Source organism: Triturus cristatus, chromosome 2_1 (genome assembly GCF_964204655.1).
Source record: "Triturus cristatus chromosome 2_1, aTriCri1.1, whole genome shotgun sequence".
Taxonomy (NCBI): domain Eukaryota; kingdom Metazoa; phylum Chordata; class Amphibia; order Caudata; family Salamandridae; genus Triturus; species Triturus cristatus.
The window spans coordinates 1,124,710,399-1,125,863,831 of NC_140581.1; the positions used below are offsets into that span (position 1 = coordinate 1,124,710,399).

The following is a 1,153,433-nucleotide window of genomic DNA, read 5'->3' on the forward strand; positions in this document are numbered from 1 at the left end:
CTGCCTCTTGTCACTGCTGCAATCCCGGAGTGTGACACACTCTGACAGGTTTGGAAGTGAAGTTTATGTAAAGACCTCAATAGACGAAAAATGAGTGAATAGTTTAAAGCGTGTAATGCCTCCATCGAAAACAAGCATTGGTATGTGTGCATTAATGAATCATGTTCTCGTGCAATTCTGCTATTTACATTTTGACATTAGTTAAAAATGGCGTAAACATATTTTGCAGTCTGCCAGGGTGTGCTTCTAGGAGCCCTCGCAGTGATTGAACATGGCCGCCCCGCGCCCGAAATAATGATTCGTAATGAGGCAAATATAATGTTATGTTCCAGTTTCCTGCCTCGCGTCCAGTCGGGGTAATTGGTTTGGATACTGAAGCCGAGAATCTAGATCCAAAAAAGTGGGCGCTATAGTGATACACGGACTCGAGCCCTCCTCGACACTAGCACGTGCTGTCCATTTTCTGCCCTCACATATTACACAATTGTTTTAAAAGCGCCAGCTTGTGACTGCGGTCACGCTGAACAGTTTCATATGATGAAGACGGACAGACAGACAGCTGCTCCTTACTATACCAAAGCACGTGGGTCTTTTTGTTCGATCAGTCCGAGGGCTGCGCAGCAGTGGTGGATAGTGTAACACCACAAGTAAAAGATCCATTCCTGATGGGCGGTTCCAAAAGGAGACAGGGCGATAACAAGGCGGGACTAGGAAGCCTCATTATCAGCCAGCATTTACCTTGGACGATGACGCCATCCAATGAAACATATGGGCGGGGCTTCCACGGCACTTCCACATCTGTCCCTATTACAATATACTTTGCAAAGCGAGCAGCGCATGCGCTGCAATGCTAGGATCGACCCCTCCCCAAAAAAAGAGAGAGTACCCGCAGGAACCTGCAGCCAGTGGAAGGACACTGGCTGCAGAACAGAATGGAAGCTGCACTTGGTCTATGCACCATAGCAGGGTCACACACAAAACCCCAGGAGGAACCCGGAGGCGCTGAACAATGAGAAGCAAGGAAATTAAAGTGATCTGGAAGCCAACCAATGTTAAAAATGGGTGGATTTTACAAAATTTTGGGGGGGGGGGGGGAGACTTATTTTTACAATAGATTTTGCAAGTGCTGTACAGGTGAAGCCTAAAAATTAATACACATGGTAAAACATGCACAATACAATAATGTAATACCTTGGTAGCCCTAGCCAGCTCTCGGCATCCTGCAAATGGTTGATTGATGGCAGCCTCTTGGTGTCCGGTGCCATTTGTCCCATTTATCATCATTAGCGGTGGTATCCATGCCCCTTCCTTTACATCTATCTATTAGCAGGAATAAAATACCTTGGGGTGGGGAAGGTACTGTGGATGGCGGAAGCTGACTGAGGCCATCAACATGCCATATTCTGTTTGGACCTTTGCTGTATCTAGACGTGCTCCCTTTGCCTTACCCGGGATGATGTTTCTCACTAGTCCTGGATTCCTCCACTCAATTGCAGCCTCTTTTAGACACTTCCCCTTCCAAAAATTAAGTTCAGTCTGAGTTGTGCTCATTAGGTGGGCTATTTCTCCAAATTCTTAGGAACTTCCCCTCCCATCCATTCCTCACAATATCAGAATCTTTCATAGGCTTAAGTGGTTTTCAGTTGCGTAGCAAGGGGGATGCATGGGTTGGCCGCCCCAGGCGACATAGGTTTTGGAAGTGGCGCCCTCCCTCACTTGCCTGCGCCTGTCACAGGGGAATTGCCAGCACCCTCCCACCCCCGCTCTTACATTGGGCTACCATGGGCAGCAAACACACGGGCTGCCACGGGCGACAAAAGGTCTGGCTATGCCACTGGCAGTTTTCTTTTCCTGCTTTTGTTGTAAAGAAGACATACAAGACTGATCTGTTACAGAGATATTTGAAGCAAGTGCCTTTATCATTCATGGTAATGCCCACTTGTTTACTCTCAGCCGTATTTAGTAAGTTGTTCCTTGCACATACAAATAGGAGGCAGTCCTCCGTGGATTTCATATACCATGTAAAAGCTGAGAAAGCTGTGATAGTCATTCCTCTAAATTTTCCTAAAGCCTCTTTTGTGTTTTGTATATAGCACTATGTTAAAGCACAATGTGTCAACAATAGTACAGTATAGTGTCCATCACGCTTTCTTCATTTTTAGACATTCTTGATGTTTCTTCAAATCTGTTTCTCACTAATTACTCAAAACATCCCTCTTAGATTTAACAAACTAAAATATTTAAAAAAAAGGTTTTGATGATTTTCAATCAGGTAAAACGTTGTCAAAGGACTATTAACTGGTGAAAATTGTAATAAGGGATTCAAAAGTAGTGCAAAAGATGGCATGAATCTGATTTTTGGATTATGTTGATAAATGACAAAAATGTGCTCCCACCTGTACAACTGAGGTGTGCGAACCAAATTCTGCATAGTTGAACATTCTTCATGATATGAACCCAGGGTGCAAAAATAGGTACATGTTTGTGACCCGTAAAATAAATGGTTCACCACTATTTGATCCTACAATAAGTCCAATTTAACCTGACAAACGTTTTGTTAGCAGATTAGACAATAAAAAAACAGAACCTATAAAGATTCAAAATCCAAAGATGGGCATCATAGTCTACCATTCCTTGCATTTTTTCAAAATTATACATGGGCCCAGTTGCTTCCATCATTTTCCATAAATTGCACCATCATCATACATGTTCATGTCCATGTCCATTTTCACTACAGGGCTATGGTCCCCTAAGTCCCTTCCATTAAGATGGTCAAGTGCAGTCCCTACATGGAATTTTGTAAGTGTGGTTATCCAATAAAGGACATACAAAACACATTTGGCCCAATCTGTGGACTTGACATGAGGACTTTAGGGCTTTTATATTTTTGTTAAAGGATGGCACTGCACAAAATTCTTATGCTCTTTAAACTTTTTTAGTTCTGTTGGAAAAAAACAGCATTCCTCTTTTGGATAGAACATTACTGCAGTAACTAGAATGAAACACTGCTCACAAATTTAAGTTCACACTAAATTGGATACAACCTTTGTCTACCAGGCTTGTGCATGGTTTTCCTAGCCAGTATCATTCCACATACCTCACCAGTTGGTAACTGTTCCTCAAACATATTCCATATAACATGTGCTCTACATGGATCCTTTAACAACAAACAAACTATATATCAAAGGTATTCTGGTAACTGTATCACAATAATCACACGTAGAATTTACAAGCCAACTATTTAGAATAAGCACTTGCAGCATATTCCGTTTACTAAAACACCTAAAAGCAAGGGCAAATTGATTACCATTAACTGAGCTAACACGAAAAATGCAAAGGGATTTTCTCGGGCCCTCTAAAATGTCTATACTCACTGCAGAAGTCAGAGCCAAGTGTGTAACCTCTTTGGATTCTTTCTACTCCAGCACTTAATATCTTTGACGAACTAATGACATTCAATTTGAAAATCCCAGGGAAATTGAATAATATACCAATGCTACACAATTCTTAAAAGTCACTCACAGTTTTTGGTTTCAGAAGCCAAAATTAACAAAACCTTTTCATAAAATACTTTTTCAATGACAACTTATATTGTATAAAAACTTCATTAGGTGCAAATCTGGATGGTCCACTGCCCCATTTTTTCTACATGTTATAAATACAGAGATTCACTTTGGGTGTATCATCCAAGCATTCACCAGTCAAATAACCAACACATTTGTATTCTAAACGTGTAATTTATTATGTTATTTTTACAGCTTGATCTCTGACATTTCTTGTTGAAAGGAAAGAATTTATAGAAGAACCAGTCAAATCTGCATTTTAATAGTAAATATTTCTCATTACCAAGAACACAAAGAACTGAAAGTGTGGCACACTTCTTTGGAAAGAGATCTTTCAAAATGCATTTTCTGAAGAAAAAAACTAAAAGCTTTAAAGCAGATCCTTTGTCTCTTTCTATAAGACATTATAAGGCAGGTATATATTATTCACAGAAGCTCCAGTATGCAATTTTATTCCCGAAAACAGTTAAAAATACAAACATTCCCCCATATGAATTTCCTTTGCACATCTTCCCATTGTACCTATCATGATCATTTTCAATATATTACAGTACAGAGTATCTACCTATACAAAGAAAGCTGGTGTCACCAGGTCTTAGTTGTCAAGAAGCTAAGTTTGTTAGTAAAGTTGTGAAAATTGAATTTGGTTTAGGATAAACCATGAAGCATTAGAAAGGGAGCGAGAGGGTGGTGAAAAACAGGCACACTATTTTCATTCATAGACCCGACTCCTCATCCAACACACCTTAAAATCAAAATCTCAAAACAAGAGCCACCTGAGAGTAAATAGAGAAAAATGAAACTGTCAGAATTCAATGGTTTGACAATGGTCCACAACAATCATACACTTTATTCTCATTTTCTTTTATGTTAATGGTCTCCAAGTCGCATAATGTTGCACAGTAAATCCTGTCAGCTTATCCTCAGGCTATTCATAATTTGCCTCTTGCCAAAATTATTGGCAAAGTTAATACTGCAAGGGGTCTCCATCATTCAATATAATCGACATAGAACAGAGTTGAGAGGGGGGGGGGGGGCGCAAATAAAAAAAGCAATCCTAGGGTCAGACCTATCCTGAAACTCTGGAACAGGAAAATTACTTTGCCTGTTCGAAGGAATTAGTAGAATATGTACACAAGCATTCAGAAAATCTTTAAATTGCTCTAAAGCATAGTTGTGCTCATCGTGGCAGAGGTCAAACCTCAGAGATAAGTGTGGGTGATAAAAAGACACCCCTTTTGTCCTTTGTCAATGCATCCATATGAAGCAATATGTATGGCTTTCATCAAATTTAATTAAGGTTACAAATGTGTCATGGTGGACTAAGTACAGCTCAATGTCTGTCTACTGGTGCGTCAGGATAGGCAGCAAAACTACACATGTAGAGCAAGGATCATCCTGAATGGACAGTCTAATTTGGATGGTCAAAATTACCTACTTTAGGAGCTTTTATACACCACAAAACAAGATGACTGTCCACGTCCAGAAACAAGAATACATTTTGCTTGGGAATCACCAGAATGGTTTGGGTCTCCTTGACTCAAGAAAGATCACTCCGGTGAAAGAATTGCAGAAGGTTTTTGTCAGAGTTGTGAAATAAACTAACTGAAGGAGGCCAGAATGATTTGTTTAGATGAAATAGCTTTGTATCCTTTAACTCAAAGAGGCATGCTGCAATTGTGCACAGAGATGGCCTGGCCTGGTGTGGATAGATCATATACTTTTAAAAAGTGTGATTGTAGAACTGAAAATAAAATGATGGCAAGTATTTGTAAACTAATATTTTCCACCATCATAGCAAATAAAATGGAGCTTACATCTAGATGAACAAAAACAGAGGTTTATACAAGATCAGGATTGCTGCAATCCGTTGTGTAGCCAGTAAATACCAACAAAACGAGAACAATGTATTATTAATCACGAAGGCCAAATTAAAGGTCAGATTACGAGAAGAGAATGAGGAGGTTTTAACATACACAAATCACGTCGTTTTGTAGAGGAATATATGAGACAATCTGAGAATATAAATAATGCTCTTTATATTTGTTTTCTGAAAGTGCAATCAGCAGGAGACTTTTTTGCCAAATCTTAAATAGAATGGCGGATAGCAAAGAGATGAGTTCAGGAGAAAACAGAAAGAGTGTAGAACTGGGATAGTAGTATGCAAAATAAATTAGGAGAATAGTACCAGCAGAGGCTAGGGAAGGGGGAGGCTGGGGCATGGAGAACAAGCATGCAACAAATAAATATATTCAGTACTCTTTCACAATTATGGTGGTCAAGAAAGAAACAATAAATACATCCATTACCATTTAAAATTCCTCTTAATACCTATCCAAAGATACCCTATCTCAGTAACAACCATATTCGAAAATGTCAATCCAAAGTGGATCTGGACCCACATTTTTCTAGAAGAAAATGTCCTTACTGTACACAAACACTGCCAAAACAACTGTAATCCAGGATTTAATTCTGCAGCCTAATTACATAAGGCATAGATATACAAATCAAAGTCATACTTGTTTTTGTGCGTCTGTTTGCCTACAAACACACTCTTCCACTTTTGGGGCACATTGACGGAAATAAATGTATTTATCTGATGGGGATGTAGTAGATATGTCTGATACCATTTTTCTCCTTACATAAGATATATGTACATATTTCTACCAGATTGTGTAAGGGGGGGGCGTATACACACATTCATGTACAGTGAACTATATTACAATGCATATAAATTTTAGATTGAACTCAACATATTACACAATTACAAATGACAAAATCCATTGTTCACCAAGAAAAAAACTTCAGCTTAGAACAATTTTGACTCGATAAGAATTAAAGTATTCCTTTTAAATGCCTGAGTGAGAATGAAACAAAAAGAGCATAAGAGATAGGTGGCTTTTAGAGAACAAAGGGTGGGGAGGGGGGCGCAGAGAGAGAAAAAAGTAGACACACTCTCTGATAATGTCATTTTTGATGCTGGAGTCCTCGACCAAGAAAACGGACAGCAGTAACAGTGCTAAAGTTGCCAGGCTCCGAAGAACTTTTTCTACCCTGGATGACCTGTCTCTGACTTTTAGACTTAACTTGGACCTTCAGCATAGGTGCACTAGTATTAAAAATTTACAGTTACCCTGTCTAGTATTTGGATTATGACTCACTCCCTTCTATGGTATATGTTAACCCAGACATATTTTACTTGTACAATTCTATCAGAAACCAGCCTATTCATCCCACAATGAACAAATCCAGTAAATTAAAAAAAAAACTGATAGTCATGACTTACTCATATGTGCAGTGTGTATTACTTTTCGCTGTTTCCAGTTTACCATATAAAAATTGTGTAATAATCCTAACATTTTGAACTGTAGGGTTCAAACGTTTGATAGCATACTATAAATTAAGAGTTATATAGAGGCTAAAGAAGCTTTATTTATGCCTTTATTGCATACGGAATGTAGGAAAAATCCACTGTGTGCTCTCATCAAAATAGATCATGCCAAGTGGTTATTTCCTCAAAATTCATCAAAGCAGTTGGAAAAATATGGTGCAAGGAGGGGAGGGTGGTTTAGAGTTAGCAACCACAGGTTCTCAGCCATCCACAAGTTGGTGCAGAATTCCTGTGAGTTGGTAACATATGTGATCTCTACCTAGCCAAATGACAAAAAAAACAAAAAAAAACAAATGTATCACTCAAATTAAATCCCCGCAGTTCGAGAAAGAACAAACTTGGGACGCCCAACTTTTTTCCACTCTGAGTGAACATGGTTAGTCTACGCCTTTGCTTGGGTGTCTGGAACCATAGCAGTAAGCAACGAGTTGGAAAGAATGAAGAAAAGGACAAGATTACAAATGGTTATCACTTGCACACTGTCTCAGGTAGGCTGAGGAGAGAACCATGAAAGAGAAATTAGCCAGAAAAAAACAGCCCAGACAACTGAAAATGAATTGTGCAATGGTCAGAGCAAATGAAAGAAAATGCATCGAAAAAAGCTTGTTTGCACTCGAATAAACAAATGTGGAAAAAATGTAATATCTGTAATTGAAATGCAACTAATTTGGAACCTATGGAATTTAGGGGAGCTTCGCCAAACCATAGCCTCGAAGCTGGAAGTTACTTGAAAGAGCTACTTGGCATGAGCATTCACTATGAATCTACCACCCAGTCTTACAAAAAGCACAAGCAGTAATAAACTCAGATGGTTCCCGATATGTGAGCATCTTGGAAAGCTAAAGACACTTCTCTTGTAAAACAAGACGTAATGTCTTTGCATGCAGGGTTAGACTTCAACCTGTTAGAACTGCAAAAAGCTCAATATTGATGTATGGACACATGAAGTAATGCTTTTTGCACATCCAAAATGTATACTCAGTGTCCCTTGACGTTAACTATTGTGACAAACAAACTCAACAAAGAGTGTCTAAGAGGGTGAAGATACATTAAGCAATCATAACTTTAATCCTGCACCAAAGTATAGTTGGTAGAGCATATCAGCCTGAACATCCACTACTTCCACGAGATGCATTACAAGAATTAGCTGTGCAATATGGCCAACACCCCATGACCAGTGTGAAGGAAGAAAAGAACCGTGGACTATTTGCTTGTTGGAAGCGGGTATAATAACTATGTTGTATGCATAATTAAGAAAACCAGAGACCCAGAATAGTTGCTTTCTGCCCACGAAAGTCCACAGCAAAGTGTTTCTCAGACCAAAGGTCAGTAGCTTGCTGGTATCAGTCACTCGACACCCCGTCATTGCCAAGAATCCAAATTAAAAGGCATTAAATTAGCCGAATGGTATAGGACAACCTCCCCACCCACCATTAAATGTGTAATCTATATTTAACTAGGCCACCTCTGATAAAAAAGGGAACGATTTAAGTGTCTTTTATGGGGAGTCCTAAAAGAATGATCAGTATCCTCACCTCTCCCATTTTAAGTCTTGAAGGATGAACCCTGTGAATGCAACAGACCATCAGTACTTTAATGCCTCTGGGACCTTGAAAAATAAAGGTGCCAAAAGATGAACCAGGAAGCACAGAACTGCTTTTTAACATTAGAAGGACAACGGCGGTATGGCATAGGTTTGTGCTGGGACTGCTTTTATGAGCTGTAACCTTTATCAGAGGAAAAGAAAATATTTTAACTTGCTTCCTATAGAAGCACAGACAAGAATGGTATCCAGTACCAGCTGTGAAGTAAAAAGGACATGATGGAGTTTCACAGATTGCAAGGTCTTATTTTGGCAGTACTGGTTTCAATTAGAATAAGCGCATGTTACCGTGGCTGTCCTAAGTAAGGGTATGGATGATCCACCATATAAATCAGTAGAACAATCTGAGTCCCCATCTAGTTAATTGCCACACCTTGTAAAAGTGTCACTGTATTGAACGTGCTCGAAGAGTCACTTGAAAGAGATCGTACTAGGATAGGATAATTTTTTACAACAGAAAAAGTATAAGGGGGAAAGAACACAAGACTAAAGAATGAACCATTACTTGATAATTCTGATGGCTGAAAGCTTTTGAGTCCCCTGAGATTGTTCTGAGGAGCCCCTATGGTTCCTCAGCAGAGAATAAATAAGGTTTTATAGAACTCATCCATTAAAATTAGAATAATGTACTTAAGGAAAAACAACTTAATGGGAATCCAAAGCATTTCATGAGCTTTTGGCAGCATCGAATTTGATGGAACTGTGAGTAAGATCAGTGTGAGTGCTAACAGGCCAAATCATATTTTGCAAGTAGGCATAATGAAATCAATACTAAGTAAGTTTCATTTTAAATTGGGTATAACGCGTATCCCAGCAGAGCTTCAATCGCTCGGTCGATATAACCTAAAATGGTCTAAAGGAGAATATTGGAATCAACTATATACATATACATTGAGATTTAAACTTTTCAGGGAGCAATTCACTTAGCCAAATACATTCAAATATACCAACATTGAAAGTAAAGATCAACATCTTTTTTCAACATGAGAAATATGATAAATTATTGCCAGTCCTAACTGGTAACCAAACAGATTTTTTTGGTTTCTTCAATAATAAACAAACCTAGCATACCGGGATATAATTGTTGATAAATTAATATGACATTCCAAATCTGCAACCCAATATATTTTGAATGTATTCATTTTGTGCCTTCAAACCTAAAGCATGGTCTATCAGGTTTATCAATCATTATACAGACTCTACAAGCATGTCTGTAACAATAACGCGACAATTATGTAAAACAGCGTTTTATGCTAATAAAAAAACAGTTTGAAACTATTTTTTGTACAATTACGGTCATGGTTAGGTTACCCTTCATGTCACTGATCAATAGCTTGATTGGGTCTACCAATATCAAACTTCTGAAACTGCATTTCTGGGCAGACAATATTAGGAAACCTACATCTTTTACTAAATGGAAGCTTGCAGTGTACCTTTAGAAAAGGTGGCAATAAAGTACCCAGTCAGTGAGGTAAAACTTGAGGTTGCAAAGGCTGATAAACTAATAAAAAACTGTAGAAAATGTGGGTGGTGTTTGTTTATCCAAAAGAGCATCAAACTCCTTATGGCATTGGACACATTTGTGTGGCACAGCTTGATTAAACTAGGCATCTACATAATAGGGCATATGGTAGGAATTGAAATGAACGGAGTGGACTGGAAAGCGTGACCAGTGACAAAAAACACAAGGAATGCCTTTGTTTCTCCATTTTTCAAAGGGGAGATTCTCCATCCAGGAGACAAATGTTCCTTTAAGCCAAGACCATCTAAAGGGGCATTTATTTCCTCATGAGTGCAAGGCCTCAAGACAGGTATGGGATGCTTATCTAAAACTTATTGAGGCTGTTATGTAAAAGTTGCAGCAGAGCCTTGCAGTCTACTGCCAAACTCAACTCAAAGCAATCCTGCAGGTTTAGACCTATCAACTTCTTCTAGCTCGTTAAGGAAGGACTTGCAATAGTGGTATCACAAAAAACCACACTGTTATATTGTGAACAATGCACAGGTTGTTCAAAAGGTTGTCTTTATCGGATTTCTAATTTGCTGTCTTCATTCACCCATACACAACCTTGTAGGTGATGCTTGTCTCTTCAATTAACCTGATGAGCAAAACCTATAGAAATGGGGACCGCAGAAGATTTCAAGGTAGGGACACAACACAAGGGCAGATATCAATGGAATGCACCGACCCAGACTCTGTTAAAGTTAAAAAAAGGTTTATGAATGCCGTGGTCACAAGTCAAGGTCAGCAAAGTTCATTGCTACAAGCATGATAGAAAAAAGAGTGAAGGGAGTAGAATAAAAGAGAATACAGCAACAAAGTAAATAAGGGAAAGGTGCTCAATAAATAAAAATTGTGCAATGAAGCAGAACATATGTTCTTTGCTACAAGCAGCACAAATCATTGATGTTCATGGGCTTGTAGAGACAACTAAATTGGGGAACACACAGCAAGGACTATGGGGATGGGAGTCAATGAGGGAGCGAAAGCAGGATTTTTAAGACACACTGAAAAGCTTTTGAATTGATTTGATATTAAACAATATGCTTTCAAATTCATACCACAGTGTGTGTTAATATGTGTCATTAAAATTAAGCAAGCACAAGAAGGGGGAGAGAGAAATTTGAAGTGGGAATGCTCGGCATTAGTGTCATCCATATAAATAGCGGCATTTCCTCTGAAATTCCAAAAAGTGCCTTGAAAAGGAATACTTAAAATAAATATTGCCAGTACAAAATATAGATAGATGAAATACTGCTGCTTTGAAATATTTTATCTTCAACCTGTAAATGGGTCAATAAATTCCCTTTTGTGTGAAAAAAATTGCTTATGATGAAAACTATTTTGTCCTGAAACTAGTATCTAGTGAGTATTTTGAAGCCTGGGAATGACTGCCCTATATCTAGCTTATGTTGATTTTCAAACCAAGAGTACAGCTAACTTTATTTGGCTGGGCCCTTCTAACACACAATACGCAACAGGGGCCCATGCTAAAGGTTAACCAAAACATCTATACAGCCTATCTGTGTCCAGGACCTTGCTTTATCCATAGGCAAAACAAAAATGTCCTGACATAAGCTACGACCTACGCTGTACACAAAACAATAGCACAAACTTATGCTTGTGCCAAATAAGATTAATAGAAGAAGAAGCTAGAGCCCAAAAGTAATAAATCAGTTGGTCTGAAATACCACCCCTCCAAAATAATATTTGAAGCTACTGAAAGGTAGACACACATCAACCAGACAGCAATGATAAATGACATGCTACAAACAGCACCCTGGCAGTTTACGGAGGGTGGCGATCTAAAAGTCATGGTGTGCTAAAATGCGCCTGCCACTTACAACTGAACCAGAAGGAAAAAAAAGATTCTTCATATCGACTGTGAACCGACCTAAACTGCACACTGCCATCCTAAAATGGGATTTGGATTCGGAGAAGAAAAGTAACATACACCCCACAAAATGTGGATAAAGCTCAATTTATTCTTGCGTATTAAAATAAAAAATACAAGTCCTCCAAGATCCTAGAAAGTACCGGTCCCTAATTGCTCCTCAATACAGGCTGGGCAAGTAATTAAATGTATTTAAATTTAAACAGGCGAACATCCAATTTATCAGCTTCACAGTAGAATTAATCTGCCAAAGTGCGTCTGAGAAATGTTCGTTTTTGCTTACCCTCTCCCCACATGTCTCTTTCTAAACAACAATACTCGCAAGACAGCCTGGACCAGCAGTGGAGTGCGCAGAGTATAGTAGAAAAAAGATGTTTTCTGCTCGGCCTGAAGACACCAACTTTCGTGCCCTCGTGAACAGTGTGTACAAGTTCAGTTTTCCAAAACCAGGAGTAACGTCTGACTTAAGCTTAGAAAAGGTGCATAAGTGAAGGCTATATCAGAGAAACCCACCATTTAAATTTCCCGACAACAAGATCTTGCATGAAAATAATGTTTCTTTTACCCTGAAATCGATAAGAGCCAGAAGGCATCAACTGCTAGAAAATTAAGTTTCTCGGATTTGAAGTGCACAGTTATTGTACTGAACAGCATCAATAGTCTGATTTTTCACCCAAAAATATATCTGTTTATGTACAATACATTAACAACACTAAGTCATTGTGGTACATTGATTTATTTAACATGGGTAGAGCTTTTCCCTTCCATAAAGCCACAGCTAATTTTTGCAGATTCAAATGATGCATATGGTAAATAACTGGTGTGTGCATTGTGGACACATTTTTTTCCAGAACGATATTACCCACCCACACAACAGTCATCTGTAATTTAGAATAAATAAATTTTCGAAATCGTATTTGTTCACTCTTGTTGCTCAATATAACCCATGGTAAATAAATAAAATACACTGCTACAAGGCATTTCATACATTATTAATTAACTGCATTTACACTCAATTTATTCTAACTATATCTTTCCGCATTGTCGAACAGGCTTGACATACACGCAAAACTAGGTGCTGGCACTGACGGGTCTTCTTGGAAGAAAGCGAAGTGCCAAGTACGGACCAAATGTAGCACTAAGGCACACACAGTTGTATCTAATGGAAAAATGACGAAGTTTCTTGGTGAAGAATAACTGGTCATTTGAAAGATCTTTGCACAGATTTCTTTCCTGGCACTTCTGCTAAGACCAGAGTAAAATTACCATACATTTGAATTCACCATTAGTGTTACAGGACTTGAAAACATTTTGAAGATACGTCCATACCATAAGGGAGGCCTTTTCTCTAAAAACTCGTGGAAAGATGTGTGAGAGGTACACCGATACTCAGCACGAAGGAAGGTCACTAACAAAAAGAATTGGGCTTGTTTTAATCGCTTCTTGATCCTACCACCTGGCATCATTTTTACAAACTTCTGCCAAAATTGGCTGTCAGAAAACGGTGGGAGGGAACTTAAACAGAGAATGTGACATAATATGGGACATGCATTAAAAAACGATACATGGCCCAAACAGCCGGGAGACAGTTTAAAGGCCTTCTTTCCTGTTTAAAACTTTTAGGGAAAAGGGACATTTATGGCAGGATCTAAGCTGTACCAATTTGTAATGGTTGGTCACTTAGACTGGAAACTGGTAACCTGATGCTTCAGGGTTAACACATCAACATTAAGGACAATGACACAACTGGTTTCCAGCCATGCCTCCGTTTTAAACACATCCTGCACTCCTCCTGAGGCAGTACACTGTGGCGGTGCTCGGGACGTTAAGCATACAGTACACATACAATTGCAGGATGAAGAGAGCAGAGGAAAGTTGAGTGACAACCAACATAGCATCATTTTTCTTTGAAAGCTGAAGTAGTGATGACAAATTTCTAATCCTCCAGGCAGCATTATACCTTCGTTCACATGATTGGCAATACTTGGTTTCAGCAGCCAAGTGGCATCGCTTGCATGGTGTTGTGAAGAGGAAATCGTGCTGCCACCAGATATGCGATGCTCCCTTACAATGATCTAAGCACCACAGGACAACAGCCGCCTTTCTTTTTTTTTTTTAAATAGCTCCATTGACAGAAATGAAACACGAAACATTACATTGCTCTTCATCCTCTGACCATGACATGCAGCTGTTAAGGCTTTAAGGACAACATAAAATTGCTTTATCTATTGGACTAGGTTAATTTCCTCCGTATCCTTCCTGTTTGTTCCAGTCTTGTTTGTTTAGTTCATGAAAGAAATGTTGAAGACCTGCGCCAAAGCGAACCACACACAAACATTGCACTTTTGTCGTAAACAACGGCATCAACTTCTTGGCCTCCTTCATAGCTTCAGGTTATCCAGTGCCGACCATCAGATCAAAGGAGAGGAGGGGGCAAAAAAACAGTCAAAGCTATCGGAAGAGCTCAATCCCTTTCCCATATCAACGTATTCCCTTCCAAGAATTTGTGTACAAGAATCCAGCCCTCTAGGGCATCCAAAGTGCAAAGAGTTTAGGAGGGGATTGGCCCTACGATTTCCAGCGTCCCCTCCTCTCCACCACCTGATAACACCAGTTAAGGCAAGTTTGATTCCAGTCTCAGCCATTGTAAACCCTGTCTAGTGTAGTGTACCAGTTCAGTCATGCTACTGTTCAGACCCAGAGGGCGCACAACAGTGTTAAGCTCCGCAAAGAATTCTGTGAGGAATAAGAAAACAAAATGGTAAAATGAGTAAACCACAAAGTACATGCCACAATAAAAACAAAAACCGAGGTGTCCTCAGATGTATTACATAATTTGAATAGATTAAATTGTCTAATAAATCCAAACACACACAAATTAGAAACCAAATCCGTAAGTCAGCCACGGCCTTATGCTATTACAGTAACCGGTCAACTACTAGCTGGAAACTTTATTTAAAGTAGTTATATATTTATAAAAGTAAACACCTATCCTAAATGTTAGTACTGGAATAATAGATATTGGAATAATACATATGAGGGCAGTGATTGACACATCTTCCGTTCTAACGTTATTTTAGTTTATACAAACCTTAAAACATTTCCTTATTAAATCCATGAAATTTTAAATACCCCATCACACAAAAATTGTTCATTATTTTGTACAAAGTTCACTATATTTATTTATTAAATTATGTTTTGCCTTTTAAAGCACAAACTCTACCCAAAACAGGTTCCGGAGTGCTGTCCAGCCAAGGCAGAGATTTACAAAGACAACCAGTGTAAACACATTTGATAGAGCAGACAGAGCTAAAGAGGGAAAGGCAGGGCTGCAGCATGCGGGGCTAGACAGTTTACAGGACAGAAGTACAAAGGACTACAATAGTCACAGGTTGAAAATAGCTGCTTGATAAAATAATTTTTATTCGCGGTGTTCTGCGAGTGTGTTGCAAGTCATAGAAACAACCAGGGCAGACAGTGAACACATTTGCTGCCGTGGACCATGAAAGACACTAAACTACAAAAAAGGAATAAGTTTCCAATGGTGTAATAAAAACCTAACAGCTGAGTTAATACTGGATGAGCAGACTCTAGCAGGGTGGAAAGCTGGAGTGGACAGAGAAGGAAACGTAGTACGGGTTTTATAAATTAGGATGGGCAGTCAGTGGGAAAGCACAGCAGTGGAAACAGTGTACAAACTTGCACTCAATTCATAGGATAAAGAACATTGCAACTTTACTGACAGAGCGACAAACAATAGAGAGTTAGGTAATGGTTTGTATGCAGAGGTGAGAATATCTGAAGACTGGGTTCACGCAGTAGTTGTAGAACAGACAGCAACGAGCTGCCCTGACAAGGTGTGCAGAGATTGTATAATGAAGCTTGGGATGCATCCCATCGAGCAGATTCTTTAAGAGTGCATTAAAAATCTAAATAGGAGCATTCTTGACATGAAAAAGAGGAAGTAATGCTGAAGAGGGAGCTGCAAAGAGAGATGTTCTTCAAGTGAGGAGCCTCTGCTTCTGCAACGTAGAGCCCGGGAGCCGATGACATCTGGGAGAGATATTTGTGAGTTTAGGGGTTCACAGCTTTGTACCAGAGATAGGCTGTGATTCTGGGCAAATCACTTAATCTCCCTGTGCCTAACAAAAATAAATGTGTCCTCATGTAACGCAACTGGTGCTATGTAAAGCGCTCCGATACCCGATACGGGTCAAGTTCGCGCTATATAAAATTCCTTAAAATAAAAATAAAAATGCAGTTCTCAGGCAGCAGTGAACCCCATTCAGAGGCCATTTGAGGTAGACAAAAGCATGGGTGTTATGAATCTATTAGAGACGAGGCAGCATTATAAAGACGAGCTCTTAGACGTTGAATCTTTTCTGGGAAGCCAGTGAAGAAGGTGGAGCCTCAGGGAAATTGATAGTTTGCCATGGTCTCAACTGCTATTCTTAGATCCAGTGATGAAAATGTGAGTTCAATTCTTGAGTCTTAAAGACTGAACCAAGCTGAGTTTGCCAGAGACTGTTTGTGCACCTTGAAGATTAGACTTTCACAAAGAAGGAAGCCCAGGGAGTTTGCAGTGCTTGTCACTTTGGGAACTATATTAGCACTTTCTAGGTTTTCAAGCCACAAAGAATCTGTTGTTGGGTCAGAATTCAGGGTTTGGAGAAGAGCATCAGTCTTTGAAGTACTAATCTTAGATGGTATTTTTCCTTCTATTTGTGTATGTAATGCTCTTAAGAGCTGATCTTGGATATACATTAAGGGAGTTTAAAAAGAGACAGACCTTCGTATCATTTAACATCAATGAAAAAATGCCAAGATATTTGAAAAGTTCCTGCAAATGTTAAAAATATAGATTGAAAAATGTGTGGTACCATTGAACATTGGGGGACACCAAAATAAAGTTGGAGGGATCAGAAATAGAGTCGCTATTTTTTTTCTTGGTTTGGAGCACTCTGAATCATAGGAACAAAACCATTTCAGAATGGTTTCCACAAAGCCCAAAATAGTTTTGAGTGTTTTAATGAGAATTCAATAGTCAATGGTGTTAAACATTGTTGCTAAATACAATAGGATGAGGATTCAGGGGAAGTCTTTATTCATCATAAGTGGGCAGGATATCATTGACCATCATTAGTCCAGCAGAATCGGTACTGTGGCCACCCCAGAAACTATATTACAAAAAGGGGGACACTGTTCCTGATTGGGATATTAAGGAGGATTCTAGCTACTAGACAAACTGTAAGGGACATTCAACAAGACTGTCATGCTTCATCATTGTGTGGGTGATCCTTGTCGGGCCGGCACTGCAATGCAATACGGGTTCCCCGAGGGGTCACTTTAGCGGAGATATTTTAGTTGTCTCGCCGTTTGATGAGTGTGAGAGCGTCCTAGTGGGGTGGTGAGTGATCGGTGTGGAGAAGGGAAGTTAAAACTGGCTCAGGGATATCAAACTAAATTTAATGTGTGGATTCCCCTGTCAGATTAAAAACCTGGTAGGTTGGTGCTACTATGGGGGTGGTAATGTCCCCTTGTAGCTAAATGTAATTTAAAAACGGGTCAACTTGTTTTGCGCCCCATTGGTCAAAACGATTCTTGGCGCCTCTTCAGGACCAAAGACAGAGGAAAGGTGATAAGCCAACACTAAGTGTAATCTTAGGGTGAGTGGTACCCCTCTAATAGGGTGGTACCTACTCGTGACTAATATCAATGTCTGATCTAGTTGTAATTGTAATCCATCTTCATGGGTTAATGCAGAGGTATACGTACAGTTGGAAATGTTTCGATGAGTGCGCTGCTCGAGACACCTACACTCGCCTCTGCATACCCTCCGCGACTGTGCGTATACCTCTGCATTAACCCGGATTGCAGTGTGCTTAGTTGATGGCTGCCACTCCGCAGTACTGTTCCTAATACATGGTCAAACATTTGTGCATTGTTGTGCATCATTTATCACCGCCTCACATTTAAAACATTTTAAACAATTGTATCTAAATGTCACAAAGGATACAAGACCTACAAAGTTCACGTTTACATCATGTCTCATCTTGATCCACAATAAACTGTGGTTCAGGAACCATTGAGTAACTAGTGCATAGCAAATTTAATCATTGAAGCCTTAGGCTCCGATTTACGAATGGTATGGATGGGGGTGAGGTATTCACCACACCTGTAAAGGGTAACACTCTAGGATGCTTTATTTACCAGGTGTGGTAAATACCTCTTATTCAAAGTTTTCATTTTGAAAATCTAGAATAACGTGCATAGGTATATAATGCATATTTTCATCCAGTACCTTTTTGGTAGTTAAGACCTGCCAAAATGTACCAGGAGGAAAACTAAGGGAGGCGTGGTAATTACAGTGGTATTGGGGATTCCAATGTGTGTGGTAACAGAAGCTGGAGAAGCATGAATGCATTGGATTAAAAGGCGTGTCCATCAACATTGTTAAGACAATGTTGAGATTGCAGCTAGGCACCCGGGTAATGTGTCTATGTGTGTTGTTTAGCACTGGCATTAGTCAAGACCTTTTAATTTTTATTACAACTATATGTATAATATACTTCTATAAAGGGGCTTTCAGGCTTGCAGACCTCCTCTCCATGCACAAGTGCGTGTTTTTAATCAATGCTATCAATTGTTTTTTTAAATATTCTAACACGTAGCCTTTTTCAGCATGATTGGGTAATTTTTAAACTTTCTCACTGCTTTCCTTCCTCATTGAAAGCAAGCTAATTAGATGCATAAAAGGCTGACTGTAATTAAATAATGTAATTCATATTACCTTTATTCTTTGCAGACAATTTGTCTGCCTTCTCCCAGATATCGTACGCATGCACAAAGTAGGATGTTATGTTGACATAGGAAGAAGCGATCTGGTGGATCATGTGGGGAATGCTCACTGAAGTGTTGTTTACACCACTGCTGGTGCTGCTAGCATTAGATCCTGGTTGTGAACCTCCGGAACTGGCAGGAGAGGGCAGGGGGGATATGGGAGAAGGTGTTCCCGTGCTCCTAAAGAAAGAGGAAGAGAATTAAAGAAATGCATTAACATTTTTGGACATTATTCCAATTCAAGATGACAGGTGTCTGGCAAAATATCCTGTGGACATAGTAACATTTCGTTAGCACCATAGTTCTTACCACTTAACCCCTCACACTGCCTTTAAAAGGACGAGAATACATTTGAAACTCTTCAAAAAGTAAGGAATTTGCTGTTGCCTGTTGCTTCTCCTAGACTTTCCTCCTACCTTGCCTGGCTTCAAAGACTGCCCTTAGGCTGGGTGTCCAACATTGGTCCACAGGGCCGGATACAAGTCCGATTTTCAGGATAAGCAGACACTATCTAAATAATTTCCATTTAGAGTCATTGCTTGTAGTTTGATCTTCTGTTAACATCCTAAAAATCTGGCAAGGATTCAGCCCAATGGAAAACCTGCCCTAGCTTTGGTGCACTCGAGTACACGGCCTTCAACGCAGTAGAGAACATGAGTCTGTAGTCATTGTTCTAATACATTATGTCATTGTTAACCTCAGTGCATTGGTCTGCGCGTAAGAAGAGGGAGATATTTACAAACTAAAGACCTACATTTGGTATACATTTAAATCATAGTTGAATATACTCAAATAAATATGGTCCCAGATTTAACCCACATAACGACAAAAAGCATAATTCTGCGAAGCACTGTTCATAGTTTTAAAGTGGGCAAACATGATGAAAATAATAATGCATACTCTTGTAATGCTGTGATTACTATCGATTAAATTACATAGAGTTCCTATAGGAGGTATTTTAAGAAATAAGTGAAAAGCATTTTTGACGCACCAGGTGTCAGGAAAACAACGCTGATTTTAAACGTTGAAAATGAATTCTTAAACACCACAAACGAGTGCAATATCAACTTTACTTTACAGATGCAAAGAAAGAACACAACTGCTCGTTTCGGGACGTTACCTTGGAACACAAGGAGAAGGTGCTTGTGCGGCTCGGGAAGAACTCTGTAACAAATAGAGACCTGGGAGTTAAACTGAGTTATGCTTTCAAGCAACAAGACAGTGCATGCACTGGTATTTGCCATTCATGCTGGGGCTCTCTGGAGGACATTACATGGATGTTGGCTCGAGGGACTGTCATTATTAGTTATGTTCCAGATACATTCACCAGTGGAATCTGTATTGGTTGTGGGTCAAAATCTACCTGGAATCTTTGGGTGTGTTAAGCATAAAACTGATGGACTCAAAGAAATCTGAAAAGCACGTTAGAGTTTAATTTCGTAACTGTGCATTGTGACCACTGGAGCAATCCAGATTTGTTACTCTGGAACCAAGTTATCTAAAGAATGTTTACGCTGCTCCGATGTATATCTATGTAACTCGCTGCGCACTGAAATGGAAGGCCAATAAAAATCATAGACAATGTAATACTTGGGTGAAACCTCGAACCATTAACTGTCAGTTTAATGGTTCAGGATTTCACACCACTATTTAAAAATGCATTGCCTATACATTGGCTAGAATGCACTATCAACAGGAAGGCATGCACTGTCCACTATAAGGGCAGTGATCAACATGGCCAATCCGAAGTTTTGCAGGAGGAATCTCTAGCAAAAGGTTGGTCTACAGAGGACAATCGTGAAAGGAAATACTGTACCTTGAAGTGTTCGCTGAGTGTCCGTGAATACTTTATTGCAGCATCTTTCTTATGACGAAACATTACCAGGTACAAAAGGGACTGGCAGCGCATGCTGCAAAAAGAGAAGGACACCCACACTCATCAGAACCGGAAATGAAACGACTCAAATAATCATCCATCATCACCGTCACTTTGGGCTCCACAGTAGGACATGCACGCTGCTCCCCAAACATCACAAAACATGGTGCTTCAGGCAACATGGAGATGGCATAATAGATGAACTATCTCCTTGGTTGATTTTAGGTCGAGCCTGGGCAGTGCATGCGCTGCTCTACGAGGCATGCTGTGTTCAAGTACAGTCTTGAAGCCCGCCCACTTTCTGGCCATATTTGACATTGGCTTGTGTCATTGTCCTTCGTAAATGCTGGCTTCTGATTCGTTAATAGGCTTGTTAGACCCTCCTTAGTACCGCCTTGTTTTCATTTGTAACCTCCCATGAGGACTGGCCCTTTTACTTCTGTTGTTACACGGTATGTTTTATTTAGTCTGTAACACTATTTTCTTCAATGGAGTTTCTCCTACTGCAGGCACAACATACTTTCCTGCAGCATTCAGCGATTCATGCGTGCTTTCACTTTTCAAGCAGTCCGGGACAATGGCGGCCACTTTTTTTTTTAAATGAAATAGGTCTCGCATTAACAAGAGTTTGAGCTATTGGCATTGTAAATGATAATGTCTTTTATTTATGTGTTAATTATCAAAACACATAAATAAAAGGCATCATCATTTACAAGGCTAATAGCTTAAACTCTCACAGATGCCAGAACTATTGCATTGCAAATGCTTGTTATTCCTGCTTCCCTTAACACCTAAGCATTATAATCCAGCACACCTCTGCACATTAATGCTATTGATGGGAACAGGAACATGGTGTTCTGGTGTGACAGATCTGCATAACTTGAAGCAATAACAATCTGTGCACTTGGCAGTGCCGTTTACCCACACCTACCTTCATGCACACGTCAACACACCCACGTCATTTACTACTGCCCAATAAAAGATGCCAGTTATTTATATACAGGACAGAGAAGGCTTGACACAGTCTTAAACAATGCAACCAAACATGTTTCATGCTGTGTTCTATTACGTAAACTGCTACATGTATTCAAATACCAGCAACGGGCCGCATGTAGAAACAACAGTCCTTTAAAGATGCGTTTGGGACTGTGTTAAGGCTATAATTTGGGTTGTGATTGTTGAAAGTGAATGTAATGAGTACCTACATTTATTTTGTATTGGTCATATACATCAAAGAAATTATGGACAGTGCCAATTATTCTATGTAAAAGGCTCAATAGCCTTATTGAGGGGATATTCAAGATACATTCCAAATATAAAAGTAATAAACCCTGCTGGCTGGGTCTTTGACCGGGAACCAGATTATACATCAGTTTTACCAGTCTATGAGATGGAAAGCTAGTATTCCTTTTCATTATGATTCCAATGTATGCATTAAATCAAAAAAATAAAATGCAAGCAGGCAGCTTGTCATTGAATAACAAGATCTGGCAAATCCAACCAGTTTCGCCTTTGAAATATATTCGTCCTGCCATTGCCTTTTGTTCATTGTGTCCAGCATTGGCAAAAATGTTGAGGTTGTACAGCATGAGTATAAGGAAAAAAAGACGTGGCCGCTGGACGCCTGGTCCTATTGTAGGCTCACGCTTGTGTCATGATGCATGCGCATGACTAAGGCCCACATTTTTTTTGTATTTAGCAAGATTGATTGGTAAATAAAAAAAACTTAAGTAGCACAAAAGCACTTTTATTTCTAAAGCAGATAAGCTGGCAGCAATTTGCTGCCTGATTCTCCCCAAAAAACAAAAGACCAATATTAAAAATAAAAAAAAAGACCGCTTAGTGGGGGACAATAGATATGCAGTCGAGGCAGCATGTGGGGGAATAAGGCAAGGGAAGCACACAAAACTGGAGCAAGAAGAAGGGTCGGGAAGACGACATGAGGGGAAAAATGAAAGACTCAAGCTCGAAGGTAGAAGCACTTAGACAAGAGGAACATGGAGTGTGTGGGGGTAAAGAACCACATGAGGGAGACAGCTGATTATCCATGGATTGCTTAAGTAAAAAAAAGATAGTTCCATAAAAGTAAGCAGTGCAAGGACACGGGTAAAGAGGGTTTGCTCCAGTAAAAGGACAAACACATAATGGACGAGACAAGCCATTGAATAAGAGGTAATCAAATTAGTGACATTAAAACAGACCGATGGTCAGCAATGGGTGGGTTTTTTAAGGCCACTATGAAGTTCTTGGTAACCTGACCAGAAGCATTTTACAATGAGACTGCTTGTGCTATATGGCTGGATTACCATACAAATGTAGCCGTCGTAGTCTAACAAATGTTCACAATTCACAAATTAAGATTATTTTGGATACACTCCTGCTAGAAAGATGTTTTCAACCAGAATTTTCAATGTTGGTGAAATTAAGTCATCCTTTTCTTGACAATGACCAAGTTTTGAGTATCTTTACAAGCATCGCCAGACCCAAATTAGATCAATGTGCAATACAGTGGGAGAGGGAAGCAAATGTAACCTTTGAAGATGGAGTTAACTATGCAGTGAAATGCATAGAGCTACGCACCACATAACAGAAAATATTTCTTCAACGCTGGTTGACTTGTTCTCCGAGAAGTTTTTTGTCTTCATTATAAATCTGCAATGGAAGAAAAGGAAGATGTAAACTTGCATTAGTTGACTATTAAATTATTGTGGCTTCTGAGTTATGCAACTATATAAAACTACTATTTAAGTAGGTAAATAACTTTTTGGGCTGAAATGCGTTAAGCCCATTCAGTTTGGTTTGCAATGTAACAATAGCCTAGGTCAGCTCAGTGATTCTTAACCATTGGACTTCTTTGGACCCCCACTGAATCAGACTTGACGACTGGGACCTGACCTAAGAAATTTGTACGATTTAAACCACAACACAATGTCTAAAATGACAAACAAATATACATCAAGTTAATACACAAATGAATACATATTTTTTTGATTCACAAAAACAAACAAAAATGTAAATGTTAATTATAATGGGAAGGCCGGAAATTTTCAACATTTTGTTTTATTTTCTGAAAGACAAAGCAATATGCAACACTGTAGCATATTAATTTGTTTTATTTTCGCCTAATGCATTCTCTATTTTTGTCAACACATACCACTGTTTCAACTGATGCCATGTATCTTCCATGTGGGATTCCGTTTGCTGTACTAGTGCTGCCGCCACAAATCGCGCTATAGATACCAACATAATTTTTACCCTCCAAATTTCTTCACATTTTCAGAACATTTTTAAATTTTCACTGCTGCTTTTTTATGTATCTATACTTTATTAATGAACTAATATTTAATTTTCAACAGTCGTAGACTCTACCAATAGGCATCACGTTTCCAGATTCTGCACAAATAACTGACATTAAGGTGCCTACAACTGTTGCTGACCCAGAGTGTCAAGAGGTAGTTGCTTGTCCAGAACAATATCTTTGAGAGTAATAAGTGTGAAAGTACAGTGGATGAATGAGTGGGTAAGTAAACGTGGTAGGGGAGGACTGCCTGTCAAAGCAGTTGGAAAGTGAGCATGGGAGGGAAGTGAAAAAAAAAAGGTGGAAGAGAGAGGAGGTGATTAGGTATTTGCCCATTATGAATGAATTGCTGATAATCTGTAGGTGAGTGAAAGGGTTGGTGAGCTGGTACATAAGTGTTCGGATTTGTGCCAGAAAAGCTCTGATCAAAGGGATAATCTGAGAGTCAGGTTTGCCTTTGGCACGTTGATATTGAACCGCAGTGAATGCTAGAGGTTTGCCGTAGTATGGAGGTGGGTGACGACAGCCTGGTGCAGACCCACCTTCAACAACCAGTCATCGTGATAGAGGCAGACTGACACCCCTAATCTGCGCATATGAGCTGCGACCACCGCTATTACCTTGGTGAATACCCGAGGGGCGCTGGTAATGCCAAAGGGGAGCACGGTGTAGTGAAGCTGCTCGTGGCCAACAGTAAACCAGAGGCAGGACGAGAATGCGAAAATGGGTGTCCTGACAGTCCAATTCTACAATCCAGTTTCCTAGGTCCAGGGCAGACAAGACATGAGCCAGAGTGAGCATCTTGAACTTTTCCTGTTTGAGGATGTCGTTGAGGGCTCACAGATCTAGGACAGTACGAAGACCCTTGCATTTTATTGGGACCAGAAAATAGTGGGAAAGACAACTGCAGACTACTTCTGGCACCGGAATCCTCTCTGTGGCTCCCTTGGCCAAGAGAGTCATGACTTCCTCGTGAAGCATAGTGATCTTCCATTGACCAGCCATGCGACGTGTGGTCATCTGCCTCGGAGCCAGTTCGGACCTTCCAGTCCTGATGTCTTCTTCACCACAGTCGTACTATTGATCCTGGCTGTAGCGTCATCCGGGGCTGCGCGTATCGGTCGGCAAAGGACTCAGCATTTTCTTGAGCACCCTCGTACCGCCCAGTCGTGGCCAATTTCCGGGTTTTGATGTTTCCGTCCGCTGAACAGTGGTTGAAACTGATAGGAGGGCTTCGATGATGTAACCCTTAGGGTTAGGGCCGGGTTCCCGGAACACGTTTTCCTTAAAGGGCCCCCTGCTATCCTCGTTATACATGGTGAAAGCTGTGTATTGGTGAAACGTCTTTAAAAAAAGAGAGGGCAGAGCATGAGGAAGTAAAGGGCCATCGTCCAGGTCATCAGGCCTAGTGTTCAGGGGGGAACCCTCGACTCCGTGACAGAGGGTTTGGAGGCTGAGGCAGCAGGGGGTCTGACCTGACCTCTGGCCGCCCAACCCATGGGGTCGAAACGAGGCCGCGCCCACAGACGAGCAGAGGTTGCTAAACTTGCATGGTCTTGTGGCTGGTGTATGGCTGTTGTGACTGAAAGGCCCTTCCGAAGCCACCAAAGGCAGAAAGGAAATGTATGGCCACTGAGAGGGCCTAGGACTTGGCCGTAGCAGCGAGCCCTGAAAGTGCTCCAGCGTGATGTGCCATCAAATGGCATGTCCAAGACAGAGGCATGGACATCCCCTGAAAATCCAGAAGACCTAAACCAGGTGTGATGTCGAATAGCTACCGTTGATAAAATAGCTCTGACCAGTGAGTCGGTTGTGTCGAGACCACAACGAATGGTGATCTTCGCAGCATCTCTCCCATCTGATACCGCTTGGGAGAGGATGGCCTGGGCCTCCTCCTGGACCTCTGGCAGCACTTGCGCAACTGTTTCCCCACAAGGAGTGGGAGAAACGGCCCAATACGCATGAAGAGTTCACCGACTACAATCCAAGGCTGGTGGAAGAAAACTATTTCCTACCCCAGCTGTCCAGCCTCTTACATTCCTCGTCCGGGGACGTGGAAGGGAACGCCCCGTGGTGATAGAGGCTTGGATCACCAAGCTCTCAGGGGCAGGGTGGTTGGTGAGGAAAGTTGGGTCACCCGATGCAGGGAGATGGCGGCAGGTAATTGTCCTATTCACAGGAGCCCCTGTGTTGGGCTTGAACGAGGTTACCATTACCACATCAGTTAAAGCCTCGTTGAAGGGCAGCAAGGGTTCTAAGGAGGAGACACTTGGCTGCAGGACGTCTGTCAAGATATTTGTCTTGACTACCACAGAAGGGAGCTGAAGGTCCAGGACCTCAGCTGCCCTTCGCACCACCATACCATATGATGCTCCCTCCTCGGTAGCCAGTGTAGGGTGAGACAGCAGGCCAGACTCACCCAGTACCTCATACCAGTCCATTTCTTGGTAAGGCTGGTCTTGTATAGGGTCCAGTGACATCTCCCAATCTTCATCCATTCCTAGCCCTTCAGAATAAGGCTGAGGAAACGACTTAGGGCCTAAGGGTTCTGTTGGTTCCGGTATTGGCGTTGGTTGGCGCTGCTTTGGGTCGGGGTCGTCTGGGATTAGAATGGGGCTGGCACCGGCAGTGCCGGGAGTCTCGGTGTCAGGTCCGGCACAGGTCACAATGGCAGAACCAGCGTTGATCCAGATCCATTGCCAGATCCAAGGGGAGGGGGGTTACATCGGTGCCGAAGCCGCCGGCGCAGAACCCGATGGAGCCCCCTCTGAGTTTCCGGGGCCCAAAGGCGCTCCGGTAGTGTCAGGCCGCCCAAATATGAGGCACATGGCATCATAAAATTCTTTAAGCTGAGCCGGGGTCACTCTGGATCCCGGAAATGTTCAGGTTCAGCAGAATGAGGCGTAGAATGCCATGACTCCTCTGTCATGTTGGCTGACGGAAAGGGAAAAGTCAAAGCATGCTTTGACTTATGTTTTTTGTGCTACTTACCTGACCTACTTGATGACTTTCAGTGGGAGGACGAAGACTTAGGACTCCTGTAGCGGTGGCCGGACCTTCCTCTCTACCTGGACCGTGAACAAGACCTCCGAGGACAGCGATGTGGTGCTGAATGCCAGACCGCAAGCAACCTTAGGGACTGCTCCTTCAAAGCTTTTGGAGCCATGGCCCTGCAGTCAGAGCATGACTGAGTCGTGGTCCCACTCCAGGCACCAAAGGCAAACCAGGTGTGGGTCTGTCACTGACATGGCGCAGTGACAGGCGCCGCACGGATTGAAATCAAAAGTCTTCTTGGACATGATGGAAAAACCTACACACCAAAAAAGGGGCCGACAACACGTCGGATAAAGCCTGTCAAAAAGTGACAGAGGGTAGATCTCTTCACAGATCTGGGCTGGCAGGTGTAAAAAGAACGGATGTCAGGGCACCGAGAGAGTGCATATATTGGTGACGTGGACGTCACAATAGGACAGTGGCGTAAGACAGGGCCCCGCAGCCCCTGCGGTGCGGGGTGCCCGAACTGCAGGGGGCCCCCCTCAGCACTGTACTCAGGCCTGAGAGCTCCGGATTAAATCCGGAGAGGGAGCCCCTCAATGTACCTTGCACAGGGGCCCCCTCAACATTGGTTGAGCCACTGCAACAGGACGGACGACACAGAGGACGTCACGTAGAGCTAACCAAAGCCACCTACTGACGCGCAGGGGTATTACTCGAAGAAAAATCTTCCAGATCCAGTCTGACGCCTGGGGAATTCAAAGGTAAGGAATCTCTGCTAGTTATCTCTATCAGATGTCTGTATTTAAATTTTGCCTTTTTCTTTTATGTGAAGGACACCTACTAGGAAGAGTTACATATTGCACATTATGCTATATTCCAACTTGACAATGTATTCTACCTACATTTAATGCACATGTGCATAAGATGCAAATATGCCTTCTTTCATGATCCCTTCATTTCGTAAAGGTGTACACACATTCATTCACCTGAATTTTCAATTGGTGGGGCCAATTGATATTTGCATAGATTGATGTAAAGTCAATAGCCCACATGTAACTTTGTTGCCCTCAAATGTAAATCACAAAGGATAGTGCATTTGTTTATCTGAATGCACCCGTGCTTAGGCTCTGCTCAATGTGTTTGCAAGATAGATAACTAAGTTTGTTTTTGTTCTCTCTTTCTTAACTACATTATCTTATAACAGTTTGTCTAAAGCAGTGGCACTGTTTTTCTCTACTTTGGAAGCAACTTTTCGATGCATTCTTATTTGAGTACGATGCTATGCTTACAGACTAATTAGCTGGTGAGAGTAAAATCCTCCTATTGGATTTTTTTAATCAGAACGTGCACTGCACCTTCTACCATTAGTATTACTCTGATCATCTTAACATACAAATTATGAATCATATTTTCCAGGAATCCATCCCATCCTCGCAGCATAAAATGTGCCAAATCACTGCTTTTTGCATTATAAGCTTGTACAAAGCCCAACATTATCATATAACATTTTTTAATATGATATACAACAAAAAAACATTTTTTTGCATATTGTAGTGGGATATTCTGACATGCTATTCCTTTCATGTCTGTACTGGAAAGCGATAAGCATTGGCAAAGCCAATATGCCTGGCCTTAGCAAGCTAATGCAGTGATTCTTTTTTTATTTTGACAGCAACTGAATGCCACAAAAATACAAATAAGAAACTAAAATACATAAAACATGCTATTGCCTACACCGGCATCCATGTGAATGCAAAAAGTTTCCATTTCAAAAAAATTAAAAACGTAGCCAACACACTTCATTTGAATAGAACAGTAGGGGCGCTTACTTTCAGGCGAGTGTACTTACAGGAGGTATAGTAATCTTTCTATACAGTTGTCTTATTTATATTAAGCAGAAATATACATGCACAGAGGTGACGAAAATAACAAAAAAGGATAAGAATGGAAAGCTGAACCACATTGGTAAACCATGTGCCAACCAGCCAAATCGCACTTCTTTTAAGGCAGATGTGCACATGTGATGAGGAAAAATATGGTCACTCAGTCCAAGAAAGCCAATGGCAGAAGAAGGCTGACCCATTGCTTAGAATTGTACATTGCAGTGGATGAAGAGGGTTGGCCTAAAGTCCACAATCATATACATTACAGAGGGCGATAGTGCCTCTTTAGTTTTAGTTATGTGAAACGGTCTACTGAAAACGCATTTTTTGTTTTCTTAATTCTTTCTTTCAAATCTTTATTTCGATTCAGTGAATCATAAAAGAAATCATACAAATGCATTTAAATCACACAGATTATCTTAAAGAAAGAAATCATTCATAAATAAAAGATACACTATAAACTGGGGAGAATGCAATTACGAATAGGGGAATTGCAACATAGTCCTAGCCAGAGATAAACAATTTACATTTCATTTCGGCAGGTGAATTCTTCTAATATACCATATTGCTGATAAGTACTTGCTAATTGCAAAAACAGTAGAAGGAGATAAATCACTTTTCAGCAGCCTATAGGCATCTAAATGTCGTCTAAATCCCCAACTCCTACAAATAGGAGCAATCCATTTCTTCCTAGATTTAGTGTACATAGGGCAAAAAAACATTAAATGAATATCGTCCTCCAGCTCACTAGAGCATGTAGGACAATTTTTTACGGTAGGCGGGTGCCACCTACTGGTGAGTGCTCTAACTGGAAGTGCGTTATATCGCCATTGTAAAAATAGTTTTCTCAGGGCGACAGGATTTATGTCATTCAGGACGGTTTCCAATCTATAGTGATCCTTAGTGATTAAAAAAGTAGTGGTCATTGATCCCAAGTTCTCATTTGCAAGAGTTGCCGAGAGATTAAAATTGTGGTATAGTGCAACAAGTTCTTTACGGGGTATAGTCGCACAGGCCTCTAGGGGTTTTGTCCAATGGGTCTGTAGGCCCAGCTTAATAAATTCATTTTTGACATAATTCAGCCATGGGATTTTGCCCAGGGCTGGGTGAAGGTAGAGTTCCATAAGTTCAGAGCGATAGCTCAAAAGTTCAGGGGTTGTCCAGAGACGCCTCCAAAAAATTAAAGGCTTCACGCCAAGTTCCTCCCTTATCGGTCTTAGTCCCATATCGAGCCTAAGGGGAAGTAACGGCGTGCTAGGTGGAAGGGCAGACAGGTTCCGTAAGAACTTGTTTTCCGTAGCGGCAATCTCAGGGGCACAATCAATGCCCCAGAGTTCGCCGCCATAAATTAAAGCCCCACGAGCCTGCATTTTATAGATTTCCAGAGGCGGACCAATCGGATGGGTCATAGATTGGTTCCATAATTTCAGGATTCCCCCTACCCTTTGATTTAACTTTAAATTTGATTTGATCTGATGATGAGACCAGGTCATTTTCTCGTTGAGTGTTAGACCCAAATACTCGAAAGTGTGGACTCTTTCTAAGCTGGTTCCATTTATGGCAGGATTAGGTCGAAGGGACCTAGGGGGGTTGAAGATCATAAATTTGGTCTTAGCCGTATTGATCTCCAACCCCCGATCAATACAGAAGGATACAAAACCATCCAAGACACGTTGTAACCCCATAGGGGTCTTGGCTAGAAGCAACGTATCATCGGCAAACATAATGGCCGAAATGCCAGTACCCGCAAGACGTGGAGCATCTCTGTTGGGTACATCATTTAAATGAGAAATGAGACCATTTACATAAAGGCAAAACAGCGTGGGCGCCAAGACACACCCCTGCCTTACCCCTCTTTCAACAGGGAAACTAGCTGAGAGGCTGCCACCTCTACCACATCTTACCCTCGCATAGTTATTAGTATGGAGACGCACCAGTATGTGCAAGAGAGGCCCTGGAAGGCCTAAATCTTGTAGCACGGTCCATAATTTTGTGCGGGGAACTAAGTCGAAAGCCGCGCGGAGATCGACAAAAACTGTATAGAGGGACCCCCCCTCTATCTTTACTGTTTTCCAGAAGAGCATACACAACCTAAAAATCTGATCAGTTGTGGAAACGCTCTTTCGGAAGCCAGCTTGATAGTTGCTCAAGATCTCAGATGACTCAACCCATTCCATAATACGATTCAGGATCAGCCTCGAGAAGAGTTTTTGTGCAACGTCTATCAAGCTAATAGGCCTGTAATTCCCTGGCAACAGTGGGGATCCTTTTTTAAAGATAGGCACAACTTCGGCGCCTAACCAAGTAGGGGGAATAGGCAAGCCGTCGAGGATGGCGTTAAACAGTAATGTAAGATATGGTGCCCATACACTAGGTTCGTGTTTATACAAATCACCTGGTATCCCATCCAATCCTGGTGCTTTCCCAGCAGGAAGTTGGGAAATTGCAAGCTGGGTTTCAGTTAACGTAAAGATTAGGTGGTCCCAGCTTGGTACTGCGTGTAATGGGCTCGCAGGGGCAGACGTCGGGCCCCTATAGAGAGTACTAAAGTGGGTTTCCCAGGCTTCTGGGGCAATGTTATTAATTACAATTGCGGGAGGTTCGGTGTCCCAGTAGATACAATCAACCAAAATCTCCTTGAATCTCTTGATTTTAGGGCAGATGTTAAATTCTCCCAATTTTCAGAAGCCCATTCCAATTTGGCAAAATGTATCAGGGATCTATAAATCTGTCTCTTGTGTTGGATGTCAGCCTTAGAGGCTTTCTTCTTTATAGCCCCGAGCAGGTCGCTCTTTGCCGATCTGCAGGTCTTATTGTACCAGTTAGGCTGGTTGACAAATCCCTTTTTACAAGGAATAATAGGGTTAAATAACCCAGACAGCATAAGAAACAATTCCTGATGGGCAGTTGCCAGTTTCTCGTGATAGTTTGGAGGGGAATACTGCTCTAGGATCTCCGCTATATTGTTTAGAACCGAGGCGACTGCAGCATAAACTTGGGATATTTCTTTATCATTGCGAACCATTTTGGTCCATTTAATTCTCCGCTTATTATTAGAGAGAATAGCTGAGTCCGATGGCTCCGAATTAGGTGGTGACGCTAAATCTAGAGGGGACAAACCAGATAAGGAGACATCCAGTATAAGAGGATTATGGTCGCTCTCCCCCCTTGGGATGACTTGAAAATCAAGGACTCTATTCCAGTCCTTGGCTTGAACAAAAATATAATCAAGCCTGGCCTCTCTACCTGGTTTATTAAATGTGGGCTTAGGAGGGTTATCTAGAATAGTTCGACCATTGCAAGCCCTAATAGAGTGGACCATTGTCAAGGAGGTAATCTGGATAGCCAAAGGTGTCCAGGCCCTGGCCATTGGACCAGAAACCTGAGGAATATTCCAGATTTCGTCCTCTTCCAGGTTTATTTGATCCACCAAGCCCTCGAGTGGTTCAAAATGAGAGTTAAAATCACCAGCTATAAGAAGCGTTATGTGGTCGGGTATTCCAATTAAAACATTCGAAAGGGCCTCAATCACCCGGGATTCCGCACAAAAATTCACGGGTCTGGCGTATACATTAATCACCGCCAGTTTGTTATCTAAGCCCCAATCCAATATTAAACATAGAATATCATCAGACCCAGTTTCAAATTTAGTAACAATACATCCTAGGTGAGTGGCAACCCAAGTAGTCAAACCGCCAGAAGGGCGGCCACGTCCGGCCCACACCGCCGGAATTGAATAAGTAGCATAACCCAGTCGATGGTAATCTTGTCTTGCCCAGGTTTCTTGAAAGCAACAAATTTGGTGGAGGTCTATAAAGGAGCCCCAAATTGGGCAGTCAAGTTTACTGGGTAGACCGGCTATGTTCCATGAGAGCACTTTGTGTTTTGTTGTGCAATTGGAAGGAGCTACAAGAATTTTACAAGCGGGAGACTCACACAAATTCGGAGAAGTAGGAGTGGTAATAGGAACAGGAATAGAAACAGGAGAGATGGGATGGCAATTAGAAAGTGGAAGCACTGGAGGAGGTAAAACAGAAGTAGAGCCTTCCTGGGGAAGTCAATCGACATCCTCGAGACAGGCATACCTGTTAAAAGTTGAATAGCCAGAAGACAAAGGCTCATCGAAATGGACGCGCCTAAGCCTGCCTCTAGCCCCATTGCCCCCAACTTTAAACCAATTATCATCCGTATCATCCTGGAAAAAATTTCTCTGGCACTATTCAGTGAATTTGTATGAAACTTTTTTTTCAGGTACATATACTGTTGGTTCTTCATGACTAGTATCATGAAGATACGTTAAGTGGGGGCCTAAAAATAGGAGGATCCCAAAATGAAATCTCTCATTTTAACTCCCTAGAATTCTTTGCTCCTCGAGACAGAAAAATTGGTTGCACAGAATTACTCTAAACTTGGCACATTCTCAAGGAAGTGACTTTTTCACTTGGTTGGGTGTAAGTCCACTCAGTTGTTTTTGAACAATTAGCGTTAATAAATTGTTCCTGTCAGGGCATGAAGAGATTACATTTTCCAGCTACTGGAACTGTTGAATTGTGGATCCTCCATAGATTTGTGAACCCACGGAGGATTTGCAAATCCAATTGAAATATTAAAGACATACCACTGGACTAGTAAGCTTTTTACCACCTCGTGTTGTAGTTGTGAATTTGCGAATCCACTGATATCCGATTGGGTGACTGTCACCCAAAAAAAGATCTGTTACAGATGGCATTAGCCAACATGTTGCACTGAGCACCATGTTAGGTAAAATAAAAAGGAAAACAGCATAATGGCACAGGGTAAACCTAATCTTGTGACCCACATAGACAGGCTTGACAGAGACCCACCCTGCAAACAAAATAGCAAAACAATCATTTTAATGCAGGATTCACAATTTCTATAAAGTGTTTGTGAATCATGGACCCTCCCTGGGTACCGCAGACCCACGGAGGGTCCAGGATTTGTGAGCCCAGCGTAGGATTCATAAATCCTGAACAAATATGAAAAAAGTATTCACTGCACCACTGCTGCACTTGGCGGTATGGTAGCAGAGCTTGGTCTTAGTCCATCCGTGTGGTGAAAACCCCCTGTGCACTGACAAAAAGTCAGTGGAGGCAATGGAGGGTTGGGTGCAGGGCTTGAAGGCCCTCAGGCCCTATGCCCAAAACTGTTGTGCACAGCCTAAGGGTTGGTAACTCACAGAGGGTTTTGGCCTCTGGCCATGTCCTGGACCACCCATGTTGCACAAGGCTAAAGGCTGTACCCAGCTTAGGGTGGCTGTCTGCAGTGAGTAGGGTGCAGGGAAACCATCTTGGTTGTGAAATAGGATAAAAACTTCGCAGAAGGAAATAAGGTTAAAAGAAGTTATGGTTTGATTTGGTTATAAAACCTCTATGTATATATTTTTTTTAAACTTAACTAAACACCACAGTTATAGTGCAGTTAAGGTTACAAAACAGAAAAAAACACCAACATGCGCATGTTGTGGTCAGGATCTGAATCCGTAACTCACACAATAGCCATGTCAACTATAACTTGAGCACCAAACGCAAAGCCTATGACCTCACAATATTTAGATCAAAAAATAACACCACCTAAAAGCCAAATGTAACGAAACAATACTACATAACCGAACCAATAAACAATACTATTGTAAGTCATCTCTGTCAAAGTGGTAAGGGTAATGATATATTTAATGACATCTGAAAGATGATTTACAAAATTTGTAAATGCATCTTTTTCGTTAAGGTTACAAACAATGCCTTTGGTGTGCATGTTATTGCTTGCATGTAGCAGTTGTGTGAATTATGGATTATACTCCGCCCATAACTTGTGAATATCAGCGTTTTGTAGGTTTCAATTTATAACCATAATTGCACGTTAACTGTGTTTTTAGGTCGTTTCTGAGATTTAAAAAAACAAATGCTGAGGTGTTGTATGTAACCAAAGCAAACCATAACTTTGCTTTACCCGTTTAAAAAAAAAAACTAAATACACACACACACACACTATATATATATATATATATATATATATATATATATATTATTTCTGCGTGGTCAGCCAAGATTATCGTCTTTTGCTTGACCCTACTTTAGCACTGGTTTTTAGAACTCTTCACAGCTTAGGCTTCAGGCCTATCCTGTGTAGCCTTGCCCCTGCAGTGGTAACAGTAGTGTGGCCAGTTAAAATAACCCTTTGACAGGTAAAGCTTCCCTTTTAAATATTAGTAAATCATACCTATGTAAAGCTTTTAGGCCACAAGGCAGGGCACATAATATTTAAAAGTGAAACTGTAGAAAATTCACATTACCATGTCCCTATAGTGACGAGGCCCATACAGCTACTTTTAATAGGATATGTCTAGCTGTCCTATCTAGAAAACGAGAGTGCAGATTAAAATACTAACACTATAACTCTGAAAAGGGACCAGCTAGAAAGAGAAATAAGCAACTATTTTTTTTATTAGTTATTCAATGTCCAATTCAGTGGTGAAATTGGACTTTTTATACATATTACAGAAAAGTAATTTTTAGAGTTACCTTTTCCCTCCCTGAAGATCTCTGAGACTTATTTGCATTAGCTCTCCAGCAGTAGCCAAGCCAGCGATTAGCCTTGATTATGTGTGAATGGTGTGAAATGCCCCCTACGAGCAAACAGGCAGACTGGAATTGGTAGGCGAGGGCTGTAGGCCTCCTTTTGACATTTACAATGTCACATCCTGCTTGGCAGCTCTGTTGAGTAATTCTTGGTGCGAGATAGAAGGGAGAGGAAGCCATGCCAATTCTTTTTTAAAAATTTTTTTTTAATTCTTTTTTATGAACTTGCTCATCACTCATCAATACACTGAACACATGGTAGTGGTTACAGAGGAATTTATATTGTACTGTCAACATCTCCTCAATGCACAATTTTATTTTACATAAGGGTTGATGCAGTATACTTCTTCCTTGCAATACACTTTGGAGCTGGACTTTGGCGTTTGCATTGCGGAGGGTCATTGGAGTAACTTGCCCCCTCTGCGCAAGCGTCTTTACTCTAGGTCTAGTGCACGGTATGCTTGCCATGGGCCCAAGATCTTCTCCCATTTTTTGTACACCCTCTGCTGCGATATATTGTTTCTTCTGCCCTTTGGCACCAGTCGAGATCTTTCTCCCAGTGAGCCACCACTGGCAACTGCCTCGATACCCAGTTCCGGGCTATATTTCTCTCGACTCCCCCTGCGGCCAGTGCCACCCATACTCTGGCATGTTTAGACCAGTCTTACTCCCCCTGTATCAGAAGCAGCAATCCCTTTGGCTTGAGTGAAACCTATACAGAGAGAACCCGTGAAATAATCATAGCCGCTGCCCCCCAGTATTCATGGATCAGCGGGCAACCCCATAGGGTATGGAAAGAGGAACCCTCTGGTCCGCAACCCATTAGACCGAGGATCTCATGCCCTTCCCATCGTATGAATTAGGCTGTGGGAGTAGTATGTTCTGTGGCGAACCCTCAGCTGCACTAGTCTAAATCGTGCACATATCGCTATCTCTCTAGGCCCATGCAGGGCCTCCGCCCATTCTTCGTCTGTGATGTCTCCTAGGTCTGCTGTCCACTTTGCTCTTAACAGTCCCAGTGGGTCAGGTGCATTATTTATCATGTTCTTACATATTACTGAGACCCCTTGCTTCGGTATAGGATTTAGAAGTACACTATCCTCCAAGGGGAAAGAGTCGGGAAGATCACACCCCTCCTGAATGTGGATCCTAAGTACATGGCCCAATCTATAGTAGTTAAATGTCTGGGATGCCGCTAAATCAAACTTGTGGCTTAGGGAGTTCATGGAAATGAAGGCTTTACTCCTCCACACGTCTCCCAAGTCAATTTTGAGACTTCTGATAGTCTGTCGCTCAATTAAGGCGGGGTCCTATCTGTTAATAAATTGCGACAACTGACGTATGTCTCGGCATCCGTCCAGGCCTGAACCGCCACTGACGTATGAATGGGAAGAGTTCCCTTCTTCTTCCAGCTGTGCAGGATGGCCTCATAATTTTGGCCTGGCATTGCCCCAATGTCAACCCTATATGCAGGCTCACCCCAGTCCGCAAATACCCATTTGTTAATCACAAGCAACTGTGAAGCCCAGTATTAGAGTTTGATGTTTGGGACCGCTAATCCTCCATCGTATATGCCTCTCTGTAACTTCTTCAGGGCGATTTGTGGAGTACTTCACACCATAATAACCTACGAAGCTCCTGATCTACTTGAGTAAAGAAAATTGGGGGGCTAGGGTAAGGCGTATTTAGTAGTACATACAGAGTCTTGGGAAGGACATCATCTTATGCAGGGCAGCTCTGCCCATCAATGTCAACAGGAGGGTCTGCCAGTGCATTATGTCCGACCTAAGTCAATCTAACTGGGGCGTCAGATTGCATTTTACAAACAATTGCTGATCTCGGCCACGCACGCAACCTGGGTATCATCCTCGACTCCTCCCTCTCCATGTCGAAGCAGGTAAACACCGTCTCCTCCTCCTGTTACAACACCCTCCGCATGCTCCGCATGATCTACAAGTGGACCCCACCGAAACAAGAACGGTGACCCAGGCCCTCGTCAGCAGCATGTTGGACTACGGCAACGCACTCTACGCAGGTATCCCGACCAAACACCTGCGACGACTGCAACGTATCCAAAACGCCTCCGCCCGACTGATCCTCAAGGTCCCTCGCCGCAGCCACATCGCCCCCCACCTGAGAGACCTACATTGGCTCCCCGTCGAAAAGAGGATCACCTTCAAGCTACTCACCCACGCCCACAAGGCCCTCCACAACACCGGACCAGCATACCTCAACGACCGACTCAGCTTCTACACCCCCACCCGCCAGCTCCGCTCAGCCAGACTCGCCCTCACCGCTGTCCCCCGCATCCAACGAATGACCGCCGGCGGAAGATCCTTCCCATTCCTCGCCGCCAAGACTTGGAACACCCTCCCCTGCTCACCTTCAGAAGACTTCTCAAGACCTGGCTCTTCGAGCAGTAGCAGCACCCCCCTCCCCTCAGCGCCTTGAGACCCTCACGGGTATGTAGTGCGCTTTACAAATACTATGATTGATTGATTGATCTCTGGTCACATAAAAGGCCAAACGTTTAAAAGCCTACCAATTCGATTGGGGCCGCACACTGTAATAGCAGTCGAGGCGGAGGACCAGACAAGGAGAAGATCAAAGATTTGGTCCAGTTGATTCTGTAGCCGGAGTAGCACCCGAACAGCTTAAAAATATGTAAAATAAGGGCAATTGAATAGTACGGCCTAGACACATATAGCATGATGTCATCGGCGTACAGAGAAATACGCTAGTCCCAACCACACTTGAGGGGATCCCCCATATCATTGGGTTGCCATGCTAATACTTGAGGATTTCAAGTCTGGTTGCTGAAGGACCCTGCTTTTGGTATACCGGACTTCTATCTCTGGGTTTGTTGTGGGTACAGTTCCTACTTCAAAACTGGATTTTAGTGTTATATGTGGGAGCACACTATGATTACTACAGTACCATACTTGCCAATATTTCGAAACAGGAAAGAGGAAGCTAGTGAAAAAGGAAAAGAAAATTGGCGGATTTTATTTTCAACATTGACTAATATTGCTGCAGAGGAAATTTTGGGTGGAAAAAAACAATTAAAGCAATTTTTTGCTTTAAAAATCATGAGACTTCTGTCAGTATCGGGTTTCTTGTCATTTATAATTGTACACTACTCACTCAGATACCCAGACTCAGAGTTGAAGTTTAGTCGGTTTACTCAGAGACACTGCATTGGGGGCCTGTTTGCAGTAAGGTAAACTGGTACTACTGCAAATGAATATAGGCTATGGACTGGAAATTTTTATCCCATTGGTTAGGGGCGGCAGGAGTCACCCCCACCCATTAGTTAGTGTCAGGCACAAATGTGGCATCACAAGGCACCTCCTTTTTGGACCAGCGGAAGATAAAAAAAGAAGACTGGACCTATTATCTGTGGCCTTAAAGAAGCCCTAAAGGACTGAACCTGCTCCCTCTTGTACCCATGACAAAAAGTGGAATTCTAAGGCAAACTGGCAAACCTTCAGTATGGCTACAGGCAGACAACAAGCCAAACTGCAATAGACCTTTTCCTGAAAGTACCCAGCTGACTGGTAACAACTGCTGCTGGTGGCCTCTGCCTGATACCCTGTAAGCCTTTGAGTGCCTCCCTGGAGGATCAGGGTTTTTTAGAAGTGTACTCCTTTGATTGATTCAGGTTTAAAAGACTAAGTTAGAAGGTACAAGTTTTGACTGGAATGAACCTGGTAGCTTTATTCATCCCACGCTCCATCACAATCAGCCTGAAATTGAGCCTAAGTCTCCGTCTACCACTATCATATACTACCATTGGCGTGTTGTGCTTTTTGGCGTTATCTTCCCTTAAATCATTAAAAACTGGTTTCTCCAGTTGCCATTATTGGATTTTTGTCATTTTGGTGCCATTTTGTTTATTAAATTTAATTAAGTTTGGGATTTGTGTTGTTTTACATTTTGACTTTATTACTGTTTTGGCACTGCATAACTACTGTATACATTGCCATAAATTAAGCCGGTCTGCTTTCTGCCACAGCTACCAGGGTCTTAAGCTCTGGTTAGTTTTGTGACTTTGGGGGTTCACTCTGACAGGGTTGTGATATTTTCTTCAGGCGGGTAGTCACCCACCCAAATAATAATCACATTTCTTACATACATAATTTCAGGAGGATGGCAAAAAAGCAAGATTTGTATCTACAACAGACTTAAGAATACATATATTATTGTCATTCAGTAAGTGGAATTCTTACTGTCCTCGATAACAGTTTTTAAGTTGCGGTTTCCAAATCAATTTACACTTTCAGTAGCTGTGAAGAAAGTGTTCACATCGGACGTCTGGAATGCACAATTACACAAGCATTGGCAAAGTCATTAGGTCTCGCATTTGGGAACTATTGGCTTTGCCAATGTTTTTCAGCAATGCTGCACAGCATAGAAATTATATGTAGCATGGCTAAATAATCATTCAAAAAGACTGTGACACAGCTGCCTGCGTCCCTTTGTAAGTATGTACATGCCTGCCAAATTATGCAGCTGCATTTTTTCCTGATTAGTAACCGATCCAACTTGGATCGGAGTCCAACATGAAAAAAAATGTGTTAAAGTAATTTTAATAAAGCGAATGGTGGAGACACAATGGGGGGTGGCAACAGGCAAAAGGCCAGCAAGTAGCACCTCCGAAAAGCTCTGACGTTTTTTCCAAGTTCAGGCTTATGCACCACTTTCCTGGGCTCGGTCTGGATGCCTCGTGCTAGACCTTGAGAAGGCCTTCGATTCACTGTATTAGCAATTTTTATTCGCAACATTGAATCAATACGGTATTGGAGCACGTTTCATAGAGTTAGAACTTGTTCGCTAATATCTGAATCGATACCGAATGGCCGTGGCACCCGGCAGGGTTGCACTCTCTCACCTCTGCTATTCTCTATGTCGACTGAATCACTAGTCGTGGATCTTCGCAGGAGGGGCAAGGACTGGGGCATATAACTGGGCGATGGCCTGCATGAAGTATCCCTATATGCAGATGATTTGCATCTCCAGGATGTCCACAATGTACCAGGTGCGATAGCCGAAATACTGCACCAAGGACTGTCGGGCCTTCGGGTAAACTGGAGGAAGTCTTGCCTGTTCCCTTTGGGTCAGACCTTCCGTATCCAGGCCTAGCCTTTAACAAAGCGGTGGTGACCTGGCAGCCCATCACGTTTTGCTAGCTGGGCGCTCATATATAGCTCCTCAGACAATCTATTTGATGGCAACCTCACGCGGGTGTTGTACTCCACTCAAACTCAAATGGTGTTATGGAAGCCACTACCGTTATCTGGGATGGATCGGATCGCATTGTTGAAAATGGTGATCCTTCCTAGACTATTGTACTATTTTTCAAATCTGCCCATTTACGTGTCAGCTAAAGTTTTCTGAGACTTCGTACAAAAAATGCATGGATTTATCTGGAACGCTGGGCGCTGCAGGGTAGCATTGAAGACATTGTATGCACCTCTGGATCAGGGAGGGTTAGCAGCACCAAATCTGGAATTATATACTTGGCGACTCAGCTGCATTGGGTGGCCAAATGGCTCTCAGGCCTACAGTTGCCTGACACAGCACCAACGTTGCAACCCTGGTTGATGCCTAATATCCACCACCTATTTCACCCGATCACTAGAACCCCTGCACTAGGACCCCCGTATCTAGCTGTTGCGCGCCGCTGCTACCGATGGAGCCTTCACTTGCCACTGTTGGTGATGCCGTATGCACCTGCCCCACTCCCTCTAGGCACACCCAAGCATAGTGTTGTCACTTCTGGGGCTTTACTCACCACCTGGCATGCGGCTGGGCTACATACACCGGAAGAAATATACGCCGATGGTGTCTAGCTGTCCTATTAGGACCTGGCAGCAGGCACAGACTTGCCCCTGGGGCAATCTGGCCACCGAGCCACAGTCACACTTAGTAGTACAATGCTTACAGGTTATGGGTAGCCACATTGTGCATTGGTTAACTGCCTCATACTGACACAAATGACACCTCCACTCACACGCTTGCGAACCCGATGGGAGGAAGACCACTATCGTCCCTGGACAGATAGGGAGTGGGCAACGATTTTGGTAGGACCCACACTCATCCCATGAAAGTGAAATTCTGACTCATACAATTTTATATCATACACAGAGCATATCTAACACCCACCAAAATTAACCAATATTTTCATCAGACAGACGCTGCTTGCCCCGATGCGCATTAGTTGAGGCTGATCTGCTCCACAATGTATGGCACTGCCCTGCCTTATACACCTACTGGCAGAATATCACGTCCCGTTTATCCTCCTGCATGGAACGTCCAGCATTGCACACTTAGGAGGCATGTGTGCGGAGTCTGTTCCCCATACCCAAAAGACACTAGGTTAACTCCTGATTCCTTGACCTGGGCTTTATAACCGCATATTACCTACCGGTGGAAGTCCCCAGACCCTCCCCCAATTAAGACTTGGATACATTCATTCCTTGCGTGGGTACAGGCAGAAAGTACAGCACTCTATAGGGAGGACACTTTAGGACTGCGCAAATACCTAGATGCTCAAAATTGGGATGGAATCCTGGCAGATTTCCAATTATTGCCACACACCAGAGGAGGACACACATGACTGAGGCAACGGCATAAGATTGGGAGGTGCGAAGTCTGTCTAATGTTCACAATGGCGTTAGGAGCTAGAGTCACTGCTTCACTGATGGCAGATAAGCAGGTGGGTGATACCCCTCAGATGTCTGATTAAATACGAGCACTGGCGTTGCTGGTTGTGGGTGCAGGGAATGACAAAGTTGAGTATCACTGTATTTTTAGCCTCAAGTTGGTCACATTAGCTGAAGTTTTTCTTTTTCACAAAATTAAAAATCGTGCAATGTACGCTGGATTAAGCTGTTGTTTTGATGCCTGCACATTGAGTGGATCTATACTGAAATTGTCATTTGTCAAATTCCACGTAGGAGATATATACCTATTGTAATCTAAAGCAGATGATTATTTGTCTACTGTATTGTCATGTGAGCGGTTACTGTAAGAGACAACCACAAAAATGCAATAAAGACATTCAAACAAAAAAATGGAGCGGGTGTGGGAGAAGCACACAGGCAAACAGGCAAAGGTGTGAGGAGAAGGAGCACAGCCAAGACAGAAGGAGGGCATGGGTAGTGGGAAGAAACACAGAGGGTGGGGCGGAAAAGCGATGGGAGAGAGAGCAACATGGAGCGGGCAGGGGAGAAGCAAATTGATAAGAAAGCAACAGAGGGCATTACACAGTTCGCACAACATGGAGGTGACATTGAGTGACATGGAGTGCAGGGAGAGTGAATTACATGAGGGAGACTCCTGGAAAAAGCATCAATTTCCATTGAGTGCGTAACTCAAAAGAAGAAAGTAGTGCATAAAAAAGCAAGTAGTGGAAGATTAGAAGCCGGCTAATCAAAAGATAAGGCTATGCCTCATGTGAGGGGACAACTCAAGACAGACAATCTGGGGCACCAATAAAAAGCAGGCAAATGAGTGACAGGAAAACCAACTAATGGTAAGCAATGGAGGGCTCCAACCCCCCGTATGTTTTTGGTAAGCTCACAATGTGCATGAGCTGCCTGGTAGGCTTGATCGATAAAAAAACTCACAGAACAGAAATTGGGGTGTTTTGTTCTCTGAGGCGATTTTCGTGTGGAGAAGCACAGTAATTCACTTGAAATGAGTGACTCGTAGAGAAGTCACGTTGATAAACTGATGTTCAATTTTTTTGTACTGCTGATCGTCGTCCCAAAATTTGTCTCTTGCTAAAAGGAAACAAAGATCCTAATATACAGCTACATGTTATTTAAAAACAAGCATTTACAATGCAATGGTCTCGGCATTGTTAAAGTTAGAGCTGTTGGCATTGCTCATGACATTATTCTTGTTTATGTTTTTGTTTTTAAAACATTTAAAGAAACGGCATTGTTATTTACAATGTCAATAGCCTAATCACTCTCCAATGCGAGACCTATTGAATTTGCACCCACACAGAGCCACACACACAAAGCCACCCACACATACAGAGCCACTCAGTCCTACATTCCTGCTCACTCACTTGTAATCATTCTTACTCTCATTCACTCATTGTAACTTATTCTCACTCACTTGGACGCATTTATTCTCACTCAGTTACATTCATCACTGCCACTCACTCTTAATCATTTTTACATTCATTCTCATTCACACTAATTCTCTCTAACACGCATCACACTCATTCTCACTCACTGTCACACACAAACATGCTTGCACATAAAAATACACTCACTCTCACACTTACGCTGTCACACACACACTTGCACACATGGACACAACATAGATTTAAAAGCATTTTCTTTAACTTACCTCAGCGGTTAGCACATGTCCTGTTACAGCTCCTAGGACTCCATTTTATTACACTAATATTGAATAATAGACTATTATTCATTATTGGCATAAAAAAAAACGGCCACATAACAGGAAGGCAGGAGACCTAACACTCACAAATGCAGCTGCCTCGGTGTTCTTGCCACATCAGATGCCATGAGAGAGCAAAAGCACTGCAAGGGATTTGAAAGAACAATCCAGGAGTCACAACTGCGACCCATTGCAACCCCTAATCGATATCCATTGCCCTATCTCTCAGCAAATCTTTCTATCATGTTTGTCTCATTGGTCCTCTCTCTTACACATGAATCCCTATTTTTCTGTACCTCTCGGAGTTCTCTCACAACATTGCTTCTTGCACTCCTACACTTTCGCTCTGTAGGTCTGAACCTTCATTCTCCGTTGTCTCTCTCCCTTCACTCAGATGTCTCTTTTTTTACTAGGGCCAATTGAATTATTATTAATGAAATTCCACAAACCTCGCTCATTTTTTTTCGCAGCAGTGACCTGGAAATGTAAAACGTTGTCTTTAAAGTTACACCTGGCTGCATTAACAACACAGTGTGCATAAATGTAAACTCATTCTGAAAAATGCCTAAATAGATAAATTGACGGTCAAACTCTCACTCTGCGTGCAATGGCACGGTCCACATGGCTAAGCCAGGAAATTAGAAGTTTTTGTCTTCCTCCGAAGTATGTAGACTTGAGGACACAGCATTGATTTGGTTAACGTGTTGGTGAAACTCAAGCAGAACCTATTTCATAGTCTGAAAAAATAAAGAAAACCTACTGTCAACTACATCTTTAACAGGCAAATATAACTTTCAGGCATGCCTGACTTTCTGATACCAGCACTAAACAGGCTGGGAGCTGTGGGGCTATGACAAGAAGCGCGGAACTACCACTACCAGCATGCTAGCCATAAGCCGTTCCTATTAAAAACACCAACGCCAATCATAAAGTCACTCTTGTGACATGAGACCATCGTACAGCTATGATTAAATGAGAGTCGCTTTAGAGGGCTAATGTATATCGTTTCCCAACAAGGCTATTTCCGGGAACACCAGCATTCCTTGTGTTGTATCCCGTGCCTTTCGATCTGACTCTCCCACAAGTACGTAAACGTTAGTGCCCCTAGATAGGGCGCGGAGGGAGGTGGGGCTAGTGCAGCCCCTGAAACCCGGGTAAAGCAAGGGGAGCACAGGAACATTGCCAGCGGGGGGCAGTGGGCCTTAAACGCACCGATCCCTGCAACGCAATACCAGCTGTCAGCAGCCCGCGCTGAGAAACACGAGCAGGCATGCTGTAAACAAGGAGCCCGGAAGACACACCGAATAGTGCCGCTTTCCTACGCTCCAGCTCCTGGCCCGGGCACCGTCACGCAAGACCTCCCCCATCCACGTACCCCCAATTTAACAAGGTCACGCACCTTTCCTTGGCGTAGCGCTGCTCACGGCTCCGCTGCAGGAAGGCCATCGGGATGCGAGTTCAGGCAGCCCCGCCGTGTCCGCCAGGAGTCACGCGGAGCGCCGCCTCCTTCGCAGCAGCCCAGCTCAGGCTGCAGATACCTCGGCTGGTGTAAGTGGCCCTGCGCGAGTGTATTGTTGCTGGCTGCTCACATTACAGACCACAGGAGAAGAGTTGTTTGCTGTTGTAGTTATGGTGGGCTCAGCACAGGTAAAGAAATTGTGACTCGCGTGTTTCCTTGTCATAAAGTTTGCAGCTGCCTACGGCTCCCTTGACCTCTTCTGTCCTCCCCGGAAGGGGGAGGATGCTTAATTTCTTTGCATGTTGTGTTGGGCAAAACGGCCGATCTAAAAATCCGTCATTGCTTTCTATTGCTGGATTAATCATAACCAATAATACTTCTTGCATATATAATTGGTATGCGTGGGCAAAGAACAATTCGTATTCCACCCGCCGATTGGCCATTTTAACAAACTGACACCGAGTGGTAAATATTAAGACCCATGATTGTTGCAAAAATCTATCAGTCACGCAGAAGGCCAGAGACGCTGGAAGCTACGATAAAAAGATAACGAATACTGCCTTACCAGAGCAGCAGCCAAACACGGGAGCCAACAGCAGGGGGAGAGGACGCCAGGAACACCACCACCTTTCTCCGAGGCGAAGCAGAAATGCCTCGGAGAAACGCAGCGGCGTTTTCGGATTCAGGGGCGTGTTTTTCTGTTCTCTCCTCCAGCCATTGGCTGGAGGAGATGATTAGACTTCTTGCAAAAAACACGCCCCCCGATCCGAAAAGGACGGGGCCTAATCGGAATAACGGACCTCTTCTCCAATGGCTGGCCAGCAGTCAAGAGGCCAGCCAATGGAGAACAGGGGAGAAGAGGGGCGGGTTCAAGCCCCTCTATTCACACTATAATATATATATATATATATATATATATATATATATATATATACACACATGTACACACACACACACATTTGAGGGGTCCAGAGGATATAAAGACCAAGTTAATTTCCTTTGGTAACTATGTATCTAGTAGAGACATATATTTGTTGTAGATTTCTTACCTTAGAATTTCCCCCTGGCGTCAGTCTGGATCTGGAGATTTTCTCTTCAATAGTACCCCTGCATTTCGTTAGGTGGTGCCGGTCGGCTACGCATCTGTCATCGGCGCCGGGATGACATCGTGGGACCTACATAAACGCTGCCGATGCATGCTGACGTCAGTTCTTAACACGACTTTCCATGCCAAAAGCGCAGAGGCATGAAAGACACTGACCACTGGTGCGTCAAAACTAAGGCCCCGTAAGCGAGTCCCTATCCCTAGAAATCAGTTTGCAGAGTGGGGAGGATAGGTGAGGGAACTAAGGGATCTACAACTAATATACTTCTCTACCAGATACATCGTTAGCGGAGGTAAATAACTTGTTCATCTGATGGAGACTATTAGTTGGAGATTCCTTACCTTAGAATAGATAACCCAGCAATATCATCCCCAGAGTCTGCAAACCAAGATCATACCAGGAAGTCCTGGAGGACCGAACAGGCAAAGTACCCGACCCTCAGGACTTGGCTTCCCAGGCAGTAGTGTCTGGTAAACGTGTGCAAGGATGCCCACGGTGCTGCCTGACAGATGTCAAGGACTGGGACTACATGTCCTAACGCCATGGTTGCTCCAGTTGCTATGGTGGAACGAGCATGCAACCTCACAGGAGGGTTCTTCTTCACCAAAGCATAACATATTTTGATGCAAAGGACAACCCATCTGGAGAGGGTATGCTTTTGAACAGCCCGACCTTTCTTGGCACCCACATAGCCAATGAAGAGTTGATCATCCACCCCGAAGTATTTTGTGCACTCCAGATAAAAAGATAAAGCACCTTTTGAGGCCAGAGGGTGGAGTCTCTCCTCTACCTTGGAGGGATGTTGGGGTGGGTAAAAGGTGGGCAGAGTGATGGATTGTCTCACATGAAAAGGAGTGACGACTTTAGGAAGGAATTAAGTTTTTGTCCGAAGCACCACTTTATCCGGATACACAGATAGAAAGAGGGGCTTAGAAGATAAAACCTGCAGCTTGCTCACCCTACGAGCAGAGTGGAAGGCAACAAGGAAGGCAGTTTTGAAAGTCAGTGACCTGAGGGGACAGTTATGAAGAGCCTCAAAGGGAGCACACATAGGAAAAGTGAGAACCAGACTTAAGTCCCATTCAGGCATTAGGAAAGGAGATGGAGGGAATAGATGAGTAAGGCTCTCAAATAATCTGTTAACAGTAGGAGATTTGAATAAAGAAGGCTGATCTGGTAGCCAAAGAAAGCAGAGATAGCCGCAAGATATCCTTTAAAAGTGCCCAAGGCAGTTCCCTGCCAGGCCAAAGAAAGAATGTACAAAAGGGCCTTGGAAAAAGGAACAGAAAGGGGATCCACAGCCCTTGCTGTGCACCATGCCACAAATTTGTTCGATCTCTAGGCGTATACCATTTTAGTGGAGGGACGCCTGGCTGCCAGGATAACAACCTAGAATTCGGGCTAAAAGGTCGAAAGCTGTCAACTGCTGCTGGGTAGTCTCGAAGTGGAGACAGTAGCCCCTTCAGACTATTTATAGAACCCACCTGTCTGACATGATGGATTGCCAGTGGAGGAGCTGATGGTGGACCATGCCTCAGACTGGCTGGTGATGGGCCTGGAACGTTGGACTAGGAAGGTTTGAAGGCGGTGGCAGGTGGGGAAGGTGGACTACCCCGCCCGCTGGGTCCCTGACCCACGAGGATGCTGGGTCCCACGTTTGCGGCCACACAGAGGCTGGACAGCTTGCGAGACTTTGTGGCTAGGCTGGATAAGACGTGGTTGGGAGCTCCTCTGTAGCCACGAAAGTGACTAAAGGCAGACTGAGGTGGATGAGAGGTTGCCGCGAGGCCCAAGGATCTGGCCGTAGCTCAAGAATCCTTGAAGCGCTCAAGCACTAAGTCTACCTTGTCGCCAAAAAGTTGAGTGCCATCAAAGGGCATGTCCATCAAATAAGACTGGGCATCGCCCAAAAAGCTAAAAAATCTCAATCAGGCAAAGTATCTAACAGCTACCGACGTGGCAATCATTCTACCCAGTGAGTCCGTGGTATCCTGTCCACATCACATGGCGAATTTGGCTGAGTCTCTCCCGTCTGTTACTGTTTGAGAGAGAACGGCCCGGGCCTCCTCCAGGCACTGAGGCAGGACCTGCGCGACCATATCCAAGACGCATGCGGTATTCACCAACAGCAATGCCAAGCTGGAGGAAGAGAGCATCTTCTTCCTAAGGGTGCCTAGCTACTTGGATTCCCGATCTAGGGGAGCAGAAGAGTACAAGCCTTTTAATGATGAGGCTTGGACTACCAAGCTCTCAGAGGAGGGGTGTTGGGGCAGGAACGCTGGGTCGCCCGGAGTGGGGCGGTAGCGGCAGGCAATCATCCTATCCACAGGAGTCCCTGTCCTGGGCTTGGACCAAGCACCCAGAATTACATCTGTGAGGGCTTCATTGAGTGGCAAAAGGGGCCCAGAAGAGGAGAACGCAAGAGGTTAGTCCTGACTGCCATCGCAGGGAGCTTTAGGTCGAGGACCCGGCTGCCCTCCTCACCACCACAGCATAGGAAGCTCCCTCCTCCATAGCCACAGTAGGGGGAGAAAGCAACCCAGTGTCAGGGGAAGTGTACAGACCACTGGCATCGCCCAGGTCCATTTGTCAGTTTGTTTCCTCAAGCTGGTCAGTTACAGGGGCCAGTGGTTCCTCCCAATCCTCTTACTCACATTTTGGCACAAGAGGAACGCCAGGAACAAATGCAGGGATGAAAGTCTCTTCCCAAGTCGGAACCCACGTTGGTCCAGCTCGGTGTCCACTTCAGGGATGAGGATGTGGCCTTGATCCACGGGGACCCTCTGGAGCCGGAGCAGCTGGCATTGAAGTCCAACAGGCCCGAATGTGTGCCGGGCTGCCCAACGATGAGGTACAGGGACCTCATAAAATCTTTGAATTTGGGCAGGAGACGCTCTGGCTCCTAGAAAGGCATGGAGACGGGGTGCCGTCTCAAAAGTAGGTGCCAGAAACGGAGCCTTAAAGCGCGAAGTCAAGGAAGGCCTGTGCTTCTTCGACAACTTCTTGTGTTTTCCTGATTTACCGAAGACCTCCCTGACAAGTTCGAGTAGTGTGGGCTCCGTGACCGATCGAGACCTTCCCCCTCTAACAAGGGCGGGAGCGATGCGGAGCAGAGCGCTGGGACTCCAGCAGCTTTCGGGACCTCTCCTGCAAAGCCTTCAGGTTCATGGCCTGGCACTCAGAGCACAACTTCGGATCATGGTCGTGGTCACGCTCCAGACATCAAAGGCACAGGAGGTGTGGATCTGTCATAGACATTGCACGATGACGGGAGTGGCAAGGCTTGAAGCTGGTCCAACGCTGGGACATCCTTCGACACACCAGGAGTTTGAAAACTCGAAAAAGAAGTCGACAAAAGTAAAAAAAAAAAGACTAGCCAAAACACAGCTAAGGGGTAGCTCCTCTGGATCTGCGATTAGGCTGGCGTGGAAAAAGAAGGAACTGAGGTCAGCGCGCATAGATGAAATCTATGTAGGTCCCGCAATGTCATCCCGGCGCTCAGATGCAGAGCTGACTGATGTCACCTAATGACATGCATGGGTACTGCTGAAGAAAAAAAATCTCCTGATCCAGACTGGCACCTTTAGGAAATTCTAAGGTAAGGAATTTACAACTAACAGTCTCTATCAAATTAACATTCTTCCATCAAGGAACTTATTTCCTTTTTACTTCTTCTGCTATAGCTCCTCAGCACCAAATTTATAGTGCATGTTTACTGCCAAACTACTGTTTTTGCTCCAATGTACAAGTTACTTGCCTTCAGTAACGATGTATCTGGTAGAGACGAGTCTGCAGATTCCTTAACGTAGAATTATCCCCAGGCGTGAGACAGGACCCAGAAAACGTTCTTTGCCCCAGCATCTCTGCGTGCTGGGGGGTGGTACCACGCGACTCCGCCCTGACGTCGTCCGTGGGCGTGACGTCAGCAAGGTTACATAAGCCCCACCCCAGCGCGCTAACTTCACTTTTCTTCGGAGAACCTTTCCGCGCCACAACGCAGAGCCATCACAAACAAAACTGTGGAGAGTGTGTGAAAAATCAGTGAAAAAGAAAAGAGAGAAACGAAAGGTGAGGAACAGCACCTACTTGAAAAAGTGCCAAGCACAAAGGTACAAAAAGCCATAGCGGTGAAATCCACAGCAGTAAAGGAGCAGATCACCGCTCAGAGGAACACCTTTGCAAGCTAAGGCACCATCCTACCTGGAGGCAGAAACATGTGAAAAACGCCATAGTAGAAGAGAGAGAGAGACTGTAATCACAATCCACAACAGTAAAGGGCAACAAGCCCAGAACAAAGGAGGAACAGCAATTCACCAATAGACGACACCATCAAGGAGGGCCGAATCCCCTGAAAGGAGAGAAAAGGCCGAGGAACAGGCACAAAAAAACAAAAACTTAGAGGACTGCAAGGGACTAAGAAACCCCAAGCAAGTAAAATGGAGAAGAGTAACAGCAGGCCCCTACACTGGAGAAAAAAGCAGGGTGGAGGATTGCATAAGCACACATGAACCAACCGACCATGTATCATAAGGGAAAGGGTGGAACAATCAAGCAAAACGAAGTATCCTGTCCGGGCAGAAGTGAAGCGGACACCTACAGAAGACAAGCCACCCGGAGGGAGGAGAGTGCAGAAAACCAAACTGAAGGTCCTAGGGGAGGAAGAGCGGGCTGTGAAGGAATCTGTGGCTAGAATAGTCTCTCCCAGATACATCGTTACCAAACGTAAGTAAGTTGTACATCTGATAGCGACAACTAGCCGCAGATTCCTTAACGTAGAATAGATACCCAAGCCATACCCAAAGAGGAGGAGGGCCTGCGAGCGAACCTCCCAAGAGTAAGAAACACAGGACCCAAGCACGGGGATAAGAAGGGCAGCCCAGCCCCCACCAAGCAGAAGGAAGCAAGAACAAGGCGAAGGGAAGACCAGGAGACAACAAGGCCATTCAAGGTAAAACGGCCACAAACCCTCGTAGGCACAGACAGCCGCAGAGGAGCACCCAGGAGAAAAGAACGACCCCAACTGCAGGGAGAAGAGGTAGAACCAGAGGCAGAGACTGCCGTAGGAAAACACACAGCGACAAAGGACAGCTGAACAGGCATCAGCCGCAAGGAAGCGGGCAAGGCAGGAACGGCTCCACAGCCAAGGAACGCAGGCATAAGAAGAAAGGCACAGGTGCGTAAAGCCCCAGTAGCACAAGAGGCAGATGCACAAGGTAGCACAACAAGGGCCACGGCGGTGGACCAGAACAAGCAGGCGTGCACAGCCGGCAGCTTACAGCACCATGGAGCAGTGCACCCAGAAAAAGCCAGGCGCAGGCCGAGGGCAGAGGCCAGGAAAATTCAGACCAAGCCCCAAAGGAGGATCGTTCCTGTTAGAATCCGGGGACTCTGGTTGGCGCAGGTATGCACTTACGACAAGCAGGGACCCTTTCCTCTAAGTCAGGGCGTAGGATTACCTCTTTAAAAATAACCCCTGCTCACCCTCTAGGTAACGTGGCGCGAGCAGTCAGGCTAGATTTCCAGAGGGCATTAGGTTAAGCGTTCAAGTTGTCCCACACAATAATCACCTCCCCACCACACAAAGACACAAGGCTGTATTTATCAAAAATAGAGTTCTTTATATAAAAGTTTTCTCTAGGCAGGTTGTCAAAATACAGTTCTCTTGCTTCAATAATGTTCCAGTTACTTGTAAATGCTTTCAGGCAGTCCACAGATCTTAAAATGGCAAAATTGTACTTAAAATAGGGTTCTGTGCGCTTCGTAGCGCCTTTGTTACGCTTTGTACAAGGTTTTAGAGGTGTCTTGCCGTTTCTCACGCTTCTCGCGTGAGTACGCGTATGCCGGACTCGAACCGTACGGACCGTACCCTCGTAGGTACGCGTCGTACACGTTCGGGACGCTCCTTGCTAAACCTCACGCTTCCCGCGTGAGTGCCGGCAATAGATTTAATACGGTACAGACCGTACAGTAGCAGGGACGCACCGCACACGGACGGCAGGGCAGGCACGGCTCGTACAAGGCAAGTACGTGTCGTACCAAGGCGCACAGGGCACAAAAACCTTATTTCTTTGGGGGCAAATGCTCGTGGAGGCTTGCAGACGTCTTCGAGTGTCCCACGTCGCGTCCTAGTCCCGGCTCCTCCGTGGACTGCGATGCATCGTGGGGACGCTTTCCCAACTTCTCAGCACACCAGCAAGGTTAAAAGCAGGAGAGGCAGCCCAGGGGTGAGGTCTCAGCGCGGCGCGCTGTTAGCTTCGTCCGGATGGCGAACCAGTGCGTTTCAGGTCTTTACAGAAGTCTCTACGGCCCGGGGAGGGTCCCAAGGGCTCAGACACAGTTACCTCCTCCTTACGTTGCGAGCTACGGCTCGAGGGGGCAGTTGCTTGCTTTGCTCAGGCTTGCAGGCCTTTACGGTGCTCACAGCAGCTCCGGCGGCAGAAGTCGCGTTGCTCAGCGAGATAAGGGCACACAGGTTCTCCGGGGTCAGTGGTGCAGAATCACCCACGGCAGTCTCTTCTTCTTCAAGGGGGGAGTAGCGCCCACTGTTCCTGGGGTGCAGTTCAGGGGCAAGTTCACCAGCAAGCCCTTGGAGATAAGTTTAGCACAAGTTGAATCAAAGTCTTTTCCTTTAGTCTTTTCCTCTCCTTCCAGCAGACAGGCACCCACTGCAGGCCAGTCTCTCAGGCAGAGAGACAGTATTCCTCCTTCAGCTTCTCCAGGTCCTTCTCCTTCAGGCAGAGGTTCATCTTGGCACAAACAGGATCTGATTTCTTAGGAGCAGGGCTCCTTCTTTTATAGCACAATTCTTTTGTTCTTTGTCGCCAGGGGGCCTGGGCCTGGCTCAGTCCAGTTTTGGAGCACCTTGTTGTGGTGACTCTGCTCTTTCCTTTCAGCAGCAGGGCAGAGACATCAGCCGCTCCACAGGGGGCGGAGCCGGCATTGTGGTGGCAGAGCACAGGTCTATTCAGAGTCAAAGGTGTACTCCTCCCACCCATCCTGGTGTAATCTCTCTACCCACCACCTGGCAGCCAGCCTGTCTCCGGGATTCCCCAGCCCTGCTCTTCCCTGTTACTAGGCAGAACACACACACACACAGCAGAGGCGGACTGAAATGGCCAGGTCAGTAAATACTAACTTTCTAAAAGTAGTATTTACAAACACAGGATATTAAAATAAACTTTACTAAAAGAAGTATTTTATTATTCTGAGTTCAGGCACACTAAATATAACTTTCTACCATGCTCTATGAGTCCACTGGGATTACAGTGTGTAGTAATTCCAGCAGCCCATTCTGGCCGATGGAGAGCAGGTAGCCTTCAATAGTGAAACACGAAAATGGCTGTAATTCACTATTAGGACATGCCACACACATCAGGGCATGTCCTACCTTATACCTACAATGCACTCTGCCCTTTTGCCTACCAGAGGGGTGACTAATATGTAGTTAAGTGAAGGTTTGGCGACTGGCAAGTAGGTGCACTTGCGCAATCAGCGCGACAGTACCAGACCGCGCGCAGGTTCTGCAGTGGCAGACCCTAGACACATTTCACTAGGCCGCTTCTGTGGGTGGCACAACCAGTGCTGCTAGCCCACCAGCAGCATTTGTATTTACAAGCCCTGGCACTCCTGGTGCACTTTACTAGGGGCTGATAGTAAACCAAATAAGCCAAACATGGACACCAATCAATGTATACACTTTTCAAAAGGGAGCACTTGCACTGTAGCACTGATTAGCAGTGGCACAGTGCCCTGAGCAGCTAACACCAACAAAACACAATGAGGCACATCAGCAAAGAGTGGAAGGGAAACTAACGCCAAGGTGCCAGGTCTAACAGTTCCATAGACACACACCGACCCACAGAGAGAAGTGGGACCAGCCATAAGAGAAAAAGGGAGACACACGGAGGGTGGACCAAGCAGTCAACCAGAACACAGGAAATCCATGAGAAACCCAGCCCCCCTGGAACACCAGACAGAGGACCAGGCCGAAGCGACGGACAGGAAGGCGGAAACGCCACAACACGACACTGTAAACAGCATGCCAAACTGGTCACGCGATGTAGTGAACACCGAGAATGACAGATCCCAGAGCAGCGCAAGCTGAGCCCGGACATGATACAAGAGACCGCCCCAGTGATATACAGTGATGCCAGGAAAGGCAGGGAACCCGAAAAAGGGGCGAACATACCTTCCCTGCGCAAGACAGAGCTATGCAGTAGCTACAAGTACCCCACATAGGGTATGATACGTCCCAATAAAACATGGGAACACCTCTTAGGGAAAAGCCCGCAGCAGAGGACCAGAACATAAAGGTAGGGTATGATAGGTCCCAAGAAAACATGGGAATACCTCTTAGGGAAAAATTCCACACCAGAGGACGAGAACATAAAGGACCTGCAGATAGAACCACAGACGGCTTGCCAATCAGCCAAACAAAAAACACACAGAAGGCCCAACCTGTGGACACATACGGGTGGACAAACAACCAAAGAACCACCAAAGTCAAAGGGGCTGTATCAGCAGCCAACAGCACAAAGGGGTCAAACTACGGAACCCGAAGGCACGCCAACCCACACAGAATACACAGACGGTCCAACCGAACCACTAGACCCTCGAAAAAGGGGTAGGATAACGCCGCCCATAAAGCAGCAGAGGACCGGCAAGCCAAGTTTACGGAGGGGGAGGAGGACGGAGCCCCGCAAGGAGCCGCTGAATGGCGGCATCTGCATGGGTGTTAAACAAAGCAGCCCATCAAAGGGTAGGTCAACGAGACGCTCTCTCACATGTTCAGGAAAAACGCTATCCCTCAGCCAAGCATGGCGACGGAGAGCTACTGAACTTGCCATTGTGCGGCCGAGAGCATCAGAAACATCCAGGGCCAAACGAAGAATAAACGCGGCCAACTCCCGGCCATCCATCACATGGCACTGCAGATCAGCGCAGACATCTTCTTAGGAAACACAAGACAGAAGGGACTCTACGGAATCCCACAAGCTGGAATTAGCCCTGGCCAACACACAAAGCGTGTTGAGCGCTCGCAAAGCAGCACTAGAGGAAGCAAAGAGGTTCCACCCCCAGGAATCTAACCACCGGGCCTCCCGTGACGGAGGAAACAACACCAAAGGTAAGGAAGGAAAAGCAGTCTGCAGAAGAGGGCCCTGGGAAGAAGGGTGGAAAGAAAGGCAGACTGGGTCGTGCGGAGCAGGACGGTGGCGGAGCGACTGGGGCACCGGATCCCCCGTGGCAGGATGCCCCCAGGCCCCCAGAAGAGAATTATGGAGCAAAGCTTCGAAGGGAAGAAGCAGCTCCCGTCCACCAGAGCCCTGATGGAGAACCTCCTGAAAATGGTCCGTAGGGAATGGGGTGGTGGGGTCGCCCATGTGCAAAATGCCAGCGGCCGTGGAAATGGCCTGGGCAAAGACCGCACTCGCCTCTGTAGGTTGTTGTGGGGGGAAAAGCAATTCCTCCGTGGGTGACGGCTGTAAACTAAGCCGGCCATCCCCGAATCCAGCTGGAGGAAGAAATGGGCAGCCCCGGAATGGTGGAAGATTCATGGACGAGTGGGGAACCTGAGGTGCCTCTGGGGAAGGCTGTGGCCGCGGGGACGGCGAAGAGCCCTCCCTGGAAGACGCCGGGGAAAAGGCCACGATGCGGCGGCCCGTCTCCGGGGAAGAAGAGACAAAAAGTTGACGAACCTCCGGAGAGGAGGGGGCCTCTGGAGACGAGTCAACGACCCGACGCCAGTCCGGCGCCATGGAGTCCGCCACAGGCGCCGGCGTGATGTCGACTGGCGCCGGAGGGGACGCCGAGACGACCTCTTCCACCACTTGCGCCCTAGGAGAATAGGGCGTGCCGGCTTCAAGTCGGCAAAAGACCGGCGCCAAAAAGGCGCCGACTCGACCAACGAAGCAGCTGCATGTTTGGAGAGACAAGAGGGACCCGGAGATGCGCCCCAGCCCTAGCCAGCACCCGCGGCGCTGCCAGGATCGACAGCCGTAGGTGCCTGAGCGGCGGCAGCTCGGCATCTGGCAAGGCCGCCACCTGCCCAGAAGACCGAGGAGGACTCGGGGCGAGCTGCGAGTCCCGGCAACCTTCTGCGACACCACAGGGACCCCCCTCGGGGGCTTGCAGCGAGGCAGAGGCGCCGTGGGCCGAAGAGGGGAACCCCCGTAGGGCCGCACCCCCACGACACCACACCTCCAGAACCTGAAGCCGAACCTGTCGGCGACGCCCCGGAAGGCCCCGCATGTGGGAAGGGAACCGCAGACGTCCCAGGAAGAGGAGGAGCCAAGGAAGCCTGCAGAACCGCAGCATAGGCCTCCATTTGGGCCCTGGTCGCTCCGGCGCCGGGAAACGGTGGGTAGGGTGGCGACAAATGAGGCCGCATGTCCCGCGGAGAACCCGCGCCCTCCGCAGAGCGGGGACCAGGCCTCGGGGACAAGCTTTAAGACTTACCGACGGGCGATGCTCTAGGGGCCTCGGTGACGGGCGATATTGGAAGCGGCGATTCTTGGACCCTTCCGCGGGGGGCGGACACGGAGATGACACCGATCTGGACAACCACGCTGAAAGGAGCTTCATCCGGCACTCCACCGGGACTTAGGCTTCAGCTGCTGGCAAGCGTCGCAGTCCGTGGAATCATGGTGCTAGCCCAAACACCACATGCAAATAGGATGAGGGTCCGTCACAGACATCTGACGTGCGCAAGACAAGCACGCCTTAAAGCCCGAAGGCATTCGCACACTGTCCCACAACGCAAAGTGTGAAAAGAAGGCCTGAAAACAGGTCAGGGACACGATCCGGTTCCGCATTGCACGCGGAAAAGTAGGAAACTGATGTCAGCGCGCCGGGGTGGGGCTTATGTAACCCTGCTGACGTCATGCCCGCGTGGTACCGGCCCCCCAGCGCACACAGATGCTGGGGCAAAGAAAGTTTTCCGGGTCCAGTCTCACGCCTGGGGATAATTCTACGTTAAGGAATCTGCGGCTAGTAGTCTCTATCAGATATAAAACATAACCATAAACAGAGTTTCGATGTGGTGGTTGATATATTTCATTACATTTTTGTGTGAAATAATCACATATCATCCTAACTTTTATGTGGGCATTCTAAAGTACCCATTCATATTGGAATACCTCCCAAATACAACTAACCAAATTTACAGTGCCCATGTATTCTTGTTAAATGTGAAACATGGCTTGTTACCAAATGAGCAGCACAGAGAGACTGTATGACATGGCTCATTGAGGAGACAGCACATGTATATGTTCTAAACAAATTATAACATTGTCCATGCAAGCTTCCCACTCACTTAATGAGATCCACAGTTTCGGCAAACATGGTGTAGGCCGACTTTGGTGCTGTTGTGTCTGGCTCCATTGTAGACGCACACTCCATGAAGAAGAGGGCAGCATCTAAGTAGTTAAATGCTTTTCCAACCTTGTGAGACTGTTAAAAAAATAAAAGTTCAGCATTAAGCAACTCAAACCGCTCAACAGTTTCATGTGCAAAGCCTTCAAAGAGGTTACTTCTGCGCAAGCGCGGTTGAGGAAACCAAATATGTAAAAGTAACATACTGCATTTGTCCAGTTAATAAAAACAATATACCACAAAATGAAAACTGCAAATACAAAATGCTCACATGGGCAAATAATAAAAAAAAACGGAATGCTTTATCCAGTAGAGGAGGCTGGAGATCAGCATGGCAGTGGAAAGCAAGGAGTCTGGGAGAGTTTATCCCAAACCCATCAATATGTCGAAAGTCACAGAATACGGAATCAGTAGGCCCCTTTTCATAGTGAAGCTGCTCATTCCCATCGGACAGTGTAACTCGTCCTCATGTTGTGCCGTTAGGGCTAGTGTTTGGTGCCAAACTGTACAGAGAAAGGCTAGTATACCTAAATCTGACGACTGCAGCATTTCTTTTGGATTGGTGATGTGTGTAGAGGAGGGAGATTTGATCATGCGCACCACAATCTCAACAAACTGTTATCTTACCAGTAGGAGTAGGTTTGCAGATTTCAGACTTTCTGGATTCATATGCCGTGCATTATTCTGCTATCTAATGGGTGGATCCAAAACATGTTTTTTTCTCCACTCTGCAGATGTTGTTTGAGACATTAGACATGAAGGCAAGTTTTGCTCCTTTCTTCCTGATGGAGTACACCCGTGATCTTTCCCCAAGCATCATGCCTGCGGCAGTGTGGCATCATTGTAGTGTCTGAACTATCCACTTTAGGTTTTCATTAGTCACTGGTGATCACTTAGTGGCCTGGGTAAATGAGACAAAGAACTGGTTGGTCTCCCTTACCGATTTTGCTTATTTTATGTAGTATATCATAGCCCTCCGGAAGGGACAGTCAGCGTGTGCAGTGTGCGCTCTGCTTGCCACTTAGGCGGTTGAATGAACCCCAGGAGGTCTACTGCCTGGTTTACATAGAAGTGTGATATCAACGTTAGTAGGATTTGGGGATTAGTTCTCATTACTTCTCTATCCTTGTGTACTTGGATGTACGGTTCCTGCACTCTTAGTGCCTGCAGTTTGCTAACCCTGTGCAGCGATGTTAAAGATCATAGAAAGGCCATTTTTAAGGTGAGAAATTGGAGCCCTGCACTACGCATGGGCTTAAAGGGTTACTTTATCAGTCATGCTAGGGCCAGGTTAAGGTTTCATTTGTGTTTTGGTGCTGCTCTTGTTGATGTTAGGCTTTTAGCCCATTCCAGGAACATTTTGGCTACTGGCATTCGGAAGAAACTCCTACTTATGACAGATTGTGTGTATGTTACAAAGACTGCTAGGAGTACCTTCAGCATTGAGTAGCAGAGCCCCCTATCCAGTAAGTGTGTGACATATTTCAGGACTATGGCGTCCTCTGTCTTAGTCTGTGTCTCGTGGTCTCTGCACCACTTTCTCAGTCTATGCCATTTTTAGGAGTAATATTTCCGTGCCATTAGCCTTCTTGCTTCTTTGAGAACTTCCATGGTTCTTTTGGGCAGCATGATGTATCCAAACTCTATGTCTTCAGGGGCCATGCTGCCAACCTGAGTGTTTTGTGTTACTGGTGGAACACTTTGCCTTGTTGCATGGTTAGAATGTCCTGTCATGTTGATAGCAGCATCATTTTCCCTGCATTAGGTCGGAGAACAATGCTTGTCAGGCCCATATTGGCACAAACAGGATGGGTATTATGGTAGCCTGTTTATACCTCTCTGCCACCAGGTGGCTCAGAAGACTTAATGAAAAGGTGCTTGCAAATCTCTCAGACCATTCTATTGTGAGGCATTCTCCAGCGAATTTGGTACCTGGGAGTGAAGTCTTGACATTTAGCATTTTGTCCCGTTGCAAACAGGTACATGTACAGCATTCCAAGTGTCTCTGCAGCCATTGCTGGCCAAGTCTCATGTGGAGCCTGGCATTTGGTACGAGGGGTATGCATGACGCCCTCATGCCCATTACCTTCCCCACTGTACTCACAGTCAGAGCTTGCCCCTTCTGGGACAGGCAAAAATCTTGCCCTGTTGCTTGGACCCTTTTCTCTATGGGGAAGACTTTCTCCTATCTCAGGTCTAGACTAGCTCCTAGAAAGATCTTTTCCCTTTCTGGTACTGTGGAAAACCATTATTCCCAGTCGATGAAGAAGCCTCCTCCTTCCTTCTGATTAAGGCCTCCATTCTAGTCTCAAAGTTATTCTTCTTCATTTCGACATCAAGCAATTTTTTCTCGGTGTTGTTGACCATCGTTGTCTCTTTTTCAGTGCCTAAGCACCCCCCTCACAGGAAAACGTCTTCCCCCCTTGCTCCAAGTCCTCCTTCAGGGCTAAGGCTGAGGGTTGGCATCCTGCAATATTCTTTTGTTTGGATCAGAGGGGTTCTTTGGGCCTTTGTTTTGGTTCAGCTGCCTTCGAGCTCGAAGTGATTTTGGAGTCTGACCCCTTCAGCTTCATGCCCGATTTCCCCTGTACCTTCGGTCTCCAGATTTTGGGCGTCTTTCAACGACTGCTCCTGCTGTGCCTTTCCCCTCTTGACCCTAACTGTCTTAGCGTCAGAATCTTGCAGCTGAGCCATTACTGCATCATCCTCATTATATGTATCCTCTGCCCAAAGAGTCTGTTTCTAGGCCTGTGCCATGGAGCACTCTCCCAGATCCGATTTTCTCTTGTTTCAAGGGTTTTAGGTTTGAACTCTGCACAGGCATTGCGTTAGCCTTTTGCAGACACAAATTGCATGCTTGGTGGCTGTCATTTGTTTTTGTGAAAAAGTTTTTTTGATTAACAAATAGATTTGCTGACATCAGACATTAGTAACAATCTCACATTGTACAATTGACAAGGCAATTTTACACTGAATATTGAATAGAAGGTTGCAATGTGCACCCATCTTTGTGGCATCAAAGTAGCACATATCAAGTCCATGCCTCCATGCGCACCCATAGCATGTCGGAGAGGTTAGTCACTTAGGTCAGGGTCGGAGGATGGCTGTCATTTTGTGCAAACTTGTGGTGACACTTACAGCTGAACCTCAATGCCATGTCCCATGCCCTACTAGCATTCTTCGGCTATGCAGTCGTGAGATCTCATGGTCCATTAGGGTTGAAAACCCAAATATCTATGGTATAAAACAGGTGACCTTGTTCTTCTGTGTCAGAGGCGGTTTCTTTGGTTTCTTCAGTAGTTCTTTGATTTTTCTAAAAAGAACACTTTCTCTTCTCCAATCTGTCCAGGAGCTACCCAATTGAATCCAGACCCAATGGCAGAAAAAATAATTTGAACATGGGAACCACACAATGGTGCTTCCTGGGAGTACATATGACATCATCAGGGAAGGACATCACCAAATGGGTGATGATGACCCCCCCCCCCCCCCCCCCCCCCCCAAAAAAAAGGGACAATTTCAGTCCTAACCACTAGGTAGTGGAAAAATGCACAGCATGTAAATCCAGCAAAATTGTATTTTCTTTAGCACATCCACCTCTTCCTCCGTTCCAGGAACACAATCCTACACAAACATTCAGTAATCAAGACTCTGGGCTTGCACTTGCAGCCATATTCCTCTTCATTTAAACCAGTCTCCAATAAAGAGGAATCCCCAATCAGTCATTTAATTTAATTGCCTAACGGTAAATTCAAATCATTCACAATTGCCTCATGGCTATTTAGAGAGCCAGGTCAGGAAGTATTCAATAATTACCTACAAAGTGTGCATCACTCAATCCAGATGTAGCTATCCATTATGGTTTTATGGCATCTGTGCAACATGGATCCATTCCACAAGATGAATCTAAAGTTTAGGGCAATGCGGCACTCAGTCTGAATCCTAGGAGGTTCTCTTATCTTCTATAGTGTTTAAAGCAAACAATAAAGTGAATGAAGCAAGCTTGGTCTTGTAAGTAAGTGCTTTAACTGTTCCTCCTGAATTTGCTAGAGGCCTGACATACCAATTATTTTAAATAACAAATCAAGGATGAGTTCTAGCTTAGCTTCAAATCTGAAATGGTGTCAACCGAGAACAATAAAATGGAGTCCCAGTGGACTGTGTCGAAGGCCACAAACAAGTCCTAAAGGACTTGGACTTCAATACCACCTGTATCCAACAATGTGTGGAGTTCATCCGAGGCAATTACTAATACACATCCTGTGAAGTAAGATGTCCAAAAGTCACAAGCTGCTTAAGAAACAAACCTATTCTGCTTCAGTGGATACATTTGTAGCATGAACCACTTTGCTATTAATGTATACTATTCAAAGGTGTGGTATATGCTCTTGTGAAGCACAAGACTATGTTTTTGCATGATTTACAACCCATTACAATTGTTTTGAGAGCAGAACAAATTAAAGACCAATCTGAGCCAATTCTTACATGTTACAGAGCATACAATCTTTGTACGCGTGTCTTGTGGGTTAGAATACCATATGCACTGAAGTAGCATCATAAGTATGTATCAAATTATACGTCCATATGAACATAACAAAAATAAAAGCCTATCAAAAACAGTTCTTAGCCTACATTCCGATATCTTGTAATGTACAGTCTCACGATCAAATGTGATAACAGCATAAACACAAATTGCAAAGAAGCACTGCAGAAAGGGGTGAGGTATCTACTTGACAAACCATGACATATGTTAATCAGTCAACTAGACTAACCTTCGCGTTTTTTGCTGCAAATGGACAGGTAAAGCAACTAAAACACACTATCAAACTTTGCTGTATCAGTTGATCAGCTTACCATAACATCTGCTTTGTGCTTCAACTTTTTGGCCTCCATATGATAATGCTCTGTTGGATATGATCTAAAGAAGGAGAAAAATTATAGGAGGAGAAAGAGATGCATCAGACGCTACGGCTTCAACTACACCTCTAGTTGTCCAGTTATACAAAAGAACGGTTGCAACTACACATGCATTAACAATATTCTTTAAAAAGAAAAAGAAAAAAGAACCCTTACTTTTCATCAAACTTAAGCTGAGGTCTCATTGGCTTGGAGTTACCATTTGGCAAAGAAGGCACTGGGAAAGGATTTGTGTTATGCTCTACAGATCCCTGAAAATCAGTATCAAAAGGAGTTCAGTCAAAAAAACTTCTGTAACAAAATTAAACTGACCCAGGTATTACAATTCGGTGCATTTACAATAAAAAATATATTTTGTAATAAATAAACTAATAAATGATACCAAATAGTGATAGCATGTTATTCTTTTCAACAACAGTTCATGTTAAGCAGAAAATATGGCAGACATTTTGTAGCAGTGTTCATGGGATGTTAACAAAATAAGAAAATAATTCTCAGAAGCAAAATGTAGAGCAAATGTATGAACAACTATTAAGCTTATTTTATGAAATGCTTATTTGGTCTTACATTTGATATTATCTGGCTATATTTCTATATTTGTACTTTCAGAGAGGTATTGATTCATTTACATTTCGCTTGTTCTCCTCGGTTTAAAGATCTGCTTTTTTAGTCTGAGTACAGATTAAGAACCTCTAATTCATATGGAATTGAGTTTACGCTTCTATAAATTAAGAATTCACCACAGACATTAAATGCATTGTGAACAATCTTTTGACTAGAAAGAAGTTGTGTAAAAACACAAATATTAACGTTTACACAGCCATCGTGGAATTAGCATATAGCAAAGGTACTGGTCTTCATTGTCTTCAACAACAGCTAGGCACCTCACTATTGAATGTTAGAAATTGTTTTACCCAACACACGGGTTACAAATATAGAATGTGTTGTGGTTTGCCTCCATCTAGTTTGTCAACACACCACAAACAAGTAGCTTCCTCTCAAGGGAATCCTCTACAACCAACCAGCTGTGAAAAGCAGATATGAAGGTGTGGAAGTTCATCCATACCTCTTCCACAAGTAATGCGAGCAGCGATACCCAGAATCAGATGGACTTCAATTTAGTAAAGCGACTGCAAAACAATGTTTCTTACAATCGACCAACTCATACATTAAAATATCATGAGCTGAAAAAAATAACAAAAACCAAATATAGGGGATGATTTGTTAAGGGACGACTAAGGTACTAAATTTGCAAAATCTGTATCTCTTCAGTGGGCCTGACAACAAGCCTAAATGCCCATCAGTTATAATTTTATCTTTCCTCTTTTCAGCTTCCTGCTCTTTAAAACCAGCATAAGATTGATCAGATCATAGAATTGCATCTTGATTAATCTACTAGTTTTCACTTGCACATCACAAACTGTCCACTTGCTTAACCCCGACACACAATTCTGAAAGGCTGACAACCAGTCATATTTCAAGTTCAGCTACATAAGCCCCATTTCCCAATATCTTTCTAACCATTGCTTAAAAGTATGCCACCATGTACAGCATGTTTTTAAAAACATGTTACAAAGTGGGAAATTATTTGCAACATAGTAACTTTGATAGCACCAGAAAACAAGTAGAATATATAGATGGATGCCCGGGAGTAACAGCAGCATTTTTACTGAGGTGAAAAACATCCTCGTTAGAACAATTTACCCAATTGTAATTTTAAACTCTGCATAGCTCCCAAAATCATCTGCAGAGGAGTAATGAGAAACTATTTGCAACATGGCGTGTCTTCCCTGTACCAAATGTAAAATCAAAAAAAAGAATTGGCCCCCAGCCACCCAAACCACCACTTTATGTTATATCTTCCCCATTCCCCTTCCCTACATCACAGAAGAGTTAGAACTGAGCTGATAAGCTCTGAGACAGACATGTCTGAGTGGCCTGGAATTCTTTTCTGATGTATCAACAATGGGAAACAACGTTTGCCACCTACAGTTGCTACACCATATATGTGAATAACAAGTTTTAAAATCTGAAGTTCATAGTTGTGGCTTTCAGAGAGAATTATAGATGGGTAACAATGAATAACAATGAGGAGTTCTGAGTGACATCAAATAGACAATGAGAGCAAAGATGTGGAAGGAGAATCAACTCTGCATCAATCTTTCAAAATTGTGGTAGTTTTTAAGTGATGTGCCAATATACATGAGAAGCTAGTTTACATTTAATTATGAAATCAAACTGGCCAGGCCCTATAGATCTTAGTGGGTGGATCTTTGTGAGGTAGGATAACGTAAAACACATCTAAAAAACATTAATAACAAGCACCATCTCCCTCTGTTATGCCAATGTAAAGCTGTAGAAACATTCCTGGTCCCTCTCTTAAACCACTCTTGGAGGATATCCGAGCTAAGTACATTCCAACACTGATTTACGATCTAGAGGCTTTTACAGATAAATTTGACACCTGGCTAGACATAGAGCAATGCATACTGTTCATAAAGTTATTTGCTCTTCCACTTAGCTCATTCTATGCTCAGATCGGAGGCTTGACTTAAAAAAAAGTTGGTAAAACTGTATAGTAATCTCCTCTGCTTTTGGAACTGACTAAGTACCGATGACAAGGAATGGCTGAGGCAAAATTTGGATTAAGATAAATTTAACATCTTGCACACTAGACAACCCTTGGCAGAGTGGAATACACAAGGCAACTGACCAGCCAGAATTGAGCTACCTTCAGGCTTTAAAACAAATTTAAAAAGAGGGTTACGGAAATGACATTTAACAAAGATCTTTACATAAAGGGACAAGGAATCCCTAGAGGTTAGTATCATATACCTACCAATTCGGCTTTTACAGCCATACTTCTTACATTCTATATTGTGGAATGTTAAATTGAAAATCACATGTTTAAGATCTGGGCTGATGTGGGGGAGACGAGGCAAAATTGGAAAGTCAATACTTTAGCATGAGATGTCACTTTTATGATTATGTAAGATAATGAATTGCCCTTGTTCGCTGGCGTTGTCCAGTGTTTTTGTCCAACTGGCACCAATATCTAGCTCCATCGCTTGGACGGTTAATACTTCAGACATGTTAAAGTACGATCCAGGCTGCTTTTAGAGGCAGAGATGCTTTATTAATGGAGTGTGTGGTCAAATACTTGAGAACTGTAAAGAGCACTGTACTGAAACTAAGTAGCCATCATACAAACTCCAGACCTCCTTTCAAGACCTGCGACAAATATTCATGCCATTTTTTACATGGAGGTACAAGACTGGGGATGAAGTACTCTACTCAATTGATCTGTTTTAACCACTTAATAACCACATAATTGCAAGAATGTTTTCCAGTCCTGTGATTAGCCTACATTTTATCTTCTCTGCTGAGGACCAGGAACTATACTTTGTTTTTAATCAATTTGTTTCCATAACTACTTTTATCATTAATCCTGTGAGTCTGTGTACCTTTTGATAGCAGCATGGTTTTAAAAAGCCTCAATAAAACTGAATTACCGGGGGCATGGCTAACCGCCATGGTCAAGCGGATGTAATCAGTCTTGGCTCCGTTCTTCACTGAACAAAATCACTGCTTTCAGGCATGCCAAAGACTCCGGAGTAGCTGCAATCTGAGGGGCTTACCAATGGACACACCGAGGACGATCTGGGAGCTGGCCCCACTTGTGCGCTCGACTGGCAAAGCTGGAGAACAACGGACAGAAGGCGCAGAACCGGAGGTGTCATGGCACTGGCGGAGAAGTGTCACTAGTACCAACACCGGCGTTAAGTGCCAGAGTGCGCCTGGGTCCGGTCAGGGACTATCACGGTCGAGGTAGCCTAGAAGTGAAAGTCAGTTCTGCTGGATCTGCTTAGCAGAGCTTGAAAGATACCACAACCATATCTGTCTGACTTCAAGATGGCGCCATCCATGAGGTGCTCCTGAAGCTCCCACTGGGAAAGACATCTGCCGCTCTGAGATCAGGACGAGAGGGGATAAGCCAAGCGGCTAACAAGTGAAGAGGCCCACGCCACGAATACTGCCTGGGGAGCTCTAGAATCAACGTCTGCGTAACTTTGACTCATGATAGCTGAATAAATGACATGGTTATACCCGGCCCACTTGAGGAAGTGAAGTAATGACCCCAATAAATGAAGTGCTGTTTAAGGTACTAACCCCCTGGCTGTGTAGACACATGAATGAGGTTGTTTTGATCCCAGAGTCCCCTGGTAGACATGTGGGATTAAATTCTGGTTCGCTAGGGAGCAAATTAATTTCCAAACTATTGACTCGCTACCTACCGCCCCCTCACCGATGTGCCAAGTAGTGCCAAGATGCTGGTCTTCGAGTGGGGCAGTCACTCTGTCTGGTCGATACCTATAAGCATGGTACTGCCGCGATTAGGGAGTCTCTGGGGGGCAAAAGGTGGGATACCTGGAAAATACATCCATGGAATGACCAATAGCTGGCCCCTGCTTTTATCAGCTACATAGCCTGTGATCATATGCTTCTTTAAAGATGTTATGCAGTGTGAAAGCGGAACTGGACCACACTACCCAGTTTAATCAGCAGATATGCGGTTTAAGAAGCAGCGCCTCCTAAGTTGGTTAGTTACTGGGTTTTTTCTATTGTTTTTTTTGGAATGCATGCCCAGAGCTGAGATAAGTGGAGGGGAGTCTATGGGAGGACTGACAGGGAGATGGGGGGAATATGTGGAGTTCGGGGAATACAAGGGTGATGTATATGAGGACATTAATCCAAAAGCCTGGGCTTGCTTGACTCATCTCTTCTGATGGCGGTAACTATAGATACATGGAATCTCTAGGGCTTCAACTCCCTGCACAAACGCGGCAACTTTTGGAAGTACATGATGGATCACTGGATAGGTATGATAGCCTTATAAGAGACCCACTTAAAACGCACTGAGGAGCATAGACTAAGACATAAAGCTTATCCCTTGATCTATAAATCTTCGGCACCCTCTAAACACAGTGGAGTGGCTTCACTATTTCACTCTTCTCTTAAATTTCAAACCAGGGAGGAAAAGTCAGATAAAGAGAGGAGATTGCTTATGGTCAAAGGATCTCTTCAGAGACACAAGTTTACTATCGCTACAATTTATGACCCAAATTCGATTTCATTCCTTTATTCACTGGGGGGCTTTGCAGAAGGCAATATTGTCCTCATGGGTGCCTTTTACCTTATGGAACCCAATGCTTGATAGTACCCATTCTCAAAGGGCGAATACAGGAGTCTTCTTCAAACAGGTGAAATATGACCTTGCACAACTGAGCCTGGCAGATGCTTGGCGCACAATCAACCCCACTATTAAAGATTACACTTTGTTTTCCCACACCCAAAGAACTTACTCCGGAATAGATCATATTTTTGTGAGCCAATCGCTACAACCTACCATTGGGAGCCACGAAAATCCATCCGATCTTCATTTCAGATCATGCTATTTTAGAAATTACACTGGATTTTCCAGGACCTAAGACCACCTTTTATAGATGTTTTTTTTAACCCCTTGACCTGAAATCATACACTCCGGGAAGAACTTAGGTCAACGATTAGAGAATATTTTCACTACAATTACCCCTAAGAAACAATATCTGTCACACACTGGGATGCCTTTAAGGCAGTAATATGAGGGAAGTGCATAGCTTTGATGAACACCCTTGTGGTAAATAAAATTCCTTTACCGGGACTTAATTTGATACGGAAACATAATAAAACAGCTCAGTAAAAATGAGAGGCAGAATCCGTGATATTAGAGGTTCGGAATGGGCTTTATTCCAATGAACGATTATAATCGGTTGCTCCAAGTTCCATCACCACGGAGGTTCAGGAAGTGAAGTACATACTTTATTGACAAGAAATGACTTTTATAGTACATACATTACAATGAAGCGAATGCAGTAGGCGTAACAATTGATAAGGAAAATGACGATTCATATGCGTAACCGAAAATGGGTGTAATAAGGAGTAAAAAGGAACATAATTGGTTATGATGTTATATATAGGTGGATCTATAAGATAATACTTGGCATAGATGCGCGCGCAGCAGCATGACGTGTGATTGACGTGCAACTAGGGGTTGAAGGGGACTTGACATTTAGCTCTACATGTGGAGACGAAAAGTCTGGGGGGTCAAGTCAACCTAATCCCAAATCATATCTAACATCCTATGTTTAAAGAACTATGTTATCCACAAAAGAAGGACTCTCGGACAGAATCTATTCTATACTGACTGTGTGTGCGTGTACAAGCGTCTAAGTGTCTACACTAAATGCGAGGGGGTAGGAATATTCCATGGTAACAGGGCTATGAATTACTTGCATAAAGACAGAGAAGCCGGGCCTTTTGCTCGGTAGCTGGAAGAATGTTTACTTAAACTACTAGACAGGAATGCATCGGCTGAGGGGTGAAGCAGATAACTCGAAGGTGAAATACAGTTCTTGGCAGAGAATAGGCTGATGTCAGGCTTCGTGAGCCGCGCAGAGAATGGGACAAAGTTCATGGTCACGGTTGCAGGCTCAGACTGGAGTTTTCAGAGCCAGAAGGCAAGAAGAGTTTGATGACAGAATCAGGGCCTACTTGCCTGGACTGTAAAATGGCATAGGTAAACCATATAAAGCCGGTGGCTTTTCATACTTAGGAATGGAATATCCGGCCTATTCATGGCGGATCTGACAGAGGACATGTTGACGGTGGACACACATGTGTTTGCGTCTTCATAACTGGAACTGGAGGGAACATACATGTACTTGTAACATGCACATAGAACCGTTGGGGTCCAAGATAGGGGACATAACTGACCAGAAAAATCCATATTTCCACATTCCCTCCTTGTCCCCTACTTGCCCGTCAAGAGATATCAATCTTCATTAATCCATTGATCTGTTCATATAGGATCTTGAATGAAAATCTTGATGTGGAATGCACGATGTGGCACACAGACCACAAATCGCTGGTCCACATTGCAGGCATAGACAGCAACTGAATAGTATGAGAAGGCCAATACCTAGAAAGGATAGAACTCTCCATCCCCAAGCTGATATCACACTCCAAAACCAACCGGACCAAGTCCAAGTGCCTGGGTTCTGGTGTATCTGGCTTACAATCTTATGAAGGCGAGTTATAGCTTTATATACAGATGGCGAATTTTCTGGTATGAATACGCAGCAGCTTGATCCGATGACCCTACAAGCTCCGCCCCTATCAGCCAGGATGACGTCAAGGACAAGACGATTTTGAAGCACAACAATCCGCATAGCAGACTGCTCTTCTGTTAAATTGCCTAAGGCGGAAATAGTTTCATTCACTACCGCTTCAAGGGTTCTAGTTAATCTACGTATCAGCTTACTATTAGTAACAGTACCTATATAGGGAAAGATGCCTTTATTGAAATCTGTGTATTTTTCCCATGCTGTTTCAGTGTAATCGACAATTGGGAGATCTCTCCGCTCTCTGTTGTGTACTAAATGAATATTTCTATAATAATCAGGAGGAGCTAGGAAAACAGGTGGCAAAAGGAATGCAATGTAGCAGGTACCATCCCAATCTAGAGGTAGACGCATATATGCAGTCTGACCACATATAAAGTAGGAGTGGCGATAAGCTCTAAATGAAGATTTGCCTTGATCACTGAATTCTACTGTAGTGGTGCATTTACTATGGCCCATATGTATGGAACCAACTTTTCTTACATACAATTCACCTTTCGCTGGGAATACTGACATGGTTGGTAAAACTAGTTCAACTTCGGATTCGACATTTAGAACCATGAGATTAGGAGTGAAGTTACCTAATCCATATACTTCATGTTCTAGATCAGTTCCTGTTCCTTTGGGGCGACCCTCCTTGTCAGGGTAACAGACTTTGAATAAAACTAGGTTCAGATTTCCCCACACCCACTGGTCTTGGTAAACGGCTGTATCTGAGTCTATGGAATTGATTAAACTAAACCATGCTCCACAGGAGCCATTATGTGTAAACGGATGTGGAAAGAAAGGCAGGACTCCTTCATAATTCTGATAGGGAGGGAGCCGGCCACACACCCAACAATTAGTTGCATTACTAGTCTGATGGGAATGATGTAACATACTAATGAAAGTGTTATTACGCAGCGCAAGTCTATAAGACAATTCATGCGGCGGTAGGTCACTAAAAGAATGTTCAGCAGTAACATTGTAAACATTTCTGGCAATAGGGTAATATATGTGCAACAATATACTTGCAGTAATTATTAAAAGACTTAAGAAAAACAAGATTAATAATGTCACTATGCAATGGCTACGCAGTGATTTACAATACGCCTGTCGTTTCATCATTTTTCGCGACTGTCCATGATTCAGGTCTAGGCGATACATGTCGGAGACAGATTCAACCGCTTCACCTAGGAGAGGACTTAAACAATCAAATCGTCCGACGGTCTAGGCCTTAATTTTAGTTTATAAAGTTCGGAGTCACTTTTTTCCACAAAAGGAAGTTTTGAGTCAATGGGTGAAGACACACAAGGTGTGGTATTCACATCTGATTTCAGTCCATGAAATTTCTTGATATGACTTGAATGAATCCATCCTTTCCTGCCTTCAATCTTCACGGCTGTCCTTGTGGTCAGCAGGACCAACTTGGGTGTCTTCCACCTGGGCTCCAGCTGAGTCTTTCGGTCGAAATTCCTCACAAGGACGAGGTCCCCCGGAATTACGTCATGGGGTTTCACCTCAGTGTTGTCGGGAAAGGCTGCAGCTACCTGTGAACGACAAGATTGTAGTGCAGACATCAAGGAAGCCAAGTAATCTGTCAGCATATTACAGTCAATATCAGTTATTTTGCGTGGTATAGGCGTCCCCCACATATTTGGTGGTCTGCCGAAGATCTCCTCATACGGGGATAGCCCTGTTCGAGAGTGTGCTACCATTCTTGTGAAAAAGAGTGCAACTGGTAGTGCTACTACCCAGTCGACACCTTTCTCCCTGCATATTTTGGACAATCTAATTTTCAGGGTCTGATTATGTCTTTCTACGAGACCTGCTGCCTCAGGGTGTCGGACACAGTGGAATTTCCACTGATAACCTAACAAAAGTGAAACATGTTTCATTAATTCGGATGAGAACGGCTGGCCGTTATCTGAGTGAACAACACGTGGTAAACCGTATCCTGGGAAGAATTCTCGAACTAACTGTTTGGCAGTAGTCGGGGCAGTGTAATCTGAAACTGGGTATGCCTCCGTCCAGCGGGACAGAGCGCAGACAACTACGAGAACATATTTGAATCCTCGACATCGTTCCATCTGGATATAATCCATCTGGAGGACTTCAAAAGGGTGATTAGGAGGATGAAATCCACCTTGTTCTACGGGAACACCTTTTCCTGGGTTGAACTGGCAACAGATCATACAGGTACGGACCTTTTGTTTGGCTGCTGCTCGTAAATGTTTATTGAACCAAATGTGTTGAATGCTATCTAGCATAGCTTTTTCTCCTAGATGTGCTGGACTATGTATAGTGTTAATTATAACTTGGACCATTGAATCAGGAAGGAACCATACAGACTTTTCCTTCATCATCCATCCTTGGTCCGTTTGGATCCCTCCTAATTCAGTCCATTTCTTTATTTCGTCTGGTGTAGCATGTGTCTGGATGTCAATTACGTCAAGGGTAGGATCTTTAACTGTCATACAATGTGTCGGCATCGGGACTATTGTCTTTGTCATGTCGGATGTTTGGGTTTGAGCAGTCTGTTTAGCTGTTCTGTCGGCTAGATCATTGCCTTGAGAAATGATATCAGTAACCTTCGTATGAGCCTTACATTTCATAATTGATATTGCAGTAGGTAGATGTATTGCATCTAATAAGGCATGAATGAGGGGTCCGTGCTGAATGTGGGCACCGTGGGAAGTTAAATAACCTCTCTCTCGCCACAGCACGCCGAAGTCATGTACAACTCCGAATGCATAACGTGAATCAGTGTATATGTTGACTTTTTTATTTGTGGCTTGAATACAGGCTTGTGTCAGAGCAATAAGCTCTGCGGCTTGAGCTGACAAAGTATTTATACGATTAGTTTCAATGACTTCAGTATCTGTTGTGACTGCGTAAGCAGCCACCAACTCTCCTGTATTTGTTCTCATACATGAACCATCTACATACAATGTCAGGTCTGGGTCTGACAATGGGACATCGGTTAAGTCTTGTCTGGGTTTCGTCGTTATTGTAATAACTTCAATACAGTCATGGGCTAGTGGGTCTGTTCCGGTTACTGGCAAAAGTGTGGCAGGATTCAATGTGTTACAGCGTCTGATTTCTATGTGTGGCTGAAACAATGTAAGTTCGTACCCTGTAAGTCGCGCTATAGTCAGGTGTTGTGTTTGCGTTCTATTTACAAGAACCTCTACTGCGTGTGGTACTTGAACTGTCAATGGATGTCCTAACACTATGGCATCGCTTTGTCTGATTGCTAAAGCTGTCGCTGCCACTGATTTTAGACACGCAGGCAAAGCCTGGGCTACGGGATCTAATGTACTAGAAAAATAAGCACATGGTTTGTGTGCTCCTGCTTGTTCCTGTGTGAGTACTGACAAGGCAGTACCTTCGCGTTCTGTAACAAAGAGTGTAAACTGTTTTCTGTAACATGGCGTTGCTAAAACAGGTGCTTGACATAAAGCTTTCTTTAGGCTTTCAAAAGCTTGTGTATGTTCCTGGGTCCAAGGGAGAACAGTCGATGTGGCTGCCTCCTGTGTTGTCAACTGAATGAGTGATTTTGCTAGAAATGCATATTGAGGGATCCACTGTCTACAGTATGAAGTGAGGCCTATGAAAGCCCGCACCTCCTTTTGTGTCTTGGGTATTGGCATGTTAGCTATTAACTGAATGCGGTCGGGTGTAAGCTGCCTTCCCTCCTTGGACAGCGAGTGTCCAAGATAAATAACTCGCTGGACACAGAATTGCAGCTTAGAAGGGGACACCTTGTGCCCCTTTTCGGCTAGAAATTGTAAAACTGTCAGTGATGCTTTTTCACATTCCGGTTCACTTCTCGCGGTGATCAACAGATCATCGACATATTGAAGCAAGGCAGTGTTAACTGGCATGTGGATACTGTCAAGTTCTCGTTTCAGTGCTTGGCTATAGATGCTGGGGCTTTCTGTAAATCCTTGAGGTGCGCGTGAGAATTTAAAGCTACGTCCATTTAAACTAAATCCGAACAAATATTGGCTTTCCGGATCTATTGGGACGCTGAAAAAGGCATTCTTGAGATCGATTACAGTAAAGAATGTCGCTTCGGAATCAATAGCTGTCAGTAATGACGAGATATCTGGGACCACAGGAAATTGTGGCACAATGCATTTGTTTAATTCGCGCAGATCAATAACCAATCGATATACTGGCGGGGCCTTTGGATCTGTTCGTTTAAGAATCGGAATTATCGGTGAATTACATACATTGGAGTCTGTTTCTACAACTACTCCTTGGGCAATGAGCTCGTCAATGATTTGTAGTAAAGCCACTACAGCATCTGGTGGTAACTTGTATTGTCGCATTCGTGGTAGCACCACTCCTGCCTTTAATGTGACTCGATATGGTGTAATATTCATGCATCCAACATCAGTAGGGCCTTGTGCCCATAGATGTGTAGGTAAAGTCTGCAGTCGGGGATCCATGTCTCTAGACACATAATGACCTTTAAAATCACGTAAAAACAACCTTACTCCTTCCGGAGAACAACATATTATAGCTCCTAGAGCTTTCAGTGTTTTTATTCCTAACAGATTTTCTGGACATGATTTAGTAAGCAATAAATCGGTAGTTCGGGTCAAAGGTCCTATCGTAAGTGGGAGAGGTTGTGACACTTCATTAACAATAGGTTTTCCTGAAAAACCAAGGGAAATATTCTGTGAGCCTGAGAGGGGTGCCCCTGGAACTTCACTACGTTTTATGGTCGTTCGACTTGCCCCTGTATCGAGTAAAAATTTTCTGTCTTGGCCTAATAATTCACTATGTACATAAGGTCCTTCTTGATCTACAGGGATCTCGATAAGGGGTAAGTCAACTTCCCTCTCTAGGCTGGTTCATGCGTATCGTTGATAATCAGGATAGTCGTACTGTGCGGTCTGGTACAGTTGTCGTGTCGTGGTTTGTGTGGCAGCAACAGGCAGCGCGGGTGCAGCTGGCACAAACTGTATAGACTGTTGTGAAGCTGGCATGGACTGTGCATGCTGCGGAGCTCCTTGTTCATTCTGGTCCTGTCTAGGTGGCCGTGGTCTTTCTTGTGTTTTACCTATGGTGATATTATGTTTCAAAACTGGACAATCGTGTACGTAATGACCTGGCTTTTTACAATAATTGCATGTCCCTTTTACAGGTCCGGCTGAGTCACCGGAATGTGTCATACCCTTTTTATGTCCTTCAGCTGGAACTGTCTGAGAAACTAACATTTTCATTTTTGTGTCTTTCATGCGTCTGTGTTCATGTTCTTGTTCCGCTCTAATTCTATTGTGATGGTACTGTAACATTTGTAACATTTGTGATGGAGTGTTACCTTGCCAGGTACTCTCGAATTTTAATACTTTATTCTTTACTTGGGGCAGAGCATTTTCTACTAATTTTGTTACAAACAGATGTGGGTATGATTCGCTACTTGCTTTTAGGCCACTATTTATACCAAAACATTTTTCAAATCGGGCATAGTAATCACTAGTGTCTTCATCTTGCTTCTGTTTACAGGCTGAAATTGTACCCCAATCTTCCTTTTTCGTAGTTAATAAACGTGGCAGTACCTGTACTAATAAACCTGGTAGTGCTTTAGTTTTATCCCCAAGTCCTGCTCCTGCAGTTCGGGCCTTTTCTTCTGCTTCTAATACTGACCATTCTATCTTTTGATCTCCTACCTCCCACTCTTTTTCCCTGAGTTTCTCATAAATGCCAGCAGGCATCAATACCTTTAATATTGTCATAATGTCGGGATAGGTATACTCTCCCATGAGTAACATGTCTTTAATTTCTCGGTGAAAACCCGCTGGATCTTTGTCATGACTGGGTACCACTTTCTTCATTTCTAACAATTCTATTTTTGATATGGGCGTATATACAAATACGCGCTTAAACTCATTGTCCTCGCCTTTTATTGGGTGCACTTCTCGTAAAGGATTCTGTCTATCCATGTAATACGTGGTTCTTTCCTTGATGGGCAATGAGACACGGTCTGAACATACAAAAAGAATATACTGCTTTCTTGATTCTAGAATTTCTTTAATTAATTTAGTACCTGAACCTTTCCATCTATTCATAAGCAATTCAGTCAATATATCGGGTAAGGGACCAGGGTCCGAATGCTGACTCTGATATAGTATAATGAGTTGTTGAATCATATAAATCCCAGCTAACCGCTGTTCATCTGGGGTGAGATTCAAGAATGCGCGTGCTACTGTATCATCACTATATTTTCCGGGACTGTCAACCCAATGGACAGCTGCCCTAGCTAAATCTTGTTCATCCATAGAATCGAGGAAAAGATAACCCCTTCGTTCTCGGAGTAGTTTGTCGGCGGCTTGGAACGAATGCTCGTTAGACCTGATGTTAATTATAGGTATTTGGAAATTCCTGTTATTATCTGGACATATCGGACGTATCGGGTCAATAGGACATCTATTACTATTACAAGATCTTCCTTTACCTACATAGGCTATGGTGTCTGACTGTCCTGCGGGCAGTCCTGACCTTTCCTCCTCGTTTTGTTCGAACTCGTCTACCGCTAATCTTTCTTCGTGTAGGCGTTCTATTTCTTTACGGATCTTTCGGCACATGGCTATTATACAATTTTGTTTATCATGTCTACCTTCTGATATATTCTGGCTCCATCGGGTAAGAATTTGCATTGCTTCCGGGTCTACCCCCGATCGGTCTTCATTTCTGATCACACAATTTATGAGGAAACGTAACAGTTCCCCCTGTATCTCCACTTTCTGGTATTCCATAGCTCTGTTAATACATTCTGGATCTCGCCCTGTTTGGACAAAATGGTATATTTTATCTAGATGCGCAGTCATTCCTGGTAATTTCCCTAAATACACTGCGGCTCGTCTGATACGTAATGATGCTAGGGTCATTTCGTCCTCTTTGCCGGGCACAGGGTCATATCTACAATCTACAAGAAGTTCCTTAAGCGTACGGGCATTTATGAGTTTGGGGGTACGTGAATGTGCTGACTCTTGAAAAGTAAGTTTATTTATTCTGGGTGACGTAGAAAAAATGTTGCTAGCACCTCCCGCAGCCCCATCTGGGGTGTCGGGTGTGAAAGGATTCGTTGAACGTGACACAGCAACTATAGGTGTGGACACAGCTATAGAAGCAGCTGTAGGAACAGATGTAGAAACAGATGTGTTTGCCGGAACTTGTGACACGATCGGTTGCTGTAGGGATACGGGTACTGGGTCTTGGCGTTGAACCTCCCTGATAGGCGGTCTATGTGGGGCGGAATTAGCATACTCGGGAGCTGCGTCATCTAAATATGAGGAAAGAAAAACATCTTCTGCGGTTCTAGGATGCCCCTTAGGATGTACCTTTATTGGAAATAATGGGGGCGGCAAGTCTTTCGGTGTTTCTGGAGTAGCTTTAGGTAATCCTTCGGCCAGAAGGGGATACATACCATTCATAAGGGCATTCCTTTGTCTGTCTACTTGTTCTGATTTCACTCGGATACCTTCCTCAATTAATAGATTTTCTCGAACTTTATTGGAATTCTCTTTACTCTTCTCCTCCTGTCTACGTGCTTTTTCTGTACGTCTATGAGATTCTTTACGCCATAACTCAACGGCATCTTTCTGTGACTGTCTGACTTTCCTTTTCCATAACTCTTCCTCGACTTTCATGATGCACTCTGCATCCCAGGTCCCCGCTGCGGGCCACCTCTGACTTTCTGGTAATTCCTTGGTGTAGTCTACCCATAAATCAAGAAATAATATAGCGTCTAAGCCATGTTTATGATACATGAAGTACCCTGGAGTGTCCCTAGGAGGAATAGGAACGGCTTCTTCGAGTACCCCTTTTCTTGTAGTGATCTGTCTTAATTTCGAAAAGAGCGGCATATTGAGAACTGATCTGATACTTAATCTTGAACACACTTAGTACAAAAGCACAATAATGAACAACCATTCATACCACAATATGCAGGACGTTTAACACATTAAACATTAAACATTTTTTTAACCTTTAAAATAACCAACAATGATGATCGTCTGCATAACTAATCACCAAGCATAATTCTTTGACAATAACTAGATACTTCGGAATACTTGATATACTGCTAAACAGTACATATACACTGCTAAAACAGTGCAGACCGGATTTGTGTACCCAAACCCGTCTTGACCGGCACAACCTATGTGCACGTCAGAAATGCCTCCCCAGTAATGGTACTCACCGGGTAGCTTCGGAAACGGAAGGCCTCGGAGACTGAACTTGGACCGGACTGGACTCGACTCGACTCGTCGGAAACTGGACTCGACTTCGAACTGGTGGGCCTCTGTATACCTCGGATCTTGCTCTCTCAGCTAGGCTCTGGTCGGGATACTTCGCACTTCTCACCGCCTCTTCTGGGTGTTGATCGCAGCCTCAGTCGCCCCCGCTTGACCGGAGGGAGATACAGGAAATCCTGCTGGTACGCGTTATTGTCCGTCCAGCTGTGGCAGGAGACCGGGCCTGCAACTCACCGCCGGCGCGTGAGATGAGAAAGTGTCCCTATTCGGGCGCCATTCATGTGGTAAATAAAATTCCTTTACCGGGACTTAATTTGATACGGAAACATAATAAAACAGCTCAGTAAAAATGAGAGGCAGAATCCGTGATATTAGAGGTTCGGAATGGGCTTTATTCCAATGAACGATTATAATCGGTTGCTCCAAGTTCCATCACCACGGAGGTTCAGGAAGTGAAGTACATACTTTATTGACAAGAAATGACTTTTATAGTACATACATTACAATGAAGCGAATGCAGTAGGCGTAACAATTGATAAGGAAAATGACGATTCATATGCGTAACCGAAAATGGGTGTAATAAGGAGTAAAAAGGAACATAATTGGTTATGATGTTATATATAGGTGGATCTATAAGATAATACTTGGCATAGATGCGCGCGCAGCAGCATGACGTGTGATTGACGTGCAACTAGGGGTTGAAGGGGACTTGACATTTAGCTCTACATGTGGAGACGAAAAGTCTGGGGGGTCAAGTCAACCTAATCCCAAATCATATCTAACATCCTATGTTTAAAGAACTATGTTATCCACAAAAGAAGGACTCTCGGACAGAATCTATTCTATACTGACTGTGTGTGCGTGTACAAGCGTCTAAGTGTCTACACTAAATGCGAGGGGGTAGGAATATTCCATGGTAACAGGGCTATGAATTACTTGCATAAAGACAGAGAAGCCGGGCCTTTTGCTCGGTAGCTGGAAGAATGTTTACTTAAACTACTAGACAGGAATGCATCGGCTGAGGGGTGAAGCAGATAACTCGAAGGTGAAATACAGTTCTTGGCAGAGAATAGGCTGATGTCAGGCTTCGTGAGCCGCGCAGAGAATGGGACAAAGTTCATGGTCACGGTTGCAGGCTCAGACTGGAGTTTTCAGAGCCAGAAGGCAAGAAGAGTTTGATGACAGAATCAGGGCCTACTTGCCTGGACTGTAAAATGGCATAGGTAAACCATATAAAGCCGGTGGCTTTTCATACTTAGGAATGGAATATCCGGCCTATTCATGGCGGATCTGACAGAGGACATGTTGACGGTGGACACACATGTGTTTGCGTCTTCATAACTGGAACTGGAGGGAACATACATGTACTTGTAACATGCACATAGAACCGTTGGGGTCCAAGATAGGGGACATAACTGACCAGAAAAATCCATATTTCCACACCCTTACGAGGCAGAGAACTAAAGAACGATTAACTCTTGAAGTCAAGTTGCTCCAGGCAGAAAGAGACCATAAATATTTGCTCTGCCTCCTTCTGCAACGTAAAATGACTAAACTCAGGGGCAAACTCAAAGCTATATATTCCAATAGAGGGGAATTTACACTCTTACGTCTTAAACAACCTGTTTATGAAAAGGGGAATAAGGTAGGCTCTCGCATAGCAAGGCAGCTAAGGGAAAAACAGGAAAGAGAATAATTAAGCTCGATGCAGGACGCCAAGGGGATGCGGATTCATATGGAGGGCTGCAAGGCAGAGATATTTAAGAGGCTTTATAAATCCTTATGCTCTAAAGGTACAGTCCTTACCACTAGACTACTGGAAGAAGCCCACGCTCCCTCGAATGTTAGAGGCTCTACGAGAACTGCTAGAATAGCAGATACGAATGGAAGAGGAGCAACTAGCAATTGATCATTAAAGCAACACAAATTCCCAGATGCAGGTGGGCACACGGCCCAATTTGACTGCTCTCTAACTCCTTTGGTGAGATGCACACAATCACTCCATCCATGGGAGAAGCACTCATTACAGTTTTTTCTAGGTCTGGGAAAGACCTAGGTTGTGCACCTCGTACTGGCCGATTGCTTTGCTAAACTCAGATGTAAAGCTGTACACCAAAATTCTGGCTACTAGGTAAGAAGACGTAATGTTAGACTTGATACATCCTGATCATTCAGGATTTATTGAGGGGAGACAAGCGGAGAAGAAGAAAAATACCTGAAGTGCTACTCGTGTTAGATGTCGATATGACATTTGACAGAGTGAATTGGACGTTTATTTTCTCTGCCCTTCGCCACTTCGAACATGGTAGATTATTTTTTTGCGATGATTCAGGCTAACTATGCTAACCTCCACTCGAGGGTCACGGTTAATGGAACAGCCTATGATTCGTTCTCTTGAGAGATGGGTACACAGCAGGGTTGTCCCCTCTGTCCCCTGCTTTTTGCCTTAAGCATCAAACCCATAGCAGCAATAATAAGGGTTCCCCCTCATATACAGGATATCCCCTTTGGGTCGATCAATCATAAAATATCCTTGACATACTTCGGACACATACCTCTCCACAGAAATCTCTTTTAGCTCTGCCGGGGGAACTTCAGAAGTTTGAACCGTCGGCCGGCTTCAAGGTGAATCTCACTAAGTCTTTTCTTCTTAATTTGACGGTCCCAGAGGGTGATATGAGAATTTGGGACTCCAAAACGCCTTTTCAGTTCACTCATAAGAAAATCACATATTTAGGCATAAAGTTTACACCTCGGGTTAAGGAGCTTTACAAAGCTAATTAACAACCCCTCCTTCTCCAATTGCAACAAGTTTTGAAGAGATGGACCCGACTGCACTTAACATGGTTGGGTAGAATTAACGCAATTAAGATGATGATCCTGCCAGAGGTACAGTATCTTTCAGGGCCTTCCAGTGAAAGTGGACAAACAATTCTTTACCTCTCTGCGATCCAATTATCAAATTTATCTAGCAAAAATGCAGGGCCTGTCTTTCTCACAAATTACTAATGCTTCCTAAACATGAGGTGGATGGCAGGCACTCCCATACTTTTTGTTATATTCTATAGCTGAAAACCTCCGGGTGATTTCGTAATGGTCTATGAGAGAGTCGGAGAAACAGTGGCTCCACATGGACAGGCCGGTAAGTGGTATAACAATATGGGATATTATTTGGAAACTTAGAGACTCTAGACCCCTGGTTGTATATTTAAGTACTCCTACCACACCTACTTTAAGAGCATGGGATGTGACAACCCAGCAGAACAGTCTCACAACCTTCCCCTCCCCATATACCCCTATTCACTTTAATAATGCGTTCCCATCAGCTCTCACACAGGGTCCCTTCGACTTGTAGGGAGAGAGGGTGTCTTACTATCTTATTCATGGTTGGGATATACTTTCATTTGACAATTGCTGCAGGGACTTTAATCTCGCCAGCACAGAGAGATTTCACAACACCCATCTGGTCCACTGGATGACACAGCCAGTGTATAGGCAAGCAGCCACCAGGGATTTGCTTCCTGTTGAGCAATTTGAGCGACACAGGGGAGCATCTAAAGGGAATATTTCGCTCCTCTATTTGCTTCTTAACACAATGTCCGTCACTTATACCCCAAGATATAGGGCCTACTTCTGGGACCTGGTTTTGGGAAATTCACTTGTTGCAAAACAGTGGAACACACTATTTAAAGACGTAACTAAACATTACTGGCCACTGGGACTATGAGTGGCCTATTATAAACTTCTCTAAGATAGGTATTTCTACCCTGCAGAGCTTCACAAGATCTTCCCAAATACATCAGATCGTTGCTGGAGAGGATGCGGGCTCTTGGGGACTTCCATCATATATGGTGGAATTGCCCTTCAATGAGACCTTATTAGAATGAGATACTGGCCCACATGAAGGCTATCTTGGGTTACCCCTTGCCCCCAGACACCTGAATTTGTCCTGCTGGGACTTGGGACCCCTCGTTAAAACATCAAACAATAGGAGACAGATCCATAATGTGGCTGTGAATGGGTGCAGCCAAAATGGAATTAGTAGCAGCATGGAAGATACCACTGGCCCCTTCTATGTCACAGTGGCATGTTCGCTTGTGGCAGGGCTTAACCAAGGAATGTCTGACGGATAAACTCACAGACTCTAAAAAAGGCTGTGAGTACATACGGGGTCCACTGGTGAGATACCTATCAGTGGGTCTGCCACAGCTCTCCTGCCACCCTCGTACCCGTGCCTTCCACTTGTTCCAGACCTAATACTTCATGGTGACTCGCTCCCAACCCTGTATCAAGCTGAATAAGATTCTGCTACTGCAGCATGACCCCAACCTAAAATTGTGTACCTTCAGTAGATTCTGTTGACGATCTGTGTATGCGTATTCCACCTAACTGTTTTATTACATTCTGCTTGTAGTTCTTTTTGTAATACAAATGTTTCCAGTGAGCAAAGCTGGATGTAGCTTGCTGGATATTCACTGTATGATTCTGTAGCAACCATTCTGTGGGATACTGTTAAATACAATGGCATGATTTTGACAGATGGTTCATAAGACGCTACGCTCTATGCTGTATGTATGCCGATAAAATAAATAAATACAATTTGAGAGAAAAATGAATTACCTACTTATTCAAAACATGGATAATGTCAGACTAGGGGTGATGTCTTAGATTGTCAGTTGACAGCCAAGGTACCAGATTGCATGCCCAATATGAGTTTATTTCCAGTAACATTTGTAAAATGCTTTATTGTAAATTTGTGAGGGTAATTCAGAAGATACAGCCTCAGAAACTAATGCAAGAAAGAGCAATGGTACAATTAAAGCAATGAATGAACTCTTCTATAACCATAAAGCTAGCACAGTAATAGACATTTTGTGATTAGAAACTAACCTACACATAGCCTATTCACAAACCAAGACTCTGCATACACAGCCTGTGAATAATCAAATGCAGGACATAAATAGAGCCTTAATTTGCTCAGAGTCCAGCATAATCACAGGCCAGATAGAATCCAAACTCTGACCTCATAAGAGCACTGGCATAGTCAGAGATGCTACTATCTGAGCTCTGATTTAATTAGAAAACAGGCACCATTTTGTACCTCATTGCAAGGCTCCAAACTGATCGAGTGATTTTGTTTTACGGGACAAGAAGATTTCTGAAGGTATTTTATAAAATTCCACACCTCTGTCACCTATGTGGCATGGTCAGCACTTGCCATATCTCTTCAATCATTATCAATGAAAAGGTTAGGGTGCTGGCCTATCAGAGAGATAACACATTACTCATGACTAGAAAGGGAGATGTATGGCTTGAAGGTCTACTAATTTTCTCTACATCTGAAGATTAGAAATGTGAACAACCCCAGAAGGGGTTCATTTAGTGACTAGCCTTAAGATAATCCAATCAGGAGCTTATTTGAAGATATTTTCTGAGGTTTAGAGAAGTGTGAAATGGCTGATCAGAATTCATTTAAACATCTTGCGACAATAACAATATAGATTCAGGGTCATCACTGGGGTAAGCTTCACAAGCTGTGAAGAACACAGACAAATTATGCATTTGTATCTTCCACTTTAAACACTCAAGTGTGCTGTCGAACCATAATCAAGTACTGAAGATATTTTTTACCTCCAGACATAGCCACATATACATTCTACTGTACAGACATGCACAGAGAATACAGACAAAACAGTTGATGACAAAGAGTATACATTCCATGGCAAAGTCAAAAGAAGATTGCTATGTGTAACATGTTTACAGGTAACAGATATTTATAGACTTGTGGTGTGAAGTAGGATTTGAAAAGAAAATATGCTATTGATTACGAAATATGATGGGATGCGTCTGTCTCACTCCGTTTTGTTCTAGAGGGACGAGTGTTGTAAAGTCTAGGTACATGCCCATGCAATGCTGTAGGTTGCCATGAACAGTCTGTACTGGAGGAACCTAAGCACGTATATAAAAGGGGCTAGATTCCAGTGCCAATGCCTTTTCGTGACAACCCATCAGGGGACTATCAGGATGAAGGAATGGTCCTTGAGCAGTTGGGCACCTTTGCTTTGCACTGAAATTTTCAACACTTTTTTGTTGTTGCAAGTATTGAATGAATGTGTGAGTTATCAGTACAGAATCTGGGTTTGCAACCAAAATCAGACATTTTAAGAAACCAACCAAACCGCTTCTTAATTAGGTTCTTGATTCTGAGGATAGTCCTACAGAAAGGTACGGGAACCAATATACTCATGGCAAAAACAGCAAAAAGGGGTCAATTCAGAACCCCAACATAAGTAAGGGACGATCTCAGAAATCAGTAATCAATGACTACTAGTTGATCTATCCAACTGTAGCCTGACCATTCAATGTACATGGAGCCCATGGCCAGAATATGAATTGTCCTGTGGCTACTTTGGCCCATTTCTCTTTTGCTGTTAGAGTAGCTCTTCATTTGGCAAACAAACTATTAATTATGTTGTGAAATGGACATTTTGTACTTATCTTTCGTATGCAAATATGCACTCAGGCATTCCACAACAAATTAGAGTATCTCCAGCGATTTGCTATGTGCTAAAGGCATTCATTATGCAAATTTGATTTATAAGTGACTGAAAACTAAGCTCATCCACTACAGAAATTGAATGTCAAACTTTGTCCCAAATACGAAGCTCGAGTTTCAGTGAAGTAACATGTACTTCCTAGTTTAGGAAATCCAAGTTATCCTTTTGTTCACAAAGAATGGAATTTCAACCAACAGCACGCTGCCCTGAGGTAAAACTAAAAATCATGACATCAGGTCATTCATAATAATTTATTATGCTGGATAAAGTACAAAGCTAAACAATAGAAAAAGAAAATAGATATGTGAAGGAGCAAATAGATGAAATCTACAATGAACCCATTAAAAGAGCCACAGAGGAAACCCACCTACCTAAATAGACCCATCAAAGGGACATTTCGTCAATCAGTTAGTTCGTTAGGTGTCAAGAATTCCTGTCATACAAGGGAAACACGCCCTTATGTAAACAGGAGAGCTGTTAAATAACTCAAGGGAAACACGCCCTTATGTAAACAGGAGAGCTGTTACATAACTCAAGGAAAACACGCCCTATAAAGGGAGGAACCGGGAGGTACAAGGCTGTCGGATATTGTGTTTACACCGACGTACCTGCTTCGTGAAGAGCAGTGTTCCGGAGTGGTGCTCCAGTAAGGCAAGAACGGAGGTAGGTCGAGTCGTTACTCCCTGGGCCGTGTCTTGCCCCATCGTCACCTGTGAAGGACCCGGAAGCTCTACCGGTCAACCATTGAGCTTCGCTTTTTGACTCGGCTGAGTCCAAGCGCAGTGGAGCTTTTGCTGGTTGGAGTCGTAACTCCCAGCCCGACCAGAGACACAGGGACTGCCAGCTGTAACGCACACCAGGAGGTGTTTGCCGCGTTACAGACTCGGAAGTCCACAGGATCGATCGAGCGGCTGCTCTCGGTTCAGTCTTCTTGCTTATGATTGGGGTATCGGTGACGCATCACCAGGAGGTGACTCCGCGTCCCGGTGCAGTCTGAGGAAGAGGTTGAGCGGCTGCTCCCTTCAGGTAGAGACCCCGGCTGGGTGTTTCCCTGACTCCTCGATTCTCCCCAACACTCTTCGTGCCCCTCACAGCCTACCGATTGGCATTGTCGGCCATTTCATTTCTGCCCTCTGTTGGCATACGCCGGGATCGGCGTATATGCAGAGGACGGTTAGGACCATCCGTGCTGTGGGCTGGTAACGTACTTAGCCTGGAGGATTCCAGTGACTATAACTTTTGTTTGTTCTTTGTATTTTATTTGCCTTCATTAAAAGAACTAACCCTTCACAAGTGGTTGCGTCCTCATTGTCGTGTCTGTTAAACGATCCTGAGACGTTCAGGGCGTTACAAAATATCCGACCTTAATAACACTAACTGTCTCCCGGTCGATAACAGACATGGCAACACTTGATGATGTGCTGGCTGCTTTAGCGGCCATGCAAGTTGAAGTGGCTGCCTCTAGGCAAGAAACAGCCGATGTAAAAGCCAGACTGGATGCTATCCAATTGGACCCGCTCACGCCCAGCACCTCCCTCACGAACCAGACCCCTGCGGTAGTAGTGGAAATGCCGGTAGCCATCCCCTTGGCAACACCAGAGAGGTACAGTGGGGATCCTAACACAGTGCAGGTATTCCTCACACAAGTGGCGCTACATTTATCGTGCAAACCAAAGGCGTTCCCCACGAGTCAGGCTCGTGTGGCTTTCCTTATATCCTATTTGGCTGGAAACGCGGCACAATGGGCCGTACCTCTGGTGAGCAGGGACGACCCCCTCTTATGTGATTGAGGTGCTTTTCGCGAGGAATTCCTGAAGGTATTCGACAGAAGGGCTGACTCGTACACGGCGGACCGTGAAATGCTTGAGTTGAGACAGGGATCCAACGACCTGGTGCAGTATCTCAACGCGTTCCGAAGGCTGGTTGCGGAAACCAAGTGGCCTGTTGCTAAACAGACGGCGCTCTTCCATCAAGGGCTGTGCGATGAGCTCAAGGACGCCGTGGCTCATATTGACCCTCAACCCAAGACATGTGAGGGCCTTATCAACCTGGTATTACGGCTGGAACATAGGCTAAGTGAAAGAAAGGGGGATCATGGGAGAAAAGGAAAATCCCTTCCATCCTATGTGACGGTGGGAAGTCCTGAAACTTCCACCGCATCCAAGGGAGAACCCATGGACATCAGCGCAATACGAGCGAGCCTCACAGCCACGGAGAAAGAGTCACGCCGTAAACAAGGATTGTGCCTATATTGTGGCAAAAAAGGCCACTACGTACGTGAATGCCCTGCCAAACCGAAGACGTCACGTTATCGGGCCAACCGGTCGGTAACAGCCGTGGTGGACATACCGGCGGAAAACTAGAGGACTCCAAGACCAGAGAAGGGGCATCTCGGAGTCACTCATCCATCCCTTCACTTTCCAACTCGGTCACTAAGGGACAACGACACCTGTTTATCACGGTGCACGTGGGAGTGCATGACCAGTGGATACCCGTTGTGGCCATGGTGGATTCAGGGGCCACTGGCATGTTTATGGACCACAACGAGGCATGCAGGCTAGGGCTAGTGCTTCTTCCCAAAGCAGTACCCGAAGACGTCTATGCGGTAGACGGAAGGCGATTGGTGACGGGGCCCATCGGACAGCACACGGGGGTCCTTCCGATGAGATATGGGAGGAACCATTTGGAACAAATCGATTTTAACATCATCCGAGCGCCCCAATATGGCGTCATATTGGGATTGCCGTGGCTACAGAAACACAACCCCTTTGTGGATTGGCCAACACATCGCATCGAAATGACGTCACCGTATTGCATCCTGCATTGTGGAATAAGAACGGAATCCCTTGACGCAGATGAGAGCGGGAGTCAGACGGTGGCTACAGCGGCAGAAAAAGATGTGGCTCTCCCCCAGGCTTATCACAGTTTTGAGGATGTATTTGATGAGGTGAAGGCGGAAGTGCTACCACCACATAGACAGTTTGACTGCCAGATCGACCTGGTGCCAGGGGCCAGCGTTCCCAGCGGCAGGCTGTATGCCCTGACGGAGCCTGAAAACGTGCATCTCCGGGGGTACCTGGATAAACTCCTCAAGCTAGGATTCATCCGCCCGTCCAAGTCTCCGGCCGCCTCGCCACTCTTCTTCATCCCGAAGGCTAATGGGGAGCTGAGAGCCTGTGTGGACTTTAGGGCATTGAATGCGATAACCATAAAAAATCGGTACCCCTTGCCTCTCATCAGTGTACTTCTGGAACAGGTCAAGAAAGCTCGTATCTACACCAAGTTGGATTTGAAAGGGGCATACCATCTGGTGCGCATGAGGGACGGAGACGAGTGGAAGACCGCCTTTAAGACCAGGTTCGGCCTTTTTGAGTACCTCGTCATGCCGTTCGGTCTGTGCAACGCCCCGGCAGCCTTTCAGTACTTTTTGAATGAGGTATTCAGAGAGGAGTTGGATATCTACGTGGTCGTATATATCGACGACATCCTCATCTATTCGTCCAGTGTGGAGGAGCACGTACACCACGTCAAAGCTGTGCTCCAAAAGCTGAGGGAAAACATGCTGTTTTGTAAACTCAGCAAGTGTGACTTCCACGTCACATCCGTGGAATTCCTCGGAGTGATGCTGAGTCCAGAGGGACAGGAGATGGCAGAACGAAAGATCAAGGCGGTGAAAGAATGGCCGGTGCCCCAAAGCGTGAAGGACGTCCAAAGTTTCATTGGCTTCGCCAACTTTTACAGGCGGTTTATAGATGGATTTTCAGGAGTGGTGGCCCCAATCACACAGCTACTGAGGAAGTCCAAGGAGTTTGTCTGGTCCCCTGAAGCGAACAAAGCCTTTGAGGCCCTGAAAAGCGCCTTTGGTAAGGCGCCGGTGTTGGCTCACCCCGATCCGGATCTCCCCTACGTGGTGGAAGCGGACGCGTCGGATGTGGCGCTGGGGGCTATCTTGTCCCAACGCAACCACGACACAGGGGTGCTTCATCCCGTTGCGTACATGTCCCGCAAACTCAACGACGCCGAACGCAACTACCATATTGCGGAGAAGGAGCTTCTCGCAATCAAGGACGCCTTCACCGAATGGAGGCATTGGTTGATGGGGGCAAGACATGTGGTATCGGTGTACACGGACCATCGGAACCTACAGTTCATGACGGCCACTAGACACCTTTCTCCCAGGCAGCTGCGGTGGATGATCTTCTTTGCGGGGTTCAACTTCCGCATCACATATCGGCCGGGGACGGAAAACCGGAAGGCGGACGCCCTGTCCCGTCAATCTGCAGTTAAGGAACCATTGCCTGCAACCGAGCGTTCCATCATTTCCCCGAGGATGGTATTGGGGGTTATCCAACCGGATACTTTCCTGAGGGGAATAAAGAGAGGGATCAGGTCATTCGCATGGCGGAGGTGGCTCCTCAGTCACAGAGAATGGCAGCTGAAGGACGGGATACCCCTGAAGGGCAGGTGCCTATTGATACCCACGCCTAGGCTAAGGAAACAAGCATTCATCTGGTGCCATGACTCTCCATGCGCAGGTCATTTGGGCTTTGAAAAAACGGTGGCTAGCATGGGACGGCATTTCTGGTGGCCAACCATGAGAGTGGATGTCAGGAGGTGGGGACAGGAGTGTCCTACGTGTGCTACCATGAAGGCCGACCATGGCCGAACCCAAGGGCTCTTACATCCACTTCCGACCCCGGATAGACCATGGGATAGCATATCACTGGACTTCGTGGTGGGCCTACCGGTAGACCAGGGGATGACGGCAATACTGGTGGTGGTGGATTACTTGACGAAAATGGGGCACTTCATCCCCTGCAAGAGAGTCCCTACGGCCGGGGAATTGGCGTCACTACTCCTAAAGAATGTGGTACGACTGCCTGGATTACCTGGGGTGATCGTGTCGGACCGGGGGTCGCAGTTTACTGCGCAATTCTGGAAGACTTGGTGCACTGCGCTGCATGTTAAGACCGCCCTGTCCACCAGCTACCACCCTCAAACGGACGGCCAAACCGAGCGCCTGAACCAAACGCTCAAACAGTATCTGCGATGTTTTGTGGACCAGGGCAGGGAAGAATGGGTCGACTTGCTATGGGTTGCAGAGATAGCCTATAACAACGCCACTCACAGCTCCACACAGTCATCTCCGTTCTATAGCAACTATGGCCAACATCCCAGGTTCTTGCCATTTCTACATCCGTTCAGAGAGGACAGGATTCCCGCCACAGCGGACAGGGTGGCACACATAAAAGACACGTTGATGCGCTCAAGGGCTGTCCTAATAGAGGCCAAGAGAAGATACAAGGCTGCGGCAGATAGGAAGAGAAGGCCCGGGCCACTGTACCGCACTGGAGACTACGTCTGGATATCCACAAGAAACATGAGGTTTCGAAAGAACAGTGTGTTCCATCCCAAGTACATGGGCCCCTATCGAATTACCAAGTGTATGGGTCCCGTGAACGTGAAGGTGTGCTTGCCCCAGTCATTGCGGATACACCCTGTCTTTCATGTATCATTGCTCAAACCAGCACCCTCCAAGCCGTCTGGGACACCTAGGCCGGTATGCGTGGAGTCGGAGGTGGAGTATGAAGTGTCGGGCATACGGGCGTCCAAATGGCGCAGGGGGAAGCTGTGGTACCTGGTTGCGTGGAAAGGCTATGGCCCGGAGGAGCATTCATGGGAACCGGCTGAAGGGGTTCATGCTCCGCGCTTGGTCTCCTTGTTCCATCGGCGTTTTCCTGCCAGCGCTGGACCCGTGGGGAGCCGCTGAGAGGGAGGATGTACTGTCAAGAATTCCTGTCATACAAGGGAAACACGCCCTTATGTAAACAGGAGAGCTGTTACATAACTCAAGGGAAACACGCCCTTATGTAAACAGGAGAGCTGTTACATAACTCAAGGGAAACACTCCCTTATGTAAACAGGAGAGCTGTTACATAACTCAAGGGAAACACGCCCTTATGTAAACAGGAGAGCTGTTACATAACTCAAGGAAAACACGCCCTATAAAGGGAGGAACCGGGAGGTACAAGGCTGTCGGATATTGTGTTTACACCGACGTACCTGCTTCGTGAAGAGCAGTGTTCCGGAGTGGTGCTCCAGTAAGGCAAGAACGGAGGTAGGTCGAGTCGTTACTCCCTGGGCCGTGTCTTGCCCCATCGTCACCTGTGAAGGACCCGGAAGCTCTACCGGTCAACCATTGAGCTTCGCTTTTTGACTCGGCTGAGTCCAAGCGCAGTGGAGCTTTTGCTGGTTGGAGTCGTAACTCCCAGCCCGACCAGAGACACAGGGACTGCCAGCTGTAACGCACACCAGGAGGTGTTTGCCGCGTTACAGACTCGGAAGTCCACAGGATCGATCGAGCGGCTGCTCTCGGTTCAGTCTTCTTGCTTATGATTGGGGTATCGGTGACGCATCACCAGGAGGTGACTCCGCGTCCCGGTGCAGTCTGAGGAAGAGGTTGAGCGGCTGCTCCCTTCAGGTAGAGACCCCGGCTGGGTGTTTCCCTGACTCCTCGATTCTCCCCAACACTCTTCGTGCCCCTCACAGCCTACCGATTGGCATTGTCGGCCATTTCATTTCTGCCCTCTGTTGGCATACGCCGGGATCGGCGTATATGCAGAGGACGGTTAGGACCATCCGTGCTGTGGGCTGGTAACGTACTTAGCCTGGAGGATTCCAGTGACTATAACTTTTGTTTGTTCTTTGTATATTATTTGCCTTCATTAAAAGAACTAACCCTTCACAAGTGGTTGCGTCCTCATTGTCGTGTCTGTTAAACGATCCTGAGACGTTCAGGGCGTTACATTAGGTCAGAGTTTTCACTGAAAGAAAGTTTGTTGTTTCGCTGATAATTTTGGTGTTGATTAATGAATCTGCCCTAAAGTTTTTTTGTTTTTTTTCAAACAACCACAGCAGATCTTTCATGGAACATTTTCCGTTGATCTGTCAAATGGGGTCTAAGCAAAAAGGAGGGGTCCCAAAAGTGTGATTTCCGATGTTACATCCCATGGGAAACTGACTCTGATACAGAAAAATTGGCTGAGGGGAATTGCACAAAATTTCATTTAATATATTTTTTTTAAATGACCATTATTCAGAAAGTGTGCTTTTTTTTTTTTTTTAAATATTTTTATTGGTTTTAACATATTTTTAATCCCCCCCCCACCCCCGACAGGAAGACAATTTGTATTTTTACATCATACATTTTTATGTTTATCACATTTACATAACTATTATAGGAAATCTTACAGGAAATATTCCAAAGACAAAATAAAAATAAAGAAAAAAGAAATCAATAAGAAATAGATAAATGAAAAGAAATAAAGGAGAAAGAAAAAAAAAAAAAAAAGAAAAAAAAGGGAAGAAAGGGAGAGAATACAGCTAGCAAAGATAACATAAACATGTTGCAGCATTGGTAATAAATCAAATTTGTAAATCTCGCCAAAGTGTAAGAGGAGTCCAGATATTCATGCCCCTTTCCCGTCGCCTTCTGTTTTTCCGTTTATAAATAGCTATCTCGATGTTATGCAGCGCTAAGAGCCTAGCTAGCCATTGTTGAAAGGTAGGCGGTATCGGGTCTAGCCAGGCCGATGCTAAGCATAGCCTCCAGACGGCCATGGCCACAAATACTAGATCATAGCCATCCTCAAATTTTTCTGTATCAACAACCCCAAGTACCATTGCCTCTGGAGGCAAAACAACCTTTCTATGAAGGACAGAAGTTACAAACCTCTCTATGTTTTGTATCAGAGGCATTAGCACTGGGCAGGTGGCAAATATATGGATAGAATCTGCTTTAAATAGATTACACCTCGGGCAGCAAGTCCCATTGCCAGTTCCCCATTTTGCAATCTTATTCGGTGTATAGTAGAGACAGAAGAAGGTTTTATAAAATTGTGTCTGAAGTTTGGTGGAGATAAGAAGCGTTTGAGCTAATTTATAGGAGTCTAGAGATCCTTCTTTAGAAATACTGAGTTTGTTTTGCCAGTTTATTGCCATTTTATCTAAATCATCCGGAAGTTTATCCAGCAACGCCTCATACACTCCGCCAATCGACTGTTTCTTGGAATGTATAATTATCTCTATAATCATAGATTTTTCCCAGATGTTTCTTAATCCAAATTTATGAGTTAGAAAGGTTCTAATTTGAAGAAATTTAAAAAAGTCCCGCCAATCTAGGCCAAATTCTCCTTTCAAGACTTCAAAAGATTTAATCCCCTGATTAGTATAAAAATCCCCTAGTTGTGTTATTCCCAGGTTGTACCATTTTTTAACACAGTTATCTTTGAAGATGGTTAATGGGAGAGTTGGGTTATTTAATACGGGGGTGTAGTATGAAAATCGTCCTATCCCTAACTCTTTTCTTACGGCCTTCCATACCTTAAAGCAGCTATAGAGAGTCTTAAATTTAACCTTTTTGTTGTAGCTATCATGTGTGTGTATCCAGAAATAGCCATAGCAGGATTCCCCGACCAATAACTGAAAGATTGAGGCGGTGTTTTCCTCTGTATTATTACATCCTTGTAATAATTCCTTGCTGTATAGTAGTACACAGGACCAGTAGTATCTTCTTAAATTGGGGAGCGCTAGCCCACCTCTATCCTTGGGAAGAGTAAGAAATGTATATGCTCGCCGGGGTTGTGCGTATGACCATATAAATCTAGAAAAGATACGTTCCATTACTTTAAACCACTGATTTGGAATTTCTAGGCAGACTGCCCTGAATACATACAAAATCTTTGGAAAGTACACCATTTTAATTGCATTAGTTCTTCCAATAATGGAGAGGTGGAGATTATTTACCCGTTGTAAATCTTTTTGTATTGTGTTGAGTAATGGCTTAAGATTTAAATCCACCACTTCCTCTAGTTTAGAAGAGATTGTCACCCCCAGGTATGTCGCTCCCAGCACGACCCTGGGATCATCCATCCAAATTTTTTGGTTTAAGACAATTTGTGTCTTTCCTTGGTTTAGCGCATAGCCAGAGACCAGTCCAAATTTTCTGGCCTCGGTCTCAATAGCCGGCATTGCTACCTTAGGGTCTGCAGTAACTATAGCAATGTCATCCGCATATGCTAGTATTTTTGTTACATATCCCTGTGATATAATGGGGATTATATGATTGTTTTTCTCTAAGTAGCGGATGAAAAAATCTATATATATTGCGAAAAGCAATGGCGAGCAAGGGCATCCCTGGCGAGTTCCTCTCGAAACAACGATTTCCTTAGTTAGACTTCCATTAACAGATACGACGGCTCTAGGATTATAATACATTTTTTGTATCGCTTGAATAAACTTGGTTCGAAATCCCAACGTCGCCATTGCTTTCCAAAGAAACGGCCAGGAAACCCTATCAAAAGCCTTCTCCGCATCCAAAAGTATCAGGGCCATAGGGTCTCCGGTAGTTTCTGTTCCATCAAAAAGTGTAATAACCCTCTGAATGTGATTTATAGTTGACCTTCCAGGGACGAAACCATGTTGGCTTTTGACGATAACTTTATGTATTATAGGCGCCATTCTATTTGCCAAAATTTTAGAGTATATTTTGGAGTCAGCGTTTATAAGGGTTATTGGGCGATAGGATCCTAGTTGTTCTGGGGGTTTCCCTTTTTTAGCAAAAATAACAATTCTTGCCTTAGCCCAGGAGCCGGGAGGTTCCCCCCCAGAAAAGATATGTGTAATTAGATCACTAAATGTATGTTTTATTTCGTCCAAAAATATTCTATAAAATTCTGATGGGATGCAGTCCAGCCCTGTTGCCTTTCCTTTAGGGAGGCTCTTAACAGCTGTCAGGACCTCTTCCATATTTGGTGTTTCCTCCAGAGCCATCTGTATATTTACCTCGAGTTTTGTGGTTTCACAATTCTCTAGGTATCTTTTTATTTCTATGGTGTCTCCATGGCTGCTGTCAGTGTATAATTCTTTATAAAACCTCCAAAATGCTTGCTTGATCAGCTCTGGGTCCTTTAACAGTCCTTCCACTGGATCTACAATTTCCCTTATTAAATTAGCATTGGCCTGTTGTCGTAGTTGCATTGCCAGTTGATGTCCCACTAGCTCGTTAACTTCGTAGACTAGTTCTTTTCGTGCAGTGGCTTTCCGGATTGCTTTATCTGTAAAAATATTAGTAATAGCTGCCTTGGCAACTGCTACTTGGGCTAAGGCGCTAGAGATATCTCTGGTCATATCTACATTACTAGTAGCACTAATGAGTTCAATTTCTGCTGATATAAGTTCATCCTGTAACCTCCTTAATTCCTCTTTCTCTCTTTTATTTATTCGAAGCGAATATGACAGTCTCGCCCCGGACCCCTGCTTTCAGCGTATCCCACACAACCTCTATTGATGAGCTATTGATATTTTCTGTGAGGAATTTTGGTATCCAGTCTTTCATGTGGGTAAGATACTGAGGATCATATAATAATGCTTTTTCAAATGACCACATGTTAGGCTCTGATTTAGCTAAGCTAGTAGTCAAGGTGCAAAAAAAGGGGGTTGTGGTCAGATAATATCCGGGGCAGTTTGACATTTTGGGAGGTCCTAATTAATGAGCTTGAAAGTAAAATGTAGTCAATTCTGGTATGTTTACGATGTGGATTTGAATAAAAGGTATATCCAGGGTCACCAGTATTAAAATTAGCAATCTGCCAGCTATCCACAAGTCCATGTACAAGACATAAATCTTTAAGCGAGCGGAATACTTTCGGTTTTCGCCCTTTATAGACCCAGTCATCATTTACGGACCAATTAATGGGAAGGTTTATATTGAAGTCCCCACATACCAGGGCCGGAAGAGGCCAGTGTGTTAATTCATTGGAGACCTCATCGAAGACCGCGGGGTCATCTATATTGTTCCCATAAATAGCACAAATTGTTATTTTTTGCCCTGTTTGATGATTACATTCGGTGATAGCCCAACGGCCAAACTTGTCGGTTTTAGAATTATTAAACACCAATCCACTCCCTTTAGCCAGGATAGCCACACCACGATTTTTAACCCCTTGTGAAGTAGCGCAAACCAATTTATAGCCTAGTGTGTTTAACAACTGTCTCTGGGATCCTTCAATATGCGTTTCCTGCATGCACACGACATTAGCTCCCCAGTTTTGTAACCCGATAGTAACCATTTGCCTTTTTTTTAAGTCGTTTAAACCACCTATGTTCAAAGATAATACCTTTATTGCAGCCATGCTGATAGAGCAAGCATGCCGTATTTTATTTCACATGTGTTCTGATTTCCTGTGATCCCTAAAACCGTTTCCTTGTTCCTTTTTAACATAAATTTACTATCCTTTATGTCTAACCTGTCCAAATTTCCCCCCTCCCCTTTGCCCTCCCCCCACCCGCCACCACCTTTGAAGGTTACCTGGGCCAGTCTGGTCCAGGGGTGTGACATCTGCGCAAGCAGGCCCTGTGAGCTGGGCTATTTTGAGGTAAATAAGATGCTTACTTTTATGGATGATCCACATCCTAAGACATTTAGATTCCCCGAGCCAATCAAGCTAAGTTCCACAAGTTCCCCAACGTGTATCTATTACAAAATAAGAATTATAGTGATTGATTAATCTTAAATATCCTCTTATTTACTACAAGATAATGCTTGATTTAGATTATTTCCCTGAGTGTCGGGAGACTGTCTCTGAGATTTCCCGAAGATAATTCTCTGCCAGTATTTCACTATTAAAATTTCTTGTAACACCTTTAAATATAATTTTCAATCGTGCTGGATTTTGAAGGAATATTTTTGCTCCAGCTTTTTCAAATGGTTCAAATAGTTGGCGCATTCTCCACCTTCGCTCCACAGTGGCATGAGCGAAGTCTGGTCTGACAAAAAAATTAAACCCTTTATGTTCTCTTTGGGTAGTAGGTCTTGCAAGATCGTACATTTTTTCACGAAGGAGAAAATTCCCAAAGTAGACCAACATTGCCCTTGGAAATTTATTTTGTTTGTTAGAGCTTCTTGGTAGCATTAAGGGGAAGCGATGGGCTCGCTGGACTTCCCTCTCCATATCCCATGTATCCAGTTCTGGAAATGAAGTTTTTAATAAGGTGACCATGGCCGCTCTGGCATCATTTCCTTCAAAGTTTTTTTTTATTTGATGTAAATCTATTGAGCATTTTTGAGAACCTAGTGTTTGCAGAAGGGTTACGGTTAGACATGAAGGGGTTAAAAGGTTAGGTATATCCGATCCATCACATTTGCTTAGACTGGTCAATTTAAAGTGGACTAGTCAACCCCGATTGTTTGACCACTACATGAAAAATATGGGGTCAGGGTAATACACTCTAATCCCCAGGGGGCATATGGAGGGTCGCTTGATTGGCTGGCCCCAACATGGGCAACATGTCATGACAGCCATTACAGGAATCAAGCATACTTAAATTAATTGTAGTAACCAGGTTTGAGGGCCACAAAAACGAGTACACAGAAAGGGTGATAACAGATTTCAGTCACAATATATATAAATCATGTGTTTGGTAGAGTTATATTCATTTTATGAATTCTAGCGAGTTCACCGGTGATTTTACAGAGTGAAAAATGCTGATTTTCTCATAGAGGTTATGGAAAGTTCTCCAGAAGCAAAAACAAGTACATATTTTCTAGAGGTTCATACTATGTTCCTCAGCCATGTGCGAATAGTCTGCTATACTGAGTAAACAATGTACTTCCAACAGAGAAACCGGTTAGTTGATTCCCCAGTGTTGTACTATAGCTTCAACAGTGTTCTAATGAACAACTAGAAAATCTGTATTTATAAGAAATATGTAGTACACCTTGCTTCTTGATGGAATCAAAGCCATAAATACCGATGCATTTCATATGGAAGAGACTGCAACAAAGGAACACAATTAGTGGGGTCTTTTTGTCATACAATTTTTGGTTGGTCCTCTAGAAAGCTAAAAAGAAAGGACACTTTCTATGAGTTCTCAATCATCTTCCACATCCAAGTCAATATGTATGAAATGCAGAGAGAAATATAATCCTCCAAAACCAGTAAAAATCAGTCAGTTAACTCCCTAGTGCTCCACTGAAGCTTTACCACCTAATTCTAATAAACAACTAGAGAGGTAACATTCTGTATTTACAATGAAAGCGTGTCGCACCTGGACATCATCTCGATTGAATCAAAGCTGTAAAACCTAAAGGAATTTCCTACAGAGGATACTGCAGTAAATGAACAAAGTGAGGAGTTTCTTTTTCTTATAGAAATTTTGATCTAGAAAGCTAATATTTTCAGAGTTTTCAAATTTCATCATCCAAGTCAGTAAAAGATTCTGACATGCAGAGTGAAACATGCACTTGCAATACCAGCAGCAGTCTTTCAGTTAACTTCCAAGTAATCAACTGCAGCGTCCCCATAGAGTTCAAATGAATAACTAGAGCGCTAACATTTTATATTAAAGAAAAACGTGAGGCACTCCTGAAAGCCATTTTGCTGGAATAGGAGCTCTTTAATTTAAAGCCTTTCCCGAGGAGCAGGCTGGAGTAAATGATCATTGAGTTGTTAATGCGGGTATGAAACCAGTGGGTTTAAAATGTGAGAAGGGATATGGGCTTTTAGCATTTTGAGGCAAAATATATTTTAAAAGGGCCTAGTAAGTAGTTAAAGAGAGAGAGAGATGTCTGCGTAGGTACAGCATCCCCTTTCCACATCTATTTACTCAGCCAACCCATTTTCTCAGTCGCTCAGCAGCTCCAATAAAGACATTTTAAAAAACACACTATTTTTAAAAATTCAAGATGATAAATTTAGGCACTGCTGTCAAATCAAACATATCTATATATAATCTGAAAAAACATAACTGTTACAGTGATATTATTGTTCGGTGTTGAAATAAGACAGGAACTAATAGGCAATGAGCCTATATACATGTATGCATATACACTAATGTATATATATATAAACACCTAGACATGGCGTGGCCACAAATGTCATGCCCAATATACAATATCTTTGTCTGGCACAGAGGTGATGAAGGGGTTTAAATCACTATAAAAGTAACTTACAACTAACAGATTGAAAGTTATAACTTCTAAAGAAGACATACATTTATCAGTTTTCCCAACAATACAGTACACTAAAATATGCACAGGTTACATACATATTAATGGCTGTGAAGTTATATAATGTCACAAATTGTAAGTGACAGTTTTTTTCACTAATAGTGCACAGCCTGCAAAACGTGCCCTACTTCTAGGAAAATAAACAAATCTCTTGAGTGTATACTGGACATACCTTCAACTTATCATGGACAAATGAGATACCTACATTGCTGCTTTTCTGAAGTCCTGAAGGTTTCCCCTCTACTTTAATGTGCTTAGAGGGTAAGGGATCCTTATGGCTGCTCTTGCTTTTGATTGAGGTGGTACTGCTCCTCTCTGTAGAATCCTGGCTGCAATTCGTGCTCTCACTGCTCCGTCGCTTGTGTGAAGCATTTGCTGATTTTTGGGCATCCTGTGTTGGAGACATAGGTGCTGATATTGGGGGCTCTTTCTTCAGGCATTCAGAAAATGTTTTGGATACCCTGGTGATGAGGAAGACATGCCATTTGCATTAGTTTTTATGCAACAACTTTACAATAGCACTGAATTTCTGATATAAATAAAGGTGATCATCTGTGTCTATAAGACGTTGATTTTAATCCTAGGTACATTGTGGGGCTTTGGACACTCTCCACACTTGCCCATATTACTAATAACCCATGCTTCTTTTGGACCATCATACTCTTGATCTTCACTGCTTCTCACTATCTGCCCATGCAATGAGACAGTGCCCTACTTCTACTCAAGCAACTGTGTTTTTTTGCTCTTCCACATGACCAAACAGCACTGCACGAGCCACCCACCTCACGATCCGCTAAGCCCTATATGCTATTTAATACTATTGTCAAGGGAGGGAAGGGGCATCCTTACCCACCTCATTCATTGCCTCATGAGTCATGGCTTTCCGTCACACTCAGCCATGGCAATAACTAGCATATTACATGCTGGTCATCCGTATAGAACATATTAAAAAACTCTGCTTAATGTAAGTTCTAATTAATAATGCCCAGATGGAAAACAAATACATAAATTCAACAACAAATACACAGTTCATTAGGATTTCAGTGAAACATTAAAAGGTGTCAGTTATGATTTAACATAACTCACTTCTAAATGTACTTCTCGATGACCTCACTGGTGACACCATGTATCACATCACTCAACAATCATCAATATGCTGATTATACACTAGTGCAGCTCAAAATCACTTCTCCCAATAGTATCTCCCAGCTCTCTAATACCTTGGATACTGTTCAAAGATTGCTGACTGCCCAACTCGTAAACATAAACAATTTAAAAACTGATTTTCTTGTTAATCTTTACAAATAAAATAAACTTTCCTGTACAGTCATGGATTGATTCCTATATAATCATGACTGTAAACGTGCTATTGTAGATAATGCTAAACCATGTGGATTTATCCTTGCCAGTAGTCTTAACTTACAATCAGAAATGTATTAAGCTCATACATCACCAACTTATGATACCATGGGGTATCAGGCAGTTTGTTCCTGAGAAACACCTTAATATGTGCTCTTGTTCTTGCTAGACTGCATGATGGCATCAAGACTGACCCTCTCTCCTTTAAGTCATCGCCTCTTCTTGTCGGCTCTTCTCCCTCCAGTGCTCTTGATTGTCTTTTGGCGTTGAGGCCAGTTCAGAGGGTTTAGCACCAGCTGTATCTTTCATCTTCGATCTGTGGGTTTGTATAGGATTGTGTTTCCTCTCGTTCGGCTACGGCTTATGTGCCAGGGAACTCTGGGAGGGTCTTGAGTCATAACAATTGGGCTCGGTGTCAGTGCAGACCTGATGTGTTACCTTGTACTTATTCAGGTTTTTTTGGTTCTGTGTCCTCTGCTGATCTTCTCTGCTCACTCTCCTGCTCAACATCGACCTCCTCGAAGTCAGAGCCTTCCCTTTGTACCAACTTGGTTTCTTCATCACTAGACAACCCAAGGTCCTTCAAAAACATGTCATTGCACCATTCCGTAGTATGCCAACTTTTTCTTTTTTTTTTTTAGACTTTTCAAGGCCTTAGGATAAAATTTGGTGCATGTGTTGCAGCCAAAGTTGGACTCGGATAAAAAATAGGCTAGAGCACCAAAATTAATGTGGCTCCCATTAGCAAAACAGATAGATAAAACAGTGGCGCACATTTGCAAATGAGGCCAGTTTTGCACTTGTTGATACCCTGTATGGTTATTTTACAAGTTATGGGCGACTGCATGCATTTGTGTTGGCTGCATGCAAGGTTTATGGTAATCTGAGGGAATTAAACAGTAACACAACGGCCCACTAGGTCATAAGACAGGTACACAAACCTTTAATAAACAGCCCACACACTGATCTGTGGGCCAGTCTAACCCTGGTTGCAGACCGATGCACTGTGATCACTCAGCAAACAAAGAATGCACACCTCACAACTGGTGCACACCTCATAGCTATCCTTTTAAGAGAAATAATGGTGGCATTTGGAGCAACAACTCAAGGAAGTGTGCTCCATACCCCTCTCTCATATTTCAACCATCCGGTCAATTAAATCTCCTATTAAAACACCTTAATCTTCAGTTTTCTCTGATGCTTTCAAAATCTCTTAACGATTCTGCTGGTTTAATTGAGTCTTCCTATTTTTCAATCAACAGTCTGCTGAAAACCCTTGATGTACTTGTTTCCTCCTCTGAGGTTTTGATCGTGCATCCGGACCTAATGACCAAAAAAAGAATCGTAAGAGTGCGATCACTCACAGGGGCTTCCAAGGCGCACATCGGACGTCATTGAAGGATTGACATTGCATTAAATGGTGGTGAACATCAATGACGTCCACAAGCGAAAACAAAAAAAGAAAAAGAAAGGAGGACTATTCCGTACCCAACCACTGGATGGTGGAATAACGTACCAGCAACGGAATCCAGATAATTCGTCATGCTGCAAAACTATACCTACAAGTAAGTAACCATTCAATTACTATTGATCACAATCAAAATGCCTTTGAATGTTCCAAATGAGGGAGTGGTGCGTAGAATTGCTGGAAGTGAATGTCACTCATCGCCCTGTCAGAAAATGAGTGAGTCATAGACTGCTCCCTTTTCAAGGATAATGACTCAAGAAGAAAAGAGTCTTCAACTGCAGAAGCGCTGTTTACCTAGAAGTTTCACATTTTCAGCCGAATAAATCGGTGCAGATGTGTGCAACGGTCTGTGTGTAATCGAAGCCATCATAAACTGAGCTTTAAATTTAGTGGAAAGCCATTGCGGCATTATTAGTACAAAAGGTAATGTGGTCACATCACTTCAGTTCAGACACAGAGGAACCACTGAGGAGTGAGTTACAAGCATTCTGTCTAGAGAGAACCAGAGCATGTAGTAAGGTCTTAAGGTTTATTTTGCAATAAACTACCAGATGCCTCAGAGCGCCCTAAATTGGAAATGTTTGATCTTAATTCATTTCAGACTGTAGGTCAGATTGTAAGTGAAGACAATCATTGAGGCTGAATCGCAGCGATTTAGCAGTATACACTAAAGCAGGTTTGCATTCCTGATACTACAGTAGTCAATCCACGATTGGACAAGTGGATTGATTTTTTTTGTAGAGATTAACAGAAAATAACTTTGCAAAGTGTTTATTTTCAAGTGAATAGCTACTTTATAATTGCCTCTTGCCTTTGCACAAGCCCCTCTGAATTTGTCACCTACTATACTTCCCTCTCTATCGTTGCTCCTATTCACTGCTGTCCTAGTTGTCCTTGCCTGATCTCTGCTTTTTACTGTACCATAAGATAGTTCCACTCTGATTTTGCCTGGCTCCTGTCTTTTACTGGCGAAACAATGAGTGCTTTTGATCAATGGATCACTTGTCTGCCATGCATTATTGACAGAGTCCTAGTGTCTATTTTTGTAAGTCATACTTGTTTAATCTAAATAGTTTCATTATAAAGTGCTCTTAGGCCACATTTGTTTGGGAAACAAACTTCCCAAATAATGTGTAAGCGGTCAAGTAAACCTTACTGGTTTATGTATCAGTTGGACATTGCTATATAAACAAAAAGGGGGTTGTGTTTGCACTGATGGAACCCTTAATGGGTCGTATGGAACCCAAAGCAGCTAAAACATTTAAAGCTTTGAGGAGTTGTGCCAGACCACTGCGTCTAAGAAGATGAAACAGAAGCAATATAGGCTAGCTGCACTGGCCTTGAATGTAATGTAGGATGTATAGCAGATTAAATGTTTATCGTGTGTCAATATTCCTCCAATCACAAACTATTAAAAGGTGAAATGAGCACAATATCTTAAATGACCAGGACACCAAGCACCAGATCAAAAGTCAAACAGTTCACAGATATGTACTCACTTGATCTTGCTGGATTCTTTCTGTTTAGAGGTGGAAGAAGATTTGTGTTCTCGCTCTGGCTTCTCCACCTTTATTCTCTTGGTTTCAGAATTTTTCAATTCTTCGTCTCCCTGTTATTAAAGCAGTAAACAGGGGCAACATCCAATCAATACACGAAAAGTATATTACTGTCCTAGAGAAAAGTGTTTGAAATAAGACTATTCTCAAGATATTCATACCCTATTCAAGAGTAGACACATAATGTCTTTGTTACTAGACAGTAAAATAAAACTTAACACACTAAACATAGCCATGAAACCAATACATTAGTGATAAAAATGCTCCCACACTTTCAAGTAACCTGAAACCCAAATTTACGTATTTGAAAAATTAACAACAAGACAATTTGCAACTTACGTTTTTAACCATCAGTGTCATGAACCGCTACAAATAGACTCATACTGCAACACTGTGTCCTGTCAGCGGACGACTATTATACAAGCTGACCCAGAATGTTGACTAGCGCCATGAAGCTATTAAACGGATTCTCACAAAGCATATTTATCAGTTGTATGAGAAGATAGTTTAAGCAGGTTGTATAAAACATGCAAACCCAAGAATGGGTTCTCCAGAAGCCGATATGCGTTTTCTTCAGTGAATGTAAGATGCGCGTTTTGTCATGCCAGAGTACTCAAATATTATCGTCTCTGAGTTCCCTGCACCAGGTGTAAGCCAAATATAGCGCATGTCTCAGTGGGTCAGATTTAATTACATTCCAACGGCAGGTGAGGCGCAAAATTAAATGCGTGTCCGTGAGCCTCCAGCTCCCAGAACGAAGGCCCTAGAATGCTGAACTGCATGCAATCCTTAATTCATGGCGCTCACATTTGGGAACACACTTCTTCATATCTGGGCTAAGCCCATCGATAAATGAAAAGGAGCCGTGCCTAGATTATCATCATCCATTAACTGTAAGGAGCCATCAGATGAACAGCATTTGTACACTTATAGTCCACACAGGACTCGTAATAGAATATCCATCCAGCACCTACCAAGACTATGGCCCTAGAGTCGTCACCAAACTCTATGAATTCTGCTATTAAACATTCTAATATATTCAACTTCATTATGGTTTGAATACAGATGGAGTAATTGAAAAACGTAAACATTAGAACTTAAAAACATTTAACTCACTATTTAAAGATACTAACTCACCTGAGCTCCCCTACAATAGTTGACCTCTATAGTGTAATTTGTGTACACGCCTCTGCACTTTGCCACTTGTGTCATTCCAAAAGGGAGATCGAGTCTATTGCCTGCCCTGAAGGATCTGCACTTTTGTGTGGCATCGTTTGTCAACTATATAGCATAAGAGAAGAGTTGTTTACACATGAGTTTTCAATAAGCTGTAACCATGGAGTTCTTTTGTTTCTATCATGCATGATTTTGGGAGAGGTGGAGTGTGCTGTAGAGTAGCAAATGTGTGTCAACTATATGGCTTTGGCGCAGTTGTGCACATGAAGGTGTATTGTCGTCTGACTAAGATTCTGCTGACTATGCAAGGAATGGCTATGTAGGAAAAGTAATGCATGGTTGGACGAGAATGCTGTCCAGCTATATGAATGACTTTGATGCCATGTTGCCTACACATGGCTACTAGGAAGTCCATCTAACGAAGTGGAGAGATTTACATACAATATTTATTCTGTTTAGTCTGACTGAGAAGGCCTTTTGGCTTGTAGGTGCTAAATGTTATTGATAGCTGTTGCTACTGACACGGAATGCAAATATTCCTAAGTTTCTTGATGTTTGTGCCAAGTGACAATGGCCTATTTACTACTTGTTTATTCAAATACCTTTCTGAGATGTATAAACACATCATTACAAGAGATCTCAGAAATGTAATCATGTGATATAAATAGTGAGTGCTGGAAAATAATCGTGTAACCTCATATAAAATAATTTTCTAGCTCCTAGGTGCATGTTTTGGAGGTCTGCCAGGAAAGTCGTTTTCTGGAAAAAATAGATTCCAGATCAAAACCGGGCCGTGCTATTTGGAAACCAAAATAATAGATGGAAATTGGCTGCATGGAATTGCATACATTAGAAAAAGGAATGAGTGTGTCCCTTCCAACTGTTCTATTACTTGATTTTCACAAGTTTTGCTAATATCTCGATGTGAGAAAAATGTGATCCATACACAGGAATGGTTCTATCACGGTGTTTTTAATATTTATCACACTTATTTTTGTGGAGAACGTATAGCCCACAAGTGTTTCGCCCTGTGGAGGCATGCAAGCCTACGGCTTTTTCAAGACAAAAGGTTTTCAGAACTCACCTGTGTTCGTGTGACTGGATCACATTTTTCTCACATCGAGATATTAGCACAACTTGTAAAAATCAAACAATAATAGAACACTTTTGCGGAGACCCTCATAACTTTCTCTCAGTTAAACTTAAAAGAGATGTAGTGTGCCCTACCCTTACAAGAGTGTACCTAGATCGTCCATTCGAAAATACAGAATCTTAAACAACCGACATTGATTGGAAGGCCAGGAGTGTGTCGGGCCTCGCTTTAGCACTTCTGAAATTGCATACATGTAGACAGTTCAAAAGGGTTGAGCACAGAAGATTAGGGTGGGGGAGTGGCTGTGATCCATGCGTATGAATTAGTAGACACGAACGTATGAGAGTGGATGAGTGCTATCTGACCCTAAGGGTGAATGTTATTTTATTGTATGTGAATTTTTATCTTCCAAGGGGAAGTACAATTTTTCTACTGAACAAGCCAAGTTTTACACAGCGTGTAGCACATAGTTTACACATATTATTCAAGCCCAGGTCATCTTTCTTGCTATGTATATTGTCAGTTTGTTCTTTAAGACTTAACCTTCTAATAATAGATATGAATCAAAACATCGAAATCAGAATTCACCCATCTCTCCCAACCGCCCGCCCGCAATCGTTCAAGTCATACATGTAAATTGCAATTTTTTGGCACTCTATAGACGTAGCTACACAAAACTGCATCCCGCAGTCCCATAAGCATATCTACACAAGATCATCCCTGCTTTAGGTATCAAACATTTCATGTTGCATCTGCTTTATTGATAACAATATGTAGCTATATCCATGTGTGTCATGGCGATGTCAGAGTGGTTGAGTGTCATCTTTGGTGATGGCTTTGAATTTCTCCAGGATCAAATCCAAGGTCTGGGTAGTAAAATACTTCCTGAGTCCTGCTCATTCTTCCCTGGGAGGCAATGTTCTTTTGGCCCGACCCCAAGAGGTCACAGACCTAGTCCAGGACAGCAAAGAGGGTGCTATAGATTGTTTTCAATGCATAGTGAAGGACCGTTTTGCTAAGAGCAGGGCGAGGTCAAGAAATGTAATTGCAGACATCTCCAGTTTGGGATGTATGTAGAGTCCTAATGGCACCCCATAAGGCGAATGAGGCACAAGGATGTTGGTGCCCAGTTGTTGTAGCAATTGAGACAAGTAGGTCTGTAACTTGGGACAAGACCGCAACATACGGAGAAGGTCCATGTCTGGAAAAGAGCACCAGGGACAGGATGCCCAGGAGCCAGGAAGGACCCTATTAATCCGGGCCAGGATGATGTAGGCTCTATTCAAAACACTGAAATGAATATACTTGAATCTAGCCCCTCTAAATACAATATGGGGGTACTTCAGAATCTTGGCCTATTCAGTATCATGAAAAGATCTGGCAAGATCGGTTTCCCAGGTGGTCCCAAGTAGTAACTGATATCTGTTAACCTCTTGTTGAAATGTTCCTGTTGTATATAATGTTTGGTAAACCCAGTGTGCCGGGGTATTTGAAGTTGAGAGTTGAAGAGAGTATGAAAGGAGTATAGAATACATTCATAAGTAAGAAACTGACTAGGTGGGAGATAGCAATCTGTCACCAACGAAGGCAAGTCAATTATCTCATCATTATGGAAGAGTTCACCAGTGGGAGAGAGACCAGCCGAATGCCATAGTCGTAGATGTCCCATGAGCAAGCACCCCATGGATAAGGGCAAACCCAGTAAAGGAATGGCAGGAGCAAACACTTTGTGCGGGCCCATCAACTTATTGGTCCTGGCAAATAGTCCCTAGCCAGATGGAAGAGGGTGGTGGCCCGAAGAGGGAGACGAGTGGAAGAGAATAAAATATAATCCAGAACATCATCCCAGTGAAAGCCCTGTTTCCATACATGGAACGCCCAAGAGCAGGGAGCTGCCCACTGCAATTGAGCAGCCAAGTAGTGCAGCTCAAAATCAGGGAGGGACAGCCCGCCACATCCACTGGGAGTTTCGATTTGGCAAGTGATACCCTACGTTGTCCAGACTCCCAAAATCTATTTAACCAAGAAAGAGCACAGTTGTCGGAAAAAAAGACTGTGGGGAGTAGGGGAAGTTAGCAAAATAATAAAGGCGGTGGGGGAGCACGGCCATTTTTACCAGCAGCACTCGACTAATCACCAACAGAGGAAAGGATGACCAATGTGTAATTTGCGTTTTGAGTGTTCGCATAGCAGCACACAGGTTGCCATCATGTAGGTCCCTAGGCGTGTGATATATGTTTACGCCCAAGTATCAGAATGTAGTTGTACCTAACTTCAGTCTAGGGTCCAACAGGGAGAGGTGTCCGGGTTTGACCCTGTGGTGTAAAGAAAGTATACAGGATTTAGTCCAGTTCACTTTGAGGTCTGATAGGGAAGCAAACGCCAAGAAAACCTGTGTGATGGTTGATAAATCCATGTCCGTGACTCAGATGTATAGAAGGAGATGACCAGCATAGAGGGACACCATGCAAGTGGTAGCCTGTGCTGGTATCCCCCACATGGTCACAAGGAGGTGCAGCCAGGCTGCCAAAGGATCCATAGACATAGCAAATAATAACGGCAATAGGGGACACCCTGATGAGTGCCTCTATCTACAGGCCACAGTGCCGAGATACGCTTCCCAGTTTTAGGGGCAGAGTATAGAATTTGTATCCGTTTCAGCCAGTACAAATCTATCCCAAATAGGATCAGCACTCTGTGTTTATAATCCCAATGCAGGCTATCAAAAGCTTACTCCGAGTGTAATGAAATACAGACAGCGTTGGGAAAGGAAAATTCCGATTCACTCTTAATATGCCACAGCCTGCGAAGGTTTAAAGAGGTGTTTCGACCTAACATAAAGCCCGCCAGGTTATCATGAATTAAGTTCGATAGTTCCGGCAATATCAACATGCAAACAATTTGTTTAAAATGTTATAGTCGATATTTAAAATTGAGAGCGAACGATATGACGCCTAGTCCGCCGGATCCTGGTTGGGTTTTAATAATGTAGAGATGAGTGCTGCATTAAATGTAGGGGGAAGGGAGCCTTTAGAAAAGATGACCTCAAATCAGCAACTGAGGAGTAAATTGCTGGGCAAACTGTGTATAAAATTCAGCTGGTAGGCCATCTGTACCTGGGAATTTCCCTCGCGGCAGAGCCTTCAGAGTCGGGGAGATTCTCTAGTGCCATAATGGGCGTGTCAAAAGGATATTCAGGCGTTGGGGGTTAAACGCGGAAATTGGGCAACAAGATGATCAAACTGACCCTTAGGCAGTAGTGGTGGAGCAGTATATAAATCACTGTAGTAATTGTAAAAGGCGGCATCGATCGGTCTCAAGGTGTGAGCCGTACCCCCGGAGGGGAGAGAGATAGTTGGTGGAGTACAATCAGGGATGCAGGGCACCAAACATGCCAGCAAGTGACTAGATTTGTCTCCCTCATTGTGGGTCCTAGTTAGTTAGGTAGGCAGCACAGTCATGGCACCTAAGTAGTTCAGCGGTATCAAAGCGCCTAACTCATGCCTCGCGCAGCTCACCCACTCTTTTAGAGGAGAGCGCCACTGCTCATTTCAACTCTGAGTGAGTCCGGAACGCCAAATTTAAATTCATTCAACACATGGTCATACACAGAGCATACCTCACGCCACACCATCTGCAGAGTATATTTCCACTCACACAACACCACTGCCCTAGATGCAAGGCAGACGAGGCAGACTTGCGCTACATGCTGTGGCAGTACCCAGAGCTTGTGGAGTATTGGACAGAGGTGGTGAGGTTTACTGCTGCGGAAACAGGCACCCCTGTGCCGTGCATGGCAAGCAATTGCTTGCTGTGCCTCACCCGGCGCGATAAGGCATTGAAGGTACAGCTTCGTTTCACGGACCTAGCCCTGCTCCTGGCAAAACGCGCCAGCACCATGCGCTGGAAGTCAGCCAAACCCCCGCCGTTACATGGCTGGCATGGGGAGGTAGTGAGATGGGGCAGCGCGGAAAGTGCGTCCATTCGGCGAGAGGAAGCACGTGGGTTGCGCAAAACCTTAATCTCTATGGAATGGGATGCCATCCTGGAAGCCTTCAAGTCAAGTGCGCCGGTGCTAGTTCCAGTAGCGCGAGAACAAATGGTGTACTCCCCCCACACTGAGATTTGCCACACTTCACCTCCCCTTCATTGCCCCCTCCCTGCCCCCCTCACAGCGACCATAATGTAACTACGCCTGTGTACCTGCGAGATCAAACCATAGTTACAGCATATGCACACGCAGAAACCGAGAGAGGGACGGTCACATTCTATAGATATAGCAATTAAACGTAGGGAAGCGTTAGGGCCAGTAGAGTTAAGGGAGGGGAGGGTGGGGAAGTTTTGTTGAAAGCTCTACTGTACTTTCTTACCCTCTCAGGTCTCTCAGCTCAAGCATAATGGTGTTCGTTAGCCCACTCGAGACTTTAAAAGTACAACTTCGACTGCTTGCAATGGCTTGCACGACTAATTGATGTAAAAATGCTTGATACATTGTCTGTGAAACCGAAATGGCACACGTGTTCTTGGTGGTCTGTAGGGGCCTGATGAATGCTAATTATATGCTTGAATTCAGATTATGTATGATGCTAAAGTTGGGAAAATTAATAAAATCCGTTTAAAAAAAAAAATGGCAGTCAACTCGGCTTGTTTGATTTCCCATGACCACCCATTCTGGTTTTAATGCTAAGCCCCCTTGTGACAATCTTAAACATTTCTCACTCCATCAGATGAGCAGAGGAGGGTCCTGCATTCTCCTGTAAGGAGCCAATATGTATGAACACTGTCTGGAGGAACAATGGATCGTCGAACATTGTAACCGACAGTCTTCATGTGGGAATTGGTGGTGGAGGAGCGCCCCATGCCACCATCATACCGAGAGGGTTATGATCCGATATCACTCGGGGTGATAGTGGATAGGGGTAACTGTGTTATGGAGGGATGTAGAACAAACAAAACAGTTGAGTCTGGAAAGTATTTTATGGACCAGAGAGTAAAAGGGAAACTCCCTGAATGTTGGATTTCTAAAGCACCATGTATCATCTAGGGTCCAGTGAGTCAACCATTGGCGGGGCATATCAGAATTAGGAGACACCGGAGGTTTCGTTAGGGGAGGCGTTGTGCAGTCGAGTTGAATGTCTAGGACTGAGTCCCCACCAATGACCAATGGGGCAGTTGGCCAGTCTAAAAGTAAGGTCGTTAGCAGAGTCCAAAAGGCCAATTGATCGGAGCAGGGAGCATACACAACATCTTTGTTCAGAGGGTGGCCATTAATGAAGGAATACAAAGCTGCCGTCCTTTTGGATGTGTACCTTGTCCAGCTTGGAAGGGACCCCCGCTTAAATCCATATTGCGACTCCTCTAGCAGACAAGCTCCTGCCTATGACCTAGCCCCACCATCTAGTCTCCAGCCGGGACACTTTCCCAGTGGTCAAGTGCGTTTCTTGTAACAGAGCAATGTGTGTATGCCAATGGAGAAGTGTAGCCGCTCTAGAACTCAAAGCGTTTGTTCTGCTCTATGTTGGGGGGGGAAGGTCATAATTAAGCTGTGCCATGGTTGTTCGCGTGTAGGCTCTCTGAGAGTTTTAACTGGTTTCTCTGAGGATTGCCATGTTAGGGAAAAAAGTCAAATTTGGCCTCAAAGGCCTCCCTAGAGTCAGCAATGGGTACCAGTATTTTGTGCAACTTATCAGCGGGGGAAACCCCTGTGGGGCAGCGGGCTGTTTCCCCCAAGGGAGCCTGTAGTAGCTATCATGGTTGCACTCCGCTGTGAATTAAGGGACAAGAAAGGGTGACATACCAGAGGGTGGGGGGTCTGGCAGCAAGGTTCTCTGTCCATTATGCCCCCTACCTCGTTTACCCATGCGAAGTTTGAAAAGTAGGTGCTGAGGTGCATCTTGGGTACGCAGGGGATTCAATGTGGGTATTCACGTAGTCCAGGGCTCAAGGACCCAACTCGCCCACATAAATACTAAGCCTATTTGCGGGAGGGCACAAGCATTTCCAACAGCAATGTTGGGCTTGCTATCTCACAACCGGGGCCCACACGCCTGGCTACAGCATAAGGTCCCATCAATCAGCATCATTCGTACCATTCAGGATGGGAGGGATATCCCGAAAGGCTAGGTAATCAAGCCATCTAGCCCAAACCGAGTGCCCCATTAGGCCTCCGGTCCCACCTGCAGGAAAAGGCTCCCGCAGCCTATCCAGTCTCAAAACAGGCCCGAGGTATAGGCTGGGCCGTGGAGTAACAACTCTAGGGCCCCGCCAGCCATCGTTCCGTTCAACCGTCACACAGTGTGCTGAGCATCATCCTCTGAGCGTCCGGCTTGATCCTAGGTAGGCTGCCACCATCATCGTTTCAAAGGGTGCGGAAACGCTGAGCCAGCAGCCTATTGCACCGCCGTAGCTCCCAAGTACAGAGTGGTACCTCCACGGATGGCACCTCAATAAAATCGGCTCACTTGGCCCCTAGAATTCAGGTGGATGGTGGCGAGGTTGAGGATTCTCACTAACTTGTGCCTGCCATGTTCAGCGGCCCAGCCAAGTCACACACCCCCCCCCCACTCAAAAACAAGATATGTTTTCCAGAAACCAACTAAAGAACTGTCATTCCTGCATTGGCCCTCTCACACCTGGATGACAGTAAAATCCAGCTCGCTAGCCTCTTACATCTTTCTCTAATAAAGAACATCCTGCACACAACTACCGGACTGGATCTATTCCATTCTTCAAGAATGCCAGTGGCTTCCGCTGCCAAATACCTTTCAAGGTGTGTGGCACCATTTTCAGGGCAATTACATCTGGCCGACCATACTGTAACCAGCAGACAAATTTGAGATCTCAGGTGACCAAACACAACACATGTGGCCTTGCCATCACTTTCAGGAGATCAGGCAGTGCATGAAAGAGAGAAACAGGAGACACGTTTTCTCCTGCTCAGCACCATGAATTTGGGACAGCATTACGATGAAGAGTCGACCATATCTCTTCTTAATGAGGAAATAATGACCCCACTTTTTAGGGAACACCTGGGACTGTATTACAGTTTGTGATCTGGGGTGAGAAAGGCACCCAACTATGTTTCTTGTACCCCTTGGCCCACTTTGGTATTACAGAAAACACTGCAGATGCTTGTGTGGCCTCTTCTACAATATGGATCATGTGGCGCACGTCTTACGCAGGCACAAATATAAGGGGATAGTCTCTCATTTGCATAGGAGGCAGGTCCCAACGAAATGAGGAAACACCTTGCTTCTGCACCCGTGCCATATTACAGATGGTGATGCAGAGGCGAAGGAGCTGTCAGGAAGCGCACCAACTGTGTGCTACATAGAGGTTATGCACAGTACTTAAGCCCACCCCCCAATGTGATGGGAGACCTCTCTCCCCTTTGAAGTTCGGGCCAGTTAAAGGTAGACCACTGTCTTTAAACAGCCGGTCCACCTTTCACCAACGTGCAGTATAAGGCACCACATCAATTTATTCTGAATAGCCCCTCATTAGGAGGCTATGACTCTCAATTTACCATTATGTTCTAGGTTCAATCACAGTAAACTCTCCAAAGAATTCTTCAAAACCAATCTCAATCAAAGAAAATATAAAGCGGAACCAAAAATGTAATCTCTATTGACATTCACCACAACTATCAAGTGAAGAGATGATAATGCACAGGTTAGGTTGCAATAATGTTTGCTACATCGTTGCAGCCCCTACTAAAACATTGGTGAGTCACTATCCAAGCAAGGGCAAGCCTAGTTCTCCGACCCCTCTACCTTCACCAAAACAATGTGCTCTTGACCTGGTATGCATAGGTGATCACATCCTCTCATCGGGGACATGCTGTTTAGTACAGTCATACAATATTATTAATGGTCAAAGGCACACATAACACCAGTAGGTGGGACAGAAAGGCTAGATTTGTAAAGGAGAAGAATAGGTTAGTGCAAACATTGTAGTGGCAGGTTTTCCGGAGAGTCCAAACTCAAGTGCAAGAGTGCATAGACACTTCCATACCATCCGTGCTGCATTGCTCAAAGGCTTGCTGTAAATTTTGCAGAGGATGCTTTGTGGTCATTTGCCAATAATGGATATCAATACTTGTTCAGGAGACAAGCTAAACTGATTGCACACAGGGCCAGACTTCCAGAATCAAAGATTTTTCTGCCTACTGTGCCTAGCTTTTTAGATTCGCTATATGTGGGCTCTGAGGGGAACTTGTTTGGTGTGCTTTCAGCCAAGAAGGTGTGAAATATCGGGTTGCCGAATAAATAGTATGCAGAAGTAAGGACATTTTTGGGGCCGCCTGCCTGTTTACTGTCTCAGCACGAGGGCCTCTACCACACAACCATAAGTGGATGAATATGTGCTTTAATTAAAAGGGATCAAGGTGCTCCAGTTTCTTACTAGCGTAAGTTGGTATCTCCATCTAAGATCAGGCGTGGAGGCATTAAGGATTTTGAAGACAAACACACAGGAATCCTTAGTGATTGCAGTTGTCAAGTTTTTGAGTTGGAGGTGGGTCATCCGCGCTAAAAAGATGAGGGCATACAAATCTTGTCAGATTTAATTAATGTTTTAGTCCCAATGCTTGGTACTATAGTCCTACCTCTCTCTGAACATATGTATTGGTACTTCTAATGTGTGTTTATCTTATTTTTTATGCTTAATGAGGGATCTACAGTATCGAATAACAGTGTGAAAAGTATTTGCTAGTCATGCTCCCTTGTTGTTTATGTATATTATGATACATTTATTAATTTTTCAATTATGCTTTATAAAGACTATGTGTTTTAACCTATTGTGGGCTGTTCTTAGTTATATGTTGGTCATGGAATTTTATTATCTATTTCAAACTGTAGAAATGTTATATCTTTTATGATTGTTATAATCGAAATAAAGACGAACTGAACTGGTATCTCCATCAGGACTGCAGTTGTCATTTCTGCAATGGTGATAAGTACATCCAGTGTCTCCTCCATTCAAACCTCCATCGTGGCAAAGGAGGGACAATCTTCTTATGTTGAACTAAAGGGCCAAAAACTGCCGCAAAGGAGGTAGCAGTTTGCAGGTTTGCCAGTAAGGACATATTGGAATGCAAGAGAGAACAAAGCCCGGTCACCTTCTGAATCACTATCATCTCTGATGGGGTGGTAATAATCATACTCTAAGGCTTTGTACGCACTGCCATCCAGATGGAAGGTGCCAAAGAACTGTGCATCTGCCAACTTTAGATACCTTTAGATTCTATACTATTCACAGGGGGCCAAAGAAAGTGTCACGCACAAAATCAGCGATTTGTCATTTTCATGGATAATTTCAGAGTTATTGTTCCAAAAGCGCTGGAATAGTTAAAGGAAACAAAAAATAGAAGTCTAAAGAATTAATTCCAAGTCTGGGAATATATGCTTGCTGTGTGTTAATGTATGCATGCTTTGGTGACATGAGCTAGCGCTATAAACATTTTGAAAATACCTGATGACTTTGGATCACATTGTTAGTTTTTTACCTGCTTTGCTATTAATGAAACGCTACATCCCCACTGCCATGTCACCCCGAAAGCATTTATTTTTACCACTATCCAACAAAAACTGGAGAACAATATTTCTGACACCGGATTGAAGCAATGTGCACTGTCGATAGTTGGACAATGTCCAACGCATTTGCTTAAAAACACATTCATGAAAACAACTGAATAGACGAAGCACGCAAACAAGTACATTTGTAGAAGTAGTTTTAGAATGGCATAGCTGTTCACACAACTGTGTCTAGACATCGGCTGCGTCAAACTTGTTTTACTCCGAGCCCCAGCTTACATTCTCTACTTATTGTCTTTGGGATAGTCTACACAAACAATATAGCTGCCTTGTAACATTTCTGCAGATAGTTAAGAGGATGCAAACCTATTAATTATTCTAAAAAAAGATGGTGACTTTGAACATACCAACATGAGACACATACAATTGACGCTCTCCTTATAATTTATCACTCAAAAAATGCCAATCACGGAGCAACAGAAGGGGGACAAATGCACCCTTCATTTGAAAATGTTAATACACACACCAACGGCTTGAAGCACAATATATTAACAAGAGAACAGGGGACAAAGAAAAAAAGTTTGAATTGAAAAATGTTAACGTTTTTAAAAACAAATTGTAATTTACAAAGATGTGGTTAACTGTTTTTATTTGTTGTCCTTCTTTTATCGTTTTAAAGAATTCCTACGCATGTATTAGCTGCCGTGTTAAGCCTTTATGAAATTCATAAGGAATTATATAATATATCTAAGACAAATGGTATCTTTCGTGCCTTTTGTTGTGCAAACATCGTTAAAGCTATGCTGGTGAACTACTTTTACTTCCATTACAATAATTAACAGTCGGTGAATTAACTCTAAGCATACACATTTCCATAGGAAGGTGTCCTATTGTGATCCTTGAGATTTTTCTTATACGTTTGGAGACCATAAATGGTAACCACAAACAAAAAGAAACACACCTTTATTAAATGTATCAGTTAGCTGATATAAAGTCAGGTAGTGCGATGTATGCATAATACTAATAATCCATGCAATGATTACAAGAAGGGAAATTAAAAATGGTTGCACTGTTTGGAAATAAATTTGTTGTGATTTCACTTAACAAGAAGGTGATTATCATTATTAGATTATTAGCTGGGTATGAAAAGTTGCACAACATTTTACATACACTGATGTTTGCCTCACCTTCCGTTTCTGCGGCACCTTCAAAAAGGCCTCTGCACGTTTCTTTTCTGAATCCTGCTTAGGTCTGCTTGTTGCCTCTTTGCCCTCTACCTTGTTTTTCTTCTGATGATTGATTTTCTGTGGAATCCTTGAAAGGAGGGAAAGTTCAAATTTCACGATAAGCGATTCAGGAGTTTGTTGCTCCTTCTGTGATGACGATTTGTGTTCTCTGGTGGGTACCGGCACTTTGTCTTTGTGGTTCTCCTCACGGATCACAACTGTGGGTTTACTATCACTAGTCCTGTTGTGGGCAGTGTTTTGTTTATGGCTGTGATGGCCACCAGAGAGTTCAACGCGAACACGAGCCACATGGGGCTTTTCCTTCCCAGAGTCTGGAAGTGCCTTGTTTGTGATCTGGTGTGAGCTCCTGTGCTTTTTCTTTTCAGATGATAACAAATCTGTTGGTTTTGGTTCCTTCTTATCACCTGGCTCCACTTTCGTTTTTACTTTTGGCTTTTCTTTGGAAGGCTGCTCATTTGTCCCATAAGGAGCAGGCTCACTTTCCACTTGAAGTCCCCCCTTAGGCTGCTCTGGTACTAATACTTTCCCTGGCTTCCTGGGCTGCTTGGTACCAACAGTCTGCCTAGGCGTGGGCCCCTCATTGTGCACTACAGGAGATTTCTGGCAACTCTTTTTGCCTTGGTGGTTTGCCTCCTGGGAAGTCCTTGGTGCGTTTTGGAGAACAGGCTCTTTTGCCTCAAGGGGATCACAAGAAAAACTGGTGGATGTGTCCTCTTCTTTGCTTTCTTGGTCGTTCGGTGGCTCATGGTCCTCCTCATTTGGATTATCTGCTAGAGGGGGTGGTTGACTCCCCTTGTTCATAAAATATTTTAGCTGCCATGTATTTGATGTTGGAGGATTAGACTACAAAAAAGGGGGGGGAAAAAGAGAAAGTTTTGAAAATGAGCTCCAACGCACTGTTATTAAAGAAGGAAGCAATAAAACATGTGACGGGGGAATATTTCAAAATCGAACCTACAACATTTCTCGACTCTTCTAAATAATATACATTCAGAAACTGGCTAGATTGTGTATCCCTTGTGCTGCAAAAATATGTCAGAAGAAACAAGACACAAGCAAACGTTCACACCAGACTCACATTTTATATAGTCTTTAATAATATTGCTTGCCCCAACATCCGCGTACAAATATACAAAAGAAATTGCATTTATTAATGATAGAACAAAATTAACATGACGCCTTTAAGAGGATGATAATTTATTCCAGTTTAGATCATTTTTTTCTTGTAACAGTAACAAAAACTATTTAACTCGACCAGCAAGGGGGTCACAGTTAATATTTGTATTTTTAAAGTGAAACTTCAATCTAGAATTTTGGTGTAATGAAAAAAATATACATGTATCTGTGGCACAAGTAGATAACGAATTAATTACACAATAACCAGCTGAATCAAGGCAGCTGTAATTTCACCACCACCAAGGCTGCATTTACACAGATGGATCTGCTTGGGTCATGAGACCCCTGGTGAAATACCATTTAATGCCAGTGTTGGATGGTGGGATTTTTGTCACCAAACGTGGACACCAGAAATGTATCAATGTTGAGATACACCGTCAATGCCCACATACCAAGGCCCCACCACCACCATTTCCGGTGGAGTTCCCAGATGGTTGAGCTGGAGGAGATTCCCTCGGTGGGCATGTTTGCCTCAAACTTTGGTAGTTATGCAGCTGCAAATCTTCCATTTTTTGCAGCTTCGTCATTATAACACGCCTGTAAATGAATTGTTAGTCTTTTGTTGTGCAAACATACTTTATTCAACTGCCTTGCAGACAAAACATCCCCTAAAGTATGGACATAGAAGAACTTTCTGAACTTGATGCAGTAATGCATCTCATAAGTTGTAACCTTAATGCTGAAGGGGTTATGGAAATGGGCCAGTAGAACAAAACAGCCATTTGTACATGCCAAAGTATTTAACTCGGTAGAGCTTGTGAAAGGATGCAAATCCACATTTCACATGCAGCCCGAGTGCAGTACAGACTGACGAGAGCTTAAACTCTACTCGGAAGGATATGGGTATAGGCAGGCCTCATTTAGGCCCATTCAACTCTCTGTTCAGGAAAGCAAAAGTGCCCCTAAAGGTCTTTTGCTACGGAGATTATATGAATATAGTAGTATAGTTTAGCATATTGTGCAGGTACGTCGTAAGGCAAATATTTGAATGTGGGTGGAAGTGTGAAATGGTGCCTGCATATTGTTAAAAATAAAGAGAATGTTTAAATAAACCTATATGTAAATATAGCAGTACCAAACTTACGGATTAGGTTGTGGCCAGGTGGTTATGGACAAAGGGTTCAAGCACACCATTCTCAACATGCTATTATATTAGGTTTAGCACACCACAGTTTAGAAGATAGGGGATAAATTTAACTGTTACGGTCTAGGTGACAAGAAACAATCTATGATGCTGAGAAAAACCATGGACATCATTTAGGGGTCACAGGTGCGACCCCTGGCCTCAGAGGTGGCAAAAGCAGTGGCAAGAATGCAAGGGTGTCTCACATTATAAGAAACACCCCTGTTTTCAGAGACAGGCTCCAAGCTCGTTTTCTACTCATTTTCCATTACATTAATAGCAAATAATAGTCTAGTATTCACTATTAGTGTAATAAAAAGTGGAGCACAAAGATCTGGACCTTCACTGTCATCTCGTAAAAAAAAAAACGAAAATGACTTAAAATGTATTTTGTGTGCGGGCATGTGGGTGAGAGTGAGTTTGTGTCATAGAGCATATGTACATGTATGTGGATTCATGGGTGTGTCTGTTAAAATTAGTATGTTTAAGTGAGTCCGAATGAGCGACTCGGGTTGAGAGTGAATGCAAGAGACAGAATGAAAATAAAAGTATGCAAGTGAGTGCTAATGAGAGGATGAGAGTGAGCAAGTGAATGTGAGTATACGATGCTTACAAATCTACTGTTGGACCCGACCGACATGCTTCTTGGATTATAGAGGTACCCTTGGCAAAATGTTGGCACTGACATACTGGAGGAAATTTTTGGCATAGGTAGCACCTGTGGAAAATTGCTAGTGTGCACACACTGGCGGACATTCTTGGCTTATGGGATTACAACTGTGGCAATGTCATGGGGCCATCCATGACTAAAAATTGCCCTTGACATATTTGACATAACTTTTGTCATAAGGATGACCAATAGTACATGGAAAGCAGTATTAGAAAAATTCTGGAACTAGCATATTGTATGCAATGCTTGAGCAAAATGGGCCCCCGTGGCAAAATGATGACTTTAGCAATGGACGTAATTTTTGACATAAGGGGCACCCATTGAAAATGTTAAAAACATAATTGAGTCAACTCAAGGTCAGTTTCATTAGCTTGGCACACCAAGAAACAACTTGAATATTTAATGAGTGTCTTTTCAGAGCATATGGCTTTTTAGCAAATTCATGTGAAAATCTTATGTTAAAATGCACTAATGGAGTCAATTTAAAAAAAAAATGTTCTCAGAGGAGAGAAACCATCTCCCTTCGTTCTGCCTGGAAGAATATAGACTATTAATTACGAAATAATTATGCAACTTCCGTAATGTTAATAATTGAGATGTCATCAGTATTAAGATGATGCAACAACACTTATTGGGATGATTCAGGATCAAAGGTCATATGATGTCACTTCCTGTGTCTTCATTACAGTGAAAGGTTATATGACGTCAATTCTGTTACCCCAAGAACTTTGGTGAATCGACGTCCATGTTAAAAAGCCTAATCCCTGGAAAGCAGATAGACTCTTAGAAAGGCTGGTTGGCTGGGATAGTGACATGGAAGCTGGGACTGAGTCTGGGAAGGATAAACTGGTATTATGCCTTGGTAGTGCTTTTCGAAAGGTTGGCCATTCTAACCTGATGGAATGAATGTTCATTCTCATTTGTCTTTTCAAAAGGAAGGCTGAGATATATACTGTGAAAGTTTGAATAAGTTATTTATTGACAGATTGACGTGGGTCAGTCTCTTTCAGCTTGCACACAACGCCTGGTTCAGAGACCAAAGAAAGTAAAAAGATGAGCAAGGACTGATGCACTGCCTGGACGTCACGTGACTCCATCATGGCCAGATCCACTGAACGCAATTAATTCTTCACACATAAAAACTGTAACCAAGGAGATCTCATTAACTGAGCGCAACAGATCATACTTTTCAACAATTATTACTTTCACACGGTCATAAGTGTCTGGGTGCGATGGCTCTGTCGGCTAGTGCATACACTGCAAAAATCTGTGCTCCACCTCATGATCACAGCTGCAAATCTCAGTGAGTCCACTCAACCTTTCATCCTTCAGTGGTCTCTAAAATGAGCACTAGTGAGATAGATAACAATAAACATATGTTATTCAGTGCAACAATGCCCTAGTGGTAACTGTGCACTTTATAAAAGAAGCATTTGCAATGCAATAGGTCTCCCATTTACCGATACTTTGAGCTTTTGGCACTGTAAATGTCAATGGCTTAAATTCTCGCAAATGCGAGACCAATTGAATTGCAAATATTGTTTGTTTCCAAGTGCCCCATGCCGCACTTGTACTTAATAGAGGCAAGCCCCTTTCTTTAGACAAGCTGCGTCTAAAAAAAGAGGTGAGGCCTCTATTAAGTGCAAGCGTGGCATGGGGTGCCTGGAAACAAGCCACGCAAAAAAAATGTAACGGAATAGGTGTTTCATTTGTGAGAGTTTACGCTACTGTCATTGAAAATGCCAATAGCTCAAACTCTCCTAAATGCGAGACCTATTGCATACCAAAGAAGCGGCCGCCATTTTCCCGGCTGTTTGGAAAGTGAAAGTGTGCATGGCGCGCTGAATGTTGCTCAAAGCACGTCGTGCCTGCAGAAAAACAAAAGTCACTAAAGAAATAGTGCATAACAGACTAAATAACACAGATGGTGTAACAGAAGTAAAAGGGCCAGTCCTCATGGGAGGTTGCAAAGGAAGACAAGGGACGAACAGGCCGATTATTGAATCAGAAGCCAGCATTTACAAAGGACAAAGATACAAATCAATAAAAAAATATGGGCGGAGCTCAAAGCGCATGGTCTAATACAGCATGCCAAGCAGAGCAGCGCATGCGCTGCCGAGGCTCGACCTCAAAAAGTTCTTTTAAATCTGTCTTTTCCTGACTTTGGTTTCTAGCATACAAACATGTCCCAAACTTATTTTTGGAGCTATTTGGCAAGCCCCTTATTGTAATATATTTGAAGACACTGAGCTTCCAATGCAAAACGAAGAGGGAAAGTGCTGACCACTGTCCCAGGCTGGAAAACAGAACCCGGAGGGAAAGAACAGTGTAGCATCTTGCATGAGAACTCGAACGGATCCCGGGATCCTGCAATCCGTACACAACAGCATTAAGACCCCCTTCCCCACAAAGCGGAGCCGCTGGCTGCTGCAGTACCTTGGGCGCTGGTGCTGTCGGGGGCTGTCTCCCCTCGCTGTCACCCGAGCTGCTCTCGCTTTCGGAGTCCGACGAGCTGTCCGAGTCACTGGTGCTCTCGGACTCTGCACTGCTGGAATGTGCTGAGGCCACGCTGCCGGGCTGGGACTGCAGAGCGCTGCAAGGCAACGGCGGGATAAAATTAGAAACGCTTTTTGAAGCACAACAGCAGGCGGAAAGAAATTCGTTTAAAGTGTCGGGCGCGCGCCGCCACCCGCAGAAAATGCCTTATCATTATGTGCAATGGGAAACCCTGAATTTGAGTGTGTCGGCCGGCTGTAGTTCGGCGGCAATGACCAACCTCTCAAAGCACAGGCTGTGAAAGAAGCCTCGTGTTTCTTAGTCTGTTGCTGTGTACATGCGTGCATCAAAATGGGCACCTCTTATTTTCGTCAATGATCGTAGGACTTACCGACTGAGCAAGCCTCTAACCGTGCACTTTTCCCTCAAAGGAAAGTAAAGCCCATTTTCGATAGACCTCCTTTAACTTGCCAGCATAACACAAGGAATATCACAAGTACAATTTTCTTTCACAATCAATTTTTTTTCAAAAATATTTTGTATTTATTTAGAAGTCACGATGAACTGCACACAAGTCCTATTTGCCAGTATTTATGTGGTGCTGAACCAATAGCCGCATTTTGCTGCAAGCCTAATTACTAATTTGACAAAGGGTTTTGAGTACATTGACGCTGTGAATTGAGGCCTGTAAGAGGGCATTCTGCACGTGCCACAAGCCACGTGCCAGAGCGCTCGGACAGACAGGCAGGCATTCACTTCCGCCTGGACAAGTGAAACAGTTACATGAAGACTTCATTTGAAGTGGCTCCTTGCTGGCAAGGAAAACTCACCCGACTCACCTTCATCTAACTGGGGCTCCTTCGCCTACTCTGCAGAGTGCCAGAAAGCAGACGAGAGAATCAGCCATATAGGAACTTGATCTGTTGTCAAATACAGTGCATACATTGCAATCCCCATGGTGCAGCTCGTGCCAGAGAACAACTGATGACCTGTTAGAAGTTGCATAATTTGTTTTCTGAGTTGACTGACCTATGTCCAGATAGGGCCCTATGGTGAATTTCAGCTATGCCGAAGTTCTCTCTATGCCCCCCCTGAGTCACAATATCAGGCCAGGAACGGGGAGAGCTGCAGTATACTAACGCGCTAAGCAGTGGTTTGCACCAACTAAAATCAGTGGCGTAAACCACGATGATGTGGCCCGCGTGCAGAATGTGGTAAGGGGCCCCAATACTCCCACCTCTCTTGAATATTCATAGGCCTTGGATTGAAAGGGGGCCACTTGAAGGATTCCTCCCACCACCTTTCCGTAGGGATTGTGTAGTGTCTTGAGAAGCAGAGTTGATGGTCTCTGCCAGGACACATGCTTTATTTTACTAAGACTATTCCCCAAAGATGTACACAATGAAAAATGCCATAGTAAACATGGTTTCTCTTACTTTCTTGGTTAAAAATCACTTTTTAGGATAGCTCAGGGGGTTAAGGACCTGATGTAGATGTCTGTGCCTCAAGTACAGCTAAACTCATGCAACAAGCATAGGCAAATCAATGTGTCTGCCTTATACAGTGTGAAGAGCTTGGCGGACAAATACCTGGAGAGAGTGGCCTTCAGGGCGAGGTGGCTGGGTGAATGCAATTAGCAGTACTGCGGGCCTCAAGTGTGAAGGCGCTTCTGCTGCTGACAGATCTGCACTGGCTGTCTGTCCAGTAAGGAACTATTAGAACCTTCACACAAGTAAATGGCACAGTGCAACGAACCACAAACTGCTGAGACCCTCTATTGATCACGACTGTTTGCACCAGAAAGGATGCAGTCTTCTTACGAAATTATCAAATTAAAAGAATTGTGGGTAACAGAAAAGCATGTTCTCTATAATAAGAGAGGTCAATTAAAAAAAACACGGCCAATTTTTCATTTATTGCACAAAGTAAGAAACTCAATTCTGTGGTTGTACCGGAGTTGACAATTGTTGACGGCTGTACCATTCTACCTATTAACAAAACAAAAAAAGTATGAAATCTTGCAATTAGGTAATAAGAAAAATATGAACTATCATCTAATTAATCACTGCAGTTAAAATGCTGCTGTTCTGCTCGGCCACGAGTCCACTTTCACAAATCAATATTTCCTGGAGAACTGCAGCATCAGAGGAAACGAACTATACCTATTCGATCGGACCCGGAGCAGTCAGCATCTTTCAATAGAAGAGAATGGATACTGCAGGACCTGGCGATGCATCAGATACTGGCTGAGACCCAAAAGTTACTGCTGCGTCTTGGAGTGGAAGCCCCTCCTGTCTGCCTGTCTGTCTGCCCCTTTGATACGCAATAGAGAACGACATGGAAGCAAGAGACGAAAGGAGGAAGAGGGCAGAGGAATAGAACAGCTAACATTTATATCCCCAACAAATCCAGTCTTGGATGCAGACAGTATTCTGGAGGAGATCTGTGATGGAGGTGTGGGTACATGAACCCTTCCGTCACGACCCAAGGCACTTGAGCCCAGGGTACTAAAGAAGCATGCATGAGCTGAAAAGCAATGAGCAAATACGAAAGTAATATCAGGGTACACATTTAGCATGTAGCATGTTCAAAGAGGTTGTGCTAGTGGCTGGTCATGGGGGTTCTGCTTCTCTAAGTTCTCCCAATGGGAAGCAAATCAACGAAGCTTCAGGAGGGCTTCTAGCGGTGTTACAAATGGCTAAAAAAACAAAGGGTCCCTCGACCAGAATGCGCAACTTCAGGCCGCCTACAAAAAAAGCAAGTTTTCACTGTAGATCGCTTTGAAATGTATCTTAACTGCAGGATATAGTGCCCTCAGATCTATCTTGTCTGTGTGTTGCACAACATTACCCATCACTTTTTATATATATATTTAGACTTTCAAGGAAAGAACAAAAGTTCGAAAGAGAACAAAACAAAAGTGCTACCAAACAGGAGTGTCTAATGTGGGATGGTTCAGCAAGCACCTTTTCCTTCTAGGACAGGGGGACCTTGGAAAGGTCTGTTGTATGGTTTTTAGGGCTGGTAAGACCTTACTTCTGGGTCTGTATTGATGTCAATGGACTCATCACACAGATATATCACAGGCAACGCAAATGACTGTTCATATTGGGTGTTTGTCATTTAAGAACTTAAGCGTTCATGGCATTGTTACATCTCAGGACTATTATGCTATAGAGGAGCAACTCTGACTAACCAAATACTGCATCTACCCATGGAAAGATTCAGCTCCAGTAAATCTACTCATCACAGGCAGTTACCATGAATGCAGCACCTTATAGCTCTAGCTCTTCAACTGCAGGTGAATAAAACCTTAAAAGAATGGTTCCAACAAGGACTCCGGCTGTAGAAGAGCTCTCGTTGCAGATATATATATCTTGCATACATTTGTGGCTTTAAATTTGAATCAATTAGTCCAAGCGCCTACACATTCAGTAGGACACATTAGTTCAGATTGCCATTAATCAATATACACTAAGAATAGGATAATTTGTTGAATTGTCCAGGACAGATCATTGATTAATACATTTTAGCTGGTAGGATGTCAAAGGTAATTTAGAAAGAAAAAATTGACGCTTGCCCCAGCATACGGAAGTGGAATTAAATGGATGACTTGGACTTAATTCATAATCTGCAAAGTTCTCTTAACAGGTTACATGGAAGTTGACTGTCAAAGCATTTTCTCATGGTTGGATAATTCCATGAGTAAATTAGCACCTCCTTTATATTGAACCGCTCATAGAAAAATAAATACGGCTCCTGGTTTTCTATGCAGTAAGGTTTTGAAACAAAAAGGTGCAAAAATCTAGAACAGAAATGGAGAAGAAATTTTAGGGCAGAAAATAAAATTATAAATAAAGCCGTTCTTAAATCATACAGGAAGGCCATTAAGGCCACCCGATCAAACATGTTCACCATGGAAATCCATAAATCTAGGAACAAGTCACAAGAGATCTTTCAAGTAGCTAAACTCTTTTTACAGCCAAAGGCGTGTAACATAAACCTTCATTAGATCTTTGTAACAATTTGTCAAACTTTTTTGAGACTATAGTAAGAAATCTGCAAACTGGTTTTGACTTAAATAATCAAGAATATAATAACTGGCAACTTCCATAAAAAAAAAAAACAATACTTTGTCCATTTTTTAAGAACTCATCGCAAACTGAAAAAGTGAATAGAGACTTTAAAGGCTGGATCCCCAGCAGATCCATGTCCTCCTAAGGTCTTGGCTAGAGGTATGAGGTTCTTAATCCTGTGGTCAATGTGTTGTTTAATAACTCCTTGACTACAGCGATGGCGCCATCACTCTGGAAACAGGCGAAGATGACACCATTATAGAAAAAACCTTCTGCCAACCCGGGGGTATTATTTTTTACCCATATCTTTATTACTAGCTTTGTCTAAGATGCTGGAATAGCTAGTAAATGCTGCCTGAATACTTGGAAATGGCAGGATTCCTACAACCCTGTAGTCAGGGTTTAGACTTAAATTCAGTACGGAATCTGCCCTGTTAGAAGTTACAGAGTATCTAAAGATCACCTTAGACAGAGGTTTGAATGCTGACCTCATTCTATTAGATTTGTTGGCAGTGTTAGACAGAATATTCCATCTTCTACTTCTACAAAGATTTGTGGGGGGAAGGGGGGGTCAAACGGTCGCTATGCTCCATTATTCCTCAAATAATAAGGATCTTTCTTGCGCCCCAAGCTTTTCAAGGCTTACATGGCCCCCTTAGCTGCGTTGATTGAACCTTTTGGGATCAAGTTAGTGTCTTATGCAGACAATACGCAAATCATCTTATCAATGGATAGATCCTCATCTGGTACTTCAGAAGCAACTCTTAAAAGCTGCCTATCACAGGTTATCAGGAGGATGTAACAGAGTTACCTGAAGGGTAATTCAGACAAGACAGAAATGTTGGTCCTTGGGAAAGCTAATCATTTTACCTTTGATGAAATGTGGACAGAAGGGCTGCCGATCCCTCACCCCCTGCAACTGTAGTAAAACACTTTGGGGTGAGATTTGACAATAATTTGTCATTCAGCCAGCAAGTTCTTAATACTACAGGTATGTGCTGTGGACTTTGCAAAAATGTCTAGATCTCTTGCCTTTGGAAGCACAGAAAACAGTTGCACATGCTCTTACCACTTCGTGCATGGACTACACTAACAGCCTCTATCTCGGTCTCCCCAAGACCTTGATTAACAGACTTCAGGTGGTGCAGAATGTGGCAGCGCAATTGATCTTGAAGCTTCCAAAGCAATCGCTGCTATCAGGTCATCTTGGACAGTTACAATGGCTGCTTGTGCATAAGCGCATCCAGTATAAATCTTTGACTCTGGAACATCATATATACCATGAGGTTGGCCCTAAATATCAGAGAATGATTTCAGCACTACAATCCTGAGAGTAGTAAAGCACGATTGTTTCAGCTCCCCGCTTTTAGATGAAAGAGAATGGGAGACAAAGCCTTTTTCTTATTTGGCAGTCAAATTATGGAATAACCTTCCCCTATCATTGTGGGAGCAGTATGGATAAATTCAATTTAGAAAACCTAAAAACATGGTTGTTTTCCCTCTCAGGAGTTTGGTGAAGGATTAAGTATCTGACCTCGTTTTCTTTTGCTCGGTGCCAGGACACCTACTTAGGTAGTTCTCCACACTCTACAAAAAACACTCATTAATTCCTTCAGAGGTTACAGTGATAAAACCCATAATCAAAGCTCACAGGGTCTCAGAATGCAGTATTGTGGCTTATGATAAAAATGTTTTGCAAGGGGTGGATGCCTCCCCCCAGGTGGAACAGTCGGTGGAACCAATAGCGTTCCTCGTTCCGTTCAGTTGTTTTTGTGGACGTCTAAGAAGAAAATGACCATCATAAGACTCATGCTGAAAACCATTTTAAAGACCAGCTGTCCTTCCTTTCCTGTAAGCTAATATATTTCTGATCAGGGTACAGAACACTTTAGCGTTATTTGATATGCAGAAACATGTAGGTACTCGTCTACTTTACAGGAATGTGAAATATGTCTCTGACTCAAGCTGCTTTCCCTTCTCATTTGCACTGGTTTTCTTAATGTTATTATTTTGATACTTCTTTCAGCGCAGATCTCATCAGTACTTTTGTTTGGAAGGTCACACGCATGTCACGTAATACTTTTGTTTAATATAGCTTTTTCAAGAACTTCTAAATCACTAAAAAGTGGTCAATATATACAGGGAGTGAAGTGTTGACATACAGCATTAATCATTAAACAAGTATTACAGTTGAAACTTGGTAATCTATAAAGGTGCAACTATATAAACACCTAAAAAACTGTGCCCAAAAAGTTCCTTTAACATCAGATCTGAAATCGTGAGACCATATACAAAGCACTTTAATGAAAAAGGAATACCACTGAGAGCTAGCAAGTATATATTTGTGTGAATGTGTCCTATCTGAATCTCAAAAACAGGTTATAGGGTCACAGCCTGTGCTGGCTTCCCTGCAGATACTAGGACTTGGCTGGTCTTTAAAGCAGAAGGTTAACATATTTGTCAGGACAGGTTTCAACAAACTGTACACACCTACTCAAAATACTCTTTCACTTGGCAAGGGTGACCGAATTAAACACCAAGGCTAGAGAAAGTGCTGATATTTATGCTTTTACTTGAATGTCCCCCTCCAGTGAAGGAGTAGAGGTGCAATGACTAAAATCGGAATGCCAAGGTGTAAGAGGTGTACTTTGCATTTGTGTCCTTAAGGCAGCTTTGTGTTATTTAAGTTCCATCTTGATAATTTTATTCTCTGTCACTATTTACATAAATCTAAAATAAAATAAAAATGTGGGCAATTCATACAGTGCACATGGGTATTTTCCTAAGAGCCCCACAAAATATTTAGATTTGCATGCCTGCATATATATAAAAAAAAAGACATACCTTGGTGGAGCAGAAGACAGGGGTTCCTTTTCAGAGACCTGAGAATGTAAACAGAGAAATTCTTCTTAAACAATTACCACAGTCATAAACATTTTCAACATCATAGTAAGCAGCTGTACTGTCGTCAGGTTGGGCAGTTACACTCAGCCATGAACTATGAAACCGAGCCAAGGACTAAGACCTAACCACGTGATGAAATCTGGCATTCTCAGTACGAACACATGGAGACCTTCCTTGAGCCCACTTAGATAACAACTGAAAACATTGCACGGATCCTCCACAACCAGAACAGCATCAAGACGTGTCTAGTAATTCAGCCTCTTATTACAGCGCCCATTATTACACATCCCCTATTTGTGCAAACGATTATGCATGCGTTTTGTTGCATTCACGCTTACATGGCTGGGAATAGTACAGACATTGGGTACAGACCTGATCCGGCTCACTTTCTTCACTGTCGCTGATCTGAAGATCATCCTCAAGCATTCTAATTGGAAAGATGGAGAAAAGAAAACATTCTTTTGCTTCATGGCTGTTTAAAGTCAGAACTCTAATGCAGAACGATTTTTGGACCATAAAGGGCTTAGAGCATCCCACTCTGATGAATAAAAATTTCACGTCAAAATAGAGAATACACATATTTAGTACCTGAGCATTCAAGAAAACTCAATTCAGATGTCGCTCTGATATCTGATATGGAGCTCAATAATTGGATTAAAATCCCACAGAGAAGACACGTGATTCTTTAATGAGACACACACAGCTGGTTTTCTGAGCTATGCCATGTACACTGACCATTGCAGATCTATATGTTCCCCATGATTTATATGAACAGATTTTGAAAATTGAATAGCCAGGACAGTCCACAAACTCAGAAGTAGGTCTATAATTTTGCATTCACTGAGGAGCACAGAATGATTTCATAGACAGAGCTCAAAAACATAGAAAACAGACGAGGGAACTGTGTGGAATTATGTCAATTTTTTCACACAGTTTAGTCACATAAGTGCTTCCTTGTGTGTAGTCCAGTCACTCTGAAAACCAGAAATGGTTCTGAATCTGCTGATATATGCCAGGAAAGATGGCGAAAAACTTGGACTGGCCAATCTTATACTCCTGGTAACGTTCCCCATGATACGTCAATTCACCTTGAAACCTAAAGTTTCGGAAGTGCAGGATCTTATGGGCCAAAAATGTATCTACTGTTTGAAGAGGAAAATTTAAGGTTATGCGAGTTATGCAAACAAATCTCAAAAGTTGTATTTTTTTCAAATACATGACACTCTACTCAGCTTTCAGAAGTGCATTTTTTGGGGGCTTGGTGGTTGACTAGTAACTCGTTAAAATTCAATTTGGACATGACACAAGTCCTTTCCCTCTCTTGTCAGAATTCAGCATAGGAAATACCTGGAGGTTTCTGGCCTCCATAACTGGGCCCTGTTCCGGCACCGCTTTCTTCAGTCCAAAATATTAGTTTCCAATTGAATTCAATTCAATCAGATACATTCTTAACCAGTCAGGTCAATAAGCTGTCTTCCATGTGTTTTTTTTATTTTGGAGTTCTATGCAAAACTATTTTGTTTCTTCCTCCACAGATGCGTCTGTTGGTGGCTAGGAGTCTATGCTTAGCCGGCTGGACTGTTGCAATTCTCTGTTTTTGACTCTTCAAGTTGCTTGAAGCAATGGCTGCAGGGAATTCTTAATGCAGCTAGCTGCCAGGCTTCCTCTTCAGCTTCCTCCGCACTCCCCATTTGCCTTGAATTTCCTGCCTTGGCTACCAGCTGCCAACCAGGTTACTTTTAAGGCACTTTGTATAGTATTTTTTTAACTTGCCCTAAGTTTGAGCTCTTGATATCTTCAGAAAATGTTTTGTCATTACAATTCGGCTTGTGCACTGAGGTTCTCTGAATCCCATGTTGTTTAAGCCCAAGGTTTCGACGTATTCCCAGAAGTGGCAGTGCCTTGTTGGTCATTGTAGCAAAAACAAGGATTTCATTGCCAATTAATCTGCATACTTTTAATCAGCTGTTGCCTTTTAGAAAAACATTAAAAAATTGCTTTTTTCTCACCAACTTTGTTTGTAGCTTCTGGTGCTGTAACAAGTCACTTTTGCATTTCTACTGTTTTCATATGCTTCGTACCAGAGCCAGGACGCCTCATTAGACAATAGTGTGCTCATTAAATCCGTTTTTCATTACATCACAATTGAATTTATTTCATGCATGCAATCAGAAAGTATTTTAGACCAGGTGTAAAACCCTACCCATGATACATTTGGTGACGTTTTGGGGAACATGTCAAAAAGGTGTCATGAATATTCAGTCTCCCATCAGGATGACCCTCGAGGTTATATGTTCCATAACGACCTAATCAAGAACTCTGGAAATAGGCATAGATGCACAATCCAGACTTTAACACTTTAAAGAGGTTTTTAAACCTCATCGGAGTTCAAAACAATTGTTAAATGTTCGATAAGGAGTCCAGAGAGGTGCAACTGATGAGAATATGTAAAATATATACACATTTAAGATTGAAGCTTAAAGTTACTTATATTCAAATGTCCCTAAATCTAAAACTAATAAAGTGCTTCAACATGCAACATTACCTGTCCCGGTACATTACCGTTCTAGAAGTTACAACCTAGCGTATTTAGATTAGGGGGGCTTAACATGTGCAATTCCGTGTAGCATAATCCTGTAGAATTACCTAAGAATTCGGCAAGAATAAGCTTGAATTATGCGAGAAGAGCAATTCTGCATTTAGCATTATTTTTCAGCGAAAAAATGCCCCCGGAACACGGGATGCATGTTGTACTAGAAATAAAGGTAAATGGGAAAAAACATGTACAGCGAGCATGAGCAGCCACTCACTATAAATGAACACTTTGGGTAGGATTTTCCCCCAATTACTACCGACATTTAGCGTTATTTTCTTAGAGCAAAATGCACCCTCCGATCCAAAATGAATGTGAGGATGCATTTTGTGCTAAGAAACAGCACTGAATGCAGCCTAACACGAATAGCAAGCACTTTCCCCCCACATTACTGCCTAATTTAGATACTAACTGAAGGTAAGAAAAACAATCAATTACTGCAGAACACTTGCAACCCTAAAACGCACAAAAGAAGCACACAAAATACACAGGCTTTTACTTGGTCTCAGACGTCCTTTGTTTTCAAAATTCCTATCTTGTTGCCACTCCCCACATCTGTTTAAATATTTTCTAATTACAGCAAACAGTAACGAGCAATTATTATGTTCAATAAATCTGATTGTTCACAGGGATCTGCCGGGGGAGTATGTCCCTGGTGGTGCACAACACTTAGGTCCACAATATAGATGCGTCAGGTGTCTTATGCGAGGACTCTACACTGTGCCCCCTTGCTTTGCCTGACAGACGGATATGTTTTACGGTCTAGGAAGGAGACCAAAGTTGCGAGGGTAGCACCGACAGAGATTTCTGAAAGCAAGAAAGTAAAAGTAAGGCCTGCACTGTCTTTTATTGTCTGCATCAGAACGTTGGAAGTAAATGAAAAAAAAAAACATTACTATTTACACCAGGGCCGGACTGGGAACCAAAACCGGCCCTGGCAAAGTGCTCGGCCGCCCCCCCTCCTGCCGCCGAGTTCGTTGCCAGGGCCGGCTTTTGGCCGATTTTGTTACAGGGCCGATTTTGCAGCTATGCTGCAAAACCGGCCCTATCACAAAAACGGCCTCCAGGGGCCCAAAACCCGCCCCCACCCGTGCGGCGCACCGGGGGATTGCCCGGTGCCCGCTACGGCCAGTCCGGCCCTGATTTACACCTCAACATCTTTGCGCTCGGAAATAAAACGGAAAAGAAGAGACGGGGAGCACAAGAAGAGAAAAACAGACTAAAGTGGCTCTAAAAACAGCCATTACGTGCACGTTTAAAATGGTTTGCTTTTACAATATGTCGAAGACTGAGCGGGAGTGGGTTCATTGTTTGGGGCCGGGCCCCTGAAAGGCTCCGACTCAAGTTTTGAGATGTCTGAACTGTGGGATTTCCACTAACAGCAAAGAACAGAAACACAAGGGCCTGCCAGTCTACAGAGGGTCAGTTTGCGAGAAAGGAAAGATAGCCTAGTCATGTAGAAGGCTGTATTCTTCAGGCAGCGTGCCTTCAGCTTCACCTGCAAACATTGTATCTTCAGTCGGGATAAAAACTAGGCCTGGGCAGAGTTCGCGGAGTTCTGCTTAAGTGACAAAAAAGACTCCTCCAAGCTGCGGGTGTTCTGCAAGCGGCAGAGTGCGTTTTCTCGCGCCGTTCGCACTGATTTTTAGTGCCCGGTTTTTGTCTTGCACTGTAAAATCAGTGTGAATGGCATCATGCGCAGCACAAGAGGGCCCTGCTTCTTTCTGCCGCTCGAGTAGAAGTTCTACTCGAGCAGCAGTTTCCTCAACGCGAACGGAAGGTTTCTCAACACGAGCGGTAGCGACCATCCGCTGGGAAGCAGTCTAACGTTGGATTTTGTTCGATCGCGCTCGCCAACTTACCATTGGTTCGCACGAGAGAGGAAAAAACTCCGTTTTGCTATGCAAAGCAGAGTTTTTCGTAACTCCAGGAGCTTTGCAGAGCGCAAAAAACTCCGCAAACAGAGGTCACCTCTTAGGCCTAATAAAAACATGCAGTTGGATTTCCGCTGACCAAAGTAAACAAAATCATACATGAGCCTGATTTAGTCAACACTTGGTTGCATTTACATCCTCAAACAGAATTACTTCTTCCAAGTGCAAGAGTAAGTTCCTTTTCAAGGTAGGGGACAAAACCCAAATGTGGGGAGTCTCTAGAGGAATGGTTTTCTCCATGAGAAAAATAACCCTGTGGTTGCAGATTTACCACATTTAAAAAAATATAAAAATCGGGCCCTCAATATCAAAGGTCTGAATGTGCAAACCGTAGTGCTAATGGTGCATTTAGACATCCCTTATCCAAGTTCCTTGGCAACAGATTTATGTACTTTATATCTGAGAAAAGTATCAGACACAAACATTAACTTAACAATGGTTCCTCTGTTAATAAAGCTTCTCCCGCAAAATCGTTCACTTCGTTTAAATTATGAATGAAATTGAACAACACTAAAAATGTATTCCACGGCTTAGTATGAGAGGCTCATATACAAAGTGCAGGTTAAGTCAGAAACGTATTTAAAGATCTGGTTGCCTTTTTTGGGCACCAGGCCCTTAGAGATTCTGCCAACGCAACTGCTGTTTTATTCCACAGTTTTCTACTATGATGTACAGGTGGCACCATTGCTCCCATTGGGTCACCATGGCACGCTCTACTGCAGTATGCACCTGAACCTTAAACTGCCCTTGTGCATGGTTCCCTGTATGTACCCTTTCTCATAGGTTGGACAGTCTCTGATAATCTTGTTTTTTTGAAAAGTCGTTTTCCAATCTGAATGCTATGTTATGACACAAGATGAGAAGGGAAGTTATTGTACTGAAGTCGCCTTTAAACATAATTTTTTAAGAGTTAAAGCACAGCAATGGTTTGAAATCAGGGACATGCCTGGTCATGGTGTCTGAATAATGCATTATCTTGAATATTTTATGGCTTGGTTACTTGCGCCAGATGAAACAAAAACAAATTCATTTTACGTCTCGGTTCCCATCTACAAGGCAGCAGAAATCAATTGTTTCAAAATATGCAGTGGCTAACAATCAATTCTGTTGGTGCCGAAGTAATGAATTGAATTTTAATGGTATTTTACATTACTCAAACACCTGTCCCACAGCACCCACTCACTTTTGTCCCTCCTTAAAAGGATCGTGAGTGAATAAGAAATTTCACTCGTCTAGGCTGTGTCACCTGGAGTCACTTGACACCTTGGGACTTCTCCGCCTGGTTGCCCTAGAGCCCAATATATTAAATTATTTCGATATCAGTGACATAAATTGACTGATATTTCGGCTACTATAAAGCCGAGTGTTTCTACATACAAGAACAGCCAGGGTTCTCCATCAGTGTGGCTTACACCCTAGAAGAGTTTTTATCATTTCATGGCCAGGACGAAGGAGAGATGCAAAAACAGAAAAGGGGGAAAAAAGTAATATAAAATAAAATCACAAGCAACAAGAAGTAAAAATACAAATAAACCTAATGACAAAATGGCATGTAACTAACAGGTAGATAAACATTTTACTCACATTTTATTCTCTGCCTGGAGAAAACATGAATTTCAACAGTAAGGTTTTGTCTAAAGCGACTGTGGGCCAGTGATGTAATACTAGCAGTTTACCTGATTAGGAACACACACAGACGTGTGGGCGGCTGTTTACCCCAAACTCTTGGGAACTTTGTAGCTTAGCTGCTTAAAAATATGTAAACCAATTGGAGGGGAGGGACAGCCGCGAGCATGGAACAACTGATAATACAAACTAAAGCGAGCACAAAGGATGAAGTGCTAGACCGGTTTGTCAGAGCTTCCAGATATTTGAGCAGGCAGTGAACCTCAGAGAGGGACCTCAAGATGCCAGGATGTCTGGGCTTGGTATGCGATAGCTTAAAGAAACACATACATTTCCCCCTCACTTGTGTGCCTCTGTAAACTGTAGAATCGTCTATGATTTCCGGGTAGTGTCTGGTCTTTGCTTATTAGTATTTTCGTTGACTACTGCAATATACATATTACAACTTCAAAGTGCCTATATTTCAGATAAGAGAGGTACATGGAGTTAAACATATAGGCACACAGAGTCAAGCGATAACCTTGCGTGCTACAGCCTAGGCAATACACGTTTGGTGTGATACCTTGATGAGCTGAATCTTAGCAAAGAGCGCACCAGCCAAGCTAATTAACCAATGATGAGGGTTCTCCTTCTGCCTTGAAATGGATGGCCATGCATATGGACAGGGAAGATTCCAAGTTGTTGGGGCTGTAGAACGACTGCAAAGGATGAGTCATCAAGATGCTACAGAACGTGTCCCAAGATTTTCCATACTGAAAAGCCCTTTGAGTGCAGGGATCTGATAAACAAAATGTTTATATATGGATGTTTGGCTGGAAAGTACAATGTAAGTGACTGGCATCCAGTGCACGGACGGCTAGTAGGGAGGAACACTTCGGGGAGTTAAACAGGGTATGCCCGAGAGGTAGCATTCGGGTCTTGAACTCCAATTTGTCTCTAGTGGGAAGTTATTGAAATGTCTTGGTGATTCCAATTAAATCAGGCCAGCTCATTGTTCTGGACTCAGGAGCCCGGCGTACATATCACCACAATAGCTCAGTTTGAAATTACCAATGCAAATTTCTAAATGATTTTGTGAGGAAGGTGTGACAAGGGAAGATCTCTCCAAAGCTAGAAACGGTGAAACACAATACCGATCCTTTACATAGTCGCATTTACACTGTCAACATATACTTTGTTGTTCAACATTTATGGGTATGGTTAGGTGAATTCAAGATGGTATTGCATTGAAAATGTAAAGACAACAATGCGATAGTAATGTAGGTACTACTGCTGTAGTGATGTAAAAGTGATAAAGTAAATGTTGAAGATTTAGGGGTTGTATATGTAGTCACTTTATAACACACAAAATGGATAAGGGGGTCCAAGGGAACAGATTTAAAGACCTGCGAGAAGTTTCATTCCCCTAATACGTAATATGCAACACACAAACATAAACTCTCGGGTCTGAGCAACTTTAGAACTAGAGCATGAAAGGAGAGATACTATAGTCAAGCTGTGTCTAAAATGACAGTGAACAAATCAGAAAGGAAAGGAATCCCTTTGAGGATGAATGCCCTCACTCACCCGAAGGTGACATGCTTCATCATTTAGGCTTTCTCCTCTCAGTGGGAAAACCTAGTCCCACTGAGGGCTACAACCACCGCACTGAGAAGTGGGAGCTCAGGGATGTTTTTGTTTAAGATTTTAGGATACTCAGATCCCAAAGATGAGCACTAATGTGAGAAGAGGGCGCAGCGCAAAGAAATTCAAATGTGTGTGAAGTGTGAGCTAAAACTGGCTAGCGCTATTGAAAGAATGATTTTTATTGACTCATTAGCCCTGCCAGAGATAAAAAACAGTGCAAAGCAGTTACTATTAAAAACTGCTAGATGACAAGGGTCAACATGTTTCAGCCAATGACCATCTCAAAAGTATGTGTGGCTTTCATCAGGACCAAAAAACAAAGCTGCTGCTAGAAAGTGTTACACACGTGCAAATAAAGTTTGAAAAAAAGACCAAACCAGTTAATGCTTTAGCGGATACAATCTCGCTGGAACTTGTCCAATCTGTGGGACAAGTGAGCCCACCTCAACCTGGTTACAACTCAGGGAAGGGAGCCCCGCTCTCTCCGTCGATGTACAGAGATTGCAACCGGAGGAGGACCCTTGTCATCTAGCAGTTTTCAATAGTAACTGCTTTGCACTGTTTTTTATCTCTGGCAGGGCTAATGAGTCAATAAAAATCATTTTCTCACATTAGTGCTCATCTTTGGGATCTGAGTATCCTAAAATCTTAAACAAAAACATCCCTGAGCTCCCACTTCTCAGTGCGGTGGTTGTAGCCCTCAGTGGGACTAGGTTTTCCCACTGAGAGGAGAAAGCCTAAATGATGAAGCATGTCACCTTCGGGTGAGTGAGGGCATTCATCCTCAAAGGGATTCCTTTCCTTTCTGATTTGTTCACTGTCATTTTAGACACAGCTTGACTATAGTATCTCTCCTTTCATGCTCTAGTTCTAAAGTTGCTCAGACCCGAGAGTTTATGTTTGTGTGTTGCATATGTAGTCACTTTTTCAGATAAACATGCTCTTAATAGCTGCATTAGCTTAGGAAGTGAAGGAGAAACCTCTGTTAAACAACATGCCCCCCCCATTACAGCAATGGGGGAAAGCCATAATAAGTCATGTAGCATAAATGAAAAAATAGTGAGAGGTCACTTGGACGCTAGTTGCATACATTCTTTCATTTGGCCACAGATGCCGCTTCCAAAGCTGGACTTTGCTCAGTCGGACGGTCATTTGATGGCATTTCCTGACCCACCTTCCAATATACGGTAAATCTGACTCTGCACTAGTAAACTGATGGCTCATGTAGATGCCTTCCAAAATCCAGGTAAACTGTGCCATAAAAGAGTTGAACATTATTAATTTAAGGGTAGGCTGTTGATTTTGAAAGATGAAGTTCACAGATTTCTGGAGTTCTTATCACAGACAACTCTCCAGAATTAGGTCCGTCATCTATGAGTAGACCAGTCAAGAGTTGGCTGGAAGCCACCATCTCTACTGCCAGATGCAGGTATTGCCTAATTATGTAAGAGAGAGGATTCCTCCACAAGTCCTGCAATCCTCAAAGGGAAGCTTCAGTGGCAACCACTGGCCTGTAAAGTGCTAAACAGTAAAGAGACTTTAAGAAAATAAGTGCTATATAAATCAGAAGACCCATTCCGTCTTCTGAGCCTCACCCTTAGTTCTTTTAGTTTTACCTGCAAGAGTCAAATGAACCTTGCACAACAGTTCTCCCATTAACTGCGACTGAGAGACAGTGGACCCGGACTCTGCATACCTCTTTGTAACAAAGAGGAACAGAATTGGGCAGCTCCATCATGTACCAAAATTAATTAATCTCATTAATGTAATAGTACACTACGCCATGAGGCATACACATAGGCTCGTGTGTGTGGCTGAACTGGTACTTTTTAAATTAGAAAGTTCTGCCTTTCAAAAACGTTTAAGGGAACTTGAGTCTGGGGTAGTGGTGCAATGTATTCACTTCATAGACCACTGATTCAAAATAAGGTGGAAAGGAAAAATAGCACTTAAACTAACCAGCAATGGATATTTTTCATGAAACAGAGTATTATTTGAACATATGCTTGAATTGATGACCTTAACTTCCCTTTCTGAAGATAGCCATAAAGCTAACAAGCAGGAGGTCCAGCATATTCCTCGCATCACTACACTACAGAACTAGAAAAGTGTCAATTTGATAAAGGAAATGTGGTTAGAAAATAAACTTAATAGAAGTGCTAAAAAGAACCTCAGATAATATTGATATACAATATACCTAAGGCTCCAGAGGTGGGAAGATATCGTTGGTGTATATCGTTCGAGTGTAGCTTGTATTGCCATGGTGCTTGCAAAGCATCATAAAAATATATACCTTGAGTGACACAGTCAAATCCATAAACAAAATCTTTTCTGGGCACCAATAACTTACGAAACCGACTAATCAGTAGAGGAGTGTGTATAGTTAATAGTTTCAAATATGTATTCAACAGTACACAAGAACTGGAAGTTGCCCTGGTCATCTCTATTGTCCTCCTGATTCTCTACCTGGTATGACAGGTCCCCCCCCCATCGGAGCTCAACACCGTTTAGAATGTTTCTCGCCTTGAGTCTTGTTTAATTGTTTTTCTGTTTGTTACTTTTCTTAAACTTTAAAATATTGGTATCCTGCCTATCTTCTGAGTTGCAGAGAATATATCCTGTAATTCTGCTGGACCTCTGGGGATCAGTCGCTGCTTTGTGACGTCAAGCAATTGATTTGCATATACTAGCGGCCGGCCCTTGTGGTTGTAGGCCCATATTTGTAATGATGTTGTTTTGCACAATAAAGTTTAAAAAAAAAAAAAAAGAACTGGAAGTTGCATGTCATATAGCAACACACAAACCCATGTCACAGTCATTATCTTCTTATAGGGTAGTCAATCCACCGAGAGCACAACCAGTGATGTGCAGGTCGCAGATCTGAATGCAGGCAAGATCAGAAGGATTATTAATCACTTAGAGGCCAATCAATTCAGTACTGTAATAATGATATATATTGTTCAAGCACCTAGAGACATTTCAAAGTAAACAATCATCATCATCAGAACTGCACAAGCCTCATGGAATTATAGTTTGTGAATTCATTGTAGTCTAGACATAAGCCAGTTTCCAGGTGGGACCACAGTCTAAGTAGGCAGTGTCTGTTAGGGTAGCGAAGGATGCATGGTGATGCTTGAAAATATGGTTATACACTTAGGAAGCTACCCACATCACCACAGAAAATATTTTAAAAGTAGGATTTCTTCCCACACATCCATGCTGTTTCGTGCCAGGACCCAAGTTTCAAGCTCAAGGGAAATATGGTGATATTTAATTTTAAATTTTGATTATGTCTTGATGGGAGGTACCTGGTTCAATTTTATTGTGTAACCTATTGCAAGTGCCACGTTACTGTGGCACCACTACCCCATAAGGAAGCCCTTCTGCCATCTAGGACGCCGTAGATGCAGCATGTAGGCAGGATGGTTACAGCAATGCTCTTGATTTTGCACAGAGTGTGGTACTGCCCGATGAGTCACAATTGCGGACAAACGATTCCAGAAGAGGTTCTCTGGCTGCAGAAACTGGGAGCTTGAGCGAAGCAGCCCTTTGAAACGGACTCTGCAGGTGCACATTATAATCCCCCACGCCCCTTCAGGTCCACTGGCCCCCCACCCGTTCAGGCCCATTGGCCCTTACTCGCAAACGAGACCAGCTTCCTGCGCATACCTAGCTTAGCAGCACTAGCAGACTGATCTGGGACTTCTTGGCTAGAGATTACACTACTCCGACTAGAGCTGGTACATCTGGGCTTCTACTAACTTCTCCCGAAGGGAAAGAGCTCGGCATGACTTGAGGGTACTGTGCTCAGCTGACCAGCTAATCACGACACATGTTGGGAGTCTTAGTTGCATACACATCTGCAGCACTTATGTCCAGTGTTCTCGAAATATTTGACATCGCAATCAGGGAGTTAAAGGCAACATATGAATATCCCACTGACGAGGTATATATGTAAATTAAAAATGTATGGTAACTTACGAGTTTCCCTGCTGAGGACTGGCAGAGGCAACTGAAGTTGAGTCATATTGTTCTACAAATAAAGAAAAAACAAATGTAAGAATACATAAAAATAAAAAACAAATACATTTTATATGTATGTGAGATTTAATCACTGAGTTATACGGATTCACTTGTTTTGAATGGAAAGGGAGTGGAAGGTATGAAAGTTTTCCATTGCAAAAATACACAACCCTTTTATTTTGCACATAAAAATCTCAGTCTCTCAGTTAAAGATATAGATAATACGCAGGCCGAATCTTTTCTACTGCTCCAACATAGCCTACTAATATTTTTCCGTCATGCTTTATACTAAGCAGATTGATAAATTCACTAATTTTGGTAATTTCGCGTGGATTTATTCAGAGCCTGATACTACGTGCTCACACAGCTCTTGCGAAAGAAGGAAACAAGGAGCAATCACTTACTGTGGATCTTCTTCACAGAGGGAATATGCTGGGGCTCCTAGAAGAGATACAGGAAACAGGCATGATATAAAGCACAAAATGGAAGCTGCGCAAACCACCATTGACAGTAAATTCCAGAAATAGTCGGTCAATAACTTTGACGAATGGTTTTAGGAGTGATAGCAGATACCTTTGTTGGAAAGGGAAATTTGGACGGCTCGGCTGTGCTAGGCGTGTGGATGGCAGTCAAAGGAGGAGGCCATGAGTGGGTCATTTCCTAAAAAAAGATTTTAAAAAATGCCAAAAATCACACACTGTGAGAGCTACAAACTGGTAATAAATGACAAAAATAAAAAGGTAGAAATCATTTTAAAAAGGCAGAGTTCCTATTTTCCGAATGCTGCTCATGCTAAGTATTATTCTCCTCAATCATCGACGGCATTGCATCACCTCAACCACACCCAGAGTCAAACTGCAACGCCAAACTTTAGCTGGAAGAGCAGTGATTTTTTGCAGAAGCCCATCTTGTTTTCGCCATATAGAAGGACCCAGAATATGAAATTGATCATCCGTTAGGGTATTAGTGACGTTGCGCAGGTTTAATTTAATACAATGCCCTCGACTAAGAACCAATTACTCAGATTCTCGCTAAGCTATAGAAGTGATCTGCAGAGGTCATTAGAATTTGCCATTTCACCTGATAACCACCTTAATTTCAGGTGATTGGCTATTTTCCTCTAACTTCTTTTCCACTGTTTGCTAAAATCATCTATGTATGTTTATACTTGGTTGTTGGGACTGAAAAGTCTCCTATATGGTAACATACGTACACCCCGCCCCGTGTGCCCAACTGTACTGATGTCTGGAACCCTGATGCAGATTTCTGTTGCCACAGGCAAACAAGGATCATGCGTGTGTGCCATGAAATAGGCTTGTCTCGCAGAGTTAGGTTTTGTTGGACCGGGAAGTGCACTCAAAGCGCTACCCTCATAGTGGTGGAAGGCTACCACCTTAGCCAGAAGCTAAGCAGAATGAGCACAATGGTGGCAGCAAAGAACTTAGTCATAAGTAGGGTTGAATAGGTCCTTTTTAGGTCTCGCCTGACCCAGCGCATGCGCTGTTCTGGCGAGACATTTAGTAGGTGGGTTTAGAAAGCGCTCCCCACATTTTTGTGCTGGAGACAAGCTACAGTGCACAATGGCATGCACGCGCACAGCTGCTCCCCGAATTCCCCCCTCCCTTCTCACCCAGCCATCTGCCTTTCCTGCGCGAGAATCCCTAGCGTGCGTCATCACGATTGCGATCACTTTCGCTTTTGTGATCGCGATGAGGACACTGCCACCCAATCAATGGAGGAAAACAAATCCTGTTACACTGCCCACGCGATTCACACTCTCTCTCGGATAAGTCTTGGCAAAACTTTAATTTTGCAGGTGGACTGCGTGAAACACGCACATTTCACATTATTCTAAATCAGCAGACTTTCACATTGCGCTATTTCACAAAATAGTTTACGCATGGAAAATATGTTTGAGCAGGAAATACCTCCCCGGGACATTACATTCTTGAACCAGTGTTCCGCTGGTATCCTGTGTGACTTTCTTCAATAAGAGATATGTCCTCTGAGCAAAAAACATTTAAATGTTAAACAAGCATTGGCATAGCCAATAGGTCTCGCTTTTGGGACCTTATAAGTATTTAGTTATGCAACTGTTGCATGGCTAAACACTTATAAGGTTCCAAAAGTGAGACCTACTGGCTATGCCAATGCTTGTTTAACCTGTGACATTGGAGGGAGGCTTACAGGGTCACTCGCTTTTTAAATTTCCCCTGCTGTGTGCTAAACTTACCCATGGCCTAAATCATGTTGGTGTGAAGTGCTGCACAGTGCAGAAGTAGGTGTATGTGTGCCTGGGAAGGGCACAATACAAGTCTTCTTGTGGCTTTTATCTACACAGGTTTGTAAATACAGAATACTTTGACCATATACTGGACAAATAAATGCAAAAAGTGGTATTGCTTGCTAATGTCCGTTGTGGATACTCAGGCACATAAGGGTATGTTGAGAACTGGCCCAGAGGCTAATGACGAAGCAATAACAAAATTACAAATGGTATTCAGTCCTGGAAATACCAAAAAGATCAAAAAATAGGATGCTGCATTAGCTAGCGATACTACGTTTTGCATCTGTCCGTCCAGTACATGGTCAAAGTACTTTGCATTTGCAGGTACCTATGATTCCTGATTGAAGGTGGCTTTGCTGATGAAAGTGGTTTTGTGCCAAAACACACGTAGATAAAAAAAATCACAAGAAGACTGAATACAAGGCTTCTATAAAGAGTACCAGTTGACTCATAAGCACATTTTATATGTATTGTATAATATTGATGTACTCTTAAAAACATTATTATGATGACTGTTTCCGTGAAAATTATTCGAAATCAAGGATTACTGTGTTAGATACTTCAGTATTGCATCGACTTTGTGTACTCCACTATATGTGTCTGGGTGTTATGAATGACTGAGGATACAAATGTTGAGATTTATATTGTATACAAATGTTGAGATTCATGCAGGATGAATAAGTATTGTATTAATGGTCTATATATATACTAATACAACAATGATATCTGATAAAATCACTTGTTTTAAAAATATTTTAACTTTGTTGATCATTAATAAAAACTTGTTTTGTACTCATCCTAGATGTGTGCTGTTTTGAGACCTCTAGCTAGGCAGGATACTAATCTTAAAGTTCTGAGTTGCCGGGGGTTTTGTACATTTACACAGTACATGGAGGATACGGTGCTGTGCAGTGTGTGTATGCTGTATACATAAACTGGGTGTAAGTGTGCCTGTGAATTGTACAAAACATGGAGGGCCTGGGTTCCATTTTTGGAGAAGCACCCCTGCATGGTGAAACATGGTGGGGAGGTAGAGAGATTCCCCCCAGACAGATTTGTGGATTGCTGCATTCCTGTATGTGGGGTGGAACACACATTGGGGATGGTGGATGTATAAATGTTTACCTAATGTATAAGTGATTACTTCCCCTCGCTGATGATGAATTAGGTTCTCCCTATGGTCTGGTCAAGTTATTTTTTTCGATTTTAGCAGGATTTTATTGTGTTTTATACTGTTTTATGGCTACAGGGTTTGTACAAATCAGATTTTAATTGTATGTATTGCAGCACTTTCTTTTTATGGCTATATATGCCAAATAAAAATATAATAAACAAAATGAACATTGGGGAACCAGGCCTTCCGTGTAGACCTCAATGGGTGTTCTTTGATTCAGTGCGAGGTGACAAGGAAGGGACCTGGGCACATCCAAGGAAAAAGAAGGGGGCGGATAAGAGAATTAAATAGTAGGGCTGTGTAGGAGAGTAGGACCTGCTTCTTATGGTTACCCCCACTTCTTTGCTGATGTTTCACTGTTTTTCGACTTTAGTCTGGCTGGGACCCTGCTATTCAGGGCCCCAGCCTAGCTGCTTCCTCTCTAAATTGATTGCATGTACTTTAGGTACACTCCAGATTGGATTCTGGGGTACCCTTATAAGCCACTAGTATATGGTATACTATGTACCCAGGGCATAGGTACCCCAGAGGCCTACCACGGGCTGCAGCATGTATTGTGCCACCCCTGGGAAGCCATTTAACATTACACAACAGGTCTGCTACAGCAGCCTGTGTAAGGTGGTGTATGCACCCCTTACTGAGGTATAGGTTACCTCTATCTCTCCATATCACTGCACATGTAAACCTATCAGTCACCCTTATGGCAGGCCTTGACAATCCTGAAGGCAGGGTGCTGGGTTTCATGTGAGAGGGTGCCCATGCATGAGCAGAGCCCCTCTGCAGCTTTTGGACCTTTATTCTGGGGTGGTGTGTGATGCAGACAAACCATATACTCTTAAGTGCATTATAACCTCGCGGTAAATGCTAACTTTGGAATGGCTGCATGGAAACATGTTGTGTTTAGTGTCAAACACCTTGGAATCATACTCCCACACCAGTAACTGGTGTGGGAGTATGATCCCACCCTACTAGAGGGAGATACATGACAGCACCGGTATACCCGGTACCAGCTTAACAGACCCTGGCATCACAAAATGGATGCTGCCAGCCACAGACACAAGTATGCCCTCCTGCTGCTGGACAAAACTCCGGCAGGGGAGGCCTGACAATAGGTTTCCTGTCACAGAGAGGTGTAACCATCTCCCAGACAGGCTTTACTGTCTTGGGGCTGGGTGGGTGCACTCCAAGAGTGCTTTGATGTCTGCACTGGGGGCACATTTGGTGTCCCTGTGCATAGTCCAGCTCAAACCGGTTGCAGGGGATACCAGCCCCTGCTCTGGCACGAAACTGGACAAAGGAAATGGGTGTAGCCACCCTTCTTTCCTGACCCTCCCATAGGTGGGTGCCCAGAGTTTGTCCCACCCCTTCCTTGGGTATAAAGTAGGAACGCCTGACAACAGGCCTTTAGATTTGCCTGGACGAAACTCTGCTACAGAATCCCAGAACTTCTACTATCTACACGACGTTGGATGACAGAAGAATCTCCCTTGGAGTAAAGGAGTTTCTCCCCTGCAAGGCAGGCACCAAAGACGCATCTGTCCGGTTTGCATCGACGCTGCTCCCAAAGGACACAGACTATTTTGCAACACAGGAGGTGGGTTTCCAAGCTTCTCCGAGGCCGATCCGTGCTCTCAGCAACTCTGAGATCCAAAGCCCTCATGGGGACCGTGAAACCCGAACCCCTGTACACGTGACCATTTGCAGCAGCATATGCTTCTTGGCGATCCCCGAGGCTGTGCTTTGGGCTACTTGTAGTCCAGACCCCGAGCAGTGATTCCACCGAAGATTGCTGGCCTACAATCCTCGAGTGACCCGTGGCCTGGTATCTAGTGATTCTTCTCGAGGTCCCTTCGCGATCCCTTGTCTGTCGACTTGTGAGTCCCTGAGAAAAGTCCCTGAGAAAGGGACTTTTACTTTCAATGGGCTTTCCTGGTTGCTCCAGACGTGCCTGGACTCTTCATCACTTGGGGAGTCCACAGGACCTTGCTGATCCACACCAAAGCCATTTTCTTCCCACTGCGTGGGGTGCAGTTGCCAAGGCTTGTTGATCTCCAATCCGGAAACTGCCCCCCCAGCACTCGACATCTTTCGTGAGACAGCTCGCCTGCAGACTGCGGTCCTCGTCGACGCCTCCTGATTCCCGTGGCAGTGGAGTCAAGCTTCACCTCTTCGCACCTGAAACACCCGACATCGGTGGGCATTCGTCTATCGTGCCCCTGGTCACTGGCAAGTGACCCAGACTCTGTCCCCTCCGCTTTAAGGTTCTTCATATCTTCGATCCAGGCTTGGATCACACCGGACACTTCTCCTTTCTACAGCAGCAGAACTTTGCAGCACATCGCCATTGAAATCAACGACGATTCCCAACACCATTTGACATCTATGCACCCGGATTCCCTGGGTGAGGTAACACGGGTACTCCGGTGCTGCTGTGGGTGCTGGCCCTAGAACCCCCTAAGTCTAAAGGGGTTTGCTCAAAGTCCTCTTCTAAGTGTCCTTATTCTTCAAAATTTCAACTGCGACTTTCCTATTGATTTGTACGGGGCTCGTGGCTATGTTCTCACACTGCACACGTCCCCCGTGGGTCTCCTGTGTCACTGCCTTTGGTGGTTCCTTGGGGTCCCAGCGATTCTACGGGCTCTAGGCACTGTGTCTAGTCAAGTCGTGGTTCTTATACCACTTTCTTAATATATGGTTTGGTCTCCCCCTGGGGCCCATTGTATATTGTGCTATTTACTGTCGTTTAATAACTGTATTATTGTGTGCCTTGCTCTGTAACTTCATAAAGGATTTAGAAGAGAGTGTTTAGATATAAATACATATATTTTATATATATACCTTGTGTGGCTCTCCTTTCATTTAGTTATTCAAGAGATTATAATCTGGTAAACGAAGTTGCTTTACACTCCTTCAAGACTTAGCCTGAAGGCTCCTGTCCATAGCTACCACTAGGATAGCTTTCAATGAAAGGTTGTCTTAAACCTATTCATCAATAAGGGTTGTTTGGACTGGTGCAAGGTTCCCACTGTAACTAGTGGACAGCATATACCAGGCCAACTTCTTAGAGGCTGGGGCCCTTGGGCTAACCTTTACATATCACCGTGCCTGACATCCAGGTGGAATCTTGAGTCACTGCCATAGCCTGTTTTGTGAGACTATCAGCTTTGGAGACACTATTGCTGTGACAGACTGTTTTTCAAGAGGATGAATGAGCAGGGGAGTATGTACCTCAAAAAATCAGAACCCCAACATAAAACTTAAAAGCCTCAGACCCTAAATCACATTTGGTGCCTGGAAATGGACTCTAAGAAGGCAATGTTGAGACCCCCAAAACTGTCATCTGCCAAGCAGCCAGGTGGGCTGCATGAGAAGGGGAAGCTTTGCAAGACTTCTGCCTGTGACCAGTACTGGAGACCAGGGCCTGCTAGTCTCCCTTCTGGATCAGGGGAAATCACCCAGGGAATCCAAGACCACCTGCTCTGGAGCCAGAAGCACCAGCTCCTGCCTGCTTCCCAAGACCAGTGTGCCCTATGAAAAAGAGGAGAGCATTTGAGGGAGTGAGGTCCAGTGGGGAGCCCTGTCAAGTGGACTTCCCATGTGGTGTGAGGAAACGGCTGCTGCACCCATTGGATCAATGCCCATGTGCGAGACTGAGCCTGCAGCTCCTGTATCCCAGGAGAGCTCCACCGTGAAGACAGCCACGTAAAAGACTACCTTGCGGTAGGTTAGGAAAACCTGGTGCAGTTATCCTGTATGTCAGGAGGGGCGGCTGAGAAAAAGACTGCTGTGCAGTAAGGGCTGAAGCCTTGTACAGTAGTGGTGCGGCTACCCTGGATGCCATGAGGGGCCACCATGAATAACTTCATCGTGTTGATTGGGGTGGAGCTTGTGGACAGTGAGTTGTAGGAACCCTGTATGTGGGAGGGGGTCACCGGCAGCACCAAAGACTGCGATTTGTTCTTCCCCCGGCTGTAGAAGTGAGGATGCCATTAAAAGACCAGTGCACCTTCGCATACATGAGGAACCCATGACAGGATCTTCGTAGCCATCCCCCATCGGGACAAAAGGAACACTTACCCCGCAGGAGAAGCTTCAGAATGCCGCCACAAGTGAGGGAATCTGCAGCCGTCTGGGCCACATGCGGCCAGCTTACCCGAACTTGGCTGCAACTGCTGTGAGCAAGGGAACGAGCTGCAGGAGCACCATTACCTTTAAATCAGTGTCCTAGTGGGCTCTTAAGACTAGGACTACTAGCGGGCACACCCTGGAAGTTGCCAATAGTGAAAGGGAATAACTACGATTTCTAAGGTGGGGAGTGAGTGAGACAGGGAACTGACAAACGCTACAGCCCCAACCTCAGGGGAGGGCTGTGTAATTGTTTGTTGATGTCTTATTTTACCTTTGTGTGGATAGCAGAAGAAATAAAATACATTTTTTCCATAAATGTGAGTATTCCTGTTGCGCCATTGTGTGGAAAATGTACTTTCTCGGAGTTTACAGTATGCCAGAGGAGCCTACATATTTTTTTCCATTATTCAACAAATTTGCATCAACACTTTCCATGCAGAGTTGGCCCAACCATGTTCCAATTTCATAAGATTCAGCCTCCCCGAGCCGACACTTGAGATGCATCTTCGGAGTCACAACCAGAGAGAGAGCGAGAGAGAGAGAATGGAATATCATATGTTTGTTTTTCCGTGTCCGAGAGTCCGGGAAAGAAGCAGGGCGCATGAATTCCATATAGATATCGCTGTCGGCATAGTTTTAGGTTTCGCAGCCGTCTCCAGGACCATGTCACACACATGATTTGTGTTTCGGAGATAGAGTAAAATTTGAGCCCTTCACACACAGGGAGTTCACAGCTTAGGAGTCCAAAGAACATTTCTATTATTTAACCGTTTCTTACGTCATAACCTCGGCGTATGTAATATTTCCAGCTCAAATAAACCACCGATTCCCCTGGAAAATCGATAGACGATAGACCAGGCTGACACCAACATGGCGCCCTTTGTTGTGGAAGTAACTAGTGACCAATTTAATGCCACTGGAGGAGGGGGGGAATTAACAGAGCTAAGCAAATGAATCTTCTGGAGAGGCACACACATCTCCCACTTGTGTTAGACACCTTAGATACAGGTGGATTAGAGAGAAAGAGGGAGACTCGAGGCTTCCAGCACAATTGATGCAGAGTGGTGATACAGATTCTAAATGTAACGCAAGAAACGAAAAACAATTCAATTTTTCCCACATACAGCAATACGTGGATTTGTGTTTTGTGTGTCCATTGCTGGTGTATCCATGCTTTGTCCTGCGTCAAGGTTGACATTTATGAAACATTAATATTGTTTGGGTCTGGGGCTCCGGCTTCAGAAACCACTGCTTTCAGTGTCCATTGTGAGCAATACCAGGCCAAAAAATATGAAGGTGTGATTGAAACCCACAACAGCCTTATCATAGCAACGGCTAGGGTTACCCCATAAAAGATAAACAAGTCTTTGTGAGCGGATACCTGCTGAACTGAATTAAGGCCTTCGCATTTACAAGCCAAACAGGATTTTTCTTTTTCCCTTGAACAGCGCATAATCACAGGTTTTAGAGTCTCAACGCTAGACTAAAGAAAGTGGATATGGGCTGGTGAATGCCACTTTGGATTTGGTACTACTACAATGTAACAGCGGTAGCACAGACTTTTAAACAAAATAGCTTCTGCTTCTTGCATAAATTTAAAAATGTACAAGTAGGAAGGAGAATGAATACACAGAAACAATCTACTAAATGAGGCACTGAGACATAAAACTCATTTGCATATCTGTGATGGACTTTTCTCTCGTTAAGGACCAAATTGTAGGATGTTGGAGGACTGAAAAGTTACTTGTTGACCTAACTTCAATAACTAGGCAAAGTACCCATAAAAAATATAGGTCATGAAGCTCTGATACTCGATGGAAAATTATAACACTATGGAAAAAAGGAAAAAGTGGGCGAGAATGCTTGAAGTTCTTGTTTATTAATGTGGGACATAGTTACTTTGCCTATTTTGAAACTTTTTCCATTTGGTGGGCAACCAGTATCTGACTATAGTTAGTTGCTAATTGCTTGTTCACATTTAGTTATCCCTGGAGGTTAAATACCTACAAATTAACTCTTATTCTGTCACACACTCTAATGCACAATTCAATTTTTACATCTAGTCAATGTGCAGTCAACCAGCATGCTTGGTACAAAAATCAACGTGGTTAATCAAATTATTAATCAAACAACGGCTTGGGTTCTTGAAAAGGGTGGCATTACAATGATGATTCCATCTTGGGTCTTAATGCAAAACACTATAGCTAAAACATGAGCAACATTAAGTTAATATGCTAGAATGACAAAGGTCCCTCTGCCATTCAAGAAATTATTTCAAAGCAGATAATTCAAGACACAGTGAAATCTGTCAGAAAACAAACAAGGAGGCACAATGCATTAGGCTGACTTACCCTCAAAATTTCTTCCACGCAATGGACTTCATTGGAGAACGTTTGCTAAATAGAAAAGAAAATAATATTTTAGTAATCCAGTCTGGAAAACTACTAACCACAATAATAATGCATCTTTGAAAAACAGAATTATCAACAATCTACACATGTATATATAACAAAAAAGAACAGGACGTTTTGCACATTAATAATACTATCAATAGTAATCATTTCAATACTACTATTAATGACAATCGCAAAATTGTATTAGAGAATCCTATAAAACAGCTATTAGCCTTTCACTAGAAACAGTATGAGCAAAATAAGCAGAAATTGGGATAGCATCCCAACATAGAGGTTGAACATCTGTATGCACTGAAGTAAAAAGGTAACTAGTACAATTTTGACATTAAATGCTTTTTTGTGCTCTTCGAGAAACAACTTGTCCCTGACTGATAACACTATACTGAATTTAATAACTATAGAGTTGATCTCTTGAAAAATCCTAGTTCCCCTCTCCCCTATGTACTGGTGTCTCTCCTGAAACAGTAACCACACTGATCTGTTGCACCCTCGCCCTCAAATAATAAAGCAAGTTTCAGAGAAGTGAGAGCTTCTATCTGGTTGATACTATTCCTAGCCATCCAACGATGCACTGACCATAGTGAAAATGCAACGCCCGGAACCAGCAGGTCTTGGCTGGCCACAACCCTCCCCAACATACCTTTTCAGGAGCTTTACAGAGCTGATTTATCACTTGCAAAGAATATCAAGGATCGTTATGAATTTGATCGTGACTGAGGCGAGTCAAAGTGTAATAATAGAGAAACGTCACAGCTCCCTCTGAAGTTATCAACACAAACTCATAACCATCAAGGATCATCAGGGATAAACTTTCACCCACCTTGTAAAGTAATCACTACGTGGTACCTCTTACAGTGAGGAATCTTTCAGTTCATATTCACTGCACTTAATATAGGGGTTGCACTGTGCACGTATAACACAGTGCAGTGTATTAATCCATACCCACAGGTGTGAGAAGTAGTCCAATGAGAATCCCCAGACCTTGAGACTACTCCGGATTTCCTCCATCATCATGGGCTTGGGTTGGCATCTGCAAACCTCTTAATATCCTCATGTCTATAGTCCTGAAATTAAGTATCAATTGCTACAGCCGGCCTCTGTCTTTTTTCTGAATCACAACTGAACCTCATTTATTGAAAGTAGACTTTGGCCTAATGCAGGGCGTCAAACATTGAGGGAAATGAAGAAAAATATGTCCAAGTGATGAGGCATGGGCCCTATACCAGGGGATGGCCAGGGGGCAACAACATTATTACACGTTTCAAGGTCAACTGATTAAGGAATGATTTGCCCTTAATGTACCTATAAAAACATGGCACCTACCCTAAAAGTAGAATTGTCCTCCATGCACATAAAGGCCAGAGTAAAGATGGAGACCAAGGGAGAGCTGCTATTCTGGCAACAATATTAAAATTGCCCGCTTTTTAAATATATAGCACTTCTCAGCTCATAAATTCTGATAGTTTAAGCATGAGGTTAGATGCAATTGTTTTGCAAGAGGCTCCCTACACATGCTGACCTCATTTGATAACCAGCTATGCAGAGATGATCTTTAAAAATAAAATCCTGAATGTAAACCTTAATCAGAGTAATGGGTTTTTGCAATAAACACTGTGAACTCAGACACTTATGGCATTGCAGAGGGTTTTATTGTTTGGTTTAACAAAATGTTGTTCCACTGCACTTCTCCTCACCTGGCGGAGAACAGACACGTTCTGATGTGAAGGTGAATGCAACAATACTTCAAAATTCTCCACATCAATCTGTTTTGATCAACACATCCATTAGATCTTGTCACTTTTGTGTATGGCCTCGACAGTTCACATTTCGTGCACCATCATTGGTTATTATAGCTGTGACCATTTTACCTTCCTCTCCAATCATCCCTTCTGGTTGCTATGGTAATAATCGGAAACCCGCAGCATCGCATCTGGTTGCTATCGCAGCACAGCAACGTCATGTCCCGCACGTCTTTTGAAATGGCCCTGATTAATACCCTCTTTATGGTTGGCAAGTGTAATGGACTGCGTTGACTCATCAGCAGACTCCCAGAAGACTGTATCCAGGCGGATGCGTGCATTTGCCCTGGCAGGTTACAATTTAACCTGTCTTGTCATCGGTCTGTGCACATCCAACATGCCTTGAGCCTCAATATAGGCACATTCAACCTAAGACGGTCACAGAGACCTTAAACCGTACTAAAACATATTTACAGGTCACAGTCCCCTGAAAAGCCTGTATAATTACTGACATTTGCGAACTCACTATGTTTAAACCTGAAAATCTTTATTGTGAGATACCCAGGCGCATAGTTGACTGAAATCGAACCTGGGGTTTGAAATTTGCCCATAGCACATTTTCAAGATTACCAATAAGCGTACCAATGTAAGAAACCAATGAGAGCGTTACTGTTATAAAATCAGTATTTTCAAAGTTGAAAAAAACACAGGTGAAATGGCCTTGATATCTAGCGCAAAAGGGGGCAGTTTCTATTCTTAACGTGCATTCATTTACTTTGTGGTGAAAGGCGTGGGAAAGAATGATATAAACCAGTAAAGCAACAGCTAATAATATCTGAAAGCTGAATATCTTTCCGAACTGAAAGGGGTCATTTACTACTATATTTAGCATTAACAGGTCATGTGCGAAATTAGTATCATTTGCTTTTGCGCAAATACAGGAAAGTCCGGCTAAATTATGAAAAGTGCAAATCTGTCATTGTTAGAAATGGGGGTCTCTAGTTGGTAAGGGCTTGCCCCTTAGTCCTAATAGGGACCCTTCTTCCTAGTCAGGGTAAGGGAGTTACACTCCAAAAATAACCCTTGCTCACCCCCTTGGTAGCTTGGCACGAGCAGTCAGGCTTATCTTAGAGGCAGTGTGTAAAGCATTTGCACATAACCAACAGTAATACAGTGTAAGCACTACAAACGGATACCACACCAGTTTAGAAAAATATCCAATATTTTTATATACTTGAGACAAGACCAAAACGACAAAAATCCACAATACAGTACTTAAAAATCTTCAGTTGTCAAAATATCCTTGAAAAACAGTTCTTTGATGTCGATAGCTCCGTCCGGGGCTATCACGATGTCACGAGCAAACAAATCCAAACAGTTCTGGCTGACCGCGGCGTCGCGGGCCAGCTACGGCATCGGGAAGACCCGCAAACAGTACCTTTCAGAAATGCAGGGCGTCGATGACCTCTCGTTGAGCTTCCAGACACACCGCGTCCGCAGGCGTCGGCTCCGAAGGTCGGTGCAGGAGTCGTCGGGGCCCCTGAAGTCACACGCGTTGCAGGTCGATCTCCTCTCTGATGAAGTCAGGAGCGCTGGTGTCGGCATGCGCAGGTGCTGCGGGGCGCAGTGCAGCGGTGCGGTGCCCTCAGGTCGCGGTGCAAGCAGCAGCTCGGTGGCAGCGTCAGATGGCGTAGTCGGTGAGACCAGGGTCGCGGTGTGAGATTAAGGCGGTATTCGTCACTGTGCTGACAAGTCACGGTGCAAGCAGTGGCGTCGTCGTTGCTAAAGCGCTTTCGTCGGCTGACGAACTGGAGTCGATGGCACCGGCGTCGGTAGGCCAAGGCTGCGGTGAGGGATGAGGGTGGTGCGCCATGTAACTTTACGAGCGGTGCCCTCGAACTACGGTGCAAGCAGCTTCATCGATTCCGGCATGGAGTGTCGTTGTCGGGGATACCAAGGCGTCGTCGCGAAGCGAGGCAGTGCGGAGCCCACAGGTCGCGGTGCAAGCAGCGGCTCTGTGGAGGCGTCAGCAGGAGTCTTCGGTGAGACCAGGGCCGTGGTGCGGCGCTGCGGTGGTGCCCTCTGCGGTGCCTTCAGGACACGGAGTCGGCAGCAGCATCATAGACGGCGTCGAGCTTGAAGTCTTTGCTGTTCCTGAGACTTCTTGAACAGGGGGCAAGCTCTTCCTCAAGCCCTAGGGAAACTCACAAAAGTAGATTGCATAAAGTTCAGTCCAGTCCTTTCACTGCCCAAGACAGAAGCAGCCACTGCAGGCCAACACAGCAAAGCACACAGCAAAGTGGTAGTTCCTCCTCACAGCATCTCCAGCTCTTCTTCTTGGCAGTCTTCTTGATCCAAAAGAGTTCTTTGAAGTATTTTCTATCCCTGAAACTTCCAACAGGAGGCAAGCCCGTGGAGAAAACTCGTACAAGAGGATGATGAAAGCACAGTCCAGTCCTTTCCCTTCCCAAGACAGAAGCAACCACTGCAGGCCAAGCCCTCAACACGCAGCCTAGGGGCAGTACTCCTCCTCCAGCTTTCCCGGTCCTTCTTCCTGGCAGGTTTCTTAGTTCAGAAGTAATCTAAAGTTCTGGGGTTGGGCCCCAATATTTATACCACCAAATCCTTTGTCCTCTGAAGGCAGAGGGTCCTGTACCTAGTTCAAACCAGTTCTGGGTGCATTCTGCCAGTGTGCACCTTCTTCCTTTGTCAGTGTGGGCCAGGGTCATCAGACGCACCACAGGAGGTGGAGCCAGCATTGCAGAAGGCATGCACAGCCCTATTCAGACTCAGGTGCGACTCCTCCTACCCATCTACATGCAGATATGTCTATTCAGCCCTGTGCGGACTCACCCGGTCTCCTGGAGTCTCCCCCAGCCCCGGTCACTCACAAACCAGACAGACAATACACAAGATAGCTGAGGCAGGCTGGATGGTTAGGTCAGAAAATGACCACTTTCTAAAAGTGATATTTTCAAACACAGAATGTTAAAACCAACTTCACTAAAAGATTTATTTTATCATTCTGAGTTCAGGCATACTAAACTCGAATTTCTACCATGTTCCCCGGGTCAGGTAGCCTTGCAATAGTGAAAAACGAAGTAGGTTGTAATTCACTATTAGTACATGCCACACACACCAGGGCATGTCCTAACTTTCACATACAATGCACCCTGCCCATGGGGGTACCTTGGGCCTACCTTAGGGGCGACTCACATGTAGAAAAGGGAAGGTTTAGGGACTGGCAAGTGTGTGCACTTGCCAAGTCGACATGGCAGCCCCAGGCTGCGCACAGGCTCTGAAATGGCAGGCCAGAGTGTTAAACTTTACGGGCTGTTTGCGTGGATGGCACAATCCAGTTCTGCAGCCCACCAACAGCATTTAATTTATAGGCCCTGGCACTCGCAGTGCACTTTACTAGGGACTGACACATAAATCAAATAGGCCAATCATGGAAACACCAATCCATAACACATTTTACCACAGGAGCACTTGCACTTTACCACTGATCAGCAGTGAGAAAGTGCCCAGAGTCCTAAAACCAACACAAACAGGTCTGGAAAAATAGGAGGAAAAAGCAAAAAGTTTAGGGATAACCCTGCAAAAATGGCCATTTCCAACAGTCATTTTGCACTATAGTTTAGCACAAAATGCCTACTATGTAAATGTTTGGTCTGAAGATGCATTCAAATTTCTGTTTCTCCTGTGTATTTGATGTACATTTTTATTGCAAATGGCGCAATTCGAGGTGCATTTTTACTGTGAATGGCACACAATTATGCAAAGTTTCGGAATTTGAGAAGTTTCAAGTAACAAGCATAACACAAAATTCCTGAAATTACGTGAATTATACTGGCATAATTTCAGTGTCACCCAGAACTGCCCATAATTAAAGATGAGAGAAATACTGAAACCAAACTGAGAAAATGACTGTAACTATTCCCATCAGTGTTGAGCTATGATATCCACATACCAATTGCCAATTGAAACATTCCAAGGATCTCTAATGGTTACAGAACATCTGATTTTCGCTGATCACATACGTCCTACCCTGAGTCTACTATCGCGCATGGTGACACCTGTTTTTTTTCTATCACCTTAGCTACCCACTTCATTTGGCGTTAAAAGCAAATACTTTTATAACAAAGGAAGGTAATTTAGTACAGGAAATACACATTATTTTGTCATCTTACATGGGGTTAGAGGCCATCCAATACTTACTATTGGTTGTCTTCATTGTCACTCATTTGCTTGCTTCTTATTCATCAGCTTCCTTCCTCTTCTGTGTTTGTACCTGCCCTGGAGCATGGATACATTACTTGTATCCTTTCACTGCACATTTTTCAGGTGCTACTTTTTACTTTTCGTTCGAACACTCTACAAGAGTGCGTGTGTTTTTTAGCTTTCTCCCACGTGTAATTCTCCCCCAGTCTACTCATCGGCTACAAATAAAAGAATAGAAAACTATGAAGCGGCTAGCCCTGGCCACATCATTGATCTTTTTTTAAAATTAGTTTTAGCCTGGCTCCACAGCAACCGTGTTGCGCTACAACATGGCTAAAAAAATTGCTAAAGCCACTAGCTCTCGTAGATGAGACCCATTGGCTTTGCCAAAGCTTGTTTTTAATTCTGAGAATCGTCAATGCAACCAGAATTCCACATAATGGTGAAAGAGTTGAGGATAATTTTGGGAAAATAGGTTTACAGTCACATCTGCATTGAAATCTATTATCATGTGGGACGATTCACAAATTATTTTTTGAATCTGCGTACAACTAAATAAATGTGCAGACAAGTATGAAGATCCTAGTTCACAGGAAAAGAATTGACCACAATTTACGCTCACCCATGGAACTTAATTAATGGAATCCACCTCAGGGCAAAGATGTCCTACTCAAGGCAACTCTCTGTGATACAGCAGACAAGTAATGGGATTCTACCCAATACTTTTTTCTAAGCAGTCATTGTTAGTGGCCCTCGCTACACCATAACATTTTGCCACACTCAGCTAGGAACAATCATCTTTAGGTCTTGCCTAGGCAGCGCATGTGTTGTCTTAGAGACATGTGATATTCAGTACTATGGGCTTTGAACACACCCAGCGCTCACCATTAGTTCTATGTCTGCCTTTACAAATGTCTTCGTTTTCATTAGTGAATAGTATATGTTTGTCCCACTGTTTGGCTGTTTTTTTCTGCCCTGCACGTGCCCCTGCTCCTTTCACTATTGGCCATATGTTTTAGTGCACTACTGTTTCTTTCTGTCTCTCCTTTCTGGCACATGGCGCTGCTTCCAGTTCACTTAATCTCCCCGAGCCGTTACCCCAACACCAACTCCCGCTCCTCCCAGCTTGTTTTTTTGTCAGTTTTCTTTGCTCGTTATTAATTGGTTACTGCTCATTTCTTTGCAGCGTCGCTATTTGCCACGCTAAACGCCCCCACCCCGTTGACGCTTTCATGACAAGGAAGTTGAAACCTTTTTTACAACGCCATCATCCCATTGCACAATTTCTTTTTTTTGCACATGCCCTCTTGATACTTTTTGCTTAAGATAAGCGCGGCAACCGCTTCACAGCTGGCACGCTTCAGCTTTAATCATGGAGGCCGCTTACGGAGTCTGCGCACTTTTTTTGTTCTGCCCGGTGCAACACTACCTTCTTCCTGCTTAGCGTATTCTAGGTTCCTTTCCTTCCACTTTCGGTGCCTTGCCTATGGAACGCTTCCTGCCAGCAGGTCCCGACCCAACACGGTGTACACAAGTGCTCCTGGTTCAGGACCTCCTTCAGGCAGTGCACGGCTAAGGAAGGGAGGGAGCGAGCGAGCTGTCCACTGACAAAGGAGATGAATCCTCAAGGCTGCTTGGCTATAAAACCCATGGACTTTCACTCGAATCCTCACTTCTATGTTTCACCAAACTGTGTGAACGGCAGAAATAAATGGATGCTTACAGAGTATTGTGACACCCAACCCACAGATACTTTTCTTTGATGCTTAAATCAAAGGTGTTTTATAATGAAGGCCTTGCTTCAATTTTCCTCCTTACACACGCACTGAGGTCCCGAAGGACTATACAGTAGCTGTGTAATGGTTTACCATAAGATCTTGAAAAAGGATCTTTATGATAGAAATAAATGTTGCAGTCTCTGTGATTTTAAATGGGTGAAGGTAATCAGAAGCCTCGGTCAGTTTCCGTGCTGTTCGGAACAAATATTGGCTGCAAAATTTTAAATCAATAATCGCGGGCTGGGTGTATCGGTCTGGTAAGGAAATGTGGATGAGATATTATTGCTTGACACTTTCTGGCCTTTGTGGTTTCTGTCAACTGCTTGTTCACATGTTGCAGATAGCATTGCTGTTTCGTCGTCCATAACAGGACATTAACACTGCATCATCCCTGCTCTTCTTCAAATAAGGCATTAAGAAATTATACACAGGGATCTTAGCGAAAGATATTATCTCAAGAGTGAATCCTTTTATCAGCACCATAGACAAAAAATTTACGAAGAAAGTAATTATACTGGTAGGTTCCTTGCTTGGCAGGCAAGGGAGCAGGCTGATACTAACCAGATAACTGCATTAAAATGTCCTTTGACTGCTTCCCGTACTGACGACCCGGTAAAAATAGGTGCTATAATGCTACAACATTATAGGTCCATATATGGCCAGCAACAGATTATCGATATCACATCCCTGAGAGGTTTCCTCCAGGGAAATGAATTGCCGGTACTCTCGGACATGGAGAAAATGAGCATGGCGAGGCCTTTTACAAAAGATGAGCTGGAGGGTGTCATAAAAAATCTTCCGAGCGGCAAAGCCTGCGGCCCGGATGGCCTCCCGGCAGAATTTTTTTAAATCTTCCTTAGCGCCATCTCTGATTATTTTTTATTGTTAGTTAACTCAATCTTAGAAGGTGGGGCGATACCATTGTCATTCAGAAATGGGAATATAGTCAGTATTTTTTTTAAAAGAGTAAGGATAGCGAAGATCCTAATTCTTACCGCCCCATCACGTTATTAAATTCTGACTATAAAATAATCACTAAACTTTTAACTAATCGTTTTAATCAAAATGCTTCGCATTTGATTCACCCTGACCAAAATGGTTTTATTGCTGGTAGGCAGCTTGCACAAATACACACTATTTAACGGAAGCATTGGACTATTTTGAGACTCGGAGGATACCTGATCGAGTCCTTCTTTTAGACGCCGAAAAGGCATTTGACCTAGTTGTCTGGGAGACCCTATTTTTTATTCTGCAAAATTTTGGCATACCTCCCAAAATTACGGGGTTGGTTCAGAAATTATACCTGAATGCAGAAGCCAACATAATCAACACCTCGGAGGTTGGCCAGGTTAAGGTTAAACGGGGGACCAGACAAGGGTGCCCGGTCTCCGGTACTACTCGCCTTTTTCATTGAGCCATTAGCGACTGCAATTAGGAACAGTATCGATATCTGCCCTCCACTACCAACTATGGCGAAATTGAAACTATACGCCGACGATATCATGCTTATTATAAAGCCTGAGAAGGAGGTCCAAGCAAAAACTTTTGAGATCTTCGAGGAATTTGAGGCACTAGGTGAATATAAAATTAAATAAAAAAAGACAGAAATTTTACAGTGTGGCGATGCAAGTATGGATTTACACCCCAATATTCTCTCTTGTCTAAATACAAAACCAAAGAGGTATGTATCTTGGTGTTTATTTCTCGGCACAAATCATTGATTTATACGATTTGAATTTTGCTCCACTTCTATGAAAAGTTCAGGATTTATTCCTTCGATGGAGCTCTCTTCCATTAACCATCTTGGGTAGGGTTGCTCTGATTAAAATGTGTGTCCTTCCGCTATTCAATTTCCTCTTCTCAGCGATTCCCTGTATGTTAATGAGCTCCTTTTTTACCAAAATAGAGTCTATCTTTACAGCCTTTCTCTGGGCAAAGAAGGTCCCCCGAATTGCACTTAGCACTTTATATGAGGAACTGGAGAATGGAGGATTAGCTATCCCGAATTTGAGGGATTATTATTTTGCATATTTTGCACAATATATGTCCAGATTTAAGCCGGAACTACAATCGAGTCTTTTTATTAACTATTTTATGAATTTAATTTGTAAAGAAAATCAAATCCACTTCCCATTAACAATTGTTAAATCGCCTAAATTAGTACGGTATAAGTGTGCACAGTGGTTTTTCCATAAACAGCAGGATTTTTATAGAAGATATTCTATCCCCGCAATCAACTCCTCAACTCCGTTATCTGGCCCTATCTTACTATCTGGGATTAAAGATTCATCAGTAATTACATAAAAATGGGCCAGGGCTGGATTCCGGAAAATTTCAGATTTTTTAAGGAATGATAGATGGCTGAACATAGCTGAAATATCCTATTTTATTGTAAATGATTTCCTTCTTCTTGGGTCATACAATATTTTTAGCAAGTTCCTGAGTAAACTTGATTTGGCCCAGATCAGTAAACGGAAATGCTTATTATATGAATTATTCGAAGATTTGGCATTTAAGAAACCTGGGGAAAGGAAAAAGCGTTAAGCCTCTATCAAGGGTATCGATCTGGAGGGGAAGGCCATTACGAAATGGGCTAAACATGAGGAGCTGGAAATGACAGCGAGTGGTCAGCAGTTAACATTCTCAATTTCAGCACGTTAAGGGGAGCTAATTGGCGAAGGATGTTATTTTTTAGTAAATGGCTACTTTATAGAATTCCACTTTTTCTATCTAAGATTCATACCAACCAATCAGTGCAGTGTTTCCGTTGCCTTAACCATCCTTCAGCCAATTGGGCACACATTATACCACAATGCCCCTTGATTCAGAGGTTCTGGAATTATATTTTTTCTAAACTTGATTTCGAATGCGGTATTTCAATAGGATTGAATACTTGTCTAATAATACTTGGCTATGACCCAGACCACCTTCTTTCTGACAAGCTTGTCAAATTATTATATATTGTAATGGCTGTAGCTAGATCACTTCTGCTTCAGAGATGGCGATTAGATCTCATACCATCTATATATGAATGGGTCCGAAAAATGAAGCAAGTTTAAAAGAGTGAACAAGCCTATGCATTGCGAATCGGGGGACTTAAGATGTTTAAGAGGGTCTGGGCAGCTTATTTTGACTAAGATCTCAACATTTTAGTTTATCGTTTAGGAGGTAGTCCCACTATGTCTGACATCTATGTCCGGCAATACCAGGATTTCAATTTATTATGCAACATTTGATATTCTCTTGTAATTGAGTCACATAATTGAATATAGGATGGTTTCGTATTTTCCACATACTCGCTGATTTTTAGGTATATGCTTAGGTACCCAAGGTTTAATCAATTGCTTAGTTTGTATTTATGACTGGCAGTGGATACTGTTTTCTTTGTCTTTTGTGCACTGGTTTAAATGCTTATATTGTTTATCTTTATGGATTTTAGGATTTACTCCTGCTCAGTAAATCAGTGCTATTTAACAATTCTGTATTATTATTGACATATCTAATGAATTTTATGGATGTATCTATGGATAAAAAATGTTTGTTATATGGATTTCAATAAAAAAAAAATAATAATAATTATACACAGGTGATAAAAGAACATGTCAATAACATGGGCTTTTGAGGCCAGTTTAAAGCAGAACCATTTTTTGTCACCAATAGACTTTTTTTTTTATCTGTTTTTATTTTTTGAAATTTCGAAGGTTACAGATACTTAAAAGACATCAGGAATTGTGCACACTCATACATGGTGGCATTTAAACGCGAGAGATACAAGTTCTCATCGCACACATGCTGGGCCTTATACCCATCCAAGGCACAGCCGCCGCACCATATTAAATATAAGTATAGCATTCAGTTCTTGTCGTGTCTTGGATACATCCCTATTCAGAGACTGCTTAGTTTCGAGAGTCCAGTGTCACCAATAGACTCTATTACACACCAGCAAAAATTGCCAAGTTTGCCCCCCCCCTCCTCCCCCAAATGTCCAAGATGTAACCTCCTTAACGCCAACAACATATACATTTTCTATGAATGCCCTGTCCTTGGAGCGTTTTGGAAGGAAGTGGCGGGTATATTGCGTGGTATTTTTAAAGTCAATATAGGGGTGAACATCTCTCTGGTAATATTTGGAGATGATGGCGTGTCTGGGAGAAACCTACCGCAGCTACATAGAGGATTGTTGTTGTATCTGGTGCTGTTGGCCCGGAGAGAGATTTGCTTGAAATGGAAAGAGCCGCGACCCCCGAGATGTGAGGACTGGCTTAAAGCCGCGTTCAGTATGGCCCGTCTGGACCAGGGAGAAACTGGGGAGAGCGCAGTAAATATTTGGCAGGCGCTAGTGATCTGGGGCCTGGACTTAAGATTGATATAAAACCCCCCTGATATATCCTGGTCCAATGATTACACCAAGCCTACTTCAAAGGGGCTGGTCTGGTAAGACCTAAGCGAGTGCAGTCGTCGTAGGGTGCACAGTTTGGTATGACGGCGTTATGTAAGATCTGCAGATGCTTATTGGTGAGATGAGGACAAAAAATTTTTTTTTTTTTTAAACATGGGCTTTTGACTTAGCGAACATGTTACATGGACACAAAAAACGCTCCACAGCACACAATTCCACGACACAAGTAACAATTCCAATCCAACCTACATAATTCCACTCAAACCACACACATCCATTCGATAACACAAGGGTGAAAGACATTGGCATTTACAACGCCAATAGCTCTAACTCAAACAAATGCGAGACCTATAGTATTTCTAATGATTGTTTAGTTAGTGTTGTACCCTTCCGCTGGCCTCACTGAACAATCATTTTAGATTTTCTCTCATGCAATAACAGGATTATACACTGAAAAATATTGAGAAATACCACACACGTCACAGGCTATAATCAATTTCCAAGTGCTTTTCCATTTGGACAGCAAAATTAATTTAAAGGAGCAACAATGTGATGTATGCCAATGCATTCCTGCACACAGAGTAGTCAAAAGGATGTGTGCGCATGCAAGCCATAGCTGTAGAAGACCCAATCCAGAGTAATATACCCACATTAATGGAGCATAGAAGAAACTAGAAAAACTCTAAAAAGCAAGATGAACAATCTATTTATTATAGACTTACATTATGAATCAGGTTATCGAAGAAAAGGTCTATGCATAACATGCAAAGCGCTATCTAAAGCTCTAAAATACATAATTTCTGGCACGCTGTACATAGTATGCCAAAACTCCTTATCAGATGCTGTCATGTGTTATAAGAATGCATGTTTTCTTCAGTTGCTACCCACCATGTAAATTATGATGCAGTACTTAGGCAGGCAAGACCACCTTGATCAAAGCCCAGTGGTCTCCACACCCCCTCAGTTGCAGTACAACCCCAACACAGAATAAAACATCTTCGGGCCCAGGCTAGCACTCCCCATACTGCTGCATTGCTCTTGCGTCTGTCTTCTCCTTGCTTTTTCACCCGTTTTTAGAATGCCTTCTCCTTGCTTTTCCCTCATTTTCACTGCTTTCTCCTTGCTTTACCCCCAGCTTTTGCGTTCCTTCTACTTGCTTTTCCATCGTTTCCACTACTTTCTTCTTGCCTTTTGTCTCTTTTTTGAGTGCCTACTTTTGGTCTCTCTCTCGTTATTAATGCTTTCTTATTGCCTTTTCTCTCTTCTCTAAGTGCCTTCTCCTTGCTTTCCCCTCATTTTCACTGCTTTCTCCTTGTTTTCTCCTCTGTTTTTTGAGCGCCCGGGAGACCATGACCTGAATTCCGGGACTCCGAAGGGCTCTCAATATCGGCTGTTCGAGTGAGCCTTCGGGACCTCCAAGCACCTGGATTCTCTGTTGAGTCGTAAGCAGCGCTGTACAAATCCTGATTGATTGATTAAATGGCAATTCTAGGGGGGCTTTCATCAAGACCCATCACATCGCTAATATTCAGGGCAGATCTCCATATGGGTGTCTATATTTTATCAAGGGTTCAAAGCCCTAACCAGCTGTAAAGAACACACCGCTCTATAACACATATCAAACCTCAAGCATCAAATGGACTGGCCCATATCAAAGAGTAAGCAATTCAAAACCTCAAATTACAAGTCCCAAAACAATGCGCTCCAGTTTAGGTCCCAGGGGGAACCAAGTCGTTCAAATCCTGGGCTTCCATGCAGCATTGCACTTGTCTTAAATTAATGCATATGGCGTTTTCCAGACCACGTTTCTGCAAAATGTCTGGAACCATTTCCAGTTCTACCTTTGGGCAGCTTCCTAACACAGCGCCATCAGTAGTGTGTGATTGGCCCACCCATGTGATGTTTTTCACCCCAACTTTGACAGATTTTCGTTTGTGCTAGCAAACTCCACAGGCAAATTACTTATGTCCCGATTGCCTACGAAGGGTATCAGAACAGATAACTGTTTTACTCGGAGTTTGGATTGGGTAATTTGAATTTCAGTGAAAATCTCTGAGTGGAGGCCAGGGCAATCCCTTTGGTGCCAGAGAGAAAGCTGGATGAACTTTCTGACTGACCATCACAAAATGGGGACCAGTTTCGAGAGGCAGAAAGAAACTGGGAAAGCACCACTGATGAAATCTCTAAATTCACAGCCTAGTTGCTATACAATAATCTCCAATACACAGTGATCTGATTACAAAACAAGCATTGGCAAAGCCAACATGTCTTGCCTTTCAAACCTATTAGCACCGCCAATCCAATTGTTTTAGCCATGCCATACAGGATCCCAAAGCCACGCAGTTTATTTAAAAGAGAGAAAAAAAACCTATGATGCAACCGATTATGTCATTTTGTAGACACGCGCTTTTATCTCTTTTTGTTTACTGATCCGTTTATGAATTTGTAAAAAAAGGAAAAAAAAAGTTGTGACTGGGTGGCAGTAAGAAATGTGGAAAGGAGGAAGAAAATCAGAAGGTGGGGGGCAGTCAACAAAGGGAGCAGGTGAAAGCAACACAGGAAGTAGGAGGAAACAACACAGGAGCAGGAAAAGCAAAAGGGGGTGGGAGGAACCAACACGTAAGGCTCAAGTGGGGTAAGCAACACAGAGAGCATTGGTGGGGGAAACAAGCAGAGCGAGCGCAATGTGGAGCAGGGAAAGCAAACAGACAAGAGAGCAATATGGAGCAGTGAGAAATAAAAATGGAGCGAGGGGAGAAGCACATGAGCGAGAATGCATCAAAGAGGAGATGGGTAGAAGCACATGGGAAGAGAAATAGCAAAACGAGAGCTGTGGAGGGGAGAAGTACACAAGGGAGAGAGCTGGAAATCACAGGCACTCTTGTGAAGTGCCTAAAATAAAATAAAAAAGTAGAACCTGAATAAAGAGCAGTGGAAGGACGCAAGTAATGCACCCATACTTCAGGGGAGGGACAAACAACAGAGGAAGTAAAGCCTACACAAGCTAATGAATAAGAAGCAAGCGAGTAACAATAAACCCAACCAATGGTAAGTAATCAATCAATCAATCAATCAAGATATTTGTATACCGCGCTACTCACCCGGAGGGTCTCAAGGCGCTTGGGGGAGGGGGGTCCGCTACTGCTCGAACAGCCAGGTCTTGAGTTGCTTCCTGAAGGAGAGGTGGTCTTGGGTCAGACGGAGGTGGTGGGGAGGGAGTTCCACGTCTTGGCTGCCAGGTAGGAGAAGGATCTTCCTCCCATGGTGGCTCTTCGAATGCGTGGAACGGCGGCGAGGGCGTGGCTGGTCGATCGTAGCTGGCGGGTGGGAGTATAGACGGTCAGGCGGTTGTTGAGGTACCTGGGGTCCAGGTCGTGGAGGGCCTTGTGTGCGTGGGTAAGGAGTCGGAACGTGATTCTCTTGCTGACGGGGAGCCAGTGCAGGTCTCTCAGGTGTCCGGAGATGTGGCTGTGTCGGGGGATGTCCAGGATGAGTCGTGCGGAGGCGTTCTGGATGCGTTGGAGTCTTTTCTGTAGTATGGCTGTGGTTCCGGTGATGAGGGTGTTTCCGTACTCCAGTCGGCTGGTGACGAGTGCCTGGGTGACCGTCTTCCTGGTTTCGGTGGGGATCCATCGGAAGATCTTACGGAGCATTCGTAGGATGTTGAAAACATGATGATGAAACGGCGTTGACTTGTCTGGTCATCGAGAGGGAGGAGTCCAGGATGAAGCCCAGGTTGCGTGCGTGGTCCGTTGGTTTGGGTGCGCTACCCAGGGCATGGGGCCACCAGGAGTCGTCCCAGACGGAGGGTGATGATCCAAAGATGAGGACTTCCGTCTTGTCTGAGTTCAGTTTCAGGCAGCTGTTCGTCATCCACTCGGCTACGTCTTTCATCCCTTCGTGTAGGTTGGTTCTGGCGGTGGCTGGGTCGTTGGTGAGGGAGAGGATCAGCTGGGTGTCGTCGGCGTATGAGATGATGTTGAGGTTGTGTTGGCGTGCGATGGCTGCGAGGGGGCTCATGTAGACGTTGAAGAGGGTGGGGCTGAGTGATGATCCTTGTGGTATGCCGCAGATGACTTCGGTGGCCTCGGATCTGAGCGGGGGGAGGCGGACTCTCTGGGTTCTTCCGGCGAGGAACGAGCTGATCCACTCTAGTGCCTTCTCTTGGATTCCGATGTTGCTGAGGCACTGCACTAGGGTGCGGTGGCAGACAGTGTCGAACGCTGCGGAGAGGTCCAGGAGGATGAGGGCCGCTGTTTCCCCGTTGTCGAGCAAGGCTCGGATGTCGTCAGTGGCCGCGATGAGGGCGGTCTCGGTGCTGTGGTTGGCTCGGAAGCCGGACTGCGAGTGGTCGAGGGATCCGTTCGTCTCAAGGAAGGCGGCAAGCTGTCTGTTGACGGTCTTCTCGATGACTTTGGCAGGAAAAGGGAGGAGCGAGATGGGGCGGTAGTTCTTGGGGTCGGTGGGGTCTGCTGATGGTTTCTTCAGGAGGGCGCTGAGTTCGGCATGCTTCCAGCTCTCCGGGAAGGTGGCGGTGTTGAAGGAGCAGTTGATGATGTCCCAGAGTTGGGGTGCGATGACGGAGTCGGCCTTGTTGAAGACGTGGTGGGGGCATGGGTCGGTTGGTGATCCGGAGTGGATGGTGTTCATCGTGTGGATGGTGTCTTCGGTGCTGACCGGGGTCCAGGCACGGAGGGTGGTGGTGGGGGACGTCGGCTCGGTGGTTGGGTGCGTGGTCTGTGCGCCGAGGCTGTTGTGTATGTCGGCGATCTTGCTGTGGAAGAACGAGGCGAGTGAGTCGCAGAGGTCTTGTGAGGGAGTGATGTCGTTGTTTCCGGCGCTGGGGTTGGAGAGCTCTTTGACGATGCTGAAGAGTTCCTTGCTGTTGTGTGCGTTGTTGTCTAGTCGTTCCTTGAATGCTGTCTTCTTGGTGGTGTGGATCAGCTGGTGGTGTCTGCGGGTGGCGTGCTTGAGGGCGGTCATGTCTGTAGTCGGGTTTTTTCGCCAGGCTTTCTCGAGGGTACGGCAGTTCTTCTTGGAGTTCTTGAGGTCGTCGTTGAACCAGGAGGCTTTCTTGCTGCCGGGCCTGCTGGCATGGTTTTTCAGAGGTGCGAGGTCGTCAGCGCAGTTGGTGATCCACTGTGTGAGGTTATTTGCTGCTTAGTTGGGGTCAGTTGAGCTGGCGGGAGGGTTCTGGCTCAATGATGTGGTGAGCTGGTCGGTGGTGATCTTGTTCCAGCTCCTGCGGGGAACCTGTTGCGGGTGGTGGTGGGCTGTGGTCTTTCTGAAGCTGAAGTGGACACAGCTGTGGTCTGTCCAGTGGAGTGGCTGAAAGAGATGTACTTGCTGGAGGAGAAGACTGGGTCAAGCATGTGTCCGGCGTAGTGGGTGGGGGTGTTCACCAGTTGCTTGAGTCCGAGGTTGGCGAGGTTGTCCAGTAGGGTGGTGGTGTTGGTGTCGTTGTTGTTCTCCAGAAGGAAGTAATGGGCAGGCTCAAAGTCCAAGGTAAGGCGACAATAGGTCTCGCAACTGACAGTTGCATGAGCTGCTAGTGGGTGAGACCTGAAAAGGTTTAATGCACTGTAATCAAATTAAAAGAAGGTAAAGATAATCCGGGCAGGCTTAGTAAACGGAGCCACCCAGACACTGGGACCTGCCTCCTGCAGAGATAAGATGCTTAAAAACTGACTTCTTGTGGGACCCAAACTCCTTCAAACTATGCCTATATGGAATTAACTGTGAACCGTGCAAAGCAGTCAAAGGAAGGAACATGTATGTGGTCAGGCCCTCCAAATGGAAACACACATGCATTCAAGTAGTCCCCAAAACCCACAACTGCACACATGCATTCAGGAACGTTCACTGCAGAAAGTTTACTGAGGACTACGAAAGCTGGTCCGCCCAGGAGGCAGAGCGGATGCACCTTGGTAAACACTGATGCACTTGTAGCCAGGTGGCAACGTAGTGGTTTGAGATCTGGACACGAGTACTGCTGTTCTAAGAGCACGGGCACTCTCTCGTCACTTTACGCAGCTTCAAAACTAAGCTATATTGAGAGGTGAGTCAGTGTCCAGCTGGCGTACTGAAGCGTGAAATCATCCCCATAGCGGAATCCAAAAGACAGAGCGATGACTCGCTGCATTAGAGTTTTATAAAAAGAGTGGCGCGCGCAGGCCAGCGAGCCAGCCGTCAGACGTGAGTCATAGGCTTGAGATTTTTCAGACAACACACGAGGAAAAGACATCCCGCTTATTCCTGATCGACCGAGCTCATACCAGGCCTGGAAGCAACATCTGTGCAGCAGCGGCCCTCACGGCGCCCCCTGTAAACGGGGATTCTTATGTGCTTCATATTATAGAACCGCATCCCTCTCGAATGAAATGTAAACGCTCGCTGCAAAGGAGGGAATGCATCTTTCTGCAGGGCAGTAAGTAGCACTCCAACATTTTCTTACCGAATAACTCGAGTCTGCACTAGAATATGCATAAATGCAAATAGAAATAAAACCAATGCAAGCGCACTACAAGGACACGAACCCCTCGCATAACCGGTGTAAACGATGCACAACCATGCACACTTTCACAAATACTGTCTTTTGCATGGCGAGGAAGAGACTCCGGAGGGCCGAGCACTATATAAAAGTTGAACTATATAAAACCAGAGGGATGCAAATCAAAAAGTTTAAAGCCACATCTCTATCCAACACTGTCAATTTGGTGTTACTTTTACTACAAGAGTGAAACTCTTGCGTACCCAGGTGGAGATATTAATCAGCACGTTTTAGAGCTGTATAAACAGACTCCGCAGACCCAAAGCAGTTCTTTCAGTGAGTAGTGTTTTGTCAACATGCCATCTTGTTTCTGACACAGCAAGCCTCAGGTACCCGTTTATATAAGGATGCTGTGTCAACACTGGCCTTAAACGGTGCTTTTGCATGTTGATGTAGCATGCCACATGGCGTAAAGTGCAGTGGCATAGATTTGATTGTTTCAAAGTACAGTGAAGTGGTGTAGAGTGCAGTGGTATAGTGTGGAATGTTGTGTAGTGTTGCAGAGTATACTGTTGTAGAGTGCAGTAGTGTATAGTGGAATGGAGTGGCGAGGAGTGCAGGAAATACAGAGGACTGGGTCTGAAGAGGCACAGAATATAGCACAAGAGGGGGACTGAAGTAGAGAAGTGAATAAGATGAGAGATTCAATAAAGATCGATAGAAGTAACAACACATCAACAAAATCAAGAGGTTGTTTAGCTCGATGTGTGTGCTGTGAAATTTATACTAGTTAGTGGGAGTGCCAGAACTGGACTTAGCAGGGAATGGATTGTGCCTCCACTGCAGCAAGCAACCCAGACTCACTACCCAACAACTAGCCCTAAAGCTTGGAGCCACCTTCTATTCCTCACGAAGCAGAAAAGATTGGGAATCAAATGGAGAAACAAAAATGACGTGACTTCACATTGAAATCCCCAAATCAGTGTATGTATAGAGACTCGACGACATGGAGCTATGCCGGATAAGCTGATTTGTTTAAAGACGAAAGCAGAGTCAGCTATAGAGGAGCAAATTGAACACCTCAACGGCAGCCACCATTTATAGTTGTTGCAGGAAAAGAAAAGCAATTTTAACAATAGCAGTATTGCTAGAGACGGAGCGGCAATACTAACCATATGGTAACCAGCACGCAGTGTTAAGAACATTATTGAAGTGAAGCTCATTTTGAAAAGGGATCCCTGTAAGATTATGGAGCAAACGCAAAGTAATAGAGTTGGAAAACTGCATCAGAAAAATGACTGAGGTAACACAATAATATGTGTTGTAGAAATACTCATTGATATTTAGAAATTGCAAGAAAATCTGCTCTCCCCCTTCATCCTGCCCGTTACAAATCTCTAAAGTAACAGGTCCTGAAGAAGATGGCAAGAAAATTAGAATAAACTATGGAAACGTGCGTTGACCAGTTTGAGTGAAACGCCCCAGCTCTCAGCACAGCATTTGAGGGTTGAGTTTCTCACCCCAATGGTTTCATCTGTGTATGTAGTCTGGTTTTGGGGTGAATAGTATGTATGGATAGAGCGCAAGTGATGTGGATGTGGAGTGAGAAGAGGTGTGAATGAGTATGGGGGATTATGAGTTTGAATTCTCCAACTAGTTGTCAATATCCAAACGTTGTTTTCAACTGATATATATACTCTGTACTATTTTTGCACAAGTTTTGTCCAATAAAATAAAGATTGTTATATTTTTGTAAAGTTGGTCAATTTTTAACATTATATGGCTTTGTATGTAATAATATAACAGATGATCAAAAAATGATAAAAATGAAATAAAATGTTTAAAAAGAAATATCAGTTCTGTGTGCAGAAGAGTGTTTCTTATGCCCTAGGTATGAGCTCATAAAAGCCTTATGCAAGGAAATATAGGTCGAGACTGGAGGGATAATCCCTATTTGCAGTCTTTGTTGTTTTTCCCCCTTTTCCCTGACCTTCAAGTTATTTGTTTTTTAAGGGGTTGTCTTACTTAGCCTGGTGTATACATTGTGTTCCTTGGTTGATAAGTCTGCTCACTTAGGTATGTTTCTCAGACTTGAAAACATTTAGGACTTCAAAGTTGGTGTCGGGAAGAAGGGTTCAGGAACAGAGGTAAGACAAAAGCTCTCACGAGAAAGAGAATAGGGTGCTAAAGAAATGATTAGGTAAGACTAGATCCGCTCCTTGCTTTACATCCTGTTCAAAATGTCATACATATTGTACTTCGCTCCCAGGTATAAAAGAAGGGGCCAGGACTACACCTCCCAGAATGCCTGTCACTTGTTTTACCTGCTCCCATAGCGAAGGGTATATCTAAAAGTGGTATACTTTACACTGCCCAGAATAGCTCAATTTGTTGAAGAAGTTTTACCCTGCCAGGAGCTTTATTTAATATAGACTGGCTCATAATTGGCTAACTCAAGTCATAATTTATTAATTTAAACAAAACTCTATCCTGCTCTACGGTTTTCGAATTCCTCTGGGGAGTGAGCTAGATGGCATCCAAAGCGGTGTACAAATTTCGGTTTCAGCGAGAAGTACAAAACGAAAAGCTTTATTTAAAGCTCTACTGCTCATACTCTCAATGAAGGTGCACGGAAAGCTACAATGCCAAGTCCTGAGAAACAATTCATGGTAGACCTGTGGGAGGAAGGTTCAGTGTGCAGGTGTATTCTGCACAGTGGCTCTAAACCATCTGGTACAGCGGTCCACCCCGGGCACCAAACCCTCCGAGGGACAGACACAGTCACGCACTAGAGATTCCCTTAGACCAGGCACTCTCGCCAACAAGGTCAAGCGTACCGCCACACACCGCTCGGGCACACACCACTCGGGCCATGAGCGCTTTAATGAGATAAACGGGTTCAGAATATTTACACAGCCCTTGAAACTACCAAGCTGTTACTGTTTGCTAAATAGCCATTCAAGCCAGTTTTGAAATGTCCCGATAGCAAAGCCGCGATTAGAGCCACGAGGAATTTCGCGGAACAGATACAGGCACTTTCTGTAACGTATAAAAATTCCTAAAATGAGCAGTGGAAAAGCCAATAGGTGTCGCCTTACAAATGCGAGTGCCATGCTTTTTGGCTTTGCCTATGTTTGTGAAGTATGGTTTGAAAAAAAAGTAAAAGAAACATTCCAAAATACTGGAAGAAAATCAAATACAAATCTCCTAGTATCTTAAAACTGTACTTTTATTTCAGTGTTTTCAATTTCTATAAATGGCATGGTTTATTTTTCAAATGCTTTTTACCCAAGAAACTGAACATATTTTATAAAACATAAGGAAGTGTCAAAATGTAAAGGAAAATGCTTGCCATGGCCTGATTTTTTCCCACAGGGAATAGTTCTTGAGTCCTCTGTTGGAGCAGATTTATGGACCTCCAGAAGTGTCATGCTAAGTACACCTACTGCCTCAGAAGCCAGGTGAGTTAGTACAGTAGACAGCCTTCCCATAGTACCATGAAGGCCTTTTTGCGCCAAAGCTTATGATTTCACTCGCTAAGTGGATCGAAGGAGGTAAAATTAAAACAACCCATAAAGTCTGATCTTTAGCTATATGCAAGCCCACTAGAATTATGCAATTATGCGGCCACTAAATTTCTCGCACAGTTATGGATTTGCCTTGTTTGTCACATTATCCATCATTTGCTGTCTAATCTGCAGATTTTAACAAGAAAAATAGGTTCTAGCTCATACTGATCAAAAGTTGCAAAAAGCATGGCAACACGTGTCCTGCGTAGGGGAAAGCCCTTTGCAAAGGTGGATTGGTCATCTTTCAACTGCTTACTGCTGTACTTCTGTGTTAAAGTGTTTGTAACAGGGTGAAATCTTTTCGCAGGCAGTTTTATCATATGCAGAAATGACAAAATAATGAAGAAATACTATCACAAAAGGTGTCGCATTATGCCGCATAATTTCCCTTTTCTTAGCGCATAATTTAGTCACCCTGCCGCATACTTCAAGTGGCCCTGGCTATACAGTTCCCTTATTTATTTATTTATTTATTTATTTATTTATTTATAGGTTTTATATATTGCCTGAATCACCCCTGAAGGGGTATCTCTGCGCTTCGAACAGTCTTGCAGGAAGGCTGACAGGCAATATTAGAATAAGGGAGCTGGTTCCAATAAAGGGGAGCGAGGTAGGAAAATGCTTTCCCACCCAACCTTGATTTCCTGACCCGGGGGACCAAGAGAAGAGATTTGGTTCCGGAGCGAAGCGTCCTGGAGGAAACATAATGATTGAATTTCTCAGCGAGATAAGGGTCATTGTTATACAAGGCCTCAATGGTCATCTTTCAATTGCTTACTGCTGTACTTCTGTATTAAAGGGTTGCAACGGGGTGAAATCTTTTCACAGGCAGTTTTACCATGTGCAAAAATGACAAAATAATGAAGAAATACTATCACAAAAGGTGTTGCATTATGCCGCATAATTTCCCTTTTCTTAGCACATAATTTAGTCACCCTGCCGCATACTTCAAGTGGCCCTGGCTATACAGTTCCCTTATTTATTTATAGGTTTTATATAGCGCCTGAATCACCCCCGAAGGGGTATCATCTCTGCGCTTCGAACAGTGCTGCAGGAAGGCTGACAAGCAATATTAGAATAAGGGAGCTGGTTCCAATAAAGGGGAGCGAGGTAGGAAAATGCTTTTCCACCCAACCTTGATTTCCTGACCCGGGGGACCAAGAGAAGAGATTTGGTTCCTGAGCGAAGCGTCCTGGAGGGAACATAATGACTGAAGTTCTCAGTGAGATAAGGGCCATTGTTATACAAGGCCTCATGAACGGTGCAGCAGATTTTGAACTTAACCCGCTTGCGCGCTGGAAGCCTATGAAGCCGATGGAGGAGAGAGAGGGAGGCAGTTTTCGGGGGGCGTTCAAGACCAGGCACGCTGCAGTGTTCTGAACCACCTACAATCTGCATAACAAGGACTCCTTGGCTGAGACCAGGAGAGCATTGCAGTAGCCTAAGCGGCTTAATACCATTGTCTGAATAAGGGTTTTATGTGAGGAACCTGGGAGAAAAGGTAAAACTCGCCGTAATAAAACCAGCAGGTGGAAGCAGGAGCCAGCAGTATAAGCAGCATGCTCCTTCAAGGTCAAAGCCTAATCTAGGTGGATGCCCAAGTTCTTAACAAGGGTCTTGGGGGCAGGGGGGGTACCAAGGTTCGCCAGCCACCACTCTGGTGTCCACAGCAAAGGTGCCTCTCCGAAAAGCATAATCTCAGTCTTCCCTACGTTGAATTGGAGAAAATTGTTTCTCATCCAATTTGATATGGCTATCATTCCGGAAGAGAAAGTAGACTGAACAGAGGGGGTGGATTTATTAAATGAGAAGAGAAGCTGAGTGTCGTCAGCGTATGAAATGGGAGTAAAGCCACAGGTCCTAAGGAGGTTAGCCAGGGGGCAACATAGATGTTAAACAAGCTAGGGCTCAAACATGAGCCCTGGGGTACTCCCTTGGTCAATTTCATCATCTTTGACCGAAAAGAACCTAAGTTAATGGTCTGAGAGCGGGAGGAGAGGAAGCTTGTCATCCATTGAAGGGCTGGTCCTCTGAGTCCAATCTCCTCCAGTCTCCAGAGCAGGATCTGGTGGGAGACTGTGTCGAACACGGCAGAAAGGTCCAACAGCACAAGAATCGTTGATTGGCCGCTATCCAAGGTCATCCTGATATTATCCGTGACCGCCACCAGAGCAGACTCTGTGCTATATTTGGGCCTGAAACCAGATTGAGAGGAATCCAAGCTACCAGTAGATTCAACATGGTCGGACAGATGTTTCCTAATATATTTTTCCAGTAACTTGTTCAGGAGCGGTAGTAAAGAAATGGGACTGAGATTAGAAAGATCTTCCACAGGGACCTTGGTGTTCTTAAGAATAGGGATGACCTGTGCCGCCTTCCATTCCAGAGGAAGATCACCCTCTCTCATAGAGCGGTTGAGAAGCGTCCCTATGGGCGAGGACAATTGATTAGATAGAGAAGCAGCAATTTTGGCCGGGATAATGTCAAGGGGGAGCCAGATTTTACTGTGTGTAGTAATGCTTCTACATCCTCGGAGGTCGGAGGGGGGGAAGCTCTCCAGCAGCTGTATTTTTGCGGATGCAGGCGAGTTATAAAACGTAGCAACCGGTTTCTGGCTCCCTGAGGAAGTGATCTTGTCGTAAATGAGCTAAATGTGTGAAATACTGAGCAATATCATCGCAGAGGGCTTGGGAGGGGGGCCTCTAAATTATCACAGGCCTTGGGATTGGTAAAGGACTTGAGGATCTGGAATAGCGTTTTAGGGGCATTCCCTTCCCGGGTTGTGATACGATAAAGGCTTTCTGCGCAGCATTTATATTTTTATGGTTGTGGGAGAGGGCTGTCTTAAATCTATCTTTGTTCCCCTCACCATGGGTTCTGCGCCAGTGTCGCTTCAGATTTTTACACTGTCGTTTTTCGGCACGGAGCTCAGGAGAAAACCAGGCTGTCTGAGGGCGCCTAGCTGAATTGGGAAATGATTTCAGAGGCGCAAGCTGATCTTTGGGACATTTAACAGCAGAGTTGTACCGGGCTAAACCATCCTCTGTGTTGTTAGGTACTACATTCCAAGGTGCCGAAAAAGCAGCTTGGAAGAGATCCGGGGAGATTTTATGCCATTGTCTGCGGACACAGTGAGAGGCAGGACGGGGTGCATCAGCCGCCCTAGGACCCTGAATATGGAATTCAATTGATGCATGATCTGACCAAGTCAGCGGCCGTGGGGGGGAGGGGTCACACAAAATACTGGATGAGTTGGTAAAAATAATGTCTAGTGTGTGACCAGCTATGTGTTTCGGGCCGTCATTGAGCTTAGCTAAGCCTAAGAGAGCAAGGTCTGCTAGAAGCATTGACGCGTCGGAGTTAGCAGTACATTCACTGTGTACATTGAAATCTCCCAACAATAAAAAGTTTTTGGTCGAGATTACGTGGGGAGCTATTATTTCTGTGAGCTGGAGTAAGAAATCTGCCAGGGGTCGATAAACTAAGGCACCCTTCCAGCTGGGTTGTGAAAGAAAGTCTATGCGTAAGACTAAAATGTCGATGTTAGCATTGCACCGTTGCTCAGGTGTGGAGACTTTAATAGTCTTTGTGGATAATAGCTAGAGGCTGTCTATCTATTCTTACGATCCTGTATCCTTCAGGCAGAGCTAATGTAATGGTGGGGGTGGAGTTAGGCTTGAGCCAAGTTTCTGTCAGGAAACCTAAGTCTGGGTTCTCGGAAGTGAGGAGATCCCATACCTCAGTCGCATGTTTTGGTAGGGATCTAACATTACTTAGAACACCTTTCCAACCATGGTTGGAGTTGTTTGGCGCCTTCTCTAATTTTAAAATGGATGAAGTATTGTCCTTGGGGATGTAGGGGCATTTGCTTTGGGGAAAACGCCGAGGTTTTCCATTTGTTCAGTCACTTTCAGTTATGTTGCATTGGTACCAGCAGGATAAACAGGAGAATGGACCTTCTAGAGTTGTCAAGGTCCGGGCTGCGTCCCGAGCGTGATACAAGCAGGGGGGACGGCGAGTCTTGCCTCAGATCAAGTAAATCATTGCTAGAGTAATACACTATAGGAATCGGGTCGTGTCCAGGAGCGAAACGGGCAGGGTTCCTGGCTGATGGCGACGTCAGGGCACGGATGGGCGCAGATGGCTTGCCTTTGGCGCGCCACCGGCGCGCCCACTGCTCGCGTCCGCTGCGCGTCTTGCCAAGCATACGCTTTTGTAGAGGGGGTTGAGGCAACTAGACCGCCAATCACACACAAAGAAGACTAAAAGGTAGACATCTCACTAATGTCACTTTTGTACAGTGCTATATGTATGCCCCACATGTTGTTTACTACTTTAGGTCTTACAGTTTTAGCTGTCTTGTCAAAAACCAATTGTCACAAATACATTAAAATATTTAGATATAGTGGGATTTGGGTCATCTTTTTGCTCTTGAGTGGAAGCCCTTCTTCTCCATCTCATTTCTCTGCTTCTCATCGGATGGCTTTCCTTCCTATTAATTGTTTGTCCCACCTCTGGAGCATTGTTTCCTTACCCTGTTATTACATTCAGGGGGAACAACTTTTTATTTTTATTTTAGCACTCCATGGGAAAAAATGTTTTACGTTCCCCTCTCTCCTGTGTGCCGCTTGCACTATAACTCACGTCTCTTTTGCGTTCTCCATGTTACTTTCCTGCCGCCGCTTATCAATGGTGTTTAATTGCTCCCCACACACTCCTGTGCCTCAATTTTTTTTCTTCACATTTTAGTTAGGCCTGGCAGTTACAATTTGATAATGGGGCGCACCTTTTAGTAAATAAACTTTTGCGCATTTTTTTGTTTTGTTTTTAATCTAATGATAAATTTAAAAAAACAAAATGGCCACTGCATCATGACGTGTATGAGTACATGCATGGTGTTGCATGTCTGTAGTGTAGACCATCACATTTTTTTTTGCCGACGCTTTACAACACTTGCAATAACCATTTTTAGCTGTTGCACTGGCAAAGCCAATACATCTACATTGACAATACTAAAATGCACAACCAATTGACCCTGCCAATGCTTGTTGTCCATTATTGACCATAAAGCGCCTGCTTCACATTTAAATGCAACCACATAAACTGACACAGATCTCATATACTTCCTTTGCAATTATACACAACATCTCTGGAACGAATTCTTCTGCTCAAAACCTCTTTTTCTTTGCACAACCACCCTCTCTCAAAAGCTAGCAAGACTGTAAAGTAGTTACTGATGAAACAGCCTATTTTAATGCGGCCTTAAGTTCATCTGACAGAGAAGCATGAGCCTTTATTTCATTGTGCAAAGGTATTTTTTCTGCCGAAAGTGCGTATCTTTTCAAAGGGAGTGTGTTCTTAAAGTCAAACATCTCCCATGAGCCCTTTTTACCATCAGCAGCTAATTATTTCCCCTAGCAAATAATACATGTCTTCACCCCTCCCTTTAGCAGCTGGCAGCAAGTCACTGGGGTCTGAAACCATGACAGCGAAGGGCCAATGGATGCTTTGGCTTTCTACTACCCATCTATGCCACCTTAACAGTATCAATGCATTTTAAGACAGCAAGCAATAATACCTCCCATATGACATAAATAATACCTAGATAGAACACATTTCTAAATCGAGTGGCGTGGAGTGGTGCAGAGTGGAGTATTATAGAGTGGAGTACAGCAATGTGGAGTGGCACAGAGTGTTGTACAGTGGGGTAGATCGGCGTAGACTGTTAAGAGAGGAGTGGCATAGATTGGAGTAGAGTGGAGTGGAATGGCACAGAGTGGACTAGAGTGGAGTGGTGTTGAGCAGAGTAGCGTAGAGAGGACTGGCATAGAGTGGAGTAGTGTGTCGTAGAATAGAATGGAGTAAAGTGGCATGGAGTGTCAGAGGGAGTTGTGTAGAGCATCGCAGAGTAGAGTGTCGGAGAGTGGCGTAGAGTAGAGTGCCATTCAGTTGAGTATCGTGGACTTAAGCGGCCTACAGTGAAGTGGCGTAGAATACAGTGGTGCAGAATAGATTGGTGTAGAGTGCATTGATTTTGAGTAAAGTGGTGTAGAGTGCAGTGGTTTAGAGTAAAGTGCAATGGCATGGAGTGGCATAGCATAGGTTGGAGTGGTGCAGGGTAGAGTGGAGTGGCGTAGAGTACAGTGGTGTAGAGCAAAGTGTGCAGAGTAGATTAGAATGATAAGTGGACTGGCGTAGAGTACAGTTGCGTAGTGGACTGCTGCAGAGTATATTGACGTGTTGTGGCATAGAGTGCATTTGAGTAGAGTAGAGTGAAGTGGTACACAGTAGAGCAAAGTGGTGTAGAGTTCAGTAGCAGAAAGTGAAATGCTGCAGAGCAGAATGTCGTACAGTGCAGCAGCGTACAGTAGAGTGGAGTAGAGAGCAGTGAAGCAGAGTAGAATAAAGTGGAGTAGGGTGCAGTGGCGTAGAGCTCAGTGGAGCAGAGTAGACCGGCAACGGCAAAGAGCATAGAGGCCTACAGTTCATTGGTTTACAATAAAGGGAGGTAGAGTGCAGTGGTATAGAGTAGAGTAGCATAGAGTGCAGTGGTATGTGGAGTAGAGTGGTGCAGTGCAGAGAGGCATGGGGCGGGCCACAGTAGAGCAGCACAGAGTGCAGTGGCGCAGGGTGCAGAATGCAGTGGCATACAGTAGAGTGACTTTTCAGAGTACAGTGACAGTTGAATTGTGCAGAGTAAAGTGCAGTGGGATAGAATATAGATGCATAGAGTGCAATGGTGAGGAGGGTGGCATAGAGTTTAGTGGCAGAGAGTGCAGTGCTGCAGAGTATACTGCCAGAGTGCAGCTGAGTGGAGTAGAGTGCAATGGTGTAAAGTACAGTTGCACAGAGTGAAGCAGTGTAGAGTGTAGAGTGGAGCAGAGAGCAGTGGCATGGACTACAGTGGTGCAAAGCAGGATATAGTGGCGTAAAGTGGAGCGGTGAAGAGTACAGTGATTAGAGTAGAGTGGCATAGAGTTGTAGTGTAGGGTGGTGTAGAGTGGAGAGGTGCAGCACAGACTGCAGCGGAATAGAGTGGAGTGGCGTAGAGCAGTGTTTCCCAAACTGTGGTTCGCAGACCCCCAGGGGTCCGTGACACATTCCCAGGAGGCAGTTTTAAAAGCACTGCAAAGTTCCTTGTAGGATTAGCAGTTTTCGAGCAACAATAAAAGTGTCAAAATAAAGCCAGTGATTAATGCACCTGTTGGAGAGATGAGTTGTGTCCAGTGGCAGCTTTGAGTTATCTAATGTAGCACAGAGGGTTAGCATGCCTACTGCAAGTGTACCATGCATTTAAAAAAACAGTATTTTATGTGCATAGGTGATGTGTTACTGCTTTTGTCACAGAGATTCTTTTGTTACTGTTCAGTTCATAAGTGACATCCGAAATCTATCACAGTGACCTATAAACTGTCATCAAAGAGCTGCTTACACACTGCATGGTACAAGTTAGTCACTTATGTTTTATCCTGATGCTGCTATAAAGATGTATCCAGGCGGAAATACATTTTTATTGTTAGTCAATGCTAACCACTGGGAGATGTTCTGAATCCCAAGTGTGTGCTTCTCCAGACCAGGCACTCTTTACAAATGCCTACCAGTATAAAAGTCATGTGAACCCTACACCTTGTAGTCCCCTTTGCCTTATGTAACATTTTCTCTACACTGATTTACAAGTATGATTCATTGCCTCTATATGTGTGTAATGTAAAGTGCTCTGACATCCTACACTGGTATGAGAGGCGCTATAAAACAAATGAAATACATGTGACAGATGTGCTATGGAGAGATGAGAGGCACTGCTAGAGGGTGATAATAAGGGAATCGTTGAAGAACCCCAACAAAGACTGTTGTATTCTGGTGCATAGTAAGGTCATCATTTACTATTTTTTAAAAGCTGATACAATTCAATATATAATGAAAAATGTGTTTTAGAATGCACCACTGTTTCCTGAATTTCGTCTGTCTCTGCTCTCTTTACTGGACTAAAGTGACTGAAAATGGGGATAAACTACACACCATCCAAGCGGGTAGTCGGCGAGGATTACCCAGACTTCAGGACTGTTTCCATCAGGTCGCCCTCCCTATCTCTACCATCCTGAAGTGGAGCTTTCAGTTTGGCTGCATGAAGTGTGAATAACACAACCTGCGCGCACTGGGAAAAATGCTTGAAAGACAGCATTTATATTTTAAAGCATATAAACTAATGCTGATAATAGCCATATTAACTGATAACTCAATTTTCAGAAAGCGGCGTTAAATGCATTTGTAAAGAAAATATATTACGTGTTTTTAATAACGACAATTACAGGAACTCAACCTCAGTCTGTGTTCAAAAGCATCAACATGCCTTGTTTGCAGACTGATTGGTACAACGGTACAGTGGACAGGTGCTTTTTTTTCCAACGGCTGTGGAACATGTAATGCATCCTCTCTCCCTGAGACCTTGGTTGCATTATTGTATTACAACTGCAATGTTTTCCATTTAGTGGTGCTAAAATGTCAAAGCACAAAACCACAAGCATTGGCAAGGCCACTCGACCTGGCGTTGAACTTCAGCCTTTTGGCTTTATCATTGCTTATTTTTCCTTGCCATAACAGCTCGTGCCACTTAAGGGAACTACTGTGTGTGTGGACGAGCTCCTTGTGAAAGGCTGGAATGCTGCCACTCACACTGAATGTAGCCAATGGCTGAAGTGAGCTCACCCATGTTGATGGCCGAAGAAACACGCGACACAAGTACGGACCAATGAATGAATAGGGTTGGCTGAAAGCTGCTAAAAGTAAGTCAAATAACTTTAGTAAAATCAAAAAGGCTGGGCTCATGCCAGACCATGTGATTTTACTAAGGTTACATGCATATTAAACTCGAGCGCAAAATGTATGCACTGCCCGTGGGCCATATTTGTGCACAGTGATGCAATTTCTTTACAGGCTAGTACGGTGGTTAGGAGAATAAAATCAAATAAACACAACAAATATTGCATCCACTCGGATTCCCTTGGAAGGGTCCACATTCTCACATACAGTTAGCTGTGTAAAAAGCCGTCCCTGTGTCTCGGCATGGATAAACCCTTAGTACCAGTTGGCTCCGAAAGGTTAAGCCCATGCATAGCATGCTGTCCAGTACCATTAATCCAAATGGATTAGTGCTATCAAAATTAAAATACACAGACGGTGTGCCCAGAAAGCACTGGCTTCGTACACTTTGTCAGTGCTACGATGGCTGCGGAATTAATGTTACAACGTAGCTGCCATTAAAAGCACAGATAGCAGAACGGCCACGTACTCCACAATCTTACAACAAAAGAAGACGATAGATAGGCCAAAGTTTTCCTTGTCTGAGTGTAACAAAATGTAATTGGATAGAAGCTGAGTTACACTCCTCCCAATCAGCATGCAACATCCACGGTCACACTGTCAGCGGGCTCAGATGAAGGCGACGGGAAGGAGTCAAAGTCACGTCAACGTGTGACATTACGGCATATATGATCTAAAGTATGGATTCAGTGAATTGCTTTTATGCATGACAATAAATAGAACTAAAATAAATTGCTAGCCAGCTCAAATTGATGAAACATAAAATGCACCGCAAAAAATAGCAGTCGCATTACTCATATGAGGAGCCTTTGGATAAAATGTTAAGTGATTTTGCTCTCAGAAGTAATCAGGACAAATATCTGGATTCTCCTTGAATGGGGAAAAACCTTCAAAATCACCATGGGCAAACTGCAGTTTATTACAGGGCAGGGAAGAAAGGAATACTGACCTATCTGCAGGGAAAGTCACTTAGAATACAAACATTGGCAACATCAACAGCTCTCGACTTTGTGAGAGCTATCGGCTGTGCCAAAGACTTTTACTCATGTTGTACAGCAGCGTGGCTGCTGTGCAGCATAGCTAAATGTTAGAAAAAGAGCGCTATGATGTGCCCTGCGCTGGCCACATTATAGCGGGTTTTTTTCCCCAGAGGGGGGGGGGGTTGAGCGATAACACAGACAATAGGAGGGAGGGTGGTAGGTAAGGGGCGCACGGAGAATGGGAAGGAAGGTGTGAGGAAAGGGCCGATGAGGGGAAAAAGCACTATGACACAGCCAGTGCTGGCCGCATTATAGCGCCTGTTGTTCTTATAGCGGGTTGGTTACGACACAGACAACGGGAGGGTGGAGGTGGTAGGTTTAGAAGCAACACGGACAATGGGAGGGTGGGGGTTTAGAAGCAACACGGACAGTGGGAGGGAAAGAAGCAACACGGACAGTGGGAGGGAAAGAAGCAACACGGACAATGGGAGGGTGGGAGGGAAAGAAGCAACACGGACAATGGGGGAAGAAGCAACATCGGTCAGTGGGAGGGGGGAGATTGAAGAAGCAACACGGACAATGGGAGGGCGGAAGGGGAAGAAGCAACACTGACAAGGGAGGGAAGAAGCAACACGGACAAGGGAGGGTGGGAGGGAAGAAGCAACACGGACAAGGGAGGGTGGGAGGGAAGAAGCAACACGGACAAGGGAGGGTGGGAAGGAAAGAAGCAACACGGACAATGGGGGGGAAGAAGCAACATCGGTCAATGGGAGGGGGGAGATTGAAGAAGAAACACGGACAATGGGAGGGCGGAAGGGGAAGAAGCAACACTGACAAGGGAGGGAAGAAGCAACACGGACAAGGGAGGGTGGGAGGGAAGAAGCAACACGGACAAGGGAGGGTGGGAGGGAAGAAGCAACACGGACAAGGGAGGGTGGGAGGGAAGAAGCAACACGGACAAGGGAGGGTGGGAGGGAAGAAGCAACACGGACAAGGGAGGGTGGGATGGAAGAAGCAACACAGACAAGGGAGGGCGGGAGGAAAGAAGCAACATGGATAAGGGGGGCAGGAGGGATGAAGCAACACGGACAAGGGGGGCAGGAGGGATGAAGCAACACGGACAAGGGGGGCAGGAGGGATGAAGCAACACGGACAAGGGGGGCAGGAGGGATGAAGCAACACGGACAAGGGTGGGCAGCAGGGATGAAGCAACAAGGACAAGGGGGGGCAGCAGGGATGAAGCAAAACGGACAGGAAGGGTGGGAGGGGAATAAACAACACAGACAAGGTGGGAGGGAAGAAGCAACATGGACAAGGGGAGTGGGAGGGGAATAAACACGGACATGGGGGGTCGGAGGGGAGAAGCAACACGGACAAGGGGGTGGGAGGGAAGAAGAAACATGGACAAGGGGGGGTGGGAGGGAAGAAGCAACATGGACATGGGGGTGGGAGGGAAGAAGCTACAAGTACAAGGGGGTAGGAGGGAAGAAGCAACACAGACAAGGGGGGTAGGAGGGGAATAAACAACACAGACAAGGGGGTAGGAGGGGAATAAACAACACAGACAAGGTGGTGGGAGGGGAATAAATTGTTTTCAACTCCATCTCCACACCCCCCTCACATACTTTTTTCCCAATTGGATTGTCTGATTGGGTGAGCCTGGTTTATTTAATACTGTTGAGGAGGATAATCCATATGATGAGTTACAAGTGAGGGTGAGTACAGGCAGCATGTAGATCTGTGGCAATGTAAAAACAATTAATTATATTTAATACTGCCATTCTTTTGTGATATTTAATTTTAAAAAAACGCTAAAGTTAGATACTGCCTGAGTATAAGATGAACTGCACAGGAATATCAATGTTTTGTTATAGCACAGTTTGTAAAAGGCCAAAATATGTACACAACCTTGGAATATATACAGCATATCAAATTGCACAAGATAATCTCACAACTGGCCACATCGGAAAACTTTGCTTACATATTAACATGGTTGCAAAAACTTGAAAGTTAAAAATAGTTTTCTAATAAGAAGAAAGCATCACTACTTAAAGAAATAGGAGGTCCAGAGTATGTAAAATTTGCATAATTGGCTTAAACGTCATTATGTGAAAACTCTGGAAATGTTGGCAACTTTCGAGAAGATTATGCGCAAATATGTGAAATTAAAATATTTATTTAGTGCTAGATTTTTAGAGCAAAATGTGTCTGAGGTTAAAATGTAGCCTGCCAAAAGCACAATTACCTGCGAACAAGAGACACTTGAATTATGGCTTTTTGTCTTGTGTCCACCCTCCTGTGCTATAATTACACGCCGAGGCATACTGGTGTTATTTGCGCAATTTCGCCTAAGCATAAAGCGAATTACCAAAATTCCGCAAATTATGCACAATTAACTGAAATTTCGCCTAGCTTTTTCCATAGCAGGCACACTAAAAAGTAAAATTAGATTCCAGGCTCACGTTCAGTTGATGAGTGAGAAGAGCAAGGACTTTTCATAGAAAGTAATCGCTGGGAGCAGTGGAGAGACTGCACATATGCTCAGTGTAATTGCAGGTTTTTAGGTTTAAAAAGCTCTAGTCTTTGTCATGGCTTTTGAGTATTTTAGGAAGTTGGAAAAAGCACGAGTCAAGCCAGTGAGAAGGGAGTCCAATTATTGTCACTTTTCAGTCTTTACTGGTCAACAAACATCTTACTAGTTAATTTACAGAACTCGTGGTGAACTTCATTTCACATGCTTGTAATTAAGTTACTGCGTTTGAGGGTGCACTGCTAAAAATACGGCTGTGAATATACATAAAACAACGTCATTTACAGTATTTGTTGTGTTTTCCACATTAACGTGCACACCAATCCAGAGGGGATTCTGAAGACTGTATGAAACAGTTTTGCACAGTTTGTGAGCAAAGGCGAGAAATTAATTGTGTGTCTAGCATTAAACAAAGGACTGCAAAAAAAAACAGTAAAATTTCACAAAAGATTAAAACCCTGCAATTGGTCTGCAGAAAAATCAGTGATTCTGATTTAGTTTTTTAAAAAAAGAAGCGTGCTTCCTTTTCTTGGCACAGAATAAACTTTAAACAAGAGACAAATTTTGCATGGAACTGTGACAAAGACACTTTGCTAAACTCTCAGAAAATTTCCAAGCCATAACGTTTGCCAGAGGATTCCCGTCAGCCTGTGCGTTCAGAATATGTCGACAGTAAAACTGAGCTCAGATCTTGGCAATCCGAGAGGGATCATTTTCACGCAAGCATGGAACGCCCTTCCACTGTGATTCAATTGGCTTAAATGTTACTAAAAGAAAGATTTGCCTCAGGGATTCTGATCTGTAGTTCTAGGTAGTAGGGAAAACAAATTCCTCAGAAAAAACAACTGCCAAAGAGCAGATTGCAAGAGATGCCAGAGACAAAATTATTTTCTTAATGTGCTCGTAGATTAAACATACTTTCGTAGGGAAAAGACAGGTTTACTGCCTCATCAATTATAGTTTATCGAGTACGCAAAGTAACGTCACAAGACTGGGGTTTTACATAAAAGCATAAAATGTATTTCGTCTATCTAAAATCATGCTGTCCCGCTACCTTGAAGGATGAACATGCCCAAAAACAAGGATCTTACGGGAAATTGCTACTTCACCTCTCCCAGAGGCCTCCGCCTCTTCCAGCCGCAACACTCTGCTCCCTAAATTCACTGTTTTAAGGTTCCGAGACTGGGGAGATGCTCTCGGCGATTCCATATCAAAAGTAAGAGATGAGCCCCTGATACCACTATGTCCTTTCGGTTCCACTTCCTACTCGCTGAAAGTGAGGTGCACATGTCATTGTATCACCTCACGGATGCCAGAATGCAGGAGAGCAGCTGTCACCTGCCCATCACTGTCAACTGATAGAGTAAGGGAGTACAGTGCACGGTTCCAATAATAAAAGAATATAATGAAAGTGGATGTCTGTGCGGGTGAGGGACCTGGTCGGGTGAGGCCGTTGCTTATGATGATGCAAGAGCATCCAAGCTCAACTGCAAAAGCTGTTAAAATATTTATGCATTATTTCTACCTAACTGATTCAACGATGTGACTTTCCTTGGAGTTCCTCAACTTAACATCTACAATTGCACATCATAAAACCACGACTCCAGAGTCAACGAGTCTGAAAGATAGAGCATTAACACTGGTGGACATGAGCCGGTGGTGATTTTCTAAGATGTAATAACAGCAACTGATTGCAAACGTCACACTCTTGACCGCGCCCATTCGGTATTGGACTGTGACCAAAATATGGATCTGCCCATTAAAGTGGCAGATGGTGAAATGGACAGGAGTATGAAGATGGAAACCTTTTCAGAGTGGGCTGCTGGTCTATGGCATCCGTTGACTAAAATCACAAGGCTTCTGAAACATCTTGATGTTGATAACAGGGATTTTAGCAAATTAGAGAAACCCCTTTTGCAGCAGAGCAGGAGGTAATGCCGCATATCCTTTCCTGTGTTAAAACAAGGCCCAGTGGTAGATATATATGCACTTTAAAAAAACGAAGGTTGAAGTGATGTTCTAGTTAGGTAAAAATGTCAGTGAACATTTTTACATTCCCACACCATACAAGTAAACAGGTATTTGTAGTACCAATTGTGGTATGATAGGAATATGTAAGGCTTCAGGTTCTAAGACGTCTGAACCTTCATCCTGAATATTTTGTACCTTTATCCTCTGGGATGCTTGTCCTTTGGTGTTTTTGGCCCTTTTGGGATGACCTATCGGCTGTTTCTCTGTCCAGCAGCATGCTTCTTTTGTCTTAAGGCTTTTTTGAAGAACCTCAACGCTAGCCCATTTTGTGGATGCTCATGTGTTGATCTTGATCCCATCCAGTCTGGGTGGACTGTTTAAGTGTGAAATGCTTAAGTAACAATGGCGGCTGCCAGAAATAAAGGGTGGAGGGGTCACGGGTGAGGGGGGCGGGGGGTTAGAAATAGATTTTAAAAATCTTAACTTCATCAGCCGGCCGCCTCCAGTGTTGCACCGCCTCTCCTTTTCCTTGGTCCCAGCAGCCCCTGGGACAGACTCCCATCCAATCCCTGTGCTGCAGAGCACTCAGGCCAGGGAGTCTGTGGGGTTACTCCAACCCAGCGGCTCAATGCAGCTGGGCTGGAGAAAACCGAAGTGTGCATGTGTGTTTTGGTCGGCCTGAGACGGCCGGCCTAACACATGGGCACTTAGGGAGTGGAGTGCAGGTAGCACTCCTCCTCCCCGTCCCATTCCTCTGGCCCCGCCTCTCTCAAAAGAGCAGGCTAAGATCCAAATGCAAGAACATCGTTTTTATTTTACATTTGCTGGCTCTAAGCCAGGCGGTAGGGCGACGCTCCTCCGCCATTACGGAGCAGCCATCGCTGTTAAGTAAACTCAATCTGCCTTGCACTGTTCTGCAGGCCAACGTGCCACGGCTGCTGCGATGCAATATTTGCATCGGTTTATTGACTCAGTACACACCGGACTGAGAGAAAAGCTTTTAAAATGTGTAATCTGCATAAGCACATCACACTACATTAATGCTGCTCAGTGATCTAAATATCTGGCTGCCAAACTGCTCTTATAATTCTAAATGCACTTTATGTCAGATTTTGAACAATAATTTAGGCTAATTACTGAAAATGTAATTCGAGGCCTGGAAACGTTTTGCATTCAAACAACTTCTAAAGATGTGCGGGCTCATCGTGAATGCAATTAAACAATTTTAAGTTCTGCCATTCTAATTAGAAGCTTAGGACCTTTCCACTGTGGTCGCCCAACGAGAGATGGAATGGTCTTTTGGTTAGGCTTCGCCCAATAAATCTTCATAATCTGAGGTCCGTCATGGAACCAACGATGGAGCTGCAAGCGGCATTCAATCGATGCACGGGGCAACAACCCCCAGTGCATCCCAAGAGCATGCCTAAATAAGGAACAACACACTCTATGGAACAAGCGGTACATCAACTATTTTATTAACAATGCTAATCCCAATACAATTTTGCCAACTTTCTTTACACTTAATATTTTTAACCAGATACATTCAAAGAAATTGTAAAATCTCTTGTTTACGGATTTACAGTGGCATGCAGTCACTATATCAAATAAATCTTGTCTAACAATTTTTAAAAATGCTTAAAGAATTAATACATGGATTTTGAAAAGCGAGAGCATTCCTCACAGAGACAATTTATTGCCCTTATTGAACATTGAACTCCACCTTACACCATCAACATAAATTTAGCTAACAAGGACTAACCCTTAAATTAGTCCCACTGTGCTGAAAGAGACGCCAGCCTACTTTGAGCCACAAAGCGTTTAAATACACCAGGTCCAAATAAAATATATAAATTGATCTTAATGGGATGGACATAAAGGGTGAACACATAACACTCTACAGGCATTGCTCTATTTGTCTTTCCTGGCTACTATCCACTCAGTTTGAGCTTGTTCTTCGTAAAGAACACTTTCTTTAGCCCAGACAAGTACAAATATAGGTGCCATCAGTCAGTATTTTAACCCTAACTCGGTCAGCATGAAGAGTACAATTGAAAATAACTTTTAAATAAATGAAGACCAACAATAAGTGATCAGAACTTTGCTCAAAGTAGCAAACCTCCAAAATGATACAAGAATGCTCCATAAAGCAAAAGCTCCATTATCTAGCCTGGGCGCCACTGTAAGACTTGGGGGCATAGGTAGGTACAAGCCCCTATCGTCACCACAACGTCACTTTTTACGACGTTGTGGTGGCGATAGGGGCTTTGCCTAATGTACAAGGCAGCGTTAAGACACTTAACGAGCCTTAATGCTGCCTTGTAAATAAGTGAAAGGGGTGGGCAGTGGGTGTTGTGTGGTCGTTCCACCGCAACACCCATTGATTTTGACGCTGCCCCCTATTTACAAGGGCAGTGTAAATAGGAGGCAGTGTCAAAATTAAGACCAGGTAAAACCTGGTCTTAACTTGGTGAAATGAGGAGTATTTGCATTATTTCTCCTTGTTTTTGCTTTTTCCATGTGTGCTGCCTTGTGCAAAATGCCTTGGATTGTATTGTTTATGTACAGGAAGATACCCCTTCCTGTACACGAACAATCTTTTTTTTTTTTAAATGCCATTTTGTGACTTCCATGTGTGCTGCTTAATGCAGCACACATGGAAGTCACAAAATGGCATTTAAATATTGTTTATGTACAGGAAGGGGGACCTTCCTGTTCATAAACAATCTTTCCCCTGCACGCAGACCCTTGCACTATAGTGCAAGGGTGCCTGCATTGGTGTTCCACTGCTAAGTGTAACGCCAGCCCAGGAGGAAATGCAAGACTGCACAATATTCTTGTAGATATGGTGCAGCCTTGCTTTTCTGAAGTGGCGGAGTGAGGCGTTAAGCCATGACGGTTAACGCCTCACTCCGCCACTTCCTTGAACATATCCCCCTTGGTCTTTTATGTCAAAAGATCAACCTATTTTACAATACTGTCCATCTAGGATGCACACGGTGCCAAAATAGTTTAATTTTGATGCAGTGGTACGTTTAGAGATGCTAATATTGCTGTATCTATAGCATGAACTTCAGAGGTGATGCAGTATAACTAGCTTGCACAGAAATATGAGAAAACTTTTAGAAGTCTATGTAAAACACTGATACTAATGAAACTTAATATAAATGTCTCAAACAAAGAACGTGAAAACAGCAGGGAGAGTAATAAGCATGTGCAACGAACCTATTATTCATGACTAAGAGGGTAAAACCAAGAAAAAGGATTGCTATGCAAGTCTCAGATTCACAGCACATTGGTGCCACATCGATAATGATACAATTAACTGGCACCTCAAACAGACTTAAGAATAACTAGGGTTACTCAGTAAGGGGAGTCCTAGAAGCTGGCTGGTGGGTGAACCAAAGTGGTATACTTTCAACACTTTTCTTACTCAAACGACTAGTAGTATTTCGCCATCTTTGTTATTCTTGGTGTGCATTGCATCAGATTTGGAATCCGACACTTGGTAGTTCTGACTTCTACCCCAGACTTACCCTCTCCTGTAACAATACCAGCGAGACCCACAGCACACTGTCACCCAAGGCTTCCACTAGGACAATTAGCCTCACAGCACCATTCACATCAACACAACTCAGCATCCTTGGTCTCCTCTCCTCACACTTGTTTCATCAGCAAGTCTGGGCAGGATCCGGAATTCCATGGAAGAATCAAGGATAAAGCTAAGCCTCAGGTGAAACAACTTAAACTGCTCTTGCTACATCCTAGACTGCCGGAAAACAATGAACATGCCGCATATTTAACGCATTACTTTATTTGACACCCACTTCTAAACTGCTCCACTCCTCCTTGCACCCATAACACCTGGTGTTCTAATATAAGCAAAAGTACTGGCTCTCCATTGCACAGTTTAATTTTAAAATCTAAAATCTCTCTGTGCATGTGCAATGTCCTCGTCCCTGGAGGATACGACTTGTTAAACTGCCCAAACAGCACACACTGACTGAAAACTATGCATCTCTAAGACAAAGACAAATTTGACTTCAGCAAGACATAAGAAGCTAGTAGAAAACCTACAAAGAAATCTTTCAAAAACTCTAATGACAGAATTGTCAACATGATGTGACATAGGAAAGAAAGGTTTAGAGGTCAAGTGGCTTATGAAGATTTTTGTGAACTTGGCTGCATTCGTGTGTGGGGTGGTAATTGGGGCAAAACAAAGATCACCCTATAATGTCACTGAAAGCAGTCACACGCGTTTGCTTTCCATCAATTTTAACACAATGCCAAGTGAACACCTTCACGATGGGATCTACAACAAGTCGTCACACCGGAGTCAGTGTGAGCTGTGGAGTTACCTCTGTGAATATGCCACGCTGCCTTCCTGCGGGGCTAGGGAGATTTCCTGTTTACACCCATCTCCCCTGTCCGAGCCTATCACTGTCAGTGGGTTTATGTGCTTTGTGCTGGCGTCTACAGAGGTAGAAAGAACTTCTAATCTCTTCCTGCACACAGGCACAGCCATGACAAAAAGGAGCCATTGCAGAGCGTGCCAAGGCACAACTCCCTTGGCACCGTTCCTAAAAATGGTTTCTCAAGTACAGGGTTGCTTAGCAATGTTTGCGTTTCCTGTGAATATTTAGAACTGGCAGCATCTGTTCCTTTGGCAGCTCCTACACATGTGCGGTCACCGCAGGAGGAAAATGCAGAAACATGCACCTTCATCCAGTGTTCAGGTCTTCTTTCACTCTATCTATATTTACAAAATAGGAACAAAGCAAGTCTCTAGTGAATGTATGGGACAAATCTGAGTCACCGTGGCTTGCCTGTCCCACCACGCGGGAATGTGTATTTTGGAAAGGGCTGGTGTTCAGTTACTCATGGGTACTGCTACTTCACTAAATCCATAATAAGTATAAGCAGCTGTGTATCTGCATGGCTCAGTGATACCACATTGACTTGGAAGAGAGCAACTTATGCCTTTTGACCCATCCATGCATGGGGCTACAGTGAAGCAATCCCTACCGCACCAAAAATAATAAGCATGGATACAGCCAGCTGCAGACAGCGGGGCTCCAAGTACGGTGACAACAGTAATATGGCATATCTGAATTACGGACAAAATTTAGGATGCAATATCTTCTATGGGAAAGGACCAGAACCTGATTCAAAATTAGAACATAAGGCACATCACCCAAATTGGACGCTTTAGCAACGACTGTCTTTGAAAGGAATAAAAAGTATGATGGAATGACTTAGACAGAACTTTTACAATATACCTAAAGTGTTTTACAGAACAAAACGGTTATCAAGATCCCACACCAGAAGCGCAGCACTCCGTAGCTTGAGAATTGCCCAAAGTTCTCGAAATTAGACCTTTTCTACACTTATTCTCACTTACAAAACGATTTCAACCTCTACCCTCACCCCCACACCAGGAACAGACCACTAAAATCTACTGAAACATGTTTAAAACAGAAATACGTAGTCTGCACATCCATGAAGTACTGAACAACAGCCCTTTCCAAAATACACATTCCCGCGTGGTGGGACAGGCAGCCACGGTGACTCAGATTTGACTCGCTCTAGACTCCTTCTTTCCTCAGTCGCCCACTGCTCTCTCACCCCTGCCCTTTTCACTTCCTGCTCACTCTCACCTCGCTTTCCTCTGCTACTTGGTTCCTCATATATATGTGGGCACAATATTTCTCACACACTTTATTATTAATGTACTGTTTGAAAATGTCTGTCAACCATCTTGGAACAGTAAATTAATGAAGTTACACAGTGCTTAATTTGTAAAATAACGAGTGCCAGGGCCCTCTCGGGAGATCATTGCTACTTGCAACACCCACTGCTCCTACCAGTGGTGCCAATAACAGTACCAACACAACTACTAACCACCACACACATAGCAGTGTGACAATTGTGACAATTCAGACTCTTCAAGGACCCCATAGCTTTAAGAATGGCTTGTGCCCCAGGTTTATGACATTTTTTATGTATATTGAATTAATAAACCAATGTGGTTATGCTGATCTCTAAATTAGGGCAGTCTGCCTCATGGTGGCACTGTTTGTGTAAATGCCGGTGTTGACAATTAAGTGCTGGTGCTAAGCAGCAGAAACCACCAGCTCAAATTAAGCACTGAAGAAGTATTTAAAAAAAATCCAAGATGATCGTATGTGTGTGCACATACATAAGTTGCAGCCATCTTTCAATATTTCTTTTTTATCATTTATTACAAAAAACACTAAAGGTGGACACTATGTGCATATATATGGTTAGGTGGCAAACTTTCAATGGTTTTTACCACAAGCCATTGCAAAAACAAATACCGGCCTTGTTATTCTAAAGTTTTTTTTTTTTAAAGAAAAGAATTACATAACTGGAGGTGAAAAAGGTCAATTTACAATTGTAATCTGAAGAAAAAACAGGAGTCCAAAATGATATTTTGCTCAGAACTGGTGAAGCACTTTATTATCTGTGTTTTTAAAACTATACATTCAGTTATATACAATAAAGAGCAGATCACAAGTTCTTACTACAAAATGTTCTAATTTTTTGTTCAATTTCAATAATTTGTGTTCATTTACAATCAAACAGCGAGATGCCAACATATGTTTCGTGATAGCTTCATCAGGGCAATCTTAATAACAATCACCAAATATTTGAAAATTCACAATTATGTTCAAGCAACACATGATGAACATTTTGTACGTTCAAAAGAGAGAAAGTAAGAACCAGTGAAAGAAAGAAAAAGTGAGATTCATCTCACACATCATGACCTTTTTACTTCTTGATTTCTACTATAGTCAATTCTTCCTTTTACATATCATGTATGGTACATGTGAATCAATGTTCATATCTATGTCCTAATGGCACAATCATTTTCTTGTTAAAGTAACCACATAATACACTCTAATGTGTAGTCATCTTAAGGGAGCTGTATTGACAGAATATCCTCAGCCCTTTTCTGTATCATTGGACACGTACATCGTAATAACCTAAATGCAAAGAGAACCAGATGCGTGAATGCCTTACTACTTCCTATACAGTTTGTTGGAGAAGCAGATGGAAGCATAATTTACACAGTTCTTGTTTTCATTAACATTTATTGAACCCTAATACTACTTTACTCTAGCAATAAGTAAATATTGTGCTTATGTTGTGCATGCCATGCTGACTATATATTTATGGTTTAAAATGTATAGGGATGCTACCACGTCATTGCACCCCAATGGCAAGCCTCTATGCTAAGTGAACATATACTGAGCAATGCAAGAGACATGAGCTCAATTTTAAAAATGATGACATGCTTAGACACCCCGTGCCTCGAAGTCTTTAGTTTTTTTAAAATTGCGAGCGAGAGTTCAATATTTGTGTGGACATGGATGCGGGGGGGGGGGGGGGGGGGGGGGGCAGGGAGATTTTTGAAGCTATTGATGGTATTGCCTTGGGCATTCTTAAATTAATGTCTACATCTGCCCCTTGTAGACGAGGCTCTCAAAATCCCAAATCGTTTGATAGGGATTGCTCGAGAATGCTGGGACAGCACAAGGCTGCTTTGAAGCAGACACCCGTGGATAAGAGTTTGGTTGCAGGATGTAGGCGGGCCTATAAACAAGCCCAAGCAGCCTGCAAGTTTAATCTGCTGGAGTTAGCTTGGGGAGCGATGTCAGGCATGCGAGACAGGGGAAAGCTCCCTTTTTTGAAAGGTGGTAAATAGGCCCTGTTTCGCGGATGGCTCTGGCCCGGTTATATGTCACCATATCTCAGAACAGCAGTGGACTGACCACTTTGAAGTGGTCTATAATCAGGGAGGGTGTGGGGGGTGTGACACCAACCCGGTTGTAGAGGTTTTAGCTTCCACCCCAATGGATTTTACTCTTGAAGAGGTTACTTAGTGCAATATGGCCTTGTTGCTCAACAAGGCTCCGGGGCCTGATGGAATTCCACCAGATTTGTTTAAGGCTGATGTGGAGGTTTGGGGTCCACTCTTAACCCAGGTGTTGAATGCAGCTGCCCGGGAGAGGGTGTTGCCCATTTGGTTGACAGCTGTGATTGTCGTTATTTTGAAGCAGGGCGACAAGGGCAGTCCCCAATGCTATCGCCATATATCTTAAATAGATGCAGCGGTAAAGGTCTTGGGAGGTTAATTCTAAACAGGCCGTGGGAGTGGGCAAAGGAGAATAAAATTATGAGTGATGTTCAATTTGGTTTTTAGGTCGGGAGGGTCCACCTCTGATCAATGTTTGAACCTCCACCTCATTATCAAAAAGTACACGGTTTCTCGGTCTGAATCTTTGCATTTAGCATTTGTGGACTTAACGTCCGCATTCGACAGGGTCAACTTGGCTAAACTTTGGGCCCTGATTTGTGAGAGAAGGGTTGATCAGAGTATTGTGGCCCTCTTAGCCAATCTTCATTCAAACACATCTGCCTCAGTGCCCTTTTCTTAGGGCGCTGCTTGCGCTCGCTTATTTCCCACTAGCAGAGGTGTCTTTACTATCAGCTTCGGCGGCTTGCCCTAGGGTTGGAGCTCGATTCCCACCAGTTTTACTATGAGTGGATGACGCAGTGCTCATGGCCCGCACAGCCCGGGGGTTGGATCTACTCTTGACCAGGTTTGGCTCATTTATGGGGAATCTGGACTTGTCGGTTAACTTTTCAAAGTCCTATCTATTTTATGGTAGTGGGCCCAAAATCCATAAGCAGTAGGACTTTTAAGGTGGCTAATTTTACACTGAGCAAACTCACGACGTTCCCTTACTTTTGAGTCTTCCACCCCAGCATGTTCTGTGCAGTCAGAGCTTGACCTTGGGCAAGTGACGGATATGGTGTCCTTAAGCCCTCTACTGTGCTGGATCAAGGTTTGGATCAGGGAAGAATTTAAGTTAAATCGGTTGATCCTTGCGGATTGCTTGACCCTTGATCAGATGTATAAAATACAGTGGATAGCCTATCTGAAGGCACCTTTTGCCTCCCTAGGGATGTCTGATATCTTTGATGACCCTACTTCCTTGTCCATGCGAGAGCTGGAGTGCATTAAAAGGATGTTTATAGATTGAGCCCTCATGGAGCGAGAGCAGCATGAACTGCAGAAACCACCAGGGCAGGGTCACAAGCTACTGAAAACTGTGCAGTTTATGGATCCGTATCTAGCTCAGGTCCGCCTTCAGCAAGATAGGTTTCTCCCGGCCAGGTTCAGGTTTAATTCACTTCATCATCTTTTGGCGTCCCCATGTGGCTGGGCTTTGCCTGATGCTAGGTTGCCCTGTGGCGGCAACAGCAACTCTCCGCGGGACACCTTGCATTTTGTAATGTAATGCTACTACTTCAGATGGTCCATTAAGTGGTTTTTAATTTCCCCTATTGAAGTATTTGAATTTCTCCCAGGTAAGCCGAGCCTTGAATTATCTCCAAATGCTCTCCAAGGAATGATTTATTTTTAACATTTTATCCTTTTTGCGAACTGCTTTGTTGTCTAGGAGGTCGAGATCTGATTAACAGATGTACTGTTCTGGCTGTGTGGGTCATCTCTGTTTTATAGATTTTTATATTATGTACATTTTTAGTGATGGTTTTATAATGATGTTGTTTGCATACTTCTATGGCTGTTTTTTCAACCGAATAAAGATTTTATGATAACTGACTGACATGCTTTCCATTGATACTGCTTAGTGTGTTGCCAATGCTTTCTGTTTAACATGTATATAAAATTAAATTTTCTGGTGCGTAAAGTTGACCAGGTGAAATAATACTAGCTGCAAACAGAAGAAGAGTTTTAACACAAATCCCCTCTCTAATTAGTGTTTTTAACAGTATTTCTGGATGTGTTAAGTAAAACACTCATTATAATTGTACCTGATTTCAGGGTTCCAAGACACTTGGTATGGTAACTGTACAATGAGAAAGATATCTGGGAGTGTGTGGCCCAAGTGTGGTTTATAACGAGAATGTAAATGGCTGCTGTGCTACATTGTGGCATGCTAATGGCATTCTGCACTTACTCTATGGTGTAGTCTCTATGGTTAGACTTCAATGGGTATATCTGCTCTTTGAGCATCGCAGCTGCTGCTCTATGGTATATTTTATCATATGTTACTCCAACTTGAATGATACTCATAAGGCGATGTGAGTCCAAATATAACCGCAAGGCATTATATGTGGGTTCAGTTTTTCCAATACATTTATTGCTTACCATCAGAAATATGACACCGAAACAATATTTTATTATTATTATTCTATTTGACTATTACACTCTGTTTTCCCCCCAGTTTTATATTGTGGGAACTCGACCCATGGGCGGGCATTCGGGGACTTAACATGAGCACCAAACTACATCGCACATGGTCAGATTCTTTTTTTTAGTTTTTAAGGCATGGTCAGATGAAGTGATTTTGGCATGTATCACAGGATTTTGAGTCGACGTTGAGGATCATACCTGGTTCCCCAGTTCCAAAGTTGGCAGCTCTGGCCAGCCACACCCTCTCCAATAGGGGTTCCACTCGCAATAGGCCGTCAACAGTCACACAGAACTATATCGTCAAGTGTGCATATACTTTTATTACTTCTTGCTACTCTTTTTCTTCTACTTCTCATGTGCAGATATATTCTTAATAGCACAACTAGAACTATGGAGTCAGGATAAAACTGTTCTGCTCTTTTTATGTCCTATAATTTCTCAAGTAAAATTTGGAGGAGTAAACAATCTATAGAATATTAATTCAATAGGAAAACTAATCACAAACACAAGCATTGGCATAGCCAATAGGTCTCGCTTTTGGGACCTTATAAGTATTTAGTTATGCAGGACAATATCCTTGGTGCAACAACAGCAACTGTGGCATGGCTAAAACCTTATAAGGTCCCAAAGGCGAGACCTATTGGCTATGCATATTTCTTGTAAATGCATTTTGTTTTAGCTTCAGATATACTTACAATAGAAATCAATTTGAGCTGCTGGAAAGATAAAAGATGAACGAAAACAACATTTTAGTAAACAGTGTTGTATAAGACAGTCAGAATCAATGAAATCGCATCTCATTTTAAATATTCCTACAATAAACTAGATATAAATGTGTGTTCGTGCTTTACATCGAAGCAGTTCTAGGATAAATTATTATAAATCATTGATTATAATAACGTTGAACTAAAACGGATGCCCCCCAAAAAAGTACACAAATATGAATGTAGTAAAAAAGGCACACGATCTTGTATTTTTTTCAGACCCCTGGTGTCGGCTGCCTCCGTGACATACAATAGACTGTGCATATAGTGACACGTCGCCGCTCTTGCTAACCTGTGGCAAGAGACAATGCCACAGAAGCCACTAGGACTGCACAGAGCAGGGCGCTTCACCCGCGCTGGCTCTCCTAGCTGCCATTCCCGGCAGGATAATTGTTTTCTGAACGGCAGAGCGCATTCAGCTAAACATGTTCCTTTTGCTTACCAGATGGCTCTTCGGCTGAAAGAAATCTCCTCCGTTAATTGACAGAGCGGGTTCTATTTGCTTATTTCTCAGTGATAAGTCCGCATCAGAGACCCCGAGAGGCTATATAACACCTGCTCCGAGGACAAACAAAACCAAGTGCAGCGTAGAAAGGAAGATACTGCTATGATCATGTCAGCAGGCTTGTTGAACACGTTTTTATCCTGAAAGTCTGAAAAGCTGCACAGATGAATCAGCTGTGCCGTTGCAAGCTTCTGACCTCATCAGCCTAAAGACTGGTCCGTGCACAACCATGTGACAAAAGGGAAGCTAAGTGAAAAGCATAATAGACCCGTTTCCATGTCTAAGGTTTGTTGTGTTTGTTTACTTGTGAGTAGAACGGGCTGCTTTACATTGCTGTGTTAAATAAGAACTGTTGTAAATGCAGTGCACCTTAAACAAGCATTGCTGCGATTCCGCGAGACACTAGGCCACAATTTCGCAAGACACGTGGCCGTGAGACGCGCTCTGTGGAGGGGGAGGGGTGAGCAAGAGAGAGGGCAGAGCGAGGCATGCGCACGCGGGAGAGCGAGAGGAAAGCCATATGGCGCCACTGCTCGTAAGCACGTGTCCGCCCACATGCACGCAAGCTGTAGGCCGCCCACCGGTAGCATTTTTTGAAGCCCTTACTAAAAGTCTCGCCAGAACAGTGCATGCGCTGGGTCAGGCGAGACCTAAAAACGACAGATCACATCTTACCAACCCTAAGATCTTTGAACAGACTCCCAGTGGACATGCATAAATAACCCTTGAAGCTGTACAGTATAATTCCCTGACCTACGTAGCACAGAGAGTGGATAGATATCACTGGGAAGAACTGGAACTCCGGATGCAAAGGAGTAGTGTTTAGTAGATGTAGGCGAGCCACTGAAAGCTCGAGCCAGATGCCTAACTCTGACTCAGCTCGAGGTCATCTTCAAGTCTCCATGTGGCTTCTGCCCACCACCAAGACCTACCACTATGCACCAAGAATAAAAAAGTTAAGATAAACCTTTTGATGTTAAAAACGTGAGAAGGAACTACCCATCGAGTGGCTAAATTGTATAATGTGAAACCAGAAAATCTGGGATCAATCCCTAGCTTCCTTACTTGACCAAATGTTGTAATCCTAGGCAAGTATTTTATTTCACTAAGCCTACTTTTCCTTCGTTCACGCATAAAATAGCACCTTCAAATCCCTGAGCTCAGGATATGTGTTGCCCAAAACCTCGTGTATGATTTAATATAGGCTATAGATGACAATAGGATTGCCTCTTAATTTACATTGTCATTCGAGTGAGAAGCAGGAAAGGTTTTTAATTTCATGTTTAAAAACAAATTCTTTTAATCCTTACCCATCAGCAGTGATACAATCTGATGAAGAAAGGTAAACACTTCCACATGGTAAAGAATTATACTTTTTATAATTTGTAATGTTTACATCATGGTTTTTGCATGACATGCCAACTATTTTCAGAGCTAAGCGTGTTCACGGACTCTTAAGAGCCAAGACAGCTCCTTGGTTTGGCTTTCTTCCTTAATCTGTTGGCTCGCCCGCCTCTGGTGTTTAGAATTTTGAAATTTAACAAACAGAACACCATCTATCACTCCTCCTCGGGGGCAGCACCCTGAACATGGAAGAACGTCCCTCTGGACTTAAGGTAAATAAGAATTTGTTGTCCATAAAATACACCCGCAAACTGAAACTACAGCTCGGAACACAGGAAATACACACCGTTCACGTTTTAATCCAACTATCTCATGATGAACAGCAAAGACACAAAAATATAGTTTTTTTTTTAATCAATTACTGCATTTTCAAGTCTACTAAATAACTACGTATTTCATTTTCTCCGCCAATTGCAAAATCCTCTGTCGACTTGAGGCGGCCTGTGCTCTACTTAGCAGTATCAAGTTCCAGCCGTAATCAACGTTATATTGCTGCGTGTCTCAAATAGCTCATTTTCTCTGCGAACTGTAAAGAACTACTATGCTAGAGACCCGATGTGGGCTATCCTATATAAAACCACGAATAAAAAAAAGTTCTGTAAATAAGTAATTGCTGTGCATAATGGATACAAAAAAAATAATCTGCGATGCACTCGTGTATTGTAAAGTGTGACGGGACTATCTGTCCTTGCCAAATTCACTACTATTCAAAATGTGCCTCCACAGGAAGCGCAGCGGACGAGCGCAGCGGGCGCGCCGATTGCGCGCCGAAGGCGCGCCTAAGGAAAGCCCGTCTGCGCCCGTCCGCGACCGACCGAGGCCAGAGGCAGGTCACTGTACCCCTCTTATCCATTATTCCAGCTCGCAGCTGACCAAGCTACAAGGCAAGTGGCCATTGGCGAATGCCGCCGTCAACCAAATTACCAAACTTGGCCTCTTATCCTCCCAAACTTCATCCCAATCGAATTCCCGGTCTCTGCCCCGCGCCAGTTGTCCTCCAGTCCCGTCTGCCACTGGCCACCGTCCCACAGCCGTCTCCGCAATGTATCTTAATACCAGATCGGCAGTTAAACATCAGCTCGATCTTTTCTCGCTGTTGGAGTCCCACAAACCCGACCTACTATTCCTTACTGAGACTTGGTTCTCGGACAGTTCTCTCCCCTCCTTACTGGCTATACTCCCACCATCCTATTATGCTATCCGAGTCGATCGTTCTTCCGGAAAGCCTGGTGGAGGGGTGGCCCTGATTGCCCGCAAAGAACTTACGTTCCAATCTTTAGCATTCTCCTCCCTGGGCTCATCAGACTGTCTAGTTGCCCGTTCACTTTCCCTGACCCCCCCTCTCACGTGTGTTCTTATCTACCGACCTCCATCTTCCCCGCAATCGTTCCTTCCTAACTTCCAAGACCTGATGGCTACCCTAGTTGTCAACCACTCTTCCATCGCAGTCCTTGGAGATTTCAACTTCTGGCCCTCCGACCCCGCGGAATGTGCAACTTCCAAGGAGTTCTCAGACTCACTCCGTTCGCTCAATTTTATTTCTGCGGTCCAAGCCCCCACCCATAGGCTGGGACATATCCTTGACCAAATTTGGTACCGAGACTGTCCGGTCACCTCACTCTCCATTTCTCCCTGCGTTTGGTCGGATCATTTTCTGATCACCTTTTCTTTATGCCCCCACTCACTCCCCAAACCCCTCCCTGCCAAATACGTCTGGGCCCGATCATGGAACCGCGTTGATGCAGCGGCTTTGTCGGCCACACTCTCTTCCTCTAGCCCCGACCTCTCAGGGCTGCCATCCTCAGCACAGGCTGAATCTATCAACAGCTGGCTGCGGGCTGGCTGCGATTCCATCGCCCCTCTGAAATGCATCTCGTCCAAACGCCTAAAGATGCCAACCGATGGTTTTCCAACGACCTAAAGACTCAAAAACTCAACCTCCGCCAAGCGGAACGCCTTTGGAGACGAGATTACTGCCCCACCTCTAGACTCCAATACACCACCCTCTTAGCCCAATATAAGAAGTCTATTCTGGAAGCCAAAAAGGCTTACTTCTCATCCAAAATTCAACTTGCGGAGAACCGGCCCAGAGAAATATTCTCCATCGTCCAAGACCTGGCTTATTCTGATAGAGCTTCTCTCAAACCCCTTCCTTCTCAATCACTTTGTGACTCCCTTAATTCCTTCTTCCTCGATAAAATCAGCACGATCAAGGCCAAGATTCCTCCCCCATCCTCCTCTTTCACCGACCCCTGCTGCCCTCCTGCTGTAGCTCGTCTGGACTCCATTCCCCCCCCTCACAACCGATTCTTTCACCTCCATTCTTCCTATGGTTAAATCCGGCTCCCCCTTGGATCCCTGCCCTGCCTATATCCTGAGGCAGATCTTTACCCATTGCCCCACTCCACCTCTCTTGTTTCTCAACAGCTCCTTATCCCAGGGTATTGTTACCCCTTCACTCAAATCGGCGGTGATTGTACCTATTTTAAAAAAACCTGGCGCGGATTCCTCAAACCCAGTCAATTACCGCCCCATATCCCTTCTGCCCTTCCTGGCAAAAGTGCTGGAACGCCATGTGGTCAGAACCTTGAGCCAATTCGTGGAAAGATACAGCGTCTTGGCCCCAAGGCAGGCTGGTTTTCGCCCCGCACACTCAACCGAGTCAGTAATTATATCGGTCCTGGTCAATCTTCGAGAAGGTATGGATTCCAGTCAGCCCCAGGCCCTGGTCCTTCTTGATCTCTCCGCCGCATTCGACACGGTGGACTATACCATCTTACTTTCACGTGTCGAGGCGGCGGGAATCGGAGGGACTGCCCTGCTATGGCTCTCCTCCTTCTTGAGTGGGCGCACCCAAGCGGTCCGCCTGGGCGAGTACTCAGCTGACTATCGCCCAGTCCAGTGCGGGGTCCCCCAAGGATCCTCCTTGTCCCCTCTGCTATTCAACCTTTACATTGCCCCCCTTATTTTTGCGTTACAGCAACTGGAGGTCTCTGTCTACAACTACGCAGACGACCTCCAGCTTATTTTTTCTCTCTCTTCCTCCCCCCAGTCAATTTCTAATTTTCAGTTTATCATGACTTTTATCCAGGACTGGATGAACTTCAACCACCTGAAACTCAATCCCGACAAAACGGAATTGGTGTTGACGGGTGGTTGCTCCAGTCCCTGGTCCTCCTCCTTCTGGCCCCCTTCTCTAGGCCCCCCACCCACGCCGGTCCCCTCTGTCAAAACTCTTGGATTCAAAATCAACAATCAACTCTCTCTCCACTCTCAAGTCAGTGCCGTCGTCTCCTCAGCCTTCCTCTCCCTCAGAACTATCCGGAAAGTCTCACGTTTTTTCTCTCCATCTGCCCTCAAACTAATACTCCTGGCCATGGTGACGTCTCGCTTGGACTACGGCAACGCCCTCTACCATGGCATGCCTGCGTACCTCGTGAGGCGCCTACAACAAGTTCAAAACCAGGCGGCCCGACTGGTTTTTAACTCACCCAAGTCACAACATGTCACCCCCCTTCTCAGATCCCTCCACTGGCTCCCTGTTCGGCAACGCGCTCTTTTCAAGATTGGCTCTACCATCTTTAAAGCCCGATCTGGCACTGCCCCGGCCTTTATCAACACAGCCATTCAAGACTATATCCCCCCCTAGAGAACTGCGCTCCACAACCCAGCAACTGCTGGTGGTACCTCGCTTCAAACGGAAAAAGTGGGGAGGTTCCAAATTCTCTACCACGGCCCCCGCCTTTTGGAACTCTCTCCCACTCCAACTGAGGTCTTGCTCCCAATATCCCTTATTCCGCAAAGGCCTCAAAACATTCCTCTTTACTGAAGCCTTCCAATCCTAACCACCCTGATCCCTCAGCTGTCATGCCCCTTGAGCAGTAGTAATCACATAGCGCCAAGAAACCGCCTGGTGTACGAGCGCTCTACAAATTCTTTAAAACTCAACTCAAACTACGAGCCTTGACAGAGTGTCTGCCCGCTCGGGCGTAGATAACCTGGTGAGATGGCGTTTTGTCTTAGCATCATTACAATATGGGGCCTTCCGCCGGCGGCTTGCCGGTGTGTCTCCTTTGAAGTAGGTCGAACTACTTAAGTACGTGCTATCATTCGCTCCCGGCATGCCAAGAGCCCAGGGAGGTGCTTGGGTGAAGGGAAGGGTTCTTCGCCCGTCCCCTTTTTGTTGCATTATTTTGTGCAAAAGCGTGGCGTCTAGTGAGGACGGCCACAAGGCACCACTTGCCAGGCCTCGCGAAGATTAAAGACGGGCAAATTCATTTTCACGCTACTTGGCCCGACTTGAAATCAATTTGTACATTTAATCTGGAAGTGGGCATACGCATCCACTCTGTTGCTCCAAAACCTGTTACCTCCCTGCTACAAAGTGTGCCAGCTTCGTCAATTCTGCATCCTGTTCTAATGGCATGTTTACCTAACTGCTGCTGCTACAGTACAGTGTGTACTTTATTTCTGTAGCTCCGGGAAAAAAGTCAGATTGTCAAACAGGGAGGAGGGGGAAGGGCGTTCAATGAAACCAGAGAACCAGCACCGAGCTCTAGAGGATCTCCCCTAACCCAGCCTATGAAGTGATGCATTTCTGATACAGGTAAACACGAATTCCCCTGGAAGAGACCTCTGTATGAAATCGGTGCTAGAGAAGACGTGCAGCTTTGTCGATTGCCAAACGCTACAATACTTGCTGGGTGGAGGCTACCCCCAAATCCACTCACACGAATAAAGGAAATACTTCCTTTATGTACAAATGGGTAACCTGCAGCAAAAATAGAATTATGGTGGCTCTGTCGTATTTGTCCTGCAAGGTACCTATAAACAGCCAAATCTAAACGCTGACGAATGGTAACTAGCCCTGAGCGAGTTCTGTTCACGCTGCTTCCCAAGGAGATCCCGTCTTTTTTTCGGTCTAGCCTACAAGACAGCCTAAGCTCCTAAGGACCGACTGTTAACAGCTACGAGACATATTGTGTGCTTATAAGTGCGCTTATAACCTGCCCATCAGTTACCACTGGTTGGCTTTATTGTCACTCATTTGCTTGCTTCTTATTCGTTAGCTACTTATAAAGCGCAACGAATGCCGTAGCGTCTTCTTCTGTGTTTGTCCCTTCCCTGGATCACAGCCTCTTTACTTGTCATTTCACTGTTTACTTTTTCGGAACTACATTTTTCCTCTTTGGTTAAACACTTGTAAACTTCGTTCCCCCTCCACCCCGCTGTCTCTCACTAAAGTGAATCTCACCGCCCCCTCCTTGTTGCGCTTTGCCTTTTGTGTTTCTCCCCTGCGTTGCCTTCTCGCTCATGTGCTTCTCCCTTGATTTTTTTCTGGGTCATTCTTAAGAACTAAATGAACTTATTTAAAAAAATTGTTTTTGTTAAAATCAAGTGTGCATGATTTGGCCGCATGCCTCCTTTCAATCTCCTAGCAGGAGTACTTTTTTTTTACTGTACTGCTGGCCCGCAGCTTGCGATCAGACTGACATTGGGCTAAGGTACAATTAAATCTCTTGTGGGAGAGAGGGGAAAGCTTGAGTTATATGTGTGCAACCCTTGCGCTTGCTGCCATCATTGAGGTCTTCCCTTCTTTTGACAAAAAAAGTATCACTTCCAAATGCTTTGGTTGGCGTTACTGTCATTCTCATTTGCTTGTTTTTTCATTCATTAGCTTGTTTGGTCTTTTCTAGCTGTTCTTTTGTCTGTCCCTCCCCTGGAGCATTGCCTCACTATTTATGCCCTTCTATTGCTTACTTTTCCGTTATTATTTTTCATTTTAGTTAACCACTCCATGAAAGTATGTGTTTTCCAGCTGTGTCCCTTGTGTTTCCCCCTCCACATGCTCCGTGTAGCTCTCTCTCACCCATGTGATTTTCCCAAGCGTTGCCTTATCACCTGTGTGGTTCCCCCCCCCCCCCCAAGCGTCAGGTTGCTCTGTCTCCTATTTGGTTTTACCCCCATGCTGCTCTATGAGTCGTTCCTCACCCACCCGCACCCTGTTTTGCTTTCCCCAAAAGTGCCCTCCATGTTGTTTCCACACCCCACCACACATGGCTCCTGGCACCTGCCCATGTTGCTTTCCCCCACCTTCTTTAAAAAACACACAGCATGGGGAACGCTAGAAAGCAGCACTAAAATCACTGGCAAAACCAAGAGGCCTCTCAATAAGTCCCAAAAGTGAGACCTATTGGCTTTCACAGGGATCAAATGTTTTACTGTTCCCCATCTGTCTGATCTCAGTTTATAATGTGACAGAAGCACAATGCATGCTTATACCTGTGTTTGCCAGTCAGTGTGTGTGCCCCTTTATCCTCAATTCCACAAAACTGGCCACTTGCACCCATGTTTTTTCTCTATACACAGCTGCTTGTATCCCCATAGCTTTCCGCCCTCAAGCCTCAACACTGCACTGTACATCTGTGCTATGTGTGAGGTAAACTAGAACGGTTGGTAGCCCTCATGCACATTTTTTGTGCGTTAATGCAAAATGTAATTTCAGTATACCAAACCCAAACTATCGAGTTTGTCAATGCATATTCCATTTGTCTACAGTTGTGATCACTGCCACCCCTTGTTCCTATATTGTACCATTTATCCACCACTCATTAACAGGTTTTACATGCTCATCTATGCCAGTTAGTGGCCCATCTGGGGTGATCATAAATTCCCACTTATATTACAATTCTTCACATAGATCATTTGGTTCTGCATAAATGTATTTATTGAGCTGAGGTGGGAACTTTAATCAGAGTGATCTTTCCACCAGCAGTTAATCTCAAATTGACAATGTGAAAAAATAACACCACCTGTTTCTTTAAAATGCACATGCTATCATGGCTAATTAAAAATAGGCCCTGTTAAAGAATCATACCCACCTGAATTTTCTGAGTGTAATTGTATTGATTTTGCAGAGTACAAAACAGGTCTGCTCAAATGGAAATTGACAAATGATCCATAAACCTTTCAGCAGCCTACAGCAAATGTGTGATACAAATTGTGCAGTCAAAGCGAATAGAATGACAACTTACATATTGAAGAAAATGTATTTTACCAGCACAGACTTTTTTCGAGGCTAAAATACTTAAATGTCCTCAAAGTAAAACAAACGGGCTACTGTATAAAGCACTATTAGTACATACTTTCTAGCTCTGGGACAGTGAGCAAGAATGTGTTTCCAGGACTTGTGATAAGAAAAGCTAAATTCAACGCCAACACAAATAATATTGCAAAAACACAAACATGCTGGCAAAACTTTGATGTTTCCTGGCAACAACCTACTTGTGCAGATACTCCTATGGACTGCCAAATCCTTATGTTAGGTCTCCCAGAAAAAGCAATACAAGAGGGAGAAAAGAAGCAGATACATCACAATAGCAAAATATGGAAATGCATCTTTTAAAAAAAGTTGCCAGATCCACCAAGTGTGGCACATGCAAGTTCAACAAAACATCTTAGAAAACCTGCTGGAAAGGTTAAATGAGTGGCATGATGGGGAACGGTCTTGCACTATTTGTTTTACTGTTCCATAGTGTGTTTATCACAATGTATTTTTGAAGTGCCAATGTGGAGGATACTTGAACGCACATATCATAGTTTGTATGACATTTCTGTCCCAAACAATGGTCCATTTGTGTAGTAGGTCGATATAAGATATTGGATTATTAAGTGGGGTGGGGACTACCCACCCTAAGGAACAATCACAACCCTTGCCAGAGTGCGCCCTCTGAGGTCAACCCACTGTTAGCTATTGGATAGAGCAGCCAGGCTTAACTAAAGGCAATGTGTAAAATATTTATGCTGTGAAAAAAGTAATAAAGTCAAAATGCAAACCAACAAAAACCCAACATGGAATTAGAAAAATAGAGTAAAAGTGAAAAAACAAAATTACACCGAAATGATAAAAACCCATTTGGACATCTGAACTGTTTACAGTAGAATTAGCGCTAAAAAGCACTAAGTGTCAATGATAATCAATAATCATAGTAAACTGGGAACAAGGTACAATTTGAGACTGACTGAGATGGAGCGCGGGGCAGATCTACAAACCAGGTTCATCCTGGAAAGATTTTATGTTCTGATTTAGTACTTTAAGTCCTAATCCACTTCAGGGGTACACTTCTAAAGCCTCAGCAGAGGCGTTTAGAGACTCACAGAGTGTTAGGCAGAGGCCAGCAGCAGGGTCTCGTCTAGGTTCAGTTGCCATTGGTCACTTCCAGGATACAGCCTCTTGTAGCTTGCTGTATTACGGTAGCTTGAACAGGCGGTCAGCCTTAAGACCCTTGGGGTCCACTTCTTTGTTCTGGGTCCAAGGAGGAGCTGGTCCATTCCTTCAAGGCTCCTCCCAGGTCACAGACAGCAGGCCCAGTCCTCATCTGATCGTCCACAGGTGCAAAAAGTGATCTAAAATGTGTGCCGGGGCGTTCCACATGTATGCCTGGCACTAGTTAGTGGGTGGGAATGACTGCTGGCATGCCCTACCTAATAGGATAAAGGAACCAGGGGGTCAACCCTACTCACTTTGGCCATCTTCAAAATGGTGAAAGTCTTTGGCCACTATCAACTTTGTGTCTGGGTGCTTGAGGTGTGTTTAGGGAGTGTACTATAGTAATCCTAGTGTCCACCTAAACCAAACACTAAAATCCAGGTTGAGGCAGACATAGTACCCACAATAAACCTAGAGACAAAAGTCTGGGAGGACAAAAACAGAGTCTTTCGGCAAGCAGCTAGTGAAGCCACAATAATTGTCTCGCCATCATGTTCTTTCCCCGTTCAAGTGTTATATGTGTACCCACCAGAACTGTAAAGTAGGATTTGAAACTGTGGTTTAAAAAAGGTTGCCCAGAGCCCCCACCCTGCATATTCTGTGGTGTTCAGATGAATCATCTATGCCCATTCTATTGAGCCTACCATTTGCTCCTGGGTGGCATTTCACATCTATTCAAGACTAATTACTGGCAGAGAGAAGCTGGAGAGCCAATGCTTTCAGGAACTTCAGGCAGGAAAAAAGCAAACTTCTATAAATGTACTTTGCCTTAGTATTTATTAAAAATATGACTCCACCATTGAATTGAAGCCTTAATACCTATTAACAGTGGTTGTTTAATTATTTTTCTAGCTCTCCCTTTCCTGAGATACAATATTTGTATTCTAATCTGTACTTTGGTTTTCTACACAGGACAGCTAGGACTTCCACACTGAAAGCAGCTTTTGGGTGTTAGAAATAGAAGGTTATCATGACCTTACAGTGATTATGTGTCCTACTTTTAAATACCATGTACCCTGCCTTGTGGGTTACAATGTCTACATAGGCTTGGCTTAGTATTTAAAAGGGAGGTTTTTATCCGTCAAAAGGGTTTGACAGATCACATTGTACTTTTTACACTGCTACAGGCAGGGTATAATGGTAGGCACTGCCATTGTAGTGAATGGCACAATGGGTGCTGCAGTAAACGTGTGGCTTTTGACTTCCACGCCTTGGGTGCACTTGGTACCACATACTAGGGACATATAGGCACGTAGAGTATGCCAAATAAACTATGTTTAAAGGGAGCAATGGCACCCCCCTACTGGTTAGCAGGGGTTAAGTGGTAATGCCAGCAAAAAAATAGGCTCAGGCGAAAGGTGAAAAACCCAGGTAGACCAATCCGAAAAGGCAGACTTCATACAGTCATATTCAACTGCAGATACTCAGGTGTGGCCTTTCTTGATGAATGATTTGAGTTCTTTAACAACCTGACCTGTCAGAAGGCTGGCAGCCCATGAGCTTTGAGGAAGAAAGGGGAATGCCCCTTTAATATTTTTCTTTTTTTTCTTTTTAACAAAACCAGTTTAGGACAGATGCAGTTTGTGAATGATTGCTTTACAACCTATTACCATCATGCTTTGTGTGATCAGGATTGTCTTACTTGATCATTTCAGATCACAACTGGGTGAATACCGTGAGGTGTTTTGAATGCTCTACAGAGCAATTTGACTTTTACCACTTGTAACACTGGGAACCAGTGAAGGTGTTTAAGCACCAGGGAAATTGATCACATTTATTTAACTTGAGCAGAGTCTAGAATCTGTAGGGTATCTACATGTGCAATGTCTTTCTTTGGATCTTAGGACAGGTTACAGTAATCAAATCTCGATGACCTCAAGTCTCAGGACAGATCAATGTGTTAAAGTAACTGCAGCAGCGCCGTTGTACCTCTAGTGTTACCCTGCCACACAAGTACAGTGCTTTGTCGTTTGACGTTAAAACATACCTTTGTTTATTTGATAACATTTAAAGCTAATTATTGCACATGTGCCCGAATTTGCTGGGAGAAATTTATACCATGGTGGCGATTTTGTTTCATACTTAAATGTTTTGCACATATAACAATAATTATAATTAGTTTGAAATGTTGAGAAGTAAATTTATTAATCCTTTAATAAATATTTATGGTTTTGAAACCTAACCGCTCTTTGTCTTCCTTGTGGGCCCAAATATGCTACGTATTATCAAAATGTGTTAAATGTTGATGTCAGCCTCAGGTGGAGCTAAAGATTCGTATCAGGGAGCCTTCTGAACCAGACTTGGCACCGGAATTTCCATGGAGCTTAGTGCTCTAATAATTGTGACCTCTGACTAAGCCCCTCTAATTCCCAACATCCTGCCCCTCGCAGATCCCTACAATGCAAGGCACATCTGTCCTATTTTTTAGTTAAGCTTCAACCTACTATGACGTCAGAGATCCAGCTTTTGAGCCTGTCATCGCTTGGTGGAGGCTGGGCCCCTCCTCGTTCAGCTGAGTGAGCCTGAAGATTAAGTCTGGTGGGCGAGTCCCATAAGATTGTAAAATAATTTTTAAAAGGTATACCCTTTATACCGTATATTTTTTCCTCTGGGCAAGTTGGCCTCAGTGACCAAGTTTGGTTTTCTGGCTACATGGCTGTAAGGTGGCTTCTGGCATAAAATGGGTAAGAACAACGTACCGGGCCCACAAGACCCCACTATTAAATTTAAAAAAAGCACCACCTTGAATTCTTTTTTGCCTGAGCTGTGGTGGCCATCACCACTGAAATTGACTTGGCGGAACGCAGATTATTGTTGGAGATGGGGGTGCCTAGCTCTATATTAGGGAACGCGTTTCACAGGACCAACAGTCAGACCCCAAAGTCGTCCTGTGGCCCAGACCAGACAGTCTAAACAAAACCTTTCCTGTGTCTCCCCTGTGGTTCAACCCCTTGATAATACTGGTTTGGAAACCTCAAACAATAGTATTTGCTCACCATTGCCCAAAAGGAAGCGGCAAACCAAAACAAACAGCAAAAGCGAAGGGCTTGAAAGGTTCTCCTAATACATCAAGGTCCCGTGTTCGGCATTCTTAAGGACGTGATGCAGCAAAGTGTTGCCCCTTTGATTGATAGACTATCCACCTTGGAGTTAGCTATAATAAAACTGACTGAAGGAATCAAACCAATAAAAGAAACTAAAATCGATCCGAATTATATGCATGGGTGTGAAACTCTGTCCTGAGATCAAGCTGCAGAAGGATCTGTTATTTGTGTTTCTAACCCACTCCCGCTGCGCTCCCGCATCATGGCACCTTCTGCATTGCCTGCAGCAAGGATCCTATCAGAAGAAAAGGAACTTAAATAACCAGACTGAACAATCTGAGTCAGGGCCAGGGGTGGGTAGGAGGGTTAGGCGGGACGCGGGGTTCCCAGGTCTAAATTTACCCCCAGACAGTTGTCCCTATGCAGCAATCATGTCAGGGGTACCAAGTATCAACGCAAATATCACAGAAACCACCGGCCAACTCAAAAACAAAGTCTGCCATTGGTTAGCAAACAATGTTCACTTTAATTGTAAGGACTAGGATGATGTTTTATTTGTTAGAAGGGTTTGGAGGGTCGGTCCTATGCCAAAATCCCTTCAGGGGGATTGTGTTGTGATCAATTGTAGGTCTCCTGCTCTGGCCAAGCGATTACTTTAAAGCTGTGCTCCAATGTCCATTAAGGAAGCATGTATTAACATCCTCATGCTTGTTTTTTAATTTTTTTATTGTTGCCTAAAGCCCTATCCTCCAACAAAGGGACATACGAATCACCATACCTATAGGCGTCCAGGTATTCCCATTGAACAAATAACTATCCCTGTCAGAAGATTTAATGCATTGTCTGCTTTAGATCAAAACGATTGACTTCAGGATGTTTTTTCCCCGCCCACCCAGCCATAGCTCCCCTAGCTCAGCCAATGGTTTCCCAAGTATGCCACCTATAGAGTCTACATTCTTCAGTACCCCAGGTTGTTCGCTCAGAATTTTAAGCTGGAATATAGCGGGTATCAGGGATAGGTTGGGGGACCCTGAATGGCTTAATTTGATTTCTGATTATGATGTTATTTTGCTTCAGGAGTTGATATGAAAGTTTCAATGTGGCAGCAACTCCTTACCCTCAGGGGTTAACCACCCTGGTCTGATTCTCAAAAAACCCAAGGGTATTCCCAATTCCCCTGAGGCATAGTGGAATCCGATTATTTCTACAGATTTCCATTTTTTCCTAATGAATTTTTATAACTATCAGTGACCCTAGGTACCAGATTGAGGTGCTTATTTTAAATCTTTTAATCTAATAATAGGTTGGGATTTTAATGCCAAGCTAGGACATAACTCTAATGATGGCAACCCTTGTGTGTTTGAACATTCTTTGTCTAGTGACTCCGGGACTGACCACAGGTGCCGCAAGCTACTTGAGGTACTTGGGCAGGATGGCTTAACATTATGACTAAGGGCTCTAGTTTGTCAAGGGAATTACCTACCTTTGTGGGATGGGGGAAATGGACCATCATTGACTACATTTTTATTTCTAGGTCACTTGATGGTTTTGTTAGCCATGGGGTGGTACATGAACCCAACTTTAGCGACCATAACCCAATAGAAATTGGGTAAAGGGTAAAAGCTAATCCGGGTGTGAATCCGGATCCAGGCCTGATCGGCTTAACCACGAAAGATGGGGGCCTTACGGTAAAGTGGCGTACCCTCGCAATTCCTAAACTGACTAAACTTGTAGTGAGACTAAATGTTGGTATCATCAAGGAGCCCTTAATTAGCATTTGAAACTTCACCGGTATCAATCGTGGAAGCATTTGACCAGCTAAATAACTCTACTATTGCCATTATGAGGAACATGGCCAGTAAAACAAGCAGGTTGGCGGGCAATCACCTGCGGGAGGCCCTTAATATTAAACCCCGCAACCAGGTTATTTTTAAGAAGGGGGTACAGATTAGCTTTAGGGAAGCAGAAAGCAGAGCTCAAAGAAGTCTCTTGGGATCGGTTGGTGTCCACCTTTTCCTCTAGAGATTCTAGGGGATTTTGAGCTGTAGTTAACAGGAGGCAGCCCAACGTGGCCACCCAAGATAACATAGGTTCTTCCATCTCTCCAGCCCTTTGGGTCACCCACTATCATAAGGTGTATGCATTGGACAAAGTCTAACCCATAAATCAGGGTAACAGTGACGACCAGTACCCACTCAAGATAAGGTTTGATTACAAGGAGGTTTATGAAGCAATTACGGGGAGTCCGTCGAATACAGCTCCTGGCCCAGATGGGATTTATACAAGGCAGAACCACACCTCTGGGCCTCAGTCCTGACCAATGTTCATAATGTTGTGACCGAGGTAGGTCTACCCCCGTCTTGGAAATCTGCTACCATAGTCCTAGTGTTTAAGAAGGGGCATCAGAAGGACCCCTCCTGTTATAGACCCATTTCCCTGTTAAATTCAGTTGTAAAGGTGGTAGGTCGTATTGTTTTACAGCGAGTGGAAGCTTGGGCCCAGGCCAAAGATATTATTTGCCCCGTCCAATACGGATTCAGGAAGAGGATGAGCATGCTGAAACAGTGCTTGAACCTTAACCTTATAATAGGGAAATATGTAGTGGCAAAACAGGGATCTCTTTTTCTCACTTCCATGGACCTCAGTTGCGCCTTTGATCGCGTAAACAGGTCTAAGCTCTGAGTTATCCCTGGGGTATTGGGACTGCCACCTCAGCTGACTGATTTTCTTAGAGCCCTTCATATGGACGTAAACGCATGTGTCAGATACGGTATGGAGGGGGAGACAACTGAATAATTCAGCCACCCATGGGGGTTAGTGTTTTTGTTATATATAAATAGCCTGAACACCTGCCTCATTGAAAATGGGCCTGAGCTGCCTATGATAAAGTCAGTCAGTGTGCCTGCCCAGTTCAATACCCACGACCGACGCCGTATTGATGGCCAGAACGGCAAATGGGTTAAAGCTTCTGGTTGATAGGTTTGTCAATTTTATGGATGATCTGGATCTAGATCAAATATCTTAGACCCATTATTATTTTTTTTTTGTAAATCGTTTTCATTGGCATTTCATTGTATAGTGCAGTACATACAAAACAGTGATCTCACAGAGAAACATCATGCTAGTTGTACACCATGATGTGCATTAAAGTCCGGTCATATCATATAACCCATCTATCCCTTTCAATAGGAAGCAGCACTGGCATGTAAAAGTACATGGGTATAGAGCATGTGTCCATGAGAGATAGTCTGTGATCTTGGACCCATTAAATGGTTTGCGGGAGGAGGGCTGCAAAAACAAGACCCATTGATATTAAGGGGTAAAACATTACTAGGGCTCCCACCTTTGGGCGTATTATTTGATCAACAGAACAACTGCCTCTCCTGTATTTCGAATCATTGTTAGAAATTCACCGAAGCTTGTTGTGCCCTGTTTAGATTCTCTCTGTCGGTGGGTAGCAAGACTATTTTGCCCCTGTTTATAAAATGAAATGACTCCCAGTCTTGACATACGGTGCAGCCATTTGGGGGTACCGTAAGAGCAGGGTGATCGAGCAAGAAGAGGACAGATTCTGCAGAAAACTATTGGGGCTGGGACCAAATAGTGCCTCTTTTATTCATCCATGAGATTATATGGAGGATGAGGTTAAACTGGCTCCACTGTTACTCTGGATTTCAATTTGGGAAGATGAAAGACTGTGGTTCAACAGGAGCAAGATTGAGGACTGCTTGGAGTGTGCCTATGGTCAAAATATACTGTGGATACATTATATTAAAACCACTGCCCGGTCCCTAGATTGTATAGATATCTTCAACAGGCCACATATTCTTAATAAGGGAGACGGGGTCTTTTTAAGAAGCGTATTTTAAACATATTTAAAGATGAGAGGGAAACTAGGGCGCTGGAGAAACATTCCTACAGATCCTACCTGCTCCTGAAATCCATCATTGGCACTGAACCTTATCTTACAGTAGTAGTTAAACATTCTAGGGACAGATCATTGCTCACAAAATTTTGTTTGGGTTCCATCCAGACAATGATCTGTTTCCCCCGGGTCAGTTTGATCCCCATGCCCTTTTAACCTGCCTTTGTGATGATTGTTCTCCCCAAACCTTAATACATCTGGTTTTATTCTGTAAATGTTATAAATTCTATGTCAGGACCGGAGGCTTCAGATTATGCTATTCTCTCTCTTGGCTTTATTATGACACAAAACACAGCAGCCAGAGAGATATCACAGTATTAATAAAACAACGACAGAAAAAACTACAACTCCCTACAACCAGGGAGACGTTCTCACATATAGTCCATCAACTGTTTCCATCAATCACAATACACAGTCCTCTGTCTGTCTCCTCCCTTCCTCTTTCTTCGCTGCTTCGCAGCCAGTTAAGTACTCTCTTATCTTCTCTCACAATGTTTACATAATGACTGCTTTAACTTACGCTGTTTGAGATCTTGAACTGGAGTATTCCGCTTGTGTTTACTGCTTGGTGATTCCTTCTCAGAGCCCTACTGGCCGCGGGAACGCTTGTCGCTCCTAACGCGGCCGGCTTCCCTGTGGGTGCGGCGTCCCTTGCTGCCGCTAGGAGGACTCGCCCGTCTCGTTGCTCTCGCGTCGCAGCTCTTCAGATGTGGAGCGCGCCGCGAGAGTAACGAGCGCTGAGCCTAGCCCCCGTAGTCTGCCTCACTGAGACGTCCGCGTTAAAAAGCGGATTGTACTGCCTGCATCACTTTGGTAAACGCCCCGGCAGGGGTCCGTAATGCGGGATTGATCCCGCTTGTCAGCGCAGTAAGCACCTGATATTTTCCACGCATTTAGCGGACTCTTGGGGCACCAATACTATTGTTTTAAACGCGCTGGGGGGCAGACACCCGGTCATGCTAAGTTCCTGAGGGTTTTAGCGCGTTGTGGGTTGTGGTACGGCCCTATCTGTGGTCCTTAGGACTACCCTAATATTGCAGCCTCCGGCCTGCCCTAATTTCTTTTACCTGCGTGTTGGGGTGTTTTCAGTTGTTCACAGGCACCTTGTAGTTTCCATTTACATACTTACCTTGTCGCTATGGCTGGTCAAGGGGAATACTATGAAGAGGAGGTCCAGGAGTACCTACCTTATGAGGACGACTTTTTTGAAGCTGTTGATGCATCTATTTACAGAGTGGTTAACGAGGTGGTGGGGTCTATGGAGCAGTGCCTCTCGGACAGAATAGTTCAGGAGTGTAGCAGGTTGGCGGCAGTGCGTGGGAGCACTGCGCCGGCGATAGTCAGGAAGATAATCTTCCCCCTCCCAAGAAGCAGCGTCCGGACGGTGTGGATGTGGACGCCTTTGCGCGCCTTAAGACGGTGTTTTTGGCGAATGCAGCAACGTCCGTTCCCCTCCCTCCTTCTGAGGGAATTTCCCAAGATATTCCAGACCCCCCGTCCCCTGCCACTGATTATGACACTCAGGGGGATACAGACGAGGAAGCGGGGTCCTCTCGTCCTTGGCGCCCGACTCCAACTGCCGCTTCGACGGCACCAGAAGAGGATGCAGACATGCTTAACCCCGACGATATTATGCATCCCCGATCGTCGGCTTGGGTCCCAGGGGATAAAGTAGTTTGTTTCCTTGCAAACCGTCTCCGCAAACCTTTTGAGAAGGAGGCGCGGAGTTGTTTAAGAGCAGAGTGTCCGAGGCCCTCCTTGCCTGATAAGATAGCGTTTACCCCAGAGTTGAATTCAAAAATGGCTACTTTTTTGGCGAAGTATGTGAAAGACCCTCGAAAGGGCCTAGATAGGTCTTGGCGGTCCTGTCAGGACTAACTCCTTGACGCCATCGGTCCAATGGCAAAAATCTTGAACATGGCGGAGGAGGCCAAAGTGACAGGCTCAACAATATCACCGGAAGTCCTATTCAATTGGGCGCAGCGCGCAATTATTTTTATGGGGAACGCGAATTGCGCTCGTTCAACCGAGCGTCGCCGCTCGTTGTTGATTAAGTTAGACCCCAAACTCTGGGATCTGGCTTCTTCGGAAGCTGGGGCAGTGGCCCAAGGGGGCCTCTTTGGTGAGCCATTCGTTAAAGAACTTGGTAAATTTGTCTCTACTTTTACCCCAGTCCAGTATCAAAAGAGTGTTTACCCAGCGGGTATTCCGCGGGGCCGGTCGAGGCAGGGGCCGCTCATCCGGCCGTGGATTCCAACCAACTCCTTCCAGGGGACAAGGCTCTGGCCGCGGCCAATATAATTTAACCGCGAACTACAACAACTTTTACCCAACGCGAGGACAGCGTTTCAGGGGCCGTGGAGGTTTCAAGTCCAATTCCGGCGGCGGAAATTCAAACGGTAAGTGTACTTCCTGCAGATCAGATTTGTATAGGGGGCGACTTGCCTGCTTTCAAGACGCTTGGGCAGCGATAACCTCCGATGCTTGGGTCCTCCAGACCGTTCAAGGCTTTCATTTAGAGTTTCTAGACAACCCTCAACAGGAGACGCGGCCTCGTCCGCTTCATTTCAGCCCTTTAGACGCACAGTTGATCGACGAAGAAGTCTCCGAGTTGCTCCGCAAGGGAGCCATTTGTCGCTCAACATTGCATCCCAACGGGTTTCTCAGCAATCTATTCCTGGTAGACAAACCCGATGGGGGTCGTCGACCCGTAATCAATCTCAAGGAATTCAATGCTTGGTTGGTGTATTGCCATTTCAAGATGGAGGGAATCCATCTGTTGCGGGACCTTCTGCGACCATCCGATTGGATGGCACGCCTGGATTTAAAAGATGCCTACCTGGTAATTCCCATTCATCCGCCCCACCGACGGTAGCTGCAGTTCTGTTGGGGGGGGGTCTGGTGTACGAGTTCACTGCCCTTCCATTCGGTCTTGCCTCGGCGCCGTGGTGCTTCACCCCGCAGTGGAGTTTCTCCGAGCACGGGGTATTCACATGATCGTCTATTTAGACGACCTTCTTCTGATGGCGCAATCCCCTCAAACCTTGTTGCTACAGCTTCAACAGACCGTGGCTCTTTTGCAGGATCTGGGGTTTGTTATCAACGCAACGAAGTCGATTCTTCAACCGTCGCAGTCCGTTACCTTTCTTGGGTTTGTAGTGAACTCTGTTCAAGCGACGCTGAGCCTTCCGTCGTGGAAGATGGCAAAGATTCACAACGAGCTCCACCGGACGGCTTCCAGGCCGACTATCTCTTTACGTCACTTGGCCAGACTCGTGGGCCTTCTCTCGTCCTCGATCCAAGCGATTTTTCCGGGGCCCTTACACTACCGGGCCCTGCAATGTCTCAAGGCGTATCATCTCAGGAGGGGGTCGGTCGTACGATCATGTGGTGCCGCTTTCAGCGGAGGCCAACGACGAAATTTCATGGTGGCTCACCCATATGGAGGCATGGAACGACGGTGCAATTTTCGGCTCCGTCCCGGATTTGGTCATCGAGTCAGATGCCAGCAGATTAGGTTGGGGCGCTCGATGCGGGGATTTTTCCACTGGGGGAGTTTGGTCTCTAGACGAGCAAGATTGTCATTGATTAGAACTGCTTGCGGGTTCTTTCGCGGTACGCTGTTGGACCAAAGACAGAGTGCAGTCTTGCGTCCTTTTGAAGATGGACAATATCTCCGCAGTCCGATATGTCAATCGATTGGGAGGTCCCCGTTCTCGGGCTTTGGCCAATCTGGCGAAAGACTTTTGGAAGTTCTGCCTGGATCACCACATATCGGTGATGGCGGAGTATCACCCGGGCCAGCACAATCGGGTCGCCGACTTGCATTCCAGACATCTTTAGGATTCCAGCTTATGGAAGCTGGACCCTCCGGTTTTCCGGTGGTTGAACAGTCTTTGGGGGACGTTTTCAGCGGACCTCTTTGCCTCCCGTCTGGACGCTAAGGTTCCAAGATTCTTCAGTTGGAGGCCGGATCCGATGGCTCATGCCACGGACGCCTTCCTTCAGGATTGGAGTGCGGAAGGCGGCTATGCGTTTCCCCCGTTTTCAATGATAACGAGAACCACGGCCCAGATACGTCGGCAGTGTGCGGAGGTAACCCTGGTAGCTCCCCTTTGGAGGTCTCAAGTGTGGTTTCCAGTTCTTCTGGAACTTTCCTGGGATTCTCCAATCCTACTCCCCCTGTATCCTCATCTTCTTCGGAAACCGGACGGGGAGCTTCATCATCTAGTCACTCAGGGAACGCTCCGACTCATGGCGTGGCGGCTTTCAGGCGACAGTGGTCGTTGCTGGGACTTTCGGGACAGGCTGAGGCCCTCCTGTCAAAGGCTTGGGCAGATAGCACCACGAAACGTTACCGATCCGCGTGGACACGGTGGGTCCGTTGGTGTCTTCGACGGAGTCTGGAGGCCGTGGTCGCAGGAATCGTTCCCCTCTTAAACTTCTTCGCCAATCTGGCATCAGAGGGTTTAGCGTATCACTCCATTAACACGATCAGATCGGTGGTTTCGGCCGGTCACGTTCCTTTGGACGGCGCACCAGTCGGTGAACACCCGTTGGTTTGCAGACTTCTCCAGGGTATAAGGTTGTCTTTATCCCCGGAACCTCGCTATTCTGTCCTTTGGGACGTTAACATGGTATTGAACTTGTTTCTTTCTTGGCAATCCAATAGATACCTATCTTTGAAAAAACTATCTTCTAAGCTCGCAATGCTGTTCTGTTTGATCTCCTGCAGGAGAGTTTCAGATGTTCGCGCTTTGGACATCTCGGCACTGACTTTTTCCCCGGATGGGGTTGTGTTTATGATAGGTCGTAGAACTAAGTCTCATACCAGAACAATTTCGTACCAGGCTTTTCGGGATTCTCCAAAGTTATGTGTGGTTGATTGCCTGAAGGCGTATGAAGATTTGACGCAGGAACTTCGCCCTCCGGGCGAGCGACAACTCTTGATAGCTCTCAAGAAGCCACACAAGGCGGTCTCTTCTCCCACCATAGCTAGGTGGGTACGGTGGGTTATGCAAGAGGCTGGTATTGACACAAAGCAGTTTGGTGCCCACTCTACAAGAGGTGCTATGGTCTCAAAAGCTTTTGCGCTGGGTGCACGTCTAGAAGATTTAATGCGTGCAGCAGACTGGTCTTCGGACTCTACTTTTAAGAGAATTTATTTTAAACCGGTACTAAATGTGGCACGGTTAGTGGTAATTAAGCTTTGAACTAGCATAATCCGAAGCCTCCGGTCCGGACATAGAATCGGAATTTGCCTAGTATCATGACGGTAAGTTCCAATTCTATCAAGGACACGGAGGCGAGGATTATCCCTCCTGGGGCACTTTGGTGCGAACCCACACGTATGGCAGTAAGTAACCAGTTTACTTATGAATGGTTCTGTTTTAAGGCTTTTTTGCTTCTCGGTATTAGTATGCTTGCACTATGTGGCTGTTGCATCACATTCTTGCCAATGTTCTTGATTATTTATTTCGTTTTTGGTTCTTTCAGGGAATGATGGATCTAAACCGGACCAATAATTGGATGGCGTGACTTGCAAGAAGAAAGATGAATGGAGGAGACAGACAGAGGACTTTGTATTGTGATTGATGGAAACAGTTGATGGACTATATGTCAGAACGTCTCCCTGGTTGTAGGGAGTTGTAGTTTTTTCTGTCGTTTTATTAATACTGTGATATCTCTCTGGCTGCTGTGTGTTTTGTCATAATAAAGCGAAGAGAGAGAAAAGCATAATCTGAAGCCTCCGGTCCTGACATAGAATTTATAACATTTACAGAATAGCATAATCCTTGCCTCCGTGTCCTTAATAGAATTGGAACTTACCGTCATGATACTAGGCAAATTCCGATTCTTGTGCAAAAGGTACCTATTTCCACTTATAAAAGAAAGGGACTTTATGCAATTTTGACCTGCCTTTCTACATTTACAGCTTTTACCCGATCAGGTGGGGATGTTGGCGGTTACGGGGTATTAACAAGGAGCCTCACATTGGAATTAAATAATGTGTGCCTAAGATATAATGTTGTGGAAGATAGGCTGGTTTGTTATTTTTTAAATTGTGTTTAAAAGTACATAGATTGTGTAACTTGATTGAAATGTACTTGATGCGTATAGCAAGGATTTTAAAGATATTGTGTGGCTTATATGTTTTTATCTTTTATGATTATGAAGCATAATCGAATATAGATTGAATTTGACTGAAGATTATCCTGTACGATAACAGGTCAAGAAAAAAGTTAATGGTATAAAGCTAAAATCAGTATCATAAAAAATATACATTACTTCACTTATGTCCCACTTGCTTTCTGTGAAGTGTTATCAGAACACAAAACCCACACTCGCTGTCTCCATAATTTTAAGTGAACAAACAGACAATTACAGCAGTAGAAGAACGTTTATGATCGACGTGTGCATGCATTCAACTGTAAAGAACCAGTCTAAGCAGAACACATAGCACTACAAGAACATTAAAGACCATGAAGCAGACCCTAAACATCTGGTGTGAATGTGACACGAAGGGCAGCAGGGATGCTGGTTACAACAAAGACCAATTAACATATCCATTATAGGTGCAAAGCTTGTAATTGGAAATTCTGGATTGTAAAAGAAATCAATAACAGCTTTGGCAAAAAATAGGTATTGTATGTGCAAGAGCCATTGGCTCTATCAACGTCTTTTAGCCATGTTGTGCAGCAGCGCGGATGCTGTGTTGCATGGCTGAAAGTTAGAAAAAAAGTGCTACGACATTGCCAGCACTGGCTGTGTCATAGTGCTTCTTTCTGGTGGGAGGGGCGGAGCAAGCAACACATAGCAGGGGTACAGGGCAAGCGAACACAATGGGGTGGGGGGCGGGATAAGCGACAACACGAGAAGAGCAGTACACGCAACATCCTGGGAGGGATTGGAGGAATGAGGCAAATACGACAACGAAGGATAGGGGTGAGGGACAGGGCTAGCAACACAACGTGGGAGGGGGCGGGCCAAAATAGATAGTGGGAGGGGACAACCATCACAAGGAACAGTGGGAGGAGGACAGACGGGCGTACAGAACACAGACAGCGGGAGGAGGTTGGGAGGGAGAAAGCAACACAACAGCAGCAAGAGGAGTACGAGAGGGGACAACCAACTTGACGGGCAGTAGAAGGAGGGAGGGTGGAGGCAAGTAACACCAAGGATGTAGAGGGGAGAGGATGTAGCCTTACAGCTAGAGCGGTTGACCTCGAAGCTGGGGAACCAGGTTCAAGTCTCGGCAACGACGCTAAACATCTTGTGATTCTGGGCAAATCAATCAATCTCCCCGTGCCTAACAAAAATGAATGTGTCTTTCTGTAACAAAACTGGTGGTCATGTAAAGCGCTCTGATATCCGATGTCTCGGGTCTAATTCGTGCTATATAAAACTCTAAAATAAATAAAGAAAAAAGGACAGCAGAGGAGAGCAGGAGGGGTCAAGTAAGATGCACTCCTATGGCAGGATTCTCTAATAAGAAAAAGTATCTGCAAAATGCGAGCAAAGGAACGATACTGAGCAAGGAAGCAGTACTTGAGCCATGCTCTAGGAAATGGCCAAACAGAAGAAGAGGAAGTCAAGATGGTAAACGCCGACCAAAGAGGAGCAAGTAAATGAGTGACAAAGCCAACCAATGGTAAGCAATTGACAGGCTCTAAGCCCACCCTGTAAGTAAACAAAGCATCTTGAAGCGATAGTGCATGCACTGTCTCAGGCAAGACCTAAAATGATTGCAGAGAGCAGTCCAGTGACAGCATACTTCACAACTTAGTAAACACCTTATAAATAATGTATGCGTGTACCTTCATTCAACAAGGTCAACCAGCTCCCAAACCATACTGATGAGTATGGTTTGGAAGTTGGTACAACTTTTGAAGCACTTGTATTAGAAGGATGTTGATAAAGTGTACTGTCCGTCCTCTTAATTCTCAAAAGGCAATCATTTGTGCTACTTGAATGTAAATACAGCCATAATCCTGAAATGTTGGCACAGCAGCATCATCCCAGCACTCCAAAGACCATTGGTCAAATGACAATCTGCTTTTTACAAAATACCTCAATAAAACAGCATTGGCAAAGGCAATAGGTCTCGTCTTTGAGACCAATTGGATTTGCCAATTGCTTCTAGTCATGCTACACAACATCATTAGTGCTATGCAGCATGGATAAAAAATATTTTAGAAAAAAGAAAAGCCTTTGACGTGGGTGGTGCGTCATTTTGTATACGAGCACAGCATGTGTGCGCGCACCTATAAAATGACTGGGGCACTTTTCTTTTTAATTATCGTTTAGAGTAGAATCAATAGCTAAAAAAGAAATGAAATGTGTAGATGTGTTTTTCTTAACACGTGTGGGGGTACTGGAAGCCACAGGGGAGAGCTGTGGGGACGTGGAAGCAAAACAGGGAAGGGCAGTGGCACAGAAGCAACAAAGTGTGGGCAGGCGGGGGGAACAGAAGTAACATAGAGAGGGCTAAGGGGGGGGGGGGGGGGGGGAGTTGAAGCAACATGGGGAGGGAGACACAGAAACAAGACAGGGGTTGAGGGAAGCAGGCTCGGAGGGTGTGGGGGGGGGAATCTGCAACAGGTGAGAAATTAGATGGGCGCATTGGGAGGCAACATAAATGGCGCAGGTGGCGAAGCAATGTGGAGAAGCATATAGGGAAGAGCAAAATGGAGGGGGGAGAAGCAGACGTGCGACCGAGCATCACAGAGTGCAGGGACAGAGAAATACACAAAGGGGACAGAGCAAATACATGCACACTCCCTTGGAGTGATTAACACAAAAGAAAAAAATACGTTCCTGAAAAGCAAGCGGCTGAAGCCGAGAAGGCAGCCAATGAAAAGAGTGCAAGTAGGCAATGTTGCATGGCAGGGACAAACAGAAGACTGACAAGCTGGGACATGGACAATAAGCAGGCAAATGAGAGTGACAAGAACAGGCAACCAATGGTAGGCAACGGGCGGGCTCCAAGGCTCTGCATGTCCTTGATGATCCACCATATGTCTTGCAACAGGCGCAGTCTAGTAGGCTTCGACCTAATACATCAGATTCTGGTCTGGAAGCACATCAGCTCATCTTACATAACATCAAAAAAGGGTCGAATGTTTAGAGGGTTTTTTCCAATCTCAGAACACAGTAAATCATGTCTGTATTGTAATGGCATATGTATAGTGCGTTCCTGCTCGTTGCGGGGCCCAAAGCGCCGCCTTTTCTACCTACTGACTGACTTATTATAGAAATAAAACAAAATAAGACAAATAACTGCAAGAAAGTATCACAACAAGGGGAAGGTAAACTGAAAGCATCGGCGACACCCTTGTACTACTTGTATTATAGATTAGTTTTAAAAAAAGAAATCAGAAAAAAATTCATTGCAGAGACGACGAACAGATATTCCCTTGTGACAAGGAGCCTGGTTATATTTTACAACGCACAATGCGACATATTTAAAAAGGCGTAAAAGGAGAATGTGCAAGTTAACCACTGCTTTTATTAAGGCATGGGTGCAGCACATTCGCACCCAGAACAGAAAAAAAACACATTATACGATAAACAGTCACGTACGTTTTTTTCTCCTCCTAGCCTGCTTCTATGACACTTGGTGCAAACTCATGCAGGCCAAGTGACAGGGAAACATCGGGCAGCCATATATGTGAAAATGCAAAATGCGTCCAAATACAGAAGAGCTGTCACTCCATGTGCAAAACGATGGAAAATGCTGTATGCCAAAAAACATGTTCACTGCACGAGGCATGAGTGAAGAAGGTTTGTACCTGTGTGTCTAGATTACAAACTCAGCAGAAGGAGAGAAACAGCATGCTAGCAAAGAAAACAATACACCTCATGCTAGAAAATAAATCCTATTCGGGATATATGGAAACAACTCAAAATAATTCCTTACATTCAGAACATCTGAAAGGCAATGACTGGCGCTCCATGAATAGAATGCATTTGTTATTTTTTGATTAACTGCTTCAAAAACTACTGCCTTTGTTTATTGTTTACTAATCAGCGCATCGTCCACAATAAGGGGCACTCTATGCTAAGAGAATAGTTTAGGAAGGTTTCTTACGTTTTAGCAAATGGTCTCCTGACTTTTTCAGTAGGTTGGTGGGTAGGAACCAGAGTTGCTGCCATGGCTCTCCAAATCGTCCTGTGCAGGCGCGGTTCAGGGCAGGAAACCGTCTGCTGCTACTGACTCCTCGACTTTCAGATCTCCCCGAATTCATAACTGGGACCATCCACTCCCTGCCACAAGCAATGACTGGTTCCTGTGCCAATAGCAGCTCAAGATCTTCATTTATCAACCGTGCTTTGGAAACCTACCCAGGCCTTGCAATCCGCAAGCCCTACCACCGACCCTCTACTCTTAACAAATCTCATTGAAAGAAAAAGACAAGCAAAAATGACAGCAGTTCTCGTCGACGGGAAAATTCTGTTCAGTACTGTCACAAGGAGTCTCACAATGAAGGCACAAAGTGCAGGAAGCCTGCGAGCGAGGGAATGTGATATTCAGTGTGTTCTTGCGTTCAGGACAACCTGTTCCCAGAGGAAGAACTAAATACATGAATTAAAATGAACGCCTCTCATGACCACAGCAACATGACCCTCGCTGCACGAACAAGTGCTTTCGGAGGCAGACGGTGATGTCACTGAAGGCCAAAGTACGACCAGGCTGCATCAAGCACGGCTCGCCGCACGACAGCGCTTCAATCCTGGCGGCTGGCCCTCTGGACAGACTCAGGGTCTCTGAAATGTAAAGTTTAGTGAATCGCAGAGATCGAGCAAGAGGAATCTCCCCTTACCAGATAGAGCCAGCAAGACCACAAAAACACAGGGAGAGCCGAGCCAAGTGTCTGGCTGCGCTCTCTGAGCCCTAGCACATGCCCACTCCTGGAAATGTGTGCCATGTAAATCATGCAAAAAACATCACAATAAAAACAACAAAAACACTGTAGGTTCACTGATAAGTAATGTGCAAAAGGATAGCTGAAACAAAATAGTTGCCTAAAATCACACAGTTTGTAAGTGCGGGTGCTTGTGTTAAACCCAGGTTTTCGTGTTTTACTGCATAAATCAACCAATAAATGGCAGCTATTTGTCTCTCTTTTTTACCACAAGCATGAGTGCTTGGTTGTAACCTTTGTGCACCAGGGTAGTTCGAGGGTGGCAGGCAGAAGCCACGCGAAAGCTTGGTTCGTTTTGGGTTCGAGGGTCCAAGAGGACCACGAGCTGAGCCAGAGCCCAGGATCCGCTCGAGCCTAAGTGGCAGGAGCCCAGTCATTGCTTGTGGCAGGGAGTGGATGGTCCCAGTAATGAATTCGGGGACATCTGAAAGTTGAGGAGTCAGTAGCTGCATACGGTTTCCTGCCCTGAACCGCGCCTGCACAGGACAATTTGGAGAGCCATAGCAGCAACTCTGGTTCCTACCCACCACCCTACTGAAAAAGTCAGGAGACCATTTGCTAAAACGTAAGAAACCTTCCTAAACTATTCTCTTATCATAGAGTGCCTCTTATTGTGGACGATGCGCTGATTAGTAAACAATAAACAAAGGCAGTAGTCTTTGGACGCAGGGGAGGCTTGGCACTCAGGCCCCAGGTAACCTCGGCTATGGTGGCTGTGATATGTTTCTCTGTGCAGGTAAATACATTAAACAACTAAAGACCATCAACTAAAATCTGCTCTTCGACTTGGACAAGGAGAGTCTCTGTGATGCATAACAGTGGTCTGTCCCGCTATTATGAGAACACATTTTACCTCCCGTAAAAGTAGGGCAGAAGAAAAATAACTGGTAGGCTCATCCGGTGGTTAGACAATAGACAGAGTCTTTTCCAGTGAAGAACGGTGCTGAACGCATCAGAATGTGAGTGTGTGGAGAGATGCAGATAGCAAATGGGAGATCTATTTGGGAATGTCTTGCTCTGCCTTGCGGCCCCTCTCCTCGCTGGCAGTTATCCTCATTCACGGCTTTCCCGAACTCTTGGTGTACAAATCAGGGATTCTACCATCTACAGAGTTTTGGGGAACTCAATTACATGGTTTCTGTCGATTGTTAAATTCAGTCTTAAGGAAATCGAGAAAACAAATTCAAGGGAAAAAGAAACCCTTGCAGACTCTACACTATAGAGCTGTGATATTTGCAATGGATGGCTGGAAGCCTTCCTGTCACTGTACATACGAGAGAAGTGAGCATGCACACGAGTAAAGACAGAAAAAGAAGACTGTACCTTGGCGATCGCGCTAGGCCTTGACTAGGAGGGCTTGGGAGCACCGAAGAACACTACAGCCGGTCAAATTCTAACCATCTCCCTTTAAGAGTCTGTTGGTACCGTCTCGAGCTGCCCCACTCAGATAAAAATATGTTTCCCTGCTGTACCTGATGGCACTCTGCAAGCATTTCAGAAATTTGAAGTTATTGTATAGCTGGCCAACATAAATCGAGCAATCCCAAATGTTCTGAAAAACTATATGAAAGAGAAGAAACGAAAACCAGAAAAAAACAAAAAAGGTACGGGGGACAAGGGATTGAGAACAGAAATCATTGTCTGTACTAGTGAGTCACAGCATAGTTATCTCTGCGGATTTGTTCGCTTTACAGCAAAGCCACTGGCCTATTAAAACTGCAGGGCTTAACTTGTCAGTGTTGCCATTTGCACAGGCCGTCAACCATGAACTCCCAGTTACACATGAAACACAGGCATTGCAAATTCAATAAGAAAAGACATTCGGGGCAAAAAAAACTCTACACTGGTCTATAGGAAAGCAGAGCATGGAGGAGGCCACTGCCAGTAGAGAGGGGTCACATTCACTAATACTAATATAAAGGGGGCCTGAAGTGGGGGTGTAGGAGGGCTACAATATATATGAACAAAACGAACTTATCGAAAAAAATTACGAAAACTAAAAAAGCATGTGTGCACAAAATGGAGCTTCAAAGGCCGTTCAGTCAAAGACAAGCATGTTTAAAGTCTATTTTGAAATGAGTGATTGTGAAAGCCAACTTACTTACTGACACAGGAAGTAAGGAAATTAGAAGATGAACTAAAGATGATCCAATATGGTTAGGTGTGGGGAGCTGGGCAAAGTACTCAGATCTCCTGAATTTTGATGCAAAAACTCAACCGTTTGAATGCATTTTCATCAAGAAAGACAAGGCAAAACTTTGGCTGTAAGAAAACTCTTTTGATGGACGTCTAACTGCATAGGACTGTGATTGCTGAGGGAACAAAGACTTGCACGTCTAACACCATTCATACATTTCTACTATAGTATTAATCTAGCCATAAATCAATCTTCCCGGACACAATGATTTGTGAATCACTAATGATTTCAGAATAGGAAACTCTTCTCCATTGGAATATCCGATGCAAACGGTGGTGCTATGGTGTCAAGGTACAGCTGACAGAAACTCCAATAACGCTTGATTGCGTAAGTTAAATACTGAATAGAGTGTAATCCGGCAGTAAACTAACGTAATGATCCACTAACAAGAACCAGCTAGCTCTGCTCTCGAGTCCTCGCCTTCTCCTTGATCCACAGTTATGATGTTTGAGACATCGGTTGATCATTTAGCACCCTATGCACATACTGCTTATCCCAGAGTCGAACTCTGTGCCACAATACATTTACTACACACAGGCAGATTTTCTGCAAACCTTTTTGATATCTTGCCAAATTCGACCCATTGCAATTACCTGGTTGTAGTTAAACTGCTCTTAAATGGCTACATTTGCTTTTCTACCTTAACTTAATGCAATGCACTCCGAAAATAATGAACAGGTGAGTTGCTGAAACAAAGATCGTTTTGGCAAAGAATGTAATAAAATAAAAGAATACAAAAACATTTAGCTGGAAAGCAACTCTACAGAATTTCAGTATGCCGCCATACCTTTTGTCCAGTTTGCAGACACTAGTCCTTGGGCCTCAACTATTACAGGCGTCTGTGTACCCGTCATATAAGAGATGCACCTACTCCTGTTTGCACGTCCGGGCCCATGATTTGTGCAAACACCTTAGGACGTTGCAATAACATTTTTAGTTTGCTTTAAAAGGTGTGGGTATATTTAAGCCACATGTTCTGACAGCAGTTAATAAGCAAGTGTAAATACAATAGCTCATTAAAATAGAAATAAAGACTGCTACTGAAACTCAAGCTTTAAGTACAAACGCTCGTCTCCATTACCTGCAGCTAAACAGTGAAAATACGATATTCTCATTTAACCTTTTGAGTGCCCATGACGAGATGGTCTCGTCATGGGCCGCGGTTGCGCTGTGCCCATGACGAGACTATCTCGTCATGAACCCCGCCCGCTAATGAAAGGGCCGGCACAGGGCGGGGAAAGAGCGGGGCACTCAAGGGGTTAAGGCTCTCATCCCTCCTATAATGGTAAAAGGGGCCATTTAAGCATGTTTACCATATGCATGGAGTCTATGAGATGTATCTAGCACGCTGTCTGTGTTGCCTAAATGGACAAGTAAGCAGGGCCGAACTGACCACTGTACCGCTGCAGCATTTTCAGGTGGGATGCAGGTCAGAGGGCGGCTTTCCCAGGAGGTGGATCGCCGTGACCAAACTATGCTCCCAGAACCCTATCTACGTGCAGCCTGCTGTAGCATTGGGCTGAATTGAACATCTTTGCCAGGGCTTATTTTGTTTCCCAGCCAGGCCCTGCATTGGAGGAGCACCAATTGATGTTTCCTATGTATCTGAATATAAATACCCAAAATATTTGTTGTGGAAAACTTCTTTGTTGGCTTGCAAGGTTGTGCGCTGCATTACGAATATGAAGTTTAAGGTTTTGCATGCCAAAAGGTGATCAGTGAAAATAGGCGTTGCCCAACTAAAACTGCTCAGACTTTTACATAAGGAGAACCTGCAGACTTTGCTTCTGGTGACATGCAGAGACTAGTACGCATGCAGTTTTCTAGATGTAGCAAAGTAGTTCCCCAAGTTTCCATAAGATTAATACATTCCACCCATGTGTCTAAGGTTCTATTTTGGATGCCATCTAAGATTAGATCAGCGACATATCATCTAATATGGCTTCATGGCACGAATAGCAAAGTAAACTCCGCAATGGTCAACTAGCTCACTTTAAATTTGCTAGTCGGCAGCAGAGTCTGCAGAAGTTCAAATATACATGAAAGGACCCACTGTTGCAAGGGAGTTGACTGCAAGAAGCAGCATTTTGAGTATATACTGCAATACATGCAGCATAAGCTCTTTTCAAGAAATTAAGGAGCATGGGGCCAGCGTCAGAGGACTGCATTGGGCATCATATGTGCTTTGTTGGCCTGGCTGTTTGGACAGCCTTTGGAAGGAGTGATGTGTGATAGCTCTATACCATCTGCCTGCAGCCACTGCAGTGAAAAAAAGCGGGGGGTGATGCTAGCTCTATAAGAGAAGCGTATGAAGATCTGAGCTGCAGCAATTAGTAGGCAAGGTGGATTCATAACGCACAAGAGTGGCAAACTAGGAGACTAGTGCTGAGACAGCAGACAGGAAAAAGAAAGGAGGAATACGTCTAGACTACCACCAGGCCCGTTGGTGAAGCTGAAATTTGGGAAAAAAATTTATTCAGCACTGAATATAACCCCTAGGGTTTATCTTGGTCAACTGAGCCTGAATGACTTCTAAAACAGAAGGCGAGAAATGGTCAACACAGGCATGGTGAATAAAATATACAAGTATCACTTCTGTATTGGGGTTTACCTTCCAAAACGTAAAGATTACGCTAGCAATGTCCCCATAAGAGGGCGCTGACAGTTCACGTGATACAAAGTGCCTGATGCCATGTCTCAGCAAGGTGTGGATGTTGTGCTAGGTGTCTGCTGAGTGCTGTCAGTAATAATCCATAGGAGACACCACAAGTTATAGTAAGAAGAGCAAGGCTGAAAGGAGTAGGAAGGCGGGGCCGGCATCGGACACGCCGCAGATATGGCGGTCGTGCCGGCCCCCCCGAGGACCACACAGGGGTGGGCCTGTCGCGCGCAATGGGGAGGCGAAAGGCACGCCCCGCCAAGGATTGGTCTCCGGGTTCTTGGTGCGTGCCTCGGAAGTGATTGTAATCACTTCCGGGGCACGCGTCGCATCAACGTTAGGCCGGTTAGAACCAGCCTGGCCTGACTAGGTAGAATAAAAGGCTGGGGAGTGGCGAAGTCTTCCTCTTTGCTCGCCGCTCCCACAGCCTGCCCTTAAGGACAACAGCCTCGCTAGGAGGCTGTATTTTAATTTCCCCACCCACCGTCCCCTAAAAACAGGGTTCACAGGGTGTATTGTTAAGGATTTAATGTTCAGGTTGACATGGGTCCTGACAGCTACATCCTATCAACATGAGGCAGCAGCTCGAGGCATGAGCCTCTATTTCAAAGTCAAAAGACAGGAGCACACGATGGAGCGATAGCTAGCGTCGAGGTCTTAAAACAGGTTTGAAAACGTCAGGTCCCTTACTCACCATCAGTTAGCAAGAACCGGACAGAGATCCAAAAAAGAACCGGTGCGAGCCCGGGCCTGGATGTATAATATCAAAGGACTACGGAAGACTGGAGCTGTACCTTAGAAGCCTTGTTCGTCAATTAGGCTGGATAATGGGTATGGAACACGGGAGGCTGTTATACTCAGTCCTAAAGTACATAGATGACTATATCAGAAATAGCACAGCAAAGCCACAGTAGCAAAGTTGTACATTTACAGCGACAGCAGCTGCACCATTCCCATGCAGAGCGCAGATGCTCTAGATCAGATTTTATTTATGCACAATAATGTACAACAATGGTTTTAAGTCACTTAAATTGCTCGATTCAACTTGGCATTTGGGAATGGTTTGTAAGTCACCACATTGAGTACTCAGCAGGGGTAGCAAGCGCTATATACATTCAAACCTTTATCCATGTTCTATCCCTCCACTATCCTCCTCAATACAAACAGCCAACATATCCACCACTCAAACTACTTTCATATTTCACGATACAAATTCACCAGTAATCCTTTATTGGTTCCGAAGTAGCGTGCTACTCGCTGAAAAAGCACTTCGATGCCTCGCCAGGGGTGGCAAGCGCTATATAAATGCAATTAAAATACAATACAATACAGGTCAACGACCGTGCTGAAAAGTCCATATTCACCGCAAGGTTTAACACCGCAAACGAAAACCGCTGAAGTAAGAGTGCTCAAAATTGAATCTTTGATTACAAAATACAATTATCTGCCAGCACAATGCATATGCAGTAATATAATCATTATTGAATTTTACCACACGTTGCAGCCATGTTGGGCAATGGGTCAATGTACAACGCAGAAAGATTTCAAAGAAAATAGTCTTTACCAAAAGGCCAGTCGCGGACTAGAGTTTGCAAAGTCGCACCCGCGCGCTCCCGCTGAACGTCCATACTAAAGAGCTACGGGTGGCTTTCGGCTCACACTCGAGTCAGCATGCCTGCTCTATCGCAGCCGTCGCGGAAGAACAGGTTTGTCAACCAGTTATTCCCGGCGCGTCACTGCTGTTTCCTTCTTCCGAGTAACACTCGTCTCCCACCCAGTTTTCAACAGCGCTCCCGAAGTGTGGATACACCACACGCTGCAGTGAGCGCAGCTCGGAGTAGCCATGCGCATACGATGGTGTCCTTCGCAAAACAGGAAGGGCTTAATACAGACGTCACAGGCTGGCTTGGGACCAAAACAAATGCAGCTCGACAAGTTCTCACAAGTGGAACATAAAGGGTGTGCTGGTGACGCAGTCGTGAAGACTCAAGACACGTACTAAGGACACCGGCCTCAAGCAGCAAAATAAAAAGGCGACTAGATAAGCAGGTGCATCACGGCAAGTCATGACACACAAGTTAGAAAACCTTAAAGCAACACCACCACTGTCCTTTAACAGTCTACACTGCTCAAGTGGAAAAGTGAACAGTCACTTGACGGCACACGATTCGCAAGATTATATTTGGCCTGAAGTAGGGACTGGGCAGATTTAAATCAAACATGATCTGGTTTTAAAATGAAAACGAGGAGATTAAACGCAGAAAAAAGGGGGGGGGGGGGGGGGACATGGCGGTAAAAGGAACATGAGCAGAAAGGAGAGCTAGTTTTGGGGCAAAGAAAATAAGAACTGAATGGAGAGCTTATAAGAAAAGGAGAACTCTGTATCGGTGTAAAAATACGTGGGGGTAAAATACTTGTTACTCTAAAAAACAACTTGCAGTTGTACAGCTCACAGAATAGAGTTTGTGTAGCCGAGCAGTGCTAACAGCAGCCCGAGTGACTTTCCACGATAATTCCTAATTATCGAATCTAATTAAGTTCGTCGTGAGTTTGTGACTGGTTCTCAGTTAGGATCGAGAGTATGGCTTCGGTTTCCCAGCTGAGGCCAGACAGACTGCTTTTTAAAATGCTTATGCATCTTCTAGAATCTAGAAAGGAGGGTTCATGCATACCTGGAGGATGGGATACATATGTCGTAGGACTTCTGTCGAACGTGTTGTGTTGGATGTTAGTCTGGACAAAGCGACACTCGACTGTATGGAATGTTGTGCTGGATGTGTGCAAGAATTTCCGTCTAGAAGTGCAATTAGAAGGGACAGGATAGCCAGCTGTATGTCATACCGGGTCTCTGTTGTGTGAGCGAGCGTTTTCCTGACTAATGTGTGACATATGGGAAAAGGATGGATAATTTGGGCACAGGAAATAAAGTAATGATCAACAAGAATGAGTGCTTGCTTTGTTTAGGTATTTTAAATATTACTTACCTGCTGTTAATCACCCGCTTCAGAGCGCAGTGGGACACTGTAAGCATCCACGAATTCCAAAACAAAGCAAGATTCAGGAATTTACAGTGAAGAGAGTGAGCAATGTGCATGAGTGGGGAAGTGCTGAGCGGGGGAAAGTGCTGAGCGGGGGTAAGTGCTGAGCGGATGCACGCGCCAGCGGCTCCACAATTACTCAGTGGTGACCCCTGAAGTCTCGAAAAAACAGCTTTTCTAAGTAGGTATACTCTCAGATGAGGACTACTTCAGTTGTGCAAGTCTACAGTGTGCAAACACTGCGACCCAAACTCCTGATGGGCCGCAAAGTAAGCCAGTAGCCTCTAGTGGCAATGGACTCATAGGGCAGTTGGCTGCATAAGACGATTCTTCCCCTAACACTTGCAAGAAGTACTTCACCAGTGGTCTGACTGTAGTTGTCGTCACAAATGATAACACCTGGGGCAAATTCTGAGTGGAAGTGAATATGAAGACAATAAAAAGGATTACATGTGTAACCTGGAAGTATATGTGCACTAGTGGTTACATGGGGCATGCAAAACACTCTCTTGTGGAATGAGCAGCTGCAAAATTGCATATTCGTCACAGACAATACTACATACGGATTCACTGTGCCCAATTTCCAGACGCCACCCAACTAGGTAAGCTGGTGAGCAGACTCGCAGTACCTTGGCTGTCGTCAGCTGTAGGATGAACGTACCATAGGCAATCGGCATCAATCCTGCTCTGCACACAGTCCTACTGTCAACACCACAATATAGCTGCAGTGTCAGTCAATAACCTCCAGCACTAGCCGGCTGGGCAGTGCAGTCCAGGAGAGCTAGTGAGTACTGCAGACTTCACTTAAAACATGCACGCTGCAAACTGGCAGGTAGTGGGCTACTTTACGTCATTCACTCAGTTCAAAAGGTAACCTGCACATGCAGGGGACAGGACGCCCTCTCTCCCATTTTCGCCTAACTTGCCAAACAGGCCTAGGCCTACGTGAAAATGTAAGGACTGATACAGCGCTTTCTGGGCCCACTCTCTTACCATATGTCCTCCAATGAACCTTTCTTATCCGCACTTAGGGGTGAGGAGAGTAAATCTTTCACAAACCAAATTCAATTACCAGTGTAATCTATTTGGCTACACAGTAGGGACCATGAATTGGTATCTATAGGTAAGAAGTTTATTACAAGTTAACAATAAATTCAGGTAAATTACCCTTAGCTCCATGCTATAAAGGTACAGAGTAACAAGGGAAGCCCAACCTCTAGAAGAAATTGAAGTGGGTTAAAATTAGGCAAACAAGCAATTCAGTCACAGCAATACAAAAGAGTAACAAAAGGACGATGTTCAGAGAAAAGTCTCAAGTTCTCTTGTCTATATATTAATAAATGTAAGTTTCCTAATTCAGAGTTCAAGCTAAGAGAATGGTTATGTGCATCTAAAGAATCTCAAAAATCAGGGAAATTCTGTAAAATAAATATAGAACAAGGCAGGACAAATCAAGTAGGAAGGTGTCAGCCTTTCAGAAGCTCAGTCAATAGCTTCTTGGGTCAGGAAATAAAGTGTTAGCCTAAGCCACACTCAGCAAATTATCAAGGAAAGCATAGAGGTCTAAAGCTCTCAAAGTCAAAAGAGAAGTGCTCTAAGCATTCAGGTGAAAGCCTCTGAAGGGATGGCAAAAGGGAATCTGATCTCCAACGGTGTGAATACTAAGTTATAACACTCTGGAGCCATGTTGGGCAAACCCCATTTGAACACATCATCAGGGGTATATGGTCTTTCTTCCCTTCTCATGCTGTAAACTGCAAAAAATTCCAAATATCCCACATCGAAACAGCATTGTCTTCTTACACACAAGCCAGGTTGAAACATTGCTGAATAGGCCTTTCAGTTCACGCTTTGGCCCTCCCTGTGTTTTCGTCAAGGCCATCTTCTCAGGCCCTTTCTCTATGTCTAGAACAGTAATGTATCTATTCTACAACTAAGAATGAGTGCGAATACCTGCAAGAAATGTCATGTTAACAGAAATTAAAAAAACAGCATAAACATGAAGAATTGTAGGCCTACATTGTCAACTTAAAGTATTAGCAAGAGTGCACAATAAATACACATGTGCACATTTACACACCAACAAATGTGAATTATCAGTGCATTAGGTTCACGTTACATAAAGCATTAAAAAACCCTTTGAATATTTATGTGTAAGTATGGCTAAGAACTACACTCACATGAAATATATGAAATATGAATGCACCCGTTACATAAACTCTATAATTTCAAGTGTAATTACATTCTACATGTATGAGGATGGTTTCTATTTAATTATCTAAACAGTAAATGTGATTCAAGGTATCAAGGCAAACATTATGAAAGTCGAATTTCATCTTTATTGTGAGTACACATCTACTAAATTCAGATGGTTTATTAATTTCCCATGAAATATGGTTAGCATTTTGGTTGCATATATACAGGAGATGGCGAATATACAATTGTCTGCCCTACTACAGAAAATGTTGTCCACTTTGAACTGGAAGAGGTGAGGGAAACCATAATGGAACTGTCAGCAGGGAAGGCACCGGGCCCAGATGGGGTTCCTGGTGACTTTTTAAAATCATGTATAGATCGTTGGGCAACCCTGGTTACGCAACATCTGAATGCAGCAGCCCGCGATCACATTCCAGTTTCATGGAAGGAATCCTCATAAGATCTGTTTTTAAAAAGGGGAACCGCGCTGACCCAGCGTGCTACCGTCCGATCGCTTCGATAGATGCAGAAGTAAAGGTGTTGGCTAGGGTTTTGTTGAAGCATCTAACAGATTGGGCTAATGATAATAATATTCTATCAGACATACAGTATGGATTCAGGCCAGGACGTGGCACGATTGAACAGAACTTGAATCTATATCTCATAGTGAACAAGTATACGGTGGCTAAAAAAGAAAGTATACACGTAGCCTTTATGAACCTCAGCACAGCATTTGACTCAGTGGTAAGATCAAAGCTATGGGCTGTGCTGAGGGATATGGGGATGAATGAAGCCAGAGTTGTGCTTTTGCACAACCTACATACAGGGCTGGAGGCAATGGTAAGATTTGAACCATCAGAAGAATGCACTAAGCACTTTAAACTGGGGATTGGGGTCCGTCAGGGTTGTATTTTAGCTCCTTTTCTTTTCCTTTTATATATAAATCATTTAGATCGTTTTTTAAGGGACAACTGTAAAGACGTCCCAAGGATAGGACGTATAACAATACCCGCCTTGTTGTACGTGGATGATACTGTTCTTATTTCCTGGACAGCTAAAGGCTTGCAATCTTTATTGAACCAATTTTATGAATTTATGGAAAACTTGGGACTAAAAATTAATTTGACCAAATCGTACAGTATGACTTTAAGAGCCATAGGCACCAAGACTAGAAAATATGTGATAAAGGCTAACAATGTAGGTAAGGTGGATAGGTTCAGTTAACTAGGCATACTGTTGGATGATAGACTGTCATGGGTGCCATTACTGAAATCACACACTCAATCTTTTAACAGGGTGGCCTTTAGTATTGATGCTTTCTCCAGGCGTTTAGGTCACAGTCACATAAAGTCCATATTACACCTCTATAACGCTAAGTGTGTCCCGACTGTAATGTATGGGGCAGAAATCTGGGGTTACAAATCTTCTACTTTAAAGCAAACAGCAGAAAACAAATATCTAAGGAAATTGTTACGCATCGCACAGAATGTACCAGCAGAAATAGTTCATGAGGGGATAGGGGCAGGTTATTCAATTGACTATATACGCCTGCGCCCAATACAAAAACTACCCTGTCTAATCTGGGCCTAGTGCAGGTTTTTAACTCCCCTTAGAAAATAACCAAATTAGTTATTGCAGAAGTCAAAAAAGTATATTTTGAGTATACACAAAAACTCAGACTGCAAGACTCACAGTGTTAACGTTGTTTCGTACATAATGCTATGTTAAAACGTAGTGCTAGAACAGAATTTTATCTAACACTGGATATGCCGGTGAACCACACAAGATTTGTAACATTTTCGACTGAATATGTTCCTGCAGCTTGTAGCAGTACGGCATAGGCCACAAGATCCTCCTGTATGTTCCTGTGATGAGTCTTCTGCACTAGACACTTTACACATTGTATTAATTTGCCCTAAATGGGTCAATTTGCGTCATAGGTATATACGCCCATTATTTGCTTATCTGAATTATAAACAAGTAAGACCTGCCCTTTTATATCTACCATTTTTAGAAAATGTTACTGTTTGTTGGTATGTGTCGAGATTTTTAACAGCAGTGTATTACCCTTATGCTTGATTTTGAATTGCATAGTACCTATTTAATGATACTAATTGATGTTCTTAATATATTTGTATGATTGTTTTTACTGTACTTTTATGATTGCTAAAGCCAATCGAATAAAGTAATGATTGGTTGATTGGTTAAACACAGTTTCAGTAAATTCACTAGTCCTACAGTAAATGCACTTTGGAGAGAAGGATAAAATGCAACACTTATTTTTAATATCATTAGACCATACAATAATTATGTACTGAATGTACATTCATGTCATGTATCTTCTTATGAAGTTGAGACGGATTTGTGACTTATAAAGCATGGGCAAAATTTGCACGGCACCATCATCTATAACAAGTTCGGGTTACGTTTGCTCTATAGCCACTGATGGGGGGGTTCTTGTCTAAGACCCGCAACCATCACGGTGCATGCGAACATTGAAAGGACATTAACCTTGAGTTGCAAAAACATAAGCCATAGTATTTTGTTTCAGTTAAGTCCAGAGGCGGTTTATTGGTCCCAGAGGTGGGGCGAAGTGGGGGTCCGTCACAGTTCCATCTAGTGGCTCATTTTTCTCTGACAATGAACACTTAAGTATTACAGCCAAACAAAAAACTTTATTAAAAACGGAGTACTTGAGGAGGAGGAGCCTAGCGCGCAACCAAGATGGCCGCGTAGGTGCGAGGCTCCCAAGGACCTCCGCGACCTCCTGCATAAATCCTGACTATATCCTGTCCTAGACGAGGGGACTGTGTTCGTGAGACCGAGCTGAGGTGCCACCCGTTTTCCGTTTCCAAATCGGACCTCGGACACCGGCGGGAGCATCGATTGAGGTTTGCGGCCTTCTCCACGCCGGCCCCCCGGATTGGAGTTGTGGGGCGATCCGGAGACAAAGTGAACAACAGCGGCGGGCGAGGCTGGGCGATTCGCGTACCCCGCACTTTCACTTTCGCGCCCTCCTTGCTGCCAAGCGAGGCAGGGTCGCGAGGCGGCGTGCGGTGGTGTGACTTCATCGGGGTGCCCTGCCGGCCCGCCAGCTGTGATCCGCCCTTCGGAGCTGTGGTCGCCCTCCCCCGGAGCCCGTGAACCGGTCTGTCAGCCCCTTTCAAGGAGATTGGCACGATTTGGGGACTGGAGCCATGTCCACGAAACAAGATGGCGACCGGGCAAAGGTGAAATCGACCCGCCGTGGCGCAGCCCCTCAGTCTAACAGCATGGACCGCTACACCCTCTAGAAGGGATCTCCAGAGGCGCCGCGTAGGTCCCCTGTTGGCCCGACTGATGCCCCTGCTTTGCCCGCGGATCTGACCCTCCGGGACGTCATGGGCGCCATCGCCGAGATGAAGGCCTCAGTGGACCAGCGCTTTGACACTCTGGCGCAAAAGATTGACTCGGTCCTCGTGGATGTGGGCCTGGTGAGGGCCGATCTGTCCAAGACGAATGACCGGGCCGACTCTTTGGCCCACACCACCTCGGGCCTCACAACGGACGTGGCGGCCCTCCAAAAGGAGGTGCGCCGACTGGGCCAGGCGAGCGCCCTGATGGATCGTCGACTGGAAGATTCCGAGGGTCGGGCCCGGAGGAACAATGTTCGCATTGTCGGGGTGCCGGAGGGACGTGAGGAGGAGGCGGCGGATCTGTTTGTGGAGGACCTGATCCTCACCCGTCTCCAGCCCCGGGGGCTGAGTAAACTCTTCACAGTGGAACGTGCCCACAGGGTCCCCGGAGGGAGACCTAAGATCGGAGCCCCTCCGAGGCCTCTCATTGCCCGGATCTTCAACTTTCGGGACAGAGACGCTATCCTGCAGACTTCTAGGCAACAAGGACCGGTCAGACTCGACAATATGGACGTAAACTTCTATCCTGATTTTACTCCGGCGGTCCAGAAGCAGAGACTGAGTTTTCTCGGAGTCAAACGTCGCCTACGGGACCTGAACCTCAAGTATGCGATGCTTTTTCCAGCGAAGTTGAGGGTAGAGGTGGATGGCCGCACGCACTTTTTTGATCGTCCCGAGGCGGCCGGGGACTGGTTGGACACTTTGCCCGGGGATCGGGGCCGCGGGGGGTGGGGGGGGGCACGGTTGGTGGGGAGGGCTTGCCGGATCAGGACTGAGGGACTAATAGTAGGCCTTGCTCTGGACAACATTATTGTCATCATTGACTGATTGTGTAAGTTCCCCTCCCGTGGAGGTCGTACGGGGTCTCTTGGGGGCTTTCCCTCCTCCTCTGGGGGACTAGTTAGTGTTTTCATCTATGGGGCGACAGGCACACTGCACTTTGGGGGGGCTGTTCGGGCTCATGCAGGGGTGCAGGGAGGGGGGAGTTCTGTTGGGACGGGTGGGTTGGGGTGGGGTGTTGTTCGTTTTTACCGCAAGGCAAACCCTTTACTGTATTGGTGTTTTTGAGGTGCTCTCGGGGGGACGAGTGATGGCTTCTGTATGTGATGGGGGGTAGGGACTTGACTTTGTTGTCTTGGAACGTTAATGGACTGGGGGATAGGATTAAGCGAGGTGTGGTCCTGCAGTATCTGAAACGAATTTCGCCAGATGTGGTCTTTCTGCAGGAGACACACCTTATTGGTAATTCCTTCTTTGCCATGAATCGGCGTGGCTATCATTTGGTGGCCCACTCGGGCTTCACGTCTGGCTCGCGGGGGGTGGGCATCATGGTTAAGAACTCGCTCCCGCTGGAAATAGATGAGGTGCGCCATGATGAGAGGGGACGCTACACTGCCTTGGTGGGGAGAATGGAGGGCAAAGTGGTTGTCTTTGTTTCAGTGTATGTCCCACCGGGGCTACAGTCTACCACTTTTGCGGACCTGGGGCGCCTCCTCCTTGACCTTCCGGGGGGGCTTTTGGTGGTTGGGGGGTTTTCAATGCGGTGGTTTCTGGGACTATGGATCGTCACCCCCCTAGGGACCTCCCCCGGGCGCAGGCGTGGCTGTCCGGCCTTTTAGATACATTGGGATTGGTGGACTGCTGGCGCTTAAAACATCCCACGCAGCTGCAATACACCTTCCATTCGGGTGCCCATGGTAGCCTCTCGCGGCTTGATCATATCCTTGTCCCTGCGGCCTATGCTGGGAGGGTGGGAGAGGTGCGCCATCTGGCGCGGGGTATTTCAGATCACTCCCCGCTCCTGTTGCACTTTGGTGTCCTCCCGAGGGGGGAGGGCAGGGTAGCTCCAATCAATGCCTGGTATCTGCGCGACCCCACTATTCGCGCTGACCTGATTAAATCCTTGCAGCGGTATTTCGAGGAGAATGTGGGGTCTGTCCCTTCGGCTATCTCCCTTTGGGAGGCCTTCAAGACAGTTATTAGGGGGGAGGCCCTCTCCTTCATATCCCATGCCCGGAGGCACGAGCAGGAGGAGGTGACCCGAGTGGAGGCCGAAATTACTGAACTAGAGGGTGATTTGGGGAGTGGGGTGACGGATGCTGCACTGCATGTTCTACACCTTAAGCAAGCGGCCTATAGGGCCCTCGTCACGGAGGCAGCCAGGGGCCTCAGTAGAGAGCAACAGGGGCGACTGTATGATGTGGGTGATAAGGCTGGTAAATTGATTGCGTGGTTGGATAAAAAGGAGAGAGCGAGTCGTGTGGTTCCGCTGATTGAGAGGATGGATGGTGTACGTGTCACCGAGCCAGAAGACATTGTCTCTTGCTTCGCGGATTATTTCCGCGAGGTGTATTCCCCGGTCTCTCCCTGCTCGGAGGCGGATTCTCATGCCCTGCTTCGAGATATCGCGCTGCCCTCCCTTTCGGTGGAGGACAGGGAGTCGTTGGATGCTGCTCCTACCTCGGACGAAATTGCCCTCGCTATACGCTCGGTTGCATCTGGCAAGGCCATGGGCCCGAACGGCATCCCTATCGAGTTGTATAAGCTGCGACCGGACGTACTGGCACCCCACCTCCGCGCGATGTTCCTTGCGGCCCACTCGCGGGGCTCCCTCCCGCCGGACCAACGTCTGGCTACAATTGTGGTGATCCACAAGGAGGGGAAACCCCGAGACCGGGTTACCTCCTATCGGCCTATCTCGCTCTTGAATGCGGAGCCCAAAATCCTTGCCAAGGTGCTTGCCAACCGGCTGGTCGGCGTGGTGGGCGATTTGGTCCACCAAGACCAGTCTGGCTTTATCCCCCATCGCAACACGGCCCTCAATCTGCGGCGCTTGCACGGGGTGCTCGCGCGTGTTCCGTTTGTGCGGGAGCCGGCCATCTTGGCGTCCTTAGACGCCACCATGGCGTTTGACACGCTCGAATGGCCATACATTTGGGCGATACTGGCGAAATTTGGATTTGGACCGGGATTCATCAGCTGGGTCAAACTGTTGTACTCGGGCCCGTTAGCGCAGGTGGTAGTGAATGGGCGAGTCTCGGCCCCGTTCGCGCTGGGACGGGGCACGCGACAGGGTTGCCCCTTGTCGCCGCTCCTGTTTGCATTGGCCTTGGAACCCCTGGCGGAGTGGCTGCGGTGGCACCCTTCCATCCGTGGTCTCCGTTGGACCCCCGAGTATGAGGACCGCGTGTCCCTCTACGCTGACGATATCCTTTTGTACCTAGCCTCCCCGCGCAAATCACTGATTGTCCTGGTTGATGTCTTGCGCTCCTTTGGCCGTAACTCAGGCCTTGTCATCAACTGGGCTAAATCATGTGTCTATGTGCTTTCCGGGGAGGCTCCCGTCCTCCCGCGGGGATGTCCGATCCAGATTGCCTCGCAGGGGTTTCGGTACCTGGGTGTCTATATCACGCTGGACCCAGCGGCCCGCTACGAGCGAAACTTGCTTCCCCCCCTCCAGCGCTTGAAGGAGGACGTCGCGCGCTGGCGGCACCTGCCGCTTTCGCCGCTCGGCCGGGCGGCATTGTTTAAGATGATGTCGTTGCCGCGCTTCCTGTACGCTCTCCAGAACACTATGGACCTAGTCCCGGCGCGCTACTTCCGTGAGGTGGAGAGTCTACAGCGCCGCCTGTTCTGGGACGGGAGGCCGCGTATAGCCCTGGCGAAGTTGACGCTCCCGTGGTATGACGGGGGGATTGCCCTCCCGGACATTAAGCGGTATTACTGGGCCTCCCAGCTAGCTGCAATTAATCACGGCCTCTATGGGCCCGCCTTGAACCCGGCATTTGAAATGGACAAGATGCTCCTGCCCGGTGGCGACTACAATCGAGCACTCTACTCTGGCGCGCCGGATCCCCGCTTGACGGGGCCCACGCGTGTCATGGTGCGGGTGTGGCACGCGGCCAATGCAGCTATGGGGTGGAAGGACCGTTTGACCCGGGCGTCGCCGTTGTATGCGCCTCAGCGGTTGGGCTCCCTGTGGACCTCGAAGGGCTTCGAGAAGTGGGACACGATTGGCATCAGTAAAGTGGGGGACCTCTGGACGAGAGGGGGATTTAAAACATTCGAGACGCTGCAGACGGAGTTTCAGCTGCAGGGCAGTGAATACTTTCGGAACTTGCAGGTCCGTCATGCGCTGGGCTCCGTCTTCCCAGACGCCGCCTCCATCCCGGAGTCTTCCCCCCTGGAGGATAGAGTGCTGGATGGCCACGTTCCGGATAGCACGATCTCCCTCATTTACAAAAAATTGATTAATGACCGCTCGGGCCTGCTGACCGGCCTCCGTGAGGCTTGGGTTGCCGACGGGCTGGAGTTGGACGACGAGGACTGGATTTCCGCGGTGGCCTCTCCGAAGGAGGTGGCCATACCGGCTCGCCTTCGCTTCGTCCAACTTAAGATACTCCACCGGGTTTACATGACGGGGCCAAGGCTTCTGCGTATGGGTTATGCTGAGGATGGGTTGTGTAAGCGTGGGTGTGGTGCTTTGGCGACTTTTTTGCATATTTTGTGGGAATGCCCGAAGGTGGAGCGATTCTGGCGTGGTGTGCATGAGGTCCTGCGTCTGGTTACGCATGTCGCACTGTTGCCTGAAGCGAGGAGATGCTTGCTGAATGTGTGGGAACCAACTGATTACTCGGTTCCGCAGACGCGATGGGTGACTCTGGGATATATGATAGCTAAGCGTGACATCGCTCAACTGTGGGGATCCCAGCGGCCCCCGGCGGTGTCGGCCTGGAAAGAACATATGGATTGGTGCATGTTCCGAGAAAAGGTGGTGTATGTGGCGAGGGGCAAGCCTGGGGCGTGGGTGAAAATATGGGGCCCCTGGAACGCCTACCGCGGGGGTATTTGCGAGCCACCACTGTTGCCTGCTGCCTCACCGGCTCCGTCCCCCTAGTTGACCCCCTCCCCCAGCCCCGGGCACAGAGTTCCCCCAGTCCTGGACTTGTTTCCCTTCCCCCTCTTCAGATTCCTGTGGATGGTCGGAGTCCCTCATTCGAGGAGCACGTGTGGTTACCTTCGATTGCGGGTTGCCTTGCGGGTGTGTTTTTCTATGTTGTTGCGTGTGTATAAAATGAAACCGTATTGTGGGCTTAGAGTCATGTGGCCCACGTCGTTGATATCTCCTGATTTGCTTCTCTGTAACGCCAAGTGCCCTTTTGTAAGTTTGTCAGGTGCTCCTGTCACTCTAGCGGCCGGCCGGAAGGTTGTAGGCCCATACTTGTATATACTTGAGATTGCAATAAACGGTTTCAAAAAAAAAACAAAAAAAAAAACGGAGTACTTTGTTGTGCACGTCTGCAATAGTTTTGTATAGGACAAAATTTACCTAAAAGCAGAGGTGAAACATGGAGGACCTTTTCTAAAGTAGAAGGTGTCAGATATTGTTCTGTGCACAGTCTATAGTACAGAATGGTTTTGGTGACGAAGGATGATGGTAGATATGCTGCTTCTCCATCACAAGTGGACATTACCCAGCTCTCACTAATCTCAAAATCAAATATGTGATGCTAGGCAGCACGTGCACAGTCTGGAGCTGGAAACGAATTAACTCAACCTGCTCGAAAACACAGAATGTATGAAGGGCTCAGCGTTTTTCAAATCCCTGCAGTCTGATTGTGCGGATGCCATCCTAAGCCCCTCTTTTCTAAGCTGGTTCTATATAAAAACAAAGAAGCGATGGGTTATGGGAGCGATGCACATAAAATGTGAAATACACAGAGTAGCTGAAGGACTAAATCATTCGAGCCATAACCAATCATTTAGACTGCCACAACCATAATATATTGAAATAGTTTTTAGTTTTAACTATTCCCTGCACGTTTCCCTTCTACTAAGAGTATGTCTCCTTCACTAGAAATATTACACTGCGCTGCTTTACAGGAGAAAGGGGAGGAACGTTTAATTGAAGGGACTGAGAAAGTATATCAGCTCAACTGAGGCAGTGTTGAGATTGAGAACCCTCACAGGGAAAGTATTACAGCACACTGAGTCTGAGTGGCACCATACCGGAACAGCACAGGCTGATGTGTGGGCGGGTGCTTTGGTCATCTGACATGAGAACTCTAATAGATGGGCGGCTGCACTCCAGCTCCTTGACTGGAAATAACACCCAACTTCGATAGGATGGTGCCTGCGCCTTAGGTAAACAAGCATTTGCAATGCAATAGGTCTCGCATTGAAGAGAGTTTAAGCTATTGGAAATGGATTAAACTCTTGCAAATGCGAGACCTATTGCATCACTAGCACCCATGCGGCGCTTTCACATTCATGAAGGGCACGCCTCTTCCTTTGGACAAGCTGCGTCTAAAGAAAGGGGGGGTGGACGACATTAAAGTGAAGCCGCAGCATAGGGGATTCGACCAAAAAAAGCATCTGTTTGTCAAGTTGACAAACAGATGTTTTTTGTTGTTGTTAAAAGCGCCATGCCGCGCTTTCCCTTTAATGTTGGCAGTGCCCCTTTCTTCAGACGCGGCTTGTCCAAAGAAAGCCGTGCGGCCTTCATGAAAGTGAAAGCGCCGCATGTGCACTAGTAAACCAAAAAAAAAGTAAATAAATTAATAAAGAAGAGCGGCTGCTATACTTAAGGTGGACAGCCCTGCTAAAATAAATAAATAAATTGTGCGCACACCTGCCAATGCTAAATAAAATAAAAGCGGGTGGCATGCTGCGAGTTAGTAGGTGGAATAGGGCCAAATCATTTAATAAAATAGTGCTCACAGTCAAGATAAAGCAAACTGTGTAACAAGGGGAGTAAAAGGTCTAGTCATTATGTGAAGCAACAAATTCAGACAAGGCGGTACCAAGGAGGGACTAACCAGCCTAATAATGAATCGCAAGACAGCGTTTAGGAAAGACAATGACACAAGCCAATTAAAAATATGGGCGGAGAGTGGGCGGGGAGTCAATTACATTCTCCACTACTGCATACCTCACGGCAGCACATACACTACCCAGACTCGACCTAAAAACACGGAGGGGAGTTGCCGACTTGCCAGTGGAACAGGAATAGCCTGAGTTTTAGGTCAGAGCGACTAGACCCGAGAAAAACATCTAAATTCCTCTCACTTGAGGTCACAGTCACTTTGGAAATTAAGTGATTCTTCATTCCTCGAACACTACGGTCTCTCGATATTTCTGCTGATGGCCTTATAGCTCCCACTCTAAGTACTTTCTTTTCGATTTTACCCTCACAACCAGGTCACTTTCAGCTGCACACAGGGACACCATATTACTCTGTCATTCTCCATGATTTTAGCAGAGCTGACCAGGTTTGTCTGGCTGTTTTCGTTTTACTGGTCTCCATGTGGTACACTGCGTGATTAAATAAATGAATGCTTTCCATGGGATATCCACAAAAGTTGTTTGAGGTCGCAGCTGTGGAACAGGCCTCTTGCACAGGCAGGGAGGCGCTCAATCACAGATATCAGTTGTACTCCGTGCAGGTTCGGAAGCACCTCAGCTGTTTCCCAGTACCACCAGGAGCGGGCTGCAGCAGGGCAATAGCCAACATCTTCAAGTTTCATCAGTTGACTCATCAACCTTCTCTGCAGCTCTAAATCTATTCAGACAGGGCACACCGTCCTGACGCAATAGGTGCCATAGTTCATTTCTTTATGGATTGCCACAGTCAGGCACACTTTGGTAAAACACTGCACCGTGTCACTCTTCAAACACAAAACGTTACCGGCAGGACAGCAATCAGAGTGAATTACTAAGCAACCGCGACCGGAGAAACTTTCGGACAAGGAGTCGTCTTCGTATTGATTTTTGATTCCAATGATGCACAACCGGGATGTGCCCCTGCACCCCTGCAATAAATGCATCATGTACATAAGCACTGCACAGAGCAGGTAAAAGACTTTACGAGCATGCTGCTCATGATCATGGCTATGTCCAGTATTCTGCCCACAGACATGCCAAAGGTATGACAGCCATCGATAGCTGTATCCTTTGAGTCTCCATGTGTACCGGGGCTCATGGGCTCAATAAGTGCTTGAGGAACTAATGGAATGAGTGGATTGATTCAACCCCACCGGCCTTACCACAATGTTTAAAGTCTGAGTACTCTAAAGAGAGCACAACAATGTGTAAGCATAATGGTAGCCACATCAGTCACCGAGTTTGATGGTGGTTGGCAACAATTGGAAGCTGGGCTATGTGTCCTTGCCCACAAAGGCAGTAGCAGTTATGTTTTCATTTCTGGATCCATTTTTTGCCACTATGAAGGTTTCCAGTGCCGGGATCTAAGGAGTGCAGAGGGTGCAGAGTGAATGCAGTGCTGGGCCACATGGACATTCCTGACTGAGTGAGTGTCAGCATTTCTATTATATAGACAATCCACATGCCACAAACAAGCGGGTTTGGTAACCTCATGAGCACTTGTTAGGCTGAAGACAAGTATGTGTTCCTACTGGGTGTTAGTGCTGGAAATAAATCAATCAGATTTATGAAGCACACAGCTGCCATCCAGCCGCTTGCCGCAAAAGATGGACCAACCGGGACAAAAAGAAGGAACCATTGGACGGATAAACATAGTAGACGCTCTCATCTGCCTAAGGCACAGGTAAACAAACGTAATTTGCCTCACTCGCGCTGTTACGCTCGGACTCCTACAGAATCTGTCAGAGGCGCCTCACCTGCAAGGATACACAGCGCACTAACTCGTTGAACAACAAGTGACATTGTCCAGTGGCCGGCATCGCTTCGCACTCCTACAGTGATTCCCACAGAGGCTAGAATCAGCTTAAAGGTTCGACTGAATGTGAAAAACTCTCAAGGATCATAGGGAACCAAAAATACTTCCCCAGCGACTGAAGACTGCAGCATTGTTAATGTTCTCCCATAGGGTTCCTTAATATGCAATGTCATTTCTTAACGCGCGCACACACACACACACGTGTATTGGGCTCGCAAGGTCTAAGAGATTTTTTTAAAGCAATTACATGATTGTTGGATGATCTCATAACGCGCATCTCTTTGCCCTCGTTCATTAATACAATATATACTGATCAGCCCCCGATGCCAACTGATTTGAAAGCAGACAGAAACTGAAGGGACAGCCGAGTATCTGACAGAGCCATCAGGTCCGTAAAATACACATGCATTGTAGGAGCTGCAAGTACACGTCTGCATGACTAAGCTGGCTGCTTCTACCAGAGGTGGTAGAAATACGAGAATATTTACATAGAAATGCGTCTAAACACGTTCATGACTCAGACGATGTAGGATACGGTCTGCTTCTGGTATTTTTTAAATCACTAGAAACAAGAAGGGGCAGAGATGTAAACACTGGAATAAGTTCTCCTAAAGTCAATCTTCACAAGAAAAATTCCAGGTATAAAAATAGGTGCCTTGTGTCTACAAAGCAAGGGACATCCTATTTGTGGTACCAAAGTTCTCCCCCACTCAAAGGGTGGCAGGCTTCATAACAGGGTGCCTCCGAACACTAATGTCCCCGAGAGTGGGTGGTACAGTAATCCCCAAAAGAGATGAGATGGTGAAGGTGTGTGTCTCCGGAGTGCGCCCTATAGATTGCCGGTCTGGATGTATGATTTCTTTTGGAAGAACAAAGAGGATACTGGTGTGCGGTAGAGTTAAAACTATCTCCTGATACTCTGAGTTTTATTCTTGTCTCCGGGGCGAAGGTAAATTAAAGAAAGCAGTTTCAAACCCGCTTTGTTTTATTCACCCTACCCCCCTTTGAAAAGGATTGTCTCGTACCTACAAAGAACAGAATCCTTTCTTTGTAGACGCAATAAGACATCCAAATTCATACAAGAAGTACCTTTAGTGAAGTTTCCGTTTCTAGAGTAAACATACTTTGAGTTTTCAGAGAAGTTATATTTTATAAAGGATGAGCTTTGCTTAGGGCGTTGTAAAGTTAGAAGGATCGGGACGCCAGTTGCGTAGCTACACCTTTTGCCTCCTGTGGCAGTCCCTGTGTTTGTCGCGCTGCAACGGCCGCCGTTAAGAACGCGCGGGTAAGGGGATTGGGGTGCTGACAATCGCTGTCTTTGCCAGCCGCGATGGCCATAGGTATGAGTGGGGCAGGGGCGCTGCCCCCAAAACTCGTGCCACCTAGAGCGGACTGACCCCCCCCCCCCCCACCCCCTTGCTATGCCACTGTCGGACACAGTCCAGGACAGGGTCCTACTAAGAATAACAAAGCATCAACATGAATAAAAGATTTGCTAGGAAGCGTGCAAACACTGTGATGCACTAGGTGAAGATTTAAAGAAGTACTCAATATATACAGTTCAAGACAAAAAGCAAAATGTTGAAACCAAGCATGCCAGCAGTACTAAACTTTAGCCTCCTAGTACTTGTGCAGCACAAGCCTGCGATTAGTGTGGCATTGTACAACTTACACTGCCAATGCTGTTGGCAGAGGGACCTGTGTTTTTGACTGGCGTGTGTGGTTGAGTTATATCCCATGCTAGCAGAGATGGGTGTGATGAGAGCGGCATTACACTTGGTGGGCTGTGTTGGGGCGAATGTATTGCTCCTGTTATGCATGTCAAGAATTTCAGAAGTAACTGCCCTTGCTCCGGATCGAAGTATCATCACATGGTGGGTGTACTACTTTATGGTGTCATTCAGTGGTCTTCGCATAGAAAAATCATGATAGCTTTGTTTCATTTGGAGAACCCGCCAGGTTGGGGCTTGGGTTCTAATTTTTAATCAGCTGCAAACTAACTACCGCAAGACCAATCTGCCCACCACCAATCTTAACCTCAAATTAAGTTACTCTACTATAAGGCGTATGTATGGCAACAGTGTAAAACATGGGAAAAAGCAGAAAACACAACTAGTTAGCAATCAACAAAGTTGGTGATACTTAAATTACTGAAATGAGCATCATCAGGTGGTTGCTTGTACGTGACTCTAATGCCTGATACATAACCCTTTCTAGAGCCAACTCACTCCACGCTTTCTTCCTTCTAACAATTTCTAAACAAGCTACCCTTCAATCGTGCTTCTTTCAACAGCTGACATGTTGTGTCCAAAATGGAGGGGCATTGCCCCAAAAGAGGGTATATTTGGGGATTCAACCGAGGACCCATTTTTGAACATAAAACAGGTTTTGGATTCAGAGAGGACAGACAATGGAGCGGGGCTTGTATAGCCGACAGAGAAGCCCATTTCATTTGGAAGCAGGGGTCAGTTTATATTGAAATAAGACTAAAGAATTAGGGTAAAGATACACTAAATTGCAATAAAAGGACGTAATCATGGCAAAAGTTTATAATGTGTAAACCTGACGAAGAAGGAACAAAGCGTGCTGCTATTCGTTTTTATAGATTTTGTAATCATTGTATATTATTATAGTATTTAACTTGTTGGCCTATGGCATTTTTATGCTAATACAGCGATTTACTTTAATGTTAAAACCACTTACTTTTCGGTACCTCTGGCTCTGTTCAGCCCACATACAACATTCTTACCAGTAGCCAATGTAATATTTTAAAAATTCTCAAACTGACGGAAGTAAAGAGATTTCAAGGCACATTCCAAACCACAGCCAAGAGAACCATGGCCTCTTCCAACCGAGCTGCAAAATGTAACCGCGATTATAAGTTCTCCTGGGGCATGTTTCCTACATCTAAATATGTTTGCAAGTTCAAACATTACTATTTCCTAGTATGTTTTTCACTGCTGGGCCTCTTAAGAATACAAAAAAGACAAACAATTGCATGTACTCCTGACTGGACCCACAGGTGCCACACGCCATTAATACCACTGGACATCAATACTACAATATGAAGTCATTAATTAATTCCAAAGTTCAAAATAAAAAGTATTCTTTGAACTTCAGGATCGCAAAACCCAGCAAGAGTCCCTCATTGATGCCTATAACAGCAGAGGCTTCGAATATCTCAATATAATAAAAACGCTTTTTCTCTAGGTATACTAATAACTAGATGGATACTGGCTGGGTGCTGGAAGGGTTCTAGGCCACTTAGATCAGCGAAGCGGGTACATGGACATTCAGAGACATAGCACTCTGAAAAGGATCTTGCACGTTCTCCGTTTGAGATATTATGGGACGTTATGGACACTGTCAGAAGGTTAAGTAAATACACATGTATTCCCCCTTGAAATTATATTGAAATTATATTGTTAAATGGAATTTCTTCCTATCCTGTGCATACTTTTAATATGATGGAAATTTTTGATGTACAGTTTGGTGCCGAGGGATAAAAATGAAAATAATGCAGAACTCAAGAATCGCAACCAAAAACCTTGAGTTACCTTCACTGAAGTTAATAAACAGTAGCTTCAATAAACTGTGTTTGTAAGTGGGGCTCTGCTTGCGCTTAGGCTTGCTAACTAAAAGCCAGGGGGAGGATTTACGAGGAGGCTAGAGTAAAACACTTACAACTGGACAAACTGAACTAATTCTCAAGTTAACTGTGGCTCGGTGAGATAAAAACAAATTACAATACTTCATAGTAAAATAGAGCCAAACCAGGACTGGCAAAGCCAACAGGCCAGCCAACTGCCAGCTGATGACGTAAGTGCCATCCATTCAGATCTCTCTAGTTCCCCCATGTAAGGTGTGAGGGCCCCCCCATTCTTAGTCCATTCGCGGCTTTCTAATAGATCCATGTTGGGGGTGATTGCCTTACGGTCTCTGCACAGCTCCCTAGGGGTCCCTAGTCAAATGTGAGTGTCTCACGCAGTTGATGAAGAGATATTAAGTTTTCTTATGTCGGTGTAAATGTCACCTGGTCTGTTCATTGCTTTCTAGTCCCATGCCATGTCTGAGTGTCTCAGGCTATCCCCGCTTCTTTACGTACGTCAGGTGTGAGTGTCTCACCTGATCTGTGCAGTGTTTCAGCCTAGTCAGCCTCATGTTGGGGGCAGGTGCCTCCCCCGGTCTGTACATTGCTCTATAGACGTCCCATGCCATGTTTGACTGTCTCAGTCTATGCCGGCCTACCCGATTACGTCAGATGTGAGTGTCTCATCTCGTCTGTTCACTGCTGTCTAAATGTCCCATACCACTTCCAAGTGTAGTCCGTCTCTTTGGTTACGTCAGGCGTTTGTGTCTCATCTCATCTGTTTATTTATCTCTAGATGTTCCATGTGGTGTCTGCATTTCAGGTCTGTTCAGGCCTTTCTAGTTATAGCGTCGGTCTTTTCGCTGCTTTCTAGATGTCCCATGCCATGTCTGGGTGTCCCAGTCACGTCCGGCCTCTCTACGTCAAGAGAGAACCTTCAGTGTCTATGTATCACTTTACAGTTGTTTTCACTACACCCTGTGATTTTTTTCACATGTTCATACTGGGGCTCCAAATGTTTAGGTTATGCTTTACAAGGGTTTCACTACGCTCTGTGATATTTTTTTATGATTAACAGATTTATTTACTAGCTCATGTGTTTTATTTTACATGTTCACATTGGGGAAATTGGGAGTTCGAATGGTTCGGTAATCCACTTTAAAAAGGTCTTACTACACCTTAAGGTCTTAATACTCCTTATGATGTGTTTAACCTACTTGCTTTTGCGCAACTGTGCATTCCAGTACTTTTATTTTACACTTTAGAGGTTTTGTTTTACTAAGCTCTGTAATTTGTTTATACACTTGTGGTGGCGATACTTGGTGATCTGATTTCTTTTACTCTTTTGCAATGCAATAGGTGTCGTATATTTGAAACATTGACCTATTGGTATTGTAACTGACAATGCCTTTTATTAAAGCAGGTTTTTAAACATATAAATAAAAAGCATTGTCATTTACAATGCCAATAGCTGAAAATCTCGCAATTGCGAGACCTATTGCATTGCAAATGCTTGTTTTTTATCCAAACATGGCTTAAGTTCCCCTATTTTTTTCAATATCTTCCTCTTCCTAGTTTTAATGTGTTAGCATGTATGGTATCCAATTAATAATACAGAAGAGGGTCCCTGTAATATCAGAATCAAGGGGAGAGAAGCAGGGAAACATGCATTTGTGTTGTATATACTGTTTGTAATGTATAATATTGTTATGTATTGTCTTTGTTAATATTGTGTTTGTTTACTTGAGCAACTGAATTTTTTTCTTCTTTGACCAATTGATACCTTTTCTTTTTCTGTGTTTGTGTTATTTATTTATTTTATATTGTTGAATCATGTACTTTTACCAAAGTGTATAGCTTCGTCGTTTTTGAGATTCTTCCTTTTTGGATAAATTGATATATGTATGGTTTATAAATCATGGATATTAACCTATTGAAAAAGAAAAATAATTTTGAAAATAAAATAAAAAAATGCTATAAAGTGTTCTCTTCTGTGGGACAGTTCTAGAGTCAATACAATTGAAAGGGGTTGGTTGTTGTTGTTTATTGAGCATGTATGGTATCGACCTACATTTAGGTGCATTTTTCATTAGTGATCGTACCTTAGAAACATTGGCAGCTAAAAACAAATGTTCTCTACCCAATCCATGCACGACCAAAATGTCGCAAATGTAAAAGGATCCAACAGTTACCTGAATTTAGGGCGACTACCTCCCTCCAGGTACCTACAATACGGTTTCCAGTACTGGACGTTTGCATGGGTGCTTATGCATTCTGGGTATTATAACTTTTTTTGTTTCCATTCAACTAAGTAGACTAACCCACAAAAAAAAACAGCTAAGGACTCTAGACAGTGTCTGTAATGTGTTAGGAGGGAGGCGGTCTCCGAACCTTAATTCTAGCCAGAGTGAGAAGCTAAAGTGATCAGTGACCCAGGCGTTTAGGCCATAAGCCATCAAAATGCACATTATGGTAAACAGCGATAGATTTATTACACGACAGAATAGTGTTGTGTCGACGGCCACTGAACTCAAAACAGCACAGGAATCAGTCGCCACTCCAGCTGATACAGCATGAGAACTTGTACTTCCAATTTAATTTGTTCTCAAACCAGCAGAATAGCCACCACTGCGGACGCAGTTTGAGTGGTGTGAAAGTGGACAAAACATGCAAAATATAACATTGTCACACGTTTACAAAATGAAAGAGGCCAGCATTTGTGACCTTCGACTCGGTATGCCATCCGTCCGAGATTACTACTAACTAGAGTGCTGTAAAAAAGGGTTAATAGTGGAACGCCTCATTAACAGTCGAAAAACGTCTGCACCGAGCACTATATAATACGTTATTATAAATCGCCGTGTTGAGAGAAAGAGAGAGGTGTTAAAGAAAATGATTTAATAACAAATGTTCATTTGCGGTGGGCTTTTTTTGTGCAAAAATAAAAAAGCAATAATTTGCACATAAGTTCAGGGGATTTCTGCTCATAAGAAAGATACAGCTTTTGGTTTTCACCTTATCGGCATGCGAGCTTTAAAGTGCCTTGCTGTACCTATTCCAATAGTCTGCTAAGTCACTTAGCTGGAGGCACAAGATAAGCTAGTTGGAAAGGTTGATGTAGCTGCATCTTTGCAGACAACCTAAACCTAGCAACTATCAGAATACCCACATGGAATAGGCTAAGAAAGCAGCCATACATCAATTGAGTGAATACCAAGATGCTTAAAAGGGAAAGAAGTTAAGGTATTGTGCAACATGCTTAACTTTCATATATTCTTTTAAGCACTTGGCTAACCGTAGGCATCCCAGCGCTTCTAATGCGAGGCAGCTGTTCCGACAGATCAGAAGGGGCTATTCTGAAACAGCCAGGTTTTAAGAGGCTTTCAGAATGGTTCCTTCGTGATGGATCGCAGAGAGATGGAGAAGGTGTTCCATAGCTTGGCCATGTTGAAACGTAAGGACCGCCCTTCCCATTTTGATCTTCTAATAGGGGGATTTTTAGCATGGAGAGCACTACAGGAGCACAGGGTTTGCCCCGGAAGATAAGAGAAAATCCGAGGTCGAGAGATCAGAGGCCCTATTTTCAAGAAAGTCCAGTGGGTAATGCAGAATTATTTAAATTTAATGCATTCCGCTACAGGGAGCCAATGAAGGGATTTAAGGCTTTGTCAGGCGGAATGATGTTTAGGAACATTGTAGAAAGTACGGGCAGCTGCATTATGCACCATTTGCAGTTTTCTTAGCGTCATTTCGGGGGCCCATAAGTAGAAAGAATTTCCATAGTCCAGGCGGGTAAGTCTAAGAGCCTGGATCACTAGCCTCTTGAAGAGGAAGGGGAGAAAATAGAAAAATGTTCTGATTATCCTGAGAATGCCATAGCATGTTGCTGTAAGTTTTGTTGCCTGGGAGTCCATATTTAAGGTTGTATCCAGCCATACACCCAAGCTTTTTATGGCTGTTTTGAGAGCAGGAGAAGGGCAAAAGGCAATTTGGCCAGCCCAAACCCACTAAAGGGTTGGGATTGTTGCCCAGAATCAGGAGCTCTTTTTGTTTCCATTCAATTTCAGACCAGAGTTATTTATCCAAGAGGCAACCTTCTCTAGGCAGGGGATTAGGTAGGCGGAGTGTGGGTTGTGGTTCTGGATGAAGGAGAAGATCAGTTGTGTATCGTCTGTAAGACATGATTGAGATCCCGAAAGACTGGAGAATATCCACCAGTGGCCTTGTGTACAAGTTAAACAGTGTACGGCTCAACGAGGAGCACTGTAGAACACCGCAGCCGTACTGCCAATCCAGTTTAAGAAAGGTTTTATTATTTGGGTACATTTCCTATGTAATTCCAGGCTTACCCTCACCTTCACAGCTCTAATTCATTAGCTCAGTCATTGCGTTCTTGGTCAATCAATTTTACGCCTCCTGTCACTGCCACGTCCAGGTACAGTCTCCATTACTTTATTGACAATTTTCCATCTACTCCTCTTCATTAATTACTTCTTCCTTGTTCACGCCTAGGGGTTAATATTAGCCTCCCCCAGGTGCTGCCAGTTCTCAGGTGACTGGTTCCTCCAGACCCCCCAGCATCTTCAAGCAACTGTCTTCAATTCTCCCCTCCTGCATCTGCTTCTGACATCTTCACCGGGGATGGGGACTTGGCAGCAGCCACTCGACAGCCACTCCTGCGTTGCTGCTCAGCAACACGAGCCTGTGCTACAGGCTGCTCATTAGCCTCGAGAGTGCGGGCATCACTACCGTCATCTAATGAGGAACAGATGGGCAAAACCAGAGCACCTAACACGAGAAAGCTCTAATGGGAAAAAGTGATTGGAGGTCAAAGATGGAGCTGTTTACTGGCTTGTAAACGTCCAAAAAGGCCTAGAAAAAACATCTGAATATCATGGCCTGGGGATACGACATTGAGAGCATACTACCTAGCAGAAAGAAAGTGCCAAAAAAATCAGAGGTGTGACCAAAGGGACACATGTACTGATCTGATTATAATCCAACACCATGCACGCAACACATCGAATTGTTTTGGCGGGAGTTGGCTCCTTCTGCAGTACTGTTTATCCTTTGATTCTTTATCCCCCAGACAGCCTTCATACTCGATTTTATTTCATTCACAATGTCAGCATCTTGGATACTGATCCTGGGTTCCGTCACCTTAATTCTAAAGGGGTGTGGCATGTCTTCGGAGGCTTGCAGCTGAAAATTAATATCTGCAAGAAATCCCAGTGCGCCCTGTTCAGCCAAAGCACAAGGAACCCTGGACAATTCGTCGTTGGCATAGAGGTAAAAAAAACACACCTCTTCCAAAACAAATCCATTTTCAAAAACACCGTAAACGAAATGTGTAAAAAACAATAATCCAATAACTAAGCACAAATGCCCTTCAGTTGTGATTGGACAGATGCATTTTTCAACACAAGATGGCCCTGTTCGAACACCAAATGGGGATGTCACACTGCAGGGAGAGGCTACGCGGGATGTTCCAGTAAAACAAACAGCTTAATGTAAATGGGAGCTTCAAGTGAATTAAAGTCGCGAACAAACAACATCTTTACACTGCAGACACCAACATAATTGTAACCCAAGAGGTATTTCAGAAAATGTCTTCAATCTCTTTCTTCCTCACTATTTTGCATCGTACGTTAACGATTTGGTTCACAGCATGCACAAAAGCGCGACCTTGCGTGCGTTGACACCGTTTAGGTGACAGTAAAGGTCAATGATCGTGACCTCTATATTGGGGCCCAATGACATTCCACCCTGAACGCACCAGACCTCGTCTCAGATGACTCCCAGGGCAGATCCACTGTATTTAAGTGAAAGGTAGAATTCTAAGCTTGTTTTCAATTCTTACAATATTTATCTTAAACAAATTACAAAGGTTTGGCACTATGCATTAGTGAGACCTTTTCTCGCATTAAGTTTATGCAGCTCAAATTAATTTGTAGAAAGTGCTGCTATGGAACTGAAAGTCTCTCTCGCATGGCCTGGGATATACCATGGGGAGGGGGGGGGGGGGGGGAGGAGAAGGAGGAGGATGATGCTGGCTGCAGAAGGCACTTAAATCAGCTGACGTCTGCACTTGCAAGCGCACTCCAATTGTTCGCGTGAACCGCTCACCGGCGAACTTAACTGGGACATTGGTGAGGTTTCTGAAGCCGGTTATAAAATGATAACAAAAGGTCTCTGGTATTGGTGTATCTGCTCTTAAAATAGACAGACGTTCATATACTCCGAATAATAGGTTAATTTGAATGTTTTGATGCTGCTGTAACTTTCTCAGGCAATTGTGTAGCAGAGCGCACATGTACAGTACTGTACAAATTATAATAATGCCACCTTTGAGAGAATACGTGTGAACATGAAGCATTCTTGCACTAGTAAATGCTTAAGTAGTGTGCCTTACAATCAGTGAAGAAACCCCTAGTGCTTTATTTGTAAATGGAGGAGCCGGTGCCCAAAGCTCTGCTCAGAAGCCAGCGGTTGGCGGATATGCAGTCTTGAACCGAGCTCAGGCCCTTTAGTGCAGTGCCAGACACTGCATGCCCCTTTACTTTATCTCACTCTTGTAGGTTTGTGCTGTGCCCCTTTGTGGTGGGTTTTCAATTTTTTCTACCTCATTTCTGCTTTGTATGTGTTTCCCTCTCTTCCTCTCGAGAAATGTCTGAAGAGAAAAATAAGTGCCTGTCCCCAAAACTGAACGCGGGTGGCTTCGACCGGAAACCATGTGCTCAAATGAAGCACTGAAAACATTCCATACAAGTTTCTCCCATTATAGAGGGCTGCCTTTTCTACACACCTGGCCAAAATAATATCTGATGAAAGGTCTTACTTGGGTTAAAATCATAAAAAACATTTTTTAAGGAGAACAAAACACAAAGGAAAATATCAGTAAATGCAAACCGGTAACATAAGACCATCTTCTAAAGTGGAAGCTAGTATGGGGTGGTAAAGCTAGAACAGCAGGTAAAAAACACCCAACGACTCAACAACTAAACCAATTACTGACTCCAGGCGTTTCTTTTTCCCTTGCAAAGAAGTTCCATATTTAATCCTTGCCTCCTGCCAACTAGAACCGCACTCTCTAAAGCCAGTTAGCCACCATCAGCCATAATACAGTCATCCAATAACGAATCCCACGCCTTTCTCCACACATAAAAGTTCACTGCCAAAGAACCTCCTATCTTGAGTGGTTAGTGTCTCACTCTTTAAAACTTGTCAGACATTCATCACTAAGACCACAAAGGGGTACCAGTCAGTTTACATGCATAACATGGATAAAATGGAATAGGACCTCCAAAATGAACATTCTGACAACAGGCGAACTAGAGGCTCAATTCTACAGAACTCTAAATATAGTGCACCTCCTCCATCCATTGAGGTGGTCTTTGGAAGCCTTTTACAATGCTTGGTTAACCTCCCAGCTGATCACTCTAAGATCCTTTAAGGTTACATATCGGAAAAGAAAGTCTGGATCCCAGCTTTTATATTTCAAGAGTCAGTCCAAACAGATTCTTAGTCATACACCCACCAACCACAATACTGAAAAATGCTAACAAAAAGAATAACAAATGTCATAAGAAATTGTCCAAAGACTACTGTGGTTGACACACACAGAATCACAAACATCTTAAAAAACAAATCTCACAAGGTCGTTCACTTTTGATAAGACAGATGCATTTCTCAAAACAATATGGAACTGTTCCAACACCTTGAGGAATTCCACACTGCAATCTGAAGCAATGCAGGGTGTTCCATTAAAACCAACAGCTCAACCAAGCACGATCTCCTATTCTTCACAAAAAAAACAGATTCAGGGGAAACACTTTACAGGAAGCATTCCACATGATAAATATCCCTAATGGCCAATGGGCCAAATGCTTGACGCTCTGTTTACTTCCAAATCTTTCATTAAAATCGCAATCAGCATATGCACCAAGAGAACGCTCGTGTTACAGGACAATTAAAAAAACAGTCTGGTTTTGAAGGTGTGCACAGTAAACGCAAGACAGCCAATGAAATTAAGCAGACGCTCCTGAACACATTAAACCACCACCAAAACCAAATCACAGTTCACCAGCCAAACACCAAAAGAAACCTAGACTATGTGACCCGTACTCAACATTTGTCTATCTCGCTCCATTCTGAACCAAATCTGGCTTTACCAGCTGAAATGCTCCTACAGTATATAAACCCTACAGCCAGTGTGATTGTTCAACATCCAATCGGTACCTACACACCCACCATGAACCACCCAGCTACATGGCACAGCTCCTCCAAACACACATGACAATCAAGTAGGCAACCCGATTAGGCCGTCAACAGAACCTCGATCATCAATTAATACTGCCCACGGTCTATCAGCAGTATAAAGCTACCAGATGCATACTAGTGAGGCTAATCTTACACTTGAGCAGGGGTTCATCAGTCACTGGTAACCATCACCTCATCACTAATAATGGTGTTCACAGAAATATAAATTGATTGTGGCTTTGCCACTATATTCATCAACTTAATTCTCTCAGGTTTCAAATTGATCTTTAAAAATAGAGAGAATAAAAAGAAGGAGCCTCACAAAATTGTTAGGGGTTTAACACATACAGCGGGACAAATGCTGAATCTTTTTTTTACGTATAACTTATCACATGACAGCATGCTAATTCAATTAGAGATAAGGTCAGGCTAGCCACTGATTAACCATAACACCGTGAACCTAAAGTTATTAGCATGATCCGGTGAATCAACACACACAAATATCAATTCCCACTCAATCTCTGAAAGATCTAAATAAGGCAGAATTATTCTATGAACTCTTAACAGCAATAGAAATAAAAAATTGCAACAACATGGATTCAAATGTACAGAATGCAGAGATCACCTTCTTTTAGTCCCTCAAAAATGAGCAAGCTCAAAGATATCAAAGCTTCCAACAACTGGTTGACCTAGAAATTCTTTTTTTGGTTAATTTTTTTAATTAACTTTTAACACTTTAGATACAATGAAGCATAGAAAAGTGTTCTAATTTCGAGTTACACGCATAGGTAGACTGAGACAGTTTAGGCACTTGAATGTACATTCGTAATTGCAATCTTTCTTAGTTGCCATTATATGTTATCACAATCCCGGTATTGCACACGTGTTGAGGCTATCTGTGGCAGACTTATGTGTCTATAGTTTGGTTATGGGGCTGCGCCTAACCCATGGTTCTTGTGGGAATTTTAGCATTCCGCTCAAGTGAGTGGACGACTGTTCCTGTCCCCTGTTGACGTTATCTGGACTGCTGGTTTGTATCCTGAACTGAAAAAACTGGGTGTTTAACTGGGGTACTCGTTTGGGATCAGCGGTGAGGGAGGGTGTGTGTGCAGACGGGAGGGGAGTAAGTAGATCCTCTGTGTAGGTGTGTGGGGCTACTCTGGTGGCTTGCGACTGTCGGTACGGGGGACTTGGCTAATTCCTCTGTCGGGTTCTTGGGTTATGCCCTATGGTGTGGACTCTGAGAGGGTATCTGCGTTGACCTAGAACTTCTTAAGCTAAAAAGACAACATGGGGCGGTCAGACATCAATGGTAAAAATCCCAGTCTTTTGCTCATTAATCCAGTTACAAGAGGAGGCTATCAAAAAGCCGTACGGATAAAGAAAAATACCCTTTCTCCCGATCTCAAGCCATTTTTAGTAGCTACCAGAAATGGACCAACCTGAAGCCATACCAAACAATCCTTGCTCAACATCGCAAAGACTGGTTACATTTGTTTGTAAGCAAAAATAACAAATAAAGGACCGTATCTTAAACCACCCTCAATCTTCCCATTACCCAACCCCATAAACCCACTTCATTCCTTCAACCATGTGTCTGAGGAGGAGTGAATGGGAGTACCTGACAAGGCAAATGCACAGAATAGCTCTGTTGATACTTGTCCCACAAGTTGCAAGAATCAAGCCTTACTTATGATAATCGCCTATTTTATCACTCAGATGAAATCCTCCTTTTCATGAACTTCAATCCTGAGCAAACTAAAACAGGCAATACTTCTCCACCACTTAAAAAACTCACTACAAACCCCCAAGTAGTGGTCAACTATCACCCAATTTCTAGTTTGCCTTAACCAAGCAAAATACTGAAAAGAGTAGTAACAAATCAACTAAAAGGCTGCATTAAGAAAAGCCTATTCTATAACCAGGCTTACATATATCAAAAGAAACTCATTCGTCCTTAGAGGACATTGAGGACATCCGACAGCAGGCTGCCTTAATTCTCTTGGACGCCTCTGCTGCTTATGACATTGAAGACCATGACATTCTGCTGCACAGACTGTGAACATGTTCACCATTGAAGACACTCTTAAAGAAGAGATCAGTCAATTCCTTCATGATCATATTTAAGACTGCATGAGTGCTTTTAAATCCTGATCCAGTGTTTCTCTATGTGGGGTCCCTCAAGGCTCTGCTCTATTCCACCTTTTTTAACTAATACATGCAACATCTGCCTCAGCTTCTAGACTAGTTCCAGGCATAAGCTGACACCCAAGTATACATCAGCAAGAATAATGATTCAGAGGGACACAATATCCTCACTAACCCCCTGTACCACATAAATAATACATGAGTTTCGTGGATCAAAAATGGAAAACATGATTTTAAGAGATCATTAATGCCACATGTCTGCTGTGCCAATCAGGGTCTAGTTTATGATATGCTCCTCTCCCTCACTACGCAAAAAAAAGGAACTATGGGATAATCTCCAATGCAAACCTTAATGCAGTGGTTAAGGAGGTCAATATACAACTATCTTTACTCTGTAAAATCCCCTCTCCTGCAATCCTGCCACATAAACAAACTTACAAGAAGACTTGTGTTGAGTCAGTTACACTACTGTAATATAGCCTAATCAAGCCTGTTAAATGAACTAACGTACAGAATATAGAGACCACAAATCAAGGCATCAACCTGCACAAACCTGACTATACCAAACCATCTCTGAAAACCCCATTTAGGTTACTGCTTGCTGCTAGGAATATTCTCAAACCATTCTGGATTTGCTACAAGAGGCCTTCTGGAGAACGCAGAATGTTTTAAATTTATTCCTAGCAGCAACTAGTGATGCTAAGCAAACATTGCTTGGGAGGTTTCCTTTGTAAGGTTGGAACCACGCAACACTCACCCAAGGAACATTTGCTCAGCATCATGTATACTGATCCAACATTCTGCCTTCAACCATAAGGATCAAGATTGACATTCCCTTGGAGAATTTGGTCAAAAACTAGCCTCCTCATGAGAAAACTATTAACAGCCAAGCTTCTTAGGAAACATTTCCCTCCAAGGCCATTTTAAGTGGTAGCTCCTTCAATGCTGTATGTGCTAGTGCCTAAACGTTTTTGTAAAATGACAAGCTAGCACTTTATGAAACACCTAACTAAATACATTAAACATTGATGACTAACTCCAGGGTGCAATAACATCCACCCAGGCCTGCAAGTTTATCAAACTTGTCCTTTCTGAAAAGTAAATTACATAAAGCATTGCACCAGAAGCACTGGCCAAAACGTCGATGAACCAGTTGACAAAAGGGGTAAGACTTACCTCTATAGGCTCAGACGGTATCTTCAATTTGGGCAGCTTTGGCTTGGCACTTGCTTTCAAATTAGTAATGTTTCCGTAAGATTGTCCATGATAGTCATCAGGGAGTGGTTTCAGTTCTGGAGATTTGTTGGGAGCCTGGTCTTGGCCATCCATTGGTCTAACGTATGCCGTGGGTTTTTGTTGAACAGCATTGGTTTTAGAAGGCAGGGGTGCCGGAAAGTTTTGGGAGGAAGGCTGAGTGGACATTGCTATATTAGCAGTAGACCCAGCATTGTCCCTTCCTTCAATGTCGTTTGACTCCATAGCAGGTGGAGTTTTTGTTGAATGAGAGTAGACATTCCCACGGCTTTTACTGTTCTGTATCCGGGAACGTACATGCTGGCTGGAATGTATGGGGGATAGCGGCCCGATAGGGGAAGATAGAGAGGAAAGCAAGGGAGACAGTTTGGAAGGGGAATACGATTCCTCTTCGCTACAACTATTGCCATCTACATGACGGTCGTTTTTTCTGTAGTTGTGGCTGCTTCGGTCATCTTGTTCACAGTGACTTTGTACTTGGCTCCGATTCTGGCTTCGGGACTGGTTGTAATTTTTGTTATGCAAACCAGGGGCATGCTCCTTCCCAGGATGGGCCTTTCGGTGTTGTCCAGATCCATTTCCTGAAGTGGGAACGCAGGTGGGAGGTCCCATGGGCTGGTGGAATGGGAGTAGTGACATGCTGTCTCGCTTTTCAGAAAGGACCGTTCGGTCAGACTTTGGCAAAAGGGTCAGAGGAGCAGTGCTTTTGGGTATCCCAAAGAGATTCTGATGGGCTTTGGTGCTGATGAGCTCTTTCACCTCCTCGTAGTTCCCCAACATGCTCTGAATTCGACTAGACAATTCGTCACCTTTTTTTGTCTAAAAGGAAACAAAAAAAATTAAAGTTAAAAAAATGATCAATTGCAGCCTTTTTATATATGTGTTAATAAAAATGTGCAACTCGGGCACTACAAGATGCCTCTCTCTACACCTTATCTATGGCACAATGGATCTAGCCATATAATATGAGATGACTGCCCTGCACCACACACTCAGAATTTGTTAGCGAGTTAAAAGGTGCAGACAGCTAGCGGCAGGTATGCATATCTGGTCTTTGGCGGGCAGGGCTGTTATAATATAAACTGGTCTAAGTGGGAAAATAATTCCAAGATTACATAATGTCACTATTTCTTACAATTATTTGGTCCGCCATATGAGTGTGCCTTGGTTTAGCAGTTGCGACATCTATAGATGAGAGTTTAAACAAGATGAAAGAACATCGACAAAAAATGTCTTGCAGATGTTTTACAGCATATATATTTGAACATAATATAGATTAAAACACCAATAATTATTACCACCAGTTTTTCCTGTTAGAGTGCATCTGCCTCTGGGAGGTACGTGGCAGCCTGGCAACGTAACATTTAAAGATACATTTTGAGCATTTCCCCTTGGGTCTTGCCCAGTTCCTGGGAGAATAAAACTACACATCCTTCAGGCAGCATGAAAGGAATAGCTTGGAATCAGCAGTGGGAGCAACATGGTGTGTTTTTATAGACTAGGGCTGTAATGGAAACGATTACAAGACAATACCCATCACCAAGGAAGTACCAAACCAGAGCTGCTAACCATCATAGCAATACCGTAACACCACACCAAGCACAAGGCTGCACGCACATTTATTTAGAAAAAGAAGAGAAATAAGAACAAGCCAGCGTGCAAAGTGAGAATCCGCAGTACAGAGTGAACTGACTTCTGACCAACCCCACGGGGTAACCATTGTGGTGGCATACGACGGGTATTTCGTCTATGGTGACCAAAATTAAATGAGAAAGGTTTACAGTAAAAGGAACAGGCAGAAGCAACAATAAACTTGCACTTTGAAGGTCAAGCAAACGCATTCAATGACCTCTCTTGACGAAAAGCCATAAACGAAATACCCAGCAACCGACCATGGCCAAAGCTGTCTTTTTACCACATACACAATGCACTATAAAGGGTATGACACATTGAAAACAGTCGGCCACCGAATACGAAAACGCCACATTGGACAGGCAGCTATTCTCCAACCAAGGGCAATGACACTGGACCACGTACACTTCGCTAAGGACCCTCTCCGGACTGTAAGGGGCACTCATCTACGAAAGTGCGACTAGACAATACAAACGGGAGATATGCTCCATACTAATGCTGCTACCTAGACAGAAATCATAAAATACCAAGCGAACAGAATTTTTTTTTAACAGGAAATTCGAAAGCCAGAAACAGTCAGGGAGGCAAAGGCAGCAGATGCAGAGAATGTAACATTCATCAGAGACCCCGCCAAAGCTAAAGAGAGAAAAGCAGGTGTCTCATGCGATAGGAAATAAGAAATTAAATGGAACCTTGCCTGAAATAAACAGCTCAGAACAAAGATGCTGTGCTAGAAAGATATAGCGCTTATACTTCAATAGTGTTCAACATTTTCCATGTGCTAGATGTATAGGTTGTCAAATCTAAGAACAGCATCCTCGCTGACGTTTTCAAACATATACAAGCATGTCTTCCAAAGGCAACGGACAGAATTATGCACAGACGCGGCAAAATATCCACAGAGAATGGCACAATTTAAGACAATACATGAACCTCGGAAAAAGCTTGAAGACAGGTATTTAGAGGTAGAGCGCAAAGCTGGGATGGGAAATCCAAGAGGAAATCCATCTAGAATCAAACACACAAGCAGTGGGTCATTGAAATGCATTCACGATAAACCTGCTAATCTTAGATAGTGGGTACCACGAGCTCAGGCCCTTTGCCTCACTCCTCTTAATCCCACATACCATCAGCCTGCCTGCATCTCACAGCTCCCATTTTTGTAAAGCAGAGCAAGGGGAAAGACCCAGATGATCCACTCCTCCCATCTGCCTAATAGGCTGAGCAGCCAATTCCTTGCTTCATATCATTCCCGCACGCTCAGGCCATGATATTAACTTGATGACTGTAGACTATTTAAAATCGTCATAACTGCATTGCCACCAAGTAGTGTGATTCTGGTAAAAGCTCCAAATTTTGGACCTTGCCCCACTCTTCACACCCACCTAGTCCTAGGCACTCCTTTCATCTCATGCCACGCCATTCCCATGCTGCTCAGCCTTCTCCCCAATTCACCTCACTCGCCTAGTTAATTGGTCCTCGCATGGCATCCAGCCCAGGCACTCAGGAGAAGGCTAGAAAGTTTCAGGGTGTTTGTGGTGCATTCCCTGTTAGAGCATAAAAAGGTCTTCGGTCAGACTCACTGCTTCCCTTTCCCTCTCTTTGCTAACTCCATGTACCCCTTAGATTTCTGACACGTTACCATACTTCACACAGGGCCCGGTCCCTTTTTGGCAGGAAGGTAGCCCACGTGGGTTACACCTCCACATGAGCGAACCTATAGACTTAACAATGGTTTTTGACTCTCTTTGGGTGGACCTCATTAACATTAATTGACTAGGTGCGCTTGGGGAGGTCAGCACCTTCAGCAGGTTACACTGATGATGTTCCTGGGCAAACCTCACCCAACTGTTCCAGACTTGGTGGCTTGTAAAGCTGGGTCTAGCAGTCAGCTGTTCTCCTTTTCTGTTGAACAGACCCAATGTATATACTAATTGGTGGCTGGGAAGGAGTTACTAAGCGGAATCTACTGTCACTGGGTGCCATGAGACAGAAAGACACACGTGGTTATTGGAAAGCTGCACTTCATAGTAGGTTGCATCCGTGTGTCTCCTGGGTAAACTTTATGGCATAATTTGTAACTTGTTGGTTTGGGTTAAAGTAACACTCCCGTTGCACCTAGGTGCGCCTTGTAGACCATCATTATGGGAAATGAGGAGCACTTTCTTTGTTGGGTTACACATCTGCTGTAGGTGGGTGGGCACCACAGACTATTTCCTCACTTGGTCATTGCTGCAGCAGACTGCAGCTCCACTTGTGGGTGATACCCTAGATACATTCCCTTCCTGGGTACACTTCTCATTAAAACAAACTACAAACTCACCCACTATCAAGAAAGCACCAACACTGGGACCATTTTCTACACAGTTGCCAGAAGGTGGCAAGTATGATAAGCACAAGTTTGTCTCCCCACAATAAGAGTGAACCTCACACAACACCAAAATACACAGAGTACTGTGTGAACAACACTCACTCTAACAATCACGCACAGCTACCAGAGTTTGAGCTTATCCACCACAAAGCACTTTGGAACCACACTTAGGAGTAGGAACTGCTATCCTAACAGTGAAATGCAGTACAATTTATGGAAAACCTAATGTCAGTTAAGACTGGAAACTCTGCCTCTACAAATGCTCTTGTGCAGCCAGAATATCTCCATACCATATGCGCATTATGTACTATTACATTCCAGCTGGATGAAAGAAATTGGCACGGTTTAGAATCAGTAATGGTGACAACCTCTTTCTAGTATTGTAATGAATGTGCCATTTATGTGGATAAATAGCCTGATAATGACCGTCGCCCATCACCATCTCAGTCTTATTTAGCATATTATAACATAATATAGTGATGTGTAGGTCTGCCTAGTACGAATAAGCTACGAAGTAGGGCTTGATTATGTCTCTTTCAGATTCTGACTTTATCTTGCTTAACAGCAGTGCTTGCTATTGGCTTTGGCCTGATCTTATGTCATCTTGCATACTAATTTTGCTCTTTTGCGTGAATAGAGGCTTATGCTTGAGTGACTCAATTTTCTGAGCTGTCGCCATTTTCTGAGCTTCACTAGGTGAGAAGGGCATGTTTTCCTTTTCACTTGTTTTTCGCACTTTACTGACCAGAAAGAACTGGATCTTGTCAGATGAATGTGCTCGCTCTGCTCTGAAGCCATAACAGACGCCTGGCCAGCTGAAGCTGTGGCCTTGGTGCGGAGTGGTAAGGACTCTGATGGGAAAAGGGGGCGAGGCTCACCAGGAGCTTCGTCTTACGTCTCCACTTGAACTAAAGGAGGTGTCTGGGTTCTGTTCGGTGGAAGTTCATCACAGGGCAGACGTGCAGCTGTGGCGATGGGGCGCATAGTGTCACTACTGTCTCCTGTTTCAGCCGAAAAACCGGACTCCCCTTTGGCGAAGTGGAAACGGGATGGACAGACAGTTGGTGAGGTGTTCCAATAATTTCTAGTTTTCCTACTGTTCTTGCTTACTATAACTTTATTTTCAGGTTCCATACATTTATATACATATATATATTTCTACATATATGTTTGCCTTGATTGTGTTTCAATCATACAATTGATATGTTAGAATCTGCTATGATAGGTACATTTGGCTTACCGTGTGGTGCTATTTACTAATAAATATATCCCAGATATACCAATTCGTCTTTTCCTTGTAGCAGGAGGTGTGGACTCTTCTTGGCCAAGTATTCTGTTGTAGAAGGATGGGTGAATTCCCTTCTAGCAGGTAATTATGTTATAGGAAGTTGTTCTACTCCTGGCAAGCGATGTGCAAAGTATATCTCGCTCTAGAGAAGTGTTGTGTGTGTTACCTTGGTCTAGAGGAGACTCGTGATATTGTTTTCTTGCCTTGCCTTTGGGGGAGTGTTGAAAGTTTGCCCACCTTAGGAAGTGCTGTGTATATGTTATATTCCATAAGTTTGGAACTGATATTCTCTCCCTGGGAAAGTGACGGTACATACCTTGGTCCAGGGGAGATCTGAGACCTTTCATTACAAGTATGTAGAAGAGGGTGGGAAGTGTATTTCTAATGTGAAGTAATCTGTGCATCAAACACACAAAAGATGCTTCAGCAGTCAAACATTTGGAACATTGCTCTGCTCAAGTACATTAACAGGAATAAACAATGGTTCAGGGTTAAACCTGGGTGTCGTGAAAGGGTAAAGCAAAGGAGTTTTGGGTGGAGAACAGCTTTAAGTTCAGTAAAACCAGATTTCTCAGCAAGGCCTGTTTATCCTTTGAAAGCTCTTCTTAAGGTATTCTCCTCAATGGATACTAATGCCACTGAACCCAACATATTTTTCCAAAGTGTTCCAAACAGCATTATGAAGCTAAAACCTCAACATACCTTGTAGGGTTCTGCGAATAGTGGGGCATTTTCAAGAAAACGCTCTCTCTCTTGATGAGCTTCCTGGTTCCTTCTTTCTTTTTCTCGAATGCGAAGCAAATTTCTATCTTCATTGTACAAGCTTGCAAAGGGAATAAAAAAATTAAATAAGTTAGCGTTTTCTAACAAAGGCCTTTAAAAAAACATTTTATAAAAAGTACAAAACATCAACAACGTGAATAGTCACAATAATGTCTATATGCAGTCAACGGTATAAGTCGGTGACATTTTCCGGCTAGCGTTCTAAAAGTATAGCTTGCCTTATGAAGCAAGTCCAGATCTGAATTCAGGTAACTCAACAAAGAAGTTTTTTTAAAAAAGCATGATGAAAACATTATGAAGGGGCAAGGCATGTCCAAAATACCGGCACACCTTGAGTAGGACTGTCCCAGATAGTCTGATCTAAAGCCGTGTGAATATGCACTGCCCATCACAACTGACAATTGCCACCACCCTCCACGGGGCGTGCTCTTCAGATACAATGGGGGTACTAAGTACTGTAAGGAAGTTTTTACAATCATTAAATGGACAGTGCTTATCATAATATGCAGCCCAAGCACTTTAAATTGCGGAGATTAAAACATTGCTGCTGATCTCAAAACATGGCCTTGCCTACTGGATCAACACGCCTTTACTACATTTTACTGCAAGAAGTGCTTAAAGTGATTTCTACGACGTTTGCCTGATGCTTAAACAGCCTCTTGCTTCCAACACAAGTGATCCAGTCAATAAGTCCACCAAAGGATAAAAGGCTGAGGCATTGCAGTTTCTTGCCCTGCCCTCTAGAAGAAAATGTGTTTTTGTAACCCATAATACTTATCCCCACATACATTTGTTTTCACTGCTCCACCAGCCGTACACATTACTTCCGGAGTGCTCTGCCGCTGTGCAGATCATCCACCTAACCTCCAACCTTTCACAATCATGCCTTCCATGTCTCAGTTTACATCACTTACACACTGCTGTTTGTAGGTGTAACAAACAGATCACACTAAACCCTTACGAAAAAGTGGATATGCCCACTATTCTGCAGTGTCCTGGGAAAATATAGGGCTGTTGTGTATCAAAGCTAGTTGTTCCCCTATATTATACTCTCCTTAATTAGCCATTAGCAGTTAGTTTCGGTGGGTGTCTGTCACCTGTACGTGCTTTTTAATCATATGAGATGGCTAGTGTGTAAATCTAGTTCTGTGTCAAAGGAATGTAAGAAAAAACACAATCATTACCATTCTTATTTTCACCAGTCACTAACATTTCGAGGTCCTCCAAGCTTTATTTCTTAACACAGTGACAAATGGACACATCATGTGTTCACAACAGTGGTCTGGTTAAGTGGGAAAAATGTTCAATGGTCAATGTCTTCAGGTGCAAAATCAATGACAACCACTACTACACTGCAACTCCTCCCAAAACTGAGCCTTCAAAATGGCTTCTCAAGGCTGCAAAACCGCTTCTCCTATGCCAACACTAATCATATGTGGACTCTCTCATGGCAGCAGCACAGCCCTCCTTTAACAACTGTTCTACCAAGGCCCCGCTTTCTCGTGAACGCTGCATCATGTTGTCCACAGTGGGCACACTGCTGAGGACAGATTAATCGGTTCACACAGAAACTTTGAGCAAGGAAGTGGCTGAGGGGCAGAGAAAACGACCTGAATGATGCTCGGATATTACACCGTAGTCCTAATGAGGATGAAGAGGAGGAGTGAAGGAAACTTTTTAAAACACCAAATGGGCCTCCAGCTTTCTTCAAGGCATACACATTCCATGCCAAAATGAAATTCTGTGGCATGTACTTTATAGTAGAGGCATAACATTCTTGTGCCCGGCTGCTGTTTTGAAATCTTTTATGACTTGTGCTGTCAAATAAAAGTTACACCACGACTGATTGGAATTAAATTGATACTAGTTTAAGTTTAAAAACATTGAGGCACACCCATTAGTGATCATAGCAACAATGCACACTATGGTGGTTCCCTGTTATGTAATGCCTACAGCAGACCGTTTTCAATTTACAAAAAAAAAAATATATATATACACACACACACACACACACACATGCATACACTTAACTTTTAGATGCATACACACATATATAGGGACGGACAACTAGTGTGAATCCCATGTTGGTGACCTAACTTACCCTAAATGCAACCATCCAATTAGGAACAAAACCCGGTATGCAAGAGTGAATGCGACGCCCGGCTTGAAATCATGGAGCGAAATCAACAAGCACATTGACAATACAAGCTGATAACTAACAACAGGGAATAAAAGGATGAATGCAAATGAAGGTTACAATAAACATATTAAAAAAGTGTGCGGTTTTCGAGCTGAATTCAGAAGCTAAAATCCTGCTATTTTTTGCAATGCCCTGTATATTTTGTATGTTGGTTAGCCCACACTACATTCAACGGCTCTGCCCCGAAGATCTGGAACTCTCTTCTACCAGAAGTATGCAGAATCTCCTCCACAGTTGCTTTCAAATTGGAAGCTAAAAGATTCCCTATGAACAAGTTCTTACCTTAAATGGATTTGGATCATCTGCTCTAAGTCAGGGGACTTACAACCTGCACTGTGTGCAACTCTTATTTAGTCTATCATTTGCTCCCCGCTTGCTCACTATGTACCATTATTTGTATTACTTTCTATTGAACACCTTGTTTTATAATTATGTTGGGTACTCTTATTAAAGCCAGCACTGTATTGTATTACCATCCTTCCCACTTACAGTAAAGCGCTCTGATATCCTTCGGGATCTTGTTCGCGCTATAAAAAGCTTTATAAATAAATGAATAAATAAAATACACTATATTTCTGATGTACTCTCAAGAAATGAATGCTATTTAGATCATACATGCCTTACAATGTTACCCTTTTAAGTGTCTGGCCACAGGGCAGTGCCTCCTCCCTCTGCCAATGAACTAGGAACCCAAAACCAATTTGGGTAAGTTAGGTCTCCTTCTTGGAATTCACACTATTTTTCTGTCTCTTTATACCTGTGTGCATGCATCTATAAGTAACGCGTAAAAGGAAAGGCCCAGTATTCTGGAAGCCCAGCATATTGGTCAGTCAAGTATAGGGGGAAATTGTGCGAGATATCAAAATCCCCTGTTTTCAAATAAACTTGCAAACTAGATGAAGACAAAAAACAGGACCAGAACTGAACTTACTATGCATTACTTCTCCCTTACTACTCATCACAGGCTTGTGCATATAAACTGGACTATCAAAGGGTTACTAACGTAAATGCTTTAATTTCTGATTATCCCCCACTTATCTGCACCATCTCAGATAACATCTGGCTTAGCTCATTACCAGTTTGAAAATTCCAGAGAACTTCATTGTGTTTACTAATAATTCCCTTTACTAAATTAATAGCCAGAGACGGTCTCGGAAGGAATTTGTAGTCAATTACATGTGTTCTACTTTTTGGTTTAATAATTCCTGCTGTAGAAACCCACAATGATCTATTTTTGCTTCTTCTGGCTTTGCTGAACAGCATGTAATGCAAGTACAAGCCAAGTCGGATCTAAGAGTTGCAGGATGCAATAAGTTTACAGATCATCCTGAGGTTTACATATTCCCTGATGTATTAATAAATAATAAAAATGTTCCATCAATTGGTTTATTCAGCCCATGAGAACAGCATATGTTTAATGTCAACACTGCAATGGACGGTACCTTAAACCGTAGGACATACACAAGGTAATATGGCAAAAAGATAAGCCTGCCACCCCCACCCAACCAGTCGCCCCTAATGTTAATACACTTCACCCACTCCTATATAGCACCAGCTCCTGAACTATGCTTCCCCATACTTTCCTAGATTTGATGATAAACAGGTTTCCTAAGTTCACTAGCCTATCATTAAGGAAGCTGTTTTAAGGGTAGCTGGATCAGCATAGTCACAATGTGTAAGTGGATCATCCTATAGTTCGGCATCATTTGACCTGGGTGCAAACAGTGGATAACAGTCTTCCACTCTGTAGAACTGGTAGAAGGAAATGTTTGCCACTTAAGCAGCTTCTTAACTCTAGTCACAGTGAATCATAGGTGGCGGTGTATCAGAAATAGCATATAATTGATTCAACCATTACACCTGCAATGTGGTAATATTCAGGTAATCCCACTCCAGGAGGAAGCACTGAGGCACGCAGTTGCATCAATGTTATGATGTAGAAGCCTTACCTCATCAACCCGTTAAACTACATCAAAGTCAAAGGACACTGGCCAACAATACACCATGGACACAGATACCACTTGCCTTCCAGGCACTGCCTGATGCAGCATCGTATCATATTGAGTTGCTACTACGCACACCTGTGACAAAGGGTGCCATTCTTAGTTCAACAGAATTTAATTTTTTGGTCAATGGATTCAGTGGTTTTAAGTGTAAATAATTTCAAACTGCCAAGAATAGGTCACTTTTAAAACAGAAAAAACTAAAAAAACTAACCATAAATCGGGGAGGGGGGGTTCCGACAAGAAAAAAACTATTAGTGAAACTGTGAGACTTCTTGATTAAAGAAGTTTCTGGATTGAAACAATGTTGATACATTTACTTTACTGAAAGCTTATACTAAAGACAACAGATCTATTTGCAACTTGAAGAAGATGGCTCATGAAAACTAAACCCAAATTGATACTCAAGACATTCAGCAAAACTAAACCCTGACCGTAGTCCCTAAAAAAATCTTACTTCAAGATTACAAAATGGTTCCATCTTTCTCACGTAAGAGGGGGGACAACCTGATCAACTTAACCAGAGTTTAAAAAATAGTACTTACCTTCTTCCAAAAAAACATTTGGAAGGCCTGTGCAATATCTACAACACATAAATAAGTCGTTTTTGCTTCAGACACCTTGGTGGTGTGAATAGAGCACGTTAGATTTTCTTTTTAAACTTTTTCTTTTTAATTTTTACTAGAGTAGAAAGTCTATTTAATAAACGCATGACCTACAAAGCGTAAACAATAATCAGATGAACTGGTAAAATCAACCACACCGAATAAGCAATAGGAAAATAATAGTATATATTAGTTATCTATGTGAAGATGCACATATTTATATTCTCACAAAATATAGTATAACCCAAGTTAAAACAAAGACTCTGTGTACTCTTGCAGAGAAAGATTGACTGGCACGAATAATTGGTAATTCATACATATCCAAAACATATGACCCACATGTCTAAACTTTAAACTACAGACCTCTTATTAAGTGTCAGATGATCTCAGTTAAAGCTAGGTCAGCAGTTGCTGTTAACAGAACTTCAACTTTGGTCTTTTACTGTCTTTTTATGTAAGCAGAACAAGCCACTCTTCGGTCAAACTGGTCTAAGCCACAATCATGCACAAACAGGATTAACTCCTTCAAAAAATATTAATTATACAGAGCTCTTAATTTCATGATCGAAAATCACAGTCAGTCGTACAAAAAGTACTTTTATTAATGTGTTACCCCTTTGCAAGACCAAGTGAGAGCTATTTCACCCATATACTCTGAATACAGAACAACCATTATCTTCCTGGAGTCCCTTCCATCCTACAAATCTAACGTGGACAGCAATAATATCTGAAGGTCTACCTCGGATGGATGTAGAAGTTATGTCTGCATCCACTTTGTCATCTCAAAAGGAATCCTGAAGTGGCTTATACACTTCTGATGATTAAGCGATTTGCATTTAAGAGTATGGGCGATTGATTAAAAAAAATAAGTTGCACAGATCTTTCAAAGAATGTTTGTTAGCTGAAATCCAAGCAGTAAATGGCAATTGCTCGAGTTTCCTTGTGCTTCTTTTCCAATTTGTATTTGAATATTATGAACTCAAAAGCCAATAAATATATGGGCTCTCGCAAACTAACAAAAAGCTTCTGATTCAAGGGTCACAATCTCAAACAAATACCTTTAAATAATGCGGACTCCATATACAAGGAGGAATTCACACGTAGCCAATCAGGAACACCACTGCATGCAGCCTGGTGAACAACAAGCGCAAATGTGAATCCTTAAGGCTCTACTGTTCTTGCGGTATTGTTGGCACCCAGCAGCTTACCATTCTATGCTTTAGAAAGAGTTCACAGGCTAGCAGGGGTATCCCACTAAAGCTTACACATAACACATCGCATTAGAAGCGCCAAGACATAGGTAATCAGCTTACTTTCTAAAAGATTTTAAAAACATAATTGAAAATGAAAAGGCCTTCTCCAATACATACTAATAACGTTATGCCAACTGTAATATGTGTACGTCAACTTTACATCAACAAGGTCTTCGAAATAGGCTCTCCTAGACATGAAGTGCCATGCACAAACGCAGAAAAGTAACAGTATTTTGGGGTTTGCCGTTATGGACATGACCGTTGGAGGAATGGAATTTCGCAGGGCTTTGCACAGTTATGATTGGATTTAACCCAAGTGCGGCATCAGTCCCCTCAACAGCGGCGATAAACTACAGTGTACAATAGAGTAACAACATACTTTAAGTGATTCCGTCTGTCACTTAAAGGATTACGATTTTCTTTTTACAATTCTTGTATGTGTTAGACTTCTTCGCAACGAAATTGATTTATAGAGTACTGCCTTGCACGATGGATTTAAATTGTGTGGTGTACGGCACAAAAAACCAAGAGAGGGATGTGTAATTTGAGCATCATAATAATGATCTCGGCGCAGAAGAGGAGAAGCCCTTTCATCATTACAATGGCTATTTTTAGTAGGTCTGAAGTTTGGAAACTGTAAGAAACCACAGCACTGAGACCATTTCTTAATTGTGATTAAATTTCAAACATGTTTGCATATTTGTGGTCAAATTATTCACATTACCTTTCAAGTACAGTATGGTTATTTATAACAAAAAAACTGTATTTAATTAGAGTTATATTTTATAATTCAATTCAAACAAGTATTGTTATGACTGACCCTGAAGCCCTGATCTGCTAATGTACATAATGAAATCCAGCCTTTAATGTCCACGTTTCTTTGCAAAGTTCGACCGATTATTGAGATTTCCATTGCAGGGTAATGCCCAATACCCCACCTCCTCCAACTCTCACATAGCAGGTCACTGTGCACGCCAACATCACCATTACGCTATTCTGAATAGGAAAACACTGGCTAGGAGTGATGAAAAACAATATACGAGGAACAACGAACTGAGAGAGAGAAGTGACTAACCATGCGGCTGCTCTTCCCCTTATCAACCCTGTAGTAAACTCGCACCCCAATTAATCCATTGTAGGCAGATCTCCACCTATCAATAGCAATGGAAAGTTTACCACTCAATTAGAGACTGAGTGAACTCGAGGTACCAACAGCATCCAATCCTGTCAACTGAGGAAGTTAGCGCACGATCGAATTATGGATTAAGCACTGCAGTTTTGCTGTCACCTTTCACACACTGGAAAATGCTGCACCATTGGGATTTGGGCAGGGAGGCATCGCGCCCTCTGGGAGTTTGGGGCATGGTGCAGCCCGGGCTACATCAGGCTTCTTTTGGGCTCCTTTTGGGCTAGGTTGGGCTTTAAATCTATCATATAACCGGCCATTTTAAAGGGTTAATCACCATTTTGTAGGTGACACGGTGGCCATCAGTGCTTAGTTAACAGCAATTTTAACTGCCGATCCTTCCCAAGGAAAGACCGGTTTCTGGATTAGTTCAATAAAAGGGGATGGGTTGGTATTTGTAGGTTTTAGGCGGTTTCGGTTGAACAGGTGCAAGCAGTGGGCAGGTCAGTTGCCATGGTTATATATTAAGATGATGGTTGTGAACATAGGGGAAGCAGGACAATGGGGGGGCAAGGGGTAATAAAGTTGAGCCTGGAGGAAGGAAAGGAAAAGTTGTGTTTATCGATGTAAAAGTTGGCAGTTCAATGGCAGGGTAGGAGTTGCAAGATAAGGACGTTAAGGCAGGTGGATAATTTAGGAGTGGGGGTAGGGTGAATTTGGTGAAGTACTATATATACACTGAGGTTTAGTTTTGTGAGGCGAAGGCCTAGTGTGAATTTCATACAAGGAGCGAGTATGTGCTCTGTGCTGCCGTTTATGGCCCAAACTCGTGCTATTCTATAACCTTAACATCACCTTCCCCTTTTACTTAGCTCCACTTTTACGATTCGCTGCAAAAAAAGTTTCCATCCACAGGACGCATTTGCTAATATGTTTTGTATATTTCAATGATGAAAAAAAGCGCTCAGTTTCAAAGACAGAAAATTGAGCATAATTACCAAAGTGGTGTTGTATGAGGAGTCATGAAAAAAGCAATTACGCCTCCTGACAGCCTGAAACTCTCAACTAAAAGCACACCAGCATTTAGTGGTTATTTCACGTTGCGTTTGTCTTTTTTCTTTTAACTAAGTACATTGTACAAAAAAAGTAATTATAAGCATATCTAACACACTTACCCAGATTTACAACGTGCTTGCTAAAGAATCGTCACTTCTTAGCTCTAATTTTCCCTACAATGATTATTCACTGGATCGTTTTTCTGACTGCACAGGTTTTCCAAGTAGTTATATTTGCTGTGGGGGAAGGGGTGTTGGCCTTTTAAAATTAGATAGACTGTAGTTCCAGTCAATCATTTAAAACAAACAGAAATGTAAAAACAAACGTTAAAACCAAACAAAGCACGATAAAAAGGCATTGTTAAAATAAAAAAAATATTATTTTGGTATAAGGCATCCATTTCAATAGTCCTATTCCCTTCCATGTTCAGTTTCTTTGATTATTTATGGTCCAGAGTGGAATTTATCTTCGAGGAGTAGGGCAGTGCAGGTAGAGGTGGGCAAAACTTTAAAAGCTCGAGTCAGGCTCCAGCCGGAAGCCTGGCTCTAGCTCAGCCTCATCCTGTTGGGACCTCGACCCCATAACAAGCCGAGCTTTCAAGTGTCTTCTACTCGCCTGAATCTCCCTGTCCTCAGCATATGGCATTACTGTCAGAGCCGATGACTGTGGAACTGGTGGAACCAGGTTCGAGTCTCGGCGTCGGCTCAACCATCCTGTGAGTCAGAGCACGTCTCTTAAATTCTCTGTGCCTATAAACAATTGTCCTTGTGTAATGTAACTAGTGCTCATGTCAAGTGCTCAGCCTTCGGGTCGAGTTTGCACTATATTTAAAAACTAGAGAAAATGAATTAAGAGGCTAAACAAAAGTTTTAATATAAGGAAAGACAAATAGAGACATTTCCGGGCTGATTTATACAAAGTGAAACCAGAAAATCTGGATGAATCACTGCTTCCCTGCCTAAAGTGTGTGATTTAAGCAAATACTTTATTTCACAAAAACTCTTTTTTTCTTCATTATCGAGTATGAAAGTAATTCCAAATATATGAGTTCAGACTACCAGTTGTACAAAACTATCATTTTTAATACATACTTCTCAGTGCAGTGCTACATTATGCCTTATTAATGTTAAAGCTTCCACGTGTTAAAGAAATACACTTATTAAAATGTTGATGAGACTGTCCCATATTTTACCTGGTTTGGTATATGATCTACATAGCAAATATTTTCAGGGCTCGACTTGAGCACGGGCTAAAACATCTGAGCCAGACCCTTGGCTTGGCTCTCTTATTTTATTGACTGTGACAAAAGCTGTGAAACGTGGAGTACAGTCATATTGATACCGTTTTGTGTTAAAGTCTAATGGTCAGCGCTAATCATGTTCACGCGGGACACCAAGGACTTCCAGTTCCATTCATGGGTGCTGGAAGTAGGGTTGGGGGGTGCTGCAGCACCCCCAGAAATAACCATGCTGGAGTTCAGAAGGCGTATGAGCAATAAAGATGCCTTTAAATTATGTCTTTATATTGTTAGGTTTGCTGTGCGTTCAAAGTCAGAGGTCAAATGTTGGGGTATGGCTTATGAGAAATTGCTGCCTATTCCTTTAATTTGGAGATTGGGGTTTACTTTTTGTTTTTTTTTCAAACTGCAAAGTGAGAGGATATTCTAAAGTAAACTATGTGCCACTCATGCAAGGAGTACAAGGCGTAGATGTACAACCTTACTGCTTTTTTACACAAACTTATAATTATTGGAAAGGCTGTAGGATGGCAATTTTGTGTCAAAAACTATTCAAATATATGTATATGTATTGTACAAATATTTCAAAATACACCAACAGTTAAGAAATAACAAATGTAGCACTGTTTTTGCAATTGTGAAGTGTGATGGAAGAAAAGATTTTTAATAGGATCAAAACGATTCAAGATCATTTACTTTAGGTAGTGCAACTTTATAGTTAGCTGCTGAAACTCTCTCACATTGCCGTTTATGTATACTTTTATTAGTAAAACTGGATGTCAGTAAAAATTTAGTAGCCATTTCAGTGGAAAATGTTATGTCTGTGAATGGCAGCGCGCTAACACACCATGCTATATTGATGTATTTTCCGACAGTGTCCTCCAAAATTTACCGCCGACTACATACCTCCCCCTTACTACTTTCCTGTTGAATCGGTGCGACTCATTTGCTACACTTCTACTTTGTGTAATGCTTGGATTTTTCAAAATCCCTTTGACTTCGGTGATGTAACACTGAAGGCGCTCCCACTCAGAAAATTGTTCGTTGTTCTAGCACCACTGGCTGCGTTGGAACAAGGCTTGCAGACAAAGTCAAAGTCAGTCACTCAAACAGTGAGCAGCTCTATGGCGAAATTACTGGAGCCCATCCACTGTGGAAGGTGATTATCTGCAGCAGTGCACTACAGTGCCAGGGGCCCATGCACTCTCCGTGGCCCCACAGCAAACCACATAAACTAGGATGTGTTTCCCCGGCAAATCCCAAGCAGCTGTTTGGTTCCTGTACTGCACTGTCAATCAACAACTGAAAAGACTTCCACCAGCCAATCCCATGGAAAAAGGCTTCCAACCCTTCTCTCACTAACAGAATAGGATTCCACCCACATGAAGGTTGTGCACACCCGATTGCCACATGCTGTGACCCAGTTCAACGTAACTCCAACACAAAAAGCTTCCATTGAAGGAGGTATTTTATCGCAATATGTTTGATAAAAATAGAAGGAATCTGTTCACTGGAAGGGATAGAAGAGTAAATAAGTGTAAGGGTTACAGTAGTGTCTACAGCTGGGTACCCCCTTCCAACATGCATATGTGCATTTGCAGAACATTAATCACTACTCCGCGCTGCAAACCAATGCACAAAATTACAATGATAGGACTAGCTTTACAGCGGGGAACAGGGTTCGAAGGAGGGCATGAAGGAATGGAGAAAAGATATGGTGTACCCTGTTATTTCCATAAGGACGTCCCGTCTTCATATCATGGCAATACACTGCATTATCTACATAGTGAATGTAGTCAAATAAAAAAGTACATATTCATTAATTGGTAGCTTTAAAAATGTTAAATAATTCAGGGGTAGACTTTTTCATTTTTTTAACTTCAAATCCCCTTTGAGGTGCTGGCTAATAAAGCAGGAAGACTGAAACAACGTTCTTCAAAACATACGTTTGGTGGGTTCCCAGAACAAGCATTGGCAAAGCCAATAGGGTTCGACCATGCCTGAGCTATTGGCCATGTCAAAGTAAAAGTCTTCTTTCAGCCATGTTGTCTACCAGCACATCTGCTGCCCAGCATGGCTGAAAGTTACTGAAAGCCCAGAATCACAGGATGTTGAGCTGACGCAGAGTCTCCTTGGTCCCCATGTTCAGTTTATTGTGTTGCCTCTCCTAGCACAAAAATAATCGCGCTGGCCATATTATAGCACAATTTTCAGTGACTCTCAGCCATGCTGAACACTAGACAACATGGCTAAAAGACATTCACATTGACGATGCCAATAGCTTGGGCACTGTAAAAAACTAATGACTTTGCTTATGCTTGTTCGGTGTTGACGGGGTCTTGCTGAACAAATGTGAAAGTGAGAAACAGTTAAGGAGCTGTGAAGTGAAGCGAGGATGTGGCTTAACAGCCTCAGCTGACAACAGGGGAACTGGAGAACCAGGTTCGAAACTCGGGGACAGCTGAACAATTTGTGATTCTGGGCAAATCACTTACGCTTCCCCCTGCCTATGACACTGAATGTGTCCTTGTGCAATAAAGCACTCAAAGCTTTCCAAAACCATTGGCTGGCATTAGTTCTATAGCAAGATGGAGGACGGAACAAGTGCTCCAATACCATCGGACTGTGAAAAGAAAAAAAAAAGCAGCGACAAGGGAGGTAGTGGGGGTGGGTCGAGCAGGGCGAATGGGGAGATGGGCAAGCAAAGGATGGGAATAAAAACCTTAATTGAAGTAGGATCAGCGACAAAAATGAATGTGTCATTGTGTAATGTAACTGGTGATCACTTAAAGTGGTCCAATACCATTGGCTTATGTCCGCGCTATGGCAAGATGGACAACGGCGTGAGCATTCCAATAGTATTCAATCGTGCAAAAAAAATTAACAAGTGCTGTTCGTGTTTTGACAACTTTTTAAGGAATGTATTTGTTTATGTACACGATCATGCATTTTAGTGGTATGTGTGTAAGGGAGAAGGCCTGAAAACACAAGCACTCCTAAGAGGGTTTGAAAACAGAAAATAATAGCTCCGTAAACCGGGAGCAGTGTAAGGAGACATGTACTAGATCCATGCGATTTGAGACGGCCAAACTCAAACAAGCATTGGCATAGCCAATAGGTCTCGCCTTTGGGAACTTATAAGTGTTTAGCCATGCAACAGTTGATGTTGTTGCACCAAGGCTATTGTGCTGCATAACTAAATACTTATAAGGTCCCAAAAGCGAGACCTATTGCCTATGCTAATGCTTGTTTCCATTTGTTACTGTTTTCACATCCTTCTCTTCTTCCGTCTTTTCCCCTTTTCTGTCGTTCTCTAGATTTCTCCAGGTCCTGGTCTAAAGTCACAATCCCCAAAAAGAGTTTAGATGGCCGTTTCGGACTAGAATCCAAAACCAGCCCTAAGAAATGTTCAAACCAGTCCCATACTGCAGGAAGCAGTGTCTAAAATTAGACAATGGTGCGTCTTTGGGTTATGTCATCCTGATTAGCCTGTCCAGCCCTGTCTGGTCCAAGCACCTGCAAGCACCGGGGCAGATTAAGCACTGGAAGGACAGAAGGAATGTCCCACTATGACCTTTTCCGCGTGGGCGAGATCCAGGAACATTTCCGCATGAACAGCCAGCAAATTGTATCCATTTGCGGACCAACGACAAGCAGTCACCCGAAACGCAGGCAGTGCAAAGTAGAAGAGAGCAGGCTGCAGACTTAATTTTTAGCATCCTACATCAGCAAAGCATTACAACGGCGACAGTAAATCAATCACGCCAAACGCAGTGCCGGAAATTGTCTATCTGTTCATCTGCAAGTCCAATTTACAGAGTTTGTCAAACTTAATAGCAGCCAAGATGTATTGCATGGTGTAGAAAATGAATTTCAGCATAAACTTTCAGAAAGCAAGCAAAATACTATTTCATTTGTGGTGCCCGATTCCATCTGTAAAACATGGCGACAATCCTCCGGGAGCTTGCAAGTAATGCTGCCAGTTTGTTTTCCAATGAATATTTACTTCCCGTTGAAAAAATAGAATCTTGTGGGTTTAACCGTGCTGGCTTGTGTCTTTTTTTAAAATCACCTACATTTCAGGGACTTCAGTGAAGTAAAACTCAGATGCCTGATCAAATTGTCATTCCCGTCAGTGAGCAGGGCGTGCAAGGTAGAAACCACCAGCGTAAAAAATAGGAAAGGCAGATTTCAGTTCAAGGACACGACAACCGCAGCGATGTGAATACAAAAGTCATTTTTTCTTCCACAGTCAACGTTATTCAAAAATGTGGACTTCATGTGGAAGCGGCATGTTAAATTGAAAAATGATAATATTAGCATTTTGCAATGAGTAGAGGTGAGCCCACGAGTGGGGCGCTCTCGCGCTGGGGAGAGCAGTCTGCTGTTTTTTGAAGCACATACTCATGCTTGTGGCGCGCCTCTGCGCGCTCCCACAAGGTGTATGCCGCCACAAGCACTAGTATGTGCTCCGAAAAAGCTGAACGACGGCTAAAGGTCTCCTATGCAGCGCATGCGCGCTACATAGACGAGACCTAAAAAGGACATGACTCCCACATGCCATGACAAATGTTAAAGAAAATGACAGCGACAAACTGCAGAGCATTTTAATTTAGGAAGGCACTTTCTAAGATGTTTAACAAGGTACTTCCTTCGTAAATCCCTGTTTAGCTTATAAAACTATAGAAGATGCTAGGCTTTCTTGATTGTCTGCGGCTAGCCTATGATAATATTTGGTTAAATACTATAATAATCTTTGCTACGGACAAATCTATACAAAATACATGAAAAATAATACTTAATCAGATAACTAGAGATCGAGTAATACAGGAGGATGGGTGTAGGCACAGTCAAAGGCATTTGCTAACCCTAAGAAAGGAAACTACAAGGACCATACAACACATGCATGTCCCCACATATGACTAGCCTGCCCTCTACCATTCTGATCCTCTGTACTCACGTGCTGAAATCAGTCAGTACCACATTTTCTATGGCGAGCCTTTACTAATGCAACATGGCCTATGGACTAAAAGCATAGCTCTCCCTTTTAAAATGTATGGAAAAGGAATACCATGCAAAGATCACTTGGGAGGAGGACATAGAATAGGAACAAAGCAGACTGCACACATGCAAGTTGTGTAGGCCCCAAGTTAAATTTAGCATCATATCTTAACGAAATATCCATAGATATAGATTTACAGAGAGTGCATGGCATTTTCCTGGATTCGAAGAGCTTCTTTTTAAAGGCCCTGAAGCTATCTTAACTGTAATGGAATACTTTTGTGATTTATGAGAGATAACCTACAAAGAATAAATTCATTTGGCTGTAGAGAGATCATAAGCTAGCATACTAAAAAGTCCCATCGTATCAGAATAGGTAGAAACGTATCTTTCTTAAATTGGTCATGAAGCTTGTATATACAGATTTTGAAGGATGCCCTCTACTTTGTGGAAAAATACTTAGAAAATCAGGAAAGAATTCGGAATCAGTAAAGGGCTAGCCACAGGAAGCTTAGTGGGTATATTGTCTGTGAATAAGACTCCAGTTTTTCTTGCCAGACAAGCTGCACAAAACCAGCATTTGCAAAGGCAAATATGTATTTGTATATTTAGTCACATGTAGATCTACAACTAGGTCTAATTCTCCTCTTTTTTGCTATTCACATTTCCGAGAGAATATTTAAAACTATGTGCAGGCTTACATGTCTCCATATCCCTCAAATAACGAGGAGGAGCCCTCTACTATAGCAGAATGTACAAGTATAACGTTACTGCTCATAACCTTTCACTTGTTGGTGGTGATCTCTACCACCAAGGTGAAGTTCTCTTTAAGGGAAGGAAAGCATAAGAAAAAATGTAATAAAGTTAAATATTTGTTTAACAAATACTTAAATAGAATCTACATGTAAAATAATTTAAACATTAACTCAATCAAAAACGAATAAGACAAAATGTTACTGCACAGTAACTAATCACATAAATTGTGAATTATATACAAAAGTTTATTTAATTTCTAAATATGATTTTTTTTTTAAATACCCACCCAATCTAACATTTTATGTTACTTTTCAACAAACATGGTTAACTATTACATATTTTAATTAATTGAATACTTTCTTTTTTAAATAAAAGTTTAATTTTTTTTTTTATTTAAGTTTATTAAATCCTTTACCATTAGTCCCTATGGGGTGCTATTTTTATTCTCTGCCTCGGTTGTGTTCTATGGCAATGTGTTGCCGTACCAGTGGTTGGCCATGTGTGTTGCTTGACTTACTCCAAGTCTGGGGTGAAGTATAGTTAAGCCTTTTTTTTTTAAAAAAACTTTAGCAGTAGTAACTTTTTGGTGGGTCTCTATTTTGCATTAGTATGTCCCATCCAAACTCCTTTTTAAATTTCCCTTAACCCTACCTATTTTTCAGTAAACATTCTCCATTTTCCCCATCACTTCCCCAGGTAGCCTAGTCGTACTACAGTAAAGCTTACTTTAGATACTACAAAATGAAGTTTGTGATTCGGTACCTTAGAGTGCAAATCCATGACCATCCATAAGGAAGAATGATGGCTCATGATGATGCTTACGCAAATCCTGCAAACCACACAGCACCTTCCCAGTGCTCAACTCTCCATCAAAGTGAGTCCTGGGGCATGCTTTACGTGTGTGGTCAAATTAGCAGAAGAGAAGGGCGAATTTTTGTTAAGGCATTAAACAACCATTGGCTAGAATCCCATTCTAGACTTCCTTAAACATCATATTTCATCATAGTAATGGCCATGTGCCTCATACGCTTTCCCCTTGTTATGTTATGTTATGTTATTTTAATTTATTCAGCGCACAGCTACTTCCCTTGCACCATTCCAAACATCAGTCACTGAAAAATGCTTAACACACAACCTTTACATATATTTGGCAATGCCCACCTGTTCCATAACACACAGCGCTCATTTTGCTGTCCTAGATGGAGCAGACATTGCAGTAACAATCAGAGGTTGTACCCTGCCTCCTCACACATCTTTAAACCCCTTGTTCCACCAGGATATGGCATCCAGCACGTCAATGCCCATACAATGCAGGGTCAGTCTGGCAGTCATTCATAAACAATCATATCCTTGTATCTCCCTGGAACATCCTAGAACCATGTCATCTGAATTCCTCCCTTTTCACTTCCCATTATCCCCATCCTTTACAGATTACCAAGAGGCAACTCATTATTCAGCATTAAGATCAACGACCAGCCTACTTCCTCAATAACATCTTATTTTAATAGAACTGAAATCCTCCAAGCAACACAGACATTAGGACTATAAAAGAAACACTCAATCTTCGGAATACTGAGTTCAGAGAACTCATTCCCCTCCGAAAGTAGAACAAATGCAACACCCTGAACCTCATCTTCTCCTTTAAGTTCAGCCACACTTGCCAACCACAACTACCTCAGTGCTGTTGAGACCATCTTACAAGGTCCATTGACCTTCACATCATAGAAAATCGAAGCGATCCAAGCGCAATTCTAGTGCTTTTCACTAAGACGAAAAACAAAATCGCAAAAATCACAGATCCACTAAACCCTCAAATGTTTAAAAACATACTGCACATCACACAGAAGGCAATCTTTGAAGCCAAAGCAATCTACAGCACCAGCGTCATCAACACAGCCACCAATAGAAGCAGAGATATTGTATTTATAGTCCTCACGCCCTGCATCAACCTGACAAAAGAAGCTCCAATAGAACACACAAAGAAATTCAACATTATTAACAAGTCCTCCATACAGAAGATAGACAATATCAAGAAGCATGTTGAGGATACCAAATCAACAACTCTCAATCCTTCTAATTTCAAACTGCAATACACCCAAATAGACCAACTTATCTCTCCAAGCCTCCTTGAAACAAAGGAATCGACATCATAGATTAAATAATTATGTGTATATGGACTATGATTCGAATCTTGTCCTTTTCATCAAGACGACGACTCAAATTCCACTCACCCCAAAGGACCCTATGATAAGCCCAACTCTCCTATGCCGTGGTTCCCCGCACCAGAAAGACCAGATCGGGAGGCCGCTCCTTCTCCTTCTGCGCGGCAAGAGCCTGGCACGACCTTCCGCTCCACCTCAGACAGATAACATCGCTCCCCATCTTCGCAAAAAAACTCAAAACCTGGCTCTTCGACAGACCCCCTTCCTTGATGGACTGGAACCTGCGAACCCCCCCCCCACACACCCCCCGCGCCTTGAGACCCTTACGGGTGAGTAGTTGCGCTTAACAAACACCTGATTTGATTTGACATGCTGATCCTCCAGCTACTGAAGAAGACCACACTCACCACAATGACCATTGCCAACTCATCTTGAAGACAGTGGTTTTCCAGTCCAGTGAATCAAGCACAAAACCCTTAAACAGGACTCTCTGCCATAACTCAGGCTACAGTATAGCGTGAACACTGCAACCATCAAGGTGGTTGGGAATGCCATTCACATCACGTCTCCTCACCCACCTTGAAGTACCTGCTCCCCTCAAGAGATGATCATAACATTTAACTTAAAATTTTTACAATAACTTAAAATATGCTTTAATAAAGTGTGGTCCTACAGTGGTCACCTTTGACCCAACAATTAAAAGCTCAATTATGATAATATCTCAAGATCAAGATCGAGAACAGCACTGTAACCTCCACAATATACTACGGAATAATTCATATGATCACCAATCATCTTCAACCTTCACACAAAATCTCTTTGTGCATTTGAAATTTGCAAGACCAGCAAGATACATTAGTATACAAATACATCGCTACAATATAACAAAGACGTTTACAGCAAAAAACTATAGATAGAAAAGTAGCAGATGGTATAAACAATTTGAAAGGATTATAAACCTTGGACCACTGACGTAGAGAATTAAGAGACGGCTGAGCTGTTCGCTAGGGCCAGTTTCGGCTGGTTTTGTTACAGGGGGATGATATTGCCAGCCCTTGGTAATAAAAACTACCCCCCCCCCCCACCAGGGGCCAAAAACCGGCCCCCACCCTGGCGGCCCACCGGGTAAATGCCCGGTGCCCGCTACAGACAGTCCGGCCCTGCCTTTGGTGCCAATACCTTCTGGCAATGCAGTACTGCATCAACATTTTTGAGTGGGGCAGGGGGAAACCACAGGAGGTAGTGAACTGGAAAAAACATACACTCACGTGGAGTGCTTAACCAAAAGTTAATGAACATTGGCAAATTCAGTAGCTCTGGGATTGGCTGCTCGCCTTTTGCCTTTGCCACTGTTTATTTTGGTTTTGAATAAAAACAACAATGATTTATCGGAGTTCTCTACATGGCTTAAAAACTTCCAACGTGATTTTATCCTCCACACACCACAGCAGTAATATAAGCACTGGCTACCGCTATCTCACAGTCTCTATAAATGATGAACTCAATGAACTCTATATGTCTTTATTCGGAAAGCCAACAAAAAACACTATTCGAATACCATAACTACTACCCCAGAGCACTGCTAGATGGGCTTGCTTTTGGGCAGCTCCTCAGAGTACAGGGAACTGCAAACTGAAGGAAGATTATTATTATTTTTTTTTAAGAGAGGCCAATACTCTGTCACTAAAATGACTAGTAGGAGGCTACCCTAAAAATCTAGTGAGGCGCTCCATGAAACGGGCTTGGTGATTCCCTAGTGAGACTCTTCTAATACCCAAAACTAAAGGACCACTGGAAATGATCATGTGTTCCCTACTACCCGCCTCTTTCCAACAAAATTATGATACGTATAAAAAAAACACACTGGTTTATTGCACCTCGGTGGACCAGCCTTAGAACTCCCTTGCTTCAAATTTAAAAGAGGACGAACCAGCAGGGACGTTATAGTACAAGCATCTAACCTGTCTTCTCACAAGAGACTTACAAAATATGTGTAAGGCTCCTGCATGAGAAAGTGCCGTACCCCCTTGCTGTTTGAAGCAATTGGTGTTACTCAGGATAGAGGAAAAAACTCTACCCAGTTATGAATAGGACTGTTCTGCTTCCAGTCTGTCCTGACCCTCTACCCAGTTATATGTGATGCCTTTTATCTTGCCCCGAAAGGCTAGGATCTTACTCCTAGAGACATGTGTCTTCAAGAAATGATTTGCTACAAAACGGCTAAATACTCTTACATTTTGTTGTAGGACTTGTAGGCTCCAATCAGTGAGAATAACACAATATGCATACATCAGAATGTGTTAAGAAAGGAACCCTAATTTTGGTGGAAACATTTTCAGAAATCCACATTTTTCAGGCAGAACATATAGGTATAATAAGACCAAGAGCGGGGCTAAACGACACACTCACATTAACCCATTCTAAGTTTTTATCATGCAGATAGTCCTATGTCTGCTTCCATTAACACCCTGCACCATGTTGAGGCATGAGCTGCAGTTATCAGCCAGAAGACGTCAGGGGAAATGGTCAGTGCTTATAGTTTAAAGAGTTTGCCTGTCTATATGGTCAAATACAGTGGGGAAGTCTATAAAAGAAGCATTGACCACCAGTCCCTTGGTCACAACATCTCTCTCTAGAATTGAATGAGCAGCTGCCACATTATTAATTACTGAATTGGGTCTACAGCTGGATTGTGTTTATGGTATAAACGTGTTCTCGAGGGCCCCCATCTTGAGATGTTCTAGGATGCTCTTTATGCTGTTCAAAACCATCAACTTAAAGGTTGAGAGCCCCTGTTTTTGTTGCACTTTGGGTTTCTTATATGCTACAGGTTGAATTCAATTGATAAGTGTGTTGAGGCCAAGCCCTTCGCATTGGAAGAGTTAAAACATTTTGGGGCTCTGTTCATTTATGGCACTTCCTCGGTAGGCTGGGCTTCCAAAGAGGATTGAGAAACTAGAACAAAGGCCAGACTTCTAATACAAATAGAGATAGAAATCTGAATTTCTGTCTGCAATACAAGGCAAATGATTCAAGCCCCAAAGCCTTCCAGAGATGCGTTGCCCATAGAATGACATCTCCTGTGAACTGATAGTATTCTGTGATATAGTGCCATTTGGTGTATGCGGTATTTAACAGCTTGTGGTTTATATAGGCAACATCGGGTGGTAGGACTTTCTCAATTGTCATACTTTTTATTTTTAACTGCCTTAATTTTCCTTTGTGTAAATGAAGATGGGCAGGGAGATGGAGTGTGATTACAGTGTTAAACTTTATTAGTGTTGCAAACTTACTACCATCTCATAAAGAAAGTCTTAAGTGCTTCAAGTATACGAAACTAGTAACTCTACTATCGAATTGGATTGCAAACAGGTGTGCAACCCGAGCACACCATTAGTAAGGTCATCACCATAGTAGACACTGTATAGCAAACATCAGCTGGCACAGGGCAGAGAGAAAAGGCCTTCCAATGAGAAGGTAAGGATTTGCTTTTTAGGTCGAGTCTAGGCAGCGCGCATGCGCTGTCTCCCAACATGCCGTATCTACTTCTGTGGGCTTTAACCACATCCATCACTTTCATTCGTTCCTTGGCCTGCGTTTCAAAATTCCTTTGGTTTCATTGGTAAATGCTTTACATTCCTCCCACCTTTTAGCTGTTTTGTTCCCACCCTGGAGACTGAACCGGTTACATGGATCAGTTAATTTCTGGCCATTTAGTTAGTTTCAGCGGACTACTTTTTCTTTTGACTCTGCTCACGGTGCTGCCAACCTACCGCCTCCCACCCACTACATTTCCTCTGTGTCAGCCTGCCCCCACACCTCCCAGGTCCCTGCTTGCCCGTCCCAACTTCCCCCCGCATCGTGTCTCATCCTTGCATGAATGCATGTGTAAACACACTTTTTTAAATTAAATGCTTTTGTAGCTCACGGGGCTTCTGCTAGAGCAGGACTCCCGGGGCTTCTGTTTGAGCAGCGCAACGTCTCCTGGGGACGGAATTTACCCTTTTGTTACTCAAGCATGATTTTATCAAATATTCAGAGCAACGTCTTGCACATCAAAGTATCACTTAAAGCCCTGGCTCATTCTGCTGGGCTACGCGTTGCTTGTTTTGTTAATGAGGCAGGACCTCGAGGGGGTTCTGCTTGACATAAGTGTGCTCTGAGGTGAGAGACAGGACATTCCTCCCTGGACCTCGGCCAAGAGTATGCATTTCACCCCCCCCCCCCCCCCCCCCCATCAGTAAGTCAACTCAGTGCAAACCAAGGGGGTGGGGAGGGGGACGGGAGCAGCACACACACTGAGCAGGAAATAAACTGATGTAACCCCGAGCTGTTGCACCCCCACTTTGACAGTTCTCCTTTCTTAAAGGCACACACTGTTCCAAGGACAGACATAACACATTCTTTACCCAAGCAGTCACACCAGTGTCGAAACGAGCTCATAACAGTTAACAACCAGCTGATTTTGGGTGTCTGATGTGGAGAGTGGTTTGGTTTGGAGCGGTGAGTTTATGTTTGTGTGTGAATGATTTCGTTTCAGATCTGCGTTTTATGGGATAAAACCTTACACCTGAATCATGAAAGTCTGAGCAAAAAAAATATGCTACCCGGATGTGGGTAGGTCGGGAAAATTTCCACCTCTGACTGGTGTGTTATTAGGTAGAGCTTAAAAACTACTCATGCATTCAATCATGGGGTTTGTATTAAGGAGGATTGTAGGGGACTAAGGAGTGGGATTGGAAGTTGACTTCTACCTCCCCACATAATGTTTATTCTCAAAATAAATTCACGATTATTTAGCTGCATTTCGTTTCTCGGTGCGCTACTGCATCCACACCACAGTGCTTTTTGCCTGCCTGACCATAGGTTTAAATCCCAGCGGGTCCACTTAACCTTTCATTATTATAGCTCAATGAAATTAGTCCAGTTGCGTTGGGATACAATACATAGCTCCTTTTCTGCGCTTAGATACCACAAGGGCTGAAACTGCACTTTACAGATAGACGTTATGTTATTTTCATACCCATTTTTAAACTTTTTCCTTCAACTGTTTTAAATTATGAGAATGTATCCATTCAGTGCAACCTCATGGTTTCCCTTGTAATTCACAATATCTTCTCATAATACAATGGAAAAGTGTGTTTTTTTAAACATTCTGCAACAATAATTGTGTAATGAATAGAGAAAATAAAAATAAATTTGTAAGTGAATTAGAAATAAAAAGTCGATTAGAGCCAATTAATTTTTGAGGGTCATAAAGTTTGATACTTGTTGAACACAGGCCTGCTTTTCATATTTGCAATTAACTAGTCTGTGTTTTTCATATCATAGTAATGTTTATGCTGCGCTTTACAGAGGCAAGTACGAGAACACGCATGTGTGTGTGAGAAAGAGATGGATGAGGGTGTGTGCGGATGGATAGGTAAGTGGTGAGTAAGCCTAGGTGGAATTGTGGTGTAGTGTGTGAGTGTGTTTATGCATGTATGTTTCGTGTACGAGTGTTTGCTTCGGACACTGGCCATGTGCATTTCCATGTGTGCTTTTGTGTGTGCTTCAATGTAATGTACTTTGTACGCATCTGTGTTTGTGTGCTCCTTTGTTTATGTAAGTGGAATTGTGTTATTGATTGTATTTCCCTGTATCCATGTGTGTGTGCATAACTGTATCGGTGCGTGCTTTAGTGCTTCCATTTATCAGTGTGTCTATATTTGCATGTGTGCACTTTTCTGTAAATTGTGCATGTGTATGCTTACTTGCATCACTGTGTATGTGCACGTGGGCATCTCTTGCCTGTGTATGTGTTTCCTGGACCCATGTGTGTGTATGTACTCCCCTTTTATGAGAGAGAGAGAGAGAGAGAGAGAGTCTGTGTGTGTGTTTCTCTGCATCAGTGTCTCTCTCTGTGTGGGTGTGTGTGCTTCCCTGTAGAATTGGGCCCGTGTCTCTGCTTACCTGTGTGAGTGTATGACCCTTGTGCGCAAATACATATTTCCTAGTTCCCACCGCTGCTTGTTTTTTTAGGTATCGCCTAGGCAGCGCTTGCGCTGTCTCTTCGAGACATGCTATATTCAGATATGGACTTGAAGTTCCGCCCACTCTCCAACCATCTTTTTAATCGGCTGCTGTCAGTGTCCTTTGTAAATGTTGGGTTTTGATTTGTAAATAGGTTTATTAGTCCCTCCTTAGTAACTCCCTTTCTTCTGTTGTTACCTCCCAGAAGGACTGGCCCTTTTACACATGTATTGTTACTCTGTATGCTTTATTAAGAGTCTGTCTGCACTATTTTCGTACATGCCTTTTGCCTGCCTGCCTGCAGCTGCAGGCAGGATACCTCTCCTGCAACGCAATATTTTTTCTTGCTTGTTTTTGGCAGCAAAATCTTGCCCTTCGTCTTCATGAGCATCGCCCCACTCCAAGGAAAGTAGAGGCTCGTCAAACTCGATTTTTTCAATATTTTATGCTTTTAATAAGCAGTGTGGCACAGGCAACATGTGGCGCTGCTTACTAAAAGCATAAAATATTGAAGAAAAAAAAAAGTTTGCCGAGCCGCGCCTTTATTTTATTCAGCGCGCTAGACAAACTCTGTTGAGTATTATGCAAGCCCGGCCCCGCCCAACTCCAACGAAAGGCGCGGCTACCAAACTAAATGTGTTCAATATTTTATGCGTTTTTTAAGCAGCGTGGCACAGGCGGCATGCTGTGCTGCTACTAAAAGCATACAATATTGAAAAAAAAAGGGTTTGGAGAGCTATGCCTTTATTATATTTGGCGCCACTTGACAAACTCATTCGGGCTTTCTGCAAGCCCCCCCTCACAACTGTCTGCAACCTGAAGTTTTCTACTTATATCAGCATCGCAAAGGAAACAGCACTCGCAAAACGGCCGAGATAATGTATTATTTATTTATTTCGCTTATTTTTCATCGCCTGACTTCAACTGCCTGCTCCTGATCTCTGTTTCCCTCCACCCCCTTCTCCCTCCTACAGCTCCTCTCCTCCCACTCGATGCACAGCCTCACTCTCTGTGCTTTGCCTCCTATAAAAAACACGCATTTGCAATGCAATAGGTCTCGCAAGTTTGAGCTATTGGCTTTGGTTTTTTTAAACATAAATAAATGACATTGTCAGTTACAATGCTAATAGCTTAAACTCTTGCAAATGCTAGACCTATTGTATTGCAAGTGCTTGTTATTACATATGTTAAGGCGACAACAAGTTTTCCTTGTAATATTCTGGTGTGAGATGTTTTCTTGAAGAACGATCAGAGCCCCAATCTCTGAATGCTTTGAATGCAGGGGCCACCCCTACACTTGTGTATTGGGGCCTGTTCCTTTCAGATCTGCATTGTCCTTAGGTCTGCCCTGCCCTATTAAATGGGACAGGACAACTTGCTCCAAAGAATGCAAGCATCCTTTCCTGTTTATGGCTGCCATCATGGCTTTATCAAACGCATTCAACAGCATGCTTCAAGTGCTGCTGGCTACCCAGGAAGAGAATGAGCTAAGGAATCGGGAACTGAAAGGAAAATATACTATAAAGCCAGTGCTGCTTTATTTCAGCATTTCTTTATACACAGACAGACGTTGCAGAACTATCTGTGCCGCCAAAATATTCTAGCAGGTTCAGACATAACCATCTCAATGGAGGGCACTGTAGGGTTTCCAGACACTTGTTCCAGTTGTGTCACCTCAGATGTGGGGGTGGGGGGTGAGCCACAGCAGTACCACCTGTTACAACGCCAAGAATCCCCTGGTGAACGTGCACTTTTTAATAGGCGATTTCCTATGTATAGAGACTATGGACTAAGATAAGAACTGCTGGGCCAACCCAGGGAGTCTATTTCCTGCCGGCGAGTTACTTACTGCCCCTGCGCGGTCTACCTATTTTGCCCCGGGCTTACTATGTACTGTTACTCCCAAGGGTCTGACTTTTGGATTAATTTGCTGTGAAAGTCTGATTTGTTATATTTAGGCTGTTTTTCAATAAACCCTTCCGTGAAAATAGTGATTCTCGTGTTACATCTGCCTCGCCACTACTGTGCCCTGTCATTGCTTCTGCCCCATCACTGCTTCTGCCCTGACCCTAGTTCTCCCTTCATCCGGTCGCCTCAGCCTGACTGTTCAAAAATGCCCTGGTCTATAGTGCCTTTATTCTCTTTAGCAATTTCGATGCGCTGTTTTTCCTAAGGTGTCTATTGTTGACTCAGTTTGAACTGTCTACAGTAGGACTTTAATGCCAAAGTAGTAATTGGGCCAGTATATCAGATGATTTACCACGAACCTTGATGTCAATAGAATTTGTAATTGTATTCATATAGTGCTTACTACTCTTGTTTTTAATAGTTGCCACTTTGGGCGCATGCTCTGTTTGCTGTATGTCGCGTCAGTCTCTTGCTCACTCCTTGTAATTAGGTCTCGGCTGCGAAGGCTGCGCTTGCACAGTCCAGCTCCGAGATTTAATGACTTGGAGAAGAGGGGCTTGAACCCGCCCCTCTTCTCCCCTGTTCTCCATTGGCTGGCCTCTTGAATGCTGGCCAGCCATTGGAGAAGAGGTCAGTCATTCCGATTAGGCCCCGTCCTTTTCGGATCGGAGGGCGTGTTTTTTGCAAGAACTCTCATTCTCTCCTCCAGCCTTTTGCTCTGCCTTGTTCCTCTATTTGCTTGGCCGTAATCTTCCGACGATTTGTATTATTTGCATGTATTTGTGCCTTTTCGTGTTATATTTCAAAAGCAGCATCTAGATTTGTAAAGGGAGCGGTTGTTATGGTCCGATTGTGTTTTGAACAACACCATAAACGCGTGGGCATTTTTCTGACAATGCAGCTCCATTCGGCGATGGCAAAAAAATAGGAGAGTGCCACGTTCAGATTTATGCTTTGTTATCTCAGCTGTGCCTCTCCACAGGGTCAGCAGATTCCCTGCCGCTGAGCACGTGCCTCGCTCCAGTTTTTATTGTTCTAAATAGGTCACCTAGCGAGATTAACCCTTACTGTTATCCCAAAATGTGGCCGTAAATAGCACGATACCTGCGCTCATATTTCTATCGTCTTAAACGCATAACTGTCTGTGCCTGCAGCTAAATGCAACTGCAATTGCTCATGGACAGCTATGCAGCTGTTAAGGGGTAGGGTGGGTCCAGGCTATGAGAGCGGGAAAGCCCAGTTGTCGGGATTTTTTTGTGTCTGGAAGAGCATATTTTTGAGATTACGTACAATTTGCCTTGAGCGAGTGAGACATGCCACAGAACAACATTACATGCTGCATGGCCTAAACACCTTAAGCATAGCCTTCCCCGACTTCCGCGTCACCTCCTCGAACGTGCCGCAACCAATAGACGCCATGTGCCGAGACAGGGGACGTTTGATATTGGCTAGTAGTTATTCAGTGGGTGGGGCGATGTGTTCCGCGCTGCTCTGTGTGTAGCTGGATGCTGCTGCTGGCTGTGGGTGTTTTGTGTCTGTTTAGAGCCTCTGTCCCCCGGCAAGGTCTACATGCCTTCCCTGTGAGCCGAAGGCAATGTGGAGCGGAAGCCCCGGGCTCCTAGTGCAGTGTTCCGGCCTGCGGGCTGGCGTCCGACGGGAGGCTCCGTGGCCAGGGCAGCGGTTGTGAGTGGGGATCCCCACCGATGGAGGCTGGGGCGGCTCGAGCGCTGGACAGCCCGGCGAGCAGCACTGGAAAAGAGCAAAGAGACGAGGCAGGCTGGTGCCCACCTACCTCTCTGCAGGAGCCGCCACCGCTTACAGAGGAGCCACAGCAGTACCCTCTGGAAGACTTGGACACGCTGGCCACAGTGGGAAAGTCAGGATCGTAGACCCACAGCTGCAGATTTGCCACATCCTTAAACAATGCACTTCTTGTCTATAGTCCACCCCCCGAAATCCCCGGATTCGAACTCTGTACTCACAGCCTGATTTCACAGCTTCACCACGGATTGGGCGCTGCCTGCAGCTGTATTCTGACATGGCTTATACCTCCCCTTGAGTAGCCCCTTTGCCTGAAATGAATACGAGTTTTGTTCCACTAGTAATGGCTACATGCCTTTTTGCAATTTCCTTGTGCATTGCGAGTGTGGCTTTAAGAGTGTTGAAAACTGGTCTTGGGCACTGGGGTAGCACCTGCTGTCGCACGCATTAAGTGCATGCATTGCAACGGGCGAGGCCATGGCTATTTATTCTAAAGCTAAGAAACCAACGTCCCCCGCCTCCTGGTTAGGTGGGACCCCTCAGCCCAAAAGAACAAGTAGCCGATGAAGCCGTACGAAATGCCCATTGGGCCCGCAATACCCGAGTGGGTGTGATGCAGGCTGGCTGGCTGGCTGTCACACCCAAGAGCGAGATCCCCGTGGACCAAGTGTGATATTTGCCAAGTGGCGATAGAAGCTTGATAGGTGTGGCCAGCATTGGAGGCAGGTGGAAGCTTGGATGTATATGTTTGTTAGCCTGCTTGTGCCAGCTCTAGGTTATCTACCCGTACCACCGTGAAGATCAAGAGACGGAACTAAAGGGTGGTGAAGAAATTGGCATGATGTGGAATCAGAACTATACTGCCTCGTGTTTTGCAGAGTTGGCGTTGTGCACCTAGGAAAAACTTTTGGGGCCTTGAACTTTTTTTTTTTTTTTTCTAATACTAACTGACGGCAGCTATAAACGAGATATCCTAATTGTTAGACGCGAGGAGAGTCTCTCAGAGGTCTTGATAACCTTCGTGGTGGAGCCCCAAAACTTGGCTACGGGTGCAGGCTAAACGAGGCATCTATTGTGACAGACAGGTGAGGTTCCGAAACGACCTCTCACATGTGGGGCCCTAAAGGGAGTCAAGATGCAAGAGGCCGCTAGGTATACGCTGCACAGGGAGTGGGCTTGTTTTGGAAAGCTTACTTATAGAGGGTTCAAGCAGACTAAGGTGACTTTGTGGCATTCCTGCTGCCCATCAGTGATTTATACGGTAATGCCAGGGCTTTGATTGGGGCGGGTCCTGTCAGTACTCATTACCGGCAGTTCTAAAAAGCAGGTGATGAGATGGGTCTTCATTGGGCTCTCCATTTTTGCCCTCATCCTCAGAGTGAAAAAAAATCTTAACTCTGCAGCAGTCCCACCAGTCACTGCCTTTGAAGAGCCTTGTTAGTTATTTCACAGTCTCATCATTTTAGAACAGAAGCATTTTCAGTATCATATAGATCAAAGCCATAGTTGTTGCTTATTGTCTTATGCAATTAACACCCATTGACAAAGCCAATAGTTCCGGCATGTTGTAGGTGCCAAGTCAGTAAAGCCTCACGCTCCCCAGGGGTTCACCCAATTTATTTTAAAATATGCAGTAGGCCCCATTTGTCAATCACTTCGATGGTGTCCGGACCAGCATTTTATCATGGATGATCTCCCTCATACCATCGGTGCCCTCTTATGCCAATAGTTACATACAATATGACAGTACCAGAATTTACTACCTCTATATTCCATGTGCTAATATGCCAGCACCTCTCTTCCCAAGAGTGCCCCTTTATTCCACAAATTGGGTTCCTCCTGCCAATGCCAGCATTTTGCCACAGTTATCCCATATGCCAATAATTACTTCCAGTGTACCAGTGTTTTGCCATAGGATCCCCTAGTATACCAGCATTTTGCCACTAGTTTCCCTTAAGTCCAGAATTACTTCTGATGCCAGTGCACATTGTCATGAGTATACTTTAAACTTTCCTGAGACACAAGTAAATACATGTCCATGGGTTATGTCAGTGGGCGTGGTTTTGGGAGTGAAAGTTCTATATTTTTTGTTCAGTGCTTGCTTCTGTAGTTTTGGTGCTTCGTGGCGCTGTAATGATGGGTATTGCTCTGCCTTCATAGGAGTCCAGGTATCCAACTTGATCCCTGTTCACATTACAACCTAGGCATTGCACGTCACTCAAAGATATCCCAGATGCACTCTAACTTCACTGGGCCTGTGGCCAGCCTCTGGCTCAGAGTGGGCTAATGTTCAACTCGGCCTCAAACAATGTAGAGCGGACGTCACACCGGGCGCTGAGAATGGACGGCCCGAATCTAGATTTGAACCTATGTACCTAGATATGGAAGGCTGAACTCCTTACTGACGACCAACTACCTGTAACCCACACAGCTTACAACTCAGACCTCGGCATGAGGGGAGCAAGCTGACCCTTTACATTGCAACGGTCTCGGCATTGTTAAAGTTAGAGCTATTGGAATTGCTCATGACATTATTTTTGTTTATGTTTTTAAAACATGTAAAGAAACGGCATTGTTATTTACAATGTCAATAGCTTAATCTGTGTGTGGGTGCAAATGCAATAGGTATCGCATTTGAGAGTGATTAAGCTATTGACATTGTAAATAACAATGCCGTTTCTTTAAATGTTTTAAAAACAAAAAAATAAACAAAAATAATGTCATGAGCAATGCCAATAGCTCTAACTTTACCAATGCCGAGACCATTGCATTGTAAATGCTTGTTCCATTAGTCACAGATGAAACCCGCCCTTCCCCCAGAAAATGCACCTTTCTGCTGCTGCTTGGGAGTGACCAGCATGATGGGCTCCTCCTATTTGTGCTCACGCTTGAAGTGAACGCAGGAGCTTGTTCGAGATGCTGTGTTACAGCTGTGAATATAATGGCTTTGGTCACACTAAGTAATAATACTGACCAAAACCCGTCACTGACCACTCATGGCATGCCTCACGAGCCTTCCCGTGTGAGGCCTCGTTTAATTTTTTTTCTTTGACTTCTACTCACACATGCCATCTTTGTTTCTCCTCCACGCCTTTCCGTATCCTTTCCTGATCTTAATTTTCTATCCCTTACCATATTTTGCCAGTCCGTCTTATCTTTCACGGTCCGGTGCCCATTCTCAGTGCCCCACCGTCAGCTGGTGAGTGGTCATTGCCTCTCTAAACAGCTGACTTACTTTAAGGTTAATAAGGGTTCTTTGGGAAGAGCAACGCGCCTCTCTCTCACCCTTCTCTCTCTCGCTCTCTGAAGCACTCTTCCCGCATCTCTCATGTGGTTGACTTCAGGTATTTGAGCGCAGTTTCTTTCCTGTGCCTTTTCAAGGTTTATGTCCCTCAATCCCACACTCGCCTTCTCTTCATGCGTCAGTCGCATGCTATCCCCCTCTTTCTCTTACACTCTTTCTGCTCCTCTGTCTGGAGTTCATTCACCAGTTTGTACACAAACTACTTATCTGTCTCTGTCTTACTGTCCATTCTGTACAGCTCGTACCCCTATCAAGCCACCATACCACATAATTCCACTACACAAATTCACTACACAACTCACTATTCCACCCATTCCACAACACTTTAAATCCAACCCACATAATTCCACTCCACGCCACATAAATCCACTCCAAACCAAAACACATAGGGAAAAGGCATTGTTATTTACAACCCCAATAGCTTTAACTTGAGCAAATGAAAGACCTATTGGCATGGCCAATGCTTGCTAAAACACATTGTCAATCTTTATGCAGGATTTCAAATGCGCTCATGTGTTTTGGGTAAATCGTCACGCAAACTATCGGACTAGTTACAGCTAACACCCGAGCACGTTAAAAATGGAAGGCAACGTGCAAGTAAATATAACGTGCCCTGATAATGCGCAGCTGCTGTCTGAAGTCCCTCAACTCCACCCACGAGAAGGTATGCAATTAAGAGTCCCAGTGTTACTCACTGCAGCGTATGTCGTCATTGTCCTCGGGGATGTTACTGTTTCCTTGACCTCCTGTAAACCTCCGTTGAGTACGCGGCGGCCTGCAGGTCAGCCTGGGATGGTATGCGAACCCCGGGCGCGCTCTCGCGCCGCACACTGAATGGCGCTGTCTGGCAAAACCGGCTGCCAACAGGCCACATGAAACCAGTTCAACACCCCTCCCCCAAACACCCCACCCCCAAAGAGTGGAACTCCAAAGCAGAAGGAAGCTACACAAAGCTTTGTTTACTACAAAGCGAAGGGGGGGGGGGGGGCAGGACGAGGGAGGGGAAGCGTGGCCTGCAAAGATTGAGATTCTAGACTCTCTCAGACAGAGCCACGAGTGGATGCCCTGGAGGAGCTTCTACCAATGGAAAGCACCTGAATCATACCGTTTTTCCATTCTGCAAACCACAGAAAACACAAAAAAGCTAATCTATGAAGGTCTTCTAATGACCGTGTATTTTATTTAATGCTGTAGTTCTGCCATCGCGGTCTCGCCCGTCACAGCAAACAAAAGTGGGAAAAGTCACCACTGAAGATACGCCGTGTCATCGATAAAAGATAAATGCACTCGGAAACTGTCCGTGTGCAGAGGCAGCAAAGAGAAATATGTGTTTTAAAGAAAACACAGAAGGAAATCGGCACTAGGATGTTTTTCCATTCACTTCAAAACACGATCATTTACAGTTGTAAACACTGTGACAGAAATAACCCTGCCATCGATAGATATAAATTATTACCACCTGTACTAAAGAAGTTAAATGAGTTGCATTTTCTAGCCGAGAGTCAGAGAGGACAGTTCTTAAGAAAAAAAAACAGGCACGGGGAGACAGAGCTGAAAATAAACCTTAAGCTACCAGCAGCAAAACCTAGCTGCCCATATCCTAGAATCAAACGCACCCAAAATGTATAATGCCCAATGATTTTGATAGTCAAAAAACAGACGAACAGTTGTGCATTGTGCTATACTTTCAAAAATGTGACCCAAGACAAAATGTCAGAAGGTATCTTGCTTTATCCTTTGCAGTTGGGCAAAAAAATAATCACCAGCTTGATAGAGGAACATCGTGATTGGTTACTGAACCCATGAAAGCCAACCCACAGCTCTCTTGCTTGCTCCTGGTACACCAATTACTTTCGACCATCAAACCTGCCTCATGGAACAGACACTAAACAACTATAATGTCACCTTTTAGCTACTACTATTCACTTTGCAGGACTAAAATAAGCAATGTAACTACTCTGTGGCAGCTGTAGCTGCACGTCTCAGCGTGTCAGAACTGACTGGCAAAGCTAGTTTTAAATACCTTTCGCCAAGTTCATGTTAGGAAGAAAATAGCACCACCAAACTACACTGCGCAGCACATTCTACCCCCATGATCTCTGCAACTACACAGCGGGTCAACTGAGACGCTCCTCTCGAGCTGGCAGTCATTGCAGCCTTTCCTTTCCCGTTCCCCAGCATTCCCCTTCACACTGCTCGTCATTAAATAACCCCGAGCACAAACGCAGATTTGGGGAACACAAAATAGTGTGTGGAATATGATAATTTATCTTGAGAATAAAAAATAAATTAATTTGTCCAAACTATCATTTACTCTGGTTTAAATAAAACACAACATTATGAACTGCGAGAGAGTAGAGTTTGATTGGAATCTAATGATCAATAACAAAAGGATGGAAATGAACTACTACTAAAGTAAGATAATTTCTCACTATCAGGTTTAACTTCTAAAAACAGGGTCTCGGAGTTGCAGCAACAACCTATTTGTTCAAATGCAGCAGCGAGTGCGTTCCACGGACACATAAAAGATATCTGATGATCAATAATTCTATAAGCCGTAGAGATATTGAATTTTAATGTTTAATGATGCTAAAAGATGCAGAGCTATAAGAAGAACTCTTCAAGTTATGACACTTTCGTGCCTAGCAGACAAAGAGCAAAATGATGACTGTAACCTAGGGACGGACCCAGGACACATTCTGAACAAGCTATCACCTTTTTGACCAATACAGAACAGCTTCTTACCTCTTGTGTTCTGTACCTTGCCAGTTCACCATCTGACCAGCCGCCTATGCCCTCTTCAATGCTAACAATCACCAGTCCTTCTTTGGCAATGTATGGCTACATCAGTTGCTTATTTAATCCATGGAAACCTTCAACTACCAAGTCAATGTGTCTTCATGAGTGCAACAAAAAATTCATGATGCACATCAATTACATGCCCTCCTAGACCACTAACCTAGTATGTCACACAAATTACCAAATATATACAAGTTCCAAACCCACCGTCAGCTGCACAACAGACTTAGGGACAGCTATTTTGTGGCTGACAGTGATGCATCCCTTAAAACAGTCGGAATTATTCTGGAGGCACCAGAACAAAAGGTTTTATTAGCCCAAATCGATGGGTCCTCCCAAAGAACCAGTACAAAAACCATGTAGACTGAGGGTTGCCAGGAAACTAGCCTTCATTCCCCAACTCCAAGTCAACATGTTAAGGAACATGCTACTTCATCATGTATGCTGCTGAGAGTGGTCTTCCCATTAATGTTGTTATCTCACAAGTTTGCATCACTACTTGCAGTAATAATGTATTGACACGTGGATCGAGAACACTTTCAAACAAGAACATAAGCAGAATTATTAACCAATGTTCAAAGAGTCTAAAACCAAGCAGCCTCTCTTATCATGAGCGCAGAATCACACAGGTCTACAAATACCTGCACGGACTTCTCACCAGCGAAAGCAAACAATTCCACCTCACTCTGTAATGCACACCATGTTGTGTGAACGGGCCCCCAGATTAGAGCACATTTTCTAAACCCTCTCAACTAATAAAACATCAAAGGCTGGAATCCAAAACCCCATTGGTGAATCACATAGCCAGAGATAAACGTTTTTAGGTCTCGCTGAGCTAGCGCATGCGCTGCTCGGAGAGATATTTAGTAGGTGAGTTTTGAAAGTGCTACTGGCTGGCCTAGCGCTTGCGTTCACGCGAGCGTGCACGCGTGCAGCCACCAACTGTCTACTCCGTCACGGGCCATTAAGCTCGATCGGCCGCGAATACAATATTGTTTATTCTCTTCAATCCTGTTTATTTATTCATAGATTGTTTATTTAAGTTTAGATTCCTTACGATGGCTGTTTATCTCTCATGCTAACTTTGCTTTAAATTTGTGCACTGTTAATTGGATTTTTCGTAAATACATGCAATCGGTAGCCTTTGCGCACATGAATAAATTTTATTTTAAGATCGCGTCTATTATGGCCACCCGGTCGGCTTTCTTTTAACTGTGTTAGTCTGTTTTCACTATTCACTGAGCACCACGGTAGTCCTACTTCTACCTTTATTGTAAACACAACAGCGTCTTTAAATCGACACACGTTACATGCCACGGCTTTCATAAACTGTTACAAGTGACATAGAAAGTTTAACATGTAAAAAAGACAAAATAATACTGTAATACTATCACAAAATATTTCGCCTAATTTACCTTTTCTTGCAGCAAAATCGAGTCAGTCCTGCTGCTTAACTTGATTTCCCTCTGTTGTGTAATTCCAGAGGCCCTGCCTCTATGTCCCTTTATGCCAGTCATGTCTGACTGCTATCACCCACAAATGTATAAACGGTTCTGCTGTTTCCCACCACTTGGCCCGTGTTTGCTGCTTTCTTAGGGCGAGGGTGGTCTGTGTTCCACAGTCCACACTTGTTGACGATCAGGCTGAAAATGATCGTGTCAAGTCAGGACAGCAAGATTCCCCAGACCTGAGCAGGGTCACTCCCGGATCACGTGATCAGATGTCCTTCTCAGCAGAGCCAGCTCTGTAATTACACCCGCTCGTTCCAAGAATACGCTTATCAGTTTATGTCCGTTTGAAATGCTTTGTAAGAATTTCTTCCTTTTTATCATAGAACATACAAATTAAGCATATTCCTATGTAACATGGATGATATTTAACCCCTTCAGCGCGGCGTGGATTTCCGCGCCACGCTGAAGGTTCTGAGCGCGGGCGGGGCCATGACGGAACGGTTCCGTCATAAGCACAGCCCAACCGACGTGCATGACGGAACCGTTCCGTCATGCGCGTCGAAGGGGTTAAGCAAAACACATTTTGCGTGTAGGCGTCCTCGATCGTCGAACGTTTGCACTTGCGCAACTTCCCCGAGGATCAATTAACAGATCATGCAACATCTAAGAGTTTTCTTTCATTGGTTCAGTAAACATAACCCAACCAACTAGAGATAAACGCACAGTAATGCAGCACCGAGTCAAAGAGAGAGGGAGATGGGTATAATGTCCATCCTGTTCAAATCCATGTGCTTTATACATATTCTATTTTGTATTGCACAATTTGTATAACACTTACCACCTCTGTGTGGCACTGAAGCACTTGCCTACATGATTGAGAGGGTGTTTTTGATCCTATTTGTTGTATTTGCTTTTTTTTCCTCCTGTGTGGGTTTCCATGTCTTGTGTGTGATGACCACTGATGGGCAGTTTTCGTGTCATGGGACGCAGTGCTTAACAGTGTGGTTAGTGAAAAGGTGTGAGAGATGCGCAGTTGATGGTCTTCAGTACGCGGGCAGCTTTGAGCAGCTCTCTTTGTGGTATTTCTTATGATCATATTCTTCTAGGGTGGTTACTCCCACTGTCTAACCTAATACATTCTTTGTAACTTTGGTGCTGAGCAAGCATGGTTGAAGAAGTGGTGGGGAGGTCTGCTGAGATGGGCTTTGTTACTATCATCCCATATCTGAATGTTATTTCGAGATGTAAAGAAGCGGTCATGGTGTGTAGCTAGTTGGGACCAGTAGTGGTAGATCGGAGCGGCTTTATCGCAGGTGGAGCCCAGTGCAATAATCTTTTTTGGCGCACACCCCCCCATATCACTACCTCCTCGCATTCCCTCCCTACCACCCGGGCAAATGTGCCCCTCATTTCTCCATAGATACTATCTCAAATACATTTCATTTGATTTAAAGTCCTGGTAAAGGGGACTATTCCACTCAGCTACCCACATAAAATACAGATCTGTTCTAAGCCAGATTAACTTCTGTGCTACTTTATTGCTAGTCAAAACTGCCACTACAAAAAAACCATCATCTCTGTTTCTAGCAGGCATATTAATTACAAGATTTATCATGACATTTTTATTGCTTCCCGAAGCTGAACGCACAAGGAACTCTGCAGCAGGTGCTTTTTTAGGTCTCGCCTGAGCCAGCGCATGCACTGCACTTGCGAGACATTTAGTAGCTGCTTTAAAAGTGCTACCTTGCCGGCCACCAGCATGCTATTACACGCACAACAGCGCGACATGCACAGCTGCCGTGCTTGCCGTCGCGCGCGCACCCCTGCATTCTGCTTTCACTTTTGCCTTCGTGCTCTGCACCCTTACGGTGTGCCTCGCTCCGCCCCTCCCCCACCACAGACCGCATCCCCGCGATCATTCACTAGCTCTGGTTTCACCCATTTAGACAGGGCATTTATGCTATTTCCTTCAATCGCTATGAACATTATTTGTTTTCCCATATCAAAGTTGTGCACATTCTGTAATGGAATCTGCACACACGTGGTCACAATTTTGTTACGGTTTCTATAATCTTTTTGATCTCTTTTTCAACGTTACTGTTCTCTATAATCTCTCTCCAGTCTATCCCAATGGCTCGGGTCCAATCCAAAATGGCGGATGCCTTGCTGTCACAAAGGCCGCCTTCAGACCTATGACCTCCTCCATTTCTACTGAGCTGACGCTCTTTACGCAATGTGGTCTCTCCAAAGCCGGTGACTATGGACGGATTTATCCCGGGACTCAACTTATATATCTCGAGTAAGTCGCCCGTGCTGTATTGCTTTCTGCCTTTTAAATTTGTGCAACCCCAACCAGGGCTGTGCGGCGTTACTTCTCCGCGCGGCCAATGCTTATTTTATTAATTGGCATTGACCTAAGAAACCAGTTGTTTTTTCAGTCTGTCTCAGATTTCACCTGCAGAATGTATCCCCTTTTCTGGCATTTTTTAGAAAAACTTTTCTACAGATATTCATTTTTTTCCACCCACAGGTTCCGACTGCCTCTAGCTTTTACTCTGATTGGATCAGTGGTTTGTTGAATGCCTTAAAAGTGCACCCTTTCTGTCAAAATAATGAGCAGCAGCATTATCTACCTGTGCAAATATAATCTGTTAGTCCTTGGGGATGGTAGGCAAGCTCATGTGACTGACGCGAGTTAAGCTTTACGTCTTTTGACGTGCTGCGATTCTCCGGATAATAAAATAAAATCCCACATACAAGCCTGCAATCTGAATGTACCCCCCTACTCTCCTAATTACAACCCTGAAAAGTGCCTGTAGTGGGAACCAGCCGTGTGTAGTTTCTGCTGCATACTCGTTGCTTCTGCCAAGCATCATAAAGTATGTATTTGTTAAGTTGGTAGAGTTTGGTATTCTGTTGTATTGCCACTTCGCTGTGTTAGTTTCCTTCAAGCCCAGGTCTCTAGGGCTCGTCCAGTCTGTTTTCTGTTTCAGTAGGGCTATTAGTAGTGTGGATGCCTTAATCTTTTATGCATTTTATTTGATCTCGTAGAGCTGCCTGTTAACACACGTATTAATCCTTCAATTAACACATTCATCCTTCAGTCATTCTGTCGCTACTCTTTCATTGTGGCTCGCTAAAGTCTTGCAGTAGGGGTTTGAAGCGAGGTTTGTCCCCTCCATCACCGCATGCAGAGCTGTGCATAACACAACGTATTTCTTACAGGGAATGGATGGAACGCAGTAGTCAGTCGTCAAAAATGTGTTTCATTTAAGCATTCAGTTCCACCTGCCAATTTGCATATTTTCAGAGCCAGACATTCTTACCACTTGGAAAGAAAGTTGCATCAAATGTTTGTTCTGTGCCACGTGGCTGTATGGTGATCTGTTGTCGGCATATTTTGTTCATAATTGTAAATTCTCCAAATCCACATTCAAGCGTTTGAGGAAACAAAGACTCCCTCAGTCTGATATCTGCTGTCAGTAAAAGCAGTTGGTTTCGAGAGAATAATGCAAACCTTTTAAAGTACAAACATCTTGTTGGGAAACCAGAGTAAGGAACAGCAATTCAAAACATAAAACGGAATTTTTCTCACCAAGTTTCCTTTTGCAAAAGGCCAAGTTTCAAAGTTCCGTGCCCTAGGTGGAAATGTCTCCTTCTAACTCAAATGTTCTACCTATGTTTCAAGTATGTTTATGTTCGGTGTCAGTCACTGTCTATTTTTACGCCACTTTACAGGCGAACTAATAAAAATTATTTTGCCCTAAGCAAAAACGGCATTGGTGAACCACAAGGGCCAGTTGACTGATCAGCAAGGTAAACGTGCAACGTTGTGGTGGTGAGAAAACGCGTCTGCAGCATTAAGTTAATTGTTACACTCCTTTGTTAGTACTCAAAATTGCACATTTCATTGGCTTGAGCAGACCAGCTGTATTCAAGTTGGTCCACGGCATTTCCTGTGCTTGTCTGGTCTTTAAGCATTGGCATAGCCAATAGGTCTCGCCTTTGGGACCTTACAAGTGTTTAGCCATGCAACAGTTGATCTTCTGGCACCAAGAATATTGTGCTGCATAACTAAATACTTATAAGGTCCCAAAAGCGAGACCTATTGGCTATGCCAATGCTTGTTAATTGTAGAATAAAGGGACTGCAGAAGTTCTTACCACTTTAACTAAGACCTTTATTTGGCTTTGCGTTTCAGAGAGAGCTGAAGACAAGTGCAGTCTGCTGAAACTACAGCCTGGAATTGTTATTAGAAAACTCGGTCTTCTTCACTGCAACATACAGTCTGATGCAGTCCAGGGCCTCTGTGAAAAAGCTCTTCGGTGCCTGGAAAACAGCACGAGGGCTTTAGAGATGCTTAAAAAAAACACAGAAAGTAGTCTAACTGAATTAATGGACAAGCTACAGCGCAGCATTGTTAACCTTCAAAATGAAAAACATTTTGGGCACAGATCTCGATGTACACGAGTGAACACGTTGATTCTTGTTCAAGGGTTTAGAGATGTGTAAATTCTAGGCATTTAGATCTCAGTCGAGAGCCTCGTATTTGTTCACAAGGTAGTGAGTGAACAGCTGTGAGCCAAAATCCACCGCAATCATTCCTCCTAACAGAGCAAGAGGGAGAAAGAGAGAAGATATAGGCGTAAAGGAATAAAAACAAATAGGCATTGTGAAAGACTGGTTTGATTATATAAAGTTTAGGCCCTAACAAAGCTGTTAGTTCACTACACACATGCTGGCTGTTTACTTTTCGTATGCAAGATTGAAGAGGATGATATTTGGATTCTTTCCACTGATTTATGATTTTCAAAGATTTTAATACTCTTGGATTTTGGAAACCAGTTTACTTTTCTCAACATAATAGAAGGACAGGTTTATTCACAGGGACTGTGAAAAGGATCACACTCTAACCTTCTCAAAGGAAATTATGTTTGTTTTTCAATACATTAAAGATAGATACATTAAATTATTCATATTGCCCAGGCCCCTGACAGCACTCTAGAAAGTAACTTCTTCCAGCATGGAAGTACCTGTGCAGCGCGTACTGGCACAATCATCCTGGTACTCTATGAGACAGGCACCAAGCGAAGGATTCCCTGCTGAGGGAACTTGCGTTGATGCAATTTCAGAGGCTGGGCAGTGCACATAACCGAATGCAATTACCATTAAGGGAATTACATTTTCTGGCCCCTGACTGTGCTGGACGGTACCAGAATATCTCATTACTTGCATTACTAACCGCCTTGAATGAGCACTTATTGTGCTGGAGGGCATTCTGCCTCCACTCCAACTTAAAAAAAAAAAACAGGACAGGTATACATGAAAGAAGCAAAAATTGGCGGAAGTGTCCCAAGTTTTGAAAAAAGGAGTTCCACACATAACTAGTGGCAAACTATTACCATTTAGTATTCACAGGGCTTGCTCTATAATCTGATGATTATGTGTTCCACTATCCAGAGAGTACTACTGAAGTCAACACACTAACCAAAGAATTTCAACATTGCTCAAATATGCTTCAGTTCAATTCAGGTCTAGTGTGCATTCTAAATTATGCACACGGCATCATTTATTTAAATTCCTGCTTGGGAAAGAACTACAGAGTTGCTAACATGAAAAACACATAAGCGTTACTGCCCTCTGAGGCAGTCAATATAACTGCTGTTAATAGCCCACCAAGGAATTATGGATTCAACCTAAAGGAGGGGACGTACCATGAGGAGGGCATGGCTCTTAATAGCTGTTGCCACCTAGCAATATTTAAGGATTGAAGACAATAGCAACCCATTCTGGTAATCTCACTCAAAAAGACAGGCTAACAAGACAAGTGCCTCAGCCTGCTTCACGTCTCAGCTTCAGAGTTTCACCGACCTTCAAAACCAAGCAACAAGAACTTAACAGTTGCCTCTACGCCCTCGATTTGCTGAGCCAAACTAACCATTTCACCCAGGCTGCTAACACGTCCTTCACATCACTTGTCACATCTGTTTGTGGGTTGTTAAGCCACATTAAGCAGCTGGTGGAGCACAAAGTCCAGCACTGTTAAAGTCCGCCCGTTTCACAGGCACAAACCATTAGGAATATGTTGGCACACATGGCAAACATCCAGTAATGCCAGGCGAAGGGAAAGACTGAGCTACAATTCTTTGCTGGCCATGATTCCAGCACGTTATCACACAGTCTCATAAATAGATACTATGATTTATATTTTGTGAAACAGAGAACGTTTTAAAATAATACATAATTTAAAATCTTAAATGCAATGGAAAAATCTTCCAAATATCCAGGTTCAGATAAAAGCATCAAGTCAACTGAAATCATTAGCATAATATGCAGCAACTAGTCTGTCTGCGTGTTATTTTCTAAAAGCGGTTTAGATTGGACTTGTATTTAGTGCAGCAACACATTAAATCTTGGGACTATCAGAGAAATAGTTCAATAGTTGTAGAGGAATTATCTAGCAAATTATCAGTGTTAACTTAAAAACTGGCCAGTGTTCGGTCTATGAATGGCATTGCCAGCGCTGAAGGGGTATACAAATAGAACTCCCCAGTATATTCGCGAACACACACACACATACATATGATACAATATGAATAACTGTAACAAAGTCCAAAATTCATTTTGCGCGATTTTGGTGGCATCATAAGCCACAAAGAACAAAACAACAAGATAGTAATAATGGGAACATATTAGACATGTTACATGTTATCTATTTATGTTACATGTTTTTTTGGGGGGCAGTCAGCTGGAAAAGGGTGTTTTTTCAATGAGAAAAATGATGAATTCAAAAAGTACGTGGAACACTGGACTTTACTGTAATGTGGACTAGAGTAACGGACAATGGCAAAGTCAGTATGTCTCGTCTATAGTCGGTGTTTAGCCATGAAGTTCAGCAGTCCCCCCAAAAAAGTGCTATGACTCTGGTCGCAGCATACCACTTTATACATTTTTTAAACTTCCAGCCATGCACAACATGACTAAAAACACTAACAAATTTGGAAAAAAAGCCCCAAGATTTCTTAATTACGGAGGTAGGGTACGGGCTGCAACACCGAGGGGCATATGTGGTCACAACAGGGATGAAAGCTTTGGAAGGAAAAAAGTTCTGGCTGTATAATAGCACTATTTTTGTTTATTGGATGGCTGGGAGGGAGAAAACACACATATTGGGGTTAGAGGAAGGAAGTAAACAACATGGATTGCCGGTGGGTGGGAGGAGGGAGAACAACAAAAGGGACAGCAGGTGGGGGCAGACAAAGGGTGGGGTAAGCAACAAGACAGCAGGAGAGGGCAAGCAACAACACGGACAGCAGTGGGGGAAAGTAATACTAACATAGAGGACGGGTAGGTGGGGGCCCAAAGGAAAATGAAGGATGAGTGCAAAAGGGAAACTGCTGGAAAAAGACGCCAACTATAGATGCATGCTTAGACAAAATGAAAAAAGTAGCCCCCATTTGACAGAGCTGTCTAAGGATACAAGTACTTGGGCAATGCTGCATCGGCGGGAAAACAGAAGCATCAGTGAATGCTGCATGCGCCAACTTATGAAAAGAAAGCAAAGGAGAGTCACGCGAAGCCAACCTATAGTAAGCAATTATTATTATTAAAAAATGTTATAGAGCGCGTAGTCACCCTGAGGTATCCCAGCGCTAAAGATCCCTACCTCTGTGGGTTGGGCGGCTGAGAGGGGGGGACGGCAAGTTTCAGAGGGAGGAAGGTTAAAATTAAGGGAACAGGTGAGCTTTGAGCCGTTTCCTGAAACGTAAGTAGTTGGGTTCTTTTCTCAGGTCTCGGGGGAGAGCGTTCCAGAGGCGAGCAGTGTGGACCGAGAAGCGTCTTCCACCCGAGCGGGCTTTCTTGAATCTGGGCATGATGATAAGGGACTCCTTGTCCGATCGAAGGGATCTTGGGGCTTTGTAAGATTTTATGAATTTTCTAAGAATCGGAGGGCCTTGATTCTGCAGTAACTTATGCGCCATGCATAAGACTTTGAAAATCACTCGTTCCCTCACTGGGAGCCAGTGAAGGAGGTTCAGAGCAGGTTTGGCTGAAGCTCTGGCCGGGGTGTTAGTGAGGATCCGGGCCGCCGCATTTTGGATATTCTGAAGTTTATTTAGGGTTGCTTCAGGTGCGCCCAGGTAGATTGCGTTACTATAGTCGAGCCTGGAAAGTATGAGGCCTTGGATAAGAAGTCTTTGCGATGTGGGTGAAAGTAGGGGCAGGATCTTTCTCATAGATTTCAGTAGTACGAAGCAGGTACCGGCTACTTTTTTGGCCTACGTGGTGAATGAGAGATCGGCTTCGATCCATACTCCCAGGCTTTTTACTTCCTGTTTTGGGTCTGGGGGGGGACCCAGACAGGGTGGCCAGATGTTCAAGGGAAAAGTGAGACCTTTCGGACCCAGAAGAAGGATGTCCGTCTTTGATCCATTCAGCTTTAAAGCTGAGTTGTTCATCCACCCTTGTATCTGCGTCAAGCAGTTGAATAAGTCCGCAGGTTGTTGACTGGGGTGGGATAGGGAGACGATTAATTGTGTGTCGTCCGCATAGCTGACGATGCTCACTCCGAACGGGGTGACAACCTCCTCCAATGGGGCCATGTATATGTTAAACAATGTGGGGCTCAGGGAGGAGCCCTGCGGCACCCCACATTGGAGGGGTGTTTCGGAGGAGCAGGTGTTATTCTCCCAGATCTGAAAGGAACGTTGGGCCAGAAAGGAGGAAAGCCAGGATAGAGCAGTACCTTCTACTCCTACCTTCTTGGGGGTAAGTAAATAAAATGTCTTGCAAGCAACAGAGCCTTAGCGTCTCAGACGAGATCTAAAAAAAAAAAGAGGCGAAAGAAAAAATGTGTAACGATGTGGCAGCATTGTTAAGAAGAGTCATTCCAGTGACACGCACATGTGCGCACCTACAGAATGACTACCAAGAAGAGTGTTACCTGTTGTTCCTCATTAGAAGGAGAACATTGAAGGTGAATCAACAAGAGAGCTGGATTAGACCTACAGAATGACAGTGGCACTATTTTATTATTTTAATTATTTATCCAAGATGATGGATACCACTTGGATTGGTAAATCAAAACTTTCACGTTTTATTTGGTTGAAATCTTTTTTAGGAATGTTGATTAGCCAAGCAGCAAATTGCAGATATCAGGGCTCCGAAACAAATAAAACATGAATAATTCAATTTAAAGGATCGAAAGTGGTGGGGGAATAACAGATGTTGGAGGGGATTGAACAGGGGGAGCAATGTGGGGTGAGTGGGACCAGTGAGAAATGGAGGAATGTGAAGGTACTGTTTTTGTAATGCTGAACGAGCCGTCAGCAAACTACAGCTGCCAGGCCCTAAAAAAATGAAAATGAAAGTACTTCATTTAAATGATCGTGATGGATAGTCAGCAGTGGAGGAGTGGGTTGTGGGCAGCTAAAGGGGAAGCAAAAGGATGAGGGTATTTGAAGAGGGAAGAAGCATATGAGAGAGAGCAAGAACGCACATGCATTCACAAAAAATGTGCTTATTGAAAAAGAAAAAAGTAGCTCTCTAAATGTTAGCAGTGGAAAGATTCAAGTCAGCCAAAGATTCTTATGCTCCAGGGAAGAGAAAAACACAGGAACGCAATCCATCAAATTAATCAGAAACTGCAGTCAACCCGCTTTGTGCACGACCACTTATCACTAAAAATCAAGGTTAAACTAAAGTTCTGTTTAGCTTTAGTCAAAGCACTGTAACCTATGTTTAAATAAACCTAGGAACCATTACTTGCGTACCAAATGCAATGCTTATGACCTCACAATGTTTACATCATTAAGTCACAAGTAAAAGTACAATGCAATTAAACAACACATTAGAACCACTAAATAAAAATAATTGCACTTACAGTCGTCTCTTTAACAGTGTGATGGGTAATGCAAAAAGTAATCTAATCTTTAAGATTATTTATGACATTTGTAACTGCGTCTGTCAAGGGGGAGTTCATGAGAAGTGCATTTGGTGAGCAGGTTGTGTCTTGCATGTGCTGTTGTGGGAGTTACGGCTTGAGGAGCGAAGTATACCTCATACATTTCAGTAGTTCTAATGTGTGACAATAACTGTACTTCAAGTGAATTTCACAGCTTTTAAAAAAAAAGATTTGCTAGCTGTTCCAACCACAGCTACCCATACTTTCACTTTAACTTTGTTTTGCAGTGAGTATTTATAATATATATATATATTCATATTTAAACATGTATGTATGCATCTCCAGGATTTCTCAGAAAACACATGCTGCTCACAAGGCACTACCCCTCTATGTTTTTAATCAGCGAAGGAGCTTTAAATTGCATACAAAGCCTATCGAGAAGGGCACGCACCTGTAATTTAATAGACCACAAAGTGTTTAATGCCGGGTTCTGAATACATATTCAAGCTGTGCATCTGCCCTCAGATTAGTTGAGGAGCCAGTAATTTTCCATTAGGGCAAGGGAGAGAGGTTAAAGGCACGCACCCTAGTCTCAATGCTGGCAATGGCTGTGACAAACTCCAAAAAACAAGGCTTTTCCTCACAATCTCCTAGACGTGCAGGGCAAATAGGCCTATCCACATAACCCCATCTACCTAACAGAGTATATACATGTGTCGATAGTTGTACACAGCAAACATGTCTAGCGAGCAGCTGCACAATGTACATCAAAGGCGTTGGGAGAAGATGTGAGATCATATATATATTATGTGTGCTTTTATGGATTTTTCTTACAAACTGTTTACTTAACAATATTTCATAACATATCAGCAGGATAGATGACCAGGTTCTCCCCTGCAATCCAGGGCATATCTTGACACTAGAGGCAGTTTATACTCGGTAGTAGGAGCATGTAGCTACTGGCAGACGCCTGCCTAGAGCCTCGAGAACTGATCTCAATACAAAGGCAACAGGCAACACCAAAACCACAAAGGAACCCAGAGGTAAACAATCACTGAGGAGGACTGATTACGACATTCCATTGAAACACAGAGGCCTCGACGAATGGGAGGATGTTAGAAAAGAATAACAAGCACTGGCAAAGCCAAAAGGTTTCATCTACATGAGAGCTACTGGCTTTGCCAAGGTCTTTTAGCCATGTTGTAGAGTAGAGTGCAGTGGCGTGGTGTGGAGTGGTCCAGTGTAGAGAGGTGTAGAGTGCAGTGATGTAGAGTGGTGCAGACTAGAGTGGCATACAATGCAGTGATGAAGAGTATAGTGGTGTTGGGCAAAGTGGTGTGGTTTAGAGTTTAGTAGAGTGCAGCTGTGCAAAGTAGAGTGGCATAGAGTGCAATGGCATACAGCACAGTGGTGTAGAGTGCAGTGCTGCAGAGTAGAGTGGCGTACAATGCAATGGTGAGCAGTACAGTGGTGCCGGGTGGCGTAGAGGAGAGTAGCGTAGAGTGCCGTGGCATAAAGTAGTGGTGCAGAGAGCAGTGGAGTAGAACAGAGTGGAGTTGAGTGGTGTAAATTGCAGTGGAGTAGAGTGTAGTTGTGCAGTGTAGAGCAGTGCAGATTGTAGTGGTATGGAGAGATACACAGTGCAGTGGCGGAGAGTAGAATAATGCAGAGTGGAGTGGCGTAGATTACAGCAATGTACAGTGGAGTGGTGCAGAGTAAAGATGAGTGGAGTGGCAAAGTGTAGATTAGTATACAATGCATTGGCCTAGTGTGCAGTAGCGTTGAGTGCAGTACTGCAGAGTACAGTGGCATACAGGAGAGTTGGAAAGAGGTGGAGAGGTGTTAAGTTTAGTGGTGTGGAGTGCAATGGTGCAGAATAGAGTAGAAGGGTGTAGAGTGCAGTGGCTTAGAGTGCAGTGGCTTAGAGTGCAGTGGCTTAGAGTGCAGTGGAGTGGCATAGAAAAGACTAATGCAGCATGGCGGGGAGTGGCACAGAGTGCAGTGTACAGTAGAATGGCATGCCGTGGAATAGCATAAAGTGCAGTTGTGCAGAATAGAGTGGCAGAGTGGTGCAAAAAAGAGAAGCGTGGACTGGCGTACAGAGGAGTGGCGCAGAGTACAGTAGAGTGCCATAGAGTGCAGTGGTGTGGAGCGGTGCAGAGTAGAGTGAAGTGGTGCAGCGTAGAGTGGAGCACCATAAAATGGCATAGAGTGCAGTGGTGCAGAGTAACACAGAGTGGAGTAGTGCAAGGTGAAGTGGCATAGAGTAGTGCACAGTGGAGTGGTATAGAGTTCAGTGGTGCAGAGTAACACAGAGTGCAGCGGAGTGGAGTTGTGCAGAGTGGAGTGGTATAGGGTGGAGTGGTGCAGAACTGAATGGCAAAGATTGCAGTGGTGTAGAGGAGCATAGATTGGCAAAGAGTGAAATGGCGTAGAATGGAGTGGTGCAGAGTGGTATAAAGCGCAGTGACTTAGAGCAATGCAATCAAAGGGCTACATCAGAACCTCAGTTCAAGTTCTAAGGGGTCCTTAGTCTCTGAAAAGGAGCCACTCATGGGTTTTGTCAGTGTTTCACAGATGCACTGCACTGGTGAGCACTGTATTTACTCAGTAAAATATATTTGGGGGACAAGAAATAATGTTGCAGCTTTGTTTATTTGGAAGGCATGCAAAGTTACGGTCACAGTGCAAATTACAAGAATATGCGTATTCTGTGCCACAATGACAGACCTATTTGCTGTCATAGACGAGTTGATTGGTTTTCATTGTTGGTTGGAAGGAAATGAAGCAACATGGAAGGGGGACAGTTAGGAGGAAATAGAAGCTAAATGGACTTGGATATTGAAGAAAGACTGACAACATAAACACGCATATGAAGTGCTTGAACTAAAAAAACAAAAATGTACCTCTAAAAAAGGGAGCAGTAGCAGGACACAAGTACCTACCTGGTACCTACCTGGTCCATGCTCCAAGGAGAGGGCGAAACCCAAGAAGAGGGCATGACTCAGACAAACCAAGACAAACGGGAACAAAGTAAATGAGTGATGATGAAGCTAACAAATGATAAGCTATGGGTGGGCTGTAATCCCACTGTAAGTAAACAAAATGTTTTACAGAGACAGCGCATGCGCTGCCTAGGGAAAACTTAAAACAAACCATGTACAAGGACAGCTTGTGATATCCGTGGAAATTGTTCATATCAGCCATCAAGAGCATTAACAGCCATCAAAGTCAGCTGGAATACAAGTTATGACGTTCATCAAGAAGATCACTACTGTCCAAAAGGAATTCATAAAAGGTTAACTAGGACTAATTAACACCTACAGTTGTAAATATGGCACAGCAGCCACTGTTTCAGTTTTACTGGCTGGAAAGGGACAACAGTTAGAAAAACGGAGGCTTCCAAAACTCCAGTACCGCAATAAATTACCGTTAGCTTGCAACTCATGATCTAGTACAGGAAGAAGCTTAAATGTATGAGGGGCAGCTCTGCAAATCACTAAGAGCACTCCAGGACGTATTTTGTTTATTTCAATTCCATTAGCTTAAATACGCACAACATAGAAAGTACACTGTTTCCCCATAAACTTTACAAAACCTTAAGAGAGACGTGTGGCTTGAGGAAAAACGATTGGGTCTAATACACACACTGTTGAAATGCACTTGTACAAGAGGATTTTCACAAAGGACAAAGAACTAAATATTTTTGGTATGTCGAGGTCTAGGCCTTAAAGTGAAGATTGAACCTTCCTACATGAGACTTGCTACGAATCATCGCTACTTTCAAAACAGACTGGTTTGCAACATTGTATGACTATCTAGAAAAACACAAGAGGCTTCCTCTTCACTGACAGAGAGGACTCTGGAAGACTCTTACAGATGTAAATGCGTCCAGAAGAGGAGGTTTAAAATATACACTTGACAAAAACTGGAACTTTTGCTAAGCTAAAAAGATACAATGATGCAAATACTACTAACCTCAAAGATTTAATCAGTACAATCACAAAGGAAAGAAATGTCATTCACCTTGAAAAGTTCTTCTGGACTATTCACCGCCAAACAATTTAGAGGACGCCTAGCACCGACATTATCATCTCACTGTGTTAATGTCAATCACCTCAAGGAAGGCGAGCTTCCCTCGCCTCACTATGCAAAGGAAAATCTAAAGCCACTGAAACCTTCTCAGAGTTTGAGCACCGTTTTACTAATCACAATAATAAATTGGGGTACTATTGCTTAGTCTAGCAACACCTCTACCTTAGCTACAGGTTGGAAAGAGCTTTTTTCATCCAGCTCCACAACTGGGCACTGATAATACTTGAATGAATAAACATTTCTCAAACAATTTAGTAATTATTATTGATTAAAATCTACATTGACCAGATTTCTTTACTGTGCAGCATATACACAATCTACTCACAAAAACCGTTGCAGATCTTAAACTTAATGTGAAAAAAGTTTTCTTTTTTTCTTCACAACACTTTAGGCTTGGCCTAGAGACTCGTGTTTTCCAAATATGAATGTAAATATACCACACGGGGCACATGATATGCCCACTTCACCACTGATTCTTTGTGCTGTACTTAACAGCATTTGGCAAAAGCGCATTTCACGCCTGCCTAGAAATATTTCTCTTCAGTGCGATCTAAAAGATAAACAGAACACTAATATTATTACAATTAGATAATCCCTTATATAGCTGTGCATCACATATTTTTGACAGCTCGATCATTAACTTCGCCCCCCCCCCCCAAAAAAAATCTTTAAAAGATACATAATCTTTATATATGTACATAGAGGTGTTTTCTGTCAGCCCATTTCACCTATTAGTCTGTCAAAGTTTAGTTTACAGTTTGCTTCCTCTGACCACAGAAGATATCATGGGGCAATGGGTCAGCTCACTTCAGTCACTTGGATCTCTGCATTGTGAGTGAAGACATTTTGCTCTAGAACATGCACACACATGGCTAAAAAGTAGTCCGCTTCAGTGCCAAAGCAGGTAGGTCAATCTGTGTTTTTGTGTTATTTTTATAAAACTGTATTTAATTTTGCGATGGCTCATTTTTAAATTTTTGTATAACACATTTTATTAAGCTTTATAGTTCTACAGGGATAAAAGGCAATTGACAGCAGATAGCTATATCCCACTCTAGAAGTTCACTGAAATATTCACATCTTGCTGTACTCACTGAACACAAATAGAGAGAAAAAGAAACATATCAATCCCAAAACACTACCTGCTTTCCTCAAACTCGTAGCAGTCTAGGAGTCCCTCAATAGCAGTATCCAATACTTCTATCCTGGTCTTTATCATTCAAAGTTATAATTTGGTCCCGAGCCCATTTGTTGAGCATATCGCAGGTAGACCGCCTCATTAGTAAGGAGTTGGAAGTAGGCCAACAGGGGGGACCAGATTTTAGATTATTCTTGCAGTCCAATAAAATGTATGATTTTCCACAATCAACATTTGCCACAGGTTCTGGATCCAAAGTTCTATAGGCTGAGTGACTGTCCATTTCCAATATAATATAATCAGTATCTTTGCTGCTCCGAGTTGACAGCCCAGCACATTTCTGCCCCGAGCTCCCCCACAAATGGTCACCTTTAATGTTTAGCAGTATCACAGACAGGTCTCGAAGGTTATGCTCACCCAAAACGGCGTCTATATGGTTCACTATCACTTTCCACTACAACTCAAGTGTGGGGAAGTACCATCAGATATGGAGAATAGTGCCTCTCCTCGACCCACAACACCAACAGCTGTCAGATATATCAGGATGCATCGTTTTAAGTTTACTAGGGGTGAGGTATCATTTCATGAGTAATTTGTACTCCGCCTACCTGTGTTGACGACCACTTGGGTCTGCTGAGCGTTTACATCAGAATTCGATATAGTGACGCAATCATCAGTCTCTTCCCGGAAGTGTAGGTGCCCAACAGTTTCTCAAAAGGAGTTAGGAGTCTGGTTGCGGCCACCTTTATTTCTGGGTGCATGACTCAGTCTTATTTGAGCATACTGTATTCTGGTCGTCTCATGCTGTTTGAATTTTCTTTTACAGTTGTTACAAGGATTAGTTTGTCCCTTTGCAAAACATGACATGACTCATGAGGCAACCCTCTTGTTTCCAAAGCCCAAACCTCCCCGCATCCAATGCCAGTGAACATTCACGGTTCAAATGAATAAGTGTGTAGGGGGACAGAGGTGTGGATAGGCCCTGTGTGATGGATATGCGATCCCAAGTCATCAAGGCTGCATTGGTCACTTCCAAGATATTGAGCGTCTTTGGCTGTCAAGTTCAAAGTATCCACGGTAAATCCTAGACATCCCCAAGGGCAACTGCTCTGTCCAGGAAAAGCCATCATTTTTCAGACACTTGTGCTGACTGTTCTACCAATATTTTAGGATTGGCTGCCTGATAATATTTAGTTATATTCTGGAATGCTAAGCCTCCCTGTGCTAAGGGTACCATGAGTAGTTTTCTACCAAGTCTTGCCCTTTCACCACCCCATATATACTTGATAATTTGTTGTTATAATGATTGAAGTTCTGTATACAGTATGGTCATGGGAATTGTGTGAAACAGCATGGTAATATATTAATCTTCACCACATTGATTCTTCCCATCCAAGAAATAAATTGCTCTTTCCAGTTTGCCATGTCGAACAGAACCTGTGCCTTCACAGGGGGAGCCCATTAGCTCTAGTCCATGTGCCAACCATGTTTGTAATATGACTTCCCCAATCAATTGAGGGAATGTTTGGACCCCATGTTTTGCTTTTTAATAAAAGCATATGCATGGAATCTTTAGACAAAAGAATTTTACTTTTTATGACTTTTATATGCAATGTCTCTTGCACGTGCTTGCAAAAAGGATAAATAAAATAATGCACACTTGCCAAAGCTAACCCTATTGACTTTGCCTATGCTAATTTACGAATGTATAGAGAAGTAAAGCATTTATTGCTACTCACTTTGCTATCCCACAGCTATGTGTTTAACCAGTTTGCCAGCATTATAAGTGGCCTTTGTCGACCCTCCAAGATTTTGCGATTTGCAAAAACATTTGCAAAATGTACATGTTCATAAAAATAACACAATTTTTACAAACGCCCATTGAAAATCTTAACAAAACTTGGAAGCCATTTTGACGCGTCTTTTATTGACCCTGTGCTTCCACACTGGGTCTGGCTTCCATTAGAAAGCCAACCTCAAAACACGTTTCACAAAGATTTTTGTGACTAAAACTTCAATATCAATGTACCGCCAAAACTGGGATGAACATTCCAAAAGTTGGAGATGTAAATGTAGTTTTTATGAGCTCAAGAAGACTTTGAAGAAGTCATGTGCTCTTGGGCAGTTCCATCAAGTTCCCCGGCTGAATAGTTCTTCAATTGCAATAATTCTAATGGAACCACATGGTGCTTTACTTGATAGTTAAAAGCACTGATATATATTGCTCTCTGACCGACCTGGGCTGGTGACTTAACAGAGATCAGATGGGGCTCATGTTTAAGAGACAGGATGTCCTGAATTCTGCTTAAACAGTGCGACCGAAAAACAACGAGCATTGAGCACATAATCTGGAGGAAGACATTATATAGCCAAGCATTTATTTTAAGGGCTTTCAGATAGTGTTGTATTCTGTGGCCAAGCCACATTGGGGTGCAAAGTTGATCTGAGTCTTTAGTACTCTGCGAAATATGACTAAGCCTGTTTCAGTTATGAAATGTAGTCTGAGGAAATTCCAGGGTACAAAACAGTGGATGTCGATGAACCTTGTGCACAATCATACCTCACTAGAAGAGTGGCAATGGGGTTCAGGGATTACTATCTTAGAAACCACTGGAACCAAGCTATACCTGGCTGAAGAGCCCTAACTAGGGTGAAAAGAGCCCTAGGTTGCTTGGTTTCCATATCAGGGAGGACCTGGCCTGGCAGTTCAGGCTGTATCGTTCCCTTGACGAGCAGGGTCAAAACTGATTCGTATATGGCTGGGTCCAAATTAAGGTGGCATGTCGGAAGAAAAACAATGGTTTTGGATGCGGTCATGAGCAATTGCCTATGGCTGAAATTAATTCAAGCATTCCATCTATCACCTTTTTGTTTTTGAATTTGGAGCCCAAAGTGACCCGGCATTGCCCACACATGGGTCCTGGGCTCACTGTGCCACTGGAATCAAGCTATACGAGGCTGAAGAGCCCTAACTAGGACGAAAATGATCCCAAGTTGCTCGTCTTCCAGTTCAGGGAGGACCTGGCCTGGCAGCTCAGACTAGACTGTTCTCATGAGGAGCAGGGTCAAGGATGATTTGCATATGACTGGGTCCAAACTGAGGTGGTAAGATGGGCAATAAACGATGGATTGGAATGCGGCACAGAGCAAACACCAGTGGCTGAGATTAATTTAAGCATTCCCTCCATCAGCTTGTTGTTTTTCTATCTCAGAAAACTGACAAGTAGGAAGAACAGGATGGCCACAAATATGTAGAGACGGGAATGGCCTTCCAGTGTCTCAGACTTTGTAAATGCAGTCTAATTCGCTAGATAAAAATACCACTTTGTGCACATAGGTTTTACTCCCCAACTAGGGTACAGCTTTATGAATTTTCATAATCTTTAATGTTTCCAAGAGTGCTCCTGGAAACTAATACGATCGCGAGTTCTAGAGAGTACATCTCAAAATGTTTTATGAATTTCCAATTAAGTTAATGTAGAAGCAGTTGTAAAATTCCTCACTTCGCATTAGCATTATTGCATCTTTTTTTTTTTACCAACTGTCCCTAGACCTCCATTAACTTTGGGGTTTTCTCTTCCCATTTCCATGCTGGAAACGGATTTATTACTCCCTCTGATGGAAGTAAATCTCCGACATTTTCCATAGCGAGAATGGGTTGTGGAAAGGTGTGTAATTACCCACTAACTCTAGAGGTCAAGGCCTCTTCAAAAACTTTCCACAGAAACACTGCTCGCGAATGCCCCCACCACTGGCAACAGATTTTTCCTGTATTCTATTAACTACATATTAGTGCACTATTATACATGGGGAAACCCTGTTACAGGAGCATATTTACATTTGGTGAATTTGCATTCATATATCAAACCATATGCACATGTAAACTGGACTTACAATCACAAACAGGTTTGAAAATTGGACCCTTAAATTCAGATATCTTTCATCGTGGGCCAGTGTAGATTTTTCTAGGCAGGTATGAAGTGGTCTTGCTATTTGAGGCAGTCCTGTGTATAAACGTTTGTCGCCAAGATTAAATACGACTACAGAACACACAATGGTCATTTTGTGGTGGAGTTGTCAACAAGTAAGTCAATATTGCAAGCTGTTTGCACTGACTTTGGGAAGATTCATATTGGTTCATGCTACAAGAATTGGAGAAATTGAGGCTAAGTGGGGGAAAAACGATGCTCGAGCAAGACTAGAGGTTGCTATCCGCTATGAAAGTATTGAATATCGGTAAATCAAAGGCTCGCAAGGTTTCTTTCAGACTTTGGCTGCTCATCCACAGGGGCACTGGAACAGTACCACACCACCTGTTGTGAGATGCCAATCAAGACCTCAGTTCGGTTAGCCAGAGCTTAACAGTAGCCTGCCAGTGCTACAAGAACAAATGCTCTTCTTAGACCATATTTTCAGCAAACTGGCTGTGCATGCATGAGGATGAGGGAGATTGATCACTCGATTGCGCATGTGTGAGGGCGTAATTGGGAAACATCGTTTCTCATAGGCAAAATTCAAATATCTGCACCAGACATTACTGAACATTCCTCAGTCAGCACATCATGTCTGGAAAACAGGGATGCAAAGATGCGCAAGTCAAAAAACAGTCTGCTACCAACTGAAATCACAGTGTACAGTAGGAGCGGGATGCCAATCTATGTGCCAGCTTCTGATAGGTGGGAAAGGTAATTCCTTTCCCAGAAGCTGAGAAGAACTCCAAAGTAGGCTTCTATTCTGCTCTATTCGATTTCCCATTTCACACATTCAAAGAGGGAGAAGCGAATAAGGAAAAAAAAATGCATCACCAAGTCAGTGGAACTTAACAGAAGTAAAACATTTCCAATCTCGCAGAATGTAAGTCTCCCAAAAAAACACACAGAGTTACTTTGCAGAAAAGCCAGACACAGACCAAGAAAGTAAATGCCACATTATGGGTAAAATGTGAGTATAGTATTTTAGGGACATGCTCTATAAAGCGATTCTATATATTTTGCACTTCGGAACTTTACGTACAATGCAACATAGATACTGTATTGTTTGGTGCTGTTCATTCTATAGAATACTTTGCATTCATCCATGGATGCTTGGGTGTGGGGGAGAGCAAGAAAGGAAAAGATGGGATGTGACAAATAGGATGATGAGCGGGTAAAAGGGAGCGAAAGAGACAGGATGACGGAGGGTGCGAGATAAAGACAGCAAACGTTGAGTGGTGTTGGTGAGGAACAGAACAGAACCTACCTGCTGCACACATATACACACACACTGACCTGATCATCTCCAATGTCACACAACTTTCAAGAAATTATACGTTTTTGCGCTTATGGCTTATTCTAGGCTGTGTCTGAGCTGTTCTATCTGGCTGGACTGCTGCTTATGTTCACTGGTATCTCAAGAAAAGACGTAGCTACACAGCACATATTGAAGTGGGCAATTTGTTGTTTCAGGAGTGCTAGCTGGTAATCCTTGTGAAAACTGCCATGTTCTTTCGGGTTTTAAGCTTAAAAAGCTAAACTATAAGAGACATTTATGGTGCATTTTGCACCACTGCATGGATGGCGTTATTCATTGACTACGATTAAGAAAGATCACCGTGATAATGTGATGTGACGCGATTTTTCAGATGAAAATGTTGCAATTTATGGAATCGTTAAGGGACAAGCAGTGTTTCTTTTTTAGGTTGAGCCTAGAGTAAGCACATGGGTTGATGCTGTAATCCCTCTGGGGGCTTTGAGCACACTGTGCAATTTTATCATTGGTTGCTTGGTCTGCCTTCACAAATTCCATTGCTTTCCTTGGTGAATAGTGTACATTTGTGCAATCCTTGTGGCTGTTTTCTTACTGCCCTGGCGACAGCCCCTGCTACATGGACCCTTTCACTGTTGGCTATATGTTTTGTTTCAATGCACTACGTTCTCGTTCCACCCTCTCCTCGCAGCTCATTTGTTTTTTCTTAGGGCACGGAGAGAGCCTGTACCTGAGACTCAAACCCTGTTTCCAAGTTCTAAAGTTGGCAGCTCTAGATGTTATGCCGCATCCTGTCTCCAAGAGGATCTGCATTTTTGGGGCTTTTATCTACGTTGCCCTCACTGAGTCACCCTTCCAGCGCACCGACCCATAGCCCTTTCCTCCCTTTTGTTCACTGTTTATACAATGCATACTGCCAAGGTTCTGTGCTATTCATCAACACATTGTAAAACTTCCACACCTTCAGGGGAATGAGGCTGCAGATTGGCAGCTCCGAGCCCATCACAGCTCAATTATAGTTTGGGTTCACAAGGCAGAAGGAGGCAGCACAGCATGTCTAAAATCACACAGTGAGTAATTGTCCGAGAAGGGAATAACCCGTGAAAGCTTCTGACAAGGTTAATAAACTATTACAACAAAAAAGAAATTTGGGTTTGGTCTGCCTAAAAAAAAAAAAACAAAAAAAACACAAATGGTTTCATTATATTTTTTCGTTTGATATAGTTTTCAGCACTTCTCGAGGGCCATTTCTGAGCGCTTTGAGGAGGAGAAGGGTTTCACAGAGTTAAGGAACTTCTAATTGTCCCAGGCCCATCCACAAGTAGCTTATCCAATCCAGGTTTTTTACTTTGCATTCTGTGGCTTGTAGTCCTCTGTACCCTTTATAAATACAGATCTGCACGTCCCAGAATTCAAAGGAAAACATCAAGACTTGATTAGATACTTCTACTCAGAACGGACAACTTGAGAAGTTTGAATGAGCCTGCTTATCCCCGCAGTTAGGTAAGTACCTGCTAGAATCAAGCGACAACAAGTGTTGAGTTGAATATGAGGGCCCAGTCACAGATGTATCAAGCTAGTCTCCCTCAAGTACCAACTCCTGCGTGACTCTCTTGCCAATGTGCATCACTTTCTCTGCGCTCTTTTTTGCTCTTGCCTGTGTGGTTCTCAATTTGCCCCGTATTTCTTGCTTAACCCACCCAGTTTGCTGTTGATCCCTCCCTTGTGTGCATCTATTTCCTTTCTGTCCCCAACCCCGCTGCCCTGAACCACTCCTCCATGGCCTCACCACATCCTTGCAGTCTTATTCTCCAAAATGTTACCTTTCTTCAGGAGAGTTAGGAAGCAAATTGCTGTCACCCCTTCCGCTTTCTAAAATAAAAGTGCTTTTGTGCTATTTCAATCCGCTTCCTAAATAAAAGTGCATTGTGCTACTTTAATTTGTTTTTTGGTATCTGCAGATCCATCTCGGATCAGTAAATGAAAAATGGCTCCTGCGTCATGCAGATATGTCATGGCACATGCTTGCATGACTACAAAACGATGTGACCACTGCAAGGTCATTGTGCCCTTTCCCCCTATTGTTCATGCTGTGCAGCATTGTCATCTAGGCCAGTGCTGTACAGGTATTGGCACTGGCAAGAGCTCTCAAAGGCGAGACCTATTGGATTTGCCAATGCTTGTTTATGCTTATGTTCCCAAAAGTCTGTGGCACTGGCAGCAGACTCACTATGTCTGGAAGACCGTGACAGGAGCTGTACAGAGGCAATTCATGGAAATGCTTAAAAGCCAAAATCATTACATTCAAAGTGGGCTTGGCCTCTGTGCCAGTTGAAAGGCTTAACCAGTCAACTGTTACAGAGACTGGTACATAAGGATGTCTCCTAGCACATAACTGAGCATACACAGTGTAGGCACAGTGACAATACAAATACAAAGGTTTGCCTGGAGCAGCCCATCAGTCTGGCCTAGAACTGTTTCTCTTAGCACAGTGATAGGACAGGAATGTATTGCAGGTTAACAGTTCACCAATACTTGTAATACGTACTGTCAAAACCCCTTTTATCTTTGGTTTCTTCTGCCTGCCCCCCCCCCCCCCTCTGTCTCCTTGGGTTTGTTTACTCCTTCGATGCGGGGAGCGCATGTTATTGCCATTAACCCCCTCTGCCTTGTGTGTGTGATGTTTCTTGTTTTTTCATAATATGAAACCTTTCTTTGCTTATTTATGGACTACGGCTGCGGCCGGCGGAGTTGATTAGCACCCCAGTAGCTCTTTTGTTGCTTCATCGATGTGAATGTAAAGCTGTGCCTAGGTTTACACTGTGCGTTAGCGGCCGGCCTATTGGTTGTAGGCCCATATTTGTCTGAAACTGTAATAAAGGTTTTCCAAAAAAAAACAAAAAAAAAAAAACCCTTTTATCCAAAGAAAGACACTTTCTGTGACCAATGGTGTGACACCAAGGGGTATCTACCATTGGTGCAGCAGGTGCGGTGGAACTGGGGCACAGAGATATATCTAAGTGCGCCCATTGAACCCACACAATGCTGCATTTTACTATTCCAAAAGCAGTAGAAGGGCAAATTTCCGTGCTTGCACCAGGGCCTGTGGCATCCAACTACACTGCTGTGTGACGCCTAACTAGCGCCTCTATGATCATACTGAATGCCTGGCATCTATTAAACTGGGGAGCCTTTCCAATCTGGAAAATACACAATAGGGACTCCCACTGAAGACCATATGCCTCTTTCTAGATCAACATGAATACATGTGTGCCCCCAATCAATGAGCCCCTCTGCCAGAATAATACAGGTGTTTGCTGAAATGCCAGCTTGCATGTCATGTGCTGTTGCAGAGCCTATTGTCTTTTAGCTTTTTCTGTGAAAACTACACTGGGAAATACATGAACTCACCTCTTTTTTTTATATATATATAAAATTTCAGCTGATAAAAACCATGGATGTCAATTCACTGAATTGCCAGGGGTAGCGGGAGTAACATCACACATCATTTGACCTTTACTTTCAATCTAACACGCATGGTTACACATACACACGCATTCAAACACTTTCTCGCACATAAATGCAATCTCACCCCCAAGCACACATACAACATACATTTAAAAGCATTTTTACATACATCTGCTGCCAGATAGGGATATATTGCAGCTAATTGTACTCCATTTTTTATTACATTAAAGTGGATACATGTATTCACTATTTGTGTAATAAACAAATGACAGAAAACCAGGAAAGTGGAGGCCCCACCGACGTCCATAAGGACTAGCTGCCCCTGTGTTCCAGGCACTGATTTTGCTTCCTCTGAGGCCAGGGGTCGCAAAGGCAAGGCCAGGGGTCGCAAAGGCAGGGCCAGCGGTCTTAAGGGGCAAGCCAGGTAAATGACGCCCATAAAAAACATCCCTGGTATTACACCTTTCAAGTATCACCAGCCGACACAGCTGTCAGGTGAAATCTGACTGACGGAGAAGTGGTGTGGCAAAACATTAACTAAACTAACTTAATCAAAAGGTTAAGCAAATTGTGTGTTAAAAGGCCAGCAGCCTGCCGGTGTCTCAGATGCAGTCTGCCGAAGGCGCTACTGGAAACATGTTTGGCCTTGTAAATTGTGCAGCAAAAGCCCTGTCAACGAGGTAAAGCGAGTATAACTTACCAAAACGGATTTTGTTCAAAGATAATGTTTAAAGTATCCCGTTTTGGACGAATTTATCAAAAGAGATGCCCAGGGCGCTACCATCAAAAAAACATGAAATCAATTGAGATTTGAAGTACTTTTTACAAGTGAGTAAACGCTGCATCCAGAACGTAATAGTTGTGAACAGGCTGTTCGTAAAGAAAAATAAATATTCTACAGTATCAATGTTACAAGACAAGCAGGAAGGTTAGATCAACATTAAACCTATAGGAATCTAAACATTAAAAATGTATCCGAGTAATCGGCCCCAATACAATCCCTCTCAAAATGGATACTAATTTGCAAAAATGATTCACAAAATAACATGCCAGAATAATCTAAACTGTAGAACTAAATGAGTGACGTGTTCCACAGCTTTGACATCCCGATGTAACTTGAATTGCTCGAAAAACTATGGTAGAAAAATGGGCATTCTCCCATTGAAGGATGGCGCCCGCAGGTGTTAGTGTGGAAGCCATATTACAGCCTCTGCTTCCGCCTCTAGCACCATCAGCCATCTCCTCACCGATGCTCAACTCTGCAAAATCATAAAATAGAGAGATTATTGAAGAGATGGACTAACATCAACTCATGTTTTTATATTGTTTTCCTGTAATATCTTAAAGCCATAAGTCATGGAGTACACTACCACATCCAAATAGCGATAACTTCCTCAAATGAGATCTAATGTGCTCACCACCCAATTCCTGCATCTCAAGTCCAGAGCTTATGTGTTCACTGGAACTACACAAAGTGACCAAGAGCACATTCTTCCAACCAATAATGCACTGAAGTTGCTTCCTTCTTGCATTACCACTCTTTCCATGCAGTTGTCATTTGCACATTTGTCAAATTAAATACGCACAGGCAAAGCCCAGCGGTCAACATGCAAATGAGTGCAGTTTGAGCATATTAAAGCGGGGCAGACCGTCAAGTAGTCGCACATGCAGTTCAATGCAAGTACTCAAGCGTAGGCAGAAGCATACATCCAAGCAGCTGAAATACTTCACAGGGCTGAGCTAAAATGTGACTAACACAGTGGCAGGCCAATGGCTGAAAGTGGCTTATCAAAGTACACCAATGGTTGGAAGGGGGGAGAACAAATGTTCACTATATCTATAACGTTAGCAATAGGTCTGTACGATGGCTGCATTTTCAAAACCAGGATCTAAAAACTGTACGCTGCCAAGACTTCTAATCAAGCCTACCAGAATACAAAATGAAGAGGCAGCAAAAAAATCAAGAGGACAGCTGCCGACTAACCAACAGAAAAGAAGAAATATCTGGTCATTCTTGGCCATGCTTAACTGGCTCCCCACCCTAGCAATGGTCATCGTCATATCTCTTATACGGATTATAAATGCCAGAAATCACAATACTTAGTGACTGCCCTATTACCTCAGATTGGCCAGTAACTACTTGCAAAAAATGACCAGCACTAGATGTGAGGAAAGGGGGAAATTAATTGCCAAGTACGACTCACAATTTGTTTAACAACCTCCAACATGCAATCATGGCTGCCCTGGTCCTGTTCTCCTTAAGGAAAGTGACAAAAACCTATTCCCTACTACCGAAACCAAAACCCATTGGTCATCCTGAAACCACTGCCAATTAATTGCCTTGTGAGTAGTCGACCAGGTCTCCATTTTTGCGTGCATGTGTTCTTGCACCCCTTCAGGTGACTGACTTCCTGTCCTGGTGCACATAATGGGGGGTGCAAAACAAAACGGGTAAGAATGGAGAAGAATAAGATAAATACATTATGTTTTAGGTTTAACTATATTTAGTAGATAGATGACAGCAAAACATCTACAACCCTGCAAGTCCAATCTTAAAAGAATTTAGAGGTCAATTAAAAAAAAAAAGTACAAGTACTCATTACAATTAAGTAGATTTCTTCAAGAAAAAAACACACCATGGTAAGCACTGCAAATCTGAGAACCAACTAGGGCAGATGGAAAGTAAAGAGACAACAAAAATGGTAAACCCAAATGTCCACAACACAGTTTATCTATCCTTCTACAACAGAAAAGTGCCTCACAGATAGTTAGCTAGACCATGCCTCATACTTGAAGCGAGTCCCAGGCTACAAACAGTGCCATCAGAAATGAAATCACAATTATAGCTCAGAAACTAGGCACACCCCTTTGGAATCCACATGTGAACACATTTTTAGGCTCGGAGCTAGCCAGGACCTTTTTTATTTTAGTTAAAAAAAATATATATCACACACACACACACAGACAAATATTGGGGCTTTTAGCCAGCTCTCTACATCCATTTGTCTGTTGTGTCATTCACATGTTCCTGTCAACAGCAGCATGGGGCAGTGGGTCAGCCCACTTCAGCCACTGGCTAACTTCACTCTGAATGACAGCTTTCTGCTGTTTCACAAAGAGCACATCCGCACACAAAGTCAGACCTGCCAGCTTAATGGAACATTTCACCATGTGAGCACCCCTTTAGCGTGGGCACTAAAAGGGTGGGGCCTCATGCCGAAAACTGCTTCTGCAAGAAGCACTTCTGCCTCATTCACCCCAAAAAGAAGCAGCTACCGCCGATGTCCTGGGGTGTTTGCACACTCCTTAATTGGCATCGGCTACTCGGAGCCTTTTAAAAACTGCTAAAAAAATACTATTGTGCAGTGGTTTCAAACTGTTTTCCCTTCCACCGTGTGATAGTGGCTCCTCACTGGATGATCACGTGAGGGGAGCCAATATATTGCGATAGACGGTGGCACAGTTTAAGATGTCAGGTCTCCAAAGTTGTTCCCTTGAGTGCCAAGAACTGCTATTAAAATATGCGCATTTTGAGATTAAAAAAGGTTTTGATTTTGCCAATATTTTTATTTTATGCTGGCAGGGACCCGCGGATCCCCTAACAGAGTTTTACAAAAGCCATGACAAAAATAAAAGAAGCTCTGGCAAAGCCAAGTGACTTGCAACCAGACCTATTTTATTTGCCTATACTACTTTTACCATGTGGTCCACTCTCAGTTTTATGTGGAACCCCACTAAAGCTGGAGCCTTCGCATCTGCAGTTCTTGCTTGATGCCCACCAACTCCTTTTTTTCCTTGTCAAGGTGATAGGGTGCAGGTCAGGACAACTTAATGGTCTCTGGTTTTCCAGCTTCATATCCCTGTGCCAGATGGCCAATCTGAGGATACAATCTCCCCTACTCATGTATTCAGAACCAGTATGATTGTCACCTGGACACCTATTTGGTTTTCTTGCTCCTGACGAAATTTGATAAGCCTTTTTCACTTACCCATTCACTAATCCCAGTTGAAGAGTCATCAACTCAGTTATCACTGCACTTGTCCTGATCTTCGACATTTCTGAAGGTATCTCTGCCGAACGCCCAGCACTCACAGCAAAGTGCTCCTCAGACTATCGGCAATCTCCAATCTCTCATCCAGTTTCAGCATAGCATCCAGTGCATTTGCCCCTCTTTCCCTTGGATGGCATTCTCAACAATGCGTCCATACAGCACTCTCACACTTCTCTGTTGTTTCAAGGGTGCACTCAGCTGTCAGCACTTTGCCTAAAAAGGTTTACAATTTTTGATGTTTATCACGGCTACCCCAACTGTGGAAATCATATCACCTAATTCCATGCACTAGGGTAGCAGTGGTAGAGTTAATTGTGCACAAAGGACCTGTTCCCTTCCAGATAGATGAGATCCACCCAATTGTTTCTCATCTCATCTGAATTTCTCTTTCCAACACTGGAGGTTTACCCTGGTTGAGCAATAAAGCCACACCTGCTCCGTTTTTTTGACCGCCGCGCCTTACCTAATGTGCCACAAAAAAAAAAAAAAGACTAATAACAGTGGATTAATGGTGAGCAGGTCACAGAGTACAAGGGTAGCACTTCTTGAAAAATAGGAAGTGATGTTTAGTAAGCCTTAAAGGGCTGCTGTATGGTGTGTGCAAGAATCCAGTACTTCCGGAGCCCGTCAGTCCAAAGCAAACACAGTGCTACTACGGCTTGTCCTCTTCTATCAACACCCCATTTAAGTGCTGCTCTACCGGTCTGAAGCTCCAGTTATGTTCGGCCTGGACTACACCTCCCCAGACTCCGTGTCTGACACTTCTCCAACCACCCAAAGTCACCTTTTGCCAAAGCAATATACATCCTCAACCAACAACATGTAATCAACCCAAATTATCCAGATGGAACATTTTGGGAATTTTACAGAATGATTGCAAGAATGGATAAAGTTGCTTTTTTTTACATCCATAAAACATGGTGCTTCAGGAGAGCACATTTTCGATATTCCTGTAACAATATCGCCATGTCAGCAATAAATGTTAATCTTAACATACGTTTTCTTTATTATGTACCTGGCAGGTGAGTGTTTCTTGATGGTCGGAAACACAGCCAAGAGTGTGGTTAAGGTTTTAAAACTAGGTATTACTTAAGTGTACTCTACTTCATAGAAATGCTAAGGACACTACTGTGCACATCTTTAGAAGACTGACGGCTGCTCCAGCTCTCCCCCAATGTTTTACCCTTTGCTGGCCTAGACCTATTATCTTTGCTGCAAGTAACCCCCAAATTGGATCATAACCATGAAGGTCCTGCTGAGGAGGGAACTGTTACCTCAATTTCACTCCAAAGTCAGCACATGACTTAAAGAGACTCTCTGGCTGCAGAACATGTACACGAAAGGGGAAGGGAGGAATGGAAAAGTTGTCGTTTAACAAATGACACATCCAAATATGTGGGGAGTGTGGTAGGAGAGTCATGGCCTAACTCTTCAAGCCAGCGGTTGCAACTATGAATATCGCGAGACAGAAACCAGGATAAATAAAAATGGGGAGAAATCGGCAAATAATCCATCCTTTGCTTTCTAAATGTTAATTATTTGTATGGTGGAAGAAACTTACATAGTTGTATACTACTTGAAACATGCCGACAAAGAACTCCAAGAATATATTCGAGCCTTTTTGCTGTGCACAGTAGTGTGCGAGGCCAGTGTGTGTGCCTCTAGTCCTGCCATCTGTCACAACATCCAACACCTCTGACATGTTGAAGTTCATTCAGCAAAAAAACACTGCTTGTAGTGTGCTGCTGCTTTGGTATCTTTTACTCTAGTTGGCCCACTCCACTTCTAAGATCAAATACACAATTAGTATTTTAGTCCCTGCTACGGATGCTTTATGTTGGTTGGAGGCTGTTAGAGTAGAGTAAGAAAAAAAACTGTGTTTCAGAGAGATTGGTTGCTTTTGGAAGGTAGTAAGAGAAAAATAAATATCTAGGGCTGGACTGGAAACCAAAATCAGCCCTGGCAAAAATGTTCAAACCAGCCCCACATTCAGAGAACCACAGCTAGACCGGGCACAGCTGAGTGACCACAATCAATGTTGCTGTGCAAGCAGCCCCACAGCCCACTAGGAGTCTGCCAAAGTGGCCTGCAGCCCAAGGGGCTTCTCACCTTCTTTAGAGCAACACTGCATTCCTCTTTGATTGTATTATTATTTACGTTTTCATAACATGTATAGTGGTGGCTAATGGTGCATTTCAGTGATATAGTGTAAAAGACCTGCTCTGTTTTGCATCTAGTGGGCAAAGTGACTTCCCGTATGAAGGTTTGCCGCAAAAATATATTGAAACCCCCGCCAAATGGAGCACTGTATCGGACAACTATCACCTGAACTGAATAAAAAGCTGAGGGCCCGCTTTTATTGCGTGACTAGCAAATCTAAGCATTCCTATAAATTGGCGGCAAAACAATGAATTTATCTGAAAAGTTTCCGTAGATGTTGGATAAAAGCCATATAAAGTGATAATTTAGGTATGCGATTTCATAAAGATTATAATTTTTCCAACTGTACAATACATCTTTCTGCTATTTTTGCATTTGCTTTACTGTGATAATTCTGAACATTCCAAGAATATATGGAGGACTAACAATATTCTTGGAAGCAGCAGCATGGAACCCGTGTCACACAAAATTTAGTAAAAATGATCAATAAAGATGATAACATGTTACCACATTAGCCATGAAATACAAGCCACATCAGGAACAAAAACCACCATGGATATCCTTCACGAAATCAGTCTAAAATGTAGCTCAAATATCAGATTAAAACATATTTTGGAAATGCAGTCAGTTTATTTTCAAACTGTCTCTCATTTTCTTGAAATACACACATCTTGTCTAGCAATATGATGTTTTCATCATGAATATATTTAATTCCACCAACTGAAAGCGTGCTATTGTCTTGGGCAATAACAGTTTTTGTTAAGCAATTCTGACTTTTCCTTTTTTGGTAAATACACTTTAGCAAGGTAAATGGCGATATCTTGCAGTTTTGACTTGAAATAAACTTCGATCTGGGCTTCCTGAAAAAAAGAAGCCAGTTCTCTAGTTTCAAACCCAGAATATTTTTGGGTGGAGATGAGACCTAGGGCTAGATGTACGAAGTATTTTGTAGTCACAAACAGCCGACTCACAGAATAGGGTCTTTTGCGACATTAAAAATGCTTTTTAGGCTGTAAAAATGTTTTCTGGGTAGTACAAAGCTGTAACTTGTTACCCAATCTCAATTTGGCCTTTGAGATTCGGTATTTGGAAGGGGAGTGTTGAGTGCATCCCTTCCTAATACCGAATTGAAATGGAATGTACGAATGTTTCGCGATTGAAACGCATTTGCAAAACATTTGCAATTTACCATCATTTGAAAAATAATGGTAACTTATTTGCTAATGGGAAAGGATCCACAAGGGACCACTTCCTCTTTGAGAATGGTTGGCAAAATATTTTTAAGAGTAGGCAGTGGTCCCGTGAACGACTGCCTACTCTAAACAATGAAATTCCAAAGTAAAATGTTTTCTTTATAAACGCATCCCATTTTCCTTTAACGAAAACAGGCTGCATAAAAAATAATTGCTTTATTTAAAAGCAATCACAGACATGGTGGTCTGCTGAACCCAGCAGGCCATTATCCCTGTGATGGCAGCGAATCGTAGTGGATCGCAAATTGCGACCTACCTAATTGATATGCATGAGGTAGGTCTTATTTGCGACGCACTCCAAATTGCTAAATGAACCTCAATTAGCTTCATACATAAGGAATAGCGATTTCCTAATTGTGATTTACAGGATATCGCAATTAGGAAATCGCTATTCCCAACTTTCGTACATCTAGCCCTTAGTGATTTATTCAGGATGTCACATTAGGTCTACAGGCATTAGCTTGTTGGTTATGTCAAGTAGTTAAATGTTTCTACTTCTACAAATTGACTGATTATGCCCTCAATGCCCCCTGTGCCACATCTCATGCCAGAGATGCCTATATATATATGTATGGGCTTTCTAATATTATAGTGGTCATTATAGTATTATAATGCTGTCAACAAAACCATAAATATGCCAAGAATGTTCACCTGTAAGCCAAGGCATACATTTGGCAGAGATGGGCCACATAATGGCAAAGATGTTCACACAATATACCAAGGTGACCAGCACTCTGTCAAGTATAGATATTCTCTTAAAGCTATCCACAACATGGCACGAAGCACCACTTATAGACAGGCAAGCACTATAACTGGAAGCGCCTCAGCAGACAAAGGATGCACTCAATATGACCAGAACTAGCATAATTTTGCCAGAGTCAGCATTATTCCACAGGTGAGGGTCATGATGTCAGCGATGGCCGGCATAAGCAGGGCGGAAATAGCTCCAGATGCGGAAAATGCAAGGGCCAAGTGCATAGATGCTAAGGAGGTACCTTGTCAGACTAGGGACACTACAGATATCAGGTATGCATGCTTTAGCTCTCTCATTAAACCCCACCTCTCAAAGGCACGCTTGAGCATTCTAACCTAGACAAATGAAAATCCGTCCACCCATACACACACACATACAGACAGAACATGCAAAGTCCATATTTAAGTCTCCCTGAGAAATAGGTTTTCAATAGTTGCTGGTCTCCTCTGCTACCCCTCTGGCTCCATGCACTGCGATATAACCGGCTCTTGCATCAATCAATGGCTTTTGCAAGGCAAGTCCTGCACAAAGACAAGCACTGGGGGACCTACCACAAGGTCAATTGCCATGCTGTTACAACTACAAATGAATTAACTATGGAAGCAACAGAGGTGTGATTGGCTGGCAGGCAGGCCTTTGGGGCATGGAGGTACTGTGCAGAGCTCTTGTCTGTCTACTTAGCAAAAAATAGCGACCGTGCACTTGGGATGGGCCACTCACCTTAACTTAACACACTTGCTGTTTCTGCATGGCTGTAATTATCGGTCACACTGAGATTATGGAGCTTCATAGAACCTTTACTCAATCACTTTGGGAAAAATATGTAAGCAACTTGCAGCTTAGTTGATCTGCAGGGCACTTTTTCTCCTCAGTTTGGTGACAACTTTCTGCCAGGGCCAAAGTGTGCCTCTCTTGTACTAGATACTTTCCATTCCAGGAAAGGCAGCAAATCAATAAACATGCCTCACTTGTTAAATGTTAAACAAATTAAATAAGTACTTGCATTCAAAGTTCACTTGGCTCTGGCCCATGATCGTATACACTGGCATTATCAATGGTGTCCAAGGCCTGGAGGCCCACGTGGATTAGGAGAGGAGGTGGACGAGTGTGTGCGTGCTCCCAAGGGCAAGTGGCAGGCACCCTGGGGGTGGGGCACACAAACTTTTGGGCATACTTCCAATTAAAAAAAAAGTAAAAACAGTCATTGTTCCTAACAAGGAAAACATATTTGAGTCAGTGGCCACCTATCTCCTAAACAGGAATAAATTAATGTTACGGGGGTCTTTAACCTTCACATAGAGGATACGTCCGACAGTGAGGCCCAGAACTTGAGTAACTCCAGTGTTGGTATGAATTTAGATAGGGTTTCTACAGGCCCCACTCATACGGCAGGATATACGTTGGACGGAATTATTAGTTCCAATTTGTTTTACTGCTTTTGAAAATCTTTTCCCAATTCTCTGGACAGAACACTCCTTTATTCTTAGTTCTGGGCAGACCATGGGGCAGGCTGAATTCTGAAGTGTGCTCCTTCGCTTTGGACCTCGTGTCCTAACCTATGTAACAATGACCGTATACTAAATTAAAATCTAATAACTAGTTGTTTTACATCATCTTTTAATAACTCTTCTCAGGCAGTTTAAACCTAAGAGAAATGCACCATCCATTGCCAGACCCTGGGCAGAAAACTGCTCGATTGAAACAGGGATGAGAACACTGCCTTCGGTTACACAAGTCATTGTTGGGGAAAGCAGCCCTCTATAAAATGATCTTTTTTCCCAAATTCTTTTATATATTACAAAGTTCACCATTTGAAGTCCCTGGATATATTTTTTTTGACTGTTGGATGAGGAGGCTCTTTTTTGCTGTCGGATGGGTGGCCAGAGGATAGCCCTTTACTCATTGACAAAAAAGTCCTGTGATCGGCCGTTGCCCTCCCAAATTTACAATTATACTATCGGACATCCCAATTATTGTTCGTCACTGAATGAACATTTGCCTTGAAGAGGAAGGAACCTCTGCTTTTAGTGGAAAGGAGAGAATAAGACCTGAAAGGGTTCATTAGTCAACTCTGTGGCAAAGTTGGGCTTACTGGGCTCCCAACTCTGACAGCGAAAGTTGTTCAGCTATGAAGAAGGGAAACACCGAAATATATGTGGAACAGGAAGTGACACTGGGGACACCTCTATCAGAGGCTGATATAGTGAAAGAATAACAAATAGTGGAAAACCATTGAAAATTGGATCTCCAGGGTAAATGTAAGGTGGTGGGATGTATGGAACGAAGCAGGGATGATGCTTTTTTTCGAACTACAGGAACAATATGAGTTAGCAGAGAGCCAATACCTGCGCTACCTGAAAGTGAGACATATCCTTCACCGCAACAAAGACTTGCTGAAGGATGTGGCTGCTGGCTCACCGATAGAAAATAGACTTCGAGGGGCCCCCTTTAATAAACATGACGTTTCTGAGATCTAGATCACTTTAGTTAACAATAAGTCTACACCATAGACAAAGCTGAGAGATAAATGGGAACAAAACTTGGGGAAACTAGAGGACGATGACTGGGGTGAATCCTGTAATCATGGGCTGCTATTAGGGCTGGGTTTTGACTGGTCCAATTAAAAATACTACATTGGGCCTACTATACAAGGACTAAATTGTTTAGGATAGGAGAATAGGCAACAACTTATGTCTCAGGGGTTGCAATTAGACAGGAACATTATTGCACATAATTTGGGGTCATCTATTGGTACAAGGATATTGGGAGCAAGTGAGACGAAGAATAAATAGAGCTATCAGAGAATCAATAGAAATTACACTCCCCACCCGAACTGGTGGCACTTATTATCTGGGGGGACAGACCATCAGCAGATAGGTAGTCTTTTTTTGTAAAGTGGCTTTGATGGTAGCCACACAGGATATAATTAGATACTGGTGAGGTACGTCTGCTCCCACAGTGTAATTGTGGGAGTCCAACATGGATTGGTGTACGCAGATGGAAGAACTGGTATGTAAGACGCAAGGCTGCCCGAAAAATTCTCAAAATATGGGGCCCTTGGAAAAACATAGTTGAGGAGCTGGAAGAGGGTTGAGAGAACGATGCTGCTAGAATGGGTATTAGTGGATTTGTTACAGGGAACTGCCTGCCCAGCTAAATCTGAGGTACTGTTTCTAACTTAAGGAATAGTGAAATAGTCCCCGCTAAGATATTCTCACACCAGCTGCCCTTGTAATGCTGAATATATTGACACAGATTGTGTTCTGTTACGTAAGCCGCATAATAAAAAGATCTAAAAAAAAGAGAAAAAAAAAAAGAAACGCACGATCCGTTCCATGGCTTGATGTGCAACCTAAAACCATTAAAGAAGAAAACAAGATTGCAAAGAACTGGACAGAAAATGGAAAAAAATACAATGCACTAGATGAACTAAGATATAAAACCCAACAAAACATTTATTATCAAGTGGTTAAGAATACTAAAACAGTTTAAACTAAAGCTCCAGAAATGCTACCATAGAAGTCTTCTTGCTGTATTAAAACATGGCCGGTCCCCAAACCGATGATAAGTTCCTCAAATCATCTCAAGAGTTATGCAACAATTTGTCAGAAGTTTTTCACAACAAAATTGGTCAACTTGCCTAAAAACTTTTCTCAGGAACACAAACACTCTTCCCTTACCTAATCCACCAAACTAAATAACCCTGGTACACGTTTAAACTGGTAACAGAGGCGAAAATTACTAATACCATGCTCTCAATAACTTTTTTCTCACCACTGGATGTTTCTTCGGTATAGCAATTTAGTAAACTTGCTATGTCCATTGTCCATTCTCCGACCATCTTATGCAGCTCTTCATTAGCAACGGGAATCGTACCAATGACATGGAATTCCCCCTTAGTTTCTCCTCTTTTGAAGAAATCCTTGTTTGGCGAACAATTTTAAATTACTATCCCATTTCACGTCTACTCTTTTTGCCAAACTAATAGAAACACTGGTTAACATGATGCACTTTTTGGAAACTCAACAACTTTTCCACATTGCTCAGTCAGGTTTCCGCAAGGGGTCTGTGCACCGAAACTGTCCTGCCCAAAGACACTGATGATATTAGGTTCATTTTGGACAATGGTGGAGTGGTGGCCTTGATTTTAATAGATTTGTCTGTTGCTTTCAACACCACATCACACTCTATCCTGTTACAAAATGTAGCCACTGCTGGGATTAGGAGTATACTCCATGAATGGCTTCCCTCTTTCATGCAAGATCTCACCCAAACTGAGTGTTTGGAACAATTATAGGTCTTAAGCCATGACAATTTCTACCAGTGTGCTTTTGGGCTCTATTTGGAGTCCCACACTCTTAACTGCTACATGGCCCCTCTTATCCACCTCATTGATTTTTTGGTATTTCCTTTCATACTTACCCTGACAACACAAAGCTGATAGTTGGGCTTGATGGGAATTCGAGAGGGGCTGCACAGAACCTTAGATCTGTCTCAACTAGGTTTCAAAGAGGATGAATTTGAACTCCCTGGCCCATAATAGCACCAAACCCGTATTCACTGTGTTTGCCATAGACCAATAAATGGTGGTTGCAAACCTTGGGAGCTTTGCCTTCCCCTTTTCATCACGCCACAAATCTGGGAGTCACAACTGACTCCAAACTATCCTTCAAGGAACATATCAGGCACATTTCTATCATTTGTTTTTGCTGCTAAAATCCTGGCTCTCTCATCATGGAATGAGTTGGTGTATCCCTCATCTTGTCCAGAACAGACTAGTGCAGCTCACTACTGGTGGACCTGTCAAAATATCTCTTGCAAAGACTTCAAAAAGCAGCTGAGCATATAATAGCGTTTCCTCTATCACAAATCACTTGCATATGCTTCACTTGCTGCCGATTGTTAACAGGTGCTATTTTAAAGCCCTATGCCCGTGTCATATGGCAATCTACAAGGCAGGTCCTGGAAAATACATTCCACCCCTTATTTACCTGGTACTTGTCACCTTGCACTTTAAGATCCAAACACTTGTTCCTGGTAACAACACCAAATATAAGAAAGCTACAATGGAAGGCAGGTCATTAGCAGTCAATGCCGCTAAGGCCTGGAACGTCTTAGCTCTCTCCATTCTAGTCCAATCCAACTTTTTCAACACCTTCAGGAAACAACTCAAGACCCATCTGTTTGTTCAATACTTTTCGTCCCTGATGTCATGTGTCAAAGCAGCTTTTTCTCTTTGAATATGCTAGACCTATTTACCCCACAGGCGCCGTCACACATCTTCCTGAAATAGCTATATACGCCCTACAAATATAGCATTCATTCACTCATTTATTAATTACTTCTCTTTCAGGTGTTTTCCCCACCATTGAATTTCTGGAGATAAGAGGTGTTGGGTAATATTTTAGGGGGATTTGGGCAAATGTGATACTCACTTTTTGTTTTGTCAGGTCTGCATGTTCACTGGTTGTACTAGAGGATTACAGACTAGGCACTCATGGTTAAATTAACATTCAAGCGTGGCAGAATTGCATAGCATTAAAGCTGTGTCGTACAGTATACGTTCTATTTTCCACAGGTGTAAAATAAGGGGTAATCAGGACTCGGAAAGCAGGGGCACTTTCGCATAATCCTAAACATGCTAGGATTTAATCCCATTGGGTTGTGAATGAGAGAACATGGGCAGGTGGAAAGGGTTCCCATGATGCTCCAGTGACTTAGGACTGTCCCTCCATGAGGTGTCTGTAGGCAGAACCATTAAAAAGGAGTGGAGAAAAGCAAACGGAATGGCACTCGGGCAGTCTAATTTTGCTTTCATACAAAAGGTGGGTCCTCGTTCTTTCCACTGACTGTGAATTTCTAATTTTAAGACAATACTTAGTTCACATCAACATGATGCAGTGCTTCAGATGCCGACTGTCTTTAGTAATTTGGAGTATTCAAAATAATATTTTAATGTGAAAGTCTCTTATTATAGGAATGCAGTATTTTGAACAAAACGTATGCTAGTGTAGTGCCAACGTTTTTATTGTTATTCACAATTTAAAATTACATAAACAAGAAGATGAGGCCCAAAGTATTTTCCACAAATTGAAATAAGTCATGCCTTTTCTTGCAACAGTGGCAGGGTCACATGCCTTGTCCAGGGACAGGTATGATCTGTCACTTAAACATTGGGTTTCAGTACCCGAAGCCAAGCTTGGTATAACTATTTAATGATTGCGATGCATGGCCCATCTTATCACATGCGGCACTGTGATCTACAAGAGTTATATGAAGATACCTGATGAGACAGAACCAATAGATTATGGGAATTTCAGGGGTCTGACCGGGGGTGGGCGGGGAGGCACACTGCACCAGTACTAACCTGCTGTTGAGTTGAATGATATGTCTAGTCCTTAGATTTTTTTTTTTTATGGTAGTGTATGCTGTGTATTCTGTCAAAACATGTAGCTGTTATCTTTGCTATGATTCCCACACTGTGGATTGAACTGATTTCTGAATCTTAACTCGGGCTGCCCATTTTAAGGACAATTTTTCTGTGTGACAAATCTATGTTACTAACACATATGGCGTCCAATACAAGACTTAATGGTATCCTGCGGCCTTATCATTGCTTTGTTGTGTGGTTGCTGTATGCAAGTTGACACCACACACATATCCCACAATCTCACAAACAATAAACAATGCTCACAAGGATAGTCATCCCAAAATGTGACTCAAAAACCTACTGTAGTGGTTGGGTCTAGAAGGGATATAGTTCATTCTGCTCACAAAAACTCAACATTAGAAAGATCTATCGATCATCCACTTACAGTCAGTAATTACCACTGTCGTGGAGTAGACTGGAGTACCGTAGGAGCTTACTAGCTGGACTCACACAATTTTATCTCAATCTTATTTCACTTTCTATGAAAAAATAAATTTTGCTACAAAGAGAAGTTTAACCGCTTCATTAAGTAATCAGCTCGCCTCACCTACACCAAGCAGGCTGCCAGTGAAGCACAGGGATGAGTATTGACGATGGGCAACCGTGTTGAAAACTGTAGCACTCTAGCCTCCTACACCCCTCAGCAGACTGCATGCCTTACCCTGGCTCGCTCACAGCAATGACTCGGCCACAACCTATTATATACAGACACACCAATGTGTGTCCCCTCACGTTGTAGCTTTCGGGACATTCATTCTTTTGGAATGCTCTTCATCAAGTCTGGATAGCCTTCTCCAACTGGAGTTAAAAGTCTGCAAATTATGTTCAGATTATATCCACACTTCTTCATCCTCAAGACTCGGGTTTTCTTCACACTCTCATGGGATCACCCAAGAGGAGCATAAAATAGACAGTTTCTATATATTGTCTATTCGTACTACAAAAGTCTCTATATTCGTTTGTTGTGCACAACTGATTTATATAAAAGTAACAACGCCATGTCCACGTTCTGTCCAGTGCCCCTTTAGAGATATTTGCACCTCGAAATAAATGAATTACTATAAAAATATTTTTACTTTTCATTTCTTGCTTGCTTTTTCACAAACATGTTACCATGGATAAAGTCAAAGTCTAGTAAAACAAAACACAAAACTAGAAACGTATGTCCTCTCCTGACCCCGATCCCCAAAAAGCAATCTCCAAAACAAAGCTCACAGTCTAGCATTGGGCATTTGTTTGTAAAAACAGGGCAGAAATGCTGGTCTGCAGTCAAAACAATCTAGATAACTACTAGCAAGGATTTCAGCTGATGCTAAAAAGATACATGGGTGCATAACAAATGAAGTTGTCAGTATTTTGCATAGCACAATGCAACAGCAGAGGATCGAATTTCCAAGCAAACACCAGAGAGAGGTTAAGATGGCAGTATGCCATTAACTATTCTATTGAACACAAATTAAACCATCGTTCATTATATTGACTGAATAGCACTTAAAATAACTTTAATGTTCTATTTTATAAAAAGCCTCACCGAATCGGAAACTTAACAGTTAACCTAGGGTCCTATTCAGGACATCCGCTATTTATAACCCCGAGGAACACTATCCTGGGAGGCCTGGCCTGGCACTTTTAGCTCACCCGAATAGGAAGAAAGTCTGCCACCCTGGCAGCAGAATCTCTCATGAGGTTCGGGTAATTGTTGGGTACATTTCTGCATCTGAATCTAGGTATTAAAATACGTACTCCAGGAAAGTTTTAACTACAAAACTGATCAAGGAAACCTGCATTGTTAAAATAAAAAAAACAGAAAGATCGAGTGTTTTAAAAATCACGAGCACTAGTGTAAACAGTATACTTTGTGCTCCAATGCAGAACCGAAAAGACAAACTTCAGTAGAGCAGTTGGGTTGTCTGAATGCTTGAACTATTGATCTGTGTTGAACACGGCAGTCCCAGCTCTGGTTCTGAAGCTCTACGCAGGCCAACATGCCGGAAAACTGAAATGTAGCCAACCTCAAAGCCCTGGACTACTTTCTGCTGCAAACAGCATGTGAAGACCTAACCAAGCAGTGCACTGAAATAACAGACGATAAAGCACTTCAGGCATCATGTAACTCGTGTTCAAACTCAAGAATAAACTAGCTTCTTTGTTAAAAACAAGAATTGGGGTTTGGGAAACTCAAATGTTCCCAGTAAATAAGCATCTGTTTCCCACAGAAATTATGAACAGCGCATGATAAGGAGTCCCCATCCTCAAAAATGGCGCACCTTTACAAATGTGGAGCTCTCTTTCATGTTGAGGACAGAAGGGTGCAGCAACAAATGAATGTCCCATGATAATCAGGGCGTCTTGATCTCTGAAAACCAGCAAAGAGTGATTTTAGCCTTTCACCTGCACCCAACAGTTAGGAGAGCAGTGTGGTATTTTGAGACATTGCAGTTGCCGTCGCTTTTAGACACACAGGGTTGTGCTCCATGGTATGGTCTGCAAAGCTGGATCTACAAAGGTATCTCTGCCCATCCTTTCTAGTGAGCATGTCTAATGATCTACGCACACAATACTGCAATGCATGACAAGAAAAGCCCAACCTTCCTTTACGCATATTTTCAACATTTCACCAAAGTATACTTTTAGGTTGCTAGTGAACATGGAGATTACTATAGGAACACTAGATCAGCAACAGAGTACCTCGGCAAAACAGCAGTGATGTGCCACTGTTGCTCAAATACCATTGTGGTAGACTACTTCTAGAAATAACTGGTGACCCTTTTTAGGTTGAAGTTTAGATCTGCTAAAAGCTTTTTGTAGACATTCTAAAAGCTTCCCTGGGAATGTATTCCTCCCATAGCTTGCCACTGCTTTTGTGTTTTATAACTTACAATTGCCCGATTTCTATTTGCTGGCTGTTTGTTTCAGGCTGTTCAAATTGAGTTATCCATCCCATGGAGCATAGCCTATTTACTGTATTATTCCATGAGTGCTCACTTTCTGTAAACAGTCCTTTAAATCTTGTTCTTATCTTGTCACATTTGCTGTGCATTCAAAGACCGAGGTCAAATGACAGGCTCTGTCTTCAAAGGGAGCTTGATGTTTAAGTTTCTTTTTCTGACTTCAAAGTTAGAGGATTTATGTGACAAACTTGCTGTGAAAGGAGAGGTTTTTTTTCTAGCAAACAACAAAATGGAAATGTCTGCAAATTAATTGTGCAGATATTTCAGAATATATCAGATTTCAGAAACAACAAATGAAGCACAATTTTTTGTAAATCTGAAGTGTGGGGGAAACAAATATTTTAATATGATCTAAATAACCCAGTACACTAGGTAATGACATTTCCACACAATATTTTTTGTGAGCTGTATACTTTTATCAGTAAAATTAAATGTCTGTGCAAATGCAATTGTCATTTCAATTGAAAATATGTTGTCTGTAATAGATGTGCGCTACCACATCATGCATGCTCCATACTATGCCACTCCACTGACACGCCACTCCACTCCACTTTATGACATGCAGCTCAATGCCTTTAAACTCCGCTCTATGACACTTTAATCCACTCTACGCCACTCTGCAACATTCTACTCAACAGTCCATTCTACTCCACTCCATTCTAAGACCCTGTACTCCCTCCACAACACTTTACTCTACTCTACATCCCTCCACCATACACTACTCCCCCCACAACACTCCAAGACATTCAACGGCACTCAATAACCCTCAGCTCAACAACACTTTACACCCTCCACAACTTTCCAAGACACTCCACAACACTTTAAGACACTCAATTCTACTCCACGCTATGCCACTCTACTTTACGACAATCTGCTTTATTCTATGCCACTCTACAACAATGTGCTCCATTTTATGCCACAACACTCTACTCCACTGTACGCAACTCTATGCCGCTCCACTCTACAACATTCCACTCTACAATACTAAACACCACTCTACGGCACCCCACTCTGCCCTTCCACTCCACTCCACGACAATCTACATGACTCCAAGACAGTACACTTTATGCCACTCCACAACACACTATGCCACCAACTTTTAGCCAATAGATCTTGCATAGGTGAGACCAATTGCTTTTGCCTATGCTTTTTGGTTTCAGGTGCCCAATTCTATGCCACTTCCCCTTGAACATAACTTGCATATAAACCAAGATGCTTTGCTCAATGACACTGAAAAATGAAGATTCAAACTTCCTCAACTAAGGCACAGAGTCTTTAAGGGTGTGTGCAGAAGGACCTACAAATCACCAGCGGCAGGCCCAGACTGCTCATTTTTTTTCCAATGGGCATTTCCCGGTTGACTGGGGCGTTTGGAGGTTGGTTTTTAATGCAGGTGGCTGTCGCTGCCACCTCTGCTACTTTCTCAAGATTCCCTAAGTAATTACAACACGTATGGGGAGAGGTGTTTGGACGATGGGGGGGGGGAATTCAATGTCTGTTTTAAAATCAACAGTAAAAAAAACCGGCCATATAACATGCCCACAAACTGCTAAGAAAACGGCCCAAGCACTGACTTGTCAGACTAGCCCGTCGGGCACTGCCTGATTGCCCTTTAGGCCAGTCGGATGCTCGAAAAGCCACCACGATGAAAGGGCAATGGGACGAGACTGGACAAACATCTATTATAATCAGTGGCGTAGGAAGGGGGGTGCAGTGGGTGTGGGCCGCCCCGGGTGTCATCACTGAGGAGGATGACAAAATGGCAAAAATATGTGTTTTTTAAACACATTTTTTGCCATTTTGTCAAGCTGGGGGTGACAAGAAATGTTCCGCACCGGGTACCACCTGCCCTTGCTACGCCACTGATTATAACCACCCACCACTCATAAAAAATGTAATTCCCACAGATTATCACCTTCAGAATGAGTGTAGATCGCCGTCAACAATACACACTCCATTCAGCGAATGCAAAACGAGCTCAGGGCGGTGAGCAGTGCCAAGGGAGTGCTCCTTAAGCCACCACGGGGCCGCCCTGTGTAACTAGAGCAACAGATGGTCCGCCTGCACACACCCTGATAACAAACACCCCCAAGGGGCTGGATGCAGACGCACAGAAAGATGCCTTTATTGAAACTGCGAGGAGAAATGAACGCAATCTGGAATAGAACAAAAAAACAATTCACTGGACTCACCTAGGCATCTATATCTTGAACATTCCAAAAAGATGAATCACAATAATAATCGGATACAAACAGAACCTAGCCGCGCGCCTCATAGGATATTATTGCTCTGCGTTAACGCAGAGAGCGCGCCTGAATCCATGCTCGCCCGAGGAGAGCTCAGAATGGCGATAGTGGGAGAAATACAGCCAGTGGAAACAAGAGAATTACACTCAAACATCTTTTTGCCTAAACAAGACAACCGGAGATTTCACCTCTGAGGTCTGGTATATAATCAATTACATTTGTCTAAGAGAATCGAACGCGATTGTTTTTCTTCAGAATATTATCCTGTGTTGGGCCTCCTGCACTGCCAGCAAAACAGATATTATAACAATGCAGTCTACATACATTCACATGCCCCTTATATTTACAGACCTCTCTGGGGAAAAGTAACGCTCTCCATTTTATTGTGGGCATCAACGCCGACAAAGTTGGAGTGACCCCCAAAAAAAAGCGATTTTCAAACCCTGTGGCATTCCTCGTTAATATTGGCATCACCCCAACCTACGAAAATGGTGGGGCTACCAATCTCAAACACCACCACAAGACACTTCTTTTCAAAATATTGTGCTCCTGTAACTCGCGAGGCATTGTCAGAGCTTATTTTCGCCTTATACACTTATCAAGTTCAATCTAGCTCTCAAGCCAAACCATTATCTTTTAATTTGGGGCACTTTTTCAGAAAACAAAAGGCTTCTTTACACCAAATGAAAAGAACCACTTAAATATATTAGCTTCTCACTTCATGCTCAAGTACATACTGATTCATCCTACTTTTTTGGGTTTACGCTAGGTAAAAAGCTCGAGTAAAAATATTTACATAACTTTAACATTTCGGACCCCTTCATATAACTTTAATTCCATTTACCACTATGCAGTCCTGCACAAAAGTTTCCACATCAAACTGCTTGCCTGTATAGATTTGGGAAGTTCCGAAAGGAGTAGTTCATCCAGAATTGCCCATTTTCATAGTTTCGGGCACATCCATTCTGTAGTTATTGAGAACTTGGTAGTCCAATAAGGTTTTGGGGGGCTTCAAAGACTTACTCTATAGTTAGGGAACTGCTTTCGAGAAATAGATGAAAACGGGGTTTGAATTTAAAAACTCAGAGGGCTGGCTGAAAATACTAGTTTTCGTGTCGTGTGTACACTTCTCAAACGGTTGGAGATCAGTTTGGCTTCCAGCAATTAAACTTTTTGCACCAGCTGCTATTATGTAACAAGCGGTTGTCGAACTGTACTGAATTCTGCACCCAAAAAAATCTTGGGAGACTAGGAAGGGGCATACTTCAACCCCATAGTGGCATTCCTGAAGAATGGAAATTGACATTTATTGGTAAAAGAAAACATTTAAATCAGAATGTTGGATTCGAGAAGCTTAAACATTCCTCAAACAAAAATAAAGATAACATATCCGAAAGCATTAAATTACAAAAAGTGTTCACACTCACAACCTACAGTGGGCTTTTGCAGCACAGTGGTCGGGATCAATGGTGCACAGAGGGTTCTGCAACATGGGATAAGGGTGCAAAGCATCATCAATGGTGAAGCCCAGCGCACAGATTCCATGGCTCATGGCTAAAGGCCATGATCCCAGATGTTTCATGTTTCGGGATGATGTAAGCGGTGCTTGAATTCTGTAATGAAGAGACTACAGAGGTTAGGGGAGCCAGCATGTGACGTTAGAAGCGCGAAGAGATGATCCACCACCACCATGTGCTAGAATGCTCTGTAACATGGAGAATGCTTGGTCGCTGAAACATACCCAGGCTTTATGAAACTGGGGCCCAGGATGAAATATAGAAACATAATTAAGGATAGCGCAGTTTCGTACAAAAGAGAACTGCAATGCCAATAGTGAGATTCTCAATCCTATGTGGTACCTAATTTATAAAACCAAAACATTATATCGTTCTTCGGAGGAATGCTGAATGTACATGTGATCTGTTGCTTGCCGTGGGTGTGATCAACACTATATCCATGTGCACCTTGCATTTGTTTTGCCATCTCTGTTTATTGTAAAACAATAGTTTTTTAAAGAAGAAAATCTACTTAAAGGCAGTTAGGAGTCGTTACTCAGAAAAAAAAACGGTATGTTATAAAGGCAAAGAAATATCCCTCAAAACATTCAGTTGAAGAACATTATGGCAAGGGTGCAAAACGCAAAAGCAATTGAAATTCCAGTTATGGGAATTATTCAACCATAACTTCTCCTACAGAACAGGACCTCCTTTCACATGCCACAGATGAACCAGTGCCATGTGTTATGGCAAACAATTCTCCAGTCGAAAGCACAATGATAATTTTTTGCAGTTCATCTTCTTATAAACTTACGGCACAACTGAAAAATATTTCCTTTTGATTGAATTCAGAGGAGTTGGTGAGCATCTCAGAGTTTAACAATCAATCTTATATTCATTCTCAACGATTCACAGTTAAACATTGCCTAGAGTAAATCATTAACATGTTCCACACATCGCCCCAAATTTGCTCTAGCTAAAGTCCCTGTGAAGAGAGAATAAATCAGTGGATGTAAATCTGAGGTGCTCCTTAATTTGGCCCAAAAGTTTATGAATTGGGTCTACAGTACGTAGTCATTCCCTGGCAACTGAACACTGTGCCACAGAAAGCAATATAAAAACATGGTTGAATTGCCATCTCCATGTTAAATCCAGTTTCATTGGCCAAAGTCTCCCCCCAAAAAAACTTATTGTATGGAAAATCAAGACTAGGCTACTTTGAGCCAACCTTTTTGCCATAAATGGCACAAATATGGTTATCATTAAAAATATTCATGGGATAGGTATCAATAGTAGCGTTTCAGATTCAAATTAGGCTAACTTTTAGGATAAAGAATATCATTACCCAAGACTCCCCTCAAAGATAACAAACTTACTTAGCGTACAAGGGTCTTTCACCGAGAAGGCTAAGATATTTTTAAATCAAGTAAGAAAAATAGTAAAAAGATAATTTTGCCTTTAGAGATCACACAGAACCAATCTCGCATCACCATAAAAAGAAACATACTGCACCATGTCTGCACCACTTTTGTCCGTCTAATATTTCTTAGTTTAGCACATCAGAAAACGCACTTGCTAGGAAACGTTTCAGCGGTTATTGATTATTGTATCTTTAAAGAGGTTATTTTCATGTATTCAGAGTGAATTCTGCTCGGTTAACAAGAGTAGCACATGTAGAAATGAATGACTCAGTGACAGGCAGAGCCAAGTAGTGCACTCCCCCATGTATTGGTTTAGATACCACAATGTTCTCTAACAAAAAATAAACCTTGTAAGTGGGCCAATGGAGAACTAAGTATTGTAAGTGTACAGTAGAATGAACATGGACTAAGAGGGGAAGAGGAGGTGAGGAATAAAGTGTAGACAGAGGGACGGGAAAATAAACCAAGAACCTGGGCTAGAATTACAAATAGTTCTGCCAAACATAAAAGTGAATTAAATACCTCCTACAGAGTTTATTAGTTTTACTAAAAAGTCCTCATTGACATAAGTGAATGCCCTCATATGACAAAACACTTGCTATACTGAGCAATTTCTGCAATACTATAACATCTGCATTAAAATGTGCGAAATAGGTCACTTGTCTGCACATCACATTGTTAACGGTGATGCAAACATTCTGTTGTAGAAAAAAATAACACACTAGTTTGTTTTCGGTATGGGATTTCATCCTACCATGCAAATGTTGTCTGGCTGAAGAGTTAGGGAGTGTGCTTTGGAAATGCATAATCGAAGTCCAAATCCTACTTCATCCCACCATTATCAGTATATAGAAACATGGAAGTGCATTCATGTGAAACAAACATTGCCAAATCAATAAGTCTGACGTTGGCTGGCAGCATTTAGTCTTCGTCAACTTTTGTTTTGTCATGGTTTTTGCAAACTGTTATTGGGAGAGCTACTGGGCACCACCAATAAAAAAAAAAGGAGAAAAAAAAAAAAATCAGCAACAAGAAAAATATTATTTTGGTCTCAGAAATGCAGGCATTGCCTTAGTACTCCCTTGCACTGAAGGGAAGTACTTTTCATGCGGATGTGGTCTATCACTCACAGTGAAAATAGTCAACCACTGAAGTGGGATGCATGATTAGGAAAAATGCAGCAAAGTACAAAAGAAACAATGGCTGACGCACTGCCACATGCTGTGGTGGGCAGGAGCAACATGTGATGGCAGCTGATCCAAGAGAGGGTGAGAGAAGGCGAGAGAGAGCACAAGAGAGCAAGGGAGAGAGAGAGAGAGAGAGAGAGCAAGGGAGAGAGAGAGAGAGAGAGAGAGAGAGAGAGAGCAAGGGAGAGAGAGCAAGGGAGAGAGAGCGAGAGAGAGAGAGCAAGGGAGAGAGAGAGAGAGCAAGGGAGAGAGCAAGGGAGAGAGAGAGAGAGCAAGGGAGAGAGCAAGGGAGAGAGAGAGAGAGAGAGAGAGAGAGAGAGAGAGAGAATGTATTCACTGAAAAAAATGGTTACAGGGACGTTATAGTTAGGTTCAGATTTTACACACACAATACCATAGAAATTCAGCAGTTATATTTAGAGTTATCTCAAGTTACTATAACTCATGGGCTAATGTAATTGTAACTCACGCCCCCGCCATGCATAGTTTTCTCATCGATAGTTTTACAGCAAATGCTGCAGAGATATTATCATTAATATCAGAGAAGATTTTAGGAGTGATGATTTGTGTGGTATTAGCAGTGCATGGCGAGCATGCGAGTTATAGTTACCTTAGTGCACGAGTTATTGTTACTCGAGATAAGTCTAAATATAACTGATGAATATCTATGGCTTTGTGTGTGTTAAATCTTAACCTAACTATAACGTCCCTGTAATCTTTGGCTTACCCCAACCCGCGCATGGCCTTTGGCCATTTGCAGCAGGGATTGGCCGCATGCAGCTAACCCCAGACCGTGCACAGTAGCAGCCAATCAATGGGCTGCTTTTAGGCACAGGGGTCCCCATCTCCCAAGGCCCGGCAAAATATTTCAGGGGAGTGGGGCACGCATTCTCCTCCCCATTTCAATGCTGGGGATCCCAGGGCCTTGCACATATTTAATTGCAGGGTGGGCACACAGCCCCCTCCCTGGCCAAAGAGGTACCAGTCAATCTGATCTCAGCAGGAGATCCGTCAGATCTGCGGTCCCTCCACGCCCCTAAATATACATAAATATTTCTTCTAATTACTTAAAAACTGCTTAATGGATTTACACCAAATTACAAAAAGATCTTTCTGCACCAAAATATAGCTTTCTGCCATATATGGTGTAATTACGTTAAGCGGTTCGGGCTGTACTCGTGTCTAAAACCCTATGGAAAATTGAATGGGGAAAACACATTTTAGGACCCTTTTTTTTTTGGCCGCTTTTGGATTAATCACTCTGAAAGTTTGCCGACAGCAGCTAAAATGAGTGACAAACTAGTTTTTAAAATTTCTTAAAGATTCTTCAAACAGTGTCAGAATTATAAGAAAACAAAAAAAGCTTTTCTTATGGTAACTAGATCCTAACTATAACTACCTACTGACAGTAGGTTATTATATATATATATATATATATATATATATATATATATATATATTCACTGAAAAAACCATAGGTTTCACACATGTTATAGTTAGCGGAAATTTTACTGATAAAAAACCAATGAAATTCCCCCGTTATAGTTAGTGCAGGCAACTATAACTCACGCGACCGCAATCCTCTGCTGATGCTAATACTGTATTTAGACACTTATTTGCCCATGTCTTCTTCCATACATTTTTAGCTATACATATATTACAAATATTTTTTTTTCATAAAGACACATATGTCATCAGCAGAAGATTGCGGTCGCGTGAGTTATAGTTGCCTGCACTAACTATAACGGGGGAATTTCATTGGTTTTTTATCAGTACAATTTCCGCTAACTATAACATGTGTGAAACCTATGGTTTTTTCAGTGAATTTGCAAGGTTTTTTAAATGCTAATTCCTAACTATAACGTGTGTGAAACCTATGGTTTTTTCAGTGAATTTGTACGTTTTTTTAAATGCTAAGTTACTTTACGCCATTCGTGGCGTGCGCGCCCACTTAACGCAGTTCGTTCCGTGCGCGCACGGTGCACTTCGCGCACCGTGCGCGCACAGTAAGCACGCGGTGCGCTTCGCGCACCGCGCGACCACTTTACGCAGTTAGTGCCGTGCACGCACGGTGGGCACGCGGTGCGCTACGCGCACCGCGTGCCCACGTTACGCTAGATGGGCCATGTACGCACGATGCGCTTCGCGCACCGTGCGCACATGGAGGACATATGATGCACTTCGTTTTGAAAGGTAATATTTTAATTTTTCGTAATTTTTATAAGCCATGCACAAATGGTGCCCTTCGGGCACCATTTGCACACGGGGGTGGACAGAGTGTGGATAATTTTTATTTTTATTTTTTTAATTATTATAGTTTATCTCATCTGTTATAAGCCATGCACAATTGGTGGCCTTCAGCCACCAATTGCACACGGGGTGGGGAGAGTGTGGATGATTATTTTTTTTAAATCATTTTTTACCGTATGCGTACGGTAAGCGTAATCGCCAAAATTAGCGGAAAAAAAAAATTCAGTTTTTGGCCTTGGGGGATCTTTGGGGACTCCCTCAACATGGGTATGTGTGTGGGAGCTGTCTAAACAGCCCCTTTACATGTTTTTGTGCTTTGTATTTTCATCATCACTCTCAGTGCGAGAGAGAAAATGGCGGCCGCCGCTTCCTGGTTTCGGCCGATTCGAATGTTTACTAAGATCTAAGAGCCAATCAGAATCGTGCCCGCGCACGCCACCGTACGCGTACGGTAAGCGTACCGTAAGCGCACCGTAAGCTGGCTCAGATATATATATTGATTTAAAGGCTATTTCCTCAGAATCTACTGAACAGATTTACACCAAACCTACAAAAGGCACTTCCTTGACCCGAGGACTACCTCTCTGCCAAATTTCAAGTAATTCTGTTCAGCCGTTCGGGCTGTAGCCCTGTCTAAAGGTCCTATGGAAAAATGCATGGGAAAAACGCGTTTTGGGACCCCCCTTTTATCTCAGCCCCCGCTTGACGAATCCCCCCGAGACTTTCAGGGTAGGAGCAGAGCGTAGCGCCCCACCTATTTTGAAAAATTCGCGAGGATTCGTCGACCGGCGCCAAAGTTATTCAAAATAGAATGTTGCGGATTTCCTATGGAAACGTGGTCCTAACTATAACTACCTACTGGCGACCGCCAGTAGGTAATATATATATATATATATATAAAGCTTTCCCAAAGCCAGCATAAAAAATATATATAAGAATGCTTAAATCCATCTGGACCACTGATAATCACTCTAGTTACAATTTCAGTTTATTCACGCCGTTTTAAACAGTGATAAATTACATGTAAACAGTAGCCATTACTCCAAAAGTGGCAATCTAACCTGAACTGCTGGGCATTGCTTCCTCTGTGCGGGAGAACACACGCAACCTCACACGTTTTGGTCTTGGTGGGCTATATTAGATGAGTGTAGCTGGACTCCCTGAGGCACAGTGAAGAACGTACACAAGTCTGGACATACTCGTCTACTTAGGGAGAATTAATTAGACGAGGAATGGCAGTGAATGTAAATCATATAATGACATACATGGTGATCAATTTGGTTACTTTCAACTTCATAGTTTTTCAGCCTGACTCTGGTGCAGACAGTTGCCTACCATACATGCAAATCGGTTTTACGCCACCTCATAATGGTCAGTCCAGAATCTCCTGAACTGTCCACAGCTGCAGTGCAAGTGATGACAGCTTGCAGCCATTAAGTTTCCATGTTGTGCCTTTAAGGTGAACAGAAGCCATTACAAGAAGATGTTCACCCCATATGTTGACTCTCAGCTCCTTCTTTGATCTTTTCTTCGCAAATCGGATGTTCTAAGTATACATTATTGCTGTCTTGAATTCCTACTGCATTATTACGTCCAATAGTTACTGAAAAATCTCCCTGTACTGTCTATTTTTATCACAGCTGACAACAGAAATGGATCGTTAACCTCCAAATTATTTCCCACCAAATGTTTTATTATTTAATGTATATTTTGAGTCCCACCTAGTGCATCCTAAAGCGTATGGTGCAGGAGGTGATAAAGAAGACTTTCAAACAAATTAAATCTGCCCTGTTTCTGCTATGGCAATTTTTTTCTCTGCCTCATTCTTGCTTCTTGTTGGTGCATGCTTACTATATTATTTGTTGCTCCATTATAGAGAGCGTGCCAAAATGGTAAGCATAACTCTGCCATCTTGTATATACATTCATTAGTGGGCTTAGACATTCCTGTTAAGAATGGGATGCATATACATAACATGTGTAATCCTTTTGTATAGGCTACTGGAAATAAGCACATTTGCAGACACTGCCTTTTTCTGTCTGATAATAGATTTATCACATATTCTACAGTTTTCAACAAAAAATTAATGTTCGCTCAAATCGATCAAACGATATTAAAAATGCTGCTTATTGACTACGACGTAGATTGCAGCATTTTGAAAATGTTGGTTGGTTATCGCATGCCGATTTCTATATTTCAGGATTAAAGAGGTGAGAAAGTTGTATTACATTTTCACTACACCTGTGAAAACTGACAACTGCGGGAGACAGGTTCGAGCACAAAGTCATGTGGGAGACGTTGCTCCTTGAACGAGCACTCAGTACCAGTATCTCATCACTTTTGGATGCAAAGTATACCCTGGCATTTAATTTTCATGCAAGATACCCCAAGTGAATTTCATTTTGGCAAAATAACTTTTTTGCAATTTCACATAGGCCTATAATAAATTCCTCAATTTCTGAACTAGGAGGAGGAAGAAGGCTTGCCTGCAGCAGGAAATAAAATCCCAATTGTTAAATCAAACGTAGTGAGAAAGAAATATCGGTTCTTTGCCATAAAAATAGTTTGTTTCCCTACTCATGCAAACTGTGTCCCTCACAATTCTCTCATAGCGGACATTATTTCAGGAGATCTTTGGAGTTCAGAAATATGCCAAATATTTTGAGTTCAGCACAGAGTCAATTCAAAATAAGCTTTATTCGATATCATGGTGTTAATCATAAAAGCATACACAATAAAACCAATACATGGTGTGCAAGATAAAATACAATACGCTGTTTTAAAACCAGATAAATACAGGTACAGCTTAAAGAGGAACAACAGTATTCTGTTCCCACGTTAATAATTTTCCGAGTAATAACTGCCCATAAAAATGTTGCTAAAACAGCACATATATACAAATTTGGAAGTAACTGTACATATAAAAAAAAGCCGGACGACATTGCATAAAACTTAAGGGCTTTACCCGTTGTTTAGAGTCAACTTTAGTATCTCTGGTTGACAGATGCTTACTTAAGTGCGTAAAGTACAGGTCTATTCAATGTGGACGTTCTGTTTTAGTGAATAAGATTCCAGAAGCGGATACTGTACGCATACATAAAACCCAAAGTGGAAAAACGAGCCTTACAACAGGTGCGAAATAAAGCGTGGACAAGTGCCCTAATCATTCCAAAACCTGTGTAGGTCTGGTCTCGATTTTAGCTCAGTGTAACAATGTATATATTTTACACAAAACATTTTAATGTAATGGAAAATTCTGTGTTACTGAAAGGGTGTTCCAGTGCTTTGATGCAAGACAAAATAAATAACTTGGCGATTAAAAAATATTTTGAACAGGCACGGCTGATTGTTTATAGTTTAATAAGAAGCCCATCTTTTTTGTAGTGATGAGACACGATTTGTATCAATGCTTGGTAAAATGGCAAGATAGAACGATAATGCCAAGGAACCTGTTGCATATTTTGCCTTTCCTTGTTGAACAATATAAATAACGGTGTCACACAGCTTGTCACAGAAATCAAGTGGCCATGGCCCCGGATCACAGATGTTCAGCCTGAAACGGACAGTGCACCCAGAATGAGCTGGGTGGTCAGATATGACCTCAGAGAGAAATCTGCAGCCCTTGGTGCAGACGGGTTATTCCTTCCATGACAGGGTGAGTTCATTCCACAGTCTGGCCTTAGCCCTCTCTGCCTGCCAACCCCTCCCACTAGGGCCATGTTTATTTGCTATTTCATGGAACATGTTGGTATGTTAGTCACCCAAGCAAGAATCGCTCTTTTGCGGCAGCGCTCTAGTCTGCAACATTATTTAGGTCCGAAGTCCCAGACGCCTCGATGACTGATAAACATCCAGTGATTACGCTGACAACTAGCATGACTGCCACCCTCAAGGACCACCATAGTTTTACACATCATTAACAGGCAGCCTTTCAATTGCAGATGTCCTCCTGTTGCCAGTGAATCTCTAATAGATAACCACTGCCAAAAAACAGCTGCTTCAGCACATGCCAGTTAAATTACAACCCTGGACCAAGCTTCCGATGTGTAGAATAAGACCTGTACTCTGCTACCACTTCCTTGGAGTAACAAATAAGGGGTGAGGAATGAAGTTGGTTACCCCTTCCAGAGATCTGGCAAGGCATCCTCGGATACAAAATACTTATGTATTTTTGTTTTTAAACCAGGTACATGCCCTTCTTTTCCTTTATTCTCATCCAAAATAAGAGAAAGTTCTAGGTTATCGCTGTGTATTTTAAAGTCGCATCAAACAAACTGATGCAACTTTATAGGGTGAATGGGACCACTCGTTGTCCACGTGTGTGTCCCAGCAACAACATGCACCTCAATGTTCTAACATGGGACACTGTTGTCATCCAAGCACACTAAATCACTGCCCAATAAGTCCAATTAAACCTATTTTATTGCTTGTACATTGCCTCACTTTGGTCTTAATGACTCTCAGCAATAATGGTAAAAGCGGAGTTAAACTACAACAAATGTGATCTGGCATTCAGAGTGCTTATGAAAAAATCATGTTGTAGAAGCAGTACTAGAGTTCTACAACAAACAGTCTTCTTTATGTTTACAAAGAGAGGACAACTTAAGCCAAACATAGGTCTCTGTTAAAATAGAAGAGCACAAATGCATGAATTAATCTCTGTTCAGCACTTAAATGTATCTTCTGACAATGTTGACCTTTCGATGACTGCCTACACCACTTTGAATTGCAGTGCACTGCACTGACCACTCTCCGTCTGGAGAACGATACTGCTGATGCCTACAATAAATATGAGAAACCTACCTGGAGAGTAAGAAAGCAGTGACTACCAGCTAACCCATGATTCATGGATCCGTAACTGGAAATTCTTCCCACCTTACACAAAGGTTTGTTACTACCCAACTAATGTTAGAACCTTTGTTTTTTTCCATATTTTATTCCTTTGATTCTGGCAGACAATCCACAGATGGACATCAAGACGCACACTCGAACAGAATATTAAATAAGTTGCAGTGATAGCCAAACAGCAAACAACTAAACAAAATCAATATCCAACTGCACACAGTACCTGCTAGACCATCAGCTAGATATGACATGTGGGCACAAAGGCGCAACCATCGGTGGAGTTTCCCATGCCTTGAATCAACACCTCCGAAAAAAGTTTTAACTACAATTCAGGTATTTAACAGGGATGATTATGACTGAAGACCAGACATTTTATGTTGAGAACACAAACACCCTGTGAATCTCAGTAAGTGGACTGATCTAAAGTCTAGAGACAGGGTGGATGCCAGCATTCATAAATCAGACAATGCATATGCACTCCACTTACAGATGGTAAGGCAAAGTTTGAGATAACTTCAACTAGGATTAAAAAAAATACTTCCTCCACTAGTTCCAAAAATGACAATTAATTGATGAGGTACACGGTGCTATAGGCAAGAGCCCAAAAGAACAGCCAACGTAACCCTCTAAGTTGTCAAGTCCAGGAAAGAGCCGGAGAAACTTTGAGGGTAATTGGACTCTAAATTATAACTTCTTGATTAAACTCTAATGATTTGAATTGAGAGGACAGGTTTTGTCTTCTAGAAGGAATAGTTGATAGGGATTATGAAGAGGGAACTGGGTAATGAAGAGGGTGGAGGTAAAGGATGGATAGAGATATGGGATAAAATCTTTTTGGGCGTACTGGAGAGTGGAATTAGCAGACTGGAATGTAAAAGTAACAGTATTAATGAAATTATATACATCTTATTATGTATAGTGAGATGTGTATTCAAGTTACTGTCTCCTTTCTACAGGCAGCCATCCCTATATGTTCTTTGATAGAAAATAACAAAAACCCCTTCAACAACAATCTGTTAGTTTAAAAGGGCTTTGCATTTTGACCAATTTGCAAGTGTGATCGAGATACCCTTACTTCCTGTTGTGTGCCCAAGTATATACTCTATCCAACAAGGCAGATATCCATCAGTAGGATGATGGTTTTCCACTCCCTTCAAATAATCTACTCCCATCTCAGCTCTACTCACAATCTAATGAATGAGAAGAATCAGAGAAAAGAAGCGGGCCTACCCTTTTGTAAAAAAAAAAAAATGCCTGTTTGGTCTGAATCGGCATATTGAACTAATGTAATAACTGACTGCTAGGAGAAACAGATTGGTGTTCCAAAGTACACTAGTGGTGGTTCCAAACAGTGCTTTAAGTGGAATGAAAAGGTGGGGCAGGGTCTGTAATAAAGGTGTGGCCAAAGAAGTGTAACTAGGAATCCCTTCCAAGGGGTGCAGCCATAGTAATGAAGAATAAGGCTTAAATCATAAACTAAAATCCTGTGTCACACAGCATGCCACCTGACCAGTATTCGGATGACTCTTGAGCTCTCCGTTATTGCTCTCAGGCATAGAACACAACAATGGACAAATACTTAAAGCAAGCTAAGCATATTGTCTTTGTCAGAGTTTGTTAGCAGTATCAAATACATAAGCTAAAGCAATGACTTTATTGTGAATAAGTAAAATCGAAAATGTTTCTATTCTGAAAATATGAGACTGTGAATTAAAAATTAGTCTGTGCATTGGGTAATGACCTTCAGTATCGCAATCACTCCAGTTCTCCCCTTCAAACCATTTCCCCCTGCAGTCTCTCACTCTATGCGGCCTTTTCTACTCATCTTCCTGACATCCTCCATCTCCCATGAGTCACCTCTTTCCACTACAGCGCTGGTCTTTTGGCTATCTTTGTGCATATACTCTTCATCTCCTCCAAATCACCATCCCACCCACACAAAACCCAACCATTCCCCTGTAAGCATTGCAACTTGCTTTGATACCGACAATACTGCGATACCTGTGCACTTCCTTTATAAGCTTTCCCACAAAATCACAACTGGTGCATAAGTGACTGTCACTCTTTGTGCTCTGCAATTAGGCCAAGGATCAGATGTGCATGTTTTCTGAACACTTTTTTTATGAGTCACTGATGGGCACCGTGAGCAGCTCGCATTGCACTCAACTTCTACTACAGAGCTCTCAATAGTGGCCTGCCATAAAGACCCAACTACAACATGAATTCACACGCAGACATATGGAGGCAACTCAGTTCACTATGCTCTATACAAGAGCTGCATGACAAAAATTACAGAAACACAGCATCAGCAAAAACAAACACTTACGAAAAGAGAGATGAACTAATATATGTGAAATTTAATCAGAGACTGCAATATTGATATGGATTACCTTTGGGTTTTTACAGTTATTGTTGAATAAGCAAGGCGTGTGGTTGCCTGTAAATGCAAGGACACGAATATGGGGTCCGGTAGGAACAGCTTCAAGTCCGTTTTTTATTACTAATGGGTATGTAAGCCGAGAGGACCCGTCCAACTTAAAGCCCTGAGTCCAAGTACTTGCACTCGTTATGGAGGAATGGAAGGTAATGTCCGTTTGAGGGTGCATAGACAGTGATAGAGATGGTGCAATGTATTGATCGGAGTTAGGTGCTCCCGGGCGTTTTTTCTTAGACAACTGTGCAGACTGCAGGCTTGGAGTGACTGGTCTGTCAGTCTGATGCATGAGTGGGCCGCACAGAGTCTGGCTCCTACGTGCATCATTTGGAAGGTAAGGTCGTGTTTGCAGAGGGATATGCCTTTTCTTGTCTACCGCAAGCCCCAGAAATACAGAATGCTAGTATTCGGTGCTGCCACTCTAAGGGCAGAGGCGCCCAGTGTCGTCGGATCGTCTGGAAACAAACAATGCGTGATGCAACTAGGGCGATTACGGGTTGCATATTAACTTCGGTCTCTGGCGGCACACGATGTAAGGTCTTATGCGCTTATAGACACAAAGGCTCTTGAGAGGACAATAAATCCGGATATTTGGTCACAGGCCACAGATGTGCAAACAGCAAACACGCTTCGGTGATCTTAGTAAACTGCACAACTGAAGGGATACGGGCAGCAAGTACTGAACAGGGAGAAGTTTGGTAGAGACATATGTGGTCTTGTCTTCTAAAAGAGCGATTCCCGTCTGATCTACCTACCAGGTAACACTGCTCAGTAATTTAGTAAAGCTTAGTGACAGTCAGTCACAACAGTGCCATGGTGAACGCAGTACGGCCTCTGAGTCCTGTTTTTGCCTCCAGCTACCCCATCTCGCACGATACACTCACGAGGGCACTCGGATGAATGCAGCCAGAAGATGATGATGTGCAATCAATGTACCAGGTGGAGCACAAATTTAATTATGGAATCGTTATTACTGTACATCTACAACAAACCGCAGTAATGCTGTATTGGGAGCCAGCAAAACGAACTTGTTTATTTATTGTTGTGTTAGAATGTCATCCTGCTTTAGAAATCTAAGCACTGTGGAAAATAAAAGTATGAAAAGCCCAAACTTGTCTCGAAGCTTTCTGCTAAAATGGAATGCTTAGTTGAAATGCAGAGCTCATTAATGTGCCCTCAACCCACTGAACAAAACAACTTCGGCCCCAACATATGTTTGCACTAAGTGCCTAGGTTTTCATCCGTTAAACGAAACCGTGCAAAAACCACGTCTACCACCCCAGGAGGCCAGAAGTGCCTGTGTGTGTGTGTAAACACTCCGATCTGCCGACGCGGACATGCAGAGATGTTTAGTCACAGATGCGCTCCTGCACGTACACACGAAGGAGCGCACAATTACGCAGTGGCGTGTGCACATGAACATTATACAGTTATGTGCACACGTGAAGGGAAATACTACGGCATATGGGCATGGAGTTAGAAAGGTCCACGTACGCGAACAAATATGCATCTGCTAAAGCACAAATATTTAAATGGCGCCGACTGCGACCGACCTACGGCCAAAAAAGGGGTGCTCTGATGAGAGCATTACACGGTCAGAGGGCCAAGAAAGAGCCGAAGACTAAGCAGAAGGAAAACCACGACACAGTGACTCGTTTGAGAGTTTTTAAAGGAGGGCTCCCTGGTGCCAGCCTGCCAGGTCTGCACGGGGAGGTAGAAAGTGATGACTCGGCGATGTGCGTCCGATGGCATCCGGAGTGTTTAAATCCCAAGCCTGCCCCAGGCGAGGGCTGCCACCTGTCCCAATTTCAGAGGCGCCGTCCCTACTTTCTGGGTGGGATACTGGCATCTGTCTTACGCTAGCTGATACTGTCACTCCTTACAGCACACTGCGACTAAAAGAACCTGTCTCTCACGCCTCACATCTTCCAATCCCCTTCGAAGTTTCTGCGCCCCACTTACCTTGACTGGGCAGCCATAGTGCCACTCATAGCACCAGCATCCTTAAATCCATGAGCCCTGCTCTGCAGCCCGGACACCCAGAGCGGGGCAGCTCCACCATTTGCCAGTCCTTAATCCATCCCCTCTTCTTTGGGCCGGGAGGGGAGATCCGCCACGGGGCCCTAAGGTGTCACCGAGCTTCCCACAGGCACCGATCCCGAGAACAGCCAGCTCAGTGCACAGGATTACACTGTGTGATGGACGTCCGGCAGCCCGCTCCGCCCATGCTAGAAAGCCAGCAGAGAGGGGACTTGTGCAAGTGGTACAACCCGATTCTCACACCAGTTTCACTTTTTAATCCATATTTCAACTACGTAGCTAACGAAGCAGCTTTCTTTTTTAAAGCTGCTGTAGTACGTTGACCACAGACGCACTTGTCATGTCATGAGTATTTTTAATATTAATATTCCCACTGTATCCCTCACCCCTCGATTGGATGGAGCATTCCAAGCCTCCTTACATGGACATGGTGCTCTGTCAAAGGCAGGCAGAGAGGAGGATTGGGCTAGATGTGCACTGCCCTGGTTGGCCACTCCTACCACAGGCAGCGTACACATGTCCCACCGGGGTTGTGTTTTCTCCCTGCCTGCAGCAGAAGCTTTGGAAACATACAGAGGCGGCAGCAGGGCTGGGACTGGGCCCCCGGCTGCTCGCGGCGCCGTACAACCCTATAATCAGGGAGTGCTCTGTGGGATGGGGGAGGAGGGGCGTCCAAGAAGCGAGAAGCAACACTGCCTATTTAAACAAGGGAGGTGGGTGATGGGGGAGGGGCACTCTGCGGAACTGGCATAACTCAGGGTCTGCCTGTAGTTGTATGTCAACTATTTACTTGGGGGTAACCCCTCCAATTAACTACAATTACGTATTCCTCATGCATTTTAACGCACGTCCTCTTGAAAAATTAATCACCTCAATGCAAGAAGGTCATCTAAATTAAAAGTTTCTTTTTTATTTTAGTGTTACAGTATTATATACCGCTCTCAACAGCCTGAGCTATAGTAGCATTTTACAAATAGTTGCTCGGAAAGTTACAACTAATTTATGTCGCAGAACAGTTAAAAAGGTCACAACAGAATGCATAAGTAAAGTAAGAAAGCCCACGATATCCCTAGCGGAGGGGGTGATGCCACAGTACAGGTCAGAGCAAAAGCGTAAGCAAAGTTAAACATCCACAGTGCCTCTACGGTCAGTGTCTACGTCAGAAACAAGCACTGGCAAAGCTCATATGTTTGGTATTGACCACCAGCTTTTCAGCGCTGCAAATGCTTGATTTGGCCTGGTTTTTGCAAAAAATTTGTTTGGAAAGCTGCCGGGCCCTCATCAATTTTTTTTTTTTTTTAAAAGGAATTAACAGCTTAACTGCTGAGGCGTCTCCAACCTCAGTGCTTTTTAGATGTTCGAAGCACTTCCTGTTAAGCTTTCACAATATGTTTTGTCCACAAAAGGTATCCACGCTAGATTAGAGTTCTTTTTTCCCCATATGTTGGGGATTCTAAAGGTCCCCAAGGTTTAAGGATTCCCCTAAAGGGAACCTAGAAAATACAGCAACTTAAAAAACAAAAAAAGTGAAAAAATGATGTGCACGAAATGTTCCGAATGGCATCCTAAAATGTTTGCTGTGCTAAGATCGCCATCTTCCCACCTTTCGGGAACAACCAGAGTTGTAAATATGTATTTTAAATTTTTTTATCACAGCGTTTACATTTTTCTAAGTGGAAGTAGTCCATTTTTCCAAGTTTTTTTGTGGAAGAACCTACTATGAGGTTGTGTTGGCTACAAGTATGAAATATAATTTTCTGAAAAGTAGTCAAAATTTCCAATTCAGCAAGGGGTCATTAGTACAGAAGGCCCACGGTTTCCCCAAAGAAAGTAATCACTGAAATCAAAAACATTGTAAGAAAAAGAAACAAACAACTGACACAGTTTACATCCGTAATTTTTGACCCAGTGGCCAATTTACAAAAATAATATGCTCTTATGTCCATCAGACCCTTCAGGTCCCAGGGATATATATTTTTTGTTGGCTGTCCAAAAGCATGCAGTAACTGAATTACAGCTTAAAGAGATTTTTCATTGTATATCGAACATTCAATTTATACATTAAAACCAAATGAATGAAAAGTAGGTCTGAAGAAAACCTATGCCTTTTTTAAATGCCCTTCAGATATTGCTGTTAGGAATGATGGTGATATGTACAACTCTAAATTTGGGGTTACGCATACTAGCAGGCAATGCAGAGGGCACTTGGCAAAGTTAGTTTTTATTACACACTAACACTTGAAAATCCAGATGGGGGCGTGGCCAAGATGGCAGCCGGAGCAGACACACACTAAGCAGCTCCACAATGACCCGCTCAATATCCTGCCATAATTGCCACCTTATGTGGGTCGTGAGGTACTGTGGCCACCCTGCATCATCAGAGGGGCCCCCAACCAGCACAGAGAAGTACCGCGTGTTAGTGCTCCTGTAGCGCCTGAGCCGAAAGACTCCAGCTCGCTTCGGACTGGGCTTCCGACCAAGTGGCACGTCACATCCGATGGGGCGGCCCCTGAGAGCTAGGACGGTGTAGACGGGCGCCGCTTGATTCGAGCACGGCAGCAGCATTGCAGGATAGCTTCCCAAGGATGACTGCAGCTCAAAGCAGCATCAAAGGATGGATGTCCCCTGCGGCCTTGCAGTGGGCCAACAACACTGTGGCGGCAAGATTGTGCGTGGGCTCATTAACGCCCATCATCTTGGACACAAGGTCTTTTGTGCCACCCGCTGGCGCTTTGATGCCCTCACTCCTTCCCCCCCTCCCTCTGATCGGGACTGCAGGGCCTCCTGGAAGGGTGACGCAGAGAGTGACTGGCACCTTCTCATTTTAAGCGGCCTGGGCCTTCGCACCGGGGACCCCATGGGGCACCCACCACACTGACTGGATCCTGCACATAAAACATTATGGTACATCACATCAGGGTAAATTGCTGGGAGGAGAAGCTCTGACTGAACGTGCAAGAAATGCTGCAGGGAAGGAATGCAGAACACCACTAACCCACCACCATAGTTAAGTAGTGCAGACGAAGCGAGGTGCAACTCGTTGACCTAAGACAATGTAGGAGAGCAGGTACTCACATTAACAGTGGGGCCACCACGAGGGACACTAAATCTGTAGGCATCAGCGCCTTGGGACAGTTAATGGGGTGCATGAGCCGTGGACACTGGGGGGCTACACCGCGCATCAAGTAAGGCCTGAGTCACTGGCTCCAAACATAAGTAAGAGGTGCACAGCGGATCAGCGGGGGTGCATGGACACCATGTACCACAGGCAAGTAATCATATACATCCTACGTTGCGTGGGATGGGTCAGGAAAAACCCAGCCCCCCCTTCCCAGGGGCAGACGCATCAGGCCACGAGCCTAGCTGGGTGATGCGGGGGCACTTTCCATGGGTGCTCCCTGTGAGTGACGATGTTCTCGCCTTGCTACTCTACACAACCGCTGTTCGACACCAGGCTCACAGCTCACGCTGATCTTCTCAAGATGGGAAAGAATAGAATGGACTGGCCCCAGGCTCAAAAAGGGGGCGCATCTAAATCTGCAGATCGACCGTTAGACATTGTCCAGGCTGAGAAGCTAACACCAGACACCCCATCAGATAACTCATTTCTTTGATGAACTCCTGGCAGTGGTTCAGGACATTACATTCACCCTAGGTCCCAAAATATACTCACTGTGCATTGAAATGGGGGCTCATACGTGATGTTTACGAAAGGTTAAAGGACAGGGTTGAGAATTCTGAATCAACGCTAGCGGCCCATAGACCTACGGTGAAGGCGGGGGATGAACAGCTCAAGACCATACAAAAGGAGATGGACTACCTATGGGATCAGGTGGAGGATCAGGAGAGGAGATCACTCAGGAACAACGTTCGCATAGTGGGCCTCCCTGAGCATTCCCAGGGCCAAAGTATGGAACTTTACCTCAAAACCTGGTTCGTAGACACTGTCCTCCAGTGCAAACAGTCCAAATTATTTTCTGTAGAGAGGGCCCACAGAGTGCCAGGTGGCCCCCCCCCCACCTGGGAACTCCGCCAAGGCCAGTTGGTGGTACGACTCTTCAATTACTGTGACAGAGATCATACCCCCCCCACCCGGGAACTCCGCCAAGGCCAGTTGGTGGTACGACTCTTCAATTACTGTGACAGAGATCATATACTGCAAGTAACGAGAGCACGCAGCCCGTGGTCCGTTGAAAATGCTTTGGCGCACATATACCCAGACTACACACTGGTGGTACAGCACCACAGGTCCTCCTTCCTCGACGTGAAGAAAATCTTGAGGGTGCACATTGTGAAGTATGCTCTTCAATTTCCAGCCACCCTAAAGATACAACACAATGGCAACACTAATTTCTGCGCCACCCTGGAGGAGGCATTGGCCTGGTGGAACAGAATGGTCTAGCACCGACTCTGGGAGCGACGTATGGACCCTGACTGTGGTGGCAGACACACAGACATTGTGGATTGCAAAGCAGAAGTCGACAGCAGGGGTTCACCAAAGACTAAGTGGCCAGAGAAAGAGCACAAGCAGTGAAGAATGCTGAAAGATATGCATCAACATCGGGGTTGGAAGCTGAGAACCTGGCAAAGGATGCCCCATCGTTGACGGACTCGTAGCATGCAGCAGTGATGGGCGGAGGTCCCACTGTCACCACACAAACAGCTGATGATATAATGTGACAGACTTCACACAGGTTTACTGAGTAATGACTGTAAAAGTGTCTGTGGCGCCTTTCATGGCGCAACCGCCTGAACAATATACGATAATACACTCACCTCAATGCATAAGCGCTGCAGGGGCACACTAGTGGGGACCACATACTCTGGATAACCAAGAGAGGCCTTAATATGGGTGACACCCGGGACTCCACTGGAAGTACTTCATACCCGCATAGATCCCGACGGGCACTATGTGACACTGGAAGGGGTATTCGATGGCCTATCAATATCACTGATCTCACTTTATGGTTCCAACTCTGGTCAATCCTCATTCCTGCAATCGTTGACCCCAACGCTGCTCCATTATCCTAAAGCACCAGCTTATTGGGGTGGGTACTTCAATTGCACACCAGACCTAGAGAAGGACAGCTTGCACCCCCTGCTCCCAGGAGCTCAATCTATTACTCTGGCACAAGACTCACAGTCATGGGCCACCAATCTTCACTTACAGGAAGCATGGCACTGTATGCACCCTACCTATAGGGGGTGCTCGTATTATTCATTACTGCACGAGCTGCACACAAGAATAGTCATAATATACTGTTCACACGGGGCCCTCCCCAGGGTGTCTCATGCGGAATATCTCAGCCGCACACTATCAGACCACAACCCTTTACAAATACAGCTGGTATGGGGAAAACAATTCCAGAATCCCTACTTGGCACGCACCCTTAGAGGCACTACATGATGCCCCATTACGCACCTCCCTGACACAATCTATCACATTGTATTTCCAAGACAATGAGGGCACTGCATCCAGTAATGGGATGGAATGGGAAGCATTCAAAGTAGTCCTCTGCGGACACATGATAAAAACAGTATATAGCGCCAGAATGACCCTCAACAGAGAATTGGGTGCCCTTGAGACAGAGATTCAACATTGTGAGCACCTATTACCCACAGATCACATCTACACTGGCCCAAGCTAGGCTTTCCCATAAAACAATGCTAAACCAGCTGTGTGCCCTAGATTACAAAAAATACCTAGCCAGAAAACATGTGGAGAGAGACAAGGCGGCAGGACGCTGGCATGGCTGTTGAAGTCTTACTCATCTCAAACACCCATCCCTGCCATATACAACTAGGAGGGCAGTCTAGTTAATAAGCAAGACAAGATTAACTTGGCCTTTGCTAATGCTACACTTCCATTTTGCAGCGCCCCCCAATCCCATGACCCAACAGAGCTACAGCTCTCCTTAGACAGTTGGTGAGAGGAAAAACCCCGTTGTCTGACGGGTGGCCCCTAGAATTTTGTACCTCGTTCCACACACATTTGGTCCCTCATCTACACCAGATGTACTCAGAAGCCGACGATAAGGGCATACGGCCGCCTTCACTTTGCAAGGCCGTTCTGGCGGTGCTCCTTAAACCGGGCAGGAATCCGTTACAGATGGGCTCATATCGCCCCCTGTCACTCCTGAAAACAGATTATAAAATGCTAGGCAGGGTGCTGGCCCATAGATTGCTGGAAGTGACACAACTACTAATGCACCCGACCAAAACGAATTTATGGCCAGCAGGAACACCAGCCGTAATCTGAGCTGGCTCTTTTTGTTATTAGAATGGGCATGCGCAACAGGGGAGCCGGCATGGATCACCTCTTTAGACATAGAAAAGGCTTTCGATACCCTGGGGTGGGAATATCTGAAAGCCGTGCTAGTGGGCTACAGCATAGGCCCTCAATTTCTACACTGGATCAAGCTTTTATATAACTTGCTGACGGCACAATTTCAGACTCCTTCGTTATTGAACGGGGCACTAGGCAGGGGTGTATTTTATCATCAATTATTTTTGCCTAGAGATGGAACCTTTGGCCTGTGCACTACGCAGCCAGGCAATCAACTGGGGTATCAAAGCTCACAATCAATGGCACATAGTCTCGCTCTATGCAGAAGATGCGCTGATATATCTCCGCGGCCACCACTCAGTGTTACATAGCGAAATGGAACTGTTGGATCGTTACGGACACATCTCTGGCCTCAAGCTGAACTGAGGAAAGTGTCTCTTGTTCCCAGTGACACCCCTGAACACAACCTGGACTAACCTGCCACACGCTCCACTTCCCTGTTCCTAAGACTCCTTCAAGTACCTAGGAGTTCAAGTGTTTCACTCACAAGTGGACTTAATAGATGGCAATCTGGGCAGGGCGATCGCCAATGCTCGTTCTTCCTTGACGTTCTGGACCAAATTACCACTTTCCCCCATGGGAAGTATAGCCATATCTAAACTGTTGCTGCTCCCCAGGTTGTTGTATTATTTCGCAGCCCTTCCCTTCCCATTACCAGACAAATTATTTCGCGACCTAAAATCACATCTAATGTCTTTAATCAGTGGTAAGACCAGAATCAGAGTTGCCCTCACAAAACTAATGGAAGGTGGTCTGGGAGCACCTAATTATGAGCACTATTATGCAGCCGCACAGCTGCAGTGGCCAATGCAGTGGCTGGCAGGTCACAACTTTGCAGAGTTGGGACGCTGGGCGCTCGGCCTACGCCAATCCACGATATTAGAGTAGCTGCTTGGTCGCGAGACAGTGATCTAGAAGAAGATTGGAAACATAATAATGTCCATGGCTCACAGCTGCTTGACACGAGCGAGCAATCGCCGCCCCCCTATATCCCTGACTTACCACTAGGAGTACTCCCTGGCCCTACTACCAGGGTTCTATATCCGGAAATGGCAGACTGGTCTGCGGCTGGTCTAACCACATGGGACGACTTGTTCGTTGATTCGACTCTATGCGAGTTCAAGACTCTTGTGGACGATTATGGCATACCCCCAGGCTCATTCTTAATGTATGTATCACTTACTCATCAACTAAATAGGACATGGGGCAACACACACGACAAACCTAAGACATCCAGATTACTTCAAACACTGCTAACACATGGCATGGGTAAACAGGCAATTACTATGTTACATAACTCTCTGAGATTGGACACTGTATCTCCCTTAACACTCAGAGAATACTGGGATGCAGCACTTTCAACCACACTAACCGACAAGCAGTGGGTGCAATGCATAGGGTTCTCAAAGATAATATACACAAATGCTAGAATTAAATACACTCACTTCAACTACCTCTACACCACATACCTCACTCCTAATAGGGTGGCACGAATGTACGCGAACTCCCCCGATATATGTCCTCGATGTCACAACCCCAAAGCCACATTTATACATATGGTGTGGACATGTCCCAAGCTGACATCATACTGGAATGCAGTGGCTGCCACATTCTCCGAGGCCATGTACACGAAGGTCACAGCGCAAGGTCCACACACTCTGCTGGACATTACCAAGCGCAATACACAAAGTAAAACTATCAATAAATTCCTAGACCTGGCGCGGGGCCTAGCCAAACGCAGGCTGCCTATGTCCTGGGAGTCGAACTTAGCACCTCACATACATGCATGGCTTGTTGACCTTCGTGGGGCACTAGTGGCCAAACACGAGCGGATACACGGCAACATTCCAGGCCGCCCCACTTCCACCAACCCCCCAGACTGGAAAGGGTATCTAACAGCTATAGAATCAAAACTGAGCTATGCTTCCTCTGACCCGGGGTCATCCTAGGGTCAACATAATCCTCAGTGGAAGGAGTTCCACTTCATAGAGGCTATGTTCATGCTAGCGCCTGCCCCTTCCCAACCCCTTGTCTCTTTTGTCACTCCCTCATCTTTACAGGACAAACACACAGCCCTGTTGTACCCATACATCCACATTGACATGCCAACATCAAATTTTTCCCTGCTGACAGGCAAAATGAGTCCAGGTCTCATCAACCACAAACTGTTAATTACACTATTGTGCACAAAATACCACTACTAACCTTATCAGTTTATTAAGGAGCTTTCACTGGTGCACGACAGACGCTAACAAGTTTAAACGCTATGTTAGTAGAGTTATATGAAATTATAAGTGATCGTAGCGGCATTGATACTAAATTTCTGATTTTGATAGTTGTAGTAGTTATTACATCACAGTATGATGTCGTAATGTAATATGTATAACTCCCACTGCCCTTGGGGTTGTGTAAGCTAAATTGACAATCAATAAACACTATTCAATTAAAAAAAACACTTGAAAATCTAAATTTGAGAGAAATTCAATTGATAAAAATAAATGGTTTTACTGTTCTATTCCCACACTTCTCCAAATAAAAAATGTGCCCCACTTGTGTGGGCGGGTCATTTGTCTGCAACACGAAAGGACCCAAAAACAACATGGAGACATAACATTTTTGTCATGAAAAATTCCCCACTTTTGCGATGTGGGTAGCTGAGGAATTTGGGCCTGGGCATATCTGCCACCCAACGAAACCTTCCAAACTCTAACATTTCCGAAAATTAGACACCAAGGGATGTGCAAAGTGGTGTGCTTTCATGGATCCTACTATGTTTGCTTATCTAGAATGCCCTGCAAACCTTAAATTATGGCAGACATTGTGTATTTCTTCACATTTCTACAATCTGCAGAAATCCACAAAATTCCTATCGCCCAGTGTTCCACACTTTTCCCAATCTAAACCCTACGCCACTTGTGTGGGTGGGCACATCACACAAGACCGAAACAGATGAAAACTGCGACCATATGAGGTCACGTGGTTTGGTCTGATCCTGTTGTGGGCAGAAAGACTGCTTGGACCAATCTGGGGTGTGAGCACAGCAAAATTCCTGGTTGGACGCCACAGGCCTTCTTTATTACCTTTTCTCTAGTGCCAAGTGGACTTTCTTTGACCTTTTTCCAGCACCCCCTTTCCCTTTTTGATCAGTGCAGAGTTCAGCCACCGAGCACCCATCAAAGATAAACCTGTCAGCCGGCTGGTTCACTTTTGTCACTCTTACGCTAAGCGTATTGTGTGCGCTGAGTGTAAGAGTGAAAAAAAATAATTTCAGGATGAGAAGAAAGCTCTTCCCCCACATTCTAAAATCATAGAAGTACCAGAAGGATTTTCTCTGTGAGTGCAGATGCCACTTTTATGTCAGGACAAGAGCATCACGGCTTCCGCATAAAAAAGGTTAAGGGAACTACTTTGAATGTGGATAGCCAATGGTTGAAGTGGGATGGCCCCCTGCCGCACTGGTGGAAGAAAAATGTATATGACACAATAAGACACCAATGGATGAAGAGGGCTTGAAAATATGGTTGGTGACAGTTGGTCTGTGTCTGCTCCAGACTACTCCGCTCCCTTTCGCTAAAAAAATGCTTCTCATACTTACCTCTTGATGACTCATCATTTCATATTGGCAACAAGGACCGGATGCTCACGTGCTGCATTAAGATTGACGAAAAGGGACGAGTTTTGGGCCCGTGCTCTATTGCTGTTCTTTTGTGCTTTTGAGATAAAACGGAAGGTGCCTGGAAGTCACCTGCAGTGAGTTACCTGCAGCGAGTCCTTCAGTGAGTGTGGTGCAATGCTGGTGTCTGTCTTCGTGTGTCGGTTTCCGAGTGACCACTAGGCGAGGCCCAGCCATGTTCGATCATGTGCATTAATGTTCATACGCCCTTTAAGCACTGTGATAGAAGGCTAGGTCACATCTCCTCTGAGCATATTTGGTGACCGAGATTTCGTAGTCCCTGCGTTCCATCCTCACTTTGATGCGAGTGGGTATTTTATGTCTGCACAGACTCACTGACACATATTGGGCGTGTCAAGCCCCATTTTGTTTTTACTATACTAACATTTGTGAAAAATCTAATTGTGGATTTTGACATTGTGTTGCAGTTCCCGATTTCCATGCATCTTCAGGACAAAGCGTCCTTACATTACTGAACCTGCGATAGGGATGTACATTAACAAGAAATGGAACGCATCCTTAATGACTAAGTGTGTTGCTTACGTTCTTCAACCTGTGATGCACACGCACATTAACAGTTATTCACATGCCGTTCCAAAATATTCATAACTCTACGATGCACACGGAATCAGTCAAATATTTGGATTAGCTTGTGGTGTGCACACACTGAAGGTGTGTTTAAGAAGCCTTCACAAATTGTGAATAACCTGAGATGCATAGGTCTCTAGACTGTTCTGGGCACACAGTCTTACGAAAGATGTGGAAAGGGAGATATACGCACAAACATCAGTTATAAAACGAGTTTGATGGGATAGTCAAGGTAACGGTGCCAGTTGTCTCAGTCTATTCCATTCTGATGTTTCGTAAAATGTCTTCTATATATTAATATAAGCTTGTCCACAAAAGAAATTATTATGCTGCACTCCTAGGAAACTTTTTGCAAAATGATTCCTTTATTCAATACAGCAACAATAACATGTTACGACAATCACGTCTTGTTCATGGCTAGGTGAGCCCTTTTTTACTTTCTCCATATCTACAGGGTTCCCACTTGTGCCTATATAAAGCATTGTGGGAATTGTAGTTGCCCATTAAAAACCATTATTTCTGAAAGACATTTTCACAAAAAAGATAATATAAATATATACATATTCTATCTGAACAATTCATACCCTTGGTTTTAATTCTTTCTTAGTGGTATTAGGACAATCTAATCCATGATTTTAATTAAAGAATGCTAGAGCAATCAATTTGTCTGCTAATGATTATGCAGATGTGGATTGCTGGTATGTGGCATAGAGTGCATTTATGGTGTATTTATGTTGTATTGAGTAGAGTGTAATTATGTGTAGGGTAATTGTGTGGAGCCGACTGGTATAATGTGGAGTGTAATTTTGTTGTGTGGTGCAGAACTGTGTGGCATAAATTGTGTTGTTTTGAATTATGTTGCATGGTTTGTAGTGGTACTATGAGGCATGGTGTGGAGTAGTATTTTATGGTGTGGAATTGTGTGGTATGTTGCAAAGTTAATTTATGTTGTAGAGGGTAATTGTGTGTTTTGGAATTGAGTTGGTATATGTGCAGTGTAAATATGTTGCGTGAAATGTAGGTTGGAGTGTAATTATGTGGAGTGAAATTATGTGGAGTTGAATTGTGTTCTGTGGAGTGTAAATGTATGGTTTGGAGTGGAGTGCAATTATTTTAAGTTTATGTGATTGGTTTGTAATTGGTTTGTAATTGTGTGGCAAGGAGTGGAATGATGTGGTGCGGAAGTGTGTGTTGTTGAATTGTGTGGCATGTTATTATAAGATGTTAAAATGTGTAGTGGATTTATGCGGAATGGATTTGAAGGTAAGGTTGTCTGTGTACGTGTGATGTTTACCAATGTTTGCAGGGATAGGCGTGGCCCGTATATGCACTATCCATAAGTCAATCCACTAAATTGGTGAAATCGTATTCTGTGAAGGTAGTTGAGCATTCGAGTAGTGGAAGTTTTTGTTAGCCACAATTTGGACCGCCCCGTGGGTAGAAAAAAGAGGTGCTTAAAGATTGTATGCGCCAAAATTAAAAAGGCAGTGCGGGGTAACATCCAAGTTGCGGGCAAAGTAAGTAAGGTACAAAAACAATTTAACAGTTCACTCAACCAATATGTACATTAGGATAGCAGGACACTAAACTAGACATTGACGGTAAAATAATTTCTGTTCTTACTCCATAATCCTCTTTTCCAGCTTGGTGCACACAGCTGTCGAGTTTGCCGAGAAGACCAGATTGCCTCCTCTTGCTCCGTTCAGGTGTGCGCCAGGGCGGTGCGAACAGTGCAGCAGCACTTGGCGCTGACTTTGTGGGGTTGCAGGTGCTGGTGAGAAACAGGGATTTAAAAAGCACCCATTGCAGAGTTCCTTGTGTGTCCAGAGGTTTTCAGGCAACATTAATAATGTAAAGGTAACTTTGGCAGTTAATGTTCCTGCCGGAGAGAGATCGGCGTTTTATTAAGTGTCCGTTTCCACTCATGCTAAAGTAGCGCAGAGGATTAAGATGCCTGCTGCAAAGAACATGTCCTGGTGTGTTCAGAGGTTGTCAGGCAACAATAAAAATGTAAAGATAATTTTGGCGATTAATGTTCCTGCTGGAGAGAGTGCAGAGTTTTAGCCAGTGGCTGTTTCCACTCATGCTAAAGTTGCGCAGAGAATTAACGCCTTGCATGCTTGGCATGGCCGGGAGCCATCCCACGTCACAGTGCTCATGTGCGTGGGATGGCTCCCAGCCGTCCTTGCACGTGGCACAGGAAATCTCTCTGGTGCAGGCACCAGAGGGATTTCCTTTCAGTCAAAACACCCTTAGGAGCTGGGGGAAGAGCTTCCTCAGCTCCCGAGGGTGTCCTGATAATTACCCCGAAATAACAATTGGCACGCACGTTGCGCTGATGTCAATTTGGAGAAACTGAAACTCTGTTTCAGTTTCACTACCTCAGTGCTCGGGGGGGCTATCTCAGCACCCTGAGCACTGAGGTAGATGGGAGGGGTATCATTAGAAAGGGGGGAATCTCCCCTTTCCAATGGTACCCCCCCCTGGGGGGGACAGAAAGCCGACTAGGCACAAGGGATTAGGTTGTTTTTATTATTTATACATAGGGGTGGGGGCTGCCGAGAATGGGCATGCTAATGCCCACCCCCCAAAAAAAGTTGTTCTACTCCCCTGGAAGGCAGATCGGGGCAATAGCCCCTTATCTGCCCCCCGAGGGGGCCAGAAAGCCCACCAGGCACCAGGGATATGTTTATGGGCATGTAAGGGAGAAGCCCCATAGGCATGGGTCAGTTTTGCAGCAGTACTAGCACTAGCACCCTCCTCCCCCCTTACGCGGCCAGTCGAGCAGCAATCTGCCACGGCTGGTTTGTGTTCCCAGTCCTGCTCTGCTTAGCTGGTGGTGTGTGGCGATGGCGCTTTGCTTGTGGAGTGCGTGGATGGTACTTGGCCAGCGTTGTCCATGGATAGTGCTTGGCTGGGGGTGTGCATGGATGGTGGTATGCGTGTACTGACTCTCCGCTAGCGGTGTGGCTTGCATGTATCCCCCAGTGCTTTCTTAACCAGAATATCCTGCAAACCTCAAATTTACTTACAAAGTCACATTTCCCTCACATTTCTGTGTGGGTAAGTTGTAAGATCACTGCGCAGGCACACATTTCCTACCACCCAGCATTCCACTTTGTCTCCCAAGAAAAATGATACCTCACTTATGAAGTTGCCCAAAGTAGCGTCAGCCTAAAAACGGATAAACAAACTGCTTTTTTGAGCCCGTTTGAGGCCCCCCTCAATCTCTACACGTTTTTGGCCCTTCCATGTCATAGGCATTTGGCCCATCCGCACAAGTAAGGTATCACTTTTATTGGGAGACTGAATGGAACGCTGAGTGGTAGGAAATGTGTGCCATGTGGTGATCCCACACAGATATTAGAAGAAAATTGACTTTTTAACTAAATTTGAGGTTTGCAGTGGATTCCGGGATGAAAAATGTCGGGGTATCAACGCAAGCCACACTTCCCTGGACTCCCACGGGTGTCTAGTTTTCAGAAATGTCTGTTTATTTTATCTTCCCCAAGATGTCTGCAAGCCCGGGGCCACAAACACAGGTGCTCACCTATCTATCACAAAACGACCTGGTTTTGCAAGGGGGGCACTTGCGTTTTTGGCCCTGGGCTCGGTGGGCATATAGGGAAACCTACCAAACCGAAACATTTCTGAAAATTAGACATCTGGGGAAATCCAGGGAGATCTAGCTTGCGTGGATCCCACAATGTTTTGCTACCCAGAATCCCCTACAAACATCAAATTTAGCTAAAAAAAGTCACATTTCCCTTTCCTTTCTGTGTGATATCACCATGCAGGCACTTTCTTCTGCAGCATTTTTTCAAAAAATATCTGCAGAAAAAATAATATGTTGCTGTATTTTGGCTAATTTCTGGGTCCCCTCCAGGGAAATCAATAAACCCTGGATACTTTTTAAATCCTCAGGTTATTGGAAGAAAGGACGCAAATTTGGCGTGGCTACCTTATGTGGACAAACAGTTACAGGAGACTAAGTGCGAATGACCCCCAAATAACCTAAAAAAGGCTCAGCACAGGGGATGGCCGAGCAGCAAAGGGGGTTGAGATGCCTGCTGCAGTGACGGCTGCCTCTGAGCGGGAGTGGTGAGGCAGGGGTGGGCGGGTCGGGATGAAAAAAATAAAAAAGAAACTTACCTGCTTTACCGCCACATCCGCCGAACTTCTCTCCTCGTCTTCTTTTCTTCTTCCTGGCTGCAGCCTGCACCAGAAGCATCCAGGCTTCTGACTCCGCCAACCAATCACGACGCTGCATGAGCAGCATCGTGAATGGTCTGAGCTGCCTGTTTGGCCGCTCAGGCAGTGCCTGAGAATGCTGGGCATGTTCTCCATGGGGCTGTGCAACACAGCCCAATAGAGAATATGCCAACTACGCATGGCTGTTTGGCCAGCCCTAGAAGGCCGATCAAAGCATCATGCACATATAGGGAGGAAGTGCAAACCACTCCTGCTCCTTCTGCATCAGCCAGCCCATCCCGAGTCGCAAAGGAAAATATAATAATGACTTCTTGTTATGATCATTTTATTTGTATTTTCCACTGCTCGAAGAGCATTGGGGCAACGCTCCTCCGCCTTTGCGGAGGAACCGCCACATGCCTACATGCCAAGGGCAGAGAGATTGATGCCCTGCCTAGAATGAAAGTAAGACTGAGAAAGGCCTGGCACCAAAAGCGGCAGGGAACTTGGGAGTAAGAAGTCACGTTGCAGAATTGGGAGCGAGTGAGGGGTTGATCATGGAGGTCGGGGTTGGGAGATTCCGACTCCGCAGGCTGCCAGCCCCGGAACTCAGTTACCTTCAACAGGGTGCCTTCCACTCCATTTCCTGGAGCCCCCAGCACTAATTCTCCCAGTTTGGAGAACTTTGAAGAAAGAAAAAAAGAGTTGGGTGAGCCAGGCAAAAGGAAACAAAGGCGTGCAGCCACCATTGTTGTGGCACACCTCACTGCTTAAAAAAAGCATTGAATATTGAAAAACGTAGTTCAGCAGCCACACAGAGGAAAAAGAAAGGTGCGTGGCCGCCATTATTAAAAATAAATTGTGCGGCACGCCGCTCTGTTTACAGAGATACCATGTACACAGCTGTGGAACAGGGAGGGAGCCTGTTTAAAGATAATGATCCGGCACTTGGCTAAGGTGAAAGTAGTGCTCACCCACTGTGAATAAAACATACCAAGTAACAACACATGTAACAGGGTATGTCCTTATGGAAGGTTACAACAGGAGAAAAGATGTACTAAGGGGGGACTACTAAGCCTATTGATCAATAAAAAGCCACCATTTACAAAGGACAGTAACAGGAACCAATTAAAAAGATGGGGGAAAAGTGGGGGGAGCTTAATACCCATATCCCGAAGACAGCATGTATCGAAGAGACAGCCTAAGCACTGCCAAGGTGAGACCTAAAAGTTGAAGAGCTGATTATGAGTCTTGAGTAATTACCTATGGCTAGTGAAGTACATACCTCAAGGAAACTTTGCTATTTTTTTCATTGTATAGCCAGTGAAGGGTAAAATAAATATATATATATATATATATATATATATATATATATATATATATATATATATATATATATATATATTCTTTTTTTTTTTTATTTTTTGAAACCGTTTATTACAAAACTCAAAAAATATACAAAGATGGGCCTACAACCTTCCGGCCGGCCGCTAGCAGACAAAAGGAGAATATGATACACATTGTAGAGCGTGTGTTGCGGCTGAGGAAGATGCACAGGAGTTAGCAGCGTTGATAGCCACACCATCCGGACCCCACTGTACGGTTTCATTTTAAACTGAAAGAACAACCAGAAAAACAAACCCACAAGGCAATCCACAATCAGAAATAGCAGCATGTGCTCCCCTGAAAGGGGGACCCTACCAGTCCATAGGAGTATCAAGAAGGGGAAGAGATCAGGACTAGGGCTGGGTAAACTCAATGCCCGGAACAAGGGGATGGGGCAGGCGACGGATCGGGCAATAACGGCGGAGCACAGATTCCCCCGCGGTAGGCGTTCCAGGGGCCCCATACTTTCACCCATGTCCCAGGCTTACCTCTCGCCACATACACCACCTTTTCCCGAAACATGCACCAATCCATATGTTCCTTCCAGGCCGAGACAGTCGGGGACCTCTGGGATCCCCACAGTTGAGCAATATCACGCTTGGCCACCATATATCCCAGAGTCACCCACCACGTCTGTGGCGCCGAGTAGTCGGTAGGTTCCCACACATTCAACAGGCATCTCCTCGCTTCGGGTAGCAGCACCACATGCGTAACCACACGCAGGACCTCATGCACACCACGCCAGAATCGCTCCACCTCCGGGCATTCCCACAATATATGCAGAAAGGTCCCCAAAGCGCCACACCCACGCTTACACAACCCGTCCACAGCATAGCCCATACGCAGGAGCCTTGGCCCCGTCATGTAGACTCTGTGGAGTATCTTGAGCTGGACGAAGCGAAGGCGGGCCGGTATGGCCACCTCTTTCGGGGAGGCCACCGCAGAGGTCCAGTCCTCGTCGTCCAGCTCCAGTCCATCGGCAACCCAAGCCTCACGAAGGGCAGTCAGCAATCCCGAGCGGTCATTGATCAGTTTTTTGTAGATCAGTGAGATCGTGCTGTCCGGAACGTGTCCATCCAGCACTCTATCCTCCAGGGGGGAATACTCCGGGATGGATGCAACGTCCGGGAAGACGGAGCCCAGTGCATGACGGATCTGCAAATACCGAAAGTACTCCCTGTCATGCAACTGGAATTCCGTCTGCAGCATCTCGAACGTTTTAAATCCTCCCCTCGTCCAGAGATCCCCCACTTTGCTGATGCCTATCATGTCCCACTTCTCGAAGCCCTTCGAGGTCCACAGGGAGCCCAACTGCTCGGACGCGTATAGTGGTGATGCCCGGGTCAGACGGTCCTTCCACCCCATCGCCACATTAGCCGCGTGCCACACTCGCACCATGACACGCGTGGGGCCGGTCAGCCGAGCGTCGGGCGCGCTGGTGTAGAGCGCTCGATTATAGTCCCCACCCGGGAGTAGCATCTTATCCATTTCGAATGCCGGGTTTAAGGCGGGCCCGTACAGGCCGTGATTAATCGCAGCCAGCTGGGAGGCCCAATAGTACCGTTTGATATCCGGGAGGGCGATCCCTCCGTCATACCATGGGAGCGTCAGCTTCGCCAGGGCGATACGCGGTCTCCCGTCCCAGAACAGGCGGCGCTGCAAACTCTCCACCTCACGGAAGTAGCGCGCTGGGACGAGGTCCATAGTATTCTGCAAAGCGTACAGGAAACGCGGCAGAGACATCATCTTAAACAATGCCGCCCGGCCGAGCGGCGAAAGCGGCAAGCGCCTCCAGCGCGTGACATCTTCCTTCAGGCGCTGGAGGGGGGGAAGCAAGTTCCGATCATACCGGGCCTCCGGGTCCAGAGTAATGAAGACACCCAGGTACCGAAATCCCTGCGGGGCGATCTGGATCGGACAGCCCCGCGGGAGAATAGGAGCCTCCCCAGAGAGAACATACACGCACGATTTAGCCCAGTTGATGACAAGGCCGGAGTTACGACCAAATGAATGCAAAACATCAACCAGTACTATCAGTGATTTACGTGGGGAAGCTAGGTACAAGAGGATGTCATCAGCGTATAGGGATACGCGGTCCTCATACTCGGGGGTCCAACGGAGACCACGGATGGAAGGCTCCCACCGCAGCCACTCCGCCAGGGGCTCCAAGGCAAGCGCAAAAAGGAGCGGCGATAAGGGGCAGCCCTGCCGCGTGCCCCGGCCCAGCTCGAACGGAGCCGATACTCTACCGTTCACCACCACCTGCGCCAATGGGCCCGAATACAGCAATTTGACCCAACTGATGAACCCTGCGCCAAAGCCAAACTTCGCAAGCATCGCCCAGATGTATGGCCATTCAAGCGTGTCAAACGCCATGGTGGCGTCCAAGGACGCCAAAATGGCCGGCTCCCGTATGTACTGAACACGTGCGAGCACCCCATGCAAACGCCGCAAGTTAAGGGCCGTGTTACGATGGGGAATAAAGCCGGACTGATCCTGGTGAACCAGGTCGCCCACCACGCCGACCAGCCGATTGGCCAGGACCTTGGCGAGAATTTTGGGCTCCGCGTTCAGTAGCGAAATGGGCCGATAGGATGTAACCCGGTCCCGAGGTCTCCCCTCCTTGTGGATAACCACGATTGTAGCCAGACGCTGGTCCAGCAGGAGGGAGCCCACCGAGTGAGCCTCCAGGAACATCGATCGGAGATGTGGTGCCAGCGTATCCGGTCGCAACTTGTACAACTCGATGGGGAGACCATTAGGACCCATGGCCTTGCCGGAAGCGACCGAACGTATGGCGAGGGCGATTTCGTCAGAGGTTGGAGCGGCGTCCAACGACACTCTGTCCTCCTCCGAAAGGGAAGGCAGCGCGATATCCCTGAGCAGGGCACGGGAATCCTCTTCAGAGCGGGAAGACACCGGGGAATACACCCCACGGAAATAATCCGCGAAGCAGGAGACAATTTCTTCTGGCTCAGTAACACACACACCGTCCGTTTTCTCAATCAGCGGGACTACACGACTCGCTCTCTCCTTTTTGTCCAGCCACGCAATCAATTTACCAGCCTTATCACCCACATCATACAGTCTCCCCTGTTGCTCTCTACTGAGGCCCCTGGCCGCCTCCGTGACGAGGGCCCTATAGGCCGCTTGCTTGAGTTGGAGAACATGTAATACGGCATCCGTCACCCCACATTCTAGATTACCCTCCAACTCGGCTATCTCAGCTTCCACCCGGGTCACCTCCTCCCGCTCGCGCCTCCGGGTGTGGGAAATAAGGGACAGGGCCTCTCCTCGTAGTACTGTCTTGAATGCCTCCCACAGTGAGACAGCCGAAGGCACGGACCCCACATTCTCGTTAAAATAGCGCCGGAGGGTTTTAATCAATTCAGCGCGAATGGTGGGGTCGCGCAGGTACCAGGGATTGATCGGGACCACCCTACCCTCACCCCTCGGAAAAAGATCCAAGTGTAACAGGAGCGGGGAATGGTCCGAGATATCCCGTGTCAAATGGCGCACCTCTCCCACCCTCCCAACATAGGCCGCCGGGACCAGGACATAATCTAGTCGTGAGAGACTACCATGGGCCCCCGAATGGAAGGTATACTGTAGCTGCGTGGAATGTTTTAAACGCCAGCAATCCACCAATCCCAAAGTGTCCAATAGGCCAGATAGCCACGCTTGGGCCCGGGGGAGGTCCCTAGGGGGGTGACGATCCACAGTCCCGGAAACCACCGCATTGAAATCCCCCCCCACCACCAGAATCCCCCCCGGAAGGCCAAGGAGGAGGCGCCCCAGGTTCGCAAAGGTAGTCGACTGCAGCCCCGGCGGGACGTATACTGACACAAAAACGACCACTTTGCCCTCCATCCTTCCCACCAAGACCGTGTAACGTCCCCTGTCGTTATGGAGCACCTCATCAATCTCCAACGGGAGCGAGTTCTTAACCATGATGCCCACACCCCTTGAGCCAGACGTGAAGCCCGAATGGGCCACTAGGCGATAGCCACGCCGATTCATGGCGCAGAAGGAGTTGCCAATGAGGTGTGTCTCCTGCAGAAAAACTACATCGGGCGAGATTCGCTTCAAGAACTGCAGGACCACACCACGTTTAATCCTGTCCCCCAGTCCATTCACGTTCCAGGACAACAGAGTTAGTTCCCTACCCCCCATCATAGACAGAAGCCACCATTTGTCCCCCCGAGAGCACTATAGAGCTAACACAATGATACTTTTGCCTTGTGGTAAAAACGAACAACACCCCCCCATCCCTGCCCACCCGCCCCAACAAAACTCCCCCCTCCCTGCACCCCTGCATGAGCCCGAACAGCCCCCCCAACGTGCAGTGTGCCTGTCGCCCCATATATATAGTAAAAACTAGCTAAACCCCCTAGAGGAGGAAGGAGAACCCCCAGTAGACCCCACACAACCTCCATAGGAGGGGAAATTATACAGACAGACGCTTAATCGAGAGTGGCATCATTTTTGTCCAGAGTGAAGCCCAATATTACCCCCTCAGTCCCGATCCAGTGTGCCGTCTCCCCCCGCCGCCCCCCCCAGCCCCCTCGATCACGATCCCCAGACAGAGTGTCCAGCCAGTCTCCGGCCGCTTCGGGACGATCAAAAAAGTGCGTGCGGCCCTCTACCTCCACTCGCAGCTTGGCTGGGAAGAGCATAGCGTATTTAAGGTTCAGGTCCCGAAGACGGCGCTTGACGCCTAGGAAGCTCAGTCTCTGCTTCTGGACCGCTGGGGTGAAATCAGGGTAAAAGTTCACCTCCATATTGTCAAGCTTAACCGGCCCATGCAGTCTGGAGGCTTGCAGGATAGCGTCTCTGTCCCGAAAGTTGAAAATCCGGGCAATGAGAGGTCGCGGAGGGGCTCCGACCTTCGGCCTTCCCCCGGGAACCCTGTGGGCCCGCTCCACCGCGAAGAATTTACTCAGCCCCCGTGGCTGGAGATGGGTAGCGATCAGGTCCTCCACAAATAGGTCCGCCGCCGCTTCCTCCCGTCCCTCGGGCACCCCGATGATGTGGATGTTGTTCCTCCGGGCCCGACTCTCGGAGTCCTCCAGGCGCCGATCCATAAGCGCACTCGCCTGACTAAGCCGGCGCACCTCTGTTTGTAGTGCCGCCACCTCAGTAGTAAGGCCCGATGCGGTGTGGGCCAAAGAATCAACTCGGTCGTTGGTCTTGGAAAGATCGGCCCTCACCAGGCCAACATCCACGAGGACCGAGTCGATCTTCTGTGCCAGTGTGTCGAACCGCTGGCCCACCGAGGCCTTCATCTCGGCAATGTCGCCCATGACATCCCGCAGAGTCAGATCCGTGGGCAGGTCCGGGGCATCAGGAGGGCCCTCAGGGGATTTGTGCGGTCCGCCGGGAGATCCCTTCTGGAGGGTATAGCGGTCCATACTGTTGGCCTGATGGGTGGTGCCACGCCGGGTCGATTTGGTCTTTGCCCGGTCTCCATCTTGTTTCGTGGCCATGGCCACCAGTCCCCCGGTCGCACCAGCCACGTCGTGAAGGGCAGGCAATCAGGGCCACAAGCTCCAGGGGGGGGCCACCCCAGATCGGCAGGGTGGGTCACAGCCGGCGGGCAGGCCGAGTCTCCCAGCGAGACCACACCAACACAAAGAGCCCCGCAACCCAACCCTGCAGAGACGGCAAGGGGATGCGAAAGCGAAAGCGAAAGTGTGGGGTACGCGACTCGCCAGGCCCGGCCCGCCGCTGTTGTTCACTTTGTCACTGGGTCACCCCTCAGCGCAAATCCGGGGTCTGGCGAGAAGAAGGCCGTAGACTTCAATCGGTGCTCACTCCGGTGTCCGAGGTCCGATTTGAAAACGGGAAACGGGTGCCACCTCAGCTCAGGCTCACCAACACATTCCCCTCATCCGAGACAGGATAAATTCAGGATAGTCGTAGGAGGTTGCGGAGGTCCTCGGGAGCCTCGCACCTACGCGGCCATCTTGGTTGCGCGCTAGGCTCCTCCTCAGGGTAAAATATATTTGATCATCTACCAGAATAAGATGATGATGAATAAGTATTACTTGATAATAACGATGAAGCAATTTTGCACTTGGAACATCATTCTGTACCTCAGCCAAGGATAGTTGTGGAAAGGCAGAAGTTTTTAATTCAATACCAACGGGTCAATAAGACCATCTATCAATATGTTGCTGCTCTTCTCACCCTGGCAGCATCTTGCGAATATGAGAATTCCTAAAACCAGAATGTACGTGAAGAGTTGTGTGCCACTGCTACACAAAGAGAGCACAAGAATGGCTACAAGCCTGCACCAATCCATTGTTGGAAAACACAATATCTTTAGCCGGGGATAAGAAAATTCTATGCTTCAAGCAGAGTTTTAAAATGTTAATATAAAGATGTCAGTAAATGCGATTGAGAGAGAATATAACAGTTGCTCTATAAATTCCGGTAGTATGAACAAAGAATAAAGAAAGTCTAAACTTGGTAACCAAGGAATGTTTCAAATGTGATTATATTAATTATTTTCTCCATCAAGTTTCCATTGTTTGCCTGTATATAACAAAGAATTTAACAGAGGCATGGCTGAAATCCTTTATAAGTGAATATATATATATATATATATCACGATCCAATCCTGACGGCGGCGAACAGACAGGCACTGACTCCGTAATATCATGGCAAAGAAGTTTTAATCCAAACAACAACCTAGATGTGTTTTGACGGCGTACCGCCTTGGTCACTACTATATATATATATATATATATATATATATATATATATATATATATATATATATATATATATATTCACTGAAAAAAAACATCGGTTTCAGGGATGTTATAGTTAGTTGGACATTTCTCTCATACAAAACCATAGAAATTCCCCTGTTATAGTTAGTTCAGCTAAATATAACTCGCGCACCCGCAATGCACTGCTAATGACGTCACATATTACATCATTCATGACATGGTCAGTGACATAACTGATGACTCACTGATGACATCTCAAATGACATCTCTGATATCATCCACGTGAAAATCTGATGCATCTCCTCACACTCTAATATAACCTTTGATACACCCACTGTAAAATACAGACTACCATTTTGGAAACCATCAACACACCAATACCAGTTACTACATACGCACTCACTGATTCCTAGGTCTACACACACATCCACTCATTCACTTAAGTCCACTTAATATTCAAGTGTGTTTTTAAAACTCAAATAGATTTGTTTTTAGATTGGTCAACTCTAGATGATAATTATGTCTATAAATATTTTTTCATTCAGCTAACCACAATGAGCGGATTCCTGACGAAGGCCTAGCCGAAACGCGTTGTTTGTCACCAAGCCGCCAATAGTTTGTCAACAAGCCGCTAAGATTTCAATGTTTAGCATTTATTTCCGCAGATCCAAATAACAGAATGCATTATAATAATAAGTGATGTATTCAAGCTATATCATGTTCAATACGAATTCTATGTAATGAAAACATCAGATCTATGTATTTTGCTTTGGTCTATGGAAGTGACCAATTGTGGTTATAAATTCTGTTTTATGTATTTATGTACATTTTTCATCTATCACAAAATTTATTTGTGTATATTTAAAAAAAGAGAAATAAGAATAATTTAAAAAAAAAGTAATTCACAAATAACTTTATTGTTTCATTAATGATTGTATTTTTAGTTTAGAATGTTTGCTTGTGTCTAGAGTGGACATGTGTTTTATAGATCATAAACACTGTGCCCGGTGTCTTATCACTTTTTCCAATGGAGTTATTTCCCTGCCTGGGTAGTATCAGTTTTTGCAGGGGGCCCCGGTTCTTTACCAAATTGATTATCTCGCAGCCTGTCTGTGAGGGGTGTTTTCTTTTCTTTATCCATTCCCTTGGTCCTTCAGAAGGACACTTGTATTCTCAGTTTGAGACTTTTTTGTGCTTGAGTCAGGCAATTATATATATTTTGTTTAGTAACTTTTGTTTTTACATCTAGTGTCTATTTTCATTTTCCCTTCTTCATTTCACAATCTATATCTCCTTCCCATTGGTCATGGCTAACCTCCCTACTTTTGGTTTTACAGATGAACAATTTGCAGATATGGTAGGCAGTTCAGGCAATTTTGGCCAACAAACGACTAACATTATCAATAAAAATGACGATGCACTAGCTCTTTTGGCTCTTAGAAAAAAGATCAAACGTATAGAGCTACATGGCCAGTATATGTTAGAGTACTTAAAAGCAGGGGAAATCCCCCAAGGCCTAAGAGTAAGAAATATACTGGGACTATTTGTCCAAATTAAACAGTTCTTGGAACGTTGGGCCATGATTTCCAATCGTTGTTCCCGCGATTACATGATGTTGATAGTGGAAACTGCCAAAGCGGTCATAGAACAATTAACTACAGAAATTTTAGATTTAGAAAACAAGATCAAAGCCTCATGTGTTGTTGAAGCATCTAAAAAGAAGTTGGAAGACATAGAAAAAGATCTGCACTCTTACACAGAGTACATAACCAAACGTAAAGTAGAAAAATTGAAAAAAGACGTGCGTCTCTTTAGTAAAGAAACAACTTATCCATGTTTGTCAGATAGCTTTTATAACCAATCAGAATACTCACAATATGACCCAAATATTAACAGACAAACTGGATTTGGCAGAAAAGTCACCACCTTTTCTGACACGTCTGATTCAGACAGTGAAGGACAATCAGGGAGTTATGAGTATAGAGGTAATGGACATTATACCAGGAGACAATGCGGTACACAGCCTTTTTTAGGGAGGCGATATACCAGACGCAGCAATTGGAGACCCCAATACCAACCGCGGTTCCAGGGCAATCCAGTGATGGATTTCAATCAATACCTAGTTACTCGCAATGCACAGTACTGGAGGGAGTAGAAACGATACCAATCTTTAATCTAAGTAGTTCCCCCTTGACTGACTCTACTATCTCAGTGCTATCTAAAGGGCTTACATTTGCCCCACATTCGGGCCTCAACAAATTCGAGCTATTTAGAGATCTAATGTCCTTTTTCAGAAAGATTAGGTTAAAGATAATTTTTGCTAATAAAGACAAGCAACCAGAAAGTGTCAACCTGTCTGGCCTCACTCCCCCATCCTTGTTCACCCCCACAGTGGACCAGCTTCCACCGGAAGTGGCAGTGTTTGAACAAGTAGTATATAACAAGATCATGAACATCACAAAACATGTGCAACAAACTCCTTTCAATCTTAATACAGATGAATACAATGCTTTACAAGAATTGAAAAAAACTCAGCATAAAACTATTAAGGCATGCGATAAAGGAGGAGGCATTTTTGTTTTTGATACACCAACTTACATGTCCAAAATGGAAACCATGTTGGGAGATACACACTTTTACTGTCCCATTACTAGAGATCCTACGTCCAATATAATAAACAAAATACGTAGATTAACTAATAACGCTTTGAAAGATGGTGACATTTGTGATAAGGAATGGACATTCCTTAACAACGAAAAACCGAGAACGGCTAGCATCTATGGCATACCCAAAGTACATAAAAATACCATGGATCCACCTCTGAGACCAATAGTGACTACAATTGGATCAGCCACTGAACCATTGGCAAAGTACGTAGATGCTATACTTTGTACACATGTATCAAGAACAGCTGCATTTGTTCAGGACACCCAACACATTATCAATCTAGTTGAAAATACACCTTTTTGTGTCAATACACAATATATGGTGACCATGGTCATAGAAGCTCTTTATAGTAATATCCCTATAGTAGGAGCAATAGCAGCAGTCCATTGGTTCATCAATGCTTATAAAATCAAATGTCCCTCTATCTTTGTCCTTGAATGCTTAAAAATAGTTTTAGAGGACATTGTATTTGAATTTAATAAACAGCTATACAAACAAAATCAAGGTGTTAGCATGGGGGCATCTTGTGCCCCAACAGTGGCTAACATCTACATGTTCCTTTTTGAGAAGAAATTTGTATTCTATGAGATAGCACCATTCTATGAATCTGTGACCATGTGGTCACGGTTCATAGATGTTTTCTTCATTTGGACCGATACACATGACAAGCTTCTGGAATTTATTGACTAGATAAACCTATGTGATGATAACATACGTCTTACTCACAAAATGAGCACCAAACAAGTTGAGTATCTTGACATTCTTATTAAACATGATACTGGCACCCTGGTAGTGGATTTCTATTCTAAACCCACTGCCAGGAACACCTTGCTACATTACGATAGTTATCATTCGACGATTCAAAAAAACAACATTCCCTTTGGCAAATTTTTACGCCTTAGGCGTAACTGCACGAGTATTAAAGATTTTGACGAGAAATCAGACACTATGAAGAAAAAATTTCTGGTTAGAGGCTACCCTAAAAAAATTGTACGGGATTCATACAAAAGAGCCCGTTTTTATGACAGGCAGCATTTGTTAACTAACATCAAAGATAAAAAGGATCCTTCACTAGTTTTTGTTACACAGCATTCTATGCTTAACGATCGAATTCGACAGGCAGTTTTTTAAAAAATATAGACATGTCTACAGAAAGAAATCCCATCCCTAAACCTTTATTTGTATATAGACGCAATAAAAGTTTAAAGGATTATGTAGTTCACTCTAGGATTAAAACTACCAACACTTTTCTACAGACAAGTATTGAGAACAGAGCAGTGGTAGGAAATTTTAAATGTACTACTTGCAAATCTTGTGATACTGCTAATGAAGCATCTACAGTTACTTTCAATGGTCAACTTATATCTCCCAAGTACTTAAATAACTGCAAATCGACTGATGTAATTTATCTAATTATATGCCCATGTCAATTGGGATATGTGGGCCAAACGGGTAGAAGTCTCAATACAAGACTAATAGAACATAGATCAGCTATCCGCATTAAGAAATTAACAGCGCCTATGGTACAACATTATGTAGATAAAGGGCATCCACCTGAAGCCATGCAATGGTACATTTGGAGAAAATTTACCATAAACAGGGCACAACCACAGATAAAATCAGGAAGTTAAGAGAGGTCTATTGGATCTTCATCTTGGGCACATCATTGAAAGGGCTTAACCAAGAAATACCTTGGGACCAGGCCATCAGAAATAACATTTAATTCAAGAAGAAATAAACAATGTCCTATATAATAAACCTTTATCCATCAATTAACAGGAACCAGGGCACCACCTTGTGGGCCAGATGGATAGACTAAACAGATCCCCTTATATCTAAAGAATAGACTAGCAACTTTCAGCTAATCGATTCAGGGATCTCTACATAGAGTAATGAAGAGCAGTTGTTTAAATTACAAGGTTTATTGCGAAATACAAATATTAGATCCTAATAACTATAAAGATCCAGTAACTCAATATGATCCGGTACTTTTAAAATCTAGTAGTCATATTTTAGTTTATGTTTAGGGACTCACTTGTATAGATATCTGATAAGTATCACATCCACGACTCAGCTTGTTTTAGATATCATGTAGGTAGTTCAAGATGGCGCCCGTTTCACAGGTTATTTAGCTGACTCAATCAGTCCCATTTCTATGATGCTTCTCAGGACCGTAGGAGCGTGATAGGAACATAAATAGAACTGCTGTATCCCATCCAGCTTTGACTGCTGACTCCAAATAGAGCACAGGAACTTTGCTCTGTCGGAAGGTAAGATTTAGTAACCGTGCTTGCAGTATCTTTCATCCCATAAAACTGATGTTTTATTGAACATCAGGAAGTAGCCATGACGTCGTTAGCCTGTGTAGTTCATGGTAGGTAGGCGCCATTAGTCGAGACGCAAGCCTCTATCTACTTAGCAACTCCCCAGAGACCGGTATTTCGGCATGCCATCAGTTTAGAAGTTGATTGTTTGAATGCAAAGGACAGCTGGTGCGTACATTTATCTATCTCACCAATGCTTTGTATAACACGTCATTTTTGGTGTGTATAACACTGCAGGACTAAATGGATGGTTGCGCCTTTAGTTCCTCATTAAATAAATCATGACGTTTTGTTTAGTTTCATTGGCTATTTCACTATAGAGAGGCTGCACCATAATCATTGTTAACAATTTGTCATTGCCATTATTATGTGATATATGAGGAATGTGTAGGTATAGCATTACATTTTCTACATTTTACTGTTAAGTCCATGACCTTCAGTGAACTTAGTCAGCCCACATTGATTTGTATTATGTTACTGCCTTTTATATTCATATCGGCCCCTCTTGCTTGCTTCCCAGTTTTATTTATCCTATTGACATATGCAGAGATACCATGAAGTAGTCTCAATCAGCATTATCTTTACAACCTAACTAGAGGTGGAAAATGTTCTCTCATCACCATAAGGTCAGTATACATCTTAGACGGTATAGCTATATAACGAGCATCTGCCGCCTGGGACACATATTATATACTTCCTTTTTTTAATCATTTTAGGCAAGCTATTCTTGAAACCATTGAGAGTTTCTCTCGAAAACGAACTAAAACATTCAAAATTGAAATCATGACTGGCCATTAAAAGGTAACAGTCTTATTGTTCATACCAGCGCAATGTGCAGATTTATATCCAATTGGTAGGTTAAGGATATTATAGGTTAAGATACCATCTTTACCTTGAAAAAGTAGACATTTACCTGTCGGTATTTAGTCATGTCCCTTTTTCTTTTATCTTATTTTTACTATTAATATTAGGTTTGAAGCCTATTGGACAGCCCTAATACAGAGGCATATCTACATATGTAATACCAATTTAGTACAGAGAAAGAGATAAAGAAAATTCTTAAATAAAGAAAGCACCAACAAATAGATAACATTGAGTTATAATACCTTAACTTTGCATCATATTAAGACTGAGTGATTAACATCAGGTTCCCCCCCCCTTGAAAAAACAAAGGTTACAGGGACGTTATAGTTAGGCTGACATTTCACTCATACAAAACCAGAGAAATTCAGCAGTTATAGTTAGCTGGGCTAACTATAACTCACTCCCCCGCAATACCCTGCTTATGACCTCACATATTACATCAGTCATGACATGGTCAGTGACCTCACTGAAGGCATCACTGATGACATCTCAAATGACATAATTCATGACATCTAAAATTACATCACTGATGACATCATCCAGTGATTGCGAGTGTTTTCTTAAAGTTAATGAGTGTTAAACATATATACTAAGGTAACTCGCTGTGGAAGTGCCTGTATTGTTAAGTGGGTGGGTATTTAAGTGGTGTATAGAAGAGTGACTGGTATATAAGAGACAGAATACATGAGCTAGTGGGTGTGTGAGGTTTTGTATAGGTGAGCAAGTGGGTGTGTCAGTGGATGTATGAGTAAGTGAGTGCTTGTGTGAGTATCTGTATAGTTGACTGAGTTGGCATATTAGTGGTTGTAAATGTTGAATGAGAGGTGCATGAGTGGCTGAATGGGTTTTTGAGGAGATACACAAGTGTCTGTATGGACGAATGACAGGGTACATGAGTGGCCGTTTTGGTGCATCAGTGAATGTATGGGTGAGTGAGTGGGTGTCTGAGTGGCTGTATGTGTGAGAGCAGATAGGTGTCTGAGTGGTTGTATGGGTGGGTGAGTGTCAGGAAGGCTGTATGGGAAAGTATATGGTTCTTTCAGTCACCGTATAAGTAGTGAGTATATGTATTAGTATATGTATAAGTAAGTGAGTTGCTGTGTAAGTAATTGTATGGATAAGTTAGTGGCTGTGTGACTGACTGCATAGGTGACTGAGTAGGTGTGCGAGTAGTTGTATGATTAACTCATTTACTGTGTCATTAGCTGTAAGGGTGTACGAGTGGGTATGTACGTATGGCTGTATTACTGAACCTGTGTCTGTATATATGAGTTACTCGTTCTGTTAGGGGCTTTACGGGCCTGTTGATGTGTTACTGGCTGTATTGATGGGCAATGATATCTGCGAGTGTTTGCATGGGTTCTGAGAATGAGTTTTCTAGTAATTGTGTGGGTGTATGACATGTTTTATGGGGGTGTAAATGGGTAAGTCAGTGTTTCTCTGGATGATGTCATCAGTGATGTCCTTTTAGATGTCATGAGAGATGTCATGAGTGATGCCATCAGTGATCTCACTGACCATGTCATGAGTGATGTAATATGTAAGGTCATAAGCAGGACATTGCTGGGTGTGAGTTATAGTTAGCTCTGGTTTTGTACGATTGAAATGTCAGCCTAACCATAATGTCCCTGTAACCTTTGGTTTTTGTTAGTACATTTCTAAGGTTTTTTTAAATGCTAATTCCCAACTATAATGTCCCTGTAATGTTTTTTTTCCAGAGAATTTTTAACGTTTTTTTAAAATTCTATTTCATAACTAGAACGTCCCTGTATTTCTTTTTTATAATTAGATATGTAACATTACATTTGCATGGTACACCACTTATTGATGTATTTGTCATCTATTTATTTAAAAAAGTACATTAATCATCTCATTTCAAGATATTTTTGATTTTCACAATGACTTCATGATTGCCCAGGACACATTGAATACTGCATATTTTTCACAAAGTGTAATACACATGTATAGACATATTTTACTTAAAGTTTGAGTCTAGTAGTTTAGTAAGATAGTAATGTAACTTTCCCCTTTGTATTCATTTGTTGATAAAAACGACATCAAAAACACATTTTCCTTCTTCACAGCAACACTAGAGGTTGCGATGACTTCAGGAGTCATGAATAAAAACACCAAAGTGTAAATGATGGAGTGCACTTTACAGACAAAGGCAACAGAGTGTTTCTAAGTAAACTGAAACTCTGCATCCTATCTTGTGTGTAGCTGTCATATACACACCTTCAACACAAAGGCTATTGTTAGAGCTACCCAACAGCTGAAAATGTTGATCTTTTTCTTATAAAAACATTGTTTTGTGAATATTTGAAATCCGGAACATCGCAGTGATCATGATCACGTCGCGAAATGGCACAACAAATGCAGACATTCAACAACCACCACCACATAAAAAAATTAGAACTTAAAAAATTAAGTATAAATTAAGTACAAAATCACATACACAAACATGGCATGTGTAGTCAGCAGTGGGGTGAATGTAACATTGGCATTGTGCACAATCATGTGGCCACTGGGCACTGTTGAGAACTGCCAATTGGCCATTCACACAGCATGATGTGTCCGTAGGTGCTGTCAAAGTGCTCCGCCACCCAAATCACGGTCATTCACATTAATGCATGGCCCACATATTGCCGTAGCTATCGCTTGGCCACTGAGATGTCACTGCAAATGCCCAAAACACAATCACGGTAGTGATAGGTACATATGTATTGTCAAATGGCAGTTGGCATGCTCCGCCACCCAAATCATGGTCATAGGCACCAATGTATGGCACCCAAATGGCAGTAGCTACCGCCTGGCACCAGCGATGTGTCACCGCCAATGCCCAAGACACACTCGGGGTAGTGATAGTGATATGAGTATTGCCAAATGGCGGTTGGCATGCTCCGCCACCCAAATCACGGTCAGTCTAAGCAATGTATGGCACACATATCGCAGTAGCTACCGCCTGGCCCCTGCGATGCCTAACCGCCAATGCCCAAAACACAATTGCAGTAGTGATGGGCACATATGTATTGCCAAATGGCGGTTGGCATGCTCTGCCACCCAAATCACGGTCATAGGCACCAATGTATGGCACCCAAATTGTGGTAGCTACCGCCTGGCACCAGCATTATGTCACCGCCAATGTCCAAGACACAATCGAGGTAGTGCTAGGCATACACACATGGCCGAATGGCGGTGGGCATGCTCCGCCACCCAAATCATGGTCATAGGCACCAATGTATGGCACCCAAATCACGGTAGCGACCGCCTGGCACCAGTGGTGTGTCACCGCCAATGCCCAAGACACAACCACGGTAGTGATAGGCATATACACATGGCCAAATCACGGTCACTCAAATCAATGTATGGCACACAAATCGCAGTAGCTACCGCCTGGCACCAGCGGTGTGTCAACGCCATGGACCATGCCCTGACAGCCAATGGGAACAGCAATCGCGGTAGCCTAATGCAATTTTGAAAATCGTGGTAGGCGTGCTCCGCCACTGCGGGGCAGGTCATTGGATGCAATTGAAAGATGCACCACCGCGGTAGCGCCCCCCTGGCCCCTGCGGTGTGTCACCGCCATGGACCATGCCCTTACAGCCAATGGGAACCGCAATCGCGGTAGCCTAATGTAATTTTGAAAATCGAGGTAGGCGTGCTCCGCCACCACGGAGCCGGTCATTGGATGCATTTGAAAAAGGCTGACCTGGAACACCAATTGCAGCAGCTTACAACCACTGCAACTAGCCCAGGGGGCTATATATGTGTGGGGAAGAGCCTTACATTTTCACAGATCACAGAGCATGCTGCCTGCCACCCCTCACCACCAACTTCTGCTGCTGCTGCCTGCCACCCCTCAACACCAACTGCTGCTGCTGCCTCCAGGCATTGCTGCCTGCCACCCCTCAACACCAACTGCTGCTGCCTCCAGGGACTGCTGCCTGCCACCCCTCAACACCAACTGCTGCTGCTGTCACCTGGCCAAAGTGGTGGCGAGGACTGAGAAGATCCGGGCCAGTCCCTTCACCAGCGAGGAGCTGGAGGTCCTGGTGGACGAGGTGCTCACATAGTATCCAAGGCTATATGGTGCTCCAAATGTCGAGGTAAGTCTTCAACAGTGTGAGTGAGAGTGCAGGGGGGAGGTACACATGAAGTTTAGCTGCAGCAGTATGTGCCTGAGAGTGTGGGGTTTTGTCATGCACTGCCTAGCATGCTTTCTCCAGGGGAACGGGTGTGTAGCATATTTCACACGTTTCCCTTCCTCCACATCAAGATTTGAGGGACATGTATTGTCTTGTCAGCCATACAGTGACGCAGGAAGTTGGTAATGCAGGAGTCAGGACAGTGATTTCTTGTGTGAATTGCTGTATGGGTCCCTGTTGTCCTTCTTAGTGTGAGGCCACCTGGCCTGCACAGTCACCGCCCAATCTGACAAGGACACATCACTGAATGTACAGAGTGTTACATGTGTCTTTTTTCCTTACTCTCCATCAATGAGCCATCTCAGCCCTGTAGATTGCACATGACAGGCCTTGTGAGAAGGGTGTGGGTTTGTGAGATCATGTCCCTCAATGTGACATCCATAACACAGTGAGCCATTCACAGGGCAAGGTCATTGAGGGCTGCTCAGTGTTTGACACAGTGAGGCTAACCCCAAACATATGTTGATATGTAATGTATGTCTTGCTCTACCTAAAAATGGACAGTAGATGTGGGCAGACTACACATGGCTTTATGTGCTGGCATCCTGCAGTGTATGAGATGGGCAGGTACTGTGTCCACCCTCACACTTACATGCATTTACGTGTGGTTCTCCCATGCTGATGTACCATGTGAGATGCATTCTTGTCTCCGTTAGACATATCTGTGGAGTTGGGATGAGCCAGTATCATGCTACTGTACAGAGAGATATTGGTACATAACACTGTCACTGATGTTTTCTCCCTCTTATCTCCCATGCCTGTAGCTCAAAGTACACTAGCGTAAGGCCGTGTGGAGGGCCATTGCATGCAAGGTGCGGGCTCTCGCTGTCTCATACCGATGGCGCACCCACTGTCTCAAGAGGTGGGATGACATCTGCCGGCTGAGCAAGAACGTGGCTGAGATGACACTGGGGCTGATCCCTCGGACTGACAGGTTGGCGCGGCGCAGTATGACCCCATTAATGGCCCGTATCTTGGCCGTGACACAGCCTGAGCTGGATGCATGTTTGAAGGAGCTTCAGCAGCAAGCTAGGGGCGAGTTTTCTGGGAAGGGTGACTTTGGCTGTGAGTGGCTGCATGTGTACACAACCTGGGCCAGCACTGGGCTATGTGATTTTGATAGTGTAATGCAGTGGCTTGTAAGTGGCCTTTGTGCTGGGTGCAGCTGTCATGCATTTACCCTACCTATACTTTCTAATGTAATTTAAGTACTGGGCATTTACATTGCATTCTGAGTCGTGGGCTTCAGGTATCGTCTGCATTGGGGTAGTCTGGTAAATCACATGGAAGGGAACGGCAGTGTGCCTAATCTGAGTGTACTTTCATCAATGCATGCATTGCCTGACCTCAGATTTGTGAGGCTTAGACATCTGACGCCAATGTGCAACAGTAGTTGTGCCCCAAAGTACAACATGGTGGATGGCATGAGCTCATGGCCATTGTGGACTGTTATGTTGGAGTCTGTATCTGTGTTGTCCCCTTCTGCTCCATCAAGATATGACAGTGGCAACATGTTGTGGGGTTCATCCTTGCCCCCATCAGGGCCCTAGGTGTGCTCAGAGCTATTTGTGTGTCTGGTGAATGGAGCCACCGGCAGGATGTTGTGCTGTGTGGTCATCACATGGCTCACTTATGCCTGGCTTGCTTGTTGACACGCACTGTTTGAGGTAAAAAATTGAGTTTGCACAATGTTATTGCACAGGGTGGTGTGCAACATGTAGATTTCATCATCTTCAGTGATGCTTTGCTTGCATATGTTTGTTCTGTTAATACCAATGAACTGACCCTACATCTCTCTCTCATGCAGCATCTCCCGTAGGCATGGAAGAACAGGGGACGGACACCAGTGGTGAGGCTTCAAGCACAACAGCTGCACACAAGCACAGTGACACAGATGTGACCAGCGCCTCGGAGAGGGACAGGAGTCTGCTGGAGGAATCACAGCCAGAGACGCAAAGTTCAACATCATCTGACGTCAGCGGTGATGCATCCATATTGGTGGGCAGAGGGAACGGGGACTCTGCCTCCTTTTCTACCACACAGCATACAGTGCCCACCCTCCCAGCTAATTCCACTAGTGCTGCCCATGTTCGCAACAGTAATAAGGGAAGAGTGTCCTTCACTTCAGGCACCGCTGCCCCTGCCCCTGTCCCCCCTGCTGACATCAGTGCTGAGTCTGTGGACCTTTTGTGCCAGCTGTGTGTGGGCCAGACAGCTCTCCTCAATGCCTTCATAGACCACCACAAAAAGTTGGCACAGGTGGTTGCTTTCATGGAGGGCATACATTCAGACGTGAGTGGGCTACACTGGACTGTCCAGTCTTTATCCTCTGCAGTGACGGCAGCCCTTGAACTGGCACAATCTCGGAGTCCAGCTCCAGTCCCTTTGTCCACCCCCCTGCCAGTGGCCACATCCGACGATAGTGATCACGCACAACAGACCTCAAGGTCAAGATACAGCACACAGCAGCAGCAGCAGCAGCAGCAGCCCAAGCGGTCCAGGATGCAGACACCATCCCCACAGAAAACTAAATCCACTCCAGAGCGCAAAGACAAAAGCCCGTCAGGCAACAACAAGTGCCACAAAGCCAAGAAGCAGACCTCAGGCTCACAAGCCTTAGAGGCATTACCAGCCAAGGACTCTCCTGTCCCAAAAGCATCTCGCAAAGACAAGCAAACAGTTTCCGTGCCCACTGAGAAGGGGGTGCCTGCTAACAGTACACATAAGAAGAGCTCCAAGGCAGATTCACCCACAACCTCGACTCCCATCCAAAGCCCAGTGAAGCAGGGAAAGGAGGGCACTGTAAGGGGAACACCTGGTAAACAGGAGATGGAGGGGCAAAGGCAAGGTCAGGCCAAGCGAAGAGCCAGATTCAGCATGTCCTCAGAGGGTGGGCCACTGTCTGCACCTGATGCAGCTTTGGTGGTGAGTGTGCCTGTTGTGTCCGCACCACTTGACATTAATTCCAAGACACGGAAGCCATTTTGACTCCCCAAGAAGTGGAAAGGCACCCCTCCACAATCTCCACCCACACTGTGTCTCACGGCAGCATGACTCTACCTCCACGTGCCACTACACCATCTGGTCGAAGCAGCCCTCTGGCTTCACAAGCCACTGATGCCTCTACCTCAGCTGGGCCTCTCTCTCCCCGGTCAAGTCCTCCAACTGTCCCCGACACACAGCCGGCTCCCAGTCCGACTGACAGCCAAGTCTGAGTGGTAGTCACCCTTACACACCTGTCTCTCCCACAGCGGTGCCTGTACTGCCCATTGTTACCCCCCTGACTTTGTTGCTGACCATGGCAGGATACAGTTGCACACATTTCCTGTGCAACGTCTCATAGACTTACTCTGCACTTTGTGCTGGCCACTGGCCTTGTTGTTCACTGTGTTTGCCCCTTGCCTGTGCAGCTTCTCATGGACTTACTCTGCACATTGGACTGGCCACTGGCCTTGTTGTTCACTGCTGTTTGCCCCTTGCCTGTGCGGCTTCTCATGGACTTACTCTGCACATTGGACTGGCCACTGGCCTTGTTGTTCACTGCTGTTTGCCACTTGCTTGTGCAGCTTCTCATGTAACTACTCTGCACTTTGTGCTGGCCACTGGCCTTGTTGTTCACTGCTGTTTGCCACTTACCTGTGCAGCTTCTCATGTAACTACTCTGCACTTTGTGCTGGCCACTGGCCTTGTTGTTCACTGCTGTTTGCCCCTTGCCTGTGCAGCTTCTCATGGACTTACTCTGCACTTCATGCTGACCACTGGCCTTGTTGTTCACTGCTGTTTGCCACTTGCCTGTGCAACTTCTCATGGACTTACTCTGCACTTTGTGCTGGCCACTGGCCTTGTTGTACACTGCTGTTTGCCACTTGCCTATGCAGCTTCACTTGTAACTACTCTGCACTTTGTGCTGGCCACTGGCCACTGGCCTTGTTGTTCACTGCTGTTTGCACCTTGCCTGTGCAGCTTCTCATCTAACTACTCTGCACTTGGTGCTGGCCACTGGCCTTGCTCTTGTCTAATATTGGTGCCTATCTGTGCAATATGCGAATAAAGACAGTTGCTCCGGTTGTCTGTTTTGTCAGTGTCCCTACTGATTATAGTTTTCTCTGTGTGTGTATGGTTTACTGTGACACATGCTCTGTATGCCACTTCAACATTGCCAATGGATTGTCTCACTTTTTCTAGTTTTTACAGGGGTGACAGGGACTTCAGTTCTTCCTGACTCTGATACTTGTGGGTGCAATGATAGAGGTTTTAGATGAAATACTGTTGTCATTATCATTCTTTGTTCATGTTAGCTATATTGTACACATGTCAGGTTTGGAGGCACTGCCAGCACAGAGTGGGATTCTATCCACAGGATTGCAGGAAGGCTGGCCAGGGTCATCATGTATGTGTGATCTTACTTTATGTGTGCTCAGCAGTGTAGGTGTATAGTCATCTTGTGATGGTCAGTCATCCTAGTCACATGGGTTACTTGTAATGTGTGCACTTGGGCAGTCAAGAAGTGTGCAGTGTGAAGGGGGAGAATTTGTCAGGAGTGTTGATGTGTGTGTGCCCCTGCAATGTCCACTACACACGTGTCACCCAGGAGTAGAGTGCCTGTTTGTGTGATTGTTCAGCCCTGTGATTGTGTGCACCTGTGTGTGTTGTATGTTGTGCACTGTGAAGTGTGTTGGTGTGTCCTTGCAGTTCTGGCTGACTCATACTTGTTGTTTGTGGCAATTGTGAGTATGCAGAGTATGTGACTGACAAGTCAGTGTTGTGTTTTGTTGATCATCCATGTGTCTTGATGCGGTGTGTGGTCACTGTGCATACCTGCTCAGCTACACTGACATTGTGGGTGTGTTTTCTCATGCATTGCTGTCACATGGGGCTTTATTGCCTCCAGTATGGCATGTGGTGTGTTGTGTCATACCATCCCCTATCTGTGCTTCAGATGACTACCCATTGTGAGTCTGCACTCCATCTCTTTGTGCATGGTACACTCATGCCATGTCCACTACTGACATACACACCACTTCACTTTCATGTCAGCTGTCCCTTTGGGTTGCCTGTGTGTGTGCCTCCCCATCACTTCTTTTGTGACACTGTACTTTGTGGAGCAGATCTTTGCACAGGAGCAATGTGCCACTCAGGACATTTTCCCAATTGGTTATATGTGATTTTCTTGTACTGTTTAGCAGTCATGGTTGCTCATATGCAGTTCAACTGTTTGTGCTGCACAGTCCTCTGGTCAGGTTGTTTCCACTTTGGTGTCCCAGACTTGTTCATCTGTGGGTATTGGGTTAGGTGTATGTGTGTTTGCTGAGGTAATGCTTCACTTCCTGAGTGTGGTATTGTCAGTGTGCTGTTTTGATTGTTGTTGTGGGTGTTCATGGTGTGTCACTCATTTCTGTGTGGGACTGGTATGTTTGGTGTGCACACATTGCTTGGTGTGCATGCAGTGCTGTGGGTGTATGTTGCCTTGTCCTTGCCCGATGTGCATCCCCTGATGTCCTGCTATGTTTGCAATGTTATTTATTGGCTTGTGCATCTGTTGTGTGCAGTGCTTGGGCTGTGTTGTCTCTTGCAGCTGACAGATGCTCTGTGTGTGGTGTTCTATTTGGATGTCAGTGTGTGTGTTTTGTTGGTGTGGTTCATTCAGAGGTGTGTTGCCAGTGTGGTGTGCCTTACTTGTGTGTCTGTCACATGAACTTAGGTCTATTTTAGTTCCTGTGCTTGTGTTAGGTACGTCCTTAGTGTTTTCTCCTCTCATATTTGAGCTGTCTCTTGTCATTCTTGTGCATGTGCAGGCATGTGGTACATTGTGACATCATGTTGACTTGATGGGTGGTGTGGTATGTCTGTCTGTGTGTCATTGTAGGTCCATTTCTCCCAGTTTGTATCCATGATTGTTTTGTGATGGTGCACTTCTTGTCTGTGTTGTGGTATGTTGTGCATAGTTCCTGACTGATGAGGTGTAGTGGAGACGGGGTTCTATGTGCACACATTGCTATGCTAGCATAAGCGGTTTAAATGTAAGACGCCATCTTGCCACTTTGCTGCTTTTGCACACGACACTGCACGTAGCTGTTATTACAAGTAAAACTGCTTACTTGCTTTTTCTTCACATGAGAACGGTGTGTTGTTCACATCCCTAGACGTCCACCGTGACCTTAGTTCGAACACTGTGTGCAGAAGCCGTCAAGGTCAAATAACAATGTATGCTTTTGAATTCAGGTTGATCGGCCCACGCTCTAGACATAACACGCACACAGCTGCAAATATCTGAAACTCGGGTGCCTTTAATATTGCATTTGCATGCATGATTCAGACACTTGGAGAAAACCTTTCCAGACACAGAGAGCAGAGCTGATCCTGGGATGTGATTCACCTAAGTTGATATTTACGGTATGGGGTTCCCCATTCAAGCCTAGAGACCTTCTATTAGTTTTATAAAACTAGTTTACTAGCGAAGGGAGGGTGTTTATTTCCCACTATCATTTGTAATATGATTTCTCCCTTCATTTTCTATGGTATTGTAACAATGCTGATGGTTTTGTTTTTAATCATTTGTCTGCTTATGTTAGCCAAAGTACTGCGCCTTAGAGCACGTAGTTAGAAATAAACATTTTAAACTTTACCGTGTCTCTGATTACTCTTGTTGTGGACGGATATGAGAATAATAACGAAAAGGTGTTTCTGATTCCCACCATTCCTGAGAGTACTCTAAGTCGCTTGTTCTGGGTTGTCTAATCATTGGTAGCTTCGAGATGATACGGAGAACGAATGAGAGACTGATGCTAGTCGGATAGGGGTTCTGGGTACTGAGGGGAGTTTTTTGGTACACCACAATTCACTGAGGTCCTGGTTTCCTGCGCATATTTCTGTGCATGAGCAGAATACCTGCAACATGGTGCACCTAACGTTTTGGTCTTATGATTGAGACGCCTTAGTAGTGCTTATATTAGTCCACAATACCCTCACTCTTGTTTCCGGTTGACGTGAGTGACAGTTTAAACCTACCTACATAGTTAGTGTATAGGTACTCTCAAGCTTGACAGTTAAAAAGTTTTCATTTTCTCTTATACCCTTTTTGTGCTACTGTTAATATAGATTGTTTTTCTTTTCTGTGTCCTTATTGCTGAAGTTGCTATTGCAGCGCATAGTCGCGCACCTCTCCGGAGTCATTTGAGGCAGTTCGGGGTGCCTGACGATGGGATGTCTATTATCTTTGTAGTGAGTGCCGATGCATCGCATCCCTATGAGCTATTTTACTCTTGGGTTACTTTGCCGGAGGTGAATGCGGATGATAATACGTTTCACTCATACACTCCTACGGCAGTCCCGGCTAATTACACGCCGTATAGGACGTAGGAAATTCCCATTTCTGCTTGGAAGCGTCGTATTTGGTTCAATGGCGCCCTCCCCACACGGTTACACCGGTTCGTTTGGGTCCCTTGTCCATTCCAGGGGCCACTTGGCCGGGTTTACACCACATCCATGTTATTTGGAAGCCCCGGTGGATGACTTACGTCAACTCCATACCGCCTTGATTATGGTACATAGGGCTTTAGTGCAATACGTCTCACGCAATGTCCAGGTGGGGGCACCTGGGGTTGCGGCGCAACCAGCTGGCCCGGCTGGGATTACTATTAGTCCCGTCATGGTTAATTCGGTAATGGGCGAGCGCCCCCAGAATAAGGACGATATGCCTTATTGGCTTGCTGAGAAATTTGACCAGGTGGAAGCAGTTTTTCTGAATTCTACTCCTGTGGAAAAACACAGGATCCTCACCATTAGTTTGCAGAAAGACTTAGTCCCAGAGGTAGCTGATTGTGATAACTGGGGTAAAGTGTTTGCGGCAGTCTACTCAAAGTGCTTCGGCACCCCGTCTATGGCTGTACTGCCCTCCGTGATCTAGCGTGTTCAGGATCAACACGGCCTGGAGGCGGCGGTAGAGCTAGGGATGAGGCTTGTCGGCATGTTAGACGTAGTGGCCACGCTCATCCTTGCTAACGTCAAGGGAGATGCGGTTAACTTTCAAGTGTCGAATGCGCTGTGCCTTGTCGACGACATCGATAAACCCCGGTAGTTACCAAAGATTATTACGGAGGATTAAAAGACCATTGGCCGTAATAGTTTAGGGGTTAAGCCTCTTGTTCAAACAACAACTACCGCAAACTAAGACAGGGATGTCTTCTATAGATGACCGTCCAGCTTTTCCTAAACAAAATTGGAAAGCTAAAAAACAGGGGAAGCAGCAACAGAAACAGGAGTCTCGTCGGTCTCGTCCCACGTCGCCGGTTCAAGCGACTCCAGAACGCACATATGATTTGCGCGATCGCACTAGGATTAGGTCTCCTGATAGATTTCAGGTTCCTGCACAACGTTCTCCTCGTTCTTCACAGGAAACATCGGTCTCACCCTCTGGAGGAGTAGAACGTGGCAAAGGTCGTGGTGTCCAACAAGGACGTGAGGAGCCCCGCCAGGCTGACGGTAAAGGCCAGCAGGACGAATTTGCACGACAACAACCCCCGTTTCAAAAGAAGAAAGTTGCTGCACTAACAGCGAGGTATGCCACAGATAGTGAGAACGTAGCTTCGGAACCTGACATGGGCACCAACGCTGCTAGACAGCGCAGCGGAGGTTATAGTAGTGCGGCAAGCACTACGTCCATATCTGAAGGCGACAGCAACTGACACATTCATTACTGTAGAAGCTGCTGAAACTAGAGTGGCTCCCCCTGACAGACTATATGACATAGTCCTTTAATAGAAGGTGACATACAGCGTACCATAAAAGGAATTTTTGGGGAAAATCTTACCTCTACATATGACATTCTGTTAGCAGAGGCAGACTGGCCACCAGCTTTTGTTTTGGCCGCTCCTAGAGGGGAGGAGGTAATCCTCCCATCTTTCGCACACACTGTGCCGAAGGATCAGGCTCTGAACTTTGCAGAAGAGTGGGCTCAGGTACTTGCTCCGGCGTTGTACCGTACTCTGGTTGGGTGGGATAAGTTGTCGCCAAGCCATGAGATTCCATTACGGTCTATGCCCCAGCCACAACCCCAATATCCCATGCGCCGCGAAGCTAGATCTCACGTCGCAGAAATCCTTGAACAATTGGAATATCAAGGTGTTATTGAAACATGTGTGTCACCCATGAATAATCCTTTATTCACTGTAACCAAACCTGATGGGTCGTACCTCCTAGTTCTGGATTACCGGCATTTGAACTCTCATTGTCGGACCTGTGCGGTACAGAATACCCACAGTTCAGCCCTCGTGTATAGTCTGGTGAGAAAAAGGTTTAAAACCACACTTGACATCTCCAATGGCTTTTATAGCCATAATCTGTCCTCTATTAGTAGTCAATGGACAGCCTTTACATCTAGAGGCAAACAAAAACAGTTTAAAAGATTAGCCATGGGCTATAAAAACAGTCCAGGTGTCTTTGCCGCTCGCGTAGTCTCTCTGTTAGAGAGCATTGACCCTGATGCGTTCTCGTATGTTGATGATATCTATCTCACAGACGACGAATAACGGCCGCATCTGTGTCACGTTGACCGCATCATTGTCATGTTTGCGGACTTCGGTTACAAATCCAACTTTGCAAAGTCACATATTGCAGAGTATACAGTGTTGTTTTTGGGCTATGAACTCAACGAAGGACGAGGTTTAGCACCTCACTTCCTGGAGAAGTACGCATGTTTGCGTGCTCCAACAACTCTGAAAAAACTACAATCTTTGCTGGGTTTTTTGAATTTCGGACATACTTACATTCCCGATTATGCCCAGCGTATCAAGCCACTATATGCCTTGGTACAACCTACTTTTTCCAAATCGGGCTGGATGCCAGAACATTCAGCTATCCTGCAATCTTTGCAGGCTGATCTTCTTGCTTCGAAATACTTACTGACGCATGATAACCACACTAACCTGGTAATAAGAATTGTGCCTGGCGCAGTGGGTTTCACGTACTTAATGTTCAATGAGGGCGACACAGTCCCCATTGCTTACAAGTCACACTTGTACCCTTCGGCTAAAATGCGCTTTTCCACTGTCGAAAAAGTTTTGACTGCGGTGCAGATGGCGATTCTGAAAGAGAGAGCACTGTCGCAGGGGAAATGCATGTTGGTTGTCACACTGTATCCTGCCCTAGAGGCAGTAACGAAAGCCAGTGTACCAAATTCTAAAGCTTTGCATCCGCGTTGGATACAATGGGCCACTTCTTTGACATTGCCCGATGTCACTTACATCTTTGAAGCCTCATTGCAGACTCAGGAGTATTTGCAGTATGAATTTGTTCATCCAGCTCCTCTGTCCTTGCGCCCGCTTGAGGATTACCATTGTGTCATTTACACTGACGGTTCGGGGCAACCGGCGACTGATTCTAAGCATGCTTATTCGGCGGCCTGCGCAGAAGTGGCTGGTACTTTTGTGAATGGTGAATTCAAATCTGATGTCGTGCACACGCAGACATTGGGTGATTGAACCGCCCAGTTGGCAGAGCTACGTGCTCTGGTGCTTGCACTGGAGTTTGCTGACCCTAGACTTACTACTTTTATAGTGAGTGACTCTTTTTACTGTTTTCAGTCTTTCAACGACAATTTATTCTTTTGGTCTCAAAATGAGTATCGCGATTCCAAAGGTAGCACAATCAAACATAAAATGCTTTGGGTTCGAGTCATAGACCTTAAACAACGTCTGCCACTCGTGAATGTAATTCATACTCTAGGGCACCAGCGAGTAGGTGTCCACGCTGTCGGAAACAGCTTAGCTGACGAAGCAGCGAAAACAGCAGTGGCAACATATCTAGTAGCAGCAGTTACAAGATCCAAAAGTAAGATTGATGATGACATCTTGGCAGCTATTGCTGAGACAGAGAAGGGTAATAATTACCCTTGGGGTTTCCCTTCTAAATACTCTTATCATTTAAGTCCTGATAAAGTTCCCTATGTGAGAATTAATGACGTTGGTGACAGATTGATTCCCAACGCGGACTGCAGATTTTCCTTGATAACAACAGCTCACGAAGGTATGGCTTCTGCACATGCTGGCGTTTCGGCGACTGTTACTCTCTTACAACAACGTTACTGGTGGCGCGGATTGTATACACAGACTCGTGCTTATGTTCTTAATTGTGACATCTGCCAGCAGATAAAGCCTTCGACTGCTGCGTGCCCACCTCAAACACAGTTGTACATATTTAATAAACCACTTGGGTGTGTTTATTTAGATCACTGCGGTCCTTTTCCTCTGATACTGCGTATAAGTACATCTTAGTTGCAGTGGATTCGTGCACATGTTTTCTTTGGGTCTAGGTACAACGAAGTGCTGATGCTCGAACTGTCATCAAGGATTTGCGTGTCTTTGTGGGAATTTTTGCATGTGGTACCCTTCATTCTGACCAAGGTCTTGCGTTCGCCTCTAAGGCATACAAAGATGCCATGAGATCTTTGGGGGTCCAAGTCAAATTTTCATCTCCATACCGGCCTGAGGGCAATAGTGTTGTGGAGTGAATGAACCGTGACTTAAAGCAATCTCTGACGGCTAGGGTTTTAGGTACTGGCAGGAACTGGTTGGCCCATCTGTATAGCATTTAACGTGCACTTAATAATCTCCCTAGAAGGTCTCTGGGTGGGCGGACCCCATATGAAATGCTCTTTGGCATAAATATGTTTGTCCCGGACCTTGATGGTCAAGACATGGCGGCGTCGCCCGCACCCTTTGACGTAGATGGGCACTCTGCTGAATTACAGAATCTACAAGAGACCAGAGACAGTCTTGCAAAGGAACACTTGCCCTCCACAACTGATGCTGCGCTTCAGATTCCGGTAGTTGGCTGGCTACCCCGAGTTGGTGACCTGGTCCGTGAGAAGGTGGAGAACAAGAAGGAGTTCGGTCCCTCTTATGGTGCTCCAGTTCCAGTGCCTGGCGTGCAGGGTACAAGAACAGTCCTTTTACCTCCACTTCCTGGTCGCAAGGATAACAGGTACATCTCCATTGACAATGTCAAACTACAACGAGTGGCCGATTCTTCTTAGTATGACTCTAGCGGTCTCTTGTCCAGCAATGCTGAGAAATTCTGTTTTGGCCCTGGAAACTAACAACGGGCCTGATATTGCCATCGAGATGCATAGTTACTAATCCTTTATAGCCTCTACCGGCTGGTGGTCCAGTTGAAGATACTGAGAATACTAATCCCACAGATGTGTCGTTGCCTGGTTTACAATCAAGTGCAGTTGACTAGTCACGTTTTTCATTTGACACTAACTCTGTGACTTCCAATGCCCCATCGAAAATTTCTATTTTTGCTGCTTGGTTTAAAAGACATTTTTTAATTCCCCCTTGGACTTACATTTGGTGCTCATAACTATTATTTTGTTTATGTCAATTGGATTTGTGGTTGTATTTTTTCGTCTAGTAAATGGACACTATCTCACCGAAAGATCTACAATTAGATTAATTGATGGAACTTTGGCCCCCCACTCCTCATCGCACATCATGTAAAGGGACCAGACTTTTGTGAATATTACTGCCTGGCCTGTGTTAGATGGGATTGTATGGGATGCTGTTAAATTTCAAATTCATGGTCCCACAGAGGTTATTAATGTCCCAAATGTACTTCGTGTTTCTATGGGGGATGTTGAGAAACTAAACATCCACTCTGATGATTGGGATGTCCACGCCGTAGAGGCTCTTTTTTCTGATTTGAAATATTATGCTGCTTTTGATGCTGAAGATTTATATTTAGACACAGCAAACTACAGAGAGTTGTTTTGCTACCAACACTATGGCAATCATTTCCTGCATAAAGCAAATACATTTAGAAATGTCAATTATACACAATGGGAACATTGTCCAGCACCAGTTGAAGGCAGCTCCAAAACGCTACTGGACAAATTTACATATTTTACTGACTTCAGCGTATCTAAACCTGAAGCCTTTTATTTTAAATTGGCTGCTGGGTCAGCTTCCAAAGTTAGACTGACCCACACTAAATTATTGTATTCCAAGTCCTTTATGGACGAATTAGCTATAGGGGGCTATGAGCTGTGGAAAGATACCGTTGATCTTAAATCTGTTTGGGGTTCTAAAGCATGGCAGGTACAAGGTACAGAAGCTCTGCATCGTGCTTGCCTTAACCCAAGCCATTTTTTTTTAAATTCTACCATTTTTCAAACCACCTGCCTTGGATTGGCTACTTCAAAAAAGATTAATTCCCTTACTATTCGTGATCTGAACGCTTATCCAAGATGGGATAATCACACAGATCTGTCCCTTGATGCTTTGCAGTCATTTATTACTAATACATCACTCAACATTTCCAACGTAGATCCTGAAGGGTGGTTCATATGGCAGAAAAACTCAGATTCCTGTCAACATCGTTTTCTGGGTCTGTACCCTGGCTATACACAGGACCTCCGATTTGAATCTTCCCATTCCGTAACTACCTATTCTGTAGGTAAGTTATGTCAGACCTGGCTGCAACATTCCATCATGACATCTGTTAAACTTCATTTATCAAAATTGAATGACAAAGTGGATTTGAATGATTTTGTTAAGGGTCCGGTGGGTGGCAGGTCCAAAAGATGGGTATATACTGTTTACAACGAAGTTTGGAAATGATCTCAAATTGAAGCTGCTTCCAGATTAAGGGCTATTGATCAAGTCAATTTAGAAAAGGTGCTAGCTGTAATCGATAATAGCATTAACACCCTTTCTTCCAGAATTTACACATTAGATAATATGGTTTCATCTGTTGTGGATATTGTACAGGATGATATGTCTGTTTTATACCATGGTCAAAATCAATTGTGTTCTATAATGCAGTTTGCATGGACTTTACAAACATTGAAGGCTGGGAAAGTTCCCTGGGACTACATGAACACATCATCTTTATTCCTGCCATTTAATCTGACTGATAAACAACAGTTCATGTCCATGAAGGATGCAACATACTCATTACTGCATATTGAAAAGTTGGAACCATTACCTTTCTCTGTGGCTGAATCGAACTCAGCTGTGTGGCTCATCCACGGTTTAATCACCTTAACGTTTCCATTGTTTAAATTCAGTTCGTGTATGAAACATTATGCCCTAGGCAGATACGAACCATTGGGTACTGCTTTCCTGCATGAAGTTTGGTCACTCCCATTTACGTACAGGTGCCTGAGAGAGGGTAAAGAAGTTTATTTAAAAGGAGAGGAATGCACTTCTACACCTGATCACTCAGTAGTCTGTAGGAACATCCAATTACATGGCACCTGAAACGTTCAGGCACCAAATTTAGCTTGCATTCTGAAGGGAAATCCTGTGCCTGCAATTACACCCACTTTTACATTATTAGCTAACGGTAATTATTTGCTTTTAAATAATGAGGCATGCTGCGGGATGCTAGTGGGGATTCCGTACATTGTAACTGTCTCAACGCGTAGTCTATTGTAAAAATGTCCTTTTTGCCGCCCCTGCATGGGAGACAGGATGTATCCATCTGGCCTTCCATCCCAACCTGGAAATCAGAGTTCAACAAGATGAGCAGAATAAGGGCTCTATTGTCTCAAAAAGAAGTCGCTCTGACTTCCTCCCGTGAAACATTCGTCCTTCACGTGGCAAACACCCGCACCGAGGTGCGTGCGCTTTTAAATACTGATCTTCCCTTTCATTTCAGTGCTCTGATTCATACTATATTCAATGCCTCGTCAACAACTGGCTTGGTGCATTTTTTCAAAGTTGTGGGCTCCGGCCTCGTGACCTCCTTCCAAACAATATTTGGTGTGATACTGGCATTTTTTCATTCTATTTTTTCCAGCGTCTTCGGCGGGCTACCATTGATTCTCGCCCTGACTGCTGGTGTGCTCCTGTTGGTTTGCTTGATTTGCTTGATTCGCAATGGCTGCACGATCTGCATCACAAGACAGCCTGCCCCGGCTGCTTCAACTGCACAACCGGATGCTTGAATACTATGGAACATTACCACTGGCCACTTTAAGCGTAGCCTATGGATTATCCTTCCGGTTCTCTTACTTAACTTGCGTGTAACCTGTTTTCCATTGCCTAGATTGTCCATTCGAATGGGCTCTGGATTTGTGCCTGTCGAACACGGCGTCTCCTGCCCCGGATTATGATCGACTAATGAGTCCAACTTCCAGACTTTTTGCGCAGAACGGGGCCTAATAATCAATGTTGATAAAACAAAATACCTTGTGATGAACCCACCCAAGAAACCTGTGCGTCCCCCGAGGTTGAATGGCGTGCCCTTGGAGAGGGTAGACGAGTTTGATTATCTTGGAATTCGTTTGTCGCACAATATGCTTTGGGCCCCCCATCTGTGCAAAATGCTGTTAGCACATAAAAGGGTTACAGGGGCACTCCTGAGAGAACAGCGCCAATGCGCATTTAGACCTATAGCCCCTCTTATGGAAATTTATGCAGCTAGGGGAGTCAGCTCTGCACTTTATGGGGCTGAATTGTGGGGCTCATGTAACTCTAGTGAGCTGTTAAGATCTGAAAGAAAGTTTTGCAGGGCTATCATGTCACTTCCTCAGGGTACCCCCATGACCCCGTTGATGCTTGATCTAGGCTGCCGGCCCATCGTTGAGTTGGCGAAATTTCGACCCTTATTGTTATGGGCGCGGATATGGAGAGTTCCAGAATTAGCAAACTACGCCAAAGGTCTTGCAGAAGTAATGTCACTACCTGGGTGGCACAAGATTAAATGGTTGAGAGATATGAAAACTCTCCTTTGCAATCTGGGATTGAGTTCAGCATGGGAAAGCAGGTCCTCCCCATCGAAAGCGTCTCTTAAAATATTATATTGGAACTGGATTGCAGTACATGAGAATACTACTTCTTCATTGGGCAGACTCACGGAGGACTTTCTGAGTTTTAAGGACCTGCCCCTCCGTGAACTATATCTGGACATTATAGAGAAGCCTTTTGATAGGACCCTTTATTTTAAATTTAGGGTTGGGACTCTCCCACTCCACGCTTTCACATCTGGATGGAAATCCCCTGCACAGACGACAGATCTTTGCCCTTTTTGTACATCTAGGCGCGAGACTGTAGTACACTTTTTATTTGAATGCCAAGTGTATACTCTCCCGAGGAGAAGATGGCTCAAACACTTGTGCCGCTCATTAGGCACTAGACAGCACGCTGTCGCGCTACGTATTTTAAAGTCTGATTCTCGTTCATTGTATGTTTGCGCCCTCTATAAATTTTTAGCCTGGGCGTGGCGTATTAGAATTAATAGGCTTAAATTAATTGTCTAATCTGTTTCTTAAACTTTATCGATGTGACTTTTTATTGTAATATATGGTTTCTATGACTAAAATGAACTGAAACTTTTTATTGTAATGCTTTTATGATGACTTTTTATCGAAATAAAGCCTTTGATTGATTGATTGAGTCCCTTAGTGACTCATGAGTTGGACTGTTCTGGCATCGGGATTATGACATGTGGAGCGGCACATGGAGTCCTAGGGAATTGGGATATATATATGCGGCAGCATATGACTTCTTGGCGTGAAGTTAGCTTGAAGAACACGTAAGTTGTCCTCTGATTGTGCTAGAGGTTCCAGTTATTGAAGAACATGTATGCTCATTTACTTTACTTGACTGGATGGCAGACTCTTTTACTGAACATTATAATGACTTTCTCTTGGAGGCAGTTGCTACTTATTGTGCCTAACCGTTGATGGATTAAATTGGCAGTTGTCCGTCTCCCGCACGTCCTAAGCCAGATTTCTTAATTTTTTTTACTCCACATTGGGCTGTGTCATGCCCCTGAGAGATGTTTTAATTTTTTCTTTTTTCCAACAAGTTTTTCGAACTGTCACTACCAATTATATGGATTAGAAATACATAAACTTGGTTCTGTCTCGCTCGAACCTGAACTCTGCGTTCCTATATTGCTTCCCTATTCTGTTCGTGGTCCGATCAAGGGAGGGTGTAGTGGAGACGGGGTTCTATGTTCACACATTGCTATGTTAGCATAAGCGCTTTAAATGTAAGACGCCATCTTGCCACTTTGCTGCTTTTGCACACGACACTGCAGGTAGCTGTTATTACAAGTAAAACTGCTTGCTTGCTTTTTCTTCACATGAGAACGGTGTGTTGTTCACATCCCTAGACGTGCACCGCAACCTTAGTCTGAACACTGTGTGCAGAAGCTGTCAAGGTCAAATAACAATGTATGCTTTTGAATTCAGGTTGATCGGCCCAGGCTCTAGACATAACACGCACACAGCTGCAAATATCTGAAACTCGGGTGTCTTTAATATTGCATTTGCATGCATGATTCAGACACTTGGAGAAAACCTTTCCAGACACAGAGAGCAGAGCGGATTCTGTGATGTGATTCACCTAAGCTGATATTTATGGTATGGGGTTCCCCATTCAAGCCTAGAGACCTTCTATTAGTTTTATAAAACTAGTTTACTAGCGAAGGGAGGGTGGTTGTTTTCCACTATCATTTGTAATATGATTTCTCCCTTCATTTTCAATGGTATTGCAACAATGCTGATGGTTTTGATTTTAATCATTTGTCTGCTTATGTTAGCCAAAGTACTGAACCTTAGAGCACGTAGTTAGAAATAAACATTTTAAACTTTACCGTGTCTCTGATTACTCTTGTTGTGGACTGATATGAGAATAATAACGAAAAGGTGTTTCTGATTACCACCATTCCTGAGAGTACTCTAAGTCGCTTGTTCTGGGTTGTCTAATCATTGGTAGCTTCGAGATGATACGGAGAACGAATGAGACACTGATGCTGGTCAGATGGGGTTCTGGGCACTGAGGTGAGTTTTTTGGTACACCACAATTCACAGAGGTCCTGGTTTCCTGCGCATAGTTCTGTGCATGAGCAGAATCCCTGCAACAGAGGTTGTGCACTCCTGTTCTGTCGGTGCTCCCATTGCCTTTCCACAGTTTGGCTGCACAGGTCATGTCTGGTCTTGTTGTGGTTTGTGTGTGTTTTTGTTAAGTTATGTGTTTGTCTATTTGTGTGCAGACATTGGTTCTGGCATCCCTGTGTGTGTGTGATGTTTGTCTGTGTAATGACTGGACATTATTGACACCCTTCTGTGTGTCTGACACTGGTGTTGTGTGCTGCAGGTGTGATGGGGGTATGTGTGAAGATTCCTACTTGTGTTTGACAGTCATGGAGTGTGTCAATGGGCCCTGTGTGTTGTGCTGCTGATATACTCCTGTCAAGTAGTTGTATACAAATGTGTGGCTGTTCACTGTTTGACTTCAGGGCCTTCCGTTCATACCTGTGCCTATACATGGGTTGCCTTGCTGTCTCCCTGAGTTGTTGCACTGAGGTGACTGTGGTTTGACTTCACTCACTGTGCCAGCCATGTGTGATTTGATGGGCTGAGGGTGTTTTTATATGTTCCTTGTCTTGCATGTGATGTACACATGCTTGGTAGTTAGCTCCTTGGCCTTCCATTTGTGGGCACCTCACTTTAGCTTTCCTATATGTTGTACTCCATTGCTGCTGGCATGTGGTCTGTGTATGTGGCTGTGTGTCAGTGTGGGGTATGTCTGTGTGACTTGGCAGGCTGTGTGTCCAGTGGAGTGATTATTCATTATCTGTGTGTGTGTTCATTTCGTGCTTGGACTCAGTTTTCTTGCCGTGTGTGTGGTGGTGTTGTTGTGTGTGGGTTACCCTGGCCCTGTGCTTCTGTGCTGTGTGTTCCTCTGCAGCCACTCCTGCTGTGGCAGTCTCCCTAGTTGTTTGGTGTGTGGTGCAGGGTGTGGGTTCACTTGGCTTGTTGTGCATGGGGAAGCACAGGAGGGGCACATGGCATGTTCCTTCATGGGGGGGCCTAGTGTGTGGAGGGTGGAGGTGTGGCCCTGTGGTCTTTGTGCACTGCCCATGCCTGGCGCTGGCCCTGCCTTCTGCATTGTGCGCATGTTTTCCCACGTCTTCACTGCTGCAATGACGTGACCGGGACATTACTTCATGATCGCGGTAGATGGGTGACCTGGATGCGGAGGGGTGATTTAGTGACAGGTAGGACATGTGTGGGTACACTTGTGGATGTGTTTCTGTCCCCACCAGGGTGTCTGGTGTGGACAGGAACCCTATATCAGGCCATGAGTTGTGTGTTGTGGTTGTGTGCGGAGTTGTGTTATTGCGTACCGGCGACGTGGTCCGCGATGGTCCATGAGTTGCTGGTAAAGTATCAGGTATAGCACTGCGAAAACGTGTAGAGCTGGATCCATTGCGGTCGGGACCGGGTGGAAGGAACCGGGACTCTGGTTTCACGCTCCGCTGTTGAGCTTCCGCCGTATCTGGTTGGGCGGTTTCACCGCTGCTGTGCGACTGGCTGTTTGGGGCATCCTGATTTGTACAGCGGAGGGGACGTCATTCCGCACGGTGGTGAGTCTCCATTGGCTCCCACCTCCACGGTGGCGGGCGCACTTTGATGGCGGTTCGCGTACCACCGCGGCAGACGGGAAATGGGCTATGTTTGACCATACTAATATGGTGGGCTTGACGACCGCTGCTGGCGTGCGGAAAAAAGCATTTTCTGCCACCGCCAGCACCGCGGTGATGCCTCCGCCTGCCATAATAATAGACACCTTAGTGTAGAAAGTATCTTGCTTCTAAGGCAGAGTACGGACTTCGTACTCTGCCTCAGCAGCAAGTTACTTTCTTCGTACTCTGTCTCAGAAGCAAGCTACTTGCTACACAAAGTATTTGTTTTCAGCTCCTTCCTTGAAAAGAAATGAGCTCATGCACTGCGAAGTGCAAACTATGGAGTACTCCGGTTCAACAATACAGAGCAACACGCTGCCTGTGATTTTTACTGTAGTGCTTTGCATGCCTCTAACAGTGAATCCAGCGTGTGCCAGTGCTTGGGCCAATACTTGAGTGTTGCTGGGCCGGCTGAAAAGCTATTTTTTAACTTACCTTGCACTTAGTGCTGTGGTCCACTTGCAGGGTTGGAGGCACGGGAACCGTTGGGTCTGTTACTGGTGAGGTAAGGTTCAGGGTGATGCCGACACGCACGTACAGTGGAGAAAGGGTTGTGAGCATATATTCCTCCTTTCCATGCGGTTATAGATGTCTGTCAGTAGGCTAATTCCTTATTTAGATGCAACACAAAACACATAAGTTGGAGTAAAAGTGGTTCTTTTTATTTGTCATTTGATTGAATCCATTTCACTCAGCGTAGCGGATTTACCCGGTGACGAGATAAGAGATTACACTCAACCGTCTTTGAAATTTGGATGTTATAAAATGTTAAGTCATTACTTTTGGAAATGTGCAAATTAAATGTTGACATATTGTCTTTCCGGGATAATAATAATAGCCTTAAGAAATCCCCGACTTTACTCGCCACACAGGGCGAAACACGTGTCGGCTGTTCTCTTTCTTCTACAACGCTTTCTTTTAGAACATTCCTTATGAAAAATCTCTAATGAGTGAAATGGTTTCAATCAAATGACAAATAAAAAGAACCACTTTTACTCCAACTTATGTGTTTTGTTTTACATCCAAATAAGGAATTAGCCTGCTGACAGACATCTATAACCGCTTGGAAAGGAGGAATATATACTCACAACCCTTTCTCTACTTTTGAGGCTGAAAAGGTCCAGAGCCTCGAGCAAAATTCCTCCAGAACCCTGGGGATTCATATCCAGATTCAGGATTTCTGGACCGTTCTTCCTTTTTACCCTTACGTACGTACAGTGCGCACCACTTTGTCTGCTCCTCAGCTCCTGCCTGCCAGGGCAGGACTAGTGATACACAGACATCGGAGCTCAAATCATGGCATGCAGGGCCATCCGCACAGTCCTGCAATTAATGGCAGCGCAGGACCTCGACTTTGCGCAGTGTCTTCACAAGTCCTGATGACTAACTGCTCAGACTCGATTTCCCAGCTTCTCACCCAACCCCAGCCTTTCCCACTCATCACAGCGTGGGACCCACTCCCTGTGACAAGTAGGAAAAGGGTGGGGTGACCATCTTCTCCACCCTCTGACTGACGTGAAGCCCCAGTGCTATAGGGCTTCAGTTTAAAACGACCTGGGCTAATTTTACCCCCACGTCGTCAGGGGGTGGAGACTGGTCATTTATGCAGTGTCTTGCCGAGCTGATGACCTCACACACCTCAGGGCTGTGAGATTGTCAACCGGCAAATACTGTAGACTCTTGCTGCCCATTGGCAGCAGGGTGGAGTGTGTCATGAGGCTGATCATCACAATAACGGCAGCTGGCCACAAGCAAAAGGCGTGTGTAAATATTTTTTTCCAAACAGATTTAAACAGTTTGCTTTCACTTTGATAATGTCCGACCTGGAGAGTGAAAGTAAAGGGGGCGGAGACCGGACGCCCTAGCTCAGAAACCACCCCTGCAAATTTGGTGTAATTTTGTGCAGCGGTTCGGCCTGTAGGTTTGACAATGCGTTGCCACGGGACTGTACAGTGACTGAAGGTGGCTGACTTCAGGAAGGCAAAGCTCTTATGTTTCCAAGTTCCATGCGTGAGCAGCTCCCCCAGTCCAAGGTTTCCCTTTTGATTTCTGAGAACCACTGTCCTGCTGATACATTTATAAAATTGGGCCTACTGCTCAAAGAACGCAAAAGGGGAACACTGACTCGAGTTTGTCGTGTTCCCTATCCCACAGACTACGCGAGACACACCAGATCATTTCAGGTATTCTTTATTATCATTACTTGTCTCGTGCGTGGACCCTGACCTCTCGTCCTGAGGTCCTGCCCTGGAATGCCCCTGTCCCCCGCTCCCCTCACCGGAACTGGTATCCAGTGTCCTCTGCCCTAGGGTCCTAGTGCCCCTCGTCTGGGCATGACATCTCCCCCCTTGTTGCAAACAAGAGTCTTTTTTTTTTTTTTTGCTTCTCGGAGAGAGAGAGAGAGAGAGAGAGAGAGAGAGAGAGAGAGAGAGAGAGAGAGAGAGAGAGACAGACAGAGCGAGAGAGAGAGACAGAGAGAGACAGAGAGCGAGAGAGCAAGAGACAGAGAGAGACAGAGAGCGAGAGAGCGAGAGAGCGAGAGAGCGAGAGCGAGAGAGCGAGAGAGCGAGAGAGCGAGAGAGCGAGAGAGCGAGAGAGCGAGAGAGAGAGAGAGAGAGAGAGAGAGAGAGACAGAGAGAGAGTGTGTCTCCACGGACCTCTGTCTTCTCATATTTCTTCAATTAGTCTTTTTGTTTTCTTGCATTCTCTTCTTGGTCGTTGCGTTCTGATGTCCACTGGAGCTGTCTCCTCATGTGTCTCTTCCTTCAGCCCATGTGTTGGCAGCTCCTCTTCTTTTAATTTCAATTCTCTGAAGTGCGAGCTGTTGCGAGTGATGTGGTATGGCCCTGCTGAAGCAGTTATCATTGGCCCTTTCACTCCTGTCACTGTCAGTGGGTCCCTTGAGAAAACACTGTCTGACTTTCGCACTTGTCTCTGCCGTACTACCATGGTGTCTCCTTCTTCTATCTTTGTGCTTGCCACGTGTCTTCTCCGATCAGCATATGCCTTCATCTTTCCTTTCGCTTCGGTGTCTCTCATTGCTATGTCTTGTCGCTCCATGCTTTCCTTTTCTTTCACTTGTGGCAACCTCGTCCTGCTTGATCGCCCCAACACCAGTTCTGCGGGGCACCTTCCTGTGGAGCTGTGAGGGGTGTTTCGATAGTCCCTTAGGACCTGGCACAGAGCTTGTCCTATTGAGATCTGCGTCAACTTGGCTCTTTGTATTGCCTTTTTGATTGTCCCCATGAACCGTTCTGCCATCCCATTTGCTTGTGGCCATAGGGGAGTTATTCGTCGATGATTGATCCCGAGGTATTCCATGAACCTTTTGAATTCCTCGCCTGAAAATGGGGGCCCATTGTCCGTCTTCAGTGTCTGTGGTGAGCCCCATGCTGCGAAAAAGTCATCCAGGACAGGCAGTGTTGCGTTTGCTGACGTTGATGCTACCTGCCTCACTATTGGGAATCTGGAGAATTCGTCTATTATTACCAGCAAGTAATTTCCTGTCTCCAGAGGTCCATAGAAGTCAGCCGCCAGTTCTGTCCACACTGCCTGTGGTAGTTTGGACATTTGCAGTGGGGGCCCTGTTACTTGGCAGATGTGGCAGTGCATCACGGTGTCTTACACCATGTTGTCCAGTCCCGGGAACCACACTTTTTCTCGTAGCATTTTTTTTGTTGCCACAATCCCTCGATGTGACTCCTGTGCTAGTTCTACTGTCCTTGTCCTCAGGGTTTGCGGTATTACAATTCGGGTGCCTCTCATCATTATTCCATTTTCGCTTTCTGAGAGTTCTTCGCTGATCTTTTTGAATGCAAGCAGTTCTTCTTTTCTCACACCTGCTTCCCAGTTGTTGTTGTTGACGTGCCTCCACCGTTGCTGTTTCGTCACTTTCATTATTGCTTGCATGGTGAGGTCTTTCCCTGTCTCCTGTTCCAGTTCTTCCATTGATATAGTTGCCGGTGTGTTGAGTTTGAGTGCAAAGTTTAGGTATTCCTCTGCCATTGTTGTTACTTGAGACGCTTGTGGCAGGGGGTGCCTTGACACATAATCAGCCGGATTGTGTTCCTTCCCTGGTTTGTGTATTATTATGAAGTTGTAGTCCATTAGTCGTATTCCCCACCTCTCTATCCTGGGTGGTATTTTTGCATTTGGATTTCCGTATATTGTTATCAGTGCTTGGTGATCTGTTATTATTGTGAAAGTTTTTCCGTAGATGAACATGTGGTAGTGTTCACATGCCCATACTACCGCCAGGCTCTCTTTTTTTCGGCTGGGAGTATCCTTTTTCGACATCCGATAGGCTTTTGCTTCCATATGCTACTACATGCCTTGGGGAGTCTTTTCCTGGATGGTGTTGCGCCAGTATTGCCCCTAGCCCCACTGGGCTAGCATCTACGGTCAGTTCAGTGCACAGTTTCGGATCAAAGTATGCTAGGTGATCTACTGCCGTTACGGCGCTTCTGATCTCCTGAAACGCTTTGCTGCATTTTTCAGTCCATGCAAAACTTTGTCCTTGTTTTGTTAATTCCCTCAGCGGTGCACTTACAGTAGCGAAGTCTTGAATGTACCTTGCACAGTAGCTAGCCAGGCCAAGAAATGACCTCACTTCTGCCACATCACTTGGTTGTTGTGCTCTTTCCAGCGTTTTTACCTTGTTGCGATCCGGCCGCATTCCTTTCTTGGAGAAGATGTGGCCAAAGAATACTAGTTCGTCTCGCTCCAGCTCATATTTCTCTTTATTTAATGTCAGACCCGCCTGCTCTAAGTGAGAGCAAACCTCTCTTAGGGCTTTGTCGTGCTCCTCATTTGACTTTCCAAACACCAGGATGTCATTGCAGTAATTCAGGCTGTTTTTTACCGGTCTTATTACTTGTCGTATTGTCTCTTGAAATATCTCCGCAGCCGACAATACACAAAAGCTCAAACGTTTGTATCTGAACAGGCCTAGGTGTGTGGAAAATGTCGTGATGTATCGAGACTGAGGATCTAGTTCTAGCTGGTGGTATCCCTTGCACAGGTCTAGTTTAGAGAACCGCCTCATGCCTGTTAGACAGCTGATCATATCATCAAGGTGCGGTCCGGGATGTCTCTCGCGTTCAATTGCTTTGTTTTGTATCCTCATGTCGACACAGATTCTTATTTTTGACGTGTCTTTCTTTGGTACGGCCACGATCGGTGAAACCCATAGCGTAGGTCCTTCTGCTGGTTCTATGATGTCTTGCTTTAGTAATGCATCCAATTCCTCTTCTACCTGTGGCTGCAGGTGTATTGGTACCCTCCGATGATGTTGCGCTATCGGCCTTACTGTTTCATCAATGTGTAGTGTTATTTGCCGCCCTTTTAGCTTCCCTAAGCCTTGCAGTAGTTTGGGGTATTCATTCAGGATGCTTCTTTTATCTGATATGTTGTAAGTCATTTAAAAAAGACCCATCATCTGAGCTGTGATGTTGCTCAATAGGCATGGCACTGGGATGTCACCCTTTAACACATGAATTTCTTCCTTCGTCTTTTGGTCTTTGTATGTCAGTTCTTCTGTACATTTCCCCATGTTTGTTACTGGTATCCGGGACCCCCAGGTGAATACTTCAACTCGGGACGGCCTCAAGCTTGGCTTTATTTTCATTTTTTCGTATTCCGATACACAAATGATGTTACATATTGCGCCACTGTCTAGGACAAAATTTGCTTTGTGTGACCCTACACCTATTGTCACCGATTCTGTCCTTTTTATCTTGCTTTTGTCTACCAGACATATGCTTTCTCCGCTTTCACCCTCCTCAGCTTGTTCGGTAGCGACATCCGACATGAGATATAGTCGTCCCGTCGGTACCTCTTCTTTTTCTTCTTCTTCTTCGGACTCTATTGAGGAGCTCCTTATTCCTGTTTCAACGTGTTGGACATGCCTGCCTGCTGATGCTCGTGGTCTTTCTGTTCTTCCTCTATCGTTCCTGAATTGCATTCCTTGACACACACTGGCATAGTGATTTCTCCCATTGCACTTCCGACATGTCTGACCAAACGCCGGACACGGACCTCGATGTGGACATCAAGTCCGCATCTGTAGCACGTTCCTTCTGGTCGTTTCTTCACTGTCTGGTCATTTCTGTCTTTCTTCCATCCACTTGTGCGGTTGTTGTTTGTCATTCGGTGCACTTGGTCCACTGATCGTTCCTTTCCTCGTTCCATTTCCTTTGCTTGTGCTGTCGCTCTTGCTTCTGCTCTTGCTAGTGATAGGATGTTTTCTAAGGACGTTGGCTCCTTTAGAATTCTTGCACGAAATTCCGTGTCACGGCAGCCCTCTATGATGCGCAGTCTGATGGCTTGTTCGTTATCGAATTTGTTGAATTCACAGTGTGTTACAAGCTTTCGCAGTCTCGTTGCGAAATCATCCAGCGTTTCATCTTGTTGTTGGAAAGCGATCGTGAAGGTATATCGCTCGAAATCGACATTTCTTTGCGGGTCAAATTTATTTGTCAGACACGCTTTTAGTTTGTCGTAGGTGGTAGTCTCCTCTTTTGGCAGTGTCACTAATAGGTCTTCAACTTCATCCCCTACTAGGTTTAAGAATAGGCCTAGTTGCTTTGCTGCTGTCACATCCGTCGCTTCCATGTACCGTTCAAAACGCCTGATCCCTTTCTCCCATCGTATTCCTGCTTGTGGCTCTGATGGGTTAAATGGTAATGGTCTACGATATTGCGCACTTTGTTTTTCTGCCATCTTTTTCTTTTATTGCTGCCTCTTTGTTTACCTTTGCCAAAGCTTGTTTTCTGCTTCTTGTTTCTTTATTTGTCCTTGCCAGTGCTTCTTTTCTCCTTTTGTTTGCCTTTGCCAAAGCTTGTTTTCTGCTTCTTGTTTCTTTATTTGTCCTTGCCAGTGCTTGTTTTCTCCTTTCAGTGTTGTATTTGGCACTTTTCTTTCCTTGCCTGACTTTAAAATGGCCGTCGCGCTGTTCTGTCTTCTTATTGGTCTGTTTGCCTGACCTCAAAATGGTTCCCGATCCCACAGACTACGCGAGACACACCAGATCGTTTCAGGTATTCTTTATTATCATTACTTGTCTCGTGCGTGGACCCTGACCTCTCGTCCTGAGGTCCTGCCCTGGACTGCCCCTGTCCCCTGTTCCCCGCTCCCCTCACCGGAACTGGTGTCCAGTGTCCTCTGGCCTCTGCCCTTTGCCCCAGGGTCCTAGTGCCCCTGGTCTGGGCATGACATCGTTGGGAAACTTGAAAGCTCTAGAAAGATCTTGCCTCCAGGCCAGGGGTTTATGTGGGATGGACAAGGTGGAAGAACTATTAGAGGGGCCTGGCAAAACAGGAGGAAAGAAACATTTTACAGAGTAGAAAAAAGCTTTGAATCCCACAGAGTCCTGGGAGGGAATATGAAGCATATACCTTAACTGCATCTGGAGGGAGAAAGGCAAGGGGTGCATTGTCAACTTCTTCAACCCATTCAAGCAGATCAGCAAATTGCAGACTGCAAGGGCATATGATCGACAGTACATCTGCTCACAGCAACATGTCCGCTCACCATAACGTCAGATTATTTAAGAAATGTCACACAGACATGAACAGTGATCAAATTAATCAAACGTCTACCCGATTTCTGTTGAAGCCATAGTCCATTTGTTAAATGAGAGCACTGAAAATGTACTTGCCCGTGCCCGCCCTCTGATGTTTTATGTCAGGAACATGCAGATGCAGGTGAAAAGGGGAGTGAGCCCTCACTTTTGTAACAATAAGCAAAGTTGAAACAGATACCACACAACGTACCCAAGATGCACCTACTGAACATACTTCAGCTTAAAATAAACATGGGCCCAGTCATGGTGGTTGAATTAACATAAAAATGCAAGGAACGCTAGGGAGGGAAGTTCATCAAACAAAACATGCAACATTTCTGATGATGCGACAAAACACGTGTCGGCTGGTTTTCTTCTGTTCGTTGGCTCTAAACTAAAGAAAAATTAAAGGACAGAACAATATTCTACACATCTGAAGATATTTTTCTCATTTATGGCTACTACACTGCAGTTCTTGTACTTACCAACATACTGTTTACCTACTAATATGTGTGCCTAGGTTGCTGTCTCATTTCTGATTATCTGCTTCCAGAAGAAACCGCATCCACCTTAGTTATTCAACAGCATGCACGAAAAAGGAACTTCGTTTTTCAAAGTTTTAACTACATTTTGAAAAACTACACTCAAAAGTGCCCCTTCCAGAAAGAGAAGTCCAAAAATAAATAAAAAGGTGGTGCATCAGAAGCCCTTCTTTGCCTACGGACGACAGAAAAAACATCACAGGAACTTGAAAGGGCAAGTTGATGAAATAGGTGCTGGAAGTAAGAATTTGGGGGGTGCTGGAGCACCCCCAAACTAACCATGGAATTTAAATGTTGGTGGCAAAGTTCATAAGTGCTAAAGCATGCAGCAATGCACCAAAAAATGAAAGAATGATGAGCACGAGGTGATTATTTTATTTTTTTAACTTGAGTTTTCCCTTCTCCTCTTTATGTGCGTATTGAGGACAGTACTGGCAAAAGTGACTCCGGTATTCCTCCTCATGTACTGCTTTATAACTGAGTGACATACTTTGTTTTTTTTGGATTTGTGAGTGAAGGATAAGAAATAAAGGCCTGGTAAGGGCACATTTCAAGGTCCGTTTTTTAGGTCTCGCCTAGCGACGCAGCACATGGCCTGCTCGCCTTGGTGAGATCTATTGTTGTCGGTTTGGCGGGCGAAGGGGGACAGGACATGTGCATGCGTACGGCTCTGCTCGGTTGCTCCATCTCTCCTTCAGTGTCTGTGCGCACGCAGAACAAAACATATGCACGCCCTCTGCTTCTGTTGTTAAGGACAAAACATATGCATGCGCTCTTTCGGTAGCATGTTTATACTTTCATGTCACTTTTAATGACGGAGTGCTTGTTTGCAGGTCCACCGCGGCACTAAATAAAAGCCTTGCAAATAACAGCCCGTGAGCCGCCGCGCGCCCTGTCCACGGTCCCCAGCGCGCGATGGCAGCCTTCAGATTAGCAACGCTCTCCTTGACGCAGGCGAGGCATAACATCCTCCAGTTTGAGACACATTAGTCCTTTTCAGGGAGCGGACAAAATGCAAGCGTCCCCCGCCTCCGAAGCCCATCGCTCAGCTGACCAAATAGCCCGGACAACGCGCTTAAAATCCTCGCTTGTGGAGGAGCCTAGCCTGCAGCCGAGATGGCCGCCTAGCTCTTCGGCTCCGCCGACCCTTGCGCCCTTCGTCGATATCCTGGCAAGAATCCTGCGCCTCCGAGCCCTACGCTTACCCGCGCCACGTTCCTGACCACGTTACTGTGACTCCGGTCGAGAACGGAGCTGCCCCGGCGGAGTTGAGCCCCGGTTTCCATTCCGGCCTTCCAAGCGGTCGCAGCCGGGCCATTGTTTAGTGGGGACGGCCGGCGGCGACAACGATAGCAGCGGCCGCTGTGGAGAGGGAGGAGCCGGTGCACCGGACCTGGAGCGCGGCGCTGGGATTCTCACAGCAGCCTTTTCCAGGCTCGGCTGCCCAGCGCGCCCCGCTCGCAACATTGTATCCGGCTCTCGTATACTGTATCCCGGCCCAGCTGGGAGAGGGCCGGGATCGCTTCTTTGTTGCAGCCTACAGCAGCGGACGCCATCTTCCGCATCGGAAACCCTGGTCTTGCCGGTGGGTTTCCCCTGCACCACAGATTCCCCTGTCCTTGAAGCCTCTCCACGACCGGCTGCCTCCACGTTTCCGGCACCACCAGGGCCCCGCAGAGAGCTCATCACTTTCCAGATACCGATGGCGGGTGAAGGGGGCTTGCTTCCCGGGGCGCTCGATGGTTGCTTGCCTAAGATGGCGGACGCAACAGCACCCTCCATCCTTGATCCACCGCTGGGGCTTCGCGACATCCTGTCAGCACTGGAGGACCTGCGGTTGGCCTTCCACGACTCTGCCACTGGTTTGGAGGACCGGTTTGATTGGACTTTTTCAGCTGGCCATGAGGATTCTCCAGTGCGGCATGCTACGCCACATCTTCAGTCGACTGTCGGTGGATCACCCGAGTTGAGGTATGTGGCAGTGACGGGGGGACGTGTCCCAGTGCCCGCTGCGGTACTCTTCGGCTCTGCCCTGGAGGAGTCTGACAATACTGTTCCCTTGGTATGGCCGGAGCTTGTGTCTCAGACGCCGTTTTGCCCATCTCTTTTGTCCTTTGGTGCCACGTCTCTGAGCGTCCTCCTGGACTTGCTTCCTGTACATCGGCCGGCCGCTACTCTGGAACTTATGCATCGTCCTGCTCCCTGTTGTACTAGCCACGGCATGGCAGTGGCGCATTCTGTGGTCCTTTACTATCGAGCTTCACTCCAGTTTGACTTGTCTGTTACACCTCGACTTCTGCGACGGACTCCATGGTGGCCCATCCCGTCCAGGTTGGCTGTACTGCAATTGGATTCTGTTGGACTGCAGATTCGAAGGGGCCAAGGCTGAGGAGGGGGGTTTTTCTTGTTGCACATTGATACGTATATGGCTGGGACTGGGACTTGTGACTGTTGGAGGTACATGTAGCATGGGTGTCAGGTCGGGGCCTGGGGTTGGGTGACCGCGGATAATCGATTTTGCTTGCATTGAATAGATCCTTGGCCCTCCTCCGATCAACCGTGACATTCTTTTTCTTTTTCTTCTCTTTCTCTTCTCCTACATTTCGGGTACTCTTTCGGGGCGACAGACACACTGCTAGGGGGGGGAAGGCCGTAGCCTCTGCATGCGTGTAGGGTGGGGGGTATAGTTCCTTGTTGGGTTTTTTTTTTCTATGGGCCTCCTTTCTCTTTCTTTCGTTTCTCTTTTTCTCTTCTCCCTTTCTACTCTTTACCTTTCTCGCTTGCTCTTTCCTTTCTTCTTTCTTGGGTCGATGGGAGGATTGGGAACGCGTGGGTAGTGCTTGGGGATCGTCATGTGATATGCTTCTTTTCTATCCTGGTTTCATTGAGTGCGATTGATTACCTTACGGATAATGCTTGCTGACTCTTCTGATGATCGTTGCCCACTATAGTCCTAACTGCATTGCTTTGATTCGGATCCTTCCAGACCAGTTGCTATGGACTTATTTCAAAACTTTATAAAATTAAACCTCATCATCCTGGCGCTCGGCGGCACAACTGTGTGTAACGTGACCGGGTCTATTCGTGCTTGTACTGATATGCTGCTGAGTTGTATAATTGCTTGCTAATGTGCCCTTTATTGTCGAGGCCGGCCTGAGGGTTGTAGACCCGTATTTGTCTGCACATACTGTTAAATAAAGGTTTTCCAAACAAAAAAAAAAAAAAAAAAAAAAATCCTCGCTTGTTCCTCGTCTTCAGCTTGACTCCTCGGGACGGCCATATTGATGAGGTGTTTCCCTGCGCGGGCAGGTCATTAAACCCCACGGTGGTGTAAGAACGGCTCACTGTCACGCGTCCCTCTCGTCACCCTTGTTTTTAGTTAGAAGAGAATTTGAAGAGAACCTTTTGAAATAGTGGTTCACATGCAGATATACCGGGGTGTCCTTGTTTTTATAGTGTTGACAATATTTTGGCTTTAACTCTAGTTGGGATTATATCCAGAATTATTGACAATTATCTATGATTTGTTATGTGTACCCACTCAGCCAAATCATTGCCCTTGCTTGCAAATGCTACGCGGGGGTCAGAGGAGTAATGGGGGAGCCATACATAACATGGCCTCTCCTTCCTGACCCAAATGTGAAAAATAAATACCTTACCTACCATCCTTTACCAACCTCCATCACTTTCCCCACTTTACTTACCCCGCAGCTGCACTTTCTATTTTCACACAAACAGCGCTGCACTGTCGAGCTCAGAGAAAGTCCTGTCAGCCTTTTATTTATATGGATTGTCAGGTAGTGTAGTCTTTGGGTTTTTTATAACTACATTTGATTGTAGATTGGATTCTTCAGTTTGACGGGTCAGTTGTTACTTAATAACTTCAGGAATTCGGCACATATTACTGTCTCTGTTGTGATTGGTTCCTGGAAATATTTACACCGAATGATCGGGGAGCACGGTTGCTTTGCATGCCTATGGAAGATGGTCACGTTGTTCATGGTCAGGATAATACAGGATGGAAAGATTCAGGGTAAAATTATTAACAAACAACTAATTCATCTTGGTTTACAGTAGGTTGTGCAGAAATGGTACCTTATCATGGGTTACCTATGAACATTTTAAGGGACAGCTACAGTAGGCGATGACTTGACACCCGAATTTGTGGCGGTATGTGGATTTTCGCTTATCACATTTTGAATTAGTGAGTGATAGTACTGGTAAATATAAGGGATGTCTATAATATGGCAGTTTGTTGACTTGCACTGTGAGGTTTTCATTTGGATCTGTAACTGAGGCCTGGTATTATATAAGGTTACATGGATAGTGCAGCATCACTGTGTTATTATTGATATTTACGAATTGGGACAATCCTATACTTTCTATTTTCAAATGGGAGATTGTGTTCTGAACTAACGTCACAATGTTGTCGCTAACCTAGGAATTCTATCTCATGAATGCTATTACAACTTTTCAAGTGGGATTTCCTTTCAATTATTATTGATACATAGATTGAATGAAAACAAATGTTTGGAAGTAATCTGGGTGATTCGTCAAATGAACAGCTGTAAGATTCGGATTGTGCACTTGAGTTTAAGGTAGTTTTTTTTTCTTCTGATGTTAGCACCTTTAGCCTCAATATTTTGTAATTCATGTTTAGGGTAGAACCTGCTAGAGAAGCGCTAGTGCATGCGTCTCACTTGCGAGACACTGGTGTCTACAAAATGGCTTGGAGCCCGCCCATTGCTTACCATTTGTCTGCTTTTGTGGCACTCTTCTCTGCAGCCAATTTAATTTGGCAGTGCAGCCGAAACATCACTTCCACCGCTTGCTGGAGAAAAAACCAAGCACATTTGATTCAATTTAATCAGTGCCCAACCGTTGCTCCCGACATGATTCAGGTACTCTTTTTTTTTATTAAAGCCAGATGAAGTCACTCCAATGCTTGTTTTTTCTTTCAGTTGTAGCACTCCATTACAGTGCATGTGTTTGCAGGACATTTATGCCTCTCACACAGCATTGTTGCTTCCCTTTCCAACCCGTTTTGCTCGCCCTCGAATCTGCCCCCATCTCCACCATTTCACATTTATGTTGCTGTTTTCATCTCCACACCCTCTTGTGGCTTCACCCATCCTTAACCCATCGTCCATCCCTCCTTCTCTCTCCCTCACTTCTTCATTCCCATGCCTCCATCATTGTCCCCTCAAGGATGTGATTTTAAATTTATTTTTCGAGACTCAGCAGCTACTAGGCACTTCCAGGCCCACTTGCTCTCTTATGTTTGCACTTCTGAGCACATTTGTTTTGGAGCACTGACAGACAAACATGACTGCCGTACATAGCAGCAGCATTTGTATTTACTTATTTGCTACTCCTGCAGTGCAATATTAATTGGCGTGCCCGGCAGCTCCCCTAGTTTGAAAAAGCTGTGCCCCTTCTTACAGACTTCTTTAAGAAGCCAATGGCCAGCAGTTTGATCTTGCTCGTCAGGCTACACAGGTCAGTTGTGTGTCCTGATCTGGTGTTGGGAGGGAGTGTTCTAAGGGTGCTGTCACCTGACTGGTCATAGTTTAAGTTTGGTCCTTTATTAAAAAGGACAAAAATAGGCTATTTAGCTGACTTCCGCATTGCCATTATAGCTATGATACTGGTACATACTGCTTTAGTATGGTACTGTGGGATTCCCATTTTGACAACGGAGAATGATTCAATCATGCAAATCTATGAAAGATACCACAATACTGGAGAATATAACTTTTGCTGAACAATGCATGGAACAAATACCAAACAATTAATTATTTCTGATTAACATTTTCTAAAGTGATTTCAATATTCATTTGGGAAGTTACAATGATACTGTTTCTTTCTCTCTAATAATGCTCTTACCCTACACTGCACTAAACTCACCCATATCAAGGACTCTACACTGGTCCTTAACATCTGGAAGTCTGATTTGCTTACAACTAAAGGACCCAATCATCTTTGACTAGCCCAATTGCTCCCAGATCACGGTCTCATTTATTTTTAATCATAGAAATACCGGCCTTATTAATCATAGAAAACACCATACTAACCACAAATAAAGATGACCCGTGCCTCATAGTATTGATGGACCATTCAATTGTCTTTGACAAAGTTGACCCTCTCGCTGTTATTCACACTTTGAAGTTTTGAATGAGTAAAGTCCTTCATTAATTGTCCTACTACTTATCCAGCCAACATCAGTTCATTCAGATGAACTTCACTAGTTCCCAGAAAATCCGTATCAGCTGCCTCTTGGAGCTCTACTCACCAATAAAAACACTGAAAATCCCAACATGCCCATGATACACAACTCAGCTTAAAACTCTCCTCTGTTCCAGATATTCTAAGCCTCAAAGTTAGACCGGTCAGCCTTAGAGTGGCCTTCACCCAAACGCTTTGCTTACTTACCTCCATTTTTCTGCTGAAATTTGTTTTTGTTGGTCTGGGGTCTCTGTGCACTTTACGACTCCTGACTAGTGCTAAAGTGCTTCTGATCACTCCCCTAAACATGGTTAAATTGGTCTAAACCCGATTGTCATATTCCGTTTACTTATAACTCCCTTATAGAGTGGTATAACATGTACCCAGAGCCTGTAAAATAAATGCTACTAGTGGACCTGCAGCACACATTGTGCCGCCCACTTAAGTAGGACCTTAAGACATGTCCCAGGTATTCCATTGCAGCCTGCGTGCAGTTTTAAATTGTCAATAAGACTTGGCAATAAACCCCTTGCCAAGCCATATATTCCCTTTTATTGCATGAAGGCCACCCATAAAGTAGGCCTGAGGAAGCCCATAGGGCATGGTGTATTGTAACAAAAAGGTTGGACACAAACTGTTACGTTTTACATGTCCTGGTAATAAAAAACTCCTAAATCCGTTTTTCACTACTGTGAAGCCGACTTGTGCCTTAGGATAACATTGGGTTGCCTTATTACATTTAATAAGTGTGAGCTTTTGATTAGGGCCCGATAAGCATTTCAGGTCTGGTATCTATAAAAGTGTAATTCAAAATTCTCTTTCATGGTAAAGTTGGATTTTCAATAACAATTTAAAATACACCTCCACATTGTCTCTGCAGGCAGCTTGAATCCAGGGCAGGGGAGTCATGAAATTCCAAGCACTTCAAAGATAAACCTCTACAGAGTTCTCCCAACTTGAATGAAGGAAGCAGTTACAAAAATAGGGCCCTCAGATCCTCTCTTCAGTTCACTTTCTGGACCTGCAGAAGAACTCTCAGAGGTCTTCCTGATGCTGTAGTCTGCTGTGCACTCCACAAGACTGCTTTACTGCACCAGGTGAGACTGCTTTGCTTCCTGGAGCCTGCACTGAACCCTCAAAGCCCAGCACTGCTGTTGTGCCCTACATCTTCACCTGAACAGAGGACCACTACAGTGACTCCAAGGGCCACTTTCCTGGCCTCCTGTCTAGAGCCACAGGGACAAATAAAGGGCTATGACCATCTTGAACCTGCACCTGGGCCCAGCCTGAGTGAGTCCTGAACCCCCACATGGTTTTTGCAGCTGCTCCCGCTACATTCTTCTCCGCAGCAGTAAATCCTGTTCAGCAGTCCTTAGCAAAAGTGGTATCTGACATCCTGAAATTGTCTTCAGCTACAGCCTCCTGCCTCGTCCCACTGAAGGATTTTCAACTTTAAAAAGGTGAATAATTCGGAACGTAGAAATTTTCACTGTGATTTTGTCCAGTGGCTCACCGACGACGACGCTCCCTCTTTGGACACTGCCTGCATCCTTCCCACGCTAAACTTTGACTTCTAAGAACATTTTTCATGAACATTTTTTCTAAGTCCGAAGGTAAGCACAGACCGGGCCCAATCCACTTCTTGTTAATGACCCACACTCCATCGCGGCCTGCCATATTTTTTCACTTTGACCTGGTTTCGCATGACTGGATGTCTGCGATTGGCGCTTTGATATTTTAGGCACTTGTTTTTACAACCATTTAAAAAATTATAACTCCAGTTCTACTTATTGGATTTTTTGTCACTTTGGTGTCAAATTATTTATTACAATGTACTTTATTTGTCTAAATTGGAGAGGGATTTTTCTTGTGTTCTGTTTTACTTCACTGTTGTTTGTGTGCTGCATAAATACTTTACCTATTGCCTTTAAGTTAAGCCTGAACGCTTTTTGTGCCAAGCTACCCAGGGTTAGGCACATATTGATTTAGTAAATTTTTGTGGTTCCCCCCCACTAGGGATTGTGGCTGTTGCTTGACCTGGGCTCAAACACCAGTAAACTCACTACCCAATTCCTGGCACACAAACACTTCATGTGCCATACCGAAATCTGGCTCTCCAGCACCTACATGCAGCTCCACCAACCAAGACTGAATTCCTGTGATGTGCGAAGAACAAAAAGTAACAACTAATCTAAACCTGGCTAAATGACATGGACCAGGATGTCACTGGAACCAAGCTTTACCCGGATGACGAGCCCATAACTAGGGTTCAACCGTTCCTGTGTTGCTTGTGCTCTGTTTCAGGGAGGACCTAGCTTGTCAGTTTGGGCTGGACTACTCCTAATGGAGCAGGGTCCAGACTGATTTGCCTACAGCTAGGTCCAAACTGAGGTGGCATGGTGTGCAAAATAACGATGGATTAGGATGCAGCCGTGAGTAATTGCCAGAGGCTGTATTAAATCAAGCATTCCATTCATCACTTTTTGTATACTTTTTTTTTAATTAACAAAGCAAAAATATTGATCTTACCTACGACAAATTTTTAATTTCTAAATATGTGTTTTCAACTAAATCTTAAATGTACAATTGATAATTCAGTTTATTATGTCATTTTATATTGTTTGTTTCACATTACATTTGTGTACATTAATGGTTTTGCCTATGTCTCCTATCATTCTATGTATGTTTTCCCTGAAGGTAAGACTGTTTTGGTTTTTAATCATGGTTTATGGCTTTCAATTGATAACTGTTTCGGGTGGTGGTAAAAATGGGATTTTTGGTCGGCTAGGGCATGTGCCAAAGTCGGGCAGAAACCGCCACTCTAGTCAGGGTAAGGGAGTTACACTCCTAAAATAACCCCTGCTCACCCCTTGGTAGCTTGGCACGAGCAATCAGGCTTATCTTAGAGGTAGTGTGTAAAGCATTTGCACATAACCAACAGTAATACAGTGTAAGCACTACAAAAGGACACCACACCAGTTTAGAAAAATATCCAATATTTTTATATACTTAAGACAAGACCAAAAGCGATATAAAGCCACAATTCAGTACTTACAAATCTTCTGTTATCAAAACATGCTTGAAAAACAGTTCCTTGATGTCGATAGCTCCGTCCAGGGCTATCATGGCATCGTGAGCAAACACATCCAGATAGTTCTGGCTGACCGCGGTGTCGCAGGCCAGCTACGGTGTCGGGAAGACCCACAAACAGTACCTTTTAGAAATGCAAGGCGTCGGCGACCTCTCGTTGAGCTTCTGAAAGCACAGCTACCGCAGACGTCCATTCCGGAGGTTGGTGCAGGAGTCGTCGGGGCCCTCGAAGTCACATGCGTTGCTTATCGAATTCCTCTCTGTTGAAGTGTGGAGCGCTGGCGTCAGCAGGCATCGGGTGCTGCGGTGCCCTCAGGTCGCGGTGCGAGCAGCGGCTCGGTGGCGACGTCAGATGGCGTCGTCGGTGAGACCAGGGTCGCGGTGCGAAGTGAATGCGTGCCTATCGCGGTGTTGGCAGGTCGCGGTGCAAGCAGCGGCATCGTTGTTGCTGAAGCGCTGTCGTCGGCTGACGAACTGGAGTCAATGGCGCCAGAGTCGGTAGGCCAAGGCTGCGGTGTGGGATGAGAGTGGTGCGTCGTGTAACTTTAAGAGCGGTGCCCTCGAACCACGGTGCAAGCAGCGGCGTAGATTTCGGCGTGGAGCGGCAGCGTCGAAGATACCAAGGCGTCGTCGTGAAGTGAGGCAGTGTGGAGTGCGATGCCCAAAGGTCGTGGTGTGAGCTGCGGCTCATTGGCGGCATCATCAGGCGTCGTCAGTGAGACCAGGGTCCCGGTGTGGCATTGCTGCGGTGCCCTCTGCGGTGCCCTCCGCGGTGCCTTCAGGACACGGAGTTGGCAGCGGCGTCGTACACGTCATCGGGTTGCTTTTCTTCTGTTGCAGCACAAAACACACACACAGTTCCCAGTGCTGAGGGCAGTAGAGCTTGAAGTCTTTGTTGTCCCTGAGACTTCTTGAACAGTGAGCAAGCTCTACCTCAAGCCCTTGGAGAAACCCACAAAAGTAGATTGCCGAAAGTTCAGTCCAGTCCTTTCACTGCCCAAGACAGAAGCAGCCACTGCAGGCCATCCCAGCAAAGCACACAGAAAAGTGGTAGTTCCTCCTCACAGCTTCTCCAGCTCTTCTTTTTGGCAGTCTTCTTGGTCCAAAAGAGTTCTAAAGTTCAGGGGTCTGGGCCCCAGTATTTATATCCCCAAATCCTTGATCGCTTAGGCAGAGTGTGTCTGTGCCCAGCCAGAACCAGTTCTGCCTTCCCTGGTGTGACTTCCTGGCAGGAGGGGGAGACGGCATGGTCAGAGGCAGACCAGGCCCTTTGAGGTGCAAGGAAATCTCCTCCCCCTTCCCCAATTGCAGCCCAGGTCTATTCAGCCCTTTCCTGACCCACCTAGACTATCTGGAGCTACTCCTGCTCCCCAGCCTTCTGTCATCCAAAACCCAGACAGGCAATCCACATTCCAGCAGAGGCACACGGGATGACTGAGCAAGAAAATACCTACTTTCTAAAAGTGGTCTTTTCAAACACAGAATGTAAAAATAACCTTCACTAAAAGATGCATCTTTAGATTCTGAGTTCAGGCATACTAAACTTTATTTTCCTACCTAATTCCCCGGGCCAGTTCTGTTTATAAACAAACTCCCCATTCTGTCTTATGGGGAACAGGTAGCCTTGCAATAGGGACCCCCTTCCTGCTGCCAATGGGTCTGCTCAGAGATGTCCGTCAGTTCAGCTACCTGCTCCCCTGTAGCCTTGCAATAGCAAAAAAGGAAATTGTCCGTAATTCACTATCAGGATATGCCACACACACCAGGGCATGTCCTACCTTTCACATACACTGCACCCAGCCCACAGGGGTACCTTGGGCCTACCTTAGGGGTGGCTGACATGTAAGAAAAGGGAAGGTGAGGGACTGGCAAGTGTGTGCACTGGCCAAGTCGACATGGCAGTTACAAACTGTGCGCAGACTGCGCAATGGCGGGTCTGAGTTACCTTTTCAGGGATACTCACGTGTGGGGCACAATCAGTGCTGCAGGCCCTCCAGTAGTATTTGATTCACAGGCCCTGGCACAATCAGTGCACTTTACTAGAGACTAACAAGTAAATCAAATATCCAATCATGGAAACACCAATCCATAACACAATTTACCACAGGAGCACTTGCACTTTGCGACTGATCAGCAGTGAGAAAAGTGCGCAGAAACACTATGCCAGCAAAAACAGAGTCAAAACCGGGAGGTCAGAAAGCAAAAACTCAGGGGAAACATGCCAAAAGATGCCAAGTCTAACACATGTCCCCTCCAGCTGAAAGTAGGGAGAACTACCCACCCTCCTGGGAGTTCTATTCACTAAGGTGGAAGAACCTGGACAGACCATCTGCATTGGCGTGTTCTGTGCCAGGACGGTGTTCCACTGTAAAGTTCATTCCCTGTAGGGAGATGGACCACCTCAGCAGTTTGGATTCTTACCCCTCATTCGCATCAACCATCTGAGGGGCCTGTGATCTGTCTGAACCCGGAAGTGAGTCCCAAACAGGTATGGTCTCAGCTTCTTCAGTGCCCAGACCACAGCAAAAGCTTCCCTTTCTATTGCACTCCACCTCTTTTCCCTGGGGAGTAGTCTCCGTCTAAGGAAGACTACAGGCTGGTCTAGGCCCTCTTCGTTCAGTTGTGAGAGCCCCACTTCCACTCCATGCTCTGAAGCGTCAGTCTGCACGACAAATTCCTTGGAGAATTCATGGGCCTTGAGCACGGGTGCTGTGCACATGGCGGCTTTCTGGGCATCAAAAGCCTTCTGGCAGGACTCAGTCCAGATCACCTTCTTGGGCTGCTTCCTGGAAGTCAGCTCTGTTAAGTGGGCAACAATGGTGCCATACCCCTTAACAAACCTCCTGTAGTACCCGGTGAGTCCTAAGAAGGCCCTAACCTCTGTCTGGGTCTTGGAGGCTCCCAAGCCAGAATGGTGTCAATCTTGGGTTGTGGGGGCGCCACCTGGCCGCTTCCTACCTGGAGTCCCAAGTACACCACCGAACCCTGCCCGATCTGGCACTTACTAGCCTTGATCGTAAGGCCTGCCCTCTGCAGCGCCTTCAACACTTCACCGAGGTGCTGCAAGTGTTCTTCCCAGCTGGAACTGAACACTGCGATGTCATACAGGTAGACGGCACTGAAATCCTCCAGCCCAGCCAACACCTGGTTGACTAACCTCTGAAAGGTGGCAGGGGCATTCTTCAACCCAAAGGGCATCACCTGGAACTGGTAATGTTCTTCTGGGGTTGAAAATGCTGCCCTCTCCTTGGCCCCATCGGTTAAGGCAATCTGCCAGTACCCAGACCTTAAATCAAACATGCTGAGGAACTTGGCAGCTCCCAACTGATCAATGAGCTCATCAGCTCTGGGGATGGGGTGTGCATCATTCCTGGTGACGGCATTAAGCCCACGATAGTCCACACAAAACCGTAATTCAGCGCCTTGAGACCCTACGGGTATGTAGCGCGCTTTACAAGTGTCACTGATTGATTGATTGAATTCTGGAGTGGCACCGGGTGCAGCAGCCTTTGGGAATAAGACCACTGGGCTGGCTCAAGGACTGTTGGAAGGCTTGATCACCCCTAACGCCAACGTCTTAGAGACCTCCTCTTTAATGCTGACCTTGACCCGGTCAGTCAACCTGTGAATCTTGTGCTTCACAGGAGGGCTGTCACCGGTGTCCATGTCTTGGGTACACCAGTGAGTAACACATGGAGTCAGGGAGAACAGTGGGGCAACCCGTCCCAACAACTGGTGACGATCGCTCTGCTGTTCTGGGCTCAGTGTAGGGGAGAGGATCACACCTTCCACTGACCCATTGTGCTCCTTGGTAGACAGGAAGTCAGGGAGAGGTTCACTCCCCTCTTCTGTCCCATCATCTGTCACCAAGAGCATACTCGCTTCGAACCTTTCAAAGTGGGGTTTGAGGCGGTTCACATGGAGGGCCTTCAAAGGGTTCCTGGTAGCCCGCAAATCCACCAGGTAGGTGACATCACTTTTGCGCTCCACCACCTCAGATGGCTCAGTCCACCTGTCCTGCAAGGCAAAAGGTTCCACTGGGGCCATGACCCACACTTTTTGCCCAGGTTGAAATTCGACCAGAGTGACATTCTGGTCGTACCACTTCATTTCTTCCTGGCTTGCTTCCAGCTTCCTCGAAACCGGTCCTAGGATGCTTGATTCCGGTCCAGAGAAGACATGGCTTGGCAGTTCGGGCTGGACTGTTCCCATGAGGCACAGGGTCAAGACTGATTTGCATATGGCCATGTCTAAACTGGGGTGGCGTGGTGAGCAAAATAACGATGGATTAAACCCAGATCTGTGACTGGGGGTGAATGTTTTGCCAATGTGCAACATTCCGTCCATCATCTTGTGTGTTTTGCTTCCAGGTTCGCCTGAGCGAGTTTCCTGAAGCGGCTGGTTTGGTTTCTGAAGGCAAGCATGTAACTAAACACATCCTGGGGAGTTTTCCTGGGAGCTGCCTCCCAGCCTTCCTTCACCAAACTCAGAGGTCCTCTCACAGGGTGACCATACAGAAGTTTACGTAAATGGGTCGCGACACTGCTCGTCATGCTGCAAATAACCCCAAAGGATTCTGGATAATGTAGTGGCTACGGTGAGTACGCCTACGCCACGAGTATATAGAAATATAATGCCATCCCTGGACACGTGTTTCGAGGTAATTGCCTCTCGTCAGCAGGGAGCAGGTAGGTATGCGGGGTGCCGATGACTGCCATATATATAGGTAAAATACCTTCCAAGGCGCGCAGGTGCAGACACCGGGCTCGTCAGCCAAAGTCGCTCGAATGAGCTATTAGTAATTTACGTAAATGGGTCGCGACACTGCTCGTCATGCTGCAAATAACCCCAAAGGATTCTGGATAATGTAGTGGCTACGGTGAGTACGCCTACGCCACGAGTATATAGAAATATAATGCCATCCCTGGACACGTGTTTCGAGGTAATTGCCTCTCGTCAGCAGGGAGCAGGTAGGTATGCGGGGTGCCGATGACTGCCATATATATAGGTAAAATACCTTCCAAGGCGCGCAGGTGCAGACACCGGGCTCGTCAGCCAAAGTCGCTCGAATGAGCTATTAGTAATTTACGTAAATGGGTCGCGACACTGCTCGTCATGCTGCAAATAACCCCAAAGGATTCTGGATAATGTAGTGGCTACGGTGAGTACGCCTACGCCACGAGTATATAGAAATATAATGCCATCCCTGGACACGTGTTTCGAGGTAATTGCCTCTCGTCAGCAGGGAGCAGGTAGGTATGCGGGGTGCCGATGACTGCCATATATATAGGTAAAATACCTTCCAAGGCGCGCAGGTGCAGACACCGGGCTCGTCAGCCAAAGTCGCTCGAATGAGCTATTAGTAATTTACGTAAATGGGTCGCGACACTGCTCGTCATGCTGCAAATAACCCCAAAGGATTCTGGATAATGTAGTGGCTACGGTGAGTACGCCTACGCCACGAGTATATAGAAATATAATGCCATCCCTGGACACGTGTTTCGAGGTAATTGCCTCTCGTCAGCAGGGAGCAGGTAGGTATGCGGGGTGCCGATGACTGCCATATATATAGGTAAAATACCTTCCAAGGCGCGCAGGTGCAGACACCGGGCTCGTCAGCCAAAGTCGCTCGAATGAGCTATTAGTAATTTACGTAAATGGGTCGCGACACTGCTCGTCATGCTGCAAATAACCCCAAAGGATTCTGGATAATGTAGTGGCTACGGTGAGTACGCCTACGCCACGAGTATATAGAAATATAATGCCATCCCTGGACACGTGTTTCGAGGTAATTGCCTCTCGTCAGCAGGGAGCAGGTAGGTATGCGGGGTGCCGATGACTGCCATATATATAGGTAAAATACCTTCCAAGGCGCGCAGGTGCAGACACCGGGCTCGTCAGCCAAAGTCGCTCGAATGAGCTATTAGTAATTTACGTAAATGGGTCGCGACACTGCTCGTCATGCTGCAAATAACCCCAAAGGATTCTGGATAATGTAGTGGCTACGGTGAGTACGCCTACGCCACGAGTATATAGAAATATAATGCCATCCCTGGACACGTGTTTCGAGGTAATTGCCTCTCGTCAGCAGGGAGCAGGTAGGTATGCGGGGTGCCGATGACTGCCATATATATAGGTAAAATACCTTCCAAGGCGCGCAGGTGCAGACACCGGGCTCGTCAGCCAAAGTCGCTCGAATGAGCTATTAGTAATTTACGTAAATGGGTCGCGACACTGCTCGTCATGCTGCAAATAACCCCAAAGGATTCTGGATAATGTAGTGGCTACGGTGAGTACGCCTACGCCACGAGTATATAGAAATATAATGCCATCCCTGGACACGTGTTTCGAGGTAATTGCCTCTCGTCAGCAGGGAGCAGGTAGGTATGCGGGGTGCCGATGACTGCCATAGGTGTACTCGCCGCTGCTACTCTATCATCCAGAATCCTATGGGGCTACTTGCTAAAGACCAGCGGAGTGCGACCCACGTGAAAATAATGTTTGAAGCTCCCTGAGCGATTGGCTGACGAGCCTGGAGTCTGCACCCGCGCGCCGCCACGAAAGGTACTTAAACCTCATATTTTTTGGCAGTCTACGGCACCCCCCACACAGTCCTGCTCCCTGCTGACGAGAGGCAACTACCTCGAAACACGTGTCCAGGGATGGCATTTATTATTACACTTTGTAGCATAGGTGTACTCGCCGCTGCTACTCTATCATCCAGAATCCTATGGGGCTACTTGCTAAAGACCAGCGGAGTGCGACCCACGTGAAAATAATGACCATACAGAAGCTCAAAGGTATTGAACCCAAGAGACGTCTGTGGTACCTCCCTGTATGCAAAGAGGAGGCATGGCAAGAGGACGTCCCACTTACGCCTCATGGGTTCTGTTAGACCCTTAATCATGCTCTTCAAGGTCTGGTTGAATCTCTCCACCAGACCGTTACCTGGTAGGTGGTAAGGGGTGGTGAACTTATAGGTTACACCACACTCCTTCCACAGGGATGTCATATTTGGATATAAAATTGGTCTCCCTGTCAGAAACCACTTCTCTGGGGAACCCCACTAGGGAAAAGATCCCCATTAACGACCGGCCCACCACTGGCGCTGTCGATGTCCTGAGAGGGATGGCCTCCGGGTACCGGGTGGCATGGTCCACCAAGACCAGGATGAACCTGTTGCCCATGGTTGTCTTGGGATTCAGTGGCCCCAAAATGTCCATCCTTACCCTTTCAAAAGGCGTTCCTACCATTGGAAAAGGTTGGAGAGGAGCTTTGACCTTCCTCCCACTCTTACCACTTGCCTGGCAAGTTGGGCAAGACCTGCAATGTCCATCTGACTGCCTTCACATTTGGGGCCAGAAGAAGTGGGTGACAAGCCTGTCAAAGGTCTTGTCCTGCCCCAAATGTCCTGCCAAAGGCAAGTCATGTGCCAGACCCAGTAGGAAGGTCCTGAAGCGTTGGGGTACCACCAGCACACAGGCTGACCCAGGCTCAGCGACCTTAGGCTCACTGTACAGGAGATCATTCTCCCAGTAGATCCAATGTGATCTGGACTGATCACCAGCTGCCTGGTCTGCAGCCTGTCACCGTAGACCCTCCAGAGAAGGGCACTCCTTCTGCTACTTGCAGAATTCCTCCCTGGTTGGACCCCCTTCTTGCTGCCAATGGGTCAGCTCAGAGATGTCCGTCAGTTCAGCTACCTGCTCCCCTGTAGCCTTGCAATAGCAAAAAAGGAAATTGGCCGTAATTCACTATCAGGATATGCCACACACACCAGGGCATGTCCTACCTTTCACATACACTGCACCCGGCCCACAGGGGTACCTTGGGCCTACCTTAGGGGTGGCTGACATGTAAGAAAAGGGAATGTGTGGGACTGGCAAGTGTGTGCACTGGCCAAGTCGACATGGCAGTTGCAAACTGCGCGCAGACCCCGCAATGGCGGGTCTGAGTTACCTTTTCAGGGCTACTCACGTGGGTGGCACAATCAGTGCTGCAGGCCCGCTAGTAGCATTTGATTCACAGACCCTGGCACACTCAGTGCACTTTACTAGGGACTAACAAGTAAATCAAATATCCAATCATGGAAACACCAATCCATAACACAATTTACCACAGGGACACTTGCCCTTTACCACTGATCAGCAGTGAGAAAAGTGTGCAGAAACACTAGGCCAGCAAAAACCGGGAGGTCAGAAAGCAAAAACTCAGGGGAAACACGCCAAAAGATGCCAAGTCTAACAGGTGGATACTGACCACATTTCATGTTCAGCCTTGGATTCATTCCGGCCGGTGTGCGACTAGGTTTGAAATACCGATCTTTTGTTGGTTTCACCAAATCAAAGGGCTAAATCGATACCCCAGGGCCCACCAAGCTTTCTCGAAGATTGTCTGGTTTACGTATGATTCAATCGTCCTGAAGTGACATTGTTGGGAGCTCACTAACATTTATGAATCCTGCCTACACTTTCCTCTTTGATTGACTAAACAACTTACCCAGTGTTTGTAGTCTCCTTCAGCAAGCTTGGGGCTATATTCAAGATTGTATATACTCCTTAGGATTGTAGTAATGATGCCTCTAGCCTTCAGTTTTTAGTATTATGCTTGCCATCTACTCAGAGCAAGGCGCGCAATGCATCAACAGGTCTAGACACATCCCAGAATTTAGGACTGTTGCCGTTATCATTCTGGTGCCTCCTACTAACATTCTGTCCTGAGGATGACCCATTTATAGTTAATTTTGCATATTGGGTCGACACGCCAACTGTGGTTCCATGACACTTGTATCACGAGTGTCGTTAATAACATCCCAACATCTCTATCAGTCACATGTATATTTTGCCATTGTAAATAATACTGGTGCACTGTAGGCTCACTTTAATTACTTGCACTGCACCATCACTTTATAGGATTTATAGGAGAACCTATTATAGCAAATTTGCTTTAAAATGCAAGAAAAGTATAACAAACCTTACCTGTGAGGAAGGCTATTTATTACTACTGCAGTGGAAGTTGAGGGCTATACTTCCCCCTGAGGGACCATTTTTTCTTCTATTTGATTACTTTACCCAGGATCCCAGGTGACTGGGTTGCCCCTTTGTTTTTTGTTTTTTAGAAGACACATATATCCAGCTCCTAAAGACTTCCACTGGCTGACAGCTGAACAATGAATTAACCTGAAAGTGCTGTGCACTAAAGTCTTGTGGGTACGTGCCGGAAAGAGAAGAAACCAAAACCTTCTGAAAACTAACCCTCTTCTATAAATTAGGCTGGAAACTCCATTCAAGCCATGGTAAACGAATTTAGGAATTTTTGTGGAGCCTTATAGGAAAAGTAGAAAAACTTCAGATTCAACATCTGAAGTCATCTAGTGGATTTGTTTTAGCTGCCTCATTGTTAATAAAGAAGGCAATTTTACATTAACGTTTATAAATGAATGTTTTCTGACCAACCGCGGGGGCCTCAAATAGTGAAGGACCTGCGAAATAATTACCCCATGCTTCTTCCTTTCTGAAGGACATTGTGGCACATACCCATAAACACCTTGATCCTTCATCTAAGCTCATTGCCAGTCATATAGCCTTAACAAGACAACTGAAAAGTATCCAGTTTATTTGTATTCAGTGCCTGTCTTTAAAACTTGGCTATGTTCTGCCAACACCACCCACCATTCAACAATGGAGAGGGCCTAAACCCCAGGTAACAGAAACTAGCATAAATTCCACTAGTCAAGCACTAACAACGGTTAGAGAATGAATAGTCACTTTCTCTCCTGGGTTGGGGACTGCTGGCAAGGTTATCTTTTAGCAAACTTTTCACAAAACACAAGTGTACACATGAAAGATGTTGGCACTTTACAAAAAAAACAAAAAAAAAAGAACAGGGGGTTTAATGGAGCTCAAGGTATTTTATTTGGGTTAGCTAATGATCATGTGGAGCCCAGATTACAAAAGGTTCACGTGGGCATAAATCCATACCCCCCAAAAACTTGCCAAGCACGCACATTCAGCAATAGCGCCCATTTTTTAATGATTTTTCTTAATATATAAGAAACAACATTCCAAGATGACTGACATGCAGGTATATGCAGGGGCAGCCACCTTGCAAAAGTTTATAAAACCTTTTTTAGATGGATGCCCTCTGATACAGAGGTGCTCAAAGAGCAAGGGACCGATGGAATAAGCGTGTGGGGGGTAATTATTTTTTTTATAAAAAGAGAGGGGGACTGGAAAGGTGTGGGAACAGATGAGAGACAGAGGGAGACACAATTGTCCCTCATGCACTGCAATGCAACGTCTTACATCAGCAGTGAAAAGATAAAAGTTATTAAATCAAAATGGGGAGACCGAAATGCTCTTTGTTACTCCCAAACAGAAGACTAACCATCAAATCAGGGGAAGGTAACTGTGATAGACAAGAAAACCATTAAAGCATGAGAAAGCAGCAAACATAATTCACTCCAAGTCTATATTGGATGCTAATACGCACTCTGTAGGCAAGAACTAAAAATGATACTTTCAGCAACTGGTCTGTTTAACAGAAAGTCTAAGGGTTCAAGGCAACATGACAGGGTGTGCCTCCTGCCCCCACACAAACAAATTACAGGAAAGGACCACCTTTAGCATTATGTCCCCCGAGATGTTTGCCCTCACTGTTCTGCAGGCTTTAGAACTCTGGTCACTTTACCGATGCTAACCAGTAGTAACGTGCTGTGCTCCCCTTTTAAACATGGTTGAATTACCATACTCCTAATTGCTATATCTAACGTGTCTGTAAGTTCCTAGTATATGGTACAAAATGTACACAGAACCTGGAAATTAATTGCCACCAGTTGGCTGTAGCATCTATTCTGCCACACATTATGCTGACAGTGCAAACATGCCTATCATTGTAGCCTGATTGTAACAGTGCAACACATGTACTGTGACATGTCAAAATAATCCTTTTGACAGGTAAAAAAACGTAACATTTGAAAATTAATAAGTCACCCCTATATAAATCTTGTAGCCCACAAGGCAGGGTGCATGGTATTTAAAAATCGGACATGCAGAAATTTTAAGTTAGCATTTACTTACCGTGAGTAGCCCTCAAAAGACTATTCACTGTGAGAAGGCAGCCTGACCCATGCAGAAACACTGGAAAGCACTACTTAATATTAATTCTGAGTAAGGGCCAGCTACAAACATTATTCAACAACACTTTTTAATATTTATTAAAAGTCCAACTCAAAGGTGAAGTTGGATTTTTAGTATTTATGAAGGAAGAGTACTTTTAAAAAGTTAGCCTTTCCCTGCCTGACATTTCTGAATACTAATTTAACAACCCTTTAAATTGTCACCCAGCTGGTGAATGGCCATGAATGAGGTGTGAAATCGGTACCAGGGCAGAAACAATGGCCTGAGTGCGGAAAGGTGGTTTTGTTCCTCTGGCAGGATGGCCATTGGGCTGTGCCTAGGAACTTAATTTACTTTAAATTGGCCTTCTCTATACAAGCAGGTGTCAGATGGGCCTCCCCTGTCACAAGCAGATGTCAGATGACACCTGGATAGGCCCCATCTTCTGGTCTCCCACTCAGACAGGCAGCAAATCAGGTGGGGGAGAGCTGCTCGCAGAACTGGAAGTGAGTAGTGAGGGGCACTGTGGGACTGTTTGCAGTAGAGAAGGCAGGAAGTGCGGCAAAGGTGGGTAGGGTTACCGCTAGACGTTTTTACCCATTTGGTTTGGGAGGAGCCAGGAGATACCCATACCCAAAATCTCAGTGCCAGGCATAAATGTGGCATATCCTGGCACCCTCTTCAGAACACTGTTGGACTTGAGGAAGATCAGAAGAGGAATGGACCTACTGTTTGAGACCTAAGATGAACTCTGAATGACAGGACCCGCTCCTTCTTGAACCAAGGACAAACAAGTGGACTTCAGGGGTCAGTTGGCTGGCCTTCTGCACGGCTATAGGGCTACAAAAAGCTACAGGAGACCTTTCCCTGTAACTCCCTAACCAGTATCAACTGAACTTGACCTTGACCCTGCTGGTGGACTCTGCAGAAGTGAGTCCTGACCCCCAAGTGGCGTTCCTAAGGTCCTAGAATTCTTGGCTGTGTCTAGCTGGACTTCTCCTACCACCCTCTGAAATCTGGGACTTAAAAGGATTTTTGACCTGTAGACCTCTAGAGGTTCAGGACCAACCTGCCAAGCCACTTTTCCCAAGGTATGGTGCCAATGGGCGAAAGAAACATGCTTCTCCTGCTCTGAGTTTCTCCACATTACCAAATCCGATTCAACAGGACCTCAGTGAGAATGTATCTGACTTCGTGGAGCCCTCATATGATACAGCCCACAGCAATCCTTGCTGGAGGATTCTGAACTCCAGAAAAGAGACTAAGGGACTGATTTAGATCTTGGCGGATGGGTTATTCCATCACAACGGTGACGGGTAGCCAGTCTGCCAAAATGTGAATCCCATAGGATATAATGGGATTTTTTATTTCGGCGGACGGGATATTCGTCACCTTTCTGATGGAGTAACCTGTAAGCCAAGATCTAAATCAGGCCATAAGTCCGAATGTAGAATACTGATCGGATAATGACGCCAAAAGTATCCAACTGGCAAGAGGACTTACTTGGGCACGAAATTAGGAATATTCCACTTGGAGCTTTTCCCGCCTAAACCAACGGCTTAACTGTGACCTCATCCAAATGTTATCCGACTTTGTGCAGGCCTCCTTGTATACAACCTGCTGCCTTGCACCACAGAAGGATTTTGACTCCCATTTTTGAGACTAAGGGATTGATTTAGATTTTAGTGGATGGGCTACTCTGTCACAACGGTGATGGATATCCAGTCGATCGAAAGATATATCAAATGGGATTTATATTTTGATGCATGGGATATTCGCCAGTTTTGTAACGGAATAACCCGTCTTCCGAAATCTAAATCTGGCCTAAAGTCCTAAATTGAAACATCCAACCGGTTCAAACCTGATATACGACCCAAGTTCCATTCCCGTCGGCCTGAAATCACGCCTAGGACACAATCTACTGCAACCAGTTCAGCCACATTGGAGCTTAGTGCTTTTTGGCTTTATTTTCACTTTACATTTTAAAAATTCGTATCTCTGGTTCCCCTTATTACATTTCTTGTGCTTATGTGTCATCTTATTTATTATAATTTACTGCATTTTTCTAATTTGGTGTGGGATTTTATTGCTTTTTCTTTTGACTTTCTTAGTGTTTTGGTACTGCGTAAATACTTTGCCTGCCCTTTCTGTACCATAGCTACCCGGTGTTCAAGTTAGGTTAATGCAGTAGCACAAATGATTCAGGAAGTTCTGCAAGGATTGGTCAGAAACACACAGAGAAACAGGCTCTGTCCATAGTCTGAACCCTCCAATGTTATCAGTACTATCAGTTGAGAAATTCAAAGAGCCTTCTGGGATACTTACAGAATCACAGCAGTAACTCAATCCTGTATATAAAGAGCCACAAGCTCAAAGTGAATCACTAATCCCAAGTAATGGGTCTGTTTAACGTAACAGCTGGCTTTTAAGGTTTATAAGGATTAACCTAGCAATTTTTTAACCAGGGCCGGACTGGCCGTAGCGGGCACTGGGTGTTTCCCGGTGGGCCGGAAGGGTGGGGTCCGGTTTTTGATCAGCGGGGCCACTTTAGTTACAGGGGGCCAGATTTGTAACAAATACGGCAGTGGTGCTTGACACCAGCTCCTGTCACAAACACCCCCGCCCCCCTCCACCCTCCAGGGCCGGAGCATGTCGGTAGCGCCCAGCCACCTGTATCGAGTAGGATTGCCAGGGCTGGTTTCTGGTCCCAGTCCGGCCGTGGTTGTAACACACATTCCAATGCATTTATAGCCTTTTAAATTAACACCTATTTTTGTTTCCTGGATTTCCCCTGTAAAAGATGCACAAAACATAAGTGAAACATGTGTATAGCCCACTGCTGAGGGCTGTACGGTTGTTAAATGTCCTGAACCAGAGTTATAGTCCTGAATTGCAGGAGAGGGCCTATAATGAGGGAGAGGGCCTTTAACAACCAGTACAGCCCAAGGCAGAAGGGCTATAGGTTATTAGAACATTCCATCCATTTAGGGTAGCGTGTTTTAAATTAAAAAGGGAGAAACAAAGACAAACATTGGCTTGTTGGAGCCATTGTTCGTAAAAGTGTGTTTATATGCATTGCAAACTCATGGTAACACCTCATGTACACAATTTACAGGATTAGTGCCAACCCAGTGGTCCTATTCAATGGCAGAAAATTCCACTTCCATCTGTTTAGACTGAATGTGCAACTGAATTAAACCAAGGAGCCTGAGCTCAGGAAGCATGGGCCCGATTCCCAGAGAGGGGCTGCACAGTCAAATCTGCCTTTTAAGACTGCTACTGTACGAAGTGAAAATTTCCAACTTGTGGCTTTCACAAAAAGTCCCTGGTGTAACGTGGTAAATGAACTCGCGCCGAATTCGTACCAGAGTATAATATACTGAATCTGCAAATGTGTGTCTGCCACATAGTTTGCTAAATACACAGGCGGAGTTGGGGGGAGTGAGGGGGCTACGGATGGGGGATATATGGATATATGTGCATCCTAAACGTCTTCCCCTAAATCCAGATAAATATGAGGAGTTATCTTTCCATATCCATTACGTAAAGCAGGTACTCAGTACGGCTTTTATTGTGCAAGTGCATATTTGCGTGCTTTTCCAACATGAAAAAGTAACTGAAATAGATACTGAATGCTTTACAAACAAGCCAGTCTGTAAGTGTTCATTTATGTATGAGGGAGTAGTTATCCAAAACAGCTAAAGTCATCCAGAACTCTGAACTTGAGGATTCACTAATTCTGGTTACTTATCTCAAATCACTTCTCCACTGTCAGGGTCAACTTTGAGATTTTCTTTAATATGCAGGGCCTCCAACGTTTCGTGTGCTTTAAAAAAAAATGGCAACGAATATTGTAAACCACAGATCAATTATGAAGGGTCAGGAAAAATTATGGACCGTTTGCTTGAGGCTTAATTCAATGTGCCCTAATTAGAAGAAGCAATTGCAAGCAATTAACATCATTGGAAAAACAAACCGCACTGGAAAAAGAAGCAACACATCTCTACACATCACTTTCGAGATATTCTTCTTCAAGAAAATGTGACCTGATAGATCAGGGGGCAGAGGAAGGAAGCTCTGGTGGTGTGTCTCACTGGTGGAACTTTGTCGTTTTGACAAGAGGTTGCTGCCACATCAGGTGACAAACAGAGGGGTAGTAAACAACAACCATTACCTAAGTGAGCATAAGAATTGAGTAAATTTACCTTCCAAAGCTTTCCAAAAAAATGTAGCAATGAAGGACTGGTCAGATATGACTAGGTCATGACAGCACAATAACTCGTCAGGCTTCATACTCTAAAATACCTATAAACGTATTTGGAAAAACGTCAATAGGAATCATTCTTGTTGACTGTCAAAAATAGTCAAACTGTTCATGTTTTATTTACTGTTCTCCATGTAAGGGAGTTATTCTCATCTCCAACTCCATGACGTACCCAGCTAGAGCTTTCTTGTGAGGATGCAGCAGTCACCGTGCAACTGACTGCCGTCGAATACCGTGGCAGATAGAATAGCGTGGTATACTCTGCGGTCTGTTGTGCAATGGAGAACATCGTATGTCACAGTGATGCCCTGCGAGGGCCATATGTGCATTTGCAGAATATCAGCGCTAACAAGCCATGCAGGATCAGCGCCTGTACAAGGTCACACGGCGGTCGCTTTGTTAGCTCTAACCCTGCCGTTGAAATAGGGCTGATTGGACACTTCCTCAAACAGAGCTGATCTATGCGAACAAAAGCTTACTAAACAGTGGTGCCTCAGCTTGTGACATGATGGCATTTGAGAACCGACTCATGGATTTTTTTTAGAGTTTCGTCACATGATTCTTCAAGCATTACGGACAGTAGTTGAAATGGATAAATCAAGTGGACTTCATAAACTGTTGACAGGAAAGGAGAAGCTGACATACAAAAAACAAGCATTTGCAATGCAATAAGTCTCGCATTTGTTAAAGTTAGAGCTGTTGGCGTTGAAAATAATGTTTTTTACTTTTGTGTTTTTATTTGAAGTGAAGTTATTATATGTGCATAACACTATTGCCAATTGTATATAAAAGCAAAAGTAAAAAACATTGTCATTTTCAACACCAACAGCTCTTACCTCAACAAATGCAAGACCTATTGCATTGGAAATGCAACCGGTCTCGCATTTGTTGGAGTTGGGGTTATTGGCATTATAAATGCCAATGTTTTTTACCTATCCATGTTGCAGGGGGCATTATCATATGTGGCCAAAAGAGGTCCCATGGGGCCTCTTTTGGACACATATGGTAATGCACCCTGCAGAACATATGGTAAATCCACCCTACGCATAATGCATCGTATGCAAGACAGTATCACAAGTACATTCAAATAGCTATGTCCACATATACAATTTGTAGCTTTGAAATGTGAACAAAGAATTATTATATAAATTCTGGATTAGGTTGTACTCTGTGTGAAGCTGATGAAGGGAAATTTATAGAAGGTATTATCTAAATGTGAGATATGCTAGTGAGTAAAGTAACCACTGCCAGCCTTGCTTTAGACCAAGATTGTGTCCTGCCTGGAGACCTTTAAGAAATTAGCGCTCTGAGGCTGTAATTAAAACCTAGGGAATAACAACACATGTAACGGGGTGTCCTCGTGGGAGGTTACAAAAAAAGACAAGGCGGTACTAAGGAGGGACTACTAAGCCTATTGACCAATGAAAATTCACCATTTACAACGGACAGAGACAGAAGCCAATTAAAAAGATGGGCAGAAAGTGGGCAGAGCTTTATACCCAAATCCTGAATACAAAAGACACACAGATGGTGGACAGAATGCAGAACAAATCAAAACATTCACCCCAGTCAAGAGATCTGGATTAAATCCATCATTCTTTTGCTCATCATGCCACCCCAGATCAGACCTGGCTATATGTAAATCAGTCTTGACCCTGTGCCTCATGGGAACAGTCCAGCCTGAACCGCCAAGCCAGGTCCTCCCTGGACCAGAAACAAGCATCCTAAGACCGGTTTCAGGGTTTCACCCCTCATCAGCCATGATAGCTTGAATCCAGTGGCACAGTGAGCCCGGGACCCACGTCTGGGCATACCCAGGACACTTAGGGCGAAAAAGCAAAAGACACACAGTTGATGGACGGAATGCAGAACAAATCAAAACGTTCATCTCAAGTCAAGAGATCTGGGTTAAATCCATCACTCTTTTCCTCACTATGCCACCCCAGTTTAGATCTGACCATATGCAAATCCGTCTTGAACCTGTGCCACATGAGAACAGTCCAGCCCGAACTGCCAAGCCAGGTCCTCCCTGGACCGGAAACAAGCATCCTAAGACCGGTTTCAGGGTTTCACCCGTCATCAGCCATGATAGCTTGAATCCAGTGGCACAGTGAGCCCGGGACCCACGTCTGGGCATACCCGGCGCACAGGGTATGCACCCCCCCAGCACCTTGAGACCCTTCCTGGTGAGTAGTCGCGCTTAACAAACGCCTGATTGATTGATTGAGGGTCAAGACTGATTTGCGTATGGCTTGGTCTAAACTGGGGTGGCATGGTGAGCAAAAGAACAATGGATTTAACCCAGATCTATTGACTGGAGAAGAATGTTTGATTTGCTCTGCATTCCGTCCATCATCTGTGTGCCTTCTGCTTTCTCGCCCTTCCTGCGACGGGTATGTCCAGACATGGGTCCTGGGCTCACTGTGCTACTGGATTCAAGCTAGCCTGCCTGATGAGGGGTGATGCCTAGAAACCTGTCCCAGGATGCTTGTTTCCGGTCCAGGTAGGACCTTGCTTGGCAGTTCGGTCTGGACTGTTCCCATGAGGCACAGGGTCAAGAATGATTTGCACGTGGCTAGGTCTAAACTGGGGTGGCATGGTGAGCCAAAGAACAACGGATTCAACCCATATCTATTGACTGGGGGAGAATGGTTGATTTGCTCTGTATTTCTCATCTGGGTCTCTTCTGCATATTTTGAATACAGCATGTGTCGATGAGACAATGCAAGCGCTGCCTAGGTGAGACCTAAAAACACAAACAGTGGTGGCATGTTGACTTTTAGGAACATGGTTAGCAGTAGCTGGTGCAGTGGCACCGGGATCAGGAGTGCAAGTGGCCCACTCAACCCTTTCACTAAACAACCGAGGGGCAGTGGGGCCCAAGTTATCGGCTTGTATAAGGGCCTCCGGCACCCTTTTTTTTGCACTGTTGAATGCAGTGAATAAATAGTGTACATTGAAAGAAAGCAGGGATGTTTAAAGTAAAGGTGAATGAGAATGAAGTCTCATCTCCTACTGTTCATGAATGTATCAGTTACCGACATCACTTCCTTTTTAGTGACGCATAATGAGACTCCGTTATTACTTTTTACTTTATTAACTGTGATGCTAGGATTTCACTATAGAATAATAAATGGAATAAAAATGCACGGATATTCGTTTACCCTTATATGAGCTTATGGTTCATATTAATGCTTGCCTCCTCCAGATGACAGCTGGCGCTGAATAAAATGTGCCTGCTCCATAACTTAAGGAATGTAAAAAGTGGCCGACTTTCTGGAGCAAATAAACCATTGAGACTGTTTGCATCTAAGCATATTTTACTGCCAAACGCATTTCTCTTTCTCCGACACACTTCAATCCTAAAAAAAAAAAAATCAGCATTAGTGTGTGTTTGCCATGCAAGGTACTGAACTGCAGTTATATCCCTCCTGCCTGGAATAGAACTTCTGTAGATTCGAGATTGTAGGCTCATCTGGAGTTGAGGTTGAAGGTATGGATGAAAGCAGATGTCAACAAGTGGAAATGTGCTCATCTACTAAAAGCTTTGACCAACTAGTAACAGCAACGTCCTGAATGCTCTCAAACCCATTACCAGGCTACAATATCCTGGCAACACAAAAGGACCAGTGGCCATTTAGTATCAGTGATCTTAAGCTGGCCGAAAAAAGATTAATTTCTGTTCCCAAGTCAAGTAAATTCAAAATTGCTAGTGTCTGGCCTATGTTCAGCTAGATGCTGCTGCAAGAATAACCCGAGGGGGCAGGGCGGCATTCCATGGCATACGTTCTGAAACTAGTGAGTTGACAGAGCTGCACTCGTTGAGAGATGGCGGCAAAGTTATTGCTGTAGTCTGCCAGGGTCTTTGCAGGGCCAGTTTTCACATGTATTTCAGATCTGTGACAAATGGGAGACCAACTTTGGAAAACCACTATCAAACGTGGATCAAGAAAGAATACTGAACTATACTAAGATAGTCAGAAATCCTACTAGGTTCTTGTACATGCACAATAGTTGTCTTCATAAAGCTTATCTCCCCCAGATGATGCTGAACACATTTAATAAAGGCTGTCCAAGTAGCAACCTTTGGTGTGCGGCTGGAAATTAGGATTTCTGGCATATTATTTGGAGGTGTCCTCTGGTGCAGATGTATTATGATAAGGAGTTCACTGTGAAGTTGAGGCAACATTGAACTATTGTATGCTGGGACTGCACACTTGGCCCAAATGGTGATAAAAGGTTACAAAATAGTGGTGTTAATGTGTGTCTTGGAGAAGCAATGGATTGCTTTCAAGATAGAGTGACCGCAGTAGAAGAGTCCTGGTGTGACTTCGAAGGGTGGAGACTTGTGGAGGAGTTGCAAATGAGGATAGTGAGAAAGGATGACAGATAGCTAAAGATTTGACAGACTGTAGGGATATTGATGGGGTGTTTTTTGGAGGAAAGTCTGATGGAAAGTGGGTGAGAGGTGTGCCCCCTTGACCCACGACTGTAATGCTTGATTTCCTGCTGTATTTTGTAGATAATCCATATACTGTATTTTTATTGTATTGTATTTCAATTTGTTGTTGAAAAAACAAATATATATATTTTTCAAAGTAAGTTCTTTGGAAGTAAGAGTTGATATTTTAACAACATAACTCATATACTCACTGCACACTAGAAGGCGCCAGGAAACACTTCCAGCATACTTTTATTCTACATGACTTACTGAATATGAGGATTCACCTAATTCATCTTCAAAATCCAGTCACACTTAATTCCGTATTCTTAAAACTAATAAGCGAGTTAGAGGTTCACACTATAGATCAACTGGTGTAGTTTCTAGTGCCAAGGTAACTGTGAATACAGATCAAGTGCTTACCCCTGTGGGTTACGAAAATCAGGTATTAAATTGTTTATCTCACAATCTCCCCTCCAAGGCTCTAGTGAGAATCATCATACTTTAACAAGAACTAAGGCTGACATCTCAACCCAGCTAACTTAAAAAACAAACCACTCATTTACTTTGTCACAAAAACAAGGAACACTCAAAAATGGAGAATAAAAGTGAAATCAGCCTTTAAATGAAGTAACACACAAAGCCTAAACTAAAGAATAAGGGGCACAGATTTATTTTGTTCATTCCAGATGAACAAACAAAAAAAGACAGATGGAGCGGAGTGTAAGCTTGCTGAGGAACTAAATCTAGAATACGAAATGTGGTATGGAGGTAATGGTGTCCAAGTCTGAGAATATTCATTGAGAACAGCAACAGTTACTTACTGACTTCATCAGTGCTAAAAGGCAACATTTTACTAGTTTTATACAAATTGTTTCAAAACGAATCATGACATCCTATATGTTTTAGCCATCTATGTTTCCAGAAAGCTACAGGTTTATATACCAGTAGGTCAGAATTCGTCCATAATATTTCTAAGGTCAATAAATGTAATAACGGTTCGATGGCAGCTGTCACATCTGTTACTAAGTTCTTTAAACTCATGGAATCATTGTTCCATCTATGCTCCCCTGTTTTGTGTAACCATGGGCACTATATAGTTTGTAGGTTTGTGACCAACAGAATAATACATTTTGATAAAATCAAAGTAGATGTACACGAAATATAAAATAGAAACATTTCTAAAATGCCTTTCTCCCTACACAGTGTATTTAATAACTTGTGACCCTGCTAAAACGTACCCTGGAAGCACAATGCGTGCCTTGTAGGTCAGACTTTCGAAACCCATTTGAAACATTAAGAAGCAAGATATAAGATATGGAATGGTGTTGCTTTTTAATGAGACTTATAATAGCAGTTATGATAAATTGTTTTTTTGTATAGACCAGTGGTCTTCAATCTTTCTTATGCCAAGCCACTTTGAATTAAAACAAATTATATTCCACCCCAAAGTGATGTAACCTAATAAAATGTTTAATGGTGAACCTTTAATGCTTCTGACTTAACACATAAAAATGTAAGGGGCATTTAGGAATAGGTGCAAACATTGGTGAACATGTGTGATATTCAGTGGTACATACCCACAACCCCGATGTCCAAACTTTAATTGTTACTGCACATGCAGCTGCAGCATTGCTCACTTCACTCACATACAGATAAAAGTTGCAGACCAAGTTAGTATATGCTTCCCTAACACACAAAGTACAGACAGAGCACAAGCAGCAGAAATGCATCCTTTCCCTCAAACAAGCACTAGCAAGGCCAATAGTTCTGGCGTTATAGAATATTGTATGGCAGTGCTTTCCTAAGCTTTTTAGAACCACAACCCAACTTTTAGAAGTACAAACTTTCACAACCCACCTAGCATCAATGGATATGAGTCAAGAGATTTTTTAATGTAACTAAAGCCAAACCTCAATAATTTACCCCCAATATTTAATCACCCTGATATTTTATCAAAATATTTCAGCTCCAATGTCTCCAGTTGATCTAGCGGTTAGAGACTACACTCCTCATCAGGTTCGCACAATTTAGCAGAGTAAAACAGAATAAAATATTGGCAGCATAAAGAACTGAGTTCAAGATCAAAAATAAGGAAAACTTTGATTACAGAATACTCAAAATGCGGTAGAGATAAAAAAAAACATGCATACATTGCCATGGAGTCCCAATTACATAGGTACACATAAATGCTAAATCATAAAACTTAATAAGCAGAATCCAAGCAAAAATTCGAATTGTCACACTCATAAAGAACACTGACAGAACTCCAATAACAGACTTAAAGGCAAAAGAAGAACATGGCAAACCGCCTGCAAGGAAAATAGTGAGCAAAATCCCCATGAAGGACAGAAACCCAAAGGTTTTATAGACAAATCACACACGCTATTAATAGATTCTGCAAATTCAGCATGGTATGATCACAGTTAGGGTCGCATTGTGTTGCTCTCTACTGCAGGACAATTATCCTGAAACACGTGTCAAGAGATACACAGCACTGGCTGCACTAACAAGAGGGAAAAACTAAAGCCTGACACCAAAGAAAGTGAAAACTTGCACTGCATTTATCATGATACATCGGGGCAAACTGAGTGCTGGCGTGTAAAGCAGTGTGCGCCCACTCCCCTCCTATTTGAAAATGGTCGCATTGGTAATTTAGAAATAACAATTTTCTAAATCATTAACCCATTTCTTAAGGTAAGACTTCGGAGAAATATTACCCAAATTAAATGTTTCTTAAACAATGGCTCATAGAATTAGCATGACTCCACTAACACTTCAAGCGAAAGTCCTAGACAATGACACTTGAAGCACACGATAGAAGCTCCATTCACAAAATACGCTTTCTAAAAATGTTATATATCACTATTACATTGATGTCATTCATTTAATGCTCCTCGGAAACAAGGGGAGAGGTGACTTTGCAGCGGAACACTAATTGGGAGGGGGAGTGAGCTGGAAGAAGTTTATCAGGACACTAGAAACTGCATGCTTTTTAAAATAATTGTATATTACATAGAAATGTGGCATAACTATTCAAACATTGTTCATACTTCTAACGACATAGGAAACTTGTTCCAAGGGCAACATCATTAGTACATCGCTTACGACTATGTATCATTGAAAACACTAATTATCAAAAATAATTATTACACATTTGAAAATATTGCATTTTTCGAAAAAAAGCTGCAGCAGTAGCACACTGTCATTTACAAACAGCACATTTTTCATTGATATGGCCACTAAGTTTGCAGAGACATACAGTTTTACTGATAAAGCTATACTGCACATAAATGATAATATTAGGAAATTGGGTTTCAGTGAAAATCTCTCATTTGTGCATCACCAAAGTGTGTTAAATTTGTTTTAATCATATTAATATATTTGTTCCCATCACACTTCAGAATTACAAACAAACTTAATTTTCACTTTCCTAACTGTTGAATGTGTACAGTTCATTTACAGGTATTTACATTTTATTGAGTTACAAAACATGACATCCTACAGCCTTTCCTTTCACACTCCTTGTAAACCAGCAAGAATGACACACAATTCACTTTACTTTTCTTTCTCAGTCTGTAAAGCAAGAGGAGTTTGTAAACCCCAATTCTCATGTTGAAAAACATAAGCAGCAGTTTGTCAGAAGACATAGCCTGACATCTGTTACCTCTGTCTTTGAAGCTCATCAAATGAGACAAGATAAAGAACTTAATGACATCTATATTTATTGCTTAGACTTTCCCGACTCACCAAAAACATGCTCATGACCTACCAGTAGGCCGTGACCCACAGTTTGGGAAACACTGATGTACAGTAACGTGAAGCATTACAAGTAGATAGCATGGGTATGCATTTGTGTGAAAGAACATAACTCTAGAATAATAGTGGTGTAGGTTAAAAGGTCAGGTGACAGCTGCACTGTCAAGCTGAACCTAAAACTCCATGTAGGCTTCAGACTGCCCTTCTCCTATCTGTGCTAGCTGCTAGAGAAAAACATCATGAATTATCTAGTTATCTAAGACACTTGAATAGCATTACAATGTCATACCTGCGCCCCTGAAAGTTAACCTCAGGCAGCTGGATAAGTAAACAAAATGATCAAAGATGTATGAAGTACAAGCACGTTTTTGTGTGAAAGCACACAACTTCTACCCCTCCAAAAAACAACACAGGTATTTCTGGCACCCAACATATGGGCAGAGCAAAAGCCCCTCTCCTGGTGATGCTCGCAGAATAATCTGGTGGCAGCTGTGCTGTCATGTCAGGCATAAACATGTACAGCAGTGCATGTTTATTTAAAATGGCTTCTGAGCTAAACTTTGGGTCCTGGGAACATTTTTCTAAAAAAAAGAACACAAATTAAGCACAGAGGCTAGGCCTACTTTAGGTGGATTTCTGGCCTCAATTCAGTATGAAGGCATCCATGGTTGGACATGGGTCTGCTCTCTCCCTGCCTATCTCTTAATGAGTGTGAGAAAGAAGACGTGAGGAGGGATATACTGCAAAGTGCTTCTTCCCAAAGAGGGTATGCTCGAGGCAGGGTGGGGGCAGATGTCTATTCAGAGGTCAGGACAAGTGTGTGCTGTTGGGTCAATTGTCATTGCTTAGAGCCCCCCTGCAGGCCGTCTGCTCGATTGGACATTTGTTATTAGCCCCTAGGCCAATCAGCCTGCACTCAATTTCCTTATGCCAGCTGTTAAGAAGACCCTCAGACTGCCATCACTTATCACATATCAAATGCTGCCTCTCAGGGGCCTTTCAATGGCTTGCATTTTGTTAGATATCACAAACTCTCATGCGGCACCATAAACTCTAAATCAACCCAGAAAGTCCTTCAGCCAACAGTAACAGTTCCCAAGCTAAAACACAGCCAGCCAAAGACTAGTATTCAGCCATCATCATCCCGATATTATTAGCCGATCCTCAATCAGCGTTCAGCGACCATCAATCGAATTATCGGAAATTACCAGCTGGTATTCAGCTTTCAGAGGAGCAAAGTGGCCAACAAATGATCGCCAGGCTTACTTTGTCTGTGCTCAGACCCACTCTGTGAGGCCTCAGAGTCTATGATCCCATCTACTTGCTGTCTGCCTTTCCATAAACATTCTGCCCTCAGCCCATCACAGCTCAGTTGCCAACTATCCTTTAGTGGACTGGCTTCTTTCACAGCCCAGCTCCGTCTGGTAGCTGCTGCCAACCCGGAGATCGAGGCCTTTCTCCACCCGCAGGCTCCTGCCTGAACCTCATCCCTGGTGGTCCAGTGGTAGAGCGTCACTACTCTGCTGCTTGACTGCACTTCTGTCTCTCTCTCTGCTTTTTCTGTCTCTCTCTCGTTCTCCTTTTCTCTTTTATTCTGCCTCTGCCTTTTGGCATTGCCTTTCTACCTTTTTCCTCCGGTTTCCTCCCTTGTTGCCCCTGCCGCTGCAACCCTCTGCCCCTGCCCCCTTCAGTGTTCCTTCCTATGTTTTCCCACATCTCTGCTGTCCAGCCCCCCCGTAGCACTACTTAATGGCATCCGCTGCACGGTGAAAGTGCAGTCCTCTATCCTTTAGTGGACTTGCTACTTTCACAGCGCAGCTCCGTCTGGTAGCTGCTACTGTCCCTGTTTGCTGCTGCTGACCTGGAAGTCAGGCGCTCGCGGTCCTCCACCCCCACTGCTCCTGCCTGCGCCTCATCCCTGGTGGTCCAGTGGTAGAGCGTCACCGCTCTGCTGCTTGACTGCCCTTCTGTCTCTCTTTCTGCTTTCTCTCTCTCTCTCTCTCTTTCTCTCTCTCTGCTTTTCTATTTCTCTTTTATGCTGCTCTGCCTTTTGTCTTTGCTTTTCTTCCTTTTACCTCTTGTTTTCTCCCTTGTCACCCCTGCCGCTGTGATCACCTGTGGCCTGCCCCCCTCCAGGGTCCCTTTCTGCTCCCACATTTTCCCACCTCACAGTTGTCCAGCCCCCCGGCAGCACTACTTAATGGTGGCCGCTGTGCTGTGAAAATGCAGTCCACTATCCTTTAGTGGACTTGCTCCTTTCACAGAGCAGCTCCATCTGGTAGCTGCTGCTGCCCTGTTTGTTGCTGCTGACCTGCAGGTCAGAAGTTTGAGACCCTTCTCCACCCACAGGTTCCTGCTTCCACTTCATCTCAGTGGAGGAGCATCTCTGCTCTGCTGCTTTACTGCCCTTGTGGCTCTCTTTCTGCTGTTTCTGTCTCTCTCTCTACTTTTTTCTTTCTCTCCTATTCTGCCTCTGCATTTTGGCTTTGCTTTTCTTTCTTTTTCCTCCTGTTTTCTCCCTCGTTGCTTCTGCCGCAGTGATCCCCCGCAACCCGCCCCCTCTCCAGTGTCCCTTCCCGTTCCCACATTTTTCCGTCTCCCAGCTGTCCAGCCCCCCCCGCAGCACTAAATGGTGGCCGCTGTGCTGTTGGACCGCAGGCACGACAAAGGAGTGCCAAAGGCAAGCCCATCTGTGCCCGTCCACGCCTGGCCGCGCCCAGCACCAGGGACCCTGGTTCTCGGACACTCCACCACTACGACACCAGCACCCTCCTCGCCATCAACCCTGGACACCTCACTGCCTGCCATTTAGCATCAGCAAAGACCCATGGACCCTTCACCTGCCAGAACTGAAACAGCACCTTCACCCATGCAAACACACCAGCTCCTCACACCACCAGCCAACCGACTAACAACGCACCCGACCAGCTTAACTTCATCCTCCTCAATGTGCGCTTACCTCCACAAACATGCCACAGAAATCTGGGACCTTCTCGACGCCGCCTCTCCTGACATTGCTTTCTTCATGGAAACCTGGACAAACCCCCTACTCCGAACATCGCCATCGCCTTCCACGACGGCTACAAGAACACCTGCAAGAACCGCCCTGACCACCCAGGAGGAGGCATCACAATTGTCCAAAAGAACACCCTCCAACTGACCACGCACTCGAACGATCCAACAACGGCCATAGAACACCTTCACTACCAGATCCAGACCAACCCCCTCACCACCCTCCATGGCACCCTCATCTACAGGCCCCCTGACTGCCCTTCACTGACGCCATCACAGACCTCATCGCACCACGGCCTCTCGCATCTTCGGACTACATCCTACTCGGAGACCTCAACTTCCACATGGAAAACCCCAACGTCTAGAACATCGCCTCCCTACTGGAGAACCGCGCCAAAATTGGACCTAAGCAGCTAGCCACCGCACCTACTAACACAGTCGGCCACATGCTCAACATCTTCTTCTCTGCCAGCAGGACATCAGCTACAGCCACATCCCAGTACTCTCCTGGACCGACCACCACTGTGTGTATCTCGCATTCAACACGCTCACCATATACTACCACCCCTCTTAGCATCTGGATCAAGGCCACTGAACAACTTCTCATCGACTCCCTGAACACAACCACTCCGCCAACACCGCAGCGCGCAACCTCCACCGATGGATCTCCAACTGCGCTGACACTTTGGCAGCCCTCAAGGAAAGACCAGTCAAGCCACACTACAAGAAAGCCAGCTGGTTCACTACCGCCCCCCACAAGTCCAGACACACCGGCAGACAACTTGAGAAGAGATGGAGGAACAACAGAACCCTGGAAACCCACACTACCTTCAAATCCGCCGTCAAGACACACCACCTCCTCCTCAAAACTACAAAGGAAACAGCACTCCAAGACCGAATCAGCGCCAACGCACACAACAGCAAAGCACTCTTTGCCATCGTCAAGGAGTTCACCAGGCCCAACAGTGAGACCACAGACATCCCGCATTCCCAAGACCTCTGCAACAAACTCGGCATTATCTTCCACCACAAGATCAGGCAGATCTATGACAGCTTCAACACCCTAGACCCTACCACTATGCCTGACACCACCGAAAGAAACCACGCTGCACCCCAATAGACTGTGCTCTGCTGGACCCCACTCACAACAGAGGACACACTCAAGACCATGAAGACCATCCACTCAGGAGCCTGGTTGGATCCCTGCCCTTGCCACATTTTCCACAGAGCAGCCGCCGGCATAACCCCCCAGCTTCACTACACCATCATCTGCTCCATCAGAACCGCCACATTCTCAATAATCGGAAGGACGCCAGGATCAACCCCCTGCTGAAGAAGCCCTCAGACCCGACAGACCTCAAGAACTTCAGACCCATCTCCCTCCTCCCCTTCCCAGCCAAGTTCATCGAGAAGGCCATCAACGCCCAACTCTCCGCGATCATAGAAGTGAACCACGTCCTGGCTACCTCCCAGTTGGGCTTTCAAAGCAACCACAGTGCTCCTCACTGCCAATGACATCCACTCCCTCCTTGAACAGGGCAAGACCACAGCCCTCATCCTGCTGAACCTCTCAGCCACCTCCGACACCATCTCCCACCGCACCCTAATCACGAGACTCCACGATGCCGGCATTCACGACAAGACACTGGACTGGATCCACTCCTTCCTCACCGGCCGGACTTACTGAGTTAGACTACCCCCGTTCCTCTCAGAACCCGCAGAGATCAGCTGTGGAGTGCTCGAAGGTTCCTTCCTGAGCCCCACCCTCTTCAACATCCACATTGCCCCCCTCGCAGCCACCGTCAGAAGCCATGGACCCAACATAATCTCCTACACCGACCGCACCCAGCTGATCCTCTACCTTACCAACGAACCCACAGCCACCAGAACCAACTTACACAGCGGAATGAAGGCCGTTGCTAATTGAACGAAAAACAGCTGTCTCAAGCTCAACTCGGAGAAGACCGAAGTACTTATCCTGGGATTCACCCCCTCAGCTCTGGGACCGCCCCCTACCCCGACGGACCATGCACGCAACCTCAGCATCATACTGGACTGATCGCTCACAATGAACTGCCAAATCAACTCAGTTTTCTTCGCCTGCTTCCATACACTCTGCTTGCTTCAAAAGACATTCAGGCAGATTGCCACAGAATCCAGAAAGAATGTCACCAAGGCACTCATCACTAGCAGACTCAACAACGGCAATGCACTCTATGCCGGTGTCACCCAGAAACAGCTCAAATAGCAACAGAACATTTAGAACGCCAGTGCCAGACTGATCCTTGACATCCCCCGCCCCAGCCACATCAGGCAACACCTCCAACAACTTCACTGGTTTCCAGTCAACAAGATAAATACCTTCAAGCTCCTCACACATGCTCAAAATGCTCTCTATGATGAAGGACCAGCATACCTGAACCACCACCTCAAATTCTACATACCGGCCAGACAACTTTGTTCCGCCCAACTCACCCTATCCTTCGTCCTCAGGATCCACCAGACCAGAACTGGAGGAAGTTCATTCTCCTACCTCGCTGCCAAGACCTGGACCACTCTGACCCTCCACCTCAGGAAATCCACCTTGCTGAACCAATTTAAGAAGGACCTCAAGACCTGGCTCTTCGAATGATCCTCCACCCAGAGGGACCAGCAGCTCCCCCCCCCCCCCCCCACCGGGCTTTGAGACCCTCACAGGTGACTAGCCGCTCTTTACAAGCAACACTTAATCTGCCAAAAAACATCTTTTCCTAACCCAGAGCAACTGTTAACTGGCCTAACAATTCCCTAATGCAGCCCTCACAGATCATTAGCTAACCCTCTCAGACCATAAGCTGACCCTTACAAATCCTCAGCTGGCATTCATAAATTTGAAGCCAACTCTTGTAGTGTTTGTGTATTAGAGCGTGAGACCCCTATGATTACTCCATAGCCTCGTGATGTAAGTAATTAGGTGTGGTTAATAATATCCATGATGCAGTACATGTTAGTTAATGGTTACACTCAAGAGAATAAAGATGTGTAAAGCTGAGCTTCATGTGCAGCGTGATTCATTTACAGACTACCAGGCTGGGGAGGACGCTAAAACTGGTGACGAGATAGGGGACACATAGACCCCACAACCGGAAGAGTAGAGTGGGCTCCCCCAGAGAGTTGCCAAGGTTCAGCAAACTGCTTGTGTGTGACATGTGCGCCTCAGTCGAAGTGAACGATTGATGGTTGGCGTATTTGGAGTCAAAGCTCAACTCCAGTCTATATGAGACCTTCGAAGAAAGTGAAGGCCCGCGAAAAGTTTCATTTATTGTCGGCCTGGATATTTCTATTATGACCGAGATAAGAAGCTTGACACCACAACTTAACATCGAGCCGTCATTCACACAGTATGATAATGCTAAAGGCAGCAACCACCAGGTACAGAAAGCACAACAAACGGTGACAGCCTGATGCACGAGAAAGCTGTGAGGGGAAGCAGACAAACGCAAAGTAAGTCTAAAGTGAAGAAAACCAGGTACAATGCAGAAGGTTGAAATTGGGGAAGAACAAGTGCAAGAGACAAAACCGTTGCTTACTGTCAAAGAAGAAGAGGTGCCTCACCACCTCGGTTTGGCACAACAGTCCAAGCACTAGTCAGTGGGCTGATGCTTGCAGCGGTGACACCAGTGCAGAAGACGCTGTAGGTCAAGTGTGGCCTGAACAGCATATATTCCTGGCAGCAGCTTCAGAAAACAGAACAAAGTATGATTCCACTGTTTTCTTAAAATCTTCATTTGATACTACCAAAAAGCCTTGGCGCCCAATAGACGGCTTGGATCGATACATTGATTTGTTTGATGCGCTAGAAATAACCGATGACAAAAAGATCATCAAATATCTTTAAATAGTTAACAGGAGAAGGAGTAAAGAAAGTGTTATAAAAGATACCACAGGTGAACAGACTATCTTACAGGATGTCTATGTAGCTTTGAATGTCAATTCTAATTCAATGCCAAATGTTGACGAGGAAAGGTACATCTTCAGTCAGCAGAGACAGAGAGATGGTGAAAAGATGGATGAATCTGTTGAAAGACTTGAAGTGCTTCTCAAACACTGCACGTTCAACAAATTCAATGACGAAGAACCCATTCATCTCATAGTCATAGATGGTTGCTCGTCCAATTCCTTCAGACGCCGAATGGTGAGAGAAACGCGGATTCTTGAGTGTGTGCTCATGGTGGCCAGGGCTGTAGAACGTGCCGACAAACAAGCCGCTGACATGGAGGGTTAATTGGCGTTGAGCATGAAAAGCAAGAAAAAACACCAGGTAGAAGGCCACAAATTGATGTCTCTAAAGCAGTAGTAGTTGTGTTTTAGATGTGGCTTTTCCTTTTCAAATGAAGGTAAATGTCCCATGATTGGGCAGATATGTAAAGTTTGTGGTAAAGAGAACCATTTTGTAACAGTTTGCAAAGAGAGAGAGAAGGTGTGTGCGTCATGTCGTGAAGACAAAATAACTGCCAGAGAGTCACGTCATGAAGACAAAATGGCTGTCAGAAAGTTCCAGAAGCATTCCAGTCACACCCACCGGACCAAATGGCAACATCAGTTAAGGCAAGTAGAAACTGAACGAGGCTGATTGTCATCTAATTCCTTGTCGAAAGGTTCCTCAATGTCATTGTCGAGAGGCAGTGAAGAAGATGGGTGTGCGATGTTGATGCTCATGAATGAAAGATGTGCTCATGTAGGTCTGATTTAAAAGTCAGAAAAGTGACATTCATTTGGACATTGTCCCAAAATAAAATTAAACATTAATGGCTGCAATATACTGTTTATCATGGACAGCGGTGCATTGATACATATCATGCCAGCTAAAAAGTACCATAAACTGTCTCTGGTGCCCCGTCTCACACCATTGAAAACCAGAGTATACATGTGGGGAGCCTCAACACCCTTGCAAAGTGAAGGTTCCTTTTTTGCCAACCATGAAACATAAAAAGATGAAGGTACAAGCCCCAGTCCATGTCCTTCAGGGCACTTCATCATGTGCCTGCTTGCTTCGTTTCAGCACTACTGCTGACTGGCAGCTCCACATTAATGAGGACATTTGTCCTGTTGCTCAGAGACATCATTGAACTGGCTGTTGAATAAGAAATTGAGACTTTGCTACACTATGATATCATTGAGCTCTCTGCTCTCTGCTGGTCCAAAGTCATGGGTGTCGCCGAAAGTGATGGTACCTTAAAAGGACAGTGGAGGGTCTGTGCGAGTCTGTTTTGACATGTGTAAGCAAACAAGTCAATTGAAAGAGAACGACACCCAGGTCTGCACATTGCTGATACGATTACCCAGTTGAATGGTACCAGTCTTTTCGTGCCTTGATCTGAAAAAGGATGCCATCAGCTCGAATTGGAGGAAAATTTCAGGTACATTACTAACTTTTCAACTGATGTTGGTTTGTTCAGATACAAATGATTGAGTTTCGGAGTGTCTTCAGCTGCCAAACTTTTCCAAGATGTCATTTGTAACATTATACAGCCTGTCACGCGTGCTTTAAATTACAGTGAAGATATACTCGGATTTGGGGCCACACTAAAGGAACATGATTGAGCTCTTACACAAGTGTGCAGTCTACTTGCTGATGCAGGTCTTCGTTGAATGCTGAAAGTGCACATTTCTTAAATAAAATTTAAATTATTTGGGCACATTTTCTTGGAAGAAGGAATGACTCCAGATCCAGCCAGTGTTCAGACTTTGTCATTTACCTCCCTTCCACAAGATGTAAATATGCAGTTTTCTTTTCGGGGTATGGCCAGCTACTGTTCCTGGTACATCTGTGACCTGGCCAGTGTGAGTGCCCCATTGAGAGAGTTAACAAAATGGAATGTTTTATTTCAGTGGTCATGGGAGTGTGATCAAAATTTCAAGACAATTAAGCCAGCAATGTAAGAGGCCACTGAGGTGGCTTATTTTGATCTAAAATTGCATACAGGGATTGTTGTAGAGATTGTTGTGGATGCTAGTCCAGTAGGCTTGGGTGTTATTCTTGCCCAACATGGTAAACACATAAGTGTATTGTGTCTTATGCTAGCCGAAGTGTGTCACAGACTGAACAAGCCTACTCATAACCTGAAAAAGAAAGCCTAGTTCTTGTGTGGGCTTCCAAATACTTTCATGTGTTTTTGTATGGGAAACATTTTATGCTTGTTACTGATCATCAAGCATTGTTTACTTTCTTTGACAATCCAAAGGCCAAGGTGCCCCCTTGCATTGAGAGGTGGGGACAGAGACTGCAAGAGTATGACTACACCATTGTGCACTGGCTGGGAAAAGATCAAAACCCTACTGACTACTTTTCTGGCATGCCTGTGCAGTGCCTGGGTAACCCCGTCCAAAATGGCAGAGGACTATGTTAACTTTATTGTGAGATCCAGCATTCCTGAAGCTGTGCCCGTGGAGCCAATAAGTGTTGCTACCATTGCAGACAGGAATATGCTCTTCCTCAAAAACATAATTATGCATCACTCCCAGAGAAAACATGCTCGATCTCTTGATGATTTGAGAAAAAGGGGGGTGGTGATGGACAGAGTTTCTGAATGATGCAGAATACTCTTACCAAGTCAAGAGATCATGGTTTTAATCCATCACCGTTTTTTAGCTCACTGCACCATCCCAGCTCAGAACCTGGCTACATGCAAATTAGTCCGTACCTGTCCCAGTGCATGATGGGAACAGGGCAAACCAAACTACCAAGCCAATTCTTATACTGGGAAGGAAACAAGCTTCCGGGGACCGGTTTCTGGCATCACAGCCTTCGTCGGCCCGGCTTGCCTGAATCCTGATGGTGCAATGAGCAAGGGACTCACGTCTGAGCATACCCTCCCACACTGAGTGTGGATGAAATCGATTTGAGAAAAAGGGGGGTGGTGATGGACAGAGTTTCTGAATGATGCAGAATACTCTTACCAAGTCAAGAGATCATGGTTTTAATCCATCACCGTTTTTTAGCTCACTGCACCATCCCAGCTCAGAACCTGGCTACATGCAAATTAGTCCGTACCTGTCCCAGTGCATGATGGGAACAGGGCAAACCAAACTACCAAGCCAATTCTTATACTGGGAAGGAAACAAGCTTCCGGGGACCGGTTTCTGGCATCACAGCCTTCGTCGGCCCGGCTTGCCTGAATCCTGATGGTGCAATGAGCAAGGGACTCACGTCTGAGCATACCCTCCCACACTGAGTGTGGATGAAATCGATTTGAGAAAAAGGGGGGTGGTGATGGACAGAGTTTCTGAATGATGCAGAATACTCTTACCAAGTCAAGAGATCATGGTTTTAATCCATCACCGTTTTTTAGCTCACTGCACCATCCCAGCTCAGAACCTGGCTACATGCAAATTAGTCCGTACCTGTCCCAGTGCATGATGGGAACAGGGCAAACCAAACTACCAAGCCAATTCTTATACTGGGAAGGAAACAAGCTTCCGGGGACCGGTTTCTGGCATCACAGCCTTCGTCGGCCCGGCTTGCCTGAATCCTGATGGTGCAATGAGCAAGGGACTCACGTCTGAGCATACCCTCCCACACTGAGTGTGGATGAAATCGATTTGAGAAAAAGGGGGGTGGTGATGGACAGAGTTTCTGAATGATGCAGAATACTCTTACCAAGTCAAGAGATCATGGTTTTAATCCATCACCGTTTTTTAGCTCACTGCACCATCCCAGCTCAGAACCTGGCTACATGCAAATTAGTCCGTACCTGTCCCAGTGCATGATGGGAACAGGGCAAACCAAACTACCAAGCCAATTCTTATACTGGGAAGGAAACAAGCTTCCGGGGACCGGTTTCTGGCATCACAGCCTTCGTCGGCCCGGCTTGCCTGAATCCTGATGGTGCAATGAGCAAGGGACTCACGTCTGAGCATACCCTCCCACACTGAGTGTGGATGAAATCGATTTGAGAAAAAGGGGGGTGGTGATGGACAGAGTTTCTGAATGATGCAGAATACTCTTACCAAGTCAAGAGATCATGGTTTTAATCCATCACCGTTTTTTAGCTCACTGCACCATCCCAGCTCAGAACCTGGCTACATGCAAATTAGTCCGTACCTGTCCCAGTGCATGATGGGAACAGGGCAAACCAAACTACCAAGCCAATTCTTATACTGGGAAGGAAACAAGCTTCCGGGGACCGGTTTCTGGCATATCAGCCTTCGTCGGCCCGGCTTGCCTGAATCCTGATGGTGCAATGAGCAAGGGACTCACGTCTGAGCATACCCTCCCACACTGAGTGTGGATGAAATCGATTTGAGAAAAAGGGGGGTGGTGATGGACAGAGTTTCTGAATGATGCAGAATACTCTTACCAAGTCAAGAGATCATGGTTTTAATCCATCACCGTTTTTTAGCTCACTGCACCATCCCAGCTCAGAACCTGGCTACATGCAAATTAGTCCGTACCTGTCCCAGTGCATGATGGGAACAGGGCAAACCAAACTACCAAGCCAATTCTTATACTGGGAAGGAAACAAGCTTCCGGGGACCGGTTTCTGGCATCACAGCCTTCGTCGGCCCGGCTTGCCTGAATCCTGATGGTGCAATGAGCAAGGGACTCACGTCTGAGCATACCCTCCCACACTGAGTGTGGATGAAATCGATTTGAGAAAAAGGGGGGTGGTGATGGACAGAGTTTCTGAATGATGCAGAATACTCTTACCAAGTCAAGAGATCATGGTTTTAATCCATCACCGTTTTTTAGCTCACTGCACCATCCCAGCTCAGAACCTGGCTACATGCAAATTAGTCCGTACCTGTCCCAGTGCATGATGGGAACAGGGCAAACCAAACTACCAAGCCAATTCTTATACTGGGAAGGAAACAAGCTTCCGGGGACCGGTTTCTGGCATCACAGCCTTCGTCGGCCCGGCTTGCCTGAATCCTGATGGTGCAATGAGCAAGGGACTCACGTCTGAGCATACCCTCCCACACTGAGTGTGGATGAAATCGATTTGAGAAAAAGGGGGGTGGTGATGGACAGAGTTTCTGAATGATGCAGAATACTCTTACCAAGTCAAGAGATCATGGTTTTAATCCATCACCGTTTTTTAGCTCACTGCACCATCCCAGCTCCGAACCTGCATCATTCAGAAACTCTGTCCATCACCACCCCCTTTTTCCCAAATCGATTTTATCCACACTTAGTGTGGGAGGGTATGCTCAGACGTGAGTCCCTTGCTCATTGCACCATCAGGATTCAGGCAAGCCGGGCCGACGAAGGCTGTGATGCCAGAAACCGGTCCCCGGAAGCTTGTTTCCTTCCCAGTATAAGAATTGGCTTGGTAGTTTGGTTTGCCCTGTTCCCATCATGCACTGGGACAGGTACAGACTAATTTGCATGTAGCCAGGTTCTGAGCTGGGATGGTGCAGTGAGCTAAAAAACGGTGATGGATTAAAACCATGATCTCTTGACTTGGTAAGAGTATTCTGCATCATTCAGAAACTCTGTCCATCACCACCCCCTTTTTCCCAAATCGATTTTATCCACACTTAGTGTGGGAGGGTATGCTCAGACGTGAGTCCCTTGCTCATTGCACCATCAGGATTCAGGCAAGCCGGGCCGACGAAGGCTGTGATGCCAGAAACCGGTCCCCGGAAGCTTGTTTCCTTCCCAGTATAAGAATTGGCTTGGTAGTTTGGTTTGCCCTGTTCCCATCATGCACTGGGACAGGTACAGACTAATTTGCATGTAGCCAGGTTCTGAGCTGGGATGGTGCAGTGAGCTAAAAAACGGTGATGGATTAAAACCATGATCTCTTGACTTGGTAAGAGTATTCTGCATCATTCAGAAACTCTGTCCATCACCACCCCCTTTTTCCCAAATCGATTTTATCCACACTTAGTGTGGGAGGGTATGCTCAGACGTGAGTCCCTTGCTCATTGCACCATCAGGATTCAGGCAAGCCGGGCCGACGAAGGCTGTGATGCCAGAAACCGGTCCCCGGAAGCTTGTTTCCTTCCCAGTATAAGAATTGGCTTGGTAGTTTGGTTTGCCCTGTTCCCATCATGCACTGGGACAGGTACAGACTAATTTGCATGTAGCCAGGTTCTGAGCTGGGATGGTGCAGTGAGCTAAAAAACGGTGATGGATTAAAACCATGATCTCTTGACTTGGTAAGAGTATTCTGCATCATTCAGAAACTCTGTCCATCACCACCCCCTTTTTCCCAAATCGATTTTATCCACACTTAGTGTGGGAGGGTATGCTCAGACGTGAGTCCCTTGCTCATTGCACCATCAGGATTCAGGCAAGCCGGGCCGACGAAGGCTGTGATGCCAGAAACCGGTCCCCGGAAGCTTGTTTCCTTCCCAGTATAAGAATTGGCTTGGTAGTTTGGTTTGCCCTGTTCCCATCATGCACTGGGACAGGTACAGACTAATTTGCATGTAGCCAGGTTCTGAGCTGGGATGGTGCAGTGAGCTAAAAAACGGTGATGGATTAAAACCATGATCTCTTGACTTGGTAAGAGTATTCTGCATCATTCAGAAACTCTGTCCATCACCACCCCCTTTTTCCCAAATTGATTTTATCCACACTTAGTGTGGGAGGGTATGCTCAGACGTGAGTCCCTTGCTCATTGCACCATCAGGATTCAGGCAAGCCGGGCCGACGAAGGCTGTGATGCCAGAAACCGGTCCCCGGAAGCTTGTTTCCTTCCCAGTATAAGAATTGGCTTGGTAGTTTGGTTTGCCCTGTTCCCATCATGCACTGGGACAGGTACAGACTAATTTGCATGTAGCCAGGTTCTGAGCTGGGATGGTGCAGTGAGCTAAAAAACGGTGATGGATTAAAACCATGATCTCTTGACTTGGTAAGAGTATTCTGCATCATTCAGAAACTCTGTCCATCACCACCCCCTTTTTCCCAAATCGATTTTATCCACACTTAGTGTGGGAGGGTATGCTCAGACGTGAGTCCCTTGCTCATTGCACCATCAGGATTCAGGCAAGCCGGGCCGACGAAGGCTGTGATGCCAGAAACCGGTCCCCGGAAGCTTGTTTCCTTCCCAGTATAAGAATTGGCTTGGTAGTTTGGTTTGCCCTGTTCCCATCATGCACTGGGACAGGTACAGACTAATTTGCATGTAGCCAGGTTCTGAGCTGGGATGGTGCAGTGAGCTAAAAAACGGTGATGGATTAAAACCATGATCTCTTGACTTGGTAAGAGTATTCTGCATCATTCAGAAACTCTGTCCATCACCACCCCCTTTTTCCCAAATCGATTTTATCCACACTTAGTGTGGGAGGGTATGCTCAGACGTGAGTCCCTTGCTCATTGCACCATCAGGATTCAGGCAAGCCGGGCCGACGAAGGCTGTGATGCCAGAAACCGGTCCCCGGAAGCTTGTTTCCTTCCCAGTATAAGAATTGGCTTGGTAGTTTGGTTTGCCCTGTTCCCATCATGCACTGGGACAGGTACAGACTAATTTGCATGTAGCCAGGTTCTGAGCTGGGATGGTGCAGTGAGCTAAAAAACGGTGATGGATTAAAACCATGATCTCTTGACTTGGTAAGAGTATTCTGCATCATTCAGAAACTCTGTCCATCACCACCCCCTTTTTCCCAAATCGATTTTATCCACACTTAGTGTGGGAGGGTATGCTCAGACGTGAGTCCCTTGCTCATTGCACCATCAGGATTCAGGCAAGCCGGGCCGACGAAGGCTGTGATGCCAGAAACCGGTCCCCGGAAGCTTGTTTCCTTCCCAGTATAAGAATTGGCTTGGTAGTTTGGTTTGCCCTGTTCCCATCATGCACTGGGACAGGTACAGACTAATTTGCATGTAGCCAGGTTCTGAGCTGGGATGGTGCAGTGAGCTAAAAAACGGTGATGGATTAAAACCATGATCTCTTGACTTGGTAAGAGTATTCTGCATCATTCAGAAACTCTGTCCATCACCACCCCCTTTTTCCCAAATCGATTTTATCCACACTTAGTGTGGGAGGGTATGCTCAGACGTGAGTCCCTTGCTCATTGCACCATCAGGATTCAGGCAAGCCGGGCCGACGAAGGCTGTGATGCCAGAAACCGGTCCCCGGAAGCTTGTTTCCTTCCCAGTATAAGAATTGGCTTGGTAGTTTGGTTTGCCCTGTTCCCATCATGCACTGGGACAGGTACAGACTAATTTGCATGTAGCCAGGTTCTGAGCTGGGATGGTGCAGTGAGCTAAAAAACGGTGATGGATTAAAACCATGATCTCTTGACTTGGTAAGAGTATTCTGCATCATTCAGAAACTCTGTCCATCACCACCCCCTTTTTCCCAAATCGATTTTATCCACACTTAGTGTGGGAGGGTATGCTCAGACGTGAGTCCCTTGCTCATTGCACCATCAGGATTCAGGCAAGCCGGGCCGACGAAGGCTGTGATGCCAGAAACCGGTCCCCGGAAGCTTGTTTCCTTCCCAGTATAAGAATTGGCTTGGTAGTTTGGTTTGCCCTGTTCCCATCATGCACTGGGACAGGTACAGACTAATTTGCATGTAGCCAGGTTCTGAGCTGGGATGGTGCAGTGAGCTAAAAAACGGTGATGGATTAAAACCATGATCTCTTGACTTGGTAAGAGTATTCTGCATCATTCAGAAACTCTGTCCATCACCACCCCCTTTTTCCCAAATCGATTTTATCCACACTTAGTGTGGGAGGGTATGCTCAGACGTGAGTCCCTTGCTCATTGCACCATCAGGATTCAGGCAAGCCGGGCCGACGAAGGCTGTGATGCCAGAAACCGGTCCCCGGAAGCTTGTTTCCTTCCCAGTATAAGAATTGGCTTGGTAGTTTGGTTTGCCCTGTTCCCATCATGCACTGGGACAGGTACAGACTAATTTGCATGTAGCCAGGTTCTGAGCTGGGATGGTGCAGTGAGCTAAAAAACGGTGATGGATTAAAACCATGATCTCTTGACTTGGTAAGAGTATTCTGCATCATTCAGAAACTCTGTCCATCACCACCCCCTTTTTCCCAAATCGATTTTATCCACACTTAGTGTGGGAGGGTATGCTCAGACGTGAGTCCCTTGCTCATTGCACCATCAGGATTCAGGCAAGCCGGGCCGACGAAGGCTGTGATGCCAGAAACCGGTCCCCGGAAGCTTGTTTCCTTCCCAGTATAAGAATTGGCTTGGTAGTTTGGTTTGCCCTGTTCCCATCATGCACTGGGACAGGTACAGACTAATTTGCATGTAGCCAGGTTCTGAGCTGGGATGGTGCAGTGAGCTAAAAAACGGTGATGGATTAAAACCATGATCTCTTGACTTGGTAAGAGTATTCTGCATCATTCAGAAACTCTGTCCATCACCACCCCCTTTTTCCCAAATCGATTTTATCCACACTTAGTGTGGGAGGGTATGCTCAGACGTGAGTCCCTTGCTCATTGCACCATCAGGATTCAGGCAAGCCGGGCCGACGAAGGCTGTGATGCCAGAAACCGGTCCCCGGAAGCTTGTTTCCTTCCCAGTATAAGAATTGGCTTGGTAGTTTGGTTTGCCCTGTTCCCATCATGCACTGGGACAGGTACAGACTAATTTGCATGTAGCCAGGTTCTGAGCTGGGATGGTGCAGTGAGCTAAAAAACGGTGATGGATTAAAACCATGATCTCTTGACTTGGTAAGAGTATTCTGCATCATTCAGAAACTCTGTCCATCACCACCCCCTTTTTCCCAAATCGATCTCTTGATGATGACAGTGAATATCAGAAATTCAAGAATGTGCCTGATGAACTGTCCGTTACACAAGAAGGGATTATCTTGCGAGGGTCGAGAATTGTAATTCCTGAAAGTTTTTGACAGCAGGTCATTGAAGTGGCATGAGGGATATTGTGAAATTGTCACCACAAAGCAAACCCTCCGAGACCATGTTTGGTTTCCTCATCTTGATGAATGAGTTGAGAGAGAGCTCCAGGCTTGTCATTTGTGCAACTGTTTACCTCCCAGAACAACACAGCATCCTTTGAACATGTCAGATCTTCCGAGACATATTTCGAAGAAAATTGCAATTGACTTCTTTGGACCCCTTCAAATGGCCATTACCTCATTTGGATATCAAGCCTCAGAAAAGCACACCTTTGTAGCCACAGGCTAATGGTGGTGTTGAATATTTTATAATCACTCTTAACAAGGCTGTCCAGTGCACTGTGCTGGAGGGACTTGAACTCAAGTCCGTTCTTCATACTACTCTTCGTGCCTACAGACCTACCGCCCATCCTACAACAGGCGATAGCCTGGCCACCCTAATGTTCTGAAGTACCATGTGTACCAAGCTCCCCCAGTGGACTGAAACTACAATTGATCGCCAAAAAATTTGATTCACTGATTCATTTCACAAGTCCAGAATGAAGACATGTGCAGAGAAGTTTTGATGTGCTCGGGACATTACGTTTCAGAAAGGAGACCATGTTCTTGTCAAGCAGAGGCAGAAATGCAAATCTGATGCTCCCTTCGATGCTGATCCTTTGCAAGTTGTGACTAGTAAGGGACACATGTTGACCGCTACCATCCTGGAAAGGCCATTACGAGGGAATCCTCACATTTCACGCTCTTGAATCGGAGTCTGTCTGCTACAGACATTCGGAGTGAGACTTTGTCATCAGAGGGCCAGGATAGCCCCAGAACTGCATCAGAATCTAGATCACCGGTGCCTGCTGCGGATATATATATCTTCCAAAGGAAGTGTCCGCCAAAAGTCGCACGCCTGCGTGAGAAACAAGACGTAGCCTCAACTGACTCGGAATTGAGTTCAGATGCAGAACGCCGAATAGCAGCAGTCCCTTTAGGTGCACGCCCGCTGACCTTTCTTCACGAGTTTCAAACTTTGAAACAACATAAAGAACAAGCAACACTACCAGCAGTAGAAGTAAGAGGAGGAGGAAACGGAAGACCAAGAGGACAGACAAAGACCAAAAAGACAAATTAAGAATAACCAGGAGAGGTGGAAGAAAGAAATTCTGGCATAGAAATCTCTCCTGCAATGACACCAACGATATGACCATTGTCAATCTATCATCTCGTGTATTATCTATGGAGGAGGAAACCCTTCTAAAATTAGGATTGTCTTTCTGTCCCATCAATGACTGGAACTATGTTGTAGATACCAGTATCGACCTATTCCTCTATGTAAGGAAACTGAAACTTATGAAATTACATCTCATGACCAAACATACAGGTGAACCCAGACCAAACAAGAACATTAAGCAGGTCGCTGTAGGTTCATTCACCAATTTTGCAATGGAAGACATTGAAACCATCTAACAAATTCATGAACTAGAGACAGATGGCAGAGACAACAATGAGGAACGCATTGTGAATCAATTAAAGACCTTAGGTTTCACGGTTGACACTGTCCCTAAAAGTGGTTTCAAAATAAAATCCAACTTTAAACCAAATGTGGCTCATGATAATATTGAAGTATTTCACTCAGTACTTATACATGAATTACCCAAACTAAGGAACGATCACAATTATCGTATCAAGGACAATCTTACTAAAAAGCAAAGAGAGGCACTCAAGAACTTGCTGGAGTACTCAAACATAACAATCAAACCATCAGACAAAGGTGGTAACGTTGTATTAATGAACACTGAGGATTATAACAAAGAAGCTACAAGACAACTCAACGATACTAACTGTTATGAAACTATCAGTTAGAAGGAAGACACCGTAATTCAATTTCACAATCTTCTCAATGAATGGTGGAAAGAGGGTCTTTTGGATGACGACAAATTGAAGTTTCTGAAAAACAATAATCCCAGAATACCTTGTTTATATTTGTGACCGAAGGTGCATAAACAACCTACTAATCCGCCAAAAAGGCTGATTGTGTCATCCAACAATGGTCTTCTGGAAAACACCTATCTTTTTGGACTACTTTTTATCCCCATATGTCGCAGATTTGCGATCATACTGTAAAGACACTACTACATTTCTTAAGAGAATTCATGATATTAAGTGGGAACCCGGTTTTGATCTCTCTTGATGGGTGTTCATTATATACTGGCATTGACCAGCAACAAGGGGTTGAAGCCTGCATGTATTATCTGTAACGACAATCTGTGGACAGACTAAATCACACACTGATGCTCAAACAAATGATGCTCTTGTCTACAGGAAAATATTTTCTTGTTCAACAAGACCCTGTATCGGCAACGGTGCAGTACGGCTATGGGCACCTGCTTCGCCCCCAGACTGGCAAACTTGTTCCTCGGCTGGTGGGAGGAGCAGGTGGTGTGGACTGATGCACTGGAAAAATACTGAACACGTGCCCCTGGGGTTGAGATACATCGATGATCTCTTCATCATTTGGGATGGAGGACTGGATTTGGCTGAGGAGTTCATCAATTTGAATCTTAGCTTCACACACTGTATAAGTGAAACTTCCCGTGACTTTCTAGATATCAGAGTCACAGTAGACCAGCACAAACTTACTACAGCTTTATTTTGAAAGGATACTGCAGGGAATGCCTTACTACATGCAAGCAGTCATCATCCCCGATTGTTGATCAACATTATTCCCTATGGGGAGTTATTGTGTGCACATAGGAACTGCAGCACAGATAGAAGCTACAATTTGGAAAGTGCCAACATGATCAATGAGTTCAAACAGTGGGGAGACACTGAGAAGATACTGAAACAAGCAACCGACAAATTGGGTGACACTAAACAAACGGATATTCTCTTCAAGAAAGCCAACATTCCCTTGGTTAGTGATGCTTGCATTAATAATCCACGTATGATCATGACATATATAATGCCAAATCTAACAACTTTAGATTTCTGCTGAAAAAACACTGGGGCCTTATAAAATAAGACCCCATAATTGGCACCAAAGTAGGAGAATCACCTATAGTAACTTACAAACGACCCATGTCCCTTAAGGACAAGTTAGTTCGGAGTTACCAACAAACCCCACCTACCACCACATGGCTACAATTGAAGGAGGGTTTCCATAAATGCAGCACTTGCAAATATACAACCAGCTGCAAGACTTTTAAAACCCATGAAGGCAGAGATAGAACTATAAAAAAGTTTATCACATGCAGTACTGACTACGTCATATATCAATTGGAGTGTCCTTGTGGTACGAGATATATTGGTAGCACAAAACATCAGTTACAAAAACGAATTTTAGAACATTAAAGGGCCATATCTAATATGGATTATAGCTACCCGGTAGCATGGCATTTCTACAACTCACACAATAGCAATAATTGATTGCTCACCTTTTGTGGGATTGACCGAATACTCAAACATATTCGTGGTGGGGACAGAGAGAAGCAACTGCAGGTCTTAAAATCAAGATATATCATAGACCTCAATACCAGGATGCCTTTTGGCATGAATAGGGAAGAGGAACTTAACACTCATATTGGTCTCTGATATATTGCCATTTCGAATGATTATCTGGATTTCATCTTTATTCTAAATTGGACTGTGTCTTTTTAGTATTTTGCATATATTGCCCTTCTGAATGATTGTCTGCATTTCATTTTGCTTCTAAAATTGGACCTTGTCCTTTTTGTACTTTTGCAATTATATTATTTGTTGTTGCCTTTTTCTTTGTGTTTTCTTCATTTTATGAATTATTCTATGTAGTGGCAATATTCTGTTTTAATCAATCACATATTCACTTTGATACTGACTGGATTTCAGGTTAAGCCCCCTAAAGACATTTGTCTGGTCTAATATGCACCTTATTAGAAGTTGTTACTCCTGTCCCATATGTTGGTCTTATACAGACAAAGAGGTGGATAGTAGGACATTTGTCCTGCATACTCTGTACCTCATTCGAACTTATTAAGTGTGAATGATTTGGGACTCCCTTTGCCAATTCTTGTTGCTTGTGTTTTACATGGAATTACATTCCCATGTTTAGAATTGCACAATGGGAGACATGAAGTTAAACCCAACCTTTCCTTTTGATATCTTAATTTTGTCATCAATCTATCCACTCACTATTTTTGGCTCTCGCTTTTACTTTTCCAGAGTACAGAATAATGGTCACATATAGACATTTATATTGTAGTCCTTAAGATTCTAGATACTAAATCACACAGAATTTGCAATCCTTCGATCAAGCCAGATATTCTAACTCAAAGATGAATACTCCATTTGGGGTCTCGGAGCAACACTGCCTAGGTTTCATGCATATTCATTAAATATGAATTTAATTGGTGGCACATATTTGTTATCTATAGTATTCCCCATGCAGATTTATTTATCAAATGATGCTGTGATTTTGCTATGTATTTGAATGAATTACAACAATTGGTTGGGAAATATTTTAGGATGCATTTGCATTAAAAAAACTCATGTTTACGTAAATTGTATGCCGCAGCCATAAGATGGTATTAGGCCGTATTCACAATTTTTTCTGCCGATTACATACATTTGGATGTTTTAGAAGGTTGCGTAACACATATGCCATTGAAGTCACTTATAATTCATTCAGGCTTTCTCAAATATGTGTTTTGTATTATTGTGTAACAGCACTGTTTTACTTTTATTCTAATCGCAATTGATATTGAATTTGAAATCTCATATTGTTTAATTTTAGGTATTGTCTGTGTTGGAACCGGCATTACAAAGTATTTTTTCTATGTCTATTGTGACGTCAGGATATTTAACCAACTTCCGTGTTACACTATGGTAACTTGACAAAGGCCTTTCACGGCTAAAACGCATTGTTTTACAAGTGATTAAACACTCGCATCACTCGGATTGTGTGCCGCTTCTTTCCTTTTGATTGAACTGTTTGTGTGTATATATATATTTATTACCTACTGGCGGTCGCCAGTAGGTAGTTATAGTTAGTACCTTGATTCTATTCAAAAAGCGTTTTTTTGTTGCCAATATCTTTGGCGCCGTACTTCTTTCTTTTTCACAAAATTTTCAAAACTAATGTTTCACTCAGGTCAGCTCCGGTCCTGAAAGTTTCGGGGTGATTCGTTAAGCAGGGGCCAAGAAAAAGGGGGGGGGGGTCCCAAAACGCATTTTCCCCATGTTAATTTCCGTAGGAAATTTTGGAACAGACTACAGCCCGAACTGCTGAACGGACTTACACCAAATTTGGCAAAAGGTAGCTCTTGGTTCAGAAAGCGCCCTTTTAAAAAAAAAAAAATGGTGTAAATCCGTTCAGTAGTTGCTGAGAAATTCAAAAAATTAAAATGTATATATCTGAGCATCGAGTAGGAGTTGTGACTCCTCTCGAGCACGAGCTTCATTCTAATTGGCTGCCAACATTCCTAAACAGGAACTGTTGGCAGCCATCTTGTGACTCTGTACCCGAGTCATAAGAAAACAGTTTAAAAAAAATGGTAAAGAAAAAAGAAAAGGGGGCAGGGTAGAAACACCCCCAGGACCAAAAAAAGCATTTTTTGAAAATAATTTTGGCCGAATTCTTGCTGGGTGCACGGTCTTCCGCGCTTCTTTTTTTTCAAGCCCCCAGGTGGGCCAGGTCCCGGGGGCAATTCTTATTTAAGGTGTGGGGACCCGTGGGGGCCCCCACAGCCCCGGGGACCGCCACCTCCCTTGGGCTTTGTTTATCATATGCAGGGGACAAGTGGTCCCCCGCAGCCCAGGGAACCACCGCCTCCCCAGGGCTATGACTTAAAAAAAATACGTGGGGGCTCCTGCCCCCCTCACACTGCCCGGGGACCACCTCCTTCCCGGGGCTTTGAAAATGTAGGTAGGGGGCCACGCGGCCCCCCTACTAGAGCCCTTGATGGCACTGGGGACCGCCACCCCCCAGGGCCGGCTCCTGCAATGTCCCGGGGTGCCCACCCCCGGGACATTGCTGTTTGCTATGGCAGGGTGGGAGCACGGCTCCCGCTCTGTCATAGCAAAATCTGCTCTCGCTTCAACGGAGCAAAGCAGAATTGCTTTTGGGCAAGGGGAGCTGCATGTTAGCAGCTCCTCTTGCCCAAAAGCAGTGCCAGCTCCTGCAGGAGGTGGGGAGCCAGCAGGGACCGTGGGGGCATTGGGGCTCCCCCCATGGTCCCCAACGCTAAGGGCCAACCCCAGGGATGGGGTCCCTGGGGCCAGAAGTGGGCCGGGAGGGGGGCCACGTGGCCCCTCCCTTTATTTAAAAAAAAAAAAAGAATGGCGGGCCCCGGGGATGGGGTACCCGGGCAGAAATTGGCCTGGGGAGGGGGGCCACGTGGTCCCACTCCTCATATAAAAATAATTTTAAAAATGGGTCAGGCCCTGAGGGTTGGGGTCCCCAGGGCCCCAAAAATACTAAAAGAGGGGGGGGGGCGGGCACACAGCCTTCCTTCTAAAAATATACTTTTTTTTAAAGTCGGCATCTAGCCGAAGGCCCTGCCCTCTCGATGCACCACTCTGCAAACGTGCCCCCTGGCCCGTTCTAAGTAGGGGAATTAAGTCCCCTTGAATACTCAGGAGCTCTGGGGGCCAACTAGCCCACCATGTACCTCCAGTAAGCGCCAAAGAGCTGGATTGCAGAGAGGTGGTCTGAGACCACGATCCTTTTTACACCACTCTGCGAACACGCCTCTTGGCGCACTGCTGGTGGGGTGATGAGGTCCTCTTGTGTCCTGAGGACCTCAGGACACAAGTAGACTTCATCCCCCGAGCAGCAGTGCTCCAGGAGCCATGTTTGCAGAGTGGAGTAAAAAGGGGGCGTCATCTCTGAGAACTCTCAGCAATCCAGGTGTGTGGCACTTACTGGAGGTACCTGGTGGACTAGTTGGCCCCTAGGGACCCTCAGGAATGAAGGGGACTTAGTACCCCAACTTAGAACGTGCCAGGAGGCGTGTTTGCAGAGTGGTGGGAAAAGGGTGCGTGGCCTTTGTTCACCAATCAGCAATCCCACCGTGTGGGGCTTACTGGAGGTCAGAGGCAGGCTAGTTGGCCCCTAAAGAACCCCCAGCAGCCAAGGGGACTTCAATCCCCATCCAGGAGTGACCCAGGGAGAGCGTTTGCAGAGTGGTGGGCAAAGGGGGCATGTCCTGCTATGATAACTTACCAATCCTGCTGTGTGGGACTTACTGGAGGAAATAGGAGGGATAGTTGGCCCCCAAGGATGTCCTTGGGGTCAACTACCCCTTTAGTTACCTCCAGTAAGTCCCACACAGTGGGATTGCGAAGACGTCTTTGGAGGCCTTGCCCCCTTTCTCCACCACTCTGCAAACGCATCTCCTGGCAGACTACGCGATGGAGGGTGAAGTCCAATTTACACCGGAGGGACGGTAGGGGCCAAGAAGCTGTCCTGGTACCTCCTGTAAATCCTACTCAGTGGAATTCCTTAGCACTGGTCGGAGCCCCAGCACTCTTTTTCCACCACTCTGCAAACGCGACTACTAGTTAAAGAAGTGTTTGCAATGTAATAGGTTTCGCATTTGCCAGAATTAGAGCTATTGGTGTTGTAAATGTAAAAGTTTTTTACTAATGTTTTTGGGAGTTGAGTGGATGTACGTTGTGTGTAGTGGAGTTATGTGGTATGTTGTGCAGTGAAATGATGTGGCTTGAAAGTATCTGTAATTAGTGTATAGGAATTATGTAAAGTGGGATTATGTGTTATGGAGAGTAATTTTGTGGTATGGTAGTCTGTGTTGTGGAGTGGTAACGTCAGGTTTAGTCTTCCTTGTTTCCATAGAAGCTCAACCATGAACTCAGTGAGACAAAAAATGAAGTAATCACTGAGGAGGACTTGTGGACCTAGTCAGAGGTATGAGCAGGGCCACTAGAATTATGTGACTGTTTGGCTGCACAGACTTTCGCACAATTATACATTTTTTGCATTAGTCACATAATTCATCATCTGCTCCCTAATCTGCAGATTTGAACTAAAAAAGCCTTGTTTCTAGCTCAAACGTTACCAAAAATGGAGCAACAAGTGTTACAGCGTGGGGAAAGGCCCTTTGCAAACCTAGAATGGTGCACTGCTGGTGGGGCGATGAGGTCCTCTTGTGTCCTCTTGTGACCGGCTAAAGTGGTACTAATGGTGTGCAAGCCACTCTTGCTTCCTTCTGTGCTTCTCTTGCCTCTTTCTGCAAATCTCTTCTACTTTCTGCACCTCTCTTCCCTCTTTCTGCACATCTGTTGCCTCTTTCTGTACCTCATTTGCTTCTTTCTATACCCCTCTTGCCTCTTTCAGCACCCTTCTTCCCTTTCTGCACCTCTCTTGCCTTTTTCTGTACCCCTCATGTCTTTCTGCACCCTTTTGGCCTCTTTCTGCACCTCTGTTCCTTCTTTCTGCACTTCTTTTGTTTCTTTCTGCACCTGTCTTGCTTCTTTCTGCCCTCTCTTGCCTCTCTCTCACCCCTCTTTCCTCTTTCTGCACTTCTGTTGCTTCTTTCTGCACCTCACTTGCCTCTTTCAGCACCTCTACTGCCTCTCTCTGCACTTACCTTGCCTCCTTCTGTAACTCTCTTGCTTCTTTCTACAACTCTCTTGCCTCTTTCTGCACCTCACTTGCTTCTTTCTACACCCATTTTGCATGTTTATGCGCCCCTCTTCTGTTGCTTCTCTTCCGCTTTCTGCACCTCTCCTGCTTCTTTCTGTAGCCCTTTTGCCTCTTTCTGCACCTCTCCTACCCCTTTCTGCACCCCTCTTGCCTCCTTTTCCACCTCTGTTGGTTCTTTCTGCACCTCTTTTGCTTCTTTCTGTACTTCACTTGCCTCTTTCTGTACCTCTCTTGCCTCTTTCTGCACCTCTGTTGGTTCTTTCTGCACTGGCTTCTTCCTGCCCACCTGTTCCCTCTTTCTGCACCCCTTTTGCCTGTTTCTGCAACTCTCTCGCCTCTTTCTGCAGTTCTTTTGCCTCCTTCTGCACCTCACCTGCCTCTTTTTGCACTGCTCTTGCTTCTTTCTGCACCTCTATTGCAAATTTCTGCACCAAGTTTGTAGAAGGTAGTAGCGTTTCTGCCTGCGGATACAGGGGGAGGCATGCAGGTGGATCGGCCCTGCTACTATGGGAGAACCTTCCTGAGTGTCCTTACTGATCTCACGAGGTCTTGACTCTAATATCAAGGGAAACGCTACTCCCTTCTACAAACTTGGTGGCACTGGTTAGTTCAGGCCGCCACGGATACTAGAATTGACCTTCCTTTGGTCCTGAAGAAGCACTTTGGATCTCCTTCTAAGGCCACATACAGCGTGAACTATGTTGACCATTATATATGTGTATTAGGTACATATATCCAGCTACAGAGGGACATAATATCCCCTAGAGCAGCACTACACACTTTGTTTTAACAATGACAGAGGGATCACCCTGATAAATAGTACCCACTCTCCCTCCAGTCATTTTTTTAACACACCACTTTAGACTTCACTGCCACTTACACCCACGTACCCATGCACCCAAATGACTTCGCATCAAAAGATCCCCGATAAAGAGACACTTCGGGGGACCCGTAGGCTATTGCAGCGCCAGCCCGACAAAGAGCAAAGCCCAAATGATGAAGCATGACATCCTTCAGGGTGTGTGAGGGCATTATGCTGAGAACACACTGTCACCCACAGATAGAGTAGCACACGAAAACAAGTTTCTTCCTCTTCCATCTTCTACAAGGAACAGTGACTCCCTTTGTGTACTAGTTACTTTTCGGGAGCAAGGGTCACTGGACCTAATAATCAGCTTCTAGTGTCCCCCTCTCTATAAATAGGGTTCTTTCTGGACCTCACTTGCCTGTTTTTTGCACTTCTCTGGGTTCTTTCTAAACCTCTGTTGCTTCTTTCAGCAATTCTCTTCCCTTTTTCTGTACTTCTCTTGCTTGTTTATGCACCTCTCTACCGTCTCTCTGCACCTCTGTTGACTCTTTCTGCACTTTCCTTGCTTGTTTCTGTACCCCTTTTGCCTCTGTTGCTTCTTTCTGCACTTCTATTGCCTCTTTCTGCACCTCTTGCTTCTTTCTGCACCTCCCTTGTCTCTTTCAGCACCTCTCTTGCTTTTGTCTGCAGATCTCTTGCCTCCTTCTGCAGCCCTCTTTTCTCTTTCTGCACCTCTCTTGCCTTTATCTGCACCTCTCTTGCCTCTTTCTGCACCTCTCTTGCCTCTTTCTGCACCTCTCTTGCCTCTTTCTGTACTTCTCTTGCTCTTTCTCCACCCTTCGTGCCTCTTTTAGCACCTGTTACTTTTTTCTGCACTTCTCTTCCCTCTTTCTGCACCCCTCCTGCCTTTCTGTAGCTCTCTTGCCTCCTTGTGTACCTCTGCTACCTCTTTCTGCACCCCTATTGTCTCTTTTTGCACCTCAGTTCGTTTGTTCTGCACTGCTCTTGCTTCTTTCTGCACCTCACTTGCCTCTTTTTGCACTTCTCTTGGTTCTTTCTAAACCTTTGTTGCTTCTTTCAGCAATTCTCTTGCCGCTTTCTGCACTTCTCTTGCTTGTTTCTGCACCTCTCTTGCATCTTTCTGCAGCTCTGTTGCCTTTTTCTGCACTTCACTTGCTTCTTTCTGCACCTCTCATAACTCTTTTGGCACCTCTGTTGCTTCTTTCTGCACCCCTCCTGCCTCTTTCTGCACTTCTCTCCCCTCTTTGTGCAACTCTCTTGCCTCTTTCTACACCTCTCTTTCCTCTTTGTGCACCACTCTTGCCTCTTTCTGTATCTCTGTTGCTTCTTTCTGAACTTCTCTTGCCTCTTTCTGCACCTCTGAGTTAGAGGTAGTTTTAAACCCCCTGCCCTATTATGTACTAGGGACTTACCGGGGAGGTCATGCCAATCACATGGGTACCCCAACCCATGGGTACACTATGGTGTACCCTTGTGTATGTAGAGGTTTTCACTGTATTCTAAGTGTCTTTCAGCATAGCACTGTCTCCGGGCCTGGTTAGTCAGAGTCAGTTACCACCAGTACCAGTCAGCAAAAAGTTGGGGGCACAGGATGCCTTTGCAACAAGGCCTCTTTATGCAACTCTCTTGGTTCTTTCTGCATATCTCTTGCTTCTTTCTGCACTTTTCTTCATCCTTCTGGACTTCTATTGCCTCTTTCTGCATTTCTCTTGCTTCCTTCTGTGCCTTTCTTCCTCTTTCTGCACATGTCCTACCTTTGTAGGCAGAGTTAGAAATTAGCATTTAAAAAACCTTTGAAATTCACAAAAAAAAAAATAGGTTTCAGGGACCTTATAGTTAGAAATTAGCATTTAAAAAACCTTTGAAATTCACCGAAAAAACCATAGGGATATTTTAGTGAGAAATTAGCATTTCAAAAACCTTGGAAATAGACTGAAAAAAACATAAGGTTTCAGGGACATTATAGTTAGTTGGACATTTCACTCATACACAACCAGAGAAATTCAGCTGTCATAGTTAGTTGAGCTAAGTATAACATGCACCCCGCAATGCAGTGCTGATGACTTCACATATTACATCACTCATGACATGTCAAGTGACATCTCTGATGACATCATCACCGTGATCCTCTCCTGAACCTCGTCACAGCCTAAAATAAAGTTTGATACACCCACTCTAAAATACAGACTGCCATTCTTGAAACCATAGACCCACCAATGCCAGTTACTACCTACCCACTCACTGATTCCTAGGTCTACATACACATCCACTTACTCATCCATACAGTCACTCATACATGCAGTCCCTCTTCAATACAGCTACTATATTATGCACTCATACACCTATATTGACACTCACACACCACCACTCACCCACAGAGTTACTTACACAGCTAGTTAGTCATGCAAAGAATCAATCACACTCCCATTTACTTACCTATAGAGTTATACACATACCACCTCACTTATTCACACAGATACTAACACATACTTACTCTCTTATACAATCACTGACACAAGCACAAACTCATCCACACAGCCACTCTCACAATCACTCACTCTCACATATAGTCATTTATATACTCCATCACACACATATACTGCCTTTCATATATGTAGTTACTCACACATGTACCACTGAGACATCCATTCACTCACCAACACAGCCATACACACACTCACCCACCCATACAGCCCCTCACAGATACACTCTTGAACTCATCCACCCAGTGAATCACCTACTCACACATCCATGCAGTGAGACACACACATCCCACCCACCCTCCCAGACACTCAGGCACCCATACAGATACTCAGACAAGCAATCAATAGCCCATATAGACACTCATGTAGCTACTCACCGACCCATGCAACCGCTTACACACCAACGGACAGACTGATACAGACATTCACACAGTTTAGTCACTAACCCATGCATTCAGTAAGAAAAGTTTAATCACTCACTTATACAGTCAGTCACGCACCTACTAAATTGTCGATTCAGACAGTCTTAGAGCCACTCATTTTTCAATACACCGTGGTATATATATATATATATATATATATATATATATATATATATATATATATAAATAAAACATATTAAAACTTTACAGAAAAACACAGTCGCTGGATGATGTCATCAGTGATGTCATTAGTGATGTTACTGACCATGTCATGAGTGAGGGAATATGTGATGTCATCAGCAGTGCATTGCAGGGGTGGGAGTTATACTTACCTCAACTAACTATAATGGCTGAATTTCTCTGGTTTTGTACGAGTGAAATGTCCAACTAACCATAACGTCCCTGAAACTGGTGTTTTTTTCAGTGAATTTCTAAGGTTTTTTTAAATGATCATTTCCAACTATAACACCCCTGAAACCTATGCTTTTTTCAGTGAATTTCTAAGGTTTTTAAAAATGCTAATTTTTAACTATAACGTCCCTGAAACCTATGTTTTTTTCCAGTTAATTTCAAAGGTTTTTTAAACGCTAATTTCTAACTATGACATCCCTGAAACCTATGGTTTTTTAGTGAAAATATATATATATATTTACTGAAAAAACATAGGTTTCAGGGACGTTCTTGTTAGCTGGACATTTCACTCTTACAAATCCATATCAATTCCACCGTTGTAGTTAGTTCAGCTAACTATAACTTGCGCACCTGCAATGCACTGCTCATGACGTCACGTATTAGATCATTCATGACATGGTCAGTGACATCACTGATGACATCTCAAATTACATTACTGATGACATCATCCAGTGACTGTGTTTCTGTAAAGTTTAAATATGTTTTATATATATTCCAAGGTCTATTGAAGAATGAGTGGGTGTACAAGTGTCTGGATGGAGGATTTATTAGGTGCGTGACTGACTGTATAAGTGAGTGATTAAATGCATCTTACTGAATGCATGGGTTAGTGACTAAACTGTGTGAATGTCTATCAGTCTGTATGCTGTTGTGCAAGCTGCTGCATGGGTTGGTCAGTAGCTACATGAGTGTCTATATAGGTTATTGATTGGTTGCCTGAGTATTTTTTTGGGAGATTGAGTGTGTGTGTATGTGGGTGGTTGGGAGGTGTGTGACTGTGCGTAGATGTGTGAGTGGTTGATTCACTGAGTGTATGGGCTCAAAAGCGCATGTGGAAACAGCTGTATGGCTGCGTGAGTGTGTGTATGGGCGTGTTGGTGAGTGAATGGATGTCTCAGTGGTACATGTCCAAGTAACTACATATGTAAAAGGCAGTGTATGTGAGAGTTGAAGTATATAAATGACTATGCATAATAGTTAGTCATTGTGAGACTGGCTGTATGGATGAGTGTGTACTTGTATCACTGATTATATAAGAGAGTAAGTATGCGTTAATATCTGTATGAATAAGTGAGATGGTGTGTGTATCATTGTATAGGTGAGTAAAGGGGAGTGTGATTGATTCTTTGAATGACTGACTAGGTGTGTGAGTAACTGCATGGATGTCTGGTGGTGTGTGTGTCTCTGTATAGGTCTATGAGTGCATATGATAGTGTTGTATTGATGAGCGACATCATGTATGAGTGATTGTATGGATGAATGAGTGGATATGTGTGTAGACCTAGGAATCAGTGAGTGCGTATGTAGTAACTGGTATTGGTGTGTCAATGATTTAGAAAATGGTAGTCTGTAATTTACAGTGGGTGTATCAAAGGTTATATTAGAGTGTGAGGAGGTGCATCAGATTTTCACGTGGATGATGTCATCAGTGATGTCATCAATGATGTCATTTGAGATGTTATCAGTGATGTCATCAGTATTGTCCCTGACCATGTCATGAATAATGCAATATGTGACGTCAGGAGCAGTGCATTGCGGGTGTGCGAGTTATAGTTAGCTGAACTAACTAGAACGGTGGAATTTCTATGGTTTTGTAAGAGTGAAATGTCCAGCTAACTATAACGTCCCTGAAACCTATGTTTTTTTCAGTGAATTTCTAAGGTTTTTTTAAATGCTAATTTCTAACTATAACGTACCTGAAACCTATGGTTTTTTCAGTGAATTTCAATGGTTTTATAAATGCTAATTTCTAACTATGACATCCCTATTAAGTCCCCTTGAATCCTGAAGGTCCCTGGTGGCCAAGTAGCCCACCATGTACATCCAGTAAGTGCCAGAGAGCTGCGATTCAGCGAGGTGTTCTGAGGCCATGCCCCTTTTTACACCACGCTGCAAACGCGGCTTCTGACGCACTGCTGCCCAGAGGATGAAGTCCACTTGTGTCTTGAGGTCCTCAGAACAAAAGAGGACCTCATCGCCCCACCAGCAGTGCACCAGAAGCAGCGTTTGCAGAGTGGTGTAAAAAGGGCCGTGGCCTCGGAGCACCTCTCTGCAATGCAGCCCTTTGGTGTTTACAAGACATACCTGGTGGACTAGTTGTCCCCCAGGGACCCTCAGGATTGAAGGGGAATTAATCCCCCAACTTAAAACGCACCACAGGGTGCGTTTGCACTGTGGTGCAGGGAGGGGGCGGGGCCTGGTGTGACAAGTGTGCAAATGCGCCCTGAGGCGCATTTTAAGTTGGGTGATTAAGTCTCCTTGAATCCTGAGGGTCCCTGAGGGCCAACTAGCCCACCAGCTACCTCCAGTAAGCACCACAGTGCTGCATTGCAAAGTGGTGTAAAAAGGGGGCGTGGTCTTGGACCACCACGCTGCAACACAGCTCCTCGCGCTTACTGGAGGTACCTGGTGGGCTAGTTGGCTCCCAAGGACCCTTAGGATTGAAGGGGACTTAATTTGCCAACTTAAAACATGCCACAGGGCGCATTTGCCCACTTGCCAAATCAGGCCACGCCTCCTCCCTGCACCACTGTGCAAACGTGCCCCCTGGTGCGTTGTAAATTGGGGGATTAAATCCCCCGTGAGTCCTGAGGGTTCCTGGGGTCCACGTAGCCCACCAGATACCTCCAGTAAGCGCCACAGAGCTGTGTTGCAGAGAGGTGTAAAAAGGGGCATGGCCTCGGACCACCTCTCTGCAAGGCAGCCCTGTGGCGCATATTGGAGATACCTGGTGGGCTAGTTGGCCCCCAGGGACCCTCAGTGTTGAAGGGGAATTAATTCCCCAACTTAAAACACGCCACAGGGCGCGTTTGCAGAGTGTTGCTGGGAGGGGTCGGGGCCACTGGCACGATGCCGGTCTCTTAAAAATATATATATATTTTTTTTAGTAGGAGGGCTGTGTGGCCCCCTTTTTTCCCCCCTTTTTTGGGCCCTGGGGACCCCATACCACAGGGCCTGACCCCTTTAAAAAAAACAAAAAAACATCTAAACGAGAATGTGGCCATGTGGGCCCCCTTCCCATGGCCAGTTTCGGTCCCGGCAACCCCATCCCCCGGGGGCATGGCCACATATATTTATTTTTTAAGGAGGGGGGCTGTGTGGCCCCCCTCCTGAGGCCTCTATTGGCCCGTGGACCCCATCCCCGGGGGCCAGCCTTACGTTTTAAATGTATTTTTTGGGGACGGGGGCTGCGTGGCCACTTCTAGCCCCAGGGACCCCATCCCCTGGGACCTGACCACTCTGTTGGGGACCGTGGGGGGAACCCAAATGCCCCCGCATTCCCGCTGGCTCCCCACCTCCGGCGGGAGCCGGCATTGCTTTTCCACACGGGAAGCTGCTGACATGCAGCTTCCCGTGTGGAAAAGTAATCTGCTTTGGATTTTGGAAGCAAGAGCAGGAAACCCTCTCGCTTCCAAAATCCAAAGCAGAGTTTGCAATGACAGGGCGGGAGCCGCACGGCTCTCACCCGGTCATTGCAAACAGCAGTGTCCCGGGGGTGGGCACCCCGAAACACTGCAGGAGCTGGCCTTTGGGGGGGGGGGGGTTGGCGGTCCCCAGGGCCATCGAGGGCTCCAGGAGGGGGGCTGTGTGGCCCCCCTCCCAACTAGTGCAGAGCCCCGGGGAGGAGGTGATCCCCGGGGCTCGGTGGTCCATAACAGACTCCTGAATTTACATGATTAGTGCCCCGGGGAGGTGGCGGTCACCGGGGCATGTGGGAGGGGCTCGAGCTCCCCCCACACAGTTTAATTTTCACTAAAAAAGGAAACCCCAGGGGTGTCTATCCCTGGGGCTGTGGGAGGGCTGTGTGCACCCGCGAATATTTGAGAAAAGCCCCAGGGGTGGAGGTCCCCAGGGCTTGGGGGGGACCTTCGAGGCCGCCCCACAAATTAAACAAGCCCCGGGGAGGTGGCGGTCCCCAGGGCTGTGGGAGCCCCCATGGGCCCCCAAATCAAAAATGTATAATACGATAATGCCCCCGGGACCTGGCCCCCCGGGAACTTATAGAAAACTAAGCGCAAAATTATTAAAAAAAAAAATCTTTTTCTGGCCCAGGGTGCTTTTGGGACCCCTGAGCCGGCCTGGGGGTCAGGGTGTGTCTACCCTGCCCCCTTTTCTTGTGTTTCAACCTTGTTTTACTGTTTTCTTGTTACTCGGTTCTACTGAGTCACAAGATGGCTGCCAACACTTCCTGGTTTGGAGTGTTGGTAGCCAATCACAGTGAAGCTCGTGGTCATGGCAGCCAATCAAAGCGAAGCGCGTGGTCGGGAGGGTGTGTGAACCCACCGCTGCCCCAGATATCAAAACTTTTATTTTTTGAATTTCTAAGCAACTACTGAACGGATTTACACCATTTAAAAAAAAAAAAAAGACGCTTTCTGAATCAAGCACTACCTTTTTGCCAGATTTGGTGTAATTCAGTTCAGCAGTTCGGGCTGTAGCCTTGCCTAAAGTTTCCTATGGGAAAAGATTTTTTGACTTTTATTTTTTGAATTTCTCAGCAACTACTGAACGGATTTACACCATTTAAAAAAAAGGCGGCTTTCTGAACCAAGCTCTACCATTTTGCCAAATTTGGTGTAATTCCGTTTAGTTCGGGCTGTAGCCTGTAATAAAATTTCTTATGGAAATTAACATGGAGAAAACACTTTTTGGGACCCCCCCTTTTTTCTCAGGATAGGAGCTGACCTGGATAGACCTTGTTTTTTTGAGAATTTCGCGAACATTCGTCAGACGATCCAAAAGTTCTTAGCAAATCAAAAAATGTTTTTCCTATAACTACCTACTGGCGACCGCAAGTAGGTAATATATATATATATATATATATATATTGACACTCCAAACTTGCCCTTGTGCCCTTGCAAAAGCAGCACTCCACACCAGCGTTCCTCATCAAGGCATTTATTTGAGTACAAACATGCACTGCCTCACGAACGGGTCTCAGTCCCCCCATCCATCAATGCCGACGCGTTTCGAACGAATCTCCTTCTTCAAAGGCTGGATGGAAAGTTATGCACACGCATCCCATTTCTCTTAAATTGCGTGTTTTTGCATACAGCGGAACCGCTTTGCGGAACATCAGCGAGGGATTAAAACGAACAGTGCCACACGAGGTCCATCTACGGGCCTGCAACATTTTAAAGGGACAGTACCATCCTGGTTTGATAGACTACGTCTCCCATATTGCTCCACAGGCCATGTGACCTCCTATTCAGGGGGTGTGGAAACACGCAATTTAAGAGAAATGGGAGGGGTGTGCATAACTTTCCATCCAGCCTTTGAAGAAGGAGATTCCTTCGAAACGCGTCGGCATTGATGGATGGGGGGACTGAGACTCGTTCGTGAGGCAGTGCACGTTTGTACTCAAATAGATGCCTTGATGAGGAACGCGGGTGTGGAGTACTGCTTTTGCAAGGGCAAGTTTGGAGCGTCAATATATATATATATATATATATATATATATATATATATATATATATACACACACACACACGTTTTATTTTGTTTGTACTTTTTATTTAACAAAAGGGAAAGATGAAGTGTCTTGTATATTATAGAGCGCGGGACCCTTATGGTCCCTAACGGACTCCATAGCCTTGTGAAGTAAGCGATTGAGAGTGGTTAATTGAAATCATGACGCAGTACGAGTCAGTTAGCAGTTACACTCTGGAGAATAAAGACATGCACTACCAAGCTTCATGTGTGGCATGATTCATTTACAAGCTACCAGGTTTGGGAAGACGCCACAACTCTCATAGGACCTCAGTCTTTGAAAACTCCTCTATGAAAGCTAATCACCCCACCATGAAGACCCACAGTCTCCCTCTGCTCACCATCATCTTTTCACCTGTGCAATGAGTGCCCTTTAGATACCCTCCATTAGCGCCAGGACCTCCATTCCAGCCAGGTCTCAGGCCCATCAAACTCCCGGCCAGCATGCCCTCAGATCCTCAGCCAAGAACTACCAGGCATCTCTATCCACTGCACAGGCAGACATTAAACTAGTCTGTAACTCCAAGGGTAACTAACAGATGGAACATATATTTCAAATATTTAATTAAGTAGAAGCTTGACCTGCCTGTAGCCATTCATTTTTACCTTGTGAAATTTGCTATCAGATAAGAAGATTTTATGTGAACATGTCTTAAAGAACTAATGGATTCTAGAGAAACCTCTGGATATACCCTATAAAATCACTGCATCAAGATGGACTGAATATCCCTGAGACTAAAACCACCTGATTACTGTACATTTCAAGAGATCTCATGCCTGTATTGATTCCAAATTCCAAATCGAAGGTTCAATGGCGTTGCTTTTTGAAAATCAAGTAACGTCATCTGTGAAGTCGCTGAGCAAACACTCTTGTACTACCTGAGGACAGAGAAAGCTGAACATTGCAGTTTGTTCTTCAGTGAGTCTATCGGTTTCAGCTCCTTTTTTTGTATCGTTTTTGTAACTGTATGAATAAGGATGAAAGGTGCCGGTGCTCCACCAATTTTCCAAAGATCTACTTTATTTAGTGGAACGCCATGCAAACACTTCACCCATCAGTGCTATACAGGAGTACGTCCTCCATTACCAAAGGGCTAGTGCATGGGTAACTAGACCACTAGTCATGTTTATTAATATTGTTTGGTGTTGCCATATTGGCAAGTGCAATTTCCATTCTCTGCATGCCTGCATAATCATAATGTGAGTATATACCGAGAATTACTAATTTCTTCCACTGTGTGCTGAAGAGCCAATCTCATTGCTCACTGGTTGCCAGAGGTTTATGGCAGTGTAGTATTGGATAGTAAATCAATTACCTAATGGCTTTACGTTTTTAATATTAAGCATTTATACATTAATTGCTTATAAATCACCAAAACTGCCCAGTGTCTTTGTATTATTTGTATAGCAAGTCAAACAATGGCTTGGTGGCTTCAATTATAATCCATCCGAAGGCAGCTTCACCTCTTCACGGTGATAGTTTACTAATGTGCTGGTGAATGGGTAAAAGCAACTAGATTGCTAGTCATATTGATTGTTTGGTACCACCATGGTGGTGAGTGCAGTTCCCATTCTGTGACCGCCAATGTGTGATACAGTGCATATATCCTGGGGGATGGCAACACTGGGACACTGCTGCCATTGGGCCCCGAGAGATGGAATACCCAGGGCCAAAGGATGCCTGGGGAAGATGGGCCCCATGCCTCCTATATCCCCAAACACATAGGCCACAGGGGATGGTGTCCACGGGGCATTTACTGAGGCTCTGTGAGAAGGGAGGTCACATACCGGCCCCAAAAAACAAAAAAAACAGCCCAAAGTTTGGGTCCCCAGAGCCCCTAAATGGTTGAGGGAAGTGGATTTCCACATCCCCTCCCCCAAAACTAAATGCCAGCCCAAGGAGATAGGATCCAGGCCAGATTTTGAAATAAAGGCTTCCAAATATTTAAATTCTGGCTGTATTATAGACTTTGTGGAAGCTAAGAGGATTATATTCATGCTTTACATTAGAAGAAAAATATTCCGTCTATAGTGTTAGCAACTTAAATTTTATCTAACATAATCATGACCTCTACGAACCTTTTTCGCTGTCCATTTGGGTCGAGGACTGACTCGAGGAGCTTGCCATTGCCTGTGTCTCCCTCCCGCCGCCGCGCTTGATCCCATCGCGCCTGCGGCCCGGAGGGGGACTACACATCCCAGAAGCACTTGCAACCAAGGGCGGAAGTTGACGCCCACTATCCGCGCCCGGAGGCGCTAGATAAGCAACCCCACCCTCGGTGGAGCGGGGGACCTCTACGAACCTTTTTCGCTGTCCATTTGGGTCGAGGACTGACTCGAGGAGCTTGCCATTGCCTGTGTCTCCCTACCGCCGCCGCGCTTGATCCCATCGCGCCTGCGGCCCGGAGGGGGACTACATATCCCAGAAGCACTTCCAACCAAGGGCGGAAGTTGACGCCCACTATCCGCGCCCGGAGGCGCTAGATAAGCAACCCCACCCTCGGTGGAGCGGGGGACCTCTACGACCCTTTTTCGCTGTCCATTTGGGTCGAGGACTGACTCGAGGAGCTTGCCATTGCCTGAGTCTCCCTCCCACCGCCGCGCTTGATCCCATCGCGCCTGCGGCCCGGAGGGGGACTACACATCCCAGAAGCACTTGCAACCAAGGGCGGAAGTTGACGCCCACTATCCGCGCCCGGAGGCGCTAGATAAGCAACCCCACCCTCGGTGGAGCGGGGGACCTCTACGACCCTTTTTCGCTGTCCATTTGGGTCGAGGACTGACTCGAGGAGCTTGCCATTGCCTGTGTCTCCCTCCCACCGCCGCGCTTGATCCCATCGCGCCTGCGGCCCGGAGGGGGACTACACATCCCAGAAGCACTTGCAACCAAGGGCGGAAGTTGACGCCCACTATCCGCGCCCGGAGGCGCTAGATAAGCAACCCCACCCTCGGTGGAGCGGGGGACCTCTACGAACCTTTTTCGCTGTCCATTTGGGTCTAGGACTGACTCGAGGAGCTTGCCATTGCCTGTGTCTCCCTACCGCCGCCGCGCTTGATCCCATCGCGCCTGCGGCCCGGAGGGGGACTACATATCCCAGAAGCACTTCCAACCAAGGGCGGAAGTTGACGCCCACTATCCGCGCCCGGAGGCGCTAGATAAGCAACCCCACCCTCGGTGGAGCGGGGGACCTCTACGACCCTTTTTCGCTGTCCATTTGGGTCGAGGACTGACTCGAGGAGCTTGCCATTGCCTGTGTCTCCCTCCCACCGCCGCGCTTGATCCCATCGCGCCTGCGGCCCGGAGGGGGACTACACATCCCAGAAGCACTTGCAACCAAGGGCGGAAGTTGACGCCCACTATCCGCGCCCGGAGGCGCTAGATAAGCAACCCCACCCTCGGTGGAGCGGGGGACCTCTACGAACCTTTTTCGCTGTCCATTTGGGTCGAGGACTGACTCAAGGAGCTTGCAATTGCCTGTGTCTCCCTCCTGCCGCCGCGCTTGATCCCATCGCGCCTGCGGCCCGGAGGGGGACTAAACATCCCAGAAGCACTTGCAACCAAGGGCGGAAGTTTACGCCCACTATCCGCGCCCGGAGGCGCTAGATAAGCAACCCCACCCTCGGTGGAGCGGGGGACCTCTACGAACCTTTTTCGCTGTCCATTTGGGTCGAGGACTGACTCGAGGAGCTTGCCATTGCCTGTGTCTCCCTCCCGCCGCCGCGCTTGATCCCATCGCGCCTGCGGCCCGGAGGGGGACTACACATCCCAGAAGCACTTGCAACCAAGGGCGGAAGTTGACGCCCACTATCCGCGCCTGGAGGCGCTAGATAAGCAACCCCACCCTCGGTGGAGCGGGGGACCTCTACAAACCTTTTTCGCTGTCCATTTGGGTCGAGAACTGACTCGAGGAGCTTGCCATTGCCTGTGTCTCCCTCCCACCGCCGCGCTTGATCCCATCGCGCCTGCGGCCCGGAGGGGGACTACACATCCCAGAAGCACTTGCAACCAAGGGCGGAAGTTGACGCCCACTATCCGCGCCCGGAGGCGCTAGATAAGCAACCCCACCCTCGGTGGAGCGGGGGACCTCTACGAACCTTTTTCGCTGTCCATTTGGGTCTAGGACTGACTCGAGGAGCTTGCCATTGCCTGTGTCTCCCTCCCGCCGCCGCGCTTGATCCCATCGCGCCTGCGGCCCGGAGGGGGACTACACATCCCAGAAGCACTTGCAACCAAGGGCGGAAGTTGATGCCCACTATCCGCGCCCAGAGGCGCTAGATAAGCAACCCCACCCTCGGTGGAGCGGGGGACCTCTACGAACCTTTTTCGCTGTCCATTTGGGTCTAGGACTGACTCGAGGAGCTTGCCATTGCCTGTGTCTCCCTCCCACCGCTGCGCTTGATCCCATCGCGCCTGCGGCCCGGAGGGGGACTACACATCCCAGAAGCACTTGCAACCAAGGGTGGAAGTTGACGCCCACTATCCGCGCCCAGAGGCGCTAGATAAGCAACCCCACCCTCCGTGGAGCGGGGGACCTCTACGAACCTTTTTCGCTGTCCATTTGGGTTGAGGACTGACTCGAGGAGCTTGCCATTGCCTGTGTCTCCCTCCCGCCGCCGCGCTTGATCCCATCGCGCCTGCGGCCCGGAGGGGGACTACACATCCCAGAAGCACTTGCAACCAAGGGCAGAAGTTGACGCCCACTATCCGCGCCCGGAGGCGCTAGATAAGCAACCCCACCCTCCGCGTCGCGGGTCTGAGCACGGGTGGCGCCAGGCTAAGCCTGGGCAAAGGGCGGGCCCTCTGTGGCCCTCAGAGGCCAGAGGAGGCCGGGCGGGGGCCACACTCTGTCCCGTGTGAGGGACATACATTGTACATTATCCCACTGACCCACCATGGCCTTGAGCCATGATTCCGTGACATCGAGTAAGGTCGGGGGTTCTACGAAAGGTACATTAGACCGCTACTTTAGCAAGGTCCCCATGGATTTAGGGAGGGAGGACACTTTAGCTGAGCGCCGGGCTGAGCGCCGCCAGTCAGTAGAATACATGAAGAATAGGCCCCTTATAGATTTATCACAACAAGCCACTCTGCCTGATACCAGCCCTTTTAATGAAAGTGATGACTTGCTCTCTATGGATAGCGTTCCCGTACTCTTGCGGGTGTTATCCCCCCGAAGTTTTTCACCCAATTCGCACGATAATTTGCATGCAAATTCCATCCCTCCTCATGCCAACTCCTTAGTGGAAATAGAAGAGATAGTTAACTCTTCCTTGCCAAATGCGGTGATCGCGAAAAAGAAGACTAGAAAATTACTGTCGTCTAAAGCTCCTGGTCCACCACTAACTAAAAGGAGGAAAAAGGGGGGAGACCCATGTAGACCTAGGACTAGTCATTTTGATTTTGGGAAAAAAACTAATACTACTAATCCAGATGCACCTACTTTAAAGGCCCCCATAGTAAATGTACCTACCCCAAAGGTTGCCTCTAACATAGTACCGACATCAGTGGAATTGGCCACTACCTTACATTGTCCTCCAAAGGAAATACAGTATATTGATCCACTGGTAAATATTGAACATCTTATAAGGTCATTTATTTTACCAATTATCGAGAGGCTAAAGAGGGTTGAGGAAAGGTTACGGAACCTAGAGCTGGCTACTTGTAGTAAAGCTGAACAGGTCAAGGACCAAGTGGCCCTGGCCCATCCTCCTGTAGCCACCATGCCTCCCTCTATTTCTGCTGTGTGTGAATGTCCAACCACAGTTAGCACGATCCCAGACCTCAGGCAACAGAGACTTATATCCCCCAAACCTGTAAGGCAATCGGTTCCGCCTGTTGCTAGCAAAACATACAGGGTTGAAGAAAATCAGGGTGCAGGAAATATGGGTGTTGATAGGAGCTCTAGCACTGCTAAGGACGTAAAATGTAAGGAGCCCCAAGTTGAATTACCACCAGAATCTGTCCCTTATGTAGTTGTACTAGTGGGAGTCCCAAACCTACCAGATGGCAAGAGGGAAGGGTTCTCTCAGCTCAAAAATAAAACCGTACATTGGCTGAGTCAGAATCGTCCCCTTCCCTATAATATTAATGGCGAGATTCTCCATGTTCGCCGACTCCCCTGGCTGGGAAGTAGGGTGAAGGATATTAAGGGGGATTTAATTGTTATTAATTTCAGAGACCCCAAGGCGGTTAGACATATCTTAAATTGGCCAGTAGGGAATCTTGGTAATTCTATTGTCCCTCTTGAACTTACTTATTTTTACCCCAGAATCCAAGGGACTAGAGTTGGGTACTCTGGGGCTTTTGCCTTCCCTCAGAATAACCCACGTGTACCTCTTAACGATGGGCATACATTCCTGGAACCAAATTTTATTCCAATGACTCTTGACAATGCCCCAAGGTGGGACATTGTACCGCCCAGGAGTCTTGGGAGTAGAAACAGGAGGATGGACCACCTGATACCATTCACACAGTTTGAGGCTGCAAATAGATATGAAGCTCTTTCTGGCCTCGACGGATGTGATTGACATACGTGGTCACTGACCAATTCATCCCTTGCTATTGCCCAATCTAACCCGAATGATATCCATAGTTCATTGGATATTGGCAAACCTGACCTAATTGAACGATTTGGACTGCGTTTGGGGACCTTGACTTTAGAACCCTTTGTCGAATCTCCACCTATCCCTTTTCTTACTTCTCCCATAAATTCCATACCTGTCCAAGGGGTTGGTGTTGGGTCCCCCACGTTGAGCAATTCCAATGGCTCCCTATCACCTAAGAATGCTATGGATGCTGAGCATGTCAAAATCCTCTCGTGGAATGTGGCGGGTCTTAAGAACAAGCTTCCTATTGCTGAGTGGGGTGTGTTTATTGCCACATTTCACATCTGTTTGTTTCAGGAAACTTGGATGCTCAATGAGAGTATGGTCCCGGGCTTTGCAACATATGATACCTTGGCAAGTACGAGCAATAGGGGCAGACCTTCGGGTGGCCTGTCCATATGGGTTGGTACATGTCTAGGAGTGAAGGCAAAGGAAATTCAAACCAATTCTCGGGATGTACAACTCGTTCTGCTGGACCCAGTAAATGGCCCAAATATTGCCTTGATAAATGTCTACGCAAGGCCAAACAAGCGGGGCCTTGAATCTGAGACTATTGCTGAATTGTCCAAACTTATACAGTTACTTGACCCTTCCACCGTGATAATACTGGGCGGGGATTTCAATTGCCACTTTGAGCCCCTTTGGGACCCAAATGTAGGAGATGCAGATGAAGTGGATCTATTATGGAATATCCCAGACCCGCTGATGCCATTGGTTAAGGTCTGGACCCCCCCCGTTTTGCAATTACAGTCGCTTTCCTTAGCAGTATCGCTACGAGCATGCAATGGCAGGGTGAAACCAGACAGACCTGGGAAAGCAACATTTAATAGACCAAATCATACTTCGATAATTGATTACATCTTTATTGAAGCTAGGCATTGGGATAGGCTCTATGAATTTGCGGTCATCGAGAGGTTCGACAGTGACCATAATGCTTTAGCTCTGACCCTTAAACCGGGGAGTTTTGGCTTAAAAAATCCTTCCCTGGATGCAAACAAAGTAACCAGCCCACTGATTATTACAAACTGCAGAAGGAGGGTCAAATGGCCTGAATTCCTAATGTCCGATAGTAAACTTGCGGAACTTTATGAGATCATCTTACCATTCCTTGAAGAAATGGGGAGAATTGGCCCTTCGGGCAGCTCAACGGACATACATGGCCAACTGGTTGTGGCCCTAAAAGATATTTTGTATCCGGTAAAGAAGATAACCCAGCTCCGGACCGCAACTGTACGGTGGTTTAATATGACTTGTCGTATGGCCAAAAAGGCTCTGTTGCTGGCCATAAAAACCAACGACAGAGAAGCCATCAGGGTAAATCGCTCCCTGTATAAAAAAGCAATTAGTGATGCGAAGAAGGAAAGGGAGGCTGCAGTGTGGGAAGAGCTGGGACTTGCACTTAGTCGCAATGATGCTAAATCATTTTGGTCCATCGTAGCAACTGGAGTTGGTGGGCAACACCACGCCCCTGCACCTAATATTGCCTCCTCAATCTGGGAAAATTATTTTGGCGATTTATATGGTATGCCCGATCAGGACGGCTTATCTGTTGGCACTCCTGAACCTTTGCCACCTTTTGGATGCTGTGCTTCATCTGATCTTTTTACCCTGACTGAGGTAGAAACAGCGATAGGAAAAATGCTCCCTAACAAGGCTCCCGGCCTTGATAAATTGCCTGGAGACCTGTATAGGGCACAACCAAAGATATGGGCCCCCTATTTGGTTACCCTATTTAACTGTATTCTACAGGGGGACAACGTGCCCCCAACTTGGCTCGGAGCCGAAATTGTGCCTATCCTAAACAAGCATTGGCATAGCCAATAGGTCTCGCCTTTGGGACCTTATAAGTGTTTAGCCATGCAACAGTTGCATAACTAAATACTTATAAGGTCCCAAAAGCGAGACCTATTGACTATGCAAAGCGGCCGTGCGGCCGCGAAAGTGAAAGTAATCGCGGTAAAACACGGCGCGCGCGCCCGCGCACATGCACTGTAGCTCTAGGCTGGCCTGGTAGCACTTTTTGGAGCCCTCTCAATAAGTCTCGCCAGACCAGCGCATGCGCTGGGTCAGGCGAGACCTAAAAAGGGTTGCCCATTGACTCCCTCTAATTATAGGCCCATTAGTTTAATTGATACTTCCCAAAAAATAATGGGGAGGATTTTGTTGGACAGGGTCCTGGGGTGGATTGAAGAGAAAGGGATCCTGTCTACTTTCCAGGCAGGCTTTAGGGCTGGTATTTCTACTGTCGACCAGATCTTTCGCCTGCAGGTCCTGCACTGGAAAACAGCTATGGTGGAGGGTGGCAGCCTCTACCTTGTGTTTGTGGACCTGCGGGCAGCTTTCGACCTAGTTCCACGAGCTAAATTGTGGCAGGTTTTAGCAGACTTGGGCCTTCCGCCCTATTTACTAGCCGTCTTATTTAGGCTCCATGAAAATAACTTTGCTCAGGTGAGATGCGGCAAGCATGGTGATCTTACTGATCGATTTCCTGTCCACAAAGGTGTTCGCCAAGGGTGTGTGTTGGCTCCCACACTATTTAGCCTTTACATTAATGGTCTTGTGGACCATCTGAATTGTGTGGTAAACAATGATGCCCCCAAATTGGCTACAGGTCGAGTGCCCGCTCTGATGTTGCAGACAACACTTTGCTGCTGTCTAGAACATCAACATTGTTGGTCAGCCAGACCAGCCTGCCAAGACAGCAGAGGAGATGACCTCACTTCCTGTGGTGGAGGATGGCCCATCCCATTTAGAGATTCCTGCCTCCTCGGCAGGGATCGTAAAGACTTCAGAGCAACCACCAGTGCAATGGTTCTTCCGGAGGCAGAAGAGTTTGCCTTGCAAAACAATCAAATCATCTAAAAAAAAAAAAATTGCCTTGATGCTTAGGGAGTTTTCTATTCTATAAGAACTGTTCCATGAGCTGCAGAAGGCTCTTCATATTGTAAGACCTTACTCAAAGATTTGAATCAGGGAGCAATGATAGCCATTTGGAAGGAGACAACAGACATCCTCACAGTAATGTGGACTTCAAAATTTAGAGCTCTCAATTCATCCAATCAAATAGCAGTCGCATTTGTATTTTTTGCATAGTGGTACATGTAGTTGTGCATTTCTAAAGAGAAAAAGAAAACTACACGTATCCGAATGGCAAAAATTAGACTGAATGAACCCACAGAGATCAACTTTGGAGTGCCTCAGGGCTCCTCCCTGAGCCTCACTCTCTTCAACATCTACATGGCCCTGCTCGCAGACATCGTCAGGAACCATAGACTCAACATCGTCTCCCTATGCTGACGACACCCAGCTGATCCTCTCCCTCACCAACAAACCCACAGTCACCAAGAACAACTTTCATGATGGGATAAGGCCTGTCGCCACCTGGATGATGGACAGCTGCCTCGAGCTAAACTCAGAGAAGACCGAAGTCCTTATCCTGGGCTCCACCTCTTTCCCCTGGGACAACTCCTGGTGGCCTGCAGATCTTGAATCCCCCCTCACACCCACAGACCACACACGAAATCTCGCCATGATCTTGGAATCCTCGCTCAACATGAACTGCCAGATCAATGGCGTCTCATCATCCTGCTTCCACATGCGACGCCTGCTTTGAAAGATCTACAAGTGGATCCCCACTGAGTCCAGAAAGACATTCACCCACGCACTCAGCAGCAGACTCTACTGTGGCAATACACTCTACACCGGCATCACCCAGAAACTCCTCAAGAAACTGCAAAGCATCCAGAACGCCTCTGCCAGACTCATCCTTAATATCCCCCGCCGCAGCCACACCACTAGCGACCTGAGAGACTTCCACTAGCTCCTAGTCAACAAAAGAATCACCTTCAAGCTCCTCACACATGCCTACAAAGCCCTAAACAACATGGGACCTGCTTACTTCAACCACTGCCTCACATTCCACGCACCCACCAGAGTCCGCTCCGCCCAACTGGCCCTGGCGCCCATTCCACGTATCCGCAAGCCCACAGCAAGGGGGAAATCCTTCTCCTACCTCACAGCAGAGACCTGGAACACCCTGCCTCACCTAAGGCAATCACTGTCACTGCCCCAATTCAGGAAGAACCTCAAGACCTGACTCTTTGACTGAACCACAGTAACTGTGATAGATCAGCAGCCCCCCTCCCCCCCACTTGAGACCCTTATGGGTGAGTAGTCTCGCTTTACAAGTCACTTAATTGATGTACACTGATGTCGTCATGCCAGGCAATAATTTGCCATGGTAGGTAAAACTCAATTTAAATGCAAACATTATTACAATAGCGCTATTCACAAAAACTCCAATTCCACCTCGACACTTCTCTTTTCCTCACACGTTCAAATCCCAAGTGTCTGGACTGCAGTGGTTACAAAGTGCTGTTAGGTAGAGCCTATATCACTGCTGCAACTCTCCACTCATCACCGGGCAAAGTACTAACTGTACACTGCTGTAGGGACAGACTCCCACACTTATTTTTCCCTCCACAGCACTTCCGTTTTCATCCCTGTAGAAGTGCATAGCAGACTCCCAACTCCAGCCTTTTGTTCGAGTCACGTGCAAATGACTACTTCTACAGGGACGTACATGCACACAATTCTACACATTCAATATTTATATTTTTTTACATAATTGTTTTGTATTTGTGAAATAGGTAATGGATTGTTTTTTAAGTAAGTGCAAATTTTAGCAAAATTATGAAACTTTTCTTTTTTTTTTTCCATTTTAAAACTTCTACACTTTTTTCGGTGGTATTTGTAGTATAACAAATAGTCAGTCAGTCAGTGCTTTTATTTCGGTAAAATACCATAAAAAGACAAATAATTATTTACAATAAAACATGATTAAATAGACATTGCATAGAGTATAATCCATCAAAACATTAATAGTTTTTGTAATAAAAAATTACAGGGACAGGTAAAAAGAATTTTTTTCATATAAAAACATATTGTTAAAACAATATCCGTGCCCCAAAGTAGTCTCACAACACCACATGCTTCTATAGTAACAATAATGACAATACTAGAAGCAGGAAAGTTATGTGGCAGATAGGATTCTAAACACCTCCTGATAGTCCCTAAAACCCCTGGACTTGCAGAGTTGAATGATCCACTTCTTCCTTGCCTTGTTGTATAAAGGGCAAAAAAGAACAGCATGCAACTCTGTTTCACAGATATCAATACATTCGGGACACGAGCTTAAGGGGTCAGATGCATTAGACCATCTATGTGTGAAAGCCCTCAGTGGTAACGAGCCGTGTCTAAATTGAATGTAAAGTTTCTTTGCCAGAGGGGGTTGAATAACATCCAAAAAAACTTCAAACTGGGGACTAATCTTAATATCCAGAAAGGTGTTAGTAAGCCTTCCCAGAGACGAATGCAATAAAATGTCCTTCCGGTACAGCTGTAAAGCCTCACGCAGTGATTTCTTAGTTAACGAGTGGCTTGTCTCTTCCGGTGCGGACCATAGGTCCCCCATCCCTATGAGATAACAAAGGTTCTTTACATATGTTAACCAAGGTATTTTTCCCAATTTCCCCCTTGACAGTATATCGCCGAGATCATGCCTATAACTTGCAAGCTCGGGAGTTGACCAGAGTCGTCTCCAATACAGGAGAGGGCGATTCAGGGCGATCTCTTCAATGGGAACTAAACCTAAATCCCATCTCAAGGGAATTAAGGGGTGCTCATGGGTAATTTCAGCAGTCGCCTAATAAAAGAATTCTCAATTGATGATAAAGAAGCAGAAGTACAATATCCCCAGAGTTCAGCGCCATAAAGCGCACCCCCTCTTGCTTGGGATTTGTAAATTTCCATGGGGGGGCCCAGAGGTTTAGAGGAAGTGTTATTAAAAACCTTCAGGATACCCCCCACTGATTGCGTTAGCTTCAAATTTGCCTTCGCCATGTGGGACCCCCATTTCATTTTGTCATTAAGGGTTACCCCCAAATAATCGAAAATAGAAACCCTATCCAGCTCTTCATCTCCCATCTTGGGGTGAGGACAATTGGTTGAATTGGAGCTGAAAACCATAAATTTTGTTTTAGATAGGTTCAATTCCAGATCCCTTTTTTTACCGAAGGAGCAGAAAGCCTCTAATGAACGCTGGATGCCCATGTAAGATTTAGACAACAGGAGCGTATCATCCGCGAACATTAGGGCCGGTATCTTGCGCCCCGCTAGAATTGGGGAATCCAGATTAGTGGCACACAAAAGGTGCTCAATCAACCCATTAATAAAAAGGGAGAAAAGTGTGGGGGCCAGGACACAACCCTGCCTCACACCCTTTTCAACGGGGAATGGGCCTGAAATTTCCCCACATCTCCCAAATCTCACCCTTGCATAAGTGCCTTCATGCAAACGTTTAAATAGATGGCAAAGGTAAGGGGGAGCACCCATCTCCAATAATAAAGCCCATAGTTTTTCCCTTTGGACTATATCAAATGCGGACCGAAGGTCCACGAAAATCAAGTAAAGATTACCGGCACCCATACAAACTGTCTTCCAATGGATTAACTGTAACCTAAACAATTGATCAATGGTGGAAACCTTTGCTCGAAACCCCGCTTGGAGGGAGGTTAAGATTTGATGGTCCTCCATCCAGGTCTGGAGTCTTGTTAAAAGGACTCGGGCAAACAGCTTCTGTAAAACATCGATCAAACTTATGGGGCGATAATTAGCTGGATCCAAAGGGGAAGATTTTTTAAGAATGGGTATGATTTCTGCTCCCAACCAAGTATCCGGGATCTCAAGGCCCTGCAGAATAGCATTAAAATAAACCCGAATATAGGGGGCCCAAATTTTTATTTCGCTTCTATACAAATCACCAGGGATCCTATCGAGCCCCGGGGCTTTCCCTACTGATAGGGTACTAAGGGCCAGCTCTATTTCTGGAAGGGAAAAGGATCGACTCACCGAATCTTCATGATCCGTTTGATCCGTTACAGTGGCATTAGGCTGGATTACCGGGTCAAATCTACCACTAAAGTTACTGAGTGAATAAAGAGGTTTAAAATACGCAAGCCAAACCTCCTCGCTAAGATTGGGAATAATAGCAGGGCAGCTTGCTGCCATACCTGTTCGTACAATATTCCAGAAGGCCCTCGAATCACGATCAACTAATGCTTGCTTCATATTTTGCCACCTTAAATCCTCCCACTCAGATTTTGCCTCCTTAATCAGATTTTTGTAGAAGGCCCTCGCAGCTTTGATACTTGACTGGGTACCCTCTTTAACTTCTTTAATCAGGGCAGTCTTGGCCAGCCTACAAGTTCAATTATACCAATGTTCAGGCATTGAAATCCTTGGCCTTGGGACACTAGAACTGTAGAAAAAGCCAACCAGGCCACCGAGGAGTTCCTTATGAATATCCTGGAAATCTGGGAAATGATTCTGCAAAATATCACCATTGGGGCTCAAAAGGTGGGAAACCACCCCCATAGAGCGAGCGACACTACTATATAAAGCTGCAAGCTTTGTCTCGTCGGTCACGACCCTTGCTCACCTAATGCGTCTGCCTCCTGCAGCTAGCACCAAGTTCTCACTACTTGGTAGTGCTGGGCCCTGAGGGACTAAGCTACCGCCAATATTATTTGCCAGTTCCAATGACAATAAATTGTGGTCGCTATCGACCCTGGGTATAACAGAGAAAGCTGCTAAAAAAAAAACCAAAATTCCACATTCACCAGGATGTAGTCGATTGTCGAACAATTCCCGGGTCTATTAAAAGTATATGAACCCGGGACATCGGGAAAAAGTCTGCCATTACAAGCCCTCAAGGAATGCGCAATGGCAAGCTTGTTAATCTCGAGGGCCAATGGGAGAAGACGTTTTGCTGGGTAGATGGTAGGGTCTGGGGTTTTATCATTTTCATCCTCATCACAAGTGGGAGAGGGAATCCCAAGAAGGGGTTCAAAGTGGCAATTAAAATCAGCACCTATTAGTTTATGGGACGCAGGGGGAAGAGAATGTAAGATATCATCTAAAGCACCCAGAATCGACAGACCCAGCTGTACCGGATAGGGACGCAGGTAGACATTAAGTACTACCAGCGAGTATCCGGCAGGAAAAGTGAGTAACAAACACAAAATATCAGGGGACTGTGAATCTATGGGCTTTACAGAGCAACCTAAGTGGGTTGCAACCCAAACAACTAGCCCCCCCGAAGGTCTGCCCCTGCCACCTTGGACCACAGGAACAAAAAAAGATGCATAGCCCACACTCACTGGAATGTGCCGTAGCCATGTTTCTTGAAATAGGCAAATATCATAATTGTCCATTAACTCTCCCCACTCTGGGTCAGAGAGTTTGGACTCCAATCCAGCCACATTCCAGGACCCTACTAAAGGTCTACGTGTAGGTGTATGGAGGGGACTGGCCACTAAGGGGACAAAGATGGTAGAGCAGTGAGAAACAGTTTGGTCAAAAGGACCCAACTCAGAGCGCCCTTCAGTGGAGCTGATGTTCAGAGACGGAAAAGAGGTGGAAGTGAGTCCTGTCCGGATACCAAGTACAACCTTGGAAGAATCCATCTCCACACCATGACCATCCCTGCCCAGACTCCCCCTCGTAAGCATATGCCTTCCCTTAGTATGCCTCAAAGATGATGGTCAATCCACGGAACTAAGCACATCAAAACGGTTGGCAACCGGGATATTGAAGTGGGAATTATGAATGGCTTGGTGGAAGTAGGGTAGTTCCACAGGGTTCAGTGCACTAAAGTGAGTGTAAAAATACCCCAAATGGCAGGTATCAATGGAACCTAGTTTGGACTTCCCGCCCAAATCCAATATATGACTACTCTTGGGTCCCTAAAATTAATTACGACACAATCCCCACCGATGTCCTTTGGTCGAGTCCCCAGCCAGCAAACCCTACGAACAAAAAGGATCTCCCCCTGACCTACTCCATTCAATGGTCTATTTTTAGACAACCAGTGAATGACTTTATTTTTTAGTTCGTAATAGGTTTCCCCCTTATCATTTGTTAATGGAGGAACTCCTGTAAGCACGATCACATAGGGTGCAGCCTCGGGGGGGAGCTGTAAAAGGGGAGAGGAATTAGCCAGGATCAATGTATCTGAATTCCCACCCAAATTAGAAAGAAGCCTACCCCCACCAAGGGTCCGTGAAATACGATCCTTATTACTATGATACTGATCCCATGCTGCTGGAGCAATAGGAGCTCGGGGGATGATCGAGGGCATAGGAGGACCGCCAGAAGGAGGAGGGGGAACTGGCAGCGCCGAGGATGACTGAACTAAAACAGAAGGAGTAGGGTGGGAGGGGGAAATAAAGTGACCCTGTGGAGTGGGATTGCTAATCGTGGCTTGAGTACCAACACCCTCCACGCTACCAGAGTCATGCAGTAGATGATGATTTGGCTGCTTCTTCCCCATACCTTTGGTATTGATTAAAGATACCAACCTGTCGATCTTGGACGACAGGGTTTTTAAAAGAAGGTTTAGGGACTGGTCTATATGCGACTGTAAATCTATTAATAGATCAGTAACCCAAACCGGTGGGCTTGAAATAGGAGGGTGTTGGGCCAAATCTGGAAGGACAGGCCTGGCTGCAGAGGGGGCAGGATGTATGCTCCTTTTTTTTGTTTTCTGTTTTTTTTTTCCTTAACTTTTCCTGCTTCTTGGGCGCCACTATGGATACCAAGGAGGATGATAGTGGACCAACTTCCACTTGCTCAGACGCATCTGGTATCACCTGAGCACAAGGTAGGTGGGTAAAGGAGGGCAACATAGAGGACATAGCTTCCATATCCACCTGGTTTAGAGAAGAATCGGCCAAACCGTCATAAGGGGGTGCCATAGTAAATGCGGGGGTAATAGACAGCCGTCTTTCCGTGTTTTCAATGGCTGTAGCAACCACCCCAATTGTTTTCTGAAGCATTTTATCTATAGCTGTGAGGCTTGGGAGCGGCGGATTTGAGTTAGCAAGTTGTCTAGTCATATGGCGGCTCGTTGAAGGTTTAGAGTGTTTCCCCATAGTTCAGGCAACAGTACTAACAGACAGGTATAATACAAGAGGGTTACCCCTCTGCAGGAAGGTAGCTAATATCTAAACAAAATTTGTTAAAAATAGAACACTCTATGCACAGCTTATGGCTGAATGCTACATATAATAACAATAGTTTGTAAACAGATAACCAACAAAAGAGAGAGAGTCCAAACTAACCCAGTGTCGGCGTCCAAGAGTTGTGGCCCAGCCCGGCCTCCTTCGGCCTTTGACGGGCAAGGACGGGCCTGCCCTTGGCCCGCGCGCGGCGCGCGCGCGTCCCGCGACGCGGAGGGAGCCGCGTCCTTTTGTGCGCCTCCGGGCGCGAGGATGACGAGAAGGGGCGCTGTGAATCCTGGGAGGTGTAGTCTCCCCTGCTCACGGCCGCGAGGTGGAACAGCGGCAGCAGGGGAGACACGCAGCACGACAGACCCAGGAGCGTCAGCGGCAGCGCAACAACACAGGGCAGCAGTCGGGACCCCCAACAGGTAAGGCAAAGCAGGTTTCACCGGTGTTTCCCGCTCCACCGAGGGAGCCGCGTCCTTTTGTGCGCCTCCGGGCGCAAGGATGACGAGGAGGGGCGCTGTGAATCCTGGGAGGTGTAGTCTCCCCTGCTCACGGCCGCGAGGTGGAACAGCGGCAGCAGGGGAGACACGCAGCACGACAGACCCAGGAGCGTCAGCGGCAGCAGTCGGGACCCCCAACAGGTAAGGCAAAGCAGGTTTCAACGGTGTTTCCCAATTGTAATAATAAAGAAATTGACCTGAAAGCTAACAACCAGAGGAGGTGGAGAATCCAGTAGAACAAGCTTGCAGAGAAACTTGTGAAGCTACTTTAAACAGCCCGAAAGGAAAGTGTATGGGAACTTGTCCTCCTCTTCTGTCCGAGCAACTCAAGGATTCCGACCAGGCGCTCATCCGTCAGAGCAGAAACTTCTCTGTCGGCTGTGAAAGGACTCCGGTAGCCTTTTTCTCTTAAAGCTGCTCCGGAGGGTAGCGAGAGACCAAAACAGGCTCACCACAGAAGTATGCAGACCTCCGTCTGCGGGGCAATGAACGACGTCCGTGGCTCCGACCCTCCACGATCACCGAGACTTCCGGAGAGGCTGCCCCCTTAGGAAACACACCGAAAAGATCCATATAACAAATAGTATGTTACCAATTTGGCAATATAATTTAATCAAAATACACTGTAGAAATGTGTTCCCAATACAATATATAATTTATGCAGAATTTCCGCTAGTTTAGAAAATGAAAAGCAAAGGTGCATTTCTAACATATCCGTTTTTACCTACCTGTAGGAAAATAATTTTTCCTGAGGTGGAAAACATTCTTTTATCTATCTGTTAAATTAGAGTGTATTCTCCTACTTTTTCCAGTTAGACACTTCCTTCGTTTGATGGGAGTTCGTTCATTGGTTTGTTTTTCTAGGGTGAGAAACTAACCGCGAAATAATTGTAAAATATTCACAAACTATGTCATTTGTTCACTTCATATGTTAGGACCACATTCCCAGAGATTAACACAAATCTTCCCATAAATCTTTGCGTATGCAGCAATATTGCAATACTGGTGGATCTTATGCAATCGTAAACCCACTGTACTAAAGTAAAAATCCCACCAATCCAAGTTGCTTGACCAAGCCCATCACATTTTACAATAGTAGAGTGCAACATTTTGAAAACTTGCCCGGGGTGGGTACACCGAAATGTCAGTACTACCAGAGTTGGCCTTTGCTAAGCTAGTGCCCAGGGCGGAAAGGAAGTTGGCTCCCTCCCTGCTGCTGCTGAACAAATGAAGCCTCACAGAGCCCAGTTTGTGTTGAGAGGCCCATCCCTGGCTGATTACACCAGGACAGGCCTCTGAACACACAGCTTTGCACCTCTCTCAACTCACATGAATCACGCACAGCGTAACCTCTCACGCTGGTGCTAAGTAGTTTGTTGGAGTGGAGTGTGGGGTTAATGATGTTGGGCAGCTGGGGATGAGAGGGAGATGGGAGAGCGATGGGATGGCAAGAAAGGAGGCTGATGGGATCTTAAAACCCGCCCAGGCAGCATGTTAAAAAATTGAGTGAAAGAATTTTAATCTAAATCACTGGCGCAAGGTGACAGGGACTCTCCTCTCTGAATGCAGACAGCTCCTTACTCCCCTCTGAACAATGGCGCCCTGGGCGTGGATTCAGCTCGCCCATACGAAAAGCCAACCTGAGTAGTACAATCTCAATAACACTGTACCTCAGTGTTTGCCGGCAGGGCTCTTGGGTGGCGGGAGTGTGGGACCTTATAAGTGTTTAGCCATGCAACAGTTGCATAACTAAATAGAAGGTCCCAAAAGCGAGACCTATTGGCTATGCCAATGCTTGTTTTAACTGCTGCAATCTATTGAAGCATTGGCTCACGGAGAACATCAAAGCGGCCATGCGGCCGCGAAAGTGAAAGTAATCGCGATCAAGCGTGGCGCGCGTGCCCCCGCACATACAATGTAGCTCGAGGCTGGCCATGGTAGCACTTTTTGGAGCCCTCACAAAATGTCTCGCCAGACCAGCGCATGCGCTGGGTCAGGCGAGACCTAAAAATGGAATAAACACTTACCTTGCAGCCGGGTCCCGCGTCTCTGCTCCTGCTCTCCTCCGTCGGATTACAGGAACAGGAATAACAGCCAGGCTCCCCTGACCAATCACAACGCTCGAATGCAGCTCTGTGGTTGGACTGAGCGTCGTGGTTCGACACTCAGCCAGGGAATGGGGGTCTGGGCATGTTCTCCATGCAGGCTGTAATGCAGCTTATGCGGAGAACAGACAAAGTGCAACTGACTATTTTGCTGGTCTCAGAGGGCAGACCAAACAGTCATGTGCACTTAGGAGTGGGCAATCCACTCCTCCCCTGCCCTGCTCTAATAGCAGAGCAGCCCCGCCCGCAAAACAGAGCAGAAACATAAAATGATAATAAATCAAAGTTATTATTTTATGTTTCCTTTATTTGCACTGCTCAAAAGCAGTGGGCGGCACTCCTCCACCATAGCAGAGGCGCTGCCACTGCTGTACCTTCCAATAGTATATAAATGAAAATAAACTTGTTCAAAGGCTTTACCACGTTTCTAAACAGAGACATCTACATCTAGGATTTTTATCATAACAAACAGTCTAGGTGGGAAACCTGTGTCAACTTTAAAGGTGGCACTAAGCTAGTGAGCTCAGTGTAATAACAGGTGTTGTTGAACACTTTATTGTGTATCTGAATACGACGGAAAATCTTTCCCCACAATCTCCATACCAGCAACAACTAGTTCTGGAACGACTTTTAGAAGTTCAGTGACATAAACTGAAATCTTTGTATACACATGTATATTGCAATATTAGATGGTCAATTTGGCTGAGGTAGTTGCCTCGGTACTAAAACAATTTAGTGAAATTGTCTGTAGTTTCCATAGTCGTGTGTTCATGAGGAGCTAAAGCAGAGGTCTTCAAACTTTCTGATGCCGAGACCCCCCTGTCAAAAACCTTTAGGCGTAAGGACCCCCTCCTGACGAAAATCTCTAGAACTTGAGCCTCCTCATTATTGCTAACTATCGACAACCATAAACGCCTCTAATTACCACAGCAAATCATTTATACATTGGGGTAATAAATTAAACCGTATTTAGGAAACCAAACGTCAGTGGTTGGGGGCGTGGTCAAAGGTGTTGCTAAAAACAAAGGGCCTCATTTAAGAGGCACTGACGTAGGGCAGAGCTGCAAGTCTTCTTGCAGCGCTGCCCTAAGCCAATGTGAAAGGGCAGGAATGCACCTTATTTATGAAATTTCCCCCTATGTTGGCACACAAATTGCTGCCTAGCGCCAACATGGGCTGGATGGTTTTTGTGCAGGAAGGGGCACCTTCCTGCTCAAAAACAATCCTGAGAGGGGTTTTCCTCCTTCCATGTGTGCTGCAGAATGCAGCACACATGGAAAGAGGAAAAAACGAGGAGAAATGAAAACATTTCCCCTTGATACGCCTACTGGGGGGAGGCGCAAGGTTTGGTACTGCCCCAGATTTACATGGTTTTGTAAATCTGGAGCAGCGTCAAAATCGATGGGCGTTGTGTGGGAATACCCACCGCAACTCCTATGGAATGCCTACTTGACAGAGTAAGGCAACGCAGCGACTTGAGATGTTTTGTCTTACTCCACATCTATGATGCCATGCAAAGTCACGCAGGGTGACTTTGCCTCACCTCATAACAATGGCAAGACCATGGGCAGCAAGACCAAAACTGGTCCTCCAAACCTGCAGAGCATGCGTGCAGAAGCAGATTCTGACCACCGCGAACTAGGGAAAAAGGTGGACATGCTGAGAGTCACACCTATGATGGTGGATTAATTGTTTTAGTCTGTTTGACTAAAAGTTCTAGGGGTAGAACATGGGAGCGGTTAAATATGGGTGATACATTTCGATGTTGTTCTTTCATATTCATTGATCCCGGGTAGGTTATACTGCTGAGCTGGCTGTGGAGTTGGTTGTGGGAGCACACAATGCAGTGTATGACTGGCCTCTGCGTTAGTGGGGTTTTGGTTAAATGAAAGAAAAATCAGTTGGATGAGAGAAACAACTTTAATATTTAGTGTTGGGCAGACCTGCCCAAGGAGGGTTGCTGAGATGCTGAGGAGAGTATGGTCTGGTTATTTGGATGCAAATGAATCTTCATATTGTCCTGAATGGTTGTTTAATTTGTTTGCTAAAGTTGGAGAAAGCTGTAGAAAAGAAGGTGCGTGTGATCCACAATTGGGTGATTGATCAGGATGGCATATTACCAAGCCAAATTGGGCCAAAAAAGCTATACTTATGAACAATCAATTTCAGGGTAGCTGAAAGCATGAGTATGTACACTGTCTGGGATTGCAGATTTTAGCAACAGATATCGAATTATATTATAGACTGTAAGAGGAATCGATATATAATGTAAAGCTATTTACACAGAGAAGGCATAGATATTGCATGTTTGCAGGATATGCATCTCACAGAGGAAGAAGGGGCTAAACCCAAGACGAAATTGAGGGTATAATTCTGGGGGTTGCTCATTTGGGTGAGATCCTCTGTCCCATGCATGATGCAAAAGGTAGTGAAAGATCCTGACTAGAGATGTGTGATACTGGAAGGGCTGCAAGATAGTAAAGAATTGGTGATTGTGGATGGGTATACGCTCCCACAGCCAATCAGTGGGACTTCATAGATGGTTTGCACAATCTCATGCAGGCATGGGTGGACCAGCTCTGCTCTTGTATGCGGAGACTTCCATTGTGTGCAAGTCTAGAAGTATATAGGTATATAGGTATTACGAGCACTACGCTGCACATACTGCTGGAAATTGCTACAATGGTTAGATTTGCACAAAAACTAGTTTTTAACCATTTTTATGCCAAAACTGTTGTTGCACTTGAGTTAGGAAGCAAAAGTGAACTGGTGTACTTCTGCATGTAAGAGCAGGTCACCGATTGAACGCCATCTTTGTTAGTGGTCTAATCGACCAGAAAGAGGAGGTAACCCCTTACTACTTAAGGCCGATGCCAGCGCAGATGCGCAGGTATTATGAGCACTATGCTGCACATACTGCTGGGAATTGCTACAATTGCTAGATTTGCACAAAAAAACAGTTTTTAAACATTTTAGTGCCAAAACTGTTGTTGCAGTTGAGTTAGGAAGCAAAGGTGAGCTGGTGTAATTCCGCATCTAAGAGCGGGTCACAGATTTAACATCATCTTTGTTAGCAGTCTAGTCGATCAGAAAGAGGAGGTAACACCTCACTACTTATGGCCGATACAAGCGCGGATGCACCACCGGTGCACCAAAGGTGCACCAAAGGCAAGCCCGTCTGCACACCATAGGTGCACAGCGCCAGCCATGCTGCCAGTTTGGAGGACACTTCCGCCTGGCCAATCCCCCTCCGATATACGAGGGAACAACTCCTGGCACTAGGTAAGCCCGGGCTGTGAAATCAACCACACGGTACCTGCTACTCTAAGAACAATATCTAAAAAAATAGGGGGTAATAACCTCAAATGTGGTTTACTAAATGTTAGAGCCCTTGTGAAACATCACCTGGAGATTCACTTCTTACTGGAATTACACGAAATGGATGCTGTGTGTCTGACTGAACATGGACACTCCCAGATTCAGAAGTGGAACTGGGCTAGCCTGTCCACCAGGCTACACAGTCTTTCATAAGCCTAGGGCCGGCGGAAGAGGAGGTGGAGTACCAATGATTTTTAGAAAATTTAATTTCGCCCCGATTGATATCAATGAAGTTGCGGATATAGAACTCTTGGGGTTCTCACTAAAAGACCATAAGGGCTAAATGCTCACTGGTATTGCGTGTTACAGGCCCCAACAACAGTCATTGATCGATATTTTTAGTAATATGTCACTCACTCATGCCAGATTTATTATTATTGGGGGTTTTAATCTGTAGTCAAAACAGCTCTAAAGGACCTCCTTCAATCCTGTGAGAACATAGCCCTGCAACAAATGGTGTTGGAACCGACATCAGGGAGGACATATACTAGATCTAATATTTTCAGCCAAAAATGTCACAGCAATGAAAAGTATTCTACCCCTATGCTGGACCGACCACTACCATATGAAATTCTCGGTACTAAACCCCAGAATGACCAAACATACACCTAATGTGGAAAATAACAGGCTTGGCAGAGAATAGAACAAACTTTTGAGAATATCAAAAGAAAACCCTATTTTCAATAAGGAATATCCTATTGACACAAATAAATCTGTGGACGAAAACTATCTAGAATTTTGGAAACAGATTAGAACCACCCTAGATCACATTGTCCCAATAAAGGAATAAAAAAACACACAGACCGTCAACACCATGAAATAATGTGGAGCAAAAAAATCTTAAAATGGGCTGTAAACAGGCAGAAAGGCAGTGGAGGAAATTTTACGTGGAAGAGGATATAATAGCCCTGAAAGCAGCCTTGAGCAATTATAAAATTGAGATCTCTAAAGCAAAAGCAGAATACTATGTTAGCGCTATTCTGAATGCACCTAATAGCGCCAGAAGCAATATTCAAAATAATGAATGACCTCTCTAAACCAGATTGCCTTAGAAATAAGATCACCACCACACAAGATTTGTGTGACAGTCTGGCTGTATTCTTTGAGGAGAAAATTTGTAAAATCATTGATGGGCTGGAAACTAGTAATACAGATCAATCAGGAGGACATGAACAGATTAGATCGGCTAAGATGCCGTCACTGGCTCAGAGGGAGGAGAAGGTGGATAAGGATAAGACAGAGACTCTGGAACATTTAGAGACTCTAACAGAGGTCGGCTTCAATACGTTAGCCTTGAGTGTCCTCAGGATCCCTGCTGGATCCATTACTGCACAGCGTGTGGAAAGAATTAAAGGAAGAACTTTTCCCACAACTCCGAAAGATATGCTGCCAATCCTTGAACAGCGGAGTAGTACCATCACTCTGGAAACAGGCTATAGTTACGCCACTTTTGAAGAAAGCTACACTAGACGCTGTGTGCCCCAATAACTACAGGCCTATATCCCTTCTACCTTATCCAGTGAAAATAATAGAACATTTTGTCAGCAAAACACTTTCTCTCTTTCTCGAAACCAATCACAGGTTGGAAGATGAGCAATTTGGCTTCCGACCAGGACATGGAACCGAAACCACCCTATTAACAGCCATGGATGAACTTAGAATGCGAGCAGACAAAGGACAATCAGTTATACTGATCCTACTGGACAAGTCTGCTGCATTTGATGAGGTCAACCACAGAACCCTAATGAATAGGTTTACCGCAATTGGGGTGGGTGGTACGGTAGCGAAGTGGCTCCAGTCCTACTTCTCTGACAGACTACAGGCGGTGGCCTTAACCCCCTTCCAATCCAAATTTGGAAACATTAAATACGGTGTCCCTCAGTGTAGTTTTGCTGATTCTATGAGCCATTGTTTATGAAATGCTTCATTTTTGTTGTACACTGTTAGAGTACAGTTCGTGAGAGAGCAAGCAGAAGATTTCTCTTACTTTAAGAAATGGGCTGTATTTAATATTTAGACAATTACATAGTTGTTTCTGATTTGCCAGTGCGGCCCTAACCATGATTGCACCACGCAGAATTTGCAGAATGTATTTTTAAAAAATATTTGTATTTTTTTTTTTTTTTATATAATAACACCCACAACAAGCAGACAATTCCCATAATTTAAATCAGATGGGTCAACTGACAGTACTTAACCCTTTAAAGTGCATCAAGTTCAACAAAACAAGGCATATAGATAGGCATATAGAAGCCATAAATATACAAATTCATACCCAGAATCCTCCCCATGTTGATCGTAGTTGCTATAAAAGTGTTTTCCCCAGGTAATCTCTGGGAGTGCCTAACAATTTCAAGTCACTTAGGGGGGCCCAAATTTTCTACATTGTTTTCCGGGCATTCTTGCCTTTCCGAACATAAATAACTTTTTCCAAATGGTAGATCAACAGTAAACGTGCTACCATTGGTGAAATAAAGGAGGGGTATGATCGAGCCAGGTGGTTGTCAAATTTACCATAAGTACAGCCATAGACACAAACATAAAAGGTTTGGCATAAACTAGTACTCTGTCATTTTATTTTTCTTCACAGATCCATCTCGTGTCACCCAAATCACCGGAGCCGCAGAGAGTGGTAAATGCGGCATTCTAGGTAGACGCCATCTTGCCTGCCAGAATTTGCTGAATGTATTAATAGCTTTTGAGATTTTGTCTATAAAACATTCGGGCTTCTGTCTTTTGAGGGGGATTTTTCTCATTATGTTCAATGGGGAATATACTTTCACTGTTTTCTCATGTATGACTTTCCATTTTCCTCCAAGACTCTGTTCATTTGCTCAAACCTGCATTTGGGATGCTGCCTGTAATCTTTAGGAGTGTGACACTTAGAATTTTGGTTTAGATTCTGTCTAGCTAGGGATTATTAAGTTTTATGACTTTGCATTTATCTGTACTTCTGCAATTGGGCCTTCATGGCAATTCATGCTCTTTTCTAAGTACCACATTTTGACTACTCTGTAATAAATTCCGTTTTTCCTATTGGTGATCTGGAACTCAGTCCTTTATGCTTCCAATAATGTTTAACCCTGCTTAGTGACGTTTTCCTAATGAGGAGAGAGGGCCCGCTAGATCAACTGGTGAGTGGTGACACTGGAGCCAAATTATTTTTGTAAAAATCAGGGCGATCAAAATTTGGGATTCAGATGAATATTGGGTTTGGCTTCCACAGGAATACAAAATACGATTTCTTCAAATTACAATAGTCAATAAATCTTGGCATTTAAAAAAAATGCAGGAATATGGTGGGAGAAGCTACAGAATATTGGTATTTAAATGTTGGAAATGAAGTGCTGAATATCATGTTGACGCTTTCAAACCTTACCAAAAGAGTAACATTATTGGATATGCATTATCATAATGGCTATTGGTATCCTAAAGGAACAAACTTTTAAACTCCCAATTAGTAAATCACATCTTATACTCTGCACTTGTGCCTTAAATCAGGGTTCTCCAAAGTCGGTCCTGGAGGACCGGATCCATGCCAGATTTCTAAGATAACTACATTCATCTTAACGGGGATATGCTAAAAATCTGGCATGAATCCGGACTTCAAGGACCGACTTTGGCGAACCCTGTCTTAAATTAAGCTGCACAGGGTCATAACAGGAGCAGAAACGTCTAGGAAAAGCACTTGGATGTGTGTAAAAAATACATTAATAATGTTCCCAGTTAAAAATGAAGCTTGAGACACAGCACACTAATCTGATGATTAAATAATGGAAATTGATCAAGAGTTTTATACAGAACTGTATAAATGATATGTTTCTCAAAATTCTGCAGGCATGAAGAGATAACCAGATCTAATTTTAAAAAGCGCAGAAATGTCGGTAGCAGTCCCCAGTAAATCCAAAATAATACCCAAAATTGTTGTTCAACAGTATGGTATGCGTTTCTATCTGAACTCTGTAAACATTTCCCAAATACGAAAGGGTGAGGAAATAACATACATTCTAAGATGGTGACAAAACAAATTAAGTAATTTATTGTTATCTTGACATTGTTGGATGTCTCTGTCGCAGCTCCCACCTGGAAGAGGTGGATTTAACCAGTGGAGGGGACTCCCAAAGAATTATTGATTTGTGTATGAGGGAGTCAGTGTTCTGATCTTCCATGAATGACGTGAAAGGGGTTATGGATAGTACTTGCTTGTTCTACTATCTAACCCTTGTGGCCTGTGAGATAATTATAAATATATACACCAACGTTGAAAGTTTGCCTTTGATGAGAGGTGACTTTGTGAAATGTGTGGTTTATGTAAGATGTCTGAAGTACTACTGCAAGTCCTAACTTAAATGTGGACGGTTTGTGCCAAGTTTTACCTTTATAGTTTCTCTCTTATAAACAAGGTCAATCATCTCTGATTTTGTGAATCGCTTTGCTTAACCACTGTATAACCAGCATGTGTTATGAAGTGCAGAATGTAGATCATTATAGCGCAGTTCTAAGAATGTTGCCAATGTGCCAAGGCTCAATTTGGTAAAAGCTCCTAATTATAGCCAGCAGTCCAGTGTGTACGGTAATGTGGAAGGAGAAAGGGACATTCAAAGCTGCAGATCCACTAGGTGAATTGATAGTTAAATTTCGTACACAGCCCCCGAAACACGCTTTAAAAATGTTGTTGGGGGCACCACAAAGAGAAGATATGCAGATTTCTTAACTTCCCTGGAGGGAAATATTGGGCGAACCAAGCTCCGGAGCTTTAATAATGAATGAGAGGGTCACCTGCCTTTTGTTCTCCTTTGAGGCAGCATCCTGTCACACTTTTTTTTTTTTTTACACACCAGGTGCACATATGCAGTGGGTACCTAGGTGCTGATAGTGCCATTGAGGGCAGTGAGGAGAGCCCCAATGCTCCTGCAGCCCTTGCTGGGTCCCCGTGCTACACAGGAGCTGGTATCCTTTGTGCTCCTGTCTGTGCTGTTTCTAGCAGGCAGGGGCAGAAACCAGCATTTCTCCTATTGCCCTGACCATGGGTGGAAGGTTTAGAGAAGGATGCACCCACCCCTCAGACATGGGCATGTGGTGGTGGGTTATGCCCTGCAGACCCGTCTTGATCTTCTTTTCCCTGTCGGCATGGGGTTCCTGGGACACTATTTATTGCTCCGGGCCCCAGGGGATGGGGTGCCTTCGACCAAAGTTTGGCTAAGGAAGCGGGTCCCTTGCACACCACCCACCCTATCAAAAATACATTCCTATTACTACACTGACCTGGACCTCCCATAGGTAATATCTTGAAACGTCCACGAAGCGCCATACTCTGCCTGGTATCAATGGGGGCCAGGCTGCAGCTTGGACTCCGTAGGGCCAATCTACAGGATTCTAGGCTCATTTCACTGCTGGTGGCCAGCCCTAGCCATCAGGAGATTTTTCTTCAGGCCTCTTAGCCTTCAAAATGTGTCTTTGATTGAGAGCTGGATTTTTACTGCAATCTTCCCAAGGCCTATCCTATACTTGGGCTCCAGGTACAGACTCCTGCTCGGGGGAAATATTCCACAGCCCCTCCAGAGCCAGCCACTCTCACTGCTGAACTCCCTGGGTCACAGAGCCTCCTGGCTACTTTCACAGCATCTGTGTGTCAGCTGAGTCAGGGTTCAGTGAACAGACGTTCCAGAGGAACCATTCAGTGTCCTGCTATAGGTACAATCCTCCCTTTGTTCTTCTGGGTCATAAGGAGGTAATCATCACTGGCCCTTGAGAGACCCATCCTAGTCCTGGGCATCAGCTGGAGTCAAATTCCCAAAGTCCATCCTTGCAAGGCATCAGGTGACTTCTCATTCCGGCTGGGAATTTGTTCACCATCGTTGCTCCCAGGTCCTCTGTGTGCTCATCTGTCTCTTCATTCTGCAGAAGCTTTCAAGTGGAGGTGGAAAGCTCTAGAAACCAGACAACCCTGGCCAAATCTAGGGGGTAAAATCACTTTACCCCTTTCCCAACCAGAGTGCTCAGTATTGTGGTACAATCCAATATGGGGACTTCAAACTGCCTGTGAACAGATTTTCTCTGAGAGTCTCAGCTCTACCTCTCGTTGACACAGCTGCCTGATCCCTTCCTACAAAAAAAAAACAAAGACAAACCCCCCTGTGTTAGCTCCAAAGGTTTGGCCTTTCTCCTTTGTTTTTATTGGCCTGGATTGTTTCAGCTCAGGTGCAGGGTGACAAGCTAATTAACAGATGCCGACTTCCTTCCCACTACTTATTTTCAAAGCAACTGGGTTAAGCACTTTTAATGGCTCTGTTGTTTGAGGAGGCCTTTGATCCTCCTGCTGGAAAGTCGAGTAATTAACTTGGCCCAGCAAGAGGGATAAAGGCTTTGAATCTGATAATGAACTGATCCAGGGAAAGTGACAATTCTTCAAGTGACAATTCTTCAAGTGCGATAGAGAGTTTATGCATGATGTTAGAGATTGTAAATCAACAGTCAGGTGCATGTTTAACCCTAGATAAGTGCCTCGCTGGATGTTGCGGGCCTGTAGGCGTAAGTGGTGCAAAATTGTCCTTTAGCGCAGATTTCACCTATAATATGTAAAACAGTGTAAGCACCAAACACCTTCAGTAAGCACTACAGACCTACAGTATGAATGCCCACTCTCATTATAAATTATAAATAATTCACAAGTCTCTTCTGGGACAGGCTAACTGTGCACAGATATCGAGCTGCAAAAGACAGTAGTCTCACATGCTCAGCCCAAGAAAACATGTGCTCAAATGTTCATTAGTAACCAGCCAAGAACCTCCTACTCTAGCTGCACAGCAGCGACCTCATCTTAAAAGGTAGACATTGGAGGTTAACACTCTCCTTCCATTTACCATGAACTTACTGTGAGTGAGACTCGCTCACCGAAAAAGGCAAAATAAATGGGTATTCAAAAACAAAAACAAAAAAAGAGGAGGATTACTTGGAATAAACCCCGATTATTACATTCTGCTTTTAGCAAGTGTGATTAAAGAAGTGCTAAATAAAATCATCATTTGTAAGGAAGATAGACAGGACTTTGAAAAAAAGAGATCTCTTACAGTAAAATTGAGTACTAAACATTCCTCGAACATTCAATAATGTTGATAATGATCCATCACAAAGAGGGATTGGGGCAAGTCCCTGAATTACCTCGTGAAAAATTAATATGAACTTGTATTACATGTTGTAAAAATCATCTTCAGTGGTATAATTATTATATCTTTATACTTTGGATGTTATTTAAATTTTATAACATCGAAATGTATTAGTCTGGTGGTTGGTTTTGTGGAGACATACCAGGATCTCTCTCACGTTTCTATTATTGCATTAATAATCACATTTTGACTTTCTGTTTGGCCACCCTTTAGGTAGGTATTAAAACGTACCCATACCCTTCTGGTCTGAAATAGTGGTGAGGGAATGTTTTTTTTCAGAAGAGGATCTATGTGAACCCTAAGAAATTAACATTGTATCACAATTGGTCTTTACCATAAAATCATCAACTGAACTCCAAGAGAACAATAGGAAAACACTTTAAAGGCAAAATACATGCTCGATTAGAGAAGGTATTTTTTCATCTTGCACTTTCAGGCATGTTTTAGTGCATGTTTTAAACTCAACCTCTGGTGTTGGTACCTATACAAGAGCTACTCGATACCTATACTGCTCAATTGCACAACAAAAGGGGTAGAATACCACTCCAGGTTGGACAAAGTTTCTAACCAAAATAATAAACTAAAGACTGGTGGTACTGGTGCTTAATTTTTGTTCAAACATTAAGATGTAAAAAAATAAAAAATAAAAGAACCAACAAAAGAGATCAGCATTGCATGTGTTACAATTCCGAGAAAGGCAACATTTCATTTTATACACAATCACACTAGTAATTTTGTAAATAAGGTAGGTGCTAGACCTGTCTGCATTAGGGGGGGGGGGGGGAGGGGGGTCTTCCCACAAACCTTTTGTCTTCCTCCTCCATTTTTGCTGATCTTGTTTTTGTTGGACTCGGGACACTCTGCACTTTACCACTGCTAATCAGGGCTAAAGTGCATGTGCTCTCTCCTCCAAACATGGTGGAATTGTCTTGCACCCAATTGGCAGATTTCATTTACCTATAAGTTCCTATAAAGTGGTACTACATGTTCCCAGGGCCTGTACATTAAGTGCTACAAGTGGGCTTGCAGCATTTATTGTGTCACCTACTTAAGTAGCCCTCAAACATATTTCAATCCTGCCGTTGTAGCTTGCGCGTTCAGTTTTAAACTGACCTTTCGACCAGGCAAAATAAACCTTTTGCCAGACCTAAACCTTCCTTTGCCAGACCTAAACCTTCCTTTAGAATACTTATAAGTCATGCCTAGGGTAGGTCCTGCACAGCCCAGAGGGCAGGGTGCAGTGTATTTAAAATGTTGGACATGTACCTTCAGGTTTTACATGCCCTGGTATTGAAAATTCATTTTTCCCTATTGCAGGCCTACCTCTCCCATAGAATAAAATTGGGTTGCCTTACTACATTTAATAAGTGCTAAAGTTTGATTGGGAACAGGTGAGCATTTCATTTTTGGTGTCTGAGAAATTTAAATTAAAAATCCCCTTTAATATTAAAGTCAGATTTTAAGTTATAAATGTAAAAATGGGTAATGAATGTCAGAGTTAAGATCAGGTATGGACCTCTACATGGTGGTGGAAAAGGACACACATGAATGTAGAGGTTGCCCACACAAGTTTGTTAAAGTTTGGGGAGGCTGGTTGACATTTTATGGAATACAGTTTCCTGCTACAGTTACTGAAGAGGTTACCTGATCTCTTACACATGTACAGTTCTGTTGTGAAGTTCATGTTGTTTCTCCTACTGAATCTTGCTGTTACAGCCATTTGCCGGGCCCTAGGTGAGAAACAGTCTGTTTGGATATGCCTCTTTTTGATGTAGGGTGTGCATTTGTGCCCTTTTGGCCGTTTGTTCTCTGCAACTTGAAAACAAAAATAAAAATATATTTTTTAAAACATTAAAAATGGCACTTTTAGACAATTGGCATTTTCCTGCCCTAACAATTTGGTGCCTGCAGTCTGTTCCGGAGACACATGACTGGGTGAAGTTGGCAGTTGAACATTGTTTATCCCTCCCAGACAGCCACACAATGTAGTGATTAAGTGTGCATAGATGGGCCCTCAACTAGCAAGGTGGGAGGGCAGACCAGGGAACAGACCCACTTGCAACTGAATAGGCTATGCCCTGCCTTCACACAAAGAACTTGTTTCCACTGAATTGTTCATGTAGCCAGCTTGGAGCCAGGACAGGGGAGGCAGGAAACTTCAAGGTCTTCAAAGGAAATTCTCTAGAAACATCTCCTGCTTCAAGCTGGTACCAGATATAAATATTGGACACTCGGACCCAACTTTTCAGTACAACTCTGAACCTGTGAATACTACAGAAGAAGACTTCTGTGCTAGTTTGCTGCCAGAAGGACTGCTACCTTGCTGCCCTGTTACTCTGCTGCCCTGCTTGTTTAGAAGAAAGACTGGACCTGGAGGGTCAGCTGACTGACCTCCTGTTCTGAGCTACAGGGACATAACAGTCACCAGAGGGTGTGGCGTGGAGCCTCGTGAGTATGAGGTCAGCCACGGAACTTTTGGGAAGGAATGTTGGGGAGGTTTGAAGATCTGAGAGCGACGGCAGTAGGATGCGACTCTCCGTTGGATGAGGTGACTTGGAATAAACCTAATCTCACCTTCATACAGGAGTTGTTCCTGTTCTTATTTGTACATCACAGAGGCCTCTCTGCACCTTCCCAGTTGACCTGCAGCCAGAATCTGCAACTTGACCTGCAGCTGGACCAGGTCTGGGCCCTGCTAGAGTGAATTCCTGACCCCCAAGAGGTGCCCATCAAATCCTGGATCCTTTGTGTGGCATTAGTTGAGCTCCCTACTCAAAGAAAGGACACATTCTGAGGTCTGGGGCTCTTCGTAATCACAAACAGGCCTGTTTGGGCAAGGATCTCTCTGTACCCCAGCGCAAAGCTATAGTGAACCTGCATTTGCGCAGCAGCGACCACCCGCAACACCCTTCGTGCTACAGCAGCAACAGCTCACGGAGGCCACCAATGCGATTCTCCAGCAACAACTGTCCATGTGAATCTTTGTGCTACCTCAACAACCATGCGGAACGCTCTTCCTGCTCCACACAGCCCTTTCCACTGCAAACAGAACTCTTTATGCTGAACATCTGAAGGTAACTCTTTCAACAGTACTAACCTGCGATATATCACGGTCGGCCTGAACTAGTGACTTTTACCCGGTCTTGCACTACCTGATAGCCATGAGTTGCACTTTGTGCTTTTAGGTGCATTACTTACCTACAATCTTTAAAATTGCATATGCCCGTTCCTACTGGCTCGATTTTTGGTGTCAAATAATTTATTACATTGTACTTTATTTTTCTGAATTAGTGAGGGATTTTCTTGTGTTGTGTTTTCACTTTAATGCTGTTTGAAGTGCTGTACAAATACTTTACAAATTACCTCCAAGTTAAGCTTGACCACTTTGTATCAAGCTACCAAAGGGTAAAGCACAGGTTAGTTTGGAGTTTGCTTTTGACTTCATCCTGACAGATATTTTGGCTGCTGCTTAAGTAGGGTATCACCGCCCTCAAACAGTAACCCAATTTCCAACAGTAAGCAAGTGGTGCAGCTGGTCTAAACTCTAAATATCTGCACGTAAATGCATACAGCAGGCTTTTTATAAAGTCAAGGATGGTGTATATATTTTTTGTACCAGTGCAAAAGCCCCAGTATTGTAAGGCTGTGTGCACATTCTATATGCAGTTTCACATTATGTGTGGACTAATACTGTCGCAAAATTCCCAAATGTCTACAAAAGTTCAAAGAATCCCCCCAGGATGATTACATTCTTACTCTTGCGAAGCTTGATGACCTTTGGTCAACACTTCATGGTTTAAAATGTTTTTTCTGAAATCTCAGTTCGAACGCTTTTTAACTTACATTTCTTCATATTAAACATCAGTAGCTCAGAACTCTCCCTGTTGGTTTCGCTAAATTTGACATACGACTAGAAAGCCAACAGAATAGCATTTGTACTTAAAAAATGATGGAAATTCCCCCACAAATAAACACAAACCTATAAGTAAAAAGATAATTGCAGCGTTAGATTTGTTCAGAAAACATGAATATATTCTACATTTATCTTGTTTTGAGAAAAATATATTATAATTTGAGTGCGAACAGGACGAAAATAATCATGGCGTTGTGTTCTTGTTGACTCTAATAATATCTGCATTTGATGTAAGAGTGGTTTAGGTGAGGCTGTGGTTGAAAATGTGTTTTGACCTTGACAGCCAGGGGATTTTTCTTGGAGAATTATTATATGGAGTTGTTTAATTACTGGGCTCAGTGCCTGGATTACCTAACAGAAATTACTTTGAATGTTTATAATTTACATATCACTACTAACTGTAGGTCTGAAAGGTACTATTTATATGATACAGTAGGAGCTATGGAAATGATTGTGAATTATTATGCTCCATTATAACCCCACAGAATTGGTTAGGTTTAAGCAAACATATTAACATCGTGGAAAGCCATTGTAAACTGTTTGCCCTAAGGAAACATAATTGTATATATTTTTTAAATAAAAAAATAACAAACATGTTATGGAAATGCTGGAGTTAAAATGAAGCCTCTTCAATCATAGGGTAGTTTTCTTTTCATCAATTGCAGCGTGCACCACTCTCTAGTTTGCTGCACTATGATATGCTTAGGCAGAAGTCAATTAAAGAAAATTTCTAAGTTGAAAAAACTTCAAGAAAAAAGCTCCAGATGACAGCAGATAAAGTAGATGTACACAAAAAGCCTATAAACAAGGCAAAGTTGTCCAAAATCTTGCCACAACTGGTTTCCCCGTGAATCAGTCGGGCTCGAGAAATCTTTGCTGCATAAATTGTACCCGGTTTCCTACAGACACTAATACCAAGTCTATTTTTACAGTCAATAGCAAGCAATCATGCTAATTTTATTAGATTGGTTCAATCCCAGCCATAGATGTAATAATCAGCTGAAAAAGTATAGTATGGAATTAAACTATAATGTGCATATCCAATGTATCTACAATATTTGTGTAACCAACATGTTTTATGCAGGATTTCACTAACAGGCATTAGATATGACTGATTAAGAAATTGTAATGCAGAGGAATTAAAGTGTTGAAATCAAGGATAACACTATATTTTATGTCACCCCCTCCAACTCTAACGGATTTCCCTTTCTATAAACTTTCCCCCTTGGGTCTCATCTTCTCCCACCACCATTACCCTCTCTCCTTCAGCTCATGGGTCCGAGTTACAAATTGCATTCTGTAAAGGATATGGTATCCTCCAGTGTTTTAAGTGGGATGGAAAAGGTGTGGGGTGGGGCGGTGCTTAAACAGGGTGTGTCCTATGTAACAAAGGGTGTGGCTTAATAGAGGGGAATACAACCCTGCACTGCACAATTTAATAAACAAACAGTTGTTTCACAAAACCATAAGCTGAAAACTAAGTTTACATTTAAGTTTATGCACAAACATTTTTCTCTGCCATTAGATATAGTAAGTCTGATAAGCACATTTTGGGGAAAAATACTGGTATTCTTAACCAACTGACTCATTTTCTGGATTAGTTACTACAGGCTTTCCATTTTCATACTGCATTAAAATACCTAATGACGATTGTTTGGGTTACTTTTATTTATCAGCAAACGAAGTAGAAATGTTCAGTTTCCATTTGAAAATATTATGCAGAAATTTGATTCCCAATAGATAGCCTGCAAGTTTTGTTTTATCCATTGAAAAGTGAGAAAATAGGTGTTGTGTTCCTATAAATCTATATAGGATCTGTGCGTTTAGACAACATATACTGTAGGATTGGAGTCAAACTGATTCTTGACACCCCTACCGAATATGTCAGCTTGTATACCAGCTAGCTCACAGTGCCACTAGAAACCGTGCTTACCAAGGAGAGAATAGTTCTTGGCAACTTTCGAGCATGACAACCCTGTCCCATCAGGGATCATGGAAACAGTGCACCACTTTTCGCTCAGTCACTTGTGCTCACTTCGTCTCAGAGAGATACACAATAAACGGCGGGGACGTTTTTCAATAAGCATTTATTGAACCGGCGTCATTCTAGTGTAAAATAGGTGTGCTGAAACAATCATTAGACAGTGACAGATATAAATTATTATAAGCACTAACAGAGTAAAAGGATGGTAGATTTCTACCATCGTGGTAAAACAATTAATACAGGCAAGTATATGAAATACATGACAGTAAAGTACATACTCCTACGATGCGACCCTAACTAGATGTACCTAAGTGTACCTAGCATGTATGTAGGTGTAGAAGCCAAGAATCCCTGTAGGATAAAGTCAATCCCATTACCTTAAGTGAGAGACTGTGGGACCCCGTCTTGGTCTCGAGATGGACACCCCGTAAGGGATTTCAGACCACTGCGAGCTGGAGTGTTTGCGTGCAGGAGCCTCAGCGTCTTGCGTCAGTGTGTCGTCATAGAAGTCCTTTTCTCCTCTGACTCTCTCTGCAAGATATGGTCTATATATACACCCAAAGTGGTACCCCCTGGGGATATACCTTGCTGTGTCATGTCGTACTAGGATGACGGAACGAATGACCCTTATACATAGTTACTATGCAGGAGATGGCAGGCCTGCTGTGATTCCAATAATCCTCATGCATAATGAATAAGGTATAAGCTTTTCGGAGAAAACCCCATGTCATCTTTGGCCATTACCATAACTAGGTAAAAGGTCAGTACTAAGAACCGTTATGCAGTGTAATGGCAGGGGGAGGATATAGGTGAAAGGTTAGGTGACTCCCTGAGCCTACATTGGGGTACCTATATGGAACATAACACAGTAATATTGGATGAAGTGGTAAAAAAACTCCACAGGGGACAAGCAACAATGACAATAGGTGACCAGCCATCAGGGTTCAGTCAAGGAAAGAGCAGAGTGTGACGGGCTAGGGACATCTATGCATGTGTGCTGACAGTCACTTAAGAAGGACCTTGGAGCAAAGAGTTTATCACGGTGAGCGTGCCATGAACAAGAAATAAAACAAAAATCCACTTTGCATCGGTTGCAGTAAACACTGTATCCAAGTACCCAAGGCAGGGTTTCCAAAGAATGCTTTATTCTCCATTTTAAGACCTCTCCTTTAGTCTCATCAGCTAGACATGTGCCAACTTGGCGCGTCCTCTCCCTTCCGCTTGCTGGACAGGGCTAGTATGCATGATGATAATGCTCCATTAGGGACTTTAAATGAAGCCCTTGGGAAATATGTACTTTTAATTTATATAGGGTTGAAAAATATCCAGAAGCTGTTAATACTGAGCAGCAGAAACCCACACAGAAGCTTTATCACCAACGGTCTTCCCACCATGCCTACCCTTCTTGCCCCCTGCTGATTCTGCGGCTTGCGCTTTCAGATCACTACCAGGTGATCATATCTTCCAATACGTTGCTGATTGGGGCAGCAGGCATGTCATAAAGCAGTCTCTTTGAATTTACATTAAACCCTAGAAATGGGGGATACAGCTACCAATGCCAGACTTTTTTCACGCCGAGGATGAGTGCAAAAATAGAGGGACCGATACAGACCGGTCTCAGAACCTGGTTTTTAAAACTTGCAGTGCTTAGCACCAACAGGACCTGGCCAACTTAAAGCCCTGGTGTTCTATCCACAGATCAATGAAAAGGTGTGCACCAGATAATTTTATAACAGATTAAGGCTAAAATTAACATTAAAATGTGTAAACAGGATAAAAAGAAGTACTTAAAACAGAGCAGTTGCATTAATATCATTAACCATACAAGCATATAAAAACGCATTTTAATTAAGAAAATTGAATTCTTCTTATTCGTCTCGTTAATTAAGCTCTCTTTGTTTTGAAATCACCACACTACGGCTTTTAATTTAAAGACACTGTGTCATGGCCAGTCACGTTTGCTTTAATTTGTGTTGAATGCTTGTATGAACAAATGATTTCTGCTTGAAACCAATAAAGATCTTTTCATTTTAATAACATTTCAGCAGCTGCAGCTAACAGATAGAGTGAAAACCCTGCGATAATCCGAACATTAATGGCTTTGAGACATTGCTAGTAATAGGAAAGTAACCCTTCTTAGCTAATAATACTGCGATGTCAGCGCAAGTTATACCCATATGAGGTGCTTACCTTTTTCCACTGTTAGCAGAGTCTAAACATGCCATTTTGGCGTGTCAGTAGAAAGGGAAGTCGTCAATTCATCTAGAAAACAAAAAAAAAATAAAGTTTACTCAAAATTCTCTCTATAAACTAGTAAGGAAAGAACAAACTTTGTGTTTGGTAACTGGTAATATTTTGGTAAACATTCAGATAACATCTTTTGTAGTTGAGCAACACAATTCGAGTCAATGCTACCAAAAACCACACTGCTTAAAGTAGAATTCATGGAGGTCATGCTTGCATGAATCCAATTATGTTTTTTAACCTCTCCTCTACCACTGATACCCATACATTATATCAAAGGAAATAATGACACATATTGCTTGGTTAATTAAAACCATTGCAATTAAAAAATGTTATCATAAAATTATCTCGGATGTAAAACATTAGAAATATAAACATTAATAACTATATCTAGTTTATAATGTATCGTTTAATAGTGTCATTAATAGTTCATCAGTGTTTCAACCACAGCCAGACTAAAGCACAGTTAGCCAATATTAACAAACACAAACACTCATCGGCCATACCAAGAAGCATGGCTTATTAATAATGAAAGTGCCCATTGTGCCCTTTGATAGGTTAAGGCACTCAATAAGTCACTATGCATGTACTCTGTCACTCATCTTTGCTCTCATATAGTCATTTATCAATCCGATGACTAGTTTCTGCATCTAACTTCTGAAAAAACTGAAATAAAACACATGCAGACTCGACAGCATATGCAAGATAGACTAAAACATACAACTATACAAAATAAATCATGCTGCACTCTAAACATGGCGATATATGCTTGCAATAATGAAACTAAACAAAGCAGAGGACGCCTGTCTTGGAGTGGTATTGTGAATAATCTATCATTGTTTTGGAGTTCCAGCATGGCTGCCACATTTAGATCCAACGTTTTGGCCATCTTGGGATGTTAAAACAATGATACACTATGGCCAAAAGCCTTCCATAATGGCTTTCTGGTTTAGAGGAACTGGTCATGTGGGATGCGATGCACTGCATTGCAGATAAATGAGTGCCAGTAAGTGTCCCGTTATCACTGTCTGGAGAGCTATAGTCAGGGCCACTGGAATTATGCGATTGTGTGGCAGTAGCGATGTTTGCATCACTTTATATTTGCTGCATTTGCCACATCATCCATCATCTGCTGCATAATCTGCAAATTGTAATAAAAAAAAATTGTTTATAGCTCAAACTGTTCAAAAGTTAGTAAAAACACAGTGACATTTGCTGCTGCATAGTGAAAGTTCCTTTGCAAAAGTTGACTGGCCACCTTTCTGTAGCTTATTGCTATATTTGTGTGTTAAACTGGTACTAATGAGGTGCAACCAATGCCCAGCAAATGTTAACTGTAAAAATGTCAAAATATTGAAGTAATACTATCATAAAATGTGCTGCATAACGCGGGATAAGTTTCCGTTTCTTGCTGCATAATTTGCACAAACTGACGCAGAATTTGACCCTCCCCAGCCGCATAATTCTAGTGGCTCAGGTTATATTATTCTCTTAAGACACATTAAAATTAAAAAAGAGGAGAAGCAAAAAAAAACATCAAACGGGAACAACAGAAGGAGAACATTGAAAACTGAAGGTCTGGCCAGCCAACCCCTACACTGAAGCACGTTTTTAGGTGGATGTATACGTGATCAGAAAATGCCATTATTCACAGGGCAAGAGAGCCAATGACTGATGCAGACTGAGCAATCACGCTATGCAGCACAAAGTCATAAATCGAAGCAGAGCATAAATGATACTAGACCGACCGATAAGAGAAAATAGTTGACCCAAAGGCCCTGTATGTATCTATATGGATGTATATTAATATATAGATGTGTGTTATTTTATGATCCCAGGAGACAGTTAAGAAGAGATTCCAGCACAAATTCTTACAGTGCAAATCTACCCCTAGGGTGTGTCATAGGTGGTAACCAACACCAAAATCCTTCCCTACAAACGTAGTCTGTGATATTTCATGTAACAAAACACCCATCTGTTGGCTTTAATATAGAGAAATAACTATCCACCCTTAAATACGTATTGATTTTAACATATGAGTTTCACAATCAATATTTGAGGCCTACTGTTTTTATCATAATTTCCATAACTAAGATATCAGACCAATAGCATCAGAAATGGGTTTTCCTATTGAAACAATCAGGTCTCTAGCTTTTATGACTGACTTGTAATAATAACCAATTGAGACCTCCATACTGAGATTAACTTTCCCAAAAGGCAACCATCAGGCATACACTCAAAGTTACACAGTGTACAAAATTACAGTTGGCAAAGCAAAATAGAATCTCTCCTAAGAGGGCCTAACAAGGATTCCGACAGCACAAATCTTCTATATCCATCATTTGTTAGAGGGGGTAACCAGCACCAAAACCTTAGACTACAGTAGTCTGTGAGATTGCGTGCAACACAATACTTATCTGTAAACTTTAATTTATGGGAACAATCTACCCATAAATGCCTACTGACTTCAACATATGCTTTTCACAATCAATATGTCAGGGCCACTGCCTTTATCATAATGTTTCCTCATCAACAATCAGGCATGTAACATTTATCATTAGCTTAGCATCATAACCAAATCAGACCTACTACGTTGGTCATAAGTCTTCCTACAAGGCAATTAATCAACAGGTATACTGTAATTACAAATATGTACAAAATACAATTATTAAAACAATATAGAATCCCTAAAAATACAGCTTAATAAGGATTAGTGCACTTCAAATCACCTGTCCCCCTTAGTTTCTTCAGGTGTTTCTCCAACACCAATACCCCTGCCTACTACAATAAACTGTGAGATTCAATTGAACAAAATGAGTGACTACTGACTTTAGCACTGTGTATTAAAAACCCACACTTAAAAGCATATTACCTTTAACATGTGCCTTTCACAATAAGTATGGGAGGCATACTTGTTTTGTCATAACTTGCCATTATAAACAGATTACACCTAAGGAATCTGACTTACCTTTCCCAGTGAACCAATAAGGCATCTAGTCTTAAGCAATGACTCAAAACTAAATACAACACAGGTCTACTGAGGTGTGCATAAATGGCAACCATCTGGTCTACATGTATACCATTACAAACGTAAATAATGCAGTTGGCAAAAAACGATATTTAATACTCTCAATAGGGCCTGACAAGAATAATCACAGTTAATTTGTACTCCCAGGGTTGGACAGAGTTAGTGACTGATATCCTTTCCTACTATGGTCATTTCTGAGATTACATGTAACCAAATACATTCCTACAGTAACATATTGTGATATCAATAAACTGTTAGAGGCGGATTGGTTTTGCCATCTGCTTTTCACAATGAATAGGCAAGGTCTACTGTCTTTGCAATAAAGTTTTATAATGGACCAGAGCCATGGCAGCTGGCACAACATTTCCCTGCACACCGACCAAGCACTCTGTTGTTCTCATTGGATTGTCACAATAACCAGTTCAGGTCTACCATACTGAGCATACGATTTTCCGCCAAGCAACAGTAAAGGCGCATTCATAAAATTGCAATTGTATATAAATTTACAGTTGGCCGCACAAAAAACTATTTCCTCCTAACAGAGTTTAATAAGGATTCTTGCAGCACAAATCTTTTATCACCATGGTTTATCAGTTGCCTACTATGCTAACGTGAGATTCCAAGTAACAAATATCTATCTTCAGGCTTTAATTATGAGTAATAGCAATACAGCCTTAAATGCCCTTTTGACTTTAGCATACTCTAATCACAATAAATATGCTAGGCCTACTGTATTTATCATACATTTTCATAATAAAGAATCAGGCCTATAGCCTTCATATTGGCTTGTCCCCATAACCAACTCAAGAGTGCTCTACGGAGCATAAGCTTTCCACAAGGCAATCATCAGGCATACAGTCATAAAAGTACAAATTTATACAAAATAGTTGGCAAAGCAAAATACTATCGCTCATATGAAAGCCTAACAAGCATTACTATGGTGCAGGGGTTGCCAACATTGTCTGTAAAACCATCCTGGGCTACTAACATTATTGATGTTTTAACAGTTACCACATCAAACAAAGTAACATTGGGGGCTGCAAGATTACCAGCAGTGGTCACCTCAGTGCATCAGGCATGGCTGCCACCAGTAATTAAAAAAACTATTTGTCAATATGGAATGCATCTACCTGGGTTATACATACCCATAGCTGTAATGCCCCTGATACCAAGGTAATATTAGTAGTAAGTCTCTTCAACATTACATGATTTATGACTCAGATATCATATTTAAATATCTTGTGAGAATTGAACACTTTTTCTCCTAACACTGGCTTATGAGTTCTGAGAGTACACACCTTTTTATCTTGAATATGCACTTTTCAACTTTGGTATACATGTAGTAATTTCATCAAGCACAAACCTTTTTATTTAGTAGGCTGAACTGCAGACAGGAGATCTACTTACAGGTAACTGAAGAGCTACCATTCGCTGATGAGCTACTCGTTGAAGAATCCTGCTGTAGTGCAAATCTTCTATCCCCATGGTTTAGTCTGGTGGCTCACCAACACCAAAACCCCTGCCCTACCTACTATCATAATCTGTGAAATTCCACTTAACAAAATACTTGCCTACAGGCTATATAGCTAAATGTAATAAAAATCCATCCCAAAAAAGCCTACTGTCTTTAACGCATGCTTTTTGCAATAAATAGGTCTGGCCTATTGGCTTTGTCATCAACGGCGGCTGTAAGATTTGGAGGCGGGGCGAAAGTGACACATGCACATGATGACATACACATTCACAGCCATGCATTCACACACACGCACACACATCCATTCATAACACTCATTACCAAACATTTATATATGCACGCACCAAACATTCATTTTATAAACACACACACACCTACCTGCAGCTCTGCCTCGGAGGTCCCAGGAGGCTTGGGACTGCTGCCTTCCCTCATTGGAAGACCTAACAACAGCCAATGAGAGAAGGCAGCAGTCCCTACGTCATCATAGAGTGGGATGGGGTCAGTAAGACTGCTGACCCCACCCCACTCTGTGATGAAGTGTCACTAGTTGACTCTCGACCCTGGGAGCTTCAGGGCTTAAAACTGAAGTCCCCAGGTGCGAGGCAATCAGTGACGCTACCCCTGGTCACTGAGGGGAGGACCTCAGGGACCTTTGTTGAGCTGAGGAAGTCACGTTAACAGGAGTTGTGACTTCCTCAGGACAGCAAAGTTCAGCTCAGGCAGCCAGGAGCCAGCTCATTTCTGGCTCCTGGCTGACTGACCTGAAAATGAACAGTGTCTGTCAGGCAGACCTTTGTTCAGCCTGCCAGACACTGTTCATGAGAGGCAAAACGTGTGGGGGGGGGGGGCATGGCCCCTCAGCCCCAATGGACCGGCGGCAGCTGTTTGTCATAATGTTTCACAATAAACAGATAAAACCTATGGAATCTGGCATGACGTTTCCCAATGAACCGATGAAGCCTGTACCCTTTACCATTAGCTTTACACCTTACCCAACACCAGCCTAGTAAAGTGCACAGAAACTGCCAGCCATCATGAATACATTTATAGTATTACAAATATGTAGACAAATACAATTTGAAAAACACTATACAAATCCTATCAACAGGGCCTAACAAGAATCATCAAAGGCCCCAGTGTTTGTCAGAGCAGGTGCCCAACCCCGAAACCCTCGCATACGTTGGTAATCTGTTAGACTGCATGTAGTAAAATACCTGGATGTAGCCTGTAACACAATGTGATAACAGCAAACTGTTAAAGGCTCACTGGCTTTAACAAATACTTTCCACAATAAATAAACTAGCTCAGCTGCGTTCATTATAAAGTTACAAAATAAGCAGACCTATGGCATCGGACATATCATTTCTCAGTGCACCAATCAGGCTTATAGCTTTTGAGCAGAACCAACTCAGGCCTACATCATTGAGCCTACACTTTTGCACAAGGCAACCTCAGACAAGGAGTCATAAAATTAGAATGGTGCACAAAATTACAGTTGGCTAAGCAAAATACTATCTCTCTTCCAAAAGGGCCTAACAAGGATTCTTACAGAGCAAACCTTCCATATCCATGGTTTGTCAAACGGGTTTACGATCAAAGTCCACACTCAAATGCCTATTAACTTTACCATATACTTTTCACAATCAGTACATCAGGCCTATTGATTTTATCATAGAATTTCACAATAAACAGATCAACCCATAGTCTAGATCATTGGGTTGCCACTGTAACAAATGCAGTCCTGCTATATTGACTTTAACTTTTGCCACAAGCCAAATACAATAAAAGTATTTTTAGTGAAAGCACACAAATTCATTCCAATCAAGTTCTGTACTAAGGGAACCAACACATGGGTAGACTCAATGTCCCCGTCCTAGAAGTACACTGAAAGCGCTTTTTTGTTAATCACATGTCAGGCGACAACTGTACTGTCAAGCCAGACTTAAAATCCCCAGTAGATTAGTGTAGCTCTGGGCATCCTATATTGCTCTCAAAAACAAAACTGCATTCTGAAGTCTAAAGCTAATTATGGAATAGGAGCGTTCTGGGAAAGCAAAGTATCCATCTATAGGGCTACCAAAGAGAAACTTGCACTGTAAATCATCTCGTTATCAAAGACACTTTACCAGGATTACAATGGCATGTGCGCCTCTGAAATTCAAGACCGATAAAGAAACAAAGTAATCAGAGTTGTGTGAAGGAGAAGCACTTTTTTTTGTGGAAGCAAACACCTTTTGCCCCATCAAAACACGTACTCCTGGCTACCAATACGTTCCTTACATGGCTCAACTGCCAAGACGAGTTCTTGAAATTTACAAGCACTATATCGAACAAAGAATTAGTCTTTCTGGATTTGGACATCTATGCAAAAGAAGGTAAATTAGTCACCACAACCCATTTCAAGGAAACCTAAAAAAACTGCCTGTTACTGTACAAAAGCTTTCACCCACGACATCTTCGCGATAACCTTCTATATGGACAATTCCTCCGCTTGTGTGTCTGGCAATTTGATGCATTGGGGCTAGAGCTGATTCCAGGGAATATCAACGGAACACCCAGCGTTGTTCTTTTTCAAAGAGATATCTCTCATTCTGGATTTGTTCAATAACTGACCAGGAAATTTCTTCCCATTTATGTTCTTTTTCCAGGAAGTGAGCTGCTATCTTTGTAGTGTTCTTTTTCCATTGATATTGCTCTTGTGTTCTCCTATTCTTACTTTGACGGGGCTTGTGGTCATACCCACGTACTCCATGAGACACGGGCAAGTGATCAGATAGACTACATTTCTAGTGTTGCAAGTAGTAAAACTTCTTTGGTCCCACTTTGTTCCATCACGGAAGAGTATTTCTTTGCCTTTTTTAGTCAATCTACAAACATTACACATTGATGATGACCTGCGACTGGTGGTAATAATGTTGTTTGTTTTATGACTTCTTTTTCTTTTGTACAAAAAACAATGTTCACAAGGAACTCATTTCTCTAAGTAATTCTAGAATCTGCAACTCAAGTAGTTGCTCAGATTAAATCATAGAAAAGTTATTATATACAGTCATGACTCTCTATCGAGTCAAAGTAATATTCACATTAATTTTGTCTTCATACAAGCTAATTGAAAAGCCCATACACTTTTTTTGTCATCAAGACTATCTGACTTCAGCCTAAGTAGGTAATTTAATTATGCAATATCAAATAATAATTACATATAGTTACACATTTAAAATATTTTAGTGTGCCCCAGTGAAGTGACCATAACCTATTTAGTGACATAGTGAACAAAACAAGGGAGAACAGGTTATTGGAAAAGTACAAAAGGATGAGCTTGATACAATAATAACTAATTAAATTTAAGCTCTCTCTTTTGGTCTGTTATGTACCACCATGCCTCTAATACTTTTCCCTCTTCTATGTGAAAAGATTTGCTTTGGTAAATTCATCCCTCCGCTGTTGAGGATTCGCCAACGTTTATTCACAAACTTTGTGATTTGATTGGAATTCGTATTAAAGGTTGTGATACAGATTGGACGGTTTTCCTCTTCTTTGTGTGGTTGTGGTTCCAGAACAAGGTACTTATAAATAGTAATCCACAACCAGAGAATTGCCATTGTTTGAGATGTTAATCACTATTTGTTCTGCTGGCAGTAGGCTGCTAAACTGTCAGACATTTCGAAAAATCAAAAATTTAAGATTTTTTTCTAAGGAATTTTTTCAAAGAATTTACAGTCCCTGAGGCTCTGTTTTTTTACTTCTACAATTCCAATAATTTTTAATTTTCAATTTTTAATACGGAGTTCTTTTTTGATGTAAATAACTGGAATATCATTCATTCTTCACAATATTTTGATTATTAAAAAGAGAATAACAAGAACCACCCATGGACTCTTTTTGCAAAAACCGCTTCGCAACTAATGGAAAACCAGCGCTACACCAACCAGGAAGTGTAGAGGTAAAAGCTCTAGCCATGACCCGGTAACGGTGGCCATTTTGTAGAGGTCCTCGTTCTAGTGTTTGTTCGGTCTTACTTCCTGGAACTGAGCTCAAAGAATTTATGGTTCCTAATGCTTGTTTTTTTGACTTTCCAATAATTTTCTATTTTTGACTTTCCAATAATTTTCCAATTTTAATACGGAGTTCTGTTTTTTGATGTAAACTAAATCAGCGCTACACCAACCAGGAAGTGTAGTAGTAAAAGCTCTTGCAATGACCCGGTAATGGCGGCCATTTTGTAGAGGTCCTCATTCTAGTGTTTGTTGGGTCTTACTTTTTGGAATTGAGCGCTCTTTCTAAACAAACAGACAAGTTAAAAGCGGGGTTCCGAACGTCCAGAGTACGTTCCGGCGAACCACGCAAAGGTATTTCCTGGGTGAAAGAGCAGCCTCCAGCATGTGAGTAAGACGATGGCAAGTCTATAAAAACAGCCACCCTGCTGATAATGACAAATCCGCGCTAAACAAGAACGGGACAATACCAAGACCCGTATTCTTTATCCTACAGTGTCTGACTATAGGCGCCTCTCACTTTCCGTGCCAGCTCATGGGGCAACAACGTTACTAAACAAATGTATGTATATTGTTTTTATCAGGACAACACGTTATTTGAACGTATGAATACACTTGAGTGTACACTCGTGTGTTTGCGAATTTCACTACATAGATTACAACGCTAAGGGGGAGATACCAAGCACTCTGGAGCCCAATACTATGTATGTGTGAGAAGATCGCACACATAACAACAATAACTGCGATGAGGAGTGGTTCTTAATAATTTTGTGAGCGAGTGAACTTCACTTTTGGGTCACACAGCACCCACTGGAGGCATGAATAGAAATGTGTCTGATGATAAAGAGAAATATATCACAGTGGTTTTTACCACGATACTTTCCACATGATGGTGATGTGAACACAACGTGTGATAAATAATGAAAACGGTTGTTTATCCCATGTGTTTCTTTCCCTTTTCGTTTGCAGAGACTTGATCAGAATACAAGTTGTATTCACTTGAATGCCATATTAAGGCATATTGGATTAGCACGAAATACCAGCAGGCATATGTACTACCTTAATATGATTTCACTGACAAGAGTGATGTAGGGATCGTCCTTGGTCCTGAAGAAGTAAGCCAGGGGGATGGCTTCTGAAACATGTCGACCTTGTAGAAAGTGACCCATTACAGTACACCATCTACACTTCCCCATCTCTTTTACTATTTCCACCTAAGGAAGGAAATAAAGTGATTTGTTTTCACTAGCCAAGTAATTTTTAAATTTTTACCATTTTTTCACGACCCTACTTCCCTATGCACTACACATAATTCCCAACACGAATATAAGTGCTCCCGCATCTACGTAGGTCGTAGCATGCCCCACCCCGTAGAGGGACGGGAAGGCCCAAATGATGAAGCATGACACTGAATCAGGTTTCAGTGTGTGAGGGGTATTTTACAATTTCGTAAAGATTGCCCTTCTAACAAAAACAAGAAGGAGCTTTGATTTTTACCACACCATGTAACAATCAGAACTAGTAAAGTAATATAACGGTAGAATCTTTATGTTGTATACCAATAAGCGGAGCCAAAGACCTGTTCCATAGTACCCCTGAAAGCTCCTATTTAGGTTGCTTACACTGCATTGAGAAACAGCTGTGCTGTCAAGCTAGACCTCCAAAGTATTAGTCATGAATGTGAGAAAGGGTCTCCAAATAGAAAGGCAATAATGTGCGCCATCATTTAAACCCAATATTCAAGTTAAAAGCTGGTTCAGTGAGTGATGGGACCAATTCAGTTCGTGCTTTTTTTATTTTTCCCTCGCCTGCAGCAAATCCTGGTAACCAAAAGCAGCCCTGAAAAAAATGTTCAAGCCAACCCATGCACCCTTCCTAATTCTTTCTATCCTGTGTTTATCTCTCTCTCTCGGTCTCTCTTTAGGTCTCGCCTGAGCCAGCGCTTTAGCGCTGCTCTGGCGAGAGCTATAGAAAACGGGGATTTGGAAGTGCAAACGGGTGCTTTTCAGGCCCCCAACTACAGTGCATGTGCGCTGAGCGCGTGCACCATTTGGCAGCCTGCGTGTACATTTCGCGGGCGCTTTGATGTTCTCAGTGAGCCGCGCGGCCACTGCGATCATCAAAGCGCCCGCGAAATGATTACTTTCACTTTAACGTTCGCACCTACTTGGCAGACTGGTTCTCTGTTGCTCTTTCCTCCTCTGCTCTCTCTCCTCAGAGTCCGTCCCTCCTCCTGTTGCAGCAGCTGGCATTACACGGGGGAGGGTGGCTCTTCGTACGTACCAAAAAACAAGCATTGGCATAGCCAATAGGTCTCGCTTTTGGGACCTTATAAGTATTTAGTTATGCAACTGTTGCATAGTTAAACACTTATAAGGTCCCAAAAGCGAGACCTATTGGCTATGCCAATGCTTGTTTTATGCCTGCTGGCATACACCACGGTAAACTGGAGTCCGGGGCAGTGGCCCATAACCTTTAAAAGCTGCTCTCTAGTCGCCCGCTACCACCATCCCCAGAGAGATGCTTGGGAGAAAATGACGCTTTCTGCCCTGGTGCCTGTATGGTTATTTTTATCGTGATCGAGATAGTGAAATTATCCCCTAACTTAATCTGTATCCAGGTGTTATGGTAAAGGAGAACGACTGCTATTAGTAATTTGCATGGAATGCCCACAATTTCAAGTTTGCGGTTTAGATGCAATATTTAAGAGGATTTTCTCATTTCTAGCCTCTGAAGGTAGGAGAAGTAAGACTCGAGCCATGATTCTCTCAACCCCACCAATAGAGGAGTTGTGAGATGGATTTATTTTCAATATGCTCTTCAAAATGCTTTTGTTTCCCAGCTGAACAGCCACTAATCTGTCAGAATAATGCAAACAAGGTAAAAGAAAAATAACAATAGCACAGTGCAAATTTTCTTTTTAAGGTCAAATGCTTGTATTGCATTGCAAGTGATTACAGGACTGAGAACAAAAGATAGAACAGTAAGTGCAACTAAACCCATTATACAGATCACATAACGGAGTTCATGTCTAAGATAACGAGTGGAAGCTGCTCCTCTACAAATCTCATTGACTCTAGAATACATTTCTGCCAAGAACATCTGCTAAAATTGATAGTGGGAACTCGCACCTTAGTGTCGGAGGAGCAGCAGCGGAACTACAGCCCCCATAGTGCACATTGCCCCTTAAGTAGGAGGGGCTTGGACTATCAGCACTCAAAAGTACGCCCCATTACCGCTGCCCACGGGATGCGCACGGAACATGCCAGGCATGGACCGGGCATAGAGCGGGACCATCTGCGTCCGTCCACGGCCGATCGGGCTGGGTTGGGCCACCTCCCTTGGCCAGACTGGAGTTTTCATCCTTTCAGTTATTTGATACCAGCTGCACTTGTGTAACTTAACTTTTCTAGACTTTGCTGGTGCACTCTTGGCCTTGAAGCTCATTCATATTTCCATCTTTAAGTGTTTTCTAATTAACCTGAGTTCCATGATGCCAGACCTTCTTGTGCTTCTTTGTATTACAAAGATACTCTTTGCAGCCAATTCTCTTTAACTATAAAGGTCCTGCAAGTTAATAGACCCTAGTTATTGCAATTTTGCTTCTTATTGTCGTAGCACTGTTACATTGTTGCTATCTATTAAGGGTAGACTGAGGGCCATTCTACTGTGCTACATATTAGCACAAATAACTTGCAGGTTGACAAATTCCAACTACTGCAAACTTGCGGTCTATTCTTCCTGTATTGACCCACAATTGCTATTTATTAAGGGCTATCTCATTGTTTTATTTATTATTTTACCCTAACCATACCTATGCATTATTGCCCTTTCCTCTGTACCATAACATGATTAACAAAAAGGTTTTCAATCAGAACAAGAAATAAAAATGGGAAAAAAGAAGTGCAATGTAAAACCTTAGGAGAGCCTATAAACAAGAAAGCTCATGGGCCAGCTTCAAAGAAATTGCACCCTGTGATATATTGATGATCTTATTGAGGAATTAGAGCACATTTAATGTCCTGGCATCCCTAACTCATCAAGTTAACTGCAACAAAAATCTAAACTAGCCCCACTATTTAATAAAAATGGAACTTAAAACCAAACTCCATAGATCTAATGAACCCTCTGATTGTCACACACAGATATCTACTTCCGAGAGCAATACTACATTAGTCTCCCAAACCTAACTGCAAAATTGAATGTAATGTCACACTAGAACCTACGATCCTTTGGCAAAACCGCTCTTTATCCCTTGCACCATGTGATGTACCAAACAAGGAGCATAGTTTTATACGAGCCAGCAGTATCCAGACAACAGCGCCAGATGAGATCAGGGACCAAATAAAGGATTTTTGGGAACGTATCAACATTAGTTGAGAGATTCTGGATTTAAAAGCTAAGGCGTGTATGTTAATAGAGCACTACCCCAAGACATTTTGATTGCTATGCCTACAAGTTATTATTTAACTGGCACCATGAAGACAGGATGTGGGGCAGACCAAGGTTCCCCTGCAACCTTGGGGGCATTACTTTTCAACCTGATCTCCCACTGAAAATGTTGCCCCCAGTAGCCAAAAGGAAGCGACTTTGGGCCCCCTTTATTGTGCTAGAAGCAATAGTTGTGAGATTCCACACCGTTCTAACAACTATAGCAGATCCGAATACGGTGGGCCTATTGATTGCCTACCCGTAATCCTACCAGAAGAAGTGGTCAAGAGCCACAAATCTACTATCTCACTTCGAACTTTTTTCTCTTCACCCAAGACCCCTTGCTGCTAATAACTTCAACACTCCTATGCTTAACCTGCCTCCATCCCCGTTGCTATAAACTTTGCACCCTACACCTGTGATAATGTATCCTCAAAGTCACCCAGGAGTGGAACCAGATAGCGACAGTTCCCTTCGTAGCAGGACAGTCTATATGACAGGCTTCCCGAAACTCCAGACACACCTTAGAGAAAACAAGGATTCCTTAATTAATAAAGCAAAACATCTGGGTTAAATCCATCATTTTTTTGCTCACCATGCCACCCCAGTTTAAACCTGACCATATGCAAATCAGTCTTGACCCTGTGCCTCATGGGAACAGTCCAGCCTGAACTGCCAAGCCAGGTCCTCCCTGGACCGGAAACAAGCATCCTAGGACCGGTTTCGGGGTTTCACCCCTCTTCAGCCAGGATAGCTTGATTCCAGTGGCACAGTGAGCCCAGGACCCACGTCTGGGCATACCTGGCGCACTTAGGGCGAGAAAGCAAAAGACACACAATTGATGGACGGAATGAAGAACAAATCAAAACATTCACCCCCAGTCAAGAGATCTGGGTTAAATCCATCATTCTTTTGCTCACCATGCCACCCCAGTTTAGACCTGGCCATATGAAAATCAGTCTTGACCCTGTGCCTCATGGGAACAGTCCAGCCTGAACTGCCAAGCCAGGTCCTCCCAGGACCGGAAACAAGCATCCTAGGACCGGTTTCGGGGTTTCACCCCTCTTCGGCCAGGATAGCTTGATTCCAGTGGCACAGTGATCCCAGGACCCATGTCTGGACATACCTGGCGCACTTAGGGCGAGAAAGAAAGACACACAATTGATGCATGGAATGAAGAACAAATCAAAACATTCCCCCCCGTCAAGAGATCTGGTTGAAATCCATCATTCTTTTGCTCACCATGCCACCCCAGTTTAGACCTGGCCATATGCAAATCAGTCTTGACCCTGTGCCTCATGGGAACAGTCCAGCCCGAACTGCCAAGCCAGGTCCTCCCTGGACCGGAAACAAGCATCCTAGGACCGGTTTGCTGATTTGCATATGGCCAGGTCTAACCTGGGGTGGCATGGTGGGCAAAAGAATGATGGATTTAACCCAGATCTCTTGACTGGGGGTGTCCCTGGTTTTATTATTACTGAGAGACTGTACAGAAAGGGCAGGCAACATGGTTGCTGTTATCGTGGAAGGGGATTTTAATGTAAGCTTTGAGCTCTCAGCCCAATTAAGGGATATTGCCTGCAATGATGCTCAAATGTGGGGTATTGCACAACTACCAGGTCCTTGTAAATCATCTATGGCCAAGGTAGTTTTGTAGATGATGAATCTTTCTTTATGCTGCCACCTGAGAGCCTGCAACAGCTGAACAGTCTCAGATTTAACAAGGTGGCCTACCTTTCTAAGTAACACCTACCTACCTAAGCAATATTGATTATATATTCTTGGACCTACACACTTGGTCCAATCTTATTGACATGGATGTCATACAGCCATATGAAGTGACCATTTTCCCCTGCTCCTCACCCTCGGGGGCAAGCATGTCTCCCCTGGTTGGCAGTCAGAATTGCCCCATGTGGATCTAACTACCACCAATAATCGGAGGAATGTCAGATGGGACATTGTAGTCAATAATGAGGTTACTTACGCCCAATTATATTATCACTTGAGCTTAACTCTGTCCGCATTTGGTGATCCTGGCCTCTCTCCACACACCATTATGGATCTCCACAATAAGCGATTCGAGGAACAGAAGAATACTTTTTTCTTCACCAAATACCCTTCCAGCCGGTGTACTACCCCGATTACCAACACCACATGCTATAACAAGGACGTAGGACAGCTAAGCTCCATCTAATTAAAGCCATCAAAAGTGGCCCTTCACTTGATATCCAGGCTGCTAGAGCAAAGTATAGAGGCCCACAAACAGGCCAAAGTAACATGGGATACAACTGTTTGGAGTGATATCATGGACACTGTCTGGTCCTGGAACCAGGCAGCTTTCTAGCATATGACTAGCCACAGTAGCCAATTAAACACAATGAGGCCAGAGAATAACATCCTACCTCAGGATTGGGTTAGCAACTTCCAAGCTCTTTATAGTGACATTGGTCTACCTGCCATAAGTACCAGGGCCGGCTCTAGGGCGGTGCGACCAGTGCCACCGCACCGGGTGCTGACTTCACATGGGGGCACCTGTTTGCTTAAAAGCACTTGCTGCCGCGTTCCTGGCCACCAGCAATTTTCAGTCAACAATTAAAGTGTCAAGAAAACTGATTAATGTACTTCCTGACGAGATCGAAGTTTTGTCTAGTATAAGTTCTGTCTCGTGGAAGTTTTGATTCATGGTAAGGTAGTGCAGAGGGTTAATATGCCTGCTGCAAAGAACATGTACCATGCAGATCACAAAGTGAATATAATGTCAACAGGGCAGTCGGTTACTGTTTTTGTCAGAGACTTGCTTTTTTTAGTTGCAGTTTACAGTGAGCTGTTAACTGTCATCAAGAACGATGTGCAGACTTCAAGGTATAGATTAGAGCGTATGGATTTTTTCCCCAGACTTTCATTATTCTAATGTTACAAAAAGGGTTCATTTGGGTACAAATCAGTTCTTGTTATTAAAGAGAGCCCCAATCCATTGTGTTACATTTTATATTCAGAGTTTGTGCTTCTCCAGACCAAGTACTCTTCAACTATGCTGCCTACGATGATATGTGAATCCACCCCTTGTTGTCCTCTGTCTTATGTAACATTTACTATACACTGATTTACAAACCTATGATTGATTGTCTCTGTGTAATGTGTGTGTTATGTAAAGCGCTCCGACACCCTTTACTTTCATGTGTGACACTATAAAATTAATTAAATGCATCTGAGAGAGAGGTTATGGAGACACTTAAAGGGTGGTAGGGGGGGAATCCGTAGTGGATGTGGTCATTGGGGGGGCTCCAAAAAACATTGTTGCACTTGTCGCCACCAGTGATAAGTACTATGATCACGAGGGGGCAGATGATGATATAGAATTATTTTCCCTGGCCGAAACAAGCCATGCTATTTGAGCGCAGAAAGTGGGCAAGGCCCCTGGGCCAGACAAGATTCCTGCAGATCTATTCAAATCAGAGCCCGATATTTGGGCACTTTATTTAAACTGCATTTTCAACACCATCATGGCTGGTGCCAAACTACATAATACCTGGAGATGAGCAGAGATAGTTCCGGTCTTTAAGAAGGTCCCAAAATCCGACTCAGCAAACTATCGACCACTAAGCCTGATTGATATAGATCTGTGGTACTCATAGTACGGTCCGTGGGGCACCAGCGGCCCGACAGGCCTTTCTTGGCAGCCCGCGGACCTTGCAGGTAATGTACCCATGGCCCCCCAGAGAGATAGAGAGTGGAGAGGGAGAGTGGAGAGAGAGAGTGGAGAGAGAGAGAGAGAGTGGAGAGAGAGAGAGAGAGTGGAGAGAGAGAGAGAGAGTGGAGAGAGAGAGAGAGAGTGGAGAGAGAGAGAGAGAGAGAGAGAGAGAGAGAGAGAGAGAGAGAGAGAGAGAGAGAGAGAGAGAGAGAGAGAGAAAAAGTGGAGAGAGAGAAAAAGTGGAGAGAGAGAAAAAGTGGAGAGAGAGAACAAGTGGAGAGAGAGAACAAGTGGAGAGAGAGAACAAGTGGAGAGAGAGAACAAGTGGAGAGAGAGTGGAGAGAGAGTAGTAGAGAGAGCTAGACTGACTGACCGAGATACTGACTAAGAGACTGACTGACTGAGAGAGAGACCAATTGAGAGAGAGACTGACTGAGAGATTGACTGCCTGACGGAGAGAGAGCAAGACTGACAGAGAGAGGGAGAGGTCGAGAGACTGACAGAGAGAGAGAGATGGACAGAGAGAGAGCTGGACAGAGAGAGAGACTGACAGAGAGAGATGGAATGAGAGAGAGAGACAGAGAGAGAGAGACTGACAGAGAAAAAGAGAGACTGACAGAGAAAAAGAGAGACTGACAGAGGGAGAGAGACTGACTGACAGAGAGACTGACTGACAGAGAGAGAGACTGACAGAGAGAGAGACTGACAGAGAGAGAGACTGACAGAGAGAGAGAGACTGACAGAGAGAGAGAGACTGACAGAGAGAGAGAGACTGACAGAGAGAGAGAGACTGACAGAGAGAGAGAGACCTGTCAGAGAGACTGACAGAGAGAGAGAGACTGACAGAGAGAGAGAGACTGACAGAGAGAGAGAGACTGACAGAGAGAGAGAGACTGACAGAGAGAGAGAGACTGACAGAGAGAGAGACTGACAGAGAGAGAGACTGACTTAGAGGAGTGACTGACTTAGAGGAGTGACTGACTTAGAGGAGTGACTGACTTAGAGGAGTGACTGACTTAGAGGAGTGACTGACTTAGAGGAGTGACTGACTTAGAGGAGTGACTGACTTAGAGGAGTGACTGACTTAGAGGAGTGACTGACTTAGAGAGTGACTGACTTAGAGGAGTGACTGACTTAGAGGAGTGACTGACTTAGAGAGTGACTGACTTAGAGAGTGACTGACTTAGAGAGTGACTGACTTAGAGAGTGACTGACTTAGAGAGTGACTGACTTAGAGAGTGACTGACTTAGAGAGTGACTGACTTAGAGAGTGACTGACTTAGAGAGTGACTGACTTTAAGAGAGAGAGACAGACTGACTGAGGGAGAGAAAGACTGACTGAGGGAGAGAAAGACTGACTGATTGAGAGAGACAGACAGAGAGAGAGAGAGAGACTGACAGAGAGAGACTGACTGAGAGACTGACTGACTGAGAGAGACTGACAGAGAGAGAGATTGACAGAGAGACTGGCAGAGAGAGAGAGAGACTGACAGAGAGAGACTGACTGACTTGGGGAGAGAGAGACTGACTGACAGAGACTGACAGAAAGAGAGACTGACAGAAAGAGAGACTGACTGAAAGAGAGACTGACTGAAAGAGTGATTGGGACTTACAGAGAGAGACTGACTGAGAAAGAGACTGACTGAATGAGAGAGACTTACTGACCGAGAGACTGACAGAGAGACTGACTGAGACACAGAGAGAGAGAGACACAGAGAGAGAGAGAGACTGACAGAGAGAGACATGGACTGAGAGAGAGAGAGAGAGAGAGAGAGAGAGAGAGAGAGAGAGAGAGAGAGACTGACAGAGAGATGGACTTAGCGAGAGAGAGAGATGGACTGAGAGAGAGACTGACAGAGAGAGACTGACAGAGACTGACCTAGAGAGAGACTGCCTGACTGACTGAGGGAGAGAGAGACTGACTAAGAGAAAGACTGACAGAGAGAGACTGACTTACTGACTGACAGAGAGAGCCTGACTGACTGACAGAGAGACTGACCGAGACTGACTGACAGAGAGAGAGAGAGACTGACTGACAGAGAGAGAGAGAGACTGTAGAGTCAGAGAGAGAGACTGACTGACAGAGAGAGAGAGACTGTGATGGAATTGGGGTCAAAGTGTGCATGCAGCTATGCAATGCCTCTTAAGATTGCTATTGTCTGGTAATAAAAATGTATTAGCAAAATGTGCTCTATGTAGTAACATCTGCTTTTGAAATACAGCATTGTCGCATTGTCTAATGCTTTGAAACGGGTTTCATTTTTTTACTCTAGCCCTGCCCCCCACTGACCCTGCCCCCACTGACCCCATCCCTACCGGTGTGGCCCTCAGCCACAAACCACATTATAGTTTTGGCCCCGACAGAAAGTTTGTGAATACCCATGATACAGACCAAACAATATTCTACAAACAAATTTTAGCTCACTTATTGGCATGGATTGAAGATAAGATCCTCTCCCAGTTTCAAGCAGGGTTCAGCTCTAAAACGAGCATGGGAGATCAAGTCTTAAGACTTCAGCTTTTAAGATGGAAAGTGGTATAGATATTAACAGGGGCAGTCTTTATGTAGCATTTGTCAACCTGAATGATGCATTTATATGGTTCCGAGAGATAGACTCCAATGCATCCAAAGAGAAGTAGGGCTACCATCTTCCCTACTGGATATCACAGTGCACCGTCACACTGACAATTACATTCAAATGAGATGGGGAGCAAATAAATAACAGATCGGATAAAGTCCTCAAAGGGTTTCAACAAGGATGTGTTCTTGCCCCAACATTATTTTTATCATTCATACATTTCTGCGTAGATTATCTTCTGTCGTGAGGTTACATAGGCCCCGGGCACAAACAGCTCCATTTTACTTGTTCATGTTTAAGGTTGACATCTTTTTTATCAATTACTTTTTACTCACATTTTCTTGTGCGCCAGTATGAGATAATGTTCTCAGAAAATGGTTTGCTTACACTGAAACTTCTTCGTAGGCACATTTCCAAGCCTTCTGTACAAGGACTAGATACACTGTGTAATATATCGTTTTTTTTTGTCTGTTCGGCGACAGTTCTGGGTGAGTAGAATCAACAATGTCAGCTGGACCAGAGCTCTGGCAGAACAAATGGGTCCAGCTTATTATACAAACTGTACCAAGCCTTTGTTTAGATAGAGGAGCATTTAGATGGGTTGTCGAGGTCGCCCAATGTCTGGAATTCTAGCCCAGCTGAATCCCATCACTATCCTGAGTGGCCTGTTCGACCCCAAGACTGGCTGGCAGATGACACACCCTCGCAGGTAAATGGAGGGTTAGACCACTCTATTAAACCTGCACACCCTATGCCTTATAGGATAGGCAGCTGTGGTATCCTAGGTTATAGAACCACCTGGACATCTGTTTCTGTAAGCTAAGAGTGATGCGTAGGGTGGTAACCAAGCTTGAGGTGTGGAGAGAAACGGAACGCTTGGCTGGGAGCAGTTACTTGTACTTGTGCTCTGTCTGTGAAAGGGGTCTCTGAATTATATAGATCTTATTAAAGATATTCAACATCTCTCAGATGGATGAATCTTCATTTCCACAGCAGCACTAGGTAGGAGTACAATTATATGTATTGATATTATCAACGCAAATGCACAATGGATAAATTCTTCATTTTGTTCACCATTCTTGTCACACTCATAACATTGTTTCGCTTCATTCTATTAATCATTGCAGTGCACATATTTTACACAAGAGTCCAATAGCTTCAATAGATATTTGAAATGCCAATTTGTGTACTTCTTGTGCCTCCCTTTGGATATGCCTGAGTTAATAACAAAAAGATACATCTGTTTCCACGATTTCCTTGAGGAATCAGGGTTGTCATGTTTCCAGGATGCAGACACCACCCGGTACCTTGTAGGGTTTAGAGATCTATATCATGCACTGTGAGCTAGCCAGGAATTAGTTCAACATATTCTGAAGGTATGGCCTGACTTATTCGCAGATAGTTTTGATGCTTATGTTACCCAAACACAGAGTCTTACTGAAATAGTAGGAACCATACGACATGGCACCACCAACGTTCTAGGTCAGGTACTTATTTAATGGGGCTCTGAGTAGTTTTCTACGGTGTGCCCAAAAGCCCCGCTCACCATTTAACTGGCGACATTCGTGGTGTTAGGGAAAAATCCTCCTCAGCAAAATAGGGAACCCCTATTTATGCAGTAGCTTGTTAAAGCATTAATCTTTTAAAGGATCCCCCCACTATAGTTACCCTTCCTGAATTTCACATATTCAAAGGCTAATCCAGTACCAGTGGTCATGCCACTAAACGGCAGACATGGAGTAACACAGATGTTGATACAACATGGGGTTCCTCAAGCATGAGGGGATGTTACCTTCATGGTAGAGGCCCACGAAGCGTATAAAACAGAGGTATTATATACACGGGTAACATTTCTGGCAGCAGATGCCACCACAGGAAATTTTCACACATAGAGTAGCAGCAGTGTCAAACAATTAAAGAGCATGTGAAGATTTAGAAATTGCACTAACATTTCACGAACAAACAAATTGGTTCCAAGGCACTCTACCTCATCCATTAGCTACTGTTGGACTGGGTCCCCTCAGCAATGATGGGGGAACATGAGCAGTTTTAGCCCGCTACACACCTTAACCACAATTAGCAACACTTACAGCGGCAGAGCTACGTAAACTTTACGTCAGTCTAGTGAGGTTATACAGATCTTTGACTCCGTTTGTTTTGTGAACAATAACAACAAACCCAGCGCGGACTGCTCAAGCTGCACAAATGCTTTTAGTAATGCCAGCAATTAATTGAGTCACTATTAATTCAATTATGGGAAAGGTCCTCACTAGATGGAAGGAAATTCCATTCTGAATTGCACAAAAAACATATCAGCTTGAAGCAGTATTTCCCCATATGGGACCCCAAGATAAGCATAGAATTCTCACAATATGCCTACATTTATGGATGGTTCCCTGCTAGAAGAGTGTGCCACATGGGGCACAATGCTTGCCACAATCTATACCATCACGAATGGTACCCCATCCATAGCAGTTTTGCCAGATGTGCTTAAACAGTTCAAAATGAATACAGGGCAGCCCCTGCCCTGGACTTGAGGAAGAAACTTATTTGCAATTATGCCACAGTATCAATCATTTTAAGTAATATTGAAGGGCAAGCAGCAGCTTTGGCTGTAGGTCAACATCTCACACAAATGCTGTTAGCGGATCAGGATCGAGAACTACCAACAATGATTGCTAACTCCTACATATCCATAGGCCGAGATAATTTGGCAGCGAGACCTAATAAACCCCAATTTAGGGGTAAATCTGAAAAGGATAACTTGAAACAGGAACCAGAGTCTTCAAAAAAACAATGGACCAATAAGAAAAATGAAGAAAAGACTAAACCACCCTAATAGTTATCATTATACTGATATATTTTCTTCTCGTTCCTTTCAGGAGTCATCCAAAAAAATCTCTTGGAGCGTAGATCGGAAGAGTATGTAATACTAAAGAGGACTCCACGCTCTTCTGGCTTCATAGTAAAAAGGAAGAAAAGCTTGCACAACAAAAGCCCCAATTTAATAAGAAGAAAGTGGTTGGGATCTCACTGAAATATGCTCCACATATTGAGGACTCTGCTTCTGAACAAGGAGAGGGATATGACTCTGCTAGACAGAGCGGCAAAAGTCTCATTAGTTTTCCAGAATCTTCAAGGAGATCAGAGTTAGTGCTTCAGGCAGAATAAATGATTTGCAACTCCAAATGGAAGGTCATAAAACACGCTCCATTAAAATTATCTTTTGGGAGAACCCAACAATTTGCTATGACATTCTCTCGGCTGAAAAGGACTGCCCACCAGAGTTTGGACAAAATGTCCCACAAGGTGAAAGCGCAATATTACCAGCCTTCTCCATCCTTTTTCCAGAATTGGTGAAACATTCATATGCCAAGGAGTGGGCCCTTGCACAAGCCCCAGCATTATAACACAATCACGTGAGCTGGGATGAAGAGTCACATTTCCAAATAATAGCCTTAAGCTCCAATCCACAAGTGTAACCACAATACCACATTAAACCTGTAGCAAAACTACAAGTTAGAGAAATGCTAACACAACTTGAATATCAGGATGTAATGGAGACTCGCACCTCACCAATGAATAATCCTTTGTTCCCGGTAGCGAAACTAGACCATTCATACCTCCTAGTCTTAGACTAAAGACAAATAAATGCACATTTGCAGTACAATATGCACACAGTGCAGCAGTAATGAACAACACAGTCTGCAAAAAATACAAAACAACATTATATATTTCAAATGGCTTTTTCTGCCAAAACAGAGCCTGCAAGCTAGTTTTTAACAGCATTTACTGCCCTCGGGTCACAAAAATAATTTTGTCAATTTCCACAAGGGTATAGGAACAGCCCAGGTTTGTTCTCTGCCCGTGTAACAGGCCTGTTACACAATTCTTACCATGAAACATGGTCCTATGTTGATGGCATGTATCGAACGGATAATGACTAAGAAACGCATCTAAAAACAACAGTTGATGGACAGAATGCAGAACAATGTCATACATTCACCCCAGTACAGAGATCTGGGCCTAAATCCATCGTTTTTTTGCTCACCATGCTGTTCCAGTTTGAACCCAGCCATATGCAAATTAGTCTTGACCCTGTGCCTCATGGGAACAGTCCAGCCCGAACTGCCAAGCCAGGTCCTCCCTGGACTGGAAACAATCATCCTAGGACCGGTTCGGGGTTTCACCCCTCTTCAGCCAGGATAGCTTGATTCCAGTGGCATGGAGAGCACGGGACCCATGTCTGGGCATACCCTTCCCACTCGGGTGACACATGCAAAAACAACAGTTGATGGACAGAATGCAGAACAATGTCATACATTCACCCCAGTACAGAGATCTGGGACTAAATCCATCATTTGTGTGCTCACCATGCCGTTCCAGTTTGAACCCAGCCATATGCAAATCAGTCTTAAGAAACGCATCTAGCCAGACTAGATGGAATTGTTATAGGATTTGCTCAAATAGCCTACAAATTCAACTTCAAGAAATCCAACATTGCCTCTCTGTGTCCTGCTCCTAGGATACAACCTATCAAACCAAGGTAAGGGACTAGCATCACATTTTCTAGAGAAATGCACACTCTTACAGCCACCAAACATATAAAAAAAGCTATAATCACTGTTGGGCTTTCCAGATTTTGGTATATTATATATACCAGTGAGGAACTTCGATTTCTGATCGCGATCGAATCGACCCGCCATTTTGTGCTCCACCGCCATTTTGTGTTGCCATCACTCAGGCAGCACGGCGAGCAAAGTGTATTTTGCTTTTTCTGCAGCCTGGTGTCGAAATATGCTTTCTGCCTCTGTTTGCAAAGCCGGTGTTAGGACTGGCCGAGTACACTAATCCCGGTCTGGCTTTTCTAATCCCCGTCTCAACTATCTGTTGGTTCACACTATTCTTTCCTGACTTTATCTTATCGTCTGGCCTTCACTGCCTTCTGCTAGCATTCTCTCGTTTCACAACTGTCCTCCAACACACACAAACGTATCTCGCCACCTGCAAGTTAGTTATGAATCTGTTAATGAATTAGCTTGAGGGAGGGGTGACAAACATAGTTGGAGGAGAGGTCTCTTCGAGTCATCTGACACTTTGTTTTCCAATCTCTCCTATTGGTTCTGTCCTGTTTTCCAACTTTCCTTATTGGCTCTTTCTTGTATACTCTGGGTGTGTATTTGGTTAATGTATATGTTTCTATATAGTATATAAACCTGTGCGCCACAGAGTGAAGTGGCAGTCTCCTGAGAACCTACTTTGTGTACTTCTGGGATAACTGTACTAGCTGCAGCTAAATAAATCTGATCTTCTAACGCCGACAGAGTGTCCCGTGTCTCTGTGTAGCTGAGCAGGTAAACTCCGGAGACTAGGGCGTACCCTGCGCCGCCAGGCCCAAACGGTTCTGGTTCTTCAACTGGCGCCCAACGTTGGGCGGCTTCAGTGGTACGGGTTCTGCCCGAAGGTCGTGAGGAACCCCGCAAGAAAATTCCGGAGGGTTCGCGAGCCACATTAAGCGTATATGTATGTATATGTATGTTGAAAGTGGTCCGAAGGTCTTTTGCAGCGCGGTAACTTCTTCCTGACGGCTACAGACAACCGCTGCCCTGACTGCCGCCCTGCTTTGGCCCTTCCTTTGATGATGTATGGTAAAGCGAGACGATAGACGGGCCTCTGTTGGCGTGAGAAGACGTCCTTAGTTAAGTATCTTCGTGGGTCGCGCCCACAATTTGTTCTTTGTTTTTGTTCCTTGGTATTTTTGTAGTCCTTAGATTTGACTATTGCAATAGCCAAAGCCGAGGGTAAGTGCATTTGTGCTGCGTAAACTGAGTTTTACCCCCTTGAAGTTTTTGAACAGTCCGGTGATATCACGAGATGCCTGGTCTGACTAAGTTTGGAAGAATTTGTTGCTTTGGTTGTAATAGGGATTCCCGACTTGAGGACTCTTGTCCGATTCCTTCGGTTGGAACTCCCACATATGAGCTCTATTCGAAACATGGTATTGGCCCCATTGCCTTTCGCGAGACATGGACCCGATACACGAAGAAAGATGGTGTTCTAAAATGGCCAGAAAAAGGTAGTTTTGATCCTGATGTGCTAGACAATTTAGAAGCTGTCTTATTCAAAAGAAAAGCCCGGCCGGCAATGTTTGACTCTTTCCGCCTTTGGTGTAAGGAAGCCAAACAGAAAGAAATTAAACAAGCAAAACGAGATAGAAAAGCACAGGGTATGACAATTATACAGGCTGCCCAACAGTTTAAAGACGATGAAATTGATAATGCGACTGAAATTTCAGAAAGACAGCTTCGCATGGCGATAGATAAATGCTACCCGATGTTGCCTGTTTCCCCTCCTGACAATAAGAAAGATACAGAAGAAGATCCCCTAATGTCCCATTTATTAAGGTTACCTCCGCCCTATGCACAAAGTGCCAATGTACCTCAGCCGTTACAGCCTGCCCAGCCGCACCTCCGCCTGTTCCGGCTCTTCCGCATTTGCCTCCTCCAGTATTACCGCCCTTACCGGTTTTACCATTAACTTCGACTTCTTTGCCCTCATCTCCTGATCTTAGATCTCCTTTGCCTTCTGCTCCTCCTGTAATTATCGGTTCTCCTCCTGTGAGTTCTCCTAATACTTTGTCTCCAATTCTTATGTCTAATTCTCCGTCTGTGCGTAAGCGTCTCACAGACACAGTCACTGGTATTCTATCTCCTTTCTTTGGAGCTTTAAATGTGTCTCCGGCTTTTGCTCGAAGACAGTCTCGTAGTCAGTTCCCAGATTTTGAAGAACGAGAAAAGTTGGACTCTCTTGCACGAAAATGGATCAAAAAGGGTCCTCAATACAGTGTGCCCAATATTATGCCTACCTTTTTACAATGGAATGCGCCTACGCAAAGATATGTTTTTAATACAATGTGCGATACACTTATTAAAGAATGGGAAGATGTGAGTTCGAGTCCGATCCCACAAGATCTATTAGAGGTTCAGACCGATTTTGATAAAGGACTTATTGTGGGTTCTAAGGTTGAGAAAGCTGTAAGGACACTTATTTCTTATAGATCCTTATTGTTCTCTCAAGCCCTTCTTGATTCTGATCCGTCGGTTAAATTGACACTGAAAAATTATCCTATGAGAGAGGTTCCTCCAGTATGGAAGGAGGAGGTAGCGGGAGTAGGTGGTATTGCACCTATTCCTGCTCATTTTCAGCGTATATGGGTACATGTTCCATGGAAAAGATCTGAAGTTTTGGCCCTTAGGCAGACTCTACCGGATCCTCGTAAAAACCCTGCAGGTTATTATAAAGAATTATCACAGACAGTTGACGCCTGCATTATGAACATAGCTGATATTGATATGCTAATGGGAAATGTAGTCCCACAGACAATATGGGCTAAGATTCGTAGAGAGGATCACGCGCAGGAATTAGGTGCTACTTGGGATGTTATAACTACCACTGATAGAGACCAAGTGGGCGGTGCAAAGCCTGACGCTTTGATTTCGGAACTTCCTGGTAGAATCATTACATTAATGACAACTATGATGCCTGCATTGAGAGTTAATTGGGATAAACTAGCAGCATGCAAACAAAAGAAAGATGAAAGTGTCTCTGATTTCTTTACTCGTTTCGAGGAGACATTTATCGACCACAGTGGTCAAGATATGGCTACAGAGGGTGGACAGCGATTATTTGTGGACAAATTTGTATTTAATTTGCTTCCTGAGCTGTCACACAAATTGAAAGATTCAGAAAGTTCATGGGCTGTTTCTTCTTCTGCCCAGATATTGGCTACTGCGCAATATTATGAAAACAGAGATAAGGAGGAAAAGAAAAGCAAGAGAAAAAGACAAAGGAATTAAAAACGAAGGTTCTCTTTCAACAAGCCTATCCTCCTCGTTATGCTCAGCCTCAATTTCAACAGCCTCCGCAGTTTCAGAGGTTGTATCAAAAACCTGAGCCATACATTCCGCGACCTTTGTTAGGACCTAATCAATGTGCCTATTGTAGAGAGGAAGGTCATTTTAAGAATAGCTGCCCGGTTTTATTGCAACGCAACGGAGCATTATCTGCTCCACGAGGTCGTGCTGGCCTCCAGTCAGCAAACAGAGGTAGAGGTCGGGTGTGTTGACTCAAGAACAGCGTGTCCTTCCTTCTCCCAATTCCGTGAACTACTTTGATCAGCAAAATGTTAGGTCTGCACAGTATTACAATGAAGACCATTATATTGAAGGCGAGAATGAAAGTCTTCATGCTAACTAGGACAGCCATGGACAGAGTAAGGGAGTTGTGTCGATCCCAGTAGATCAGAATGGACCTTATGTTAACGTCACTACAATGGGTGTTTCAGAGCCATTTCTTTTAGATACTGGGGCAATGAGAAGTTCTATCATTCATTCTAAACTCCCTGGGGCACCTTTGTCTGGCTTAACAAATGTTTCTGTAGGATTTTCTGGCGCCCCTGTTCGCAACCCAGTTTCTTGCCCTTTGCCTATTTCAGTTGGTCCTTATGATTTGGAAGCTCCACTTTTGTTGACGAATGGTTGCGGTGAGAATCTGTTGGGTCTAGACCTATTGAAAAGAATGCATGCTACAATATATTGTTCTCCTTCTGGTGTACATCTTACTTTAGGACAGAAATTGATCTTCCCAATGTATTTGTCCAAAGATCAGTTTCCACCTGAATTGCTTTCTCTTCCAGCAGCGCTTTGGGCCACGGGTCCGAACGATGTGGGTTGTCTTGAGATTCCACCTTATGTTGTCACTCTCAAGCCCAATGTTGAAATGCCGCGCATCCCGCAGTATAGAATTTCTACTGAAGGTGAAAAAGCGCTTTTGGAAATCATTCAGGACTTGATTCAGAAGGGTGAGGTTGAAGAAACAAGAGGTAACACATGCAATAGTCCCATTCTTCCTGTTCTTAAACGTACTGATCCTTCCCAGCCACCTGTATATCGTTTTGTAATTGATTTGCGGGAGGTAAACAAGATTGTCGTACCGCAATTCCCTGTTGTTCCAGATATCACTGCTCTATTGACAATGATACCTTCCACAGCGACTTGGTTCTCTGTTATCGATCTAAAGAATGCCTTCTTTAGTATTCCCATTGCAGAAGAGAGTAGGGACATTTTTGGCTTCTCTCTTGGAGGCCGAAGCTTCCGGTTTAAGCGCGCACCTCAGGGCATTGTGAAAGTCCCTCCATTTACAGCCAAGCTTTAAAAAGTCATCTTGATACTTTTCATCTGCCGTCTGGTGCTGCTCTTATCCAATATATGGACGACTTGTTAGTCGCCGCTGATTCAGAAGATATCTGCAAAGATGTCACTGTTGCATTATTACGCCACTTGTTTAATCTGAATCATAAGGTTTCACCTTCCAAATTACAATAGGTTTGTCGCGAGGTTACCTACCTGGGTCATCTCCTATCAAAGGAGGGACGACGATTGACACCAGAACGAATTCAGGCGATTACGCAAATGTCTGTGCCAGCCACACAAAGAGAGGTACGTGCCTTTCTGGGTATTACCTCTTATTGTAGGCAGTGGATCCCTAACTTCTCTCTAATAGCCAAACCTTTGTTGGCACTCTCTTTAAAAGATACGCCTCAGCCCCTTCCTTGGACTGATGAGTGCCAAAAGAGTTTCACTGACTTACGTGCCGCTCTGTGCTCTGCTCCTGTACTAGGCACCCCTGATTACACTAAGCCTTTTACGCTCTATGTTCACGAGAGAGAAGGTTGTGCATTGTCAGTTTTAACAGCAATTTGGAGACAAACAGCGGCCATGTGCCTATTTTTCGGCTACGTTAGATCCTGTAGCTAAAGCATTGCCCAGTTGTCTCAAAGCGATAGCAGCAGCAGCAATTTCTATTCGACAGTCTGCTGGAGTGGTGTTGAATAACACTCATTGTCATGGTACCACATGCAGTGGATACCTTGTTAAAGAGAACAAAAACGCAGCATCTTACGAGTGCTCGTCTAACTGGATATGAGCTAACGCTTTTGTCTAGTCACATACACATTAAACGATGTAACACCCTGAATCCAGCTACTCTGTTGCCCCTTCCAGATGAGAAAAGTGTTCAGGAGCAACATGATTGTTTCTTCCGTACTGAGGAAGAGACAAAAGGAAGAATTGACTTGAAAGACACACCACTAGAGAATCCGGATGGAACTCTATGGGTAGACGGTTCTTGTTTAAAATGCCTAATGGAGATACAGTTTCAGCCTATGCTGTAACTACTTTACATACAGTTGTAGAAACTGCACGCATTAGACACAATTCAGCGCAAGCAGCAGAATTGATAGCATTAACTAGAGCTTGTGTATTGTCAAAGGGGAAGTGAGTGAACGTGTACACCGACAGCCAATATGCTTTTGGTGTAGCGTTCAACTTTGGGCGTCTCTGGAAGGAAAGGGGTTTTCTCACTTCACATGGCACCAAAATACAACATGGTCAGTTAGTGACTGATCTTCTCGAATCACTTGCCTTACCCACCCAAATAGCAATCGTGAAGTGTAGCGCACACAAAAAGATTACAGATGATGTTGGTCGAGGAAATGCATTTGCAAATGGAATAGCGAAAAAGACAGCGAGAGATGTTACAAGTCCAATGTATGTGGCGGGTCCTGCGAATTGGGTCAAAGAGAGAGGAATGTATGAGGATACAGTGGAAAGTGTAAAAGCGATTCAGAAAGAGGCTTCAGAGAGGGAGTTAAACAAGTGGAAAGAAAGTACAGGAATGTTAGATGAGATGGGTTGTTGGGTAGAATTATCTGAACATCAACGTTGGCTCTTACCAGATGCCTATGTACTCCCAGTGGTTACTATGGCACATGGTCCAGCCCACTTAAGTGCAAAAGTTATATACAAACTTCTGGCTCCAGTGTGGAAAAACAAACAAATCCCAAAATGCGCAGACAATGTAGTGAAACATTGTATTATTTGTTTAATGTACAATCCGGGAAAGGGAACCCCAACAGGTCACTTTGCTCCCCCAACATATCCATTTGAGGTGTTGCAAATCGATTATATTCATATGGAGCGATCCAACAACCTCAAATATGTTCTGGTGGTAGTATGCGCCTTTTCAAGATGGATAGAAGCATACCCTCTAAAGGATAACACAGCCTTATCCACAGCTAAAGTTCTACTAAAAGAATTCTTCCCCAGGTTTGGTTTGCCGCGCATTGTCTGGAGTGACAATGGGAGCGAATTTGTTGGCCAAGTCATGCAAAAAGTTTGTGCAGGTCTTGGTATCAAGCAAAAGTTCCATGCGGCAAATCATCCACAGTCAGCGGGTTTAGTAGAATGTTACAACGGAACCTTGAAGTTAAAACTAGCAAAGGTTCAAGCGAGTACAGGACTCAATTGGCCCGATGCTTTGCCATTAGCCTTGCTATCCACCAGAACTGCAGTACACTCTCGTTTGGGACTTAGCCCTTATGAAGTGGTTTTTGGACGCCCAGCTAATGTATGGGGAGTCCCTCGCCCTAAGAAATACTCAGATTTGCCATATCCAATGCTGATTGACTACTTGCATGATCTTACAACTAAATTGCGTGTTCTCCATCAACAGGTTCAGAGTGCTCTGCCGGAGGCCTCCACAGACCCAGGTCATTCCATCCGACCAGGTGACTGGGTCTGTACCAAAAACTTCCAAAGGACGAGAAATTTGGAACCCCGGTGGAGAGAACCCCGGATGGTTTTGCTCACAACGAGAACAGCAGTTAAAGTCGAAGCAAATAAAAATTGGATTCACGGTGTGCATTGTAAGAAGGTGCCTTTGCCTTTACCCTACGATCAATGGGTGCGCAGAGGTATTGGTGACTTTGAAAGAGAGAAGGTTCCACGATTCGTACCCTTTAGTGATGCACACCTAAATGGGACACTGTCTAAGAAAGAGGACGACGACATTCTGCCGGAAGCAATACCATCACATCGTCGCCTAGATACGACTAATCCACGAACATTGTTTCAAGATCAGAACACTCCTGGGAAGGAACGATACAATTTGAGACCTAGTCCAAAGAACACTTAAAATTTCTCTCTTGTGTAGTATTCTGTCCCAGTTGCAGGGTCACGGTAGGATTCTAAATTGCGACCTGAGTAGTGACAATAGGCCTGCAGGACTTGCAGTGTCATAGGACGGCAGACAATTATGATTGAGTGATCAAGGAAGATTGCCGTGAGCATCCATTAGCAAGATGGAAACTACACTAGGCAAAAGAGAGAAAAGATGAAATGAAGAAAGGATCCTGTAAAATAATGTACAGTCGTTTCAGTATAACTTTATATATTATTATATCATTGTGTATTGCTTTGGCGTTTATAGGTTGGATTATTTATGCTCTGCAGCAAAAAGTTGTCTCTCCTTCTTCCTCTTCGTCCTCTTCTATGTCTCTCCACATCTCTTTCATACTCTTCCTCCACATGAACTCATTAGAAGAACTGAATATTATAACAATTCCTTTGTCCAGCTGTTACATCAGCACCAGTTAGTGGTCAATACAACTGACTGTTGGGTGTGTGGACTTATGCCACATACCACGGAGAAAGAAATGCCATATTTAGTTCTCCCGTTTTCTTATGAGGGTTCTGCTTGGGCTTATTTCGTCATCTTCTCCAATGCCTATCAGAGCAAATTCAGATGATCCGTTAGTTCACATGTTAGTGATCCGGAATTTAGTCATAGTTCTTTGATAAAGGGAATAATAGCTATGGCTAAAATCATGGAAAATAGTAAAATCTCCATTGACGAAAGAAAGGTGTACACTAACTGGAACGTCACCCAATATATGTCTAGCCTTAGTGATAAAGTTAAGAAAAGAAAGTCTTCACCGATTTGGACTATACCACATCAGGGCAATTTCTGCTTACAGATAAACGATCGCTCTTCTGACACCATACAAATAAATAATTGTTCCCACACGTACGTTTATTCCTCTCAGAACTCGCCTCCTCTAGTGCCGTCTCAAAGCACCTATTTCATTTGTTATAATAGAGATTACACATGGTTACCAACGGGTTTCTACGGTACTTGTTATATAGCTTTCCTTCTTCCCCCTACTTACACTGCTTCCGCAAATCATCATCGAAACAGATACGGCAGAGGGATTATTGATTCGAAGGACACAGCAGGACAAGAGGGAGGAGATTTTCTCAAAGGATTTCTTCCCTTCTGGGGTCCAATGGCCAACAGCAGAAATATAAGGCAACTGGTCCGTGTCATAGAGACCACAATAGAAATCACTGTAGGAGCCTTAAGTAACATCACGGCAGAACTACAGGCGGACCGTCTTATGACCTTACAAAATCGGGTTGCCTTAGATTTTGTTCTTGCAGATCGTGGTGGAGTGTGCAAACGGATCGGGTCAAGTTGCTGTATTTTCATACCTAATGACGCTCCGACAGTATACCAAGCTATCTCTAAGTTGCACATAATCTCTGAGTCTATTCACCAGGACGAAGGAGATTGGTCTTTTACGGAGTGGTTTTGGGGACTACTGTCCAAATGGGGTTGGAAAGCATTGACATTTCTTGGAATAATTCTGACCATTATTTTCTCCTGTTGCCTTTGTATGCACTGTGGTCCCGCTATCTGTGACCTCTGTGCTACTATGTGCATCCCAAAACCCAAACCACAAGTAACAGAAAACATAAGGATGATGTTACAGCAACAACTCTATGATCTCATGGCTATCGACATTGACTCAGATTAGCATGAGTCTATCTTGCCTGAGTTCTGGCAAAAGCAGGGTCTGAGGAACTTCGATTTCTGATCGCGATCGAATCGACCCGCCATTTTGTGCTCCACCGCCATTTTGTGTTGCCATCACTCAGGCAGCACGGCGAACAAAGTCTGTTTTGCTTTTTCTGCAGCCTGGTGTCGAAATACGCTTTCTGCCTCTGTTTGCAAAGCCGGTGTTAGGACTGGCCGAGTACACTAATCCCTGTCTGGCTTTTCTAATCCCCGTCTCAACTATCTGTTGGTTCACACTATTCTTTCCTGACTTTATCTTATCGTCTGGCCTTCACTGCCTTCTGCTAGCATTCTCTCGTTTCACAACTGTCCTCCAACACACACAAACAAATCTCGCCACCTGCAAGTTAGTTATGAATCTGTCAATGAATTAGCTTGAGGGAGGGGTGACAAACATAGTTGGAGGAGAGGTCTCTTCGAGTCATCTGACACTTTGTTTTCCAATCTCTCCTATTGGTTCTGTCCTGTTTTCCAACTTTCCTTATTGGCTCTTTCTTGTATACTCTGGGTGTGTATTTGGTTAATGTATATGTTTCTATATAGTATATAAACCTGTGCGCCACAGAGTGAAGTGGCAGTCTCCTGAGAACCTACTTTGTGTACTTCTGGGATAACTGTACTAGCTGCAGCTAAATAAATCTGATCTTCTAATGCCGACAGAGTGTCCCGTGTCTCTGTGTAGCTGAGCAGGTGAACTCCAGAGACTAGGGCGTACCCTGCGCCGCCAGGCCCAAACGGTTCTGGTTCTTCAACAGATTATGCACAAAGGGTAAAACTGTTTTATGAATTAGTCTGTACAGACTTTTCAAGCACACATTTGACACCAGAGCATACCCAGTTCTCGAATCCAGTACAAGCTGAAATGCTAGCTTCATAACACTTTCAGGTATGTGTTAACACCAAAAACCTGGTGATCCACGTAATCGCGGGGACCACAGGCTACACATACATCACATTTAACAAGGATGAAATGGAACCGATTGCATATAAATCACATTTATATTCCAATGCTGAAATAAGTTTTGCACCTACAGGAAAAATACTGACGACAGTACAGACAGCTGTAGTGAAAGAAAGCTCATTGGCTAAGGGGAAACTCATGATTGTCATGACTCTCATTCCAGCCTTTGATGCGGTCACAAAGGCCAGCTTCCCTAATGCAAATGCCTTATATCCCAAATGGATACAGTGGGTCAAATCATTAACATCAACAGACGTAGACAAGGTCTTAGACTCTACATTAGAAACACAAGGGTCCTACAATATGAACAAGAATACATTGTGCCCAGTGAAGTAATGCCTCTAGATCAGTGCTACTTTATAGTTTATACTGATGGTTCGACCCAGCCAGCAGTTGGAACAAAACATCAATACCCTGCTGCTTGTGCAGTGGTTAGGGGTAAAATGAGGGATGGAGTATTCCAACTTCTAAAAACATTTTCCCAGTCACTAGGTTATTGCACTGCACAACAGGCTGAACTGAAAGATCTAACTTTGGCACTTGAAAATAAGGATGCAAAATTCCTCACACTTATAGTGTCCGATTCATATTATTGTGTCCAGTCTGACAATGAGTTCTTACACTATTGGAACCAGAATGGATTCAGAGACTGAAAAGGCTATACTATCAAGCACAAGTTGCTTTGGGGAAAGGTGGCTAATCTTAAAGCAAGTTTGCCACGGGCTCATGTTATCTGCGCACTGAGCCATCGAAGGGTAGGAGTACATGTTGATGGAATTTATTGACTGATGAAGCTGGAAAGACATCAGAATAAACTGCTATTGTAGCTGCAGTGACTCGTTACAACCCAAGGATAGATGGCGACATAATGAAGGCCGTCACAGCTTCGCACTGTGGCACCCCCTTACCAAGATCTGTTAGAGGGAACTACTCCTACCAGCTAAGTGCGCAAAACATTACATTTGTTTGTATGCCCAGAGTGGGGGAAAGAGTAATTCGTACTGGGGTGAATGTATGACACTGTTCTGCATTCGGTCCATCAACTGTTGTTTTTGCATTTATCACCCTGAGTGGGACGTGTATGCCCAGACGTGGGGCCCGTGCTCTCCATGCCACTGGAATCAAGCTATCCTGGCTGAAGAGTGGGGGAAACCCCGAAACGGGTCCTAGGATGCTTGTTTCCAGTCCAGGGAGGACCAGGCTTAGCAGTTCGGGCTGGACTGTTCGCATGAGGCACAGGGTCAAGACTGAGTTGCATATGGCTGGGTTCAAACTGGAATGGCATGGTGAGCAAACAAATGATGGATTTAGGCCCAGATATCTGTACTGGGGTGAATGTATGACATTGTTCTGCATTCTGTCCATCAACTGTTGTTTTTGCAGAATTAATCATGGCAGCACATCAGGGTTTTGCATCTACTCACGCAGGGGTAGCGGCTACAGTTTCACTATTGCAAAGCTACTGATGGCCAGGTCTATATAAACAGACTAAAGGCTATGTCCTTAAATGTGACATTTGTCAACAAGTAAAAGTCTCCATAACAGCACGCCTATCACAGACCCCTTTCTTCATTTCAAACACGGCTATGACCTGCGTTTATCAGAACCATTGCGGGCCACTACACACAGATGGCTCTTTTAAAAACATTCTGTTACCAGTGGATTCCTGTTCTCATTTCTATGGGTATGGCCACAGCGGTCAGCTAACACTCTGTTATAAAAGATTTGCAAGTCTTCTTTTGCACATGTGCAGTAACCGCATTTCATTTGGGCCAGGACCTAGAGTTTGTGTCTAAGGCTTACCGGTATACCATGGGAACATTGGGTGTGAGTGTGCACTACTCCTGACCCATTATCATGAGGGAAATTTGATAGTGGAATGGAAAAAATAGGACTTAAAGCAGTCTTTAACAGCTGGAGTATTAGGATGCAGTTGTGTCCACCACCTGTGTGGAGTACAGAGAGCCTTAAACAATCTGCCAAGAAGATCTTTGGGTGGTTGGACTTACTGTAAGGTCCTATTTGGGGCCAAGATGTGGATTCCAGACCCTGAAGATTTTAGTACAGTGGTGGCAGAAACACCTTTTAATATTCTTGAACATTTGGCTGTCTTACAGCAAGTGAAAGACTTCCTGGACGAGCAAAGCAACAATCTCCAGAAACATTCTGCCACCAGTGAAAGGACAACCACCAACTCCTGGCTGCATTCCAAAGATCAAGGTTCTGGTTTGAGAGAATATTGTGGACAAGAAGGAGTTTGGTTCATCTTACAGAGCGCCTGTGCCGGTCCTGGATGTTGAAGGTACCAGAACTGCACTTTTACTGCCCCTTGCTGGATCAAACACAAGAGATTTGTGTTGATTGACCTTATAAAACCACACCATGTGGCAGGTCCTGCACAGTAGGCCACGAGGGCTCCTGGGTAGTTACCTGCCTCCTCTCACTACCATACAGGAAATCCTGTTACAAGCTTTAACCAACACTGAGGTTTTTTCACCCTGGCTGGGGATATCTGACCCTGAAGTTGTGCTACTTCCAATTACATCTATGAACACCATACACACACAATATGAAAATTCACAGGCTCCAATGCCACATGCCAACAACAAAGTTGTTTATTTCGATTTCACCATTGGGGTTAACTACCAGTTCTACACAACCCAGCGAGGTGTCTGGCTTTTCACATACTGCCTCTGGCTATTTAATCGACACTGATGATTTTCCCTCGGATTCCTCAGCTCCACCACCACATGGAACTCATTTATTTATAATCTGGCTTAAAAATAAATATTTTATTCCACCTTGGATTCATATTTGGATTTCCTTTTTGTTACTTTTTCTTTTGGATTGGTTTTGTGACATATCCCTTTCACAACATGGGCACAGTCAGCTTAGATCCATGTTGCCATTGAGCTGGACTTTACGGACTCTGCACAATGGTCGCATGCCTCTTGGAAGCATTTGAACACAACTTATTTATTTCTGCCATACAATTTCACAAGAGAGCAGAAAATGATGACAAAGATGGATGCAACATAGAACATCTAGAAAACGTACAGTTCACTGTGGTAGAAATGCTGTTCGCCAATTGGATAATTAATTGGTTTATATCTCTGCCAATTTCAACACTCCACTTTCCGAACTGCTTACAACACTATCAAGTTGGCAGGTATGAAGCGTTATGAGAGAGACTTGCACAGGAGACATGGGTTCTACCTTTCAATTACAGGTAAAGAAATGGGGAAACTAGTTTTTCTTAGTGGTGCAAATTGCAAGAACACTTTTGGCTATTCTCTAATTTGCAGGGACTTTACACTTCATGGAGCATTTAATGCATCCAATGCAAACATAGATTTTTATCTGATTAATTCCCCAGCTACTGGAATTCATCCGGAATTCAGATTACTTTCGAATGGGAGTTATTTGATGGTGGATGACCAAGGTTGCTGTCGTCTGAAACCCGGAGTGCCCTATGTGGTGAAAGTTTCTAAGGTTTTGACCGGTTGTACAAATGTGCCCTTTCCTACAGCCCAATTGTTGTGAATGTGCCCATGTTTGTTCTTCGGAACTTGCGTCTAGGGTGCTAATGGAAACATCATCTACGGAAGCTGGAAACAATATTGTTTCGTCTGACTCGAAGAACATTTAAACAATCATGAAGTTTCGAGAATATTCTTTTTTTGTTTGGGCAAACTTTGTAATACAAAGTGACATACAGATATTTACTCTGCATTTTAAAAAGGACTTTTAAATGGAATTTAGCTTCCTTTTCCTCTATTATAAAGGTGCAAAATGTTGTTAAGATGTTTCATGAGCAATTTATATTTTTTCAGATGAAGCTTTCCAGTCACCTTACAGACAAGGAGTGGGTGTCGTGAGGTTACAGAGGCCAAGGGTACAAACACCTATATTTTACATGCGCATGTTTAAGGTTGACATCTTTTCAAACTATGACTTTTAACACACATTTGCTTGTGCGCCCATATGGGATAATGTTCTCAGAAAACAGTTTGCTTACACTTCTTCCTAGGCACATTATCAGGCCTTGAAACATTCTGTACAATGACTAAGTATACTGCGCAAAATGTTATTGTTACTTGTTTTCTGTTGTATGACATTTCTGGGGTGAGTAGAATAAAAAATGACAGCTGGACCAGGGCTCAGGAACAGAATGAATGGGTCAGACACTATCCACCTTTGGTCTGATTGATCTTTGGAGTCACCCAACATCTAACACCGCCTCTTCTATTAAATTGGTGAAGACGATCTTCTGGGAGAATAAAGAGAGGGCATTGACAAGTTTCAGGTCAGAAAGCTCCAATCCTTGCACAATGCCGCGGTTCGGGTAATTCTCAACTTACCCAGGGGCTGTTCCACCTCAGCGGGAAGGAATTCCATCCACTGGCTCCCGGTTCAACAAAGAATCGAGTTCAAAGCACTCTGTCTGGTGCATCGGGCCCGTTTTGGCGGGGGCGCGAATGATGGGACCGACAGGTTTCTACCTTACATTCCGCCCCGTGCTTTGCGGTCGGCCAATCTTGGCCTTATCTGTATTTCCAGATACAAACTTGCTAGATGGGGCAGTCGCTCCTTCGCCATTTGTGCAGCCAGATTGTGGAACCAACTCCCTGTGGAGTTGAGACTCCAACCTGGCTATGCCCTCTTCAGAAAAATGCTCAAACATCGCCTATTCCAGGCCCATCTATAATTCACTTTCCTGCAAATCACACACACCATAGCGCCAAGACACCATTTGGTATTCGAGCGCTCTACAAGCCTTTTTTATACTTTATACTTATACACTCACCCATTCACCAAACCTTGGCACACTGACCAGCAGGTTCCTAGAGATAAAACCAACCCCCAAATTTGAGCCCTTTCTTGATGAGATTGATCCGCCATTTACAAAATCTCTTAATATAAGATTCAGGCTGGGAACCCAACCACTTGCAACTGTGATAGGCAAATGGAAGGGCCCAATCAAAGGTAGACTAGCATGTAGGGAAACGAAAGAAACCAATGAACACCTGTTTTTCTGCCTCAGCATATGTCAGGCAATGTAAGCGCTGGATAGCACCTTTTTGCCACATCCTGTGAATTTGTCACTTTAGGGTTGCACCGACACTCTGTAGTTAAGATACCACTCAGTAAATTGTATTCTCAATTGCAAAGTATCTTGAATCCAGCTGGCCTATCCCGGTCTATGATTTTGTCCCACTCAGTCCCTCCTTTGTAAATATGCTTGAAGAACTTGTGGGGCTTTGGCCCTTGGATATTTAGGCAATAATTTGATTAATCATGCACCTAAATTGGTCACAGTGAGCATCTATGGAACTGGAAACATTCAATATTACTTGTTCCTTCGTTTAGGACATTGCACTTTATTGCTTTGGGTATGAGGGGACCGAATCATCTACTCTTACAGAAACAGTTAAATTAGTCTTTTATCTTAGACCCAAACAATTGCTCTGTTGGGTAACATTTTTTAACTTTACCAAAGCATTTTATCACATTCACACAACATGCAAGTTTTTTTTATGTAATTTTATAAATATACTGGTATGTTGTTAGACCTTAATTTTATTTATTGATGTGTTATTTTTATATGAAAGATTCAATCAATCAACAGACTTTATTTTGGTCTTCAGACCATAGAAGTACAATGTGCTTATAAATACATTCTATTCAATACATAAAACAGTGTAGAAACAATATAAAAAAGAGCAAATTGATTCACATAGCCCATTTGCAGAGATTGCTATGGTTGATATCCTACTAAAATCCATATATATATAGAAGGAAACCCTACCAGCTATACACTCGGAATAATGGCACCAAAATCCACTAGTAGCCAATGGCTAAGCAATAGGGTCCACTATGCTGTCTAAATATCCTAAATTCTGTGAGTGCTACAATAGGGGCCCCTGGTTTAATAAATGGATAGGTTGACATACAACTGTGCATGTTAAAACCGTTTGTACAAGTTAAATCTGAGGTTTAAGGGCTGTCCTCCCAATTCCCCACATATGGCCCAAGAATTCAGCAAGCGAGCAGGCAAACAGTGGTCTAGAATTAGATTTAGGAATCCGCAGGATCATTCTGTGTTGTCTAGTTGCGAGCTGTTTACATATGGAAGTAAGCTATCTGCCTATTGGGAGGGAGTACGCCTGACATGCAAAAAGGACATGTGCAAGTGATTCCTTAGGAGCAGAGCAACTGGGGCAGGGCTTAGTAGTTGTTTGGTTACCAGACCATGCACATGTGACGAAATTCAGGGGGAGTGTGCCGAATCTGAATTGGATGTATAATTCCTATCAGGTGACTGGATGAGGTCGAGGTAGCTTTCTAGGGATCTAATAATTTTAAAACAGCTAAATTAGGCTGCTAGCCTATCGCTCATGGCGTTCCTAAATTCAATCTGAGCTACCCAGTCCCAATAGAGAACTGTCAATTGTTTTTTGCTAGGTGGCACTTGGGGATTACCAGTTGCCCATTGGCCTGTTACCCTAATGTTTTCCAGCAAGCGTTTAATGTTTTTTTATCCAACCTATCTTGTTGGCAGTGTCCAGGGAACTAAATTCATTGAGTGCAGTGGCATAGGAACACAATTTAGTGGTCGTTCTCAGTCTCTGCCAAAAGAGCAATGGGCAGTTTTGCTAGGTCAGCATTGGATTTCCGACCCACATCCAACTTTAGTGGATGGATGGATGGATGGAGGGGAGTACGGGGGGGGGGAAAGTAACACTAAACCCCTTAGGAATTTATTCTATGACTTAGTGAGATATTCCAATCTTTCAAACCCCCACAGTTCTGCCCCATATAAGGCACAATTCACCGCTTTAGAGTTGTATATCTCGAAGGTGGCTGCAATGGGTTCAGTGTGCGGGCTGCGGTGTTCTTTCTTAAGGGCCCGCTATTTGTTTGTGCTTCAAGTTTGCCTTGGTTAAGTGGGGTTCCCATGATATCTTCTGTGAAATTAATACCCAAATAATCAAAGCTGCCCACCCTCTCTAGCGGGACTCCCCCAAGAGTCGGTTGTCCTCTGTAGGATTTATGCGGGTTAAGTGTCATGTACTTCGCTTTTGCTGTATTGAGTTTTAAGCCACACATGTGGCAGAAGGCTCTAAAGCAGTTTAAAAGAATCTGGAGGCCCTCAGGAGTTTTCAAACCCAAAAGTGTGTCATCCGCAAGTAACAGCGTTACAATTTTTCCCGCCCTAATGCTGGTACATCTTCTGGAACCACTGATAAATATTCAACTGCTTGGTTGATATAGAGCGAGAATAGGGGAGGTGCCAGGATGCATCCTTGTTGCACTCCCCTATTGATATGAATGGCATCAGTAATTTGGCCTTTGTCGCCCCAACACACTTTAGCATAATTATCCTCGTGGAGGCAGATGATTAGAGACAAAATTTAAATGGGCATCCCCATGTCTCTTAGTACTTGCCAAAGGGTGTTTCGGACAGAAAGATTGTATATTCTTTTTATTTCATTTTTTATATTTGTAGAGAGTAAAAACATTCATAAGATCAATTATTAAAATTTGGCAATTAATATTGTGAACATTTCATACATCTGATATAAATCTTGTAAAAAACGCAAGGGTAAAAAAAATGAATAAAATACAATACGATGAAATGTGAAGTACAAAAAAGACCAGTAGGAGTAGATCGTGAATGGTCAGCTTGTCCTACAGTACGATTCCTGTGAGACCTTACATTCCTACAACCCCAGCCCTCCTTCTCTCATCCATCCAAAGCCAGCCAATCCCTCCCACCCCTATGCCTTGTGAGTCACTTATTCATTGGCACACAAAATTTGCGGCCCCTCCTACTTACCACTGGGCCTTACAGTTGTACAGGGTTCTTTCAAGATTGTATATGGCCAGTAAGCGGCCCAGCCAGGCCTGAGAAGTGGGGGGATCGAATTCCTTCCACCGCGTAGCAATAAGTAACCAGGCTATGGCCACCACAATAAAGATGAAGTTAGTCTGTGGTACATCGAATTGTTCCTTATTATGGTAGCCCAGCAGCATCAATAATGGAGTTAAACGAACCCTTCCACCCAATGCGTCATACAAAAACTCCTTGATCCCTTCTTTTAAAAGTCAGAGTTTCCCACAGGTAAAAAACGTGTGTCAAATCGGCCGGCCTTTCAGCACACCTAGTGCATTTATCATTCTCTTGTTTACCCCAGCAAAAAAGCTTGGCCGGAGTAAAACAGAGGTTGAAAATGGTTTGATAATGCTGAGCTTTTAAATTGGCTGAGAGAAAGATTTCCCTACCTAATGCGATCAACTGAGATAAATCCCCGTCAGGATCCCCCAGTTTCCTAGCCCAGTTGGCTTCTACCTTTTCTAGGTCATCAGGAACTATAACCATTAAGATTTTGTATATATGTTTAACCCTAGACTTTGGAATAGACTATGGCTTCCAATAGTGGGATTTTATTTGAGGAGAGCTTTTCGGTCCCTAATTGATTAGAAAAGCTAGTAATCTACATGTACTTAAAATGAGACCCTGAAGTTACTTAGTACCTCTGCTGCAGATCTGTAAGTGAGCAGATTTGGTTGGCTGAGTATAGGTCCCCTACCCTTGTTATGTCCTTTTGATCCCATTGCCTGCCCATGATATCATTAAGGGGGAATCGCCACAAAGGTGTATATCAATTATACTTGTATATCTGCATGAGTTTAGCCACTTTACTTCAAATTTTCCAGGTTGCTATCACCACCTTGAACCATATCTTCTTGTAGTAGCTGGCCTCTACTTGTCGGAGAAGCATTCCATGTGCCGATCTACCTATAGCCAACTCATATATAATGGGAATATCCATACCAAACTCCTGATCCCGGATACTCAAGCTAGCATTATCTGATGTAAACAACACCGCCATCTGTTGTAGAAAAGCTGCATAGTAATAAAATCCTAGATTAGGGGCTGCCCACCCTCCACGTTTTTGCGGCAAAGGTAATAATTTAAGAGATCGCCGGATTTTCTTGCATTTCCAGATGAAATTAATAAAGATTGAATCTAATTTAATTAAAAAATGGCTTTCAATCTCAAGGGGAATAGATCTAAACAGGTATAGTATCTTAGGAAAGACTACAATTTTGAGTACATTACATCTTCAAATTATTGAAAGATGGAGCCTGTCTATGTACCTTAAGTCCGTACAAATCTTATTTGGTATGGGGCTTAAATTTAGTGACCAAATGGAGCTACTAACCCTACTACTGATACTGATCCCAAGGTAAACGGCTACGTCCTACCTTCAAGGATCCTCACATCGGGTATTAGAATTACAAACGATCTGTGTTTTCCCCGCATTCAATAAATTGCCTGATTTCTGGCCATACTCCCCAGCCAAGCTTTGACTTTGTACTATCGCGACTTCTGGGTCTGGGGTCACTATGGCGATATCGTTGGCGTATGCCATTACCTTGGTTTCAAAGTCATTACTATATATTGGTTTTATTACCTGATCCTGGTGGATTTTCTGGATAAATGGATTGATATAGGAGGCAAATAAGTTTGAAGAGCAGGGATAGCCCTGTCTTGTCCCCCTGTCTACCTGAATACAGCCCGATTTCTGGCCCATAATTTGTAGCCTGGTATAAGGCCTAAAATACATTGCACGCATGGCCGTTATAGAACCCGGACCGAACCCCTTTTGAGCCAAGACACCCCACAGATACTGCCAGGACACTGGGTCGAAGGCCTTTTCTGTGTCCAGGAGGATCATACCAAACCTCTCTCCTTCTATATCTGCTATATTGAATAAGGCTATGGCACGCCTGATGTGATCGGTGGTAACTCTTCCAGGTATAAAACCATGTTACCATAGTGAGACAAGATGGGCTATGATCCTACCTAACCGAGTTGCTAACATTTTGGAATATAACTTGGCTTCTGCATTTAAAAGGGATATAGGCCGATAGGATGCAGGGTTGTCTGAAGGCTTTTCCTTTTTTTTTTTTTAAAGATAGCTATGTCTGCTCCCTGTCAGGATTCTGGAGGGACCCCAGTATATTGTACCCCTAAGAACAAGTCCAGAAGTAGGGGGGGACAATCTCTGCCTGTAGTACCTTGTAGAGCTCCAAATGAATTCTATCTGTGCCTGCCGCCTTCCCTGAGGCCATGGAGTGTAGGGCATGTAAAACTTCCTCAATTGTTATATCCCCTTCCAACTCCTGTCTTGTCTCCTCGTCGACCATTCGTCGGTCCCCCATGATTCTTTCAATCTCGTCGACAGGTAAAGGGTTAAGATTGTCATACCGGTATAGATCCTGATAAAAGCTTTCAAAAACTTTAATGTCTTTTAAATTTGTGACATAGCGTCCGTCCTGCCCTTTAACCCCAGGGATATTATTCCGAGCGAGCTACTGCCTTGTGCGGAGAGCTAGTAACTTGCCCACCGACTCTCCGTACTCATAACTCTCATCCTTATGCACCTGAAATCCTGTAGCACTCCTCCCACTATAATAACCTGCTGATTTTAGCTTTAGAAATCACTACTTTTTTTCGTACTCCCCTATTGATATGAATGGCGTCAATAATTTGGCCTTTGTCGCCAAACACACTTTAGCATAATTTTCCTCGTGAAGGCGGATGATTAGGGACAAAATTTTAATGGTCATTCCCATGTCTCTTAGTACTTGCCAAAAGGTGTTTTGGGGCAGAAAGATTGTATATTGTAACTTGTTTATGCGGTTTTCAATGTGTTTGACCAAAATAAAGTGTTTTGAAACTTAATGAGACTATCCAACAAAACTGAAAAATAGAATAGCTTCATGCCAATACCCAGGCATGGCCCTCAGCTCTAACCAAACAATAAAGCTGTGCAAGCCAGGTGCATTCTTTCCCAAATACTTGCAGGAAAAAGGTACAGTATGCAAGGTTGTAAAGTCCACGGTGCTCTTTTGGTGCTTTTTAGGGCAAAGCCTACCTGACAGCGCAGCTGTCTGGTTTGCTAAAGACATATTGGGGCCTTTCAGAAAGTTGACATAGGAATGCATTCTGCTTGTTGCTTACCATTAGCTTTGTGCTTTGTAACTCACATTATCTGGTTTTCTATTTGCTGGCTTTATTTGCTTTAGGCTGTCCAGCCTGAGTTCGTCCTTGCCGTTGCCCTCTGTATTCTTCCACATACTCACTTTCTGTAAACAGGCCTTTAAATCTTGTTCTTATCTTGTCTCATTTGCTGTTCATTCAAAGACAGAGGTCAAATATCAGTCTCTCTTCCAGGGAGCTATATCAGTCTCTCTTCCAGGGAGCTTGGTGATTATTTTTCTTTCTCTGATTTCAAAGTTAGAGAATTTATGTGACAACCCTGCTGAATACCCATATAAGAGGAGAGGGCGTAGCATGTTTTTTTCTAGCACACAACAAAAAAATAACTTTGCTGATGTTTCAGAATATATCAGACTTAGTTCAAATGAAGCACTTTTTTCCTAATTCTAAAGAGTGGTGGAAACAAATACATTCAAAACACATCAACACACTAGGCGATGACATTTGCACACATTAGCAAAAAAAAAATATATACATTAGCGGTGTAAATGAACTGGTAATTTTATTTGAAAATGTGTTGTCTGTGATAGCAGTGTGTTACCACACCATGCATATGCCACACTACACCACTCCACTCTGTGCCCTTCCACTACATTCTACGACATGCCACTCCACTCTAAGCACCTCCACTCTACCCCACTCCAATCCATCCCTGCTCCACTCTCTCCTCATTTCAATTTACTGCACTCCATTCTAACCCACCCTATTAGAGTCCACTCCTTCTATCCCACTCTACCCTAATCTTTCCACTCCACTCTTTCCCACCCACTCTTCCCCAATCAATCCCACTCCACTCCAATCTTGATTCCACTTCAATCTATCGAACCTCACTCCACACCACTCCAATCTACCACACTCTAAACAAATATACCCACTCCAATCCACCCTGCTCTACCACAGTCCACTCTACTCAATCTACCCTACTCCACACTACCAAATGCCATTCAAATCTTCTCCACTCCAATCTAACCCACGTCAACCCAATCCACCCCACTCCAAACTACCCTACCTGAATCTACCCCATCTGATCTGCCCACTCCATTCTACTCTACTCAACGCCAATTGAACCTACTCCATTCTACCACACTCCAGTGTACCCCCTATCCCAGTCTACCCCCGCCACTCTATCCAGCTCCAATCTACCCCACTCCACTTTTCCCCAATCTACCACACTCCACTGCAATTTACTCCAATATATCCCACTCACACATACCTCACTCCAATCTACCCAACTCCAATCTAGCCCCCTCCACCCCAATATACTACACTCCAATCTACCACACTTCACTCCATCCCACTCCAATCTACCACACTTCACTCCATCCCATTCCAATCCACCCCACTCCACCCCAATATACCCCAATCCAATCTACTCCACTTTATCCCAATATACCCCATTTCACCCCTCTACCACACTTTATCCCAATCTACCCCACCCCATCTCAATCTACCCCACATCACTCCAATCTAGCCCACTCCTATCCACACTATTCTATCCCAATCTAGCCAATTCCAAAGTACCCCAAGATACACCCACACCATTCCATTCTACCCTAATATAATCTACCCAATCTACCCCACTCTACTCCAATCCAACACAATGTATCCCACTCCACTTTATACCAATCTACCCTACTCCTATCTACCCCACTCAATCTACCTCACTCTAATTTACCCCAATGTACTCCACTACAATCTACCTCACTCCTCCCCAATCTACCCCACTCCACCACAGACTACCCCACTCCACCCAAATCTACTCTAATCCATCCCAATCTACTCTAACCCACCCCAATCTACCCTAGTTCAATCTACCCACTCCAATTTACCATGCTAATCTACCCAACTCCCATATTCCAATCTACCCCAATCCCCCTACTACATTCTATTCCACACTAACCCCACTCTACTTTAACCCAATCTACCTCATTCACTCTACCCCAATCTACTCCATTTCACTCTACCCCACTCCAATCTTCCCCACCCCACTCCACTAACTTTTAGCCGTGCTGAACAGCAGGCACACTGGTGTACAACATGGCTAAAACAAACACATTGCCAAAATCTCTAGCATAGGCGAGACCTATTGGCCTTGCCAATGCTTGTTAAATTATTGATGCGAGTGGTTGTACTACAAAATATCGACCCCCAGAACATCGTGCACCTTTTCCTTCCTGTCTCTGCTGCTCTCTCTTGCTGTTTCTATTCACTTTCCTCTCTTTCTCTCCTTATCCTCTCTTTTTCTTGAACCATTTCTGAGTATCTTCGCTGTACTTCTCTCTATCTTCACTTTACTTCTCAATACTTTGTATTCTCTTCTTAGCTCTCCTCTCCATAAACCAGGTATGGCAACTAAAACTTTCTCTTTTTTAAGAAAAAAAACACAAAAGTAATTTTTATTACATATAGTTAATTAAAACCATTAAAATTTGTGTTAAAAATCATTGATTTGTCAGAAACAATGAATGGACTAATAAAAGTGGGAAATGTCCTTTTTTTAGAAATTCTACATTCATCAACGTAAGTCAACAATAATCTGTGTATAAAATTATTTCTCTATTTTGTCCATCTTTTGACATATGTCTAAAATCATGTGCTAAAATCATAGGCAGTGTTGCAATTTCACAATACAATGCTGTTGCTCATTGTTGGCAGTCATCAACTTTCTTTGTAATGATAGTGTGCGAAAAGTGCGAATGCGCACGGTTCCTCGATGACATTGCTAAAATCATGTGTTTAGCAATGGTTGTGTGTTTGAGGTGCTAAGTGTGCATAAGTCATCAAATACTTGACTGAAGTCATGTGCAAAGTGCAAATGTAAACTTAATATTTATTACAAGACCTCAGGTTATCAGTCATCTATTACAGGGTTCAAAGTTTTGTGCAAATAGCAGGTGTGGTTAAAAACCGTATGCAAATGGCATATGTACTTGTCATTATGCCACTACGATATACCTGTGAACACTATGTGTTTGATTTTGATAATAGTTGGTTAACTTTCTGCAGAAATCTGGCTGCCCTACATGAGATCTGTAATGAATGACTATTTAGTAGTAGCATTATGGCTGGTCGACCAGATTTAACTTGGAAGGAACAGAATGCGTAGAGTAAATAATGCCTTCTCAAATGGTTCACAGCTGGACAAATACACACTAGGTGTATAAGGGATTCTTCTGCCTGTCCAAAAAGCATGGTTGGCCATGATTGTTTCCATGTTGGAACCTGATCTTTTGATGTAAATGCTCCCAATCTGACCAAGAGTACCTGATGCTGGATTGATGGAATTATATACTGGACAAGATATGGCTGGGGCGATCGAGTCTCATATGTAGATAGGACCATCCAGCCATGTTTTTACTTTGATAGAGCAGCTTTGCCATTATCCAAGCCTTTTGTTTTGCAGCGTTATTGACAATTTTTTTAATGCGGTGAAACTATGATCAGTGTCCCAGGCGTCGTGCATGTCTAGCATTGTTAATGCATGTTCGAGGACGGTGTGCCAGACTTTTGTTCCTTTGGGTTGGTTCTTCATTTCTGTCCAACATTACCCTAACAAGGAATCCTCTTGCACTGCTTTTCATTTCCAGCACATTTTTATTATTGCAGCTTGTCTGATGGGATGTTGATTTGATAACCCAAATTCTAAGCGAACTTGAAGCTTGTGACGTGAATTGCGGAATCCGGAAAATTTGTTTGAATAAACCTGATTGTTGGAGATTCAGGAAGTTGGCGTCTTGACCTTTGAATAATTCGGAGCCGTAAGTAAGGGTCGGGAGAAACTTGGCAATAATGACTTTTAGTAAGTGTGAGTTTGAAGGACACTGTAGTTTAAGTTTTAACGTGTTTAATGCAAAACAGAGTTTGTTTGCTTGAGTTTTCTGAAGTTTAGATGTTCTTTAAGAGACAGTCTTTTGTCGACCACTACTCTCAGATATTTGTAGGAGTCACACTGCTTTATTCTGTTTCCTGCTGCGTACCACTGGTATTTTTTCCTATTTGGTGCTATCTTTGCTGAGAAACACATAACCTTAGTTTTGTTCAGGTTCAAGGACAAACCGTGATCTTCGGTATATTTGACCAATTTTGTGATTGTGATCACCTATCTGATGCTGACATTAACTCCCTTCTGCTAGCTTATAGCACTACTAATAGGGATTCATCACCCGTGCCAGTCGCGATCCAGACTATCCCCTTCAACCCTCTCAGAGAACCTAGTCTCAACTACAGAACCTTGAACAAGAAAAACCTACTACATATTCCCATAACTCATCATGAAGCCTTAGTTACCAAATCTCATCTCCGGCCTATGCTTTTCAACTGCGGGTTGGTTGATAAACTTGCAGCTGACATCTCCGATCTCATTCTCACACAAGACCTTGACCTCCTCATATTAACTGAAATGTGGCTCAACGAGACCTCTTCAACTATCCTGGACATTCTAGTCCAACCCAACTATGACATCAGACTGGATAGACCTGGAAGAGCTAGGGGGGCTTAGCATGCATTTACTGTTCCAGGTTCACCCTGAACACTCACAAACTGGGCTAATGCCTTCTTGTGCATACCTTGGTATCGAAATATGGAGCAAAAACAAGATAGTATGCAACTACCCACGATTTACCACCCACTGGGAAACAACCTACCTTTCACTGAACAATTAATGGAGACCATCTCCTCTAAGCCAGATCAGCATACCAACCATATCTTCTTATGGGACTTTAACATACAATGGAATATCTCTAATGACCCCCTACTTAACTTCAATGCCTTCCTCATGGACCTCAACCTTACCCAGTCATGTAATAGCCCAACACACAATAGAGGCTCCACCCTTAATCTAATCATCTCTAAAGACAACACCATTCAACTTGAATCCATAACCCCATGTGATTGGTCAGACCACTGCCTAATCCCCTTCCTCTTCCTGGAGAAGGTGCTAACTAAAACGCGGCAGAAGAGCGAGGACGAGGTAGTGATAAACGTTCACTATTAGGCGGAGCGAGATGCTGTGATACGCTCGGGGTTCCCAAAAAAGGATACAATGTGTCTTCACCGGTCCGCGGCTTTAGGGAAAGCAAATAAAGGTCCAAAGGAAAGGTAGTCGATCAGGAAGCCTCCTTCTTGTGACGGCAGGAAACCTTAACGTGCAACAGAGTTCGGGAAACCTTTCCGTGAAGCAGAGTTCAGCAAAATCAAGGTAAGAGCTAGGCGAGTTCCACAGGTGTAACAAGAGCTTCGGAAGCCAAGCAATGACTTCAAGGAGGGGCTTAGTTTAAACGTCCTCAGGGACCAATGAGCATTGTTAGGGGAGGGTTTGGGAAGGTACATCACTCTCTATCTATAGAGAGGCATTATGGGAGTTGTAGTGTATGTTAGGGATCGTGTTCAATGCACAAGTGGACGAGCGTGTAACAGTTCTCCCCCCTAATGGCCTATTTACAGGTTGAGGTTTATCAGGATGCAACGCATGGAATCGTCGTACCAGACGGGGGGCATGTACGTTTTCTGCGGGTTCCCATGACCTGTCTTCTGGAGCGTATCCCACCCAATCCACCAGGTACTGCAGTCGACCTTGTTCTCTTCGGGAGTCGACAATTCTCCTGACTTCATACTCCAACTGACCTTCCACATTAATGGGAGGAGCGGGCTTTTCAGGATGAGAAGGTTGTTCGTATTTCTTCAGTAAAGAAATATGAAACACAGGATGTATTTGGTACTCGGGGGGTAACTCGAGTTGCAGGGCTACAGGGTTGATAATGCGGGAGACAGGAAATGGTCCTATATATCGAGGTTGGAGCTTCCTAGGACCTGTTAACCTAAGGTTCTTTGTAGCCAGCCATACTAGTTCTCCTACCAGATAAGTGGGTGCAGGACGTCTATGTTTATCAGCTTGTTCTTTCATATGGGTCTTGGCTTCTTGTAGTTTTTGTTTAGCCAAGGCCCAAATGGAAGACAGATGTGCATGGTGTTCGGCTACTGCAGGTATGTCAGCCAAGGAGGGAGGAAATTGTACAGGTAGAAATAGGGGATGATATCCATGCAAAAAATAAAAAGGGGAAACCTGAGTGGCTGAGTGACAGGAGTTGTTGTAAGCGAACTCCGCTAAAGGGAGAGCTTGTACCCAATCACTGGTGACTGTCCCTAACAAACATTGTAAAAATTGCTCCAATGTTTGATTGGTCCTTTCTGTCTGCCCATCTGTTTGGGGGTGATAGGCGGAAGACAGCCGGTGATCGATATGTAGGGCTGTACATAGCCCTTGCCAGAATTTGGAAATGAACTGAGGGCCCCTGTCTGAGATAATGATAGAGGGTAAACCATGTGCACGGACAATATGTTGTATGAAGATGTTGGTCAACTCTTTGGCCGATGGTAGTTTGGATAGAGGTATGAAGTGAGCCATCTTGGACAACATATCCACTACTACTAAGATGACACAATATCCTCTGCTAATAGGTAAGTCCGTAATGAAATCCATGCTAATGGAAGCCCAGGGAGTGTGAGGAATGGGCATGGGTTGTAACAACCCTGCTGGAGCACAATGAAGAGCTTTTTGTCTCGCACAAGTGGGGCAAGACTTTACATATTCATATATGTCCTGCGTCATTACTTTCCACCAAAACCATCGTTGGCAGACATTGATAGTTTTCTCACTTCCAGGATGACCTGCCAAAGGGGAAGAATGACACCAGTCCATAATCAGAACTCTTAACTCTGGAGAGGGGACAAACAAACGTCCCTTATGATAGAATAAGCCATTGAGAATAGAATTCTTGGGATCAACTAACCAGTCTTCAGTCTTCAGTCTTAAGAGAGGAATATTCAGAGACAAGTCTTTTCACAAAGGTGCACTCGCCCTGTGTCTCGCCTATGGCCACGATTTTGTGTTCAGGTATGATGAGTGGGGGACTTTCATCTGTGTGTTTGTGCTCTTTACCGAGTCTTGATAAAGCATCAGCCTTGCCATGTTTAGCGCCTGGTTGGAAGTGTATGACAAAGTCATATTCGCTAAAGAAAGACACCCACCGCATCTGTCTGGGAGTAAGGGCCTTTGCTGTTTTAAAAAACTGTAAATTACGATGGTCAGAGAGTATGGTAATGGTATGAGGAGACCCCAGGAGATAATGTCTCCACTCTTGAAATGCAAGTTTGATGGCCAACAACTCCCTCTCGCCTATGGTGTAATTTTGTTCAGCCACAGAGAGAGTTTTGGAAAAATAAGCCACAGGGTGCATGGTCCCGTTATGAGGGTGTCTTTGGTCTTTGGGACAGTACTCCCCCCACCGCATATTGGGATGCATCGGCTTCCAGGTAAAAAGGTTGCGAAGTATCTGGATGACTAAGGACAGGTGCTGTTATGAATCTTTGTTTGAGTGTTTGGAAGGCTTGTTCCGCTTTGTCATCCCATTGAAATACCACTCCTTTTTTCAGAAGTCGGGTGATGGGTGTGATGAGTTCTGAAAAATGTTAGATGAACCTTCTGTAAAAATTGGCGAATCCTAGAAAGGACTGTATCTCTTTTACAGAAGTCGGACTCGACCACTTGGTTATGGCTTCAACCTTTGAAGAATCCAGATGTATTCCTTCAGGTGATATGACAAAGCAAAGAAAATCCACCTTGTTAGTATGAAACAGACATTTATCTAGTTTGGCAAAGAGATGATTCTCTTGTAGCTTTTGCAGAATCAAACGGACATGTTGCACGTGTTCAGCTTCTGTTTGGGAGAACAATATGATGTTGTCTATATAGACAATCACAAACACATCTAGATACTCTCTGAGTATGTCATTAATAAAAAACTGGAACGCAGCTGGGGCATTGCATAACCCAAATGGCATTACGCAATACTCGAACAGTCCAAATTTTGTACGAAAGCCATCTTCTACTCATCTCCTTGCCTGACACGAATTAAATGATAAGCACCCCTCAGGTCTAACTTAGTGAAGATTTTTGCATTCCGAACCTGATCAAGAAGATTGGAGATGAGGGGAAGAGGGTATTTGTTCTTAATTGTAACTTTATTGAGGGCTCTATAATCCAGACAGGCTCTCAATCCCCCTTCCTTCTTGGGGATGAAAAAAATGGGAGAAGAGACAGGTGAGGTAGAATGCCTTATAAAACCCCTTTTTAGCATACCCTGTAAATAATCATACAGATATTTATTTTCGGGCTCAGTGAGAGCATATACTCTGCTTACTGGCAGTACTGCTCCAGGGATTAAATCAATCCGGCAATCATATGCCCTATGTGGCGGCAAGGCTACTGCCTTTACATCGTCAAACACGTCCTTGTATGACGCATATTCAGCTGGAAGTTCCATAGTACTAGAAGACTCCATAGCACAGCATAAAGATTTATGCCATGTAGGTGACTCTTGATAACAATGTAGTAGACAATAATGAGATCTTAGCGTAACTGTTCTGGCGACCCAATCTATCTGAGGGTTATGTACCTGTAACCATGGTACCCCTAAAATGGCGCCGAAATTGGGTGTATCTATTAAATCAAACTGGATATTTTCCAAGTGCCCGTTGTCACATACCATAGTCAGACTGGGCGTTTGAAAAGCAAGGGGACCTGAGGACAACTCAGTCCCATCTACGGCTCTAATGGTCTCCCGTCGAGTTTTAGGCACGAATTCTATACCTAAAGATTTGGCTAAGGATATGTCCAGAAAGTTCCCCGTGGCTCCAGAATCCAGAAGTATGGGCATCGTCTTACGATATTGAGATGGTAAAATTAATACTACCATTAAGATGAAATGCTTGGGTATCAGGGGAACTGAGTTGGCCAATAAGTGTGAGGTCTGTCTTATCGAACGACTTGAAGGAGCGACCCCTCGGTCCCCCAAGTCACTTAGTTTTCCGGAGCAGTAACATGACTGGTCAAAACAGAAGATGGTCTGGCAATCGTCTTAGGTTTATTGGGACACTCTCTCGCATAATGACCTCCCTTCCCACAATATAAACATAAATTGAGTTTTCTTCTTTTCTCTCTCTCAGTACTGGATAACGGACCTCTGATACCCCCAATTTGCATGGGTTCCCCCAGATCTTTGTTTTCTTTCTTTTCCGTTCGACCCAATAAGAAGCGAGGATAGTCCATCTTAGTCTTTTCGCCTCGTCTTTCATTGAGTCGGTGATCCAATTTTACTACCAGATCTATGAACGAGGGACAGTCCTCAGGGGGATCTACTATCTGAGAGAGGATGTCTTTCAATTTGTCTTTAAGACCTCTATAAAATAATGATGTCCTTTTCTCTTCAGGCCACTGGGTTTCCGCTACCAGTCTATTGAATGTGGTGATGTATGTTAAGAGGTCTTTGGAACCCTGTTTCAAACCCAGCAATTCATTGTCACTGGCTTGCATATACGAATGACGCGCAAAAAGGTTTCGCATCTTGTCGTTAAAGAGGGTTAAATTATATAAGACGGGGTCGTCATTTTCAACCAATGGCACTGCCCATAAGGCTGCGTTACCTGTCAAATATGAGATGATGAATGCCACTTTCGAAGCGTCATCAGGAAATGACGCGGCTCGACAAAGAAATTGGAGATGTCACTGGTTTATGAACACCCCATATTTGCTACTATCGCCGTTAAACCGTTCTGGCATGGCTAAGGGTGTTGGGGAAGGGGTAACTACCGTGACATTAACAGGTGGAGTCTCACTATCCCTGATAGGTGTAGCTGTAAAGGGAGGTGTATGAGCAGGACCATGGAAGAGAGCGGGACGGATATAAGTTTTCTTGGGTCTTGTAACTACCTCCTCTACACTAGCCCCTTCCCTTCCGTGTTTCTTAAAGTGATCTAGTTCTGTAACCAGTCTTTGGTTCTCTGCGCGTACTAAACTGAGTTCTGACTGTAAATTAACTACAGCGGCGGCTAATTCCTGCATGGTGGTTTCTTGTGTATCACCGGACTGGGTAGTGTCCGGAAGTACACGATCCATCTTCGCTCGGGGGATGTAATTGTTCGTGGGCTTGGCTTTCTGTCACTCTTGTAACCGAACTTACTTGGTAAAGCCTGGGGTGACCACCAACATCCACGGGAGCGAAGACCAGGATCACCACTCTCCCCTAGGGTATATTCTTTGTCAGGAGCACAAATGCACTAAACAATGATGTATACCACAGAGAAGAGCCGGGACCAATAAAGGAATTCCAGATAGCCCACCAGGGGGGTGACCAAGTCTCGGGGGGGGGGGGGGGATGACAATAGCACGGTAGGGGACTGAGGACTGCAGAAAAAGAAAATAATAAACAGGGAAACAAGATAAGAGAAGGATTAATTCTACCTCTGTACTGTGGTGAGTAACAATAGCCTTCCCCCTAGGTATGTGTATTATGTGGAATAAATAAAGAGTGAGTACCTTCGCAAAATCCTTCTTTATACGAAGTGGAGGTTCGTTGTATGGAGCGTGAGAGTCTGAAGCAAGGGATTCCCCAATCTCGCTATTCTCCAATTAAAGGTTGATTGTTGGTGGCGAGACGTTCAAGCAGCAATAAAGTTTTCGTTGAAAAAAAAATCAATCAGTACGAGTCCAGAACACTCCCACAAGAATCCACCAGGCTTATCTGGAAATGCTGGAGTGTTCGTATGCTGGTTAACAGTCTGGTCGTTATGCCTCTTGAAACGCTCCAAAAAGAAATAAACTCAAACCCAAAAAAAAACCGACTCACGAACCACGTGAGCTAAACACTAGAAAAGCCTATAACGGCAATGTTCAGAAGTGCGGCGGGAATTTCCTCCGCCGATGATTCCTCCAGACGAAGGCGTTTTACAGGCAGCACAGCTTCAATGAAACCCGCAACGCGGGCAGAAGAGCGAGGACGAGGTAGTGATAAACATTCACTATTAGGCGGAGCGAGATGCTGTGATACGCTCGGGGTTCCAAAAAAAGGATACAATGTGTCTTCACCGGTCCGCGGCTTTAGGGAAAGCAAATAAAGTTCCAAAGGAAAGGTAGTCGATCAGGAAGCCTCCTTCTTGTGACGGCGGGAAACCTTAACGTGCAACAGAGTTCGGGAAACCTTTCCGTGAAGCAGAGTTCAGCAAAATCAAGGTAAGAGCTAGGCGAGTTCCACAGGTGTAACAAGAGCTTCGGAAGCCAAGCAATGACTTCAAGGAGGGGCTTGGTTTAAACGTCCTCAGGGACCAATGAGCATTGTTAGGGGAGGGTTTGGGAAGGTACATCACTCTATCTATAGAGAGGCATTATGGGAGTTGTAGTGTATGTTAGGGATCGTGTTCAATGCACAAGTGGACGAGCGTGTAACACCGAGTCTCATTTCTGTACAGCACCATGCTATATCCTCTCCTTTTGGCTGTACTATTAAAAACAATTCTACTTGGAGTGCCTTCAAAATCCTGGGTCAAGCAGCCTTATTCACAATATTAACAACAAAAGCCCTCCAACCATGTCATTGATCCTCTGCCCGCCAAGCTCATCAAACAGCTCAGCTCTTCCATACTCTCTTTTTGGACTAAGATTGTTATTGCATCTCTCTCTCAGGGCTTGTTTCCCGACTGCCAAAAGATAGGACAGAACACCCCTATTCTAAAAAAACAAATGTGGACCTTCATGACCTCAACAATTGCCACCCAATCACTAACATCCCGACACTAGCAAAGCTATTAGAGAAATACGTACACCTGCAACTCTAAAACCACATTGAGCAATTTTAACTCCTAGATTATCATCAATCTGGTTTCAAAACCGGACACAGCATTGAAACTGCTCTTACTCATTGTCGATGATGCCCTGAAAATGCTTGTCCAGAATTGCTTATTCTCCTTGATCTCTCCTTTACTTTCGATATGGTCAAACATGCTAATATGATTGACCTCCGTGAGAAGAGGATGGGGCTATCTGGTCCCATCCTAAACTGGTTTGCCTTGTCCTTCATAAAAGAGCACGAAGAATCAAAGTCGATCAAACCCTATCTGACTCCATATCAGTCACGACTGGAGTACAGCAAGGATCCACGCTCTCACCTACCTTATTAAACTTGCTCATAGAATCTCCTACTGAACTTCCGAAGCTCTCAAACTTTTATTACCATATGTATGCCAACAATACACAATTGTATTTGAAACTCTCCTCACCCGAAGACATCAATCTGCTGTACTGCACCCTACTAAAAACCCAACAATAGCTGACCAGCAACCACCTCATGCTTAACACCCTTAAAACCGAATTTCTCCTGATTGCTCCTAAAAATAACTCTGCCCCCATAGAAGGATGGCTCAAACAACTCATGGCTCTCAATTGCGCCCCGCATGTGATTGATTCCACTAGATCACTAGGTATAACGCTGGACAAATACCTGAATATGCAAGAACATATCAGTGCCACCACCAGGGGAGCCAACTACCAACCAAACTTACTGAGAACAATCAAATCAAACCTTTCTTGCCCCGGGCAGACCTTCAGCTAGCAGTACAATCCCTGGTCCTCTACCGCTTAGATTATGGGAGTGTTACTCTTGCTGGCTTGCCTAAAGCAAAGCTGGCTCCACTACAGGCCACATTGAACTCAGCTTCTAGGCTCATCACAGGATCCAAAAGATTTGACCACAAGATTCCTGACCTCAACCATCTAAAAAGGGTCCCGCAGCAGGCACATTAACCTTATAAACTACCTGGCTCCTGAAAACAAAATAAACATCTCTAGAGTAGATACATTATCTCACTTGAGATTACTTTACCCTAGCCAATAGGCTAAAAAACAGCGCTATGACATATTGTAATCTTGAGATTTTGGGACTGGGCATTGCTTCTGAATGGCTAGTAGGATTAGGTAGTGAATAGTGTCAGGAATAAGAAATGCCATGAACGTTGCTGGTGTAAGAAAAAAATTACTAAACAACATGCACTTGTGTGCTGTCTTTTCACCCAGCATATTCTTGTTTGACATACCATATGTGAAACTTGAGAAGGCAGTTCAGATAATGCCCATTGAATTATTGGCCTTTCAGGTGTGACTTCAAACTAGTGTTGGTACCATCTTTCACATTAGCTCCTGTCACACAAAACTGTGTTATCCCTCAGGGGTCCATCGTACCCCGCTATTATTCAACATCTACCGAACCCCCATACCAACTGTGACTAAATCATTCAACCTCACCTGTTATAACTTTGCAGCGGACACCCAAACCATTTTAAAAATGGATGGCCTGGAAGACCTCTCCAATTTAAAAGTTCATGACTGCCTTCAGGTCATAGATACATGATTGATGAATAACCATCTAAAGTTCAATAACGCAAAGACCAAGATTATGATTTGCGGACAATGGCACTCACATTCGCAGTACTGAATGTCATTTAGATATTTCTTGTATAAGAGGCAAGATAACCCGTTATATTAGTGTATGTTTAATTAATGTCTTTAAACATTAAAGAACTTTTTTTTTAAACTCCTAGAGTTCTTTCAGCAGTGCGTCGTGTAGGTCTGGATCACTTCACTCCTCTTCTGTAGATTTTGAAAAATACCACGCTATCCCGAATGGCCTACAGAACATGAGACCCCTTCAAGAAAACCAAGATTAGCCAGAAACCTAGGAGTAATCATGGATTCAGACTTATACGTGACACCATGTGTTAACAGGTTAAAATGAGCGCCTTCTACACAATGAAAATACTAGATTGCATCTCCTCATACCTTGGATTCCAACAAAAGCTGTAAACCACTCACAATATCCAACCTCAACTATGTCAACTGTCTAGAACATGGTGCACCCACATTCATCAAACCCAAAAAACAACTTATTCAAAAGGTTCTTCTCTACCTTCATGCAAGAGAACACAGGACTCCAGTCTTGCAATTACTCCACTAGAAGAGCAATTTTCAAGACACGTTATTGTCCAAAGAGCCTCACAGGGAAAAGCATTGCTACACCTACAAGTTAAATTCCAGCAATACAGACAAAACAGGACATAGCTCTCTAGGTTTTCACTATGAATGCCACTTTACCATAAGTAATCTATGGGAAGCACTGCTTTCTCAGTACAAGCCACCAAACTCTGAAACTCACTACCAAACGGCATTCAAACCATCCAGGATCATATAGATTTCAGAAGACAGTTGAAAACATGGGAATTGCCAAGATAACTATATTTTGTGGCCATCCAGACAGTGACTCAATCCTATTTAATCAATGGATCTCCTCAGCATTGGATCCCATTGCACCCCTGAAATTGCACATGTCAAAAATAGCTAAGCCATCAGCTCCTTGGTTCTCTCCTAGCCTAAGAGTTGAGAAAAGTTGCTGAAAAAAAAAAAATGGGCGCAGTTGGAGAACGTATTACGACCTGGAGGCAAAACAAGGCTGCTCTCAAAAACTTCTGCAAACTCACTCGGAAGTCAATGAGAGAGGACTTCTTTGTGTGAATTGCGACTGCTGCCAATTCCGCTAGAGAGGTCTTTGACATTGTGAAGTCTTTTACTTCCCCTGATGTTATTAAAAGCACCATTATCCCCTTGCAGAATCTCTGTACGGGGTTATTAGACTTCCTTGATGAAAAGATCCAAAGGCTATATTCCACCTACCCGGACACTGCTGACACAATTGACCCCTTGACAGGCCCATTGGTGCCAACTGTCTGTCATCAACCTGTCATTTCTGAGTTCTGCATCATATCAGAAGAAAACTCTTGAGGAGCTGCTAAAATGTAAATCTGGCTCCCTGAAGGACCCGTGCCATCCTCCGTTTATGATCTGGAACACCTCCTTGAAATCCAGTATTGTACCTGCCATTTGAAAACAGGCATTTCTGCTGCCACTCTTAAAAAATAAAAAATAAACTATGCAAACCAGAGTGTGCTCAGCACCTTTAGGCCTGTTTCTCTATCGCTGGCTCCTGTTAAGATCCTGGGGAAGTTGGTAAATCACCAACTTTCTTCCTTTGATTAGGCAAATGGTCCGCTGCATGACACTCAATCTGGTTTCGGTGCTGGTTACAGCATGGAGACCGCCTTATTGGAATTGTCAGAGATATGTGGAAAGTGACGCCATGACAAGGTGGTTTTGTTAGACCTATCGGCAGTGTTCGGCACGGTGATCCATTCCACCTTGCTGAATGGGCTAAGCTTACTTGGCTTCCAAGGCGCTGTTTTGTCCTGGATTCGATCCTTTCTTGAAGAACGCTCCCAGCGGATGTTCCCCCACCTTTTCTTCTCCTCTCCCAAATCTTTGATCTGGGGAGTGCCTCAAAGCTCCGCACTCAGTCAACTGCTCTTCAACCTGTCTCTAGCCCTACTGGCCACCCTTGTTGAATCTTGGAGACTGAAGGTAGTCTCATATGCAGATGACACACAATTGTTGTTCACATTATGAGAACACACAGATGCAGCCTTCCTCAAATTTAAAGACTGCCTAAAAGGCATTGTCAAATGGGTAGATTCTAATTTTTTTTAAAATGGATACACACAAAACAGAGGTTATTTTCTTGATGCACCAACTCCAGGTTGAGACCCGTAAAAAGTAATCCACGCTCTGGTGACATGTTTGGATTACGTGAACAGTCTTTATAAGGGCATAGGCTCTAGATGATACAGAACATGGCTGCTAGTTTGATCCGGCAGGTTCTTTTCCGCTATCATATTTTGCCACAATTGAAGCAGTTACATTGACTTCCTGTGGAAAAAAGGATCAAGTTCAAGAATCTGACTCTGGCAGTACAGAGAAACAGATTAGGAAGTTAAGATCAAACCACCTCCAATTTATGCATATCACAAGTTAGCCATGGTCTGACAGGGTGGCATATCTTTCTCAGTTCTGATTGCAAATCTCTGGAACACCCTTCCAATCAAACTCTGCATGGCCAAATCCGAACATGGTTTAAGGAAACAATTCAAAACCTTTAGGTTTGAGGACAGTGAAGCAATATACAATCGTCTGTGTCTTTCACACCTCACCTTCAACCACACTGCTACACGGTGCATTTCATAACACAATAACTACACTTCACTGGACATCATGCATGACATGGAAAAACTTCACATAAAAACACACACCCTATATGGAATAGCTTGTTGCCTATGTAGGTAAGCTCTTCAGTGTCCCAATTAGTGGTGGAAAGAGTCATACAAATGTAGAAATACTATATGGTAATTATCATTTATACATCAACAAGATTTATTTTGATCAGATTAAACTCTTTATTTCCATCAAACATGAGAATCACAAACCAAAATATTCTTCATTTGTCTTTCAAAACTGCTGATTATATTTGTAAAGTTTGTTTACAGGTATTTACATTTTATTGTGGATGAGAAAAATAAATTGACATCCTACATCTTTCTTTTCACACTCCCTGTACCCCAGCGAGATGGTCACATAGTTCCCTTTATAAAATTCTCTTCATTTGCAGTCAAAGAAAGAAAAGTAAACATTTCCATGTTAAAACAATAAGTCATGTCAGAAGACATAGCTTGACATTTGATATCTGTCTTTGAACAGCGCAGTAAATGTGACCAGATTAAAAAAAATTAAATGATTTATTGCTCATTCACCTTTTGAAATTCAGCATGGTTATTTTGATTATATCTGATTTTATTGTATGCATTCAAATGTAAATGCTGTTTATTTAGATAAATGTAGTTTTAATAAATGCTGTGCCAGCTGGCTCGATCATTTGGGGATTAATATGCCCCTCATGGCTACTGCCCGTCCACACGTAGCACTTTATAAATGATGGATACCAATTTCCTACAGTTTGACGACGCATACCAGTCCACCATCGTTTGGTTTTCCAGCGGCGTCTCTGAAAAGGTTGGCCGATGTATACATGCAAGTTTCGCATACTGTAAAAACTGACTTGCCCCTAGCCCAAAGGTGTCTTCTGTGGCATGAAAAGATATACATCATCTAGTAGCATAAAGACAAGCCATTGTACTGCATCCCCCTTTCCCTTCTGCTCACTGTCATATTAAGTGCTATTTTTATCACTAGGCTCATTGCCGTGCAGTCTGTTGAATTACAAACGGCATGCACCCCGGGACTTCTGCTCCCCTCAGCAGTAGACTGCCCAGTGGAACACCACTATGCGCCACCCAGAGTAGCATCTTTTACCACTTATTGCTCTGCTCAAACCAGGACAGTGGTTGTTACAGCTGGGTCGGTCGCAAAGTAGTACATTTCAATATCCGGTAACTCTAGATTTCCCTTTCCCCATTTCCGTTTAAGAGTGTTAGTTTAACTCTGCTGTGCCCGCCCTTCCAAAGCAGTTCCACGAGTAGTTTGTCCTACTCGCCAAATATGATACAGGGCATTTCGTACATGGTGGCTTTGTAGTATGTAAAAACAATGAGGTAGAAAAATCATCTTTGCCAGCTCTGTCTCATTGGCATATGATACTATGTTGGTGCTGTGGGGTCTAACTATGTCCACGAGGGATGTCATGTAGACATTGAAGAGTGTTGGGCTGAGCGACGATCCTTGAGGGACTCCACAGATGAGTTTCTTATGTTCTGAGGTGCTGGGAAGGAGTCTAACTCATTGAGTTCCGTTCATGAGGAAGGAGGATATCCACTTGTGGGCCAGTCTGCAGATACCCATGTGCTGATGCTTTCTGATGAGTGACTTGTGTATGGAAAGCTGCGGAGAGGACGAGAAGGAGTGCAGCTGATTCTCCACTGTCACGTATGCTTCTGATGACATCGGTGGCCGCAAAAAGGGCTGCCTCTGTGATGTGGTAGGTACAAAAGCCTGAGTGAGAGCTGTCTAAGAGTTGATGGAGTTTTAGGTGGTCTGCGAGTTGTGTATTGATTGCTTTCTCAATGACTTTAGCTGAAAAAGGAAGGAGCAAGAGGGGTCTGTAGCTGCTGAGGGTGTTGGGGTCCGCTGTTGGTTTCTTCAATAGGGCATTGACTTCTGCATTTTTCCGGCAAGACAGAACGGTGATGGTGGTGGTTATGGAGGTGTTGATAGCAGTGAGCGTGGGGGTGATAACTTTTCTTCCAAGATTGTACATCCCATTGGAACAGGGTCACAACAGATTTGTAGATGGCTGGTGTTAGACCCGGCCCTCGTAACATAGCCAGACCTGACCCCTGCACCTCACACCAGCCCCCGAGCCCACGGCCTAGCCGATCCTTCCCACCAGAACACACACACCCGACCCGGACTTCCCCGTCCGTGGCCTTCCTCCTTTCAGCCACACCGGGCCCGCGTGCCCACTTCATGCACCAAGATGGCCGCCCGGCCCCAGCGCGACCCTGGCCTAGAGGCGCCACTCCAGCTGGAGGACATCGCGCTCCCCTTGGGATGAGAAAGGGAGGAGCAGTTTCCATCACACCTCTGCGCTTCCCTGGGAAGTTGGTTTTCGATCGACCCGCCGGCCCCCCCGAGGGCTGGCTCCACGCCTGCTGGGTGTCTGGGACTCCTCCCGACCCGGCCCTGAAAGGATCAAAGGACAATGGCAGGAAACCCCAACAAGCGACCCCCAGGTGACAAGACCCCTGCCTGCACAGACTCCGGACATCAAAGAGGAGTCGCCCTATAACAAGGGGTGCTCTGGGACTGTCCGGCAGATTCGCCTTGGAAACACCTGAGCCCTGCTGAGTGACTCGCGGCTCCCTGAAGATCGTAAGACCTCCGAACTTGTGCTTGAGCCCTGCTGAGTGACTCGCGGCTCCCTGAAGATCGTAAGACCTCCGAACTCGTGCTTGAGCCTTGCTGAGTGACTCGCAGCTCCCTGAAGATCGTAAGACCTCCGAACTTGTACCTGAGCCCTGCTGAGTGACTCACGGCTCCCCCAGACTCTCTTGGTCCCGCCGGACCCCACGACGACAAGCGTATCCCCCAGCTCGAGGATTGTGAGCTGTGCGCCGGGTACGCTCCTGCATCTGATCCATATCCCCAAAGACTGTCCCGCTACCTCCTACCCCCCCTCCAAGACTTTGTGAGCCCGCGCTCCACTTGTATATATTTGACGTGCTGATCATAAAGATCCTACAACTCCGATCTGAGAAAGATTTAGTCTTAAGAACTCTCGGTGTGGTGTCTCTTTGTCGTGTGGTGCCGAGTGTACGATCCTAGATACGAGATTTCTCCCCTGAGGAGTCTCCCGCCAGTGCCCGGCTACGATACCTCGAGGGTGGGTCTCAGGACAGTCAGGGCCCCCTCCGGGCCCCTCTGAGGCCGCCTTCTAACATTGGTGGCAAGCGACAGGATTCGGGCCCATAATCTAGAGATCGTACCGTGAACGGCTGACGCACTACCGACAAAGATGGCAGAAGGAAACGCCGTGGTTCTCACAGAAAACGACACCAGTACCGTGTTCCAGGTGGAACAGCTGGAAGAGTACACACACAAAGAACTGAAGCAATTCTGTAAGGAACTCAAAATCGCTACCACTGGTCTCAACACCAAAGAAGATATGCAAAAGGCACTGAAAGCTTGGGTGGATTCTGGAGCCTCCCGCCCAGAAGGAGCGGTGGAGCCCCACGACGAAGCTGGACCCTCCCAAGGAGAACGCAGCAGCAACCAGGTGCGAGGCTTCGTACCAGACGGGGGCCTATCCCCGGAGGAACTCGCAGACAGAGAAAGAAGCCGCCATCACGAACTCGAATTAGCCAAACTCAAAATTGAGGGCGAGTTGAAATTAGCCGAGAAAAAGCTAGCGGTGGAACAGCTGTGAGTGCAGGGAGAACTAGGAGAGAAGAAACTCCAACGGGAACACGAAGGAAGGAGACTTCAACTGGATATGAACGCAGCTTGAAGGAAATGGAGCTGAAAGCAAAAAGCGAAGAAGCGCGGCCCCCGGGGTACCGAGAAGCGGCCTCCCCGGCGGAACAGAAGGTCCACATCCCCAAGGATGTGGTCAAAGAATATTACAAAAACGATGAAATTCAACAGTGGTTCCGGGCCTACGAGGTCGCCATGACCTCCCATCGGGTCCCGCAGAAGGATTGGGGGGCCGGGTTGTGGGGACGATTCCTGAGCGAAGGGAGAGACACCCTGCTCGACCTACCAACCTCCATGCAGACCTCCTATGACCACATGAAAGCGGCCCTCCTCACAAGGTACGGCCTCACCCCGGAGATGTACCGCCAGCGGTTCCGGGACTGCAGGAAGGTTCCGGGTACCACCTGGGTGGAGTATGTGAATTTCTTCAGCCGCGCCTTCGATGGGTGGATCAAGGGCAGCAAGGTAACCACCCTGGAAGAACTAACAGACCTTATGTTGTGGGAACACCTGGCTGCGAACTGCTTTGTGGAACTGCGCCAGCATCTGCTCGACAGCAAGCTCACGGATCCGAGAAAGCTGGCCGTCTAGGCGGATCGCTGGACCAACACCCGGGTCTCCCGGGGCCCTGTAGGAGAGTACCCCCGAGCCAGTCAGGGACCACCCCGCCAGAGAGGGGGGGGGAAACCAGGGAGGGCAGAGAGAGTCCCAGTCTAGTCCCCCGAAGTCCCAACCTCCGCCTTTCCCGGCACCCCCACCAGCTGTATCTGGCCCCCCCCTGAGACGGGGCACCGGGTGACCATCACTTGTTTCCGTTGTCAGAAGCCCGGGCATTACGCCAACGACCCTGAATGCCCCATGGCCCCACACACCACCCAGGCGGCACCCCCCGCTAGACAGATAGCCAATGTAGCACTGGGGGAGGAGGTTGAGGAGACCGAAGAGTGGGAACCCGCAGCCATGGCCCTAGTATCCTTAGGAGATAGAGAAATGGTCCCTGGAAGCCTCCTGCCCTCCAACACGAAGAAATATGGGCAGCTCGTAACGATCAATGGCCACCAAGTAGAAGACCTCCGTGACACCGGGGCCAGCATCACCGGTGTCCTCAGTCATTTAGTCCACGAAGACCAGGTCCTCCCCAACGTCTTTTGCCCGGTCATTTCCGCCGACAACACGGAAAGCCTATGTAAGGTAGCCCTGGTGCCTTTTGAATGGGGAGGGGTGGTCGGTAAACTGAAAGTGGCAGTGAGAACCTCCCAGCCAGTCCACTGTCTCCTGGGGAACGACCTGGAAAGTTCCCCCTGGAAACAAGTCGAGCGCAAGACCCACCTAGGGATGATGGGCCTCCCTGAGTGGGTGTGCGCCACCACTCGATCCATGGCGGCCCGACTGACCCCCCTGAGGGAAGTCGCTGACGCCCCGACCACTGAAGATAGGATGGTCCCCGCCGAGGGTCCCCACATCCCCCCACCAGAAGGGTCGGTCGCCAGTAACGAACCCCCGCCTTCCGACTCCGCCCAGGTCACCGAGTTAGGCGATCTGCCCGAATTGGCCCAGTGGCGCCACGAGGGGGGCCCCTCCCGAGATGAGTTCTACCGAGAGCAGGCTACCTGTCCTTCCCTGGTCGGGCCCCGGCAACAGGCAGAGGCCCAGGCCGCAGGCGACCAGACTGGGACGCACCGGGTGTATTGGGAGAATGACCTTTTGTACAGCGAGCAGAAGTCGGTGGAGCTAGGGTCCGGCCGGGTGCTGGTGGTACCCCTATGCTTCCGAAACCTCCTCCTGGGCTTGGCCCACGACGTTCCCCTCGCAGGCCACTTGGGCCAGGACAAAACCTACAGTCGCCTCGTGACTCACTTCTACTGGCCCAGAATGAAAGCAGATGTAGAAGCCCACTGCAAGTCCTGTCCCACGTGCCAGGCCAGTGGGAAGAGCGGAGGAAAGCACAAGGCTCCCCTCCAACCCTTCCCTGTCGTCAGTACCCCTTTTGAGCGGGTCAGGATCGACATCGTGGGGCCTCTGGACCCCCCAACTTCCCAAGGGCACCGTTTTATCCTCATCCTGGTGGATCATGCCACCCGATACCCTGAAGCCATCCCCCTGCGCACCGTCACAGCCCCCGTGGTGGGCTGGGCGTTGATGGGAATCTTCTCCCGCATGGGTTTTCCCCGCGAGGTCGTGAGCGATCGCGGGACCAACTTTATCTCCCGATACATGAAGTCCTTATGGCAACAATGCGGGGTGTCCTATAAATTCTCCACCCCGTACCACCCCCAAGGAAACGGCCTGGTAGAGCGGTTTAACCGGACTCTGAAGGGGATGATCGCGGGCTTGGAAGAGCCCCTCCGGCGTAAGTGGGACGTCCTGCTCCCCTGCCTCCTATTCGCCTACCGAGAAGTTCCCCAGAAATCCTTGGGGTTCAGCCCCTTTGAGTTACTCTACGGACAGCCCGTCAGGGGGCCCCTCAGCCTGGTCAAGGAAGGGTGGGAGGCGGCACCCCGAGGCCCCCCCCCCCGAGATGTGTTCCGTTACGTCCTGACCCTCCGAAACCAGACTAGGAGGTTCCGAGAGATGGCCGAGGCCAACCTGGAGGCGAGCCAGGAGGAGATGAAGCGCTGGTACGACCAGAACGCCACTCTGGTCGAGTTTCAGCCGGGCCAGCAGGTATGGGTCATGGCCCCCGTGAAACCCTGCGCCCTCCAGGATAAATGGACCGGGCCCTTCAAAGTGGTTGAGCGGAAGAGCCAGGTCACGTACTTGGTGGACGTCCAGTCCCCCCGGGACCCCCTCCGGGTCCTCCACGTGAACCGCCTCAAGCCCCACTTTGTGCGGACGGAGCTGAGCCTCCTACTGGCCACTAATGACGGGTCCGAGGAGGAGTCGGATCCTCTCCCTGATCTCCTGTGCACCAAAGAGAAGGACGGCTCCGTAGAGGGAGTGAACCTCTCCCCATCCCTCACTCCCCAGCAACGTGAGGATTGCCGCCAGCTCCTAGGGCAGTTTTCTGACCTCTTCTCCCTGGTCCCCAAAGTCACCGACTGGTGTGTCCATGACGTGGATACCGGGGACAGCCCACCGGTGAGGCACCGAGCCTACCGAGTCCCTGATCGGGTCCGGTCCTGTATTCAAGCCGAGGTCTCGAAAATGTTGACCCTAGGAGTGATCGAACCCTCAGACAGCCCCTGGGCCAGCCCCGTGGTCCTGGTCCCAAAAGCAGCTGCCCCCGGTGTCGCCCCAGAACTCCACTTCTGCGTGGACTACCGGGGACTCAATGAAGTCACCCGAGCCGATGCCCACCCCATTCCCCGAGCCGACGAGCTCATTGACCGGCTCGGGGCTGCTCGGTTCCTCAGCACCTTCGATCTCACCTGCGGCTACTGGCAAATTGCGCTCACAGAAGGAGCCAAGGAGCGGTCCGCCTTCTCCACCCCGGATGGGCACTATCGCTTTCGCGTGATGCCCTTCGGGATGAAAAATGCCCCGGCCACCTTCCAGCGACTGGTAAATAGAGTCCTGGCCGGGCTGGAACAATTCAGTGCTGCATATCTCGACGATATCGCAGTTTTTAGCTCTGAGTGGAGTGAGCACCTCCAGCACCTCCGGAGGGTGCTGACCGCCCTGCACCAGGCAGGCCTCACCGTGAAAGCCAGCAAGTGCCAGATTGGGCAAGGTTCGGTGACCTACCTGGGGCACCAGGTCGGAAGCGGGCAGGTCGCCCCTCTACAGCCCAAAATAGACGCCATCCTAGCCTGGGAACCCCCCACTACCCAAACGGAGGTCCGAGCCTTCCTGGGCCTCACGGGCTACTACCGGAGATTCATCCGGAATTACGGCAGCCTGGTCGGTCCCCTCACGGGACTCACGTCCAAGAAACAGCCCAAGAAAGTGCAGTGGTCCCCTGCCTGCCAAGAGGCGTTCGATGCCCTGAAAGCGGCCATGTGCACTGCCCTCGTCCTCCAGGCCCCCGACTACTCCAAGGAGTTTGTGGTACAAACTGATGCCTCCGAGCATGGCATCGGGGCAGTCCTCTCCCAGGTGAATGACCAAGGCCTAGACCAGCCCGTAGCCTTCCTCAGCCGAAGGCTGTTGCCCAGGGAACAGAGATGGAGCACCATCGAGCGCGAGGCGTTCGCCGTAGTCTGGGCCCTCAAGAAGTTACGCCCTTACCTGTTCGGCACCCATTTCAAGGTCCAAACCGACCATTGCCCCTTGCGATGGCTCATGCAGATGCGAGGAGAAAACCCCAAGCTACTGCGGTGGTCAATCTCCCTCCAGGGGATGGATTTCACCGTGGAACATCGCCCTGGTACGGACCACGCCAACGCCGATGGCCTCTCCCGGTTCTTCCGCCTCAGCGAAGAGAACCCCCAAGAGGATGGGTTGTTCTCTCCGGCTTTCAGCTGGGGGGGGACGCGTGTTAGACCCGGCCCTCGTAACATAGCCAGACCTGACCCCTGCACCTCACACCAGCCCCCGAGCCCACGGCCTAGCCGATCCTTCCCACCAGAACACACACACCCGACCTGGACTTCCCCGTCCGTGGCCTTCCTCTTTTCGGCCACACCGGGCCCGTGTGCCCACTTCAAGCACCAAGATGGCCGCCCGGCCCCAGCGTGACCCTGGCCTAGAGGCGCCACTCCGGCTGGAGGACATCGCGCTCCCCTTGGGATGAGAAAGGGAGGAGCAGTTTCCATCACACCTCTGCGCTTCCCTGGGAAGGTGGGTTTCGATCGACCCGCCGGCCCCCCCGAGGGCTGGCTCCACGCCTGCTGGGTGTCTGGGACTCCTCCTGACCCGGCCCTGAAAGGATCAAAGGACAATGGCAGGAAACCCCAACAAGCGACCCCCAGGTGACAAGACCCCTGCCTGCACAGACTCCGGACATCAAAGAGGAGTCGCCCTATAACAAGGGGTGCTCTGGGACTGTCCGGCAGATTCGCCTTGGAAACACCTGAGCCCTGCTGAGTGACTCGCGGCTCCCTGAAGATCGTAAGACCTCCGAACTTGTGCTTGAGCCCTGCTGAGTGACTCGCGGCTCCCTGAAGATCGTAAGACCTCCGAACTCGTGCTTGAGCCTTGCTGAGTGACTCGCGGCTCCCTGAAGATCGTAAGACCTCCGAACTTGTACCTGAGCCCTGCTGAGTGACTCGCGGCTCCCCCAGACTCTCTTGGTCCCGCCGGACCCCACGACGACAAGCGTATCCCCCAGCTCGAGGATTGTGAGCTGTGCGCCGGGTACGCTCCTGCATCTGATCCATATCCCCAAAGACTGTCCCGCTACCTCCTACCCCCCCTCCAAGACTTTGTGAGCCCGCGCTCCACTTGTATATATTTGCCTTGCTGATCATAAAGATCCTACAACTCCGATCTGATAAAGATTTAGTCTTAAGAACTCTCGGTGTGGTGTCTCTTTGTCGTGTGGTGCCGAGTGTACGATCCTAGATACGAGATTTCTCCCCTGAGGAGTCTCCCGCCAGTGCCCGGCTACGATATCTCGAGGGTGGGTCTCAGGACAGTCAGGGCCCCCTCCGGGCCCCTCTGAGGCCGCCTTCTAACAGCTGGGTACAAACTGAGGGGGCATGGTGTTTAAAATAACCATGGATAGGGATGTGGCCTGCCTGAGAAATCCATTTTAGGAAACAACTAAAAACCTGGATCTTCAGCCTTTCTGACGAGTACGTACTGGACGCCATCTAATCCCGCCTTCCCTCAACCTCAAGCATACTTTCCAGTTAGCGCCAGGATGCTCCTTCCGGAGCGACAGTCGCGCTCTATAAATACCAATACCAATACCAATACCAATTGATAGGTACTGAGATCCATTCAAGCATTCCATCCATTTCTTTTTTGTATACTTTAGTGTGTCGCCCTAAGTGGAATTGATATGCCTAAATGTGGGTCCTGTGCACACTATGTCTTTGAGGCTATAACCGTTTCCATCTACATATCCAACAACCTGTGTAGTATCCTCCTGTTAAGGGTGGCAGAACCTGCTTGGTACACCGCTCTCCATGGCTTACCAGCTTGGTAAGTCAAGGAGAGCAGTGAGCCAAACATATTTGCTGAGGGCAGAGACCCTTGATGATAGTATGACTACAGGGCCTACCCCTACTGCCACTTGAAAAGTAATTTTTACCTATCTCCAGGGTTCTTCCAAAATGGCAAGTGCACTACTTTTAACTGCATGCAAAAGCTTATCTTTGCATGCCACATGATCTGTAAATCATCACAGTAGTGTGCCACTTGTGCAACCATTTCAGTCTTTCACCCTGAGGAATGCCCAGGACCTATGTTAGGCCAGTAGTGTAGGGCAAAAACATGTCGGCATTTTATGATAGTCATAGGAGCACAATATCCTGCTTGCCCCGCGTAAACTTTGTTTTAAACTCTCCTTCCCCGCCGGCCAATAAAGGAATACCTTCAGGTGGATGAGAATGTTATCTAATAGTATATAACACCCAAAACAAAATTCTTCAAAGAGCTCCCTGGAATACGCTTGAGCTCACCCTGACCTTTAGGAGTCGGGGGGACCCGATGTTGAAGAATGCCACTACTAGAGTGGGTGAGGGTTGCATTATAAAAAAGGTTTTTCCTTTTTCCTGCCACAGAGTGTGGTGGAGCCGAGGTGTAACTTATTTCCTTTCTTACCATTAGTGCCACCCTTAAGAGGAGAATACTACACAGGTTGTTGTATATTTAGCAGAGAGCACGTATTCCCTTACCTTCCAGACATGAAAGGACCTCTCCACCTTCCCGGGTCCAGGAGTTCTTCTGATCTCGTGCAACTAATTGTTTAAGTAATCCATCTACATATCACCTTGCCACCAAATCTATCGGACGTTTTCTTCAAATATCTGTCTATTTGCCTATTGTACCAGATTATTTGCTAAATTAAGGTTTACTCCATTGCTTTTCTGGTTGTGTGGCCTAGGGACGCATAATGAGTTCAGGGCCGAAACGTGCAATTAATTAGTTCAGCATTGTGCCCTGTATATTAACAAACAAACAAAAAAAAAAAAAAAGAAGTGTTTAGTATTAGTAGCGTCATTTGATCTATTTGTTTAATAATTGTGCTGTTGGTGAAAGAGCACTCAACTCTAACCAGCAGGACCTACAAATTGCAGTGAAATATACGTGATATTTTAGACTTACTCTAACAGGGAGAAAGGTACCGAAGGAGCAAAGTAAAAGCTGGAGTCCAAGAAAAAGGCTCTGCTGGGTCAATTTACGCAGGATAATAGGTAGAGTGAAACGTGGCAAGTTAAACATTTACCGGCTGCCAAACTCTGCGCCGTGTAAATCTAACAGCCATTATTACATGGAGCGCTTCATTTCAACACTAGCTGCATGGGCTTTGAATGAAAACTCGCAAAAGCCAATGCCTTGAGATGAAGCTAGTAACTAGGTTTCCAAATAAGAGGCAAAACAACAAATGTGCTCTCGGTTGAAGATTACATTCTTGCCAATTGGATCCTGCTGAAAGAAACATGCACCCGCCATTTCAGACAAGCGTGGTTGCCTGAACGGCGGATGTATATTAAACTCGAGACGTGTGCCTTGACAACACCAAGAAAATAAAACCTACAGTTTCTAAAACATACTGTAGATCCAAATGAGAACGACAACAGTTATTTGGCATGATGTCTACATTTATTTTCATATCCTTCCTACTCATTAGAAATTATGGTTAAATTCTCAACACATCATCTGCAATCTAATTTAAATATCCTGCTTGCCATATCAACTGCACATTTCACTTGCTGAGGTTGGCATTTTAGGTTATACATTTATGCCAGAGATGATGCAGCTCGAATTTACACAAAATTTTAGAAAGAGGAAATACGTTTGATTGTTTTTATTCATTTAAAAACGAAGTTGCAGACGAACAGACATGAAAATATTAAACAAATGTTAAATTAACCCAATGGCGAAACTTCTGGAGCCCATTATGCTTTTTGTGGCATTTCAGGCAGATACATAAACATATTCTGGGAAAAGTATCTGGCTTGCTACTAACTTTGATTGCCTATAGAGTTTTCTTAAAATATTTTTTCTACTTTAGCAGTTTTATTTTTTCTTGCAGTTGAGCCTTTGACGGAAGAACTAGTCTCTGCAGCAAAAAAGAGAGTTAACAAAACAGATCCGTAATCTATAATACATGAGAATAGCAGTGCTTCACAACGAGGGACAACAACTGAATTGCACCTTACAATAGTTTTTCACTGTGTACCGAGTTTTAAAAAAGTCCTATGGTGATATAAAAAAAAGTGAAAAATGGATCTGAAGGAGACTTATGCATTTTGGAGATGTACTCCTGAGTTTAGGAGCAGTGGTTATTTGACATTTCTGGATTAGTGAGTACCCATATTATCATGTGATTCAAAGCGCAGTTTGCAAAATGTCTTCTTTCTTATACACTGGGTTACATTTTGAAGGCACCAATGTAGAAAAATACAATTGTTAATCACAAATGTTCTACTATTTTGTGTTCCCACATATCTCTGGTTAGAAATGGTACCCAACATGTGCAGCTAGGCATATCACCTGCCTCATAATACACCCCAAAATGCAACCTGGAAACATATTTTACCCATGCTTTTAGTTTTTACAACATAGGTAGTTTTGGACTTTGGGTACTTGCTCAGCTGACACCCTGGAACACCCACACATTTCTCGAAACTAAATATCTGTGGTTGTCCAGGATGGCGTGATATCTTTGGTTATAACAAGGTTTTTTCCCCGAATGCCCTTGCAACCTCAGACTTTGGCTAAAACCATATTTTCCTCACATTCCTGTGTTGGAATGTTCAGGAATGTGTGGAGAGCAACAAATTTCCTACCATCAAGTCACAAAATAAAAATTGTACCTCACTTCTATGGGTGGGCCTAGCCACAGGAAAGGACTCAAAATGCAAGATGGACATACCAACTTTGCCCACCAAAAACGAACCATTTTTTAGCAATTTGGTTAGCTGTGTATTTTGGGCCCTACCCTAAGCCGTCACCTAGAGAAACCTATCAAACCTGCACATTTCTGAAAACTAGACTACCAGGAGACTCCATGGTAGCATGACATGCATGGCTCCCACCAGGTTTCTTTCCGCAGAACCCCTTGCAATCCTCAAACATTTGGTAAAAACACAGATTCTCCTCTCATTTCAGTGATGGAAAGTTCTGGAATCTGTGGGGAGCTGCAGATTTTATGGCAAAACAGGAGGCTAGCATTATGCATTAACATTTATTCACTCTTTCCCGTCATTAGGGCTAGGCCCGCCCACATTTATTGCGGGACTTGGGGAACCCTGGGTGGTAGAAAATGTGGGTTCTTAAATTAAGACCAGGTTAGCATTATGCATTAACTTTTATTCACTCTTCTGAGCAGCAAAACGTCAGTGTTTCCAGAATCAGAACTTTAGACCTACATCACAATAAATAGAACTCTCACGTCCTCTTAAATCCCTCTGCACATCATTTTCTTCCTCTTTTGTTTGCTGCTTCTGAGCAGATGAGTATATAGCATTTAATATATATTGCAGTTTAAGGATTAGGATGTATTTTTATGGATTACATGATCAATGTGTATAAACTGTCAACCTATTTCATGTCGGATGGTTAAGTTGTATAGATTTTATATTTTGTTTAGAGCCAAAAGTATTCTTGGAGACAAATTTCTCAAATATTTTAGGAAGGTAGCATCCTTCTGCATGGTTACCCCCACTGTTTGCCTGGTATCGCTATGTTTTTCTGACTAGTCTGACTGATATCCTTCTAATCAGGACCCCAGTCTCTGTGCTTCTTCTCTAAATTGGGCACAGGGTCAAGACTGATTTGCACATGGCTGGGTTCAAACTGGAATGGCATGGGGAAGCAAAAAACAATGGATTTAGGCACAGGTCTCTGTACTGGGGTGAATGTATGACATTGTTCTGCATTCTGTCCATCAATTTTTCTTTTTGCATTCTTCCCTAAATTGAACATGGTGAGTAGTTAGGAACACCCCAGATTGGCTACTTGGAAGTCCATAGTATATGGTACAAAGGTACCCAGGGTATAGGTTCCCCATGGGTCTCCCATGGGCCGAAGCATGCATTATGCCACCCATTAGAGACCACTCAAATTGTGACTACAGACCTGCCATCGCAGCCTGTGAAACTGGTGCTAGCACAACTTACGACAGACATATGTTTCCTTCTATCTGAGGTCACTGCACTTAAAACATATAAGCCCCCCCCTAAGGCAGGCATTTCAATCCTGAAGGCAAGGGTGCTCGGTTAGAAGTGTGAGGGTGGCCCTGCACGAGCAGGACACCCCTACAATCCACAGAGTCCAATCTCTTGGGTTGTAAGTGCATCAGACATTACGATTAGGAGTGGGCGGAATTTGCGTAGTCACGCTATGCAAAGCTAAGCAAAACGGTAAAAAAACTCTGCGAGCACTCAGAGTTCCGCGAACATGTGCAATTGCTTTTACCGCCCGTTCGCGAAGTTTTTTTCCTGTTCACGAATGCTATTTGCGTGCTCGGGGGAAATATTTCGCGAACACGCATTTTGAAAGTGCAAACAAGCAAAAAATTCAGCGAAGTCGCGGATCTTCTGGCAATTCCGCGTTCTACGCAGAACGCTAAATTACCCAAATTCCGCGAGCGGAACAGAATTTACCGCCCAGTCCTAATTATGATACATAGAGTGGCCATGCGTCATTAGGTGATGGCTAACTCTAAGCTGGCTGTAAAGAACCCTGTTGTGTTTGGTATCAAACATGTTGGAATCATAACCCAACACAGTGAATGGTTTTGGAGGGATGATTTCATGTACTGGAAAGCTCACTCAGGAGGCCCTTAGTGATCCCAGTCTTCCAGACCCGGACAGCAAGACTTAGTGTACTGGGACAGGGTGGGGACACTAGCCAGTGCCACTAGACTGATTTTGTGCCTCCTTGCATATTCCAGGTGGAACCAGTTCAGGGAGCTGTTGGCTCCTGCTCGGGCAGAAAGTGGACAAAGGATATGGGATCATCCTGCCCACTGTCCTGCCCCTCCTGTGGGAGGGTCCCCTGAATCATCCCAAACCTTTCCTCGCGGACCTTAAGGGCTTACCTGTGGGAAGTTCCTTAAATTCGTCGTGGGACAAGATTCAGATACGAAACCACTTCATCTTTAACTGTCTGGGCACTTTGGACTTCGCTTTGGGAACCGAGACTGCAACTGGGAAGACTTCTGCTGCTCCTGGCCTCGTCGTCCGGCCAGTCTTCTGCATGGTCTGTGCCTGTGCTCCATACAGGTTCTTCTACAGGCCTGTGGATATCCAAGACAACCGAAGGAATCTCCCTTGAAGTGAAGGAGCCACTTCCCTACATCTGCATGCACCGCTACAAAGCTGACCGGTCTGCTGTTCCTGGGTTCCCACAGACTCTGAAAGATTCAGCAACCCAGGTGGTGGCTCAGCAATTCCCTCAAGGCCAGCATTGTCTTCACAGCAAGTTTGAAGCCAGTATCCCTCGTGGGAACCACTGGAGCAGTACCCCTGTGCACTGCGTCTACTTGTCTTTGCCAAGGCTTGTTGACTCTCTTCACCAGAGACCTTCGGGCTCCAAGAATTTCCAGCCTCAAGCATCTTCTGCAGCCAAGATCTTTGCCTGCACCACATCCTTTGCAATGTGGGCCATCATCCTTTGGTGAGCTGCTAAAGGTCCTCTGTTGACTACTGTGCCTTTAGCTCATGGGTCCTCTTGAGGGTATTCTTTTGCTCCAGTGGGCTCCCCTGCTTGCTCGGGCCTGCTCTGACTTACCTGCTCATAGCGAGTCATTTGGACCTTGGTGGTTCCGTCACTGCACCTTTTTCGACTAATAAGTTGGTTGCAGTTGCCAAGGCTTGTTGGTGTCCCTGCCAGACACAGAGCCCCTAGCTCTTAACATCCGATGTGGGACAGCTCATGAACAGCTCCTGGTCTTCCACAGCATCGCCTGGTCCACTCAGCTGCAACTTCAAGGGTACTGTCAACTCACCTGCAGCTCCATCATCGGTGGGCATTCGTCTTCCGTGCCTTCTGGTCACTCCTGAGTGGCATAGACTCTGCCCCCTCTGCTTGCAGGTACCTCTCTTCTTGTATCCACCTTTGGGTTTCACCGTACTCTTTCACCTTCTTTGCCAGCGTCATCTTCACTGAAGTCCTACATTGTGTGGCAGTTTCCGACGTCAATTTGCACCTATGCACCTGGCTTCCCTGGTGTAGGTATCCTGGTTCCTGAGGTATCCACGGGTGGGATGACTCTCCAATCTTCCATCTTCCACGGGGTTTTTTCAGGGTTCGCTGGGAAGAGTCCTTTTCAAAAACTGCAACACCGACCTACCTATTGACTTGTATTGAGTCTGTGGTCGTGTTCCCACTCTGCACACGGCCTCTGTGGGGTTCCTGGGTACTTACCTTAGGTGATTCCTTTGGCCCCTGACTGTTCTACATCCTCTTGGTGGAGTTTTGACTTAGTTCGTGGTTCACATTCCACTATTTTAGTATATGGTTTGGTCTCCCCCTGGAGACCACTGTGTATTTGTGCTACTTATATGTTCAATTATTAAAGTATTGTGTGTATTTTGGCTATGTGTCTGGGTAGGAGATATTGCAATGTGTAGGTAAGTGTTGATAAGTACTTATTTTTATAACTACACTGTGTGGTTCTTTTTCACTTTCTAAGACTGACTAAGACCACTAAAATCACCATAAGGGTTGTCTGGATTGGTGCAGAGTGCTACACTTACATAAGTGAGCACCATATACCAAGCCATCCTCCTACAAATATTTAAATAATAGATTATTTTGAAGTGCATCAAGGTGTTTTTGTTTGTGACGACTGAAATTGGAACTAAAAACATTTGGTTATCTTTTCAATTCAAAGAAATGATTGGTATCGGCATGCATGATTCGACTGCCATTTTGGGTTGTGCTATGCATAGGGCAACGTGTGGAAGGAGTTCCATCTTAAAGGGAAATTGGCACTCAGCAGCAGCGTCTGCAGCAGACAAAACGTGAAGCGTTAATTTGGAAGGAAAGAGAGCGCAATACACACACGTGTGGCACGAGGTGTCTGGTTGCCTAACAAAGGAGATCGTTGTGGGAGGAGAGTTGAAGGAGAGCTTTTGACAGTTATTAGTTATACCGTGATATTATAAAAAAAAAAGGGTTATAATTAAAATAAAACCATAAAAATTGATTTAGGGAATTAATTTGGATAACAATAGTCTAAGCAATGAGTGAACAGGCTTCGTGGAATTTAAATCAAGAGGAGTTAAATAGGAAAAAAAATGTCACAGGAAATAAATATGACAGCAAAATAAGTTTTAGGTAATATGCGCCTATATCAATCAATCAGTCTTGTATAGAGCGGCTTGTCACCCCATCGGATCTCCAGGTTCTGGAGGGCTGTGCAATCCTTGGTCGAAGAGCTAGGTCTTGAGCTGCTTCCTGAAGTCTTCAGTGAAGGGGCAGTTTGAAGGTAGAGGGGGAAGTCGTTCCAGGACCTGGCGGCAAGGTAGGAGGAGGAGGAGCAGCCTCCACAGCGGCTGCGGCAGATGTGGGCCAAGGTGAGGGTGGAGGATCAGAGATTCCTAGTCGGTCGGGGGAATGTTAAGCGATCACTGATGTAGGTGGGTCCTGACTTGTGGAGGACTTTGTAGGTGTGAAAGAGGAGCTTGAAGATGCATCTTTCCTGGATGGGCAGCCAGTGGAGAGCTCTGATGCGGTGGGGGGGTGTTGCTGGTTCTTCAAGGGAGGTCGAGGATGAGTCATGCCGTGGAGTTCTGGATGGTCTGGAGGCAGTTCAGGAGTCTTTGGGTGGTTTTGGTTTAAAAACGCATTACACTAGTCGAGTCGGCTGGTGATGAGGGCCTGGGTGCGTGTCTTCCTGGAAGAGACTCTGATCCATCGGAAGATCTTGTGGAGCATGTGGAGGGAGAGGAAGCAGGCAGAGGAGACGGCTTTGATCTTTTGCTTGATGGTCAGGTGGGTGTTCAGAAAGATTCCAAGGTTGCGTGCGTGGCCGGGGGGGGGGGGGGGTGGGGGCCGACTGCGGCGGACCACATATGTGACGTCCTATGAGGAGGTTTTCTTTCCGAAGTTGATCACATCTGTCTTATCCAAGTTGGTCTTCATCCAGGTGGTGATGTTGGTCATGGTGTGTTGGAAGTTGGCCCTTGCGGAGTCGGGCCAACTTATAAAAATAAGAAAGATGAAGAATATTTTTCTATCTCAAAAGGAGAAGAAGATTTCAATAGGGGTCCTGGTGAAAAATGTTTAAAAATGAGAAAGCATATAAAAAATACTAATGTAAAAAAATAAGTCCACAGTGGCTCACAGAAAGGAGTCCCAAGTGGCTCACAGAGAAGGGATGTCCAGAGTGACATACAGGATGGGCAATCTAGCAGATGAAGATTTAAATAAAAGTGGAGATCACCACAATTTAGATTAATATATTTTAGACGTAAATTATAAAGATAATTTAGAAGATGAAATGGTTGACATTTTTAAAAATAAGGAAAGAGATCTGTGGTTGATCCTCTAGGTGAAAAGTTATTTGAGCTCAAAGAGGGGTTAAGAATGGTGGCCACTAGATCATGTGGCAGAATATATGAAACACTAGATTAGAAAACCATTAGATAAAGATGAAAGGAATATTATGCAAACAGAATGCTAATGTCCATGATGTATGATAAGATGACTGCGACACTTCATATCAATCCAGAATGAATGAATGATTTTTTTTAAATGGGCAGACACCAGACAAAAGGACTGAATAAGTCATTCAAACAGTGCCAGGATTTAGCTCTGGAATTCTTGGACTTCTGCTAGAATGTTTGATTTGGTGGAGGAGGCCTATTTTAAAGGCATGGATTTAAATATATTTCTTTTAAGAGGGTGGTGCCAAAGAACTATATGCTTACTAGGAAATGCTAATGCTGGTCTTTTGGTAGAGGGTAGAAAACCAATCCTAGATTAGGAGAGTTAGGTTTGAAAGAAAGCAGTGAGAATGCTAAAGGCTTTCTATTTGGAGAAGGTATGGTTAAAAGTAATGGAAAATATGTCCAAAATGTTACTAGTCTTGAAAAGGCACAATTCTCCATGAGAAAGTAGTTTACAGGAAACAGTTTTTATAAAAGGAGGGCTGGGAGGAGAGGGCAAACTCTAAGCCGAGGATATTGTAAGTCCTATTATTCAGGAAACCATGGAAATCAAGGAAGTGCTTACTATAAACAGAATACAGAATTCTATCGCCTTAGAGAGGAGGAGGAAATGTACCTTCTCTGGGATGAGGTCAAAACACAATCACAGTACAAGGTGAGCATGAGTAACAATTTTGATTTACCCAGCAAAAGGTGGGACGAAGATTAAGGTCTTTTTGGAAACGATAGGAAGACATAAAGGCAGATCCTTGGGTGTTACAATACAAATTGTTACGGGTTATCTGATAGATTTCGATTCAGAACCCGTCCAAAGACAAGAACCGAGAGAGTTGATGTTTGAAAGAGAACAACAAAGTATAATATCAGAAGTAGTAAAACAAATGTTAGTAAAAAGGCAATAGTGGAGTTAGGAGGGGGCCAAAGTAGGTTTTTTTTGTCAGTACTCTATTTCTAGTGGGGGGAAAAAGGGCAAAGGATGGAGACCTGTAATAAATTTAAGGAATTTGAACAGTTATGTAACATACAGACATTTCAAAATGGAGGTTATCCATCTTTTACGATATATGTTAGAGGGAAAGGATTGGTTAGTAAAGAAGGATCTCAAGGATGCATATTTTACGATACTTATAGACTTAGAAAGTCAGAGATTTTTACAATTCAGATGGAAAGGAATTCTATATCACTTCCAATGTCTCTCTTTCGGTTTGTCATCAGCTCACTTGGTGTTTTTTGAAGCTTTTGAGACGAGTGGTAGGTTATTTGAGAGAAAGGGGAGTGAAATTCATAATTTATTTGGACAACATTTTCATTATGAACCAGAGCCTGGAAAAGTTGAAAACTCATTTACTTTTCGTAAGAAGACTAGTTGAATCATTAGTATTTATTGTGAATGTGGAGAAATCTGTTCTAATTCCAAGTCTGGAATTTCTTGGGTGTGTGGTAGACACAGTGAAAAGTCAGTTACACCTTCCCAGATAGAAAATTTAGAGTATAAGAGGAAGTGAATTATGTGATCAGGAAGGAGGAAATAAAGTGGAGGGATTTAGCCCAGTTGATTTGTCTTTTATTGTCTTCAATACAAGTGATTTTGTACAGACCCCTTACATTACAGCGCCTTACAAAGACTATGGAAAATAGGATTTGCAAAAGGGTTATGGTACAGAGACAAATAAAAATGAGAATGGAAGCAAGGGAAGAGTTGCAATCGTGGATGGAACATTTGGAAGCATGGAATGACCGGATAATTTTTGGAACACTATCAGAGTTCATTTTAGAAACAGATGCCAGCATGTCAGGATTGATAGCAGAGTGTTCAGGTCAGGAGACGGAGGAAGTTTGAAACTAGGCAGAGAAAAAGGAACATCTTAATTTTTTGGACATAAAGGCAGGTCTATTTGCACTTCACAGTTTCAAACAGGAATTGCAAGGCATGTTATTGATGATGTACAACATTACTTCAGTGACTTATATAAACAAATTGGGGGGCAGCAGAGGATTTAGTGAAGGAGATGTGGGAATTGTGTTTAGAAAAGAAAATTTGTTTGAAGGCAGACTATTTGCCAGGAATAGACAATGTAGTAGCAGATTGGAATTTAAAGAATATAACAGATTACAGTGATTGGAAATTGTAGAAGTATTTCAGGGAGATAAAAAAAATGTTTGGGCCAATTAGAAGTAGATCTATTTGATTCATTGTTGACATTCCAACTAATTCATTACAAAAGTTGGAGACCAGATCCAAGTGCAATTGCAGTGGATTCATTCATGCAGGATTGGACAGGGATGAGGGATATGCATTTCCATCTTTTTCGACGATTCAGAGAGTGTTGCTGCAGTGCAGGAAAGTGAGAGGTCAGATAATGTTAGTGAGTCTGTTTTGGAAACTCAGCCCTGGTTCCCAACAGTTTTGGAGATGGCTATGGAGATACCATTTTTGATCAGGTATTGCAAGGGACTCTTGAGGGGAACAGAAGAGAGTAGAGCATCCTCTACTAGAGGCAGGTTTGCTCAACCTTCTAGTTTGGAAGATTACAGGGATTCAGGGAGATTCACAGATCGTTCAGCAACAGCTTCAGATGTGCTTCATGAATCCTGGACTCCAGGAATCAAGAAAAGGAAAGGTATAGGAGCACATGGAGACTTTGATTATGTTGGTGCCTGGAAAGGGATTTGGATCCCATGGAGTCTCATGAAATAGAAATGGTGAATTGTATAGCAGAGTTATTTGATAAAGGTTTATTTTACAGAATGGTCAAATGTTATAGTTTGGTTGTGGCAGCAGGACATTCTTTAATTCAGGTAATATCAATAGTAATGAAAGGAATAAGGTTAAAAAGACCTCCAAAGTCAAGGTACTAAACACTTTGGGTTGTGTATTTAGTTTCCGGAATGTTTAAACAATTGCCTAGTAATAAATATTTAGGAATAAGAGAATTAAAATGGAAATTAGCAACTTTACTGTGTTTGATTTCTTTTAAAAGAGTGCCAGACGTGCGGGCATTAGAGATTTCGAATAGATTTTTTCAACCAACAGGTGTAATATTCAAAATATGGAAAAGAACAAAAACTATGACAACTTCTGTGTTCCATCAAAGTTTGAATAAATCACTACAGTTGTGTGTGGTAAGATGTATAAAGGAATACGAATCAAAGATGCTATAAAAGTGATGCGCAGGACTAGATCAGTTATTGATTTCTTATGTAAGCCATTCAAAGGAGTCACAAGTACAACCATTGCTAGGGGGGTAAAGTCTGCAATGAAGGAGGCAGTAATTAAATTGGAGGAGTATAAGGCACGTCAGGAGTGCTATGGCGAGTAAAGCATTTATGGCTGGAAGGCAAGGCCGGACTGGCTGTAGCGGGCACCAGGCGTTTCCCCGGAGGGCCTGCCAGAGTGGGGGCTGGTTTTGAGCCCCTGGGGGCCGTTTTTGTTACCGGGGCCAGCAATATCGCCCCCCTGTAACAAAATCGTCTGAAAACGGCCCTAGCAAACAGCTCGGCCACACCCCCCTGCCCCACGGGGGGGGGGGGGCGGCCGAGCAGTTTTTTCTGTTTATATTTTCAGAGCAGTGAGATTAACAGGATGGGGTCAAGAAGGAGGACGATTATGATGAAGAGAAACTAAAGAGTAAGAAAATGATGGAAGCAGGGATATAAGAGGACTTGGTCAGACAACGGGGGTGAGCAGAGTGGTAATTGGGTAACTAGTGTGAGACGCGCTGACATTGGTCAAGACTGAAAATACGTAGTTTATTGTGATTGGTTAGTTTGTGTGAGAAGCACTGGGATAGGATAAAAGATGATGACAGGGAAAAGAGGAATACGGAAAAGTTTTGGTATTTTGATCGGGTACAAATTTACTAATAGAACAGTCTGAAGATGGGTTTGTGGAAGAAACTAAAGAACCTCTTTAATAAGGACAGACCAATTGTGACAAGGGAGGGAATTCCTATTCCGCCCCCGAAAACGCCCGCATCTTATATGATGATGGAGCGAGGGTATCATACGTGTGTTTAGTTAGAAAACTGGAAAAAATATACAAAGGATGATGGGGTGTGTCACGAGGGCAGCCAGTCCGGAACCCCGGAGATAGACGAGATAAATACCGGAACTATACCACTCTCTCCTCTTTCCCCGCAGCATCCCGAAAACTGGAACCCGGCAGAAACTACACTCCCCCGACCACAGGAGGAAGCAGGACCATGTTTCTTTAACTGGGCCGAGTTCACGGAAGGCCCCACCCCCTGGGACGTCACCGGGTCAGAGGCCCCAAAACCCGGAAGGAAAAGGAGAGCCCGAGACCTGGAAAACGACGCAAGAGTGAGGGAGTAGGGGATCGAGACGAGGAAGGACCACTGACGGAGGACACCCGCAGAGACGAGCCCCTTCCAAGCACGGCAGAGCCAGGAGGCCAAGGATACCAAGCATCGCCCAGCCACTCGTCAGGAGACGCGTGGCTCACCCAGGTACGGGCACGAGTCTCGGGGTGGGCAGGGAGGAAAGGTTTTAAGCTCCCGTGATTACACCAGCGAATCCCATACACCCTCTCTCCCTGAGCACTATCGACATGGGGCATCCCTTTACCTTGTGTTTGGTTTATTTTTTTGGGAATTGCGCACCGTGTGACTTCTCACAACCCTAGCTATATCAACGAGAGATGTGTAGTTCCTACAGGATGGGAAGTCGAAGGGGAATAAAGTATTCCGAACCCAGACTTTAACCTAGTGAATGTAGGTGCACAAGGGAAGGGAATCCCTTAAGGGTGGAACTGAAACCCTCACACACCCAGCAAGCTAGGTGTCATGCTTCATCATCTGGGTTTTGCTCCTCGTCGGGTCGGCGGTGCAATACCCGACGGGCACCCAAACAGGGGCTTTTTGTCGGAGATCTTTTGTTCCCTGCCGTATGGTGCATGCGTGTGAGGGCCCGGGAGTGTAGATGTAAGTGACTTAAAAAGGTTGGTTAATCTGAAATATAATTTTATTGGCTCAGTCAACCACCTAATTAAAAGGGGGGGTGAGTGGCGTAAAAGCTATATATGCTCACAAAGGAGGAGTGGCTAGCTACGCTCTACTCTTCTGGTCAACATGTTTCGCGCCCAGTCAGTCAGAGGGATCTCATGGCGCTTCGTCAGGACCTATAATACTAAAGTGAAATGTGCTCAAAAACTATCTACAGTGTGGTGTGAAAAACAGGGGTGAGAACTAATATGTTAGTCAACCCTTAATAGGTGCCCCTACCTTATGTATTGTTTTAAAAAGGGGGTCACCATTTCATTTTATAAAAAGCTCATCATCAGGTGCATGGCGCGTCAACAGGGGGAGAAACACATTCGTTCCTTTGCAAAATTCCCCTGGAGGTGAGTAAACCTGCCCGCGTCGCCGAACCCGGAAGTTCTCACCCCTGTTTTTCACACCACACTGTAGATAGTTTTTGAGCACATTTCACTTTAGTATTATAGGTCCTGACGAAGCGCCATGAGATCCCTCTGACTGACTGGGCGCGAAACATGTTGACCAGAAGAGTAGAGCGTAGCTAGCCACTCCTCCTTTGTGAGCATATATAGCTTTTACGCCACTCACCCCCCCTTTTAATTAGGTGGTTGACTGAGCCAATAAAATTATATTTCAGATTAACCAACCTTTTTAAGTCACTTACATCTACACTCCCGGGCCCTCACACGCATGCACCATACGGCAGGGAACAAAAGATCTCCGACAAAGAGCCCCTGTTTGGGTGCCCGTCGGGTATTGCACCGCCGACCCGACGAGGAGCAAAACCCAGATGATGAAGCATGACACCTAGCTTGCTGGGTGTGTGAGGGTTTCAGTTCCACCCTTAAGGGATTCCCTTCCCTTGTGCACCTACATTCACTAGGTTAAAGTCTGGGTTCGGAATACTTTATTCCCCTTCGACTTCCCATCCTGTAGGAACTACACATCTCTCGTTGATATAGCTACTTAGGGCCTATGTGTAGGACCTCTATAAAAATAGCCCACCTTTTACTCTCCTTCCCTTTGTCAAACTTCTCACAACCCTACCCATTCACTGATTAAGGCAGGACCTTTGACTGAAACCAAGTCTTTTGTTTTTCTTTTTTCTTTCCGGACCGGTGACTGCCACGGGAGCACCCTGGAGTGGAGGAAGGAAGGAAGGAAACCCCTTTCACAGAGGACGTCTATCTCCAGACAAAGATCCTGAAACCACCTTACTATAGATTCACTCCCAGACGACAAAAACTTTTAAAGACAATAAAGGCCAGCTTAAAAGTATTACCTGTGTCCGTGAGTTCCTCTAACCCGCTTACAGGGTATTAGCTTTTCCTGAGTTTAGTATGTTTAATGTAAGGATCTTACAAAATTTGAGAGACAAGATTAACTCTTTGAAGCCAAATCCTAGACTCACACAGTATGAAGCATTGGAAGAGTGGGAAGTAGAAGCATTTGAGAGAGAGAAGGATAGAGCTGGTAGAAAAAATAGAATATTTTTTGCAGGGTACCCATTTGAGAGGTAAGAGGATCAAATGAAAAGATAGAGAAAAGTTGTAGTAACCGGATGCTTATACCCAGTTTTGAAGGTAGAGAGTCAAACAGGAGCTAAATGCAAGGAAACATTTAAAAATCTGGAAACATCCAGAGAGGGTTTGGATGAAATTGATGATGAATTATTAGAAGAAATGGTGATAAAAAGCCCTCCGCCATATGAAGAAAATTCGGGGGGGGGGGGGTGACCCCAAGTGCCCCGCAAATAGTAAATGTAACCCCATTAACTCCTCAAGTTACTGAATTAGCTAAGCTAATAAGAGAGAATGAAGTAAGTCTGTTAAACAAGGCTAGAATGGAACAAGTACAGAAACTGAATCAATGGAACTTGAATGCAGAAGCCCTGATAGTACCCGTGACTATTGGTACTGTGGTCCCGCTATTTTGGGAAAATTCAAATCTACAGAAAATGCCAACCTTGACACTCCCAAGAAATAGTGTAAGGGATAACATGATTAATATAAGACATAATGAGAATCAAGATGGACAAAATAACATCACTGTTGGATCTACCAGTTGGAGATTTAATGACTGAGACCCTAAAAAGAAGTACCCAATTAGAGCCAAGGAAAATAGGTCAAATTATCACTCCAATAGCTGGGAGTTCGACGTGTACCTCCCCAGAAGAGCTCAGTAGTTGGGTAAGAGAATTAACTAAGACAGATGCACAGCCTAAAAGTGTGAATGTGAGTCAATTAAAGGTAGATTTAGAAGAAATGATTATTGGAACGATAAATCCAGATAGATTAGGGACTTATTCTGACAGAGAGTTGTTGTTTTTGTGTAAAAGTATTACTTGGAGAGCAAAGAACTTCCCATGAGAAATTGCCAGAAGTGGCAAGTGAATTTGGTGTAGAAAAATCAAAGGTGTTACAGAAGACGTACTGAATGGCTTTCACTGACAAAAGATTTATAGAGTTTGAATAAGTCAGGGAGGAGATTGCAGATAAAAGAATTGACGAATAACTTGAAGAAATGGGAAACAATAGAAAAATGGAGGAGTAAATGGGTGAAAAAGAAGGAAGAAACAAGTGGAAAGGGAACATCCATGTTTCCATTAAAAGAAACCGAGCAGGTAGAAAGAGTTTGTCCCATGAGAGAAGTTCCAGGTGGAGGATATGTTCATGTACCTTGAACTAGACAGGATATTATGTCATTTACCAATGACTTTCCCAGATTACGAGAGAAACCTGTTGAGTGGTATAAGCAAGTGGACAGATTTGTAAAAGTTTCAAAGGTATCGCTGAAAGATTTTGATGGCCTTTTTGAGATAGTGGTTCCAGCTGATTTGTAGACAGAATGTAACAACAGCATATGCTGTGCTGGCAGAGTAAGTCAATTGACGAGATTATAAGATATGTCAAGTACTGTAGCGACGATATTGAATCTCGTCTCAAAAAGTTAAAAGAGAAAATGATGTGGGCACAAGTGAAATTGGAAGAACAGCAACAGGAAGTTAATAATGTTCCACAAAAACAGGGTCAGGAAGGACAGGCAACAGTGAAAATCGAGGGAAGTTTAAAATGAGTAAGGAAGATGCTAAAAAGAAATATCCTTGTCATGCTTGCGGGAAGTTGGGACATTGGAAGAACGAGTGTAGATCTGCACAAAAGGGTAACGGAGTAAATCAAAATTTGAATCCACAGATGCAGAATGAAGTGATCAGGCAGCAGCAACAGGTAGTTAGGCCCCAGCTACAGGTGCCACAACCACCCATACCTCCCAACGTGAATGCTCACATGTAGATGTACAGTGCAAGTTCGGGATTTCGAGGAGAAGAGCAGTTTGGTAAGAATCCATTAGTGTCGCAGTATTTGGTGCGTTGTAGTGAGAGTGAGTTGGATTCGACACAGTGACGGTGCCTGAGGGGGGAGGAAGAGTGCATACTTGGCGCATCTTTAGCTGTAGATCAGTCAGGTCCATTTATTGATGGAAACGTAGAAGGAAAAGACATCATCTTTTTGTTGGACACTGGTGCTACCCTTTCCACTGTGAAAATGGCAAAAATACCAAACCTACCCGTCTCGGGAGAAACTATCTAAGTTGTAGGCGTGGCAAACCAACAAACTAGAACTCCTGTCACAGCCCCAATAGAAGTTCACATTGGAAACTTTAAAGATATGCATTGGTTTGTAGTATGTGATACCAGTCCGGTCAATCTCTTGGGCAGAGATTTGTTGTGCAAAATGAATTGCACTATTTATTGCACACTGGATGGTGTTGCAATAATGACACTGGATGAGGATGTTGAATATAAAATAATGATGGCCCAACGAGAGTCAGAAGTAAGTGGGTTATATTCACTACTGACAGAAGAAGATTTGCCAGAAGAATCAAAGGATACAGCGAGATCAGATGTGTGGGATTTCACAGGAAGAGAGATTGGATCAATGAGAAGAGTTGACCCCATTCAGGTGATGAGAGAAGGATGGAGCTGTGTATCCCAATACCCCTCAATACAAAATGAGTCCAGAAATAATTGCTGAAAATAATTTTCGATGAAGAGAGTATGGAATCTTTCAATCAATTGCGAAACAGTCTTTGTCAAGCGCCTGCTTTGGGAATGCCAGATTAGTCTAAAGAATTTGCATTGTACTGTTGTGAAAGAGATGGATGTGTGCTTGCAGTCTTAACTCAGAAACATGGGATAGCAAGACGTTCAGTAGCATACTTTTCCACTACTCTGGATTCAGTGGCCGACGCATTGCCAGGCTGCTTAAAAGCAGTAGCTGCCACTTGTGTAAGTTTGGAACAGAGTGAATCAATTGTGATGGGCTACACAGTGAAGGTCTATGTACCTCACTCTGTTGAGATACTTTTAACTGGTACTCGGACTCAACATATGACAAATAGTCGGCTGACAAAATATGAGCGAGTGATCCTAGGTGCTGAAAATGTGACAGTGGTAAGATGCACAACTGTGAACCCTGCCACATTGTTACCAAATTCAAGATGTGAAGAGGTGAGATAAGAAGCAAAATATGATTGGAAGTGACGGAGCTTTGCACTAAGCACCGCCAAGACATTGCAGATGAACCATTGGAAGAATTGATTGTGAATTGTTTGTAGATGGATCATGTATGAGGAATATAAATGGTGAATTGTGTGCTGGTTATGCTGTCTGTACTTTGACAGGAACCCTGGAAGCATCTTGTCTGAAAGGCATAAATTCTGCCAAGTTGCGGAGCTGGTTGCACTTACCAGAGATTGAAAACTGGCAAAAGGTCAAAAAGTAACAATTTTCACTGACAGTACGGATTTGGTATTGTAACTGACTTTGGTCAGTTATGGATGCAAAGAGGATTTATGACTTCCTCTGGTTCTCCAATTCGAAATGGTAAAACTGTAAAGGAATTATTGGAAGCTTTGAAGTTGCCAAAAAGATTTGCAGTTGTAAAATGTGCTGCACATCAATCAGGAGATGATAATGTAACAAAGGGTAACAGATACGCGGACCAATTAGCTCGTTACTGTACTCAAAATACCCTGGCAATAAACAGATCAATAGAAAGAGGAAATACCGAATGCCACCTTATGGTCACCAACACATTTGAAACTTGGGATGAGGTGAGACAAATGCATGAAGAAGTCAGTGACAAAGAAAATGAAGAATGGAAGAGAACAGGTTGTAGAAAAAACGATGGAGATATGGGTTTATTTTGATGAAAGACCAGTATTACCAGATTCTTTGCTTTCTCACATGGCCAGGATGTACCATGGGCATGCACACATTGGACGAGATGCCATAGTAAGAATGTTCAAGCAGTCCTGGTAAAATCCCAAGTTTAGGCTGATCGCTGAGAGTCTATGCCAAAGGTGTGTTATCTGCCAGAAACAAAACCCAGGAAGAACGACAGTCGTCAGTTGGGGTGTAATTGGGAGGGCAGGAGGACTTTTCACTAGATGGCAAATTGATTTTATCAAACTGCCTCCCTGTAATGGACTAAAGTATGTCCTGGTCATTGTTTGTTTTCTCGCTGGGTGGAAGCCTACCCAACGAGAAGGAACAACAGTCTTACTGGGCAAAATTGTTGTTGAGAGAATTGATCCCGCGATTTGGTTTTCCAGTCACTTTGAAATCAGATAGAGGATTGCATTTTAATAATGAAATAATTTGAATGATCTGTGCTGCTTTGCAAATTGAACAGAAATGGCATTGCGCCCAATGATCAGAGGCATCTGGTATTGTTAAACCAATAACAAAAACTAATGAAGAACAATTAGATGGAAGCATTTTCTATCATGATGTATCAGCTAATGATTTTTCCTTAAATGTGTGTACTAAATTGTTGTATGAATATACGAACACCATGAATGTGAGTGATTGCTATGTCTGCATGAAATTACCATTGTCTGTCTCTGAAGATATAACATATCACCATCTTTCTTTTACATATGCTGTTTCATGTAGTGTTATTAGTAGTCTATTTTACATGGAAGGTAAATTGGAGTATCATTATACAGATGTAGACTTAGTATTTTCTAAAGTACCAATTACAAGAGAACTAAACAAGGTAGAAAGTGGTAAACATGCACGTTATATGGGTGAATTTTTCCATATTACTAAAGCATTAGATTTATAACATACTATAAAAATAATTTAATTTGCGGATTGCATTATGAGGAAAGACTGTTTTTAGACAAGGTAGAACAACGAAGAGAGAGTTTCCAGAAAAAAGCTGTTAAACAAAAAATACAAGAACCACCTTGGGCATTTAGAGAGGGAAATTATGAAAAGGGTGAAACTTATGTTGCAATGTCCCTGGACTGGTCACAGAAAGGGAAGTTATGTTTATTGAGATCAAAAACTAACTACAACAATTATTTTATTGGCACTAGTGAATGTGAGCATACTTTCCAAATTACTGGAGGTTGGGGATTAAAGGGTGGAACTGATCCTGTCTTTCCGGGGATATATTATGTATTTGGTAGGAAAGCCTATTACAGGTTACCTGCCAACTGGTATGGGAGTTGTTACTTTGGAATTGTCTTTACAAAGGTCTACCATATAGATCTAAAGGATCATAGTGTCAATGAAATAAAGCAAGGATTAACACATAGTAAGAGAGCAAGTTCTTCTGAAATAATAGTGACTTATTCTCTGCACGGATGCCCTCAGTTGGGATAGTTTCAAATTCACATAAAATTTGAAAACGGTCTACAGTGGTTGATCATTTATCAACAGATACTGCTGGTGGATTTTTGATGATTGATACAGAAATGGGGGCAATAAGATCAATGGTTTTGCAAAATGGACTTGCCCTTGACATTATCTTGGCAAAAGACGGTGGAGTCTGTGGAACGTGAAAAATTAAACACTGTTGAACCTATTTACCTGATAAAAGTAAAGGGATAGAAGGATATATTAGAAATATTACAAAGTTACATAAGGATTCAACCCAAGTGGAGGTCGACGGTGTCTGGGAGAGAGTTGGTAAGAGTAATGTAGCTGTGAGAAATTGGTTTTCAACGTTTGGAGAAAGTCGTTTGGGAAAGATACTAATGCCAGTACTTTCAATAGCAATAACAATTTTAGTAATAATAACAGAGTATAAATGTGCTTGAAAGGAAGAAAAGGAAGAAAAGTGATATCAGATAAAAAGAATATAAAGAGAGGAGTAAAGAGAGGAGTAAAGAGAAAAAGAGATGAGATGGAACTTGAAGAAATAAATGAAGGATATTATGACATGATGAAAAGATTAAATGAGTGTGCCATGAAAGAAGAGAGAGATACTAAACTTTAGATAAAATGAAAGGTGGCACTCGGTATGGTGAGTATTTATGATGGCTTCAAAAGCCATCAGAGGGGGGAATTGATGGAGCGGGGTTTCGCAAAAAGAAACCCACTTGGATTAAGTACCCCTGTAATGCGTACCAATTTTAAGTAGTAAGTATATTAACATGGAATCACACATCACACGTGGGAGATTTGCTTTGCAATATGCATGAAATTAATCGTAACAATACGTAAATAACCGAAATTGGAATAATATTGTGTGTAAAACGTGTTAAGAATGTTTTGCATGGCAAATTGCACGTATATGTAGTAAAAAGCATGACGTGTGCAGCTTTCTCATAATAATTAATGCCGCTTTCCTGCTTATCCTATGCTAGGTTAACTGTTAACATGAACTAGAGATAAGGTGGGTGGTTAACAGTGAGAAATTTAATCATCACATTATTAATAAAGGTCTGCTTTCTATTCTTTTAGTAAATTGTCGAGTCTCCATTTTGTGTTAAGTTAGCCGAACTGCAATGAGCGAAACTTGCAGCGCCCACAAACCACGTGACTGAGTGGCTGGAATGCTGAACAAGCTGAAAGAGCGTGGCACAGTGAAGGACATGACTCTTGATGTGCAGCCAACTCCAGTGTCCCCGTGTGAAAATTCACAAGATGTTAATTGTATAAACATTTGTCCTTCATTTGTTACATTTACCTCAGGAGAGAACAGGGGTGTATACTGAATATGTGGGAACAGAAATTTAACAATGGGGTAGTCAAAGAAGTATGATCTAATGATAGGGTGACCATCCGCCCCTCGTTTTTAACCAATCCCGTAGCTAGAATGGGTGACTTTAGCAACTTTAGTTGGATGGACATATATGGTAAGGGTATAAAGAATAGGTGATTTAGGGGTGGGGCCAGATGTGAGGGCAGCAGATACGGCTGCTGCTTAGGCATGAAGAGAGAGAGGGTGCACTGCTGATTATCGGGTCGCAGAGAGGCCTAGCTGTTCCAGTCCTATCCTTGTCCTGATCTTAGAGTCTTTGATCCCGGACTCTCTGTATGGGGGTCCCCTGCTGCTACCTAGGCCTGGGTGGTGGTTTTCCTCGTTCATATTCTTTGGGTTGGTATCTTTGATAACTCAAGTTTTTATCTTCGTACTTTTGTCTCTTCATCTATCCCCTCCATGCAACATATGTTTCTTGAGATCAATTGTTTAATAACTGTTTTTTTATAGTGTATTCTCTCTCATGAGGTATTTTTAAGATTAATGCATATGAGTTAGATAAAATTTAACAATTTGCAAACAAAGAGTCTGTGGTTATTGTAGTCTGTCCATGATTTGAATAACTGTTGCCTTCAATTTTTCAACAAATTGGTCCATCGACCAAGAAGATGGAAATTTGAATGAAAAGGTATATTGTGTAAATTGTGAACTGTCTAAATATTGAACAGCTGAGTATGAATTGGTAAGTAATTTGCAAACTTGACACCAGCGCAACAGGGACTTTGGGTGTACGTGTATGGGCCAAAGTAAATGAAGTAATTGAATGTTCGTCCCTGTCCAAAATATTGGGTCCGCGCTGGATCAGTACCAAGCTTGCACATTTTTATAAAACTAGACATCAGGGAAGTCCAAGGTGGTGTAGCTTGAATGGATCTCACAAGGGTTCGTTACCCAGAAGCCCTTGCACAAATCTACCTATAACAACCATACCCAAGGCTGTGGGTCAGCCAAGAGATTGCAACATATAAGACTCTAAAGCGCACAGATCAGCAACAGGGGTCATTGCGGCATTTGGGGGTGTGCTCGGCTGCCACTCTAATAAACCTACCAACCACAGATATCTTTGAAAGTAGACACCCAGGAGATTCAGTGGCGTAACGAAACTTGAGGGGGGCTCCCCTGCAATGTACATGGAGGGGCCCCCTCCGATCTCAATCAGGAGCTCACTGGCCGAAGTACTGTGCTGAGAGGGCCCCCTGGAGCTTGGGGGCCCCCCGCACCGCAGGGGCTGCGGGTGCCTGTGTTACGCCCTTTAGGGGATTCCAATGTGGGGTGCCTCTTCCTGCATACAAAATACAATTTTAGGCCTGCAGTACACATGCAAACGAGAACCAACAAGGGCAAGAGAGCATCCATGCATCACCCATGCAGCTCCTCCCTGATGCAAAGTAACACAAGGCAGCACAATATGCTGTATTGTTATTATTTTTCTTTTATATCAAAGCAGCTCAAATAGCCATTTGCATTGCTTTGTAAAATCCCAACAGGGATTTTGCCTCAGGTATGTGTGAAAAATGTCATGCAAAGACAACACAAAAGCTTTGTCAGTCTGGCCCTAATATATTATAGTAAAATCAAAAGGATTCCACATTTCAACGTAGTGGTAGTTCTCAATTTCAATAGACAAGCTAAACAACAACACTGTTAAAACACCAAAAACATTCCCATTATATGGGCCATCACGCTCTCTGGTGGAAGGGTGGACTAAGGATATTTTGTTTCCCCTAGGGGACACAATCATGCCCTCTCTGGTGGCGCAATCACACCCTCGAGAGGAAAACCTACTGCCAAATAACGAATTATCCCCACCCCCGGGGAGTCAGCCCCCAAACAGAAAAATCATTGCTGCTTTTTCCCCATGGAGGGGGCTATTGTGCTTCCCAGAGAGGAACACACTCATATATACAGATTTATGCCATGTTGGGGATTGGCAAATTTCTCACCAGAGCCAAATCCCCGAAAAACAAGAAAAATAAGGTTGCTATTTTGTTTTACCCTGCATGAAACATACTTTAAAATAAATATGCCCCTGTTTGTTAGCCCATTTCCCATAGGGCCGCACCATGCATACACCCCCCCAAAAAAGACTAATTTCTAGTGTCTAGTGGAAGGCTGCTTGTTGGATCATGGAGCTTCTGCGAACCGCAAGCTGAAAACAGTTTGAGGGAGGTATTGCTGGAAAGGGAAATGATGCCTCCCTCAAACATAGGGAGGCATCAGGGCTTGAAAAAGGGCTTGAAAAACCTCCAGGGAACACGGGAGCAGGGCACCCATCTTCTTGATCTCTCTACTCCAGTGGTAGTCTGGGATGCAAGCGTGCCTTGTGGCATGATGACATCTCAGATGGTAGGGGGTGCAGAAGTGATTCCGCTTCACCCCTCCCTGAGGTTTTCAATATGGCTAACAGACACAAAGGGGAGACAGTGCGGTCATTGAAGGCCGACGCCGGTACTGAAAGGGTACTGAAAGGGTTAACAGGTCAGGTATGACCAGTGGGCCAGCCAACTGCAGGTACCAATGCCTTTGCCTTTTCCACACCAAGGGGCATATGCACAAAAGCAGTTTGGGGGTCGGAAATTGCCCGATCCACAGAATCTGCCTGTTACCAACTACAAAAATACTTTTCCATATGTTTAGAACACAAATTGCGATTCAGAAACATGTTACCAAATCACAATTTGTCTATAGCAATTTGGTATTTGGAAGGGGAATGTTTAGGGTATTCCTTTCTAATACTAATTGGCAGTAGTATGTATAAATGTTTTGAGACCACATTACGGTCGCGAAACATACATTTTTTTATCAACACCTCAAGGGAGGTGTTAACCATTCGCAAATGGGACCGGGTCCCCATGTGTCCCTTTCCATTTGTGAATGTTGATCCAAATATTCGTTAAGAGCAGGCAGTGGTCCAATAGAACACTGCCAACTCTTAAAAAATGAAACTTAAATGTAATTTTATTTTTTTGAACACATTCATTTTCCTTTAAGGGAAATGGGTACCATTAAAAAAAATTGCTTTATTAAAAAGAAGTCACAAACATGGTGGGCTGCTGACTTCAGCAGGCCACAATTCCTGTGATAGCAGCATTAACTCATTAATATTCATGAGGTAGGTCTATTGTGACACCATTAGGAATCGATAATAGTAACTTGATCATTTTTTAACATTAGGAATTACGATTTCCTAATTGCGATTCACAAAGAATCGCAATTAGGAACTCGCAACTGTACATTTTGGCTCTACATGGCTCTACATGAACTCAAGACAACAGATCTACCAGATAATTGCTTAGACTTCAAGTTGGCTATGAATAGGGTAGGTTATCACTCATTGTGCATGTGAACACTATCTTTTTATAGAATTGCCAGTACACCTTTCCCAAACATATAGATAAGGTAAAAGAAGTGTATTCTTATCAAAAGATTTAAGGTAACCATAATTTCCAATTTGACAGGTTCTTAATCATAATTAACATATTCTGAGAGGTATTTTGGAGAGACTAACTTAAGACAACATGATTCGGTTAAAGTTTATATTAGGCTCATTGCACCTTCCAATTGGAGGATGTTGCTTCCCGACAGTGGCCTCATTTTTATAAGCCCAACACATTTCGGAACATGGTCCTTCTTCAGTAGTTTACCTAAAGAAAATGATCCATGTATTTCAAATTTTCAAGTATATAGATTAGTAGAATTCTTTATTCGGTTAAAATAGATATAACCATAAAAGATACATAAAATCAAAACAATCAATGCGTGACATCAATATTTTGAAAAGTGTTCATCAAAGAAAAAGGGACAAAGTGCATAACCAAACTGCAATAAACATTCGCGGACTGCAATTCTACCTAGGAAGCAAATAGAGCTTTCCAATCTGAGTAACAAACCCTTTTCAACAACGAAAAAATACCTCGGCAAGAAGAAGAAAAGGGGACAAAATGCATAACTGCAATGTAATAAATGTTAAAGCACAGCCAATCAACCAAGGTAACACATAAGTTTTCCAGTCAAAATTACAAAGACATATCAACCACAGATAAAAATCTCAGATATCCCACCCAGGCAAAAGCCAAATTAAGAGCTGGCCTCCCATAATTTAATGATGCTGCTTAAAAAAGACCCTACTGTCACACAAGTTTGAACATCCCGAAGCATAAAAAGAAATAGCATCGTAGGTCTTACTTGATTACATTTTAAAACCTTTCAGATGGGTATTAAAACTTTTCTCCTAGGAAAAGTGTAAAAAGTCATTCACAGGGACCAAGGATACCAGGGGTGGCCCCAGTCCTTAGGGAAGCAAATTAATGACAAAGATTAATTCTGAACTTGGTTAAAAGCTGGCGGTGACGCACATTGTTTACCCACGTCAAATACAGCTTGATTGAGGATACCGTTTTAGTCAGACAGTGGGCAAGAACAGCAGGTTTCTGTAATTCAATCCCTTCCCTGTCAGCGATAATACAAGTTAAGATATTCTGCTTGGTCCATGTGTAATCACCTTCAACAATTCTTTCAGGTTTAGGAGAACAAATTTGGACTGCCCAAAGCTATGGAGTTTGGTCTTAACATACCTCAGCCAGGGGATCCCTCTCACGTTATCCAGGCAAAGGCAGTCCCTGATGATCAGTCTGTTCAGGGTTGGCTCCCTCTTATGCCAAATAAAGATCCACTGTAACAATAGCCTATGTTTGATAGTGTCCAAGATATATTTGAGGTCCAATTCCTCATGAACAGCATGGGTTAAGGTGCTTTGCGGGAGGGCCAATAAGAGACTGGCAAACTTGTTCTCTTCAATCTGGATGGCACTGTAATGCCAGGACCCCTCTAGTATCACTACCATAACATGTAGTGGATACAAATTTGTCTTTATAGATGTGAAGCAGGGCCTTTATTGGTTTCCTGCCCACCCAGGCACTGAAATCCATAACCGACATGCCAGAACGAGGTAGCATGAGTCTTTTAAAAAAATGTAAAAAGAGCCCAAAGTGTTCTTGTCAAGGAGAATGCCTAGGTAGTTAAATGTGTGTACTTGAGTGATCTTTTTTTATTTCAAAAATGGGCTTTCAATTTAGCAGGTTTATCACCAGTGCCAAAGACAAAAGATTTTGAATTATTTTATTGAGCGGTCTAAGCTGGCCATAAAATCACAAAAAGAGTTAAGTAGCAGTTGAAGCCTTAATGCTGTCATAGACAAGAGGACGGCATCATCTGTGCATAAAAGGACTGTTAATGGTTGGGTGCCTGCACAAGGGGCATCACATTGTTTTCTCAACAACACCTCCTCTAGGTCATTAATATAAATGGTACATTAAAAGGGGGCCAGTTTGCACCCCTGCCAAAGTAATGGGGAAGTGTTTTTTGCATGAACTATCCTCCTTGAATCCTACCGATGCAGAACATATCCATGTGAATGTCCTCCAAAAAGGATACCAGAGCTGGATCATCGCCTAAAGACAGCAACATAGACCACAGCTTAGAATGGTTCACCTGGTGAAACACTGATGTAAGGTCCATAAAACCCATGAAGAGAGGACCCTTTTTGGCCACTGTATACCTCTGGATTAGTAAATACAGATTCAACCTCTGATCAATAGTTCTCTGGCCAGGCCTGAATCCATACTGTGAGTCAGAGATTATGCTTTTCTCCTCAGCCCGCCGGGATACCCTTTCCAAGACCACTTGGCCCAGGAACCTTGATGGTTGTATCAATCAGATATGAGCCTATAACATCTTGGGACAGCCCGGTCACCCTTTTAAAAAATTGGTACAATGATGGAATGGGACCCTGAACTAGGGGGACCCGTTAACATAGCAGTATTTAATATATTGGAGATCAGAGGGAATGACCCACATAAGTATAAAAGACACAAGCAAAAGCCCTTAATGGTGCGTCATAGAGAAATAAAATATGTGGGATCGGATAAAAATAAGCCATATTTGTATGGAGTTAGTAAAAATTACCCCCACAGTCGATATGAATTTGGACGTTTCTGAATTATACACTAGTGCATGATTGGGAGTAAAGAAGAATCTGCATGTTGCTATCTTGAGAGGCTATGAGAAACTGATGCCAAGGAGACTTATAAAGAGGCAAATATGTATAACATTCAAAAGTATACATATTGAATATTTGCAGGTCTGGAGCAACAAATGTGTAAACTTTGGTAGTACACAGGATACACTTTTCAGTCATTCTATATGGTGACAAGAGGAGGAGAAAGAATAAACACTACAAATGGAATATTATTGGAAAGAGCAAAAACACAAGCATCTGCCACCAACAGGTTGAAACAAAAAGCAGACCTCTAAGGATGTACAACAACAGAGGAGAAAATACAGTAACAGTGTTATCAAAATACTGGTAAGTAAAACAGATAAGGATAATTTTATGTCAAGGCAAGGAGGCCAATATCATGCATAGTCCCTTTATTACCGCTCATGCAATGCAGCAACAAATGAATTAAAATCAGAACATTGAACATTCTGAAACTTCTTAAAACATGCATATAACCCTGGAACCCGTAGCGATCTTCGCTCTTTACTGATGCTAACACACAGATAAGTACAATTATACAGTCTGTCTTACTAATGTGTATGAGAGTGGCTTAATTTAGATATTTTTGAGCTGGATTTTTGTTGGAGAGTTTGAGACATTCAAAATCTTTGCAAGTGCTTGAAAGATTTAGCTACGGGTAATTAAGAATTTACAGTTGAAGTTGAGTCTTCAATGTTTAAAACTTGAGAAAAACTGATTGATTTAAGCTTTGTGGAGTTGGTGTCTGCTTACTCTACAAGACACGCGGCTAATCATTTTTAATTAGTTAGACATGAGCACAGATTGGGGCCAGAGCATGTCAAGCGAGAGGAGTCCGGCTGAGCTAAGCACTGTTTATTGAGTCAAAGGAAGAGCTTTGAGGAGGGTTATGCAGGTGCGGCAGCATGCAGGATTTGTAATTGGATTTAGCCTCAGGAAAGAATTTATGGTGAGTTCAGCTGCGTTTACCGAAGCACGGAGGCACGCAGTATACTAGTATTTCAATTTGAAGAAAAACTCATGTGCACCATTACATTGATCGGTCACGGCATGGGGTGCGAGGTGTATCGCACGTAGTTTGTTTAGTTTGTTGTGAGCAGCCAGGAAAGAGAACGAGTCTTGGCACGGTGGCCGGCTCATTCAGGATTTGAGTGATAAAGAAATTTTGGCTTGTTAGGCTGCTGTATGCGTGTGCATGCGGCTGCCATTTTGAACAGTTGGGTTGATGTAATAGGGAAATGTAGTATTTCAAATGGGCCATATTTTGGTAATAGTACGATTGTGTAGGGGATGGCAGTTGGTTAACAACTGTTGATCAGCAGTTTGGAAGCATCATAGGAGAGAGAAGGTGTTAATTGGTTTACAGAGAATAGTAATTTACTCAAAAATAGAGAAATCGTTATTGAGTCTGTGGAAGCCCTTGATGTTAAGGTCAAAGGTTATGTAAACATATTTTGGGAAGATTTGGCTGAAAGAGTGGACAAAAAAATTGATGACTATATGGAAAGTCACATAGTAAAAGGGGAGCCACTAGGAATGTGGTGGAGAATGAAAAGTATTGGTCAGTAGAGAAAGTTGGTCTGGTGTGTGTGGCCCAAAAAAAAAGAAACGCAAAAGAGATAGCATATTGAGGTGCATGGCAATAAGAATGGGAAAGGTTCTGAACATACGGCTCTAGAGCTGGGAAAAGCTATAAAGGCTAAAGAGAAAGGTCACAATGCGGTGGGTTGTGATGGGACTCCTAGTAGTGGTGACGTAGAGTTGTCCTGTTCATTAGACCTGGATGAAACTTCGGAGGAACATGAAAGACCAAAGAAATGTTAAGTGGAACAAAAAAAGATTAAGTTAGGAATGAGTGATTTTGTGGATCCACTGGGGGAGGAGATGGTGGACCCCCTTTTGATATAGAACCCACTCTCACCTCAGTGGACACCAGCTTAGCATGTGGCTCAGTATATTTCCTACTGGATATGGTGAAGAATGCCAAAGGAGGTACGGACACGGTTGAGCTCTGAGTGTCCAAGGCCTACTGTGGATACTAAGGTGGCTTATACTTGGTGGTTTAAAAAATGATGAGTTTCTTAAATAAATCAGGCCATGACACTAGGAAGTTTTGGATAAGGGTCTGAAGGGATACCAAGATAGACTCTTGGACATACTAGACCGGCTGACAAAGGTGTATCGACATGTGTGAGTAGGGTCACATAGGCAAAATATGTGTAGATGCAGTGGAAATGCACCAGTGGGTCCAGAGGGCTATATGCCTGTTTGGCAATGCGAATGCCACACTCTGTATGGAGTGGAGAAAAAGCATACTAATGAAGATTGACCCAAAGTTGGCAGAGTTAGCCAGCAATGAGTTTGGAGTAGAAAGCAATGGTATGCTATTTGGTGAGGAATTTGTGAGGGATATGTCCAGGTATGTGGGCACATTAAATTCCTTACAAAAGGTCCAGAAGCACATCAGAAAGGTTGTGGGAGGGGCCGGGAAAATGTGGGGTTGATTCCTCGGCCATGTACAAGGCATCACTCGCTCGTGGGTCATTTACACAAAGATGTAGTCTCTATGGTTATGGGTACAAGGCAGAGCAAGGTTGTTTTTATCCTCAAAGAAAGAGGTCAAGGCCACGAAGAAGTCGAAGTGAGAGGAGATCAAGAGGAGGAGCAGGTATGTTTAAAATTAGACCCTATATGTGTCCATGTAGAACTGGGACGGCAGACTCGATCAGTTTGTGTTGGGGTGGATAGAAATGACAAAAGATCTGTGGGTGTTGAGGACAGTGGAGGGTTATCAGATAGATTATGTAGGGACACCAGTGCAGGGCAGTTGTCTGAGAATAGTAAAGTTTTCAAGAGATCAGGAAGAGTTAGTAACTCATGAAGTGGAGGAACTGCGAAAGGGGCCATAGAAAGAGCAAAAGATTGTCTAGGGTATTTTGTAAGCAACATCTTTCTAGTAGAGAAATAGGACAAAGTAATTAGGCCAGCCATAAATATGAGAGAACTGAATGATTTGGTACGGTACAATCACTTAAAAATGGAGGGCAGTTGCGGCTCCTCCACTATGGCAGAGGAGCGTCGCCTCACTGCTTTCAAGCAGTGCGAGAAGCAGAAACATAAAATGATAATAACTTTCAGTTATAATCATTTTATGTTTGTGCTGCTTGGCGGGTGGGAGGGGCTGCCCTGCTGTCAGAGCAGGGCAGGGAAGGAGTGGTTTATCCACTCCTAATTGCGCAATGATTGTTTGGTCGGCCCTCTCAGGCCCCCCAAACCAGTCATGAGCACTTTCCCTGTTCTCCATGCTGGCTGCATTACAACCTGCCTGGAGAACGTGCCCAGGCTCCCATTCTCTGACTGAGCATCCAACCAGGACGCCCAGACCAATCACAACGCTGTATTGCAACTTTGTGATTGGTCAGGGAGCCTGGGTGCTTACCGATCACATTGCTGCATTGCAGCATTGTGATTGGTCAGTGGGACCTGCTTACTGTTCCTCGAGTTCCAGGAGAGTAGGAGCACCGACGCAAGACATGGCGGCAAGGTAACTTATTTGTTTATTATGCGCACTCCCTCCAGCATTTGTGCAAACCTCTCACCCGCACGACCCCCTACAAAGCCCCTCGCGCCCGCCACCCCACCCGCGAGCTATGCCAGCCACTGCTGATGGAGGGTATAGATATGTTGAGAGACCTTTAGAGGAAAGTGGACTGGTTGACACGGTTGGATTTGAAGGATGCTTGATGATTCTGGAATGTCCGGAACACAGGGACTAACTTCAATTTCGTTGGAGGAAGATACATTGGAGGTTCAAGAGCTTACCGTTCGGCTTGACCTCGGGTTTCTGGTGTTTTCCAAAGGTCATGAGGCAGTGATGGTATGGTTCAGATCGAGGGGAGTATGTCTGATAGTTTATCTGGATGATGTACTGATTATGACAGAGACGAGGGAGTTGGCATTGGAGCAGACAGAGTTAGCTGTGAGGATTCTGGAGGATTTAGGTTTTGTGGTAAACAGAGAGTAACAGCTAAGTTCTGTGAAAACGTTTATTAATATTGTCATTACGATTTAACATCATGTCTACAAGGGGTAGCAGAAGCAAATTAGCTGTGGGTGGAGTACAGGGGATAGGCCCGCTAGATAATTTTATTATAAGGGCAAATGAAGCCATAGATCAAGGCATTATTTTTCTGGAGCGCAGAGTCTCCCAAGATTTAGCTTTGGCCAAACGATCATCTTTGGGACCTCTTGCGTTAGCCAAAACTCCAGTGCAGGCTATGGATATTGGCCCTACAGTAGACGTTCGCGTAGAAGTGCATAGTATGCCGAATGAGGTTGATTTGTCAGCATCACAACTTCTAACAGATTCACAATCGAGCTTGGCCTAGAAAGGTCTCCGGAACTACTCATCAGCCCCACACCAGATGAGGCAAGTCCGAGGCGGTTAAGGGGAAGGAGGGAGGGTGCTATACGGAAACAAATAAAACAGACAATTGTGCCAAAGGTCAAAAAGCCTTGTATGCCGAAGAGAAAGCAAGGAAAATAATTAAATTATCACGGAAATAACGGCAATGGGAATACATATTCAGATGTGACAAATGCATTTTCAGATATAGAAAGTGCAAAGGTCTTGGATACTTTGGGCAGAATATGTAATAAATGTAATAATTATGAAATAAATAATCAATTGCTGGCAAGAATTGGGGACCTTTTTAACATCCATTTGTCCCCGATAGAGACTAGACTCATATATATAGAAAAACAACTGGCTGAATTGAGTGCTCTTTCCAAAAATTCTCCCAACCACGGGGCATGGGAGTGAAAGAGGGCAGACTTAAAGTTAATCTGCCCCCAGAAGCCAGCCCCTTTGTGGTGGTTATGACAGGGGTTCCAGAGGTGGCGGATCATATAGATGAACCCAGTTGGTCATTAAAGAACAAAGTCCAACATTGGCTTAACACTAATCGTCCGCTACCTCCCCATCGGTCAAGTAGGATTTTAATGGTGCGCAGAGTGCCTTGGGTGGGACAAGAGAAGAAAAAAATCCATGGCGACTGTGTTATAATTAATTTTGAGGACCCAAACACAGTAGATTATATATGCTCATGGAGAAATCAAGGGCGTAATGAATGTATTGAAACGAAAAGACTCGCCTTTTTTTATCCCTCTATGAGTTGTTCTGGGTCGGGCTATGACGAAAACTGGAGTAGAATAGGCCACTGGGATTGGGGAGGACACCGGGGAGAGTGGGGAGGGTGCCACCGTAGTGATGGAGATTTTTTGAAAATCTGTAGAGGAATCTCGATTTCCAATAGGTATAGTTGTCTGGAGTCTGTAGATTGACCCATAGTTCCTATTGGGTCCCCAATCAGAGAGTGGGAGGGGTCGAGAAAGAATAATGGTAGAGCCAACCAGATGGTTAATAGCCACCCAAAACCAACTCTGGAGAACAGGGATGCAGGTGTAGATGTAGCTGTAGCATTCACCACACAGTGTCCATTAGCAACAGGGACAAATAGTGTGGAGACTGCTGTAATGGAAATCCCTGGGGGTGGCGAAGAGATTGTAACGCCCAAACATAGGTTTTTAAATAAGGCGATTAAAAATGGGAAAAGTGAAAAACCTTGTTTAAATAAGTCGACTAAAACTAATCTTAGTATCCTTAGCTGGAATGTCGCAGGGCTGGAGCCTAGATTATCGGACCCCGTTTGGTTAAAGACACTACTTGATAAAGATATAATAATGTTTCAGGAGACTTGGGCTATTACGGATCTCCACATAGAGGGCTTTCATTGTAATAGTGCAACGGCAACTAAGCCCGACTTTGGCCGCCCTGTGGGCAGTTTATTGATTGGTATTAGGACAACAGCAGGTGGAAGTATAAAGATAATGCAAACTAAAAGCCCTAATATTCAGGTTATTGAATACAAAAGAAAGGTTCCCATTTATTTGATTAATTTTTATAATAACGATTTCTATTCAATCCCAAATAAAAATTTTATAGAACTTTTACATTTTTTATCTGATGTGATTGAACCATTAGATAATAGCAGGGGTAATAGGATCATCCTAGCCGGGGATTTTAATGCAAAGATTCCTAAATCTGAACTAAATAAAGGAAATATGCAAACTGATCGTGCGGCAAAACGGGGCATAGAATTGAATTGCCTTATTCGTGAGCATGTTTTAACTAACGTGATGGATGTAAACCACATTTCTACAACTAATTATGTTCCGACATTTAGAGGTAGAGACCCCTCCTCAACTATCGATTATGTTTTTATGTCACCTGAGTTAATTGATTGCCTCTTAATGGCTAGGGTTTTAGAAACCGCTTTTGGGGATCATAATGCACTAGTGGTGACAATGAAATTGGGTCCCTCCCCAGTATTTGCACGCATTTTAGGTGCTATATCACCCCCGTCACAAATAATCTGAGGTTGAAATGGAGGGGGGTTGACAGTGGAAGGATAGTTGAGCATGTTATAAACAAGCATCAACATCTGATTGATTCATGCTTACTCTCAGATGGGAATAATCTAAGGGCAATTAAAGATTTTACCAGTCTATGAACAGTTATAAAGTCATTTCTATCTGTCCCTAATCAAAGGATAGATAAGGATCCCAGGTGGTTTGACAGAAATTGCTCAGTCGCTAACAGGGCCTTACGTAAGGCACTGAGTGCAAAACCGAGATGCCAATCGGAGGTTAGGGTGGCAAGAAAGAAGTATAAATCCACAATAGAGGAACGTAAGGCAGCGATTCTGATAGAGCACTGGGAGGAGTTATCTGATGCCGCAACAGGAAAGAATGGAACTACTTTTTGGCCTGTAGTGAAAAAGATGCGTAACATGGGAAACCAACTATCTACAATTAGCTGTATTATCCTGAGTGATCGTTGGGAAGATCATTTTTCCAAAGTATATGCCATACCCCCAAATGTTAATGATGAGTATACATCTGGCCAATTGTGTTCTATACAGATTAGTTTAGGTGAGGTGACTGTGGCTATTAAACAGAGCCTTGGCAATAAGGCCCCTGGGCCAGATGGTTTTCCAATAGATATAATTAAATGGAAACCTGAATTCTGGGCACCTATCTTAATGAATGTTTTAAACAGCCTACCTCTAGTACCTATGCCCGACACATGGTCTACAAGTATAATAGTGCCAATATATAAGAAAGGGGAGAGAACAGATCCAGTAAATTATAGACCTATTTCACTTCTAGATAATACCTTGAAAATTCTGGGACGAGTCTTATACAATAGAGTAAACACTTGGGCAGAGGAATCAGGTCTTTTGGACCCGTGTCAAATGGGTTTTCGAAGTAGGGTTGGGACGACAGAGCAGTGCCTGAACTTAAACTTAGTGATTGGCAAATATAACATCGCCAGGCCGTCACCAATTTATCTAGCTTTTATGGACTTATCGTCCGCATTTGATTTTGTAAATAGGTCTAAACTGTGGTCTATTCTTTTAAATTACGGTCTAGATGCGCCCCTTGTACATTTTTTGGCCTACCTGCACACTGATACAAAAGCCCAAGTAAGGATCGGGACGGCGGGGGAAATCTCTGGGGCCATAAGAGTGGAAAGAGGAGTTAGGCAGGGGTGCGTTTTAGCACCCTTGTTGTTTATTATTTATATTAATGGGCTAAGTAACTCCCTAAAATTGGCAACTATGGATGTTCCAAAAATAAGGGGGAGGCCGTTACCGACATTGCTTTATGCAGATGATGCGGTCCTTATGGGTCTCACACCGAATGCCCTACGTACTCTGGTTAAAGGTTTTGCACAGTATATGGATAACTTCGACCTCAAAGTAAATTTAAAAAAATCTTTTATTATGTCGTGTGGGCCAGGGAAAAGACAGCTTACTGCTATTTCGGTGGGAACTGACAAGTTATATTCCACAAATACTTTTCCCTATTTAGGAATGGTTTTTGCTGCGAACGGCTCGTGGAGTGGACATTTGGCCCACGCCAGGAGCAAGTTCTCAAAAGCCATTAATTCTATTCTTGCCTAAGAAAATAGGTGCTACTAAAGCAATTTTAATTTTTTTTAAATTGCAGTGTGTACCGATAGCAACATACGGGGCTGAGATATGGGGTTTGGGTAAGACATCTTGTATTCAAACCGAGGAAAATCGTTTTTGTAGGAAATTCCTTGGAGCCCCTATTGCTACATCGGAGTATATTTGTCATTGTGAATTAAATTTGCATTACATATCAGATTTTATAGCAACAAGACCAGCCTTGTTCTGGCTGGCCATTTGGAGGAATACAGCGGCCTCTCTAACCCATGAAATTATAAGAGATTGTTTAAATTGCGAGAAAGGGATGAGAATCCTGTGGCTTGCTGGAGTTTTCAAGAAATTATGCAGCGTGGGTAAAGGCCACTTATTTACCGATCCTACTAAGATTGAGCCAACAGACAAATATGAAACAAAGTTTGCACTGTATGCACTTTATAGTAAAGAGAGACTGGAAGTGGAACTAACTAAATCAACTGTCCAGGCTTATGTGAATAAAGACCTTTATAGACAACCAATTCCTTTGTATCTCACGTTACCAAGACAAATCGGGAAAGATCACTGTTGTTCCATCTAAGGACAGGTACTGTTAGATTTCTATTATGTTTTCCATTAGGTTACTTTTCATCGAAATCCGAATGTATGTTATGTCCATGTGCTGGAGTGACTCTACAAAATGATTTACATTTTTTCTTTACTTGTAAATTTTATCTTAAATATATCAAATGGTTTTTACTTCCATATTTTAAGAAACAAAGACCACTTTCCCTGGAGCAGTCTTATGTGATGTTGCTCACCCTGCATACTGATGAATAGATTTTTCGCGTTAACACTTTTTTGAGAGTTGTTACCCATGTACACAAAACAATGGAAAACCCTTGAAATAATCTTGTTGGCAAATAATATGTAACCCTGTAATGTGTGTTGTTTTAATATATATTTAGAATTATAATTATTTTCTGGGATTATATATATGTGATTGCTTTTATGGATTTGAAAAATTCGAATAAAGATTATGAAATCAAATCGAAATCGAGAGAAGCTGTGTATATTGCCCGGAGAGGAGATTAATTTTTCAGGTTTTCAGTTATAGGTCTCGGACGCTGTGTTGAAATTGCCTATGGAGAAGATGAAAAAGATTTGCAGGGAATCGAAGAGAATGGAGAGGTAGGAATGGATCGTCTTACAGCAGTTAGCGAGGTTGTTGGGTTTGCTGTCGGTGTTGATTCAGGTGATTTTTCCTGCACACCTGCATTGCAGAGTGCTTCAGAGGTTGAAATAACATCATTTGCATATGGGAGCGAAAACTTCAAAGAATGTGATGTTAAGTCAGGAAGCAGTGCAAGAGGTGAACTGGTGGATGATTAATATGGAAGCTTGGCATGGCAGGGCAATTTTTGGAGAGATTCAGGAAGTGGTGATCGAGTCAGATGCAAGTCTTCAAGGCTGGGTAACCAGGTGTGATTCTGGGACAATAGGGGGACACTGGTCAGTCAACAAGATGTATATCAATTGCGTTGCTGGCAGGATCGTTCACTATGAAGAGTTTTGTGAGGGGTCAGGTGAAGTGTGTGTTGTTGAAGATTGACAATGTTTCAGTTGTGAGGTATGTTAACAAGTTGGGGGGACCTCAGTCGAGGCACAGCATATTCTAGGGAAGAGGAATGTGGAAGCTGATTGGAACCCAAGGAATTTGAGAGATTCAAACAATTGGAGTTTGGACAGAGATTTATTTTTGAGTTTGAGCGGGAGATGGGGTCCACTGGAAGTGGATCTGTTTGTGGACAAGTTGAATGTACAGATTCAGATGTTTTACAGTTGGAGACCAGATCTGGAGCAGTGGATGCATTTCTTCGGAATTTTGGAGAAGGAAGGCTTTATGTGTTTCCTCCTTTAGCAAAGTTGCAGAGTTGTTGATAACACAATTTTAGCAGTTGCAGGCATTGTTTCCGGATGTGACGAGTCTGTTAGTTGATTTGGTGGTGTTACCTTGTTTTTTGCAATTGCTGGTAGATTTTCAGGGCGGATACCACAAATTGGTAGAGTCAGGACAGCTTGTGCTGATGGGATGGATGATTTCAGGAGAGTTTAGCAGGTGTCTGGATTATTGGAGGAGGCTTCAGAGCTTATCAAAGAGTCTTGGGCACCAGGTATGATGAAGACATACCAGGCAGCATACCAGGCAGCATGGAGAAGATGAAATGGTTGGTGTACTGCAAGGGGTTTGGATTCCGTCTCAGCACCTGTAGTGGAAGTAGAAAACTACTTGACCGCGGTTTTTAAGGAAGGTATTTCCTATAGGTCAGTAAATATAAGTAGGTCAGCGATTTCAGCAGGTCATATTTTGGTAGATGGGGGTACCAGTAGGACAAGATGTGTTGGTGAGAAGGATAATTAAGAGTGTTTGTATGCAGGTCCCAAGGAAAAAAGTATTCTTTGCTGTGGGATGTGTCAGATTTCCCAACAATCACACTGGCATAGCTTGTTAAAATACATTATATCAGAAGCAGGACACAAGAGGAGCTAAAGAGGCACAGGAAAGTGAGAGAAATGTGTATTGTTGGGAGTACTTAAAACACAATAGTTTTCAAATTAACCAAGTTACGAAGGGAGAGAGATAGAGGAGAGAGAGAGTTGTCAGCATGGACATGTAAAATCCAGGGTGAAATACGACAGATACCTCACCATACCCAACTGAAAACACCTCTACCCACTTATTTATTAAAGAATACATTTTTAGGGGTGTGTAACAACCCAAAACCCCCTGTTAAGCTATGCCCCTGCCTATGGGGAACTGCTAATAGCGGAAAGGAACTGCAGCACAGACAGATTATATGAAGGAAAAAGAGTTCATTATCTGGAAGTTTATGGACAGAGGATAAGAGTGTGACATTCTAGAATAGCTAACAGGGTCAGACTAGCCTATAAGGCAATCATGAAGTGCCCGGCAGGTGGGTCTGACAAGTCAGTGTGTGGGCCATTTTTGTTTTACTGTTTTGGGCATGTTTTAAATCTGCTGGGCCAGTTTTACTGTTATGGCGGAGGAGCGTTGCCCCACTGCTGCAAGCAGCTGATCAAAATGTAAAATAATATGATAGCAAAGCAATTATTAAAGCTGCTTTATCATCATCTTTTTTTAGTCATAGGAGCTAGAGCCATCAGCCGAGTGTTGGGGCGGGGCCATCAGCAGCAAGAGTGGTGGGCACTGCTGGCAGTGCGCATGTCGGCTGTCTCAGGACAGCCAAACCAACATGTGCACTGAAATCTTCCCAACCTGAGCTGCATTGCTGGGTGGAGATAATAGCAGGCCCAGGTTTCGAGTTCCCTTTGGAGCGGAAAACAAGCCCGCTCAGGTCAGTCCCAGCTCTTCTCGAGAAGCGCTGGGATTGGCCGCAGGGGAGTCTGGGAGCCTGTGCTCATGAGGACTGCAGTTCCTGGAGCAGAGGAGCACAGAGGCACAAGAACAGTGAGGCGGCAGCCATCAGCAGGAAGGTAGGTGTACTTTTTCAATTGTTTTGCCCCCATGCTGCCCCCCCACTTTGAATCAGCAGCAGCCACTACTGATATAGTTTTTGATACCATGAAAAACACTTCTACAGCATGTCTTTACAAGTTTAAAACTGCCCCAATTTGCAAACATGGGTCTCATTCACTGATGGGGTCATTTTTATTTTGGTCCCCACGCATATTTTTTGTCCCAGTCAGACCCTGATAGCTAAAAATTGACTGAAGAAGATACCAAGAAACAAGGTACAGAAACATAACAGTGTGGGTCGGAAATTGCAAGGAAATATAAACTAAGATTAATACATCAGTGCTAATAAATTTGTCTATAAAGGATTAAATAGACATTGGGATGTGCTACATTTAGATACTGTGCTTATAAAGTAGATTTCTGAGCAATCGCTAATAACATACAAACTTCCCTAACTCTTAAAAATATTCTGAGCCCCAGGGATCCTATTCGATAAGACCAGATTCAAAGTGGTTACCAGAACCATTGAAGGGATGCTTCAGATGTGTCTGCTGAAAATAGGAAACAAGTTGAAAATGTGAATCAAACTAAGTAGTATTATATTCGGTCATTTATTAACTACAATACTATCAACTATGTATACGTTTGCTTCGACACCTCGTCAGAGGTAATAAGCTCAATATAAGTACAATTACAATTATTTGTGCATGTGGTTTGCAATATATTGCAACACAACAACACATGAGGAAATATGGATGGGAAATAAGACAGCACTGAGAAAGCGTAAAGCTAAAGAGCCACTGTTTAACCATATTAATGAAAAACACAGAAAAGTAGAGGGGGGCTTTCCCCTTCAAATATCAAGTTATAGAAATAGTTGTCTATAAACCACATGCCCTCAATCTGCACAAGCACTTTAGGTATCCATTGCATCTCTGTATTCTTAGTGTTGAATATAGAGGTATATGGAAAGAGGCATCATATACCTGTGTTGGTGATATTACCAAGTCCGGTTTTGGCTGTTTTAATAAATATGGATTCGGTTCTTCGCTCTATCCTGGCTTAGAGTACTATATGCACTGTATATACTGGGCATACATGTGTAATATTACCTATGCACTCTCTTCATTTTGCATTCTATCTTGCCCAGACACTTTAATTGAGAGTAAAAATGCTACCAAGCCCGCTTTCAACTATATGTATATGTATGTGCAATATAAGTATGGGCAATACTATCTATGCACTCTACACTTTGGGATTCACACTTTATCTTGCAGAGGCACTTTAATAGGGAGTTAAAAAAATGGTTACAAATGTACTTTATGGGGGCACTAGAGAGCCGGCGAACAAGATGGCCGCACTCCCGGGAGGCTCTGTTAGCCCGGGAACATAATCGGCCAAAACACTCCTTCCTAAAGTGGCGAACACTGCCCATAATCAAGCAGTGCCTAGTGCGACCTACCGAGGAGCTCATGGGGTGAACGCGGACTAGCTAACAACTTTTCAAGTTATCTCTCGCTGCATGTCCCTGGGTTGTGGCCTTCGACTGATCAAGATGGTGGCGGCGGGAGCGAGCTAGCCGGGTCTACATCACCTGGTTTGCCGTCTGACGTCACCATGGGAGGATCCTTGCCGCAGCCGGGGACCGGGAACAGCCTAGCGCGGAGCTGTATTGCGGAGGAAGGCTTGGACGCTGAGGCTGGAAGCCGCCCAGGGAGACTGGACTGGACTGGGACTGGAGCCGTTCTAAACCTGTGCTGCTTCCCCCGAGTGAACGCGGGCTCCGGCTGGGGCATCGGACCTTCCCGGTGCGGGGCATAAGACTGCTGGGGTGGCTGGCCCCCCTGCTCCCGCTAGCACACTCACCCAGGGTCTGAAGAGGAGGAGAAGAGAACTTTGCTGGGGAGCACTGCGGGACGGGTGCTGGGAGACCCGCGCGGCCCATACAACACTGGGAGGTGGCGTACGGAGTGAAGATGCATTGATTCTGGGGCACAGAGTGACTGCTGCCTTGTAATGTCCAGGGAAACATGCTGATGCTGGGCAGAGGAAGGGCCACTGCCCACTTATATAATCACACAAGGCCACATACTAACACTTGCTGACTGAGTAAGATCTGCACACCCAGAATGACAGGCGGAGCTGACCACCACATCCTGGATTTTCTGATAGACACACCGCATCCCCCCTCACCACGTAAAGGGGAGCAACATGGGGTGCACGGATGGAAAACAGGCCAAACTCCAATTCCCAGCACGGAAAAATACTACTAACATGACTGAGGACACTGACTCATGCCGGGAGGAGGAAAGCACTGCATCAACTGCCCCACAAGATACAGATATAAAAGAACTTCTTCTCACTATACGCCAGAGCCTCAATTCCATCGAGTCCAAAATGGACGTCATGAATATGCGCATGGACTTTTTCACAGAAAGATTGGAAAAACACGATGGCCGCATTGCCGAAACTGAACAGCGCATATCCAATCTCGAAGACTCTTCTGAAAGCCATGTGCGACTCCAAGAGATGGATAAACTGTTAAAAAATCTATTGCTGCAAACAACAAAGACTTGGAGGTGCGCTCGCACAGGAATAACGTACGCATAGTTGGGATCCCAGAGTCCACCGCAACAGGCTGCATGGAAGACTACTTGGAACAACTACTGCTTGGGCTTTTTGGCGAGGAAGCACTCTCCAAGGTCATGGGGGTTGAAAGGGCCCATAGGTCACTCGCAGCCAGACCACCACCGGGGGCGCCCCCTCGCCCCATATTGGCGCAGCTACTCAACTACAAGGATCATAATACAGTCCTGAGGCTAGCATGGGAAAAACAAGAACTGGTTTACGAAGGAAACAAAATTTCGATCTACACAGACTTCACCATGGCTGTACAAAAAGCGAGCAGGAAGTGTCTACCGGAAGCTCCAGCAAACCAACATACCATATTAGATGCTCTACCCCACCAGACTGCGAATCCCCTACCGTGGGAAGACACACATTTTCAACATGCCGCAACAAGCTCAGGACTCCTAAAATTCATTGAGAGACGGTTGCCCACAACTCAAGATGACAACCCTGGCTTTCGACGGACATCACCTGCTCCTGAAGAGGACTAAGACCGGGCCATTGTACGATATTGGTAACCTGCAACACTGGTAAGCTTATGCATTCCCTATTCCAGTGCTGATCAGTTGGGAACTCTGCGTGGGCCATGACGGAAATGGCCAAACACGGACCCCCACATGTGAGGTACTGCCAGTACTAATGACATCGCCAAGCAATAATGACTTCCCAGGCACCCTCGCTCCTGCGAGGTGTGCTCACGATCTCTCTGGTGCATTCCCCCAGTGGGAATTCCCCGAATGATGTATTATGTTGAAGTTATGTTTTTAATTAATTCATATGTTAGTATATTGTTTGCACCAGTCTTAGTTTGCTGTGAGAAACACCCTTTGTGTATTATGTCATTGCTGTTAAGGATTTTATCCTTCTGGGGTTGTCAGCATGCATCTCTGAGTAACATGAGAGGATGGACAAACAGAGGGATTTTTGGCGGGACATCATTCACCTACAGGTTTGGGCCACAGGTGTGGGTGGGTTGGACTCACTTTTGTTACACACTGCGGCGTTGCACGGAATAATATTGAGCACATACAGCCACGAACGCACAGAGCATGTTCCACACAAACTCACTATGACAGATCACACAGACCACTCCGGTTCAAGAGATGACAGGACAGACAGGGGAGAGCCAAGGACAGACAAGGCCCCTGGCTACATCTTCCTAACATGGAACGTGTGTGGGCTCCGAGACCCTCGCAAGCGCAGGCAGATCCTAGGATACTTAGACAGACATCAAGTACATGTGGCCATGTTGCAAGAAATGCATCTGGACCCTAAAACAGCACCCACCTTTGGTCAGAAATGGGCGGCTCCCAGCTGTTTCTCCTCACATTCGACATATGCCAAAGGCACAGCGATACTCATCAAAGCTAGCATAAGATACTGCCCGCTGGGGGCACTGCAGGACACACAGGGCAGATTCAGTGTGATGTGGGGCAGACTGGCGGGACACACAGTAACCCTGTTGAGTTGCTATGCCCCCAACATTGGTGACGCCAGCTACTGTGAAAAACTATGGGGCCATATCTTAGCAATGGGATCCACCTTTATTATATGGGGAGGGGATTTCAACTTAGCGCTAGATGCACATGTTGATCGCTTGCACAATACCTCATTCTCACATCCGCAGGCAATCAAACATCTCACAGGAATCATGTCAGATCACCAGCTCTTTGATGCCTGGAGGTCCCCCCATCCATCCCAAAGGGAGGGAACCTTTTATTCCAGTGTGCATTCCAGCTGGTTCCAAATAGACTTGTGGCTGCTATTGAGGGGACTAAACACGTGGCTTCGAGCAGTGACTCACTTGGCGCCAAACTTCACAGATCACTACCCCGTGCTCATGAGGCTTTCCACCTTGGGTAATGAATCCCCATACCGTTCCTGGTGACTCCAGCCCACAAACTTGCTAGATAGAGCCTTCTGTGAAGAACTATCTCAGGAAATGATTGCCTTCTTCCCCCTCAAAAAAGACAGTGACTCAACACTTGAATGTGTATGGGAAAGCTTCAAAGTCACTATCCGTGGGCTAGGTATAGCCAAAAGCGGAGTAATCCTACGTTCCATTAGGGGATCCCTAACTAGACTAGAAAAAGACATTAAAAAACAGAGAAGCTCCTGACTGCTAGGGGGGGGCAGAATTTGCAAAATTCACTTTCGCAAATTATCACGAAAATGGTAAAAATCTCTGCAAACACGCGGAAATATCGCCAAGATGCGGAAGTTATTTTCCCACCCGTTCGCGGTATTTTCTGCGTGGTCGCGGCTCGCCAACTTACCCATGCGGTTGCTCGTGGGCGCAGCCATCTTGTTTTCACTTGTCTCGCAGTGCATGATTGCGAGAAGAAAGACGTGATCGCGCGACGAATGACGTTACTGCGGGCGCGAACTGTCTCGAGACAGCGAAAATGGCTACCAACAATCCAACATCTTGTGGAGAACGCGTCCGGATCGGGAAAACTTGTCGGCGAACGCGGGGATTCAGGTAAGGCGATCGCGCGCACACGAGAATGCATTATTTTACAGCGCGAGCAAGCAAAAAATTTCCGGTAACATCCGGATTGCGGAAATTTAGACATTTTCGCGCTCTCCGCGGAACGCAAAAATGTCAAATTATCGCAATTTCCGCTATCGGAACGGATTTTTAGCCCAGGCCTACTGACTACCACCCCCACCCCACAGCAGAGGGCTCAGCTCAAAGAACTACTAATTGAATATACAAATGAGGCGGAACGTAAAGCTAAATTCCGCTCTAAATATCATGTAGCCAGATCATATGGCGAAGGTAGGTATCCCGGTAAAGTCCTGAACGTGGCAACCAGACCCCCCAGATTTGCCAATCAGATTTTGGAATTAATAGATGAGGAAGGCATTAGGCATGTTGAATCACAGGAGATCCTTAATATTTTCACCACCTACTATGCAAAACTGTACTGCACGCATAGAAGAGCCCCTCCGGACATAGCGTCCTACTTAGAAGACACTGCCCTTGGGTGGATTAATGACTCCCGTAGAGAGTTTTTGTCCGCCAATATCGAGGACGACGAAATCCGGGCCGCAATAATGGGCATGCGCTCTGGCAAGGCCCCAGGCCCTGATGGACTACCAATGGACTTTTATAAATTTTATATAGCCCCCTTCCTAAAGCAAGTCTTTGAGGAGGCCAGAGAGATCGCAACTCTACTCATGACCATGCGGCAAGGCATGATAATATCCCTGCTCAAACCGGGCAAAGATGCCAGCAGCCGCAAGGCCTAAAGACCCCTGTCGCTCATCAACTGCGACACCTAGATCCTAGCCATAGACGTCGCAAATAGGTTGACATCGCTCATGGATGGCCTAGTCCTCCCAGACCAGGCAAGTTACATACCCGGCAGAGCCACCTCCCATAATCTGCGCACAACATTTGCGTTACTGCATGACATTGACCCGGAGATTAGCGCAGCAGGTGTCTTTTTAGATGCCACAAAAACCTTTGATTCCCTGGAATGGGACTACATGTTTATGATACTGGGCAGAATGGGTCTTCCCCAGCCATTCCTGGCATGGATAAGGCTGCTGTATGGCCATCCTGAGGCTATTATACAGATTAACCGTTTGTATTGCACCCCGACCAGCATTATGCGAGGCACATGCCAGGGCTGCCCCTTGTCCTCGTTGCTTTTTGCTCTCGCCATCGAACCCCTAGCGGCCAAAATACGGCAACATCATAGAGAATATGCTATACCATATCCCACACGTCAGATACTAATAACACTGTATGCCGATGATGTCACCCTTTATTTATGGGAGCCACAGATTAGCCTTCACCCGATCCTCCGAGAGTTCAACCGATTTGGAGCCGGGGGGGGGGGGGGCGGGGTTGTATTCAGGGAGAGGCAGGAGCTTCTGACCGGGGACAATGTCACTCCACTGGAGATATTTCTATACATAAGACTGAAACACGAACTTAGGGCCAATGTCCCGGGATTCCCTCAGGAACCCCCCACTCTTGAAACACTGCACACCCTTTTTAGAATGGCTGGACAGGCGCACGTGGTGTCCAGCATATATCAGGCCGCACTGCTCAAGAGGACAGAGCCAAAACACAATAGGGCAGCGTGGGATCCTGACCTGGAGCTAACTCTGACGGACGGGCAGTGGACATACTGCTCCACACAGACAGAAGCCATTACTCCAAGCAGATGCTTACCAGGGCTTGGTCGCCCCACTCACTGCTGCCGCTCCTGCCTGCCTTTGCCGCCTCCTGCCTGCAGATTCCTTCGCTCGCTGCCCGCTGCTCCTGGGAATTTCCCGCTGCTCCTGGGAATTTCCCGCTGCCCGCTGCTTCTTGGAATTTCCCGCCGCTGCCTCCCTGCGGCCCCGCCCCCCTGTGATTCCATTCGCCGCCCCGCTCCCGCCACCCAGCTGCTCCTCCCTCCCGGCTCCTTACTTATGACGCCCCAAGAGCGACCGCGCAGCGGCCGCGCGCAGCGGGAGCGCCGATTGAGCGCCGAAGGTGCGCCAAAGGTAAGCCCGTCCGCGCCTAGACCGCGCCCAGCGCCAGACCCCCTGGTCCTCACCCTCGCCAGCACACCCTGCACATCTACGACGCCAAAACCCTCCACGCACTCAACGCCGGCCGAAACACCGCCTGCTACCGAGCCACCCCGAGACGCACCCACGGACCCTTCACCTGCCTGACCTGCCGCTTCCCCGGCCTCCGACCCAACACCGCACCTGCTAAACCGAGCCCCAGCAACAAACACCTGATGTGCATCCTGCTCAACACCCGCTCCGTTCACAGGCATGCCGTCGAACTCTGGAACCTCCTCGACTCGACAGCACCAGACATCGCCTTCCTGACGGAAACCTGGATGAACGCCTCTTCAGCGCCCGACGTCGCCATCGCCGTCCCGGAAGGCTACAAAATCACCAGGAAGGACCGCGTCAACCAGAAAGGAGGAGGCATCACCATCATCCACAAGAACACCATCCGCATCACGACCAACTCCGATGACACCTTCACCTCCGCCGAACACCTCCACTTCCAGATACACACCGACCCCAAGACCACGCTCAGAGGCACCCTCGTCTACAGACCACCGGGACCACGCACACAGTTCAGCGAAGACATCACAGACTTCGTCAGCCCGCACGCCATCAATTCCACCGACTACATCCTCCTGGGGGACCTCAACTTCCACCTGGAGGACAACAAGGACCGCAACACCACTGCTCTGCTGGACAGCCTGGCCAACCTCGGACTCAAGCAACTGGTAACCACCCCCACCCACTACGCCGGCCACACGCTTGACCCAGTCTTCTCATGCAGCAAATACGTCACCTTCAGCCACTCCACCAATCTCCAGTGGACTGACCACAGCTGCGTCCACTTCAGCTTCAGTAAAACGACGACCCACCACCACCCTCAACAAGCCCCCGCAGGAGCTGGAACAAGATCACCGGCGACCAGCTCACCACCTTCCTCAGCCAGAACCCCCCCACCAGCTCAACAGACCCCAACGAAGCCACCAACAACCTCACACAGTGGATCACCAACTGCGCAGACTCCCTCGCACCACTGAAGAAGAACCCCCCCAGCAGACGCGGCAGCAAGAAAGCCTCCTGGTTCACCGACGAGCTCATCACCTCCAAGAAGAAGTGCCGCTCCCTGGAGAACACCTGGCGCACCAACCAGACCACAGACAACATGACGGCCCTCAAACACGCCACCCGCAAACACCACCAACTGATCCGCGCCACAAAGAAGACAGCCTTCAAGGAACGACTGGACAACAACACCCACAACAGCAAGGAACTCTTCAGCATCGTCAAAGAGCTCTCTAACCCCGACGCCGGAAACAATGACATCACTCCCTCGCAAGACCTCTGCGACTCCCTCGCAGCCTTCTTCCACGACAAGATCGCCAATATTCACAACAGCTTCGGCCCACCAACCACGAACCCCACCACCGAACCGATGCCCCCCACCGCCACCCTCCGCACCTGGACCCCAGTCAGCACCGAAGACACAACACGCACAATGAACACCATCCACTCCGGATCCCCTACGGACCCCTGCCCACACCACATCTTCAACACGGCCGACCACATCATCGCACCCCACCTCCGCGACATCATCAACGCCTCCTTCAACACCGCCACCTTCCCGGAGTGCTGGAAACACGCCGAGATCAGTGCCCTGCTGAAGAAACCAACTGCAGACCCCTCCGACCTCAAGAACTACCGCCCCATCTCGCTCCTTCCGTTTCCTGCCAAAGTCATCGAGAAGACAGTCAACAGACAGCTAGCCGCCTTCCTCGAGACCAACGGATCCCTCGACCACTCGCAATCCGGCTTCCGAGCCAACCACAGCACGGAGACCGCCCTCATCGCAGCCACAGACGACATCAGATCCCTAATGGACAACGGGGAAACTGCGGCCCTCATCCTCCTGGACCTCTCCGCAGCGTTCGACACTGTCTGCCACCGCACCCTGGTACAGCGCCTGAACAACACCGGCATCAGGGAGAAAGCCCTGGAGTGGATCACCTCATTCCTCGCCGGAAGAACCCAGAGAGTCCGCCTCCCCCCGTTCCGGTCAGCGGCCACCGAAGTCATCTGCGGCGTTCCACAAGGGTCATCGCTCAGCCCCACCCTCTTCAACGTCTACATGAGCCCCCTCGCAACCATCGCACGTCAACACAACCTCAAGATAATCACCTACGCCGACGACACCCAGCTGATCCTCTCCCTCACCAGCGACCCGGACGCCGCCAGAGCCAGCCTACATGAAGGGATGAAAGACGTCGCCGAATGGATGAAGAACAGCCGCCTGAAACTGAACTCAGACAAGACGGAGGTCCTCATCCTGGGATCATCACCCTCCGCCTGGGACGACTCCTGGTGGCCCCCCGCCCTGGGAGCCACCCCCAAGCCAACGGACCACGCACGCAACCTAGGCTTCATCCTGGACTCCTCCCTCTCGATGACCAGACAAGTCAACGCCGTCTCGTCTTCATGCTTCAACACCCTGCGCATGCTTCGAAAGATCTTCCGGTGGATCCCCACCGAGACCAGGAAGACGGTCACCCAGGCCCTCGTCACCAGTCGGCTGGACTACGGGAACGCCCTCTACGCCGGCACCGCCGCCAAACTCCAGAAGAAACTCCAACGGATCCAGAACGCCTCAGCACGACTCATCCTGGACATCCCCCGACACAGCCACATCTCCGGACACCTGAGAGACCTGCACTGGCTCCCCGTCAACAAAAGAATCACGTTCCGACTCCTCACCCACGCACACAAGGCCCTCCACGACCTGGGCCCCAAGTTCCTCAACAGCCGCCTGACCTTCCACAAGCCCACCCGCCAGCTCCGCTCCGCCAGCCTCGCTCTCGCCACCGTCCCCCGCATCCGCAGAGCCACCGCCGGAGGAAGATCCTTCTCCTACCTGGCAGCCAAGACATGGAACTCCCTCCCCATCCACCTCCGGACAACGCAAGACCATCTCGCCTTCAGGAAGCAACTCAAGACCTGGCTGTTCGAGCAGTAGCGTTCCCCCCCCCCCCCCAGCGCCTTGAGACCCTCCGGGTGAGCAGTGCGCTATACAAATGCCTATGATTGATTGATTGATTGATTGATTACCATTCATACATTTTAAATATTTACACCGAACTTACTATAGACCCACGCGGCAACACAAGTACAAACTGAGAAACGATGACCTAGGCGAGAGATGTTGACAGGCGGGACAGGTTTCTTACACCTTGCATGACAATGTTGCGAAGTTCATGGGTATTGGCGAGAGGTGATCACTGCCCTATTCCAAATGATAGGCACCCCTCTTCCCGTGTCCTCCTGCTGGCGCTTCTGGGCTACACGGCTGAAATACAAACATCATACAGAAAATTTTCTGCAATGGTCCTGTTGCTGGGCTAAACGGAGGGTGGCATGCAGATGGGGCAAAGGACGGGACCCCAAATTTAAGGAATGGCTAATGGACCTTATTTATTGTAAGGACCAGTTGATGACCTATGCAAAGCTCATGCCAGTCTCGTCTCGCCCAAGAGACATCTGGAAGCCCTTGATGGACTGTCTGAGGGAAGACGCGATCTGAACTTGTGTGTTGCGGATGGGGAGAAACTCACGAGGTGTGTATTGTATTTGACTGCGTGGCCCTATTTCACAACGCTGTGCCCATATTATAGTGAAGGTTTGTGCTTAATTAGCAAGTGTCTGTCAAAATGCTATTGCGATCTTATGTTTATACTATATTGTAGCGAGACCACTTGTAGTATACATGCTTATTGTCCGTGCTGTACAATTATACGTCACATTGATGTAGGTTTTGTATTTATGCAACTCAATAAAAACTAATTAAAAGAATGTACTTTATATTAGACGAAATTGCTACCCTAATAGGCCACTATTATTGCTTATGATAAAATTGCTGATGCAGGATATGCAACCCACTTTTCTATGAACCTTAGTGGGTAGGGGATAGGGGGTGGAGTCGTGTTCTAAGGAATGGCCATCCATAACAATTGCACAGCGCAGTTTTAAAAATGGACTGAGAGGTGGGATGATTAGTAGGTACATCTACTTCTTAAATGCATAAAGATTTCATCAGCATAATCTCCCTAAATGCTAATGGCTTCAACAATAGGACTAAAGCTCAGGCAATAGATGAATGGATACGAGGCCACACTCTCGATATCATGTTAATTTAAGAGATGCACTATACAGGAAAAAACGGAATCCATACACAGTTCGATATTGGGCAAGTGAACAATACTTTTCGTCAGCCAACGCTGCCCGTAGGGGGATCGCTATCTTCATCAATAAATCATTCCCTTTTCAAACCACCTCAGACAGATAAAGGGAGATGGGCTCTGATCAGAGGGCTAATCAATCAGTGTAGATTAACAATAGCTTCAATATATGCACCCATAGAAGATAATTCAGCACCACTATTAGATCTTTGTCATGCACTTATACAGATTCCTGGAGCAGTAATAATAGGTGGCAATTTTAATTTTCTACAAAATCCTGAAAAGGATTCATCCTCTGAGACCCGTAAACAAAATACACACCGAATAGCTAAGGTTTTGGCGGAATGCATGCAGAATCTAGACCTGATTGACATCTAGGGGGTCAGTTATCCAGAAAAGAGAGATTATTCCTGTTTTTCTGCAAAATATAAAAACGCAGCTCAGCTGGACTACTTTCTTACTCCCTGCAAGATTAAGTAAGTATATGCATGTTCAAAATGGCTTTTCTGACTTTTCTGACAATGCATTGATAAAAATGGAGATAGCAGGATTGGATAAAAAGCAAAATATGCTCGAGATGGGTCTTTAATAAAATCCATCTTGAGGATGAAGATTGGTGCATTGGGGTCCATAATGAAATAAAATATTTCTTTCAACTGAATAGAGAAACAGCCAAAGTAGAAAATGTTTGGGAAGCCTTTAAGGCAACTATCCTTGGGCACATAACCTCCAAAGAAATTGCAATATGACCCGCTCAAACGATAGAAAGGTCTCAATTAGAGTTAGCGGTTCATAGAGCAAATGAACAATATATCAGAAATAAGAGCGCTAAAAACTATTTGGCTCTTACAGATGCTTGTAAAAAGATGCAAGAATACAATTATAGTATAGGTCACTTGTCCAATTCCACATACCTTAAAAAAGTGTATGAGAGGTACCATGGATCAGTGCTTAAACCTGCATTTGTTAGCCGGGAAATACACCATTGCCAAAAAGGGTACACTACACCTGGCCTTTATGGATCTGTCCTTGGTTTTTGACCGAGTAAACAGATCCAAACTATGGGTTTTATTACTTGAAACGGGAATGGACCGTAACATTGTTAACTTTTTGTCCAATCTGCATAGGGACCTCACGGCTAAGGTGAGATACGACCAAAAGGGTAACCATACGCAGAGTATCCGCATTTTAAGAGGAGTCAGACAGGGATGCATTTTAGCTCCCTTATTGTTTACTTTATATATTATTAATCTAGACTCCGCTTTGTGTAAGGATATCCCTCAAGTGGTAAGTGGTCAATCCCAGCACATTTATATGCAGATGATGCTGTTCTATTAGCACGCACATCGGATGGGCTCCAGTCTCTCCTAAGTTCTGATGGGGATGGATTCTTGACTACCTGATTATGTGCAAGAATCCTCTCAGGTCGCCAGGATCTTTTTATCTGCTAAATAGTGTAGAGGGGAGGAAAAACAATTATCAACACATAATCGTCAAAATTAGATTTCATTTGGAAAGGACCACTGACTCCGAATCTAAAATGTATAGGATTTTATTACAACCAAAAATAACTGAACATACACACACCTCAATACAAGGTGTAAGAGGTAAATGGGAACTAATACAAAAGCAAGTCTACAGAGGATTCTCATCCGACAAGACAAAAAGAATCACTGACTCCAAAATCATCAAGAAAGCAATGGTTAAGGCAATATCCAAATTAGGAATCATTAGTCTAAAAAGGAAAGAAAAACGTTAGTCTATCCCTACTCTAACTCTAAGGTGACATCCCTACTTAACATTCCCTTCCCAGGCAAAGAGAATAAAGGTGTCAGAAGTGAAGACTTCCTAAGAAATACATTCACTTAGTCAGAGCTCGATCTAAGATGCTCTTTCTAGCTTCCCATCTAAACCTCAACTGTTCAACCCACGGGGCACTGTCCCTAATACAAAATCCCAAAAACGTATAACACGCCCTTTGGCACACCTCTTCAGCCAGTTCTTCTTCCAGTACTTTTCCTACAACTTTGTCTGGCGTCCAACGGCGGTTAGCTCGACCTTGGGTCCCAGGCACCTTCTCCGCTTAAAGTATCATCCTCACATTCCAATGTACTCCCCTGTTGGCTTCTCGCAGCATCCTAACTCCTAAAACAAAGACCTAGTCTCACTAATGAGCTAAATGTCCTTGCACCTGCAACAGAAACATGGGAACGAAAAACATTTCACGTCTCCAAGATTTCACATCTCCCTGCAACCCAAAGCCTTTACCAAGGGAAATCATTTTCGGCCTACAACGTTTAGCTAACATAAGAAACTGAACAGGCCTTTCTCTCTACGTATATGCGATCAGGCCTTTACACTGTTAAACACACTGCTAAAACACACTCTAAGCATTAGTTCATTATCCTCATATAAGTAAATAAGCAACCTACATGTGTAATTCTAACACAGCACACGTTTAACCCAATAAGTTGCATTGCACGAAAACTAATCATTATGCATTTACTAAATACATTCACGATAGCTTGCAACGTTACTCTTCACAAAAGCATTATTACATTTCTAATCACCCCTATGTTAAACGATTACAGCAATACATTTCTACAGCACTTCTTAACCTACATCGAATAATATGCAGGTGCTGACTACCAATCTTTTCCCACACGCCCTCTTCAGTCAGATCCGCAATCTCTTGATGAATCGTGGTAATGTTGTCTATATACTTCTCCAGATCCTTGCCATTGTCTGGAATATACGTGCGACATTCCTGAACTTTCAATAATTTACAGACTCTGCCCTCTAATGGCAATAATACATCTAAAGCAAGGTGATTCTGCAAAACCATCGTTCTTATCGACAACATCTCTCCATCCATCAGTAACAAAGACCTTGCAGTATTCATCAAATCAGGCATCCCCAAAGCTGGCGCGCAACACAGGGCTTCTCTTAGCCTCGAAAATGATCTCAGTCTTCGTCCCATGGTACCGGATCACTCACATCCTTATGCGTCAGCCGTTGCAAGGGCTTCGCTTCAAAAGAAAAATTGAGAATCCATTGGCGACAATATCCAACCATCCCCAAGAACATTCTGACTTCTCTGAGTGGAAGGCACAGGCATATTCATAATAACCTCAATATGATCGGGTGACCCCTTTCTCTTGCCTTTCTCAATTCTGTGACCCAAATACTGCACTTCACTCAAACAGTACTGCAATTTGCTTGGAGACACCTTGTGTCCGTTCTCTGCCAAATAATTCAGTAAGGCAACAGTATCGATCCTGCAAGCGTCTTAAGTTTCTGACACTATGAGCAAATCATCAATGTATTGCACCAGAACGGAGTTCTGCAGCAACACAAGACCTTCAAGACTCTTCTACGAAATCTGATTAAAAATCGATGGACTCTCTGTGTACCCCTGTGGGATACGACACCTCGTTAACACACGGTTCTCCAGCCAGAAAGCAAAAAGAAATTGGCTTTCCTCATGGAATGGGATCGAAAAGAATGCTTGACACAAATTGATCACTGTAAACCACTCAGCTTCACATGGGATCTGAAACAGGATTACAGATGGATTTGGTACCACCGGACAACATGGAACAACTATCTCATTGATTTTTCGCAGGTCTTGGACAATCCTGAATTTCCCACTCGGTTTCTGTAGTCCCACGATAGGCGAATGACATGGGCTATCCATGATCTCTTTCAGAATTCCCTGCTTAATCATAGATTCAATTACAGGCTTGATCCCTGCAATCGTTTCAGGTGACAGATTGTACTGGGGCGTCCTAGGGAATTCTACATTCGGCTTGACCTGAATCTTCACTGGATCTACGCCTTTGACCAATCCGATCTCTTCTCCACTAAGGTCCCACACATCAATTGACACAGAATCCCTCAGATCAAGTGGAAGTTCTTCCACTGTCAGCGCTGGATACATTTCTATACCCACACGCTGATTTGCTACCTTAAAGGTCGCATCGTCATCCTTTGTCTGTACTTCCACTCCCTTTGGTGTGCAATAGATGGTGCAATTCAACTTGCACAACAGATCTATTCCTAACAGGCAAACTGGACTCGAATCGCACACCACAAACTGGTGTCGATCTTTGAAGGTTCCTATTCTCACCGGAATTGGCCTAGTCAGTGGACTAGTCAGTTTCTTATTTGCAACACCAACAACTTGGATCGATTGTCCCGAGAGGGGTAGGTTGGGAACTACTGCTGAACTTACAGTAGACCGGGTAGCACCAGTGTCAACCAAAAAGGTGGTAGGGTGACCATCAATGTCTGCTTCCACAAATGGTCCCCTCTGGTCTACCTCTAAGACTGCTCCAAATGTGCAGTCTTCCTCCCCCCTCAGGCACCGTCATGCCAATGGATCCAGGCCGAACTCCTCACTCCCCTCGAACATGGGCATCTGCATGTAAGTTCGGACTCCTTGTTGCATGTTCTGAACCCTAGGAGGTTGAGGGACTTGCACTTGCGGGCTATTGGTCCCCCCTTTCACCATCCTAGGTCTAGTCACAGTGGGGACCATTTCAGATACAGGTACCTGAACGATCTCTCCTTTCTGCTGTACTTGATTCATCGGGTTCTAAGGACACTCGCGTTTCCAGTGTCCAATCTGGTGACAAAGATGACACGCAGTGGTCTTCTTCAATGTCGCCACATCTATTCCTGTCTTAGGATCAATTGACTTTGGTCTTCCCTGACCTTGGACATTCTGGTTTCCTCCTTGGTTATTTCCCTGCTTCCTTCCTAACGTCCCTCCGTTAGACTGTCCCTAAGCTGTTTGCATCTGAACAAGCATCAATTTGTCTTTCAATTTCCTGTGCTTTGATTCTATCTCATCACTACAGTACCTAGCATACCGTAAGATCTCATCCACAGGCTTGTTCTGCCAACAAATCAAATGCTGTTGTATCATGAAACTAACCTCTGGCCTCAATCCCAACACGAACTTCGAAATGGACTGTCCCATGTCTTTTGTATCTAATACATCTAGTCCACTGTACTGCTTAAAAGCCTGCAAAAGTCTCTCATAAAACTCATGCACCGTCTCCTTTGGCTCTTGCACTGTCCGATCTATCTTTACCCAATCAATGTCCTGAGGTGATATTTTCGACTTCAACCATGTGATCACCTGTTCGAACTTTTTCATGACCATAGGTGACGGACCATTTGAAATTGGATCCCTGCCTGGCTCTGAAGTTGGCCACTCAACAGCGATTTTGCATGCCGACCATAAGTCACTCGGAACCACATTGTCAAACAATGTATTCAAGTCGACCCACAACACCTTTGAAATCTTAACAAACCGATCAACCTGCTTATACCACTCCACAGGCTTTTCCCTTAGACTGGGAAAGTCATTCGTAAATGCGGCCAAGTCACCCCTACTCCAAGGCACATGCACGTATCCTCCATTCTGTACCTCTCGTAAAGGGAAATTCCCTACCTCCGTCATCCGTCCACCTGGAGGTGGCGTCTCTCCCATCGTTCTTCAAAACTCTTCTTCTTGGACCACCTTTCTTCCCACTTATCAAGCATGATCCATGCACGCAGTGCTATAATCAAATCCTTGATATGGGTTCTCAATCCCAGGACCCTCTTCTCTTCCAATTCCTGATCGCTATACTGCAATTTATGGCTTCCCTGCAATGATTTCGTTTTAGACAGGTCCACATCATACTTCTTAGCTAAAGCTGACAATTTCTCATGTGCAGTTCTTGCCTTGCGAGTCACATCTTTTGCCACAAAAAGTAACTCATCTTGCTCGTACATGTATGTTCTCTCAAGAGGCAAGTTTCCGCTTATTATCTCATCTGCTTCTGCTTTCAACCTCACAACATCCAACATTCTTCCTTTCAAAGCTCCCTTCAATATTTCTCGACAAGCTGCTCCATCTCATTCATCATAATCACATTCCCGTTCCTGAGACCTACTTTCTTCTGACATGCTCATAGAAACAGAACTATTTACTATCGTGCCTCGTTCACTTTCTACCATCCTCTCACTCTGATTCTGGTTTCTCACTGGTGGTGCCCACACCCGCAAATCTGATCTTGACTCGGCCAAAGACCTCGGCCTCACTGGTCTCGCCTCTGCCTGTCCCCTAGAAGAGACTGCTGTAGCTGGCAATGGCGTACTCCATTCTATAGGTTTTGGAGTCTGTTCCATTCCACTCACCGATCCATTTCCCTCGATCACACTCCTCGCTCCCACAGCTGACTGCACTGAACTCCCAACCTTCTCTTGATCTTGGTCATAAACAGAAACAATGGGTCCAATGGTAACCGGTACCTTTAAAGCATCCGGTAACCTCACACCTCTCCCAACCTCTGTGCTTATTACGGGCTGATTTTTGACACCCTCAGTCCCTGTCGAGATTTCTCTTCTACTCTCACCTCTGACTGGGTCGGTAATCCACTAGTCCCTTCTACTTGAGCCGACTTCCCTTCGTAGGAATCTGGATTGTATGGAGGTGGTCTCTCGGACAACAACCTCTCTAGTAGGCTGTCATCTGTATCACTGTCATCATCATCATCCGCACTCTTTACCTTCGAGCCATCAGTCTTTGCCAGTAATGGATACAACCTGGCTCCCTCTATTGTTTGCACTCGCCACCTTTTCTCTTCTGCGTTCCATCTTGCATCCTGAAATGCCTTAATTGACTTTTTCACCCTTTCCTAACTTCGATCTCTTTTCCTGTCATGCTCTGCTCTAATCCATGCATGCAATGCCTCAAATTGTGTAGGTCTCGGCAAAGGCCGTAAAGCCGCCATCACAGATTTCAACTGGTACAACACTTCCAACCTGAAGGAGCCATATCGCGGGCAAACCAATTCACCCTCACCCGAGTCATTTTATGCCAATTTTCAAGCTAAATTATGGTATGCAACCCAACATTTCTTGCCATATAATGCCCCAGAGTATCCTCGGGAGAGTCTTCTTCTCCCCCACGAGTAACCACATGTTTGTCACCTCTACATAACTCTCGGAAAACTTTAAAGCATTTCATGATGAGCAATTTTCGATCGCACACAATGTTTTCGTTTACTTCCTGATGTCAAACCCACCAATAGAAGCGCAACTCACACCAACCGACCTATCGCAGCGTGTCACCTTCTGACGTCACTCGTCCTCCGCTCACAGCAGTTCCCCTCCTTCACAATTCACGTCTCACCCTTGCATTCGTCCCATTCACACGCTGAAATAACCGTTTGTCCCAAACAAGTTACTTCTCTGACTGTCTGTCCACAGTCTCTCGAAATTGTCGACCTCGGCTGGCAACTGTCTGTCCGCGAACGACCAGACAATCACCTCTGATAGGTTACAAATACTCAATTTCCATGTACAACAACCCACAACCAGCGTCGGTTCCTCACGCACTCACACATTCGCTCCCCCTATCTCGGTCCGGGCAATCGATGAAGTCTCACAATCCCCTTTCGGTGGTCAACAAAATCTACCTTGGGTGTCTTCTACACCACAATCGCTTAAGCTACTCGTCGAACCTGAGACTTTCCCGGGCTGCGCGCGCTCATAGCCTGATCTCACAATCACTCAACACTCACTCCAACTCCGCAAGACATCACACAACAAATCAGCACCGCAATCTACAAACATCTCACCCTATTCATACTCACTCCTCCACAAACTGCAGCTTTCCGCCGCACTGCTACTCTCCATCAATTTCCATCAACCGCCGTCGTCCACTGATCGCCATCCGATGAGTCACCATCACTTGACTTCTATGGGCCTCAAGAATCTCTTATCCTGATCTAGATCTCCCCTCACTATCAGAGATAACCATCTTACTCTGCTACCAACTGATGGGGCCGGATTCTTGACTACCTGATTATTTCCAAGAATCCTCTCAGGTCGCCTGGATCTTTTTATCTGCTAAATAGTGTAGCGGGGAGGAAATACAATTATCAACACATAATCGTCAAAATTAGATTTCATTTGGAAAGGACCACTGACTCCGAATCTAAAATTTATAAGATTTTATTACAACCAAAAATAACTGAACATACAGACAGCTCAATACAAGGTGTAAAAGGTAAATGGGCACTAATACAAAAGCAAGTCTACAGAGGATTCTCATCCGACTCAAGACAAAAAGAATCACTGACTCCAAAATCATCAAGAAAGCAATGGTTAAGGCAATATCCAAATTAGGAATCATTAGTCTAAAAAGGAAAGAAAAACGTTAGTCTATCCCTACTCTAACTCTAAGGTGACATCCCTACTTAACATTCCCTTCCCAGGCAAAGAGAATAAAGGTGTTAGAAGTGAAGACTTCCTAAGAAGTACATTCACTTAGTGAGAGCTCGATCTAAGATGCTCTTTCTAGCTTCCCGTCTAAACCTCAACTGCTCAACCCACGGGGCACTGTCCCTAATACAAAATCCCAAAAACTTATAACAAGCCCTTTGGCACACCTCTTCAGCCAGGTCTTCTTCCAGTACTTTTCCTACAACTTTGTCTGGCGTCCAACAACGGTTAGCTCGACCTTGGGTCCCAGGCACCTTCTCCACTAAAAGTATCATCCTCACATTCCAATGTAATCCCCTGTTGGATTCTCGCAGCATTCTAACTCCTAAAACAAAGACCTAGTCTCACTAACAAGCTAAAAGTCCTTGCACCTGCAACAGAAACATGGGAACGAAAAACATTTTACGTCTCCAAGATTTTACATCTCCCTGCAACCCAAAGCCTTTACCAAGGGAAATCATTTTCGGCCTACAACGTTTAGCTAACATAAGAAAATGAACAGGCCTTTCTCTTTACGTATATGCGATCAGGCCTTTACACTGTTAAACACACTGCTAAATCACACTCTAAGCATTAGTTCATTATCCTCATATAAGTAAATAAGCAACCTACATGTGTCATTCTAACACAGCACACGTTTAACCCAATACGTTGCATTGCACGAAAACTAATTATGCATTTACTAAATACATTCACGATAGCTTGCAACGTTACTCTTCACAAAAGCATTATTACATTTCTAATCACCCCTATGTTAAACGATTACAACAATACATTTCTACAGCACTTCTTAACCTACATCGAATAATATGCAGGTGCTGACTAACGGTGAATATGATGCACCCCTACAAATTTCAGAATCACATGACGCTCCATCAGTTCCTTTGCAGATTTTATGGGTTCATTGGATCGAAGCGTCAATTTTACAAAATCTCACACTATGATTATTGACCACAGACCCCAAAAATTCAAAACGCATAATAGTGAAAGAAACTAAATATCTAGGGTGACCTCTTTTCCATTCTTAGGGGTCTTGTTTGATGAAAGGGGCACATGGGCCCTGCAAAAGAAAGCCAAATTAAACTCTATGGTAAGATCAACAGTAGCGGTTCTTGATTTTGCAGGCAGGCTAGGGGCTAAGCCAGTTCAAGCCATGTTAAATATATATATATAGAGCGAAATGTATTGATATTTTTAATTATAGGTCTGAAATATGGGGCTACAAGGAGGCTGAGGACCTCCAAATAGTACAAAATACATTTCTTAGAAATTTGTTATCAGTACCACAATCAACACCTTATATTATCCATCAGGAATTGGGTATTGGTTTTGTGTTAGATCGGATTGGTATGGCTCCGTCTGGGCCAATCCCGATTTAGAGATGAACCATGAGATTGTTCGGGACTGTTTATCCCTGGAGTATTTCCTGGTTAGATTATGTTAGGAAGTTAAAATTGAAATTAGGGCGCACAGAGCTGTTTGATTCACCAAATAAGCTATCAAAGAAGGATCTATCGTGGGTCAGAAACACTTCCTATGTATGATACAAGCCGAAAGCGAGACCAGAGAGTTGATGAAACCCACGGTACGAGGTCATTCACTCCTGAAAACAAATCTAGCAACTGAACCCTATTTAAACTAAGTAACAAAGCCCTACCACCGCTTTCTTATAACAAGATTCAGATTTCATAATTTCTTACTAGCAGAACCATAGGGATGGCGAAGGGCGGAAGATCGGTGTTAGACCTGGCATCCTTGGTGTGGTTTTCCTTGACTTTTTCGCCTCTACTTCCTGTGTTTTTGATGCTGTGCTGGATTTTGTTTTGCTGGCTTAGATGCTTTGGGCACTTTGCCACTGCTGATCAGTGTCAAAGTGCAAGTGCTCCATGTATAAAGTGTAATTATGATTGGTTCTCCCTGATTGGTATATTTGGTTTACTAGTAGGTCTCTAGTAAATTGCACCACGTGTGCCAGGGCTGGTCAATCAAATGCTATGGGTGGGCCTGCAGCGCTGATTGTGCCACCCACATACATGGCACGGAAAAGATGTCTCAGGCCTGCCACCGCAGTGCCTGCACGCAGTTTGTTATCTGCAATGTCGACCTGGCAAGTGCACTCACTTGCCAGGCCCTACCTTTCCCTTTCCTTGCACATGGGACACCCCTATGGAAGGCCCAAGGTACCCCCCTGGGCAGGGTGCAGTGTATGTGAATGGTAGGACATGTATTGAGTTGTGTAACATGTCCTGATAGTGAAATACTGCCAATGTTGTTTTTCACAGTTGAAAGGCTACTTGCCCATAGGACAGAATGGGGAATGCTCTAACATTTTCCAAGCATACCTTCCCACAGGAGTGAGATAGAAAATTGGAGTCTGGTATCCCTGAACTCAGAATTTATAACACATTTTAGGAAGGATGATTTTTAAATTCTGTGTTTGAAAATAACACTTTTAGAAAGTGGCTATTTTTCTTGTTCAACCTTTCTGTGTGCCTCTGCCTGGTTGTGGATTGACTGTCTGGCTTTGGGAGTGACAGGGGCTGGTGAGGAGCCCTGGCTCCAGGAGTCTGGGTGAGTCAGCACTAGACTTAATAGGTCGATCTGCATTTGGAGTGGTGGGAGGGGTAGCACCTGTACCTGAATAGGGCTGTGCCAGCCTGCCACAAAAAACTTGCTCTACCTCATGCAGTGTGTCTGGGACCCAGGCCGTCACTGACAAAGGAATAAGTTGTGCACTGGCAGAGTGCACCCAGAACTGGTTTGGACTGGGTTCAGAACCCCTTACACAAAGAGAACAAATACATTTTGGGGTATAAATATTAGAGTTGAAACCCCTGAATTTTAGACTACTTCATGATCAAGAGGAACTTTTGCTGAAGAGGACAGCTGAAGAGACTGAAGAAAAGCGCTACCCTTGCTGTGTGTCTGGGGCTGGCCTGCAGTTTGCTGTTGCTGCTGAAGGAAGATTACGAGACTTTGCTGTGTGCTGTGTCCACCTCCCCTGCTTGAAGAAGAAATCGTGAAGGGCCTGTGTGAGCTGGCCTCCCGTTGTGGAAACTCAGGAACATCAACGTTTCCAAAGCAGCGCTGTGTGCGTGTGTCTGCACCCAGCTTTATCTACACTGTATCCCTCGCAAAGCCTGCTCTCCATGACACTGTGTGTCAGCACTCAGTCCTGCCTGCCCTGTGACCTCTGTGGAGCCTGCGGCATTCGGGGAGAAGAACACAGAAGGCCTGCCTAATAGCTGTTCACCACCGCTGGCCCAAGTCGCGAGCCAAAGACCGTTATCGCCAGAGGAAGGGCAGTGCTGCAGCGTATTTAGCTGTGAGGCGTTGCCTAGCAACAAGGATTCATCTGCGATGCCCGGCCGCTGCATACGGGGCCGCCCAGCAGGACGCCAGCCCAGAGTCGAAGGACACCCAGCAACCCCCAGGTAAGGCTCGGACCGTAGTCCTGAGCTGCTGTGTGTCCCACTGCTTGGGGCGGGTAGCGGGTTTGCAAGGAATTGCCAGTTACCAACAGGGCCTCCCTCTCCTGGTGATACCACCGGCCCGCTCTTGATCGGAGGAGATCAATTGTGCCGGGAGCCTGCATTCCATCTCCCGTTTTAGTACCGCACATTTGGGGGCATATATTCATGATCGCTGGCCGTGGAGTCAGCTTTGGAAGAGTAGTGAAGGCCTCACAACAGCAGGGGCATCGTCCGTCGGTGCCGAAGTGACATGTGTTTGTAATACCACGTTTGGGCACATAACTTGTTACAATTCAAGGACGGTTTCGCCCTAGTACTCTTGCGTACAAAGAAATACCGAGTCTACAAGTTTATTTTTGTAACACCTGTGAAACAAATACAGAGTCTACTAGTTTATCTTTGGCAACATCTTTAAAAGACATTTTTATTGAAAACCTTTTCAAATGTATGTTGGATTTCTGTCATTTTGGTCTTGTGAAGCTTAGCTAAAAATACTTTATTTTTCTAAACCGGTGTGGTGTCCATATTGTGGTGTTATCACTGTGTTACTTTGAGTGTTGGTATAAATACTTTACACATTGCCTTTGGGATAAGCCTGTCTGCTCATGCCAAGCTACCAAGGGTGTGAGCAGGGGTTATCTGAAGTATGTATCCCCCTTACCCTGACTAGAAGCAAGGTTCCCTATCGGGACAAAGGTACCTACCTCTTCCAACTAGAGGCCCCCATTTCTAACAATCTGGGTACCTGCTCCTGTGATACATTTTCCACCCAAGACACTTTGCACTTTATCATGTTTTGTGATTACTATCTGCATATCCGAAAAATGCTTTTAAGTTCCTATTTTAAGATCAAGAGTTTTGTGCAGGTAAGGCCTGCCCTAGTATATTTTCCAGATGTTGAACAACGTATGGTAAACTTTTTTTACATTCCTGGATTTTTAGTTGCGACAGTCCGAGAAAAGAAAAAAACAGGACCTCAAGATATGATTATTTTTTTACTTTTTACAAATCAGAAGGAAATGAATGCCTAATTGGATGCTTTGGGTGTATAAGATTAATCTTGAAAGGAATTGGCACAATTTCTCTATGCTATGTGGATGGGGATATTTTTATTCTCATTTTATGGTGTTTAGGAATATTTTAAATGAACTTTGTCTTTGTGTTTTTGACGTTTTAAAATGATTTTTGTAGTGTACTTTTATGCTTTTGATTAACCGAATAAAGTCAGTATGACGGACTGACTGACTGTATGAGGAAAGTGAATTCTCCGCAAAATTTGTAGCCTGGCAAATAAGAGCAACAAGCATCCAATAGGGTAACATCTTTAGTGGAAAAAAATATGCATGACAGAAGAAACACAAATTTACGAGCCCTTTTTAAATCATTATAAAGCCATCTATTCTATGAGAGAGGAGGTTAATATTTTTAAACTTAAGGAGTTCCTAGATTTTACACTCAAAGAAATAGAGGAAGTGGGGCAATTGCTAGCTAATGGCAAAGCATGTGTAGAAGATCGACTCACAACTGAGTTATATAAAAAATGTCTTTACCGTATTAAACCCTGAACTGGTAATTTTAGCCAATTATATACTGCTAGTGGGAGAGTTATGTTTCATAAAGGTACTCTAATATAGGCCCGGGTAACAGCATACCCTTTCACCTACATCACCTCCCCTACACTACACAGTAACGAGCCTTTTTAGGATTGAACCTTTTACCTAGTTCTAGTCCTGGAAGCAGAAGGAGGGTTTCCCTGAACACTAGTGTTCTATGACTTCATCTTTAGACTGACACAGTATGAATAAATATTCATAAGGGTTCTTAGAAACCAGGCTGGGGCTACAGCACCTTCCTCCCCATATCTACATACATGGTTCATCCCACACGTCATTCTCAAATCCAACAATGGCTGATACAAGCAACAAAGGAGTCCTAGCTACTTTCTGTAGGGTTAGTATTCATAGGAAGTTCCCTGGAAATACCAGGGATACTGGTCGTCGATTCCAAGGGTACCGTATCTTTACGTGGAGCACCTGCCCCACTTTCCATGATCTTAGGTTCAGGTACCCTTAAGGCCACCTGGGAACACCTGATGGTAGAGGCGGTGTTCCTCGGTGTTTGAGGCGTGAAGGGGTTATCAGCGGATGGTAACTGTTTATTGTTTCCAGAGCCAGAGGCATGGGGTCTAGTACTTGATTGTAAGTCTATGATCTTCGTATGTGCACTGACCAGCGGTTGCTCTGGAACAATAGAGGTGTTTTTCAGTACTTTCTCCAGATTATCTATCTTAACACTAATACATTTAACCCTTTCAAAAAGTGGGGACAATAAAGATTTCATAAGGTGCTCGATTTTAACAAAGAGTCCCTCACTGTGTGATAGAGAAATAGAAGGAGAAGCTGCTATTTCAGATGTTTGAATAAATGAGCCTGTATCCTTAGGAAAAATGGATATCGTTTCTGGTATATTGTTGCTAACAGTTTTCCCTTTTGTTATGTTAGATTTGTCAACAACTTTCTTGAGTTTAGTGCCACCTAAGCTTCCTTTAGGTTTTTTTACGGGTTGCCCCACCTTGTTAGTGTGTTTTGTCTTGCATCTGGCCTTCTGACCTCTAGTTATTGCCCTCGGTGTGGGACTGTCTGCTCTTTGCGACAGGGCTGAGGGCAAGATCGATGTCATAGGTATGTCAAAAGACCGGTTACCAGTGAAAGACTCTGCCTGGGCGAGGGGAACAGGAAAGGAGTCACTAAGGGAGATGGTGGGAGACAATGATTGTCTTGGTGAAATAGGAAGAAGTTCTGGGGAAACGATGTCCAAGTTAACAACAGTATCCTGGGAACTAAAAGTATGATGAGCCCCGGAAGGGCAACAAAGGAAGGAGCCAAAATCGAATCCTGAGAGGTAATGGTGAAGGTCGATGAATTGGTCGGGAGCACAGGAAGAAAGGAACTTGCAGGAAGGGAAAGGCGGCGCTCTGTATTTTGAATTGCGTTAGCAACTACCCCAATAGTTTTCTGCAGCATATGGTCAATGGCTGTCAGACTGGGTAGTGGTTGGTTTGAAGTGTCTTTGTGCTTTGAAATGTGGGCAGATGGAGCGGCGCGCGTCTTCCCCATTCTTCACCACTTCAAATGACGGGAGAATAGATTGTCTAATATCCACAGGAAACTGGTGTTCTCAATATTTGAACGGAGTTAGGAATTACACGAATGTCAATAGGACACAGCAAACAAATAGTGCACAGGTTCGATTACTAGACCACAAGACGCAAAAGGGGGGGCCCGGCCCGGACTCACCCGGACACCAACGGACACACACGGTCCCGCCCTTGTCCCGGGCTTCGCTCGGCGCGCGTCCCACGAAACGGGAGCCGCGCTGTTAGTTATGCGCCTCTGGGCGCGACAGGGATCAGACAGGCAGTGTGGGAGGCGTAGTCCTCTCCCTCCGTGTGGGCAACAGCACTCGCGGCAAGACCTCAGCGGTTATTGCAGTCAATATTGAGGCACAGCACTCACCGATTCAGATGGTCTGGCAGGGCGTTCGATGTATGCAGGCGTGTTACATGCTGCTGCACTCCGTCCAGCCACGTGCAGCGGAAAGAGAGATCTGCCGCCGTCTGCCCCAAGACAGCCGCGCCACGGTCCCAGGTGCGACAGGGCGCAAATATGTTAAAAAACAAAAGGAGGGGGCAGGTCCCAGAGGTGCGTCACCTCAATTCCTAAGGAAACTAATTAGGTATAAAAGGAGGACTCGAGTCAGGACGTATTGTGGAAAGCACAGCAGCAACAATCTCCTTCAAGGGATCCACTGTATCCTTCTATTTATATTAAGCTTCAGAAAATAATGGAGCACAAAAAAGAATACTCTCCAAGAGTTGAACAGATTGCCATATGTGGCAGCAACTAAGTCAAATCTTATCTTTGCAGCACCTCAATGCAAGCTGTATATTACATCAAAGCGTCTGATAAGGTGAGTGGGTGACACATGCCTCTTGCTTTATATGAGAAAAAAGCTTCCTCTCCTTCACCGTGGTGACGAGCATTCTGCATCCTGATCGCTCATCCTGGGCAGGATGGGAGGGAGGGACAGACACTTACACCTGAATAGGCAGTATCCTATCCCCACACAAAGGGTTGATTACCAACCTGCAGTGAGTCTGGAGCCAGGGCTAAGTAGAAAGGACCTCTGTGCACTTCAAAGACCGTTCTTTGCCACCACCCCCCTCTTCAAAGGCACAACTGGGTATATTACTGGGTCCCTGACCCCACCAAATTAGACACTGCTAGACCTGTAAAGAAACGCTGTCAGGAATAAGGACTGCTGTACTGTTACAAGGACTATCACTCTGCTGGACTGTTGCTCTGGAGGAACTGCTTTTCTGCTGGGCTACCCTGCTTCCCTCTGACCCTACTGAGGAAGAACTGTATTCTTTTTTAACCCAGAGTGATCGCAAAGGGTGTGTTGGCTTGGCATCTGTTTCTGAGACTCAGTGATATCAAAGTCTCATCCCCTGCTCCTGTGCCTGGTCCATTGGAGGTGGACCCATGTGCTTGCTCCAGTCAAACCGACGCATCTCTGCTGTTACAGTAGCAGAATTGGTGCATCGCACTCAGAACCGGCGCATCGCATTAAAGAGCCGACACATCGGAACCAATGTGTTGCTACTGCTTCAGTGTGGGAAGATCAACACATCCCCTTTGACTGCATGGAGAAACTCGGCACATTGTCTACGGCTCGCCGTGACACATCCCCTCCACTGCAGGATCAAACCAATGCATCGCTTGGCAGCTTCCTGCATCACGCTTTTGTGACCACGATGAAAGTACTTTCTTCAGAAGGCCTTGGGTGGCTTCTGTAGTCGGCCCATGCTCCATCGCTGTTGGCCTGTACTCTTGACTTCTCCATGGTTGAGCCAGCTCAGATAGGTGCTTATTGCTTCTAAGTGCTTTTATTTACATTTAATCTTTACTAATTCATATCTCGACTTCCAATTAATAGATTTTTGCTGTATTGGCCTGGTTATATTTATAAAATCATAATCTATTTTTCTAACCTGGTGTGGAATATTTTTGTGGTATTTTCACTGTGTTTCTGCTTGAAGATTTACACAAACACTTTAAACATTGCCTCTTGAGTTAAGCCTGCTGCTACTAGAGGGTGAGCACAGGTTAATTCATGATGTGTATCTGACTTACCCTGACTGGGTTTGTGGCTCCTGTTTGAACAGGGTGCAGAAACCCAATTTCTAACACCCACTGTTATCCTCTTGCTTTCTGCACCTGCCACTCAACCCCAATACCCAATTCTCCCATAACGTGCATGCCCTTCCTACATGAATAACCACTTTTGTCTCAGATGTCAACCTCATGGGAATAGCTCCTTGATACACTGAGACGCATATACTGCATTGTATTGTATTGTATTGGCATAAGATGTTGTCTTTATGTCTATGTTACATACATGTTGTGTACATATAAGTGTGGTTAGTCATGCATAGTTTGTTTCTGTAAATTTATTTTATACACCTTTTTAACTTACAGCCCTGAAGAAGGCCTATGTAAAAAGGACGAAACTCATTGGCTGATGGTTTCTTACGAAGAGAACAATAAAGAAGAAAATAACATACATTTGGCATTAGCAGCCACTCTTTTCATTGAATCATGATTTCCTATGTTTGTGGATAATTTCATATGGACATTTTGATTATCTGTGGTGCAGCTCCAATCCAGTTTTGTTGTTTCATATCCCCTTGGTAGGGGAGGTGCTTCTGGGCAGGGGGCATATTTGGAGATCTGCACACAGGATTGCTTTGTATCTAAAATGTATGGGTAATTTACAGTATGGGTGCTGCATATGTTGCATTTTGTCCACTTTCCACATTTCGAGTTTCTGGTTAAAGTAACATTGTAGTTAGGTGTTGAAATAAAATAAGAACTAACTTTTCCAAAGGGAAAAACGTCCACAATTTGCCAAGCATAGTTTAGTGAATAACTGGAACTTGCATTCTTATGATACACGGCTTATGACCTCACAAATTATGTGACTCATGACATGTTAAATCACATCAGTGATGACATCCTGACTGCCAGGGGACTTTAACAATTGATTTTTTCTCGTGATTTCTTTTTCAAGTCAATTTCTGTCTTTTTTGTTTATCATATTCAAAGTTGAGGTTACCCCTGACAGACAACTTGCACCCAACCCCCATACCCCTCAAGAAGTTGCATGCATTCAACCCCCTGCTGCACATGGCCTTCATCCATGAGCAGCATTGCTTTGGCACTGCACCCAACCCAATACAGACAACCAACCCATAGTACCTGTGGCCTGCAACCTGCAGAATGTCATTTGGCTGCAGGGTATGGCTTATGATCACATCCATCTCATTTTCTTTTAATTAATTTATCAGTACACAGTACCAGTACTGGTGCAGTGGTACATCACCGGTGTACTCGATGTGTACTGCGGTCCTGGATGCTGGTACCACGGTTCCAGGATTGACCACAGGGTGTCATGCACAGCAGTGACTTGGCCCTGCGGCCAGCACTCTGTAGGTGGTCAAATCTTATTGCACACAGCCTACGGCCTGTACAGTGGCAGTTGGCTGCAGGGTTCAGTCTCAGATTAGGCCCTCTGTGTCTTGTTTTTTCCATAATTGTAGTTTCTGTGTTAAGATACCGTTACCACAGATGAATCTTGCTGGGGTACAATAGTATCTGGAACCAGAAATATATATTTTTTTACACTTCGATAGGACCACCCCGCCAACTTCTCACAAGGCCCTGCGGAGGTCAAGTGTTGTCCACCCTGCACCCTTATGCAGTCTTTGATATTTGCTTTCAAGGACAGTGTCCTAGTGCACTGTAATGGCTGCCACAGCAATTTCTCTATATTTCGCCTAGCCAATCAGAATTCATCCATCCAGTTTGAATGGGCCAATCAGAGCATATCTGGACAACAACAGTCCCGTTATCTCCAACCTTTTACCAGCTTTACCCCGTACATGTCCACCCAAGGACCTTTTTAAATGCCATTTTCTTAAAAATGGCTGACCCGATTGAAATAAACAAAAAGCACGGTTTCAGAGTATAGTTCACATTTTTGCCAAATTTAGTGCAATTCCAATCAGCCATATTTAATGCACTGAGAGCAAACTTTAACGGAATTAACATGGGAAACCAACATTTTGGGACATTTCCCTCCGCTCCCCCTTTATCTTAGCCACCGTTTAACAGATCGGAGAAAAACGTTACCTAAAGGAACCACAGTGAATGAACTTCTGAAAAGGTATTGCTTGGAGATAGATATATATATATATATATATACATACACTAGGAATCCTGAAGAAATGCAGATCGCGCTAATCAGGTACAGACCACTCAATTACGTGAAAAAAAGATGAAAGTGCTTTATTCCTCCATAGATAGCAGCATGACGCGTTTCGACCGGGTAAACCCGGTCTTGATCACATGACATGGCTAAAGACCAACGAGTTTAAATGCTGTAAGGTACATAGTTAAAGCTCCTCCTTCTAGCCATAAACACTGAAAAAATACTGCAAAATAAAATCGGATTTAGAATAGCTTCAAAAAGTTTTGGAATTTAGCATAATATCAAGCTAAATTGTAAAAAAAACCACTGCTAATCAAATAGAATTATAAATATCGTTTGATTCAAGAGAAAATAAAATTATTGTATACTCTTAAAAAACAGTGGTAAAACAATGGTAAATCAATTAAGGGCAAGTGCCCAATGAATACAATACCAGAGAAAATACCGAAAACATTGCAGTAAAAAAAGTTCATATAAAGGCCTGGAGTTCAATATCAATGAAAAAAACGTATAATACAGCAGATAAAAAATTAGTACATTAGTGTAATATAAATCACAATCATATAAACAGTGAATATATTGTTTTTTTAAATTTACATTTTTCTTAAGAGCAGATGCTAAAGTGCAAAAAAGTAAAGTGCCTAGTGCAAAAGAGGGAAATTATTTATACCAGATTGACTTAAAAGTCAGTGTCCAGGAAATTTAGAGGCACTACATTATGATGTTAAAAGCAAAAAGAACACACAATTTTATATACAACATTATAGTCCCAAAAGGATTAATCCGTAGATGGTATAATTCTGTCAAAAACTGGTAGTGCTAAAAGTCTGCTATTTTCAAATTAAGTTGCCACCCTGTCCCCACATCCTATCTTCAATGAATAAAAACTAATAAAACTAGAAAACTAGTAAAATCAGTTACCATCCAATAAAAACAAGACATGGAAAACCATAGGTAAAAATCCACTTAAGACAATAAAAGACCATAGAATTCTTAATAGCAGCAAAATAGATCATAGAATGGCTGGGGTAAAAGATAACACTAAAGAAATGATGGGACGAGCCTGCCCCATATAAGGATCACTATTTATAAAAAATTATAAAGATCTTCCCCTGTATTCAGGCCATTAGGTATCTTATTGTCCAGAAGCAAAATATATCGGCTCTCCAACTGCCTGAGTTTCCTCTCTCTATCCCCTCCTCTTTTGGATAATGGAACTGCATCAATAACAAAATAACTCAAATCTTTAAGATTATTATTATCAGCTAGTTTAAAATGACGCGCCACAGGATAGCTGGGATCGGAGTTAACAATAGCCCGAAGATGCTGCAGAATCCGGTTGAAAACTTGGAGTTTAGTACTACCAATATATCGAAGATGACAAGTGCATTGTAGTACATAAACTGCATAATCAGTTTTACAGGTAAACAAACCATTGATTTTGCAGACATCTTGGGAAAAAGCATCCTGATATTCCACAGTGTTATCTCCAAATTTACAGGCTCTGCACGAACTGCACTTAAAAAAGCCGGATCTGTTGCAGAGCCAATTCAAAGTTTTAACCACTTCAGGACTAGTTTTGACAAGAGCATCCCTCATAGAGGGTGCCCTCCTAAAAGTAATAGATGGAGCCTCACCGAGGAGAGGAGCCAGAGTAATATCAGTTCTTAATATAGGCCAGTTAGAGTTCAGAATGTTTCTGATCTTTTTTTCATAACTATAAGTCGTAATCAGTCTAATTTCAATATCTTCCCCTTTAGGAATATTAACTCTATTAGAAATAGAAATTTCCATATTAGAGGCTTGTGGGGATTCGTTGGTGTTTAAATTCATTTTGCTTAAAGCGTCTTTAAGATCACTATCTTTATAACCTCTGGCCAAAAATCTTTGAAATGATTCATTGAGACAAATATTAAGATCAATATCATTGCTGCAAATTCTTTTGATTCTTAAAAATTCCCCGTGGGGAATGCTTTTGATAAGATGTAGAGGATGAGCACTAGAGGCATGGAGAATTGAGTTACCCGCAGTGGTTTTCTGTATAATCTGCTCTGAATAGTGCTGTCCTTAATAAAAATTTCAACATCTAAAAACTCAACTTTCTCATTGCTGATGGTAGCTGTAAATTCCAAATTGAGCACATGTATATTGATGCTAGCCACAAAATCTTCAGCTGTTTCTTTAGACCCATGCCATATTATAAATACATCGTCTATGAAACGCCACATGTGAACTATACCTGATCCTAGGCTATCAGCATTAAATATAGCGCGATCCAGAACATGCTCCTCCCACCAGCCCATGTGTAAACACACATAACTGGGGGAGAAGCATGCTCCCATCGCCACGCCACATAACTGCTGGAAAACTTCATTATTAAAAAGGAAAAAATTGTTATACAGGCACAATTCAATCATTTTTAATGGCATCTTACTGTGTTCATTAAATTTGATATCTCTGTTAGATAGATAATGCTGAATAGCATGTAAACCATCCTGATGATCAATAGAGGTATAAAGAGAACTGATATCCATCACAATAAAATAATAATCTGGACTCCAAGAGACCCCCTTCAATTTAGTGAGAAAATGACCTGTGTCTCTAATGTACGAGGGTAGTGCCTCCATATAATCATGCAAAAAAAAGTCAACATATTTAGAAATAGGTTCAAGTAACCCATTCTGGGCTGAAATAATAGGCCGTCCAGGTATAGGAAGTACACCCTTATGAACTTTAGGTAACAAATATAGAGTGGGTGTAATAGGATGGTCGTTTTTTTTAGAAAACAAAATTCTTTTTTTCTAATGAGACCTACCCTTTTCCAATGGGCTAGCTGCTTGTGAACCAAATCCTTGACTTTATTTAATTCATTAAAGGAGGCCTTCCTATAACACAGAGTCATTGAGCTGCCTTTCTGCCTCCGTGATATAGACATAACGGGGCCATAAAACAACATTACCTCCTTTGTCAGCCATATTTACAATGATGTTCCCATGATTATTAATTTTGCGCATAAGCGTGGAGTATTGGATCTCAGCATAACTCCTCCGCTTCTGATTAAGTGCAATAGATCTATTCAATCCCTTTAGGTCTTCAACCATACGATCACTAAAAACGTCAATTCCGTCTGTGGGCATCATGGGAACAAAAGTAGATCAGGGGCAAAAAGGACTCACAGCTACACTAATACTATTAATACCCATGGAACGGAGTTCATCTTGGGTGTCAGAAGGGGAGACATCAACTACATCATGCAGTGAATACATATTTTTCAAAGTATGTACATCAGAGATTAATAGATTCTTACTAGGTTGCGATTCAGCAATAACAGAAATAGCAGCACTACTAACTTTGTTCAATTTATGGAATTTAATTAATTTCAATTTTCGTATAAATTTAAATACGTCAATACGAGATTGAATGTACTTAAAATTATTCCTCGGACAGAAGGATAAACCCAAGGCTAAAATTTGCGTTTCTGCTGCATCTAGATCTAAGTCTGTAAGGTTAATGACAGTGTTAGCTGTCTTGGTGGTGGTGGCATTGTTTAGTTCAATTGGGGGGTTCCTCTCCCTCTCCTCTTTTTCGTGAAACCGCCTCTGTTTCCTCCTTTCTTTGCGGCATTTGTTTTGTTGGTGCCGTCTTTTGCCTGAGGGGGCCCCCTTGGTCTGAGTGTATATCCTCTATCATAAACCCCAATTCCTCAGATGGGGTAAAGCCACTGAGTGCAGGTTGTTGGCACGTTGAGGGATTTCCATCATCTGAACCAGCACTGCTTATCGCTAAACTTAATTCTGTATCAGAGGTTTCAGAGTCCATTTGTTGTAAATGAGTTGTGGATGTTTTAGATGTTAACCCCGGTCGTTTAACAGATTCAAACTTTTTAGAGAAAGTAAAAATACGTCCATTCTCGTAATCAGCTTTATCGCGTGAAAACTCAAAAACTTTCCGTGTTTTAATTACTTCCTCATGTTTGTCAAGGCGTTTCTTTATTTCTTCTCTCGTTTTACCAATGACATCTTGTTGTTCCATCGCATTAAGTTCAAGATTCAATGCCTCGATTTGACAAACAATGTCTAATCTGTCAATCTCCGCATATTTAATTAAAATGCAGACCATGTTCATCGACGCTTCCAAATTATTAGCTGCCCATTCTTTTAACGTAAGGGGGTTTGGGTTCTCAAAAGATGGCGCAATGAGAACCCTCAAACCCAGAGGCACTCTTCCGGCTTCTTTAAATTTTTCCAAGGACTTTTTTTCCCACCACTTAGTTAGCTCCGTACGTAGGAGTTTCTCCAATCTCGTCAGTTTAGATTTCACATAATTTTTGTCTGCCATATTATTAGCACCTTTGCTAACTTCAGTCGTATCCAGTAAGTTAGTAAACAAAGCATCTGCTATTAGTTCACGAGCTTTAAGCACATCGCCTGCCATCGCCATAACGGAAATGAATGAGGAAAAAGCTATGCACAATGTAGAAAGAACTCAGCGTGTGGATGGAATACGCGCAGTTCTAAAGTCTGTAAATTCACAAATCTCTTCACCCACAAATAGCCTCCGAGAGGCAGAAGCAAAAAACAGCTCACCTAAGTCCAGTACAAAAGGTCAGCGGGGTCCTCCGACTCACACAATCCTCATGACTTTCCATTCCGTCGTTTTAAGCAACTGCCCAATCCTTTCTCTCTTGGCTGTGGGGGGCTGGCCAGGAAAACTCCTTCCGGATAAACAATCGCAAAGCGATGCGACTGAAATCCACCAGCCACATTCGAAGAGAGGGTCCGTAGAAAGGCGGAACAGTCACACCGCCTGAATTGAATAGAGACCAGGAATCCTGAAGAAATGCAGATCGCGCAAATCAGGTACAGACCACTCAATTACGTGAAAAAAGATGAAAGTGCTTTATTCCACCATAGATAGCAGCATGACGCGTTTCGACCGGGTAAACCCGGTCTTGATCACATGACATGGCTAAAGACCAACGAGTTTAAATGCTGTAAGGTACATAGTTAAAGGTCCTCCTTCTAACCATAAACACTGAAAACATACTGCAAAATAAAATCCGATTTAGAATAGCTTCAAAAAGTTGGAATTTAGCATAATATCAAGCTAAATTGTCAAAAAAAACACTGCTAATCAAATAGAATTATAAATATCATTTGATTCAAGAGAAAATAAAATTATTGTATACTCTTAAAAAACAGTGGTAAAACAATGGTAAATCAATTATCTATATATATTTGGACCATTCATGTAACTTTGAAACGCTCTAAAACCCATGGGGCACGTCCGCGCTATATAAAACTCTAAATAAATTATATTATATATATTTATATATACAAATGCAGATACTTTCAAAGAAGCGGTCACGGACTCCAGTAAATAAAGTGCATACATGTATTGCTGTTGCTCACTCATGTATATGATGGGTTTCGGCCACAACAGATGGCCTTGATCAAATACAACGCTCTGCCGCATTCTCATCAATTTATAAATTAAACCCATGTGATTAACCGAATAGACGGCAGTGAAAACAGACTAAAGACGGATTCTATGTTGTTTTTAAAAGACAGACCAATCACATCTCACATTGCTATGTATTAAAAAATAACTATAGTCTTGCATCGACAAACTAATTTGGTTTAAAAACATGCATTGCTATTAATAGCTTAAAACAACAAACTTCACATTAAAGTGCACATTGTTGGTGCACACAAGTATATGCATATTTGTGAAACTAATAGTTATAAGGAGATGTTGCTATACATGCCTTTAAAACAAATGTTAGTGCAGAATGGAAATACTGGTATTAGTTCCAATATTCTCAGAGCGGTCATATCTTATACCAGATGCTAGTTGATTGCTAGTGTATTATTGTACCATCATTTTACAACAGAGAATACAACAAAGTATTATGGGCTCAAATGCTCAAAGGTGTTTAGTACGCAAACTGCACTACATTCATGTTATTAATTCATATTGTCTTTATCCATAATTGCCAAATATCTAAATATTATTACCTAAAGTGCTGACCGTTAAAAGTGCATGGTGAAAAGAAAGTGCTTAGTGCAACACAGTACTAGAAACCGGGGAAGATAATTCACAGCTGTATGAACTACATTGATCATATTAAGTGTTGTATAATAAATAAATGTGTGTATGTATAACATCATATCAAGATTAACACTGATACACTGGTATTACTTCTTTGACATCCGAATCCTAGGGACAATACATATGAATAGGGTTTATAAAAAAATGTTTAGACCATTTGGTGTTTTAGAATCCTAAAATGAACCTCAACTCCAACTGGCGGAGCACTTTTTCCCTGTTGCCCCTCTTCTCAAAACTGACACTGCTCCAACCACATAGTATTTTAAACAATTGAGGTCGCTGTTGTGCTTCAGTTTAAAATGTCATGCCACCAGATTTGTGGGATCGGAATTCACAATCACCCTAAGGTGCTGCAAAATCCTCAAGTACACCTGCAACTTAGTGCTGCTCACATAGAGTAGCCCACAGGTGCACTCAAGGACATATACAGCAAACTCAGTTCTACAATTGTAGAAACCCTTTAATTCCACTGGTTTAGAGCTGAAAGCTGACATATATTTTGAGATGTTTACCCCAAACCGGCAGGCCCTACATGAACTGCCTTTATAAAAATCATTTTTAGGTGAAAGCCAATTCGTATTAACACCTATTTCAGGGCTACTCTTGACCAAGGCACTTCTCATAGATGGAGCTCGCCGAAAAGTAAGGATGGGTTTGTTAGGAAGTATTTGGCCCAAAGTGCCATCAGTTAAAACTATAGGTCATTGATTGTTGATGATTGATCTAATTTTCCTTTCCTGGCGGCTATAGGTAGTAATCAGTCTGACATTGGTCTCTTCACCTTGCCTCAATGTATTGGTGTTCCGGTTTGAGTCAGTGTTTGCGTGCATGTGAAAAAACATGGTTTCTCTAGTCTGTTCATTGGCTTTTAACATTGCCCATTCAATAGTCTTTATATAGTATCCTTGCTCCAAAAATCTTTTATTTCTTGTTGGCATAGGGACAGTTCTTTATCTAAGCTGCAAATATTATGCAGTCTCAAGAATTCCCCGTACAGGACACTATTGATCAAGTGTCTAGGATGGAAGCTGGACGCATGTGGTGTGGAATTGCCTGCAGTGCTTTTATGATGTAATCTAGATTCTAATTTGTTGTCAGCAACACATATGTGGGCATCCCAAAAATCAATTGCATGTTCATATATGTGTGCAGTAAACTCCATATTAAGTTTGTTAACATTTGTACGATCTACAAAGGCCGCTGCATTTTCCTTAGTACCTTTCCAAATTATAAACACATCATATGCTGACGACACCCAGTTGGTTGTTTCTTTCAACCAACGGGACCCCTCCAGCTCTGGTCTCGCCCTTTGTCTGGACAAAGTATCAAGGTGGATGGAAGATTCATTTCTAAAACTTAATGGATCAAAAACGGAATTAATGCTCCTAGGTAATAGAGAAAAGACAAATCTTGGGCTACTCTGGCCTAGCTCTTTTGGTCCTGCCCCCTCCCCTAAAGACCAAATCAAAAGTCTGGGAGTTTGGCTCGACCGGAACCTTGATTTTAAAGAGCAAGGGCAAAAAGTAGCTGCAAGCTGTTTCGGGATCCTACGAATGGTCCGCAAAGTGCTCTCCCTACTCCCTTTTTCAGCAAGAAGAGTCTTAGTTCAGGCTCTTATCCTATCACATCTTGACTATGCGAATACGCTGTATCTCGGAGCCCCTTGCTCCTCGATACGAAAGTTACAAGTTGTTCAAAACTGCACGGCACGTATGCTCACGAACATCCCAAAGCGTTCCTCAGCTAAACCAGCTTTGGCATCTCTTCATTGGCTCCCCATCCGTGAGCGCATTCAGTTTAAGGCATTATGCATAGCCCATAGAGCACTTGCAGGCAAGGGATCATTGGCTATTCAGTCCCTTATCCATCTGTACCGTCCAAATCGAGCCCTAAGGTCGAAAACCAAATACTTACTGGTAACACCAAGAATAAAGAGAGCACGAAGTGGTGGCCACCTCTTTTCTTATAATGTGGCTAAAATCTGGAACAGTTTGCCTTTGCAGATCCATGCCCAACCTAACTACCTCACCTTCCGGAGACGGATTAAAACCTTACTTTTCCTTAAATGAATGGGGCACAGTTCAGTGTGTAATCAGGCTATAGTGCGGAGATGCCTATGCGTAACCAGGCGCTCTATAAATCCTGTTTCATTCATTCATTAATTCATTCATTCATAAGCCTCTTGGCTAGCATGAGAATGAGATTTATAAAATGGCGTAACACCTTTGCCTCCTTAGGAAGCGGAAGGAGTCCAAGGAGGCATGCCTCAGGGTTGTGCCAAGTGGGATGCTCAGAAAGGTGTGTGAGGCCCTGCAAAACCTCCGCCCAGAAGTCCACAAGGGCAGGGAACTTCAAGAAAATGTGAATAAAGTCTGCCTCCGAGGTGTGACATCGAGGACATTCTGATGTGGCATTGGGGTACATACGGTGTATCATCTGTGGTGTGAGATAGGCCCTATGCAGGACAAACAGCTGAATCATTTCTAGTCTCGCATTACGGGAGACGTGCCTGGGATGGTCAATGATCTGTGACCATTCTTTATCTGTGATGACCCGGGACACCTCTGTTTCCCATTTTGGATGAAGAGATAATAAGGAGACTCCAAGATGGGGTCGCAGCCCCCAATACAGCCATTGGACCAGATGACTACTGTGTCCCATTATGTGTATTGATTGCAGTAACCCAAAGGTCGGAGATTCGCTCTGATCCACTAACCAGTATCTACGCAGATAATGCGTGAGCGCAGCATGTGTTTAAAACAACGTAGGAGGGGCCAAATATGTTTGAATAAATTCCTCACGTGGCATTAAAGTGCCATCTAGAAATAAGTCCCCTACAGTGGTCGCCCCAAATTCCAACCAACTGCGCAGGCTAGCGTCTGACAAAATTCCTCGTGCCGTGGGCAAGCCACATAGAAGTAAATTCGGGGCATATGGGTATATTCGGGGCATAGGGCAACGATATATTAGTATACTTCAGTGCCAGTTTCCAATAGTGGAATGCAATATGTAAAAGAAATGGAGGATCTTTCAGATTAGTCATTCCAGGGCATAATAAGGATTGGAGCGTCCCAACCCGTAAGAGAACAGGCGAATAACCTATTTCTAATAAATTATGACCAGCTAACCAATAAGCCAGCCATTGTAGTTGGGCCACTATAGAATAGGATTTAATATCTGGCACACCCATTCCACCCTCTGTAGTCGGGAGTTGTATTTTGGCAAGAGATAATCTATGTCGGCCCTGTCCCCAAATTAAGGAAGTAAATAATTTATCTAACGCTTTATAAATCCAAGCAGGAGGCACCACTGGAAGATTCGTGAATTGATTCAATAGTCTAGTAAGCATTACCATCTTGGAGAGGGCCACTCGACCCGCAGTGGTTAAAGGTAAAGTATTCCAGAATGCTACTTGGGATTTGAGATTATTAATCGCTCGAACAACATTCCCATCAATTGTGTCCAACGCCGTTCTGTAAATATTAATCCCTAAATAATTAAAGGTAAGTGGTTCTACTCTAAACTGCAGTGGACCAAATTGTAGCGTAGGAAGTGTATATGTATCATAAAAAGAAAAGGCCAATGACTTAGAAGCATTAAGGTACAATCCCGAAACGGTCCTAAATTGTTCAAACAATAAGACAATAGGTGCCATATCAACATGCAAATCTGCAAAGTAGTGCAACATATCGTCAGCATACGCCGAGACAGAATGACGTAGCCGACCAACCGGGATGCCAACTAATGCCATTACGTGTCGGAGCTGTTGTAACAAGTGTTCTAGAGCAAGTACAAACAGCAAGGGCGACAGCGGGGAACCCTGCCACGTACCTCGATATACATTATATGCCGCAGATATATTGATGCCGGTTTTTAGGTCTCGCGCTTAGCGTTGCAGTGCGTAGCTCTGCTCGCGCAGCTCGAGACCTCATGTAGAGGGTTCATGCGTGTGGTTTTGCTTTCGCTGGCTGCCATTGGCTTTAGCGTTTACAAAAAATAAATAAGGCACGCAATTGGGCAAAAGGCGGGTGCATGTCCCGCCTTTGCTCCGCCCATTCCCATCGGTGTCTATTACGCGCAGCAGTGCGCGTTCGCCTTGCTGCCGCGCTCCCTCGCCCCGCTCCTCTGTGGTGCGCGCGCACCACTGGTTTCGATTCCGTGCTTGTTTTTTTTGCTGGCTTTGTACGTGCATTTCTTTTATTTTGTAACAATGTTTATTGTACATTTCGTGTGTTTCCACGTTAAAATGCTGTTGAGTACGCTGAAATAATGTGAGACATCCAAATGGCGCACATCGCGAAAAGTTCCAAAATAAACCCGCACCGTACAAATGATAAACCGGGCTTCATCTTTTAACATTCCAGCCGCTCCCTCCGCTCTTGTTGGGCCAGTGTACAACAGTGATTGTTTAGTTTTGCGGGGTGAATCCTTGTATACCTCTTTAAATTCACTTAAAGAGGGGGTTGAAATAGCTATTGGAGCTTGTGAATACAGTACTGTATTGCCCGTACAAGACTTCCTCTTTAATTTCCTTCTCAAGCACAAAGTGCCTGCGAGCCGATCTCAGCATGTGTGCTGCTGCTACCACCTTTCCCCCCGGAGGGGATTCCTTACTGCTGCCCTGAGGCCTTTCCCTAGCTCTTGCACAGCTCTCATCCAGCGCTCCGCGTCGGCCTGGATGAAGGGGAAAGGTAAGGCCCCGCTGCTTCAAGGCAGGAACACATTGTCTAGTATTGGAAAATAAAACTGCAGTGGCTAGTCAGCCGTCTCTCTGCCATTCTACCGCTCTCTTGCATGCATCCCAGAGCTCAGGCACTTCTACGACCTGGTACCTAGCTGGCCGCCACGTCCTACCCAGTGCTGAATAACTATTTTTGTGTGATCCAAAACTAGTTTAGAATTTTGCTTCCGAACTCTCATGACAATACGGTTGTGGGTAAGCTAGCATGGTTTTTCAGAATTGGCAATAAATCACCACAGACCAGCAGTTACTCCAAATTGTGAAATAACAGTTGTCCCTTCCCTTTTGTAATAATCCCACCACCACTGTCCCGCTGCCACTCCATACAAAAATCTTAGTGACAGAGGTGAATTTACAATGCTTGTTGCCCTTGCCGTGGGTCTAGTATAAAGGAGCTTAACCCATTTAATAAAAGTTGGGGGAATCCCATATTTAACCAATGTGGCCAGCATATACGACCAGCATAGCGAGTCAAATGCCTGGCGTACATCTAAGAGGCAGCCTGCACGGGGTGAGCTGGCGAGAGCAGAATGCAGAAGGGCATAAAGACGACGTATGTTCTGGGAGGTACTGCGTTTGGTACAAATCTGCATTGGTCTGTATGAATCAGAGTGGGGAGCAAGGGGAGCAAACATGCCGCCAATAGATTACTTAGAATTTTATACTCCGTATTAAGGATCGATAGGGGTCTATACGCTGAGAGATCCGAAGGGGTTTTATTAGTCTTCAACAGAGAGATCACTATCGCCTCCCTAGTCGTCCGGGGCAAGGCACCCTCATCCAAAGCAGTGGTGTACAGTTGAAGCAGCTTAGGGACCATGGACACCGCAAAGGTGGAGTAAAATTCAATGGGAATCCCATCCGAAACCCGGGGTCTTGTTACGAGCAAGTCCCCGTATAGCACAACTGATTTCAGGAGCAGTCAAGGGGGCTGCTAAGCCTACAGCCTGGGCTGCTGTGATATTGGGCAATATCATCGCCTCCAAGAATGAAGAGGTCACATCCGTGGTGTCGCATGGAGGAGCTGTGTAAAGAGAGGTATAATGTTCATAAACCATTTTATCAATGTCTGCTTGTGTAGAGAGCAGTTCATGGTGGTCATTATATATGACCAGAATAGATGTGGGGGAGGGCTGCTGTCTAATCAACTTGGCCAACAGTGTACCAGACCTGTCCGAATCAGCGTGAGTACGCAAAGTGTATGCATTTAAATCTATCACCTTCAAGTGCTCCAATAACTCAGCATATCTGATCCTGGCTTCTTGGAGATCCGGCACTTTTCCAGCATCAGACTGAGCAGCTATTTATAACGCTTGTAATGCACTTTTGAAGTCTGTAAGATCTCGTATGGCTGCTCGCTGAATTCCCACGAACATCCCCATAGAGACCCCTCTGTGTATTACCTTGAACGATTCACATTCAACTATCCTAGAGGATGCCGTACCTTCGTTTTCTGTAAAATAGGTGGTAATAGTGGTAGCCTAAAGTATCTCTGTGAATTGGGTCTTCCAGCTGTAACGGCTGTAAGCACCATGTGGGGATTGGCGCAGGAATGAGACCCCAATGATGTACCGACTCCAGGGGATCATGATCGAAGATGGTTTTGCCTAAATATGGGGTACTTGCTAACAGAGAACAGGTCTGGGGAGCAAAGGAAATGATCTAAGCGTGTATGCAAGGAGTGTGGGAAGGAATAAAGTGAGTATTCACGCATACCAACCTGTTGCATGCTCCAGACATCCAACAGTCCCCATCCTTTCGTCCAATTAACCAAGTTGGGCGCTTGTATAGAGGCAGCTACGTTGGAGGAAGGGGGGTGCGACCTATCAAGATCAATATCAAACACAGCATTAAAATCCCTCCCTAATATCCACAGGTAATGTTCCCAGTCTGACACGGCTTGTTAAAGGAAAGTGTCTTGCTCAATATTGGGTGCATAAATCGATCACAAGACCACTCGGGTACCATCCAGTGTGCCCTGTAAAAGAAGAAACCGCCCCTGATCATCAATCCCACAATCTGTCAATGAAAAAGAACACCCGCTCGCAGCCAAATCGCCGCTCCACGGGAGAAGGCAGAATAGACCGTACCAAACAATTGTCCCCTCCAACATCTCTGTACCTTAGCAAGCTCAGAAGCAGTCAAGTGTGTTTCTTGGAGACATACTATCTGTGCTCGACGACCGTGTAATTGGGCAATTATCAGATGCCGCTTTTGTACAGACCCCATTGCACGTATATTCCAGTAACCCCCAATCTGCCCCCCCGGGGGGGAGGGGTGGGGCAAAAAGCCCACTAGACACCAGGGATTTTCTTTTCTTTACTTTGCCGCAAAAATGACAGTCTTTCTGGTAGCCCCCAATCTGCCCCCCCGGGGGGCAAAAAGCCCACTAGACCACAGGGATTTTTTTGGCATATATGAATTAGGGTGGGGGCTGCCCAAAACAGGCATGCCCATGCCCCAACCCCCGCAAACATTACAGCCTTTCTGCCCCCCCCGGGGGGGGGCAGAAAGCCCACTAAACACCACGGAATTTTTTTTGCACAATTTGTTTTAGGGTGGGGCTGCCCAAAACGGACACGCCAATGCCCCCACCACTATTACAGCCTTTCTGCCCCCCCTGGGGAGCAGATGGGGAATTGGCCCCTATTCTGCCCCTTCGTGGGGGCAGAAAGCCCACTTAACGCCAGTGATTTTTTTTTCACAATTTGTTTTAGGGTGGGGGTTGCCCGAAATGGACACGCCAAGCCCCCACCCCCACTACTATTACAGCCTTTCTGCCTCCCCTGGGGGCAGATGGGGCATTGGCCCCTAATCTGCCCCTTCGGGGGGGGCAAAAAGCCCACTAAATGCGAGGGATTTTTTTGCACAATTTGTTTTATGGTGGGGGCTGCCCGAATCAGGCATGCCAATGGCCCCACCTGCCCGCCACCATTACAGCCTTTCTGCCCCCCCGGGGGGCAGATGGAGACACCAGCCCCCAATCTGCCCCCCCCGGGGGGGCAGAAAGCCCTCTTGACGCCAGGGATTTTTTTTTGCGCGTTTGTTTTTAGGGTAGCTTGCGTGGACCCAACATTTCCTTACCCATAATCCCCTGCAAACCTCAATTTTAGCTGAAAAAAATCACTTTTTTCACACATTTTTGTGTGGGAAAGTAGTGGCATCACCGGGCTGACACAAATTTCCTACCACCCAGTGTTCCCCCAGGTCTCCTGATAAAAATGGTGCATCACTCGTGTGGGAGGCCCAAGTACCTGCGACAGGCAATTTGAGGCTTGCAGGGTGTCTGGGTAAGGAAACATTGGGGGATCCACGCAAGCCATACCTGCCTGGAATACCCTGGGTGTCTAGTTTTCAGAAATGTGTGGGTTTAATAGGTTTCCCTAGATGGCCGCCGAGCATGGGGCCAAAAACCCAGGTGACCCCCCCTTGCGAAACCAGGTCGTTTTGAGATAGGCAATTTTGATGTTGCCTCAATACGTTTTGGGCCATTGCCGGTCGCTGGTACTTGGGCCTCCCACACGAGTGAGGCCCCATTTTTTATCGAGAGACCCAGGGGAACGATGGGTGGTAGGATATTTGTGTCAGCCCGGTGATGCCATAACTTTCCCACACAAAAATGTGCGGAAAAAGTGTTTTTTTCAGCGAAATTTGAGGTTTGCAGGGGATTCTGGGTAAGGAAACATTGGGGGATCCACACAAGCCATACCTCCGTGGCATACCCCTGGTGTCTAGTTTTCAGAAATGTGTGGGTTTGGTAGGTTTCCCTAGATGGTCGCCGAGCACGGGGCCAAAAACCCAGGTGACCCCCCTTGCAAAGCCAGGTCGTTTTGAGATAGGCAATTTTGATGTCGCCTCAATACGTTTTGGGTCCTTGTCTGCCGCGTGTACTTGGGCCTCCCACACGAGTGAGGCACCATTTTTATCGGGAGACCCCGGGGAACGCTGGGTGGTAGGAAATTTGCGTCAGCCCAGTAATGCCACAATTTTCCCACACAAAAATGTGTGGAAAAAGTGATTTTTTCAGCTAAATTTGAGGTTTGCAGGGGATTCTGGATAAGGAAATGTTAGGGGATCCACGCAAGCCATACCTCCCTGGAAACCCTGGGTGTCTAGTTTTCAAAAATGTATAGGTTTGCTAGGTTTCCCTAGGTGCCGTCAGAGCTAGGGTTCAAAAACTACAGCTAGGCACTTTGCCAAAAAAGGGTAATTTTTCATTGTGAAAATATGGTGTGTTCACGTTGCATTTTGAGCAGTTTCCTGTCGTGGGCACTATGCCTACCCACACAAGTGAGGTAACATTTTTATTGGGAGATTTAGGGTAATTCAGATTTGTAAAGCAACTATTACCTATTGACTTTCGATGCATTTTTGCCTTCCAAATGAAAGACAATGTGTAAAAAAGAAGTAATTTTGAAAAATGATCGATAAATCTCATGCTAGTATGAGTATTCCCAATTTCAGGAATGTGCAACTATCTACTGTTTCTAAACTCTATATTTTGTTTCCATTTCAGAAATACATAGGTGTCTTTCATACCGATTTTTCCATGTATACATTTTCCCAGAATAATTGCTATATACCCGGTACATAATAAAAAAACATTGCAAGATGCTGCTCAGTGTTTGGCTCTGGGTTCGTCGGGTTCTTTGTGAACCTACAAGTCCTATATATCCCCACAACCAGTAAGGTCCAGCGGATGTAACGGTATATTGCTTTCAAAGACTTGTCATAGTTAGGAGAAGTTACACGTGAAATCGTTGATACAAAAGGCTGTTTTTTCCAACTAATTTTCAATTTTTCCTATATTTAACTGTTAGTTTCTATAAAGAAACCTTGAAGGATCTACACAAATGACCCCTTGCTAAATTCAGAATTCTGTCTACTTTTCAAACATGTATAGTTTTCCAGGACTCATTATTGCTTTCATACCTATGTCTACCATTAACTGGAAGGAGGTTAAAAGCACAAAAAATAGAAAAAATAGGCTACGTCCCAGAAAAATGCAAAAACTGTGTAATAAATTTTGGTTTTCTGACAAAAGTCTGTCATTCCCTAAAATCTGGGAAAATTGTGATTTCAGCCCCACAAACCCTTTTTTGATACCATTTGTAGGGAAAAACCGAGACACTTTCATTTGCAGCACTTTATTTCCATTTTTCCCACAAAAAACGCAATTTTGTTGTATTTTGGATAATTTCTGGGTTCCCTCCAGGGGAATCCACAAACACTGGGTACCTTTAGAATTCCCAGGATGTTGGAAGAAAAGGACGCAAATTTGGCATTGATACCTTATGTGGTCAAAAAGTTACAGGTTCCTAAGCACAAACTACCCCAAATAGCCCAAAAAATGGCTTCGCACAGGGGGAAAAGGGCTAGCAGCGAAGGGGTTACGTACATATATGAGTCAGAGGCATATTTACAAGGGCATTGCACCACAGAAACGTCACTTTTAATGATGTTCTTGTGGTACAATGTCCTGCTCCATATTTTCAAGGTAGCCTTAAGCCACTTATTGTGGCTTAAAGACACCTTGTAAATATGACCTTTACTGCACCAGCCTGCTGTAGCAAAGGGGCAGGCAATGGGTTTTGCTATTGTACTGAAACACCCATTGCTTTTTGACATGGCCCCGTATTTAAAAGGGTGGTGCAGCTATGGGGCAGTGCCAAAAATAAGATCAGGAAAAACCTGGGGCCTCATTTATGACATCTTTTTCACCACCTGAATGTCACTTTTTTCATGTTCCAGTGGAGCAATGTGCCATCGCATATTTACAAGGCTAAACAAAGCCACTTTACGTGGCTTTTCATGGCCTTGTAAAGTGTGCCCCTTTCATGCAGAACAGTGTGTGAAAGGGGCACTCCATGAGTGTTGCTTTGGGTGTTCTCATGCAACACCCATGGCATCTGAAGCATTAGCAGATTTACGGGGGATTAAAAACCTGGGAATGAGTCAGTATCTAACGCCACACAGGTGGTATTAGGGAGGTACAACGAGGAGAAATGTTTATTTCTCTTGGTTCTCTCCTTTTTCTATGTGTACTGCTTCGTGCAGCACATATAGAAAAAGGAAATTAGCTACATTGATTGATTTTTTGCAAGATGGTGTCCTTTCCTGTACAAAATCAATCAGCCCTGCACTGCAGGCAATCTTGCTCTATGGTGCAGGGATGCTTGATTTCGCCCATGGCAGCCCATTGTGGGCAAGTGCAGGGGAAAATTACAGGAATGCACCGTATCTTATATAGTGTATTCCTGCTCTTTTGTTTCAATGTAGGGCAGCATGGCAAGATTCCTTGCGGTGCTGTCCTATGTCAAAATCTCATAAATGAGACCTTTGGTGTTAAATAGTTGCAACAAGGAGAAATTATCCATTTCTTCTTGTTTTTGCTGTTTCTATGTGTGCTGCATTTTGCAATATACAAAGAAACAGAAAATTGCCATTAGTGATTGTTCATTTGCAGGATGGTTTCTTTCTTGGACATGAACAATTTATCCCTGCAATGCAGGCACCCTTATACTATGTTGCAAAGGTGTCTGCATTCTTGCTAGGCAGCTAAATGTAGTACCAGCACTAAGGGGAACACAGAGATAAGAGGGCTCAAGTAGAGTAGCCTCTAGGTAGTAGACTACCTCTATTTCAGACTGTCCGCTCTGTAAATGTGTGTAAAAGACGCTGCATGGATCACTTTCTGGTTATTATGCAGGGCAGCAGGGTATGAGGCTGTGTGTTCAAGTGCTTCCATGAGGCCTGCGTAGTAAACAGATCTGTGTGTTGGGAATAAAAGTTGAAATATAGCTCACAATATTTGTCCAAGGGTATGATAGAATGTATAGTTTTTAAGTTCAGGACATTACCACACCACACATGTCAGAGTACATTTGGAACTACAGACATACCACTCAGATATTCAAACTTGACAGCATATACTTTCAGTTTCAAGCACACACATCACTATCTATGGCCTATTTGCAGTGTATCTTTGCTGAGACTTATATGGATTAGGATAGAGGTTAATACACTTGCCACAATATTTTAAATCTCACATTCCTCTACCACTTTCGTTAAAGAGAGATGTCGTTGTGACAGGCCTAACGTAAAATGAAAGGGCAAGTCCTGTCATGTCACTCATATTACTGTCAGCATCTTCCTAGAAACGTCAATGAGAGTGTCTGGGCCTTTTATAGGTAAGATGACATGTAAAGTAGGGAAGAGGTACTAGACTACCTTTATTCTAACACCACATGCTCTGTAAATGTGTGTAGAAGGAGCTGCATGGATCAGTTTCTGATTCTTATACAGGGCAGCCAGGTATAAATCTCTGTGTTCAATTGCTTCCTTGAGGCCTGCATAACAAACAAATCTGGGCTTGTGGGACTGAAAGGTGAAATAGCGGTGACAATATTTGTCCAGGAGTATGATAGACCATATCATTTTTAAGTTAGGGTTATCAACTGTACCACATGTCACACTTAAAATAGAAATAGAGACATAGCTGAGATATGGTAATAGTCACATATTCAAAGTTGACAGAATACGTTTTCAGTTTGAAGCACACACCACTATCTATGGCCTACTTGAAGCGCACCTTTGTGTAGAGTTATATGGACTAGGATGAAGGTTAATACATTTGTCAACATGGTTTAAACCTCATATTTTCTACCAGTTTCTTTAGAGAGGCACAGATCCCAATGCCAGGCCTAACCCAAAATTAAAGGCCAACTCCTATCATGCCACTCTTATGAGTGTCACCATCTTTCAAGAGACCTCAATGAGTGTGTCAGTGCCTTTTAGGGGTAAGACACATGTAATTAATCCTAGAGGTACTAGACTACCTGTTTCTCACTGCATGCTCTCTAAATGTGTGTAGGAGAAGCTGCATTGATCACTTTATGTTTAATGAACAGGGCACAAAAAACAACGTAAGAGTGTATATGGAAAGAGGTACAACCAGCTGGTTGGACTCTTAAATAAAGCTCTGAGTGTTAGTGAGACAAAATCAATCTGATATTGAAAATAAAACCCTCACTCACCAACATAGTTGGTGACATGCTTCATCATGGGGTTTTGCCAGTGGTGCCTTGTGCGCCTCTGGTGTGCTTCGACGCCTATGTTGGTGAGTGAGGGTTTTATTTTCAATATCAGATTGATTTTGTCTCACTAACACTCAGAGCTTTATTTAAGAGTCCAACCAGCTGGTTGTACCTCTTTCCATATACACTCTTACGTTGTTTTTTGTACTTAAACTCGGGGGGATAAGAGTGTAACTCTACCCTCTCTCTCTTGTTGTTCCTAATTACTTAGGCAGCGCACAGCTGCGAGAGTCCCTTATTTGACTTAGTGATCTGATCTCATTTTGATAGACATTTTTTCTGGCACTAAGATGGAAAACCCGGGGCTTACGTATACTGATGCAGAGGTCGATGCATTACTAGCCGATTCCTCACTCTTTGCTGACTCCTCGATAGCGCAAACAATATCACAGACAAGTGAATGGGAGAAACTGACCGAACAGAAACGAAATCGAATTCGTACCATTTTACACGGTACTATACTAACAGAGTACCTACGTAATAATGTAGCGCCAAAGGGTCTACTGGTCACCAATGCCCCTCGCATTTTTCTCGATGATCCAACTTTTCGTAGGGACTGGGCCCAAATCGCGTGGCACTGCACCCGCGATTGGCTTGTATTAATTATAAAAACTGCCCTCAGGTTATCAGAGGCCTTGATGGTTGAAATTCAATTAACCGAAACACACTTTCGGACAGTTTTGACTGGTTACAAAAAGAAATTGGATGAGCTTAATAAAGAGATCAATGAATATAAGGACTCTTTAACACAGTCTAAAGCTCAGAAATTTCAGAAAGATCTTAAACGCTTCTCATTCAACAAAATTTACCCTTATGCTAATCCAGATTTTGTCCCTCCAACTGACAGCAATGAGCAGACATATAGTGCTGACGACAATGATTCCTTTTCTAGCGGATCAAGTAACGAGAGTACTAAATCCAGACAGCGAGGTAGAGGCAGAAATAGACCTTACCACTTCCAATCTAACTGGCAACCGTTTCCCAACCAAGGGGGTCAGGGATATTACAATCAATTCCAACCACCACAGTTCCCTATGATGGGTTGGAACCCTGGTTACGCCCAAATGCCTCCCTTTCCACCCAACACGTTCCGCCCTCCTTTTTTAGACAGAGGCCGACGAGGACGAGGGCGAAGAAGGGGAAACAGTCAAGTACACTGGGAACAGGAAGAAGGGATGGGGAACAATACACGGAGCAAGACGGGAACCAGCAACCAGAGAGTCTAGTGTTCAACCTTTCCTCAGTCACATTGACAGAGACAGAGAGCAAAGTACTCGAGAGAGGACTAGGTTTTGTGCCATCGGCACGCCTGGACCGCTTCCGCTTACAATGTGAACTCTCTGAATTTTTCAGAAAACTAAAATTGAAAGCTTTTTTTGAAAAGACTCAATCTGATGTCCGTGTAGATCATCCCAGTGACACTGCCTTACGCTTGAAGTCCACATTTACACCTCCCCCCCATATGGTCCTAGCAGAAATTATTGCATTCGAACAAGCAGTAATCAACGATGTTGAAGCCTTTCAGGATCAAGGAGCATATAAAAACATGAATGCCCAGGAGTTCCAGGCTCTTCAATCGCTGCAAAATAACTCTGCCATTGTAATAAAACCCGCGGACAAGGGTGGAGGGACTGTAATTCAGAATGCAGCTGACTACGACCTTGAATGCAGACGTTTGCTCAACGATGCCAAGAACTACATCCCTTTAACTACTGATCCCTCTGTGACTTTGAAAATCACTATATGTAATCTTGTTGAACATGCTGAGTCAAGTGGTTTTATAAGCAAGCAAGCGGCGGATTTTTTGACAAAAGGAAAAGGCATTATTCCATATTTTTATACTTTGCCGAAAATCCATAAAAATAAGTTACCTCCTCCGGGCCGTCCAATTGTATCGGGCATCGGCTCTCTTTTAGAGCCCCTGTCGATCTTTTGCGACTTCTTTCTAAAACCTATAATACAGGACACACCAACTTACCTAAAAGATACCAAGAGTTTTCTGGCAGCATTACAGGAGCTAAGGATAGACCCTGACAATACTATACTAGTCTCTCTGGATATCGAGAGTCTCTATACGAGCATCCCACAAGACAACACCATCCAGGTTATTGGGGAAGCTCTTGACTCCGTTGACTGGCCGTATCAAACACCCAAAGGCTTTATCATCGACTGTGCCACTTTGGCCCTCAAGAAGAATTTTTTTGAATATCAAGGAACACTGTACCTCCAGTCAACTGGTACTTCGATGGGCAGCACTTTTGCGCCTAGTGTGGCAGGACTTTATGTTTTTGACTTTGAACGTAAATTCATTCTAAGTCCACAAAATCCTTTTTCTTCTTATCTTTCCTTTTGGAAAAGATATATTGATGATATTTTTATCATCTGGCAGGGCCCTGAAAATACTCTTCATGATTTTCTATTATGGATAAACACCTGCGATCCTCATCTGTTATTTACTAACTCTTTCCATAAAGATGAGATGATTTTTCTGGACGTGGTAGTCACCAAAATGGATGGGATTTTGGTAACAAAAACTTACCATAAACCGACAGCCAAAAACAACCTTCTGGCTTTCTCCAGTTTTCACCCTCGACCACTCCGGGAAAATCTCCCCTATGGTCAGTATCTCCGCATCAGGCGGAACTGTAGTAAGGTGGAGGACTTCCGTAAACAGTCCAGTGATCTGACACGAAAACTCAAACAGAGGGGCTATCCTGATAAAATTCTAACGAAAAGCTACAAACGAGCCAGAAATCAACCCAGAGAGGTCCTCTTACAAACCTTCCATAAAGAATCCACGGATCCACCACTAACGTGTGTAACTACTTACAACGTTGCATCCAATGCTGTTGCCAAATCAGTTACAAAGCATTGGAGGATTCTGACGAGCAACAACAAGGATTGGGAAAGACCCCTTTTTGCATATAAGAAAGCAACAAGCATAAAAGACTCTTGTTCATACAAGACCGAGGACCCCAAGTAAACCTACTGTTTTCTCTGTTCTTGACACTTGGGGGTTACCACCTGTATATGGCCACTACCCCTGTGGGTCATGCAGTGTGTGTCACCTCACGTCACCTACAAAAACCCTATTACTGGAAACGGGCAAGGTGTGGACTCAACGTAGTCACACCAACTGTAACACGACCGATGTGGTCTATTTAATCACATGCCCCTGTGATTTGAAATATGTGGGCATGACCACACGTAAGGTCAAGTTACGCATTGGGGAGCATCGAAGCAACATTCGGTGCAGAAAAAGCATGACAAAATTAACGGAACATTTCCTGCGATTCCAACACACTGCGGATGATCTGCACTGGACCATCATAGAGCAATCTAAACCCTCCATACTGTTTGAAAAAGAACAGCGGTGGGTTTACCGCCTATCGACACACCTCCGGGGACTCAATGATATGATCCCTTGGGGATCTGTTTTGAGACGAACTAATTAATGGTGTCTGGACGACTGGATCCCACTGCCCCAGTACTATTTCCCAGAAAAGCCTGAATAGTCCCTATTCACTTTACTTCACTACCCGATTTTCCTTACATCGACAATTATGTCACCAAGAGGGTATTTAATTCCGGTCTGAGTAGGGACGTTACTTACTGCTTTGACCTGGGGTGCGGGGACACTTCTGATTATTTCTGGATCATTTTTAATCCAACTTTGGGTTTTTGTCTGTGCTTAATCGAGGTTGTCGATAAAGTTTTGAACGAAGTCTAATTGAGACATAGTCCTTCTTTTCACTCTAGGACTAGCGAGACAGTCCGTTTTCCATGTCTATAGCACGGATGCGTGCGCATACCGGCAGGGGCAGACTCTTCCTGGTTACCCGCCATGGCTGCTACTATTTAAACGCGAATACTTGCTTTCACCTTGACTCCGGGCTCGGCGGTCATATGTAGGTGAATTTGCCTGGCGGAGGACTTGGACGATGTAAGTACCGCTGTGAAACGATCCATGGTTTCCTTCGAAACGGTATTTTGATATTTAATGGGTTAACGGACTATAGGAGTTTGACATTTCCCCTTTTGTCTGTCTCTACCACAGTTGTTCTGTAGTCCCGCCACCCGTTCGTTTGCCCAAGGAGCACTTCCTCGTCTTCATTTACGTAAGCCTCATTTAAATCAAAAAATGTTTTTGTTGTTTTGATTTAGTCTTTTCAAAGTATGCCGAAATAATGGGGATTATCCATTACCCCTTCCTAACGACATACATTTGAATGTGCCAAGAAATTTTAAAAGAGATCACCGCACAGTCAATAAGTAATTTTTACACACCCAGACTCTTGAGCAAATCGCTCAAATGTTTGTTTGCTCCTAATTGGTTGCAGATTTGTCTGGATGATCTAAAAGAAACTGAGTTCTTGTCCGCACGGACTGCCCCGTGTTATATTATGAGCCATGTAAAAACATAGGGACAATATGAATGAGTGTTTGTCTGATACTTGATCTTGTTTTCTGATATACACAGTATACTTAATATCTGTATGTTGATTCTAATGTACATACATTTTTTACAGATAGATGAGGTTGCCCTCGAATTAGCGGAAGACCCCTGATGTAACCGTGAGTGTATCGGTTCAATCACACCTGAGGTTTGGATAAGCCTTAGCGTGCTTATACCGCCAAGGTGTTTTTACTCATGATTAGGTCCTGATGAAAGCTTGGTGAAACACAATAATAAGCTGAAACATGTTGACCATTTGATCATAAACAGGATTGGCCTGACCAATTTAAAGTTCAGGAATTGATATCCACCACCTTTTTAATTTGTTCATATGACGCCATCATTAAAATTTTCTGGCAGACGCCATATGACTTTTAACTCACTCTTGATTTATCATACACTACACTTTCTAATCTGAATATAGCTGCTCCGCTATACTAAAGGCGTCGAAGCACACCAGAGGCGCACAAGGCACCACTGGCAAAACCCCATGATGAAGCATGTCACCAACTATGTTGGTGAGTGAGGGTTTTATTTTCAATATCAGATTGATTTTGTCTCACTAACACTCAGAGCTTTATTTAAGAGTCCAACCAGCTGGTTGTACCTCTTTCCATATACACTCTTACGTTGTTTTTTGTACTTAAACTCGGGGGAATAAGAGTGTAACTCTACCCTCTCTCTCTTGTTGTTCCTAATTAATGAACAGGGCATCCTGGTACAAAGCTGTGAATGTTCATGAGCTTCCATGAGGTCTGCCTGGTAAACAGATATGTGTTTCTGGGATTGAAAGGTGAAGTAGCTCTGCCAATATTTGTCCAGGGGAATGATCAACCCTTTATTTTTTCCAGTTAGGGTCATCAGCTGCACCACACTTCAGACTACATGGAGTACCTGAAATTTGGTATCAGTCATATATTCAAACTTGACAGAATACGGTTTCAGTTTCATGCACACACCACTATCTACAGACTATTTGAAGTGTTCCTAACAGAGACTTATATGGACTAGGATAGAGGTTAACACAATTGGCACCATATTTTATATCTCATACTTCTCTACCAATTTTTTTTTAAAGAGAGATGTCGCTGTGCCAGGCCGAACGCATAATGAAAAGCCAAATCCAGTCATGTCACTCTTATTAGTATCAGCAACTTTGTAGAGAAGTTAATGAGAGTGTCTGTGCCTCTTATGGTTAAGATGACACATGTAAAGTAGGGTATAGGTACTAGACTACCTCTGTTTCACAACACATGCTCTGTAAATGTATTATATAAGAACCTGCATGGATCACTTACTGCTTTTAATACAGGGCAGCCAGGTATGAAGCGGTGTGTCCAAGTGCCTCCATAAGTCCTGCCTAGCAAACAAATCTGTACTTCTGGGAATGAATGCCAAAGTAGCTCCTCCAATATTTGGCCTAGGGAATGATAGACTGTATAGTTTTTAAGTTATGGTTATCAGCTGCAGCACACGTCAGACTACACGTACTAGCAGAGACATACCCGAGATATGGTAGCAGTCAGACATTCAAACTTGACAGAGTATGCTTTCAGTTTAAAGCGCACACTTCACTATCTATGGCCTTCTCTCAGTGTACCTTTGCAGAGACTTATATGGACTCGGATAGAGATTAATATATATCTGGCATCAGGTTTTAAACTTCTTTTCTCTACCAGTTTCATTAGAGAAGCAGAGTTCGCAGTGCCAGGCCCAAGCCAAAATGAAAGGGTGACTCCCGTCATGCCACTGTTCTGAGTGTCAACATCTTTATAGAAGCCTCAATGAGTGTGTCAGTGCCTTTTTAGAGGCAAAACGGCACATGTGAAAAAGCCTATGGGCACTAGACTATGTTTCACAGGGCATACTCTCTAAATGTGTGTGGAAGAAACTGCTTGGGCCACTTTCTGCTCGTGATACAGGGCAGCCGGGTATGAAGCCATGTGTTCAAATGCTTCCGTGAGGTCTGCCCAGCAAACAGATCCATGCTTCTAGGACTGAATGCTGAAGTAGCTCTTTTGTATTCAATTTCTATATTTATGAGGAGTTTGGAACGTTTATTTAAGATATGCGGAAAGTCAGAGCAAATGTGTGTTATGACTTATGCCTCTGGATAGCGCTTAAATAATACCTCACCAAAGCTGGAACACACAAATCAGCTGTTCTGTCGGTTGGCACAGCATAAGACTTGGTTTCTCATATGATCACATCTGTCAGTATTTTAATGTATGACAAGACACGTGCAATATTTACACCCGAGTATCATTTCACAAGCTGTTTCCCAGCTTGGCATGCTAAAAAAAAATCAAGAGGCCTTTTGCTCAGGAACAGCACATCTCAACACTGAGTTCAAAAGATAGATCATGTTCGTACCACTGATCAAATGTCCCAAAAGGCACCAATGTTAAAAAAAACAAAAATAGACCTTTTCCTCTGCTTCAAAAATGCAATTAACGTTTTTAGGTCTAGTGCTAGCCAAGACTTTATTTTAAACTAAATTAATACGCATAATCTACTCACTTGTAGGGGTTTCCAGATTGCCCTCATCAGTCACTGGACTGTTGTATCATTTACATTTTTCTTCTACCTACCAAAGAATCCAGCATAGGGCAATCTGCTTGTTCACAAAGAGCACATCCACACACAAAGTACTTCCCTCCAGTTCAAGGGACTGCTTTGGCAATGTGTGCATTTTCAGGCCAAAGAAATATTTTGAGGTTATAGTAATTGGCCCTTCAATAAATATTAAAAAACCATGATAAAACTCAACGAGCATTGACAAAGCCAAAAGGCTAAGCACCAATTCAAGAGCTATTTGCTCTGTCAACGTTTGCTTCATCACAACTCTAAGTATAAATCATTGATGTGAAGTACCACTGCTTCTGTTGCTGGTTGCAACAGACACCCTTGTACAGTCAACAGCACGCTACTCATAACAGAAGGAACAGGCTTCGGTGTGGGGCACATTAGCACTTCATACGAGCCCCCTTCCATAATACGCAGAAATCTGCACTTTAGACATGCTTTACTCTCTCTGTGCGTGTGCATACATTCTGCAATTACGTCAAGCATACATTTTAGGCCCAGCACGCTGCACACAACAAAAGGAACGGGCTTCGGTGTGGGGCACATTAGTAGATCTTTCACAGTCCATCACCGGTGTTGGTTTACTGCACACAACAAGTCACTTTTACACTCTTTGCAGCTAGCTGTTGTAAGTGTGCACCTACATAACTCCTACCACATTGCTTATCTAGCGGTTCCAATACTAACTCAAAGGCAGTTTGAGGCAGCAGTAATAACATCCCCAAACAAACCTTGATTTTTTTTGTGCATACATAATTCAACAACAAACCACATAATTGCACTCAACAACACAATTATAAAATACCCACATACATTCTATCCACATCACATAATTCAACATCATACCGAAAATTCAACAGCACACCACACAATTAAGCTCCACTACATAACACTCCACAACACAAATACCATTCCACATATTTACACTCCATGATACAGAATCCCACTCCACATAATTATAATACAATCAACATAATTGCTATCCACATAATTCGACAGAAAACCATACCACATAATTCCACTACACAAATCCACCCCACACAAAGTCACGCCACACAATGTCACCCCTAAACATTCCAAACCAACATACATTCTACTACACACCACGTACATCCACTCCATTCCATAAAATATAGGTAAAACACATTTACAACAGCAATAGTTCTAACTCTTGTTATACTTTATTTTCTGAAGCACATGCTTTTGCCTTAGGGGATCTGTATCAATTACACATCATTTGTTAAATCCTGTTTGGGGGTCAATTTGTAGGCCTTATCTGTTAGTTTTTCTAAACGTAATATATTTTGTTATTTGAATTTTTTTTAAAGGTTTAAATAAACATGACACAAAAACACCTTTTAAAATGTATAGCTACAATTAGTATTTGGGTAGGGCGTTAGTGCATTTTAAAACTTAACAAACATTATCTATTTTTACACAGAAAATTGCACAGTTCCACTTTAAACAAATAAACTCAACACGTTTCCATTACACACCACATTCTTCAACAAGAAACCACATAACACAAATCAACAACACAATTACAAAAAACAACACTGATATGCAATCCACACAACATAATTCAAAATCACACCACAAAATTACAACAGCACACCACATAATAAAACTCCAATACATAACACTCCACAACCTAAAATACAATACCACATAATTACTCTCCATAACACACAATCCCATTCCACATAACTCCTATACACTAAATACCACAAAAAGTCTATCAACATAATTCAACTGCACAACATACCACATCATTCTATTACACACCATATACATCCCCTCACTCCTAAACACAAAGAAAACACAATTACATTTACAACGTCAATCGCTCTAACTCTCGCAAATGCGAGACCTATTGCATTGCAAATGCTTGTTTAAGTAGTAGTCACATTTGCAGAATGGTGTAGAAAGGGGAACTGGACCTCTGACCAGCTCTCAGGAATCCCACTGTGTAAGACTTACAGGAGGTACCAAGAGGGTTTCTTGACCACCAAGGTCCCTCAGGAGTAAACCGGACTTGATCCCCCAACCAGTAGTGCACCATGAGCCACAATTGCAGAGTGGTGGAGAAAGGGGGCGTGGTCTCCGAAGACCTCTTAGCAATCCTGCTGTGTGGGACTTATTGAAGATAACAGGAGGGGTAGTTGTTCCCAAAGGACCTCCTTGGGGCCAACTACCCCTCCTATTACCTCCAGTAAGTCCCACACAGCAGGATTGCGGAGACCGGATAGGCCACGCCCCCTTTCTCCACCACTCTGCAAATGCGCTTCTTGGCACACTACTACTAAGGGCATGAGGTCCCCTTGGCTTTTGAGGGTCCTTGGGGGCCAACTAGCCTTCCTGTTACCTCCGTAAGGCCCACACAGCTGGACTGCTGAGAGGTGGTCAGAGGCCATGCCCCCTTTCTCCACCACTTTTCAAACGTGCCTCCTGGCACACTGCTGCTTCGGGGAAAGAGTCGCACTTTAGTCATGAGGCCCTCAGGAGAGAATGGGACATCATCCCCCCACCAGCAGTGTGCAGAGAGGTGCGTTTGCAGAGTGGTGGAGAAAGGGGCGTGGTCTCCAACCACCTCTCAGCAATCCCACGTTGTGGAGCTTACTGAAGGTAACAGGAGGTCGTGTTGGTCCCTAAGGACCCTCAGCAGCAAAGGGGACTTCATCCCTCAACCAGGATCATGGCGGGAGGTGATTTTGCAAAGTAGTTAGGAAGGGGGCGGGGCCTCCGTTGAGTGCTGGTGCGACTTTTTAATGTTAAATAGTTTTAATGTTTTAGAAAGGGGGGCATGTGGGCCCCCTTCCCAGGCTCACTGTGGGCTCCGGGTACACCATCTCCCAGGGCCTGACCCATTTTTTTTTTTAATAAAATAAAATAAAATGGGAGGGGGCCCTCCTGGACTGATTTTGCCCCGGGGACCCCATCCCCTGGGGCATGGCCTTTATTTTCTTTTTAATAGTCAAAGGGTGGGCGGGCAAGCGGCCTCCCTCCCTGGCCATTTTCAGCCCCAAGGACCCCATTCTCCGGGGCCTGCCCCTTTTTAGTTTTTTTTTTTTTTTAAAAGGGAGAGTGGCCACATGGCCTACTTACCAAGGCTGGGGCCAGGTATTTTTATATATATTTATTTTTTTTAAAGGGGAGGGGGCCGTGAGGCCCCCCGGGTGATTTTCGGCCCTGGGGACCCCATCCCTCGGTGCCAGGCCTCTTCGTTGGAGACAGTAGGGTGAGGTTGAAGGTCCTCGCGGTCCTTGCCGACTCACCGCCTCCTGCGGGTGCTGGCCTTGCTTTTTACACACAGGGGGCTGTTGACATTCAGATCCCTGTGTGTAAAAGCAAAGTGTCCTCCGCTTTGAGCAAAATGCTCTCGCTTGCTCAAAGCAGAGCACACTGTGGCCATATAGGGGGCGGTCCCCAGGGCCATGTAGGGCCCCCTCCTTTGATCAAATTTCCCCCAGGGAGGTGGGGGTGCCCAGGGCTAGGGGTCCACAAAGGTACGTCCAGTATGCACCAGAGAGCTGCCTTGCAGAGAGGTGTTCGGAGGCCATGCCCCTTTTTACAACACTCTGCAACGCAGCTCTGTGGCGCTTACTGGAGGTACCTGATGGGCTAGTTGGCCCCCAGGGACCCTCCGGATTGCAGAGGAATTAATTCCTAAACTTACAACGCGCCACAGGGCGTGTTTGTACACATATCACCTCAGGCCCCGCCCCCTCCCTTCACCACTGTGCAAACGCGCCCCATGGCGCGTTTTAAGTTGGGGGATTACCCCCCTTGAATCCTGAGGGTCCTTGGGGTGCAACTACCCCACCAGCTACCTCCATTAAGCGCCACAGAGCTGCGTTGCAGAGAGGTGTAAAAAGGGACATGGCCTCAGAATACCTCTCTGCAACGCAGCCCCCTGGCGCATACTGGAGGTTCCTGTTGGGCTATTTGGCCCCCAGGGACCCCCAGTATTAAAGGGGAACTCGTTGCCCATCCACAAACGCACCAGGGGGCGCGTTTGCAGACTGCTGAAAGGAGGGGGCGTGACTGCCGACGCGATGCTGGTATTTCTTCTTTTTTTTTTAAATAGGGGGCTGCATAGCCCCCCTCTTACTTATTTTTTAGCCCTGGGGACCTCATCCCCCAGAGCCTGCCCCCTAATTTTAATTATTTTTTTAAATAAAATTTTGGGAAGGGTGCCGCTTGCCCCCCCTCCCAAGGCCTTAATCAGCCCCAGGGACCCCATCCCCCGGGGCATGGCCTTTTTAAAAAAAAAAATAATTTGGGAGGGGTCTGCGTTGCCCCCCTCCTCTGACCACTAAAGGCCCCGGGCACCCCATCCCCAGGGCCCGAATATCTAATTTTTTTTATTTTTTTTATTTTTTTGGGCCCCCCTCCCGGGTCACTCTGTTGGGGTTTTTTGAGTATCATTATGAGTGAGTGTCTGTATGGTTCGGTGGAGGGTATTACATAGCACATAGATGTATGAATGAGTTACTCAATGTTTGCATGTGTTGAAAACAGCCTATGTGCAGGACTGTATGAGTGGATGTGTGTGTATGAGTGTGTTAGTGAGTGAATGGCTGTCTCAATAGTGTGTTTAAGAGTAACTACATATGTTTTAAAATAGTATAGATTTGTATTTGTGTATATAAGTGAGTACACGAGAGAGTGAGGGATTGGAAGAGTTCCTGTATAAATATTTTTTATAAGTGTTGATTTAAGAGAGTAAGTATGTGTACGTTTCTGTTCAAGTAAGTGTGGTGGTGTGTGTATAACTGTTTATGCAAGTAAATGGATGTTTGATACTTTGCATGTGTTACTATGTGTGTGAGTAACTTTATGGATGAGTGTTGGTGTGTAACAGGATTTATAGGTGTCTGAGTACATTTGATGAGTGAGTTCATGTATGACTGAGTGTATAGGACTGTTGGTGAATGAGTGGATGTGTGTGTAGATCTTGGAATTACTGAATATGTGTGTTGTAAGTACTACTGGTATGCCTATTGTTTTGAAAATGTTAGTTTCTATTTTTGAGTCTGTATCAAAGGTTATATTAGGGTGAGAGTAGGTCTGCCACTCTATCACAAGGATGATATCATCAGTGATGTCATTTAAGATGTCATCAGTGATGTCATGAGTGATGTCACTTACCATGTCACGAGTGATGTAATATGTGACGTCATCAGCAGTGCATTGCGGGCGCGCGAGTTATAGTTAGCTGAACTAACTATAACGGGGGAATTTCTATGGTTTTGTACGAGTGAAATTTCCAGCTAACTATAACACTCCTGAAATCTATGGTCTTTTCAGTGAATTTTAAAGGTTTTTTTAAATGATAATTTTTATATGTAATAATAGTTAAATGTATTCTTTGATACTGATTTTCTACAGGTGTTTTTTACTGTTTATTTGAAAGTATTTTTTTATTAAATAAAATTATATATATATTTTTCTAAATGTTTTTGTTCCAATTCTTTTGTTTGTTTAAATGCCAAGTTTTTTGAGCACCGCGCTGGAGTCACATCTCCTAATTTTTCCGTCAACAAAAATTGTCTCCTACCGCTAATTTCTACTCTCCCTGGGGACCCCATCCCCCGGGGCCAATACACAATGAGGGGGACCGTGGGGGGAGCTCCAATGCCCCCACGGTCCCACCGGCTCCCCGCGTCCTTCGGGAGACGGCATTGCTTTTTCACATGGGGAGCTGCTGACATGCAACTCCCCATGTGGAAAACAAGTTCCTGGTTTGGAGTGTTCACAGCCAATTAGAATGCAGCTCGTGATCGGCAGGGTGCGCGGATCATAATCTGTAGGGTGCACAGATCCTCCGCGGCCATAGATATCAAAACTTCTTACATTTTGATTTTCTCAGCAACTACTGAACGGATTTACACCATTTAACAAACAGGTCGCTTTCTGAATCAAGGGCTACCTTTTTGCCAAATTTGGTGTAATTCCGTTCAGCAGTTCGGGCTGTAGACGTGTCTAAAATTTCCTATGGAAAATTGCATGGGGAAAACACGTTTTGGGACCCCCTTTTTTCTCAGCCCCCGCTTGCCGAATCACCCTGAAACTTTAAAGATAGGAGCGGACTGGAGCGCCCCACAAGTTATGAAAATTTCGCAAAGATTTGTCAATCGGTGCCAAAGTTATTGGGAATAGAATGTTGCGATTTTCCTATGGTAAATAGGTCCTAACTATAACTACCTACTGGCGACCGCCAGTAGGTAATATATACACATATATATATATATATATATATATATATATATATATATATATATATATATATATATATATATATATATATTCCACCAACTCCGTTTTTTAGAATTCCTTTTCCTCAGGGACAAACGGAAGCGATCCACCAAGTAAGTGCTTAAATTTTCAGTTTATTGCTGCCACCATGACGCGTTTCGGCCTGCCTCGGCCTTGATCACATGACGCGTTTTAGGAGTCGTCATCATCCATTTAAAGTGACCTGTGCCTCTCACGTGAATTTAGCATCCATTTAAAGTGACCTGTGCCTCTCACGTGAATTTAGCATGGACATAGAAAGAATACTGCCGTTTTTTTCTTTATGTAAAACACAACAACATTCAGACAATGAACTGTTGTCAGATCATTTGTAAACAATTACTTATATAAATAAATATATGTAAACAAATTAATGTAAACTCATGCATAGTAAATACTATTGTGCAAATCAGCAATTATATATATATATATATATATATATATATGAAACAGTCTCGTCTCACCAAGTTTCTCCAAACAACAAACGAGAGTGGACCCAAGTTAAGTGCTGGTTTTCTTATTTTATTTCTTTAGTATGTCGCCATGACGCGTTTCGACAGCTCCCTGCCTTGATCACATGACAGCATTACTTCGTGTGCTCAATCCATTTAAAGTGACAGTGTATATATATAAATAAATACATATACATTGATATACAATTTAAAAAAACAAGAATATATGGTTAAAATCCAATTTCTTATAAAAATCATATAAAACCATCATAATTCTAAAAAATGCGTTGAAACAATTATTGTTCTCTTGCAGTTTATCCAATCAGAGTTAAGATTGCGCAAAATGGTATTATTGCCCTGTTGGAATTTATATTTACACTTAAATGCGTTGTGTCAAACAGATTTTTTGATTCCTAAACGTTTTGCTGCTCAATCTGAATTGCACAATAGTATACTTGATCTGCTCCATTTTCTTGTTGTAAATTGTGCATGCTATTTATTAAAAAGAATAAATATATTAATATATACCATCCTATAAGTGAAATAAAACCCTGTGTAAACCCGGACTCAACCATGATCCTGTGATAAAAAATGTGTACAAAAAGGGGGGTGTGAAGGGACTATGGTCGTTTTTGTTAAAAATGATTATTATTATCTATTTATTTTTGTTATAAAATATTGATTTTTTTGTGTGTTTTTCTCCAATTATTTCAAAATATAAATATTAAATGTTAAATCACAGTCTGCTGATCTATATATAGAGAGATATTCAAGCAAAAGGTAGTTTTCAACAGATAATTCACACTTAAGTTGTTGGTTTCTGAAATTTATCCTAACCATGTGTGAAAATCTTCGCTCGAATTATGCCCATTGGGGGTCTTGGTATCTAATTCCAAGATATATTGTGTTTCAAGCCTTCTTAGTTTAGCTTCTCTGTTCCCCCCTCGTCTGGACGCTGGAATGGAATCAATCAAAAAGTAGGAAAAATGTTTCAAATCACTGGCATGCGCTCTTTCAAAATGTCTTGCGACGGGGTATGCTTGATCACGATTAGTTATAGCTCTCATGTGCTGCAATATAAGCTTGTGGGCTTGCAGTTTACTGCTTCCCACATATTGCAGTCCGCATGAGCAGCTTAAAACATAAACCACATATTCAGTGCGACAAGTAAGAAATTTCAAAATTTTCTTGGGAGTTTCTGAGAAGGGAGTTTTATTTGTAGTTTTGTTACTTCCATATTGACATGCTTTGCATGTATTGCATTTTACAAAACCCTTTCGATTGGACAACCAGCTGGTCGACAGTTTCATTTCCGGGCTACTGTTAACTATTGAATCCTTCATAGATTTTGCTTTCATGAAAGTAATGCTAGGATGTTTAGGCATTAACTTTCCAATTATTGGATCATTCTTAATTACCCAATTTTTATCTATAACTCTACGTATGGCTTTTTGCTCTTTACTGTAGGTTAAGATCAGTCTAGTTGTAGTGCCTGTTTGTTGCTTTTGGGAGTTTTTTTGCTAACAGATCGTCTCTTTTTTTAGCATTAGCTTTCTTAATAGCTGTATCTAGGGTCTTTTCAGTATATCCTCTTTCAAGGAACCTTTCTTTACTTTGTTTTTGTGCTTCAGCCAGATCTGTTGTGTTACTGCACACTCGATAAATCCTCAGCATCTCTCCATAGGGAATACTTTGGATAAGATGCTGAGGATGATGGCTTGTTGCGTGCAGTAAACTATTACCTGCCGTAGGTTTCCGATATAGCCTTGTTTCCAATATCCCATTTTTAATGTAAACCTCTACATCCAGAAAGTAGATATTATATTTGCTGATGATAGATGTAAAGTGGAGGTTGATATTGTTATTATTGATGTTATCAACAAATGTTAGTGCTTCAGTTTCTGTGCGATCCCATACTACAAATAAGTCATCAATGTAGCGTAGCCATATTTTTATATGGCTATCTACATGTTGTTTGAACTCTTTATTCAGTATCATTTCCTCCCACCATCCCATATGCAAACAGGAGTAGCTAGGGGAAAAACATGTCCCCATAGCTACTCCTCTGGTTTCTTGGTATACATTATTTGAAAACAGGAAATAATTATTTTCCAAGCAATATTGGATCATGGTCATTAGCATTTTGCTGTGGTGAGCCAGATTGTGTGGCCTTTTGTCCAAATAATACTGTGTTGCCCTCATACCATCTTTATGGTGAATACTAGTATATAGTGATGTTACATCAAGGCATACCAACAAATATTTTGGATCCCATTGAAATGTCTGTAAATGTCTCAAAAAATCCCCAGTCTTGAATAAACGAGGGCAGATTTTTTACCAGATCTTGCAGAAACAAGTCTACGTATTTTGATGTATTCTCTAATAAACCTCCAATAGCTGAAATTATGGCCTGCCAGGTGGGTTTGTTGCATCCTTGTGTAGTTTAGGAATGAAATAGATTGTTGGCATTTCGGGGAACTCGTTCTTTAAAAATTTCAATTCATCCATGCTTATGAGGCCAGCACTTCGCCATACATTCAGCTTTGAGTAATATAGGTTCCATGAAGCCCGTACTGTTGGCATGTTGCTTTTTTTGTAGCAATTTGTGTCTTCCAGCTGTCCCAACGCTTCTTTCATGTATTGGTCTCGAGGCCAGAGAACAATGTTCCCTCCTTTGTCTGAAATTCTGATTATTATTTGATCATTTTTTTGAAGTTTTTGCATCAACTTGTTGTATTCTTGTTGTTGATATGAATATCTTTTTTTAGATCTTTCAGCGCATGATTTTAGATTCTTTATTCCTGTCGTAACCAGTTCGTTAAATATATCTAAAGAGTCTCTGGCACTTACAGGCTGAAAAGTAGATCTTGGTTTGAAATTGGATATATATATATATTTTTGGTGTCAGCAGCCCACTGATGGGTTATAATTGCATATTTAATTTGGCAAAGCGGAACAAACCCACTGGAGGGTCTCAATGTAATATGAGCAGCACTACAGATCCCATGGTGCACGGCGTGGAACTCAACTCACCTGCGAGATCCCACTGAAGGGATATAACTGCCGTGAACTGCTCTTTGCTCCGTGATGCCGCTACAAGCCTGTGATCAAGAGTCAGGAGACTCGAAACGCGTTAGGCATTTGCTATGTCTGGCACAACTTTAACCAGTCTTGCTCCTGCATTCAAATAAAACTTTCAATAAGTGGCCTGCAGTGGAGTGCTCTTTCGTCTTGGATAACTCATGGTAACATATATATATATATATATATATATATATATATATATATATATATATATATATATATATATATAATTCACTGAAAAAACCATAGGTTTCAGGGGTGTTATAGTTAGCTGGACTTTTCACTTGTACAAAACCATTGTAATTCCCCCGTTATAGTTAGTTCAGCTAACTATAACTCGCGCGCCCGCAATGCACTGCTGATGACGTCACATATTACATCACTCATGACATGGTCAGTGACATCACTCATGACATCATCCAGTGAATGTGTGTTTTTCTGAAAATTAAATAGGTTTTATATATGTATATGTCAAGGTCGATGGAAGAATAAATGGGTATATAAGTGTCTAAATGGATGATTTGTTTTTGAAAAATTGATTGTGTAACTGACTGATTAAGTGTATCATAGAGAATACATGGCTTAGTGAGTAATGTTTAAATATGCAAATATCTGTATCAGTCTCTCACTTTGTGTATAAGTGGCTGCATGGGTTGGTGAGTAGCTACATGGGTGTCTATATAGGTAATTATTTGGTTTTTTGAGTATCAGTCTGAGTGTCTGCATGGTTCGGTGGGGGGTATTACGTAGTGCATAGGTGCATGAATGAGTGACTCACTGTTTGTATGTGTTGAACACAGCATGTGTGCAGGACTGTATGGGTGGATGAGTGTGTGTATGGGTGTGTTAGTGAGTGAATGACTGTCTCAATAGTGTCTTTATGAGTAACTACATATGTTTTAAACTAGTATATGTGACTATTGGTGTATATATGTGAGTATATGTGAGAGTGAGAGATTGAAAGAGTTCCTGTATGAATAAGTATGTGTTTCTATAAGTGATTGTTTAAAAGACTAAGTATGTGTAAGTTTCCGTAGAAGTAAGTGTGGTGGTGTGTGTATAACTGTATATGCAAGTCAATGTATGTTTGATTCTTTATTAGCATGAGTGACTATGTGTGTGAGTAACTCCTCTATGGATGAGTGGCATTGTGTAACAGGATGTATAGGTGTATGAGTACATGTATGAGTGACTGTATAGGACTGTTGGTGAATGAGTGGATGTGTATGTGGATCTTAGAATTACTGAAGAGGTTGTTGTAACTGGTATTGGTATGTCCATTGTTTTGAAAATTGTAGTCTCTATTTTTGAATGTGTGTATCAAAGGTTATATTAGGGTGAGAGGAGGTCTGCCACTCTATCACAAGGATGATGTCATCAGTGATGTCATCAGTGATGTCATTTGAGATGTCATCAGTGATGTCATGAGTGATGTCAGTGACCATGTCATGAGTGATGTAATATGTGACGTCATCAGCAGTGCATTGCGGGTGCGCGAGTTATAGTTAGCTGAACTAACTATAACGGGGGAATTTCAATGGTTTTGTACAAGTGAAAAGTCCAGCTAACTATAACACCCCTGAAACCAATGGTTTTTTCAGTGAATTTCTGAGGTTTTTTAAATGCTAATTCCTAACTATAACGTGGCTGAAACCTATGGTTTTTTCTGTGAATTTCAAAGGTTTTTTAAATGCTAATTTCTAACTATGCCTACAGAGATAGGACATGTGAAGAAAGAAGAAAAAATGCACAGAAAGAAACAAAAGAAGTGCAGAAAGAAGCAACAGAAGTCCTCAAATACGAAGATAAGTGCAGGAAGAAGGATAACATGCAGAAAGAACAAAAAGAAGAGCAGAAAGAAGCCTTGTTGCAAAATCATCCTGTACCCTCAACTTTTTCAGACGGATACTGGTGGTGACTGAGTCTGACTAACCAGTCCTAGAGCCAGTGCTATGTTAAAAGACACTTAGAATACAGTGAAAACACCTACATACACTAGGGAACATTATGCGTTGGGGTCCCCCTGTGATTAGCATGACCTCCTCTGTAAGCCCCTAGTATATAATAGGGCATGGGGATTAAAACTACCTCTTAAAACAGGCCACAGGGCGTTTTTGGACACGTTAACTCAGGCCCCGTCCCCTCCCTTCACCACTGTGTAAACACGCCCTGTGTCCATTTTTAGTTGGGAGATTAAGTTCATTTGAATCCTGAGGGTCCCTAGGGTCCAACTAGCCCACTAGGTACCTCCAGTAAGTGCCACAGAGCTGCGTTGCAGAGAGGTGTAAAAAGTGGCACGGCCTGGACCACCTCTCTGCAATGCAGCTCAGTGGCGCTTACTGGAAGCACTTGGTGGGCTAGTTAGCCCCCAGGGGCCCTCAGTATTGAAGGGAAATTATATCCCCAATTTAAAACGTGCCATAGTGCGTGTTTGCACACGTCACCTCAGGCCCCGTCCCCTCCCTTCACCACTGTGTACACGCGCCCTGTGGCTGTTCTAAGTTGAGAGATTAAGTCCCCTTGAATCCTAAGGGTCCCTAGGTTCAAACTATACCACTAGGTACCTCCAGTAAGCGCCACAGAGCTGCGTTGCAGAGAGGTGTAAAAAGGGGCTTGGCCTCAGAACACCTGTCTGCAGCGCAGCTCCCTGGCGCATACTGGAGATGCCTGTTGGGGGCGCATTTGCAGAGTGCTGCACGGAGGGGGCATGGCCTCCGGCACGATGCCAGTCTTTTATTTATTTAAATTTTTTAAGAAGGGGGGCTGTGTGGTTCCCCTTCTTATTCTAATTTATTGGCCCTGATGACCCCATCCCCCAGGGCCTGTCTCCGAATTGTATTTTTTTTACCCCAATCCCCAGGGCGGGCCACTGTTTTTTATTATTTTAAAAAAATATATATTTATAGACACACCTAGGACATGCTGGACAAACCGTACGTACCTATCACCATGACGATTTGCGTGATATTCATTAAAAGGCGACTATGCATGCCATGAATCCACGTGGAATGTATTTACACCACTAGTGAAGCTCTGACATGTCTGATGCCCTACCGTGCCTAATCCCGGTAGACACCCTTGTCGTTTATTTATACAAACATGGGTAGCTATTGACGGGCACATTTAATACACATGCACACCAAGCCATTCAAAGGGGATTCGACAAAAATTAGACCAAAACTATGCAAGAAACCCCCCTCACCGTTAATAAAACACACATCCACTGCCGGATGTGTAATACTTTTTATTTTACTCTCTGGAAAGGGGACGAACATCACTTGAGAGTCACAGCGCACTCCTGACAGAGCCCAATGCTGTGTTACACCCACCATTGCCTGCCGAGTGCCACACACCTCTGTGTTGTATTCCACTAGCTAGTGCATATGCTATGACACTCTCTAGCCCATGTGCACTGTAACACCACCCCGTGAATATGTCATGCCACACTTGTCTTCGCACGGGTTATATTGCCCCATCTAACGTGCCTTCCTCGATGCCTATGTTATAACGCACAGTGCTATGCCATACATATTACAATCTGGGATCCATATCTTTGTCACAGTGCATATGCAACGTTACACTCCCCAGCACTTATTTTATATTACAACTTTAGAGACTAGTTAGGTTACACAACACTGCCCTGTGCATATTACACTCCAAGGCACATATCGCATAGCACGCGCTAGTGCCTGTGCTATCTTGCGCTCTCCAATGAATCTGTCATTGCGCACAATGTATTGCATATTATATTTCACGCCCGGTTCATCTTATATCACACTTTTTGGTGCATAGTTTATACTATACACTATATCTAGTTTTCATTTTCAAGCGTGCTCTCAGGACTATGTTCTATATAACACTGTGTTCACCTACCCTTTTCACAGGCATTACATTTTGCGATAGGGGTGGAGGGTCAGGGGGTGTTTCTGCCAAGTGAGCCCGGAGTCACAGTCACAAACGTCCACTTCTTCCTGAATAAAAGTGAGATTATGCTGCATACTTGTTCATATTTTAAGTAGTTCGCACAGACACAATGTTTTAAAAACAATAAAGTTCCTAATACCCGCCTTCTCTGAACAGTTAGCTTGCTGCCCCATCCCCCTCCTCCCTATCCTCTGTTGTGTGAATCCATGGACTAGCCTCCTCCCTCCTGCCATGCATGGTCTGATGTGCTGCCACTGCCCTCAATTTAGTATGATGTACCAGTCCACTCCTCCTGCCCTCCATTGCCCCATTCTATGCCCCATCATTGACCTCCTGCTTAAACTCTGTGCTTAGCTTGCTGCCCCTATTCTCCTTCCCCCTGCCCTCCGATGTCTTTGTTCATGCCCCTGCTCCATCCTTTTTGCCCACCATGTCCCATGGACCTGCCACTCCTATCTACTCTGAGTGTTCTGTTGAGCTGCCACTACCCTCCCACCTGCCTAGCATTGTCAGAGGACTGTAACCTGTCCCTGCCACCTCCACCCTGCCTGTCCACATGCCTTGCCCCTATCCTCATCCTCCTGTCCTACATGGTCCATTGTACTGCCACACCCTTCTGCCCTCCCTGGTCTGTTGTGCTGCAACTGCTCCTCCTGCCTGCCCCGTGTGGTCTGTTGTGAGGCCCCTTCCCCTGAACTTTCTTGTCTGTGCACAGGTCCTGACCCTCCCTTCTATCCTCCATCGTCCTTTGTGCATGCCCCTGCACCTTCCTTCTTGCCCATCATAGCCATTGTGCTGCCACTAACCCTCCCACTTGCCATGCATGGTCTTCTGTGCTGCCATGGCCCCTCCCACCTTTCCTGTGTGGTCAGTTAGCTGCCCCTGAACCCCTCCCACCTTCCCTCCATGGTCTGTGTGTATGCCATCACAGCCTCACTGTTGCTCTTCATGGTGTGTCTTGCTTCTAGTGCCCATCCTGCTTGACCTCCATGGCTATCTTGCTGCTCCTGCCCTGCCCCCTTGCCCCCAGCCCTCTGTTTACATGTGCAGACCCCTACTCCCTCCCTCCTGGCTTGTCTGTTCCATTGTAATGCCCCTGATCCGTCCCTCCTGCCCTTTATGGTCTGTTATGCTGCAGCTTTCTCTCCTGTCTGTCCATTATGGTCAGCTAGCTACCATTGCCTCTTGCCCCTCTGTTCTCTGTTGTCCATGTGCATGGTCCTGTCCCCTCCCTCTTGCTTTCTATGGATTGTTGTGCTGCACTCCCGTCCAGCATGCCCTGTGTGGTGTATTGTGCTGCTGCAAACCCTGATGCCTGCCCTGCAGGGTCAGTTTGGTGCACCTCTCCATGTCCCTCCTGTCCTCTGTTATCCAAGTCCATGTCCCTATCCCATTTCCTTCCATGATCCAATGTACCATACTTGCGAACATTTTGAACTTGGTAAGAGGGAGATTTTGAAAAAAAACTGGGGTATTGATTTTCCCCTTTGAGTTACATTGAAAAAGAGGAGATTGTAGACAGGAGACAGATCAAATAAAGCCCATTTGAGCTTAAAAACATTGGACGTTTCCTGGCTGAATCGGGTCTGTTGGCATGTATGGTTGTACTACCATTGCCTCTTCCTTCTGCCCACAATGGTCTATTACATTGCCACAGCCTCTCTTGCAAGTCCTGTATTGTTGGTTTGTTGCCCCTGCCCCCTTTCCACTGCCCTCCATAGTCTGTTGTGCTTCCACGGCCCTTCCTGCCTGCTCAGTGTGGTTAAATTGTTGCCTTTGCACCCTCCTACCTGCCTTCAATTTTCAGAGTCCGTGCCCCTGGCCTCTGCCTCTCAACAGTATCCTAATGAACAACTAGATTGCTAGCATTCTATATTTATTACAAAAGTGTGGAACGCCTGACATCATCTTGATGTAATCAAAACTGTAATACCTAGAGCATTTCCTTGAGAAATTACATATATGAGAGGGTCTTATTGGCATCAAAATTATGGTTAGTGCTCTAAAAGACTAAAATAAGGACATATTTTCTGAGTTTTCAAATAGCGACAAAGCAATTTTAAATTATTTGTTATCTTTATGTTTTTTTATCCAGTTGACCACTTGATTAAATGTTGCACTTAGGGGAGAGGATGTGGTATTACTTCCAGAACTGCAGACTTTGCAACTGGGGAACCAGGTTGAAGTCTCTGCTTCAGCTCGACATTCTGTGATTCTGGTCAAATCACTTAATCTCCCCATGTCTACAACCAAAATGAATTTGATCTTGTGTGATGTAACCAATGCTCATGTAAAGCACTCCAATACCTGAAAAGTCTGAACTATATAAAACTGCAAATACACAACAAATAAGTGTTTTGCACACTTCTGTCAGTGGGCTACATGTGGGTGATATATGTGCTGCATTTGGGCTCTTTTGTCTCTGGTGGCCATCTTGGGAGATTTATTTGTTATGAAGTTTCCTAATTTCCTCATTTACTGCAATCTCCTCAGTAGGAAATGCTTTCAGTTTTTTACTTTGATTCCATCATGAAGGTATTCAGATGTGTCACACATTTGCCATAAATTCAGAATGTTAGCACTCTTTTTGCTCATTAGATCACTGTAGTAAAGCTACTGCTCACCAGGGAAAACTGCTGCTGGTATTGAAAGTGCATGTTTCAGTCTGCATGTCAGAATTTTTTAATGAAATAGAAGAGGATTTGAGAAGTCACTCAAAATGTGCCCTAATTTTTCTTTCTGCAGCACTAATCATACTTTTTATGGAAAAATGAACGCCCTCATTTTGTTCCTTTTTAAATTAAATGTTTTAAGAGTTACCACTTTAATCCAAGCAAGATGGCTTCAGGTAGGCCATACGTTTATCATAAGTAGGACTGTTAGCGCTTTAGTAGTTCTTTGGAACACTCTGGGAAGCTGCAGTAGAACACAAAGGAATCAACTGACAGTCTCTGCCCTTGTTGGATGTACATGTTTTACTGAGAATGTCAACTTCATTCTTACATGACTGAGAAAGATAATGTGAATTTACAGAAAATAAGCTCCCAGTTTAGCTTATAGATCACCTTCCAAACCTCTGTGGTAAAAGCATGAGAAAATATTTTTCTCTCAATCATGATATCCCAGCAGAAGGCTTTTTCACATGGTGAAATCACCATAGAACATACCACAATTCCTAAAATGAGTATGGTACCATCAACAAATGATTTATAATGTAATTAAAGTCTTAAAACCTTCTATTAACTGCAATGCTTTTTAATGAGGTGCTATCATGTATATTGGTCCCAAGATGGCTGCCAACACTTCTTGGATGAAGTGCTGACAGCCAATCAGATCTCAGGATGAGATGTGTGGTTAGGCTCCGCCCACATATATATATGCTTTTAAATGCTATTTTCTCAGGAAATACTGAACAGATTTACACCAGAGCTGCAAAAGGCACTTCCTTGACCTTATGTCTACCTCTCTGCCAAATGTCAAGTAATTCTGTTCAGCCGTTCGGGCTGTAGCTGTGTCTAAAGGTCCTATGGAAAAATGCATGGGGAAAACGCGTTTTGGGACCCCCCTTTTTTCTCGGCCCCCGCTTGACGAATCACCCCGAGACTTTCAGGGTAGGAGCTGAACGGCGCGCCCCATTAGTTTTGAAAAGTTCGCGAGGATTCATCAACCGGCGCCAAAGTTATTCAAAATAGAATTTTGAGATTTCCTATGGAAACTAGGTTGTAACTATAACTATCTACTGGCGACCGCCAGTAGATATATATATATATATATATATATATATATATATATATATATATATATATATATATATATATATATACATCCACACAACAAGTTACCAATAATGAGGAGGCCACCACAGAGGACACACTTCTTCCAACGAGTGTTCTAATAGACACAGCCTGCAACTGTCCATCAAAGTACGCGGCTCAATGCTTTTCGGATTTCCCCTTGCTCACGAGCCTCACAAAATTAAAAAACACAGCAACCATTGATTTAGAACACCTGCTTTATTTGAATAGTCCCCACTCCAATTGGCGTGTCTTAGCACCTCACTCGGCGTATGCATGATAATGCATTCTGGTATTAGCAGTCCAATCCTTACGTATTACCCCAGTGGGTGGTGCAAATGTCCAAAGTTTCACAGTTCAAATCCCCAGTGGGTTGATGTAAAGTTGAAACCGCATCTGTAGGAATAGGTAACCCCTACATTTTAGAAACCTCTGCTCCACGCTGGCCTCGGTTTTTCAGTGCCTGGATCCACAGCCATGCGGCGGGCCATTCTCGCGACCGGGTAGGGCCGCTACATATCCACACAACAGGAGATATATATATATCTCAAGAACAGGTGTGCCCATGCACATGAAGCGCACTCAGACCAGCGCAGGTTCGAGGAAAAACCTTTATTTAGGGCAAAGCTGTAAATGAAACCAGGAGTCAATGTAGGGGTGTGGCGCTTGGCTCCACGACACGTTTCGGGCTCTTCCCTTCTTCTAGGTGGAGCGCCATGTTGCAGCTATGCGCCATATATATATATATATATACACACACACACACACACACACAGTTAGGACCAAGTATCCATAGGAAGAGCATTTTTTGCTTATAACTTTGGCATCGTTTGATGAATCTTCATGAAATTTTCCAAACTAATTCTTTGTTCATATCAGCTCCTATGTTGGGGGTGATTCGTCAAGGGGGGCCCAGAAAAAAAGGGGGTCCGAAAATGTGTTTTCTCCATGCAATTTCCATAGGAAACTTTAGACGAGGCTACAGGTCGAACGGATGAACAGTATTACCCCAAATTTGGCAGGGAGAAAGGTCTTGGTCTAGAAAGCACGCTTTTGTTTATTTGGTGTAAATCCGTTCAATAGTTTTGGAGAACTATCGAAATTTGCAGATGCCATCTGATTGGCTGAGGCGTTACGAGCACAAGCTTGATGCTTATTGGCTGCGAGCGGTTGCAACTAGGAAGTGTTGGCAGCCATTTTGTGATTCCGTTGAAACGAGTAAGGGGGAAAAAGGGCAAAAGAGTTGTAAACAGGAGGATAGGAGCACTGTAACCTCTGTGAGGGAGTGCGAAGAAGTCACTCCTACCGGACTGAAAGTGCGGTGTTGCTCAGAGTGACATGGTGCTGAGATGAGATGCTGCTACACTCGGGTATGCAACCGAGAGCCTAAACTGTGAGGCATTGCTGTAAAGTGATATGCTCTGGTCTTTGTAGCATATCAGTGGAAGTAGTGTTAGTAGGCGTTTATACCATACAGGGAGTGGGAAGCGAACTACTGACCTCTACCGTGCGTTTATACTATAGAGGAAGTGGGAAGCGAAGTACTCACGCCTACCGGAGTGAAGACTCAGGGATCAAACTGAGCTGATTGTTGTAAAGTGATGGGCTCTGTAGTATAACTGTGGAAGTAGTGTTAGTTTGCGTTTATACAATACAGGGAGTGGGAAGCAAACTACTCATCCCTACCGGTCTCAAGACTCGTAGATGAAACCATGAGCTCATTGCTGTAAAGTCATGTGCTCTGTGTAGTATTCCAATGTAAGTCATAGTAGAATGTTAGTATGTAATGCTACTATAATGTAAGTATGTAATGTTAGAATGTAGGGCTGTCATAAGGGGAATCTTGGGGAGTTTGTACACGGTGCTGGAGAAGACAGTTGCCTTGCTGTCTGGTCCTGTTGGTGGCTGTTTAAGCTGTCTTCTTTTCCTGCAATAAATCTACTTATTGGATCCACAGCTGTCTGCCTCTTCACTACATAAATTTGGCGATGAGCGGGAGAAGGTAAAAAGAAGGCAGCACTCACCAAGATTTTGAGCTTGCTTGCGTTCTGCTGAAGACCCGTTTTCTTGGTGAAACTGTTTCTATTCATCCCAGGGTCGTTGGTTCATCAAACTATGTGATCCTACCTCTGGTGGGATTTACCTTTATTGATTTTGGGCTTCCTCTGCCTCTTCACTACACTTTGGTTGCTGTACTACACGAGTGCAAGTAGCGTTAGTATGCGTTTATACTAATTCTGCAGTTATGCATTAACCAATGCATCATAGCCCTCTGGAGCGCCACCTCCCAGGCGCAGGTCATACAATGTCCCGGGATGTGCATCCGTGGGACATTTATATTTGCTATTATAGGGAGGGAGCATTGCTTCCACCCTGTGATAGTAAATTCTTGTTTGCCTTGTTGAAGCGAGAGGAGGAAAACCTCATATTGCTTCAATAAGCGGATCCGGATGGTAAAAATGTAGGGAAAAAAAATGAAGCGGGTTCTCACCCGTTCATTTAAATGAGCCCACTGGTGGGTAATGTTCCGGGGCCAATCCTATTATTATATTGCGGGGTCTCTGCAGCACTGGGGACCTTAATCTCACATGTAAATTAGGCGCGGGAGGGCACAGAGACGTTTCGCAGACTAGGGGATCGACATCTCCCCGGGTATTGTTTACGAAGTTTTCGGGGGGCTTCGAGGCCAACTCAAGACTGGGGATCGGCAACCTCTGGGGCTTTACTTAAATATGCAGGGTGGGCCTCGCCAGTCCTTGAAGCCTCGGTGGCCCTAGGCAATGCCTTATTGGTTCTGTAATCACACGGGCAGTACGCATGGTGTGAAAGTGATACACTCATAGAACCCTTGCCGTTGTAGAAGTACCCAGGGTTCATTTATGTAATAGTCTGTTGGTTTATATTTGGTAGGTGCACCGCAAAATTACAAATATTTTCCCTCATAACCTCTTATCAACCACCAATTTTCACACTAAACTACAGACAAGGGTTGTCAGAAAAAGAAGACCAATACACTCATTTATTGGTAAAAAAAAATAACTTATTAAAACAACACAAATAAATGGAAACGTAACTTTATTCGAACAAACAGTAAAACATGAAGGAAGTGGGTGGGACTCCTCCGGAAGCAGCGCACAAAACCTGCAAGAGAAAAAAGAAACATAAGTATGTGTGCCATGTCCAAGAGAAAAAGAAAGGTAGGCAGAATGAAAGGAAGAAAGTGAGAATGAAATAGAGAGCAAGTGGGTGGAAGGGAGAAGGGAGAAGGGGAGGGAGAGTCAAAAGAACAGAGGGAGGAGGAGACAGAGCGTCGGCCTACTGCACCCAGCCCTCACTGTTCACCTCCTGTCACCCGTGTGTCTGGGATGCTGGGGTCTGCGAGAAACAGTGCGGTCCAGCAAGTCTTTAAAATGAAACAGAGATATAAATGAGGCCAGAGATTATATTCTTATCTACGGCAACATCGTTTGCCTGCACCTGTGCACTCAGGCTGCTGGACCCCAGGTCCTTCCCCCGCACTGTGCTCAAATGCAGCTCCTGCGCACTGAGGCTTCACTGCTCACCTGCCACAACTGGTGTGTCCAACGACGTGCCGGTGCGAGCTCCGACTCCGGGGTGCCTCTCAGGGTGGCACAGCAGGTCTCCGGTCTGGGATGGTGTCTTGATACCACGATGGAAGGCGTCAGAAAGGCCAGAGCATCAGCACCGGTTGAGCACCTGCTGCATGCTTTTTCATGCAACTAACTCAGTGTCTGAAAAGGGAGAAATAATATAATGGTGGAAACGTCTTAAGGTAAATGAAGGTTAATTTCAAGCTTAAGAGAGAACACCAGTAGAGTGCATCCTTCCATCTTGAAGTACAATCTACCACCTGTTAGTGGTAATCGTGGTTCAAAGAGGAGTTGGAGTGCACGAGAATAGACAAGGGTAAATAATAATATGTTATGCCAACGTTCACATACAAAGGAACAGAGCGCATGCTAGAAGCATAATGTGCGTGTGCAATGCAGTGGCGCAAGCCTGTGTGCATATACACTTAGTAGTCAGCTCACTACAGTGCCCCAAAAGCCAAAGTCACAGGTCTGTAGGGCAGCGCTGCCCGCTGGCTCAGGCCTACAGTACGGTCCAGCAGGTCCTTAAAATGAGACAGAGATGTGACTGAATGAGGTCAGAGATCACATCATTACGCACGGCAACATCGCCTGTTTGCACATGCGCGCCCAGGATGATGCACCCCACCCCTCCCGCTGCACCAAGCTCAATTGCAGCCCCTGTGCACCCAGACCCACTGCTCACCTGCTGTCATTGGTGTGTGTCCAAACATGATGGCCAGCAGGGTTCACAATTCAGATGTAGTTTTGATTGCCAGGATGATGTACACCTCATGGATCCCTTGTTTTTTTTATTGCACATTGTGATATGCGAGGTGGATGCGGCCATATTACCTGAAGCAGTGTGGAAGAAATGGAACATGTGGTGTCGTCGTTATCCTATTTTATACGTATGCAAAGTGGGCTGGGCTTGCGTACGGCAGGCCAGCATAGGGGTGTGAATAATTATTCCGTGGGCGTTGTTCAGTTCCTGCCTGGCCAGGAAGTGTACTTATGTGTGTGTCCCTGTTGCAGTTTTGACGTCGCACAATCCGCACTTTACATTAATGTAGCATGTACCGGGAGGGCGGCAACTATTGCTAATGAGGTGCTGTCCGAAAACATTGAATGGACAACATCACATGTCGCTGTCAAGCTTGTGGATATGTGCAGACACGCATGTCAATGGTGTGCGTTATTATTGAAAGTGTTGCTATCGCGGAGCGCACACATGTGAATGTGCTCGGATGGAGGGAGGATCAGCAGTGAGGCTACATCATACACAGTGATAACACTCATTACAGTCAAGCAATGCATGTCAAACGTGAATCTGAAAGTCTCACATATGACACACTGCTATACTGGTAAAGCCTGACAACAGAGCATACTGCAACACAAATCTACACATTACTCTCTACTGTTTGTCACATGTGATCTAGGATGTGCACTCTGCCTGTGGCTGATGATACCCCTTCGAGCAACCAATACTCAGGCCGAAAGGCAGCACAATAATGCGCGCGCACACACACACACACACTAGGGGTATCGTGTAACACACATTTGTTTTTTGATGTAACGTTTCAGATGCATGGCTATCACACGTGGAAGGCTACTGTACAGAGCATGATTATTTATAAAGATGATCGTTGCATGGTGTGTGTACTATAAGATATGTGTGCACAGCAAAAAAGGTTTCAAAAAAGCTCTGTAAGCAGAAGCGGTGTCTCTCATCAAATGGTGTAGAGCGAATGCATAAAATGGGTGGGGTCCTCCGACTGTTACAATGTGAAATGTTATGAAACAATCAAAAACTTTTTTTTAAGGTCACATGGCAATCGCGCACCGAGCGCAAGGAGGCCGCACCCGACGTGATTTTGAGAAAATATATTTACCATATAAAAGACATATAAAAATAAATGAGGGAATGGCGTACCCGGCGCGATACCATACGACAGTGATGTCATTTGAGATGTCATCAGTGATGTCATCAGTGATGTCACTTACCATGTCATGAGTGATGTAATATGTGACGTCATCACCAGTGCATTGCGGGCGCGCGAGTTATAGTTAGCTCAACTAACTATAACACGCGAATTTCTCTGGTTTTATATGAGTCAAATTGTATGGCACAGTTAGGAGAATTGTGTTAAGTGAGCACCCAAATTATCCACTTTAGAAAGGAAACATATGAACATACTGAAAAATTGTAGAACTACCCCCTGTGAGTTGCACTGCTAACAGAGGACTTAAAGATTATCCAAGCAGGGATACAGTGCTGGGCTCTAAAAAATGGAAGTTAGAGCATCTAAAAGAATTCAGAAAGCAGAAATAATGTTTATGAAAGGCAACAAAGGAAAAAATGACAAGATCAATGACCCAAAACCAAGAACAAAAATGGAGCAAAAGAATATTAAACGATTGTTATTCAGTTAGTGAGACTCTTGAAGAAAGAAATACCTAAAAGCTGGGAAGTCATTATGTTAGAAAAATACATTGAATGTGGCGGGGGGGGGGGGGGGGGGGGAGGGACAATGGCGTGCAGAGCTTGAAAAATATGAAGTTGATATCTATCAAATACGCAAAGAAGCACATTGAGGAACTGCATGAAGCAATAGGAGGTAGAGGCACAAATCCTGGCTGTAAAGCAATAAGATCAAAGCAAGAAATTAAGAAAAGAGATGGGGTATAACTTAGGTAAAGATGAAAGTAAAGTGAAAGAGCGAAAACAGAGAAGTTTAGAAGAGATGAGCGTGCAGGATTGGCAGAAATCTGAAGGAGCTCCAAGACTTCAAGGTCAAGGCATTTACCATCAATGAGAGAATCACTTGTGGCTCTGTGTATGTAGTGTATATGATTGAGTGCTTCTGTGATGTGAACTGAGATATATAGGGAAGGTTTAAAAAGAAGATCCCCCATGGTTTGAATGGGGAAAAACTAACTGTATATTCATTTATGAATCCTTTGTATTACTATTGACATGGATGAAATGTAGAGCATCCAGGGGTTGTAAATTAATAACCGAACGGTATAGAATAACTGAGCTAGTTGGGATAAACAATCAGTAAATATCACCTAAACAAGATTTACTATTAACACACAAAGTGAAATTTCCGGTGCATATTATGATCGAACGCTACTAACATAACTGGATGTAGCAAAGTATCACACAGAAACCCTGAATTCTTCCATAAATGTAGATTACTTACACATATATAGTGTGGGTCATTGGGGTTTAAAGAATATAGAGGCACTTAGCCAGATATGCATGTAGACAAGATAATCTATACCCCGTAATGGATGAATACCGGTTTACGACACGCCCATTATAATAAGAATGAAGACCATACACTAGCTTGAAGAGAGGTGTCATGAAGATCCTGCTGCCACACATGAAGTAGAGTGCACGCCTTATGTACCAGGTGAATTACAGATCACTGCATATCCCGACGCCTGTATTTTTTCTCCTATTTTTCCTATTTTAGGGGCCCCCCTTCCCTGGGACAGTTTTGGTCCTGTTGACCCTATCCCCTGGGGCCTGCCCTTTTTTAATTTATTTTTTGGGGGAGGAGAGCTGCACGGCCCCCCTGAGACTGATATTGCTCCGGGGACCCCATCCCCCGGGGCATGGCCACATCCTTTATTATTTTAATTAAAATAATGGATAGGAGGGCCTGTGTGGCCCCTCTACCCAGGCCATTTTAGCGCTGGGGACCCCGGGGCATGACCACATGCTTAGAGATAGTGGGGGGAGCCCCAAGGCCCCCGTAGTCCCTGCTGGCTCCCCGCCTCCTACGGGAGCCGACATTGCTTTTAGGAGGAGGTAGCTCCAAACATGCAGCTCCCTCTGCCCAAAAGCAATTCTGCTTCACTTCATGGAAGCGAGAACATTTTTCATGCTCTTGCTTTCATGAAGTAAAGCAGAGTTTGCTATGGCATAGTGGGAGCAGTGCTCCCACCATGCCATAGCAAATGGCAATGTTCCGGGGGTGGACACCCCGGGACATTGCTGGAGCCAGTCTTGTGGGGGGGGGTGGTCCCCTGAGCCATGGAGGGCTCCTGTAGAGGGGACACGCAGCACCCCCTGCCATCTTATCTGTAGACCCAGGGAGGTGGTGGTCCCCGGGGTCCACAACGGACCCTGACTTTATTTATTTTGTGCCCCAGGGAAGTGGCGGTCCCCTGGGCTGAGTGGGGGGGGGCTCCACGCATGTTGAAATCTTGTTCCGGGGAGGTGGTGGTCCGCGGGCAAGCGGGGAGGGGCCCTTGGCCCCCGCATTACAACACTTCAGCCCTGGGGAGGTGGTGGTCCCTGGGGCTCTGTGGTGGGGCTGGAGCCCCCCACAGATCTTTTCAATGCCACGTGGCCCCCCACATGTAACAAAATTTGCCCCTGGAGGTGGCGGTCTGAGGAGCTACATGGGAGGGCAGGAGCATTTATTTTTTTCTAAAAAGCCCCAGAGAGGTGGCGGATCCCCCGCCTTCAATAAACATAGCCCCAGGGAGGTGGCGGTCCCCGGGGAAGCAGGGGCACATCTATTTAGATAATTGCCCTCGGGACCGGGCACACCTGGGGGCTTAAAGAAAATGAAGCGCGGGAGGTCGCTCTTAGTTTAAAAAAAAGTTTTGGGCCAGATTCGCGCATACAGCGATACTCCTGCCGAAAATTAAAAAAAATGCTTTTATTGGCCCTTGGGGTACCTGTGGGACCACTTCAGCAGGGTTAGGGGGTCAGGGTGTTTCTACCCTGCCCCCTTTTCTTTAGTTTTAATGTTTTTGAACCTTTTTCCTTGTGACTCGGTTCAAGATGGCTGCCAGCACTTCCTGGTTGAACTGTTGGCAGCCAATCTGATCGCAGGCTTGAGATCAGGAGGGTAGGCGGATACTCCACAGCCATTTTTGTATATCTGAGAAATGTTAACATTTCTCAGGAACTTCTGGATCTAAACCATTTAACAAAAAGAGTGCTTTCTGAACCAAGACATAGCTTTTTTCCAAATTTGTTGTAATTTTGTTCAGCAGTTCGGGCTGTAGCCATGTATAAAGTTTCCTATGGAAATTAACATGGAGAAAACGCATTCTGGGACGCACCCTTTTTTCTCATCCCCGCTTGACTAATCACTCCGAAACTTTCAACACAGCAGGCGAAGTAAGTGGGCCATTAGTTTTGAAAATTTTGTTAAGATTCGTCAGACGGTGCCAAAGACATTGGCAAAAGAAAAAAACAAATATATAAACTTACATAGAAAACAGTCACCAGGACGCTCGGGTTCACTCGCAAGAACGGTTTTATTGCTGCTTCATAAGTAACAGGTAACACGTTTCTACTGCAGCCGCAGTCTTTGTCTACCAATGCCATCAATCAATTATTTATACATGTTCCTGATGTTGAGAACTTTTTTGAAAATTTAAAGTGACAGTGCCTTAATCAGAATTTAAAGTGATGCGTGCAAGTATTTACCCGACATACTCCTTTTGTCAAAAGGTTAATATATTCGAAAAGCTAAAGTGACAAGTGCCTGAATAATTAATGTCAGATTTGCATAGTGTTGGACACAGCATGCTAATGGAATTTCATATATTTACACATTCGTATATCGAAATACGTTCAAGGATTTCCTTCATAAGTACTAGACAACATAATTGAAAATTTGAAAGGTCAAATGTCAAAAGCCAAAATAAAAAAATAAAAATATACATCACTGAAAAAACCATAGGTTTTTGGGAAAGTTATAGTTAGTTGGACATTTCACTCGTACAAAACAAAAGAAATTCCCCCGTTATAGTTAGTTCAGCTAACTATAACTCGCGCCCCCGCAATGCACTGCTGATGACGTCACATATTACATCACTCATGACATGGTTAGTGACATCACTGATGACATCTCAAATGACACTTAACATTTGTACCTATAGGCAGGCCGTAACCTGCTGGATGGGGGGTTCATCAAACATTTTAATCTGCAGAGGGGTAAAGTTACTCACATTGATTAGGACCCTCCTTCGAAAAGTGGACACTAAATAAGTGAACAAGGGTACAAATGGGACTGTGAATGTGCACTAATATTCTGGTTTTTTAACTTTTGTAATTGATAGATTTTAGATTTTGTTTTTTATTGTGTGCTTTATGGTTGTGAAAGACCAAATAAAGGATTCTTTGACTGAATACCATTATTTATAGCCAATCGTTTTACTTTTGCAACATCATCAGTACTTACGAGCCCTTAAGAAGCAGCTTTAATGCTGAAAAACATGTTGGCTGTGTTCTAAAGGAACGTTTCGAAACTTAATTTAAGAATATGTCTACAGCAATGGATTTGAAAACAGCTATTAAATACATGCTGTCTGGATAATATTGAGATATTGCTGTGCTTTTGGACTATAATTTCAACGAAACTGTTTTCTAAAAAAATATTTTCATAATAGTCTTTTGTCTATATACATTTTGGAATATTGTTTCTTTTTTGTACAAATAAAATATCTATGACAATCTTGCATGACAAAAAAATATATAAAGGTGAGATTTCAAAGTTCTTTTTGTGCCCCCATTAGAAAATGATGTGTAATTATGAAACTTATATGTTGCTTGGGGTAACAAATCAAACACAAGGAGATGATGGACGGAGTGTTGAACATTGCAAACACTCACCCCCAGTCACAGATATGGGTTGAATCCATCATCGTTCTTTAGCTCACTTTGCCACCCCAGTTCAGACACAGCTATATGCAAATCATTCTTGACCCTGTGCCTCATGGGAACAGTCCAGACCAAACTGCCAAGCCATGTCTTCCCTGGACCAGAAACAAGCATACTGGGACCGGTTTCGGGCTAACAGCCCTCATCAGCCAGGCTAGCTTGAATCCAGTGGCAAAGTGAGCAAGGGACCCACGTCTGGGGTGAGTGTTTGCAGTGTTCAGCACTCTGTCCATCATCTCCTTGTGTTTGCTTTGTTCGCCCTAAGTTGGCAGGGTATGCCCAGACGTAGGGCCCTTGCTCACTTTGCCATTGGATTCAAGCTAGCCTGGCTGATGAGGGCTGTAAGCCCGAAACCAGTCCCAGGATGCTTGTTTCCGGTCCTGGGAAGACATGGCTTGGCAGTTCGGTCTGGACTGTTCCCATGAGGCATATGGTCAAGACTGATTTGCATATAGCTGTGTCTGAACTGGGGTGGCAGTGTTTGTGTTTGCTTTGTTCGCCCTAAGTTGGCAGGGTATGCCCAGACGGTTGACCAAATAAAAGGTTTCTTTGACTGAATACCATTATTTATGGAGAAACGTTTTACTTTTGCAACATCATCAGTACTTACGCGCCCGTAAGAAGCAGCTTTAATGCTAAAAAATGTGTTGCCTGTGTTCTAAAGGAGCGTTTCGAAACTTAATTTAAGAATATGTCTACAGCAATGGATTTGAAAACAGCTATTAAATACATGCTGTCTGGATAATATTGAGATATTGCTGTTCTTTTGGACTATAATTCCAACGAAACTGTTTTCTAAAAAATATTTGCATAATAGTCTTTTGTCTATATACATTTTGGAATATTGTTTCTTTTTTGCACAAAAAAAATATCTATGACAATCTTGCATGAAAAAAATAAATATAAAGGTGAGATTTCAAAGTTCTTTTTGTGCCCCGATGAGAAAATGATGTGTAATTATGAAATTTGTATGTTGCTAAAAGAGTCTTCTGCTCTTTTACTGCATGCCTGTGTTCAGCTTTGGCACCATAGCTGCTTACATTTTAATCTAGCATTCCACCCTCCTACCTCTTTTTAATGCCACAGTTGTGTTAGTACTGCCTCCTGCGCCATGCCTCCGCTCCATGCCTCCGCTCCATTGCTTGTATTGTTTTTAGCCTTTTTGCAATTTTAAATGTTGACTCTCAGTTAGGCTTCTTTTGTTAAGATATTAGTTTGGTTTTGGGCTTCCTTTAAAGGGGGATTTGGTTTGTTTTTAGCCTTTTCCCACAGTGACAAACCACAATTTTCCATGCCATCTCTATAACTGCAGCCAGGTAGATCGGGCGGGAATAAGCATCGGGGTCTTCTTCCATAAAGCAGCCATGGTGTTCCCTAGATCTCAGAAGCACTAGGGATGGCAGCTCCGGTTTTGAAAGACTTAAAATACTGGAGTCACGCACATTCAGCTTTGTCTAACTCTGCTCATGCGAGAGCAGGGAGCGTAGCTGATGTTCTGTGACAGTTGTACACTTTGAGATAACAATGCCACGAGACATCATTAGCCTAAGGTTTGAAGGAAAGCTGAAGATAGTGCATCATTTATGTCGATGCTTTTAGCATCCGGTGATGAAATCTGAGCCTGATGCATTCTGGGCGAGGGCAGGTTTTAGCTGTCAAACTGGCAGTCCCAGCCCGGTTTTATTCCTGGCTTTACCATGATGACTGTAAGGAAATATAATTAGCAGTTCTTTTTCATGCTAAATGAATAAATTGCAGAGTAATCATGCCATACATGGAAGGAAGTAAATAGCAAGAAACAAGAAGCGGTCCTCAGAAGTGGAGCGTTCAGGCTCTGATTCAGCTGCAATCACAACAGTGATTCATCTGGAACTGGCTGTACGGCAGACCAGCGGCGTTGGATGGGGAAAGTATCAATACATGCTCCAGCTCTGAATCTGACAGGCGGTAATATTATTGGCATGGAATTCATACTTGGATAATGGTTATAATTAGCTCAAATTTGCAGGTTGCTGGGATTTTAATTGCATTTTGATTTTGCTCAAAGATAAGAAATTTTCGCATGGACGTGAAACACCTAAATTCCTCCTTTGCACAATCTCACACTTTTTTTTATTTAAAGTCTCAAAGATAGACACAATGCTTTTACCGAGAGCTTCCAAGCTGGACATGCACACAGTATTGTGTTAAATGGCTCATGCAAACACAGTTTAGAATTTGGACAAAACCCCATAAAGATATGATTATGACTTTAGATGAAGGATGTCTGATAGCGTAGTTTGTAAGCAGACCCCCTTTACTGGCTGATGGCGTGAGGAATCTTAGTCTTCACCCAACACCACTTGCTGTCCTATGAACTTCCAACATCACAGCCATAAATCCTGTTTTATGAGCACTGCCTACCTTCTGCCTTGGTTGCTACCTCACTAGACCTCAGCTGGGTCCAGTGGCGTAACAATAGCCCCCATAACTCCAAGGGGCCCCCTCTGGCATTGAGCACGTGTGGCGGCTTAGAGGTCCTGACTGGGTCAGGAGTGTGGGGGTCCCCCTCTATGTACTTAGCAGGCGGGTCCCCTCAAGTTTTGTCACGCCGATGGCTGGGTCTGGTGGCTCAATGGACTACGGCATCCGCTGCAGGGGTCTGTGTTTTACATAATTGTCACCGGTTCAAATTCCCTTGGGGCAGTCAGTCTTTCATCCTTCCGATGCGGATACAATGAGTACCCTTGAGTCACATAAACATCTATTATTTGGTACAATGCTGTGCATTGATTTCCACGTATGCTGCAGTCACTGGCCATTTTTGCATTAGTGCAATTTTTCCTGGGAGCCCATAAACCCTGCGCTAACTCTCTCAGTTGCTGAGTAATCACTTTCTTTGTTGCTGAGTAATCACTTTCTTTGTTGCTATCATAACCAGGGTCTCTAGGCTTTGCTACTCTGCACTGCCCTGTAGGCAACAAATTATCAGTGCCACTTTCATAATCATGCCGTGGTTATGTTGCACTGGTGCTGAGAACCACCCCCTTTGGATCTTGCCTGTGCAAAGGCATGCATACACTCAGGGCTATATTTATCAAGGGGTTGTATCGGTTTTGCACCATGCAATGAGGTGCAAAAGTGACGCAACCCATTAAATGCAATTCATCAAGCCACTCAATGCCCCCCTTGTGTGGCACTGAGTGGCATGATAAATAGAGAGTAATGCAAAGCAACACAAATCGCTGTGTTGCGTTACTCTGCCCCAGGGAGGCATTCCATAGGTGGTGCATGGGTGTTTCCATGCAAAACCCACCGCTTTTCCAACATTTCCAGATTACCCAATACGGATAGACCTGGGAATGCGCCACAATACTATACCTTAGCAAGCGAGGCGTAACGAGGAGAAATATCTTAATTTCCCCTCGTTTTTCCTCTTTCACTCTGTGTTGCATTCTACAGCACACAGAAAAAGAGGAAAATGTCTCGGGAGATTATTTTTGTGCAGGAAAATGCCCCTTCCAGCTCAAAACCCATCCTGCTTACACGCACCCTTGCACTATGGTGCACATTACTTTAGTCTGGTTTACTGTAATGGCATGGTTTGGTCACTCTAGTGGTATAGATCTATCAACATCCTTAAGGTGGAATGGGCTTCGGACAATTTTAGAACAAGCTTTCACATGGGTTGCAGATTGTCTGAGGAATGCATCTGACGTCACATGAGCCCTCCAATGTTTATCATAATGCCTAACAATTTCAATCCAACCCTCATAATTCCACTCCACACCACCTACATCCCGAACACTCCAAACAAAAACACATGGGTAAAAGACATCATCATTTACAATGCCAATAGCTCCAACTCTTGAAAATACGAGACTGATTGTATTGCAATGCTTGTTAAAGATGTTGTTATATAGTGTTTATGTGACACTGTGAAATTGTAGCTGCCAGAAATTTGAGTGCTTGGTTTCTGATGATTTCTCCTGGTCGCCGTCATACCAAATAGGAATATGTGCCATAACTGAAAGGCTTTTCTTTTTAACATCACCAGTAAAATATCAAATCTGGGAATGTGTTTTAAATTAGAGGTCTTTAATTGCAAATCTTATGGAAAGCTAAAGTTACACTGAGCTAAATCATTCAATAAATAATTGAGCCTTATTCCACTTTACCACTCTCTTCTAAGCAGAGAAGACACCCTAAACAGGAATAATATCCTCTGCCTCTTTTGATAGACCCATACTGTGAGAAGGTGGCCTGATATATGCTATCCACTAGTTCTAGTGGGCACCTTGTATCAGTCCAAACAACCCCTTATGGTTAATGGTTAAAGACAACCTTATGTGAACGCTATCCTAGTGGTAGCTATGGAGAGCAGCCTTCAGGCTAAGTCTTGAAGGAATGTAAAGCAGCTTGTTTTACCAGTCTATAATCTCTTGAATGATCAAATGAAAAGACAACCACACCAGGTATATAATACAAATATATGTATTTAAGGTTAAACACACTCCTCTAGTCTCTTTATGAGACTGGAGTTTGAAGTACTTTAGTTACAAGTGATTAAGCATCAGTAAAATCACAAATGCACGTTTGAGCCCTAGGGGTGTACCAAACCATATACTAAAAAAGTGGTATAAGAACCACAACTGTAATAGGCACTAGGCCTATTGCCTCTAGAATCGCTGGGACCCCAAGGAACCACCCAAGGTAGGAACACAGGAGGGGAGCCACGGGAACTGTATGCAGTGTGGTTCCTATTACTTTCTATGGGGAATTTCGCAGTTGGAATTTTAAAGATTAGGGACACTTCTAATCGAGTCAGGACCAAACCCTCTTGGACTTAGGAAGTTCTAGGGCTAGCACCCACAAGAGTACCAGAGTACTCGAGTTACCTCATCCAGGGAAGCCGGGTGCATAGGTCTCTTTTGGTGTCCGGTCACGTCGTCGATTTCTATGGAAGCCTGCAAAGAACTGCTGCTGCCGTGAAGAGAAGTGTCCGGAGAGATCCAAGCCTGGATCTAGGATGTAAGGAACCTGAAAGCAGTGGAGACAGAGTCTGGGTCACTTGCCAGTGACCTAGGGCAGGATAGACCAATGCCCACAGATGTCGGGTGCTTCAGGTGAGTTGATGGGTGTCTTGACTCTTCAGCCACGAGGTCCAGGAGGCGTCAACGAAGTCCACGAGCCGGATTCGAGCTGTCCCACAAAGTCTGTCGAGTGCTGCGGTGTCAGCGACCAAGAAGGACCCAACAAGCCTTGGCAACGGCAAGTTTCAGGAAATCAGAGAAATAACTGCGGTGCAGACCAGCAAGGTCTGATGGACTCACCCAGCAAGGGTAAGTAAGAGCAAGTCTGGAGCAGCCAGAAAAGCCCCAACAGAAGTGGAGTTGCCTTCGTGGGGACCTGCTAGCCAACGCGCTAGTGATCGCGAAGGAGCCTCGAGCGGTTGCACTGGAAGCTGGCCCACGGGTCACTCGTGGAGTGAAGGCCAACAATCTTCGGTGCAGGAGGTGCTCAAGTCCGGGGCTACTCAGAGCCCAAAGCACAACTTCGAGAATGACCAGGAAGGTGTTGTTGCTGCAAAAGTTCATGGTGTCCAGGGGTCACGGTTCCACGTTACCCACGATAGTCGCGGGCCTCAGCTTTGCTGTGGACTCAGGGTAGCCTTGGGGAAGTCTAGAAATCCACCTCTGCTGATGCAAAGACTTCGGCGTCTGGCAGGAGCTTCAGCAATGCAGACCGGTCAGTTGCTTCTTTGGTGCCTGCCAAGCAGGGGAGTCACTCCTTGACCCCAAGGGAGATTTCTTCCGTCTTCTAGTCGTGATAGAAAGTCGAAGGTCCAGGATATATGTTTCAGAGGTTCAACCAGGGTAATCTAAATTCCTAGGGACTGGATTCCTATACTTATACTATGTTTAGGGGATGGACTAACTCTAAGGCTCCACCAATGGGTGGGCCTGGGGTGGGGGTGGTTACACCCCTTCCCCTTTGTCCAGTTTCACGCCAGAGGAGGGGCTGAGTGCCCCTGCAACCGGTTTGAACTGGGCTATGCACAGGGACACCTTGTGTGCCCCAGGCAGGGTCTCAAAAGCATTCTCTGAATGCACCCACCCTGCCCCAATACACATCTGCCTGTCTGGGGAGGTGGTTACACCTCCCTGTGACAGGAAACCTACTGTCCAGGCCTTCCCTGCCGGAGTTTCCCCCAGCAGCAGGAGGCCAGACCCGTGTCTGTGGCAGTGGCATCCCTTTTGTGATGCCAGGGCTTTTGGAAAGTTTTAACCGGGTTTAGCCAGTGTGAACATCTCTCTCCCTCTAGAAGGGTGGAATGCTACCCTCCCCACCAGAACTGGCGTGGGTAGTATTCCAAAGCGTTTGACACCAAACACGACATGTTTTGATGCAGCCATCCCAAAGTCAGCATTTACCGCGAGGTTATAATGCACTTAAGAGTATATGGTATGGCTGTATCACAGAACAGCCATAGAGAAGTATTTCCGAAAGCTGCAGAGGGGCTCAGCTCATGCTTGGGCACCCTCTCACATAAAACCAAGCACTCTGCCTTCAGGATTGTTAAGGCCTGCCATAGGAGTGGCTTATAGGTTTATATGTGTCTGTATAAGGTAGTGATATAGGTAGCCTATACCACAGTAAGGGGTGCAAGCACACCCTTACCCAGGTTGCAGTAGCAGACCTGTGGTGTCATTTTGGAGTGCTTCCCAGGGGTGGCATAATACATGCTGCAGCCCCTGGTAGGCCTCTGAGGTATCTATGCCCTAGGTACATAGTATACCATACACTAGGGGCTTATAAGGCACTCCAGAATCCAATTAGATATGTACCTAATGTACATGGAAACCATTTTAGAGAGGAAGCAGCTAGGCTGTGGGCCTGATTAGCAGGGCCACAGCCAGACTAAGGTCGAAAAACAGTGAAACGCCAGCAAAAAGTGGGGGTACCCATGTGAAGCAGATCCTACTCGCCTACACATACTCTGAAACGAACATGATCAGAAGATATTCACAGAGCACAATTTTATACATTCCGACCTTCGGAATTACAAACATGGTATCACAAGTGCTACAGACAAAATCTATGTTTGCGCAGTGGGGCATAACTAGTCAACGTAGGAAGCCAGAGACACATCCATTTGTTCTGACTAGGCTCTTCCAGGCTGTAACAGCTAATCCCACTCCAAATGGTAATCTCGGAGGTGCCAGCTGAGCCTAGGACTTCTTATGTAACCGGAACAGACCAATTTGTTTTCATATCAGGAAAACCGCTCAAGGACTGCTCCGTCACTACCCTAGGACTACTGAAAAACAGACAAACTGGAGTTGGCAGCTCACATCCCTAGACAAATACTGTATATTCCTAGCATAACAAATATTGAAATCACTAGGAAGTTGCACGATTCTCAACTTTTCCTCATATCTTGCAATATTGACAACTTAAAACAACTATTATCCCAGGATGGGGCTCTAAATTTTTGTAAAACTTGGGACATCCTTTGTCTGCAAGAAACATGGAGTAGCTAACAGATACCGATCTGTGACTTGCAAGAAATCGGCAGACTGGCTCACTAGTGTAGCAATTTAGGCAGACCCTCTGGAGGTCTAGTATTAGAAGTGTTGACTGCTATGAATTTAACAACCTACCTTTATAGATTTGAAAAGCACCTCACTCCACCCAATAAAGCTTAATCATTGTAGTGATGGTGGTAAATGTATACCTGTTCTTATTACTAATGTATGTTTAAACCTCCACAGGGATGTGCGAAAAGAAACAAGAAAGAATTTCTGTGAAACCATAGTAGAGTTAGCCTTTTTCTTTTTATCCTCATACCACCAATAGCGTCTGCAACTCTCAAAAGACCGCTCCATCGATCTATCCACCCAGCGGTCACTGCATTCGCCCAGGGTCCTGACACCATAAGGGACCTTCACCTTTGCTGGTGCCATGGTGTAATCATTGGAAAGTATGGCCTATACCCAGAGAGCAATACCAAGATGAAAACCAAGTCCATAACGCCAGGGAACGGCTTGATTCTGTGCCCTGATCTAACCGGCATACTCTAACAGCAGCCCTGATCCAATCTACAGCTTTTGGAGGATCTGGGTCCCTCCCCTTCATACACATTCCTCTCCTGCAATTAATATCAGATAGAAAAGCAGCCCTTTATGCGATCGCCTCAGCAGATTGTTGACTGTCTCATCCACTCCAAAGAGATCGAGGGGTGCTCTAAAAATAATCTTCACTCCTAAGAGATCTTTCAACAAAAGTTCTATATCACCCCAAAAATCTCTAAGCCTAGGAGATTTGAAAAAGATATGAACATTCTCAGCGCCCCAAAAGTCCACACCTTATGCACTTGGGAGGAGGCTGGGGGCGAACTTTGCAATTTTAAACCGTGTCCAATAAAGACGATTAATAGTAAAAAAATGATCCCTATTCAGGTTAGCAGGTTTGACAGTGGAGTACAACAGCCATAGCGGATTATCCCAAATCCGTTTAATATCCCTCTCCTGAATGGCTTCTCTCCATACAAGGTGGGGAGTCAATAGCTTCTTTTCCTTAGCCTCCAGAAGTTTCTGATACCACCTTGCAATCGCCTTGCTTTTCGGACTTCAATCTTGAAGAGACTTCTCTAGCTCCCAGTCACCCCCTATCTCCTGTTTTGAGGCCACAAACAATGAAGACAATTGGGTATATTTAAACTTAGATTATTACCAGTGTTTGCCTTAAGAACGTCCCGGTATGCAACCCCTAAATTGTCATCAAATCTGCCCACGTGCTGAGGCCTGCCCTCCTCAGTGGAAGACAATCTGTCCTTCAGGCATAATGGGTTATCAGGGGAGTCCCAAACTGGGTCCAGATCTGAGTAATTTACTAGGCCCCACAGTTTCCTCATCTTATACCATAAATTGAGTGTAGAACTCAGAACTTTTAACCAAACTTTCTTAAAAAATCTAGGTGCCTTGACCTTATAGAGAAACCCCTCCATGCTCATCTTTCTCACCATTTCCCCTAATATCTTCCCCCAAGTGGAACCATCAGGCTTCCCCAACAGCTTTCAAAAGTTTTTAAATTGGAACACTGCACAATAAAGATTACAATCCGGCAATGCCAACCCTCACTTCCCAAGCCTGCGTCTGAGTTTTTTCCAGGCCAGCCTAGCCCCCTTATAAGCCCAAATTACCCTAGCAACCTTCCCCTGGATTTTGTCAATGCTGGATTTTGGGAACGCCACGCGAATAGCATTAAAAAGTTAAGTCCATTTGGGGAGTATCATCATTTTTATCAAATCGACACGCCTAGAGATGGTTAACTGGAGGTTTTTCCACCTGGGAAGTAGGGAATCTATTTCTCTAGGGACCCTCTGCAATTTGATCTGGGGGATTTTATCTAGATCATCAACAATGGTAATCCCCAAGTATCTAAAATTTGAGCTCACTCTCCCACCCCAGTCTCTAACGTTCCAACACATTACCTCTGTTTTAGAAGTGCTCTTGGAATAGTTATAGCAGGGCTGCCGTATAAATCAACAGATCGTCTGCATAAAGCGCGACCTTGCTGCTATACGGCGGAGAACTAAAAGGTACCACCAGGGCTCTGATCTCAGGAGTTGGGCCAAATGTTCTATATATATGTTGAACAATAGGGGAGATAGGGGACAGCCCTGCTGTGTCCCTCTAGTGATACTGAAACTAGAGGTCAGTGAACCATTTAAGAGGATCTTAGCTGATGCACCCTCATACATTGACTGAAGTGTGTGTACAAAGCAAGGGCGGAACCCCATTGTTCTCAAGACCTCCCAAAGAAACCTCCAGCTCACATGGTCAAAGTCTTTGGCCACATCCATAACAATTACTCCCAATGGGAGAGATCGTTCAGTTGCAAGATCTATAGTGTCAATGAGTTGTTGGATCTGCTCTGCAAGATTTTGTGGAGTTCTACGAACTAGCAGAAATTGCCAAATCACGCTGCTCTCACAGATTTTTTGTGCCGGGAGCTTCTTCTACATTGCAGAATGAGCACGAATAGCACTAAGCGGCGTGCCAAAGGGTGCTGCTTCTTTACTGCCTCTGAAGTAGATTTTGGACTCAAGCGGTAGCATTCTCACCATGAATGGTCGCAACCGCCTGTGTTGAGAAAATCTAGTTGGGTGCCCTCATACAGCATGAAAATCACGCTAGGGGATGTCGATTCTCACTCAAACTTGCTGTTGGTGAGCTGCGCACAAGAAAAAACTCTTCCACGCCTCAGTTGGTGGAGTTTGGCCGAAACTCCACATTACAAGTGTAACGCAGAGTGGTCAAAGGGCCGCAAACTACGCTTGTGGAATGGAATTTAACGCCCACCCCTAGAATAAATAAAACAGTCTCTTTAGGTCAAAGGGTCATTGATCACTTAGCCTTATGCAAATTGGTCTTGCTACAAACACCTTATGCCTGTAAACAACCAGAACAGATCATCCTCTGTAAATATGGTGAAGCCACCACTCTAGATTGTGTCATAACCTCTGAGCTCCCCACCTCGATGTGTGCTCAATACTCGATCCTACAACATAACAGATGCAACAACCTGCCCTTGGCAACACTGTTCAGCTTGGAAGCTGCAAAATAGCAGACAGCTTAAAGAGGCTAGGGAACACAGGGGGCTTGAATTTAGTACATTCCTAAAGATAAGGTGGAGCAGACTATTACTGGAAAAATGAAACAAAATGGCAGGATCGTGTGACAAACTCCAACTTGTTTACCCACTTCATGGAACAAGATCACTCCATTCAGAATGTGGCCTAGAACCATAGACTCAATATATAACCATCTTAAATATATAAATAGTCTTCAATTTAGCACCACGAGAATCAAGGTGTTCACAAACAGCCCCTAGTACACCCAAACAGTAAAGAAACGGAAAACTGTGATCAGACAAAATTGCGACAAGAATAAAACTGAGTAGGACCACTTCTCTGCATTTGAAAAAATCTAAGTAGGCTATAGCTCACCACTATCTGGGAGGAAAAAACGAAACTATTACGGAGGCCAAAAGACTCATAATTCAAAAACTACTGGCCCGAAAGGACCAGGATCAATTATGGCAGGTTTTTAAAGATGAGAAAATAGAATAGACTTCAGGGGGAATAGGGTGCATCATACCAAGTAGATGAACTAAAGAAGATCACTTCACCGTGAGACCTGGATGAAGATTAAAGTCTGACCTGTACACAGAGTGTCAAAACGCCTTAGCACAAGCAGGGGTCTAAAACAAGGGTGTGTTCTGGGTCCCCTTGCGATGCAGAATAGGACTGCAAAAGGTTCAAATTCTCCAATAGGCTGTTGATCTGGTAATCCTTGATGAGACGTACATGGGCCTACAGCATGCCCTTGACCACTACACTCCTTCAACATGAGCAATAAACTGGTAGCAAATGTCTCTAAAACCAAGGTGGCAGCATTTGGAAAATATAAGAACAAGCCCAAAAATTCCTACGCTCACCTATGGGTCTGACTATCAGACACCCTTAAACCATAGACACACAATGTGCCGGCTGAACACACAACCTCGCAGTCCAACGGCAGAAGCGATATTAGGAGTGACACAAACAAAATTTCTACCTACAATATCATACGGTCATCAGGCCTTTCCCTCCTATTTTTATTCAAAATAACTGCAGTGTATGTAATTCAGAAGGATCTTTTATCTACCTAAATTATTTCACTGCACTTAGATATGCCTAGAATGTGGGTTGCTTATCCAAGATTTGGTCTGCAGATCAGAATTTATAAAATACCACCATCTGGTTATGCACACCAAGCCATTTACCCTAAAACTGCTCTACACGAGTCCTTCAAAAATAACAATCGCATATAGTCAATGTACTTAACCACAACCATTGAAGATCTAGAGTTGAATGCGCTTATGGAAGATGACACGATTTACAAAGATATGACTTACACCAATTAAAATAAACAAGTACTTAGAATACGAAAAGCCACAGATTTAGATAAACTTGAATTATACAACCATATTAAGCCAGTCATGCTCTGCTACGATATGCGCATAATGCAGAATATTTAAAGCAGCCAATTAGTAGAACCTGCAGACAGAACATTTTAAGGATTCCAGACTTAGTAGTGAAGACTTCACACCTGTTCTCCTGCACTGTAGATTCTGTCATTATAACACCACAAATCAATCCTTCACCTACTCTGTTGCCGCACTGAATTTAATTTGGTGTGACATACTTTTCAAACCCATTTTTTTCTTTTGATAATCAACTTTTTTGATTTTGAGGAAACAAAGGAAATGAAGAAGATCATCACAAACAGCACAGTATGGTGATTTACAGACATGACATACAACATCAATGATGAGTTATTCCAGTGAGCACATTACTCAAACACCTACCTGAGGGACTGGGGGTGGCATGACAGGAAGGAGGGGTCCCTTCTCAATTAACCCATTTGTTCCATTCATTTACCCCACACCTATTGTTACTTGTCTGGGCAGCCCCTGGCTTCAAATAGGGGCTTCTCCTGGGCAGTGCACCAGGCCACTCCTTTGCGCCATTTAGCAATTGTGGGAGGGCCGGGCTGTGACCAGGCCGCAGCGGTCACGATTCATTCCCTGTGCTCTCGTGCCCACCACCTGGGGGCGAATTGTGGGGCTTTCCAGTGTTCTAATATGCTTCCAGACACTCCCCTGTGTGCATATCTTGACTTCCAGCCATTTGGACACTATTTGGGAAATGACATCCATTTCTAATCCATGCCGGGTTTTGTGGAAGCCATCCTGCTCATGAATGAAACTCCATTACCCAGAATTTCCAGCTCATTGCTTTGTCTCCACCCCTGCAGGCCAAGGATGGGTAGAGGGACTCAGCCCACATGTGGCTGGCTGCTGCTAGCCTGCTCACACCTGATGCATGTAATTACTGTGAGCTCTTTTAAGCCCCAGCTCCCTTCAGCCCAGGGTTGGTCATTATAGCTGTTTTCTGGTGAGACCAGTCCTAATTCCTGAGCTATAGCTATTCCTTGTACGTGAATTAGCACTGCCTGCAGTGCTACCTTGTTTCCTGAGCCATAGTAGTTCCTGTTCCTGGGCTTCAGCCATTTCTTGTTCCTGATTTGCACTGCTTGCAGTGCTCTCTTGACTCCTTGTTTCCTGAGCTGTATTAATTTCCCTGTTCCTGAACTAGCACTGCCTGCGGCGCTACATTGACTCCTGAAGCTTTAGAAATTTCACTGTTCCTGAACTAGCACTGCCTGCAGTACTGCCTTGACTCCTGAAGCTTTAGTAATTCCCTGTTGCTGAACCAGCACTGTCTGCAGTGCTACCTTGACTCCTGAGCCTTAGCTCAATTCTTGTTCCTGCCCCAGCACTGCCTTCTATGCTTCTTTGTTTTCTTGATTCTTTAACCTGCACTATTCTAGTATACCCTTGTAGCCTCCCCTTCTGTATATCTCTTTCCAGTCCCTGCCTTTCTTACCATTTCCTTGGTTCCAGTTCTAGTTTGCTTTCTTTCTATTCTGCTGTCTTGCTTCTGTTGCCTTGTATGTTTGTTACCTGCTTTCTGCCAAGTGTTGCCTGTGATTTCCTCCCTTTACTGTTAAGCAATCCTCTGTGTTAGCTCCTTGTCTATTGTGCTTGAGTTTATTTCTCCCCCCTTGCTGTTACTGCCTTGCGTGTTCGTGTTTGATCACCAGGATCCGTGGGCACAGCTGACTACCTAGGTGGTGTTTCTTGTTCACTGTGAGTATTGTCTTTGAGTTACATTTATAACATCACCATAGGTATAAGCTCCACAGACCCTGCCTTTGCATTCATATCCTATATGTGGGTATTTGCAGTCAGTATCTGTAACAGCAATTGTGGGTGAGAAACTTACTGAGCTTCAGTCTTACCCCGTGGAGCTCCTGAGTGCTTTACCCCACACTCCCCTTTATTGTTAATGTTGTTATATATATATATATATATATATATATATATATATATATATATATATATATATATATATATATATCTTGCACATTCGTCCTGGGTGTAGTTATTCTAAATGCTAAATTGCCTCGTGAGTGCCCTTCCTTTCTGAGTCTTACCTATCTTATTCACTTGTACAGGCTTCCCCTTTGGATCCCCTTTTCTCCTCTGGCTCCCTGTGTTATCCTGGGCAGCGCCGTATACTCTCTGTGCACTGTACGTTTTCTACCCAGTTCCCAGTCCTTGCCCAAGTCCCTGACTGTGTTCCTGACATAGTCCCAGACAGTCCCTGACAGCTGCAAGGTCTCGCTTAGCCACCATGATGGCTATCCCTAAGAAAAGTTTATCTGCGCAGGACCCGTCCAGACCGTCTGTTACTCCCAGGAGCAGATGCATAGGGTCATGAGGGATGTGCCAGCCCAAGATATGTGTGAGTTTGGATTCTATTTTGTCCCAGTATTTTGTGAGGTGGGGGCAGGACCAGACCATGTGGTAGAAGTCCACTGTGTGTTGCCCGCATAGTGTGCATTCAGGCGATGCACGCAGCCCTGCCCTATGCAATCGCTCAGGGGTAAGATATGCTGTATGGAGGCAGTAGATCTGGAGAAGGCAGTAATTGTTTTGTGGGCCATAAGAGCATCCTGCCAGTCCTCATCCTCGAGGGGACCCAGCCAACCCTCCCACCGAACCCTGAGTAGGTCTAGAGATGTGGGGCTGTTGTTCTTAATGGTACGATATATACAGGATAAGCCTCCCTTCCCGAGGTGTCCCATTATGACTTGTGCTTCTGGTGGGCTGAACTCAGGGAGTGTGGTGCCTGTCGAGATATGTGTGCTTAGGGCGTGCCGAATCCGTAGATATCTATAGATTTGTGAGGCATGTGAGGAAAATCGACCCTGGAAGTCTTGGAAGGACCATATGTGATCACCTGCCCATATGTCGCCCAATTGGGAGATTCCAATGAGGTCCCAATCGTGTGAAGCCTTGCAGTGCCGCCACCCCGCCGAGCCACGTGCCTTGCCAGATCGGCATTTGTTGGGTCTACTTGGCCTCCCATTACGTGTGGCATAGGGCCAAGCGCCTTGCCAAGAAAACCGTGCAAGTCACCATCGGGAGCGCCTTGGGAATGGGGGACCCAGCCAGAAGGGCTTGGATGCGAGGGAAGTCCATGTCTCGGAGTTCTGTTTGGTAGGCAGGGTCAGACCACCCCCGTAAACCAATCGTGAAGGACAAACAACCTTGGGGCTAGGTAGTATAGGTACAGATCCATCATGCCCATGTCGAAGGCCGGAATCCGTCAGCGGTCTAGAGACATCCGCGATCTTCGCGTTCCCCACAGGAATCTCACGATCATTGTGTCAATTTCATGGAACCAGCTTCGGGGATAATGGAAGGGGGTATTTTGAATAATATACAAGAATCTAGGGAGGACCATCATATTAAACAGGGCTATCCTGCCAAGTGGTTTGAGCGGTAAGGTTTGCCAGCGAGTGAGATCCCTCCTGGTCCTTTTGACTAGTGGGGTGACGTTCAATACCCACTCCAAATCTGGGAGTAAAGAAATCCATATGCCTAGATATTTAAACGATTGCTGTTTGAGAGGTATGTTCGTTTGCCAATCGAAACATTCTCTAGAGGCATGGAGTGGCACAAGAGTCGGTTTGGCCGGGTTCAGTCGCAGGCCAGAGACCCTCTCAAAGCCATGAAGGGCTTGAAGACATCTGGGGCCCGAGCGAGCTGGGTCGGCAAGCAACAGCAGAATGTCGTCCGCATATAGTGCGATTTTATCCATGTGGTGGGTTCCCCATGCCCAGCCTTGTATCAAATCATCTGTGAGGATGAGGCATGCCAGGTGCTCCATCGTCAGGGCGAAGAGGAGCGGGGGAAGGGGGCCCCTCCAGATTGGGAATAGTTCAGATAGAGTTCCGTTAATTAACACCCTGGCTCCGGGGCTAGAGTAGAGGACCCGGACGAAGCTTCAGAAGCGGTGGCCCATGCCCATCATTATAAGTACTTCGTCAAGATACAGCCAGTCCACCGAATCAAAGGCTTTCTCGAAATCTACAAGGAGAAGTGCTAGGTAGGGGGTGAGTGCTTGGCGATTGGCGACCACCACGTGTAGGCGCCAGAGGCAATGTCTGGTGGCACGAGCGGGCATGAATCCGCATTGATCTGGGTGGATCAACTTGGTGAGGAGAGAGCGAAGGCGTCGAGCAAAAATCGTGGTATAGACTTTGGTTTTGATCAGAGAGATCATCGGTAGTCCACACAGGATATCGAATGTGGCTGGGTTTTAGGGATTACCACGACAGTGGCCTTGTTTGTCTCTGGGGGGAAAGCCCCAACTCCCGCCGCGTGGCGGAAGAAGTCAGAAGATGGGGACTAACTGCTCACGATATGAGGCGTAGTACTCTTGGGGGGACCCGTCCGGGCCTGAAGTTTTCCAAGATGCCAGTTGGGAGATTGCGGAATTGATCTCCTCTGGGGAAAAAGAAGGTCTAGATTAGCGGCTTCTGACTGCGTTCATTCGGGGTGTGGATGCGCAGTGGGCGAAGATACTCTGTAAGTGTACCTTCCCGCAGTCGTCTCGAGTATAGATCGGAGTAGCATCGGGTGAAGGCTTGGGCAATTTCGGGGCAGGTGTGACAGATGGATCCTGCAGGTTCTCGGGTATTATCTGGGAGGCCAATGGGTATGAAGCCAGTCTGTGGAGAAGACTCCCATTTTTGTCTCCCCAACCGTACACCCGAGCAACAGATGAACGCCACAGCAGTTTGGCTAATTCCAGTGAGATCTGTCTAATCTCTTTGCGCACAGCCGTCAGTTGCCTTTCATGGGCTTTGTTTGGGGGTCTGTTCAGGTGAGTCTCAAGCCGAAGCGCTTGTGCCTCGAGGAGGGAGAGGCGTCCCTCCCTGGTCTGCTGCTGCGCCCGAAGGTGGCTTTTGGCTGTTCCCCAGATGATCTCCTTACCAGCCTCCCTGAGGGTACCCGGTTAGGCCACCAAACCCAGATTCGTGAGGAAGTATTGCTGAAGTGCCTTTCTGACTACATTGCAGAATTCTTTGTTTTGGAGGAACCAGGTGTTCAAATGCCACATAGGGCACAGCCCACCAGGGGTGCAGCCCAGGTGCATGAGTAACGCTGAATGGTCCGGGATACCCCGGGGGAGGATGGAGATGGCAGTGACACGTTGACAGTCCGGGGCTGGCATGAGAATCATATCAATGCATGCATGGGAGCGGTGGGCCACTGAGGTGTGTGTGTATTGGGGAGTTCGGGGGTTCTAAACCCTCCATATGCCACAGAGGCCCGGGAAGGTCGCCCAATCAGACACTTTCTTGGCATGGGTCAGCCTGGTAGGGGAGGAGATGCCAGTAGTATCAAGGGTAGGTTGCATCACTGCAATAAAGTCACCTCCCAGGATCATTTCACCGTCAGGTAATGTGGAGATAGTGTCTGTGAGATGGTGCAGTGTGGAGGCAAGCATCGTGGGAGGGATATAGATAGATAAGAGGTTGAGGACGGTGCTGCCCAGCATCCCGGAAAGAGCTACAAATCGTCCCTGTGGGTCTTCAGCTACTTGAGAGAGGAAAAAATGATAGAGTCTTCTTAAGTATAATGGCTACCCCTCGGGACCCCTGCTGTTTGAGGTGGATAATGTAGTGTGAAATCAGATCTGAAACATCGGACAACGGTCCCAAACCCTCCCCCCGCCCTATACTTCCTGAATTGAAGCATCTGTCACCCTATGACTAACTGGAAACCAGCTAAACAAACGTGTTTAGTGCAGGAAAACGTGGTGGACCCCTCCGCTCATGTCAGATGTGGACTTAGGAGCGGCAGTGTCAGGTTGTGCAATTCGACCCTGCAGGGAAGCAGTTCTTATTCTTCAGGCAGTGAAGAATCTTTGCGTCTTTCTGGTTGATCTTCAGATGAGTCGTCAGATCACCGGACTGCGGGAGAAATCTGAGTCAGTGTTTGCTCGTTCTAGGCTCACTGGGGGAGTCTGTTCCCTGAAGGAGTTCCTAACCGATCTGTTCTGGCGTCGGGGGTGGGAGCCAGTGGGGGACATCTCGGCAGTGGGCCCACGGGTGTTCGGGCTTAGCAATCTGGGGGCGTCTGCATGACCTTCACGTCCTCTGTGGGACTGTGTGCATCTCCTGGGCTGTTTAGGAGACAAGGGACGTGAGGTCTTTGGACCAGAGTGTGCCAGTGAGGAAGCTTGTCGGATTACATGGGGCCACTCCTCAGTCAGCCAAGTCCAGGTGGCCTGGGGGGGGGGGGGGGGGGGGAGGGGAGTGTCTTGCCTTGGAAGATAACATGGAGGCATGCCGGGAAGAGGAGGCTATATTGTAGACCCAGGGTCCTCATTTTCTGCTCGACTTCCGTGTAGGAGCGTCTTTGGGTCTGCACATCTCTGGTGTAATCTGGGAACACCATGATGGTATGGTTTTGGAACTTCAAGGAGCCCAGGATCCCTGCCTCGTGCAGGATGGCATCGCGGTCTTTAAAGTTGAAGATCCGGAAGATCACAGGACAATGTGGGGCTCCAGGTAGTGGTTTGGGTGCAAGGGAGGGGTGAGCACGTTCAATCACGAACCAGGGAGAGAGTGTGTCTTTGGGCATCCAAGAAGATATCCAGGTTTCAAGGAAGATGGCCATTTGTCCCTGTTTGCTGCCTTCTGGAAACCCCAAGGATGGAATCGAGAGACAGGAGCCGAAGTGGCGCCCGGTCGGGTGTTTGTTGGCGAGGAGGGCACCAGGGCTTTTGACGGTGCTGTGTTGCACCGGGACAGGAATTGTTCCTGCTTTGGGTGTAGAGATGCACCAGTGGTGGGGCGCCAAGGCCCGGTATAGGCCACCACCCCGAGGTTCCAATAGGTGAGTTCCACTGCCGGGGGTCCCCAGCGTTAGAGGAGCAGAGGTCCCTAGGCTGGGACTCCTCTGGCTAAGAGTTGGCACAGTCAGGAAGTCGTGGTTGCAGATCCAAGGCCTGGTGAGATTCTGCAGGCGAAGTGTCGACCCAGGGGATCTCCGGAGGAGAAGGACACACCCAGGGTAGTGCGGATGTAATATTAGTGATAAGTGCACAGCTGGATCCTGGCTCAGGGGTGGCAGGATACTCAAGCCTGTGCTGTCCCGTGAGCGGCAGGTACATATACCGCAGTAGGTAAGGCCAGGCCCCCTCCAGGAGACCAATACTGTGTGCTGTCACGGCCAAGCACACCTGGAGTCTGGACTGGGCGACGCACACCGGGGGGTCTGAATGGCTGCAGGCAGGTCTCACCTCATCATCCCAGGGGCCCTCCACGCTCCGCAGCTCCCCGACCAGTTGGAACCCAGGAGACACAGTCTGGGGGATGTGCATGGGACCAGCATGCCCTCTCATGCCCACCTGCGAGTGCCAGGGGAGCAAGAGCTTGACCGGAACGGTGGGGATTTACAGACACAGGCGGGTCAAGGAGGGAAAAGTCCAGGGGGTCAACCCAGTATAGACTCAGTTCCAGGCCGTGGGTGGGTGTCACCTGGGCTCATGGTAGGGCTACTCAGGGCGCAGAGGTCAGGCCACCTGTGAGCGTGGGTATAGGTCTTTGGTGCAGCCCGAACCACGGTGGATGGTTTGGGTGTGGTAAGACTGGGCCCAGTTGGGTGTCAAGGCCGCCCAGAGTCAAAATAAGCCACTGCGTGGACAGGAGAGGGGGGGGATCAGGGGAGAGGGCCCTCTCCCTGGACCACATGCTGCTTGACTGGTGCAACCGGATCCACCACTGCAACAGTCTTGCTCCCAAAGCAGCCTATAGTGCGAGGGAAGAACTGCACCGGACAGGCCGCTACGTCCTCCCGCTGCTGTACCAACACTCACCGGGTGCTGCAAGGAGCCGCAAGGTCCCGCCCAGGCCATTAGAGTCGTGCCCGCCAGACTGGGGGCACTGCAGGTAGGCCATCTCGCTCTGGGTCTGGCAGGGTTATTGGGAGGCCGCATTCAGTGGGAGGGGGGAGTCGATGGTGCCCTTGATGGTTTCACCCTCCGCCGCCCGAAGTGGCGGCCGAAGTCACAGTCACGGCTCAGTGAGGCCTCAGCTGCAGCCCCTTCAGTGCCAGGCCCTCCAATGAGCATGGGGATTCAGGTGAGGGCAGGGGGGCCGCTCTTTGGGCCGCACCATACAAACACTACCCTCTGGGTCTTCAGGGAGCGAGGGGCGGTCCCGGGCCCCACAGCCTCTTCTTTCTCAGTGGCCAGTGAGCCACCAGGCACAACGCCGGGCTTCTCAAGCCAGCGTTGAAGTCTTCAACGAAGGTGCAAGGCGGTCGCTTGCTGAGGCACACTAGGCACTGGGCCCTACCTCAACTCCCAGGGACCTAGCCGGAGAAGGAGGCCTCTCCTCGGGCCATGTGATTGGATGACCCGCTCCAGGTCACTGGGACACAGGAGCAGTTCTGTGATGCTCAGCTGTCCCCCGTGCTTCGTGCCAGCCGCCGGTCTCCGCCCCACCTCTGGCCGCAGATGGGGCGAGTATGGGCCTCGATCCTACAGCGGTGATTCAGGCTAGGGCACCGGGGCCCAGAGATCGGTTGCCGCTATTTTGAGGAATAGTGGCACTGGTATTCAGCAGTGATTAGGTTTGCACCGAAATGCAGGGATATTGTGAATATTTTCCACCTTGGATGTGTGGCGCAGGCTGCCGCACAGCGCTGGTTGTAGATTTGATCAACGGATGGCTGCCAGGGCTTTTGGATCTTGGTGCGGATGACGGAGGGGTCTGGAGCACTCTTAGAGTGCGACCGTCATCTTGACGCGCCAACCCACGCCCCCACCCCATTTCTTTTTATAACACGACGAACTCCTGTGAAGAGGCACTAAAATTATGCCCTAATTCTAACATAAACAAGCTTGCATGTGAGAGAACATTTTTAAATATAGTATGTAACAGAATGAATCACATTCAACTACCAGGTACTTTTTTTTTTTTTTGTATTTTTATTTTATTAGAAACCGTTAGCACACAATAAAAGACATACAAGGGCCTACAACCACCAGGGCCGGCCGCTATAGCGCCCGAGGGCCCGCAGTGTAACGCCATACATTCAAATGAACCAGCGGCAAAGTACCCGGCAGTCCGTAAGCACCTATAACAGACCATGGCCATAGGCCAGGAGCGGTTTAAGACAACGGTTTCATTTTTTATTAAACATAACACACACTCAAGGCAATGAGAGTCCGAGATAGCAGCGTGCTCTTCCCAGGACGGGGAACAACATACAGTGTCCAAAACGATTCTGGTCCAGAAGCGGTGAAGGGGGGCAATGGGAAAACAAAGCATGGAACACACATTACACACTCCCGCAGAATGCGCAGCTAGGGGGTCAAAGCAATATCGACCTCTAATGGCAAAGGCGGGGCGCAGATACGGCCTCGATATAAATTCCACGGACCCCATACCCTACTCCATTTCCCTGGCTTACCTCTCGCCACATACACCGTCTTTTCCCTAAACATACACCAGTCCATATTCTCCTTCCATACATCAACCGTGGGCGGCCTCGGGGAGCCCCATAGCTGTGCAATGTTACGCTTAGCCACCATATACCCCAAGGTCACCCACTGCGTCTGTGCTGCATTGCAATCATTCGGTTCCCAGACATTCAACAAACACCTCCTAGCCTCTGGCAACAGGGCCACATGCGTGACCCCCTCCAGTACAGTATGGAGACCGTTCCAGAATCGCACAATCTCCGGACATTGCCACAATATATGAAGGAACGTGCCCGGCAGGCCACATCCACGCTTACACAATCCATCCATCGAATAACCCATACGCAGCAAACCGGGCCCTGTGACATACACTCTATGGAGGATCTTCAGCTGTACAAACCGGAGGCGGGCCGGGATCGCCACCTCCTTCGGGGAGGCCACCGCCGACACCCAGTCCTCATCATCCAGCTCTAAGCCATCGCCTGTCCATGCCTCTCTCAGACGGAGCAGCAAGTCCGCGCGATCGTTGATGAGTTTCTTGTAAATCAAAGAAATAGTGCTGTCGGGCACATAGCCATCCAACACTCTATCCTCCAGTGGAGAATACTCGGGGATGGCAGCAGCGTCCGGAAAAACCGAACACAGCGCATGGTGGACTGGAGCATATCGGAAATACTCTTTATCGTTTAATTTATATTCCTTTTAAGCATTTCAAACGTTTTGAAAGCTCCCTTCACCCAAAGATCACCCACCTTACATATACCAATCATGTCCCATTTCTCAAAGCCTTTCGATCTCCACAAACAGCCCAACCGCCCAGAGGCATACAGCGGCGTTGCCCGAGTCAAGCGATCCCTCCACCCCATCGCAGCATTCGCCGCGTGCCACACATGCACCGCCACCCGCGTGGGTCCCGTCAGCCGCGTGTCCGGGGTCACCGAGTACAGCGCCCTATTATAATCCCCCACCTGGAAGCAGGAATTTATCCATCTCGAAAGCCGGGTTTAAGGCAGGACCATATATCCCGTGGTTCACAGCCGCCAACTGAGACGCCCAATAGTATCGTTTGATATCAGGGAGTGCAACCCCCCCCATCGTACCAAGGAAGCATTAACTTGGCGAGAGCAATCCGCGGCCGCCCGTCCCAAAGCAGTTGACGCTGAAGACCCTCAACCTCCCGGAAATAGCGGGCCGGTACGACATCCAGAGTATTTTGCAAGGCGTGCAAAAAGCGAGGCAGCGACATCATTTTGAACAATGCCGCCCGTCCAAGCGGTGAAAGCGGAAGTCGTCGCCATCTTGCGACGTCGGCCTTCAGCCAATGGAGGGGAGGGAGAAGGTTTCGCTCATAGCGGACCGCGGGATCCAGTGAGATAAAGATTCCCAAATATTTGAACCCCAGGGTAGCAACCTGAACAGGGCAGTCTTGCGGCAGGAGGGGGGCTTCCCCGGAGAGGACGTAGACGCACGATTTGGCCCAGTTGATAACCAGGCCGGAGTTGCGGCCAAAGGAAGTCAACACGTCCACCAATACCATTAGTGACTGTCGGGGGGAAGTGAGATATAGAAGGATGTCGTCCGCGTAAAGGGAGACACGGTCTTCGAATTCCGGCGTCCATCTAATGCCTCGCAACGACGGCTCCCAACGCAGCCAGGCGGCGAGAGGCTCCAAAGAAAGCGCAAAGAGAAGGGGTGATAGCGGACATCCCTGTCGCGTACCCCTCCCCAGTGCGAAGGGAGCCGACACCCTACCATTCACAACCACCTGAGCCAGTGGGTCAGCGTATATTAATTTTACCCAACCAATAAACTCAGGGCCGAATCCAAATTTCGCCAAAATGGCCCAAATATATGGCCACTCCAAAGTGTCGAACGCCATAGTAGCATCTAGAGATGCCAAGATGGCCGGCTCCCGTATAAACTCGGCTCTAGCCAGCACATCGTGTAACCGCCTCAAATTTAGGGCGGTATTCCGATGGGGTATAAAACCGGACTGATCCTGATGAATCAAGTCGCCCGCGACCCGAACCAGTCGTTTAGCCAACACCTTAGCCAGAATTTTGGGTTCTGTGTTCAACAGCGAAATGGGCGCAGCGGTCTCGCGGCTTCCCATCTTTGTGTATCACCACTATGGTGGCGAGGCGTTGGTCAGGGGGAAGGAAGCCCGCCGCACGTGCCGCCGAAAACATGTCACGAAGATACGGCGCTATCTTATCAGGACGTAACTTATATAGTTCAATGGGAAGACCATTAGGACCACCCGCCTTACCAGACGTGATCGAGCGAATGGCCAAAGCAATCTCATCCGACGACAACTTCGCCTCCATCAATGTTGCATCCGCCTCCGATAAGGTTGGCAGTGCGATGTCTCGAAGCAACAGATGAGAATCCTCCTCCGAACGCACGGAAACCGGAGAGTATACCCCGCGGAAGTGATCCGCGAAGCAGTCAACAATCTCTTTAGGGTCAGTCACACGAACTCCATCCATTCTCTCCACAACGGGCACCACCCTGCTCGCTCGCTCCTTCTTATCCAAGCAAGCAATCAACTTCCCGGCCTTATCCCCCCCGTCATACAGACGCCCTTGCTGTTCTCTATACATCCCTTTAGCAGCTTCCGTGACTAGCGCTCTATAATCTGACTGTTTGAGGCTGAGAACATGCAATTTCTCATCAGTAACTCCACGCTCCAAGTCCTCCTCCATTTCAGCTATTTCAGTCTCCAGGCAAACCACCTCAGCTCTCTCGCACCTCTTAGTATGGGAGATAAGAGACAAGGCCTGCCCCCTGACCACCACCTTATAAGCCTCCCATAGGGAGACGGCCGACGACACCGATCCCACATTATCAGTGAAGTAGTGATCAGTGGACTTGACCAACTCCGCGCGGATCTTAGGGTTACGAAGATACCAGGGGCCAATAGGTGCCACTCTTCCCTCTGTGCCAGGGTCAACCCTCAGTTGCAACCATATAGGGGAATGGTCAGAAATACCTCTGGCTACGTGACGCACCTCCCCAATCATCCCCGCTTGGGTCGCCGGCATGAGCATATAGTCGAGTCTCGAGAGACTCCCATGGGCCCCCGAGTGAAAGGTATACTGCGCTTGTCCCGGGTGCATCATTCTCCAGCAATCTACCAGTCCCAAAGTGTCCAAAAAACTCCCCAACCAGGCCTGAGCCCTAGGGAGATCCCTGGGGGGGTGACGGTCCTCCAATCCAGAGACCACGGCATTAAAGTCTCCACCCAGCACCAAAACCCCCCCCAGGAAGCCCCAGAACCAAACGCCCCAAGTCAGCAAATGTAGTCGTCTGCAACCCCGGGGGCACATACACAGCCACCAGTGAGATGGTTCTACCCTCCCATCTTCCCACCAGTGCCACATATCGCCCCCTATCATCGTGAAGCACCTCGTCCACTGCCAGTGGGAGGGAGGTCCTAACTAAGATGCCCACTCCCCTAGAGCCAGAAGTGAAGCCAGAGTGAGCGGTCAGGCGATTGCCCCTCCTATTTAGGGCCTGGAAGGAGTTCCCAACCAAATGTGTCTCCTGCAGGAAAACGATGTCGGGCGAGAGCCGCTTCAAGAACTGTAACACCACCCCGCGCTTGATCCTGTCCCCCAGACCATTCACATTCCACAAAAGGATTCGCAATCCCCTATCCCCCATCCCACTCCCGCACATGAATCCCACATCCCGGAGAGCACAACCCGGAGAAATCAGCAAACAACTTCACATTGCCCTGCGAAACGAAAAAACAACAACCATCCCCAACAACCCCCCTCCCCCACAGACCCAAAACCACAACTCCCCCCTCCCTGCACCCCTGCTTGAGCCCGAACAGCCCCCCCCAACTTGCAGTGTGCCTGTCGCCCTAACATTTACAACAAAAGAACCCCAGAAGGAGGAAAGGACCCCAAAAAGCTACCCGCAACCCCCAGACATTTGAAGGGCATGATGTGCAGGATTAGAGTGTAATTGAGCCAAGGTGCAATGAATAGTCAATCTAGTCCATCGCCAGGAACCAAGTTCTAGTCCTGCTCCACCACATCCCGTCCGCTCTCCTCCGCCCGATCGTCTCGATCCTGTCCCCGCGGTAGGGCATCCAACCAGTCACCAACCGCCTCCGGTCGGTCAAAAAAGTGGGAACGACCCTGGAACTCAACCCGCAACCTCGCAGGGAATAACATCGCGTATTTCAGCTCCATGTCCCTCAGGCGCCGCTTGACACCCAAAAATCCCAGCTGCTATTTCTGGACCGCTTGCGTGAAGTCCGGATAAAAGCTGACATTGGAGTTCTCAAACTTCAGCGGCCCAGCCACCCGTGACGCCTGAAGGATAGCATCTCTATCCCGAAAGTTAAAAAGTCGAGCGATTATAGGCCGCGGGGGAGCACCCACTTTGGGCGCACCACCCGGAATCCTGTGGGCCCGCTCCACCGCAAAGAACTTGCTCAATCCCTTGGGCGCGAGACGGTTGATCACCAGATCCTCCACAAAAAGATCAGCAGCAGATTCCTCCGGTCTTTCCGGCACTCCGATGATACGGACATTGTTCCGTTTAGCCCTGCTTTCCGAATCCTCAAGTCGACGATCAGTCTGGTCACTGGCTAGCCGCAACCGACGGACCTCCGTCTGCAGGGCGGCCACGTCCACAGTTAGGCTCGACGCCGCATGTGACAAGGAGTCGACCCGCTCGTTGGTTTTGGACAGATCTGCCCTGACCAAATTCACATCGATCAGTACCGCGTCCAACTTATGTGCCAGGGTATCAAATCGCTGACCCACAGCAGCCTTCATCTCCTCAATGGCGCCCATAACGTCCTGCAGGGTAAACTCCGACGCCGGGCCCGCCAGCTCTTTAGACCGCTCAGGCGATTTATGCAGGCCAGCGGGGGATCCCTTGAGCTGCGCATAACGGTCCATGTTGTTGGCCTGAGCATAGGATCCCCTCCGGGTTGACTTAGATTTCGACTTGTCCCCTTCGAGTCTCGCCGCCATCGTCCGGAGGCCACCAAGGTTGGCACCCGCCAGCGCCAGGGACAGGGACCCGTTGGCTAAGTTAAGCGGACACTGCGATCGCAGGCAGGACGTCCGTGGATAGTCCGAAGATCGGGCCAGACACTCCGTTGTCCGCGCTCCTCTGAAACACCAGGGTCCCTCAGCCGATCTCAAACAGCAGACTTGAAAACGAAAGTGAAAGTGCGGGGTACGGGGCAGGTCAAGCCCTGCATGCCGCTGTTGTTCACTTCGTACCCGGGCACCTCACCAACTCGAGACCGGGACCTAGGCACCAGCAGGCCGCAAACTTCGGAGGGCAACCATTCGGGTTCCCGGCGTCCGATCAGAATTCGGAAAACGGGTGGCACCTCAGCGCGAATGCATCAGCAAAAGCCCGTCAAATTTACCAGGATTTAGTCAGGATAGACATGGGAGGTTGCGGAGGCCCTCGAGAGCCTTAAGCCTATGCGGCCATCTTGGTTGCGCGCTAGGCTCCTCCCAACTACCAGGTACTTAACCAGATTCCGTGACTCCTGGAAATTAGTGCTACACTTGGCCTCCGTACAATGGCCATTTTCATAGAGTTTCATAGAGAGCTACAATCTGCAGCACACGACTCAATATGGTTTTCCAACCTCTTAAAGCACAGAATCAGCCATGTTGCCGGCGGCAGAGGCTGCTCTTCAGATTTTGGACACGGGCGGCACTGCAGTGCTCTTGCTACTAGATATTAGTGCCGCGTTCGATACTGTGTCCCATAACATCGTAATTGAGAGGCTGTGGAACAGTGGTGTGGGCCACAAAGAGTTGATCTGGATTGCTTCATTTCTGCAGGGACATACTTTTTCTCAAAATTCATTTTTATTAGTCAGCATCAAAAATCAAATGTAATAACACTGGGGTTGTGAGCATGCAAACCCCTAGGACAGAGAAGTTAGCTATTTGCAGTCCAGTTGCTTCAAATTTCAGGGCTCCTGCACGTACCCCTTATTACTGTGGAGAAGATGCTCAGGAAACGCTTATGTCGATTTGGTTATCCTCATGGAGCTTAGAGTTGAAAGAGGTGCATAGCCCTTAGGGAGGGTGGTAATACCGCTGATGGGAGGCCTCGGGACAGGTAAGTGACCAGTGGGCCCCATTTATGTTCAAAATTCTTATATTCATCCCCGAAAATGTCAGCCAGGCGATACATGGAGAGTATCCTCCATAGACATGAGGGCCAAAGTGATAAGGCTGGACCGCCTTTCTTTTTCCAAGCAGCCGCAATTGTAAGTTTAGCTGCTCCCAGTCCAGCCCACATGATTGCCTTGTCAGCTCTAGTTTGGTGTTCCAGCTCGGGATCTTTAATACCAAATAGAGCCCCCTCTATGGTCATCAAGATGGGGTATCCTAGGATTTCTTTACTGTGAGACAGAATTTCCTCCCAGAATGGCCGGATGCTTGGGCATTCCCACTAGATGTGTCAGAAATCTCCTTGCATTCACAGCCCTGCCAGCAGAAATCAGAGGTATCAAGGAAAATTCGTTTGAGCTTAGTGGGGTATAGATACCAGTCTAGAAGTGTCTTATAGTGGGCCTCACGTAGTGCAACAGAGTGATTGTGGCTGGAAATGTCTCCCCAAATATGTTTCCATTCTTCTCCTGTAATGTCTCGCCCTAGGACCTGTTCCCAAAAGTGCATGTAGCGAGCTTGGGGGGCCTGTAGGGTACTCAATAGCAGAGCGTATAGGGAAGAAATGGCCCCTTTCATAGTACAAGCCTTCAGAACTAATCTCTCTAAGGCCGTCAGTTCCCTAGTGCAAAAAGAACTATTGATTGACGGAATGCAGAACAAATCAAAACATTCACCCCCAGTCAATAGCTCTGGGTTGAATCCATCATTCTTTTGCTCACCATGCCACCCCAGTTTAGACCTGGCCATATGCAAATCAGTCTTGACCCTGTGCCTCATGGGAACACTCCAGCCTGAACTGCCAAGCCAGGTCCTCCCTGGACCAGAAACAAGCATCCTAGGACCGGTTTCGGGGTTTCACCCCTCTTCCATTAGGATAGCTTGATTCGAGTGGCATGGAGAGCACAGGACTCACGTCTGAGCATACCCATCCCACACGGGGTGACAAATACAAAAAGAACTTTTGATGGACGGAATGCAGAACAAATCAAAACATTCACCCCCAGTCAAGAGAAAGTATGACATTGTTCTGCATTCTGTCCATCAACTGTTGTTTTTGCATTTGTCACCCCGAGTGGGACGGGTATGCTCAGACATGAGTCCCGTGCTGTCCATGCCACTGGAAGCAAGCTATCCTGGCTGAAGAGGGGTGAAACCCCAAAACCGGTCCTAGGATGCTTGGTTCCAGTCCAGGGAGGACCTGGCTTGGCGGTTCGGGCTGGACTGTTCCCATGAGGCACAGGGTCAAGACTGATTTGCTTATGGCTGGGTTCAAACTGGAATGGATGGTAAGCAAAAAAACGATGGATTTCGGCCCAGATCTCTGTACTGGGGTGAATGTATGACATTGTTCTGCATTCTGTCCATCAACTGTTTTTGCATTTGTCAGTTCCCTAGTGGCTGCCTCCCGTATATGTGGTTGCATGGCCCAGTGTTTAAGCTGGAGGTAGTGTTCGCAGGGAGGGATCTGGAATTCTCTTTTACAGCTATCAAACGTCAGTATATCATAGTTGTGGAAGAGATCTGAGAGCTTAAGGCAGCCGCTCTCCTTCCAACAATCAAATGGTCCTTCGTGTAAGGCTGGGGGGAAGGCTGGGTTAAAGTGCATTGGCACGTATGGGGAGGGGAAAGTGGTCCATCCCGGTCTTCTTGAAATGTGATCCCAAACGACGAGAGTGGTACAAGTGGGGGTGCTAAGATATGCATTTGCCGGTCTGTCTTTCTTGGGCTTGCAAAGGACATCCCAGATAGAGCGGCCCACTGTGGCCCGGTCCATATGGAGCCAGTGTTTCTCGGATTCCCTTGCAGACCATTCCAATACTACACGTAATTGTGCCGCTTGATAATATAATGTGAAGTCCGGTAGAGCCACACCCCCCTCTTTCTTCGGTCGCCGCAGCTCATGAAATGGTAAATGAGCCCTCCCTCCTTGCCAAATAAAGTTGGTGGTCAATGAACGTAAACGGGCCAATAATTCCCGGGGAAGCTCGATGGGAGAGCTTGAAAGAGATAAAGAAACTTCGGCAGGACAGTCATTTTGACTGCGTTTATTCGCCCGAGCCAAGAGATGTAGAGCGGTTTCCATGTCTTAAAATCTTGTTGTGTCTGGGACACGAGGACTGGATAGTTAGCTTTGTAAAGGTCACCAACTTTAGGCGTAAGATAGACGCCCAGGTAGGAGGGTGTGTGTCGCCCATTGGAAGGGAGTTTGGCCCCTTAGTCTCGCTGCTTCTGGATCACAGAGTGTAAGGTTGAGAATGGAGGATTTGGTAAGGTTAACTTTAAAGCAAGCCAGAAGGGAGGTGGCAGGGTCCCGGAGGGTTAGTAAGAAATCATCAGCGAATAAGGATGCCTTATGGTCCGTGCCACCGAAGTGTATTCCCCGGATCTCCCCATTGGCTCAGATACTCTCGGCCAGGGAGGGACATACTTTTTAAGTATTACAAAAACCCCATCAGTCAGAAATGCTCCCATTGAAACAAGGAGTGTCGCAGGGCCAATCTTATAGACCAACTTTGCGTAATGTGTAAATGCAACGCTATGGATTCACCATCATCGCATATGCAAATGACAAACAGCTTTTACAGAATTTGGCCCACATGGCCTCCGCCCTATGCCTCTGCTTTGCAGAGGTTGCTAGATGGATGGACCTGAATTGTCTCTAGTTCAACGCGGGGATAACCGAGGTTCGGATCCTGGGCAATCAAGCAGATATTATGTCCACTGCAAGGTAGCCTCAAGAGTTAGGTCCAGTTCCTGCCCACAAACCTAAAGTTAAGAACCTTGGTGAATGATTTGATGATAAAATGTCGTTTGATAGTCAAGTCAAAGCAGTGGCAGGAAAATGTTTTGCATTGCTCAAGATGATGATTAAAATCCTGTGCCTGTTGACAGAGTAGGCAAATAAACAGCCGTTATCCAGGCCTTGATTATTTAATGACTAGATTAGCACAATGTTTTGTACCTTGGACTCACTCATGGATGAATTAAAAGACTCCAGAGAGTGGAAAACTCTGCGGGTCACCTATTATTGACTTAACCAAGGCGTGCATCAATTGGGATCGCGCTTAGGGAATTACATTGGCTGCCAGTAAAGCAGAGATCATCTTTCAAAGCTTTGTGATACTGCCACAAAGCTTTTACCAACAAAGGGCGAGAAAACCTTCAATCCCTAGTGAAGCTGTATGTACCTTCTAGGAATTTAAGATCAGCAGGGGAGGTGCTAGCGATGGTTCCAAAGGTAAAGAAAATGCACTATGGAGGGAGTTCTTTTAGCTATTTGGTGGTAAAGCTGTTGAATGCATTGCCCCTATCGGTTTCTCAGGTACAATCAAAAGCGCATTTTAGGAAGAAACTCAAAACTTGTTTTCTTGGAGCAGGATGCTCAAGAGTTTGTAAGTGGTATGTAGGGTGAGGAAACCTGCTTCCAACCCTGGGACACCTCTTGTGAGGTAGCTATGTACTTTATAAACTGTAATATTATTATTAATGTATAACGTTAGCAATGAAGCATGCAGACTGTTTTAAAGCATCTTATTGAATGTTTCATACCATTACATGTTTGTTATTAACACATAATCATACAGATAGGATTATTTATACTACCATAATTTTCTAGAGAATGGGCTATGCAGTTCTTTAGGGTTTTTTACAATTTTAATGATGTTAATTAATTCGACGCAATAAAGAATGACTTATTAATTGCAAGTACATGGTGGCTATATTTAGGTGGGGACGTGTGTTCTTTTTATTCTTTTTTTGTGGTATATTGTTAGAAATTGATTATATACATTGAGCGACTACCCATCTCAAAGAATAATTACTAGTTTACAACCCATGTCATGGTGAACCTTCAAAGTCACTAAATTAAAGTGAGCAAAACCCCCTGGTAGATTTGGCGCACACAATAGACAGACTTAATTTAGGGCAATGTGTAAAGTATGTATGCAGTACTAAAACAGAAATGGGGTCAAAATGCAAAACAATAGAAATCCACCTGAATTAGAAAAATTGTGTAAAATGTTATAAACAAAATGACACCAAAGTTACAAGAATCCAACAGGGGGAATAGGAGATGTGAATTATTAAACATTTAAATAGAAATTGCACCAAAAAGCACAAAGCACCAATGATAATCAAAGGTTACAGTAGACCGGGAGCTAGATGCAGTTTGAGGCTGACTGTGATGGAGCACGGGTCGGATCGTCCATCCAGATTTGTTTTGGTCGCAGTTTTTACCCACTGCCTTAGTCCTTTAAATCTCAATTCACTACAGGGGTACACTTTTAATACACCACAGGACCTCATGGCTCACTGGATGTCAGGCAGAGGCCAACAGAATGGTCTAGTCGCCACTGGGCAGATGGGTGCTTCCAAGAAAAGGCCTCCTGCAGCTTCTCTCCCTGTAGCCATATAGAAGGTCAGCCAATAGACCCTAGAGTGCACTTGTTTGCACAGGGTACAAGCAGGAGTACGTCCAGTTCTTTAGGACCTCTCTCATATTGTAGGCAGCATGTCAAATCCTCTTCTGATCTTCCAAAGGTCCAGGAAACATTCTGAAGTGAATGCCTGGAAATGCCACGTTTATGCCTGTCACTAGCTAGTGGAAGGGAATTGCTTCTGGGCATGCCCTAACCACTGGGGTAAAAGTTCCTGTATCCTACCCTACCCACTTTGTACATTTTGAATATGATGAAACTTGGTATCTGAGGGCTGAGAATGTGTGGGGAGTGTAGTATGGTAATAGTAGTGTCCTCCCACATTTAACACTAAAATACAGTATGAGGCAGCCACTGTACCTACAACAAACCCAGAGACAGATGTCTGGTAGGACACCAGCAGAGTCCTTGAGTAACCAGACAGTGGATCCACAAGAACTCTCTTTGCTTCCTTTTCCTTTTAACCTTACAAGTAACTTAACTTTTCCTTGATTTTTCTTAAAAAGTCAACTTCACCATTGAATTGGATTTTTAATAACTAATAAAATAGTTGTTTTGTGATTTTTCTAGCTGGTCTTATTCCCAAGATACAGTATTAATATTTTAATCTGTTCTCTTCTTTTCTACATAGAACGGCTAACCCTGCCACAGTTAAAATAGCTTTTGGGTGCTAGTCACAGTAAGGACATACTGACATTACGTTTACTACATGCCCTACTTTTAAATACCATGCACTCTGACTAGTGGGCTACAAGGCCTACTACATAGGGGTGACATTAATATTTAAAATCAAGGTTTTGACCTGTCAAAAGAGGTTGACAGGTAGAATTGCAGTCTTAACACTGTTACAGTTAGGCTACAATGGTAGCCCTGAAGCCATGTTTGCACTACCTCTGTAGTGGATGATACAAAAGGTGCTGCAGTCCAGTAGTTACATTTTACTTACAAACCCTGGCCATACTTTGTACCATATACTATGGATTTATTGTTAAACTCAATAGGCCAATTATAGCTATGTTAATTCAACCATGTTTATTGAATACAGGGAGTACAGGCATCTTAGTACTGGTAGCAGAGGTAAAGTTCACAGAGTTCTAAAGTCAGCAAAAATTGATAGGGCAAATTTCAGGGGGTATACGATGAAAAAGATGGTCACTTCCTATAAATATGCATGCAATGAAAACAAACATTTACATTAAACATTGCAGCAGAATGACAATTATTTCTATTCCTTTCTGCCTTTGCCACTATATTCCTATTGGTCTCTTCCTCCTTCTTTCTCCCTTTTTTATCTTTCTCTCTGTTTCTCAGGCTTGATGTCTGGTGATGAAAAATAAGTTCTGATAAACCTGCATCATCCACAACTATCTGCACAAACTAAGCACTGAAAGATGGGCTGTGAATGTGGCGGCTATGGATAGAGCAGCTAGGCCTCACCGGAGAGAGCATCAAATGGTCTGGCTTGAATAAACAGGAAACCCAGAAAAAGGGAAAATAACTGAGCAGCTTCTGTATGCATAACAAACCCAGGAAAAAGAAAAAAAAAAAGAGGCTTACCTTAAAAAGTATGTGTCCTCTAACCAGGAGATCCAGTGCTCCCTGGCTGCTGTTTTTGCAGGTTTTAAGGAGGATAAAGACACATTCATAGAGGCTGGAGAAAAAGCATAAAGTATCATGAGAGTTTATAAACCCAAAATAAATCAACAATGAATTTGAATTCAAATGGTATAAGGATAGTTTGCTGGCAGCACTAGAATGGGTTTCTAGGTGACGATAGACAAAAATCAAAATATTAATTTAATAAGTAACAGCACGAGATTCTCTCTTGAAGTGACTGATGCAGAGGCACTTTAAATTGGTAACGTTTACCTCATAATGGTGACAGGTGATCATCTTAATTCTAAAATACCTTGGGCACAATTTACTAATTAAATATAAAAGTATAGGTGCAGATTTTGATCTCCTCCTGAGCATACTTTCACGTTTTTTTATAATTCACCAACATTCGCAGTAGTATTTCTGGAAAACTGTGCCAGTGCAAGATTACCAGGCAAACTATTGAGAATATCATGTGACAATTCTTACAGGGTGCTGCTGTATTTGCTGTTGAATTATACATAGTGTAGATTCGACCCAGTGAGCCCATAATCAAAGTAATCAAAGACTGTTAAGGGCTTATCTGCGACAGAGAGAGGTGGTTCTATATCAAGTTCAGATAATTTATTAAATAGATTCAATTGCTTAGCGTTAGAATGTATCCCTTGAGTGCTTGATGTAGGACTAAAGTAAAGTGAATTAAACATGTCAATTTTCTTTAAATAAAGTAAATAAATTTCCAGTTATCCTGAGAATAAGTGAGTCAATCATAAACTGATTTAGGCTTTTATTAAAGTCATGCTAAGTTTCTAATTTACATCTCCATCAGACTGTTTCAGGGAATAATTATGTTGATAGCACGAAATTGAGTGAACCTAACTCTAGAAATTAAATAAATGAGCAATAGTGGTCTTGAGTCTGAGTTTTCTGCTACTTTATGGGTCCACGTCCTTCATGTCCAAGATTTACAATTTTATCGTATCATTCCAATGCAGCCTTATTGTCCTCATATTTTCCTCATGCTTTCCTTTACTTTGGAATCATTGTGTGAGTGGCATGGAGACTATAGTGGTTCAAGCCATTTAACTCTGGCGAAATGGAAATTATTAGAATACACTATATACTACAGTGATGGAGCAACTTTTAAAACTATGTTACATCTTCAAGATACCTTGCCTTACCAACCTTTTCACACTTTTCTACTATTTAGAAGGAGCAAAGACTAGGGGATTAGAGGGCCTATGGTATAATAAAGGGAAGTTCTGGTTCCCACCCACCATCACATATCCATACAAAAATATACATGCATATATACACACACATGTGTATATATCAATATATATATATATATATATATATATATATATATATATATATATATATACATACACACACATATATATACACATACACACACAATCTCTCTCTCTCTCCCCCCCTACTGGCGGTCGCCAGTAGGTTGTAGTATTTCGGACCTAGTTTCCAAAAGGACAAGCATTTTTTGACTTGGTTATAACTTTGGTGTCGTTTAACCAATCTTCAAGAAATTTACTAGGTATGTTCTGGCTGTCATGGAAAGTTTGGGAATGATCCGTGCATTGGGGACAGAGAATTTGGGGCATAAAATAAGATTGGGTAAGTAATGTTAATAACCATTAGAACCTTTAGCCCCACCTACAACCTGAACCGCTGAACGTACCGACACCAAATTTGGCAGGGAGGTAGATGTCAGTTCAAGGAAGTACCTTTTGCTTATTTGGTGTAAATCTATTTAGTAGTTTTTCAGAAATGTAAGTTTAAAATTATAGTGATATGTCTGGGCGTGGATATTTCACAGTAGTTTCATGATGAATCGCGAATGCACGCACCAACGGGAAGGCTCTGATTGGCTGGACGTAACCTGAACAGAAAGTTGCGGCCGCCATTTTATCTATCGGGAATGGTTGGCGGGGCTGAAAATTTGTGTGAAAGCCCACATAAGGGGTCAGGGTGGAGATACTCTGACTCCATGTTTGAGAAATGGAGGTGTTACTGACACAAGTTATGTGTCCACATTTTTTTTTTATCGCGCTCGATATAAGCGCCGCCGCCGCAACCACTAGCATTGCCCCCCGTGTACCATCACAGAGACATCACGACGTCATCGTGAATATTGATGGAAGTGTATAAAAAATATATCAGGGAATTATTAATACCCATTTTTATAGAGATATTGAGATACTAATAAATGTTTTATAGAGTTCTTTATATAATGAGTTATGTACAGTGATGGTAAAAATTAAATAGTTGTAATTTTTTCAATGTGGTTGTGGCTATTGAATTCCTGCTTTAGCTTTCTGCTTTCGTGACGTAACGTAGGCGGTAACGATAACCAACTTCATCGCACTCTCCGGCCTCACCACGAAAACTGTTTTAGAGATGGTTGCTCTAGAGATACACTAGAAAAACATGAGTTTGAAGTGTACAGCAATAAACACCTAGTATGTAAAATACTGTTAAATGAGTGTATATATGTTTTTTACACTTTAGGGAAAAAACACGATTGTCGCGGTGAACGAAGTCATTGCGACATCCCAAATAACTGCGATAACAGAAAAAGGTCTGAAAAATGGTTTTTAAAGAAACTTAGTAAAAAAAATATGACTTTATAAATGTTTTGAAAGAAGTATGTAAATAGTAATATGTGTAGGGCAATGTTCCAAATGGATTTTTTTACATATTATTTTTGGATGTGTTGGTGGCCATTTAATATCTACTTATGCTTTCCGTTTTCGCAACGTGTTCGGGAAGGGGGGGGGGGATTGTCTCTTCATCACGAAGACCACCAAAAATGAAAGGAAAAAAAACTTTTAGAAAAAGACTTCACAATATTTCGGGTACTATGTTGGCTCTGACAAGAGCTGTTGTGCTGGTTGTGTAAATATGGCTGCCATACTTACGACCAGATGCAGAGTTTCAGGTTATTTAGAAACACCCTGTTGCTTTCATCTGTGAAGGGTATTCCATTTCTATAAATTCTATGCATGTCAAAACGCAGATTGTTGTTATAGAAACAGCCCATGCGATGGTCTCTGAGGAATGCAGGAAGTTTTATTAACATATTCCCTGGCTTTGTCAATCTGTGGACAGAATTGTTCGACCCCTTCCATTTCTGTCTTTGGCATATATTACAGGGGTGAAACCCCGAAACCGGTCATAGGATGCTTGTTTCCAGTATAGGGAGGACCAGGCCTGGCAGTTCGGCTGGACTGTTTCTATTGGGTGCAGAGTCATGGTGAGCAAAAAAACAATGGATTTAGGCCCCGGTCTTTGTACTGGGGTGAATGTTTGACATTGTTCTGCATTCTGTCCATCAATTGTTCTTTTGGCATATGTCACCCAGAGTGGGACGGGTATGCCCAGATGTGGATCCTTTGCTCTCCATGCTACTGGAGTCAAGCTATCTTGGCTGATGAGGGGTGAAACCCCGAAACCGGTCCTAGGATGCTTGTTTCCAGTCCAGGGAGGACCTGGCCTGGCAATTCAGGCTGGACTGTTCCCATTGGGTGCAGGGTCAAGACTGATTTTCATATGGCTGGGTTCAAACTGGAATGGCATGGTGAGCAAAAAACAATGGATTTAGACCTAGATCCCTGTACTGGGGTAAATGTTTGACATTGCTCTGCATTCTGTCCATCAATTATTCTTTTTGCATATATTACAGTACACCAAGACAGTGTGAGGGAAAAGCGAGATCAGTTTTTCAAACGTCTTTATCATTAGGATTTCCAGCTCTACCCCAGTCAATGTGCCTAGGTCCTTGCCACCACAGTGCACAAGCATGAGGTGAGGAGCTTTTGAATTCACAATGGATTTAACTAAAGCCAGCAATTGATGAAACTTTAACCCGCCCAGGCCAAACCAAGTAATCTGCACATTTGGTAAACCCAAGTCCCTGTCAATACCTCTCTTTGTAGCCTCCTAAGCCCACTAGATATAGCTGTCGCCCACCATCCATACTCTAAGTATTTTGAAGTGAAGGAGCAATAATAGTCAGGAGAAGGCTGGAGCTGAATGAGGTAGTTTTCCAAAGAAAAAGCAGTTAAAATGGAGGGGTTTAAAAAATATATATATTTCATTGGAGGTTGTCAGCATGATAGTGAATATAATTCGGTAGTGTTTTGGATGCCTTAACAAGAAGTCTTATTATTGGATGTTGTTTAAAAAAAGAAATGTAATACAGACATGGATGTGCTTTTGAATCTGCGGAGTAAAGCACACCTGATGTATCTTATTTGGAATCAGAATGTTCATTTTAGAATGTGCTGTGAAATTGAGACCTCCTGGTTCCACTGGGTTGCTAGGTGCACTGAGCTAAGAGTGTGTTGGGGAGGAAGGGTGTTAAAGAGACAGAACATTTTTTTTCAAAGTCGAGGAGTGATGACACAATTTAAGTAATGGCAAGTTTTAATTTCCAACTCAGGAATATTTCATAAACGGTTGTGTAGTATTTAAATTAAATTAACCTATAGGTTTGAACTCCCGTTTTTTTTGCGATTACTGCACAATGATCGTGAAAACATTGCGAAAATAGGCAGACAGGAACCTTGTTTTGAAAGAGAGGGAAAGGTTTAACATATGCTAACCATTCACAAGTGGAGATGCAGTAGTCTAAAATGAAAGACATGATTTCATTTGCTGCCTTTCTCATGATGATAGAGTGGAAAGTTGAAGAGGTTGTCATTTTAGAGTTGTTTTGTACGAGAGTTGCACCATTCTTGAGTTACAAATCCTAACAGTGTCAAAAGTATACACAGAGTGCGCCTAAAACAACAATATAATCTACAAACTCAATTTACTGGTATGTATATAACTTTTTAATAATATGAAAAAAATTGAAATTAGAAATGAAGATGTATATGGGAGTTTGATTAAAAGGAGAATCACAGTGATGTAAAAAAACATATATATCAGATGAACTCTATTAGAGGGTATGAGTTTAAGAGGTTAGTGGTGAATGTTTTGGGAAGTAAGAGAAAAATTAATAGTTTCTCTTCTATTACATAGTGTATTTTATTGAAAAATAACAGTATAGTCTAGTGGAAAGTTGCAATGAGGAATTAAAAATGTTCAAACGTCTAAACGTCACGTGCAGAATAGATACATCTGTTATTTGCCTTCTGGGAGTTGTAGTAGTTTTAGTAACATTATTAAACAGGAAAAGTGTAGTAGGAAATAAAAGATGAGAACATGTTGTCCGCCTGTATATATATTAGAAAGAAGCAATACTTGTTAGGTATGTATTGGGAAGTGTTTGTCATTGTGGTTTTTAACTTATGACATCTTTGCATATGCTTAGATGGTGCGATGTGTTTTGTGTGGTTGCACGTACCTGTATATAGGGCAGGACTTTTAAGTTTACTTAAAGATGCAGAGAGGTATATATGTTGGGAAAGATAGCTCGAAGGTGTACATCTAATAAGAAATCGCATATATGTTTATATGGTGATCTATATTCAGTAAGGCTGATGAAAATATCAAGTATATGGTGAGGGTAGTTTTTTTCTTTAAACATGGTTTGTTTAAAATTGAGGCAGATTAATAGTGCTGAATGCCTCGATAGTTCTTGCGTGAGCTATATTTTGAGTGTAACATTTGTTTGAGATATGCTGAATATATGTTTTAAAAGCAGGAATAGTATTTGAGAAATTATATTAGGTAGGTCATTCGCAAAATGTTTTGTGCTGTGTAGTTATCTAAACATTTAGGCACTACCTGTCCACTCAACCTAAAACAAATGGGCAGTATCCAATTGCTGAAACACTATTCATGTACTCATCCAATGGGCTAGGTGCTATGCGTGGGCTTAAACAATCATGTATGCACTATCCATGCACTCTATAAATCACCTATATACTATGTATGCACTCTTGCAATTATCCAGGCGCTAAAGTCGCACTCATTTAATCATTCCCCTAGTATCTATGCATGTATTGAATTATTGAAGCATTAGTTGCACACTTGTCTAATCATTCATGCTCTACTCTACTCATACACTCATCCAGACACCCAGATACTATTGATATACTCATGCAAACACTCAGGCAGTAATTATACAGATATGGAATGATCCATGGAGTTATGATATAGTCAGGGAATCGTCTATGCAATACTTGTATCCTTAGGGAATCACCTTGGCACGACCTATGCACTCATTCAATCATCCTGGGAGTATTGATATATTCAACCACAAACCCATGTATTTAAAGTTTTACTGGGGAATATATCATTCTTTAGAACCTTGTGGAGAATTATATTTGCAATAGATAACAAGATTGGGGAGTGTAGAGGCAACACCCTACAAGGGCATCGGAGGTGGATATGTCCTCCACATTGAATCAGTTACAAAACAAAGGAATCCACCTCTGGGGGGGGGGGGGGAAGACTGGGGTCAGATATCATGGATAGTGGAAGGTGTGTATCCTACGGTGGTTGGACGGACACTGTTTGTTTAAAAACCCCTCACACACCAAAATGACCCTTGGTATCATGCTTCATCATAGGGGTCTTCCCGCCCCGCTGCAGGACGGGGCGTGCTACGACCTGCGACTACGCGGGAGCACTGATGATGTAGTGCTATGTGTAATGCAAGGGGGAGGGTCTGGAGTGCAAGTAGGTGGGTGAATTAAAAAGACCTGGCCTCGTTAGACATAAAAACTTTAATAGGTCAAGGGAGGCTGGCGCTATTAAAAATGTGGTGCGGAGATGTCCTGCGTAATGTGCGGATACTCCTAGTGAGTCAACATGTTTCGATACTGCAAGAAAAAGATCCCTCCTTTATTAACTATGTTAGCTCTAATTAGAGACTATAAATGTATGTGTAAATGCAGACAATAAAGCATTTATATACAATACCTAATGGTATGCCTTAATCAGTGTCAAAGAAAGAAAAAAGGAAAAATGATAACTGAATGTCCCAGGAAGCTTAACTTGTAGTACCTGGTCTTTTTGAGAAAGAGCAACGATGGGTTTTCCGTCTAGGTACCCACATAACAGGCCTCAACGATGATATACCTTGGTCACAACTCACATAGTGCCATTATTACTCATCAATGAGGACATCTGATCTGGTCCCCCACTTTCTGTCTATGACTATTCAAATATTCCATGATTTTCCAATTTTTCAACAATTTTATTTTCCTTTATGAAGTCCAACTCTGATTATGATGAGATATCCCAAACATCAAACTCTATTACTTCAATATTTTATAATAAATTTCGGGGTCCTGTGAACCTATTGACCCATACACTCCAGACAATGGGCGTCTTATTTATGTTTTGTTATGTTACTCCCGCTCCCAATTGAGCTGATCACAACCTCCAGTAGCGCTAACGGGTTAGCGTTACAGGTGACGCTTATCACTGGGGACAGCAATTTTTTTAAATCATGTGCTTGACCACTCTTGAGGAACAGCAAAATGCACTGTGACCACGTTCTTCCCTCTTTTCCCTTTTTTTGCTCTGGCTCACCAAAAACTTCTCTCCGAAATTGATAGATCATAATCGCTAGCGCCTTGAGTTTTTCATCGCGCACTTTGTCCGCCGCCCATTTGGTAGCGTAGAATGGTTTTTTGATACATACGTTCTTTACGAAGACTCCCTTCCGTTAACCCACAACCAACCTAGGTTAGCACTCTAGTCTCTGTGTTAGCTCACAACCGGAAGTACCGCTACGTCACAACCCCGGATGACTAATACGATCCAGGTGTAACCGTTTCCCGGTTCTCACCAATTACTGCCCGCATAAATAGAGTGCCTTCAGCATTCTCCCGCAGTACAGCGGAACCGCGGGATGGACTCACATTGAGCCAGGGACTTTCACAGGGCGCGTAAGTACGGCATGGCCGTCTCAGGGACCAGACGCTTCTTTTGCTCCCAGCACTTCCGGAAGATAAAGGACTCTTTTTCTTTCTCACGTTAGTATCGAGTAACCGCGTCCTATCCACACCGTTCTTGAGGTTCATGAGGCATTGCTTTCTCATATATATAAGTATGTATCAGACTTACGCTATTTTTCCTAGATTTGCTCACCAATTGAGAGTATTACGATAGAGTGTGTGTTTTCCGTTTTTTGTGTGTGCGTCTTGTATTGTCTCCTTTTTCCCTAACAGGTCACTACACCTCTTTTGCGCTAAAGGCTTATTGTTAAACAACACTAAATGTCACAATGTGGCGAACTGCTTACTTTTGCAGGTACTACGAGTTAAGCTTCCTGGGACATTCAGTTATCATTTTTTCCTTTTTTCTTTCTTTCAGACACTGATTAAGGCATACCATTAGGTATTGTATATAAATGCTTTATTGTCTGCATTTACACATACATTTATAGTCTCTAATTAGAGCTAACATAGTTAATATAAGAGGGATCTTTTTCTTGTCCTGACAAAGATGCCTTGCAGCATCGAAACATGTTGACTCACTAGGAGTATCCGCACACTACGCAGGACATCTCCGCACCACATTTTTATTAGCGCCAGCCTCCCTTGACCTATTAAAGTTTTTATGTCTAACGAGGCCAGGTCTTTTTAATTCACCCACCTACTTGCACTCCAGACTCCCCCCTTGCATTACACATAGCACTACATCATCAGTGCTCCTGCGTAGTCGCAGGTCGTAGCACGCCCCGTCCCGCAGCGGGGCGGAAGACCCCTATGATGAAGCATGACACCAAGGGCCATTTTGGTGTGTGAGGGGTATTTAAACAAACACAGTGTACGTCCAACCACCGTAGAATACACACCTTCCACTATCCATGATATCTGACCCCACTCTTTCCCCCCCCCAGAGGTGGATTCCTTTGTTTTGTAACGAATTATATTTGCAACCTGTCACACACTCTTTGCAAGTACTTGGAAGAATTAGTTAGATATATGGTTAGCTATAGATTAATGTGCAGATTTGTATATGCAGCGTTTCCCAAAATGTAAACCTGATACATCTAAGTAGAAAAGTACTGAGATGCTAAATACACCAGTGACACAGTGGTAGAGAGGCACGTAAATAGCTCTTATGGTGTGTTTTTGGTTTTACATTGTTGAGACACTATGTACTTCTAACTTGGGTAATGCGGTGCAGAGCTGCAAGCCATTTGGCTGAACTGTGTGCCATTACTTTCAAAGCACAGGCAGGCGTCATATTCACAACAATATGATGGATCTCAGTGCTCTCCCCTGAGCTGGCAGACACCTGGCTGTCATACTCCAATGGAGGCACCCTTGCAGTATGGTGCAAGGGTGCCTGTGTTGCGGGGATGGTTGTTTTGTGCAGGAAGGCACACCTTCCTGCACAAAAATCACGAGTGCTGTTTTCCTCTTTCTATGTGTGCCGTAGAATAAGGCATGCATAGAAATAGGAAAAAACGAGGAGAAATAAAAGTATTTCTCCTTGTTGTGCCTCCCTACATCTCCCCTGGTGAGTCATAGAATTCTGATGTATTCCCAGGTGTATGAATAATTGCAAATCTCGAAATGTGGCAAATTGCATGGTTGTTGCGTTGGAACACCCATGGCACGCTCCTTTCACCTAAAGTACTGTGTGGAAATGGCCAGTATTTGCAAGGTCAGGAAAAGCAATGCAGAGTGTCTTTACATGGCCTTGTAAATATGGACCAGCACATTATGCTAATTGTGAGTCAAAAAATGCAAAGATTTGGCACATGGGGCTTGTAAATATGCTCCCTTGGCTTGATGTTCATTTTAAAATTTGCTACAGAAGGGATAAACTGGTCTTTCACCAGTTATAAGTTAGAAGTGAGATATGGTGCAGCTGTGTTGTAGGACAGGCTTCTAAAATGTTAAAAGTTAAATAATAAATACAGTTTTGTGTTTTGCTTTGAGTTTGCTATACTGAAGTAAGCGCATGTAGTAATATAGCTAGGTTCATCTGTAGATTTAAAACTGCAACATAAAATGACAACTGTTTTTGTATTATGTGTACATCAGTAGTAAACTAGTTTGTACTATGGCTAGGGTAAACATTAAAATATACTTTTTTTTTAACAGAACAAGATATGCATAACTAGACACAGTTAGAATGCCTACAAAAGCTCAGATAAGAAAGCAACAGAAGCAACTGCAGTATCTCTGCAGAAATGAGTTACAAAATGGGCAAAATGCAGAAAAAGCGCCGAAAGAAAAAACAGCTACTGGAAAAATGAACAAAGTAATTTCTTAAATATATATGTGGGCATTTGCAAAGGTTACAAAATAAAGAAAATACAATGACGACTATGGACAAAGTGTACATTGGAAGAAGAGAAAATATTGTAACAAACATGGACACAACATAACTAGGAGACAGAAGCAGTTTAAGGAAATTAAGGCCAGGATGTTTCATAGTGAAGTGGTTGTAAATTAAGCAAAGAAGAAGGAGAGATACAGTGAAACAGAAAAAACAAGTTGAGAGAGTAGTTGATAAGGCCTGTGCTTTGAAGAGGAGCTTTTAGTTTTGATTCCAAATAGAATGAAGAACCTTGGCAAGATAGTGTTGTGCATGAGTCAAAACCAGAAGAAACAATTTGAGAACAGAAGCAAGTTTTGTACAGTTTTTAGTGGAGGATGGACACATACTTTTTGTACAGAGCCTTTCTTTAATGAAGAAAGGTATCTCCAGGATAACAGATTAGTTCATGCTATTGATGAAAGTGGACGATATTATGAATTTGAAGAATGGTAGTCTTATAGCAAAAGAGGTTATTGTAACTAGAAATGTAGAAGAACAGAAGAGGTACAAGGAAGACAGTCAGGCTCCTGAATACAAATGGAAATGTAGTAGTGTTTGTAGTATTAAACAGCAATCATTGATATATTAAGAAAAATTCCTATGTATCTTTCACAGGCAAAGTTTAAAACACAAAATAAGTTATGCCACTCATCAGTACAAATTTAAATTAGGAGGCTGTACTATGTGAAAACTCCTGCTTTATGTTTAGGAGAATTGAATAGAGCACTTTTGAATGGTAGTGTGGCAGACGTAGAAAAGGTTTGTGGTGATGAGCAGTTTTGTTTCTTTGGTCCTGAGCAGGATTCTAGGAAAAATGAAGAATTGCTAAGAGGAGGAGTTGCAGAACAGGGCACATATTACAGTTTATAGTTTTAAAGAATAGATTACAAAACGTAACACCGTGTTGTCTAAAAAAACAGAGTATTATTGTATATGTAGTCGATGCACTTACTAGAAGATTTAAACACAGACTGTTGACTTGTGTTTAAAAAGTGAAAAAGTAAATACTGATAACTGTCAAAAGTTACCTGTGTATATATTTGTAGAGGGACTGTTTGAATTGTCTATACAGCAAGTTATATGTAAGTTGTGTTACAATGAATTAGAAGATAATAAAATGAACAAAACAGATATCAGATACCCATTTTTTAATATATTAAAATGCCTGCTAATTAAATGCAATATGTCTCGCATTTAAGCAAGTTTAAGCTATTGGCATTGTAAATGGCAATGCCTTTTATTTATGTTTTAAAAACCAAATCATTACAATGCTAATAGCTCAAACTTACGTACTTGCGAGACCTATTGCATTGCAAATGCTTGTTCGTTTTCCCATTGCTCACCCCCTACCCCTCCCTGTTCTGGATACCCCCTTATTACAGATATAGTTCAAGTTTTCTTACTTTATTTCATCATGGAGTCAGTCTAATGACATGATGAGTAGAATAACTGTACTATGGACTCTCGAAGACTTTGCTAGCCCTGTACTTTAAAATACAAGGGTGTCTGCTCGGTGATGGGTTGCCATGTTTGCTGTGTAATGTTTTACTTTTTTGTATGAAATGTGTAAAATCGAATAAAGAAAAGTGAGGGAAAAACGAATCCTAAGGCCAACAGAAACAAGAACAGCAAAAATGGAGAATTAAGGCAAAAAGTTTGGGGAAAGAACATTCTTAGGCAGACAAGTCTAACAATATGGTCCTGTGGAAAAGACCGCCAAAACGTTGGACAAAAAGGAAGGGAGAAAAGCGCTGGGACATAGTAGAGTGGTAGGTATGTAGGTAGAGTGTATGTGCAATAGTGCTGCTTGGAACTGTATTTTCAGCACCATTATCCACTTTGCAATTGTTGCTGAAGAAATGTATGAGGCGGCATCATCGATCTCGATTATTGATTGTAGGTATTGAAAGCAATTCAATTCTTTCTTAATTTTGATAATGCTTCCTTTTTGGTTATTTCGCTATTTGTGAAAAAGGGAAGAAGTGTGATGTGTTATAATGTGAGGCCCACTATGGGTCTGAAGGCATTGGACTCATTCCACTGAGGTCATGGGATTCTGAGGGACAGACTCAGTTGTTGATCGGTGAGGGAGGAGACCTTCTTATCTCCTTTGGTCTCAGAATTAAGTATTCATTTAAACTTTTACCTGCCTGGAGCGTTCTATTTAAACACTCGTCTCCAGTATATTGAGGACAAGGTACCAATGAATAGTATTTTTAAAACTATTTGAATGACTCAGGGGGAAGCGCTGCTTTAATGTATCGGTTTATTAACCAGGTTCCATCTCTGAATAAGGCTTTGCCTTGTCCTATTTTACTGAAGAGAAGTGAAGGAGAGGGTGGATGGGAGAAAGTCGTAAGGTCATGTTTGGGCGGGAAAATGAGCATGCGTGTTATGAGTGTTAGTAAATCGGGATGGGTCTGGAGGACTGAGTTAAAGACGGATTCTGAGCAAGACCGAAAAGACAAGGTGGGCAGGAGAATCATGAAAGATCGGGGAGAGAATGTGACAGATGGTGGACAGGATTATAAAAAAGAAGGCAGGAGAATATCTGACTGCAGCAAACAGGAAAAAAAAGCTCACCTCACAGAAAGTTGCCAAAAGGATACCGAGCAGGGGAAGTGGAGAGAAGAGGGGGCCTGCGCGACTCACTTGCGGGAGCGAGCGGCTGACGCCGACATAATTGATAACATATGGCACCAGTCGCTCGCCCCCGCAAGTGAATCTCCAGATGTGCACGCGTTGCCATTGAAGGCAATGGAACGCATGCACGTTTTTGGCTGAAAAGCCAAAGCCATTCCAAAAGGTCTTTTTGCCTATGCCGACCTAAAAAACTATAAAAAGGGCCAAAAATAAAAAAACACATTAACATTTATTATTCTTTGCAGCTTTGCGAAGCACTGTTATGGACTGCTCTCCAACACTCTCTACAATTCCACAATCCATACAGTATGATGCCATCTGGAAAAATTGTGGAGTCACATCTTGATGTTGAATTGGGGTTTTGAATGGACTCTCTGCTTCGGTGTTGTTGTGGCTTCTTATGAAGTTGTGAGTCCTTCAGGTTTGTGTTGCTTTCTTGCTGCTCACTACGAACTCCTCTTAAAGTATGTTCTAGATAGATAAATGGGAGTGATATTATTTTTTTAGTATAAAAGTGTATTATCCAATGATATTTCTTTATTTCCCAGTGGCATGATTTTCTGTTTTGTTTTTGAATTTTATTTTTTGAGTGTTTTGGAAAAGTTAAAAAATAAGTTTGCTGTTTTTTATGATAGCAAAAATGGCAACTAGGAAATGAGAAATTCTATAAATGTGCACTGAGAAATGTGCAAAAATATAAATGGGGAACAAAAAATTAGCATGTATGATTTTTGACAGCATTGTGAACAGCTGTAACTCACTGCTCACCAGCTCTTATAGCGACACTACAGTCCATGCAATATGTGGCCATTGTTGAAAACTCTAGAGCCATATCTGTTATAGTAGTCCGTACCTTTGAGGGGACTTTCTGGCTGGGAATTGTTGCTCCGGACACTGTTGTAGATGATCCTCCAGCTTCCAGGCAGTTGGAGAGGTTTTAAGATAATATAACATGAACGTCGTCCCACATAAGTCCCAAAAAAGTCTCCAGCCAAAATCTACCACTTGCTCACAAAAAATTCTGGAAACGAAGATTCAAGAAGGAGGAGTGGGTGTATACTGCGTATTCATTTTACTGAAAAGTTTTTCATCCAATGATATTCCTTACTTTCCCGGTCATGTGATGTTTGGAAATTGTGCATTGCACTAGTTTTGCAGCAGTTTTTCATTCCCAATGAGTTTGGGTAACAATTGACAGTTTGATGGGTGTTTGGTAGTTATGTTCTATTCATGAGTTCAGATGCTGAGTTATTTTGTTAAACTATTATTTTTTTATAAATGTGTTGCTAAAATAAATTTAAACCAATATGTTATTAAACAGCTAGACTCAAACTTTGTGTAAAATATGTCTATATATCTGTTTTATACTTTGTCATCGTGACTACTAATGTCATTGCGACTGCCGGTGTTGCTGTGAAGAAGGAAACTGCATTTTTTTTTTTTTTTTTTTTTTAAAACCTTTATTTATATCAGTCAGGAACACAGCTATTCAGCAGACATCCCGGAGGTTCGGCAGCCAATTAAGCAACACATGAAAGCGTCCGTAGCTCTAGTACAGGAAAAAGACAAAGGTTCCGTTTTTTAGACAACCTACAATAAATAACACTAGCAAGGCAGTATACACAATAAACTTGTGCCAGTTCCCGATGGGGGCGTGGCCCCATTCCCAAAATCAGGAGAAAGCCACCGAGCGGGTGGATGAGGGAAAAGCAGAGGCGCTAACATTCTAGCATATTTGCATCATGAAAATCCCAAGTTGGAAGTGAGGCTAGGGGGAAAGTTGCTCCTCTAACGGTTCAGTGGCCGGGGGCAGACATATATCACCCCTATACTGGTTCCATCGTCCCCATATCTTATGCCACTTCTTAGGCCGCCCCCGGGCACTATACACCGTTTTCTCCCTAAACATGCTCCAGTCCATATTGTCCATCCATGCATCCAGAGCGGGAGGTCCCTGAGAGCCCCACAGTCGCGCAATATCCCGCTTCGCCACCATATTTCCTAGGGTCACCCATTGAGTCTGCGCCGCGTCATAATCAGTAGGACCCCAGACATTCAAAAGACAGCGCCGTGCCTCTGGCAGCAGTGCTATACCCGTGACCTCCTGCATCACTACATGAATTTGCTTCCAGAACTCCGCGATCACACCACATTCCCATATGATATGTAGAAAGGTGCCCACCATCCCACAGCCCCTCTTACATAAACCATCCTCGGAGAAACCCATATGAATCAGTCTGGGCCCAGTGACGTAGACTCTATGAAGTATCTTAAGCTGGACCAGCCTTAGTCGTGCGGGGATCGCGACCTCCTTAGGAGAGGAGATGGCGTACTGCCAGTCCTCATCATCCAGTTCAAGGCCGTCCCTAGTCCACTGATCACGCACCCCTAGAAGGAGGTCGGTCCGGACATTAACGAGCTTCTTATAAATTAAGGAGATTGTACTCTCCGGCATATGGCCATCCAGGATCCGATCCTCCAAGGGAGAAGACTCAGGCACCTTCTCCCCCTCGACGAGGACAGACCGCAGAGCATGGCGTACCTGTGCATACCGGAAATATTCCGTACCCTCCAGAGCGTACTCCGTCCGTAGCTCGTCAAACGATTTAACTCGCCCCTTAGCCAGCAGGTCCCCCACCCTGGATATGCCGATCAGATCCCATTTCTCGAATCCCTTCGTGTGCCAAAGTTTCCCCAACATATCGGAGTCAAACAGCGGAGTGGCGAGGGTGAGCCTATCGTTCCAACCCAGCGAGTTCGTAACCGCCTTCCACACGTGCACCGCCACCTTGGTTGGCCCCGTGAGGGACCCATCCGTTGACCTGTGCTCTGAAGTAATTACCCCAGCGCAGCAACCACCGGTCCATAGCGAAGCCGGGGCTCAGCGCCGGACCGTAGACTCCGTGATTGATCGCACTCAACTGAGAGGCCCAATAATATCTTCTGATGTCAGGAAGCGCGATACCCCCATCGTACCACGGAAGGGTCAGCTTTGCTATCGCTATACGCGGACGGCCATCCCACAGCAACGAGCGCTGGAGGCTCTCAACCTCCCGAAAGTAGCTGGCCGGGACCAGCTCCAGGGTATTCTGCAGGGCATAGAGAAACCGGGGAAGAGACATCATTTTGAACAGCGCAGCTCGGCCAAGGAGGGAAAGCGGCAGCCGCCGCCAGCCCGCCACATCCCGCCGCAGGCGTGTCAACGGAGGGAGCAGGTTTCTCTCATATCAAACAGTTGGATCGGTGGAGATATAGATCCCCAGATACAAGAAACCCTCCCGAGCGATCTGGATTGAGCAATTCCGCGGGAGAACAGGGACGTCTCCACTCAGGGCATACAGATACGACTTCCCCCAGTTAATGGTGAGACCCGAGTTCCTACCAAAAGAAGTCAAAATGTCACAGACAACTATAAGAGACTTCCTGGGTGAAGTGAGGTATAGCAGAATGTCGTCGGCATAAAGGGAAATGCGGTCCTCATGATCTGGTGACCATCGAATCCCCCTAACATCTGGGTGCCATCGTATCCAGGCCGCCAGCGGTTCAAGAGCGAGAGCAAACAACAACGGCGACAGGGGACAGCCCTGCCTGGTGCCCCTCCCCAGCTCGAACGGACAGGACTCCCTACCGTTGACCGCGACTTTAGCCAGGGGCCCTTCATACAGGAGTCTCACCCAGCCAACAAAGCCAGGTCCAAAGCCGAATTTTGCGAGTGCGGCCCACAGATATGCCCACTCCACCGTGTCGAAAGCCATCGTGGCGTCAAGTGCTGCCACAATGGTCAGCTCCCGCAGCGTCCCCGTTCTTGCGAGCACGCCGTGGATGCGCCTAAGGTTCAACGCAGTGTTACGGTGCGGGATGAAACCAGATTGGTCCGGGTGGATCAGGTCCCCGATCACCCTGATCAAACGGTTGGCCAGGACTTTAGCAAGGATTTTCGGCTCGGCATTAAGTAGCGAGATCGGCCTATATGAGCTGCACTTATTCCTGGGCTTGCCATCTTTATGTATGACCACAATTGTCGCCAGGCGTTGGTCGAATGGAAGGCATCCCGTCTCCCGCGCCTCCACAAACATAGCTCGCAGATGTGGAGCGATCTTGTCAGGCCGGAGTTTATAGAACTCAATTGGCAGGCCATTCGGGCCCGAGGCCTTGCCCGGGCGCAGTGAGCGGATAGCACCCGCAACTTCGTCAGCAGTGATGTCACCATCTAGATCTTCCCTGTCTGTGTCAGAGAGGCAAGGCAAAGCGAGATCGCGCAGAAGTTCACACGAGTCCTCCACCGGCCTGTCCGACACAGAGGTATAAACCGTGCGGAAATAATCTGCGAAGCACTGGACTATGCCATCCGGCTCAGTGACAATAACGCCACTCTCTGCTACTAGGTCCGGCACCACACGATTGACCCGCTCCTTTTTATCCAGCCACGCTATTAATTTCCCGGCCTTGTCCCCGACGTCGTACAGTCGCCCCTGCTGCTCCCTGCTCAGAGCTTTGGCTGCATCCGTCACCAGGGCCTTATACTCCGACTGCTTAAGGCTCAATTTATGCAGCGCTGCTGCCGTGACCTCCTCCTCCAAAACCAACTATAGAGCCGCCATCTCCGCCTCGGTCTGAGCGACCTCCGCATCCCGCCGACGTTTGGCTGCCGCTATCAAGGAGAGGGCCTCTCCTCTCAGCACAGTTTTAAACGCTTCCCACAAAGACACCGCAGACGTGACCGAGCCGAGATTTTCCTGGAAATAGCGATCGACCGCCTTCAGCACCGCACTACGAGTCTTAGGGTCACGGAGATACCAGGGGTTAATCGGAGCCACCCTGCCCCCCACTCCTCTACCAACATCCATACAGATCCACACCGGCGAATGGTCAGAAATACCCCTAGCCATGTGCCTAGCCTCGGACACAAAGGAGGCGTGTGCGGCCAAGGTAAGCACATAATCAATTCTAGAGAGACTGCCATGCGCCCCGGAGTGGAAAGTGTACTGCCGCTGTGTGGGATGCAGCAGTCTCCAACAATCAACCAGACCAAGGGTATCTACAAAATCTGGAAGCCATTTCTGCGCCCCCCCAGAACTTCTTGGCGGGTGTCTGTCAAGCGATCCAGAGGCAACCGCATTAAAGTCACCACCCACCACCAACATTCCCTCTGGGAGATCCAACAGAGCCCTCCCCAGGTCCGCAAATGTGGAGGGATGCAGCGCAGGAGGGACATAAACCGACACCAGGACCAACGTCCTGCCCTCCCACCTCCCCGCCACAGCCGCAAATCGTCCCCTATCATCAACAGTGGTGGAGTCGACCTCAAACGGCAGCGAGGACCTGACAAGTATTCCAGCCCCTCTAGAGCCCGAGGAAAACCCAGAGTGTGCGACAAATTTGTAGCCCTTCCTGTTGAGTGCGTAGCACGTGTTACCTATCAAGTGTGTCTCTTGCAGTAAGACTATATCAGGGGAGCATCGCTTCAGAAATTGCAGGACAATCCCTCGCTTAATACGATCCCCCAAACCATTAACATTCCAACTGAGTATCTTTAAGCCCCTACCCCCATCCCAAAATGTAAGGAGACCTCCACCCTCCCCGTAGAACCGCACTCGAGCTACAGAAGCTTGCATCACTACGCCTTGCAGAACAAAAAACAACAACAACCACTTCAACAACCCCATTCCACCCCCCACCCTGCACCCCTGCGTAAGCTCAAAAAGCCCCCCCAACTTGCAGTGTGCCTGTCGCCCCATTCAAAGACTAATCTACAAAAAGAACCCCAGAGGAGGAAAAAGCTCCCTTCCTACCCCCGCCACCCCCCGGACTACCACCCTCCCGGAGGAACCGAAGACTGTGAGTCACCGTCCTGAACAAAATCAAAGTGATCTAGCACCCAAGTACTCGCTCATTGTCCACCTTCTGCTCCACCGTCATGTTCCCCGCTAGTCCGTCGTTGGGGCAATGTGTCCAGCCAGTCTCCGACCATGTCAGGTGATTCGAAAAAGAAAGTCCGCTCTTCATACACCACACGCAACCTGGCCGGGAAGATCATGGCGTACTTCAGTCCCATCTCTCTTAGCCTTCTCTTGACCGGCAGGAAACCTTGCCGTTGCTTCTGCACCATCTGGGTAAAGTCCGGATAAAAGCTCACAGTGGTGTTCTGAAAAGTCATCGGGCCGGACACTCGTGATGCTTGTAGAATGGCGTCGCGGTCCCTGAAATTAAAGATCCTGGCGACAATCGGTCTCGGAGGGGCCCCCACCTTGGGCCTCCCACCAGGGACTCTGTGGGCCCGTTCAACAGTAAAGAACTTACTAAGGCCTTTGGGCGCCAGATGGTTCACCACCAAGTCCTCCACGAACAGGTCCACCGACTGTTCCTCCGAATTTTCCGGGACCCCAATAATGCCCACGTTATTGCGCCGTGCACGGCCTTCAAACTCCTCCAGCCGTCGGGCAAAGTGGTCATTTGCGGTCCTCAAGGTACGTACTTCCAGCTGCAGGTCAGAGACATCTCCCATGAGGCCAGAGGTTTTAAAGGTCCAAGGACTGAACCCGCTCATTAGTTTTCCCCAGATCTGCCCGAATCAAGTTGACGTCAATCGAGATTGTGTCCACTTTATGCGCCAGGGTCTCAAATTGCTGCCCGATAGAGGACTGCATCCCCTCGATGGCCCCCATGATATCCTGCAAGGTTAGTTCCGTGGCGGGGGGCAAACCGTCTTTCAAGGCTTCCAGTGCCCGTCCCGATCCGCCCGGTGACCCCTTCTGCTGGGCATAGCGGTCCATGTTGTTGGTTTGGGTGTATCCTCCCCGCCTGGTACTCTTGGGCTTCTGTTTTTCGGCTTCCGATTTGGTCGACATCGTGGTCTGCTGCGGAGACAGTCTCCTTGCCCATCCAGAGAAGACGACCATACAACAAGTGACCGGCGCAACTCACTCCCAGGCCAGGGCGCGATGAAGACAGGAAAGCGAAAGCGATGACACCGTCCTCCCGACGGCTCGCCCCTCACACGGCCGCTGTTGTTCAATTAGAGCTTGGGCACTGTGCCAGCGCAAGCCCCGGGCATCTTCCGGGGAGTAGGCCACAAACTTCCATGTAGCACAACTTCGGCCTCCGGTGAGCGATTTCAGTCCGGACAGCGACTATCACCTCAGCAACGGCTCGCCTCCAATATTCCGGGTGTTAAAAACAGGATGCTGCACAGGATATTTGCCGGAGGGAGCGAGGGTCTCAGGAGCTCTGAGCTCACGCGGCCATCTTGATCACGCGCTAGGCTCCTCCCCTGCATTTTTGATTTAGTTATTTCGACAAATGAATACAAAGGGAAAAGTTAAATTAGCATCTTACTAAATAGTTACACTGAAACCTTATGTAAAATATATCTATATATGTGTTTTACACTTTATTAAAAACACCCGGTATTCGCAGTGTGTTCTTGGCAATGGCCCTAATTGATTCATACAGGCACTAACTGTGCAATCACCAAGGATGTCCTTTCTCCACCACTCTGTAAACTTGCCTCCTGGCATAGTACTAGTTGTGGGATGAAGTCACCTTAGCTATTGAGGGTATTTGGGGGCCAACTATCCCTTCTGTTACCTCCAGCAAGTCCCACACAGTCAGTTTGCTTAGAGGTCTTTGGAGGCCACCCCCCACTTTCTGCATCACTCTGCAAACGCGTCTCCTGGCATACTACCGGTAGGGGAATAAAGTTCTCTTGGATGTTAAAGGATTTTGGGAACCAAGAAGCCCTCCTGGTACGTTCTGTAAGTCCTACACAGCAGGATTCCTGAGAGCTGGTCAGAGACCCCACCCCCTATCCACACCATTCTGCAAACACCATTGCTACTTAAAAAACATGTAAATTCATTGAAAAAAACAAGGGTTACAGGTAAGTTTTAGTTGGAATTTGCATTAAAAAAATGCTAGGAACTCACTGAAAAAAACAAAGCTTACAGGGACGTTATAGTTAGGCTCATATTTCACAAGCATGAAACCAGAGAAATTTAGCAGTTATAGTTAGCTAAGCGAACTATAACTCGCGCCCCTGCAATGCACTGCTTATGACCTCACATATTACATTACTCATGACATGGTCAGTGAAATCACTGATGACATCTCAAATGACATCACTGATGTCATCATCCACAGAATGTCTGATGTAACCACTCGCACCCCAATATAACCTTTCATACACCCACTCAAACTGCCACACTAGCATTCCCAAAACCATTGACACACCCATACCCGTACTTACACACCCACTCACTGATTCATAGGACTACACACACATCCACTCAGCCACACATACACCAACTCACTCACTAATACGGCCACTAATATATGTCCACTCAAACACCCATACTGACACCCACACACAGTCAGTCACACATAGAGCTACTCACACTCCTACTCGCTCACCTATAGAGTCAATCACACAGGCATTTACTCACCTATACAGTTATACACACACCCATTCATTTATTCATACAGATACTAACACATTCTCGCTCACCTATGCAGACACTAACACAATCACACACTCACCCATATGGCCACTAATGCAATTGCTCAGTCCCATTTACACTCACTCATATACTCCAACACTCAAGTCAAGGAAAGCTTAATTCGACTGCATCTTTTTACAATCATAAAAGCGTACAATAGTCATAAAAAATACAAATGATTACAGTTCTCTCATCTTTACATATACCTAAATACTCAGTCAATTATAATTCATCATGAATTTAAAAAAATATTAAAAAAAGAATCATCACATAAAATTCATCACAATTTAAAAATCTTAACATATACTTTTTCTAAAGTGCAGTGCTTTCTTCAGGAACCTTGCTATGCGCCAAACTACATGTTCATTCTCCAGAAACTGGAGTCTAACCATAGCCGAACGACATTGTCTTAGCCCCTGCTGCTTTAAAAGTGGTAATATCCACACTTTCCTTAACACTATATAGTATTTACAAAACAGAACTAAATGTATTGGAGACTGTTCAGCCTGCATGTCGCATGGACACAGTTGCAGTGTCCTTGACCAGTCGTTCATTTTTGGAAAGGTTACTAATCTATGAACGATATCCAGCCTGAACCATGTTAAGAGCCGCCTGTCAAAGTTGCCTGGTACAAATATTAGATACGATTGTATATCAAAGGAAGTTAAAATTAGCTGGTGTTGTTTTACAGTAAATTCTAAGCACTCTCCCAACATCCTTATCATACCCAAATGCTGGAGACCCTCCTTTTGCAGTTTCTTTCTAGGGATTTCATACATACTATTGGGATTGGTAAAATATTCTGTGTGCCCTAGGTCACTCATAAAATTTTGGACATACGTGACCCAGGGGATTTTTAGTGCCCCCTCATGTTTAAGGCAATCTTGAAGTATCTCTCTATTTAACTTAGTTTGCTCTTCTGTCCATATTCTATGCCAGAAGAGGATGGGTTCCAGTTTTATGAGGTCTGAAATATACGGAAAACCCAATTCCCCATGGCAGACAAAAGAAGAGGTGCTAGCTGGAACAGACAGGAGATACCTTAAAAATGAATTTTACACTACTTGAATTGGTTGAGCTATAGTGAAGCCCCATACTCCCGCCCCATACATTACCATTGAGGTACATTTCGCCTTATAAATATGGATAAGCTCTGATGGGGGTTTACTACCTAATTTTTTAGAGAAGGAGGAAAGGGCAGATGTTGTCTTTGCAAAGGCCATCTTCTTTGTTTGTATTGCTTGTGCCCATGAGTTGCTTTGATTGAACATAATACCTAGATAGGAGAAGTTATTGGTTGTAGCTAACTTCTGCCCTTCCACGTACATGCTCCTTGGCCTGTCTTTTTCCCCACCACAGTTCATGATACAGGTCTTTGACTTGTTAATTGTAAGACCTAAATTCTCCATAAATTCTGTATACCTGTCTAGGGCCCTCTGCAAACCGATTTGGTTTCTAGACATCAGTACTGCATCATCCGCATAGAGAAGTGCAGGTACTGATCGGCCACCTACTATGGGGAAATCCTGGTTATTGTCAAGGAGTGCTCGTTCCAACCCGTTGGTGTACAAATTAAAAAGAAAAGGGGCCAGTACACAGCCTTGCCTTACACCCGTTTTGATTGGGAAGGGGGCTGTGCGCTCTCGCCCCCTAAACCAAAGCGCACAGTAGCTGATGCATCTCTGTACAAATACTGTAAAAAACGGGTAATATGGGAGTCCACTCCTAAGGCTTCAAGTATCTCCCATAGTCTGTCATGTCTCACCGAATAAAAGGCCGCCGTGAGATCCACGAATGCCAGAAATAGGGAGCCCTTTTTTACTCGAACGTATTTCCCCACCAATAGGGCGAGATTTAAACTCTGCTCAATTGTTCCCAATCCCTCGCAGAAGCCATACTGTATGTCTGATAGGACCTCTCTATCTTCCACTCATGCCTGAAGGCGCTCTAAAAAGACTCTACCGGCAACCTTTACCAATGAGTCCAGCAAGGATATTGACCGGTAGCAACTGGGATTGTTGCGATCCTCTTTTTTAAATATTGGGACTATTATTGATTCCCCCCAGGTCTTTGGAATTGCTTCCATACAACTGGCATTAAAAACCTGGGTTAATATAGACCCCCAGAGATAGATGTTTTCTTTAAATAAGTCCACTGGAACCCCATGGGGGCCTGGAGCTTTACCTCCCTTACTCGCTGCAATAGCTCTCCCCACCTCCTCCATTGTAAACTTCAAGTTTGGTTTTTCCCGCTTCTTGATTGTTATAACCATGCAAGTTTCATTTATGGGCTCCAACTCCGCATAAATCTTTGAAAAATGGCTAACCCAGGATACCTCGGGTATAGCAATTTCTATAGAGGGGCCCCCCACTGGTTGTAGAAATGGGGTTTTCACTGCTCTCCAAAACGCGGCACTATCCTTCTGTAATGCCGCATTGTGGAGTGATTCCCAGGATTCCTTTCTCAAGGCACATTTTCTCTCGGTAAGTACCCGCCTATACTCCTGTCTAGCTTTCTTGATATAATCGGCGCTTCTGGGCTGCCTGTGTATCTCGTTTTAAAGGTGTTGTAGGCAGTCGTGCAGCACTTGTCAAACCAACCCTGGGGTTTTGTTTTGTTCCGGTGTTGTACCAGCAATGACTCCCTAATCCCGGCTGCTAGTGTCTGAAACGAGGTTAGTATGCTATATGGTAACACTGACTCACTCAGACATGTTTCAATGGAGGTTTTATATTTGGTTACTATCTGTTTAGTGACTACTTCGGGATCTACCTTAGACCATCGTAATCAGTAATCATTCATTTTTATTACTCCTATATCTTCTGTGTGGACGGCTGTCCTTTGTGGCCTCTGTGCTAGAAGTCCAATTGTTAAACAAAGGGGGAAATGATCACTCATGAGCTTATCCCCTACACTGAAATCGTATATTCTCGATGCGTGATTACGTGATACAAGAATAAAATCTATAATCGACGATAAACCTCTCCCATTAAACATGGGCGGCATAACGCTTGGTTTGGGCAATAGGTCATTTAAAAAGCCCAACTCATTATTGACCATGAGGTTATTAAATAATTTCCCCAACCTTGTGTGACAAAAATGTGTTTAATAAACCTTCTTCATCACTAAAACCACAGATTCTATTATCCTTGTGAGATCATGGTGAGCAGTTAAAATCCCCCATTATGATTATCATACTATCTTTGGCTCCATCAGAGGTGGCCTTTATGAGGTCACTAACAATATTTTTTACCACATTTTCCAACTCAGCTGATGGAGTGTTTTTATAAAAATTAATGAAAACAATGCTGGAGGTCAGATTTATGTGGAGTTTGATCAATTTTTAATATCTATTCCCCCCACCCTAAGTCTGTTTTGGCTAGTGGTAATTTATTCGGTAGGTATATACACAGACCTCCCATTGCTCTACCCCGTGGCCCCTTTACTGCGGATATGTGTAATATTTTAAATCAGTTAATATGTATTGGATCCATCCCCCATGTTTCCTGCAAACAGAGTATATAAAAATCTGAAATCAAGTCACACCACATTTGATTATTCACCTTATTGCTCAGCCCTGCGACGTTCCAAGATACAATGTTGCACAGATTGCGATCGGTATTTAACACAGGTTCCCGTCGTTCTGTCGTTGTAGGGATATCTTAACTGTCCCATAGGGGGTGTTATATTCGTTTGGGGGTTATACAATCCGGATACTGGGGGTAAACTACCTGGTCTGTGCAGTCCCTGAGGCTGTTCCAGCTCTAATGAGATGAATGAAAACTTGGGCAGTAATTCTCCAACATCTACACTGCTACCTTTAAGGGGAGTTACCACACCACCCGAACTAGAAAGGCCTTTCTCCTGCGCCGTTTCACATCTTAATGGGGCCAGTCAGTCGATGTCCTCTAGTGTATTAAAGACATCATAGCGGTTAGTGATTGGAATAGTGTACTTAGTTTGACTCAGCCCGAATGGTCTATCTTTCTCAAACATAAATTGTGGAAATCTATCCGGTTGGTAAAACAAACCCAGAGGTAAAATACTGATCCTTGATGTATTCATGGTGCCCCCCTACCTAATATGGTACGAACCAGTGCTGGGGTCCTAAAAGTTAGGACTACACAGTCTCCCTCTAGGCACTTTTTAGAATTACCTACCCAGCCAATCCGCCGGGCCATCTTGAACTCTGCGAATAAAGGATTTCTAGCTGATAATAGATGCAGAGATCTATTCCTGAGTGTTGACCAATGCTCCAACTCCCCTGGTGCTAGTTTGGGAACATTGGCCAAAATGACCGTGTATGGGGAGTTGCAAGTTGCCACGGCATTCTTCATTGCCTCTAGTTGGGTTCTGTTTTCTTGGATCTCTTACCGACTGCGCTCCTTGATTGTATATACCCCTCTCAGGAAAAGTATCTTTTTGTATAATAGGCATTCATTTACTGCCTCTATTCAAATCCTGTAAGGGTTGTTGTTGATTATTAGTGGGGCGTGTTTCTGTTAGGTGTGGTGGACCAGACCCAGCCGGGGGATTTGTTTTATTGTGTGTTTCTTGTTGATTCTGTCTAGACATGCTGCAATCCCCCGGGTTTATACTCTCTTCGTGGTTTAAACCCACAGGATTACTAGTTAAAGCATCTACTACCTTGCATTGGCAAGTCTTGTGGGGGGCTAGGGTTGGATTAGTCGCCCAGTTTTCCACCTTTGCTAAGCTCTCCTAAATAGCAGATAATTTAAGCATTAATGGGTTCAGGAGGGCTAATATTACTGTTTCTATCTTTTTCCAAAAGTCCAAGGAATCATTTACCTGGCCTTAGGCGGGGGCAGAATGAACAATTTCATTAGGTGTCATAGAGACATCTGTGCAGACCCCCCTCTCCATAGTCTTGTGATTGTGTCCAGTTGCCTTTGAGAGGGGGGGGGGGGGTTTCCTATTAGAGGACTGGGCCTTTCTTTTCTTGGCCGGTGGTGCCGAGGCTACTCCATGGCTAGTTTTACCTTTCTGAGCCCTTGTGACTATCTTGGGTCTTGTTGCTCTATCGATGTCTGAGATGCTTTCCACATTCTCAGATCCCAGAGAGTGCTGAACTCTCATTAAAGGTGAGTTGGGTGCAAGATTGGCGCTTTCGGAGGAAGCATTTACACTCACGTGGCAGGGGGCAGTTAAGTTCTAGGGAAAGTCTTCGCTCCGTTTGGGCGATTTCGTGGATTAAAATTGACTCTGCCCTTAGTAGAAAGGCATCTAATGTCCCCACCACCCCCTGACCAGTACGCTTACTCATGATCTCCTCCTCCAATTTATTAAAAACAGAAACCAATACTATATGTTCTACAACTATCTCTATAATGGTCAAGCCCAAAATGGGAGCATAAGAAAGAGGTAACAATCAGAATCCAGATCGAATAACTAAACGGATCAGTCTTAATCAGGTTCTGCAAGTGTCCTTGGGTCTCCGTCGATCTTGCAAATGTTAATACCCTGGCCCAGCCCAGCCTCCTTCGGCCTCTGGTGGGCTCGGTAAGGCCCGCCCTTGGCCCGAGCTTCGCCCAGGCGCAGCCCGGGCACGCATGCGCGCGTCCTGCGCTGCAGGAGGCGGAAGCTGCCTTTATGCACTGGGAGGCGCGCGATTCTAACGCGGCTCCTGCAGCAACACCCCCTGGTTGTTGCAGTCCTCGTGGCGTGTGGCTGTATCAGGGGAGAGTTTGTCTGCCAGTGCGTCCCGCGCTGCAGGAGGTGGAAGCTGCCTTTATGCGCCGGGTGGCGCGCGATTCTAACGCACCTCCTGCCACAACACCCCCTGGTCGTTGCAGTCCTTGTGGTGTGTGGCTGTATCAGGTGAGAGTTCGTCTGCCAGTGCTTACTCCAACACTCACATATAATGCCTTTCACATATGCAGTTACTCACTCAATTACCACTGACATCCATTCACTCACCGACACAGCCTACACACTCTCACTCACCCAAACAGCCCCTTACACACACACTCAGTAACCCATAGAGCCACTGACTCACCCACTCACTAATCCATACAGGCAGTTACACATCCCCTCACCCACCCACACAAATATTGAGAAATCCATACACGTACTCAGACAACCAATGACTCACCCATACAGAAACTTACATACCCACTCACACACCTATACAACCACTTAGACACCAACTGACCGACTTCGACAGACATTCACACAAGTCACTCACCCATACATTCACTGAGACACCTAATCACTCACTTATACAGTCAGTCACACACCTACTAAATCATACATACAGGCACTAATACACCCACTGATTCATCAATACACCTTGGTGTATATATATTCAACAATCAAACATTTTAGAAACACTCACAGCCACCGGGTGATGTCATCAGTGATGTCACTGACCAAGGTCATGAGTAATGTAATATGTGACATCATAAGCATCATAAGCAGTGCATTACGGAGGCTCGACTTATAGTTAGCTCATCTAACTAGAACTGCTGAAAATCTCTGGTTTTATTCATGCAAAATCCGAGCCTAACTATAACTTTCCTGTAACCTTTGTTTTTTTAATGAATATATATATATATATATATACACACACACACAAACACAGTCACACAAGAACACATATATACACAATATATATATATAAATATATATGTAGACACACACACACATATATATATATATATATATATATATATATATATACATACATATGAATATATATATACACACACACACACACACACATTCACTGAAAAAAGCCAAAGGTTACCGGGACATTATAGGTAGGCTCAGGTTTCACTCGTACAAAATCAGTGAAATTCAGCAGTTATAGTTAGCTGAGCTAACTAGAACTCACACCCCAATACACTGCTTATGACTGCACATATTAAATCACTCATCACATCTCAAATGACATCACTGATGACATCATCCAATGACTGGGTGTTTTTAAAAGATTTATGATTGTTAAATATATATATCCCAAGGTGTATTGGTGAATCTGTGGTTGTATGAGTGCCTGTATGGATGATTCAGTGGGTGCGTGACTGACAGTAGAAGTGAGTGATTAGGTGTCTCATTGAATGTACGGGTGAGTGACTGGTTGTGTGAATGTCTGTATCAGTCTCTCAGTTGGTGTCTAAGTGGCTGCATGGGTGTGTGGGTGGGTACATGAGGGGCTGTATGGGTGATTGATTGGTTGTCCGAGTACCTGTATTGGTTTCTGAGTGTCTGTGTGAGTGGGCAAGGGTGTGTGTGTGACTGCCTGAATGGATGAGTGAGTCAGTGGCTGATGGGTTAGTGTGTGTGTGAGGAGCTGTATGGGTGAGTGAGTATATGTGTGTATGGCTGTGTGTGTGAGTGAGGGGATGTGTCAGTGACTGTATAGGTGAGTACGTCTTAGTATCTGTATGGGCAAGTGAGTGTGTGTGTGTGTCTAACTGTATGGGTGAGTAAGTGGCTGTGTGATTGTATGGGTGAGTGAGTATGTGTGTGAGTAGCTCTATGGGTGACTGAATCAGTGTGTGAGTGGCTGTATGGGTGCATGAGTGGATATGTCAGTATGGGTGAATGAGCAGATGTGTGTGTAGATCAATGAATCAGTGAGTGGGTGTCTAAGTACTGGTATGGGTCTGTGAATGGGTTTGTGAATGGTTGCGTGGGAGTGGGTGTATGGAAGGTTCTATGGGGTGTCAGTGGGTGTGTTAGTGATTTTGTGGATGATGTCATGAGTGATAACATCAATGATGTAATTTGAGATGTTATCAGTGATGTCATTGACCATGTCATGAGTGATGTAATATGTGAGGTCATAAGCAGTGCATTGCGGGGGCGTGAGTTATAGTTATCTCAGCTAACTAGAGCAACTGAAATGTTCTGGTTTTGTATGAGTGAAACTTGAGCCTCACTATACAGTCCCTGTAACCCTTGTTTTTTCAGTGAATTTCTAAGGTTTTTTTAAAAGCTAAATCCCCAACTATAACATCCCTGAAACCTTTGGTTTCTTCAGTGAATTTATAGTAGTAATGGCGTTTGAAGAGTGGTGGAGAAAAGGATTGCGGCCTCTGACCAGCTCTCAGGAATCCAGCTGTATAGGACTTACAGAAAGTACCAGGAGGGCTACTTGGCCTCCAAAGTCCCTCAGCATCCAAGAGGACTTCATTCCCCAACCAGCAGTGCACCATGAGATGCGATTGCAGAGTGGTGGAGAAAGGGGACGTGGCCTCCGTAGACCTCTTAGCAATTTCCCTTTATGGAACTTACTGGAGGTAACAGGAGGGGTTACTCGCCCCTGCTCACACTGCTGGCTGGGAGATGAAGTCCCCTTTGCTCCAGAGGGACCAACTACCCCTCCTGTTACCTCCAGTAAGTCCCACACAGTGGGATTGCTGAGAGATCTTTGGAGGCCACCCCCCCCCTTTTCCAACACTCTAAAAACACGCCTCCTGGAGCACTAATGGTTGGGGGATGAAGTCCACTTTCCTCCTGAGGGTCCTTGGGGGCCAACTACCCCTCCTGTTACCCCAAGTAAGTCCTACATAACTAGATTGCTAAGAGGTTGTTGGAGGCAATGCCCCCTTTCTCCATAACTCTGCAAAAGTACCTCCTGGTGCACAACTGGTTGGGGAAGAAGTCTAATTTAGTCCTGAACCCCTCAGGATTAAAGTGGAATTCATTCCCCAACCAGTATTGCGCCAGGAGGCACATTTGCACAAAACCCGGAAAGGCTTCACTGGATGCACAAACTGAGCCAGAGGACAGACTTGCCAACAGTATCCCAACCTAAAGCCTCCGTTGTTCTATAGAAGCAAAGTGCACATCAGAGGGAGCTGGGTAGCCTGCGGAGATGCATAGCATATCCTCCTTAAATGCCTCAATCTGTTGTGGTATTGCTGATGGACCAGAAAATTTAGGGGCTTTTGATATCATCTGAGGAATCGGCTCTATAGGGGATCAGATGAGAGACTGCAGGGCCCATTGACATCTTTGCCACGTCTCATGCAAAGACTGAACGTGATGACGACCTCTTATGGGATCGGCCCTTAGAGCAGGAGTGGGTTAGTGTCCATGAGGTCAAGGGGAAGCAGACTTTACACAACTTTCATAGGTGCTTGATATACAGATTTCCTTCATGCTCCTAATTTACCTCCGGGTGCATAAGGGCATAGTCCTTCCACGTCGTGCAGTCGTGGCCTGCCAAATCTGCCACAGACATTTGTTTGCAAAATTTCCTATGGGGCTCAAACTGTAGTTCTGGTAGGGACATATTCCCTTGAACACTGCAAAGAATTGAGGGAAAAAAAAGATTTTTACCGGACAAGAAAAAAGCAAGCACTAGCTCCCGGTACACATACCAGTGTGGAAAGAAAGGCACGGACAATGCACTGAGGTAACACCGAATGTAGCTCAACTCAATTCTGGGATGGAGCAGAATTAACATGGTGCTGCAAATGCCACTTATTGGTGCAGATGGGCTATGATGAAAAATCTTCCGGACAGGGGAGGAGCCAGAACAAATAAATACACCTCCCCCCCCCACTTGGACCTGCATCCAGAATGGCTGATAATAAGACAGTTTCATCCTAAAAGTTATTAGAGTTATTCTTTCATATTTTCTACCTTTTTTCTTTTCACTCTCTTCTTCTCGGTAGCCCTTCCTCTAATCCCCCTTTTCATCCCTCCTCCCCCTTCCTATGTCTCCCTTCTCTTTTTATTTCTCTCTTACCTCTTGAATGTACACCCCTCTCTCCTGCCTGCCCCTTCCTATTTACAACTACCCCTTCCTCTCTCATCTCGCACTGCTTGTCTTGCCCAATTTCTCACTTCCAATCACACATTTGCCTCCCTCTCCTCATCTCCCATCCATCTTTCTATTCCATTTTTATCTTCCCTTTTCTCACCTGTATCACCTCTTCCCAGGTCTCTTTCTCTCTATCACACCCCTCCATTTGTCCCTGTTTTTCCCTTTTATCCTTTTGCTTGCCTTTATGTCTTCCTCTCTTCTAGAAACTTGAACTAACAATTAACATGTTTTGGCCAGTCTGGTACCCCTGTTTTGTGCCATATGTTCACAAATTTTGACTAAAAAGTAATGCAGTTGAAGAGGTTTTTCATGGGATATTGTCTGTCTTCAAGAGACACATATTGCTTGGGCCAACAGGGCATGGCTCAAAAAGTTGGGGTTTGAACTGATCGCATGCTCTAAGCAGTCTACTAACACGAGAGGTGTAGCAATCCTTTGCAAACCAGGCGTTTTTTCCTGTAAGAAGTATAAGGAGGACAAAAATGGTAGGTGGGTCATTGTCGAGGCATGGTTTGGTATTGGGGAGGTTATAACCATATGTACTATTTATGGTCCTAATGTAGATGAACCCGAATTGTATGACTCCCTTAATTTGGAATTAGCTCCATGGCCCCATATGGCCCCATCCTATCATATTATGTGGGGATCTCAATATACATTTAGACGAATTAGTTAATATAAATTCAGGTGTAGATTATATAGGTCGGAAACCAAAAGTTTTTAGATCTTTATGTAATTTAGCAAGGAAACAAGGTCTTTATGATGCTTGGAATCGACTTAAAAAATCCCAGCAGGGTAGCACGTTCTACTCTGCTCCCCATAACAAACTGTTTCGTCTTGATTATATATGTGCTTCTTCTTCTATTTTGTTGGATGCCACTATTATGTTATTGCCAAGATTAATTTCAGATCACAACCCCCTCGTGTTAAAATTCCAGGTCTCTGCTGGGTCTTGTGCAAGATATAATTGGACCTTTGATAGGAAGCTACTAGCAGATGAGGAATATCGGGATTGCATTAAACTTTGGCTTCCAAGCTTTTTCTCAATTAATAATGGCTCTGCCCCAGATACAGTGGTCTGGGATACTTTCAAGGCCGGTGTAAGGGGGGAAACCCTTAGATATGTACTAAGGAAACGTAATGCTATGAGACAAAAAACTGAACAAGCTATGTTAGAGCTAAGTGTATTGGAGCGAGAGCTAGCTCAGAAGATTAAAGACCGGATGGACGTCTCTGTAGTGCAAAATAACATTGTCAAACAGAGATTTCTAATCTATAAGCAGCACGCGGACGAAGCAGCTGCTAAATATTTGACATTCCGAAGGGAATGTTTTGAATATGGGGAGCAGGTGGGGAAAGTGCTGGCCAATAGATAAGGCAAAAACAGTCACAAAGTAAAATTGACAAAATTAAGGATATAGATGGGTCTCTACAAAATTCGGAGTCTGGTATCCTCGAGGTATTTAAACATTTTTATCAAAAGCTTTACGAAAGCGGGAAAACCTCTGACCCGTGGGGCTATTTAGGTGAAATTACCACTGTTGGCCTGGGCCCGGCTCAGAAAGATAGTCTGTCCACTTTTATAACCTGGGAGGAAATTACTCACGCAATGGTATCTTGTCGGAGTGAGGGTCGGAAACAGAAGCGAGGAGGCCGTATAGGGTGAATAGTGAAGGGTTTTTATTTCAAAAGTAACACTCGTAGGGGTGAGAAAGGACGTGGCTCTAAATAATTCGAACAAAGTCCGTAGACACACAAGGGCTTGTAGGAGCCGATGGATCTGTTGGGGCGGTCTTCCCGTGTCAGGTTCCGGTAGGTTTGTCAGGTGGTCGCCAGTACTTGAGATAACGCTGTGGTCCCCGGAGTATGCTCAAACAAAACAAAAAAAAACAACGGTCACTGACCACGTCTCGTTTGTGTGAGTAATAAAGCCTCCACCACACCGTGTGCAATTCTCAGAATTTAGGCGTGCAGTTAGGTGTTCTGGGAAAAGGACAAATCACAGGGGATAAATCAAGGTCTTTCTATCTTATAGAAAGGGGTTGAAAACAACAGAAAAAAGGGAAATAATCTAGAGAATTTTCTCCTCCATTTTTCCTCTTGTATTACCGACCCGCTACCCGCCCCTCCCCCCTTCCCAGCAGTCACTCCCGTGGTTTCCCCGCACGTACCGCGGTCTGCCACTACTCTCCTGAGTTGTGGCGGCTCGTGCGTGTCCTCCGGATTCCACCACTCCTCGCTCCAGGTGTCGGGTCCTTCCGGGTCTTCGGGCGGGTCCTCCTCGTCGGCGTCCTTGGTTCCTCCGGCGTCTGCTCCCGTCTCAGGCTGCCCTTCCACGAGTGCCCTCGGGGATCTGTCTTCCGGCTTTTTCTGCTGTTCTTGACCTCCGTTGCAGGCACCCGATTGGTTGGTTTGTCGAGTCCCGCCGCTTCCGGGGGAAACACCTTCCGGGTCGCGTCCGAAATGCTGTGGGGCAGGGAAAAGAGGCTTCGTTATCGAGGACCAAGCCGCCTCGGCTTCATCGCCCTCATCACATGGCCGGTAAGGAATCCAACTGGGTATTTTGGGCATTTTAGTGTTGCATAGTCCACCCGTATACTCCTGCTCCTTCTCACATCTCTTTACCAAGGGGGAAAACAATGGGGCCAGATATGATTCCTTTGGAGTTTTATGTCTCCTTCCAGGTGGAGTTGCGGGACGCGCTACTATCTTTATTTCAGGAAGCATTCAGGGGTATAGTACCCGATTCATGGTCTAAAACAACTATAATTGTCTTTAAAAAGAAAGGGAAGGACGAGGTCGAGCCAGCCTCATACCGTCCAATCACATTAATCAATTCAGATAGTTAGATTTTTTCTAAAATACTTGCTAGAAGATTAGGAAAGATTATAGCACCATTAGTTTCACTACGCCAGCACGGGTTTGTGGCAGGTAGAGGTACCACGGACCATGTTCGTCGAATAATATCTCTTCTGGACTGGTCCCAGGTTTTTGAAGTCCCAATAGGGGTGGCCCTGTTGGATGCCGAGAAGGCATTCGACAGGGTCTCCTGGGAATTTCTATGGGCAGTTCTTTACTGGAAAGGCTTTCCAGCTTCCTTTACCAAGGCCGTGCAGGCTATGTATATTTGTCCAGCTGCCACAATTCGTATTTCAGGTAATCATTCAGGGGAGTTCAAGATATATAGGGGTACTCGGCAGGGGTGCCCCTGCTCCCCTCTTTTATTTTCTCTGTATATCGAGCCTCTGCTGATTAAAATTGAATATGATTTAGAGATTATTCCAGTACAGCCCGTGAGTGAACCTATTAAAGTTTTAGCCTATGCGGACGATATGGCTGTTGTCACATTGGATGTTGTCAATCCGATGAGACGCATTGAAAGCCTGACATCAGAATTTGGTGCCGTGTCCGGCTACAAGCTGAACTTACATAAAACACAAGTTCTCTATACCGGTTCTGATGTCCTACCAGATGTTAATATAGTTACAGAGGCCATCTATCTGGGGGTCAAAATTGCTGTTAATGTACAGTCTATAGTTAATCTAAACTTTGATCCGACCCTAATTTCAACAAATAAAATACTAGAGAATCTTGACTATTTGCATTTATCTCTATATGGCAGGTGTAACGTTATCAAAATGGTGGTCTTTCCGAAATTTCTCTATTTATTCCGCACGATCCCACTTCTGGTTCCCAATCTAATTTTTACAAAAATTGAAAGACTGTGCTCCCGTTTTATATGGGGGTACAAGAGAACAAGGAGAACCTTTAAAAAACTAAGTTTACCAAAGGTGAGGGGGGGATTAAATATCCCTCAATTTCAATATTATTACTGGGCGGCCATGCTCCAATACATGGGAATTCTGTTTTTTGGTGCTCAGTCCTATATGGGCCCAGCTATGTATCCGTCTATATACGAACTTATTGTGGGCCCGGAAGCCAATTATATTTTCTCTAAGTTTTTTGAGCCCAGCTATTACAAAAGGACACGCTTTAAGACTTTGGTGGCCGCTGCCTCAGTTTGGTCCAGAATTTGTAAACACTTTATTTTAAAGGAATATAATCGATATATACCTGTGGGAATACCAGGTAAACTCCCTTTAATTTTTTGCGATCCCATTATGCGGAGATGGAGTGCTCAGGGGGTTAGAACTATCGTGATCTCTTCTCAGATAAACAATTGATGCCATTTGTAGAACTTCAAGAGAGATTTGGGCTGCTACGTACAGACTTTTTCAAATATCTTCAAATTCGAAGCTTTTTAGATAAGCTCGATTTAAGAGGACAGATTAGTCTGGAAAAGAATACGATATTAGAATGCATAAAAGGGAGATGTAAGATTTCTCAGCTCTCTAAAATAATGATGGCTTGTCAGCAAGACGATCTTGTTTTTTTTGAGCATCGATGGGAGAGGAGGTTAGGGATAGTAGGGGTTGACCTACAAGTGGTATTTAATCTAGCTGATCGGATAATTTTTTCAGGTAGACATAAGAGTCAATACTATATGGCTATTTTTGATCTATACTACTCCCCAGCGAAGATAGCCAAATGGGGAACGAACCGAGGGGTCTTCTGTCCTAGATGTACCCTGAGGGGTGCCGATTTGGTCCACATGCTATATGATTGCCCTGCTCTTTCCCCCTCTCTTAAGGAGATACATAATTTTTTGAATACAGGTTTAGGTATCTCTGTTGATTTGTCACCTCAATTAGTGTTGTTTGGTTTCGAGTTTGGAGTAAATGTGAGAAATCGGCCAACCTCTGAGAAGGGATTTTTGTTTTTATGTATGGCTATTCTTCGTTTATGTATCACCTCCCAGTGGCTAAGCCCTGATTCACCATCCTTTACTATGTGGAAGACCAAACTACTATCCCTTTATAATTTAGAAATTGCTTTGTACAAACTTAAAGGCAGGGAAAAAAAGAAATTTGGACTTGCACTATGGGCCCCAATTATGAATTGGATATGATTAATTTTGTTCCGACTGTTTTTCTTTTTTCCTGTCTTAGTTTTTATTTATGGTTTATGTAACAAATGCTAACTGTTTGTAATTGTTTTATCATTAATGCTGATTAAAAAAAAAAAAAAAAAAAAAGTAATGCAGTTGATTAAATAAAAGCAAGTTAGACAAAATAACGGCATGTTTGTTATTTTCATCTATAAGGGGGAAGAGTAATATAAATATTAAAAGGAAAAATTAGCCGTGACAGGTACAAATGAAGTTCAAACACTTTCTACAGTGAGATATATGCATTCTGGTTTTCTAAGAAAGTGAGTGACTGTTTCTTCAATCCTAAAAGCCTGGTAGTGAAAGAAGTTTTCGGTCTTATTCCCCTTTCTCATTTTCAACTTATTAATTACATACGTATACTTTTAGTGCTTAGAAAGAGCAGAAATATCTTTTGAGCCTAAAGGAAACAGGTTTGAAGTATGTAGGTCAATTTTCCGACATCGACAAAACACTCCAACTGATGCACATCTTTAAAGGAGAGGAAGGAGAAAAAGGCATCTATGGCCTCACTCGCTCTCCTGTTAAACACAACTTCTTTCAAGCATTGGTGCTGGAACAATTTTCAGAATGGGAGTGCTGCCATCAATGTTGCATCACTAAACTCATGCAGATTGTGAAAAAATTCAAGTGCCACACAAAGAACAAGTGTAGAAAATGAGCCAAGTCTATTCAGCTAGAGAGTAGTATGTTTCTGGTATGTAGCTAGCAGTGTGGTTACAATCACACTGTCCCACATATATTATAGAAACATGGTGCGGTAGCACACTGACATGTATAGACATCACATTCTCCATTGAAATGGTCACTTACTTCTACAGACACTTCACTAATAAAACTATATACTGCACAAATTAGAATGTGTGGAATTGAGTTGAAGGAAATATTTGTCATTTGCACAACACCAAGTAATTGATTACTTCTTACCTACAAACAATCGTTTCCATCGCTCTTGGAATTAAAGAAAAAACTTCATTTTAAACATTTGTATAGTATTTATAGGTATTTGCATTTTGTGTGTTTGGAAAAATGATACCCTACAGCCTTTCCTTTACACCAGCAAGATTGCCAAATGCTTCATTTTTCCAAATCCTCTCTGCCGTTGAAGAAAAGTAAACGCCAAGCTGCAAGTTCGAAGAATAAAACATCAATTTGTCTGTACTAGCCTGACATTTGACTTCTGTTTTTAAATGTACAGAAAACTTGACAGGATAAAACTGACATTTACCGGCTTGGGCATTGCTCATTCACCTTCTGAACTCAAACATGGTTGTTTTGGGTGTGCTACAGAATCGCCCTACTTTCCAGCACCTATGGCATGCTATTAAAACAAAGCAAGACTTTGGAGATGCAAACCAAGACTGTGTTGGCTTTCATGGAATTTGTCACATGGTTTCTCTTGGGAGACGAGTTGGAACTTAGAGGCCCTCTTGGGGATGTAGTTCTACACAGGCAATCCTCCAACAATAAGAATGGGCCTACAGACTACGAGCCCCATAAACCTCACTTACTGCCCCAAGAAAACAAACAGAGCAGGAGCTTTCTGTCAGTGACAAGCGCTTCTCGGTTTTGCGCAAAGTGCACTATGGGTCCAGTAGCATCCTCCCTTCCCCCACTGAAGCTGCTGGGCGAGGGGCTCACAATGGCACTGCTTTCAGATGCAATATTATAAAAGGTGAGGAATCGCTATCGCTGATATATATTAATGGAATGAGAAACAGGAGGAGGAAATATTTTCTAAGAAACAGAGTAAGTTCTCTAGGAATCAAATGGACTATCAGGTGGGCCGAGTTTTCACCTTTAGTCATAAATACTATACCATGTGTAACAATACTAAGACCCAATGGAATGTTAGAAATCCAGCCTCCAGTGAGCCCCAAAGTGACGCAAGTGGGAGTGATATTGGTGGAGAGACAGAGATGTTGTATGCCTGACAAATTTTGGGGAGGAATTTCGATTACTCAACCAAGGAAAAAAACAGAACTGGCAGAAGGATCGAGGACGGGGGTAAGGAAGAGGCCAAAGCGTAAATGAAGAAAAACTGTCATCTGCAAAAAAACAAGGTAAAACCAAGGGACCAGAACAGTAGTCCCAGTGGGAATGGAGACAAAAGAAAAATTGATCAAGATGAATGTGGTAAATCTATCCAAACGTAATTTGAGTGAAATGGAACTTAGAGTATTGAGATTTAGTTTGCCCTTTTGTCCGAGCACACCTTTTAACTATTCCCAGAGTAGGATAGATTTGTATCATTTTGTACGCATGCTAAAGCTTTGCAAATGGCATCATTTGAAAGTGAAGTCCTCTGTTGTCACAAATCCTCCAAATAAATCCAGGCCCCATGCTTGGACTATCAATGACATGGATACATTACTTACAATAATGGAGTTCAATATGGAAGACGCTGACCATGTGCTGGTTGACATATCGACCTTCGGCTTTGCTACGGACAGCTGTCCTAATGATTTTAAGCCCAACTCTACGGTCAATCCTTCTCTCCCCTCTTGTGCCTATGATACTTTTGAAGCTTTAATGGTAAAAGATCTTTAAAATCTAGCCCAAAAATCATGCTGGAAGAAAGATAATCTCACTAGACAAGAGAGGTTTGCCTTGAAAAATCTACAAAGTGATCAAAATGTGGTTAGTCACCAATCAGACAAGGGAGGGAATTTTGTGCTGTTAGATATTGAAAATTATGTCAAGGAAGGCATGAACAAACTAGGCGATCAAGATTATTACATGACAGTACCTAAAGCAAGCATAGAGAGTTCAAATAGAAGATATTATGAGATGTTGAGTAACCGGCAAAAGAAGGGTCTTTTAGAATGGGATGAATATGCCTTCCTTCTTAATAGATTACCCAGAATTCCAGTTTTGTATCTGTTGCCAAAGCTCCACAAGGATGCCTTGAATCCTGCAGGGAGGCAGATCGTTTCCTCTATAGGGTCCTTGTTGGAGCATACTTGCAAATATGTTGATCATTTTTTGCATCCATATGTTAGAACGTTACTCTCACACATCCACGATAGCATGGATTTCTTACATAAAATCAGAAATGTGGATTGGGAGGAGGGTTTCCTATTGCTAAAGCTGGATGTGCGTCGTTTGTATACTGCTAGGCACACAGAGGGTATGACTGCATGCAGGCATTTTTTTAAAACTAGATCTGTGTCTTACTTCCAACACACAGATAAGATAGTGACCATGGTTGAATTCTGTCTGAATGACCACTTTTTTATTTTCAACAGCTTGTTCTTTAGAAAAATACAGGGCATGTTGATGGGCACCTGCTTTGCTCCCAGTTATGCAAATCTGAGGATGGGCTGGTGGGACCAGCAGGTGCCTAACAGCCTCTGTCACTATGGTTCGCTATATAGATGACCTTTTAATTATATGGAAAGGCAGTCGAGAACTGGCAGAAGAATTTATTCAGAAGCTCAATAACAATTAATTTAATCTGAAATTTGAAAGCCATATTTGTGACAGACAGATCTGATTTCTAGATTTACAGATTAAGGTTGTGGAAAGGAAATTGACATCTAGTTACTCAGGAAAAAAATGGCAGGGAACACCCTTTTGCCTGCTAATAGTAGTCAGCCTACTAGTTTGATAAGAAGCATCCCTACAGTACATTTCTGTGGGCTCACAGAAATTGTAGTACCAAGAGAGATTTTGCTGAGGAATGTGAAAGAATGTCTGGAAAGTTTTTAGAGCGAGGCTATAGGAGAGTAGATATAGCCAAAGCCTTCAATAGAGCGGCAAAAGAAGAAGATCGGGACACTGCTCTTGAACCTATAACACAAAGAGAAGGCTCAGAAGATAGCAACATTAATTTTATTACAACATCTGCTCACAAGAAATTACAAAACTTTCAGCAGACATTGGGATGTTTTAAAAACTGAAAATACACTAGCAAGTGTTCCGGGTGATAACCCTAACATTACATATAGGAAAGGGAATTCCCCGAGTGACAGACTTTGTGTTAATGAGTTAGTTGAAGTCAAACTGGGTGCTAACTCCATAAAGGATTTCTATACATGCATGGCATGTAAGGCATGCAAGTATAGAGTTAATGTAAAGAGTGTATCCCCCCTGTCACTAAATCCTCCAAAATCATTGACAAACATTTGACTTGTCAATCAGATTTTTGTGTTTATGTATGAACCTCCCCTTGTCAGAAATCCTATGTGGGCAGCACGATGTTTCCAGCCAAGAAGCGCATCCTGGAACACATGTGAGCTATCCAAAACAAGGATAAGCAATTTCCGGTGGCTCGTCATTTTGAGGAATCACATCGGAGCAACAGAGATCTTCTCAGATTCTGCGTCATTGATTGTGTTCCTCAGACAATCAGAGATGGGGTCAGGATTCAAAAATTGCGGCAGCTGGAGTATAGGTACATATTTGAGCTGGATACCAAAATACCACAGGGTTTAAACTCCGATGAAGAGCTGGTCTCCTTTTTAGGTGTGTAAACATTATCTGTGGTTTGGGATGGTGGCATTCCAACCATAGATTTTAGAGTTTATAATTTGCTTCTGATATAATAACAGTTTTGAATTTTTATCCTGCACTTTCGGTTCATGCAGCACTTTACTTTCCAACGTGGACTTTTGGAAGTTTGTGATGTTTATGTGTTTGTTTCATCTAGGTTGTTGGAGACATACTCCCTTGAAAATGATTCTCAAGCAATTGAATTGGGGTCATCAATCAAATCTCTTGTTATAAAACCAGTAATATATTTGTTGGTCACAGCTGCAGAATTATCATGTATGATATGTAATTGTAAATATAGGGAGATCTGTGAAATTTAGGATATGATTAGTGAACATAGGCACATGTTTAACGGTTATTTATATGCTAGATGTTTGGAGCTGTATAGAAGGTACACTGTGAGGTACTTAACATCATTCCTTCCTACTAAGTTTGAGCATTATACAGCGTGCCCACTGGGGCTTAATTGTGTTCTTAGTTCTTTGTTCCTCTAAAAGTGTATTGACCTTGTTCACTTTCTTTATTTCAACCAATAGAGGTTAGCATTATTGGTGATTGTAGCACATGTGCACTTTAAGTGATGAGTCAAAGTAGTAATCTTATATACCATTTCAAATGGTCTATATATTGATGAAATTGTCAGAGTAATAGATAGAAAAATGCATATTATTAATATATAAAAGAATTAAAAAAAAAAATCGAATGAAAAAAAAATAAAATAAAATATTGTATTAAGAAAGATAGATATGAGATACAATTAACACAGCACATAGCACTTTAAAATAGAGAGTAATGGGGTTTACATACATATTCAGGGAGGTTGTAATATAAGTGCAGGAGTTCATTATTATGCATATGCAAGGAACCATTTTGCGTGACAAAGGTTAAATTTGTGATTTTTGATTATTGGTCACAAACTATTAACCACAGTCATTTACTTGTGGTTATTGAAGGCATACTGCACTGATATAGGCATTTTTGTATGACATTTTTAAAAATGATTAATAAATTGAATTAATGTTTGAAAATGGTTAATGAAATGAATCACTTTATTGAGGTGCCTATATTTGTATGCTCTGGACTTGCACATGTGTTTATGTCTCAGCTTTGATATAAGGTTCTCTTACTTTTCACACATTACAATATGGCTACCATTTGCAACACATCAGCACTGTTGTAAGTCCTTCTTTTATATGACTGTTTGCTTAAAGCTTTATTTAAACCTTGCCTACAACCATTTGTGTCACCAGTAATCACGGTGTGGAAACACGTTGAGTTGGCTAGCTGTGAATAAATCACTCTGGAGCCCCAATGTATGCATATTTGATCATTTATGGAGGAGTGAGTACTTGGCAATGAGTCGGCTGTTGGTGAAAACTAAAATATCAAAGGGTTTCCTCACACCCTGATGTGCACCGAGCTGTTGGTGCCTGGCACAAGGATATACATAAAGATAGATATATATGTAGATAGAGAGATATATAGATATAGATATATATATACACACACATATATGTACCCCTGTAACTCAGCGAGGGATCAGTGGACCTAGCGTGACTCCAAAAATAAATACATATACTTTGACACCCGCTCTTATACCCTCTGACATATCCATACAGACACTCTCAGCCCCACACTTACACCCCTACAGACACTCTTAGTGCAGTAGCTTCTGTTTGAACTCATCTGAATTTGAGGTGGAACTCTTGCTGGGAAGCTCACATCGCTGGGGGAACCATACATCCCACCATCCTTCACTCCAGTCTCCCTCCCACCACGCGCTCTTAAGCGCAATGCAGCCCTGTGGTTGCTGTAGCTGTTATTTGAATCAGTCTGAATTTAAGATGGACGTTTTGTTGGGTAGCTCACATTGCTGGGGGAGCCACACAGCCTAGCAACATTTGCTCCAGCCCCACTCCCACATGCGCTCTTAAGCGTAACGCGGCCCCATGGTTGCTGTAGCTGCTATTTGAACCCTTCTGAATTTGAGGTGGAAGTTTTGCTGGGAAGCACAAATTGCTGGGGGAGCCACACATCCTACCAACCTTTGCTCCAGCCCCCCTCCCACCATGCACTCTTAAGTGTGAAGCAGCCCCACAGCACGGGGTGCACCCAGGCAAAGCCCAGGTCAAGGGCGGGCCCATCCTCGCCCAACAGCAACCGAAAGAGGACGGGCCCCCTTCTAAGCTGGTGTTTTTTTTGCCCGGATGTTCCCTTGTAGAAGGATGGGTAAAAGGAAAGCCAAACAGGAACATGCGGGTGAAACTATTAACACTCTAGACTTGTTTCTGATGAGAGTGGCTAACATAGGAGACAGAACTAACTGAACAAGTCTGGTCTCTACAGGAGGTAAGAACTGGTTTGGATGATGATGTGATGTCCCAACCAGCAGACTCCGTGAACTCTGCAACTTTGGCCATGCGAGTGTGTTCACCTAGTATGCTGTGCAGCAATCTCTCAAGTCTCGGTGGCGCAAATTTAACCCCCCAATAGAACTCCCAGTTATGAGGAAAAGGGAAGGGGTAAAGAAAAACAAGGCCAGGGAAGTTAATAAGACTGTGGGAGTGGAAGTCCCCTTAAGGACTGGCTCATTTAGCTGTGATGACAATTTGTGTAAAATAATGGAATGTGTTTTCTTACTGTTTTTGCAACTGGGACTGTGCAGATTAACCAAAATTGAAGAGAAACTATCCTTGCTTATTAACGGTAGGTCAATTATGCTGGTGGGGAAACAAATATGAGGGGCACACAGGGGCAGGCAAAGGGCAATCAGTATTCTTTAATGGCCCCAGCCACAGTAAGCAGTGAAATGAGACTAGAGGACATATCTTGGGGAATAAAAGAACCCCCATCCAACAGTTTCAGAGGGAAAATACCCCAATGGAGGGTAAGAGATGTGAGGGGCGTCCCAATTTCAAATTACTATCAGCTGTGTTTGAAAAGGACCCATCAAGGGTTATTTCTCAAACCCAACCCATATCAAGACAGGCTAATTCAACCGTATATGGTATAGCGGATAGGGGGATAGAAGCTCCTAAACCCCCTAATAAAGTAGATAAGGCCGGCATGGGTAGGCTGAGTGAAAAGGAAAACTGGCAGGTTGTGAACAAACAGGGGAGACAAGGGGGAACGAAGTTCCAAAAGCTAGACCTCCTCCGAGCTTCCTGTCCGTATGTCTTAGTTCCTGACAAACACCCCCAGGTTGAACCAATCTCAGATAGAGCTTCGGGCAATTAATGAGATATTAGTCAAAATTAAAAATAATTTGGTTCGGTCTGACCCCCCTCAATCTGACCCTGATGCTGCATGTTTAACATGTTTAAAATATCTGCATGCAGCTCTCTCAGTCCAAGAGAGAAGGATTTAGTGCAGAACATGCGCACCCAATATAAAGAGGCAAGGATGGCCAGATTAAGGGGTTTTAAGAAGTATGCATGGGAGAAACTACAGCAAGCAGCTGTTATGAAAAATAGCTGAGATTTCTGGAGAGTTGTAAATGCACCTTTCCTTAAAGATGAATGTGGCCTGATACTGGACCTCCACGTGGAGGAGGAAGCTTGGATGGACCACTTTGAAAAAATATTTAGGACATCCGCTGAGGAATTAAACCCTTTTTCCTGCAAGCCACAGGCTAGTCCAAAAGGCAGCTTGATATTTAATTTGGCAGAGGTGAGGCATGGGATGGTGCAATGTAGCACCACTAAGGCACCTGTCCCGGATGCAGTCCCCAAACATTTCTTTTTAGAAATCCAAGAGCTTTGGGCACCTGTTGGGTCTTCTGTACAGTTTCTGAGCGTCTGGAGGTTCCATGCACCAAGAGAATGCATAGAAGGTTACAGATAACGGAGTTCCAGATCATCGAGATTTGCAGTTGTTGGGCTCTTTGGAAGTGGTGTGTCGGTGTTGTCCTGCTGACTACAAATAATGAATCTTAAAATCACCTGGAGTCTGCACTTCCTCACACTGGCGAAGACCTGCCAGTCAGCGGGACTTCCACGTGTAAAGAAGGTCACTTCATTCAGCCGTTCAAGTGGAGCAGTTTTCAAGTTTTCACAGCGGATCCAAAATTCTCCTTTGACCGCCATCTCCAAAGTAGCGGTGTGCCGTATGCACCATCGCAAGGTAATGTTACTCGTTTTCTTTCCTCTTTCAAGGATTTTCTTGCGGCTCTTGCTCGCTCAAGCCATTTTTGACAATGTTAGTTACTGGCTGCCCACGTCATTATGATGTCATACTTGACAACGATTGGTTACTGGCAAGTGTCCTTTGCGTGCCAGCTGCTTCTCTTCCATGCAGCTTTCGGTGATCTGCACACTAACACGGTCCTACATTACCACGGAAGCGTACCAAGCATGGTGGCCATCTTTTAATCAGGCAATTTCTTCTAGATGTGCTGGTCTCGGTGATCTACACACCGCTGTACATCGTATTCCTTTCATCTCGTGAAGTGCCATTCTTGGTGATTTGCACATCGTATTTCCCCAACATGAGTTCCAAGCCTCCACCATTCAAATGCTGATTCCGGTGATCCGCACAACATATTTAAAGTGCAATAACTCAAACACACATTTAATAACAGTTATTTTTCCAATATTACAAGTGCTGATCCCGGTGATTCGCACACCATATTTACATGTAATTTTTCTGTGACACGCATACCAAGCATGGCAACAGTATAACACCTCTGCGTGCATCTTTTTCGGTGACGCACACCACATACTTAGTACACTTATTCTGCATTGTTATTATAACTGCAGTTTGCATTTTCTTTATAGTTACTTGTAAGTTTTAATTATTTAGCATTCATTGCACGGTTTGTACTCTTGACATCTTACAAGAACAGTATCTTTATCGCCTTTACTATTGCGTCATACATAGAATGGAAAAGCATTTATAGAGCGCACGGCTACCCGGACGCATCCCAGCGCTAATAACTGACAGTAGGGGGAACCAGAAAGCTAAGGAAAGAGATACGTTTTTATTTGCTTCCGAAAGGTCATGTGGTCAGGGGTGGTACGTAAGTGAAGAGGTAAAGCGTTCCAGAGTTTAGAGGCGTTATAAGAGAAGAGTCTGCCACCACTTCTGGACCTCTAAATCCTAGGGATCTCAGTCAGATGCAGATCATCTGATCTGAGTTTACGCTTGGCTTTGTATGGGTGAATCATGGTGGAAATCGACGGAGGACCGAGTCCCGGCCTTATTTTATGCACTAGGCATAAGGACTTGAATTTAATTTGTTCCTGTACCGGGAGCCAGTGGAGGGAGCGAAGGGCCGGTTCAGCTGACAGTCTATTAGAGACTCCCATTAGGAGTCTCGCTGCATTGTTCTGCACGGACTGTAGTTTCTTGATTGCTGAAATGGGAGCGCCCAAATACAGTGCGTTCCCATAATCCAGTCTGGAAAGGATTAGTACTTTTTTAGCTGTGGATGGAAGGAGAGGTAGGACCTTTCGGGCCATTCTGAGTAGGCCATAGCAGAGGGCTGCTGCTTTCCTGGCTTGCGTTCTGAGGCTGAGGTCCTGGTCCAACCACACCCCCAGACTCTTGATTTCTGATTTTGGGATAGGGGCTGGGCCCATACAGGATGGCCCCAGCTGGCTCGGGTTATAACAGAGGGAGTTACCCAAGATCATAATCTCCGTTTTTCCTCCGTTGAGTCTAAGTTGGGAGTCATCCATCCAGCTTGAGATGTCATTCAAGCAGGAGTGGAGGATGTGGATTTCCTGTTCGGTTTGGGTAAGCCCGACCACTAGCTGGGTGTCATCAGCATAGGTGATAATTCGGATTCCGTAAGGTTCTATTTTGGCTGCCAAGGGTGACATATACACGTTGAATAAAGTCGGGCTAAGCGAAGAGCCCTGGGGCACCCCGTTCGGCAGGTGTATGGGTTTGGAAACCGTGCTTTCATTAAAAACCTGGAAGGTTCTACCCTCCAAGAAGGATGATAGCCACTGGAGTGCCATGCCATTGATACCTATATTCCTGAGACGCCGGATCAGAGTCAGGTGATTCACCGTGTCAAAGGTGGCGCTCAGGTCAAGGAGTATAATGGCCGCCGATCCTCCAGAGTCCAGAATATTCCTGCTTTCTTCCACCACTGCCAGTAGTGCGGTCTCAGTGCCTTGGCGTGGACGGAAGCCGGTTTGGGAGGGGTGGAGCAGGCCATGATTCTCGAGAAACCCTGAAAGAGTAAAATTTACGTGTTTCTCAGTGATCTTACGGATGGCCGGAAGAAGGGATATGGGGCGGTAGTTGCCAGGGTCGGTCGGGTCCAGATTAGGTTTCTTTAGAAGAGCTCTTACCCTCGCCTCTTTCCACCTGGGAGGAACTATTCCCGTGGTAAGTGAGGCGTTGATCAGGCTTGTTATTTGCGGGGCTATGATGGGGGTGACCTGTTTCAAGATGTTCAGTGGCGCCGGGTCAGCCAGGGAGCCACTCTTTACCGTGGTCCACAGGGAGTTAAAAGTTTCCTGTGTCACAGGTGGGAGATCTTTCAGGATGAACTCTGTTTTGAGATTCGTATGGAGTTGGGGGGGGGGGGGGGGAAGTCTTCCTCGATCTTAGTTGGGAGGGATTCCAGGATAAGCTGAACTTTATTACTAAAGTATTCGGCGAGTTTGTTGCACTGTTCGCCTGAAATATCGGGGGCTGCTCTGGGGGGAGGGGCTTTGAGAAGATTTTTAATGATATTAAAAGTTTCTCTGGAGGAGTTGGGTGCTGCTAAGATTCTGTTTCCATAATACCAATCTTGGGCTTTCCTTATTTCTGTTTTATAGGCAAGAATAGATGATCTGTATTCCAGTTTTTTTGATGGTAGGAAGTCTTTCCTCCAGTGTCTTTCCTTTACTTTACATTGCTGCTTTAAGACACGTAACTCTGGTGTGAACCATGGTGCGTCTCGCGGCCCTGCCGACTTCTTTATCCTGGTTTTTGGAAGGACCGTATTAAGTGACTCCTCAATCCAACAGATGAAGTCCTCGTTAGCCTGTCTAGGACATTGGGATGTGCTAGGTTTTTTCTTTTCTAGTTCCTGAGACCATTTGTCCAAGGGAAGCTTGTTCCAACGGCGATCGAATGTCCAGGACGGTTGCACCTTGGGCCTAATTGTTCGAGGAGACCACAGAAGTTTTATAAGGAAATGGTCTGTCCCGGGTAATGGAGTGGGTTCAGCTCCCTTCAAGTCGGATAGGTTAGAAAATGCTTGGTCGAGCAGGTGTCCTCTTATGTGTGTCGACTTATTAATTTTTTGGGAGAGTTTGAGGAATAGAAGATCTTTTGTTAGCTCGTAGGCATTAGGGGCTTGTGGCTCGTCAAAATGAAGGTTGAGGTCTCCTAAAATCGTAAAGTTGCCCGAGGCGCTTGCTAATTTGATTGTAGCCTCAAGCAAAGAGCTATTAAAAGGACCCTATTGGTCCTGGGGGCCGGTAGATTAGAATGCCTGTAAAGGCAAGAAGTGGGGAGAATTCTATAGAGAAGAGAACATTCTCACAGTCTTTGAGCGGGTTGCCCAAGAGGTGGCAGGTAAGCTGTTCCTTATAGGCGATGGCTATTCTGCCTCCTCGACCCGTTGGTCGGTCGACTCTTTGTAGTGCGTAGCCCCGGGGAAGAGTTTGCGCGATGTTGGGCTCTGAGCTAGGGGAGAGCCAGGTTTCAGTAAGGAAGAACACGTCGGGGTCTTGGTCTCTAAGGAGCATCCCTATCTCAGCGGTGTGTTTAGGAAGGGATCTACAATTAAGGAGAAGGATCCTGAATTCGTTTTTTTCCTGAGGGCGGTCAAGCTTGTATAGTGTGAGGTTCTGACTACATATGGGTCATTTATTAGGTATGTTCTCAGGTGAGCGACAAACTCACAGTTAGTTCCAGAAGAAGGAATTAGTTTACGAAGATCGGTGCTATTATACATGAGACGGGCTGATATGGGCAGTACAGGGGTTCTGGCCCCTGGACCCGGCCGGGCGCGGACGGGCGCAGACAGGCTTGCCTTAGGCGCGCCTTTGGCGCGCCAGCAGCACTCCAAAGGCGCGTATCCGCTGCGCGGTCACATTAGTGTGTGCTTTTCAATGATTGTCACAGCCCGGGTTCAGCCACTAGACCGCTGACCCGGCGCTTGTGAAGCGGAAGTGTGTATCACGCCCCTAGAGCACTGAACATGGCTCTATTCCCCGTGGCACAACAGATTCAATTCCCCAAGCAAAATACAATTTTTAAAAACACAAGCAGTTTTAAAAAAGTGAAAGTTAGCTTTGGCGTGTTTTTTAGCTATCGTGAGAGCGCACTGACCTGCAGCCGCACTCCTACGGGAGTGTTCTGCATCCGGCCTGTGTCGGTTATGCGTGGTCGCGTTAGTGTGTGCTTTTCAATGATTGTCACAGCCCGGGTTCAGCCACTAGACCGCTGACCCGGCGCTTGTGAAGCGGAAGTGAGTATCGCGCCCCTAGAGCACTGAACAAGGCTCTATTCCCCGTGCATCAAGCAATTTCCCTACCTGCACCTTTTGTGCCCAATCCAGCCTCTCCGGAAATAGACTGGGAAAACTTTTAAGCATATCTGGAGGCCCTGGATGGAGAGTCATTCACATGCAAAAAGAAATACGCCATCATCAGACATTGTTTAGGTTCAGAAGGTCGCAATTTCTGAAACATATTCCAAAAGAACTTGTTATCATAGCCTATGGTGAATGCGATGGTGTAGAAGATCAGTATGCTACATCCATCAAGACTCTGAACACTCGTTTCAAGGTTTGCAGAAATGTAACTTTGGAGAGACATACATTTTACACGAGGGTTCAACTGCAAGGGGAATCTGCTCCAAGTTACGTTGGCGCCTTGCAAATTCTCGCAGCCTCTTGGGAATACATTTAGTAAATCCCCAGCACACGTCAGACAATAACTTTCGGATTAGAAATCAGTGCATAGCAGTAAGCTTGAATTATCTTCAAACATATGAAAATGTTTTCTTGTTTTTTTATTCTTGTGTGTCTTCAGACTGAAAGACTTCTTAGGACAACAGCAGCCGACACGTGTTTTGTCGCCAAAGGGACAATATCCCGCGACTTTTTCAAGGCTCTGTCCTTTCAGAAAAAAGATTATAATTCGTGGTTTTTATTCCGTCCCACGAGGGATTCTATGTCTCCCAAACACTGACTGTATGGGGTCCTATGGTCCGGATTAGCAAGTGTTAGTAAGAAGTAAAATCTTTAATGCAAGAATCCAAAATCGAGGATCCAAGGCGGTCTCTGTGCGAAGCCGAGTACGGTACACCTGGTACGGCTGGGTCCAAACTGGAATGGCATGGTGAGCAAAAAAACGATGGATTTAGGCCCAGATCTCTGTACTGGGGTCAGTCAGTCAGTCAGAAAACTTTATTTCGGCAAAGTTGCCATAAAAGTGCAGACATCACATTTAAAAAGAAACAACATATATAACCAATAGTCTTAAAACCTCTCATAAAACAATTTAAATCGTTGTGTGTACATAAAAAGTAAATGATGTTTAGCACAAAGATACAGTAAAAAGATACATGGCTTGGAGAAAATAGGGAAAAGGCGTTACAATACTAGGTGTTTTCTTGTTACCCACATTGAGAAAAGGCATTTTGCAGTTACTGTGACGAATAGGGGTGAGGTATCAGATTTCATTATCCTATATAGGTCTCTATAATTTCTTACACCAAGATTTTTGGCTAGTTGAATGATCCATTTTTTGCGTGTGTTAGTATAAGCCTTGCAAAAAGCCTTGCAAAAAAATAATACATGGGCCTCTGTTTCTTCATTCAAACTACACCCTGGGCATAAACGAATTATAGAACCTTCCCATGTATTCGTCCTAGAAAACAAAGGTAGGGAATCCATGCCTAAATTGGATGTAAAGTTTCTTGGCAAGCAATGGTTGGATCAAATCCAATACGGGCTCAAAGCTGTAGCTTAATTTCATTTCGAGGAATACAGAGGTCATGTTAGTGCTAGGCTCTAGGCGTAGCATTTGCAACATTTTGTATTCCTCTATCGCTTTTGCCAACTGTTTTTTTTGTAGGACAACACAAGTCTCCTCTGGATTAAGCCAAAGATCCTCCCTACCAATTGCGCCTAAAAACTTTTTAATATATGCAAGCCATGAAATGGTACCAGCCCCTGGTAGTGTCATAATTGATTTTAATTCCTCCCTAAAGTTGGTGAGTTCTGGTGTGCTCCACAAACGGCGCCAATACATGACCGGGCGGGAAGCAACCAGGTCCGCTATTGGGTGGATTCCAAGATCCATTCTAAGGGGTTGGAGGGGAGTACTCTTGGGTAGTGCTAAAAGTTGTCTCATAAAATGATTTTCTGACCTTACTAAGGACTGGACTGCGCTATGGCCCCAAAGTTCAGCGCCATAGGTCGCCACTCCTCTTGCCTGGACCTTATAAACCTCTACAAGCGGGCCAATTAACTTTATCGGGCTGTCCCGGTACATCTTCAGGATTCCCCCAGAGACTTGGACCAGTTTCAGATTAGCCTTTAGAATCTGGGCTCCCCAATCCATTTTATTACTTAATGTAAGCCCCAAATAATCAAAGACCGATACTCGTTCCAGCGGTAGATCGTCAAGCTTTCGGATCGGGCAGTTTGTGGTATCCGCATGCAGAACCATGTATTTGGTCTTGTTGACATTGATGACCAGATTCCTGTTTCTGCAAAATGTTGCAAAACCCTCCAATACTCTTTCCATTCCCATTGCAGTCTTGGACAAGAGCAGAGTATCGTCTGCAAACATTAGTGCGGGTATTTTTCTACCTGCTAGCCTAGGTGCATCAATATCTGTTAGGGCTAGCAGTTCTTCCACAAGGCCATTTAAAAAAAGAGAGAAGAGGGTCGGAGCAAGGACACAGCCCTGCCTCACTCCTCTTTCGACGGGGAAGGGGGATGTTAGTTCACCATTTTGGCAATACCTAACCCTGGCAAAATTGTCTTTGTGGAGGGTTTCCATAAGATGGCATAGGTAAGGAGGGACACCCATTCCCTTTAGAAGGTCCCAAAGCTGTCGTCGCTCTGTACTGGGGTGAATGTATGACGTTGTTCTGCATTCTGTCCATCAATTGTTGTTTTTGCATTTGTCACCCCGAGTGGGACGGGTATGCTCAGACGTGAGTCCTGTGCTCTCCAAGCCACTGGAATCAAGCTATCCTGGCTGAAGAGGGGTGAAACCCCGAAACCGGTCCTAGGATGCTTGTTTCCAGTCCAGGGAGGACCTGGCCTGGCAGTTCGGCTGGACTGTTCCCATTGGGCACAGGGTCAAGACTGATTTGCATTTGGCTGGGTCCAAACTGGAATGGCACGGTGAGAAAAAAAAACGATGGATTTAGGCCCAGATCTCTGTACTGGGGTGAATGTATGACATTGTTCTGCATTCTGTCCATCAATAGTTCTTTTTGCATAATGTGGAATCGACAGTTGAAGAAGTGTCTTCATGATGCGAGGATGACCAAATATTCGCTATTTTGGACATGGAATGTTCAGAGGGCATTTGGGGCGTTCATTCACAAGGAGTGAAAAGGCCTCTTTGTTCCATAAGTGTGAAAGGTGTGAATGTCAAGGTGTTAGCTGATTCTGGGTCTCCTTTCACCCGGATAAGTGCATCTGTCTGGAAGGAGTCATTTTCAAAGCAAGGTTTGAGACAGTCTGCTATACATCCAGTAGGTTATAGTGGGAAGGCCATTGAAATTGTTGGTGAATTCAACGCTGATTCTGAATTCAGGGGGAGCAAATCTAAAGGTATCATATATGTAGCAAAGGATGAGGCATGCCTTCTTGAGGCAATCTAGGCATCATACTAGATCCCAATAACGTTCATCAAGTAATGTTGAAGAATGATTTCTTCCAAGTATAGGCATTCAAGGAAGAATCATGGGAGTTCTTGTACCAACAAGTATTTTAAAAAAGCATTAGGTCTGTGTAAAGGTTTCAAACATAAGATTAAACTAGTTGAAGGAGCTCCTTTAGTGTTGCAATCAGATTTAAAAAAAGAATTAGATAAATTGTGCTCATGTGACGTTATGGAGCCTATTGAGTCCTCCGACTAGGTATCTCTTGTGGTTTTGGCCAAGAAGGCCAATGGTACCCTATGCATGTACGTGGATGTGCGCGAATTCAACAACATATGGATAGACCAACATCCTCTACCAAATATTACACAAATGACATCCACCCTCAAGGGTGCCAAATTGTTTAGTCTATTGGCTATGCCATCTGCATATCATCAGATCGAATTTCATACAGAGTCTAGGCATCTTACCGCATTCATTACTCCAGAGGGTCTTTTCCAGTTTAAGCGTATGACCTTTGGCCTTGCCTCTGTTTTCCAAAGAGTAGTAGAGAGCATGTTGAAAGGAATACCTGGAGTAATGGCCTTTCAGGATGACGTATTGGTGTATGGGGAGGACCAGGATCAACACAACGAAAGGTTGTGCCAAGTGTTGACTTTGTTAAGACAAAAAGGTGGGACTCTGGGGGTGGACAAATGTAGGTTGAATGTGCCCACTGTGGACTACTTGGGATATAGGTTATCATCGGAAGGGGTGCAGCCGAAGACCAGTTTGGTCAAAGCAATTGAAGACTTTTGCAAGGATCAGTTGAGATTTTTTATGGGGCTCGTTGAATTCTATTCCAAATATGTTCCCAATTATGCGTCCAAGACTTTTAACATTAGAAGTCTCCTGAAGAAAAATGTCAGGTTTCGTTGGAATGAGTGCACTACAGAATTTAAATTGATCAAACAGGAGGTAGCACATGCCATTCCTCCCAAGGCGTTCAGTACAGAGGATCAAACCGTAACTATGACTGATGCCAGTCAAAAGGGTTTGAGAGCTGTGCTCATGCAGCATAGAGACGGCAAGGATGAGGTAGTAGCATTTCCTTCTAGAGGTTTATATAGGGCCGAGTCCTCTTATTCTGTTATTGAGCGGGAAGCTCTCGCATGTTAGTGGGGTATCGCACATTTCAAACACTGTATGGTTCGAAGATAATGGTACGTGTTGACCACAAACCATTAGTGGAGTTATTCACCACAAGGGGAAGGGGGAAAAGTGCCCCCTAGAATCGCAAGATGCCAGTATAGGCTCATGGAACATAATTTCAGTTTTAAGAATGTGCCAGGCAGGAGAAATCTTTTGGCAGATTGCCTGTCTCGGTTAACTCCTCGTTACAGTGACGGTGTGGACACATGAGTTGAGAGTGATGAGTTTGAACTGGTGTGCAGTGTGCTTGATCAAACTGAAGGTGCTGTAACAGAACAAGAGTGGAGAGAGGCTGCTGAGAGTGATCAAGAATTTAAGGAGATTTTAAAGATATTAAACAAAGGATGGTCGCTTGAAAATAATGATCAGAGTCATGTCGGCAAATACAAGCATGTCTTTGAGGAATTATCTGCTGTGAATGGGTTGTTGTACCCGTCATCACCTTTGGTGGTGCTTGATGCTATGAGAAACAAGGTGCTTGCTCTAGCACATGAAGGCCACATAGGCATGCATGCCATGAAGAGGAGGATAAGAGAATTTCTGGTGGCCCGCTTTAGACTGGCAGGTGGAGCATTTTGTGAGAGATTGTATGGAGTGTGGGGTTAGTGACAAATCACAGGTAACAATTCCCAGTCCCATAGAAGCTATTGTAGTTGCAATAAACCATGGGTCAAACTAGCGATTGACATTGTTGGTCCCATGATTCTATCTGGCAGTGTACCAGAGTATGGTATAGTTCTCATGGATTACTATAATCGCTGGCCGGAAATTCAATGGGTGAAAACAACCTATTAAGTTCCTTGAATCGCTATTTGCGAGGGAGGGTGTGCCTGACAAATTGTTCACTAATAATGGCCCTCAATTTATATCCATCTAGTTTGAAGACATTTTATGTTCCATGGGTATTAAACACGTTAAAACGTCATTATATCATCGAAAGAGCAATTGCCTTATTGAACGATTTAACAGTCACAAAACAGAATGTGCAGTTGGCAAGAACAAGTGGTCTAAAGTGCAAGTAGGAACTTGGAAAATTATTGTGGGCTGTTCACACGACGCAAACTGTGACACTGGGCTGTCACCATTTGTTTTGCTGAGAGGGTGTGTGCCTGCTTCCAAGTTGTTGAGAAGATGGATGGGTGAAAGCGGGGTTTACATTGACAAGGAAGAAAATTGATGATGTTGACAAAAGGCTAATTGAAGCACAGAGCAGATCAAACGCATGTTGATCAATGCCATAAGCAGTGAAAGGTTGAGGTGGGCAATATGGTGAGAGTGAAGTGTTCCAGGATTTTACCTAAAGGGGAGTCTAAGTTCTCTGCCCTGAAAAAGGTTGTGAAAGTCAACAAAAGTGCAGTAAAATTGGATGATGGCAAGTGAAGGAACAAAGGGAAGATTTTTGTGTCAAAGATGGGTTTGAGTGACCGATCGAAGAACCAGGTTCGGGTTGAAGATCATAAGGAGACCAATGTCATGGATTGTTTCCCATGGGGCACAGGATCAAGACTGATTTGCATATGGCTGGGTTCAAACTGGAATGGCATGGTGAGCAAAAAAACAATGGATTTAGGCCCAGATCTCTGTACTGGGGTGAATGTATGACATTGTTCTGCATTCTGTCCATCAATTGTTGTTTTTGCATTTGTCACCCCGAGTGGGAAGGGTATGCTCAGACGTGAGTCCCGTGCTCTCCATGCCACTGGAATCAAGCTATCCTGGCTGACGAGGGCTGAAAGCCCGAAACCGGTCCTAGGATGCTTGTTTCCAGTCCAGGGAGGACCTGGCTTGGCAGATCGGGCTGGACTGTTCCCATGGGGCACAGGATCAAGACTGATTTGCATATGGCTGGGTTCAAACTGGAATGGCATGGTGAGCAAAAAAACGATGGATTTAGGCCCAGATCTCTGTACTGGGGTGAATGTATGACATTGTTCTGCATTCTGTCCATCAATTGTTGTTTTTGCATTTGTCACCCCGAGTGGGAAGGGTATGCTCAGACGTGAGTCCCGTGCTCTCCATGCCACTGGAATCAAGCTATCCTGGCTGACGAGGGCTGAAAGCCCGAAACCGGTCCTAGGATGCTTGTTGCCAGTCCAGGGAGGACCTGGCTTGGCAGTTCGGGCTGGACTGTTCCCATGGGGCACAGGATCAAGACTGATTTGCATATGGCTGGGTTCAAACTGGAATGGTGAGCATAAAAACGATGGATTTAGGCCCAGATCTCTGTACTGGGGTGAATGTATGACATTGTTCTGCATTCTGTCCATCAATTGTTGTTTTTGCATGGATTGTTTCCTGTCATCCAGACCAATCAAATTGCCTCGAAATTCCAGGATTATGTTTTTTAATGCTATCATTTTTATGTATGATTCTTTCTTCTTATTCAAATGTATTATAATTATCATTTTTGTTCTTTATGTTTTAGAATTTCCTGTATTTATTGATTAATGTAAAGGTGAAAGATGTGTTGGGTCTTCTGTACATTTTCTGGGTGTCTGGAGGTTCCACGCACTGAGAGAATGCATAGAAGATTACAGATAACAGGGTTCCAGATCGTCAAGATTGGCAGTTGGTGGGTTCTTTGGAAGCGGTGTGCAGGGGTCTTATTGCTGACTACAAATAAAGAATCTTAAAATCACCTGGAGTCTGCGCTTCCTACAGTACCACTATTGACAAATATCTTTAATGTAATAGCTAAGGTGGGCCTGCCAATTTATTGGGAAAAAACAATCATAATCACTATTTTTAAACAAGGAGATTAGGCCTCACCCCAAAACTATACACCTATCTCTTTGTTAGATGGCACAGCCAGATTGATGGGGGCGCCTACTATTGAATAGATTATAGGACTGGGAGAGAGTGGCGAATGTCCTAATACCATCTCAGTATGGTTTCATGAAGGGTAAGTGATATTAGACCAATGTCTTAACTTGAGCCTGATCGTTGATAAATACACAGCGGCCAAGAATGGCCAAATCTATATGGGTTTTGTGGACCTGTCGGCAGCCTTCGATTGTGCAACTCACTCCAAGTTATGGTTAGTCATGGAAGCTATGGGTATAGATGAGAAAATAATAGTCTTTATTCGCCAGATGTACTCACAAGCCACTGCATGCATTCAGAAAGGAAGAGACGGAGAGTGTACAAGGTCCTTTCAGAATCAGCAGTGATGCGTTTTCGCCCCTTTCTTGTTTTCAATTTACACCAGTGGTGTGGAAGGCGCCCTGACTGGAGCCACTGTAGTCATGCCACCTGTCAATTCAGTCCCCGTCCCAATGCTCCTCTATGCAGATGATGCAGTGCTAATAGCCAAAACTGGGATGGCACTGCAGAAACTCAGAGGAGTATACAAAATTCATGAAGAGCTTGGTCCTCCTTGCAAACTGAGAGAAATCTTTTGTACCCGTGGCTGGGGGTGTCCAAGGAAACTCCCACAATTTCATATAGACAGACACAGGGTAGAGGTACTTGACACATTTTCTTATTTGGGGATTCTACTTGATAGAAAGAACACATGGAGTAATATGGTGGCAAATAGAGCTCTCTTAGTGGAAAAAATATATAATGGCCATTTTTAGTTTTACTAAGAAACTTGGGTCTATGCCTATCAAGACGACAAAAAAGGTGTATATGGCAAAAGCTATTTCTGTTGCTACTTAAGGGGCAGAGGTCTGTGTAATGGTGGACATAGATTCCTTGCAGCACATAAAGTTTTGTTTTTAGGTCTCGCGCCTAGCGTTGCAGTGCTTAGAACTGCTCGTGCAGCGCAAGACCTCTTGTATGGGGTTCTGAAAGCTGACCACAAGCTCGTGCGTGTGATCAGGCTTTCCCCGGCTGCCATTGGGTTTTGCGTGTTTTTTTAACAAAAAAAAAGGCACGCAATTGGGCAAAGGCGGCCGCATGTCCCGCCTTTGCTCCGCCCATTCCCGTCCGTGTCTAGCACGCGCAGCAGCACGCGCATCAGCACGCGTTCGCCTCGCTGCTGCGCTTCCTCGTCACCGCTCCTCTGTGGTGCGCGCACACCACTAGTTTCGATTCCCGGCCCTGCTTCTCTGTGGTGCGCGAGCACCACTGGTTTGTTTTGATTGTTTTAATCTCAGCTTCCGCAGTCGACCAAAACTGCTTTCATTTGAAAAAAGCAAACTTTCTCACTGAACCTAATTTTCTAAATCCGTCAAAATTAGGAGCGTCTGATAAGTAAACCACGACCGCAGAGTTGTGCTGAAGATGACAATTATTCGAATCATTCCAGTCAGACTGGTAGCGCCTAGAAGTGCTTCAGCTAGCTGTTGTGCCATATGGGAGTCCCCTCACTCACTGAACACGATGTCTGCTTAGCCTTGTAAACAAGAGAATTGTATTGTTCACGAAGTGCTTTGAAGTGAAGAGAGTTCGCATGTAAAACGTACATTCATCAATGCCAATGTGTACAGGGGCAGCTGGTCTGTCACCGTCTGCAGCCACTAAGCTGGCAGCGCTACCCCGAGTCAATATCCCCCTCTCCACCCGGACAAGAGCCGGTGCCAACCAGGGCGCAGGGCGCAGGGCACCTCGCAGCCTCCAGCCACACTCTTCATACATCCTTGCACAGACCTTCTCCGTGGGTCCGCCGCGGCTCTCGCACGACAGCCTCCTCCTCAGCCTCGCCCGCCTCCCACATGGGCTCCTATGGTGAAGGAAGTTGTTTTGAAGTGTGGCCGTGCGGCGGTGGTGATGTCTCTTGGTGCCAGGCGCGCAGGTGCGCAGACAAGTCTGTCTCTCTCTCGGCCGCACCGGCTGCAAACTTTCATCCAATGTGCACGAGGTGCAAGTGACACCTCGCCTGGCTGGCGGCAAACCCTGGCCTGGATCCCTCGGTCCGCTGCGCTTTCACTTTCATTTCCAGCTCCCAACCTGCAGAGCCGGTTGGGCAGATTGTTTCTTTTGCATTCTGGTACTCATAGTCCAATGTATACAATTCAGGATTACGAATACCAGAATACAAAGAACACATCGTCATGTAATGTGTGACTGTTTAATGGGTTCTGAAAACTTCAGAGCTCTGGAGTGCACATTTCTTGATTAGGGCTGGCATGGCGAGCAACTTCTTTTTGTCTGATTTCTGAGCAGAGCAGGTTTGAGCGTTTGTTTGGGTTGGAGGGAAGCAGCAGGCTAAGAAAGATCTAATCGTGGCACATGTAGGCTCCTCACAACAGATAGAGTGTGCTTCTGTAGGGTGGCATTGGCAGGAGCATGGACAGTGCCTGTCAGAGAGGGTGACAAGTGCTTGAATGTCACAGAGCATTGAAGCCCTCCAGGCAGGCCGGTAGGCTACAGCAGCAGGACACAGATGGCGCACACGGATGAATCTGACCACTCCCAGTCACCTGAATCCTGCCAAGTGGAGGCATGGGCAGCACATAAGCAGACACTTGATGCCACCGTCAGTGCCCGCCCGTGCACCAGTCCATGCCCCACATCTAAACCTAAAGAGGCCTGTGGCGTAACACAAAATTATGCCCGCCTTTTTGAATGTGCTGAGGGGCCCCATATCTCACAAATATTCATTGACCATGGTCGATTGGGGCACCCTGATTGGTTAGGGGGCCACCCTGCACCACAGGGGTTGCAGAGGCTTGTGTTATACCTGTGATAGAGGCTCGTATGTGGCTTTAGGGCAGGCTCAAGTTACGAGGTGACAATTGCTGGACAGAGGTTATAAATAATTTCCGTGCTTTCTTGTCTACATGCAGCAGATTCCTTAAAATCGGATTTCTGAAACCATGAATCGGGAGACGGAAGACTAGGTCTCAAATCAGGAATCTTCCGCTTGAATCAGAAGGGTTGGCATGTATGCCAAGATAATGCCAGTGCACTGAACAGTAGTTCCTCCTTAGGCTCCAGTCTGTTCCAGGACCCTATGAGGCAGGATCAGCCTTTTCTTCCTAAAAAGCAGGGCTGGTTAGAGAAGCATTCGCGTTCACAGGGTCAACAGCAGAGGGGTAGGTAGAGCCTTTAAGACATCCTCTACATAAACTTCCACCCAATACGTCTGCTTTTTTATGTGCATTTATTTATATATATTATTTTATATATAACGCAAACTCTACTCAGTTAGACTTCAGAGCACAGCAAAGCCAGACAATGAAAGCAAGGCTGGAAAAACAAGCATTTGCAATGCAATAGGTCTCGCATTTGCGAGAGTTTTAGCTATTGGCATTGTAAATGACAATATCTTTTATTTATTTGTTTTGAAAGCCTGAAAGCGGTGTGTAAATAAGGCACTTTGGGCCTCATTTATGAGGTTTTGCCGTAGGGAAGAGCAGCAGGCCTTCCTGCTGCGCTTCCCTATGGCAAAAGAAAAGGGCAGGAATGTGCCGTATCTATAAGATACGGCACATTCCTGTCCTTTTCCCCTGCACCAGTGCACAATGGGCTGCCTGCGCCAACGCAGGCACCTTTGCACAATGGTGCAAGGGTGCCTGCGTTGCAGGGATGATTATTTTTGTACAGGAAGGGAAACCTTTCTGTTCAAAAATAATCACAAGAGGCTTTTCCTCTTTCTATGTGTGCTGCAGAATTCAGCACACATATAAAAAGGAAAAACAAGGAGAAATAAAGTTATTTCTCCCAGTTGCGCCTCCCTTACGCCTCCCCTGGGGAGGCATAAGCTTTTGCCACTGCCTCAGATTTATGATTTCTCGTAAATCTGGGGCAGTGTCAAAAGCAGTGCCTAATTTGAGCTGGGGCTTTCCGGTGCTAAGCACCGGGACTTAATTGGTTTCCGGTGCTCGGCACCGGCACCTGATTGTCACCACCATACATAGAACAGTCCACCACATGGTGGCGCTGCTTATCTAATTTAGCGATTAGTAGAACAACGGTAGTTTAGGAATACAATATACATTAAAATTGCTAATACCTGCCTCCCCAGCCACTCCTTCAGCTTTGGGGACCTGGAATAATATGAACTGCTGCATTTATATGCGAGAGAGATGGTAAGCAGTTGTTTTGGCAGCGATGACAAGGGCGGACGGTGGTGCAAGCTGCAGTGGCCTCCCGGTCAGAGCTCCGGCACTTAATATTTTACAAATTAAGCACTGGTCAAAAGGCCATGGATGCTGCTGTGAATGCCCCCAGCAACACCCATTGCACGTCCCTTCAACGCAGAACACTGCGTTAAAGGGACTGATATTTATCAGGCAGCATTAAGTCAAAAAAAGTGACTTAGTGCTGCCTGATAAATATCACGCAGGCTTCTGCGCCACGGAATGTCACAAAGAGTGACGTTCCGATGGCGCAAGGGGCCTCATAAATGAGGCCCTTTGTTCTTGTAGTCCTTGCTTACGACAAGCAAGTCTGGCAGTAAACGAGGCGCAGTTACTGCCAGCCTTGGTTCTCGTAAGCAACGACTATAAGTAGAAAAATGCGTGTTTACGACCGCTTGACTAAGAGATCCACTCAAACACCAATCACAGACCCACTGACAGAGCTCACTGAAAACACTGAAACACCCACTCACAGACTCACATAGGCATTCACACTTGCAGTCGCAGATGCACACATACAGTCATACATCCACTCACAAACATACACAAGCGAATGCTAAACATGCTGTTTTGTTTTGAATGTGTGCTTTTGGTTTGTGAATCTGCAATGGATCCGCGGAGCTCAGAAAAAATGTACTAAAAAGATTTACAAAGAAAAAGGAACAAGTGTTTTGGAAATAGATTGCTCTGATAAAAGCCTTTGTGTTTATTGTGTGTATGTGATCACTACACATATAACAGGATGCAATCTTTCAAGCTGTTCAGGAATACCCTGTTGCCTTTCTCTGTGAAATGAACTCCATCAGGCCTGCAAATTCTGTCCATGTCAAAGCATAGGTTGTTATTGCGATAGACCCATGTTATTGTCTCTGAGGAATACACGAAACCGTTTTATTAACATGTTTCCTGGCCTTGTCTATATGTGGACAGAATTCAGTAGAACCCTTCTATGTCTGCCTCTAGCATATGTTGCAAAACACCAAGGCAGCGTGAGGTAAAAGTGCCATTAATTTTCCAAAGGGTTACTTCATTAGGATTGCCAGTCCTACCTCAGTAAGTGTGCCCAGGTCATTGCCACCAGTGTACAATCATGAGGTCTGGATGTTGGCAATCCATAATGCATTCAATCAATGGAAGTAATTGATGCCACTTTCAGACCTGCTAACTCACACGGTGCCACCATGTGTCTCACAATTTCGGCTCCCTTCACGCGGTCACCGGGTGAGCAGCCTATATCACACAATGGCAGTGGCATGGAAAACAAGCTGAAAACCACTGTAATAGTGGATTTCTAGCTCATTTTCTGAGGCTTTGAATTCCCACCTTCATTAAGGGGTGTGAAAATACCCCCGGACATCAGCACCATCCTTAGCAAACTTTTTATGTTTTTGGAGGAGGGTCTTGAGTGCAGGGTGGGGGCAAAAGTGCCTCTTAGATACTTCTCCACACAAGGCCCTGTCCCCTTCTCACACAGTGAGATTATTGTTCAAATTGCCAGGTAGGCACTTTAACCCTCTCTGGCCAACCCAAGTACTATCCTTATTAGGTAAACCCAGGTTCCTGTAAATGCCTGGCCCAAAAACACAAAGCTATGACCCACAATTCACACACTAACCATTTCCAAAGCAGGGAACAGTAGGACATAGGAGAAGGCTGCTGACGAATTACACAGATTTGAAAAAGGAGGCCGCTAAAAAGAAGCCTGGCAAGTAACATTTAAAAGATTAAATTGGATTGGATGGTATAAATATGCTAATGGTTAAAACTAAATTGTGTTATTGAGATAACAGTAAGTAGATGTGTGATTTTTTATTCTGATATTACCAACAAATTAATGGTGTTTAGGATATGGTTCTAATTCCAAATACACAACCACACCTGCTACAGTTGGTTTAGGAGTTAGCATGATGGTTTAGAAACTGTTGTGAACTTGTGACCTACTGCTAGCAGAGAATGTTACAATATTGGTCACCATAATAACAGAGCTACAGGAGCATGGCGGGGGAGAGGGAAGAAAAAAGCCTAGAATGCAAATGTGAAGGGAGAGCAGCCCTGCCAAGTACCATGCATCAGGCGTTAAACTAACACATTTGAGTGAGGTAATCCACAATCCCACACATAAATGCATTGTCACACATATCTGTGTTGTGTCAGCTTTTATTGAAAGCACAAAGGCAGCGGCTGCACACCGCCTGTGGCGTGCACTGTGCTCCCGTAGGTTTTGGCTCTCGCACTGTGAGCTAAGGCAGTGATGGCAGGCTCACACTCACTTTAACATCTGAACTGCAGTGCCAGATGCATCATGGATTCATGTGTGATCAGATTCCCTGCGGCGCAGCTGACTGAAAGCCTACAGCCTGACATCATGATCTGAAGTAGTGTTCAATGACCAGTCAGGTTTTTGCCACAATTGCTGGCACTGCGGAGTACATTACATCCTGTGCCGGGGTGCGGGAAGTTTTGAAGAAGGCTGTTTACTTAATTAACTTGTGCAAGTAAGTTAACGGTCTGTACTCGCAGTGGAAGTGGGCGTCGGTGCCTGCCTGTGACCACTGTGTGTCTCACCGCCTTTCCTGAGGCTTGCCCAGCAATCATGCTGTAATGACACGTGCTGACGGCGGCAGCCAGATTCCGCGAGTCAGCTGATTAATTAATTTATGGTATAGGCCTGAGGCAGCTGAGCTCTGTGTTTGGGCCTCACTCATCCTGCTATAGTCTGGGCCTGGGTTCCACGTGGGACACAAAGTGGCATGGAGTTCAGTGATGTTCCTTGCCTGGTTAATTGTTTGAGCTCTCTCTCCAAACAGCCGAAGTGCAGTGCCACCAGTTCACAGAGAGCCCCTCTCATCTGTGTTTCGTGACTGTCACTCGAGACATACTACTTTTGCATTTACCTGCACGTTTCTGTAACTGAAGGCAGGGTGTTGGATTCAGGAGTCTTTCGACACTTGCTGTGCCCCAAGTTTCTAACAGCAATACAGGGCGGACAGAATACCCGAGTTCACACCGTGCTGCTTCTGTGCTGTTTACATGTTTTCACTTCTTGCCCATGGACAGAAAACACATTTCAAGCTTTGCCTGAAGTGTCATCTGGTGTATTTACATTTGGTGTGCATAGCTGCCACGGTTTCAGATTGCTATGTGTGACATTTTCCTAATTTCATTGCCATTGAAGTCAGCCACCGCAGGCGTTTGCAGCAGTTTTAAGATCTTCTAAGAGTTTCTCGTTGCTCAAATGGGTCTAATTTCTGATATTTGTATGTTTCACTCATCTTCATTGCTTACTTTTTGCTTGCAAGAAAATGCCACTCATAGTCGTTGAAATGTCCCTAATAATTATACTGAAATTGTGAAAATGTCACACATAGCAATCTGAAACCTGGCAGCTATGGGAGATTTGTTGGGGGGAATATTTATTTATTTCTTTTCTGAGCAGCGTACAATTCTCAAAACCAAGAGGGAATGCACAATCGTGCATAGTTTCAATACAGTACAAGAATTCCACATTAAAGTTGGTTGAAGCACAAATACATCAACAGTTCGAAAGGCAAAGCATTGCATTCCATAACCATAGTGTTAAAGATTCGTATTAACAATTACTGCAACACATTTAAAAAAATATTCCAGTCGAATAGTAGAGAAGAACCAGAGGTACAATACATGAAATGTGTTTATCGGTCAGTGTGTGACTGGCCTGGTTCCTGCTTAATGCTTACCCGAGTAAGGTGCCGGAGCGTCAAGTGTTTCCATTTGCGGAGTTAGGGCGTTTGATGTATTCAATCTAAGGGGAGGTCGATGCGACTTTCGTCTTACCGTGGGCTGTTCTATCCGCTGTGTGATTCCACAACGTTTTGCAATTCCGCTTAAACACTTGTTAGCTTCACCTCGATTACCGAGAGGTAAGCATGCCAGTTGATGGGGGGGGGATGGGGGGGGGGGATTTAGGTGCCAACGGACAGCCCAATATGCTACCAAGGGATATATTGAGCTCGGTTACCAGAGCCCTGCGTAGGTTGGCAAGCCATTCTTGGGTAGGAGGGGCTGTGTGGGATATCCAGGACATGGTTAATCTTTGTTTTGCTAACACCAATGTGAGGACTAGGAATTTGTTGAGGGTTTTGCATTTAGCTGAACGGAAGGTGATCCCTAAGAGAAAGTGTGAGCCGTGCAAGGCTATCACCCTGCCCGTGGCCTCGGTGAGCGTGTCCGCTACCACTGTCTAGTACCCCAACAGTCTTGGGCAGTCCCACACCACATGCATGAAAGTGGCCTAGTCACTAGATCAACAGGGGCAGACATCCATGGAGATCGGATACATCCATGCAAGTCTGGCGGGAGTGAGATACGTGTGATGGGGATAGTTAAATTGAGTGTACTTGAGCCTGACATTTGTTGAGTTTATCTTAAGGACCACCAGGCATTATTCCCAATGTTTGTCAGATAGTGTTATCGAAAGTGCTGTATACCAATAAGCTGGAAGCGGTGTCAATGGAGTTGGGCGTCCAGCCTCATGGAGTTGTACAGTATTGAAGTGGTGTGGCAGTCAGAGCGTATGTTAGTAGTGTCTGGAGCAGCCTGGATGTATCAGGTTCCTTGTGAGTTCTGCCCCATACCTTATGTAATTGGTGTGTGAAGGATGCATAGTATCCCGTAGTCATCCGACAGAGGACTGAATCAGTGAACAGGTCACCCCAAGAGGTTATTCCAGCCCAATCCACTCCACTGCCTCTGGTGGAGAGGCCACTCCCACTCGGCTAGGCAATACCCAGAAGGGTAGGTCTGGGACATATGGAGGGGAGGGTCACCTCTTATGTAGGTAAGGAGACAAACAAGAGCAGGCAGTGGTCATTAGAATATTTCCAGGTCACTTTGGAATTGTGGTCTCCGAACCGAGAGGCAACTCCCGCACCACATGTTGATGTAACCCGCTTGCCCAAACACCCCAGTTCCACCATGTTGTGGCAGGCCAACCACCAAATTGCCCACTGCAGTTGCGCTGCGGCATAATAATTTTCATAGTTGGGGCACCCAAACCCCCTTCAGAGAGAGGAGTGTATTGCTTCGGAAGAGAAAATCGAGCCCTATTCTTGCCCCATATAAGTGATGTCAACAAGGTATTGAGATCTCACAAGAAATTTCGTGGCAGTAGAAAGGGGAGAGCAGCGAAGTACAATAATCTTCGTAGGAGCAACATTTTAGAGATGGCTACACACCCCATGGGGGAGAGCGGTAATTCTGCCCAAAACGTTAGAGAGGATCAGGCATTAGTTAGCACCCTACCAAAGTTGCCATCCTGAAACAGCTATGGAAGAGTGTGTTAGTAGAAGAAATGGTGAATAATGTGTGTTTGAGTCCAAATTTAGGCATTACTATCAAGTGCTGTGTAAGTGATACTTTTTAGGAGCAATTTATTAAAAATATTTTCAGTTTGCTGCATGGATCCACAAATCTGCAACAAGGTTACACAGGGTCCGCAGTGGATCTGCAGAGCCCACCCAAAAAACATCCCAAATTGGACTTTCTTTAAAGGAGTGTAAAAAAATGCTAACTTTTCTGACCATTCAGAAAAGGTGTATTACTAGAAAATTATGAAAATAGTGTTGCGGTTAGTCTACTGGGTAACCTTGAAAGCAAAAGGAGGGGGGGGGGGGGAGCTTGCCTGGCTGCAAGATGGCCGCATACTAAACTCTCCCGGCAGTCTTGGTGCATAATCCTGCAAAATTCTACTGTTTTCTGACATCTACACACTGTGTTCACCTGCTTGCTGTCTCCCAGTGCCCTCCCACCGTTGTTGTTACCGGAGAGTCGGTCCCGGAGGGCCTGGGGCACTGGATGTCTGGCGGGGCCTGAGGGCTGTGATCGCAATGATCCTGTGGTGCTGCGCTGGCTGCAGGGGCGGCCTCCTGATTGGAGCCAGAAAGGAACCAAAAGACGCTGTTGGGTGGCTTGGGTCGGGCCGTTGCTGTCCTGGGGCTCGCTGAGTGGCATTGCGGCATAGGCGACTCACATAGGCCCCTTCCGGCCACATGGTGGGCTGTGTTCAGAGCCGGGTCCTGCCTGTGGGATTTCTACCTCGGTGGCACTCCGGGCCTGCTTCGGACCCGGGTCTACGCTCTGTCGGAGCTCTTGACATGAGACTTTCGCCTGGCGGTCGCTGCCGATCTGGTCTCACTGGGAGGCCTGGTGTTCCCTGAAGCCTACACCCCTGATAGTGTGATACTGGGAGCTTTCACAGCTGGGCCTGCTCGTGACCAGGGGCACGTTGAGCCTGCCCCGGGTCTGGACCCTCATCCTGCTGGAGTCCTCGGTGTGGGACACCAGCTGAGAGGGAGCTCCTGCCCCGGCCTGGCTGGGAGGCCTGGTGTTACTTGCAGCCTTCTCCTCGGATGGCGAGTTACCGGGTGCTGACGTGGCTGGCCTGGATTGAGATTGAAGCCCCATTGAGCCTAAGACGGGGTCTGAGGGGGATCCCCCGGTGGGCCAGAGGGCCCTGGCCTTACTTTGGCCGCCTCACTTCGTACTCGGCCATTTGCTGGTTGCCCATGCCCCCCTCGGGGCCTCCTGCACCCATCACTGGTGATCCTGTGTGGCAGAGAGACCGGCCTCGCGCTCAGGGCTGACAAGGCACATCCAGCCCCACTTTGGAACACTCATTGCGCTGGGGTAGCGCAAAGGCCTTCATCTTAGCTGGTCTCTCCCCCTGATGGGCCCAGCATTCGCTTGGGGAGATCGGCGCTCTCTCGCAAATTCTGGGGCTGGACGCATGCTTAGCACATTATTAGAGGCCTAGGGGGCATCATCATCATGGGAAATCTGGAAAAATCCCAACTTAAGCTGCCATTCGAGCCACGTAAATCAAGCAGACAAATGCAACAGGACAAAAACGCTTTTGAATCAGAATCTGAGGCGGGTGATTCACCCTCTGACCCAGACATTAAACAAAGCTTGGCGGCTATGCAGAGTAGTTTGAACAAAATAGACGGGAAATTGATTCCCTTTCCTTCCGCATTGACAGGATGAATGAGCGCTTAGATAAGCACACTGACTGCTTAGACATGGTCGAAAGAAGTGTCTCTGATGCTGAAGACACCTTGAACTCTGCATCACTCTCCCATACTGTATTGGACAAGCAACTTAAGTCCCTGCAGGCAAAAGCTGAGGACCTGGAAGCCCGCTCAAGGCAGAACAATATACGTATTGTTGGAATTGCGGAGTCCAACACTGTCCCCAATATGGAGCTCTTTGTGGAACAATTGTTAATATCTCTACTGGGTAGATAATGTTTTTCCAGTATATTCATTGTAGAGAGGGCGCACCACTCGCTTGCTCCTCGACCAGTGCCTGGAGCGTCACCACGTCCAATTATAGCGAGGCTCTTGAATTATAGAGATCGTGATAGTGCGCCCCGGGGGTGCAGGAACATCGCTATGAAGGCATGGCTCTCTCCATATATCCTGATTTTACCCAGCAGGTGCGGGACGCTCGGTGGCTTTTTGCGCCAGTCAATAGACAGCTTCATGATCTGCAGTTAGAGTACAATATGATGCATCCTGCTGAGTTGAGAGTACACGCAGACGGAAAGACTGATGTATTCACGGATCCTGCACAAGTCCTGCAGTTCCTCAAGTGTAGAGATAGTGCAAAATTACGGAAGAGTCTTGCAGGTCCACATCCGGATGGAGGGGGCGACCCTGAGACTCGGGAGGACTAATGTCTCCTCAGCATTTCCTGGGGGGTGTTCCGGGCCAGGCGTGCTGAGCGGGATCGAATGATCTAGCCTTTATTCACATTTCGGACAATTTGGCATGGGGATGACATGTGAGAACTTGTACTACATTTTTCAAAATGACGGTCTGTTTACAACTAAGCCGCCTATTTTTAAGCTCATTATCCGCTCAGTCGATCTCGCTGGATCTGAATTCGATGAGGGTGGGTGACATGCGATGGGCGGAGCACAGTGGTGGTTGGGACCGTCCCGTGGGGAGATCCAGGTTACAAGTATTTGTATATAACACAGTAGAAATGTTGTTGTTTTCATTGCCCACTATGCCGGGACAGGGAGCACCCTTAGCCAGGCAACATCTGCCCCGTAGTGTGTTCCACAAGGGGTGTGTTAAGAAATTTTGCTGCAGTTGATGGGTGTTATCTCGTTTTGAGATCACGATCTCTTTTTCTTGGTAAGAGTGTGTTATGCAGGGGGTGGGGGACTATTTAGTCTATGCACAGTTGGGGAGAGCATAGCATTTATTTGAATTGTATGACAGACATACACTTTGGTATGGACCCAATGCTAGATTTATGTTAATAAACATGCACATCTTTTTAGTTATGGTTCAGGTACGTTATGACAACCCAGACTATGGACCTAGAGGGGACAAGAAGGTCCAATTTGTAATATGGAATGTTAGTGGGCTGAATGACTACAGAAAGATTTGAAAAGTTGTTGCTTATTGAAGAGGCATTGTGTTGATGTCGCTATGCTCCAGGAGAAAGTGGCATGCTAGCACAGAAATATTTCCAGGGTACGATTTGTGCAGCAGGTTTCTCCACTCACGCTTGAGGTGTCTTTATATGGGTCAACCCTAAGTCACAGATCATACTAAATGAGTTTGAAACTGATCCAAATGGGAGCTATAGCAAAGGGCCAGAAGGAGGGTCATATTTTAAAATTAGTCAATGTATACAGCCCAAATTATGATGACCCCCAGTGTTACCAGTTGCTGGGCTCCTGCCTCATGCAGCATGTAAAAGCAACTCTGCTACTGGGAGGGGGGCGACTTCAATTGCATTTTAGATCCTGATAAAGACCGCTCTAGGGGTCCCCCAGGTGCCCCTCAACTGCAGCAAGTGCTATTGTGGACTTGATCGATGAGTTTAGCCTGTTCGAAGTATGGCGGCAGCACTCCCCAGACATTGGTGGATTCACCCACTACTCAGCCCCTCATGACACGCACACCTGTATTGATTATTGGCTGATCTGTAGGCGCTTGCTCTCCTATGTCACAGACTGCACCCTACTCGCACGCACTTATTCAGATCATTCTCCTGTACAATTAGATATCATGTTACCCATTAGGCAGGCAAGGCTATTTACTTGGAGGTTCCCCCCTTATTCACTGATGGACCCAGTGTTCGCCGCTGAAATAGCAACATTGATAGATGTATTTTTTTAAAAGAATATCGGTTCTGTAGAGAGTTTTGCTACAGTTGGGGGGGGGGGGCTTTTAAAGTTTATATTAGAGGCACTGCGATTTCAAAACATGCAGGAGTGCTTTGTTCTCTGAGGGACAGGTTAACTAAATTTAAGCAAGAAATTTCAACCCTGGAACATACTTTTCAAGTAACTGGGAATAAAAAGTTACTGGGGAATATAAAGGCTGCTCTGGAGGAGTTCCAGGAGGCTGCTGATAGTGAAGTGAAACATCTGGGCAAATACGCCACAGCTAGGGTGTACGGAGAGGGGGAAAAACCTAGGGCTTCTCTGGCATTGCTGCTGCGCCCAAAGAGTGACGCACATTTGATAATTGAGGTTCAGGATGAACAGGAACTTCCCATTCATGAGCGTGCAGAAATTGCTGAGTGATTCAGCAGATACTACTCCAAATTGTATACAACACAGGGGCCCACTGATGAGGATGCAATACAGGACTACCTTGAGTATATCCAAATGACGTGGCTCCTGAATGAGCACAGGGAGCACCTCATGGCCCGTTTAACTCCCGGGAAGTCAAAGCAGCACTTAAAACTATGTGGGCGAGCAGTGCCCTGGGCATGGACGGGCTCACCGTGAATTTTTATAAGACCTTTCAAGAAAAATTGGTCCCTCAGTTAATATCCCTATATGAGGACATGGCCAAGTCTGAGGTTATGCCCCCCACCATGGGCGAGGCCTTGATTATAATGCTGCTTAAACCTGGGAAATCCTCAGTGGAATGCTCATCATATAGTCTCCTAGCACTTTTAAATGTAGGCACCAAGATATATGCTAAAATCTTGGTGAATTGCTTAGTCCCATTGATCCCTCTGGTGGTTCGCCCGGAGCAGGCAGGTTTTGTCCCAGGTCCCAATTTGCCCTTCAACCTCAGAACAGTCTTCGGTACCATCCAGCAGCTCAACCCTGACGTTGAAGCAGCAGATGTCTTTTTAGACACCGAAAAGGCTTTTGACTCCTTGGAGTGGGAGTTTATGAAGAGGGTTTTGCGATGTATTGGAGTTGGCAATATCTTTTTAAACCTGGTTACCGTCTTATACACTCTGCCCACTGCCAGGATACATCTGGGTACTATGACAATGGCCCCCATTGCCATTTCAAGGGGCACCCGACAGGGTTGCCCATTGTCCCCACTCCTCTAAGCCCTAGTAGCCGAACCTTTGGCGTGTGCACTTTGCGAGTACCATAGTCATAGAGGACTGCGGTTCCCCGGGCTATAGTTTGGTCCTATCGGCATACACCGATGATATACTGCTATATGTATGGAAGCCGGGCCAGAATCTCAATCCTATCCTTTCTGAGGTTGTCCAGTTTGGGCAATTGTCCGGCCTCAAAATTAACTGGTTAGAATTGGTTATCTTTCCATTGACCCCTGTTACTACCTCTCCAATATTAGATTACCCTATGCAGTGGTCATCAGACCCCATTTGTTATCTAGGGATACAAATTCACACGGTCCTTGCAGAAAACTATGGGAAAGCAATTTCCAAGCTTGAAGACGATATCTTGAGATGGATTAGGCTACCTCTCTCTTTTTTGGGTTGTATCTCTATTATGAAAATGGTGGTCCTCCCTAGATTTCTGTTTTTGTTTTTAACATCCCCATGTTGCTGCCACGCCACATTTTTGCCACCATAAGCTCCCTTATGATATAATTGGCCTGGGTTGGTAAGCAGCCAAGGGTCAAATGGGAGACGTTGACATTGCCTTATTCGACAGGAGGTCTCCGGCCCCAGACTTGGAGTTATACTACTGACTGGCGTAGGTGTCCCACACAAATGGCTGGATACATGGTACTCAGGATTTACCACATTTGTAGATTGAAAGAAAGGCGCCCGACGCCTTGCAGCAGTCCCTTTTTAAATCTCCCATCAGTCGACATGGCATTCTAGACTCTATAAACTAGACTACGCATGCCTGGCATAGGTTGCTAGAGTATCAGGCAGGCGCTGTTCTGTATTCGCCATTGATTCCGTTGGAGAGGTGCTCCTGGTTTCAGACGGGGATGGAAAAGGGTGTTTATAGTTCGCTCAAAGCATTGGGTATACTTAATATAGGGGACTGCTTTCATGATGGTGCCGTCCATAGCTGGGACCATCTACCCAAGAGGTATGGTGCTCACACCATTAGATCACTTCCAGTACGCCAGGGTTAGGCATGCATGGCGCAATCTCTTAGGGCAGGATATGCAGGATCCCCCTGCAATGCACACACTCAAGCATCTCATTTGCGCAGTTTCCCCGGCTAAGCTAATGTCAACACTATATTCGCTCTCATTAGAATACAAGACAACACCATGCTCCAAGGCCCAGTTAGGCTGGCAGAGTGATTTGGGATTGGTCCTTGATAAGCGCTGGAGATATTGCTGCGTAGTCACTAAACACATATCGCTAAATGGCAGACATCGTCTCGTACACTTTAAATACATAAATAGAGTTTACCACACCTCGCTAGGCTGTTTCGCTATGGGCTGAGAGATTCTGGCCGATGTCATTGCTGCGCGGAACCGGATGCTGGGTTCCTGCACCCGGCTTGGCTATGTCCTGACATTTTTCAATTCTGGAGTGAGGTCTTAACTGCCATGAAAGACATTACGGGACACGCCCTAGTACCCGACCCTCTTCTGGCCCTACTTGGATATGATATGAGAATAGATAAAAGCTACGGGAAGCTGGTAACGATGGGTATGCTGCTTGCAAAGCATAGGGTTGCCATGCGCTGGGCCAAGGGGCCGATTCCACTGATAGGAGACTGGATAGCAGATATGCTATATTGTAATACGCAATCCGACATATACTACGAGCTGCTACCCCCACAGAGCCACCCAAAGAGCTATTGGCAATTGTACAAACAATACTAAGTTGGCAGTGAGACTGCAATGCCGGCCAGCCAGAGTAACGATACAGGTGTCTGAGATGTTCTGTCTAGCTTGCTACTCAGAGAGGGGACAATTATTATGTCCCTGTTTCCACTTCCCCCCTCTGTGGTGGTATGCCCCTTTAGAAAGCCCCTGTCATTTGCACTGAACCTTGACATGTTGGGATTTAGACCATGTCATAATGTCTATACAAGTGATATGCCTTTTCATGTGTACTGTATTTTCTTTTTCACTTTTAAGCATGTCCTGCCTATGTCTTGAGTTGGGATCGTTTCTTATACCTTTCTTATGTTAGAATGTTTTCTCAATCTGAATAGGATTTGTAACTTTATAAACAAAAAACAAACAAAAACAAAAAAAAGCTTGAAAGCAAAGTTGAAATGTTTGCCATTAAGGGTTCCCTTATGAGAGTGGCGTACCATTCTTGTGCGTTGTTTTTGTGTACTTTCTGAAAGAAGATATTCAAACTGATACTGAGAAACAAAATTACAGACCAACAATCACATTTAACAGGTATGCGAATTAAGCTGTAGCATAAAAAAATCTGATAGGGAAGGAATGAGTGCAGATAAGGTGGATGAAAGCGACTAAGATTTTTAGAAAAAGTAAAAGGGAATATAAAGAGAGTATATGATGAAAATAATGAAAAGTACTGTGATCAGCAAAGGAGAATAGACGTGCTAAGAGTAACAAAACGCAGATAAACACCAATGTAGCCACTGACACAAGCAGTGAAACACTAATGTAAGCAGTGAGATACCCAGGCATTCTGTTATGCATATTCTGACATACTCGGGTATATACTATGGATTGAAACAACCTGACACACACTAATGCTTACAGTACTGCAGCAAGGTGTAGTTTGATATATACACTAACAAACATAAAGATATGCCTATACATACACTAACAGAGCCAAGGATACACTCATATATACACTAACACAGTGAGGTACAACCTGTGTACACTAACACATCCAGAGAGACACAGATGCATACAGTGAGATAACTAGGTACATAGTTAAGTGCATCCTGGCGTACCCAGACAAAAACAAATGCATTAAAGTATACTATTATGTATACAGTAACACACTTATGCACACAGTTACATAGTAATGGGTCACTAGTATATCTATGCACATAGAAGTAGGCACTGGCAGAACTTTAAAATTAGTCAATGTATACAGCCCAAATTACGATGACCCCCAGTGTTACCAGTTGCTGGGCTCCTGCCTCATGCGGCATGTAAAAGCAACTCTGCTACTGGGTGCGGGGGGGGGCGACTTCAATTGCATTATAGTTCCTGATAAAGACAGCTCTAGGGGTACCCCAGGTGCCCCTCAACTGCAGCAAGAGTTATTGTGGACTTGATCGATGTGTTGAAAATTGAAATAACGATGTGAGTAAGCATTCACTAAAGACATGAATTCCCCTTATATGACTGAATTTCTCCCGTTATGTTGACCAAAGTCTGGACTCCATTTTGTATTGTCATGCTTCCACGTGCGTGGCACGAGAAGAGTCCTATCTTCGTGTCAGTTGCTCTTGTAATCTGCCTAGTAACAGTCTATAAATAGTCCTTTTGTCCGTCTGGCGCATGCCCAGACTTGACCACATCTGTTATCAGTTATTCCTTGCTTGACCATGTTTTCGCGGGCTCAGGAAATTAGTTACTCCGCCCACATATTGATTCTGTATTGAAAATGTCCATAAAAGGCAACATTCCTTGCTTCATGTTGTATCCACCCACTTATGAGCCCCTCTGTTGTGTATAAAAGGGGACCGTGTACGCAAGTTCTTGGTGCTACCCTATGCAATACTGAAGAGTGTTGTATGGGTTGTAGGACCACCCTTAAGGGTTAATAAACTTTGTCTTTGTTCTTTGCAGTTTCCGTGCCAACTTCCTTGTAGATTCCATTTGCAGGAGAGCGAACCCTTGTGTCCTGCTGGCCTAGCTGGGGCCGATATTCATCAATTGGCGCCCGTCACGTGGGGCTCATCGGCGACTCGGATGCTCGAAGGACTGGTCGTGACGAAGGTGAGGAATTTGGCCGGGGATGTGATCACTGCCAGAGGCACTTTAGTCCTGGCATCCCGAGGTTTTCTTCCTTCCCTTCCGAGCTGACCATCTGGGTGGCGCCGGTCCTCGACTGAGACCTCTTCTGTCGGTCCTGCCGTGACAGCCTTTTGGGCGAATTTTGGAGCTTGGCAGTTGGAACCTGGACACTCTTGATTGGTAAGAACCGCTGTACGGTACTTGCTCCGAGTTTTTGAAGCCGGGTTTGGCTATTTGAGTTTGATTTGTGATGACCGGTCATATCTTGTATTGGTTATTGTGAGAATATATGCGTTGCAACACATATAGGCAGGTAATGTGGAGATATTTCTCCGGAGCTGTGTAACTTTGAACGGCACAACGTTTAAGTGCCATTTTGATAATACTGCATATTTTGCATTATTTTTTGAGCATGCCTGCTTTTAGCGCACTCCGTAAGTGGTGCTGCTGCTTTGGAAACCGGTTAAACCTCGAGGAATCTGCTCCAGCTCCCCCAGAGGGGACTCCTAATAGGGATATGTATGTGAAGCATGGTCTTTCTTCCATAATGTACAGCACAGTATGGAGGAAATATACCAGAAAGGATCCTGAGTTACGATGGCCTTTGTATGGGTCGTTTGATATGCGTAAGATTGAGTATGTGGAACAGTGTATGTGTAAACGGCGTGCTCGTCAAGACATGTTTGAGTGTGTACGGTTATGGGTGAAGGAAGTGCGTGAGCGAGAGAAACGTGAAAAAGCGCTGTTTGATAAAGAGCAACGGAAGAATGATCATGTGCGAGCACAGGAAGCGAAGCATCGGGAGGAAAGAGAACAGACGGAGAGGCAAGAGAAAGAGCGCAGGTTGCAAGTCTCGGGTCAATATGCTGTTCGTCAACCACTTTATCCTGTCCTTAATAATCCTGACGATAATTTTTATTTATTAGATCGCTCTCCGCCCCCTTATGTTGGCGCGTCTGCCCCGAGGTCACAGGATTCTGGATCGGTTTCGGATAAGGTAGACACGCGGTCCATGTTATCGGTTGACCGAATGGGTGAGCTTCTGCAAGTTTCTTTTCGTGCACTCAAGGGCAAGTTATCCCTTGCTGAGTTGTTGAATTCTTGGGAGAAGTGGCAGGATAGAGAGAAGTTGTATTTTTTGGGCCACTTTTCTGATGAAGTGATTACTGTCTTTCGGAAATATTCTGCAGTTTTTGAGCCTGATGATGTAATATTAAATGCTAAAGCATTGCGTAACGGTGTTTTTTCTCCCTCTAAGGCGCCTGATGCGGCTCGACGGCTGTTTGCATTGCGGGACGCAGCGAGTGACCTTAAAGAGAGAGCGCGCCTAAAAGCAGAGGAGGAAAAGCAGTCGGATTCACGTGTCTGTGATGACCAATCATCTACCTCCCACTCAGATAAGAGCGAACTAGTGCATGCTAAACCAATGCGAGAGGCGGCACCCTTGTATGTTCCCCCTAAGGGAGCGGGAACTAGTGCAGATATTACCTCCGCTGATGCTAAGGGATATTTTGTGTACAATTGGGTTTATACTCCTTGGCATAGGGCTGATGTTATGGCATTAAAAAATGCATTGCCTGATCCCCGCAAGAATCCAGCGGCTTTTTACGAAGAAGTCGAGGGGGCCTTGAATTCTTGCACTATGACCTTAGCAGATATAGATCTGTTCTTTGGGCTTATTTTATCACCGGATATGTGGCGATCCGTGCGGAAGGTGGACGATGTTGCCGCTTTTAAGGCTCGGTGGTCTGAGCTTGAGGATGAGGATAGGGAGAGGAAGCCCGCACAGAAACCACCTCAGATTATTTTAGATCTCCCTGCTGCTATTCTGACTAAGTTGAAAACAATCATTCCCCCTAAAAAGATTGACTGGAACATGTTAGCCTCGTGTAAGCAGAAAGTCGATGAATCAGTTGCAGATTTCTTTACGCGCTTTGAGGAGACGTTTCATGATTTTAGTGGTCAGTCACTTACGGATGATACGGGTCGACACCTGTTTGCTGATAAATATGTGGCGAATTTGTTACCGGCAATAGCGGCCCGCCTAAAAGCGAGTGAAAGTTCTTGGTCCACCGCGTCCCCGACAGCCCTCCTGACTATAGCTCAGTATTATGAGCGTCAGGAGCAAGAAGCGAAGGGGCAGGAGAAGAAGAAATCGAAAGATTTAAAAACGAAGGTGATGTTAGCGCAAGTGTATGGTCCGCCCCGTCGGGGTATCAATAGAGGTAGGGGAGGATCTTATGGTCCTCCTTTGGGCCGATCTGATTTGAACAGGAATCAATGTGCGTATTGTAAACAATCGGGACACTGGGCCAGAGATTGCCCGGCGTTGTATGCTTCGCGTCAGGGACATAATCAGGGTGGCCCGAGAGGTAGAGGGGGTTTCTCGAATTTTAGAGGGAATTCTAACGATCACGCCCGTTTTGACCCTGCCGGGCAGCAACGAGATAGACCTAATGTCTTTGATCGACAAAACCAGTATCAAGTGTCAGGGACTGACCGCTCTGGGTACCATGATTCACAGCATGCATAGGAATGCGTTGGATGGGGGTTAGAATCAGTTGAGGTGCCGGTTGATCAGAAGGGTCCTTATGTATCAGCGGAGGTTTTGGGTTCTACTGATCAGTTCCTAGTAGATACAGGAGCGACTCGTAGCGCGCTGTCTAAACAATTGGTTCCGAGGGCTCCCCCATCTGGCTTAATGGTTACATCGGTAGGGTTTGACGGTACACTCTCCCGAAGCCCTCTTTCTCGCCCCTCACATTTCAGGTTGATTCTTTTTCTGCACCCTGTCCGTTTTTGCTTGCCCCGAACACGCCGGACAACATTATGGGTCTTGATATGCTCAAGCACTTCAGAGCTACGATCCGCTGCTCCCCCGCTGGTGTGCGTGGGATATTAAATGATAATCACCCTCTGTCTGAACGGATGTGTGTGGTTGCAGAGGATACCGTGTTAGCAACTCTCCCCCGTACTTTGTGGGCCGTTTCGGATACCGATGTAGGACAGATGGTGATTCCGCCTGTCCATATTAGTGTCAAGGAGGGGGCGGTGTTTCCACGCCTTCCGCAGTATCGTATTTCCCAGGAGGGGGAGGAGGCTCTTATACAGATTGTGCAGGATTTGATTAAGGTGGGAGTAGTGGAGGAAGTTCCCTACAACGTCTGTAATAGTCCGATTCTACCCATTTTGAAAAAGGATACGGATGCCAAAGTTTATCGGTTTATAATTGATTTGAGAGAAGTAAACAAGATCGTGATACCTCAGTATCCAGTGGTTTCTGATATCACGACGTTGCTTACTTTGGTCCCGCCTACGGCGACCACGTTTTCAGTCATTGATTTGAAAAATGCTTTCTTTTCGATTACTATTCATCCCGATAGCCGATACCTTTTTGGTTTCACTCTGAATAATAGGTCTTATCGATTTTGTAGAGTTCCTCAGGGCTACACAGAAAGCCCTAGCATTTACAGTCAAGCTTTGAAAAGACAATTGGACTCCTTTGTTCTGCCCGAGGGTGTCGCCCTCATTCAATATGTCGATGACATCTTGTTGGCGGCTGACACTCCGGAGTTGTGTGAGAAGAGTACGTTATCCTTGCTTTCCTTTTTGGCATCCCACAATCACAAAGTATCTCGGAAGAAATTGCAGTTCTGTAGACCAAAGGTGACTTATCTGGGTCACCTTTTGTCTAAGGAGGGGCGTGCACTCACACCAGATCGTATTCAAGTAATTTTGGACACGCCAGTGCCTTCCACGCAGAAGGACGTGCGTGCATTTTTGGGTCTTGTTTCTTTTTGTAGGCAATGGATACTAGGGTTTTCACACATAGCCAAGCCATTGTTAGCCCTTTTGACAAAAGACACACCTATTCCACTTCCTTGGTCAAATGTGTGACACTGCCTTCCAGAAATTGCGACAGGCCCTTTGTTCAGCCCAGTGTTAGGGACCCCTGATTATACAAAACCCTTTTCGCTGTATGTGCATGAGAAAGATGGATGTGCATTATCCGTTTTAGTGCAGATGCATGGCGACAAGCAGCGCCCTTGTGCGTATTTTTCAGCTGTACTTGATCCTGTTGCCCGAGCATTGCCTGGTTGTTTTCGCTCGGTGGCGGCGACAGCTGTGTCAATACGCCAAAGCGAGGGAATTGTGTTATCTCATAAGCTGTTGGTATTAGTCCCCCATGCTGTTGATGCCTTGCTTAATCAGACAAAGACGCAGCATTTGACCAGTGCCCGTTTAACGGGATATGAGCTGACGCTTTTGGCTCCTCATATTACGTTAAAGAGGTGTGTAACGTTAAACCCGGCTACATTGTTGCCATTCCCGGAAGCTCAGTCTGAGGCGCGGAAAGCACATGATTGTATTCTTGTGACTGAGGAACAAACAAAGGGTCGTATTGATCTCCAGGATACGCCCTTTCCAGATGTAGATGGAGAACTGTGGGTGGACGGATCATGCCTGAAGCTACCAGATGGTACGACTTCAGCAGCGTATGCAATTACCACATTGCAAACAATAGTGGAGACAGCACGCATACCACAGAAATCAGCTCAAGCAGCGGAACTGATAGCATTAACACGAGCATGTGAGCTCAGTACAGGATTGTGTGTGAATGTTTATACAGATAGCCGCTATGCTTTCGGAGTAGCGCACGATTTCGGCCTACTCTGGAAGGAGAGAGGGTTTCTAACGTCGCATGGAGTACAAATAATGCATGGAGAGTTAGTTCACAACCTTTTGACTGCATTGACATATCCGAGGAAAATTGCTATCATTAAATGTTGTGCCCATAAGAAAGTGGTTGATAAAGTCGGAGAAGGAAATGCTTTGGCAGACCGGGTGGCACGGGAGACTGCGATGCAGCCCGGTGCTACTGCCATGTATGTAGTAAAGTCGCAGGTAGAAAGATGGTACGATGCGAAAAGAGAGGTGCTGGAAATACAGAGGACCGTTTCTGACAAAGAACTGGAGAAATGGTCCAATGATGGAGAATTGGATGATGAGGGTTGTTGGAGACATAAGCAGATGGATAGATGGAAGTTACCCACAGGTTTTGTACAACCTATGGTTCAGATGGCACATGGGCTAGCACATGTTGGAGCTTCCGCAATTGTACAATTGCTTACCCAAGTCTGGGAGCATCCAGAGATTGCTAGCACGGCAAAGAGGGTGGTGCAGACCTGTATGATTTGCCTGAGGTACAACCCAGGAAAGGGTACTCGAACTCCAGCAGGAGGATTTGCGACACCTACTGCACCCTTTGAGGTTTTGGAGATGGATTACATCCAGCTTGAGCGCTGTAACAATTTGAAGTATGTTCTAGTAGTGGTATGTGCCTTTAGTAAATGGGTCGAGGCATACCCTACGAAAGATAATACTGCAATGACTACCGCCAAGATGCTATTGAAGGAGTTCTTCCCCCGATATGGTGTTTGTAGACTGCTGTGGAGTGATAACGGACCCCACTTTATAGCGGATGTTATAAAGTATGTTCTGAAGGGTCTGGGCATCACTCAGAAGTTCCACGCAGTGTTTCACCCTCAGTCTGCAGGACTGGTCGAGAAGTATAATGGTACACTGAAGCTCAAGATCGCTAAGATCCAAGCTTCGACTTCCTTGACTTGGCCAGATGCTTTACCGCTGGCATTATTGTCAATTAGATCGATACCGCACTCTCGAACTGGTCTTCCACCGTACGAGATTGTTTTTGGACGCCCAATGAATATTTGGGGTCCACCACGACCTAAGGCTGTGTATGATGTACCTTGTGTAATGATGAATGATTATCTGGCACAGTTAACGGATAACTTGGTTTCTATTCATCAACAGGTCCGGGAGGCGCTCCCTGATCGGTCCACCGGCGAAGGTCACAGTCTCCGACCTGGAGACTATGTCATGGTGAAGATTTTTGAAAGGACGAACAGCTTGGAGCCGAGATGGGTTGGTCCTGAGCAAGTCCTACTTGCAACGAGGACGGCTGTGCGGGTTTCCAACAGAAAGAATTGGATCCATTCCCTGCACTGTCGCAAAGTACCGCCCGGATTGGTGGAGCCTGCTGTATTGACCGACCATCGAGAAATTCTGACTGCAGAGAAAGGCCGTGCTGGGGAACCGAACGATACTGAGGAGCTCTTTCCGGACCACGTGATTCCTGGAGGAAGGCGATATCATCTCAGACCGAGGAAGTGAATTCTTCAGTTTCAGGACACGTTGTCAGAACGGCCCTTGGGTTAGTGAAACGGAGAGCCAATGAGGCAAGGGGGGGGGGATCAGCCCTGCATTAGTGTAGCGACACCCGTCTTGGCCCGTTGGTGAAGAAATCAACCGCTGCCTAAGGGGAAGAGTTCTGACAACCTTTTAGTTTCAGGAAGATATTGATTTTTTTTCTTTATTCTTACATGGAGAAAAAGAAAATCCTTTGTGCAACAGGTTTTATGCTTACAGTAGCTATTGTTGGGATAACCACATGGTTTGTGGAGGATGTGACTCCTGCTCGAAAGTTACTTGTCTTGACTACTCCAGTGCCTGAGGAGCACTACTTCTATACACTACCGTATCAAGAGTTGAAGCATCGTCAGTCTTATTTGAATAACACTTTCATCCAGATGTTGCATCACACCCATGTTGCCACCAATGCTACGAACTGTTGGATATGTGGCATGATGCCAGCTCACCAGAAAAAAGGAGGAACTCCGTTCATACCCCTTCCTTTCTCTCATAATGGCTCTTGTAGAGCATGGTACACTTTGCTTTTTGCCACCCGGAGACCTACAGTGGGACGATTACTCTTCAGACTTAATAGGGAATGTCATCAGGATAAAGATGGATACCCGCAAGCAAATGGGACAATTTGGAAATGGGAAGAGTATCGACCAGACAATTAATCGATTCCCTATATTTTCACGAACACCAGAGACACCGTGGGGAAAGACCGATTTGTGATTCAAGTAGCACAAGCTCAAGCGGACCTGTGTGTCCAGAGTGTGGGTTATATTCCTGTTGGTGTTAGTGATTGCATCACTATTTTAAACATCGACGGATTGAATAACAGTACCTTCTTAGCATCCCATAATACATACTTCGTATGTGGAAATAAGGGTTATTACCGTTTGCCAGCCGGTTGGTCTGGAGTATGTTATGTAGCATTCCTATTACCCCCTGTATTCTTGGCGCCTGCATCTTATCATAAAGATTTGAAGTTGTTGAATAATGTGACTGTAAATAGGTATAAACGTACTCTATCGATTGATGACGTGGACCAGACTGACACCAGTCTGCAGCAGTATATTGATTTTAATTTAGGATTGTTTTTCTTTGTTGGAGCTGCCCTAAATAGTAGGAAAGTTCGAAGGTTAACAAGAGTGGTAGAGGCTGTGACAAATCAAACCGCTGCTGCTCTTGGGAATCTTACGGAAGAATTACAAATTACTAGAATTGTTGCATTGCAGAATCGCATGGTGTTAGATGTTATGTTAGCTGACCGAGGTGGAGCTTGTAAAATTATCGGAAGTAGTTGTTGCGTGTTTATTCCTGACCACACGCCATCAGTTTATAATGCTATCAATAAACTGCATAAAATCGCAGCTGAAATCCATACAGAAAATGGTACTTGGACCTTTTCTGGATGGTTTTGGGCGTTGATCACCACATGGGGGTGGAAGGTCCTAACTGGTCTCTGTATTATTGTGGCAGTTTTGTTTTCTTGTTGCATTTGTATTCAATGTGGTCCTTTACTCTGTTCCCTATGTGTGTCACTCTGCATTCCTGATAAGAAAGCTATTGCCAATGTCACTTACCAGAAACATCTGACTAAAGAAATAGAAGAAATGATGAAGATTGATATATACAATGATTATCCTAACAAACCGGATGTCTTCAGTAAATGCTGAAAGGGTCGTCTGTTGAAAATTGAAATAACGATGTGAGTAAGCATTCACTAAAGACATGAAATCCCTTTATATGACTGAATTTCTCCCGTTATGTTGACCAAAGTCTGGACTCCATTTTGTATTGTCATGCCTCCACGTGCGTGGCACGAGAAGAGTCCTATCTTCGTGTCAGTTGCTCTTGTAATCTGCCTAGTAACAGTCTATAAATAGTCCCTTTGTCCGTCTGGCGCATGCCCAGACTTGACCACATCTGTTATCAGTTATTCCTTGCTTGACCATGTTTTCGCGGGCTCAGGAAATTAGTTACTCCGCCCACATATTGATTCTGTATTGAAAATGTCCATAAAAGGCAACATTCCTTGCTTCATGTTGTATCCACCCACTTATGAGCCCCTCTGTTGTGTATAAAAGGGGACCGTGTACGCAAGTTCTTGGTGCTACCCTATGCAATACTGAAGAGTGTTGTATGGGTTGTAGGACCACCCTTAAGGGTTAATAAACTTTGTCTTTGTACTTTGCAGTTTCCGTGCCAACTTCCTTGTAGATTCCATTTGCAGGAGAGCGAACCCTTGTGTCCTGCTGGCCTAGCTGGGGCCGATATTCATCAGATGAGTTAAGCCTGTTCGACGTATGGCGGCAGCACTCCCCAGACATTGGTGGATTCACCCACTACTCTGCCCCTCATGACACGCACACCTCTATTGATTATTGGCTGATCTCTAGGAGCTTACTCTCCTATGTCACAGACTGCACCCTACTCGCACACACTTATTCAGATCATTCTCCTGTACAATTAGATATCATGTTACCCATTAGGCATTCAAGGCCATTTACTTGGAGGTTCCCCCTTATTAATTTTGGATTGGGGGCTGCCTCGGCGCTCACTGCGGTGCACTCCATTCTACTGCACATAGTCATGGGGGCCGGGAGGCCGGATGTGCGCTGGAGTGTGTCACAAGCTCTCAACTTGATCCTGCATCCCACCCGGCTACTGTGAAAGCTGCAGTCGAGTTCCCAAACCATCTGGCTGCCACACGGGGCAGCAGGGCTCTGTGCGTTGCAGGCGACTCATGTGATTGAGGGGCCTACTGCTTGTGATGCATCATATAGCGGCTCTCACCCAGATTCATCCGCAACAACTCTTGCGGTGAGTTGAGTTTCCTGCATCCCCGGGGCTGGGGTGCTGTGAGCCTGTAATCTCCGACTGAGCTGATCTACATGACGTGACTGGGTAGAGGGAGCTGGAATTTTGTATGTGACATCTGAAGGTGTGCTAAAAACAGCCACAACTTAGAAAAAGTTGCTTATCAGCCCAAGATATGTGATTAATTTGGATACAGGCGGGCTGCGGCATATGTCCGGTGTCATGAGATACCGCATGCGTGTTTGGTGCTCTGCAGTGTGTTCCCCCCTGGTGGCCCCGAGCTTGAGTAGGACTACTTCGGCCCGGTCCGAACCGTTCTCTTCATGTGTGCCAAGCTCCACCGAGGTATTTGAAGGCCGTTGGATATTAGGTGGGTTGCAAATTGTGCCTGTGGCTCTGGAGCAATATAGTGGTCACCTAGCAGTTCAGAAAAAAGATGCATTGGACAGCGAATCTCATGGTTGCATTCCACTGGTTGTTCTCACCAATTACAGCTTGCCAGGGCACAGTCTTCATATCCTCATATTTCATATTAAACAGGTGGAGCAGGTCTACAGTTGGACATAAGTGCATGATTGACTAAGGGTACCTGATGGAGGACCATACCTAACTATTGTAGTCTTCCCATCACGCTGTTGCGTGCTCAGGGAAAGTCAAGATGGGCAAGTCTGATACAAAGCAATCTAAACTACAATTTAAGAGCAAGCACCAAACCATGCACACCAAAAACGAAGGGAACACGGATTCCGAATCTGGCACGCGTGATGGTGCTTTGGGCGGTGGAGATGACCTTCGGGCTCTACTGCTTGACATAAAGTCTAGCTTAAAAACTATAGACACCAAATAAGACATCCTTACTTCGCAGCTGGAACAAGTGAAAAAGCAAGTGGACATTCATGAGCCTCGGCTGGACCAGCTTGATAACCGTTCCACTGAAATGCATGAATTTCAAACAGACACCAATGAGCAGATGCTCCAAATGGAAAAGCTTTTTGAACGCTACAAGGGCCAAGAATGATTATTTAGAAGCCAGGTCCAGAAGGAACAACCTTTGCATAACGGGCATTCCCGAAACCACAGCCATAGATTAAATGAAAACCTTCATAGAAGAGTTGCTGCGCGTCCTATTCCGTCCCGGATTGTCTGTACTGTTCATTGTGGAAAGAGCTCATTGCACAATGAGCCCCAGGCCTCCTGTGGGGTCAACGCCTAGACCTATACTTGCACGTATATTAAATTACCGAGACAGGGACACCATGTTGAAGCTTGCCAGAGACAGAGGGTCAATCAACTAAAAGGGAAAAAATATCTCCATGTTCCCGGATTTTACCCCGATGGTCCAAGTGGCCAAGCGCGAGTTCGTGCCGGTTTAACGTATTCTCAGACAGGCAGAGGTTCCCTATGCACTATTATATCCTGCCAAATTGAAGGTGTCGCTTGAGGGCACGACCCACTACTTCACGGACGTTAAATCGGCAATGAAGTTTGCTAAACATGTAGGGGGTAGAAAGAAAAATTAAGGGAAGGGAGCTGCGGGATCCCAGTTAGACACCAGACTGTAATATAGAATAGTTCTGCTGGCTTGTCATGTGATATTTCTGTTTACAAAGTGTATTCTGTCTATACATCGTTTTTGTGTAAAGGAAGTCGCAGGCTGTTCGGCTTGCATAGATAGGCTAGTATTTTGCCGTTTGTCCTACAGATAACTATCTTCTTGGCTTGCTCACTCCAATGCGGCCACTCTGTCACTTGACAGGGGTGTACGCTGGGTAAAGCCATGCCCCCAGGGAGGGCTCCCGTCTCCGATCTCCACGCAAAAGTTGTGGGGCTATTTTTGTGGGTGTTTCAGGTGGGTGGAGTTTATGCACAACCTGTTTGGGGGGTTGGTGTGGGAGGGTGATGGGATGGGTTTGTTCAAGTTGTTATGCTGGTCAGTGCTGTGAAATACAGGTGTGATGCAGCAATCAGTACCTTGAGCACAGTTGGTATTATGTTTTGGAGATCTGATACATGTAGTCTATGGAGACTTCCATGCCCAGACAAGGCAAGGCTTATATGTGACAAACAGGTTCCCATTCATTCTCTCGCTATTTCAATCACTACAACTTCACCTAAATGACCTCCTATAATATACTTACTTGGAACATAAGGGGGCTGAATAATTATCACAAGACATGACTTCTACACTTGTATCTAGATAGGCACAGCATTGATATTTGCTTCCTTCAGGAAACTCATTTAAACACCACTTCTAATGCAACTTTCATAACAAATGTTGGGACCCGATCTACTCCTCTATCTATTCTAATTATGCCAGGGGGGTATGGATATTGATTAAAAAGGGTATTGGTTGGACTACCGACATGTCAATTGTGGACCCAGAGGGCAGGTATATAATCTTGGCAGGGATGCTAGGTACTGTTAGGGTTCCTTTGTTGGCAGTCTATGGTCCGACTGTAGATACGCCCGAATTCTTCCATAAGATGTGGGCTAGGATCGCTACTGTGGGTTACGATACCTTGACATGGGGGGGGGGGGGGGGGGGGAGATTTCAATGCCCTAATGAACGATGACTTAGACCGCAAGGGTGGATCTCTGAAGCTACATCCTAAGGCAAATGCAGCACTTAACACAATTGCCCTGGAGGGTAACTTAGTAGACATCTGGAGAGTAGGACACCCAGACAGTCTTGAGGGCAGCTGCATAACAACTCAGCACAACACCTGGTCACGTTTAGATTTCTGGCTGGTATCTTGTGACATTGTGGCCTGGACTACAGAGGTGAAACACTTACCTAGAACACTTTCAGATCATGCACCCGTACTTTTTCGATTAGACATGCCAGACGGCCCCTGATGCATGTTTAGCTGGAGGCTGCCCATACATGCTTTTAGTGACGTGGTGTTCCGAGAAGAGATAAAGGGCGACATAATTGATTATTTCGCTACAAACATGGGATCCGCCAAGACACAAGATACACTGTGGGAAGCCTTCAAAGTAGTGATATGTGGGAAATGCATAGCCAGACAGGCCTGGGTGCTAAAGTCTATAAGAGGCTCTCTGGGTAAGCTCAAGTTGGACATCACAGGCCTCGAGCTCAAATACTTTGAATCAGAAGATTGCAAATTGTTGGGGGACATCAGGGCTAAGGTCTCCAAGTTTGAAGAGGAGGCGCAGAGAGAAGTTACATTTCTAGGGAAATATACTCAAGCTAAGAAAGATGAGGAAGGGGACAGGTCGGGAAGGACACTTGCTAATCTCCTACACCCTCCTAGCAGGGATACATACATTACTGAAAAACATGATGCCGATATGGAGCCAGTATGGGGAACCCAGGGTATAATGGAGCAATTCACAAACTTTTATGCCTCACTGTACACATCCATCTCGAGCACATCCCCGGAGGAACTTCAGGAGTATCTTGACTCTCTCGAGTTGCTCTGGTTGGGCAGGACACAGAGCTTTTCTAGAAGAGCCATTCACAAAAGAGGACATTACTCAAGTCATTAATGGCCGACCCTCCGGGAAGGCACCTGGATGTGATGGCCTCGTGGCGTCATTCTATAAATGCTATGCCGAACTGCTGGTGCCCCAACTACAATTGCTATATCAGGAGGCGCTGGAGACGGGTGTTTCCCCCCCACAATGAGAGAGGCCATAATTCTTACCCTCCTTAAGCCAGGCAAGTACCCTAGCGAACTGGAATCCTATAGGCCATTATCGTTGATTAATACCAAGATAAAAATATATACAAAGCCCCTGGCTTCTCGGATGCACCCCTGTTACCCCTGATTGCATGCCCTGATCAATCTGGATTTATACCTGGGAGGTCCACTGCTCATAATCTACACACCTTTTTTACCATTTTACATCATCTAGACCCTAAATATAAAGCCTTGGCTGCTCTCTTAAATACGACCAAGGCTTTTGACTGTCTGGAGTGGTCCTTCCTTTTCACTATCCTGACTAGGTTAGGGTTTAGCCCATTATTTATTAACCAAATAAAATTGCTATATACTCTCCAAACAGCTAGGCTCAGACTAAATGGTATAATGTCAGCTCAGTTTGTAATCACCCGCGGTACGAGACAGGGCTGTCCCCGGTCTCCATTATTTTTCGCCATAGCCATGGAGCCATTGGCTGCGCGACTTAGGCAGCATCATGCTGCTAGGGGTCTGGGGTTCTCCACCAGGGGTCTTATCATATCATTGTATGCGGACGACATTACCCTATATGTCAACAACCCAGAGGAGAATCTTGACCCGGTGCTGCGCGAGGTTCTCCGTTTCCGTGGACTATCCGGTATACAAATAAATTGGGCAAAGTCGGTCTTCTTCCCACTAACTAAGGGCACTACTCCTTTTTCACTAGAATTTCCTCTTGGTTGGGCTCAGGGTCCTGTCCGATATCTGGGCATTTGGCTCTCCAGTGATCTGCAGGAGATGTGGGAAGCACACTAGGATAAGGCTATCGCTTGGCTGGAGAGCAGGGTACAAACTTGGGCTTGGTTACCGCTCTCCCTGGCCAGAAGAGTTTTGATTGCCAAGATGGTTGTTTTGCCCAAATTCTTATATCGATTTGTAAATCTACCCCTCATTTTCAATAGAGCCTTTTTTGTCACCGTGCGTTCCTTGATGAGATCTCTGGTGTGGGCGGGCAAACAGGCTCCTATCTCCTGGGAGTTGCTGACTCTCCCACTGACACAGGGATATGGGGGCCCCGGATCTCCAGCTGTATGCTTATTGTGCACAAGCTCAGTTTCCTACACTTCTGGACACACCCAGTGCCATTCCAGCCCCATGTCGCGGTGGAGATGGACAGAGTGGAACCAACCCCACTCTCGGTGGCGGTCTATAAAATGTACAAACGACCTCATGATGAGATCGATAAAGTAGAATTGCTACACTGGAGCTGGGAGGGCTTAAGGAAAAGGGCAAAACTTGACGATTTGTATGCCCCATCCATGCAGCTGGCCTATCATCCTTCCCTTGTGTGAAAAGGGTGAGGTGGCTCTGGCACACCGACTAGGTCTTCATACTTTCGCAGACCTGTTCCTGGAGGGCAGTATTAGATCTTTGCCGGTCGGGGCAGAGGGAATGAGACCAAACTTCGCAGACCTTTTCCTACATTATCTCTTACGAGCTGCATGCAAGCAGAAATGTAAGACCTTTCCCAACTCTCCACCCACAATACTCGTGCTTGAGTAAATACTAACATGCTCATCACAGCGTAAACATATTACACGCATATACAATTGCATGCAAAATACCCATCCGGTGGTCAGTGAAGAAGGCAATGAAGAGAGCTCTGAACAACAATCGAGATGCTCTGCTTGAGCCACCTATTACTAAACCACCATTGTCGAGACTTACATTTGTACATACTTTCTGTACTCAGACGAACAAGGTTCAAAAGAGCATACGTAGATTCTGGCAGATTTTAAATATTGGGCAGGAAACTCTACCAAGGCCTCTCTTTTCATATAAAAGAGGTACTAATCTGCGAGACACCCTTGTACACACTAGACCAAAGACTGTCTCACCTGTCAAAATCAACACATTGTGGGATTTACCGAGGGTTCAAGGACATTTTCCCTGTGGTACATGTACAGCTTGCCCACAGACCACACCAACCAAAGAGGTGGATATTGGGACACAGAAACCTTGGGTAATTAAAAAACACACTAACTCTGAAAGAGTTATATACCTCATTACGTGCCCTTGTTCATTGAGATATGTCGGGATGACGACACGCAAAGTAAAGCTGCGCATCAATGAACACAAAAGCACCGTCCGGTGTAAGAAACAGGCGACTAAATTGACTCAGCATTTCCTCACCTATCAACACAAGGTAGAGGAATTACAATGGGCGGTATTAGAACAACCGTTCATTCCGACACATGTCAGCGACATTACTCACTTCTTATTCAAAAAGGAACAAAAATGGATTTATTTACTCCAGAGCGACACACAAGGGTTAAACGATGATATACCTTGGACTAGCCTCTAAGTCTATGAGGCAACTCCTTCTGTGGTTACACTATTCAAACAACATTTAAGTCCTTGTTCTAACCTTTTTGCTAGCGGAGTATATTTAGTCAAATTGGGGTCTGACGTTTCGGTAACGATAAGCTGTATATTGCTATATCGTGCCTTGACGTCTTCATAATGGTCATGCCTTGCATTCATGAGCAGCCGTTTACACTATGATCAATGCAGCTACCTTCGCAATGTCTGTCCGTATTTCCATTTTCTATTTTACATCATGGTATATTCCAACCATGTTGTGTCATCGACTTACATTGCTCTCAATGGGTAATACTCTATGTATTATGTTTGTCACAGTGTTCGAGTTCAACAAAGCACTCGATAATGTTTATGCCTCAACACTTCAACTCCCATGAGTCTCCTCTTCTGTTGACGCATCGGTTACGGTGACGCGTGCTCATTTATACGCGTCAGTTTCACGCGTCGGTGCCTCCCCGTCCAGCTCTACACAGCCGGAGGTACCGACGGATAGGTAAGCGTTTTTAGATATTGCTCCGCTTACATTTTGAATCTACAGTTAGTGAGACTAGATTGTTATTGCAGCGGTCTCATGGGTACTTTGATTTGTATTTTCAGCCACTAAGAATCGATGCATAAATCCTTTTTGATGCATAACACCCCTGCGAGACACGCAACATTAGGGCAGCAAGAACAGGCTTAAATTTCCACCCCTCTTTGCTCGACAATATTGATTTACTTTGATTTTAGACTAAAGGAACGTATCGACAAACAAAGAAGTAGCTTTATTTCTTTCAGCCTGATTCTGTCGGCATGTTCACACATGAGACAATACTCGAGAATGCAGGCTCTAGGATGGTCCGTTGTTTTGTTCTCCACGTTCCTGTAGAAAGGACAAGCGCGTAGTGATTTTTAACATTGACAGCAAATATTGCTTTGCATACAATATGTCATACCCGTTTATTTCAATACAGAGCGGGGCCTCATTCATCTGAGCGGATGCCAGGTGGGGTGAGGAGAGACCCCCTACGCTGAGGGGTAAGCGTTTTACTGAATAAGTTTTCATTTTGGAATAATTTCTGAATTTAGTACATTTTGCTACAGATTGGTCTATCTAAGTTAAATGAATGACACCATTATTAAGCTAGTGGAGCTTTGTAAGCATCTATATTTTTTCCAGAGACAATGTTGTGAAAAAAAGCTTGTGAACATCATTGTTATTTCCATTATAATTCTCATTATTGTTATTTTCAGGATTTGAGAATTACTCCACGAATACTCGGGAGTGCTTCAGAACCTGCATTCAAGTAGGTTTTGTATTTTCATTTCATTTTGGGATAATACACTATACAGCAGTAGCATGGTTATTCTGGTCCTGACGAAAACCTGATTGTCTTTCAATCATTAGGCTGAAACATGTAGACCAATTCTAGGACACTAGCAGTTATTCTTTCAAACTGCTTTTGCACTGTTTTTTAGTCTCATCACTTGGTCAGTTATTAATAAAATGGTTGTACTGACCCAGTAGATGTTTTTAACATTTGCACTCACTGATTTTGTTTTTTTGCACTGCTTAAACACCACCAACCACATCTAAATGCACTTTAGCGACATCATATAAGATCTGGAGTTGTGAATTTCATTCTTCTTCTCTGTTCATACATCACATGGTTCTCCTGAACTGGAGGCGAGTGTATGGTCGAATCCTAAATGATGATGTACGCTACTTTTAGTGGCTGATGGGATTCAATATCAATGATACTGTTCACTTTTGTGCTTTCTTTCCTGACTCTTAAGATGCTTATATAGAAGGTATTGGCTCCTGAATTTTGACCCTGGTTTTCGTTTGTTGTTATTGTATTAAGGTAAAGGGATTGGAAACCATAGGGTCGGTAAATATTCTTCCCTTTGACCCCCCACTCAAATTTCTTGTTGTTATGGTTGGAACAAAGACCTGAGCCCCCACTAGACATGGAATACTGCTGTGGCCAACTGCGCATGTTATCCCCCAACTACAAATTAAGGCTGATTCACTTTAAAGTCTTACATCGATTTTATCATACCCCTGTACAGCTGTTTTGGATGGGGGTTAGATCGGATTCTAACTGCTGGAAGTGTAGGGCAACTCCTGCGACTTCTTGCACCTGGCTTGGTCTTGCCCGGTGATAGTGAAATACTGGGTTGCCGTTTTCACCACTGTAAGGGATATTCTAGGAACATAAGTCGAGCCTACACCCTTTTTAGGCATACTGGGTTATGTTGAAGTCACTCCAGCAAATGTTCATCGTTTGCTCGCTATGCTCCTCTTGCAGGCAAAGCGTAGAGTAGCTATGCATTGGGGTCAGCTATTGCCCAGACAGTAAAAAATTGGCTACAGGATATTACCTTTTGTCATACTCAATTGTCATTATTCTGGGAGCAAATGCCTATTGCCTCTAGACCAAAGCGAGCCATTGTTGGCGTGGTTCTGTAATAATGCTACAGAGGACGAAGTCGAGCATAGTCTCCCAACTGACACCATATCAGAAAGGAATGATACGATCGTTCACCTCTAAATGTCTGTGGGTATGATGTTCTCCAATGCTCAATGTGCTATACTGAACTCTGAACTGTGTAAAAGGAACTAGGTAAACGACTTACAAGATCTGTTTTTTGACTTCATGAAATGTATATTGATCCATGGGGAATCACCTTTAGCACTGACCAGTTGTTTTAATGTTGAGTTGGTGTAAGATATTGTCAATCTATTGCGCCATAACGGTGCGGAACATTGATATGCAAGTTTGATGCTATGGTAAAATGTTAATAAAAACAATTTAAAAAAAACAAAACATTAAGGACATCAATGTCCCTAGCTCTCACAGATGCAAACTCCAACCACCTGCTCTCCACCTAGGACCAGCTCACCACAATGAACACCACGGCGATCATGAACTTCGTCAGGAGCAGCTCCTCCACTGGGGCGGAGGAGCGTCAGCCCACTGCTTTCTCGCAGTGCGAGAAGCAGAAACAAAAAATGGTAATAACTACCATTCTCTGTTTCTGCTTCTCGCACTGTGAGAAAGTAGAAGGGTTTGTTTGCATGTGGGTGGGGCTGCTCTGCGAGCAGGGCTGGACGGTGGAGGAGTGGTGTGCCCACTCTTGGGTGTGCATGACTGGTTTGGTCGGCCGTCTGGGGCCGACCAAACCAGTCATGCGCACTCTGCCCTTCTCAGCCTACATGGAGAACATTACCAGGCCATTAGCCCCTGGCTGGGCGGCGTCCCGACCAATCACAATGCTGCTTGCAGAATTGTGATTGGTTTAGGGGTGGGAGTCTGGCTGCCTGCTTCCTGTTCCTGCTGGAGGTAGGAGACCAGGAGCAGAGACAACGCGGGACCTGGCCGGCGGGAAGGTAAGTTACATTTTTTTAAATTAAATTACCCCCTCGCACGACCCCCCTCCCCGTGCGACCCCTCCCACCCGCGAGTCATGCTGGCCTTGACTGAACTCCGTCTAGTCAGGAGCACTCACTGACCCCTGTCACCACCACATTTTCAACCTTAAGAGCAAGATGACCAGCAATGAGCTCACCGCCATTTTCAACGCATCCATCATCCCACCACCTCCCCCGGAGAATGGAAACATGCAGAAGTCGAACCCCTTCTTAAGAAACCATCTGCAGACCCCAGCGAACTCGAGAACTACCATCGTATCTCTCTGCACCCCTTTCCCGCCACAGTCCTCGAAAAGGCCATCAACGGCCAACTCACAGAACACCTGGAGAACAACAATCTCCTGGACACCTGCTAATCTGGATTCCGCACCAACCACAGCACCACAACTGCCCTGATCACTGCCGCTGACTACACCAGAACCCTCCTTGACCAGGGAGAAATGGTGGCCTAGATCCTCCTCTACCTCTCAGCAGCATTCAATGCTGTATTCCACTATAACATTCTCAAGAGGCTTCATCCAAGGAGACTCCCTCAAATGGATCACCTCCCTTCTCACCAGAAGAACCAAGAAAATCCACCTATCACCTCTGAACCCAATAACATAATGTTATGTTATGTTATTAAAGCTTGTAGAGCGCACGATTACCCTAAGGTGTCCTGGCGCTAAGCACTGATTACCTGCAACGCAAAGATCTAAAACTGAGAAAAAAGCCATGTCTTAAGATGTTTCCTGAAAGACATGAGGTCAGAGGCGTTTCTCAAGGTGAGAGGCAGTTCATTCCAGGCTTTAGAGGCATAATAGACAAAGCTTCCAACTCCCCAATGTGTTTTCTTGAATGAGGGAGTTTTCACTTGTTTGGAGCCTATAAACCTTAGATTTCTAATTGGAACATACTATGAGAACTTAGTTTTAAGAAACTCAGGACCTATTCCATTCACAGCCTTGAAAACAATGCACAGCGCCTTGAAGCGAGATCTCAGATGGATTGGGAGCCAATGCAATTTCTTAAGTTCTTCCTTAACTGAGACAAACCTAGGTGTCCCGGTCAGCAGTCTGGCTGCTGCATTCTGGGCCACTTGCAACCTGTTCAGATGTTTTTGGACATTAAGATATAGACTGCTGCAGTAACCAAGACGCGACATTATAAGTGCCGTCACCACCGTCCTCAAGCTCCCTTCAGACAGGAAGAATCTGATTTTCCTAATTATTCTGAGAACCATGAAGCATGCGGAGGTCACCATGCTTACATGGTCCCCCATGGTGAGTTTATTATCTACCACCATACCTAGGTTCTTAGCTTTCCTGGATGGTGTGGGACAGAGACCCAGATTCTCAGGCCACCATTCTGGTGTCCACACCCGAGGACTGTTGCCAAATCTCAGAACCTCAGTCTTGGCTGGGTTGAGTTTTAGACAGTTGGCAGACATCCACGTTGAGATGGATCCCATACAGTCATGGAAGCGTGCACCTGCTTCCTTCTCTGCTCCCTCCATCACCGACAGCACGATTTGTGTGTTGTCAGCGTAGGAGGTGAGCTGGAACCCATAGGCTCTAATGATGCCCGCCAGGGGTGCCACATAGATGTTAAAAAGTGTGGGGCTAAGAGCTGAGCCCTGAGGCACCCCACATGGCAAAGAATAGGGTTCCGAGACGTTGCCATCTAGGTCTACTGTTTGTGATCTGTCTGTCAGAAGTTATTTTAAAAGTTGCCAGGCCAAACCATTATCCCTGTTTCAGACAACCTGTTAAGTAGTACCTTATGGTGAACCGTGTCAAAGGCCGTGGACAGGTCTAATAGGATCAGCATCGCATTCCCTCCCCTGTCCACGGCCTCTCGGATTTCCTCAGTCGATTTTAATAGCGCAAACTCAGTGCTATGAAGGGCTCTGAACCCATATTGTGAGGGATCTAAAGAATTGTTAAGATGAATAAAGTCACTGAGTTGACTATTCATTGCTTTTTCCAACACTTTAGCTGGCAAAGGAAGTCTAGAAATGGGTCGATAATGGTTTGGATCCTTAGGACCCAAAGACTGTTTTTTCAGTAACGGAACAACCAAGGCTTTTTTCCAAAGTTTTGGAAAAATTTCAGATGAGAATACATCATTAAGCAGAGGAGTAAGTGCCGTACAGATAGTATCAGCAATCTGTTTAAAAATCCACACTGGAAAAGGATCACTCGGTGCGCCAGATTTAATGCCATTCAACAATTTCAGAGTATCACATCTCTCCAAAGGAGCAAAATGATCATGTCTGAGGGACAGGGGCTTTCCAATTTATTTAAATTCAAATCAGTCTGATTTTTATTGATCAATCCCGACAAAGATGAAAATATCGTCTCAACTTTAGACTTGAAAAATTCAGCAATTTTATTGCAGAAATCAGGGGCAGTGTGATTTTAGGCGTATTAGGACGAGATAGTTTAATAACCGTTTTAAAAAGTTCATTAGAATTGGATTGGACCTTAGTTATTTGTGAAGAAAAATATTCTTTTTTGGCTACCATGAGAGATTGCTTATAGTTGGAAATGGCAATTTTAAACTCCTTTTTGTCAGACTCTGCATAGTTTTTACGCCATTTCCTTTCAGCGTGTTTGCAAATCAGTTTCTTAGCCTTAAGCTCTCCTGAGTACCAAGGTGCAGTGGGGGGGAAGTTCGTTTAGGGGTCCATTTTTTAGGAGGCACTAACTGTTAGCATGCATTGGCAAGCCATCTGTTATAAAGAGTCGTTGCTTCTTCAATGTCCCGCGAGGGCGTATACTTTGAGTTTGTAAGGGAAAATTCTAGACTTTTGGCGTCCAATTTGCCCCAGGTTCTAGTAGTAACTTCCTTGGTCTGTTTGATGCCTGAAAAATGGGCAAGGAAGCTATTTAGTTCTAACTTGATCACAGAGTGATCGGACCACGTGATTGGAAGAACTGAAATAATCTGCGGCATCCCCCAAGGCTGATCCAGCAGACCTACACTGTTCAAAACCTACTTGACTCCCTTGGCTAGCATTGTGAGCACCCATGAACTAAACTTCTATGCAATGCAGAGGACACCCAGCTCATCATCTCGCTATCAGAAGACCCCTCCGCCACAATGGCCAACTTTGGCAGCTGTATGACGGAGTTGAGAAGTGTATGAAAAACAACTGCTTAAAATTCAACAGATAAAACAGAAAGGCTGATCTTCGTGAGCAGCACCTCCCCATGGAACTACTCCTGGTGGCCTTCCAAACTAGGACCCTCACCCACACGAACAGACCATGCCCACAACCATGGCATTATCCTGGACAGCAAGCTCCCCATGAATAGTCAGATAAACTCAGTCTCTTATGGCTGTTTCCTCACTCTTCGTATGCTCCGTAAGATTTTCTCATGGCTCCCAGTCAACACCAGACAAAGCATCACACAAGCCCTAGTCACCAGCCGGCTGGACTACAGCAACGCACTCAGCAGCCAGACTCATCCTCGACCTCACCAACTGGACCCACATCAGATTAGATGTCAGTTCAAGATGCTGATCCACAGCTACAAAGCCCTTCACAATCAAAGACCAACATACATCAGCCACAGCATGAACTTCGACCATCCCTCCAGACACCTGCGCTCCACCTCTCTCTCCCTCACACCCCCCCATCCGCTGAAGCAACAGTGGAGGATGCTCCTTCTCCTACCTCACTAGGATGTCTGTAACAACCTCCCCCCTTCAACTCCAGACCTCATCCTCTCTCTTGGAATTCAGGAAAGGACTCAAGACCTGGCTGTCAAGCAGCAAGGTCTCTCAGCGCCAGGATACCCTCGCAGGTGATTAGCCAGGCTTTATAAATCCTGTTTTATTGATTGATTGAGTTATGAGACCAGCGAGCTGGCTTCCACAACTATAGATCGTGCACAGACCAGTTTGCAACACTGCGCATCATCATTGAGCAGTCAATGGAATGGAACTTACCCCTCTATGTGAACTTCGACTATGAGAAGGCATTCAACAGTATGGAGAGAGAGAGCCTTTGGAAACTCCTCCACCACTACGTTGTGCCAGACAAACTCATAAGAGTCATCAGGAACTGTTATGAAGGAATGAACTGCAAGATAGTCCATGGAGGACAACTCAGAGAAGCCTTCGAAGTGGGAACTGGAGTCTGCCAGGTTTGTTTGCTCTATCCTTTTCTCTTCCTGCTGGCCATAGACTGGTTCATGAAGACACCCACAGCAAGGAAAAGAAATGGGAATCAGTACACACCTTGGATGCAACTCGACAACGTGGACTTTGCAGAAGACCCAGTCAACTATTCCATAAGCAGCTGCAGATGAAAGAGAAGGCCAACAAAGTGGCAGCCACATTAGCACAACTTAGCTTCAACATCTACAGCAGAAAAACCAAGATCCTGAAGGGTAACACGGCCGGCACAACTGCAGTCATTCTTGCAGGTGATGCACTGAAAGAGGTGGAATCCTTCACCTACCTGGGCATTGTCATAGTTAAGCATGGCGGCAGAGACACCAACATCGTAGACAAGATTCAGCAAAGCAAGGACTGCCTTCATTCAGCTAAAGACAATTTGGAGCTCAAAGGACCCAATGCTTCAAACCAAGATCAGACTTTCTAAAACCAACGTAAAAATCGATCCGTCTGTATGGAGCAGAAACTTGGAGGACAATAAAAACCATCACCAACAAAGTCCAGACCTTCATCAACACTTGTTTGAGGGAGATCCTCTAAATCCGCTGGCCAAACACCATTAGCAGCAACCAATGGCAGCAGACTTTCCAGCTCCCGCCTAACGTAGAAATCATGAAAAGATGCTAGGGCCCACATCAAACACCACCAGGGAAGCCCCACCTGGAACCGTCAAGGGAAACAGGAAGGGCAACACCTAGTGACAAGGCCTCAAAGCTGTCTGCAAGGAGATGGGTTACACCTGGAGTCAGATTGAAAGAAAAGCCTAGGACAGAAATGAATGATGGTCTATACCCCAGGAGGGGTAGTAGGCATAAGTAAGTAATTTTTTTAAATGCTGTCCATTTTCCTGATAGAAAAATTAGATGACGTTTAAGAAACAAATATATAAATCATTTTACAAAAGTTTAAGAGCAGGCAGTGGTCCCGTGGACGACTGCCTCTTTCAAATAAGTGTTTTGTTGACAATCAGAAAAGGGAATGGGCTCCTTGGGGGCTGGTCCCCATTTCCAAATAGTCACCACCTATTTGGAGGTAAAATAATAATGTTTTGCAACTAAATTTTTGTCACAAAACGTTATTACATATTCTATGGAATGTTTGGAAAGGACGCCCTTTATAATCTCCCTCCAAATACAGAATCTGTATTTCGCCTGAAACTTAAATTGTGATTCGGTAATATGCTATTGAATCACAGTTTGGGTTTTGTACAGTGAAGGATACCATTTTGTAGTGACAAAGGCTCAAATTCGACCTTTGTAACTGTAAAATGGATTTGTACATTAGGCTCTTGCTGGGGACCCCGTATTACAGCAATTTGGCAGTGATTTGGGACTCACATGGGACACCAGAGTTGCTAAAAGACTATCTGTGTGGAAATCTCAAACAATTGGCCCTAATATGGTATGGAAACGTAGAGGATGGGAAATTGCTCTCCTGGGAGCTTCTGCAAGATCAAAAAGAGGGATTATTGTTCAGCCTGGACTATATACAAAGTGCCTCATGGAGCTTGTGACAAAACCGGATTCAAGGAACCCCATCAAAGATAGAAGTTGCACTCCAAAATACTGCACCAAGGAAAAAGAAGTAGCGCTCTGGTATGCCAGACTGTACAACGTTGCGGATATGATACAGTTTGTATCTCACTAAAAATCTAAGAAAGCGACGTGCCAACACTGGAGCTTGAAAACTTATGAGAGATCTCCTTATTAGCGCTATGCAATACAGTAAAGTCTGCTAACTCAGGTAAAATTATTTATTCACTCTCCACAGAACATACTGGACACCAAAGAAAATTACTAAATTGTCAAAGCAAGTGGAAGGGAGAAACAAAAAATCTAATCTGAAAGAGGAAGGATTATATCCACCTTTCATGAAGTGCCCAACTTTAGAAAAGGTATAGGTAACATTTTCGAATTATGTCAGCAAGAAATGAAGGTAACCAACCACTTATAATACTTGGAATGATTGAGAACATTGGTTTGTTAATAATAAGCGCATAAATGATAAGAAACTGTTCTCTTAGGTAATACTTCTGTCAAGACTTGAGATATGCAAAAATGGATATCACTAGCACCTCAAACAACAAAGGAATGGTTAACAAGATCAAATTGTGTATATAGGCTGGATAAAAAGTTTCAAAATAGCCACAAATAAGCATTGTGGGCATGTTTTGACAAGAAATCGGTTTCATGATTACACCTGAATTAGTACTCTCCGACTATATAGTTGGTTCAGGTGAATCAGGCCTCTGGTGGCTATTGAGGTGGAGAAAGATATAGATGGGGCAAGGCATAAAAGTAACCTATACTTTTCTGGAGGCAACATAATGCTTTTTATTACCTTTTACTTTTGTGAGGGGTCTATCTACTTTTCACCTGTATAAATGTGTGTGAATTTTGTAGCATTCTATGGGGCCACCCATTCTGTGTATGTTCCATATTAGGAGACTACATATTTTTGGGGAAACCACGCAGATTTCCCTTGACCCTTCAACTTGTGCTTGCTTTGCAGTCTGACTATGATGTCATCACCATCACAGGTATGTATTGGATGCCTGGTCGTTTTCTTCTAGGTGTTAAAGGAAGCAATGACATGTTGCTCTGCTTTGTCAACTCAAACCAACACAATTTTTAATCAAACTATCCAACAATAAATCCCCCATAAAGAGTTACCCCTCAACTACCATTGCCCAATTCTAACATAAAAACTCCACAATCATTTGCAGAACATTTGTAGGGTAACAAATGCACACGAGGGGATGGCCTTTCATTGCATATTGTTCCATCTCTCTGCCCTTTTCTTCCATTGGTGTATGGCCCAGGTTCCAGGACCTTATTCCTTTTACCCTTCCTTCCTTCATTCTCCCATTAACCCCCACTCTCCCAACCTTTGAGGGCTATCTGCTTTCATCTCTACAGTTTTTAGCCCTAATATGGTTTGAAGTGTTGTAATATTTTCATGATGCAGAGTTACAGAGTGGATCAAAGAACAAGCATTAAAAATGCAATAGGTCTCGCCTTTTATTAAGTTAAAGCCATTTGCTTTGCTACACAATACCATTAGCAAAGCAAATGGCTTTACCTTAATCAAAGGCGAGACCTATTGCATGTTCAATGCTTGTTTTTCCAAGCATTGGCCACGCACGCACACAACTCCCGCTTCTCCCCCCCACCACATATCGCGTCTTGCGGCTGCATCAATAAGATGTGGCCTAACGGCTAGAGCGTACGACCTCGAAGCTTGGTAACCAGGTTCGAGTCTCTGCGGCTCAACCTCTTGTGATTCTGGGCAAATCACTTCATCTCCCCATGCCTAACAAAACATGGATGTGCCTGTCTGGAACAGCTGGTGCTTGGGTATAGCGCCCTGATACCTCCGGGTTGAGTTTGAGCGATATAAAACTACAAGACAAAAAACACGGCTCTGCGGATCTCACACGCCCTCACACGTGCACTCACTGTCACGGGCCTCAGAGATGCTCTCATGCTTGTGGAGGATGCACTCTTCCCCCTCCATAAGTGCCCCTCGCTCCCAGAAGATTCACGCACTTCCTGCTGGTTGGTGAAGAGTGAGTCACAAGCTCTCACGTGACAAATTCATGGTATAGCGCCCACCAAGCGCATCTCGGGTTTAAACAAGCATCGGCATACAAATAGAACATGGTGACCAGTACGGGGTTGTTTGCTCTCCCCCACGCCGCAGTGACACACTCTGGAGTGACACCCTCAGTAATTACACACCCAGTAATGACACACCCAGTCGTGATACATCCAGGAGTGATAACCTCAGGAGAGACACGCAGGACTGACAAACTTAAGAGTGACACGCCAAGGAGTGACACACTCTGGAGTGTAAGTACAGGGGCCCCTGTCCCTGCAGGCTGGACTCATTAAGATGTGGCCTAACGGTTAGAGCATATGACCTCGAAGCTGGGTAACCAGGTTCGAGTCTCTGAGGCTCAACCTCTTGGGATTCTGGACAAATCACTTCATCTCCCCACACCTAACAAAACATGTGCCCGTCTGCAACAGCTGGTGCTCGTGTAAAGCGCCATGATACCTCCGGGTTGAGTTCGAGCTAAATAAAATTGCGAGACAAAAAACACGGCTCTGTGGATCTCACACGTGCACTCACTGTCACGTGCCTCAGAGGTACTCTCGTGCTCGTGAGGGATACACACTCTCCCCTCCATAAGTGCCCCTCGCTCCCAGAAGATTCACGCACTTCATGCTGGTTGGCGAAGGGTGAGACTCAAGCTCTCACGTGACAATGTCGGGGTATAGCGCCCATGGTTGTTAAAGTCACCAGAGAAGCCAGAGACACTTTTCTCTTTTAGAGCCATCCCAGTTGGACTGGCTCGCCTGACTTCCTTTTGTGCTAAAATGTTTCTTATCTTTATGGGGCCATGTGTTTGGCCCATAAAGATAACAAACCTTTTACTCCAGCAGTAAGTCGGGGCAGCCAGTCCAACTGGGACGGCTCTAAAAGAGAAAAGTGTACGTCACTGGAAGCTCTTTTCCAATGGCTGGCCAACGTTTACCATAAACGGTGACGCCAGCCAATGGAAAAGAGGGGCGGGGCTTAAACCCCGCTAGTGAAAGCTACCCTAAATCATGAAATCTCGCCAGTGAGACTGCGCATGTCTGCGCAGCCTACGCCAGGCGAGACCTAAAAAAAGGAATGAAGGAAGACAGTGGTAATGCCCCAAGCATTGTTTCTTGTTGGACCAAAAAAGTGTTCCCTGAATGGATGCAGGTAATTCTCTTTTTGTGATTGCCTGTGTCTTAATCTCTTTTGGCTTGCCCTTTTCATTCTACTTCATTCTACTTCAATACTGGATCGGTGAGATAATGCAGGTGCCACTTCTTTCCTTCCATGATATGGATATTCTTCTCTCTACTCCTCCTTACTCTATTTGCTCTTTAATTATGTCTCTTACTTACGTGCCAGAACAGCCCAACACCAAGATGCCTACTCTTCTTCCGAGGTGCTATTCACATTTAATGTGCCCCACTATTTTTCTCTCTCCACCAGTCGGTGTATCTCTTTTACTGCACTCTGTGAAGAATAGAAGTTGCACTCTTGTCTGGAGCAGGGAAGCAGACCTATGCTCTGCTCTGATTTGCCCTGTGGTCCTCTCCTCCTTTTGCCCTCCTTTCCTTGCACTCTAAAGACTGTCCTTCTTTCAATATGCAGGTGGTTTCCCCTAGTATCTTAGCTTTCACTAGCAATATACGATATTTATTTCAGTGCCTTTTTCCAGGTGGCCATTACCGGTTACCTTCTGTGTCTTTTCATAGATTCCCCTCACTTCTTACTTTGCTCTTGACCAACCACACCACAAGCTGTATCTTCTTGCTCTCATCTGCTCCCTCCCTCCATCTAGGGCCTCATATCAGGCTTTCTCCTGAATGTTCAGCTTTCACTGCCTTCACTCCGGTGGGAGGAACTGTGGGGGAGAGAGGGTATCACCAGACTCATTGTCCATCCTGATGCCAAGAGCCCACGCAAGCTCCAACATGTGCTCGATTTGTGTCCTCTTACTTTTGTTATGTCCAGTCTCTTCTTCCTCCATCTCAGTCCACCAGCACTGGCTCTCTATGTGGCAGTAGGACACATCACAGGATCCAGAGCTGGCGTCACAGAACACCTCTCCCTGAAGCCGGAGAGTCCTCGAGCCACTTCACTCAGCTTCCGATTGTTCTCCGCCACTAGCATTAGTGTTTGATGAAGTCCCAGTTAATTGCTGTGACTTAATCCATTTGACAATGTTCAAAAGTAGTATATTGGCATTCCAACATGTCATGAGTAGGTTTGTGGCCATACCGTTAATGTTTTAGTAGTGTGAAGATAAGGTTTGCGGTGGAAGCCGTTCAGCTGTGGGTACTATCCCCAATGCCTAGCTCCGCCCCCCCTGAACGACTAAAGCAACCACTCTCAGGTCAACCACCTGTAAAGCTAAGCTATGCAATGTCTATTTGTGATTCTTTGGAGAAATTCTCACATATTTTTCCCCAAAGAGAAAAACAAGACTTTTATGAGTTTCTAAATGAATGTGTGGCTAAGTATGTAGGGCATTATAGAGTAGAATTTATAAGGCCCTTTTTACTCTTAACAATGCTGCAAAACACTCATTTACATGAACTCCTGATTACTCATTTGTAATTTGCGCGTACACAAGGCTCAAAGACATTCTGCAAACATGATACCCAAAGCCGCACGGTACATCAACAAAGTGTTGTAGAGAAAAGATGTTCAAAAGCACATTCACCATCTTTCATTGGTCTAAGCCATAAGGAAGAAGCCACCAGTGAGGTGTATCAGAGTGATCCATTAGAGATGCACTTTATGATCTACCTTGGAATGACAAAGTGACAAAGACCCACCCATCCAGACACAGATATTCAAGTAAGAGGCACTATAGGTCCACCAAGGAACGGCCGGCACAGTTTAGCGACCAGACAACTATAAAACTTCAAGCAGAAGTGATATATGCCTTAGTCCTGAAAGCAATGTTAAGTGACCAGTAAATATTATAAGGTTACACTCAGGAGAGAGACACAACCCTGGAACCACTGCTGAATTGATGTGTGGAGCATTATAAGGATATACAGAAAAAGGAAATGTTAGCCATCTAGAAAGTATTAAAAGGGTCCAGATCAAAACAGTGTACTCCCAATTGGAACATTAGGATGTTGAGCACTCCATTGCAGACGATGGAGTGCTCTGGACTTCTATGGGCTGATAGAAGCCTGCAGAGCAACATTCTAATGTTTTTTTTTCATTCACTGCTGCTGCTGTCAACAAAGGCCTCTCTGCGCCCAATGGGATTCAAATTCCCTCAGGCACAGAGAGACCTTTGTTTTATTTGTTAGAACATTCTGCCCTCTAGTGGCAGAATGTTCTAATAGTCTTATAGCCCTCCGTAGCTGGGCTATACCGGCCATTAAAGTCCCGTTCCCTTGTTAAAGGCCCTCACCTTCGGCTTGGTTCTTTAACGCTGGAGCAGGCTTTTAATGGCCTGTATAGCCCGCTACGGTGGACTATATGGCCATATTAAGGCATTCCAGGCTTCTAATAAATACTGTATGGAGTGCACCCAAGAGCTACAGGAGCCCAACCCTTGTGGTACTATTAAGCTACCTGCCATTGATAAATTGAAGGTAAGCATATGTAAGCCCATCTGATGAGGCACAGACAAGGAAACAGATCATCGTTGTGTCCAGTCTAACCAACATCCACAGGAGGAAAATACTAGATAGTGCTGAAAATGTGCCAATCTTGAAAAAGAGTCAATAGTAATGCTGGTAGGAAGTCTGAGGAAATACATTTTCATGGTTTGTCTGATAATTCTAAAAATTGTAGTCTATTCTTGGACAAACTGCTGTTTTCTGCAGAGCACAAATCTCATGAGTTAAAGTTAGTTTTGACATCCTGACAGATTGATGGTGACCAAAATTTGCGAAGGATGTTCTCTTCCGTGTTGCTAAGAAATCATGGATTAATTGAAAAAAAATAAAACATGATGTGATTCTATTGTTGCTATAAAACATATTTTGTTAAAGAACACTAATACTTTACAAACTTGAATAGTCGTCTCTTCTCTCGATCCAAGAGTACACATTTACCTTATTTCTGATCCAAGGGTAGGTATTTATTTCTTGTGTTTCCTTTCAGACTAAAACAAGCAAATATTACATTAATTAATTCTCATTTAAGATGCCCTGTGGAGTTAGAATCGTGCTGCTTTGAAAAGGAAGTTCACATTCAGGATAATGCCTTGACAAACTGCAATACTATTTTGGTATCCTGGATCATCAGTGATGGTGAAACCATGCTGCTGAAAAATAGACCAATGTGTAACTGCAACAAATGATGGACGGAATGCTGAATGATTCAAACATTCTCTCCCAGTCAAGAGATCTGGGTTAAATCCAACGTTCTTTTGCCCACTACGCCACCCCAGTTTGGATCCAGATATATATATATATATATATATATATATATATATATATATATATATATATATATATTTTTTTTAGTTTTATATAGTGTGAACTAGACTCGAAACATTAGAGCACTTTACATGAGCACCAGTTTTGTTACAGATGGACACATTCATTTTTTTTGGGTTAGTCACGGGGAGATTAAGTGATTTGCCCAGAATCACAGGATGTTGAGCGTTGTTGCTGAGACTCGAACCCGGTTCCCCAGCTTCGAGGTCGACCGCTCTAGCCGTGAGTCTACATCCTCTCCCCAAATCAAATGCAAATCAGTCTTGACCCTGTGCCTCATGGGAACAGTCCAGACCGAACTGCCAACCAGGTCCTCCCTGGACCAGAAACAAGCAACCTGGGACCGGTTTCGGGGTATGTCACCCTTCATCAGCCAGGCTAGCTTGAATCCAGTGGCACAGTGAACAAGGGACCCACGTTTCAGCATACCCGTCCCACTTAGGGCGATAAGTGTAACTGCAACAAATGATGGACGGAATGCTGAATGATTCAAACATTTTCCCCCAGTCAAGAACTCTGGGTTTAAACCATTGTTCTTTTGCCCACTACACCACCCCAGTTTGGACCCAGCCATATGCAAATCAGTCTTGACCCTGTGCCTCATCAAAACAGTCCAGACCAAACTGCCAACCAGGTCCTTCCTGGACTACAAACAAGCATCCTGGGACCGGTTTCGGGGTATGTCACCCTTCATCAGCCAGGCTAGCTTGAACCCAGTGGCACAGTGAGCAAGGGACCCACGTCTGGGCATACCTGTCCCACTTAGGGCGATAACTGTAACTGCACTCCTTCCATCATCTCCTTGTGTTTGCTTTGTTTGCCTTAAGTTGGCAGGCTATGCCCAAACGTGGGTACCTTGCTCACTTTGCCACTGGATTCAAGCTAGCCTGGCTGATGAGGGGTGTTACCCTGAAACAGGTACCAGGATGCTTGTTTCCGGTTCAGAGAGGACCTGGCCTAGCAGTTAGGGCTCGACCGTTCCCATCAGGCACAGGGTTAAGACTGATTTGCATATGGCTGGGTCCAAACTGGGGTGGCGCAGTGAGCTAACGAATGATGGATTCAACCCAGATCTGTGACTGGGGGTGAGTGTCTGAAAAGTTTCAGCACTCCGTCCATTGTCTCCTTGTGTTTGCTTTGTTTGCCCCAAGTTGGCAGGGTATGCCCAGACGTGGGTCCCTTGCTCACTTTGCCACTGGATTCATGCTAGCCTGGCTGATGAGGGGTGTTACCCCGAAACCAGTCCCAGGATGCTTGTTTCCAGTACAGGGAGGACCTGGCCTGGCAGTTTGGGCTGGACTCTTCCCATAAGGGGACATGGTCAAGACTCATTTGCATATGGTTGGGTCCAAACTGGGGTGGCGAAGTGAGCTAAAGAACGATGATTGTTTCAACCCAGATCTGTGACTGGGGGGTGAGTATCTGAAAAGTTTCAGCACGCCGTCCATCATCTCCTTGTGTTTGCTGAAAAATATACCAACAGGGTTGTCAACCAATGTGTTATTCTGCCTGCTGTAATTCTTGTACATTTCTATTGTCAATAAAGACCGTAATCTAATGTTGACCGCCCCCCCAGAAGAAATCCTCCAGTCTCTGATTTCAAACACAGAATAATTTATTTTTGCCATAGTTCGTCTGTGGGAATAATGAATAAAGTTGTGTTCTTCTTCAGCTCTAATGAAGACTGCACCAACGGCATGATCAGGGGCATTGGTTTAAACGATAAAGGGTCTTGTAAAATAGGGTTGAAGAAGAACCAGTGATTCAGTAGAAATTCTTTCTAATTGACATGAGTCATTTGAAGCTTCTCCGGTCCATTGAAAAGTGTCTCTGCTTTTCAAAGATTAATAATATGGAGAAAGATGAGAAAAATTTGTAATGAATTTTCTATAACAGTTGGCTAAATCAATTAAACAAATAAGGCCTCATTACGATATCGTAGCGGTCTGGAAATGCCCGACCTTGGGTCGTGGTGCCGGCATCAGTAGTAGGATGTGACCACCCTATGGGAAGTCAGAAACATCCATTTTATAATGGCAGCTTGTGCAGCAGGCGGAAAAGGCCCACAGCACAAGCTGCCATTGTAAAAGGGATGTTTTGAAATATCCTTGTACCGTGTGGCCAGATGGTGTAGGGATGTTTAGGGGGCACCAAAGCGGAGGGCCTGGTGGTAAGTCATTTTCTGACAGCCTTTCCATGTCGGAAAGGCAGATATGAAAATACTGTCGGAAAATGACAGCAGAGGCTGGCTCTGCCGTCATTAAGGGATCATGAGCATTTCCAATGCTCTGACGGGTGCAAGGAGCTTGTCAGAACAGCAGTGGACGTTCCCTCTACCAGATGCCTCCGCCCGCTGCATCACAATGCAGGGGGCGGACTGCAGGGGTAGGTATCTTTAAATAAAGAATACGCGTACTTTTTTTTTTTTACCACTGCCAGGATCTTCAGCTGAGAGAACAAGCCCACCATACTCTTTTGAGGTCTTACAGCCAGAATATTTCTCAGGTTTTGTCAAGATCTCATGCTTTTGGAGGCCCTGTAATAGTTTCTTTACAAGGTCTTCATTCATAGTAGGGTGTTTGAAAGAAAAGAAATCAGGATCTTGCCCAGGTAAACTATCACATTGTGAAGTATCAGGACAGAAAAAAAGTATCATTGAATTATTGGAATGGAGATGGAGGCTGAGAGGCCAAATGGCATGACACTATATTTCTAATGAGCAAGAGGGATTTTGAATACAGTTTTCCATTGATATCATTTTATTCGAAGGAGATAGGTGCCTATTAAATCTAGCTTAGCATTTTGGACAGTATCCGAGATGTCACCTATCAAAGGAAGAGGATAACTATTGTCAATTGTAATCTTATTCAGTCCCTGATAATGAACAAAGGGCGCAAGCACAGAAGTATCTTTTTTAGGTATGAAGAAAAGGTTTATGTCAAGGCCTTTTGTTCACCAAGCGATGAAGCTGGAAAGATATTGGGTTTCAATTCAACTGAGCAGTAAAAATCCCTTTGTGGTGGTGAACATTATTCTCCGGTCTCTGCAAATTTGCCCAAAACTTTAGGATACTTGAATGGAATTGCTGTAAACTGGCAATGGTTTCTGGCTGATTAGAATTAAAGTAATAGTCGGTGGTTTATTGTAGTCATCATGTTAACAATTTTGCTGTACAATTCAGAGCCCAAAAACATATTTCTAGCTGGCCAATTTCTAAACTGCTTATTTATAGATACCCAACACATTCCAAGGAAAACTTGATACGTAGGATCTAATTAGGAGGTTGGTGGGAGTTTCCTCTGACCGACATTCCTGGGATTTTGAAACTGACCAACCTCGGGTCGGCGGTCCGAAACCGCAATTACAATGCAATCGCACATGGTGCGGTCACAGACTCATTTCCCTATGGTAGCTTGTGAGGCAGTTGTAAAACCGGCCACGGCATAAGCTCCCATAGAGAAATGAGAGTCACTGTAAATCTCTGCATCGTGTGTCAGGCACCTCACTGTGCTTGCCACACAGTACACTGATTTACAGCGGGCACCGTAGGGGCTCCCTCTGCCCCCGACCGGAGGCTGCTGAAGAAGCGGGGCCCTACCAGGGGTCCCCAAAGTCGCTTTCTGACAGGTTTTCCATGTCAGAAAGCCCAACATGGAAAGCCTGTCAGAAACAGACTACCTAATCCCAACGGCAGAAAGGCCGTCCGCATGGGATTATGGTGGCAGTTCTGACTGACCAACAGGCTCCTTGAGCCCATCTGAAGCAGCCAGAATGATCATCCGGTTTGAATTCCGACCGCCGTAATCATAATACAGCAGTTGGAATTCAAACCAAGGATGTCGGTCGGAGGCTTTCCAGGTGAATTCAAGATCTCTCAATAATTGCAGAACTAAAAATATTGTGTATTTTTTGTGATGCCCATGTGGGAAGGGTTATGTAGGAGAGACAGGCAGGGAGTTAAGGATTGGACTTCAAGAACATCGATCCGCTGTCAGAAATAGGAAGGCTAATGCCCCCCCTAGTAGCCCACTTTATGGAAATGGGCCACAATGACTCCGATATAGAATGGTTTATATTGGAGAAAATCTGGATAGGGCACGCAGAGGTAATATGGAACGAAAAAGGAAATCCAGAGAACAATAGTTCATTTCTTATTTTAATACAGTTAGAAATGGCCTCAACGCCAAAGAAGAATGGGATTGCTTGATTAGGTAATAATATATATTTCCCCTGTGATTGAGCTCCAGTTAGATAAAGTCCGTGATGGTAGATACCTTGTAGGTAGTAGAGATTCAAATATCTTTGCTTTAGGCAGTCTAAGATGGCTGCCGCTAGAGTTATGGTCAACTATAGTGAGTAGTGGTCATGTGATATAACAACAATAACATGCCATATAATATGGATTTAATTAATATCCTAACATGTACAGCAATAAAATGAACACTCAATCTCTTTTCATGAATGAGTCCTAATGTGAAAAGAGTTAGTGATGGCAGATGCTCTGTATTATAGTAGATATCGATATACTTAATATCTCCGCTTTAGGCAGGCTAAGATGGCCGCCGGTAACGATATAGTAAACTATAGCGAGTAGCGCTCACGTGTCTTTACCACCATAATGCGCTAGATAATATATAGTATATTGGCACAGGCTTAACAAGGAATTGAACCCTTACCCTCTTTTATGAACATTTTTATCTGAACGAGTGAGTCAGGTGAGTTTAGCTTAACAAATGTATAGGTTATACAAAGAGAGAGAAAGTTAGTGGCCGGGTTCTACTGGAAAGATATAATTGTAAAGAGATAATGTACCTACAGTCTGGTTAACCTCCAAGTAAATGGATACGGGGTATTGGTGACAGTTATACTCTAAATAAACGTATCATGAGTAGCTTATATGCCTGTGTCCACCGCACTTCCTGCTCTCCTTGCAAGAGGAGTGTTTATTGTACCTCCAGAGTGCATCTGATGTCCTAAAACCTTCTTGTTGACAGGAGAGGTTGTGTTGGTTAATGTGCCCGTCCTCTTGTGGCGTTGATCCAGTAAGTTACTACTACCATGCACCCCTACTCTGCTTTCTCCGCTTTTTCCTTCTTCTTCTCCCTTGCAAGGGGAATGGATTCTAGGGGCAGGTCAGTAATTTGATAGATGGCGTCCACCTGCCTCCTGCGGTAGATGCCCGAATACGCTCTAGTGCTCTGGTGCTCTCCCCGGTCCTCCAGATTTCAAAACACCATTGCGTCCTCTTCCTGTTGGGAGTTGCGAGAAGGGGGGGTGAGCAAGGGGGAGCTAAAGTGGTTGCTGAACGGGGGTAAATTCCTTGATTCATTAATCCTTCTTTGTGGCTGGCAAGCAGGCTACCTGCGTCGTTTGTCGGAAAGATACCCCCTTGGGCCCCTTGATCCTGTTGTTCCAGAATTATTCCTCCAGGGCTGTTGGACTATCCGAGTGCTAAGGGTTTCTTGGAGGCTTCATGACAGCCACAAATTACTAGCCTGACAGACCAGTGTGTTGGGGGGGGAATGGTGATGGAGAGTGGGAGTCCCCAGGGACAGGGGCGCCACAGACTGCACCCGGGACTAACCGGGCCTCCTCCACAGCGCACCTGGGGCCACCCCTCACTGCCCTCTGACCAGCAGCAGCCACACTTGCCGTTGAGTTTCTGGTTAACCAGTTTCAATTGGCAATTATCACTGCCTTTGGCCCACCGGCTACATCAAATTAAAAGCTCACAGAGGACCCAGCCAAGTCAGCTAACTCAGCCTGCAGACTCACCGGCTGATGTCTCCTACTACCTCCTAGGAACAAGGGTTGACGATGGGGCCACAGTCTGCACTGGAGCTGCTGGATGGGGCACCACTAGCCAATGCTCCTTGCCTGGTTCTCGCCCACTTTCCTCTTTTCTTCTGGGATTCTGAGGCCGGTTTTGCGGGTGGTTCTGTAGCCATGAACAAGTTGCGAGGGGCTGTTTTGCGGGTTGCTGGCTGCGGGTATGCAGGGGGCGGACGGCTTCGGCTAGACCACCGAGAATCGCCGCTGCTGCGAGCCACTCGGCCTGTGCGGCATAAGCATTCTGTCAGACGAGTCCAGGCTCAGTCTGTTCCAGTAACATGTCCCATGTCCTAGTGACCAAGATGGCTGACTGTCTCATGCAGGTGGGTATTAGGGTTCCGCACCATTATATAAGGGATGAACACATCCATTTAGGCATTGTAGGTCACCATAAACTCACATCACTTATGACACTTTTTTGAAAATTAACACTTTAATAATTCCACACAACCACTGTCCAAGCTCTATCAAGCCTCTATTCAATTAAAACAGTCAAGTCTACAAATCCACATCATTGGCCTATGGGCGTGCATTTCTCTCTACCACCAGCTCAACTGTTTACAATAGTCACGGCTATCAGGGGCGCAACCAATGTTTTGGTACAATATCTGATATGGAGTGTCATTATTCCCAATGCTATGTGGCCAATAATGCATTTTAAGTGCACTGGACAGTAAGGGTAGGCTTAGCATAGCATGATTTAACAACTCCGAGTGGGAGGGTCTTCCCTCAAGTCATTTTAGAAGACGGAATAACAAACGGTGCTTTGTTGTTTTACATTTGAAGCCATTAGACATGGTTGGTTGTGGAATTTCAAATTCTGGTTCAAACAGCAGCTAATGATTTATTCTGTCAAACACATTTGTAAAATACAATGCTTGCTAAATATTTTGGGGGCCACCACCAAATTAGGTTTTCCAAAACGGTCACTGGTTAGCACAATTTTGTACTAATTATGCTCATAATATATTTACCAGCACACACTATCAACACATTTGCAGGACGGATTATAGTACATGAATGAAATGTCTTGCAGTTAGGGGAGAGAATCCCTCTTGTCTAGGCTCGATAACACACAGAATGTTGAAATTGTATTTATTTTTTTTTCTGAGTTTTATATAGCGTGAACTTGACACGGTATCGGGTATCAGAGCGCTTTACATAGCACCAGTTGCGTTACATGAGGACACGTTCATTTTTTTTGTTAGGCACGGGAAGATTAAGTGATTTGCCCAGAATCACAGGATGTTCAGCGCCATTGCCGAGACTCGAACCCGGTTCCCCAGATTCGAGGTCGAGCGCCCTAGCGGTTGGGCCAACTCCTCTCCCCATATTTACATGGTTCAAGTGTTACTCCTAAGTTTTAGCTGCCATCAAATAATCTTTGCTATGATATGCTTAGATAGCTTGAAATGGACCTCACATTTGGAAAGATGTTGACTGTACAAACACAGACAGAAACTGATCATTGCGTATGATGAGCCAAAGTGCCACCAGAACACAGAATAAATGCCAGAACGTACACATACTCATAAGCACTGGCAGTTGTAGAGTACCAAATAGTAATACAATTGAAGAAACTATTGGGCAACATTACTTGAACTCATCTTGAACTCTGTAGAATGTTTGCAGATTATATAATGCATGTATGTAGCAAGACTTATAGGGCCACATCAGTAATGGAATTGAAAAAGGTGTAATTAGTGTTGGGTAAAGAGTAAGATGCAGAAATACTATGTTCTACTGTGTTACAGCAGACAGAGAAGTGTGAAAATATATGGTACCAGTAATTCCACTTCCAACTTGATTTGTTATTCAGAGATAGAGCACTGGTACATCGGAGCAGGAAACAAGTATTTCAAAAATAGATACCTGCACTTTGCATCTACCCTTTTAAGAACTACCCTTTTTTTTTTACTCAACTCACAGTCATCTCTAATCCTGGTATTTTCAGCATCACCATTTCCTGTCACTGGCTTGCTTCTAGTTTTCTTTCTCACCTCCTTGTTATACCCCACCCCTGCAGATTTTCTCTCTGTTTTCATGTGTATCCCTTCTTTTAGATATTTCAGAGTTTATTCTCCAATGTCCTCCCTCTCATCAATTTACTCATCCTCTTTCTATCTTTCTCTGCCTAACTCTGTATAGCTATCTTCTATTTTTTATGTTTTGCCTTTTCAATTATTTGCCTCTATATCTGGATATACCAACATCTTTTTCCATCCTCTTCCTATTGTTATCTATCTAATGTCTTTTCGCTGACTATACAGAGGCTTTAGTGTGCTTTGAAAACCTGAATGGCCTTCAAAACGCCTTCAACAGGTACAGTGCAGTCTGAACGTCATGCAGTGTTATCAAATGCAGGCAGCTGCAAAATCAGAACATCCGTTCTTGTAACTTAATGCCATTGCCCCATCTAGGGCTATCAAAATCAGCAAAGCCAGAGCCAACCATTACCAGAGGTAGTGCTATTGCCTACATGTTATGCCTTAAGCACATGAGCAGTGAATTTGATAGTGCTGTGATATTATAGTGAAACATAACTGTTTCGAAACCGGGTTAAACGTTTTGATACTAAAGCGAACATTTCAAAATCACACAGGAATGGTGTCATGAAATGAACTGTTTATTCTTCATGATTCATGGCTATAGTGTATGAATGTTAGCCAATAAGAAGTCTAAAGATTTAAATGGTGTACTAAAACATACGATATTATCTAATATGTATCCACAGTGTTGGTGTGTGACAAAAGAACAAAGTTGTATTGAATGAGAATCTGAAAAATGTGAGGTGCGCTATGGGAAGTGGCGATGTTGAAGGTTATGACGGTTCATGAAGGAGGCTCCTCTCATAGGTAAGCGTTCATGTAAAAAAACATTGTGGTGCTCTTGCTTAAAAAAATAAAATCACTCAAACAAGCTTTTATGAGAAATCCAGTATTGATCCAACACAGTTAAATTTCAGTTCCATATTGACCGGGTTTAATAAAGAACGTTCTTCAATATTTTTAGAACAATTCATTTTAACTTGATGCAACTGTGTCTACTAAGCTGTATCTTCTTCACCTCAGGGGCTCAAAAAGCACAATTGCACTGCACACACTATACATGTATGAATTTACCAGAGCAACACCATTCTCACTTGCGTTTCTCTAGCATGATCACCTAGAGCTAGGGATCCAAGCTTGAACCATGGTAAACTTACGTCTGTCACAATCAGAGCATATTTCCAACAAGACCATTAAAAACTGTTTTTTTTTAAAAATCTAAGCATGACTCCTATTTGGTTTAGCATTCTGGGCTACAACTCCATCTCTGCACCTTGCTGGTTCTTTTAACTATGGATGGAGTCAAGATGTCAAGACCTATCAACGTACTATAAAATATGCTCAAGTAAGGCCAGATCTATGGGAGTGGGCCCTAGCAGAGGAGGGGCACATACAGAGCACCAGGAGGGATGCCAAACTTCCCGAGGTGGTAATGGCATGGGGAGCGATGATGCAGGAGATAGCAGAACAGGCCTCCCAAGTCACCGTAGCCAGCGCAGTTGAGACGTCCTTCGTAGAGGGGGGGGGGGCCAGGACAGGGGAACGAGACAGAGGGTGGCCCCGCATGATTACTTCGATACATGGACCTCGAGTTACATAGACCCGGCAGAGGGGGGGGGAGAGCACGAAGGGGGGATGTTGGGATGGGGGGGAGGGGATGGGAGGCGGGGGGAATTTCCTACAGTTGGGTTTGATTATGCATATAAAACGACAAACCAGAAGATAATGTTGAAGATAATGGACTTTCCACGGTTGCGAACTCAGACATTGTGGTTAACATGTATTCTTACTGTGATGTTCCTCACCTCGGCGGAGGTGGACGAAATGTATACTTGTTGGTTTGGAGGTGAGCTGCCGTGTTGGAGAAAACCTAATAAAGAAATGTATAAATCTAAAAAAATAAAAAATAAAAAAAATATGCTCAAGTAAGTCTTGACTGATGGCAACCATTGGTCTCCTTCATACCCCACCTTCAGCAAAAACACCTGAATGTGTTAGTAGATTTGTATCTGAACTGCCCCATTTGCAGTCCTATGTCTTTGTAGTGGTCAGCCACAGCTGGATTTTCTCTGTGGTGGAGGCTGCCCACCGGACCGGATGCATGGACTCCAATGCGGTAGCATTTAGTGAAGACAGAGCTGGAGTAAGGGGGTTAGAAGTTCAAATCAGTACATCTCTGCAACCATGTAACTGCTTTAAACGTGGTTTGCAGTTATGTGCTAATGGTTGCTTCACCTAATTACCTTTCAGACGTCTTCAGATAAGTAGACGAAACCAAGGGGAGTTCCAACCCTCCTAGAGGCAAAGAGGATCATGCACGGTTTTCCCTGCAATACTGAATGGGTCATGAAAACAAGAATGCCATCAACCACTGATCATGCCGACAGTCCTTCTGTTGGGCCTTGAATGATGCAGACAGATGTGTTTTCACTGCACAGCATATACGCAATGCTGTGCTCTGCAGCGGCATTGACTTAGCAACATCTCCAACAAGGCCTTAAGCAAATGAGCTGTTCAGCTCTTTCCAAGCAGTTTTTTTTCTGAACACTGGAGTATGTCAGCAAGAACTCTCTCTTCTAAAAATGGAAGCTTCTGCACAAGGAGGAAGCGACAATGGGAGTGCTCGATGAGGGCCACTAATACCCTTCACCCAATGTAACCTTGTACCAGTGTTGGACTGGCCTGTCAGGGAGTCTGCACTGCTAGGTGGGCCAGGTTCAAAGGGCCAGCGTGAGTTTTATTTTTCTCACATGAGCTGGAAGGACCAAAAAACAAACACCACACTGGCCCCTTAAAGCTGGCCCAAACGGCAGTGCCAGACTGCCCAGCACTGCACTGTGCTCTGCTGCTGGGGAAGTGAATTAAACAAAACCATACTCCATTCCAGGTTGTCTCGCTCACATTTGAGCAAAAATGGATGTCCTTATACATTCCTCCAAATGCCCTAACATGCTTCAAACACAACCCATGACATACAAAGTTTACACACTCTACAACACGTTTTCTAACTGTATGGAAACATATTTTTAAGGGAGAATTGCAGAACCTTTCATATGGGATTAGTCCCCTACACTGAAGTAGAGCGGTAAAAATACATGTGCCTTCAGTAGGAATCATGATGCTTCTACCACCAGTTCCACAGTGCTCAAAAGAGAGGACCGTAGTCAAGTTCACATAGAAGGTACTCTTTGTCTGCCTATTCAACCTCAAAACAATGCTCTGGGGTTAAGGACCATGTAAAAAGACTGACTATTACCAGAAAAACAACAAGGACAGGGAAGAATACTCTTCAGAGCCATGCAAGCGACTTTCTCTCTCAAGACTGACTTTCCCTCCTTGGTGACTTTAACCAAGCCTATTAAAGTTGTGCTCAATGAAAGACTTATATGTATCCTCTTCTGTTTCATGTGACAACCAAATTTCTCTTCTGGGTGGTCCGCATACACCCAGGTATAGGCAGTGACTCTTGATTTTCTTGGGTCATGAAATCTTGCACTCCTGGTTGGACCCAACAGACACTTGATTCTTAGGATTGTTGCATCTCCTCTTCATGGTGCGCCACATAGGCTCATATAAGAAGTGTCTCTTGACTGGGTCATGCCATCTCCAACCCCGGGTGGATCCCATAAACTCATGTATGAATGGGGTTTCTTGATCTTGCTGGTTCAGAGCATCTTTGCTCTTTGGTGCACCATGTAACAAAGATGTCTATTGATGCTCCTAGGGTTGCAACCTTCCTTTGCCCAGGCTCCAAACCAACACCTACTCACCAAGCACAGCAGAGATAGCTCACTCAAACCACACCGTTGTAAAGAATGATGGTAAATACGGTAGGGGAAATGCATGCAGAAGCAGCTTTACTTTCCAACATCTTTTCTGCTTTGTACCTTGGTTAAGAACAACAAAATAGTGCCACAAGTTTGTAACATACCACTGAACTTCACACACACAACACCAAAATACTTTCATCTAGACCACAATATGAAACGTACTGCCTACCTGCAATGCAAAACAAGCTGAGTCTATGCTTACCAGACCACCCAGGAAACACTATCAGGCATTATTAGGGATATGAAATTGCTATACAAATGCTATAATAAAATACAGCAATCCACAAAGCCATTACCAAAATCAGTTTGGTAGGTTTGATTATTATACAAGGAGCATGAAATGGGCGTTACATATAGGAACTGTCCGGAAATTCACTTCATTGGCTATCTCACATATAGGATGAGTCTAATCAAACGTACATTTATTATAATGAGTGTTCAATCAGACAAAGGTAAAATCCTTTTAAGCTAGTGCATATGTAAACCAAGAAAGTACATTTGACTCTATTAATGTTCATCTGATTTAAAGAATTCAAATCGATGAATATACATTCACAGATACAAATGTACATTAAAATAGTTTCTGCCCAGCACCGCATTAACAGTAGTCAACTAAACGCTTACCATAAAAGTATCCGGGTTCATAAAATAAAACCTATAAAGTAACATGCATGCCTAACTGCCGAACCGGTGGTCTGTCGCCTTTTTTTTAGAATCAGGCAGGCCGAATGTTTCCGATGGTGGCGCCATCTCTTGCACAGACTCTCCCGGTGGAAACCTTGCAGTGCCTTCTGTGTAAGTACATCAGATCATCCGTCATATTTAGAGTGGACGTCTGATTTACTTTTTTTTCCTGTTTGTGACCACCGTGGAAAAGTCTGGTGGTCTGAAACAAACAAAAACGTCTTGCCCCGGGAGAAAACTCACAGTTTTGTGTTTTTTAAACTCCTGGTTGGGAAGTTTGTTTCTGAAAAACAAAAGTAGTTTGTAGAAATCCTGCATGAAATGTGGTGGCGGCTCAGCCAATTTTCAGTGCCTTCAGAGGAGCTACCGTGGCAGAGGTCTCTTTCAGGCCAGCAGTAATATCTAAGTATGGATGCTCGGTAATCTGTAGGCAAGCAATTGTTAAGTACCCCTGCTGCCCTGAAGGATGGTGGGCCACCCACCAAACTCTTAATCAGGATGGATGTCGCTGTTAACTAAATAGCAAGTTCCTGATAAGAGACAGGAATGGTTAAAGGGTTATTAGTATCACAGGTAAACTTTTTATTTTTGGTGCGAAAAGGCCACAGCACATCACTCAAGATGCGTTTGAATAACCTTGCTATAGTTCCAGAGAAAACTCTTAATCTGAAGAATCACCAACATTGACAGAACATGACATGAATTCATGCATTATTTAGGAAAAGTTATAATTTCGATGGTAATTAATGCATTACTAAAACACAATTCCACCCATATGTTTCAGTACTTTTTAAACTTTTCTTTTTTTTGTATTTTAGCCTGTACTCAGTGTGTCCCGCTGCAATACTTTGTGACACCTTATTTTTATTGTGAAATCATATATTATATATATATATATATATATATATATATTACCTACTGGCGGTCGCCAGTAGGTAGTTATAGTTAGGACCACGTTTCCATAGGAAAACCTCAACATTCTATTTTGAATAACTTTGGCGCCGGTCGACGAATCCTCGCGAATTTCTCAAAATAGGTGGGGCGCTACGCTCCGCTCCTACCCTGAAAGTCTCGGGGGGATTCGTCAAGCGGGGGCTGAGATAAAAGGGGGGTCCCAAAACGCGTTTTTCCCATGCATTTTTCCATAGGACCTTTAGAACGAGCTACAGCCCGAACGGCTGAACAGAATTACTAGAAATTTGGCAGAGAGGTAGTCCCTAGGTCAAGGAAGTGCCTTTTGTAGGTTTGGTGTAAATCTGTTCAGTAGATTCTGAGAAAATAGCCTTTAAATCAATATATATATCTGAGCCCGCTTACGGTACGCTTACCGTACGCTTACCGTACGCTTACCGTAAGCTTACGGTGGCGTGCGCGAGCGCGATTCTGATTGGCTCTTAGATCTTAGTAAACATTCGAATCGGCCGAAACCAGGAAGCGGCGTCCGCCATTTTGTCTCTCGCACTGAGTGTTGTTTATCAAACATGATGGCCAAAAACATGTTACGGGGCTGTTTTGACAACTCCCTCCCACATAGTCATGTTGAGGGAGTCCCCAAACATCCCCCAAGAGCAAAAACGGTTTTATTTTTTTTTCGGCAATTTCGCGGGGTACGCTTACCGTACGCTTACCGTAAGCTTACCGTACGCTTACGGTAAAAAATAAAAAAAACACTATCCACACTTACCCCAACCCCTGTGCTTTTGGTGGCCGCAGGCCACCAAATGTGCAGGGCTTATTAATAGAGAAAAAAAACGTAATTTTGGCAACATGAAATTATAAAATCGAAATAAAAAAAACACTATCTACATTGACCTCACCCCCTGTGCTTTTGGTGGCCGAAGGCCACCAAATGTACAGGGCTTATTAAAGTTGATAAAAACCGTGCACGGAACGAACTGCGTTAAGTGGGCGCGCACGCCACAAATGGCGTAAAGTAACTTAGCATTTAAAAAACCGTACAAATTCACTGAAAAAACCATAGGTTTCACACACGTTATAGTTAGGAAATAGCATTTAAAAAACCTTGCTAATTCACTGAAAAAACCATAGGTTTCACACATGTTATAGTTAGCTGGACATTTTACTGATAAAAAACCAATGAAATTCCCCCGTTATAGTTACTGTAGGCAACTATAACTCACGCGACCGTAATCCTCTGCTGATGACATATGTGTCTTTATGAAAAAAAAATATTTGTAATATATGTATAGCTAAAATTTAATGGAAGAAGATATGGGCAAATAAGTGTCTAAATACAGTATTAGCATCAGCATAGGATTGCGGTCGCGTGAGTTATAGTTGCCTATAGTTATATATAGTATTGTATTCGCTTTTTATAGTGCTTACCATCCCTGACGAGGTGTTGGAGTGCTTTACGTCAAGAGAAACAAAGGCTAACTTTTAGCTAAGTGGAATATTGGTCATTAGGCTTATGCTTCCGAATTCAGAGAACAAGCTCTGTGTATTTACTTCTGTTTCTCTATCCTGAATTAAATGGAAGTAAATGAGGACATTTGAAAGGGCTTTGTGGAATCATGCAAGTGATTGAATAGATGAATAGAGTGGCTGGAAGGGACTAGGTATTGTCGGGTTTCAGGGAGAGGAGGTTAGTGATCTATGGAATAGGATGTAGTCTGTGAGCAGAGATACAAGTGCTTGCTACAGTAGATGTTGCCATATTACAGAACTGTAATTATCAAGTGGCTTGATAATGCAAGGATGAAATATATTGCATGGATGAAATACTGGGATACCCTTCTAAGGATTCCGAAGGCTCAGTATTGGCCAATGCACTCATATACTCAAATATGTATGTATGCACATAAACACTCAAGTGCATCAATAGAAAGGTTTACTGAACATCTTAGATAGCCATAAGTCCAAATGCAAGTCCAATGCAACATTTCCTTTGTTTTGTTTAGATACTATATAGTGCTGCATCATATGAATGGCCTCACAGCACTGAAACAGTAAAACAAACGACTAAGAAATACATCATTATGTTCTAATGTTACACCTTTTTTGTTACATTTATTGAGGAGTAACAATAAGCATGTACTGTCGTAAACTTGCGTGTCTTGTGTTTGATTGTTGAGCGACTTTCCAGCGTTTTCTTGGTGAACAGGGCCAAGATGTGATAACAGCATGTGCATAGCTGCTGATTTCACATGTAACATTTAGGTTCCTCTGGTGTTTTTAGGTCAAGCATCAGCACGCATGCTCGGTCTGCAAGACCTGTTGTATTCGATAAAACAAGGGCAGGACTGGCCATAGCGGGCACCGGGCAATCCCCCGGCGGGCTGCACGGGTGGGGACCGTTTTTCTTACATAGCCGTTTCGGCAAAATCGGCCATGGCAAAGAGCTCGGCCGCACCCCCAACACCCCAGGGGGGGGGGGGGGGGGGCGGCCAAGCACTTTGCCAAGGCCGGTTTTGGTTCCCAGTCCGGCCCTGGATAAAACCACTTTATTCCCACCTCCTGCTTAGGATTGGTCCATTTCAGCATCACTCTTCTTTCCTGCCTCCTGTTTCGTTCCCACAGCGGATAGCGGACTTCCTTCCAAGGCTCAGGAGCACCAGTAAAGTACAGTATACTCACGCTTGCCTTGGTTATCTCCTGTTTCTGAGAACTTTAACTTTATTGTTTTCATGCTTTTGGCCTATGGCTGGATCCGCCCCATTTTTACTTCACTTGGGCTTCACGTTAAAAGCCCTCACCCCTCCTTCCTAATGCGCACAGCCCCTGCAGCAGTAGTCTTTCTGCCTCTCTGTTTTTTTTGCCCAATGTTGGCGTGGCCCTTTGCGCTTCCATCTACATAAATTTTTTTTTAAAATAGCTATTGTCTTTCTTTTTCTAATTTTAAATTATTCCTTCGTATTTTTAATTTTTAATTATTTTATTTAACTGGCTTGTTCTAATAGTATGTTCTCGTTTTTTTTTTTTTTTACAGAGTTTTATATAGCGCAAACTTGACCCAAAGGTATCGGCTATCAGAGCACTTTACACGAGCACTAGTTGCGTTTACATGAGGACACATTCATTTTTGTTAGGCACAGGAAGATTAAGTGATTTGCCCAGAATCACAGGATGTTGCGCATCCTTGCCGAGACTCGAGCCCGGTTCCCCAGATTTGAGGTCAACTACCGTTAGGCCAACTCCTCTCCCTTGTAGTCCCTATTCTGTTTTCACTGGGTGTGCTGCCCCAGCTCTTTCCCTGCTTACACACACACACCCTCGTTTGTAAAACGTCTTGCAGTGCGGAGATGGTGCTGCATGCCTTGGTGCTGTGTGCCATGAGAAAGCCCTCGCTCTGCTGGGAGAGCCTGCACCCCAAGCTGGCGAATGAGGTGGGTCGGAGTCAAAGCGAAAAATACACGGCATGGATGACAGTGCAAAAAGCAACCCTTGCAAGACCTTTATGTCTAAAGGAAAGTGTACCCTCGTTTATTGCTGTCCCAAAGAACCATGTGCAGGGGTTCACTCACAGAATATTGATGAAAAAATATAGAATGCAAAAATACCTACTCCCTATACTTTTTTTTTTCATAAACATGATTGGCATTTGTAACAGACATTTGGTTACATCCGGATATCAGAGTATCCATGTAGCACCCCCACCTTCCCCTCCAAATCATGTACAGCTGTTGGGAATATATTTTTGTTCCTTTTTTTTCTTCCTTATTCTCACATTTGTCTGATCTGACCGGCAAAAGACTCCAACCGGATAAAAGTAGATTCATCCTTTGCCCTTCATTACCCTCCCCCCCCCCGGGATACCATATATATAAATATATACATACATACAGTATTTTCACACTATTCACCTAAATTTTGGCAATTTTGAAAACTACCACCCACCCTCCCTTCCCCTTCTTCTCCCAAACATTAAGCCATGGTTCCAATTGTTATATACATGGTTATTATATACTTTCCTAAGAGTTGCGTGCTACCCCATGACATGTCTGCTTCTTAGTTCTCCTCATGTGACATACCCTCATCTAGGATTTCGGTAACCTGTGTTCTCAGCTCGCATTCATCCTTAAGATCTACCAGCATTTGGGACCATGCCTGAAGGTCCTCTTCTACTCTTTCATCTTTGCATACTCTCTGCATTTGTACCCTTTCCACTGTTGCCCGTTCGGACAGGTCTTTTACTCACTTTTCCACCTGCTGGCTCGGGTCTGAACCTTGCCATGACTATACGTCTTCTGGCTAATAAGAGCCCCAACGAGAGAAAGCGCCTGCTTAATTTTCTGCCTTTAGGGTTAAGTAAGAGCCCCAATATGACTTTTCGGAGCTCTTTTGATATCTCCCATTCTGTGGCTCTCCGAAGATGTGTTAATATATCATCATTCAAATTCAAATTCAAATAATCTTCATTCGGTGTGAAAAATCTCACCATAAAAGAATACACTCACAGAATATTTATACATATGCAAATACATCAATAGTTCATGTGAATACGTTAAATGAAATTTTTAAGAGTACATAAAAAGTTAAAATAGGGAAGTCATAATGTCCCATGTTGTCACAAGGTGCGGTATAGCGTATAAGATTTGTCCCGGGAACAATACATTTATCTTTGGGGGGGAAAGTGCTAATGCTTAAATGTGCAGAGTTGGATCAAAGTAGTGCAAAACATTACATCTCAAAATTACAGTTCAAAATTTCTTAAAATTCATATATTTACATTCTAGTTAAAACAGTTAACCAATTAAAAAAAAACACATATCTATACATCTTACATTTGGATCGATTTCCTACACCTAAAAACATTTTTTAAAAAGGTTGTTATAGAGGCCATTACATAAGGTGTCTCCAACTGTTGTAGGGCTATAAGGGCTGGACGACATTGCCTCAAACCAAGTAATTTTAACAGAGGAATAATCCATAAATTCCTCTGCACTGAATAGAATTTACAGAAGAATACCACATGAATGGTCGATTGACCTGATGTATCATCACAAGGACATTTACACAGTACATTTGACCAATCATTGGCTGTAGGGAAGCTAGTTAATCTATGTAAAATGCCTAAACGAAAACGGATTAAAAGGAATTTATCATAGTCAGATACTGTCAGGTCTAGGTATGGTTGCAATTTTAAAGATGTTAAAGTAAGGTTATGCGCCTGGACCGTTTTTTTGTTCATTTCTATGCAGAGCCTCTGGTCATTAAGAAAACCTAAGGACTCTCTCTTAAGGTCCTTCCTAGATATCCTGAGCATAGTGATAGGATCATCATAAAATTCTTGGTGACCCAGATTATATAGGAATGTTCTAACATAAAGCAACCATTTAACTTGTTTCACTCCATCAAGACCCATACAATCAGTGATAATCAGGCGGTTAAGTTTCAACTCCTCTATTGTCCAAACCCTATGCCACAACAGAATCGGTTGAATCTTTATGGTATCTTCCAAATATGTCAACCCTAATTCTGTATGGCAAATAAAAGAGGAAGTGCTGTTTGGGACCACTAATAAAAATCTTAAGAAAATATTCTCGGCTACCTGGATGGGATATAAATACATCCATGTATCCCCAAACACCCGCTCCATATGTGGCTACAGTAACACATTTTGCTTTGTATATATTTAGTAGTTCCACCGTTGGTCGTCTGCCCATTTTCCTACTAAAGTTGGAGAGGGCAGAAAGGGTTCTTATAAACAGTAGCCTTCTAGTTCTAACTGCCTCCAGCCAGGAACCCCTACGTTCGAAAAGGATACCAAGGTAGGAATTTTTTTTTTAGTACTTTCGATCCGTTTTTTATCAATAAAAATGGTCTGGGGCTTTGTGCATCTAGTCCCACAATTCATTTTAAGTGTCTTGGATGAATTAATGGTTAAGCCCCTCTCTGACATAAAATTTGCAAAACTATCTACAACCCTTTGTAATCCTTGTGACGTACGAGCCATTAAGACCGCATCGTCTGCGTATAATAAAGCAGGGATGGGTCGCTTAGCAACTAGTGGTAAATCCCTGCACTCCTGTATTAAAACCTTTTCCAAACTATTTATATATAGCGTAAAAAGAAATGGAGCAAGGACGCAGCCTTGTCTCACGCCACGCCTCACTTTAAAGTGTCTAGTGCATTCCCCCTTTACCCCATAACGAACCTGCGCCTTGGCCCCGTGATATAACTGCCTTAAAAAGGAGATCAAATCCACCTCCACATCCATCTCCTCGAGTATGTGCCATAATTTATTATGTATTATGCAGTCAAACGCTGATGACAAGTCAACGAATGCCAGATATATTGGACCTTTTTTGGCTTTAATATATTTATTCATTAAAATGTTGAGATTAAGGCCCTGCTCTATTGTGCCTAATTTTTTACGGAACCCATATTGCAAATCACTTAGCACTGCCTGTTCCTCCGCCCAGTCCTGTAATCTATTTAGGATCACTCGGCCCACAATTTTTACGGTAGAATCCATCAAGGATATTGGCCGATAACAGGCCGGATCAGACCGGTTACCTTTTTTAAAAATAGGTACCAAGATGGATTCATACCCTGTGGAGGGAAGGCCTGCGGGGCCACATGCATTAAAAACTTGTGTCAACAATGGGGTCCAGACTTCCAAATTATGTTTAAAAATGTCAACTGGGACGCCATCTGGGCCGGCAGCTTTTCCGCCCAGGCTTTTGTTAATTGCAAGGATTACCTCATTAAGCTGAAAGTGCAGATGTGAACCCTGACCCCCTATATTCTCTTGAACACTTTCCTGTTCAGGAGTGGTCTGGGGTCCTACATTGGGGTCATTATACAGAGCAGAAAAATGGTCAATCCACTCCTGTTCAGTTATTGCCACCTCTATTGTAGCTGTATCTTTTGAAATAAAAAAAGGGGCATTAACTGCCTTCCAGAAGGCGCTAGTGTCCCTACTATGGGCGGCTTCATGTAAAGCCCTCCATGCTTCCAATTTAAGGGCCTTTTTTCTTTCTTTTAGGGCATAGTTGTACTCTTTTCGCGCCTCTCTAATCCTAGACTTGTCTTTTTTTTCCAAGTGGAGAGCCTTTTTAAGATTCCTATGGGCCCTAGTACAGTTAGTATCAAACCAGCCCTCGTTCTTCTTGGTACCATTTTTACTTTTAATTGTAACAGTAAGCTCCTCCTTGATTTGATTTGTAATAGCAATGAAACCATTAATGATTTCATTGCTTGTGGAATCCTCATTCAAGCAAGCCAATAACTTATCGTTGCATTTCATTAAGACATTGTTCATTACCTCGTTTGGATCTATTTTATCCCACCTTAAGGCATAGCCATTTAGCCTTGAGAGGCAAATATCCCTTAATAGAGGATTAGGGCTTTTAGATCTCAGAGCTTCGTTTCCAGACAATATGATAGCGACACTCTGGGGAAAATGATCACTTATGGCAATCTTATGTATATGAAAACTAGTGATTCTCGAACGGTGCCTATTAGTGACCAAAATAAAATCAATTGTAGAGCAGGTTCCCCGACCATTGAAAGTTGGACCAAAAGCAACCGGCGGGGAGCACAAGATGTTCGCAAAGCCCAAATCAAAATCAGATGCTAGGTCGTTTAGGCTCTCACCATACTTGGAATGAGGGAAATGAGGAAAAGTTGTTTCCATGTCGTAAATCATACCACAGTTCCCAGTATCCGAATGTTAGCACAGCCCGGAGTTAAAATCCCCACCCCAAATAATCAGTAAGTCCCTGGATTCAGATTCCTGTAATTTGTAGATATGACCAGATATAGCTTTAAGAATCATTTCTATTTGGTCTTGGGGCACATTGTTATAGTAATTCACTAAGATTACTATTTGGGATTTTTCCAAGGATAGACTAATAATAATATAGTATGAATTCTCCGCTACCGTGTAGATATTACCAAGATTCAGCAGGTTACAAACATAGATACATAAGCCACCTTTGGCTCTGCCATGCTTAGAAGTTATTGCTGGCATGTGTACAGTTTTATAGCCATTTATATGTATCGGCTCCACTGACCAAGTTTCCTGTAGACATATAAAATCAAAGCTATGTACAAAGTTGTTCCAATCTACATTCCTTATTTTTGATTTTAGACCTGCTACATTCCAAAACAGGAAGTTACAGCTGTGATTATGTGGATCATTTGTACAAACATCTGGATACTCCCCTGGTTTGGGAACGGGCTGATTAACCTCCCGTGTTAAGTGTGGTGCTATAATATTTTTAGCCAGCAGTAACGTAGAAGTTGATATTTTTGCACAGGCTGTTGAAGGTGGAGTATCATACAGATTATGTATCAGGGCAGAGTCCAATGTCCCCCCCTGACTCGCGTGTTCGTATAAAGCCAGTGTGTCCCTTCCCTCTATAATATTCTCATCTCTCTGTTTCGTAGATTTAATAGACCCAGTAGTGGGATCCAGGTCTGGTATGCCCACACCTAATTCCTCCTTGCTTTGACTAGGGATAAGCCTAGTTGTATTAAAACCATTTTCCCTCAGTCAGTCCACTTCTTCCAGATTTGCTAATGCCTGAAAGCGATTATTTGTACTTACGCCCGTTAAAAAATTCTGTGCCACCAAAGGAGCATTCGAACCTTGTCCAATATGGCCATGGTAGCTGGGTTTGTAGAAAAAACCTAAAGGTACACTATTGATGTAGTGATATCTGATTACTTCCAGCCCTATTTAGGATTAAATCAATTAACTGGGGGGGGGGTTTAAAATTTAGTATAACGCAGTCACCTGCCAAATCTTTAGTCTCCCTACCTATCCACCTCACCCTTCTTGCCATTTTGAACTCTTGGAAGAGTCTCTCGGTTAACCCGGTTCTGCTCCCCAGCCAAGATATCGATTTATTTCTTAGGCTCTCCCAAGTTTCACTCATACCCTGTTGCAGTCTAGGGACGTTGGCTAAAATAATTGTATATGGTGTTGAGGCTGGGGGAAGGTCTATATACATATTTATATTTTCAGAAACTTCTTCCGTCACAAGACCCCTTATGCCACCGGTCGTGGGGCCATCCTTAGAAACATAACTAGGTCTACAGAAGACTTTGGGGAATGTGGGATGGGTGGAATTTTGTCGAGCCACGCAGATTCCAGAACTTTCCACCACAGAAATGTGAGGAAAATGTGGGATTTTTGACAAAGTTTGAAGTGTGCCCACGTTGTGTTTTGAGCAGTTTCCTGTTGCGGCCACTAGGCCTACCCACACAAGTGAGGTGCCATTTTTATCGGGAGACTTAGGATAACACAGAATTGTAGAACAACTGTTATTACCTATTGACTTTTGATGCCTTTCAAATGGAAGACAATGTGTAAAAAAAGAAATCACTTTGAAAAATGTCCCATAATTCTCATGCTAGTATGGGTACTCACAATTTAGGAAATGTTCAAATAGCTACTGTTTCTAAACTCTATATTTTGTTCCATTTCAGAAATACATAGGTGTCTTTCATCCCGATTTTTCACTGTATATATTTTCCCAAATGAATTGCTATACACCCGGTACATAATAAAAAACCATTGCAAGGCGCTGCTCAGTTATTGGCTCTGGGTTCGTCGGGTTCTTGGTGAACCTACACGTCCTATATAACCCAACAGAAAGAAAGATCAAGCGGATGTAACGTTATATTGCTTTCAATCAGCTGTCATAATTAGAAGAAGTTACTGGTGAAAATGTTGGCATAAATGGCTGTTTTTTTCCAACTCATTTTCAATTTCCTTTTTTCAACTGTTAGTTTCTATAAAGAAACCTTGAATGACTACACAAATGACCCCTTGATGAATTCAAAATTGTCTACTTTTCTAAAATGTATAGCTTTCCAGGATCCATTATTGCTTTCATACCCATTTCTACAATCAACTGGAAGAAGGTTGAAAGCACCAAAAAAATAGCAAAAATAGGCTATGTCCCAGTAAAATGCCAAAAATGTGTATAAAATGTTGGTTTTCTGACAAAAGTCTGTCAGTCCCTGAAAGCTGGGAAAATGGTGATTTCATACCCCCAAAAACCCTTTGTTGATACCATTTGCAGGGGAAAAAAACTGACGCTGTCACTTGCAGCACTTTTTTCCCCCCCATAAAAACTTTTGCTGTATTTTGGCTAATTTCTGGGTCCGCTCTAGGGGAATCCCCAAACCCTGGGTACCTTTAGAATTCCCATATTGTTGGAAGAAAAGGACGCAAATTTGGCATGGATACCTGGTGGTCAAAAAGTTACATGGGCCTAAGCGCGAACTACCCCAAATAGCCAAACACAAGCTTAGCACAGGGGGGGAAAAGGCCTAGCAGCGAAGGGGTTAATAATTCTGCTAGTGAATATCCGTTATGTGTACCCGCCAGGAGATTTGTTTCCCCAATCATCGTCAGTATCCATCCAATGCACCGCAAACTGTAGTTGGGATGCCATGTAGCATAGTTCTATACAAGGAACCTCCAGTCCTCCCTGGTTCCACATCCTCTGCAGCGTCGTTAGCTTCACTCGTTTTCGTTTGTTACCCCATAAAAGATCTGTAAGAAGTTGGTCAAGGGTCCGAAAATACGAGCGTGAGTGGAGTGAGTGTTGCATAGTGTACAAGCACCTAGACAATATGATCATTTTGATTATAGCAATTGGCCCATGAGAGATAATGGCAGGTCCAGTGAGCCTCGCAGACCCTCAATCACTCTGCCAATATTGAGATCCAAGTACCTAGATGGTGAGTTTGCCAGCCATATGCCCAGATATTTCTCCCCCTGTCCCACCCATGGCAGTTCCACTCTAGGAAGGTCTGTCAGGGGTTCACTCATCAACTTCCCAATGGGGATTAATTTGGATTTTGTCGTATTAATCAGTAAGCCATATACCTCACCAAAGGCCCTCAGTTCCTCAAGCATTAACAACACCTATCTCTCTGGATGCCGGAGGTAAACAAGGGTGTCGTCAGCATACAGGGACACCAAATGGTTAGTGTCAACCAGTCGAATCCCCCACTCTCCCATCCTATCACACAGGGCCACCGCCAGCGGCTCCGTGCCCCTGCGAATAGCAGTTGAGAGAGCGAGCACCCCTGTCGCATACCCCTTCATAGTTTGGGATGTTTAGATACTAGGGTCCCCACTCTAAACTATGCCACAGGAGCCTGGTGAAGCAGCTGTACCCATTTAAGAAACTCTACCTGCGCTCCCACTCACTAAAGGGTTTTGCCACAGGTAGGGTCACTCCACCGAATCAAAGGCCTGTTCTATGACTAGTATTGCAAGAGCATAATCATCTTCCAGCATGCGTCGATAATGCCAGACATGCGCCAACCTCCTCAAGTTATGGGTAGCTTTACGCTTGTGAACAAAGCCCACCTGATCCTGGTGAACGATGCGGTGCACCGCGGGGAGCAATCGAGCCTCCATGACCCCACTAAGTATTTTGACATCTATGTTAAGTAATGATATAGGTCTATAAGAGCTGGCCGACTGAGGGTCCCTATCTTTTTTGGGTATCATGGCCACCGGTGCCTCTCTCATAGTGGGTGGAAGTACACCTTTCGTCAAGGCCTCATTATAGAGCTCCACCAGATGGTCTGCTCATTGCAGAGCGTATCTCTGATAGAACTCCACCGGAAGCCCATCGCCCCCTGGGCTCTTAGCCCTATTTAATTTTTGAATAGCCAGGATAATCTCATCTTTGTAGATTGGAGCGTTTAGGAGCTCCCCAACCTCTTCTTCTAGTCGTGGCAGCTCTATAGAGTCCAAGTAATTTTGAATTCTCTCTTGCTCTGCGAGTGTCCTCTTGTCATACCCCCTCTCAAGGTGGTCTGCTAAAACCTCCACTACCCCTCCCTGCGAAAGATCCATGTCCCTGTTCCTATACTTAAGCTGCACTAAAGGGGTAGTGTCAGATTCCTGGCTTATTAAACGGGCTAACAGGGCTCCAGTCTTGTCCCCCTCCATATGTAGTCTTTGTCGCCCGGTGGAGTACACATTTTTCTAGTCTATATAAATCTGATAATTTTTCAGGTGCTTCCCTCGAATTCACAGGGGGGCTCCTGGGAGATCCTTCCTAGGTCTCCTAGTTTCTCCTCCCCTTTGGCTCTGTCCCTTTCAAGTTGTTGCCGGGCCCCAGATGTCGTTTTTATGCATTCCCATCTGAGTACTACTTTCATGGCTTCCCATTCAAGTGCTCACGTCGAGCCGGACCTCCAGTTGTCTTCAAAATATCGTTCTAGGGTCATCTGCAATGTTGCCACAAACGGAGGGTCCGATAGGGCTTCAGCTCTAAGCCTCCACAGGGGAATAGCAGGGCAGGTCCCTGCCCAGGTTCAACAGTACCGGTGAGTGATCAGATAAATACCTGGGTAGATAAGTTATCCTTTTACCGCAGGTCCCAACTCCTCCGATAGAAACCAATAGTTTAATGGACTAAATGTTCCAGAGGCCAAAGAATAGTAGGAAAATGGACGCACTGTTTGTTGGCTCCGACACCACACATCCACCAAATGCATACCATCTATAATGTCTCGAAGGGCCTCTGTCATTCGAGGTTTAGTGCGATGCTTGGGGGCTCCCGGTCCATATCACTATTTAAAATACAAATACAGGAAGAACAAAGAAGAGGGCTGAGGCAATTCACAAGACCCGCACCTGTCAATAAATATTAGGGCAAGTAATAATGGTGCAGGAAAACCTAGGAGTGCACCCCTCTCCACTCCTTATTTGGGAAACCCAAAGTTGTAGCAACAAGAGAGTTTGGAATTCAGCACACAAGAAGTTGTCAATATATTCAAAGAATATTTAAGCCGAAGTTATTATTGATAATCTGAAGAGATTCGAGTCCATGCATTCTTGTTTTCTTTTAAAAGTATTTCTTTATTGATGAATAAATCAAGCAGATAAAATTCCGTATTCACATTTCATTAGCCAACGCGTTTCGTCCCTGAAAGGGACTTCTTCAGGGCTATTGAAAAACACATATACAAAACATTTAAAATATGTACACAACAAATAGAAGTACAGACGCCAATAAACATATCATCATACTATTTACAAACAATATATATGTTCTGCTTATATCCATGAGTTAGCTATTCTTACAAACAAGGGACATATTATTAATAAGTCTGTATAATTACACAGAGGTATACATAGCAGCATAGCTCTAAAATTAGATCAGGATAAATGTTCACAATCAAAGTTTCTTGGTCAGCAAATAGTTCTTGTGACAAAGGGATAACATTTCTGTATAATTACCTAGAACAGTAAGGATTTAATATCTTTTATACAGTATTTACACTTTTTGATTTTTGCATTTTATGTACATATCACTACATTGTCACCAACTTTTAATAATATGTCCCTTGTGAATACTGAATTTTATCTGCTTGATTTATTCATCAATAAAGAAATACTTTTAAAAGAAAGCAAGAACGCATGGACTCGAAGAATCTCTTCAGATTATCAATAATAACTTCGGTTTAAATATTCTTTGAATGTATTGACAACTTCTTGTGTGCGGAATTCCACACTCTCTTATTGCTACAACTGTTTAAAACACAATTAACATCCCCTGCCATTAACACTGATGCTCCCATATAGGGGGCCGCCTTCTGTATTAGGTTAGTGAAAAACGAGGGGCAATCATCTTTGGGGGCATACAAATTAATAATACAAACCTCCATACCATCCAATCTACCATGCAGAATGACATACCACCCCTCTGGATCCACCACGTGGTGTTGGTGCTGGAATGGAGTCCCGGGAGCCACCCAGATTAAAGCACCTCTAGCAAATCCAGAGTATGATGTTGCATACAATTGCCCTCTCCAGCGTTTTCCTATACAAGGTAGTGAGTCCCCCACATGTGCGTCTCCTGCAGACATGCTATTGCAACCTGAAAACGCTTCAAATACCCTCCTATGTTTTTCATAGGCGGCTAGCCCATGTACGTTTCATCAGATTAACTTTTGTACTGTAGCTGCCATCATTTGTGTCTCTGAACTCCCTCCCATCTTTCTAACCATGATTTAGAACATTTCCAATATCATTCATGAAACCCTGACAGTGTTACACTTTTCTTATCTTCATAAACGAGCGATTGTACTGTCCCCAGTTTCCCTCTAACAACAAATATCTCCCCCACCCCTTGGGCAGTAACACATCCCCCACCCATTGTGTTCTGGACAGGATAAGGACCTGCTTTTCCCGCCCCATTACCCCTTGAAACTAAACAACTTGAAACAATATAACAACGTTGTTAAAATCTTCTTGCTATGTAAGTGGTAAATTCAACAGTGTGGTCAGTGCCCGTATCTTAAGTTCCACTTTTATTGAATGTCATATATTTGAATCATTACTATTATTAGAATTTCTTTCCTCCATCAATAAACAACTGTATACTTATCAGGCCTCCAACATCCGAATGGCGACAATGATATGGTTGGACCTCTGCTTCCTAACCCCCATTCTCTTCTTGCCGGTCAATGCCCGGCATATGTGTCTGTGAGGAGTCCAAATCCGTTGCCAATAGCTGCAGTGTGCCGTCCCTGCAGACGCTGATCCGTCCCGGGCTACATGTTCCACTTGTGTGCTGACGTCTATTTTGTAATCTCTTGTCCCTCGGGGGGCGTCCCGAGTTCTCCTTTTGTGTTGAGTCACAATGGGTGCATCCCACTCTTGGAGTATCCTCGGCCATCCAGCCACTCACTGCCCTCTGTTGCGGAGTAAAACAAATAGAGTTCTCCCCTCACTCTCAAACCTTGAGTTTGGCCGGAAAAAGGAGATTGTATTTTAGGTTTCAGTCTCTAAGATGCCGTTTAACCACCAAGAATGAATTTCATTGATCTTGTACCCGCTGGGTATAGTCGGGGTAGGTTGATATCTGGTGTCCTTCGAATTGCACAGCTCCTCCTTTGTGTATCATTTGTAAAATAGTATCACGGTCCCGGAAGTTGAGAAATCACCAAATAATCGCCCTGGGTGGCGCTCCCGGTCTGGGTGGAGGTCCAAGTGCTCTATGCGCCCTCTCAACTGTAAAGAACTTTGATAGGCCCCTCGAAGCCACCACAGTAGTAATCCATTCTTCCAAGAATAGCTCCACAGAGCGTCCTTAAACTATTTCTGGGAAGCCCAGGAAGTGCAGATTGTTCCTGCGCGATCTTCCCTCTGAGTCCTCCGCTCGCTCATTCAATCGGGTCACTTTTCCCTGGAGCCCTGTAACCGTCGCCTGCAGCGTGCCTATTTCCTTATGCATGACAGTTACTGCTTGCTCATTTGTGGTGACTATCTGTAACTTGACAGAGGTCACAGCGTAATAAATGTACTTCAATAGCCACAGAGTCAATTTTGTGTACCATTTCATTTCGTGTGGTATGAATGGCGGCCAAAATGCTGCCATGGGCAGTGGGGATTCTCCATTTCTGGTGGGTTCTCCAGTTGCTCCTCTGGTGGGTCTGCCTGCAGCCCAGGATCCAGCAGGAGCGGTTGGACGTATTTTGAGATTTTATTATTTTGAGGTGCTCGGTTCCCCTTGTTTTTAATCATAGCGTCAAGGTATAGGAATGTTAAGGGTTGTCCACACCTGTGTGTGCTTTGTCCACTGTGTGCCCGTCCTGACAATCTAAGCAGTTTTCCTTTTCCCCCTGGGTTGTAGGTGTCTCTTTTAGAGGAGAAAGGGTCCTGGGAGCACTTTGCAGGGTTGGCTCCTCCGTCTGATATTCACGCGCCTTTCCCCAGTGTGTTCGCTTTTCTCTTTTGGCTCTGAGAACCAATATATCCTGCAGGGGACTGGCCCAGTCTTAGGCTGCCCTATGGGTAGATTATTGCGGGGTTCAGTCAGACCTGTTCTTTGGTAAGGCACTGTTCATGCAGGTCCGTCTGTGGGGAGACGCCCTTAACTATGGATCAAGTGGTCTATAAATATTGACGTGTGATTAAAAATTAGGCTGCCGATTTTCTCAGCTCCCCTGAGGATACGCCCAGCCTCTCATACACCCATCTCCTGGGAATGTTCTCCCGCACTCTGCAGCTTGCTCTGTCCGAGTAGCCCCCCCGCTGCATAAACTGGCTCTCTGTGCCATGTAAGTGAATTGGAGACCCCACAGGACGTTGCTTCAGTGCCAGGCACCAGGCAGACCCTTACCGCTTCTGATTTGTAGAAGCAACTGTTTGGGAGAGCCTGGTTCTGCCCCCTCCACAGCCAGGATTCCCCGCTGCCGCAATCAGTGATCCAGATTGCTGCTCCCCGTCCTCCGTCCCACTCAGGAATGCAGCGAGGGTCTATGCTTCTCTAAGTTAGTCCTCCAGCCGAAGGATCTCCGCTACATGTTGCGGGGTTTCAGCAATGCCAATCGGGTTCCAGAACGGCTCCACCCGTACACAGCTCCAAGGCCTATTTCCCAAGATGGTGGCTGCTCAGAGGCCCATTTCCAACATCGGCCTAACTCTGGTAAGCTGCTCGACTTGCCCCTTCGAGTCCCCACAAATGGTTGTCGGAATATATTTTGATGTCGTGCTCTGCCCCGAAGGGGAATTTATGTTGTTGCTGGACAGGATAGTGTTGGATTGTTGACGGGAGAGCCGAGAGACAACTCTACTTGGCCATCTTCCTAGGCCACCCCCCACCCCCATCGTCTCCCTATACTTAAACAGTACAAAAATATCAGAAAAAATATCAATGTAAACAATACAGTTGGACAAAATATATATATATATTAATAAATATTAAATATGATAAATAAAATGAATATAAAAAAGTAGATTTAATATAAATGTTAACAAATATAACAGATAAACTTAATTAAAAATGTTAAACACATACATATATATTTACTTTATTACAATTAATAAACTATTAATTAATTTATTTTATCATTTTAAAATTATATAAGAATTTCCATATATATATATACACACACCTATATATATATATATATATATATATATATATATATATATATATATATACATATATATATACACACACACACACATATATACATATATACATATATACCAAAAACACAAAGTATATTTTTTTTAAACAACATTCTATTATAAATCAAAAATTAAAAAACTATTTAAAAAATGTCAAACTTACATTTCCCACTCCAGTCAGTGCAACAGTAGGGAAAGTGTTGGATAGCGGAGTGGTAAAAATACTATTCCCACTCCAGTGAGTGTAACAGTAGGGAAAGTGTTGGATAGCAAAGGGGTAAAAAGGATAAGTTACTTACCTGTAATCCTAGTTCTTCCAGGTGTATCCTCATCAAAGTCATAAGCACATGAATATTCCCGCCCATGCGCGGGACCCCGGAAACATATAAAAAACATATGTAGCTCTAAATATATATATATATATATATATATATATATATATATATATATATATATATATATTTTTTTTTTACCTACTGGCGGTCGCCAGTAGGTAGTTATAGTTAGGACCACGGTTCCATAGGAAATCCGCAACATTCTATTTTGAATAACTTTGGCGCCGGTCGACGAATCCTCGCGAATTTTTCAAAATAGGTGGGGCGCTATGCTCCGCTCCTACCCTGAAAGTCTCGGGGGGATTCGTCAAGCGGGGGCTGAGATAAAAGGGGGGTCCCAAAACACGTTTTCCCCATGCATTTTTCCATAGGACCTTTAGACAGGGCTACAGCCCGAACGGCTGAACAGAATTACTAGAAATTTGGCAGAGAGGTAGTCCTCAGGTCAAGGAAGTGCCTTTTGTAGGTTTGGTGTAAATCTGTTCAGTAGATTCTGAGAAAATAGCCTTTAAATCAATATATATATCTGAGCCAGCTTACGGTGCGCTTACGGTACGCTTACCGTACGCGTACGGTGGCGTGCGCGAGCGCGATTCTGATTGGCTCTTAGATCTTAGTAAACATTCGAATCGGCCGAAACCAGGAAGCGGCGGCCGCCATTTTCTCTCTCGCACTGAGAGTGATGATGAAAATACAAAGCACAAAAACATGTAAAGGGGCTGTTTAGACAGCGCCCACACACATAGCAATGTTGAGGGAGTCCCCAAACATCCCCCAAGGCCAAAAACGGAAATTTTATTTTTTCGCTAATTTCGCCGATTACGCTTACCGTACGCGTACGGTAAAAAAATATAAAAAAAAAAAAATTATCCACACTCTCTCCACCCCGTGTGCAAATGGTGTCCGAAGGACACCATTTGTGCATGGCTTATAAGGTGTAGGAAAATCTGAAATATAAAAAAAAAAAATATTAAAAAAAAAAATTATCCACACTCTCCCCACCCCGTGTGCAAATGGTGCCCGAAGGGCACCATTTGTGCATGGCCCATCTAGCGTAACATGGGCACGCGGTGCGCACCGCGTGCCCACCGTGCGTGCACGGCACTAACTGCGTAAAGTGGGCGCGCACGGTGCGCGAAGCGCACCGTGCGCGCACGGAACGAACTGCGTTAAGTGGGCGCGCACGCCACGAATGGCGTAAAGTAACTTAGCATTTAAAAAACCGTACAAATTCACTGAAAAAACCATAGGTTTCACACACGTTATAGTTAGGAATTAGCATTTAAAAAACCTTGCAAATTCACTGAAAAAACCATAGGTTTCACACATGTTATAGTTAGCGGAAATTTTACTGATAAAAAACCAATGAAATTCCCCCGTTATAGTTAGTGCAGGCAACTATAACTCACGCGTCCGCAATCCTCTGCTGATGACGTCAGATATTACATCACTGTATTTAGACACTTATTTACCCATGTCTTCTTCCATTAATCTTTAGCTATACATATATTACAAATATTTATTTTTCAGAAAGTCACATATGTCATCAGTGATGTAATATCTGACGTCATCAGCAGAGGATTGCGGTCGCGTGAGTTATAGTTGCCTGCACTAACTATAACGGGGGAATTTCATTGGTTTTTTACGAGTGAAATGTCCAGCTAACTATAACATGTGTGAAACCTATGGTTTTTTTAAGTGAATTTGCATGGTTTTTTAAATGCTAATTCGTAACAATAACGTGTGTGAAACCTATGGTTTTTTCAGTGAATTTGTACGGTTTTTTAAATGCTAAGTTATGTATTTATGAAATTTTTTTTTTCAGGTTTTTCGACGTGCGCGCACCGTGTGCGCACCCCGCGATTTAAAAAAAAAAAAAAAAAAATGTGTTTTTTTTCTCCCTTGGGGGTCCTTCTGTGACCCCCTGACCAAGGCTAGGGGGTCAGGAACTGTCCACCCTGCCCCCTTTTCACGTTCTCCACCTTTGTTTTTCACCTCCACAGACTGCGAGAGACAAAATGGCGGCCGACACTTCCTGGTTTTGAACGATTCGAATGTTTACCGACATCTAACAACCAATCAGAATTGCACTCGCGCACGGCAGGGTGCGCGCACAGTACGCGCACGGTGCGCGCATATAGATATGGATATGTTTTTAAATGCTATTTTCTCAGGAAATACTGAACAGATTTACACGAGACCTTCAAAAGGCACTTCCTTGACCTTATGGCTACCTCTTTGCCAAATTTCACGTAATTCTGTTCAGCCGTTCGGGCTGTACCTTCGACTAAAGGTCCTATGGAAAAATGCATGGGGAAAACGTGTTTTGGGACCCCCCCTTTTTCTCGGCCCCGCTTGACGAATCACCCCGAGACTTTCAGGGTAGGAGCTGAACGGAGCGCCCCATTTGTTTTGAAAATTTCGCGAGGATTCGTCATCCGGCGCCAAAGTTATTCAAAATAGAATTTTCAGATTTCCTATGGAAACTAGGTTGTGACTATAACTCTCTACTGGTGACCGCCAGTAGAGAATATATAAATAAATCAAAAACATGTAAACCAATAATTCATAGCAAGTGACATAATAAACGAGCGAATGGAATACAGTTTATAATCATCGATGTTGCAGATTGTAATAATGATAATGGGATAACTATACTGTCCCACTTAAATGTGTTTGCATACTTATGCACTGCATAACGAGTAGAATACTTAAAAGCTAGCCCGAATAAAAGTACAACACCATTACACACTGAAATGTAGACCATAATACTGAAACATGTAAAAATATAATGTCACTAATTTAAAAAGAACAGCAGGCGCCATCCTATGTTGCTCGCGCTTTAAACAGTGTCACGTATATTGGAACTGGAACGTGAATTATATGGGAAAGTACACGCAATGGCTACTCCGCATATAAAAAAGTGCACAGTGCACGGTTTAGCCTGCAGGTTAAATCAAACAACCCTCATCAGAGCCCAGCACTTCATGAGTCATGCGAGGTATTACAAATGAAATCGCAGTGGAACATTTCCCACCCTCGAAAATCCAAAAGGAATGTCATTTATACATATAAAGTCTTCTGAAACTATCTACAATGAGAAATCACTCACAAAAGGATTAAATATTGCTGTCAGCCAAGGAGCAGTTCTGAAAAAATGCAGAGCAAATCCTCACGTTGCGTGAAAAAGTTAAACACAGTTCAAGTTCCACACACTGAAATGATACAAGTTTGGAGTTGGGAAAGCCATACGAAGACAAAAAAAAATTCTAGCTTTGCAAACCTCACCAGTAGGCATCGGCTTTCACGGTGTCCAGTCACCAGAACGCCGTTAGTAATCCCAGACAGGATGCAGGACGGGAAGGGAAGATACCATCGCCACGCTGAAAATCACTGGGATTTCCTCGCGTCGAGCGAACACCCCCCTCTGCTGCCTGCTATTCCAATTCCTCTTTCCCAAATTATATAATAATAATAATAATAATAATAATAATACCAACAACACAATGCAGCCTTTCATACACTAAGGGCTGAGTAATGTTGTAAGAATTTCCTTGGCACATGTATACAATTCAAATAAAGCAGGGAGAAAGAAAACACATTTGAAAACTGCTTTAATGCACAACAGAAACCATAATCCTTCCAAGAGGAATGAAAACATTGCCAGCCCACAGGCTGCATTGCAGAAAACATTAGTGTAGAAAGCTGAAAAGCTAACCCACAGAAACACATAGAATAGAATTGGCACCATGCCTTTAAGGGAGCCATGACCCCTAGCTTCCCATCATGCCTCAGGGGTGACAGTTAGGTCAGTTGTTCTTTGCGGAGACCCGAAGGCCAGGGCACAAAGAGATGACATTTATCTTGATCATTTGCCCGGGGAGGCGGGTGGGTGGCTTATGACTTTGATGAGGATACCCCTGAAAGAGAACTGGGATTACAGGTAAGTAACTTATCCTTCTCTTCCAGGGAATCCTCATCAATAGTCATAAGCACATGATTCGAGTAGCAAGCCCATCCCCTCTTCCTGCGGGCAAACGAGAATGATAAATCAAGCTGCTATACTTGAAAACACAATAACTCCCAACATGTTAGCATTGGAACAGATTCCTCAAGGAAGCTTGGCCTACTTGGGTATCCGCTCTGGAGTCCAAATCAAGACAATAGTGTCTCGTGAAGGTGTGCATCGATTTCCAAGTTGCTGCCTTGCAAATCTCGGCCATCGGTACATTATGCAAGAAAGCTACTGTAGCTGCTTTTCGCCTAGTGGAGTGAGCTTTAGGAGAAACCAATAGGGGTTTGTTCGCCAACTGATACGCCAACTTAAAGAAGGACACTATCCACCTCGCAATGGAGCGTTTGGAGGCTGGAAAACCTGTCCTAATGGCACAATCGTTTAGAAACAATTGGTCAGATGTTCTGATGGATTTTGTCCTATCCAAGTAGAATTTGAGAACCCTCTTGAGGTCTAGTGAGTGTAGGGACCTCTCTGCTGTTGTAGCAGGATTGGGAAAAAAAGAGGGAAGAGAAATTGATTGGTTGACATGGAAATCAGACACTACTTTTGGTAGAAAAGTAGGATGAGTTCTCAAAACCACCCTGTTGTGATGGGAAACCGTGTATTGCTCTTTAGAGCAGAGTGCCTGAATTTCACTTACTCTGCGTGCTGATGTGATAGCTACTAAGAAAGCAACTTTCCATGTTAAGTGCAGTAGCATTGCCTTATGAATGGGTTCGAAAGGAGGACCCATCAATTTGGACTGGACCAAATTCAACTCCCAAGGAGGAGAAGGAGGTCGGACAGGGGGATAAACTTTTTTCAACCCCTGAAGGAAGTCCTTGACCACCCGCAGCTGAAACAATGAAGGTTGATTAGGAGACTTTCTGTAGGCCATAATGGCCATTAAATGCACTTTTATAGAGGTGTATTTCAAACCTGATTTGGCTAGATAAAGAAGATAACATAAGATTACCTCCTCTTGTCCACTAGTGGGATTAAAACCATTACCCCTACACCACAAGTAAAATCTCTTCCATTTGAAAGAGTAAGAACACCTTGTGGACAGTCTCTTTGACTCCCTCAAAATGTTCATACAGTCCTGAGGAAGATTCAGGTGGCCGTATTGCAGGACCTCAGGAGCCATGCTGCCAAGTTCAGTGAGGATAGGCTGGGGTGAAGAATCTTCCTGTCCATCTTGGTCAGGAGGTCCGGTCTGCATGGCAGCTTCCTGTGTGGACGTATCTAGAGCTGTAACAGATCCGGATAGCACCATTGGCGAGGCCAGTCCGGTGCTATTAAGATCATCTTCATCCTGGATCGGATCAGCTTGGTCACCACCTTCGGGATTAGAGGAAGGGGCGGAAAAGCGAACGCAAATGTCCCAGACCAGTCTATCAAAAGAGCATTCCCTCTCGTTCCTGGCTGGTAAAATCTGGACGCAAAGGAGTGGCATTTTTTGTTTAGATCGTCTGCAAAGAGGTCGATGGATGGACGACCCTATTGATGAAAGATGTCTGCCAACACCTCGTCGTTGAGCACCCAATCTTGCTGATATTTGAAGTGCTGACTGAGAGAGTCTGCCTGCACGTTCTCCTGGCAGATGCACCAGTGTGAGCGACAGATGTCTGGCTAGGAGCCAGTCCCAAATCACCTGATATTCCAGAGACAGTGGGCGAGAACCTGTTCCACCCTGTTTGTTTAAGGTATACATGGTGGTTGTGTTTTCTGTCTGTATTAATATCGATTCACCTTGAATCGAGGGCTGGAATACCTTGAGAGCTAGATGAACTGCCCTCAGCTCTAACATGTTTATATGATAGGTCTGTTCCCTGCTCGACCACCTTCCTTGAGTTTGCAGGCAACCAATGTGTGCTCCCCATCCTTGCAAAGAGGCATCCGTGATTAAGGATAGCTCTGGAACTGGTTGATGGAAGGGGACTCCCACTAGGAGATTCTTCGGCTGAGTCCACCAGACAATGGACCTCTTCGCTGATTGGGAGAGGAGAAATCGGTCTTCCCAATGCCCTGAGGATTGGTCCCATTTGTCCTCCAGATCCTGCTGTAACGGTCTCATTCTCAATCTGGAGTTGGGGATGAGAAAAATGCAAGAGGACATTGACCCCAGTAGTGATGCCATTTGCCGCACTGATGGTTGATGTGCTTGAAGGAGGGTATTGCATTTATTTTTCATCGATAACAGTCTCTCCTCCGAAGGAAACACTTTTCTTACACTGGAGTCCAGAGTGGAGCCCAAATAATTGAGCGTTTGAGCAGGCTGATGAACTGATTTATCCATGTTCACATGAAGGCCCAAGCGGTGTAGTAGATTTAGGCAGGTGCGATAGTGGTTCCTCACCATGTGGGGAGATGAACCCTTCAACAGCCAATCGTCCAGGTATGGATACACAAACAGGCCTTGACGATGTAACGCTGCAGCCACCAATGCCATGCATTTTGTGAATACTCGTGGTACAGATTTGAGGCCGAACAGTAAAACTCTGAACTGGTAATGCTTTGCACCTACCATGAATCGCAGGAACTTGCGATGACGTGGAGCAATTGGAATGTGGAAGTACGCATCTTAGAAATCTATCGAACATATCCAATCCCCTTTCTGTAGATGTGGATATATTTGATGGAGCGCCAACATACGAAACTTCTCCTTTTGGATGACCTTGTTCAGAGATCGGAGATCCAGGATAGGTCTGAATTTGTGCACCTGGTCTTTTTTCGGTACAAGGAAATATCTGGAGTAGACTCCTTTTCCCCGTTGAGCAGGAGGGACCTCTTCTATGGCTAGTTTTCTTAGAAGATCAACACTTCCTGACGCAGTAATTCCAGATGGTGAGGGTGTGATCTTACTGGGGGAATGCCTCTTGGAGGTGTACGGAAACGTAGCGCATACCCATTGCGCATTACATTTAGCACCCACTGATCTTTGGTTATGTTGCGCCACTCTTTTATATGATTTGAGATACTTCCTCCTACTGGAGTGGGAATGGTGCTAGAGGTAGCGGAAACTCATTGCTTGCCGGAGGTTTTAGCTGTGGTGGAGGATTGCTGCTGATGTCCTCCTCTGCCTCGACGGTCTTGATATTGCAACTTGGATTGCTGCCTTTGCGACCATTGAGGGGTTTGAACCCTCTGATGGTAGTTCTTGCAGTTGTAAGGCTTGTAGCGACGCCTGAATTCCTTTTTCTTCTCCAAGCCTACGGCCTTCAGAGTATCCAGCTCGGCCTTCATTCTGGTCATCTCCTCGTCGGTGTGGGAACCAGAAAGGGAGTTGCCAGTGAACGTAAGATTTAAAATACGTGGCTGAGCTTCTGGTTTCAAAGCTGTAAGGCACAGCCAGGAAGACCCACGTGCGCATATTCCGTGTGCATACCAATGTGCAGCCAGAAAAAGCCCCATCCGGAGCTGTGCTGATCACTTGATTGGCTACCAGTGCCCCTTCCTGGAGAATCTCCGCAAAATCTTGGCGATCCTCTTTCAGCAGCTTTTATTTAAAGCTTTCCAAGGAGTCCCATAATGATCTGTTGTAACGGCCCAACTGGGCTGCAGCGCTAGAAACCTTCTAAGAGGACACTGCAGAACCGCATGCCTTTCTCCCCCAAGAATCCTGAGCTCTACTCTCCTTGTCTGGAGGAACTGAGGAAGAAGAAGCGACAGCATGCGTTTTCTTTGCTGCTGCGATAATCACCGAGTCCGGTGGAGGATCTGATTTTAGAAATAAAGGATCCGTTTCCGCAGGCTTGTATTTTTTCTGGATACTCGCCAGAGCTGCATTCATCGAGGATGGGGTGAGAAAATGTCCATTACTGGTTGAAGGAGACTAGGGACCAGTGAGAGCAATGGTCTAGCCGCAGACCGCTGATGGAGTCTCCAATTTGATTGACTTAGAAGTCTGAGGTGCTGACATATCTATATTCAGCTTCTGCGCTCCTCTAGCAAGGACATCGTGGAAGGTATTGACGTCATCGATAGGTGACACTCTTGAGGGAGGGCTATCCGTGAGGGTAGGAGAGTAGTCCCTTTTCAAGGAGTGAGTCGAGGAAGCCAGCCGAGATGGCGTTCTACTTCTTTTACGATGAGCATGAGCTGGTCTATGCTCTGGAGATTTGTCTCGGCGATCCCTGGTCCGAGTAGTAGGTGATCTGTCTACCTCCTGCACCAGCCGTGCTAGTGGAGATCTATGCAGTGGACTGGAATAGTCTGTAGGCCGTTGTGCTTGGCCGGAAGGCTCTTTCTGCCAGTGATGGAGGGGAACAAGCCATCTTGGAGAAAGATGAACAGGTGATTATTTCCTTCGTGGAGAGGTTGCTATCCTTGGGGATTTTCGGGTCTGTTGCTCTGGAAACAGAAAATAAGAGCTTCTCGGTGTGGAGAGTACCTGAGGAGAGATCGTAACTGAACCAGAAGACTCTATGCGGTCTTTGGAGGCTGAATGGCGTCTTGAGGAATGATGTGACGTCGATGGGGAGTGTCTCAACGTCGAACGACTATGTGTCACCAGTAGCGGTGAGCTTTGAGAGGGATCTTCTCTTCGACAGCGACCTTTCGTTGTGCTTCGGCGCCGAATGTTCTGATGTCGAACACCTCTACCTCACCAACCTCGCTCTTGACGTTGAGCGTCTAGGAGACCCCAACGGAGTGTGAATCGATGGAGAAAACCTTCTAGACGTTGTGTTCTTTGACCTCTCAGATCTCTCTCTCTCTCTCTCTACGCGGATCGTCTAGTGGAACCCAACGGAGTTGAGATTGGAGCCCTTCTCCACGTCGATGGAGACCGCCACCTCGGCATCAAACGTCGCCTTAAATATTTCACTTTGGGTCTCAACGACGAATCCTTCTTCGTCGTCGATGCAGATCTGGACCTCGACGTTGAACGCTGTCTATTTGACGACAACGGAGGTGTACACTTGGACGTCGAATGCCTCACCCCTGACAACGACAAGGCATGTCTCGACGTTGACCGCCGCCTGGTTGACGGCAACGGAGACGCCTGCTTTGATGCCGATCACAGGCCACTGGTGACGGCGGAGCATATCTCGATGTCGAACGCCGTACTGACGGCGGTGGCGGAGACCTATGTCTCGATGTTGTGCGAGCCCGCACAAACGGAGAATGACTCCTCGACGCCGATCGTCGCCAGGTTGACGACGGTGGAGGATTGGACGTACCTGTAGTCTTCTTCGATGATTGTTGTTCTCTCGACGGCAAGCTCGCCGTCGATGGTCTTTTTGTCAACGTTTTTGCTGCCGGTGGAGGTATTTTCGGCGTCGAGCCCGACACGCCGACGCCGATGGTGAGCAGATTGGAACCTTACTTCTGGATGAAGATCTGGCTCTCTCCTTTGTCTTCTTCACCGGAGACCTGCCTCTGGATGGTGTTTTTCCCTTCTCAGCCAGCCCATAGATGTAAATCGCTCTCTGTCCTTCAGAGTACGCTTGGACAAGGACTGACAATGCTGGCAAGTCTTGGGAGCATGATCATCAGGAAGGCAAAGGATACAGACCGGATGGGAGTCTGATTTGGCCTTCTTTTTGCCACAGGAAGAGCAAGAGTAAAAAAAGAGAGGGGATTTTTGAGTGAAAAAATATGATCAACTCTCTCAAAAAAAGTAGGAACCTACTTCAACAGTAAGGACGTCAAAGTACAAAGAACAGGAGATCATTTCTAACACAAATCAGAAAAAAAGAGAGCTGAAGTAACCAGGGTCCTGACAGAAGGAGCCGGAAAGAACAACTGACCTAACTGTCACCACTGAGGCATTATGGGAAGCTAGGGGTCATGGCTGCCTTAAAGGCACGGTGCCAGTTCTATTCTACGTGTTTCTGTGGGTTCGCTTTTCAGCTTTCTACGCTGTTTTCTGCAATGCAGCCTGTGGGCTGGCAGTGTTTTCATTCCTCTTGGCAGGACTATGGTTCCTGTTGTGCATTAAAGCAGTTTTCAAATGTGTTTTCTTTCTCCCTGCTTAATTTGAATTGTATATATGTGCAGAGGAAATTCTTACAACATTACTCAGCCCTTAGTGGATTTAGAGCTACATATATGTTTTTTCACATGTATGTTTTTTATATGTTTCCAGGGTCCCGCGCATGTGCTTATGACTTTGATGAGGATCCCCTGGAAGAGAATTACTATTCCCACACCAGTCAGTGCAACAGTAGGGAAAGTGTTGATAGCAGAGTGGGTTGCTCGATGGGGGAAAGTCTTGCCTCCGTTGCCTTTCTGCTCCCACACACCAGACTCTGTCCCAAGCAGCGCAGGAAATCCGACGCTGGTGGTCTGCTCGAGAAGCAGCTGGGCATTTCTGCGGCCGGGCCAGCCGCTCCACAAAGTTCCGCAAGGTTGCCCCCTGAAGAAACACCCCAAACAAGAGAGTTTGACTCCTTTAATGTGCAGGTTGGCAACTTGCCAGTGATCAAGGGCAGAAGGCTGCCCGAAACGCGTTTGGCTTTATATGGTGCACGAGATGTTCCCAACCTGCACATTAAAGGAGTTCAAACTCTCTCGTTTGGGGCATTTCTTCAGGGTGCAACCCTGTGGAACTGATATATATATATATATATATCTACACACACAACTACATATGTTTTTTCACAATTATGTTTTTTATAGGATTCCGGGGTCCCGCGCATGGGCGGGAATATGCATGTGCTTATGACTATCGATGAGGATCCCCTGGAAGAGAATTACTATTCCCACACCAGTCAGCGCAACAATAGGGAAAGTGTTGGTAGCAGAGGGGTAAAAATTACTATTCCCACTCCAGTGGGTGCAACAGTAGGGACAATGTTGGATAGCGGAGGGGTAAAAGTTACTATTCCCACACCAGTCAGCGCAACAGTAGGGAAATTGTTGGATAGCAGATGGGTAAAAATTACTATTCCCACTCCAATAATTGTAACAGTAGGGAAAGTGTTGTATAGCGGAAGGGTAAAAATTACTATTCCCACTCCAGTGAGTGCAACAGTAGGGAAAGTGTTGGATTGCAGAGAGGTAACAATTAATATTCTCACTCCAGTCAATTCAAAATGAAAAACAACAAATATTAACAACAAAAATATTTAAAAAACAAAATACATTAAAAACATATAAATATGTTAAATGTAAAAATACAAATATATTTAATACTAAAAGGTTTAAACATTATAATGGTAAATACATGACAAATACCTACAAATATATTTATTTAATAATAATTTTCAAGCAAATATTTTTAATTAAAAATTATTTAGAAACAAAAACACTAATTACATAAATTTACTTTTTTTATTTCCTACCCTACAATACCACACAATACACAACCCACATCTAGAATGTACTTCTTTAATTAACATAATTACCAATTAAATAAATATTAGTTAAATCAATTAAAATAACAAATTAAAACTCATAAAAATTAACTTCCCACACTTTACCCTTATAATCCCCAAAACCCACAGCTAAAATTAAACTGTAAAAACATTAATTACATATTTAAAACTTATTTTCAATTAAAAAAGTAATAGTATTTAACAACTAATTATAAAGTAAGTAAAATTAATTTACTTCCCATACTGTACCCCTATAAAAGTAAAACCCACACATTAAACAATATAAACAAATACCCTAATTAAATATCAATTAATTCATTAATGATCAACTAATAATTAAACAAATTACTTCCTACCCTTTACCCCTATAAACCCCACAACCCACACCTAAAATTAATCCAACAATTTCCATATTTAATTTTCAATTAAATATGAATCAATTAATAATTAAACAAATTACTTCCCACCCTTTACCCCACAGCCCGCACCTAAAATTATTTGCACAATTTCCATAATTAATTTTCAATCAATTAACAACTGAATATCAAAAATTACTTCCCACCCCTTTACCCCTATAAACCCCACAACCTGCACCTAAAATAAATTACACTTTTACCATAATTAATATTAACTAATTACAAATAAATTACTTCCCACCCTTTACCGCTATAAACCCCACAACCAGCACCAATTTGTTTTACACAATTGCCATAATTAATTACCAATTAATTATTAACCACCAATTAATTACAAATACATTATTTCCCACAGTTAACACTATAAAAGCTCAAATAAATAATAAATAAAAAATAATTTATTATAATTAAATTACTTCCCACCCTATTCCCCTATAAACCCACAACCCGCTGCTGAACTAAAAAATGTCAAATTTACTTATGTTAACTGCTAAAAATGTAACATATTAAAAACAAATAATACTTATACAAAAAACATACATACCATAAATTTCAAATATAAACCAAAATACATAACACTAATTAGAAAAAAATCTATATTTTTGAAAATTGTATTTCTTACCTTAAATTCAATATTCTTGACCACGATATTCTTGCTTTCGATATTTCTGTGTCACGATTTTTCCAACTCGATATTTGTGTAAATAGATATTTCCAACTCGATATTCTCTCTGAATACCATGTGCAGGTAAACAAACCCCCTATAAACTATTATGAATATTTATCAGTAGCGTAATTTTTTGTTTACCCCAATCAGATTTTTGGACATAGCGCCAAACTTCACTACATACACGGATAGCATATAATGATGAGACACACAGGCTGTAAACAGGAGGATTTCAATGTACTTTTTAACGTTATTCTTTTCATGTTTTTAGCTTCCGCTCCGTATTCATTCTGCTTCTGCTTAACGTTATAAGCCCCCTCACCCCCTTCCTAGTGCACACAGCCCCTGCAACAGTCGTCTTTCGGCCCGTCGGTGCTTTTTTTTCCCTTCAATGTTGCAGTGGCACTCTGCGCTTCCATCTGCATCCATTTTTTTTTTAAACGGCTACTGCCTTCGTATTTTTTAATTATTTTTTTTACTGGCTTGTTATAATAGTATGTTCTCATTAGCTAGGACTTGTAGTCCCTTTCCTGTTTTTACAGAGTGTGCCACTCCAGCTCTTTCCCTGCTTGCACACAAGTTTGTAAAACTTATCGCTGCCCAGAGATAAAGTTCAGCGAGTTTGTGGTGCTGCATGCCTCAGCGCTGTGTGCCATGAGAATGCCCTTGCTCTACTGGGAGAGCCTGCACCACAAGCTGGCTAACTAGGTGGGTCGGAGTCACAGCGAATAATACACGACATGGATGACAGTGCAGCAAGCAAAACGCAGGCTGTAAACAGGAGGATTTCAAATATTGTGTGCATAAGTGGGTTTAGTATGTGTATGTTTATCTAGCGCAGCTTGCTAAATACTTGGGATAAGGCACTTTGTTTTCAGGGGAATATATATTAGTAAGGTCTAGACATAAATTGTAGAGATCAGATCTTAGTGACTGACAAATGCACTTCCTTTAAGCGCACAAGAAACACACTAACTTTACATTAGAGTGAATAACAATTGATATACATAAGAAACCTGCAGATTTCACGAAGAGAAGACGCCTTTTATACATGAGGGAGAAGCAGGTGATACATAAATGAGGAAATACTAAATGCATATTTGCGTCCTTCATGCTTAGAGCTACAGATCGCTTTGGACCTTGCAGTATTATTGACCAGCACTTGACCTTAAAATGGCTAATCTTGAACATTTCAATGTCTCATCACTCAGACTCCAAAATGTACTAAAACACACACACAATTTGAATTTGGTCTAATTAATTGTTAGAATGCCTGATGCGTCCTTCTATGCAACTCCCTATTCTACCGCCTTCTCAATCACATCCCATGTGTGTATCCAATTCTTCTTTCAGTTGTAGTGCCTGCTGCACACATCTCCAAACCCGTGCCTTTAGGTCATTTGCAAGAGTTTTACCCATTTGCATTGTGAATGACAATGCCTTTTATATATGTGTTATTTTTCTAAACAGATAAAAGGCATTGTTATTTACAATGCCAATAGCTTAAACTCTCGTAAATGCGAGACCTATTGCATTGTAAATGCTTGTTTATAATGCAGATGTCACAAATAGGGAGACAGATCAGGGGCTGCAGTGGGACCGGGGAGATGCTTAAAGAGACTGAGACGGCTTGATGAGCTGTAAACAGCTTTGGATGATAGGTCAGAGCAGCACCATGCACGTGATGTTGCTTGGCATCCTGGCTCCCAGCTCAGCCCAGGTCACGGAGGCTGATGGGGGAGGGAGTGGGGGGGGGGAAGCCTTCTTAGCCCAATGGGTGTTGCGCGCCTGCAGTGCTATGCTTAAAATATAGTGGAGCTGTAAACTACGGCGAGTCCGTTGCCCCGACACCAGCTGGTAGTTATTTCTCCTTCGGCAGAAGCATACCTGCTTTGAGGTGGTCCTGAAGATTAAATCCCTCTTTCAGAATGTTCAAACCGCTGGCTGAACAGCTTTTTTAGGCATTTCAATGGTCCACTGGCATGATGCGGTCTCCTTAGGCAGTGCACCCTGTAGGTAATGCTGCAAGCAGTCATAGGTTCATCAGGTGGACAAGGAAGGAGCACCGACACTTCCCTAGTGCTGGATGAATCCAGAGCAGTTTCATTGGCTCAGCTCTCCATTCCTTGCGGATACACTGGGAATCTTGCTGGTAATGCCAGGATTAATGAGGGAATTGGAATGGGGATCAGAGTTACTAGCTTTCATAGTGGAAGCCAATATAAATTTACTCTCCATTTTAGTTTTTGTCTGTAACATGATCTGTTCTACCAGGGAGACTCAGTCAGAATCAATGGGGATTAGTACATTAGACTATCTGGACAATGTTATACACAGTATCTGTTTGCCTGCAACATTGTTGCCGCTGCATCATGCAGCTCCTCTGCCTCAGCATGGGAGGCCCTCCTGCTGCACAGACATGAATTCACATGTTCCCGGGAGGAAGCAGCGACGGCTGCCTGCAGAGATTCAAACTGCATCCACCAGCCGCAGCACTATTTTACAGAACAAGGGAACCCAAAGGAATTAAGACAGGGACCTTGGGCAATTTCATGTTATAGAGAACAGTGGTCCCTATTCAGGAGGAATACAGTGTGATAGATAACCATACACTTAGATAACCATACACTTAGAATAGAATGCATGTCTTTTGTCCAGCCGGACAAGAATTTATTTTCATAGTATTTTTCAAAAGTAGTATCAAATAAAACATTCAAATGACATGTGGGCACAGCCGTGACCAACAGGACAGAAGACAGAACAATGAACACAGAATTGCCAAAAGGCAAGCCAAAATGGGTCTGTACAGTTGTTCTCAGTATAGACAGACACAAATTAATCATTTAACACCGTTGCACAATGTGTTATAGCTTGAGTCTAGTGCATAGGGTGTTTGGGTGTCGACGACGTTTCGATGCCACATTAAGTATAGGGCATCATCTTCAGGACAAACAAATAATGCACTACTGTCTTGATAATATATCACACCTTTTTTACAATTCTAAGGTGGCAGAGAGTCGACGGTTCATTATAGGCGCAGGAGCGCTCAACATCTGGACTTTGGGGGTTGCTGACACCAGCGGGATCAATTCTGTTTGCTTTATGGCAGAAAGTCCTGTTGGGTGCTGTGTGCCAGCTGTTGTAGAATGCACGATCGCATTACTTCAGTGAGCGTGGGCAGTATCGCCGCATCTGCTTTGGAGTTTCAATGGAGACAGCAGCAGCAGCCTCAGGTCCAGCTCCCACTCGGTCAGTTTTCCCAGCTGGCTTCAGAGGTATTTTAGAAACGGCCTGACAATTGGTGAGCACGCCGATCTTCACTCTGCACAATCCTGGATCCTGCATGAACCAGTGAGAGTGTGTGTGAGAGAGCAATCGTGTGTGTGGCAAGATTGTGTCAGGTGAGCCCATCCACTACGGCTTGTATTGACCCTTGTAGGAGTCGTTGTAACCATTCGGGCAGTATCAGCGCAGCTGGTGACATTTCAGAGTGGTGTGGCAAAAAAGTTGGGTTGAGTTTTACGTAGGAAGCAAATGAATTGAGCAAGCTCAACTATGAAGTCATCACAAGTGGTAGCAGACCAGACAAGCATGGCAACAACCATTAAATGTCACAGTGACCTACCTTAACACTCCTGAGGCAGAGAAACGCATAAATGAACTATTAATATCTAGTTTTCTATGCAACACACCTGAAGTCCAGTGGTTGCAACCATCTGTTAAAAGGTGATGTGATTACGAAGCAGTTTGGGTGCTGTGAGTTCTTTTTAAAAGTTCTATTAATTTCCTCGAGCAGTCGCCAAACTTCAAAGACACGTCGGCAGAGGACCCAACTGCTTATATTTGTCATAAATTAGCAACCGTAATGGATTAACTGAAAGGGTTTATTAATTAAAACAAAGTTAGGAACTGGTTCAAATTGAGTAATTCAGCACAATGAATGCAACATTTTTATTCTCTGGGTTAATTTGAATAGCGTATCATTCCTTACTGAATAATATGCATTATTAGTCTTGTGGGAAAATGTGCGGTCATACTTTAGGCTTGCAGCGGGCTCCATCTAGTACTGGCAATCTGTGTGAAAAGTCTCTTTTGCGTCAGAGTGACAGTGCATGATACCAGGGAGGCCAGTGGTCCCTCGAAGGCGTTTTTGAGAAGCGAACGAGGAAGTCAAGTAGAAACCTCTATCACCTCCCTCAGGCAAAGCATTTCTAGAGTATAGTGCTAGGCAGAAAGTTAGTAGCAGTAAGCAGGGCTAGTAGAATGTCTGGGTGGGTTGTGATGTGGTGCGATTGCAAAGGGGTGGAAGAGAAGCAACAAGTGTCCTTTTCAAAAATGTATTTGCAAGCAATCTACCCAATACTGATCGTGCAACTGCAGAATGACACAGTGAGTAAACGCCCTTCTTTACTCTGGTCTGCGCGCTACTAGTCGGATATTTAACAGTGAAAATGTGTTTAACATTCCACCCTTCCATGTGCCATAATCTGGTACTATTAACACCTCGGGTCATTACTTGCACCAACACACTCTCACACAACCTGCTAAACTGAGACTCGTGCACACATCGACCAAGACGAACCCAGTGTGCTAGAATGTGTTTTATTTGCAGCAAAACTAATGGGAGAACAAAGAGTGAGCACTTTTGTCTTTTTTGTAAAACTATGATGACACCTAAGAGCGACAACTGCAGCAGCACTCTCAAGTTTACCTATTCCGCAATGAATAACTCATCATTCGCATTTTTTTTAAACAGCGCTAAAGTACAAACAACGGCAACACAGAGCTTAGGAGTTCACAAAGTCCCAGAACACCAACATTTTAGCTGTTTTTCTGAACGGCAGACACTTATCTATGGCTCGCAGTATCCAGAACCATATTTCAGACAGAGCATGCAGTTAATGAGTAATTAATCCCTTCCAGTGTTTTTCAGAGTCTCCTGGAGTCTTGAATTCATAATGACGAAATTGTACAACAAATACCGGAATGCAAAGTATAACCTACAGTGTGTGACATGCCAACGTGTTATACAATGGGTGGGATTTGTACCGTGTTCACTGTGGGATGAGCTAAAACTGTCTGTCAGAGATTAGGTGTAAACTCGATGTGGCATATAAAATGATATTTTTCAAATAGAAATTGTTTGTAATTTTATATTTATTTTCTTACCTTTTTTTGCATTTTATCCTAATATATTTTAATATTTGTATATTTATTCTGATGTGTTTATGTATATGTTTTGAGTGGCATACTCCCTGAACACACCGCAATTTGACCGATTGATATTAGGCGATCCCATTCACCGCTCAGTTGGTGGCTGGCCATTTTGGCTTACCACACACTAGATGAGTTCAGGACATTGTCAAGGGTATTACACTCCACATTCTGAATGATTCCATAATCTGCATGCATAGGTATCTACGGAGTGTGCCTGAAAATCCTCATTCCATCCAGCTTTCTTCCGGTGTCATTATTTTTAGATCTAGCCTAGGCAGAGCGCATGCGCTATCTGCACGACCTGCAGTAATCACTATATAGAGTGTAATCCCGCCTGGTGCTTTCCATTGGTTTACTTCTGCATCGCTCTTATTTCCTGGCCCCTTATTGGTTGGTGCTCCCAATACATCACTTCAGTTTTTAGTCCAGCAGCACTGACCCATTACAGTTTCTCTACACTGTATATGCTAATGTGTTTGTTTGGGGACTACTTATTTATTACCATGGCGAACACGTCTGCGGGTGCCATGTGCATAGGTTTTATGTACACGGGCGCAGCGCTTTCTTTCAGCACAGCGCCAGCTGTCAGGTTAAAAAAGACAAACATCACGTGCTCTGCCGAACACATGGAAGACAAGTTTTTTTATTAGCTCAGCAACTGGTTGTGGTTTCCAGAACAGGGAAATGCCTTTCTGCTCACATTTAACTTTAAACATAGGCAGTGCTACTCCTGCAAGCACATAAACACTCCCGCCGCGCACAAGAGAAAGGGCAAGGAGACTACAGGGTGAGACCCTGCAAACTTCAGCTCACACCATCACAGTCACGCTCCACAGGGCGTCTGTTTTTTTTTCTCTCTACATCCAGTTAGAGGTAAACTCTTGGTGCTTAAATCGCTTTAAAAAAACAGGAAAGGCATGTTTACTATTGTTGGGTCCCTCTGTATGCGGACTAAAAAAGGATATTCTCTTGCAAGTCAGGGTGCAGCAGACAGCTCTCTTGTGCTTTGCTGTGGACACCGCCCTGGTGCTGAGGGACTTCGAGCTGTGAAACAATCAATTAATCAGGGTATTGAAAAGCACGCTAGTCACTCGTGAGGGTCGGGGCGTGGGTCAGCAATACTGTTAGCCGAAGAGCCATTCTCAGAAAAGCTTTCTGCCTTGTGCAGGAGCAGAGTGGTCTGGTTCTACAAGAGGCTGAGTAGACTCTACATTTTGTTTTAAAGGCACATGTATATCTTTAATGTCCATCACCTTCGTGGGCTTGGGAGGCTGGGTTTGCTTTGGGCTTCTTTTCATAGTACATGCACTGGTTTTTTGCTGCTTTCAGAGAGAGTGGGTGTTATTTTCGGATTTCAGTCCTGAGAAAGTCAACAGGACATGGAAGTGAGGCAGCTGGTGAGTAGAGTATGGCAGAGCGTATATGACCCTCGGGGCAGCTGTTCCTGTCGCAAAAGACACTGGGTCTGCAGCGGGGCCACAAGTGTGTCACCTTGTGGTGTTCCCTTGTCACTGCTTTCAGACGAGGGGTATCCTGGGCCCTCTCTCGCGACTGCCTGCCCGGCCCTACTTGACTCCTTTTATCACCCTCACCTCGGAACCCTGCCGGTGCCCACGCCATTCTGCCCATGTGTGCCAGGTTCCATGAGTGAATGCCAAATATAAATGACTCTGAATAAAACCTACCTGCATTCTCTGTCCAACCAAAAACGTGAATCACAAACTTGCTTTTGCTAATTGCCCTGCAATTTATTTCGTGATTGTATTGGATTGCTTTTATGCCAAGCTTTTTGCAGCGTAATGGGATACTTTAATTGTGCTCCTCTGCTGGCCTGCTCCTTGCATAGACACTTTTACACATTGTGAATTGAGCTTCCAATGTTGTTCAGGACATGGCGACCACTAGCAATCTCATAAAGGCTATGTAACTATGCACCGTTGTGCTCTAAGATTACCAAGAAACCTTTGCCTGTCATTCATTTCCCGTCATTTCTAACTTTCGTGCACCACACATTCAACTCTAGATATTGTTAGCATGCTCATTGGTAGACCTCTCACCATTAAATTGAGATTATGCATCATTTAAAATGTACATATCTGGTACATTTGGCAACCAGCAGAGCAAACATATTAAATATATGGTGAAAGTGAAGTTTCATATACTCTTCATAACCTTAAAGTGTATTTTCTTGCTCAAAGGTCTCAATTTCATTAAGTGTTCAACACAAACGTAGTAGCATAACTAAATAGGTTTGGAAGCATCAAGGCAACATTATAAAATGTTGAAAACAGATTAGCTCTATCACGTGTGTCCGCCACCACGCTGCTGCCAGCCACTATCCTGAAGTTCACTGGTTTCACATTCTGTGCGTGGGCTTTTGTTTCCCCATGATGTATTTTTATTAACTAATAGGTAGTCCCTGCATTTTAATATCCTTTTGTGTATTTATATTTATTCATTCACACCTCTTTACGTTTACATAGCCATAGCTTTACTGTACATTTGCTATAAAAGCTTATAATATGGTATAGTGTGCGCTTATTTCTTTAAATAATCCCTCCACTGCAAACAAACAAAAAACATTGCCATTTACAAAGTTACAGTCACGGCAGGCATTGATCGTGGGTGGGGGAGCGGGGGGGTTCTTTCAGGGAGGGGGGGTGGTAAATATAATAATATAATAATAAATAAAAAACCTTACCTGTCCGCCGGCCGGGTGCCGCATTTTCTCGGCTCCTGCTCTCCTGCCTCCGGCAGGAACAGGGAGCAGGCATCCTCCCTCCCCTCCCCTAAGCCAATCACAACCCTGCAGTAGCAGTGCTGTGATTGGTGGGGATGACGCCCAGCCAGGGGCTTAAAGGGAGGCCATTTTCTCCATGTAGGCTGCAAAGGGCAGAGTACGAATGACTGGTTTGGGCGGCCCCCAAGAGTGGGCACACCACTTCTCCCCTGCCCTGCTCGCAGACCAGCCCCGCCCACCCACAACCAAACCCTCCTGCTTTCACAGAACAGACCAAAATCAATGGAGGCAGTGAACCTTTGGTAGAACCAATTCAAGAATAAGCAATGAGAAGTATATTACACAAATTCCCCAAAAGACCAAAAATAAAGAAAGGTAAATTAATGCTCAACTTGTACCGAATCTGTATCAGATTCTGAAAGACCCCTTTGCTTCAAGGGCATTTCTTATCCAATTTCCATATTTCTCAAAATGTGAATTTTAATATCAACAAAAACAACCGGAGATATCTGCTTGCACTAACAATGGAAAATAGGGGTCATTTTGATCACATTATTTTACAGCACATCATTTCACAACATTAACTTGTATAAATGAGACGTTGCTGATTTACATATCATCAGGTATGCTTCAGCAAGTTTGCCAGATAAAACTGTATTTAACCTTGTTTAGAAAAATTTACAATGTAGCTCAATTCAGAAAAAAAGATCTTTTAAGCCTTGTCTTATAATACTTCGAACGTCCTTCAGGTTTGACCAACTTTTATGGACAGTAGCATCATATTTCACGTATTTCAATGTAAGGTTTAAATTTGATCTGAATGTAAAATTATTTTGTAGTAGGGACCCTTCCTTCTAGTCAGGATAAGGGAGTTACACTCCTAAAACATCCCCTGCTCACCCCATTGGTAGCTTGGTATGAGCAGTCAGGCTTATCATAGAGGCAGTGTATAACTCATTTGCACATAAACAACAGTAATACAGTGAAAACACTACAAAAGGACATCACATCAGTTTTAGAAAGATATCCAATATTTTATATACTTAAAACAAGACCAAAACGATAAAAATCCACAATACATTACTTAGAAATCTTCAGTTATCAAAACAAACTTGAAAAAAAGTTTCTTGAAGTTGATAGCTCCGTCTGGGGCCATCACGGTGTCGTGAACAACAAATTCCAAACAGTTCTGGCTGACTGCGGCATCGTGGGCCAGCTACGGTGTCAGGAAGACCTGCAAAACAGTACCTTTAGAAATGCAGGGTGTCGGCGATCTCTCGTTGAGCTCCGAAAGCACGGCATTCATAGGTGGATCCGGAGGTTGGTGCAGGAGTCGTTGGGCCCTTGAAGTCAGACACGTTGCAGATCGAACTCCTCGCGGTTGAAGTCAGGAGCGCTGGCGTCTTCAGGCATCAGGTGCTGTGGTGCAGAGTGCAGTGGTGTGGCATGCAGTGCCCTCAGGTTGAGGTGCTGGGAGCGGCTCAGTGATGGTCGTCCAGCAGCGTCGATGAGACCAGGGCTGCGATGCGAAGTGATGCGATGCTCGTCTGAGTGCTGGCAGGTCAGGGTGCAAGCAGCAGCATTGTCGTTGCTGAAGCGCTGTTATCGGCTGACTAACTGGAGTTGATGGCGTCAGCAGGCCAAGGCTGCGGTGTGGAATGAGGACGGTGCATTGTGTAACTTACTACGTGCAAGCAGCGGCGATGTCTGTGTGGAGCGGCGGTGTCGGGGATACCAGGGCGACGGCGTGAGGCGGTGCGGTGCCCACAGGTCGCAGTACAAGCAGTGGCTCGGTGGCGGCATCAGTGAGACCAGGGTTGCAATGCAGCATTGCGGCAGTGCCCTCTGCGGTGCCTTCAGGACACGGAGTCGGCAGCGGCGTTGTAGACTGCGTCAGGTTGCCTTTTTCTTCTGTGGCAGCACAAAACACACAGTCCCCAGTGCTGATGGCAGAAGAACTTGAAGTCTTTGCTGTTCCTGAGACTTCTTGAACAGGGGGCAGGCTTTACCACAAGCTTTGGAGAAACTCACAAAAAAGAAATTGGAGAAAGTTCAGTCCAGTTCTTTCACTGCCCAAGACAGAAGCAGCCAATGCAGGCCAACACAGCAAAGCACACAGCAAAATGGTAGTCACTCCTCACAGCTTCTCCAGTTCTTCTTCTTAGCAGTCTTCTTGGTTCCAAAAGAGTTCTAAAGTTTAGGGGTTTGGGCCCCACTTTTTATAGCCCTAAATCCTTTGTCCTCTGAGGCAGAGAGTGTCTGTGCTTAGACCAAACTAGTTTGGTGCTCTCTGGCCCAGCTTCCCAGCAGGAGGCAGAGATAGCATTGTCCAAGACAGACAGGACCTATTCAGGTGCAAGGGAAATCTCCTCCAACTACTCTGAATCCAGCCCAGGTCTATTCAGCCCATCCCTTACCCATCTAGACTCTCTGGAGCCACTGCGCCTCCTCAGCCCCTGTCACTCCAAAGCCAGACAGTTAATACATATCCTAGCAGAGGTAAACAGGATGGCTAAGCAAAATAATACCCACTTTCTAAAAGTGGTATTTTCAAACACAGAATCTAAAAATCACCTTTACTAAAAGATGCATCTTAAGATTCTGAGTTCAGGCAAACTAAACTTTATTTTCCTATCAGGTCCCAATGGGAAGATATATTTATATGATGTTATAAATGAACTCCCATGCTTTCCTATGGAACAGATAGCCTTTCCATAGTGAAAAAGGAAGTGACCTGTAATTCACTACCAAGACATGTCACACACACCAGTACATGCCCTACCTTTAATGTACACTGCACCCTGCCCACAGTGGTACCTTGGGCCTACCTTAGGGGTGACGGATATGTAAGAAAAGGGAAGGTTAGGAAGTCGACATGGCAGTTGCAAACTGGACACAGACTCTGCAGTGGCAGGTCAGAGTTACCATTTCAGGGCTACTCATGTGGGTGGCACAATCAGGGAGTGCAGCAGGCCCACTAGTAGCCTTTGATTTACAAGCCCTGGCACACTCTGCACACTTTACTAGGGGCTGACTAGTAAATCAAATATACCAATCATGGGAACACCAATCCATAACACAGTTTACACAGAGAGCATAAGAACTTTAGCACTGAATAGCAGTGGTAAAGTGCCCAGTGTCCTAAAACCAACAGCAGGTCAAAATGTTTGGGGATAACCCTGCAAAAAGGGCCATTTCCAACAGCAGACCTGAAGACTCTTTTGTTAAGAGAGGGGTAACAGGTTTTCTTCTCTTTCTAATTCAACGTAGCACTGGGATGCTTCAGTGGAAGCAGTTGTTCACTCTTTTTATTATTTCACTCCATCGGCACTGGAAGTAGAGGTATTTGGGGTGCAACAGCCCCACCCCCAAAAACGAACTAAGCAGTAAGGAGCTCAGAAGATGAATGAGCTATAAAGATGCCTTTAAATTTAATTTGTATCTGTTAAGATGTGCTGTGCTTCAAAGACCGAGGTCAAATTACAAGCAATATCATCTTGCAAATGGCTGTTTAATCTTTTAACATGGTGATTGGTGTATACTTTCAGCAAAGTGAGGTGATTTTGTCAAGTGAACTATCTGCCAATTTTGTAGGAGTACAGAATGTGTGAATGGGAAGGCTGTAGGATGTATTTTTTTCTAACAATAAAATTTGAGTACCTCTAAATGAACTTTGCAATGTTTCTGAATATATCAGCAGTTCAGAAAGCTCAAATGAGGCATATATTTTTGTAATTCTTAAGTGTGATGGAAACAAAGAGTTTAATAGGATAAAAATGAATCAAGAAATACTTATTTCATGAAACCAGATTTTCACACATTATGGTTTGTGCACTTTTTATAAGTAAAACTGTTTGTCTGTGCAAATTTAGTAGCCATTTCAAGGGGAAGCTCAACGAGAGGTCGCCGACGCCCTGAATTTCTAAAATGTACTGTTTGTGGGTCTTCCCGACACCGTAGCTGGCCCGCGACGCCGCGGTCAGACAGAACTATTTAGATTTGTTTGCTCACGATGCCGTGATAGCCCCGGATGGAGCTATTGACATCAAGGAACCATTTCTCAAGCATATTTTGATAATTGAAGATTTTTAAGTAGTGTATAGGATAAAAATGTATCAAGAAATACTTATTTCCTGAAACCAGATTTCCACACATTATGGTTTGTGCACTTTTTATAAGTACAACTGTTTGTCTGAGCAAATTTAGTAGCCATTGCCATGGGAAATGAGCGGTCTACAAATAATACTGCACTACAACACCATGCTTAAGTAAAATATTTGTGAGAGTGTACTCCAAAAAAGCACCACCAGCTACAGCCTATACCCTTACCACTCTTCTGCTGAATACACTGCTATACTCGTTTTTAGGTCTCGCCTAGGCAGCACGCATGCGCTGTCTCTCCGAGACATCAAGTAATCTGTGTCAGGGGTGAAACTCTGCCTATTGCCGGGTAAATTCTCCTGTCGCTTGCCATTAGTAAACCCTGGCATTGCTTTTGTTAGTGGGCTTATTTTTGGCTGTGCATCCAATGCGTCACTTCCGTTTATTCCGGAAGCAGCACCGCCTAACTACAGTGTAGTCCGCTTTCGTGATTCATGTGTATCCGAGGGGCTGTATCTTTTCATGCAAGGACTACTTCTTTGTTTTTAAGTGCCATGTTCACCCGACTCCATGCCCATATGTTTAAAATACGCGGTTCTTTCATTATTACTACTTGTGCATTACTGTGGCACCTAACGTTAACGTGCACGGCCGCTTGCCCGCCCGCCCGCCATGCTTTGATTTGATTTCCCTACACCGCAGGTCTATGTTTTTCTTTGGGAGCACTTATTTTTTATTTACTGTGGCATCCGCTTCACTTGCAGGCACGCACCCATGTTTTATGTACAGGGGTGCCACGCTTTGTTTCAGCATGGCGCACGCTTCCGTATACACATGTAATGCTTGGCAGCAGGGGCTCCCCGCGGAGCACGAGAGAAAGGAAGAATCCTTCAGCTGCATTTTATTTGATTTTACTTTGCAGGGCACGGCTTGCCCACCTCCATTTTTTTTTAAATAACTTTAAACTATTCAGCACGGTGCCCATTTCACAAACGCTGTGCTTCCTGCTTCAAAGCTCCATCTCCCCGGGTGCTCTCCCTCCCACCACCACAAACAGGCTGCCGGTTTAATTCTCCTCCCACCCCAGCTGCCAGTTAAGGAGTTCATCATCGGCGTCTGAAGCATTGTCTCCCTACACACTCCGTGTTTCCACCCACCCTGTCATGTTTCCCTATTTTGTTTTGCAGGGCGTGGCTCTGGACACCCACACACTGCTCACCCTGCACACTCACACCATAACTCAGCCTGCACCGACCCTGCTCTTAGAAACCGCTTACGCTGCACTTACACACCAGTCACGCTGCTCATCTTCGACTCACGCGTCTCATCCTGTACTCACACTCCTCTCACATTTTACTCATACCCATGCACCCCTTGCCATGCACTTGCACACAGCTAATACACCTCTCACCAACAAATCACTCACCCATGGCACTTCACTCACCCTCCGCTCACTGGTGTGAGGGCAGTTTGTTAATAACTATCAGAGTAGCAGGGCATGTTACTCTTCAAGATACAGGCACGTTAGCATCTCACTTTTATTGCCAGCAATAAAATAAAGGCATCAGAATAAGAAAGAAATAATAACGAAAAAAAACACCATTCACTCAAGGACTGCCAAGTTAAAGCACCTGAAATGCATATAGATTAGCATAGGCCCGGGCATCCCCTACCGATCTCACATACACACCTGCACTCTTGTGATTGTAAAGGGAGGGGGAGGGCTGTGGACGCACACAGCCTTTTCCAAATCAAGAGCTGTCCAACCAACCAACATCCGGGGGGAGCCGCGGTCCCTCTGTTGTACCACATAAGCTCAACTACAGCTGAGCTGTCAAGCCAGACCCAAAAACATAAATGCATAAATTGACTGTGAGACTTCACTCCTTAGGACACTGCTCCCTTTTTACTGACACATCTTAACTCACATTATTGTTATGAGAGGTGGACATTGTACGTCTCTAAAAGCAGCAGTATGAGGATAAAACTGATGCCGAGCGAAAGATGCCATAGTAGTCCATTATCATGAAATTCAACTAGCAGTTATATACAGATGGTAACCACAGTTTGGTCCCCGCAAGTCGTGAGTAGGTACTTTCACCTAAGTACCAACACCTGCCAGATGCGTCAACCCTCTAGTATTGGTCAGGAATTTTCCATAAAGTATCCTATCACAAACATTTTTAAAATGAACAAGTTAAAGCATTGCACTATAAAAAGTAAAACCAGCTGGCTTTGGCAACCTCTATTTCAGCACTCAACAATTCAGAGGCTCTGCCCCAAACATTGTTACAACATCCTTAACCATTCACAATTTAAGCATTGGAAATGAAAGAGAGCCGGTGCCCGAAGCTCTGCTCAAAAGCCTGCGGCCGGTGCAGTCAGTCGCCAGCAGGCCGAATACTAAGGCTGTTGGTCTTTTTCTCGTTCCTGCAGGGTTTTCCTTGGAGTTTGTGGCGGTTTTGCCACCTTTTTTCTTCCTCCGTCTTCTGTGCGTTTTTCCTTCCCTTTCTTGGACTAGGTAAATATCTGTTACTAAACAAGCATTTGCAATGAGTTTAAGCTTGCCTTTTATTTTTGTTTTCCATTTTAAAACATAAATAAAACACATTGTCATTTACAATACCAATAGCTTAAACTCGCGTAAATGTGAGACCTATTGCATTGCTTGTTTGTGTGGCGCTTGGATTTTTCACGATCCCTAGGACTTTCATAATGTAACCTTGATAATAGCACCCCATTACAAAAACTGTTCCAGCACTACTAATTCATTCATTCATGCATTTGTCAGAAGTACTATGCAAGGTTTTAAAGCCAACAGAATGGGTGGTGACTTTTTCTTTACTGCACTTTATATGAAAACAGGTTATAGTTCAAAACCACTCTGACTGTAGGTATAGTGGTGCGCCTTTTCCACGATTGCCTGCCCAATTTTCCCGGATAAAAGACTCCCTCCTATTAGGTATTTAAAGAACCACTATCTTACTCTTTTCAGTATTTAGTTTTAAGAAATGGACATTAGCAGTAACCAAAGAGAGCCTGTAGACTCCACTGGAGACTAGTTGCAGTTTGATGATGATTTCATTAGCGCAGAGTAAAATGTATAAATGTTGTCCACCAGTCATGGGGACCTTTTCGGAGGAAAATAATACATGTATCATGAAAAAAGCAGCATTGTAAAATACACCTCTGCTTTTATCCTTTTGGTATATGAATGTTCTTACAGAGATCTATTATATTGTCTTGCAGTACCAGACATGTTTCAGTGTGCAATGCGATTACATTCCTTAAAAGATAGCCTCTACAAGGCTGCTAATAAGCAGAAGTCTATTCCCTTTGTCAAAAGCGGTAGAAAATCTATAAAGGTGGTGCAAATTAACTTGCTTTTATGTCTTACATACTTTTCCAAAATGTCACCAAGTGCAGTCAGATTATCTAAGCATGAAGACCGCTTACGAAATCCTGATTGCCTGATTAGCAAGATGTTATGTTAATTTACCAAATTAGGTACGGTGTTAAAATTTGTGTGTGCATACACCTTGCCTGAGGCTCTGATAAGTGTTACCTGACAGTTTTTTTGGTCTCTTTTAACGTCCTTTAGTGTCATCAATATGCTACTCCTTCAAGAATTTAGGATCTGTCCTGTTAGTATGTGTGCTTTATTTTGTGAGGCCAAAATTGTGCCTCAGCTTTCTGGGTCACTTTTCAGTATTGAAATAGATATTTTAGAGCACCTGATTTTCTCATTGAGGGAATTGGTTCTACCATCCTAAAAAATCTGTGAACTCATCAGGGACCAATGGCACAAGGCTGTACTTAGGGCTTCCAAGTCAAATGGTATTGAGTCAGTATTTACAGTCAGTATTTACAGACTATACCAGTTTAAGATGCTCATGCCTTACTGTTTCTGGAATTGACACATTTGAGATGGCAACTCTCATAATTGCTTGACTGTCAATTAAGCACCAGAATTATGGAAGCAGCTTTCATAAGAGGTTTCCTGTATGGAATGAAATGTTGATTCTTCCAGTTGTCTCGTATTATGTACATTTTTATTGAGGTCTTTTTTTTGCAGGTGAAATATGTTTTTTCATTGGCATGGTGGAGTTAAATAATGGAGAGGATCCAGCTTCTTTGAGTTAGTTACTGATCTCCTTTCCTCCACTGTGTATTTTGTAATAAACTATGTGGTGGTGTTTGAGTGGGTCACTTACTAAAAAATATTTTTTGATTTACAGGACCTATTTTTCGGATGCTAATATTACATTTCCGAAAGCTCATATCTTAGTATGAGAAATGTGGTTGTCACTCTTTTATCCAAGAAATCCGGTCTATCCATCATCCCTTCTGAGCATGACACCAATGGGAGATGGCTACTTAAAGGGCTAAACAATGGGCTGATGACCTGTACGTTATGAATATATATGCTCCCAACATAGATAACCCTACCTTTTGGCGTACACTAAATAAAAAACTAGCTGACATTCCGCGAGGTTTCAAAACAATAGTAGGGAGCGATTTTAACCTTCCACTAGATCCTTTCTTGGATCGTCACTCAGTGTTCAAATACAGGACTTCAAGGGCACACAAATACTTGCTTAACCTTTGTTCCACATTTCACCTCCTGGATGCATAGAGATTACATAACCCGAAGGGTAGTGACATTACATTTTTCTCCTTCCCACACTCTAGCTTCTATCATATTGATTATCTTCTTGTTGACGCCACACTTCTAAAATCCACATCCAATACTAAAATCCATCCAATAGTTATCTCTGATAATGCTGCAATCTTGATGTCGAGTGATAGTCTTGCTGACAAAGGTGGGAGTTGTACGTGGCGCCTGAACATGGAAATCCTAGAAAATGAAGCAGATATTGTAGACCTGAACAATGAAATTTACGTCTTCTTTAAAGAAAATGAACACTCTGTCAAATCCCTGATAATACTATAGGAAGCGTTTAAATATACTATAGGAGGGCACAATATTAAACATATGTCCATAAAAAACAGCTAAAGTAAGAGAACCCTCCAATCATTAGGAGATGAAATTAAGAGAAAAGAGGAGGAATTTAGACATTCTAGGAATAAATCCCTATTTCAAGTGATTAAACAGTTAAAATATACCTTTAATTCCATCATCAGTAAAAGAGCCTACCAACGAGCTCATGCCCAAAAATCTCGACAACTGTTACTACGCAACATAGCTGGTGATCTACTTGCCCCCACCCTTAAATTTAACAACCTTACCAACCACATTACTCACATCACTCACAAAGATGGATCTAAAAATGCAATAAGGAAATTCTTGTTGTCTTTGCAGAATTTTACAGCGCATTATACACCCCACAATCAATGTGTCAAAAGTTCCTTAACTCTCTCAATATGAACACAGTCACTGAAGAAGACAGGACGTGCTTGAATAAACCAATAGATAAAGAGATGATTATTAAAGCAATAAAGGCCATTCATTCATTCAGGAAAGGCGCCCGGACCGGATGGCTTCCCAATTTCTTTCTATAAAACTTTTACTTCAGTATTCAAACACCTCAAAACTACATTTGATGGAAAATACCATTCTTGAAACGTGGGTTCCTCAAGTACACCGACCTGCCTGACTGGCATGATATTAAGGACCCCAGGCGGTTCCAATACTTCCAACTCCGTCATTGGTTATTACAGCCCGAAACGCGCCCCCTAGTCAGTAGAAAGCTCACGGCCTACGAGAAATGGCTCCTATCCAAACACTTGGACTCCAAACTAATCTCCGAACTATATCAATTGTTGCGACCTCCGGCTCCTACGGGGCGCTCGGCTGGGCAGCGACGATGGGAGACAGAACTCGGCAGATGCCTCTCCCTAAAAGAATGGCAACAGGTTTATTATAAGGCGAACCACACTGCCAGGAACACAGCAAGCAGAGAGGCAGCGGTCAAGGTAGCCATCTACTGGTACCTGACTCCAGCCCGATTGCATAAAGCCGACCCAGATCGTAGCCCAACCTGCTGGAGGGACTGCGACGAGGAAGGCACACTAACACATACTCTGGGACTGCAGGGAGGTGACCGGATACTGGACGGCGGTTCTTAACGACATGGACACCCACTTTGAAACTGAAATACCCCGCTTTCCTGCGTATACACTCCTGGGGCTGCCCAATGCGCTTACCTTACCATTGAAATCCATGGATGGGATTGGCTATCGGTGCAGCAGTTCAACACATCTTGACCTTATGGGGCACACAGACTCGACCAACACACACGGGGGGTGGTTCCATAAACTGTGGTGCATCATTGGTATGGAACGAATACATGCTAATCTCACAAACTCATCAGCCTCCTTCCATACAGTCTGGCGCCCCATACTGTCGCTGCTGGCACTCCAATTCAATGAAGTCACGTGTCCCAAATACCTCCGCTTACTTAGACTCACCAACCCACCGCAGCCAACAGAAAACTCTTAGGGGATAGTACATCTCCATTCCCATAATGCGCACTGGCTTTTAACATGGCACACCGGTTCTGGGGAGGGCAAGTTGGGGCGTGGGTGGTGAGGGGGGGGGGGGGGGAATAGTTAGCGGTTCTTGTTTTTATGAAGACCTGCACATTGTCTACCGAAAGAGACTACAACCTCAGGCACCACTGTTGGACACTTATCTCGAACAGGCGTTCGTTATCAGCTTCTGTTACGCTGAGATTGTAGATCAGGATTTAAAGAAGGGGTGGGATCCAATGGGACGCAAAAGGGCGATTGTGGGTTCTATTAAGTGTAATTTTGACTGAATGAAAATCAATAAAATAAAGTTATTTTAAAAAAAATACATTTGATCACGTCACCTACATGGCAGGGTTTCTGGTACGGCCGCTGAGGCCACTATAGTGGTCATCCCCAAAGAGGGCAAGGACCCTACTAAATATGGAAACAAAGATGTTTGCAAAATTTCTAGCCAAATGTTAGAAAGTTGCATTCCCAAACATTCATAATTCCCAAACAGGCTTTGTCAAAGGGCGTCTTGTGTGAGATAACATTCGCACTTTCCGTCATATTCTAGAAAAAGCCTGCCTTTCCTCTTTGACGGCTATTGCTCTTGACGCCAAGAAGGCATTTGACAAAGTGTCTTGGCCTTTTTTATATGCGGTCCTCGAATCTCACAATTTGGGCGGCTCTTTCATTAATATGGTTTTGGCGCTTTACGCGTATCCCAACACAAAAAGTAGGATTAATGGCACCACCTTGTCATACTTGGTCCTACACCAAGGTACAAGGCAAGTGTGTCCTCTCACACCCCTACTTTTTTTTTTACTCACAATCGACCCCTTTTTAAAATCGCTTAATTCAGATCCTAGGATTAAAAAGGTCTTCAATTTGGGTCAAATGTATAGAAAACAACAGCATATGTGGGTGACATACTTATTTTTTCAGAAGATGCCGAAGCAGCAATCACTTCTATAATCTGCAAGATCCACACGTTTTCTGAGGTCTCGGGCTACCCCTTAAAAAAAAGACAAAACTGAGGTATTCTTTTTGAACCGTCTCGGTCTTCCTTCCCATTTAGGCGACTCAGGTCTTTAGTGGTAGTCCACACATATTAAATATTTGGGGATCTGGTTCTGTAAAAGTCTCATGACATTACTTTTTAATGAATCACACACAATTGCCAAGGTTCGGGACCTCCTAAACGCCTAGTCACCCAAATTTGTCTCCTGGTAGGGTAGGCTCCAAATACTCAAAATGATGATCACTCAGATAGTAAATATTTTGTCATCCATGCCTCCTTTCAAACTCTCCCTCTCCTTTTTCCAGGAATTGGATAAACTCCCTTCCAGATTCTTTTGGAGTGATATGAGAGCGAGGATCTCCGAAAAATAACTCATGAAGACAGTGTCACAAGGGGCTGTAATCTGCTGAACTGGAACTTGTACCAGCCTGCTTTTTAAGATGCCCAAGGGGCTGCCTCGTTTCTCCCAGACTCTCAAAATACACCACTATGGATACATATTGAAAATGTGATTTGTTCCCGTGTTGGCACATCCTCCCTTATTACAATGACAAAATGTAACCCACCACTCTCTTACTGCGTTCTTAGTGATACTGCAGGTGCTCATCCATAATTCAAGATGGGCATCTTTATGGTCCAATCCAAAAATGAACGCTGAAATTGCTCCTACCGTTGCAACTGAGTGGGCCTCTAAAGGCGTCAGATTATTAAGAGGCCTTTACAATAACAACAATGACTCGCTCTCCTTTTCAGCCCTAGCTTAGAAATTCAATCTTTCAGATTTGGATTTCTATAGTTTTCAAAAAATTTACGTTAGACTATCCAAACTTATTTCTCTTTAAAAAAAATGACGATACTCACATATCTTGCCTGTTGGCAATGCTCTGGACATGTTGTCTCCAAAATGTATAGGTTCCTCTCTGATCCTCAACTCTCCTGAGACTCATTTATTTACATCAAATGGGCCAAGCACGTTGAGAGGGGAATTTTTGATCACATATCATCTGATTCCCGACACAAGATTGCCAAACTCTCCTTGAGCAATAAAATTGCCCCATGTCTTATTCAATACACATTCTTTACGATGAATCTCCTGTGTTTGACCCCAGCCCTTCTGTATGAATTGAAATTATGATTAAACGATAAATGCTGGAACTCCAACCAGGAATCGGGCTCACATCAACACACGTTTTGTTTGCCAGTAGTTAGACTCATACTGTGTACCAATCCAAAAACATTTGTCAGCATTCTTCAATACTCCCATAATCCTATCTTTCTCTATGGCAACACTGGGTCCCTGGGCCTCACTGGCTACACTGCACCTAGGTACTAATGACATGGCACTACTCAACCTACTCCTCACCATTGCGGTTAAGGTTATTCTCTCAGAATGGAAATCCTTAGATCATTTGTCATATCACACATGGTGGGCATGGGTTTAACATCTCTGAAGTGCACACACGTTGCAACTTAAGAATCAATACACACCACCAATCTCTAGCACAGGATGGCAATCCCTGGATAAATACATTGAACTAAGGACTCAAGGGCTTGTAGTCCAACCTATAACTGGGTCTTTTTCTTAAGTCTTCTCAAAGTTGTCTATGATGCAGATATCTGTCCTCCTTTTCCTACCTCTGTTCATGTTTGGCATTTCTTGGTATACCTGTGATTCAAATATTGTCATATTTCTTTAAACGGAATACCACTATTGTATCCAGCCCGGACAAATTATAGTTTCCTTGCAACTACAGTCTGCACACTTTTTTCTAGATATATTGAATGCACTGTTTAGATTTTAGCCATTCTGAACCTTAATTGCTCTCACATTCAGTGAACAATCCACACTGTTATAACTATTGCATGCAAACTAACGACATTTCAGGTGTAACCTGTTCTTTCTACCCTTTAATTGTATCGCCATATTGTCTGACTGTATGCCTCTTCTTGGAACTAAAAGAAATACTTTAAATGAAAAAAAATATTGTCAAACAAAGATTTCTTCTCCAACATCATCTGAGTGAAGTCTTTAATTTAAGTTATTACATCGGTTAGCAGAGAGTCATATGGGGACCCTTTTGGGATATAAACATTAAAACGAAACTTGTATTTCAAGCACATGTGACAGAGTACAAGGACAAACAGAGTCCTAACAGTAACTTCAGGTATTCAGAATGCCGTAAGCCAAATTATATTATATATTCAGAGAAACTGCTAAGAGCACTATGGTGTGGCTCCTGTTAGATTTGCACGATATGCATGTTCACAGTATAATAATAATAATAATAAAAGGTTAATCATTCCACTAACCAAGTTTCTTGCAAGCATACTAATACAATTGTCCCTCATCACTACACTTTTGTTTGTAAAAGTATTAGAATGGCCTGCCTCATTCCAAATATCTGCCTTTATTGCTTCATTATTATTTTTCATTATCTCGATTGCGATTTTACAACATTTACTTTGTTTTCTTTTTGCACGGAGAGAACAGGACCGTCTGCATGTACAGTATTATAGCATACATGTAGGAGGCATCTTTACAGGAATTAAACCGCAAAAAATCTGCATGGTAAGAGATACCATATGAAACGAAACACAGGACAATGCCAAGCTAGGACCCGATTTAAAGTTCGGTGATGGGATACGTCATCACAAATGTGGTTGATATCTCGTAAGTGGTATAACACATGCCATATGATAAAATGCAAATGTAAAACAGTTGATAGAATCACCATCACATGTGGAATAGAGTATACCTTCTGCTGAACACTAAATCAGGACCAAAGACCCCTAGACTTCTGGATACATCAGTCTACAGTAATCAGTACATGTGCAGAATATTTGTAGAGCTTTCCCCCACCATTAACGGCACACTGGAAATAGTAAGTTGTAAACATACTGCCCCGTACCGGAACACAAAGTGCAAATGAAGCCCTATGAAGCAAGACATACTTATTGCATGTTTGTGTCTCCAAATTGTATCTCACACATACATCCACAATACCCAACATTTATCACGAAGGCTTGTCCTCAGTTGTGGGTTCTATCTCTAATAATATGGAGTCCCATTCTGTGAGTAGCCGGACTGGCCGTAGCGTGCACCGACCCGGTGGGCCAGTTTTGGGCCCCTGGGGCCCGTTTCCGGGGGCGGCAATATCAGCACCCGGTAAAAAAAAAATCGGCCAAAACCGGTCTTTGCAAACAGCTCGGCTGCACCCCCTTAGCACCCCCCCCCCGGGGGGGGCGGCTGAGCAGTTTGCCAAGGCCGGTTCCGGTTCCCAGTCCGGCCATTCACTCCTTAACCTCCGCTGCTCTGCAATTACCGCAATCTATCACTCTCTAACCTCCTACCCGTTAACTCCACCAGAAGTGACAATGCAGCATTCCAAAATGATACTATAGCCCTGAAGTCCCACATCATCTGATGAAAACCTTCCTGTGAGGCAAGACATCATGGGCAATGGTCGGTGACTCCGGGATACATTTTCGCCATCCTTTTAGGGATCAAGCAAGTTTGGTGTAACTAGATAAAATGAGTAAATTTAAGTGAAGGGTTTCCCAGAACCATTTTCGTGTTTCGCAGAATGTCAGACACCTCATTTTATTGAATACACATCCGTCCTTTACTTCTCGCTTAATGCTGTCTGTATTAGAGTAAAAATTGAGGGACAGAGAATCATATAGAGCAGATATCACATGGCCTCCATTACCAAATCCGAATAACAGGAGTAGGGAAGTGGTTCTAGTGAGTTCGTTATTTTCCGCATTCCAGGTTAACCTGCCAGCCCTGGTCATTGCATTATCTATGAGGAAGTGACCTGCCCAAGCCAATAGGAGTCCCTGAGGGAATCATATGTGTGCAATGTGCCATTAGTATATAAATGTCCCCCACTATCACTGTCCCTGTCCATGGAGAATATTATGATTTTTTGATACTGCTTCAAATTCTGGTAGACACCATATAGGAGTCGGGACATCAAGGTAACTGAGAAATCGCCTCCAGAATTGTCATGCCGTTTTAAGGACACATGCCTTCTTTCCCTGACCTACATAAATTGGGTTAAGAAAATGTTTAGTTCGGCAAATAATTTCGTGAGCATTAGGTAAAAGAGTCGGAGCTTAAGGACAATCTTGGCCACGCCCACTCATCCCTCGGGGAGAGTGGAAGGACATACTCAAACCCAATTGACTGCCGAGTCACAGCTCTGGCCCAGCCAACATTACCCAGCATCAGAGGATTATTGCCCTGATACATTTGGATATCCAAGTATTTGAAAGCATCAGTTTCCCCATTTACGAAGGGATTGCATAGTTAAGGAGGCATCAGTCTTAAGGGGAAGAGGCAGCACTTGTCCCAGTAAACTTGGAAAAAAGATATGCATTCAAAGTCGGTAATCGAATTTATTAAATCAGGCAGGGAAGCTCTGAAATATAAAAGGGCTTAATCTGTAATTAGGGAGACAATACGATATCTATGTACAACAAATTCGTAAATTCTTTTTTACCGCGTAACGCACAGGCAAAGGGCTCCATTGCTAGGTCGAATAAGATTGAGGACAGGAAGCGTCCTTGCCTTGGGCCTTATAAGACATTTCATTGTTCAGATATAGTGCATCGTGCACAGACCCTGGCCAAAGGTTTGGTTATAGGAATCGAATCCAATGCAAGATGTTCTGTCCCCCAGCTGATCTCTATAAGCACTGCAAAAAGGTATGGTCATTTAGGGTATAGAATGCTTTTTCTATATCAATGAAAACTATGGTTGCTGATTTATTCATAAGCAAGAGACTTTCCATGATGTGTGACAGGCAGCTTAGGTTAGAAAAGGCGTTTCTTCCAGGACACATCTGCACTGATCAAACTGCGACAAGCCTCTAGTTAAAGCCTAAACCCTATTCACAAGTTGTTTGCCCAAGGTTTTATACTAAGCATTTAACAAGGAGAATGGTCTTTAGGACCATACAGCCAATCGGCCACGCCCCTGCTAAGGTAATACAACAATTATCTCCTCACGAGTAGCTTGAGGCAACATCCTCTGCTGTATGCATCTGTATTTACACTAAGGAGGTATGGTGAACATTTTGCTTTAAAGGAGGATTACAATTCTAGAGGGAAGCAAACCAGTCTGGGTGTTTTACTAACCATCAAGCAACTATTGTTTTCAGTATCTTATCAACAGACACAGGCTCCACTAGAGCTGCAATCTGATCTGCCGTAAGGTGCATAAACAGGAGTTCGTATGAGGAATTCATGCATCTTTGAGGAGGGCAGTTCCCAGGGAGTGGTATAAAGCATCTTATAGTAATTACCAAACATAGTGTTAATCTTCCTTTGGGAGTGAACCAGTTCCCCAGCACTAGTATTGAAGGTACATATCTCTGCAGCAATGTCCAATCATAACAGCCATGCCAACAGGCACCCCGCTCACTCTCCCTCAACATGCTACCAGGCAATATATTCCAAATATGCCATGGCCCGTACTTTGTCTATAAGCATATTATAATGTTTTTGGGCTTCAACCAGTCCAGGTTTATTGACTGATCTGCAGAAATCTTTATTTCACAGCCAAGTATTTAGTGCTCAGACACAACAACCTCTGAACGCAGTGAATTTTTACTCTAAATGAGGTCTTAATGCAGCTCCCTCGGGTCACCACTTTGATGGCATCCCGTTCCGTAACTATACTTTCAGTCATGTTGTCATTCAAAAAGTAATAACCTACATGCTTCCCAACTGCAGGCCTTATCAGTGCATCCTGGAAGGCCACCACCTGCAAGTGCCACATAGGGATCGCCAGAAGAGACCTCCACCAAATCGAACAATAGTCCAAGTTGGTGGTGGTACAGAACTCCTTAGCCTAAATATGCAATGCTTGTCACCTCAAGCAACAACCCTACATCCTCAAGAAACAAGTCCAGTCTGGTGTGCACATCATGTAGTGAGAATAAAAGGAGTATTCACACTCTAGTGGGTGCAGGTCGCACCAAATATTCTACAGAATTTATTGTCTAAATTCAGGGGTGATCAGCATAGGCTGTGATCCAAGTAGCAGAGGGTGTGATCTGTCCAGCGCACAATCCAAAACCATTCTCTAGTCCCCCTCCTCCCATAAATGAGGTGAGCGCACGTATTTCAGACGCATCAGGAGTTTTTAAAAGTCTGCTGACTCATGGTAGGTATTTTACTTCATATTTGCAAATCTTTGAATAAAGTCAAGAATTATCATGACATAGAAGTCTTCTGCCTTGTCATTCAGTATCAGGTATGCTTTCCTCACCCAGTGGCATCCACCCTCTCTAGGCTTCATTACTCGCAGACCCCTGATTCATGTTTAAAGGGACTTACACCCTTAGTCATTATCTAACCAATCCTTCGTGATTACTTTAGGTCACCCAGCCCAACCACCAGTTGGACCGAACCTCTGGTTTACTCTCCCCAAGGCTTTGGGGTTGAGGTTTGCATACACCACAAGAAATTCACGAGTACCGGTGGGTGCCATGTACGCACCCCATGTATTGACATGGATCCTTATAAACTTGAACACACGCTTATCTTAGTTATCAGTCCCCACAGGCTGTCCATCGTTTTGTTTGTCCTGAAGAAGACCCATGTTGACATCGTTAATTAATGCAGATTGTCAGGGTCGAAACATCAATGATTTTTTGGTCCATGCATTAGGTCACCTATCACACCATTTTATGTAATTCATTGACCAAACTAGTGTGACCGCCACTATTTGATGTTTAATTGGACCTATGTCTCAAGATCTCTTTTTGTAATCACTTGTATAGTATTGGTTCACTTTGTTGCATAATACACAATATCCTGTCACTTCACCATGTCACTATATTCACGGCCACATGCGCCACCTTTTTAATTGAGTTATCGGACAGCCCTTATGTCATAATAATTCTTGAATTTATTCAAGGATTTGCAAATATGAAGTAAAATACCTTTTTCTTTAAGAATGAGATAAATTGGTTTATTCTCTTTTGTGTTCAAGTTTTTCGCTTTTATTCGTTCACTTTGGTTTCAGTGAATATTGAATACTTCAAAGAAATTGTTTGACCCGACAGAACCGATTGTTACTTGTATCATATAAGCCCAGGTCCTGAGGGATACTGGCTTACCCCATTGCTTTAGATATTGTCTTGCGCAGGTGCATACTTGCGAGGGTTGTTTGGTCAAAATTTGTTTAATATACTCTAAAAAAGATTTATCGAATTGTACTTCGTGTGAATAAGATGTCAGATAAAGAAACCTTGTCTTATAGCGAGGATTATATCACTAGGTTACTTACAGACCAGGGCGAGCTAAACTTCCTGGGACCCGATATACCGTCACTAGACTCAACATTGACTTGACAAACTAGCCAAATTAGAACGTTTGGAAAAGAAATTAATACGTACTCGCTTGCATGGTCACTTGCTTACCAAGTATTTACAGGCGAACATTATCCCCAAGGGACTGCAAGTGAGAAACGAACCCGCTATATTCATTGACTTGCCTAAATTCAGAGAAGGATTCAGTTTCATTTCCAATAATTGTTCCAGGCACTGGATGGTGCTTGGATTTGAAACAGCTCTAGACTACGTTAAAAAACTGACAGTTGAGATTGCAGAACTCAAGAAAGAAATCCTGGAAGACAGAACACTTGCTAATGCAAAAGAAGCATTAGAACGTGCTCAAAAGATAATCATTGAATTTAACTCCTTGACACTAAACAAAAAATTGGAGAAATTAGGAAAAGACATAAAAAAACTACGACAAGAAGGTTACTTATCCTTACCTTCTTGACGAGTATTACCAACAGGACCACCAGGGTTTCTTCACCAACATGAGCAGACAGGGACCTAGAAGGTTTGCCACCTTTTCAGATTCCTCCTTTGGTAGCGGATCAGACAGTGATTCAGACAGACCCTCAAGCAGCCGCACCACAGGTCAGGCACAAGGGTATCAGGAACCACAGTCTTTTTTAGGGGATTTCACATGGGAACCCAACAGGGGGGTGGAGGTGCCCAGGGCTCTCTGGACAGACCCACACAGGGATGGAACCGGGGGCGCAACCCAGAACAACAACAGGAGAGGCAACTCATGGGTCCGCTTCTACCCCCAAGAGAATCACGGGAAAAACAAACCCGGCGCCAAACGTATCGGTGGTAGATCCAAGTGATGGTGCAGACATGGTTACCCATATCCAAACCTTTCTGCAACCAATTCCAACCACCCCAACACATACGGCGGGCCCTTGATTTCAATCATGATGAAACCAACATGGCTATGGTCCCCCAGAGACCCACTATGACAGACACGACCAACACGACTGCGGTCTCACAAGGGCTCATTACGATGGGCTCTACTAGCCCACTGAACAGAAGATTACTTGATCCTATTTTTGAATCTCTCAGACTATATTTTGACTGAGGCAGAAAATCAGATCCTGGCTAAGGGTCTTTCATTTGTCCCCACCAAGCCTCCTGACTCTTAACACCAAGCTAGAACTCCTACAGTTCTTCAGGAAGATAAGATTAAAATATTTCTTCTCTCAATGAGATGCTATCTCTAGTCGAGCTGCAGCAGCACCTTTTAAATCTCCCTCTACTTTCACTCCACCGACATACCTTATGAGTCAAAAAATCATTGCTTATGAGCAAATAGTAATGAACGAGACTATGGAGATTTTAGATACACGCAAGTACATCAAATACAACACTACTTTAGAAGAAAAGCGAGCTCTGGAATCTCTGAAAAACAATCCAAACATCGTCATAAAATCGGCAGACAAAGGTGGAGCCGTAGTGGTGCAAAATAAAGGTGACTACATTGACGAGATTTTACAACAACTGAGTGATGGCAATAGTTATCAACGCATTCCTAAGGACCCTATATTAGACATTAAGAAACTGATATATGACCTCACCAGAAAAGGATTGGAAGAGGGCTCCCTCAGTGAGACCGAATTCGACTTTCTTAACCAAAAACACCCCAGAAGTCCTACGATATACACCTTGCCCAAGGTACAAAAAACCTTGAGAAACCACCGGGCAGACCGATAGTGTCGGGATGTGGTTCCATTCTGGAGCCCCTGAACCAATATATAGACCATTTTCTCCAACCATGGATCGAACAAACTAAATCATATATAAAAGAGACACCATGCACATGATCCAAACTGTGGAAAATCAACCCTTTGATACATCTACACACATTTTGGCCACAATTGATGTCTCCGCCCTCTACACAAGCATCCCGCGATCCTTCGCTTTGGAGGTAATAGGATCAACACTTGACAAACGTGCAGCACCACATTGGGTCCTCACAGACTTCTCGATAGCCCTACTTGAAATAGCAATGTCCAAAAACCACTTCGTGTTTATGAATCAATACTACCTACAGTGAAAAGGCGTGGTCTTGGGGGCAGGCTTCGCCCCTAGCCTGGCTAACCTGTTCATGGACACCTGCGAAGAAGAACATCTCTACAGTATCGATAATCCCTTCATGGACAACATCAGTTTATGGAAGAAATACATCGATGATGTTTTCATGGTCTGGTCGGGCAGTGGAGTCGCATTGAATGACTTCTTTATCTGGTTGAATGGGATTTCCAGAGACATTCAGTTCACCATGTCGTCCAGCAGATCCTCCATCAGCTTTCTGGACCTTACCTTACAAATAGAAGAAGGGGGTGATATTTACCAGCCTATACAGAAAGCCAACTTAGCGTAATATCTTGCTCAAATACAACTCCAACCATCCCAGGAGTCTCAGCGACAATTTACCATATGGGCAATTTTTACACCTACGCCGCAATTGCTCACACAGATCTGATTATTTCAAAGAGTCGGAGACATTGACACAATGACTGAAAGACAGAGGATACTCGCTAGGTCTCTTGAAAGAAGAGAGCTTAGAATTGCCCGTGTGAGGCATTACTAGAAGTCAAACCCAAGACTGACCAAAGTGAGAAGATTGTGTGTGTCACAACCTACAACCTGAAAAGCCAAGAAAGCAAGAGGATAGTTAAGAAATACTGGGGCTTGGTGTCTACAGAGACTGAGATCATAAAAGACCCATTATTTGCCTTTAAACGTGGAAGAAACATCAGAGACTCTGTAGTTGGTGCATATTTGGAAATGCCCAAATCACCTGACCTAAGAACACAACTCAGTTTACCTCCAGTGACTGGCCACCACAAATGTGGACATTGTAAGAGTTGCCCCATTACCACTGAGGGAAACAGTTTTTCACATAACCGTACATAAGTAATGCCACACTTCACTAACTGTAACAGGACCAATTTGATTTATGTCATCAAATGCCCCTGCAACAAACTATATGTGGGACAAATGACACAAAAGATCAAGTGTAGGATCCTACAACACATCAGTCGGATTAGATGCCACACTCAAGAGGCACCACTAGTCAACCACTTTGTCACCCTGAAAGCCTTCGATGGACTGTACTTGAAAAGGTACAGCTACACCCTAGGGGTAGCAACTGGTCAGCTTCACTAAATCTAAAGGAATGTAAGTGGATTCATCTATTAAACACGGTCGTTCTGCTTGAACGAATTGGAGGAGACCCACAAACAGATGGTTCAACTCAGGCATAGATGACATTAGCCTTATTCTATCTTGGTTCCATGATACAATTTACCCCCAAGCCTTACCTCTGATTTAAACACTGATGTGTTGACTGACTTCTATCTTTCCTTTTTAATTCTAGATTTAGCACCAACACACGTTGCTTTACACACGTGGAATCTCGGTACATGACACACTAAGTTGTCTTGACCTACTACTTTATCAGTACTGTACCTTTTAAATAGGAATATTCTCATCCAACGTGGTTCCATTCAAACTGTACCAACATATGTACTAGACAATGCCTTTTTTTATGCATGTGTATATGATATGATACGTGTGTGATTTCAACATGAATTGAGAAAGGTTTACATTCTACTTGGCTGCGATGACAATAGCAACAATGTTCTATAACACAACAAGGTCTTGGGAAATCCCAATGACTTATGGGGTCAGAGAGGTAGGATTGTATAGAGTATATCCTCCCATACAAACTATATGCACAAAAAATACTCTAACGGATCTGAGAAGAGATCAAACAAAATGAAAGGAGAGGGGGAGAAATGAGAACTCCTCGAAGTGGTTGTGCCTAATACAACCGTGGTCGTGGGGAAACTAAGTGTTTCTTTAAGTTACCCTCACACACCCTAGTGGTGTCATGCTTCATCATCGGGTCACCCAGACCCCTAGAAGTCCGGGTGGGCTCGACCACAGTGTTGGGAGTGCTTTTAATATGTTTACGGCAGAGGGAGTTATCTAGATAAAATACCGCAGACAGATCCCCAGTATCCCTTTATTCTTGGGTCTGTCCGGGTAATTAAAATAAATAAAAATGGGTCTTGTAGGAGTATTATGGTCCTAGGACCCTAGTGCCGACATGTTTCAGTCCTAAACAGGGGGCCAAAAAATGGTCCAGGACTTTCTTCAGGGCAAAAAAGTAACTCCCCTATGTGAGTGTAATTACTCGTAATGGGGTGTCCCTATCCTATCAGTATGGTGAGGGCAGAGTAGCTGCTCCACGTGATATGGTTAAGAGTGGATGTATGTCAACTGCCAGGCTCCATCTGAAAAGAAAAATGTCGGGACAGACAACATATAAAAAATATAAATCAGCGGTAAAATTGCCGCGTAGTTCATTTCTCCTTAGACGGTATACTGATAACCGCAAGTGAACATGCGTGTATCTGCGTGCGCATGCTTACGTTGGGAGGAGTGTCCTCCAATCGTGCCACTCAAAAATCACTGTAACATATCGTTGTATATGTGACAGGCATACTGTGCGAGTGGCGAAATGGTTCGCATCCTAGCGATAACAGCGTGATGTCTGCCATTGAAAGTAGCGTGCATACGGTGTCTCCAAATATTAGTGATCACAAGAAGTGTATTTGTTCCAGGTGATTCCAGGATCTGTCTACGAGTGTGTAGTGATATTCAAGAAAAACAAGTTAATAAAATAAATGAATAAAATATACAAGCATACACCATACTCATTCATACTGAATTTACATATATACATTACCCAATTCGGGGAGGTTGACTGAATCTCACAGGACCAGATTGCCAGAATGGGCGGTCCTGGGGGAACCGTGAAGTAAGAGTGTGTCACAGGGCAGGCTAAGTGGCACTGCCAGTATTTAAATCCGACAGGGTAGGGCGAAGGAGGTGAGTGCTGCCGCGCCAGGAAAAACTGAGACTTCGCGCTTATCAGTTTACTTACTTAGTTAAGAACGGTCGCCCTGCCTGCTACCTGTTTGGTTCCGGTCCTCGGCTTTCGCAAATGAGTGAAGCCATACTCGCGCATAAGTAACATGGAAAGCGCGCCGGAACAGAGGGCTAATTGGGACCACGCCCCTCGATTACAGGAAGTGACGTGGAGCGTCACGGCGTGTGGCGGTGCTGTGGTCATGGGAGATGTAGTTTGTGTATACTTGACGCAGGATATACCTGACGGGTTCGAGATGGCTAAACCTAGGGAAGATGAACATTCTATGTGTACTAATTAAAATGCTCGTGTGTAGGAACCGAGGTGAATGTGGAGGGATGATTAACAATGATTAACGAGCACCGTAGTTGATATATAAAAAGAAGCTGATTGTGCCACGATGTATAATTTCAATTAATTATAGTATCGGAAAGAGGTCCAATGACACGGGGACAGTCCGCAAAAATAACTGTTCAATTATGTTCACAGCCATGGTGGGGAGGCAAGTAGGGGCGAGGATAGTATGATGTTCGTGCAGATTTTAACAGGTGTGACTAATCATATGAACATCGTTTTATCTAGTTGCAAGTGTACAATACTAGTAGTGTTTTGTTGTTACCCTTGTGGTACTCATCAACAATCCGGCGTCTCGGAGAGGGGTTTACAGAGCTGTAAAGTATCACAAAAGTTATTGGACATTGTGTCTGTAACTCAGTGTTTTGGTGTTAGGTGAAGTAAATAGGGGCAGTTATTTGTTAAGCTGACTCCACGGTATTAAGTCCCTTTTCATGTGTTCTCAGACGGTACACCCAGCGTTGTTCCCTTTCTAGGAGTCTTTTCTGTAGATTTCTTGTGCCATTGATCTTCTCAATGATTGTCCATCGTATGTCTGTGTCTTTATGTTGTTTTTCCACAAAATGTGTTGTTAGTCTAGTGGCTGTTATCATACGCCTGATGGTACTCCTATGTTCGCATATGCGAATTTTTACTTTACGGCTGGTCATGCCTATGTAAGTCAGATCACAGGGACACTTGATAAGATAGATAACTGCTTCTGAATTGCAGTTTGTATGTGATCGTTGTTCCCAGGGAGTATTTAGGCCGAGTTCCAGAGTTTTACTGGGTCTGGTGAATTCGCAGGCTACACAAGACCCACAAGGATAATGTCCGGTCACTGGTGGTGTGTTCCATAATGTTGTTTGGAGGTCACCCACAGTATCGTTAGTGTCTGTATGTATCAGAGTGTCTCTCAGACTACGATTCTTTTTGAAAGAGAACATGGGTTTGTCATACGAGAGTTTGTTGGAGGTGAGGATGGGCCACCTTTTATTTATAATCTTCTTTACATCATTAGAGGACGAATTGAATGTGGTGACACAAATCATATTCTGAGGTTGTTGTCTTTCTTGGGTTTCCAACAGGGCCTCTCTGGGAGTGTTCCGTGCTCTTTTTTTGGCTTGTTCAATTATTTTGATTGGATAGCTTCTTTCTTTCAGCTTTTCTGTGAGTATTTCTGCCTCTTTTTTGTAATCTCGGAGTTCAGAACAATTCCTGCGTATACGTAGGAATTGTCCTACAGGGAGATTTTCCCTGAGAGATCGTGGATGGGCGCTGTCGAATCTCAACAGACTGTTTCTGTCAGTCGCTTTTGTGTATAGCGAGCTGCTCAGTGTACCATTCTTTGCAATGATGTTGATGTCCAAAAATGGGATGGTTTCACGGTCTTTATTGATGGTAAATCGTAAGTGAGGGTTAAGATCGTTAATCCATAGAGTGAAGTTAGAAAGACTGAGTATCACCACGCCACACCATAAAGATATCATCGATATAGCGATACCATTTGTAGATGTTATTGGTGTATGGGTTAGCATTCCAAATGTGTTGGTTCTCAAAATGGCTCATGTATAGGCATGCTATACTAGGAGCGAAGGTACTCCCCAGAGAAGTTCCATGGATTTGCCAATATAGCTGGGATTCAAATTTGAAGAAATTTTCCGTTAAAGCAAGTCTCATTAACGTAATCACCCATTCTTTTGGTGCAGTCCATTGCCACTCCTCATTCTCCAGGAGTTGTTCAATGACCCCGATGCTTTCAGTCTGGGGTATACTCGTAGACAGCGCTTCTACATCCAGACATACTAGAAAGCAATTCGTTGGGTCATATTCAATGTTAGCCAGAAGATTCAGGAGATGTTTTGTATCCTGTACATACGATGTTATCTGTTTTACCAGAGGGCGCAAGAACCAGTCAGTATATTGGGAGAGTGGTTCCAGGATCGAACCAATTCCTGAGACTATAGGTCTCCCTGGAGGAGGTGACTTCCCCTTGTGGATCTTGGGGATGGTATAGAATAGAGGAATTCTAGGTTCTTCTTGGTTCGGAAACTTGTGTTCTTTCATAGTGATCCAATCCTTCCCAAGTGCATCTGATGTCAGGGTTAATATTGTTGTCTTAAGTTTCTTTGTGGGATCTCGATTGATTTTTTTGTAGAATTTTGTGTCTGCCAGTAGAGTAAGACAAGCTGTCTTGTATGCTGATGAACTTTGAATGACTGTAGCGCCTCCTTTATCAGCGGGTTTGATTGTTATTTCTGTACGATTTTTTAATTTTGTCAAAGCCGTACGTTCCTTGTTGCTCAAGTTATTAAAGGTATTAACTCTGGGTTGTAGTTCTTCTACCTCTTTGGCAACTGCTTCTTCAAAAGCTAGTACTTCTGGAGGCATCATGTTTGAGGGTGGGTAGAAGGTCGATTTTAGTCTCAAATCGGTGTACTCTCCATCGCTGATGACTTCTTCTTTGTCTTGGAAGAAGACTTTAAGTCTGATTTTTCTAAAAAATTCTCCAAGTTCACAGCGTAACTGGAATTTGTCTAGGTGGGTAGTAGGAACAAATCCAAGCCCTCTTTCCAAGACTGACATCTCATCTGTAGTAAGGGTTATGTCTGTTAGATTTACTACTAATCCCTCATTGTGCTTGTCCCCGGTTGTGGTTGGTCCCTGGAGTTGCTCCTTGTGTTTGGTCCTGGCCTGTCCTCCTCCCATTGTACTCTTCTGTTGCCACGTCTTCCTCGTTTCCCCCTCCTTCCGCCCTGGCCTAAAAAATGCTGGTTGAATTCAGGTTGGAAGTAGGGTCCCATTGGAAATTGTGGCGGTCCTTGAAAAGGGACGGGACCAAATGGGCCAGACCATGGGTACATTTGTGGGTGTCCAAATCTCTGATTATAGCCTCCGCGTCGGGGTCTTCTTGGTTTGTTTTGCCAGTTCTTATATGAACCATCACTGGACCAACTATCTTGTTCGGAATCGGAGGATCCCGAATGGTCATTGCGTGAGGAACCTGTGTCGGAATTGTCCTCTCCTTTATAATCGTCCTTAATGTAAGGGTACACCTTCTTATGGCTAAACTTTTTGAGATCTTTCTGTAATTTAGAAATCTTTTTTTGCAAGAGGTACTCCTTGTGTTCAATGATCTCTTTATTGACTTCTTCGAGTTTCTTTTTATAGAGTGATAGTTTAATCTCTGTAATTAGATGGTCTTCGCTGGTTTTGATTTTAATTAATATGGCATCTGATAGGCGCTTGGCAGTATTTATTATCAGGATAAGCCAATCTCTCGAACAGCGCCACGCAATGAGTGACCACTCCTTCTTAAAGAGAGGGTCATCCAGGAAGATCCTGGGTGCATTCGTGACCAACAAGCCTGTTGGTGCTATGTTACCACGGAGATATTCTGTCATGATGGCTCCGTGTAGGAGGGTTCTCATCTGACAGCGCTTGAGTTCTTTCAATTCATCCCAATTCTGTGCCTGGGAGAGGCTCTGACCAATATTAGTATCTGGAAGTAATGATGGTCCCGCTAGGATAGCAGACGCCATCTCATCTGTGTAACCAATCCCTAGTTGTTCAGCCATGGCAGGTGTGTGGTGTATGTATGTTAGCTATAAAGGTGAGTATAAAAACTAGTAGAGGAGACAAGGTAAACAGCTACTTCCTTTTTCAAATTCCTGAGAAAACGTTTAAGATCTCAGAAAAAAGGAATTTCAACCCACAGCAATAAGCTGCACAATTATCTATAACACAACAAGGTCTTGGGAAATCCCAATAACTTATGGGGTCAGAGAGGTAGGATTGTATAGAGTATATCCTCCCATACAAACTATATGCACAAAAAATACTCTAACGGATCTGAGAAGAGATCAAACAAAATGAAAGGAGAGGGGGAGAAATGAGAACTCCTCGAAGTGGTTGTGCCTAATACAACCGTGGTCGTGGGGAAACTAAGTGTTTCTTTAAGTTACCCTCACACACCCTAGTGGTGTCATGCTTCATCATCGGGTCACCCAGACCCCTAGAAGTCCGGGTGGGCTCGACCACAGTGTTGGGAGTGCTTTTAATATGTTTACGGCAGAGGGAGTTATCTAGATAAAATACCGCAGACAGATCCCCAGTATCTGAATTCTTTAAGTTTTTACAAATTCTGAGTTTTCTAGATAGAAATTGTTCTGAAAGTCAAAATGTGCTTCAGAAGGTCAAAATTATTGAAGCACTTCGGAAACGACCAAGAATCGGCCATATTTACCAATTGCTGATGGAGCATTATCAAGATGATATATTGATGTTAGAAGATAAATGGATAAAGAAACTTAACGTGCCAAGTTTGGACATGCATAGAGTTATAGGAATTTCTGTTAAAACATTATATAATGGATCATTAATGAGCCAACATTTTATGTCCATATATGATTTATACTATACGCCTGCTAAATTGGCGAGATGGGCACCAGGCAAAGTGAACAAATGTAACCGTTGTGATTTAAATGCAGCAGATACGATACATATGTTTTTTTTGTGTCCAAAGCTAAGTCATTTCATTCGTGATATAGAGAATTTTTTGTCAACCTATTTAGGTGTCCAAACGCAAATTTCAGCAGAACTGGTTATTTTAGGTGTACAAACTAGTAGTGTTTGTTCAAGAACTGATTTGGAGGATAGATTCTTATTTATATGCATGTCTATCTTTCGCTGTTGTATTACTACACACTGGCTAGATGCTGAACCACCCGTTTTTAGCTATTGGCAAGCCAAATTATTGTCTGTCTATCATCTGGAAACTGCTGTCTATAAAACAAAGGGTAAGAATAGAAGGGCACTTGGGTTAAAATTATGGTCTCCAGTTCTCAATTGGCTATGAATGGAATTTTACGTTTTTGTATTGCTTATGTTGTGATCTATTTGATGATATTACCAATTGGTCTATATGCTATATAATGTTTGTGTCCTGGCTTTTTGATGATATAAAATCAATAAAGAAATTTAAAAAAAAAATGAAAGACAAATAAAAAAAAAAGTTCCTCTGTCTCTGTACATCCATAGTGTAGTTGGGGAAAATGTGCAGATTGTTCCTCTCAATCTTCCAATGTCCATGTTTCGGGACCATTTGTAATATGCAATGTCTGTCTCTGTAAATACGTAGGTGGGCAACCATAAAGTTTAGTTCCCGACCTGGAACCCTATGAGCTAGGTCCACGGGTAACATCCTGGAGGGGCACTGCCATAAATGGAGCTAATCATCCAGGTATATGAGTTTTATTGTTACTGCAAGTTAAAAGATATGGCATCATATCAACACCCATCTTTTTCTGGGAGTCAACATCAACATTTTCTAATAATAATTTTGTGACTATTTCAGAAGCAAACTCTACACACATGGCAAGAAATGTGCGACTTTTCAAATGGTTTTAACAGCTTACCCCACTTCAAATCAAATGTGGTAATCAATTTTATGCTCAGGATTGAGCAAAATAATTATAAATCTTATGATCTATTCAATACATAGTTCATAGAGTCTGCATTATTAGAAAAAGGTCAATGAAATCCAGTTGTTTATGGATGGGACACAATTTGGTACCTGGAGCGTTTGTCTTATTCTAAAATTCCAGTTAATATGCCTAAGAGTTATGAGTTCTGATGAGGACCTGATTGGACTCCTCAGCCAGTACACAAATGGGACACATCCTTTGTCGTCTCCCTCCATTGCCCTGGGAATCAAAAGACGAAGCAAGGCTGCTGCTGTCTGGAGGGAGAGGCCTGTGGCAAGGCCTGCTGTGGACTTACTCTTCCTCTGATCTTGGTCCGACCTGCCAGGAACAGATAAGCTGGTTATGGAGCGCATTGCTTAGGATGGCCCTCTTGATCGTGGACTAAGCAGGTGGGTCGTGCTGAGGAGGCCGACACCGTGATGGCCTGACTCAGCTCCCGCACTGCCTTCTGAAATGAAATCTCTCCTTTGCGTGGGAGCTCTGCCTGCTGCTAAGGGCCTGTGTGGAAGCGAGCCCGCACCACGGTCCTGCTGGCTGCCGCCTTGCATCCTGATCTGAAACCCACACCAGCACTCTCTGGACAGGAGCATTGGCCTAGACAGCACGACCGCCATCACGGGCTAGCGCTCCAGCAGCTACCATGCTGCCTCCATTGCACACCCTCACCACCATACAATAACATTAATAACCTGGTGAGGCATATATGGATCACTACGGCTCTGTCCTGCTCGTGTGCCCGGCTTTCCTGGGGAGTGTCGGACCATCAATAACGAGTCACAATAGCATCTAAAGGGCAGTTCCCCAATGCCAGTCAGTGCTGATAAGAAAACCTGAGATGCTAGCGATTGCTGCCACATCTGAATGAGACCCTGCCTGGGAAACACTGATTTGGCTCGCTTCATGTCTGTTCACTTGCTGGCCCTTTTTGTGCTCTAGAGTAGTCCTGGAGCCTTGTACTTTAATGTGGGACCGAGGAGGGGGAGTGACTGCTGGAGTATCCAAAGGATTTATCAGGAAGCACTGTGCTGTAGGCGGGACTGGTCCTAAGCATGGGGAGACATGATTAAACTCTGCCTAAACTCACATTCAAGAGGAAGACATCCTCCAAGCGAACTGTCGTGAGTGAGGGGAAAGACCGACCTGCAGTGGTGGACTCAGACCCTGACATACGAATCCTGCTGACTGAGCTGAGGTAAAGCCTAAGCATCATTGACTCTAAAATAGACACTCTCACTGCCCGGCTGAACCTTATGAGTGACAAGTTGGACAAGCACAATGAACGCCTGGACCAATTAGAGAGGAGAGTCTCTGAAGTGGATGATGATGGTACGACCCGGAAAGAGCAGATGCGGAGGATGGAGAAATTCTTGGAGGTGATCAAAGTGAAGAACGAAGACTTGGAGGCCTGCTTTGGGAGGAACAGTATATGGATCCTAGGCCTGCATGAATCGTGAACTGCAGTATCAATTTAATAAGAACTGCACTATCCTAACTTTACACTGGCTGTCCAATATACCAGTCAAGATTTTCTGTTGGCAAAGAAATTACTTATGAAGGCTGGCCTGCGCGATGTACTTATGTACCCAACCAAACAGAGTGACAGCAGATGGGAAAACTCACCTGTTCACTGACCTCAAGCTGGTGCTAAAATTCAGTCGCAAACTGATTTTTTTTTAAAACCAGGGCAGTGATGATATGGCTGGGAGCATTTCGGGAAGACACCTCAGCGAGAATGGTTAACTATGCCTCCATGGTCTATCTGTAGAACACTTGCTCTTTTTCTTCTAGATAAGCAGCTGTGTTTCTAGAGGTCCTCCAGCCCTCAGCACCTTCTTTCTTTATTGTAGGAAAAGTAGGTCTACTTGGCTGTGGGACTTACATCTCACACTTCGCTTCGGCCCTGGTCATTGGCTGACTGCTCATATGGCTTTGTTTGGTTTCTCTGACCCCTTTGGCTGGAGGGGGAATTCCCTTGAGGACTAGACCGGGCTCAGAGACATCCCGCCCAACTGCACACAAGACTATACTTCCATACTACATGAGATAATCAAATGTGGCATCTTCTGACTATCCTATCCACCCGCCGTGTACATTATGGGCAACCCACCTGGCTCTCTTTGCTCCCCCCTCGGATGGATCCCAACTGGACAATTATCTTCTATTGTTGGGCTTCTTATGGGAGGACTGCATCTCTAACGGGTTAGGAAAGTTGAAATGAGTGGGGAAGGATGGGATGTTGACATGTTGCACATCATCTCACATGATTGAAGTTTAGATAATGTGCACCAGATTGCCGTTACTACCCATTGCGCACACTTGCTACTGCGTATGTGGTGGGGAATGATTCCCCTGAGGCCAGTCCCTTGATCCAGTGGACTGCGAATGCTGATGTCTATTGTAATACTCATGTCATGGAATATTCAAGGAGCTGGTGACCAGTGGAAGGTTAGGCAGCTGTTTGCCAACATTCGACACCATAAGGTGGACACTGGCTTCCTCCAGAGGCTCCACTTCACGGAGCAAACCAAACGCAGGCTGTATTTAGACTGGATTGGTGAAGCTCATATAGCCACCTACTTAGCTTATGCCAGGTGGTGGTGATTGTCATACAAAAGGGGGGTGAGATGGTGAACGTTTGCTGCACATATTGAACGAGAGGGACAATACATTATCCTGTATGGCATATTGGATGGCAGTAAGGTAACCCTTGTGTGTGTTTGTGTGATCCTAATACTGACTGCCGGGATTTCTTCCCTTCCTTATGGCACTGGTTGATGGGATTGCGATGCAAAAGGGTGATATGGGGATGGGATATCAATACAGTAAAGCACCCTGAGGTTGACAAGTCCAGCTCTGACCGGTGGACACACCCATGCGAGGCTGCACAATTGCATAACATTGTGTCAGACTACGATCTGATCAACATATGGAGGGAAAGATACCTGGGGTGACTTGCGGGTGTACGTGCATCTTGACTTCCCCCATGCATGGTCACATATTGATTGGTCACTAGAGATGTTGCTACTCTGACACAGACAGCTGAACATGCCTCTCAGATGCTTTCGGATCATGCCCCGAGAGATCTGGATCTTAAATTAGATGTGGCAAGTGATCTTACCTTCTCATGGACATTGCCTCCAAACAATCTGAGAGACCCGCTTAAAGTTAAGAAACCGATTACTGACTATTTTACCCATAATGTGACTCTGTCCAATTCCCGGGTGAGGTATGCAAGGTCTTTAAGGCTTACATCTACAGAATAAGCATGCCTAAGCAGCTGGTAGTTCAGCAAGACCTCAGAACCAGTCACCTGCCTTGAGCAGACACTGCGAAACCTGGAGAGTCAATATTTTGCCACAAACAACATACAACTTATTGCCCAGATCCGCTGCAACTCTCCGAGTTCCAGAGGATGCAAAGCAGGAGGCCAATTACATGTTAACGGAGGGGGCCACGCAGCGATATGGTGAGGGCACAGAGCGTGGGAAAACCTGGTGTTCTTCCTCAGGACCTCTTGTGGCAGTCCCTACGTCACCAAACTTTTGGATGCTGATGGCCACCACAGCCATTCTACTGGGGAGAGGATGAAGACAATGACACAGTATTACACAATGCTCTACATATCAAATCTGAATGTGACACTTGGGGAGCTACAAGAGTTCTTCGATACAATACATTTGCTATGGTTAGATAAAGTGCAGACAATACATCAATGTCCCATTTGAGAAGGAAAACATTATACGTGTGATCTGGAGCATGCTCAGTTGCAGGGCCCCAGAATTGGACAGCCTCTCTGCCCAGTTTTATAAAGAATATGCTGAACTATTACCCCCCCCCCCCCCCACCTCTGAAATCTATGTATGAATGTTGGGACAGAAAATTTCCTCTGAATTGTAAGAGATGTGTACCCCAGACCTGAGTGCCCCACTATACCTTTGTCTAGATGCCGAATACTGATTTTTATATTATATAAACAATGGGGTGACCCGGTGTCCCTCAGAACCTGGGTAGGATTATTATAGGAAAACAATGGTTCTGTCGGGTATGGGTAAAGCAATTGCTTTGTTGAAAAAATGAATCAAGGAAAAAAGGAGAATCAATCAAGTTGACCACACAATCTCAAAGTACAAATCAAGATCAGGCTTGTTTTGAAAGATGTAATGTCATTCTTTGTATATAAATTGCATCATTTATATGAAAAAACACAAATGACATTTGTAATGCAGGATTACCAAGGTAGTAAACTGTAGAGTGAGTCAGTGAATTTGTGACAAGGTGACATAAGTGACCGAATTGTGCATAATATATACAGTGAACAAATGCAGGAAAGACTTTTTATATACACAATATACAAGAGGAGGGCCAGTATCGAGGAAAAACAATGACACTGTTTCATGGATAAATCAAAACATGTATGAAAAACAGGTCTCGCACTGGTCCTAACAATTATCGTCGACGTTTCAACCCAATATAAGCGACTTTGAATCGTCATGCAGGGTCTTCATCAGGACATTTAAAATAAACGATGGCAACCTGCAAGAGCAAGTAAAGTACGTGTCAATATTGTGTTGTGATTATTTAATTGTGTGATCCCGAAAGATAAGGGCCATCACTCACCTAGCCAGTGGTCTAGGATGGCCTGGCAGACAAACGTTCACGCGTAGAATTACAGAGCGCCTCATCAAATGTGATCTCTGTAAGTCAAAGTAAAAACGCGTGTTGCCGTCAGTAACCAACAAAGAGTCTGCGCCTATTAAGTTGTGAGGCAACGAATAAGGGTTACAAGAAATGGCCTCTATGTAGACCGGGTCAGGAAATTAAGCGATTCAATCATCAGTTTGAAGAAAATAACTTCAGTGCATAAAGAGACGCTCACCTTTAGACGGCGGTGTTATTTTAAATGAGGCCGACTCTGGTGAGTAAATCGCGTCGGAACCGATCCGAGTTGTACTTCCTATTATTATCTGGAAGGATAAACATTCAATGAGGACTGTTCACGACCGGGTAGGGCCGGGGGCACTGGATAAGGGGATAATTGCTTACTTGGGAAGAAAAGGAGCAAAGCGGTTACGACTCACGCTGCAGCACCTCCTGTCTCAGTCGGAGGAAGCCGCAACTGACAGGCAGGCTGCTACATGAAGGTGAACGGGGCAGTCCTGTCTGACGTCGACATAGTGACGTGTCAGGAGGGTTGCCTAGCAACCACGGTCGCATCAGGGAATTAAGGCAGCTGGGGCGAAGCGCGCGCTATGCTGACGTGGGCTGACAAACAACATGTCAATCAACACGGTTAGCATGATTACTAAGCGAATGATCAGATCGCGTACTATAGAGATGGTTATGTGGAATTGTGCAGTATTGCGGGCTACTCTCTCACTGTGTGAAATTGAGCGGGGCAGTACTTATTGACGTCAGCAGAGTGACGTGTCAGGAGGGTTGCTTAGCAACCACGGTCGCATCTGGGAACCGATGCAGCTGGGCCAGAGCGCGCGTTAGACTGACATGGACCGACAAACCATATGTCAATCAGCAGGCTTAGCAAGATTACTGAATGAACAGATCGTGTGCTATCGTGCAGTATTGCTGGCTCAAGTGGGAGGTGATTAGGCAATCGGAAGTGAAGCGGTATGCCGAGGGGGTTAAGCAACTCTGATCACTAATACTTGTACGTGGCCAAAACAAAAAATGTGTACAGAGGTATGTATTCATCGAGGTACAATTGGTACAAGATGACAATGAAAAAACGGAAAACACATAAGTAAATCGTTTACAACACATGTGCCCAATAGGACAGTTATTAGGAACAACAAGCACGAAGACATAAATCGAGCACAATTTGAGGTCTATCTCAGAGTCCCATGTGAGAGTGCCAGTAAATGACAAAGTAGGTCGAACAATGAAAATATGAACAACTCATATATACACACTGCAGATGAGCTTAAAGTTATGCGATATAGGGTGCATGGAGAAGTGTCATAGTTGCCCCATCTCCCTGGATGTTTCCTCGAGGCTGTTAAGCCCTTGCTGCACAGTATTGAGGAAATGAATCCATCTACACTCTTTTCTCTTCAGATTCACAGATATTGATCCCCCTCTGGGCGTAAGACTGACCTTCTCTAGCACCCACCATTTCAATTCTTCAGGTAGATGGCTTAGTGCCAGAAAATGATCCACCATGGGGGCCCCTTGCATTCTACATCTGATACGGCTCATGTGTTGTAGTATCCTCACTTTTATTTTTTGTGTTGTTTGTCCCACGTATAAGAGATCACAAGGACATCTTATCACATATATTAGATTGGAGCTGTTGCAATTCGTGAAAGTTGATGAGTTATATGTTCTGTCGTTATGGGAGAAGGAAGAGCCCTCTATTGACAACGGACAGGCTTTGCATTGGCCACACTTGTAATGGCCCACGATGGAAGGTAGTCCCAACTGTTCTCTGAGACCACGTGTTTTCGGTGGTTCAAGGTATGCCTTAACAACACTGTCTTTTACATTCTTGGCCCGTTTGAACGCGAAGATAGGTTCCTCGATGGTAGGGAGTTCACTGGCAACAAGATTCCAGTACTTCTTGATTATTTTCTTCATCCCATTGCTCTTCGTGTTAAAGGATGTGACACAAACAATGTTTTCACTCTTCGATCTCTTTTCTCTGACCTGTAAGAGTTCATCTCTCGGACAATACCATGCGCGTTTACGTGCGCGTTTCAAGAGACCCAATGGATACCCACGTTCCTTTAGTCGAGCGGTAAGGATCTCAGTTTCTTTAAAGAAATCCGCTCTGCGTGTACAGTTCCTCCTCAGTCTAAGGTATTGGCCATAGGGAAGGTTATCTCTTAGGCTGCGTGGATGGTGAGAGTCATACTTGAGGAGGGTGTTCCGTTCCGTTGGTTTACGAAAGAGGTCACAAATTAGTTGTCCATCATCCACTTCAAAGGTAAGATCCAGGAAATCGATGGTATTGTTATCATTTGACATGGTGAACTGGATGTCATTGGATCTAGCATTCAGCCAGCTATAAAACTGATTGAGTTCGTCCTTAGTACCAGACCAGATCATTATAACGTCGTCTATATAACGTTTCCAGACGGTAATGTGGTCAATGAACGGATTCTGGTGGTTGTATAGATGTTCCTCCTCATATGCATCCATGAAGATATTGGCCAGGCTCGGCGCATAGGTAGCCCCCATCGCCACGCCTTTACATTGATAATAAAACTGCTTCATGAAAATAAAATAATTGTGTCTCATGGCAATTTCCAGCAGGCCCAGCAGAAATTCGGTGGGTATCCAGTGCGGTCTCATTCTTTTGTCAAGGATTTCTTTGATTACTTCAAGGGCCCTCGTCTGGGGAATGGAGGTATAAAGCGAGGATACATCTAACGTGACCAACAGTTGGGTTTGCGTATCAAATGGTTGTCCCTCCAACAATTGGATGATATGCATCGTATCACGAACATATGATTTAGTCTCTGGTATCCATGGCTGCAGAAAGTGATCTATGAATTGGTTCAGCGGTTCAAGTATGGATCCGCATCCCGAGACAATTGGTCTGCCGGGAGGCTTGTCAAGACGTTTATGGATCTTGGGAAGGGTATATATGGTCGGAATCCTAGCCTCACGCTTGTTCAGAAAATCACATTCAGACTGACTGAGGAAGCCTTGTGATACTCCATCCGTCGTAATCCTCTCGATCAACGATTTAATTTCAGATGTGGGGTCCCTTGGTACCAGGCAATAACTGTCTCTGCATGCCAATTGGAGCTCTATTTCTGCAACATAGTCTTGTGTATTCTGCAGAACTACTGCTCCCCCCTTATCCGCGGCTTTTATTACAATAGCCTCATTAGTTCCCAATGAGTCCTCATTGAATGTTTATCCTTCCAGATAATAATAGGAAGTACAACTCGGATCGGTTCCGACGCGATTTACTCACCAGAGTCGGCCTCATTTAAAATAACACCGCCGTCTAAAGGTGAGCGTCTCTTTATGCACTGAAGTTATTTTCTTCAAACTGATGATTGAATCGCTTAATTTCCTGACCCGGTCTACATAGAGGCCATTTCTTGTAACCCTTATTCGTTGCCTCACAACTTAATAGGCGCAGACTCTTTGTTGGTTACTGACGGCAACACGCGTTTTTACTTTGACTTACAGAGATCACATTTGATGAGGCGCTCTGTAATTCTACGCGTGAACGTTTGTCTGCCAGGCCATCCTAGACCACTGGCTAGGTGAGTGATGGCCCTTATCTTTCGGGATCACACAATTAAATAATCACAACACAATATTGACACGTACTTTACTTGCTCTTGCAGGTTGCCATCGTTTATTTTAAATGTCCTGATGAAGACCCTGCATGACGATTCAAAGTCGCTTATATTGGGTTGAAACGTCGACGATAATTGTTAGGACCAGTGCGAGACCTGTTTTTCATACATGTTTTGATTTATCCATGAAACAGTGTCATTGTTTTTCCTCGATACTGGCCCTCCTCTTGTATATTGTGTATATAAAAAGTCTTTCCTGCATTTGTTCACTGTATATATTATGCACAATTCGGTCACTTATGTCACCTTGTCACAAATTCACTGACTCACTCTACAGTTTACTACCTTGGTAATCCTGCATTACAAATGTCATTTGTGTTTTTTCATATAAATGATGCAATTTATATACAAAGAATGACATTACATCTTTCAAAACAAGCCTGATCTTGATTTGTACTTTGAGATTGTGTGGTCAACTTGATTGATTCTCCTTTTTTCCTTGATTCATTTTTTCAACAAAGCAATTGCTTTACCCATACCCGACAGAACCATTGTTTTCCTATAAGAATACTGATTTTTGTCATAGGCAAACACAGATCATGTGTGTGTGGTGTGACGTAGGCCTGTCTCATGGAATGGACTGCAGTCTTGTTGGACCAGGAGGTGCACCCAAAGTGCTGCCCTCAATGGTGGAAGGCTACCGCCTTAAACAGGAGTTAAGCAACAGAAGAGTGGTGGTGGCAGCATACTCTGTAGTGAACATTAGTAGTGAACACAACCTTTTTACCCTGTGTCACTGGAGTGAGGCCTAGAGTCTCACTCCCCTTTTTTAAAAATTAAACTGCTGAGTGCTTAATCACCCTTGGCCGACATCAGGTAGATGTGGAAGGGTGTGCGTGATGGAAACTTGCTGAGTGCATACGTGCTCTCAAGAGGTAGACTTGACAAGGGGTAAATGTGGTACAGTGCGCACATGGCAAATGTGTGTATGGTGGCAGTGTGTGTTTTTGAAATACCACACTGGCAAAATACAGAAAGGCTGCAGTACTGAACAGCATGTGCAGACTGATTGTGTTTGCTCGATATAGTTTTGCTTGTGGTGGCATAATACATGAGGATAACAGTTCTGTGCAGTAAGTATGCTGTGGATGTACACTGAGTGCAAGTGTGCCCGCACTGGTACATTACACGGAGGACCCTGGGTTCCGTATTGGGAAGCTCAGGCCTGCCTGGTGGAAAACATGAGGAATAGAGGAATCCCCCTAGATTACTTTGTGTATTGCTGCATTCTTGTAAGCTAGGGTGGACATCCACTGGAGAATGGGAGAGCCAGGGTCTCTGTGCATTTCAAAGGCCTCTTTGATTTAATGATAAATCAAAAGGAAGAAGCCTGGACACATCTCAGAAAGAGAGAGATTGGGCTGATAAGGGAATAATAAAGTGTAGAACTGGGAGCACAGGATGAACCTTTTGATGCACATATCACTGTGGCTGACATCCAGGTGTGAACTCTGGTCACTCCCAGGAATCTTGCTTTGGGTTAATGAACTTCGGAGTACTGCCTGCTGTGACAGACATCCTTCAGGAGGGAGAAGAAAGGTAAATATATTGATTTCAAAGAAGCAGAATCCCACCATAAAACTTCAAAGACTCAAACCCTAAATTATGTTTTGTGTCTGGAAAAGGTCTATAAATAGGAGACTTTGAGACTCCAAATGTGGTCATCTGCTGAGCAGCCAGACGAGTGAGGAAGGGAAGCTCTGCAAAACGTTTACCTGGGACCTGGACTGGGGGCTCAGGCCTGCTAGTCTCCTTGGTGGGTGAGGGGACTTCACCAAGGGAAACCAAGACCACCTAGCCTGAAGCACCAGTGCCTGCCTGCTCGCCAAGACCAGTGTGCCCTGTGAGGAAAAGGAGAGAGTGTTGGAAGGAGCAAGTTCCAGTGTAGCCCTATTTCAAGAACTTCTTGTGCAAAGTGTGAGCAATCCACTTTTGCACCGATCTGGCCTCAGCCCGTGTGCTGGATTGATTTTATGGCTCCCATGTGCCAGGAGGGGCTGCCGTGGACTGAGCCGAGGAGCGAGGGTTGTGTGGGGGGTGCCAGGCCTGTGCGATCTCGTCGTGGGTGGCCACGTGTGCCTGAGAGGGGGCCATCATGAACATCAGTGCCAGGTCAGTGTGATCGGACTTGAGAGTGTTGTGGCTGTGTCCCCATATGCCAGGAGGAGCCACCAGAAACGCTGAGGCCAAGGGTTCAGGCCGTCACCTGGGACCCCAAAAAATGCTGTGACCAATTCGAGTCCTGCCACTAGAATGCAAACTGCACCAAAGAAAGCCAGAGGATTGAAAGACATCGCTGGAGCTCCGCTGTAGCAAGGAGGCAACCTCCCCCACCCCTCAAAGGGAAGTGTGACCTACTGTGCAATCAGCTGAGCAGGAACAACCCACATCGCTAGAACTGTCCTGTAGCATGGATCAGAGGAGACAGCCTGCACCTACCGGGTGCTGCCGCTTGTGACCGCGCACAGCCCGATTTTGACAAACCGGAGCAGTACTTTGCTGTGCCACTGAGGGATCACATACTGCCGGAGGGGGTAAGCCATGAACTAGGCCTTTGGGACCCCCGGGGAAATACTGTGATCTGTATTGCGACCCAGTAGACTTGTGTGACTGAATTTCCAAAAGGAGTCACAGGGAAGAACTCTTGAGTAAGGCATAATAGTTTTCATTCCCTGGATGTGGCCATCAGTGCATGGGGAATAACATCGAACCAGTTGCACTAACATTAGTGGAACAGGGACTGGCCTGACAACTACTAGAACCCAAACCTCAAGGGGGATTGCGCAATTGCTTTTGAATGTCATGTAGAGTTAGAATTAAAATACTTCTTTATACATAAAAACAAGTATTCGACTGGACATTGATTAATGGTATGTGCTATTTGCATATTGATTTATGAGATGTGCTCATTGATCTGTATCTGCGCTCCCCCCCCCATCCCCACAAACCCCCCAATGGAGCCTTGACTGGTCATCCAACGCTACCTAACTGAGGTAGGTCAGGTGCAGGAAGGGGGCTTGGCACAGTTTATCAGGATCCATAGTAGGTCGGGCCTGGGACATCGGGAGTAAAAGCTCTCAGCCTCCATGGGTGGGCCCAGTAATTCCTGCTTGCCCCATGGCCCATGGAAAGGGGTTCTGATCTTGAAGAAGCCAGAAGCACCGGCACTCTCCTCCCGAGAGTGAGAGGCGCGCAGTGGGTCACAGTACTAAAATTAAAAAAAACCCTGAATAACTGACTCTTATCGATCCTTGTTGATGATTAACAAAGATAACAAGATATTGGCCAAACTTATTGCAGACCACCTGCTTCCCCTTCTCCCGCACACTGCCAGGCTGGACCAATCGGGCTCTGAACCTGAGCAGTCGACAGTGCACAACCTGGGCATCTTTTTTGCAGTCCTCTACTCCTTGTCACATGATCTTCGAGCTGTGGTGGTCTTTGTATACGCCACCGAAGACTTTCATTCTTTGGAAAGGCCTTGCCAGTTCTCGCTCTTATGCCATATAGGCCTCAGCTTCCTGCAGTGGTTAACTCTGTTGTATGTATATCCCATAGCCCGGTAAATGGGAAAGCCCCTTCCCACTTTCCCGATCAGCTGGGGCATGAGATAGGGCTGCCTGCTGTCACCTGTACTGTTTCCAATTGCCATGGAGCCTTGGTGGCCACACTGGGGCTACATCACGCTGAATGTGGCGAGAAATTCACAGTCCAGCACCTTATTATCTCCATGTATGCCGACGGCATCACAGTTTATGTGTGAGAGATTTGGAGTGGAACCTGGTGACAATCATGTGTGAGTTCTTAATATTTTAGCGGTCTAACTGGGATCACTATCAACTGGGCAAAACCTGCAGTCTTTCCCCTGACCCGGCCACCTCTTACTTCACTTTTGACTTCCCAATAACATCGGTTGTCTCCTCAGTCAAGAATTTAGGTGTGTGGGTCATCAGAAATGTAGATGAAGTATGGCGCAAGGATTACGGGAGGGTAATCACATGGCTGGAGGAACTGATCCCACAATGCTCCAAATTGCTAGTGTTATTAGCTGGAAAAGTAGCTATAGTTAAGATAGTAATATTACCCCAATTCCTGTATCTTTTCCTCAATATACGCATGACCTTGATGAAAAGGTTTCTTTACCTGACTCCTATCCCAACCGATTATCCTTACTTGGGGTAGGAAACAGCTGAAACTGCGTGGGAGGTATCAACACTACCCTTCAACCAGCGTGGCATAGGGGCCTCGGACTTCGAACTCTATTACTACTGTGCTTAGGCTCAATTCGCAAACCAGTGGTACCACCCTGAACAGCACATCTCTCATGTAGTTGTGGAGACAGTGCTTCCCCATGAACACTGTCCTATGCGCAGCTCCGAGGTGCCCAAGAGGCTCCCTGGACACCATGCGGTGCACTGCGAGTGCTTGGGACGAACTCCGCCACACAGAGCCTGCCTTCTCTTGTTTTTCTAGCTGGGGCTGCCACAAGCAAAAAAAACATCTATCCCCCCCCTCGCAGGACGGCCGTGCCTACCAACAATTACATCACTTGCGAGTCACATGTATGGGCAATCTCACCCAGGAGGCTCCTTTGTTCAGCTGTATTGTCTCCAAATGACTGTATACTGTATGTCCCTTGATGTCTTCCTGCATTATAGACTACATGGTGCCTGCGGACAGGTGCACCCAACTTTTCCCGGGAGCCTGTAGGCCTCCTGGCTTTAGACCTTATCCTGACGTTGCCCTCTCCTAAGCAACTAATTATGAGGTTGTATACCAGCATGCACACCACATCCCGATCGTTGCACTCTGGGCACTTGTGGAATATTAACGTTTCTTTTGCCATTTTGTTGTCAAATCTGCATCTGGGCCAGTGACTCTTCTTGTCATTATAGCTGGGACTAAAGTTGATTTACAGCCACCATGAGGGGAGATGCCGCGGTTCAAGCCGCTGCCGCTGGGGACTCAGTGTCCCACAATGCCCTCTGGCACACACCTGTGCTTTTTCTGGCATAAAAGGTGCATTGTGGTTGTGCAGTGCAGGTCATGCCCGGGCCAAGGGCGGGCCCGTCTGTGCCCATCGGCTACAATTCAAGGCTGGATGGGCCACCCCTCTTACATTCTATTTAAGGACACAGTTTGATATTTGAGTGTTCGGAAAGGCATTGTTTTTATTTTTGAACTTTGTGTATGTATTAGTGTTGCTAGGTTGTATTTCGTGTTTCAACAGTTAAAGCCTTTTAAAATGTATATACTAATATGGGAAATAGAAGGCTTATGGGAGGCAACACACATACAGAGCCCTGCGGCTAAAACTGCAGCGATAGACCGCATGGTAGAGAGGGCAATCGGGTTGGTTAATGCAGAGATTGATTTGACTGTAAGAAGGCTCTCATTGGTACTTGGTTCGGCACCCCTAGTTATACATACAGAGCAACACAGCTCTATACCTCTACCCCATGTCTCAGTAAGAGATGCCACTTCCAATTTGACAATGTCGGAGGCCATAAGCACCAGGGGGCCAGATTCTGTTGTAAGTCTTCCGAATAGTAAAAAAGCTAGGACGAAATGGACTAATATTAAAACTTAAACAGCTAGATCGCAGAAAACAACCCAGCAGTGTCAGGCAGTGACAGTAATAGAAGGTTTAGAGTATTCTTCCCCAATAGTATGTCTAACCAATCCTGTTACGGAGGCTCAGGTAATTAGCCCAATTCCAAATGTGTCTATGGTCCTACAACTAAAGAGTTGTAAAGATTTGTTCAGAGACTTAATTAAACAGTAAATTGGCTCCCCTTCTGTTACGTTTAGATGCCATGGCTTCTCAAATCTCTGACATTAAAAGTCTACTAACCGAAAACAGGTACTGAGAAATTTGAAACCTGTGGTCTCCATTTCGGCTATCCCGATGACTGGATCAAATCCGGTGTAGTGTAGTTCCTACAAATCTATATAGGATCTGCGCGTTGATAAAATCAGGGATTGGTGTCCAGACTGATTCCAGACACCCATAAGGATATGTTAGTCTGTAGACCAGCTAGCTCACAGTGCCACTATAAGCCCCACAACCTTACCAAGGAGCGAATAATTTCTGAAAACTATCGAACATGACAACCCTGACACCTCAGGGATCGTGGAAACAGTACAGTACATTTCGCTCAGGCACTTGTGCTCACTTCTTCTCAGAGAGATATACAGAATAAATTATGGGGACATTTTCAATAAGCATTTATTGAACCAGCGTCATTCTAATATAAAATACGCGTGCTGCAACAACCATTAGACCATAACAAATATATACGATTACAAGCACCAACAGAGTAAATAAAAGGTAGAACTATCATGGTGCTAAAGTAGTGAGTATATGCGGGTATATAGATACATGGCAGTAATCATGAATACTCCTAAGATGCAAATCCTAACTAAATGTACCTACGTGTACCTAGCATGTACGTAGGTGTACAGCCAAGAATCCCACTAGGAAAGAGCCAACCCCATTACCTGATGAGTGGGAATGAAGGACCCTGTCTTGGTCTCGATTTGGACACCCCGCGAGAGATGTCAGACCACTGCGTCCTGGAGTGTCTGCATGCAGGGACCTCAGCGTCTAATGTCAGCATGGAAGCTTCTCCTCTGGTTTGCCCAGTAAAGATGTGGTGCTTATACACCCAAAAGATGCCCTCAGAGGGTTTACCTAGAATGATACTGTGGGCCCGTCATTCAAGTATGACGGTAGCGGTGACTACTGAACAGTTATAATACTGAAGATGTTAATTCTGCTGTGATACCAAGAATCCTTATGTATAATAAATTATGTTAATTTTAGAAGAAAACCACATGACATTTATTCGGCACATAACTAGGTAAAAGGTCAGCACCAGAACTGTTATGTAGAGCAAGGTAGGACAAATGTAGGTAAAAGTCGTGTATCTACCTAGACCTATATTGGGGTACATTGGGGCTCATAACACCGGAACGGATGGGGGACCTGGGTAATTTGAGGCAGTTGAATAAGGAAGGCGCCTCTTTACATAACACCTTGGTCCACCAGACTAGTGATTCTTTCATACACAAGGAGACTTTAATATGAAGGACTAGTGTTATGCTAAGAGATACCCTCATCGTCCTCCCGAGTGCACTCCATATACGATCATTTTAAAGGGCATGCCAAGGCTCCCTAAAGAGGATTGGGAGGACTATGTAGCTCTACTAAATAAATCAATACATTGGCTGAAGATGAACTCTGGGTGGAAGGGAGGGATCCGTTTCAAGAGGTAATACAAGTAAAGAGAATGCCATGGATAGGAGTGCATCCAAAAGATAACTGAGAAGACTGCATTATCAGGAATTTTCGCAGACGATCTATTGTTGGAAATGTATTACAGAGTTTGGCTCATTGGCTTCTTTCCTATAGCAATACTGAAGCACTACCTTTGGGCTACTTTTACAGACCTCTTACACGTAGTAGACCTTGTCTGCTCATTTCAGAATCATGCAGTGCTCTTCGTAAGACCATTCTTCCAGGAGAAAGATTCCACAAAAACCGGCTGCCCTCAAATGGTACACTATCTCCCTCTATAGCTGTAGAGAATAGATATGCCCTGTCATCTAATCTAGAGGAGCTGGACTGACTTGATAGGGTTATGGATTTTGATAGAGAGCATAAGGGACCAGAAATCAAGGTCATAGTAGGCCACAACAGGAGTGGTCAGGGGAACGGTATTGATGTAGGTAACTTGAATAATTTAGTGGAATTCAATAGTTGGAATGTGGCAGGGGTAAAATCTAAACTAAGGAATCCGGACTGGTTACATATCATCAAACCTGCCCATATTGTTTGTTTACAGGAGACTTGGGCAAGAGATGATTTCATATTAGTGGCTTCTTTTCTATTTTAACCTCAGCCATACCTTCAGTAAATGGGCGAACCAAAGGGGGCCTGGCTATTCTCATTTCAAATGTACTGCCCGTCACTGTTAATAAAACTATGATCAATTCTCCTTATTATCAATTGGTGCACATTACTATTAATCAAAGATATGAAGTTGTTCTAATTAATTTTTATAACAACATTTTTAACAACACACGTAGCAGGGTTGTAACTAAGCTAGGTAAGAATCTAGATTATTTTACAAATAAGATGGATTTTATTATCATGTACATTTGGGCAGGATATTTTAATATAGATAAATGCCAGACGCAGTGTAGTGCAGTCTATGTTTTTTTTAGATTGTTTTGAATTTAATCAATCGTATCTTCCACATGATTCCTACGGTGAATCACTTAACAGAACATTATAAAAATAGAATTTAGAGATAATCGATCAGACGGGGGGGGGGGGTTCTGTGAGGCCAACTTTTTTTTGGTAATCGACATTCAATTGAACATATTTTAATCTCTGCTAAAGATCTTAGCATAGTTAAACGCCCTACTATTTTATGTACTATGTTAAGCGACTATGTTGTGATAGCCCTGGCCCAAATTACCCCATACAACAGTGGAAAGGTTTTGGAAATTGTTCCAACCATTATAATGTTGGGGGAAAACGGGGTTACTATTAAATAGGCTGGCGTTAACGAACCAGAATTACTTAAAACCATTATATTAGAGCAATGTGACTCCTTTGTTACTTGTACAGAAATGGGCAAGGAATGTAGCAAATTGGTGGAAGTCTTTGGTAATATTACCACAGGTATTTCCAACAAACTACACAGGCCTTCTAAAAAGGGGGCAAAAGATGAAATGACCCACAGTGGTTCAATTTGTCCTGCTCTAGAGCGAACCAGGTACTAAGAAAGGCCCTCCAAGATACCCCCAAAGATGGGATTCAAATTAGGGTTCTAAAAATAAATAACAAGTTGGAGCTAGATGCAAGACAAACGGAACTTCCGAAGCAGGCTTGGACAGATTTAGACAAGGCAGCGGAAACCAGTGATAACACTTTATGTTTGAAAATAGTAAATTCACCCTTTCTTTTAGATAGTTTCACACCTACTCTTGAAGTTTCTGTACTGCCAGATGCTTGGACTACTCATTTTGGAGCTCTCTTTAACCAAGATAGTGCTGCTATTAACATACCTTTGGATACTTGTAATAATATTAATTTGGGGATTTTAGAGTTAATCACCATGGAGGAAGTTGATGCAGCACTAAAGAGTAGTGCCTTAGGAAAAGCCCCGGGACCCGATGCGGCCTCAATGGATGCTTTTAAGTCAAATCCTTTTCTATGAATCCCAGTCCTTACTCAAATTTTTAATGCTGCTACAAATGATTGATTCCTGAAAACTTGGACAGAAAGCGTGATCATCCCCATTTTTAAAAAGGGAGATAAATGTGATGCTAGGTGTTATTGGACTACATTGCTTCCAGATCCCACAGTAAAAATTATGGGTACAGTGATTCGCGCAGGAAAATGACATATACACAATACAGGTTTAGGAAGGAGATAGGTTCTGTGTAACAGGGAATTAATTTGCACCTTATCATTATCAAATATACTCTGGTAAAGCAGGGACATATATATTTATGTTTTGCAGACCTGTCTAGCGCCTTTGAACTTGTGAACCATGCCAAATGATGGCAGGTTCTTCTGGACATGGGCGCCCCAAAGGTTATTACTGGTTTCCACTCTTACCTGTGTGCCTCTTGAACATCTATGGTGATTTTGGAAAGATTGGAGAATGTTCAGAGAAATTCAGAGTGACCTGGGGGATCAGACAGGGATGTGTCCTTGCACCGTTATTGTTCTCCTTATATATATATATCTAAACAACGTGAATAGAGTCCTGCAGAAAGTTAAGGGGGATGCCCCCAGGCTGGGTACCCATCCCAACCCCATCTTGCTTTATGCAGATGACGCAGTGCTCATGATCTCCAGCTTCTGGGGAGTGGGGGGGGGGTAAATTGTACATTTTATGAAGATTAGAGATATTAAATTGAATATAACTAAGACTTATATTATTATCTGTGGGAAGAAGTCAAGATAAGGGAAGAATTATGCCCAGGGTCATAAATTAGAAGAGGTAAAGCTTTTAGTTACTTGGGTTTCACCTTTTCCCAGAAAGGTGATTGGTTACCCCATTTGGAAATAGCAAAATTAAAATGTTTTAGGACTGTGGCTGCTATTTTTGGTTTTGCTAAGAAGATAGGTAGTAAGCCTCTAAGAAATGATAAAATTGCACAGAAGCAAATGCCTACCGGTAGCCTTATAAGGTTATCAGATATGGGGTAGGGAAAAGCATAACATTTTGCATGCCCTCTTTGGTACAGAGTCAGGAGGAGGTGGGGTATTGGAAAATGTTCTGATTTCGCCCCAGTTTGGGATTCCCCGGAACACCAGAATGTTTAAAGGATGCCCTTCGTTTTCCACTCAGAAGGGCGGGGGTATCAATTTGGTCGGACTTGTTATCATCGGAAGGAGTTCACCCCTTAGAAGTATTAAGCATCAAAACCAGCAATGAGCTGTCCAGATTTAAGTTTATACAATTATCCTCCTGGTTTGTGGCATCAAAAAAGGAGATGGGGGGGGGGGGGGGGGGGGACTATGAATTACAGCTGTCTCTCCAAGACATCAGAGTCAAGAAGAATGAAGTGGCAAGGTGGTATGAGGGACTCTTAGCGGCGGAGGAGAAAAAGTGATTTCCTCCTTATGCAGTATGGAGAGGAATTCTCCCAGCTCATTGAAGACTCTCTACTCAACGGTTAAACCTGCTAACTTGAAGCGAAACCATTTTTTTACTATTAAATCGTCTTTATTGAACTCCACATAAAATATCTAAATTTGGACCTCAACCTCCCCCCCAAGTGTGTGAAGTGTGACTGTATAGGAGCCAATGATGTTCACATCTTGGCTGATTGTCCATGCTTGAAGAATTTTTGGGACGGTGTAGGACTAGCACTTAAAGGGATTTTTGATCATGAGATTAAATTAAATACAGCTCTTATTCTCCTGGGAGACGATGGAGCACTAACTTTGCTGTTAAGGCGGCCTCAGACGGTTCCTCATTTATCTCATTCTTATCGCTAGGAGGGAAATCTGTCTGAAATGGAGGTACCCTTCACCCCAGACAGCAGAAGACTGGGTCAGGGCTGCAGTCAGAATTTGTGGCCTCGATCAGAAATTAACAAAGAGCCCAGCCCAATCTATTTGGTCTCCTTTTCTGACTTGGTCTCGATCTCTGGGTGTTGGCAATTCATCCCTATGATTACACCGACTCACTGACAAAAGGTGAGGGTCCAAGTGGAATGGACCAGGGCGAGTGCAGTGACCGCTGCATGGACAGTTAGACAATGCGGTTTCCTTTGCTTTGCAGACACTTTTTGGTGATCTGAGGGATTAAAAAAAAAAACAACAACAAAAAACACAACACTTTGCATGGCCAAGAAAATACTTTTTTTACGCAAGCTTTTGGCTGTGCCTAGCTCAATGCCAGCTTTTAAAGACTATAAAGAACATGGAATTGAATTTTTGGAGAACACCATTCACCGCAACACTTTACTGAGGTGGTATGATATATGATCGAAACAGGGTACGAGATCTGCTTGGGTCTGTATAATTCTAATAAAATTCTCTAGTTACAATACATAAACTCTTTACTATGTGAAATAGGTGAAGTGCTTAATCGCTTAGAACCTCACGGCAGCTTGAAATTTAGTAAAAAGAGAAATCCAAATGATCTTGATAGAAAAAAGGGATCTTCACCGAGAATACCATGAAACTATGAAACCCACTGTCAAAAGGTACTGTCAGAGTCAACCCGAACAGGGGATGCAAGATTATATGGTGGGTGAAAAATTGCCATGATAGATTTTAGTTGCCCAGTTTACACCTATAGCTGATTTATTACTTAGTAGTTTTCCCAAAGATAGACTTGCAGCCCTGGAGTTTACCAAGACGCCCGTGCAACGGAAAGCCTAGACAGTAGACAACACACTTTGTTATTTTGTAAATTTTACAGTGACATTAGGTGTTCTACTTTGTGCCCTCTTTTTGTCGCAGGGCGTTATAATCAGGATGCCCTTATCTTTTTATTTGTAATTGTCTACTTTACATATTTGTGGTGCGATTCTTGCAGATATTAAGATGGCTCTTCATAGGTGTAAAAATAAGATTCATTAAGAAGGCCTAAGTTTTGAAGAAATTTGAATTGGTTGCGGAGATATGTTAACTTATTAAAACCCTCTTCGTTTTTTCTTTTAAACTACTTACTAGGATGCCGTCTTCTTGATCTTAACAGGATTAATTTATCCGCCATTGTACATAATTATTTATTAAAATTTCAGTGAAGAATTTTACTCTTTTGTAAATATTTTCTTTTAAATATGACAATGTTTTATGCCTGCAAGTGTATGGAGTTTATATGTGTTAACACCCTTTTATTGTAGCTCATATCTTTTATGAATTGGAATATAAATCTGAATAAAGATTATTTGACTTGATTGGCACAAACTTGGCGCTAACATCTACACACACACATAACATGTATTTGTAAGGTGCACGTTCACCCAGAAGGGTATCTTGGCGCTGAATAACAGATGTTTATTGTTACCCAACTCAATGGTACTCATTTTATTGACCTCAGGAGGATGAAAGGCTGAGTGGACCTGCTGGGATTTGTACCGCTGACCATGAGGTCGAACACAGACCCCTACAGTAAATGCATTACTCCACTAAGCCACTAGATCTGGCTATGGTGTCAGTGCTGCGCCCCACCAGCATCCTCGCTTCCAACTATAGGCTTCGTCTAGTACATGTAAAATTTCTCCACAGACTATACCGTACCTCCTCTGACTCCAACGAACGGGCCGAACAGAGAGTGATAGATGCGCGAGATGCAGGGAGGAGGGAGCTGGCATCCTGTACTTACCTTGGCACTGCTCATTCATAGCAAAATACTGGGATCCGATATTGAGAGTGAAGAAATTACGTCCGCCGTGATTCCGCAACAGCCTGTGGTGGCTCTCCTGGGGTATGTGAAGGACGTTCATGACGGTGTTTGCAGGCTCTTGCAATGCTACTATTGCTGGCTGAGAGGAGGGTGGTTGTGCAGTGGGGGCACGCTACTGTACCTAGTGCAGGGGCGGCTGGTGACATTTGAAATTAGTGGGCCGTAAAGGTTTGGGATGATTGGCTGTTGGTGTGCTCGCACAGCGAGCAAGGCCGACCGTCATAAGGTAGAACCCCCCCAATTTTTGGGGGTAAAAATAGTGTGCAAATGGTGCATTGTCGAGGATATTAGAGATACCAAGAAGGCTAATAAAGCTATTGTGAAAGTGCGGTTATGGCAACAATAAAGAGATTTCGTATAATGACGCAGGTAGCTACTTATTCAGTATAACCACAGAACTTCATATCAGACTTTGAGATAACAAGCCTGAGTACCTCACATATTTCTTTATTTGTTGATCTACATGCGAAAATTATATCTACTGATGGTTGGTCTTTGCTTGGAACAGCACAGGCAAGCTAAAAACTCAATGCAAAGTTTCCAGAATAATGGCGAGTCATAAGAAGTCAGACAATTGTTACTATTTATTGGCATCAGCTCACAAAACTCATTTTCACGTCAGATAGGTGAGGTCTGATAACTATCTCCTAAATATATAACATAAAATGGACCAATAATGATCGGTATTGCTGTTTGTTTTCCTCTTCATCATCTATTGATTCTTTAACCAAAACCATCACATGCACAATCTAATTAGTCAACAAGTAACCTGTTACTTCCAAAAAATATTTAATTGTACCATGTTTATACATGAAATACAATTAAAACATTGAATAATTGTAACTGTATAAATAAAATGGGTCACCCTGCATTCCCTAGGCCAAGAGTAAAAAGTTAGAGGTAAACTGAACTACTCAAACTCGAAGCATTTTACTTGAATGTTACGGAAATAGTTTCTGTCCGTGCGAACACTTTGTTTTTATTTCAATCTAGTTGCTAACAGATATATGGAGCAAATGCGCAGCCCATTTATTAGCTCCATGCCTGTTGCAGAAATCTGTTCGCAACCAGATAAAAAAAAAAATGCAATTTGGTCGCACGGAAAGAAACTATTTCCGTAACATTCATGTATATTGATCACGATAACATTCTTGACGGTGAGGACAGCACGGTTTCCGAAGACCCACTCTTAAATGAGGGTCAGCCGGCCCTAGTGGCAACCCATTACCCACCACCAGGCACAGCAAAGCGGAACATGAGGATCTCCATTTAAGTTACTATCTGTGAAAATTAAAGCAGCCCAGCTCTTCGCAAAATGTGTGCCATGCGGCCCGTAGCAAATATCTGTTGCAAAGTAAACAGATGTCTGCAGTAGGCGCGGAGCCCATTCAGCTACCTTGCAGCACACGATGGGCTCTGTAAAATCTCACCAAATCACAAGGAGTTTCAGCAGGGCATTCACAACCACCGGGAAAAGTAAAGCAGAACACAAGGATTGGCATTTTAATTTAAAAGCGCCACCACAGGGAGTACACAAATTCCAGGGTCAAGCACAGTTGCGGCTCGTGGGGAGGGGTATGTGTCGCGTGGGGAGGGGTTGGGGTGTCGCGCGGGGGGTGTTAAAATAAATTTTAGAAAATCCTTATCCTACCAGAGGTCCTGAGCACGTCCGCGCCGCCTCGGGTCCGTCCGTTGGCGCCTACAGCCCCTCTCAGCCAATCCTGGCACTGCCAGCAGCGCCAGGATTGGCTTAGGGCACGGTTACTGCCCGCCCGCCCATTAGGAGACCGAGGTTTGAGCCTTTGCTCAACCCTCGGTCTCCTAATGGGCATGCGCCAGCCAGAGCAGACACAAGTGCGCATGACTAGGCACGGAGCGAAAATTCGCACACCTTCCCCAATCATGCACACTTGTGCTGCTGCCTGTTGCCCCTGCCTCTGTCTGACAATCATGTCAGTCAACATGACGTCGGACCGGCCACCCCCGGGTGGGCGGTCCGACGTCATGCTGACTGACAGGATTGTCAGTTTTCCCCTTTGAACTTAAGTAAACTGATTCAGTTTACTTAAGTTCAAAGATGCCGACGCTGCGGGCGGGGGGGGGGCTACGCCCCAAAACCCTAATGGACGCACCGCTGCTGTGTGTGCAGCTGATTAGTTAATGCCGCCTGTTGCCAAGAAGGGTTGTCAGTATACTAGTACATCTTGCCGGCACCTAGTCGACCTAGGGATACCTAGGCGTCCTTTGAGATGTACATGGCCACCACACCCGCTCCCTAAACTTAGCGAGGGTGCATCTGGAGGATACTGAAGTGAGACCTACACACTCCCCCACAGTAACACGGAGAGGTGACTGTTGTTCTTTCCCCCCCTTCTTGAGCAAAATTGTTCCTAAAGTCTTTTATACTCAGCCACAGCAAAACTCTGGATTTCTATGGACTCTGGCACCTTAGCCTCTTACTCATGCATGTGTTTATGTTTGGACTTCGTTCTAACATCTGGAATTCCCAAGTGCATATGTGAAAGTGGGTATGCTATTGTTGTACAATGTATTAAAAATGCCAACAAAAAGAACTTTTTTATAAATAGTACATTTAAGGCAGGGGGTGCTTAAAGAGCATTCGAACACCACGTATTAAATGGTTTTGAGGAAGAAACGGTGTTTGTATACTTAGTGTTAGTTGGGGGGGGGGGGTCCGTTTTGCATGCATTTTTAGCAGGGTCAGGACAGCCAGATACATAAAGCAAAGAATCCAGAGAGATTATATTGGTTGAAATGAGGTGAATGGCACAGCACGATGCTTGAGGTATGGAGTAAGAGGATGGGGAGGGGGGCAAGGTAAATGACAAGAACATAAAAACACAAGCCCATGCATATTTTCCTACCTACACACACACACACAAAGGTGCACCAGTATACTAATCCATACAGTATCACATCATGCTAAAACAATACAGGTAAATATATACATATAAGAATAGCTCTATTCTTACGCGGGTAATTCATTGGTATACTTATACACAAATGCAATTCTACCTCGACACACAGATAGCCAATGCACCCATATCTTCATATATATGCCCATGTGACTATTCCCACACAGTTATAGCTATACATTGCGCCACAGAGGTGCCTATATACAAACGCAAATATATACCTACACAAACACTAGTGCACAAACATTCACAGGCATCTATTTAGACAGGAGTATAACTACACACAATGATTACCCTATACATAGGTAAAGGATTACCATATGGATTCGTGTCACTGTGATAACATTTTCAGTCAAAGACTTACTTCCCCCCCAAAATCTGTGTTTCAGGTGTGATTATATAATGGGGGTCAATTGAACAAACTACGACTACTAAATTCGAGAATGCAGCATTGAGACAAAATAAACGCCTGGGTCAAGAAACAACTGGTGTTTCCTCGTGCTATGAGGTAATATGGGAACTCAGCACAAATATACCTACAACCACATACTTCTATGCGAACAAGTACTGCCATTTACAAACAAATATATATTTAAACGCACACGCGGTCATATCTTGTAGACATAGAGAAACACAATGTTCGTCATTTTGGGAGGAGTCAGGCAGAAATTTTACCTGGCAGCGTTCAGTGGTGAACTGCTGCCAGCACAACTTTACTCTCCGGTTTTATCCACATCCGATTTGCCCTTCTCACTCCCCTCCCCTCTGATTATGCCAACTATTTCCATGCCTTTGACATCCCCTCTGCCCCGGGTAGTGCACTGACTTCAGCCAAGGGACAACGGGCAAAAGTTCGGCAACTCTAGACCCCGCCCCTTCACCTGCTTCGGTGGTAGTGTGCCAGCTTCGGCGGGGGCGGCTTGTGCTCACTGACAACTCTACTTCATGCGGCGGAGCTCCAGTACTATCACCTTCTTCTCTGACCTATTTAGCGGGGCAGACAGCAAGTCCAGTCCCGGCTACCCGCTCAGCTGGCGCGCGCACAGCTGCGGGCGGGAGGGGCTGGGCGGTTACAGCTGCTCCGCCTGGACCACTGACAACCTGGCTGCACGCTCCGGCCACCTGTGGAGGAGGGAGAGAGGCGCGTGCTGGAAAACAGCAGCGCGCGCCGGACACGAGTTTGGAGCGCGTGCTCTAGAGAACTGCTGAGGCTCAAGAGGTGGGAGGAGATTGCTCCGGTAACGCCAGTATGCCAGCTGTGACCGGGAGCCCGAGCCGGCGGCAGGAGGGCAATATTTCTACGTTCCCTCAAAACACTCATCCTTTGAAATATTTACGAATGACATGAGGTTTGTATTATTTGGTAATCGTGCCCTTTACAATAAATTGACCTGCTAGGTCCACGACAGCCACCTGTGTTGCACCATCATTTACAAATACCAAATCTCAACGGCGGTCAAAATATACTGGAGGCTCTATTCGTGATTTGGGGTTAAGGTTAGTTGTGCACCCCTATAAATGGCTTTTTCGGTCTTGCTTACAGTCAGCTTTTTGCAAATACCTCTTGTAAACCATACAACATTTTTACAGTGGGCTTAGACCCACCTGTTGCTTACTATTGACTAGCTTTCTTATTGCTCTCATTTGCTTGCTTCTTATTCAATTACTTTGCTTCCTTTTGGGAAAAGTTACAATTTGTTGTTATTTTATACAGTACTAAAATGGTGTCTTGCGTAAGCATCAGAACTCCCTAAGACATAGTACGCATGCAGAAATGCCAAAATAAAGCAGTATGTACTCACAATGTGATGAGAACGTACTATGCATAAAAGCAACACTAAAAGCAATGCTCTCTCCCTGGTGTCCCTGGATCCCTCAACATAACCCCCCCAAAAGCCACAACCACCAAGTTCTATGTGTAAATGAACTGCTGTAATGGCCAATCTTGGATGTGTACCTGGCTACCATGGCTGTATCAGTAATGAAACATTTGAGCTACTTGGTGCGTTTGGTACACAAGGGTTTTTGGCTTTTGGTAATGGGGTCACTACGTTAGATGGAAAAGAGATAGCCTTGGGTTCAAAGGTAGGTGCTGACGCGGCAGGGTATAAAATTACTTCTGTTTTAGATTAACTCTTCATCAGGGGTGTAGCTTGGTCAGTGAGATGGGGGGGTGTGAGCTTTAGCTTTTCTAACTATCACACTGCCATATAATGTTAAGGCATATGAGAGGACCTTTAGGGGCAGTGGATAGGGACAGGTATACGGTGGGAAGCAAGATGGCGGCCATCTGAGGCCTTTGTAGCAAACTTGCCATCATAGCACTGTGAAAATGGACCTGGAGGGACAGAGACAAAAAGGATTAAAAGCTCGTACATACCGGCAGGAGCTTAATGACCCTGGACGCCGTGATCCCCAGCACCATCGCTGACTCCCGATCAGGGTTTGAAAGCTTCCTGGGGGTCGCGCTGCTACAGGAGTGCTGTGCTCGACTGGCTGACGGAGCTGGTCCTCGCCTACACAGACTGCCGGCGCTGCCGAGCGAGAGCAACTGCACGGATGGGCCCCAAGACTGTCAGTGCCACAGAGGGAAGCCTGTTGTGCCCCGACGGTAGATCCAACTGGCGGCAAAGGTAGACAAGGCTCCAAACGGATGCCTCTCTCAGTGAGGCCAGCGCCGGAGAATGAGCTGGCAACAGAGAAAGGAAGAGGCGGGGTTTCCTCAGGATGACACCTCCTGGGTGCTACAGTGCTGGAACTGCTGTGTGCTCCAAGTGGAAAACAAGCTGTAGCTGCAGAAGAGGCAGAGGCAACAGGTTTCTCCCAAGGATCGGTGCAAGGGAGTGGTCAGTGGCTACTGAAGAGGCCGGTCTTCACACAAGTATGGTGGAAGACCTACACTCAGTGAGCCAGAGTGTAGGTACTTTAAAAGAGGGAGATGTACTGAACCTTACTATTGCTAAAACATCGGGCATTATTCAGCAGGGGGGACCGGGACATGACAGACTATCTTTAAGTCAGGATGATATGAATGAGGGAGCACAGCAGACAGGGGGAGGACAGCCAAGGGGGCACACAATGGGCAAAGGCCCCCTAGTCTTTAAAGCAGCTCAGCAAGGGGATGTCACAGACCAGTCCCAGGATCAAGGCACTTCACATGTAAATCTTGAGGCTGAGATAGACCCTAGTGACTGTTTATTTTCCCTCTCTGATGGCCCAGAATGGTCGGCCGACGGCTCAGGATCATCTATCGCTTCAAGCAAGAATGACAGTGACCCAGATGTGGCTGGGGACTCCTTTTTGACAGCAGGACGGACCGGGGGAAAGTAAATGGGGCATCACTTGCAGAGGGCCGCTAGGCTGAAATGGGACTATTCTTTAACTGACTCTGTAAACACCGTCCAAACTACTTCACTGCAGGGCGCCCTCGGCTTACATCCCCTGACTCTAGAAATCGTACTTCAAACGATTATGCAACACCGGGAAGAGACCCGGGGCGGATGCCGGTAAAGCCCAGAGTGCAGCAAGGAAATTACAGGGTGCGGCAAGAAAATCGACTAAAACCTGCAATACTATAGGGGAGCTCTTTACAGAGCTCGAAACCAGAGTCAGCAATGTCGAGACGGAGGTGGCCGACAAACTTACACAATCTAAAGATCAAGAGAAGCAGATCACGGATATTCAATGGAAACTGGAGGACAGTGAGAAGAGCCAGCGGCGTAATAACCTGAGGGTCCTGGGAATTCCTGAAGGGAAGGAGGGAACGGACATCAGGAGCTATTTGCTAGATCTCTTTCGGGAAGCATTCCTGGAGTACTCGGACTGGAACTGGCAGACAGAGGTGTAACGAGTACACAGGACACCTTTTACTCTGAGACATCCTGTCAGGGAAGAGGCCAAGCCAAGGGCCATTCTGTTTTTTTCGGGAACTTTTTCCTAAGGCAGGCGGTTTTTGAAAAAGCGAGGCCCGAGGCCAGGAGAAATGTAGGTGATGTCTCATGTTTTGTCAGACCGGACTTTTTTCACGCCACCGGTGAGAGAAGGTGGCAACTTCGGCAGGTAATGAAACCCTTCCAGGATAAGGGTGCCAATGGATTTCTGAACAATCCAGCTTCCCTAAAAATGGTCTGGCTCAGTGTAGCAAGGTTTTTTACGTCTGAGAGAAAAGCCAAAGAGTTTTTGGCAGTGCTGAAGTCAGAGCACCCTAATTGATCAGGATAAAATCAGACTAAGGGAAGTCAGTAAAGGTTAGTATGGGATCTTGGCATCCGGGTATTTCTATTCTCAGCCGGCGGGGGGTGGGGGGCTGCTCTCCCTTTTTTCTGTTTCTCCTTACTATTGTAACATAGTATGGATAACAGTTCACGGTGTTGGCAACTCGCTTTTCATCGTTCAACAGAACGATGTGTGGTCTGGATTCTTCCCGAAGGGGGGCGGGAGGACACAGGGGGAAAGGGAGGGGTCAGGGTGGGGAGGGGAGGTAAGGGGGTGGGAGGTTAACGGTTCTCTTTGGGTGGGGGCATGGGGAGAAGCGGGGAAAAGCGGGGTAAAAGACTCAGAGAGGTAATCAGTAAGGTATCTAAGCAAGACTGTAAACTAACAAGGACAATGGCAGAAATTGGAATAAATTGTCCCCGCCAGGGTTGGAGGAAAAGACTTGGAATTTAAATTAAGAAGGATCATTCGTTAAGACCAAATGGGTAAGGTTACTATTTGTTCTGTTAACGTAGGGGGTCTAGTGGATAGGGACAAGCGGTCTAGGGTTATGGAGATGATAAAATCTATCGCCACGGATATTGTCTGTCTCCAAGATACGCATATACCATTGGATAAAAGGGGGTTAATCACAGTAAAGGAGTACTCCCTATTGGCCTATTCTTCCCAAAGCTCCAATATCAGAGGGGTGGCCATCTTAGCCAAGAACAAAATAGGATCAGTCAAACGGAGATTGGTTGATGCTGGTAGTGATGGGTTTTGGTAGAACTAGAATCAGGAATAATGATAGGTACGGTCTATGGCTCAAATCAGGATGAGCCAAAGTTATTAGTGGATTTCGAACTAGAGCTTGCATCCTGGTCCACCCCCTTGATTATGTGTGGGAATTTTAATATTCATTTAGGAGTTGGGAGTTCTGTGTCAAGCAGATATCAAGGACAGAAGCCCAAAGTATACAGAGCCTTGTCATCATTTATGAAAAGTCATGGATTAAAGGATGTATGGGACTCTTAAGTTTCCTTCAGACCCCGGGTACACCTATTTTTCATGCCCACACAAGAAATATGTCCGGTTGGATAACTTTTTTAATCTCAAACCAGATTTTGGGTGGGGCAGGGATAGAAATATTGCCGAAAATAATGTCAGATCACAATTCCCCGATTCTAGAGATAAAGATTCAGCAAATGCAATTGCAGCAGCGCCAATGGACATTTGATCGGAAGTTGTTGGTAGACCAGGAGATTGTTGGACACTGTAAAAAGTGGATAATAGATTTCTTCAATATGAATAGATATAGCGCTTCGCGCAATATGGTATGGGATGCGTTCAAGGCAGGGCTAAGGGGGGAGATGGTCAGCTTTGTCTTGCATAAAAAAAGAGCAATAGGAGCTGAAGAATAAGCAGTTGCAAGCCAAGCTTCAAGACTTCGCAAGAGAACACCTTGCTAAGACATTGAGGGGGGGATGTGGCTACGACTCAGCTAGATATTACTGTCACTAAAGCGGAGATAGGCTTGTATTATTCCCAGAAAGCAGCAGCAGGGTATCAGACTCACAGAGCCGAGAGGTATGAGTATGGGGAAACAGTAGGGAGACTTCTTGCTCTAAAGACAAGACAAAAATCGGCGAAGGGCCAGATATCTTCAATAACAAGCGAAGGGGTCACTTATACAGATTCAGTGGACATACCTACTGTGTTTCATAAATTTTATCAAGGCCTTAACATTGAGGAGGAACAGGGCCATCAGGGAAGTCCACAGGTGAGGTTTCAAAATGAAGAGGGCAGGAGGCTGGGGGGATGAGAGGGATAAGCTGGAATCCGAATTGGTATTGGACGAGGTGCAAATAGCAATACAGCAGCTGGCCTCGGGAAAGGCAGCGGGCCCGGAAAAGATACCATTGCAATTTGACAAATGTTTTCAAGCGGAGCTAGCTCCCTTGTTGCTGGTTTTATTTTTGGGGGTGCAATATTCTGGAAGCCCGCGGGATTCTTGGAGGGGAACTAATATTTTTATCTTCCCAAAGAAAGTTAAGCCTCTCAACATGCCGAATTCATATAGAACCATCTCTCTAATTAATTCAGATGCCAAAATCTATTTAAAAATCCTGTTTGACATCACCAAGGAAACCAACGGAAATCTGGCTATGATCCTTCTGTACACGGAAAAGGCGTTTGATCGGGTGGCATGGGAATACCTATGGGGAGTTTTGGCTGCCAAGGGATTCGGCACCTCGGGTCATTACAGCAATTAAAGCACTGTATAGGGCACCATATGCAAAGCTCCAGCTGATGGGCAAAGAATACGAGATTATAGGAGTGGCAAGGGGAAAAAGGCAGCGGTGCCACTGCTCCCCAATCTTATTTGCTTTATACATTGATCTGTTTATTCAACAGATTATAGAGAATCAGGGAATCATCCCAGCTGTAACCCAGGGGTTTGAAACCAAAGTGTTGGCCTATGCAGATGACATCGCGGTATTAACATCTAACCCAGATAAGGCAATAAAGGAAATAGAAGTCATGGCTATCATATTTGGAAGGGGTACCTACTCAATAGGTCTAAGACCTGAATACTATGCACTAAAAACATAATCTTTCAGGATAGTCGGCGAGTACCCACGGCTACTTATCTTGGGGTCAGGATCATTCCGGATATAGATCAGATCACACAAATTAATTTTGACCCAATGATCAATAAAATAGCATCGGACCTCAGGTGGATGAACTCATTACATCTGACCATCATGGGCAGAATCAACTTTCTCAAGATGGTAATGCTTCCCAAGATACTTTATTTATTCAGCGCACTCCCAGTGGAAATTGAAGGGTCAATAATCAAAGCACTAGATTCTATATTTAGTAATTTCATTTGGCAATATGGTAAGGTTAGGAGATCCCTGAAATTTCTTACTTTGCCCCAAACACGGGGTAGTTGGGCCTCTCCTAATCCCACTTTTTATCACTGGGCAGCGCTACTGCAGTATATGAATATACTCTTCTCTGAATAGGATGGTAGAGACAGAGCAGTAGGGGCCGAGGGTCTCCCAACAATTTATGTGTTGGCACTTGAGGAAGGTGCTAGAGCGCTGTTGCTTCGCCAGCTTGAACCCAGTTACTTTAAAAAGGTATGATTCAAAATCATTAGGAACGCCTAGAAAACTTGGGGAAAAATCCCAAAACACTTGAGTATTGAGAAATTCACAAGGTATACACCTATTTGGCGATCGTCGTTTTTCCACCTGGCGTTCAATGACGCTATTGGGAAACAATGGAACAGCTAGGCTTGAGGATAGTGGGAGATAGTCAGGCAATAGATCAACTATATCCTTTTCGCGATTTGCAGAGAGAGTATGGAATCCCCGACAGGCATTATTTTAAACACCTACAAATCAAGGGATTCTTTGGTAAACGGAGGCAGGTGATTTCAAGTGCAGAAGATTCCACTGTTTGAGACTTTGGGGGGATCTGTATGTAAAATAAAACACTTATATGGTATTATGATGATGGAGGAAACCCCTGATGATATGGAGAAAATGGAGATGAAATGGGCCAGCAGATTAGAGAATGAAGATATAGATATATGTCATTGCTGCTGGCAAAAAAACGCTTCTATCAGCTAATCTAAAGGCGCAACACTTTAAGATGATCTTTACCCTATATTTTAACCCTGCCAAACTATTCAATTGGGGGAAAAGGGAGGATGATAAATGCCCCAGGTGTAGGATCGGACCAGCAGAGGCGATACATATGTTTTATGGCTGCTGTAAGTTAGACCCGCTAAAAAGGGAATTGGAAAAATATTGGGAGAAGATTTTGGACAGAAGTGTGGGCCTAACCCCCTCACTTATGATGGTGGGGCATGATAACAGTATAGGGCTGGGCCAAGGCCAGATCGGTATTGTATTTATCTCAGTCACGGTTATCAGGCTAATAATCCAACCAGATGGAAGGACTTGGAGCCCCCTAGGTTCCATGAGTGGCTGACCCGTTTAATTGCCATCTATAAATTGGAAGAAGCAATTTACGAATGTAAGGGTCATCAGGCGAAAAGGTGGGGGAAAAAAGTTCGGTTCCCAATAATGAACTGGTTGCTTGGGGGTAGGGTAAATGTATCAGGATTATGAGAAACTAGGTCACAATGAATTTTGCATTTATGTTCAATCTGCTATTATTTGAATCTCTATTTAAAATGTACCAGGATAATGAGAACTGGGGTACAGTTAGTTTTATATGTATTTCTGAATCTGTCATTACCTGAATGTATATTTAAAATAGGAAATTAATTGTGATGTAAATGGAAGTAATTGACATTGTATAATGAATAAGCAATGGGTGTAATTATATGTATAATACCTCTCTGAATAAAAAAGAAAAGAGAGACTGGAGAGGAATACAGATTGGTAGGGTTACTAAGTAAGAGAAAACACACAATTTTGTAAAATAACCAACATTTTTGAAGACTTTCAAAACAGAGAGAGGGAGAGTGTGAGTACTTTTTTGTCTGTGTGTATTTAAAGATCTATGATGAAATTTGACAGACACTGCACCATACCCGACTGAAAGCACTTGTCTCCAACAATTTATCAGAAAATATATTTACTAGGGGGGGTGTAAAAACCAAATCACCCCCTGAAGCTATGCCCTTGCTCTTCATGAGAGAGCAGGAGATATCCAGTACGGGTTGCTCTGAGGCAGTCAGAGGCCTGTGACTGGAGATTAAATGTGAAATCCGAGAGTACGAAGTTTGGAGACCATCTGCATTTAATTTATTTGAAACACGGAAGGGGAGATGTCACCAAGAGAAATTTGGTATATATGGAGAAAAGTTGTGGACTCAGGAGAGATTCTTGAGAGCCACTCAAAGGTGAGAGAGTCAGAAAGGAGAGTGAGTACCCACAAGGATGATGAGTGTGCAGAAAAATCAGATGAGAACCAATCTAGGGCAGAGCCAGTAAAGTCACAGATGGCAAGTGCAATACTACCTAACACTACTGAGAGGTTAAGTAGAATAAATGTAGGGATGCAGTTGTGGAGTGTAGTGGTAATGATTTTGACCAGGTTGGGAAGGAAATTCTCAGTCGAATGAAGGTGTTGTAATCCTTGTTGAAAAGGATTAAGAACGTTATGTGTTTTGAGACACAGAGTGAAGTGGTTAAAATAAGGCATTTAGGGCCAGATGTAGGTAATTCTGAAATACCGAGTCATTAATAGTCAATTTTACTGATTTGCTATTAAGAGCTCGGTATTTCCGATGTAGGTAAAAAATCGGCAAAAAATACTGATTTGGTATTAATCGGTAATAATTAGCGAATCGGAATGAATCGGTAAAAATAATTACCGAATCCCCATTACCAAATCGGTATCACCGAATCTTTAATACCGATTCGGTACTTAGCGAATCGGTATTTCAAAAAATCGGTAATTGTCGAATCAGCCAATCCTGTGCTTCCTCATTACCTCACAACCAGAAAGTGGCCACACCCATGCAGCTGTACTGCTCCTGAAGCTGTTTGAGAGGCAGGGAGCACAGCAAACAAGCCAGGAGCAACTCCTCCAAGTTTTTGCTGAGAACACAGAGCACATATGGACAACTAGGAGAGGGAAAAAGAGGCAGATGAACGCAAGAGGAAACATACATTTAGTGAGAGGGAGCTGGAGGTCCTTATTGAGGAGGTCACAAAGGACCATGACAAATTTTTGGGGAAACATTCTTTGCACATGCCTGAATCCCAGAAGAGGCAGATATGGCTGGTCATCCAGGAAAAGATCAATGCCATTGGAGTAACCCAGCACTCCATTGAGGAACTCAAAAAACACGGGTATGACCTCAGGAAGCATGCAAAGGAGAGGCTGGCAGAGAGAAAGAAGCAAGCCAACCTGACAGGTGGAGGGAGAAACACAGCACCTGCACCAACTGCCCTGGATCTCCTGGTGGAGTCCACCCTCCAGCCAGAGAGTGTGAGTGGGATTGGGGATGCAGACAGCTCAGCCAGAGCTGACAACAGACAAGGTAAGATATATGCACTGCATGTTGTGCTCCCTAACCCCAATCCCCAATGAGGCATTATGAATCCCACTCCAGTACATGTTTTACTAAAAACCACCAATGCATTATGGGAGATGTAGTCAGAAGTAACACATGTCAGAACAGTCAGTCTACTGAACCCAAAGGCATGTGACACACAAGAGCAATTAGCAAGCAGAGGACAGTCAGTTTGATTGGCAGTCATGAAATTTATTATTGCGCAAATGCTGCCAGATAAGTGAGCAAATGTACATTCTGTCTCCACAAGCCAGCCATCGCGCAGGGCTGCAGAGGGGAGCACAGGAAAGGCACCCAGGAGAGAGAGGACACATGAGGAGGAGGTCTTGTCGCCTGCAGAGCACACCACCCCACCACCACCACCACCATCACCATCACCATCACCATCACCACCACCACCACCACCATCACCATCACCACCATCACCAGCGTCACCACCGCCACCATCACCGCCACCAGCACCGAGAGCCAGGAGGCATGCAGTGGCTAGCCTTCAGCAGATGGAGGTGTCCGAGGAGGACAGCAAGGGAGGCCAACAGTCCACGGTGGCAGAGGATGCCAACAGTGCAGGCACACAGTCCCCCACCGAGCGCTCCCACACAGGTGCCAGACGCCGCAGGGCAAGAGCAGCCAGTCCAGCTTCACAGGGCGAGGATCAGAGTGTATTTGCCGGTCTTGAGGGGAACATGATCAAGGTGCAGCGTCTGCAAAGCAATAAGGTCAGTCCAGCGGCAGATGGTACAAATGAATGGGCACATGCTGCGAATCGAGAAGGGCATTAGTAGCATGAACAGTACTGTGGCTGAGGGCATGAGGGACATGTCCAAGGCAGTGAGGCTGCTGTGCAGCAAAATGGATAAGGACCGTTTGGCGAGGCGCAGGGAGAGGCAGAAACTGTACAACTACACCAAGGCGGTGAACCGCCTCCCACTGCCACCTCTCTGCTCTGCAGGCGCTCAGTGGCCATGCAGGAGGAGATGGCCCACTGCAGCCGTGACGTGGCAAGGGGGCTGGTCACAGTGACCAGTGCACTGGAAGTGCTACAGACAAACCAGGTAGCCACTACAGGTGCAGGTGATGGGGGGATAGTGAAGAGGCAACTAGCCGCAGTAGCATCACGCCCCCTATAACAGAGTCCAGGAGGCGCAGCGAATGGCACAGCGCTGCCACAGGACAGACTGCCAGTGAGGACAGTGTGCCCAGGGAATGCAGCAGAGCTGCGCGTGGGCGCAGGAAGTAATGCCATCCATCACATGGTATTGCGAAATGGGTGATGAAACCCATTTTGCCTTTGTAATCTGCATTTAATTTTGGCCTTTCATGTTTAGCCCTTTATGTTGTGGCAGTGTGCTCTGCTAATTAAACACCATCACTCACTTACAGTAACTGGCTACTTACTCAGAAATAGTTGCGTGTGATCTCAGCCCGTCTGTGTCTCCCATCTGGTGCTGCTGCCACACCTGCTGCACTGTGCTCTGGCTGTGGAAAATCCTCACCCTCGCCCTCAGAGTCAGTTAGTTCCACTGCTGTTCCTTTCTTTGTGGCAAGGTTATGCAGCATGGCAAATGTTGCTATTATTTTACAGCAGATGATGGGGTGGTACTGACGTGCACCTCCACTTTTGTGGAGGCAGCGGAACCTGCTTTTTAAGAGTCCGAAGGAGCGCTCCACAATGTTGCGCATGCTTTTATGTGCCACATTGTATCTTCTCTCACTTGGGGTGGATGGGTTGAGGTATGGAGTCAGGATAAATGTCCGCATGGCATATGCGCTGTCACCTAAGTGAGAAAGGAAGTGTCATTAATAAGAGTCACCAAAACATTCATCCAAGGTATACATCAGGGTGTGTCACATTGATTTACCTAGCAGGTATCCTTCTCCTAATTCACCCCCAGCCAGACGTGTTTAGGTCCCACTGTTCCTGAATATGTAGGAGTCATGGGTACTTCCTGGAAATTTGGCCACAATGTCAGTGATGATGTGGTCCGCATCGCACATCACCTGCACGTTGATGGAATGCGTAGATTTGTGGTTCCGGTATATGTACTCTGTAGCTGCAGGTGGGCAGATTGGTATGTGTGTCCCATCACATTACATGTGGGAACTGTGCCTTTTGGTTAAAATCCAGCTTTGTCTTCGGCAGTTCCGCCTGTGTGCTGGGGAAGCGTATGTAGTGATGCATTCTTTGCATCATGGCATCCAGGAAAGAGTTGAAAAAACGGGACAGGCAACTCTGTGACACACCACCTGCCACAGCTATCACCCCCTGGTAACTTCCTGATGCAAGTAGGTGCAGGCTACAGAGCACCTGAACATGTGTTGGTATAGCGTGCGCCCTTGGTGTCTGATGCTCCAGGAGTGGGTGCAGGTCCCGTATCAGGTCTAGGATGGTTTGGGGGTGTAGCCTGTACTTCTCATGGATTTCAGCCTCAGTCAGTTGGAACAGTGTAACGCCCAGTCTGTACACGCGCTCCTCCCGTCTCCAGATCCTCAGTCCTGCTGCTTGCAAACGTAGCCGCCTTGCAATTACGTAGAGGAACGCCATTGTGTTCACACTGTTGCATTTTGGGGCTGTTTAAATGCAGTGCACGTGATTACCACCTGCTTTGAGTCAGTGGTAATTAGCGACTCCTAAATACCAAAAATTAGAAAATTCAGTATTACTGATTTTTGGTACATCTGATTTGCGATTTTTTTAAGGATTTCTTATTTACTTATTCGGTATTTAGGGGTTTCGGTTTCTGCTAATCACAAATGAAGGAATTGGTAACTGGTTTCCCTTATTTGTACCGATTCCTTATTTGCGATGACGTTTGGTGCTACCTACATTGCACACGGCTAAATACCGGTCGGTACCGCAGAGATTCGGTGAATTTCGGCGTTACCGACCGGTATTTAGCAACCTACATCTGTCCCTCAGATGTTAAGATGATCAGAGAAGATCAGAGAGTTGCGAGACTGGACAATGTTTGGAAGGGGGGGGGGGTGATGTTTGCAGTGATGTTGCATAGCCCAGATAGGACCACAGCTGCTTTAAAGCACGCTGGTTAGGTGTTTGATTTCAGGAAGTGGTTAAAAAGTGGTACCAGGCAGTTCAAGAGGAGGGAGGTGAAGATCAGGGGTTTAGTAGATTGGGGCTGCAGGGCCAGATTGGGGTTATGATGGGTTTTCAGTTCTGAGCATGGGTATTCATTCTGAGGGTGAAGTGTTAGTTAAAATATACGGGAGTACAGCCATTGTAAAAGGGGTGCAGTTATGACGAGCAGGGCAAGGCTGTCCCTGGTGGAGATTTCTGGTGTGTAATAAGATGCAAAATCAACAGCCGCGATAGAGGAGAGGCTGTTGGGCACACATGGGGTAAGTAAGTTGCTGACAGTGAAGCAAAGTCGATTTTTTGAGTTCAAGGAGAATATATGAGGGCAATCAGGGCTTGATTGTAAGTCTCAAGATGTTCATTAGTCCTGGTTTTGCACCATTTAAGGAGCAAACATTTTTGGTCCCACTGAGCAGAGACTTGGAGCCATCCGGGGTCGAGGACAGGAGGCAGTTGGGGCAAAGTTGTAGAGTGGACAATGTGAGTAAAATGCAATTGAGAGTGACATTCAATTCACCAAATGAGGCGGTGTGCATGCTGGGTGTGAGGCCATTATGGATTTGGTAAAGGGATGCTCAAATTTCTCCGCAGGACTGATTCCGTTTAGAGAAACCGATCTTGTTTGAAAGAACCGTGAAAGGAGGGCTACTGACACACTTGTCCATGATGGCATCATTAAAGTTAGAAGTGTTAATAGAGGGTGAGGAATGAGTTAAGCATGTCATAGATAAGTATGTGTTCAGAAGAATTCCATGCATATATAATAGTAGTGTGGATATTGAACAGTGAGATATCTGAGTGAAGTTAGGAAAACAGGGTCTTCTGGTGATGTTTGAGACGGAGTTCTCCAAGGATAACAAGAGATGTTACAGGTGACAATGAATCTACAATTATATCACATTCATCAAAGAATTATCCAGTAGCCCTGGGTATATGTTTAAGTGAGGGATAACACTGGTAGTGTGGTGTCCTAAGGTGGAGGAAAGGAGGGAGGGAGTCAGGGAGGATGATCCAGGGGTGGGCTCAGTCATGACTGATTTGCTGAAGAACAGGCACCATCCTCTGCCTTTGTGATTGATGTGTGGGTGAAGATAGTATGATAATTATGGAGTGCTGATGGTGTGGCAGTGTCATTTGCGTCAAACCACGTCTCGTCACAGCATAAAGCATAGTGAGAGAAGAAGAGCTTTGAAAAACCTATTGATATAAGATCTTTTTCTGCAGATTGATTTATTATTTTAAAGGCAAGGGTTTTTTCATGTTCAGTCAAACTAATAGGTAATGGACTCTTAAAAAAAATTCCTTGTCACCACAAAATTAGAGTTGTGAACAAAATGATACTCCTGAATGCTTTTAAATGGAGAGTTATTTATTACACAAATAGTTTAAATTTCACATGCTCTCAGTCACCCATACAAATATATCCCACACATGTTCATACATTCCCAAAGAGCAATCTTTCACTGACACACATGGCAGCCCTTTCATAGTACCCTTAGTCATGGGGCGTGATTACATTCTTGGCAGACAGGGTTACTCCGTCACAAACGTCCCGGATATCCTGTCCGCCGTATTAAAATTCTATTATATCTTATGGAACATGTATTATGGCGGGTGGGATATCTGTCACATTTGTGACAAAGTATCCCATCTGGCAAGATTGTAATCATGCCCATGGTATTAAGTTCAAACAACAGTATCTGGTTCTATGCACATTAGGCTTCAAGTCAATTTAGCTCGCCGTGAGGTTGTCTGGTTGCAATGCGTAAGTTGTTTAGGCTTCAGTATTTCACAATGATAGTCATTGATGAGAAGTAGCTCTCATTACAGAAGAAGTTGGAGCCCCCTGGCCTAGATTATGTCAATGCCCTGGATTATTGAATTTAGGAAATGACAAGGGATAAGGATAGTCAACAGGTTGCCACAAAAAAATTATTTATTGTTTTATTTTGGCTAAATGTAAAGCATATATTGTGTAGTAACCCTTGAGTAATGCTTGTAATTGATGAAGTAAAAATGTGTTACATCAATACAGGCAAACAAGTCACAAAATAATTACTTTTTTTCTTTAATTTCTTGTATCCATACAGGTCAAACGCCCATCAGAAAAAGGAGATATGGAAGGCCATCGTCAAGAATGGGCAGACCCTGGGGGTCTTTAAGCGGTGCACCATTCACTGTCGGAAGAGGTGGGAGTACCTACGACGCAGGACCAAGAAGCCATCAAAAGTCTAGCTCGGCAAGTCCGTGCGCCGCACCCCAAACCCCTAATGGCCCACATGCTTGTGATGACCTATCCAGACTTTGATGGGCAGTTGGTTGCTCAACAGCAGCATCAAGGGGGTAAGTTCCAGTGTGAGTTGAACATGTTAGACAACAAACTTTTGTTACAACAACAAATTTTGCTATCAACATTATGGTTTATACATGTCCAATTAAGAAAAGTTGTTGAAGATATACGTTTTCCACAAGGTGTTTGATACTGTGTTTAGTATATTATTTTTGGAAAAGGATATCACCTGATTTCTGTTCACTACCATAGAACTGGTGTCAGTGGACACATGCCTGCATAAACAACAAATATACATCAGGTAGTTTTATGTTATAAGGGACAGTTGTACCAAACAGGCCACTAGTCTTTATTGTGTCAGGTGTGATGCTCTTTCACAATTGTGAATGATATAAGGTTAGCCCTATTACATGTGACATAGCATAAGATACACTTCTGATACAGGGGATGTTCCAAATGTCACGTTTTGTACACAAACAAGAGTGAACCAAAATGTCTAATAACATCAGATTAAATGGCTACATTTTAGATTAAAAACATATCCCAAATGTGTTTTGAGTAAAAAATACTATTTCATTCATGTTAATAGTGAAAGATTTGCATGATGTCTTACTCCTTCACAAATGCGCATGTAAGTCAGTCAGTGTTTTGGAAAATACTTGTGAGAGGCATACAATTTTTGGAACAACACAAATAGGAATGTGTATATATTAGTGACAGAGTAACACATACCCAAAATAAATTTCAATGTCCTTGGTTATGTCTAGACGATAAATTAATAATGGAGAAAAATGGATACTTAAGGGGACTTTTGCAGATGGAATGTTCCATCACATAGATGTTGGAGTATCCCATATGGAAAACTCAAAATCAGGCCCAAATCATGACTCATTAGGCAGATGTAGAAATGCATCAAGGTGTAATATGTTGCATATTGTGAATTACATTTGAAAATGTGATGTGAAATTTATTTATAAATCATTGTATGTAACATTTATTATGATGATGTACCAATTGTTGGCTAAAGTGAAAGCCAGCATATTTTCTAAAACAATTTTGCTATGGTAAAACAAACCTCAAATAACTAGAGATATTCAGGAGTCTATTGCGATAATGTTTTTCCTCTATATTGAAGTGGATTAGAAATGTGTGTTTACTTATGCTGTAGAAGTCATTTGTCAATAAACCCAAAACTATTTTTCTTAATTTCTTCAACAGCATAGGTATCTACATAGTGCGTGACACATCAATAAGCTATTTCAGTACAGAATCCATATAATATTATTTACATTTGAAAAATACTTTAGTTTCTTGAAGTACGTGTTATCGTTGTGAAATGCCAAAAACAAAGGAAACTGCCTTTCAGCTTATAGAGATATTGAGACAACGTTGCAGTATTTGTGGACACACATTGATTCATGATTTACATTTTGTGAATGAAAATAATGCAAATTCTTTGGCATTGTAAACACACTGTACAAAGGGGTTTTTGGTTTATATCCTTCTTGGTGACATAAGTTCCCTATTCTAAACAACAAAGCCCAACCATTGAGAGGTGTTTAGCAATTCCTGGAGAGAATTTAAAATGGATAAAAGACAAGATCATACACAATAGATGAGCTATCATGGGTAATAACATAACTGTGACCAAATGGTTTGTGGAAATGTTGCCTACATGCAGGAGCTTGTGCTAATATAGAATAGAAGTTTGAGAGCCTTGAAGCAGGTGAAATATTAAACTTGGAAAATGTATTGTGATCAAACTTCATAATCAGTTCTATTTACACAGTGCCTCGGCCAGTGGTTATACCGGCTGGGGTCCTGAATGGCGAAACCCTTGGATCTGACCATTTGATCCGCAGAGTCGGCAGTGGAGAATAACTTTGTTTGACGTGTGTGCACCAGGTGAGTTTGCTTTGGTTTTGTTTTGTGGCTATGGCTCCACTTTGGTTTGTGTTTGGTACTGTCTGCTCTTGAATTTGTTTGAGTTCTTTTTGAACATGGTATTGTTTTGATCCGGACTTGGTGAAGTTTGCGGACTAACTTTGGTAAGATATTTGCAAATATCTGCTTGGCATAGATAACGAAAACATTTTCGTTTTAAGATGGCCTGTCTTAGTAAACTATGTTGTGTGAGTTGTCGTCGTTCTACTGATGCTCGATTGGAAAAGAGTCAGCCTGCACCTCCAGATGGCACCCCAAACTTCGAGATGTACGTCAAACATGGCCTTGGCCCTAATATGTTTAGTACATTATGGCACAAATATACGAGGGACAACGCCGAGTTGCAAGGGCCGTTGACAGGCACTTTTGATGAGCAAAAACATAATTTCCTGCAGGGTAAATTGTTTACGAAAAGGAGTAGACAGTCAATGTTTGATTCCCTTAGGAATCAAACACCTGATTTCTGTTCACTACCATAGATCTGGTCTCAGTGGACACATGCCTGCATAAACAACAAATATACATCAGGTAGTTTTATGTTATAAGGGACAGTTGTACCAAACAGGCCACTAGTCTTTATTGTGTCAGGTGTGATGCTCTTTCACAATTGTGAATGATATAAGGTTAGCCCTGTTACATGTGACATAGCATAAGATACACTTCTGATACAGGGGATGTTCCAAATGTCACGTTTTGTACACAAACAAGAGTGAACCAAAATGTCTAATAACATCAGATTAAATGGCTACATTTTAGATTAAAAACATATCCCAAATGTGTTTTGAGTAAAAATACTATTTCATTCATGTTAATAGTGAAAGATTTGCATGATGTCTTACTCCTTCACAAATGCGCATGTAAGTCAGTCAGTGTTTTGGAAAATACTTGTGAGAGGCATACAATTTTTGGAACAACACAAACAGGAATGTGCATATATTAGTGACAGAGTAACACATACCCAAAATAAATTTCAATGTCCTTGGTTATGTCTAGACGATAAATTAATAATGGAGAAAAATGGATACTTAAGGGGACTTTTGCAGATGGAATGTTCCATCACATAGATGTTGGAGTATACCATATGGAAAACTCAAAATCAGGCCCAAATCATGACTCATTAGGCAGATGTAGAAATGCATCAAGGTGTAATATGTTGCATATTGTGAATTACATTTGAAAATGTGATGTGAAATTTATTTATAAATCATTGTATGTAACATTTATTATGATGATGTACCAATTGTTGGCTAAAGTGAAAGCCAGCATATTTTCTAAAACAATTTTGCTATGGTAAAACAAACCTCAAATAACTAGAGATATTCAGGAGTCTATTGCGATAATGTTTTTCCTCTATATTGAAGTGGATTAGAAATGTGTGTTTACTTATGCTGTAGAAGTCATTTGTCAATAAACCCAAAACTATTTTTCTTAATTTCTTCAACAGCATAGGTATCTACATAGTGCGTGACACATCAATAAGCTATTTCAGTACAGAATCCATATAATATTATTTACATTTGAAAAATACTTTAGTTTCTTGAAGTACGTGTTATCGTTGTGAAATGCCAAAAACAAAGGAAACTGCCTTTCAGCTTATAGAGATATTGAGACAACGTTGCAGTATTTGTGGACACACATTGATTCATGATTTACATTTTGTGAATGAAAATAATGCAAATTCTTTGGCATTGTAAACACACTGTACAAAGGGGTTTTTGGTTTATATCCTTCTTGGTGACATAAGTTCCCTATTCTAAACAACAAAGCCCAACCATTGAGAGGTGTTTAGCAATTCCTGGAGAGAATTTAAAATGGATAAAAGACAAGATCATACACAATAGATGAGCTATCATGGGTAATAACATAACTGTGACCAAATGGTTTGTGGAAATGTTGCCTACATGCAGGAGCTTGTGCTAATATAGAATAGAAGTTTGAGAGCCTTGAAGCAGGTGAAATATTAAACTTGGAAAATGTATTGTGATCAAACTTCATAATCAGTTCTATTTACACAGTGCCTCGGCCAGTGGTTATACCGGCTGGGGTCCTGAATGGCGAAACCCTTGGATCTGACCATTTGATCCGCAGAGTCGGCAGTGGAGAATAACTTTGTTTGACGTGTGTGCACCAGGTGAGTTTGCTTTGGTTTTGTTTTGTGGCTATGGCTCCACTTTGGTTTGTGTTTGGTACAGTCTGCTCTTGAATTTGTTTGAGTTCTTTTTGAACATGGTATTGTTTTGATCCGGACTTGGTGAAGTTTGCGGACTAACTTTGGTAAGATATTTGCAAATATCTGCTTGGCATAGATAACGAAAACATTTTCGTTTTAAGATGGCCTGTCTTAGTAAACTATGTTGTGTGAGTTGTCGTCGTTCTACTGATGCTCGATTGGAAAAGAGTCAGCCTGCACCTCCAGATGGCACCCCAAACTTCGAGATGTACGTCAAACATGGCCTTGGCCCTAATATGTTTAGTACATTATGGCACAAATATACGAGGGACAACGCCGAGTTGCAAGGGCCGTTGACAGGCACTTTTGATGAGCAAAAGCATAATTTCCTGCAGGGTAAATTGTTTACGAAAAGGAGTAGACTGTCAATGTTTGATTCCCTTAGAACGTGGCAAAAGGAAGCTAAACATAGACGAATAAAGTGCAGAAAAGGAGGCCTGAAAGGTAAGGAAGCAGACAGTGACTCAGAAAGCTGTTGCATACGATAAAGAGAAGACTGAAAAGGGATAGAGTGTGCTGATAGGAAGTTTCAATTGCAATGTGAAAAGTCTTATGTAGTTCGGGAAGACGATGATACATTTGTGGAGGAATTGTTAGACACCCGACCTCCGCCTCCCTATGCCCCGCAAAGAATATACCCTGCTGTTCTGCATTCTGTCCATCAATTGTTGTTTTTGCATTTGTCACCCCGAGTGGGACAGGTATGCTCAGACGTGAGTCCCGTGCTCTCCATGCCACTGGAATCAAGCTATCCTGGCTGAAGAGGGGTGAAACCCCGAAACCGTTCCTAGGATGCTTGTTTCCAGTCCAGGGAGGACCTGGCTTTGCAGTTCGGCCTGGACTGTTCCCATGAGGCACAGGGTCAAGACTGATTTGCATATGGCTGGGTTCAAACTGGAATGGCATGGTGAGCAAAAAAAAACATGGATTTAGGTCCAGATCTCTGTACTGGGGTGAATGTATGACATTGTTCTACATTCTGTCCATCAATTGTTGTTTTTACATTTGTCACCCCGAGTGGGACGGGTATGCTCAGACGTGAGTCCCATGCTCTCCATGCCACTGGAATCAAGCTATCCTGGCTGAAGAGGGGTGAAACCCCGAAACCGGTCCTAGGATGCTTGTTTCCAGTCCAGGGAGGACCTGGCTTTGCAGTTCGGGCTGGACTGTTCCCATGAGGCACAGGGTCAAGACTGAATTGCATATGGCTGGGTTCAAACTGGAATGGCATGGTGAGCAAAATAAAACATGGATTTAGGCCCAGATCTCTGTACTGGGGTGAATGTATGACATTGTTCTGCATTCTGTCCATCAATTGTTGTTTTTACATTTGTCACCCCGAGTGGGATGGGTATGCTCAGACGTGAGTCCCGTGCTCTCCATGCCACTGGAATCAAGCTATCCTGGCTGAAGAGGGGTGAAACCCCGAAACCGTTCCTAGGATGCTTGTTTCCAGTCCAGGGAGGACCTGGCTTTGCAGTTCGGCCTGGACTGTTCCCATGAGGCACAGGGTCAAGACTGATTTGCATATGGCTGGGTTCAAACTGGAATGGCATGGTGAGAAAAAAAAAACATGGATTTAGGTCCAGATCTCTGTACTGGGGTGAATGTATGACATTGTTCTGCATTCTGTCCATCAATTGTTGTTTTTACATTTGTCACCCCGAGTGGGACGGGTATGCTCAGACGTGAGTCCCATGCTCTCCATGCCACTGGAATCAAGCTATCCTGGCTGAAGAGGGGTGAAACCCCGAAACCGGTCCTAGGATGCTTGTTTCCAGTCCAGGGAGGACCTGGCTTTGCAGTTCGGGCTGGACTGTTCCCATGAGGCACAGGGTCAAGACTGATTTGCATATGGCTGGGTTCAAACTGGAATGGCATGGTGAGCAAAATAAAACATGGATTTAGGCCCAGATCTCTGTACTGGGGTGAATGTATGACATTGTTCTGCATTCTGTCCATCAATTGTTGTTTTTGCATGTGCCACAGCTCCAGTCATCTGTCTCTTCTGCCCCTGCCGTTTCTGTTTCTTCTGTTATCGACCTAGCTACTTTAGCCACCGCGCCTCCTGTCAATTCTGTGGCTTTGCCTTCTGCGCCTGCGATAACTGCTAATCTCCCTGCTATGCCTATCATCTCAATGTCTTCTTTTTCTCCAGCCCTTACACCCACAACACATCCATTAACGACATTTATGCCTGTTTCTTCAGTTACTACTTCTTCACTCTTCCCTCATTCCTTGACAGTGTTGGGTAGAGGGATGCCTGTATGTGGTATGGGGGACGGGAACTGGGCAACTGCCAGGGAGCGATTGGGGCGGATATTGATACGATCTGATGTGGGGGAGGAAGAGAAAAGGGTAGTAGCAAATCAGGTCGCTCAGTGGGCCTGCCATCCCATCTACAGTACTGAAGATGTGTGGAGTGTGATGAAGGATTATCAGCCGTTTGTGCAGCAGCATGCCCTTAAGCACATGTCTGGTACACTGATTGGGGTGTGGGAACAGTGTTTCAGCAATGAAGCACCCCAGAATATTTATGATATCAGAGATAATGTATATGCTGCTGGTATGGCGCCTGAGGAGGTTTTTGGAAATGTTGCGACATTGGTAGCTTACCGTGGTAGGCTGTTTGAGAAGAGCCCGAAGACAGTATCCTAGTTTCTGATGAGGGAAATCTACCCCATACATCACCCTGAGTTGCCAGAGCTTCGAGATCAGCATGATGCTGTCATTACACCAGAGGTAGAGGCCCATTTCCAAAGACAGTGGGTTTATACACCCTGGGAGAGGTGTGAGATGTTATCCCTTAAGACTCAGTTGCCTGACCCTAGGAAAAATCCTACTGCATACTATAAGGAATTGACAGAGGCTGCTTCATCGACAGTGATGCCGCTTCCGGATATTGAAATGTTCTTTGGTCTGCTGGTGCCCGTCGACATTTGGCGGCAGGTGCACACGCAGGACCATATTGTGTAATTGGGTGGTACATGGGAGCAGATTAAAGCATGGGATAGGGAAAGGAAGCCTGGAGAAAAAAAAAGGCAGAGATACTAGCTTAACCCGGCCAAATTATTACCTATTTGCACTCTCTTATTCCTCCGAGAAGGGTAAATTGGGACGAGTTAACGGCATGTCGTCAGAAGAAGGATGAAAGTGTGTCTGATTTTTTCACGCAGATCGAGGGTGTGTTTTGGGATTTTAGTGGACAGGATTTGTCAGTAGAAGGGGTGACCGGTTGTTCGTCAATAGATTTGTTACAAACCTGCTCCCAGAGATTGCAGCTTGCTTGCAGGCTTCTGAGAGTACTTGGACGACATCCTCCCCTTCTGTAATATTGAGTATGGCACAGTATTATGAACACAGGGAAAATGAGAAGGAGAAGGTGGAAAAGGAGCATAAGGATTTGAAGACGAAGATGTTGTTACAGCAAGCGTCTAGGGGTAACGGTAGAGGACGTGGGGCTGGTCTGGCCTGGCAGCTTCCCCATACTAGTAAGAGCACTGCACCTGTGGGAGCGAATCAGTGTGTGTATTGTAAGGAGGATGGGGCATTGGCGCAGCGAGTGTCCAGTGCTGTTGCAGAAAATTGCGACACCCAGAGAACGAGGTTCTCGTGGACGGGGCTGTGGAGCAAGTGATCAGGCTGGGGTTCCGGACGATGGGACATCGCAGGGTCACTCTGACCAGAACTATTTTGATGACCCTCGAGGGAGACAATATTATCACAATGATTATGACCTGGGCGAGGTTACAGGGATGTCTCACAGCTAGGACAGTCAGGGACAGGGTGAGGGACCAGTTCAGATACCTGTAGATCAACGTGGTCCCTATGTCACCGCAGATTTGCAAGGCTCAATTAAGAAATTCCTAGTGGACACAGGTGCAATGAATATATCTGTTTCTCCTTCGCTGGTCCCCGGGACAGCTCTGTCTGGTAGGATTTTCTGGTGTACCGGTTGTAAGCCCTATTTCCAAACCTCTTGCTTTGACTATTGGTCTTTTTACTGTGGATTCACAGTTCTTATTGACATCAAAAGGTGCAGAAAACTTAATGGGCTTGGATTTATTAAAGAAGTTGCATGCAACCATTATTTGTTCTCTGGACGGTGTTTACATGACAATGGAACCAAATGTGATTACCTCTAGGCAATGTCTGTCCAAGGATGCGCCCCTTCCTGCTGAGCTTAAGGCTGTGCCACCCACTTTGTGGGCAACAGGTGACACAGATGTAGGACTACTGCAAATTCCCCCAATTTCCATTAAAGTTAATGATAATGGTATTTTGCCCCGTATTCCTCAGTATAAAATACCACAAGCAGGGGAGCGAGCTTTGTTGCGGATTATACAGGGTCCGATTGAGTCAGGATTTGTAAAAGAGATGACTACAAATGTATGCAATAGCCCTATTCTTCCCATTCTTAAAAGGGCTCCTTTAGGCTCCTCTGATGATCGCCCAGGTGTTTATTGTTTGGTGATTGATTTGCGCACCGTTAATAAAATAGTGGTCCCTCAGTTCCCGGTGGTCCCTGACATAACTGCCATTCTGACAATGATCCCCTCTTCTGCCACTTTCTTCTCTGTCATTGATTTGAAAAATACCTTCTTCAGTATCCCAATTCATCCTGATAGTCGCTATCTGTTTGGTTTTACCCTGGCTGGGAGAAGCTTTAGATTCCGTTGCGCTCCTCAGGGCTATACTGAAAGCCCTAGTATATATAGCCAGGCTTTGAAGTCTCAACTGGACTCTCTCACACTTTCCCCAGGTAATGTATTGCTTCAGTATGAGGATGACATACTGATAGCTTCTGACACTGAACAGGGATGCAAAGACAGTACAGTTAAGTTGTTGCTACATGTGGCTCACCATGGACATAAAGTGTCCCTTTCTAAATTGCAATATTGTCGACAGGAGGTCACCAATTTAGGTCACCTACTGTCGAAGGAGGACAGGAGATTGACCCTTGAGCGCATAAGCGCCATTGTTAAAATGCCTATCCCTAAACCCCAGAGGGATGTGAGCACTTTTATTGGCATCACCTCCTATTGTCGCCATAGGATCCCTAATTATTCATTACTAATAAAGCCTCTGCTTGCATTAACCACTAAAGATGTGCATGAGCCCAGGCCTTGGACACCTGAATGTCAGCAGTCTTTTGAGCAGTTAAAAGTTGCGCTTTGCTCTGCTCCTGTGCTTGGCACGCCTGATTATGGGAAGCCGTTCGTGTTGTGTGTACACAAGACAACTGGTTTTGCGATCTCTGTTTTAACACAGGCATTTAGAGGTAAGCAACAGCCATGTGCTTATTTTTCTGCTTTGCTTGACTATGTCGCAAGAGCCCTCCTGAGCTGTCTAAGAGCGGTCGCGGCTGTGGCCATCTCTATAAGGCAATCGGCTGGGCTTGTACTTGATACTGACCTCACAGTTATGGTCCCTGATGCTGTGTATACCCTTTTGAATAAAACCAAGACACAGCACCCCACCAGTGCACATCTGACCGGTTATGAGCTAACTCTCTTTGCCCCGCATATCACGATCAAAAGATGTGCCACTCTGAACCCTGCCATGTTACTGCCCCTCCCTTCTGAGAGTGAAGAAATAGACATACGTTATTGTCTTTTTCAGACATAGGAAGAGACGAAGGGATGGGTAGACCTGACTGATGTTCCCTTATCTGACCCCCCAAGGGGAACTATATGTCGATGGCTCTTGTTTTAAATTACCAGATGGCACCACTACTGCCGCATATGCGCTTACTACATTGCATACAGTAGTTGAGGCATCACGAGTTCCCTATCAGTCCGCTCAGGCAGCTGAACTAATCGCCCTTATCAGAGCCTGTGAATCGAGCGAGGGACTGGCTGTTAATATATACACTGACAGCCAGTACGCCTTCTGGGTCCCCCATAATTTTGGGCGGCTCTGGGCAGAGAGAGGGTTTCTCACATCCCATGGGCCATGCATCCAGAATGGCCCCCTTATACCTAGGCTTCTGTCTGCCCTGACACTTCCTAAAAAATTGGCCATAATCAAGTGCAGTGCCCACAAGGAGATTACTGATGATGTTGGAAGAGGAAATGCATTTGCAGACCAGACAGCTAAGGAGACAGCGCAAACAAAAATTAAAAAGATGTTTGTAGCGGGTCCGGCCAGGTGGGTGCCCGAGGTCACTATGTTCGGGGACACTCTAGTCAATGTGAAAGAAATTCAGAGTGAGGCAACGATTGAGGAGTTAGCAGTATGGTAGGAAACTACAGCACGTTTAGATGAGAGTGGGTGTTGAGCTGATAATTCAGGAAAGCACTCCTGAAGGAGTTCTTCCCACGTTTTGGTTTGCCCCGTTTGATTTGGAGTGACAACGTAAGTCATTTCAATTCAAAGGTTACACAGCTGGTGTGCGACGGCCTGCACATCAAGCAGAAAGTTCATGCTACAAACCACCCCCAGTCAGCAGGCTTAGTTGAAAAGTACAATCGTACTCTCAAACTGAAATTGGCAAAGATTCGAGAGAGCACAGGATTGCAATGGCCAGATGCTCTACCATTAGCCCTTTTGTCTACAAGAACTACGGCTAACTCTAGGACAGGAGGTCGAGTTCGGATGCCCGGCGAATGTCTGGGAGGTCCCGCGTCCTTGTAGATTTTCAGAAATTGAATATCCTTTGCTAGTGGATTACCTGCATGAGTTGACTAAAAATTTGTGTTCTATTCACCAACAGATCCATGAGGTCCTGCCACAAGCTCCAGAGGGGCCAGGCCATGACATCCGGCCTGGGGATAACGTCCTGACCAGGCATTTCCAGGGGAAAGGCAGTCTGGAGCCACGCTGAAAGGGGCCCAAACAAGTCCTTCTTGCTACCCGCTCAGCGGTAAAATTGGCCGGCAGGAAGAATTGGAGCCACTCACAGCATTGCCGCAAGTTGCCCCCCCCTTTACCCTACGACCAATGGGTGATTGAGAGTTGGCGATGCTGTAACTGAGGAAGTGCCCTGTTTTGTTCCTTTTTCGGATGCCCGGCTGATGTGGGCACAAACGGAGGGGGAAAACAACGCAGTGTTGAACGAAGTAGTGCCACCTAAGGTCAAGGCCATCCAGGAGCCCCAGCCTGCTGGCCCATCTGTGCTTGAGCCCCAGTCCATTGGCCCCTGTGTCTGAGCCCCTGTATGCAGACCCGTCTGCTCCTGAAATAGCCCGGTACTATTTGTGCCCCCGACGGAGGAACAGTGCACCAAAGGAAAAGTCAGATTAGCAGGGAGTGACTCGACAAGATAGGCCACAGTATACTAGGGAGAAGTGAAATTGGTGCATTGTTCGGACATTGGACAGGATTGTTCGAGTGTGCTCCCCTGTGCCGAGGTGGAGAGATGTGGTTCAGCGGGCTGGGCAGCTGACTTCGGAGCACTGGGCTCACAGTTCAATCCCCGGCTCCGGTGGCAGCTCAGGTCAGCACCATGTGACTCTGGGCAATAGCTCACTTAATTTCCACAACGGCCCCCAGTGCCTTGAGAACAGTAAGGGTGAGTAATTTGCGCTTTACAAATACGGATTTACTATTTATTTTTACTCCCCTTGGAAGGGAAGTTCCTCATCCTGTGCAACGTGGGATTTCTCTAAAGAGCTAGGATCGCCTAGCTCCACTGCTGGTGCACAATAGTGCCAACAGTTGATGAACAATAGGAGTCTACCAGCGAGGCTCTGACGGACGCTGGGGACATTTGCCCCTCTCTTGTTTTTTCGTCATTGGCTCCATTGCATGTCCTTTCCTCTGGTTTAAAAATTTACCCATTTTTTTGCGCCTTTATGGAGGAGGAATAGCCCTTTGCAGCCCCTGGTTTCAGGCAGGATGGGGCTAGTTGGTCTACTAAGGGTAAACTAGTTTTTGTAGTGTATGTTCTGATCTTCTAACAGTGTTTGGAATAGTGTGGTTCCTTGAGGAGAAATATCCTGTGCACTCTTTGATTGGCACAACACCTGCTCCCCCTCAACACATGTTTTTTACTTTGGCCCCTCATAAAGGTGAGCATACGTAGATAATGTTTTCTTGCAAATGCTCCACCAGGCACATGATACATCCACCGTAACTAATTGCTGGATTTGTGGACTGCACCCTTCCGTGACACATAAGAACGATATATTACTATCCATGACCTGTCTCGGGAGCTGTGAGGCCTGGTTTCAACTGTTTGCCATGCTATATATTCATTTCTATTCTGATGCTATGAAGATGACATATGCTGATTATGATACTGTGTTAGAATACATATGTGTTCACCAAGGGTTTACTCCAGGAAAACAAGGGGCCCCCTGATACATTGTCCCCAATGGCTTGTATGAACATATATGAGAATGAAAAGAATGCAACATGGCTTCGAAATGAGATGTTGGATTTCCAGGGGTTCAATGTCACTGAATATTTTAAGTCTTTTCAGATACGCAATATTACTCAAGATGAAGCAATGCCGGTGCCGGTAGTCAACACAACAGCTGGGTTTGTGTTCAAGGTCTTGGGAATGTTAAAGTGGGGGAGAGTGATTGTAATCATACCTATGTGTTGAGTAAAAGCAGTAGCCCACCTTTGCTTCCCCCCATAAGGTTTATTTTGTTTGTGGGTCCCAGGCTTATGTGTGGCTTCCAAGGGGACGGTCTGGCAAATGTTATCTCTCTTTCCTCCTTCCCCCGGTGTATATAGCACCGTCCAACTACCATAGAGATCACTGATTGCAGCGTAGGGGTGTCCATCTATCCCGTATCAGAAGAGTTATCAATACCGAGGATGTAGATCAGACAGATACTACTGTATAACAGTTTACTGATGGGTATGAAGGGTATTATTCCCGTTGGGGCCCTATGTCCAATAGCCTCAATATCCGTTGGCTCACCAGGGTTGTAGAAGGGGTCATTAATACCACAGCTGGAATACTGACAAATATCACGGCTGAGCTCTAGGCTACGAGGCTCGTTGCTCTTAAAAACAGGATGGTGTTAGACGTCATCCTTGCTGATCGGGGAGGGGCCGGTCGTGTCATCGGTAGCAGTTGTTGTGTATACATAGCGGACCACGCTCCGAATGTATACGCTGCTATACAGAAGTTGCATAGGCTTGCATCTGACATTCACCAAGAGAATGGTACCTGGACTCTTTATGGTTGGTTCAGGGGTTTAATAGCAACCTGGGGTTGGAAGATTTTTATCTTTCTGATAGTAATTGCAGGTGTCATTTTCACTTGTTGCTTGTGCATCCAATGCCTTCCTGCCTGCTGTACTTCCTGTGTTGGAAAGTGAAGAGCCACACCGAAGGCCCTAATGCATGATGCATATGTGAATAAAAATGTAACAGTTGTTGTTTTCTTACTATGCAAGCAGTTATGGATTTCCTAGTATTAGACAAAATTGTTAGCAAATGCTAAAAGAAGGGTCTGTTGGAGTGAAAATGCATTTAGCTGACTCCTTGTAGCATTGTGCGAGTTAAGTTAGCATTTGCGGCACCATTTTGTATTCCTCTGCCATTTTGTACCATGATCGAAATGAAGCTTCTGTCTCATACTGTCTGCCTCAGCAGAAAGCAGCCTCGATTGTTTCTCTTTATCATTCAAGGTTGAGCTTCACTGCACTAATGAATAGCTCATTTTGTAACTGCAAGCCTTTCCCTGTAGGTAGGTTTGCTCCCACTCTCAGAAAGATGAGCACAGACAGAGTAACCTTGAAACTAAGATAGCGTGTACCCAGTCTTAGGATGGTAGCCCATCTTTCTGTACCTCCTTTGTTCATCAGTGTCCAGGACGGAAAATTCCAGTCTGGGCGGGTCTTAGGGGTGTTGGAAATGTATATCTGACTTTACCTTGTGAATGGGGGACAGTCCCTCGACAGCTATCTAAGGAGGCTGGTAAGACTGGACTCTGCTCGAGCGCATACTAATAAAATAACTTTGGTTTGTATTCTCTATTGTCTGACCAACTCTTCATTTGTATGGAAGGCTGAGAGGTGGTTGCAAGTGACCCGGGTGGCCCTAATCGGGTCACCTCCTTCACATATATTGGTTGCTCATTGGTATGCTATTTAAAAATGCATGAGCGCAGAGCAAATGTTAGCAGGCAAGTCTAAAGGTAACAGAGGAGCTTACAGTCAATTCTGGCCACGACGGGGTTGATCTGCTTCGTGGTCGAGCAGCAGCAGCAGAGGCCGGACTTGGAAGATCGGGTCCATGGCGGAAAAGGAATTGTGAAAGTGAGAAAAGGTGAGTTTCTGCCTTACATCCCTTGCAATCCGCCAACTCAGGTGTGGAGGTTTGACCACCACTATCACGTCAGTGGGAAAGCACATCGTGATTGGCCAAGCAGACAAACTGGCTACCCGCCCTCCGAAAGCCGCTTTTGCCTATGGTGCCATCGATGTGGGTAACATACCTGGTGAAGAAGGCGGCACTCTGACGGTCTTTCGTCCATGGACCTGCCAGCATCTAAATAGATAGGGCGGACCGCGTGGTAAGTGGACAGGGAATCTAACTGAAAAGCGACGACTGAACCATTGCTATCAAGATCTAAATCAGGCCCTTAGTCCAAAGCTGGTAACAAAACCTGCACATGACCAGATTCTAAATGTAATAACCTCATGGGTATATGCAAATATAATATTATTACAGCAAGTAAAGAGATTAAATAGTAAATCAGAAGAATTCGTATAATTATAAGTATCCTAATAAATCAGCAAAATAGAGGGATAAAGAGTCCATTTTAAAAGAAAGCTCAAAAGATCACTGCTCACTGATTTGTATCTCTTATAATGATTCAGTAACAGAAAGCACATGAATTCATATTATGAGATTAGGTAAATGGGTTGGAATAAAAATTATTTTATTCATGACTACCAATAAATCTGTTAGTTGGTACAATACCACTTGAAAATTACTTTCTAAAGCATCTTATTGGTTACATATTTACATATTTACTTAGATAAAATCATACATTATGAAACACAGGAAAACAGTAGATTGTTCAACTACCAGCAGAGCTGGTAAAGTGACTTTGAATTTGGAAAAAAACCACAACATTCCTTCCAGACAGCAGAACAAATTATTATACATTTGTTTAACACAGAGACCATGCTGAAGCTGGATTTTTGTTGATTTAATAATGGCAGACATATGCACATGGAATGCTCATACACATAAAATAAACGTGCACTTTTATGCAGCAGTTCATTAGTGATTGTTAATGCAGACTGGCGCAGCCAGTTATGCTAACTGAAGTATGCCTAAATTATTCATTATATTCTAGCAAATTACAGTTCTCATACAGTAACTTGATAGTGGTAATATGGCAATACATATAGCATAGCATTAATGCATATTGCAGGGTATTTCAGATGTTTCTGATTTCTGGAAAGAATTTAAAATACTTTACCTCGAAGAAAACTGGAGCATTAGTAAAATCAAATTATTAGATCTCACTAGCTATGAGAAAGTGTAGAGAAATCTAAAATGGGACAACTGAGCTCCGAGGAACCTACATTTGTTTTAACTTTGGCAAAGTGACATTCAGTATAATTAGTGAACAGAATATCAAAAGCACAGGTGGTATTAATGGTGTCAGTTTGGAGTTTTATATAGCGTGAACTCGACCCTAAGGTATCGGAGCGCTTTACATGAGCACCAGTTGCGTTACAGACAGACACATTAATTTTGTTAGGGACAGGGAGATTAAGTGATTTGCCCAGAATCACAGAATGTAGAGCGTTCCTGCGAGACTCAAACCTGGTTCCCCAACTTTGAGTTCTACCGTTCTACCCGTTAGGCCACATCCTTCTGCTAGTCAATATCTGTTTACCTGCATCTAAATCTATAAATAATGGAGGTACAAGAAAGCTTTTAGTTGGTCTATCATCAGAGAAAAGTTACCCTGGTGAATACTAGGTGAATAAGGACGACGTTAATACAAATTAATTCTAGTTGAAATGAAACCATTGATTTGATCTTTAAAAAATAAAGCAGTAAATTCTAGACGTAAGAGACTGATTAACAGCCTCTTTGAGTTAAACTTCAGATGCCGAAACAGTACACAAACCAGCACACATAGCTTCCTCCATAAACGATTTGGCACGGGATTGGATTACACTATCATAACATTTGAAACTTTATTACTTTACTCGTTGTTACATTTTTGAATTGTTTGCCTAAAAAGTTACATTTGAACCTTGGTCTGCTGATGTCTGTTATCAGTCAGCTGTGGTATTTGCTGGTATGCAAGTTATAAAATATCAGCTGAGTGTTGAAAATAGCAATAATGTAGCAAGAATCTTTCTGCATCAGCTTTGAGAGTCCTTAAATAGACACTGCTATGAGTTCCAATATTAAGGTTGCCTCTTGGAGGATCTATTCATAAGCTATTTCAAGTAGTGGCCACATGGGATACATCAAATTTGAAAGAGAAGAAAGAAAATATTGGTCCAATGTTCAGGAGCATCGGGAAAGTTAATCTGATGAAAATGAATGTAGGAGGGAGTTCTGTGAACGTGCTAGATGCAGACAGTTTAATTGTAGCACCCAGGAGGTTGATCGTTTTTTGTTTTTAATTGCTGTTGTTAGGTCTCGCCTGGCGTTGAAGCGCGCATGTGCCCCGCCCCTGTTTCCGACAGGTGCGCGTCGTACTTTATGCTAATCACAGCCTTGTGATTAGCTTTTCGTCATTTCGGTTACCGCCCCGTGGACATTTAGGCCGGCCCATCCGGACAAGCGCACGCCATCTTTGTTTCTGCGCATCATCACTGACCTCAGAGAGAAGCCGCGCTGAGATGGGCTCCAGCCAGGGGGTTGCCCACCAACAAGGGGCTCGTCACGAAGAGGAGCCATGTTGAGTGGAGGAGTTGCGAGACGTCACCAAGCAACCCGACCGCGTCCCCCGATCAGCTGCTACCCGCCCGGAGAATCAGAACACACCACACTACCAAGGTAAACATCCAGACCAGAGTCCTGGGAGTGGGAGTGTGTGGTTGCCTCAGGCGGGGTACGGACTGCGGGTTAACAGTCATAGAGTAACAGCTAGGGGCCTGGGGCAGTCTACACACTGTCACTCGGTGTTAGAGGGGCTCATATTTACTTAAACAGCGGGACTGTGAGTATTGGCATCTTTAGTAGCGGGCCCACCATGTGATTATCAGCATACTTAGTGGCGGATCAGCGAGGGGCATTGCACAAGTGAAACACCGTCCAACCGGCATAAACGTGGCACGCATTTCTTTTTTTTTTTTTTTTTTTATTCTCAACAAAAGTAAGTACAGTATCTCTTACATTGAACAGCTTACAATATTCTCCTTGATTTCTGTTCTTTTTATCACCTTATTTAAACAATAAGAAAATCTTGAATAAACATTAAGAAAGTACAAAGAGTAAAGGAGACTCAGATTCTTCCCATCCCCCCCCCCTATTCGTCCTTACTTTTGCTTCTCCTTCCAGTTACTTATTGGCTCCCAAATCCTTCTCCCCAAGCTTCTTCCTCTCCTCCCTTTCCGAGCATAGATATTTTGCTCCATATTATATGTGTACAACGTATTTGCTAACCACGTTTGAAATTTTGGGGGGTTTTTGTCTAACCATGCCCTAGCTATTGTCAATCTATAGACAGCCATTATCACAAACAAGAATTCTGCATACTGCTCTTGCTCCCCTTCAGCCACTCCTAACATGATCTAGGATGGTACTAAAGAGATCACTATACCGAGGGATCTTGCTAAAAACCCCTCTATCTCTTTAATCAGTGTTTGTAACTGGGGGCATGTAGCGAATATATGTATACTATCTGCCTCTAACGCATCACAGCGAGGGCAGTTAATTCCTGTAATCCCACCCCATTTTGCTATCCTTGCAGGGGTAAAATATAGAAAATACAGTGTTTTGTAGTGTTGAGACTGCAGAGGGGCTGCACTTAATATTGTGCGTCCTAAATTCAGAGATTCGAAAAACAGGTTGCATTCAACTCCTATTTTATCTGCCCATTTCATGCTAAATTTCTCCAGATCATCCTGGCTTTCTTTCAGCAGGGCTGCATAAAGTGACCTTATTGAACAATCACCCATCAGCTTAATTTTCTCCATTATTTCTATTTTATTAAAGCCTGCAGGGCCTCCCGTTTTGTTTTTAAAGAAACTTCTAATCTCCAAATACTTGAAAAAACCCCTGTTGTCTATACCATATGTAGTTCTCAAATCCGAAAATTGCTTGAAACCATCCTGGGAGAACAAATCTCCTACTTGCGTAACCCCCCTTACTGCCCATTCTGCCATTATCTGATCATCAAATATTTCCGGTGGGAGCGATCTGTTATTAATTAAGGACACATATCTATTATACCTCCCCATCTTCATTTTCTTTGAAAAAGCGTTCCATACCGTAACTGCTGCCTTAACAGTTTTAAACCTGGTTCTCTTGAAATAACTAAAATCTGTACATTTTAAAAAACAATTGTAAGGATTTGCCCCTAACACAACAGCGTACACCTCAGTAGACATGTTGTACATTCTTACATCATCAGTATTCCCCCCTATTAAACCTTGTATATATTGTAAAACAGTTGCCATATAATACAGTCGAAAATCAGGTGCCCCCCATCCCCCTTTTTCCCTAGATAGTGTCATGAACCTATAGGCCCTGCGGGTCTTACCGTGTGCCCAGATGAACCTATTACATATAGACTCTAAGCCATTAAACCAGCTGGCTTCAAACAGCAGGGGTATAGACCTGAAAAAGTATAAAAAATTTAGGTAAAACCAACATCTTAATGATGTTTGTACAGCCTACCAGTGAGAGGTGTAGATTATTCTTTTTTTCCAAATCCTTTTTGACTAGAGCTATTAATGGTGTCATATTGTTTTTTACGATCTTATCTATTTCTGCTGTAATTTGCACCCCTAGATATGTTGCCGCTCCCACCACCCTGCCATCGTTACATATTACCCACTGATTTTTTACTATCTGAGTTTTACCATTATTCAGGCTGTATCCTGAGAACTGACCAAACCGTGCAGCTTCTTCTTCAATTACCCTGATAGCGTCTGTGGGCTTTGCAGTTAGAATGGCCACATCGTCAGCATATGCTAATGTCTTAAATCTACAACCATTTAAAAGTAGCGGTGGAATCTGAGCATTGCTTTCTAACTTATGTATGTAGGGATCAAGGTATAAGGCAAAGAGGAGAGGGGAAGAAGGGCATCCCTGCCTTGTTCCTCTCTGGATCTTGACTGCGGATGATTGTCCTCTATTGACCTTTATCTTGGCCGTCGGATTTATATATAGGGTCTGCAGGGCCTTGATAAATCCTACTCCTATACCATACCATCTCAAAACTTCCCACAAGTACCTCCAGGAGACCCTATCGAATGCTTTCTCAGCATCCAAGAACAGAGCTGCCATAGGGTCTCCTAGAGTGCCTGCCGCATCAAATGCCGTAATTACTTGCCTGACATGTTGAGTTGTTCCCTTACCCGGGATAAATCCATGCTGAGAAGGGGTTACTAATGATTCGACTACCCTAGACAGCCTTTTCGCCAAAATTTTGGAGAACACCTTGACATCTGCGTTCATTAGAGTAATGGGGCGGTAAGACCCCGGAAGATCTACAGGTTTACCCTTCTTCGGTATTACGATGATGTCTGCGCCGCCCCACGATTCTGGAACAGACTCACCCTTCTGGGCTAACAACATAACGTTAAACAATTCTCTTACCAAAGACGATTGGAAAGTTTTGTAAAATTCTACCGGAATCTGATCCGGACCAGCTGCCTTCCCAGATGGTAAATCCCCCAGGGCCTCAACCAGTTCATCCAAATGCAATACCTCTTCTAGCCCCTTCCTGTCCTCCTCAGATAACACTGAGGATTCTATCTCACTTAAATATGTCCTTACATCCTCCTCTCCCTCAGGACCATCTTTTGTGTAGAGCTCCGTATAGAATTGTTTGAAAACCTCTCTTATCTGTTCCGCTTCCTTGACCCTAATTCCCTGTGAATTCCTAATCTCCTTGATATCAGCCAGCGCATCCCTTTGTCTGGCTCGCACAGCCAGTATATGGCCAACTCTTTCACTGAGTTCATATACCTTTTCTTTATTTGCTATATACCTCTCTACTGTTTTTTTCCCCATCTCGTCCATAGCTTCGGCCTTAAGAACAACTATTTTCAGTAAGATCTGATCTATTGGCGATTGTGTGTGTATGGCTATCATAAGTGCTTCTTCTGCTTCCTTAAGTGATTTATTAATTTGTTCAGCTTTTGCCTTCAACATTATTTGGTCCTTAATTACATAGCTCAGGGTTTCTCCTCTTATTCCTGCTTTAAAAGCATCCCATACTATCCCCGGCGATGATGTACCCCTGTTTATCTCCCAGTAATCCTTAATCCAATTGTTCATTCTTTCCCGATACCGTTGATCCTGGAGCAGTGTTCTATCAAATGTCCATTGCCTTAACTCTTTATTTCTCCTTTGCCCAATTCTTAGAGATAAGACTAGCGGGCTATGGTCTGAAATGATCCTTGGTTCCCTATCTATTGTAATTCCGTCCAACAGTCCTCTTGTTATTAAAAAATAATCGAGCCTAACCATTACCTGGTGAGGGGCTGAAAAGAAGGTACTCCCATCTAGGTTTGGGTGGCATTTTAGCCAAGGGTCTTCCAATAGGTTATGTGCTACCATATCCGCCAGGGCTATATAAGTCCTCTTTTTCCTCCCCGTATATTTTCTGGCAGGGTCTAAAAAACTGCTGTCTGCATCGTGTATATTCAGATCTCCACATACTATAATAGGCTCCGGCCAGTGTGCCAACTCTATATCTAAAAATTGAAAAATATCCGGATCATCTCCTGTGGAACCATACACCGAGACAACCGTAATGGTTTCTCCCCTAAAACTTAGTTCTGCCATGACCCATCTGCCCCATTGGTCCTCCTTCTTTCTCCTAACCAGCGTGTCCTGTCTCCTACCGAGAATCGCCACACCTCTCGTTTTGGTGTTTTGGTTAGTTTTTGCTAATACATTGAAGCCAAGCTGGTCCAGTAAATATGCTTTATTGCCTTCGATATGTGTTTCCTGAAGGCACACTAAATCGAGATTCAATGATTTTAGCAGGGCGGCGGTTTTGAGCCTCTATTTAATTCGTTCAGGCCACAGATATTTATTGAGGCTATCCTACAAGTCATCGTGATTCATATTTTTTTCCCCCACACTCTATATATACCTGTACCACCAATATTTCAATATTCATTATTTCCTTGTCTACAGTTTTTATTACTACGTTACTGAACAACCTGCATCGGCAATCTTCCTTACATATACTGTACTTCCAATCACCTCCTAAGTATGTGTCTATCCCCCCCCCACCACCACCCCCTCCCCCTCCCTCTGCCCCCCTCCCTTCTGGATCCCACCCCCCTAACAACAGGCAAATAGGTCAATCCTGACCTATGCGTGGTACCTGTATTCTGTAGTGTCGCTACTCTCTCCTATCCTGTCTTTCTCACCTACTAGCTATATCTTGTGGCCATTACGGGGCTGTTACGGGGTTTTTGGTGGGCTATTTGCTGTCGGTTTCGATGGAGCTCTCCCTTTATCTAGCTCCGTGATCTCTGCAAGATACTCTCCCGCTTTTATCTCAGACATAAACATCTTGGTGTACCCCTTCCTAATGACTTTCAGTCTTGCCGGGAACAACAAATAAGCTTCTGCACCCTGCTTTTGAAAGGGTGCAATCATCTGTCTTAACTTCCACCTTCTTTCTACGGTAACGTGGCAGAAATCTGGCCTGGCAAAAAATATATTTCCATCAGCTGTCTTTCTAGAATCTGGTCTAGCTTGATCAATTATTTCTTGGCTTGCTAAGAAGTTCCCTAGGAAAACCAGCATTGCCCTTGGGAGTGCGTTCTCTTGAGCCCCCCCGGCTTTTTTTTACAAACAGAGGATATCTGTGAGCTCTTTGTACTTCTAGCTCCCAGTGCCATTTTGATTCTGGAAAGGCTTCTTTTAATACCTTGACCACGTATCCTCTCGGGTCCTGTCCCTCCCGCCCTTCCTCTAGTCCCAAAAGTCTTACGATGTTCCGCCTCTGGCGGTTTCCAAATTCCTCTAGTTTCCATTGTAGGTCTTCCACTACTTTTCCTTGTTCCATTCTAAAAGTCTGCCAATCTGTTACCTCATCTTCCACTCTGCTAGTTCTTTCCTCAACTTGCGTTACTCTCACCTCAACCTCCTCATACTTTCTATTTACTCTTCTTAATGAGGCTTGTAGTTTTTTTGTATCTCTTTTTGCTCTTCTACTTTCTGCTCTGGCCTCTGACTGCATCTGCTTTAGTGTTCCAAATAACATTTCGAGAGTTACATTTTGAGGTTTTGGCCTCCCAGCACTGTCTCCTTCTCCTTGATCATTTTCCTGGTATGTTTCTGATGTAGCAGAGTAGTCCCATGACAACTTTTTATTCGTATTGCTTCTAGACCCTCGACCATCTCTTCTAGTTCCAGCTTTTTTTTTCTGAGTCACTGGGTCCCTGGAGCCCCGGCTTATATCTGAACCCGAAGTGTTTTCTGTGCAACTCTGCTCCTCCTCACTTTCGGGGTGGCTAATATCCGTTGTATCAGAGCCCTCATTAACTGAAAAAAATTCAGGGGAACCACCCCTCATACCTCTGTCTTCTCTGCCGCTTTTTACACTGACCCGGTCAAGATCTTGGTGCTCTTCAATGCTCTGAGTGCTCCCCCAACTCGGGTCAGAGTGTTGCAGAATTCCTTTATTCAGCCCTGCCTCCACAGTTAGCAGTGCGTCTAGCATTTGCACGTTGTTATGCCTTTCCAGCTGGTCTAACGCGCTGGAATCTGCAACGTCTTTCTGGCTCTCCCCCTCATTCGGCTTCTTGGCTCCGACTCCCTGCAACGCTTGATGCGTGGTGCTTCCTTCCACTCTCAGCGGTTGCCCAGCAACCGGGACTGCCGGGCTTGCGTCCTCGCGGTCTGTTGTTTCTTCGGCGTTCAAGGCGGCTGGAAGCCGCGAGACTCCTGCTCTATTCTGTGAAGCCGTTGGGTGTCCGCTCGATGCCCCAGCTTGCCGAGGGTCGTCCGCGTGCTTCTGAGACATCGTGGCTGTCTTCGATACGAAGGACTCAGGTAGTGTTGATTGCCGCATCTGCTCCTTTAAAGTCGTCGTTTTCAGGCGCTGAATTTTCCCTTCCGATTCCAATGTCAGCTCCCTTGCAGCCTTACTTGCTGCTGAACGAGTCTCTGGTCTTGCCTCAATCTTCTTTCCTTGCCGCTCTACTTTTCTCAGCGGGGGTTCCTTTGTGGAGCGGATGAGCCGCTCCGCTTGTTTCTTAGCAGTAGTGGCTAATTCTTTAGGGATCGCTCCAGGACGGGTTTCTTCTCTTGTTGCTAAGCCATTCGTGGAGCCAGTCGCTCTGTCTTTATCACCATCAGTGCCTCTGTTCTTATCTCTGTCCAGCTTACTTCTCTGCGACATCCCAAATAGTACTTTGTCACTGTTGAGTACACGTCTCCAGCAGCAAGACAAAATTCTCCTCACATCAGTTGCAGTTCTCCAGAGTAAGCCTAGCCTTGAATCTCCTGGCAAGATGTTAGATAAAAGCCCACCGAGGAACCACATCCCAATATTCACAAGCCTCTTGATATCCTAGGATAGGAGAGAGGCAGAGGAACGACTTTCGCCTACAGAGCTACGTCGGCCATCTTGCCTGGCAGTCGGGTATCAACGTGGCACGCATTTCTAATCGGCAGGCCTATTGACTCTGCACTTCCTTGCCGCCAGTGGTTTCACATTGTTTTGGCCCCAGCCTGGTGTTGGGGAGGCAGAAGGCAGCCGTATTGTTTGGGGTCTTGGGTGCCACACAGGTCTGCCAGCCAAAGCTTCTCACACTGCAAAAGGAACACCCCGCCTCCCGTCTCTATTTATATATATGTTTATTTGTGTGCAGATGATATATTTTATGTTGGCAGGGGGAAAAACTGCAAAGAAATACATTGTTTAACCGCTTTTCCCTGTATTGTTTGTTTTTAAAAGGACGTGGTTCGCACATCATTTTTCTGTAATTAATGAAAAAGCAAGAGGTTTAACGCAAGCAACAGCAACACAGCAAAACGCGATTATATATATTTTTTTCTCCCCTTGTCAGCTGCAGTGGGGATAAATTACCAACTTATGCCCAGTCCAGAGTGGAGAGAGACCACACACACTGCAGCAGCTAAACTGGCTCAACAATTTGCAAGAGGGAAATAATATTTATTTTTCTTCCTTAAAAGGCTATGGGGCATATTTTTGTAATGCAACTTTATTGTTCTTTAAGAGAAGCATTTCAGGAGAGGGGTCGGTCCCTTCCCTGCGGTGCTTGTTTTTTATTTCCCAAAAAGCAACTAAAAGTCCTAATTTACGTGGTTCCCAAGCGGCATAATATCGCGCGTTATCCTCAAGGCACACATTTTTAAATAGCACTTTAGTTGCTGAAAGCTTTCAATACCTTAAATACAGTGATAAAACGAAACTACAAGTCCCAGAATGCAAAGTGTGGTGAACTCGAGCCAGGGCCGGTCAGAGTTTCACTCGGTGACACAGACGTAGTTCGCAGCTAAGGATGCAGGTGCACTTCCCTTAGAGAGGTGTGGGCTCGCTCCGGGCAAAGTCAGCCGTGAAGGCATGTTCCCTCTGTTTTATGCCTTCTTTCCATGCCAGTCGCTGCTGTAATGCCAGTTTTCCTTTTGTGTGTGTTTTTTTTTATCTTGGTTGGTTTTGGTGCAGCCCCTGATTGTGTGGTAAAAGCAGCTCAGCAGGCACTTGCTGCCACTGTCTGCTTGCTACTCCCCTAGCCCCAAAGTCGGCAGGCAGCCTCAAGCACAAGGCCCCCATCTCACCACAATCACACACTGCTGTCCGCCGCCACAACCCCACGGTCCTGAGCCCCGCCCACTTTAGGGACACCGCGCTCTTTTTTTTTTTAAAACTTTAATAAGTGTGGCGCCCGCTTCACAAACACCATAAAAGGCATTGGCATTTACAATGCCAATAGCTTCAAAACTTGCAGTTGCGAGACCTATTGCATTGCAAATGCTTGTTTTTTATTGACATTTATCAGTAATAAACAATGTAACAGTTACAGTCACACTGAGTTGAAGAATAGATACACCTGTAGCTCAGTTGCCCCTCTGCACACCGTAAATTAAGAATCATCAATATTATAATTACATGCGAGGCCCCCACAAGACACAGAGGCAGAAAGCCTGTTAGAGAATAGTGTCAGCGTGATCTAGGCCAGGTACATGAAAACGCAGTCAATGTGAAGTTAAGGCAGGGTGCTCTGGAGGTGGTCATGGGTCCCCTGCCCGCGCACTGGTTCCCGTGGAGTCAGGTGAGTCAGTGGCACATCATTCAAGGAAGGCAGTGAAGGGCTCCCATATGTCTTTAGGACGAGATCTGATGAACATAAGTTCCTGTTAGTGGGAGAGTTATTCCTGGCAATACAACACATCATCTAGCCAGGCCTAAGTGGTCAGGGCTGGTGTCCTGCCCCAGTGCATGCCCACCCTGCGACAGGACAGGAGGAGTACCATGGTAGTAAGCCGGTGATGCGCAGTCGGTATGTCCTTTACATATCTAAGCAACCCAACCATAGGGGAGTAAGTAGCAGGTGTACCAGTGACCTAATGTATGATAGCATACACTGCACACCAGAACGCCATCACTTTTGGACAGTCCCATACCAGATGGACAAAGGTAGCGAGTGAGGCACTGCAATGCAGCAACGTGGGTCAAAAACGAACCCCATTTTGCAAAGCTGTACCGGCGTGCGGTATAGTCTATGAATAATTTAAAAATGAATGGGGTGTAGCCGATAGTTTGGGGATAGCATTTCTAATTAGCCACAGCAGAAGGCCCACTGTTTGTTTGACATGGGAGAGCCCAGATCTGCGTTCCATGCCTCTCCGACCCTTGGGGTAGCAATTCGGGAAGAACTTTGCATGTGATTATATATGCGGGTAATCAGTTTTCACTGAGATGAGCATGTAGGCATATTCTTGAGTGCAGAGAGTGTTGGTGGAGGGGCAGGGAAAGTATCATGTAGCACCTTGTATGTTGTGCGTAGTTGGTAATATAATAATGTGTTCTAAATGTAGGGGCAGGGAATGGCGCTTCCTTCCACGGTGTGAGATATTGGTCATCTGGGTATAAGTCTGAAAAAAACTTAAATGCATCTTTGCATAATGGCCCCCTTGCCATGTAGTGGCGGCACTACAGGGTTTTGGGAAAGTGGGATCAAGGGGGTATAAAGGAGCGATAATCCGGCTCGCTCTCGCAGTCCCTCCTGTGCCCATGCACAAATTGTACTGTGGCGATCTCTGCCCTGGGTGCCTTATGGGACTTGAAGAGTGCTGTGGATAGTGGCCAATGATAGGCATGATCTCCCTCCACTGCCAGTTGTGGTTGAAAGGGGGTGGGGTGAAGCCAATAGTGGAGGAAGTGGGCCTGTGCGCACTGTGCATAAAACAGCATGCCAGGTTTACCTAAGCCCCTCTAGTGATTGCAGAAGTGTGAGGAGTTTATAAGAAGCTCGCAGTTGTCTGCCCACCCAATACAATGAAACCAATCACGACCTCAAGCGCCGAAAGAACTAAACTGTGAGTGGGATGGGAATATTTATAAAAAGGTAGCGAAATTGAGGAGTACAATCATTTTAGCTATTGCAATGTGGCCGGCCATGGACAAGGGAAGCTTCGTCCACACAGGGACCCTGTCCTCCAACCAGTCAATCCTCCTCCCCTAGTTGGCTCGCCATAACTCTTCTGGGTCCCTGTTGAGCTATACACCCAGGGATTTAATTGGGTCGGTTGCCCACTTAATTGGGAACTTGGTGTTGAAGGTGTTGCACCATGGTGTCAGTTAGTGGGAATAAGTAAGATTTGGATCATTGGCCACTATCCACAGCACTCTTTAAGTAAGATTTGGACCAATTTATTAGGATACCTGAGTAGCCTCTCAAGCCACGATATTGCGCATCAAGGGGGCCAGGTTCACCTGTTGGTCAGTTGCATATAGGGTGATGTAAACATACATTGAAACCCCGAGTCCTCTGGCCATGAAGCCTATGCCCTTGTCCGCATGGTGCTGGCGGAGCCTAGCTGCCATTGGCTCCCTGGCAATGACGAACAGGAGTGGCAATAGTGGGAACCCCTGTTTCGTGGCACGGTAAATTGAAAAGGGGTCAGATATAAGCTCATTCAGCCAAATGCGAGTGGTTGGGAGGGTATAAAGAAGCTGGATTTGTTTAAGAAATTGCCATCTAAGTCCCAAGCATGTTAGTATTGAGAACAAGTAGTCCCATTTGAGAGTGTTGAATGCCTTAGTGACGGCCAGAAGGGCAGCATTGTTGAAGGCTTGGGGGTCTAAGTGGTGCATAAAAGCGAAGATGGTACGCAAGTTGTGTGAAGTCGACCGACCAGGGATGAACCTTAACTCATTTGACCATATAATCAGGAGCAGCAAGGGTAATAGACGATTGTCAAGGACCTTGGCATATATTTTATTATCCACATTTATCAAAGAGACGGGTTTGAATGAATCACATTTTTCTACCGGCTTATCTGGCTTTAGCAGCATTACTATAACAGCCTCCTGTTGCAAGGGGGAGCAATCTCGTAGTCAATGATTCTTTGTACATTTCCAGAAGGTGAGGGACGAGGAGTAAGGTGAACTCTTTGTAGAAAGAGGTTGTCAGGCCATCCCGCTCAAGGACCTTGTCTCTCTCCAATCCCCTGATCAGCTGTGTGATTTCCTCCACGGTGGTTGGTGCATCTAGGTATTCCAAATGGGCGCAAACCCACTGGAGCAATTGTATGGTATTCTTAGTAGGCCGTGAGTTTGACCGGTCCAAGGATTTGGGTAGCCTGATAAAGGTGTGTGTAGAAAGAGGAAATTACATTCAACAGACCCCAGGAGGATAGTTCAGATAGCAAAACACTGCTCGGATTTAGTGAAAGTGTTTTTCTTTTTCTCCTGAGTTTTATATGACCCAAATCCATCAGAGCGCTTTATATAGCAGCAGTTACGTTACATGAGGACACACATTCATTCTTTGTTAGGCACGGAGAGATTAAGTGATTTGCCCAGAATCACAGGATGTTCAGCGTCATTACCGAGACTCGAACCCAGTTCCCCAGGTCCGAGGTCGAGCGCCCTAGCCGTTAGGCCAACTCTTCTCCCCATTTTTTTGTTGAAAATGACATTTGTTTTGTTAACTGATTGTAAGAATATTAACCAGGGACTAATTGGGTTTTTTGTCTTCATGACATATTGACATGCTAGCTGTGATGTGGAGCTCTCAAACTTCTCTTGAGAGGGGCCCAAGCCTCGTGAAACCATAAGTAGGTTTTCAGTGAGTCATATTCCCTTCCTAATTGATTGAGAGGTGAACTTGAGAGGTGGATCTCATGATAATTAGTATCCAAGTGAATCATCGGAATTCCACATTTTCGCAGAACTGTGGTAACATCATTTTCCCTTTCTTCCTGACATGACCGAAAATGCTCAGCTATGATTAAGAGAAAGCGAAGAATGATGGAGCTGTAAGGGATGTTTTTAGAGAAGGTCAAGAATTTTCATCCTATCAAAAGAATAGTGTAGTAAAAGTACTGATTTCGCAAAGAGTCAATATATTCCCAAGTAAAGTGTATGGTTCAGTCACAGGGACATTCACTGAAGTTCTGAAATTTATGAATATAAGTGTTGTGTGAGGGATTCTCTTGAGAATTGACTGAAATTTTGCATTCAGGGCCTGATTTAGGCTGAGGTTGCTCCATCAGTGTGATGGAGTATTTTACTCAATCGCCTGACAGGGTAACCCCACTCCAAGTTTAGATTTAGAGAGCAGAAATTTCTCTTACATTGGCAAATTATCAATGCAATGAAATATTGAAAAATGTGCTGTACAGCTCATTCAACATTTCCTTTTCAATTTTCAAAAAGAAATTGGAAAGCAGGATTTCATTTTGAAAATTAGAAAGCAATGACCCACTTGCCATGGTGGTTTTATCCCATGGCGTGGTGGTCATTGATTTTTTAACACTGTCACTTACTGTGAAGTTTTTTGTTGGTGGTAAGTGAAATTAAAAAACTTGCCATTTGTTTGCCCACTCTAAATACTCTAAGTAGGGTGGGCAGACAAATGGCAAAACCTCCAACAGCCCTTACTCTGTCAGGCACTCAGAGATGTATGGCCTGCTGAAGACACTCAGGATGTAAAAGGCCTGGTCGCCTCTAAATATGGCAGGCAGAGGGTCAGTACGGAGGAAAGGGTACTCAGTCACCTTTGTAATGGCATACTCTTTCTGTCACACACAAAGCAGCCCATGCACGTAAGATTGGTGGGGCGGGGTGAGAGGGGAAGTTGAGAGATGACGACGAGGGAAAATGAAATTTTAAAAAGGAAAATCACTTAACTTGCACTTGCCGCATCAGCACAAGGTAAGTGTTTTTTTTAATTTAAATTTTCCCTCGTCGTCATCTGTCAATGCCTACCCTACCCCACCCCGCCCCACCACTCTTACCTGTATGGGCCGCTCCTGCGTCAAACTCCAAATCAGGCCCTTAATCAGTACTGCAAACATAGTGCATTAAAAGGGCAGCATTTTCAAATAAGCACAATTTTAGGCTCAGATGAGGTTGCAAGATCTAAAAGGCAAACAAGGAAAAGAAAGTTTTTCTTTACTAAGGTTTACGTATTTGAACTACAAATGGAATATTTTAAACAAAGGATCTGCAGAGCCTTTGAGCCTCAATGTTATAAAGTTATCTATTATAGTTAATAAAAAATGTAATGTGTTACACCCATATTTGGGGTGGACTGCATTTAAATGTGAGCCTATTTAAATATGACAGTGAATTAGTATAATTATGTATTTGCCAATTATTAAAGTGGAAATTGAGAATTATGTTTGTAGTTTGAGCACTTATCTGTACAGAATATAGGATACCCCAATTGAGTCATTTGACTTCCCGGCACATACCACATAAGATAACACTTTTTACCTGTGATAAATCTTCACTGAAGACATTAATGTTTAGTTTAGTAATTTTCAGTCTATCCCTGACCTTCGGCACTGACCAAACTTTCACTGCCCCATATAAACCTTTTAGAAGGCAGATTCTTCACTGCAATACTATACAAATATAACTTAAAAGCTCCAGTCTTACACACTTCAGTTCTGCAAGTCCTAACCTTTCAACTGTCACTCCTACAAGCTCCCGATCCTGCAGTTTCCGGATTGATCTGCACTATCCAGTGCTGTAAGCTGTTGTTTTCATTCAAGAAAATTCTGAACATTAAGCTTTTCAGGATCTTTTGTGTAATCAGGATTCAGCATTTTTCCCTTCTCCTTTTGTGTGTTTGATGCAACACCTAAGTGACCAAGGGTATGCCCAGACGTGGATTCCGTGCTCACTGTGCCACTGGAACCAAGCCACACCCCACTGAAGAGCCCCAATCAGGGCAAAACCGGTCTTAGTTTGCTACGGTTCCTGTTCAGGGAGGACCAGTCCGGCAGATCAGGCTGAACTGTTCCTATTGGAGCAGAATCAAGACTGATTTGCAAATGGCTCCTCCAAACTGAGGTGCCATTATGTGCAAAAGAACAATAGGGTGGAATGCTACCCCGAGCCATTACTAGAGGTTATACCTACTGCAAACATTTCTCCAATCACCTTTTGTATGTTTGATACATATTGTGGCTTACTGGAAGGGTGATCCCGCACTAGACCAGAGCATGAATTGTACTTCCTTTTAAGCCCAGCCTTGCATTTCGGGTTTGCAATGTTTAAGTTTGCAAATGCACTTGCACTGAAGCATACAGCCGTGTCGCGCAGACCACGTCAGACATTTCACTGTCTGCCCAAAATGCCAAAGAATAATGGACACCTGAGCAGATTTTAATAAATTTGTGATTAAGGTTACCTTCAATTTAATAAAATGGATAAAAGTAGCTGCTGCAGCTTAATGTCATTTCATGTTCTGCTTTATCTAGCTATGTTGGGATCTTTGCCAAAAGAGTTATTTAACTATTCAATCCTCCTTGTATTTATTATTCCTGGGAGACATTGCATTTCTAACTTAATCCACAGTTGGTACCAAAATGTTTTATAACATTTTCAACATTGCACCCTATGTGCAGTCCTTAATAATCCTGTGACCTAAATTGATAACAACGTTACATTTGGAAGTCTTAGTACGACAGGTACATCCCACTAAGTAGAAAATACTGCATTAACATTCCTTTACATAGAAGCCACTGTCACATATTAGTGCATTGAATCCAGTACATTTACATTCCACTAGACAGAAAGTGCTACATTAACACTGTTTGTATTAATGTACTAGGGCAAGTATTAAGGTTAAATTAAAGTTCACAGTTTTGGTTCGTTTCAGGGTTATAGTTAGAATTAACATTAAGCTAAATCTTACCTTTAGGGTACGAATTAGGTTCAGGATGATGAATAACTGTAAGAGTTTTTAAACTTATTTTCCTAAAGGTTTCTGAGCTAATGAAAAAGTACATAATAAAAACGTGTGATTATAAATGGTGCAATTTAGTACATGGCATTCAGTACAAATGCACTCCTTGTTTGTGAACAGACCAACTCCCTTGAACAGATCACTATGAGATTGTTCATTAGATTGTTCATTCACCAGACATCCCCTATGGAGAAAAATATTCCCAGCCTCATATATTAGGAAGCTATACAAGTTTCCCCCTGAGGCACTTCTCTGGCCTGTACACCCCACACTTTTTCAAACCTTTTAGCACATCCCATCCTGGTGTAAGCCACCCTTTCTGCAGCCATGCATCATTCAAGTTTCATGTTCAAACTATGTATGCTAATGAAGTAGGGCAACCCCATCTCTGTGCTACTTCTAGTTTTGCAATGATTAGACCCAGATTCACAAATATCTTCTGGTATTGACACAAACCACTCTAGGTTGATTATTTCTGCTATTGCTTTATCTATTGTTTAAGAACTTGAGCTCAATAGATATTCAGCGATGGTGAACTCCTTGGTGTGTGTATAAATGTGTCTCTCTGCCCACAGCCCCTCATACGTGTGTCTGCACTGATGTGTTTGAGGTACCCTAGTAATATTCTACTTATGTTCGCTGATGATACCCTAATTCTACCAAAAACTCAAGTTGGTTTGCAGCGAGCATTAAGTCGTTTTGAGTCATTCTGCAGAGTACACGAGTTAGTGGTAAATGTGGACAAACTAAATTTATGGTTCTGCACAAACATAAAGCAATCAAAGCAAGAGTTATTATGAATAATGAGCCACTGGAACAAACGGATATATTTACCTACCTTGGAATAACTTTAGGCCGTAAAGTAGACTGGAAACCCCAGATAGATCTAATGGCACTTAAGCACTCCCAGCTGGCAGGAGCACTTCTGAAAGAACATAGGCTCTCCCAGATTAAGCCGGTTGGCCCTGTACTTAAGATATATAATACCAAGGTCATGGCTTCTATCCTCTATGGTGTGGAACTTTGGGGATCTGAGAATCTGTCCCCATTAGCCCTGGCTCAAAACAGATTTGTAAGAGGTCTAATTGATCTCCCCCAAAGCACACCACTCACACCCCTATACTTCGATCTAGGATGTAACACACTGGCAGAGGTCACTAGATTTAGACCATTAGCCTACTGGAGAAGACTATGGTCCACCCCGGAGTTAGCTCACTATGCCCAAGCGCTCAAAGATGTTAGAGATGCTGACACCTCAAATAAGATTAGCTGGTTACAGAGGGTGAAAAGCTCCTTAGTGAACATGGGTATGAGACATTTGTGGGAAGATCCGGCAAATGACTTGTTTCCCCCCAAAAAAGCTTTTAAAGAAGCATACTGGGCAATGATCAGAGCTGGTAATTTGTGTTCTTCTAACACTTCACCACTGACCAGTATGTTAATGGGGCACAAGTCGGAACCAATGTATGCAGACTTTTGGGACTTCATAACAAAGCCCATTGACAGAAAACACTTCTTTCAGTTTCGGATAGGCACACTACCGATCAAACATTTCACCAAAACCTGGCATAACACCCTGGATAGCAAATGTTCACTTTGTCAAAACATGGATGAGACAATATCTCACATCTTATTTGTATGCCCAGCATTTAGCTCTCCACGGAGCAAATGGCTTAAGCCAATTTGCTCCAATATGGGCACCAGGTCGAGTTCCACCGCATTACGAATACTGGAGGCCATTGTGATTGCCCTAGCAAAATTTTAGGTTGGGTGTGGAGAATCCGACATATGACCGAAAGCAAGTAGCTGGCGACAGTGATTATTTTTTTATCTCCATCCTGTATTTGTCGCTTTGTCATGTCTTACAATTTATAGCCTGTACCGGGACTCCAGCACAGTGTGACTAGTTCCAACCGGTTTTAGAACTTAAACGTAATGAAAGGCAACTCACACAAATCACTGCCAAAGGATAGTACTCGTTTTAAACTTTTTAAATCTGTTCAATTTTTTTTAAATCAAATGTTAACTTGTTTGTTTTATCATGTACTGTCTATTTTTATGAATTGTTTATTGCTAAGTATTAGCGACAATGTATGTAGTTTCTGTGATATTATATATGTATTGTGTCTGTTATGATCAGCACGATCAGAATAAAGACTTAAGTGAAGAATTGAAATTGAATATTCTAATAAAACATTTTAGTTGGACCAGGCAAAGGCCTGTTGTAATCGATGACTCTGTGGGATGCATCCGTGGCTCTTCCCAATCTCCTGCTTCCATATGTTATAGGTCTGTCTCCCGGGTGAGATTTTAGGTTAGTTATCTCTCTTGTGGGTATTGTACATTACTGAGGTATATATCGACTAGATCAACTTTTTAGACAATCTAGACTGAAGGAGCCTGCTCATTCTTTCCATTCAATATTTTAGGTGATATTGTGCTATGTCAGACTCGTGGTATTCTGGTCCTCAAATTTCCATACAGTATGTGTAAGTATCCCTTTACCCACCATGTATGCTGATCAGTCTGCAATTCCAGCTTGTTTTGTGTTGAGAAGGCCCATTCGTTATCTACTTGTAGTGGGGAAGTGATGTCCGGTAGGCGAAGCAATGCTGTTAGTTCTATTCATGGTGTGCCATTGTAACAGAGCTGTGATATAACTAGGGAATTTCGTTTTTGGAAGAAGCTGTTTAGACAATATAAGGTGAACGCTGTAGCATATATACGAATCTTGGTGGGGCCATCATGTTTGTAAATCACGACCCTTCCCATAAGTGGCAAGGGGGACTTTTCTTCAATGGAAGATCTACACATTAAGTTTATGCAGAAAGGATTATCTCTGTAGTACCTCCTAGGGTTAATTGAAATCCATATACCTAGATATTTGAAATGCTACTTTCGATCCCAAGATGCAAATGCAGTTCTCCATCGAGGAACTTATTGTTCACTGACTTCATTAAATGTATATGGAACCCAGAGCACCTTCCGTAGGCATCACATATGTATTTTAATCTAGTCAGTGACTTGCTCAGATAAATCAAGTATTAGAAAATGTCATGTGGGTATATTAAATTCCCTCATCCCAGGCGTCACAGCTTCTCTATCCTTGACTGAGCACTTCTCTGCAGATCCATTCTGTTAATGGATCTAAGATGAGTGCAAATTATAACAGAGATAAAAAGGTATCCTTGTCTGGTACCTCTGCATATTTCAAATATTCTTAACTGGGTTGTGTTAACTCACACTTTATCTAAAGAAATCATGCTGACCCAAAAACTGTCTTCCCTTTTGCAGTGTAAACATGAAGGGCCGTTTGATTGTTGGCACCTTACAACAGTTCCACAGTTGGCTCAGCGACCCTTTCAGAGTAGGAGAGATTGGTATGGAGTTGGCATAAACTGAGCCTGGCTGATTATATGTGTAATTATTTAGACTAGGGTGTATATATGATATGTGGTGGTAGGACAGAAAGTCCACCCTGGTCCTATCATCTTTATGTATCAGCACCATTGTCAATGTCCGTAGGTCTGTGGGTAGTGTCTTCTTCCCTATCGCCAATTAACATAATTACAATTGGACCAGGGATCATGTTAGTCATTCTTTTGTGGTATTTCATTGACAGACCGTTTGGTCCAGTGATCTTGCCTGATCTAGCTGCATAATGTTTGATTCTACTTTGTCAGCAGTGAACTCCCTTACTATGTCAGAGTGACAAAGGGGGAGACCAGGAGGAAGACATACCTGACATTCCAGTCGTGGTGTCTCTCCGGTTATGGCCTGGAAAAGAAAAAACAAACATTAGGTTAAAAGGAGGACTAAAGTCAGATGCGGGAGTGAGAAACAACAGAAGGAGGTCTGACTCTGAAGCAGGGAACAAACCTGAAAAGAGACGGAGAGGAGGAGAAGGAGAAACAGGAAGAGGACAGCTTCAAGGGAGGTGATGGGGGAAATGAGCCCATCCCAGGACAAGAGGAGTCCAAAACAGGAGTCCAAATCCCACTAAGGACCGATGGGAGAGGGGCTCATTCAGCCGAGAGCAAGCCTCAAGCAGAGCCGTCACGCCTTTTCCCCGTGACCCAGAATGGAGAGGTGCCCTTATGCACCCAGAGGAGCGTGGCTTACTGAGTTGGGTGCACAATTGTGGGGCTGGCGGTTGCAGAGAGGAAACGGGAAGGGGAAAGGAGGAGGGTACACTTGAGGCACTAAAGGCCTATATTAAAACTCTAATATGGACAAAATGAGTGAGGTTGTGTTTGGGAGTGATTTACTTGAGAGAAAAAATGTTAAGTAATAGTTTGAGAAAAAGGAAAGAGAAAGTGAGACAGAGCATTTTTTCTGGGCATTCATTTTTTTTCTTTCCCTATCAAGATTACCCAGGTTCATTTTTTGTTTTGACCTAATTACTTAAAAGGAGTCTTTTTGAAAACTATAACTTATGCTTAACCGGAGAAACAGAGAAGACTGGGAGAAAGAACAGTACAAGGAACAAGTGGAAGGGAACCCCAAAAGGAGAGGAGCCTAAAGTCCACATCTGACTCAGAGAATCGGTACAGACATAAGATGGCAGAACGATCCCTTGACGAAAATGGTATTTCGAGATAAGAACCAAAAGGAGAAATGCAAAGGGTCCAAAGGAAAATAAAGGAAAGCACGGAGGAGGTTCACCCTAAAAGAATAGACAGAAAGAATAAGAAAGCCTTACCTGGAAAACAATTGAGTTATCAATAACTTGTGTACCCTGTATTCCATTCTCTGTTTCCAAGGATCTCTGGGCTGACGGCGACAGCATCTGTGAAAGAAATCAGAGATGGTAAACAGGCTGAGGGACAAACTGGACAAGCTTCTTTGACGGAGTATAATTAAAGTGGCATACCTTTGTTCTTGAAACTCGTCATCTAAAATAAAACGAAATTCAAGCTAAGCCTAAATCCATCCTTAATATTTGTAACCCAAGTCCTGAACTCATACCAATGCTTCACAGTCAGTGTTTTGCTTTATAGTCAGCCACTGCATCATACAGTCTGAGACAAATGTCTGAACATCTTTTATTGTATTGGACAATTTGGAGCCATATAAGGTGCACAAATTGTCTTCAAATGAACCAGCTTCATAATTGCAAGATTTTAGGGATAAGCGAAAGGGTCAGAAGTGGATGTGGAGTTAGGTCTATTTATTGATACATTTAGGGTTATTTTTAAGGGTAAAGCATAAGTTTCCGGAAATAGCTAGGATAAACATGAATGTACTTGTGAGATCTATGGTAAGTGTTGGAAATAAATTTAGAGTTTGAGTCAATTTAGATGTACAGGCGATATAGTGAGTTTGATGTAGTGCTCATGGTATAATATGCATACATAAAAGTGTCAAAGACTAACTGCTTAGAGGGTCCGTTCTTAATTGACTATGAAAACGGCAACTCCTCCCAGTAGCTACAGTTCCATCTTGCGCTTAATATTACACATGAAAAGTGTTAACAGTCTCCTTAAGAGGCTCCCAATTAGGAGGGGAAAACAGAAAGGGTTAAAAAGCCCTCAATGGTAATCTTATAGTTCTTGACTGAAGATGAAGATTAATACTGAAGTTAATATCAAGGCCCCAAACAAACTCCCCCTGACATCAGGAAAAGGGAAGGCCAAGGAAATCATGCAAGGATATCCAGAAAAAGAGCAGTGGGGTAAAAAATGCAATGGAAATTAAATTAGAGAAATAAATACATTGCGGCGCCACCAGCACATATAAATGCACTCTTATAAGAATATACTGAAACTGACATCATAGGAAAACATTCTACTTCATCTTGGATTGAGAATCACAGATGGAATTCTCTGGACAAACCACAGTGTTGGAAAAAAACTGTTTAGAAGAATGGTCCTCACTTTTCTTGAAACTCCTTGCATAGGTTTGACATACAAAGACGTTGTCCAAGTTGGACATCCTTTGCCCAGCCGTCCAATCACTGTCCAATGGCTACCCTTTTGCGTGATGTTCTGCACAGCTTGCTTTATATTCCTGTGGGTGACCAGGAACATATAAATGCCAGGCCAATCATGACAGTAAGGACACTTAATAACATACTGTGCACCGTGTTCAGCAACATCCTGTCTGACTGAGCTAGGAACACACCAATTGCTATTGGCATATATATAACAGGATGCCCCCTCCTGAAACTCCAGGCTTGTTGGGGTTCCTTTGAAATAAATATTAAGTTAACAAAAGAGAATGAACTGAAGGAATATATATGTTCTACCAATGCTAACTAGAAAAATAATATTTCCAGTGGTTCAGAAATTGAAGTCGACCATTACGCTTCTGAGAATCACGTACTTCTTGAACCTCATATTCTGGTTGCTCTTGTACCATAAATGCCAAGTACAATGGAACTTCAACCAAAATTCCACAGGATAGAACTGATATGTAACAACAATAGGGCAAAAGAATTTAACGGGTGGTGGATGAACAAGAAACACATGAGAAGACAGCCAAACTTTATTTTCAGGGGTAAAAGGGGAAGAATTTGATCTTGATTTATCAGCCTATTTCTTCACCTTGACTTTAGAATGGTGTAGACATTGACCAACAAGTTTCCTATGCTTTTGCAACATAATCAAATAATCAGTAACTGTCAGGATCAAAGGATTAAAATGAGGAGAAGAAGGAGAAGAAGGATAAAAGGTGGGTAAAAGGTTGGTGAAAGGTTGGTATTTTAAGAAAATTATACAAATAATAAATAGGAAGCATGACAGTAGCATTGTTGATATTTTGCTAAACATTGATTAGTTTGCTCTGTTGATTTGACTGAGGGGATGGAGTGATAACCAGAAATAGGAGGTTTTTTAAGTCTCCAAAAATGTCAAAGGTGTTGAATACCTGTAGCAGAAATTAAAGAATGAGGTTGAGATAATCTTTGTATTTTCTGCTTATATAAACCCATTGCATTTCATATATTTGAGTCCACATTTCTTATTTATAAACGCATGCTGCATTTAGTGTTATTTGCATATGTGTACTATATACCATTTGCTTTACTACAGTCTGATAGTCCACCATTTATTCATGTATTTATTCACATGTTCTATCTAATGTTATATAAAATTACGTGGAGCTGCAACAAGCTTACCATGTTAGTTCTTACACTAGACACCATTCGATGTAAGGCCTACCCTTTTAAAAATAAATCGAAGTGTATTTAAGCTGGATACAGACAAGTAAAAGGCAGGTAAAATATATTTGACATCCTGGGAGACTTAGTTCCTGCAAGCAGGAGCTGCAAACTTCCTTAGTGAAAGCCACGAGTAGGCACCACAGAGCCAACCTGGCCTTATAAATTTGCTGGGTATGCCATAACTGCAGAGCACAGAGACAGAGAACCACCCTCTTAATACAGAACAAATATGCCTGTTGTTCTGCTAAGGTATGCAGGTGAGAGGCCACTTTCCATGCCAGGCAGTTCTGAAACAACATTACAATGTCAGAAATTACTTTTTATATTTTGTTCAATTATCACTTTCATTGCAACTATTTTGTTTATTTTCTAGTTTCAAACACATTATTTGCAGTAGAATAAGATCACTTTTCTAGTGTGTATTCTTGAGTATGTCTATTCATGGGGAAAAGAGATTTGGCACCCACTAACAACAAATACTACCTTGAATTTCACAGGACCGATCGTTGTCCAGAACGCACTATCCTCATGTAATGCATCAGTGGTTTGTTGGTTGCAGTCCGCCAATTTTACTATCTCAAGTTGGAAAGCTGGCATGGACCCTCATCTTTTACCAGAGGGTCTAGAAAACCAAATCCAGGGTCGTATTTTTTATGGAAATTACAAAATACATATCAGTGGCAACCCTGTGGAGGATTCTTTGAGTAACCTTGAATGACACACACAAGATGTTACCATTATCATTAATAGTGGAGTCGTCCGTTGCAATATTGGTTTCCTCCCTCAGTTCATACAGGAGCTCCCTCTATGCTGCGGGTTTGTTAGGTGCTTGACTAGTAAAAGGTATTCCCCATTTAGATTCTGATTTCAATTTAAATCTCATTTTGAATCTGTTTTATAATGGCAGCACAATCTTCAGTGAGAACAGTATACTCCAGGGTACCATTAACACTACTCCTCACAGCACGTGGTTCCCCACGAGGCACAGGGTGACGACATTTTCGTTGTAAATGCACGGGTTGCATACTCATTTAAAATGTTTTTTTTCATGGGTGGAGTCTGATTCTGCAAGATCCAAACACCAGTCACTTTCGTACATATAAAACCGTCTCTACACCTGCAGAACATGAACCTTATCATTACATAGAAGTCCTGCTAAGATATCAATCAATCAATCAATCAATCAATCAATCAATCAATCAATCAATCAATTCAAACTTTATTCGGTTTCGTGTAATGAAACCATAAAAGCACAAGATAAAAAGAATAGGATCCATACAATCCAAACAAGAACATACCCAGTTTGAACATAATATATGCAAATCAAAAAATGTGTAGTTAACAAGGTTCTACGAACACCCGGATGGTACCTGATGGACAAATCATTCTAGATGATACAATAGGACCATGCGCAAAATCACATTGATAGTTCTACAGGCAAGTGGAGCAAAATAAAGTGCATAATGCCAGGGGTAATATCAGGGAGCAGGCTAGTTAATCACAGCTTGCTCTAAGCCCGATCGCAGATTTCAAAAAGTTAAGCACATAAAAGACAGTATTACCAGTCAACATTTGTAAAAAGATAAAAGTAGGCAGTACCTACCTAAAATTGGCCTTTTCTGTGGGTATCATAGAATGGGCAAAACATCATAAAATGAACCATGTCCTGTGGAGATTGTCCATCGCAGCCACAGGTCGACAAGATTTGTCCCTTATTCTGACCCCTGAGGTGGGCAAGGAGGAGGTGAAAAAGGTCAAGTCGGAACCTAGTCAGAAGAAAACAGTCTTATGAGTTTGTGAACCCCAGTAGGTATGGTTCCACCATCTGGGTGGTCTTTAACATGATGAAGCGAAGTACACTGGGCTTCAGTAACTCCTTCTCTTCCCTTACCATGGACTGGTGCTCAAAGAAGGCCATCTTAATAAGAGAAAGGCCTGTCTTATTCATCGCATCAGGATTGGAAAAGAGATCTCCTTTTCCCTCGCTCCTAAGGCTCTTTTCAACATAACTGAGCCACGGTACCCTAGATGCATGGTCAAGAGCCAGACAATCTTTTAGGATTGCTTTATTTAAGGAGCTCCCCTTCTAAACCGAGATTTTTAGTCAGAGAGACACAGTGCGAAATGCTATCAGATCGGAGACATAGAACATGCCTAGCTCCTTATCAGCAGTGAAAGAGGGAGTGCCCTGAGGGACAGATAAAAGCTGTCTCAGGAAATTGTTTTCCGCAATTTGAAGATCATCTATAGTGGAGTACCCCCAAAATTTCCCTACCATAGAGGGCCTTTGAGATACATTTAGCCCTTTAAAGCTTTAAGAGTGCCCACACCGGTCTTTTCCCCAATCTAGAGGCAAAATTAAAAATGTCTGCAAACTCCTGATTGATGTCATTTTTCTTACGGGTGAGTTGGGGCCTCCAATTCATTTTATCATCTTATAATACCCCCAGATAAGAGAACACATTCGACTTTGGAATCAGGGTATGACCAACCCTAAAAGTATATTGCCTACTGGGCCGGGCCCCTACTTGCATGACGTATGACTTTGAGTTCCTAACCCTCAAGTCCAGGTCCCCCATGAATTGAGCATAAGAGTTTATAAGCATTTGCAGACCCCATTCTGTCCTGGCCATCAGAACAGCGTCGTCCGCGTATAACAGGACCGGGAGACCGCACCGTCCTGCCCAAGGAAAGTCGGCTTTGGTTTCCAAAAGGGCTTTTTCCAAATTGTTACTATAAATATTAAATAAAAAGGGGCCATAATACAACCCTGATGGACTCCACCCTTGACAGGAAATGAGCTTGATACATTGAAGCCAACCGAATATCGCACGACCACCTTAGTATCCGGTGGAGATCTTGTAAGAAGAATACTATGTCCCTGTCTAACCCCAGGGAAAGAAGGCTCTGTCACAGCTTTCCTCTCCTCACACAGTCAAAGGCAGAAGAAAGATCCATTAAGGCCAGGAAGATGGCACCAGAATTGGCTACTGTGTACTCATTCAATAACATAAAAAGGTTTAGGCATTGATATATCGTGAAGCAGCCAGGACGGAAACCATATCGGGCATCTGACAGGATATTGTTTGTCTAGAGCCCATGAGGATAACCTGCACAGCAGGATCCGTCAGAACACTTTAACCACCGAATCCAACAGGGATATAGGCCTATAGCAATGAGTGCTATCCCTGTCCCCTTTTTAAAAGCCAGGACAATAATAGAGGTGGCCAAAGACCTTGCTGACGCGTTAATGACAGAGGTAAGCAGCGAGACCCAGAACTCCACATCATACAGGTACCGGTCAGGAGGGATTCCATCAAGTCCCGGGGCCTTATTGTGCATCATACCGGCAATTCCCCGCCTCACTTCTACCTCCATAACTGACAGGGCTATATTTTCCATTCCCCCCACTGGCAGTGAAGACCGGGCCGAAGAGCCTTCAAACATACCCTCAAAATGGCTGACCCACTCATTTTCTGTAATATGTGCGTCCAGGGCATTTGCTGTCTCTACTCCCAGGAAAGGGCTGTTGATAATGCTCCAAAACTTGGCACTACACTTAATGATCGAGACTACTATGAGCTTACCCCAAGCTTCCTCCTTCAGTGTCTCCTTGTGCCTGCTAAGGGCTATCTTATATTCCTTTCTTCGTGCTATAACTAAAGCGCTATACCTAGGGGAAGCATGCAACGCTTTCTTGAGCCTCCTAACAGCAAGCGAGAATTCTGGGTTAAACCATCTAGGTGCCCTTACTTGTTGGCTTTTTGGGGCGGGACCATTAGTAGCTCAGTGACAGAACGAGAGACAGATTCGAGGGCACGGATGATGGTCTCGTCTGGCTACGGTTATACACCCGACAAATTTGAATCTCGTTTGGGCACTTGTTCAGGAGGGTCTCAGCAAAAAGCCTGGGATAACCTGCGCCCATTTAAGCCTTCTACCTCCATCTGTAGGCCATAGTACTAATCCTCCGTCACTCTTCTTCTTCAAGCCCAATATAGGCCAGCTAACTTTAATACAAAGTGGATTATGATCGTTATGGTTAATGGAAAAGTCAGAAATCAGGTAAAATAGAGGAGTGGAAACTAAAATAAAATCAATAAAGGATGATTCCTGGCCTGACCCTTTGAATTTATCCATAGCTGATTGAAGGTCTAGATCACAAACTAGGGAGTTTAGTTTGTCCCCTTGTCTGCTATGTTTGAAGTGATCATCAGCTGCTCGAGGACAGTGGGAACCCCCATTACCCCCAGAACCCTGCAACCTTGAATCCGTGCAAGGATGTTACAAGTAGAGCGGGAGGAAACATAAAAAATTAGTCAAAAAAGTGCCCAATTGTGTGATGTTACAAACCATGGGAAGGGATGAAATGGCATTGTAAAAGTTTGAAAGCAGTAAACTGCTAGGTCCTAGAGAAAATAGCAAGGCCTGCAGGCATGGATTGTCAGTATTCATGTCCACAATGCCACTAGTAAAAGGTATTTCCCATTTAGATATTGATTTCAGTTTTAAATCTCATTTTGAATCCGTTATATAATGGCAGCACAATCTTCAGTGATAACAGTATACTCCAGGGTACCATTAATACTACTCCTCACAGCACATGGTTTCCCACGAGGCAGAGGGTGATGGAATTTTTGTTGTAAATGCACACGATGCATACACATTTAAAATATTTTACTCAGGGGTGGAGTCTGATTCTGCAGATCCAAACACCAGTCACTTTCGTACAAATAAAACTGTCCCTACACCTGCAGAACATGAACCTTATCAGTACCTAGAAATCCCACTAAGATATCAGTCTGGGTTGGTGGCCATTTTTCCACATGTAGTGCAAAATGTTAGAATGGGTCCCATAAGTAATTTGGGGGCTACCTGGTTCATGTTGACTGGTTATACTTATCCAGGTGTAGCAATTCCTCATGCTTTGAAATTAAGACTGCTATTAAATCAATTAGTTGCTGTAGATAGACAACTTCAACAGTACGTTTTCCAGACTATTGGGACTGGAGCAACTAAGTAACAGCAGAAAGCTAAACAACAATACATGACTAGATCTCTGCTGCAGCAAGAGTCCAGCAGGGATGGATACACATTAAGGGACTATGATGACATTAAAAAGCCAGATATGTATCAGTGTTCTGATAGCCATTCTGCTCATTCTTTGCAAGATGCTGGGCAGAGTAACGGGAAAGAAAAGAGCAGACAGACTGAGCATCCCAGAAAGTACTAACACATCAGGCAACAAAGTAAAAGATAGCCGGCATTAGATGTAGAGTTTAGCATGAAGAAATAAGAGAAAGGTTCAGCTAGACCTGTCAGCCATTAGGGTCATCTTCCCCCCAAATGTTTGCATTTCTCCTCCATTTTTCCTGATCTCATTTTCGTTGGCCTTAGGACTCTGTGCACTTTACCACTGCTAACCAGTGCTAAAGTACAATGGTTTTCTCCTTTAAATAGAGGGAAATTGGCATAAACCCAATTGGCACATTTAATTTACTTGTTAGACCCTAGTAAAGTGGTACTACCTGTACCCATGGCCAGCAAAAAAAATGCTACTAATGAGTCTGCAGCACTTATTGTGTCACCCATTTAGGTAGCCCTTTAAGCGTGTCCCAGGCCTGCCATTGCAGCCTGTGTGTGCAGTTTACACTGCCGTTTCAACCTGGCAAAATAAACCTTTGCCATGGCCTAAACCTTCCTTTTTAATACATATAAGTTACCCCTAGGGTAGGCCCTAAACAGAATGGGTAGAGTGCAGTGATTTTAAAAATGTGGACATGTACTTTTAACTTTTACATGCTCTGGTTGTAAAAACTCATACATGCGGTTTTCACTACTGCAAGGCCTGCGTCGCGCATAGGATAACATTGGGTTAAATTATTACATTTAAAAAGCGATAATTGTAAATTTGGAGCAGATAGTAATATCAAGTTTGGTGTCTAAAAAATTGTAATTAAAATTCAAAACCCCCTTTTATGATATAGTTGGATTTCACATCACAATTCTGAAAATGCCACTTTTAGAAAGTTGGCATTTTCTTGTCCCAACCAATTGGTGCCTGCAACCTGTATCCGAGGTCACATGACTAGGTGTAGCTGGCAGTTGGTCTTTGTGTTCCTCCCAGACAGTGAGCCAGAGCACATCACAAAGGCTCTGTCCAGCACACTCACACAGGGTTTTGACACTAGTCTTTTGTGACCCTAGATAAACTTGCGCCAGGGCAGGAAGTTCCAAACACCTAGAAATCTCCAGAACAGTCTCCTTATTAAAATGGGCACCGGGTATACATAATAGACCCTCAAACACAACTCTTCAGTACACCTCTGATCCTATTGAAGACTCAGAAGGTCTGTTGTGCTGCTCTGCAAGAAGGACTGCCACTCTGTTTCCCTGCTGCCCTGCTGCCCAGCTTCCTGAGTAAGAAAGACTGGACCTGCATCTTGCTCCCAGGATAACCAGAGAGACTCCAAGGACTAGTTGGCTGGCCTCCTGATCAGAGCCTCAGGGACAGAAAAGGCTCCAACCACCTTGAACCCAGCTCCTGGACCCTATCTGTTGTAAGTCTTCCCCCCAAGTGTTGCAACCCAGTACTTGTCCCTTGGATGTGGGCCCGTATGTGCTCTGCCAGCCCAGCTGTGGTCCTGTGGGAAGAACCGACGCAGCAGAATGCCATCTCTTCACAGCTCCACTTAGGAACCACCGCAGTGCGATGCATTCCCTGAAACTGGACCTTGCATTGCAGCCTGTAATCTCCTCAGAACCACTAGTGCGCGACTCATCGTTGACATAGGACTTTGCATCGAAAGTCCCTTGTTGACAGCATCCTCGACAATGACGTGGGACTCCACATTGCAGCCCCACAGCATCTCGGAACCACCGCTGTGTAACACATCTTCGATGTGGGATCTTGCAACAGGAAATTAAGGTACTTTGTTCAGCACGCCTAACGTGGTCCGTGTATCTGGCCCACGCTCCATCGCGGTCTCCGTGAACTTGTGACTTTGCCCCGGTCCTGCACGACCAGATAACCACAGTTGGTGCTTTGTGCTGTTAGTCACTATTTTCAATTAAATCTTTAAAATTGCAGCTCTCCAGTTCTACTGATTGGATTTTTGTGGTTTTGGTTTCCAATAATTCATTAAATTGTACTCTATATCTCTACATTGGTGTAGGATTTTTCTTTTGTTGTGTTTTCACTGTATTACTGTTTGGAGTGCTGCATTAATACTTTACACATTGCCTCTAAGTTAAGCCTAACTGCTTTGTGCCAAGCTACCATAGGGTTAAGCACAGGTTCATTTGGTGTTTGTTTATGGTTTCACCTTGACAGAGATTGTGGTTGCTGCTTGAGAAGCCTTTCACCCTCCTCAAACAGAAACCCAATTTCCAACAGGTTTAGACTCAGAAGCTCATTTAAAAAAATAAAAGAAGGTAGCTTGATTAACAAAATGGATACATGTCTCAGAAACTGCACATATTTCAGTGGAATGGGATTTAGGCAGTAGCACTTCTGGAAAGTGCAGTGCAAGTAATTAGAGATGTATCACTACAAACAGTAGAAACAATTGTCTGGAACACAACAAGTACATTTACTTGTAAATTGTATACAACTATTGTAAATTAGAATTACAAAATTACATAATTGTACAGCTAGTTCTCTTTATTATGCATGAAGCAAATGTCTAATCAATTCTCATCCACTATGGTAGCACAATTATAGAAATTAACAGATTTTCTAGTCTGCATACTGATGACATCCAAACAGAGTAAAAATAGCATGTTAATTGTTAGCATTTGTACTCCTAGTTTTTATCAAAGAAAATAAATTGTAAATATTCTCCACCGATTTGTATTTGGTAGACACCCCCGACACGTGTTTCGTCAAAAAGGCGTCAGAAAAATGTAAAAAAAAGACCCAAGATGAGAGTAGGAAGAAAGACTAGAGTGATTAGTTAAGGGCGTAAAGGCGGGCCTCAACTTAATCACAGCGCAAGTGCCATATCGATAAAGTAGGGATCAAGATGGTAATGTCAACATTAATACCATGGTGAAATCGTGAATGCCATGTGAAGCTATGAGTAGTTGAGGAAAGGAAGTTGGAACCTTGGGAAGGAATAGTATATGAAAAAAGGAATATGCCACCAGGAATCATATCATTGATGCAACATTTCAAAGTGGATCCTTGGCAAAGGTACCATAGAAGATAACATGGAGTACAACACATTATTATTTGCCTAAACACAGATTGACTGCCACAAGAGGTCGAAACTGTATGCTCCTGGTCTAAACTGAGAGTATGGTCCCAACAGGCATTGATTTGATAAAGAATCATGCTGCATGATGTGGGTGGGGGTTTATTTTGTTTTTACTAGTGATGAATGTTAACTTTGGAACATTACTGCCACCATAGGAGTGACCTTTAACGAGTCAGAGGCTGTATTGTCTTTGTTTCGATAACTATATACATTTGAATGTCATGTGCTGAGGCATGACTCATGATATACCGGTCATTGCCATATGGCTAGATATCCCAGTATGGAAGACAATATCATTCTATGCTCAGATATATCACATCAAATGCAACTCACTCAGTGCATCATGAGCCAAGGAATAGTATCGTATGCTAGTCAATGCCATGTGCCCAGAGGTTATTTGTGGGACATTCAACATGTTCAGCTACAGCCAAGGATTTTTTATGTTAGTATTAACTCGTTATTTTGAAATTTTTACACATATTAACATTATCTGGGCAAAGGTTTCACCTCATTAGTACCCCTTTGACACCCAAATACAGCTATAGGCAACAGAAAGGTGGCCAGTCAACCTTTGCAAAGGGCCTTCCATTGCACAGCAGCGGGAAACAACTTTTACAATGCAGTCATTACATCGCACTATCTTTACATAGCAGTCATTACATCACAACATCCTTTACATCGCATGTCATTACAAACACAGCCATTACATCGCATGGCACTACAACGCATGTCATTACAATGCATGTCACTACACCGCAGGCATTACATCGCAAGTCATTACAATGCATACCATTACAAGCATAGTGCCCTTACACTATCCAACACTTACCCTACTGTTGCACTCACTGGAGTTAGAATAGTAATTTTTACCCCTACACTATCCAACACTTACCCTACTGTTGCACTCACTGGAGTTAGAATAGTAATTATTACCCCTATACTATCCAACACTTACCTTAAATGCGATGTAATGATATGCATTGAAATGGTATGCATTGTAAAGGTATAATGCGATGTAATGGAATGCGTTGTAAAGGTAGTTTCTGAAAATGCAATGTAATGGCATGTGATTTAAAAGAATGCGTTGTAAAGGACGTTGCGATGTAAAAACTGTGTTGTAAAGGCATGCATTGTAAATGTATACGTTGTAATGTCATACATTCCTCAGCAGCAGATGTTGCTGTGCTTTTAGTAACTTTTGATCTGTTTGAGCTATAATTCGTTTCTGTGTTGAACTCTGCAGTTTATGCAGCAGATTATGTGCCAATGCAGCAATTCCATAATTGTGCGGAAAATGCTCTAGTTGCAGATCTCATAATTTTAATGGCCTGGCTAAATCCCATTATGTTCTCGGCAATCCTATAAACTCAGATATCCCCCATGTGCCATAACACCCTGTACATAGCTATGCTCTTTCATGACAGAGAATGTCAAGGGCCTATTATACCCTATTTACCAGACAGTACCATGAAGTGAGCACATATGCTCCATTATATGCTGGTTAATGTCACATGCTCTGGAATATCCTGAGTGTCAATTCGTGCCATCACATGTTTAGGTATTTCCCATTATAATCTAGGCAAGGCTATGTGGCCAGATATGACTCATCAAATGCATCATTAGTTACTTATTAATATCAGGTTTTTATTTGTTTGTTAATAGCATACATTGGGCCAGATGTATCAAAGGGATTTACTCATTCTGTGTCTATGGGAAAGTGTGTTCATACGTATGGCCCAATATGTCTAGGTGTGCCTCATAATATGTCAGTCAGTGACACATGCAAAGCTGTTCTCCAGGTGACAGTTACTGCTTCTTGTGCCCACTTATTCCCACATATGCCAGTCAAAGCCTCCATGGGCCAAGATCTGAAAGTTAGTGCCATCTGCTCAAGTGACCCCTCCTATTCCATCAATACCATCATGTCAGCCATGCTGCCAGATCCATCCTCACGAATGCCTCATTATTCGCCAGTCAAAGCCATATGTGTAGGTATCACCAATATGCCAGTTAATGCCATCAAGTGCCCAGGATTGCATCATAGCACATCATTCAATGCATACGTGTGTGCAAAGCTATTCTGTACATGTCAGTCATTGTCATCTTTGAACCACTTATTGTCATTACATGCTAGTAAAAGGTTGCATGTGCCCAAATCTGCATCATTCTTTACCGGGTAGTGCCATGTGCTTAGTTATTTCCCAGATACAAGGAAATATACATGTATACACCGCCATGTCACCTTGCAAAAATGTGTATCTTTTTAACCCTAAGAGAGACAGAGAAATAAATATAACAATTCTTTCACGTCTTCCCTATTGAAACGTCCCCATACAAAATGGTGTGACTGTTCTATGTGCATGAACCTATTACAACAGCCGTTGCCCACTTTCATATTTTGCCATTGGATGCAGAACTCAAATCTACCCGGTGTGGCGTGCATCATCACAGGGCTTCTCATCCAGCACTGGACACCATCCATGGCCATTGCCACCCCTTAGTGGTTTTCGGTTGTGGCCCTGACACGGGGCCGTTTCCCTATTTTGTGTTATTTTCCTGATGTATTTAATTTCTCACCTGATGAAAGGTTCCATGAGTATCTGAAAGCTTAGAAATAGATTTCTCAGCGTTGGCCTAATAATAGTTATCTCCGCGGAGGTTCACATTTATAAAAGGTCAAATTCGATCAAAAAGTTGTGTTCAGTGAAACTCAAGGGGGTTAGTGTAACTTAAGACATTTGCCGTTTAAAGAGACGTGGCAGCAGCCGCCATCAGTAGAGTGCCAGCAAAACGCTAACACCAATTCTGTGAAGAACAACCGGCGGAAACAGCGTTTCCATGAGTCATTCCTCTTGTAAGGTTACATTTGCATTAATACAAGTATTACTAATAATATTATTAATGTAGTTACCGATTTGCACTAGTAGAGCAACTTACGGACACATTCAGAACGAGGGTGCACTGCCATAAATTTGTTTACAGGATCAAAAACCGTCGAAACCGCCTTTCGACTTTAGTTAGAAATCTCAGGTGCTGCATGTCAGGTGGGAGGAATTTATTTAGTATGCTTTTTTTCGTGCATTTTTTAGATTTGATTTTTAAGTTGTTACTTCAGGCCGTCAGGTATAAGAATTCGAAGCATAAAAAACGTGACTGGAACAGCTACGCACGCACTGTATGGTAGAACGTCAGTTAGCTTAGATTTAGGCAAGGAAAAATCGAATTAATTCGACTTTCACTCACGCACAGCACTAAATAGTAAAAGAAAAGCGGGTATGGGTTTTCCTTCAGAACGACGTTAGTTTGTGATTAATATGTGGAACCCTTTCGCCAGTCTCGGTATTTATTTAACTTGCCATATTACTTTTATCAGGGACCTACACGCCTTACATTTTTTTCAAGTCGGGTTGTTATAAAATGCAACGCCCTTTAACAGCAAATAGAGTGATTGAACCTGGAGGAGCATTGGTGGGCTTGCCATCTGCCCTTATCAGTGAGCTATCTAGACTAAGGGTGTTGTGGATAAGCTGGAAATGCACATTATCTATGAACGCCAACAGTGGCGAAGAGGGTAGGGCTTCAGAAGGCAGCCCTCCATGATTAATGAAAGCTTTAACAATGCAGCAGACCCATGTGCTTGTATAGCGAACAAGCATTGGGAAAGCCGACAGGTCTCGCCTTTGGGACCTACTGGTTTTGTCAATGCGTTTTAGCGATGCTGTGCAGCATTAGAGATGCTGTGCTGCATAGAAGAGAGAGGAAAAAATGCTTTATGATGCTGCTGCGGCCGAGTCACTTTGCAAGCGAGTGTATTCATCACACTCATGCACATACCTGTAAAAGGATGCAAGCACCTTTTGCATCTTTCTATTTACAAATTTGAGATAGATCAGCATTGGAAATGGGGTTTCTGGTAGGCTGTGGTATGCACTTAAGCCAGGCAGAACCCACCGCTCTAGTCAGGACAAGATAACCTGTGGTCACCCTCTGCTAGCTTGGCGCAGAGCAGGCAGGATTATCATCAGAGGCAATGTGTAAAGAGTTTGCTCAACACAAACAGAAATACAATGAATAAACCACAAAATAGATTCCACACAGGATTATATACTAATACAATATATTGTACATAACATAGACCAAAGCGACATGTTTCATAAATACTGTGCAGATAAGGTAATTGCTTGAAAACATCTTGGAAAATGCAAAGCAAAAATGACATGCCCCAAAAAGTACTTTGTAAGTAATGCAGAATGTCAGGGTAAAACACCTATATTGCAGTGAAAACATAGGGCCTAGTGCACCTGCGCTCCTATTACACGTTAGATGGTAATTTTATTCCAAGTATTCCAGTCTCCTTCAGGAGATCATAACCGAGGCTGTCCCAGCACGAGAGAATGAAGAAAAAGCCTCTGACAGTACTGGGAGTTAGTAGATTTTGGCAGGGTGAAACAGGGTTCCAAAAGTCCTCCTGGCCACCTGTGATGCTCTGATCTTCAGCCATGACTGTATAACCCCACAGAGTTTCTCCGTGCTCAATGGCAGGACAGCACAATGCCCCAAGGTTAATTCACAGAAGGACGGGTATAAACTTCAGAAGCACCAAGAGACCTTGCTCAGTCCCTCGCTCCCGGCTGCCCAAGTCCAGCTGGCTGCAAATGTGTGATGCAGCTGTAGAAGCATCGTACCTCTTCATTTTAGCGGGGGCCCGTCTCTCTCTGGGGCCCTTCTGCTGGAAGGCTGTGTGACTACAGACCTCTAGGGTCGGTCCACAAGTGAAGAGGGCACCCTTGCACGGTACTGCGTGGAGTGGGACACCTGGCAGTGGGCCTCAGAAACTGGGCCCACATCTGTAAATTCTAGCCTTCTCTGCACACCCGTCGCTGCTCCAGCAGGTGGGGATGGGGTTGACCGGAATAAGCCTAGAGGGCTTGGACCACCCATCATTGCTGGGCAATGTGCCTCGAATCTCAAAGCCAGGGCGTCCCTCAGTGCTGCAGCATTTCTCTCCCCTTGGACAGTGTGGTGCTGGGGAGGACAAAAAGAGTTAAGGCTCGGGCTACTTGGGGAAAAATGGAGTGCTCAGCATGCTCTGACCCTCAGGGTAGGTAAAGCACTCAACACCTGATGCTTGTAACTGGAAAACGCTCGACACACGCTGGACTGGGGCCAAAGAAGCACTCAGCACGTGCTGGCCAGATAGAGAATGTAGAATAGATGGTGGCAAACACATGGCTCCCTGTTGAAATGCACTGCTGCTGGACTTACAGGACATGGATTTCTATGGAAGTGGTGTGTAGGTGAAATTTTTGATGACCCTGAAATTTCCAGACAAGGGCAAGCCAACCAGCCCTTGGAGAACACTTGATGTGAGGCACAAAGGAAGATAGCCGGCAGCAGACCAGCTCATAAGGCAGGTAGCAGAATGGCATAATTTCTCCTGGCAGCACAGCAGTCCTGTGGCAATGTACAAGATTGTAGAGCCAGCAGCATCTGTCTACTACTTCCAGCCAGTGTCTGGTTAGAAGAGAGTCAGGGGACAGCAGGGCAACAAGCAGAAAAGCAGTCCAGTTGAATCCTTTAAGCAGCAGAAGTTCAGTTCCAGATCCAAATGTGCTTCACCCCACATGGGGTCAGAGCCCCTGTACTTATATTCAAAAATATCTTTGATGTAGGGGGTTACCTCAAAGGAATCCTTTCAAGTGCACAACAATCCTTTCCAACCCAGCCAGGTTCCAGGTGTCAGTAGGGGGTAAATGAGCCCTTTGTGTGAGGGCAGGACACAACCTATACAACTGTAAAGTGTGAATGACATCTCCCTCTCCTAGCCCAGGAAGACCACCAGTATGCAAATTAATGCAGATGTATCCCTGTCACATCCATCACTTCCTGTGTTGTGGCTGTCTGGAAAGTATGCACAAAGTGTAGCTGTCACCCTAGCTCAGACATGTATTGGAGTCAGGCTGCAAAGCACAAAGAGTCATAAGCATAGAGAAATGCCCACTTTCTAAAAGTGGCATTTCTAAAATAGTACTGTAAAATTCAAATGCACCGGTAAGAAGGATTTATCACTATCATTCTAAACATGGCAACACCACTCCTTTGAAATCAGTAATTACCACTTAAGTCTATAAGGGAATTCCCAATGCTAGCCCATGAGAGGAGTAGGCCTCACTGCAGTAAAAAATGAAATAGGCTGTAAGTCACTACCAGGACATGTAAGAAAAACAAATGGGAGGTGAGGAAGAAAGTCAAACTGGCTGGTAGTCCTAGCAAATTTACTATAATCAAAGGTTTTCCTTAGATAATCCTCACCCACCAGGGTTTCCCCTTGGTTGCATGCTTCGTCATTGGATGAACGGGGCATACTACATTCTACTTGTTACGTGGGAGCACTTTTCTGGTGTTCTATATACTATACGAAGGAAAAAATAGGAGTGAGTGGGTTTGTGGAAAACAATTCAAATACCTGGCTAGTAGGAAAACATATTTATTTGTACCTCTATCCAGTATGATTAAACATTGGGGAAATGCAAATAATGTTCCTGAGTTTCACTGATCAACATGTTTCATGCCCTACCCCAAGGTTATTCATCAGGGCCAAGGGTTACTACTCCCTGATACCACTCCTGTTATTTCTCAAAACTGTTTGTTTTAGTAAAAAGAAAACTATATAGAGATACATACATGCAGCACTGACTGGTGTTTGATACTTGAAAATCTGTGAAAATGAATGAATGGAAAGAAAAATTAGTTTTATAGGGCTATTGGCCATGTCATATATAAACTGCACTTCTTGTTCTACCAAATGAAACAATTGTATTAAAATGGCAGGAACACAGAAACATAGGCATACACACAAAAATATCAAAAATTAATATTGCCATAGATACATACATGTTGATGTCTTCATTAGGCTTCATGATACCATACGTGGGGAAGGGACACCCTTAGTCACACTCTGTGTAATATAGTAAATAAAACACAGGGTCATTTTAGAGCAAAAGTAGTTTAGTGATCCTCTGTAATCAGAAGAAAAACCTCTGTTGTTAAAAGGACGGCTGTGATGTACTTACTCCGTCAAAGCTACTTCCTCACTTGAGGAGAAACACCCGCCCGTGGCTACTTAGATGCTGGCTGTTCGTATCAACACTCTATTTGAGCACGGTGCGGTAGGGATAGGCATCAGCGTCCTCGTGTCTAAGGAAGACTAGGACGCCAACCTCCCAAAATGGTCGCCATAGACGGAACCACTTCCTGGTTCCCGTGTCCTTGGTTTAGACAGCGCTGTGGAGCAACGCAGATAATGTTTTTTTTTTCTCTAAAAAATGTCTATTGTGAATTGCAAATCAGATGAGGATAAAAAGGGAAGAACTGAAAGTAAAAAAATAAGGGTTTTCATTAACCCCTTCGGCGCTCATGACGGAACGGTTCCGTCATGAGCGTCGGTTGAGCTGTGCTCATGACGGAACCGTTCCGTCATGACCACGCCCGCGCAAGAAACGGTCAGCGCTGAGCGGGAATCGGCGCCGCATTGAAGGGGTTAAAACAAAGAGGATGGCAGTCTCATCCGTTTTTAAATCCACTCAATTGGAAAGGTATTGTCGTATACAGCATGCTAAATTAATTCCCTATGAAAGTGGAGTTTTACGCATGTGCTTCAATTTGCTTTAGAAATTGGCCCCAGTGTTTAGTTTCATGCAGTCCATCAACGTGCGTTTTCAAATGGAACACCCATCATTTTTCCTTTTCAAACAATTGTGATTCCCGACTCACTCGTTCAGGGATGACCCAATGACAATCCCTTACACTGTGTTTATGTTCCATGTAATGGATCTACATTTTTGTGGTCTCTCTCCCACATCTGCAATTGCTGCTGTGTTTGCTAATCCTAATCTTTATTTTTCTGGTGTTCATCTCTATGTAATGTAAGTTGCATGGGCAAGTGATCATTTAGACTACACATTGGTAGTTACAATTGGTGAACTGTCTCAATTCCCAAGTTGTGTTATTATTAAATGTGATCCTTTACGGTGGTTGAGTGAGATTGCAAACACTACAGCTTCCACAGGGGGGATGCCCTTTTATAGGAGCAATTCGAGCTTGGTTCTCTTGTGTTGTTAGTTCTCTTTGATCATGTGGACTAACATGTTACGTAGACTACGCACCTGTTTGTGTGAGAACATAGGTTTGGGAATTTATAGAGTGCCACTGTTTAATGTGCGTCAGTGTTTATTGATGATTTTTCACACTTGACTGGATGCTACACTGTAGGTTGTGATGCAAATAGGTCGTTCTTCTTTTGTTTTCGGAGGAAGGATCTCTAGAAGTGCCTCCCTGTGATTGTTCTTGGCATGTTTCATGGCTTAGGATATGATTCTTTTTGGATAATTCCTTGCTTCTAATTTTGAAGCCTGATCCTCAGATAGTATTTTGTAATCACTGAATTTGGAATAATTCCTTCTTGGTCTCAGAAATTGGCCAAATGGTAAGTTTTCTTTAAGGTGTCTCGGATGGACGCTGTCAAAAAGAAGAGGGCAATTCTTCGCTGTAGGTTTGATGTGCGTGGTTGTTCTGAGGGTCCCTTCATCTGGGATGATGTTCAAGTCTAGGAAAACTAGATCTATTTTGGACAGAGCGTGTGGGATTTTCAAAAAGGAATTCTGCCTGTTTAGCCATTTTAAGAAATCCAGAGCACTAGTTTCATCTCCCTGCCATATTACCAACACAGCCTCAAAGTATTGTTTCCCTATATTTATATGAGTTAGGTACGGGTTGTTTGGGCATAGGGTTTTGTGTTTCTCCAAGCGCTGTACATGGAGGCCAGCAATGGTTGGCACAAAAGTACTGCCCATACTGGTCTCGTGTTTTTGTAAATACAGGTTTCTTCAAATCTGAAAAATTGGCGGTTAAGGCCCATTATCAGCATTTCATAACTACATTTCTCAGGGGTCTGATAGTCCCAAACCACCTCGGATAATACATCCTCGATGATGTTGAGGGTCTCGTTGTATGGGAGACTAATGTACAGACTTTCAATGTCTAAACCCATCAGAAGTTGTTTATTAGGGTCAAAGGTTATGTTTTTTAGTAGTCTCAATCCATCTTTGGTGTCTTTCAGATAGGCGTCTGTGTTTTGTATGATTTTTCCTAAAAATGCATCAGCAAACTTGGATAGAGGTTCCAAAATTGATCCTATCCCAGACACAATTGGTCCCCCTGGTGGGTTTGTCAGATTCTTCTGTATCTTGTAAATGGTGTAGAAATAAGGGGTGACTTATTGACTAAGCAATCACTTTCTTTCCGAGATATCCAACTGTGTGCTAGATGTTCCTCTGTCATGCTCACTATGTGTACTCTGAGTGACACGGTTTGGTCTCCCATCAGTGGTTCATAATTCTTATGGTCGTTTAGTAAGCAGAGGCATTCCATCCGGTATGCGTCCGTTTTCTGTAAAACCAGCAGCGGTTCCACCATGGGAGTGGAGGCACGCTGCCCCCCTCCCCACACTGCTGCAGAAAGCTGGAAAAAATAAAACGGTAATGAAAGGAATATATTACCGCTTTAGTTATCCGGCTTACTGCAGAACTGAGAGGGAAGGGCAGGGCCAGTGAGTCATTGCTGCTGATTGGCAGCAATGATGAGTAGCCTTTTCAGTGTGAAATGGGCATGTTGGTTTAGCTGGCTACATTATTACTGCAAAATAGACATGCACAATTCAACCTCTCCAACCTGGCTGGCATAGACAGTCGGGTTGGAGAGAAGGCATAGGCCTTCTGTGATCTTTGAGCTCTGAAGCAGCCTGCTCCAGCCAATGCAGACACTTCTCTCATGCAGTATGAGAGCAGTGTCTGGATTGGATAAGGATCTGTGAGACCTGGCACTAGAGGAGCTGGGAGCTGGCTGGAAGAGCCGAGAGCCGGCTGGAGAACACCTAGGATGTGCTACACGCTAAATAGGTAAGTTAAGCTTTTTTTCATTTTAAAATAGAAATGTTTATTTCTATATTGTTTAATTTTATCTATGTCAACTTACCATTTTTGTGGGTCACCAACCGCCACTGCCTAAGTCCAAATCAACTTTCATACATAGAAAACATATCTAGGTCTTCCACAACTGTTAAATGACTAAACATTCTTCCCATGCGCAAGTTGCACAAACTTAAATTCCTAAAATATATATGCCATATTATAACTTGAATGTCTTAATTATGGGACCACAGGTCAAGTGGCGTAAACCAGTGGTTTTGCATGGGGTGTGAAATTGTGCTGTAAACCCTTAGTCTAGTGTGTTTTAATGGTTTGTTGCAACACTTTGAATCACATATACACATCCTTATGTTGCCGTCTCTGTCCAATGATAGGCAGCATGGAGGAGCTCCGAGACCATTGTAAGGTGTACTTTTCAGATCTTCCAGATGCCTCAGCCATCTCTCAATTTCCACTTTAGTTGGAGAAGACTGTCATACTTGCTAATAAACAGGGTGGACTCTGCTAGTGATGCGTGATGCTTTACATTATATGGGCCTCGCCCTGCTAGCTACCTCTTAAGAGATGGATAATACTTTGGCTTGCTGAACCAGTTTTGGCCAAGCCTTCATTGCCAGGTTTCAGGCTCTGGATAGCTGCCAGCAATAAAGTGAGACAATTAAAACTTCAAATATCTCATGCAATCTGAGTTGTTGTGTGGCCATAACACTGCAGTGTTGATGTGTAGCTTTATTCCATCGGTCTAGGTGAATAAAGTTGGTTATGTTGGTGGTTGAATATTATGTCATGTTATGTTATTTGTATAGCACACAACTCACCCGGGAGGGTACCCTGGGGCTAAGAAGGACTTGTGTGGGCTGAGGGGCCGGCGCTCTGTGAAGAGCCAGGTCTCCAGTTTCTTGCAGAATTCAAAAACTGACAAGGCAGCTCTAATGTGCAGGGCCAGGTCCTCCCAGGCTTTAGGGGCGAGGCAGGAGAAGGCATGACCACCGAATCTGGTTCTGCATTAATGGAGGGTGTGTGCAAGTAGATTTACGGCTGAGCGGAAGTGTCTGGTATGTTTGCGGAAGTTTATGTGATGTTTGAGATACCTGGGACCAGTGTTGAATGTCTGTTCAGCCAGGCTCTGACACCTTTTCAATGTAAACCCTCTTAGTAGTCAGTTATTTATAACCTAACTGGGGATAGGAACACAGCTACTCTTGCCGGGCAGGGTGTGGGTCGGGGGGGGGTGGTCTGGTTTGACAGCATAGCTATTATTCCAGTTTATGTATTCAACAGTAAAATAACCTTAAGAAGTACTACTGGTTGAGGGGATTTGACTCTGTGCACATATTGATTTCACCCTTTAAGGGATTTAATTGGGCATTGGTTTTACACTTCTGATGAAACATTGTCAACTCTCTGGCAAATGCAATAGGAAGGGATTTAGTATAGATGTCTCTTTTTAGATCTTAGGTGGCTTAACAGGACAGTTCATGTTCATGTCAATCTATACGTTGAGTCTAACTAAATTGTGTGATGTTCTCGAGGCAGAGAATATATGGCCATGTACATATTAAATTTAAAGCCAATATGCTTGTTTTATTGATTATTACATGTGGTGGCAAAGGTTGAAGGTCTCTTATGTTACATTGTGAATGACTTCACAAATCGTGTTTGCTTAACCTTTTTGATTGTGAGAAGCCTCATGTTTTTCAAAATGCTATATTATATATTGTTGGTTTTACAATTAGATGCAGCTGGTGTGCAAATTGACACATGGCACCTCAGAGATAATGGGCGCAGCCTACATTTGCTTGTTCACTGTGATGTTTCTTTTGGGTATGTGATTTGCACTATGGTTACCTCACTAGGAGGGATTCCAAACAGTTAGTCCACCTGAACCTTTGTAAATATTTGTCATTTTGAATATATTATATAGCAGGAGGGTAATGCAGGCCCCTGCAGGCCCTGCATTGTAGGTGGGCTCAAGCCTTCAGGGAACCCACAACCCTTCAGGGGGGCATTTAGCCTACAACCAATGAATATCTGTGAGATATGGGAGACTGAAGGGACCCTCTTCCCATTCTGCATGGGGCCCCATCATCATGTGTTACACCACTGGTATATAGTTGTGTGTTCATTCATGTATTTTTCTTTTTAAAGAAAAGGCATTCGGTAGACATTGATTTATTGTTTATTGATGTGTGTGGTTATTTTCAGAGTTTCTAGCTGACAGGATCTCCCTGAGTCTGCCTTGGACTGCCCTGACTAGTGACCATTCGAACAAGTGCTGAAAGCAGAACTTGTTTCCCTGTTTGAGGGGTACGGAGGCCCCATGACACCAGAGGTGAAAGACCCTCATTGGCATAAATGGGACTAGTAACTTCTGGCTGCCCTGGCACCTCTGAAACCATTTGTCTCAAATAGAATATGAAAGAGTTTTATACTGTGAATTCTATGGCGAAAACAACAGGACGGAGTTTTACTTTGTAAACAGCTTGCCAAACACCCTAGGAAGGTCCTTTACATTGAGAACCCTGTAATAAATGCAATAGGAAAGAGTTTTACATAGTGAACGCTAACAAATGCAATAACAAGATGTTTTAAATTGTGAACCCTCTGTCAAATACACGAGGACAGGGTTGTATATTGTGAATACCATGATAAACCAAATAGAAAGGAGCTTCACATTTTGAACTTGACACATACAATAAATTGGTGATTTGCATTGTGAACTCTCTAACAAATGCAATAGGAATGGGTTTAGTACAGTGGTTTATTTTTAGTTCTGGCCACAGTAAATGACTGTGTTATTGAGAGCAGCATTTAATATTCATGTCAATATACACTTTCGGTCTATCTAAATTGTTTGGTGGGTCTCTAGCCAGAGACCACATTGCTATGTTTATGTTAAAGTCAATAGGCTTACTTTATTGATTTTTAAATATGGTGAAAACTGCAGCATGTGTCTCATTTTACACAACAAAGTCTGTAAACTTAAACATTTTGATTGTGAAAAGCATTGTGTTTTCTAATCTGTCCATATAGGGCCATTGCAACTGTTTATACCCTGCTGGTCAACAACGTTTAACACAGTAGTTCACTATAATGGGAGCAGACTGTATTTACAGGGTTAGTAGTTGCCTATGAAATTTCTTTAGGGTATGTGATTTGCTGTCTGGTTAACCTCTAGGGCCTTACAGGAGTGGTTCCAATTCGTAATTTCACCCTAAATGTTGTCAATATGTGTCTTTTTGATTGTTGTATTTAGTTGTGAGAGCATTAAAGCATATTTATTTTTTAAAAGATAAAGCACTAACTGGACATTGATTATTGAGTGGTACTGTTTGCCTAATCTGTGTTTTAGCCCAAAGCCCCTCCGTGCGTCAACCTTGGACTCTCCAGCCTAGTTACTCTAGCGAAAAATGTTTAAAAGGGCACTTGGATCCCAGTTTAAAGATCTGGGGTAGGGAAGCCCCATAACACCAGAGGTGACAGTAGCCCATTGACACAATTGGGGCTAGTAACTCCTGACTGCTCAGGGACATCAGTAACCAGATTTCTCTAATACATTAGGAAGGAACTTGACATGGTGAATCTGTGTTTTAGCCCAAAGCCCCTCCGTGCGTCAACCTTGGACTCTCCAGCCTAGTTACTCTAGCGAAAAATGTTTAAAAGGGCACTTGGATCCCAGTTTAAAGATCTGGGGTAGGGAAGCCCCATAACACCAGAGGTGACAGTAGCCCATTGACACAATTGGGGCTAGTAACTCCTGACTGCTCAGGGACATCAGTAACCAGATTTCTCTAATACATTAGGAAGGAACTTGACATGGTGAATCTGTGTTTTAGCCCAAAGCCCCTCCGTGCGTCAACCTTGGACTCTCCAGCCTAGTTACTCTAGCGAAAAATGTTTAAAAGGGCACTTGGATCCCAGTTTAAAGATCTGGGGTAGGGAAGCCCCATAACACCAGAGGTGACAGTAGCCCATTGAACTCTGTGACATCACAAAATAGGAAGGGGTTGTGATGCAGGCGTTGGTTTGGAATAGATGGGACTGCGTTCAGTATATCATAAAACATAAACACATTCAGTGATAAAGTAATTTGTTACAACAATGATTGTTTGTTTACAGAAACCTCCGAATTCACATTTAAAAACTGCATTATGTGGGATGATGATAACATTGCAAAACCTAAAAAATACTGATAGTCCCCGTTCATGGTAAGCTATCCAAACCATGAACCGTGCCACCACTAGATGCTGCTCGGGATCCCACACATTACTTCACTGATTAACATGTCAAAGACATCATTGATGACATCACTTGGTGCAGGGAAAGGTTAATAAAAAAATACAGAAAAGTGCATAGGGCCAAAGGCTGTGTGCAGCTGCTTCCGGTATTTGATGTGCCAACAGAACTGAGTTTGAATTAAGCCTGCACACGTCAGGTTTGGGAGGAAAAAGGAATGGGTGATGGGTTAAACCTGCACATAAATCCCACTGCAGAAAGGCCTTGTCCTGTGGGCTCCATGAACTTGCACTTTTAGTTGCAATTTTAGTGGTGTCACATCTGTGGTTACACTCTCTCTACCTATCACCAACTGCACATAGCATTTAGTCATGTTCAGTTACTTGGAGGTAAAGCACGTGGTTCAACAATATCTTCTCTCCTCCCATACACGGATTCACATTGCACATTATGTGAAGAACATGTAGGGTACAACCAATGGCAATATCTTGTGGCCAGTCCCCAGTGCATATGGCTGAAGGCCACAAGCAGTGGGATCTGTAGACACACAGTTTTTTGGGTGTCATATCTGTGGATTCAGCCTTCCTTCATCATAAATTGCACAAAGCTTTGGGTCATGATCAGTTCCTTGAATGTACAGAACCTCAGTACTTCATCCACTTCCCTGTGCTATCTAATTGTGCACACATTCCACATCACAGTTTATGCTTGTTCATAAACTGATTTTATAGATGTCATCAGTGATGTGACGAATTGCATCATTTAGGATGTCATCAGTGGTGTAATCAATGGTGACATTTAAAATGTCATCAGTGATGACAAGTGTGAAGTCACGAGCAACGTATGGAGCGTACATGAGCTATGGTTTGAACTGCTAATCATAATTAGGTAATTTCAGTAGTTTTTATTAGAAATTGCTATGTAACAATAATGTCACTTTGCTGTCTTTTTATAGGCTATTATAGGAATTTCTGAGATGTTTGTACTCAAGTATTCATCGGTTATGAGCAAAGGCAATGAGCACTTACCTTTAACAAAATGTTTTCAATGAATATGAGTGAAGATTTAGGCATTTGGGGTAATATTCAAGGTCATAGCCATGCCATCAATTTCTAGGTTTTAGTTCTCTTGGAAACCTGAAATTGAAAATAGTTGCTGCTGGAGAGAATCATTGCATCAAACAATTAAAGACCCACAATAAATAATTCCACATATTAGCATATTTACACTTTAACATTACTGATTACCTGTGAAAGATTACCCACTGCAATGGCAGTCACACAGTTTTCAAATTTTAACAGCAAAGCAAGTGCATCAGTAAAACCAAACAAGATAGCAAGGATCCACTAACTCACCATGTTGTCAGAGTTGATACCTCCATCAACCTTGCAATAGAGGCTTTTTTGGTGCAGTGACCAATGAACTTCACAATTATCCAATTAATATTTTAATTGTACAATTGGATTTCCTATAATTTTTACCTTATGGTCAATTTGCGAGAAAGTAATGGCAAAGCCTCTTATTTGCAGAGAAAGTGCTAAAGGTAAAGAAATATCTCTTAGAACCATTGTATCTCGATGGTGTAGGACATTCTGCTGGGTGGTTCCAACCCATATTTAAGACTTCGTCTTCAAATTAGTCCCATTTATAAATCATGCTCGAAGTCTACACAATATTAGAAGAAGCAACGGTTCTTATTGGAAATATATATTTATACTTGATAAATAGTAGGCACAATCACAGAAATAGAACTGCAGTATGATGTAGATAGAGTATGAGTGAAGATTTAGGCATTTGGGGTAATATTCAAGGTCATAGCCATGCCATCAATTTCTAGGTTTTAGTTCTCTTGGAAACCTGAAATTGAAAATAGTTGCTGCTGGAGAGAATCATTTCAATTAATTTAATCAGAAGCATATAACTACTCTCTTCTAATTTAGGATATAATTACATATGCTTAATTGCTTCAAAAATACCTACAATTTATTAACATGAAGCTGATACAACAAATGCATCAAACAATTAAAAGCCCACAATAAATAATTCCACATATTAGCATATTTACACTTTAACATTACTGATTACCTGTGAAAGATTACCCACTGCAATGGCAGTCACACAGTTTTCAAATGTTAACAGCAAAGCAAGTGCATCATTTTATATAGCGCGAACATTACCCAAAGGTGTCAGAGCACTTTACAAAAGAACCAGTTGCGTTACATAAGGATTTTGGATTACATGAGTTACAGAAGAGAAATAAACAGGGAAAAAATGCAAATGTACAAGTGGAGTGAAAGGAGAAAAATTGCAAATGTACAAGTTGTAAAGTCACTCAAGGAAGAGATTCAAAAAGATGAACTCTAAAATCAAATCACATACGAATCGTAGTACGTACATAGGTCTACTACATATACTAGTGGTTAGAGTTATATATACAAGTGGAGTGAAAGGAAGGAAAAATTGCAAATGTACAAGTTGTAAAGTCACTCAATGAAGAGACACAAACAGATAATCTCTAAAATTACATAGGAATGGTAGTAAGTACAAATGTCTACTACATCTACTGCGTGCTTATCGGACATCACTACAGTCCTCCAATTATTAAATCACGACTTAGAGAAGGTCTTTTACAGTAACTGTCACGATCCCATCATTCTATGGGGTGGTGACTTTAACATACGAACATGGACCGTGACAACGAACAAGGCATGTGGTATGACATCACCCGACCTCTGCGAGACAACCCACTTTATTCACTCGCAGTATGAGCATATCCTAAACAAGCTAATTTTCAAACATAATTTATGGTTTTGCAACGATTTAGCTGTTTCACCGATTACAGTGAGGTGTACGTACAGTGGAAGGGGGGACAATAGTGTGATAGCGTTTTTATTGTTCCCCCAGCGTCCTTCAACACTGGTCTTGGAGTTTATTGTGCACGATATAGCACTTAGTGATCATTACCCCCAAAGTGTCACGTTGAAGCTTGACTTTACCGGGCAGCTATGCGGTAAATCTAAAGCCCTTGTACAAGAGGAAATTGTGATCTCTTGCTGCAATGGGTATGCATCAAAGTGGTACCTAGTGGATCCTCTTAACTTCCTCGAAAAATTGATTCAAAAAGAGAGGGAGGCTTTTGAAGCTTGTCTAGATGAAATCATAGAGGCGCACAACTTTATCTTAGCATTTAATCAAATAAAAAAGGGTGTGGGAGAGGGCCTTTCTGTAAAACAGAAAATACGAAAGGTGGGTGTGTGTGGTTGGTTTGATTCAGCTTGTACTAAAGCCCACAGAAACTTGAAATTAGCTTTAGCTGAACAACCTAGTACTGTAAGGAAAGTCCTGGAGTGTAGATTGGCCTACAAAGCAGGCATTAAACAACGGAAAATAACTTTGAAAGAGGATACTTGGAATAAGTTATTGGAGGCTAGTCTGTCCAAAGATAACACCTCTTTTTTGCGTGTTATCAATTCCCATTCTCATTACGTTTTAGATTCTCCACGGGTAGAGATAGCAATCTCTGAGGATGCTTGGATAGCTTACTTTTCTAAATTATACTCCCGTGAGGATGAGTTGGCTGTTCCCACTGCCAGTGCCTTGCCACATAATGGACTCTTGTCTCTTGTTAACGCTCCCAAACCCACTGGCCCTTTAAATGTGTGTAGATATCCAGATTTTTCATTGGATGAAGCCGGATTTGCGCTGAAAGAAAGCAAGGGGGCAAAGCCCCAGGGCCCGACTGGATCCCTATTGATCTGTTTAAACTCGACATTGAGCTCTGGGGCCCTAGCCTCACTTTGCTTTTTAAAGCTAGCAAAACTCTGGGTTTTTTATCTACCTGGCCTGAGTCGCTTATCGTCCCCATTTTCAAGAAGGGCGACCGTAACAACTCAGCACAATACAGGCCATTTTCCCTCTTGGATTGCCTGGTTAAGATTGCTGGTCGCATGCTTTTGGGTCACTTGCAGGATTGGGCGGAATCAAACAATATCCTCTCAGACCTACAGTACGGGTTTAGGGCTGGGCTGGGAACCGTAGAGCAGGCTGTAAACCTAGATTTATTAATTGGCAAGTATGTGCATATGAAAGGTGGTAATCTTTTTTTAGTCTTTCTTGATTTATCTTTGGCTTTTGATTTGGTAGCTTACGGCAAGTTATGGGCAACAATGACTAATATGGGCGTGGATGTTAAAATTGTGAATTTCTTAAGAGATTTGTACGCCCAAGGCACAGGCAGAGTACGTTATGGTCTTAATGGCACCTGTACCGAGTCATTTAGCATAGGAAGAGGGGTGCGTCAGGGATGCGTAATGGCCCCCTTCCTATTTAACCTTTATATTAACAGCATTGGAGACATACTGGCAAGTAAATGTGTAGATCTACCTCAGGTGGGACAAAGGCCTATTTCAGCATTATTTTATGCCGACGATGCAGTGTTAATGGCCCATACTCCCATTGCCCTGCAGCATCTGGTGGACGAATTTGCACAGTATATGTCTAACTTGGGGTTAAAAATCAACATAGGTAAAACCTTCGCTATGAAAATTGGGAAGAAGGCCACCCGCTGCCGTGACATTTCCATTGAGGGTTCTACCATTCAGTTTACAGATCCTTTTTATATTTGGGCATTGTTTTTAATCAATCAGGGTATTGGCAAGGGGCTATTAAATCAAGGCGACTCCATTTCATGAAAACAAAAATGTCCCTATTGAGTTTTGACAGTCAGTGTGGCTTTAAACATCCAAAGGAGATGATGACTATTTATAATGTAAAGTGCAGATCCTCTGCTATGTATGGGGCTGAGCTATGGGGGCATGGAAAGATCGATGTATTACAGCTTGAAGAAAACGCTTTTCTCAGGTCTCTCCTCGCACTCCTGAAAAGTATCCCAACATTTGTATGTCCCTCTGAATTAGGTGCCCCCTACCTAGCAGACTTGATTAGGATTCAACCAGTGCTATTATGGCACAAAATATGGTCATCTGAATACACTATTTTAAGTCGAGCCATAATTGCAGACTGCCAAAAATCCCCTAAGGTTTTTAAAATTTCGTGGCTCAAGTATGTTCATAATTTTTGGGTAAACCTTGGCCATCCTGAATATTTTACCCTCCCCGTTAGTTTGGCCACCGTGCAGAGGAAAGCCTTGAAGTTGAAATGTATCCCTTTCTTGGAAGAAATCAGATTAGCATCTGAAATCTGTAAACCAACTGTGTTGAGGAACCAATTGATTATGACTAGTGTTTACATGCAACCATATCTAGCTAACGTGTATAATTCTGGTCACCGGTTTGTGCTCACCCGTTTTCGGATTGATATTTTCCATCACTTAATCACTTTTCCTATTGTTAACAATTGGTCAGCCGACATGGGGAACTGTACGTGTGATGATACTTCATCTCAAAACACTATGCACACCGTATTTTTCTATAAACACTTCTCATGTCTGAGACAGAAACTTCTAAAACCCTTGTTACTACAGTTGGGTTTCAGATATTGTCGCCCGGCGTATACCTATTTGCAAACGTTACCAGACATTTTTGCTTGTTTTGTAATGTCGTGTTTTCTGCTGGCTGTCATCAACTATAGGAAGCAGCTGTAAACAGTAATCACATTATTGTGTCATGATGTTAGTCTTTTTTAATACTTTAAGCCTGCACATTTTTTATAAGGAAGAATTTCGTACATTGTTTTAAATTGTATTCTTGGTCATTTTTAATCATTGTTATTGATGTATTTTGCAGCTTTTATGATTCACTTTGTGACTTCGAATAAAGCTTATTTTGATTGATTGATTGATTACTAGTGGTTAGAGATAAATATATATATACATATTCACTCAGGATTACATTTTAACAGCAATAAGGCTTGGACCATTCTATATTACATATTTACAGAGCAGGAAATTCTTGCCATCGCTCGGCCAGGTGTTCAGGTGGTGTTGCTCTCAAGGGTGGTGGTCTTGGGTCTTGGTAGACAGATACAGGTCCTGCTGGCCTCAATATAATGTCAAACTGGGCTGGTGTAATAAAATTGCGTTGTTTTTTTTAAGTATCCATGTTGTATGATTACCTGCACAATAACCCTGACTGTAGTGCAGGTCACTCCATTTTAAAGTCAGGCACCGATGTCAGGCAAGCATGGTAGGCTAAGAGTTCAGTTACAGCAGCAAAGCATACAATGATCAGCTAAAAGATTGGACAATGAATTCGCTGGAATACTTGACCGGCTGTAACAGAACATCAAATGGCACAGTTGGTGGCTCCCGAGGCTAAAGATGAACTTATTAGAAGCTGGGCGGCCATTTTGTGAATCTGCCGAAGGTGCTGGTAAATTGTGGGCATAAAAGAGGATCGTTGTGAGGCAAGATGCGCTCCCTGTATGTATGGGTCATGGGCAACACAGCAAGTTGAAAATGAAGTGTTTATGTCACTCCGCAGCAGATTAAAATGCTGGCTGATGGTGCGCGAGTGTCTCTATTGCGGCCGCCATCTTAGGGTGAAGCCACTTCTGGAATGCTCGCCGTGATGATGAATTAAGTGTGAATAATTGTAGAGGGTAGCGGTACCTACCCATGGCGTCGGGCAGTACCGTGCGGAGTCTGCACGAGGAGGCGACCTGCCCGGTCTGTCTCGAGTACTTCAGGCACCCGGTAATCACTGAGTGCGGCCACGTCTTCTGCCGGCACTGCATCGCCCGGTGCTCAGAGGGGGGCTGGGTGTCCCAGCTCCTCTGCCCGGAATGCAGAAGGGCCTTTATGTTTTGTGCTCAATCTGGAAATGTACGTAATGAGTGCCTGCAACCCAGAAAATGAGCTGTGACTCAGGTAGCAATGCCAAGACTACAAAAGCTGCCACAACCCACACCCTAAGATCCACCAAAGGCGTCAGCCTTGCAACGCTTTCACAGAGCTCTTTACAGGTGCCTTGATGACATTGTTATGGCTTCAGGGGTTAAGGTTCGGAATTAACGAAATGAAGAGCAGTGTACTTTTTAGGAGGGCAAGACATTTTGTTGTTGTTCGTTGTCAACAGAGTGTGAGGATTTCTTTTACACTTAATTGAACTATGTAATCAAATAAGTATGGCATGGGTTGCACGAATTAAGCTGCAATTATGTATTGTAATTACCGTGGTAATTACATAAAACTACAAGGATGTGTGGTAAGAAAATTAAGTTAGCACTGATTGCCAACCATGAGTTAAAGAGAAAGGATTGCTGTATTATTAAAAGTGTATTTGTGTGTGGTATTACCAGGTGTTGCTGCACTTGGCATTTCCATTTTGTTTCAGTCACAACTTCCATCTGCTGAGAGCAGGTGGAATAAGTGAATAGAAAAGGTCCCAGAATAAAACATGTGGTAAAGAGCCAGGAAATACCATGTCTGGCATGTTAGCCCATATTCTAGGCCTCACACTCGCAGTGACCGCTAAATCTAACTGTGATACCACCTGGTAACAGTAAAGACTTGGTATTATCACCCCATTTTACCATCCAGCTTGTAATGAGACCCTTAATGTCTTACTTTTGATTGAACTGTACTACTGTAGAAGGAACTAGCAGTATTCATCTATAATACTATTTATGAATAATGTGGTAAATTATCATAGGTTTCATGCGATATTACTATTAGTGCAGCTGCTGCAATGGCAGTGAAGCCCACAGGTCCCAGGGTTTACTGAACTCAGTTGTGGCTGTATTTTATAACCCGCACTATCCCACACCCACACTATCAAAAAAGCAAACCCTCACAGACAAGGGGACATGTTTGAAAAACTGTCATTTAAATAACATGCTCCCCTTGCTGTGAAACTAACCACATGTACAACTTGTATTATTAAAATCTTCAACGCTGTATCCCCGGGAATCCAGTGGCTCACAGGCTATATTTGTAGGTCGAGCCTAACGGGAGCGAGCATTCGCTGCTGGCTTTATGAGGCATGCAGTAGTCAAGTATGCTGTGTAAGCCTCGCCTACTCTACGCCCATACTTTTCATTGGCTGGTGTCATTGCCCTTGGTAAATGCTGGCTTATGATTCATTATGAGGCTTGTTAGTCCCTCCTTGTTACTGCCTTGTTGCCATTTGTTACTGCACATAAGGACTGGATCTTTTAATTGTGGCGTTACACAGTCGGCTTTATCTAGGGGTCAGCACTATTTTGTTTATGGGCACTAATGGGGACGATGCTATTTTATTGTATTTGTATCCTGAGCGCGGCGCCCGCTTTAGGGAAACCGCGCTCATTTAAGTTATTTATTTAACTTTTATGTTGAGCGCGGCGTCCTCTTCTGGGACACCACACTCTGTTTATTTATTTTTTTAACTTTCATAATGAGCGCGGTGCCCGCTTCAAACGATTATTTTCACACGTTTGCATACCCAGGTGGAATACATATACAGGTCAAAATGCTTTTACATCAATAAAACATGTTTGGTACCAGGATGCTAATTAAGGGCAAAGGTCAAATTGAATATCATTCCATAGCACAGCCTAACACATATTAGAAGAGGCATCTTTGAGCGGAATGGATTACATGCTACAATCCAGATAAAAATAACAAGGCCTAGAAATTTACAACACAATTAGTGGCACAGAATGATGCCGAGTGCACTAAAGCATTTATATTATCGTAGGGAACTCTAACACCGGGAGAATTAGGGAAACTGAATGCACATGTACTGCATTCTGCTATTTACCGAAGGAAATATATTCACCATTACAACGAATGAGATGGGAGATCCATACCAAGAATAATAAACTAGGACATTTCAACTACTGGGTCTTCACAAGTACCCCTCACAGTACATACTAAGGATACTGCAAGCTACTGAGGAGTTCTGTGACCATATAGAAGGCAGAGCTCCTTCGTAATGACATGGAACTCGAGCTGGCTTGCAATATAGATGGTACTTTCTTCTTTATAATACATGAACACCTTTCCATCAAACCATTTAAATCGCTGGTGTCTTGTTCTTTCACATCAAAGAGAAAGTTTGTTTGCAGACATGAAGAACACAGCAACTTTAAACACAACAAAAAGCACTTCGTAATTTGTTGCAAACATTTCTTAGACTCAGTTTGATGTAAATCAGATTTTAAAAAAATTATGAGGTATGCAATGTGCAGATAAAAGAAGATATGCACTATCTCAGTATAACAAAATACACATGTACCCATAAATATCTCCTTTCTGCTTATCACTTTTCAGTTGAGAAAAAAGATTAGAAGAATGAAAAGCTAGTTTTAATTTTTGCTGCTTTCCTTAAACTGCAGTTGCAACGATGCTCTATCACATTGGCTGCTGGCCCTTGCAGTAGGCATTATAACGTCTGTAGTAACTAGTTGTGTTTATATAATGCTATGCTTAGTAACTGTGGAATGTTAAGATTCATTCTGGTGTTGGGAGTCTGTTGGAGCTGGCTGTTTTCAGGCTGGCTCTTGATCCATGTAACCAATAAATACCTTATTCAAGATATCATCAGAATCCTGGTTAATTACTACATTTTATTGGCGACGAGCTGGTTACATGGACAACCCTGGTGCATCAATCAAGACAATTCCAGTCAAGATTCCTGTCTGCCAAGTGTGTTCATCCTGTCTACTTAATTCTTCAACACACATATTCAAGAAGAAGATATCTGTCAACTCTGGAGAATTATCAACGTTCAGTGCTGCCACTTCGACAAATCTTACTGCAAGCTGTATACTTTTGGGAGAACTTCTAACCGACAACTACGGTAGGGCGATTTGAGCGCTTTATTCTGACTTCTTACACTATTTAATTTAAAGCGCTGCCATCCATGATTTATTTTTGTTATTAACTCTCTCGTTCAACAAACGAAAAGCTCACCGTGTAAAGGCATTTTTTAAACGCTGCCTAACGCATGACACATGTCCCCTCTCTCGTGCATCCACCATTCTATGCCTCCACGAGCCTCTTCCAGCAGCAGCGAGTAAGATTCTGCCATTTGTAAACGCACATTCGACCTTTCATCTTCCTACATTGCGTCATCACGACAGCGCACAACAAGATACTGCGCATGTGCGAGTATATTTGTGACTTCCTTGTTGCCCAGCAACGCTTCGTGTGCGTTTCAAGCCTCCATTTCGAAGAATACCGACTCGCAAGTATCTTTGTGACGTCCTTGTTGCCCAGCAACGTTCCGTGTGTGTTACCAGCCTCCATTACGCTGACACGCACAGCCGCTATTGAATTAATTACCTAACGCGAGTGCGTATTACAAGCTCTTCGCTAACGCCCACAGCTGCAGACAACACATGTTAAAGTGGCATTCATCACAACTCGTCACGCTGATGCGCACAGCTTATTGTGCGTACAATTAAACTTGACATTGTTCATTTCACCATATATATAAAAAAACAAACTGTTTTTTATGTCAAAGGGGAAAGTGTATGTTTCTTAAGTCATACACTATATATATTACAAAACACTAACAAATATTGAGTACTCTATGCTATTATTCATCATTATTGGCATACAGTCAAACAACGTATTGTTTTTATTGTACATTTTGCCATTGGCTACGCATAATAGCACAAATATTACTCTTTTTTTTTCTCCAAAATGTGTACTTTACAATCTGTAAACCCTCCCCCTTCTTTCCTTGAGACACCAGGTGAGCCGACAATTAGGTGGGAAGTTTGGCATGAGGCTTTTGAAACCTATCTAGGTGCAATAGGAGCTTCCAGATTCAATGCTGAAAGGAAAAAATATCTTCTTTTGCACTCTTTAGGTTTTGAGGGCAGGTCAATCTTCAAACATCTACCAGACTTACCTCAAGATGATCCTGCTCTCAATGATGTCTACCAGGAAAGTGTTCAAAAACTCAAACTTCGTTTTGATAAACAACCAAGCCTTATGGTTATCAGACACAAGCTTTTCAAAAGAAAACAATCTGAAGGTGAATATATTGACTCTTATATTTCTGTGTTACGCAGATTAGCGGCGGATTGTAAATTTGAAAACTTCACAGAACAACTCATTAGGGACCAATTTGTATGTCAAGTAAGGACAAAAACATCAGACAAAAATTGCTAACTATGGGTGATCCATCCTTGGATGAAACCATAAAACTAGCAAAAAGCATCGAAATATCAATGGTATCTCTAAAGGAGTTGGAGGAGAAAGTTACTGAACCAAAAACGCCATCAATTTAAACTCCAATAATTTATCGTCAAAAGCATTGAAATTTTCAAAAGGAATTGCATCTAATTCTGCAAAACTTTCTAAGAACACTGCATTAAATAGAACCGAAGTGACGTTGTGCATGAGATGTGGATATTCTCTTCATCCCAAAGGTTCACGGTGCCCAGCATCAAATGTCACATGTAACTATTGCAAGAAAATTGGTAATTTTGCTAATGTTTGTTTAAAGCTGAAAAATAAAAAAAAAATAAAAAAAACGACAGTATGTATGGTTGATTCTGAGTCTTCCTCAGATTCTGAAGTTGTCTTGGTTGTTTCTGATGCTAACAATCACGAAGTTATTGAAGGTGATCCCAAAAATTGTGTAGATCCTATTGTTGATATATGTGTGGGTGAGAAATGTATTAAACTATTGGTTGACTCAGGCGCCAAGATAACCATGATCACCAAAAAACTTTTCAAAGAAACTTGGGAAGGCAATCTACCTCTTCTTCCTCCTGACCGTTCACCGGTATCCTATGAGGGAAGGAAAATTGATTTGTTAGGTTTCTTTGAGGAAGAAATGTCCTTCAAAGGTAGAAGGATAAAAGGTAAAATTTATGTTGCTGTGAAGGGACTCAACATATTAGGTTGGTTCCACCAAGGACTCTTCGGTATGATACTTAAACCGAGAACAAAATAACAAGTTTTAGTTGTTGGATGTCCAGATGAAGTACAGATCCTCATAGATAAGTTTCCCACTGTCTTTAGTCCAACTTTAGGTAAGATAGAGGATTTAAACATAGAATTATAACAAAAGAAGGATCTTCACCGGTCAAGCACAAACTCAGGGGAGTACCTTATAGTGTCAGAGAAGATTTAGAAAAATAAATTCTACAGCTTTGTGAAAAAGGGGTCATTGAGCCAATAGACCTCTCTTTGGCTTTCGCCTTTGGTCGTGGCCAGGAAGAGGTGTGGTCAGCTTAGGGTATGTGTGGACTTAAGATCCCTTAATAAAGAGATCTGGGTGGGCTCACATCCCCTTCCAAAGATCCATGATTTGTTTGCATCTACCAAGGGTGCAACATTTTTCTCCAAACTTGATCTGGCAAGCGCGTACCATCAGGTTGAGCTGCATCCGGAATCACGTCATCTTACTTCATTAGTTTCTCCCTTAGGAAAGTTTCAATATCGACGCATGCCGTTCGGCTTAGCGTCGGCTGTGTCGGTATTTCAACGTGTCATGAACAACATTCTTAGAGGGGTTGATGGAGTGTTGGTATTCCAGGATGATGTTCTCATTGTTGCCAAAGATTCTTCCTCTCATGAACTCATATTAAACAAGGTTTTAGGCCTATTCCAAGAACATGGGATTGTTCTGAAATTGGAGAAGTGCAAGTTTTTTTGCACAGAAGTCGAGTATTTAGGTCATGTTATTAACCACGATGGAGTCAAACCTAGACCTGGGCTTCTCGAAGCAATTTCTAAAGCTTCTGTTCCCACTGATAAGATAGGAGTCAAATCTTTGCTTGGTTTGTGTGAGTATTACTCGAGGTTCATTCCTCATTACGCTACCATTGTCCGTCCCATCAGCAATCTTCTCAAGAAAGGGGTCAAGTTTATTTGGGATGATGATTGTGAGTCAGCTTTTCGAGAAGTCAAAAGTCTTTTAGGGAAGGGATGCATACTTAAACCTTTTGACCCAAGCCTTCCATGTTGTTTGACGGTCGATGCTAGTCAAGTGGGTTTAGGTGCAATTTTGACACAAGATGAGGATGGAGTAGAAAGAACTATTGGTTTTGCGTCTAGGGTATTAAGATCTCCAGAACTGCAGTATTCTTTGATTGAAAGGGACCTTTTGGCGTGTGCATGGGCAATTCATAAGTTCAGACCATATGTCTGGGGAAAACGTTTTGTTCTTCAAACAGATCATAAGCCCTTAGTTAACATTTTAGGAGGTTGTCTTACTAAATGTTGCACTTCTAGAATAATGAGAATTGTTACAAGATTATTTCAATATCATTTTGATATCAAACATATTGCGGGAGGGAAAAATGGAAGAGCTGATTTCCTATCTCGTTTTCCTAGTAACAACTCTCATGATGATAATGATGATGTCTCCTTTTCTGAGTTAATTGATAAGGATTATGAAGACTGTTTGGTGGCTGGGGTTGATATCCCTGAATTAAAATTTTGTTCTGAAGAAGAGTGGAAGAAATGTTTTGATAATGATTGTGTGCTCCAAGATGTGTGTAAGTTTGTTAGATGCGGTTGGCCTAGGGAAAAGGTTCTTTCTCCTACTCTCCAACCTTTTGCTAAGGTTGAAGATGAGATTTCTCTTGAGGATGGAATTCTGTTACGTAATGATAAAATAATCCCACCACATGTGTTTAGGAAAGGGATCATTACTAGAGCCCATGAAGGTCATCTGGGAGTTTTTTTTACTAAGTGTCGCATTCGCAACACATTTTGGTGGCCAGGCATGGATTCCGAAATTGAGGAATTTGTTTTTGATTGTGTTATATGCAAAACATCTGATAAGTCTCTTAAAACTTTTGTTCCTGCTCTTTTTCCGGTTGATTGCCCTGATCGCCCCTGGTCCAAAATAGGTATTGACATCATGGGACCCTACGTGACTCTTAGTGGAAATTCTAGATTTATTTTAGTTTCAATTGATTATGCTTCCAAATGGCCTGAATTTAAGTTAGTTAGAGATGCAGACACTAAGTCTATTGTCTCTTTCTTAAGTGATATTTGGGCAAGAGAGGGTTTCCCGGAAGTTCTTGTTTGCGACAATGGGAAATAGTTAGTCAGCAAGGAGTTTGAATTGTTCTTATCCACCTCTGGTGTAAAGCACATTAAGAGTTCCTTATATCAGTGGTTCCCAAACTTTTGACTCCTGAGGACCCCACTGAGTCACCACTGGAAGTCGGGGACCCCCAAGCAATTTGCATGATTTAAATTTCAAACGTTGAAACAGTAATTCGAAAAAAATAAACAGATGTGTGCACACAAAACAAATACTCGAATTACTAAGGATTTTAGGATCATATTTACAAACCCCTACCACCATGGAAACATCACTTTTTGCAACGTTCGCGTGTCGATAGGGGCTTCGCCTTATTTACAAGGCAGCGGTAAGCCACTTAACATGGCTTAACGCTGCCTTGTAAATAAGGCCCCCTTTCGCGCAATGCTTAGCGTGAAAGGGGTGGGTTGTGGGTTTTGCAGTGGGTGTTCCTCCGCAAAACCCATTGATTTTGATGCTGCCCCCTATTCACAGGGGCAGCATAAATAGAAGGCAGCGACAAAATTGACACCAGGGAAAGCAGATCTTAACTTGGCGAAACGAGGAGGAATGCTTTATTTCTCCTCATGTTTGCTTTTTCCATGTGTGCTGCCTTGTGCATGACAAATGGAAAAACCAAAACGCCTTGCATTATTAATGTTCAGGAAGGTGACCCTTCCTGCACATAAACAATTATTAAAAAAAGGCATTTTTTAACTTCCATGTGTGCTGCATTAAGCAGCACACATACAAGTGACAAAACCCCATTTCAAGATTGTTTATGTGCAGGAATGGGGGGAACCTTCCTTTACATAAACAATCTTCCCCTTCATACAGACACCCTTGCACTGTGTTGCAAGGGTGCCTGCATTGGCGCTACACTGCTAAGTATAGCACCAGCACAGGGCGAAATGTAGGTCTGCACTATATTCTTGCAAATATGGTGCAGCGCAGCGTTTCTGAAGTGGTGGCACGTGTCGTTAAGCCACAGAGGCTAACGACACGCTCCACCACTTCTTTTGTAAATATCCCCCTTAGTATTTCATATTGTAAGAATTTGCAAAAAACTTAAATTTTAATGGGAAGGTTGGTGCTGCATCTCTGTGACTAGCTTTTAAATGGTTGGTTTTATTTCGCAGTACGAGCCTCCTACTCCTGCCAGGGCCAGACTGGGAACCCAAAGCAGCCCTGGCAAATGTTTTCAGACCAGTCCCCATACAGTGCACACCAAGCGCATTGAGTGTGCCTGACCACTACAAAGGGGGCTTTGGGAGGCTCTACCCCCAAATAAATTTAGGAAACAATGGTGCAGTCTACAACACGTTTATCACTTTACATCACACACATATAGAGACAATTAATCATAAGTGTAACTCAGTGTATAGAAAATGTTACATAAGGCAAAGGGGACTACAAGGTGAGGATTCACATGTCATTTATACTGGTAGGCATTTTTAAAGAGTGCTTGGTCTGGAGAAGCACAAAAAACTTGGGATTCAGAACATAAGACAGTGGTTAGCATTGACTTTAACAATAAAAATGTATTTCCACCCTGGTAAACCTTTTTAGCAGCATCGGGATAATGAAAGACAGGGAAAAAACAAATTACTAACTTGTACCATGCAGTTTGCAAGCAGCTCTTTGATGACAGTTTATAGGTCACTGTGCTAGATTATGGTTGTCACTTATGTACTGCACAGTAACAAAATAATCTTTGTGACAAAAGCAGTAACCCACTCACCTATGCACATAAAATACTGTATTTAAAATGCATGGTACACATTCTTTGCAATAGGCATATTAACCCTCTGTGCTACATTAGATAATTCAAAGCTGCCACAGGACAAAACTCATCTCTCTCCAGCAGGTACATTAATCACTGATGTTATCTTGACACTTTTATTGTTGCTGGAAAACTGCTAATTAAACAAGTGCAGTGCCTTTTAAACTGCTGCCTGCGGTCCCCCTGGGAAAGTGTCAGGGTCCCCTGGGGGTCCCCGGACCACAGTTTGGGAAACACTGCCTTATATCATCCACAAGTCATTGGTGACTGTGTGAAATGGGCTAAAGCCAACAATCAGGATGTGGTTAATTCTCTTAACAGCATGATTTGGTTTTATAGGACGACTCCTCATTCTTCCACAAAAGTGTCTCCATTTGAGTTAATGAGGGGAAGAAAGCCTAACACTGTGTTTCGTCCTGGGTGGATGTCTAAATGGATCAACAGTGTGTCTGATGTCAACAAATTGATGTCTCATGTTAAGGAAAGTGTCACTCGAACACAAGTTAAACAGAAAAACAGTTTTGACTCAAAAAGGGGTTCAAGAGTTACCTTTTGAATGTTGGTGACATTGTGAAAATTAAAAAAACGTTTCACATTAACAAAGGTGAGAGTAAATATGGTCCTCCTATTAAAGTGATCAAAATTGTTGGAAATGCCATTCAAGTTGAGGGTGGATGCTGGTGGAATTTGAGTAAAGTAGCCAAAGTTCATTCCTTTTCTGATGCCACTCTTTCCAATCCTGTTACTAATACGCATGTTAGAAATAATCTAGATTCTAGCAAAGTTAGAAAATCTTCCCGTGTTATCACCAAACCAATGAGGTTTAGGGAATGAACGGTCTTTTATATATATATATTTTTTTATCATATTTTTTTTCGTTTCTGTTAGAGGAAGGGAAGGTAATGTAGTAACTAGTTGTGTTTATATATTAGGTTGTATTATCAATACATACTTTGTATGTTGTGTCCTCTTTAAGAAGCCAATGCTATGCTTAGTAACTGTGGAATGTTAAGATTCATTCTGGTGTTGGGAGTCTGTTGGAGCTGGCTGCTTTCAGGCTGGCTCTTCATCCATGTAACCAATAAATATCTTAATCAAGATATCATCAGATTCCTGGTTAATTACTACAACGTCACTCCTCAATTGTAATAATTCATTACAGTTCAGCTGCTATGCCATTTCATTACAACAGGAGGCTATAGATGTTGTCAGTAATAAGGTAATTAGAAATGGGCTTTTATACAGATCTAGCAGGCTTGTGTGCGTTATAAAATAATCAACAACAATAGGTATTTTTACTGGTATGATTCATATTAAACTTAAAGATTAGTTGGTATGCGGACATACAATGGGTCATTTTATAACCACTGTTGACGCATGCACACTGTGCGTAGTTTTAATCTCTGAAAGAAATGACCAGACACAATTCTTTTCTGGTCGAGCCTGGGCAGAGTATATGCTGCTCTGCGAGGCATGCTGTATTCAAGTATGGACTTGAAGCTCCGTCCACTCTCTGCTCATATCTTTCATTGGCTTGTCTCATTGTCCTTTGTGAAAGCTGGCTACTAAATCGTTAATAGGCTTGATAGCCCTTCCTTAGTACCGTCTTGTCTCCATTTGTAACCTTCCATGAGGACTGGCCCGTTTACTTCTGTTGTTGCATGGTATGTCTTATTTAGTCTGTAAGCACTATTTTCTTTAATGAGTTTCTCCTACTGCAGGCACGACATGCTTTCCTGCAACATTCAGTGCGCTATGTGTGCTTTCACTTTCCAAGCAGCCCAGTACAATCACGGCCACTTCAGTGAAATGCAATAGGTCTCGCATTTAAAAGAGTTTGAGCTATTGGCATAATAAATGACAATGCCTTTTATCTATGTGTTAATTTTCAAAACAGATAAATAAAAGACATTGTCATTTACATTGCCAATGGCTTAACCCCTTCGACGCTTGTGACGGAACGGTTCCGTCATGCACGTCGGTTGGGCTGTGCTTATGACGGAACCGTTCCGTCATGGCCCCGCCCGCGCTCAAATCCTTCAGCACTGCGCGGGAATCCGCGCAGCGCTGAAGGGGTTAAACTCTCGCAAATGCTAGACCTATTGCATTGGAAATGCTTGTTCATGTTAACTTCTAGCAAAATGACAATATCACACTTCTAATGTTACAAATTAGCAATGCTCTAATTTTAGCTTATAAATAAGCACGCTACACCTGAAGTTATTATAAAAATATATTCTAAATACACATGAATCACCTTTCGTTTGTTTATAAAAAAACACGTATACACGTAAAATAGTTCATGAATTGAAATACATTTTGCTATTACAATACTTCCTCAGTTACTGACTGTGAATCCTATATATTACAACAAGGTATATATTCACTGTAAACAGTGATCATACATTTTTTGTGTTTTACTACCCATCTAGGAAGAGGGGCCTATTTTCTTTGATTGCACCAGGGACAATGTCATCCTTGCTCCTTTACTCAGTGGTTGTTACAAGGTTTGCCAGGCGTGTTGTCACCCTGGGTACCTCTAATTTGTACCCAAACCTGATCAGACTAATAACATAATTGCAGAAACGGTTCATGGGACATTTGAAGGTTTCTGTTGTTTCTGGCATCATCACAGGCAAATGGCACAGTGAATTCAACACAGGATCTCTATTCCAAACCTGTTGCAAGCATGAGGTAGGATGATGCTGTGTAGAAATCTATGTATTCCTGTTGGGTGTTGTGTAGACCCTGCTGAAAAGTAACCCTCTACGGGGGGCTATGATCATGTAAGGGTTCTGGTCGAGGACAGTATGCAGTGCATACAGAGTCCTTTGCTTAATAAACTAGGAGACTTGGTCTTAATGTCAAGTGTGGTGAGATTGAACGTATTTAGCATAAACAAATACATTAATGAGTAAGAGAGCAAGTTAGTGAGTGACAGAGTGAAGCCCTTCGATCTGTGGGGCATAGTACCAGAACCTCAAGTTCTAAATGCCATCCTACAAAGCAAATGGGTCCAGAATATTGACTACCACAATCACGTGAAGCTAACTATACCTAGGTAAATATAGATTTATCATTCTAATAATTGTTTTGTTTTTTCTAAAGCAAGAGAAAAAAAGTAGTTGGTGTAGGAGCAAAACCGAAGGCACAATTACACAAGGGACCATAGTCACAGGGGCATAATTAATATACAGCAAATTTAGGTAACAGAATATAACAGCCCCTGCAGCAGTCCATAAGGGGATATAAAGATTCGGTAATGGAAAAGAGGAAACATTTAGACTATCACTACTCCTCACTGATAACTAAACTCTCGCCTCCCCACCCACCCCTCACATATTCCCCCACTCCACAAACAGCAAATTCCACTCATCCCCATCCTGACTTTGATTTGTATTGAAGAACCACCCAAACACCAGATACCGCTTGGAGCACCCAAAATCTACCTGTTTCTCAGGTTTGCCTGAAGAGAAAATGTGGATTTTTTTTAAAACCCAATTTCGCCCCACAGGTAAGTTAACAAGCATTGGTATAGCCAATAGGTCTCGCCTTTGGGATCTTATAAGTGTTTAGCCATGCAACAGTTGATGTTATTGCACCAAGGATATTGTGCTGGATAACTAAACACTTCTAAGGTCCCAAAGGTGAGACCTATTGGCTATGTCAATGCTTGTTTTTTAAGTCCATGAAACCTTTGTTTCAAACCCAAGCAAGCATTAAGATACTAGGGAGCAGTTCAGTGACTAATAAAATGTGATAAGTTTGTTCTCTGTCATAATTCTTTCTAATAATAACTTGTGTTGTTTATAGCCCTTCACACAGATGTCTGCAGTTTCATAGCGCTATAAATAACATGTTTTATAGCCCAGTGTAATTGTACTCCATTTTATTGACGTCGAAATGATGGAAAGTTGGGCTGGCTTACACTGAGATTCGAAACACATTGCCCTGCAAATCTTAGCAGTTGTCAGAGGTGAGCGTTTCACCGGCTGAGCCATTTTGCCAGCATCGTTTTCTGTTAAATCCAGCTAGTCCATTGGACTTCTGACAAACTCAAATCGAACCATTGAATGGTTTGAGATTTCATTGGAATTGTTGGTTCGTATTTAAAAAATCAATCAATCAATCAGTGACACTTATAAAGCGCGCTACATACCCGTAGCTACAACCTTGTTAGCAAAGCCTATAAAGTTTGTTAGTTTATTTTTAAGGATAGCGCCTAGTTAACATATTATTCTGCCTCAAATGGGAAAATGCCGCCGTGATACAGACATGAAACTTTGCTGGAAGCCTGAAAAGACCCGCACTCATCTTCAAAGTATGTATGCTTAAAGATAACGCACTTTTCAACGAATAGGGTAGGAACGGGTGTTTTAACCTTTACATTCACCCTTATCGGGCGCGAACAGAAACTATACGTGCTTCTCCAGTGTTAAGATAACGCTGCTTTTTCCCCATTTTTTTGCAGTGGGCCAAATGTGTTTTCAGACACTCTGGCCGATAAATGACTGGCCTCGTTGGTGTCTTAATTAATGTAGAAGCTGTTTTATTCTAACCCGTGCTGCGGGTGGCCTGCTGGCATTTTAACATGCAAAAGTACCTAGGGGCTAACTTAATTGATTCCTCGCTGCATGCCGATCTGAGAGTGTTGCTGAACAGGCAAGTGCATGTATATTCCGGAGCGTCTTGTTGAAGTGTGCTTCTGTTCAGGCAGGGAGAGAAACAGAAGGGCAAGGGGAGAAATAGAAGGGCGAGGTAGAGACAGAGGCACCGGAAACACAGGAAGGCATGGGGAGAAACAGAAGGGCAAGGGGAAAAGCATAAAGGCAAGTGGAGAGAGAGAAGGGTAGCGGAGAAACAGGAGCCGGGTAAAGACAAAGGCTGGGAAGAAACAGATGGGCAAGGAAAGTGACCGATGGACATGGAGGAGACAGAAGGGTAGGGGGAGAGAAGGGAATAAGACAAGTGCAAGTGAAAAGCACTGGCCGCGCTGGCGCCGAAAGTGAAAGTGGATCCCGATGCACTTAATTACCGGTGACGGAGAAAAGACAGATGGCGGCTGCGCGCGATCACGCGCACATGCACGCAAGCTTGAGGCCAGCAAAAACCTCTGGTAGCACTTTGAAAATCCCCTTACAAAAGTCAAGAAAGCAGCGCATGCGCTGCTCTAGGCTTGACCTAAAAATTAGTAGATTTCACCTGTTTCACGATTTAGCACATCTTTTACTCATCCTAGACAAACATTCTCTCATTCAGAGAAAACTATGTTCAGCTTGTTATAAAATATTCATTAATTGGCCTCTTTGTACTGTGCTGCGATAAGAATCATGCACTGCACCAATCCTCTCCAAACATTTCACCCTTTTTAGGTCTCGCCTAAGCAGCGCGCATGCGCTGCCTAGGAAGAAGACCTTTAGTAATCGGCACAGCTTTGCGGGCAAAAACGTGCACGTGTTGCTTTGTTTTGAATGGCAATGCGTGCACATTTGGCGATTCTCTTGCGGGAGCGAGCTTTCAAACAATATGTTTGTAATTAACTCGCTCGCTCACGCAAGGGAAACAGGCCCAGGCTCCCTCCTCTATCCCCTCCCCCTGCAGCTTTTTACTTTCAGCGCAAGGCGTGCGCTGATGTTTTGTTACTGCTGAGGCTTACAGTCATCCATTACTTGTGTATAGGTGGTTGGTACACTTCAAGGCGTCTTTGCGCATCACATGCTTTTGGTGCCATTGTGTGTGTGGTTGTGTACATGTTGCACATGTGTGTGGTCTCTTTTAGTTATCTTGTACCAGATCGTTGATATGCAAGTTACTAAGCGAGCATATAGATATGTTACATCATTTTAATCAATTTGCTGATGAAGTGGCAAACTCTTAGCCAACGATATACTTTGGAGCCATGTTGGGGGCATGATCGCACCCGAGTTTTGTCCAAAGTGTATTGTTGGTGCAAGGCAAATTGTGTGAGTTATCTGCTCCAGGGCATTTATTTACTCTCCACTTATTGGCTGACCTGCAGTTACTGCAGCCTCATGATGTACTGGTGCACAAGGGTATTTATGCGTCCTAATACCTGCTGTAGCCCCGTTATTGATTTGGCTGTGCAATGCCATTGGTTCTTTGGAATGATCGAGTGGCCAGGAAGTACAGTGGGTACTTTGACATGATATTAATGTTATGGGAGGAGGCTGTGGGCAAAGTTAGCTCCAGTTCCCATTCTACTGCCATGTCCAGGATCATATGTGGGGGGAGTGTTATCCTGTCAACACCTCTTCATCAGCCATACTAAAGATTGTGATCCTTTACCTGGATATTCTCTGTCCTCCGCCAGTTGTTCCTAAGAACAACTTGTTTGGTGTGTGGTGACTGGGGAGGGTACTTATGGGGACAAAGTTTGCCATTGGTCACTAATGATTCATAGCAAGTGGGCTGGGGTGATGCGCCAGTGTAGTCACTGACCCCATCCTTCCCACCCACAGATGGACTTTATTAAAGTGTTTTCATGTGTTGTTAGGCAGATATTGGCAAGGTCTTGATTTGGGCATGTCTTGTGATGCGCTTGGCTCTGTGTTCCTTATATTTCGTTTAGTTTGTACTTCATGGTAATGACCTTGTATATTGTTATCCATCACATTGTAGAATTTTATTGTCATTTCATTGTCAGTGCACTTTCTTGTCTGCTTAATGGCCACATTTCATGTTTTATGCATCGATGTTTCTGAAATGCTGCTGTTGTCATAGTGGGTTTGTGATATTTGTTGTCCTATGTCCCAGTTCATTTACTGTTTATTTCTGTATTTTTTTTCGTTTCACATTGTTGTGTGATTTACTGCATTTATTGGTGCTTATTCATCGCATTCCAAAGAGAGATCTGTGTGTGAGGTGTGTCCTGCTTCTCGGCTGGGGGGGGGGGGGGGGGTATAACTTTCAGCCTGCTTAACTTTTTAAGTAGATATGGATGTTTCTTTTTGTGACTGTAATTCCCTCAATGTTGGCTTACATTATTTATTGGTTTGTGAATGGATTTCCATTGCCCCCCAGAAGCCCCTCGTTCATTCTCTCCTTGCCACATACACCTTTGTGCCCACCCTCGGAAACACCATTATTTACATTTTGGTATAAGTTTTGGATTTTGGAAAATTGTGCCGACTTCTCGGACAATTCTTCCAGTGTAGGGTCCAGCTACGACGATGCATATATTTCCAACTGGGGTTTTGTGAATTGAAAATGTATGCATGATGTATAGTGTGGATATAGACAGTGAGCTCTGTTATTGAATTGTCATAATGGGTTTTGTGAATCAGCCCCTCTATGTCTTGAAGAAGCTTTATCTCTTTAAACAACGTGCCTTTTTTTACATATAGGAAATCTAGGCCAGTAAACATGATCATAATTAAAACAAACCAAAATGTGCCACCAAACACTTTTATAGCAGTTAAGCATCAAGATGCTACAAGGACACACATGGCAGCTTCGGGTCTAAATTTTTTACTTTTGCAGTATATCTTTATGAATAAAGGTGCTACATAAAGTGATACAGATATTTCATCTGTTCTATGATAGGTCTTCACGATTTTCTCAGTGGCTCTGTGTGCAGAAATGGACACCTCAGTATCAGGAGACTGAGAATCTTCAAAGTCTCCAGAACCCAAAAGACCAACCTCAAAGGCGAACCAGGATTCCAAACCACAAAAGATGCACGCTTTAGGGTGCCAACAAACTGTATTTCAAAGTTAAATGTCCAGTGAGGATGAGACGCTGTGGGTCGCGCTAGGTGACACAGTGAATAAAGTTAGACATGTTCTCGTACAACAGATCTCTGTAGTCATGGTTTCGAGAGGCCAATCTTTAAGGGCCTCAATTTCTTGCTCAGTCACACAAGGTGGCACACACTAACCCACTGGTTTTCACTGAGAAATTGGAATTTAGGATGGGCGTCCTTCACCAAATCATAACTACTATATCTTTGAAAATGACCTTCCTTAACCAATGAGATATTGCACTATGTCAATTATTGACTGGATACGAGATACCAGCTCTCACAATGCAAGAAAGCATCAAGTGGAATGCAAGCTCCTCGCCAGTTTGAGTTTAAGCATGTGCTTCTCTCAGGTGAAGCCATTGCCAGCTGGCTGCAGACTCTCATGTCTTCGGGGCAGGTTCAGTTCATTGAGTCAATCTTAACAAAGATCCAGAGCTTTGCACCGCAAATCTCACAGTAACACATCTTCTTCCAATGGCTTAAGGTTAGTCCCTGCTTTTGGGGTGAATAGCAACACAGCGGTTCTTTCTTCTCATAGCATGTGAGAGGGCAAGATCAGCTATTCAAACAAGCATTGGCATAGCCAATAGGTCTCGCCTTTGGGTCTTATAAGTGCTTAGCCATGCAACAGTTGATATTGTTGCTCCAAGGATATTGTACTGCATAACTAAACACTTATAAGGTCCCAAAGGCCAGACCTATTGGCTATGTCAATGTTTGTTAAGAAAGTCATCAAGCTTTGCCATGTCCACATTATTAACACACCAAAGATCACCCTATCTCACACTATGTCTCCACAACTTACTCTGTCATAAAATGCCACCAGAGTCTCCAAAGCAGTTCACAACTTGAAACAAGCCAGTCTTGCTAGCAATACCAGACAATGTACCACTTCAAGAGCCCTGCACTATGCCATCACGCAATACATAGCCAGCACCTACCCTCCATGTGCCATTTTTGGACTAGCCCAGACAAAACCTGCGCTGTCTGTTGCAAGACATTCGGTTGCCTTACAGAGGCCACCCATTACCTACAATTGGCTGGTTTTATTGTTGCTCGTATTTCCTTGCTTCAAATTTGATAGCGTGTGTGGGCTTCACTTCCTCCTCTTGGCATTGTCCCTCGCCTGGTACATTGACCCATTTTTGGTGACCTTAGACTGTTCTGTTTTCAGGGTCTCCTTTTTTTCTTTTTGTTCAACTTCTCCACAAGAGTGTGTTGTTTTCCTGCTGACTCTCTTGTGTACATCTTTCCCTCCACCATGCTCACAGCCCATGTGCTTCCCCCTGACCTTGTGTGTTTATCCTATGCCCCGTATTGCTTTTTCACTCAAGTGCTACTCACCCCACCTACGCCTTGCGCCCTCTTTATTTTCCAATTCCTCCACCTGCATTACCCTCTATCTCTTTGTTCTCCCCGTCCGTGTTGCCTTCCCCTCTCTGTGTTGCTTCCTCCTCCCCATGGTCTTGCCCCACATTGATCCCCTAACCCCCCACGTTGCTTCAACTAGCTCTTTTGTTTTCTTACCCCCTTTATGCCGCTTTCCTCCACCCTTGGTGTTTTCACCCTTCATTGCTTCATCCTCCCACCATCCAAAGTTGTGCATCCAACCACCCGCACTACATTTTTTTTCAACTCTGATCGGCATACAGAAATGAAAAGGGATTAGTCTCATTTTGTAGGCACATATATGCTTGCAAAATTACACAGCTGTTCGCGTATTTTATTTCTTTTATAATAGCCATGCTGCACGGCATTGGGGATGCAGTACATGTGGTACATAGCTTGAACCTCTGGCAAAGCCAGCAGGTCCCGAAGGCGAAACCTATTGGCTTGCCAATGCTTGTTTCACTCTGAGTTTTCTTATCCTTTGCTCCTCATCCTGGTGGCTCTCCCTTCGAAGTTTCAAGAGAGGATGGAAGGCTCTCCTTATGGAGGCCAGTCTGAAAAGACCAACCTCGAGCAGACCCACACTGTACTCGGCACCCCTCACCACACCGAGGCACTAAGGGTACGACTGTCATGTTCAGTCCGTCCCACCAACAGTTCCACTACCTCCAATATCTCTCCCACATCAGTTTGCGGAGTATGATTCGCTATGTTCACATTTACCACTGTTGTGTTCATTTGAGTAAGGGGCTCCTGCTTGCGGTCCTTGTGGTTGCGTTTTGACTTTCTGGGCACCCACTCACCTCCGTACCTGTATTTTTCCTGCCCCGCTGTCCTGCTGCTCTCCGTCCCCCGCTGCCGCCATTACCAGCTGCGGCCGCTGTGCGGGGACGGACTTCACTTCCCAGCATTCCATGCGCCAGGGGAACAGCTGACGCCGATTACGCGCCAGGAGGCGCTCATAAGGAACGGTGCTTCCTCGGCAGAGTGGGCTCCTGCTTGCGGTCCTTGTGGTTGCGTTTTGACTTTCTGGGCACCCACTCACCTCCGTACCTGTATTTTTCCTGCCCCGCTGTCCTGCTGCTCTCCGTCCCCCGCTGCCGCCATTACCAGCTGCGGCCGCTGTGCGGGGACGGACTTCACTTCCCAGCATTCCATGCGCCAGGGGAACAGCTGACGCCGATTACGCGCCAGGAGGCGCTCATAAGGAACGGTGCTTCCCCCGCGTCGCGGGACGCGCGCGGGCGTCGCCGGGCTGAGCCCGGGCAGAGGGCGGGCCGTCTGTGGCCGTCCGGGGCAGGACGAGGCTGGGCTGGGCCCCCCCTTGCATCGCTAAGCCGTACAGGTATTTACATAAAGTATGGGGAAACGCACGATGAAGTCTATACCTACTAATACTGCTACCCCTATCGAGCTGCCCACATCGATTGATGTATTACTGGCAAATGCCCTCACCATGGTTACCAACGAGATTGCGGACACCGAACGTAGGATGTCCTTCGGACTTCCTACTACTACCTTGTTATGCTCCCAGTCCCCTAACAATTCTCCTACTTTGGGTCTCCCCCTCTCCCCTACAGTAACAGTTATCAAAACATCAGCACAAACTGATATTGTAACTTCCATTACTGATACAACCAGCTTGGTGACTGTACCTGTAACTGTTCAACTAGCGGAATCCGCATCAGACAAAACAACACGTCCTGTCACAACAATAAGGGAGAAACGCAAAAGAGGCCCAGTGAAATGTACCATAAATAAAAGGAAACAACCAAGCCACTGTAGAAACCAACCCACGCCACAAAGTTTATGGAATAAAAATAAAGGAAATGACTGTGAAATAGTGCTATCAGGCTTCGTGGAGGACTTATCTTCGCAACTTTTACCAGCGGATGAAGGAGCGGGAAGATCTACCGTCCCTGTCTGTAGTCCAGTATCTCCTGCCCGGGACAAGGGTATAAGTGAGGTCGTTAGACTATGTGATGAGATTGACAATTCGGTCAGTACCCAGACTGAGCATACTGACCGCAATATCCAAGCCAAAGTTAATGGTAACCTGGTTGAAACTATCGTTGATACCATTTTTAAGCAAGTAGAAATTCAAATAGCTAAGCAATTTAATCTTGTTTTTAAAAGACTGGACAAAATCGAAACCCTTGTAAAAAAAGAGGAAATTAAAAGGAAAGGCACTATGAGTGTGGATGTCGCCCGGGGTGAAAAAATTATGAATAAATTAGAATCATTATGCAATGATCTGAGGGAGGGAGGTTTGGCCATTATTAATGATCCCGGCCATAGTAACACCAAAAGTCTAACAGCGGATAAAGCCGTTCCGTCTAGCAGTACTTCAACCAATATCGAACCCGCACTGACTAAGGGCCCAAATCATGATTCTTTTGGAACAGCAGGAAGAGCTATTACTAATACCGTGAGCTCGGATGCCAATCCTACTATTACCCCATCAGTAACCCGAAAAGATAGGACAGGCAATAAACCAGAGAGTGTAAGTGCAAGTAGAGGTGCGACAGTAAGAAATAGCACCACTAATAATTTAGGACCATTACTTCACTTACCCCCAGAAGCCTGCCCATATGTTCTTGTGCTAGCTGGTGTACCAGCCCTTAATGAAAATCAAAGTGAGTCATGGCAACAATTGCACAATAAATGCACTGATTGGCTGACTAAACATAAAGGGGCAAGATGGAACATATCTAATGAGATTATATCAACCCGTCGGGTAAGCTGGGTGGGCCCACAACACAAAAATATCAGTGGGGACTGCATAGTGATTAACTTCCGACACCCGAGTTCAGTAAGATTCTTTTTAGACATACACAATACCTATGCCAATACATCGACTGCCATAACTCTTCACCCACTGGGCCATATTTATAGGCCTCCACACAGAATATTCCAAACGGCCCCTAATACAATTCCTTTATTCAACAGATTGAATGAATGAATGAATGAATGGAAACTTGTAATCGCGCTACTTAGCCCGAAGGCATCAAGGCGCCTAAACAAAACAGTTCGAAAAAGAGGCAGATCGTATCTAAGCGTAGGCCTTGGCAAAAAGCCAGGTCTTAAGGGCCTTCCTAAAAGCCAGAGCCGATGGAAGAGATCTTATCTCCAAAGGCAGGGAATTCCACTGCCTGGGAGCAAGAGTTGAAAAAGCTCTACCTCCCCACCTAGCCTTACGTATCCTGGGCACTGAAAGCAGAAGTTTATTTGACGACCGGAGAGTTCTGGGGGGAATGTAGGGGACCAGCAAATCCTTCATACCCCCAGACCGATTGGTTGCCAAGGCTCTATAAATCAAAGTCAGGGACTTAAAGGATATCCTGGACTCAATAGGGAGCCAATGCAAGGTCCTTCTTGCCTGATGAGTCTTGGCCCGTTTAGGCAGGTCCAGGACCAGTCTAGCGGCAGCGTTCTGCACCATCTGTAGACGGGTCACCAAGCCCTTATTGATGCCCAAATAAAGAGCATTGCAATAATCAAGTCTGGACCCAATCAATGCCAGGACAATTTGTTTCCTGGCCTGGAAAGACAGATAGTGCCTGATCCTCCGTAAGATGTTTATCAGTCCCCAGCAGGTGGAGATGGTCCTGCTTACCTGTTGATCCATCCTCAAAAGGGGATCGATCAAAACGCCCAGATTTTTGGCCAGGGTCGACGGTGTAGGGCACACCCCCATAGAGGGCGGCCACCAGTCAGCTGACCAGAAATCCTCCTTTCCCCCGAACACCAGAAACTCTGTCTTATCCCCATTGAATTTCAATGAATTACCCACCATCCATTGAGCGACTGCCTTCAAACAGTTTTTAAAATTGGAGGCAGCCTGGATAGTGGGTTGGGTAAAAGACAGCAGAATCTGTGTGTCGTCAGCCGCCCTATCTGAATTAGGTAGCCTAGATTGACCACTATTAACTTTCTCCACCACACCGGATAAGGCCACTAATACAATGCCTTTGGAAAGGGCAAAATTTATAAATACTCCTGTGTCCTGTCCAGATGGATTAATTTCACCCCTTGTAATACGCCCCTACCTTCCCATTGCCCAGCCTTCTCGCACCACTACTCCACCAACTGATACTCTCAGTATCATTAGTTGGAATATTGCTGGGCTCTCAAGCAAGATGAAAATTAAAGAATGGGTTACATGGATAAGCCATTTTGATGTGGTAATGTTGCAGGAAACATGGTGTACATGTCCTCAATTGCTGGAGGGTTTTTTTGCGCATAATCTTACTGCTTTGCCCTCTGTTTCGGGGCGACCAAGTGGTGGTTTATCCATCTGGGCAAAAGTCTCTAAAGATGTGAAAATTGAACCTTTACATGTGGTCAGTAAACATCTGATAGCTGTGAAATATGTTGCAAGGTTAAGAATTTGTCTTATAAACTTTTATAATAATGATTTTATTAACTATCCCAATCCTACTTTTCTGGAACTGTTTAATTTTATTGATGAAGTTGCAAATGGGGAAAAGTTTGGCCAATTTGATGGCATTTGTGTTGGTGGAGACTTTAATGCCCACATCCACCATACATCCCTGCCTTGTAGACGAGGTGCCGAATTATTGGATTTATTACATAGTAGGGATTTAGATGATGTAATGAGTCTATGTGGATCTCCCGAGGGAACTGAGCCGGCCCCTACTTACATTGGCCGTGGTAGTTCAACTACGATTGATTACATGTTTACCTCTTCCCTCCTTAGTGAAGTGCTATTTGGCTCTGAGGTTGTTAGTAGCCCATATAGCGATCATCTGCCCATAGTAATCCAACTTAAATCTATTAATAAACCTATAGGCCCTTGTGAGATAGGAGCCCAGAATATCACTGTCTCTACAGACAGGCTTAGGATTGTCTGGAGAGGGATCGACAATTATGAGATCCTATCTACTGTGATCAGGAATAATCCTCTGTTGATCTCCAAATGTTTAGCATTCGATGGCCCCGACATAATTAAGTCATTTTGTGATTTATGCATAGCTATAAAAAGGGCAATATCCAGACCGTCAAAAGAACATAACGTAACCGATCAAAGATGGTTTGATACTAATTGCTCGAGGGCCAATAGAGAACTCAGAAAGGCCTTGGCAGTTAAACCTCGAGATGTGTCCCTTGTCAGTTCACTACGCTTTAAATATAAACACGCACTAAAAGTTAGAACTGAGGAGCTTTTAATAAGTCACTGGGATAATCTAACGAAATCTGCTGCCCTAAAAGATTCAACCGGGTTTTGGAGAAACGTAAAGAATTTGAGAGCCCTGGGAAGTAACATCACCCCGATTAATTGCAATATCACAGGAGACTCATGGGTCACCCACTTTTCGAAATTATATGCGGAAGATGGAGATCATACCGAGGATAATTTCCCAGATAGCACCATTGCTATAACACTAGAGGAGGTAGAGGAAGCTATTGGAAATAGTGCCGGTAATAAGGCACCAGGCCCGGATGGTCTGTCTATCGACCAGATTAAATCCAATACAAGCTTCTGGGCCCCCTTACTCTGTAATCTCTTTAACAACTTGAGTAAGAAATCTATCCCCTCGACTTGGTCCAGTAGTACTATTGTACCTATTTTCAAAAAGGGAAATAGGTTGGACCCGGGGTGTTATCGAGCAATATCGTTGATCGATAATACCCTGAAGGTCCTTGGCAGGGTCTTATTTGATAGAATTAGTATATGGGCAGATGACAACTCTATCATCCACCGTTGCCAGTTAGGCTTTAGGAGCAAACTTGGCACGGTGGAACAATGTCTGAACCTCAACCTTATAATGGCCAAATACACAAGAGCTAAACAATCCCCTCTGTATTTTGGGTTCATGGACCTAAGCTCAGCATTTGATTTTGTAAACCGCTCCCGCTTATGGTCCATTCTTTTAAACTACGGCCTAGATGAACCACTAGTCCACTTTTTGGCCAATCTCCATTGCAACCTGAAGGCCCGCGTCCGAATAAACAATGAAGGCGAGGTCTCAAACGAAATTTTAATAGGCAAGGGGGTCAGGCAGGGCTGCGTTCTGGCCCCCTTGCTTTTTATATTATACATCAATGAATTAACCCATTCTTTATGCAACCTGACAAAAGACGTTCCTATGATTAATAAGAAACCAATCCCGGCGTTACTCTACGCGGATGATGCGGTACTTATAGGCCGCACCCCGAACGCCCTACGTATTTTAATTTCGGGATTCGTTGACTATATGTCTGACTTAGGCTTGTGCACTAATTTTAGCAAATCTTTTATTATGACCTGTGGCCCTAAAAACTATAAAATCCCAAAGATTGTAATAGGTCAAAACTCCTTAAAAAGCACTTGCACTTTCCCATATTTGGGCCTGCTATTTTCTAATAGCGGCTCGTGGCAACCCCACGTAGCAATGGGGAGAAATAAACTCTCAAAATCAATCAACTCTGTTATCTCTCTCCGCCAACCGCGCCAGGCGGACGTGGTTCCTAGCCTATTACAAATTTATCGGAGCCAATGTCTCCCAACTGGCACATACGGGGCTGAAGTTTGGGGGTTTTCGAACTGTTCCGAATTACAGAGAGAAGAGAACAGATTTTGCCGGAAAATTTTGGGGGGAGTCATTTGTGCACCAACTACTGTATGCCATAATGAATTAAAACTACATTATGTTGAGGATTTTATAAGAGCCAGACCCGCACTGTTTTGGTTAAGGGTCTGGAAAAACCCGGCAGCTTCCCTGTCCCGCGAGATTATTATGGACTGTTTGAATTGCGAGAATGTTAACCTAATTCCTTGGATGAATGCGGTAGAAAAGAGCCTCAAGAGTGTTAATTATGGCCATCTTTTTACATACCCCAACCAGATTGATGGCTCCCACAAAAACCTAGTGAGAAGAGCACTCTATCAGCATTATCACATAGAGAGGGAAAGAGTAGATTTTGTGAAACCATCTACTATCAATTTTCTACAAATCCAGGAATTATCCCTTGAATTCCCGATGTTACCTCAGCCCTATTTATGTAAAAAATTGGGCAGATGGAAGAGGACTCTACTCTTCAGATTCAGGGACCGGAGTATTATTAATCTTATCTGCTTTCCATTGGGCTACACTAAAAACCTGGAAAAATTAAATTGCCCATGTGACCATGGTGGAACCCAGAGTATGTTACACTTTATCTTTGGCTGTGGTTTTTACATGAAGTTAACAAGGCACTATTTAATCCCCTATTGTAGAAAACATGATTTGACCGACCTCAATCACGCTTATAGACATTTTTTAATGTTGGGATCTGATGAATTAATTTTTAGAGTTTGCAATTTTCTTAATGCTATTGTATGTTCACGCAGGTCCTTGAGAATTGATTAATTCTGTATCAAGATATGCACTTTGCACTTTAAAACGTGATTTGCACTAAACCTAATGTATTATAACGCATTTGTCTTGTTTTCATAATACCTATATTCACCCTTTGCTATACACTGCTACATATTGTATTTAAGGTGGTTCTATGCATTGTACAGTATAAAGGTTATTTGAGTTTTCATTGCTGTTTTTTATAAATTATATTTGTAAATGATAAGTTGTGGCCCAAAATTGTAGTATCATATGTGTATTTTTAAAATTTACTTTGTGCTTTTATGGATGGTTTTTGAAATCCGAATAAAGTCTATTTGAATTGAATTGAATTGAGTAAGTGTCTAATAAAGCACTACATTTCACTACAAAGCACTAGAGTGTACAGTTACAGTACAAGAGCCACATAAATGATCATGGTAGAAAGAGTTTAGATGGATGCAGGGTGTGTGTGGAGCCTGGTCCTCAGAAAAGAAAGACTTAAGAAGAGTTTTCTTTTTTTCCAGATCATCACACAATGCACATTAATCTATCTTGTTGTTTCTCTTACTGTGGCAACCTCTGATAGAAGTAGCATCCTATTTAGGATACAATTTTACTGTTTCGTGATTTAACAGCTTCCATCCCTTGTTCTAATTTTGCATCTTTGTGGATAAAATCATTGCACTCTTTAAAGGTTTCTTACTGTTGCACAGATGTCAACTTCTACAATCTGAAAAAGGGGTTAAAATAATGGCAAAAAGTTGTTCATGGACTTTTAACAGATCAATGAAATTACTATTCAGGACTTTTCCTTTTCCCTAAACTGTGGCATGAGTCACAGTTGGTAAGAAAAGGGGCATTTGTATTACTCCTGCTCAGGAATCCAGCTCCTAGCCGGCCCATTAGCTCTCCCTTGAAGTTGATTTAGTTCGGGTACAGCAATGACTCACACAGTAACAAAAACATACTTTTTTTATGATTTATATAACTTCTCCTTTAGAGTACGGTTTATTTCTTTTCTTATGGTCCTGTTGGAAATGTGTAAATGTCATTTTTCGGGAAAGCGGTTGCAGTTCAAAGTGAAGATTTACCGAGCTCCAGCGTAAATGCCAGCGCCATGGAGCTACACACTAATTCTCTCGGCAGAAAATGATCCCATATTTTTCAGTCGGTACTTTTAAAACAAACACACAGGCCTTAAGGAGCGACTTTATTGCAGATGTGCGTGTGCGTTTTTTTTTACCTCCTACATACTTTCAGTGCTGCATAGATTGCGAATATAAATAAAGGTGCATACTGGCTTTTTGAAAGTGTGGGGCTGCTTACGAGAGAAGGCAATCGCTCATTTATCTTAAGAGATGAAATTTGAAGCCGTGTCAGAAAAAGAAATTGAAAAAAGAAAAGCCATTCTGGTGGACAGAGTTGTAGGACGCTTTAGGACCATATCCATACAGGCCCTTTTCTACAATGTAGCATAACCGTCAGACGGTTTGTTTCTAAACTTCTTCCATTTCAACTCATTTTATTTATTTTATTTCATTTATACAGTAAAATCCCAAACTGCAAAAAAGTGAATGACCTTAAAGCGCTCTTTCTCGGGGCATGCTCCTAAAATGTGGAGTTCGCTACAGGTCCCCATTCGGCTTGCTGCTACTCAGAATCAATTCGAGAGTAAACCGAAGAACGACTTCCTGACCTGGCACCGATAGCAGCCAAGCTCGGCTTACAAGTTAAGTGGAGCGTAAGTAATGCATGCTTTGTGCGTTGATTGCGTGACCCTAGGCACATGTTTCCTACACTGAGTCTCCTTTTAGTTTATCACCACGTAGTGCGCTGTTCAATTTACGTGAATCTATTAACACATGCAAACATCTACGTACATACACATAGTGTGCAGTTATTTTTACTACAATCTTTATGGTTATGTTTTTCCCAACTGATCAACGATGAGTTTTTTCAACAGTGCATCATTTGTGGTGTATGAGAATACAACCTGAGAATAGTAGAAGGGAAAATGGACCCACCCAACACATTTTTACAGCGACAGACATGTGGCCTTTTGCGCAGGGAGCAACTATCTCACTCAAATCTTCACAGGCTGCTATTATGGTGATGACTGAAGCTGATGAAGGTTCCCCAAGGGTGCTGTAGAGGTGGAATATTTGTCTGCACCTAGTTTCTCCTGTATCGTGCAGTTGTACACCATTTCATGAATTGTTATTAAGTGTTTCCAATTGGAACTTGTCCAATGTGAATGCTTCTTGGCAGTGCTGCTGGGTAACTGTATGCTGCAAATATTACACTGCACATATTTAGCTGGTCTCTTTTCTCTGAAGGTATTCTAAAATGCTTGAAGACATCACTTTATTTTGTACTTGCTGGTGTAAATATATACCTGCATGTGTTTAAAGTGGTTGTGCATGAAACTGTATTTGTAAATAGTTAAATAAGTTGTGTTATGTTGATATGTTTATATGTTTATTTGTAGTGAGTGCAATGCACAGTATTCATTAATTGGAATGGGATAGTGTGCAGTTTTTTTTCCCCTTACAATCTTTGATTGTTTTTCCCCACTGTTCAATGATGACCACTTAACCCCTTCGCTACTAGGCATTTTCCCTCCCTGTGCTAAGCCTTTTTTTGGTTATTTGGAGTAGTTCGCGATTAGGCCCCTGTATTGTTTTGTCCACATGAGATACCCACACCAAATTTATATCCTTTTCTTCCAACATCCTGAGAATTCTAAAGGTACCCAGGGTTTGTGGATTCCCCTTGAGGGGACCTAGAAATTATCCAACATGCTTCAAAAGGTTTTATGGGGGAAGAAAGGGCTGCAGAAGAAAGCGTCTATTTTTATTCCTGCAAATGGTATCAATGAAGCTTTTGCAGTGCTAAGATCACCATGTGCCCAGCTTTCAGGAACAGGCAGGCGTTTGTCAGAGAATCAACATTTTCTGCACAGTTTTGGCATTTTATTGGTAAAAGCCTATTTTTCCGATTTTTTTTATGCTTTCGACATCCTTCAGGGTAGTGGTAGGAATGGGTATGGAACCAATAATAGATCACAGAAAGCTATACAATTCTGAAAAGTAGACACAATTCTAAATTCAGCAAGGGGTCATTTGTGTAGATCCTTCAACGTTTTCCTATAGAAACTAACAGTTGAAATAAAAGAGATATTGAAATTGAGTTGATAAAAACAGCCATTTGTGCCTACGTTTTCACCTGTAACTTTCCTGAAGTATGGCAAATTTCTTAAAGCAATATACAGTTACATCTGCTGGACCCTTGTGGTTTTGGGGATGTATAGGATTTGTAGGTTCACTAAGAATCTGAGGTACCCAGAGCCAATAACTGAGCTGCGCCTTGCAATCGTTTCATATTGTGTACCGGACATACAGCAGTTTATTTGGTAAAATATAAAGAGTCAAACATAGGTATCAAGGAAACCTATGTAATGGGAACAAAATATGGAGTTTTGAACATCTCTGAATTTGTGGGTACCCATAATAGCATGTGTACTAGAGGACATTTTTCAAAATGACTTATTTTTTACACATTGGGGCCGGACTCAGGTCTGTCCGACATCGGTCAGGAGCCGTAACCGACCGACCTGCTGTCGTCGGTTACGGCCCTGCAAGTACGATGCGACCGAACAGGGTTCGGTCACACTCGTATACTTCACAATGCAAGCATGCATTCCAAGTGGAATGCATGCCGCATTGTGAAAAGCAGGGGTGCAGTTCATCCCTGCACTCTGTGGCCGGCACCCCAAGGTGCCTGCCACCGGGTGCAGGGATCCACAGAGGGGCACCATAGGTGCCCCCAGGCCACCATTCGGCAGCCTCGCACCCATGGGGGCCCTACTGGGGGCCCCCAAAGACAGTTTCCGACTGACTTTTCGTGCCGGAAAGACCGTCACGAAAAGGCAGTGAAAAACTGCCATCGTACTCCCTCGGTCGTAAAGAGGCGGCCGGGGGAGTTCTGAGGGATTTCCGGACGGCGGACGGGCTTTCTGAGTGTGTCGTCAGCCATCCGGAAATCTGAGTCGGATTCCTTTCCGACTGAGCCCATTGGAATGGCTCGGTCGGAAAGGAATCCTGCCGACACATTCCAATTCGGTCGGAAGGGCTCCAACCATCGTTCAGAGCCCTTCCGGACGAAATCGCAATCGCCCCCATTGTCTTACATTTGGAAGGCAGAAATGCATAGAAAGTCAATTGGTAATAACACTTGTTGTACTATTCTATGTTCCCCTAAATCTCCCTATAAAAATGGTACCTCACTTATATAGGTAGGCCTAGTACCCGCAGCAAAAAATGCTCCAAAACGCAACTTGGAGAGAACATTTTTCCAGTGAAAACTGATAATTTTTTTGCAATGTGCCTAGCTGTGGATTTTGGACCTTAGCTCAGCCGGCACCTAGGGAAACCTAGCAAACCTGTAAATCTTTTAAAACTAGACACCCAGAGGAATCCAGGATGGGGTGACTTGTGTGGGTCTCACCAGGTTCTGTTACCCATAATCCGTTGCAAACCTCAAACCTTGTAGAAAAAACACATTTTCCTCACATTTCTGTGATGGAAAGTTCGAGAATCAGTGGTGAGCCTCAACCTTCCACCCATCCAGCATTCCCCAAGTCTCTTGATAAAAGTGGTACCTCTCTTGTGTGGGTAGGCCTAATGCCAGCAACAGGTAATGGCCTGAAACGCAACATGGACACATCACATTTTTCCAGTGAAAACTGACTCTTTTTCGCAATGTGCCTAGCTGTGGATTGTGGACCCTAGTTCAGCCAGCACCGAGGGAAAGCTAGTAAACCTGTACATTTTTGAAAACTAGACACCAAGGAAAATACAGGATTGGGTGACTTCTGTGGCTTTCATCAGGTGCTGTTACCCAGAAACCCTTGCAAACCTCAAATCTTGTAAAAACAAATCTTCCTCACATTTCTGTTTTGGAATGTTATGGAATCTGCGGGGAGTGGCAAACTTCCACCCACACAGCATTCCCCTGAGTCCCCCGATAAAAATGGTACCTCACTTGTGTGGGTAGGCCTTATGCCCGTGACAGAAAACGAACCAAAACGCAACGTGGACACATCACATTTTTCCAGTGAAAACTGACCCTTTTTTCACAATGTGCCTAGCTGTGGATTTTTGACCATACCTCAGCCGGCACCTAGGGAAACCTAGCAAACCTGTACATTTTTAAAAACTAGACACCCAGGGAAATCCAGGAAGGGGTGACTAGTGTGGCTCTCACCAGGTTCTGTTACCCAGAATCCTTTGCAAATCTCAAACCCTGGAAAAAAACACATTCTCACATTTCTGTGATGGAGAGCCCTGGAATCTGTGGGGATCCACATACTTACACCCACTAAGCATTCCCCCAAGTCTCCCAATACAAATTGATACTTGACTTCTGTGGGTAGACGTAGTGCCTGAGACAGGAACTGTCCCAAATTGTACTGTGGAAACTTCAAAATTATCAATCACAAAAAAGACTTTGTTTTGCGAGGGAGTCATCTGTTTTTTTGGTCTCGGGCTCAACGGGCATTTAGGGAAACCTACGAGACCTAGACATTTCTACAAACTAGACACCCGAGAGTATCCAGGGAGGTGTGGCTTGTTTGGATCTCCCAATATTGTCCAACCTAGAATCCCCTGCAAACCTCAAATTTAGCTAAAAAAACACACATTTTCCTCACATTTCTGTGTGGGAAAGTTGTGGGATCACCATGCCGACAAATGCCCTCAGTCCCAGTCTTCACATTTCCATTGACATGGCCACTAACCTGGAAGCCTGGAAGCACATAGTCATCACGCCCTCCTGAAGAAGCCCTCAGCAGACCCAGTCAAACTTGCAAACTACCGACTCGTCTCCCTAATAACATACCCAGCCAAGGTCCTAGAAAAAGCTATCAACAGATTCCTCACCAACCACCTCAACAACCACCAGCTCCTCCACACCATGTAATCAGGCTTCAGAGCAAACCACAGTCAGAAACAGCCCTCATCTCAGCAGCAGGCAACATCCAGATAGATGATGCTTGACAAAGAAGAAACCGCAGGCTTCATCCTACTCGAACTCTATGCATCCTTCAACACAGTCGCTCAACCCATCCTGATCAGACAACTTCACAAGGCCAGCATCCAAGGACTCGCTCACCACTGGATCTGCATACTTCCTACTGGAAGGACACAAACAGTCAATATGCCACCATAGTTCTCGGATGCCCAGAAACGAATTTGTGGAGTCCCACAGGGTTCCTTGCTCAGTCCGACACTCTTCATATTGGCGCTGGCAGACATCATCCATGCACACACCATCGGCATACTTAAATCAAAATAGCTTTATTCAGAATCTTTTTGTAGATCCATAAAAGTACAAAAACAGAGACCCTCATTGCATAAAATGTTAAACATAATTCCATACAGTATCATTTTAAAGCTCATTCGATAAAATATTTAATAATAAAAATCCATTGTTAAAAATCCTCTTTCTATCTCAAAGTCATCGGCATACTCACCTATGCCAATGACATGCAACTGATATTGTCCTTCTCAAACAAAACACTTACCACCAGCAACATCTTCAACTTGTGTATGACTGAAGTGGCCACTTGGATGTAGTCCAACACTTCACACTCAACACAGACGAGATCGAAGTTGTGATCTTCACAAAACAGGCCTCATAATGAGGCTCTACCTGGTGACCTATAGACATCAGACCCATCTTCACCCCCGCACTCAAGCAAGAAACCTCAGGATCATAATAATCAACTGCAAGCTGGGCATATCCGTCCAGGTCAATGCCATCATCGCGACCTGGTTCAACACCCTGAGGATGCTGAAAAAGACAAAGAAGTGTCTACCTTGCAACACCAGGAAAACCGCCACCTAAGCCCTCATCACAAGTGGACTGTACTACGGGATACTCTCTATGCGGGACTCACCAACGACCTCACAAAAAAGACTCCAGATCATTCAGAATGCAGCAGCCAGACTTGTTCAACATAAGCAATGTTTTGCGTTTTATTAAATAAAAAAAAAGTTTAGCCAAAGTTGAAGAAAACATTGTTTCCATCATGAGGTACTTCAAAACACTCTCCACTCATGTACTGCTTTCAAACAATTGAACAGTTTCAGGGACGGAAAGCACTACGGAATGTCTCCCAGGAAGCAGAACCTGTGGATTCATATAGACCCTCGTGAGCAGCAAACCTGTCTCAGGACTGCCATTGCAGCTTGTGTGTGCCTTTTTTAAACTGCCATTGCAACCTGGCAAACTAAATGTTTTGCAAGGCCCAAACCTTTCTTTCTAATACATATAAGTCACCCCTAGGCTAGGCCCCAAACAGCCAACAGGGCAGGGTGCTATGTATTAACAAAGTAGGACATACACATTTAAGTTTTACATGTCCTGGTGAACATCTCTTAAATTTGTTTTTCACTACTACAAGGCCTACGTCTCCTATAGGATAACATTGGAGTTCCCTTATTACATTTAATAGGCTGTAATGTCTAAATGGGAACGGGTAAACAATCCATGTTTGGTGTCTTTGAAATTGTAGTGAAAAATCCTCTTTTATGGGGAAGTTGGAATTTTTATTACAATTTTGAAAATGCCACTATTAGAAAGTTGGCATTCTCCTTCCTTAGCTATTTAGTGCCTGCAGCCTGTCTTTGGGTTACACAACTAGGTGTAGTTAGCAGTTACTCGTTGTGTAATCCCCTAGACAGCCACACACAATAGAGAGCTTAGGTTTGCCTCGATGGGCCATCACTGGCAGGATGGAAGGGTGGAGTTAGGCACAGCCCTGCTTACACCAGAATAGGCTGTGTCTTCCTTCACACAAAGGATTACATAGACCCTGTAGTTATTCTGGAGCCAGGCCAAGGGAGGCAGGAAACCTGTGCACTTCACAGGGAAACCCCTAGAATATTCTTCCAATTCAAAGGAGTCCCCACATATAAAAATTCAACCTCAGATTCTAACTCTTCAGTACACTTCTAGACCTGTGGATACTCTGCCAGGAAGAAGGACTGCTGTGCTGTTGAAAGGACTGCCACTCTGCTGGACTTCTGTCACAAAGGACTGCTGCCTGCTGTGAGGACTTTTTGCCTGTTGCCCTCTTGCCTGGGTGACAAGGACTGGAACTGTTACCTGAACCCAGGACCACCAGAGTCACTCCAACGGCTGGTCTCTCGCAACCATCACCTGACTCTGCAACTGTGAGTCCTGGCCTGTCAAGTGGTGCCACCTCAGTCCTTCACCCTCAGAAGGGGGCCGGAAGGTACTCATCCAGCCCATCTATGGATCCAACAGAACTGACTCATCACCTCTTCTGTGCTTTTGTAGCAAGGATTCTTCCAGGGCAAGGGCTCCGTATAAAACTCACAGTCCGCAGCTGCATGCCACATCGAAACCACTGCTGTGTGACGCATCCCAGACGCAGGTCCTCTCATTGCAAACATCTCATCGACAGCAGCCTCGATGATGATGCAGGACTCTGAATCGTAAGCCTCGTAGTCTTTTCAGAACTAGCCAGTGTGTGACGGATCCTTGACGCAGGACTTAGTATTGCAAGCTTCCCTTGTCGATGGCCTCCTCGACGATAACACAGGACCTCACATTGCAGCCCAGTAGCTACCCGGAAACAATGCATCACATTGGCTGCCTGTTGAATCCTCAACGTGGGTCCTCACAATGTGGGTCCTCGCAATGCTCCGCAACCAGGATTTAAGTGGGCCTAACTGGGACCCTTTAGCCAGTCCACACTCCATCACGGTTGGCTGTAACTTGTGACTTTGTCACGATCCTGTGTTACCAAATATCCATAGTTGGCACTCTGTGCTTTTTGGCGCTATTTTCACTTAAATCTTTAAAATTGATGTCTCTGGTTCTACTAATAGGATTTTTGTTGTTTTGGTCTTTTTATTTATTAACATTTACTCTTTTTTTGTAATCTTGTGTGGAATCATTTGTGTGGTGTGTTTTAACATTGTTACTGTTTGAAGTGTGGCACAAAGACTTTTCACATGGCCTCCAAGTTCAGCCTGAGTGCTCTGTGCCAAGCTACCCGAGGATTGAGCACCAGTTAATTTAGGATTTACTTGTGATTTCACCTGGACAAGGTCTGTGGTTGCTGTTTGAGTAGGGCTTCACACTCCCTCAACCAGTAACCCGATTTCTTTCACACTCCAAAGCAGCTTTTGTTTTATTGTAGCAAGTGTGGTGGGGAACAAGAGTTTCCTAATTAATTGCTTTAGTTGAGTTAACAAGCACTGAAAAGACGAATTTGATACATTTTCAGTTGGTGGACAATCGACTTCTGCATCTTAGACAAGGCAGCCAAGATCTGGTCGCATTCTTGACATCTGTTAACTGTTTGATAGCACAGCAGGCCGGCCTATAGAAATAAGGGTGTCACTCTGCTACATACAATTGAAGGGGAGCCAAGGGACCTCTCGGTGCAGATAGTGGTTCCCCAGAATCCTGATCCATACTCACCGATCTCGTAGCCGAGCTGGACCGCCTTTGATCGAAAAAGAAATTGGAACGAGTGACTTAAAATCATCACCATTCATGGAAAGAAGCATGAAAACCACAGAGAACTGGATGGATCTAATCTAAACCAGTGCAAATTGAAGGGGTTCATACCCGGCTCACCAGAGAAGAGAAACAAAATGAGAACATCACAGAATCTGTGTCTTTACGGTGGAAAAATGGGGTCCTTTCATGAAGGAATGCCGATGAAAACCAAGAATACGACCCCAAACATCACTGCCTGCTCGAGCACAGTCAAGAAACCATATCATTTGGACGTAAAAGAGACCACAACTTTGGGTCTGCCTGACTTGTTGCATGACCGTACACAGACATCAAATTACTTCAGTGCACATCTTTTGATACTTGCTCATATGAATTTTCAATCATGTGAAAACGAAACACAAATCCTCGTTTTTTCTGGCGCTACAGAAGATTCTGTAGATATCAAGTGATAGGAGAGTCCACACACAAACAGTCTCCAGAACACAGACCCTTTTATGAAAAAATCTGAAGTGATTTGTCCAGAGATGATTTAAGGATTTTGGGGAACCTGGGCCAGATGCATTTTGGGGGCCCATGTCCAGAACAGCTATGATTTTATGCCCCCGTTTCAGCTCTTTCATGCCCTCTTTGGACATATCCTACGTGTGCTTACATCTTATATTCAGGGATAGTGATGTGTGTTTTCAGTATTGTAACATCAGCAGCTCACTAGTATTATTGCAAATAATTTCTGTCACACCCTCCCATTTCTCATATGTTAGGTTTTGTATAGATCTAATGAAACTTTTTGTATAGATGTTGCATGAATCATAAACACATTTTGTCTGCAAAATCTCTGTAATAGACTCTCACAACAATAAATGATAGAAAAACGCTGTTTAAAACAATCTGTTTAAAAATAAGTCAAGCTCATCAGGGCTGGACTCTCTGCAGAACAGGGCTGGCTCTATCAGGCCCCCCCCCCCCCTGAAAGGCTGGGGCCTGTAGTGTCTGGGCCTCAGGCCCACATGCAGATAAAGGATGGACGCAGACACAGGCAGTATGGTTAGATAACTGGCCTCGAGCATGTGCGCACAGCCCCATTTTATTGCCAGGGTCACCTGACTGGTGCCACCTGTGGTGGGTGGGTGTTCAGTGTATGTTACAGCATGCTGAAACACTAGACTGCTGATCGGAGGATCACTACAGGGCCCTGGGCCAGAGCCCACTTTGCCCATGCCTTAAAACGTCTCTGGATTTGTCCCTAGGAAAGCCACAGACTGCTTGTCTCACTAGGTTGAAACATCAACAACAAATGACAGGACAGATCCCCTTAATGAAAACACACAAGTAGTTTTGCAAATTGCAGTGCAGTACTCCCTTACAAGACTCGGATGATGCAGCCTGCAGCACATTGCACTTTTGCTCTCCCTCTCGCTTTAACTGAGCGCTGCGCCACTGGCGCTATGAACACTTCATCAAACATTTGTAGCTATGACTGTGAATATTTGCTGCTGTTTGTGCTAGGACAGAATGTCGATATCTATGTCAGATATACGAATTGATTTCACATTTGTGTTTACTGAGTCATCGTTTACCTCATTAGTTACATGGGACGCAAGTACTATATATTTCAGAGTAATCAGTTATTTAAATGAATTCTTTATGTTTTCTATGGGGCTTCATTAAAGCTAGTAGACTCATTCATCATTGCTCTGAAAGATTGCCCTGCAGGTTGTGACATTTGCTCCTATTGACTGAGATTTAAAACATCTAACCTGCTGCATGGGACTGCAAGTTTACAATCTTAAAAAAGACAAGGTACAGACATGGGAGGCACAGAAAGACAGACTGTAAAAAGACGTGGCACAGACAGTGTTAGGTACAAGACAACATTCACAAGGAACTCATTTATAAATAATAATTAAGTATTTGTGACTTAATTATGTCACTCTGAATCAATCACAACCTAGTTACTGAAATATAACTTTTCTTCACAAAAAAACTTTACCAATTCAATTGTACATCAACTTTCATGATAAGCCCACACAAGAATCCGTTTCCTTTTAATTATACCTAACCTCAGCCGAGGTAGGTATTGTTTAATCTAAGGTTCGTTTTTATACAGACTTTTTATCCAAAAATACAAATATACACAGTTTGCTATTTACAGTGATGTGTGACCCCAGGTGAAAAACCATAACCCATTACAATGCTCGTGTGTAACAAAAATGAACAACAAGGAATAAAAGGTTATTGGCAAATTATATAAGGACAGACTTGTTGCAATTATTAATGATTTAGTCAAAACTGTCTCTTTTATATGTTGTCGACGACGTTTCGACCCACTCTAGGTACCGGGTCTCTTCAGGACTGTGTTTCTGGGGACAATAAAAGGCACACTTCTGTCCATGTAGGATCCAGTATGTGGGGGTAAGTGGAAGAGATGATTATCTCCCAACTCCAATTCACTGTCTCAGATAGTGTTTGCCGAGTAATCAATCTTGATATTCCAGTATTGGTTCACTGAGAATAGTTAATCTCTTTAACACGGTGATTTTCAGTATCGTTCGCCTATCTTCTCAAGAATGGGAGAAGATATTTGAGTATATTCGGTTACTCCCGTAATACGTAACTCGGGACGCCACTCATTTAATGAAGACGCCCGTCTCGCAGTCGAGATATCTCCGTACCGGATACAAACAACAGGATACCGATCGGTATCCTGTTGTTTGTATCCCATTCTTGAGAAGATAGGCGAACGATAATGAAAATCACCGTGTTAAAGAGATTAACTATTCTCAGTGAACCAATACTGGAATATCAAGATTGATTACTCGGCAAACACTATCTGAGACAGTGAATTGGAGTTGGGAGATAATCATCTCTTCCACTTACCGCCACATACTGGATCCTACATGGACAGAAGTGTGCCTTTTATTGTCCCCAGAAACACAGTCCTGAAGAGACCCGGTACCTAGAGTGGGTCGAAACGTCGTCGACAACATATAAAAGAGACAGTTTTGACTAAATCATTCATAATTGCAACAAGTCTGTCCTTATATAATTTGCCAATAACCTTTTATTCCTTGTTGTTCATTTTTGTTACACACAAGCATTGTAATGGGTTATGGTTTTTCACCTGGGGTCACACATCACTGTAAATAGCAAACTGTGTATATTTGTATTTTTGGATAAAAAGTCGGTATAAAAACGAACCTTAGATTAAACAATACCTACCTCGGCTGAGGTTAGGTATAATTAAAAGGAAACGGATTCTTGTGTGGGCTTATCATGAAAGTTGATGTACAATTGAATTGGTAAAGTTTTTTTGTGAAGAAAAGTTATATTTCAGTAATTAGGTTGTGATTGATTCAGAGTGACATAATTAAGTCACAAATTCCTAATTATTATTTATAAATGAGTTCCTTGTGAATGTTGTCTTGTACTTAGTACCTACCCGGTTCACAAGGACATAAGGGTTGCTCTTGTTATTTAGAATACAGACAGTGTTAGCGCAGTTGTGCGTACCTGAGCACATGTTAGCACATTAAGACCTGGTCTGATGACTTTACAAATTCTTGTTTGTTCTAGGGTGTCTAATATAAATAATACATTCTTTTGCTTTTACGATTGTGTTCGAAATGGACAGCAATTTTCATTCTACCTCACAATTTCTCCCTGCTGTTGTGCATTACGACACATTGTGTTTGGTCACTGGTCTGAGATTGGCTGGAAGATTATGCTTTGTGCAATTCAATGCTTAACAAAAGATGCATTGACCAAGCCAATGGGTCTCACTTTAGGAGTAATAAATGCAAACAGCATTTGAGCATGCATTAATACATTAAACCTGGAAATGTCTGTTATGACAAGGTCTCAGGCAGATTGCTAAAGGTATCTCTTGCTAGGCCTAGAAATGTAGGAAGAGAATGCCTTGCCTTTGGCGAAAACCAACTCGTTATCAGTGCTTAATTTGTAAAATATTAAATACAGAGGCCCTGGCCAGGAGGCCACTGCAACTTGCACTACCATTGCCGTGTCATCGCTGCCAATGACAGTACCAAAACAACTCTCTCGCCTGCAAGTGCGACGATACAGAATATTCAAGGTCCCCATAACTAAAGGAATGCCTAGGGAGGTAGGTGTTAGTAATTTGCAATATATATTGTACATTTATAAACAATCATTGTTCTGCTCATCTCTAATTTAGGTGAGCAGCACCACCATGTGGCAGAATGTCATGTGTGCTGTTGACAATCAAGTGCCGGTGCCAAGCACTGGAAACCACCAGCTCAAATTAAGCACTGCTCTTTATTTGACCAAACTTCAATGCATATTTTAGAACGCAAGAAGTGATTTAAATTACTTGCATGCATTAGCAAAATAATATTAGAGAAATTATTTTTCTTCAAAATGCACATACTTTTGACCAAATCAATTGCACAGCACTTCTCTAATTTGAATACGGCTGCTGGTGCTTCTCAGCAGGACAGCTATCTTTTTAATAGAAGAGCCACAACATACTTTTGAGGAAATCCATGGGCAGGTGTGCAAAATGGTTTTGCAGTCGCAAACTCTGATTTGCAAAATGAGGGTTTGGGACCACAAAATCTGTAAATGTTCCAGACCCATTTTGTGATTTGGAAAGACCTTTCTGATTCGCAAAGTGAATTTTCTGAATCAATCTGAATCGCAATTCGGAAGGGGCAATGAAAGAGTTTACCTCCTAATTCTGATTTGGAATGAGATGCATCAATGGTTTGTGACCACCATTGCGATTGCAAACTATTGTACGGTCCATAAAAATAGAAAATGCGCTATTTGCGACCATATCTTGCAACCTGTCTGTGCGTAAATCTGGCCTCTAGTACGTTTAAAGAACAGTATACTCACAGACACTCGTTGCCACTAGTCACAATTTAAGCAAGGGGCATAGAGATCACGTTAACATGATCTTCCTTTCCTTTCTGTGCTTCACTGCCCCGCCGTTCTGCCAGGGCAACAGCGGGCATCAATGAAATTCAAAGCATATGTATGCCAGCCTGCTAGATAACCTGCCGTCTGCTCGTTGTGGCATGTGTTGGATTTGTACTCTGGGACTGTCAAATATGTATCTGGTGTTTTATAGAATGAGTGATTTAAAATGTTAATGTCTGCAAAAAAGCGAAATATTGCAAAAATATAACAGCATGCAAATAGTCTTCAGTGGCTGTGCGCCAGCTGTCTCTTGCCAGCCTTGTTGCAGTTAAAGAAAACGACAGACGCATGGCATTTACTTCATTCTCTGCCTCCATCTTGAACATCTTTCTGGAGTGGAAATCCTCTTCCTTAAAAACACCAGTACTTCCCCTTGATAGCAAACCTACATTGAGAAAAGAAAAAGAACTACCAGCAGGTGGCGCCATTTGCTTCTTTATCCAGCAAACATTGCTTCCGTGACGCGAACAGCAGACACTGTTTTTCTCTCCCGTCTAACCTATTGGAAAATCACAATCAGCTCGCAAGACAGCGGGACGGGATGCACTTTAGAGATCAGTGTTTACCCCACAGTTAAGGTGACAGGCGCAGGTATGGCAAAGCCTTTTAACATTGTCAGGCTTGGCGAATACATACAAATGCGATAGATGCACTTCATGGCACATATAAATTGACAACATGAAACTACTTGCTAGTCATTCAGCTTGATGTCATCGAATAAAAGGGAAAGACGCTTAGAGTGTTTATGATGTCATCCAGGGATGAGCCAACCACGAGCTAGCTGCCCTCTTTAATCTTTTCACCCGGCATATCGTAATACGTCTGAGATGCCCTGTACGACCAAGGAGGGCGAGAAGCCAAGTCTGTAAGATCTATATGGTAGGCTAACTAAACTTACTTTAGGTTTCAGAAGAAATTTCTAAACAAGATGCTATACATTTGCCCTAATTATCATCGCAGGTAGAGGGCCGGAAACCTACAAAATAACTCCATCTAACAACCTTAAAAACACACTTGGTAAGTAAATAATGTCCTACCTTTTTCGCTATTGTCCCGGTAATTTTGTTGTGCTCTCAATTTTGTTTACATTCATCTTTGTATATTTCATTTATTTTAAATGTCAATTTCTCCTTTTGGAGCCTTATATTGGTATCATCCATATTTCACATTTATTCAATTTCTTTTAAAGCCTCTTCCAAGTGAGGTAAACATCCATGGGCATATTTATGTAAGTTTTGTGACACTCTTGCGCCACTCCAGGGGGCGCAAGGGTGATACAAAACCTAAGTTGGATTTATCAAGCCACTCAAGGCCACCTTGTGTGGCCCTGCGTGGCTTGATGAATCCAGCGTAACACAATGGCACACACTCGCTGTGTTGCATTGCTCTGCCCTGGGAAGACGTTTCATGGGTGAAGCATGGATGTTCCCACACATCCACCCATGGATTTAGGTGCATTCCCAGATTTACCTGTATTAGTAAACTTGGGAATGCATTAAATTGCTATGCCTCTGTTCTGCTTGGGTTTTCGGATCAGATAGAACCCGCTCATCAGAGCCTCACTAACCCAGCCAGAACGTTACCCCCTCCCTCTCCCTAGGGCCTATCTACAATAGGTAACCACATATATCTTACCACCTAAGGACAGGGAATTCCTACTATACATACCAAGACCTCTTACAATCGGCGGCCTCGCGATCCCATACGGATCCAGACCTCTCTGCCCATACGACAGTATCACAAGTGGCGGCCTCGCGGTCCCATACGAACCCAGACCTCTCTACCCAGACGGCAGTCTCAGCACAATCGGCGGCCTCGCGATCCCATACGGATCCAGACCTCTCTGCCCATACGACAGTATCACAAGTGGCGGCCTCGCGGTCCCATACGAACCCAGACCTCTCTACCCAGACGGCAGTCTCAGCACAATCGGCGGCCTCGCGATCCCATACGGATCCAGACCTCTCTGCCCATACGACAGTATCACAAGTGGCGGCCTCGCGGTCCCATACGAACCCAGACCTCTCTACCCAGACGGCAGTCTCAGCACAATCGGCGGCCTCGCGATCCCATACGGATCCAGACCTCTCTGCCCATACGACAGTATCACAAGTGGCGGCCTCGCGGTCCCATACGAACCCAGACCTCTCTACCCAGACGGCAGTCTCAGCACAATCGGCGGCCTCGCGATCCCCTACGAATCCAGACCTCTCTGCCCATACGACAGTATCACAAGTGGCGGCCTCGCGATCCTATACGAATCCAGACCTCTCTACCTAGACGGCAGTCTCATACGACAGTTCATCCTATGATTACCATAACATACAAAAAGGGAATCAGTCTCACTATTCATCAGATCACACAAGTATTGCCAGTTCGAGCATAGCCTGTTCTCAGGTTCGAGGGGCTCCTCTTTCCCTTATTCAGTTACCACTTACCTGATCATGTTTAACATCTGTTCATGTAGCCGCAGCTGACTAGAAGAATAGGCTACCCTCTCATACAAGAACACGCAGCACATGTTGGTTCACTACAAACTGGGTACTTTATTACTCATTACATACACAATCACCTAACATTACAATGTAGCACATAACCTGCAAAGAAAAGTGAAAGATTAAGTTGTACACTCTAATAAGAAAGGGTCGACATCACCTTAGTAGTATGTAGCCTGCACTCAGTGGTCATCTAGGTTCCCTTCTCGTCTGTGCCTCGGCTCGCCTGGAATCACCCTTCTCCGAGTCACTGGGACCTCTTCCTTATCGGCTACTCTCTCCTCTCTGGCTATTCTGCTAGGAAAGCATCTGTCTCTCGGTTCTTCTCCGCCTTCAAGATGGCGTCTGTCTTCCCTGGAATAAGTAGTAGCTTTACTGCTAACGGCTAGATGCCGCCTACGGACTGAACATGTAACTGCCTCAGACTTTCACTAATATAGAGGTGCGTTTCCTCATGGAAAATTCCGGCCTGTAACCTGCCGCCCACCAAATTCTTGTACCTCCCCGTACCAAGGACACGTTCCCAGCCGGCCGGCCTGATGTAGTGTCTTCGGCATGAAGAAAAATACAATCCTTCGATAAGGGCCGGCCTGAACCGGTTCTCTCCAAGCGAATAACACCTCATAACTAAAACATTACATTTGACCTAGAAGCATCCCAAGCTGCCGGAGCAGAAAGAAAGATGGAGTCTCTCCCGTTTGAGGCCTACCAAGCCTGAATTCAGCACGGCTCCATGAAATACCCTCACTACAGGACAGGTTATCCCTAATACTAACGAATCTATCCCCTAGGCTATGTGTGCAAGCCCTGATCTATGGGGAAAGAGCACAGAATCATGTCGAAGTGCCTAGTAAATAGGCTCCATTCACTACTCTAACCCTTAGACTTGAATGATAAGAGACTGAAGTCACATTCCATCATTGTGCCTCACAAGAAGGCCGGGAAAATCGAGCAGAACAGCCTCCCGAGGTAAGGCGTATTAAGGAGAAATATCTTTATTTCTCTTTGTCACTTCCTCTTTCTATGTGTGCTGCAGAATGCTGCACACATAGAAAAAGGGAAAATACCTCTCAGGATTGCTTTTGTGCAGGAAGGTGGCGCTGGCCCCGACACGAAACTGTTGGCGCTGCCGGCGCCAGCCCCATTCTTATCCCTGATGAACCAGGGCAGCACCTACCGACGCCGATTCCGATTCCAACCGCACCCTTGGGTCCTAGGTCAATTCCTAACCTTATTTTGAAGGAATATGGATGGAGGAAGATTGGGAGGGGTCACTGGTCCATTTACAAGACCAGCCTGAACACGAAATAGACTAGAATGGGGAATTAGGTGAGGCCAGTGGACTGGATACCGTCCAAATTCTGGGCTGCTTTCTCCCCCTACTGTGGCTATGGAGAAGGGAGTTCTTAATGCTATGGTAGTGTGAAGGGCAGCTGAGGTCCTGGACCTTCAGCTCCCTTCAGTGGAAGTCAAGACGAACATCTTGATGGGGGTCTTGCAGGCGAGTGTCTCTTACTCTGAACCCCTCATGCCATTCAATAAGGCCTTGGTTGATGTCCTTCTGGGAACCTAGTCCAAGCCCAGCACAGGGGCTCTTGTGAATAGGACAATCACCCGCCTCCATCACCCACACCAGGCAACTTCTTCACCAACCACCCTACCCCTGAGAGCTGGGTGGTGCAAGCCTCTACCTCACAAGGCGTGTTCCCTTCCGCACTTCAGACAGGGAATCCAAGAGGCTGAGTAGTTGGGGTGAGAAAATCTTTTCATCCTCCAGCCTTTCACTGTGGCCGGTCAACACCGCATGCCTATCGGGTCATTATTCCCACTCCCTATGGGAAACGGTTGCGCTAGTGCTGCCACAGTTCCCGGAAGAGGCCCAGGCCATCCCTTTCGAAGCAGTATCAGCCAGGAGAGATGCAGCAAAGTTCACCATTCGTTTTGGGTGTGATACATCGGACTTGCTAAGTAGAGCAATGTTATCAATGGTGGCTGTTAGAAAAAACACCTGGCTGAGAACTTCTGGCTTTTCTGGTGATGTCCAGGCTTCCCTCATGGACATACCCTTTGATGGCACCCATCTCTTTGGAGACAAAGCAGACATGGCCCTAGAGCGCTTGAAGGACTCACGGGCTATGGCCAAGTCCTTGGGCTTCTCAGTGGCCACACGTCTCCTATCTGCTTTATGCCCCTTTCATGGCTACGGAAAGGGATTCCAGCCGCATTAGGCATAGCCTAGCCACAAGACTGCACAAGTTCAGCAATCTCTGCACGGCTGTGGGAACAAATCATTTAGACCCCATGGTTTGGGGGGCCAGAGGTTGGGTCAGTCCACCCCGCCCCCTCAGCCTCTAAACCTTCCTAGTCCGGCCCTTCAAGATGATGGGCAGCCAGTTGGTTACAGGGTCAGCCATCACTTCCACCACTGGCAAAGCATTACATTGGATAGGTGGGTGCTTCAGATAGTCTGAAGGGGCTACTCCCTCCCCTTCAAGACTACCCCTCCCTCCATGCCTCCAACTTACGACCAGCTGATGGAGGATCACCTGACTTTGCTTCAGGAGGAAGTCATGACTCTCTTGGCCAAGGGAAACATAGAGAGGGTTCCTGTGCCATAAGTAGGCTGTGGTTGTTATTCCCGCTACTTTCTGATCCTGAAAAAGGACAAGGACCTTCTTACTATCCTGGATATCCAAGCCCTCAACTATTTCCTCAAAAAGGAAAAGTTCAAGATGCTCACTCTAGCTCAGGTCTTGTCTTCCATAAACCCATGAGACTGGATGGTAGCGATGGACTTGAAGGATGCTCAATTTCCCATTTTTGTCCTGCCTGCCCACCAGTTCTATCTGCAGTTTACCGTAGACCATGAGCACTTTCAGTTCACCATGCTCCTTTGGCCTTACCAGCACCCCACAGGGGTTCACCAAGGTGATGGTAGTGGTCACAGCCCATCTGCCCAGATAAGAGTTGCCAGTCTTTCCCTATATCGATGACTGGCTGTTGAAGGCGGGTTCATCCCAGGCTGTCATCTGCCACCTCCAGACTACAGCGAACCTCCTGCATTCACTGGGATTCAATATCAATCTGCCAAAGTCAGACCTGACTTCCTCTCAGATGCTCCCTTCATCAGAGCTGTTCTGGACACAGTGCAGTTTCGGGTTTATCCTCCCGAATGGCGAGTCCAGGATATTCGAGCTATGATACTGATGTTTTGGCCTCTATCCTGGATTTCAGTGAGAATGACTCTGAGCCTGCTGGGCCTCATGGCCTCCGGCATCCTGCTTGTGACTCATGCCAGATGGCATATGCGGACTCTGCCGTGGGACCTGAAGTTCCAATGGACACAGCGTCAGGGGAGGGGAATCTTTCTGGCATGGTTAAAATCTCTGAGGGAACTGCACAGGACCTGCAGAGGTGGCTGACCAACCGTGATTGGGTCAGAGGCAGACTCCTCTACCTCCCCCAACCAAATCTTACAGTAGTGACAGATGTGTCACTCCTGGGTTGGGGTGGCCATCCAGGAGAAGTGGAAATCGAGGACTCTGGTCTCTGGAAGAATCCGTACTCCACATCAACTTGCTGGTGCCCTAAGTGATTCATTTGGCACTGAAAGCCTTTCTTCCTTCAATCAAGGGAAAGCTGGTTCAAGTGTTCACGGACAACACTACTGTCATCTGTTACTGCAAAAAACAGGGCGAGGTGGGGTCATGGACCCTTTGTCAAGAGGCCCTGCCTCTCTGGACATGGCTGGAACAGCAGGGCATATCCTTGGTGGTTCAACACCTGACAGGATCCCTGAACTCCAGGGCAGACAAACTCAGCCATCGATGCCTAGGAGATCACAAATGGCGTCTCCATTCAGAGGTGGCACAAGGTCTCTTTCAGCAGTGGTGAGAGACTTGGTTAGATCTGTTCTCCTCTGCTGAGAATGCACAATGTCAGCAGTTTTGCGTGCTGGAGTTTCCAAGCCGGCTCTCACTCGGAGACGCTTTTTGTCTTGAGTGGAGCTCAGGCCTCCTTTCCACCCATACCACCAATGCCCAGAGTGCTCAAGAAGATCAGGAGTGGCCAGGGCCAAGACATTCTTGTGGCTGCAGATTGAGCCTGGAGAGTCTGGTATCCCCAGCTTCTCCATTTGAGCTCCAATTCTCCAATCAGTTAACCCCTTTGGGATGATTTTCTATTGCAGCAACAGGGAAGGGTCCTCCACCCAAACCTATCAACTCTACGCTTTCTTGCATGGAGATCGAAAGGCGGTAGTTGATAGCATTCAACCTTCCTCCCGAAGGTTGCAATGTTATTTTGGCAGCTAGGCGGCACTCCACCAAGACTGTGTATGCCTGCCAGTGGAACAAATCTGAAAAATATTGTACAGAAAGATCTACTGATCTTCTTTCTGCTTCCCTCTTTCAGGTCTTAATCTTTATTCTGACCTTTGCCCAGCAGCGCTCTGTTCTGGGCTCTCTAAAAGAGTACCTTTTGGCCCTGTCTTCTTTTTTGAGGCTCCTTGACCAACCCTCTCTATTTAAATCCCCTATTGTAAATAGGTTTTTAAAGCGGCTTGTACATATGTTTCCTCCTGCCCCTTTCATCATGCCTCAGTGGGACCTTAATTTGGTTCCCGGCTTACTGATATTTACTTCGTTTGAACCCTTGCACAACTGCCCCCTCCGGCTGCTTACCATCAAAACAGCCTTCTTAGTGGCAATAACATCTGCCAGGAGGGTGAGCGAATTGCAGGCTCTGTCATCAAAGCCTCCTTCCCTGGCCATCTTTTCTGAAAAGATGGCGCTTCATACTAGGGCCTCTTTCTTACCAAAAGTGGTTACACCATTCCACGTTGCACAATCTGTGACCTTGCAGACTTTCCATGCTCCTCCATATTGCTCTAAAAAAGAGGAGCGACTTCACCGTCTGCACCCAAAAAGAGCATTGTCATTCAACCTTGACCGCACAAAAGAGTTCTTGATGGATGACCAACTCTTCGTGGGGTACGTTGGAGTGAAGGAGGGTTGAGCGGTGCAGAAAAGGGTCGAACTCTCAATGGGTCATCCTTTATATCAATATCTCTTACGGTCTGGCCAAAAAGCAGCCTCCTGAGGCTTAAGGGCTCATTCTACCAGAGCTAAGGCTGCTACTATGGTGTTGCAACATCATTAACAATCAGGATACAATCATCCTCCCCAGATTGGCCCAAATCAGATGTTGACTCCTTCTGGGAATCTGACACACACTGGGCCATTCCCCTCCTGTCTCTCTGTCTACATATTCTTGCATAATGGCCTAAAATATCACATATAGAGCACTTTTGGTCTCTAACCTTGCACTTCTTGCTATTAGCTAGATGCTCCCGACTGCCACATCTGTAGCACGTATATGTACCTAAAGTTCCATCCTTATTCATTTTCTTTGCAAAATAATCTACTACTTTGGATTCCTTCCTCCCCATGCCTTTCTTACTATCAGAATACTTCTTAACTGTTTTCCCAGTTTCCTTACAACTTACCACATAAACTTCTTTGCTCTCTTTATTATCCTCCAGAGCTGCCTTTGCACATCTATTAGATATTTCTGTTTTCATCACCATAGCCAACACATGCTTCAAGCCTGCATCTTCACTAGCCCACAGCCTCTCCTGAACTCCTTTGTTGTCAGTAAGCAGATGATTTGGTCCCTTAGCAACTTTTCCTCTATCTGACCAAATCTGCAAGGAATCACCAACTTCTTAAGTGCTGATACATAATCACCTATTATCTCCTTTTGCCCCTCCTTATGATGGAAACACTTGTATCTATCAATTGCTATGTAAATAGTAGGTGAATAATTATTTTCTTTTTTTTAATAATCTTTTTATTAAACAACAAAAAGACAACATTTCCATTCACAATTAGATGAGATAGGACAAGTTACATGGTTACAATCACACTTGATGTCGTTGTACGATATGTCATATGAAATAGTAATGTAATGATCTCTATGGTGTTACAGGATCTTCCAAAGAGAGAACAACTGGGGTTCACATATATTACCACGGTAGCTATTCCATTTGCTCCATATGTCAATCCACTTTTTGGGGCATCCTGTAGAAACATATACAGTTTTTTTCAGCAGCATGCATCAATCCATGTCTCCTTTCCAATCTTCAACTTTGGGCAGTGTCCCGGCTCCCCACAACCTGGTCCGGTTCCTTTTCGCGACCATCAGTCCCAATGTGACCCATATACGAACTTTTCTACCTAAGTCTGTGGGCTCCCATACATTTAGAAGACATCTCTTAGCCTCGATCCCCAACACAGGTCCGAGAACTTCACTGAGACAGGCGTGTATCCCCCTCCAATACGACTGTATATGCACACACTCCCACAGGATGTGCATAAATGTGCCCTCCTGACTACCATGCCTCCTACACATGCCCTCATCCGCCCTTCCCATACTGGCAAGCAGAGTCCCCGTGACATAAATTAATGGAGGATTTTCAGTTGGACCAGGCGCAACCTGGAGGAGATTGCAACTTCCAGCGGGGAGGCTATTGCCTCTTGCCACTCATGGTCATCAAGTTCCAACCCATCGTTCCCCCAGCACCCCCGGATCACTTTGAGAGGGTCTGGTGCATTATTTACCAGCTTTTTATATGTCAAGGACACTGCTTTCGTTTGTAGGGACCCATCAAGTAGCCTGTCTTCCAACGGCAAGGCATCAGCGGGGGATACCCCGCTCTGCAAGTGCGACGTTAGCACATGTTTCACCTGTAAATGCCTAAAGTATTCGGTGCTGGCCAGTTAGTATTCTTGTTGTAAGGTGGCGAAGGAGACCACTTCTCCCCTCTTCCATAGGTCCCCTATTTTCGTGATCCCTATCAGGTTCCACTTATCAAACCCCTTCAAACCCCCTGGGGGTGCCCAATTGTTCTGAGTCCCACAAGGGAGTAGCCATAGTGAGTTTTTGTTCCCACCCCAGGCTTCTAATTACTGTGTGCCATACGTGCACTGAATGACCAGTCGGCCCCGTTAGTGAAAATCTTTTGGGCCTGGAATAGAGGGCGAGGTTGTAGTTACCCCCCCGGTAATAACCATTTAGCCATTCTGTAACCTGTGTAGTCCCACTGATGGGTCAGTAAATTACAGCAGAGGGACCCTGAATATATTAATAGGTGAGGAAGAGATCAGGGAAAGAGACTAATGAAAAACAAGACTTCCTACACTATACCACTTCAATTGAAGGCAATATGTCCATGCAATAAAGTAATACCCACAGTCAACGGTATATAAAACTATATTATTTCATTTATTAGTTCATTTTATCATTTTTTTATCATTTTTTTCAACCACCTCAAGATACATATACATAAACAATTTTCATACTGTGTTGTAATACATATAATATGGTTCACATCAAACTATTGAAGCACAATTTATGATTAATTGTACAACCATGACATAAATAGGAAAACATATATACCACATATATGACACACAATTAAAGACAGTAAATCTGCAACTCAAGAAAACAACAATATATAGACAATTAAAATCATAGGTTGTATAGTTTAAACATAGGACCAACGCCTACGCGCGTTTCGGAGCTCAAAAAATGATCTTTACAGGCTCCTTCTTCAGGGCGTGTTACAGTGGTCTTTCAGAGGAGAAACAGGCTTCAAGGCCTAGTTTGATGTCCAGCACTCATACATTAGAGTTAAACATTACATTTTGACAGCCGTTGGTCTGTGGGTATAAAAAAATCACAATAAGTGATTAAGAATATTATTTAGCTTTCTTTAAATTTATTAGAGCTAAAATGGAGCAGGAGCTATAGAATGAGTAAAAGAATAAAGACCTCTATGTACACCCGTGATAGAACAAACACCCAAAAACAGGAGTTTATGTGAATAAATGCCATTATAGTTCCAAACAGCCTAGGCACAAAAGAATAAAATATCGAAGAAAAGAAAAATTCAGAGGGAGTAATAGGTTTTAGTGACAACATACTTGCCAATGACCGATTCTTATACAAGGGGATACCAGTGACGAAGTTTCCTAAATCTTTAGTTTTAGTATTTGAGGAACTACAATGAGAAGGAAAGAATAACTATGGTTAAATCTGAAAACATAATGGGGTACCAAATGTTACTAAGCAGAACTCACGAGGCTAGTATGAATAACAGAACAACTAAGGTTGAGATTTTCCTTCTATACTAAAGGCAGTTTACGGTAGTATCTATGCAGCGTATAAGAAAGGATCTATATACAATGAGCCTCTAGCAGAAGTGGCTAGGTTATCCGTCCTGAATGATGCCAATATCATCTCTCACGATAGGACATTATGGTTTGTTCAGTGGGCTGTACGGCTAATGATCAGTAGGATTTAAGGAAGAACTAAGGAATATCTTGTAACTTCCTACAGCGTCTCTTAATATTTGAGCTAATGTTATATCTTAAGACTTAATTCAATATTGTCAAGCGAGCATGCAATGATATCCAGAAAATTCAGCCATGGAGGTCACATGACAAACCATCACCTAAATAATGCACCAAGTAATGGCTAATTTAAATGCCTCGATATATTTGGAGAAAACTCAATGTGTATCTCGCTATGTCCACTCGCTAGCCTAGATGTAGCAAAGGAGAACACGTAAAGAGAATATAGGCGGTACATTGGAGGCCTATCAGGGAACAGATTTAAGTGCGATGTGCACACCTGAAAAATCAAGGTGGTCTCATAGTGTGGTAGAATACTGAATTTGAATTAAAAACCAAAAAAATATACAGAATTCGGTTTTTATCAGTATGATGGAGAAACGAAACCTTGGGAAATATATGCACGAATTGCTAACCTAAGTTGTATAATGGAAGGCAAACGAATTACCTGTTCTCCTTATTAATTCAGTCTTGCGGAAGGCTGAATACTCTCAAACGTGAATCCGGTATGTTGCGTAAATATTCACACTTGAAGGGGCAATCTATAATAGAATTACGAGAAGATTGCATATAATACTGAAATAGATGGCAACGTTGACATTTCTTTAAAAAACAACCAAAGGGGCTGAAACTAGCTTGTAACGGTTCTTACCGAGCAATTAGGCAAAGGCTTGTCAAAGATTCCAAGGTAATCGTTCTAAATCAGGAGTGAGTGGAGCCTGGCATTACTCTTATTGGGTGAACCAGGGAATGATGAGAGCGCGAATCAGATGCTGAGCGTAAAAATTATTTTTTTAGCGCTCATAGAATTAATCTGCAATGAAATTGCATATAGTTTAAAGATCAAATGCTAGGCGTAAATATTAACGCTCGTACGAGCAATCTACAATGAAATTGCATGTAGTATAAAGGTGATGCTAAAAAAGCAGCGTATTAATCTTACCGGTCAGTTCAGCTTCATTTGCAGTCTCATTTTAGTGTCCATCCTAAGACTTCATTAGTTCCTGGATCGAGTAACTTTTGTCCCTCAACTTTAAATTTATTACTGGTATAAATTCATTAATGAGGCAAAATCGTTATGTGTTGTCTCAAGTATATGTAGAGAGCCTCATTTCACTTCCAAGATGTCCGCCGCTACTGACGACCTTATGGCTTGCATTTTGAATGGAGAATATATTGTTAGGTTGTTTTTCCGTCTCATGTGTAGTCCTATTTCAGTGCCCATGATTAGATCATCACTTCCGGGCTCTCCTTATAAGGGAAACGCCAGGTTCCACACATTTATTCCGAAGAGCGCAAACCATGGAATCCTTCATAAATCTTTGCTGAACTGACCGGTAAGATTAATACGCTGCTTTTTTAGCATCACCTTTATACTACATGCAATTTCATTGTAGATTGCTCGTACGAGCGTTAATATTTACACCTAGCATTTGATCTTTAAACTATATGCAATTTCATTGCAGATTAATTCTATGAGCGCTAAAAAAAATTTTTTACGCTCAGCATCTGATTCGCGCTCTCATCATTCCCTGGTTCACCCAATAAGAGTAATGCCAGGCTCCACTCACTCCTAATTTAGAACGATTACCTTGGAATCTTTGACAAGCCTTTGCCTAATTGCTCGGTAAGAACCGTTACAAGCTAGTTTCAGCCCCTTTGGTTGTTTTTTAAAGAAATGTCAACGTTGCCATCTATTTCAGTATTATATGCAATCTTCTCGTAATTCTATTATAGATTGCCCCTTCGAGTGTGAATATTTACGCAACATACCGGATTCACGTTTGAGAGTATTCAGCCTTCCGCAAGACTGAATTAATAAGGAGAACAGGTAATTCGTTTGCCTTCCATTATACAACTTAGGTTAGCAATTCGTGCATATATTTCCCAAGGTTTCGTTTCTCCATCATACTGATAAAAACCGAATTCTGTATATTTTTTTGGTTTTTAATTCAAATTCAGTATTCTACCACACTATGAGACCACCTTGTTTTTTCAGGTGTGCACATCGCACTTAAATCTATTCCCTGATAGGCCTCCAATGTACCGCCTATATTCTCTTTACGTGTTCTCCTTTGCTACATCTAGGCTAGCGAGTGGACATAGCGAGATACACATTGAGTTTTCTCCAAATATATCGAGGCATTTAAATTAGCCATTACTTGGTGCATTATTTAGGTGATGGTTTGTCATGTGACCTCCATGGCTGAATTTTCTGGATATCATTGCATGCTCGCTTGACAATATTGAATTAAGTCTTAAGATATAACATTAGCTCAAATATTAAGAGACGCTGTAGGAAGTTACAAGATATTCCTTAGTTCTTCCTTAAATCCTACTGATCATTAGCCGTACAGCCCACTGAACAAACCATAATGTCCTATCGTGAGAGATGATATTGGCATCATTCAGGACGGATAACCTAGCCACTTCTGCTAGAGGCTCATTGTATATAGATCCTTTCTTATACGCTGCATAGATACTACCGTAAACTGCCTTTAGTATAGAAGGAAAATCTCAACCTTAGTTGTTCTGTTATTCATACTAGCCTCGTGAGTTCTGCTTAGTAACATTTGGTACCCCATTATGTTTTCAGATTTAACCATAGTTATTCTTTCCTTCTCATTGTAGTTCCTCAAATACTAAAACTAAAGATTTAGGAAACTTCGTCACTGGTATCCCCTTGTATAAGAATCGGTCATTGGCAAGTATGTTGTCACTAAAACCTATTACTCCCTCTGAATTTTTCTTTTCTTCGATATTTTATTCTTTTGTGCCTAGGCTGTTTGGAACTATAATGGCATTTATTCACATAAACTCCTGTTTTTGGGTGTTTGTTCTATCACGGGTGTACATAGAGGTCTTTATTCTTTTACTCATTCTATAGCTCCTGCTCCATTTTAGCTCTAATACATTTAAAGAAAGCTAAATAATATTCTTAATCACTTATTGTGATTTTTTTATACCCACAGACCAACGGCTGTCAAAATGTAATGTTTAACTCTAATGTATGAGTGCTGGACATCAAACTAGGCCTTGAAGCCTGTTTCTCCTCTGAAAGACCACTGTAACACGCCCTGAAGAAGGAGCCTGTAAAGATCATTTTTTGAGCTCCGAAACGCGCGTAGGCGTTGGTCCTATGTTTAAACTATACAACCTATGATTTTAATTGTCTATATATTGTTGTTTTCTTGAGTTGCAGATTTACTGTCTTTAATTGTGTGTCATATATGTGGTATATATGTTTTCCTATTTATGTCATGGTTGTACAATTAATCATAAATTGTGCTTCAATAGTTTGATGTGAACCATATTATATGTATTACAACACAGTATGAAAATTGTTTATGTATATGTATCTTGAGGTGGTTGAAAAAAATTATAAAAAAATGATAAAATTAACTAATAAATGAAATAATATAGTTTTATATACCGTTGACTGTGGGTATTACTTTATTGCATGAACATATTGCCTTCAATTTAAGTGGTATAGTGTAGGAAGTCTTGTTTTTCATTAGTCCCACTGATGGTGCATACATTGATTTATAGCTGCTAAGTGGGCCGCCCAGTAATACTTCCTTATGTCTGGTAGCCCAATCCCACCATCATACCAACTTAGAACTAACTTGGGAAGGGCTATGCGAGGGCGACCATCCCAAAGCAGCGCACTCGTAAGGCTTTCCGCCTCTTTAAAATATTTCGGCGGGACCGGACATGGCAAGTTCTGGAGAGCATATAGAAAATGTGGCAAAGACATAATTTTGAATAATGCATGAAGCCCGACTGTTCTGGGTGCACTAGTTTGCCTATTACCTGGACCAAACGTCTGGCTAGTATTTTTGCGAGTATTTTGTGCTCGGCATTTAATATTGAGATGGGCCTGTAGGACGAGCATACACCTTTGGGTTTGCCAGTTTTATGTATAGTAATCAGTGTGGCAACCCGCTGATCTAGAGGGAGCAGCCCTGAGTCTCGGCTTTCCTCAAACATGGCTCACATATATGGGGCAAGTATTTCCCTGATCAGATCCTGCGAGTCTTCTTCCATAAAGGAAGTGCTCGCACTATAGATGGAGCGATAGTGATCCGCAAACGCATCAGCGATCTCTTGCGGGTCTGTTATAACTTGCCCTGAGCCCTTCCGCAGCTTCAGAACCAGTCTGGTTGCCTGCTCTTGTTTATCCAGCCATGCCAATAGTTTCCCGGCCTTGTCCCTAAGGTCATAGAGCCTACCCTCTCTGTCTCTACCCATTGATTTGGCCATGTCAGTTGCTATGTTTTCATATTCTGTTCATTTAAGCTTCAGGGCATGAAGACTGTCTGGTGTCAGTGGTTCCCCGCCATCGTCTTCCATGTCAGGCAGGAAATAACATGGTGAATTTAAGTCCTTTTTCTCTTAGTCTCTTTTTCACCTCCAGAAAGGAACGCCATTGCCGCTGTACATTCAAAGTGAAATCGGGAAAAAAGGAGATCTCTGAATTCTCATATTTCAAGGGGGGGGGCCCATACGCGAGGTCTGCAATATGACATATCTGTCCCTGAAATTTAGAAGTCTCGCCAACATAGGGTGGGAAGGCGCACCAGGTTTGGGGCGTCCTCCAGGGACTCTAGGCGCCCTTTCAACCACAAAGTATTTGTACAACCCCTTAGGCTGAAGATTTTTCCACGAATAGGTCCATGGCAGGGCCCGCCGCCCTCTCCGGCAGACCTATAATCCTCATGTTATTTCTTCTTGGCGACCTTCATAGTCATCCAGTTTATCCTCCGCTAATTTGCGAAAGGTCTGCAGATCCTTGATGAACAATTATTTTCTAAATCATCTAGTGCATCATCCTCATTGGCACTTCTCTGCTTCTTCTCCATCTCGTTATACTTCCTGATGCCTCCTGCACCAAAGTGCAACAAAATACCTTTTTTGTTTCTGGTGTTAGTGTTTCGTTATCTATAGTAGACAAATACATTGAAAAATAATCCTTTCACTCTTGCCACTTCAGGTGGGGTTCCCCTGGTTCTGGCAAAAGTGGTAGGGGTGGGGTCAAAGTGAACATTTGCGCTGCATATGCCTAAAAGGACTAAATCTCTATTTAAATAAATTTTACAAAATGAGTGGCAAGCAGTAAATGCAACAATATAACAACTCTCTTCTCTAATCCTATTGTGTTCCCAATTTAATTCAGCCGAAACTTGTACAGTCATGAATGTTACCTATGACCTCTGGAGGTTATACAGTCAAACAATGCGGTGTAAATATAATCGCTGTAGAATAATCAAAGAGTATTTTCTGGTGTGCGTATCACCATTTTTCCCCTCTGTATGTTTCATATGGTGTGCGCATCACTGTTGTGAACGCACAAAAGAAATGCCAAATCTCCCCCTCTAGCTGAGTGTATCACGTCTGCCACAACTGGTCACCAAACGCTGCCTCAAAACGCACTAAACTGTCTTCTCAAAGGCATGTGAATCGTTGTGTCACCACAAGCTGCTTTGAGCACACTAGCATTACTTCTTTAAGGCGTGCGTATCGCTGTGCCAGCATTATGTCGGAAGAAGCGTCCTCCCTTGATGTCAATGCTTACTGACCAATTCAAAATGGTCTCCGACATCAACATCAATGTGAGCATCCGAGGTGCAGCACACAGTTCAGCCGACAGCTTCTTCAAATGAGGACTCCCCTGCGCCTCTACGAACTTTGGAGCAGCTGGAATCTGAGTGGCTCGATCTGTAGGAAGTGCCCAATACTTGTCAGTGTGCTTGTGCAGCTTCTCGAGTCGAAGCACTCGCAAGTAACCGTTGCGTTGATCCTCCTGCCAGCTCTTTTCTGCATAAATATAGTTCACAAAACTTCACCAATAATCAGCACAGGCAGCACTGGTGCCGCCAATCCTCCATGCACCACACCTTACTCCTGTGTCATTCTCCAAAACTTCCCAAATGAAAGCAGCAGAAAATTCCTCTGCACACAATGGGTCTCACATATTTGAGATCGTTGCCAAATTGTAAAGATAAAAGACTCTAAATATAGGTTTACAAAAATTCCACTGCCTGCAAGCAGTGACACCACACAGATGAATAATTATTCATGTAGTGGGTTAGTGCCTAGGTGTTAAGGCACTGTGATGTTAATTTTTCCTGTGCTCTGATTTGCTGATAAAATGTTACATTCTCTCACACTACACTGAATTGTGTTTCTGAAATTTCATATGTGAAAATAATGTACAAACAGCCTTGATTTTAGGGATGATCAGAAGACTTTCCTGTTCTACTAGGGATGCAGTCTGTTTCTTTCCTGGTTTGCAGCTCATTTGAGACTTAAAATAATTTCAGATATTTGCATTCTCTGTACAACTCCGCATTGCCTCTATACCGCTTCATTTTTTAATTCTGTAATAAAACCTTTTAACTTGTCATTGATCTAGAGCTCAGTTATTGAATGGGTTTATTCAATCCATTCCATTTAATTATTGAATTGTATTTCTGATTTTTGATGCTTTGAAATGTGACATACCGCAGGGATACATTGCCTAATGAAAATGAGGTTTGAAAACCATCTCTCATGTTTTTTTTTACCACTCTACCTCAAGCTCCTCCATTGCTCCCCACAACCCTAGTTCCTTTTACTTCCCCCTCCACCCACTTCTTTGTTGCACTCCTCTGCTGCTCATAGCAAACATTTGTTTTTTCTCCAGAACTTTACAAAAAAAATATTTTTTATTTTTGAATGTCCTGAATGTTGCAATTTGCTGCCAGGCCAGTCTATTTGCAACATGTGCTTTCATGCATGTTAAGATAAAAAAAATTATTTGCCGCTCCAAGATTAGTATCAGCCATCTTGGAATGCTAAGTATATATATTTTTTTAAATGGCAACCGCATCATGCCGAATGCCCATACTTGCATGATGACACATGTACATGCTTGTATACCTCATTGTGCTTTTTTTGTCACTGTTGCACAGAATCAGCTAAAAGCAATTTTTTATGCCAATGATGATCAGCAGAAAGCATTGGCAAACCGAATAGTTCTGCTATGCCATCCAAAAGGCATAATCTAATGACATTGCCAATGCTTGTTTTTAATGCTATGACATCAGTGCTGGCCCTTGTAGAGTAGCAACTTCAGTACATAATGCGGGGGAAGGGCAGGGTGGGGGGTAGTGGAGTCCAAGATACGACGGACAGGAGTAAGGTAAGTAATTAAATAATTAAACAATTTACCTTGCGTGTGCTGCATCGCCAACTCGGCGATGCAGCACGCACAAGGTCAATTGTTTTATTTATGTAATTACTTACCTGACTCCTGTCCGTCATATATTGTACTCCACTACCCCCTCCCCCGCCCCGCCCCACCTCCCCGCTGCACTTCCTCAGCGAGCCACCACTGTTTGTAGTCTTACAGCGGCGGAAATAAACTTCTGCACCATTATGCACCCTAATTCTGTTTGCAGTAGTTGAAGCTGTAGTAAAGCTTACCGACAGCTTCTAATATTTAAAGACCTAAGTAATGGAATCAGAAAGAATGACAGTAAAAGTGATTCTTTATTTGTTTCAGTTAATTAAACTAGTACAAAAAGATTTTAAAAAGTAATAAAATCAGAGGACAACAATAAAAAAAAAACATTTCAGCATGTAAAATCTAGTACACTATCTTAGCTAGCACCACCGATAGTCTCGGAGTCCATTTTTAGCTGCCAGTATCTCTAAAACGACTAAGTGCATAAACAAATTATTCAATTCGATCAAATGGTGAGCTAAAAAGTGTGCCTATATGCTTGGCTTGTTAATGAGGATCCAACCCTCGTTTCAGAGCATTAACCGCGAGCCATAGCGGTTCAATGAAAGCAACTGTTTATAGCTTAAATGTCCAGTACTGCACCTAAAAAGCAACAACTATTATTATTTCTAAAAATATTGTATACTCTAATGCAAAGAGTGCAATTATTAACTAGTTAGTAATTTCTTCATCAATTAATTCGTTGGTGCTATCAAAGTCCACACACGTTCTGAGTCTTAAGCTAGGGGCTTCTGCTTACAGGGTTTTTGTCATTTTAACTACGTAACTGTCTGGCGCATGACTTAAAAAAAGCAGGCTGTCCATTTCAGAAATTTCCCAGACTGCAGTTGCTGCATCTTTACAAGTTGGATAGTTATGTGTTCCAGAGGCGCAACTAGAGACACATTTCGGGGAGGGGGGGGGGGGGCTACTAAAAATTTCGGGGGGGGGGGGGGCTAATAGTCAGAGTGGAGATGCAGTGGCTCTAATAAGGGGTGAAAAAACAACAAGCCTCTCTAGTAAGTTAATGGTCTTTCAAAGACCTGTGAAGTACCCGGGTGCAGCTGTGTGTGTGCCCGGGAAGCTGTCTCAGCCCGGGCTGACCCACACAACGGGGGGGGGCTGAAACCCATTCAGCCCAATGGGCGTTGCTCGCTTTGTAATTACCATTATCAAGAGCATCAGAATTATCTGACCACTTATAAGAGAGGCATATATGTTCTGCGGACATACCCTATTCCTTAAAGAGTAAATATAACTAAATAATTATGAGTATCCTAGGAAGTAGAATCCAATTGGGGTTGTTTTAGGTCATCTGTATTTGTAAGTTACTTTGCAATGGTTCCCCCAAAGAACATCACAATCCACAAGTAAGGTCTAGAAGCATTCACAGACTAACAATGGTGTACAGTGTTCTAAAGTAAGGAGGATAAATTCTAAGAAGATACATCTTGTTATCTTACATCCTCTTCACTTCAACTTATAATCAGAAATAACGTGCATTCCTATTTTGGTAGACGTTTTTGTAATGTGGCAGAGTATTTTGTAAGGTTAAATTAGTGCATGTATTTACACATATCAAATTTCACTTGACTACAGTTGCAACATATTCTATTGCACAATGCAGAACCTATACTTAATAAAGACATCTCTGCACTTGTCAAAATGTGATCAGACAAATGAATTACCAATAAGTATCACAAGTCTACATTATTCATGCTCGTCATCTACTCTGCTGGTCCCAGGTTCTGGATTGTGTTGTCATCATTTCTATGTTCTGAAATTGCCATTTTAACAGGACCTCACTCTACTTCTTCTCTTTCACTGTGTTGAGTTGGAAAAGAATTAATGGCATTTCATTTCTCGTCAATATAATAATATTTTCCTACTGTTGAAAAAGCATACGATGCGGGCCATGTGACAACCACAGCTTTCAATTTGATTAAGAGAGAACTTTCTCAACAAGTCTAAATGGATTTATTGGGTACAGTTTGTTGACATGGCTAATTTAGTCTTATTGAATGTGAAAGCTCTTCCCTTGCTGTAATAAAATGTTTCCTGTTTTGTATTTCCACTTTTTTAGATATATTTTAATCTTGAAATTTAATCGTCACGGTTTGCAAAATCTTATAACTATACTTGGTAGATTCCACCATCTCTTCTATGTCCTACTCAAGGTCTGCAACATCATCTTGTAATATTTCCCTCCCCTTTTCATGCATATTCAACACTTTATCCAAGGTTTTCTTGAAATTATGTTACCAGTCCCTTATTAGGTCAATGTCCAGTTTGTTAACAGAAAGAAAGGTTAAGATTATTAGCCTCTCTGAACCTTATTTTCTGCAACATATTTTGGCAGTGTACCACTATTTTACTAAGTTCTGGTTTCTCCATTCTCTGCAAAAATATACATTTGTCAACATCAACATCAAAATACTTTATTTTTTATCACAAGAATCTTACAAAGTGCAAGGTGTCATACAATGTAAAAATAATACACACAATAAAAACAGTATGCAAAATACAGAGTACAGCATGGGTGAAAACAATGCAGAGTTAAAATCGATAAAAATAGCCCCATACAAGGATTTAGGAAACTATGTAATACATTCGGAACGTTTGATCCATAATGCTTGCCAGGATCTGGCAAGACCAAATACCACACCCTACTTCTGTCAGTGGCTAAGATTCTTGTGACCTACAAATACTGCCAAGGTCCTACCAATCTACATAGTGGCACAATCCACTTTGCCCTCAGATTTTTATAATAAGAGCAAAAGAGTAGCAAGTGGACGATTGACTCTGGGCAAGAATTGCATGCAGGACACTCATCGTCTGTAGAGGCATTGCTACACCACTTCTTACATAACACTTTGATTGGTAAAGTTTAAAATGGTATTGGATTAATAATTTCCGTGCCAGCGGTGGTACAATTTCATCAATGGTTTCTTCATAAAAAGAAGCAAATTTAAAATGAATAAAATCTTGGGTCAGAGTGCCCACCCATTTGGCCGCCTCCTTCTCCATAATCGTATCCCAGTATATCTACATTTGTAATGCTCTTCTGATGTATAGCTAAACACATCATTTTAGCAGCTAATGTTGATCAGTTGTCCTTGAACTGCAGCGATTTCTGTTTATAAAGAGTTGGGAAACCACTCCTGTCCCTATTGCTAAAGGAAACGTAAAGTTACCCTGTGCCTTCCAGGCCATATCACAGTCCTGAACCAACTGGAGTCTATCAAGCGAAATAACTCTCACCCACGTAACACAGCCATAAACCTGTGACCTGGCTCAGAATGCATGTATCGAATCACACTCTCTGGAAGAGAGGCCCTTACAGAAATATTCGCAACCCTAAAGAAAATACTAAATGTATATATTACACAAAGCAGTAAAGAAGATAAAGAAATGTTATCTTTCAGGGCCTTTGGGCATGTGAAACATTGTGGTTAATTAAGTAGGACAGGTGTAGATAGAACATAAACAGGTACACACATTTTCTGATGTTAAAGAAAAACTTAAAAATGTTGGTCATGGTAAAGAAGAGGTGTGCACAGGCATTATCAAGCTGTCTTTAACAGAGCTAAAAGAAACCTAAATTCTCAAAATGTATTCAAAACTATTCACTACCCTTGTATTTTTTAATGTTGAACTGATTTTAGAAATGATGACAATAATAACATCATTGTGCTTTCAATTACCATTCAAACTTGTATCCACACAACAACATATCACTGCCTTGTCCTCCTTCCACATCACTGAACCCTGTCAAGAGTGGACTAGCCTGAGATATACCAATCCCTCTTCACCTGTTTTAACATTGTTGTAAAGTCCTACTCATCTTCTTTCCTAAATCCTGAGAAATCACAGATCATTAATGACAGAATTCAGATCCAAAGAGGCAAATCACATAATAATAAATATAAAAGAAAGACTTACCTAAGGGCCACAGCTTATGGAATGTCAACCATCATTTAAGAAACATCTAGCTAAAACAGTAAGTTCCAGCACAGTTATCATGAGGAGCATAGCCATCACCACTGTTGTCCAACAATTGTGTATTAAAATCTGAGATGGAGTGGATGAGGGATGAAAAACGGCAGACTTGCAACAAAGGCAAGACTTCTGGAAACAACCCTGGAAAAACGGAAAGAGATGTGACAACAGGAGTAGTGGCATGGTAAAGTTTATTAGCATAGTCAATAAAATGTCATTTTTATGCTTATACAATATAAATGGAAACACCCATAACTAAGCAATGTAAAATAAGTTATATACTTAATATGATACAGTTGAAAATAAATAGAGAGAATCTCCCAATAGCAGGACTTTGCAAACACCTCTGTTAATCATGACCACCATCCTGATGATGACAGGTTAGGAAGATTGTGTCCATAAATTTGACAATGCAGGTACAAGCCAGATTGAAGTATCCTTGTAAAGTTAAAATATAATGCAGACTCAACAGCACGTATCAATTACATTTGGAAAAACTGGACTTTGGATAGCAATCACAGGGTTGGTTGTCTGCTGTCCCTTGCAGGTTAGCATCTCTGTAAATGTAGCCAATCACAGCGGGTCACAAATTGTGACATGCCTAATTAATATTAGTTAAACAGGTCACCCTGCTGGTAATATTGTGTGAATCAACCTATTTGTAACAACTCTGGTTTGCTTTTCCAACTTCTTGCCCTTCAAGAAAGTGATAGCTAATTTTCTAGATAACTCAGGGTCTCCTAACTACTGGTTCTCCTCCTTTCCTTCTGTAAGATTATTTACTACAAGAGCATGTGCCACCCTCCACTGGATCTGGATTCACCCTTACTCTCAGACGGTATATCTACTTCATTGCCCTCCACTGTCTGCGCACTAGCAATTTCAGGTGGCTATGTTAATATTTTGAAGGTGTTGTTCATGTCCCTTTGCAAGAGAGGGGCTCTAATAGAACAGTTGGGGGAATATTTATCAAAAATTCCCGTAATGTAGGGCAGCAAGCAAAGTTGCAGCGCTGTAGGAACAGGAGAGAGCTCAAACGTGCAATATCTAATAAGATATGGCACTCTTCTACTCCCTCCCTGAGCCTGGGCACTTGTGGCTGCCTAGTGCCAACACAAGTACCCTTGCACTATGGTGCGTTACAAGCAGGATTGTTTTTGTGCAGAAAGGGATACCTTTCTGCATAAAAACGAACCAAAGAGGAAGTAACTAGGAAAAATAAATGTATTTCTCCTGATTACATCTCAATTGGTAGGCATACTGATTTCATGCAATTCCAGCTGTACAAACCTTAAATTCCGTGCAATCCATGGGCGGCTGCACGGGACTACCCATTGAACACCTCTCACTAAGAAATGTATTGCAATGCAGCACAAGCTGCTGAAATGCTGTGCATTTCTTTACAAAGACTCACAAGGCCACATAATTAGGCCCCATGTGGCTTATTAAACCCCCAAGAAACCTTTCAATTGCCCTGCATCGCCCTGTGACGCGGGGGGGGGCGTAAAGGCTTAGAAAATCTGGGCCTAAACCTTTACTGCTCCCCTTTAAGGAGAATACTAGTTAAATCTTGATTATAATTTTATTTATTTATTTATAAAGTTTGATATAGCACGAACATGACCCTAGAGGGTAACAGAGAGCTTTACATTACACCATTTGGATACATTAGATGGTTTAGGGGTAATATGCATGCATTCAATTTACAAGTTATACAGTGGTAGATAAGATAACATATGTTGATAACAGTACCGTATGAATTAAAGTCTTAGGATGTGAGTTTGTTAATTAGAAGCATTTTCACTTCTTTTTTTAAGGAGAAGAAGGAAGGGATCCTGCAAACATCTGGTGGTAATGAGTTCCAAATCTTTGGCGAATACCTGAGAAGGATCTGCAGCATGTTGTCTTTTTGTGGAAGGTCTGTGGTTTCAGTAGTAGTGAGCTCGCACTTCGCGAATGTCGGCAACCTCCCGACAGCTCTAGCTTTTGTGCTAAATAACTAGGGGGTTTTGGTATGAAGGGCTTTATGGGTCACGCAGGCAATAATTTGTTGTATTCTTGCCTCATATGGTAGCCAGTTCAATGCTTTTAAGATCGGAGGGATGTGGTTATTTCTTTTTGTTCCAGAGATCAGCCTGGCCACAGCGTTAAGTGAAGCCTTCAGCAGGGCTAGGTTGTATTTGGGAAGTTGGCATAGAGTGGTACATCTGTATTCCAATTTTGGTAACACTAGAACTTGTACTGCCATTTTTAAGTCGACCTGTGGGAGGAAGGGTTTAAGTTTCCTTAGGATATTCATCTGATTATTGACTCCTTTGGTGGCATTACTGATATGCGCCTGCATGTTCAAGTGTTTGTCTAGGGTGATTTCCAAGGATTTAGTGGAGTCAATGATGTGGGGAGAGCAGTTAAAGGTTGTTAGATGCTTCAGCCAGGGGTCTAACTTGAGTGTGTGGTTGGGGGGAGATTAGGAGGAATTCTGTTTTGTTGATATTGAGCATGAGTGTTATGCAGAACAGTGTTGAGGTAGATGAGGTCCTCTGGGGAGGAGATTTTCATATACAATTGTGTGTCGTATGCATACATGTGATGTAGGATGTTCGCAGAGTTCAGTGCGTTTTGCCAGGGGTTCCATGATTAGATTGAAAAGAATGGGTGATAGTGCAGACCCCTGTGGAACCCCTAGGGTGACCATGGAGGGTTGAGAGAGGGATTGCTTTATCTTGATTCTTTGGGTTCTCTTGTTTAGGAAAGAGGTAAACCATTGTAGCACGGAACCAGAGAAACCCATCTTTCATTCCAGTAGGGACAATAGGTTGTCATGTTTAACCATGTCAAGAGTGGAGGATATGTCAAAAGTATCAAAAGACATGATTCATTATGGTCTAGCATTTTTAATATGTCGTCCATATTGTGGGTGAGTGCTGATTCAGTGCTGTGTCCTTGACGGAAGCTGGATTGGTGTTGGTCTAGGAGGTTGAAGTTCTCAATGTGGTTGCATAGTTGAATTTTCACATATTTTTCCAGTAGTTTCGCCAGAGTGGGGATGTTGGATATAGGGCCATAGTTGTTGAGATCTAAGGAGAGGGAGTTGTCTTTCTTTAGTATGGGTGTAACCTGCCCTGCTTTAAGGCAGTCAGGTATAGTGCTTTGCCAAAGAGAGGTGTTTACATTCTTTGGCCATAAGGGAAGAATAGAAGTTTTTATCATTTTGAATATGGCAGGAGGTAGTGGCTCAATTAAGTGATTGGAGGGATTAATCGCTAGAAGAATGTTATAGATGTCATTTTCAGTGTAGGGCATGAAGGTGTGCCAAGAGGCATTGTTTTTTGGAACTCCCACTGGTTTACTAAATTGGTCCTTGACCTGGGAGTAAAATGTAGACTCATGATCAGGAGCCGGTAGAGGAGTATTTTTTAGATTATAGGTCGTGTTCAATGGTTTTTGTTTTTTAGGAAGAAATTGGCCAGCTCCTTGCAGTTGGGGTAGCAGTCTCCTTTGTTCCCTAGAGTTTGATATGTTGAGCGATTGTTGTTTGACTATTTCAAATAGTTTTTGGGGATGATTAATGGCCTGGTTCAGCTGATCTCTAAAGAAGTCCGCCTTTGCCTTTAAGATTTTCTTGTTGTTTGTATTCCTTTGCGCTCCAAGGGGATTTAGATGTTCAATAGATGGTGCCGATCTCCATATTCTTTCTGATGATCCTAGCTTGCATCGGTCAGAGTTCAGATTCTCGTTTAACCCTGGTTTGGAGATATTGGTGGAAACTTTTTTTTGTTGAAGGGGGGCTGTTGACTCAAGTATTTCAAGAATAGTGGAGTTGTAGAAGTCTATGAGGTCATGGATGCCTACCATGCCTGCTTGGGGGACCAGGTCGGTGTTGCATCGGTTTGCTAGGCCTATAGGGTTAATATTTTGTGTATTGCTATTCCATTGTTTTGTTTTCGTAGGTTGGCATCTTTTTGGAGTCACCTCAATATTGATAGAGAAGAAGATGCTGTAATGGTCAAACCAATCGCAGGGGATAATGGAATCTAATGTGACATTGTTCATTTTAGCTATGATGAGGTCCAATGTCTCTCCCTTGTTGTGGGTTGGACTGTCACAGAACTGGGTCAGATCCTGATCTGACAGGAAGGATTTAAGACAGTTTACAGCATAATCATTTGTTTTATTCCAGTGGAGATTGAAATCTCCTAGGAAAATCTGCGACGTGGTTTGTCGTTGGATGTAATGACTTCCATTATCTGTTCTATGAACGGTAGATTATCGCCGGGGGGGGTGATATATTATGTGAAGTTTGCTAATGAGGCAGTTGTTGTTTATGATGTTGATGCAAAGATATTCAAAGGTGAGTGAAGAGATGGTGTCTGTTTGATTAACTGAGATTGTGTTTCGGTTAATGCAGGCTAACCCACCACCAGGTTTCACGGCTCAGTCTAAGCCGATTATGTCATGACAAGGAGGGACCAGTAGGTCTAGGATAGGTGAGGGGGAGCTATTTAGCCATGTTTCAGTAAGGATAACAATGTCAGGCTCATTTGAGAGGATGAGATCATAGATGTCGGACGCATGTTTGGTAGCTGATCTGCAATTGAGGAGTACGCACTTCAGTTTGCCTAGTGTAGTGGGGGAGGTCTGTCTGCACTATGTTGATATTTTTAAAGTTTTGCCTATATATAGATCTGTGGTTGTGAGTGGGTTCTCTGTAAGGGTTAGCTTGAAGGGTTTGTATACTATCCTGTAGAGGCTTTCTGTTGTCTAATGGACTGGAATAAGATAGGAGGAGGTTGCGTATGTCATTGTCGGATAACTCAGCAATTAGTCTCTGGGGACGAGAAGGGTCGTTAGGAAAAGGTATAGTATTTTGAATAGTATACTCGGAGTGTGGTTTTTGGGTGATGTATCTGCTCGTTTTGTAATTGGTTTGGTTCACGGTGCCACTAGTGGCTCTGTGCGAGGATAGGAGCTTTTTGGTGATGGTTGATAGAGTCTGTATTTCAACCTTGAGGTGGGATAGGTCGAGGGATAGCTTGTTGAAGCGTGCAATCCAGTCAGAGTTAGGACAGCTAGTTATGTGTTGAGGTGTGCGTTCTCTTAGGGGGGAGTCCGCATGTTAGATCTGGTTGAGTGGGGATGGCAATATTAGGTTGCAATGGGGTTTGTGCATCAGGTCAGATTGTGGGGGGGTCCGTCTGAGTATGGGTGATGGCCTGGATAAGTGATAGCGTGGAAGGGCCCATGACATGCAGGAGAGATATGATCGAGGAGTGGTTAATCAAGTTGGGGGTATATTTTCCAACCTTAGTACACATGAGATTAGATTTTGTATTTTGCCATTTTTTTAAAATACTTTTTATTGGGATTAAAAAGAGTAATAGAAGTACAAACAGCACAAGGAAGAAAGATAACATAATAAAAAACAGATATCATAAAAGATAATACAATACTAAATATAATTCTGTCACGTTAGAAAAACTGTAAAGTACAATCTTATGCTATAAGGTAAGTAAAAAAAGATTATATTACCTATCAAACATTGGTCATTTTATAAATTTGAGATAGAGAAAGAGAAGAGAGAAGGGAAAGGAATAGGAGAAGAGAAAGAGAGGGAAGAAAAAAAAGAAAAAAAGGCAAGTAGGAAGTAGGGTAAGAATGAGTGTGAAGATAAAAAGGTAGTAAAGGGTAGCCTAAGTTAATCAGACTTGATTTTCTGAGATGACAGAGATGATGAAACCGTGGAAATTCTATGTTCATCACATATAAAATTCCACCATGTTCGCGTACATATTTTAGGATTATCTTTCCAAAAAGTAAGGATTACTTTAAAGGCAAGAGCAAAAAAAAGGTCAAATGACCTTGACTTCATAGAACTTTCTTGGAAATCAACAGATAAGGATCCTAAAAACACATTATGAATTGATAATGGAGTACAAAATTGAAATAAAATATCTTAGAACATTTATACCAAATGGATTTCCAAACATTAAGAAGAGTAGGGCAATATTATATTAATTGAATTAGTGAGCCATTAGAGGAAAGACATGACCAGCAAAGAGGTGAGGTAGAAGGATTGATTTTATTAATAAAAACAGGTGTGCGAACCACTCTATTGTATAAGAAAAATAGAGATTGAGTGATACTGGCAGCTTTAGAGGTGGTAAAAGTTAATGCCATAATTTATCCAATTGTTGAGTCCAGAGGGGTATTGAGAGGTCTTGTTCCCAGGCCGTTTTAATTGAGGATTCTAGTTTTACTGAGGTATGAGCAGATACAAGTTTGTATATGAGAGAAGCTTTAGGATTATAATAGGAAGATATATTGTGCAGGGGAGTCAAAAGAGAAAAAGGAGTGGAATCTGCATGAAAGTTTTTGGCTAGCAAAAATGCTTGAAGTACCTTTGCTAGTTGGGAGTATTGGGGTTAACAAGAAGAAGGTAGATCATAGCGTTCCTGCAATGTAGTAAAGGGTTCTACAGAATCTTGAGATACTAGTTGGTGAACATATAGGATAGTCTTTTCTTTCCAATGTTTGAAATAGAATGATTTAGGATGACACTTAATGAATTTATTCTACCAAATAGCGGAAACAAAAAAAGCTTGACAGAAGTTAGAGCCAAATGTGAACAATGAGTGAAATAGATGTTTCCAAATTAATCCAACTGGGTATGGGGAAGTCTTGATATTGTCTATCTAATGCATAGATTTGTCTAATTAAATAAGCAGTATGATATAGCTTAAAATTAGGAAAGCGTGCACCTCCTTCATTTTTTGTTTTAATTAATTTGAATAAGGCAATACGGGCGGGTTTATTGTTCATGAGAAATTTGGTACAAAAATAATTAATTTGGTTAAAATAGTAATTGGGGATTTTAAAAGGTAGCCTAGAAAGTAAAAAAAGAATAAGGGGAACAATCATCATTTTAATAGTATCCAATCTACCCCACCAGGATAAGTGGAGAGGTGACCAAAAGGAAAGCGAGTGTTGAATCTTGAGTTTTAGTGCGCTAAAATTATGGGCAAGAGCTTGAGGGATGATAGGTGAAAAACAGACATCTAGATATTTAATCTTAGATGGACACCACATAAAATTAGTATCAGAGACATAAATTGATAAGATAAAGAATTTAAAAGTAAAATATCCGTATTAGAGAAATTCAATTTGTAGGCATATATTTTAGAATATAAATCGATCTGCTGCAAAAAAAGGATGTGGAGAAGTTAAGGGATTTATCAAAATATCATCTGCATAAGCCAATAATTTCATTTCAAAAGAATTATGTTGGAAGCCAGTTATCAAAGGGTTATGATGAGTGTGCTCAAAAAAAGGTTTGAGACAAAGAAGAAATAAAAGAGGAGAAAGGCCTTGTCTAGTACCTCTGTGTAAGTAAAATAAGGGGATAGAAATCCATTGACAGAAACACAAGCACGTGGTTTGGAGTATGATAGTTTGATAAACGAAATGATTTTGGGGCTGAAACCAAACCAATGAAGAGTGTTGAACATAAATTGCCAATTTATGCGTTCATTTCAGCATCAAGAGAAAGTGCAGCGAGAGGATCCGGATATCTTCTCCATAATGTAAGGATAGAACATCCTAGCATTGTCAGAGTTAAGCCTCCCTTTAATGAAACCAGATTGGTCAGGTTTAATATGAAGAGGTATAACATTGTCTAATCTAGAAGCCAGAATTTTTGCAACAATTTTGCAATCATAGTAAATTAATGAAATAGGACAGTAGTTTTGACACGAAGTATGATCTTTGCCAGGTTTAGTGATGATTACAATGAGCACATCTAAAAAGGAGAGTTCGGGCTTAGATTTCAATAAAAAGGAGGAGAAAAGCTCAAGTAAATGGGGTGCAAAAGTAGATGAACAAGAAGAAATAATTTCATTGGAAAAACCATCAGGTCCAAGGACTTTAGCTCTCTTCAGAGATTTGATGGCATCCAAAATGTCCTAAAGAATTATATATTTTTCAAAAAAGGCCATACCTTCCGGTAAGGAGGGAGGAGAAGGGAGATCATTAAAGAATGACTGGGTATGATGTTCAGAGGGATGAGTATCCTTCATGTATAATGTATTATAATAGGACGGAAAAGCCTTAACAATGTCGAAATCAAAATTTAATAAGTTATTAGTAAGGTCATTTCAAATAGGTCCAATAGCTTTCTTTTCCGATTTGACTTTTAAATAATTAGCCAACATTTTACCAGCTTCATTTTGACCCCATGATGCTTGGATTTTATTTTAAGAAGTATATTGCAAGCATCAGTGGTAGCCAGCTTATTCAGATAGGACTTAGCTTTAATAAAGTCCCGAAGGTGAGAAGGGGATTTAGAAGTATAGTAAATGTGTTCAAGAGTCTTAATGTTTTGGAGGGTGGAAAGGTATTGGAAATTCAACAGCTTTTTCCTTCTAGCAATGTAAGCAATGGTGTTTTAAAAGCATCCCAGTTGTCATGGACCGAAGTATCACTAGGTTTGTTAAACTGGAAAATTATTTTATAAAGGAAGTAGCTTCTAAAATAAAATCTTGATCAGATAGTAAGGAATTGTTAAATCTCCATTGAGCATGTTTAGGAGTAATTAGGGATTAATCAAAAGTGGATAAAACAGGGGCATGTTCAGAACTAAACATGGGGCCAATCTCAGAAGATTGGATAGAAGGGAGTAACGATTTTGAGGCCAAATATAATCAATTCAAGACATAGTTTGATGAACATTAGAATAGAATGTATACTCATATATATCAGGATTTCTGGTTTTCCATACATCATAGAGTGGATGAGAGGTAATAGCAGATTAAAATGCTTTATGCGATTTATCTGGTTTGAATTTACATTTGGATTTCCCGTTGGAAAATGGGTGTAGCCAATCATTAAAATCACCAGCAACAATAATATTAGGATTGCTAATGGAGGATAGCGTTAGTTTAATACTAAGCCAAAAATCCAGATAGAAGCATGCAGAAAGGCCACAGACCCAAATCCAGTCAGAAGAAAACAACAAAGCAAACATATGGCCTCCGATCCAGACAGCAGGCTGGAAGGGAGAGGGCGAAACTAGTGCAGGATATCATAAAGCACAGAGACCAGCGCAACCTAAATTCAGGATCTGAAAATTACAGGAGGAGAAGAAGCACTCTGATGACCCATTGACCACCCAAAATATTGGGGTCCTCCTGGAGGTCCCACCTTTGATTTCAGATATGGCGATCTACGATTGGAGGGTAGACACAGACCCATAGATACAATAGACTGCCTTTTTCACACTATAGGGATAAGGGTCCCCATTTAGTTCTGGGGTGACTTTTTAGTCTTGCAAAATACTGATCTACATGTCCTCCTCATAATGATGGACAGGTACTGAGAGAGTTTGTTTTAGCAGTTATGTTTTAGTGGCTGCAAGGAAGATACAATAACCTCTGCTTGGTGGGAAGGTTTTTGTGTGCTCCAATTGGCACAGATGCGTATCCTCATAAAAGCAAGTGGCATAGGAAGGCATTGGCTGAAGAGTTTAAAGAAGTGGAATGACATATTAGGAGTGTTATCAAAGAGAGTGACTGTCCTTGTGATGGTGAGGACATAGGCCTTGTGGCCGGTTGTCCAACTTCTGTACTCTGAATGCACAGTGAATATAATTGTCTAACGAGAAATGTTAGGGTTTCTGGGGTCTTCTTTGAAGTGATCAAGAGGGCTCTCCTATATCAAATGTAAATCTATATATGCTGTATGCAGGAGACTCACCTCAACAAAGTTGAGTTAGAAATATTAAGGTGTGGTGATGTACTAGTGGGCAATGTATACTATATTAACGAGGGGCACTGGTGTGGATTGATCCAGGCATTCCATACAAATTCACACATTAATTGAAGGCATAGAAAGATGTGTTGTTGTTGAGCAGGTAAACATAAACCCCTTGCAGCTCTAGGAACTTTGGATGGTAGATTGGCAGGCGTGATTGATGGCACATGCCTGTTGGGCAGTGACTACATTATGCTGCTGGATATTAATTTAGGAATATCTATACCAACCGTACAGACTGCACCGTGTGGGTTGACCTCGTAGAGATTCAGTATATGGGCTAAACACTGGCGTGGAGGGAACTGCACCCTGACACAATGGGACATTCATATTATTCGGGTTTGCACAAGATTCACACCAGATTGGATATGTTTTTATTATACACAGGGCAGAGGTAAATATCACAGAGGCAGAATACCTGTGCAAAACACGTTGTGATCTAAGCCCACTCTGTTATGAATGGAACTGTGTGATTTTCACCTCTTGATAATGAACTGACTACTTAGGATGGAGGCGCTTCTTGCCAACCCCTTCAGAATGAAAATCGGTAGGAACATTGATGATTACTTACAGGAGAGGGACGTTCCCATTAAATGGGAGACATTCAAGGTAGTTATAACAGGGGAAAGTCTCAAAAAAACGTATAATAGTAAAATGGTGCTGACTTGGCATCTGTCAGAACTGCAGAGCAAGATGTGGAAACTGGAGAGGTTGTGGTATTTGACCCCGAAGCCCACAAAGAGAAAAATTAAGCAAAGAGGGAACACCAGGCACTCCTGGATTGAATGCCCCTTTATCCTTGAAAGAGATAAAGTCATCAATAGACCGGTTAGCTAAGGGGAGACACTGTGAATAGATCGATGACTACCCACATTTTATTGTATTTATAAGGAACAGTTTGCCCCTCAACTACTGAGTCTGTATGAATATGCATTCGACACGGGAGCCTTCCGGGACCCACATGTATGGCAATAGTAGTGCTCCCTCAGGAAGGCGGAGACTCTTGGACGTTAAATCCTATAGACCACTCTTGCTGTTCAGTTTGCAAAACAAGATCCCAGGGAAATTATTAGTGAATAGGCTATTTAAATACATTAATGGGCTGGTCCGCTCAGTCCAATATGGATTTCATATACCTATATGAATACGAGGTGGCTCTTTATGATATTAGATGGGGGTTCCGCCTTTCTGCACTTGCCCTCCTTGGATATAAAGAAGGCCTTTTATACTCTGGGTGGCATTTTATTTTTTCTGTGCTTCGGAGGGTGGACCTGGTAACTGCCATCACCAAGTGATCACGGTTGCTATATGGGAACCCCATTGCCAGATAATTACTGGTCGAGTCTTCTCACAGTTGGTGCATATTAAGCGAGGTAAACAGCAGAGTTCTCTCTCTATGGCAGCGGGCAGGGGACTGGGGCCCTGAGATGATATCAGGTATGGATATAATTTTTCTGTATGCAGATAACGCCTTATTATATTTGAGGGCACCACAACAGAGTCTAAAGAATGTTATGGAGGGGTAGATACATCTGGATCGCATTCTGACCTGAGGGTTAACTGGACACACTCATGCCTGTTCCCGGCTTCCGAACTGAAGGTTCACTGGTTCTGTAGTTTGAGACCTCTCCCTTGACCTGGGAGCCTGATTCCTATATCATTCTAATAATCATTTGATTTTTGTGAACTTCAGGAGGGTGATCAGAGCAACCATTCCCTTCTGGACTCGGCCACCTTTCGCACCTATGGCATGGGAGGCAGTTGCAAAAATTATCATTTTACTGTGTCTGTTATACTTCGTTGTGGCCATCCTAAAAGAAAGAAGATGGCTCTCACTATGATGGTGAGGGCTTTGGGGGATGAAGAAATGGGTGCTCCTGATATGAAAGCATATTATTGGCTTGCAGTATTGTTAAGGCTGGTGAGGTGGATTGTGGATTCCACAGAGCATGAATCTACAGAGCTTTCCAGTGTTATTAGGGTGGGTGGGATTGAAAGGTTCTACTTCAGGCATGCAAAAGGAAAAAAAGGTCCTCACCCGGGCCGTCTGTATTGGCAGAAATATGTTGTAACACACAGAGGTAGGTTGCCTTATGCCCCTGAAATTCCACTATGGTAGATGCCTCACTTTAGAGCCCTGAATTCCATTTAGGGCAAGAGAGAGGCTGGGATCTGGGATCATGGTGACTTCTCGGCTAGCTTTGAAGAGATAAAGACGGATATCTGCAGGACAGGTAATGGATCCTTCTGTCCTGGTTACAGCTGCCAGACTCACGTGTAGGGATGGAGGGAATGAAACCGGACAGATCTGAGACCCTTTGTAAAATACTGACATGTGGGTCATGCCGTCACACAGCGACCACTCTACAGTTATCTACACCGCCTGCCTTTTATGAAAAACTGGCAACATTGAAGGGCCAGTGGGAGCAATGCTTAGTGAGGGATCTTGCAGACAGCAACTGGCCCAGCATCCTTGGATACCCTATGATGGGGAAATGATGGGGTAAACAGGAAGGAAAATTGTGCCCCCAGATCCACTAGTGTTTCTGCTGGGTCTGCTCAAGCGCAATAAAAAATGTTGGGAGAGTATCCTGCCTCATTGATTTGGCCATGGCACTTTTCAGGAGAAACATCCTTGCTGAGACATTTAGGAAAATGGATGAAGGCTTCATTGAGTGCACTATGCGTGTTAGTGGGCGGGGTCCTGGTTCTAATTTATTAAACGGTTGGAAAACTCTCTTGGGGATTGCGGATGCCAAGTCCATAATGAGGTCATGTTTCCTAAAAATCGAGAGAGCTGAGGTGCCCATATGTTCGTAGTCGTTCTAGTGTTAGCAACAGGATATTCTTTTGATAGAATTCCATGTGCAGCCACCAGGCGAGGTTATTCTTCCTTAGAAACATTACTCACTAGGTCAATGGCGGAAGTGTTGGAAACTGAATCAAAGTTCCAAGTTAGGCAGAGTAGGTTCAGTTGACTCAGATTGGTTACCAAAGTCCTTGGAAATATTACCATCTGAAGTTGAGCATAGCCATAGATAATTACTGCAAATTTCTGAGATGCCAAGGTACTTGTCAGTATATGCACTGCAGAATGAGTATTTTTAAGATAGTGTTAAATTCGACTGTTTTTGCAGTTTGATTGACGGTGTCATTTAAGGTTACTGTATTTAGGGATTCTGGTTTTTGCTTCAAGTAGTTCGTCGCTCTATCTGCAAACAAGTTTGTCTCTTGGAATTGTGATAAATTAAAAAAAAAAAACATGCTAGTGGAAGGGATTGGCCAAGATCACTGTATGCGTGAGCTTTAGTGATACTGCTTCCAGCAGCACGGATACGGCAGTCGATAAAAGCAGACAAATACACATTTTAGTATAGCTGCTCTCGTGGTCTGAGTAAAGAGTGAGCTTGTCTGGTACAATGAGAGGATGGAGAGAAATGGAAGATAGCACGTGCCTGCTGCTAGACCCAAGGACATTGGCCCTCGCTCCCCGGCACTGCTTCTTGAAGAGCAAACCTAAAGTATTACTTCATTATTTTGTTATTTTTACACCTTGTAACACTCTGTAGGAAAAAAGTTCACCTGATTAGCACCAGTTTAGTACACAAATACAGCAATAAGCAATTCAAAGATGACCCGTTAACCTTTTCAAGGGGCCTTCCAGTGCGGATGAACACAAGTCACTCCATTTTTAGTAACTTTTCATTCCTTTGAACTAAAAACTATTTTTCTGCTACATTCTGCAGACTGTTTAGCAGATGAAGGATAATGTGGCAATTGTGCCAAATCCATAACTATGCACAAAAGGCTGTAGCCACAGAATTGCATAATTCCAATGACCTTGCTAATACCCTTTCATACTTAATTGAAGCATTACAAAAATTAAATCTGAAGAATGGTTTCTTGATTGCAAATAATTTGTATATTGTAAGCTGTTTCGCTTTTTTAAATGTAATTTTAGGGAAAGTATATGTACGTTTTTAACCACAATGTTAACGTAGTAAAAAAAAATCTTGTATTTTGTTATTAAAGGGTGACATTTTTTAAATATCTATCATCTTCCACTATCTTCTTCGCACAATAATAATGCTTGAACCCAATTATTATATGAGAAATAAAAACCTTTTCATATGTTTGTGGCAGCCCATGTGAGAGATTTAGAGAATGTCAACAAACGAGTGGAATGCACCATGCTTGCTCAGAAAAAGAACTCTAAAGTCAGCATTTTCTGGACAATGTTACAGTCTGTAAGTACCACAAGTGCAATTCAAACATTTTAATACTTAACATTTGTCTAAAGTGCTACTGCTCCCAGTTCATATTAGCGTGCTTCACGTACAATCATACAATAAATAAGCAACAGTTTGAAACATTAAAATGCAATAACTTGAGGGCAGTATCGGGGGGGGGGGGGGGGAGTGCCATAGGATACTAGAGGTCCAACCTTAATTTACATGAAGTTGGAAAATAAATGTTTTCAAAATTTTTCTGAAAGGCAAGCGTTGAAGTTAAATTCTTAGTTGGTTAGAGAGAGTTTCACATTTAAAAGATAATTGTTCATTATTAATGGTGTTCCAATTACATTTACTTTGCACTTCCTACCTCTGACGAGGCCTTAAAGCGCTTTACGATGGGTAGCACGCTACCTCAGGATCCAAGATCAGTGGTTAGTCCAGTGGTAATTAGTTATCATTATTGGGATTAATCTTGAGCTCCCAATGAAACAATTCCATGCATTTACAGCAGTTTCCTTGTGCTAGATTAAATTAATAGGAGTTAGGTGTGATCATTAATAATGTGGCTTCATACAAATGGTTGTTGGGTAAATACATAGGTTAAAGGAGATTACTTATTGCTAGGGTGCTGGCATATGGTTTCCAAGAAGGAGACGTTGTCATTTATGAAGTGAGGTGTGGGCAACTTGCAGAAGCTTAAGAATGGAGAATAAGGCGGGCAGGCATGAGACTTTGCTTCGAGCAGGCTTCATTCAGAGAGAGTAAGCCATGAAGAGGATAGAGAGTATGGGAGAGCGTCCTTTGGTAGGAGGACAGAAGAGAGAATAATTGATAGATTTATGCCCAGGCCACTTTTTCATGCAGAGTTTTAGTAAAATAGCGGGAGGGTTTTTTATATAGCATGCAATCTCATGAAATAAATCGAGAGGAAATGATTTGCATGTGATATAGTGTATTGTACTGTAGCATGTATACAGCATGTTCTGTCCCTGTGTGAGATGCTCAAACGCTTATCTATGTGTGAAGCATGCTACACCAAATTACTGTAGACCAGGCTTCTCCAAAGAGTAGCTCGTGAGCTACAGGTAGCTCTCCAGCTACCTGTAAGTAGCTCTCCAGTGTGTAGCCTACTAAATTAGAAGCTTTTACTTGGTTGAATTAATATACCTATGCCACAATTAAGAGTGTATATTTAAGATGAAAATGTGATCTTTCCAGAACTCATAAGCTGATATTTGGAGGAAAAATGTTTGACTTCTAAAACATATTCAAAGCTGATATTTGAGTGATACAACATGTAGCCCTGGGGTGATACCTTACAACTGTTACTATCTTTGCACCAGAGGCATTGCAGCTATGGCTGTTATGTATTACCCATGTAGAGCCATTCAAAATTGACAAAGCCTTTTTTAAATTACTGCTGCACAGTGCAGCACACATAGAAGGTACACATCACCATTCAATGCAGACACCCTTTGTAAGAAAGTGCCCTCTTTTTGCATGGTTGCCCCCACTTTTTTCTAAACTGCTGATGTACTTTGAGTGTGCCTTGGGTTCCTGCCAAACAGGTACCCAGGGCATATGTTCTTTCCCTACTCTGCATTGAGACAAAACCCAATTGGCACTCCTTGGCCACATGTCAGTCCCTTCTAAATGGTACCACAGGTACCAAGGGCACTGTGGCTAAGGAAGGCCCCTAAGGGCTGCAGCACTTATTGTGCCACATCTAGAGGCCCTGTACCTTCACACACACACTGCCTTTGAAGCTGTGTGTTTTGGTGCAGAACAAAGTGAAGAGTTGACATGGCACAGATCCCTGTGTGCCATGCCTACAAACCACTGCCCTGGCATAGGTCAGCCACCCCTCTAGCTAGGTGCACTATATCAGTGGTGAGGGTATAGGTGCATGAGCCCTGTACCCCTACAGTGTCTAGGCTAATACTCAAGTGAGGTCTTTAACGCTGATTAAATATACCATTGTACATATTCCCTATGTACGACGCAGGTAATGCGCCGACACCCTAATTACATCGATGACAGTTTGGTTAGAAGTAAAGACTCATAGCGGTCTGCAGTTACCCAATCGCTGACTTTCGGTGCAACGCTGGTCGTGCACCGCCAATGACGCTTCAACACCGGTTGGCAAGTAACTAAGAAATGTCACGAAGCCCCTGACGCGAACCTGCGTGACGCTTTGGAGGTTGCCTAGCAACCAGCGTCCTTCGTGGCTGAATTACAAATGCGCGACGTACACGCGCACGTTCAACCCGCCCTGAATTGCACAACAGCAGGCTCACAAGGTGTCTAGCTGTTGATGCGAACCGGCGAGCCAGGACTAATGCCTGAGCCCGCGTCCACATAACCGGAGCCTCTACTGACTAAATCAATAAGATGGGCAGACCATTAGGGTACTAGGACTATGCTAAAATGCCCGTTTTTAGCGCGATGCAAGTTTGTGGTGGCTAATTAATTTCCGCTTCCCCACAAAGCTTTGCCTGACCCTTTGACTAATGCCTGAGCTCATGTCCATGTAACCGAAGCCTCAACTGACTAATTCTAGAAGGTGAGTGGACCATTACGGTACTAGGAGAATGCTAACAAGCTCCCTCCTTTCCGCAATGCAAGTTCTTGGTGGCTGACTAATTCCTGCTTCCCCACAGAGCTTTGCCTGACGCTTTGAAACCACGAAGGGTGATCGCCCCCACAGCCTCATACTGGGTGAGTCATCGCATTCATGCATTAAGTAGGCTCATGACAGCGACCCCCATGAAGGGAAGATCCTAATTTCTCAACCAATGTCCATTTATCTCGACATCCACATGAGGGAGACTACTCACTGTGGAGGAAACCTACGCTCCCACAAGGTTACCAGACACAAGGAGTTGCAAATTATACTACACTCTGCAAGCCCATCTGGGCATTCTTAGGTGAGCCCTACACCATCATGTATGCCCTGATCAGCTTGAGCATATAACTATTGCAACACATCTGACCATGGCATCTTATTACTTACAGGCTGTCACTCCCCTGTTCCTGTCCTGAAGAAGACCCGCACTGACTAGATAGTAGTGCAGACCCTGGGTTGAAACGACGACAATATCCCACGACCAGTTGAAAGATTTTGCGAAAATACTCATTTTTTCAGTTCGCAGAACTACTTAAATATTCACCATCTGGCCTTCTAAATCCCTGAATCCTTTCAGCCACTTTGTACATATTACGCACTTTCACTATATCACTGAGCACCACATGTCACCTTGTCACAGATTGTATTTCACTGTGTGCCTAGACAGCCTTACAAATGTTCTTGGGTATTTATATAAATGACGCAATTTATAAAAACTCTTAAATACCCCGCATGGTCTTTTGTGTGAGTTGCTTATGACTAATTGTTTCCTATGAGTTACCAATGATTTGTTCAATTGTTTAAGAAATATTTCACCCGACACAACCACTGTTACGTTTGTAAACGATTGCCCAGGTCCTGAGGGATACTGGGTTACCCCATTGTTACTAAGCTTAGGCTAATTCTTAGACATTGTAATTGGAGTAATGCCATTAAGAGACTATAGTGCTGGAAGTTTGTCATTACGAACTCCACAGTACCATAATGGCGTTACTGAAAACTGGTAAGTTTGGTATCAAACTTCTCAGCACTTTAAACCCACACTGATACCATTGTGGGATTTAATGAAAAATGCACACAAAGGGCATCTTAAGAGATGCCCACTGAATACAACCTAACACTAGTTGGCTCGCCAGCTGCCACCACCAGACATGTTTCTGGACCCCTGGGTCGAGAGCCTGCTCCTCTCGTGGGTCTGAAAAAATGCATATCCTGGGACGAGGTGCCAAGCTTCCTCCCCCAGGATGGGCAGGGTCCACGAAGGGGAAGCTTCAAAGGCTTGCCACTTTTGTGAGCTTCCAGCAACTGGCCCCCACCGGTTCTGACCCCCACTTTGGGCGGGAGAATCGGCGGGCAAACCAAAGTGAGGAACGGAGGCGTGTCCACCTTTGCCAACCTCACCCCTCAGGTGGGGGAGGCAAGGTGAAGCACAACTCTCAGTCCCCGCCATCTTGCTGATGGGGGGACAAGCCAACCAAAGTGAGGTATACGACCCCTCCCACTGGAGGGTGGCACAATAGGGGGTGTACCAACCCCAAGAAAGGGACCCATTGATCCCAACCTTTTACCTACCTGTAATGCCCCTAAATCTAGTATTTAGGGGCAACCCTGATCCCAGCCTCCTCAGGCAAGAACCGACCATGAAGAAGAGAAGAAGAACGACCAAAGAGCTGTGCTGAAACTAAGAAGAGAAGGACGCCCACTGACTTGGCCCTAGCCCTACTGGCCTGTCCCACCTCAAACCTGCTCCAGCGGAATCCCAGTGTGTCCTGCAGCCAGCAACCTCAAGAACCCAGAGGAGCTGCCCTGCCTTTCACAAGAAAGACTTTGTCTGCAGTGAACACCGAATTTGCTCACCTACAGACTCTGGCTCCGGCCAAATCCGCGAGTCTGCACCACTCTGCACCCGATGCCTATGGCCAGAGTTTGTGGGGCCCAACACCATGAGGAGGTTTCCCCGGCAATCCTGACCTGAAATCTGGTGATCTCTGACCTGCTTCGAATCGCCAAGTGAAGCCTTCAGCCTCTGTCTGGAGGATCCCCCGACCGTGACCGGAGGTTGTAAGGCAAACCCGACGCCTAAAGACACCCTTGCACCCGAAGTCCCACGGCCTTGGGTGGCCCAACAGACGTGTCCTAGCATCCCCAGGCATCCCAGTGCGCTGGCATGTTACATTTTTCAAGTGCACCACGTCAGCCTTGCAGGTTCGTGCCTTGAAAAGTTCATTGCTTTTCAGTAAAGTCAACTTTGCTACTCACGGGAATAGTGAGCTGAGCAGAGTTTTCATAAAAAAACAAACAATTAAAGGCATACCTGAGGGACCTTTATTTTTTCAAATATGCTGTAGCAGTTGCCTAGAAAACACCTTTAGTATTGGGTTTGTAATGGAATATGCATTTAAATGTTGGACGTTTTTCAGTCCCCACAAAAGTTTATTTCAAATAACTGCAGTTTAGCCACTTAAGTATTTTATTTAGGAAACCTTGCTCTTCACGTTTTTATGTTTCAATGCAGTAAATATAGTGTCTGCTTTGATGATTGGAAGCATTATACAAATTGTGTAAAGTGTGCAGTATGGTGTTGTACTGTAGAAACATACATGTAAGATAACACATTGTATCCAAGGATGCTGTGCTTGCCTACTGATGGAGTTTTACAACTAATGCTTTCAGGGGGTTGTTATTGTGCACTTGTATGGGTCCAACTGAACTTTGTGCCTGTCTCTCCCACTTCTTCATCCATCACTTTGCTAAGTGCTGTGTCCCATAACAAGATAGCACCACAGCAGACCTCCAACACGACACGAAAACACTTCCCATATAGGAACAAAACAAAAGAAACACACTTCCAACCACACACCTGACAAGATGGAGCGTGCTACCCATGCAGGCAAGCGTTTCAAAGCCCCACATAGGTAGTTAGCGCTACACAAATATTCCAATCCAATCCAATCAGTGTGAGGAGGAAATTGAAGTAATAGGTAGCAACAGAAGAGGAGAGTGATGGAGATAAAGCAGGACAAGGAGAATAAAGGAGGAATCGAGTGATATGTATAAATGGGAATCGGTAGAGGAAATCTTCTTAAGAATACAAGCGTTACAGAAATGGAAATGGAATTGAATAAACTAGCTTGGTGTGGCAGGGCATAGAGAACGGAACAGAGTAATGGATGGATAGAAGGGCATCGAGGGTAGAAAAGAGGGGTATTTTATTTCTGAATGCCATCCACGAAATTATTGTGCTACAGGAGTAATCTAGGTAGACTATCAACTGCCAAAATATACCTCAGTTAAGTATGAATAGCTGCATATAGATTTAATATCGTTAATTCAAAATCTATACACTTTGAGACAGTCACCAATGAAGTCCCATGGTGACGGTTGCTCTCGCTCACTACGCTTGCTAGTACAGTCTAATTTAGGATTAAGCCTTGCACCCCAAAATTCAGGATTAAGCCTTACGCCTCACCACTTTCAAAATCCACCTGCCGCCACTGCTCAATGGGGAGACCAACCTTTTAGTAAGGTTGACAAAAAGATTAGAACTAGAGACCAGACTCCTGGCTCTAGAGCAATGTTTCCCAAACTGGGGTCCGAGGACCCCCAGGGGTCCGTGGCACATTCCCAGGGGGTCCTCAGCCAGCAATTTTAAAAGCATGTCAAAGTTCTTTGTGAAATTAGCAGTTTTCGAGCAACTATAAAAGTGTCAAGAAAATGCCAGTGATTAATGTACCTGCTGGAGAGAGATGAGAGTTTTGTCCAGTGGCAGCTTTGACTTATCTAATGTGACACAGAGCGTTAATATGCCTACTGCAAAGAACGCATACAATGCATTTTAAAAAACGGTATTTTATGTGCATAGGTCAATGGGTTACTGATTTTGTCACAGAGATTCTTTCGTCACTGTGCAATTCATAAGGGACAATCGTAATCTAGCAGTATCCTATAAACTGTCATCAAAGAGCTGCTTGCAAACTGCATGGTAAAAGTTAGCAACATATGTTTATTCCCAGTCTGTCATTATCCTGATGCTGCTATGATCCCACTTCCTGCACATGAACAATTTTGTAATGCCTTTTTGTCACTTCTATGTGTGCTGCCTAATGCAGCACACATGGAAGTTACAAAACGTCATTTTTCTTAAAGATTGTTTATGTGCAGGAAGGGTCACCTACCTGAACATAAACAATCAAAGGTGTTTTGCTTTTTGAGGAGGAATAAGGCATTTCTCCTCATTTCGCAAAGTTAAGACCAGGTTTTTATGGTCTTAATTCTCGTGCTTTCTCCTATTTAAGCTGACCTTGTAAATAGAGGGCAGCGTCAAAATCAATGGGTGTCAGAGTGAAACGCCCACTGCAACTCCCACTGCCCACCTTTTTCACGCTAAGCATTGCGTGAAAGGGGGCCTTATTTACAAGGCAGCGTTAAGCCACAATAAGTGGCTTAACGCTGCCTTGTAAATAAGGCGAAGCCCCTATTGCCACAGGAACATCGCTAAAAGTGACGTTCCCATGGCGATAGGGACTTGTAAATATGCCCCTGAAATACTTAGTAATTTGAGTATTTGTTTTGTGTGCACACGTGTTTTTATTTTATTTTTAATTACTGTTTTAACGTTTAAAATTTAAATCTTACAAATTGCTTGGGGGTCCCCGGCTTTCAGTGGTGACTCAATGGGGGTCCTCGGGAGTCAAAAGTTTGGGAACCACTGCTCTAGAGAAAGAGAGATCAGAGATAGGTTTAGCTCCCATCAATGGAGGCAGCAATTTACTAAATAAGGATAAAGAGCAATTTTATGATCCTAAAATCCCCAAAGGGATGGGCCCTAAATATGAAGAGGGTGATTATATCACAAAATGGTTCACAGCCTTTGAGAGCGCCTGGAAAATGCGAAAAGTGAGGATTGAAAACTGGGGGGCACTCCTTTGGAACTGTTCACAGGGTCAGATGCTGGGTCTTATGACTCTATGAAGAACACTCTGATTGAGGGCTTTGGACTCACAACTGAGGAATATAGAATTAGATTCTGGGGGGGCTCACAAAACTCAAATCAGTCCTAGATTAACTTTGTTGACTACTCAGTTAAGACACTAGATGGTTGGTTAACTGGAAATAATGTGCATGATTTCAATGGACTTTACAATTTGTTTATGAAAGAACATATTGTAAGTAATAGCACTAATGAAAAGTTACATCAGCATTTGGTAGACCTAGGTCTAATTTCTCCCCAAGAATTAGGAAAGAAGGCAGACCACTGGGTCAAGACAAGGGAGACAAATCAGCCACTGGGGGTGACCAAAAGAAATGGGTTACAAAACCTCCCCAGGGGAAAGGTGGCGAGAACCCCAAAGATAAAAATCCTGAGTCTTCAAAAGGGCCCCAAAATCCTGCACAGGGGGGTGTGTCCCAAAACTCTTCCCAGTCCAATAATAGGTACAAGGGAAAGAACTTTGATCCCCTAAAGGCCTGGTGTCACAACTGTAAGAAGTTGGGACACTTAACTGGAGATGCTACTTGTCCTAACAAGAACCCCCCTACTCCTCCTACAGCTAGTACTGGTGTAGTCATTCTCCAGATGGGATCAACAGTGTGCCCAGAGCAAATCAGGAGTCACACTGAACAAGTTCTTGTCGCAGAGGGTAAAGCTGAGTTTGCCACTTTAGCTGTGTGGCCACCCAACTTACAGAAGTATTTGCAATACACCTGGATCAATGGAACTAGAATAGAGGCCCTGAGGGATACAGGTGCCAGTGTCACTATGGTGAGAGATACACTGGTTTCCCCAGAGCAATTCGTAATTGGGAAAACTTACTCAGTCACCAACACTGACAGTGTTATCACTGACAATGCTATGGCTATGGTGACATTAGACTGGGGGGCGGGTACTGGCCTGAAACAGGTAGTGGTTTCTCCAAAGCTTCTAGCTGCATGTCTGCTTGGTAATGACCTGGAAACCTCAGCATGGGCTGAAGTAGAGTTAAAAACCCATGCAGCAATGTTTGACATCCCTGAGATTGTGTGTTTCAAGACCAGAGCACAGGGTAAAAAAAGAAGTATTGGAGCCTGAAAGAATTGCCCAACTTTCCAAGAGGAAAGGTAAGAAGACTGGAAAACCAGCTACTGTACAGAAAAAGAATCAGGACCCCTCTCCTTAGGGAGAGGACTTGGACACCCCAGATAGAACTGAGCCCATGGAGCTTGACCCTTACCAGGCTGAACTCTTAGGCCCAGGGGGACCCACTAGGGAAGAGCTGTGCCTTGGACAGCAGGCCTGTCCAACTCCTGAGATTTCAGTGGTACCCACAGAGTCTATTGGGAGGAGGGACTACTGTACACTGAGGCCAGAGACCCCAACCCTCGAGGCACTAGAAGAGTGGTAGTATCTCAGAAGTACAGGGAGTCCCTACTAACTTTATAGCATGACATCCCCCTAGCTGGACATCTGGCCCAACATCTGGCCCAACAGACGTGTCCTAGCATCCCCAGGCATCCAAACTTACCTCTACAACCGGTGGTCACCTCCAGAAGATCTTTGTCCCCGAGCCTGCAGTCTTTGTTGCAACCGGAGAATCCCTTTTGAAACCAAAAGGGCACCTGACACCAAAAAAGTACCCTACACCCAGCTGCCCCTGTGCCGCTGCTGGTGCACTTGTGTGCTAAACCGGATCCCCCCTTGCCCTGAGCCCAACACAAGGAGCTTTGCACCCACAACGTTGTGGCCTGCTCGTGAGTAGCCACCAGCCGGAGGCCCCTTCTTCACCATTGGATAACATTGGGCCTCAGCAGTCTGCACCCGGCCGCCCTAGTGCCGCTGAGTGTGCTTTGAGAGTGCATCCCTGACCCTGGGTGAACCCTGGTTTCTAACCCAGAATACCAACTCCCACAAACTTGTACTTACCTTTAAACCGATAACTCAATTTCCTTCCATAGGATTGCATTGACTGCTTTTTCCTAAAAATTGTTTTGTGTGGAGTTTGTTTTTTATGAAACATTGAAAAACTGCAAATAGCTATAAACTGCTTACTTACCTTTTCTCTAGGAAATGTCACAGAGTGCTATCAAGGCATATCACACTGAGTAGAACAATTAATCCCGAAAGTAATCTGTAAAGTAATCCAAAGTAATCTATCAGTAATTTCCACTGGATTGAAAGCATTTACAAACCTGTAACAAAGTCATTTTCATTCAGCTTGCTTGTATTGTTCAACGTGCCTTGAAAAGTACCATTTACACTTACCTGTACCAGGCTTGCTTGTTTCCAGAAAATACATATAACTAAATAATATTTTTTTGCAAATCAAATTAATTTGGGTTCAGTCTTTGAGTGTGTGACATCATTTGCTGATTGAGTGTGTACAACAAATGCTTAACATTACCCTCTGATAAAGCCTTACTGATCACCCACACTACAACAAACAGAGAGTAAGGTGTATCTACTTTTACCTCTGCCTACCTTTGGGATTCCACTGGACTCTATCCACACTATACCTCATTTTGGTATAGTATATACAGAGCCAGCTTCCTACATAGGTGGATCAGCGGTGGAATATACAACTTTGCATTTGTTGGACTGACTTAATCACCACCTGATAACACAACAGAACTCTTAAATTGTCTTTAGAATTCTGATTTTTGAATTTGACAATTTTTTCCAAGTTACTAAAAGTCTTGTTAGGGCCTTGGTTAAGTCCCTTTAGAATTTAAAAAATATATAAACTCACTTTAGTTAGGGGTAAAAGGGGTTAGAAGTTTTTGTTAGAATGTCTCTTAACAAGAACCCAGCTGCTAGTGAAGATAACCATGGAATAGAGAACCAGGTTGAGGAGCTCAACCTCACCCTTTATCTCCACTTAGAATTTAGGGAGTTAAGGTCTCTATGCAAGCTTAAAACTATAATCATGGGGTCCCATCCCTCCAAACAAAAGCTCCAGGAGCTGTTGGTAGGGTATGCTAAGGACCATCCTTCTGAGAATGGTGCAGACCTCTCAGATGAAGAAGTAGAGGGAGGAGATGAGGATAACTACCACCCCTGCACTTCATAGGGAGAAAAGGGCCCCAGTGGCCCTGACTCCAAGAATAAACCTCTCAGCACCTAGAGCCCACACAGGTGGATCCGGTGCTACTGAGGACATTGAGGATAGCCTCAATGACAGGGGCGGTTTCTTTGTATGGGCGTGAGGACTCTGCCCCCCTAGTTGTTGCCTCCGTAAATACTTTTTTAAATTGAATAAATGCAACCTACCTGCTGCCCTAAATAGTGATCCTTCAGCTAATCTTCAAGTTCTGACCCTTTGCTCTGCGCGAGGGTCAGGCAGTCACGGCAGCACTGACAGGCACATGCACCGCACATGTGCCGTGTCACAGAATGTTCAGGGCTTCCTTGATTTCAGCCCTTGTTACTGTGGCTTGCTCGAGCGAAGGGTCACTCCTCCCTTGCGAAGTGCACCACCCTTGCTGACTGACTCCATTTGGGCGCTTCAGGCTGCAGCCTGAGCTTTCCAAAACAGCAGGTCACTCAGCGAGGGTTTGCCTTTCCCAACTCTTCAAAGAGTGGGGTGGATCAGCCAGCCTTCCCCCACCCCACTCTGTGACGAGTTGGTAACAGGAAGCCAGGATTACAGGAAGAAGGGTCACGACCTGCGGGCAACTCGTGGAGCACTTTGGATTGAGAGAGAACGGAGTTTGAATGCTCTCAGACACGGAGCCCAGGAGTTTTATTTTTCAAGCTCTGCCTGTTCCCTGCGACACGTTTGTCTCCACTTGTTTGTGCCACTTGAGCACTCGTCTGTAGTTGTCCTCGAGATCGGATTGGGTATGTGTGGCCAGGTAATTAATTGGTAGCTAGGGTAAGGTGACCTGTTTCTACATTTCTGCTTTGACAGTCATTTGTTCAAAGCAGCAGCACAACATGTATTATAGAATTACTTCAGTGCGCTGGTATGTTAAATTTTTCAAGTGCACCACGTCAGCCTTGCAGTTTCGTGCCTTGAAAAGTTCATTGCTTTTCAGGAAAAGTCAACTTTGCTACTCACAGGAATAGTGAGCTGAGCAGAGTTTTCATTAAAAAACAAACAATTAAAGGCATACCTGAGGGACCTTTATTTTTTCAAATATGCTGTAGCAGTTGCCTAGAAAACACCTTTAGTACTGGGTTTGTAATGGAATATGCATTTAAATGTTGGACGTTTTCCAGTCCCCACAAAAGTTTATTTCAAATAACTGCAGTTTAGCCACTTAAGTATTTTATTTAGGAAACCTTGTTCTTCACGTTTTTATGTTTCAATGCAGTAAATATAGTGTCTGCTTTGATGATTGGAAACATTATACAAATTGTGTAAAGTGTGCAGTATGGTGTTGTACTGTAGAAACATACATGTAAGATAACACATTGTATCCAAGGATGCTGTGCTTGCCTACTAATGGTGTTTCACAACTGATGCTTTCAGGGGGTTGTCATTGTGCACTTGTATGGATCCAACTGAACTTTGTGCCTGTCTCTCCCACTTCTTCATCCATCACTTTGCTAAGTGCTGTGTCCCATACAAGATAGCACCACAGCAGACCTCCAGCATGACACAAAAACACTTCCCACATAGGAACAAAACAAAAGAAACACACTTCCAACCACACACCTTACAAGATGCAGCGTGCTACCCATGCAGGCAAGCGTTTCAAAGCCCCACAGAGGTAGTTAGCGCTACACAAATATTCCAATCCAATCAGTGTGAGGAGGAAATTGAAGTAATAGGTAGCAACAGAAGAGGAGAGTGATGGAGATAATGCAGGACAAGGAGAATAAAGGAGGAAACGAGTGATATGTATAAATGGGAATCGGTAGAGGAAATCTTCTTAAGAATACAAGCGTTACAGAAATTGAAATGGAATTGAATAAACTAGCTTGTTGTGGCAGGGCATAGAGAACGGAACAGAGTAATGGATGGATAGAAGGGCATCGATGGTACAAAAGAGGGGTATTTTATTTCTGAATGCCATCCATAAAATTATTGTGCTACAGGAGTAATCTAGGTAGACTATCAACTGCCAAAATATACCTCAGTTAAGTATGAATAGCTGCATATAGATTTAATATCCTTAATTAAAAATCTATACACTTTGAGACACTCACCAATGAAGTCCCATGGTGATGGTTGCTCTCGCTCACTACGCTTGCTAGTACAGTCTAATTTAGGATTAAGCCTTGCACCCCAAAATTCAGGATTAAGCCTTACGCCTCACCACTTTTAAAATCCACCTGCCGCCACTGCTCAATGGGGAGACCAACCTTTTAGTAAGGTTGACAAAAAGATTAGAACTAGAGACCAGACTCCTGGCTCTAGAGAAAGAGAGATCAGAGATGGGTTTAGCTCCCATCAATGGAGGCAGCAATTTACTAAATAAGGATAAAGAGCAATCTTATGATCCTAAAATCCCCAAAGGGATGGGCCCTAAATATGAAGAGGGTGATTATATCACAAAATGGTTCACAGCCTTTGAGAGCGCCTGGAAAATGCGAAAAGTGAGGATTGAAAACTGGGGGGCACTCCTTTGGAACTGTTCACAGGGTCAGATGCTGGGTCTTATGACTCCATGAAGAACACTCTGATTGAGGGCTTTGGATTCACAACTGAGGAATATAGAATAAGATTCTGGGGGGGCTCACAAAACTCAAATCAGTCCTAGATTAACTTTGTTGACTACTCAGTTAAGACACTAGATGGTTGGTTAACTGGAAATAATGTGCATGATTTCAATGGACTTTACCATTTGTTTATGAAAGAACATATTGTAAGTAATAGCACTAATGAAAAGTTAGATCAGCATTTGGTCGACCTAGGTCTAATTTCTCCCCAAAAATTAGGAAAGAAGGCAGACCACTGGGTCAAGTCAAGGGAGACAAAAACAGCCACTGGGGGTGACCAAAAGAAAGGGGTTACAAAACCTCCCCAGGGGAAAGGTGGCGAGAACCCCAAAGATAAAAAGCCTGAGTCTTCAAAAGGGCCCCAAAAACCTGCACAGGGGGGTGTGTCCCAAAACTCTCCCCAGTCCAATAATAGGTAAAAGGGAAAGAACTTTGATCCCCTAAAGGTCTGGTGTCACAACTGTAAGAAGTTGGGACACTTAACTGGAGATGCTACTTGTCCTAACAAGAACCCCCCTAGTCCTCCTACAGCTAGTACTGGTGTAGTCAGTCTCCAGATGGGATCAACAGTGTGCCCAGAGCAAATCAGGAGTCACACTGAACAAGTTCTAGTCGCAGAGGGTAAAGCTGAGTTTGCCACTTTAGCTGTGTGGCCACCCAACTTACAGAAGTATTTGCAATACACCTGGATCAATGGAACTAGAATAGAGGCCCTGAGGGATACAGGTGCCAGTGTCACTATGGTGAGAGATACACTGGTTTCCCCAGAGCAATTCTTAATTGGGAAAACTTACCCAGTCACCAACACTGACAGTGTTATCACTGACAATGCTATGGCCAAAAGCAGGGTAAAAAAAGAAGTATTGGAGCCTGAAAGAATTGCCCAACTTTCCAAGCGGAAAGGTAAGAAGACTGGAAAACCAGCTACTGTACAGCTACTGTACTGTACTCATTAGGGAGAGGACTTGGACACCCCAGAGAGAACTGAGCCCATGGAGCTTGAACCTAACCAGGCTGAACTCTTAGGCCCAGGGGGACCCACTAGGGAAGGGCTGTGCCTTGGACAGCAGGCCTGTCCAACTCCTGAGCGCCTGAGGTAGCAAGCTACTGCACAGGAAAAGGGAGATGTCAGTGGTACCCACAGAATCTATTGGGAGGAGGGACTACTGTACACTGAGGCCAGAGACCCCAACCCTCGAGGCACTAGGAGAGTGGTAGTATCTCAGAAGTACAGGGAGTCCCTACTAACTTTATCGCATGACATCCCCCTAGCTGGACATCTGGGACAAACCAAAACCTGGGAAAGGCTAGTTACCCACTTTTACTGGCTCCAGATGTCTCAGAAGGTAAATGAGTTTGTAAGATCCTGTGTCACCTGTTAAGCCAGTGGCAAAATAGGTGGACACCCAAAGGCCCCCTTATATCCACTACCAGTGGTTGGGATTCCCTTTGAAAGGGTAGGTGTGGACATAGTGGGTCCACTTGAACCTCCCAAGGCATCAGGAAACAAATTCATACTAGTGGTAGTGGACCATGCCACTAGGTATCCTGAGGCAATTCCCCTTAGGACTACTATAGCTCCTGCAGTAGCAAAGGCCCTCATTGGTGTCTTCACCACGGTAGGGTTTCCTAAAGAGGTGGTTTCAGACAGGGAGTCAAACTTCATGTCTGCTTACCTAAAACACATGTGGAAAGAGTATGGAGTGCAGTAGAAGTGTACTATACCCTATCACCCACAAACCAATGGTCTTGTTGAGAGGTTTAACAAACCACTGAAAGGCATGATTATGGGGCTCCCTGAAAAGCTCAAAAGGAGATGGGATGTCCTCTTACCATGCTTGCTTTTCGCCGACAGAGAGGTGCCTCAGAAGGGAATAGGGTGTTCCCCCCTTTGAACTTCTGTTTGGCCATCCTGTTAGGGGACCACTCTGCCATGTAAAAGAGGGTTGGGAGAAGACTAATGGGGGATGGAGCTCAATGGGGACAAGTTGTTGACACCATAGATGCAACTGAGGGGGCCAGCAGCCAAAACAACTCACCAAAAGACTCAGGGGATCAGGAAAAAAAACTCTAGGGGGCTTGTGCCCGAGACCGAGATGGAGAACAAGAGCAAAAGGGCCACAGAACTAGAAGGGCCCCCGAAGCACCAGAGTCCCAATGACTCAAGAGGTCAGTCATCCTCCATCTACATTTCCCCATCCCATCAGAACATATTGAGCAAACACGATGGAGCGATCATAACATCTTACGCAAAAAATAGCTCTTCACATAAGCAACTGACCATACAAGGTGACACTCCAACAGCTGAGAAACAGCCAAGAAATATTGACCCAGCAAATCTCCCCCCACACTCGCTACACGAGGACTCGTGCACCATAGATAGTGACATGACCTTTCTGGCGTCACAAGAATGGGAGGACTTAGTGGCATCATATAATGTAAAACCAACCTTCAATAGCTCCACAGAAGAGCGATCTCGCCCGTACATTGAGGGGAGTAGAGAGCCCCCCAACACATTCTGGGTAACCTTACTAGATACAATCCAGCTATCGGCAACAGCACTGCAGTACCAATCCGATAAACTAGACATGCAGCTGACGGTCCTGCAAACGCTAGCAGAAGCTACTTCCAGGATAGAAAGAAAACTTGCAGAACTTAGTGGCCTCATAAAAAGAGGACAAGAAGCGAAAAAACTATCTCAAATAGTAAGACCCGACTGCGTCTGTTGCCCAATAGTCAATAAGCTATCTACACTACCCACGATGCTAGGGAACCTCTTGGCGGATCTAAAATTAAACACAATAACGCACCCTACAACGGAGGTCCAGTCCGGAAGAACAAGCCCTCTGCGAAAAACCATCAGGAACCGGCAACAACCATCACACTGGCATCAAGCAAGGGGACTCATCTCCAAAATCCAAACACACACCAGAAGTGTCCTTTTTGAACATCTCAATCAATGAAAGGGCCGGCGCAGAGACATCTATGAATGCGCGAGCCCGCCGCAAACAAAAAAGGAAGGGTAGGAACAGAAAGACAACAGGAGCAGGTTACATTGAAGAGAACCAGCAAATGACTACATCTAGGGATAAAGAGCAAACAGGAGAAATCATGAAGTACATCGAATAAAAAAAGGCATCACCTCAAGATAAAAAATCATTAGACACAAAGATCTTAAAAGCAGCAGAGACCTCAACATCGACATTATCCAAAGAGACAATAAGTAAACAGATAGAGCAGAAGGTCATCGGCTAAGTCAAACACAAGCAACCTAGTAACATACCTGAACCGGAAAATGGCACACAAAGCAAAGGAAGGGGTATCGCAGAAAATCTGCCAACAGAAAAAATACAAACCGGTACACAGGTCATAGAGCAGGTCCTAGAGGAGTTCGCCCACATCACCACAGAAGCAATAAACACCGACTCACCCACAAACAGTGTTAATCATCGCAAGGATATTACCATCCAGGAACAAAAGACGAAGGAAAGCGCAAAAAGCACAAACAAGGTAGCCATTGATCAGGCAAAAGAGGACCACCACGGAGTCAGCACAGTAAGCTACGACACAACAAATAAAATCCAGCCCGCACATGGGGTCAAACAACACGAGCCAACCATACATCAGCGAACACCGACCCCTGGAAAAAAAGAGATAGACATTATCCTATTTATCCCAGAATTCAAATCCAGAGGAAGAGTGAAAACACATCAACACAACAGACTTGCTCGCAATTGAATTTCACTCTTCCCCAGACCAACATGGACACGAAATGACAAAAACAATATGGAAAACAAACGACTTAGCAGATCAAATCCTGGGGGAAACGCTCAGATTCTCTCAATGGGGAATAAAGCTTGTAGCAGGAAAAAGACCAGCCTACCCCACCCCTCTCCTAGAAGATAGGAAAAAAGAACGTCTACAAACAGTCAAATCGATTTTAAAAGGAGCACGTAGTTATTCCCCAGGACCTGACAGCAATCTACCACACTTAAAACACTCACCAACCCAGCAACCTGATTTTAGCTGGGCAAACATACGGCGGACAATAAGAAGATACAAAGTGACAAAGGGCACCAGGCAAAACTTTTACAAAAGCCGACACCTCTAATATTAAAATACGCATCTGGAACATAAACGGTCTGTCAAGCAAACTGGAGGACCCAGAAACATCAAACTATTTAAAATCATTCGATCTGATTTTACTACAAGAAACCTGGGAGGAGAAAGAGTTACTACAAGGATACACAACTCAAACCCACCCAGCAATTAGAGGTTCTTCCTATGGTCACTGCTCAGGAGGCCTGGCGTCACTCACCTCAATACTAACAATATGAACATTGGAAGAAATCAAGGCAAAAATAACTCCCCCTAGTGCCATACAGGCAATAGCAATACCAATTGAAAACAACCAGGTGACTGTTCTGCTTGGGTTTTCGGATCAGATAGAACCCGCTCATCAGAGCCTCTCTAACCCAGTCAGAACGTTACCCTCTCCCTAGGGCCTATATATATATACCACCTAAGGACGGGGAATTCCTAATATATATATATATATATATATATATATATATATATATATATACATACACATACATATATATATACATATATATATACATATACATCTAGACCTCTTACAATACAAGTGGCGGCCTCGCGGTCCCAGACGGACCCAGGACTTCCTACCCAGACGGCAGCCTCAGCCTCGCGGTCCCAGACGGACCCAGGACTTCCTACCCAGACGGCAGCCTCAGCCTCACGGTCCCAAACGGACCCAGGACTTTCTACCCAGACGGCAGCCTCAGCCTCACGGTCCCAGACGGACCCAGGACTTCCTACCCAGACGGCAGCCTCAGCCTCGCGGTCCCAAACGGACCCAGGACTTCCTACCCAGACGGCAGCCTCAGCCTCGCGGTCCCAGACGGACCCAGGACTTCCTACCCAGACGGCAGCCTCAGCCTCACGGTCCCAGACGGACCCAGGACTTCCTACCCAGACGGCAGCCTCAGCCTCGCGGTCCCGGACGGACCCAGGACTTCCTACCCAGACGGCAGCCTCAGCACAAGTTCATCCTATGACTATTTATCAGATCACACAAGAACTGCCAGTTTGAGCACAACCTGTTCTCTGGTTCGAGGGGCTCCTCTCTCCCTTATTCAGTTACCACTTACCTGATCAGGGTTAACATCTGTTCATGTCAAGTCACAGCTGACTAGAAGAATAGGCTACCCTCTTATACAAGAACACGCAGCACATGTTGATTCACTACAAACTGGGTATTTTATTATTCATTACATACGCAATCACATAACATTACTATGTAACACATAACCTGCAAAGAAAAGTGAAAGATTAGGTTGTACACTCTAATAAGAAAGGGGTCGACATCACCTTAGTCGTGTGTAGCCTGCACTCAATGGTCATCTAGGTTCCCTTCTCGTCTGTGCCTCGGCTCGTATTCCCTCCTCCCTTCTCCGAGTCACTGGGACCTCTTCCTCATCGGCTACTCTCTCCTCTCTGGTTATTCCGCCTTCCAGTTTGTCGTCTGTCTTCCCTGGAATAAGTAGTAGCTTTACTGCTAACGGCTAGATGCCGCCTACGGGCTGAAGTAAGTGCACCGTATCTGCCTCAGACTTTTACTAATATAGAGGTGCATTTCCTCATGGAACATTCCGGCCCGTAACCTGCCGCCCACCAAATTCTTGTACCTCCCCGTACCAAGGACACGTTCCCAGCCGGCCGGCCTGATGTAGTGTCTTCGGCATGAAGAAAAATACAATCCTTCGATAAGGGCTGGCCTGAACCGGTTCTCTCCAAGCGAATAACACCTCATAACTAAAACATCACCCCTAACCTAGAAGCATCTCAAGCTGCCGGAGCAGAAAGAAAGATGGAGTCTCTCCCGTTTGAGGCCTACCAGGCCTGAATTCAGCACGGCTCCATGAAATACCCTCACTACAGGACAGGTTATCCCTAATACTAACGAATCTATCCCCTAGGATATGTGTGCAAGCCCTGATCTATGGGGAAGAACACAGGATCATGTCGAAGTGCCTAGTAAATAGGCTCCATTCACTACTCTAACCCTTAGACTTGGATGGTAAGAGACTGAAGTCACAAAAAATCACCCGTCAACACAATAGGGCCGGGAAAATCAAGCAGTACATTTCACCCTTGACTTCAGTCTATTATACATTCATTAAACAGAACTAACATCTGTGGAAGAATAATATGAAACAAAGCTAACTGATCTATGTCTAGTACCAAATGTGCAGAATTGAAGTAGTGAAGGAATACACTGAATAAAGCAACAGATAGAAATCAAAACAGCGATGGTAATCAGAATACCTCCTAATATTTGACGTAACAGATATAAATCAGGTAACCAATTAAAGAGCCAGTCAAACCAGCCCTGGTCAATGTGTTTTCTAACTTCTTCTGTCAAGTCATGTAGCTTGTCAATGTGAGCGCGAATGGATTGTGTATGATCAGACAAGTTAAAACAACAAAGACCCTCAAAATCAGAGCAATCGTGTCCATGTTTAAGCAAAAGATAATCAATGGCCGCTCGATTTTGCAAGATGGCTCTGCGTTCACCCTGGGCGTCTAACAGCATGTCAGACAGGACTGTAGAAGTATGATTAATGGATTTTACCATCCAGCAGGCCATTTTCCCAATAGATTTGGCATTATAAACCGCCAAAGCAGGAACACCAATAATTGAAATAGCCAGGCTAAGGTATTCAGACTTGGAATATAAATGCAAAGACGAGTCACAATCCTCCTGTAACATCACTGTATCTCGAATCACACGAGAATTGGCATTCGGATGTGACGAGAACATCAGTAAACTGAGTCTCGTAATGGCACAAGGGCCTCCAGAAATATTTGCGGGGACATATGGCCAGGAAGTATTACCACATGAGAAAAGCCATCCAGCAGGTAGTAACATTGTGCGATAATGACTGGGGGTAACTACCAAACTCTTGCAAGTCATATCGTTTTGGACAGAAGCACATGTTTTCGGTGTCCTTTGAAAGCACAAAGTTCGCTCATGCAGGGTAAAGGAAGTAGCACCTTTCAATTTTAGACGCAGACATTCAGAAATTGCACTAGGATTACACGTAAGGAAAAAACATAAATCTCCTTGTGTGATATTATAGGTAACTATTTGGGACTGGATGGGGGGTATCTGGTCTGGTAGTTCAGTACATAAGGGGCAATACGCATGGGTGGCAAAATCGCCCAGAAGAACATTGGGGCGAGCCTTTGAAATGTTGAAAATATGAGTCAAAGTTTCTAGCGAAGCAGGGACAGCAACCAGGCAGGTCGCCAAGATGTCGTGTACAGATCTCATCGGCGTCAAACAGAAGTGAGGGGCATCAGTCACCCTTTTCGCCAGTGAGGTCCAAAAGTTCGATCACGAATCCCACGCAGTGAAGGAGCGCGACACTCGGGTGCGTAAATCATCCCGGGTTGACGGGATCCCTCCTCTCTCGTCGAACCAACTCGAAAATAGTCCGACGCCGACACATCCTGCAGCAACAGTCCAAAGAATGATCTGAAAGAGAATCAAATACAGGCATTATTCATTCTCGTAAGTAACATTTGTCAGCCGGGACCGTTTCCCAGCTATCTTTCCCTGGTCTCATAACTAAAATGGTATTGTCATGACCGGTGGCGATGACCTCTGCATGTTCAGGGGGATTCTTAGGCGACTGCACCCAAACCCTGGCCCCAGGGTTGTCTGTGGAGCCAAAACCTTTCTGGCCTCGTACAGTTAGCAAAGTTGGGGCAGTGCCTTTTACCATCTCACCGCTGAAGACAGGCATTATGAGTAATTGAGCCACTCGGTCAGTTTGATGTATCAGTAAGTCAGCCTCACTGCTATTCAGCAGGAGCACCTTAATCTCTCCCTGATAATCACTGTCAATGATCCCTCCAAGCACTTGAATGCCTTTTACAGCCAGCCCCGATCTAGGGGCGATTAATCCAAAATTCCCGGGTGGTATATGAACACCAACACCGGTCGCGATGATGACCCGATCTTTACCTTTTATAACGGTGTCATCCATGGCATGCAAGTCTAAACCTGCCGACCCTGGGGTCGCTCTACATGGAGCCAAAGCTCCGGGAGTAATTTCCCAGTACATCACAGTCTCTCTGATTTCATTTGGCTGAGCATTAACATTCGGAGGAAACAAACGCATAAGTGGAGATTCAGCATTTAGAAAAGGACGATTATTCAAGATTAATAGCGCTTGGGGCAAAAAGTCTCGCCAATTCTTATACTTGTCATCTGTCAATTTACGCAGTTGCTCCTTCAGCAGACCATTCAATCTCTCCACAAGACCCGAGGCCTGTGGATAATAAGGTATATGAAATACCCAGTCAATATTGTTTTCCACACAGAATTCCTGTACCAATCTTCCACGAAAATGGGATGCATTATCAGATTGAATTTGGAATGGCACACCATAATACATCATAATCAATTCCAATGTTTTAATGGTATTCAATTGGGTAGCTTGCTTACAGGGAAGGGCTACCAACAGGCCACTGTATGTATCAACAATAGTGCAAACATATTGACAATTCCTACTCATGGGAAGTGGACCGATGTAATCAATCTGCCAAATTTGAGCGGGCAGTTTCCCGCGATGTAAATGACCTTTAACAATTTGGGGCACTTTGCGCTGTCTGATATGCTGACAAATGGGACAATGTAAAATAACATTTTTGATTAAATCTAGGGGAATATAAATTCCTCGATCAGCAGCCCACCTGCTAGTGGCTTTCTCTCCAAAATGTCCTGCCTTCTGGTGGGCCCATTTCGCCAATCCCGCAATATCAGAATCTTGCCCGTCCACCACTGCCTCAGCAATTTTAGATTTCTCATCTGCAATGTTATGAAAAAATTTGTCAAGAGAATCTATCGGGGTGTGAGCATCCACATGGAAGATTGTAACAGTACTCTGTGGGAGCATCTCCCAAATCTCCTGCCATAATTCTTTTCCCCACAATTCTTTGGAATGCAGTTTCCAATTATGGGAATGCCAAGTCGGTAACCAAACCGCCAGTCCATTGGCAGTAGACCAAGAATCAGTGAAAATATGACATGTGCCAGGTAACTCTTGTTTCAGAACTTGATAAACAGCATAAAGTTCGGCAAATTGACTGCTCTTACCTTCACCAGTTGTGCTCAGCAGTTTTTGTGTGATCGGATTATAGGACACCGCTTTCCAGTGCCGTTTCGTCCCTATGAACCTTGCTGAACCATCCGTAAACCAGACATGGTTTCTGTCCTCTGCGGACAAATCATCAAAAGGTCTACCCCACTTGACAGGAGACTCCTGTACTAAAGGTACGGAACATTCACTCTCAGTCTCAGTCGATGGCGCTCGCGCCACCTGCTCATGTAAGGATGCAACTCCTTTTTGTCCCACTCGTGCCCTGTCTTGTATATACCATTTCCATTTAATCACACTCGCCTCTTGAGCATGTCCAATTCGGTGAGTTTTCGGCGAACTCATAACCCACTGCATGATAGGAATTTCAGGTCGTAAAACTATATCATGTCCCAAAGTCAGTTGCTCGGTATCCACCAGAGCCCAATAGCATGCAAGTAACTGTTTCTCAAAAGGTGTATAACGCTCACCAGCATCAGGTAACTTTTTGGTCCAGAAACCCAACGGCACTCTACTCCTGCCTTGCTTCTGCCACAAACTCCAATTCGCATAAAGGCCCTGTACAGACACATTCAAATCCACCTCACCATCACGTACGGGCCATAAATCCAAAGCATGCTGAATTGCCTCTTTTGCTAGGTTGAACGCATCTTGCTGTGGTTTATCCCATTCAAATGCATTCTTTTTACGAGTGACACGGTACAAGGGGGCCAATATTTGACTCAAATGAGGAATATGCTGACGCCAAAAACCAAACAAACCAATGAAGCTTTGGGCTTCTTTCCTATTCCTCGGAACTGCAAAATCAAGGATTTTCTGTTTAACCTGAGGGATCACTTCACGGTGCCCTTCATGCCAATTAATACCCAAAAAGTTTACAGCCTGGGACGGGCCTTGTAATTTATCCGGATTGATTTCCCAACCTTTCTCACGCAGGCACTCAATGACTCTGTCCAATTGGGTCTGAACTTCCTCTTGTGTTTCGCCTTGGATCAAAACATCATCAATATAGTGACACATCTGAATTTGTGGATGAACCGGTACCTCAGCCAAATGCTCTGCCACCAGCCGGTGACATATCGTAGGACTATGCACATAGCCCTGAGGAAGACTTCTAAACGTCATCTGACGCCCATTCCATGTAAAACTGAACTGTTCCTGACACTCAGGGGCAATCGGAATTGAAAAGAAAGCATTAGCAATATCAATGGACGCATACCATGTACCTGGATGTTTTTGGATTCTTTCAGTTAGAGTAATGACATCCGGTACTGCAACGGTCAACGAGGGTGTGTGTTTGTTCAATTCTCGATAATCAACAGTCATACGCCAAGAATTATCACTCTTACGTACAGGCCAAACAGGATTATTCCAAGCAGAAGTAACTGGGGTTATAACACCTGCATCCACCAACTCCTGAATAGTGGTACTAATCTCCTCATGACCACCTGGAATACGATACTGCTTCCGACAAACCACTTTTCTCGCCTGAGGAACTTTTATGGGGGGCATTCTTAAACGACCAACCCGTATAGGCCTGGACGATATATAATGCGTAGTTCCAAATTGGTAACATCCATCATCTAAATGCAAAGTCATTCCTTTCAAAATATCAATTCCAATTATGAATTCTAAGAGTGGTACCACTAGTACAGAGTATTCTTTTCTAGGGATTCTACCTATTCTCATTTCAAGTAAAGTTTGAACGGCAGGAGTTTCCTTTCCACCCAATCCGGTAATTGTAAAAGGCTGACCTGTAAACTTCTTTGATTTTCCATGAATAAGAGTGGCCTCCGCTCCTGTATCTACCAATGCTCGGGCCCTCTGGATATTACGATGTCTCCAATAAATATCAATATCTACATAGGGTCTATTATCTCTGTGAGCCCATCTGTGTACAGGAGCTTGACCTATTTCCTAGTCATGCTTACTGCATTCTGTGTACCAGGATAAATCAGGATAAAGACTCTCACGTTTCTTAGGTATCGGTGCCTCCTGTTCATATCCATTCCCAGTACGAAATGGATTTGTGTCTTCTGCATTGCACTGCTGGTTTCGATCGGCCAAACTATGGCGATCCTCTCTCCTCCTCAACTCAGGGGATTGATCCCTATCATCTCTACGTCTGCTGTAAACATAATCATGTCTCCCCCTTTCTCTTTCCTCCTCTCCCTCTCTGTCTCTCTCACGACGGGGGAACATATCACGTACATAACGTCGATCATCACGACGAACAGAGCGCCCACGGCGGTCGTCATCACCGCTACCGTCAGAACTACCACGATCACACTCAGTCGTCCGAACACGCCGGGCACCCTCCTTCCGATCCAAGCCACGTTTGCGAAACAACTCCCACAAACGAGCAGTAGTCTCACCGTCAATGTCCTCCCTCCGCACACCATCGGCCAGAAGACCAGAAAAGATATCACGTCTAGTAAGTTTATTGTCACCAGGAGTACGAGTGTCAGGCCGGGACTGACGTTCAGGTTTAAACCAGTCACCCAACTCATCGAGTTGGCGTACCGATTCCAGTACCGTAGATAACACGTTACCAGTCTGATTAATCAATAAAGTCATCATGACCTGCTTATAGGCAACAGGGGAAGAACGAATGATGCGATTCCGCACAGAAGATGTCAAGAAACCATCAAGCAACCTGTCGGCAGTATTTAGAAAAATTGCCGTTT

The 1,153,433-nt window shown here is 44.1% G+C and overlaps 1 protein-coding gene and 2 long non-coding RNA genes across 5 annotated transcripts; 1 reads left to right on the forward strand and 2 right to left on the reverse strand.

Annotated features, from left to right (window-relative positions):
- Positions 1–12,023: 12,023 nt before the first annotated feature.
- Positions 12,024–969,420, reverse strand: AFF1 (ALF transcription elongation factor 1). Of its 3 annotated transcripts, XM_085636540.1 has the most exons (23): positions 969,260–969,420; positions 757,941–758,034; positions 530,039–530,110; positions 269,497–269,617; positions 263,426–264,322; positions 150,426–150,470; positions 141,059–141,145; positions 140,890–140,926; positions 140,444–140,495; positions 129,056–129,110; positions 128,624–128,661; positions 121,644–121,800; positions 116,179–117,081; positions 103,133–103,242; positions 99,012–99,267; positions 62,869–62,963; positions 62,650–62,713; positions 57,737–57,873; positions 23,249–23,320; positions 20,609–20,702; positions 19,913–19,956; positions 18,743–18,972; positions 12,024–14,688 (listed from the first exon to the last, which is right to left on the reverse strand). In XM_085636540.1, the coding sequence occupies exons 3-23, from the start codon at positions 530,071–530,073 to the stop codon at positions 14,567–14,569; spliced, it is 3,651 nt and encodes a 1,216-aa protein (XP_085492666.1). In that variant the 5' UTR covers positions 530,074–530,110; positions 757,941–758,034; positions 969,260–969,420; the 3' UTR covers positions 12,024–14,566. The 3 variants fall into 3 exon arrangements, with proteins under 3 accessions (XP_085492666.1, XP_085492667.1, XP_085492668.1); XM_085636541.1 differs by lacking the exons at positions 757,941–758,034; positions 969,260–969,420 and adding an exon at positions 675,097–675,194; XM_085636542.1 differs by lacking the exons at positions 530,039–530,110; positions 757,941–758,034; positions 969,260–969,420 and adding an exon at positions 363,502–363,757.
- A 132,484-nt stretch (positions 969,421–1,101,904) lies between these two features.
- LOC146866460 (uncharacterized) lies at positions 1,101,905–1,103,506 on the reverse strand. The gene is made up of 3 exons (XR_014976808.1): positions 1,103,434–1,103,506; positions 1,102,557–1,102,633; positions 1,101,905–1,102,292 (listed from the first exon to the last, which is right to left on the reverse strand). It is a non-coding gene; the product is annotated as an uncharacterized LOC146866460 (long non-coding RNA).
- Positions 1,103,507–1,104,474: 968 nt separating this feature from the next.
- LOC146866461 (uncharacterized) lies at positions 1,104,475–1,106,344 on the forward strand. The gene is made up of 4 exons (XR_014976809.1): positions 1,104,475–1,104,612; positions 1,104,723–1,104,816; positions 1,105,617–1,105,693; positions 1,105,958–1,106,344. It is a non-coding gene; the product is annotated as an uncharacterized LOC146866461 (long non-coding RNA).
- Positions 1,106,345–1,153,433: the final 47,089 nt, after the last annotated feature.

Excerpts from the sequence above, each read along its gene's own strand:
- AFF1 (XM_085636540.1), bottom strand. The coding sequence starts at position 530,073 with ATGGCATGTTTAGACTCTGCTAACAGTGGAAAAAG. Across the intron at positions 150,471-263,425 it reads TACCGTCTGAGCCTATAGAG|CAAACGTTCTCCAATGAAGT; the intron begins GTAAGTCTTACC and ends TTTTCTATTTAG. Across the intron at positions 19,957-20,608 it reads CACTCAGCGAACACTTCAAG|AGTTCTTCCCGAGCCGCACA; the intron begins GTACAGTATTTC and ends TATTTGTTACAG.